This window comes from Lonchura striata, chromosome 2 (genome assembly GCF_050655825.1).
Source record: "Lonchura striata isolate lonStrDom1 chromosome 2, ASM5065582v1, whole genome shotgun sequence".
In the NCBI taxonomy this organism is placed as follows: domain Eukaryota; kingdom Metazoa; phylum Chordata; class Aves; order Passeriformes; family Estrildidae; genus Lonchura; species Lonchura striata.
In genome coordinates, this window is record NC_140704.1 from 75,811,904 (window position 1) to 76,965,336 (window position 1,153,433).

General features: G+C 37.5%; 3 protein-coding genes, 5 long non-coding RNA genes and 1 pseudogene across 29 annotated transcripts; 6 read left to right on the top strand and 3 right to left on the bottom strand.

Moving 5' to 3' along the window:
• Positions 1–14,126: 14,126 nt before the first annotated feature.
• Positions 14,127–540,729, bottom strand: CDH18 (cadherin 18). 17 transcript variants are annotated; one of them, XM_085571653.1, is made up of 15 exons: positions 540,336–540,729; positions 505,397–505,511; positions 320,020–320,105; positions 204,900–204,976; positions 189,649–190,129; positions 154,403–154,697; positions 147,930–148,049; positions 77,662–77,829; positions 69,412–69,599; positions 65,284–65,537; positions 52,480–52,616; positions 39,128–39,249; positions 32,539–32,656; positions 22,656–22,907; positions 14,127–21,469 (listed from the first exon to the last, which is right to left on the bottom strand). In XM_085571653.1, the coding sequence occupies exons 5-15, from the start codon at positions 189,874–189,876 to the stop codon at positions 20,961–20,963; spliced, it is 2,391 nt and encodes a 796-aa protein (XP_085427779.1). In that variant the 5' UTR covers positions 189,877–190,129; positions 204,900–204,976; positions 320,020–320,105; positions 505,397–505,511; positions 540,336–540,729; the 3' UTR covers positions 14,127–20,960. The 17 variants fall into 17 exon arrangements, with proteins under 17 accessions (XP_085427779.1, XP_021382088.2, XP_031359821.2 ...); XM_021526413.4 differs by lacking the exon at positions 505,397–505,511 and having other exon boundaries at positions 204,900–204,979; XM_031503961.3 differs by lacking the exons at positions 204,900–204,976; positions 505,397–505,511.
• Positions 94,965–123,238, top strand: LOC110468461 (uncharacterized). Of its 5 annotated transcripts, XR_014952779.1 has the most exons (6): positions 94,965–97,522; positions 103,601–103,886; positions 104,600–104,773; positions 110,649–110,692; positions 112,297–112,377; positions 115,336–123,238. It is a non-coding gene; the product is annotated as an uncharacterized LOC110468461 (long non-coding RNA). The 5 variants fall into 5 exon arrangements; XR_014952778.1 differs by having other exon boundaries at positions 103,601–104,773; XR_014952781.1 differs by having other exon boundaries at positions 103,601–104,773; positions 115,465–123,238.
• On the top strand, positions 136,863–150,845 carry LOC146768310 (uncharacterized; annotated as a pseudogene). The gene has a single exon (XR_014952776.1). The product of XR_014952776.1 is annotated as an uncharacterized LOC146768310 (transcript).
• On the top strand, positions 533,110–633,708 carry LOC146768311 (uncharacterized). The gene is made up of 4 exons (XR_014952777.1): positions 533,110–537,670; positions 541,690–541,763; positions 630,842–630,896; positions 631,219–633,708. It is a non-coding gene; the product is annotated as an uncharacterized LOC146768311 (long non-coding RNA).
• Positions 537,679–538,743, top strand: LOC144246757 (uncharacterized). The gene is made up of 2 exons (XR_013340441.2): positions 537,679–538,183; positions 538,340–538,743. It is a non-coding gene; the product is annotated as an uncharacterized LOC144246757 (long non-coding RNA).
• Positions 633,709–633,769: 61 nt separating the features above from the next.
• Positions 633,770–643,508, top strand: LOC146768312 (endogenous retrovirus group K member 6 Gag polyprotein-like). The gene is made up of 3 exons (XM_085561400.1): positions 633,770–633,791; positions 633,842–636,719; positions 638,668–643,508. Exons 1-2 carry the CDS (start codon positions 633,770–633,772, stop codon positions 635,062–635,064), a joined length of 1,245 nt encoding a protein of 414 aa, XP_085417526.1. The 3' UTR covers positions 635,065–636,719; positions 638,668–643,508.
• A 263,838-nt stretch (positions 643,509–907,346) lies between these two features.
• On the bottom strand, positions 907,347–909,160 carry LOC146768313 (uncharacterized). The gene is given in 2 exon segments (XM_085571665.1): positions 907,347–908,348; positions 908,350–909,160. Coding segments are annotated over 2 exon segments (1,332 nt in total). The 5' UTR covers positions 909,135–909,160; the 3' UTR covers positions 907,347–907,801.
• Positions 909,161–1,126,599: 217,439 nt separating this feature from the next.
• Positions 1,126,600–1,127,778, bottom strand: LOC144247944 (uncharacterized). The gene is made up of 2 exons (XR_013341393.2): positions 1,127,675–1,127,778; positions 1,126,600–1,127,572 (listed from the first exon to the last, which is right to left on the bottom strand). It is a non-coding gene; the product is annotated as an uncharacterized LOC144247944 (long non-coding RNA).
• Positions 1,127,779–1,128,678: 900 nt separating this feature from the next.
• Positions 1,128,679–1,134,715, top strand: LOC144246755 (uncharacterized). The gene is made up of 4 exons (XR_013340432.2): positions 1,128,679–1,129,240; positions 1,131,247–1,131,374; positions 1,132,367–1,132,554; positions 1,132,656–1,134,715. It is a non-coding gene; the product is annotated as an uncharacterized LOC144246755 (long non-coding RNA).
• Positions 1,134,716–1,153,433: the final 18,718 nt, after the last annotated feature.

A 1,153,433-nucleotide genomic window follows, 5' to 3' on the forward strand; every position in this document is an offset into this window, starting at 1 on the left:
TAAGGTACAGAAAGGCCTATATATTTGAGACTTTTATTTAGCACACTTGCATGCTGAAATTGAACAGATACTGACAGAAATATTACATTTGAGTGAAACTAGAGCATTATCTTAAAATGAAAGTTAGAGAATTTAGCTCAAAATCTGAATTTCATCACTCGTGGAGCCATTTTACTATGCATCATTTACTCTTGACAGTGTTAACTTATAAAGTCTTTTCCCTTCAGTGCAATACCTGAATTCTATTCAGAGAAGATATTTTTTTATTTATGAATCTTGTTCAGGTAAAAACATGGACTTTTAATTCAAGCTTAAGATATGTTACATGACTACCTTGGTAACACAACACATGGGAATAGTAATCTCCATCAAGTGAAGCAAAAATGACTGAAACTATCTGAAAAGTGTTACAAAAGCTTCTTTGAGCCTTGATCACTTCTGTGGAAAATATGAGGTAAAGAAAGCAATGTTTAAAATTGACTAAAGAAAGAATTTTTTGATGTCTTGTTCTCTGCACAGAACTATATGTAATTTTATGCAATATTCTAAGCAATTTGATTTAAAGGCACAAGAAAATAGTATCTCTTTCTATGCCTGAAATAAAATTTATATTATCTTGTGGCAAACACCATTACACATGGTGATGAACAGTAACAATTTAGGAGTTACACCACGTATTATGTTCCAAATGCATGTTATGCAATATTCATGATTTTGTCCTGCATATACTGTGGAAAACTGTCCAAAGAAATTTTTCAATACAGAGGAGTTTTTCTTGTAGGTCATAGTTTTTATCATGTTATGTTTTAGAGACTCCTCTATCTTCATTCACACTGAGAAATTGATCACACTTCTGTTTGTGCTACCTCAGATTCGGTTTGAAGTTTATAGGAGTGGCAAAATCCAATGGAAAGGAGAGAATGAGTTTTCCTCTCTGCAATTCTGTTTGGCTTTCCTGCCAAGCAGAAAACCACAGAATATTATTCTCTGAGCTAGATGTATTAAACCACATCTGCTGCTCTCAAGCTATGAAAAGCAACAAAATAAAAATAGTCAAGTGTTGGATGCCAGACACCCACCAAAGCATCTCTATCACTCCCCTCTGCATCTGGACAGAGGAGAGAAAATATAAGGAAGGATTCATAAGGTGAAATAAGGACAGAGAAAGATCACTCATCATATACTGTCAGAGAAAACAACAGACTTGAATTATATATTAATTGAATTTATTACTAGCAACAATCAGAATAATGAGAAGCAAAATAAGACCTTAAAACACTTTTCCCCCCCAAATCCCCTCTCCATCCACTTCTAAAATACACAGGGAGACATGGAGTAGTGGTTACAGATAGTTCATTGCATGTTTTTTTTTTTTCTGCTGCTGATGGAGAAGAGTCCTTCCCCTGCTCTGTAAGTTCTTCATTATCTTTTCCAGTGAATCCATACCACAGCCAACAGTTCACAAACTGCTGCAATATGGGTCACAATCCATGGGATGTAGTCCTTAAGGCACAGACCTTCAGGTCCATCAGGACCATTAGGTCATAAGTTCTACCTGCAAATCGGCTCCAGTACGGCCTCCATTGCTCACCGGTCTCTGCCAGGAGACTCCTCCAGCATGAGTCTCACACACATTCATAGATTCCTCTCAGTCCTTCCCCTGCTCTGGCCTGGGTTTCCTTCATGGGCTGCAGGTGGATCTCTGCATCCATGTGTTCCTCCATGTACTGCAGGGGTAGAGCTTCTTTACCATGGTCTGCACTACAGACCACAGGTGAATCAGCTCTGGTGTCTGCAGCACTTTCTCTCTCCTTCTCCACTGACTTTGGTGTCTGCAGAGTTGCTCATCTTATATGTTTTCACTCTGCTCTACTCTAGCTGCAATTACTACTGCACAATAATTCTTTTTCTCCCTCTTAAGTATCATACCACAGAGTGTTTGCCACCATTTCTGATTAGCCCAATCTTGGCTGGAAGTGAGGCTGTCCTGGAACTGTCTGGCATTGGCTCTGTTGGACATGGAGGAAGCTTCTAGAAGATTCTCACAGAAGCCACTACTGTAGCCTCCCTGGAACCAAAATCTGCCCACACAAACCCAGTACACTGGACAAATGTTGCATCATCTGAAGCCATTTCTTGTCTGACCAGTAAACAGAAGGTTTAAGAAGAGCTTATGAGTACCTACTCATAAGTTTACAGAATGCAAGCTGTAGGCACAGTTGATTCAAAGGGCAGTCCAAAAGGCAGCAACATTCTTATTGGCTTTTATAGAAGTTAGCCTGGACAACATATGGATGAGATGAGATGAGATGAGATGAGATGAGATGAGATGAGATGAGATGAGATGAGATGAGATGATGATGAGATGAGATGAGATGAGATGAGATGAGATGAGATGAGATGAGATGAGATGAGATGAGATGAGACAGTCTTTTGGAAATCACATAGAAGTCTCTGAAAAAGGAATTCCAGGTATGTTAAAATCATGGAAGAATTGTGCCTGTGTTGTGTCCAGATGGCCAGACTTTGACAGCAAGGGTGGGCTGCAGGATTGATCCCTGGATGAAGTGGCCAAGATTTGGGCCTGAGAGTGGGTGCTTAGTGGTGCCCATGGCCATTAAGTGCAGCACTATGGGGAGATGGAGACCAGTCCTGCTGCAGCATCACTAGGACAGGGGTGACCCCAGTGCATGGTTATCAAGTTAAATGCACAAGAACACATTAACATAAATCATCATATAATTGTCTGCCCAAACTTGATAGCAAATATCAATAATTAAATTTTTGAAAGCCTTTGAGTGGATAATGATTTATTTTCCACAAACTGAAGAATGTAAGAAAACCAGAGAAGTTCAGGAAGTATTTTTCTGCTCTAGATTTCCTATTTGCTCATATTTCTGTCATGCCTATAAATCAAATCATACAGTAAGTTAAAATCAAGTTTACTTACAAATAAAAACTAGACAGTGGCATTGTATTAGTGTAGTCTAGACCTTGTCCACCCAGTCTTGAGGCTAACAAATAAAATAAAGTCTTCTATTAGACAGAGGTCTAAGTGCAAATCAACACAAACAAATGCTTTTCAGCTCCCAGGAGCATGGGAAAGCAGAGTTTCTTATTCCCTCATGCTTATATTCCATGATAAGACATCAACAGCTATGACTCCCAAGTGCTGAACTGTGTGACTTCTTCATACAGAAACCTCTTTCTCAGTGTTGTGTCACTGACAACAGTGTGAATACACTGCAGTTAGATATGTGACTTACAGGAAAAATTCATTTAGAAAGACTGCCCTGCTGGGAAGTGGTTTCACTCCATCCAACAAAAGCTAGCTCATCCAGTTTTGCTCTATCCAATATACAAAAGGTAGATCATCATGCCCAGCTGCACAAAATTCCAACTTCAAGAGAAGAACTATTCTGATGTAGGTCAGACTGTCACTGTGCTTCTGCAGGATAGAAGGACAAAACACATCATTATCTCTTTTCACACAATAGCCTTGATTTATAGGCAGTTATCTACATTTTGTCTCATATAGAATGGTTAAAATAGAAAATTTTTCAATAAAAAATCTTTGAATTTCACAAATGAGTAATATTTTTCACATATATAATGTTTTGTATGTGCTACAAGGCTCTTAGGTAATGTAGATGCATCAGTCATGACTAAAATATAGATCAGAACTGTAGCCACCTCAGTTATTTTGAAACAGAAAATTAACTGCCTCTGAGCACACACCCACTGCCATTTTTACCCTAATATGCCCCCTACATCTTATAATGTAAAGCAATTTTTCTCCAGGAAGGCTATCAGTGTAGCATTTTGAACAAAAGTTAAAAATTGAGTCTATATCAAATGGAAGCAGTAGAGCAAGGATGCCAGCCATCCCAGAACTAAGTGTTCCGTTCAGTCTTGTGTTTCATCCTTAAAAATCAGACACATAAATCTAAATACATCATAAAGAAATAATCTAGCTCAAATGTTATCCGAAATGGATGAAAAATAATATCCCTGTCAGTTAGTATATCTCATCAATCAGAAAGACTTTTTTTCCCTCTGATGGAAAGAAACTCCAACTTGTTTCTATCAAATAAACACAATAGTAAAGATGATGTATTGAAAATTTTTAGTACAAAAATAATATCTGTCTAGTTTGACACGCGTCATGGTTTGACACTGGCACAATGCCAGAGCCCCCATGAAAATGCAGTCTCCCAATAGAATGCTGTGAAATGTGATTGAGAACAGAGCAAAGCAGGCCCAAGCTTAATAACAAGGGAAAAAACTTTATTAAGCTACTACTACTATACTACTATAAAAGGAAAAAAGAAAGAAAAAAACCACACAAAATTCAAAATGAAAACATTCCAAAACATTCCTCCTCCCACAACCCAACTCCAACAAACCACAGTTGTGTCCCACTGATACAATTGGACCCCAATCAGGTTCCCACCTTCCAGACAATCGATACTCAGTCCATCGAGGAAGAGAGGAGCCCCTCCCTTGCCACAGACCTCCCAAGAAACACAAATGCCACATCCTGTGCTTCCATGTCACACATGGCACCACCCAGAGAAAATCTGCCAGTGTAACACTCTCCTTTCCATGCACAGTGCTCTCACAACCAATGTATGGACGGACAGACTACTCTTAGGATTTTTATTTCAAAGATGGTCTGCCAAGAAGGGAAAAAACAACAGTTCAGTTTTTTTCATTTTTGGGACCGCCGTCCCCCCCATTTCCCCCTGGGGCTGAGGGTCCAAGAACAGAGATCTTCTCTTCTTCTTCTCTGAAGACAGAGGGCACCACCACAAACCTACCTAACTTTACTCTGTTTGTTCCACATCTGTCTTTACCCAGATCTCTTTGGCTCACCGGCATCCTCCTAAAATATAGTCTCTCTTGGAGGAGAAAAATCAGTCTGTGGCTACCAAGAAAAAGTCCAGCCAAAAGCCACTTCAACATCCCCTCCCACCTAGAATTTCTCCTTCTAACATCTCAGGTTCCAGGCTGGTCTCTCTTCCTCTTTTTCAAACCAAGGAGGAGTAAAATTTCTCAAAGCTTTCATTCCTCAAGGAAGGGTTAAAAGTCCTGGACTCCCCAAACGGCTGAAATCTTGGCCCAGGACTCTGTCTCCCATCTCCCACGCTGGGCATCTTTTCCCCCCTCACCCCCCCCTTCTCCTCTGCCAGCAAACTTCCAGGTGCCTTCAGGCTCTCTATCTCTTTTCCCTCTAAGCGGGGGGGGGGGGGGGGGGGGGGGCGGAACAAAGACATCTCAGACGTTCTCCACCCTTCTGTCCTCAGGAGCTGGCCCAGCTCGATTCCAGACCCTTCACCCACTGGCCTACCTCTGCAGGCTACATGGCTTTTCCCCTCCCCACCCAGCTCATTGCACCGAAACCTAAGAGAGCGAGTTCTCTTGGGAGTTCTGCTTTTAACGCCTCTGTGTTCTCAGAGGCGTATCCACCTTCAATTGGTCACCCCAATTGTCAGTATCCAAACCTGACCCCTGACTGGATTGACCTCTTCCTTCCAAGAAAATTCTTTTTCCCCGTCATATCACGACATCATGACTGCACGAAATTTGTTGCTCTGCTATAACTGTGCTTCTCTCTTCAGGCCATTGTTTCTTACTCTCTATTCAAATGAGGTTTGTAATTTTACCATTTATTTAATATGTTTAAAATTAAACAGTATATCAGGGGTATGTATGTGTGGTATGACGCTGTGGGAGGGGTTATCTGATTTACTGAGTAAAATTGGATCTGTTAGCAGAACTTCATAATATAAGGCTCTTATCTTAGAAAATTCAAACTATTCTAAATTAAATAGATGGAGTTACTTATTTTTATGATCAATATTTTCACTTGCATTTTCTGCAAAGCACATTACATGCCTTATTCCTTACTGGGTTTTATGACTGTTTTGACCAGGATATTGGTGCAATTTCTGTATAAATAAATAAGCTGTTAACCATGGGTTATAGCTGTCACATTTGCAAATGACATTGACAGACCTAATAAAATGCAGTCAACTAGGTACAAGCCTGGGTAGAATGATGAATTTTAAAGACAAGAAACAAATAAACGTTTGACTGCTCAAGAAGAAAGAAAGAAATAGTTCACTGCAAAACGATCAATACCCCAAAGAATTTTTATGTATTAGCAGTAAACTCTTACTAAACAAAGAATGCAATCTTCGTTCTGCAAGAGGAAGTCAGAATTATAAGTTTTAATGTATTTACATGATATGTTTACACACAGAAAGGCCTCCATAGAGCCATAGATAGTCCCAGTCCCATTATATCCTTTTTACCATAATAATATGTTTATCCTGTCTTTTGTTAAATTAAATACATGATTTTTTTTTTTCTCAGTAAGCCACAGGGCTTCTTTATCTACACAAAAGTATATTTTTATGTAGGCCCTATAAAATTTTATCAGTGAAAAGAGTGATTTTCTAAAAATTTTAAGCACTGGAAGAGAAGTAATTATAATAAAATCACTCACTAATTTTCAGGTAAAAAGTAAATGTCTTTTGCCCACACATGTCTTTTCCTTCTGTATAATATTAGTAATTTATTTGCTTATTACATGAACAATGTAAAATGTATAATTTCATATGCCTTGAATAGTAATTTTCTTTCTTTCAATTTGTCATATTTGAATAAATAGATGTTATTGTTCAAAGTATTCTTCTAAATAACCACTTTCAACAATGGATGGATTTAAATGGTTAGTTGGGCTTACTTTGAATTTATTAAGTAAGTTTTAACATATATAATTGGAATAATTACTTTCAAAGTTGTCTTTGTGGTATCCTAATACCAAAAAACCACATAGCTGAGTTATTTTCTCAACAGGTATTTTGTCGGCTACAGTCTAATGAATAAAATGGAAGAACCCCCAACTGTCACAGATGATGTGATTAATAGTTGAGAAACATAGTGGTTCACCTTTCTGTTTCTCTTGAAAAATGATTATCTGAATATTTTATGTGGTTTGTCTGTAATCTCAGCTCTCAGTAATTTAATTAAGTAATCATTCACTTCAGAGCATTTTGAATGGGATAATAGAAGCCTGTGGACTGTACAGGACGAGTGGGGGCCATCAGTTCATTGACTTCCATTTCAAAACTCATTGGACTTTAAATGAACTTGTGGGTTCATTTTCCTGTCTGGTAATATGTACATTATGGATGAACCAAGTCAGCTGAAGAAGGTTCATGAACTACTTCTGTAACTGGGTGACTGGAAAATTTAAAAAGATGCAGAAGAGGATGGAGGTAAGCATTGCAGGGCTGGAAATTAGTTGTTTTTTTTTTTATTCCAAACTGTTAGGCAGGACAATAGTTCAAGTCAACAATACCATAGCTAAAGAAAAAAAATGCAGCTGTGTGATTTCCAAAGTCACATCTATTGTGGAAAAAAGACTGTGTCATCTCTTGACTTTTACCACTTGGTTGTATGCCATGTGAAAAGCTGTCTCATTTTGTTCATTTCAAATCTGTTAAGTAAAAACTTATTTTATAGTTCCTAGTTTTTTATTTTCACTTTTCTATTGTGAAAAAAAAATAATAATAGCTTTTTATTTATTTCCCATATCAGCTGTAATTTTGAAATTTTTAATTTATTAGATATAATTCTCATCCCTCATTTCTTTTCCATATTGAAGAGAACTAATTTTTAAAAGCTCCTGGTATGCAAACTGTTTCACTACTATTAACCATTTTCTTGATTTCTGTGGTTTCTGTGTGCCTGTTTTACTGAGTAGGTGAGATGTGGAATCACTCTAAATTTTTGATACAGCATAATGACACTTTCAATTGTTTTTTTTCTCTTATTACCTAATACATTTTAATACCAGATTTGTTTATGTTGGTTTTGGCCACTACCTAGCAAATATTTAGTTATTAACTCAAAATGTTTCCCATGAGTAATAAATTAATTCTGAGTTCAAGGAACAGGTGCCTTTTGCATAGGTTTTTCTTTTGACCATTACCTTGTATTTTTTCAGTTTCAACTACAGCTTCAATTCACACAATAATGTGTTGCTTCTCCTTGGACTGCTACTTGTTGTTTTCGGGGGTTTCTCGCCACTGCCCCCTGTCCCTCCCCGGCCCCCCGGGACCCTCCGGCTAGCTGTCCCCTCTCGGGGCCGGGGTTTTCCGCGGTCCCGCTGCCCTGGGCTTACCAGGCAGCGTCTGGGTTAGCACGGTCCGAGCTGCGGCGCTGCCTCAGTCGCCGCTAGGGTTCGAGATAAAGAGACCAAGAGAGACCAATGGTATGCTTGTCCAGATAGATTGTATTGCCTGAACCGTAGCAGGGACCAAAGGCCCTGGGCTATTGCCCAGATACAGTTTTATACAGCAAAATTAAGAGATAAGGTCTTAAACAATAGAGACAGTGTTCAGCTAAGGCACATCAGAACCACCCCAGGGGCCAGGTCCAATGGGAACTGCTCAGGGGTGGGGAGAAGGGGGTCTACAGAGGAATGCTGAAGCGGGACTTTCCCGAAACAGTGGAGCATACATAAATGTATCTTTTACCTCAGTTTACCATTCCCAAGGCCTTTCTAAAACAATGGGGCATACATGAATGTATCCATTTCCTCAGGTTACCATTCCCAAGGCCTTTCTAAAACCTTCCTCCACGCTACCATGCCAGCATGATAACAACAATAATGATCCACTGATTGGTTTTAACGTAGTCACAATTTGGTTTTCTAGATTATCTTTGGCTGTATCAAACAATTCCCATCCTAAAAAAATGCCTAAAAGTACTCTTTACACTGAGGAACCTTACAAAGTAGCCCTGCACTTTTTTTCTGTTCTTAAATCTGTCTTTAATATCATGTAGTTATAGGTTTGATGAATTTTTTTTTATTTTTATCAAAGTCTTATTGGAAATCCAAATTACAAAATTGTATTACCTGTATTCAAAGGCTTATTGTGTCCTTCAAGAAAACCTAGAAGATTAACCTTCTATATAAACTAGGTTTACTCTTAACTTGTATATCCTAGGCATTGCTGTGTCCACTTGATTTTGCTGTTTGTGGTAGTTTCTAGACAATTTCTAAGAATATTTTCAAAATAGAATGTGTAGGTTTTGGACTTTTTCAACACTTTCACCCCAGGTTCTTAAAGTACCTAACGAAAAAGGATTTTCAAAGCTGAAAATTAAAGTTGAGATTCTAAATCACTTAGATTCAAGGTTCCAAGTTATTAGCAGAAATTATGACTTGGAAGCTTCTGCACAATTTTTTTAGCATCTTCTGTTTAGAGTACATTTATATATGGAGAGGTTTGATTTCAAGAAAGCATATATGAACAGTGAGGTCTAATTCTGGATTGGAAAAAATATCAAAATATCAGTGCTTTACTAACAGGCATATTTTAAGGTATTTTCTTAAGGACAGACAAAGATTCAATGACAGAGACAGGAAAGTATATTTGTTTATGGATGCATCATCATTTATTTTTCATGGAACAGAATTTTGCTTTTAGTATACTAAGCTCAGGAAACTGGTTTTCTTCTATTGTACTGTTCTCATATACAAAATATTTGGCCTTGACTCTATATCATTGCATATACAAAGAGCTTTCTTATAAATAAATAAACTGTGGTTTCATATCCATTATTACTGGATCCCATATGGCTATTCCTCTTTCCTGTGTGCACTGTGTAGCTATCCTTTATCAATTTTAAAAAAGTGTAAGAAGGATTTTTGCTAATCCATAAATTTTCCATTTTGAATAACCAGATATATCAAGCCATCCAGAAGCATCAAGCTGTTTATTCCACTTCTCTCAAACATGTTTCAGTCTTATCTTTTCCTTAGTTTATCTGTCTCTTGACTTTCAATTACAAAACATAACCTATTTTATTTTTATTGATATTGTTTCTGTCAACATTTAGATGAGAGTGTTTATCAGCCTCTTGTAGATATTAATGTTCCTGAGGCAGCAAATTTCGGCTGGTGTTTGTTCAGCAGAAAGAAGTTCATATCCTTATCATCCATAAATTCTTTAGTTCCACTGCAATCTGGGAACAACAGCAGTGATACAGCAAGGGTGGAAGCTGGAAATGGAATGCTGAGCTGAACACAGACATAATGCTTTTACCTAAAATCTGGATATGTCTGTTACAGGATTATTTGTCAAATCCCCATAGTCAAACTAGAGATTCAGAATAACTAGGACTAGACAGAAATATGCTGATTGTACTGAGTGACTATTTCTTTGGCACTGCCATCATGGGGGTTTTCTGTACCAACACTGAAGTGAGATTAGAAACAAATTTCCCGTAAAGATGTATGTCACCCTGATTCTTAAGACTTTCTAAAGCCTTCTGAGTTTACATTCCTTTGGAGAACTTTCCCACACAATTTCTGTAAACAACATATTGTTTACATTCTTTTATGGAGGTGGAGAACACTTGATGTACTGGTGGTTTGTCCAATGTCTTTGGAGAGGTGGCCCATTCACTCTCCAATCCAATGTCACCTTTGGGAAAATATAAAAGACAGAGTCAGATAATAAACTTTCTTCTTTACCTTGCAAATAGCAGGTGGCTCGCGTCGTGCTTTCACATGTTCTACAGCGGCAGATGTAGTCATCTACTGCTACTCATATTTGCATTTCACATTTCCGTGTGAAATATGAACTTGTGACCTTGAAATTAAATGCTCAGAGTTTCATGTTAATTTCTTGAACCCAGTACATTTACCACCATACTTTTATTTAAATGTCTGTCAAGAATGGGGTGTTCCTGATCAGTACCAGGGGACCATGAAGCCTGCACCATCAACAAGAACTGCCCAAGGTGCAAAAAGACAGATTGACCATCACAACCTCTCACATTCAGGATAAATCCTTTCAAGCTGTGATAACATCTGTCATAAAATATCACAAAAAATAAGGAGAGTCTTTTCACTTTCAGAGGCCAAAATTTTTCTTTTCCACAGTAGCACATCATAGCAGCATCTTCCTGGCTGTCAGAATCATGTAGAACTCTACAAATACCAAGTGCTCTTTCTACTCTTGAATTAAAATGTTTCTATCATCTGACCCATTTTATCAAAATCTGTTCTTCCTCTCTAAATATAACTTGAGAACAGACAGTCTGAGTTCAAGTGTAAACTGCCGTCCAAAGTCACTCACTTTTTGATTGACACACTGCATCTTTGCATGTCCACATTAAAACTATTATTTCACAGACCTGACAGTTGAGAATCCAGTGTGGAGCTTGAATGTTCAATATAGCCTGAGGTTTTGCCCCTTTTTACTTTGCCCTTTTATGGATAAAGCTTGCATAGTAAGCTAACTATAGCATAAGGTCACATATAGTACATTTATGTTCTGTGTTTCATGTAACGTCAATATTTTTTGTGGGGTTTTTTTTCACACAAGCTAAATAAAGTATGAGCAATGAAGTCATGTTAAACCCACCTAACTTTAAATTTGGTTAGATTTGAAAGAAATAGAATAGAGTCCGCAAAAGTTTTCTTATGCACATCATGACCACAGCTTTCTCCAATGCCTTCTGAGCTCTGACAATATTTCATGTAGATACAAATGAGGTAAAAAGCAATAGATTCCTGTAAGTAGGCACATGACTGTTTTCACCTGCAGCCATTTGGATAGCTTTTATCACTGCTCCTGTAATCCATATACTTTATCAGAAAAATTAAAATTCTGCTCCGGAAGTGAGGAAGTTGTAGCAGCTTTTCATTAGAAAAGTAAAGTCCATAACTTCCTGCAAAACAAATGAAATACTTTCAAAATTTATGTTGAATTGACAAGACAAAAACCTAGGCATACCGGTGGGAATCGTTATGTAGATGACTGATCCAGAAGTGTGGATCATTCACAATATCAGCAAAAAAAAATTAGCATAATCTGAATAATATAAAGAAACACAATAAGAAACAGATAAATAAAATTTAATTTATTTTCCACATTTTCCACTGGATTTTTTTTGGTATTTCCTAACCTATCCCTATTTTATATCACATATGATTCATGTTTGTATTAACTTGAAGGCGACTAGTCATAAAATATTGCAATTTTAATTCATAAAATTTACAATAAAACTGTAATGTCTCACTGAAAAATCTGTCCTGTATCACTGCGTACTTTATTTTGTGATGAATTTCTGATCATTTCTGTGTTATCACATTTGGTGTTTATTATCTGCTCTACTACCCTTCTATTGCTCTTCATGCTTCCTGTAATTCCCTTTCCTCCCTTATAAGTCTTTACTTTGTAACACTTAAATCACTTTAAACAATTTGTAACACTTAAATTGCCTTTAAAGTAAGCAATTACTTAGGGAAATAATATAATTTTCTCTGTGACATCAGACACTAAGGTCTTGGACAGTATAAATACTAAAAACCAGCAAGACTTTTAAAGTTATAATAAAAAGTTATTTGAATTTTGGAATATCATGCAAGTCAAAAAAGGTAAGGAATTCAGCTGTGATAAAGTCCAATCTAAATGTTTGCCCCAGGGTACAACAATGAAAATTAGTACGTCTCACATCCAATACCACTGAAAAGTATTTCCATTTTTTCAGAGAGGTAAATTCCTAGATTCCTCTGATATTCTTAACATGAGTTATTATTCCGCAGTGCTCCAAGGAAAAAATAAAAAGGAACAATAAAGCAGGACACAATGTGAAAAATGTGTATGTCATATTTTCAGGATCCTTCATCCCCACAAATCTTGACGGAAAACAGGAATGTTGTTTTATTAAAAAATTATCATTAAACAATCAGTATAAATTAATTAAAGCTTCTAATGTGGGATTATGATCAAGACATAGCTGAAGTGGGAGATCTCCAAGTAACATCCTCCTCTGAAGTCTATCTTGCACATCCATGATAAAGTGCTGTGACTGGTTAGTTAATGATTACTCCTTGCAGATTTTAGTGAGAAGTTCTATCCTGAACTTGGTCAAAGAATTGTCCTCCTGATAGTGTTTCCATAAAATCCAACAGAAGTGATTTCATAATATTCTGAGGTAATCACAAAAAGAAATTTTGTCAAAAAAATGCTGTGAGTCTTACTGAAAAAGTAAAAAGACCCTATTGATAAATACACATGAAATGGTCATTTGTAAAGAATAAAATATCAGGTGAGCACTAGTGTTGTGGTGTGGCTTTATTTAGTCAACTGGCTTTATTAATGTTTGTTAGCCTTTATGCTCCCCCATTTGTCCCCTCACAGTTGGTTTGATTCAAGTTCCAACTGTTCCAGTTGGACTTGGAACAAGTCCCAAAAGTTCCCACCACTTGGCTCCCCAGTTATCTGTCAATCTTCTCACCTCTCCCTGTTTTCTCCTTATTTGGTTCCATCAATCCAAGTTTGTTTATACCCTTTTGTCTGCCAATCCTATAACCATCCCCAGTTTCTTCCAGGAAGTTTTGCATCAATCACTCCAGTTTAGCTTTTCTATTTGTCCCCTTACTTTGTACCTATCCCTGCCACATTATCATAGGTTGTTGTATCCCTCTCTGGTTTATACCCATTGGGCAAAACAGTTTTAAACCCCTGTCTGCCCACCCCCTATTTAAGTTGCTGTAATCATTGATTTCTTCGGCATTTGTTCCTGCACCCAGCCAGAGGGCACCTTTCTTGCCCCACCTGGGGAAATAAAGGACTCTTTGGGCTGGCATACAAGTGTCCTCTCTCATCTCTTCACCTCCTCTCAGAGTGCAGAGATACCCAAGCTGCGCACCCACGAGCAGCACTCAGCACCATCAGGGGCAGACGATTCTCCCCTGAGGTGCCACTCACGTGGCGGCCACGCGGCCTCATGTGGGTTGTGCCAGCAGGCTCATTCAATCTGCTCAGGGCCATAGCAGGCAACCTCTGCACATTAGAGGCTATTTTTCTTTTTTTTTTAGCACTAAATGGGATGAAATATGTTTATGAGGTGTTGGTCTCTGATACACTTATATAGCCTGCTTCACATACAGACTTGAGAGTTTTATTTTCTATTTAGTTTCCTTCTCTCAGAAAATCGCATGCTATACTCTCAGTTATATAACCCATTTAGCCAAAACTTAAGGTATACTTTGGCATCCTGCCTTAAAAAAAATGCTAAAAACAAGTAAGAAAGAACAGTAATATAATTATTTTTATTGTTACCAATATGCAGGAAACTTGTTTTTCAGAGCTGATAATTCAATAAAGAAATATATTTTCAAGTTTTCTTCTTTTTAATAGTTAGAACATCTAGAGATTAGAAAGATTTTGATCTCTCGACTATTCTTCTCCATGTTACCATTTCACAGATAAAAAATTATATTGCACAAAGCATTGAAACTCTCTGGAAAATGCAAGTTTGATTTAAAAAAAAAGTTAACATAGTTTGTAAGTAGTACAGATTATGAGCTGTGTGTACTTCTTTTTGAGAAATCCAAATGTGGTTTAGATGACATAATCAGGATCATACACTTTTTCACATCAAGCATAGTTTTTGATCAACAGACCTACACTAGCAGAAGCAAAATAGCCTTAATAAATGAGCTTTACTTTTCATACACAAGCAGTATTTGATTTTTGGCTAGCTCAAATCCAATAATGAAGCTGGCTATTAAGATGTGTGTGCTTGAGACTTCAAAACAGGGCTGAATTTTAATTGTAGATGCTTTGTACCTAGATCAGTTCCAGAAAATAAAGGGAAGAATTGCTCTTAAACCAAGGATATAATTCAGATTTAAAGAAAAAATTCATAATCTTAAGAATATGATAGAGAGTAATCCAGTTTGTTTCAAGACAGTTAACATGGTAGGTAAAGTTGTGTGTAAGAACTGCAGAATATCTCAGAATTATGTTGACACTGTTAGCCTGAAAAATGTATTAAGACAGACCCATTCCCACCTAGAATTCTAGCAGAAGATACAGCAGGTCTGATATTTGAGCAGCTCACTTATTTACATGTTCCTGCACAAAGTTTCCGTTGAGCTCACCAGTCATTTGGGCATTGAACACACATGATGACAAGGTCCACTATGGTGGGAGTTCCTGTAGACCCTGATTTTATTCAACTTTGTTAGGCATCTATCACCTTCCAAGGTCTTTGTGCCCTATGATCCTCTAGGAGTGTTAATACCAATGTCCATTTTTGCTTTGAGGGTATCTCTGCTGGATGAGTATGTTTCTGCAGGTACTGACTGCCTATCAGCTCTGTTGCATGTACTTCCAGAACAGAACAGGTTACAAGACAGCTAGTGTGGAAATTCTGTTGGATCTTTGGGACTTCCTTGATGGACTTGTGAGGAGTTGCAAAAACACAAAAATGCTACATGGAATCATGAAGCCCACAGAAGAAGTCTGCTAAACTCACAAGCAAAATGTTCTAGCTTTTGGAGACCCTCTGAACCTAAATATAAATGATACATTTGCCACATATATAGAAGTAGTATAGACTCCAAACTGGAAATAAATTTCAGGATAATATAAGATGATAGCTTTGTTAAGACAAAAAAAAATTCAATCTTGAATATAAGAGATTGTCTAAAATATTTCTAAAAATTATTTTGAAAGTTTTAACATTTCAACTGAGGACTAAAACAAATACCACAAAACCTCCCTAAATTTGCATTCAAATTCAGGTTGGCAACAGTTATCTTGCAAATATTATCTTACCATAATTTTTTTTTTCTCTGTTTGTGGTGAGACACATGTGAAAATTGCATAGTATGGTGGTACACAATCTAAATTGACTCATGGACATTAAAGTAGAGTAAGTGGGGTTCAACAAGAGCATTCTATCTTCATTTCCTGTCTACCCTCGCTTTATGTTTGAATTTTAAAACAGTTTGGGAAAGACAGCCTTGTTTGCAGCAAGTTTGTTGTGAGCTATGGTGTCATTATTTTCTTAGATGTCATTTGTTGATAAAGCCTGTCAATTCCTTTGAGAAAGAGTGATTGATTCCTGTTCACTTTTATTACATGTGCCTGAACTTGACCATTGTAAATGTCCTTGTCTACTTTTGCCTTCTGTGTCAACTTGGGATCATAACCATGGCTTTTACCACCAATTTGGATTCATAGATGTGCAATTCCCCAATTCACTCATGTGGATAATGCATTCATCCTATAGCATTCTATTTCAGGACAGTGATGGTTGGAGAGGAACAGTAGTCACAAGTAAAGAACCATTTAGCAGCTATACTGCAATCTGTTCTAAAGTATCTTATGGTGTCTCTCTCCACCCCTATCCATCTGTAGCAATAATCATGTGAGACAGTCTTTGAAATAGTGGCACAACCAAGGGACTATATCAGGCATTACAGATCCAGTTCAGCTTCCCATCCCATTTCTGACATTGACTTCATTAATACAACTATGTCACACCTGAGTCGTAAAGATGGAGTGTCTGTAGATGTTTTTGTTCCTTGGTGAGTACAGAATACAGAAGTGAAGGCAAAATAACACATTCTGGTTGTGATGAGGAATACAATAACCCATCACCATAGCAAAGAGAACATTTTATTTGAAAAATACAAAAAAAAAATATTTTGTCCCTTTTGTTTATTAAAAGAAAATGTAACAATTTTCTATCAATAACACTTGCATAAGGAGGTATACTTTACATTACTCTTTTGTTTAAAAAAAAAATATATATTTTTGGAGATTTTGGAAAAATATGAATGGTCCAAAAGTGGTAACACACTTATAATGCTCCTTAGAATGCACTGCGCCATTTATATATACTGCAAATACAAGGTTTTAACATTTTATAATAATCCACAAATTAATGCTAGGCAGCATATTTTCATATCCTTTTTTTCATTCAGAATATTCCCTTTGTTACCCTTTTGTGAGCTTATGAGTTTGGTTAATTTCAGACTGGTCCAATAATTACATTTTCTAAAGGATGTTTTAAAAAATTCTTAGATCACAAAAATTTTATAATTCCATTTAAATATCAGAAATAATACTTTCCCATAGGCATTTTCTTAAAGTAGTCACAATTTAAACAACTGCATAAATTAGAATTAAAACTCAAAAATGCTTGCAGTTATTTCAGTTTTCTAAGAAGAATGCAAAAAAATAAAGTGCATAACAGAATGAAGTTACTTTTAAAATTTACAGTAGTCTATATGTATGCATTAAAAGGTAACCCTGATAAACAAATTAATTTGTTTTCAATGTACGAATCTTAATCTAATGCCAGTTGAATTCAAGCTCCTCCTTGTCTTTAAAGTGCCTTAAACTACATTTTTGATGGGTTTTAATTTGACAATTTAGTTTCACATTTTACAATTCTTCTACTGACCATTTTTTCAGATTATTTTGACTTGTCAAGATTACAGTTTACTGAGTGCCCTCACCATTACAAGAAAGAGGGTTTGAAGGAATTTGAAGGAATTTGAAGCTGCATTTGAAGGAATGCAGCTAATTATTTTGGTGGAAATGTACTATTAATTGAATGGTTGTTGTAGAAATAAAACTGTAAATAGAAAAGCCCTTAAGTATCACTTTGCATGTGCCATTTAACTTTACTCAGTATTCTCAGTTTAAGTCAAACTGGCAGCTTTCAATATTAGTTGTTCAGCAGCAATGGGATTACTATTTATGCTAATAGGAAAATATTTGAGAATATCAGTACAAGAAAGATCCATGAAAGCTTTAAGCATAGTGTATATTATGAGATTTAACCATAAACTGAGAAAAAAATTCCCACAATACTTTCACTGAATATATGCTTTTTTTAAATCAGCAATGCTACAAAATGATTGTGCGATCCAGTGTTAATTTTCTTCCACTTCTAGGAAGGTCAACACAGAATCTAGGTCAACATAGAATTTCTCAAATATAGTTTAAATTTGATTTTAGGATACAAAGGATCAAAGGGGTTATAAAATTGTAAAGTTGTTATTTCTGCACTGTAAGGCCTTCTTCTGTGGCCCTGAAGATTTAATATTCTGTTATTTGTCATGCAAACACGACACTGTGATGTGTATTTGAATAAAACACAGAAAGCATAGCAATCATGCAGACATATCATGATAGAAAAGCACATTTGGCAATCACTGTGGATAGGACGTACCAAACAGGACACACCGCAGCATCACAGAAGCAGTGTCTCAATAACCCTGCAAAGTTTTAAAGGATTCAGGTTTCCTGGGTATGATGAATGTGCTGTATAGCAGCAAAGACAGCACCAGGAATGGAGAAAAGTGAAATATTATTTCTCTGCAATATAATTAACTTAAACTGACCATTAGTGTAAGGAGTGACTATTTGCTTGTCACTACACTTCTGTTGCCTGTAAACCTGACCATTCTGTGATGTAAATAAAAAAAAAACAACAGCATGAACATTGCTTTAAACAAAAAATACAATCAATTTCCCTTACTTTGGTGTAGAGACAGAGGGAATAGGCATAAAGATAACTAATACTAGTTCTCAAAACTATTATACAACAATGAATGCAATTTTCATGCAGCTGTGATACAAAGTATTATGGTACTAGTAATGCTGAAACATTTTGTTTTTAACACACTACTCATACAGTATAAAAATTTAGATGTTGGCGTAAAGCAAGTGTGACTTAAATAAAAAGAAAATTTATCCTAATAAAATCCCACAATACTAGTTGCTTTATTTGGGACAAAACTGAAACATATCCTAGTTCTACCCCCAAAAAGACAATAAAAGACAACCATTCTCAGCTTGTGTGTAACTCTAACTGCATCTAACTTCACTCTACAGTAAGAATGCCTCCTTGAATGCTTTTCTAAAAGATTCTGTATTTCATGAAAGTATATAAAAATTTAACAGAAATTATTAAACTACTTTCAAATCATCAGGAGAATATTTTAGGGTTCAGGTGTTTTTCCATACTAAATTTTCCTGTGGGTTCATATTCTGAAAGAGAGAAGAGTAATTACGATTTTTAAACAAAGTAGTGTAAAAAAAAACAATTCTGGAACTACAGTACAACTAATACTTTATAGAGTGTAAAAGTTGCTTACAAAGATACTTTCTATTTTTTCCAGAAGGCTGTTTAAACCAAAAGCAGTCAACTACAGCTCAGGAAAAAAACAAAAAAAACAACTCTTCAAAATAAACTGATCAAAAATTTCAGTTATGTCTAGGACCTATCCAACTATAGAGTAAAGAAAAGAAGGCTTAATTATCTAGTTCACCTGTGTGGCCTACAGTAGATCAGCAATAAATATACACCCTTCTTTACTAAGCTGAATATAAGTGGATATAAGTTGCACCTAAAATGCAGAGCGAGGAATCTAGGGCAGCATTCAAATTTGTATCACTCTACACACCAAGCCACAGAGTAAGAAAAAAAGTACACAACTTCTACTCTGGATAGTTTTCCAATCAAACGCATACTGGAAGAAGTCAATTTGCCTAAAGTGGAATTAGAATTAGAAGCAGAGGACTGTTGATAGTGATCGTGAGTATTATAGGTCAGAAACCCAGTTTCTAGTCCGCTCACAGTATTATCACCAGAAAGACAAAGAAAAGGTTAAAATTCCTAACAAAGGAAAGGAAAAATCAGAAGCTGTCAGATGAGGAGCTAATCAGGCTGTTATGGTAAGCAGAACTGTTTAGCAGTTCTGCTGCTGTAATGCTAAAAAAAGAAAAAAAATAATTGCTGGATTAGGTGTTAAGCACCTTGCTGTGTTAAGGAGAACTATCATTTCTGCAATGCTACAAAGTTACTAATGTAAAAAATCAATTTATTTAATCCATAGGAACCACAGTAATGGGATATTTCCTTCACTGACTTAAAATGCTCTTGTTTCCATGATGCTTGAAATAGGGAAAAAAACATGTTGTTCTTCTGAGGTGGCAATTATTCTAAGAAAAAATAGATATCAGTAGATTGAATTTAAAAGAAAAAAGCATAATCATCTTATTATCCTTGCTTCAATTTTTGCTATACCAGTGTATTACCAGCAGCTCTATTTTGCTTTTAATCACACACAGAAATAGAAAAACATTGTGATTAAGAACTCTGAGTTTTAAACAGACTGTTGTAGCTTCTGGACTCAGACCAGTAAAAGATTTAAAAAGCTTCAGCTCTTGATATAAGTGAAGCACAGTGAACCAAAAAACCCCACATAGTTTAATGATGCCGCCATTTTTGTTTTTATTGAAAAAGCCTATGCTTCATCTGCTTAGCTGCATAAAGAGTACTTTGGGCCTATTCCATTTAGATGAATTATGTTCCCATGAAAAGACAAAAAGAAAAAGCACAATACTGGAAACAACCGTTCCTCTAGCATTTAGTAACAGAGCAGGTCTGGGGTTATGGGCTAGAGTTTGAGCTACAGATAATGATGTCCTCCATCTGTTAGCTGGTTATGGACGACAAGATTATGAAGGACATAATGAAATGACAGCTTCTCAATGCAACCTGCTAAGTCAATAAGATTAAATCATCAAAGGACCATTTATTTAAGAGGAGAAGTGTGGCTTATCACCTCTGTAAAGGAAACAGACTGACAGCACTTCTCATACTGATAATAAACCTCATTGTCTACCTCATGTTGGGATCGCAAGGCCTAGAGCACAGCTAGAAATGCAACATCACAATCACCTGCAAGAGATTTGATCTTCTGTTAGCTCTCTTCTCAAACAGACATGACCATAAACTTACTGTAACTTGGAGCTGTTATGCATATTGCAATAAAAATGCCATTTCTTGGCTTTACTTTAGGCATTGTTGTAGATAAGATACCAGACATTTTAATGAGCAATTTAAAAAAATACACAAGGGACAATAGATTTTTTTCTGTATTTTCCAAGATTTGACTTTCTTTTAATTGGAGAACCCAGTTTCAAATATGAAAAGGGCACTTGTTCTACAGTAACTGCATACAATTTACTCAGTTCCAAGTACAGTATTCACTTTTTTGTTACCATTGTTATCATTATCTGTCCAGTTATTTAGGAACTTCTCTGTTCTGGGAATTACAACTTAGTTGTTCTTTCTGGTTCTACTTCCCCATAGAGTTCAGCTAGCTTCTTGAACTCAGGTCCCCAGTCTCCAAGGTAATTATAATCCTGGTCAGAGTGTGTCGTTGCTGAATCCAAAGAGCTGATAGACCCAGCTTCTGATCTATGACCCTCATAGGCATATGTCTGCAGGGAGTCATAGGGGGGCACACTGGGGTCCAGATCAGCCTCTGCTAGTCTTTGATTAAGGAACTCCTGAACATCTATACTGTCAAGGCTTGAGGAGGGATGATGCCTGGACAGAGGCTTCACTTCAGGATGAACATCCCTCCGGTATTTTAGCTCTTCAGCAGCAGATGGATTCCTCAGTGCTGTGATGTCAAATGCTTCTGTATCTTCCTCTCCACCTCCCTCATCATCATATGTCACAACATTTTCCCGCACATCTTCTTCTGAAATGATCAAAGGCTCCTTCTTGCTACGTCTTAGGGTGATGAAAAGGACCACAATTGCTAAAGAGAAAACTGCAGATATTAGAATAGGTTTAAAGTTTACATCTGAGTATGTTACATAAATAGCATACACTAAGTCAAAAATACAAAGGTGCAATATTTTCAGGCTGATATTTTCAGTACTGGTATTTGGGATCACCTGCTACTTAGTTTATTAGGGATCTCATAAAGGAGATAATGGAGATAACATTCTTTCAGGTAAAAGAAAAATGAGTAACTAAAGTTGGCTTTTTTCAGAAGCATAATCCAGGGCTTTCAGTCGTTCATTAAAACCAATGTTTAGCATATAAATTGAATTGATATGTAAAACATTTATTTTTTCTTATGAATTTTCAATTTTGTGTAATAAAATACATATACATATAACTATATATTTTAAAACAGCCTTCTGACAAGAAATACTGAAGCAATCTGTAAAAAAAGTAGGTCTTAGAAAATGTACTCTTTGGGAACAAAGCCCACAAAATATCCTCTCAGTTACACTGCAATTGCTATTATTTCTTGCCTTCTCTGTACAAATGCAGAAAATCACATGAGTAGCACAGAGTCATGTATGCAGAAAGTTGTGTCTCTGACAGAAAAAAAAAAAAACAAACTAAAATCAGCCACAGTATTTACTAATAGGTAACATTTGAATTAGGGGAAAATAAAAAACATAAAAGAGTGAAGAAGAAATGCACTTGCAATGGCATTAATCTTATGAGTCTGCTTATAGTCTCCTGTGTCCCTTGTCCCTATGGATTATGTTGTGCATTGCTATCAGTTTATTCCACAAAGGTAATTAAGAAATGGCTTTTGTAGAGAGCTAATGATGCTTCTTACAGCATAATGCAATTCATAAAGCTTTGCCCATCTATTTTCTATAACTTTTCATACTGTTCAAGACATGATATTAGAGTCATCTCTTTTTGAAATCCTTCCAAATTATGGAAAAAAAAGTATCTCCAGTCCTAATTACTTGATAACTTCTGAAAATAATTTCTACTGGATTCCAGATATTCAAAAATTTACTTTAAAGGCAATTTCTCTTATTAACTGTAGCTAAACTTCTACCCTCTAATCAGAGCTGAGTGTTTCTAATTGTCTCCTACTACAAGGCAACCATTGTTTTAAAAACATACCATTTGTAACCTTGTGCCCTGTCACATTCTGAGAGGCATTGGAGGTATAGTATTACTTAGTATTGCAAATGGCTCACCAAGAAGGATGACAATGCAGAGCAGGATTGCAATTAAAGCTCCTGTGCTCAAGCCAGCCGAGGAGAGGAAAGCTTCAGCATGACAAGTTCTCACTCGTCCATCTCTCTCACAGGCACAAACCCGGATGGTGAGGGTACTGCTGCTGCTGAGAGGGGGCATGCCACCATCAGAAATCAAAACTGGGAGGTAATAGATATCTTGAGTGGTTCGACTGTATCTCCTTCGCTTTGTTAGAATACTGGCTGTATTATCTAAAATGTCAAAACAAGAATAACATTTCAGTGAAGTAAAAAATGAAAAAAAAGGAAAGAAGTTATTTACTGTTTGTTTCCCATCAATGGAAGCATGAGACATATTAAAACTAGCCAGCCCTAATCTATGAAAATGCACAATCTAGAATTAAAGTTTGTCAGGAAGCCTCTCTGGCCAATAGAGGAAAAAGGGGAGGAGTTGGAAAGTAACATTATATAAATAAGAATATTTAAAACTGTTGCATTTTTATTGGAATCAAGTGAACCTTGACACAAATTTTGGGCCAAATTTGCAGGTGTTTTCCTCCCATGTTATACTGCTGATAACATATGGACCCTTGTCAAACTGACTAGCTGGAATTATGAGGATATCTATTGTGAAATTTTTGCACAGCAAAATCCTCCAGACTCTCAGAAGAATATTAAAACTTCTTTAGTAAAAGCTAAAATAAGACTTTCATGTTTTAGTGTTTGCAAAAGGTTTTAGAGTTTTATTGAGCTTTCAGGAAACATCTGAAAGGACAGTCACCAAAGACACATGCTTTGGAGAGGTCTGGAGAAAGTGGGAAGGCAAAGGAAGGGGAAAAGAGTAGATATTGCATGTTCTACACTAGTAGAATTTAAAGATAAATAAGAAAGGGGGAGGTAGTAACAAAAGACTTTTTCACCCTTCTGTTACCTACGGGTCCATATGGCATAGACAATGAAAATCTAATGCTTGTTACACACACATTGCACGAGCATTTGTAGGTGCTAATGAGAGTAGGAAGTTACTACACATATCCCTTCAAGTCTAAGAAACTAAGAGGCATAAAGATCATGCAGGGGAAGAAATGTTTTAACAATATATAGTTATAGCTAATATTCATATGTGTAAAATTTATTTTCAGTTTGTTGCCACCATTGTTTAAATTTGTTAAAATGCCTCTGAATAAAAGTCCAAGATAAATAAAAAATAAAAAAATTTGAAACAGTGATAATTTGAAACACAAGCAGTTATGGAGAGAGATGAGGACTGATACATGGAAAGAGACATTAGAAGAAAAGAGCTTTCTTCTTGTATTGCTTGTCACATGGTTTCCAAATTGTGGTGTTATGAGATTGGAGTATTTTAGTAAACAATAGAAAGTTAATAAGTGCTGAATACATCTGCCATGTTTCTCTTCCTATTTCAAACAAACAATAATTTTTTTTTATTTTTCCTTACCTCTGTATCTACAGTATTAAATAGCTTTATCTTAATCTATGGAAAAATGAAATCCATGTCACTCTGTGAAAATCTAGTGCAATAATATAGTCAGTATGCCATATGTTTGCCCATTGGACTGCTGCACACACATTTGAGTGAAAGAGTTAAGTTTTTGTTTAAACTGGATACAAGATCTGTTTCAGGTGGTTACTCTCCATGCTACTTTCTGTCAAGCTCTGTGCAAAATTTTAAAACATTCATTTTAACCCACTTTTGCCAACATTTTATTTTGCATGCCATCTGACAGTGATATTTAGAAAAACTGGTAATATCATCCCACATCAACATAATATATTTTGGTAGCAGGTTTCACAGAAGAAATACATATATAAGCTGGGAATTGATACCCTTGCTGGTAAGCCAAGAACTCAGCACTGAAATCCTTTAGCTTTACTTCCATACATAAGCAGTACCCACAACACTCCTCCACACTCCTCCCCATTTTGGAAATATCAAATATACAGCATGGTGAGTTTGTTATAAATTCATTGTGTTCTCTTCATTTTTGTGAAGTTTATTTGTTGCATATACATCCTGCTCCCATAATATTTTGCATTTTGTTGTTCTGGGACTGCTAGGACTCTCGCATAACACCCAAGCAGAGTTACTGTTATAAACATACACCAGCGACCCTTCTCAAGCAGTATGGACAAGAGTGCACCAGGTTTTTTTCCTGCCTCAACATTATTTCAACAATCTACAGATCCTTAAGCATTCCTTAATAGCCTCATGCAGGCGCTATAATACATTGTGGCATGTATATTCCTTTTCCAATATGATAACAGTATGTTGTTGAGCTGCAATACAACTTTCACGTTATTTTGGAAATTCAAAAGAGAAAAACCTATTGATAATGAAGTCTGGTTTCCACTGGTTTCTATACAGAGTGAAGAGGAGGTAAATGGCCGAGTGCTGTCCTTGTTGCCTGTGACTTAAATTTTAAAAAGAGTCAATTGTCCAGTGCACAGGTCCAGTAGCAGTGATGAAAATGTTGGCTGACAACAAAAGCATCAGAGACTGAATATAATGAAGAAAAACTGAGGACTCCTGCTCAGGGATCTTGCAGTAATTTTAGCACAGACAATACTGGCAAAGATGTAAAGGAAAGAACATTGAGATGTGAGAATGTATGCTACAAGGGTAAATGTGGACAGATGGGAGGAAAAGTGTGAAGAAAAAAACTATTAAAGCTAAGAGAAAAAAAGAAAAGAGAAAACAATGAAGAAATGAGAAAATTATACAATTCAATTTTACAGTGAAAAAATGTGAAAAAAGCTATAATTAAACCTTGCTTCTCTGTGAGGAAGGCCTTGCCAAACAAAGAACTGATATTTTTATACTGTATAGAATAAATACAAATTAAAAAATAGATTTTTTTTTCTTTCAGTGTTGTATTTGTTCATTCAATATTAAATTGTTTTTCTTGGACTGTTAACATTATATAATTAAATACAAGATACAATGAAATATTGGTGTAAGACACAATTAAATGAAAAAGGGAACCAATACAAAATTTTTAATTTCAAAGAATTGTCATGGTGAATTTTTGTTTTTTGTATTCTCTTGAGTAGTAACTAGATTTCTGTAGAAACAGATGTTACATGATATACCCAGAAGTTTCTGTAATAACATACCCAGTGATAAACATTCTCAAAGAAACAATGTAAAGTTTTTACTTCAATGAAATTTCATTATTTTGACACAAATAAAAAGTATTATCTTTGAGACACTGGCTTGGAAATTTTCTGTTCCCAATATCATCAGAGGTGTCATTTCTCATTATTTCTCTATCACAGGTTTAGATATGGTAACTTAGTGCATTGTGTTTACATATAAGTAAAATACTGGAAAGTATCTGAACTCTCACATGCTATTTTTGTCCCATTAAATTTCTTAAAATATTATTTCTTAAAATCTTAAAATAAGATATCTAACATTTTCTCAAAAGAGGAAACTGTGTCTGGTTTTCCAAAGGTCACTGAGCATCCAAAATTCTGGTGTTCTGAGCTTTCAGATTTTAATTGCTTTTGTTTCTTGTCAAAAACCATTATAGGAATGTGTGGAGAGAAGAGCTAGAAAGGCAGTAACTTTTAAGAGCTTTGCACAGAACAAAAAATCTCTCAATCAGTAAAAGCTGTAGGCAGCCAAGGATAAAGTCTGACACTGATGATATAGAAAAGAGTTTATTGAAAAGGGGAAAAAAGTTATATCAACAGCAATAGTTTGAAAGGGAGCCAGGGGGTTATGCAGTGAGAAATTTCTTTGGTATCTGAAAAAAAGATACAGCAAATAGTCGGGGAAGACAAGCATATGGAATAGCAGTAATAGCAGCAGGATGATGAGCACTACAGATCTCACACTTCTAGGCCTGGAAGGAAAGATTTTTTTATATCAGTAGATTTAAATGGTGAACTTCACCTCTGAGGTATGGTAAGAACCAGGACTTACTGGAGATTATCGGACTGACTGCTAAGGAAAACTAACAACTCCCACATAGGGAAAGAAATATTTATCTTCTACCTTGTGTTATACATTGCTCCATTTAATGATCTAAATTTTCTAATGATTTAAACCTACTCCTGTTTGGGCTGCTCTTTGTAAATATGTCAACTAGAAGTTAAGCTTTATCTTAAGTGCATTTGAGGTTACCCATGGGAAATGATGCATGGCTGTAACACAGCAACTCTTCACACTCGGAAGATGTCATAGTTTACTAAGCCAAGCTGTACACTGTATGCAAGGCTGTTATCACAGTCTTTTTTCCATCATCTCTGCCTTTTTATATTGAGCTTCTAATCTAAATAAAGAAATGAGGGCATAGGAAAATCCAGGAAGCAGAGATACAATGGTAAGACCATGGTAGGTGACAACTAGAGCACATTGGAAGATGCTCATTTATTATTCACAATTTGAGAATTCCTTTGACACATTATGCATTTAAAGCAGAGACAAGACAAAAAAAAAAAAAAAAAGTAAAATCCTGTTTATATCTTAAGGCATGTTTCAATTTTCAGTTCTGCTTGTGTCAGCAGTTACATTTTCTGAGAAGTCATAAACTAATTAAAAACAAAGGAGATATATTGGAATGATTTTAATTTCTTACATTTCTAAAGTTGGAGTTGTTAATTTGTTTATGTGAACTACATGATAGGTATTTCTGTTTCATTTCTTTATTGATAATTTTTGTAAGTATTTTTTCTCCTTTGCTGTCTTCAAAGCTATTGCCAATGGGCCGAAGCTATTAGTTTCTATAAGTTTCAGTAGGTAGCAAAAATGAAAAGCAACATAGTACACATTTTTGGCCTGAAATATAGTTATTTGCTTATAGTTGGTTTGTGAATCACTAACAAGTTGCAGTCCAGAAAAGAAAAGCAAGAACCTCTACACGATGTGCTAAAGTAACTTTACTATCAAACCTAGAGCCAGCTTTAAAAAAAAAAATGTCAAAGATGTTCAGAGGCATGAAGAGGGAAAATGTCTTCCCTCCACAGTAGCTGCTCCTGGTTTTCTGTTATACTCATGGTAGAATTCCTTTTTAACTTCCATGTGTTGAATCTGTGATAATAGCTACTCAGACATTCAATTCATTTACAGTAACAGTACTTCTGTGGACTGTACTTACAGTCACCATGTATGATATTAACTTTGCACTTTCTCAGATATCATTTTTCTCCAGTTACAACTTGTCTTCTTTACAGGATGATATTTTACAGAAGGTCAGCAGTGATTCACAGTGCCACATAACTAGAACAACCACGACTCTGTGATGTAAATGAAAGCAAGCACTGTGTGAACATTTTTCTCTTGTGATGGGTTGCAAAGCGGAGGCTTCAATCCAACCATTTTAAATGCCACTTTAGATGTCTAGAACAACTAAGATATGGAATGGAATCTCCAGAATTATAGTGTCAGAAAAATGGCATACCTTTATTCCAGTTCCAGAATATTCTCCATCACTGGGCAAAAATCAAAGGGCCAGATCTTTGAGATAAGTGGGAAGAGGGGAAAAATAAATTGAAAATGCTTTTGTCATATGAAACCTCTGTCCTGAAGAAATAAAAGAAGAGAAAAAACAAATGCGAAGCATTCTCTAGGGAGGTGTTCTTCACTGAAAGTAAGCTAAACTTAGCTATCAGAAGTCGGCAATCTCAATTTACTGAGGTAAGAGAATGCACAGGTCTCAATGACACTGTCAGGTGAATGTGTCCATTATCTGTATAAATCCTTCTTGTCTAGGAAATTTACAATACCACTAAGCATCCATGGAAAACTGTATATCTTGTGATTAAAAAATAACACCAGCAAAACAGTGCTTTACAGTGCAGAAATTTCTTAGATGTTCTAAGTAAACTGTTCCCTGAAGGTTCAATCTTTTTTCCTCTCTTGAAAAATATTATGTAAGTTCTGACAGACATGTCTACATATTAATTCTTGGAAATATGATAATAATGACATGCTCAGATGCATTTTTCATCAGACAAAAAATAATTTGACAAATACATCCACAATTTCTTAGGCATCTGGAAAAATATTATTTTAGAGTAAGGAAAAAAAAAAGTAAAAGTCTAGAATTCAATACATAGAAATTGATCTACTGGGAAAAATTTCTATTGTCTTTATTCTGATTTCCAAACAGGAGATTGTTTTAGCCCCATATAGTTATGGTAAATTTCTAATGGGATATGCAAAAGTAGATATTTCTGATTATGCAAAAAGTGAAATTTGTGATATTAGAAAAAGGATTACAAAATTATCTATGACAATATCCTAAAAAAAAAGTAAGGAGAACACAGACAACAATGAAATGAGTTATGTATAATCTAATTTACAATATAAAAGCTGAGTAGAAAAAGTACTTGGCTTCTCAAGTTTTAATAGAAATGGTAACAATTTTCTAGGCAAAATAAATTGCAAACAAACCTGTTTGCATTAAAAGATCTTCATAAGTTCAATTCTCAAATAAAAAAGAAAGGATTCTTCTCTGGGTTTGCTCTCTAAAGCTGCAGAAAATTATTACAACTTAATGTATTTTCTTTGTATAATGGAGAAATTCTATTCCAGTTCTGCCTTTCTTAGATGAGCACAGATACTGCATCATTTTGTTGTTGTCCTGTCCTCTTGTTCACACTTTACTCTCTCTGAACAGCACTTTTAAAATATGTAATAAAACTTAAATAGCAATACAGAATCTCTTTTACCTTAAGAATGCAGTAGAGAAAATGTATCATATTCTGCATTTTTCCTTTTTTATTTTTCGTTAAACTGAAAATTGCAGCACAAACAGAATACATAAGAGGATCCTAGGAACTCTTAATTTTGCTGGATGTTATATTTGGTATAGCCCTGTGACTTTATTCTGACCAACATTTCCCTGAGGGTTTTAAGCTATGAATTATAAGTGTGAATATTTCACAAATAGATATTTGATATGGTGGAGATTTTCATTTAGAAAATGCACAATTTCAGGCCCAAGAGATAAAAGTTTAACTGGTCAAATGATCAATAACAGGGACTGAGGTTTTAATATTTATTAAGTTTGCTGAAGTCATAGAATATTATTGAGCTGAATCATACACATGCTGGGATTGTATATTGCTGCGATCTATATAGGTAGATAGGAACAAACTACAGAATCTTATGCTTGTATAATCCCTAGATTTCAGTCAAAGTGCATAGATATAAGCATGAATATTTTAAGATCCAGTGCACAGCTGTGGAGTATACTGATAATAAATGAATATTCATTCATGCTTTTACCTGTCTCTGCAAAATCTATTTGGGGTTCAAGAACAAAACTCTATTGTTTTGGGTTATGAAAACAAGAGGAAAAAATGTCTACTGATATTTTAATGAAATGAAATCTGTTCCTGAAGAAATAAGAGGATGACTGAATTGGAAGGCAATTGCAAGAGGAATATAGTTCTGTAGAGACAGATTCAGGTAGCAATGACTACCATTTTCTATGTGAAATCAAGAATTTGGGTTTTATCATCCTACAAAATATTATAAAAATTCTCTCAAGGCAATTTTTGTAGCTTTTTTTTCCTTTAAAAATACAACAAACAAACAAATAAAACCCTCCCAGAATATCATTCTTTATAGAATTTGGAAAATCCAGAGCAGCTGTCTTCTGTCCAGAGCATTCTGATTATTTTTAATGACTGATGCCTGAAAACATGAGTTTTCAAAAGTGCAAAATTATCACAGACATAAGAAAAGCCTTTCTTGCCCACCTTCTTTCTGCTATTTAATATAATAGAAAACAATAAAAAAATCGGAATAGAAAAATATTCAGAAAATGTTTCTGAATAGAAGTAGATGGGAAATATGAAAACTGTAAATGCTGAATTGCTGCATATTGTGCATGCATTTCATAGGTGTTTCACTAATTCTTTATGTATAGATTGTGTCACAAAGAAAAAGTCCCAATAAAAGACAATGTTTAAACAACAGATTCGAAGTGTCTTGTCCCAAGCAAAATCATAACTATGTAATTGCTTTTAAAATAAATTTTTTGTTATGATTTGAATTAGGCAGCCATTTTTTAATTATATGTCCATTTTGGAAGTTGCATTTTTTGAGTCTCTGTGTGTGTGAGAAGTTTTATGCAAGATACTATAGGAAATGCAAAATTTTGAAATTCCTTAGGTGAAATAAAAACATAATGCACAACAGGCTTTTACTTTAAAAGACACCCTTTTCAGTTCCTTCCTCTACTTCCCCCAAGAAAATCCAATTTAGGGCAGTCCAAACACTGTTTTCAGCTGTTGATTGCTAAGTCATTGCTCGTTGATCTTAGAGAAGTAAAGAAAAAGCAGCAAATGCTTCTATCCAAAATTGAATATTTCTATCCAACATATGACATTGCAGCATCAAATGTTTGCTAGAACATTTGATAGAAACATGCCCTCTTATAAATCTCTGTAGTTAAATAATTTATGTAGCAATGAACAGACATAATACAGACCCAGCTTTAAATATCTTCAAAATCATAAAAGATGTACTTTGTCACAAACCACAATTTTAGTAGAGCTGTTCAAAAAACTCCTTGATGTAAATATCTCATATTGAAATGATCATGCACATGGTCTTTCTCATGAGATCACAGGCTAATACCCAAGGAGTTTATTGGAAACATAGACTAAAATACAGAAATATGTAACAGTACCCGTCCTTCATTTCAGGAACAACAGTCTGGCTTTTTATATAATGTTGCATCACAATCTGAATGGGATTGATGTATTCATGTGGGAAAGTGCTGGTCTCACTTAGGGAACATTTTAAATATATTAATTATATTAGTCCTTCAATATTTATAACTATTTATTAATATTGATATATATTTATTGATCTCTTCTGGAACTTGAATATGAAATCCATTTATGTATTCTAAATAAAGAGCATGATTATTTTTCTTCTGTAAATTTAGTTAAACACAGATTCTTTAGGAAGATTATCCAATCTCCTTCCCTGATTGATTTTACAAACAGTTAAAATCTGTAAAGAATTGTTTCAATATCACTGTATGTACCAAATATAACAATGATGGAGTTAATGCATTACAGAGGACTAGTGATCTGTAGGATCTCAAAATCACAGTAGTACTACAAATACGTAACTGTAAAACAAAGAAAATCCCATACACTTCCACATAGGCATACAAAGAAAGCCCCACAATACATAAACACAAAATCTCAGGAAGAAAATTTAGACAAACATTTAAAAGTTACTTTTATTTTCATCAGGTTGCAAAGTGTAGACTATGAGGTAATACTTGATCAAAAGCAAGGCTGATTTAGGTTTGGGTTTTGGAGGTTGGACAGTTTTTCACTCAAGAAATATCCAGAAACACTTGTTTGGCCGACTCAGGGCTGTTTTCCTTCTGGGACTATGTGTTATGAATTTCTGATTGCAATGTTTAGGAACAGCTGCTTAGGAATGGCAAGAAGAGATAGACTATCATCCAGGAACCGCAGAAGGACCTGCTCTTGATGTCATATCTGTAAAAGCAAGCATGAATTCCAATTTTTATGCCCCTTATTTTTTTTCTCCTTTAAGCAATAATTGGCAATAACCTAGTGCTATTCACCTAAAAGTAGAACAAATTTACATATTTTTCATTAATCCACTTTTCAAAAACATTCCTGAAAGTATGAAGTATAAATGCTAAAATAAAATGGAATATAAATTCAAAATGCAATATCTAATTATTCATAGTTTGCAATATATTGCGTACACATGTCCTTGATATCCAGCAGCTCAGTGATGACATATTACAGTTTTCCGTTTCTATCAGGAAATGCATGGAAATTGTTATGTTCAATTGACACAGCCCAGATAAAACAGAAGCCCATTTCTTTGATATTTATGTATTTGATTTACCTTCATTGTTCCTTAGAGTAAAGTTGGGATTCAAAGAAAGACCTTCATCAAGAGAAAAATGGAATCTTGCACCATTTGCAGAGTTATCTTTGTCAGTAGCAGTGATAGTCTGAATTACCTGAAATAAAATTTAACAGTGAATGTGTTGAAATTTGAACTTGACCCATATAGTTCCTGACTTCAGCAGGATGCTCAAGTTTACTTTGTTTTAATTTTCTACTTGACTGGTGCTGAATTCAACAGGTGAAATTACTGGGTCATTAACTTGATTTCTCTAGCAGGAAATATTTTGGGAACCACACTTCAGAGCCAGGTAAAAGCATCTAAAGGATCTATACTTTCTGATGTTTTGATAAGGTCAGGAGCTGGTGTAGAGATTATCACCATCTGCATTGTATCCTGCTGACTTCCTGAACTACAGTTTTAGCTAAATATCTGTTTTTATGGAACCAAAATGCAGGCTGAACTAGGATGGTCTATGCGAAGTGTCATCTGCCTGCTGTCCTAATAATTGAATGTACTTCAATATTGGTAAGGAAAAAAAAAATAACTAAAATATTTCTGCTAACCATATCTCTGCTAAAAAAATCCAGTTAAGAATCAGTTTTAAATTGCCAGAGAACAGAACAGGAAGAAGAGAAGCCACTCCTGGCTTTAGTTTAGTTTTCCCAAAAGCAACAGAACTGTATGTAGCCAGAACCATGTCTGAGAGAGGTACTTTTGAAAGGTAGGACCTTTGCCTTCAAAAGCCCTGGTGGTTTTTTAAATTTACTTTCAACTAAAATTGATCTAAGCTCTTGGAATGTGGCACCAAACAATATTTCTACCTCTGCTTTCATTTTCATGCTGGGTCTTGAAACTCACGTGCTAAAGTGGAATCCAATAAAAGTTTTACTGTGATATGGGGAACAAAGCCCATACAGACTGCTGCCCAGAGCTGATAGATATCCTGAGGGAAACATAAAGCAGGGAGGGAAAGTGATCTTTTCATACGAATTTTTCTGTTCACTGTTCAGTTATACTCTGTCTGAAATATCCACATCGTCTGAACCTGAAACATGCACAGCACCGACTCCAGTGGCTTGGTCTATTTTAAAACTGAAAAACACCACAGAGATCTCTACCCTCATTCTCATAAGAGAAGCAAAACAGATTTCTTTTTAAACCATGTTCTGGTTTGGACTGGGGTAGAGTCAATTCTCTTCACAGTAGTTGGTATGAGGCTGTGGTTTTAATTTGTGCTGGAAAAAGTGTTGGTGACACAGAGATGTTTCTGTCATTGCTAAGCAGGGCTTGCACAGCATCAGGGTCTTTTCTGTTTCTTGTACAGCCTCACCAGCAAGGGGGTGGAGGTGCAGGAAAAGTTGTGAGAGGACACTGCTAAGACAGTTGACTCCAACTGAACAGAAGTTCAGATGGATTTTCCATACAATATGATGTAGTGCTGACTTACAGAACTGGAGGAAGAGGAAAGAAGGAGGGGATGTTTGGAGTGACTGTGTTTATCTTCCAAAGTCAGTGTTGCTACACATGATGGTGTCCTGGAGATGGCTGAACATCTGCCTGCCCATGGGAAGTGGCCATTTCCTTGCTTTTCTTAGCTGGTATCTGCAGCTTTGGCTGTACCCATTACACTGTCTTTATCTCAACCCACAAACTCTCTCTCTTTACTTTCCTGATTCTCTTCTCCATCCCACTGGTGGGGGAGTGAATGAGTGGCTGTGTGGGGATGAGCTGGCATTAAACCATGACAACTCAATAGGGTATAATGCTTATTCCATTTACTTTATAGAATAAAGTACATTTCATTGACATCTGAGACAATTAACAGTACTTACAATGGTCACAAATAATATTTTACTAGCTTGTCATAATACTTTTTGCTCTATCTGAAAAATATCTGAAATAGCTATAATCATGCATATGACTTTTATCTAAGTCATGGCAATACTGGTTGAAAATTTTGGCAAAAGCTAATTTTTCACTACTGAATTTTGCAAAGGTAACACAACTGTTAGTGAAACTACCATCTAAAACCAGAAAGATAGGATTTTCTTAGCTATATATTTAGTTCATAGTTGTTAAAATGGTATTTGGCACATTACGACAAAAAAAAGGGGTGATAGAACACTATGTTCAAAAGAATAGATTTCTGTTATTATTCAAATACTAAAAATGTCATTAAATACCATACACATCTGTAAAAACTTCAGATAAGACCATAAGAAAAAATATTATTTTATTAAGTATTTTTTGTAAATCTCCAATATTATTTCTCAATGAAATGTAAGTCAATTTGCCATGTAGCTTCAGCTTTTATTTGACAGCATGGTGGATAAATTTTCATCCTATTCTACATAAAACATTCAGTGACATTTTACAGAATGCTGCTTCAAGAGTATACCATTCTGCAACAAAAATACCTTTGATCAAGACCTCGGTGACACATGACTTGTGTAAAAATTATTTGGTTTTAAGACTAACTTTATAACTCAAAATATAGGGTCTATATTCCCCGATTTCACACATGTAAATTCAAGTATTCCCTGAATTCATGAATGTATGTAAAAAGTATAGAACCACATGGTATAAAAGTTATGCTTTTTCACATAGAGAAGAAATATTGTATGTTTACTAGGATAGGTCAAAGCATTTTTAGAGACCTGTTTTTAAACAGAAAGTTCACGCAATTTCAGAAAAGATTTCTAAGACATTTATTCAGCAGTCAGAAACAAAAGTACATGTCATCTTGACACCCAAATGTATTATTAACCCTTTTCTTATTAATTGGCCAAGTACTTAATAGCCCATTAGCAGACATTAACATGTACCATGCCAGGACTCATTAAAATAAAAATGTAGACATAATCTCAGCTTCAGTAAAGCCCAGCTGACAACACTGATAGGATGAAACTGAAGGGTCATGATATTTTTTTAAAGGCAAGAAGTAATGATAAAAGAGAATTTCAGGAACTGAGGGGAGCGATCGAAGAGGACAGAGAGCAGCTGTTAAATTCTACTCAGAATTATTTCAGAATTGAATCAGTAAGAAAGCAAATATACACATGACAAACATATAGCAGAGGCATTCCTTGCCAACTAACACTTATTTCCTTTTTGGAAGATAGCAAAATATCATTTCCTACATTGGCTACATTTCACAGTCTACAAAAATCAGTATATGTCGAGAAGTCAGTATTCTCCAAGTCTGAAAATCATATAAAATCAAATCACAGCTACTTTATCTACTTTAATATATAATGTCAACCAGGCTTCACTTGGAATCTGTTGTAGATACTTAGTCTATTTTCTCAACTATATGATTATTAAGTGACTAAAGCTCTCACTTCAGCCTGGAAATTATTGTATCCTCATAAGCATTTTCTTTTTGACATGCCTTAGGTTTGGTCATTTAGACATAACACTTAAGCATTAAACACTGAATGTTTTTTGTTCTTGTTTTCTTTTTCCAAAAAACAGAGCAGTGGACAGAAAAAAGCAGGAGACAGGCTCTATGGTTAGATGATACTGTGATTTCATTCCATTAAACTGTCTTCTGATAATAAACAAGCAAACACAAGAAGTCTTTCAATGACTGGTTAATTTACCTCACACATAAACATTTCAAAATAGATGTGCTGAGGAAAGAAATAATGAACCTTACAGGACAGTGCAACATGGAAGCTCAAGTCAAGTGGATGTCCCCAGCAATACAGAATTTGTTATTTAGGCATAAATCTTATGAAATATTCTCACAGGATGGTGAATAACTCAAAGTTAAACTGTCAGCGTCACTGGGCAAGATCCTTATAGTGTGAAAGTCCTTTCAGTGATTCAGAACCACCCATCTGGGAGCACTTTATAGCATAGCATTGTCTTCTTCTGCAATCAGTTTATTTGCCCCTCCCTAATATTTGTTGAACACCATCTTACATTTTTTCTTTCCTTAGACTAGATTTTAACACGTGCTTTTGAGTTTTGTTTTGGCTTTTGCTTAGTGTTATAATTTTTCTGAAACTTTGTTGTTAAATGCAAATAAAAAACAGTTCACAGCACATATGTAAAGGAGCCCTGTTAGCTGAAGAATACAACATCAAGCTCGTCCAGCCTTTGGTATTAACTACAGCTTGTAGAGTCTTGCATAGTGGCACTAACCTCAGGTGTTAAACTGCAGTGTGGCCAAGGTCAGGAGTCATTCAGATGTGCAACAGTAGCTCAGGGAAAAGTACAAGGCTGGCCCAAAGAGTGAGCAAATGCTATTGAATCCCTTAAAGATCTTGCCCAGAAATTATCATTTGTAAAACTACTATTGGAGAATTAAAACTTTGCTACAAAACATTAGCTACTTACCAGCAACAACAGCCCCAGCAGCCCCAGCAAAAAAACATTTCTGACATAGCTTCAGATTTGCATTATTTACCTTATTATTTGTTATAAGAATTTAACATTGATTTTTAAATAATATATTTTAAAAAATATCAGAAAAAGTTTAAATCAATTGCAACTAATGCTTAAAAGAGATATTTTTTCTTAATTTTTTACAAGTTCTAATTATTCTATATGTTCATTTATTTGAGGTTTTCAGAATATTATTTTTACTTTAATAAGCATTTAATAAGAGATATTCAGTTGACAGACAGACCTATTTGGATTTTCCAGTGTCTCAATAAGACCACTGAAGAACACTATACAATCATTAGTAAGAAGGAAAGTCCTTGCACACACAATTGCACTAAAGACATGAAATAGGAACTCTCCTGTAAATTGTATATTACACAAGGAGAGAAAGCCACAGTGATTTCCGGCTTAAGCTGGGCCACTTATTGATCAGTGTAATAATAAATTATTTTTTTATAAAGAGTATGATTATCAGCCCACCAAATCTACTTATGATATTGATTTGTTCAAAGAAGAAAAGAGGAAAGGCTGACATTAAAAACCTTGCAATACTCAGCCAGGCAATACAAGAGAAGTGAAATTCATTATACATAGACATAAGATCTTAACTTCACACTCATGATGGTGACCTCTGATCTACTTTTAATGATATTGGTGTTATAGCAGGAATAGTTTTTTGCATTCCATAATTACTGGAAAGCAAAGTAATTCTTAGAAATTGCTATGAAAGTACTGAAGATCAAAGCAGAGATCTTCATATACTATGAAACATGAAATATTATAAAAATTTTAAACTACTGCATATCTGCATCTTGAATCTTCATTCTATCTCAAGGTGAATAGAGAGGAATTAGAGAAAGTTTAAAAGATGAAAAGATGAATGACCAAAAGTCTGGAAGGGCTTTATCACCAACTGCTCCAGTTAAGTAAGACTGACTCAGTCTGGACAAGAAACAGCTAAGGGACAATATGCTAAGGATTTATGCATGTCACAGCAATAATAAATAGAGATCTACTTCACTCCCTCTTTCTTTCCCAAAAGAACTGGTAAATATTGATTGAAGACAGTATGGAAAAATTAAAAAAAATAGATTAGATTAGGTCTTACTGAAGCATGCAATTAAACTACAACATTTCTAGGTGCATAAGGTAGCAGATATCAAAAATTTATGTTTGTTGTAGGAAAAGTTAGACAGGTTCATATGAGATTGTTATAAAAGGATTATTTAAAAATACACAAACCACATTTAGATCAGGAAATGACCTTTAGGAAAATAAATTATCTGATCCCAGGGAAGAATTTGTGGTAAGTATCATACATACTTGCCGTTTTCTTATACTATGCTTTAGGTGCCAGTTTTTGGCTACTGGTGGAGTGAAAATAAATTTGATCAGGCTACAGTCAGATGATGATGGCATTTTTATAGTCTCAGCTTTAAAAACAGAAATATGTCACTATGCATTTGTGTATGCTCTTTTTAAGGATTTGATGAAAATAATGTTATTACTAGTAATCTATCCCTCGGGATATATATGAGCTCATAATTGAAACATACAACCTGTGCAATAATGCAAAACAAGCACAGTGTTGTGGGTAAAACAGTCTATGCAGAAAAGAAAAAGCACTTTGCAAAACTGTCAAACACTGGGCTGTAATGGCATGTGTCAATCAGAGGAGCAGTGACTGGAGTATGAATCAGGTATTCAGTTACAGTTCTGGCCCTCCCCATCCCCATAGTTGTGAAAAACTCATTCAAGATCTTTTGTGTAATGACCTATTATAGACAAGGACTGTGAGCCATGGTCACCAGCCACTTCAGTGAGCTGCACTTGAAACATTGCTACTATGTGGCACTTGGATAAGAGATGTTAAATCTTTATTCACTTTGTTCAGGATTGTGGCTTGTCATATTCTATCCCTTATCTGACAGGATTAAAGTTTCACCTGTCTTTACAGAAGATAGCTTGAGTATTTTTTGTATTTTTTTTTTTTTTGCAGCAACAAGAAAGAGATATTGAACAAATGTCAAAATTTTCTCCATTTTGCCACATACAATTAAAATTTCAATCAAATACAAAATGCTAAAGCAAAATCAGAAAGAACTATGATATGTTCCAAATTTCTGACATATGTGACATTAACAAAGCAATTGTTCTTTGTCACTGGAAAAAATATAGCTGTGAGAGTTACCTGACCAGGCTTTGTATTTTCACAGATGACTACATCATAATCTCTGGCAAGCTCGGGAGGATTGTCATTGACATCCAGGATTCTAACACCAACTGGAACATGGCTCACTAGCCCAGGATTATCTGCAAAACACATGGGATGCCATTAAGCCTTTTAAAATACTCAATATTGCATGTCATCCTTAATTTAAATGTGGTTTATTAACAGAATAACTAGATGAAAACTGGATAGAGCTACAGAAATTTAAGTAACAACATACTAAAACATATTTGCTGTGCTTCATTAACTGTTTTGAAAAAATAGCAATTAAAAAGAGTGGAAAGTATGGCATGAGTTTTAAGTCACTCAAATCAAATACAAGCTACTCTGGAAATAAAGTAGGAGTAAGCTGCTGGACTTATACTATAACACTGCATGCTAAAAAGTGATGAATTTCTTGATAATGAATGTGAAACTGTCATCACAGTTTTGAATTAAAGCTAATACAAAAAAATATTAAAACATTTTTTTCACAGTTCCTTAAAGGGTTTAGAAAATAAAATGAAAATATTATAATAAACCACATAAGTATATATAAACTTTTCCCAAGCTTGAGTTCCGATTTCTTACAAGTTACTATGGCATTTCACATGGTAGTTGGTGAGTGTGACTTTAGCAGAAGAAAAGAAAGAAACTTTAGCAGAAGTCAGTCTGGGTTTTGCACAAAGAAAATAATATTTAAGTACCAATGCCTCAGGCTATGATCTGTACTTTTATGATGGCTCACCCTTAGAAAGATTACACCCTCAAAAAAGCACAATAAATAGAATCCTTTTAAAAAGAATACACTTTCCATAAGAAAATGGACAGAAAACCACCACCTCATAATTTCTTTCAGTCCGTAACACCCTTGTTCTTACTTCTAAGTACTAAGATAATTTTATTTTGTTGAAAGAATTATATATTTAAACTTTTTATGATTATCTAATACATGCCTTCTGAAGTCTGTACAGGTATCAATCAGTTAGATAATAAACTTCATCTTACATTCACCAACTAAATGTGACTATCAGTAGAATACAGTAAAGTCAATCTTTCAAATAGAATAAAATGGAAGAAAGGGGTATAACAGATTGACATTTAAAAGTTCACATGTGTGTTCATGAGAAGGAAAAAAAAACAAAAAAAAGAGGGAAACATTAGTAGTCCAAGCTTCACTCATGATGAAACTTCATTCACCATGGTTATTTTGATCATAATTAATCTTTACCATGTTTCTGTTAAAAAAAAAAAAAAAAGGGTCATTTATAAAATGCCTTATATTTGTCACACATTTAATGATCTCTGCTCAGAATTCTGGAAAACATTGACTAGACACATACTTAGCTTTAAAACCACCAGTGATGTAGGCTCTCAATGAAAGAATATTTGAGAATGTTGAAGTTTATTTGACAAATGGAGTGATCTCTCTTTTTATGTTTTCACATACGATACTGGCCAAAGGATATAGGTCTTAGAAGTTCCCTCAGATTTTTCACATTCACTTTTTAACTAACGTGCATGTTCACACAATTTTAATACTTTTGAAACTTAATCAATAATCCCCATAAAATGTAGTAGAAAGGAGATAAAAAAGTCAACAAAAGACTTTAACAGAGGAATGCTATTCTATTCCCAATTACCACTAGGATTAGAAGTTAGAACACATTTATAAGGCATTAGAAGACATTTATAGGCTTGTGAATTCCATTATCTTGCTGAAATTTTCCTTTACTGTTTTTTTCATCTTTATCCTGAATCTATAAGTATCTTTGTAGGAGGTGAACAAAGAGACAAACTGGACTATCTCAACTGTGTTTATGCAAAAATGAGGCTCTCTATTGCCATCTAAAAAACACCTTTAGTAGCAAATTTTGAGGAAAATTAAAATGCTAGGGATATATAAGTGAGAGAAGAACTACACTTGTCTGTCCACCAAGTATTTGGGAGAAGGGAGCTATCTCTTTCTTTACTTTTTTTTTTTTTTTTTTTTTTTTCTGAAGGAAACAATATTCTCTCGATGAGAACATTTGCAGTATGAGTATTAATACAAATTTTTTTTTCCTTTTCTGAAGGTAGGTCAAAGGATTGTGCAGAACACCACAGGCATTATAGATTTAACATAACTTACTGCTCACTTAATTGTAGCTTACAACTCATTTTGGCAATGTCCTCTGCTAATGTAATCTGACAATGAACTTTAAAAATCTTGTAATTACAATTACAGAATATGATATCTATGGCTTAAAGAAACATTGGTTTTGAAGCTTTGTTGGGGAGCCTTTGTTGAACATAATTTGTGAGGTATGTGAACTAGAAAATGGTATACATAAAAGGAAGGACACAATACACAGAGTATACAAAGTACATAAAGCTTAATAAGGAGCTAGAAAACAGGGATTACTGTGGGTTAAAGATTATTAAAGTAATTTTTGACAAGATTCATAAACTATAATGAAGAATTTGAACATCTTAATACTACAAAAAACCTGGAAGGGTTTTAGCAAGAAGGCAACAGAAGTTGTGATTATCAGATAATCATAGGATCACTGAAAAATCTTAGTTGAAAGGGACTGCTGGAGGTCACTGATCCAGTTTTCAGCTCAAAGCAGGGCCGACTTCAAAGGTATAAAACATCCAAGAGGATGCAGGAAAAAGCAGAGAGCACAGGGTAGTGGGTACCACAGATAAAGGACTGCTCTGTAGGTCTGGCATATAGTTACTGGGGAAGAAAAAATAAAACTTTTTATTTCAGTGCGTGACAAAAAGAGCTAAATCCTTTTGTTTCAGTACAGTGCTGCAGACGTCTTTGCCCCATCCTGAATGAGTCCTCTTGTATGCCTGTCACTACTACCCAGAGCAACTCAGTCAGTTAGATTTGTAGTAGTTTTACGGGAATATTTTATGGAGATTCAGAAAGTTTACCTTTATTTCTTTTGCAGCTGTTTTACAGTATGAAGAATTTACAAATACCTCATCAATTCAAAAGAGCTCTTTATGCACAAAGTAATATTAGTAACTCTCTGGAAGCCGGTAGCTCATGGAATCACTGACATTTGCAGGCAAATTTACATACTGACAGGCTACTAACTACAAAATGCTAAGGGTACAGTATTAACACCAATTACCTAAACAGTCTTGAACAGTGTGCATACAACCTAAATTTGCATGCAAGGTGACAGAACAATTGATAATGGAGGAAGAGAATGAGAAGGAATTGAAGGAAATATTTTTGTTCTCTTTTTTTAAATGTTTTGATTTTGATCAACATCATATACTCCAGTCTTTTTTGAGAATACAATTCACCTGCAATCTAACAACTGGCACTTTTAATAATACATTTTTTTTAATAAGAAAAATTTCTTGCAGCAGTATGGCAAATTTCATGCTGACATACATTTCAGGCCTGAGCATCACAAAATATTCTGTGCCGTATTAACATTATGCCTCAAGAGTATATTTTTTGAAGTGAAGGCTATCTCTTTTTAGAGGCAACTGAAAGAGAGTCCTTCTTCCAGAATACTAACATCTGTAAAGTAAATAAATTTTATTATCCAGATCCTCATATTCATATCTTCCATTGGTAAGTCCACTCTAAATATACAGAAGACCAAATTAACAGCCAATGTGCAGCCTTGGAGCTTGTCTTCTATTAGTTTCTGTGAGCAAATGTTAAAACCCCTATTTAGGAAGAAAGATTTTTAATACAGTTACTGATGTCTGAGTTTCTTTTCGCACTAACAAAATTCTCATAGCATTCATAAAAAAATATTCTATCTGGATGACTTTCAGAATAGAAGTCCTGACATGAACAATCTTATGTGGGTTTGCTTATTTGCTTTTTGCTTGTTTTGTTTTCTTGTTTTTCAATTATTTTTAAAAATAAGCTAGCTAACTGTAGGCTTGTTCATAACTGTTTACTATATAAGCTCATTTGACATCTTTTCAAGACCTTACAATGCAAATCTATACTTAGGAAATTCAACTAGCTCTCTATACAATTAATTTTTAAAGAGAAGTACAAAGAACTCTTCACATTTCTCGAATAAAGATTAGTTTTAACACATTTGAAAAATAAACATAGATATAGCATGGATAAAATATACTACCAAAAAAAAAGCCTAAGTGATGGAAGAATGTCCAACATGCAAGTGAGAGTGGCAAAATTAATAAAATACTGGGTTTAATTCAGGATGATGTATATATGATAAACTAAATTTTCTGATAAGGAGAAAATTATGCAGAATCTAAGAATAAGTTTAATGTTCTAGTCTTCATTTTAAGGAAGAGGGTACTTCTAAATAATGTTACCTGAAGATGGATAGCAAATGTTTTTATTTTTTTCTTGTAGCAAAATTTAACTTTCTACTGATAAATATAAAGCTGAAGGCACTGCTCGCTTCTCTTGTGTCACAGTAGTAGTGATAGCAGCAGCAACTATAGAGGCAATAGTAATAATCATAGCACTGTAGTAGACCAAAAACATTTAGAGTTTTCAAGCTGGAAAACTTCTCTTGCCTTAATGCAAGCAAAATTCTCACAGACGATGTTGGCATTGCCTGATTAGAGCAGGGCACCACAAAACATACTGGTTCTTTGGCTGAAAATGCCCATTTTGAGATTTCTGTCACAAAGCTTCAAAGGGGAAGTAAATGTCATATGATTCAAAATTCTATCCCTTCTCTAGGGCCCCACCTTGGTAGCTAAGAAGAGCCATGCCCTACCCCACTTTCAGATGAAAATGTAATAATATGTTCATCATTTTTCCCAAAGAAACAGGAAAAGAATATCCAGCATGCCTAGAAGCCAATGACTAAGCCAATATAAACAGGGAATAAGCATTGAAATTGGAATTAGGAGTTTAATTTCTTGGACAACATGGAGAACTCACTGCCTTTCAACAACTGCTAGATTTTTAAAATAGCTTTTTTGTAGTCTTTCTGTATTGCATGGGTAATCATATTTAAAAGAACAGTAGAAGCTGCTATATCCACATCAGTTTTTAACACTTCCAGAAATTGTTATTCTACTGCTTCTCTGGGAAGCTTGCTCCAAAGCCTGACCACCCTGTCAACAAAGAAATTTTTCCTAATATCAAGATAGAATCTCCCCTGCTACAACTTTAAACCATTTCCTCTTGCCCTCTCACTTGTTACTAGATGGAAGACGCCAATTCCCACCTTGCTGGAACCTCCTCTCAGGCAGTGGTAGAGAGGAATAGCATTTTCCCTGAGACTCCTTTACTCCTGGCTAAATGGTTAGCTTCAATAATCCTAGTAGTCTTTTCCAACCTTAATGATTTTATGATGCTATAAATTCATATTGTTGTGATGCAATAGTAGACAGCTTGCCAAGGCTGAAAGTAAACTGGGTGTCATTGGTAAGTTTGGACTGGGTACCAGTACTGTGTCCAGCGCTCAGCAGTCAAAAAAAAAATAGCAGATATCCAGGTAATTGTCACTAAACCATGACCAACACAATCTCAAAACTCAGATCCTGTAGATTTGTTTTTACAATCTACTTTAATCTCTTTCAGATTTAGGGAAATACTTTTTTTACAGTTTCTGTTTTTACAGATTCTGATTCCTGGAAAAATAAAATAAATGTCACCAATACCAAAACTCTTTCTGAAACTAACTAGCAGGCAGACTGTAAGTGAGGTCAAAGATAAAGAATGAATGTGATTTTTTCTTCCTTGGTGAATTCGGGGTTATGGTAACAATTTTGTTTCTATTTCTGTTAAGTACCTATAGAGATAATCATAAATATAAAAAACAATATGAAAAACAGTATTACCCTCTAATAATATTTAAAAAAATACTGAATTTCATTCTTTAAATTTATTCTCTATTACTACAAAAATTACTAGTTTTGAAGAAAAAAACTGAGACAAAATCACTGTGAGGACATTTTATATTTCTTGTAAGAAAAAAATCACTTCAAAGAAAAACTGAAGCAGCACTCTAGCAACAAACTCACTGATTTTAAACAATCATCCTTGTTATGACAAAACAGCCTTGCTGGGACACTTGGGCTTGAGCTAAGTACTGACATTGAAATGTCAATTAGCTAATTGCTCCTGGGAATCGCCTACACCCCCACCCACACTGCCATTCTAGGACTGGGATGCAAATAGAGGAACCTGTGGAATCATGGGAGGGGGTTTTGGGGATGAAAACACCCCTAAATGGAAGGCTGGGTACAGTGGAGGGGACTGGATGGGCACGCTGATTGGGGAAAATGGAACCACATCCCTAGTCTATGTTTGACCTGTCACCATAGCCTCCAGAGGACTGGACTGGACTGGGCTATGGGAAGCAGGAACAAAGAAGCAGCTTTTCCTGGTGTTACCAGGAGGAAAGGAGAGAGGACAACTGCTGCTGGACCTCAGCAGCAGGCTCTGCACATCCCCCCACCCTTCGGCTACCAGTGTGCCAGGAGGAAAGGAGAGAGGACAGTCTGCTGATCGGGACTTCAGATACAGACTGGACACCTCTTCACCCTTCAGCTACCAGTGTGCCAAGAAGACTTCAGGGACAGACTCTGCATGCCTTCTCCCCCTTCAGCTACCTGGAAAAAGCTACAACGGGGGCGAGCTCCATGTCGAGCCCCCTGCCCAGATGATCTTTTTAATAAAGAGCTGAACATTAATAAAGGCATAAGCCCTGTTCATTACAATCCTGCTGTCCACCAGATACAAGTAGTTAGGAGTTTATAAAACGCAACATCATTTTGTTCTGCTTTAGGTTACTTTCTTAAAGATATTGTAAAGGAAATATTTTCTAAATAGCAACTATTTGACACAAGCTATTAGAGTTATTCTTGGCTATGTGGAAAAATGTAAAATGAGAAAATAAATTGACACGAATTCTCATTCTTTTCTTTTAGTGTTGTAAGCCAAGAAGCTATTCTTCCAAAGACTTCTTTCCTTCAGGCAATACATGTTTCTTTCATGTGTTTCAAAATAAACAAAAATAATTGTGCATTTTTGTCTTTTGATTTCACTTTTTGTAAAATAAATCAGTTTGTCTCTTTATAGCATTAACAGAAATACTATGTATACTTTATATCTCGTCTCTAGCTTCAGTTATCCTTCTCCATATAACAGCCTCATGTAGTGCTATCCGGAGTAATATATTTTAATACCCTACCCAAATCTCAGTAATTTCTTTTCTGCAACTATAAAATGTGAAAAAGAACTGTCAAATTCTTCTCATAAAACTTGCTGTTTAATTATGGTAATACAGGTAGCAATATCCCCATGATTGTAAAGAACAGACATAACCTCAACTCACTATAACAATACACTTTATCTGTTTATCTGATGTAATTATAGGACTTTCATTATTCAGCAACTCAAGGGGTTTTATATTTCACTGCTGCATATGATTAGTTGTCTCTGTGAATCCTCTTTTTCTCTGAATTATGTAACTGCATGTTTCTGTTATTGTTTTTACCAAGACTCATTAATAAACTACTTATGTTATAATTAGGAAAGGCACTTTAGTGCTTTTTACTCTAAGTCTTGTAAAATGACTGTTCCAAACTTCTGTTCTAGTGGGTTATCCCAAATTTTCTCAAATTTAAATTCTGAGCAGGGTTTGTGGCACTCTGTTAAAATGTGTCCAAAAGTTATTGCTTTGAGTAGTTTTTTGCAATGACTTTTTCCTGGTATCTTTTCCGTAGAATATAGGGCATTGCATAGTTTGTCAATGAAGTACTGCTCTAACTCAACACTTTGGTATTTTTCCCCCCTGAAGTTCATAAGGAATACGTATGGCAAAGAAAATACAGAAAGCATATAAACAAAGAAAAAATTGGGGTTTTGGGGTTCTTTTTGTTTTTTTTTTTTTTTTTCCAATATCTGATATTTTCTTAAAACCTTGGAGATTTATGTTTTTGGTTTTTTTTTTTTCTGTAAAATCAACTGCATATTGATGTCTCTTGACATCAAGTAGTTTGATTTCTAATCCATTACAGTTTCAAAGCTCTGTATATACAGGTTCCTTTAAAGTGGTTACTTTTTACTGTCTCTTGATAGGATTTCATTAAGTTTGGGGGATCTGACAGAACCTGGCATGAAGCACCATTATTTCAATTCTCCTGTTCTATACAGCCTCTCCACAACTTTACATATTAGGAGTTCTTTATTGACCCTTCAATCACAAGTTTTTGCACCCATTGCATTAAAGTTGGTCTTTTAAGCAAATAGTGGAAAATGGACTGATTTTCCATTTTTGGCCACTGCAGAGCATTTTGGAGACAATCAGGAGCACCACAACTTGATCCCCAAACTGTCAATAATCTAATAAATACAGAAATACATCCTATACACTGATATGATAACCAACTGCATAAGAGAAACATGTGAAAACTTCCCAGTTAAAGGTCCCTTTAAAATCATTAAAATATAAGCACTTATCTTTCTTTAAAAAAAAAAAAAATCATCACATTTTTAATTAGAAGCACAGGTATTATCCATCTAATTGTCCAGTATTTTATGAACTCCGATAACCTTTTCAGGTTAACATCACCTGAAAAACATATCAAGAAGCTCTCTTTTCTTCCTTTATGTTCTTCTATATGTTAAAAACACAGCTCCCCATATCAAAAAATCACAGATTCATTGCTTTTGAACATGCTTCCATAGATCTGCAAGTCCAACTCCTTTGCTCAAAGCTGGATCTACAGTGTACATTGCTCTGGGCCATTCCAATTGGGTTCTGAATGTTTCCAAGACAGAGAATTCACAACCTCTCAATGTGACCTGTTCCAATGTTTAATTAATCTCACAGTCAAACCATTTTTCTTATTTGGTTTAAATTTAATTTTCTGTGCTTCAATTTGTGTACATTGCCTCCTGTCATTATACTGGATACTATCAGATGAGTCTTTTCTGATGTTGATCATCTTTAGTCACCTCTTAGACTCCCCCTAACAGTTATCTAAACAGACTGATGTTGTGGAGCGGCATGCGCTCCTCTCGCCGCAGCACTCCGAGCCGTGCCGTGCTGGGCGGTGAGGGAAGAGAACGGGCGGCCGCTTCCCCCTGCAAGCTCTGCAGTTCAGTTCGTGGCGCACGGGGACAGACGAAGGCGACCACGGGACTTGGGGGTGAACGGGATGGTTTTATTCAGTGAGCCCCAAGACCCCGGCGGGCGGGGGGGCAAAGGTTTTATACAGAACTCAGGAGGACAGGTGTAGGAACAGTAACCAATAAGGGAATAGCAGGGGAGGAGTTTAGGGCAGAACTAACATATCACAAACCTATCAGGGGAAACAGGGGAGAGCTAGGGAAGACTGACACTGGGGAGAGGAGGAGATTGGGGGGTTTGGGGGGGGGGGAACAGATATTAAACAAATATTAAATGAAAGAAAAACACACCACCGCAGACTGAGAAGCTCCTTCTGAGCCTTCACATCTCCAGGCTGAACAATCCCAGCTTTTCCAGTCTCTCCTCATGTGAGAGATACTCTAGTCTTCATGATTTCATGCCCCTGTACTGGACTTAGTCCAGTATGTCCATGTCTCCTTTGTACTGAGGATCCCAGATCTGGGAGCATTCCTCAAGCAGCTTCACCAGGGCTGTATAGAGCAGAAGGATCACCTCTCTCAGCCTGCTGAAAACAGGTTTTCTCACCCAGTGCAGAATGGGGTTGACCTTTGCCACAAGAGCACATCACTAGCTCACACCCAGCTTTCATCCACCTGGATCTCCACCATGTCCTTCTGCTATTCATCTGACAGTTGGCCCTGAGTTTTGTGCCATTTGCAAAGAGAGTGAGAGTGGTTGAGAAAGCACTCTGTTCCACATACCACATCAAAAGCCACCAGGAGTACTTCCTAGTGACTGGACTCCAGCTGCTATTTAGGCTGCTGGTTACAGCCCTTTGAACCTTCCATTCCAGACAAATTCCATCCACTTCACTTTTAATTTATCTAGCCTGTTCTTCTGCGTCTCTTACTCTTACATGTATCTCTCTCAATCTTCCTTAATTCTTACCAGCTAAGGAGGTAATTTTGGAATTTGAATTACTTCCTATCATTGAGTGCTATCATTATAATGAATTCTAATTGACAGATTCTATGCTAGTCCTTAAATTAGCTCAGCCTTAAGTTTTTCCACTTCCAGTGGGACAGATTGTACTATTGGTTTTACTATACTATACTGTACTATACTATATACTGTATTTCTTTCCTCTAAATCAGTCTTTCATGTGTGCATTTGATCTGTACTTTCCTATTCTCATTACTTTTGTCAAAGATTTGTTTAAAAACCTTTACTCGGATAAAATAAATTACATCTTCTCCCTTTTCAAATAGACCTTTGTAATTTTTTTTTCAAAGAATTCTAAGTCAATTAAGTTGTAATAATTCTATGTGAATCTGTATTTTAAAGTATTACTACTACTGTTAGTATGACTACTTCTTCTCTCTGCCCCAGATTTAGTCTCTAGATCCTTCAACATAAACTATAGTACTACTTTATCATCTTATTTCCTAATACCACAAAGAGATTTCAGGTAATACCAATACTGAAACAATCAAAGTAAATGCTTCTGGACTCAAAAATTCCACTCTCCCTCCCTGTATGCTGCTGTTTAAGAGCAATGCATGTTAAAGAAAGAAAAGGATTGCCCATCCATTTTTATGGTAATGGTGTGCTTTAAGAAGTAAGAGCACAAACAGAAAAAAAATGTGGATTATTACATCAGCATTACTTCCACAGACCAAAGTGATAGGACTTTTTCAGATTTCAGAGAGGACATTTGAACAATGCAGACAGTATATATCACATACAGAGATGAAAAGTGAAAGTAAATATCTGAAAGTTTAAGAAAGAATAAGGTTGAGGCATCGCAATCAACATATCACACATTTGGGGCTAGAAATATAATGTTGACTCTAAATTTCATTTATGTAAAATAAGCCAGGTTGCAAATAGTGGTCAGAAGGATGATAGGTAGAAACTGAATTATATTAGTGAAATGTAGCACAAAGTGAAGAGAGGAAAGCACTTCAAGAAAGTAACTATAATCAATGCTTTATACTCACAGAGCACCTCTTGTTGCTGAAGGAATAAAATATTTATGGGCCTTGCAGGTTCTGCTGTGTCCTTGGCCAGGCAAATGGTGTCAGAAACTGCAAATGCTTTCTACTATATCAGAAAAATTTGAGGACTACCACCCCCACAGCTAAGTAACACTTTTGTCATAGCCTTTGACTGATACTATGGCTTTAGTCTTAGTTCTGCAAAACCTTGTGCATGAACTTGAAAGCAAAAGCCATAAGACTAAATATGGGATCTATAGCACTTAAAGGAGCAGCTTCAGCCATAGACAGATTATGCTCCTTGCTCCACCATAAATTAAATTATTAAGTTCACAATGAATATGGAAGACAACAGTGTTGTAATTTCCAAATTACTGCAAATAACAAAATGGTTGAGGAAGTAGATACAAGGAAAGGCTGTCTGTCATTTAGGCTGGCTATGAGTCTGTCTGTCATCCATCTCTTCCTCACTACTATCTCTTCCTTTTTTCATAAATGAATTGTTTTTCCAACTGACACTATAGGTTTACTTATTTTTCTAACTCCAGCTTTAATGGTAACAAAGGCAGTGCAAGGGACAAGAAAATCAGATTTGTGTTTTCCTGTAACAAATTGAACCTGAAATAGACTTCTAAGCAGAGTATCTAAAAGCAAAATAAAATAAAATAAAATAAAACAAAAAAACAAACAAACAACAACAACAACAAAAAAACAAAAACAAACAAACAAACAAAAAAACAACAAGAAAAAAGGAGTATAATTCTTATAATTTATTCCATTCTGTTTTAGTTATAAGCATAATCCTCCTTCTTCATACTATTCTCAGCATGATGCATGTACCAGCACTCTTTTGATTATGTGAAACAAATAACGAGGAGAAAGCTATGTTTAAGTTTTATGCTATTGAGATTTCTTTCTGGAAAACAATTGCATTTCAATGGCTTCCAAAAAAGGACTCATGAATGCTCCTTTTTTCAATGTCCCAGTGTAGCTTTTAAATCTTTTTGTTTTTTTAATTAACAGTATGCACCTGTTTATGATTAAGCTTTAATTATATTTCATTTCATTTCATACTGAATTCAGTTTTTTGAACTGAACTGACATTATATATATGGCAACACTGTCAAGCACACAGGAATGTTAGTGTTCATTTTTTCAAGGAGCTAATAATAAAATTCTAGATCCTATTATTTACTAAAGGAAAGTACTTAGGTCAAAATGTCAATTTAGTTCTGAATGCAGGTACAATAATAAGAAACAATTTGTTGTCTTTATGAAACACATTCATGCTGCTTATTTTGTAGCATGTGCTAGTGCTGTAGTGGCAGAACAGATTAAATTTTAACCAAGAGATGAAACAGATGAAAGCAGACCAGGCTCGATAATCAGTGGAACCTGTTAAAAGTAAAACCTGCATTTTATCATTAAAAAAAAAAAAAAAGGAAAATGAATATACATAAATGCATTTCACAGTTTTGATCACTGAAAGATGGTATCATGAATAGTGCTTAGGAGGACTGAATCTATCAACCCAGGATGGGACTTTTTCTTTCTTCATTTGCCTTGTTGAGTAATTTAAATTAAAAACCTTCACTGTGGAAAAATAAAGACCCTGTAATAAAAAAGACTAACTGACCTTGCCTCAAGTAAAAATATTTGTTTCAGAGTCCTCACCCTGGTGGCTTTTGATCATTGCAGGGCTTATCTGAGGCAATGGATATTCATCAAAATTAGAGTACTTTCAAATGCATGGGTAAATATTTATTGTATCTTGGCAATTTGCCTATTAAAAGGTCAGAAACATAATTAGAAACTACTAGGCATCTGTGAAGTATAAATTAACATGGGCATACAATTAGCATGCAATTCGCTAATAGTTGATAGTAGATATAAAAAGGAAAAATGAATTTCTCAGACTGTACTAAGTAGTGTTAACTTGTAAGACATATGAATTGTGAAACACAAATGGGACAAGCTGTTTATTTTAGGAGATTAAATGCTTAGAAATGTTGCTGGGCAAGTTGGCAGCCTTCTGTCCCATTCAGAGAAATGTGGCATATTTACAGAGGTGAAGTCACATAGGCATGTGATTTTGTTTAATTGTTCCGTGGAGTAAGATTATTCACAAGCATAAAGAAAATTCTCCTTTATCTGGACTAGTGAAAACCCACTGGTGTTAAAAATAACATAACATATTAAGGTAGTCTTTCTTAAAATCTGAGAGTGATAATTTTCCTTTCTAATTTTATTTTTCATATTATATGTCAAATAAATTATTTACCTATCTCAGAAGCAGCCACTGTGATGTTGTACCAAGGTGTCTCCTCTCTGTCAAAGATCTTGGCAGTCTTAATGGTTCCAGTACTAGCATCAATGGTGAAATACCTATCTTCTTCTGTGTTATGATCAATGAAATATCTATGAAGAAATAAAACAATAAATATATATTCATTGTAGTATATATATAATCCAAAGTAACAGAAAGCTATACATGAATTTACTTTCCAGCTTTTAAAATCACAGACACTTTTAAAAACAACCTGAAAAAATCTATAATTTGGAGAAACCCAAAGTAACACCGTATTTAATTTCTGTGATAATGTTTTATTTCTTTTCATACATAACAATATTTCTACCATGAGTCACAAAGATATCAATTGCTAGCAGGTGGTATTTTGCACGGCAGTATACAACCCTGTCAAAGGTAAGATATATATGTGTTCTGACTAAAAATCATGAAATGGAAAAGCAAAAAAGAAAGCAGAAACTAAGATACTATTATTCGGCTTATTTGCCTGTCACTGCAAAGCAGTGTGATCAGCCTTGGTCCCTTTTTTGAAGCACACCTCTCTGATGTTAACTTGATGACAAGGTAACACATAAGTCATTTGGAACATCACCATTACAGCATATCAGAAACATCTGGTTCCCAGAGCAGCCATTGACAGTACCCTAGAAGAAAAGCTAAACTTCCCTGCTTTACTCCCTTGGTTTCAGGGTACTTTGCCTAGCAGGGGAATTCAAAGCCTTGAAGTGGGTAATGGAAGCAGAGGGAGCACAAAAGAAGAGATTGACAAGACTTTTCTCAAAGCTGGAATTATTTACAATGGCTTTTAACAAATGAAGCAATTACAGAACTCTTCCAAGCTTTCTTGACTAACTCTGGAAAAAAAAAGAAAACAAAGGAAAAATATTCTTTTTATATACCATAACTACTTTTCCTGATAATTTGTCATCCCTGCTTTCATTTTGTGAAATTCCATATATATTTAATATATGGAAGGCATATAAAGATTAAAATTATTTATTTGCCCCATCCAATTGCTCTTATTTTTACATCACCAGAATATAATTCCTAGCTAATAAAAAGAGTGGTGCACATAAAAGTTGCAAAGCACAAATCAATTAAAAATAAGGTTTTTTTCACTCACAATGTACTTATTTATACTAGTTGTGTAAATAAAAAGCAAGCAAACAAACAATTAATTGAATGACATATTAAAGGCAGAGATGATGTGAAAAAGTAAAATAAAGTAAGCACTTAGAAGGGAAAGCAGAAATCTGAATTAGTCACCTTAACTGGTCAAAGGATTGAACACTCAGTGGAAAAGCCAGATAGGGTTTGGTGACTTAGGGTAGATCTTCCTTACTGGAGAGAACCCGAACCTCCCTCTCCTACCTGCCTTATAGTATGTTAACTTGCCTTTTGGAACTCCATATTTTCTTACCATACCTCAAGTATTTTCAGCAGCTAAAGCACAATAGTTTAGTCACTGGAAATCAAATAAGCCAAAGCTAGGATAGAATATCTTTCTTTTTGTCTGTTCTCCATCCTTCCTTTCAATAGCATGAAAAGTGAAAGCCCCACTGCGGGACTGTTGAAGTTGTTGGAGAGGCAGCAGATCTCAATTCCTACCCATTTTATGTTTTTCTGGAGCAAGGATTGTACTTACTGTTTCCCATAAGCTAAGTCAGAAACCCTTGTGCATTTCATTATTACCAAGATTTCAGAATATCTCATTACAAAATATACCAGAAGTACACAATAGTGACAATTTGGATGTGCAAGATGGCAGCTCAAGTTGCTTCAAACAAGTGGACTAAGAAGATCTTGATTATTTAGGTGACGGGGCAATTTTTAAAAGTTTAAGTCAGGAATTTTTTTTCAAAGGACATTATTCAGTGTATTGGTAACTGAATAGGAAAAAAACAAAAAACAAAAAACAAAATAGTGATGCTGCCAGAAAAAGAACAAAAAAGCTAGTGAATTTATATACAGCGGTCATTGCAGACATGCTTCTAAAAGTTGCTGTGGTTCTCCATGCTTGGTAAACTCAGGATAGGAAATAAAAGAAAACTCCTGATGAACTTTAGAAATTTATTTTGCTTTGAGGAATATTGGAATCCTCTGAGGACACATCACAGAAAAGAACTAAAATGGACCACACAATTATCTTCTTGGCATTATTTTATGTGGCCCTATTTGTACAAGCTATAATCACCTCTTTAAGACTATGCCAGTCTCAGTGGAGAAGTTGTATCTCTCATGTCCACAGATAGCATTGCCTTCAACTATTTATAAAAACTTGGAGACATTGTGGTATCAACCTCTAAAAATCAATAAAGCTGCCATATTTGCTACAGAGCCATGTTGACATCTGAACTTTGTCCAGAAGATACATGCTTCAGGTGGAGAAATGCCCCCATACCTTATACCTTATGCTTGGCAGTGTAGGAAAACTTAACTAGGAAAAATAGTTGGAATATTTTGATCATACTACTATTAACACAGAAATAATGAATGTCTGATTGTGTTGGGTGAGATATATACACAGATATACAAGTATCTTTTACATTATGAACTAGAAGGTTAAAAGAGAAAATGTGGAAAGCATAATTGTCCTTCAGTTTTCTTGGAGACCTTTTGCTGGTAGAGCTTACAATCAGCTATGCAGTGATAAAATTTAACTACTTCTCTCCTATAGCTTTGTTTTTCTTGCCTTTAGGAGTCTCCTGATAACAACAAGGATTATTTACTGAAAAAAAGAAATCAAATATTCTTTCCTGACCTGTGCTTATAGAATATGTGCACTGCAAATCCATATCAGCTTATAATACAAGAGTCTCATCCCTGCAAACATTAATTAGTCTGGACACTTTTTGCTTATTATCAACATCAGGCACAGTGACTATTCTATTAGTCATTATTGTGCTAACCCCTAGAACCATAAAAATAAGGCTATGTATTATTTCTAGCAGTAACTTAAAAATAGACAGAATTTCATATTGGGCTTCAATGAGGAAAAACTTAATACAAATTCTTAGCTGCTGTTATGTGTATATGAGTTATAAAAAAATGTTACCTCTTCCTCTGAGCAAAGTACAGGAAAAAAAAGGAAAATACCTGTCCCAAAAATGAAGCTTGTGTAAAAAACCTGATGTTTGATTTTCTGATTAATTGTGATAATCTAAAAATTCATTTTCATAAACGTATTGTAAATTATGGTATTTTTTTCTTTTTCAATAGGACCATCTTTTTATAAATCAATTATTTAAGTGTGTTCTACAGAAACTCAAATGTCTGTTTAAAGAATTTAGGATTGGATGAATAACTTCAACTGTATTTTCTGTGTCATTAATGAAAACAAAATAATCCTGTGGTAACTCATTGTACTAAAACTTCTACTTCCAATTTTGGTAGAATAATGATTTTTTTAAAAAAAATTATCCACAGTTGCACTTCCCTTTCATGTGCTAACTTTTGCATACAGTTTGAAATATTCACAGATTGACAATTCTTTTCTTCATCAATTACTAAATAAGGGCGTGGTACTTTCTTAAGTTTTCCCATTATTAAAATGTTCAGTTCTCCTCCATTACTCCAGATTCTTCCTTAAAACTGTTTTGTTCATCACATCTAAAGTAGCCATTTGCTCTTCCCTGTTCCCCAACTTTCATGAATGTATCAGTATAACAAGTTACAGAAGATATTCCCACACACTAAAAAACATAGGAATGCTAGTTCTTCTTCCAAGTGCTTTAAAAATATTTTGTAAAATAACTCTCTTGGTAAATCAACTAATTTTTGTCATATAAGAGGACATTTAGAACAAGTTTCAATATTTTTACAAAGTGCTGAACAATTTAGACCTTTATAAATACTAGTCACTTGTTTATCTACATGTTGAGAATAGAGACTAGATATATCCATAAATAGACCACATTCTTGAGCCAAGGATGCTTTACTTAAGCTTTTGAATTTACTTCATCTGATAAAAAAAATTAAATTCATCTGGATAATAGTGGCAACAGACACAGTCATTCCCTTCTGCGCCTACCCTTCCCTCCACATCTACTGATCTGCTTTTCAATGCTTTTTCTAGACCACAAAAATATATAGTACAAGTTTTGAATTTCAAAGAGTGATTTCAAAAGAGATTTTTCACCTTAAGTCAGTTGATGGTCTCTGCTCACTTAGAATACATTAATTCAAAAATTAATTAAAAATATCCATTTGAGATATTTATTTATAAGCACTTACTCATGACAATACCATGTGACTCAGCATGCTTATAACCACTGCACATTAAATCTGCACATCAGAGCTGCATGGCACATGTTAATAAGGAGACTTAATTACAAGACATGCCTAGATTAACAGCTCTCCAAAAACTGTTTATATGCAAACCAGCAGCAGAAACCAATCTGAAAGAAATTTCATTTAAAAAAATCATGAATATAGAAAACTTAATAGTCACACTATCTGAAGACAATCTGAATGAAATTAAATACCAAAACTCATCCTGCTAACACTGGCAAATGCAACATGTGCCATGTTTTTATTATGTAGTCTCAGTGAACAGAAGTACATTCCCAGCTTCATCCAATCCTTCTGACCAAAGCAAGCCACTGGCTCTTCTGGCTTTGTTCCTCATTTCTTGCTTTTTAGTGTAGCAGTGAGTCAGTGATGACAGATATTCCCCCATTTTGCTGAAAACTAAAAGCATTTGCATCAATTAGAAAATTAAGCTAAATATATATGAATGATGGCCCTTGGGCAGAAGGTCACTATGGAACATACAAATCTGCTTGCAGTATTCAACCTGTCAGACTCTAATAATGCAAAGATTGCTTAAAACGGAGAAAAATTTCAGAGGTGCTAAAGTAGTTTAGAAATATTAATTATCTCGAAATTGTTTAGGAGGGCTTCTGAAGCTAAAAGGCATAAGCATTTTCAGAATCTCTCTGCCTAAATTATTGTCTTACTATTAATACCAGTCATTCACTGGATAGATAACTGGCATAGGCTGTTACTGTTCTGGTATGGTTCTATCTAGTTACTGTGTTTTAAGGACAAACCTTGAGTTTAAACTTTTAAAATAGTTTTGAGATTTTAAGTTGTTTCTTTTTTTTTAATCTAATCTTTTAGATTAGATTAAAAACTCATCTTTTCATTATGTTATTTTTCATTTATTAATTACCCTATTTATCAACTGTAAAAATGAACTCTGTTACATATTTCTACCTTGGCTGCAAATCTCATATTGATAATAAGCTTCCAAAAATAAACTTCAGCCAGATGTGAATTCAAAGATCACAGCACTTCCTTGGACTTCTGAGGTATAGGCAAATATCCAGTCCTCAAATAACAAGTGAAGCTGCTTACAAAGAATTACTAAAAAAAGTCCATGGGAATGGAACAGAACCTTGTCGAACTATTAAGGACTTATCAGTTAAAAGTCAAATATCTTTAAAAGGAAACCTGTTCAGTTAAATATTTAAGCAAGAAATTTTACCAGAAAGAGATAAAGTACAGATTTTTTTATTTAATTTTATAAAATATCTTAGAAAAGGATGAGTAAGCAACTGCATAGAGAAAAGGAGGTGTATCATGGGAAAGACTGAGAGAACCAACCAGCTGACACTCTCTGTGTTTGACCAGGTGGAGAGCAACAAGAAGTGGCCCATGCTGGGACATAACTTCAGTGCCTTTTATGTCTCTCTGCCTCCTGACAGCAGCACTCATGAGCCTGGGAACCAGCAGCAAAGCCTTGAACCCAAATGAGGTGGTGAGGAAACATTCTGTTGTTGTGACTGTCATGCACTTCAGACCAATTTCCCCATAGTTCAAACAAATTCAGCCAGGAGAGAAAAGGAATTGTGAAATATGACTGAGAAGTCATGCCAATCAGAAGGCAACCATGTCTGTTACATTAAGGAGACATTCGATGTTCCAGAGCTCCTTGGCAGAAGACCGCTACTGAGAACTGCAGCCTTCAATTGTGCTTTCCATGTGTGAAAACTGAATACATTAGAAGATAGCTTGGATAAGGTATTCCCTCTGTTTACTGTTCCTTTACTTTCTTTTCAAACAGACACAGCATAACTTTGAGAAAGGTGCTATTCCTCTAACAGCATTTAAAGGAAGTTGATTAAATATGCTGTTCCCACTGAGACTCTCTGGTGCTGGCTGCCACCTGACATCCACCAGCTGATCAGCAGTACCTTGTTGTTCCCATACAGGACTCCTGGCTCACCTCTCATACTGAAATCTCAGCACAGCCAGAGTGTCAATGTTCCATGTTCCAGTCCTAAAGATGCGAGTTGCAGGATCCCAGGGGACGCAGGGGACTTCACAACAGTGAACCACTGTCTCCCAGGAAAGTCTTTGAGAGGCAGACACTGCTGGTTTGAATTTTATGCAAAAGTCAGCTTCCTGCTCCAGTTCTTATTCCCATCCTCTAGCACACTACTCACCTTGGACACAAGAAATTTGGAACATTGCTCATTTGAACGAAATAAGCCCTTTCTAGACACCCATCATTTATAACTGGCAGTTTCTGTCTGCATGTGTTAATCAGTGATCATTTTTCCAGCTAATTCTACCAGTCAGTGTAGGCTAAGAATGGGCCACACCCTTCAAGGCATAATTCAGAATTCACAGCAAGATAAAGATTTGCCTTCTTTTCATTACTTTATGAATTTCTTCAGAGGATTATGACTGTCCAAAAGCATTCAAGTAGATATGTTGATTGCAGAACGATATCTTATTATCTTACTAGTATCCAAATTACTTGTTATTCAAAGAGATTAACATTCAGATGCTGATAAGAAATAAGGTGCAGTCAGTGTGCAGTCAGTGTTACATAAGAAACACTTTTATTTCCCGCGACAAGATAGCTACAGCTACAGCTACTTGTCTGCAGCTACACCTACTTTTCTAACTACCAGCTAAAAACTGGTATTCTACTTACATACTATCTTTTTTTTTTCTCAACATATTATACACTAAACCAAATAAAACCAAGATTGATAGATTTATGCCTATTCATCAGAATTGTATGACCCTATCGAATTACTACACTCTAGAGATGTCCATATAAGAAGGCTGACTCTAAAACCATAAAAGACTGTTAATACTTGAGACATTTTGAAGTCAGTAGAAATTATAGAAACATAAAGATTATATTCTGGCATGAAAAATCAGTCATGGCCAAAAAGTTATCTGTTACCATTTCCTCTCTCAGCTCTCAGGGAGGGATGGAGGTGGTTCTGGTTCTTGTGGGATTATGATCACTATCCTGACATGGATTCTTCCTTGTCAACAGAGCTGTCAGAACATCTTACCAATTACTGGTCAAGGACATGGACATATTTGTTACTGGGAAACCTAGGACACATAATTTGACAAGAATCAAAACTAATTTGAGGTCTCAGGAAACAAAACAGCAAGAGACCTTGACACTATTAAATAAAAGTTTTAAAATGTTTTCTTGCTGTGAAATCAGATGGAGAATTAGTGAAGAAATTGAAGAAAAATTCCCATGTCTCAGCAGCCATTCAAAATAAAGTGCTCTTTTTCTGTCTCAGTTTACTGACAGTTGGGGAGAGGATACTGGAGGATTATGATGGTGTTGTGCTTTGAGATCTCCTTTGAGAAGGGCAGATTTCTGCCCTTGTCTTCACCAGCACAGGTCTTGCAGGATCTGGAAAATTTTACAGGCTCCTCCACAGGCATATGAGGGAGGGATGGGCACACTGCATGATGTCACTGATCTCAGCAAGCTGCCCTAAGTACAGCCAATAGAGAGTCATAGACTCATTTAATCATAGCCTGGCTTGGAAGGGACCTTGGATATCATCTAGTTCCAACATCTCTGACATGCGTTGTAAGACCTTCCCCTAGACCAGATTGCTCAGAGCTCCATCCAACCAGGCTTTACACATTTTCAGGTATGTGGCATCCACAACTTCTCTGGACAACATTTTTCAACCCTTATGAGGTCTTACCACCCTCATAGTGGAGAATTTTTTGCTAACATCTAAGCTAAACCAACTCTCAGTTTGAAGCCATTCCCTCTTGTCCTGTCACTACATACTCTTGTATATAGCTCCTCTCCATCTTTCGTGTAGGCTCACTTCAAGAACTGGGAAGCTGCAATTATGTCACCTCAAACAGTCCAACAGTCCACTCATCCAATCCATCTGTTACCAGTTTAGAGAAAATTATGTGGTGGAGGACTGTGTCAAAGGCTTTACAGAAGTCCAGATAAATAACATCTCTAACACTTCCATTGTCCACTGATACAGTCACTCCATTAAGGCCACTAGACTGGTAAAGGCCACTAGTCTGGTCAAAGACTTGTCCTTAGGAAATGTGTGCTGGTTGTACACAGGACAGCAGGAAACAAAATGCTTTTATTTCTCTTATATGAGATTTAAAGAGCAAGTAAAGCAAATGAAAATAACTAGGAGAAGGGACTTCTGTATTTTCCACAAGGGAACAGGCTTATCCCATCTCCCTACTGAGAGTAGCATAGAAACTGAATTGATCTCAGAGAATGGGGGAAGAGGGGGGAGAACCTTAAAAATATAATTTAATGTTCAGCCCTTCCCTTTGATCCTTTCATGCAATTGTCTTGCACCTTCCTTTAATTTGAATCACAAGTTGAAGTTTTATTCTATCTCTAGCAACTTTACATTAGAAAAGATGTATAAAATCTGATTTTTTTCCTAATACTTTATGCCTTTAAGACTTTGAGAAATAATTATAGGACAGCATAAAACTTATGGGTTATGCTCTTTCATCTACATATAAGAATACATCTTAAAATACTGTTTACTGAAAATTAAGATTACTTTCTAAAGGCTGATGACAAAAAGTATTCACTTTCAGATGAATCTAAAAGATTATTATCTTTTACAATCAAAGAAGCAAAAGTTAAAACAAGTTTCTCTACCTAATATAGGAATTGAAAACAAAATTCCTACACCACATTAATTGTTATAATCATATGTACCTCTAATTTTTTTATTATTCTTTCTGAAAGAAGGAAAGAGAACTTTGTTAATTTAAATCAAAATAGAGAAGGGAACTAAGAATTTATTACAGCCTCTACTTTTTGTACTTTTTGTAATTTTTGTACTCATTAGTATATACATGTATTATAATCATTATGATATATCATCCATTTTAAGATCACAATATAAGACCACTAGAAAAATGGGAAGCAGGGTCATGGCTGATATTGTACTCTTGTTCTTCACCAACTTAGCACAAAATTAAAAGTCAATTTTTAGGACAAAATAAAAATTAATTTTTAGCAGAAAATTTAAAAAAGAAAAAATAAATAAAGCCCAAACCAAAACCAAAGCAACAGGGTTTTTCTGACTTCTGTTTCTTATAGCTGATTAATCCTTGTGAATAAAATGCATTATAGCAAGACATATTAGAGCCTGCTTAGGGTCCAACAGAAAATTTACTTGAATTCCAAAATATTAATATAACAAATAAATCTTCCAAGGACCAAAAAAAAAAAAAAAAAATACAAAGTTGATTTTAGCCAAGGAATTGTAGACCTTCTGAAAAGAGAAGATGCTTATCTTTTTTATCATTTGACAGTACTGTCACAGCTAGAATCCTGATCAGGACCTGTACCCCATTCACCATAAGTTTTCTGTTAGATACCAGGAAAAGAAAAATTCTTCCCAGAAATGTAAGCAATGTAAGTTAAACATAATAAGTCGGTGTAAAAAATTACTAGAGGGGGCAGAGGTCCTATCATTAATGCTCAAAATAGTGATTTACCTTCTGTATCACTGCATGACAAAGCAGCACTCAAAGTAGTGAGCTGATGCTGTTTTATTTCTATAATGGGATGTCTTATTTCTCAAACACTACTCTTAAGTGTATTAGGTTAACAAAGGTATTCATTATCAAATGGGGAAGTTATTCTGAGGAAACTGGTCTACGTCATCAAACTAATTTCACTACTACATCAGAGCTGAAGAAAATGTCATGGTCTTAAAACTACATCTTAGCTCTTTTCTGAATCACTGCCTTGGAGGTGGCTTGGGGAACAGCTGCAGCATTATGTTTCTGAAAAACATTCCACTGGCAACAGAGCAGAGGCAGTTGGAAAGCTCCAAGGATCATGTGGAGTATGAGCTCTGCCTGGACAGACTCACCACCCAAGGATGACTCAGTACAGGAGAATGTCAGGGTTTCAAGAGGTGCTGCCCTGCCCTGAGGCAGCAATAACAGCCAATTAAAAGCTGTTTACACCCCTAATCTCCATGCAGGTTTTCTGTGTATGGTTTCAGAAAGGAAAAAAAAAGAAAGATAATTTCTAAGTAGATATACAGATATTTAAAATGAATAATGGACTAAGAAAAAAATGAATTAGAGTATGCAATAGTCATGCTTTCTTCTGTATTGTGTGGGAAGATACTTTTCAAGATCCACTTGCACATTAGATATTATTATAAGACATGACTTAATGCTGACCTTTTCAAGCAACAAAAGATATCAGTATGGAAGCAAAATACTTGATACAAAGCAATGAAAGGGGATTAGTTTCTCATATATGTTCCAACAGGGCAGTAATACCTGTGAATGAACGACAAATAAGGATGTTTCCTTTGATTTCAAGAATAATTTTCTAGATAAAATTTTAAGTGATTTTCAAACTACTCAAAACCCTTTATATTTTAAACTAATACATGATGAAGTTTTATTATATTTATTTCGTATGCTTTCTATTATATCATGCTTTTTATATTTCAGTAGAATAATAATCTTATTCTAAAACATAGCATTTTAAAAAGTTTCCCTGAACTTGAAAAGAAAAATCCTTTCAAACACTCCAAATTGCCAATTAGATAAGTACTGAATGAAAAGACCCCACAGCTATTAGCTACATTTGTTATTACCGAGGTTGTTCTGCTGGGATCTAAAGACTCAAACACTAGTACAAGCACTGGCAAAAAGTCAGTGCCTTCTGAATACTGCTCAGCTCAGGAACAAGATGAAATCACTGTGATGAAATTGCAGTGAGGAAATAAGGACAAAACCCACATTGTACCCCTCTACTGATAGCAGATAACTTAAAAAGATTTCAACACTGCTAATTACCTCAACTACACTTCCAACCATTTTTCTGTATACAAGAATTGTTCCTGCCATCAAATAAAACCGTTACTTAATTGGACAGTGAACAAATCACAGCACTGTATCTCATCTAGTAGCTGAATAGCAAAGTGATATGGTTTCAACTGGGTGTGCCTAAATGCTTCATCAATCTCATACACAGCAGCAAGTGTCCTCATAAAGTGGAAAGGATGCACAAGTGGATTAGGGAAGACTGATTAGCAAATCTGTGCTCTGAATCTTGTCCTATAGCCTTACAGTATTTGGATACAAAAATGTATCTCAATTGAGGGAAAAACACGATAGACACAAGTAAGAACAATTTTACAATTGTTTTTTTTCCCCTCAATTATATGAGTAATATGGATACTTAATATCCTGTCCTCAATCACTGGTTACAAGTTCAGGTTTGGAAAAAAAAAAAGCAAATACTAAAAGCTCAATATTTGGAATTTTTTTCCTTCTGATCCCACTATCTCCAGATTACTTATCGCCTGTTTCACCCCTAAAATCTACTTCTGGCCTTCCCAGGCTTTATACAAACTGCTGCTGCTTCCCTTTTGCCAGATTTATCTCTTTCTAGACAAAACTGTTACAGGCAACAGAGAGTTGAATTATGGACCAGTCAAATATGCACTTGCCTTCTCCAAATTTCCACAATGGTGATTGGTCTGACTGTGAATAGCTTCAGAATCATATTAGACCTACAGGCATTTGGCAGCTATTTTTAGCAAAGTTTTATTATGTATGTTACAATTTAGGCACAAAAACCACAGTGGAAATTTTTCAAAGGCAATAACTTTCCACTAAGAAATTGCATATATTGATTCTTTGAGACAAAACATTCTGAATCTTAGACTATTATCACAAAAGAACCATAAAAATATGATGGCATCATTGCTCTGAAAAGATTGTTTCATCTTACCAAGACTATTACACATACCCAGCAGATTTCAACTCAGTCAGGAGTTGAATATCCCTAACTAGCTGAAGAAAAACTGCTTTTCAAAGATATAATAATATGATTTCTACAAAGGATATATCATTATGTCATGGAAAGGAAAAGCATCAAAACTGTTTTTTCTGGATATTTTTTGGAAACTTTTTAGATCTACTGCCACCTTTGACACATGCATTTCATATATTGTACACAAAATTCATTTTTTTACATATTTGATTCTTTTGATGCTCTATTGAAGCTGAAGCATGTTACAAAATATTGGGTTCATCCTCAACCAAAGTTTTGCAAAAATGATCCTGCTTGTCTCTAAAAGGAAGATGTATCTAAACCAGTTGCTGTCTTTAACAAGCACCTGGGACTACTACAGTGCAGCATGCATGCAGAGGGCCAGCGCAATTTTGACAGACAGGGGAAAACCAGTGGTATGACATTTAACATATGTACAGTAGGACACCACTGGAAAATTAGGCCTTTGCTCAGACCAGTGATGGGAATTAGAGTGCAAACCAAATAAAGGCTGAAGGTTACGTTACTAAAATCTATACAGACTGATCATTACACTGTTCTGACATATGTTTACCTTTATGTACTAAAATAAACAGTCTTCATATATTCCAGATCTCATTAACTATTAAGCTTGTGAAATTCAATGTCATGGTTGAATAATTAATCCCTATAATATGGATTTACTATACCTCACTAAACTGTTTGCAGCATCAGGATCATGTGCAGTTACTGTGCCAACAGGAGTCCCAATCTTTGCGTTTTCATAAACTTCCATGACATAGGAAGGCATAGTGAAGAGCGGAGGTTCATCCACATCGCCAACAATGACCTTCAACATTGTTACATCTTTGAATGGTCCCAAGTGCGAAAAGCGAAAATCCAAGTGAGTATTTGCTCCTTCTATATTAAGTGTATATGATTTCTTTTTTTCATAGTTGAGTGGCTGTTGGCAGAAAAAGAAAACAATTCTCAGAGAAATTCTTTTCTAAGTTTAGCCTGCTAGCAACTTAACAACATCTTTTCTGTTAAACATTTCTTCATGTTATTAGAAAGGGATGATATTCTCTGATATTCTGGCGATCACTGCCATACCTTGTATGTAGAAGGATATAAATGAAGCTGGATGGTTTCAGATTTTCTCTACAATAGAATTATGTAAAATATACTAGTTTTGGAAATAACCCTGGGTTTAGAATGAACCTCAGATTCTACTTTCATGATAATGTAGTGTCTAGATTTTGTCACCTTTAGGTTTTAATCAGTAAATTCTAAATCCTGAATAAGGTAGAGATTGATGTATCCTGAATTAAAATAGCTTCACATCTTAAATAAGAAAGATTCATAGACAGTGACGGGAACATTAAAATTCTTTTGGGCATCTTTTTTATCCTCAACTGAATAAAAGCAACTTATTGTAGGAGAACATTCAGTCACTGTAAGAGAGCAGATGTAGTCTATTTCTAACAGTTTCAAAACACAGTCAAATCATTAAAAGAAGTTGCATATGGGTGGAATTTTTGTTTTTTCAGAACCAGAATTTTTATTTCCACAACGGCATGGCAGAATTCCACTGATACCAGCATCATTCTGTGTGGGCATTACAGTCTATCTACAAAAACTCTTCATCCAAGTTTAAAATAGTATTTGCCCAAGTAGGGGCAAAGTATTAGGCAAGACATATGAGAAACTCAATATATGGCTTGTCACTGTCATTGTGAATTTTGTAGATGAAATCTACAATAAATTTGACTGATGGTGTACAAGAAAAAATGGTCAGGGTGTTTATAGACTTTATATATTTCTTTGATTCCTCCTCTGTGTACTTAAGGACAATTAATTCATTCTCTGAACTCTAACAGTAAAAGGCTTTTGTGACCCTCATATTCTCTGTTTCCCTTTCTTGAATGTAAAATAAAAAGTTTTAAAGGCATAGAAATTTACCATAGCCTCGTAAATCTATTACTATGCTAGAAAGAGCAGCTGAGTAGGCTACTCAAGTAAATTCATAATGAAATATATGTTTAATAAATTTGTAGATGTGTATTAATTTATGGGGTTTTTTTGTTATGAGCAGCGAAATATTATCTAGTGATTTTCATTTCTCTGCAGCATGTATATTCTAAGAATAAACAGGTTTAAATAGGACTGCAACTTTGATGTCTTTTTGGAAAACTCAGTTTATATTGACAATGACTGAATTAACTTCAACAGGAAGATTAATTTCTCTCAGAAAACACATGAGGAATGACACAAAGTCTTTTAGTAAGACAAACCCTTTTATCTAGTTCTTTGATCAGACAATAAAATTTTTTAAGGGAATAATCCATTCAGATAATCAGAAAAAGCTGCCATTTTTAATATAGTCAGAGTAGTTTTTTGCTTTAATTTGCTTTTTGTTCTTCCTATAACATCTCAATTATTAGCTGTAGATATAAGGTGAGAGACAGACTGGTCTTGTGTCTCTAAATATGCAAATTATTTCTGTATTTACTTAAAATTATTATAACACTGAAGATTATTGTCTTTCCCATAAAGAAAGCAAAACATTTATATTTTAGATTAATTAAACAGAAATTTTGTTCATGTTTTATATTTTCCCAATTAATAATATCTTTCCATTACAATTAGCAGAAATAACTGCAGTATGTATTCATTGGCTATTATGATTTTTATGCCAAACTGAAAATACCAAATGTATCTCAAGTGACCAGTTACAGGGCTAACTGGAAAATGCTGCTGTGCACTATACTGCAGTTTGAGTGTCTAAAGTGAGGCTCCCAAAAGGAATTTCATATTAGGGTAACTGTAGCCCCTAAAAAGATACAGAATTTTATGGGAAATAACTATCTGTTTCTGGAACATTTTCAGTCTCATTATACAAAATTGAAGAGACATGGGCTGTTAGACACTTTTTCTTGGAAGCCTGAATGATACTTGCCTACTTGAGGTCAGGAAAGCTCTAACACATTTTTCTGAAAACCTTGACAAAGGGAGAGCATGGTGACAATTCTTTTTTTGAAGGATACAGAGAATAATAGCTTTTACTGGGCTAATTTATTTTGGTTTCCTCCAGTTTCTTACTCAAAGGAGGAAATGCATAAGGTAAAGTAGTAATACTTCATGACAGTTTACAATCAATCCTTTGTGGCAGTATCTTTGAGACTGAAGAATGGCTCTAGAGGTTTGTCAATAAGTTAGATAATGAAAGTACTGTGTGTTTTGGATCAGTGCAGAATGAGACTAAAAAAAGTTCTCATGCTCCTAGCCTTTGCATATAAATGGAGGCACTGAAAAATTTTATTTTTCCATCAGAATCTCACATAAGGGAAGTTTTAATATTTTTATGAGGATTTCAGGTCATTAGACAAAATAATAGACAAAATATTTACTTTTGGCTTTTCTGATGTGTCTACTGTAAATTCTTCTGAAGAAGTACTAGAAGATATATCATTCTATTTTACTGTTATAGAAGGCAGTGGTATCTGATATACAAAACCAAAACACTTCTGTTCTTAGTCCAGGTTATTTATTTTGGGTGGCTTTTAAAAAATTCAGCTTGAAACCTAATTTAAATTTAAAAAAATTACAGCACACAGCATATAATATACTTATTAAACTGCATAAAAGTTCTGAGTAAAAAAAGGAAAAAAAAGAAAAAAAAAGGGAAAAAAAAAACAAGAGCAATTTTTTAATACTGTACAAAGGGATAAGGTATCCAAGGAAATAATGGAGGTATTATACACAAGTTTATGTAACTTTTAAGTGCCAATTTCTGCTCAACTGGAATATAACAATACTTAAGCAAAGATTACGTCTTCTTGTCTTGATGTAAAAATGATTAAAATTATTGTCATGTGTATGTAAAAGAAAAGGTTATATATGCCTTTGTCATATTCTAAATAATAGTGAAAAATGTAAGCTAAAACCAGTAAGAAATGTGATTTAACGGATTTTTCCATGTCTTTCATTTTGTTGAAAATTCTTCCTTTCTGCTTCATGTTTTGAATGTTCATAAATGTTATAGTTAATGAACAGCAGCCATGATGAGGGCACAATGCTCATTTTAAAGAAGAAATAACAGAATATGGATTTAGGTATAACAAGGCCATTAGGAAGTAAATTCAGTAGTATAAAAAAGACAGGTTTTTTTATGTGGTTGAAAAAGGTGGGTATTACATAACCTTTACAAAAGATACTGAGTTAAAGCTTTCTAACTTTTTAAGATATTGAAAGAGATATTTTAAATATTTATGAATTAAAAAATTTATGTTTCCTTGAGTTAGAAACTATTTTTCATATCTTAAATACATATACATCTATCCAGAAGTAAATTTTTATTTATTTTCTTCCTTCATATTCTTACAGGACTTCATTTATCCAACCATTAATCAAGACCAGAATACATATGAGCAATTATGAATATATACTCACTTTTAATTTTTAGGGTCTATGGATACATATGAAATAAATCTTACTATATAACATATAATATTAATATATATATGTAATATTATAATTAATATATAAATAACAAGACTCAATAACAACAAAATCACATAAGAACTCTCAACTGACTGGGACAAATAGAGGAACTACATATAAATAATAACTCTGTGATAACTTGACCAGTAACATTTTAAGTCTTTAGCACAATACTGGATAATTTAGATATGAACTGGAAAGTAAATCAAAGAATAACAGTCTGTGAAATCTGACTTACACATTCATTGCCACAGATTAATTTTTATGCCAAGATTAAGGCAGGCTGGGAACAAAAGTAGAATTTTCATCCAAATTTTACATCTTCAATGGCTTACCTTCTTCAGAGAGAGAATTCCTTCCCTTGTTTCTTTGTCAGTAGTTATGGAGAATACCCCAGAGCCATTGCCATTTATAATTGTGTACTTCATGTCTGCATTTGAACCAGTGTCTGCATCGTTTGCTTTGATTTTGCCAACTGCTGATCCAACTTGAGCTGATTCAGGAACATATAGTTGATAATGTTCTGAGGGGGGGAAAAAAAACATAATAGCTTGGACATTTTCTAGTCAAACTAAATTAGAGAACCATTATCTGCTTGATAGATGTCTGAGTCAATGGAAGGCTATTTATGTATTTTGTAAAGTGACAAATAAACATAGGAATTTTTTAGATTTCTGAAAGAATTCAAAACTAAATTGTATTTTACTTGGGATGTCTTCATTCCCTATTCAACATCCATATTACCTAATGTAGGATTTTAGTTTTCACAGCTACTGCTGTACATCACATAATACAGAATTTACTTCATACCAGCATTTTTACAAGTTTATATTCTCCATAACCAAAATATATATATTTCACCAACTTTACAATGAAATGCATGGTCAAGTAAGTACTTTTGAATAGAAAAATATGTTGCATTTTTTCCCAAGACCCAATCCTTTTTGTAGCATTGCATCAACATTTTCAACCCATGATTTGTACTAAATAAAAATATAATAAATCTTAATGATTTACCCTTTGCACAAAAATTTTAGCTGCCATCCACAGTAAATGAAAATAAACATAATGGGTACAAAGAAGTATTACACATTTATGCCCAGAAAAATTTTTCTTTACAACTCTGGCCTCCTTTCACTGTTTTTATAACCTGTTAGATTAATAATTAGTAACCTAAATATTTTTTGAAAGATAATTTTCTTAACTGTCTGTATGCTTTTGTGTGAAATTTTCTAAAAAGTACAAAGTTTTCTGGTGGACAAGAAGCTGCCACATGGAAATAAAAGCGGCAAAGAGACATAATGTCATTACATAAACCTCAATCTCCACCTGCAACTAGGCCAGAAAAGCAGCTTAAAGAAGATTTCTCCAACAATACTACCCTTATAATACAGCAGGGATGATGAAGTCTACCAGAACTGAAAAGAATAATTCACAACCAATTGAAGATGTGCACATATCAACAACATACTAATTTTCCCATCTAAAATACCTCAATCCAAATGCTTACCTAACAGTCTGCAGAGTTTACATCACAGTCCAACCACCAACACAGTAAAAAAAGAAAAATAACTTCTGTCATTACATATCTTTTGAAACTCTACCAGATTCCTTTTCGGTTCCTTGAAGGCAATCTGTGGCAGTCAGTGCAATAGTGCAAGACTGAGTGGCAGGACAGTGAATCAGCAGATTTCAAAACAGACATATAAAATTAGCATATTGTTATGGTTTGCTGGGCTTAAGCCAGGTAGCATGACTGCAGAGGTACCCTTGTTAAGCTTGTAGAAAAAGAAAGGCAAAATTTAAATTGAATTCAGAGATTAAACCTGAAGTGTGGCAGAAACCCACTGCTGGTTGCATGCATTGAAGAAATTATCAGTCTACAGAAGCTGCAGTTGACAACAAAGTAGATGTCATCACTAAAATATAACTGCCTTTATAGTCACCTCCTAGAAAACTGAAGATTTCTAAATTTATATAATTCCTTGCACAAGAGTTCCTAAACCTATTTATTGTTTTGAATTATTTTTTTCATTCTAGCCCATAGTGCTAGCAAACAACTAGTGCTGTGATAGTTGTCAACTATGTGGTAGCTGACAACTATCACAGCACTAGTTGTTTGCTATCAGATGTTGATAGATAGTTTCAATTAGCCTATAGGCAACCTCCAATGCTGTATCTTACTCAGAAAAGAGAGTTCTCTGTCTGAATCTCTCAAAAAAGGAGTGTAACAGTATTTAATGAAAATCAATAAGCATACTATTGAAATTATTGTATTTATTAATCTATTCTAGTCTGTTGATAATTTTGATTTACTTTTATAGTTTACAATGTCTTCTTGAACAGTAGCCATTACCGTATTTAACAACGGGAAGGAGAAAAGACAATATGGAACAGCAACTTAGGAAAAAGTGTTTATTACACTGGAGGGCTGGGCTGCTGCTCAAAGGGACCTGGACATGCTGGAGAAATGTGCTAAAACAAACCTCATGACATTCAGTGACAGCACCAGGGGAGGAATAATGCCATTCATCAGTACATGCTGGGGCCAGACAGTTGTAAAGCAGTTTTGCACAAAGGGACCTAAAAAGGAACTTTCAAGGCTTTACTAGACAAGACTCTTAGTAACTTACTTAACTGAACCTGGGCTTTAAGCTGGGCTTTGGGTAAGATTAATTTTAAAGTCTCACGTGAACCTATGATCCTGTAGTTTACAAAGGTATGTCTCATGTTTTACTGCCTGCCATCTCTGATAAAACTAAACTGGAGCTTCAGCTGTGGACTGTGCTCAATCTTCCTTGGTAACTTTTTTTGAGAAAGCTATTCTTCATTCACAGAGCTGCGTGTTTTCATTACATGGAATAGATTATTCTGGATTTCTCCTAGCAACTGCAGTCTTTTTAGAAGCTTATTTGTCACAGTATGTCTTGGACGTATGTCACATATTCCTTTACTATTTTTACATTTTTTTAATGTAATAAATCCAATTTTAATCCATCATCATTATAAGTACAGAAACTTTTATGATTGCAGAAGTTCAGTCAAATTTATATTTACTAATTTTGATCTGGATATTCTTTTTGATGACAACATCTCTTTCATAAAACTAAACTAAGAAATTTTTAAGAGGTATGTTTGCCTTCCTCTTCTTCTTTCCCAAAAACTCCAATGGCTGTTGCACTTTCTAAATGTATTTGAATTATAAGTGGTATTACTTCTTATTTGAAAATATGACAATCAAAAAACTTCAAAATTCAAACCCTTCAAACTTTTGCTTGCCTCGAAAGTGTGAATACAGAAACCTTAGGTCAATTTAGGAAAAAAAACCAACAAATATTCTTCTTTGATGCAGGAGATTCCTTTGGCTGAAACAAGACTTGTACTTCTAAATGTCTCTTCTTTTTATGTCTCAGTGTAAAACAGGGGTTATGATTTGAATTAAGATTTTAATCAGTGATGAGTTTATGTTCCATGACACTTTGCCTTTAGAGACAATAACTAAAAGTTCTTGAAAACTTTATGACCTCAGAATACTGAACTTTCAATCTTGCAGAACAAAAGTGTTCTGTCTTCTTGTAAAAATTGTGATGTTTATGCTGCTCATAGCTAAAATCAGTAACATAAAGAAAACTGAGTTTCTCCTGGATGTTCAGATTTACTACTTGCCTGTAGGTATTGAATCCCCACATACATAGTTTCTGTGCAAATGACATGGGAAAAGAAACATATGCACTCCATAAGAATCACTAATGAGGAGCTTAATTGTTAGTTGTGATCTGTAGCAGTCTCCAGAGGCTCTGTTCAGCATATTTTATGCCATTTAAAGGGGTACCATGGCTGCATTAGGCAGCTTGGGTAAAGCAAAGAGCAATACTAATACCTGTGAAAGAGTTCAACCCCATTTGGACTGTGTTTATTTTGATGTTTTTATGCTTGCTTTTCCCTGGCACTAGTACAGCTAGGATTTAGGAATTTAAACACTGGGGTTTAATTTCACAAAGGACATGAAAATTAAGGTTTGCCACAGAGCACTCCTCCAAATGGAGGAGTGCTCCCAGTTCTCTACTCTGAGAGAAAAACAAACAACATTCCCTCATTCCCAAAACCATTACAGACTTATTCAGAAACCCATAGAAAAACAAACAAACAAACAAACTAACTAACTAACTAACTAACTAACTAACAAACTAACAAAAACCTTCACTTTTTTTTCTGTCTAGAATGTTTTGAAATTATTATGGTATGTATGATATATGTAATTTATAATGGATCTGGTACACAGAACTCCTTATGGATAATACTCAATAAAATGAAATAACACTCCACGGTACTGTTATGAGTAAAGCTGATGTACCTAGGTGGTGCTAAAACTCAGTTAAGTAGACCACATATTTATTACAAGTATGTAACCTGACTTAGATATAAATATATTTTTTCCCCATCAAACTTCCTGTAATATTTTAAATCCATAAACAATTCTGTCACCAACTTTTATTGTCATGAATTTTCATTAAAGGAGAGTTTTACAATAAGCTATTCAATACTCTTGAAAAGTATTATATTTATATAATGCTGCAATTAAATTTTACTGTAAAAACTGATTCTGGAAATCATACGTATTCTGCTCAGGAAACAGAACATCATGAGATTTCCTACATGATCAAATGCCATTGAATAATTCATGTCAGATTTCAGTGATATATGAAATAATTTGGTAGATTTAATTTCAAATATTGTACAAATATCAGAGCATACCATTCTTCTCACTAAATAAAAAAAAAGGAAGAAGACAATTAAACAAATCACTTTAGATAACATTTTCCAGTCTATGGAAGCATACACTCAAAGACATACATATTTTTATTTCATATGTCTTAAGTCCCTTTTGAACTTAATGAACACATCTCAACTAATGTGTTTCTCATACGTCCAAGGCATCCCACAGATGAATGATTGATTCTAGCGCATCACGGATACAGTATGTCTTTTACAAAGAGAGACATTCTGAAAAATCACTCAGCAAGGCTTGTCTCTTTTACCACTCCCTAAAATAGCTTGTTGTCCTTGTGCAGCAGCCTTGCTAAGCGGGTGATTCTAAATATTCCTAGAAAATCAAGCCCCAACACACTTTTCTGCTTAAAATTAACATCTTCACCAGGTAATATAGGCACACAATAGCAGCTTTCCCCTGTTACCTTTGCTCCTGGCTGTCACAGTCAGGAGGAAGTTTCTGAAAACTGACAGAAATAGAAACCTGATATCTGCCCCTCATTCTGTTTCTGATGTAACACTTCAGCCATTAAAAAAGAAAAAAGTCAGGGGCCTTGTGATAATTCTCTGTAGTCTGAAAATCAGTATACTGAACACCAGCTGTACTTACAAAGGAAGTGTCACTCACTAGGCATCCATTTTGAAACCTGAGCACTGACTTTGAAACCTCAATCAATTCAACATATATCTACCTTTAAGAATGTGTGAGAAGAAAAAGTTTTCAGTACCACAATTATGTTGTGCAACTATTACATCAAAATGTGATAGTTGATGAGAAATGATGAGCATGAAATAAGACATTAGTCTAATTAAAATGAAAAAAAAACTTAGTAAATAAGCAACCTTTAAAAGTAGAATAATTTCTGGACTGAAATTATTATTATCTGACTGCTTCCTAATACTCACTGGCTACTGGATCACTGCTGGACTCATCCATATGTAGAATCATAGACTCATAGAATGGCTTAAGTTAGAATGCAGCTTAAAGACAATCTGATTTTAACTCCTCTACAATGGACAGGGACACCTTTCACTACACCGGGGTGCTCAGAGCCCCATCTAACTTGGTCTTGAACACTTCCAGGTATAAGACATTCAAAGCTTCTCTGGGTAGCCTGTTCTGATACCTAGTCTACACTTACTCTCTTTCCCTTTAAAAAATGTCCTTTCTGATATCATTACCTGCCTATGTAAAAAGATGTTCTCCATCTTTTTTATAGGTCCTTTCTAGATACTGAAAGTCTGCAATGAAGTCTCTCTAGAGCCTTCCCTTTTCCAGGTTAACAACCTGAAATCTTTCAGGTTGTCTTCATCAGTAAGGTGTTCCAGATTTCTCTTCGCCTTCATGGCCCTCCTCTGGACCCACTCTAGCAGGTCCACACCCTTCTTGTACGCTATCAAATTATGAAATAAATTTAAATTAGGCCCTCAGTCATCAACCACATGGATCCATCAGTGGTAAAACCAGCAAGTACTGAGAGATGCAAAAATCTTCCCATGCCAAACATTGTCTGTCAGCTTACATTGAACAGATTGTTCATTTATTACTTGTCACTCAAAAGAAAGGAAATATTTACAACCTTTATTTCTAAGTTTTAATTAGGGATTTAAACTGTTTCTTTAAGGGGAAAAATCCTGCATATCTCACTGCATTTTCAATGTCTAATGAACACTGATCTACTAAAGTCAGAATGGTACATCTTTTAAATATATACAAAAAAGTATTTTTATAAATAAAACAAAAATAACAGCATCAATCAGATGTACTTTCCAGCATGTTCTCAAGTACTCATACAGTTAGAATCAGATTCAAAACTCACAAGTATGGTAACAGAGAAAAGGAAACTAACCAAAATAAAGTCTGTGGTTTAGCTGAGGCTTAGCCTGTCCCAAGGATTATACACTCAATATAGGCAGTTTTGGTTAGCACTTCCCTTGAATTTAATTCTGAATGTGACAAGCCTCAGTAAATCTCATTTAGCATTCTGTCTAATATGGAAATTGAAGAGAAATTTAACTGAAAATCATGGTACACAAAGGAAACAGGAAAAATAAAAAAAGAAGTTATTCTTTTAGGGTAAGATTCGTGTATATAGTTCATGATGGTAAAATGGCCTTTTTTAAATCAACTGCATTTTCACTCTTTATTATTAACATGTAGCTACTGCTCATTTGCAAGGGGTGTTCTTGAAAAGGAGTAAAGAAATAATGTCACTGTGTATAGGAATCTTCTGTAAGGAAAAAAAGAAAATGTTTGCATTCTACAAGACTTGTTCTAGAAATAATATTTTATGTTAAAAAGAATAAAAATTAAAATACAATTTTATTCTGCCTAATAAGTTTTCATTAAATGTGAAATGTTTTGTCATTTCCAATGATATTAGAATCACTTAAAATGTATAAATTATAATATGAACATTTTCTATTTCTTTGGTTTCTGCAAAAATATTAATACAGACAAATACATATGCCAATGCACATTTCTGCCTGCCAATCAGTTTACCATCTAAACACTTCCATTCAAAATAAAAGAGGCCAGTTCTTGAAACCTGATGGGTAGGGATCCATTCCTGCATCCATTGAGTCTGCAGGAAACTGAGGACATGCTTACTTTTTAATTTAGTTATTGTTCAAAGATAAGCCTTATCTTTTGTCTTTCCAATAGTTAGGAAGCACTAAATAGAATGATGGATGCAATGCAGAATTTGTGGAACATAAAACAAAAAATGTTTTACTTAAGCGTATGTTTCAAAAGCTTTATGTTTTCAGGCCTTTGTGAGGCACAGCGAAGATGCTCATTTCTATAACACTCTTAATAAGCCTACTTACTGTTTGGCCAGATTTTATACAATGTGTACTGCCAGAGAGCTTTGTTTTTCCTTGGAGCCTTGTGATCTCTACTATTGTTTATAAATGTTTTAATTCAAACAACCTAAGGCATTTCCTGATGGATGTACCTATAGCTACCAGCCCATTATGTTCTACAACAGCTCACGCAATATCTGAGACCAGATTACAACATTTTTGTTGGCCTTGGGCCAATATGCAGAGGAAACATATTTATGTTTCAGAAGATTTTTAAATAGTCGACTGAATTCAGAATTCCTACAAGATCCCAGCTACTGTGTCAGATCAATGTTTACCCAATGAGATGGGTAGAAATTAACTTTCTATTAGTGGTCACATTAAGATATTCTATTCTGGTATTTACTCTTTGTATATTCATGTGATAATATTATTTGAAATTAACATCAGCAATTCATTTAACTATGATAAAGTCAGGCTCCACCATTGCTCAACAATAGTGAAAAACATCTTAGATTTTAATTGTCTGAAATGCAGTAATTGATCTTAAAAATTTATTTTGGTATAGAGAAAGCAAAAGAAAAAAATTTGATAGACACATATGGAAGCAGCCAAAGGCATGTTGGGTTAAATATTTTAAGGAATTGCCTTTTCCTGTTATCTACCATAGGAACATCATAATTCCCTCCTGAGATCAAAATCACACAGTTATTGCAATATGCATTTCACAAGGGCTGGAGAATAACCCACATATGAGAACAGTATACCTTTGTAACCCATCTCAATATTATTCAGTGGTTAGACTGAAAGAAATCTTTACTAGTTTCAGTATTTTAGCTATGCCATCTCTGTGCTTTATCTGGAAATACCTAAAAATTAAAAAATATTGGTGAATTCAAATGTTTTCCAAACAGCCTTTTCCCCCATGAATTTGACTACTAACTGGATTTTGCTAATAGCTTCTTACTTCACTGATTTTCAAGCCAGTTATATTTTGAAATTGTACATACTCTGAGGAAACCTGGGTGGATTATCGTTGACATCTGTGAGTGTGATATTTACAGTTGTTGACCCTGACAGCCCTCCGACCTGCCCAGCCATATCTTTGGCTTGAATGACAACGGAATAATGCTCTCTGGCTTCCCTGTCCATATTGTGCAAGGCAGTCCTGATGACTCCTGTGAGGGAAAGAAAACAAACAAACAAACAAAAGATCAGGATTAGCTTGTTCAAGCAAGATCAAAGGCTGGGCATAACCTTTCATTAAAGGAAAGCTGAAGCTAAGTGGTTTTAAGTTGTTTGTGTCATATATATGTATATATGTATATATGTATATATGTATATATGTATATATGTATATATGTATATATATGTGTATATGTGTATATGTGTATGTATATATATATGTATATAGAATATATAAAACAGAATTCCAGATGCCTCCATACAATAAACCTGCTTCATAATATGATAAAATTGAAACAATATTTACTGAATCAATTATTATATTATTAAATAATAATTATAACTTATAACTTTCCTGACCTCAAGTTACGTTGCGAAAATAACAGTGTTTTCTCATATAATGCTTTAAATAGCTACTTAATATAAAAATGAATTAATTGGATCTCTTACCACAAGGAATAAGACACAAGGTGTTTTCTAACAAAAGGTAATTACCTAATTAATATATAATATATCTCTTAAAACTACCAAAAACCTAGACTTTCCTATTTGGCAAATCTCAAAAAAAAGTATTTTTGTTTTTGATACATGTCAGTAATATAGATTTTGGTTTATGTTTGACTTAATTAATAATTATAAAGTAATAGATAAGATTTTTATTGTTATTTCTGTGCTAGAAAGAGAAAACCAAAACTGAATGATCCTAAAATTGTATTTTTTTTATCCATCATCATCATAATCTTTTTTTGCATTTAGTTGCCTATACATGTAGAAGTAAAGATTAAAATAAAAGTAGGGAGAGACATCTCTATGGGCACAGCTTCAATTAGGAGACATTTTCCCCCTGTGATGATACCCGTAAATTAAATCCTGATAATTTCTTTGATCACGGACTGACAGAAAAATCATGGAATTCAGTAAAGAGAAATGTGAAGTGCAGTGATAGAGAACCAGTATGTGCTGTGGACCAGCTAGCTGGGAAGGAGCTTTTCAGAAAATAATCTGGTGTGGTCCTCAAGTTGAGCATGAGCCAGCGATGTGTCCTTGCAGCAAACAAGGTCAGGATCTTCCCAGGCTGCATCATGAAATGCATTGCCAGCCAGTTGATAGATGGGATCCTTCCCCTCTGCTCATGAAATCTGGAGTGAGTTTCATAAAAATAAATAAATAAATAAATATGTAACATGCCCAATTTATTAACGTTACATTTTTAAACAGCTAAAATTTTAGCATAACTTCTATTGGACTCTGAAAGTGAGCTCTTGCTACAAACAAGTAAATAGTGTGACACCATCAGATGTTGCTTCTGGGTAAATTTTAATCATATAATAATTAGTAATGCAAAGAGTCTTAAGAAGAAGAGCCATAATTTCAGGAGAACTTTATGTACATCACAATTCTCAAGCTTTTTTCTGACTCCCACAGTTTCAGATCATGTAGAAAATATTTTCCAGAGCATTATCTTTCTTGTATTTTAAAATTAATTTCTTTGCATTTCTTCAATAAAACCATTTAACCATTGCTAGATAAAAGATGGAAAATTACATGTAGCTTATACCATTGTTTCCATTCTGTTCTGAAAGCAAATCACACAAAACCAAGGAGATCTATGCAGAAAGAATATTTTTAAGCATCCACAAAGTTTTAGAATTATTTCAACACAGTTTTGAGCTGTAAATTACGTTCCATCAGAAGTGTAGATTGGGACAAACTGGCTAAAAATAGGATGCCAGTCTGTTTTAGTTCATCAAGGGTTTTTTTCCTCAAAATGATACCATTTGAAACAGATATGTTTTTCAGAAATTGCAACATGATATATTGAAAATAACAACAACTTATACACACTATAAATTTAGAAAAGGAAATTTACAGAGTCATTTAGATAAAAGAAACTGCTATAATTTAAATGAGCATTTTCATAAAAATAAATACAGTTCACAAAATCTGGTACTACTGTTCTGAAAATATATTTTACTGATAAATAGGAATATGGGAATGTCGTAGAACTGAGAATGTCCTGCTTTGACTTTGCAAATTAATTGTTTTAGTTCTTTTGAAACCAAAGGTATCATGCTTATGCATATCCATGTAAGAAATATGGCATTTTTTAAAAGAACATTCCATTTCCGCTTGTAACAGTTCAAATGTAACATGCCTTCTACACTAACCTCCCCAGTATTAGCCACTTACATTTTAAAATTAATCTAAACAAAAAGAAATTCCCCTGATTTATGGTTACTTTTCTCTGTTTGCTTCAAGGGGTATGACACTTAATTAAGGCTTGTAGGTAGTTAATAAGGATTTGTGGATGACTAATCATGACTAATCATTTAATCTCTCTCACTTGCATCAGATTCCTCTTTTCTGAAAACTGAGACAATGGAATTGGGCAGGCTCTTAATTTCAAAACCTTGTAGTTTAAAATAAGAAAACTAATGTTAAAGTTTTGATGGGCTGAAGGCAGGGAGTGAGAGAAGATTTACTTCTCCCTTTTTCCTGTGTTTCATATCCATTTATACATCCTGAAATCATATCATCAGTATGAGGTATGTCACTACTGTGAGGACTCTAATGCTCTGTCCTTGTCACTAGCAGGTCCAGCAGCTCTTGGCAGTGCAGCACTAAAATCATTCATAATCTCAAATTTCACTATTGATCCCAAAATGTGTAAGGAGAACTTAGTTGCCTTATTACTAAGATAAAATTAAATGATCCAGCAGTTTCTTTTAAAGCAGGAATTGCTCCTGAGTATCTACTGTATCCTTGGCAGGGGTTGGTATACATCCCACAAGAAGACGGGAAGTTAATCTTAGGAAATATATTTCCCTAACACATTTTCCAAAAAAAAAAAACTGAAAAAGAAAGCTGTCACAGATATTGTAAATTGAAACACAGCCCTAATTTTGCCTCATATTTTTTAGGCAGTACTGTGACCCTGTTAACCAAGTACTTCTCATCTATGCCTTCAATACTTATGCATCTTTGGTAGGAAAAGCAAACAAGAAAATAAAAAAAAAAAGTATGTAGACATCATTACAGCTACACCCCATATTATTTCTGGTATTAAGTAAAGAATTTCTACGGAAGTTTGACTTCTATGTCAAAAATCAAATACAACACATGGAAGGGTAAATCTACTGGAATGAAGCTGAGAAGAACACACAGGTCACAAATACTCATACATATTTCCATCTTAAAATTAAGAGAGATGGTTTTTTTTCCTACGTAGAAGGCTCTCCCAAAAATCACATTGTCTTCTAACTTCCTGTATAAGTTTATTCACCTGTAAAGAACACCAGTTTTGCTAGGATTTTTAAATATTAATTTATTTTTTTTTAGCGTTACGATTTCAATAGTTTTGGAAAGCACATTTTCCAATTTGAATTTATCTTTCTTGACCATGTATGATGAGAAACCCACTTACTTTCCAATTAAGATTTTACCACCTTTTTTAATTGCAACAGTTTTTTTATAATGATGAATGATCTTTAACTGACTAATAAACCCATGGTATTTTTCCCCAATGACATTTCCAAATTAATGAGGCCAGAATACTGTAAAACCATAGAACCTGTTAATGTGAATAGGACCAATAAGGATCAAGTCCTACCCCCTATTACTCAAAGGAATAACTACAACTAAACAATAGGTCTTATAAGTACTTTTATTACCGAATCCTATTAAACTCGATTATGCTTTTCTTGCTCTTGCCCATAACCTAATACCCATAGCATTCTCTGTACTGACAGTTCTTCACAACCTTTTGCAATTAAGAAATTTCTTCATGATGGTCCTGTATTTATCCTAAAATTATCAGATAAAACTGAGAAAAAAGAACTCTGAGATTAAATATTGATATATCTACTATTGTGGATAGCTCCTTTTCTTTCCTTTTCCCCAACACCTCTGGATTTGAGAAAGACCTGAAAATAACTTCATTTTTGGCAAATTTTACTTCACTCTCAGGCTCTCTGAATTAATTCTTGTTACTGAATTGCAGTCAGTAACCTTTTCTTTTATACTGTCATGGTTTGACACTGGCACAATGCCAGTGCCCCCGTGAAAATGTGATCCCTACCTTGAATGCTGTGAAGTGGAATCTAGAATAGAGCAAAGCAGGCCCAAGCTTAATAACAGGAAAAAAACTTTATTAAACTACTACTACAAAAGAAAAGAGAAAACTAAAGAAGGGGAAAAAAAAACCACACAAAGATCCAAATGAAAACCTTGCAAAACATTCCTCCCCCCACCACCCAACTCCAACAAACCACAGTGAGACACAATCTGGACCCCAATCAGGTTTCCACCCTCCAAACAACCGATACTCAGTCCATCGAGGGAACAGAGTCTCTCCTGTGCCACAGACCCCCCAAGAAACACAGCTCCACATCCTGTGTTTCCATGTCACACATGGCACCGCCCAGAGAAAAAGTTTGCCATAGTGACCCTTCTCCTTTCCATGCACAGTGCTCTCACCACAATGCATGGATGGTCAGACTGCCTTTAGGATTTTTCCTTTCAAGGACGCCCTGCCAAGAGGGGAGAAAACAACAGTTCAGTTTTTCATTGTTTGGGACCACAGTCCCCCCCATTTTCCCCTGGGGCCAAGGGCTCAAGAACAGAGATCTTCTTCTCTTCTCTTTCCTTTCCAGGGCAAGGAGGCGCCACCACAAAGCCCCTAACCTTTTCTCTGTTCACTTTTGTCTTTTTCCCAGCTGAAGCAGGTCTCTTGACTCACTGGCATCCTCCCAAAACACAGTCCCTCTTGAAGGAGAAGATTGGTTCAGGTTGTGGCTAACACAGAAAAGTCCAGCCAAAAGCCACTCCTTGTCCCCCTCCCATCCAGAATTCCTCCTTCCAACATCCCATCCCAGGGTCCAAGGTGTCCCTCTTCCTCTCTTTCAAACCGAGGAGGGGAAAGGAAAATTCACAAAGCTTTCATTTCTCGAGGGAAGGGTTAAAAGTCCGAACTCCCAGGATGGCTCGATGCCCGGACATCCAGCAACTCCCACACAACTGGGCACCTTGGAGCTCCCCCCGCTCCTCCTTCCTCGCGGTGGAATTGCTGACAGGACAGGATTGCCGCCGCCTCTTTCTCTCTCCCCCTCGGGAGAGAAACCGGGACGGGGGGGGGGAAAATAGAGACATCCCAGATTTCTTCCACCCTTCCATCTGCAGGGGCCAGCCCGGTTCCAGTCCTTCCACCACCCTTGGGGCCTACCTTTCAGGCCATGGGGGCTTCCCCTCCCCCACCCAGCTTGTGGCTGGGCAGTTGAGGTTTGCACTGCACGCTGACTGGAACCAAAAAGAGCGAGTTCCCCTGGGAATTCTGCTTTCAACCCCTCTGTGTTCTCAGAGGCGTGTCTACTTTCAATTGGTCAATATCTAAATTGACCTCTTCCTTCCGGAAAAAAATTCTCTTTCCGTGTCAAACCATGACATATACCAAATTTTCTTAAAGATACTTATATGCTCTGCAGAATCTGATAATGTGTTATGTTGTCTTTTTTAGCATCCTGTGTAGAACCATTTAACTTACATCAAAGAAAAGCTATAACAGAAGTATCCACTGTAACTGAGACTGCAAAAAGCAAGACCTTTTTAATTTGAGTGCAGACAAATTCTAAGAAAATATCTGCCACAGCCAGATGCATAACTATGCATTTACTGAAGCATTTTACTATGTACTTAACTATTAGTCTGGTACACTTGAAAGAATTTACCTTATTACTTACACAAAATAAGAACTCATTTACATTCAGTAACCACCTCAAAATTTTAGTCATCTTTATTTTACAGCCTACTTCTGCATGATGTCTGAATTGCCCCATATAAAACATGGTCTATTTTAATGTTTTGAACTCAGAGGTTTTCTATCTAGTGGGGAAAACAAAAAGAAAACAATCACACAACTCCACTTTAATGGTAAATTATTTTGTCATGGAGAAGTAAGTATTTTTTTGATTGGAAAATTTTCATTCTGTTGTTGAAACAAGAGCGTGGTTATTAGATATTTGATGAAGACAATTATGATTCAAATGTAATTCTAAACATCTATTTAATAGCTAACTAAATGTGGGAGTTTAAAATTTACAGAGGGATTTGAAGTATTGCAGATGGTAATTTCATTAATATTATTCTTTCTTTTGGAATAAATGCACTATTTTTATAATTGCTTTTTCTAGGGTATGACTTTAGCCTATTTTATTGTAACTTAATATTCTGAACATATTGTATGTATTAAAACACATTTCAAATTCTAATATTATTCTACCTTGAAAGAGAAGCAATTTTTTTCCATTTTAAGACAGATACTGAAAAAGTAAGAAAATACTTTTTTTCCTTAAAATTTCAAAATAAAATTAAAATTTAGAATTCTCAATAGACATTGACTTGAATTTGTGATTTAGTTCAAAATATAACCCTAAACAGAAATGTGCAATATAAGGGTGATGGTCCTACTCCACATTCTGAATTCTTCTCTAACAAAGATGTTTTTTAATCTAGCCCTTTGACTCAGATAAGCTTTATATAAATAAAACTTTGTTTCTCTACAGAGACATACCTACATACTTCATGGATGAAAGCCACAACACTATAGAAATGGCAACTAGTGGTCAATTTTCTTCTCTGGTCATGACTATAGTACTGAAAGATAGTATATCCTTACTTAGAGAAAATTAGCATTGAAATGAAACACATGAATCCAACATTTAAGGATAACTGGTAAAAATAAAGTGCTGAAGAATAAGAATATTTTAAAAGGAAAATAGCAAACATTTTAAAGAAATCGGTTATAATAGCATTAATATGGTATTAAATGAAAAGCTGGATTGACCAGACTAATTGTACTACAATGAATACCCCCAGAAGAAAAAAAAATCTTTAAAAATAACTGTTAGTAAAAATAACCTTCTCTAAAATATTTATGTGTAACAGACAGAAATTAAATATTGAAAAAAAGTATTTTGCTCATACTCCTAAATTAAGGAATATGAAGAATTTTCACCGAGTGAAAAATACATCCATTTATGTGGCAATGGCATGGATACCAAATGTCATCATAACACCGCTCAGTTTTTATAATAGGACAATCAAGTAAATTAAATTTAAAATTTGCTGCAATGACACCTCCAGAAAGATGACAATAAACTCTAATGTGCAATATGCAAATGCTGTAATCAAAGGGATATCTATTATAGAAATCGTCATCCAAAAATTTGGCCAGTGGTTGTCTTTTGTTTACTTTTAATCCACACAGAAAGAAGTTGAATAGAATTGCTCTTACACTGATCCCTGTAGAGCCCTAGAGGAATCTCTTCCTTTCATTCTGTCTTGATGATAACTTTTTTCCTACCTCCCAGGTAGCCAGTTCAGAGCCATTTAATATGTGCCTTGTCGCTACTAATTGTGATCTGTTTAACTAGAGTTGTATGTGGCATGGCAATTATCTTTTTTGCTATAACCTGGCATTTCACAAAACAAATAAATAAGATTTTTTAATATGGCCTATTTTCCAGAAAAACACATGGAAATACATTATTACTATTTAAATCTTTTAAGTTGGCTAAATTCCTTCTAGCTTCTCTGTTTTTCTTTTTTCACTCTTTGCCTAAATTTACCAACCTCATATTGCAAATTTGTTTTGCTTGGCCTTTCAGGAAACTGAAACACATTTAAATTCTGCAAACTTGTTTATCTTTTACTCTAGGACAATCTACTACCCTTCCTAGATATCCTTCCCCCATTAATCTAGTTCTGTTCCTAAAAGATTCAACAATTCAGGGTAAAGATAAGTGGAATTCTGCTTTTTTTTTTTTTTTTCATGTGGAGATTCTGAAAAGACTTCAAAGAAGGTTTAATTCCTCAAAAACTATTTATCAATATGCTAAGTTCTGAAAATGTGCAAGTAATTTCTTATGGAATACAAATTGCGCATAAATTCCTATGATTTTTCAGACATAAAAATAGAGTTAATCATTCTTTCAAGCAAATCTCCTACCTGAGTGGTTTTGATCTCTTATAAAATTGTTTTTCCATTTTTGAACACACATTTTTTCCACACAAAATTGTTGGAGATGTGGTATGGATAAGCAGAAGAAAGTCTTAGAGACAGAATAAAATAATTCCTGTGCCTTGGCAACCTACCACTATACATTAATTCTCTGCATAATTGTGCATAATTAAATAATTCAATTTTCATAGAAGGACATATTGGTGCTTTTGCACAGACTCAGGAGTTCTTTGGAATTGGAATCCAAATTATGGGTATTTCTATAGTTCTGATAAAACATGTAGCTAGAAGCCAAAGGGATAAATGGTTTGATCCTCCATCTTGACCAATATGATGCTCAAACTCTGATATGTTCCTGTTAATGTAGTAGGCATGTGTCTAAGACAAAACCTGCATAAGTATGATGTTACTGCTCTGTTGAAAATGCTTTTTTCAATAATTCAATTTAAAATGTATTTAATAAGCAAAGAAGAACCTGAACCCCAAGGGAAGGGGAACAGAATAATTGCTCAAAGATGGTAAGAAGTGATGGCTGATTGTATAACAGAATGAAATGTTAGGCCAAGATAGCTGTGGAACCCACCTAGATACAGATATACATGACTTACAATTCTTTCAATGCCATTTAGATATTGAGGCATTCTGCACCACAGTTTACTTGTCAGATACGCAAGCAGAGGAACCAAGCAAATGATATCACTGTGGAGGCAAGGGCAAAGAATGTTGGAAGAGATTAAATTACTTATTAAGTGCAATTTCTTCAGATATAAACTTCGTATAGGTGTATTTAATCCTTTGTGAGGAGGAACAACATAATGACGTGACAAAAAAAGCAATGAAGTAAAAAGAGGATATATTCAGTAACCTCTGAATCTCTGATAGCAGATCGGAATTAAGTACATAAATCTTCTCAAAGGACATCACATTTGACAAGAAAGAGCTGAAAACAATCTGAAATCTAACTACTTATATTCACAAACTTGGTAATCCTACTCTCTTAAAATAAAATAGACTGCTAGTATTGAACATTTCTTCTTGTAATATCACATGTCTTCTGGCCGACACAAACTTATATATTTAATGTATAGCTTGAATGAAAATGACAAAGGAAGATGCAGATGAAGATTAAAGCTGCTAATATTCCAGTAATAATCCAAACCTCATTATTACTTCCTTCATAATGAAAAAAAGAAAGATGGAGCCACAGACTTTACATTATATTTCCCATATAGTATTAGTAAATTAATTTGCTTTTATGCAAATTAACCTTTTTGTCTTTAATAAATACATAATAATATATCAAAATAATTTGAGATGACTAACATAGTTGCCCATTATTTTGAATTATATTTTCGCTTCTTTTCAAGGTAGATCACCTTAATAAGAGGTCAAGAAGAGAGACAATGACTGTAGGCATAAATGCCCCCTTTCTAATAGATCCAAAATGGTGTCCAGCTAATAAAAAAACCTGAATTCAACTTACAGTCTTGAAAAGATTCCATCTCTGGACAAAAATTCATCTGTTGAATAATTGAATTACAACTGACTGACAAGGTCAAGACATATAATTCAGATTATCTGTTAATAAAAAAACCTGCTTGGCCAACACACCAAACATTTACACAAAGGTTGTATTCCTTTCTCCCTGTGATGCTCACTCCTTACACACCCATGGAACATTCTACTGAGCTGCAATGCTTCACTGACTTTTGCATAATGTTTTGGACAGCAGTACGACAGTATGGCATAACATATACTTTTATGTGTCACTTAGGGTGTAACCTTTCTAAGCACTTTAGCATGCATATCTGCAAAGTGTGAATGAAATACATTAAGACTTGTGTCAATACATGAATGTGAATAATTTTTCCATCTACCCCAGGTACCTGGATTACAAGGAAAACCGTTCTGTTAATGTCCTATGACAATGGTCATGCAAGCGAATACATTTTTAAAGAGAAACAAATAAATTCAATAACCAGTAGAATTCCATTAATGAAAAAACAGTTCTTAATTGTGGGAAGTGCTTTAGTGCTAGATTTAGTGCAACAAACTCTAAATATGTATATATTTATACATGATACAACAGCTGCCTTAAAATATAAGTATTTGGCTTCCTTAGAGGTCCTTGAAAGAAAAATTCCAGAAAAAAATATTATCATAATATTCTATTGAAAAGCAAAATTAATGACCAAAAAAATTATAAATTCTTTGAGGTTTCCATACTTGTATAAAAAGCCTAATATATTTGCACAATAAAAAAATATCAAACTCTGCATAAGAGAAAAAATATCTAAGAACTGTATTCTGGATAAACAGAAGGCTGACCAAGGAACCATGGCAGACAACACACACATATTTTTGAATGCTGAAAATGTGTCTGTGGTAGCCTTAAGTTAACCACAGTTTTCAGAATTTTCTTATGGACACAAAAATAATTGTGATATATAAAGAAAACTTAAAGGAATCTTATAATAAAGAATGTGACACATGTTCACAAATGTTATTTTCTTCCATAGACCTGACATCCACAAAATCTTTGTGCATTAGATGACATAATAAGTAGCTATTGACTTCTGTAGAGATTCAATCAGGAATTATTGACCTGAAGTTATATCGATATAGTCAGAGGAAAGATAAATCTCTACCTGGAAGTGCAATAAATCTTACAGTTGGCTGAAAACAGCAGTCTTTGTTGTTCATTTGTTACAGTATACTTCTATCAAGAAAATGATTACTGGATTACTGAATTACTGGTGTAACTTGTTGAAAAGAGGCATTCTCACACTACAATAAATTAAAAAGCTTCAAAATAAGGTCACACAGAACATAAAATATGTACAAATCAATTTTATGCAGCTGTTTCTCTTTCTAATTTGAGTCAATTCATTATTCAACAAAGTGCTCAACTTCTGCTGTACGAATTTGTGTTGAACACCTCTTGACTTGAAAGAAGCATTGTCTGCATTTGAAATTATTCTGAATTTAGAAAAAAAATCACAAATTTGAAAATACTAGCTCTGACTTTGAAAAACTTACTGGAGAATACTTATTTAGGAATAACTCTGCATACATTTTGTTATTTGTCCTGGAAAACTCATGACTTTGTCACCCAGTGTGAGAAGTTATATAATTTCATTAATCCAATCACAAACACCATGTTTTCAAGCACCATATATTACAAACTTCCATGCTGGGTTCTGTAAAAAAAAAGGAAAGGAAAAAAAGAAATATTCTATCCTTTTCTTCTTCCTACTTACCATCCTCATTTAAAATTACTCAAAAATGCAACAGGCTTTGTTTTGTACCTTCAGGTTTAATTTTCACTATGAGAAAAGAACAAAATCTAACAACTTAAGACTTAACTTACTTGCTCAATAAAATTAATAAACAAAATGCAAGAAAACAGATCAATAGCAGTGTTAGAGAGGTTTTTTCCTCCACTGGGGTTCTATCTTGTGAATTTTTTTGCCTTCTGAGGACCTGGAAGGATTTTAAAAAGTGGACCTCAATAGCCTCAGTTTTTTCTTTCCAAAGCAAATAAAATTTTCTATAATAATTTTGAATTACTCTGTTTCATATAAAAAATTCACAGAAGGACAATACAGATAGGGGCCTACCTTGAGTTTGGTACAAAAGGTCAGTAATTCCTCTAAGTGCATATTCTAAATAATGATCTGAAGATTCATTGAAACTTATTCAAATGTGCTTGTAATCCAACCATTAGGAAATAAACTTTCAATTACAAAAAGCAAAGCCATCTTCCTTAACATGGCTGACCGCAAATTAATCTGCTACTGCAATTCTTAAACATAAATGAAAAAAAAAAAAAAACTTATTTCCCACTCTACTAACATTTAGGAGGAGTAAGATTATTTCTTAAAGTTTGTGAAGAAGAAGGCTAAATTATTATTCCTGGCCTACTTGTTCTTGAACACCAATCCACAGGCTATATAAAAATACCCTGCTTCTAATTCTAATGACAAAATGAAACAGCAATAGGGCAGTATGCAAGTTTTCATTCTGAATTCTTTCCAGCATTCTTCCTTATTGAATGAATCACAGAAACATTTTTACCCATTATTTTCTTTATATATGTCTGTATTAAGTCTATCCTCTAAATTGAATCTACTATAACAAGCATTTCTCTGATATGTAATTTTAAAAAATTATCTCACGTACTAGGAAAAAACGTAAAACTCCATGGTACCAGGATGAACGGGGAGTTCCAAACAGTGTGGACAGTAGGTTTTAAAGTGCAGATATTGAACCTATTATCACCTGACATGTTTGGAACTGTCAAATACTTTTCTTGTCCATCCTCCTTAAGACCTTCTTAAAGAACATACCCAATCAGGGTGAGCAGGACCTCATATTGTCAGTCTGGATAAGTCCAGAAACTTCATATCAAGGTAATGAAGTTATGCTGATTGACACCAGTAAAGAATCTTACCTGTTATTTTTAGGCAAAAAGCTTCTTAGTACGATTAGGACTAAGTTGTCAATCCAGTAATCTGGTTGAAGAGTTTTTGCTCTACGGTGTTACTGGTGATGGAAGCTCATATCAAGAAAGAGTGTCTTATATGAGCAATGTTGCTATTACAGCTCCTGAGAATCTGGATATAAAATCTCATGTTTTGTTTTTACCATAATGTTAATAAAATCACAGGCAAAGAACAGAATATATTTGAATCAATGTTTTGAGGTCAAGAACAGGCTGCACAGACAGCATACCTATTTGGGCCGTTTACTTCCTTTTAGGAACAGGCAATTAAATTAAAATCTCTCTACCTTTACTTTCCATCTTACATTTTAGACTCTCCAGAGTCTTTTACCAACTTGTCTTACTGGAGAAAGTTCAGCACGCAAGTGAAGCACATTATCTGGTACAGGGTCACAGTGATGCTCCAATATACAGCATGCAATAACTACAGGAAGGAGCTTTGTCAGTTGTATGCTTCTACCAATTAAACTCTGATGGAGAAATTTAGAACTGCATCTTTTGAGAAAAGACTTAACTAAAGAAACAGAGTGATTGTGAAATAAAATTCTGACTTCCTAAAACTCAGTTATTGTAGATTCAATCAAAAATTGAAAATTAAATAAATCTAAGTCAAGACACAACTACAAAGAACCATGTATTTCCTGGATCCAGAATAGTTATTTGCAAAAAATTAGTTGTGGCAACTCTCAGGAAACTGAAAATTAAAATGGAACATATTTTAAGGAATTTCATATTTGCATAAATGCTAAGGATATTTTTCTACTGTATTTAAGTAGCTCTGCTGTTTCTGTGAGAAAACTTCTAATATATAATAGTCCATGAAGTGAAAATGGTGCACAGTATTTGCTTTAGCATGAGTAGATATTGCCCATTTGTGGCAACAATAGTTTCTTAATTTTTATTAGAAACTCTTACACTTGTAAAATGTTTTTTTAGTGACATTCTCCTGTGTATGGAAAAATCTACTGCTTGACCTCAGAGGATATACTGAGCTAATAAATTCTTTTAAATACTTTGAAAGATATAACAAAAATTTGCATTCTGATTGTCAGGAGAAAAAAAAAAAACATAAACCTTAAAATTAAATTTTGACATGCACAAAATTTGCACATGGTGACACATAACAGTAATACAATATCACATAGGGTTTATCGTGAAAAGTGTTACAGAAGTAATTTACAGAAAGATTGAAGAACAGACTTTTAGTACCCATTTTTAATGATTTCATTTGCCAAAGGAAAATGACACACAAATCCTCAGGATCTTAAGATAATTTAATGCCATATATATGCATAGCTTGGAAAAGAAATTACTATATTGTGGGAACTCAAAATGTCTCTCAGACATTTTTAGAGGTTCCAGGCCTTGGTCAGAAGCATTCTAGACCCTGGCAGACAGCTGAAAAACAACTGTGATTTTGAGTTTGAGCCATGGAATGAATTACCAACTTTGGAGGTGGAACAAGCAATCACAAAAGGTTAGATAGTATAGTATAAGTAGTTACAAAGTAGAGGGGAAATTTTTTTAGTACTGTACAGGGGGGTTTTAACACATGTCCAGGGGGGTTTTCACTTTGTACATGGGGGTCAGAAGTTCTAAGATGGAGGAAAGTGGGCTGATCCTGTTCTTCCTCCTTCCTTTTCCTTACCTCCATGTTCTTGGTGATGTTGGCACTCACAGATTGGTTTAGAGTAGAAAAACACTTGGCAACATAGGTAGTAGGTATTGGGGAATAATTGTAAACATGTAATACGTAATATATCTTATAAAAGATAGCAGCAGCCCTGGGCGGAGAGGGAGAGACGAAGAAGACAGCAGATAGAGAGGATGTCAGTGTGTGTGTGTGCCTCTACCCAGGCCGCTGATCAAATAGCCGCAGTCCAAGAACATAATCTGTTAGATAACTAGCAATAAACTGCCTTGAGACCGAACAGCTAAGCCTGCGGAGTTTTTCTTTGGAAGCACGGGTTGGAGGAGGAATTTCACCACCATATGAGGCTCCAAAGCAAGGCCAGGGTTCTCACACTATATTGCTCTGTTTGTAATAAATTCTCTTTTTTCCCAACAAGATATTTGAGGTTACTAAAAGTTTTCTCAGAACCTTACATCTACTATTTTTGTTCTAATTCTGAAAAATATAAAGACTTAGCAAGATAATTTTCTTTACACAATAGCAAGATAATATAGATAAAAGATGCAATTTTCAATTGTAAATGCCTTAAAATGGTCATTTGAAAACATGGCCTGAAATTAAGTGTACCCACTTGTCTCTGAAAAATCAGCCCTAACCCCAGACAATGAAATTTCAAATAATTTTCTTCATCCTTGGTTTATTGTATCTATAAAACTGATTGCAGAATAAAAAGTATTCAGCCTTTCTGTGTAAAGCAGAGGACAGTGCTAAGATTAGAGAGAAAGAAGGGTTTGACCATTTTTTATTTCCTGGCTAATACCACTGCTAATTAATTACTGAAAATCTGTGCCTGCCTAAGTGACAATGACCAAAGGGCAGAACATTTAGGAGCAAAGTTCCAACAGTCTAATGTTGGTCTATTATTTGTCAGTCAGCTCATCTTCCCTATCAGTGACAGGTGGGAATCAAGACCAGGAGCTCCCATGTCCAGGGAAATGAATGCATGTCCATGACAAGCCCAGTGCTTCACATACCACTAAATGAACTGACTACTTAGGCAGACACTTCTGACCCAGAGCTCCTTCCAATTTTTATGTGCACTTCATATCATGATGCATAGCAAATATTTAGGGATGATTAGAAAGCAGTCCAGGCCAGCTGGCTCCAGAGCAATGCCTTTGACCTATAGCCATAGTGCCTTCATATTTTCAAGTTTTAAAAAGGTGCTGCTCAGACTATGACTGTTGCATAATGTAGGTATATAATTCAGGCACAGATTACCATTCCATTTTGATTTCAGGAAAAATGTACTTTAGTATCCAGAGACACAAAATATCTTCCCTTGCACTCTCTATGGTTGCAGCTCTGTGCATTTTACAAGTTCTCACTATTTATCTGAGCTTTACAAATCCAGCATATAGGAAACATTTTTTGAAGTCATTTCAATTCCACAAAAGTTTTTTTTAGATACATTTTTTAAAGCAATTTCTACCAAAGGACTGAAGATATGTCTGTGTATGACAGTTCTGCATAAACACCATAAATTCTCATAAATGTGTCAAAATGGAGTTTTTTATTTTCTTTTATAGGATTATTGTTATTACACAGCATATAAAAAGACTGACTCGTCACACCAGGGATTTATGAATTAAATTCACACTTGGTAATGGCACAAAGGACATCTTGATAATTATATATCTGTTTACTGAATTTAGTGAACACTATATTCAACAGGACATATTGAGCAAACAGTGAAAAAATATATGAAGAACTTAACCTTTTCTCATACTTCAAAATGTGTTTAATTTTTTTTAATACTACCAGCCTTGCAATTATGAAGTCTGAAAGCTACACAATGCTTTTTTGCATTTTGCCTCATTATTAAGGCTACATTTTCTGTGGAGAAAATATTGTCTCTTTTTAGTGGTGCAAAATGGAAAACAAACAAATATACTAATATACTCTAAAGATATTTTAATGAGTAATACAACCCAAATGATGATGCCTGATGTTCTAAAAATGCTTATGAAAATGCCTATAAATTTTCAACCAAATTTCAGTGTCCTTCAGCTTTACACTGAAGAATACTTGAGCATCCCTTAAAATGAGCTTGTTCAGGAACACATTTCAAGAAATCCTCTGAAATACCCCAAATATTTTAGTACAGATTTTTTTCACATAAGAACTCTTATTAAGGTTATTTAAGCACTGCACTTCACTATCAACTGTGAGTATTTCTGTATGGTTAAAAGGACTGCTTTTTCTTCTTGTTTGTTTATTCTGTGATTACCTATCTTAGTTTGCAGTGTGATGATGTTCTCACTTCTCTGTTTATGGACAATAAAATGAGTTTAATATAATAATCTTTTACAATCAAAGAGAATATTGCTATAGCATAAAAGTGCAAGAGTTGTCAATAACTTATCCAACAAGGACTCAAATAAAAGAGGGAAAGAAAATAAAAGAAAGCTATTTCATGCTCCTTTCATGTTGTATATGCCTGTGTGTGTACCTGCATAATGTTCAATTCTTTCCTCCCTCCTTTTGAACTGGGGAAACAAAGGTTATGAAAAGGATTCCTTTATCATGTGACAATCTCTAATGTTCAAATTTACATTAATTAGAATCTTACACTGTAAACAATGGTGTAAAACTACACTAAAGATTAGACAAAAAAAAGAGCCAATTTCTAACCAGTGTTTCTTTGCATACCGATTTTTTTTTCCAAGGTACTTCTGTATAACCTGTCCAAAACTATCTTGGCAAGCTTTAAGGATTCTGTGCATTTTTCCCATGCACAGAAAATCTTACCAGCTGATGCTCCCAGTGAAATATATTCCAGTTTTAGATTTAATGTTGAGGTACTAAACAGATGATAAGTACCTACACAGCCAGTGTCATGCATCCAGGGAGTAAAGAGATCTTCCTGTAAATTCTTTTGTAAAGAGATCTTACTGTAAATTGAGTCTTTAGATGCTCCATGGTTTGGTGCATCCTGAAAGTGAAGAATTCACTGACTATGCACAGACAAATTGCAATTTGTACATGTAGGAGTCTAATACAGATGAACATATACTTCTGAAAGTACCAGATAGAACCAGGAGACTCCTTCCTCCACTGAATGAGATCTGTGTTTACTACCTCCTAGCATATTGGCATTTTGTTCTTTAACTGCTTTTCCCAGAAATCCATTCAGCCCATTTATTAATGATAGCTCAGGAGCAAGTATCTTCTTTCCAGGCTAGTCTATTTCTTGCATCTTGAGAGAATATTCATTAGACTCCTCAATAGCTCTTGGCTGATTTTTTTCTGATATATTATAGACTTAAAAAATAGAATAGTTTGAATTTCACACTTTTAATGAAACAGTTGCATTTTCCCAAGAAACCCCAAACAAAATAAGTTTTATTTTTCTTCTGAGATGCAAAATAGTGATTTCACTGTGAAAATCACTCTGGAAGCAATGAAATTCTTAGTCTCTAACCTCCCCTCTCCAATATATATACCTGAATTAATCTTTAATTTCTACATGAATACACTCTACAAGGATAGCAGTTTAAAGCATTAAGTGTTACTTCTGTAAATTTATCTGCCCAAGTATAAAGATTCACAGAGAAACAGGATTTCCTCTCCTAAGGAGGGATCAACTGTGTTTGAACCATTATTAACACAAGTTGATCTAACAGGTTTTAAAGACATCTTTTAAGAAAATTGTCATTTCTTAACAGGTTATGCATTACAGTGCTTTAAAAATCCCATTATAATTTTTCCTAATGACTAGCCCTAACCTGTCTAGTTACAGTGCAAGGTCATTGTCTCTTGTTCAATTTTCCTTGAAAATGAAATTCAGTGAGATACAGATGGGTTAAAATAGACATCTTTGACTATAAATAGATTTTGTGGGGTTGTTGTTTATTTATTTTCAATTTTATTCAAAAAGAGATTCAGAAAGATAATTATAAACCATGCTCAACTTTAAGATAAATACCTTGCTAAAAAATATATATATAAGCATACTCTCATTAGATAGAATTATCCTCTTTTTTAAAATTATTTAATGAGAAGAAAAGCTACTTTTATGTGTTTTTTTACAATGCACTATCTATAACTATATTTCACTCCATTCATGGTTGTGTTAACTGCCAAGAATTTATTGCACCATACATTACAGTATCACATACAGCTTTTGAGCAACACTGAAATAATTTTCCAGACCATTAGGTTCATTCCCTACTTAAAAGACTGAGATGCTTATAGTAATGCAGAAATAATTCAAACAAGTACACAAAGCTGCAAACTCGTCAAATGGCAAAACACTGGAAGAAAAATGAGTTTTCAGTCATCACTTATAATCCTCTACTTCAATGCAGCGTTTGTGTTTAGTATATGTATTTCCTGATCAGCTGGCATAATATTGCTTGACAACAACAGATTATTTGCAAAGCCTAAAAAGCCTAAAGAATGGAATCAAATTTTGGTTAAACAACCTGACTTCAGCAGGAATTTCGAAGGGAATGAAGGAGGTCATCACATTTTTGAAGTCTAAATGATATGTTTTCTCTGGTTTTGTGGTAAATTGTCAGAATTGCTTTGGAATTGCTTTAAGTTAATGAAGAACTGATAAGGCTTCTTGAGAAAAACACAAGCTTGGCCCCTCGGTGATCTCACACTAGGCTCAGACCAGGCCTAATGTTGGAAGGATATTTTGGGTGAAGAGGAGTCCTAAAAGCCTCTCAGTGAGGTACAGAAGAGCACCCACAAAGATGTACCAGGCATCAGCCTTACTCCCCCTCACTGGGCTCAACAAGGCTTGTAAAACTGGTCCTTCAAGGAGATTAGAATGCTCACAGAGACACTCTGGAAAAGGTCAGAGAGGCATTACTGCTACTTCAGCAGGTAGAGGAGGACCAGTGGGTTTGTTTCACCTTTGTATGAACTGCAAATTCTGACTGACAGTAAATAAACAAGTAATGAAGACCCTCATTAAGCCCTATTTATATATTAACTTAAACACTCCTAACAGAGAAAATTAAGAGAAAAGAGAATATGCCTTACATGTATAAGTCACAGTCACCAAAACCCCTCTTATAGCACGGAACAATTGTTCCATCCTTTTGGGAAGGGCCAAAAATTATAATATAAAAGAAGGAGTTCAGGGTAACAAGACAGAGAAGGGGAAAAAACCCTCTGCTGGATCAGTATGAATTGATGGACTCCATCTCTCCTCTTCTTCTAAAGGGACAACTTCAGGTGAACTTTGTCTCTCCAACTGTGTTGGAATAGATACAGGAATACTTTTGTGTGTGTATATATACATGTCGTGGTTTGACATGGAAAGATAATTTTTTTTAGAAGGAAGAGGTTAATTTAGATATTGACCAATTGAAAGTAGACACGCCTCTGAGAACACAGAGGGGTTGAAAGCAGAATTCCCAGGGGAACTCGCTCTTTTTGGTTCCGGTCAGCGTGCAGTGCAAACCTCAACTGCCCAGCCACAAGCTGGGTGGGGGAGGGGAAGCCCCCATGGCCTGAAAGGTAGGCCCCAAGGGTGGTGGAAGGACTGGAACCGGGCTGGCCCCTGCAGATGGAAGGGTGGAAGAAATCTGGGATGTCTCTATTTTCCCCCCCCCGCCCCGGTTTCTCTCCCGAGGGGGAGAGAGAAAGAGGCGGCGGCAATCCTGTCCTGTCAGCAATTCCACCGCGAGGAAGGAGGAGCGGGGGGAGCTCCAAGGTGCCCAGTTGTGTGGGAGTTGCTGGATGTCCGGGCATCGAGCCATCCTGGGAGTTCGGACTTTTAACCCTTCCCTCGAGAAATGAAAGCTTTGTGAATTTTCCTTTCCCCTCCTCGGTTTGAAAGAGAGGAAGAGGGACACCTTGGACCCTGGGATGGGATGTTGGAAGGAGGAATTCTGGATGGGAGGGGGACAAGGAGTGGCTTTTGGCTGGACTTTTCCGTGTTAGCCACAACCTGAACCAATCTTCTCCTTCAAGAGGGACTGTGTTTTGGGAGGATGCCAGTGAGTCAAGAGACCTGCTTCAGCTGGGAAAAAGACAAAAGTGGAGTGAACAGAGAAAAGGTTAGGGGGTTTGTGGTGGCGCCCCCTTGCCCTAGAAAGAAAAGAGAAGAGAAGAAGATCTCTGTTCTTGAGCCCTTGGCCCCAGGGGAAAATGGGGGGGACTGTGGTCCCAAACAATGAAAAACTAAACTGTTGTTTTCTCCCCTCTTGGCAGGGCATCCTTGAAAGGAAAAATCCTAAAGGCAGTCTGACCATCCATGCATTAGTAGTGAGAGCACTGTGCATAGAAAGGAGAAGGGTCACTATAACAAACTTTTTCTCTGGGCGGTGCCATGTGTGACATGGAAACACAGGATGTGGAGCTGTGTTTCTTGGGGGGTCTGTGGCACAGGAGAGACTCTATTCCCTCAATAGACTGAGTATTAATTGTCTGGAGGGCGGAAACCTGACTGGAGTCCAGATTGTGTCTCACTGTAGTTTGTTAGAGTTAGGTAGTAGGGGGGAGGAATGTTTTGCAAGGTTTTCATTTAGATCTTTGTGTAGGTTTTTTTTTTTTTTTCCCTTCTTTAGTTTTCTCTTTTCTTTTATAGTAGTAGTTTAATAAAGTTTTTTTTCCTGTTATTAAGCTTGGGCCTGCTTTGCTCTATTCTAAATTCCACTTCACAGCATTCAAGATAAGTATCACATTTTCATAAGAGCACTGGCATTGTGCCAGTGTCAAACCATGACATTTGGTTCCCTCACCTGGAAAAGATAAGATAAGATAAGATAAGATAAGATAAGATAAGATAAGATAAGATAAGATAAGATGGTGATAAGGTGAATGCTGTGAGATGAGATCAAGAGAAATAAGAGCAAAGCATGTGTTGGGTTTTTAGATAAATTAGGGTAGAGATTTAGTATAAGTTCTTGTTTTATGTAGAATGTGTTGAATGTAATTTTGATAATGATTTTTTTTTTGTAATCTGTGTTCTTAGAGGCAAAGGGTAGAATGTCGTGGTTTGAGACGGATAGATAATTTTTTCCAGAAGGAAGAGGTCAATTTAGATATTGACCAATTGAAAGTAGACACGCCTCTGAGAACACAGAGGGGTTGAAAGCAGAATTCCCAGGGGAACTCGCTCTTTTTGGTTCCGGTCAGCGTGCAGTGCAAACCTCAACTGCCCAGCCACGAGCTGGGTGGGGGAGGGGAGGCTCATGGCCTGAGAAAGGTAGGCCGAAAGCCCCAAAGGTAGTAAAAAGACTAGAATCGGGCTGGCCCCTGCAGATGGAAGGGTGGAAGAAATCTGGGATGTCTCCATTTCCCCCCCCAGAGTTCCTCTTCCGAGAGGGAGAGAGAAAGCCGCAAGGAAGGAGGAGCGGGGGGAGTTGCTGCAAGGTGCCCAGTTGTGTGGGAGTTGCTGGATGTCCAGGCATCAAGCCATCCTGGGAGTTCGGACTTTTAACCCTTCCTTGAGAAATGAAAACTTTGTGAATTTTCCTTTCCCCTCCTTGGTTTGAAAGAGAGGAAGAGGGACACCTTGGACCCTGGGATGGGATGTTGGAAGAAGGAATTCTAGATGGGAAGGGGACAAGGAATAGCTTTTAGCTGGACTTTTCCGTATTAGCCACAATCTAAACCAATCTTCTCCTTCAAGAAAGACTGTGCTTTGGGAGGATGCCAGTAAGTCAAGAGACCTGTTTCAGCTAGAAAAAAGACAAAAGTGGAGTAAACAGAGAAAAAGTTAGGGAGTTTGTGGTAGCACCCACTTGCCCTAGAAAGAAAAGAGAAGAGAAGAAGATCTCTGTTCTTGAGCCCTCGGCCCCAGGGGAAAATGGGGGGGGACTGTGGTCCCAAACAATGAAAAACTAAACTGTTGTTTTCTCCCCTCTTGGCAGGGCATCCTTGAAAGAAAAAATCCTAAAGGCAGTCTGACCATCCATACATTAGTAGTGAGAGCACTGTGCATAGAAAGGAGAAGGGTCACTATAACAAACTTTTTCTCCGGGCGGTGCCATGTGTAACATGGAAACACAAGATGTGGAGCTGTGTTTCTTGGGGGGTCTGTGGCACAGGAGAGACTCTATTCCCTCAATAGACTGAGTATTAATTGTCTGGAGGGCGGAAACCTGATTAGAGTCCAGATTGTGTCTCACTATGGTTTGTTAAAGTTAGGTAGTAGGGGGGAGGAATGTTTTGCAAGGTTTTCATTTAGATCCTTGTTTAGTTTTTTTTTTTTTTTTCCCTTCTTTAGTTTTCTCTTTTCTTTTATAGTAGTAGTTTAATAAAGTTTTTTTTCCTGTTATTAAGCTTGGGCCTGCTTTGCTCTATTCTAAATTCCACTTCACAGCATTCAAGATAAGGATCACATTTTCATAAGAGCACTGGCATTGTGCCAGTGTCAAACCATAACAATACATATATATATGTATAGTACTAATAGATCTGTTACTATATTTTGTCTCAAAACATATACCACTGTAATTAGTGCATTTATCACCAGCAATCCTCAACCTACCATTCTGTTGCTTCAATAAACTGCAGCATTTGTGAACCTGGATTCTGTAAGTTCTCATTGAACCTGGACAGGCCTATGGCATCAGATTGACAAACTGCACTATTTGTGAATCTGTGATTACATTAGTTCCTATTGTATACAACCACACCTATGGTGACAAAACTGCAGTATTTGTGAATCTGTTGTTGTGAAAGCTGTGACTGAACTCTAGGAGACTTGCAGTGTGAGATTGGCTATAATCAGAAACTAAGCCCACCTTCATACAGCCCCTCTCATCCCTAAGAACCAGCTGAAATGCAAAGGTTTTATTTTCTGCTATATTTCCATAACCTTAATGCAACGGGTATAAACCATACGGCTACTTTACGCGAATAAATTAATAAGAAAGTCAACAAGAAATGACAATCATTTTTTTCATGCACAGTAATGGCTTTGTGCCATTATCTCCATTCATCTCTGTAGTGATTTAAAACATGAAAAGGAAGTGAAATACCTTGACATATACACTTATGAAGAAACAAAGCAGCAGCACTCAATTTTGTGCATGCTCAAAATGATGAGTAGTAAGAAATCCCTAAAGGCAAAATTCCTCTGAAGCTTTCTCAGAGAGAACACCTACTTAAGCTGCTTTAATATTAGGGGATTTACAGATTCCTCCAAATTTATGAAGGCCTAATAATTCATGTGCAAAACATCCTAATTATTATTTTGCAAGGGCTATCTTAGCAGCTGAACACTGCAAATTTTAGGCAGAAACATTTAATTTATGACTTTCAAAGCAATTTCTTAGAAGTTGAAGAAAAAAAAACATTTAAATGACTGTAGCCTTTACTCCCTTGTTTCATACAATGGTTTCTACTGCCTGTGGGAAAAGGACCTGGTGGTGCTGGTTGACAGCCAGCTGAACATGAGTCAGTATGTGCTCAGGAGACCAAGGGCCAATGGCATCCTGTTCTGTATTAGCAACAGTGTGGCCAGCAGGACCAGGGCAGTGACCATCCCCCTGTACTCGGCACTGGGGAGTCCACACATTAAATCCTGTGTTCAGTTCTGGGCCCCTCACAGCGAGAAGGACATTGAGGTGTTGCAGCATGACCAGAGAAGGGCAACAGAGCTGGTGAAGGATCTGGAGAGTGAGTCATATGAGGAGCAGCTGAGGTATCTGGGCTTGTTCAGCCTGGAGAAAAGGAGTCCCAGGGGAGACCTTATCTCTAGCTACAACTACCTGAAAGCAGGTTCTTCCTTAAACCATAATTACAAAATACAAATGGAGCTGCCTTCTATTCAATTTAATTATTTTCTGCTCAGTAGGAAAAAAAAAAAATTTGCTTCCAGATTCAGAGGATTTTCAATCTCCCTTTCTTGTAAAACCTTTTTATTATTTCCCAGCTATGCAAGTATATTCGCATTAAGCCATTTGCAAGATATGTCAGAAGTTGCAAAAACATCAGTTATTCATACTTCAGTAAGTGACAACATATCCTTTGTGGACATTGAAGAAACATAGGAAACAAGTGTCTGGCTAAGACTCTTGATGTCCTGTCTGATATATATCAAGTATATTTTTAAAATATTTTCCAATGTCTGTCAAAGTTTGAAACAGCAAAATATGTCCCCATTCACATCAGGACGAAAAATAAAACAGCTTCATGAATCTTTATGAGAAGAAAAAAAATAAAGATTACTAATATTGAAGGTGTTCCTTTTAAGTCCTTTTTTTAAAGTTAAATTGGATTCCCAGTTATGAGCATAAAAATAAAATATTACAAAGACTTTAAAAAAAAGTCTTTAAAAAAAAACCTAATAAAAACAAATTATTCATAGAAAAGAGTGATTGGACATTGGAGTGGGCTTCCCAGGGAGGTGGTGGAGTCACTGCTCCTGGAGATGTTTAAGAAAAGACTAGACATGGCACTTAGTGCCATGGTCTAGTGGACAAGGTAGTGTTAGGTCATTGTCTGGACTCAATCATCTCAAAGGACTTTTCAAATCTAGTTAATTCTGTGATTCTGTGATACTGCAACTATATGAAATGTTTTGATTTCTGTTATCCAGGATTAAAAAAACCCAAAAACATATCTTCTAACATAACCATTATCAGTTGTGAGGGAAAATTTTATATACCTGAAAGCTTGAAAGGGATTTTTTTCTTTCACAAAATCCTTATTTTTACATCTTGATGACTTTGTGGGGGAAAAAAAGTGTGTGAGTAACTAAAATTCTTGACTATTGCAATATCCTGCCAGAGGTGACTGTTGGAAGCTATACAGGTTTTATTTTTTTTTTTCTAATACAGAATAGCATGCAGCCTTGAAAAACTGTTCAATCATCATGCTTGTCTTTCAGGCTGACTTCCTAGAATGTGGTAGAATAACTTTATATTGTTAAAGTATTGTTAACGTTATTTTTTGTTAAAAGCCTTTGATAGCATAACCCCTAGCAATCTCTCATACTTCCTGCTTGAGTGTCCTGAGAAGGAACAATGCTTATATAAACTTGCTCTCTACAGATCACAGCTAAATGTCCTAGTGTATAGCAACCCGTGATTTTATCTCTGCTGACACATTTGCTTATATTTGTCACAGCTATCACTTTCACTTTCACTCACCCTTCCCCATCTTATAATTTTAATATCTTTTGTTACCAACCACAGAATTTTTAATAAGGTATCTCTGATACTGAAATGTCCTGATTGCAAGTTTTGCTCAGCTTTTAAATGGTTTGTTAAAACAGTAGAATTATCAACACATTTGTGATGGAAGTAACATTTAAAAATCATATAGTCTAATCTCTCTGCAATGAGCAGGAGATTTTAAGACAGATCCATCTGTTCAGAGCCCTGTCCAAACTGACCCTCAATGTTTCCAAAGGTAGAGCAGTCATTGCCTCTCTGGGCAGCATTTTCTAGTGTTTCCCCACTCCCACTGCAAAAAATTCTTCCTTATATCCAGCCTGTATCTACCTTCTACCAGTTTAAAATCATTGCCACTTGCTGGATTGCAAGACTTTCTCCTAAGTTTCTCTCACTCTTTCTTATCGGCCTTGTTTATGTACTGGAAGGTTGCTGTAAGGTTGCCTTAGAGCTTTCTCTTTTCCAGGCTAAACAGCCCTACCTCAGCCTTTCCTCACGGGAGAGTTGCCCCAGACCTCTGATCACCTGTGATCGACCTCCTATGGACTCATCCTAACAGGCCCATGTCCTTCTTGCGCTGGGGATGCCAGAGCTGGATGCAACACAGTAGCTGGAGGAGTCTCACCAGAGCAGACCAGAGCAGAGGAGCACTGTTACCTTCTTTCACCAGGCTGGCTTTTTGGGCTGCAAGGGCATGCTGCTAATTCATGTCCAGATTTTCATCCACCAGCACCCCCAGTTAGGAATACATTGTCAGTAGAAAATATTTTCCTTACTAGACGTGATACATAATAGAAGTTACACTGGAACATGCAGTATTGGAGAAATATAAATTTATAACCAGAACTTAGCTTTGCAGCTAGTTCTTATTACAGTCTCTGATAACAAATACATTTCAAAGCCAGAGGTCCAAGACACACTTAAAATCAAGCTGGCGCAATACCCTTCAAAGTAATTCTATCAGGAATAAATTCAGCATAAGTGCACAGACATACAGCTATATAAGTCTGGAAAAAATGAAACAAAATGAAAATGCAAGGTCTGCAGAAGCTTACTGCTTACTGCAGAAGTGGACATTAAGTGCTTTACAAATGCAAAAGACTCTTCTCTGATCAACTTAAATACAGTCTGTAGAAATTAATCCATGTACAGGTTTCAAGTGGGAGGGAACAGACTTGCAAAGCTATTTTATCTTGTTTATTCCATTATAAAATTCTAATTTCAGCAACATTTGTCTTTATTTTAACTTTCTTTGGTGATATATGTATACTTAGTCAAAACCATCAAGATTTTTTTGTCCTTTTCTGTTATTAGCAATACTCCCATGTTATTTATTAGAATCTGGAGGTATGCTAACAAGAAAATGAATGTGTCGTACTCCACCCACCCTTCTTCCCTCCCTCACCACCCCCCACTTATGAGAATTGCATCTATAATATATGTTTTCTTTTTCATTCATTATAAGGCCAGGGATGAAGAAACCATAGGTATTGGATAACTATCAAAACACACAGCAAGAGAGGATGATCTTTTAAATCAGCAAGATCTGGTCACAGAACTCTGCTCTGTACAATTTATCTGAGAAAAGGAGAAGTGAAAAGGGACTGATGAATTTACTCATTCTTCACTAAACAACAAGGTGCTGGAACTGGGTGTTTGAACAAGAAAAGTTTGGTATTTGTTTACAGAATACATAGCATCTTAAACAGGTCTTGGATTTTATATAAGCATAATTTGGATAATACGCAATATCAGCTACTGGTTGCTAGACAATGCTGACAGTAACTTTGCTGTTTGAAAAAAATAGCTTTTATTTTCTAATACAATAGTGATAGTTTCTACCTAACCCTTAGTACTGAAGAACATTCTTATTTACTCTTTTTATTCTCTCTCATTTATCCTCTGCTTTTCCTCCTAAGCCACTAATACCATTACTCTAAAATACAGTAAGTTAACCAAAGGCAGACACTGGCAGATACATTCATCATACTAATTATGTGTTGCATGCTATGTTTCTCCCATCAAGTGCCTCCCACATATTTGACAAAAACCTTTCAAATGAAGAAGAAGAAAAATGAAAACAAGTCTCAAAGCCAAGCTGTATGATTGAGAAAATCACTTAACCTAGTGTCACTGAACTACAAAATCAATTAACATCTTCTATCATCTTCAGAAAGTGATATCTAAGAGGAAGCCTGCAACAAATCATGCTAGATTTCAATGGAAGTAATTTATTCCATTTAGGGTTAGAATGTAAGTAAATTGACCTATTCTCTTAATGTTCACAGCATAAGGAAACAGGTCAGTTTTCTTCTGCAAGCCTTTCAAAAAGGTTTTGAGTGGCATGCTAAGACAAACCAAGATGTAATTGGAATTCTGGTTCGGGAAGCTACAAAGGAATATTTAACTGAAGTGTAATTTCTATACAAAATAACTTTCCCTAGATGCATTATTGCTAGATATAATTGAAATAGTAGAATTGACCATGCATCTAAATAGATTTAAAGAAAAAGTCAACTCACACAGTATCTTTTCAACAAATCTTCACAGTTATTTCATTAGCATATTCAGTATCTCTGTTTTTTTTCTGCTTTGGCTTTGCAGATATGAGCAATCATATTAGTATTAATTGGGTGTCTGATTCCTTTTTCACTTTGCCAAAATCCACCTGTTCAAACCACATTGTATGGATTATCCCTTGTTCCTTTTCTCTATTGATTTGTAAATATAGTTGTTTTTATAGTAAGCAGAAGCAGATTGTGATTATACCTTTTAAAAAAAGGTCTAAAAGCCACGAAAAGAGCATAACTGGACTCTCAGTGGGGGTTTGTGTTAGACCCTTAGCTCCAAATTTTGAACATGATTGTACTTCTATTTTACTTTCAATATTGTTAGAGTTTTTTGCTTCTCACTTGTTTCTGAGTGGAACTGAAGCAGATAATTTTTAGCTGTAACTCCTCACAGTAAAGATATAGACCATCTTAAATAATGACTGCTTTTATTTATCATTTTAGTTTGCTGAATTATCTAACATAGCATTTGTTAACTTGAATAAATATATAAGCATGTGAATCTGGTAATTTTCAGTAGGAGATCTTGACTGAAAACTACACAAACCAAATGTGGTTTTGATGATGCATATAAGGTGCTGCAATGCCACTTGACATAAATTTTCCTTAGGTCTTAATTTATCTAAGACACTGATATTAATTTACATTGTGAAGATCAATATTCTGTTGTGTAAAAGTGAAAATATTTGAGTACTGACTTCTTTGCATTCCTTTCTTCCAAACACCCATCTTCTTCCAGTCACTTCTATATAATAGCACTAATGAGATTTCCATTGACAGGTTTCATGAATGATGTTCTTTAGTCTTCACTCTCTCATAAATAAAGAGAAAAAAAATTACCACTACTCCACACCTTATCTTGGTTGGCAGGGCAAGGAATAGAATATGGATTCATTTCTTTTTGTGAGTCCTTAAGTGTCGCACTTGAGGATAGCTTAAATAAATGATCCACTAACATTGTATATGTCTAAATTCACTGCTAAATAAGGAAGTACACCAGTCCACCTTTGAATAATTTTAAAAGGATAGCTACTTCATTTGGAATATCTAAACAAAAAATTATTTCTAATATAATAAGTATGCTAAATATCCTGAGACAGGTCAAAAATGCATCCAAATAAGCAGAAATTTATCAGAGAGAAAAACACAGAACAGACAGCAGATTTCAGAAACCTTTGTATAGTAATTTTGAATATGTTATTTGTGCATTTGGCATAGTTTCCCCTTGTGAAGACAATACATTACTATCCCAGGAACAGAATATAAGCAGAGCCAAAACAACTTAAAAATTCTGACATTAGATAGTCTTGAAAAATATCATAGGGGAGAAAAAAAAGAAGACCATATCCAAAGGAAGTGTAAAAGTGCAATTTTTTTCTTACTTCAAAAATAAGCAATGGTTTATGGAGCTCAGTAATTCCTCCTTCATCCTCCTTTCTTCTATCCTAGAGGCCCCATATTACTGTGGCCACCATCCTAGATAAAAGAGCTCTGACACAACTTCAGTTGTCTGCCAGAAAAGAGTATTCCCAAATTCCAAGGATGAATTCAAGGATTTGATTTTTCCACAGTAGTGAATATTTATATGTTCAAAGGGGATTTGCTGCAGTGGAACAAGGAGGGAAATAGTGCTATGCTTTTTTTTTTTTTTTTTTGGAAGATTTTTTCCATTCTGTCAAAAATTTTGCTCACTAATCTGAATGAATTGGTAAAACCAGTAATGCATTTCAGTTTATACACAAGCTCTGTTCATTCACTTTAGTCCCAATCACTCCTGCATAAAAACCCTGTAATTACATTCCATCCTATTTGGAGCCTATATCTATTCTTTACATACGTACATACATACGTATTTAGACACAAGTCTCAATAAATTTCTTTTCCTTCCTTTTGATACTTTTGAGGAGTACCCTCTATAAACCTTTGCATATGTATGTAACTGTGAAATGGTAACTATGAAAAACTATGTTAGTATTAAAATTCTTCCATCTTTGTGTTTTCTATGTGAACATATGCAGGAATGCAAAAACAAGGGATATAAAAAGTATATGTGATTGATTGCTTAACTGTGATGTGGATACCACCCACATCAACAGTTGGCAGTAAATTTATTCTTAGTACAAATAACTTGCAAGTCACATTTACATCGGGCTGTTTCCTGTGTAGACAAACACTGCACTGCGCTAATCTTGTTTACCAAGACCTAATGCCCCAAAATTTGTTTGTTGTTCATTGTTTGATTTTTGTTGTTGTTGTTTCCATTTGTTTATTTCTTTCCATTTAATTTTTTTAAGCTGTGATAAGATATGAATTGACACAGTGGGAGTCTTTATCTTAAGAAAACACTTTTCCTAGTCAGATGGGGCTCTGTCTTTTTGAGAACTGGCTACTTGACACATTCATGGCCAGGAATGAATTCTTTACACACAGGGATGTACACTAGAAAAATCAGGCAATACATCTAAATGGGCTCCCTTGATGCAAAGGAGAAAAAACTCAGTATTAAAACATTAAAAGTAAAGCATTTAGTTTTGTGTTGTTATTACTGGTAAATACATACATCTTGGATAGATTAGCGAAAAAGAACATTACAGCTTACTGGTCCTATTCTTTTTGCCAGTGAAGGTCTGGTTTCTAGTAAATAATCAACAAATTGACAATCTCATGGTCTAAAACTACTTGATGGAGCTTTCATTTTTTCACTAGGCTTATGGAAAAGTAATCTTATTACTGTGAACACAAAGCATCACTGAGAAAACAGAAACAAACATAGATTTATGAACTATTTTTAAAACACCTATTGACAGAATACACTATTTTTTTCTTAAAAGCTATCTATTCAAATATTTATATGACCATACCATAGAACTGAAATAAAGATACACATGATAGACAAATAAAATATCTTTAATTTCCCTTCCTGTCCTGCCTTTATTGGCATATGATAAGGTGTGCAACACTGTAGGCTGGGGGGCTTCAGAGTCTGTGCACTAGCAAAGCTGGGCTTCTGCAAGAAAACCCTCAGTATAGAGACATCACTCATACTGTGAGCAGTTTAAATACATATTCCAAGCAAATTTTTCCTGTATTCATTATGTCAGCTCAGATAAATCTGGAGGAGCTATGGCATTACACGTGAGTAGCTAGTTTCTCAGTTCTAATGCTGCCATTTCATGTGTTGCCTGATGATTGCAAAAAGCACCCCTACTATCAAGCTACGTAAACTGCATAGTAATTGTTGAATTAATTTGATTTACAAATCTCCTTTTTATTCTATATTCTGTAACATTTTTAGAATTTTAATGTGTTATTCTCAAAATTTTTCACGAATGTTGTTCTTAATCTGTTTTTCCTATCAATGCTGACATTATTGTCATACTTATGGATAAATTTTTAAAAAGTTTATCTAAATGTCAGTCGAAAACACTTCTAAAGAACATGCCACTTTCGGAACAAGGTACATATATATATATATAAAGCTCTTCATAGTTTTCCCATTGCAACTGTGGGTTTTTTTAACATTTGTAGCAGAATGCCTCTTAGCTACTCTTTTATTCTACAAATACTAAAATCATAGAATCGTTTTGGTTGGAGAAGACCTCTAAGAACATTATGTTCAACCATGAAGCCAGCACTGCCAAGTCTGGTTACTAAACCATGCCCCTAAGTACCCTATCTACATGTCTTTAAAATACATCCAGAGATGGGAAGTTACTGCTTTGTGTCCTGTTCAGGAAGGAGATTTTTCTTAATGTCGAATCTAAGCCTCCTCTTGTGCAACTTGAGGCCACTTCCTTTTGTTCTATTTTTTGTTACTTGGAAGAAGATATTGACTCACACCTTATACAGATTTCTTGCAGGTAGTTGTAGGGAGTGACAAGGTCTCCCATCAGCTTCCTTTTCTCCAGATAAACAACTCCAGCTAAGCAGCTTGCTCTGCAGTTCTCCCACTAGCAAGACTTAGAACTTGTGTGCTGGTTTTATCTGGGTTCCAAAGCATTTTGAATAATGTGGATAACTTGGATACTGTTTGGCTGAGTGGATTTTCTCTTCCTTTAAAACCAAAGTTGTTGCAGCAGTTGGCTTTGGATTTTTGCTTATTTGATTTTTGTTTTTTCATGCATGTGTGGGGTTTTTTTTCTTTGTTTATTTGTGGGTTTTGTCTCCTTTAAACTCACGGAGCCATAGAACAGCTTGGATTGGAAAAGGAACTTTTACAGGCCATCTAGACCAAACCTTATGCAATGAGTAGGGGCATTTTCATCCAGATATGGTCCAACCTGACCTTGAATGTTTCCAGAAATGGGACATCTAGCACCTGTCTGTGCAACCTGTGTTAGTGTTCTACCAACATCATTGCAAAAAAAACCAACCAAAGAAACAAAAAAAAAAAATCTTTCTTGTAGCTAATCTAAACAAAAGATGACACTTTATGGAATCTGGAAATCCACATTAATTAACACTTCCATATGCAACAGACACGGAAAGTAATTTTCATTTTGCTACAGTCAATTTTTAGATATTTGAGGACTCTTATGATTTATTTTCCCAGTCACTTCCTTCTCTGCAAACAAGGACAAGGATATCAATATGTCTTTTCAAAAAATGTTCCCTGAAATCTTTATCATACTTGTTAGCTTTACAGGACTCGTAACCTCCATCATTTTTTGAGTACCAAGAACCTGGTGCAAGACTCAAGCTGAGGATACACCAAGGTCAAACAAAGTAGAAAGATAATTATATTGTGTCTTCTAGTAATTTAATGAAAGATTTTGGTAAGGGGAGTGTTACTACATAGCATTCACAACAGTGCCCTGTACATCTTTCAGTCACCATTATATTCTAAGTTTTTACTAAGTTAATATTTTGTAACCTTTGTATTACACACAGTACTTATTACTCTTCTTCTTTTTTTTTTTGTTGGTTTTTTTTTTTTCCAAACAGGAAATTTCAGCTAAAATATAGCATCTTGGAAGATATTTATCCAGGTATGATGAGAGGTAACTTTTATATTCCCATTCAGATATACAATCATGCTATCTTCTAACCAATGATATATCTTTTTAACTGATGAAGAGAAACTATGCCTCTGGGACACTGAAGACTTTCCAATGGAAAAAAAAGTGACAGAAATACCCATTTCCCTCAATGACCCATAAAGCTAGTCAAGACCAAGTAGAAAAGATGCAGAAGGGTATATTTAACTATATGAACATATATAAATAACAATTTCAGAAGAAAAACTTTATATAAGAGAAGGAAAAAGGGATTTAGAGTAAAAAAATGTAAGCTATGCTTAAAGATTTATATTTTTGAGGATTTTAAAGTTCCACAGTTTCATCAACTTGCCCATGAAAGAGAAAAAATTTAAGCTTTTAAACAATTTTTCCTTGGCCATCTCTAATGACAATTTTCTAAAGCCTTTCAAAATAGCACATTCTCCTAAATACAACAAGAAAATATGGAAGAGGCAAGCAGTTCACTAGTTAAATTATTAAATTAAATAATTTAATTTGGTTATCATCTAGGTCATATTAAATTTCTTAAAGTGTAGAAAGCTGAGCTGTAAAGTTCTAGAAAAGCCATGGAAAAAGAGAAACTATGAGCTTGATTTGCTAAAAAAGAGTAGCCTGGAGGTCAGTGTTACTCATTCATTCCTTGACCTCCAGTAAAATGTAATCTATAAGGAAGTAATAGATATATATTTTAAAATAACTCATTAAAGACTGTTAAAGGATAAAGACTGTGGGCTGTTGGATATCTTCAAGGTATTTTTTTAAAATAGAGTTTGAATTTCTTCAGCAAATTTTGAAGTGAAAAATATTATACTTCAGTCATTCAAGTGAAAATACACCTGTTACCCAGAGTAGGTTTGGACCAGTGCATGTTGAAGCCTATTGTAATTCTCTTCTATATGTTAACTGGGCATTTGTGTACTCATCTGATTTAACTTTAAATACCTTTAATATTTAAGCTTGACCTTGTTTGTCTAGATTTTCTATCAAACTAAGAGAACTAGATGGTTCTAGGATTCTTTAGATTTTTCAGTGAAATGAGAACTCACAGAAATTCCCATTTTCCCAAAACATAAAAGGATTTGAGGCTGACTGGCTCAGACAAAGAAAGGTGGACTTGAACAGTATTTACATTCTGTGGTATTTTAGACTATGGCAATTTCTCAATGTTCCAGCTCACTCTTGTCCATTCTCTTGTCGTTTTCCACTCTATTTGTTAGTATTAAGCAATAAGTGGTGATTACATAATTTATTCAATCTACTGATAAATTTTTGCTAATGTACTGCAAAAGGATCACATAAAGCTCCAACACCCTAACAAGATCCAGCACCATGGTTACTCAACAACATCTGTTGCTATTGTACCTCCCAGAAACAGCTAAGAAAATCTGAAAGGTCAATATCTGAGGTTTGTAGGAGTATAATAGAACAATTTCTCTTCTACAGCAGAAGTGGACCAAAGTTCCTAGTACAGAGTATAGGAGTCTCAGCAACTGAAGGTACCCAGCTGAGAAACAGAGATCAACCCAATGTTTGAGATCTGCCCTGATACTGAAATTTTTTCTTCTTTCTTGCAGGATGTTCCTTCCATAGGGACACACTTCAGAGAAATAAAAGCAGGCGTATACTGGCAGTGGAAAGATTTAACTGCTATAAACGTAGGTAATTACTTCTGTGATATTTGAGAGGTCACAAGTTAACTTGTCTGCTAGGTGTAAATGTTACACTGGTCTCCTAATATGTCAAGAGAAATGGGAGGTGAAAGGGAGGAACCAGTAGGTGTACTTCATATTGTTATCAGGGATGCAGAAAAATGCAAGAGGGATGTTCTGGTGGATTGCTCATGGCTTCACAGCAAGGAAACTCAACTCCAGGGTCTCTAAGGAAAACTGCCAGGTTGATATACAAAACCTGAAATGCAGGTAGGGATTTATGATCTCTCTATGTGGATGATAGTGTAGTGTAGAGAGGAAGAATTTTGCAGACTGGAACTAGGGAACATTTTGAGACAAGAGAAATCTGAAGAAAACCATCAGTCTATACTTTAATAGTAATAGAGCCAAGCTTCTGGTGCTGGAAAGTAAAAAGGTCACAGAACACCACTTCCTGCAAGTTTTATAAAGTTTTAAGTTTTTATAAAAACTTATAAAAACCTGGGCAGAAAGGTGAAAGATCAGTTTTAGTGTAGAGAAAGGTGCAGTAACAAACTACAGAAAAATGTCCTAAACTCTGCCTATGCATACTTGTGGTTAAAACTAAGGAATGCAAAGGTTTTAGTTAATGTTGGTGGGTTTAGATGACAGGAATAATGACAGAGAATGAAATTTTCAGCACATTGGATATGTATTATGAATAGAAGAGAGCATGACATTGTGCCATTCATTAAATCCTAATGTGTCCATATTTTAAGTGCTGTACAGGCCTTCAAGTACAGAAACACACATCTTACAGTCCAAGGAAAGTCAGGAACAGAAATGAACCAGTAGATTGATTGTTCAGTGTAAGTACTTTACAAGGAGGAACTAGAGAGGCTAACATTCTATAATCTATTGACTGAGAACTGCAGGAAGATACACTCAAGGTTTATGAATGGGAAAGCTAATGCATTTTGCTGCAAGAAAACTATGATTGTTATAGCATTTTGTTTGCTTTTTTTATTGTACTATTATTTAGTATTTCTATCAAAGACAAAGGAGTGTTCAGTGAAATCTCAAAGTCAGAAGACAACACTAGGTTCTACTGGGTGATGAAATGTAAGATAAAATTTACATTAAACTGTTGTTCAGCAAATTCAACAACATTATAATTGAAGACAACAAATGTAATCCTAAGAGTGGCTGGTTTGAAAGAGGTAGAAATTGCTTCTTTAAATGCAGATAGTGAACTTTTGGAACGTGTTATCACAGAAGAGTAGTAGAAAGTTCAGAAATTGACAACGTTACAGACAATAGATTCATAGAAAGATATTGTAAAGACTAGGGCAATGTGACAAACCCTTACAACCCTAATGCAACATTTGTGGATGCTGGGAAAGTATTACAGGAGCAAAAGGTGCCCAAGTAATCCTCCTGACACTGTCATATCTACTGTCAGAGGCAGGATACTCTGCTAGATGGACCACTAACCCAGAAAGCTTTTATTATATCTTGATTATTTAAGATGGCTTTGTTCAATAAGATTTTCTATTTTGCATCTGAGACAAGACTGAATTATTAGTGCATTCACGGTTCAAGTAAAATAAAATCAAATATATCTAATAAAGTACAGGCTTAGGTCTGATAGGTAAGGTCAGTTCTAAGAGAATATGACAACTTTTGCCAAAGTCAAGACTTACATTGATTTTCAATTCCACTCACTCAGGAATCAAAAACTCTGTGATGTGTTATAGTAATGTAAAAAATACTAACAAGATACAAGATGAAGGAATACACACATACAAACAAAGAGACAATAACTGAAGGTTTAAATGCCACTAGTGGTCAAAGAAAGAACACTAGAATGGTAGAAAGAGAGGACAATCTGAAAGAAGATTTGATCTAACTCTTTCCCTTGGATAGCTACTATGTGTGAAATGATAACCCAGCAGCTTGGTTTTACACAAGCAGCAGAAGCTGGTGCAGAAGCAGTTGAGAATAAAAATGCAGCACAAAATTACAATAAACATGGCAGAGTTATTATATAGGACTTAAACGCAGCAAACAGTTATTAATTTTGTTGAATTGATTTGCTTATTTAGTTCACATTATTTAAGTCTTCACTCTGTCAATAATCAATGCAAAAGACAGTACCAGTTTAATCAGAAAGAAATTATTTTGACTGGAGGTGAAAATCAGAGTGTGAAAGGATATTGAATAAAAAAGATAAATAAACTATACTCTCTCCTTCTATCTACATTTTTCTCTTTACATGAATTAGTGTAGTACAATCCTATTATTTGGAACTGAAATTTCAAATCCATGTTTTCTTAAAAATGCTTTGACCCTAGGGACCACTAAATTCATAACTTGAAACAGCACATCTGTCATGAAGCAAAATCTTAGAATTTCTTGCATTCAGTTCAGAAGATGAGTTAATGACAAAAGCTAAGAAATATTTAAAATTTAATATAACAGTTTTTGACTGTATTATAAAGAATAAAGACTAGTTTATAATTATTTTCTAGTAAATTACTAATTTATGATGACTTTGACTTTTTTATGGAGTACTGCATCCAGCTGTGGAGGTCACAGTAGAAGATATGGAACTTTTGGAGTGGGTCTAAAAGAATACAATAAGAACTACAAGAGGGTTGAAGCACCTCTCCTGTGATGGTAGGCTTACAGAGTTGAGATTATTCAGCCAGGAGCCTTACTGTGGCCTTTCTTGAAGGAGGCCTAGAAGAAGGGTGAGGACAGATATTTTAGCAAGGCCAGTAGCAGTAGGATGTACATAGCCATGGGAGTTTAACATTTTCACAATTTCAGAAGGAATACAGAATACAAGAGAATAGAATAGATTATTTCAGTTGGAAGGGACTTGTAATGATCATCCAGTCTAACTGCCTAACCAGCTCAGGGTCAACTAAGTTAAAACATGTTATTAAGGTCATAATCTAAATGTGTTTTCAATGCTAACAGGCTTGGGGCATCGACCATGTCTCCCAGTCTAAACCTTTCCTTGGCCCATTTTGAACCATTCCCACACATCCTGTCACTGATTACCAAGGAGCAGAGCTCAGCACCTACTTCTCTCCTTCAACTCCTCAGGAACCTGTAGAGGGTCACTCCTCAGTCTCCTTCTCTGCAAACTAGACAGAATCAAACTCCTCAGCTACTGGACTGGACATCCCTTCCAGCTCTATCACCAGCTTTATTTCTTATCTCTGGGCACCTTGAAAGACCTTCACATCCTTCTTAAGTGGTGGGGCCCAGAAGTTCACATCATACTCAAGGTGAGGTCACCCCAACACTGAATAAAGTGAGATAATCACCACTTTGACCAGATGGGGATGGCCTTTCTGGTACATATCAGGATGCAGGATCAGTCACCTCTGGACTGCCAGGTCCACTGCCACACACCGCTGACTCATGTAGAGCTGCTGCTGATCAGCACCCCCATATCCCTTTCTATAGGACTGTTCCCCAGAAAATCTTCTCCCAGTTTCTACCTGTGTCCAACATCCTAGATGAAGAATCCGATATTTAGACTTGTCAAATTTTATCCCATTAACCACAGCCAAAAGCACCAATCTATCTAGATGACACTGTAAAACTTCCTGTCCCTCAAGAGACTCAACAGCACTCCTCACTTTGGCATCATCAGCAAACTTGCTAAAGGTGCATTCATTGCAGATCACTGATAAACAGATCAAATAAGATTGGGCCTAGAATTGCACTTGAGGAACAACACTGGTGACCATCAATGAATCACCAGCCAGATGTAACCCTATTTACCACAACCCTTTGAGCTCTGACCCTTCAGCTGGTTCTTCCCTCAACACACTGCAAACTCACTCATCCCACAGTCAGGCAACTTCTCCAGAAGGGTGCTGTAAAGGACAGTACAAAATGCCTTACTATGGACACATGGATTTGTCAACATTCATTTGATGCAGCTGATCCCTTACAATTTCAATATCCACAAATGGACAGTCACTGTTCCCACACTTGTCTGTGCCCCTCTCTTCTTCGTTTGACTGCCCAGTCTATTTTTCCTTCAGTAGCTTTCATGATAACACTTCCACAAATATCTGAGGAGTGATACTTTTCAGAAGAAATGTTTTCTTTAGAGATATATTTTCAAGGAACTGTACTTTAAAATGTTAAAAATATTATTTATTGGAAAACAATTCCATTAAGGAAAATGTAGTTACCAAATAAAGTCCAGACCTTTTCCCGAGGGAAGGCTTTAAAATGATAAATAAATTTGCAGTTCCTTGTCACAATACTTTTTTTAAAGTTGCGTTTAAAACAAAAAAAGTTTTCCAATTTGCTGTCTGATTATGGTCATGTCCAATAAATTATTAACAATTCACCACTCATTTAATTGTTGTTTCAGTAATTTAAAGTACTTTCATTAAACATTTCGTTTTAAATGTAAATATTATAAATTTATTTAATATTAGATATTTTGCTACTCTTTCTGAAGACATAAAATAGGCACATACCCACCATAATAATAACAAAAGGTTCTAGAATCAGGACACTTTCTTATAAGTGCCACAAATGTCTTTTCAGAGAAGAGCTTATTAATGGAGAAAAACTACCCCACTTTACCCTCTCATATAAAATGTTTCATTAATAGAAAGTCGAAAAGGAATCTCAGTTGGGACTTCCATCTCGTGGGTATATTTTAGTCAAAAATTACAGAACAGTTTTTGATATTTAAACTGTTCTAGTCTGTATGGGAAACTGGTACATCAATTTAAATAGCAAATAAATTTTAGTAAACAAACTTTTAGATAAGCCAATTTCAAAAAGGAGTTAAAAATTTTCGTGCTAAAGGCATCAAAACAATAATATTGCACTGTGTAATATTTTACTTCATTTCTGGCAAAAACAATCATTGCCACTTCCATTTTTTTAACCTGAAAGTGCAGCTAAACAATAACAGTCTGATCATTTTAGTAGGCTCAAACACCCTAAGCAAAGCAAAATATGAAATGCCATCTCCTACCTAATTGCCTACTAGATAAATTGGACAATTAAATCATCATCTTTCTATTGGCAGCATTGTAATTCCAGTCCTCAATTTCTCAACTTTATCATGAATGCACTAAAACTAATTGTATATTTTGTGTCACAAGTTCTGAACAAATGATTGAACAAAAATATTTGGTGGTTTATTTCCACTGAAGAATGATGTTGAAAAAAGATCAGTTTGACATTAATTTCTTCCATCCTTTTCCCAACTAATCCTGCAACCTAACAAAATAAACAAATAACTCCATTAATGCTAAGTTATCAACATTGGAGGGACCAATCTTTTTTTCAGGCTCAACTGCAATGTGCTGCTGTTTCATTGGTGGCTACACTCACTGCTGATATAATTTGAAGGAGCTAAACAGAGACACATGATATATGCAAGTGTAAAAAGTATTTAATACATTCTTTTAGAATTAATTGCACAAGATATTTCAAAATTAAACAAAAATGTAATTAAATGAAAGAGTGAACAAATAATATATTATTGCTATTGACAAAGAAGTCAAGCCAATAACTATCACAGCACAAAATCATGACTTCATAGCTGAGAAAAAACATTTGATTCAGCTCCAGCTTGCACTGTTGTAATAATTACCACTTAACACATAAGCTAGAATTTTGTCAGTATGATATCCCACTCCTACTGCCTAGGATGCACATCCCAAAATAAAGAGATTTCTTCATCAACATGCAGTGATAGCAGCCAAAGCCACTGCTCCATAACAGAGCAGAAGATTTTCATTATGTTAGTGGCATCAATTGCAAATTTGTTTTCTATTAGATAATTTGGCAAATGTGCAAAGACAACAACATTTATTATGTTTATATCAATGAAATAAGAATCAACAAAGTGGCAAGCTAAAGGTGTACGTATCTTCATATTGAGCTACAAAACCCCCTGAATCATAGAATCATAGGATGTTAAGGTGTTGGAAAGGGCCTTAAATTATGATGATAATCCAGTCCCAACCCCTTGGCCTGGGCAGAGGCAGCTCCCACTAGACTCAAAGCCTTATCCAACCTGGCTTTTAACATTGCCAGGAAAGGGGCAGCCATAAACTTCCTGGCTAGCCTGTTTCAGTGCCTCACCAGCCTTACAGTAACACATTTCCTTCCTAATATCTAAGCTAAATTTCCCCACTTTCAATTTGTACCCATTACTCCTTGTCCTATCACTACAGCTCCTGATAAAGAAATGCAAATTATTGTTTTTCAATGGTCTCATTAAAATTACCAGTCTTTCACCTGTTTGGTTAACAAGAGTCACAAGATGAAATAACCTACTATTAATATAAAATATGAGTGTTAAAGATGATGGCTGTCATGAGGTTTTACTGCAGCATATGTACTATGAATAATTAAGAGCAAATACTGTAAAATCAGAGTAGTCAGATCATGCCTGGGATATACTAGCATGACTCTATTGGCTTTATTAGTATTGTGAGCTTTTTTCTTATTTGTCCATGTGAAAATGGAAATAAGTTAACTCTTTTTAATGCAAAAATAATTAGACCATTTTGTACTTGACACGAAAAAGACCCACAGAAGTTGATGAGTGAGAATGATTATGTTCTAACACATTTTCCAAGAAATCAATAATCATTGATTCCTTGAAATATCAGACAAAATCACTACCTGAGCATAATCAGTATAATCTATTCTATATTCCAATCATACAGAAACTTTTCTGCTAATATGCAAGAGTATGCAATTGCTCATTACCAAAGAGAAGAATGTCATGTCCAACTAAGACCATTTCTGAAGAAATAACATTTCAATTATTAATAATAGAAAAGAGGAGCATGTATATAATATGTTTAATAAAAAATGTACTGGGATTGTCAACAGCAACACATAAGGTAGGTGTCTGCAATAAAATAATGGGCCTTCCCGTGTTACACAGCCAACACAACAGTGTCCTCTCACACAGTAAGAATGAAAATGGGGTATCTGGATTTTGGCTATGTATTAAAGATACTTCCTGTCATCAGAGAATAAGAATATGTTAGGAAATAAGATACCAGAACATTTAGTATGATCCACCTCATGTCCCTATAAGGACACCCAGAAACATCTCACTGGTACCTAAAATGCAATTTAGGTACCAGTGAGATATTTATTTTGTACCAGTTCTGATAGGAAAAGATTTTGTGAGGGCACATGGTTTCAAAAACAGAGAATATTAATTTCAAATAAAGGTATTGTTTATATAAACACAGTCCTAAGGTCCTCACAGATGTAAAGTTCATAGACATTATAATGAAATACTTCAATTCTACTTCAGATAAGATCGTCACTCATCATTTCATTTTTTCTTGCCTAGAATAATACAGCAATTTCTTTCATGGTTTCTACAAATTCACTTTTTTTAAATGCAGATTCTCTAGAGACACACAGTTCATATTAATCCCCAAGATGATTCTTATTTTTCTTCAATATCTCATTAAAGATATTTTTATCTCTTGCAGTACTGAAAATAATAGTTCTTAACTTCTCAAAAAGTATTGGATATTTTTTCCTATCTTCCTATTTGCCAAACATAATTTTATTCTTAAGTATGGTCATCTTGTAACTGGCAATATTTGATATTCCAGCCTTTTGAAAGAGCTTTTGCATGTTTTTGTACCTCATGGTTTCTTTATTTTATAAAGGCCTGCATATTGTTTTATCTCCTATTAATAGCTTAGAAGGAAGAAATTTTTAAATGAAATGAAAAGAAAATTTCAACTTTCACTTGAAAGATATCAACACTTCACAAAGTGTCAGAGTTCACATGTGTAAGACCACAGATTGAAACACTTAAAAATCTATTTGCATTATCTTAATCCATTTCATCTACATTAGGGCATTAGCCAATGTACACAGAGGCTAGTATTAAAGCTAAGCATGCATACAACTGTTTACAAGATTAGAGTTTTATCTTGGAGTTGCAGAAATTAATACACACAAGGAATAACAGTACAAAAATATCCATTTACCATTTCAAATAGGTCCGAATTATGAAAGTCATGAACTCTGATTGTGTACTACTGATAATCAGAGCTATTTTTTACTATATTTGTTGATTTATTCTATCATGCTGAGTATAAATGTAAACACACAATCTCATTTGTGAGAGTAGTTCTAGGTAGAGATTTCATAGTATGTATTATAATTACATTATATTATATTGCACAGTCTCTAGTATGGCCCTCTGATTACTAGCTGTTATTGGTGATTCAAGTCAGCAGCATCAAAATAACAGAGTAGTCTGAGGGAAATCAAAAGAGAATTCAAGGGCTCTGAGATGACGTGTTGAAGAAACAGGAGCACATATATCCTTTAACAATGAATAATATTTATCAGAATAGGCAAATCCATAAGGTGAATGTGTGGCTCTGGGGCTGGTGTAGGCAGAAAAATTTGGGAGTTTTTGACCATGGGATGATCTATTCAATACTGGTCCACCGACAGCATGTGACTTTCTCAGAGGAGGAAAGCTCAGAGTAGCAGAGCTCATTGACAGAGTTTGGAAGGGGGAAAGGGAAAATACCAGGCTTACCAGTGATGAACAAAAGTGATGATATGCCAAATCTTGAGGAAATGATCACTAATGGGATATCTCAATCTGCTGCACAAGGTATTGTCTACAAAGTACCAAACTGAAATGTTTCTACCCTAATGCACACAGCATGAAGAGCAAAGAAGATGAGCTCCAAGCTTTGGCACAGTCGCTGAGATTTGATATCACTGATATAAATGAAACCTGTGGGGATGACACCAATGACTGGAGTGCCCTGTTTGATGGTTACAGGCTCTTTTTGAGAGATAGACAGGGCAGAAGAGGTGGAGGGGTGGATTGTATGTAATAGAAGGGTTAGAGTATAGGGAGCTCACAGTTGGCAATGGTACAGTTGAAAGCCTCTAGGTAAGAATCAAGGGACAAAAACTAATAATTTGGATGTCTTTGTGGGAGTCTACTATAGAATTCCTAGCCAGAACAATGACACTGAAAAATAAACCTCTGAGGAACTGAGGGACATTTCCAAGTCAGCCACCCTCATCCTTATGGTGGACTTGACATCAACTGGGAGCATCACACTGGCTGGTACAACTCAGGCCAGAAGATTCTTAAAAAACTTAGATGACAGCTTTTACAGAGCAGGTCCTAAAGGAATCAATTTGGAAAGATGCCCTTCTCAACCTGCTGCTTGTCAACAGAGAGGCTCTTATGAGTGAAATGGTGGTCAACAGCCATCTTGGCCACAATGACCATGAAGTGAACAAGTTTAAAATCCTTGGTGACTGAAGGAAAAGTGACAGAAAAAGTTAAACTCTGGACATGAGGAGAACCAACTTCCGGCTGATCAGGGAACTAGTGAGTAAAGTCCCTGGGAAAATGTTTTTGGAATTGCTAGGGTTCATCAATGCTGGTTACTTTTTAAACTTCACCTTCTAAGGGCACAGGATCAAACTATTCCCAAATGTCAGAAGTCAAGCAGGTGAGGCAGAAGGCTGGCTTGGCTGAACAGGAATCTTCTCTTGGAAATTAGATGGAAAAAGAAGATGTATGTCCAGTGAAAGCAAGGTCAAGTGTGGGAAGAATACAGAGATACTGGTTGTCACTGTAAGGAGAAAATGTATGCAGCCAAAGCTCAAATAGGACATTAAGCTGGCCAGAAATGTGAGAGGCAATAAGAAGAATTTTTCAATTATATTAATGCTGAAAGGTAGTGTAGAAATAACATCTACTCATTACAGGATGAGGATGGGCATGTCACAAATAGGGACATAGACAAGGCAGGGGTGTTTAATGCATTCTTTGTCTCTGTCTTCAACACAGATCCAAGACAACCAAGAGCATCTCTGTGCCTTAAGCTGGAGGACCATGGTTGTAAGAATGATCAGTAAGCTGAACATGAGCCACCATGTACCCAGAAAAGCCAATGGCATCCTGGATTGTATCAGCAATAGTGTGGCCAGCAGGAGCAGGGCAGCAATTTTTATCTGTTCTTGGCACTTTGAATCTTGAGTTCAGTTCTGGCCCACTCACTACAAGAAAGACACTGAGGTCCTGGAGTGTGTCCAGGGGAAAATAAAGCTAGTGAAGAATCTAGAGGTCTTATGAGGAACAGTTGAGGGAACTGGGGTTGTTTAGCCTGGAGAAAAGTTGGCTGAGGGGAGATCGTAATACCTTTTACAACTATCTGAAAGGAGGTTGTAGCCAGGTGGGTGTTGGTTTCTTCTCCCAGGCAACCAGCAACAAACAAGAGAAAATTACCTCAAGTTGCATCATAGCAAGTTTAAATTGGATATTAGGAAATTTCTTTGTGGAAAGAGTTTTCAGTCTTGAGAACAGGCTTGTAAAGGAAGTGGTTGAGTCACCAAAATAAGTGTAGATGTGTCACTTAGGGTCATGATTTTGTGGTGGACGTAGTAGTTTTATGTTAATGGCTGGACTAGATGTTCTTATAGATGTTTTTCAACTTAAAGAAATGTATTATTCTAAATTGTTCTAAATAATTCTATAATCATATACTAGTGTCTTCCTCATTTGGATTTTGGTTTTGTTTTTTATTTTTATTTTCTTTACAGTGGTAGAAGAGTTATTTTGAGCATCTTACAACTTGAGCAAGTTTGTACTGGGTAGATTTTGTCAATTTTTCAGATTAATCTCTGATTTCTAGAGCTGACCTACTGCAGTTTCTGAGTCATGTTATCCATAAAGGCCTCCAAGAATAGCCTTTTATAGATCTTAATAGTAAGTCTATAGAGTTTTGCTGAAATAACACAATCACCAGACATAACAGCTATATAATAGACCATTTCAGCTTAAATAATAAAATGTATCAAAGACTATATGCCTCATAGTGTAATTGTTACTTAACCTCAACTACAGGTATTGTTATAAGCTCTTTTCAGAATACAGTACAAAAACCCAAAACATCTGAAAGCTGATCCTTTTTCCAGTTTGCAGAATTTGTAACTTGTAGAGTTGTGTTTGCACTGTATATCCCCTCATAATGGTTTGTCCCTCCATATCCCCTCTTTGTACCTGTTTGGTTCATCCCAGCTTTCCCATCAGCACCTGTATGTCCATCAAGCCCCAACCCATCCCCCTGTCTCCTCCCAGGTGATGTGTCCATCACCTGGTGACCCTTCCCCTTTGTCCAGATCCTTTCCCCAGGATCACCAGGTAACTGGACCCTGGCTGGGACTCCTCCCAGACCCCCTCCTCAGTGGTCACTCTGAGGCCTTGCCCCCAGAGAGCCACTCCCATGTCCTTCCCCACTGGCCGTTCGGTTTTCCCCGCCCCCCTATATCTGGCAGCTCCGGGCCAGGAGACCCTCTCTCTTGCTCTGGAGGTCCTTCGAAGTCAGATGTGGCCTGGGATCTCTCCAGGCCCTCATTAAACTTTAGAACTAATCCTGAGGGAGAGCGCCTCTTTCCTTTGTTTGTGGGACCAGCTCGTCTTTGGACTCACATGGGAGCTTCTCCAAGCCCCCCGGGATCCAAGGAGAAATTCCTTCCCTCTGCCCATCTCGCCCCACTGCCCAGCTGGCCGGGCTCCACAGGGGTTCTATCCCCAAGGATTCGAGGGAGAGACGCAGCAGTAACTTAATTAATTCAGAGTTAACAGCAGTCTAAGCTACCACCTACCACTAGTAATTTCTAACTTTAAACACGTTACTTTTTATGTTATGTTCTCAATGTTACACCCACATTTCCAGCAAGCACAATAGCAAAACTAGATTATTTCATATTACTTCATCGACAGTTACTGAATCATGGAGCATGAACTAAAAATATATATGAGAATGACAAGTAACATAAAAAATATATTCAAAAGACAACTGAAGGTTTTCTGTAGAAATTGTTTTTCAAAGATAAATGCACTTTCTAATACACACAGGTACTTTTGTGCTTTTTCTTGTGCAAGAAAGCAGGTGGTTGAGCGAAAAAAGTTCTTCCTTCTCACTTGGATGCTAGACAGGAATCCCTTCCACTTAACGTCTTACACTAAACTATCTAAAAAACATTGTGACTGCCAATTTCAACAGCAAATCAGAGCTTTGATGTTTAATCAGACAAACTTTATTTAATTATTTCATAAGTGAAGTCTTATACCTACTAAGTACACCACTAACAATTCCATTTTGATTCAGAAAAAAAAAAAAATTACCACTTCTTATAAGATAGTTATTCAAATTATCCTCAGCAATAAACATTAATTTTCAGCTAAAATTATAAGGATAAAAAAACACTCTGCAATATTTCTTAAAATATGTTATCATGTGATATTTACAAAGAGATTAAAAACAAAAATTCTTTTAAAAACATCTTTCTTCTTCAAATAGACTTGACATTTTTTCTCTACCTGTTCGTATTTCTAATGGCAGAAAGGAGACACTGTAACAAACCAAACCACACATAAAGACAATAAAGTACAGTTAAATCCTGCATTTTTGTCTTAATGATTTCTGATTCAGTACTGAACGGTTAGACTTCAGAAGCTTAATACACCTTTTACTGAATAGCAAAAGAAAATCTCTTTCAAATAAATAGAGTTTAATCAGATTTTCTACCACTGACTTCTGTTACAGCAAAGTCACTGAAGTAGGCCATCAATGGGCAATGAAAAAGGAGCAATGCCATCATATTATGTTTTGGATTACACTAAGGTCTACTAAACCATTCTCTCAGAACAGTATAATTATCTATATCTATCTGTCCATCTATCTATCTATATATATATATTGCCGTTAAATTAAATCTATATGAAATCAGAAGTACTTGCTATGGAACCAGATGACATTACAGTGTTGCACAAGCACTGTGATGTTTATCACCAGAGAGGAGACCCTTTTTACTATGAATATGAGGACAAGTGATCCTCAGACAGACTCCCTTACCATTTGATGAATGGATGTTTCAGTGTCCATGTTATAGGAAACTGGCCAGCACAAACAAATGTTAACATGGAGTACTAGAATCATGTAGGTTGATGATCTGAACATGACCTGCCTCTTTCCACTTCAACTAGTCAAAATGAAAATGCTATCAAAGCCTTTTTCTGCTCTTCACTACGTATCAGGCAGGGTTTGCAAGCAGAGAATGTCCACAAAAGCCCACAGCTGCAGGGAACACCAGTTCAAAGGTTGGTTGCTCCCTTCACAAGTCTCTGTCCCCAGATCCTGCTTGCTCCTGAGGACAGAAAGTACGAATGTGGTCAGGGGACACTGACTGGTTAGAATGTGCTGGACTGTCCTTATCATATGCAAATTGAGTGAGCCCTGAAGAAAGTCCCAGATATAAAGTGAATTGAGATAACTGGGGCACTTGCAGAGAAAGGTACTCTGATATTCTTTTGAGCCACAGGCAGTTTGCAGCACGGCTAACATAATTGGCTGGGTTTTAAAAGTACCACAAAAGTTCCAAGTACTGAAAAAGACATGTGTCTAGATATTCTTCCAAGTCCTACATCCTGTAATAAAAAAATATTTTCCTCTCTATATTTGCACCAATGAGTATTTCAACTCATGCTCTACAAGATGTTATTTGTCAAAAAATCAATGGTGTAAAATTCCTAGCAATCGATAAAAGATAGCTAGTAATGCAGAGAAAACATTAGATTAAAAAATCCTAAACCTAACATGAATTTAAAACCACTGCCACTTTTTTACCTATTGCTTTTTATGTTCTTACCATGTAGTACAGCCCTATCAAAAATGAAATTCTTACTTATAATTCAGAATATTTTAAGTAAAATGGCTGACTTAGGAGAAAATGTAAAGGACATTTGGCTTTGATTTGTTATTCTGCTTCTGCCTAGGAGTATGTGTCAGCAGCTACATGAATAATTTTTAATTTTGAAGCCTTGAAATTCACCCTGAGGATTCACATCAGAAAGAAAGGATCTTCAGAAAGAAAATAAGAAAAAAATTAAAATACCACAGAATTGTGGATGTCATTTGGCAACATCTGTTAGTAGTATTATTAATTGAAAATGAATCAAAACAAAAAAATATTATTAGATTTTTACAGGCAACCTAATGCAGTACTTGATGAATACAGTAGATAACCCACAAAAAAGGTTTGTGGAGGTTAGGGCGTTCCTAAAGTCTTGCCAGGTGGACAAAATTCCTGTGAAGCCAAATTAGTCCACTTTCAAATTAAATACATCTGCAGGCATTTCACCTCTTTTATGGTTAACTGGTTAAGAAAAATAGTCAGTTCCATGCATCTCAGTATTTGTTTTGGTGGTAATGTGTATCTGATATATAAACCAGTAATAAGTTCTTGCACCAGGAGGCCATTCCTATGAGAAACCAGATTTTATAACTCTTCATATCTTTAAAGAACAAGAGAATCCTAAGAGAAACACATGGATGGTAAATATGTATCGCCCTTTTTTCACCCTCTACCAAAAAGTCACAGACTAAGCAACTATATTTAAATGTTCATTTTTAAAAAGTGTTTCATTTTACATCTGCTCTTCTCTGAAAAGGTGCAACTCCTGAAATGGATGTTTCAAAATTTATTAAAATTAAGAAATTCTGATTTTAGGTATTTATATATTTCTCTAAATTTTTTTCAGCAGTCCAGATTAAAAAATCCATTTGCAAGATGTTTATAATGGAAAAGCTATCACCAAAATAAAATCCAAAATACAGAATTTACAAGAATGATGACTATCCAAAACCTATGAAAAGAAGCAGAATTTTAAAAACTGTTACAAAAGTCAAATTAATTTGCACTACAAGTGTTTCATATTACATTTTACTCACTCTTAGTTTCCTGAACAAGAAGATGTTATTGGATTTTTTAATGCAATTCTATTATTTTTATTATTTAAATTCTGTTATTTCTAATAGCTCAGCATAAAATGAAACCACAGCATTTCAAAACTCTTGGACAATGTACTGCACTACATAAATTTGAGGTTAGAAGAAAAAAAATTGAATACTTTAAAAAAAAAGTATTTAACATCAATTTTTTTTCAGAATCGGAAAATGCAGTAGTTAGTATATATTATCAGAATTATTGAGAACATCTTGGAGACAGTATCACGCCTGAAACAAATCTAATCTACTTACTAAAACAGAGGATCATAAGGAAAAATCCAGAAGCATGATTATATAGGAGTGCAAAGTTCTGTTGAAAAATTTAAAACTTTGTTTAATTTGCCTAATTTAAACCAGTATTCTTTTTTTGTTCTCTTCAAAAGGGCAAAATAAACCAGAAATTTACCATAAAGATGTCCACTTTTAAAATGAAGGATTCCTCTTTAAAGCACAGAAGAATATTTTACCAAATGCAAAGGATTACACAAGTAAACACACTTGTATGTTCTTTCACTGATGCAGTTATTTTTACAGATGATTTTTACATATCCATTTTGCTAGGAAAGTTACTTTTAATCAGAACTGGTAACAATTAGATTAAAGCCTAGACTTAGGAAATCCACTGAAGTGGAAGGTTCTACACTGTGATACTTGCCATTGCCATTTCAAGTTGAAGACTAAGAAAAAGACTAAGAAAAAACCTCATCATAAGAGAGATTTCTGAGGATGAAACAGCCTTAGCTTCTGAAGTCCCTCATTGTATTTTCATCTTCAATTCAAGTAAGGGAAAGTTTAACTGAGAGGTGGTTATATATACAGGGAATTGGATGCAATCTATTGATCTAAAATCTATTTCTTGAAAGAACAGTTTGGGAGAGAATAAAATTGCATTTCATCTACCCGCTTCCCTTAGGATTTCTCCCATGATAGCTATATCTGCTTCTGGGACTGCAAGTGCTTCACCAAATTCCAGACAGGTTTCTATTCTTGCACCTTTCCTAGTGTTACAGATGGAGTTGAACCTTTCCTTGAAAACATCATAGGCATGCTTTGAAAATATTATGTAACAGAAATACTGATAATTAGATAAGGAAATAGGAAGGAAATAAGGACCAGCTAAGGAAATAGAAAGAGGATCAGCAACTTTAGAATACGTTAATATTGAATCATGGTTATAAATATAATAAAAAATGTCAATCCTGAAACGTTAATCCTGAAGAATGTGCCAAGAGAAAAACAAGACAAAACTATGTGAAAAAGAAAAAAAATACTTCCTTAGGGACCTAAATTATAGACTGCAGACAGAGCTTCACTCCTCTGCAATGGGTAGTGAACATAAAACTGCTTTTGCCTCTTCTAGTGTGAGAATTTTCAGGGGCTTTACCTAGTGCTTAAAATACTGCATAAGGAATGTACTAACTGCAAATTTGAAAAGTTCTGGGGTTTTTTTTGACTGAGGGATGAGTTTTAAAAATGGTTTTAAAATATGAATAAAGACATCCATCTTACAGAAGTTTGTTGAGAGCAGCACCTGCAAAACTATCAGGGCACCAGACGGCCTGGCAGCTTCTAGGAGCCAGGTGACAGGGGGTCCTGGTATGGTGATGGCAGGTCCTGGCAGCCTGTGCCACCCCCAGCCGGGGCACTGGAGCAACTCCAGTCCCAGGCCTTGGCATCTCCTTAGGGGGAAGCACCTGGGGAAAGGAACAGACTACCTCAGCCTGGCTGACACATGCTGACTAATCTAACTCTTCTAAAAAAACCAAACCAAACAAATAATTCTTGCTATCATTCACAAGTCAAGTCACAGTATGTAGGTGTAAACAAAGATAAGTAAAAAAAAAAAAAATTAAAAAAAAAAACAAAACCAAAACTAAACAGAATCTTCTACTGGAAATACAGTTACAGAGTCTCAGGAAGTCTGGTTAAGTCTCTCCTAAATTTTAAATTTAAAAATATGATGACAACTCATAAAGGCAGTTACAAAGAAGGGAATTTGCTGGTTACTGTGTTTGATCAGAGTCTATCTTCAGTCTTAGGGACCAGGGAAAGCCTACTTCTACTGCTTCAGCTGCAGCTCCTGGTCTTGATATAGCTGGCAAGGGAATGAAAACTCATTGTGGAGCACATTCAGAAAATATGAACACCACCCAAGGGAAATGGACTAAATTTATTGTAAGACTTCATATTCCCCACTCGCACAGGCACTGATGGTGGGAAGGTGGCAAATTTGAATATTCAAGACAAGAAAAATGCTGTCATACAACTGGCAAATGTTGAATTTCCTGGATAAATCACAAGTTTCTTGATGTTTTCTGAAAGTAATTTATTTTTCCCTTTCTCATCAGGTATGAACTGAATTATAACAGTCCCCAAATGTTTTCTTGGTTATTACTGTAAAGGTGGTGTAGAGTTGGTTTATATATATGCTGTGCTTCTTTATTCATATAGATGGCCAACAGATATGGAGGTTTTGTTAATTTTATAAAGTTTTTTTTCACTTTTTCTTGAAAGGCATCTCAACTGCAGATAGATTATTTTGCTGGTTAAGATTTCTTTAGGACCATTTTCTTTATACTTCTTTATACTTCCTTGGCAAATCATTGTCATCATACTAGTTTTTTGTTATGTATGGTCTATTGCAAGGCAAGATGTTATCAGACACATTTATTCAAATTGTAACTGAAAATGTACGCATTGTTCTAAGAGGCGAGACTGATGGGAAAGCAGATGCATACATTTATTGACCTAATGTAGATTACTCATGAATTCTGAGACTAGCCCTGTTTTTAAACCACAGGATTTGTGAGAATTTCAAAACTAAAATAAATACATTAATAAAAAAGAAAACAGTATCTTCAAGCAGTTCTGTATTTATAATTTCCTTTTCACATGTCTACCACTACTGGTCTTCTCCACTCCAATGTGAATTAGCATAAAATATCAAAATATGAATGGCAAAAATCTGACCTTACTGAAGCTTATTATTAAAGCAATAACATTATTAACACAATATATCTGAAAGAAAACCCAACAAATAAATCAAAAACAACATAAAACAACATAAACTAAAACAACATAAAACAGAACTGCAAGGAATTAGGTCCTTTAAAAATATATATAAACAGTGTATCACCAACCATAAGCAGACATTTTAACATTACCAAACTGGTAGATAACAACCCCTGAAATAGAACCTCAATGACACTTTGCCTCATTTTCACTGCAAAGTTCCATTGTCACCTTTAACTGTATTTCTGAAAATATATCCTCAACTATAGCAATATATGTAAGAGTTTGTGAAAGGGAAAATTAAGCTGGAAAAGGGAAATGTGGATCAAGAAGGAGACATAACTATGAATTAGGATGCCCCTGTGAAGTTCAACTTAATGCCTGGTTCTGTATTTTATTTTCATTTCTCTAGCCAAAACTTTAAGCCTGTGTGTGGGGACAAATTTTTTTCAATGCCTTGGTGATTCTTTCTTCTAGAAATAGGTATGTAAATAATAACCTCTTGTCTAGGAAAAGGACACCTATTAACTAAATTAAAGACAGCAAAATCACCTCCTTATTTCACAACTATAAAGACTGATCTGTGAAAGTATTGCCTGGGGCAGAGCCTTTTAACAGTCTAGTGCACCAATCTTCTCAGCCACTGTCCTGATTCTCATCCCAGCTGAGCTAAAAACTACAGTAATGTTTTATTTGTTTTAGGGTGTAATCTTATTAATTCCCTTTCTCTAAACACATTTTATCACACATGTAATTTTCATACTTTGTTAGGACGAATAAGCCTTCTATGTTTAAAAACAGCAAACTTAAATTATTGGTTCATATCTGCCTTGTGTAAGGTTCAAAGATACAGACATAAACATGGATTTATAAAAATACCTCTACTCTAGAGAAATAGACATTTTACAGGCACTTGCGATGCAATGTTTTCATCATAGCAAGATCTTTAAATTTTTCTAAGAGATACAGCATGGTATTTTAGACCTTTAAAACAGAACAAACTCTTTACAGCTCTCAATATCTCTGAAAAGATATGAATGTCTGGAAGTATAAAAAACCAAGCCTAACAAATATTAAGATTAGGAGTCTTTTCCAGTGTCTAATAGAAAGTAAAAGCAAAGATATTAAATGGTAAACAGAGAGCAATTTTGTATCCAAGAGAAAGACCTTAAAGGAGGTGGCAACAGAATCTATCCTACATTGTGTATGTCTCACTGTTTTCAGTTCAGGACTTTGAGTCTGATAACATAAATAAAAACAGTGCTTTACCTGTGCACTGATCTTGATTGGAATAGATCATTTTCTCCATAGCAGCTCATATGGTGCTGTTTTGGATTTGTCACACCAACAGTGCTGACGACACAGGGATATTTTAGCCTTGTCAAGGAGTGCTTACATCAACACAGACTTTTCTGCTTCTCACACCACTCCACCATTGCCAAGGCTTGGGGTGCACAAGGAGCTCAGAAGGAACACACCTGGAAGAGCTGACCCAATGGACATTCCATATCGCATGAAATCGCAAAAAGCAAGAAAAGTGGGAAGAAGAAGGAGAAATAAAAGACACTCAGAGTTATGGCATTTGTTGTCCCTGGTCACTGTAATGTATGGTAGACCTCTGCTTTCCTGAGGAGAGCTGAACTACTGCATGCCTATGGGAAGTGGTGAATCAACTCCTTTTTTCCCTTTGCATTACATTACTTTTACCTTCCCTATTAAAATGTCTTTATCCACTTGCATCATTCCTTTTCTCTCTCCCATTGCATTGTGTGGGGAGCGAGTAAGAGGCTGTGTGTGTCTGAGCTGTCTACCAGGCTTAGCCCAGATTAAGATATCATTATGTTTTAAGTGGAAAATATAAAAAATAAAATAATGTCTACCAACAAAAGGAACACAGTACAGAAGTCGTGGTTAGGAAGTGAAAATGATATTATAGCCTGGGAACTTGTCAATTGCCAATTAATGGCTACAGAAACACATGTGTTTTCTTTTTTTTTTGGGGGGGGGGGGTGATATAAATTTTTTTTTTTTTTGAGAACAACTTGTGGCTGAAGAGCAGCAAAGATGTTCCAGGGTAGTTGTTCACACCACTAGATGGGGAAAGAGTAACAAACACAGAAACAAACAAGAGAGGAAAAGCCAAGGAATTGTTTCTTCCCTACTTCTGATCTCAATGTCCAAATCACATGGTTCATCTCACAGAAGAAAAACAAGTTTAGAACATTAGGCAATCTTTTTTCCCAGCTTGTCTGCCTCCTATGCTTGTCCTTTTTAACTATATGGGAGATAAATTATTGGTAGATATCAAACAAAGAAAATACAGTGCCAGAACACTGTTCCTGATGAGTGACCAATCCATCTTGTGCCCTGCAAAGACTGCTCCACAAAGTTTCCTGGAGGAAACTTTTATGCCAAAAATTGCATAAGGATACATAAGAGGGATGACATACCACCAAATATCAGTCACCCTAAGTGAAATTGAGCTACGTTGAACAAAACATTCTGCCTCTCCATTCTGTACAATTTTGATTAGCAAAGAACTTTCTGCATTGTTTCTATGATAATGGAAAACAAGGTCTAAGCAACAAGGTTTTTAGTTGTACCAATGCCCACACAAAATCTCTAACTATACAAAATGGAAATTTTTCTAGTTAAAAATCTAAAAGAACCAGCAGATTTTTATGTTGTCTGATGGTCTAAGTTATTCTTCAAATGCCTCTTTAGAAAACAGTAAGAGTATATCAATATTTTGAACACAAAAGAAAAGTGTGAGAATTAAGTCCATTGTTCAGAGAAGTTTTTTTTAAAGTGTCAAAACTGTAGGTGTAGAAATTCCAATATTTATTTTAAATTGAAAGCAAAAGACATTACAATATTTACTCTTAGCTGAGAGCTGACAGATGACACTCTCAAACAAGTGTTCATGGCAATATTTTTAGATTATGTATATATTTCTGTTCCTTCAGGAATGGAGGAGCACACTGTACAGTACCTGGTGGAATTAGAAAAACAAAGAAAGACTCCTTCAAATTTTGAGTTTGAATTCCTAGTGACCTTCTTGTCAGTGAACTGCAGACATTGGAAAAGGTCTACACTAGAGACACAATTTCTGTTACAACATTTCAGAAATTCCTTGAGGGAAATCAAACCTATGGAAACCTGAATATGAAATACAGCTATTAGAACTTCAAGATAAAATTTCAGTACCTATGCACAAAATCATGTTATTTTAATCCTACACATTTTTTGAAAAACGTCTCACTCATTACAATAAACTTTCAAACTGATTCTTCATTGTGACCTCCCCTTGGTACTGAGTAGAAACCAATCACATATAATGAAGTTGGAGTTTTCAGCAATAGCTATTAAAAAGTGTTCTGCAGTGCAAGCACATGTAAAATTCTGAAGTTTCATCACAGGTATTTCTTTATCTAGCCCAAGAAGAATGTGTCATTAGCAGAATTTTACAGTTGACAACCCTTTTGGTGAAGAGTATTTTCCTAATATCTAACCTAAACCTTGCCTGGCCCCCTTGTGGCCATTTTCATTTGACTCGTTACTTGTGAGGGGAGACAGTCGTCCACTATGCTATATCCTACCTCCTTTCAGGCAGTTATAGAGAACAATCAGATTTCTTCTGAGCTTCCTTCACTCCAGTGTCCAAGACTGAAGACGAAAATGTTTCCTATTACCATCCGAGTAGGAGTTGTCTCTGGGCAGTTTTCCTTATCTCCTATTAATAGGCCCATCAATGTCTTGCCACATGACTCAGAGATAACACATTCTAGGAGACAGTTCTGTTTAACAGGTGATTAAGGACACGCTTCATGACTCAGAATACCATCAGCCCATTGTGAGATGCTCCGCCCAGGGGGAGGAACTGGGCATTCCCACCTGGATAAATCCAGGGATTTCTAGACAGAGAGGCAGCCTTTCCACAGTTTTCCGAGAAGGTACAGCAACCACATCTGCCATTCCAAGAGGACTGCAGCCACTCCAATTTGGACTGCTACCAGCACACTGGCCAGAGGGGTGTCAGGTTGTATTCTGACATGGTCAGTGGTCTTCCTTTTGTATCATTGCATGTATTATTGTCTTTTTCCCTTTTCCCAATAAATTGTATTTCTGACTTGGAGTCTCTCACTGGTTTTGCTTTCAAACCAGAACATCCAGATAGGCCAGTATAATCTTTTTCAGTTGCTTCTCATAAGACTTGTGCTCCAGGCCCTTCACCCACTTTATATTGTCCTTTACACACATGGTTTCAAATTACAGTTTAAAAGCCCATCTCCAAAAACTGATATATGAGGTTACGTTCACTTTAAGACCTCTACATGAGCCTGGGAACTGGCTGTGGTGCCTTAGTTGTGGATTTTGGGGGTTGTCATGCGATATTCCTTCAGAGTAGAAGTATTCAATTTATGTAAGATACTGCTATGGCACTGTAAGGTTATTTAAAAATTGTTGGAGCCTCCGATCAGAATGCAATGAGATACTCAATGCACTTCATTTTCATATTCATTTAGCAGTCCAATATGAACTAACCTGCATTTCAGCAGGAAATCACTAATCCCAGTAAACATGCTAATTTTAAACAGATGTCACTAAGAAAGATATTTCAACTTAAAAAATCTTATTAGGAAAAATAGGGATGCTTGTTCAAGAAAGTGGCAGAAATTGATTTCTGAAATTATTTTCTTAACTGATATGATTTTCTATGCATGCAGGGACATAAGGTCATAGAATATCTGATCATTATTTCAATTAGGACAGTAGACTCTTATCTGGAATATCATGACGGACTGTTCTACTAAAGCATAAAAAGAATGATATTTTTTGAACTGGAAAGTTTATTCAGTTTGTCTTTATAGCAGTATAAATTCTCTTGTCTATTATAAGAAGATGTAGTGGGCCTTAATTCATTAAATTAATAATAAATATTTCACCACTAAAATAACTTTATTTTAATAGGTTAATTCCTTAATTATATTATGAAGTATTCATGCTTATTTAGCGGTATTAAACTTGTGAATAACTTGATAAACAATATATTTTTCTTGTTTTGCAGAGGAGTACATATGCAACTTTAAAATTACACTCTTGTTACTATAATGCCACAAAACCTGCCTTTCCCATATGAACCATGGCCAAGAACATAAAAAAAATGTATAGGAATAGTTACAGATGTGGACAAATGTTACAGTGAGCTCGTGGGCACTCTATTTCCCCTTCCCCAGGGACCCTGTGACATTTCCTGTTTGTTCTCTTTTGCCCCGCTCTCCACACGGACACCACAGAATAAAGAGAGCTGAACCAACATATATTGGGGTAAGAGCCCCTTTTGGAAATCTTTGCCATTTCCTGATATTCCTCCCTGTTGTGACGCGGCAGGCACTCCCCTCGCCGCGGCACCCCGAGCGGTGCCATGCTGGGCTGCGAGAGGGAAGAGAACGGGCGGCCGCTCCCCCTGCAAAGCTCTGCTGTCCCAGTTGGTGACGCAGGGACAGACGAAGGCGACACGGGACTTGGGGGTGAACAGGATGGTTTTATTCAGTGAGCCCCAAGACCTCTTCAGGAGCGGGAGCAGAGGTTTTATACAAGAATTCAGGAGGAGGGGTATAGGAACAGCAACCAATAAGGGAATAGCAGGGGAGGAGTTTAGGGCAGGACTAACATATGACAAACCTATCAGGGGAAGCAAGGGAGTGGAATAGCACAAAGTAATCAATAGGGTGTTGAGCCTCACAGGGAATGCTCTGGAAGCAGAGGAGGGGGCTAGGAAGAATGACAGGGAAGGTTCCAGGGAAAGGGGCAGGGAAAGGGAGGATTGACAACTTGGAGATGAGGGGGTTAGGGGAGAGCTAGGGAAGATTGACAACTGGGGAGAGGAGGAGATTAGGGATGGGGGGGTGAACAGATATTGAACAAATATTAAATGAAAGAAAAACACACCACCGCACCTCCCCTCACAGCCTGCTTACCTCTGAGCTAGCCTAGGATATTTAGGGGGCTGTGCAAGGGGGGGAACATCAGTTGGCCCCCAACGTGTGCTGCCATGAGCCCACGAAGAAGCTGGAGGTACTATTTCATAGGATCTTGGTAGCTTTTTGAGACAGTCAACTGCCCTATTACTCTTGCTGCCTTTAAAGGCCTTGAGTTACAGGGAAAGGTCGGGGACCTCGACTGTGTACCCCAGGCGGGCCGGCTGGAGAAGGATCCCAGACGAGTTCATAGACGACCCCAAACAGTTCACAGGCGTGGTAAGTCCTCCGATCGCGTCACCCCAGGAATCGCGTCTGGCAGGGAGGGTTATTACCATAGTGACTGCGGGAAGCTACATGCGGGGGTAAAGCCAGGAACCCTTCGCACGCCAGCGTGGAGCCGGCGGGCTGAGACCCGCGTTCCCAGGGGGTGCAGTGACGGGAGGGAGACAGCAGCTGTGGCACAGCAGCAGGGGAAACCCCCTGTCCCAGAGTTAGGGCAGGAGCCGCTCCGGCTGCGGCGGCACAAGCGCCCATTCCCCCCGCACTGCCCCCGTTTGGATCCTGTGATGGCGGGAATTCAAACAATTCGTACTGTGTTACGAAGTCTGGTGGAGAATAGACCAGCGATACGATTAAAATAATGGGTGCAAAAGTATCGGTGGAACAAAAGAGCACACTAAAATACCTTAGCAATATTTTAAACAATGTACCGTTCTCAAATAAGCTCCTCCTGCATTTCGTATGCTGGCTACTAGCAGAAACACCAAATTTTACTGTGCAAGAACTGAATTCGCTTTCTTTTTGGGACCAAATTGGACAGATATTAGCTTTAAAAGTCGAAAATGGTGAACATAAAGCTTCTCGCTTTATTCTGATATTTTTACAAGCCCGAAAAAGGATTTTAGAAGCAGAAAGGAGCATACAGACATAGAATCACAGTCCGAATAATCCCTTTTCCCCCACCTATCCACCCCCTCAGTATTCCAGCCCTGAATTCCCTTCACCCACCCTGTATCCTCCTCTATCACCTAGTTCTTCTGAGAAATATAGTCTGGATTTCTCCGAGGATTTCTCTCCACAGCACCCTGCAATGCCTCTGAAACACACACGGCAGTATAACGGCGGCGACCATGTGCTCCGACCCACTCCCCCTCCCCGTCACAATCCTTTCCTGCCCCTACCCACCCGTCCCTCCCGCGTTTCCCCAGGAACAGGAACGGGGGCAGGGCCGGCCCCTGCACAGCTTCCAGCCCCGGCACTGAGGGCAGCAGGGTGGCGAGAGGTCAGTGCAGCCCAGCAGCTCACAGCCGGGGCGGGGCCAGAGTTTCCACAGTGGCACCAGCACCCCGAGAAAAGGGGTGGGAGTTGCCTCTCACCGGAACCCAGGAAGTGACGGGGGGGACAGAACCCTGCCCCTGCCGAGGACCCTATACCATCTACAGCACCGGTTGTTTATTTAGCAAGGAGAAACGGTACCAGAACATACCAACCACTACCATATAGAGACAAAACAGAGATCTGTAAAATACAGAGAGTTTGGAAGGTCCAGTGAGTTTTTTAAATGGCAAGGTTCAATTCAAATGAAATGGTACCTAAAGATATCACTGATTTATTTAAATGTTTACTAACACCTTCTGAGTATGAGATATGGGAAAGTAAGTCGAAGTTAGCTTTGACAGTAGTTTTACAAGAAATACAACAGACGCCTGGTGAGGCCATAGACACTGATGGCAATCCTATTACAATGCATCATTTGTGCAGTGCAGGAGACATACAATGCCCAGAAAAACAAACCAGACTGTTATCTACGTTGGTTTTGGAAAAAATCTGTAATGCTGCAGAAAAGGCATTGTACCAGTTACCAATAACTGAGGCAAAGGGCAGCTATATTAACATTAAACAGCTTCCATCAGAGAGTTTTTTACAGTTTGTCAATCGTTTAAGAACCCAGGTGGAAAGACAGGTGCAAGACACTAGAGTACAAACAGAGCTGATTAAAGAAATGGCTCAGGGGGATGAAAACAAGACCTGTCGCAAAATTCTTCTCAGTCTTCCTCTTGACCCAGCACCTAGTCTTGCTCAGATGACTGATGTCTGTGCCAGGAGAGCAGAGCTGCACGATACCCCTGACAGCCATACAACATCTGCAGAACTACAGCCTGTTGCCACTGCTGCTCCAAGTCTAAGGAGGCAACCAATGTCATCACAAGAGCTGCAGCACATCATCTGCCTGCATTGCAAGAAACCAGGACACTTAGCCAGAACTGTCCTCCAAACCAGCACCAGAGACAGATCAACAAACAAAAAAACTGATTTCCCAGCGTGCTTCTGCTACAGCAATTACGTGCAAAGACATAAATATAGCGGGACCCCCACGGGAAAATGCCTCTCTCTTAACAAATAGGGGGGAGGGTGGAAATCATGGTGGGGGGGAGAGAAAAATAAAAATGTAAAATGTACAACTAACAAGGTTTGGCAGCCATTAGGCTGACCTCGCCTAGTGACTGCCAAAGGATTTAATTTCAGATCCACTGATTGGAAAGTTATTATAGTGGACCTGTCACACAGCTCACAAGACCGGCAGGCGTACGATATGGAACTGGACAGTGAGTATTTTGTTATTGGGGACACAGCATACACACCTCCAGAGATTGAAATAGTTTCCATGACCACTAAGGGAAAAATAGCCAGTATTATGCTGTTGGCACAATGCGTACACCCTCCATTTTATCTAGAAAAGGGGAAAATTCTGGCACAAGCCGTCCCCATCCCAGTAGAAATAACAGTAGAAGGAAAATCACCAGAAGTCTACTGGGCAGAGGTGGTAGGAGAGAATAGACCCTCGATGGCATGCAACCTAGCACATGGGTCAGAGCACCTTCAGGTGGAAGGGGTTCTGGACACAGGTGAAGACATCACAGTAATACCTAAAACCATGTGGCCACCACACTGGGAACAGGGTATAGGAGGAACCACATTGGCAAAAATTAAAAAAAAATGTTGTGCAAATTAAGGGACCTGATGGGAAATTAGCAAGTGTTCACCCATTTGTGGCAGACTATAAGGCTCCTCTGTGGGGGAGCGACACCATGTCCCAGTGGGGAGTCCAGCTAATCATTCCTAAGACACCGCAGGATTTTTGGAAGTAGCCACTGTGGGGTGCCCTGCCCACAAGCTAAAGTGGTTGGATAACATCCCAAAGTGGGTAGCACAGTGGCCTTTGAGTAGTGACAAACTCCAGGTGCTTGAGAAACTTGTGAAGGAGCAGGTGGCTCAAGGACACCTGCAAGAGACAGTCAGGCCTTGGAATTTCCCAGTCTTTGTAATAAAGAAGCCTGGGAAAGACAAGTGGAGATTGCTCCACAATTTCAGATAAATAAAGAAAATTGTAGAGGACATGGGACCTCTCCAACCAGGCATGCCTAGTCCAGGTATGCTCCCCCTAGATTGGAAATTAGCTGTATTAGATATAAAGGACTGTTTCTTCCAAATTCCATTGCACCCTGAAGATGCCCCGAGGTTTGCATTCTTGGTTCCCACCATCAATTGGGAAGCCCCAGTGAAAGGCTATCACTGGAAAGTTTTGCCCCAAGGTCTAAAATCCAGTCCTTTCATATGCCAACAGTATGTAGCAGCACTACTGTCTCTGGTACATGCAGAGAGAAAGGATACCATCATCCTTCACTACATGGATGATGTTCTTGTGTGTGCTCCCAATGACTCTATACTCCAATACACGCTTAACCTAGTGGTTGAAGTTTTAACTGCTGTTGGATTTCAATTACAGAAAAACAAAGTTCAAAGAATGCCACCTTGGAGATACCTGGGCCTGGAAATCTCTGCAAGGACCATTGTCCCTCAGAAATTGGAGATCAATTGCAACCCCAGAACACTAGCAGACCTCCACTCACTCTGTGGATCTTTGAATTGGATAAGGCCCTGGCTAGGCCTCACAAATGAGGATCTAGACCCTCTCTTCAATTTATTGAAGGGGGAGAGGCAGCTGGCCTCCCCCAGGGAGCTGATCCCAGAAGCAAAGACAGCAATCGAAAAGGCACAGAAGGCCTTGTCAGAAAGGCAGGCACATTGGTGTGACCCAAACGTGCCTTTCCAGTTCATTGTTCTAGGAAAGCTGCCACACTTGCACGGGTTGATTTTCCAGTGGATTAAGGGGCAGAAAGATCCACTCTTAATCATAGAATGGGTTTTCCTATCGCTCCAAAGATCCAAAACCATCACTAGGCCACAAGAGCTGATAGCAAAGCTGATTCAGAAGGCCAGGGTGAGGTTGTGCGAATTAGCAGGGTGTGACTTTGCATGTATTCACCTTCCAGTCAGGCTGGAGGAGGAGGAACTCTCCTGAGAGACTGACCAAAGGGATGTTTGAGCATTTGCTCCAGAGCAATGCCAGTCTCCAGTTATCTCTGGACAACTACAGGGGACAAATATCAGTCCATGCCCGGTCTCACAAGTTGTTCAATGAGGAATTCTACCTTATTCCACAAGAGAAGAGGAGCCGGAGGGCACTCAAGGCTCTCACAGTGTTCACGGATGCCTCTGGGACTTCCCAGAAGTCGGTGATGACGTGGAGAAATCCACAGACTCAGCATTGGGAAGGTGATGTTGAGCTTGTGGAGGGATCCCCCCAGGTGGCTGAACTGGCTGCAGTGGTTGAGAGCTTTTGAAAAGTTTTCTGAGCCAATCAACTTGGTGACAGACTCTGCCTATGTGGCAGGAGTAGTGTCTAGGGCGGAGCAGGCTGTGCTCAAAGAAATAGAAAATGAACATCTCTTCAGGTTGCTCTCAAAGCTGATTTATTTAATCTCTCACCGAGAGCATCCATTCTTTGTGATGCATGTAAGGTCACACACTGATTTTCCAGGTGAGATTGCAGAGGGGAATCGCAAAGCAGACTCCCTTGCTGCACCAGTCGAAAAAGCACATCTCCCCAGTGTTTTCCAACAGACAAAGCTGAGTCACCAGTACTACCATCAGAATGTGCCAGGTTTGATTCGACAGCTCCAGATAACACGGAGTCAGGCTCGAGCCATTGTGACCAACTGTCCTAATTGCCAGCTCCAGGCCGTGCCATCGTTGGGCATGGGAGTAAACCTCAGAGGCCTTAGCAGCTGTGAGGTATGGCAGACAGACATCACACACATTCAGAGTTTTGGCCACCTTGAATGCGTTCATGTAAGCGTGGACACATTCTCAGGTGCAGTGTGTGCCTCTGCTCATATAGGACAAAGGGCTGAACATGTCAAACAACACCTAGTGCAAGCATTTTCAGTATTAGGGGTTCCAAAAATGATCAAAACAGATAATGGCCCAGCGTATATATCCAAGGAGTTTCTGGATTTTCTCAAACAGTGGGGAGTGGAACATAAAACAAGCATTGCCCACTCCCCCACAGGTCAAGCTGTAGTCAAGCATGCACACCAGACGCTCAAACAGGTATTGAAAAAACAAAACAGCTCAGCTCCGTGGATGTCTCCACAAAAGAGGCTCTGTAAAGCCATGTTTGACATCAATTTTCTGAACTGCTCATTTGACATGAGTCCACCTGTTGTACGTCACTTTAACAGTAGCAAGCAGTTCAAATTGTCTCAGAATCCCCTGGTCTTGATTAGGGATCCAGAAACTTGGGAAACCAATGGTCCCTAGGAACTTGTAACCTGGGGTCATGGCTATGTGTGTGTAGCTACTCCCTCAGGCCCTTGGTGGATTCCCCAGAAGTGTGTGAAACCTTTTGTCCCCAAGAATCCAGGTCAGACAAAAGGGGACAGGAAGCAAGTAGCTGATACTTCAAAGAGAAGATGCCACCGGATGGAAGAAGAAGAATGTTCCCAAGCGTGAATTCCTTCAGGCAGGAACAGAAACTATTATGTTTTCAAAATGTTTGTTTTCCCCTTTTAAAGAAATCAATTTTGTTACCCCTTGTTATTTTATTCCTTGTAACCTTGGTGTTTGGGATCCTGCATCACTTGATTTTCAAGGCTATCAAGGGTCTTGTACCTTCTGCCTCAGAAGTCAACCACATAGAGCTGGCTAACCTGAGGAGGCCTGACTACGCCACCAGCTGTAGGTGGTAGGAAACCCATATTCAGGGTTGAATCGAGCCCAGTGAATTCCTGTAAGCTTGTTTAACAAATAAGGGGGAGGTGTTACACTGAGCTCATGGGCACTCTATTTCCCCTTCCCCGGGACCCTGTGACTCTGATCAAGATAACCCTGGACCCCTCCTTCCTGCCCCAACGGGTTTGGTGGAGAGCCAGAGAAGCCCACCCTGTCCAAAGTCTATATAGACCCCTGATATTTCCTGTTCGTTCTCTTTTGCACCGCTTTCCTCTTGGACACCACAGAATAAAGAGAGCTGAACCAATGTATTTCGGGGTAAGAGCCTCTTTTGGAAATCTTTGCCATTTCCTGGTATTCCTCCCCTCACAGCCTGCTTACCTCTGGGCTAGCCTAGGATATTTAGGGGGCTGTGCAAGGGGGGGAACGTCAGACAAAAGTCTTGAACTTCCAGGGTAGGTAATTGGTGTTTATAAGACTCATCTCTATGTTTGGAAGCATCTATTTAGCCATTGACTGTTTATTTACTATTTGTATTGTGGTCTCAGTCAGGAACCAAACTAGATAATCAGTGGGTAGGTAATTTTTTGTAGGGATCCTTGAAGCTATTGTTCATATCTTGTGAAGACAGAAAGCAGAAGGAAATTGATACTCATCTCCTTGTTAATGATTACCCTGGACTAATTTGCAGAGACATTCTTTGATAAATAGAAATACATATTTCTTTACTATTTAATATCTTAAAGTAAAACAAAACAAAAAAAACCCCAATCTTATACATGACTAAGATCTTTGTAATATTGTTGTTGCAACAGCAGAACATTTTAAATACAAATACAAATATCTGAGGCTTTTTCTACATTCAATTCTATGACAAAGGAGTTTCCCATCCTGCCAATGTCTACACTTAAATTCAAAACTTCAATGAATAAAGATTATATTTCTTATTTTATAACAGTTGCAGCAGAACTTCTGATTTGAAAATACATGTGCCCTACAGGTTACTTTACTCTGCATATTTGATTCAGAAAGACAGGCGTACTTGAAAAGAGCTGTGTGGAACTAACATACTCCAGATAGGATTTACCATGTAAGCAGTGGAATTGGACTACAGGTTTCACTTTCATTCCTAAAGCAAGTGGCAACAGAAAGTGTGCTGATATAGCTGCAACAAAAAGCAAATAGTCTAATTCGAGGTTTCCTCAGAAAACAAAAATGCTCCTGAGGCTGGGTTACCAGTCAAATATTGTCTGTTGCTGTTTGATAAGCCACACTTGACATAAGCAATAAACAAGCAAGGATCGATCTTAGATCAAGTTTGTGGATCAAAAGATCTCATGGTTTGGGAAAGGTGGAAGTATGAATTTGCAGTTCAAGTTTCCTGGAAAAAAGTCTTGATGTGTATTTAGGCATTTAAAAGATGCTCAGTGTTTGAAGACAGATAATGAGGGGGATGTGTATGTGAAAAGCTGTGAGTAGAAGATGGGACAACCATATTAAAACACTTAAGTATCTGAATAAATTCTTTGCTCCACTGTTCACTAATAACTTTGGTTTTTATTTTCTCTTTACAGAGAAGTTAATGATACTTTAAAATTATAAGCATTTCATGTTTTCTGGGCTTCCTTGAATATTTAGAAAACATACAATTCCATATGCATAGTCTTTGCAAATATGCATAAGATCTAGAAATTGCCTCCTTCCCTCTCCCTTTCCATCATTATTAGTGCATTTTTATTTATAAAATTTCAGCAAAGTGTTTTGCTGCAGCTGGGGAGGAAAACAAACAGTAAACACTAGAGGCTACTGCAGGTAATTATTAATTACATAACTAGTTACAATTGCACCAAAAGTAATTAATAAAACCAAATAAAGAGCAATTCATAGAGAACCATTCAATATCAAAGGATTTTTGAAAGTCTTAAAACTTTAGGTTATTCATGGAAAGGAGTTTTGACATTCACAGCCAAAATTACAGAGTTGCAGCAAATTTCTATGCAGACAATTCACAATTTTTCCCCAGGGGAAAACAAAAGCACAGGTCTTCAAGTCAATCAACTAATAAACTAGATTGTTGGTAGCCTGATGGAGATGGGGTTGCTGAACCTTCCCATTTTTAATTCATGATTTAGAAGCAATGTGTGGACAAGCACTGTTCCCGCAAGGCACATACACAGATGCAACACGCAACGGGTGACACGCAAATGTGACGGCTTAGCACTCAAACACAAACAGCACAAACAGCCTTTTTTTTCCTTCAGCTTACCAGAAGGAAGAACAATTTATAACTGGAAATACACTCACAAACTCAGCATGGATTGCTCCAGTAATTTGCCATACTTGGTCTATCCAATAGAAAGCACCTTGCACTAAGTGCCATCTGGACAAACAATTCTGGGGCCTTCAGCTGCCCTTCAGTTCCAGGTACAGACCTCCTTTTTATCCTGGACATAGTCCCACATCTCCATTCAACCTACACACTTATTGATACCCCACAGCCTTACACACTGAGTACATCCAGTAGCAGTACCTGGACCCCTTGGGCTCTTAGTTCCCCATGCCATCCAGTTGGCTTGTGGTTCCCTGGTCTCCTCCTGCCTCATGCACAGAGATGCACAACTACAAACAGTGTGCTCAAATCACATATCATGCAGTTGTTCTACACTGGTCTTGACTTATCCAACAGCTGACTCCTGAGCTTTCTAGTCTGGACTTTTGGCCAAATGGATATCCATTACTCAAACCACTCATCCAGCTTGCTGACCCTGTAGCAATACCATACTGGCATAGACACCCATGTAATATACTTACAGTCTGCATTTTCCAGTTTGCTGACACCAGACACACACCAGACCCCTTTGACTCATTGTCTGCTCCAGCTGCTAGCACTTAATTCTCCATGCACACATGCACACAAGAGAGACCTTTTACTCAGGAAATGGAGTTGGAAATGGAGCATAATAAAACACAGAACAGACTGCTGATCTAGGGCAGGGTATGGCCAGATAATACTGCTGAGCAACATCTGTTTGCATATGGATGGGTCCTTTTATCCTCTTACCTCTCCATTTTCTTTTGCTTTTCTTTCCCTACTCTATCTCAATCATCCTCTTTCCTGATTATGGTCCTCCCTCTAGATACCTAAGAATAAGTCTGCACAATTCCCATTATCTGCATCTCAAGATGTGTCCCATAGGCCTGTAAGCAGTAGCTTTCTCAGTCAGAAGGGTGATCAGAGCAGTATCTCCTTTTGATTACTCATGATGGGTTTCAGCCCTGGCCCATGGGGCTGAAGCTATCCTGGGTCAACCCTAGGAGGAGCTCAGGCTCCAGTTTATTTAAGGCAGTGGGTTTTTAGTCTCCCTGCACTGCTCCTCTGCCCCACTTTGAGTGTGTGAAGAAGACCCTTTTATTAGATAAGCTGACAAAGCTCTTCTGCCAAAACCACACTTTTTTGCTGTTTCAGAGTTTGTAATTTGGTGCTGTTCCCTTATTATACTTTAAATGCATGAATTATATAGCCTTATTCTATAATCTTATTTAAACTGTTCTAACTGAAGCTTCTAAAAATCCATAACTTTAAAGTCTTCAGATATTAACTTGTTTAAAACCAAATATGGGCAGTACTAAGCTAGAAGTAGCAGACTTTTTAAGATGAGTATTCACACTAGAGCCTGATATCTATTTCTGATAGCTTCAAGAAACTTTGCTGATCATGATATGAGATCTTTAGGCTACATAAACAACTTTCAGTCATGACTGTCAGGACCTTTCCCTCTTTTAGATCTCCTTTGTTGTAAAGGAAGCTTGTGCATGTAAGTGTAAATTCAGAAGACTTCCAGATAAAGCATAGTTAAACTGGAATTGAACAATTGAGGTATTAGGAAAAAAAAAGGTCACAGAAATGCTTGCAAATTCAGAAGAGTGATATTTTTAAAAATGAGTCTTAAATCCCAAAAATTCAAAGTGAAATTTCATAGTGAAAAACTCTATTCACAAAGGCTTTTCCATCTTTTCCAATAGTCTTCTTTCCATTTTATCATGCCAAATTAACTGTTATTCTACAATTATAAAAAGGCAACTTATAAAAGCAAAAAGCTTTCTCCTGTTTTTTCACTGTTGTACTATTTACCTAATTTTCACTTTTTCATAGATTATAGTATCAGAATAATTTTTGTATTCTAGACAAATATGAAAAAGAGTTTAAGTTTATAAAGTGTTATTAAATCCTTGTCAAAGCCTAGTTCTTGAGGAGTGAAAACACACTATCATCTGTTGTTTCATTGCAATACTATTTCTTGTATGATACAGACTTGATACAGAGAATATCCATTATAATTCTTCACTGACTGAATAGCAAGTCCAGAATACAAGTTCTACACCAGTATAAAAATAAAAAATGCAGGCCATTGCCTCAGTGTGCCTAAACAGTTTTAGAAATATGAACTAGTTATATTTCTAAGGGCAAGGGGAGCATGAAGACTGTACTACAGATTTTCCATTCTTTTTTTAGGCCTTTCTAACATGAGCCCACAAATTTATAGAAAATTTTAGGTATAGAGAGACCTTCCTCTGAGGGTCATGGAGTTCGGTCTCCTAATCAAAGCAGCACTAACCTCAAAGCTCTCTGAGATGGCACAGATACACCTCTTTGTAGTGAAACCAGGGTACACCTCCAAGTGCCAAAGAGACCAGTGTACACAAGCCAAGAGACTTAAGTGCAAAAACAGTAAAATGGAAACTATTTAATCTATAGTTATTTCACTTCAGCACATTCAAAAACTCAATTATTATTCTCTACAGTTAACTAAGGAAAACGACACTGTTCAGTGTGCTTTATTTTTCCTCCTCAGTATTAAAGCTTTGATATAGACAGGGAAAAACAGTTAAAAATTTTATATAAAAATATACTCTCTTAAATTTTATTTACCAATTATTGAGGACGTCAAATGCACACTAAAAATGTATAATCACGTTAATATCATTATCATACTAATGCTCTTCAAAAAGTCACAAACTAATAACAACTCCCATCCCCAAAAGACATTTCTCCTCTCTTTAAATAAAACAGTTTGGATACATTATACATGATTTGCACTTTGTGGAAAAGAAAAAAATAAAACGGTGATCCATAGAGTTTAAGCATAAATATTTCAGTTTATTCTACTTCTCAAATCATATAATTAATTTCCAGTTAAATGGCAATCCTGTAGTTTTATAAAGAACACAAATTATAACAATTTATGTTGGCACATGAGTTGAAACATGCATCCACTAATCCTCCCAAGCCTATCCTTCAGACAAAACAAAGAATTGAAAATCACGTGTTAGGCATACTCGAGTCGCTTCCTAAACAGAGGTTTGAAATGATGAAAGAAGTGCTATTGCAGTTTGGCTGAATGATTCACATCATAACATGATGCAGAATTAATTCTGTACGCAGCAGGCTCATTTTAGTATTCAGCAAAACATAGAAACTTATAAATTTCATAGTGCTAAAGAAGCAGCCTATAAAAACACTAAGAAAAAAAAGTCCATATATCTGCATTGTGTACATTGCATTTCACCTACCAGACTTAGTTAACTGCAACATATTAGCTAAATAATTTCAACGGAAAGATAAAATACCCACCTGTTTTGGGGTCAACAGAGAAATATGGCTGTCCCTGAAGAATACTGTACACTATTCTGGCACTGTTTCCATATGTGGGGTCATCTGCATCTGTGGCTGTCACCTGTAGAACAGATGTACCTGTATAGACAGGAAAATAAACATTAACTTCCAATAAATAAAATTTTCCAACAAATGTTTTCAAATACATTTTTAATTTTTAAAAGTCTCTAAAGTCTTCACATTCTAAAATGGAGTGATTAATAACATGTTATCATTATAGTATTTTTTAAGGAAAAATAGTTAACACTAATTTGAAAAAAAAAAATGTCATTATATGTGTATGTGTAAAGTGATTACAAACATACAAATTTAAACAGAAATTGCAGAGACGTAAATATAAATAGTAGCTACATAGCATGCATATTTATATGTTCATAAACATAGACCCCAAACTGGATATTGACTTATATAACACAGATTTATGGACTTCAGGAATATCTTCATCCACAATATAAATGAAAGTTGAAGTATTCAAAGTAACTTGTATAAATGCCCTCAAATGAACAAAAGTCACTAAATGAATAAAAAATCTAGCTGTTGGAAAGCATCAAAGATCTGAAAATGAAATAACTTCTAGAAAGTTGTTGAGGATGCAAAATAGAAAGATAAGTTAAAAAGACAAATTTTTTTATGCTAGTAATAAAAGCACAAGAAGAATAAAATCACAGTTTCTAGCATATCACTAGGTGGGATAAGTTATGAGCAACCCTTTTGGGAGAATAAAATGCATAAGTACTTCACAGATAGAATGAAGACAAGTGATTTTTTAATTCTAGTGCATTTTTCAAGGCATGTAATGATGAATCTTTGCTATCACTGCCAAACACTTCCCATAAGAAATCAGTAAGAATAAGACTGTGAGTTAATAAAGACTCAGACTTCATTCAATTTGTTTATCTTTATTCAGACACAGATTTATATAGGGTCCTTGGTCCAGCATTAAAATACCATAATTATTACAGAGCAGGATACTCTCACATAACTCTGCATCTCTCATCTAAATTAGCCACTGAGGTACCACATTGAGGTTTTCAATTTCACATTTAGTGGAGAGAAGTATGTTTTTGAATTGAAACCCTTGATCTCCTTCATTTGTTGCGCTTTGATTTTCTTTATACAACAATTTCAGAGCATGCTAACTAGATTTCTTCCAACGCGACTAAACCAGGAGATGTGCTTTAGCACCACATCTGATTTATTCTGACTGCTAATAGGCACATGTTTCACAGACTAGGCAAGAGCTAATCTAAAATAAGATTTCACAAATACGTATGGATGGCATAGGCATCAGTTTCTCAGTTCCAGTTATTCAGCCTCTTAGATCAGTATCTATTGCACAGAAACATTTGTTAATGTGCTCACCCTCAGTATACTATTAATTTAGAAGTATGTAAAGCCATGGAGTCTCACTTCCGGTCCAGCAAACTAAGCATGCAGACCTTCAGAGATTTGGTTTCTACCCTCTTTGAGAAGCTCTTCATTCACTTTTACCATGCTAACTTGGACATCATGAGTTGCTCTTTTTATCTCTATTGGAGACTTAGTAAAACTGCATGCAAATGGTCTGCATACTTAAACACAGTGTCTTTGGGTCTCTGAAAAGCCCAAGTATATACAGTTTCACAGATAAATGTATTAACAAAACAAGTATAAGGATACTTGGATGACTTAGAAGTGGAATACTGTAATAAAATCAAGCTGGAGCCAGTTGTAGGTTCACAATTATTCAGATATTAATGTTCTAGGTAACTAAAATACTGTGTTTGTGTTCATGTGGAAAGGTAAACCAATGTGAATGAAAGTTTGTGTCTTTTTTCTTAAAATGTTCTAGAAATCAGTTCGAGTCTATTTATTTGATATCTAAACATAGAAAAAGAGGTCACTTCCAGGAACAGACATTTCCCCCTGCTGGTCCATGGCATTGAAATGCTGTAATGATATATTTCTGTGGCCCAGTTTGCAAATAATTTCTAGCTTGAGAGGAACATGTATGGTTCAACCTTGTGGAATCACTGACGATTAATAGGTTATGGATGCAGAATGATTTTATTTTGTAGTTGTGTAAAACAAAAGCGTATCCATTCACCTGGTATAGCATATCCATTCAACGGGTATAAAGCATATCCAGTAAACTAGATATGCTATTCTATTCAGAATGCTGGGCAACCTCTGTATCTTTTTGCCTATAGTTTTTCCTTTTTCCACGAAAACAGTTACCAACAGTGTGAGTTTTCATTAGTACTTTTCCCTAGAATTCTAGGAAATCAAGATAGGTCATGAACTTGATAAACATATTTTGGCTATTTCAGAAGAAAAAAAAATCAGAAATATTGTGATTTAATAATTCTTTCCTTTGAAGACTTTCTTCTCTCTTCTTATTTTAAAAGAATCTTAGTGCTTGTACTACTCATTGATGTGAGAGAAAAGAAAGAGTCAGTGCAAGGCAGCATCTGATACAAGCAGCTGACTGGTCATTCTAATGTGAATGGAATGCCATTGTATCCAAAAATTTGCCACAGTGATTTTCTAACACAACTGTAACGCTCCTCCAAGAAACACCTGATAAAAAATTTAGTATCAAATAGTGGCAAAGTGCTCTCTTTCTACCTAAAAGAACCCTTTGATTTGCAAATTTTAACTCAACCTCCCATCCTACCTCTCAACCTCTCATTCAGAAGAATGCAGAACTTCAGAAGCTCAACTTGATCACTATCTTACACTACCAGGCTCAGCATTTTATAAAATATCCCCATAGGAGCCTTTGGCCCATCTCTTACCAAAGAGATGCTGAGCACAGAGGAATGGCAGCTTGTGAAAGCTGCAGGTTAGAATACCTTACAAAAAAAAAAAAAAAAAAAAAAAAAAAAAAAGAAAGAGGGTACTTTTACCTTCTAACAACTCCTTTCAAAGTTAGCATCATTCAGGCTCATCTGCACAACAGACAAATCACAGTTCTGGATACATTTCTATGATTTACATGCAGCATAATTTTTTGTGGTTGAGATAGGTGTCATTATGGATTTAGATAGGGAATTACACAGTAGTGCTCTCTTGCTATTTTAAATGTTATGAAGTCCAAAAAAGAAAAAAGTAACTAGCTACAAAAATAAGGGTGTAATTTCTCTGGACACCAGAGGAGAGATATGAACATCACACCCATACCTTCCATTCTTTACTAGTTCAATGTGAAAGTTCCTGTCAAGAAAGTTTTGGTATGAAAGAAGTTTGTCTCTCCATTTAAGAAATAAAAATTACATTTTTCCCCCAACTGTAGTCTCTGTTTATTCAGATACAACTAGCATTTCATATGCTTTCTAACTATATTTCAGAGATTATATTTTGGGTATTCTGTTTTCTTAGTTAATATTCTATAAAGAGCTGTAAAACATGTCTGTATGCTCTGAATTCTACTTTGTAAGTTTTCTACAAAGTTTTTCTAGTATATAAAAAGGGTTATTCAGTTGGGGAACGAAATTGTATTTTTATTTCAAAATACTTCTATTTGGTTTTCTCTTTTTTGTTTTAATATATAGTTTGCAATAAAAATTTTGTGAAATTATATGTCAAAGAAATGCTGAAAAGGAATATTGCCATTTGTCTCTGAAGACAAACTTATATTTTTTAATGAGACAGTTTTATAAAATATGTTTTTTGAGAATGAAAATTTTTATGCATTACTTTTCATAGTTGTCTATACTATTAAATCTCAAATGGATCAATGTTGAAAAACTTAAAAGAAATGATAAAAAGATGAAGTTTAATAAATGCAGGGATTCTCTTCCTAACTAAAGGAATTCTTAGTACTGTCTGAAACCACCAAAACTTCAACAAAAAGTAATTGAATTTCACTACACAGGAAGTTGAATAGGCGCTTCTAATAAAAATCATATTTATGAACAGCATTGTCTTCCAGATTATCTGAAATTATGACTACCCCACATTTGGATACTCTCAAAAGAAGTTCAGAAACATCTACTGTGCCTATCAATTTCTTAAGTAGAATTTATTGGGAATACTCTTCTTATTAGAGAATCAGACAATTGTTAGGGTTGGAAGGGTCATCAAGAGGTCATCTAGTCTCACCTCTAAACTATCTCAACACTAAAAATTTAGCATGGAGAGTTTCACTAATTTTGTAGTTGTCAACACATCTGGAAGTCTTTTACTGACTTCCAGAAGATATTCTGGAAGAAAATATTCTTATTTTCTTTTAATTTTCATAAAGATGACTTTCATAAACCTTTGAGTATACTACAGATATATCAAGGTAACTGAGTTTTTCATACTACAGAAGAAATAATTTCAGATATAAATTTTTTCTTGAGCCAAATTTTATGGAAAAGTTTCACTGAAGCCAAGGAATAGAAATTTTCTTTCATCTCTCACAGAGTAGTACATAAAGCATAAATAGTATGTTTATTTTGTGTCACAGTGAAAACTGATCTAATATTTGCTAAAAAAATTAACAAAACTTTTCTCTAGTTACTTGTCAGTGACTTGAAAAAGAAAAGCCATAAATGTCTGACATTTTTTACAACTAGATTCAGTTCAAATTGTAGGGAAAATAGCAGCTCAGATCTTGAGGAGATAAACAAGAACCCTCTGCTAAAATTAAGCAAAATAATGGAGATCAAAAATAATGCCCCTTAGCATGAGAACTGTTGCAGGGAGACAGTAGCATCAAAAGATTTTTAAATGATAATGTAAAAATCAGAAGAAATATTTGGAGTGCAGCCTCAGAAATTCACAGAATAACAACAGCAAGTTCAGTTATATATAGACTCCACAGGTAAATGTCAAAAAATATGTGCTAATTATAGAACTAATAAAAGTGACAGAAGTATCTCCATCATTTGACATAAAGAATGCATCCTGTGGAATTAGTAATATAATTAGTCTTCCTAAAATTGCAGACAGTAAAAATGCTTTCAGAATGCAACAAATACAAAAAAAAAATCAATAGGAGAAAAAAGACAATAGAGATAATAAATCTGAAATGAAAATATAATGTATACCTATAACAGAATGCCTATATGCTAGGATATGGAAATCCAGTTTTATTCACACAAGACAAAAGCCTTATGGAATAGATATTTTAATAATTTGCCTCAAGTACAACCAGTAAAGTGTTTTATTTATAAAACATAAGCATCAATTCTCTATTTCACTTGTAAAACTTCATTGGTTTACCATAATCCACTCTGTCTTGCAAAATATCATTACAGATTATTCAAATAATTCTTTGGAAAACAGTACCTGTATGATGTAGTTGAATAGTAATACCAGATTCTGATTACTGCAGAATTATGACAAATATTTATGTAAGAGTGGTCAATATTGAGAAGATGAAAAAAAACCAAAAACATCTTTCATGAATATAATACAAATAAAACTTATTACATCAGCTACTTTTGATTTTGAAGATAATATTGATCTCTCTTCCACTGTTTTTCCTCCTATGCATAAAATAAAATGCCTCAAAATGTGAAGGAAAGAATCAAATAAATGGTTTCCATTAAAGACAAAGAAAACCAAAGAAAGAGAAAGATGGTGTTATGCATTTTTGGAAACAGTTGGTAAAGGAAATTAATTACTCGATAAGACAGCCTGTGTTGTAATGAGAAATAACTGAGATAAAAACTTAGATGATACTGAAATGAACTGCAACTCTAGCAGTAAAGCTTTGTGCCACAGTGAAATATTAAAGACAGCTGAAGAGCCACAATATTCATACTGGAAGCTCTATGCATTCACTAGTAATCCACACAAACATGTATTGTTTAATTGTCCTGGATTTATGATATTACTCACAGAAATGCTGCACTTTTGTCCTTGTAAAAAATTCTTCTATTAGAGGAAAGTTATAAACTAACTTCAACACCAGAGAAGTAATAAATAAAGAAAACTGATTGCATAATTCAGCACCTCATAGAATAAGAATATCTGAACTATGTAACAGGGAAAACCAAAGATAGGTATTTTTTTAAATGTCAGTTCACTTTATAAGAAACTTGATAAAGACACATATGTCTAAAATAATCCAGGGAACTACTGTTCCTTTGTGTTTAACTCTGTGAATTGTATAGACTGCTTATGTAGACATAAGGGAATGCCTTAAAATGTGCAGTTGAATGAGGATATAGGAATACATCTTTTTTCTAGAATGGAAACTACAATTAGCCAAAGAATGTATGTTTAAAGCATTCAAGATTGAGACTCTTCTCTTACAACCAACATGTGTGTGTGCATACTGTTATCTTACTATGAAAGCCACAGGTAACATACTGGTTCTATTTAATGTCTTCTTCTCATATCTTCTTAACTCCAATATATTTAACATACACTCAGTGATGTGATGATAACTTTGACAAAGAGTATGTGGCATTTGCACTTGTTAAAGGACTGTTGAATAGCACAGTTTATTTCCTTACCCATTTCAGACATCTCTGGCACAGTAACAATGTATGGTCCATCTGTAAATTTTGGTGCATTGTCGTTGATATCCTGCACTTTGATAATGAACTCAGATTCGGGCTCGAGTGGCTTGTTTGTCCGTCTATCAATAGCTTGGGCATGAAGCACATAGTGTGTCTTCTGCTCTCGATCTAGGCTTTTGGTTGAATGGATGTCTCCAGTTGTGTCATCAATAATGAATATAGTCCCTGCCCCTTCTCCAGTAAGAATGTATTTGACTGATCCATCACCTTTGTCAGAATTGGAATGCAGCTGTAGAATAAAAACACATTAAATCATATAAATTGAATTAAATACTTCATAAGCTATAAAAACTATAATATTACTGTCAGCACCCTTCTATTTTGTTTTCACCTCTCACAGTTTTTGCCATAATTCCTCATATAGTCTTTCTGGCAACACAGCCACTTTGTTGAGGGTAATTTTCCACCCAGCATAGTTAATTTCTTTAACTGGGATTCCTTGGGTTATGCATCCATTCTAGAAAACTTCCCTAAGTCAAGAATATTCTAGTAACTGTGATGGTTTTTGATTTATTTGGTTTTGGTTTTAGTCCTTCTCGTCATTATTTTTCAGCACTCATTGCTTGAAACCCTGTCCTAACCAATAAACCAGATGCATTCCCACTGAGTATTGTCCACTGCAATGGTGGTATTTCAGTCCCACCTACATTTTCCTCTGTGACCCCAAGGACAGCATCATTTACTGTGAAAGGAAACTGCACACTGTGCCAGTGGTAGATGTTTGTCCAGAATTACTCTATCCCACAACAAAGCGTAATTTTCTTTGGATTTTGTTTATTTTTAGCTAGAAAGTTATCTAGTTTGCTTATATTAAATTATTTATAGTTAAATGATGAAGTCTGACAGACACTTTCAGCATTTTCATTGCTAATAACATCTTGTGCTATGAAATACACATTAAATATATTATACTCTTCCTTTAGTACAGTAAAGTTTTAATCGGTTGGGGGAGTGGAGGGTGGGTGGAAGGAAAACCCAGTAAATAGATTGGTATGTTGAAAGATAACATGAAATGGCTTCCCACTGCCTCACTGCTCCTAACCTGACTTTAAAGAATTGCCTGTTTATAACAAAAATAAACATGTGTTCTTTGATAAGAAAGAGTGATTTTTATACAAACTGAGAAGATTTGTATATCTGCCTTTTTTTTTTCCTGTGGAAAAACTTTAGGAACATAATGTATTTATTGAGGAATATAATATGAACAAGATGTTAATGCAGAAATGAACAGCCTCAGGTATTGTGCAGTTATACTGTGATGTGAAATCAGAAGGGAAACTTTCTTATTTTAAGAAGACATACATTTTTACCTTTATCCTACTGCCCTGAATATTGTTTAATATCTGCAGTGTGTCATTATGAAATTTTGATAGAGAGCCTGAGGAAAGCAGAAAGAGAATATTTTTAAACAGATATTTTTAATTCATAGGATGCAAGGTGTTACTTTCCTGTTTTCATTCTCAGTTCAAAAATAATAGAGGGTTGAATAGAAAGAAAATAAAACTTGTATGGTAGAAAACTTTTTTTTTTTTTTTTACTTAAAGCACAAGGTGTAGAAGTGATGGTATTTTCTCACACACTAGGTGTATCTCTTTTTTCTGAGTCTTTGTCTTGCCTTTAAAACGTCCTTGCTATTTGTAAAAGGAGTAAGCATATGGTGTTTGATAAGATTTTTCATCTTTTCTAGTAAATTCATGAAATTATGGTGTTTTACATAATTTATATATTTTATGGAAGGGGGCTTAGAAGGAGGAAATATAATAAATTGGAGTTTTTCAACTCATATAAATTTCAGCACAACTTCAGTCAATGCACTATATACTTATTTGAGTCATGTGAAGGTCTGACCGAGTAACCAACACAAAACTGGGTCACTACTGTGGACCCCTTTTTTTTTTTTTCTTAATGAAAGAAAGAAGTAGCAAACGGGTCTGTTTGGCATGCTTTTATAGGACAGCAGAAGAATCTTACACATTTCATTTACAGTAGTCATTGGCAAAATTAATCGCTTCCTATCCTTAGACTGTATTAACAAAGGAAAAATTCACTTTATATAAAACACCAGGAATCCAAACTTCCTACAGTCAAAATGTTATTTGAAGTGATTTATTTCTAAAAAATAAGAGTAGTAGGTATTCTGGTGTTCTAGAATAGGCTTACTGATACTTTAATTTTTCAGAACCAATTAGAATTGTAGGATCTTTTTGGGATAAAATGAGCCCTCAATGCTCATTTTATTTGTTTGCAAATGCCAACAGCAAAATGACAAATTGGATGAGCTTATAAGGAGCTCAAAACTAATCCAAATTGAAAAATATCTGAAAGCTTCCCATCGTACTTCTCTCCTTTTACCTCTACAAGAGTATATGTAAAATTATATTCAGGTATACCAAATAAAGATCTCAGCAAAAATCACTGAATTTATTACTGGAATTATGAACATATGAATCAATCAAAAATTGCTAGGAAAGAAATACACAGAATAAGGAATTACTGTAGAATATAAAAAGTAAGGTTCTCCAAAACAGCAAATAACATAGGCATGCCATTCCCATTCCAATACAATACTGCAGAAAGGCACATTCACAAATTCACTATGATGGCAGAAAATACATGGACCATTTTGAAAATTAATAACCTTAGCTATTTTTTTTTTATTGTGAAGAATTGCTCTTTGTACTTGTCATCAGTGAAGAAAATACAGATTTTTTTTTTGAGTCAGAGGGTTTTTGCATCTAAAAGTATGTTAAGAAATACAAAAGATACTCAGCTGCTTTCATGGTCAACATATGTTATATGTTATATGTTATTCCTGCTAAACATTGTATTACTCAATAAGCTTCAACTGAAAAATACAGGCAAGAATATAATCAGAGGAAAACTATCTGTATATTAATAATAACTGAAATCCTTCTATTTACAACAGGGTATTTTAAACGGCAGTTGTAAGGCAACAACTGGAAAGAAGTAAAAGCTAAAAGAAGCTCCTGCTAGATATGTCTTATATTGTTTGAAATATAACACTTTGATTTATGCCTTTAAACTTCTAATGCTGTATTTTAAACTCACAGAGGAGGATTTTGCATAGCAAAATGGCACTTTCTTTGTAAGTTGTTTCTATTTTAGTTTCCCTGCAAAGTAAAGATTAAGGAACTGTTTGTCTTCTTTAATTCTTCCATCTTAGTACAAATTGGTCCAAGTAGAAATACATCAAGACTTCTCTCAAATGCTTATTTGCAATATGTGTTGTGCTGAGAGAGCCCCTGGGAATCCCTACTTCAGACAATGTTTACTAGATTAACTAGAGATTTATGTCCCTAAGCATGGTGCATTTCTCTCTTTTCTTTCTGTACTATGAAGTCATCTCCACAACAAGAAGCTCACTCCACAAAAACATTTCCAATTAGAATAAATATGATTCACCTCTTTGGTTACAAATACATGGTTTGGGAGAGTGTATTTCTGCAGTGCTGCCTATAATAGATTCTAAAAAATATTGAGGGAGCAAAATATAATTGGACAGTGGTGGCCTTTCGCTCTGTTTGGGACTGGTATAGCTATTTCTCCTTCAGATTAATTTGGCACTAAGCAGAATGTCACTAAGCAATGCAAATGCATGCCAACCCATGTTTTGTTCAGACCTTACTTGTGCAACTTTGGGAAATCTTTTCAAACCAGATCCCTAGAAAGGGTGTAGCCCAGTCATGATCCACTTGGGGATGTCTCAGTGTCCCAGTCCCAGGGAGCTTCCTCACTCCACTGATCTGTGACAGCAACATCTCCAGTTCTTCGAACTGCAGGCAGTGAAGACTTCTGAATTCCCTGAGGAAATGCGGATCTATTCTAAGTGATGGGCTGGCTTACTGGTGGTTTGGTTATGCTTCCAACAAGAATATACCTGTTTAATATTCTGAATCTGTCCACAACCACAAGCTGCCAGAAAGTATTCAACTTTCATCCCCTTTGGTCATTGTTCCTGTCTTTATTTCTCTGATTTTTTAGGGAAAAAAGAAGCTGAAAAGAATAGTAAATGTGCATATCTGGAATACCCCCTTTGTCAACCCAGTGGCCTACACTTCTTGACATATTTAATAGCAAGTTGCATCCAAGAAGATTTATGATGGTACCTCAGTCTTTAACTATCCCATATCAGCAGTATATGACTGATTTTGCAGAACAGTAACCAAGATGTCCCTGTTTTGCTAAGACTTCAATATTTTTCTTCCATCAGTCCATTTTAAAGCTCATTTTCTTTTAGAATTCCTGCAGAAAATTCAGAAGGGCTACATTAATCAAAGGCTTGATTTGCTGATATATGCAAATATTTCAGTTAATGAGTATTCTTTATATTCTTATATTAATTTTCATACTATGAATCTTTAAATACTTTTTTTGAAGCACTAGCATATAAACTGCTGTAAAATTAATTTACAGATTGAAGGCTAATTACCCACCTAGTAAAATGTTGTTACTGTTTGTAACTGAAAAATGATCAAGTGGCTAAAGCCTAATCACAGACACAAATATCAGGTGGCTGCTGCTTAGTCACTGGCCTTATCCACAACCAATCAATTTCATACATCTGCATTGTTTTAGCTGATATTTAGCCATTTCATACATCTAAATATTTAAACCTAATAATATTTAAATACCTACTTGTCAAGCAACTGAAACTGCAACATAGGCAGAAACTACTGGACAATAGGAAAGAGGCCCAATGGGAAAAAAAATACACCAATAGGTACTAAAACACCAAAACTCAATCCAAAATTTGAGAAGAATGCCAATGTCCTACTTCTCCTGGGAATGCAGAATGTTAGCAACTCATAGTGATCACCATGCTCCCATGCACTTGCCTCAGGAAAACAAGCTGAAACCAGGAAACCATGCATGACCAGAAGAGAAAAAAGCCTGGATAAGAGGGGCAAATGAAAAGCAGAAGAGCTGTCTGTTAGTGTTTTAACTGTATGACTGCTTCCTCCTGTTTGCTTTAGTTGAAAAATCTTTCTTCTTGGAGTGTAGTGTGGGTGACATTTTAAGTGGACTGCTTATAACTTTTACAATATTTTTAATTGGACTACCAATGAATTCTTGATATATGATCAGGATATATCTTGTTCCAGAAACAAAAAATATTATGAAGAGATTGCCTTATATAAAATAAATTCAAATCCAAGGCTGATTTGAAAAAAATCTAGAACTGTTGCACTAAGCTAATGAATTTAATTAGAGTAGAAGTGGCTATGCACATAAACACTTAGTTTGAAATAAGTGGAAAATTAAAAAAATACTGTTGTATAATAATAAAAAATAAAAATAATTTGTACAGGATTCCTGAAGCAAAGCCTGAGTTATACTAGTGACACTACCATTATGTCTTGAATAAATATTGTGTTCTGTTTAGAGAGCATCACATTAATTCAAGGAAAGCAGCAGAATCTCCCGTTCTTAATTTTTTTGTTGTCACTGTCAATCTGTTTAACTTCACAAGAGGGACCTAGCATAACACTACCGCAGTAAAGTCTACCAATGACTGCCCAGATCAGAGGAATGACAAAATTAGCTCAACAGGAGGTATGAGCTTTAGCAAAACATAGAGGAATGTATTGTTACATTGCTTTTGTTACAAAGAATGGTTTATTGCCTCACTAAAAACATCAAAATGTTGAGAGATAAATAATTAATGGCAGAGCATTAACACACTTAGTAAAAATATTTTAATCTTCCCTTTAATAAGAACTGCAATCATACTGACTTCCTTTGATGTTTATATAGACAAAATATTTAATTTAAAATAAATGTTAAAGTAACATATTAGTAGCAAAAACTACATTTAAGATTTTTCTTGATGGTGCATACTGCAAAAGCAGAGTCTAGCTGATACTGCAGAAATGTTCATTATATCTATGCAGTAAAAACATTGTCAGAGTTGCTGCTGATTTGCTTCCCTTGGTCTGAGCTATAATATATATTTTAATGAAAGGCAGTGCTGAGGGCAATGTCACACATTTTGATGGAATTTGCAGAGGGAATCATTAGCCCAGGAGATAAGTGTTCTAACCATAGCAGCGTCCACAAATTGACAAAAAGTTATTCCACACTCTTGTCAAACAGAGGAAGAAAATAGAAAACAGCAATTTCCCCCATCTGCTGAATGAGTTTTCCAAGACAGAAGAAAAATAATTGGATTGCAATCATCTAGGAAAAACGCAACTGAAACAATATTAACTTAACAATATAACACTATAGCACAAAAACATCTTTCTTGCAAGATGTTTGCCTGGAAGCAGCTTCTCTGAAGTTTGCTCCTTTTCTGCAGCCATTAGGGAGACTGCAATGGCAGACGTATGCAGATGCATAAGCAATCATATCTGGAACAACATCAGATGTACTAAAGCAGCCATAAGTGGTCAACATTAACTTCTATTTTCTCTCTAAACAAAAGAACTCTTGGGAATGAAAAAGAAAAAAAAGAAAAGTAATTGTAAAACACAATAAATTTCTATATATAAAAAGCCTGTCTTTTTTTTTTTTTTTTCAAAGAACACTATATATTTTTAAGAAAAATAGAATCCCAAATTGTTCTTCTAGCATACCGTATGTCCATTATATGTGTTTTCTGTATGGAAAAAAAATAATTACACTCTAGTAAAGTTTTTATCTGAGCTCTCTTCACAGCAGTAAGCTTTCATTTCAGACATCTTTTACTTGGGCAAATGCTGTGATGGGCATAGAAACCATTCTATTTTTCCCAGTAACTGGGTTTTACATAGTATATGAGTTTTAGAGGTTTTTAAGAGTTTCACAGACTTGAACAGAAACAAATTATTAAGAAAATAAGAAAAAAAATCATATTTGGTCTTAGTTTTCAGTACCTCTTCACAATTACTGTCACTAAATCTCACTTTAAAATCAATAAATATGTAATCATGGTGATAACTTAGATTCCTCGATCCATTCAGGAGGACCATAAATTTGACAGCTTTGATCCAGGTGTCTTGATGATACATTGCTACTCAAATAAGCCTTCATCACGCATCATTATTTGCTTCTATTAGTTTTACTAAATCATAATAAGGCGATGATATGCCAGCATAAAGCACTTCTAAAAATCTCACCATTCCTATAGATGGGCACAAGCATGGGAAATAGAAGCTTTTCAGTTGATGGAAGTACTCTTGGGCACAGGTCCTGCAAACCTCTCACTTGGATAATTAAAGCTCTTCTTTGTCTATAAATGTCTCAGCATTCAGTTACACAGTCACAGACACATTAAACCTCAAAGATGCCAAAAGCAGTCCTAGGTACCAATATCATAACTTGCATTGCCTGCTCAAGTCAGCCTGGATGTTTGCTTAAGACATTGAAGAGGTCAAGGTCATAAAAACAGTAAATACATACATATATCTTCTGACCCAAGAGATGCAAGATTTTGGGTCTTGGAAGGTCACTGATGCAGTGAAAAGCTATTCTTCACTGAAAAACATTGCACATTTGTGACAAAAATAGAGTAAAAATAGAGTAAAAGCATGTGTAAAAACAGTGTGTTTCCACACACTGGTTCTGCAGACTTTCTACAAGTGATTTTGATTTTCATTTCTTCTTTGGTCACACTAGTCTCATTGGACTTTTTTTTTTCCATGTGTACAAACAGAAATTCAAACTCTTCTTTTTCTTTCCATTTCCAGTACAGAGAGAAAAAATGGAAAAAATCCTTGGTAATAGTGGTAGTAAAAGGGTTTTAAAATCATGGGGATTTAGGGTCAACAGGAAAAATAAGTTTAGTAGGCCCTGAACAACAAATACCCTAAGCACATGAGGAACTTGTACTTGCTAGAACTGCACCTTTGTAGCTAGTACATGATAAATAAGTACATGATATAATTGTTAGATGTGATGATTGTTTAGTAATTAAATATAATTACTGTTTAATCATAAGAATTATCATGAGAAACTGTGGTCAGGGACCTAAGAAAGATCACGAGAAACTCATGTATACAGTAGAACAATATAAGTTTAATAATTAATATGTAAGTTATATAATGATAGAATATAAAATACGTTCAGCTCGAAAGCCATGTTGGAGTCAGATTTGGGTCTGGACCCCTGATCCCCAGAGCTCTTAATAAAAGCACCTGCATATAATCATATCCCCTGATTATGTGTGTTTCCTGAACGCTAACAATAGGGTCTTCCAAAAAGAAAATATGTATATCTTTTACTGAACAGGAATGTCATGCTAAGGATTATTTAGGATTTTTCAATATGTGAAAAAGCTATTAGTTCTCTAAAACCCTGATCAATGAATTTTGTCCTATGCATAGATCTCCTCTTGATATTGAGAATGATAGAAATAGCTCCCTGCAGCACATAGCTGTAAGTGTAATCATACTCAAACTCTTTCTGAAAGAACCATTTGTTTGCTTGTTTGTTTGACAGTGCTAAGGTAATACTGTTTATTCTATGAAAGATCTGAAGACAGCACATTAATTTTTAAGCTCTGGGAAAACAACCTGCTGTGTACTCATGTGATAGTCTAAATTACTTTTTTTTTACTTTGCTCTTCCTAAGAAATACTGTGAAGTGAAAAAAACAAATATGTGATTTTCTGATGTAGTATTTATGAGATACATAAAATCAGCCAGAAGAAATTTTTTTTTGCCAGGAACCTGATTACGTACCCAATTACAGAGTTTGAATAGGAAAAACTATTATGTGTAAAAGATCAAGGAGAGATAATTAATTTTCCAGCTTCCTTTTATCCCATCCTTCCACAAAACATTCACACATTTTTGAGTTTGATGTCTTTGAAGCTAATTTGATGAGACATTTTTAAGACTGTGTAAAGAAAACAGGTTAGCTAATGTCCAATGGCTTCTATTTCAGGTGAAAAAGTTATTTCATTCTGAAGAAACTGAAAAGAATGCACTACTGTGTGTCATCAAGGACTTCATACATCATTGTTTAAAAAGGATTTAATCTCCATATTTTTTTGAACTCCCTATCAGAGCATAATAATGCATTTTCCAGGTAAAATAAATACATGCTTTTTATTATTGAGATTTTTTTTTTCTTTTGGTCACTTTATTTGTTAAGACTTTTTATTGTATACTTTTGAAATATTAGGAAGTAGTATCATAACACTGAATATCAGAATACTAATTTATTGGTGTATTGAGTCACTGCTTATTCAGTATTAAACACTTAAAATCATGTTCTGGTTCTGCATCTGGAATGTGATTACATCAATTTCATGTGGTCTACAACTTTTCTTCTTGTTTATATTCATAAACAACCTGCTTCTGTATAGAATTTCGATTAAAACTCTTGCATGTGATCTCTCACATCTCTCTTCTGCATCTGTCTTTAAAGAGAGTACATTTTTTTTTTCTGTTTACAGACATTTTCCTTCTCCGTCTATGGAAGAACTCTTCTTGTTTGCTAGAAACAAAAAATACTACATGATACAGTAAAAAAACTTAGCAACAACATATAGAGGGAAAGTTTCCATAAATTTGAAATATCACCTGTGCCTCAAAATCCTTTAATAATGAAAAATCCCAGTTCTGCTACTTTGAACATCTTTGTTGTGTAAGTCAGAAGGTTCATGTTCAGAGCAGAAGCTTATCACCAGCCCTCTCCACAGATATGTCATGCAATGACTGCAATAACAAAGTGACAAAGGGATCCTGGCTGTCACAAAGATGACAATACTTTCACAGGTAGGAATAAAAAAATACAATCATATCAATTCAAGTGAATGGGAATGTAAACAACTTTCCTTAACTTTATCATGCTTTTTGTGGGTGTTAAAAAAACTGTTTGGATCCCATATGTATGTAAACTAGAGAAATTTAAGAATCTTTTCTGTCTATGTCTCTAGTTCACACAAGCATTCCCAAGAATAAATACAATTTCTGAGCTCAAGGTTTTTTAATCAGGTAACTTTTACATATTAGCACATTTTTCTTAAAGTGTTACTGCTTTTGTCTTTCTAGATTTAACGTGACCCACTGCAGTCCATAAAAACCTGAACTGCCACTTATGTAAGTTTTTGATTTTAAGATAGAACAAACCCCTCATTTTCCCATTTACTTCAGTGCAACTTCCAGACTAGTAAAACATAAGTTCTGAAAAGAGTAATAAAACAGTTTTACATCTTAATTAATGGCTGATTGTTTTGAAACAACATTCGTGTAGAGGCCTGGTGTAATATGTAAGGTTTTGGTGCATTTTGCACCTGAAAATATACTTGCAAGTGCTGCATGATATTTTTTCAGCACAGTATGGACAATTTCCGTATTTTCATGGACAACTACCATTCTTCATTGTGACTGACAACACACAGTCTAACAATGAGAATAAGAAAATATGCTGGACTTTTGAAATAGCTACCAAAGAGACTAAGCTGTCCAAATTTTTAGAGACTCACAGTTAAATTTGTAATATACTTAATTTGTTCTCTGTTTAATCCATGAAATAAATGCTTTTAAAAACAGCTGTAGTATATTTTTCTATAATGGGATGTAAAAGAAGTATCTGCAGATGACATCATTGTATAAAATTGTGTAACAATTGTTGTTCTAGTATTGCTCTAGTAAAAGCAATAACATTTGCATTAACATGGTCCCATACGTTAAAAAACACTGAAAGCATGCAAAAGAATTTATATTACATCGCTTTAGATAAATTGATATTGTATAATGAAATAATATGTTATTCTCTAAGTTCTACTTTTCTCACTGAAAAATACTTATGCTCTTTGCTGTCTATTGTAAAGTCATATATGCTTCATGCTTGAACTTTTTTCATTTTTCTGTAGGACAGATATATCTGAACCATGGAATTATCTTGAATTTAACACAAGAAAAATCTAGTTGAGAACTACTTCCTTTCAGTTACCCTTTGAAAGTGTTTAATAGAATGCATTTCAACAAAGCATGACAGAGGCTTATTGATTTACTAAAATGAATAGCAATATAATCTGCATGTTACTTTTAACAAAAAATCTATGTTTCTGATTAAGAAAGAACTATTCTATGTTCACTATCATCTAATTCCAATAGGTAGCACCAATATTCTCTTTCTGTATGTGTAAAGAATCACAGACATGATGGTTCATTCACTGCTATCACTTACTAAACTAAGGCATGAAATCTGTTAAAATTTGATTTTTCTCCAGTACCAGTATTCAAATTATATTGAAAGTTAGAATCATACTATTCACACTTTAAAGCAATATATTCCTGTCCTTAGTGTTTCTTATGGGTATGCTGATACATCGATACAGATGTAATTTATCATTAACATTTTGATGATTTCTCTTTACAGAGATGCTCTGACACCTTCTCCCTTCTCAAAAAATACTCAGGCAGGATAGGATTATAATCCCTAAAGCTATAAGAAACTGTTAGGTACAAATGATTCTTTAAAACAATATGTGTAAAATGACAGGGAAAGTAACATAAATATAGTTAATTCTGGGAGGCCATTAAAATGATCATTAATAGAAGCATTACACATTCTTGCTAGCAGTAGAAAAGAGTGTCAATATAGATCACATATAGTCCCCTTTGGATGTATAGTTTATTCATTAACACATTTTCCATAACAGACTGTTTTCTTTACATTTAATCACCTCAGGAGGAAGTGCCCATATTTCCCAGCAGAAGATCTAGGGGTATGATTCTGATGTTCCAGTGTCTTTTTTTCCTAACCTAATACTGTGAAGTCCAAAAATATTTTTTTTCTTTTTCGGGAAAAAAATGAAAATAATAAAAACATATTGTTTGATATTTCAAACACCCACTGAATACAAGTTTTCACTTAGTCATCCTAAAGTGAGTAAATATTACTCATATTGCTAAAATCCTATTTATACCATGTAAGGAATGATCTATCAGGTTGCCCTGTTCAGTGGTGCTATATAGTTTAATATAAGAATTCAGGGCAACAAAAATGACTACTATTTAGGCAGCAGAAATAAAAATCCTATTTTGGCACGAGGTCAACTTTTTTTTACCCCCTTAAATAATAATTTTAAAATCACATAATCAACTGGAAATATGTTTCTTCTCACCCAAACAATGTTGTGCTCTTAGAAATAAAGAAAACCCAGACAAATGTTGGAAATGTAGTAAATATCACATTCTCTGAAAGTGTGCTCAAGAAAAGTCTGAGTAAAACCAGGAATGACTCCTGCTTCCTGACTCTTCTCTTAATATAAATAAAATTTTTGTTCAGACAAAAATTCACATCTTGGAGAATTTAACATATGCATGAGAGGAGCAAATGCAAAATAACTATTCAACATCACAACAATTCTGGCTGTAGGATTAAAACAAACAAAAAAAAAAACTGTATCAAAACAGTTCCTCTGTAAATGCCAATGAATATTTCTTTCCTAAGAAGGGTAAATTCCTGACTTCATCTAAAAAAAAAAATCTACAGACACTTATAATTTCCTTAGAGATTAGTAACATTAGAAATGAAGTAGTTTTATCTTAGAGCACCTTTTTAATCTATCTGGCTCGCAACAAATTTTGAAAGAAGTTATACTAACAATGTTGCATATGTCTTCTATGACATGTCATAATCTGTAGGCTTAAAACCTACATTTTCTTTTATTAATGCCTGACTTTTTGTACAATACATAAAATCAGAAAAAACATTTATGTTTTTTAATATTTTTTTATATATAATCATCAAATGGTTGCACTTAAAAAAAAAAGTCATACTAAGAACTTATTCATACAAATATCTTATGGTCTGAATTACAAAGACCCTTTTGTCTTATGTACAAGAGAAGAGCTATTTCCTTTTTAGACCCAGGTTTAGATTCAAGCTGCATGAAAATAAACAAAAAGAGATAATATATCCAACTCTGAAGATGAAGCCTATTGAGCCAACCAGTGATGCTCCTTCAGCTTCCAACAACATCTGCAGACATCACATAGTTAAAATACTACTTATGCAATACCTAGTACAAGTCTCCAAAGTTGTAATTCACACTAGGTCATGAATGGCAGAGTAAGGTGGTTCTCAAAATATTAAATGTTTATTATTAAATTAATTGCTTTCTCAGGCTCAGCTATCTGTGTAAAGTCAGGGCAGGAGCAGTGACACTCAGTCAAGCTGCAGAGTACTCAGTTGTACAGGAGATCAAAGAAGAAGCTTTCTGAAGACTTCAAATTTTTCAGAGCAGATTTACTTTTCTTTTTTCTTTTTTTCTTTTTAATTTCATAAACTGAGGTGGATTGTTGTATTGAATCTTTAGTCCAAAGAGGGAAATCCCGCTCTTCAACCCAGAAGATCAAGCTCTAAAGCTCTTTTCCTTGGGCTATCTTACATACCTCTTCAAAAAGTTCTGCCATGCTCTTCGCTTTCCCTCTTTACACTATGTTCTTGTATGCATCCTAACATGTAACGCTCTTGTTTGCATGCTCCATGCGCACTGCAGTTCCTACAATCCCACCTCCTGCAGCATGCACACAGAATGCACTGATAGACTGTCATGTCAAGGACATATGAAAATTTAAACAAAAGATTTTGGCACTTAAATTTGTTGCTGAATGATATAGAGAATTTCGGAAGGATATTGGATGAAAAACTGCAGGGAATAGAGAGTTATAGAAACATGTATGTTTTCAAATAGAAAGAAGTCTAAAACTAAAGCTGTTTGTTTAACAATTAAGGTAGCCAATGTGAAATTTTCATTAGAGTAATTCAAAGTTAAGGAGCCTTCTTTTTCAGGATCATCTGTGTTTCAGCCTTTCTTAAACAAATCCAAAGGCTCCATAGGCAGGCAAAAAAAATGCATTTCAGTTTAAAAACACAACCTTGCCCTTCCCACCAAAATATCCACATTTAGTTCTGTGAAGACATGTGTACACATATTTATATATACAGCACATATACAATCTCAGTGAAGTTGAGAAAGACAGCTTAGATAAACAAGTATTTTAGAATACTTCACTCCCTTTCTTTTTTTTTTTTTTGAATGGGGAATGAAGACATTTTCCACAATTCTACATAAATTTCTAATATAAAGAAGAAACCTTCCAGCAGTCATCTTAAAGCATATGATATGGCTCTGATAGCAGCTCTGCAGAAAGACACATTTGGTAAAGCTTGAGTTTGCCTGCCATTTATTTCCTCTCTGGGAGTGGTACTTTCAGTATCATGATGTTATTCAAATTAGCATGTGAGGGGAATAGTTGCTTGAAAAATTCTGAAAACGCTCAAGGACAACTGAAGTCTTGTGAAAGCATAGTTTAATTAATGATAACAATACAGAAACTGGTTTCATAACCCACAGTTGGGATTAGTACACCTAATTTCTGATTAATTCCATTTATATCTTACAGAAGTAATGTTGCTGCTTTACTTCTGTCTGTATAGTTTTACCTCTTACACTACATACACCTCGAGCTTTGTTTTGTGAGTTTTTAAATTTTTTTCTTTCTTTCCTATTCAAGTTCCATTTGGTCTTAAAACTTGTTCCAGGGAAAACTGAACGCCTGTGAAATAGAAACAAATGTTTACCTGATATTAAATCAGTACATTTCTTTCTAGCTAATATGAATTTTTCCCACTTTCTCCTGACCCAATGCAAGCACAGCTTACTGTATATAAATGCATCTAACAAAAGATTTTTCAGCTGGCCTTCAATGTCAGTTTCAGTATGTATTTAGTAAGCAATAAAATATTTTTTTCAGAGTAGTCTGATAATGAAAAATACCAATTTTGGACAATCTCTCCAATAATAGTGACAATATTGACAATAAAAATATTATTCTTTATGGTAGATGAACAATTTTTTTCACAGTTCTGTTCCCCTAACTCATGCAAAAGGAGGAGAGAGGTGATATTTCAAAACCTTGGCTGGTAAGGTATCCAGGCCAGATTATTAGAAATATTCCCTACTAACCAATTATTTAAAATAACTGGTTTTGGACACTCTTATATAGGATTTCTCCAAGGGCCCTCTACATGGAAGAGGCACCTCTCTATGCAAAAGACACATTGGCTCAGGGACTCCAGAAAAAAGATCAAGTGGGCCTTGGAATGTCCAGTATTAATGTTACCACACCAGGGAATCTTGCGACATTTTCTGATGTCCTAGTAATAACTATACACTTAAAAGTCATGTTAAGACAGATAAAAGTTTCAATCTGATTAGTTCTGGATATGTTTTCATTTTAGTTTGCAAAGGATTCTACTTATTCCCTAAAACATCCCCAACTTGATAATGTAGTTTCAGTAGTTAATATACAAGTAGCTCTGGCTTATGGCCAATTGCCTTAGACATAATAAACAATAACAAAAAAAAATAACAAAAAAAACCTCTGCAAACAACAACTCAAAAGAAGCAAAAAACTACCAAACAATAATCCCAAAATAGAACAAAAAGCAGAAAAACCCCAGCAGAACCCCACACCCCACAAAATTCCACACAAACACAAACACAAAAATGAAAATGAATGTAAAATGAATAAAGAAATTAACAAGATTATGCAAAATATTACTGATTAAATGAGACAGAGTAGACAAAACTCTTTTTGAAAAGGTTTAGTTATAGCTGGACCCATAGCAGGCTATCATTATGGAATGAATGATATTTTGATGTTTCATCCTGACCTAAAATTCTGTGGCTTTCTAATTTTTAGAAAGCATTTTGGCTATTTCATGTATAAATCATCTCCTTTCAATCTGTTATCCTTCTTTGATTAGGGAAAAGTAAATTAGACTCTAACTTTTTAAGGTAGCATTTATAAAGAGTAGAAAAAGGGTCTATTTTTTTCAGAGAATCATTATTTCATTACACATCAGCAACACGTAATTTATCTTGCAGACATGAGTGCTGAAATATTACCACAACATATTATTGTGACTCAAACAAAATCTGCAAAAAAACCCCAAGCATAGAAACAAGGCAGGTAGTTTCTACTTCAAATTTCTAAAGAGGTGTAAGGCTTGAAAATAACATATTTATTAATCTTCTTATGTTTCTTGAACTAGCTATTTATATTTATGTTTAGATTTAGCCCCATATTAATAAATGGGGGTTTAAATACAAAAATAATGTGTAATCATACCACTAATATTAGGGAATTATCATGTGTTAGTTCTCAGTTAGAGAATTTATCCTGTGCTAATTAGTTGTCTTTCTGAATCATACATATATATATATGGTTCAGAAATGTATCATTATATGTACACATATAATTATATATAATTATATATATATATATATATATATATATATATATATATATATATACACATAACAGGCAATATTCTGCTGTACTCTTCAAACACACAAATACAAGGTCATCAGAAGAAATTAATAATTTCTGGAAAAGACAACAGAAGTTTTTACTGAGGTGACAGTTATGGAGGAACTTTTAAATAAAATATTATATTTTGAACTCATAGAGTTACATATTTACTTGTTACAGTTACATGTGTAATTTTATCTCCTGCCCATCATTTCAACAAAATGGGAAGACTTCCCTAAATACTTGGTGATCCTCCCATTTAGAGGAGTTTCATATTTTCTCATTTTTAAGCAAATCATGACAAAAGCTTCTTTCCCCTTTAGAGCTACAAAGCAGAACACAAAGGAAAAAAATCTAAAGCTCTTGGATATTTGTACACTACTGAATACTCTAAACCTGATATTTTATATTTTTTTAACTGTTTTTAAAAAGGCAATGTTAAAACTGTGAAAGGTAATGCCAGTCAGTACAACTACACAACGAATAGATTCTACTGAAAATGCAACAGTACTGAGTCTTATTTAACTAATAATCCTTTCCATTGTACTGGAAATCCAAATATCTCAGAGAGCTGACAGTGTAATTTAAATTATAGTTCAACTATGGTTCAAAATTGCAGTGGGTAACTTAATAGTACATAAATAGTGAAGCTAAAACTGATTTGAAGCCTTACTCTCACCATCCTCATGCTTCCAGTTCTGGCTGTTATTTCCAACTTTCCAAGTTATTTTGCACCTAATTGTTCCTTGTTCCCTCTACCAGTCTTGTGCAATGACTCACTATAATGTTGTTCTGGCTGCTCCTCATGGCAGCCTGAGACCTAAGAGTCTGCTTTGAGACTTAGCAGCACCTTTTAGCAGTGCTCTCTGCTGCTCCACCTCCTGAGTCCAGCTGCTGCCTCTCTCCACTGCCACCCTGTACTCAGAATACTGTATAAATCCTCAAGGCAGAGGAAGAGGAAAAATATTAACAGGCAGTTTAACTTCAACATGATGAGCATTTGTGAAAACTAAATAGGAAACAATAATAGTAGGCATCCAAAATTTAAGGACACCAATCCACAAAATAAAGGAGCTCTACAGAAGACAATCCAATGTAAAAATGTAATGTCAGAATCTGATGCATAAAAATATTTTTGACACTTTTGTAGAACAAGACACAAAAAGGAACAGTGAAATCTACATAGAATGTGAAACTGGCCTTCTTGTCACACATTTCTGTTTAGTTTAAGCAGGAAAAGCAAAACTCTTCTCCAAGAACACACATTCAATTTTGCAGTCATATAGTTAAATTCAGAGTTGAACGGGGGCTTATTTCTCCTCCCTCATGCAGAGATTCATAAACATGTACGAACAAATGTCTTTAGTTCTCAATTTCCCTCCTTATCAGGAAACTAATATCAGGAAACTAATCAGACATAAATAGAGACATTCTAATGTCTCTTCTAATCAACAAACATGCTAGTTAATTTATTAATCAAGTTCTATTTGTTGTATGTATCACATGCACAATTAATTCAGCTGCACAGCTTCTCAGTGTGTCCTCTGCTGGGCATCCCACCTCTGCAGAATGTATGAGAATTGCTCCTTTACACTCTGAAACTCTCAGTGTATGAATAACACAGATTCTTTTATCCATTACCTCATCCACATCCTGCTACTGCCACATAAAAAAGACCTATCAAACAAAAGTCAATTCCAAATTTAGCTTCTGACTGTCAACTGAATGTTAACAAAAACTATAAAGCATTGCTTCAATGCTTAGGAAATTTTCTGAAGTTAGGGTTCTGTGAAATTCTTAGAAATACTGACTATGATAAAGCCCAAAACTTTAATATTTTAATTTCATTTTTTTCAGAACTCTAATATCTCATATTTGCAATTCTTTTGTTTTAATTTGAAAAGGAACAAGGGAAAAAATAAATCTTTGTGATCTGCAGATATAGGAACTTTAAAAGAATTAAAAAAATTCTTCTCCATTGATATTAAATACAAGCCATCCATTTTATTCTCATAGGTAAGCATTTTAATCTCTTTCAAAATTCAAGCATCTCCTATAACAAGTACAAAGCCTAAAGACATCTGACAAAAGGGATAGAATTTAAAGCACTGACCCAAAGCAGAAGTCATTCAAAAAAGTGATGGAATATCTTAACCAAAAAAGTTCACTGTAATTTCATGCCTGAAATCTGGCTGATCTGGGATTACACTCTAAACTGCATAGTGACCCCTTGGATCTTTCTACACTTGCACTTTTTCTTGCTCCTGTAAGCTCTGTTCCATATTTCCAATGTACTTTTGCTCCACACATGATATTATTCAATGATTAACAGAAGAGATACCAAAATCTACATGTCACCTTATAACATATGCTTCCATAAAACATCTTACTATGCAAAGCTAAGTCATGTTTCCCCCGCTGGGAAAGCTTCATACACTTAATTTGTTCCTGATTTCTGTCAAAATTCTTCAGAGGGTGCATGAAGAAAACACCAACTAGGTCACACACTTCAACATATAATGACATTGTGTACAATTCCCTACAAACTTGTCAAAATCATCAATACAATTTAGAGGAAAAAAATCCAATGATTTTTCATTTACATCAGTTGAGAAGCCAGTCTGTGAAATTCAGGTTATTGTCATATTACTGTGGTTTGCTAGAGTTTTCTCAGAAACTCAATGTAGCTGCATAACTGCTATAAGATGTTAATGTTACATTAGATGTTATTAATTATCATAGGAGATGCTACACCTACTCTCTAGAAAGCTGCAGATCTCCAATACTTTAGTGCTTATGTTCTCTTAACATGACAATAGAGATACATCTTTCTCTCTGCACAGAATCTGCACAAAGAAGAAGAAAACAAGGAAATGGGAGGCACAGAGCTCCCTTTTATACTGCATGACTACCTGTTAATTATTGGCTTCAGTGGAGTGATGAACACTTCAGGGTAAAACTCTGCCTGTTAAAGTCACTTGTTTTGTGTTCTTGGTTTATGCCTTCAGACATATTTGAATAGACACTGGTAGCAAGTCTGCATCTTTCTGATGTAAAATACATTTGTCTGTTGTGGTGACAAAATCCAGAAAAACTGAAAGCCACTCCATGTGCACACATTTTAATTTTTTTTTTCTTTTAATTCATATGTGTTGGAATAGGGAGAAGCAGTTTGTTGATATATGGTAAACTAATCTTAAGATTCAGAAAAATGCTGTGAAGGTGAATTAATTGATATCTCCCATGAATCTTTGCATGCAAGATTGTAGGCAATACAAACCAAAATCATTCACATTTTTCCTATCTTGCTCCCCATTATCAGTACATGTAGCTGTAATATATAGTCTGAAAACATACATTATCTTCCTATTTAGTATTTTTCAGAATGAAAAAGATTTGAAGAAAGGTGCATTGAATAGCTTTGTTTCAGCTTCTGGTGCCCACATACATAATGCTCACATATTTATATAATCTTCCATAAAATGTCAGTGGGGCTGCAGTAATGTGAAGATTGAATCCTCTTAGCCTCCAAAGGATCCACAAGAAGTTAGAGCAAGCTGATCATTTGGAGTTACAGGTGAAACAAGGCAAAGAAAGATAAGAAGAAGGAAATGCACCCACAGACCACTGGAAAGTGGAAACTGCAATGTGAATTTCAGTAAATTAATGGAATCCAGCTGAATAATGAAGGCTGAGGAGAGAATTTCTTCAGATTATGAACAGATTTTTAAGTTTGTCTTCACTTCTTTGATAATACTGACAATGGGGGAGGTATGCAGGTGTTAGAAAATGCAGTTACTGGCAACAATTCAACAGAGGGGAATACCATGAGAAATTAGGAACATTTCAAAAGAAGTTTATTCAAGGTAAATCAGAAGGGCTGACAAACTGGAACAGTCTCCCACACAGAGAAGATTCCTTTTCTGTACTTGGTTTTCAAGAGACTGAAACATTACAGATAATTTTTTTGGAATAAGAGTATTGTCTTATTATAACGTTAGATTCTCAGGTTGTTGGTTTCGCTTTTTTTTTGTTTTGGTTTGTTTGATTTCTTTTTTTTTTTTTTTTGCGTGTTTTATTGGTTTTGGGGGTGGGGTTTTTTTGTTGTTGTTGTTTTTTGGGGGTTTTTGTGTGTGTTTTTGGTTTTGTTTTTGTTTTGCAGGGGGGCACGGAGGGAGGAGGAAGAAGGATGGGAAGGATATTTATTATAGATATCACAAATGGGTCTTTCAATTTTCAAGAAACTTTAAGTTACCTTACTCAGTATCTACTAGGCCAGAAAGGAAACTTTTACATTCCCTGTGGGATGCCTCTGTGGCTTGATACTTGTATCACATTTCTACCTAGGGCTTTTTAGATCATGGTTTGCTACAAAGGGCTGTCAGATAAAAACATTTCTACTTAATGTCTTACTGTTAAAAAATCAGAAATATTACCCTAATAATCTGATTTCCACTTCATTATATTTGTATATTCTGCCTGATTAGGTCATATGCATTCCTTCTGCACCTGGAATGGGGAAACCCTGTATGTTCAGACAGACTAGGGAATGAGATGCTGGAAATCAGGGCTGCAGAAAGGCACCTGGGGGTCCTGTCAGTGGCAAGTTGAATATTGCCAGCAGTGCCCTGGCAGCCAGGAGGGCAAACCCTGTCCTGGGAGGCATCAGGCACAGCATCACCAGCTGGGCAAGGGAGGGGATTGTCCTGCTCTGCTCTGCACTGGGGCTGCCTCAGCTTGGGTGCTGGGGCAGTTTTGGATGCTGCAATGTAAGAAAAACATAGAGCTGTTGGAGAGTGTACAAAGAAATTTCGGAAGATGGTGAAGGGCCTTGAGGGGAAGCCATATGAGGAGAAGCTGAAATCACTTGGTCTGTTTGGCCTGGAGAAGAGGAGACTGAGAGGAGATGTAGTTGCAGTTGCATTTCCTTCAGGGGAAGAGGCAGGACTGACACTAATCTTTTCTCTGTGATGACCACTATCAGGGCCTGAAGCAATGGCCTGAAATTGTGTTGGGGAGGTGTAGGCTGGATATTAGGAAAATATTCTTCACCCAGAGGGTGTTTGGGCACTGGAACTGCTCCCCAGGGAAGTGTTCACAGCACCAAGCCTGACAAAGTTCAAGAAGTGTTTGGACAGTGTTATCAAGCACATAGCGTGGCTCTTGGGATGTACCTGTGTAGAGCCAGGAGTTGGACTTGGATGATTATAGTGGGGGCCCTTCCAACTCATCATGTTCTGTGATTCTGTGATTTTATTAACCACTGTAATAAAAAGTAAACTTGAAAGATGCAGAGGTGTCACTTTAATAGAAACTATCACTTTCTGCAGTTAATTCACCAAGAGAAAAGTAATACATAATAGATGAGACAGCATAGTCCAAGGTAAAAGTTAATAGCTCTATAAGAAAGTAGCCATAGCTAAGAACAAATTACAGAATTTTCACCTAAAATTGCTTTTATTTTGAACAAGTATATAGATGGAAGTGAACTCTGGGTGTCACTGGTTTAGGGTTCATACAGAGAGGCTTCTCAGTGGGATCTGATTTTCTGACAGTACTTGGTATCTATACCCTAAAGTCAAAACTGGAAAGAAACAAATCAAACAAGACAACAATATGATTTAATTCCTAAACAGTGCACTAAACTGGAGCTACTGAGTATCACTAGCTGCTTGTGAGACTGAAGAGTTTTTTTGGCTTGGATTGGACTTTTTTCCCCACAAACTGTTGTCAGTATTTAAAGAAATACTGTAGGAATGTGCCCCCTGTTGACAGAGTAAACAAGTTGCTCTTTGTTCCCTTCAAAAGGAAAAAAACCCAGAAGTTTCTCTCCTCTATTTGGTTAAAAGACACTTTATAGGACCTTGGGGACTTCACCTCAAACTTAAGGATAGCTAACTGGACAGGAGCCAAAAAGTCCCACCTAAGCAATTCTCTAGAAAAATAAGAGAACAAAAGAAGTTAATCACTTTTGTGAAGTGGTTTAACAGCAGCAAGAAACTCTTGCCCTGACCCAGCTTTACTCTGTAAAGAGCTTTTTTATTTTTTCCTTTTATTAAAACTTTTTGTTTCCAACACAGGAGCCATCCTGCTTCTTTATGCTACCTGAGGTAGCTGAGCTATCAAGGGTATAATACTTTTTTCTGAGAGCTTATAAGACCAAGCTCAGAAAACAGAAAAGCATTAAAATACTACCATACACTGCACATATTTCAGCTTTTACCTGGAACCTACATTCAAATTTTACATGATCCTTATGATTAATAATTTAAATAAGCTTTGAATGAGTAAATTGTCATTTTTCTCTAAGTATGCAAACTATTCCTTATTCTTGGAAAGAATTGTGTTACTAAGTTTTCATGCAATGTAGATATAAAATCGAGAAACTATTTATTACAAGTAAAATGTAAAATAAGAGTTGCTAGTGGAGTTTTTCTAAGAAGGGAGTATGGACTGGAAATTCTGAATTCATCACTGATATCCTCTGACATGGTCAAGCTTGGAATAATGTTTAGTATCACAACAAACCCTTGTGATATAGGTGTGTGACAGGTGAAAGTGATTTTTGTGAACATTTATCTGAGCTATCTGTATTTTCAGACATACTGCTATGATTTACTGAATGTATGGCCTTTCTGTCAAAGTGCCATAGTTTTTACCTCATGAATTACTTCAATTCATTATTGAGAGTCTAATAAGGAGCACTCTCATTACTGAGGAGCATTAAATATCAAATAATGCTATACTAAGAAATTTCACCAATTAATACATAAACAACTGCATTGTTTCCTCTATTTTTAGGCTGTCAACCTTTCTTTTTTTTAATTGGCCATTTTTTATTGGTTTGGGGTTTTATAGTTTTGGAAGGTTTTTTTGTATGACTCCAACTGCATGTTGGAGGAAAGGGAAAGAAAGTGAAAAAACATTCCTGATTCCTATAACTTAAAATTGTCTAGGCCACTACTTTTTTTTCAGTCAGAAGAGTCCTCCTCTATTCAGGTGTCCATAATACTACTTCCAAAGCCATCCCTTCCCATGAAAAAAAAATCCTGTACCCAAAAAGACAACAGCTATAAAAGAATATAAAAACTCCAGAAATGAAGTTGTTAATTGATAATATGGAATTTATCAAAGAATGTAGCTAATAATCTAATTAATTTGTGTCTAATAATCTAATTAGTCTCATACAGAGATTGTCATATACTTTACATCAGCCTTGTAGCTCTTCACTGAAATATTTCTTTTGCTGTGCAGAGATAAGAAAATTAAAACCATGCTTTGCATTTGAGGTACAGGTGCACTGTGGTTTTAAAGAGTTACTGGTGGGGTTATTTCCCCTTCCCAATGATTTCTAATATTCAGTTTGTTCATTGGATAGTTTCCAAGCATTTAGCTGATGGAGTTTTATCTTAGAGATCATAGAACCTCACAGTTCTGTGTGGTAACTCACAGTTAACTGTTAATGCTGTTAAAACTACTCAAGTCAGTTGTCGCTTATGTGCCTCATTCTATTTTTATCTGTACTGAATTTCAGTCATTCTTGGAAGATCTTTCTGCTAGATTTCATTATGGTTGGTCTTTTTCTTCTCAGCTTCATATAATTGATAAAATTTGTCACCTAGCTATTTGCCACCTACCTGCTTCCAACAAGTAGTTTAAAATGCTAAGTGGTATTGCTTTTTCCAACATTAAAGTTTTGGGGATTTTTTGGAGATTGTATTTCATTTGTTTACTGTGTTGCTATAACTGCACACTTTGTTCCTCAGGTACCAAAGTAGTTTTATACATCTGTATACCAAAGCTGCGTATTTCTTCCTGGATTACTGCAGCAGCTATGTCTGATAATTACTGTTCATTTGTTGATATTCTTCATAGTCTTTCCACAATGCATCAGCTTGAGACTTCACTTTTGATGCATTGCTCATAAAATAACTATTCAAAGTCTCTTAAAGATATTAAAAAGCATTCTTTTAGCTTTCCTACAACAGTTTTGTTTTGTTTTCATTAGGTGTTTCATGTCCAAGAAATATCTTCTGTTACAGCAGCTTCTGGTAGGCTTCCAGATCCTCATGTTTCTAAAGAAATTTTTATTGCCAGTTTTTGCTCAAACTCACTTTAATGGGTTATTTTGCTTTACAATTAACATGTAACATTTCTAAATCCTTTCTATTTCTCTAATTTGGAAACAGACTTTTTTTTTAAAAGCTACACTTTTATTTGCCCTCACTACTGTACAATTTGGTCATTCCAACCTCCTCTGGTCTTTCTGTTGGGTGTTTTGTATTAGCTTCATGCATTACTTAAGTTTTTGATTTAGTTCCTCTTTTTTAGATTGATGACTAGATAACTTTAGAGGCAGACAGACATTTTTTATGCTTAGAGCCTTTTGATATCAGTGTTCAAGCTCAATGTTCCAGGGAGTAAGTGAAGTCTCCCATCATTGCTACAATTTTCCTGTCTTAGAATCTATCTGAACACTCAACACATTATCAGCAACTTTGTTATTTCAGTCAGTGGAATAATGATGATGTTCTCACAGTTTTAATAGTACATCTGAAACATCTACACAGATGTTAGACGTTATTTGATTTTTTTGAAAGTTACATTGACGTGATTTCACCCAAAGTATTCAGATAGAAAATATTCATATATCTAGAGTGTGCAAACATTGCTTCTGTAAAACTTCCAAATTCAGAATTATACTTCTTTAAGTCACTCTTGACTTTTACAATTACAATTATAATACTAAGTATTTATATATATATATGGTTATAAACACTTATTAAAAAACTTACTAAAAGAAAGGTAAAAATCTACCATGCATTTCAAAATAGATTTTTATTATGTACATTTATATTAGTTATAAACATTTTTATTTGCTTTGCAAATGTATACAGAAAACCTTTCCTGAACAGGCTTTCTTAATGTAGAGGAGAATGTTTGTTGTATAGCACCTCTTTTATCAATATCACAAGGATGTCTCAAGTGGGACCTTTGAATATTATGAAAAGATCTCTTCGTTAGAAGTGTAATTACTAGTATGTCTTTCATATGCAACCTTGAAAGGCTCTCTTTTTTATGCTGATATCTTAAGTATCCATTATTAAAGTTCACAAGAAGACAATAAAAAACCCCACATTTTGACAACAGTTAAGGTTACACATATTTGACAACAAAACAGACAAGAATATGCAGTGATCTCATGCTACAAAAATTAATTGTACACTAAGCCTTACTTAAATCCAAAGTGTCAGTTTATGAATGCAAACTATTAACTCTGATGATTGGATTTTTTTTTTTATTTGTAATTGATGAAAAATTTAAAAATATTAGAAGAGCTAAAATGAAGACCTGATACAAATGTTTAAATATAGGACAGCTACAGCACTATTCTTCAGTAACAGACAGGACAAGTTCTTCTGGTGAGTTTATTCCCCAAGCCCTTTAATAACAACTTTATGCAGAGGGACATTTCTATAACAGTTGAATCTCCTGTCTTGAATAGATGATGATTTAAAAATTATTCTGCTCTAATCTCAGATGTAAATATTTATCACTGCTCAGGTTCTTGACTGTAAACCATTGTGCATAATCTAAATGCAGACTTCATCTCTGCACTTTCTTTCCAAACAAAGATGCTTGTGTTCTTCTTACTGCTATTTAAAGTATGTTTAAATTGGAGATGATAAACTTGAAGTAATAACTATTTAAATGAGAATGAAGTGCTTGCCAAGAACCAGCCAGAGCTAATCCAGCTAGGCATTAAAAAAAAAAAAAAAAACCAAAAAAAACAAATAAAAGCATTCTGAAAGAGTGCTTTCATGTTTTTATAGGCTGGAGTTTTCCACTACAATAAGGAGAAAAACCTAGTTCATTTAAGAAATTAAACATTTACAAAGACATTTCATCTCAATATTCATCACTGTGATTTTTGTTCTATAGACTGTGTGTTATATGATTAGAAATGACAGAGAACTTAGATTTAAACCTTAGGTCTCCTGCTTTACTTCTTATTGTCTCACACATTTTTATTGCCATTAAAAAATGTGCATGTGTTTTAGAACAAAAAATTAAAATTTGGACATTAGATACAAATTTTTTATGAGACTTGAAGGATAACATGTAGGCAGTGTAACTTCTAAGGCAAAGAATCAATTGCTGAGAAGGCACCACACTCAAAATCAACAAATCTGAGTAACAATTTTACAGGTGTACAGAATATGGTATACAAATCACCCTTGGCTACCTCCCATGAGTCTAGGAATATTGAAGTTTGATCTTCACCTTCTTCTCATTTTGAGAGTAATTAATAAACTACTAGACCTGCAATCCCTATTTTGTTACAGCATCTTCACCTTAGAAAAGCGGGCCAGAAAAGTATGTTCTGCATGGTTTCATTTGGCACATAAGTCTAGATGAAAGAGACTTAATTTTGATGTTCAATTTACTTCACCTTTTTTAAACTTTTGTAGCTTGTTCTACAGTAAACAAAATTATTTAGATTATAGTTTGAATAATTCAATAGAAGTGTTCCTGTCAGTGTTTAAACAAGCCACATCCAGATATCATGTAATTTTACAAATATATCCTGAATGAGTTGATAAACTATATTGAATAACAAACTGATGTATCAAAATCTTTTAAAAGACAACAAGGCATGTGGGTGTTGAACATTACACAGATAATGAACATGAATGAGCACCTCTCTTAAGGTCAAGAAGATACTTGAGTAGTAACTGACATGCTAATTCACACTGGAGTTTATCAGCATACTTTCAGCTTCATTAGCTATTGATTTACAATTAGATGTTAAATATGTTTTAAAAACAAAGTTATTAAGATCATGATTAATATAAAAATATGCAGAATTATCTTTGCTTTCTCTTTGCTACATCTGATTGATGTAATTACCTTTTTTATGTTTTTGTATATTTGTTTGTTTTTCTGCGTTGTTTTTGTTGGGTTTTTTGGAGGGTTTTTGTTTTTTTTTTAAACAGACAGCAATTATATGGCCATTTTATATAGTTTTCATATAAAGACTGTCAGAAGCTAAGAGGTTCTGAGGCTAAGAGGCATTCAGAGTATGGCATGAGTTGAAGAAGCAATTACAGAGCAGGCATGTTGTACCACATCATCTTCATGGTGAGTCAGTCTTCGCTGGCTCCTTATCATCAACCCAGCTATTCTCTCAGTCTTCTTAAGATCACAGAGGGAGAAAATGTGATGAAGCAAAGTTCATAGGTCAGGAAAAAAAAAGAGAGGTCACTGACTAGTACCTATAACATATTTAACATGAGGAAATTGAATTAAATTTCCTGGTAACTAAAATAGAGTTGGTTGTTGAGGGAAAAAAAATGCAAAAAAATTAGAAACAATTCCTCCACACCCGACTTTTTCCCAAGTTCACGTTCAGTCATTGTGGAGTTGCGTTATTTGTATGTTTTATTATCCCTACATTATGTATCGGTTTATTCCTTTGTACCCCCGTGTGCAACTTGGTTTGTCCCCAGTTTTCCCGCCTTGTCCTCCCTTCCCGCCTCTCCAGTGGCTGTCCATCGCCCTGGAAGGGGCGCAGTCTTTCCCTTTACCCCCCCCCCGGGTGCCTTATCTATCACTCGGTGCCCCTTCCCATCCATCCAGAAGCTTCCACCTTGGGCACCGGGTGATTGGGCGAGGACCTGGGGCTCCCCCCATATCCTTCCCCCATTGGACCCCACCATATCCCCCCATCCCGGAGCCACCCCCTATCCCTATCCCCATTGGTCGTTGGATACCCCTCCCTTACAGTTTATAAGCCAGTGCAAGCACCTTGTGCTTGTTCCTGTTGGCTGGCATCGTTCTAAGATATTTGGCCCCGTTGGGCTACAATAAACTCGGACTTAGCCCCCAGCAGGATCCGCTCTTCATTTACCACCGCGAGGCTTGCTAGCGCTGCCCGGAACCCACAAAGGCACTCTCCAAACCCCAGCTGGGAGCGGCGGAGGGTGCCTCCATCGCCCGCCCTTGCCCCACAAGAGCTAGCCGGGGCTGAGAGAAAAGGGAACTGGGGCGGAAAACGCGGCAAGTCATGACTGGTCTCTCTCTTCTACCCTAGGGGCACAGGCAGATGGGGAACGGAGATCAGCGGGCAGCCCATAGCAGCTTCCCTCTGCATCCTCTGTCCTCACATTTCCCTCCTCTAATGTGAGTCCATTCCAGAGGCCGCAGGGCCATCCCTGCCGGGTCCCTCCTGCCCATCCCTGCAGGGCCATCCCTGCCGGGTCCCTCCTGCCCATCCCTGCAGGGCCATCCCTGCCGGGTCCCTCCTGCCCATCCCTGCAGGGCCATCCCTGCCGGGTCCCTCCTGCCCATCCCTGCAGGACCATCCCTGCCGGGTCCCTCCTGCCCATCCCTGCAGGACCATCCCTGCCAGGTCCCTCCTGCCCATCCCTGCAGGACCATACCTGCCGGGTCCCTCCTGCCCATCCCTGCAGGGCCATCCCTGCCGGCTCCCTCCTGTCCCGGCCCCGCTCCCGCTGTCCCCTCGGGGCTCTCAGGGCTGTTTCTCTCTCGCTGTTCCTTGCTCAGCCCTGGCTGCCGGGCAGCCTTTTGCCCTGCCTTGCCCAGGCTTTCCCCGGGGCTGAGGGGCTCAGCCGTGCCCTGCGCTGGGGCCGCTGCAGCCGCTGGCACCGCCCGGGGCCGGCCCGGCAGCCCCGGCACAGCCCGGGCGCCAGCACTTGGAAACCAATTCATGACCAAAGTAAGAAAAAAAAGAAAGGCAGGAACATGGCTAGGTAGACACAAATCTGGATTTACTCTCAAAAGAATTACAGCTAAACCATTTAAGTGAGAAATAGCAGTTCTACACAAAATATGTTTGTTTTGTCATTGTCATTGTTCAGTGTAAAGATGATGTAAAAGTCAGGGAACTTGGCTGTGGCAAATTCATGAAAGAATAAGAAGTAAAACATAAATAAATAAATAAATAAATAAATAAATAAATAAAGTTATTCAGTCCATAACTTCAGGGAAGATTAGGTCACCTTGACAAAAGTATTTGAACAATTAATTTAAGTAACAGTCTTCACATAGAGAGCTGATGTTTTGCAATATAGAACTGACAGAATCTATAAAGTTTCTTTACAAAACCGGTTATTACTTTCACATATTAGATTTAATGTAGCTGTTTTGACATAGCAGAGCCAGTTTCTTTTTGGTACAATTTCATGTCGATTTAAATGAAATTGAACACTTCATACTATATCTTTGGACTAGGACTGAACTTCAATATGTTCATGCTTTTCTGTTTCTTTGGTTGGCCTGTCAAGTCAAAATGCCCCTGTCAGTGCTATGCTTCAAGAATCCTCAGATATAGGTGGACACTGGAAGAAAGTCAGACTGATCCAGCTGATGAAAGCTCTCTCTTCTCTTGAATCTGATCTTCCTCCAAATGACCTTTGAATATTTAGAGATTCCACTTAAAAAAAAACCCAAACCCAAAAATGCAAAGGTCCACAGCATTTTATGACTTGTAGAATTCGAGTAGTATGCCTTCAACTTTTAAATGTGAAGCCATATAAATTTTCTCAAATGAAGGTAGGAGGCAGCAAAGTTGTCTGTGCAAACAGAACTCAGAACAAAACAAATACATATGAATGCCTTTTTATTTGGGAAAGCTTTGGGTTTGGAAAGAATATTGAGCTAGCTTTTTGTAGAAATTATATTAGAAAAGGAGATGGCTAATGTGATATGGGACATGTGGTATACTGACAACAGGTTTATTATTCATGTTCTTGCTACTACATTTTCCCTAGGTATAGAGGAAAATTATTTTATATAAATTAATTATTTGTGAAACTAACAACCTAAAAAGTAGAAAGTGAGATGCATGTTATTTGCATTTTGTTGCTGATGACACTTGTCTACCTTCTTACAAAGGTATGAAAATGCTAACAAATCATGTGCAAAATGTTTAGACTGTGTCATCTACACTTTCCTTTTAGTTTTCTTTACTGTAAAATAAAACTCTTTTTTATCAAAATAAATTTTGGAACTATTTGCTTGTGCTAAAAATGCTGAATCATCTGATATATTTTACCTTATGTAAACATCCAAAATCAAATATAAGTGTTTTAATTGTTAAACTCAAATTTTATTTCTTCCTTGGACCTTATTCTAAAACATATATAATGTCCCCTTACTGTCATGAAATCAGAGATGGGAAATTTTCTTGATATGGGCTGGGAAGATTAGATTCACTGTCTTGTATTAGAACTAACTTATTGCAATAACATGTCACATATTATTTTTTTGTAAAAAAAATAATTTTGAATGACAAGTCTGTTATGCTGTATTTATGTTTTCAAAAATAAAATGATGAATTAAAAGAATTGCTATCTTGTAAATCCAATATAACACCTGGGATTCCTTTCCTAATCTAACTTTCAGTACACACATTTCAAGGCACATTAAAAATTGTTACTTCCTTCTCCCCTTTCCTATATTCACACTCATTTCCAACTGCCCCATACTTCCTTATCTCCTACATCAACATTAATCTGAAACTGTTTTTGCATTTCAGGTAAACATGTAAGAACTAAGGGAAGTGCCATCCCCCAAACTAGGAAAGAAAAAGTATTTGAAAATTAATGCAGATCTGAATACCTGAGCAGTCACTCTTATTTGTTCTTCAGAAGTCATCTGAAGTGGATTAAGAGGTATAGGTTTGATATTTCAGAGATCCAAAGGCTTCACAGATAAATTTTCAGTCTTGTGCATAATATTCCTCTGCTATTCAGTCTTAATAGCATGACTCACTCAGCCCCAAATCTACAGTGACCTTCATGTTATCACCGCTTTTACATCCTTCTCCAAAAGAAAAGCACAGCAAATGTGCAGTTCTGACTTGCTTCTAGTACAAATGATTCTTAGAAATATCTTTTTAAGAAGGAGCAGGCCCTCTGGAGATAGAGGTGTGAAGGTTCAAAATGAAAAATATTATGGACTGAAACATGTAGTCCTCTTCACTTATTTCCTAAAATTCTTTATTTGCTATTTTTTCCAAGTGTTGAGACATGAGTTATGTAACCTAGAAAAATTCAGAAAATGCAAGAGAAATGTTAATGATGTCAACGATGACAACTGGGAAATATAAAAGCCTGCAGTATTACAGCCCAAATTTTTATAGATTTCTGCAGGAAAACCTTCATTCCTCTGAGCTGGTGCAGTAGGTAACTGATTCATCACCAGGTCTTAGTGCGTTCACTAACCCCTTTCTGCACTCATGGCTATTATTTCTTTAGAAATTTACATCAGAGACACTCAAAAGACAAGAAGTCTCATATAACTGAAAGCTCAGTCTCTGCATTCAAGTTGCTTATCTGAGACAATGATATTTTATCTTCCTTACTCAAAATTCAGATTCTGCAGATTCTGCATTGCAAACACACCCATGCAGACACACACATACACACATACTTTCACCTGCATGTGAATAGTCTCTCTGAACTAACACTTCCAAATACCATTGATCATTCAGAAGTTTTCCAGAAACCATCCACAAATAATTTATAACTTTGGTAAAATAAGTCACTATGGTTTTAAACACTTTTAAGATACCTTTTTAAATACAAAACTATTTTTGGGGTTCTTTCATGAGTGAAATATACTTTGAAACACTGAAAAATTACCCCACATGCAACAGCAGGGAACCTGCTCAATAATCTGGGAACCTCAGAAAATATCTACAAAGGAATCATTTTCCATTTCTACAACAAGCTAATCTTTCCAGCACTGTGCCTTGCCATGTTCCTAGAAAAAACTTTGTATGTTTAATAGGGATTAATTCTATACAGAATTCTCCAAATGACATTTTCTTGGAGAAAAGGAAAAATTACTGAGGAATGGGGGGCATGCTTGATATTAAAATATAATCATAATTTGTTGTCCTAACACTGTTTTTATGATGATGGCAGTGAATTAATCCATCCTCTTGACAGTCATTTCACAGTAAAAATGAGAAAGCTTACCATTTTCATTGCAGGCCTACCCTATTCTTGTCCTCACTGTGCATTTCTATGACAATGACTGTGAGCATTATAACACCATAGTATATAATGACTCTGCTTTCTGTGATGTTACTCCCAAATTGGGTGTGAAATATGTGAAAGGACTGATCTGAAATGGCAGAACACTCACCAGTGAAGCAGAGTATTCTACAGAATTAACAATTGACAGAATTGACAGTGTGCTGCCACCCAACTGAAGCCTGGAATTAAAGGGCACTGGCTTCCTTTATAACTGAGGGGCTTTGTGTGAAAATTACTTGCTAAATTAAAGGCATGTAAAATGAGACCTTGATGAGGTATGTACAATTTTATGCAACATTAGCAAAAAATCTATTTTTCTAAAATGTCTGGTTTTTGTGTTAAATGACCACTACTGAAATTTTTCTAATTACTGATATTGTGACAGTCTCAGCCAGGCTTTCTCCCTCCCCACCCCCCCCCTCCTTTTTTAATTTATTTTTTATTTTTTAATTAAAAATATATGCTTGAGCTACTATAATTGATTTTTTTCTTCAAATCAGGTCAGCTGAATAATCACGCTGAATGGAAAATAGAGTACAGTTGCTTTTAAGTTCCACTAAGCTTTTGCAAAGACAATCTTACTAATGTTGTGAAATACTCAGTAGAAAATTATGAGCACCAGAAGGAATTATTTGAGGAAAATGGGAGACAAACTGGTAAGTACACAGGCAGAAATGTCCTCAAACATGCCATGAAGTCACATTTTGACCACAAAGGATGGAAAGAAATTCTATTCATTGATCTCTGTAAATGTGGCATTCATTACTAGAGTGGTCAGAGGATGAAACGAAATAAAATATAACATCATAAGAACATAAAATTGAAAGGGACCATGCTTTAGCTAAATGAATTCAGGCTTCTCTTCTGGCAGCAGTCATGTCAACAAAAGCTTTCATAATGAAAAATATGCTGTACTTTGAAATACCTTCAGCTTTTATTTTTTATCTTCCTGTTAATAGCCTCTTTCAGAATATGAGTTATTCTTGTTTTCATTCTAAATTTACTAAATCTTAATTTAAATTAATTCATGGCCACCAAAACCTTATTTTCTCAAGTAAAATTGCAATCAACTGAAATAGCTTTTATTTTTCATTGTGGTTTATTCAGACATGTATTTACGGAATATTATGTGCTCTCCTCTATTATTTGTGGAAATAATTAAACAAACATATTTTATTCTCCATTACTATCCCAGCCAGAATGTCCAATTCCTTCTGTACAGCTTCACATATAAATCCATTTTTCTTGTCTAAAAGTAATCAGAATAGCAAATAGGTCAACATTATTTTTCACAATGGCTTCAGTGCCCTTTATCCCTGTTTTTTATATATCAGCTTTTACAGCTTAGTATCACATTCACCTTCTTTAAGGCATGACATTAGACCTGATAACCAGCTCTTTCTCTTCCACCGTCAATTACAATTTATCACTAGTGCATAACAGAAATTCATTACAATGTTCTGTATTCCCAAGGTTTACTCTTTATTTCTCTATCCAAACCATATTCTTAATATCTATCTCTTTCCAGACAGTATTTTGATTCTCCTGCATAGCTTTGCATCAATATTTATGCAATTCTTTTTCTATTCCAAAATAATTTATGAAAATGTTAATCAATGTAAAGCAGTCTGAAGGCATATCTCCTTATCCCCTTACCCCTTTTATAAGCTTCTCTTTCAATGCAAATCATTACCTCCATTTTGAAAGGTCCTTTCTCAGTTTACATATCTCAATAATTTTTGGCATTCTGAAATACTTATTTTTTTCAGCCTTTGTGTTAACAGTCTCTCAAATACAGTTGTTCCACTTCCTATTTTTAATTCAGAAGATACTCTTCAAATTTGGAAGCCCTTGTTACCAGCCATCTGTGATTTCAGAGGCTACTGTTTCCCTTGCATATTTTTGTACTATACAATTTTTAGAATTTCTAATTTCAAGGGAAACTAAAATGAAATAATTCTTTTTTCCATGTCCTCTTCCCCATTAACCATCTTACTTTACCCATCACATTATATGTATTCCTCTGATTTCATTAAGGAAATTAAGACTCATGTAGATTATCTAATAAAAAAAATCTATCATAATGCCGCAAGACAGTCTTCAAGGAGAGCAAAACTTCCTCTGTCATATATCATGGGTTGAAACTATATAGAGAGTTGTTAAAAATTAAAACCCAAGCTCTACAGGCAACATCACACATGATGAATCAGACTTAGCTGGCCAGGCTTCAGTTCAATTACATTAGTCTGAACATTATGTCTGAAGTTCACTCTATATATCAGAACACAAATGCAGGGCTTGTTCTCACAGACTTCTGAGGAACTCTAAGTAACACAACTTGTATCTCCTCATATGAAAAAAGCCACAAAGTATTTCCTTTTGGAGGAGACCTTTTCCACCCTACACTCAGAGTGGAATGAATACCCTATGGAGCTTAGATTACATTTGTAATATTCCCTGAATCAGAACTGAATATAATTCTGAAATTGTCTGGAAAAGCCATTACCAGTGACCCCATGCATTTAGGATTTTGGAAACTGATGTAACAGGATCAGCTGCACACACTCTGTGTTTAGCTGACCTCAGAAGAAAAACTATTTTATCATATTTTAGTATCTACATCCTATATACTTTTATTTATCCTTTTTATAATAAATACAGTATTCATAGGCAAGTGGCAAGTTCACTGTAAATATATGTAGCAATCCAAGAGATGTCTTCCATTAAAAGAGGAGGTGCCATCTAAGGAAATAAATTATCTGCCTCTTATCTGTGCCACGTTTCATGGAATGGAAAACAAAAAACCAAAGCCAAAAGAGAACAACCACCTTACCTTTCCTACATATTGAGGATCTGGTCCCATGTGTTCTTCTAAAACAAAGAACTGATTCCACACCCATCCACGCTTTGGACGATGATGCACTTCTGTTTCGCCTTCTATGTGTTTGGTTTGATTTCTGGTCAGCTTGGTGGAGCCATGGTGAGCAGCTCCATAACACCTCTGCACAAAACAGAGACAAACTAGGACTGGGCAGATACAAGATGTACTTGTAATTCTCATTGTAGGATAAGATTCCTGTTGAAGGTTTTCTTTCTCTTGTCCTTTTCAGCTGTAATCCTTCAATAAATTCCCAAGGGAGAAGGTGAAGTCTGCTTCAGAAATACAGTCCAAATTGGGTTTTTCTGATTGTTCATGGCTTAGCTGCCCATTTAGGAAAGCTCAAATTATATTTACATTATGAAAAGCTGACTGGAAAAATTGGTATTTCTTCTGAGGTCTTCACAATAGAGTTCCACAGCTGACCATTTTCTATCTAATATGAAAAGGAAAGAAAGACACTTACTCATCACTAAAACCAGCAATTTTCAGGTTTCTGACCTTAGATTACACTCAAAGTTTTACTAAGCACTCAGTCAAAGGCTGTCATTGGCACTAAAACTTTCAATCCTTCATGTAAAAGCATTTCCTAAATGTTTATGTTAAAATACACTAAGCATGGCTCCCATAAGCTGTGAAAACACTCACATCATTAAAACCTGGATGATTAAGAACAGTTTCTTTGGCTTTTACCCACAAAACATTGACCTAGTCTGGCAGTAGCACAAAATCAGTGCTACAGTGTGATCACTGAATCATTTCACATGAGTTTTTGATTCACCACACAGATTTCCAGCTTGATGAAAAATACCTAGTCTATACTGGGTTTTGAAAGAATGCCACCAAAATGGGCTTTGAAAATTCTGAGTCAATACTAGAGCATACTGACAGGAAGCTTCAGTCAAAATATGCATTTTTACACCTTGTGCTTTATATAAATTCAAACCAATATCATCTAGGACATCATAAAATTATGTCATACTGACAGGAAGTTCATGTTGTTTTGCTATCAGTATTTTCAGTATATTGACAATATTTTCTCCACCTCAAAAAGGTAAATGTAACCTCTTTTATTACAATAGTAAAATGTGAATATATGTGGAAGTTGATGTACTGCTTAAAGCCAAGTACCTTGATAGTAAAATATTTCTTCAACCTTAGAGAAACAGTTACATTAAATTAACCATTTTTTCAGTTATCTAAAGACCACAAGCAGCAGGTAATAACTTACAAATGATATGTAAAGTACATTGAGATTTCTCAGAATAGCACATTTAAAATGTATTTTAGATCATTACTATTAAACTTTCTTTTACAAAATCTGTGGGAATAGTTGTGATGGAAAATTCTTGCTTCATAAAAATGTATATATGAGCAGCAGAAGCTACCCACAAATCAAGATTTACTAAACACAACTTTGTTTCTCTTCCCTCTCAGAAGTCCTCCATAGGGAAAAAAAAAACATACAAACAAAACAAAACACCAAGTTGTTTCAAATTGTTATGCCACAGTCACATATGAGTCAGAACAAATATTAATGACATATTATATGAATATAGATATAGATGTATGTTTTTATATGTGTATCATACATATTTTAAATAACATAAATTTATATTATAATATTTAATATAATATTAAAAATATATTGGAAAAAATAAGACAAAAACCCAGCAAAATATGAAGGGCTTTTACATCTTAAAAAAGGTCTGTTCATCTTAGCATGAACATTAATTAGGAGGCAATACATTTTTATTTAGTAAAACCACTATTTTATTAAATTCAATTAAGAGATTTAATTTTAAGCACCTGAATTGAAAAATAAAGTTTTAAAATTCTTTATTCTGAACAAATATGCTTATTAGTAATACTAATAATACTAATAAATAACAACAACAGCAGCAGCAGGAAAAAGACATTGCAATATTTACTTCCTGTTATAATCATACTTAGAAATTCATGCCTTCAACAGTTCCTGAATTGTACATGAAGCCTAAAGAATGATTTCCACAGAGACAAATTCAACAATCAAAAGAGGAGGGGTTTTAAATGTCAATTCTTTGAAGTGTTACACCTCTGGTAAACATCTTTAAGGCCAAAGCCTAATTAATCCTCAACACAAAGGTCCTTATTTCAGCACTCTCTTACTAAATGCCTAGAATAAGCATTTAATAAAGACCTGACACACACACCAAAATCTACCTTGAAGAAAGCAGAGTGAGTCTACAGGGGAAAGTTCAGATGGAAACAGCTCATACAGTTAACACAGAAGAGAAAATAAAACAAAGACTAGACAAGAAAACTGAACAGAAGGACAAAAAAAATTAACTTTCTGAAATCCCTTGAATTGAAGCTAACATACTGAGATGCTACCTGCTCATTGCTCTTGTCTGCAGCTTCAGAGTAAGTGTCTTGATTTATGGCTTTTGTTATAAAGATGCATGCAACTGCAAAGTTGATTTGTGTTATAGCCATCCTCTGGGAGCCTTCATGAAAATGAGTTGTGTAGCTCAAGAGACTGTTAGAGTGAGTTAAAAATAAAATAAATAATTAAATGAGATGAGATGGGAAAGTTCCACCAACATTGCTGGAAATCATTACAGCACAGTAGTTACTGCTTAGTGTAAGACCCTAAAATGAATTCCCAGGAAACTAACAGGAGCATAGAGATGCAAAATGTGCATGTTTCACCACCATGAAGAGATGCATCCTTTGTAATAGGTACTTTCCCTGAATCTCAGTGTCCTCTATCTTCCATCAAATTGACCCCCATTTGAATTCTTCTGAACGATCAAGTTTTGCAGATGAACATTTAGCACAATTCAACTTATCTTTTACAGATCTATTTAAAGTTTCATGGTGACAAAGTGACAATTAACTATGGAGCTTGTAATAAATTAAATTGTTTATATGCTTTCTGACTTCTGCCTCTGCCCTTTGCACTGTAAATCTCCTATCAGGAAAAAAAATTGATTATCAAAATCTGAACAGTTTCAAATCACTGTCATTGTTTATATATAAATAATCACCTGGAAAAATCTTATATCCTGGATTGCATGTGTTTATTGCTTACTGCCAATATTATATCCTACAGCACTGCAGAAACAATGCTATATTCACCTGGAGACCAAAGGCAGAATAATGCACTAGTGTCAGAAAGGAAAATTGAATATGATTTTTTGTTGCATCCTTTGATAGATTGCCAAGAGAACATATAGTATTACTGAGGACCTCAGGTAACTGGCAGAAAAAAAAGTTACATTTCTAGGTAGATGAAGGAAAGTTGTTCATCTGTAGTTGATCTCCATTCTCTACTCCCAGGGCTGGTATACCTGAGCTATGGGAAGTTACACGATAAACTGAAGCAGCAAGTTCCTCTCAACCTAGGTAATAGAGACACAATATATAATTGTCTATCTTCTGCACTTGCTAGTTAATCTGACAAAAGTAGTGGCAAAACTGTTTTGGAATGCATTTAAAACTGTATTACATGTTGTGGTCTTGCCCCTTTGTTGTTTTTAGTTATAGCTATGTGTATGAAACTGAAAACTAAAAAAACTCTAATTAAGAAAATGCTCTTGAAATAGTTAAATAGTGATTCCAATAATAAAAAATGTTTTAACTATAGTTCTATATTGGCAGATCTTCTAGAAATGAGAAACTGCACTTCTTTTTTACTTCAATAGCATAAAGAAATTTTCATTAATTAGTAAAATAATTGCATGAGATATCAAACTCCTAAATTATTGTTAAATGTATTTGTTAATTAAAATAAATAATATTTATTTTAAATATTATATTATTACTATATAGTAATATAAAGTTAATTACATTATTCTTCTGAAACCTAGTCTTTATCACTCTGGAAATTGATCCGTTTCCTAAAGAAATAGAGAGAAAAGAGCACTGAATGCCACTCTCCTCACCTCTTTAAGCCAGCATTTCTAGTTGATGACTGTACAGTGTCAAGGGGTGTTATTTCTTGTACCACTCTTTCACATTTACACACAGAATTTGATAAAGAGCATATCTATTAGCAGAAAGCCAAAAAGTGTTTATAGTAATCTAATACCAACTATTACTTTACCTATTATTCAACATAAACTCTCCTTTACAAAATAAATAGAAACAACAACTACAAGAAAAAAGAATAAAAACATCCATGAAAAATAAAGACAATTCTTTCACAACAAAAATTCTGTTGTGGGAAGAAAAGGGTGGATAGGAGAATCAAAAATACCAACAAAAAAAATCAGACATTATAAAAAAACCAAATAGCATGAGAAAAAAAATAGAAAAATATAAGAAAGAGAGACTGAAAATCACTGGAAAACAAATCAATACAGAGAAGCAGATTGGAAAGTTCAAGTGGAAACAGCTGAAGTTGTTAGAGAAGATGTAAAAAGTTCAGCAGTACAATGTCTATGAAATCTAAGAAATGTATTTTATACAGTTCAAATCAGGACAGTTGAATAAAGAAAACATGAATTGGTAACAAAAACCATGGAACAAAATTCCACAATTAATATAGATTTCTGGGAATTGGTATGCTGAAAATGGCAAGGGAAGTAGAAAGCTGATATATATTTCCCTATCATTTTTACATTCCAAACCCATAAAGCTCTTCTTACTTCCACATTTTCACATATAATTCACAGATAAAGCCAACTGCTAACACATTTGATATCAAAAAATTTTAAAAAATATATGCCGTAGAAATAAATAAAACAGTGTAAGGACAACTGTAGAGGCTTAATGATTGCAAATTTAATGTAGTATGTGCAAAATGCTGGGATATTCTTTGATTCAGTTTACAATCAGTGAAACACATTATACAAAATTAATTACTTAGATGAATACATCACTCTCACTGATATTGCCCAAATGAAAATCAAAAATAAATGCTCTCCTTTTTTGTTTGGTTTTTTTTTTTTTTCTCACCCATTATTTTATATCTACCTACAAGGACAGAAAGAGTTATACCAAAAGCTCAGGAAGAAACAAAAAACAGCAGCCATATCCTGAAGTAGCCATATCCATATCCAGGATATGGAATCCATGTCCTGGAATTAAAAGTAAAATTTTATCTCCAGTATAAGAAATAATTACATTATTCAGAGTCTAGACTGTCTGTTAACTTAGTAAACATTAAAAACTTATCTGGTTAGCTGGAACAGGTTGCATCAGTTAATGCTGAGGCCACAAAAGAAAACAGACATCATAGAAATAAGAGCTTTTGCAACCTCATTACTGTCTGCAGCTTCCTCACAAGGGGAAGCAGAGGGGCAGACACTGATCTCTTCTCTCTGCTGACCAGTAGCCTGAGAAAATGGCATGTACTAGTGTCAAGGAAGGTTTAGGTTTGATGTAAGGAAAGAAATCTTCACCTAAGAGTGCAGAGAACTGGTCACAGCATCAAGCCTGTCAGAGTTCCAAAAATATTTGACGAATGCTCTCAGGCACATGGTGTGACACTTGGGGATGTCCTGTGCAGTGCCAGGAGTTGGAGTTTGATAATCCTTGTGGGTGCCTTCAAACTCGAGATATTCTGTGATTCTACAATTATTAATAGAAGTGTCACATTCCTTACAGAAGGAGGCATGAACTGTAGTTCCAATTTTGTTATAAAAACAATTTTAAGGACAGCCTAGCAGCACCTGCAATTAAAAGAGCACAGAAATCCTGAACCTGTGCAAGCAGTTCTGGCCAAACACCTTCCCACCTGGATTAAAGGAGATTAGTCATGTCTTTTATCTAGATGGGCTTCACTGGGAAGGAAAACCAACTGGAATCCTTCCTAGCTATACCATGAAGATGAACGAAGTGTGAAATGCTGAAAGAGTCTTAGAAGACAAAAAACATTCAGAAGGTTTTAATGTTGGCAAAAGAAACTCCTCGATATTTACTGGGCTAGCATCTGATTTATAATTCATTTTTTTGAAAAATAAAATAGATGATCAAGACTGTTGTTTACCAATGTCTTAAAATAGCAGATTTAATAGGAGTTCATGGAATTTGTCAAAATAAACATGAAGTGATCAAGTACTTTCTTCTGGGACTGTGCATAGCTTATCACCAAACACAAGCTTTAATGCATTTCTTAATGGATATCATTAACTGAAGCACCACTTACAAAAAATGAAAGCCAGGCACATTACACTAGGTGATTAATCCAGCACCTTACATGGCCAGGGAGATTCATACTAAATGGTCCAAATAAAGGATTCTAGGCACACTGACTCCCAATACAATACAAAATTTAAAAACCAAACCAACAAACACAAAACTCTCTATTTCAAATAAAAAAACAATTTTGCTTTAATCAACAACAACAATAACATTTCTTTAAAAATTGTGGGGGAGTTTAGTCTTTTTTATATAAAAAACTATGCAGTATTTAATAATAAAATAATAAAATATACAAACTATCAATGCTTCATAGCAAAACACTATAAACCCTTGCAATTTGAAAAATTTGAAAACCTTGAAGAGGTTTTATCATTGCCAGACTACAAACAGATGGGTCACATAAGAGCCTCATCTGCTGAAAATATACCAGAACCACTATGCAAAGTTGTATTGTCATAGCAAGATTTTTAAGTTTATCTAATTGATGCTTTGGTTAGATGATGTGCAAGATGAGCTGTGTTCTGCTATGCTGTCTTTTACACTAAATGTGAGTTGCTAACTGTAAAGATGATTTAAGATTCCTTGAATTTTGAAAAAATGTTGAAGATGGTTATTAGAAAGCATTCTTATATTCATAAATAGGTACAGGAAATTATTAAACACTACAAACCAGTGGACTTGGTACCCTGTTGACCAATTATTTAAGGAAAGAGAGTTAAATGTATTATGAATCAGATCTTTCTGGAACAAAAAACAATCTGAAAAGTTTGCAAACAAGACTGAAAAAGTTCTTAATCTACAAACAGCACTGCATGTACAGAGGTAATTAATGAACAGATAATGAGCACTGCATGTACACAGGCTACAATGAACAGATAATCTAAACATGACATTAAAACAAGATTAAGGGATTCAGTGCCATCCTCAGTTGGCATAAAAAATTATTTTCCCTATGATAAGCAGGGATATGGAAACTACAGTATAAAAAAATGAAATTACATAATCAATGACTGAAGAATAATTTTTGCAACTATACCCAAATGATTTGCACAGAGTGCTGTCAGAAGCACAACACAGTAACAACACAATTAGTCAGATAAAACCCAGCCACTGCTTCTGTAAATATAATGGCACACACAGTCATGCTAGCCATTACCTGCTGTGAAAAGAACAACTGTGAAACACAGAGAGATGATTAATTAATCTGACTCTTGTCTCTCTCTTTTCCTAAACCAGAGAGGAAGCTATCTACATCTGTATCTTAGGTCCATGTACAAGTCAAGAGTAATACAGGTATGCAAGGCAGTGCAAAGGTCGCTTTATATTCCCAAAGCAGCAGAGGCTTATCTTCTGTGTGCTATTTCTCTTCCTAAGGAACTTGCTAGCATAATAAAGATCTCACTGATTTCCTGAGTCATTCCCCCCATATATTAAGGTCAGGTCACCTAATCAGGGAACAAAGCAAATACATGAGACACTGATGAGCAATTACTTAGTTTAAATAGAAAGAACTTGCAATAACCCACTTGTGTCCACATGTACTGTTTGTCCTAACAAATTATTTTTCAAAAATGAATAGCAAGAGCTCCTCTGAGCAGTATGGTAGCATCTCATTGACTAGCAAAAAATAAAGAAATGGAAGAGAGATGTAATGCAGATGTTTGAGGCTTCCAAAGCAGTTACAAGCATTTACCTATAGTTCTTTGCTTTGCAGTTCAGCACTGCATTTAAACTCCTTAAAATCTTGTATATTACTAATAATCTTGTTACAAAAATCTTAATGATATATAATATAAAGTAATTTTGGGGGGTTTCTAGGCTGCACACTACTGTTTAACTGCAGAGAAATTTGTTGTCTGTGTTAGGCTAACTGAATAGGTATTCAGAAAATAGCAAATATGGCAAAACAAGAGGCAACAGAGAAATTAGAGACAGAGCCAAGAGGAACATCTCAATTTCACAGAGACCTGTGAGAGAAACAGATGAATTTCACATATCATTCCAGAAGCATATTTTGGACAGTTAAGTCTTGCAAAGTCCACACTGCCTTATCTGAGTTCTACTGAGTACTATCTGAGTATACTACTCTTTAAAGCTGAGACTACCTAGGTAATGCTACCAGAGATGCTGAGCTTGGGTGTACCTGTAGAAAAACTAAGACAAATAAGGAAAAGGAATTATAGGCACTGATTATCACATCGCATTTTAACTCAGATGTCCTTAAGTCTATGATTGCTCCTGTGACATTTCTTCAGCCAAACATTCTAGAATCAATGTTAGCCACATAATCTTGCTACTCTGGTGTCTCCACATAGATATAAATATTGTATGTGTGTACTTATGTGAACAAAATTTCTACAAGTTTCCATCTTTCAGTAGTTGTCGGTCTCATATTCAGTCAAAGAGAGAAACGGAACTTTTCTAACCAGGTAGGAGACTGGGAATCTGTTAGAAAAGAATGTAAATAAGAGTTTTATCTCCTTGTTGTTCACATTGTTTATGGTAAAGTTCTATCACTGTGCATCATGCACTCTGCACCAATAGTGTAAGTTGTTTTCACTTCAGGACCAATGGAATTGGCCTGGACGAAGCTCTGTATAAAGAGCGATGCATTTGAATAAACCAGAGTTCTACTCTCACAGCCTTCTGAGTCAGTCTCCTCATTCCCGTCCCGCCTCAACAGTGACAAGTAGTCACACTGGTCTGTTTAAATTTCTAAATAAATCTCCCCTGATTAATTAATTTTTGCCCAGTTTTCAATTTCCAGTACTCAAAGTTATGGACAGAAAAAAAAAAACAACAAAAAAACTCCACAACCAAAACACTCAATCATTAAAAATTGTTTGTAGGTACTATCCTTGAAGAACTTCTGGAGGGTGACCAAGCACTGGAATGAATGGAGTCTGTGTACTCTCCCTCCCTGGAGATATTCAAGAACCATCTGGAGAAAATCCTACACAATGTGCTCTAGGATGATTCTGCTTGAACTGGGAGGCTGGGGCAGACGACCCCCTTTGCTTCCTTCCAACCTGGCTCAGTCTGTGGTTCTTTAATCTTGCATTTTTTTCTGTCAGAAAATTATCTTGTATGCATGCTGGTTTGCATTGTATACATATAGGCATATTTTTTTTATTTCTTTAAGGGGAGGAGAGTTCATAAACAGGATGAGTGGAATGTCTTTTCTGTCTTAAGAAACTGTGCATTACACAACATGGTATTTCTAAAACAGGTAAAAATAACTATAAAAATGACAGTGTACTTGTTAAATAACAATGTTCAGTTATCAGTGGAAGTCAATATTGACATGAGGAAGACAGTGACATTTTCTTGTGTTTGTGGACTATTTTATACCTTGTTTTTCCTAATATCTATGCATATCATCACAACTTTTATTCTCAGGAAGGTGAAAGAATGCCAAAACAACAACAAAAAATTCAACTCTTTCAATTTTGATTCATGTAACAGTGTCTTAAAAAACATAGTATTTCATAATATTAATTAATGAATGCTGCTATATTAATCTTTAAGAAACTAGTTTTGTGTTAATACTAAAACACACAAAGTCATGTTCATTCTCACTCATTTGTTCAGAGCAGAAAGACTGATTTCTATGCTTTTATTTCAAATTCTTCTTTACTCTCTTTCCTAAGCTTCTTTTCTGATGCAGAGAGCCTGTTCTTCATTTCAGACAAGGTAGGCTTTTATAACTTTTATGTTAATCCTCTATTCTTTTTTTTTTCTAGATATGTCACCTGAGTTCCTCCTTAAAAAGTTCTCTGTTATTCTAGAAAAGTTATTTTTAATTTAAACCAAAGTCATACCTTACTAATGGACTTAAGATTAATTTCAGTTTTATACAGTGGACAATTTTCACAAACTAGTTTAAGACTTAAACAGAAAACTGTGTTAAATATACTAATCCTACTGATGGCCATAGACTTTTTATATGCAACTTTATTTTGTGCTTGTAAAAATTTTAGCTTTCATTATTGTCCTGACAATTTCACAGGAACGTATAAACAGGTGGATAAACATACATTTAATGTTCAAGCCATAACACCAGCAAATCCTCATAAACAGAAGAAGAGGAGAATCTAGGTTAATCAGTAGGATCATCTCTTAGGTTCTGATTGAGTAAACAAGAAAAGAGTTACTTAGGTTTAGGCCTATTAAAGAAAAGCTCATTCACATTAATTGGCTTGTCTGAGTAAAACTTAGCTTAAAATTGAACATTTTAAATATCACATCATTGGTGTTTTATGGTGCTAGATGAACAGATTCTATACACAGATAATATTATGTGCATAAATTTACCAGGAAAACTTAAGAATGCAGAATTCAAGTTTCAAAATATGTTTGTTCTACATTATCACAATAGTAGTCTAACAACAAATGAAAACATGTAAGATTACTTTGACATTGTTCATAAAGGCACGGTATCTTATACAAAACTTTCTACTGTGGGTTGAAGACATTCACTAAAGCATTCACCATGTGCTTTATAGAAAAAAATTGGACTTTTTGCATCCAGAGAGACCCTAAAACTGTCACTTGCATGTTTTCTGGAGTTAGCATTGTTTCTGCAAGTGACCAGGATGAGGGTTTAGTTGATGTTGAGCATCACTAAAAGAGCAACAGAAAAAGAACTGAAGGACTAGCAAAATTGTACTCTCTTTCTAAGATGGAAATCGTTTACAGCAAGGATCCATATTTGAGCAAGGACTCATTTCTCATTCCCATTTTGAGCCTTATTTGACAGTTCTTACACTGTGTTCAGAGTATGTTATTCAAGCAAGTCATGAAAATGGTAGACTAAGATACCTAAATAAACAGGAAAACTATATTTGAACAAGTTGCAATAAGTTATTTCCTACTGATTTAAAGTAGTCATTCATCAGAGTTACTCAAGAGAGAATAACTTAAGGACCAATAGAACAATAAAAAAGAAATTTTAAAGTGCAACAGCTTCCAGGTTTGGTTTTGATTTTTTTTGGTTGGTTTTTTTTTTTTTTGTTTTGGTTTGGTTTTGTTTGTTGTTGTTTGTTTGTTTTTGGTTTTTGGTGTTTGGTTTTTGTTTTTGTTTTATTTTAAAGAGGTTTGCAATATGTAGTATGAAATCAATCAAGACAAATAATAACCAAAATCTTGTATCTGTAATTTCACCTGCTACTTTTGATTAAAATTAATAAATATTTCACTGTTAAGAGTGAATTAATGAATTTCCACATATTCTAACACAGAGCTTCTGTTACTAGGTATGGATTGGTTTATTTTTGAGACTACTAGCAAAACCTCATCAGCCTCTGAGAATAAAAAAGGATTCAGTTATCAACAAGCAACAATTTTCAGCAGAAGACAGGTCATTATAAAAAAAAAAAAACCCAAAACCAAACAAACCAAAAGCTACCAACAGTGATTAGAAAAGCTTAAAAAGCTAATAAAAGATCATAATCCTGATCTGATGCCGATTTAGCAGCATTAAGGAAGCTTTAAATGTCTTCCTTCTTCATAGACAAATTATTTGCACAGGAGGCTAAGGCAACTTAGCAAATAGATGATTAAGGGGCCACTCTTTAACCCCAGCTGATCTTTAACCCCAGGTGATGGCTGATGGAATAAGAGCTTGTATAGCAACTATCTTCCATCCCATACCTCATCCTATATTGGAAAAACAGCCATTTTGTTTGTTTGTTTTCTGAGGTGACATCACTTTTCAAGGAGCAGAACAAAGCTGCATTTTTTCTCATGGTTATGAAATCACCTCCTACACACCATCCTCACCATCATCATCATGCAGCTTGATGTAAATTTAAAACTTGAATATAAGTTTTGTTTCTAAAACTCTGAATTGTGAGGTGCTGGCATTATTGGGTTTGTACACATCTTGAGATTGAACAGTCTGTAAAAGATACCTGTGTCAGATTCAAGCAACACTGACCAGTGTTAAACACTTGTGCCTGCCCCTTGCATGAAAATGAAGGGCTCTTCTATGATTATTGCAATAATGCAGATTTATGCATGAGGTGGAATAGAAACACATGAAAAGATACACACACCGAACAAAATATCCAGTAAAGAATGTCATATTCAGTGCTTAATCCATCCATCTTCTACCTTTCACTATTTTTATTATGTGGACTGTAATAATTCAAAATATTTTCTTAATGCAATATGGCTATATACCTACACTATCTTATTCTAAATGCAAGCATTCTAAATACAGGGAAAAATCTCGCTGCATTTCTAAAATTCACTTTCTGCTGCACATCTATTTTCTCTTGATGGCAAAGAAAAAAAAACCACCTCTTCATAAGCAATATTTTAGAATAAAGAACTTATAGACAGGTGGAGTTCCACCTCATCTACTACAGCTGCTTTTAGCAATAGTGATATGAAAGTAATGCACTAGAGACCATACTTTTTTCTAATTCATTTTTTACTGCATTTTCACCAGGGAGAATGGAAATGGGACTCCAGGGAAACTGACTACACATGCTAGTGGTAATACACAACCTAGAAGATGTGAATCATTTGATATGTACAAAAATAAATTACTAAAAGCAAACAATCTATGGGACAGTTCTACTTCTATTTATTTCAACACTTGGCCATAAAATCCAATGCATCAAAAATTTACATGTCAAAATATCATGAACAACCAGAATAACATCAACACACAAAAAACATCTAGCTTATTTTAGTTTATCAGTGTTTCTTAAATAAACAGTAACTGCAATGTGCTACTGATGTCAATATATTCCCACCCTGAACAATTACAGACCATCAGAACAACTGTTCATCACTGACTGTGCACTCTCAGTAATCATGAAGCTTCTCATATGCACAGACAAGGTCTCAACAGCTAATGTCAAAGTAATCAGTCTTTATCCCTGACACAAACTCACTCATACATGTTGTGTCCTGAAAAATAGTCTTTAGGGAAATACAGGAGAAAATATTCTTCAGGCCCATAACACAAGTACTTTGTAGCATATCTTCAATTAAATTCTTTAATAAGAGCACAATTAGTTCCAAGTGCATAGAAAAACCCTTAGATAGCAACTCCTCTGATCCTGCTAGGCAGGGCAAGATTTTTACAAGTAACCTAGGATCAGAATCTTGTTTCTGAGAATAAGATCATCAGCTATTTACTGCTCACAAAATTCTGGTAAAGGGATTATAAGTCTTGCAATCTTCATCATTGTCTCCAACATCTTATTCAATTTTTTTGGTTTTACTTCTATGACACTTGCAATTCAGTGATTGCTGTGTACAACATTGCCTTGACATTGATTGCTAATACAGTATTGCAGCCATGGCAACTTGCTTTCATATAATTTCTCAAGCCATATTTCTACCAGACACAGGAGATGTCCTATAATATCATAGTCATTCCTAAAATATGTAATATTTATTTTAAAAAAAAGCAAAACACATTGTTCCATTATTCCCTTTTAGTTTGTGCAATTTATAAATTTTCTCACTTTTTCAGTTCCACCCTTTCTCTCTAGCAAACCAGTATTCATTACTAAAGAGCTGAAGTTAGCTTCCATCCAAAACCCAAGGAGACAGCAGAGGAAGGTGTGCAATCCCTCAGAGGCAGAAGTATTGAAACTAAGTTTTGTGGGTGGAAGAAGTTTGCAGCTAGGCAAGACAGAGGATTTCCTTCAGCACTCCGAAAATATTGAAATTTGTGGTCCACTTCCTCTAGATTTCCTTTCATTTCCTGCCCTGTCACTTTAATCTATTTCACCTAATGGACAGAAAACCCTTCATCTTTTTTAGCTGACTCAGTCTTTCTCTGGCTATTGTGCTGTATCTGACTTCCCAAAGAAATAACTGAGTATCACATATAGTACAAAAATGAGAGAGAAAACATAGCTGAGAGCCATACATATACTAGCAGTGAACAAGAAGATTAATTTTACTGGGGTCTAATCTGCTTCTTAGGTACATCAACGTTAAAAAAAAAAAAAATACTCCATTCTCCAGCTAATCCTATTCCACAAAAACACGACACTGTTCTTTTAATTTTCTACAGTGCTATTTGCTGCTCTAAAAGGATCAATATTCTATGTATTCAAAAATATGCAGGGAGCTGTTTGTTACACTCTCAGGGAGGTATTATGGCATTCTCCTTCCCTGCACTTGTGTATAAACAAAATGCACTAGAGTATATTAAAGCCATGTTCATATTTCCTCAGCTAACCAAAGTACAATCAAGCATTATGAACTTCTGTCTCAGCAGTGTAATATTTTTAATTGCAAGAAAAGCAAAAATTTTATTTTCAATTAATTTCTTCAACAATCAAATTTTTAACGTATTATATACGAAGTGCAGAGTTAAAATATTTTTCTTGTGTAACTTTTCTCGAAAAACAGCTTAAGTGCATAATATACTCACAAATATGTTTAAATGCTTCTAAGACTGAGAGTCATACATAACCGTTCATTAGGATAGCTCAGCTTTTCACATCAAAATCTACCCTATAATATTCAGTATTATATAGTGCTTTTTGCTACAGAGATATTTTCTTCTGTGGAGAAATTGAAAGAAGTTGACACCTGCATTTTGAAATTGAAATTTTAATTTGACATGAATCAAAAAAACATTAAAATTAACAGAAAAGCATGCTGCAAACAAAGCTGACAGAATTTTTAGTATAAAACAGAGCAGTGTTTTTAATAGCATGCAAATATTGTTGACAGGCATGTCTTTACTCAATTAGTTCCTAGTTTCCAAGGGCAGAGCAGTGTGCACACATCCAAACTGCATTTTCTAATTTTAGAATATTTCAAACTAAGTATCCAAATCAATTTAACAGAATGCCACTTAATATACTTTTCAGTTTTGACTTTCAATAATTTACATTGTATACCTCAACACTGCTCATGACCTGATCCATAATTACATCCAAGCAGATCTCTTGGCCTTCTTTTTGAAGTATTTTGAAGTAGTTAGACTCCTATGTGTGCACATTTTTAATGCCTCTCAGTATTATAAAAGTTTCATGCCAATCCATCTGCATATCCTATTTACATCTGTGGCTAAAATAGCAGGTAAAACTGGCACTTACTGTTCAATAGTTACAGAGCACTTCTCCACTCCTCCTTTTCCAAATGATTTGCCAAATCAATCCTACTGCCTCTTTAGCTGCTGGGAAACAAAAGCAAAAACCCCACACACATGTCAGAATTCAAGGAACTGAGGGAGAGGGCATTTTACTAAAAAAATCTCTCAGAAAAGGAAAGAGCAGTGTAATGGTGGTATTAACACTTCAGCTTTTTCTCATAACAGCTAACAAGAAATTCTGACCAAAAAAATCCCATCTCAGGAGTGCTGTGGTGGGACACAGAGTTAACATCTTTGAACAATAAGAACAACTACAACAAAAAAAAACAAAACCCAAAACCAAAAAATTATATTAAAAATAGAAAAATATGCATAAAACTAGCTCAATCATTTGTCTTTTTACTGAACTGTGAACCATCAATAATTCAATGACTTATATTTTCCTAGTGTGTTCTCCACTGTCAACTCCACTAGTCAACTGTATTAACGGATTAACCAAGGTTTGTCTACCACCATATTAGTATCTTTGTTTTTTATTTGCAAATGCAAATGTTTTCCCCTTGATAAAGAATTAAGCTTCTTTGAAAACACTTTTGCTTTATTTATTTTTTATTTTATAAAAAACCTGAAAAATTCCACTGGAGAAAATGCAATTTTAAAAAAAGGCAACTGTAAGAAAAACATTTTCTGAAGTACCTGAAAGCTGCTGATTGCTTAGCATTCCCCAGAGATTTCAGTAAGCAATGCAGTGCTAATATTGGCTATTCAACAGTTATTAATAGCTGTGATTCTAGCACAAATAAAATGTGCTGATATTATTCCTATAACACTACTGTGATGAAGCACCTACAATGTACAGTAAGCCTCATTTACAAGACACCAGATAGCATCTTCAAAAATTAAAGTTTAAATAGCTGTTTCAAATGTAACATATATTAGACATGCCACTGTGTTGAGCACAATACTGTTTCACAAGGTATGTAAAATGCATTCTGACTAAAGCATGAAATAGGAACAGTTTGCTTTCTAAAAGTCAGCATCATTCTCACACCTCCTGTCAAGACCAGACACAGCTTTTAAATGACCACCACCAGCCACAAAATATTTTTCTCTTCACAGCAGCTGGTGGTGATACTGACAGACAACATGAAGACTCCTGTTGCACTACACAATCACCATTTACACACTGCAAGGAAACAGCTCTTTTACTGCATAGGTGGAAATGTATTAAAAAATGTATTTTTGAAGAGACACCTTCCCTGAATTAAAATTACTATTATTTCCATGTTACAAACAGAAAAATGAGGCATGCCAAATTTCATAGGGTAAAATCTACATGCAAGCAGCACTCAGATAAAATGAGATCTGAACCTTCACCCACTCTACTTGAGTAACTTTGTGCAGGATAGAAACACAGATGAGCTGCTACCAACTTCATATCCTTGCAAGGTTACAATTAAATTTTCATCAAGAAGATAATTATTTTATTTATTTTTCATTTGGAGTAATATTTTTTCAACTTTCTGTTATTCACATTTGTATTCTTGCCCTGCAGAAAACCTGAATTTAGAGATGAGAGATCCTGTAAAAAAAAAAAAAAAAAAGCTTATTTTCTAAAGATAGAGTACTTAATCAAGTGCTTAAGTAATTTGCCTTCCTCACCTATTTCAATTTAATGTCATTCTCATCTCCAGAATGACACCTGCCTACAGCTGTTTTACTTGTTATTTCTGTGTGTGCTCAAGTCCTGAAAAATGAAAACAGAATTGGAGTCGGGACAAAATGGAGGGGCACTAACCAGGACATTATTGGAGTTGTTTCATGCTCTAATTCCCAAGGCTACTTCAGGAAAAAGAATATATTATTGCTATAATATTTCAGAAAAGACCTGGGAAAAAATGTCAAGGCATAGAAAGGGTGAAATACTTTCCTATCTTCTTTTTCAGAACCCGTAGAGAGAAAAAGGTGAAGGAATTTGCAAATCACCAACAGAAAAGCAGAAGAGGCAAAGTAAGGCATTAGATCACAAGGAAAATCATAAGTGAGACATGCTACAAGACTCCTGTCTTCTACTGTATATAACTAAGGGTAATTATAAGAAAGGTGGTAACAAATCTTTTACCAGTCTGTAGGAGAAGGGTTGTGATTTTAAAGTAAAAGAAGGTAGATTTAGACTGAGTGCACGAAGAAGCTTTTTACAATGACATGATGAAACATTGGAACAGGCTGTTCAGAGAAGTTGTGGTTGCCCCACCTATGGAAACATTTGAGGTCAGGTTGGATAGGACTCTGAGAAACCTGATTTAGTTGAAGATGTCCCTACTCATTGCATGGAAGTTGGACTAGATGACCTTTAAAGATCCTTTCTAACCCAAACCATCCTATGATTTTACGATTCCATGATCTCTGTGGAAGCAACTGTTTACCCTTAAGGAAACTAGTTTCCTTAAGGAAACTTCGCTAACGAACTGGTTCAGGAAATAAAAAAAGAGTTATCAAAAGGGTTATGAAGAAGATCAGTAGCATGTGAAGCAGTAGGACATTAGAGCAGCTCAATGGATTTAGAAGGCCAAGACAAATTGTTTGACTGAGAAACTGTAAAAGAACAATCCAAAAAGGCTTTCTTCAGCATTTTGGTATTTTCTTGTTTTAGATAACCAAATGATGAAAACAGAGTGGGCTAAGCAATCTACCCAATAGAACCAAACTCTCAACACTCAGTCTCCAGTGGCTGGACCTCAGCCACCTACATGTCTGCCACCTTCTGTATTCCAAATAGTGTTGTGTATCTTTTGCAATAAGAGGGCCTGAAGGAAGATTTATAAACAATTTTCAAACTGCATAACCTACTCTTCTTTCAGCTTCTAAGTACAAAATACTGTAGGGTTCATTTGACAAGTTATTTTTAAAAAACAATCTAATATTGGAAAATTAGTAATATTGAAAATAAATTATGTATTTCTGTTCTTGAACTCTAGTAAAATAAAGCATGTCTCATTCCATCAGTTACTGTAACTATGCTTATTTCAATCAAATAAAGAAACATGCACCTTCTCACAGTGACAGCAAGTGATAAGAGTTTATAACTCTGTTTACAAATATTAGGGTAATTCCTGAAGATTTTTTGGGTTGAGGTCAGTGATTTATCTTTTTTTTCCAAAATGAGAATGTGCTCCACAATTTCTACTAGACACTATTGCAACATCAAGCATCGTCTGTCTACTTTTTAGAACAACCCACTAACTTTTGCTTATTTTTGTCTGATCTTCAGCTTGCCTCCCTCATCCTGCATCCTTTCTTTGTTGTGTAAGACTTTACTAATATTAAAACCAAGACTAGAAAATTACAATACAGAAATGGCTTAGCTTTATCAGTGCATATTTTATTCTTGGGCAGAATTAAAAATCTTATTAAGTGATTTCAGATACCAAGTAATTTATTTGAAAACATCCATGTATTGTCCCTTAGAAGATGCTGAATGCTCTGTATTCCTACAGATGTATTTCATCATCTTGCAATTTGTGTAATTCTTAATGAAGAATGTAGTTAGTAGGAACTGTCCATCTGCTTTGTATCATTATTATTTTCTCAATTGCTCTGTTGAAAATTATAGTGTAGCATAACAAATCCAGTTACAATACATCTAATTATAATTTATGCTAACAGAATGATCCAAAATGGTCCTCTGGAAGTCTAAAATGTTTATAAAATTTAGGCACATGAGAAATAAAAACAATTTAACTTACAGATGTATTTTCAGTGTTTGCTAAGGAAAGGCTACTTATATATTCATCAGTCCTGCCAGTGACTGAAAGAAGAAAATTTTAGGAAACAACTTCTGGAAACCAAATTAAACTGCTGAAATGCTGTTTCTGAAAGGCTTATTTAAATTATTTCTTAAGTAATGTCTCCCACTATACAGAAGATATTATTACTAAGGAGAAACAAACACTATATGTGTTTACTCCTTTCACTTATGATTAAAGAAAAAACCTAGTGTCTGAAACAATTCAGTATATCTGTTGACCAAGTGCTAGACCAAATAGGGCACAATCAAAGCCTTGACTTGAACTGTGAGAGGCTTCATTCCTTGAGTGGCTCCAGTAATTGCAGTGGGCTTACTGGAGAAACAGGCTAAAGCTCATTGTACAGAGCAGAACACACAGCACTAAATTTTGTGGTCTGCTACACACCCCTAAGCAGAGCAAGGAGTTATATTTTAATTCATATTCCAACTGTGCCAACAAAAAAAGCTCCTGACTTTTTAAGAAAAAAAGTAAAGTTCAACGGTACCTTCTGTATCTTGAAGAAATTACAAGATACAGATAACAATTTAAACAATATGATATATATTATCAAGTAAGTTTGAAGTGAGCAAGACAAGTTTTTTCATTTTTCTCTAACTCTTGCCTGAGATAGAGCAGAGTAAGATCACTAAGATCATTTTTCTTTAGCAAAGCTTAATGTTGGAAGCTTTCAGGTCTCTGTTAGGTGCCTACATCCCCCAGTGTGATATTCTTGTTTCTATATTTATTTGGAATCGTTCTGAGCAAATGGATTGCATGAGCAAGAGCAGAACAAAATCAGGCTTTTAGTGTGACAATTTTTCTCCCTACACTGTCTGGAAGAAAAGAATAAACATAAATCATTTCAGGGAAGATATTTACCAGACAAATGCACAGCAGGTTTTAGAAAGCCATTTTCTAAGGTTTACACATAACCAGCATTAACTATACACTTACACAACATAAAACCATTAAATTTCAAGGAGTGCAGGAAATAAGTCACTTACAAGCTAAGTAAGTTGCTTAACTCTCTTTTCAGTGTAGGTTAATCACTGTGAAAGCAGAACAAATAAAATTAGCTACCATCTGACATCAGTATTTTAAAATTCTCAGAACAAGGGAAAAAAACAAAGTGCATTGCTGCAAAGTGCATTGCTGTAAAGTGCATTGTAACCTCCCAAACCTTCAGGCTGTTTTTGCATTCCATGCAAAGGAACCATTAAACCCAATGGCACTTTGCTACCTTGTGCTATGACTCTGAGATATGAACACATGGTGTAGGCAGACTTCTAACTCCATGGATACAATGTCCATGTGGCCTGGAAAACCTGTGCTTTACAACACTCTAATAGAAATTCAGGCAATGGTCTAGAAAAAATTTCTATTAAATGACTCAAACCAAACATAGTTCTGATTAAATATTTTGCCTTGAGGTACTCAATGACTTCTGCAGCTCTGCCTTTTTTTGAAAACTAATTTTCAGGAATCACAGGAATTTTTGTCCAGTGGTAAAGTCTGGAGTAAGGAAGACATTGTTAGAGGAGAACAATATTAGGGAAATTTAAAATAATCTGAACATGAAGCGTGATAGAAAGCACACATGAGTACAGTGGGAACTGACTGATGTCATTGTGTGCAAACAGAAGAGGTTCTTGAAGACTTGAAGAAAGCAAATATCACTCCAATATTCAAGAGGGAGAAGGGGAAAGATCCAGAGATCTACAGGTTGATCAACCTCACCTTCACTACTGGGATGATGATGGAACATCTAATATTGGAAAATATTTCCAGAAACATGAAAGACAACAAAATTATCAGGAGCAGTCAGCATAGATTTATGAAGTGAAAATTGTGGTTAACCAACCTGATTCCCCTTCAATAATGAGGAGATCATCTTGGTGGCTGAGGGAGGAGCAGTGGTGTTGATTGCTTCCTCCTCATCAGGGAGGTTTTTGATACTGCTGTAACATCTTCACAGACAAGCTGATGAAGTATGGGTTATGTAAATGCAGTGAGGTGGATTAAAAATTGGCTGATGGGCCAGGCAGATAGGGTTGTGGTACGCAGCACAAAGTCCAGCTGGAAGCCAGTGCTGTACCCCAGGTGCCAGTAGTGGGGCCACAGTACTATTTACATCTTCATATATGTACTGAAAAATGGGACATAGTCCACTCTTTTGGGGATTGCAGATGATATAAATCCAGTGGTGGGTGGGTGGAGTGAGAAATGAGCCAGATGGTTGTACTGCCACTCAGTACGATATCAACAGGCAGGAGAAATGGATAGAGAGCAATGTCAGGAATTTCAGCAAGAAAAAACACCAAGTCCTGCAACTGGGGAGGTATATGTTCACACAAATGACAGATCATTCACAGAAAAAACAAATTTAATACCCAATTCCCTTAGGTGGGTGCATAGAATTATGGTGTATGCTAGAAGTATGCTTGATGGCCTCTTGTACAGTCAACTGTTATCATGCTTAAATTCAAACACAGGAAAGTAATTTTGGTTCCTGCTGTTCTGTAAGTCTTTTTGTCACATATTTAAAGCCTTTAATTGACCAAAATCCCTCTGGTAATGAATGCTAATGAATATAATGACATGACTTAGCTTTACACTTCAAGAGCCAGTGCTGCTCTGTCTACAGATCAAACATATGCATTCTCTTAATACAGAAATTGTAAACTAAATGTGCAGCTTAACAGTGAATTTCAGGAATTTGTCCACAGGTAAAATCTTCTATATAGCTCTGATGATGCAAATCCTTTGTGAAAAATAGACTATATGAACTGAATGATTTTTCCATATCACAGATTTTAGACCTTCAAGAAAATGTTGTACCAAGAAATGAAGAGGTGAGCAGTTCTGATATTAACAGTACAGTTAGACAGTAATACAATCAAAATGTTTCCATTTGTCTGTGCAAGTACTTCAGAATTAAATATCCTAGCATGGTTCAGGCAGGCATTCTCAGCAGCAATGCCAATAAATAAGCACAAACTGGTAACTTTTTTATCAACTTTTTTACACATTTTCATACATCATGAACACTTGCTGCTGTTTCTTGTGCTCCTGTTAGTTTTACTTTCACATTATGTCTAGATAGGGGTGATCTTGGCATGTAATACAACTGGTCCTTATGAAATGTTATAATTCAGTTATTCTACAGAGACCTTTGCAACACACAGTTTTAAAGTACAGATTGTTATACAGTGTTAACTCACATGCAAAGGAATGTAAGAGGCCACCAAGTGTGCTTTGTAAATTACCTTACAAAACCTTTTGAGCAAGTGTAATTTGAGGTTTAATACAAGCAGAAATAGTGTAAGATTGACTGCCATTTTGACAGCATATATATAAATCAGCTCAAGGATTAAGGAACAAATAATTTGATGCAAGGTTTGTACAGCAAGGATAACTGCAACGCCTCTCACTTTAGCCTAAAAATGTTTTAAACTGTGTGGTCTAGACTGTTTTGAATCCTATAGACAGATGCTAGCATTTAAATTTGACCTTAACTTTGCTTTTGTTGAGTTTGATTAGCAGCAACTGGATAACAAACTAGCCCTTACCTAAGTGTGTCTAAAATTTACAAACTGGATAATGGAACAGTCTAATGAGAACCCCAGATATAGATTTCTTCCTCCTGTTCTGTGGCTGTAGTGAGGATGGATATAGATAGTTGATACTACAAGGCAAATGGAAACATAAGCATCTTCTAGTCACTACTGTTGACCTTGAGGAATCTCTGGGACACAGTATAATTTTCTGGTGCACATTTTAGCCTCTAGCTTTATAGAAGTATAACTGCGATGGATTTTGCATTTAGGTTTGATGTTTGAGGTCTAGATGTTTTAGAGCAACTCATAGAATTATACATGGAAGTAAAGGTTTAAATCAGCTGCAAATATTATTCTTACACCCTGATCTCTACTTTCCCTAAAAAAAGATTTACTTCAAAGAATTCAGAAAAAGGAAAGTAAAGATTTTTTAATGGACATAGTCAAAGCTAGCTTTCTAAACTTCTTTCAATCTCAAATGCACAATTCTTCTGTTGAGAGAAACATTTCTACGAAAAATGTCGATCTGATACACAAAAAATTAAATATTTGCCTATATAGCAGAAAAAAAATTGAAAAAAATTTCTTCAGTGGTGTAAAGTTTTTAAAGATCTTTGTGTAAATCTACAAACCATATACTTAGAATCTCAAAGTTCTTACATTCTGTTTTCACAACAGATGCAATTCAGAAAGAAAGGACTATTCATATCAATTCAGGCTTGAATAATTAGGGGCCAAGGTCTAAAATAATTAAAGATAATTTTAATGAAGATCACTTAGATAATAATTAAATAACATGATATATGGTAAAGTTAAAAAATGCTTCCCTGTTGCTAGAAAAGACTGCAAGGATAGTTACCTCACAAGGGTAGTTAACCAGGAAAGTTAACTAAACGTAATTAGTCATTAAAGAGGTTAATTTCTCTTAGTCCTGCTTTCTTTTTTTTTCTTTATTATTTTATACTGTTGCACATTTTTTCATCAAACACAATCTTCATTAATTTTCCAGTGTTTTCCATGCAGTCTAAAAATTATATGAAAAATAAAGATCTACAAGGGAGATGGAACAGTGACTTGACCTAGTGTTCTTCAATGGTTGTCACCATTCTAATCTCGTGGATTAGAAAATGTAAAACCTCTCAGTTTTGTTTTAGGAAAGTGCCATTTCAAGCAACAGTTGAGATTCCTTGTATATTCACTGTGTTGCTTCCCTTGTCTTTGCTATGATCATGACACATCCTGCTCCTATTTAAACAGTGTGCAAGTCAGATGGAGGAACCTGGTAATGAGTTTTCTTTTTAGCTGAACATAGAGTTGCAGTTGGGATGCAAACAAGATATCAGTTTGAATCCACACCTTGAGAGTTAAGCCATCCTGCCCCACAGTGTATATTCTAACAGAGACCACCCTCAGAAAAATCAAATGCTTTTGCTCAAGCAGTTTCCCAAATAAGGATCATAAGACATTATGTCCATAATTTATCATGAAACAGAAGGGAAAAAATGTTGACAAAGACTTGAACAGCCAGTTACAATATGTGTTGATTAAAAAAATTATGCAAAAGAAAAAAATAGTTACTTTTTTTAATACATCTTCTGCAGTGCTTAGAAGAGAGATACCTGCATAGGTACCCCAAAAAATTAAAGTACACATACAAAAAAATAAAAATACTACCCTTCTAAATGTATTAATTTACCTCAATTTACAATTGTCTAGTTGATTTTTAAGTTAACAGGCAGGGACTGCCATTCCTCTCTTGACTATTTTAACTCAATCAACAACTTACCCCCAAATCCCTAAAACATAAAACACAAAAAGCTTGCTCCAGCTTCTCTTGCTGTCTGGGTGGGTCTCTCCATAAAGTGATTTCCCATCACGGAAAATCATCATATGTTCTATGTCAAGTCCTAGGGTTTCGCCTTATATCTCAACAGAGTAAAAAAAACTTCAATCTTAATTTCCCTCATAGGACATATTCTAAAGGCATTCCCTGTTCCTACCAAAAATGTAGTTCTCTCTGATCCAGAAAATCACTCCTTGCCCTCAGCTTACATCCCCATCAGAGCAAGACATTCCCATCTCTAAGTGTAAGTCAAAGATAAATGCCGTGGAATTGTACAGCCACATTTTTTGCATCTGTGACTGAAATAGCTCAGGAAGGGAATTTGACATTCTTTTTGCAAAAGCCAGAGAGGCTGCTGGTTCACACAGCATGAAGATGACTTGAGCTCAGTGAGAAAATCGTCTGCCAATTTCAAAATCTTCCCAACCATCAACTAACTCCTCCTCTCCACCCCACCTTCAACAATTACTGCAAAGTAGTTGAGTCAATCAATCAATTTTACAATTTTGTAAGCCTGCAATATTTTGAGCAAAATAGTGCAAACTGAAAATTGCAGAATACATAAGAATACAACTGTAAAAGATAATTATCACACACTGCTTTATGTTAGAATAGCCCTTAAATATGTGCAATTATAAGACTATTTCTTGTTTCATCTATGTTTAAATTACATTCATCCCTTGGAGGACATGTTCTGAGAAAATTTCCATTCACTCATGGAACTAAGTTTCTTTGGCTTCAAAGTATTTATTGCCTCTCAACTGTATCATTACTTTCATGTAACTGTCAGCTGAATATGATCAAATACATAATTTTAGGCTGTACTATAAAAAAATCTGTGAAAAATCTCTTTCCAGCAGATTTTTTAACTGACAGCTAATGGGAAATAAAAATTGTAACCACAGTCTGATCCTCTGTCCTGTGCAAAGTCTTAAAAGAAATCCCACAGTAAGGTCACCTCCCTCAGTCCATCTTTAGGCAGAAGACAACACCACAGCTATTAACGGGTCCCTGGCTATAATTTTGACAATTTTCACAGTCAAGCCTCTAAGGTTCATCAATATATTGTTGAAGCTGCATTTAACAACATATAAAAATTTGTGTCTCCTCCACTTCAGTAGCAAAAATTAACAATAAATTTCCATAAATATATCTTTCTTTTAATAGGCATAAATAATGCTTATACTCCTTTACTGACAATGTAAATGCATACATGTATTTCAGGCAAATTGAAAGAAATTCAGTTTTATTTACAAAACTGTGAAAGGCTGGAGACTAAGTACAGTACAATCATTACAGTTAAACAGAAACAGTTATGTTTTGTTCTACACAAATAAATAAACCTCTGGTTATTATTTATGTATTTCCTTAGAGCCCAGAATTCCTGGCAAATTAGCAGCATTGGAATATTTTTTCTAGATAAGAGTACATTACTCAGTTCAATGGATTAAACAAAAACCACAACAAACCAAACCAACAAAGAAACCTCAATGCCTCTGTTAAAATCCATGTCAGCCTTAATTACCACTGGGAGTATATTTATTTATATTCTCAAATATTCAGACATTTTTACTAGAAGGAAAATACACTTATGCTGCTAGAAATATTAGTGACTAAGAATGTTAATGCAAATTCACTTTCAGGTTAACCAGGAATATTTTTGTTATTTCTTTCTGTTTAAATTGTGCAGTGAAATGACAAAGTGATATTAAAATCCTGGCTCTACCTCCAGTAATTTTTTTTAATAAGAATGCAGGAAATGGTTTTCACTTAATGATGTTCTGATGTAACAAAAATACTAGTAGTACAAAAAGCTGTATTGATCTTTTAGCAACTGTGAAAAATCAAAATGTGGTCAAAAAAACAGCACTATACGATAGGTTTGCATTCCATTAATTTGTGGGCCTATCATAAATAATTAGAAAATATTGAAATTTTTTTGACAGTAGAGTTCAATTCAGATAAAATCAGAAGCATCTTCAGTGCTTATCTTGATACTTCTGCATACAATCCTTTTGTGAAAATCATTAGGTAAAACTCAGGAGCTCCTAGCAAGAACTTTTCCACACATCTTTTGTTATTTGTGCTAGAAACAGTGACAGTGCTGCATTTCAGTTTCTATCTGGTTTCTCAGAAATACAGCAAAGTTTTACATTCAAAAAATAAAGCAAATTTTAACATTAAAATTAGGTATTTAAATATTTATTTTATACTCATGACACTTTGTTCTTTTTTTTTTCTCATGGTCTATCTTATTTTAAGCAGTGTCTATAGAGCAGTAGAATTACGTAGTCTCATGGGACCTCTTTTCAAAGTAAGGACAAGGAGATCAGGTTATTCACATACTTGTCTAGTCAAGTTAGCATATCTTTAATGTGGAGATTTCACACCACACTGGGAATTCCATTCCAGTGTTTGATTGTTCCTATTATATTTATGTTTTTCTGACCAAAATTCCTCATGCACCAGCAGTACCCATTGTATTTTGCTATATTGTCATGCATGAATAATCTATCTCCATCTTCTCTGTACACTGTACTCTAGTACTTGAAGAGAGCAACAAGACTCTCCCTGCGGCTTATCTTCTTAGGACTGTACAAACCCATATCTCTTAACCTCTCCAATCGCTCGCACAATCTCAGTAGTTTCTTCATTTTGCTCCAAGACATCAATGCATTTTATGTAAATGGGGTGCTCAAACTGCACACAATACTCCAGATGCAGTCCCACAAGTGCTTAATAGAGATAGAGGTTTACCCCCGTCAGCCTACCGGCTTCTTTCCTACTAATATTCTGCAGAATGCAGTCGGAATTCTTTCCTTAGCTGTCTTTACCAAGACCTGCTCATGACCTCTGCAAAGATGTTTTCTGCCCTGCTGGCACCAAGCCTATACCACTGCATGGCAAATTATTTCAACCTGCATCTAAGACTCAGCATCCACCTGTGTTGAAATTCATGAACTTTCTCTCTGTTTGACCTTTATCCTGTCCTTTGTCGTCAAATCCTTTGTCATCAAATCCTCTGCCCCACTGAACAATGCGCCCAATTTTCCTAGGCTGCCTTTTGCTGTCAATGTACTCACAAAAGTCAGCTATGTTTCTTTTATAGTTGCTGATCCAACTGAGCTACTGCTTTCCTAACCTCACCTCTACACGCTTGGGCAATGCCTCTGTTGGAAATAATCAGGAAGCCAATCCCAATTATACCTTCTGTGTACATTCTAGTTTTGCTTATCTTCAGTCAAGATTCTGCTGTTCATTCCTATGGGTCTTCTGCAATACCTGTGTGGTTTCTTTCTGCATGCTGGCATAGACTACTCTAACTGATGGCATTGTCTTTAAAGGTTAATCAGCTCTCCACGGTGCTTCTGTTCTTCAGTTCAGACTCTTATGGGATCCTGCCAAGAAGATTCCTGAACAAGCCAAAGGCGTTTCTCCCAAAGTCCATGTGATTCTATTTGCCTTGGTCATTTTGCTTGTTTCAGAATTTTAAACTTTGCAGTCTTGTGGTCACTGTAATTAAGGGACTTCCTATCTTTAAATACATGTGTGTATATATATATATATATATATATATACATATATATATATATATGTCCAGTTCATTTTTTTTTTTTTTGTGAATAACAGGTCTTCAGAACATCTGTTGTAAATGCCCTATCGATTACTTGTGTCAAAAAATTGTCTTTAACACACAACAGGCATATCTTTGCTTCCACTCTGTCATGTTATTTTGCCCTTCCAGCAGATAGAAAATTTGGTAAGATTTTCCATGATTTTTCTAGTCACAAGTCTTCCTTAAGCTGGTCATAGAATTTATCTACTCTCTCCATTTTGGCATATGATTTGTAGCAGATGCTTTTCACTATATAACTGATGCTAGTCTGTCCCATGATCATTACTGATGCCATGGGACAGCTATTTACTGACCTGTAACTGCACCAAGATGAAGCTCTGTACAATCAAGCCACTCAGCGCAGATGATTACAGTGACTGCTAACATAAAAAAATCACAGTGCTCATTCATTATGAAAAGAACTATTCCTGCACTAATTAACTTGCCTGAACCTCAAAGAATGTTCTAGCTTCCAAGCACTTTTGCAATTCAAACAATTTATTTTAATCCTACAACTCTATGGGAACTGAAACTTATTTTGCATGTTCTTCAGTGCACTTTTTCACCGTATCTGCTAAAGACATAGCCATAAGCAAATCACCTCAGTCACTTTTGAATCCACAGATCATCCTGTCTATTTATAATGAACATAACTGGCATGAATTTATATGTTCAATAGAAAACAGTGTGCAATAATAAGCTCACAGAAGAAAATAAAATTATCTCACATACATTAATTGATGAAATACATTGACTTTTTCAAATAATACGGAAGCTTATCAAATGTGAGATGCAAAGTGTAGAAACCATGCAGAGAGGTCAAATTGTAGATGCTTAGCCCTCTGTCTGTTTGCTTCTTTGGACTCACGCTAAATTACAGAAATAAAAATTAATAATTTAATGTACCTATACAGGAATACAAGTTCTCATTCCGCTAAGCTAGTACACACTTCTTGTGGTTTGCTTTATTTTGAAAAGGTTTATAAAATATTAACAAAGGTATCAAAAAGAAAATAAAAAAGCAGTTTTATTTTTAGGTCTTTGATATACTCACTTGAACACTCCACAATAAATAAAGGATAATGCTAATCATGATTTCCCTACTTAGAAAAGATCCACAGTGACTTGGGTATAATCACAGCCATATGAGTAATAAAATTTTTTCTTGTTCTTAAGGCTCACCTTTAAGGGAAATGTTAGATACCATAGTGTTCAAGGCTTCTTTAAGGACAAATTTCACAATCTACTCCTGTTATAATTAAAAAAAAAAAGTATATGTAAAACAAAAAATTTCTTTAAGAGATAATTTTTTTTTGCTTCAACTTTATTTTTTCTGCAGATTGTACCCTGTAACAGAAATAAATATTTATTTTTTCATCATAATATCTCTTTAACATCCGAGTCTGCATAATAGCAAAGTAAATAATCACTCTGCAGGACAACACTTGAAACTACAACAGCACACAAGATTCTGTTCATGTGTTAAATCTACCTCTCAAAACCATGTTCAAAACAAAAATATCCTCTATCAGATAGCCATAATGTCCCTGTAGCTTTTGTTATGTGCATTCATCATATACGTCTTTAATTTGTGTGATAGCTGCTGTGAAATGAGGTTACTAGAGAAACATTCTCAAAAGTGATGCTACTTGCTGAGGGAAAACAGCATGGTATTTTTGCTTATTTGGACAAAGCAAAGTATCTTGTATGTGTAATACTAATTCACCAAAGTTACAAAACATAGATATAAATAACTATTTGTTTGGATTCATTTTGATTACTTGAATGGGCTGAAAGAGTCCTTCAGATTTGGCTGTACAGAAAGAGAACATTGAATCAAACTAAAATTGGAATCTCTCTATATACAACAGCACCTGTCTCCTTGTTGTACATATATATATTAGTGGAAAACATGGAACTGGGAAAAGGTCACAAGAAAGGGAAAAAGTGCACATTTTTAATCAGCCTCTTATTTATATCTGAACATGCACAAGTTTCTATCCATCTATGTGTATCCATGATATATTCTACATTGATTTTACGCAGGTTTTGCTTTCCAACTGTATTTATATTCCTGCATATAAATAGCTTTTCTGTACCTTACAATATTATTCTCAGTGGTCTCTCTCCCATTTCTTCCATTCAAACAGAGCAGAAAATATAAGGGCACTCTGCATTTGAATTGGAGGGCTCAGTTACAGGAATTAAACATACACTTTTTCCAGTTAATTCTGATAAAGTGGTTCAGATGGCACTGCCGCAGTGTGTTTCATCTACAGTGAACCCTGCTGCGCTCTTCACAACAGAAGACCCAGGACAGGGTTCCCCCTGCTTCCTCAGGGAGTTGGGTCATAAAATCAGAACCCTGGATCAAAAGGGGTTCCTTCCACTGAGATACACCTCATGCTATTTAAAACATGTCCTTTGTTAGTAATTTCAGGAAGCTGAATGAGTAACACAGATCCTTAACCCACTTCAGCAGTGACCCGTTCTATGGGGGTGTGGGAGTCATTACTACAAAGGCAGCATAGTGTGAACAGACTGAGACACAGACCTCTTACTTTAGTGCAAGGAAGACCTTTCTGATGTTCTTTTCTCTCCGTTAACACAAAACAAAGCCAGCTGTTTTCACACTGGTTTAAAAACTGAATGGCCTTTGAAATACTATTTATTATTACTAAAACTTTACCTTTTTTTTTTTTTTTTTTTTTTTTTTGCCCCTGTGACTTCATATTTTAAAGGAATTAAAAAATTAGGATCCCTTTTATATAAGTATACACCAAGGTCCAGTAGAAAAAGGTCTTTCTTCTCCTCAGGCCATTGAAAGAAACTCTTCATGTGTGAAATGCAAGTAGAATCAACAAACTCATGCATAGGATCAGTCAGTATCTGATATTGTCCTTATAACAAAAAGATCAATAGAAATCACATTCTATAAAAACATCTTTGATGATCTTGTGCGCTGAAGGGTTTGGGGTTTTTGATTTATGCTTCTTTAAATACCAAATCTAAAATACAATGAGGTAATCACATAGGCAGCAACTAATCCTTCAGCTTTCTCTGTTCACAAGTATGCATTGCAGTTTTTCTATAGACATGTAAAAAGTAGAAGAGAGAAGAAGAATGGAAAGTGGTAATAAAAATGTATCTTTGAGAATCAGGTTTCTACACAACATCAATAAGCCTCTTCATGCCTCAATATCAGAGAGTCACAGAATTAGTAAAGTTGGAAAGGACCACAGGTGGTTGTCTGGTCCAACCTCACTGCTCAAGTAGGGTCATCCTAGAGCACACACCACAGAATTGTGTCCAGACAATTCTTTAATATCTCCATAAGTTCCATTGTTTCTTGGATCGAGTTGTGGAACTGCAAACTCTGGATAATCAATTAAGTCAAAATAGGTTAAATAGAATTCCAATGATGGTGCTGCCAAAAGAGAAAAGCATCTCTTTAAAGATGCTTTAAAGATGAAGGAGAAGAACAATTGAAGACACAATGAGGTGACAGCAGGGGTGTTGATGCCTATAATACAGGGGGAAAAAGGTTTTTTGGGACAGTTGGCTCACAGGGCATTTATATGCCTAATAATTGTGATTAGTATTATTTAGGAAGCATCTTTTTTCATCATTTTTCTACATAGCCTGTAGCTCCAAAGAACTTGAGGTTTTTTTTTCTATCAACATTATAATAAAAATGCTATAAAAAGAGGAAAAATTGATTAATTTTAATTTTTCCATTTGAGCTGATGGAAAAAAACAGGAGTAAATCCTTGTCACATTGTAATCACTTTTATTGTATGATTGACTTCAGTAACATTAACTTAACATCCCTGTTTCTTGCAAGTTTTGTTTTCTTTCTCCCTCAAACAAATTCTGAAGAAATAGCTCACAGCTTTTTAATAAATGGAGGAGGCAACACACATGAGAGCAAAATAAGTGACTTGGTTCATCAAATCCTTGATTTCTTAGAGAAAAAAAAAAGCCATGCAGATGAAGAGGACCCTTTACTTTGTGCTAGTGACTGTGAAAGAAATTTTGCGTGAAACCCAGAAAATATAGTATAAGTGCAAATAGCCACTGAAGCCCTAAATATTTCATGCATATAAAAGGAACTATTTTTGAGATTTTTGCACAGGTAAAATCCCCACTTTCTCTTTCAGTCATGATCACACTTCCAGGTGGACTGAAGACAGGATAAGAATGTGAGGGAAGGAAAAGAGTAAAACTCCTTATCTGCAAAAACCCTATGTATTACATGGTTCCTCAGGGTTCCAGGTTAAAGAAAACAGTTCCTGTGATGCCAGGAATCATGGCTGAATGTCCATTGGTCCCAGGAATTTTGGAAATTACTCTTAGCTGGCAGATAAAAAGGAGTAAAACTCTAACCCCACTATAACAAAATGTTCATTTCATATTAACTAGGAAGGCAAACTGCCCAGATGTTTTCTTCTGTAATAGGTCCTGCAACTGCTTTATCACATGATGTGTGATTCAAAAAAAGAAAGAGGAAATGGTCAACAAAGCGTACCCTGATGAGCTCAGAGCACTTGCATAAAACTGAACTGAGCAAATGGAATTTCAGTTCTTAGCTGAAAGCAACATTTCAGTTCCATGGTCCTGTGTCCTTAAAATGTAAGTCTATAATATTTACTCTTGTGGTTCCTTAAATTGCTAAGAAGATATCTTAAAACATAAGTCTGCAGCATGAATTGAATTTTTGCACACACACATTACCACACATATTATATGGCAAAAATTCCTTACATTTAAATTGTACTGTACTATCTCTTTTACTCTTATCTGCCTTGAAATATTTCTGATTCAATCTGAACTAAATATCCAGAAGAGAAGCTCAAAGCATTACTACATGAAACAGTAAAAAATACCTACCTTCCAAGACAAAAAACTGTTTCAGTTTAAACTGCTATTCACCCTTTCAACAGCCTTATTCCTCACCAACACATTAACAATATTCTAAAATTAAAGAATATGGCCTTTTAGAAAAAAAAAAAAAGGTGAGGAATGAATGCACATGCTTATATCATTAGCAATTTTATCATTCCATTCTGTTGATTATGTTGATTCCTGTCATATTCCCAAATATTAAAAAATAAATTTAGTATTAAGTGGAGGCTGAAAAAAATGTTTTGCTTCCATACCTGTGGAACTGCAAAATTAAGGGATTTTAGTTTCCTCTTAATTTGGCCTGTATTCTCTATTTTTTTTCACCTTAATTTTTTTTTGGCTTTGGTTTTTTTTGGTTTTTTTTTTTTTTTTTTTTTTTTTTTGCAATTGCTAAGCATTCACATGGAATATCATCAACCTTAATACTTTTTGAATAAGCTTGTAATTATTAAGGCTGTTGTACCAGTAATGAAATAAATGTTGTTCCATTCTATAATTTAAGATATTGAGGACCAACAGCTTAAATTACCATGAAGGGTCATGGCCAAAGTAAATTCATGATCAGTATTTTGCCAAGGATAAAATTAAATCCCACCATCTTCAAAACAAAATTACTACAGAGAATGGGTCCCAGGTCACAAAACTCTTTCTGCTTTCCACTTGCATAGCCATCAACTGAATCAGGTCAGAATGATTTTGTTGCAGAATGATTGAATTTTGTAAAAAATTGTTGTTGTATACATCTACATTAGAATGTTACCTTCTCATTTTCAATTATTTTCCAAAATATTTGAAAATATATATTTAAGCAAAAATCAATCATTTGATGATTTCAATGTCTAGAAGCTGCATTTTCCAGTTTTCATTTTCTTCCAAAACAATATTTTCCCATTTTGAGCATCAAAAACAGAAAAAAAAATTAAAAATCCAAAGGTTCTAGTACCACAAATGAAAATTTAGAGTATAGGTTTGACAAATTATAATTAAAATAAAAATTGGAAACATTAAATACCAACAAAAACCATCTAATTCTGTATAATGTTTCAAATCTCTTACGCTTGGAAACCTCTTCCTCATTGAAGTGTTATAATACCAAGTAGTTCTTTTGTCACAGAATAGCAGCAAGATTGTATTTATTTATTCAGTAATGCACAAGAAAGTGCATTTTTTTTCAAAATGAATAGTTGTATTCTGTTAGGCCATTGGAAGTCAGAGAAAAAAGGCAATATAATAATATAAGGTGGGAAACATTAACTCCATTGTAGAATAATTATTGCTTTATTATTAGGAGATGAATAATTAAAAAAAAAAAGAAGACTTTCTACCTACTTTTTAGATTGTATTTTAAGCAAATATTTTACAGTCATATATAAACTTAGAAAAAGAAATTATGTTCAAATATTTTCCTATTGAGAGCTAGGATGCAACATTATAAGAAATTTTCTAATTATATTGATTTTCTGATAAGATAAAAAATTGGCTTCCATATGAAAATAATGCAGCTGTAGTTTTCTGTCACATTACAGGAAAACACCTGCTTTTTCTATAACTGACTCCATTGATGTTAGGCCCCTCTACTACAACTTGGGATTTTGATGGTGATCAGAGCACCCTACGAAAACCCACACTTCTCCATGCTCCAGAATAAGTGGCCCAGCTGGATAAGTGCCCAGAGCTTGAGGTATCTGTTTTCTATCTTTGTGATTATTGACAAGGCATAAATTGAATACTTAAAGGAGTGCAAATGTTCTCAGAATGATTCTTAGTATGCAAAAATCATCCTACTAAATTATCTTCTTGGCTGACATTGTGAAATGTGTGATGTGGCAGAAGGTGCAGCTCTAGATTTGCTTAAATGAATGCACCAACATTCACAATGCAGATGTTGTGAGAAGTCTTTATAAAAGCCTGAGAGAATGTCATAGAAGTGATAACTATAAGTTAGCCCCTCATATTCATGAAAAGATGTGATCTATAACATTAAAAAAAATCCGCACAGAAAAATAACCCCCTGTTGCTATCTATCCTTCACTTAAAATTTTCCATTATCAATACAAGATACACCATGCAGACTACGTTTTTGACTTAATGTTAACTTGGCTACCCTGTCGTTCAGTAGGGGAACAGTAAATTGATGACAGGGGCTTTTAAAAATTTGGTTGAAGTGTTACAAGTAAAGGCAGAGTAGTTGCTGATCTTAAAAATTTAGCTGAAACACTTCTTGCACTTAATTCTTCTCATTTTTTCTATGTTTGTTTCTATTACATTTCATGTAATACAGGACTAGTACTATGACCTCTCTCTAGAATCTTCTTTTCTCTCACATTCAATATCAAGAACAATTACTCATAGAATTAGGAATAATTTTCTTCTTCTACAATCCTGATAGTATTACAAGAAGTACTCAGGAAATTAATCTCTTTTGAAATACAAAAAGATATATTTTTTTAATATGTGTGCATTTTATAGAAAACCAATGTTCATAGTAAGTATTTAGGATAATACTTAAAAAAAATAAGGATCTCCCTTACTTTTTTTTTTTTTTACTAAATGAAAAATACTGAATTTAACCTCATGAGTTGTGATTATCTAAGACATACTGCAGGTAAACACTTCTTTTTCTTGGTATCTATGAAAATTAATTGGCAGGCTCATTACACAGTAATTTCTGATTTTTTCCGTCTTTGTTTTTTCTTCTTAATAAGAAAATTGGTCATATATCACAATCATTCTACAAGCTATTTTTTTTCGTGTGGTGACACTTCTGACTGGCATAGATTTTGCCTATTTCCTTGTTTCAATATGTCCATTTAGTTATGCTGGATAAAAACCCAGCATATCCAGGACCATTCTTAAAATTATTTGTCCAAACACTAATTATTGTCGTGTCCTAGAAAGAAATATCCAAGTCTTATACTCACACATGTCATCCAATCATACTCACTTGCTAAATCACAAATTTCTATTTATCCCCTTTTACTTACCCATTAAGACTTCAAAGTAGCTCTCATTAATCTATCTTTAACATAGTGTGCAAGTACAGATCCAACATCCGTTTCTCACTTCCTGAGAAGGAATCAATGCTACTACTCACTCTGGTCAAGTAGAACTGTAAGTTCTTTAATACTGGCAAGGAGAGGAAACTGACGGTTTTGTAATACTTCCAAATGGTGAGGAGGTAAAAACAATCCAAGATTTACAAAAATTACCTTGTTTTCTGAAGAACAAAGAAGAGTTTTATAAGACCTATGGTGCTGCAGATACACAATTTTTTGAGCAAGGGAAACACTTAAAACTCCTTTCCTGTAACACCTTGCAGTCCATTGTAAATTTGCAGGGTAACCATGTCAATAGTCTCAATAACAGTAGCTTAAACTGTGCAACATTAAGCTCAACACTGTAGAATCCGGAAAGTATTTCACAAGTAAATTCAAGAGCAAATATATTTTGGTTAGTGATAGCTGGATATCATTCTGAAAGACTGGGAAATCACCTGTACACAATAACAGGTATAATGATGTTTTGATTGTAAATATATACTTAAATAAATATGAAAAGCACAGTCGCAAAAAGTTGTTTCAGGGGCTCTTACAAAGCAAACCAAATGCATAATTTACATAAGCACATCTTCTTTCCTGAGACATAGAATATGAGGATTGAAAGCATGCCAAATCTACTAAACTCAAATAATTTTCAAAAGCCTTAAATGCATCTATAGAACACATCAGCAGAGTGATAATGAGCACTCTGGTAAAAGCTCAGTAAGTCAGCCAGACCCCACTAAGATAGATTGGGGCTTTTGGTTGAAATGTACCTACTACCAAAAATTCTGTTTATATTATATTCTCCAAACACTTGTATCATGTTTTGCAAAGCTATTTAGTGTAAATAACTCTTTAGGAGCCAAAAGCACAACTAGAAAAATCTATGACTATACAGCCAGCAATAGAGCTACACAGCCACTATCTCAGTATTTGTAATTCAAAGTTGTAATGAAAGACTTAAAAATTAATTTGAAGATATTGCTGTTGCTACATCTGTAGCAAGAAGAAAAATCTGGAGCAATACAGAGATGTGCTGAACAAATAAACTCATGGAAGGCCAAGTTCCTAAGGTAAGCCTGATGGAAAATATATTCTGTCCAATGCTTTGTGCATGAAACTGATCTCTCTATAGCAGATGATCCCAATTGCTGAGGCTATTCCATTTTGTACCATGCAGTAAGCTCTTACTGCATAAGGGGTAGCACTAATAGGCAATAGACAAAAAAAAAAAAAAAAAAAAAAAAATAAAAATAATTACAGTGTCTTTATCCAACTATCTCACAGAAAAAGTTGAGAGTTTTCACTGTTTATATTCTGGGAAAAAAAACAAAGATACTGAACAGCATTTGTACAATGGATATGGTAAGACTGACTTGAGTCAACAATGTCACTGATGGCTAAAAAGATCACCCCTGTCCTGGGGAGCATTAAGCATGGTAATGCTTAGTGATAGATTATGCTTAAGCAGAAGATGAGGGACTCTCCACACTATGGTTCACAGCTGACCAGCTGAAAAAAAGGATTGTTGTGCTCTACTCTGCACCGGCATGACCTCACCTCACTGGCATGAACTGTGTGCAGTTCAGGGCTCTTACAATATCAAAAGAATAAAAAAAATCAGAATTTGTTCAAAGGAGGGCAACAAAGATGGCAAAATGTCTAGAAGGTATGTATTCCCCTTAGAAAAGACTGAGGGATTCCTCATCCCCTTGCTGTGAGGGGGAACAGAGAGGGACTTGGTGATCCCTTCTCTCTGGTGACCCAGTGTGAGCGAATGGCTTAAAGCTGCGTCACATAATGTTGAGACTGGATATCAGGAAAAAGTTCTTTATTGAGATGGTGGTCCAGCACCAGAGCAAACTCCTAATGGGAACCAGTTATGGCCCCAGACCTATAAGTACTTTTAAAGAAAGAGCTGGTCAAACCCTGTAGGTATGTGGTTTAAGTTTTAAACTGACAGGAATACTTTCTGTTTTGAGTAAGGAGCTGTGCTTAACAGTCTCTTCCAACTCAGGATATTTCCTAATTCTGTGAAATATAATGATTTTAAAATCTTATATTTCCTTTCCTAAAATGTCTCATGTGGTTGATAAAATTTTGTGTTCGTAAACTTTAGGTTTCTTTTTTTCCAGAAGTGGTATTTACTGACTACTTTTGAAAAGGGTGATATTTCACATGAGTAGAAAGCAAGATATTTTCATGTGGTAAAACACCTTAATTATTTATGTAAACCTCCTGAATAAACAGTGTTGGCATATTTGATTAGAATGCTAACAATTATGTTTTTATTAGAATTATAAAAAATTTAAAACCACAATTATGCTTTTTATTAGAATGCCTTAACAATTGCTGTTAAAGCAATATTCTCAGATGCTAAAATGCTTTCCAAATATTTTTTTTTGTGTATTTACCAAAACATGCAGTTCAGGATTAGAAAAGAAAGCAGGCGGGTCTTCCATTTCTATTCAGACTGAAATGATAGAAGTTATATCATTTTCCAAAGGTCTAGTTGGAGATTCTAATGAAAAACATTCTAACATTCTAGTGAAAAACAATTCCCAAAACAGAGAAATAAAATACATGTTCACAAGGACATTTTTTATTCAAGGTTTCTGCTCCCTCAAAACCTGACCACTTATGACCAAAGAAAAGAGTTGATGTTAAGTACAATGAAAACCAAAATGGAAAATATCCAGGTATTTACATACAAAATAAGCATCATGCTCACTCACCTCCTGGCTTAGAGAAAGTGCTGGCTTATTGACACTAGCTACAATAGAATCAACACCAACTGGCTATTCAATGAAAAATTTAAAATTTCATTAGAGAGTGTTTCCTGGTTATATAATTTAAGTACAAATTAATGAATAAGCATGAAAATGTCCATTAAACAGGAAACTTTCAAACTCCTTTTGTAATTAGGAAGATGAATAAATAAATAAATAAATAGTAGTGTTAATGTTGGTAAACACATCCATGAAAGAGGCGGTGGAAGATATTTTTAAGAATGTCAAAATTAAGTAAGTTCTTAAGTCATGTTTTCAAAAAAAAGTAGCTTAATTACTTGAAATTTGAAATTCAGAGGTTCAAATTCTTTCAGTGTCTGATACTCTTTGCTACAAGCACAAATTCAGATTAATGTTTTGCAAATATTTATATGCTGAAGTAATCCTAAATCAATGTATTTTATAGGACAAAATTCCAGCTCTTGGAGTCTGATTTTCTGATATTTTAATAAATATTTGTGTCCAGGCATTAAAAGAAAATATATTCACTCCTTACAAAGCCTGATGTAAAATCTATTAATTTTTCATTCTCTATCCAAAATAAGACTTTCAGAGCTTGATTCTGGTATCTGAGTCTTTCTTTACTTGTCAGCCAGTCGGTGAACCATAGTGTGGAGAGTCCTCCATTTTCTGCTTAATCATAATCTATCACTGAAGTGTTGAACAAACTATTATTTAAACTAAGTTACCTGTAACTTCTGGGCTATCCACACTTGGTCTTTAGGAAGTGACTATCAGGTAAAGTTTTCCATTAGTATATTTTAGTGATAGTGCTATGCTATGCATGCTAAACGACATAGTTAAGTAAGTTTTGCCTATGTTAAGACAGAATATTTATTATTCATTGTATTGAACAGCACCTTTTGTTTGTATCTAAGAAAAAAAATATTTTTTAGGCAGTAACTCTGTAAATAATATTTTAAATATTTGACTGCAAAATCGTGTTTCACATGATGTAAATAATGTTTCCCTAATATTTTCCATAAGATTTAAAAAATCTTATTTTAACAGTCCTTAAATTCTCATACTTGTAGCAGATTTCTTTTCTTATGTCCACATTCACTCCCTTCAGCTGGTGTCAAAGATTAAAGCATTTTGACTTTTGCTCAATTTTGAGATTTTTTTCTGTATTTAAAGCACATATTTTCTTACTGTATTCTTGTATCAGAAGGTTCTAAACACTTTCCATATCTAGAATTTGATTTGAGTTATGAGTATTCCATTCAGAATTATATTTTACTTTAGCTTCTGGATGATAAATTATAATTCATTCAAATTGCAATTCTAAAAGTTGCTATATGCCTTTTCATCTACTTCTAATGCATAAACATACTGTAAGAGAAGATGAAAATAATCACAATAATACTCCCAAAGTTTCAACAAGGTCCAAAAAAGGAAATAAAATCTCCTTCCATATGTACTAGCATAATTGAGGAATAATTTTAACATTTTGTGGAAGCAAACTGGTGTAACATTGAATGGCTTCTAGTCCAGGAATGAATAAGAAAGAAAATTCCTTGCACAATTTTTCACTGGTAAAATAAAAGCAAAAAAAAACCCAAAAAAAATCCAAAAACAAACAAACAAAAAAACACACACCAAAAAAAAAAAACAAACCAAACCAAAACAAAACAAACCACCAAAACCAACACAAAAAAACCCCCAAAAACAAAACAAAAAACCCAACCCCTCTCCCCAAAAGGAACAAAAAAAGCCCCAAAACCATAAAAGATATTTATAAAATTATATTTTTACCAGAGAAATGGCAAAAAAGAATCATTTGAAGTCCTTTTTAACTGCCAACTGAAGACAGTCTCTTTGTGATGCAACTAACACCTTGTTTCACAGCAGCCCTGGAAATATCAGAACTACGTAGCTATATCATAATATATAGCTAAATAAAAATAACTCAAGTTTTTTCTGGATTGTGAGATATTTAGTAGAAGGTGTTATCACACATCAATCTTTTCTCATTGAAGTAGTACTTATTTTTGTAAATTTGAAAGGATATTTTACATCTTTGAGCCTTCCAGCTGTCTGTGAAACTTGGCAAGATCTGGCCAATGGTTTAAAAAATTGTTAGCAGTGGAGGAGGGCAGGATAACAGATAGACATACAAACAATATGTATTATTAAATTAGGTGTTAGACCATACCTGAATTAGACTATGTGTGTTAGCAATGGTTTTATTACTTGAGACTTTTCCATGTCTGTGAGGAATCATCTCCATATGCCAATAAAAAGTAATTTTAACTAAAATACAGATTGCATCTCTTGCATCTGAGTGCCATTTTATGTGTGGTTCCCTTCCTTACAGAAGAAGCTCAAAATAAAAGTCATAAAAGGAATCTAACAGTATTAAATTATCTCAACTCAGGTATCCACCAAATATATGGAGCATGAAGCCACACTGGATAAATCAAAATTAAGGTTAGGTCTTTTGGATGCATTCCCTTTACTGATAAAACACACTTCTGTGTACAACTAACTACTGTCTGATCATTACAACTGCAAAATAATCAGAGTATTGCTAAGATCTGCAACACTCAATAAGCACCAAGGATGTCTGGTGCCTAAAGCAGTTTGTTACCTATCCAGTAAAGAACTTAATTATGATCTTTATTATTCACAAGCTGGTTCTAATAAGTGATATTTGGAAGTGGGATTACCTAGGAGATATATATTCAGGTCCTTGCCAAGAAACAGGTTCTGCTGGTAGAAGAAACTTCATCTGAAATTGTATTTCAATACTGCAAAATAGCCAAAAAAATGATAATACTATCTTGCCTCGCTTTGTTCATTAGTCACTACAAACCTTGTAAATTTTATACAGTTATCTGAGCAGTCAGCACAAGTTATAATTACCTACTAGATATTAGAAATTTCTCTGTTTCAGGCAATTTAATTGGTAGAATAATGTTGTCCCTCTTGCATAGTGAGGATTCACAAATTTCATCAAAATACACTAAGACAAACTCTGTTGTTCTTTAATTTCCAGGAAAAATGTAAGAACATAGTATAAGGGGATTAACATTTTTCTGTTTCTTGGGAGTAACATATAGAAACATATTGTACATACATGACACCATATTACTGACAGCACCTTTTTTTCCTTTTTCTATGAAGAAAGAAATCATAGAAGTATAAATGGAATAATTTTAAAGTTATTAAGGAATAGGGAGGGTTAAGTATGTAAGGTGCTCCTCATAATTCAAGTCTATATAGATATGTACAACTTAGTACACCTAACAGAAGTTAGTATTGAGAGAGTAAAAAAAAAGAGAAAGAATGACAATCCATGTTGTATGGTTAGTCCAACAGTTCAAGTGCATAACCCCAATACAGATTTACACACACGACTTTAGTCTAATATTTTTTTATTATATAATGATATATATATATATATATATATATATGGAAAAGCAGTGTAATAAAAGAAAATAAGATTTTAAAGGATGTCAAGATATGCCTAGCTTTCAAAATTTCTCAATACAAAGATATGTTGAATCCCAAGATTCTGTCTGCCGGGGTTAGGAACACTGTCTTTAAACAGTATCTGGAAAAGGCATTAAACTTTCTTCTCAAATACCATTCCAACAATATTTTCTATCTACTCTCAGCGAGAAAATATTCTTTGAAATAAGCCCTGCACAGGATCATAGAGCAGAAATATGCAGAAAGAGCAACTACAGCAGAGCTAAGTTAATAAATTGGATGTTCCTCACACTGTAAATGATTTTAGGTTTACACTTTCATTTTCCACCTCTGAAAACTGACATAATTTGAAAACTTCTTCTGCCAGAGAGTCTTTGCTACAACTCTTTTCATATAGCAGCATTTGTCACAACCACAAGCTTATCAGGCGAAAAAACCAAACCACCAACAAAACTGAACTCCAGTCTGTGTGACAAATAGCAGGATATTTTATGTGAAAAATCTGCAAACCACTTTCTTCCTACATTTGATGAGTCACAGGACACAACACAAAACCCTTTTCCCAAGCATAGGGGACAGAGCAAATGGAGAATAGCAACTTTGAAAAGGTGCAAATTAAGTGTTTTGATTAAGATCTGCTCATCAGAAGTAGAACAGTACTACATAGTAGTATAGATTCTGCATATCATTCAATACATCCTTAGTGTCTTTTCATAACTCACCAGTCTTTTTTTTTTTAAGGTAATCAATGATGAGAAAATAGGAAATGGGCTCAGGTTGCACCAGGGGTGGTTTAGACTAGATAGTGGGAAAATTTCTTCATTGAAAATGTAGTCAGACATTGTAACAGACTGCCCAGGGAAGTGGTGGAGTCATCATCCCTGGAGGTATTAAACAGACCCATAGATGTGATGTTCAGGGAGATAGTTTGGCAGTGGACTTGGCAGTGTTAGGGTAATGGTTGGAGTCAATGATCTTGAAGATCTTTTCCAACATGACACTTTGACCTTTCAAGCCTTTCTCTAAGAAGTTATATATGTACCATCTGTGACCAGAGGCAACACAATGAAGGAATATTTTCTATTAAATAATTAAAAAAAAAAACAACAATACCAATTTTCCACCACCTTCTGAGCTAATTCTCTCATTCACATATTACAAAATTCTGTAAGGTCTGTCAGAAGTGGCCATCCTTTCCAGAGACACTTTTATCCCTAGATCAGTAAAAGGTAGCCTGTTCCTTTCCTTTCACTTAAATTTTCATTTTACTGCCATGCTAAGAATGGCACCCTAAGGCATCATGCTGACAAATACTTTCTATTTTTTCTTACTCCTGATACTACTGACAAACATTTGTTTTTCACACCAACTATGCAGGTGATTTGGTCTGACTCATAAGTTTTCTTTCAAACTCAGAAAAATTAGAGTTTTGATTCATTTTATCTCTGTGCTGTAATTCTGACAATAATATCAAGTCCAAATGAAAGCATTAGCAAGAGGAACTGAATGGAACTTTAAGTTTTCAATTGCATTTTATTTTCCCAGCAAAAGAAAAACTAGCAAATAATGCAAAGTGGCACACAGAAATTAAATTATCAAGAAGAAACTATATGGCTTTTCATTAGTCATTTTGCAAAGGATATGTTGGAAACTTTCAGAGTTCTTATTAGCAGTAATGAATATTGACATTATAAGCCATTCATTAGTCTCAGTACTAGGAGCATGTGGGATCAAATTACCTATAAACTTACTTAGACTGCAAAATTTTGCTAAGAATTTTGCATTAGTTAATTGTAAGTGGCATATTTCACAGCCTTATAAAAATATTATCTTCTTTCTTGGCTCCATTAAAATATATTTAATGAGTTATTGACTCCACAGCATGAAAAATTTAATTGATTGAGTGAGTTCAAATTACTAACTATTGATTTCTCTTGACTTTGAAAACATGGTGATATCTGTGGGGAGGGATTTCCAGCTTGATAGTATTTAAAGTGGCTCTGCAAAACAAAAGACAAAATCTTGTAATATCACATCCCTTTTACAGTTATGTCATTGTCTTGTCAGGAACATTGAAGGAGGTGATCCTTTCTCTCTACAGAACACTTGAGTGACCACACCTGGACTCCTGGGTCCAGTTCTGAGCTCCCCAATACAAGAGAGACATGGACATATTGGAGAAAGTTCAACAAATGACCAAGAAGATAGTGAAGGGACTGGAGCATCTCTCCTACAAGAAAAATATGAGAGAACCAGAACAGGTCATCTTAGAGAAGAAAATACTTAGATTGGATGTTACCAAGGAGTATAAATATCTGAAGGAAAATAATTAATAAGAGGGAAACAGACTATTCTGAGTGCTGCCTGGTGACAGGGCAAGAGGCAACAAGCACAAACTGAAAAACAGGAAATTTCAAATGAACACAAGAAAACACATCTTCACGGCAGTAAGGCAGGCTGTCCAGTGAGGTCATAAATTTTTCTTCTGTGGAAATATTTACCATCCAACTGGACATGTTCTGGACAATATGCTGCAGCTGATCATGCTTGAGCTGGGGGCGCAGACTAAGTGATCTCAAGAGGTCCTTTCCAACCCACATGATTTTTGACTCCCTAAATTTAAAAGGTCTTCTATCAAAAGCATTTCCAGACAACCATACATACAACACCACACTAGGAATTATATTTAAATAACAAATGCTCTAAAGTACTATGAGACACAGCAATTACAACAAAGGCTTTTAAATTTTAATTTCATCACTACATTACCTCTCTCCATGCATTGTACTAACAAGGGCCTGTAACTGCAAACAATACTATAACAGAAATCATGCAAACAATGTATAAAAGAAAATATTAATGGCCATAGGGTGAAATACTAAAAAAAAATCCCCAAAAGTCTTGGTTAACTTACCATCTACCTGTGCATGTAGAGGCTAAAGTGTGTGAATGTAATTTTTTACATTGTTTGAGTTTTCTAATTTTTTAACATCTCTATAAATCTCTAAGCAATAATGATCCAATGATTATGAATATGCAGCATAGCGAAAAAAAAAAAGCCTTAAAATTTCTTCAGTATTTTCAGAATCCAGGTGAGATTTCTCTAAGCTTGGTTGGCACGTGCCAGAAGTCTTTTGAACCACGCAGACAAGGTTTAGAAGAATACTTCTGCACAATACTTTACTGTACCACAGATAAAGAACAGCTCCTTACTGTGAGCTCCAGGCAATTAATTAGATTGAGCCTTTGGTATAATTAGGCTGTTAGACATTATAGAGCAGTTCCACTAAGACTAATGTATACTATCCCAGCCTAACAGAACAGGGATAATCATTCTGATAAACCTGGCTCTTCAGGCAAAAAACATTCCTGAGGTAAAAGAAACCCTTCAGCCCCAAGGAATCTGTACATTTGAGAGTTTGACGCAAAATTCTCCCTGTGTAATCTCCTAGATTTCAGGTTCACATTTGCAGCTCTACTCCTACTTCTCTAGAGGAAGACCTAGATTTCATTTTTATCAGGTGACTATAAAATCTGATATATAGTTTGGGCAGTAAGAGTAAGGATACAACAAAAGAGAACATTTAAAATAAAGTGGGCAAACAGTGAAGAAATTGAGAATTTGGGCTAGGTATGTCTGTGATCTTTTGTGACTAAAACCAACTTTTTTTAGCATAAATATAACTCATTTGTATATATGTACATTGACATTTCCATATATGAAATTCCATGCAATTGTTGACATAATTTAACACTCTTTTTGTCATACCAATCAAAAAGACAAGAGTTTCAGAAGGTGACTCAAAATTCTATGCAAATATTTTACTCTTGAAGTAGATAAATATAATCATCTCAGACATTTCTGATCATGAACATATCCACTGTTTTTCAATTACAGTTTTACTAGACAGGAGGAATAAAAAAATACACCTAATTGCCATAACTATTCTTTCAATTATGTGAATCTATAATTAAAGCTGTATGTTTATGCAGTGTTATTATAAAGTCACTTAAACATGAGCAGGTTTTCCTCTTTGGTGGGGAAAGATAATTAAGTAAAACAGACAAATTACTTAGGTTACCACTTCTACCCACACCTGCAAAAAGGCCACTTGCTGAATTATCACAGTAGTGCAAGTCATGTGCTCATCTTCTGTCTTTTTATGTGTACACAAACACTACATCTCAGACAGTATTTTGTGACAAAAACAGATAAAGGATGACATGAAGTGTAAACACCTTTCCATATGGTATTTACCAAAAAAAGATAAGCTTTTATATATATGGAAAATATATCACATATACACAGACTAGATTGCTCTTCAGCACCAGCAATCAATGGGGCTAAGAAAATATATTCACTTTACAAGTGCATGCCATCCTAATCAGTAGTAAGTAAAAGACCTTGCTGACAACATATAAGATAATTGGGGAATGCGAAGAATGCAAAATTAAAAGTTTTAAGGCATAATAAAATGTACTTCAAAAGCCAAAACACGTAAACAGAGTCTTTAAGTTAAGTGTTAAGTGATTAACAGAGATGACTTTGAGCATTTGGTATACACTGCACAATTTTGCACAAACTGGTCTTAAAGCAAAAAGTTCTAAACATACCTTGTACATTAAAATACAACTTTTTCAATCTTAGTGTTTATCTGCGCTCAAAACCATACTGTTTTCAACTTAAAAAAAACAAACAAAATGCAGGTTTCTGATATATGAGCACATCATTGCACTTTTGAGAAGACATAGTCAATTGTGAAGCAGTTAATGTGTTCTATAAGTTACATAAGAATGTATTCACAAAGCACATAAGTGGGTAAAAGACAGCAAATTTAATTTAGATAGGCATCCTTTCCAAATGTCAACTAAGATATGTCAACATCAGGATATAATATGTTTTTCACTCAGAAAATAAGAGCAAGGTGTACTTTTGAAATGTCTGTATTTGGATGTAGAGCATGTCATTCAAAAGAACTGTACTTATGACCTATGTTCAAGTAGAGAGGGAAAAAACACCTTAAATCATCACAATTCGCAGTTGTATGTATCAAACATCTGATTAACTCCATTACATAAATGTTGATTGCTTTTCTTTCAATACTCTGTTAATTTACATGATGGAGTAAATCCATACAATGAGTAAACACCACACAAGATTACAGAAGCATTGACATATACTACTGAATTGCATCATTGCTTGACACCAGCACCTGAGAGTGTTAAGCTAGGAGCTTGCCTCCTGTATCTCAGGCTTATCTGAAATATATACGTCCATCAGCTTTACCCTTCCTTTCATGCAATGGAAAAAAAATCTATACAAAAGAAAAAAAATCTACAAAAATGTCCACAGCCAACATAATTCATAATCAGTCTTTATAAACCCATAATTTAAGATCTCCTGATAATATATCTCTGATATAAAATGCACCTCTGATTTGAAAATCAAGGTGCAGTCCCTTATTTAGATGCATCTAACACATTTAATATTAAATTATTATTTTTAAAAAAAATTCAATTTTTTTTAAAACAGTGGAGAGTGCTTGTTACTCAAAAACTTAGTTTGAAGACTTCTGAATAAAAAAAAAATCAAATGGTTGTGCTAAATCTCCTAGTTCTAGATTCCTTATGAAACATTTTGAAGGGTGCAATGGTCTGACTAATCAGCACAATAAAGGAAGAGATATTTAAATGAAGAATTATCCTTGTAATAGTCCAATGTGTAATCAGATAATTTATCATCAGTATAAAATGTTCATAACTATTTTTTTTGAACCATTAACAGATATGTGGGATTTTTTTTGTTGTTGTTTTACTTTTGTTAAACACATTAAGTTCTTCACAGAGTTACAAGAAAATAAATAATTTATTGGTATTTCCCCTGGAAGCGCCTTGGACAGCAAGTCCTAAGGCCTACTCTAAGACTGTAACTAAAATACTACAATGTCATACCAAAATTTTATTCCCTCTGACAGAAGATATTTATAATAAAACAAAAAGAAATCAGAAATATACTGCAGCCAAATCCTGAAATAATTACTGATTTTAAAACTATTATGAAAAGAACTCTTCCATGTATTAAATTGCATTCCATATATTAAATTGCATTAAGTGAGAAATATAACAAGGTTCATTTTTCTCCCTTTCCCTTTTTTGATTACTTTGCTGCTCTTACTGACACAGTCTAACACATACATACTATATTAATGACCTAACCAATAAAAAATTTCTAGATTATTATTTACTTTCAGATTTTGATACATACTTCACTTTTTTTGCTCTTTATACAGCATTAAGTTTCAAGAATCTGGGGAGTTTGAATTTCCTTCAGTGCTATGCTTAATCAAGACATTTGTTTTTCTTCAAAATATCCTATATCACAAGACAAGTGAAGTGTACCCGAGACAACCTATGTCCCCTATGTAGTGAGTTACATTCCCTTCTCTTGTCCACTTTGACCAAAAAATGAAGACAATGGAAGTGAATATTTGTTTAAACATTCGAAGATTCAACAGAAATGTTTTTCCTATGTCCTGAATATTCACATAAGTTGTTGTATGTTTTGCACAGTTAGGTAGACCCTTAACAATAACTGCAAGACCTTTTTCCCCAGAAGGTTTTCATACAAGTTCTGAAAGCAAGGTACATGAAGTTTTTTACCTTTGAAAGCTCTAGAGAGATCCCTTCTTGTGATAATCTGCAATCCTAAACCAGGACAACATACTCAACAGTTTCTTCTTTTTTGGTCTTACTTTTTCAAATAAAACCAAAATACAGTGAAACCAAAAAATGAGTAACAATAAATCTAATTATAAACATTGTACTTGTAAAAGAAAAAATGCTTAACCTCTTTATTACAAGGTTAAATCTGAACTACAGATGACTTGCTTTAGGCTCTTTTTACATTGTTTGTTGTATTTCTCAGACAAAATCCTGTTGCTGTATTGTTGTGGTGTGGTTTGATTTAGTCAGTTGGTTTTATTAGTGGTAGTTAGCCTTTTTGCTCCCCCATTTGTCCCTTCACAGTTGGTTTGATCCAAGTTGTTTACCCCAAAAGTTCCCTCCACTTGGCTCCCCAGTTATCTGTCAATCTTCTCACCTCTCCCTGTTTTCTCCTTATTTGGTTCCATCAATCTGAGTTTGTTTATACCCTTTTGGTTGTCAATCTTGTAACCACTCCCAGTTTCTTTGAGAAAGTTCTGTATCAATCACTCCAGTTTAGCTTTTCTATTTGTCCCTTCACCTTGTGCTTACCCCTATTACGTTACCATAGATTGTTGTAATTTGTGTCATCCCTCTCTGGTTTGCCCCCATTGGGCGAGACAGGTTTGCACCCCTGTCTGCCCACTCCCTTTTTAAGTTGCTGTAATCTTTGATTTCTTTGGCATTTGTCACTGCATCCACTCAGAGAGCACCTTGTTCTTGCCCCACCTGGGGAAATAAAGGACTCTTTGGACTCACAGACAAGTGTCCTTCTCTCATCCCTTCACCTCCTCTCAGTGTGCAGAGCTGCCAAAGCTGCTCACCCATGAGCAGCACTCAGCACCACCAGGGTGGCAGATGCTGTTCCCCTGGGGTGCCTCTCTCATGGTGGTCACCTGGCCTCACACAGACAGTGCCAGAGGCTCATCCCATCTGCCCGAGGTCGTGGCAGGTAGCTGCTGCACTGTATAAGCACGGCTAGTTTTCACAGCCAAACTGTATTTTGGACTTAGGTCCAACAAACTTAATTTCACTTTCAGTATGTACTCTTGAACATAGCTTGAACCTAGCCAAAAGACATGCTTGACATTTTGACATTTTTCATTCTTTGGCATTCCTTTAAGCATTGTTTCACCTCTTCAGATGTGACTTTGTTAGACAAGGTTCTCCTACAACATTAATCAGCCACTTCAGGGTTTGTGATAATACAAAAGGAAAAAGAAAAGCCTTTATTCTAAAAGATATAACAACAAAAAGATCTCCCACGGAGAAAAAAAGAAAGGTTAAAAAAATAAATATTTTTTTCACAAGTTTTAGTTGCTAAACCACCTATAGTCAAGGAACCATCAATTTGAGAAGAGAATACGACCTTCCACTCTGTGCTTTTTATCTTGGTCATGCTTTGTAGGTATTTTTATATATCTAACAACTGAACCTTTCCATTTCATGTCAACTGTGTCGCATATATTGTAAGGAAAGAAGCTACAACATTGAGTCTTAGATGCTCTTTTAGCCTTTGTCACATACTTGCCAGCAGGTTATCCAATTCTGATTCTCTGCAGGTTTATCTGGATGTCTGGCATTACAGACTGACTTATTCCACCACTGGAACAGAATTAGACACACTACATGTTAAGAATCTGTGAAAGTAAAGATCAATGCCTAGATTTTTCTCTCTTTTTGACTTTTAATAAGTCTGTAACAATAAACAAGTATGATCAGTAATCACTTTTACAAAGGAAATCTCTCAGATCTCCGGGAGGAAATGAAACTTGATCTGTGGAGTAAACTTTCTCGGGAACACGCTTCTACAAAAAACATGTGTTTTCACCTGAGCCCCGTGTTGCTATTTCGTCTGTTCCTGTGCTAGAACTGAGCCTCACAGAGCCGAAGGGGAAAAGCGGCTGCCACCTCCCCCCTCCTCCCGCCGTGCTCCTGCAGGTGCTCACCCGGAGCCAGTCTCATATGGCAACAAATGGTAGCAGAAGATGGCTATGTCCATCAACTTGTGAAAGGGGGGAGAGAGAAAGGAATTCTTCTGCCATAAGAGCTCTGTTCACGCTAAGAGGAGTGGATCTGCTGTGCAGAAAACAAACCCGAAGCTCCAGGAATCCTCTTCTGTCCTCGCCGGCATGCTCTCTACCCCGCCCAGGAGCAGCTATGCTGCAGGGGCAGCCAGACTGCAGGGGCCGGGAGCCGAGTAGACTTACCTGAGGACAAAGAGGACAGTTTGGCAGTGGCTCGATGGACTGAGCTCAGAGAGTGGCCCATCAGGGGATGGCATTTGAATGGAGACCAGAGGCTGACAGTGGCCGAACCCAGAGTTTCAGGGATGAGCTCTGATTAATGGGAACACCCAGGCTTCTAGGTGAGCCAAACCGCGAAAGAATACATCCTCAGTTCAGTGCAATTTTCCACCACCGAGGAGAGAGATAGAGATTTCACCGCCCGAGCCCGGAGGGTAAGTTGGGTCAGAGCAGGGTGGGACCCTGGCTGAGCTACCTTTTTTTTCTTTTCTGAGTTTTAACCACCGTCCACGCCCAGATGGGGACTGTAGCCTTGCATGTCCCTGGTGGCCGGGAGGCTTTTTCTTTTCCGAGGAGGACGCAACCTCACTTGATCTTTTTTGGGGTAACTCATACTGGAAAGCTCCTTCTCCTTCTTGGAAAGTTGCCTTTTCTACCCTCTCCTCCCTATTCTGGGCTATCGGGGCAGAGGGGGTCGAAAGGACACCAATGGGACAGAATTGTAAATGGCAACACATCAGCTATGGGAGAATTGTTAACATCCTAAGAGAGGCCATTCACATCCACACATTTCGTCGTCTTCCAGCCACATTGGGCCCCTCTCCTGTAGATTTTTCCCTTGGCTTCTGCAAAGCCCCCCCTTCCCTTTTCCCCACGGACTTCCCCAAACCTCCTCCCTTGGGAATGGCAGCGGCCAAGCCGCCCCAGGCGCCCTGCCAGACACTGTTATCCTTCCTTGGGGATGGCATTGGCCATGCCTCCCTGGGCGAGATGCAGTGTACCCGGCACCCCCCCAAGATGGCACTGGCCATGCTACAGGGATCCCATTTTCCCACCTTGATCCTTCTCTTCCACCCCAAGTTTTCCCGCCAGCCCCACCCTTCCCCCAATGGTCCTGCACCATCCTGCAGCGAGCCAGCCCCTACTGGGGGGGAGGTGAGGTTGGATTAATCCCTCAGCCCTTCTTCTGGCCCCCCCTCTGATGGGAGGGATTGCCAGTGGGGCCCCTCCATTAGAGGACCTCCCTTTGTAGGTGAGCTTTCCCTTTTGCTGTGTGGGGGGGCCCCCTTTGAAGGGAGTGGAGCTGGAAACCCAGACCAGAGCTCCACTGGTTTTTTTCCCCTGAAACAGTGGTGCCCAGGTTCATCCCTTTATCCCGTCTCCTAAATGTACCTTGCCCAAAGTTCCCTTATTATTTCAATACAAGTTTTCCCCATTACTTGTAATAATTTGGAAATAACTTTTTGGATTGAGCTATATCTTATAGAACGAAATATCATCCTCTCTAATTATTGCCCACAATGCTATGCTAACTTTGCAATCAAATAATCAAATTGGAGAAACCACGTTGCTGCTTCTGCTCTGCTAGAATTTGAAAACCATAATCATCGTGTCATGAATCCTGCTTTCATCCTCGATACAGAATGTGTTTATGATAATTTTGTACCTTTTATCTTAAATTGTAATGTGGAAAAGATTTTTGCCCCATTCATTGTAACTATGATTGGTGTATCACTTTCTGATGTCTCTCGACTTACGTTTTCTCAGTAATTTGTACTGTTGCTAATTTGTTTTTACCTCAGAACTTCCTTTCCTTTATGTAAATTCAAAAGACTGAGTTGCAGGATTTGTAATTTTCTCTTCTTCCCCCCCCCATTCCCCCTCCCCCTTCCCCCCACAGTCCTTTGTCCCGACCCTGCATTTCCTTATCACTCCCCCTCCCCGCCGCAGTCCCTTGTCCTAATCCTTTGTTCCCTTATTACTCCCCCTCACCATGCGGTCTGGTCTGTCCCTGTCCCCCCACCGCCTTCCCCATCACCGCTCCTGCCTCCCCAGGGTCTCCAGGGTTTCCCTGCCCCTGTCCCGTGCCTCCCGTTCCATTGGCCGCAGCTCAGGTTCCCCCCTACCCCCGGCACAGGGTATAACCGACCCGCGGGGTCGGTGCCCCGGGGTGTCGGGAATACGCTTCCACAATAAACACGTGTTTTCACTTGATCCCTGTGTCACTATTTCATCTGTTCCCACTCTAGAACTGAGCCTTGCAGAGCCAAAGGGGAAAAGCGGCCGCCGCCTCTCCCCTCCTCCCACTGTGCTCCCGCAGGAGCCCGCCAGAGCCGGTCTTGTATGGCAACAGTGATTACAGTGATTGTAAAATATTTGTGTTCTGAAAAACTGTAACCTGAGTGCAAACATAAATATTGTTGTAGCTAACTAAGGCATAAAACAGATCTGAGACAGGAAAGAAATCTCCTATCATTTTATCAGCTTGAACCAGTTACCTGTCAAAATATTGTTAAAATAAATGAAAATGCTACAGTCTCTCAAAAGTGCACTTTTTTAAACTATATTTTTTTTCCTTTCCTTTAATAATTAAACTGGTACATCTAGCTACAAAAACTTTTGCATTATTTAATAGACCCATTAGAACATGGAAACTGTACATACAAATTTAATTAATTTAATTTAAAGGATTCTTAGATTTATCAAAAATAACAATAATATGATGAGATAAAGACACTACAGCTCCTGTGTCTCTCCATATATTTTTTGTGTGAGTTTATTAGAAAGTCAGCCTTCATATGAGCACATAAAAGCATATGTCCACCAAGGCTTATAACTCTATTTATCTTCCAAATTAAGTGTGCCTTTCTGAAAGACATGCCAAAGAACATTTAACTATGTTGCAACCACAAAAGCAGTGGAACTAAATTGTGACCAATGCCTCATAACGTCCAGAGTAATATTTGACCAGACATTTCTTTGAGGAGAAAAAAAGTAAATCTTTAGACTCAAAATTATTTCAACTGCCCTGTGACCTACAGACACAGCAATGACTTTTGAAAACAATGATGCAGAATTTCAGGTAACACCAGGAACTTCTCAAAAATAATTAAAAAAAAATCTGAAGAGAGATTTCTGCCCATGTTCTCAAGCTATTTCCAAGTGACATTCTATGCAGCTGTTTGGACTTCATTGATGTTGCATTAGGAATTAATCAGCAAAATTTCTGACTCATTATCTTCAGAGTTAATTTTTGGGAGACCTGCTCATTAAGCTGGGTTTTTTCCTAGTTCTCTAAATTTTTTTAAAATAAAAACTAATCTCCTATTGAGGCATCACTGCCCAGTTGCTCATGGGATAAAAATATTGTGTTACAAGGAAGAAAACTTTCATTTGGATCCAATCACAGCAAGAAAAAAGCCAAAAAAGGAAATCTAGAAGTAAATAGTTTTATCATATAATTTATGACATATTTTGCTGGTTTTTTGCTAGTTTTCCCATCTTTTCACACTTCTAGAACTACACAGTTGTTGCTAGCTTTCTTTTTGGCTGACAGTGAGTTAAGTCAAAAAGCAAAAAGTTACCATCCACAACATACCCCAGTTGCTCATTAGCATCTTTCTTCTTATGGACCCTCAAGTCCACTAGCTTAACTTCATGCACAATCAGAGCTGGTGCTGATCAAAATGTTTAGTGTCAAATTAAACTTTGCTTTTAAGTTCAAGATATTTGACAGACACATGGTAAGGAGAGGCTACAAATGCAATTCTACTGGTAGATAGGTGGCTATAATAATTTCTGGCAGGATACAGTGAAGAGCGACTGAGTGTTGTAATCTTTCCACCAAGCTCAGTAGCAACCAAGTCAGCATTTCAGACCACAACCTCAAAGTTTTAGAGACATATGAGAGGAAGAAGTGGCAGATTATCACAGACAGAACACTAAATTCTTTTGGAAATTGGCTATGGCTTAAGAAAAAAACTGTCTTATGGAACTAAAAAGTGAGAACAAATGTCCTCAGTTTTCTATGCTAGATAGCATTTATGGAATAATCAAAATCAGTAAAAATATGGAACCATGAGAATTCTCAAAAGGCATATGGCAGCATGTAATATAACTATATCCTTACAAGATAAGATTTTTTTTCCCAAGACTGGCTACATTAATACAATGCTACAGGAAGTAACTGATGTGAAGCATTTACTGAACCGAATAGCATATAAAATTCACAATGCAGTTCTTCCCCTCCCTTGCTCATCTTATGGTTACAAAAGCTGGCTCCAGAGCTTATGCGTTGTGATCATGTAAACCCCATCTCTGGGAACCCAGTTGTTTCCAAGTCACACAGACCCTGGGTAAAAGTTAGGCAGTGGTTCAGCCCTTTTGGATATTTATGTAACAAAGATCTATCATTAAACACAAGTAAATGTTGACTGCAACACAAGCGAAAAATTTCTATCTTGCAAGTAAGAAAATGGCAAATTCACCTTCTGCTTGGGCTCCAGACCCATGGTTTAGCTCCTATGTACTTTCTCTCTGTTTACTTCAAATATAATTTATTCTCTGCTAATTTCACAACAGCTAAAAATAAAAAAGGAGATCTTACTGAGATAGTATTGGAAATATTCTTTTAACTTAGTCACTTTCCCGAAACTTGATTAGGAGTTGTTTGTAGTCCTGGTTCTGTACAAGAGATTCACAAATTTTAGATGGGAATATCAAAGGCACTTGCAAATGTTAATTCACATTAACATTTTCACATTAAATAAAAGACAGGCTGTGATTAATTAACACTAGAGAGATGTAATGTTTCCTTTCTCCATGGTCAACCATCTGTAATATATTCAAAAATATAACACACTGATTCCATGGAAAAGAAAGAAAAGGCAAGAGTGAAGCTTTTACTTCTATAATTTCTGTCTGGATAGAATACACTCTGATTTCTATGCTGGGAAGAAAACAAAAATCCAAATTTCTCACTAAATCTACCTTTCTCACTAAAAAAAGTAGAAAAAAAGATGTTTCTAAGAGGCACTACAATAACAAAAATTATATACTGTATGTGCTCCTTCCAAGAAATAGAAATATTTGAATATTTTGAAGTAGCTGTCCAGAGCTGGCAGTTGAACTCAATTATGATTCTATCAGGGGCCAGCTAATACATTCAATATTGAGAGAAGATGAAATATAGTAGTCCATGCAAATCAGAATGGAAAAGCCTCTTACTAAGCTGATGCTGAGCTGCACCCTGCCCATGAATAGGTCGTGCATTCAAGATAAAAAAAATCTAATGCATTAAAACTAAAGGATAAAACCAACTTAGCAGACTAATATTAAAGTCCTTTGTTTCAAAAACACAATCCTGCAGAATTTAAAGCAGAAAAACATATAACATGTATTATTCTTTTTGTAAAAGATCACAAGTAATTAAAAAGATTATAATAATTCAATGTCTGCATTGTTTTCTGTGTCCATCTGTAAGAGACATCTTTTCTCTACACTATTTAGCATTTGCTGGGAAGAGATAATAAGGTTGTTTGAGATTTCTCCAAAGGTTGCACAATGCACTACACATGTAATATTTATTTAGGATTAGCAAAACCTACAGTGAAAATTAGGAAATTATTAAACATATACAGAAATGGAGCAGTAAAGTTTGTTCTTAGGGGCAGTTGATGCTTCCTTACACTTAATGCCAGCTAGGCCCCAACCCACTAAGAAAAGCTCTATAGATTAGTATTTTCTGCCAGGCCATGCTGTAAATTAACACTCTTAATTGTACTGGCATGGTGCTTGAGGGTAAAAACTAATTCTAAACTCAGATAAATCAGAAGGACTTTAATTCTGCTCTACTAAGCAACAGGGTTATCTTAGATAAGGAAATATTTTAAGCACACAAAGAATGTTTCTGTCATTGTTATTTTCTAGAATGATCTGGTGTCCATCTGAGCAATTTTTTTTCACGAGCTTAAATGTCTTTCCTTCAGATAGTACTCCAGTGCCAAACAAGTCTTTGGTCCTCATGGTCATTACTTGTTTCGCATATCTTACCCCAAGATGACATAAATATTTTGTTTCACATTCACAGGTTCATATTTTCCTTTGGCCCTTAAGATGTAAAACTATAAATCAATTCTGCTCTTGCCATAATGACAGACAAGTTACTTACCCTTCTTTTGCTCCAAGTCTTGAATATTTCCATTCACTTATACTCTTGCCTCTCCACAAATACTCTTACCTCCCTCAAAACAATATATTTTTGGAAGGGTACTTGATTTAGTAGTGAGTGCATGTAAAAAAAAAGTATCTTTTAAAAAATGGGTCTATGTCTCTAATCTGGGTCCTCCAATTACTGAAGTTTGAAGTAGAGGTTAACATCCAATGTGACTAGAAAAGAACACTTAATAGATGCAATGCATTCCCAAGTCAGGAAAATGTAGTGCTGAAGACTTAGCACTGAATTTGTCCCTGTGAAAGCACTAATAGCTCCACAGAACTCTATAGATTGCTATTTCTAAAAAATAGCAAATGATAAAGTCAACACTTGATGCAAATAAGACTGAGCAGTAAGAGTAAAAATTTAGGTAGAAAGGACTTTTGGAGATCCAAAAAGAGAAAGGACTTTTGGAGATCCTCCCCAAAATATGGCTACCTTCTAAGTTTTTTGGGGTTGTTTTTGGGCCATATTCCAGGTGAATTTTAAAAACCTCTAAGTCTGGAGGTCTCTCTCTAAGCAACTTGTCCCAGTGCTTAACCTTGCTCCCTGTGAAAGGCAACCTCTTCAAATCCAACAGGAGTCTCCTTCATTGACACTTGTGGCCACTGTCATCTGCCCTACTGCTGTGTACCTCCCAGGGGAGCCTGACTGACTCCTCTACTGCTGCAACTAGCTCCCTGCAGTGCCCTTTCCTTGTCTCCTGGCAATTCTACTGCCAGAAACTCAAGGCCTCCCACTTATCACTATATTTTCTTGACCTCCTTGTTTTAGAGCTCTGAAAATTTGGCACAACTGTTTCACTGCAATAAAAGAGAAGAATTCTGTGCCCCAACCCTGCTGCTGTACGTGCCATTCCTTGCTGTAAGAGCACTTTCCACCTGTAATTCATATCCTACCAGATCCCCATGCCTCTTTGCATGTGAATATTGGCAGCTGGGCTCTGCACTGGGCATTGCATTGGGTAATCTCAAATTAGATGCAGAACTTCTGCTGAGCTGTCTGTGTGAAGCATATTTATACAGAGTTTTAAGACAGATACTCCTGTCCTAAGAAACTTGAGCCTAAACTAAGCAATATAAGTAGGTGAGATAGGATAAAAATCAACAGTTCAAGAAAGATAAGTCATTAAAAGGAAGGCTGGTTAAAAGTTCTGAGACAGCTTCAGAGGGATCATGAAGACAAATGAAAATTCAGGAGCTTCTGTTCAAAGTGTGGGAGACTGGTAACTGAGAAACTTAAATGCAAAAATAGGTGATAGAAAGAAATAAAGCAATAGTATTAGAGGGCTACCTGACTATAAGGCATAAGAATATAACAATGATTAAAAGCAAAATATGATTATGTACAACCTTAGGCCTGCCACTCATGTCTTCATTCAGCTATTTATTTTGTCACTTCTGAGATACCAATTAGGCAATATCAAAGATACCACAAGGCACTTCAGGTACAAAAAGGTCTTCACAAGGAAAAGTAGTACTGCAATGTGTCTGTACTATCTGACAAGGAAGAGTTCAATAAGCCTTTACTGCACTTGAACAATAAGGAATGAAAAGTATAACCTTAAAATAGAAGTGATAGAAAGAAATAAGCATGTGCCTGAAAGGAAATCTCAAATTCATCTTCCTAAGTTTTCAAAGACAAACTTTAAACAAAATGGAGAGACCTGAAAATACCTATTCCTTTTGCTTGTGAGAAAAACCAATCTCTCATGCCTTTAGGCAGTACAGAATTATGTGGTCTTTTGAGCTGAAAAAGTGTAAACTGTAGAGGATCAGACTGAATAAATGTTAAGATACCAGTCTCACAGGGCCTTTGGGAATCTATGCAATAACAATATTTTTGAGATGTCACACACAGGAATGGTGTATTTGTTGTAGTTACATATACAACTTGCAGAGTAACCAAATAAAAATGAAAGGATGTGTATGCAACAAGGGATAGAGTCAAAGACAAAGGAAATATCTGCATGGGAACATGTAGCACATATTAAATGACCACCATTTTAAGGTAAGTTGTAAAGAAAGAAAGCAAAACAAACAACGAAAGAAAAAAACCCACAAATCTCCAAAAAAAACCCCACACCAAAGTGATAACTTTTAACTGGGCTATGCTATAAGAAATACTAAGTGTAAAAAAAGTAATCTATTTCAAGTGTTGAAAAATTGGTTTGGTTAGCAGGGCTATTTCCCCCAGTTTATGCAAAGATTTGACATGCAGTATTCATTTAGTCCTTATAGAATGAAGAAATCTCCTTAGCATAAATAAAGCAGACATTAGCAACTGGATGAGGAACAGTTTCCTAAATATGTAAAGTTTATTACAGTACTACTGTTACAACTGTTGCAGAGTTGTAGATAGGACAAGAGTTGTAGCCTACATCCAAAAATGAAATTTATATATATGTTGGAAGAAGGCTTTTTGAATAAGTCCTCATGTCAACCTTGTTGCAAAGACCTGCCTTCCTGAAGACAAATTTTTGATGCACTTGATTCAGGCTAAAATAATGGTGGCAGCTGTGCAGAAGCCCTTTGGTCTCTGTGATGGGAACGTTAATACCAACAGAATCCACCTCCATTGCAGAATTTCCTTCTGTGCTGTTAAGCAGAAATGTCAATAAAAAGCTGAGGCTCTTGGCTGAGGATCTCAGTATATCTCAAGGTTAAGATTCAACTCAATATGCAAATATATTTTGCCCTGGTGAGCCAAAATTAGGCAGAAGATAGGTATAATTTTTACTATCTAGTATATTGCTTATAATATCATAAAAAGTATTTACAAACCTTGATTATTTGGTTTAAGCCTGTAATCCTTTTTAGGAGTAAGATATCTACTGCATAAATACCTTCTTGAGAGGGAAAAAAATCAACTCCTTTGTGTGGCAAACTGTAAAACTAACTACATCTTCTTTTGAAAAAAAAAGAGATAAGAAGGCATGAAGGAGCTTACTCTAATTGACACCTTTCTTACGATGATCTGGAACAATACTTCAAGAAGAGCAAAAAACAGGTGTAGCCATGCCCTTTTTTTTTGTATCATATGCCAAAAAAATGTTTCAATTTCTTTCTTAAATGACATACTTTTACTTCCTTATTGAATTCTTTATTTAATCTCTTTTATCCTTTATTTTCTACTCTTTTTAATCAATTTCTAAAATTGGTCAGCAGAACTGAACATCAGGTACACAACACTTCCTTTTATTGGCACGAGATACATGGAATGCAGGAGATCAAAAGGCCAGTCATGTGCAGTCCATAAGCTATCATTTCCTGCAGACAATATATGTTCACAGTTATAGCAAGAAAGAGGCTAAATTTGTTTTAAACTATTTCTTTTTTTCTGCAATTATTTGAAGTCCATCTTTGCTCCAAATATAATGTTCTCTAATGTCAGGACTCTACAAAAATGGAGCAAACAACTTGGACCTTTAATGAGTTTCACAACCAGCGAAACACCTGCAGCCACCATCCACTTCGTTAACTGGTTGGCCAAAGCCTTGTCCATAAGCAAAATAGTTGGACAAAGCTGGCAGATTGGGGAGAGGGCCCATCTGCTGACTGATGACACCCTCGCTTTCTACCGGACTGACAAGGGGAGCCCCGGAGGCCCTCCGGCCCAAGGCCTCTCTACAACGAGGCTAGAGAGGTTCCAACGGGTCATGGCTTTCGGGGTTCCAGCCTCCTAGTCGGTGAGCCCTTCCCGGCAGTGGTGGCTGGACAGTGGTAATCGGTCACGGGTGGGAGGGGCTCATCCTTCATAACCGTGTCAGGCCCAAGTTTGGGCAACAAATTCCAATCTGGCAGGTGGACGGGCCACCGTTACTTAACCCGGAAAAGGGACATATACGTGTATGTGTTCGAAAAATAGCTACAGCTAAAATAAAGACAGAAGTGAAAACATAGATTGGGCATTAACGAAAAAGTCATTAAAAGGTGTAAAGACATAATGGAAAAAGTGGGGAACTGGGAAGACAAGAACTCAGCAGGAATAACAAATGCCCTATCCTCAGGTGCCATGGAAGTTCACCATTACCTACCTGAGTGGTAGCTGTCTGGTGTTCAGGGACTCAGCAGGACCTCACATTAAAGTAATCAGGCATTGTAACATTCTGCCTGGGAGCAGCTTACCTATCTAATGTTTCTATCAGCAAATAGATGATTGCTGTGTACTCATAAATTCAGTAAATTTCTGCTTGCAAGTCTCTGGGTATGATAAGAGTTGTTCAAATAAAAGTGTCAAAGTAGAGAAAGAGTATAGAAAAAAAATAATGGTTTCATTAAAGATTTATCTATCAGTTTGAATGTAGTAACACTGAAGTTTTTAAAATAAGAAAATTAAGCTGGCCTTCAGGTTTGCAAAAAATAAACTCTTTGCCAATTCAGAAAATCAGTTAATATTTTTAAGTCTCAATGTTGATAAAACAGTATTTTTCAAACAACTGCCTCATTTTGAATCTGACTTTTGTGGCAACATTATGAAAGCATAGAGAAGAGCAAAATATTTTCTTTAGGGCTAACACTATACATAGATATTACAGATATGTAATTATAGAAAGCAATGGTGTCACAGCAAGATCACCAGCAATCTACAAAGATTGACTAGACAGACTGACAGGCTAAAGACCTTGTCTACAAATCAATTTGTATGACGTTCTTTTTCCAACTCTCATTTTCATGAGAAAGTATGTTATTGCCAGACATTTGACAATCACAGTGTTATTGCCAGAACATTGACAATCTTCAGAAGACAAAAAACAATTCCACATTGATGTGCCTCTAATTAATTTGCAGATGTCATAAACCTACTCAAATACTGACTAATGTTTTTCAAAAAACACATACCTGAATCTAAAAAGTACAGATTTTTTTTTTTTGGGGGGGGGGGCGTGTGGAATCATGTAACAAATTATATTAATTAACAAGCTTACATTTTAATTATTTCATCAAAGTCCCAAACAAAAACTTCAAAAACTTTACAAGCTGCCCTTAATACAAGAATGCTTTAATGAAACCACTCATCTTTCACCTTATATAAAATATTAATGCTAAATATACAAGCATCTATGTTTTGGGATTTCTCCAAAGTTAAGGAAAGTAATGTTCTGCTTTTAAAAGCAAAATTATACCTGTATGTTGCAAAAAAGTATGTGCTCACAAGTGACAAAACTTTTAACAAATCCACTTAAATGAATCATGTGCATGGAGACACTCTTTGAGTTTGGCTCTATGGGGGAGTCACAACCATCATTAAAATATATTAATCTCTGCAATAAATAGAGCAAGTGCTCATTATAATATAATGAGTAAATTATCATACAATGGTTATGTGGAGGAAACTCACTGCATTTCAAGAATGTTATACCTCTTTTTCATTAAAAAACAAACCAAAACCAAAACCAAACCAAAAACAAACAAAAAAGAAAAACAACAAACAAAAAATCCAAACAAATATAAATGGGGACATCTCCCATCTCACTTCAGAGCTAGAAAATTTATAGGTATGTTGACATGATGATATAGCATAGCCAACATGTTATAATAGTGTAACAATGTAATCCAAACTGGTTTCAGTTGCACAGTAGATATTAATAGCTTTAGGAAATCAGTTATCACCTGACCTATATAGTCTGAAAGAGCTCAAGTTCATTAGCCTTCGTCACAATGCAAGGCTACATAGTCAGTTGTCTTCCTGCCTTCCAGCTGGCTTTCATAGAGAGGTATTTATAAACCTCCTGAAAAGGTTTTCATTTAGGAGGCAACTTTTCAAAGGTTCTTATCCCTCTGGTCATCTTTTCCATTCATCTACCTCATGTCTAAAGAAAGATTATCAAAATAATGATGCCCTATTTTTTTTTTCCCTGAATTCAGCCTGTTACTCCACCAACTTTCTTTGCTTTAGATCCAGAATATGACAAACCTTCCTATAAAATGACATAGCTCTCTAATCCAGCAGAAAATTAACCCAGGGGGGAAAAAAATTACTAGGGAAAAGCAGGAACCTGTTGGCTGAATAATTTTGCATACATTCTCCGTGAGCTCCTTTATGCTCTCTGAGGATCAATTCTCTGGTAACATGTATCCATATACTAACTCCTCCTTAACAGAGCAAGAGGTCTCCAACATTATGTTTTTCCCTAATAGTTTAAAACATGGTTGGTATTAGAATGATGCAGTTGATTGAGTGGGATCTGAGAAATATAAAGGCCTCCTCCAGGAAAGTATTCATGTAACATGATCAGTCTCCCTGAGTCCTCTAAACCTAATGTCCAATTTCTAGCACCCAAGTGGCATGATCAAGCCAATGCTTTTATGTCCATTTAACAAGTTGGGAACTGAACCACAGGACTTGGTCGGCTCTGGGAACTCACTCCCTATCTAAAAGCTGTGCATAGTCTGCTGCCCATAATGCTCCTGCTAAACACCTGGGAAGAGGTACCAGCTGCTTGAAGGGACTTATGGCAGCAGGACATATCATCTGCTCCAGCATCAGTAGTTGACTTCCCACTCTGCTGCTTCTTGGCACAATTCTGGTGCACCAACTCTGTTATTGCACAGGAAACTGTATGCCTGGGATAGTTGTCCTGAGAGTATACAAAATAACACCGGAAGAAGCTCAACCAGCTAGAAATGTTGAATTCCATTTGAAAACATGTTAGCTTGCTGATTGCCTTGACATTTTCCAAAATCACTTAGAAGAGTTTCTAGTACAAAGCAACACAGGATTTCAAAGTGTTAGTTATGCATTCATTGAAAATGAATGAGTATAGGAAAAAACATTATACTTTTTCACAAGTTTTCTACATGAAATTTCTTAGATGGTTCATAACTTAAAAAAAATACAAAAATTAACTAAACATGCAATGCTAAATGGACAGATTATTTTGCACCTTACCTCCTGCACATAGAAAAATATTAATCTCTCTAGCCTGAATAGTCAAATAATAACTCTAAGCTCAAATTCACTAATATGAATGCAAGAATTCATACTTTAATGAACAGCAAGTATATAAAAAGCAATCCTCCTCAATAGCAAATATATAAAAATTTTTCTTCATCAGCAAAGTGTGTGGAAATTGCATGCAATAAATGATGAGTAGCTTTTTTCTTGATTTTATTACTCCAGTAAGAAAGCTTATTATTTATTGAAAGACCAAATGTAAAACATACAATAAATAGTGATTGAGGACTGTAACCCAGACATTAATTACTTTCCTGGTATTTTTAAATATTGACAGTTGCCATGACCAGTTAATGGCTAACATGCTACAATGCTCATACACCCTACTTTTATTTCACTTCTCCTGAAACCCAAGATTATAAATTTAGACCAGTCAGGATTTACCAGGTGTAAAAACAATACATCAGTGTTAAAAATACCTTTTTACAGTTAAATTAAATATTTCTCACTATTGGACAAACTAAAGGAGCTACCTCCCATTTAGGAACTACTCTTTCCTTCAAATATGCACAAACGCATGCATAAGCACTCCACCATCCCAAAAATTAATAGCAGCATTATTGGCCTGAAACCATTGCTAACCTACTAAATTTTTCACTAATAATAGAAAGGTTCTCTACTGAAGGAGCACTTGTGTTTTACATTTAGAACAGAACTCACAGAGACAGTCTGAAACCTGGCTCTGAATATCTCAAATGCTTACCCTGCAATTACAGAGATAGTATTCATGTTGCTATTTTTAAAAAATATTTTTCTTTCATATTATCCTATCATCAACAGCAGAACAGGACTGAAACTTTGACTGAATACAAGCCTGAGAAATTTCACTCCAACATGAAGTCTCCTTCAAACAGCTCCCCAGTACACAAATGTTTACAAGTAAAAGACACTACAAGATTATTTTCTCTGGACAAAGTATAATTACTGAAAATGAAGGCAACCATAGTCTCTTGAACCAAAAAAAAAGAAAATTCCTTCACAGCTTTCATACCACTGAGCAAGAACAAGATGTAAAATAAACAGAATTCAAATCCAAATGAATAATTTTTGTAAAACAATATATTACTGATTTGGTTAAGTTGACTAATCATAGAATTCAAATAAATAATTTAATATAATAATGAAAATGCTCATTCCCATCTTGGGAAAAAAAAATAAATTGCTCAGTCTAGTGCCACACAATATTACCCATAATTTTTACTTGCTTTTAGAGTACCAAACATTGTATTTTTTCTTAAGTTAATACTAATTTCTTTTACCTTCTTAAAGAATATGTGTGCATATGCTTACTGTATATGCACCCATAAATGTTCTGTAAGAGCTGAATGGCAATTAATTTTGAAACACCACAGTGCATGATGGAGACACTGGAACAGGCTGCCCAAGGAAGGTGTCAATGTCCCATCCCAGGTAGTGTTCAAGGCTTTGAACACTGGTCTATTGAAAAAGGGTTAAATCAGTGGCAGGGCAGAGCAGGTTCGATCAAATGTTCTTCAAAGGTCTCTTTCAACTCAAACCATTTCATGATCATATGATATGCTTGGAAATAACAAAACAAGGAGTCAATCAAATAGAGTTGGTTGTTTTCAACAGGAATACTGTACAGGGAGAAGACATGTTAGGAAGTATTTAGACCACCTATACTGAAGCATGTACTTCTATATCACTAGCAAAGAGAGGGAGATTTCTCCAAAGAATGGTTCAAAGCAATTGAAATTAAATGAAAAACTTGAAGATATCTGATTTGGAAGTGCACAGTTCACTGTCCCCATCTAAGAGAGGACATGAATGAAGAAATGGCAGTTCCCACTTCTCCATCCAATAGACTGTCCTGAGGAAAAGCCTTCTGGTCCTATCACATCATCCATTCCATCTGCTAAATGTGGCTGATCCCTCTTGTAATTTCAGGGTTCAATATTATAGTAGACTGTGCAGTACTACAAAGAACAACGTCACAGATCTTCATTACAGTCCTATCATAGAAATGCATATGGTACCTCAGCTAGCTTCAGTATTTTTACACCATATTTCACAAACAGCCTTGAAAATCTGGCCTTGTAAGCACTGGATAAATTTTACTGAAACCTAGGTAAGCTGAAGTGAGAATGGAATAATTTGTCTGTGACCTAAATATACCCCCTTTTGCAAGAAGATCTGCTTAAAAGAAGCAAAAGAATTTTACAAGGAGTAATGCTTTGTCTTTTCTATTATAACAAACCCAGCTTTAACTCTACTCAGGTTTGAATAAATTCCATTAAAATATAAATGACAATTGCCATCAAATAAAACTATATTTCTTACAGGCTTCAAGAAACTGCTGAATGTATTTTCATTATATAAGGACTGCAGATGTGCAAATGGCTACTAAGTTTCACAAAGATGTTACTTTAAAAAAAACCAAACCCAAACCCCTGAAGCAACAACTTCCTCCACATAAGCACAACCCCTAAATAGGAGATAGCCTTATTCACTCCTTTCAAATCTCAAACTTTTTTATTTTAAATTTTGTTGATTCTCTTTGTGCATATTAAAATCAATTTTAAAAAACAAGCTAATGGTACATTATTAAAGCCATCTTTTAAAACATTTCAGTATTAATTGGTTTCTGGATAAAACCTGGTTTTGGAGGAAAAAAAAATCTTATCCTGCCAATCTTTGTTATCCCTTATATGAGACATGATTTGTTTAACCCTCAGTTCAGAAGCTTCTTAAAAATTCCACTTCCATTCTTTGAATTCCAAATTCCATGTAGTTTCATTTGCTGGAAATGGATAGCAAAATTGTGCATAACTCAAAACTGAAGGAATAGAGTAATGGAGACAATACACTTCAGTATCGGGTTAAATATTTATTTAAAATCGGATCATGTAATATTCATTGTTTATTCTATAATTACTATGCAATGCTCATGTCATACATGAAGTTATAGAGTGCTTTAGGGTCTTGTCCAAGTCTGCCAATCAAGTATATGATGAAGTTTAAGCACTTCACCCTGAATTATCACCAGACTATACACATGCTATTTAAACTGCAGCTGTACTGATAATGCAAAATAAGTTTTCCACCATAATTATGATAGTGAGAGATATGTGCTGGCCTACATAAACCTGTGTAGGCTATGCTGGGGTTTTCATATGGAGTTTCTTCTTATGACCTTTGCACATGTATCATCTTCTCCTAAGAGAAGATGCATGGAATATCTTCTATGAATGCAATCACTTTATTTTGTCTGCTTCCTGCCCTGTCAGCTGCCACCTTTATTTTGCATTGCCTCCAAGCAATGCAACTGTGCCCCAAGGTGTCATGATGGCTGATTTAGGCCCCTTTGCAGGACAGGTCTGCCAGGGCTAACTAGCTGCTTGCTGTCCAAACAGGAGCTCATGTTCATCTGCATGGAACAGATGACTCACTGGTATTTAGCTGGTTTTATTCAATCTGATAAGACTGATAATTTTTAGCACTAATTGTATTAACAGAAATGCAGCTCTTAACCAGAAGCAGGAGCTATAGTTAACAGAATTTTTCATACCTTTCAAGTTTCATTTATCAGCCAGAGATAAAGGTTGAAATCTTCCATATGACCATATTGAAAATTAGCAATTCAATTGCTCATATTTTTAATGTTTAGAGCTCATGTGTTAAATGTTTAAGAGTTCAGAGACAAAATTATTGGAAAAAAAAAAAATAAAGTCACTTTTAAGTACAGATTATTCTCTGAAGGGTATTATGTAAATTTTATGCACACAAGAATGTCAGTTCTGGTGCAGTAACAACTGTGTGCCTCTCTGGCATGCACACATGCACCCTCATACACTAATTTTGGATGATGAAGACATTTATCCCCAGTTGTTTTATAACTTTGCATATGTTCACCAGAACTACTACCATGAATTAGCACACCATGCACCAACAAAGTGGCTGAGTTACAGTCTCTGCATTGCAGAACAAACAGACTGAACAACATTTTTAATGTAAGTAGTAAAGAACAATGCTCTCAAATTAAGATACTTAAGGAATTAAACTAGACAAAGTATAAAAACTTTGACTGGCATTTTGTCCTAACAGCAGAGTCAACAATCCTATCCTAGGAAGTCTTACAGGATATTCAGTACCTGCAAGTGGAAGGCATTTAGTTTTGCATCTCATCTGTAAATGGTTCAGTCAGCAGCACAGTGCCCCCTAAGCCATGCTTGTGCACTGAATTTGCTTCTATTTAAAGGAAAGTGCAGTCTGACACACTATTTCTCCAGTCAAGTTTTAGAAAAAACCAGACAACAGTGAATGTGTTGGTTTGGTTGTTTTCTTGATTCATTTTGTAGGGTTTTTGTTGGATTGTTTGTTTGTTTTCTGTTTGATTGACACTTTCTAAGAAGAAATGAAAAAGTTATTTATTGTAGTCCTTAAGTAAGATAATTAGAAACTTTAATTACAAAAGAAAAATATTGCATTGTTTCCATAGGTATACATAACAAAAAAGAAAATTAGAGTCACATCTTAATTTGTATTAGGTAGCTATACCATAATATGTCTTCTTCACAAAAATATAAAATGGAATAAAATGTAATATTTTGTCAAAGGCAGTGAGGTAGATTAACTTTTTGGTTATTTCTCTAAATCTTCTTACCTTTACAGTTAGGCAAAATGCCAAACATGGCAAACTTTTAAATTCATTTTATATTTGCCCAGAAAACAAACATTTAATATTATTCAGTAGAGGACAATTTATTCATAAGGAAGGCTTCAGTGTTTTCACACAACTGCGCATGGTAGACTGCAGCAAAGAAGTAAAGATTTGGAAAAGAAGGAGCTATGCCTAGTATCTCAGAATGAAAAACACATTCTGTACCTTGAATATAGGCACTGATTTTATCACCTGTAGTAACTGAAGTCATAATTTTACCTGTATTTTCCACTGTATTTCCTTTGATTGTGAAAAACTAATGGGGCATTGATGTACATGAGATTGAATTTATCCCAACCCTTAATCTGAATGATAAATTACATTGATATATAAGAAATGCTCATATTGTTTTACAGAGATCCAGTCAGAGAAATACATGCAGGCATATACGTTTGCCACGTTTCATTGGGTTCTGTACCCTGTCCTCCTTGTATCTTGCCACTCATGTATACAAAACAGACTAACAGGCACACACAGACACATACACACACACACACACAGGTCCAGAACTATGTTGTTTTCAGCAAAGTCATCCTAGGGAACTCCTTGCTTGCCAAAACACTCAGTTCTAGACCACTGACATTCCACCAGTCAAAATGTGGTGTGAACTAAAGGTACATAGTAGTTTTTGTTTGTTAGGAGAGGTACTACTGGGGTGGGCTAGGAGACAATGAAGCAAGGATTTCTTTCTGCCTGTGCATTATTTACAGTGCCCTTTACACAAAGTAAAGTTAGGTGACTGCTTAAGCTTTAACAAGCAGCTAAAGGTAAATCTGCAGGTCTTGCTGCAATTTCAATCCTCAGTTATCACACATAATGTTACAAACATGGGGGGGGCGGGGGGAGGGGGGGGAAGACGGGGGTGGTGGGGAACGAACCCAAAACGCCGAAATTGCTATTCAAATACCAAGCTTAATGTTTTTCACATATAGTTCAACATGGCATGCGGTTTTATTGAATAAAAAGGCTCACATATGTGAGCTGAGCTAAAGAATCTGACTGCTGCCACCATTAAAATGCATCTGTACATTATCCCCATAGGTTAAGGAGCAAAACTGTAGGTATTACGTACACGGTCACACACAAACACATACACAGAGCGCCGCTACCTTTCTATGCCTGTATTTCGCAGGTCCCTTTGCAACTGCCTCGGATAAGCAAACACGTTTCTACAGCACCACAAGGGTAAGGCTTACATACCAGGGGCAACTTTAACACAGAAAAATTACAGGTTGTGCACCCACTACGACAGCATTATTGCACAAAATATTTAAATATTTTGTGCTACTTAGAAGGCTGTGTTAGCGGCATCGCTGTCTAGAAATACCCATGTTGCTGCATATTAAAGTGTCATTTTATTTAAGCCTTACCTTGGCTGATTTGCCCTAACTGGTGACAAGGCACTTTAATTTATAAGAAGGAAATGGGGACTTTTCGTAGTGCTGGCGGCACAGCTGCTCGCCGTCCTCAGAGAGATACCCGGCCCCGGCTCTGTATCCCTCGGAGCCCTGAGCTCCGCGCCGCCGTTCCTGCAGCGCCGGCAGCCCGAGCGATTGGCCGCGCCGCCCGCCCGCCCGCCTCCCCTCCCTGCCCGCCCCCGTTCTTCTCCTCTCCCCGCCTTGTTTTCTCCGTTTCTAGCACTTCGGGGATGCAAGCAGCCTCCTGCGCGCAATGGCAGACGCGGGCTAGCCCCCTCTCGGACAGATGCACGATTCATCATCTGCATACCGATCCATCCATCCATCCGTCCATCCATCCATCCGTTCATCCGTCCGTCCGTCCGTCCGTACTCCCGTACCAATATAACCGGTGTGTTCAGGCACAAGGATATCTTTGTTCGGTAACTGCGCAGAGGCTGCGAACCCCCCTGTTTGTGCTGGAGGACGGCTCCAGCTTGCTGACAGCGAGTCCCTAAATTCGGGGCCGGGAAGGGAGGCCGGGAGCCGGGAGGGCTGGGCTGCCGAGCGGGGCGGGAGCGCACAGAAGGGGCACACCACCGAAAGCGGGCAGTGCGGTACTGCTGTGGCAAGCTGGTGATAAATTTTCCTATTTCTGTGCAAAGTCGTCACAGCCTGCTAAACATTCCACTGCTGGCTCCTTCATCAGCCGTCCACACGGTCCGGCTGTAAGATTCAGACTGAATGATGCCCTTTAATACCTCATTCCAATCCTAGTGGGACACAGGAGGTGTCACATTAGCAACCCATCCCTTACCAGATGAGTCCCACTCCTTTAAAGACTTCCTGGCCTCTGACACCCCTATATTCATATCACTACACCAGTGACTGTAAACTGGTGGATTATTTGTGCCCTTTCAGGTTGGTCTGGATCGAGGCAGGCTGGTTGATACAAAAGTAATTTAAAAATCTGGACCTTGTGTAACATCTTTACTCCAAGCATACTTTATTCAGAATTAAGATTAATAGCATTCTCCTGATTCAGGGTTTCAGGAATGGGGCAACCATGTCAGACTCTGATTACTCAACCTGCTAAAGCAGCATATTAAAAATGTAATTAACATATAAGGGAAAGCTGTGGCACATTCCTTGCTGATGCAAAGAAGCCTTCCTTCCAGCCAGCAGGACATGTACCCTGGAGTGAGCCATGAAACCGGAGCGTGCTTGAGTCCCAAAGCTCCAGCAGGAAACAACAGGATGAAAGAAAAGAAAGCTAATCCTTTTTTTTTTTTTTTTTTTTTTTTAATATATTATGAGCCAGAAGCAGCATCTGAAGTATAAATGATAGGTACCCCATGTAAAAATGATCTAGATTTGCAAACCAGAGCTGAAAAAAGTAATTCTACAATTTAACATTACTGGAAGAGAAACTGTTGCACCAGATTAGATGGAAAGAACAACACTGCTCACTGAGATCACTTGGACTTCTGGATTTTGAGAACTTTTTAAACAAAATCGCTCTGAGCTGCTCAGAAATATACATTAAAATTATTTTACTAGCATGATAGGGAATTGAAAGCAAGAAGCAGCTAGTTGTTTGAATTTGGGGGATGTAAGCTCTTGGAAGGAATGAAATGGAAGCTGCTTCAATTTACTATTTATATGTCCTCTGGCTTGCAGCTGCAGCACATATGAATCAATGCTTTAATACACAGTCTTCAGAGTGTTCCCTCTCATGCAACTTCTGTTAGGTTGTGCATAGCTCCAGATTCAGACAGATCTCATGATCTGGAGGATGGGCTGCTTCTATCCAGATGCTTTCACTATTTTATTGCACTATGGCAGGAGCAAATTTTTTAATCTCTTTGCCAGGGAAGTAGTTGTATTAGTAACAGGGAGTGGAAAAAAGGAGGGAAAAAAGGAATGAAAAGACATGTTTCCTTTCATTCTCTTAAACTCCAGACAATATAACATGAAAATGAATTCGCGTCAAACCATCCTCCAAAGATTTCCACCTCAATGCACAAAGTGAAAGGGATAAAAAACATGGTTACCTTTCAGCCTACCTACCCTTGGATAAAATGCTGCTTAGGTGTAACAACCCAGGGATATGGCTGGAAACAAAACATTTTATTTTAAGGTATTTTCTCAGTAATTTCAGTGAATAATACAAAACTATGAATATTCACCAGATAGAACATATGTCATCAAATAATTTTTTCTGTTATGTTTGACAAGCAGAGGGAAGTCTTGATGCTTCAGAAAAGCATTTAGAAGGTGAAAATCTGAAATTCTTTATATATATATAAATAATATATATATATAATAAATACATGCATTTGTATTTTTATTTTTCAGAGACATCTCAGAGGCAGGAGTAAAGAATCTCTGTTTAAAGAGATTTTATTCATTATTGAAGACTAATTCGATATACAATGATCAAAGTTTTCTTAGGAGTTCAAAATTATGCCATTTCAAGGAAAAAGCTGACAGTTTGAAAAAACTAGCCTCAATGAACTCTGACATTCCTTTTAACCCTACATTTTAAGACTAAATACCAAGATTTGGTGTTACTGATGTTAGGTCAATCCTTTCATCAGTTTGAATGCTAAAAGAATTTGAATTTGTCATGGGGGAAAAAAGTCTGGTGAAAAGAACCTCAAAATGAAGTTACTGTCTGGGACTGCAGCAGTATTCCCACAGGAATTCCAGGGAAATTTGGATGCAGCCCTTGACGTCATTGTATGCATGGGTCTTGCCTAAGAAATCCAGCAAACTTACACAATTCTAGCAGTATATTAAAATACAGAACTTCATCAATCACATTCATTAAGTTCCCTTCCTAGACTCAAGAGCTTGTGACAATGTTTACAGGGGTAGAAGAAAAGAAGGGGCTGTTTTTGTGCCTTCTAACTTGTGGACTTCCTATGTTTAAAAGCAGTACTGAAAAGGACATAGACTAATTGTGTAGGAAATATATAGCTGTACCAAAAGTAAACTGGTTTCTGCAGATTTAAAAAAAAAATATTGTTTTGCTACTCTAGTTAATAAGCTATAGAATATGCTCACAAAATCAGTCTCTCTTTGGAAGTGTTTAATATGCTAAACATGAATTGATTGTCTTGCAGGTAACTGCTAGAGAACTAATCATCCAGTCAACCAATTAGAAAAACACTAAGTGGTTAATTTATACAAAAAGTAATGAAAATTCCAGTTCATTTATAGATTACAAAGTTCCTGTACACAAGATTGAGAAATGAGGAATAGCTAATATCATATTGAGATAAGGATGTTGCCAAGCTTACATCCAATTCTCTCTTAAACATGTGTACTCTTAATAGCTGCAGCCAAAGAAAATTTGCTCCGTCACTTCCAGGGACCTCCGCTCACACACTGAGAGCAATTACACTAGGAATTTTCATGTTCTCGTTTAAAAACACCAGGGAATAACATAGCAACCCGTGCCTCCAGCAGCAACTTCTCAGTCTGCAAAAACTTACAAACCTCTTCCCTTTCTCCTAGATTTGAAAGAACGAAAACCTGCCACAAATTTCACATTCACTAATCATTATTTTTCTTCTCAGCTGCAGTGCATAGGAACTGGTCCTAGCCATATGTCAGAGAACATATTTGACACTCCCTACCAATATCTATTTCTTTTCCTAGTAGAGATGAATAGTTTTACTTGCTGAGTTATTAATAAATATTCTTACAACTACTAATTTATGTAGAAATTAATTTCCTTAAAAGTTTGTATATGGTTTACTAATGACAATTCTTTAGAAATGGTCATCCAAAAATATATCACTAAGTGGAATTAACAATTGGGCCTCAAGTTAAAAAGCATAATATGTCAAGTTGATTATAAAAATAGTGTATATATTTTGATGATGCATCACAATGAGGCATAAATAACTCACCACATTAATGGTATTTCAATTTCCAAGAGGACCTAAATGTAGTAAAATGTAAAAATGCAAAAAAAATTTTGACATAAAATTGTTACATTGTTACAATATTGTTACATTTCTATCTCTAGATAACTAAAAAAAATCATACCAAAATAGATCATGGCAGTAAAAATTTTCATATTTTGATACATAACAGTGGGACAGAAATTTTTAACTTGTCTAGTAAATGAACATACAGCTGAACTATCTTCATGTTTCTAATGAAGACTCTTTGGAGTTTTCTCATATCATGCCACCATATTTTCATTTTTAATTTGGTGATGTGTACAATATTCAGAGGAAATAGGATTAAAACATATTATTTTGCATATGGTCTCTCTGAATTTTCTCTAGAAAATTTAAATAGTTGATTAGAAAAAGTAAATTTTTAATATAGGTTAGCAAATTCTACACTATACTAATTCCATAGGGAATGGCATTGCTGATTCTGCCTTGGCTCCTTCTACACTAAGCATCACTGGAGTATTTTGTAATAAAACAACAGCTGTTACTAGATATATGATGCCAAAACTGTTGCCAGTCACAAAAACCTGTGATAATATAGTCACTTGCCTTTAGTATTCCATGAAACAGCAAGCAAAATATACTGACAAGACTTGGAGAAAACAACATAATTCCTGGCATTTTGCTACCTCTTACCATAAAACTCTGAGCTAATAAGTCCCTTTCTGAATGCAGGAAAGATTAAAAAAATATAAAGGGCCACAAAAGAATAGCATGGTGTGTCAATCTCCCAGTCTCTGCTTGAAAACAGACAAGAAAAAAGACTCAGCTAAAGGCAGTAAATTAATTAGCTTAGACATTAGTAGATCTTTCTGCCCATCCTGTGGAATTTCACACTAATGCTCATAATATACACCATTCAACCAAGAAACTTGCTTAATTTAGGTGTTTCCTGGGAAACTAATACAATTGTGAAATTGTAGATCATGCACTGACCAATGTAAAATGGGATACATTCTGGTAACTGTATAATGTTCATGTGTAATGGGTGGCATTTTTGTAAGTTTAAATATGTCAATGAAATTATCTTGATGGTTTTGAAATTAATGTAGGCAAAAATAAACCTTTTTCATACACAGACTGGTATTAAATCCTCACAAGTCAAGGTTCTTTCTGAATTGTTGTGAATGGTTATTCAGATACTCTATATAAAACATCAGATAAAAATATGCCCTATTTCAAACTATGAACATTATATTTGGTGGAGTTTGGCTCTTACAGCTGGCAGCAAGATACAACCTTCTTTCCCACTGTAACTAGAGCTTTAATAAATTATTGCTTAGCAGTAGGAAAATACTAGCAAGGAAAGGCTCCTGGGACAATATAAAGACAGATTTTCATAATATCATCTGACGTTCCCCCCCTCACACAGCCCCCTGAATTATCAGGCTAGCCCAGAGATCTGAGGCTTTGAGGGGAGGAATATCAGGAGATGGCAAAGATTTCCAAAAGAGGCTCTTACCCCGATATACGTTGGTTCAGCTCTCTTTATTCTGTGATGTCCTAGGGGAGAGCAGTGCAAAAGAGAAAGAACAGGAAATATCAGGGGTCTATATAGACTTTGGACAGGGTGGGCTTCCCTGGCTCTCTGCCAACCCTGTTGGGGCAGGAAGGAGGGGTCCAGGGTTATCTTGATTAGAGTCACAGGGTCTTGGGGAAGGGGGCACAGAGTGCCCATGAGCTCACTGTAAAAATCATATAAAAGGACATTATTTCTGGGGCTTTTTATGTATTGGTTTTTTTACCAAGACAAAGAAATTGCTTCTCTTAGACTCAGCACACAGTATGCTAAAGGCAGATCAAAAAAAGGGGAAATGTTACAAGATGATGATACAACTTCAACTGAAGTTGGAATATCCTTTCCACTGAAACCATAAAGCTGAATGATGCTGAAGATATGTGAAGGAAAAATTGGGTAATTTTTGATATAGAATCTTCACTGAAACTTAGCAGTCCTTCTGTAATGTATCCTATACTTTCTGCACTATAGCTGTATGTTTTTCCAGTTATTAATTTTTACCACTTCTTCCACTATGAAAATGTGTACAGATATAATTTTGCTCCTTCCAAAAAGGTGTATAACCAACAACATACTTAAATATAGCAATATATGCTAATAGTTTCATGCCCAGTCAGTGTGCAACACTGAGAGGAGTCTGGTTTCCTCTTCCTTACCTCTCCTGCTTCATCATGTACTTTTTACATTTTTATAAGACCTCCCCAGAGCCTTCTTGTCTCGTGTCTCTTTCACCTGATGGTGGATATTCTTATCCATGAATGAGGTACATAACTGTTGCACTTGCTCTAGTACATGCTCATGAGTTGGGTACTGAGGAGTTAAGAAGGGGACTCAGCACTCCAAATGGTCTCACCAGGACTAAGACAATGGACAACTTCCCTTAAGCTGCTTGTAATGCTTTTCTAATGCAGCTGAGGATTCTGCTGGCCTTTTTTCTCACAAGGGGAAAAATTTGCACTATATTTTAGTAGCCATGTTTTGTAATTATATTGAGCACTAACATAGGACCAAAGTTGAGTTTTGAAATTTGCTGTGCTTTGTAGTAGAACTCCTAGTTGCTGAATCACATATAATTTGTGGGACAACAGTGTTTAGTGCAGGGCTGTAAAGCCAGTTAATATTTATCCCAGTTGTTCTCTTAACTGGACTAATCTAATTTCTAATTAGAGTAGGAAAAAGAAATCTATGTTTCTGAAAGAAGAAGAAACAGCAGAAGTGAAACAAAAGATAAACTTTTTGGTCGCTTCTAAATTCTGAAAGCTTAGATTGACAATATTTTTATTTAGAAGTGTCAAATGAGAAAATAAGGTTAAAAGTCATATAATGCTGTCCAGCACCCTTCAGTACTGTGTCTGATAGGGATTCCCCCCGATAAAGGCTAATGTTCCTATTCTGCATGCTTAGCCTTGTGTGTCTATTCCCCTCCAGTGTGCTTAGCAGAAGTGGTAGATCATAAGATTTTATTAAAGGTTTACAAATTCCAGTGGGGTTAAGTCTCTGGTATTACCAAAGTAAAAGCCCCTCCCTGCTGCCCTTCTGTTTCATTCCTCTAGCCAGGCAATAGACTGCTGAACAAATGGAAATAAGAGTCAAGAAACAATTTGATTCTTACTGTCTTTATTTTATGCAAAGAAATACTGCAATTCCACAAACCAACTACATGCTTCCATGTATATAATGTCATGGCTGCCATTTATTTAATAGAACAGCCATCTACTGTAATGCTTCTCAGGATGTGCTTTTCTTTTGCCATTTACTTATTCATTCCCACTGTAATTAGTTAGAATTAAGAAAAAAATCAAGTTTATGACTAGTATGATCTGTTTAATAAGCCAAATAAGCAACAAGGAATAACCTCATGTTGGATGGTGATAATGAGGCAGAGGCATATGTTTATTCTGTTCCCCAAGCATAAATAGAACACAGAGTTTCCATGACTAATAAATTTACTTTCATTTTAATTAAAACAGAACACATTTAGTTACATTTCCTCTGTTCTGTCAAAGAATTAAATAGATAAATGGCTAGCAGGAAAAAAAATGACAACATTTTCTTTAGTGCTCCAACTGCACTCATAACCGATTACTACCCATCTGTTCGCTAAAGGTGTAGGAAAGGCACATCATATAAAGTGTTATTCTCTTAAAAAGGCTTGCTGAAATACTTTGGTTTTGATCCCATATCTTCCAAAATTAAAAAAAAAAAAAAGTTTTCAAGAAGTAAAATTCATCAATTCTGTTTTGGTATAACATTAGGTAAGCTATTATCATTGTTTTATTCTTCTGATTTTTTCTACCATTATATCAAAGCTCCTGGAGAATGACTACCCTTGAGGAAATTATTGCAATGGCAATTCTATAGATTCTAGCCAAGAAGGAACCATTAAGTAGGTAGTCACATGCAAGACAAGACAAAAGACTCCACTCACTTTCTCTTGTGGTAAGCCTAACAACTGAGGTTTGATTGATGCATATAGTCCAGGAAGGTTTGAATTTTGCTTTAAGAAACTGAAGAACTGAACTATCAGCCACTTCTCTTGGTATTCTTTTTTTCTAATATAATTCTTCTTTTCTGTATTTCTGTATTTCTTGTAATTCTTCTTTTTGTATTTGGTAACTCAATTTACTGGCTTTCAGGAGTTTTTAATCCATCTACTGATAAAATGCCTCATTCTTTCAGTCCTTTTATAGGTGTGTAGGTAAACAGGAGAAATACAAAATGGGACAGGATACATCCAGCAGTGTTGAGTGGAGTGACTGTCATCACTGGGGAGATACTTCCTGCTACCAAATAACTGAAAGGTTTGAGTTGGAAGAGACCTTTAAAAGTCTTCTAGTTTAAACCCCCCAGCCATGAGCAGGCACACCTTTTGCTAGATCGTGCTCCTCAATGCACCATCTAAGATGGACTTGAACACTACCAGTAGTGTGCATCCACAACTCCTCTGTGGAACTTATGCCAGTGTCTCATTGCCCTCCCAGTGAAGAAAAAATCCAATCTAAATCTACCCACTTTTCTCTTAAAGGCATTGTCCTTTGTCTTAGTACTACATGCCCTTGCCATAATCTGTAGACATCTTTACATACTGGAAGATTGCATTAAAGTCTCACCAGAGACTCCTCTTCACCTGGCTGACCAACCACAACTCTCTCAGCCTGTTTTTACAGAGAAGGTGATTCAGCCCTTTGATCATCTTAATTTCCCTCCTCTAGAAGGAGGGAACAACAGGCCCATGTCCTTATTTTGCTGGTGTTCCCAGAGATGGACTCAGTATTTCAGGCAGGATCTCATAAGGGCAGAGTAGAAGGGGAGAATCACCTTCCTAAACCTGTTTGTCATGTTTTCTTCGGTGCAGTTCAGGATACAGTTGGCTGTCTGGGCTGCAAGTGTACATTGCTATCTGTTAAACAAACAGAAATTCTTCTGTAACTGAAAAATGGCAAACTATGTCCATCTCCAAAAAACAGTAACAAGGAAGATCCACAGAACCACAAGGCTGGTCAACCTTACTCACATCCCTGTATAATTTACAGAGCAGGTCATCCCCAAAAATCTTGTCAGGACAGCAGCCTGACTTGGACTGGCAAACATGGATTTACCAAGAGAAAATCTTGGTAAAATCTTGACAAACTTGTCCTCTCTGATGAAATAAGTGGATGTAGACAACAGGACAAACACCTTCCTTCAACCTGATGAAGGTTTTTACACATTCTCTCCCAACATCTCCACAGTCATACTAAGGACTTTATTGGTTGCATATAACATAAAGTAGTGAAAGTCTGGCTGGACTGCAATTCTCTCATAATCACATGTATCAAGAGTCAATATTGGTCTAGACACTATTTAGCACCTTTGTCAACAACATGAACAACAGGATTGTATGCAAGTTGACAGATGAAATTGCATTGGAAATTTCTTTGAAACTGCAAAGCTAAGCTAGATATTTTAAAAACAGACCAGTAGTTCCTTTTTCCTTTCCTACATTGACAATAGCAAAAGTATTTTGCGCATTAGTCACCTATAATATCTTTGTATGCCAGTCACCCAACAAACCAGCCAGTCTTATTTCTCAATGTCATAAGAAATTTTATTCTCAGTTGGCTGTGCTAAAAACCAGCAAGTAATATATTTATAGGATCTGCAATGAGAAAAAAAAAAAATCAGAAATTTTCATGTATTACTAAAAGAGTTAGATATATCTGTACGGATGCAAACAACAGCCTGCACAGTAAGAAAACTAGTAGTTTTGCAATATTCAATTATAGTGCAACAGAAAAGCATGATCTAAACCAATTACACTATTTAAAATGATAATTGATAAGGAAGAGTTAGCCAGTTGTTCCTTCAAGAATTTTTAAGATAAAAATATTTAACACATTTTTCAAAGTTTTAATCTTTCTAATCCTTTTTAATATAGGGCTGTAGATCACTGATCCTTTCTAATTCTTCTGAATAACTCAATAGAAGTGGAGCTTTATTGTTGTAAATGAAAACTCAGTGTACACTATGCATAAATTTATGCATATAACATTTCACTGCCTGTGTTTTAACAGTTACAGTATGTGGACTATTGCATGTTCAGATGTTTTAAGCTTATTAATTTAATTTAATATTAATTTGATTTTGACCTTACATGCTGTGTTGTACCACATGTAAAAATATTTTTATCAGTGGCATTTAATGGAATCAGTACATCACCATAACCTAAATGAATAGGCAAAAATCAATCTCCAGCACTCTTTTTTTTTGTCCCAATGCAATATCAGTATAAATAACAGACATTATTAAATTCCAACACAGACATTATTAAATTTAAAGTTTTATTTCCATGTCCAAGACCTAAGTCTTTTAATATGCCTCTTAATTAATAATGTATTTCTAATTTCTTTGTTTCTGCTGTAGTGTTTTTTAAGCCTATCTACTGTAAAAAGATTCATAAGTATCACCAAAGTTGGAAGATAAAACACTCTTATCTAATGACAGTAATTAACATGCTTTTGTTAATTTTATGGAAACCTAAGTTCAAAGAGCCTGTTACAGAACATACATTTTCAAAACTAGTCAGGGGACAACTCAAACTTTTCTACCTGGAAAGTGCAGAACTTCTCTGAAGTCCTTATATTACTAAGGGGAAAGAAGAAACATCCAGAAGCAGAAACACTCCTTGAGAGCAGCTGCCTTTTAAGGTTGTCCAGAAACTTTCCCATGCCTGGAGGGGGAAGCCAGATAATGTACAAAGTGCACCAGCCATCTGCACTGACTTGATCCCAAGGGGAACTGCACACCTGAGGGCAGCAAGGCATGCAGCAATCACAAAAACTGCTGGCACTGCATGCATTACACTAAGTACCACAAGCCAACCCAGAGGTAGACACACAAGGGAAAGATGCTTGAATGCCTATCGCCCATGTCAAGGGCTTATGCTTGCAAGACAATAATTGATACACAGAAATTTTCTTCTTTTTTTACTCTTTTTTTTAAGCTGGTCACATTTCTACTTCCCATAAGTAGAGAATGGGAGACTACTCTTAAAAACCTCCTGCTGAGTTAGGTTTACTTAGTGAGTTCAGCAGTACAAAAGAACAGGGAAACATTCTGCCCATAGCACCTTTAAAGGGTGAGCAAGCGCTGGGGATGGCTCTGGAAGGGAGAACACATCAGAAAGCAAAACCATCTGGCTTCCAGACCAGCAAAAGCCAGTTCCAGAACAGATAGATATGATAGCTTTATACTGCTGATAGCAGGGAAAAGCATTCATATAAATGAATGAATTAAAAAAGTCTACAGTCAACTTAAAAAGCTTTGGTAGAACTTTGACAAGAGCTAGGAAAAGGGATTTAAAAAAAAAAATGTATCAGTTCTTTCACTATACTGTTTCCCCAAACAAAACCAATGATATGTAATGCAAAAACTTTCTAGATAAAACCAAACACTTGTGTCTGATACAGGCATGAGAACTATTTTATTTATAAAGCTGCCATCATTTAAGCATTTCAAACAAATGCAACTAAAGCAAAGTAATAACTGTATAATAATCACACATAGACAGGAAAATCTGCAAATAAAAATCCCAACTGAATAGTTTTAATTTTTTTTTAACAAAAATTCACACTAATTCCTGAAAACCAGGTTTTCTTCTTAGCTATACCTAAGAAAAAACTTAATTGTATTTTGCAATAGAAAGAAAGTCAGTCATCTGTATACTGTAATTGGTTCTCATTTTGAATGTCTTCTATGTTATATGGTTTAGCAAAATAGGATCCCACGTCTTCATTGCTGATGTGATCTGAGCTTTCAAAGAAAAGAAAAATCAAATAGACCTAGCTATGAAAAGAATGAGCAAGAAGGAGTGTTTATTGATGCATAATATGCCAAAATTTAGGACTGTTAAATTGATTACTCATATCAATCTGCTTTGACTAAAAAATGTTAATTGACTTGTAAAATAAATACTATTTCATAATGTCAAAGAAATACCAGGAACCAGTCATGATTGATTATTTTTATAGATTCAAATTTATTAGTGCCTCAGAGATACCATTATTTTTGTGCACATGGACGTTTCCTCCCATGCAGTTCTCAGGTAAACCCAAAACATTTCCTGAAGACATTTCTGTCATACCTTAAAGTAGATAAATTGTCTTTATAACATTGCAGGTGTCAATATGCTTTAAGCACTGGTCTGTCTTTTCAGCTATCACATTTTCTTGAAGACTAGCATGTTAAACTGATGTTTTTAGTGAAAGGCTCTAGAGACAAAACAAACAAAATGATCTTCATTCATAATCTTTTAAAGAACAAAACTGGAATGATTACACAGATTACACTCCTAGCTTGCCTGATAAATTGGATATAACTGCCAGTATAATAATATTTAGTCAGTGTCAATGATGACATCCTCAAAATTTAAGACACTCTCCCTATGTTTCATAACTGCCACATGAAAGATGCTCAATCATCACCAATGTACTTTTGCTTTTTCCTATTGTCTTCAGACAAATTCTGACATCAGTTTATTTCTTTCCTCTGATTTAAGAAGCAGTCAAAACAGACTGTTAAGCCTCCAATTGTGAAGTCCTTATTGTTATAGTATCTTTAGCTTCATTATTACTCTCTCCTTTTTTTGCCCTTTTCCACCATTTGTTTTTTCAGGGTATCAGAATGTGGGGAAATGGCTGGGGGATTCAGAGAAAGCTGAGAAGTTATATTCACACTCTAACAGGAGTTATAACAGCGCAGAAATCTTAGGGTGAAATGCAGTTGCATCTTTGGATGGGATGCAGTGATCATGCCTGATTTCCTCCCACAAGACATGCTAAATGAATTGAAATGGAGGGTGGAGTAGACTGGATACACTGTAGCCAGGCTTTGTTAAAATCCTTGAAAGGGAGGGATCTTGGTGGCACCTTGTAGCTGATAATCCCCATACGAGGTGTTAATCAAGGGAGAAAAATGTCTTGCTGTTGAACCAGCAACCATGGTGAGATCACAGATGTTATGCTGTTGCACACCTCTATCTCAAAGCTACCTGTCTCCAAGGTTACCACCACCCCTCAAAGAGAGGAATTCTATATTTTACTGACTATATCTTAGAATTTTACACCAATCAGTGACAAATGTATGTACTACTGGAGTTACACCAGCTTGACTGAGACATAAAAAACAAATATAAAAGTTGAGAGTGCGACAAATTTAGGGAAGACTCCATTGTAATTTTTGGAATCAGTTGATGGGCTGAACCTGTCTTCTTCCCCATAGGGACTACTATTGGGTGAAAACTGTACTCTTATGTGTGCTGAATTATTATCTCAAGGCAGCTTGTGTTAGGGATTAGAGCTTCTTGTTATATTGCTTTGAATACATTTTTTCAGTCAGATACTATCACTGACAATCAGCCAACCTTAACCTGTCACAATCTTATTAATAAAGAGTGTTCTGTAAACTGTTAGTGTGAGTACTTCATGGGTGCTGGCAGTCACTGTCAGCAGGTAACATACTAAAATAAAGATGTGGAGACCCAGGAGGGGGTCTCTCTGTTTGCTTGTGACCCTGACCAAATCAGTCCAATCACTCTCAGAAGACTGTCCAGTGAAGGGTCCCCATAACTGGATGTTGACAGACTGGTTGGGCACAGGATCTAGGCTTTCTTGGGATGCTGACTATCTATATCAACACAGAAGGTTTGAGGAAATCCCTTTTCACAATATCTTTGGTATCTCCTGTATTCCATTGCTTGATAGCAAATGAGAGCTTCAATATCAAATTTTTCAATGGAACATATGGTCATTTGTATCACTTTGTGAATTTTTAAAATTTGTTTCTTTAAATTCTGCTGATTTCAGTGCTATCATACACCACGAAAGAGACACTAGTGTTTTATGCAATTTTAGTTTTTGTCATCATTATACTAGATTAGCCTCTGGATTCTAAAACATTCATGTGGATGGACTAATTATTTGCATGAGCAGCTTCAAGATTGCAGTGACTTTCCATGTGCTTGCAGGATCTCTAAAAGGTTTCTGCTGATCTGCTTGCAATAGTACACTTTTAGAACACTTATATAGTTTAAATTTTACAAATGTTATCACAAACTGCAACTTTCAGACACATAACACTGTTTCTTAATTAGTTAATGTGTTCATAGTTAGCAGGAATCACTTGTGACAAAAAAAAAGTTTTTGTTGGAATCTATGTATTTCCTACAATGCTAAAATAATCTCCAGCAACAAAATGGAGATAATTTTGCAGTAAACAGTAGAGATACACTAAAATAATTTGTGTTAAATATTTTACAAACTCAAGATCAAGTCCAGTATGGTATTACACTGAGAAACACCATAGTACATTCAACTCACTATTAACTTCACTGAATTTTAAATAAGTGAGAGCTTGCCAAATTCTTACTTCTCAGCTAAGATTTAAATCATCTACTTTGAACTGTATCAACATGATTAATTACAGAATGAACTCATTAGTGGGACCTCTTAAAAATAAAGAGAATAATGGAATGGGAATTGGGAATTAAATTCTGCTGCTGTTAACAAATTTCACTGTTGTTTCCACATGCTATTTAAAAATTTACATTATAGCTGGGGTCCATCTAGAAGTTGAATCACTATAGAAAGATGGAAATGTGTCTACAGATTAAAGACAGACAAAATAACACGTATCATAGTCCTACTGTGGAGATTTATTTTCTGTATGTGAAAATTATTACAGTGTTCTGCATGTTCTAGGAGTAAACAGCTTTCAGACAATGTGGCTGTACAAGAATACATGCGCATACATCTGACTGCCAAATCAAGAGAAAGATACTTGGGGACCACACCATGATAAAATTAAGATACTGAGATGCACTCACAAAAGTGACTCACTGAAATGATTTAAGGTAACTTCTCTCTATATCTGTCAAAGAATATAATGCAATATAAAATACTTGGGTTTTTTCCATTATTTCTATCTTATTTCTAGGGTTGAAACAGATATATATTTTGATTTTATTCCCTTGAAAAATTGTCCCATTCAATTCCCTAGCATTCCTTTCTTATACAGGTTACTTTTTGACAGGAATAGTGAAACCTTATTTTTCAGCCTTTTTGTCTGCTACCAGCTCTTGCAGATTTTCAGCAAACTCCATATGCCCTTAGAATTAAAAATTCATCTATATCTTTCAGTATTAATGTTTTAATAGGTATTAAATAAAGTTAGGTTCAAAGCTTTCAGATATTATTTTTATTCATACTATATCCTCTTTTACTATTTTTAGTATCAATGTAAAATTTCTTCTAAATTGCTATTTTTCATCCTCTCCTTTTTGCATTTTTTCCCCTCTGTTGTCAGTATAGGAAATGCAAACTTGCAAATATTTACTGGTTTGGTTTGTTTTGTTGTTGTTGTTGTTGTTTTGTTTCTGAGGATATTTCTTTCATTTGCTCTCATAGTTTGAAATAACTTCTTACATGCATTTGTATTAGTGGCACTTTTTTTTTTTTTTTTTTTTTTTTGATGAGTAAGGTTGCTACAGCATTATGTTATTCCTTGAAGACTAAGAAAATACCTCTTTTAGCTATAAAAGCTGTGTTGGAATAAAATTAATATTTTGGGCTCCTTACCTATGTTCTTTCTTTTCAAAATAATGGGTTTAAAAAGTTAAAAGAAAAAGGTTCCATCTCTTTTTCCCTCTTTGTAATTGTCGCTTCAAACAATTGTTGCTGAATACCAAGATTCTTTAAAGTTGGCTATACTGAAGAGGAAGAGAATGTGATTGACAGCTTTAATCCCTAAACACAGTGGACCATTCTATTGCCAAAGTACAGCAAGTTCTTTGTGGTCTGTACAGAGCTTTCTTGAGAATTGATGGGGACCATAAAGTGAGCTACTGCTATCATTACATTGCACTTCAAATGAAAGCAGCTTCAGTTGCATCTTCTCTGATATCAATACAAACCTAAATTTACATGGGTATTTCTACACGAAATAGTACATCACACAAATGCATGCAAGATAATGAGTGACAAAACAGCAAGATTGAGTGATCTTTTTGGTATAAGTGCAGGCTAATACCAACATAAATGCTTCTGAAATTTGCTTAGGGTGACTAAGCTTTGGGAAATGTCTTTGGGAAATGTCCTATCAGAAAGGCATAGAAAAATTTCCATGAATTCAAAACACATTAAATAAAAATTCTCAAGAGAAGTAATTGACTGATGAGGAAAGAATGGAATTTCTTTGTTTCACAAGAAGGAAAGAAAGTTTGTTTGAGATAATCTGAAGAGACAAAAACAGATGAAGTCATCCCATATGAAACATTCTCTAAAAAAAAGGTAAAAGATCTCAGCCTCCTCATACATTTTTTTTATTGCATCCATTTTTTCTGAGCCTGACTGATCCTTCAGACTTGACTATCTGTTGCCCACTTTACAGAGATACAAGAAGAAGGATAAAAAGTTTACAATATAATAAACCATTTCTAATTTAAATTGAATGACTAAAAGGTTTGACTTTTGATACTGTGGTATACCATGTTCTTTAGATAAAATTATGTAAATCAGATGTTTAGGATATTTATTATCTCTTATCTCTGTATATAATACTAAAGTTCATTCCTTGATAAGAATGGGATTTAAATATTTCTTGAAATTCTTTGATGAAAATACATATCTTCTTTTTTAAAAAGAAACATAAGTGGGGGGGCGGGGGAGTGGGGTGGAAAGCAGGTAAGGAAAAGTCATTTAGAAGAAGCTCTTTCATGAAAATGACTGTTAATTCACAACTAGTTAGACACAATAGGAGCTGATGAAAAAGCAAAATGATAGAGGGATCATTAAGATGATAGAGCTGTATTTTCCCAATAGATCCCATTTTCTATGCTTCCAAAGCACTGGAGCCCAAGGTTGTCTCACCAATAAACATATACAGTTTTGAAGGAAGGGTGCAAGGGGGAGCTATCCCAGTGGTGGCAGGACCAGAGGCAATGGTCACAAACTGAAATGCAGGAGGTTCCTTCTGAACATCAGGAAACAGTTTGTCACCTGTGAGTGTTGTGGCATGCATCCAACTGCTGGTGATCTCTCTGACCTAGCTAACAGCAGAGCGGCCAGAGACAGGCTGGCAACAACACCCCAAGGGATCTGCAGGGCACATATGCGCTTGGGAGCTGGATGATGGTGTGGTCATGTGGCACAGGAACAAGGGAGGGAAAGGTACAACTGAAGTGCCAAAATTGAAGATATTTATTAAATAAATAAAAAAGGCACAAACAAGGGCACAAAACAACACATAAAGAGACTGCTTTATAAGACCCCCACACACACACACACACTTTTTTTTTTTTTTTTTTTTTTCTTCTCTCATAGAATGTTCTAGATCTAGAAGACTTCTGGCCAATCATAGGCTGTTGATCTGCATGGCCATTCCCAGTTAGTCCCAGAGTCCTTTGCAAATCATTTGGTCCTCACCATAATCTGCCTGGATGTCATTAGTTGTATTGTTCTTATTTTTTGAAGCTTGTTGTTAGTAGTCTGTGGTGTGGCTATGTGGCCAGTCTCCAGCCTATCCCCTCCAGGACAAGCTCCCACAGTGAGAATGACCAAACAGTGGCAAAAGTTTTGCCAGAGAGATGGTGAAGTATCCATCCCTGTGAATATGCAGAAGTTGTCTGGACATAGTCTTGGAGAACAGGATCTAGGTGTTCCTGCCTGAGCATGGGTTTTGGATTGGGTGACCTTCCGAGATCTCAGCAAGCTTCAGCTCTCCTAGGATTCTGGGATTCTGTTGCTTTGATCTACAGTTATTTCTGTTTGTCACAAAGCATAACCAATCTAAACAGTTTTCATGTTATATCAATTTATCGAATTTCAGCCATTAGCACATAAAAGGCTATCCTCATCTTGGACAGTTCCAGCCTCTGTGGTGTGTGGTCTGTGCGTGATTCCCCTCTTTGTTCTGATATTATCTCCCTCTCCAAAGTGTGAGGCAAAATCTTTAGAAAGTATTCCACCAGAAATTGGTAACTGCTACTACTTCCTGTCATTCCTAAAGTCTTGAGTTTTTCACTATGCTTGTACACACTGCTCTTTTTTTAGTATTTATTATTTTTCTTTTTTTTTCTTGTTACATTTCCATCAGTAATTACCCGTTTCCCTGTAAAATTTCTCAAGTTGTTTAAAAATAAGAGGAAAACCAGAAATTTAGTCAAATCCATGTATCTGTTCCCATACTCTGAGTGAAATGTCAATACAAAGTTATTTTACAGGGGGAATCTATCAACTAGTGCACTAGTTACTGCACTGGGGCAAGAAAGGCACAAACAAACAAGGCTCTTCATTTTAAGTCTGAGTAAGTCAAGTAAAAGTCTGAACCCAAATGTTAGAGGTGAAATCCTAATCGTAATCTTATTTCCTGTATTCTGTCCTCCTGTGAAAGTTTCTGGGAAAGAGATGTGTTTTTAAAGTTTCAGTTTGTTTCAAGTTGCAGAAATTTCCCAGCCTCTCTTCTCAGGATTGCTACAGACAATTGAAGCTGTCAATTACCTTTCAATATTTAAATATAATCCATGACCTTTTTCATGCTTTATGTATTCAATTTTTAAAATTTCAGATATTTTAAATATAGTTCTATATCTTCTACATGATGATAGAACAAAGATACTATACAAACAATAAACAAGATTTAGGACAGAAGATTGAAAAGGGATTGTTTATTCACAAAATATTCAATTGCAAGCAGTTCCTCTCATCTGGTTCTTGAACAATTCACATGTTGTGAAGTTCACACATTCTGAAAGGAAACTTGAAAGAGAGCACTGGTTCTTAAGGAAAGCTACACTGTCTTCTAGCAGATGGTTAAAATACTTTACCAAGCAAAAAGCCCTTAGTGTGGAGAAAGCATAGAAAATTAAAAAGAACACAGTATTTTTGGCAGTACAGAAGTCATCACTATTCTGTGTTTTAGCAATGTTGATGTAGTGACTATAAAGTGCAAAAGCTGCAACCCATGGGCTTAAGACAGTAAAGGAATAAAAATAAATACTACAGTAGGAAAAATAAAGAAATCATGACTAGAGCAGACAGGGAAGTACACATAGATATGCAGACTCTGAGTATGCTATGGCTGCTCTAGATCTGCATTATCACAATCCAGCAGGAATTATTAGATCTCCTTCTCTGCTGTAAACTACAGGCCTGTGAGTGTAGAACAAAGCTGATAAGTATTTTAAGGGGAAAAAAAGGAAAAATACAAGATACAAACAAACAAAAAACCACCCAGAATTCTCCCCCAATGCCCTAAACTAAAAATCACACTAAGAAAAGGATTAAAATTTCTCTTTTTGAAACCTACTTCATTTTTACAACAGTGATATGCTTTCTATTTTCCTTACCTTTATTAATTCAGTTTAATTAATTATCCTGACAGCTAGAATGTGTATATAAGTAAAATGGTAATTTTGGACAATTTTTAATCATGCATATTGTCACACTTTGTCACTATGGCTGGTAAAACCTGTAATTTTCAGCTATCTTGTCTATTGACACTGTTCCTATCTCTAAAGATCATGCTGGACTAAATTGAACTCTTCAACTCTTGTTACAGGAGACTTACTTTTCTCATCTTGGATAATTGTTTTACCTTCTTTGTAGAAGTGTTGCATAGCTCTCTTCACATTGTTTTGGCAATAAATTGACCTGAGATATACATTATATTTGAATAGTGGCCTTTGTATGTATGCACCAATATAATATCACTTTCTCCTTTCTTTTTTTTTTTTTGGTCCCATTCCTGCACATTTAAAGACCAATTCAGGGTTTTTTCCTTTGTCATATTAGGGTATTGAAACTTATTTTTGAGGCAATTTTCTGTGATGATTCATTGGCAATTTATAGAGAGCAATTTTCAGAAAAAAGTGCACCATCATAAGAGAAGACTGGATCATGAAAGAATGTAATTTTGGAGTATTAAATTTCCTTTTGTTGAATTGCTCTACTTTCATTAGGAGATAGATTAGAGGATCGTTCTACTAGCTGTGTCTTGCCTTTCTCATAATTTACAATATAACCAATATATATTTCACCTGCATGCTCTCCCAGTATTTATTTGACCTGCAATTTACCAATACAAGATTATGGACAAACCTTAATTACTCAGACTTCTACTAAATATGAAAAAGTTGTCTAGATATTTTTTTTCCCCTCAGGTAATCCTGAAGTTACCTCTTTAATGAACAATTTAACAATTTCATTTTTGAATCTGCCTAATATGAGATGATACATAAAACAAGTTTTCTTGAATCAAAAAGCTGCTGATAAAGCAGATAATTTAGAGAATTTGAGTATGCTGTATGAATTCAAACACATGTATCAATTAGATGTTTGACATGGATACCAGAACGTCTTGTTTATAAACATGTAATTCATACAACGGAGGTGGGTTCACATTGACATGGTGGGTTCACACGACATCACATGACATATGGTATTTCCTAAACTGAATTATGACACTTAAATGATTTCCAGGGATCTGTATCAGAGTAACTAGTGTATACACATCCCAAAGCTTTATCTTTTTCTATACTATCCATCTTCTAAGAATTAGCCTTTTTCAAAAAATAATGCTAGCAGTTTAAAATCATTCAAAACATTCTTGAAAGATGTCTCATCTTAAGTTCCTCATGGGTTCCTGTTTGAATACCTTTAATTTCAGCTCATGTTATGTCCTCCTTCACTACAGATTAAACTCTTCAGTCATTTGAGAAAGAGGACATCCGTTCTTCTGTTCATATAGGTTTCTGCCTAAAAGGATGAGCATGGGGTGTAATCTACATCTGACTACAGAGTCTACATAACAAATGCAAAACCAGGACAGACTGGGTTTCCCTAGGTCTGTCCAGTGTCGTTGTAAAGCAAAAATTAATTCTGGCCTTAACGCAGGAAAGAAGAACAGCTGTCAGTACAGAGATGGAATAAGCATTTCTAAGTGGGAATCAGTTCCTCTTCTTCTTGAAGAAGGCTGCTATAAAAATATCCTAGTCAAATATATTTTTGTTCCAAGAATATATGGCATAAATTTTAAAAGGAGTCATCATATGAAATTGAGAACACAGTTTTATACAAATTAAAATAGGCAAGAAAATAATGTAATTAACATATACATTTAGGATATATTTTATAAATGTTACATTTGTTTTCAAAATATGCTGACACTTTGCATGTACAAATTACAAAATTGAATTATCCATACATATAAAAGCTACATGTAGGTAAAATATACCTCAATCCAGAATTCACTGTATAAAGTGTTCCTTTCATAGGCTCCAGAAGTAATGCACAAGATGTAAGAAGCTGAAATGAAATTTACTGAAGTCAAAAGTCTTTCCCCATGCCACTAAGAGAAAACAAAATATTTTTAATATGAAGAGTTCTGTCATATTTTGAAGTAGAATTTAATTCAGTCTTCAGTAAATCAAATTATGTTTAAAGGCAGGACATGCAGTAATTTAAAAAGTATAATTAAGTTCCACCTAATAAAGATTGTATGTACCAATTTTGAAAGAAATGAAGTATTGGTATTCATCCTATAGCTACCAAAATACTACAAAATTTGAATGTGACAGATGAAACTCTCAGAGTTGCTCTTCTCCATATTCAACCCCCATTAGGCCGATTTCTGCCTGCAAAATATAAAGCAACCAAATTCAAATAGTATAGATACATGGCAGAGATCTCAAAAAGAATGCTGGCTTACATATTCCTAAGTACAGACTCACATCTTAGAGAAAATCAAACTTAAAAATAAAAAAGGTATGAACTTGGATTTTAGCTGCAGCTCTATTTTATTACAGCAATTCTTAAGACCTATAATTTATTATTACCACCTCTAATTTATTTTCTTGATAATATCTTATATTTTACCTTCAGAGTAATTGTGATATTCTGTGTCTTGTAAGGAATTGATACTTTCTGGCAAATTGGTTATATTCAGTTTATTCCATTAGGTAAGATGTACCATTAATTGGAAGAAGGGTGTCGGTTCCTAATGCTAACTGTTCAGTAGCTTGTGAGGTTTCTTTTAGTAGATTTAGCTTTGATTTTTATGATCTATAGTTTCTTTACTTTTAGTACCTCTTAGGTGCCAGCATTTTTATTTCTATTCAAAAACAGAAAACACAGCAACACTAGATGACTTTTTAGAGCTCTTTAAACCCCATACTTTTTCATTGTACCAATCTAGTGGCTGAATGTTTATTATTATTGTTAACATGGAAAAGCTATAGAGGGCAGGCTAATTATCTCTCAGCACAGGCAAGTGTGGTTGTTATATATTGTTAAGCACCAGATGGTACACGACATTTATGTTTGTAGCCAAGTGAGAATTTATTAGCAGGACTGGTTTACTAGGCAGCACAAGGACTGTCTGTCACTGCAGTGTCTACCTTCAGTCAAGAAATAACACTAGGATTCCAACTTTCCCAGTTAGGTGGAAAGGAGAAAAGAGATGATGAAATTTCTATAAGAACTGCAGAAAGCTTTTACTAAACTGCTCTGACCCAAGCAGAAAGAGATAGGGATATCTTGCTTGATAGTGACATCAGGATTAAGAATAAAAAGAAAAAACAGGAAAAAAAAATGAAAAAAGAAAAAGCAACAGAGACAGGGAAAGGTTAAGCTCTTACCAACATAACACAGTCTTTCCACTTCTATACTTTCCATTAAAAAATATGGCTGCTACCACTTTCTCGAGAAATATATTGTAAAAGGATGAGGATCCAAATACTGAAATATTGCACATATTTCAGAGCTGTCATAATACCAATGGGCATCCACCATATCTCACACGTGAACCTCTGTACTACAAAGCAAACAGACTTGCTAACATTCTTAATATAAGCCCATTTCTTCTCTTTTTCTCCCAAATTCCTGGATGCTCTTCCTTCTGTTATCTTGGAAATGTAGCAAGAAGTGAGGAAAGGGTATAACATGTCATCTCAAAACAAGAATTGCTGCTAATATAAGAGCAGTAAACATATGACAGTTTGGAAAAAGACTGGCATGTGCTGTTTTTGATTTTGCTACTCTGGATTGATTTGGATTTTATTCTATGTCAAAAAACTGCTGAACAATGGAGCACAGGTTCTTTGGTTTTCATCAGTTAATTACTAAAATGACAAAGGAAGGGCTTTGTTTGAAAAGGATTTTGATAGCACATTACAATTGTTACTCCCACTTATTATTAGAAAGATTTTTCTAATTTCCAAGATCTCAGCAGATACTCCCTTGGAAACAGTCAAGATCAAAGCACATCCAAAGTGAATAGGAGTTTAGAAATAAATCCAAACAGAAAATTCTTTTAGACATTCATTTAATCAAAAAACAACTTTTGCACGACTTATAGGCAGAGCAAATGTATGATTTCTCTAAGTTCTGACTAGAGATACACTGCATTGGTAGAGACATCAAAAAATAAAAACTAAAACTAAAAACTTTCCAAGCACTAAAGCTCAGCTAAACAAGCACTAGTTCACAATTAAATAAAACAATTCAACATATAATCCCATTTATCCAGACATCTGGAAAGACGTGAGAAAACTTGAGATAATTGGAGAAGTCTGTTGTAAGGCCTATAAATTCCCTGATCCCAAACACAGAGTCCAAATTTCCTAACAACCTCTCCTGCTTGGTTGCTGAGGCTCAGTTAAGGAAGTTGCATTTGAATCCGGAACACATGCCTTGTAAGGAGGATCAAATTCTGATGTAATTACTCAAGTTGATAAACTACTCTAGTCCAGTCTTATGTCCTGGAGTAAACCATGAACACCTGATTTTCTTCCTACAGATTTTTAATAACCTGGAGATTAGGAATTTGAAGAGGTCAGGAAATGAGAGAGTTTAGGAAAGCAACAGGGTGCCAACATATTACAGCCAATATTATAGTGTTATTTAAATTGATGTTTTTCTGACACAAATTCCAGTGGAACTGAGATTCCACTCCACGCAATCACTACTACCATACCTGATTAATTACAAATAGATTTCTAGTTGTGTCAGATACCCACTCACGTCAAACATGCTCATATGCACATGATCCCTATTTCCATGTGCTATCTACTATCCTTAGAGTACTCTACGTATCCTCATTTGTACCAGACTCCTTCAGCTTACAAAGCTTTCCCTACTCAATTTGATGTGGAGGGAAATAGATGGCAGAGGAGCGAAGGAAAGCAAACCCCAAAGGTCAAAAAAACTCCTAAGAAGATACTGTTCTATCAATCCCTCAGTAAGCCCACAAGTCACCAGCTGTCCAGTTTTGAGCAGAGACTGCTTAGCGACTCCTAAGGCAGATGGCTGCAGAAATGTTAGCTTAGACTTTAAGTTTTCTTCACAGTATAATCATCCCAAGCACTAACTTTCTGTTCAGTTTGGTAAATGTCCTCTGTGTTTCAAAAAAGCCAGACTCCTGCTAAGGAACAGAATTCTGCAAGCAAATATTTTTCCCCTCCTGAAGAAAAGCCAGGGTTTTAGTGTTCCGCAGCTACTATCCAGAATCAATTTAACCTTAAGCCTCCCTTGGTCTGTCTGAATGATAACTTATGATTTTTACCTGAGAAGTAAAAAAAAAAAAAAAAAAAAAAAAAAAAAAAAAAAAAAAAAAAAAATCGAGTGATTGATAGTAATGTAGGTTATTTCATACCACTGAGTTAGGATGTGATTTCCTAATGATTTTATTGTATTAAAATACAAGGATGACAAGTTGCCATATGCACAACACATTCAGTAAATGAAATATCAGTGGATGCTGATCTGTGCCATTCAGTAATGTAAATGTCAAGCACAAAATTCTCCCCTTCACATGAGGAAGTTGCAACCCCTTTGCCTTGATACAGTTACGGTGCAGCTGAGGAGACAGGCTGCATAAGACATTTGGGATTGAGGAATTTAGAGAAGGCTGTTTGGGAATAAATGGGCTGATAATATTTAGCTCATAGGTAGAAGCAGAAGGCTAAAATCCCTATAACTCCTTCCTAAATTTTCTTGTCCAGCAAAGGTACATCTGTATACAAGACATCAAACATGAGAAAATTAAGAATAAATCAATATCATATTACATAGGTTTGCTCCTAAACACTCCTGGGATCAACATCAGACAACAGCCATATTCTTTCCCAAAAGAGTAGCAGACTTCAGCAAATCTATCATGTACAACTTAAATCTCTGTTCCTTTCCCACAATTTTTTTATTAAAATTACTGAAAGCCATAAACTATGCTCGAATAATGTGATTTTAGTAGTTCAAATAATTTAATAGAATTTTCTAAGAATATTAATCTGAAAAATTACAAAAAATATTTTTTCATCCTCTCGCTATTTTCTTGCTACTTTTACAGTCCTGAAGTTGATAGAAACAACCCAGTTGATTTTATTCACTGTATTCATTGTGAAGCTCACGCTCAGTACACTTGGCTACAAATAACACTCAGAATTACCAGTGTCAAAAGATTTGTATCAAATGATAAAGAATGGTATATGCAAAATGCTATGTCTCTGCTTGCACAGAAACTTCTTCACAGGACTGAGCCTGTTCCTGATATCTCTAGGGAGAGCTGAAATTTAACCTGTGCCAAGTACTGGAGAGGACTACTTTAGTTTTTTTAGGGTGAAAATCAAATACATTTTAAGATGCAAACTCTCTGAATCAAACCAGAAGCAATGATCTTTTTTTTTTCCTTCATGACTGGGTCACTGTCAGTGTTAAGTGAATTAAGTGCATAATTTATGGTCTCTCTGAGCACTCATATCTGTCAGAATTTAAACAGATTCAGTTTGCCATCATTATATCACAAGTTCTATCAAATATCATCATCATTATATCAAGTTCTATATCATATGAATTTTAAATATTTTCTTCCTTCTTCTGTTCAGTGTTGTCCACAGGATAATTTTACAGACATCCTTCAATTGCTCTTTTATAAGTGGAAACTATTGTGTTTATTCCCACAAGATCCAGGTTTTTAAAGTCCTACCTCATAGACACTTGAAGAAAGAGCTCCCAAACACTTTGTGGGCATCATGTATTGATTGTCTCATTGATAAATGGTTATGTGCTGAAGAATGAGGTTCAGAATTTATCCCAAATTCTTATTCTATCCAATTCTCAAAATTAAATTATAGTCCTACTCCAAGACAAAAAAGGAAACTTCAGTGGAACAACTCTTGCAAAGTTATAGGTTTCACACTAAACACTATTGACACTGACAACATTCAAGAAAATGTGAGGATGGCACAATGCACTGAAGCCAAAAATTGTTTTGATGTAAACAACCCCTCCACAAGACAAGTACTGATCTTATTGTTTGTAAGAAAATTAACATAAATGTTTATTACTGGTTTTAACTTCTCTGAGATTACTTTCATCTTGCTGTCACATTGGTAGACTTGTTTTTCCAGAGAGAACTCCCCGCAGAGTTGGCATGATGGGATCAGCTGGCAAGAGAAAAAGAAAGAAGGGAAGCACACTAATTCAATTAGTGGAGGCACCCAGGAGGTCTGACATTGCCTTCCTTTGATGAAATCTATTTTTCTCCTGTTGGTCTTTTGCCACCTCATCTCTTGGAAAGCAAAATTATGACCTCAGATAATGCACCTGTTTTCTAATGTCTTAAAGGAAGAAATTAATTTTTGATGTTTAACGTAGATGGTGAAAAAAGGCAGCTGGTTTGAAATTAAGTTTTGAGATTCTTAAGAGCAAATTCTAGTATTAAAGGGTATGCAGAAACTCATACATTGTTCTTTTTAAAGAACAAGAGGATCCCATACACATTTCAATATATTAAATTTCTATATATGAAAAATATATGTGAAAAGCATAAATGTGAACTTAATATTTGGTGTAAAGTTGACAGATTACACAGCTCTGTTTTCCTCAGCACATTTTAAAGAAAAAGTCTTAAAGGCTGAAAGAACAAAGAGCAGAGGAAGGAAGACCAAAGGCTGTGGAATGTGCCTTCAGAGGCTGTGTCTTTCTTTCTTTGGGCTTTCATATGGCCTTCTTCCACCATCCGCAGCACTTCTAAACAGCCTTATTAATGGGACAGAACTAGTTCTACAGTGGATAAAAAATGTACCTTGTAACATCTACCTGCTCGTCTGAAGCTTTACAAATCTCTCTAAGGCCAACCCCCCAGCCCCAACATCACAGATTAATTATTCTTGAGGGTGCAAAGTTTTTGTGACCGAAGTCACAGTATCTTGCTTTGCCATTTAGAAGAGCCACATATTCTGCTCCTATTGCAAGAACCGTACCTTTAATGTTTTGCTCCTCTTAATATTATGAGAATAAAATTTGAAATTTCTTAGTATATTATCAGATTCAAAAAATTTCTACTAGAATTAATGATTAAGAGGAGATGAGAGAATTAGAATTTCCTTTTCTAAATGTTTTTCCCCAAAAGATGCAACTGTCTTCTCCCACATTTCTGCCCCCTTATAAACACCAAGACATTATCTGGCATTTTACTGGGAGGGAGTATTTCTTTCTTCTGAGGTTAGGAGGAAAGAAGAGTTGTGGGATTTCTTTTCATGTTGTTAAAACCAGAAATATATAGAGCTTTGGAAAAACCCAACAACCTTCACACTTGAAGATGAAAGCATCTCATCTTTATGACAGTTTACCAATTTTGTGGAAGGAGTAAAACAATATCATGAGGTTATATTTAATTGACTAACATGTAGTATGTGTGCACAAATAGTAAATTAACAAAAAAATATATTCATATGAAGTGATTTTTCATTTAGGTAAATTGTAACTATTTATATCCTGTTTTATTCCTCTACAGAGGACAGCATCATATTTTCTGATCCTGTAAATCAAATTGAAGAAATTTATTTTCAACAGACAAATAAATAGCACTTAACCAATGAAGTATATGTAAATAGGTCCTACAAATAGCCATACAAAATGTAACATTTACACAGGACTCAGTCCTGTCTTAATAAGAGTGAAAAAGATGGTTCCTTTTTAAAATTATTTTGTAATAAGCACTTTTATGTCATTAGATGTACACCTCTACCACCATTTTCACATTTATGCTCTAGACACAGGCAAACACTGTTACAGTGCTTAATTAGAACCACAGATGTAAAGTGATGGAGTATCCAAAAATACAATTACTGTTAGAGCTAGGGGCTACAGTAGTCCATGAAATTTGCATCCAGACACTGTAGCTGTTAATGAAGTTTCTGATTACCCATATTCTGCAATTTTTGTGAGAAGCTGACTGCAGCATGAATCACATCTTTGCATGTCTCTACTGCTCATTTGTCCTATCCCAAAGTTCCTTCCTTTTACCCTCTGCAGTCCTGTAGGTTTCTAAAACACTAAGCCAATTGTGGTTTTGTTCAGACAAGTTTAACAATCTTTTCACAAATAGCATTACTATGATACTCTTCTGATATCATTATAGAAATGCAAATGCTATTATTCATTGCTACTAAGAGCATCTTGTTCAACATGAGCAACTTTACAGGCATTTTTCAATTTGAAAAAGGAATACTGATTCACAATAGGGTTTAGATATCAGCAGTCTACTTCCAAGATAAACGAGAATATCAAATTTAAAATGAACCCTATCTACCAATTTAATTAAGCCAATCATCCTTTCTGATTTTCTTCTCCACTTGAGAGGAGAGCATGGTTGTCTTGCTTAATTTCACTTCTAGCTTATCTCACATAGTCTGAATACTACTACTTCAGTGAGATTGCCTCCAGCACACCACACCATGCTCTGACATCAGGTCCATCATATGACCCAATACAGTGCAAAATAATTCACCTGCATTTACTGATTATTTAGTAATTGTGGATGTACGAGTACAAATATTACCAGTCCATCAATTACCATGTTGGATACATGCCTGCCCTCTCCACTTTAGATACAGATCCCTGCACTGCACATTGTAAAAGCCAAACTCTAATGATACTTCCAGTCACTTGGCTGTGTTAAGTCAAACACCCAGTACAGTGCTGTGAAACCCCTGAGAAAAATGACACCGTGGCATGTCAAAAGTTGCCTTTTGACTTTTTGAGCTTTTAAATATTTTAAGCTTAATAGAAAGATTTAATTATTGCTAGCTCCCTGCCCATCTGCAGGACTACTTTTGGTGCCCATTTATACTTCATTGCTGTAACAAATATAATTATTTACCTAAAAAAGGTGTATCTACAACATAGAAAACAAAATTTGGTATTACTCATGTCAGATATCTGTAGAAAATGAAATTTGTAATAATACCAAGCATTATCCTAAGAAATCTGCTCAAGAAGCCCTCCAAAAAAGAAATAGTACTTTACCACATAATTTGTACAATGGATTAAAAAGTAATTAGTCCACTCAATCATCAGATAGCAGAAAATCTAAAAATTAGCAATCATCAATTGGAAGTGAAGGAATTATTAACAAAAACAATTAATGTAATACAAATGATTCCCTGAACCTTCTGTGGTATTAGCATTAGATATACACTGGCAACCTGAAAAATCATATTAAATGAAGATGGAAAAGTTGGCATGTTATATGATAAAATTACAATGTAACTGACTCTCCATCCAATGGACTAGTTTACCTGTTTCAATCACGTTTAAATAAATTAATGAGATTTTGAACACACGTCAGTGTTTCTATAAAGAGAGAAAGAATTACAAGAAAAAAACAAATCCAGGCAATTATGTATTTCAAAAGCACAATTTTGCAAAATATCTATTTTTAGAGTGTGGAGTGGTTATCTTCTGTGTAATATGAATTCCATAGTGGATAAGGAAGACATTACACAATCAATTAATTAATTCTCCACTACATTTTTTCTTGCTTGTGTGTTTATTTAACCAAACAAAACATTTTTGATGTTTAAAATCTGAATAATAATAAAAAATGTTTAAAACCCAGTGTATACCCTTTAGGATACCGCAATAATTTCCAGTATCAAGTAAAGCACTGATACTGGTAGGACTTAATAGACATTAATTCAATAAACAGCAGCATTCTGTGGCAGTGCCACAACTATAAAATTAAACAGTAGACATGAAACATGCTTTTAAATTTCCAGATATTAAACCTATGGGATGTTCTTCAGAGATATCTGAATATGAAGCTGTGCCCAGCAAAATTTGAACTTCAAATAAGAGTTGAGACATTTCATTGCTCAGAGATCTAAGGCACTACCACAGTCTATCAATTTTCAACTCTGAAAACGAAATGCCTGCTGCAATCTAGAAAAATACTGAAATAAATTCAAAGGAGCAAATTTGTAATTGAGTTAAAATATACTCATTGTCACTCTAAGATGTCATTTGGCAGCTTAACATAAATGATCAAGATTTAGTAAAATCCTTTCCTGGCAGTCTGGAATCACACGGGGGAATTTTTTTTGCTGGCAAGGAAATTCTTATCCTTGGGCTGTTTCTGCTGCTGTTGGGTGGTTCCCACTAACCAGCTCTCTCTGTTTTTGTATAACACCCAACAGACACTATATGAAGCATTTTGACCTAGTTTGCAGAAATTATCAAGGAAAAAAGAACAAAGGGGAGTGGAGAAGGGTGATGGAAGAGTGATAGGTTTTAATCTATTTTCTGTTCAGCTTTTTAAACTATCCCATTGTGCCAGAGGAATACCAATGCCAGCAATGAGGAAAACAAGACAACAGTGAGAGAAGGAGAATAATAAACCGCTCTTTTTCAGCAACATCCCACATTTTGCTCTCAATTGTACTGTAAAGGTACACCAGAAAATGCTCAAGTACCGAGAGGCACATAAAAAGTAAATGTGAAGAACTCTTTCGTCTTAATTCCCATGCTCTCAGTATTTCATTTTGCCATATTATGTTGCATATTTCTTTAATTTTTAATCACCAGAATGCCATATCTTCCCATTGGAAATTTAATTTCAAATAATCACAGTATTAAAACCATAAAATTATCCATATTACTGTTTAATTACTTCATGCTAAGTAAATTTTAAATACTCTAAGTATCCAGACACAAGTATAACTGGCTTGAAGATCTTGTATTACAGTGATTTATATGAAGCTAGATAAGTCAATACTTAATTTTCCCTACTAATTGATTGACATTACATACAAAGAAGACAAATTTCATATTAAATAAGATGAAGCAACCACCTTGTAAGAAAAGAGCTAACAAGCTATGACTCTTCAGCTTGCAGGGACTTGAGAGGGGCACAACCAGGGTTTGCTAACTCCTGCAGCAGTAAGATGAACATACAGCTCTTACTTGGCCTATCCTGATAAAACCAAAGTACATGATGACTAGCAAACTGTTTGGAGATTGCTTAAAGAAATGGAAGAATGTGCCACTCTACACAGCAAACAGAGAATGATTGAAATGTGGAGCCTTAAATGTGGAAGGCTCTGATAGCAAGCTGCATTGGCATGCTCAAAAGTGGATCTGACAGAACCAGCAGATGAAGTCAAAAAGTGCTAGCACTCGGAGGGGACTGGCCCCCAGGAGATGGCCAAAGTCACCTGCCTTCCCCCTCTTCCCTTTTGAATATCTTCTCCTACCACCACTAGGAGAGCAGTGGTGCAGGAGAACCTTTAGACACTTCCAGCTGTTAATGGTACCATCCTCAGGAGACAAAGCTCCAGGATGAAAGGAGCACTGCTCTGACAAACAACAGAAATCCCGCCTTCTCATCTTGTCCAGCAGTGCTTGCCACAGCATGGAATTACTCTTTAATTGTTAATTTTCCATAACGCCTGAATTTTTTAGATGTGACAGAGCAAAGGCAAAGATTACTTCAATTATTCTTAAGTCAAAGAGAAAATCCAAACTTTTCATAGTGAAATTAAGAGCACATCTGCATGATAGGTATCCTATTTGCATTGATTTAAATAATTTTCTACTTTCATTCATTGGTAAGACAATTATACAGACTGATAAATTATGGACTGTTATACCTTTGTGTTTTTCACTGCAGTGCCATGCCCTGAACCTTTATTCTCTTCCCCTGCTTTAAGATAAGAAAGCTCCTACTAAAATACAAGCCTAGAATACTGTTTTCAGACAGATATAATTTGATTGTTTTTAAAAGTTGATATGTATTCTTATACAGTACTACTCATTCACTAGTGGTTTTCTCTTAGACCCTGATAACATGGAAAATATTTCTAGGTTTACAGAATTGATCTGCCTATTTATATACGTGGGACATTTTAATTGAAACTGCCTGTATTTCTTTTGTGGGATAGCACAGACTGTTACATTGCAGAGTGGGGTATTTTAACATCACAGATAGCTGTGCACTACTAAATTTAAAATTTTAGTTGCCTTTGAAGCAATTGATTTGGTAAAACTCCTAGATTAATTGGTAGGCAATTCTAGTTGTTAAAAGGAAGTATTTTCTCCCAATTTTTGACTTAGGAGTGATTCAATAAGCATACAAAGATAATGTGCAAGATCCCATTCTTCCAAATTCCTTCCATCTACAAATATGGAGGTGTCAAATCTTCTTTCCACAGGATAGTTTTCTTGGTCTTCCACAAATACACAGAAAAATGAATGCTGTTTTCTATAAGCATGCTTATTATTTTCTCAGTTAGAATAATTGATTTTGTTTTTATAAAGCCAGGTGTTTATCAAAGGTAAACAGAATATGGAAAGTTTAAAGTGTTACAAAGAAGGACTTGGAAATCTTCTTAGAATGATTCTAATACAATTCTTCCACTTAGGTTATCTATGAAATTCTTAGCAACTATAGGAGCTGACTATAGTGATTTCAATAGTGATTGAAACAGGGTGCTGCAGAAGTTCTGACAAAAAAGACAAAGAAAGGTGAAAGAGTTTGTTTAACCATGCTTTTCCTCTAAGCCCTAATGCCTAAAATACCTGGCCAAGGAGAACACAGTTAAATTTTTGTTTCTTAAAAGGAGCACTTCAAATTGATTGTCTGTATCCTTTTCAATTTGCAATATATTACAAAAGTAAAAATTCTGAAATATAATTTACATTCATTACAACAATCAAATGATTGTGGGTTTGTGCCATAATTGACTCCTTTGACAATAACTGAACTCTTTAATGCACTTTCATAAGGAGTATTTGGCTCGGCAAAGGAATGTAGACCAGATAGACTAACCAGTAGAAGAGGAGGAACTCAGTAGAAGAGAAGGAACTAGAAGAATATAGTTTCTGTGCTTTCTGAAGTATCTATACATTATGCCCACTGAAAGCTGTGTTTTCCCCCTTCCTTATTCCCCAGAGATATTTCTAAGGACTGTCTATTTCCAAATCTGCATAACTCAAGGACTCTGCCAAAGGTTAGGAATTATTTCTGTAGATAATTCTTGACACTGTTTTAGAGAGTACACTTGCATGAATTGCAACTTGCAAATTTCTATGAAACCATAGAAACTATGAAAAACTGTGACATAAATAGAACTCATGAGATGAATGTCATCACCATAAATGAGAGCTGAACATTTGAACCTTCTTTTTGTACATATTTTCTTTTCCCCCGTCTGTTCTGCAGTGAATTGTAGTACTCAAGAAGATAAGCTGGGAAACCATGAAGCCCAAAGATAAAGTCTAGAAAATATAATTGAAGAAGACTATATTCTTCTATATAAGGCTAACTCATATAGAAAAATCTGTCTCCCTTGCTCTATGTCCCATGACAACAACAACAATATCAATAACTGCATATTAGAAATGGAGGCATTAATATCTGTCTTGCATCTCCTTAGTCTGCAAGAGAGGGGTAAGGTGGAAAGGGAAAGGAGGGAATGGGGAGGGAAAGAAGGGAGCAACACAGAGCACACCACAATATAAAGAAAAAAACAATGAAACAAAAATTTACGATCAAGTCAGCAACATGAGTGACTATGCAGCAGATGCTCTGATTTGATGCACTGGTTTTAAACAAAATTAAAAAATAAAATTGCCAAAAGACACACAATTATAATCCCACATGTTTAAAGAACAGGTTTATTACCACAACTCTCACTGTTTAATAACTGTGCTTAAAAATGTCCAAAAATATTTAAATATTAATATCAAAATAAAGAAGGGCTTTTTGTCAACAAATTACTAACAAAATTGCCTCAAATCCCTGCAGACTTCTGGTTCCTTCTAAATAATTAACAAAATACATGCTAGTAATCTGACATAGTTAATAGCATAAAAATAAATGTGTTCAAGATTTTGTAACATAGGAATCTTTCAATAAAACTAAGAGAACTGACTTCTGATATACCAGCCAAAGTCTGTTCTTGCTGAGCTCTAAAGGCAAGTACTTGATTTCCATCAATTCAGTGATTCTGACTATCAAAGAAATTTAAACCACTCTAAAGGAGATCAGAAAAACTACTGTCAGTGGCATTTCTTTAAACTTGCATTGATGTAACAGGATTAATATATCCCTGTGGATATGATCACATCAGCTGTCTTTCACAAAAAGATACCCTACACAAGGAAATAAGCATAAATCTAATACCATCTGAGAGCACTGAGGTGTCCATTACTGTCCATTTTCTTCTACCTCTCCTGTCAAAATCACAAAACTGATTTCTAAGAGATGATTGCTAAAATACAATCTCCTGCAATGACAGTCTTTCACCCATGAAATTATATGAATATGTGAGAAAACAGCATCCTGCATGCTTCAATGTAAAGCAGTTTCATGACAGGAGCAATCCATGCCTTCACTGCCACCTTCTTTCTGTCAGTTCACATCCTGTGCTTAAATTTCACCTGCAAATCTATGGCTGATACGCAACATGATTTGTCTGATTGGTTTACATTTCCCCATCATCCTGAGCGTGCCATGGGGGTCTCTGTGAAACTACATTCTCCATCAGAGAACTGAAACATTTCATTGCAATCAGCGCAGACACCTGCAGGCACCAACAGGCCTTAATTGCCCAGATTCATTTCAGCAGAGACACTCATTTGTGCACCCATGCACATGAATCTGGGGGCATCTGGACCAGGACTGAGACAGGTGCACTTCTCAGAGGTACAGCTGTTCCCAGGCCTGATCCTGGTTGTTTCTTCACTCCCATTAGGATTTTCCAGACTAGCTTCAGGCCTGATTTGCTAAATCAGCATTTTTTGTATTGCTGCCTGCTGGATGGTCTTGTTTGTTCACCAGTGGGGATTCATTCCCAAATTCTCTACTCTTGTGGACCACTCCCAAAAACCATATTGGAGCAACATGAAGGTGGCTAATCCTCCAGTAAATATAGTCTTATCACCCATCTTATTGTCAAGGAGATCTTTCTTGATTTTCAGATCCTTATTCACATTTACATATTAAAAAAAGGAAAAAAACAGGAAAAGAAAGGAAAATATATATAATTTTCAGAGTATTTCATTTAGTAAAATATGCTTTTCATCCTTGCTTTACATAAAATACTGATGACAGTATATGACAGCAAAATATCATATTTAAGTCCTTTGAAATGGCAAAATATATTTTATTTTTACATAAATCCAAAATGAAAAGGTATTGTAAGTTATTAGTGACCTTGTGCAAATGTGCATTAAAATATTTTTATGTGAGAGGCATAGATATTAAAAAGAATTATATCATCTTAGAATTTTTTTTATATAAGCATGTTTATGGATAGCTTAAGAAAATCTATATTCTACCAGTGAGACAGAGTGAAAATTTAACAGGGTAGAAATCTATTTGGATTTAGGTGACATGACCACTTTCAGCTTGCTAACATAAGTGAAATATGTTGTTTAGTCTAATAACTACAGCACTAGCAAAGTTGTCCCAGCTAAGGAAGAGATAAGAAAGACTCCTTGGACCTTGAAAGAGACAGGGCAGAATGACCCAGGAGTTCTTTCTGTACTTTCTGACAAAAACTGAGTACAAGTGTAACTAGCTGTAAGTGTAATGCAAAATCAGCATAATGAATATGCAAGAACCTATTGTGAAATTCTATGCATATGGAAATTAGTCAGGGCAATGAGTCCCCACATGCTGTGAATAAACATACCGTTCCCTACAAATCTTTATTGGAATTGTGGGGTTTTGATTTTTCTTCGAGTTTCACCTTCCAAACTAATGTTTTGATGAATAGTATTCTAGTGAAAGAAAGAAAATGCTATTACTATTTGCTAAGCTTGAAAACTGTTCAAGTCCTACTTTCTATTATTGCAAGGTTTTAATGTTACCTTTAGCCAAAACTTAGAAAGAAATACAGTCCATGTAAAGATACAGAATGAATCAAATTTAACTCTTAAGAAAATCCACTAATTTTATACAGTTTACCAGAAACTGAAGGAGATGGGAAAATATGGAAAAAATTTTTGAAGCTTGACATCATTGTACTCTCTACAAATACTCCTAAAATCCCTGTATAGTTATCTGGATACTTTTGTTGAAAGCAGAAAGCTGGGAAAAATCTTTAGAAGATGCTGTCTTCAACTTAACAGGGCAGTTTCTCGGTACAATCAGAATCACAGTAAACTTCCCACTGTGATTAGGGAGAAACAGACAATGGCACATAATAAAATTTTCATATCTGTAGAAAAAAGAGCATGGACTAAGTAGGCAAAAGAAAAATAATATAAAATATTAATGCACTTTGATGCTTACATTCCTTGAGAAGAGGGAAGTGAAGCATATTCCCGGTTTCTATCAACTAATGAAGAAAATACATCTAAAACTCTAGAAAATATAATGGTTTATGGTCTACTTATGTTTTCACAGATGTTCTAAATACCTTAAGTCTGTTTTTATTAACATGCTTGCTTAGAATGCCAGGAGTTGTAAAAATCTGATAAGATTTAATTAGCATTTAAAAACATCTAGAGAGTTATTTGAACCGTATTATTCAGTAATGGTAAGGAACATCTCTGAAAGCATAGACAGCAACTAGGTACCTAGTTCCTATTTATTGCCTTTGTAGATATGATGAGTATTCTAGGAAACTAAAAAAAGAGTATCACCCTGCTAGGCTAAAAAATTCAAATTAAGTGATATCTATTATCATCCTATTACATTCTGGTAGCTTTATTGCTCTTCAATCAGAATTTCAGTAAATTTAAATTAAATTTTCAGTTTATTTGATATCTCAACTGAAAATGAGAGAAATAGAGATGGTCAAAAGTGCCTGAGTAAACAGATTATACTTTCTCAGGCCATGCCATAGTTTCATGCTTAAAAAAATCAAACCATAATTCTGCATGAAGGCACCGCAGGTAACTGAACCTTAGAAGAGAGAGCTTTTACTGGAACTCAGGTCAAAAAAATAATTGCTGAGCTTTGAAGGAAGGAACAGGAAAATGAGAACTACAAGGATGTCATGAAGTTATGCAGGGATAAAAGTAAATACATAAATACCTAAATGCCCTAAATAAAATACAAAAAAATCCGTAAATATTGTAAATACATCAGCAACAAAAAAGAAATTAAGAACAATATTCCTTCTTTAATGGATGCAGAGTGAAACATAATGACAAAGAATGAGAAAAAGGCTGCCTTCTTTCCCTCAGTCTTTAAATGTAAAATAGTTTTCTTGGAGTACCCAGTCCCCTAAGCTGAAAGACAGTAACACAGAGCAAAATGAAGTCTCGATAATCCAAGGGGAAATGACCAGCTACACCACTCAGACACATATAAGTCTAAAGGGCTGGGTGGAATTCACCCAAAGTTACTCAGGAAGCTGGCAGAAAGGCTCAAAGCGCCACTTACAATAATTTACTCTCAGTCTTGTCTAAATGGGGATGTTCCAGTGGACTTGAGATTGGCCAGTGTGATGCTTATCCATAAAAAAGATCAAAAAGAGGATCTGGAGAGCTACAGGTCTGTCAGCCTGACCTCAGTGCCAGGAAAGATTATGAGCATAATCTAAGAGCATCATCACCATAGCATGTGCAGGACAACCAGGGAACAAGGCCTAGCTAGCCTTGGGTTTATGGGTTTATGAAAAGCAAATCATGCTTGACCAATCTGTTTTCTTTCTGTGACAAAGTGACTGGATTAGTGGAATATGTTCTTTACTTGAACTTAAGCAAAACTTCTGATATTATTTCCTGTAATGTTCTGGAGAAACTGGGTTCTCATGGGTTGTATATGTATACATTTCACTGGCAAAAAAAAAAATACTGGATGGCTTAGCCTAAAGTGTGATGGTGACTGCAATTAAGTCCAGTTGGCTGGTCAAAACTGGTTTTCCCCAGCGTTCAGGTAAGGGGATAGGTAATTTTAATATCTCTACCAATGATCTGGATGAGGGAATTGAGTTCATCCCAGGTCAATTTGCAGAAGATACCAAGCTGGGCTGGAGTGTCAATGTGTTGGAGTGTCAAAGGCTCTACACAGGCTGGACTGATGGGTTGAGGCTTATTGTATGAGCTTCAACAAGGCCAAGTGCTGGGTCCTGCACCTGGGACACAACAACTCCAGGCATCACTGCAGGTTGGGTGCAGAGTAGCTGAAAAACAGCACAGTGGTAAAGGACCCGGGGACACTTAAAAGACACTCAAGTCTTAACTGGAGGCTTTGAGGCAGCTAGTGCTTCAGTTTCTTAATTATGTTCATATTTCTTCATCATTCATTAGATTTCAGAAACATGGCAAGTGCAAGACACTGGTTCTCTTGCTGGTATCCTTCCAATCTCATTTTGCTTACTGAAGAATTGCCTTCTGTTAGTTGATAATGCACTTTAAAACAATATCAAAATATCAAAAAAGAAGTTTTTTTAGAAAAAATGTTTAAGATTGTAAACATTCATTGAGCCCTATTTGCATTCCTCAGTATAATCAGGACACAGACACTTTCCATGGATTTGTTTCTTGAAAATATCTCCAATGCCAACTGCATGCAACCTCAGAGTAAAATTGGACTGTTGACCATTCCTGGTGGCCCAAACAGTATTTCAGAAAATAAGAGGTAAAATCCCCAACCACTACGAACCAAAAAACCTCACCCAAGAGCACCTTGAAATTTTAGTTGTGTGTTAGCAACAGGAGAAATTCAAAACATAAAATTTAAAATATATTATTAGTCTCCATCAAATGAAAAATTACCACTTACAGACTTCATAGTTGCAAGTTTATATCAAAATTATGATTTGAAGAGAACAACATACAAGCAATATTTACAAGCAAATTAAAATTAATAGAACATGTCATTTTTAGTTTGAAATTAGTCTCTAGACAATGTTTCTACATAAAAATGGTTGAAGATCTTTTTGCTATTTAATGCAGAAAACTAACCAGATCTACTTGTAAATATTCTTGATTAAAACTTTCCTTGAGTAATTACATAGCAGAGGGTCATTTTAGCACAGACATATGCATCTCTAGTTGAGGATCACAACTACTTTTTTAATCAAAGCAGAAGTATCAAAATGCAATTAATCACTCCAAAGACATTTACATGAAGAAGTACACAAGCCTTTTAGACTTTTATATGAAATGGTTAAATAAATCAGCACATCCAGAGAAACTTGGTCCAGACCAATTTATTATGATTCACTTGCACAATGTCCCTTATCATTAGGAGATGGTCAAGATCTACAAAATGCATTTACCACAAGTGGTCATTTTACAAAACTACATTACTGTCTTGTTGCTTGAAGCACAAAGTCTTACCATGCTCAAATTCCTGTATCCAGAAAACAGGATGAAAATGATCTCAATTATACATACATTGTGATTATAGAGCACTTTGGGGTCTATAAATCAGAACCGTTTTCTACAGCAATTTGTGTTGCCGTGCGAGACCAGCTCTGGGTGGACGCTGGCGGGACACGGCGGGAGGTTGGGAGAGGCGGCGCCGCTTTTCCCCTTCGTTTCTAAGAGGCTCAGTTCCAGCATGGGAACAGATGAAATGGCAAGACGGAGCTCGCGTGCAAACACGTTTATTGTGGAAGCGTGTTCCCGGCACACCGACCCGGGGGTCGGTTATACCCCGTGCCGGGGGCGGGGGGGACCTGAGCGGCGGCCAATGGGACACGGCAGGGGACTGGGGCAGGGAAACCCCGGAGACAGCGATGGGAAAGGTGGGGGGACAGGGACAGACCACGTGGCGAGGGGGATGATAAGGGAACGCAGGGTCGGGACAAGGGACCGCGGCGGGGAGGGGGAGTGATAAGGGAATGCAGAACAAAAGGGGGAACGTGTGGGAAGGGGGGAGGGGGAATTGGGGGGGAAGAAAATTACAAATTCTGCAAATTTATAAATAGGGTGGCTATGGCAAAGAAACAATATGAATGTGCAGGCCAAGGAAAATCTACAAGTGCTATAAGGAAATAGTCAACTTTTGAGAGTTTGCAGTTTTATTTACAGACTGCATGCTGCATTCTTAAGTTCTAAGCCCTCCTGCTTGCATGGTACACTAGCAAGAATTACAGATACTGGCTACATTAGGAAGTGGAGTAGAAACAGATTACAAAGAGAAGCTATTAGTGTTGTGGACCCTATAACCACAATGTACATCTTTCATGGCATCTACTTCTAATTTCATCCTGTAATGAAGCACCACATAACAGCCACAAAATATGGGGCCATGTGCTTCCAGGGAACATCTTCCAGTTCATTCTTTAAAATGGAATAATGCTGAAATTGCTCACAGATGCTAAGCAAAAAGTGACAGTTGTTAAAGACAGAGCTGCTTCAAATACACTCCCACTGATATTTTGCAAATAAACAACAGGTGAAATTTCAGATTGAATAAATGCAAACCTAAATTTCAAAGTGAAATTCTTTAACCCTTTTAAAAATATACAGGTGGGTAAGAATAGCACCTTCATTGACTGGTTTCTGAATGTCTTTAAATAGAACTCAAATCTCTGAAAAGTAAACCGCTGTCTACCTTGCAAAATTTATCTAAAATTAGACAACTGAATTCTGATATTTACTTAAGAACAAAAGAATTCCTCTCTAGAACAGATAAAGGATTAACAACCTATCAGTATATATGTACTTAAATTTAGACATCTGACACAGAAATTATGAAGTATTATTACAACTACTGCATCTAACCTGCTGGAAGGCTTGCAGATTTTCTGCTCTGTCTCTGAGAAGAATAATATAATAAGTAAGCACTGTCAATTTATTGAATAAATCCTGGAGAAAGGTTATAAAATATTAAGAATTACCTTTCTTTATTGTGCTTAGGTACATTAATAGATTTATCTGTGTTTTCAGAAAAAACGGAACATATGAATGTGGCCTAAGATTAAAAATGTCTACAATAGGAAAAAAATTCTGAAATTATTCTATATATTTTTTTTCAATGAAAAGTTTAAAACTACATTAGAATTCAATACTCAATTAAAAAATTAAGTCCCCTACACAACAGGAAATTCTCATTTACTTTAGCACATACCTTTTGCTCTTTATAAACTAACCTTAAAGAAGAATGTAGAAACTGAGATTATATGCTTATTATGCATGTTAGAGGAATTCAAAGAAGATCCAAGGGAAGACAACCATTTGAAAGCTAAATTCCAAATTCTCCAGAATTCTTAGAAGCAGAAGAATAAGTTACAGAGAATTTCAGCTCATATCTGATTTTCAGTTCCTGAATCATTCAGTTTTGTCAACAGTAACTTCAGAGGCATTTTCACTTGCCACAATTATGCAGTCTTGCATTTGTATATTTTAGCTGATCAATAATTTAAAAAAACCCCAAACTATCCAGTTATGTAAACTTGTTTTCACTGCAATTATACAAAAATTTAAAACCTACTGCACTCTTATATCAGGTTTTTCACAGTCATTTGTGAAAAATAGACATTTTCACAAGTGAAACAGTGCCATCTTGTGTAATATAGACATTTTTGCTTGTCAAAGAAACATTTTTCTCAAGGGATATTAATATATTTTTTATTTTCCCCTGAGAATGATACCAAGTCCCATAGATAAATTTTGAAATTTACTAATGAAAATAGTTGTTCAAGTTGTTCAGCAAGCCATATTAAAACCATACCTTCCATTGAAGCAAGTAAAATGAAAACCAGTTTTCATATGAAACACCACAGGGAAGTTAGATTCAGTTCTTCACTAACACATTTTAATCATGTAGTTTCTGAGACTACACTCTCCCTGCATAATTGTTAAGATTCAGTTTTAATTAACAGCTTTTAACTTTCATTTAGATGGGATGTATCTCCATTTATTTGATGTCCCTGAATACCTATGTAACTCCTTATCATACAATTTTGAAAGTATTGCTGACCATCATTTAAATTACAAAGGTAGTAAAAAAAAATCTTATTTTCAGTTTATAGATACTATTCTAAACTCTTATTGTAGTAGACCACTGGTAATATTTTGACTAATATATCATAGAAAATTGATTAATATATCATAGAAAAATGAGCAAGTAATAATTTAAATTAATGGTTCACATTTGCATTTCTTTGAATGTCACAAAAACCTAAACCTCACAAACAAGCTCACTAAGAAAACCCTGTTTAACAAATATTAATATGGGTTCAGAATATTTAATAACTCTAGGGCAGCTCTTGATGAGTGCTTTCACAATTTTAAAATTGTGTAGTGACATCTACTGTCTATAATCTGGTAGTTGTCTTAACAGTTGACAATTCAATGCTTTTAGTATCCATAAAATTATTAACTCCTGCTGAATAACTCAAACCTTATTCAGAAAATAAAGCCGAAGGACACACTTGTATGCTGTACAAGAAATTCAGCAACAATGCTTGAATGAATATACTTTCAAAATGGAGTTAAATATGTCACCTGTTTTTATAATTTTGAAATTTTAGTATTTCTTAAACATCTTGTAAGTTGGAACAAATATTAGAAAACTTTCAAAACATAAACCGAGTTTTGTAATCACAGATAAACACACTGCATTATCCAGACACATACTTCAAATAGTAACAATAATTATCTGAAAGGAAGATTTCTGGGGAATAAAACACTAAACAAATGGCAAGATTGAATGTCATGAGTTGATATGTACCCTAAAGGTAGTTATTAACTGAATCATGTTTAGATTAGGAAATAAAAGCTCTGTCTATCACAGGCATAATCTCAGGAGTACTCCATGTCACACTTCTAACTTGCTGTACTGAAACTGCCTAGAAATGTAACTCTATAATAATTTATATTCAAAGATCAAATATAATTTGACACACTGCATATCAAGGAGTTTTACTGAGATTAAGGAATAAAGAATAGAAACCTTTATGTCTTCGCTCTATTTCCTATGCACTTCCATATTTACTTTATTTTCCCATTATACGTATCATAAAGCACCATGAAAGAATTAAAATCTTGCATGAAAATCTTACGTGAACTAATACGATTGACTCCGTAATGATTCTGCTGCACCAGATTATATCAGTTGGCCCCATTTCATTACCCATCCTTAAAATGTGTGACCATCTCACATAAAATCAGACCATAACTCCTTTAAATTTAGCTCATCATCCAGAATTAATGTGGTTTTTTGAATTAATAGTAGAATTGGATAAGTTGGAAGGGATCCACAAGAATCATTGAGTCCAACTCCTGGCCCTTCACAGGAAACCCCAAAGATCACACCATGTGTCTGAGAGCACTGTCCAAATACTGCTTGAACTCAGGCTTGGTGCTGTGACCACTTCCCTGGGGAGCCTGCTCCACTACCCAGAAACCTCTAGGTGAAAAAATTTCCCTAGCATCTAATCTAAGCACCCTCCAGCTCAGTTTCAAGGTGTTTCTTCAAGTCCTGTCACTGGTCACAAGAATGAAAAGATCAGTACTTGCCCCTCCGGTTCCCCTTGTCAGGCTGTTGAAGACCACAGCGACATTTCCCCTCAGTCTCCTCTTCTCCAGGATGAATAGACCAAGTGGCCTCAGCCACTCCTCCAAGCTCTTCACCATCCTCACTGTCCTCCTTGAGAAGCTTCCTGATGGCTTAACATAATTTTTGTATTGTAGCACTCAAAACTGCACACACAACTCAATGTGAGGCTGCCCCAGTGCAGAACAGAGCAGAGAGGGACCAGTATTAGGTAGTTCTGTACTCAGAAATTATTCCCAAGAACTATGCTTGAGTTGGGAAAAATTGTACACAGACACTAATAATTCACCTATAGAGGTACTCCAAACAAACAAACAAGCATTCCAAACAAAACAAAACAAAATTCTAAGAAACCAAACAGAGATATTCTGGTTTGAACGAAAGTTCAGCCCTGAAATTTTATGCTCTTTCATTTAATATTTTCCCTCAGGAATAATGACCAAATTGTTGTCACAAATCCAGTATAAACCAGTATAAATATTTTTTTTATCAAAGTAACATATATAATAAGCTATATGTTCTCACTATGTTTCTTATCAGTGAGGACTAAGTGTGTGAGAGCCAAGTGAATATAATAACTGAATACTGGGAAGACCCACTCAAAATATTATCAGTTATTGTGATTTCTAGAGTGCAAGAGGCACAGACTGGTAGCACTTGTAGTGCGTTGCTGGTGTAGGGTCCAGTCTGGACCTTCACAGCCTTCCTAAAGAACACTCATCTCAAGTAGTCCACTATGTTTTGGTAAAGAGGACAACACTGAGTTTATGATAATGTCAAACTCCTCTTATACCCATTAGCCAGTTTTCCACATAAATATCTTTCACAATGCTGAAGAATATGTATGTGAACTTAATTTTCTCTTTTTATCTGTGTTTTGATAACACAACTATAACTGCTATGGTGCATTTGATCTGGCATTTTAAGAAGATTCTAAAGAGATGCAATAAAGCTTAGACACTGCAGATGATAAACATAACTAAGACAGTATTTCAAATCTCATCTACCATTCACTACATATCATGCACAAAGATTGCACAGCACTACACACGTAAGTGAAATACTTGAGATCAAATTATTTCTCATAACAAACAGACATACAATTAGGACAAATATGATGATTATTGGACAAATATGCTGATTACTGGAAGAACATCTGGAAAAAAAAAGGAATAAAACTCTAGGCAATTAAATATTTTAAATATTCATGGCAGAAGAAGTAGAAAACATAAACACTAAAAGTAGCACTGCTGTTGACTTGAAACATCTTCAACCCAGACTGGTGTGTTATGTCACTGAATATATATAGAAACAGTATATTATAGTTACTGTCATTAACTTTGTATTTCATAAGGAAATTGCTGTTTAGATCTTATAATTAAGATAATGACCTACTTATTTTAGAAACAAGATGAGGATGGAGAAACTATAACATTTCTAAACACATTTGTGAATACAATTTTTTTTGTCTCATATAAATATAACTGAACTAAACCCAAATAATTTCTACTCTTACTGCCTAATCTATATCCTGTGAAACTATGAAACTGGTCCAGTTTCTATAATCTCATGAAATTTCTTTATTTACAAGTGGAAAATCCAAACTTAATTCTAGCCTCCTCACAACACATTTCTTGAAGAATGGTAGCAGTGGACTATCTTCTCAAAAGGTATTTTTTAATAGAAAGACAGAAATGTAGAACTGCAAAACCCTAAGCAAGGTATTAAGGGGAGAGAAAAAATATTCTTCACAGTGATCTATTTAAATTACTCTACTATTACACAATTTTATTCACTAAAGGAAAGTAAATTAGAACTCTAACTGATGTGCAAGTGTACCTCTAAAATGGGATTCATGCAGCATTATCATTCACATTTTTGCAAAGGTTCCAATGTCTTGCTCTTCCCACTTTACCATCTCCACATAGGATTTTTTGTGTGTATTTTAGTGGATAATGTCAATAATATAGGCTTTAATATACCATAAAATTCAAGTCCTGAAAACATATTGAAGTGCTTTGAATGTGCCATAAAACTAATTATCTGTCCAATTGTTCTACTTCCCAAGTAAAAATGGCTTCAATTATCTCACATACTATAGCAACTCCTGTTTTGGGGAAACATTTCTTGATTATTTAGCTTTGTATCTCCTATTTCTGCAGTGTGTCTCAGTAGTTAGTGACCATTTATAATTCCAGGAGTCCTGACTGTTATGTCTTTTATTCAAATTATTGCTTGTTAACAGTCTGCTGTCCAAATATAAAAGCGTAAAATCACCCCTATTTATATAATTTATGCTTAAGACAAGGGACTGCTGTCACTGGAAACACACAGTAGGTACAGCTTTAATGTGACATGGTGAAACAGTTCCACCCATTCATTAAGATCCCTGAAAGTTAATTTTAAAATTCCCTGAAGTCTCCCACCATGTAACAGAAGACAAAATCCACCACATATGATGAAGACAGCTTCTCCAGAAATTAGAAAATAAACTCAGACATGTTCTCATGTAACTCATGCTTTAGTATACATATATGTTTAGGTGTAATAATCAGAGTATATGCACCCTGATTAATTTTATGAACTAGGTTTCTGAATATTTAATTGAATCTTTCATACCAGTACTTCAGGATTTTTGCAAATTTTGCAAACACAAGCATTATCACTATTTGAACAATGCAGTGTGTTTTACAGTAGCTGTTCCAACAGGGGCGCAATCACACACTGGATGTAGCGATATTTCTGAGAGAGAGAACATGATTTATATTTAGAGTGAAGGTTGAGCTACCCCCAGTCTAGGCCTCAGATAATGGGCCTTGGTGAGGTCTTGAAGCCTTTGACACAGTAAGAAATTAGTCGTGGCGTAATTAGAAATTATGTTAAGGTAACCACAGTATTAATGAGCTGTCTGAGTGTGAATTGATATAGGTCTGGAGTTTGAAACTCTACCCACCTTAAGACGAAGACAAACAATGTTTGCTGGCCAATGATAGTGTGCTCACAATTTGTAAACTATATTGAAGTGTATATAAACTGCCATCTTATAAACAATAAACGGGGAACATAGCATTAACCATATTGGCTTAATCTGTGTTTGTCCTGTCCAGCATTCCCTATTTTATAAGAAGTCCCTTGCTTCTCCGGACTTTTGGTTTTTTGGTATCTTCCTCCCTTTTGTGGAGGTGGACAATCAAGGGCATCCGGAATGACTCACACCAGCAGCTGAATGGAGTCCCAGGTGGTCAATGCACTTAAATACTGGTGAAGAGGGCAGTGAAGAAGACATCTCTATGGTGCCCAGTGAGAGGCCAGCAGATAATAGGCACAAATTATATTGCAATAAAATATATTTAAACCTAATAAATAACAAATTTTTTCACTAAAGAGGTTATTAAACACTGTTATAGATTCTGAAAATGTCAATATCCTTGGAGAAATTTAGAACCTGAGTAGACACAGCCCCAGAAAAATATAACTTAGTTAATCCAGCTCTACACTTTCTACTACACTTTTTTCTTCTCCTTATCCTTTCTATGTTTTACAGAAATCCAAATATCTCAAGAGATTTAGGCACCAGCAAATGTAAAATAATTACAGGGAGGGAATTTGTTGCATAATAACAACTCCTGAAGCAATAGATTAACATTAGCCACTGTAATTACATTACCAAAGGCCCTAGTCAAGCTAGTGAAACATTATTTTAGCACTCCCGCACAAATTTTCCAACACTGCTATCACAGAATATACTTCAGATTGAAGAGCTGTAAATTTAGGCCTGATGACATAATTCTTTGAAAAATATGACAAGTGCTTGTCAGTTAATATTTGCCTTTATTCTTTCTTTTCTTCTTAAAACAAGAAATTAAATGTAATTGTTTTGAAGCTATGGCTCAAAGAAAAGTAGAATTTTTTTCCTGAAGACATTTTAAATTTTCATTATTTTTAGGATTCAATAACTTGTCCCTAATAACAGGGTATCCCACCTCTGCTCACCACTGCTTTGAAAACTGGCTAATATTTAAAGTGTGGATCTGTGAAAAACAGCAATGCATCATGTCAAAAGGATCTGTCTGTTGAATGCTGATGAATGGGATGAGTGTTAGGTCATGTTTTAATTAAATTCCTCATTAGCAATCTGAAAAAAAAGTATAAAAACCATGCTAAAGAGATTAACATGTCCAAAATGGAAGATGACTTACAGACCAAACAACACAGGAGAGTGTGGAATGTCATGAAGGAAAATATCTTGTTGATTTGGAATATTTTCCATTTTCTGTCAGATATTTGAAAAGTCAAGTGCAGACATGGAATTTTAACTCAGTATTCTGTTTTTTTTTTCTTTGAACCAATGTGAAAATGACCAAGAAAAAACACTACTTGAATGAATAGCTAATCGAGATTTAAGAAGAGAATAAAAAAAGTATCCTAGATTTAGACTGGCATTAGTGAACTGAGAAAGTTTATAGCAGTCCAAGAGGAATTTGATTACAGATTTTGAACATACTTTTTCACTTACAGGAGAAACATCAGATATTTGTACCAGTGTCAAACCATGACATTTGGGAATTAATTCTTTGTCAAAATATGTTTGAATGCCATAATGAGAAAAATGCTATGGGAATAGTAAGAAAATACTTTCAAGAATTAGGTGAAAAACTTGTTTCTCTCATGCAGATGTATCTAAGCAAATATATAAACCAAAATCAAAATATTTTAAATTTTATTATAGAAACCAGACCTTCCATGTTTCCTTATTATCATATCATTATATTACCCAAATATTACTAACTTTTTTGTTGAATTTAATCTCTACTGAATTTTAAAACTTTTTGTAAGTGACAGTTTAGATGAAATACAAAATTTGGCACTAGAAGTCATAAAAGGCCACCAGTTTTTCCTGAGATACTGAGCAATTATCCTTTAATTTAACTCACTTTAAGAATTTTCCTTCAAAAATAAAATTTGAAATAAAGTCCATGACAGTTTCATAAATGTTTGCAATAATATTGTTATACTCAATATAAGAAAATACATTATAAAATGCATGAAAGCTATGTAAAGTGTATTGCTTTATTAAATGCATGTTTTCTTTCACTATTGGTGTGCACAGATGATGAAAATTAATTTTGAATTTTCTTGTCAGTTACAGTTTAGGCAATCTCATTCATGTTACAGAAATGTGCTTTGTGCTTAATTTACCTTAAGCAGAGGCTAAATTTCAATAACCTTTCCAGTTCTGTTAACACTTTTTCTCACTCAATCTTAATGAATTCCTTTTTTTATCACTAACTTACATGGATATGAACTTAATTATGAGAGCACTTACTAAATGAAATAGAGGATAATGAAATAAATGAACTCTCATTTAACCTTAACACCACTTGAAAACCAAAAATGTCAGAGACGAATAATGTGTTCAAAGCCTAAACCTTCTTCTTCTGGAACTGCTAGAGTCACTCTATCAAGAAGAAACACGATTAGACTGTTAGGACTTGGCAGACTATGCAACTATGACCAAGTTACTTTTTGTTCTATAGATCATTGATCATGTAATGTAACAAAGTGTAAGTTATACAGGCAATTGAAAAGTATCACACCAGAGAATTTCTGGATCACCTGAGGAAGACCTTGTGGAAGGATAGTTTTAATGTGATCCATGAAATGCAAGCCTGGACATTATATGCAAATGAGAAAACTCTCCATCAAGAGAATAACACAGAATTTTTAAGAAGTGATTTCACTAGGTTGATTTAACATTCAGAGGCTGTTCTTAGTACACATGCATTTCCTCTTTTACTTGCCTTAGCAGAAAATATAGTAAAAGACCAATTTAAGAAATTCAAAGTATCCCAGAAAAGGCAGAAAGAAATAATGCTGCTGAATACCAGGGTTTTCATTAATTTTATTTATCTTCTTTAAAGTATTTATTTAGCTGTGCATCACATTCTGATTGCAATTTATAGGTATTCCAATCTTGTCCAAGACTGAAGTACCAATATATTTCCTATTACTATCCAAGTAGCAGTTGCCTCTGGACAGTTTTCCTTATCTCCTGTTAATAGGCCCATCTGTCTTGCCACATGACTCAGAGATAACACTCTCCAGGAGCCAGTTCTGTTTAACAGGTGATTAAGGACACACCTCATGACTCAGAGTAACATCAGCCCATTATGAGATGCTCCGCCCAGGGGGAGGAACTGGGAATTCCCACCTGGATAAATCCAGGGATTTCTAGACAGAGAGGCAGCCTTTCTGCAGGTTTCCGAGAAGACACAGCAACCACATCTGCCACCCCAAGAGGACTGCAGCCACTCCAATTTGGACTGCTACCAGCACGCTGGCCAGAGGGGTGTCAGATTGTATTCTGACTTTGCCAGTGGTCTTCCTTTTGTATCATTGCATGTATTTTTGTCTTTTTCCCTTTTCCCAATAAACTGTATTTCTGACTTGGAGTGTCTCACTGGTTTTGCTTGCAAATCAGAAAAAGTCTTCAAACAAAACAAAACACAACAAAAGAAAACAAAAAAAACCCAAAAAACAAACACAAAAAAACACAAACAAAAATAAAGCAAAGACCAAATCAGACACTCCTGATTTGTCCCACAAAGAAAAAGTCAGATTTCATTGAATGAAACATCATACTCACTGTCAAATTCTAAACCAAATGCTCTTTTAAATAAAAACTTCCTAAATTACACAAATACTAACAAAAAGGTTTCAGTACAGTATATCTGTTGTATTTCTTTTTGGTGAAATGGGACTAGGAAGGACTTGGTGCTGTGTCTGGAATATTACCAAGCCACAATTTCTCAAACTAAAGGAAAAATACCCCAAAACAAGAAAAGCAAATGGATATATAAATGACCCTCTACTCTCAACCATCACTCACTGGAAGGAATCTTACTATAATATATGTCACTTTAAAAGAGTAACTTCAATGTTACTTGGAAACAGGAATTAATACATTACTGAAAGATTTTTGGGGTGGGTGTGTTTTTTTCTCCCTTCACATGCTTTAACTACAATGTTCAGTCAGCATTCAGTTATATATTGTTAGAAACATAAGCTAGATTGATTACAAAAGGAGTTTGGGTATATTTCAACAGCAAAGTCATGTGCATATAGAGCCTTGAGTGGGTGCTTGCTTGAAAATGTCTACATTCTACCCTCATCTGCACCAGTGATCTTCTGTTTCTCAATTAAATCCTGTATGCCTACTTTTAAAACCTTTAGTAATGTGTTGGGATTATCTGTGCTTTTTATTTTAGAAACTTACTCCTATATTAACTGTTAAAATTAAGATTAGTCAGTCTCCCCAAAAATAGTCACTCAACTTTTGCCTCACAAGAGTCACAAATGTAAGATGATACATAAATCACCTTGAACAATAAATAAAAAACATCTGCTTTACCCATTGATAAGTTGCATTAATTTAAATTTTTAAATTTACTGCAAATGTTCAGTGTAAAAACAATTTTGCATCACATTAGGAAAGATACCCAAAATCAATATGTATTGTGAAACTTGGAAATTCAGATTTACACTACAGAATCATATCAGCTGCTGATGTTCAGTATAAACCTTTTTAACAGGGATTATACATGTCTATCAATTATTAAACCCTCCATGTGTTTCTTTTTCAAATTTGGATGATGTATAAGCCTGCTTTCAAAAAAAGTTACTTTTGTCTATCCACTTATTTGCTTATATTGAAACATGAGGACCAGTTGAATTCAGTGCATTTAAGAAGAGGGGCTAAAATTTATGCAGTTTTCTTCTATTTTCCAGGTATCAATAATTATTTCACTGGTGTAATATAACTCATTGCAGGGGTGCACAGAAACTCTTCATTCAGATGCATTGAGGAATTTTGGGATCTAAATCAAGAAGAGATAAAATCTTCCATATACTCTGAAAATGCTTGACATGAATGAAAATAAAAAGCTCCTCACTGCAACTATGTACCCAAAATGTAAACCAAACTGTTCATGAGTAGATCACTGGTTTAATTCAATTAGAAAAATTACTAAAATATTCAGTGAAAATTTTGGCAGGTAATTTTTTCAACTTAAAATTCTTCATTTCATCAAGGAGAAATTGATTAGCCTATAGCAGAAACTTAAAAGAAGCAAGACCTGAGGGGTCACATAATTATATCAAGATAAACCATTACAATAAAAAGAAAAAAAAAAGAAAGCAACAAAACCAATATGAAAAAATAGTCACAACCATTTCATAGCAGTCTGCCAGTCAAGGATAGTCTAGAAAAACTAAGGATTTCTAAGAAAATAAAACTCCGTGCTGGGACTTGCTCTTTGGAGAGCTGCACTGATACCAGCCAAAGTCAGCTGTGATGAAAAGACATTGATTGGGATCCCTTTAAGAAAACATGGACACTGCTGTAGAAAGTGGGTAAAAAAGTGACAAGTCTGTACAGACAAAGACACACTTCTATGAGACTGCAGCAAATCTAAAAGTAACTGACTGCCTAATTTATTTCTGAAATGTTGGTACAAGTTGTCCTGAATAAAAGGTTTTAAATAGATAAGTAAAAGCTTGTGGGAGCCGACCAGGTGATATTTACTAGTAATTGTCAAAAATCAATGATTTTTCTCTTAGCTGAGACATATGCTTCGGGAGTGCAGGAAGGTGAGAAAGGAGAGTGAGAAATCTCCTGTCCACATGTTTTAAAAAATTGGGGAAAAACATGGTAGTTTCTCTTTTTCATTTATTTTGTTTCATGTTTGGGGGTGGTGAGATGGCTTTGTTTTTTGATTTTTTTTTTTTCTGGTTGGTTAGTTGGTCAGCTATTTTTGTTGTTTTGTTAAAGTGACCCTGCATACTTCTGAAAGCCACAGGAGTAGGACTATCTAGCTCTTCAAGTGAATATGTCTTCACAGACAGCATAAAATTGAAATGTCCAAATATTTATATTCATCTTATTAGATTATATGAAGTATCAAGCTTATCTCTCTATTATCCATTCAAACTACTGTATGGCTGGAAATTTTGGACAGCAGCTGTTTTCACTCACCACTCAATTTTTGCTCACAATTTTAACTCCGGAAGCAAATGAGATAAAACCCCTGGCTAATGACTGGTAAGATGACCTGTGAAGGGTAGTTAATATCCATTACTTTTCTTTTTAAAATTATAACAGTGATTTCTAAAGACATATGTTGCAAAGAAACACAAGCCATTTTAGAAGAAGCATGGGTGTTTACTTAAATTAATTTCTGCTTTCTCTTCCTCTATTTGATGAAAATAGCAACTCATGAGATTTGTTGCATTCAGATCTATAACTGAGCCACAGACTAACAAAGAATTCAGTCTTAGAGTGGAACACAAAAGAAGGCATGTTGAAAAAAATTTATTCTGACGATCCTAGCCTTAACAGACAAATGGATGCAAGTATTTTTTTAAAAAAACTTTGAGATATGCATTATATCTAATTTCTGCCTCTTCCTCTGTCAGATCAGGTGCTGGTAAGCCATTCATCTTGTTCATTACAGCTTCTCTATAATTTTGGATTAGAGCTTTCAGACTTAGATTAAGCCTATTTTTAGTGCTTCTAAATCAGTGTATTTGATCTTCTTTTTGTCAGAAGCAATACTGGAGCAGAATTTCATGGGGTATCCCTACTATTTCCTACATCAAACATGACACTAAGACCTCTCAACAGAAACAACTTCCAAACTAACATAGATGTTAATTTGTCAGTGCATTTTATGACAATCAGAACTTACAAATGATAAATCGGAGATGAACACCTGTATGAAACATCATCAAAATGTTATTTGCACAATATTTCCTAATTTATTTGAAAGCAAATATATATATATATATATGTTTAACAGTCAATTTTTACTTCTTGCAGCTGTATGTCTGAGGACTCTTGCAGGATATCAAAAGGAAAAGCAAATTTTTATACATGGCACATGTGAACTAAGTTCTTACAATTGTAATAGAAATCTCTGAGATTCAACTAATTCATAAGTATTTTCTACCAAAAAATTTTACAAATCTTTCTTTTATTCTCACAGCCAGGCATTTATTTTCATGCTGCAGCCTGCTGCTATGACCAGGTGTGAATTCTTACAGTCCTGTCAAACCTAACTCCTTGTAATCCTCTCAAGAGTAAAGGTAATCTTATATCACTGAGCAGACTATCTCAAACACAAATATATCTTAAGACACAATGATAAGAAAAATATACTTCCTTGCTTTTTCATTCTTAACAACAAAATTTTTAAAATCTCAAAATTCATGTTTTAAATATTTCATCTTATAAATTTAAACCAATATTGAGAAAATACTGTCTCCGAAAAGTAAAAAGAAGGAAAAAAAGGAAGAGGCCCCCTAGCAACAACATAATAAAAATCACTAATGGCTGCATCAATCTCTTTCAGCTGCAACATACAGCATTTCAATCATAATACATTTCATAAGAGTGAGTGCAAGATTCTTTCTGTGTTTTACAGTGTTACACAGAGGCAACATACACAGGTATGTTCAGTTTAAAACAGCAAATATTTTTAAATTAAGAACCATTCTAAGCTGTGTTCTTTGCTGGACTTAAGAGCTTTCTATGCATAGATATGTAAGGAACTCATTATTTCTTTTTGCTGATCTCTTTGAATCACATGCTCTTTGGATCATGCCAAGATCTCCGTCTATTTGACCATGCATTATAACATCTGTGTTCTTGCTTAATCTCAAAGCATCTTGTCAGTATTTTGACTTAGTTTTTCTGCCTAAAAATTTTAAGTGCACCATGATTTTACTCACAACAGGTTTTGTTCCAGACTAGTTCTAAAATAGTTTCTTTAAACTCCTTCCAACACATTGACTGTAAGCATGTATGTTTCCTCATGCACTCTGTGTTCTCCCTTCCTATTAGTCTCCAGTAGGAGATACATTTATGTGGGTGTATTAGTAAATAATTCAGACAGTGTCAAGTCTACAGCTTGATTAATTGGTTACTTTTCCCAGTCCAGGAAGCAGAATTTTCTATGTGTCAACATCTTAATCTCCATTAGGTAATGAAGCAGAGGGTGATGTCACCTAGGAAGCTAAGTGCTGATATCAATCAGTCATGTGACCTAATTACAGACCCATTAAAACTGACATAGAATACAGAACATAGAGAAATGCTCTGTGTCTAGTGTATATTTCCTTTCTGGTTTTCCCCTCTTTTGCATCAAGTTACTTGTGTGCTATCTATAGATGGCTGGAACATTATCGGAAGAGCAGGGACTGATCAGCTTCAGCATTCAAAAATTAAAAATAAATAGCAAAAATTCCCCAGAGCATGGGCCAAATCTGGACATTGTGATTTTAGAGTATTAGGAAAAAATAAAGCCAGTCCATACTCCTTTTCAGGCAACCTTACAGCTTAGTTTAAACACTATTTATTTGAACTTGAATGTCTTTTAGAATTAAACAAACTTCACTGTAAGAAAGAGAAGGAGAAACTACTCTTTCCATCAGAAGAGACATTATTTTTAATCCATATTTTGAAAGAGTTATACTACACTATTTAGCTGTTTCATAAGAAAGCAGTGTAAAAAACCCCAACCATAAGAACCAAACATCAAAAATCAGAAGCAATTATTTGCCAGAAATAAAAAATCATCACATTGGTAGCAAATCCATAACACTAGAACACAGAAAATAGTAAAATTTTAGGTAAAACCAGATGTTTGTGCATTTGTTTATACTAGAATTTAAGTGCTGTTAGTGGCATTTGCTAAGCAGCTCCCATTCTGAAAGAAAGAAACCTGTAGTTTTTTCATTTCCTGCAATTTCCCTGGAGCAGCTGCAATAAACACTTCAAGTTATATATGTCAAGGGAAAACTGCTAACAGAAATCTGAATGTCTGTGTCTTTCTGGATTCATTTAAATAAATTAAATTTTTTAAAAATAGATTTCAAATAAATTATTTAAACCAAAGACTGTGAAAGCACAGACAGCAGATTAGCATATGCCAGTAGTAGCCAATTAGAATCAAGCTCCTGTATACAAACTGACCCCTGTTGATCAGATCACACCCAGTGCACACTTTGCAAGTGAGAAACAAGCCTGCCTATCACTCTCAAGCTGCTTCCAAGGGTATAGCTTCTGCAGCAGAGCCCAGTCAAAGCAGTGCCCCATGGCCAAGGGCCGGGACGGGGACCCTGCATCACCACTGGCTGTCCTTGGCAGCTACTTCAGCCCTGGTGTTGTGGAGCTGCACCTCTCTGCCCTTGCTTGAAGATACACCTCTTCTACACAGGCAGGTTGACATCCGGGCCATTTCAGGTTAGAATCTTTTGCTATTTCTATCAACTGAAGAAATAATACAATTAATTCTTCCCCTTCTTCCTGCATCCTCCTGCTGTTACATTTCATGTGCAATCTTCACCTGTACTTCTGCTGCTTTAGTCCTAGAGTGGAAGTACCTGCCACTGAATTCACAAAGGAAAGCTATCTGATGAGTATATAATGATTTTTTTTATGACTCCAAAAAGGGAGCACACAGTTTACTTTGAGCTGTGATTGATTTCACAAAATACCTAGCTTTTGTACTTTTAAACAAGAATGGTTGCACAAAAGAAAACTGCAGACAGGTTCCAAATAATCCACCTTCTAATTCAGACTAGTCATATTAATGACTGACTTTTCACTAAGTTTTGATCTAGTGTTTATAAATTTGCCTTGAAATCCTTCTCACATATTTGGATAAGATGGTTGAATATCTACTATTTGATATACTATAATATATACTATAATGATTTTTCAAGAAAACTTGCATATTGTGGTTGTTACATAACCAAATTAATAATATTTTCTGACACACATAAACAATACAAAATGGTCTCAAATATATTGTCTTTTCTCAAGACATACAGTGTGAAAAATTTTTCTATTAAATCCTCTGTCTTTTACATTATTATCTCAAATGAAATCAAATCCTTTTAAACCTGACAATAATATGGATCTGTTTATACTGCTTTTGAAGCCAGAAAATATTTTGGAGACAGAATTTTTTTGCAACATAATTTAAATTTTTAAATTACTTTCAGAGTGGAAAACCTTGAAAAGCTCATATATTCAAAATTTAGGTTGACAGTTTTTTGTACATTTAAGTAAACTTCCTGCTTTAAAATATTTTCCAACTCCATTTCACAAAACACTCAAAACATTCTGCAATATTTCTGAATTTTCAGGGAAGTAATTTACCAATCAGTCTTGCAGTAGGCTAAAATCCAAGGTTGACTCAAAGTACATTACTCTAGACAATGAATTTCTTGGTTTATATCTTGAAAAGTAACGTCAACATCTAGCAACACTTGCAAGAAGGCTGAGTTCCTTTATCCCCATGATAAACACACATCTGTCACAAGGTAGCTCTAAAACCTTCATTTGCATTTACCAAGTCAGGCTTTTAAACAGACATGAAAATATAGGCTGCTCCATGTGTAAACTATTTTCATGTAGTAATTTTGAAAGGTAAATGTATCAAAAGAATACAGTAGGCATTCAGCACTTTAGCAAAATTGTACATGTGCTTATAACCATATAAAAATGCAGAATATGCATAAGAGCACTGGAAAGATCAGGTAACTTCATTCTAAATCAGAGAAGCAAAATTAGCTATGTGGGTTTGGAACAGATAAATAGGTGGACCTAACTGATATATATAAGCTACAAACAGAAATATCAGTCATCTGGTAGAGAGCCTCTGTGGCATTTACAAGTTTCTATTTACTTAGATTCTTAGCATTTATTAAATCAGTAAGGCAGACTCTTTCAAAAGCTCCAGTATAAACTTTGTTAGTAGTTCCTTACACTGCTTGCTCAAGAAGGCCTGTATCACCAGGAGAAGATTTGAAAGCATAGCTTCAGATAACATAAACCCATTTTTTAAACTCTAATATGATGTCTCAGAGAAAGATTATATATATATATATATACATATATATACACATATGTATACCAATTGTTTGCTACTAAAACTATGTCTTCATTATTCTGATTATTATATAACAAAGGCTCTCATGTGGGAAAGTCAGTCTTCTCTGCCACCAAGGGCAATGTTTACACTTCTATAAAGAGTCAGAAATGTTGAACTGCAGATTAAATAATCCACTCAAAATCCACTTAAAATCAGATGGCAACTTGTCCATCACATAATAGTCTAAAATGACAGAAATACTAAACTGAGTAAGATTAAATATTCTGGCAGATGGAATGAGAAAGGTCAGACATGATTGCTTCTTTTGTTTTTCCTTATACTATACTATTTTTTGTCTGCTGTTTTACAATTATTTTTCCATAACTGAGAGAAAATGAAGATTTTATAAAGGCTTTACAAATGTATAATAACAAACACTGCATACATGTGAACACTCAGGGATCAGGCTAGATAAAAATACATCAATATCAATAGATCTCAAGCTAAAGCACACTGATTAAAAATCATTAAATATTTACTTGATATCTTGTTTCAGATAGATCTAGTGAAGTGAGATCTATCTTTTTTTACACATTTTCCCGCATTACTGAATATAAAAATATTTCCTTACCCTGCTTCTGAAAGCTACATATATTTATCACAGATAGGAGGAGCTTCTATCCTTAGACTACAAATCAAATACAATCTGCAAGATAAATTGTGCCCTGAGGAACAAGTATATATCTCAATGGGAGTCAGGAAAAGGCCAAGGAGATTTTTCATTTATTAAAAAACACTTTTCCCAGATGTCACTGGCATGTGTGTAGAGTCTTATCAAATTTTCAACAATTCCTTTTAAATTCCTTTCTCCAATACAAAATTTAGGTATGCTGAGAAATAAAAGAATAGTAGGGTAAACTATGTGAATACTTGCTGATTTCCTTCGTGCTGTATATTACAATACTTCAAATATTGTTTCTCCAGGGAAAAAGACTGACAACAAAGGAGAGGTACTTGTGGTTACAAATGCTAGAGGCAAAAAATCTGAATCTATTCACTGTGAATGATATTATTTAAAGATAGCATACAAAACTCAGCTTCTCAGTTCTAAAGACTTCAAATCTGTTATTGAACACCTAAACATCTAAAGCAAAGAAAATGAAAAGAATCCTAGAGGTCAACAGTCTTGAGCAGGTATGTGGCTTTAAAGAGAGCTGAAATAAATAATTGTCTTTTAGAGAGGAGGAAACTGAATTTGTGTTTGTGTTTTGGGTTTTTTTTTTGTTTGTTTGTTTAGTAGGAAATTATTTTTGGACAAAATCTCTGCATCACACTATAGGCTCACAGAATTTAACAACCATGAGATATTTTGCTGACTAGCCAAACTTCTACATGCTCCTTCTATCAGGTCGAATGTGAACAAAATTACTCAGATCTAGTGGGAATGTAGAAGAGACAAGAGCCTATGCTGGTGAAATATACTTCCTGCAAAAAGAAGAAGCTTCAGATGAGTACTGAAAAAATAAAATATAGAGGAATTGTGGTTTTACTGTTGTGAGAAAATACCTCCTCTAGGGCAAAAAAAAAAATCCTTTGAAACTCAATATATTGAATGAAAGAGAAAACTAGGGATGGAAGGCATTCCAAGAAAAATAAACTACAAACGAATATTTCCCAAATGTAATAAAAATAAATAATGCTTTCCAGGCCCCAGTACTTTTTGAATGTATGAAGACTGTTTAAGCTCCTGAACATGCTAAGTGATAACTAGATCTAAAATGAAATTAGCATCAGCTCCATTTCCTTAGTTTCCTGCAAGTTTTGCTGGTACATTTACAAAAGTGGAATCCAATGTACTGAGTTCAAATATTTTTCAACTGAAAAACAGTGTTAAATAGGCTATTTTTAAACATGTGAAAAGGTAGTGATGAATTTCTTTAGTTTATCTTCCATTAATCTGCTACCTATTGGTGACTTTCTGTTGTGTCCCTTATGGAGTTAATAATTTATTCCTATATATTCTCTTTAACATCTTGGTGATAGAAATGTTTATAGTTGCTATTTAAAATATAGTAATACCTATTGCATATAAAATTTTTTACAGCTTTTTCCTGAATATTCTTATTTTGAAATTTTTCTCAGTACCTATGGTACATAAAGAAAGCAGCAATTGTTAAGTCAGAAAGAACATAGAACACTTCTAGATTTTTAACTTTGCAGGTGGGTATACCTAATTTTCTAGACAGAAAGATAGTGTCAGATAAAACAGAAGCACATTGACAACTAATTTAGCATACTTATTAAAAAATCCCATATATATATATGTATATGTATTCTGGAGTTTGCTTTCAAAGGAACTACATCTGAAGATGTGAAATAGTCACTAATGTTCAAAAGCACTCATAATTACTCTCAAATATATTGTCAAGATTAATAAATAATTAACATTTCCAAAACAAACATACCTCAATGACACCGGAGTCTTAATTCTTCAGGAGAATTACTATCTCAGCTGCCTTTTTGTCTTCTTGTCTTGAATTTGTTTTGTAGCCTAGGAAAAATAAATCTCAGCTTACTTTCAAACTGAAAGCATAAGGCTAGACCAAGGAAAAAAAAAAAACAACACTTAATAGCATTGCAGTTAATTCTATTGTAATCCTACCTCATTATCTTAAGCAAATAAATCTCCAAAACGGATTACTATTTTAAAAGCAAATTAGAAAACTGAATGTTATCTGTGCAGGGAGACATTCTTTTAAAATGCAATCAGCAAGGAAGCTCATAAATGGGCCACTATATAAAAATATTCCTATTAGGCAATCCTTAGCAGATTTTCAACAGATGTGTATGTAACTATAATTTCACAAATTCCTAAAATAAAATGTTTTTACATCATTTACCACAAACATTCAATAGTCTAAAAAAATGTACTCATTTAGATTCAAAAGAACAATATCATAAAGATATATTCTTTATGTATCTTCAACTGCAAGTGCTCCTGCCACTCCACCCATGTCAAGAATGGAAAATGTACAGACTGGGAGAATGAAAACACTGAGCCCACTGTAGAAGAAGACCAGGTACAAAACCAAGGAACGTTAATATTCGCATGTCCATGGGACCTAATGAGATTAATTTGCAGGTCCTGAGAGAGCTGGCAGACAAAGCTGCTAAGCCATTATCCATAATTTCTAAAAAAAACATGGCAGTCAGATTTCTGTTTACAGCCCAGAAGGCCAATGGAACCTTGGACTGCATCAAAGGGAGAAATAGACTGAAGCAGGTGATTCTCACTGCCTCCTCTGCTCTTGTGAGACCCCACCTCTAGAACTGTGTACAGTTCTGGTGTCCCGAAATTATGAAGTTCATGCAACTGTTGGATCCAGTCCAGAGTAGGGCCATCAAGTTGACAAGAGGACTGGAGAACTTTCACTATGAAGCCAGGATGAGAAAGGTGGTGCTGTTCAGCATGCAGAGCAGAAAATTATGTGGAAACCTAACAGCAACTTTCCAGTATCTTTCCCTACAGTGAAGCTTGAGAGGGACTCTTTGTCAGGAACTGTAGTGATGGGATTAGGGGTAATAGGTACAAACTGAAAGATGTGAAATTTAGGTTCGATATTAGGAAGAAATTATTTACTGTGAGATTGGTGAGACACTGGAACAGGTTGCTCAGGGAGGTTGTGGATGTCCCAACACTGGCAATGTTCAAAGTCAGTTTAGACAAGGCCTTGAGCAGCCTGGTGTAGTGGGAGTTGTTTGGACTTGATGATCTTTAAGGTCTCTTCCAACCCTTTAACATTCTAAGATTCTATGCAAAACATAGCAAGAGCAGCTATTTAACTGTCATACTTCCCACTCCTGCACACCATTATAATTTTTGATTTACTGAGAATTATAAAAAACCCAAATCACAAGTAAGGTTGTTATGTTTTTACTTTATTTCAATAACCATGTAAAAGTCAGGATGCATAGGTCCTTAATATTCATTACACAATTTTAGAAATGCACATGGAGTATATAAGCAGTGAAGAAGCAGCAGACACTATCAATAGAAATCAAACTACTGAAGTAATTTTTATTGTTAGAATGTTTTAAGTTTTCTCAGGAAAATAATTACCAATTCTAAGGCTTTTTTGATATATTTAAGTTAGAATTAGATACCATGGGCTATCAAAGTCCTACGAATAAACATCAATACCATTACACAAATAATTTTTTCATTAAGAAGAAACCAGTCTGTGATTCTGTGACAGCTTTATCACTAACTTAAAAGAAAACAACAGACATTAATTTAAAAAAAAATTGCATTTTTAGCTTAATTTGTATTGAACCTCTCAGTTTCACTTTAAAATACTCATCTTAATAATCCTGAGAGTTACTCCTTTCGTCAAATTTTTTGATTTATCTGTACCAACACAAAAAATTTATGTTAAATAAAGCCAACACAGAAGCCAGCTTGCTAGAAGGGAATGTGTATATTTAAGTGAACTCAGTGAATCTAAAATGAATATGAATCTAAATGAATCTGAAGGGAATGTGAATTTAAGTGAACTCAACTCTGGAAATTGATTGTGGTATATGTGGAAGAAACTAATGAAGAAAGTAATAAAAGATAAACAAAGCCAAGACAGAAATTAAAAACAACTAAAAAGGGTTAATCAGGGTTTCATTTGTACCCACAAACCAGTGATGTAGTTAGGCAGAAAGAAGTCAGGAAACTAATTTCTGATTTCTGTCAATCTGCTTCAAAGTCTTTTACTTCAATGTTTCTCAAGAACAAAATATATAATCACACACAATTTGAATACATGAAAGCCAATGCAGAATACAGAAGGTAAAACAAGGCATCCAGTATTCATAATAATATCCCAGAAATAGTATATATTATGCTATCATTCAAGATTCTCTAAGGGCTAGGGAACTATATACTTATAGTTTGTAAAATTAAAATAATCACACTGCTATCATTAAAGAAAATCTTGATTATAACTATTTTTATGTCAGAGTAGCCATGACTTGAGGATTTTTTATTACTTTCTCAATGGTAATATAATGAATGGAGTCTCATACAATTTTTCTTATTTCTCCTTTGATAACAATTTTCAAGTCTTGCAAATTTCAAGATTAACTGATGTCTCTTCAGCCAAAGCCTATTTTCATCTGAGTGCTAGAACATTTTCATGAAACATTGAAAACAAGATAATGGAGTGACAGTGGTAAAAATAATTCTTGCTTGAAGGAAGATATATTGCTTGAATATTGCTTTTAATCAATATTTAGGTGAAAATTGTCAACAAAGTGGATCTTTTCATACTTACATCTTTCTTTTCATTTTTTAAACACTAAAAGGATTCAAAAGACTTTTTTCATGGAACAAGAGCACACATTTAAAAGTAGTTTCTAGTTGTCTAGAAATCCTTCTATCTCTGTATTGTTACAGTAGTTGGAATATTTTCATCGGACTTATTTTTTTATGGTGTTTGCTGAGACTTGAGCTTGGTAATGCCTCTGTGATTACTTATTTAAGAGGAAAATCAAAACAAAGTGCACACAATTTTTCTTCTACTAGTCAGAGAGGAGGAGGAGATGAGAACATGTGAGGGAAACCACATGGAGACACCAAGGTCAGTGGAGAAGGAGGGGGAGGTGCCAGAACCAAGATTCCCCTGCAGCCCATTGTGAGGACCAGGGTGAAGCAGCTGTGCCCCTGCAGCCTGTGGGATCCATGGAGGATGCAGAGATCCACCCGTAGCCTGTGGGGAGGTGCCCATGCTGGAGCAGCAGATGCTTGGAGGAGCTGTCATGCAGTGGGAAACACAGTAGAGAGAGGGGGTCCCTGTTTCCAGGCTGGAGCAGCCTGTCCTTGGAGGACTGCACCCAATGGAAGACAGACCCACACCAGGGCAGTTTTGGGAGGACTCTGTGCCTGTGGGAAGGACTCATGGTGCAGCAGTTTTGGCAGGACTGCTGCTCATGAGATTGGAGCCATGTGGGAGAAGAAGAGCTACTTCCCATGGGAGATTCCCCACAGTCTCACCGGGGAAGGACTCCTCTCAATGGGTGGTAAAGGAAAACCTTGGGTGATGAACTGACCAAAACCCCCGTGCTCTGTCAGTGGGAAGGCGGAAGGGTTTGGAGAAAAAATGTGGTTTTTAAGAGCTTATTTTACTTCTCATTATCCTTCTCTGTTTCTGTTAATAATAAATTCACTTTATATCTTCAAGTTGAGCCTGTTTTGCCCTTGAAGTGTTTTCTCCCAGTACTTATCTCAACTCATGAACCCTTCATGAAATTTTTTTCTCTCATCTGTCCAGCTGTGGCAGGGAGGGTGAGAGAGTGTCTTTCATGGATGCCTGGTGTTTGGCCAGTGTAAAATCACAAAACTGCATTTGGTCAAAACTTTGAAAGCTGATGTTTTCGACTCTAATGTGCTTTCAGAGATATGACTTCAGTACTACATGCATCTGTACTAGCCAAACATTTAATGAAAAAATATAAAGTAATTATTCTTAATGATATTAGATTGAAAGAAACCCATGGATTTAATCTAATCCCTCTTGGCATTTGAAGACACATATTTATTGTCAGAAAGATTTTGCCCTTACAAAACCTTTCAGTTTCCTTTCTCTAGTCATTTTATTGCTGTAGTGCACAATTGTGTGCAAGGCTAAAATAAAGAATCACCAATCAATTTATACTCTAACATTCAGAAAACTTGAATTCTAGTGACATCTAGAACCCGAGGTCTCCTAAGGGAAATTTCTGCCAAATACAAGTAAAATTATTTAAAAAAAACAAAAAATTAACAAACGTACAGAACAGAGTCAGTTATGTTGTGTTATGAAGTACTTACATAATTTCAAGAGTCATTGTGGTACTGACTGTGTTCTTGGAAATCATCATTTACAGGTTTCAGTAAAAAGAAAAATGAAAATTCTTTCTTTTACAAGTTCTCCAATGTCTTGTATCAATTGAAATGTCAACTTATGGTTTCCAAGTTAGAAAAAATACTATGAGTAAAAAGAGACTGATTAAATGAATAATGAATTTATGACTATAAAGCAAAAAACCCCTCCAAATAACAAAACAGCCAGAAAGTAAAAATGTTAATCAGACTATGGGAGTACAGATAACTATTTTGATATTATCTTGATTTTGTGAGTTCTGACTACTGTCACTAGCTAGTAGTGTCATCTACCCTTTCATTAAAGCTCAGTTTGTTTAACCATTGTAAATGTGGATTATTAGCTACTATTTGTTTGTGTTGCAGTACACAGATGAAAAGGATATCCCCAAGCTTACAAAAACCAAAAAAGACATCTTTAAAACCTGTTTTCTCTTGGTGCTACTAGAGATCAAAATTCATAAATATCTTGACATATCTTTACCTACAAAAAAAAGGAAATTTGATATCTTTACTTACAGAAAAAGGCAAACTTGGAGACAACAGAGACAAACACTAAAGTCTTTAGTTATTACTTACCTGTGATCTAAAATAAATAATCAATTACTTGTTCTCAAACAATTCAAGGTACAGCTAAAACCACAACAAAGTTCACTTTCCCGAGGCAAGAAGCTGAATAATTTTGTTGCCAAATACTTGGCACCTGGCAAAGGAAAGAGAACTTAAGCACCACCACAGAAGAACTACATTTGAGTGGTGGCATTGACATAATTTAGATGTCTCTATAACAAAAAAAAAACTAACCAAAAAAAGGCAAATATCTTAAAATCAAAACAGTCTCATGTCATTAAAGAGAATGTGAAATAATAAAAAAGAATGAAAATCCTTTCAAAAACCTCTTGATCAATAACGTGTTAACCAAGACAATGACAGGTAGAGATAGTTGGCAAACTTTATCAGTCTAAATGCATTTACAGGACTACTACTGAACTATTGCCTATGTTCAAACAGTGCCCTCACAGACCTGTAAAGGATTTTAAGCTGAAGTGATGCGAAATATATAATGGTTGACTAAATCTACGGTTTTTTTCTTAGTTTCTGACATTATTTTTTCTTTACATCTGTTAAATAGATAGATTTCTAGCTGAACAGTTTAATTCTTTCATTAATGCTAAAGAGAGCATTACTTCATGGGGAATACCCTGTGAAAATGACGATCAAGGTTGTACATACTGATATTTTTAGTGTTATCAGCATAATTTTTCCTTCTCTTATTTTCCTTTATAAGTTGCTTTTCATTAAATGCAGAGTTTAATTAGACACAGATGAGTGTGAGGCAACTTTAAATCCTTCATTTTCCAAAGTTCAGGGAGGTGCAACTGATTCTTTCCATTTGTTTCCCCTTAGAGCTAAGAATTGTTAGAAGAACTTAATATTTCAAATTGCATTCTAGATATGTATTTTCAGACAATCTAATGAACACTGTTTTACACTCAAATGCACAATGAGGTGCTAGATACCTGAGATCTAGAACAGTAATGAGTTCTGAACTTGGCTTGCCACTTTTCAACTGGTATTTTCAGTTAAATTCCCACTATAATGACAGTGCCTTACTATAAGAAACATCTAAATATACTTGGGATAAAAACTTGCCAGATATTAAATTTGACTATTTCAGCAATTTGTTTGACAATAAAAGAACTAATGAACACAGATTTAGATTTAAAAAAAAAAAAAACCAAACAAAAAACACAATAGAGTATTTCAGTTGGAGGGGACCAGCAATTATCAAGTCCAACTACCTGACCACTTCATAGATGGCCAAATACTAAAGCATATTAACAAGGGCATTGCCCAAACATCTCTTCAACACTGACAGTCTTGAGGTATCAACCACTTTTCTAGGAAGCCTGTTCCTGTGGTTCACCACCACGTAAGTAAAGAAATATTTCCCACTGTCCAAAAAATTCTACCCTGGAAACCATTCCCATGAGTCCCAGGCACAAGAGATAAGCACTTCCTTCTTTTATTTCCCACCTCAGAAGCTGAAAAGAGCCACTCAGCCTTCTTTTCTCGAAACTGTACAAGTCCAAAGTCCTCAGCAGTTCCTTTCTTCCATCCCTTTCACCAACTTTTTTGCACTCTTCTGAATGCATCCAAGGCCCTTCAAAACTTTCCTATATTTGGGGGCCCAGAGCTGCACACATTACTCAAGATGAGATTCCACCAGTGATGAATGCAATGAACTAATCACCTCTTTTGGTCTAAGAATACATTTACAATAATTTCTTACAATGCCAGCTCTATAGAGCATTGGTAACTATAAAACATAGGCTTACTTTATACTTATCTTTCCTGATGGAAGTTCTTCTCTTGCCTGCAAATTAAATAACCTATGATGCATTTTTAAAATTTCTCTCTTATTTTATAAAATTGTATTAAATGGAATTTAGAAATAAATATAAATATTGTATATAAATAATACCATATTTCTGTTATAAATAGAAACTTACTTTCTATTTATTAAATATTATTTAGATTTTATAATTAAGGACATGCATTTAATAGGGAAAATACCTCTTGTCTATTATTTGATATTAATAAGGCATTAACATCTGTCTGGGCATGGAAGCCTCTAAAATGGAAAACTGGCATTAATTTTATTTCTTTACTGAAAAGGAATGAAGCATTCAGAATTTTTACTTAGAACTACTAATGAATTATTAAACATTTAGCAGATTTCTCATCACTAAGAAAAATGTAGTAAAGAAGTACTCTTGTTTTACCATATCTAATCTTGGTATTCTGAAAAGGCACTTCTTAAAAATTTTTTCTCATATGTCTGCTTCTCTAAAAATCCATAGAAATAGTCATAAAATATAGAAATTAACTCTACCACTACACCAATTAAGTTTAACTATTTGAGATCAGGGAAAAAATGTTGGTGGATATAAATGCAGCTATATCACTGAAGTGGATATGTGATTATAAGAGGTTGTTGAAAATCATATATAGAGCAGTTCAAGAGAAAAGATATTTGAAAGTCAAGTGGACCAATAAAATAAAAACATTTTGAGCAGAAATTAGATCCTGAAAGTATTAAAAATATTATTTTTAATGTGTTAAGTCTCTACAGCCTTACATATATATTGATTCATAGAAATTAGATAAGTGCTACACTACTAGGGTGTTCTTTTCAGCTAAAATTTTAGAACCCAAATCTTTTCTTGTCAAGAATGTAGCCTTGCTTTTTTCCATTTTTGATATAATTTCTTTCCTTTATATTGTATTACTGTATGATTTGGAACCAGTATAGCATCAGAAAATCTTACTTGACTAAAGAGCAATTCAGTTATTCAGTTGAAGGAAAGCAGATTCTAGACTGAATTCTGTCTCTGCCACCACTGTGGAAAGAGGAGAAGCATTGATTTTTCTGTTTTGTTCCCTGCCGCGTCCCCGCCCCAGACCCCTGTCCTCAGCCCCGGCTAGCTCTCCTGCGGGGCGAGTGGAAGCACCCTCCGCTGTACCGGCTGGGCTTCGGAGAGTGCTTTGTGGGTCCTGAGGTCGCTGCTTTTTCCAACGACAAGGAAATGAGGAGAGACACTTGTTGGGGGTAAAAATCCGATGTTTATTGAGGTCCTGTGGATCCAACAGCACACCGGAGGGGGCCAGCCAACAAATGCAACTCGGGGGTGCTGGCAACAGGTTACATAGGGGGAGGGAGGGGGGCCGATCAGCCAGTGGGGAACAGACAGGAGTGACTCTTGTGGGGATTGACATCTGGGGGATCCAGTGAGGGGGAGACAGGGTAGGGGTCCCAGGACCTCATCCAATCACTCGGTGCCCTGGATGGAAGTTTCTAGAGGTAGGGGAAGGGGCACCGAGTGACAGACAAGGCACTTGGGAAGGGACAGGGGACTGATTTGGTATTTTCTAGGGAGACTGACACATGAGGGAAGGCAGGAAAACTCAGGGAGAAACCAATACAGTATGGGGGTACACTGCAACAAACCATGACAGAATAAAGATGTAATAAAACATATAAAACCACAACTCCACAGTTCCCATACACAAATTCAAATTTATATTCAGAGGTGTGCAAAGGAGAAAGGAAGTGAAGGGTAAAGGGAGCAAAGGCAAATAAATTGTTGAGTCACCATCCCTGGAGATATTTAAGAGATGTGTGTAGATATGATACTCAGATGTGCATTTGATGCTCCTAATGATTCTACTACTCTATGAAAATAGAAAATAAACATGACTGTTATAATGTTTTCCTCTTCTAAGCAAAAGTCTTCTTAAATTTTTAGGGCTTAGTAGTATTTTACTGTTTACATTATAATTCTCAACATTGAATTTAAAATGTCACCTATAGATTTAAATATATTTGTATTATGCTTTGTTCATAATTTAATATGATTTCAAGACCTGAATGAAATATCCAATTTTGACTTAAACACTTTGGTTAAAAAGTGATTAACCACTGAAGTCTATATTATCAAAAACAACTCCTCATGGTCTATGCAAACATGCCCTGGAAGTGAAAAACTGGAAGCATAATGTGGGCATAGGCAGCATATTCAGATGTCTGTAATGATGACTGGTAAAGATTTACTATAACAGTCCTAAGGTCATTTTCACTAGTACTTATATATATAAACTAAAAAACAGCCTTTAGAGATCACATTTGAATTCCATTGGAAAAAGTGACTCTTCACTTACTAAAGTTTTGCATCAAATTTACAAGGAAGCCATACTAAATTAGTTATCTAAATCTCTGGCTGAAATAGATCATAGCTGTGTCTTACCAATTAACCTTTCAATGCACAATACCCTAAGTGATTTCTAGTGATTTTGTTTCCAGCTCATTGTAAATGGAAAATGTTCTTATACAAGCAGTACAACTCAGCTACTGATCTCAATTTATTAAAAAAAAATCTTCACTTAATAAGATGGAAAAGAGAGAAATCATATTTTACTATTTTAAATAGAATTTCACTCACACATGTATAGATAACCACCATCAATTTTTATATACCTTAGGTCCTTAATAACAAAATCTGATAAAAGTAAAAACATTCAATACTGGTATTATCAGAAAATTGAAGAGCTTCCCAAAACAAGATTTGGTCAAATTTAGTGAAGCTTAAATATAGAAAGTTACATTTTCTCAAATGCACAAACTCTGTATGCAAATACTCTGTTCTTAAAATTCAAGATTTGCTTACTCTCAGTTCAATCTAAGACTTCTGTCTGCAGTGACATTTTAATTTACAGTACCAAAAGAATCTAAATATCTAGCATGAACTGAAAATCAGACTTACTAAAAGGCAAATACACAAGAAAGTGGAATATAATTGTATCAAGCAGAAACACAACAAAATAGAAAGCAGAGGAACAGCTTTAGGTTCACCATAGCAGCATCATAAATTTTCTTCAGAGAATGGTACTGAAAGCAAAAACTGGTATGCGCTTATATTCCTCTCAAACATCATGAGTGATAGCAGATAGTTTCCCTTGGATATATAGAGGCAAAAGCTCTTCTTTCCTTCAGACTGCTTGAAGTCTGATAATGTTCATTACATAGAAAGAAACATTCCAAGATAAAGGAAGCAAACACTTTTTTTAAGCCATGACATAGAAGATAATTTCTGAGCTCACAGGAAGTCTCACAGCATATTTTAAATTACACACTGACATACATCTCATCCTCATAAAGCGTAATTGGGTCTTGGTGTGTTCAGTGAGGTTAAAAAACAGTTTTTGATTTCCCATAAATTGACTCTAGGCTGAAAACAATTTGTGACTTGAAGGAAAGGAAACAGCTTTGAACTTTGAACTTGAAGAAGCTGAAGACTTTATTTAGTATATGGTGCTGACTGTAGTTGTCTGCATATAAGGAGAGCATAGAAGCCTGTGCTTGTCTTAGGAGCAAAAGGAAAGAGACTCAAATACAACAGTCCTTGTACTAGGAGAACATTAAAAAATGTTTTGTTTTCCTCAGACTGGTTCTTTAAATTTCAAAAATACAGTAAAAATTAAAACTGTATAGAAAAAAATTTAGACTTCTATGTCAACTGAAACAAAATTTTGAGGTGAGAAAACTCAGGAACGAGTAGCCTGATCAATCATTTACTGCTGTATGATCATGAATAGTTTTGGTAGATTTTGCTTCAGTTTTCTAACCTACCAAACGTGAATAAAACTTTCTTTTTTCCTTTGTCTTATATTCCCTTTTTTTGGCTCATGAGGTGCTCAGACTCTTGCTGGGGCTTGCATAGGGTGATACGAAAAGACTGTCCTTGGAATTCCAGCATGCTACAATCAGAAACGTAACAAACTAAAGATGATTGCCTATTGAGACAGATAAATATGACTGTACTCAAGGCTTAAATGTTTATTAAGTCAAATCTGAAAGTTGATTAAAAATAATGTTCTCCTCCAATCTGACATATTCAAAGAAAAAAACTGCAAGCCTGAGGCAAGACATTGTTCCATTAGAGACATCATATAATGCCTAAAAATGTGAGAAAGAGAATCAGAAGTGAGATTCTTGTACTGTAAAATAAGCATGCCACCCCACCTTTATTGGGAAGTGCTCTTGTCTTATTTGAAAAAAATTCAGGTGAAAGACAAAATTTCCTCCAAGAAAGTACAAATTAATTTGCTTCACTTACTTTCCTTGGAATTTTCTCTCCTCTATAGCAAATGAGACATACATTATTCAGAAAATCTGCATGGTCTTGGACAGTTTCTGATTTCTAAAGTTTACAAATGCATCCTTCAATAAACCTGGAACATAACACTCACTGAAGAAAACACATCTGGGAAGAAAGATTTGCCAACTTTCTACTAATATTATTGTACAAATGTACACTTTTATTTCTCCAGCTGACAAAGGAAATGGAAAACATACTGAGCCTCTGCATGTTCTGGCCTATCTTTTCTCTTTTTAGTTTGAGACAGCATACATAAGCATCTGCACACACAAAAGTAAGACTTTTTCTGAGTTATTAAAAAAAAAATACATTGATTATCAAGAGAGCAGTCTCTTGATGCTAAAATGTCTACTATGGACATTTAAGAACAGTCAGAAACATAGAAATATTTAACTTTTAGAAGGCTACTAGTTTTATACCAACAGAAAAAGATAAGTCTATTGTGGGAGGGGACTTGGGAAACTGTCCCCCCGAATTACCCTGGGAGGTGACAGGTGTGTAGTTCCCCGCCTCCCCTGTTATCAATCAGTATGTCTGTCATCCCTTGGTGCTAGAAAATTCTTTGTTCTTCATACCCCCATTGGTTCCTTCCCTGAAGCCGCTCTTTCCCCTTACCCTCATTGGTTATAACCCTGCCACTCGACCCTGACTCTGCCCCCGAAGCCTTCCTTCACTGAACGCTTCATGCCTGGACCCTCCCTCTCTTGTCCCAGTTATAATCCCGATTCCGCCCCCTGTTCGGCGCTCTCAGAGCGAGCTCCCTCCCGGAGAGGTTGTTTTCCCTTCGCTCCCTGAATTGCTGTTCCTCAATAAACCCTCCTGGAATTAAAGCCGCCTGTGAGTCGTCCCGCCTTCATAGAGGAAGATTTCATTACGCTATCCGGCTTTCGAGGACTCGGCTCTCTGACAAGCAGAGTGGTCAGAGACCCAGAAGCCCTCAACTGGCGCCCGAACAGACTGGCCCCTCTCAGGAGTCAGCCGCAGAGCGTCTCCTCGGCTCCATCGGCTCTGTGATCCGGCTGCCCGAGGACGAAAAGCGCCGTTCGCCGCCAGTTCCACGAGCGGCTGCTCTTCGTTGAAGAAGATCGCCTACCTCGCGGGCTGCAGACACCTCGTACTGGTTCGACTTCGACTTTGGGAGCAGACTCCGAACGGGACGAGATCTGCAGCGCTTCCTCTCCCCCTCAGAGGCTTTTCGTTTTGACAGCGGTCTTCTTTGTGGTGAGTTCCTGGTGCCCTGTCTGGCACCCGACCCTGTCTCTTTTCCTTTTTGTTTCTCTCTTTGTCTCTTTGGGGATTTCCTTTTTTCTGCAGTGAGAATGGGCAATCGCCTGTCTCCTGCCCGGCGGGATTTTTACCTCCACGTTAAATCCTCCCTTGTTTCGGGGAACATTTCTTTTAAAAAGAGGGACCTTAAGGCTTTTGTTAATCTTATTTTCGATAACTTCCCTGACACCTCCAGGGATGATTTTTCTTCTCTTATTTTCTGGGGAAATATTGGGAAACTGTTATGCGCATTACAAGTAAAGGGGAATTTTTCTGTGGGGCATTTTTTTCCACTTTTTCATTCTATTTACACTTTATTTAAACAAAAGGGTGAGAGTTGGGTCCCCGGTTCTCCTAACCTTCATCCCGCCCCCCCCACTCCTAACTCGGTTTCCCCTAAGGGTGGGTCGGGCAGCAGACCCTGCCATAACCAGGCACAGGGCTGCTACCGTCTCCCTGCTGCTCCCCGCCCCACTCTGTCCTCTCCTCGTCCTGGGACTGGCCATCCCAGTGCGACTCTTTCCTCTCCCCAAAGCCCTCAAACCCCTGTACCCAGTTTAAAACCATGTTATTCGATTCCTGATCTCTGTGACCACACCTCACAAAATGGCGCCGGCCACATGGCCGAGCAGCCCGCCACCGAGGGACAAAATGGCGCCTCCTCTCCACCTCCTCACTCCCTTCGGGCCCCTGCCAGTCCCCCTCAGGCTCCACCTCCGTCGAGTGCCGCCCCTGCGTCGGGTCCCGCCCCTACCACCGCGTCGATTGTTACGTCGTCGGGACCCGCCCCTCCAGCCCCCATGGCCACACCCCTGGGTGGGCCCCCGGTGGGAGGGACCGGCCTGCAGGAAGGCCACGCCCCGGTGGGAGGGAACCCCCTGCCGGAAGGCCACGCCCCGGTGGGTGAGCCTGGCCACGCCTCCCCTCAGGCCTCTTCTGGTTCCCACGCCACCGGAACCGGAAGTCGGCCTGGCCGGAAGCAGGCCATCTTGGCCTGCCGGGCTTCATGCCACCGAAGCCCACCGGCCAAGGGGAAGGTCCGAGCCCTTGCTCGTCCTGCCTCGTCCTCCGATGAGGATGAGGACAGCGACAGCCCCCGGCCCACACCTAGGCCGGGAGGTGGGTGGGCCCGGATCAGGGCAGAGGCAATTAAGGATGGGGATTTGGAATTCGCAAAAGATCTGGGGCCGTTCGCAGCACCTGTGGTGAGGACCAGGGGGCAGCGGCCACACTGGGAGCAACTCCCATATGTGGAGATTAAAGAACTGAGGAAGGCTGCCAAAGACTATGGTCGAGACTCTCCTTTCTTTAAGAATGTATTAGACCTCACTTTCTCGGGCCATACATTGGTCCAGCATGACGTTAAATATATTGCCAAGTCCCTGCTCACTCCCACCGAGCTTTTATTGTGGGACATTCAATGGAGAAAGCTCCTCAAGCCTCTTCTGAAAAAACACAATTTAGCAGAGGCAATTGGAGAGGGAGAGGAAGCCATAGAAGCCCTGGCAGGGGAGGGGGAGTTCAGCCAGCCAGAGGACCAAATACTGTTACCCACGGAGGTCCTAGATGACATCAAGGAGGCCGGCCGAGCGGCACTGTTAAAAATCCCCGATGGGAAAACCCCGCTCCAGAACTTTTCAGCTATTACCCAGGGCCCAGAGGAATCTTTCATAAAATTCGTGGACCGGCTGAGGGAGGCCATCGACCGGCAAATAGACCATCCTGCAGCGAGGGAAGAGCTCCTGAGAAAGATGGCCATGACCAACGCGACAGCCGAGACAAAGAAGATATTAAGGACTTTACCTCAGGACCCCGAACCCACCATCGCACAGATGGTGGAGGCCTGCACGAAAGCCGCCTCCACCGAGACCACTGTCGCCCTTGCAGTAAGTAAGGGGATTGGGGAGGCGATGTTGACGATGAACACCATCCGGTGCTTCAGGTGTGGCCAGATGGGCCACATACAAGCCAACTGCCCATACTGGCCCCCGGAGCAACCACACTACTCGTACACACCCTCCCCAAGACCAATACCCAGGAACCCGATGCCCTACCATCAGCAGGCGGGAAACGGGTCGCGGAGCGCGGGGAGGGGCCGCGCGAGGACAACAAGTGGCCCCTCACAGCGCCCAGGCCTCCCCACCATCCAGGAGGACCGGTGGCCCAGCGGAGAGTTCCGGAGGGTTGGCGGAGCCAAGACGACGGGCTCCGCCTCTTCCGTAGAATCCGCAACTTAGATTCAGACACTCACCGGGTCCTCAAAAGCTCCATCACTGTGACTCTCCAGGATGAGGACCTGGTGAGAGTTCCCGCTGGGTTCCTGGAACCCCCTTACCGCAATTGTGAGGTGACAGTGTTAATACTCGGAGATTGCAGGCTCACACCAGACCGTGTTACCGTCGTTTCTGAGGTGGTGTGTTTTCAGCCGGGGTCCGAGGTCACCGTCTCGGTCGTCTGCCATCAACCACCTTGCACCATCACCAAGGGGCTCCCCTTCGCTGCCATGTACCTCCTCGACGTGGCCGACCTCACCGATCCACCAGTACAGGACTATTTCGCTGGACATGACTCCGGGGAAGACAATTTTGTCTTCCTCACACAAAATGTTTGCAAATCCAGACCAATGATTGAGACTGTTTTATCGCTTCAGGGAAAGTCCATCAAACTGGACCTGATGGCAGACACCGGGGCAGACGTCACCATCATACCCCGGTCAAAGTGGCCCCGTGACTGGGAGTTGGTGCCCCCTTGTGGCACAATCTCCGGAGTGGGAGGAGCTGTCAACTCCATGCGCAGCAAACACCTGGTAAGTGTGGAGGGCCCTGAGGGACAGATTGCCACCATTCGGCCTTTTGTTGTTTCATCTAACATCATGTTATTAGGCAGGGACGTTTTGTCCCAATGGGGTGCCCGCCTCGATATCCCTAGCCCTGCATGGGATTTTTAGTATGGGCCACTGCGGAGCGCACCTCCCCACCGCTGAATTGGAAGACCGATGTTCCAGTGTGGGTGGACCAGTGGCCCCTTGTGGAGGAGAAATTAAAAGCGCTCCATGAATTAGTAGAGGAGCAGGTCCGCCTGGGGCATTTAATACCCTCCACCAGCCCCTGGAACACTCCTGTCTTTGTTATTAAAAAACCTGGCAAAGACAAATGGCGCCTGCTCCAAGACCTGCGCAGGGTCAATGAGGTAATCGAGGACATGGGCCCCCTGCAGCCTGGCCTTCCCTCACCCTCCATGCTTCCCCGGGATTGGCAGCTCGCAGTCATTGACATCAAGGACTGCTTTTTCAACATCCCATTGTATCCCGGAGATGCCCCCAGATTCGCGTTCTCCGTCCCTTCCATCAATAGGGCGGAGCCTTATAAGAGGTACCAATGGACCACTTTGCCCCAGGGAATGAAAAATTCTCCAGTGCTCTGCCAAACTTTTGTGGCCCAGGTGCTTTCGCCGATCAGGAAGCTGTTCCCTGAAGCGATCATCCTGCATTATATGGATGATGTCTTGATCTGCGCTGAAACACAAGCTTATCTGCAGATCACACTTTCCAAGACTGTTAAGGCCATTAAAGCTGCAGGGTTTGAAATTGCCGAAGAAAAGATCCAGCTGTCAGCGCCATGGAAGTATTTGGGCTTTCACATTACGGGAAGGACTGTCGCGCCCCAATCTGTCACCGTCAAAGACGACCCACGGACCCTGCGGGATCTCCAGCAGATCTGCGGTACCATCACGTGGATCCGACCTCTCCTGGGACTCACCACGGAGGAGCTGGCGCCGCTCTTCAACCTGCTACGAGGAGATGGCGACCTAGCTTCCCCTCGCGAGCTAACACCTGCCGCCAAAGGAGCCCTAGAGAGAGTCGCTGAAGCCATACGATCCCGTCAGGCCCACCATGTGGATCGGCTCCTTCCCGTCACCCTTGCCATACTGGGTAAGTGCCCAAACTTCCATGGTCTGCTTTTTCAATGGGACGCTGGGCGGAAGGACCCACTCCTTATCATTGAGTGGCTGTTTCTCCCGCACCAGCCAGCGAAAACTATTTCAACTCCTGCAGAGTTGATGGCTAGGATAATAATAAAGGCCAGACAACGCCTCTGGACCCTCGCAGGGTGTGACCCGGCGTGCATTTACCTACCTCTTAATTTGGAACAATTGGAATCCCTGCTTCAGACAAACGAAAGTTTGCAAATTGCTTTAGACAGTTACCCTGGACAGATTTCCATTCATTACCCTAAACATAAAATATTCAAAGACACGTTATATTTGGCCCCAAAGTCATTCAAAAATAAAACACCTATTAAAGGTGCTCTCACGGTGTTCACCGATGGGTCAGGAAAATCCCACAAATCGGTGATCACTTGGAAGGACCCGGAGAGTCAGAAGTGGGAGTCTGACATCCAACTGGTTGAGGGTTCCCCCCAGATCGCAGAACTTGCTGCGGTCGTGAGAGCATTCAAAAAATTTCAGCAACCTTTCAATCTGGTAACAGATTCGGCTTATGTTGCCGGGGTAGCAGAACGGGCAGAACACGCCCTGCTCAAAGAAGTTCAAAACAAACAGTTATTCGATTTGCTCACGGAATTAATCTGGCTGATCTCCCACCGAGAGCAACTCTATTATATTATGCACGTCCGGGCTCACACAGACCTGCCAGGAGCTATTGCAGAGGGGAACCGGATGGCCGACCTCCTTGCAATGACATCTCATTACTCTGCACCTGCACTCTCATTAACCTTACCAGACATCTTTGCACAGGCAAGGCTCAGCCATGCGTTTTTCCATCAAAATGCACCTGCCCTTGCCCGACAATTTAAAATATCAAAAGAACAAGCCAAAGCCATACTAGCCACATGCCCAAGCTGTCAGTCCTTCGCCCTTCCACCGCTGCCAACGGGGATAAACCCCCGAGGGTTGGCAGCATTGGAGCTGTGGCAAACAGACATCACTCACTATAATCCTTTTGGCCGCCTGAAATACCTGCATGTGTCCATAGACACATTTTCTGGGGCCGTGTTCGCGTCACTCCACACTGGTGAGAAAACAAAAGATATCATCAAACATCTATTCATGGCATTTGCCACATTAGGAGTCCCAAAAGCCATCAAAACGGACAATGGGCCTGGGTTCACCTCGACAAGATTCGCACAATTTCTACAACAATGGGGAATTGCCCATTCCACCGGCATTCCCCATAACCCCACAGGACAGGCAATAGTGGAACGCTCCCACAAAGAGTTAAAAAGGCTGCTAGAACAACAACACGATTCGGCTCTGGCCATGACACCAGTTGAAAGATTATGCAAGGCACTTTATGTTCTTAATTTCTTAAATTGTTCTGACCGGGAGCCGAATCCCCCTGCACTCAGACACTTTTGCAATAACACCAGGGCAGTTTTGAAAGAGCGTCCGCCAGTCCTCATCAGAGACCCAGAATCAAAAATCATCTCAGGGCCGTACCCTCTGATAACGTGGGGGAGAGGGTACGCTTGTGTTTCCACAGCCCAGGGTCCCAAATGGATTCCTGGAAAATACGTCAAACCGTACCTGGAGAGCACTACCACGGACCCCCCAGCGAAGAGCAACCCAGCGACCCCATCACGATCACCACCAGATAATGCAGTGGCGTGGCGACGGAGAAAAAAGAAGAGGACCGGAAGACCATCCAACATCGTCTCCCGGGTCCTCATCACAAGGACATACCTACCTCTGCAGGACTTAACAACTTCCGCCACCCCATCCCCTCCTGTGCCATTCCCTCTACCCTCATACCTAACCCGTCATCCCTTTACCCCTCCGTCCTGAAATTTATTTTTATTTTAACCCAAAAGGGGGAGCTGGGGGAGGGGAGGGAACCAAATGTATGTTGGTAATATTGTTTTGTTTAATTTTAGTACTAGGATGGCTGCCAGAACATCATTCACCCAAAAGAAACAACAGAAGATGTCCCACTGCGCCCAGCTGGTTGCAGCCACGCTTTCCATCCTCCTGTGGCTGCATGTAGCAGATGGCTGGGTGGTACCACAGCCGAAAGAAAACGTCTGGATCACGCTGGCAAAGTCCTTGCAGCAGGATAACCTATGTCTGGCCATGGGCAACGTGGACAATCCCCTGTCCACTTGCCTGGTGGGGGTCCCCTTGGTAGCTGATGATTGGCCGGTATCCAATTCCGACCTGCTCCGAACCACGGGTAGGAGGCCTAACCCGGTCGATACTTGGGATGAGTGGACCAAAATTTTGCCCAACAGCAAAGAGGAACCCCAAGAATTGGACTTACTGAGGTCCTCCACAGCTAGATATTGTGTCAAATTCTATTATAGGAGGCCAAGTCAAAATTGGCACGGAATTGACTTGGCCAAAGACACATACCGGAAAGATGTAACACCTATCAGTAAAAAATATAACAGCCAAACCTGGTGCAATTATACTAGCCAGGTGATTTCGGTTTCATCCACTCATCCCAAGACATTGCCCAGGGGGATGTTTCTTATCTGTGGGGACAGAGTATGGTCGGGAATTCCATCTCGGCTCCAGGGAGGCCCATGCAGCCTTGGCAAGCTTGCTACCCTCACTCCAAACAGAACTCAAATTCTGGATTGGAAAAAAGAGAGACAATTGGCACGCACCAAAAGATCATATGCTCAATTCGACGAAAATTGTGACTCCGAAATTTACGATTGGGGAAAAACAAAGAGGGTCGCTGTATCCATCTTTTTACCATGGTATGCAGCAGCTAAGGCCCTCGGTGAGCTTTCTCACCTGGAGTGTTGGATAAGCAAGCATGCCAACGCCTCGTCTGCCGCCCTCTCCGATCTTCTGGCAGACCAGCAAACCACCAGGCAAGCCACATTACAAAACAGAGCGGCTATTGATTTCCTGCTGCTCACCCATGGCCACAGCTGCGAGGACTTCGAAGGATTGTGTTGCTTCAATTTAACATCACGGAGCACTTCCATCCAAGCCAACATCCAGCGGATCCGGACCGAAGTACAGGACATCAAAACGGAAACTTCGGCTGTGGACCCCGTCCACAAACTATTGATGCAGTGGGGCATTCCCGGGTGGGCAGCCTCCATTTTAAAAGGACTCTTTTGGATTTTCATAATTATCCTTCTCATTTCAGTTGCCTTAACCATCTTCAAAAAGACGCTTACCAAGACTTTGGCAAATATTTATTTAATTAACAAGAACGGGGGAGATGTGGGAGGGGACTTGGGAAACTGTCCCCCCGAATTACCCTGGGAGGTGACAGGTGTGTAGTTCCCCGCCTCCCCTGTTATCAATCAGTATGTCTGTCATCCCTTGGTGCTAGAAAATTCTTTGTTCTTCATACCCCCATTGGTTCCTTCCCTGAAGCCGCTCTTTCCCCTTACCCTCATTGGTTATAACCCTGCCACTCGACCCTGACTCTGCCCCCGAAGCCTTCCTTCACTGAACGCTTCATGCCTGGACCCTCCCTCTCTTGTCCCAGTTATAATCCCGATTCCGCCCCCTGTTCGGCGCTCTCAGAGCGAGCGAGCTCCCGGAGAGGTTGTTTTCCCTTCGCTCCCTGAATTGCTGTTCCTCAATAAACCCTCCTGGAATTAAAGCCGCCTGTGAGTCGTCCCGCCTTCATAGAGGAAGATTTCATTACGCTATCCGGCTTCCGAGGACTCGGCTCTCTGACAAGCAGAGTGGTCAGAGACCCAGAAGCCCTCAGTCTATATGTAAACAATTAGGTATGTAAACTATTAAAACAAAGTCACTTAAATCAATGTAAATTAAAAAACAAAACAAAACAAAAAACAACCTCCAAACATGAATAAATATTTTAAGATAAAAAATTCAATTCATGTATGTAAGACAATTTTGTATTTATTCCTAATGAAACACCCCATTATTCCATGCTTCTATGACCAATGGAACCTTCTGTGTGTTCCTTTCTCCCAGACAGGCTTTATCTGTTAGCTCTGCATCCTTTCATCTGCTGGCTTTGTATTGCTTTATATCTGTTTGTACACAGTTCTTTATATTGATCTATTTATTTGGGTTGTCCAACTCTGTTGTGCAGGTTACACCATTTATCTGTAACAACACTCCTAAAGCAGCTTGGGCACCATTGGGCTTCTTTGTGTTTTGCTTTGTATCCACCAGGTGCCACAGTTCTTTCCAAGCTGCTTTCCAGCTAATCAGCCCCCTCACATAGTCTTCCTTACTACACTGCCTTAGTTTATTCCTCTCCCTGTGCATGAGCTCACATTTACCCTTGTTGAACTTCATGAGGTTCCTGTCAGGCCATTTCTCCAGCCTGTCCAGGTTCCTCTGGAGGTCATCACAACTTCTGGTCATCCACTCCTTCCTGTGTTGTGATATCAACAAACCAGCTGAGGCTACACTCTGCCCCATCATCCAGATCTGTAATGAAGATTGTAAGATTGTAAGCAGATGAACCCAGTGTTGACCTCTGGGGTACATTGCCAGCTACTGACCCTCAACTAGACTTAATACCACTGGCCACCACAGTCTGAGCCTTTAGACAGTTTACAGTCCATCTCAATGTCTGTTCATCCAATCCATACTTTGTCAGCTTCTCCATGAGGCTCTTAGAGGAAAGAGTGTAAAACGCCTTGTTTACACCTAGGTAGCCTTAATGACTACCCACTGCTCTACACTCATCTACTGAGACTGTCATTTTCTCATGTCAGGTTATCACTTTGGTCTAACATGACCTCCCATCACAGCCCATGGACTTATATATGTCCAGTTCGCGTAAATATTCACTGACCTGATCATCTTCCATGAGTACATTTTCCTTGCACCAGGCTTTTCCCTGGCTTCAGTAATTAAGATTTCTGAAGAATGGTTTTGCCAGTTAAAACTAAGAGGAATTCAGAACCTCAGCCTTTTCCATGTCCTGTGTCAGTAGGTTAATTCAGCAGTGGGCCCTCATATTCCCTATTTTTCCTTTTATCACCTATGTATGCATTGAAATCCTTCTCATTGTCTTTTAATATCCTTGACCAGATTCTGTTCAATTCAGGCTTTGTCCCTCCTAACTGCATCTCTGCTCAAATGTTGCCTCTGTACTCCTCCCAGATAATCTGTCCCTGCTTCCACCTGCTGCATGCTTCCTTTTGGTGTTTGAGTTTGCTCAGGAGATCCTAGCTCATCTATGAACTGTTCCTGATATTTTTGGCTGACCTTCTGATGTAGGTCTGGACTGAGCACAATAAAATCTAAAACAGATAAAGTATTTATCAAATGGTTACTCAGCAATGTAACCCATAAAGTCACCTTTTAATAATATTTAAGTAAAACATGCAGGAAATCAACATAGACAGAAGGTAAACTCTACCAGTAGCACCATCTTAATTTTATTCTAAGGTCAGTGTCAGAGCAAAAAAACCAAGAAGAGATTAAGGAAATGTAATGTTCTGTGAAATACTATCAAAATATTGCCTCTTGTGTCTTCCAAAACCCTTTATCATGGTATTTCTGTGTCACTTTTTTTCCTGAAAATTGTTAAAAAGATCTCTCCAAGGACTGGTAGAGTCCAACATGTGAAGCTTCAACAACTGCTGTACAATCCTTCTACCCAAACAGCTAAGAGCTTTCAAAAAGCACATACTGAAAAAACTATCTTTATACGTAATTCAAATTGCTTAAGTGAACAACTTATTGCTTTTCAGACTGCAGGTAGTTAGTTCAATTCCCAGTAAAGTGAGACTTCATGTACATTCAAGAAGTACTTAAAGTAAAACAACTGATTTAATACTGCTGATTGAATCATTAGTGTGCTTGCAGGGGACTCCCAAGTTAGTTCAAGAACTGCCACTCAGTCATTAAGGAATTTTTCAAAGTGCTGCACCAGCACTCAGGGAACTTCAAAGCTTAAAGAACTTTTTCTGTACCCAGCAAGCTATTGACACTTTTCAAGTACTGTGACGTTTTACACATATTCTGCAAAAATGCAAGAACTGCGCAATGTAAGGAAGAAATAAACCACCAAGCCTTCAGTACTCATTAGATATTTTTAATTATGTATTAAGTTTTGCAACAATTGCAGTTACCCATATGATTATTCAGTTGTGAGCAGAGTTCGTGACCTCCTCCTCAGGGTTATGCAATATAGTAGCAGAGCAATGAATTATTACCTCAACCAAGAATGGCACAGAATAGAGCCAGTAACTATCTTCTGAGAGAGGGAACTTTTTTCATTTTACTATTTCCTCTCTTGATATCACAAGACAAACATGAATAACCCAAACAAACATTAGCAGTCATCTCTACAAACACATATGAACAAGTTGTTTCACGAGAAAAACATCTAAATTATTCTTCCTTCAGATTTGTATTTGTTCTTATTTTTATGACAATGACACCAGCTCCCAAACATCCCTACCATATCCCTTCTAAACAAAAAATTGTAAATGCTGGGCCTGCAGCTATTTGTGCGTTGAAAGGGTAGTTAGAAAAACTAAAATGACTGGTTGATTAGCTGCTACAAATACAATGTATGATGCTCAGATCCCTGTGTTGTCTGTCCTCCCCTCAAGGGAACAGCAAAACTACTCCCACATTCAACCCATTAACCAGTTTCCCCACAAACCATGAACAAACCTAAAGACTTCCTTACTTTGACCTTCACTACATACTGGCAAATCAATTCAGGAGAGACTGGAAAATAGAAGCAGGCAGCCTTGCTAAGCCACATTTGAAAAGGAAAACAGGCCAAGAGCAACCAAAGAATGCAGTGAAAGTGTGGATGAAGAATTCATTTTGTACAGCACTAGTAAAATAGTCATTGTGAACTGTAGAACAGTACACACTGATGGAGTACAATTGCTATGCAGATCCTGCTCTGCCACTCTGCCAAGATCGTGTTGATTGACTGAGCCTGGCAAAGCACTGTGCATGAGAACCAGTTATAAAATCATTCTTCACACTATGCTTGCCATATGTGCATGTCTTTTGCTTAAATAAGCTATATGAGGTGTCAGTACAATTTTAGCACACTTGAAAACAGAATGCAAATTTAAAGCCTGCGATTGAATCCATATGAACATGTGGTCATAACTATAGAATTTATAGGGGGTAAATGCAATAGGTAATCCAAAATTTTTCCCAGAACTCTAAAATTAGTTTAAAAAAAATGAACTTAATAATTTCTCACTTGAATTTTAATAATTCAGTATTTTTTTAAATGAAATGTCACATGAGTAACATAATAAATCAATACAGTGTTTTAAGTAACAGAAAAAAAAATCTAAAAAATCCCAACTACAGATCTTAGTATTGTTCAAAGAAAATCTAATAAATCACCACCAACTGTAGTTGAATTTTACTCTATCAAAAACATTTAAAACAAAATAAGTTATTTCAAATAATGTAAGATTAATTTCTTGGATCAGAATTCTCATTTTATGATTCAATGTACAAGGTAAGAAAAATATATCAATTAGTAACTGAAAAAAATTTCTTTCACTTGAATAGCTTACAAATTATTTTCCCTATTTAAGCCAATATGAACTGCACACTTTTAGCTGACTGCAGGTATACCTGGTCTGAATTCATCAAAAATTAATATATATCACTTCTTTTTTTAATAGCAGGAAGAATTTTTTTAATATATTTGATCCATCCTTGTAGAAAGCAGGGCAAAATCTAAATAATGGAGTTGTAAGTTAAGTATTTAATTAAAAGTTAATAAAGAAAAAATATGCTAATGATATTCAATAATAATCATCACAATCTTACACTAATAAAAGTGAAATTAAAGAATTGGCTGACTGAAATAAAAAGGAATTATAGGAAGAAATATCTTGAAGAGCATACTGGAATATAATATGTATAAATGCAAAAAATACATTTCTAAAACATATTAGAAACTTTAAAACTACATAATTTTTTAATATATATCTGAATTAAAAATACTACTTTTGCAATCAATACAAATATATAAATTTATAGCAATCAAATAAATTTCAATTAATTATCAGTATCATTGTAGACTATGTGGGAACATCCTAGCAATATATTTTTAAAACTACATACAATTAAAAATGTACTGGTTTATTTCTGTAAAGAGTTTATATTAATAACAAATTAATAACAGATAATGAAAATTACTCCTCACAACCACTGAGTAATCAGCTTGTTTCAGAAAATAGTAGAAGGATAGATTTAATTTCTGTGTGATGACACCAGTCCTACTTTGGCAAAATAAGACAGCTCTACATTTGCTTGTTCTTGGTCTCTTCTTGTAACAGGAAATTTCTCTAAACTGTTTCCAACTTCTTTAGACCAAAGGTAAAATAGTGACTTATTTTCTCCTCCTTTGAGTTTACAGTTCTTCTGAAAGATAGCTGTTTACCTCACTAGACTGATTAATCAATTCATTAAAACAAACAGAACATCCTAGATAGCCTTCTGATGCTATAAGAAAAATACAGCTTGCCAAAGAGTCTTGATATTCTTGACTTTATCAGCTAAGCAAATTTTCTCTTCCAGTTCCAAACACACTTATATCAACTTGTTAGATGTCACTATTGCAGCATCCTCCAGACTTCAGGTGCTTCTTTATCAAAGATAATTATATTTTCTGCAGGGAGGAGTACTTCATACACCATTATCTCACAACCTTAAAATAAATAAGCAATTCACAGTGGTGAAGGGGAAATTAAGTAAAAGAAGGAACACAGCTATTAAGAATGACAGAAGACAAAAAAAAACCAAACAAACACCAAACACAAACCCACAAAGAAACTCCCTTCTAACTTGAAACCAATCCAAAAAACTGAGTAACTCTTTCCCCAGAGACAAACTACAATAGGATAATGAATGAAATTCAAGCATTTTATTATCCAGACAAAATCCCTTTTCTAAGATGTATTACACAACTTGAATAGATGTGTCTATTCAAGTCTAGACTGAACTTCAAATCTATGGCTTAGGTAAATAACTTCATTCAACGTGTGGAAAGCACACCCTGAATTATACTACAAATGATACACAGCTCAATAAGATTAGTAACAGCTGCAACCAAACTTGTATAGATCATGGTTTATTTTATCTTCCAGATGAATCTTACTTATAGTCTAACCAGCTGCAACAGTTATATTCTTTATTTTGTACTACACACCACCTAAATCTCAGTTTCTCAAGTTTTCAGTAAAGAGTGTGTGCTCCTGTATGCTTGGTTGAAATTTATCAGCATAAAATACAATAATAATTAAGTGAATGAAGCCAGGGTATTAACATCAATAGCTTGCATTCTACATTCTGTAATCTCATGAAGAAAACATTGATGACTGTATTTTGTGAATGATTGGAACTCAAGTAACATCATGGCTATTGAAAAAGACAAGCAAAACATTCCCATCAATACCACTGATTCATCTGATAAATGGAAGGCTGAGTAAGAGCAGTACTAATGGATTGCTTTCCTTGGCTCATTACTTGATAAAAAAGTAGTGTGCTGGGAAAGATACTTTTTTATAAAACACATTCTTCACTAGAAAATAAAATTTAAAAAAATCCAAACAGGCAAAACCCAAAAACTTGTGAAGAAATTAAATGAAATAGAATAAATTTCTCCCTTTTTCCTTGCTGTTGCTTTGCTCAGTTCTGATCACTTTTAAATTTAGTAACATATCACTGAAGAATATTTTTTGAGAATCAGTAATTGATACTTATTCTTGAATTTTATTCCCAATTTTGAGACAAGGGGGGAAAACCCCAAATGCCAAATTTTGGTAAGTATTGCTATTCTTATCTTCCAATTAACAGGTTTCACTGGAATTTTCAGCTTTTCAGCTGTTTGACTAAACATAGAACTAGTTTGTACACATAGATGATTATTGTTACTCTAAAGCTCCTCAGACACAAGATTTAGATGTGCAGAAATTCTTCATGTAGTCTTATGCAACAAATACTGGCAATTCCATGGTTAAATCAATAGATGATTTTAATTTTTACTAATTTGTCCTCTTAGGAAACTAAGAAATAAACAAAAATTTGCATGTACCTTACTGAAATATTTTATACTTTTTTTAACAATATAATCCCAAACCAGTTTTTTGAACTATGACTTCAGTTTTTTAATACCTATTTTCTAACTGAAGCTTAGTTTAATATGGTCTCTACTTACCTAGCAAAATTTTTATCCCTCCAGCTAAAATCTCAAGGTTTGAAGAAACAATATGTACTTGACACAGTTACATGGTCCCAAATTTGTATATTTAGTGTCATTAATTTTTTTTTAGTTATAAAAATTGTATAACATCACAAACACGACATTATAGAATGGCCTTTGTTAAATATGAACATTTCTTACATAAATTCAAAGATACTGGGTGTTGTGGCGCGGCATGCGCTCCTCTCACCGCGGCACTCCGAGCCGTGCCAGGCTGGGCGGTGAGGGAAGAGAACGGGCGGCCGCTTCCCCCTGCAAGCTCTGCAGTTTCAGTTCGTGGGGCGCAGGGACAGACGAAGGCGGCACGGGACTTGGGGGGTGAACGGGATGGTTTTATTCCGTGAGCCCCAAGACCCCCTCGGGGGCGGGAGCAGAGGTTTTATACAGAACTCAGGAGGAGGGGTGTAGGAACAGTAACCAATAAGGGAATAGCAGGGGAGGAGTTTAGGGCAGAACTAACATATCACAAACCTATCAGGGGAAACAGGGGAGTGGAATAGTACAAATGGATCAATAGAGTGTTGAGCCTCACTAAATAGACAGGGAAGGTTCCAGGGAAAGGGGCAGGGAAAGGGAGGATTGACCACTTGGAGATGAGGGGATTAGGATGAATGACAGGGAAGACTGACACTGGGGAGAGGAGGAGATTAGGGATGGGGGGGGGGAAACAGATATTAAACAAATATCAAATGAAAGAAAAACACACCACCGCAACTGGGAGTCTACATCTCTAGGCTAATTTGAAGACTAGTATATCCTTTCCTGTTCATCATAGATACTAACAGTTATTTTAATATATATCCATAACCCCATCTAGCAAGCAGAAAGCTAACACAGAATTCTCCCGGAAGCCAGGGCATCTTCAAAGCAAGAGACACTCCTGAACTGCACTTTTTGGTGCTCTCTATGTGGGATGAAAGGGAGGGGATGTTGTAGCAGCTTGTTTTGCTATCATGGGACACTGGGACTTCAAAAGGCAGACTAAGGGCAGTGTGCTACTGTACCAACATTGCTGTCTCCAAACCTTTCTCATCTGGGCCACCCACAAGAACTCAGCCTCAAATACACCTCCATCTTTCATCCAAGCTGCCATTACAGTTACGAGATCTACAAATTCTACATCTCCAGGGACTCCAGGGCTGAAGGCTTTTGCCCTACTGTCCCTGAATCTGTGTGTTTTGTGACTCTCTGAACACCAAACTTAGTGCATTTTAAATTACAGGTTAATTTACATGGCTGTTAAACAATCTTTGAAATAATCTGTACAATAATTTAAAACTAAAGAAAAGACAAAACTAAGGAAAAACTCTAATACAACTCATTTTATGAACCTAAATTAATTCCCTGCCAAGTAAATTAGCAAAATATCTGTTTTACACATTCACAGATAATTGAAGACAAAAAGAGTGTGAAAAAAATATTTCTGTAGCCAAAATAAACATGACATCTTCTCCCAGTCTTCAAGTGACTCTCACCTAAAGGTCTTTTTCTAAGTATTTTAGGGACCAAAATTTAAAAGCTGTTAAAAGTAACTTGTGAACCACAAGAGAATTAGAGTAGCTATAATTTGATTAGAAAAAAAACCAAATAATTTTTTTAGATATTAGTTCACACTTTAATTAATTCTAAATTAACCAGCTGTAGACTTTTTGAATATGCCCTAAGCGATCTGTTCAATTCATTAGTTCCCATTTCTCTTCAAATAGATGTTTGCTTATTGCAGCTGCTTCATTTTCTGAAGGCAGTAACACTGAAGTTCTTTTAAATCAACAGGTGGGCCAAGCATTCCTCCTCCTACATTTTTACCTGTTGCATTACAAGAAGTAACAAACTATTAAGAGAAAGAGAGGAGGTACAGTTAAACTTTACAATGTTCATAGAACAGATTGGCATGGGTTTCAAAGGATCCTGATTTATTTTCTCAAAAGAAATGCCACTATTGAAAGAGAAGGAAAGATCTCGAACTTACTCAAAAACTCCACAAAACTGCCAAATGGAAACAAAAGGTTACACAACAGAGTCAAGAGCAAGACTTTGAATAAATTTATAGGTCAATTATGTATACAGCAAAAAAATATTGTCTATCATGGCTTTCCTTAACCAAATACAGACATTTTTGCAGTTCATATACAGTCAGATAAAGTAGTCTAGAAAATTCTGAGAAAAGAGCAAAAATCATTAAAATAGAACTTAAAGTTTCCACATCCTCCTATATGCAGAGTTTCAGACATAATTATTAAAATACTTCTGAATAATTAAGTGTATGTATAAAGTAACATAGTGGTCTGACTGTAGAAAACAAATCCCTTGCTGAAGTGATTAATCTTTTCTCAAGCTGATCCACATTATTTTGATACACAACAAACTGTCTCTTGAAATCTAGTCTTTTGAGATTCACATATGCACAGCTGTCCTAATGACAACACAGAGCTATAAATCAGCAGAGCATCAGAACAGTAATCACATTGCTTACCCTGATACATAAGCTGAAGTTCTGCAGAAATTAGTTGGATGAACAAAAGCAGAAAGACAGAAAATTAACCAGAAACCAGATACTGCAGTAAAGGTCATTCTTTACTCATATGAATGAAAAAACCCCACTGAATAGTCAGAATTACTTCAAGACACATTTTAGTAATGATTTGAAAGAGAAGCAAAAATGTGTAATTTTCAATGTGTATAAAGGAATAACATATTATTTTACCTGAACATAACCTGACAGTACTCTCTCTGGTCAGTTTGCAACATCATTCTACTGTGCTCATGATCAGTTCTTATCTTACATGCAACTTTTTTTAGAAGAGATTTACTTTATTTTATGCAAAAATACTTTACCTTAAAGAAAGAACAAAGCATACTAGAAAAAAAAAAAAACAAAAACAAAAACAAAAAAGGTAAAAATATCCAGTGTTTCTATGCAAAACACTGTTGATGTTTCACCAGTGTTTTGTCTAGAATATCCTATAGTGTTGGCCCAGCTGTCCAATGCATTCGAACTCAAGAAAAAGCCTAGAAAAGCTAGTAACATATTAATAGAATTGCAGGGACTTTTCATACAAGAAAACTAAAAGAACTTAACAAAATTAAGGCCAAGAGGGGAACAATTGCTCTCCAGCAATTTGTTAAGTGCTACAGATTTGGGACAGCAGAAAATTACTCAAAGAAATTAAAGATAATTAAAAGCAACGTTAAAAATATATTTTAAAAACTCCCAATCTCTCACAAACAGAATCTTCCAGAATTCTACATGGACAATTTCTTGCCAGCAGCCCTAGCCTTTAATGTCACCATTAAAGTACACTTCAAGTAATCCACTGGCTAGGTAAACCTACAAACAACATATTAGTGTTCTTGATTAAACTGATATATTCCCATATCCACCTGAAGCCACATCTAGTTCAGACTTGAGTATCGATTTCAGAGTTCTCACTGTATACTGCTCACCGATTGGCAACTTACCCATGTCAGTACAATACTGAAATACACTTTTCCTCAGCATCTCTTCCCTCTCTTCCCACTGGCCTTGGCATACAGGCTTTGCTGCGTGCTGCCTCCAGCTCTGCAGGCAAACACCTGCCCTGCCTTGCTGTGCATGAAGTGAACTGAGAAAACTGTGGAATCCGCCACAGTGCTTCAGGCAAGGCCTTAAGCCTCTCCAAGGCTGCCCACAAAAGCCCTGGATATAGATCAGCAGAAAAGATAAAAGAGAGATGGGTGTTGCAATCACCTTCAAAAAGTGTCAAAAAGAAAAATCCTTGAAACCTGTGGGCTCATGAACCTCAATCTCATCCCTGGGAGAAATCACAAAGGGTGTCCTTTTGGTCTGCAGTCCTTCTTCAGCCTTGCAGAGTGAGCCTTGGGACACCACAGGGCAGGGTGAGGACAATAAGAAATTAGAAAAAGGGGTACGTTCTTGCAGATTTTGTATGTCTCTCATTTTAACAGAATATACTGAACTGAACCACAAGTTTTAGCAATATCATAACTCAATTAATAATAATAACAATATTCTTGTTAGATTAAAAATTAAATGATAGTATTCAACAACACTGTCTTCAATTGATGGAAATTGAAGCAAGTTAATCTGAAACTTGGATTGGTAACAATTTTGTACATATGATTTTCATTTCCCACTCAATTGTCTTCTTACAAAGATAAAAGAATAACTAAACTAAGTAATAACATGACCATATTGAAGTGCTTTATCTATATTTGATAACTTCTCTTTTTGTCTTACATTACTTTCCTATATCAATGCTCTTCTAATGAAGACCCTTTCCTTCTGATAAGCTAAGGATATAGTTGATTTGTTATAGCTTGAAATAAGCAATTAATTTAAATACTTTTAAAATGTTGATCATTACTATCTGTCTTATCATACAGTCACTCCTGCATATTTGTTCCTATGCTGCTCCAATCACTTAGGGAATTAAGTATCTGGTTATACTGGGAGGTGGAGAAAGTCAGGGTTCCATTTCAAAACTGGCTTTCATAGGGGAAGGACATCGCTAATAAGATGAATGATAGAAGCTGAAGCAAAAGCTTGAAAATGGGATAGAGTCATCCAAACATTGTTGTACTCAGAAATCATCAGGGCAGTGTGCTGCCAAGGACCACTTCCTGACAGACGCAAAAAATTCATTGTGAGGTGACTGCATTTTCAAAAACTTTGTGGAAGCAACACTTCATATTTTTCATAGTCACAATGAGTGAGAAATTTTCTGTCATGGAAAGAAATAAAATCCCACACAGACCAATTTCCAGTCATCATCACAACAAAAAAACCCAAAAAAACCACCCCAAACAAAAAAAACCCAAACAAAACAAAACAAAAAACCAACCAAACAAAAACAACAACAACAACAAAAAACAACCAACCAAACCAAACCCCAAAACCAGAAAACAAACACACACAAAGCAAACCAAAAACTTGTGATGAAGGATGGTGTAGCCAAAGTTCAAATACTGTAAGGATGAACATATATATACTACAAATATAGTCAACTTTCATTTCATCTGTTGTTATTATATTTTAAAAGTCAAGTATCAGAGTTCACTGAGTTTGAACTTTTTATCTGGCATATCTTGTTTATTTACCTCATAACTCCATATAAGCAAAAAAAAAATATATATTTTTACATTCAGAAACAATAAGACTATTGTAAGAGAGACAATTTTTTCTCAATAAATGTAAGTATTTTTCTGTGGGGGAGGTTCCTGTATCTTCATACTAATTAAAAAACCCCAAACTAACTCAGCAATATCTAACAGCTAAAATACCAAGCACATTGTTTCAAATGAAATTATGGAAACATGTATGAATATTTCAGGCAAATTTCAGTGTCAAGGGATAAAAGTTCACAAAATTTCACAGCCTGAAGACATTATTAACTTTTAGAAATAGCTCCTCTTTACTAAAACACAAGAGATTAATTCAGTACTGCAAATCAAGGAACTTTAATGTGAGAACTGGGCTGTTCAAATTACAGGAAGGTACCCCTCTGAGATCACTAACAAAGGCAGTTGAAGCCAATGGATGTGTCATGTCAGTAGTTAATCCTTCACTAACAGCAATTATTGAAAGACCCTGCTGACAATACATATTTCAACCCTCAGTCCTTATCTCTAGGGTGAGAAACCCAGATGTTAAGCAGGTATTTATCTCAAATCTCTAACACTACTTTCAGAATTTAAGAGGAAAAATATTTAAGTGACAGAAAACCATCACACCAAGCCAACACTGAGCTTTAGCAAGGCAGTATTAAAGTTTATCATCTTCAAATAGAATTTTCAGTGGTTGCTCTCCATATGTACAGGGACATAATGAAGATTGTGCAACCTGCTTTTTTGGCAGTAAATGCTGCAGCCCCTTGAAATAACGACATGATAAGGAATTTGCCTATGAACTCAGAAAATCAGACTTTTTCATTGTGTAATAAAATTTGCTGGTTTCCTGTTATGAATTGAGAACAAAAAAACAAACCCTAAAAAAACCCAAAGTGAAAAGAAATAATATTTTCTTATATGTTCTACTCAATGAAACTCTATATGTCTAAACATTTTCAAAACTGGTACACCATAATGCTTCTTTTTCCATTTGAGATTGGCCTCTCATCAGAAACTTCAATAAATTTTCTGCTAAAGAAATGACCAGTGCCCCTGAAGAACTAGGACTCTTTCACATCTGTTGAGCAAGGCAGTTTATTTTATTATATGCATGTGTAAATATGAGATTTAAAAGCAGTTTGGTTGCAATGTTGATTTTCCCCCATCCTAATAGAAATGTACTTCTCATTTAAGTGTGGCATGATTTCTTTTCTTCAAGGATGTATTTTCTTCTGTCCTGAGAGATTCCTTTAATGGATTTAAATAATTGGGTTCTAAAGTTTAGATTTTGACTCTTCCTTGACAATGTGTGTGAAATTACAAAGCTACATTGAGTGTATTCTAATTCAAAATTTCTTTTTCTTTCTACTTTTGAAGTATATATGAGATAAAGTGAGATCATATTGTTGATCAGAACAGATGGCAGTTAATTTTGCCTTTTGAATATATTGATATTTTTATTAAAATTATAAAGTAAGATTTGCTCAGTAACTCTTTCAAAGAGAGCAAATCAAATAGGCACAGAAGTTCACAATTTGTAGGAGAAAACAAAAAATAAACTTAGCAATAAAAATAATTTTTTAAAAACGCATTTGCAGTAAATTTTCTGTATATACATTTAAAATAGGTACTTTAAAACCTATATGTTTGGTATAAAACAATAACTTTTATAAGCAAATTCAGCTTTTAGAAAATAGGGGCAAACATTATTTACTTAGAAAGGTTGTTTTCAGTAAAATTCATTAAAAAACTTTCCAATTTTTTTTCTTCAACATGTCATAACTATTTTAGTTTTACTCCTTGTTCAAAACCCTCAGGAATATGTTTGAATGCCCTAATGGAGTTAGCTACAAAGGAATGTATGCAGTTTTCCAAATTAATCTTTAAAATAGTCTTTCCTGCTTGAAGTGTCATCAGTAATAGGTACTTTTATGGCTAATGATATTCCCATTATTCTCTATTTATGGTTCCATTGAAATATTCATCTTTGGATTGTTTTCTGTACTGGAAAACAATAGTGCTTGTTACATTTTCTGTGCTCCAGAGAAGAGCCATTCTGTGATATGAGCTAGTTCAGATGAAAGTTCTTTTCTTTATAGTGGTTTCATTTTAGAATAATTCAGTATTAGAACTTTATTGGTTTTTTTTGTTGGAGAGTATTCAACCAACAACTCTCCATGTTAAAATATAACTGCAAATGTAAGAAGTAAAAGATGAATGTTGTAGTCTGTTAAAGTTTGCTCTTCTGTAGTATGTTTTAACATTCCTTGTTATAAGTTTGTAATGGTTCATTCTAGGTACCCTATTTGGCTTCCCTAATGGTTCAGTTCTGAGTTGTTTACCAGAGTTTTCCCCACCAAAATGCATGTCAATCTTTATGTCAATCCACCTGCATACCTCCCTTGTTCCCTTGTCTTACCCCTGCCTGTCAAAGATAGCACACTCCTTTGGTTCTGGAGTGTTCCCTGTCTTTCAGCCCTTCCCAGAAGCAGAATTGTATTCTGAGGTTTGCTCACTCCCCATGTTGGCTTCTTTTGGGGAGCCCTTACCCTGCACCCCTCCCCTAATGACCTCCTGTTGGTCAAAGGTTGTGTCCTCCCCGTGTTCCCTCTACCCTATAAAAAAGGTTCAGGTTCAGGTCTGTTCGGGTTCAGATTTGTCACTTGCTCTGCTCCACTTTGACATTAAATCTTTGGAGACTCAGACAAGTGTATTTCCCTTATTCCTTTGCCTCGATTTCCTCGTGCTCTGTGCCTCTGCTCTGCTGCCCATGCTGCAGCGATCACTGCCACCTGTAACAGTCTCGGCAGAGACTCAGGATGGCCGCTCGCCTGTGGCCCCTTTGGCCACAAGCAGGACAGCTGCCAGCAAACCTCCAGCCCGTGGCCAAAGAGAGCCAGACTCATATGAAGAACACATAAAATGAAAAAAAAAAAAAAAAAAAAAAAGCCCTAATTGTTGAAAATAGCTTCCACATGCATAGCACATTTATGATGTTAACAAAAAATGGAAGGTGAAGCACAGCTCACCATGTAGTGCTGCTGTGTTTGTTTTGTTTTCCTAAACACTAACTCACATTCCACAATAATTCCAATCCAATATGCAGTGCCAGTACATAAAACATGAAATCAAAACTCACATTTCACTGAGCTTAAGTTTTCTTTTGAGCCAAGATGGTTTTCAACCTAAATTGATAGGATGTCCGAATCTGATGAGAGGTGGACAAAATATTTTTTTTCTGACAGCAATTATGTCCAGTATATAATGGAATATTTTACATGTATTTTGAAAGTTATTTTAAGTTAAATATTAATTTAAAAAATATTGTCTTGACTGGAAAAAAAAACCACCCATACTCTGTTGCAATGAATATTTTACCTTTCTTTGAACCACTCACTCATTTAAATATCTTTCCATCGAAAAGTCTGATAATCTGTCCTAAAAACAATAAAATCAGAAATTTTCCCAATTATTTTCTTCTTTTATTGCAATCTCTAACTACACTCATAATCTAAATGTAATAAAAACTATGATAATATATTCCAGGAACATAAAACACAGCACTGATCTGTGAAACACTCAGTGAGGAGTAAATGAACATAGGCATGAGCATGAGGTCATAAACACTTTTTTGATAAATTCCTTCCTGAACTGACTAGATTAATTTTTTTGCTTTCTTTGTGTGAATCCATAAGAAGCTCTCCAAACTGTTTTTTTATTCATCTATTATGATTCAGTATCCAAGAAAGGTGTTTGGTAGAAAACACACTAATTTTAAGAGAAAAACCGGGTACCAGAGCTGATGTATTTTATGTGCTTTGTTTGAAATTCAGAGTAGGACAGTGTGTTTTCATGGAACACCCACACACACATTGATGTTTCATGAAAATGTTGCCTTGTGCAGAGCCAGGTACCACACTGGACAAAATGAATTGCATTTCTTCTGTTCACAGTGAGCCTATAACTCAAGAATTGGGGTAGGTGCTCTGCTGCCCCACTGTGAAATAAAACTAACCACATAATCAACAGAGTCAATTTAGCCTAAAATTCATGTGCCAGACCCATAGGAATGTGTCCACATATTCTGGATTTATTTACTCCCTGCAAGGGCAAGTATACAGCATACAGTTGCTGTATGGCAAAAGCAATGCAAGTTTACAAGTTCTGAATTAAAAGACAATAAAATATTTCTTTTTTATTTTCTTTATGAAACCTTGAATGAAAGACTAGAGATGGATTCACTTTCTTCTAGATTTCTTGCCTCTCTTTTTACCAATACTTACTTTAAGATATAAGACAGTTTTTCCCTCACATTTGTTTTTATTCAGTAACACCATTCCAGCCATAAAGCATGGAAGTCATATATATACTTTACCAATTTTCCTCCTTTTTTTTAATACTCATTAAATCTTCATTCCTTAGAGCTATTTATCTAAAACTGAAAGAAAGTATATATAAATTCTATAAGATGCTTATAGAACACATATTTATGTCAAGAACTAGAAGCAGCACTTTATGAGAATCTAAAATCCTACACCTGTTTCAAAACCATTCCCTTGTTGTTTTAAGGATTTTTCAATCTCAGAATATGTATTTATTTTATGTCTCTGTTTTATTAAGTATGAAACAATCTTAAATAATTGTGATATTTTATAACACATAGTCTAAAACATATATATGAAATCTTGTAATTTACAGAATATATTTGAGAATCTCATACTGGGTTTATCCTAGTTATTAAACTGCAACAGAAGGCACTGAAACACTGAAGCTGTTCCAGAAGAAACAGATTAAATCTGAGATTGCTAATAGAGGTCACATTGCCACAAGGTATTTAGGAGGTCAAAAACACAAATGTGTACAGCTTCATAAGGACACTATCTTAATGGGATAGATCTTTTCCATAGAATCTTAAGAGTGTATGAACTACAGAAGTTAGTAGAAGTTAATTAGTAGAAGAAAACATATGAGAAGGATGCCTTAGTCCATGTTCTTATATGCTTCCATAATCACTAGAAAACTTGTCACTGCCAGAGATATGGTAGTTGCCCCCATGTAATATTAGTTTGACAGTGTCTAGTACATCTTACACTGTATTTCTGCTCCTATGCTCATGTCATGTCATGTCATGTCATGTCATGTCATGTCATGCCATGTCATGTCACTTTCTTACAGATGTTATTCAGCGAAATCACAGCCTCACAACACTTTTAACTTTTCAAAAGGGACACCACCACAAGCATATTTCTATATAAACCAGTTTATCTCCTCCCCAGGTTAATAAGTTTGAGTATCACCAGTGTTTCAGGGATCTCAGAAGGAAGCTGGTTACAGAAGACAGACTTGCCAAAACCATATTTTAACTTTGCAGAGGGACACATTTACAGGGAGCCAGACTATGATTCAATCAAGGAATATGTGTTTTTTCACTGAAAAACTCTGTTCAATGCTCATCAACAATATTGAAAAATTAATCATAATCCAACTCTATAAAAATAGGATTATCAGTCCATAAAAATTGTCAGCTTTAGATGTTTTGTGATCAGTAGGTGTTCTCATTATTAAAGTAACCAAAGTTTCCAGAATAAAGCCACAGATTTTGTCAGAACAGAAAAGTTAATATTACTGCTGAAATACTCAATCTGTGTACTTTAAAACAGATATCCAAAGAGGCTTCTAAAACTTCTCATTACAGAGAGAAAATAACAGTATTATTTGAATTTATGAGTCTATATTTTCAGAGCAGTTAGCAATTAAAATCAATGTAGATTTGCCAATCAGGATTTCAACTGCAAACTCATTTTGGGCAATTAATGTAATTAACAGTCTGAAACACAGAAAACAATGTGTTAACATAATGAACATATTGTTTGTTCAGATGAAGCATTTTCACAGTGATGTTTAAAGGCTGTGGCTTTTGCTTCAGATACACTATAATAACTATATCATGTTACTGATAGAGCAGAGGGAGGAAAACGTTGGGATTACTGTCAATTTTTTTTTGAAGGACAGAAACATAATTAACAGTTATAAACATTCACTGATTAATATTGTGAAGAGCTACACACAAAGGCTGAGCATGTACTTCTAACACTCTATACCGAAGCTTAATTATATGCCAAACATGCAACATATACAGAATATGACAGACATATACAGAATACTACCACAGGCCTTATTGGGACAGTAAAGTCTCAAAGATTGGCAAGGATAATCACCCTTTTAGAAAAAGAGCATTTCCTAGGAGAAAAGTTCTTTTAAGAGGTATATGCTTCAGGAAAATGGAACACGGACTCTGTGTATTGTATACATACAAATATACATATTATTTTGATTACAGAGGCATAATAAAAGTTGTTGCCACCTCATTGTGAGTCAGCACAAACTCCCAGAAGTGTGCTAACTTAAAAATTTAATGCAATGTCTAAATAAATATCCATATCTCCATAATACATTATTTTTGTTTCCTCAAGAAAGGAACATAAAGTGCAAGCTCAGTCTTATGTGGAACATAAGTAAGATTTCCTTCTACAAAGGTCTTCAGCAAACCTTCAAAATAGTGTGTCTACTTTTTACTACAACTTACTCCACAAATCATCACTGGGAATAAGACAGTCATTGTCACAAAACACTAAGCATCTATAGTTCAAGCTAAAGAAGTTATCGCTAGAGATCCAGGATTATATCATGAGAAGTGGCCAAGAGACAACATGATCAAATGAAATTAATTCGTTCTGACAAAAAAAACACTTTGTTTTCTAGGCAAAGGTCATGCAAAATATTGGCAGTCTATTGGCAGGAAGAAAAGGAAATTGCAAAATGGAATGTAATTCTTTTCTTCTGAAAGAGCAACCTCCAGTATTACTATTTCAGTGGTTCTTAAAAAGCATAAGTGCTTTTTACAAACATGGATAAAAACAATACTTATGTCAAAAGCATTGACTTTTTTCCCACTCCCCACTTTTTTTCTTTAGTTATCTTGGCTGGTTAGAAAACAGATGACAACAAAAATCCATCAAATTAAATCCATTAAATATGTAAACACCTTTTTTTTTTTTTTTTCTGACAAGGAACTCTGAACATCCTGTATTTTTTATTAAATTTCAAAGCTTTTAGTCTAAATTCAAGTGCACTATAGAAAATAAGAGTATCTTTAGCCTGACTTATATGTGGATTCTTTCTGAATTTCAGGGATCTGTATTGCTTTGAAAGTGTACTTCTGTGAGCTTGAATGTCTAAATAGCTAGCAAACTGTGTCAACACTAACTCAAGTCAACACTGACATGTTTAAATATTATACTATTATTTTAATGAAGCCCAGAATTTCACAATGCTTCCCTTTATAGAAGTAATCCTGTATGCTAGTACAACACACCATCATTCCCCAACAGCCTTCTGGATGGCCTTCATTGGCTTTAAATTCCATTACTATGAAATTAGTTATACAAGAAGCTATCTTCTTACAGCTCTACAGCATATACTCTGCTGCCCTTAACTGAACAACTCAGCCCTCAGCATTGTGCAAAAGCTGTCCTCATTTCATGCAGCAGGAACCCACCCTCAGGAGGCTGCACTGGAGCAGCTTACAGGTACATCTCAATTTCCTTGCAATAGTTATTTACTATCACAGCCCTGCAGAGACCTCTTCTGTGTGCCCAGCTAGTTCTGTATATTGATGATGATGACTTCAACCATCCCAATCTTTGATCTCTGTTCTGATAGTAGATTACATTTAGAAATGTTTTTGCTGGTCTGAGTGAACAAGTACACAAAGAACTCTTAAAATCTACTTTGAACTACATAATTTAAAAAAGCAAGGAACGGTTCAGATGAGGCAGGATGCAAGACAATTATATAAAATGGTCTCTACCTGTCTTATAAATGAAAATTTGTCTAGCTAAATTAAAATGAAAAATAAAATATTTATTTTGCAATCAAATTCTTTCTAGCCAGCCACAAGGAAAGAACAGAGCCAAGCCTGGGGTCAGCCCTGGGTGTGCAACAAGGAGTCAGCCTCAGCAGAGGTTTTCCTCTATGCCCACACACCTCCATCCTGGCACAAGTGGTTTTTATAGGAAAAATTCTGCCTGAGGCCACGATTTCGGCATTCAGAGTTTATTGATTCATAAGATTTTCGTTTTTGGTGATGAAGAAGAACAATTCAGTGTGCAGAGTTGTTGAATCTCTTGATGAAATTCACGGGAACCTGCATTCACATGTATCTGCCCGAGGATTTCTATGATATTCGTCTCGGGTCGTTTACGCAATGATCAGCGCCTGGCGTCCCCGTCCCCGTATCTCTCCAGACATGGCCCATCTCCTGGCCGAGCCACATCCTGTTACTTGTAAATCAGGTTCTAATATACACCAGATTTTGCAGAGGGTGGGGAGGGGGCTCCTAATACAAACTTGTATACTCTAACAAATATTCAATATCACATATATCATACTAGAAATTGTGCAAATTATATCTACTACACATAACACCTGGGAGACAACTAGTTTTAATAGCAGATGAAGCATTGCAGAAAGCAAAAAATTAAAAATAATATTAAATTCAGTAGCTTAAAACACCAACTACAGAACTATTTTTAATTTTCCAGAAATACTGGGGCTTTGCAGCAACAGCAAAATGAAATACCCTACAGGAACTGGAGAGCAGAAATACTAAATTGGCTTTTCCTAATGTTGGTAGAAGTTGATTTTCATCTCTTCATTTTACTGATAAAGAAAGGGTAGAAATGCCGATTGTTTTCCGCCCACAGCTTGGAAAACAAGGCAATTTGAGACAAGGCAAATTGAACTCAGTGATTTTTCTTCCTATCACATATGATCTATAAGTTTCATTACTCTATGATCTTTGAATCCTCAGGCAGAAGTTCTGGTACATAAAATAAGCCTCCTGGAAATTGAAACAAAACCAGACATGCACAGAATTCCAAGCAAACACAAACATCTCAATATAAAGTCTTATTGAATATTTTTCTTCTTGTCTGAGCTCTGCCTGTAGAGCTGCTACCCTTTGTCAGCTTGTCAGCAGGTTCTACAGTCATACCACTTGTTCATTCTCAAGCGCAAATATTTTTTTCAAAAGCAAAACAAAACAAAACTCAAGCAAAAAATCCCCAACTCTGCAGGTGAAGAACCAAGCAATCCAAACACATCCCCTTGTCAGTGTAGGCTATTCTCTTTTCATTGACTGCTGTGCTGGAAGCTGGTATTCATGCTCCTCATATGCTTGTTTTCTTGCTTCACTGGAGGCCAGGCACAATATAACTTAATGCAGATTAAGGTAAAAAAAAATCAAATATTTGTTCTCATTATTGAAGTGTCATAATAAAAAAATCTGGAAATGTTTAAAAACTTGAGCTGATTATTACCAGTGACTTTTATTTCACTGAGGCCTCATTCATATGTCACAATCATGATAAGTAAAGTAATCAATTTATTGTTCTTCACTCTCTTGGGATAAATAAAATATTTCAGTAGTTAGAAACACATAGATGGTAAGTGTAGCACACTATCTAGTTACAGCAGAATCACAGGTAAGCTGTGATTACACCTACACTGGTTTTGTTTTCAGTTTGTGTCAAGTATATCGTGCAAGTTAGAGAAGAACTTCATTCAAAGAAAAGTATGAGAAGGTAAAACTATTGAGGGAGGGTTCCTAGTGACTCAGATTATAATTTTAAACATATTTCCATTACAAAACATAAAACTCCCAATGTAGCATGAGAAATTTTTGCTAGACAGGAAGACCACTCAAAATAGGCATAGGGTTTGGTGGTTGTTTTTTTCTGTTTAAAATACAGTATGTTGTAACATAAAGCTTCTGATCACAGGAAGCCACTAGTACATCCAGTTGTTGGCTATATCCTGAGGTAGCTCTAAAATCAAGCCTTTTTTTAAAAAAAGGGAAAATAAAATACAAAACAAAACAAAACAAAACCCCAAGAATCCCCCCCCCGAAAAAAAAAAAAAAACAACAACAAAAAAGAGCTTCTGAACTTTGTATATGCAACAAGCACAAAAGTGAAGCAACTCAAGAAACTGACAGGTGTTGAGGCAGAAAAGTGTCCTGCAAAGGAGTCTGATTTCAGACAGTTGCCTGCCTCTTTTGGAATGTCAAATTCAATAGGCAAATAGGCATCTCGATTACTTTGGGACTTTCTTAATCACTCGAACATCAAGTTATGTCTTTTTCCTTATTATTGCTCAGTATAATCATTATAATTCTATAAAAAATGAAAAGGTCAGAAGCAAGGACAACTTTGGTGGAAAGAGCACACAGTACAAAAACAAGAATATGAAAACCAAATTTGATAAAAAGTTGAAAAAATCCAGGTTCTGATCCTCATTCTCTCTGACTCAGAGTACAGAAATCAAAAGTCTTTCTGAGATTCCTGCCTTAATTACTGACTGGTTTTGTGTCTGTGTGATTTAACATCTACAACCTAAAATGTTAGGTCCAACAAAACCATTTTTATCTCTCTGCTTTTTCATACTTGTAAATACCTTTCCCCAGCTATTTATTTTATCTGCATTTTGCCCCCAAATTTTCCAACTGAAGAAAGGGGAACAGGAGGAAAAAAAAACAACAAAAAAAACCCCAAAAAATAAAATCAAACCACAAGTGTTAGGTATAATGTAAAGCAAAATACTTCAAGGTTTTTTAAAAGACAAAATTTAAACAAGAATTCTTTCAATAAGATACAAATTGTAATTCTAAATATCCAAGTTTTCATCTGAAAAACTAAAAAAAAAAAACCCAATCAACCAAGTTTTAAATGACTTTAAACATTGCAGTGAATTGAAAATTAGTATCTATACTGCAGAAATAAATGATGACTATATTACATTCTCTTTCTATTGATATATAGAAAAGATAAAGGAACCTGAACACAGATGATGTAAATTAGAATTCTGTCTCTATATTTAGTTTGATCATGTATTCTACACAGGACCTAATATAAAATATAGGGTTACCTTCTTATGTTAGCTGAAGGGTAAATCAACTGAACTTATGTTTCAGTACTTCTAATTTGAAGGTGGCATTGTCCTGGTCCTCCTCACAATCACTTGAGAAGTGTTCCTTTTAACCCTATTATTATAATTATAAACCCTATTATTATAATTATTCAAAAGTCAGTAAAAATGTGAATAATCAGTCAGAACAATATACAATTATGGCACCAATACCAACCCTCTAATAAAAAAAAAACCAAGAAATTTCTTCTCTGTCTATCAAAAATTTCATTATCACTTTCAGACTTCACATGCTCACTGTGAATATACTGCTCTCTTTATTACTGTACTGTAATAATGGTCAACAAAATGTTTTCATAACTGTATTTAAATATTAACATCACAAAATTGTTTTAAAGGCTTACATTCATATTTTAAAATATAATTATTTGAAGCTCTGAGTAAAATCCTTTGAAGTCTAGTAAAATAAACTATTCTGGCATTAATTTTATTAAGCAAGAGAAGTGAAAATTTAGCTTTTTTGTTAAAATTAATAAAATTCAGTTACACAAAGAAGATTCTGGAATAATATCGCATTGTGATATTGAGAAGCACATGCATTACTCAGTTTACATTTCAAAATTAATTCAGAACATAGCACACTCTCAAAGAGAGCTGATAAAATCTATTAATAAACCAACAGAGCAACAACCCATTTCATATAAGATATCATATAGCTCACTCAGTAGTAACACCAGTTCTAACACTTATTTCCATAATTACCATAAAAGCTGGGATGTGAGACATTCAGTACGGGAAAGATCAATAATGCATATAGTACTGAAAAAACTAATAATGCAGAATATTTTCAGAAGGTAATGCTAGGAAGGAACCCATAATGCCTCCAACAGCCGCACATAGTTCTACAGCTGTAATCTCTTCCAGATATCAGTGATGCACAAATTTATCATGTTCCACACAAAGACCAGCAGAGTTTTTTTTTGTTTCATTCACACATGTCCTCATATCTACTTAGAAATCTACTAGGTGTTATTACCTGTGACAGTGACCTACTCAATCTACATGCTGCCTAATTAAATATTTTCATTTACTTGAAATATGATATATTTCTTGGAAAGTACCCTGCAAAGAAAATATAAAAAAGGAAGTTGCTTTGTAGAGGGATTTTTTGGTAACAAGTGACCTTTTGAAACATGACTATAACCTCTGTATGAAACCCACAGTAGTTAATATTTCAGTTATAGCTACAAAAGTAAAATTTTCCTAATTTTAAAAGTCAAGGAGAAAAAAGAAAAAGAAGAAAATTACTTAATTGCCAAAAGAGTCTCTGGGCAAGTACCTTTCAATGAAAGAATATAACTTTGATTATATGAGCTATAGATTAGGATATCTTTATCTCCAAAGTATAATCATTGTGTAGGGGCATATCTCATTATTTTGTGGCATTCAATGCTTTCAAAATGAAATATCTCCTGCAAATTTCTATCTGTTTAAGCAGGAGGGGAAAAATTATTGAAAACTTTGATTATACAACCTTCAAGATCAAATGATGAATCTCTTTTGTACTTACCTCTATTGTGTATTATGGAAACTGAGCAACTAACTGTAAGCAAATATTCATTATAGTTCTCTGGTAATTTATTTATGGAGTAATTTCTCACAAAGTCAAACATATCATTTTTAGGCTACAATCACAAATCTTATTCATTTTCTGTCCGTGCTTTCTTTGCTGCCTTGAAATTTTTAACCTATATTTAAACATAAAATAGTCTCTAATATTTTGATAGGTTTTTAGGAAGAAACAGTGATGTTAAACAAAACTACACTCTTTTTCAACCAGATCTGTCATATTTTTTCTAACTAAAAGAGGTGTTAAGATTCTGTTGGCAATAGACAAAGTCATTTCTTTCATATCCAGCACCACAAGAAGGTGTGTCTTTCATAGGTAAATTTCAGCAAACAAAACTAGTAGGTTTTCCACCTTAATCAAACAACCCGTGGATCTATGACCATGGATCACACTGTTGTGCGGTTTAATTGTGTCTGCAGAAGATATCTTATTTTCTTAGAAACAACTGTAGCTTTCACCATTGTTCAGTTTTAAAGATACACCAGAATTATTTTTATTACCTACTGCCATCTTAGATTCCACAGTTCTGACTTCTTCTGGACAAAGCACAGAAAAAGCCTATAAGAAGCCATTGTTTTCTTATTTGATCTACTTTTCTACTTTTTTATGGTTCCGTTTGTGTTTTTGTTTTTTTTTTTAAGTTTCTCATTGCTACATATGAGGTGATAAAAGTAGATGAAAGAGTGGGAAAACAGATGGAAAGGAAGATAAGGGTGGAATGGTTCACATGGTAATACAACTTAACCAACTAAAAACAAGTAAGTTTCAGTCTCAACTTCAGTTTAGGATCAAAGCACTAAACATCTTTCGTGTGGCGGGATAATATAAAGCATTTTGTTTGTTTGTATTCCACTACACAAATACTTACCTGTAAAAAACATGCAGTATAAAATAAAAAGCCTGATCATAAAAAGAGTGCTAATTATAGTCTTCTAGATGGAATGAATTTTCTGGAAAATTCACCTCAGATGAATTTTTCACTTCATTTAAGGATTGAAAACACTTCTTGAAGTTTCTGGTGATAAAAAGGAATTTTGATTTTGTAGTAGCTTACAAAACTACTTTGTAAAAAATGTTTGAGATCTAGGACACAAGGCAATCTAAACATCAGCAAGAAATTCTTGGAAAAGAGCAAAGTTCCTCATACTTATTTATTCAAAAGTCCTTCAGAAGTGGTATAAAATTATAGCACTTTCCTTCAGTATTCCTATTTCTTTACATCCCAGCCTAGATTTTTCAGTTTGTAAACAATGTGTCCTGTTTAGAGCATGAATAAATCTCTACCAGTCTTGGAGAGAGTCCTTCAACTCACTTATTCTTTGATGCTTTCACCAATTCTTAAGATGAAAGCAAGGTAATTTCCCAGTTCTACTCAATGGCTTTAACCCCCTCCTATGTAAAGAACTCAGAAAACATTCAGATCACACAACAGTGATGCACAGTAACATCCTTCTGCATTGATATTCTGCTGAGTGTGAAAGAAATTTCACAAAGAGTTCTGATAAGACCTTCACCTGGAAAATTCCAGGGTCTGCTATGAAGAGTTGAGTTGCTACCTACCTTAAAAATTCCACCCATGAACACACTGTTCATTGAGCTTAGTGTCCTTATGTAGAAAAGTATTTTTTGGTTACATGTGAACTAAATTTACAAAAGATTTTTTTATCTAGCATGCTGTGTCCTTCTCAGGCAAAATAAGGCACTCAGAGAAAAACACACATTTTAAGAGAAAAAGAATAAAATATGAAGCCACTGCCATAATTTTATTTGAAATATAAAAAATGCTTGGTTTTGTGAATGTGAAATGAGAACATTCTCTCCCTTTTTTTTCTCTTTGCACTTTGTGAATTATATGTTTTGTTAGAAATAATATACTTTAGACATAATTACATGCAGAAAACCTTTTTCCATCAACAATTACAGTGTACACTGTCACTCTTCAAAGGTTTGATAATCAATACAGCTTTCCCTTATTTGTGAAATGGATGAAGAAAGTAAGTTTTGTTTTCTAAAATGAAAGTCATCTAAAAGAATTGAAGAATTTAGCACCCATCTCAGATACCAGAAAGAAAAGTATTTTTTCAGCAGATCTTAGGTCTGGGGTGACAGAAAAATATCAGAAGGTGTTCATCAATTCACTAATAGAAGAAAAAAATTACTCAGCTAATCAATTTTTTCTCTTCTCATATTTAAAGACTTACACTGATGTTTTTCTTTAAAAAAATCTACTTAGTGAGTTCTCAGTTTTTCTTCTTGCCAGTTAACCCAACTTATTGATGGTATTTAGAGTTCTGTATTGTTTCCCAGATACATCAGATGCAACTCCTTTTCTGATGTCAGTCTTGTCCAATACAAATTATTTATTCTTTTCCAAAGGCCAACAGGCCAGATATTCTCACCTCACTATGCCATGTTTCATTTATGTCCATATTTTCTTTTATTGATTTTGTATTCTTTTGTGTGAGCTGGGGTTTGACCAGCTTCTTTTAGAATATTCTTGCTGCTCAGCAATTAGAGCTGACAGCTAAATGTAACTCGTTTAGAGTTGAAATTATGGCAAGAGAATTTTTTTTTTCTGCTTGCTACAATACTAAGAAAGATGAATACAAAAAGAAAAAATGGCCTTTTTTCAAAGTGTTTACATTATTTTAAAGTTAAACATGTCCCAAGACCAGTTATGTTACACTATCCTGGCAAGGATATGGCTGTACAGATGTACATTGGGTATTTACAGGTCAAGGATTGGGTATTTACAGGGCAAGCCTGCTACAGCATTTGGTATGCAAAGTAACTAATTTTGAATATAGTAAAGTGCTACATCCATCACACTAAGAAATTTAATTTTCTCTTACTGATGATTAGTCAACAGTTAATATTCACATTAACTTTTAAAACATAAAGAATTAAATAAAAAGGGAATGTGTGTGTTAAAACATTCATTATATAGTAATTAAAGTAATCATAGAAATAGGCAATGGTTTGGAATGGAAGGAACCTTAAAGATGATCTAGTTCCAATGGCCCTACCATGGACAGGGACACCTTCCACTAGACCAGATCGCTCAGAGCGACACCCAAGCTGGCACTGAACACCTCCAGGCCTGGGATATCCCCAACTTCTCCAGTGTAATCTGTTTCAGTGCCTCTCACATTAAGGAATCTATTTCTGATATTTAATTTAAATCTACCCTGTTTCAGTTTAAAGACATTGTCCTTTGTCCTAGCTTACACACCCTTTTTAAAAGTCTCTCTTAAGCTCCCTTGTAGAGCTCCTTTGGTACTGGAAGGCTGCAGTTCAGTTTCCTTGGAGCCTTCTCTTCTCCAGGGTGTACAAGCCCAGCTCTCTCAGCCTGTCATCATAGGAGTGGTGTTCCAGTCCTGTGCTCATCTTCATGGCCCCCCTCTGAACTCACTCCAACAGTTACATGTCCTTCTTGTGTAATGGTAAGTTATGATACATCTCAATCAATGTGATCATATTGCTTGCAAAGTTCATTCAGCCTTTGACTAAAGTATTTTCATAAAACAGGAGTGAAATCACATAGTAAATCATGAGCAGTTCTGTATTCCTTCTGCTTAGTTAAAGCAAAGAATAGTATCTCTACTCTCATTTGTCACAGCTCATAAGCTTGTCATTTTCAGGATTAGTTTCTGTCCTCTGTTAAAGTTAGTCTGAATTCATTTCTACTCAAAGATTATTAGCAAGGACATGAGAGGTTATAATTGCTGCTTGCTCCTCCTTATATGAACATCTTTTGTTATTTATGTATAAAAGCCATTTCTAATAGTAGATTCCCATATACCTTCTTCCTCAGTTGCAATGCTACAATAGACCATTCAGATAAATTCTAAAAACCAGCAGAGATTACAAATTGGCAATTGTCCTATGGACAGCTGGGCAGCACTGCTTCACTCAGTAGACTTTCCAGGGGCTCACAATGGGTTATTCACTCTACTTTAGAAAAAACAGCTTCTGAAATTATGTGCTGTTCTCAGACAAACATGCTGTAGCAGGCTGGAAAATTTAATATACTCTGTCATCGTTAGTATTGATAAAGATTTAATAGGCTGAGTTTCAGAGAAAAAGATAGCAGAGGGTGGAAAAAACTAAAAAAACTGTTGTGCTTCCTTCAGTTATTTAATGAAGGAGACCAGATTCTAACTTTGATGGTCATTAAAAATATCACAATGCCTAGTGTTTATGTTTTGCCTGGATACCCAGATTTATGATATATATATATATATATATATATATACATATATATATATATATATATATTACTGCAATTAATTGTATTTTAAATTATTGCAAAAACTGGAGTCAAAATAAAGCAGATATTTTTTCTAGCTTGATAGCCTGTGATGAATTTACCTTAGCTAGCTACCAGACACTCACCCAGTCACTCTCCTATTCTCCCTGCTCAACAGAACAGGGGGAGAAAATAACATGAAAAAATGTTGGTTACTCTGAAGGTATTAAAGGAGAGCAAATATTTTGCCCCTTTGCCATCATTTTTCTAGGCAGGATAATAAAAGACTCAACTGAAAAGACAGAAGTTCAATTTATCTGATAATCATTTTACACCTGAATATAGATATAGTAACACTTAGGAAGGTAAGTATTGTATTTCTCTACCTCTTCTAATGGTATGGTTGACTTTTTTAAAATGTGATTGTTTCTAATTTTAAAAACAGAACTATTCATTACAATTGTTTCAAACTCCAGTGCTATCACTCTTCAAATGATATCCCAGGTCACATTTCTAGCCAAAATATCTGAAAATACTTTATGAACATATGTTCACACTTCTTGTTATGGAGGCAGTCATTAAATAAAATATGAGTGATCTCCTAAATAGGGAACAATACTATTAACTTTGTTTCAGAGTAGTTATTCTTAAAGCATAACATACTGCCTCACCTTTAGCCATTTCTATCTAATTTTATAACATTATGATATTTTTTCTTTCTAATTCTAATTTCCTTCTAACCTTTTCATATAATTGTTTCATAGAGTACCTTTTTTTAAGTGCATTGCTGACAGAGACATAGATATCTAGAATTTCCTTTTAAGTATCAGAAAAGAAGTCAACATCATGTAAATCTTTGCTGCATTTAACCTAAATAGGATATATGCCAACTTGCTGACCAATAGTTAATTTTATTTTTCTCAGTTATATCTGATGTTTCAGAGTATATTCATATTTAGGGAAATGTGATTTTTAAATTTATGAAGCATATCTTTGTGAACAGTTTGAAAATTATATTTTCTTCCCGTAGCCTTTTAAATTTGTCACAGAAGGACACTGGACTACTAAATATAAATTTAAATATTTTCATATTAAGAATCTGACATTTATAGTAAGAAATTTCATGATGAGAGCTAAAATTGCATTCAGTTCTTTCATAATTTGGTCTAACAAGGCCTTAATTTTTCTTTTTTTCTTAATAAGCATGGTTATTTTGTAAATGAAAGTATCAAATTCAAGTCGAACTTAGAGGTAAAATGTTTAAGAGCATAAATTTAGATTTGTAAGTTAACTTTTTCTGCCTCACATAAAAGCATATTTGGGCTTGACTTAGGACTGTCCAATAGTAATTATTAGACATAAACTGGGAATTGCATTAAAGCTTGGCACAGATACAAGTTACTCAGAAAGAGTCTGAAGAAGCAAGAGGTAATATGCAGGAATATGCATCCATGTGGATTCCCTTAGAAGTTCTACAGTTGATGGTCAAATCATTGAGTTCAAAACCAACATCACTTAAACTGGAAGATGAAAGTAAGCAAATATAAGGTGTTGGATCAAAGTAAAATGTTGTCTTCAGTCGCTTTTCATCCTTGTTATCCTTTACAGACCTTACTGAACAGCAAAAATATGTTTTGTTTTGGTGGCTTTTTTTTGAACAGACAACATTAAAATAACCTTTCACTAGAATTAAAGCTAAATATTTATTTCCAAGCAAAGCAAAACAAAATAATTTGCATCCAAAAATAAGCAGTTTTTAATTATGAATGAATTTGGCTCCTTTTTCTAAACTCTGAGAAAAGGTTTGAATAAGCTTTGGCATAAAACTGAGTCAATATTAATTAAGCTATTGCTGTATTTTAAAAATTACACCAAACCAACAAAATTAACAAGGAACAGGTTGGTTGATGATACCTTTTTTAACACTGATCCCACCATTATCAGAGAAGCCCACAGAATAATGATAGTTCTATAAATCAGGAAAAAAAGAAAAAGTCTCACTTCCTTGCAGAGGAATGGCTTGCCCATTTATTTTTAAGTCAAAACATTTAAACAAATAACCAGAATTTCTACACTGAGTTGTGAAATGGACTAACAATGTGTCCAGAGCAAAAAGGTCTAAAATGATCAACTTAGCAAAGAAAATTTGTAAAATATTTCAAACAGCACTTTGAGTTTTGTAATTGATATCTTTGGCAACATATGCTGAAATAAACAGAGTTAGTTGATGTAATGAGATATTTTTGTTTGATTTCACCCCATTGTCTCAGAAGCACTTGAAAATCAAAAAGTGAAGAAATTATCAGAAAATACCAGACATAAAGTATTGCCACTCAGAGAATGTAGCATTGACAGAACTGATACACAAGATCTAAGAACAGCATTAAAAATATTTCAAAAGAAAAATAGACTCAACATTAAAACTAACAATCAAACCCCTGCTAATTAATGACCACTCAGAAAGGAAGCATTCATTCAGCACCTTACAGTGTTGGAGGTATTTAAAATCAGAACAAGGCGTAATTTTCTCTCAATTCTGCCATGGCAAATTCCATCTAAGACTTGAAAAAAATATTCAATTGCTTCTAGCAACAGTAGAAACATATAGGTAATCCTTGTCTTCCAAGGGAAAGCCCAAACAGTAAAATGGTATGAAAGTTAGAACAAAATAAATGTCATGTATATAACCCAAGTACAAATGTTAATACTATCTGGATCTACAAATCACTGTAAAATAACATAAAACCCATCAATTTTGAATAAGTGAAGATAAATACTTGAATAAATCAAAATGTAATATTCATCAATACTGAGTGGATACAACTTGAAAGTATGTACTGATGTGTTTATGATAATAAATTACTTTTCCAGTAAGTAAATACAAATTATTCCATATAAGTGAAACAAGGGGAAAAGAAAAGGTCAGTGTACAGGAATTCCAAAATCTGAAGCAATGGAGACTATAATAATGCAAGAAAGTTAATCTGCCATTACTGACTCCCTGTAGTATTTGCAAAATATGAACTTCATGACAGAGAGATTTAACTACAGGAGAGACTGTAAAGACACTTTTTTTCTCTAATGGACCTGGTGTATCAAGGCAGCATTCCAGAAATCAGACACATATCTGAATTACCTCTAAATGGGATCTGAATGTTGTCAAATACTGCCTGGAGTCATAGAGACTGCAGTGACTGCAAAATGGTCTTGTTGCTTTTGGTATTTATAAGTGTTTATTGCTCCTGGTCATGAAAATCTTTCTTAGTACTCCCAATGTACATTTACCAAATAAGCGGTCGCAATAATGTTCTCCTATCTGTTGGATCTACTACTCTTCTATATAACCACATATATCTGTTTTAAAAACGTGAAGTTGGGTCTGCATTTGTTTTAGGGCCCAGACAGTTTTAACAGTTTTACAACTTTTATACAGCCACTGACCCACTGCAACCAACAATCTTCTGTATGTTGCAATCACACATTGAAACGAAATGTGTGGAATTGACCATTTCCAGTCATATTGCCATTCTACTCACTATGTGAACAGCATCACTTTACTCCTAATTTTCTTATGATTACATACCAGTCCCAATACTCACAAAAGCCCAATTGATATTGTTGGGTATGTGTCTACAGATGGAAAAGGAGTATCAATAATCTTTGTCTTAAAGACAAAGTCATTTTTTTTAATATATACCTGCAACCACTACATATTTAATATTAATGGATTCATGTATATAAATGGAGACCCAAATGAACACTTAGAGTTTTTTTTTTTATCTGCCTGACCTTTCAGAATCAGATAGAAAGATATACTTCTGACAGAAATAATAACCATACCTGACAATATTCTATTGCCACAGAATACAAAACTATGAAGTAAAGGGGGTAAGAATCCCTGAAAGCAGTAATGTACCAAAAGCATATTTTATTTTTAAAGTCTTCATTTATCTCATTATAATTTTTATAGAAATAACTTATTTATATAAAAAAAAAAATTAGACATCCTTACAAAATAACTGTAATTCTATAATACACACACCCATTCATATTTTTTCCTAGATTTAGTAAATGAGGATTTTTCTATTCTGTTGATCTGATTCTCATCTCCAATCTCCCCATAGCATATTGGTACTTTTGACCAAAAACACACAACAAAACATGAATTTAGACTAAAGTTTTAATTTAAAGAAAAGAGAAAATTTTGAATTAATGGTGTGGTTGATTTTCAGGGATGGTGATAGTGTCAATTTATGTTTTATTTTGTTTTTAACAAAAGGTATTTCTTTCTGGGTAAGATACATTTTCCCTATGTGTCAGATATCAATCAATGATTGATTCCTGGAATACTTTTTTACTGGAATCTTACAGAATTTCTGAAGAAACAGTCTCTTTTAAATTTATTCAAGAACAAGCATAAAAACAATATGCAATTTAAACATTCATTTATATCCTTGATATATATTTATCCATATGCATAAATTTCTCGTTTTTTACCAAATACATTTTATTTAAACTTGGTGCTCTCATTTGTAGAGATAGATTCTTGGACCCTAAGTGCTAGGAATATTCAGCTTTTATTTTGGATAAAATCTCCCCCTACCCACATCTCGTAGGAAGGTTTTTAGCCATTTCAGAAATACAAATGGAAGATTTCACAATATCAAAGAATCTTGTTTGTGCCACAGCATGTCTCAAGAGGTAACACTATCAGGAATTACATTAGTACTTATGAAGGGGAACAAATGTTCAGATAAACAATTAAAAGAGGGAACTTTTAAGGACTAAAAAGAGAATTTATATATATATATATATTACACACTGTTTTCTCCCTGTCTCAGAACACAATCTTAATAAAAAAGTGACAATTCAATGTGACATGAATTCTGACATTTCTGCTTAGCAGGACTTTTTTTAAAAAGCAACATGAACAAGTCTAAAAAACTACTGTGTGGGGGTTGATGCATGCTTCTGGTGCAAACTATTTAAGTCTGTCTGCCACAGACAGCTATGTGAGAAGCCAAAGCTGTGAAAGAAATATTTTTACTTTTTGTAAAAGAATGGGTGATAACTTTTAGTTCACAATTTTATTCTTACACACTTAAATTATTCAAACCACATACACAGCAAGAAAGGAAGCAAAGCATAAACTAGATTTACTGATACACAAATAGTATGTATTAAAAGAGGTAGACAGTGGCCACTTTATTCTCACACACTTGATCCCACCGACCACTTTATTCTCACACACTTGAACCCACCTATTCTAATTATGACATGTGTATTTCTCTATAATGTCTGTCTCGTAACTGCATAAACCTCTCTGACAGTTTGAATGCTGTGATGAATCACTACCCATTTTTATGAAAAAAAAAACAAAAAAAAACAAACAAACAAACAAACAAAAAAAAAAACCAACAAAAAAACCAAAACCATGAAACAAAAAAAGCAAACCAAAAATAAGGAAACCTCTTAAAGTATCAGAACAACTGAGGTCTGTTCATGTGAATATTGCCACTGTAATTTTATTGTGTCATTGAATGAGACCACTGGATGCTACTGGTAAAATTTTGTCTTCCACTGCTGTATTTCTTTTCGCTTACATTTTAAAACCCACTGTATATAAAGAGGTCAGAACACAACAGACTACTTATGCTGCATAGTGCCTTTGGGTTCAATAGAAACCAGACAAAACTATCTACATTAATTAATGTTCAGTTGAACTTTTGTCAGCAGAAATAAATAATTCTGACAAATATAGAAAAGGCAAATATAGAAATGGCTAACTTAGAAGCCAACATGCATAAATATATCAGTGTTTCACATGATTCTGAAGATTTTCACCTGATACATGTTGAATTATGTAATGTTTTATGTAGTTGTGTAACAAACTGCTTTGAAAACTTATGTATCTACAAGAAATCCTTGAAGAGACTAACACAGCTAAACCAATATTCAGGTAAGCCTAAAGCAAGTCCAGGCAAAGCAAACCTGCAAGTCCTAGCCTGGAGACCTTGCAGACTGAAGATAAAATGCTGCAATCCAACTATTAGCAATAGTAATTTTTGGTGTCTTCATAATACTCCACATGAAATATTATTATTTCACTCACTCACTGCCAAACAAATTCAAAAATATTATTTGCCACTTAGAAAAAAGAAATAAAGTTCACACATTCTTGGTCACATTCTGCTTGTACTGTATAACAGCTCTAAGTATTTTTTAACCATAATGATTGAAATAATTCCCCCCAGAATACATAACTCATACATCTATAGAAAGGAATGAGATTAGGTTTAATGTTGTTTTTGCAGCACACACTGGCTACAATGATCTTCTCCTGCAAAAAATAAACAAAAAGTTTTGGCATAACCTTCAATAAAGATAGAATTTCTCACCAAGTACTTTTAGGATTATCATAGAGGGAGGGCCCTTTTAAGTAGGGATTCTCACCATTGTGAAAAAAAGCCACAAATTGTTCCCATCCCCTCCCAAAAGTGTAAAAAAACTCCACCTGATACTTGTTTGCTTATTTTTCTATCTTCACCTGTATGCCTAAATAAACATAGGTGTGAATTACAGGTAAATTAACCTGTATCTTTATTAATATATCTGATCATTAGAATGAAAACAAACAGGTGAACACAGTATCATTTCTTCAAAGATACTTAATGACATTCAAATTGTACTATTCACCTACCAAAAACTTATGGGGGAAAATATTGTCCAATTGCTGAATTTAATGTTCTAAAAAATACTCAGTATTAAACAAGAATGCACTTTATATTTTAATCTGGAATGAATTTTACTCTTTAATGAGTCAATTTAACTCCTAAAGCTACTGTTAACAACAAATAAATAGTGTTTTGTTCTCACATTTCTTTCCTCCTAAACTTAAACATCAACCCTGACAACTGGATGTTAAAAAATAATTTCTCTTTCAGATGCAATTTGTAGAAATGCATGGATGATTTTTACCTTCTCTTATATTTAACAACTATGGCAGTGCAGATTTTGTTCATTCAGTCTTTGTGCATTCAGGTACATCCATGATGTCTTTAGCCCTTGCTGTTTTCTTTCTGTACCACAAAATTCCCATGACTTTTGCTGGTTTATTACAGGACTTATGTTGCTTACAAAATTCCATAGTGCTATCATTAGAGTGTATTTTATGTTCTGTGATGGTGTTCAAGTGACCTAGTAAGTTTGCTGAGTTAAACTCTTAATGTGTGTCTTCTGAAGATTGCACTTAAAAGGCCATTCAGTTATTAATTTTCTCATGTTATTTACAGATACTTCTGGCCTGATTTTTACTTTTAAGCCCAAATGGCTTAACACAAACATCATTTACGTTTATTTAAAGTCTGACCTTAAATAAATAATGAAATAAACTAAACAAATAACACATATAAATAGAAGCCAGCTACCATAGAAAAATGGTCAGATTTTAAGTTAATTGAAAATATTATTAATAATTATTTCAGAATTATCTATGCACTTTTAAAAATTTATGTCTGTTTATGCTACTAAAATTCATATTGCTTTAAAGAAGCCATTATGCTTCACTCAAAACAAAGTGTAATATGGAGAAAAAAACAACCAAAAGACCAAGTAAAAATAATTTGGACACTTGGTAAATAAAGAGCGGCAAATAAATAAAAAGAACTTGTAAATATTTTCATTAGTAAGAAGAATTTGCTACCTTTATGTACAAGAAAAAGGACAAAAGATTTACAATACCTTTATTAGAGTTTACACTAAGTTTTATCCAATACTGCCAAATTACAGAATCAGAGAATTGTTAAGGTTGGAAAAGGACACTAAAATCAAGTCCAACCATTAAAAAACCATCAAATTGTTATCAACCAATAGAGCCGAGCTAGGTAATAGATGGATAACCTGTATCCTCAGGCTAGCTTCTGTCCTCTCCACAGCTGCATAGTCAGGAATTTATTTTTATTTAGCATCTTCCCAAGAGCTGCTATTCCTTCATCATGGCATGAGGCTGAGTCAGGGAAGGTTTAAGCTGGATACCAGGAAAAAATTCTTCCCACAGAGGGTGGGAACAGGCTCCCCAGTGAAGTGGTCCCAGCACCAAGCCAGACAGAGCTCTATCAGTTTGAATAATGCTGTCAGGCACAGGGTGTGACTCTTGGGGATGTTCTGTGTAGAGCCAGGAGTTGGACTCAATAATCCTGATGGGTTTATTCCAACTATACAATTCTATGATCCTTTTTTCCAGAAGTTCTAGGTAACTGCATATATTAAAAATCATATTGTTTTATGTTGAGTACATTTTACTTATATTATTACTAAGTAAACATAAATTTAATCTTTAATTGTTTTTTAAACAATGAAACAGTATGGGTTGTCAAATCTACCTCATAAACTGCGTGGAAATAATAGATTCTTTACTGTTGGAACTCACAGGACTGGGCTATAATAACCTGACTGTGATAACCTGAAATATAAGTTTAAGTACAAAAAACTAGTGTTGCTTTGATACTCCTCTTTGAAAGGCACATACCTAAAGGGGCTAAAAAATCCAACAAGGCTGCTGTCTACAAAAACATGGTTTAAATTCAAAAACATGTTTCGAAGATAATAGGAAAACTTAATTTAAATGGAAGGCTGTAATGGGTAAAGTGTTATTCTTACCCAAATAAAATCAAAACACCTTAAAGAAAAATATATTTAATGAATAATCACAGGCTAGTTTCCACAGCAGTGAAAAAACAGTCTACTGATTAATTACTAAAAGGAAGAAGAGTCATCCTTCCCTAAGCAATGGAGACTTTCGGGATTCACAAAAAGCCTGGGGTATGGTGTAAGTCCCAAGAGATATAGGCCTTTGAGACTTTATATGTCCTGTTACTCAGAGCCAAATGGGTTCAGAAACATGGGGGATGAAGAGCTTTTGGAAAGCAGGACCAGGAAGAATGGGGCTATGTGTGACTGTTCATCACTTGATACCAGTAAACTTTTATCACACTGATGAAATTTAAATCACAGAGTGTGTAAAAATTTTTCCCAGGATCAGTAAGTGTTGGAAGACAGCACATACATCAATAGAAAATTTAGTTAGCATTTATATGTCCTTTATTTAAAAGAAAACTGTTAAAATTCTGACAGATAGTAGCATTTTCTTGTCATCTTTATGGGCCCTTCACAATTCTTGGTTATCTAGGAAGAGTTTATTCCCAAAGGAATAAAAGTCCTAAAGCAATGCACATAATTCATTATCAAAATGGGCAGTCATAAAGACAATACTCAGAATAACATTAATATGAGATATACTTCTGTGTTTTATGTGTTGTATGTGACAATTAATACAAAATAATTGGTTTAAAGAAAACATATTACACTTCCAATGAGCATTCACCTGTATAGAAGATAAATTATTTTATTAAGGCCATGTGATTTCTGTTATTTTTCTACAATACCTCACTGATATTTTGCATGTAAACTGACTACCACTGAATATCATTTATTGTCCTCTTTACTAATTCTTCTAGTTTTCAATGAAGTGCTAAGCATGTTAATTGTTTCCTGTTAAGGAGCAGACAGCATAACCTTATCAGAAAAATAACTGAATTGCAGCATATGTTTCACTGGAAATAATAATTGTTTTCATCACGGACAAAACATGTAGAAAAAACAAAATTATGAATGTAGTATATTTGTGATACAACAGTGTAATTACTTTACTAAGCAAAACATTACAAGAAGGTTTACTTTTTCTTTCTAAATTAAATGTCCAAATGAAGTCATATTTTATTCTAAGCACTTCATTAATTTTGGTAATTATTTATTTTATTAAATTCCTTCAATACTTCGATTTGATTCTGCATGTTCAGTAGTATTTGCTACTTAAATATCACAAATAATAAATCTTAAGGGCCAACTACAAAGTAGAATAACATTAAGACTCTTGAGTGTATTATGCTTGTCATAGACCACAGAGGTCAACATTATCTTATGTTAGTTATGCTCAGCTAAACATACCTACATTCTGATTGTGTTATTTTCACAATTTCCAAAAATAATCCCAGTCCAGGTAATTAAAGAAATACCACAAGAAAATAAAAGCCCTTAGTTTCATCCTTTACATCCTTTACAAATATTGGATATTTGTGTCCGTACAAATCCATTTGGATTTTGGATATTTGTAGATCAAATGCGTTTCTTCTCTCAAGTAGTATTAATGATGGAATATCAAAAGAAGACAGTGATATAAAAACTGGTAGAAATTATCAGTTCTTTAGATTAGGTGAAGAAGGAAAAGGATAGAGAAGGGTATTTTGTCATTTACATCTGAGATTATATTCAACAACATGCTTCTCAGTTTTCTCAAGAGAAAACTCCTCAAGCTTCATCATGTTAAGAAAATTCATAAATTATTGATACTGTGCAAAACATAAAACAAAATAGTTTTACTTTGAGTGGCAAACTGAAGACTTTAAGATTCTGGACTATCAATATATAAAATTTCTTAATATTTTTCATGTTTCTCATATGAATTAAACATTACTAATTCCAAATATCTCTGCTAGGAACCAACTGATTATGAATACTCACAAAATATTGTCACACGTAACTATAAATACACACTATTAAATCATGAATAGTGAATTATAACTTTTAATGATGAAAAGCTATGATTGTGTGAACTAATCACGAAAATAAATCCCATGTTAAACTACCCACCATGATTATTCTACTATTGCAATATGCAGAAGAAACATTGACAACGTATTATAGTTTTTAGTAGTAAAGAACTTACTATTTCAGACATGGGAGATATTTCCAGCAAAGAGGTTATTCTCTCTTTTTCCAAGTTTGTAAAGAGTATGAACTTTTCCCCTTTCCTCCTTGTCTCTTCTTCCCATCACATTTTCCTTCATCTCCAGAAAGTAAAAGATGTTCATCTTTCTTTCAGGTAGGACAATGGGTCTCTCATACTGTTTCCTCTCTCTTCCCCCATCTCACTCCTCACCTACCCTGGTTCTGGTGCAGGTTCTGCAGTAACATTTTAGTGCTCTATCACCACCACTTGATTTTCACACACAGACCAGAACAGCACGCAATAGTTACGGTTTTAAATGACCAAAATCTGAAACAGATTAGAAATTATGTTGCCTTACTCCCAGACATGCTCCTGCCTCATGCTTCTTTTACTCTTCCTTGATTATGTCCCACATTTTGTTTCCTTCAATCCTACTTGATTTAGGATAACCTGCTAGATATATTTTCTCTCTACTAAGTACTTCAAAGTGTTAACAAAATCTAGTACAAAGCCATTTTGTTTCTACATAACAACATCCCTAATAAAACATTTAAGTAAAAGAGAATGCCATATATTACTCCTATGTAAATTTTATCTCTATTTTTGTGGTGGTAAATTACAGCATTTAAAATTCTGAAAATATATACTTCTTTTTGTTTGCTACAAATTTAGCCCAAAGTACTTAAATGAAATTTCCATGTTGCTACTGGGATGAACGTAAATGCTCATCTGTTTTTTCCCATATGGAGAAAACATGGTGACTTTAATAATTTATAGAAGGTGAGATCCCATTAATACCTTTATTTCTGCCCTGATGGCAAAAAAAAAAAAACAACAAAAAACCACGTATTTAAATACTCCATAAATGTTTACATACTTTTTCACCTCAGTATTGTGCAGTAACATAGATCCACCTGATATCAGTAGCTTTAAAGGTGTTTTATTTTTAAACAAATATTTTCTAAGCAACTGTCAGTCTTCTCTGAACTGTTTTCCCTCACATTTAACCTTGCAATATCCTAAATTTTAATCTTTAATTTTGTTTAAATGAACAGGGTCTGACAGTAATCTTCATTTTTAAATACAACCTGAGGCCTTCTAGATAAAAGTAAAAGAGTAGCAACTTTTTTATCTCTGTTATTCCAATCTTTTTTGTTGAGAGAAGGAGGTGCATGTACACATCTGTGCACATATTTTAGAAAGGAAACTTGCTTTCTGCTTAACACAACAAAATTTTTGGGCATATTCAGCATCACAGCAGCCCAAAGCCTTTGATAAATCTAGTTCCTCCTTGATTCATATAAACAAGGTTGAAGCCATACTTAAAAACAACAAAAAAAAAGACCCACCCAAACCAAACAAAAAATAATAAAATTAAAAAACAAACAAATGAACAAAACCAACAACAAAATAGAATCCCCCAAAAAACCCAATAAAACCAATCAATAAATCAAACAAAAAATCCCAAACAAAGAAACCACTAACACTCCATTTACTGCAACATCAGCTCTCCTGTGCAGAAAGCTACTTCTCCTTGACAGCAGAAATTGAAACTTTGACTGTGAATATTATTTTTCAGCCATATTTTAAAAGCCATTTTAGGAAATAGAAGAAAATACTGGATAGTCACTTATTTCGTTCTGCAGATGGTCTACAGTGAAGTCACCAGTGTCTATTCCATGTATTCTAATATTTGTTTTGTATTGATTTAAAGCATTTTAATTTTTGAATATACTAATTGGTACTAATGTGAACATAAGTATACTCATTTGCCCCTTTCTATGGAATTTTCTCTATTTAGACTTCACTGGATATTATAACTCTACATTTGCCAGCTTTTAATTTTGCCTTTCTATGTGGCTCCTACAAACAAGTTAACAAATGTCAACACAAAACTCAACTTCACAGTAAAAATTGAGACAATTAATTTTTGGGCAGGTTTCTTTTAGCAAACAAACAAAGCCTAATTTTAAAAGACCACAGAAGCTAATACTTTTACTCTGTAAGACAATTTACACACATCTAATTCCAAAGGTGATTCAAAAGAGTACTAACATCACGTCTTCAATGTATGTTTTTATACCACGCAAGACACTAAAATATTATGGCAGTACAGAAAGGCCCAAATCTTGATATGGAAGTTCAGACATTATTTCTCTCTGCTCTCTTCACACCCTGTAGTGTTTTACAGCAGAAGCTTGAAAATAATAATGAAATCACAACCATTTTAACTTCAAAAGCATCGTTACTGTATAAAATGTCTCAGATACTTAAAAGAAGAAAGGATTTTTATATAGATATATGTAGTTTTGTTTCATACAACCAACAGTATTAACTGATCAGAAATCAGTAATGAAACTGTACAATAATTCAAAGATTCCTCCAATGTATTCTCATAAATGAAAACATGAATAGTGACCACATTGCAGTACAATCTTTCCTGACCCCTGACCACATTTATAGCCCTTGGTTGCAGTCAGCCACTCTGCTGGAATTTTACCTTGTATGCAAGTTATCAAAGAGGAGTATGCAGCACACTGTAGCTGGTGACTGCTTCTCTCTTGCTTAAAATCCTGCATCACTCTGTCATGAGACTTCAGAAGAGGGTGCACTTTGTGTCAACATGCAGTTAGGTGAGTTCTCTTGAGTGAGGAGAGGATGCACTAAGCATCAGACACAATCTCATAGCTACACACATTACAGGACTACGCTGTCATCTACTTTCACAGTGGATCAACATATCCCTGTAGGTTCGTCACACAAAATTCTAAATTGTTTCCATTTGCAGTTTGTGTTTTTTCAGACCCTAGGTTTTGACTTTTTACAATGTGCAAGTGAGGTAAAGATAGCACTTATTTTGACATTTTCTCATAGTTCTTTTTAAAATTATAAGCATATGAAGAAACCAGCATTTAAAGCAGCAACTAAATTAAGATGCTTATGAGGTTAAACAGTCTTATTTCAGTATAGAAAGATATGTCTGAATTAATCACAGGTAACTCTCTTGAGACTGACAAAATTATACCTAAAAGGACTTCATATTTCATCTCTGCTTTCATGTCTTCCTTTAAATAATTTTTATAGAGTTTTCTTTAACATTTTCATATTAATGTCTGAGAGAGCATTCCAAAACATTATTAGAATCATTATGCATAATCCTCTCACCTTAAAAGAAACTGAAAAAAAAAAAAACAAAACAAGTCAAAATATAATTATGTAGATCCTTAATCATAGCTGGTTTACTCCATACAATACAAAATGTCATAGTCAGTTCTTTCAATCCAACTGTCAATATATTGCAAACCAATTTAAAACAAGGAATTGGATTGGCCAAAGGAAGATTTTATATTTTATAGTGTGGACAGTAATGATTAAAAATCATAAATATTTATTTTCTTTAGCAAACTATTTTCAACTTCAGAAACACTATTACAATAGAGTGGTGGTTCTATGCTAAGTAAGGTTGTTGCAATATAAAAAACAATAACTGACTAGGAAAAGATGTAATTTTTGTTTTGTAAGTGACCCCTTAGTGGTGTGCGTATTCAGGAAGGTGCAAGGAAATAAAAGCCCACTAAACAGTTGAATAATTTCCAAAGGCTGAGGAATGCCTAGTATTGTCCATTAAGCCAAATATGTCACAATCCTACAGGAATTAGTCTTCCAAAATTAGGATGCTTGGAGAAAACTAGCCATAAAAAGTTAAATAAAATAAGAACATTTCCTTCAACACAAAAGTAAACTGAAATGGCTGCTGAAGACTGGTAGTTCCTGTCTTCCACTATAATGAATAACAGAGGGACATGAATGCACAGTTTCACAATCAGTCTTACATTTTTCTAGAAAACAAAAGAATGAGGAGTTTTGCCCTATTAGGAATAGCGGGAAATTTTAACTTTATGCTCCTCACATCAAAGAGGAGTGTTTCAGGCTTACCAGGAGAGCTGCCCTTTTCATTAAGAAAACTGCGTGAAGGTCTTTCAGAACTGCCAGTTGGGTATGAGACCCCTCCATCTTTTGAACCAGCAAAATCTCTACTTTTTTAGTTCTTAACTTTCCATAATGCAGAGGGCAGTGTGGCAGCAGAACCAAAAAAATCCTTTCTGAATAACAAAAATATATCAAATCAAATAAACATAAGCAATGAAAACTTACTTGAAAGAATTTGGATTCTTAAAAACTTCTGCTGCACCACAAAAATCTATTTGCTAGGGAAGACCATATACACAGTTTTTTAAAGATGTCAAGCACACAATTACTCCAATATTCACAATTCTTTTCACACGTTAGATATTCAGGAGCCAATTGCACACTTGTCAACTTTGTCTCAAAAATCTCCAGAAATAAAATAATCACACCAGGTTCAGAAACTAAAGTCCCTGGACATCTGGAACAAGAATTAGAGCACTTACTGTCATCTGGCTAATCCACATGTTGATGTTTCAGAAAAGCACAGCTTCGAAAGGCCACTATTTCTCTGAGACAAGTTAAGCTCAGGATGTTGTTCAGCCAGTCTTTTCTCCACCTCCTTCTCCAATCACTATCAAAATAAAGATCAGTTTTGGGGAATGGCAGTCCCCCTCATTCAGCTGTACAGTGGCAGTAGTGCTAGTCAGGAAGGAGGCAGAAAAACAGTTGAGAGCAGGGAATAGCCCTCTTTATTAGCAGGTTGTATTTATCTTAAAATTTAAACTAGACTTAGAAACAGAAGATTATTTATTTTTAGGCAGTTAAAAGGCAGTCCAAATTCTGCTCTATAAAGGATGTTATTATTGATTGTTCATTGCTATTATTTAAACACTTCTCTGGTAAATGTCAGGATGGGAAAACTTTGGAGTTATGCAGACGTTTATCAAAGAGTTATCAGGAAAAAGAATTTTAAGAAATTTTAGACTGAAATGTTTCATTGATTTTGGTTGATGAATGACAAATATTTCAGAAAGATTCAAAGTGATTTAAGAGAAGTTATCTTTGTAGGACATACATGAACCATTTGCAGTTCCTCAGCAGATAAATTGATTTAATAAAACTGGCATGATTTTGTAGACAAAAAAAGTATTTCTTGCAAATAACATTCTACTATTTTTTCTATTTTTTAATTGCAGCCATAATTTTATTTAGCCTTCAATACTGACAGCTGCAAGGTTTCAGAAATTACAGGACAGATTTAATTTAAAATATGAGATTTTAGACAAAGGCACCTTCTCTTGAATTGTGTTTTTTCTTAACTAATATTAGTTTATATTTTCAGGCAGCCAGAATCTAAGATCTTTTATCTTAAATACAAGTAAAATGGGCCTAGGATCTGAAATTTTAAAAATGTCATGTTGAGGGACTCATACTTACTCTTGAAAGTTAAATGAAACATCAGAACTGCAGAGCTAAGATGTGTATTCACTTTGCAATGAATAGCAGAAATACCCAAACAAACCAAAACTTCTTTACAGTTTTATGTAACACTTTGTGATGATAAAACAACAACAAAAAAACCCACCATGCATATGTTACTCTGAAGAATCAGAGTGCTTAAAAATTAACTGCATAAAAATATGAGTATCTCTATAGCAATTATTACCTAGTTCATTGACATTGCACACGTGGCACAGAAGAGGACAAAAACTATTTTCCTTCCCATGGAAACCAAGAACTAGTAAGACTTATCCACCATTTCATATTAATCCATGTTTGTGAGAAAATCAAGAAAATCTATAAGAGTTACATGGATAAAAATCATGCTACTAAATAATAAATATTAATGCATGATTAATTAATCTATCATTCAATTTTAAATGCAGCAAATAAAATTTTTATAGGGCTGTATATCACATGCTTGTAAAAGTCAAATATTTTCCCCTAGGACTGGTGTACATTCTCAATTTTTTTCCCTCCAGAACAACAGTTGTAACAGAAATGTGAAGAAAAGAACGACAATTCAAGACAAATTATATAACTAAGAAATGTTATCAAATGCTATAAAATCAGTGACTGACAAGTGAAAACTAGTTACAACTACAAAAGTAGTTACACATTGCATGGTACATAACCAGAATCACAGTCTATTCCATCTGTCTTTCTTGGCTGGAAGAGGGAATAGCCACTTGCAGTAATAAAAGTAGTTTTTATTTCTTAACTGCTTTGCATCTGTGTTAACAACATTTTTTAAAGTATTAGATACTACAGTGTTCAGATCCTGCTAATATAGATTTAATAGAGAAAAACATTGGGAGAAAAGGCTTATTCATTGCAGAAGGATATACTTTTATCATTTAGAATTTGTCATGTGTTATTGGCAGTAATCTTAGTAATGAATTTGGAAATGCAAGATCTGTTCAGAACGTATTTCACCTTAAAAAGAACACTTATTCTTCAATAAATGTTTAAAGAAAAATATCTAAAGTATATTATTTATGATAATGAAAATATAAACTGTATCACTAAATTACATAATTTAGTAAATGAGACAGAAAAGAAAATACACAGCAAAATGTGAAAGTCTGCTCTTGATACTTTTACCCACACAATAAATACAAAAATTGACTGCAGAGAAGTGCAGAAAGACTGTACAAATCCCCATGATTATCATAGAACCAAAAGTGAATGAGGATAAATTTAAAATTCAAGTTAAAAAAAAATCAATCCCAGCATCACAAATAAAATAATGGATGCTGAGTTACTCATTAAAAATTTAGGACCAAATTTATGAGTTTTTAATAGAAAACTTTCCAGAAAAAACTTTTATTTTAACAGTTATTCACAATTGTACTCAAATATTAAGGATGTATTAAGAGAAAGAAGGAAAAAAAAAAAAAGACCGAATAATATTATTCTTTCATGGGCATTGTCAGTTTTGTCAAACTATGGTGTTCAGTTGTGGTCTCGTATTTTTTAAATAATATAGTATAAGAAGACTATGAAAAGGATGATCAAATTATATAAAACTTTACACAGAAAGAAATAGTTTAGACAGATATGTCATACTATGTAATAAATGTATGGCTTTTACTTTTAGGGAATAGATAATGACTATTCAGTCTTCCAAGAATGAAGGCTTATGAAATGAGGCTTTTAAGGACCAGACTACAAAAATATTAAAGTAGATGCTACATGGAGTTGTCTTTTAAAAAAAATGCAAAAAAATTGCTGTAGATACATAAAATTTACATGGATTCAACAGAGGAAATAGAAGAGACATACACTGATGGTAACAAGGTACCTAGATATCTGGTCTGGTAACTAAGAACATTGTAAGGCTGAGATAATATGAGAAAAATTTCATATAGGCTGATCATATTTATGTATTTCTTCCCTAAACATTTGTTTAGAGGCAGTTTTGGACACAGAATATTGAGCTCTTGGAACTTTGAGGTGTTGACAGAAGAAAAAAATACAAGAAAATTTTTTTTCATGTAACAAAGTAGCATCTGCGGAACTCTAAATATACTTATAATTTTTACCTTCTTTGGCTATATGCCAAAGGCCAGGTTTTGGAAAAAGGATCGTCTGCTTTGGCTCCATTTAGTTTAGAAGTTATATTACAAAGTTGGTAATCATTCTCTTCTCCTCAGTAATTGTGATAACTTCCTTAAAATATTTTAAGAGAAAATATGAGATTAAAAAAACACAAGATATGAATAAGAAATTCCAGGAAAACATATGTGTACTGGAAAACCTTAAATTGATCCTAAATTTCACTGTATTAAAGCATTTCCACTCATTAGCTCTGCAAAAATTCTCAGTCATCAAGAAAGATGATGCTCTGCAAACTCTTAACTTACTGCATATAAGAAATTACTTATTTCTCAGCTTAGTTTTTGTTTTATCTTATCAAACATCCAGATTTTCTGATCTTAAGCCAAGATACTGCAGAAATACATTGATGCAATCAATATATTTCCACAGAACATTTTAATTTTTTAGAATCAGCTATTCATTGTTATAAATAGCCAAAGATTTTCTACCTGACCTTTCTCAAAATATTACTTGGTTAATTACTTGGTTGGATAAATACTTCTGCAATACATAATTAAATTTTTGTAAGATAATACAAACTAACACAATCAATTGAAAGTCACATAAATACTGAAAATAAATATTTGGCCAGTCTCATTTCCTTCTTAACTTTTTGCACAGTACTTTGGTCAGAATATGAAAAGCCTTTGTGCTATTGAAAATAGATATTCGTATACATACCTAACATTTCGTAATATTTTTTAAGTGAGATGAGAGTTTTTGTGGTTCTCTGCTGTAGAAACTTATTCCAGGCCATTTTTGTCAAAGTGCAGTCTTACACCATTTACAGCTGGAACTAGTTACTTTGAAAAAATAAGGCTTGATGGTTTTAATTCAATAATATATAAAAGGTAATAAAACCAAAACAAACCATATACAGTAAAATCAATAGTTTCTCAATAGTTTCCAGGAGAAAGTGGACTAGACAAAAAAATTGTTTTCCACTGGAATTATGTATCTTTTAATAGATGACAACACCCAACCTATAAATTCAGTTCACACTTTCATCATGGTGCCATAGTTATGCTACACTGAATACTTCATAATAATTATTTTAAATCGAAAATGCTAGTGTGTGTTTGCAGCGGTTACCTGCCACGGCCCCGAGTGGGTGGAAGGGTCTGGCTGGCACAACCTGTGTGAGGCTGTGCTGCCGCCACGTGAGTGGCACCTCAGGGGAGAATCGTCTGCCCCTGACGGTGCTAAGTGCTGCTCGTGGGTGCGCAGCTTCAAGAACTCTGCACGCTAAGAGGAGATGAAGGGATGAGAGAAGGACATTCTGTGAGCCCAAAGAGTTCTTTATTTCCCCAGGTGGGGCAAGAAAGGTGCCCTCTGAGTGGGTGCAGGGACAAATGCTGAAGAAATCAATTATTACAGCAACTTAAATAGGAGGTGGGCAGACAGGGGTGTAAACCCATCTTGCCCAATGGGGATAAACCAGAGAGGGATACAATAACCTATGATAATGTAGCAGGGGTAGGTACGAAGTCAGGGGACAAATAGAAAAGCTAAGCTGGAGTGATTGATACAGAACTTTCTGGAAGAAACTGGGGGTGGTTATAGGATTGACAGCCGAAGGGACATGAACAAACTCGGACTAATGGAACCAAATAAGGAGAACACAGAGAGAGGTGAGAAGATTGACAGATAACTGGGGAGCCAAGTGGCAGGAACTTTTGGGGTAAGGGGACACATGGGGGAGCATAAGGCTAACTAACACTGATGAAACCAACTGACTAAATCCACCCACACCTCAACATGTGTTCTTTCTATTCAATACCTATATTATATGTGACTTGCACTGTGTAATATACACTTCTAATATGGAAGCAATTTTACCTATTCAAGGAAAAGTTTCTGAAGAAAGAATATTTGAGGAAAAAGTTAACATCAAGCACTGTTCATTTACTATATTTTTCAACAGATAATATTCAGCCACTTTTAGTGACTCTACACATATCACATATGGTGTCCTGTACTAGAAAAATTATTAACACTCTCAAGGACACCAGTACTATAATATTTAGAAGTCTAACAGGCCTTACACAAAACATACTTTGCCTCTTTTTTTATTATCTTTAAAAGAAAAGCAAAAAGCCCAGAAGAAGCTAAACAAAAACACACATCCCTTAATAATCATGCTAACTTTAAATGTGTCTATATTGACACAGGATATTTTAATTTCATTAATATCTTAATTACAGATTAGAATCAACCCAATGTAATTCAAGTGTACACCTTCATGAGCTATTCTATCAGCTACAAACTCTCTCCCCACAACTTTTCCCAAACAAGACTTTTCCATGCATCCCATAACTGAAAACATTCTCTTCATAGGAATGGCTGATGAGTTAAGGTTTGGAAACTGTAGCTAAACCTCCCTATTTTAAAAGATTTTCTTGTATGTGATATATGGTACACATGAGGGAAGGTAGTTGACACTAAGTAAATTTAAAGTATAAAATATCATAGATATTGTAGCTTAGGTTGTGAAATAATCCTACATGCAAAGAAAGTACTGTGGTAGAAACTGAGAAGCTGTGTAAGGTATAGTAAAGTCTTTTAATGATGACTGTAAAACAAACAAAAATATGTTAATATTAATTTACAATGAGAATATTAATATTGTAATTAGAATAAAACCTGTGTTACTGAGGCACAAGCACTGATTATATTTTTAGAAATGTTCTCCTGTGTGTAACCAGGGAAAATTATTTTCTTCATACTTGTTTACAAATCACAGCCACTTTTTTTCATTTGCAGAGGCTTACAGGTGTTTGCAGAAAGAGTCATATTTTCAGCATAATGGTTCCTGTCACAATCTGTTACTCTCACCAAGATATGTCTGGTGGTTCCATTTGATGAACCTCCAACAATCACGCCTACGTGGCAGGCAAAGGATACAGCATTAAGCTGTGACTGAGATGGTTGTACTTGACAGGACTCCTTCCCTTTTTTCTAGAATACATGTACACACTCACACACACTCTGTAATACATGTACATGGTCACGCTCTCCCCACCTGGCTCAGCATAGTGAAAGAGAAATTCTAGGAGCATGTAATGCCAGTTCCTTGATAATATTTTACCTGATCTTCAACCTTTTATCCCATGGGTCAGTGCTTGGAAGCTGAAGAATGAAAACCAAAAGTCTGAATCACACAGTTCAGAATCATTCAAATAAAATTTTCTAAAGCTGTTATGCATTCCCATTTTTTCACTTCGTGTTGGTGCATTATATAACATAAGCCATTATCTGACTGGCACAAAATTTCTTTATTTGGGTTTCCATTAGCAGAAGATGATGATTGAACAATATTGGTATGGCTCTTCCCGGTCTCAGTGAATATATTAAGTAATTTTCATTAAATATTTTCATTATATCTTTTTGCAAAGAGGCATGTTCTGAGCCATATTCATTGAAATATTTTTTCATAAATAAGACTAGGACAATACCTTTTTTTCAAAAACACCCCTACACTTAAGAGTTGAAGTGCTCATGAAATATATTTAGTTCATATTTTACAACAGAGAAACTAGAATGCAATATAGCAGTTAGATGAAATAAAATTAAATACAGAAACATTCTTGCATTCTTCATATTCAAATCTATTCTGTGCAAAGCAAGTCTTTCCTTTTAATTTCCTAATATTGCATAGTATTAGATGAAAGCATTTTATTGCTGCTCCTCTTTTTTTCTTGCAAACTTCGTCCCAAGAAAGTCTAAAATTTAAAAATGGATGAGCATTCAGAGTTTTTAATAAAAGAGAAGTTAGATAAAGTTATGAGAGATATAGTATATATATTTGTTTAAACCAAAAATTATTTCCATGGTTTATATGATAAGCATAAATTTTCATTTGAAACCAACAGCCATTTACATGCAAAACTCTACTTGCCACAGAGAAACATTTTGCTGGTTTGCATAGGCAAAAACCTTTTTGCTACATAAATATGTTTAGTCTGAAAATCTGAATAGGTGTCTAAACCTTTATTTTTAAATAAGAGGAAAATGTGGATCCTTGGCAGCTGCAGTTAATGCAAGAGGGACAAACAAAAGCTAAATTACCTGAATTTTAATCTACTGAAAACTCATTTCAGTACGTAGTTTTTCTTCTTGGGAGGCCTCTCACTTTGTAACTGTTTCAAACTAAATCAGACACCTGAGGTTTTAATTAACTCAGAATATTATATAACAAAGTACTTCAGAGGAAAGCAGAGGAATTAATTAATTATTTTAGGAATTAATAAAGCTTAATTTTCTATAAATTTATGTTCTACATCTCCACAATTTCTTACCTTTCCCAGATCAACTCATGCTTGGTTTTCTGCCTCCCTTCAGACTGTCCTTTTCCACTAGCCATTGCTTCCCTGAAGGGTCAAGTGCAAGAGGCGGGACAAGGCAGTTGCTCTGTGTTGGCTAATTTAATTGTTGATTAAATTGGTGACATCAGTTTGACTGAAAATGGTAAGTTACATTCTTGCTGCACACCTTCACTCATCTGGTTTCATGGCAGAACTACTGTAAAACATTCATCTACATAAGGATTCCCTGACTGTAGGCACTTAAATAGTCCAAAGGGCTTCACTACATTTGTCTATCACACTGGGTTTGGAGCTCATTATGGAAGGTAAAAGAGTGGGGAGAAAAGTCTGAAAATCAGTATTGCTGCAATTTAATAAGTAGTTTTAGAAAATTGAGGTAAAATGAGACTCAAATACACCAAAAGCACAAAAAAATTACAAAATGCATCTATGAAAGCAGAATGCTAAGTGTGGTACCACTAATTTTCATTAAGTATATGAATCATTGCATATGTGTTAAAAAAAACATTTATTGGGAGCAAAGCTAATGTGGACAGCCATCTGAAATATCCATACAAAATTTTTAGTGTCTGATTCTCACATAATCTATATGAATTAGGATTATAAACAAATATCAAAAGCTTAAACATGCTTCGTTTATGCATACAGTAATTTATCTAGGTTTGCAAAGTAAATGACTGAATAACTCCAGGTAATAGGACTCATTCATGTTAATGGACACTAAATCAGATTCCAATTATGATACTTTAAATGTCAACATCATTAACCTTGTTAACTCTTTCACTGTCAAAGGAGGCGTAAAAGCAAGTATGTATCATTTTAAGAATAACAAAAGCTATTCTTAGACTGCACTTTAGGGACAGATTTTATAGAAGATGATAGGGCTGAAGAAGCAGGTACCACATTTTAATCACCCATCCTTAATTTTCAAACAGTCTTAAAATATTACTATTGGATTGAAAGTTAAAATTAATTTGTGTCCAGAATTCTAATTAAAAATATTACTAATTGACCTGTCTATTAAGGGGACAAGTAGACTCATTCAAGGAAAATCCTGTTTGTCCCAAAGATAACAAAGTGATTCCCACTGTAAGCAAAGATCAGGTTCATCTCCACCTGAGAAATCTGAACATACATAAATCTATGAGATGCATCTCAGAGTCCTGATGAAATTGGAAACTCTCCGTGATATTTGAAAAGTCGTGGTGGTCAGGTGAAGTCCTAGAGGATTGGAAAAAGGGAGGATTTGTACCCATCTTTAAAAAGGGTAGAAAGAAAGGAGGACCCTGGGAACAAGTGACCAATCAGCATCACCTCTGTGCCTGAGAAGATCATGGAACAGATCCTCCTAGAAGCTTTGCTAAGACACGTGGAGAACAGAGAAGTGATTCAGGACAGCCTGCATAGCTTCATCCAGGGCAAGTCTTGCCTGACCAACCCAGTGGCAATCTGTGATGGAGCTATCTCAGTGGACAAGGAAAGGCTTACAGATATTATTTACCTGGACTTCTGTAAAGCCAATAATATCCTTCTCTCTATATTGGCAAGAGATGGGTTTGATGGTGGATAAGAAACTTGTAGGACAGTCACATCCAGAGGGAAGTGGTCAATGGCTCAGAGTCCCAGCTGACATCAGTGACAACTGGTGTTCACACAGGGGCCCATATTGGGACCAGTGTTATTTAATAGCCTAATCAATGACAGACCAGTGGCATCAGGTGCACCCTCAGAAAATTTGTAGATGACACCAAGCTGAGTGGTGCAGTTGACACACCTGAAGGACAAGATTGTACTCACACAGAGCTGACAAGCTCAAGAACTGAGAACACGGGAATCTCATGAGGTTTAGCAAGACCAAGTGTGAGGTGCTTAACCCAGCTTGGGGCAGCCTCCCAGTATCAACCCAGACTGGGAGATGGGCAGATGGAGACCAGCCCTGCTGAGAAGGACTTGAGAGGTTGTACATGACCCAGCCATGTGCACTCCCAGCCCAGAAATCAAATGTATCCTGGGCTGCATCCAAAGCAACGTGGCCAGTAGGGCCAGGGAGGGGATTCTGCCCCTCTGCTCTGCTCTAATGAGACTCCATCTGCAGTGCTGCATCCAGCTCTGCAGGTCCCAGCACAGGAATGGCATCCACCTGTCAAATCATGTCCTGAGGAGTGACACCAAGATGGTAAGAGGAATGAAACACCTCTCCTACAATGAAAGGCTGAAATAATTGGGATTTTTCTGTCTGGAAAAGAGAAGACTTTGGGGTTACTTAATTGCAGCCCTACAGTACCTGAAGGGAGCCTACAAAAAAGCTGGAAATTGACCTCTAAGGGCATATAGTGAGAGGACAAGACTTGAGAGTACAGTTGCAAAGACTGAGCCTTTGAAATATGAGTGGAGAAAGCAGAGCTGTCTCATTTGATCTTGATCAGTGAACCTAGGCAAGACACAATGGAGGCAGAATAAAACCAGAAAATGCTTGAAAAGCTATAAAAGATGGAATGTGAGGAACTCTAGCCTCTCCATGAACAGTACAGACAATGAACAGTATCTCAAAACTCAAATCTGAAAGCCCTAAATCCTGAGTAAATCACTTTTTTTGATGGTTGTCTGGGAGAAACATGTCATGCTCTGGCTCAACAACAGTAAGAGATCAGCTAGAGGTAATGTTGCAGTGCTAGCCTTGATAACATACTTCACAATTTTCTATGGCATTGGCACTTTATGTATAGTTGGAGTTACAAGTAAAAGTTATTTTCCAGTTTTTGAAGGTAACTGAGCCTAGAAAGGGACACCTTTTGTTCTGTGAAGAATAAAGAACAACAATGCACAGTTTTATAAGGGAAAGACCACACTATTCTCCATACATAATTTTCAAGGCAAAAATAGGTTTAAAGTATTACAAGGTTGCTTACACTCATAGAATACATATCTAACACCTCTATTATCCGTGCCAACTCATTATCACTGGGTTTCCCAATAGGAAGTAAAGAAAATAAATAACCTCTCGGGATGCTCAAATCTACTATTACTAAACATAGGTTTAAAAACAAGCAATCAGATGAAGAAAAACCCCCCACCACCCAGGTGATTACAGGTATACTGTCACAATGCATTTTTTTTCCATTTATTTATAAATATGGGATTAATTTTGAGATCAGATTTATTGTATTCACAGCTATATATGTAAATGTTCTTCAGAGTTCTGCAATAATAAACTCAGTAAATGTTTTCATCCATTACTGCATGTGGCTTGACTCTGTCACTGTGCAAAACTTTTTGTCCATGAACAACATTTAATGTTGAGAATAATTAGTATCTATCTATCTATCTAGATAGGTCTATCAACCTCTCTGTCTCAGAGAAAAATACTTCATTAATGAATTCCATAATTACTAGAAATATCATGATCTAAAATATATTGTGTAAACTTCTTATTCTGACTAGATCCAGCATATATCTTGGAGTCCCACTAAACCACAATTAATTCACTTTCCAGAAAAAATAACAAAAAAACCCCCACAAAAATCCTAGGAGAGTGTAGGTCAGATGTCAATTCTATGAATTTCAAAAGATATAGGCATGGCAGTGTTGCTGTCAAGGCAGGATGGGAATGAAGAGACTCTGATCAGAAGACTGCTGAGAGTAAAACTCCAGTTTTATTCAAAATACACCGCTCTTTTATACAGAGCTTCATGAAGTGAAAACAACCCAAAGCATTGGTGCAAAGTACTTGATGCACAGTGATGGAACTTGACTATAAACAATGTGAATAACAAAAGAGATAAAGAATTATTTGCATTCTTCTCCAGCCCTTTCCCAGGCCTGGCTAGAAACTCTCACTTTCTCTCTTTGACTGAATCTGAGACCCATATGGCAGTTGAACTGCAGTTTAGTATATAGAACAGTAAAATAAACAGAATTACAGAAAGAAAATCTTACCAGGTTCCTCAGTCTTAGAGGAAATCCTACATCCATATATAGCTTATATGATCATTGAGTAAAATTATGCATAAATATGCACAGGTCACATATATGTGAGTTTGCTGATTGCAGTGCTCACTTCTCTCTATTGGTCTAGACTTGGACTAGGTCTGTCCAAAAATACAAAACAAACATGAGCACACAGAAAAAGAGATAATATCTTTTCATTCATCATTAGCTGTGGGTCATGATGGAGAACTGGAGTATCAAGCTGATGTGAAATCTGCTAAAAAAAAATCTATATCTGAGTTATTCCCAATACCTGAACTAATGGTTCATCACACTGTAAGAATCCTGCCTTCTTCCTCATCCAGTAATAAAAACTAGTAGGAGGTTTTTAAAGCTATAGATAGCTCTGTATGCACTGTTTCTTAAAATGGCAAAATAATTAAGGATTTCATTTGTTACTACTGTTTCAGGCGTCATTGAATTGTTACAAAATGCAGTCAATAATTTTTTAGTTAAAGTATTTAAAAGTCACAAATTGTGCAATATGCTTCTGAACATTTTATCTGAAAAATCACCGTTCTCAGAAATCCAACCAGCATCACACTAAAGATGATCCACACAGCTTACAAATGAAGCAGCCATGCCATCAGAAACTTTTAAGGGAATGTGGTGTTCTTTTGTAGGAATGCAGAGTAATTAATCTTAGAAACCCAAAATTTAAATTAAACTCAGCCTTTGGTTAGAATTCTTTGACTTAATTGAGTACTACTTTGCTTTCAGAGAGAAATAGCCCAGCTATCAAGAAAACAAAGTGGAGAGAATTAACTTAAGAAAAGAAAGAGCAAAAAGGGCCTTAATATTATTTTCTATTTACAACAGGAAAAATTTCCATTTACAAAAAGAGAATAATAAAATTTCAACAAAATATTCTCTTCTACTTAAAGACAAATAAAATAAAATAAAATCTTTCACTTCCATCTTTCTTTTTTAGACTGTTCCCATCACTGAAACATGGAATCACCAGAACCTTACTATTTGAACACAGGAAGTCATGTGAGGAGACAAAAGTTACTGGAAAGCATTGCTGTGTATTCTTAGACAAAAATATACCCAACTGAAATCTTATAAATTCTGAAATAACTACACCAAACAGAATTCCTCATTGAGGAAAGAAGAAAAATATTATGAGAATAAAATAAACAAAAAACAATTAAGACAAAACAAATGCCAGGTGGCTGTTCTTTACTTGAAATTGTTTACTAAATTTCTAAAAAGAAATAACTGACCTATATTTTGTAAAAATAATGCCACAAAAATATTATCTCAAAATAATTTTAGTATAATTTCTATATAAGTAAGATTGAACTGACAGATGATTAATTTTATTTACTTCCTTCTCAACATGCATTAGTTGCTTTAAATCTTACTTGCATTCAATCAAAAGCCATTAAAAGTATGAATTAAAAGAGTACTTTGTATTCAGGAATAATTGAAGCAAAACAGAAACATGGTCCTAGAATATTGACTTCTATTAATTTCAGTGTTTGTAAGAGAGACTACCTAATATCCTGCTTGTTCTGCAACCAATATGCATAGAAAATGGAAATTAATATAAAAAAATAGGAATGTGCCCCTACCAAAATGTAAAATACATATATGAAGACAGACTGAAAATTTGGGGGTTTTTTCCCGTTGGAAAGAAATTAATAAAAATAAGACTGATAATTAAGTTGTGATTGGTGTATCGATGAAAGATAAGAACCTTCAGTTCTTAAAGTCTCTTAATGAAGAAAAGACATGTGGGTTCAGCTCATGAGAAATGTACTTACTGAATGGCTTGAATTTTTTCAGTTTTTCATATGCATGCATATATTTTCTTTGCCTTAATTACTATAACATAGTGTTCATATACAAGAGTAATATGCATTTTCATGTCCTAAAAAGACACAATCATTTCTGTAATGGCCATGTATATACTAAAATCTTTTCAGAAAGCCTCAATAAAGTCTACAATTAAAAAAATTAGGAAAGACTTTCCTGAATATTTCTGTTATATCACTGAAATTCCAAATATACTCTATGTTAAGTTGTGACTGACATCAAATGCTGAATTATTCATTCAGATAAACCATTAATATATACCATCAGTTCTAAGTTACATTTTTTCTTAACCTGGATGAATCACTTAATTGTGATTATAATCAACAGAAAGCTACCTGAATAATTCTCTTTTTACAGTAGTTTTTTAGCTCTCACTGGATCATTCTATATACAGATGACATAAAGGTAGACTGTTCAATGGCATCAAGATTGAAAAAAGAATGTTCTTATTTTGGGAAGAAAAAACACGATGTATGGAGTTAATCAGCAGAATATCCATCTGTAATTCAGCCCTTAAAATTTGATTATCTGGTCTACTAGAATTTATTCAATTGCAGTCTAATGCTGTTACTAATCTATGTAATTTTGATTCAATTTCCTTTGTTTATTGTAGGTTTGGTAGTATACTATCCTAATTTTATCTTTGCATACTCAACTAGTTTTTTCCTAATTTTCATGTCACTAGTCAGACCTATCTTGAAAATTTTCAAGTGATTAGATAGTTTGGTCTTTTCTGTGTCTACACCCACTTTTGGAAGGTATTAACTTTAGTTACTTATTATAAATAAAATAAAGAAATAAATCAAAATAATGAAAATATGGAAACAATTCACATACAATATAATGCCAGCTTACCCAAGAAAACAACTTTGAAGGATCTTATTGGTAAACAATAAAGTTAGAAAACTAAGTGAGAGAAAAAATGTGTCATTACAAAAAAAAGACCCCCATGTGCCCCCATTACATGAGGAAAAAAGAGTCAAGGGAGGTAGCTGCAGAACAAGTGGAGACACAAGTGAGATGCTGCAATTTTCCCACACAAGATTTTTTAAAAAATTAATTCCTCTTAATCTGATCCATGCTATAATATTTGGTTGCTGTTAAAAATTATGCTAGTATCTATAATGTGTCAGTCTTTGGGCTTGTCTAATCTACAGCTTCATGGTCACAGCTGTTCTCAGGAACTATCAGTGTAGTCACCATAAGTGGTCCAAATTAATGACCACATATCCTCATATTCAACCTTGTGATTTCTTCTGTCCTCAAGTAAGTTTAATTCTAGTGGTACATTCTTACAGCTGTTGATTGGCTGGGTTATACTCCAATGAGGAAACAAGCACTAGATACTAGTACTATAGTCAGCCAGAGAACTTACAGCCTTATGTAAGTTAAGTGCCTCATTCATTATAGTTTATTTAAATACAAATCTGTCTGTGAAATCATGATTCGTGGTACACATTACAACATTTTACCATTGTGGAGCCTTTCAACTTAATCAAGGATTATTTGATCTTCCAGCTCTTCTTAGCACCATGTCCAAAATTCAAGAAATCTTTTCAATCAAAAGGAGAATGGAACTAATCTAAGCCCTCAAAGTATTTCTGCTGAACCTCATTACTTCCAATACAGCACCAGTGCTCAGAATCTCTGGCAAAGGGGAAAGAAATTACATGTTCTTCAGTGCTTTTTGTGCCTCCACAGAAAACAGTTCATTCTGATGTTGCAGCACCCACCTGGAGCCACCCATATATTGCTAACAAATTTACACAGAGACATCCTTCTCTCTATATGTTTCCTCTGTTAAGACTGACCAGCAGCCACAATATATCCTGTTGCTGGGTATGATGCGTAGATAAATTGAGGGAATTCAAAATATAAGAATGGAAGGTTCTGTAGCTGCTTGTAACCCAAACTGCCTGCCATAGATAGGGATATTTTGTTTCTGGTACCCTGCTGCACCCTCCTAACCAAGAGTTACAGTCCCACTCTCGCTATTTCTATGCCAGCAAGAATAACAATGGGTGCAAATTCCCCTTCTAAATTCTAGTCTGCATTACAACTTAAGGGTGGGAGAGAGAGTGAAAACAAAGCTGCGAAATCATGTGGTTTGCAAAGAAACAGGCTGCTGGAGGAGGACAGTCTCCACTAAGGCAGCTGTTTACTATTTATAATGTAGAAAACAATTATATAATTTAAAAAAATCTTTCCAAAAAGATTTTTTTGTTAGACAGTTCAAACTCTGCCACCATACATAATTTCTTCAATGAATTTATAGCCAAATAGCTATTGCTAATATAGATAAGTTATGCAAAGCTCTTAAAAGGTGGTTCTACTAGGGACTGCAAAAGTTGAATAATGATATTTCTTGTGTAGAGATGATGACAACATAAACATTTTCCACTGTGAAACTGAAGTAATGCAAACATGACAATCAATTCCTTTTCCTATACAGTTCCAGTATTACAGAATCAGAGAATTGTTTTGGTTGGAAGGAACCTCTGGAGGTTGTCTGGTCCAATTCTCTGCTCAGTTTGAATCACTTGGAAAAGATTGCTTAGCACTGTGTCTAGCCAGCTTTTGGTTGTTTCCAAGGATAGAGAATCTACAATGTGTGTCTGGTCAACATTTGCCAGTACTTGGTCACCTTCACAATAAATAAGCTTTTCCTTGTGTTCAGACAGAATCCCCAGTGAATAGAAAAATAATGATATAGTAATATATTTTCATAGATTAATTTGAATTATTTGTGAAAAGAAAAAGAAAAAGAAAAAGAAAAAGAAAAAGAAAAAGAAAAAGAAAAAGAAAAAGAAAAAGAAAAAGAAAAAGAAAAAGAAAAAGAAAAAGAAAAAGAAAAAGAAAAAGAAAAAGAAAAAGAAAAAGAAAAAGAAAAAGAAAAAGAAAAAGAAAAACACTGGACACTAAACAATTTGAAAATTACATACCATTAAGGAATTTTCCCCAGGAATTATCCAAGCATGATATCCAGAGAAGATGATAAGCTAAGCTTATGTTATTCACTAAAGCTTCCCTTTTATGTATTCAACAATAATGAAGTCTAATTAATTATATAAAATCCAAGGTTTACTTACGGTTTAAATGAAATAGAATAATCTTCTATTCAGTAAGATTGATTTCTGTTGAAATTTCCCAATCAAGCTCACACTATCACAACATATCCAGACATTGAACAATAACAGTTCATAACTAAAATAGCTTGCAAGGACTCATTTGACACATGAGCAGAAAAAGACTTATCACAAAGAATAGCACTAAGTAAAATTCTGAAGAGCAAGGGCTGTTATCAGACTTTTCTTAGGTGTCAAATAGAACTGTGCAGAATGTAGCACACACTGTCCCAGGATGGATCTTCCCTTCTCTTCCACATTTGTTGTCTATCCATAGTTGCTATTTAAGTTTCCTGCAAGGTTAAATTGAATGCTAAAAATAAAGGTCTCTCTTCCAATGTCTTAGCTTGACATATGCAACAGAAAAAGGTTTGCTTACTGATCAAAAACACTTTAAGTCACTTTTTTCCTTCTAGTTCTAGAAGTGAGACATAGCTGAGAACATTACTTTTACATTTAAAACAATATAGATATGTAGATGAGGCTCTTGGAATATTATCCGAGTTTACCACTCCCATTTGCAAAGGAAAAAAATGTTGGTCTACTACTGTAGCTGTTACAGTCATGGCGTATTTCTTCAGCACAAAACAAAGCACTGCAAAATAATAATGTGTACCTCATATATGCTCAGCAGAACTGTAAGATGGAAAGTGGTGAAGGTGAGATAAAACATAGTTACCTTGAGAACAGCGTGACCTGGCAGTTTTGAAGACTGAAATATTTAATCCACTAAGACCAGAGTTCCTCCACTAACTGAACCAAAGAAGGCTTCACTAATGCTCATAATGTGAATAAACACTTTGAAATGTGCGCTACCTGTTAAAGAGTTAATATATCTCCAAAATAAATGCTATCCACTAAAATAGTCCCACTGATAAAATGGCATTAGCCTACACTTAAGATTTGTATTCTTGTATTTTACAGGATAATGTACATATTTCAAGGACAATAATTCGATAGCCAATTAGGAGATTAGGAGAAATTAAGTTATTTGAAACTGTGTTATAAAAGAAATCCCAACCCATTAATTACATCAAGAATGACCTTGGTATTACAGATATATTCACTACTCTCTGTGGCATTCAGATAAAGTTGACTGCATTATACATCAAGCACCATGATACTCTAAAGTGCAGAGTCATAAATCTGTACCTGTTTATGTATTTACTGACTCGTATGCTAGAAAACCCAAGTGCTTATTGCTTCCAACACTTTTATGCATAAGCAGACTCTGAGGAGAATGCATTTATGGCAGACTGCATCCAGTCAGCCAGAAGTCACAAAGGAGAAATAAAAGGTTGCCAGAAATCATCCTGACTTCTCTACAGGACACAAAAGTCATTTTCTTGTGGACAAAACAGCATTTTATGCAGAATGTATAATCCCTATAAATTCTTTCACCGGGAAAAAGTAGTGTTTTATATGCAAGATTTGAAAGTCATTCTGCAGGAAAAAAAATCCAAAAAACAAAACACTGAATTATGTTTTAACAATATAGTGGTAAAGGTTATTGTTAAATCTGTATTAAAATGCTATCAGTCCCCCCTGAATCATTCAAAAACAGAGGCAAAAAACAAGTCAGGGAAAGAAAGACAGGATCAAAGTACAGTAGTGGTAAGACAGTTAAGACAACAGCAAAGGTAGAAGAAGACTATGACCTTACATAGACTGGGAAGAGAGTGTGCAGTTTGGAAAAGGCAGCATCTAAAACAAATAATGTTGAAAGTTATGACACACATCTGCATATATGAGTTATTTCTTTGTAACAACGTACAATAGGGAGCCAAGAGGCAGGAAAAAAAAAAATTATTACACTAGTCCCAAAAATCCATCTTTTCTGACATAATTTGTTAGTGAGCCAAAACTTGACCAGTTTAGAAGTGTCACCACCACTATATGGATTAAGTACACAAGAGTTTTATATGAGTTCCACAAACATTAGTAGAGATATATTCCACGCAGCATAACTCCATCAGGCATACAGCTACTGCTATTATCCAAAATACCTGTTTCTCAAAAGTAACCCATGTAGTTTTCTGGTTATACTCTGCTACCATTCATGTTCAGGAAAAAAAAAAAAAGCTTCTGTTACATAACTCCGTACCTTTACCTATTCAGGTATGAATATTTTAGTCCTGTGTTCTACTTCTGTCATTTGCCTAAAGCTCACCTGTCTGTTCTGTTGCTACATACTTGTTGTTGCTCTGTTTCCATTTCTCTTACCATTCTCATTATTCTTTTATTCCTTCCCACCCAAGTTCTGCTCTTCCACATAGGTTGTTGGGCAAATTTAAGGAATAGTTTAATCACATTTAATTTTTCATTGTTCCCAGTCAATAATCACTAACATACTTCCTTACTTTATGTCTTTTAAAGGAGTAAGTAGTCTTCCTCTCCTTCTTCTTGCCCTTCCTTTTTTGCAGTCTAAAATGCAAATCCCCTCCTTTATTACTTGGACTTGAGAGCTGTTACTGCTTATACTTTCAAGGCTCTTGCCTTGACATTTCTCACTGACAGTGGCAAGCAAAATCAGTACATATTTCTCATACCTTCAGCAATAATGCTTCTGTCTATATATATAGAAAACACAGATTCCCTGGAAAACAGTGTCTAAACTTTAAGCTGTAACCAAGCTGAGCATGATCAGAGTTACCTCTGGAGGGAGAAAACTTGCAACTATTTCCTCAAGGGCAAAGATCTGACACCTGCAGTCCAGAAATTACTGGACTAATCTCCATATGCATAACTTCCACCCAGTGTTTTTACAGTGAAATAATACTAATACTAATACTAATACTAATACTAATACTAATACTAATAATAAAAGCACACAAGAAATTGCTACAGCATGGCATGCTGCCTTTTAAGACCTCACAGCAGCCATATGGCAAATAGAGACAACTTCCTCCACTAGCTTGGCTGAGGATTCTTTTACTGATCAGCTTTATTCTCTGGGTGCATACTAAATAGAACATTGGGATCTGATCACCTTTGTAAGCAGAGAGATCCAAAACTTAACATTAGAGCTTTACTGCTTTTACTAAGCTCTAGCACAAAATTATATTTGTAGCAATCTATTAGAATTATATAATAATTTAGATTGGAAAAGACCAATGTAGATGTAGTCCAATTGTTAACACTACCAACCTAGTCTTACCGCTTACTACTCATCTGCATTATGTAAAATTCTATTAAAAAAACCAACCAAAACAGAAACAAACCACAGTCCTGTCCTCTTCTTGTACTTGTAAGATATAACCTTAGCAATTGTCAGGTAATTTTGTTCCTTGCCTTACAGTAAATTATATCCCCCTCCTGCTGCTGTTATGTTGCATGATCCCTGCAGTGTTGGTGATTACTCTCTGTATGCTATGACAATGTACAATGTAGAGAAACACTGAGAGAAATCTTAGGAAATGCAAGCTCTTTTTCAATCAAGTTTATGACATTTGTTAGTGTGGCTGAAAACAGACAGAAGTGGGATTTAGCCACTGTTGAACAGACTGCTATAGGAAATCTGAGATGTCAACCATAACAAAAATTCCAATTTACAGTAAACACATGTGAGGAGATCAAATGGGACACTGGGACACTTCAAAAAATGTGATTATTACACTCTATTGGAAGAACAGTTAATTCACTGGACAATAACTTCACTCTTTCTTTATAGCAGATACAGGGCAATATTCCACATGTTTACACTAGCATCTCTAAAATGATAATGCAGCAGCAAGATTGGACAATTCCCCATAAATTTTTCATTAGCCAGTAGAAGAAAAGAATTTAAGTCCTCTTCTTGTAACTAGAAACATCAATCTTTCCTCATACTTGAAAAACATCTCTCTTATGCATGTATTTTTTCCATTTAGTTGTGAACTTAGTAAAAAATACATGCTTAATATTTTCTATACACTTTTTTTTTTTTTTAAATTAAGGCTAATGTGAGACAAGGGATGTGATGATTTTGAAATATCTCTGAAAATGCATAGGAGAATTTCTGTTAGCACACTATTGTAAATACTGGTATTTCAATCATCATGTTAAAATTTATATGTCCCCTGGAAAAAATTCACTTAAATTCATTAAGTTTACTCTGAATACATTTAAATATTTAAAATAGAACCATTCTGTGAAGTTTTCTTCTCTTCATTCCCCTAAAGTAGCTCTGATACAAGTCTTGTGACAGTATCTAGAATATACTACAACTAGCGTAACGCATCCAAGCAGCTGAAGTCGTAGGTTAGATAAAGTTCTAATTATAAACTTCTAAGCCACATCATGATTAAAGTGAGATGGTTAAAGAAGCTGATTGAGCATGAGGGATTACTTTTACTGTAGAATAAAATCATAGTTTGGGCTGAAAGAGAGCTTTAAAAGTTTTCTAGTCCTACCCTCCTACCATGGTCAGGGACATCTTCAATTAGATCAGGTTGACATTTCCTGGGATGAAGCATCTACCACATTTCTGGACAATCTGTACACATCTTTCACCATCCTCATCGTAAAAAAATTTCTTAATTACATTCAGTCTGAAACTAGTATCATTTAATTTAAAAAAATTAACCCTTGTTCTGTCACAGCTAGCTCTGCTGAAAAGCTAACCTCTGTCTTCCTTATAAGACCCCTTTAGATACTGAAAGGCTGAAACAAAGTCTGCCTGAAGTTTTCTCAAGGTTGAACAAACCTAGATCTCTCAGTCTGTTCTCACAGGAGAGGTGTTCCATCCTCTGTGATCATTTTTGTGGCCCTCATCTGGCCCCACTCCAACAAGAGCATATCTTCCTCTTGCTGGAGGCCCCAAAGCTGGATGCAGTAGATAGGAACAATCCTGTCTACTCTGCCCTAGACCTGCTGGTCACACTTTGTTTTCTACAGCCCAGGATACTCCTGGCTCTCTGGACTAAGAGTGCACATGGCCAGCTCATATTTAGCTTCTCACTGACCAACCACTCCAAGACCGTGTCTGCAGGGCTGTCTCAATCTGTTCTTCCCCAGCCTGAATCAGCAGTGCAGTTTGCCCTGACCTGGGTGCAGCATCTTGTACTTGGTCTTCTGGAACCTTATGAGATTTCCCACTTCTCAGGCTTGTCCAGTCCCCTCTGGATGGCAGCCCATTCTTCAGCCTAATCTAATATACCCCACTCAGTTTGGGGTCTTTCAGCTTGGTTTTCTTCAGGCAAATAATTGGCATGGCTATTGTTTGCCATTGTATACAACAGTAAGTATGGTATACAAATGGGGGGGTTCTCCATATATTTTTAACATTTTACTAACCTTTCATCAAAGTGTCATGTTCTAGTTTAAGTGTGCTATTTTAAGAGACACTCTAGGTTTCTGTCTGGTTTGAATTCCCCTTACCCCCAAGTTTATACCTGGCTCTCTTTTTTTTCCCCTCTCTGTTGAGTATTTTCTTCTGAAGTTTTCACCAGACCTTCAAAGCCACTATGGCAGGTTACTTAATCTGCATCTTCTTTAAACTAAATATTTTATTATAATATTTTCTAATCACAGCTAAATCAAAGAAAGAAAGCTAAGAAAGGTGTAGATTGAAACTGCAATCCCTTGAACTAAATTCTCAACATCTTCAGCGGAAAGAAGGAATACTCTGCTATTTCCAAGCCTGCTTTCATCTGCTGTCTCAGGTTCTTCCTGCTGTGAACAGCCTAAAGGCTATTTCTCCTCTGAATACATAGATCTCTTTTTAAGCTGCCATCTTATGCACTTAACATTCTGTGCACTTGAGTGTACTTACCATTTGCTTTTTGCTGCAGCTATAAATAATACTAAGAGAATATCAATGTCAAGATGCATTATCCACATATATGTAATGGGATCAGCAGGTTTTACAAAACATTTATCAACATAACATTTGGAGTTTTCACTCTGTTTTCAATTGAAAAAGCAAGTGCTGCTACAAATGGTTTTCTCTGGACAAAGTGATATTCAATTATTCAAATTACTTTAGACTATATTAGTTGTACTAAGCATTGTTCATTTTATTAATGTTGAATACTGTTAACATCTTAAACAGCAATAATTCACTGCCTAGACAAAGATTTGTGAGTAAATATAATGCAGTAAACAAGAAGATACAGCTAATTTATTAGACAAATATTGTACACAGCTTTCTAAACTGTTAGTCTTACTTGAAGTGAAAAAATTCTTTTGTAGTCCAGACTACACATTCTATAATGTAATCAGATGCTAGTGATTAAAAACAACAAAAATAAGTAATTGGCAACACCCTTTTAAAACAAATACTTTCTTTATGGGAGAGGAGGATGGAACCAGTTATTGCAAGTAGAAGAAGGGAAGAAATTTGAAAATTAAGTTTGGGTTCTGTATCCTGCCGAAAATCGAATTTCTATGTATATCTGAAGTCATACCCCTCGTATGCTTGAAGATGTCAAGGACTTTTCTGCAAAATTCAAAATATGAGAATTTTTTTTACTGTCAAAGCTCAATTAAGGTTATGGAAAGCCCTATATTAAAGGGCTAAATAATTAATTCCTTAAGGTAGTCTAAGTTATCTAGACTTTAGATTTTACCGTATTTACTCAGATGGTAGTACTTTATGTCCAGATACCTGGCTTCTGAAGTCTACTAATTTCTGCTTAGTCTTTTTAACAGACCAAAAAAACAGCTTTAATTCAATGTTTTGCTTGACAGATTATTTGCAGATCTTTCTGTAATTCAAAATACAACCACTCTGATTTGAACAGGGTTTTCAAAAAAATGCCTCCCACAGATTATCATAATTTATACAATAATCTCCTGGCAGATACCAAGCATTTTTTGACTGTCCATATTTCTATTTGAGTGTTTAGAAGAATATAAGACTTAAAGAAACAATGAAATTCCCATTTGCACAAAAGATTACATCCTCACCAGTATAAAGAAGAGTGAAGATGGATAATAGTATACAAGAAAGTAGCTGACACTGCTTCCTCTTTCCAAAGGAATAAATGAGCATCATAATTTCATTTTTTCCCCAGACTTTAACCCATCAAACAGAGGCTCACAGCCTTCAATATCTAATCTTTTGAATAATAATATTAAATATATTTAAGCATATATTTAAAAATTACCATAAGCCAAGTTGAAAAAGCTCTAAAATACAGAACAGGTGATTAGCAAAAATCAAATTGTTGAGAAATACTTATTTTGATTACATATGTGGTATACTAAAAATATGTTAATAATGTTTTCAATAATGCAGCTAGTCAACTAGTGTAATCCTTGACTGCAATAATAACCTGATATTAAATTTCAGTTAATCATCCTAACTGTACTTACCATATAGTTTAAAGTGTAAGGACACCAGTCTACTCATTTTAAAAAGGAAGGAGAAAACCCCAAACCCTAAAAGCAATATTCTGTACTCATTCAAACATTATAGTAATTTTCCATCATTTTTCTTGTACTGAAGGTGTTTAAGACCAACTATTGATTATTTCACTTGACCAGAATTATAAATAGATTTAATATCTGTATTTATTTTGAATCATACAATCATGTGTAGTTGGTACAAAAAAAGTGATTCAAGGACATGTGTCTAGAAGAGATTACCCTGGGCTTGTTTGCTGATTTTATCAATAGACACAGTGGTATTATGAAATAAATGACAATGATAAGTGTGTCCCATAAGAAGCAACAGAGGAATAAACTTTAAGAAGAAAATTAGTGGTGACATTCAGCAATTGTATCTGTGCGAGGAAGTTCCTCTACAGTAATATAATTATACAGATAATCTTTGTAGAATCTGATAATAAAATAGTTTTGCAACAGAAAAAATATTTTAAATCTGGGGAACTAATACATCTCAATTTAAGCTATTAATGCTATGATAATTTGGGGATAAACAGCTGTGTTAATTTTATTTAATAATTCATCTTCTCTTCAATTATATACTTTTAATTATCTTTGATTTTATTTAAAATTTTCACATACGGTTTAAAAAAAAATTAAATTGTTGTTAAATCCCATATGAAAAATAAAATGTTTCCTATGTCTTCACAGAAGACTTCTTATGAAGATTTTTATGCAGAAAAATGTTGTAATTTCTCCAAGTTAGACTTCTTTTGGAAATGACTAATAGTAGCATATCCTCCCAGTCCCTGGCATAAGAGCTATATATACATGAAATTTTAACCTGGGAAGTCTGCCCTCAGTAAATGTGGACATTTAATGTGTGGACATCATCTTCTCTATGCTTTCACTCATAGCCATCTGCTATGTGGGCACTGTTCCCATTGACAAGTGAATTGAAAATTTTCCTTAGCAGATTCATGGCAAGAAACAGGAAAGCCAAGGCTTTCCCCTTCTACGAGAATCACGTTTTTTCTGCTTATAAACCGCTGACATAAAGGCCTCAGCTGACTGAGAAAGTATGTCTCAGAAAACAATTTCTGAAAAGTAGAAAAACATGTAATGAGAACCAAAAGTCCTGCTACCAGTAGGTTTTGTTGCAATGGCACTGTAGAGAATAACAATAACCAGTTCTGGTGAGAAAAAATGTAAATAAGAAAGTATCAATATGATAGGACATTTTCTGCGATTAAAATTCTATGGCAGTAAATAATATTATAAAATAAACTTTATTCTAGAGATAAGAGATGTTCTTCAGAGAACATGTATGAGTACCAGTGTTTCCATAAATTAATTTGCTATTCTGAGCTCCTTACTCCTAATCTGTGTAATTAGATATCAGTGTAATTAGATATTTGTGTAATTAGACATGCAAATAGATTCCCAAACACCTTAGAAGGCAGGGTCTCAAACTAAATTGAGTAAACTAAAACTAGGGAAAACAAAAGGAGCTTGTGAAGATTTTGTTTACAGTGTTCATAAACCAATATGTCTGAATTCACCAGTGAAGTTACAATGAGGGAAGTTGAGGTTTCAGTGAGTATACAGTAAAAAAAGGAGCTTATGGGAGAGCAATGTACCTTTGTTCCTCACATACAAAATTTTTATTTTCATCATTGTGGACTGTTTGATTCTGTAAGAGGGTGACGATAACAAATCTAAACTACTTCTGCTTCTTTTGTCTTGATATCTGTCAGGCAAAACAGAGAATGAAGTGAATTAGTGTAACTGTGATTAACTTAAAGGAGCAAAACTGAATATTCTCTTTTTGTAAAGAATAGAAAAGAAAAATTATCTCTTGATAATGAAGGAATACACAATTGAGGCAAAACCAAATTACAAAGCACAGTGATGGCTTTATAATTCCTTCCTTCCTTCCTTCCTTCCTTCCTTCCTTCCTTCCTTCCTTCCTTCCTTCCTTCCTTCCTTCCTTCCTTCCTTCCTTCCTTCCACTCCCTCCCTCCCTCTTTCACCCTACCCCTTTTTTAGATTCCACTGTTTTGAGTGTATACTATTAGAAAAGGGACTAGATTATACCAATTTCCATGTTGTCTACATAATGTATTAATAAAACTTTTTAAGTATTGTGGACCCTCTGACTTTTGCCATTTGTGCTTGACTAATGGCATCTAAAAATCTTTTTTTTCCCCTCAGGGTGGAATGCCACACTACCAGCTGCTCATTACCATACAGCATCTCTTAAAGCACACTACTAAAAACACAAGGAAAAAAAAATAACACACATTTGGGAGAAACCAAATATAGAAGGCTAAGGAAAATATGTTTGAAATTAGGTCACAGCCTTAATGTTGTGTTCAAAAGGAATTATCTGCAGAGAAACAGGGCTCTAAAGAAAAGAATCTATCTAATGAGTTATCTAAGGTGACTCTGCTTAGGAACTATTCATACACATAGGCTTATGCATGCAGCCTGGAGTGTGTCACTCTCAGTAAATCTAATCTCGTTTAAAAAATATTTTGCATGAGGGCTACATCTCTAAATAAAAGCATACCATCATAATGAAATAATTCTGGAGCTTCTGTCCATTTGTTCTCTGTCCCATAACATTTCAAGAACCAGAGCACTTCTTATTCTAAATCAGAAAAGTGATTTCATCAGATATATGTTGCAATTATTGTCCACAGAGAAAAGTTAGATTATTTATTCAAATCCTCATCCAGTATTTAGACACCAGATTGTACCAATTTACCTTTTGGAAGCATAATATCTTTACTATGTTGTCCTAGGGTGACTTTATGTTGCTAAATTGTATCTCCATTCATCTGTTTAGCCCAGAAATAAGTTTTACACCTTTAAAACTAAATCTGAGAGTGAAGAGAGAAAGAAGGAGAATAAGAGGATTGTCTGAGGTAGCTGTATTCAAAAATGTAAAAGTAAGACCTTCAGCTTTGTTGCTGTCATGCTGGCATGGTAGCGTGGAGGAAGATTTTAGAAAGGCCTTGGGAATGGTAAACTGAGGAAAAGGATACATTCATGTATGCCCCATTGTATTAGAAAGGCCTTGGGAATGGTAAACTGAGGTAAAAGATACATTTATGTATGCTCCACTGTCTCAGGAAAGTCCCGCTTCAGCATTCCTCTGTAGACCCCCTTCTCCCCACCCCTGAGCAGTTCCCATTGGACCTGGCCCCTGGGGTGGTTCTGATGTGCCTTAGCTGGACACTGTCTCTATTGTTTAAGACCTTATCTCTTAATTTTGCTGTATAAAACTGTATCTGGGCAATAGCCCAGGGCCTTTGGTCACTGCAACGCTTCAGGCAATACAATCTTTCTGGACAAGCATACCATTGGTCTCTCTTGGTCTCTTTATCTCGAATCCTAGCGGTGACTGAGGCAGCGCCGCAGCTCGGACCGTGCTAACCCAGACGCTGCCTGGTAAGCCCAGGGCAGCGGGACCGTGGAAAACCCCGGCCCCGGAGGGGACAGCTAGCCGGAGGGTCCCGGGGGGCCGGGGAGGGACAGGGGACAGCGGCGAGAAACCCCCGAGAGCAAAGTGGCGGTCGAAAGAGAAGCAACACAGCTTTCCTTCTCACAGACTGCGTTGACTGCAGCACGGACAGCGGGAGAGAGCTCTCCTTTGCTTTTAGTTAGTCTTTTAGCCAGGTAAGGCAGAGAAGTTCCCTGGTGTGTGGTTTTACTTTTTCTTGGAACTGTTCATACCTGCTCTAGACTAAAACCCCAGAAAAATACCAGGAGCTCATGCCTGTGGCCCACTGGGGCCCAGGATGCAAACATTTCCAGTGCAGGAAGGACTGATAAGAGACTGAGCAAGCTGACCTTTACCCCACAAAAAGGACTTTCTAAATTTGCCAGCTGTTCAGAACAGCAGGAGGTTTTATTGTTTAATATTATTCATTTTTTATACTTGTGAATAATTTGCCTGTTAAATAAACAGTTTTTCTCCACTTTTTCTCCAAGGAAATCTTTTCCTGAACCAGCTGGAGAAAGGGCTGCTTGAATCCACTTTCTAGAGGGACCCCTTTGGAGGTTTCCTCCCAAATTTGTCCTAAACCAGGACTTAAGTATGTTTATATGACTAAGGATTACTTATTTTCTTGTCACAATGTTTAGATAAGGCTAAGCACGTATCACAGTGAGCTGTAACAATCTCACAAGAATATTTTCAGCAATTATCATAACTAGATACAACTCAGGAGTCCATCAAGGGATACCTAATTGGTTTAAAATAATTATCTATCATAAAGACTGCACATAATAACAAACAAAATCTCTAGTCAGCTGTCTCCCATTAATCATTACTGTGCAAATCATCTGTATCATCTAGTTATATAAAAATAGTGTGAAGATCCTGAGGAAATAACAGAATTTTACAATGACTTCTTGAGGTAAGTAGTCCTTCAGAAGCGATAAACATTGAAAAAAAATCCATGATAATATGATGGTGGTAATAGATAGTCCCCATTCAATAGTAGTCAGGTAGAGTAACCTAGCTTACCCTCTGCCCTCTCTCTCTCTCCCCTCCACACTCTGCCAGGTCTTCTGCCTCTCCCTCTCCCTTTTCTAGTTCTTTCTGTCTCTCTGTCTCACATTTATTTTTTAAAAAACTCTGTATTCTTGACTTTGGCATATGGTCTAGTTTGCACCTTAATTTGAGCAGAGGCATCTCCTGCTTGTTTTATTTTAGGAAAAATTCACTGTCATTTTTTATAATCACTTTTGTAGGTTTGCAAATGATAATGTTTAGAATGCTAGTCAGTTCCTTTATAAATGTTTATGCGCCAAAATCCAAAATCGTACTCAATTATTTCTCATTATGATTCCTAAGACAGTGGAAAATTTTAATGGATGCCAAGCATGAGAATTTCTATTCAAGAAGTAGAGCATAGGGTCCAAATGTTAATCATAAACTATGCTAAGTCTTCTTATTTTTTAACCAACTGAAATAGAGGTTAGTGGGTCTATTTCTTCAAAGCTTAAATACATTTCTATTAATTACTTTTCTTCATAAGTTTATTTGCTGAATATGCTTTGTAAAAATCAACTGATGAGTTTTGGACTGTGCCTGGATCTTGCAGTTCATCATCAGAAAGAAGCAAATTAGAAAATCTCTGCCTGCATTCCTTTAATGCAAACTGGTGATGCAGTCTGGGTAGGAATTAATTGTCTTTTGTCTGTTACATGTATCATTTAATTAAGTCTTCACTATGTTTCTGTGGAACTACTGTGTTTTTAAAGATACATACTTATTTCTAGACATAAGATTCTTCACCTCATTTGTTTTCATATACAAGGTACCAGTCCCTAATGTAGCATCCTGTGACAGTCCTGTGACAAATTGCATTGAAAACACATATTACAAGTGCTTCTATGTATTCACAATTCACCCACTGCATTTTTTTAAATACATCATGCTTTTCTGACCATTTACATTTCTTCAGGATGCAACAGAGCAGCTGAGCTACACACCAGTTCATGGCAAGATGTCCTAAAGAATCTCAAACTATCTTAATCAATACCAAAATGCTAACATAGCTGTCCCCATACCAACTCATCCTTCCTGGCAGGTGGAGGTCCTTCAAACAGAGGTGATATAACATTTCTTATAACCATAACAATTCTTCTGATGGTACAAGAAATCTACACCATAAAACAGTGTTTTCATTTCATTCATGGTCCATTTGCCTTCAAACTAAAAAGAGAGAATCGTGACCAACACTACTTTTCCTTTAAGTTCAGAAATTTCAAGTACTGTAGTGCAGTAGTGCAGCTGATGCTTTATTTCTCATATTTTAGTATAATCTTTTTTAAATGCAAGAATGTTTTTACTAAAAAAAGCAAATATTTGTGAGAGATAGATTATTTATTTCTTTCTTAAAAACACTATGAGCATTTATTTAGCATATACAACCTATTTTCAGTTCACTGAGTATCATATCTGTAAAATTCTGTCCTAAAATTAATATCAATAAAAATTTTAGCACTAACTCAGATGGAAGTCTTTTTGTTGCTTTTACAACTAGTAATTCACAGCCACAAATCTAAATTTTCTTATTTTCATCTAAGTAAAAGGAACACAAAATATGGACCACAGATAAAATAGTATCCAAGATATATTGAAAACATATTAATTGTTCAGGGACTGAAATAGAGAAAGAAATGTATAGATGAAAATGAGACTGCTAAGACAATATGAAAGCTTGCACTGATGACTTATTGCATGCTTCATTACTTAATTAATTTACTACTTGCCTAAACATACTTTCAGAATACATAGCACATCATAACAAAACTGATCATGGTCTGTTTTGCTCAGTAAAAAAAATATGTGAAAGGAAGCCAGCTATATCTTATCACAATAAAGCTTATCTCCTGCTGACATGAAAGGGAACTGCACAGCTAAAGCTCTTCAGAAGTTTTGAAGATTTACAGCATTATAATAGTAGTCAATGAGATTGTGAATTTGGGAACGCGTCATCTGATGCGTCCCTCATAACTGAATGTCTTTATTCCACCTCTCTGTGTTACACTTTAACTGACTCAAAGGATCATGCCAGTGTCACACCACTTAAGCACCAACATCTTTAACCATGAGTCACTGACACCAATCACTCTTGCTTTTTTAGCACACCAGAAAAAAAACTAAACAAGTGGCTTTGTTCCATATAAGAGATTTTTCACTTTTATGTTAATGTGATAAAAGAAAAAGCAAAACAAAATTATTCAACATTTAAAAGCATATAAAAAACTTCATGACATTCAATGACATTGAAAAAGACACCTGTAGTATTCATATCCTTAAAACCATCTTCTCTAATTTGGCAATACATGACTGACACAATGAACACTGAAGTTATTTAGACAGAGTATGAACAAAATAATGGGATATAGTAAGAAAAAATTAATATGATCTCTATCACATTTCTCAGTCTATGAGCAGGCATGTGACTGAATAGGTTCCCTTTTTTGTACGTTTGAAGATGGAGCATATGTAAGTATTTTGTGTAACCTTTTGAATGACACAGATGTGCACTCTAATATAATAATTCTGAATTTGTAAATTGAATTAACTTGTTACAAAGCAAGAAAAAGTATTGAACTTATAAATCTATACATTCAGACTGCATTTAGAGCCTTAGAGGCATACAAAGTCACAATTATTCCAAATTAATCCAGAGCAAGACTAGCTGTGCAAAACTTTCTAGATAGGTCAGCTGGTTAAAAACTCAAATTTTATTTCTTTGATTTCTAGTACTCAAATCATGTTTGATTTTTTACTGAGTTTAAGCCTAATTTTGCTTCCCAAATTTAGGTTAGATACTGCCTTCTATGAATGCTAACTGAATTAAACAACTGCATTTCACCATCCTTCCTGATAATTCAACCAGTTCAATCAACATCTATTTTTGTTAGGCTAAATTCATAAAACAGCAATAAAATGAGGACATAATTGTCACTCTCTTATTTTATAAGTGAAACGATAATGAATGACACAGTCAGAACAATCAAATTCTAAAATAAATAAACTTGCTTCTTGTTCCTTATAGACAAATACTTTTTTATTTTTGATACAGCCAAGTGGTTAAATACAATTATTTTATTGGACTGACTAATTGGAAATCATTTCCATCACAAAAATTTTATTTTCTATTACATCAAAGAGCAAATGAATAAATAAGCATTTCTGGTTTTCATGGACTATGACTTATTAAGGCACAGAATATTTTGGATTCAAATACATATCTTTGAGACAAGTTCAAGCATTGCCACTCAGACTAAAGCAATTTTTAACTGAAACTTAAAATAACATTTATGCATTCTTTGAGAAAAATCAAAATCACTATATTTTGGTGAGAAGTGACATAAAGAGTGCATCAATTCTCTAATCTCCATCAGCATAATTTTTAAAAGGTTAAGTCTATAATCTGAGTAGAATATGTAAGTATAATTTAAATGTTACAGCTAGCTTCCCCCTATTTTGCACTTTTATCGTTTGTGGGTTTTATTATAATTTTCCTATTTTAAATACTTTCCCACCAACTCAATTTTCTTCTTTAGGTTTAAAAACAGAGTGAAAGAATAGATTATAACAAACATTATGCCAGACAACAAGTATAAGATACAAGAGTATCTGCTTTAACTGAGTCGCTTATTCTTCATCTAATTGAATTAAAAATATTTAAGACTATATTGGTAGGAAGAACAAGGCACGTGATATAGTAAGAAAAATGAGAGAATCAAAAAATGAGTCAGGTGGATGATAATAATAGAACCTGACTGCTTGAGTACCATTTAACTGGATTTATCTATTCTATTAATTGATTGCCCGACACCATTCTTGAACAATTTTACCAGGATCAGTAAACAGCATTCTGAGAGATACTGAAAAGGAATACCAAGAAAAGGTTCCTTTAGGTTTATTGGTTTTTTTGCTAAAATACTTATAAACTGACTTAAATGGTTATAGACTGCAAAGGAGCATCAGACATTAGAGAAAAATGTCTTTATAGAAAATAAAGTCAAAATAATGGTGAAGCAATTTTTGTTATTTATCTAAGACAGCACAAACACTTCATTGGATCTGAATGAAAACTATACAAAAAGACAAGAAGATACTTGATGACTAACCAAGACCTTAGAAATATGTTTTCCACCAAACAGTCTTGCAAATTTCCACTGAAGACACTAAATCCTGATAATTTAGTAGCTTTCACTGAAACAGAACAACAAAGTTTTAAACATGGTTAGAAAATACTGGGTTTTTTTGGCATGGTACTGTACCAAACAGAAAACAGCATAGGCATTGGTCTGTCCTTTGCAGAAGAATACGTAGATGTTAAGACATTTATCTTGGTAAATCCATAGAATCTGTATTACAGTAATGCACGGATTTTTTATTTTTGAACAGGTGTTCGAAACTGGAAGTCTAATTGAAATAATGTATAGCAATAGTATTTTCAAGGTATGTAAGTCACTTGGGAGTAATATGTAAATTCATATTTCATGCCAAATACTGGAAAATAAGTTAATTTGAAAACTTGTTGAGTACAATCAAATAATTACTGTCTTAGAGAAAAAAAGAGGCATTGATTCTGAAACTTCAGAAACCACTAAAAATACTCAAACAACAAAAATTATCTTGTCCTGCTTTTGGACAAATTTAGAGCTAAATCTGTTGTAGAGATTATTTTTCTCCATTATATACGTTGCTTACCAGCCCTCCTCAAATATGGCCTATATCAATATAATCTCATTAAACACTTTTCTTAGTTATTGTCACCTAACTAATCTCACAGTGTATGATACCAATAAAAATGAATATATTATCCAAGAAAAAGTTAAATAAGGATCTATTAAATCACCAAGAAATTATTTTGCATTGTTTCTGTAAGCACTCTGTCAAAATATCCAACTAAATGTATGTAGATTCTTAGTTAATGTGACTCCATAAATGGAATCTAGGTATACAATTTAAAAACTGAAATAAACTTTTTTTTTTTAACTTGATAAGCTTTAGTGTATATGGATTTATGACACTGAAATAATCTGCTTTATATAGATGACAAGTCAGTTTTAAAAAAGCATTAGAGACAAAGAATTATCACTGTACTGTAAATTCTACCAGGAAAATATGTGAACTTCCTTTGCCAGGAAGCTTTGTTAGCTTTATTAAAATGCACTGCTTGCTTTAAAATACTCATGAATCATTCATAACAAATAGGAAAACTACAGGAAAGCCTAACTCTTGGTTTCACATGCAGGTTTTGCTTTGCCCCCCAACAAGGTACCATTTTTCAAGGCAAGAAACCTTGCTACTGACAAAGAAGTTTTCAAATATATCCCAAAGTCTGTGAACAAATGTTCAAGTAAAGGTATTGTCAGAAATTTAAAACTGGCTCCATAATAATATTACATTTACTGCTTCTCATTTGCCTTCTTGTAATATGGCTGGTAAGTATCAGAAATCTCTAGTCAAACCAGAGAAAATATGAATAGTAATAGCTAGAAAACCAAAAGTACCTATATTGCATAGTGTAAGCCATTCATGGATAAAGTGCCAACTGTTCCAGAGCAAGGCTGCTGATTCTTGGTTATAACTGAAATGTGTTATCAGTGACATGGCTTAATTGCACATGAACCTATAATTGTTTCATACAACAGAAAAAATATTAGTCTGGATGAGTTTTTCCTTTTAAAATATTATCAGAGTTACAGTCCTAGCTGGGTTTTTTCCCCATTCTCTTCTTCAGAATTTTTAAATTTCTTCATTGCTAAATTCTCTGTTTTAACCTTTGCTATAATTTTCTGCCTTACTTCCACTGATCTCCCCCTTAATATTTCTTTCAATATTTCACAGGGATAATTGATCTTTGGAAAGGGTTAATCTTACAGGAACTGTTATTGATATATTTATGAACTATAATTCTATTAAGAATGACAGCTGAGTTGTTCTTTGATCCTGATATGTTTCCTACGAGTATTAAGGATCTGTTGAAACACTGAGATATGTGGAAACCATAATATCATTATTAATAATATATTAAGTTCATGTGATTGCCATTGTGATTTTAAGCAAATAATATAATAATATTGTTGTCATTAATATCAATATTATTAATATTAATATTATTTCCCATACTAATCATCAATTGCTGTTGTCATTATTAATTAGTTTTAGATCTTGTTTTCTCTAAGCTACAGTATTCACAGAGAGTGGAACTCAATATATCAAGCCATTTTGAATGTATTTATTATTTTGCTTCTATTAGTGTGTTTTCTTAGGATCCCAAATTTGTCCAAGAGTTTTTCTTCTGCTCTACACTACTTCTGGGAATTCATGACCAATTTTTTCTTCTTGATGTGATGAATAATTAACTACCCGGTATTAAACTGGTAGTGATTGGCAAGTGTCCATTTTTTTTCTGGGTTTGCAAATGTTTGGCTCAATAGTATAATAAATAAGCTTAATATGCACTATAAATACTGAAAATTATCATAATAGGAAAAAAAAGCTCTTGGTACATTGGAAACAAAGTTTTGGTTCAAAGGGCGAAAGGACACTAGTGGTCAGCCACCAACTTCTTTTAGACAAACATTCAGAGTGAGAACACATTGTAGGTGAGACTGGCTAAATATAGATGTCTAATGACCTCCAAATTGGAGAGTCAGATATAGAACTGTATTCTACAGTTAACCTTTGAAGTGGTTGTCTGGCCATGAGTAAATATTACGAGATATCTAGCATGATATTAAGGCAGATAAATCCCACTCATCTATGCTGTGATGTTTTCAAACCAGATTTGAGATGAATCCTGACTATGCCAAGAGCAGTGAAATTAAATCACTAGAAAAGTATCTCTGCCCTTTAGAGGATGACTCCAGGAGGTGGAGTGTCACAGACTTTCCAGAGGAGATTAAAAAAGGTCAGTGAAATGCTTGAATAGAAAAACAATCTGAGACAATATGAAAAAAAAAAAAAAATGGAAGAAACAACCCCAAAAACAAACCACCATCACAAAAAAGAAAAAAAAAAACAAACAAAAAAAAAAAAACCAAGGGACATTATTAACACAACAAGCATGCTTTCCCAAACTAATTTCCCCTTGATTACTCAATTAAATAATATGCTGACCCCTATGCTATCTCTGCACTCTGCCTGTCCAAACCTGGTGAAGAATGCAAATCTCTAGCTTCAAGGTGAGATGTGCTTGCCCTTTAGAGGCAATCTTAGACTATCTTAGATATGCCACTATTCAGCAGCATACATAAAACAACTGGTGACCTGAGAGGATGTATACAACCATAGACTTTTTAACTCCTCCCTCCTCACTTGCTTTGAAGGGCTGTATGTTTGAGGATACTTTTTCTTCTAGAGTTCTTAATATTAAAGTAGGTACATATCTAGAGAAGACAGCTTAATTACAGAGAATTCATATTCCAAGATTATTTAACATTATCCTCAAAGTGAGATTAATACTAAAGAACACGCAATAGATTTTTTTTTAGCTCTGCAAAACACCTATCAACTTTCAAAGAAAAATTCCCTCAACTCTTACCTCTCACAAGCAAAGTAATTCTTGTTGTTTTGTAAAATTCCTCATCAAGCAACACCATATGATATGCTCAAACTTGTTAATAAACTAAGGTAATAAAATAAATTATGCAGCAAATTTCAGATTAATCAGGAGGCCTCACGTTCTAGCACCATTTGTAGCAGCCTGAATTGTTGCTAGTAAAGTCCAGGGTAAAGAAGCAGAAAAGGCCTTTGTATGGTATCCACAGATGTTTAATTCAGCCACGCAGTGAGATGTTCAGAGTCCCCCCAGCACACTTGTCTCAGCTCTGCCCACCCTGTCCCGAGAGGTCGGGGGGTGAACCTGGTCTCAGGCAGTACAAATATGAGGAACAATCAGGGAATAGGGAGGGAGTGGCTCAGGGACATAGGAACAGACATAGAAATGGGGGAAGAGCCAATGGGGTTTTAACAGCTTTGAGGGAAGATTCTTGTGTCTCCTTAACTTAGGGGATGGCCCCCCAGGGTGCCCAAAAACTTCATGTGGAGAATTTTTATCCTGTTTGCATTAGGCAAAGCATAAGTAGAAATCAGGATTTTTAGGTTTTGATCACGTAAGTTCATGTGATTGCCATTGTGTTTTTAAGCAAATGTTTCCATATGCATGTGATTTTAAGCAAATGTTTCCATATGCACTATGGCATGTACAGACATGCATAAACTGAAGCACGTTGTGTATCTGAACTTTAGTAAATGCTTTGAAATTATCTCCCACAACATTTTCCTTCAAAACAAATCTGTGAGGAATGGCCAGTACCCCAGAGTACTGTAGAGCTTTTCAGAAGTACCTTGTCAAGTTGGAGAGATGGCTGAGAAAAACTAACTGAAATTCAACAAAAAAATTTGCAGGGTCCCACACTTGGAGGAGAGTAATCCCATGGATCAGGAGAGTCTGGGGCCTGACCTGCTGGAAAGCAGTGCTCTGGAAAAGAACCTGAGAGTCCTGATGAACAACCAAATGTCCATGAGCCAACAGTGTGTCTTAATGGCCAAGAAGGCAAATGCATTAGGAATAGCATTACAGGTCAAGGGAGGTGATTCTGCTCCACACAGTGTGGTGAAGCTACTTCTGGAGTGCTGTGCCCTGTTCTGGGCTCCCCAATACCAGTGAGACATGGGGCTCCTGGAGCAGGTCCAGCAGAGGGCTATGAAGATGATTAAGAAATGGGAACATCTCTGTTGTAAGGAAAAGCTGAGGGTGTCAGGTTTGTTCAGCCTCAAGAAGAAAAAACAGGGGACCACATACATGTCTTTAAATATATGAAGGGAGGGTGCCAAGAGGATTCAGCCAGGCTCAGTTTGGTGGGGCCAAGCAATAGAGCAAAAGGCAGAAATGGATGCACAGGAAGTTCCACTGAAATAAGAGGAAAAAATTCTTTATTGTGCAGATGGCTGCACCCAGGAGCAAATTGCCCAGAGAAGTGGTGGAGTGTCCCTCATTGGAGATCTTCAAGAACAGTCTGGATGCAAGCTTGTGCAATGTGCTCTAGGATCACACTGCTTGAGCAAGGAGGTTGTATCCCATGACCCACTGTGATCCCTTCCAACTTGTCTCATTCTGGGCTTCTGTGAAACTGGGTATCTGGCTCGGACGGGGGCACTCATCCCTGGGCAAAAAAGCTGTCTGAATGACTGGGAGCAGAGAGAGGTGGTGTATGAAGCTGCATCCAGTTGGTGGTTGTCATGGTTTGACACTGGCACAATGCCAGCGCCCCCATGAAAATGCAACCTCTCAATGGAATGCTGTGAAACGCAATCGAGAACAGAGCCCAAGCTTAATAACAAGGGAAAAAAACTTTATTAAGCTACGACTACTACTACTATACTACTATAAGAGAAAAAAAAAAGGAAAAAAAACCACACAAAATTCAAAATGAAAACCTTTCAAAACATTCCTCCTCTCACCACCCAACTCCAACGAACCACAGTGAGACACAACCTGGACCCCAGTCAGGTTCCCACCCTCCAGATTATCAATATGCAGTCCATCGAGGGAGAGAGGAGTCCCTCCTGTGCCACAAACCCCCCAAGAAATACAGCTGCCAAATCCTGTGCTTCCATGTCACACATGGCACCGCCCGGAGAAAAAAGTTTGCCATGGTGACCCTTCTCCTTTCCATGCACAATGCTCTCACCACCAATGCATGGACAGACAGGCTGCTTTTAGGATTTTTCCTTTCAAGGATGTCCTGCTAAGAGGGAAAAAACAACAGTTCAGTTTTTCCATTTTTGGGACTGCAGTCCCCCCCATTTCCCCCTGGGGCCGAGGGTCCAAGAACAGAGATCTTCTTCTCTTCTTCTTCTCTGATGACAGGGGGCACCACCACAAACCTCCCTAACTTTTCTCTGTTTGCTCCACTTCTGTCTTTTCCCAAATGCTGAAGAAGGTCTCTTTGGCTCACTGGCATCCTCTTAAAATACAGTCTATCCTGGAGGTGAAAAATCTGTTCAGTCTGTGGCTACAAGAAAAAGTCCAGCCAAAAAGCCACTCCATCTTCTCCTCCCACCTAGAATTTCTCCTTCTAACATCCCAGGGTCCAAGCTGTCTCTCTTCCTCTCTTTCAAACCGAGGAGGAGTAAAATTTCACAAAGCTTTCATTTCTCAAGGAAGGGTTAAAAGTTCTGACTCCCAGGATGGCTCTCTGCCTGGATTCTCTGGTTCCCACAGCGGGGGCTGCCCCGCTCTTCTCCTTCCCCGCATTGATTTTCTCCACCCTTCCATCTGCAGGGAGCCAGCCTGGTTCCAGTCCCCCTCCACCGTTTGGGCCTACCTCAGTCAGGTCATGGGGCTTCCCCTCCCCGAGCCAGCCACGGCCGGGCAGGGGAGAGTCCTGCACTGCACGCTGACCGGAACCAAAGAGAGCGAGTTCTCCTGGGAATTCTGCTTTTAACCCCTCTGTGTTCTCAGAGGCGTGTCCACCTTCAATTGGTCACCCCAAGTGTCAGTATCCAAACCTGACCCCTGACTGGATTGACCTCTTCCTTCCAAGAAAATTCTTTTTCCGTGTCAAACCACGACAGTGGTTGATCGCAAGGGTTCTGTACTCGAACCAGTTCTGTTTAATACCTTTATTGATGATCTGAGCATGGAGATTGAGTGCACCCTTATTTCGCAGATGGCATCATGTTGATCAATACCAGACTGTTGATCTGCTTAAGAGTAGAAAGGCTTTGTAGATGGATCTGAGAAAATGGCCTCAAGTTGCACCAGGGGAGGTTTAGATTAGATATTAGGAAAAATTTATTCACTGAAAGATCGGTCAGGACAAGCCCTGGCAGGAATGGGCTGCCCAGGAAGTTAGAATCATCATCCCAGGAAATGTTCAAAAGATGTGCGGATGTGGCATTTTGGAGGTAGTTTAATGGTGAACAAAGTAGTGCCAGATCCTAAGGGTAATTTCCAACCTTAATAACCCTGTGATTCTGGGTGGATGCCTAACACAAGAGAGTGTTAACATGCTCAGCATTAGCTTTGGGATGAACTTGGAATCAACAGCAGATTATTCAGAAGTTTTATGTTTAAATAAAGTTCTTATTAGGAGATCTGATAAGAAAGCAGAGGTGCCACCTTCTGACTAATACCACAAAAGATTTCAAGGGCTTCTGGTTTCAATTCTATTTCATGTAAAACTATGAAAAAGTCAGTACAGAGAAAAAAAAGAGAAGTTCTTGACAGCTGTATCTACTAATTCTTTGCTAAGGCTTTTGTTTCTACTGTCTCAAAAGTGAGTCATCTTTTAAGTTAACATTATAAGTCAGATCTCGTTTGTCTATGTCTTTAAGACTTGAGATCTGAACAGGCCAGTATAAGCTGCGCTATCTGTAGGGTATAAGAAGGAATTATCAGTACATCTTTAGCATTAACATTTCTTACAAAGCATCTACTGACATCTTACAGATCTTCAGTGCTACAGGTTTCCTAAAGTAAAAACTATAATGGATTTTTACACACATTACCTTTTAACTCTTCTTCATTCAAGGTAAATCGTTTGTGTGGGAAATATTGTCTGCTTGACAGCTTAAACATTGATGAAATGGTCCAGTGGAGAGTATTTGAGAACTCAATAATCAGGTGAAAACAGTAGCACTCAGAAAGCTTGCTGAAATACCTGGATGTGTTGTTGTTGTTTTGTTTGTTTTTATTATTGTCCTAGAAGTCTTATCAGAACAGAGAAACAAGACTGACAGAAAAAAATAGCCCTAAAAATGGAGAAAATGGCAAAAGTTAGAACAGGCTTTCTATATGTCTACAATACATACATTCTCCTTCAGCAGAAACCTGATGAATATTACTTAGGAATGGAATTAAACCTGAGCTTACATAGCAGATATGATTACAATGGCTTTATCAGTATTATAGGGATCTGAGAACTGAGGAGAAGAAATGAAGAAATTATCCCAAAAACACTGGGATAAAATGGCTCTAACACAGGACAAGAATAGTGTAAAAGAACATCCCTTACATTTACACAAACTCAGAAAGGAGATGTCAATAGATTCAAGCAGTTAAAAAAAAAATAAGTCCTGTTTAAAAGGTTGCAATTGGACAATCTGTAGAGTATATCCAAAGAGCAGAAGGGCACCTGATGTAATAGGATTATGCGGGAAAAAGAAAACTATCTAGCAGTTTTAAATTGTCTTTTAAATTGTAAGTCTATTAAACAAGCAAAAAAGGTGCTGTAAACTGGAATATAGACATAGTTGAATAATACAAACAACAACAGTGGATTTATATTTTGCAACAGTGTGATAACATAACCACAGAATAGGCAAACATTTTGCCTAAGTGAGTAATGTGTCTAGAGAGTAAGTCATATGAGGAGAGGCTGAGGCATCTGGGGTTGTTTAGCCTGGAACAAAGGAGGCTCACAGGAGGCCTTATTGCTGTCTGGCAAGGTGGGGATTGACCTCTTCTCCCACAAAACTAATGACAGAATGAGAGGGCACAGACACAAGTTGCTCTGGGAGGGGAGGTACAGCTTAGCAGTCAGAAGGAATTTCTTAATGCAACGGGTTGTTAAGCATTGGAATGGACTGCCCAGGGAGGTGGTGGAGTCACCACCCTGGGAATGTTAAAGAAATGATTGGACACAGCACATAGTATTTTGGTAAAGTTGACAAGGTGCTGATTAGTCAAAGGTTGGATCTGATGATCTTGGCATCCTTTTCCAACCTTAAAGATTCTGTGATTCTGTATAACATTGAAACCAAAGATCAATATATTTACTTAAAGAAGGAGCTAAAGAAATAAAAGCAAACTTTCTATAAACATGAGGCACACTATATAATAAAGAAGCAAAATATAGTCCATAGAATATCTAAAATTCTTCCAAAAATCAGAAAGTAATCACAAAAAGGGGACTTTTCCAGACACAGATTCTAGTAAAGATTGAAACAGGTATGAGCAGTAAGAACATTAAATCATCAAATACAGATAAAAATTTTTGAAATTATATGAATGTCAAATTTTAATCACTAGAAGAAGAACGAGAGTTTAGCACGTTTAATGGGAAAATAAATGGATCTCGAAATGGATTAACTGCCAGGAGTGAAGAACAAATTACTAGCACAGAAAGAGGAATTTAGGCCACTAGTACACTTAGTGAAAGTATTGAAGTGAATGTCTCTAAGAAAAAAGAAATTTTCAAGAAAAATAACACTTAATGTCAAGAATTGTTTATACCATCAACTTAGACCATATGATATAAATACTTTAAATATTAGTGAAAAAACACACACAGGGCCAGAAAAAGAGGAAAGAAGAAAAAAAGCAGGAATATCAAAAACATGATGCAATGACAATGTCATTACAGCATAGTTATTAAATAATAAATAACTTTAAAAAATTAAAAACAAATATAAATAATTACTATAAAATAAGAAGAGATTATGTCAAAATATGGATTATGAAATTCAGTACAGTTCATATGGACAGAAGAATCAAGTGAATCAAAGTAACTTCAGAAGGAAAAAAAAGAGGTTTTATTGGCAGCAGTATTGTTGAAGCCTTCCCTGGCACACTTGCTTTGGATGACTGAGTGTTCTCCACATGCCTTCCTCCTCCATTGTGTAGGAAGCAGTGTAGCCCCACACAGATGCAGCCCCACACACTCTAGAGGCTGAGACAACTGTACAAAGTCATGTTGCCAAAGCAAGCAGGGCCCAAGCATCAAGCCCAGCACTCATTAGGTCGCAAGGATAGCTTTAGACTTGATTGCCGCTTTAATGGTCACACTGAACATCAACACAGTTATCTGAAACTTTTCCAGTAAGTTAACACTAACCTTTCCTAGGAAATAGAATTCCTTGAAATGCATCACAAAGTTCCTTCAACTCTGAAAACACCAGCTAACATTTTATTTACTTGTAAATCACTGAATCAATAGGAAATTTTTTCATAAATGGTTTTGAAGAGGACACTAAGGAAGACTTGATTCTAGAAAATAATTCCACAACTGCCTTGAATGTTTGAATGGACAAACGTGAGGGATACCATCAAGGACATAGTATCAGTGTCTAAGTCACCATCCTTACATCTCATCAACACCTAAAAGCTACATCAAAAGTGTGTGTCAGGAGGATGGTTCCAGACATTTTCAGTGGTGCTCAGTGACAGGATAAGGAGTAATGACAATAAATTAAGCCACAAAAAGTTCCCCCTAAACATAAGGAGTAACTTACATTGAGGAGTGGCAAAGTACTGCCAGGTAGCCCAGAGAGGAATATCTCTCCTGAGATATTCCAAACCCACCAGGACATGTTCCTGTGTCACCTGCTCAAAGTGAACCTGCCTTGGCAGATGGTTTAGACTAGATGACTTCAACATTAGGCACCTTCCAACACTAATGATTCCGTAATTTCGTGATATCAAGAAACACAGAGAGACGCTGAATGAACTAAACCTTAACTGCATATCAAATTTGAAAAAAAATTATCTCTGGCATCAGAAACCATAGGTCTAACGTAAGCACTTTCAAGAACAGCAATGAATTTTGCAGCTGAAATATAAGCAAAAAGATTCAGAGAAAAACTTGAGCCTCATCAATAATGACAGTAGAGTACCAATTAAAAGCCATCTATGTGTTCTGAAAACTAGATTGCACCTAGTCTGTTTGAATGCAATTAATGAAGCAGACTACTGTAAGTAGCAGGAACCAGCAGGAACTCTGCAAGATGAAATTAATACTAAAATTATCAAGGTTCTCCTTTTCTCATTTCAGAATTCTGAAAGAAATACTATACTAGTAAACACAAATTAGACTGCATTATTTTGTCTCAATAATTTCCTTTGATAAGGGAATTGATTTTTTTATTAGAAAAAATGGAATTGTTCTCACCTATCTAGATTTTGGTGAGTAGTGTGATAAAATATTGTTAGGAGTTGCTACTTAAATTGAAGAATATGTGTATCAGTGAAAGAATTTTAAAATTGCTAAGAAGATGGTAAATGGAGAATATTAGATTAGTGGTAAAAATTAAGGTTATAGTAAAATTCCTACTATGCTACATCAAGGACTTCTGTTGGGACTTGTATTTTTCATTAACCTTGTCTGAAAAATCAGAGGATTGGAATATCATATGTGGAGAATTATGCAATTGAAAAAAGTATTTTTCATCCTGAAAAAGACATTAGACTTCTTTCTACTTCAGACTTTCTAGCTTATTTCATTGTCTTAGAACAGTTTACATTTGTTTTTACAGTGACATTTATATTTTATTTACAGGTTTTTTTGTTGGTTTTTGTTTGTTAGTTTGTTTTTGTTGTTGTTTTTTGTTTTTTGTTCTGATACAGTTTTACATTCCAAAATCAGAAAAAAAAAGAAGAAAACTGAAGAATTACCTTAAAATGCATCTACAAATTTTATCTCCATTTCTGGCGTATATCCCCAAGAGGTTATTTGCATTTTGTAGTATCTATATGCCAGAACCATGCTGGGTTTTTTCCAGCAATGTAACGACTTGAGAATTATGACCCTTTTAAGTCAAAAAAGTATATTTTCTTGGGGAGACCTGTCAAGAGCACTTTTAGCTTCATTTCACTGATGTTGCTACACTAAACAAACTTGAACAAAACACTTTGAAAGGGATAGTATACAAATATGACATCACTGTTCTATCCAAAATCTTCTACCATTGTGTTGCCTTTTGCTCAACCTGGAAATGAAACTCGAGAGAATTTTAGTAAGGAGGTAATAATACAAGAGTGGGTCTTTATTTGAAGGCCTTCAGGAGCAGTTATGGAAAGATGTCCACAAAAGACCATCCCATCAAGAGTGAGTACAGTTTTATAGGTTTTAGAAAATTAGCATAATTGCTAAAAAGCACTAATGATGAGGCAATTCCCCACCCAGTTCAAGCCCCTTCTCTGGAGCCCCCCCTCAGCACTAGCTGTACTTTGTCCATGAAATATATCTTGAAATGTTGTTCTCAACCTTGGTTCCCAGGAAGAACCATGATAGCACTGGGACCTTGTACCCCCTGGGGCTTGGGGCTCTGGAATTTGTTTTGTCTTTCTGCTAAGGGAAAGGGCATGGAAAATTACTGGGAAAACTAGTCACTAATACAGTGCAAAAGGCTACAGAGATACAAATACATGTGTGAAGAATATAGAGAATATATAAAAGGAAAAAAGGCAAAAACCAAATGGCATCAATTGCAGGATTAAATTACTTGGGGAAACCAAACAGCTGGTCAGTCATGATGCTTTTATTTTAACATGGCAATGAAATGTTCCTGCTAAAATTTTTAGTTATGAGTAATTGCAAAGCTGGCTTATGATTAATTTTCATTACCATGTTATTTAGCTGTATGCTGCAAAAGATTATACCTAATTTTATATCTAAAATCAATATTCATCTCAACTAGAAAGGAACAGCAATAAACACCTGCAGCATTTGCTCAAGGAGAAATTAAGCAAATCAAACTTATTTCTTTTAAATGTTTCAAACACAAACATCAATATATCTTACTAGCAAACACATCCTCCAAATAAGTACAGCAGAGCCTTCTTAAAAATCTAAGATAATTTGGAGTTTTTACAGTTTTTGGTCATAATTGGTCACACTGTTATATAAAGACTTTCAGTAGCCAACAATGCTCATGATTTAAGATAAAAAATATATTTATGTGTGCCTACATCACCTGAATCTATATAGTCCTATGTACATGGAAATAGTCAGGTTTTAGAACAGACACAAGAATTGTGTCCTGAAAGATCACAGATCTAGCCTCCTTATTAAACTAATAACAAAAAAACCAAAAGCCAGGGAATATCAGGAAAATGGGAAAGTGGACAGGACAAACGCAGATCTGAACCAATGTGGTTAATCAAACCTTCTCCCTTTATTCGAGATAAGATGGTAGTTTATATAAGCTTATACATAGTTTAAAAAAACAAAGACACTCTGATTGGCACATTAACATAGTTTACCTTTTCCTTAAGGTGGCCAAACTTTTCACACTGCAGATCTACTCTAATTCATGCTCGGATAGATGATTACTTTGTAGTTACTTTAACACAATTTCTGACTGCTCCACAAATGAATTCTCACTGCATCAAAGGCTTCGAGGCCCCATCAGGGCCACTTATCAGGGCCTAGTCTGACTGGGTAGCTCAAACCTTATTCCAAACATAAATCATGACCTATGTCTCTCAGAAATTCTGTAACAAAAACCAAACCAAACAAAACCAAAACAAAAGCAAACATCCACCCCACAATATATGAAAAACAGAGTAATTTTATTTCTTTTGTTATTTAATAGGAAACCTAACCAAACTTTTCCCTATGAAAAGCTCTTAAGAACAAAAGACATGAATCTCAATATTTGGACTGTATACAGAAGGGAAGGAATAGCTAAAAATGTGATGAAGTTTCATGCAATTCAAAAATGAAAGCACTGTTATCTAAGAACATTTTTCATTGTATAACTAGATTATTGTTTGCTAGACTGACTAAATAGTAACAATGAGAGAGTAAATGCTTTCCAAGCTGTTATTTTATAGAAACAGAGCATTAATATTGGTTCCTACGTGCAACACCAGCTTATTTACAGAAGAATGCCAAGAGATTGGTTTTCTCTTTCTCCCTATTTTTCTCCTTCTTTCTTGGTGTTATGATCACTGTATATTTCTATGTGAAAATAAAAAAAATAGAATGGAAACTGAGTTGATACAATTACCAGAAAGTTCTATTTTGCTTAAGCTTGAGTCCCTCGTGGATAAATTACTTATGTAATTCACCCATATAGTGAAGTTGAAGCCACCTAAACTGCTGAAGACTGTGGAAGATTAGAGAGTCCTTTCTCCTGGAAAGACTATGATCTTTCCTTTGATTTACTATGCAAGGAAAATAGTTTTGTGCCTGTGAATTGAAAAACAGAAACCGGCTGCCCTCCATATTTTAACATATCAAATAGTGTTTGTCGACTTAGTAATTATCAATTGTTCTAAAATAAAAGAAAAAATATCTTTGAAATTAAATTACCCATATATATCCTTGCCCAGTGTCAAGAAAGTTTCAAGTTTGGATCACGTTGTTTGGTATGTAATATATTTTTCCATACCACAGACATAAAAAAACCAAATCAGATCAGTAGTTTTCCACACTATTGTTATTGCACTATCAAATACTTTTAATGAGAAAGTTTACTGATAATTTATTAAACCTTCAGAAAATGTTATGAACTGGAAAAAAAAAGTCCTGTAAACCTTGGTGAGCTAACCCTCCTCAGACAAAAGGGTATTTGCAATACTGCTTTAGTATTATTATCATACACTTAGTAAGTGTAGCTGGAAGATTACTGTCCTATTGTCTGAAGCATACATACACATGCATAATCCTGAAAGAAAATGGAGAAGAGTTCACTTCTTAAATGAGAATGCATATATTGTCATGTCATATGATACAAAGGTGATGAGGTAAATCAAAACTAGTACTGTTTAGATATAAAGACTCAGTAAAATAAAATGACACTATATATTATTGTTTAAAAACCCACAGAGCAAAAAGCAATCTAAGTAATTCTACACTGAACTTACACACCCCACTATTATTTTCCAAGTTATCTCCTCCCTGGTGTCATTGAGAAGGGTCTGGTTAGCTTTTTTTTGTACAAAATAAAGGTGTTGGTAAGGAGAAAGAAAAGCACATCATGCCCAGACTAGCTTCTCTGCATTTGAAGACTCAGGTTTAGAAGGAAACAAAAGCAATTACATTTTTTGTTAGCCAGTGATAAAACCATGCACGTTTTTAAGATAAACACTTTATATATAATCAAAACTGTATAGTTAACTAGATTTTTACAAATTATAATTTAATAACAAAAGATTTCATTTAAACTGCACTGACAGTAATGTGAGATCTTGCTTTTCCTCATTTGTTACTATGCTAGTTACAACAATTATCTTAAGGACTTTCAGGTCTAGTTACAGTTCTAACTGAATTTGTTAAAATTTTATATTAACCTGCAACCTCTTTTGTAATTTATATATTTATTTCTCTGATTGGTAAGGTTTCATTATCTTTGCAAATTATCAATTCACTCCACTTACACAGAAAACAGTCCCTTTGTGTAGCAAGCAGTCAAATCTATCAGCATAGAATATTATAAGAAAAAGAATTAAACCACTAAACTGTAACTATGAAAATTATTAGAAAATGAGATTGTCTCACAGTACTGATACTCTCATGTTAGAAACTCAAGCTGACTTCAGTGAGAACTACCATCATTGAGTTCAATGTACAATTAGACAAATTAAATTTAAATGTGGTATCAATTTTAATATTATTTATTTTAAAATACTTCAGAAAATATGTGCTGCACTTTCACAGAGAAAAATGCTAATGCATCTCTACAACAACTGCAGAGCCATCTGGAAGATCATGTTTATGCTGTAAGCAGAAACATCTACCGCCTGATCTTTCCTTATATAGAGCTGCAGATGCTTCACAGCTGCTGAGGCAGCAGCTTCATCAGCACACACAAGGTCCCCAGAGGTCTTCACCTGGTCTAATCTGTGTGGCACATTTTATTTTAAAGCCTAGGGAGACTGCTGTTGGCACCAAACTCTATGTCACCCACACAGTGTTTTCAGGCTGTCTTGCCTTCTACTTTCCATTATGGTGATCAGAATGGAAAACCTTGTGGGCCTTTCTGCTGCACAGCTGCAAAGAAGCCTTTTGATTGCTGGTGCCATAAGCTGCTGATTACAAGGCTTGCAACCTGCTAGCAATCCTCCTAAAATTACATTATTTATTCTCCTCCCTGCAGCAACGTAAACTTTAAAATATGGGGTATCTTGAATTCCTATGCCTCAATAACAAGTTTATCAGATGTATTAAGTATGTGTTCCTAATTCCAAAGCAAAAAAGGAAAAATAAAGCAGGAACAATTTCTTGACATACATACATACATATAGGGGATAGGTTTTAATGTACACACTGGAGGCATTTCCTGCTTATTAGATCACATCAGGAAACTCATCTGCATCCTCAGCTTTTTCACTACATGACTCTTATTTGCCCATGGAGACCATCTATTATATATGGTACTCTCCATAACTGCTGCTAATGGGAGGTTCAGGTCTGGGACAGGAAGCCAAGTAAATTAAGCTGCACTGGAAACCTTCCTAAATGCCAGGGTGCTCACGTGTAAGCCATCATTTCCCAGTATTAACCATTTCATTTTCTTTCAGTTAAACAAACAAAGTGCACATACTGCATTTAATAATTTTATTTTCCATTAATATAAAGAAACCACTTACAAAATAATTATAATTCTTTACAAAGGAAATACTGCAGCAGATAAAGTCTTTATGATGACTGATTTCTTTCCAATATGTGAAATTCTCATCCACCATCCAGCAACTTTTAATCTTCTCTTCCTCCTTAAAACTACATTTGTCATTCTTGCCTGGGATTCTTCATAGAGCTCAGCTGAAAATCCATACTGGCAATCTTCTGTTAAGAAGAACCCATGTATTCACCATCAGTCGTCTCAACATGTGTCATACCAGTGTGACAGCAAAGTCTGAGTTTAGATGAAGTGCCTTTTTCTAAACTGGAGACTAAAAGGTCTTTGTCCAAACTCTGCAATTTCTTATTATACAAGGGGCTGTGAAGTCATTACCTGTTCACATCTCTTTCAAGTTACCATCATGTCACCTTACAGTAAGATATACTCAACACCAATATTAGTGTTTGCATTTAAAATATCTCTGAAATAAAATTATCAAACTTTTAATGAGACATGAAAATTATAATCAGCTCCTGAATTATTACTTATTATTATACATAACATAGTATTCTAACAAACTGAAGAATTATATTTTCTCTCTGCTTTCCTACATTGTATTACAGAGACCACATAAAGTAACACCTTTATGTGACAGTTTTGGGATCCATTGTTATGAAAGGTGCTACCCAGAGATCTGCAGTATCAGGAAATACTTTATTGCAATGTATTTTATCACAAGTATTTGTTTGCTTAAACTGATGCCTACCAGTGTAACTGTCTTTCTTTTTCCTATCTGAATCTGGATTTTAGATTACTGCCTATGGTGCTGTATCATTTAAGTTGAAATAATGGAAACATGCATGATACACATGATAAATCAGACTTGGCAGATTTTAGAAAAATTTTTTTTAAAAATTGATATGTTTTAATGTTTTCTTTAATTTCCCTATTAAGTGAAGGGGAAATACCAATTTACCTTAACTCCTACAAGTTAATTTCAATTTAGTTCATTGAGCAGTAATTTGAATTAGTAGATTGGCTTATAAAACAGAGAAGAAGAAATCATCAGAAGAGATTAAAGAATAGGAACGTCTCATCATATTGTTGTACATAGGTAAAACCTTACAAAATAAAGGCCTTGTAAAATCATGGCGCAGGCCTGCTATTTGGCTAAGAACGGCTAACAGCTGCCCTGACAAGTACCCCTGAGAAAAGGAATTTGTACACATGGGAATCATTCTTTACCCATGAAAAAAGAAGGTAAACATCTTTAGGGAAAAAAGGTTTTGGTGAGCACATATTCTAGCAACTACTACCCAATTAACTGGGTAGCAACAGGTTACTAAACAATTGGAATGAAACATGATACTTTTAGAAAACCATATAAATATGAGCTGTGAACAAGAAAGATGGGGTATTGCTGCCCATCTTTCCATCCAAGAAGGAAAAGTGTCTTGTCTGTCTCAACTGCGACACGGTATCATCACTGGATTAAATGCAGACTGGAATAATGCTATCACAACAATTTAGACTTATATATACAATGGAAAATTTCAAAGATTATGAATGAACAAGTTTATCCCATTTTTTCCTGAAAATGCAAAAATAGAAAATTAGTTGAATTGCCAGGTTGATTTCCTGAATTAATACCATAAAACCTAACTTAATTTAAAAATAAAAAATAGAAAAATGTACAGGTCTTTGAAACTTTTAATGTTTCGGTAAAATATTAGTACACAAAGGAGAATACTAATCCCTGGCACAGATAAAAAAATAGTGGTTATAAAAACTAATTTTAATTATAAGTTGAACATGTATAGAAGAAAACATGAAGACTGCATTTAGTTCATGAAATAAAGTCATACATCTAGAGTAAAAATAAATGTAGAAGTCTGTTGATAACATACTTTGAAGTTAAGCACATTAAAGACAGCACTATATTGAAATTAAATCACAAAAAATATTTAAAAACTTGAAATTTGAGTACTGAAGTTCTAATTGTAATAAAAATCTTCTTGTATGACACTGAAGTTTGATAATATACTAACAGCTAGAGAGTGTTGAGCAGCATCAGCCAACAACATGAAGCAAAATATTTCAAGCACTTATTGGAGACCTTTCCAATTTTGCCAACACAACAAATCTGTGCAATGTCTTTGACCTGATATACTGTTGATGAGTTATTACTAAAAAAACCACAAACCAAACCTAACAATAAACCCAACCTAAACCTAAACACCTACACAAAAGCAACACATAAATGTCAGGAAAGAACACAGCACAACTTCCCTAATCAAATAAGTCTACTTTCCTATTAAACCTGATAATTACAGAAGACTGATTCTTGTTACATCAGACAAAGTGAAGAGCCTACTCTTTCACAGAATCACGGAACTGAATAGGTTGGAAAAGACCTTTGAGATAATTGAATTCCACCCATGAACTAACACCACCTTGTCAAATAGACCATGGCACTGCCTGCATTAAGTCTTTTCTTAAAAAGCTCCAGGGACAGCGACTCTACCACCTTCCTGAGAAACTCATTCCAATGCCCAATCCCCCTTTCTTTGTGAAGAACAAACATGCACACAAAGCTCAGGTAATTTTGGATTGTCTTACACAATGATATATCTTCCATATGCAGAAGCAAAGAGAACAAAAAAATTTCTGCAATTACAGATTATATGTTGCACAAACATCTGAAAAGAGACTAAATTTCATAGTGCTCCCAAATCTGAAAAAATTCTCCATCAACAAAACCAAATATCACAGGCTATCATCAATTCACCTTTTGAATCTGTGACTTGTCAGCTACAGCTAGCTTGTCATGAAATCCATAATAAAGATAATGAGAAACAATTTTGGGAATAAACTGGAGGTATATCCAGTGGACAGGTGCTCTCTCAGGACAATATAAAATGAAAAATATCTCAGAGAAGTACCCAAGACTCAATTCACTGAGTTTGCAAAGCCAAAAAGCACCTGTGTCAGATAAATTTATTAACTGCTGAACTGAAAACCAGTTGTACTTTTTGTACCCATCTCCCCATTTACCTGTATACTACCAGAAGCATTCTATAAGGGCCTTCTGCAGAAACGTAAAAGCACCTGGTTTTACAACCCAACAAGCAATAAAATCTGTGATAGATTGAGAGTGTGAACAGTCTTCTTTATTTTTATTTCAGCCTGCTGTCCTGGTCTACCTTTAGCCAAGGAAACCTGTTGGGAATGCCTTGTGCCCACCTGAAAGACAATTTCATTTACTGATCTTGGCATTGAGATGAGCTAAAGAGTTTGTAATCTGAAGTGTCAAGTTTGAAATATTACAGGCCATTTTTATTGCAAAGATCTTAATTATGTTTCTTCTTGGAGGTATGAATTAGTTTAAATCACTATCTTTTTTACAATTTACTTTCTTTTATTCTGTAGCATGTAGATAAACCTGATATAATAATTCTTGTAGAGATTTGAAATAAGACACAAGGTACAAGAAAGGCACATTTAATTGCAGGCATAGTGAACACAAAAAATTGAACCATCAGATTATATGTGGGAACCAAAAAAGAAGCATTATGTAAATCTCTAGATAAATAAGAGGCACCAAATAGAGTAGAAAATAACAGAGAGTTTATGAAAGCAGTTAGAGTACTAAAATAAATAAGGCAATAAAATTGTTTGGAGGACAAGCTAGCTTAGACATAATTCTTTCTTGCTGTGAACCATTTACAAGAAGGTTTAAACTAGGCTAGGTGAAGTAAAAGGCAGAGAAAGATTAATTTCATTTCATTTCCACAAGGTGAAGCAACATTCCAAATTGTCATAAACCACTTGTTAATTGCCATTATTGATCACTTTAGTTATGTGGCTGTGTTCCAGATAGCTTCTGCTACTCAGCTGTGCTGTAACATGAGACATCTTTTGATTTATGCATTCTTAAATTGAAATTGAGCCCCTGTCCTGGGTTGACAAGAAAGTGAGTTTTCTCAGGAAGTTGGGGTCAAACCAATCAGTGTTCAGATTTGAATGTTGACACCTGGTGTAACCACTGGAGACATTGGACACGCCTCTGAGAACACAGGGGATTAAAAGCAGAGAACTCCCAGTAGAACACTCTCTTTTCTTCCAGTCAGTGAAGAGTTCGGACCTCCCCTGCCCAGCCACAGTCTGGGTCAGGGAGGGGAAGACATGTGGCCTGGGAGAGTTAGGCCAGGGTGTGAAGGGACTATAACTGAGCCGGCCCCATCAGGACGGAAGGGTGGAGAAAAACTAAGATGCCATTGTTCCCCCCACAGAGGGAGAGAGAGTGAGAGAGACAGAGACTGTGCTGGGAGTATGCCAGCAGAGGAGAAAGAGAAGGGAAGAGAAGGTGCCCAGCCATTGGAGTGGGAGTTCTAGGCTGAAATTTCATCAGTCCTGGGAGTCCTAGACTTTTAACCCCTTCTTAGACAAGGAAAGCTTTGTAAAACAGTAATCCTCCTTAATCTGAAAGAGAAAAGAGACAGCCTGGGGCCTGAGATGTCAAAAGAAGATGAAAAGAATCTTAAGTAAAATGAGATGATGGAGTAGCTTTTAGCTAGAGTTTTCTTGTATAACCATGAACTGAACCAATTTTTCCTGCAACAGAGACTGCATTTATCAGGGAATGCAATAATTAGAGCCAAGAGAGTGACCTGCTGCAGTGATTAGGAGGGTATGGTGGTGCCCTCTGTCTTCAGGGAAAGGAAGATCTCCATTCTCAAGACCCTCGGTCCCAGGGGAGGAGAAAACAGGGAGGAATGTGGTCCCAAAATGAGAAACTGTTGTTCTTTAGTGCTTTGCAGAGCATACTTAAAAGAAAAACCCTATAAGCAGTCTCAGTCCATGCATGGTGGTGAGAGCACTGTACATGGGAGGAAGATGTCACGCTGACAGATTTTCTCCAGTCAGTGCCATGTGCAACATGAAAACACAAGAAGTTGTAACTGTGTTTCTTGGGGGGTCTATAGTAAAAAAACCTTTCTCTCTTCATTATTAAACTGAGTATTGATTATCTGAAGGGTAGTAACTTAATTGAGAGTCCAAGCTTTGTCTCAATGTGCTTTATTAGAAATTAAATAGGGAGAAGGAAAAATGTTTTAAAAGGTTTTCATTCTAAATTATGTGTGTTCCCTTTATTAATATAGTTGTAAGTTGATAAAGTTTTTTTTCTTTGTATTTAAGCTCAAACCTGCTCTGCTCTTTCTAGTCACATCTCACAGCACTCATTTAAAGAAGCTGTATTTTCATGGCAGCACTAGCACTCCGTCAGCATCAAACCATGACAGCCCCACAGTTTCAATATCTGCGTACCTAACCCACAGTTAAGGTCTTAGCTGAGCTGTTAAGCTGCTTCTGACCCGTCCTGAGCAAATGTTGCCTTCTCTATTTAGAGTAACCCACCAGTGAAAACAAATAAACCATTTTTGGTTCTCCCTTTCTCAGGGACATTCAGAACACTCTGAAGATTGATGCCTACAGCAAAACAGGCTGACAAGTCAGTAATGACGTTCATTTAAGAATGTTTTTCTTCATGAAAAGTTGCTTTGAATTTTTTGAATGATTTCACTTATTGATAGAGAGTGGTGGAAGTGGAAGGATGCAATACATTTTTTTCTACTTGATTTCTAGAAGCAAAACAGACTTGGAAATGTCCAAAGTACTGCACTTTTTCATGGTCTTTCTGAATACATTATGACAAAGCTAAGGCAAAGCCTGAGTTTCAAGATTTTTTAAAAATAATTCTAACATAAAGAACTTAATGACTTGAAATTTAGATATGCATTCAAAGCTTAAACCTCCAACAAACATCCAGTGAAGCAAACAGAACATACAGGGTTCTTATGATTGAAGTAAAATTCACACCAAGTATGTTATCATTATACAGAGCATACCTGTGCAAACAGAGCACATTGCAGTGCTGGTTATAAAGGCATTTAAATCCATGTGTATATACTTGGGCAGAAATCCTGTCTTGGACTGTGGACAAAAATAAGGAAAAACCTATAAAAAGAGGCACTGACAATGAGTAAAGGACCAGTTCCTAGGTGAGGTGCACATCCAATGTTAACCTACTGTGGTTACAAAGAAAATGCATTGCATTTAGATCCGATTCTGCAAAACAAGAAAATGTCACTTGAGCTAGCACTCAACACAAATGACTGAGTATTTTTTTCCTACATAAAACTTTACAATGACCATAATTTTTAGAGATAAGATTGAAGCTACATAGAAAACAGTAAAAAAATACATATATCTCACTAAAATGCTGAGAATTAGGCTGCTCTCCAATTTTAGCATTCCAGAGTATCTGAGGAGCAAAATACGCATTTTGGATTGAGGACTTATAACTATTTTTAAGTGAAAAAAATATTTCCTTTTCAAATATTTGTGTAAAAATTGCTTCATATTTCCCCAAAGTACAAGAAAACATGCACCAGTCACATAAATATAAGAGTGTAAAATATATTTATTTTGGGGTGGGTTGACTTCATAGCAAAGTAAGGTATGTTTTGGTGTAACTTTCCAGAGTAGTTAAAAACATTACTAATCCTAATAATATCTCTCTTAAAATTTCTCACCAAGTCAGATGGCTGTTGCACACTAAAAGGTGAAGAAAATTTACCAGATTAACACTGATATGCTGATGTACAAGGACAGCTTCTACATTTTGTCTCTACTGAATGGCAAACAGCTCACTGAGCTGAGTCAGAGATAATCAAAATTTCTTTTGCCATGAGTAGCTGTACAGGCCTAAGAGCCCAATGGCTCATCTTCAGCCTAATCTGTAACATATCAGAAGTGGAGAATTTCAGCTCATGGTTCCAGAAATAACCAGACTGAAGGTGTCTTCTCAACATCTTCACTTTTTCTGATGTCTAATGCACAAATACTTAATTTATTGTTACATTTGCTTTTCCAGAGAGAAGGGAAATGTTGCCACATGACCAGTATAAATGAGTACATATATTGAGGTCTTTCAAATAGCTGCAGAGATAAGAGAACTCATTGCAACACCACTATGAGGACACCACTTACATGTGAGGGAAAATGTAGTTTTCAAGTTAATCAGTGTCAAACCGGTTTTTAAATTTAGTCATCTAAATCCAGTGTTCCTCTAGTCTATGGGGATGTAAGAAATGTATCTTTTACTGGTAGCAGTGAATTTCAGAGCTTGTTTTGCAGGGTTTGTGTGGTAGGGGACTTGGGAAAAGCCCCCCCGAATATGCCTTGGGAGGAGGCTGTTGTATAAATTCCCGCCTCCAAGCTGCCCATCGAATCTACCACTCCCCTTATGTTATGTAACTGTCAGTTATGTCCATCTTTATGTCAATCATTTTTGTACTTGCCTTTAGTTCCAGAATGTTCCTAAGTTCTCTGTCTGTAATTGGCTCTTCCCCGGTTATCGCCCCCTTCCTTCATCGCCATTTGCTGTACCCCAATTATTCCATCCCAACTCCTCCTCCGAACCCCATTCCTACTGGACCCTTTGTACCCTGTCCCTTCTATTTGCCACCTGTTATAAGCCCCACCCCGCCCCTTATTCGGGGCTCTCGGAGCCTGCTCCCTTGCCGAGCGGACGGGTCGCGGATCCTCCCTGACACCCAGCCCTCAGCGAATAAAGCAGCGCCTGAGAGAAAACCTGCCGTGGTGTACGCATTCTTATTACCACCGTATCGACGGAGCCTCCGTACCGGAGAGCCGCGCCCCGATACAACTGGCGCCCGAACACGTTGACACCACCCGGGTGTCACACGGGAGCGTCTCCACGAAGAGACAGGATCCGTGACCCGCTCTTTGCCGGATTTCAAGCGCCGTTCGGGAGCTGGTCCACCAGCGTGCGAGCTTCGTTTTAGGAGACCGCTCGCTCCGTGGGCTGCGGACACCTCCTCTGCTTGGAAACCGCCGCTCCGGTGGAGCGCCCAAGCCGCGGAGACTCGCAGCGCCTGCACCACCCCAGCGAGGCACCTTTTCTTTCGGCTGCGGTCCATCTGGATTTGTGAGTATTTTGCCCCCTTCTGCGGGCACCGACCCAGCCTCTTTTCTTTTCTTTTCTTTTCTTTTCTCCTTTGCTTCCTGGGGCTTTTGTTAGTCGGGGAAATGGGCAACCGCCTCTCCCCGATCCGGCAGGACTTTTACTCCCAAGTTAAAACGTCCCTTGTCTTGGGGAATGTTTCTTTTAAAAAAGGGCAGTTGAAATCCTTTGTTAATTTTATTTTCGATCACCTCCCTGATACACACAGGGAGGATTTTAATTCTGTTCCGTTTTGGGGTAAAGTCGGGAGACTGTTATACGATTTACAAGTTAAGGGGAATTTTAGGGTGGGACATTTCTTTCCTCTCTTTCATTCTATTTTTACATTATTTAATAAAAAGCGGGAATGCTTGGGACCCAGTTCTCCTACCCCTCATGCCGATTCCCCCATTCCTACCCCCGCTTCCCCTAAGGGTGGATCGGGCGACAGTCCCTGCCGCACTGAGGCACAGGGCTGCTGCCGACTCCCTGCTGTTCCCCAATCCACCCTGTCCCTCTCTCATGCTGGGACTGGCCATCCCAGTATGGGCCATTCCGAGTCCCGTGTCCCGCTCCCCAATTCTCCCTGTTCAAACCCCTTTTGTTCTATAGACAAACCTTGTCCCCATAAGGGACAAGAGGGACAAAATGGCGCCGGCCACATGGCCGAGTCGCCTTCAGACAAGACAGAAAATGGCCTCCCAAGACACCTTGTTCCCGCCATCACTCAGCCACCCCCACCTCCACCACCTCGTTCGTCGGGTGCCGCCCCTGCGTCGGGTCCCCCCCCCCCTCCAGCGTCGATCGCCCCGGTGTCGGGATCCACCCCTCTGGCCCCTGAGACCGCACCCCCGGTGGGAGGGACCTGCCCACCCAATGACCCCGCCCCAGTGGGTGGGACCCCCGGGGGAGAGGGCCACGCCTCGGTGGGTGGGCCCGGACACGCCTCCCCCTCTCCAGCCACTCCCGGTTCCCACGCCACCGGAACCGGAAGTCGGCCTGACCGGAAGCAGGCCATCTTGGCCTGCCGGGCCTCTCGTCACCGGGGCCCCTCGGTCAGGGAGAGGCTCATGGCCCTAGCCCGTCCTGCCTCATCCTCCTCGGAGGATGAGGACAGCGACAGCCCCCGGCCCGCACATCGGCCGGGGAAAGGGTGGGCCCGGATAAGGGAGAAGGCGATCGAAGAGGGGGATGTGGAGTTCGCTAAGGACTTGGAACTCCTCGCGGCACCCGTGACTCGGGGTAGAGGGGGAAGGCCACAGTGGGACCAGCTGCCTTACGTTGAGATTAAAGAGCTCCGTAAGGCAGCAAAAGATTACGGGAGAGACTCGCCATTTTTTAAGAATGTTTTGGACCTTACCTTTTCTGGACATACACTTGTATGTACATTGCAAAATCGCTGTTTACACCGACTGAACTGTTACTGTGGGAGGTCCAGTGGAAAAAGTTACTAAAACCTCTCCTCAAAAAGTACAGCCTGGCAGCCACACTAGGAGAGGGAGAGGAAGGACTTGAAGCTTTGGCGGGGGAGGGCGATCTGAGCAGGCCAGAGGACCAGATTTTGCTGCCACTGGACCTTCTCAATGACATCAGAGAGGCTGCTCGGATTGCTCTCCTAAAAATACCAGATGGGGGGAAACCCCTCCAAAGCTTTTCTAACATAATACAAGCACCTAACGAGTCTTTTATCAAGTTCGCTGACCGCCTGCGGGAGGCGATCGACAGACAGATCGACAATCCGGCTGCAAGAGAGGAGCTCCTGCGTAAGATGGCCTTTACCAACGCGGCCGAGGAGACAAAGAAAATCTTACGCACGTTGCCTCAGGACCCCGAGCCGACCATCGCTAAAATGGTGGAAGCCTGCGCCAAAGCGACGTCGACTGAAACCACCGTCGCCTTGGCCGTGAGTAAGGGAGTGGGGGAGGCGATGCTCAATATGAACACTATACGGTGTTTTGGGTGCGGTCAGATGGGGCACATTCAAGCCAATTGTCCCCACTGGCCCCCCGACCGTTATTACCATCAATATGCTCCCTCCCCAAGACCAGCTCCCAGGAACCCCCCGCCACAGCCCTATCCACCGGCGGGAAACGGGCCGCGGAGCGCGAGGAGGGGCCGCGCGAGGACACCAAGTGGCCCCTCACGGCGCCCTGGCCTCCCTACCATCCGGGAGAACCAGTGGCCCAGCGGCCAGTTTCAGCGGATTGGCGGAGCCCAGAGGATGGACTCCGCCTCTTCCGAAGGACAGACAATCTAGATGCTGGCCGCCGCCGGGTCCTCTCCAGCTCAGTCAACGTCACCTTTAGGGACGAGGACCTGGTACGCGTCTCTGCAGGGTTCCTGGAGCCACCTTACTCCAGCCATAATACCACCGTCCTTATACTTGGCGATAGCAGGCACACACCCCTGGAACTTGACATCTTTCCAGAAGTGGTGTGCTTTCCACCGGGGTTCGAGGTAACAGTCTCCGTTACGTGTCACAGCCCGCCATTCACGCTGGAGAAGGGAGTTCCTCTCGCCCTAATGTATATTTTGGACAGCACAGCCGACGAACTCGATCAGGACCAGGGTGGGGGGGACAAATATGTCTTCCTCACCCAAAATGTATGCCGAGAAAGACCATTAATCGATACCATCATCTCTCAGCAGGGGAAGTCCATCTCACTCAAACTGATGGCAGACACCGGAGCAGATGTCACCATCATTCCCAGGGCAAAGTGGCCTCGCGACTGGGAGTTGGTGTCCCCTTGTGGCACTATCTCTGGAGTGGGTGGAGCGGTCAATTCCCTTCGTAGCTGACATCTGGTAAGCGTGGAGGGCCCGGAGGGACAAATAGCCACGGTGAGACCCTTTGTCGTCTCATCGAATATTATGCTGTTGGGAAGGGATGTTTTGTCCCAGTGGGGTGCCCGTCTGGACATTCCTTGCCCTGCGTGGGATTTTTAGTATGGGCCACTGCGGAGCGCACCTCCCCACCGCTGAATTGGAAAACTGATGATCCGGTGTGGGTGGACCAGTGGCCCCTTCCAGAAGAAAAATTAATAGCGCTCAACAACTTGGTAGAGGAGCAGGTACGCCAGGGGCATTTAATACCTTCCACCAGTCCCTGGAACACACCTGTCTTTGTAATAAAGAAACCTGGCAAAGACAGGTGGCGCCTGCTCCAAGACCTGCGCAGGGTCAACGAAGTCATCGAGGACATGGGCCCACTCCAACCTGGCCTTCCCTCCCCTTCCATGCTCCCCTGGGATTGGCAGCTCGCAGTCATCGATATCAAGGACTGCTTTTTTAACATCCCACTTTATCCTGGAGATGCTCCCAGGTTCGCCTTCTCCGTCCCCTCCATCAATTGGGCGGAGCCTTACAAGCACTATCAGTGGACCACTTTGCCTCAGGGAATGAAAAATTCTCCAGTGTTGTGCCAGACGTTTGTAGCGCAAGTTTTATCCCCGATTCGGAGACTGTTTCCAGAGGCCGTCATCCTACATTACATGGATGACGTGCTTATCTGTGCAGAAACATCCTCATACTTAAAGACTGTGTTAACAAAGACTGTAAAAGCCATTAGATCTGCAGGATTTGAAATCGCAGAGGAGAAAATTCAGCTGACGGCCCCATGGAAATACCTTGGATTCATCATCACGGGAAGGACCATCGTACCCCAGTCCGTCACCATCAAGGACCAGCCGAAGACACTGCGGGACCTGCAACAGATCTGTGGCACCATCACCTGGATCCGACCTCTCCTGGGACTCACGACGGAGGAGCTGGCACCCCTCTTCAACCTCCTGCGGGGAGACGGTGACCTGGCTTCTCCGCGAGAGCTGACACCTGCCGCTAAAGGAGCCCTGGAGAGAGTCGCAGACGCCATCAGGTCCCGCCAGGCTCATCGGGTCTATCGGTCACTTCCCCTGGACCTTGCCATCCTGGGTAAGTGTCCCAACTTCCATGGGTTGCTATTCCAGTGGGACGCTGGGCGGAAGGACCCACTCCTTATCATCGAGTGGTTATTCCTTCCGCACCAGCCCTCCAAAACGATCTCTACTCCCGCAGAATTGATGGCAAAACTTATTATCAAGGCACGGCACCGTCTCCGGACCCTCGCAGGGTGTGACCCGGCATGCATTTACTTACCCTTAAATCTGGAACAATTGGAATCATTGCTCCAAACAAATGAAGATCTGCAAATTTCAATTGATAGTTATCCTGGCCAAATTTCGATCCATTATCCTAAACACAAATTGTTTAAAGATACTCTATATCTGGCTCCAAAATCATTCAAAAGTAAAATACCAATTAAAGGTGCTCTCACGCTGTTCACCGACGGGTCGGGAAGATCCCACAAGTCGGTGATCACTTGGAAGGACCCAGATAGTCAGAAGTGGGAGTCTGACATCCAGATAGTTGAGGGTTCCCTCCAGATCGCAGAACTTGCTGCAGTTGTGAGAGCATTTAAAAAATTTCAACAACCATTTAATTTGGTGACAGATTCGGCTTATGTCGCCGGGATAGCCGAGCGGGCTGAACATGCCTTGCTCAAAGAAGTCAAAAACGAGAAATTATTTCAGCTGCTCTCAGATCTTATTTGGCTTATCTCCCACCGGGAGCAACTGTTTCACATAATGCATGTCAGAGCTCACACAGACCTGCCTGGCCCAATTGCCGAGGGCAACCGGAGAGCGGACCATCTCGCCATGCCTGCCACATTCACTGCACCTGCACTTTCTACAAACTTGCCAGACACCTTTGCACAGGCGAAGCTGAGCCACGCGTTCTTTCACCAAAATGCGCCTGCGCTCACTCGCCAATTCAAACTATCTCTATCACAAGCCAAATCCATCGTTGCCACATGCCCAAGCTGCCAGACTTTTGCTCTACCACCGTTACCCACTGGGGTCAACCCCCGAGGTCTGGGAGCATTGGAGCTGTGGCAGACAGACGTTACTCACTATAACCCATTCGGACGACTTAAGTACATGCACGTGTCCGTCGACACCTTCTCAGGCGCCGTTTTTGCTTCTCTCCACACTGGAGAGAAGACCCGGGATGTCATTAAGCACCTCTTCATGGCCTTTTCCACCCTCGGGGTGCCTAAGGCCATCAAGACGGACAATGGGCCAGGGTTTACATCAGCCCGGTTCAACCACTTCCTCCAACAATGGGGGATTGCCCACACCACTGGCATCCCCCATAATCCAACAGGACAGGCTATTGTGGAGAGGACCCACAAAGAACTTAAAAAACTCATTGAACAACAGCATGATGCCGCTCTAGTGATGACCCCTGTGGAAAGAGTCTGTAAAGCACTTTATGTATTAAACTTCCTCAACTGCTCAGAAAAAGAGCCTGACCCTCCTGTACTTAGGCACTTTTTTAACAATACACGGGCACACTTAAAAGAGCGGCCTCCGGTGCTCATCCGGGACCCTGAGACTAAGCAGATCAGCGGCCCGTACCCACTCATCACTTGGGGGAGAGGGTACGCTTGTGTTTCAACAGGCCAAGGTCCAAAATGGGTCCCGGGGAAAAACATCAAGCCGTTTTTAGAAGACAGCACCATCGCCGATCCTCCCACCAGAACTACAACAACGCCTACCTCATTGCCACCAGACTCCGCAGTCGCCTGGTGCCGACGAAAAAAGAAGATGTCACAACGGACACCCAACATCGTGCTAAGAACTCTGCTTACCAGACGCTACCTTCCCCCACCGATCAATGACTCCCCTCAAACTCCATCCCCTCCTGTTCCCTTCCCCTTACCCACTTACCTTACCCGCCGTCCCTTTGCCCCTGATTGCCTACCCCACAATTCATTTTAGTCCTTTTCTTAATAAGAAAAGGGGGAGCTGGGGGAAAATCACAGTATAAGTTTTATATTAAATGTTTTTGTTACAGCGAGCCTCAAGAGATGGCTGCCCAAAGAACATCCACCAACAACCCACAAGAGTGGACGCCCCAACGTATCCGGCTGGCCGCAAGCCTCACACTTCTGATCATCATGTGGCTGCAGGCGGCGGACGGCTGGATTGTGCCACAGCCGAAGGAAAACGTCTGGGTAATGCTGGCAAAGTCCTTGCAGCAAGAGAACTTCTGTTTGGCCATGGGCAATGTGGACAACCCGTTGTCCACATGCCTGGTGGGGGTCCCTCTGGTAGCCGACAATTGGCCGGTTTCCAACTCAGACCTGCTCCGAACCACGGGCAGGAGACCTAACCCGGTCGACACTTGGGACGCGTGGACGAAAATATTGCCAAATTCAAAAGAGGAGCCCCAAGAATTGGATCTGTTGGGGTCCTCTCCTGCCACTTACTGTGTAAAGTTTTATTTTAAGAGGCCAAGTCAGAATTGGCATGGGATTGACTTGGCCAAAAACACCTACAGAAAAGATGTTACGCCATTGAACAAAAAATACAATTCGGCTAGCTGGTGTAACTATACAAGTCCAATTATCTCTGTTTCCTCCATTCATCCCAAGTCGTTGCCCCGGGGGATGTTTCTTGTCTGTGGGGACAGAGTATGGTCAGGCATCCCATCTCGGCTCCAGGGAGGACCGTGTAGCCTTGGCAAGCTTACTACCCTCACTCCAAATAAAACCCAAATTATGGATTGGAAGAAAGAGAGACAATTGGCCAGACGAAAAAGATCATACAACCAATTTGATCAAAATTGCGATGACAAAATTTACAATTGGGGAAAAACAAAGACGGTTGCCGCTTCCATTTTTCTACCGTGGTATGCGGTTGCTAAAGCCCTCGGTGAGCTTTCTCACCTGGAGTGCTGGATAGCGAAGCATGCCAACGCATCGTCCGCCGCCCTCTCCGATCTCTTGGCGGACGAACAGACCACCAGGCAGGCCACCCTCCAAAATCGGGCGGCAATAGACTTTCTGCTGTTAGCCCATGGCCACAGCTGTGAGGACTTTGAAGGACTGTGCTGTTTCAACTTGACATCGAGAAGCAAATCTATTCAAGCCAGCATCCAGCAGATCCAGACGCAAGTACAGCACCTACAAACTGAAACTTCGGCTGTGGACCCTGCAACCAAGTTGCTATCTGAATGGGGCGTCCCGGGATGGGCAGCCTCGATTATTAGAGGACTTTTATGGATTTTAGTTATCGTTCTTATTATTTTTATTGCTTTAGCGATCTTTAAGAAGATGTTAGTTAAAACTCTAGGGAATGTTTATTTAATTAATAAAGAAGGGGGAGATGTGGTAGGGGACTTGGGAAAAGCCCCCCCGAATATGCCTTGGGAGGAGGCTGTTGTATAAATTCCCACCTCCAAGCTGCCCATCGAATCTACCACTCCCCTTATGTTATGTAACTGTCAGTTATGTCCATCTTTATGTCAATCATTTTTGTACTTGCCTTTAGTTCCAGAATGTTCCTAAGTTCTCTGTCTGTAATTGGCTCTTCCCCGGTTATCGCCCCCTTCCCTCATCCCCATTTGCTGTACCCCAATTATTCCATCCCAACTCCTCCTCCGAACCCCATTCCTACTGGACCCTTTGTACCCTGTCCCTCCTATTTGCCACCTGTTATAAGCCCTACCCCGCCCCTTATTCGGGGCTCTCGGAGCCTGCTCCCTTGCCGAGCGGACGGGTCACGGATCCTCCCTGACACCCAGCCCTCAGCGAATAAAGCAGCGCCTGAGAGACAACCTGCCGTGGTGTACGCATTCTTATTACCACCGTATCGACGGAGCCTCCGTACCGGAGAGCCGCGCCCCGATACAGGTTTGGGTTTTTTTTTACACATAAAATCACCCATGTCTCCCATTTTAAGAAGAAAATGAATTTTCATTCATGCTTAATATACAAGAATTATTTTTTAATTTTTTATTTTTAATGGGGATACATCAATTACCAGAAATAGAGCTGTAATCCATGTACTGATCAGAGTTCTAGCTTTTCAAAGTATAATAAATATAAATTTTCCCCTAGTTTCCTGCTGTATTACAAGTTGTCTTAAGAGCTGATCCAGAACAGGGAAGAACAAATTAATTTTTGGGAAGTAATTAACTGTGGTCCTGATCCAGCTCCTCTGAAGTAAATGCAAGTCATTGCTGGTTTAAACAGAAAGTTGAGTCAAATAGAAAGTTTAGGATAAATGTGCACCAAATACACAAAAATAAAAATCATTGTGCTTGAATGGATATAGGGATAGATTGTCACTGTAGTTACTTTGTAGATACTCTGTGAGATTTCCTAAAATGTATTATTATTCAAATGCAAAAGGGTCTACTTTTTATTTTAAAATTAAGAACCAAAACTATCATACCACAATTATAAAAAGTACTTTAAGTCCCTATTTCAGTTTATAGCTGTTTACTCAGCCTCAGCTGCAAAACAGCATAAAACTACTCTTCATATACATCCTTATTTAAACTGCCTTTTTCTCTGTGGACTGTTCAATTTATTTGACCCTGTTGTGGTTTGACATAGGAAAAGAATTTTCTTGGAAGGAAAAGGTCAGTCCAGTTAGGGGTCAGGTTTGGATACTGACACTTAGGGTGACCAATTGAAGGTGGACACGCTTCTGAGAACACAGAGGGGTTAAAAGCAGAACTCCCAGGAGAATTCGCCCTCTTTGGTTTCGGTCAGCGGAGAGTGCAGACCTCCCCTGCCCAGCAGCGAACTGGGTGGGGGAGGGGAAAAGCCATGTGGCCTGCAGAGGTAGGTCAGGGGGTGAAGGATTGGGAACCGAGCTGGGCCAGTTCCTGAGGACAGAAGGGTGGAGAACGTCTGAGATGTCTTTGTTTACCCCCCCTCCCCCAACCTAGAGGAAAAGAGATAGAGAGCCTGCAGACACCTGGGAGTTTGCCGGCAGAGGAGAAGGAGGAGTGGGGGGGAAGATGCCCAGCATGGGAGACAGCACAGCATCCTGGGCTGAGAGATTTCAGCCATACGGGGAGTCTGGGAATTTTAACCCTTTCCTGTGAAATGAAGCCTTTGTGAAATATTGTTCCTCCTCAATTTGAAAGAAAGAGAGACAGCTGGGGACCTCAGTTGTTAGGGAAAGAAGGTTGGGGGGAGATGATGGAGTGGCTGTTGGCTGGACTCTTCTTGTTAGCCATAGAGTGAACCAATTTCTCCTCCAAGAGAGACTGCATTTCAGGGGGATGCAATGGTGAGCCAAGAAACTCCTCCAGCAACACCAGTTCAGGAATGAACAGAGGTCAGCAGAGGGTGTGAGGATGCCCTCCATCTTCAGAGAAGAAGAGAAGGCGATCTCTGTTCTTGGACCCCCAGCCCCAGGGGAAAATGGGGGGGACTGTAGTCCCAAAATGAGACACTGGACTGTTGTTCCTGTTTGTCCTTGGAAAAGCATCCTTAAAGGGGCTCTATAAGCAGTCTCTGTCCATGCACAGTGGTGAGAGCACTGTGACATGGAGAGGAGAGTGTCACACTGGCTCGGTGTGTTTGGGCGGTGCCATGTGTGACATGGAAACACAAGAGGTGGCAGCTGTGTTTCCTGGGGCTCTATGGTGCAAGGGAGACTCCTCTCTCCCCTGATGGACTCAGTATTGATTATGTGGAAGGGTGAAGACTGGATTAAGGGTCCAAATGTGTCTCGCTGTGATTTATTGGAGTTGGGTGGGGGGAGGAGGAATGTTTTGAAAGGTTTTCATTTCTAATTTTGTGTGGTTTTTTTTCCCCTTTATAGTAGTAGTAGTAGTAGTGTAATAAAGTTTTACGTTTGTTATTAAGTTTGGCCTGCTTTGCTCTGTTCTCGATCGTATTTCACAGCATTCAGTTGATAGGTTACATTTTCATGGGGGTGCTGGCATTGTGCCAGTGTCAAACCATGACAGACCCAAATGGTGCATTGCAAAGCTTCTATGTTCACATTGAGTTTAAAAGATAAAGATGGGAATGAAGTGGAAAAATAAGGTATGTATGCATCTGTTTCCTGTCTACAGGCATATTGGTGATCTTTATGTATACTTTTTCTACCAGGATGATCTTAAATATCCTGAAGTTGTACTATGTCCCCCCTATATGAACCCACAAGAATCAACCTTATTTTGGTTTTATAAATACCCACAAGTATGTACATACCATAAACCCACTCCAGTAAGTGAGAATGAGGAAAAAACCTTGTTAATGATGGGCTGAAGAAAATAAAAGCCTATATTGAAAAGGCACAGGAAACACCTTGTTATGCACATAAAAATAAATAGAATACAACTAATTTTTATATGAAAAAAATTGTTGCCCATCTTCCCAGCTATCTTGTCTTCCCTTTTATTCCTCAAACCCTGTAGAAGAGATAGAATATCTCTTCAGAAAGGAGTGACACACTTGTAATTCTTATGAGACAGCATAAGACTTTACTGTTTAACATACATAACTTCAAGATAATGATTTCTCACCTATTACAACTTAAACAGGTCACTATAAATTCCATCAATACCTTTGCCATACCTATTGCCATTTTAGCAATTGCACATTCCAACCTCTAGCGAACTGTCTCATATAAATCTCATTATATTCACTCATCCTGTGGGCAAACTAAATGCAATAGGTGCATTGTATATATACTAATCATTGTCTCACTAAATCACAAATTATAGTAGACAAGTGTGAATGCAGTCAGATGCTAGTTCTGTCCTTGTATCAGCAATTCCTATCTTTTTTTGATACTGAAGACGCTGGTGAGCCAAAACAATGCCTGAATCCATCATCCACATGCTTTGCAAAATTCCTGTTCTGGTTCACTCAAATGTTGTTTCACAACTACACTCGCTGGCCATTCTCTTTTTACATGTCTGGGAACACAATACCATAGCAGCACAGAAAGAAAATATCAGGCAGCCTTACAGGAACAGTTAGCACACTGCTTTTTGATTCCAAATCAAGAGCATCTCAGGTCTTCAATGACATGGAATGAATTTAACCTCTGTAACAGTTACAAGACTGTGCATTGTATTTTCATTACTAACCACACTGAGCAATTGTATATTTCAGTACTTACACGTTTACAGAACTGCAAAGATTCAGGCTCTTAAAATAGAAAGTATTAAAGCTCAATTACTAATTTTAGTGTGTTTGGCTTAAACACAGTTCAATTTGAGGTTGTTCTGAGGGGTTTGATGAAGATGAAGAATATCAGATTTCTAGCCTCAAAACCTTTTCTAGAAGACCCTAATGTTGTGCATTTTTTGGTTTAGATTGGTTTTGGGGTTTGGTTTTGGTTTCTTTTGTGATACAAGCAAGTTTAAAAGAAAATAAAGAAAAAAAAGAATTGACAAAAAGGGAAAAAAAAAATATATTCTACTCCACACTCTGTTTTCAAGTGTTTGTGGCTTGTGAGCACCTTCGGTTGTGTGTTGTGAGAGTTAAGAACTTATTGAAGTGTACTGTATACATTTAATGGCTTGTTAGCCAACCCCTTGTGAGTCTAAAGCAGTGGATTGGCTGATGGGGTTATGGAGACTACAATAAAAGACTGACACATATCTGGTGTCTTTGTTCAGCCTGAGAAGATCATAACAAATATCACATCCTCTACCAGTGAGTTGTGACAAATACTAATAAATAAGATAGGTTTCCTTATTTCCTTAAAGGGAACCAAATTTACATTTCAGACTATCATTCTCTAATAAATTTAGTATAAGTAATTTCAGGGTCATCAGATTAAAAGATTTCATATGGAAGCCCTTCTTGCTTGGTATTATATCTTTGTATACCATTATGGAAGATTATAGAGGTATTTATGTGTTATAGATGCAAGAACATAAATACAGGCTACGAGAAATACTGTGCCATTTTGTAGCTCACATTGTGTGCAATGCCACATACAGAGAGAGACAGATATGACCACATGTTATATTCTACAGACCAGTGGCAGTGAGGTGCAGGTCCAAGTCCAACCCCTTTTGTTGGTCCTTCCTAAGGGACCAAGACAGAACAAGCAGTTACGGTGTCTCCGTTAGATGTGGTGAGTTAGGTGTGGATTTAAAAGTTTATTAGGGAGAAAAAATAAACTAGTTTTCACCACTTACTGAGATTCTAAGTCTTAAAATTAAATAAAATGCAACAAAAGGAAAAAAACCTCAACCAACCAAAACAACAAATCAAAACTCCTTCCTTCCCATTCTCACAGGCAGTATACAAACCTAACTCTTCATCCTGTTGTCTTTCAGTAAAACTCTTAAATTAGGAATGGAAAAAATTAGTTTAGCTTGCTTTTGCTTCAATTCAGCAAACATGACAAGTGAGTAACATGCTTGCACTGAGTTGAAAGCTATTTGATTCTTTAAATAGACCTTAGTTATTACTCATATTGAGCAAAGTAAAATTAAGCTCATTTTAATACAGAGGACTAAAATTAATAAATTATATGTTATGGAACAAATATTTATTTTTATCTGCAAGAAAATTATCTATAGCCATAATTCTCTCTGCAATAATTCCTTGACTAAAACTAATTTGGAACATTGAGTTTGTAATTCAAGTGTTTTTGTCTGAGTAGAAGTCCATATGGGAGATTCATACTCTGAATGAATCACAGTAGATCTGGGAATTGCAATCTCAGTGTGACTTCTCCAACAGAGAAATCAGAAGATAATTTGTGAGAAAAAGCTGAATTACTTTTCTATATTCCCTGTGTTTAAAAAGAACCCAAATAAAACAAAACCAAAAATCCAAAACAAACAAAAAAGCATACCCAAAATAAGTTGATGTGCATGGCACATTCTAATTTTAGAGAATGTGTCTGGAACATACAGTATGTCTTATTTTGTTTCTTTAGTGTTTCCTAAAGAGAACAACTTCCTAAAGTCTACAGCTTCAGAATACCTTGGGAAAAATTCAGCTGGATGCAAACAGTCAATAATTTATTAAGGTACTTTAGCCCTACACTGTGAATGCTACAAATCCAAAGCAGTGCAAAGAAAAAAAAAAAAAAACCAACCTCAAGACTCTTGGAAAGTTATTATTTTTCTGCCCATCAACTCTCTGCACAGAAACTATATATTTTTTAACATATATTTTTTATCCCTTCATTTTATGTTGCTCTAAAAATACAGTTCAAGTTCACACTGAACTTTGTGAATCACTCTCATCTGCATAGCCCATTAAAACTACAGCTGAAATGATGCTACAAAATATCCTTTGCTAACAAACAGCTAACACACTGAATTAATCTAATGAGGAAAAATCAGGTGAATACTAGTAGATAAGATCCATGAAAGAGGGCGAAATTAGTTTTGTGGCAGGAGCATACCTTTGCCCCACAGCCAACACCTGATAGAAGGGACCTTCTCCCATGTCTGAAAGGGCCAATGCCAGCCAGCTTCAAGGCCTGCCACTGACTGAGGCTAAACTCATCAGTGACAGTGGTACTGGGAAAACTTATTTAAGAAAGGGAAGGAAGTTACTGGGCAGAAGCAGTTGCAGACAGAGAAGAGAGGAATGGGAACATTTGGGAGAAGTAACTCTGCAGACACCAGGGTCAGTGGGGAATGAAAGCGAGGAGATTCCCATTAAGTTTGTGGTGAAGACTGTGGTGGGACTGGCTGTGCTCCTGCAGCCCATAGAGGTCCACAGTGGAGCAGAGATCCAGCTACAGAGGAGCCCACACTGGTGCAGATGGATGCCCAAAGGCAGCTGTAACCCTGTGAACAGCCAATGTTAGAACAGGGTCCTGGCAGGACCTGCAGACCAATGGAAAGAGGACCCTATGCTGAAGCAGCTTTGCTGGCAAGACTTCTCCGTGGGATTCCATGCAGAAGCAGACTCTTCCTGAAGGACTGTACCCTGTGGAAGAGACAAATGCTGGAGCAGTTTGGGAGGAACTGCAGCTCATGGGAAGGACTCATGTTGGAGAAGTAAATAGAGGACTGTCTCCTATGGGAGGCACCCCTTGCTGGAACTGTTGATTGATGAATTGTTGATGTCCTTGTCCTGTCCTTTTCCAAGAAAGAATAAAACAAAACAGATGCAATCTTTTTGTTTTTTCCTGTACTGTTGAACTTTCTCAGAATTGTTTTGTCAGGTGTTTAGCTACTAACCAAACTCTTATAAAATACATTTTCTACTTCAGGACAGTATTCATGCAAAATTAAAAGCATTATCTTAAGGTAATAGCTAAATTAGTCTTCATAATTAGAGTTAAAATTGGCTTATGCTGTGTAAAGTAATACAATAGAATATTTTCACCAAGAAGTTATCTGGTCATGCAATCACAGTGAAAAAAAAAGAAATCTTACTTTCAATTTTTAAGAGTATGCATGTAAACAAATTGGAGAAGTTTTCATATGATTTTTTTTAAATTGCTTACATACTAAATAAAATGAGGTCTTTATACACTCAAAGGTAGGCAATCTTCACAGGAGGGAATAAACTACTGTTATGAATATAACGTAGTTAGAATTCTGAGTCAAGCGTTTAATAAATGACTGCAGCAGCAATGGTGGTCCCTCCATAATAGTGCCTATTTTGGCATTGACATAGATTTAGACTGGCACAAAAAGCCTTAAATTACAGTTTTCCTTATGTAATTTTGGCACCAGTGACTGAAAAAATTAGCCACTGCCAGCTTTAGGATAGAGGAGATGAATATGACCCAATCTATTTCCATAGCAGATAAATCCTTTTCCTCTGAAGGGAAATGCTGGTTCTAGGTCGTTGTGTAATATACAAAACAGCTACAGTAATGGAATATGCAATAGTATGCAATTTTTGTAAAATAGTTTAATTTGAAAATGTGTTATGTTTTTTTTTTAATGCGTTATTTTTTTGTTTGCAAATGTGTTGGTTCCTAGAGCTTGATACAAAATGACCTCGTAATCTTTACTGAAAGGTTTTTAAAACATTTAAAGCAGATATAACTTTGAAAGCAGTTTTTCTTAGCTAAGACTTTTCAGTCAGATCAAGTCATCAGTATTGAAAAATGAGACTGGCATGAGAATGCTTTGGCAAACATTATCATATGTATGATATGATGGTCAGTAATGGCCAATAATTTCTTTGAGCTAAGTTACAGGACACTGATACCATGTTATTTAATATCCTTACTTGTATAAAAGAACTGGACATCTATTGTACATCTACTAATGTTCTGCAAATTAATTGAGATAAGAGAACATACTTGATAAAAGAACACTTGCATAAAGACTTGAAAACATACCATTATTATTATTATTATTATTTCATGTGGAGATATCAGGCTTGTGCTTTTACGGAATGGAACCCAAAGGGGAATTTTATTTTACCCCTCTTAGTGTATCTTTCACTGTATTTAATTGCATTTTTATATAGTGCTTTATTACGCATTATAATCCCAGTCACAGTGTAGCATAAAAACATGAGTAAATGTAATGATTACAGATCTTATCAAGCGCCAGTGGTAAGATAAAGGGAAAATAATGTCAAAAAACTTTGATGAGTAGTGGTGATGCCAAAAGGCTTCATTGGTATGAATGTCCTATGAATAGGTTCCTAGATATTTGGATGGAAAAGCCTTCCTAGGAAAAATATATTCTGAAAAGGTAGTTGGCCAATGACTGATAAATTCTGCAGGGTAGCAGCTGGAGAGCAGTGCTGCATAAAGGGACCTGGGAGTCCTGATGGATTGCAAGTTAAATGTGTGTCAGAAGTGTTCTGGCAGCCAGGAGACCCAACCCTGTCGTGGGGTGCATCAGGCATCACCAGCTGGGAAAGGGAGGGAATTTTCCTGCTCTGCTCTGTACTGGGGCAACCTCACCTCGAGTGCTGGGGGCAATTTTGGATGCTACAATATATAAAAAAAACATTAAACTATTAGAGACTGTGCCAAGGAAGGCTGTGGAGTTGTGTTTGCACTGTATATCCCCTCATAATGGTTTGTTCCTCCATATCCCCTTTTTTGTATCCATTTGGTTCATTTCCCATCAGTACCTGTATGTCCATCAAACCCCAAAATCCCTGACTCACCCCCCTGTCTCCTCCCAGGTGAGGTGTCCATCACCTCGTGACCCTTCCCCTTTGTCCAGACCTTTTTCCCAGGGTCACCAGGTAACTGGACCCTGGCTTTGGGCTCCTCCCCTACCCCCTCCTCAGTGGTCACTTTGAGGCCTTGTCCCCAGAGAGCCACTCCCATGCTTAGGTTTCCCCGCCCGCCCTATGTCTGGCTGCTCCGGGCAGGGACCTCTCTCTCTTGCTCCGGATGTCCTTTGGGGTCGGATGTGGCCTGGAATCCCTCCAGGCCCTCATTAAACTTCGGAACTAATCCTGAGGAGGAGTCCCTCTTTCATTTGCCTGTGGGACCAGCTGGTCTTTGGACTCATGAGGGAGCTTCTCAAAGCCCCCTGGGATCCAAGGAGAAGTTCCTTCCCTCTGCCCGACTTGCCCCACTGCCCAGCTGGCTGGGGTACACTGGGGACTGATCCCTGTGGATTTGAGGGTGAGACACAGCAGAAGGCAATGAGGATGGTGAAGAGCATTGAGGAGAAGCCATATGAGGTGCAGCTGAGGTCAGTTGGTCTGTTCAGCCTGGAGAAGAGGAGATTGAGGGGAGACCTCATTGCAGTCAACAATTTTCTTATGCGGGGAAGAGGATGGGCAGACATTGATCTTTACTCTGTGGTGGCTGATGATAAGACCCAAGGGAATGGCCTGAAGATGTGTCACATGAGATTAGGAAAGGGTTCTTCACCCAGAGGGTGGTTGGGTGTGGGATTCCTTAAAATCAGAGGGTTTTGGACACATTGCAAAAGGCAGGCGTCAGGGACAGCAGGATGGTGATTAGAGCTAAGCAGTAGCTATGAGTTGTCAGCAGAAAAAGTATACAAGAATTAGAAAGGACAAATAGAACAATAGTCTGTGTATTAACACTTGGGTAGAATAACTTCCTAAGTTGCAGAAAAGTATATCTGGTGAGATATTAGGAAGGTCTAAGCTTAATAATGGAGCTCTCTGCATTGTATCGTGAGGCTTACAAGCAAGTATTGTATTCAAAATAAGCAAGCATTGTTTTAACTAAAGGTATGTGTGCTTATAGTGATTGGATAGAACTGCTGTCAATATGCTTTTGCGTTGTGTGACTGGTCAAAAAGTTTCTAAAGTAAATTGTAACATTAAGTTCTTGGTCTGTTGCCTGGATGTGAGCTGCTGGCATCTTCCCATTGTCATAACCATGTAATGAGACTGATGCTAAAAAACAAACAGCTCGAGACGCATACTACAGCAGTCCCATCCCGTTTGTGACTTGTATATAGCCCCAGGCTGGCGATAGTTGGGCACCAGAAGAAGCTCCCCAGAGAAGTGGTCAGAGCTGGTAAGCCTGACAGAGCTCATGAAGTATTTGGCTAATGCTCTCAGGCACATAGCATGACTCTAGGAGCTGTCCTCTGCGGGACAAGAGTTGGACTCTGGGGTTCTTGCACATCAGCATATTCTGTGAATCTCTAGCTGTTGATTCTATTCATAACAATAATCTGGCACCAATAACGTACCGAATCCCAAGAACCGCAGCACACACAATACCAGCAATAGGTTACTTGACTACTTGACTACTTGAGACCACATTCAGGAAGATAGTATCTTCCATATGCATATAAAGACTACAGGAATCTATATATGAATGAAATAGAAGACTGATTAAGGGCCATTATGAATATCTACCCCAGAAGCCACCAGTGGCTACTGGGTCCCATGTAGCCTACTTCAGTCCAACAGCTTTCTTCAGAGTATGCAGCTGGGATTCATCTTCCAACTGTTGCCCCATTAGTTAATGTGTGAGCAAACATTTTAGAGTGACTGCAGTGTGACTAGTTATGTTATTTATGACAGCTTAACCCAACTAGCTAGATAAAAGCATCTTTGCAAATACACGATTGCAATCTCACCTTCCCCACCTACTACTTCTTTAAGGAAATGTAGAAATAATGATAAAATATTATATATAAAAATACACACATATACATATATATATGTTCCTATAAGTTCAGCAAAGAACTATCTGTGCCTGTCCTATCCCCCAGCTTATTTCAACCACATGTGCAATGTTCAGACCAAACACCCAGTCTTGATGCCATTGTTCATTTTTAACAGTGTTGCTCCCACCTGTTAGAATAGTTGAACTGCTGTTAGAATGGTTAAATAGTTTTAGATAATAGGAGATATTGTTTCTAACTCCACCCTGGAACTGAACTATCTGCCACCACAATTAACAACACATACCTATTTAAGCAGGAATTATTCATTGACTGTGGTTTGGGGGAGAAAGTCTAGTTTAATCTCAGGAACACAGAGTTGATAATCTCATTGTTTTTACTCATGGCTTCAGGTGCTATCCTGTTCCTTAAATTTCTAGTATATTTTAATTTACTTTTTATTTAATAATAATCTGACATGTCAAGTTCCAAATACTAACTACAACTGGATTGTTTCAAACTTTTTTTTTGTCATGGATATGTATAAAGAGAAAATAATTCCCCCTCAGAGCAATTTAAAACATAGGAAGACAGCACAGACTCACACAGAATCATATAATATGCTGACTTGGAAGGGAACCACAAGGATCATTGAATCCAGCTCCTGGCTCTACACAGGACAACCCAAGAGTCCCACTATATACCTGACAGCATTGGCCAAATGCTTCTTGAGCTCTGCCAGGCTTGGTGCTCTGACCACTTCCCTGAGGAGCTTGTTGTGGTGTCAAACCACCCTCTAAGTAATATAGCCTAAATCTCCTATGACACAACTTCAGGCCATTCCCTTGGGTCCTATCACCAGCCACCACAGAGTAAAGATGGTTTTATCAATGTTAGTTAGCCTTAAGCTCCCCCATGTGTCCCCTTACCCCAAAAGTTCCCACCACTTGCCTCCCCAGTTTTGTGTCAATAATCTCACCTCTCCCTGTTTTCTCCTTATTTGGTTCCATCAATCCGAGTTGGTTCATACCCTTTTGTCTGTCAATCCTATAACCACCCCCAGTTTCTTCCAGAAAGTTTTGCATCAATCACTCCAGTTTAGCTTTTCTATTTGTTCTCTGACCTTGTACCTACCCCTGCCACATTATCATAGTTTGTTGTGTCCCTCTCTGGTTTATCCCCATTGGGCAAGACAGATTTACACCCCTGTCCACCCACCCTCTATTTAAGTTGCTGTAATCATTGATTTCTTCAGCATTTGTCACTGAACCCACTCAGAGGGCACCTTTCTTGCCCCACCTGGGGAAATAAAGAACTCTTTGGGCTGGCATACAAGTGTCCTCCCTCATCCCTTCACCTCCTCTCAGCGTGCAGAGTTACTGAAGCTGTGCACCCACGAGCAGCACTCAGCACCATCGGGGGCAGATGATTCTCCCCTGAGGTGCCACTCACATGGCAGCCATGCGGCCTCACGTGGGTTTTGCCAGACGAACCCTTCCAATCGCCTGGGGCTGTGGCAGGTAGCCGCCACAACTGTTGGCATACAAAAAGCCTGATTCACATAAAAACAATCAATACTTTTACTGTCAGCTTAGAAAAAGCCACAAAGTGCAACTACTTAGCATGTAATTGCCTAGTTTCAGAGTAACAATTCAGGTACAAAGATACACCGTCTTGGTTTGACAAGACAGGAGTCTGTGAAGGAGGGCAAAAGCCTCCTGTGCAATGGAGAAGGTAAACCCCCTCCCTCCGAATTACCAGGATTTTTAAATTAAAAGGCTCTCAGGCAAAGATATGGGAATGGGAGTAACAATTCTTTACTAGGAGAAACTAAATAACAGTTTAAAAAGGCAAATGCAATTGGTACAAACAAAACTAGTGATAAAGTCCACAACCTGACACTCTGAGGATTCGGGGTGTTGGTAGCAGTCCAGTTGAAATGATAGCTGCTCCTCTTGCAGTGGCTGATGAATTGCAGCTGAAGTGGTGATCTTTAGAAGGGTATAGTTTTCTCTGAAGATCTGGTGGCAGTTGGGCCGGTCTTCCTCTGCGCTGGGGCCGCCTCCGAGCTCCGCCGCCGCTGCCTCACCACGCTCCGGCCATTTCTCTGGGAATCCCGCCGAAGGAGCTGCTTCTCTGGGAATCCCGCAAAGAGAGCGAGCTGCTCTGTCTCCCAAAAGGTACCCCTTTATACAAAAAAAGAGTGCTTGGCTTCCCCCTCTGGGTGGAGCATCTCACAATGGGATGGTGTTATGTTTCCAGCCCTGCAGTGAGTCAGTCAATGGCCCATTAACAAACCATTACCTCTTTGGAGGAAACCATTGTTCTTGGAAGAGATAGCAAGCCTGCCCAACCTCCAACAGATGGCAAATAGAATACAAGCTTATCTTACAAACCAGGATACACTGAAAAGCAAATTAAATGATGAAGAAAAATATAATATACTATTTTTTCAATTCAACTAAATAACCACGTAATACCTTTAAAATATTTTCCCTGTTTTACTTGAAGACTCCCTGATTGGTTTTAAGTCAAGATACTTTGACATTGTGTATGAGCACCTACTTCATTAAAGTTCAGTGGGAGCAAAAGCATTTGTGTTTTACTATTCTCAATTGATCCCTTGATGGATTTCCATTCCATTATTTCAAATCTTAACACTGTAATTTTACAGGTAAGCTTCAAATCGGAATATTCTACTTTTTGAATACCATGCACTCAACTATTTAGTGTTCTTATCACACACGATTCTTTCTACTCTGGATAGATTTGGTATGTTTTAGGGATTTTCTGGTTGGTTTGTCGGTTGGTTGGCAAGGATTTGTTGAGTCTGATCTGTGGCAAGGAAATTGTGCAGTTCTTAAAATAGTGCAATAATCAGAGTTTTTTTTGAAAAATCATCACTTACATGATTCTAAGATGTAAGCCTATTCCTCAGTTTCTCTTGTACTTTGAAAAATGGAAAGAGATAATACCTTGCTAACATTTTCCTGCAAATAGCAAAAAATAACAGAAGTTTACACCTGTCTAAGAATTTGGGAGATTTTCTAGATAAATGTGACCTTCCATTCATTGTATGCATTTTCCTCTTTATTCCACTCCAGAATAAATATTTTTTGTTGCATTTTATCTGTCCTCAAAGTATGTAATGTCTTTCAGGGTGAAGATATGAAGGTATGAAAAAGACTATAATACATTTCAGTGTGCCTTCATATTATACTGCATAGAAATTTCTCAGTAGGCATATTCCTGTCTAATTAGAAGACATATTTGACTCACTTAACAGCAGCTACTAGTACTACTTAATTTTATGAGGGAGACATGGCCATGAAGAAAGAAAATCTGTGAGGTTCTTAGGAACAGCAGTATACTATCTTGTACATCCATAATAAATCTGGGTTTCCGGAGAGCTAAATTTAAGCCCTTTGAGGATCTTATTGGAAGAATTCCATGTGAATAGGCCTTGCAGGGAAGAGGGATCCAAGAAAGTTGGTGATTCAAGGATCACTTCCTCCAGACTCAAAAATGATGTATCTCAATGAACTCAATACAAGAGAGACATGGAGTTCCTGTAACAGGTCCAGTGTCAGGTGACAAAGATGTTTAAGAGATTGCAACATTACTTATACAAGAAAAGGTTGAGGGAGCTGGGCCTGTTCAGCCCTGAGGACAGACAACAGAAAGAGAAGCATATAAATGACTATAAGAATCTGCAGGGACAGTGTCAAGAGAATCAAGCCAGCCTCTTCTTGGTACAGCCTAGCAATAGCATGAGAATCAATAGGCAGAAACTGACATGGAGGAGATTCCACTAGAATAAGAAAAAGGTCTTTGTTACTGTGCAGGTAAGGTACCTGTGTGCTGGAGCATAATGCCATGAGAGGTTGTAAAGTGTCCCTTACTGGAGATATTCAAGAGCCATCTGGCCACAATCCTGTGCCATGTGCTCTAGGATGACCCTACTTGAGCTGGGAGGTTGGATCAGATGACCCAGTGGGGTTCCTTCCAAGCTTACCCAGTCTCATCAGAATTTTTTCTGGATGTGAGTTTTTACATACACGTGGAAAAATACTTCTTTGACATAGTTTGCATTCTGGATATAGCTATACATTATGATTATTCTCTTAGAAAATAAAAAAATCAAAACTAAAGTAAATTATCCCACAACAGAAAAATTTGCTAATTTTTTTTCCCCAAGAAACAAACAAAAACCCAGAAACATTATTACAACTTCCAGACTTTTTTGAAGTTTGGATTTTTTGCCCATCTCAATATTAACACTGGGTATAAATATAGCAAAACACTATGCTATTTACTTTTTGAGTTTATGAGAATGGCCACAATTTATCTTCAACAAGAAAATCAGTGTTAACTTTTTCATAGTAAAAGGAAATTGGATAGAAAAGAACATAAAATAGAAGAGAATTCTCCCTTCAGGCAGTTCAGAGTACAATCATCTACCAGTCTTACTGTGACAGAAGAAATACAATTCTCTTTTCAGACTCTGCTTGGATTTTATGTCAAGTACTAAATTTGCAGCTGGTACACACTTGAATAGAAGACAAAAAGAATAATTCCTTGTCTTTAGGTTTATTTTTTTTTTTACTTTACAAAAGATGTTCATAAAACTGGATCAGTTAACTATTCTGTGATATCACCTGAGGGAGCATAAATTAATAAGAATTTCCAGCCGAAATCTTCTTTGTTTCTGCTCAAAATCACAAGTGTTCTTAGACTGAGGTTTTAAAAGTGCTATCAGAATAAAGATTTAATGAATGCCTATTCCTTGCATTCTCCTTCATTGCACAGTAATGATATCAAACTGGTATTTACTATAGCACTGTATTTTACAGATTTCTTTCCTAAGAAGGGTTCTTTTCTGTTATCATGGACAATTGTGTAGACTTACCCTTTTTAAGCCAAACATTTCATCTAGGTTCAGTATTAATAACGATGTACATGGTTTTGTCTTGTGACATTGAATTCACTATGGAGAGATGTGCTGCTTTTTGTAATTTTCACCCTTGTAACTAGTGAAACATGTTTAGAAAGTATTTGCTAACCTGACGGATCAATGAGGCTTAAAGGAGCACAGATTAACAATGGGGTACATTTCAATCCTTTCTAAAACATCATAACATCCTTTCTGTTCATCCTAAATACTCTCATGAGAAGTCTAACCATTTTGAGAAATATAATCTCCACTATTTCTACTTTATCTTTTGCAGACTTCTTTTTTTTTAATTATAAGAATCAGAGTTTTCCCTATATGACAGTGTTACTGACTTTAAAATTTGTTTTTTGGGGAAAAAAATCCTCTATTATATTTTCCACTTCTTCCAACAAGTAAAAAACTAAAATGCCAAAACAAACACAAACAAACCCATCAAAAACAAAACAAACAAAGAATCTTTCAAGATAACTGTTTAATTTTATGATTGATACCTTGCAGACAGTAGTTTTATCTCAGCCTGAACATTTTTTTTTTAAATTCACATATGCTGAATGACCATAAAGATTTGAATAAGTATTTAAAAAATATGACTTTACTCTTTCATTCAAAAAAATGTGTAATGTTGAGAATTCCCATTACATGTTGCTCGTAAATCAGTGTCACTTTTAAGATACCTGGACATTCTCAGTATAATATAAACACAATGAATGTTTAATTTTGGAATCCTGCTGAATTAATCTCTTTTGTAATAGATTTCTTGAACTGAGTCAGCAGAAATTGGTTGACCGTAATAATTAACAAGCTGTGACCCTCAGCTCTCAGCATAGACTTAATTGGGTCTCCAGAGAAGGTAAGGAATAAGGAAAAAAAAGAAAAGAAACCAGATAACCCCTGAACAAGCACAGTTCTCAGGGGGAGGTCAGAGTAAGAGTTATAATTTTTTTGCTGGAGCACCACTATATGGCAACAGTGAGTTCACTGTAAGAACAAATACTTTTACCTGTCAACAAGCATAAGTATTTTTTGAAATTCTGATATGAAATCAGCACACAGTGTCTCAAGTCGACTTCATTATTAATTTAGTTTCTCCTCCTAATTTTTAAAAACTGCCTAAAATAGATAATTTGGATTATCACTCAAGTAACCACCATCGGGTTCTCTTATAACAAGAGTATCTTTAATTTGTTTTAATTATCCTTATTTAGACAAGGTTGTGGAGAAAAAAATCTCATTTTGTTATTTATTACATCAATAGTGCCTTCATGCTCCCCCAGGACAACAGTTTCTAGGTAAGTGGGAATGCTACAATCACCCTGAACATCTTTCTTTTTGAGCAGTACAGAGACCACGCCTGGAAGACCACTGCACACCAAGGAGTCGTGATCAAGATACCATTTGAATCATCCCTAGCTCATGCTGTACTACATGCACAGCTTGGCATTGAGGCCATATCCTATGGGCACAATATAAACTTCAATTTGATGATTACAAGGAAACCTGTTCACAGCTCCCTGTTAGTACCGGTGATTCCATTTCCCAATGGGAAGCCCTTTCAAGGCAGCACAAATTAGGGTTACTGGCACCTGAAGGGATGTAATGTTACTGATACTATTCTGTCTTTATAGTTTTATCTCTAATAAATGGCATTTTTAACAATACTTTGCAGAGTCAGAATGTCTTCCTCACTTGGATGATCTCTGGAGATTATCTAGTTCCCTCCCTTTGCCAAGGCAGGGTCACTAATAACAGATTATACAGAGAAGTGTCCAGGTGGGTTTTCAGTGTCTCCAGAGAGGGAGATCACACCAAATGTCTGTGTGCTAATGGTAATAGACATGGTATGAAGGAAGAAAAAGAAGGGCTAACCGTCTTTGTTATACCTTCTCTTCATTTAGAACAAGAAAGCTTTAAGTATAACAGTTTCATGTATGGGCCAGGTTGTTTCTATTTTTGGAGGCATCTGGAAAAAAAGTCACATGAAAGAAGTCAGAAGAATAAAAGATGTACTCATACTAACAGTATAATGAGGCATAAAAAAAATAAGAAAACACATGTTACCATTAAATTAATAATCACTAGGGATGGGAAAGGGAAGACAAATATGACTGGAGTTTCAGGTCCTCTAATAACAATAGCAACGGCGGAGAAAAATGCAGCACAAAACACCTCCCCCTCTGAACTTTGAAATATAAGATTGATCTTGTCAGCAAAATTCCCATTGCTGTTTACATCACACAAACTCCCTCTTCCCTGCTATGAACACAATGCCTGATTTCTCCTTACCATTTTTCAAGCAGAAAGTTTAATCCAAGTGCCTTTCCTAGGGGCTAGGATGAGCACTGCTTCTTTCTCTGCCAGGTAGTGTGACATAAGGCTGTTACAGTCAGCCCCGGAGTGCAGACCTCATTGCCCTCAGGCTTCCACTAGGTAACCTGGCTGTTCAGAATTGATTTTTAGTGACTAACACCAATAACCTCTGATATAATGTTATTCATAAGTCTCAGATACTATAGTTCATCGACTGAATGAAAAATTAGGATTAGAATGCAAAACAATCCTCAAACCCAACATGAATGTCTGCTAGGAAAATGTTATCAACAAGACTCAAATATTTCTTTAATATTAGCGCTCCAAGGGATTTGCTAGCTATTATATTGCTACAAAATAATATAAATAATAAATGTCTTTTTTTCTGGCATTTCATAAAGCTGACAAAGTTATACCATCAGTTTTAGAAAACTACATACATGTCTTTTCATTTACAAAACCTAGCAAACATTTGCAAACAAGGTAATTGCAAGTACAAAACCCTCAAGTAAATTATTCTTTTTATTCAAGAATGGAAATACCTGAATGAAATGAATTCTTCCAAATACCTTTAAATTCAAGATGAATGTAAATATCTGCACCAAAGCCTATTTAACAGGACACATGTTTTCACCTCACAAGCACATTGATATTCATAGAACCACTAAATATTGGAATGGCCTAAGTTAATCAAATATTCCTGTCAGGATCCTACATACCTTATCTATTCACCAGTTCAGATCTTGGGTCTTTGAAGATGCCCTAGCTAGCCTGGCTTGAAATTTGTTAGCAGGTCCTATCTCTGCTAGATACAGAATGGAGAAAAATGTCCTGTATATATACAAAATATACAGGAAAGAAATGAGTTAGAAGGGAGGACAGACTACAGTAGTCAGGTATAGGACTTGGCCTCACAAGCAGACTGATCAGCAGCTTATATGCAGCTGCAACTTTTTCATTCATCTCCTTTCCTTTGCTTGCTCCTCTCTGATCCAACTCAGTTCCTACCTTTCCCTGCCTTTGGCCCTTCTCCTAAAGATCCTGTAATAGTTCTTCACATGCACAGAATATCTGTAGAAGTTTTATAAAATCCTGGAAACATCTTCAAAATTCCAATAAAAATTATTTTCCTGGAGGTCCAATAATTATCTTGTTTCCCTAGTTACTTCTCAACTACAAAGTTCTGGTTTAACTTCTTCAAAGGCCCAAGTGATTTCTTCAGTTTTCCCTGGATCAGTGACCAGAGATATGATCTTTGTTACTTTCTCTGTTATTTTCTCTCCCTTCTGGTTTACCAGATGATGAGCTATCAACTATGTATTCTGATAAACCCCACATCCTTACGTTATCTTCAACAGACTATGTTAGTCATCTTCACAGAGTCAGACTTGCACAATAAATATCACCACAAGATTATGTATTACAAAGTTTTTCTGACCAAAAAAAATAGTAGCAATAAACACATCAGTAAAGTGCAAATCTGTAGGAATCAATTTAAGTTTTACTTATGAGAATATAACAGAATACTTCTGCTTCACACCAAACATGCAAACGAAAGGTACAGTCTACTGCTTTGTCAAGCCTTACTTTACTGACATGAAAAATCACTGGCAGTGCCAGGACAGGTGTAATGAAAGATGAAAAATAGATCAAACTTATTTCTATGGTGCCGCGTCCCCACCCCAGACCCCTGTCCTCAGCCCCGGCTAGCTCTCCTGCGGAGCGAGTAGGGCGAGTAGAAGCACCCTCCGCTGTACCGGCTGGGCTTTGGAGAGTGCTTTGTGGGTCCTGAGGCCGCTGCTGATTCCAACGGCAAGGAAATGAGGAGAGACACTTGCTGGGGGCGAAAATCCGATGTTTATTGAGGTCCTGTGGATCCAACAGCACACCGGAGGGGGCCAGCCAACAAATGCAACTCGGGGGTGCTGGCAACAGGTTACATAGGGGGAGGGAGGGGGGCCGATCAGCCAGTGGGGAACAGACAGGAGTGACTCTTGTGGGGATTGACATCTGGGGGATCCAGTGAGGGGGAGACAGGGTAGGGGTCCCAGGACCTCATCCAATCACTCGGTGCCCTGGATGGAAGTTTCTAGAGGTAGGGGAAGGGGCACCGAGTGACAGACAAGGCACTTGGGAAGGGATAGGGGACTGACTTGGTATTTTCTAGGGAGACTGACACATGAGGGAAGGCAGGAAAACTCAGGGAGAAACCAATACAGTATGGGGGTACACTGCAACAAACCATGACAGAATAAAAATGTAATAAAACATAAAAACGCAACTCCACACTATGGTGCAACAGCATGAGAAGGCAGAATGGTATCTTGCTTTTAGTCTAGGTTCTCAAATAAATTAAATATACAGGATTTTTAAGTTACTCAATAGTTTTTGATCCTTCGGGTGATTATCAGTCAACTTTAAGGGTGGGTAGATATTTCAAATCCCAGACTTTGTTTGAAAAACTGCTTAGTAGTTACATATTGAAGACAGATACAAATCACTTACTGAGGAAAAGTGTGAAAACCACAACTGTTTAATACTCTTAGTATCCAATTAATGAGTTAACCTGTGGCTAACCTGTAGCCTGTCATAAAATACCTGGCTTAGCTCCCCAAAAGTCTCAGTTTTCTCCCTTGTGAGAACATCAAAAGACACAGGGGGATTTTGGAGTTGATACAGCACATGATAGAGGTGAAACGAAGCCAATTTATAATGAAAGAAGCTCCACTGGCTTTGGAGATCACAGAATTCATCTTCAGTTAACAGTCATACTGAGAAAAGTCTGATCAAAAAACAAACAAAAATCAACAAAAACCCATATAAAACAAATGAACAAAAACAACAGAAAACCCACCCACAAAACAAAACAACAAAAAAACCCCAACCAAAAACCCCCCAAAAACCAACACACAAAGCAAAATAAAAAACACAACCTCCCCATACCTCCCCCCAAAATATTTCTTCTTTTGTACATTTATCTAGAGGGTTTCTTTGCTTTAGCTTGTGAGGTAGGATGGAATTTGTTTCTAAGTGGTTAAATCACTCAGTGTAAGTTATTGAGTAGCTTATCAACCACAAATTAATAAAAGACGACATAGGACCCATTTCCATCAACTTCATTATCACTCAGCCTCCAACATTCTCAGAGACAAATTCAACCATGTAACCCATCTTTGTACATCTACAAAGGCCGTTTTCTGTTGTAGAATTATTGCCTCCTTGCCTTCAATGACAGAAAGGGCAGATGAAAATAAAATTATTTCTCACCATTACAAATACAGTTGTTTCTTTGTATTTGCACTGAGATATAAAAAAGGTGACACAAAAAATAACTTATGTAGGTGGCAGATAAAAAATGAATTGTCTGGAATGTCTAAGCACTAAAGAAATCAAACTTTAATTTCCTTTTTGTCACCTGGAAAAAGAAAAAAAGGGCCTGCTGTCATGAAGCATAAAATTAATTATCTGATATGATCAAGGTTTTAAAAAACCCAACAACACATTTCACAGTACAGCACTTGATTTATTCAGGAAAATCAGGACTAGAATATATAATATTTGCTTGAGTGCATGCCCTGGCTCTTTTGCTCCTAATGATGAAATGACATATAGATTTCTTCAGAAGATTTTCTTTTCCTGTTTAAACTGCCAATCTATAATGAAATGTAGAAGGCTTGAGTTTGCTGTAAAGAAACCAATCGGTGTAATTTCCTTAAGTACACTAAGTTGAGACGCTCTAGGGTAAAACATGGCCCCATACATAATTTTTCAGGCAAACAAAGACATTTGAAATAATACAATTTATTACAGTTCTGCAGTTACATGTCCTGAAGCTATATTATACCAAAATGTGTTTTTAAAAAGGGCTGGCTTAGGCAGCATTTGAAGAGGTTTTGATAATCATGTTTTGCAAGATCTTGAGGTAGCTAATAAGGCACCTCTTCTAGCTAGTGAGAATTCTTTGGTAAGGCTTCTATATTTTGGGAATAAGACTTTGAAGCGTTTTGTTGTGTTTTATAAAGTACACATATACTGAAATATAATTCAATACAGAAATAAAAAGAAATTGTGAATTATTCAGCAGAACTTTAGTAGGTGATGGATGTTAAGTGATGGCAGCTGTTGTAGCACTTAGTCTAACAGACCTACAGGAAGTATGAATCACTTCACAAGTTACTTTGCTCTGTGTGGATTTATAGCACATGATTATTGCAGTGCAAGTTGTAGTTTTGTGAGATTTCTCTCACCATGTTAAGCCTGCTCTCAAGAGGCCCGAGACATGATCCACATTATGTCCTATATATTATATTTCCCTAGCTGGCCTTTTATAGACAAACCCTTACTACTAATGCCTGTTCATCTGAAGGAGCAGCCACATCACTGCACACCAAAAACAGCCATATCTGCTCTATTTATTGACACAAACATACCCACATTATGCTATCCTGTAATTAATCGCAGATGCTGCCTGTGAAGAAAGCTGAAATCATAGTGTACAATAGAAGAAAAAAAAAGTTGCTTAGCAATTTGAAGCATTAAAGAAAAAAGTTAACCAGGCAATATAGAAAAGTTTCTGTCAAAGCTGCAGGTTACAGTAAAGTGCAGAATGGAGGGCACAAATCATCCTTACACAGCTAGCAATTTCTAAGTTATATGTTTCAACATATCAAATGACCAGGTTCTGAAAATATTAACATTTCATAAGCAAAAGATGCCACAACAGAAATGGTAACATGTCCTAAAACTGCTATATTTATAAGTTGGAGGAAGTCCCAGATTTTGCAAGAAAACATTCTTCATTGACATTCAGTTTCATAGGAGTTCCATTTGCACATTGTTTTTTGTTCAATCTCAGTCCCTTGGAACCTCTTAGTAACCCAAAATTGTTCCCTGAACATTCAACTAAAGAATGGGACCTGTTGCCACCATAATAATTCATGGGGTAGTACAGCAACTTAATTCTGCTTTTCATCTTTCCAAGGAATCTCTCCCACGAGAAAAAAAAAAAGTTCACCTTCTGCTTCCTGTATTTTTTCTAAATGGAACAGACTTACATAAGGATGGATTGACCTTGCTAGTTACCTGTATGCAGGCTTAGGACAGCCTGTTGCACTTTGTTATTTTGATGGGTGTTGTAGCATAGACAGACAAGAAAACAATTACCAGGCAGTACCAAAGAAATCCATTACAGTTCATAGAGAGGGAAAGAAGCAGCATAACTGAAGCTAAAACTGTAAAGCAACTGCAAGCCTGAACACCACATTGTCATGGTTTGACACTGGCACAATGCCAGTGCCCCCATAAAAATGCAATCTCTCAATTGAATGCTGTGAAACGCAATCGAGAACAGAGCAAAGCAGGCCCAAGCTTAATAACAAGGAAAAAAACTTTATTAAGCTACTACTATGAAAAAAAAAAAAACCACACACAAAGATCAAAATGAAAACCTTGCAAAGTATTCCTCCTCCCACCACCCAACTCCAACAAACCACAGTGAGACACAATCTGGACCCCAGTCAGGTTCCCACCCTCCAGACAATCGATACTCAGTCCATCGAGGGAGAGAGGAGTCCCTCCTGTGCCACAAACCCCCCAAGAAACACAGCTGCCACAACCTGTGTTTCCATGTCACACATGGCACCACCCAGAGAAAAAGTTTGCCATGGTGACCCTTCTCCTTTCCATGCACAGTGCTCTCACCACCAATGCATGGATGGACAGACTGCTTTTAGGATTTTTCCTTTCAAAGATGGCCTGCCAAGACGGAAAAAACAACAGTTCAGATTTTCATTTTTTGGGACCACAGTCCCCCGCCATTTTCCCTTGGGGCCGAGGGTCCAAGAATAGAGATCTTCTTCCTTTCTTCTCTGATGACAGGGGGCACCACCACAAACCTCCCTAACTTTTCTCTGTTCGCTCCACTTCTGTCTTTTCCCAGGTGAAGCATGGTCTCTTTGGCTCACCGGCATCCTCCTAAAATACAGTCTCTCTTGGAGGAGAAAATCGGTTCAGTCTGTGGCTACCAAGAAAAAGTTTAGCCAAAAGCCACTCCATCATCTCCTCCCACCTAGAATTTCTCCTTCTAACATCCCAAGGTCCAAGCTGTCTCTCTTCCTCTCTTTCAAACCGAGGAGGAGTAAAATTTCACAAAGCTTTCATTTCTCAGGAAGGGTTAAAAGTCCTGACTCCCAAAGATGGCTGCTGCCCAGGCTCTGGCTCCCACAGCCAGTTGGGCACCTTGCGGCCTGTCCGCTCTTCTCCTTCCCCGCGGCGTACTGCTGACAAGCTACCACTGTCTCCTTCTCTCTCTCGAGAGAGTCCTTCGGGGGCGGGGGGGGGGGTGGGGGGGGTGGGAACGGAGACATCCCAGATTTCTCCACCCTTCCATCTGCAGGGGGGTTCCAGTCCCTCCACCCTTGGGCCCACCTCAGTCAGACCATGGGCCTTCCCCTCCCCCACCCAGCCACGGGCCAGGCAGGGGAGAGGCTGCACTGCGGCTGACCGGAACCAAAGAGAGCCAGTTCTCCTGGGAATTCTGCTTTTAACCCCTCTGTGTTCTCAGAGGCATGTCCACCTTCAATTGGTCAATATCCAAATTGACCTTTTTCTTCTGAAAAAATTCTTTTTCTGTGTCAAACCACGTGGGCATACCACCCCCGTAGCAGACTGAGAAGACCTCCTTAAAAGCACAACAAGGACATACAGAAAATTGGATCCTGTAGCAGCAAGGGGAGATTAGCAGCTCAGGATCAGCCAAATGTGGATGCTTCAGGCAGCAAGGGAGGTTATCTGTACATGAGGAAGAGAACAGCTGCACAGTGACCTGAAACAGAGCATTTTGGCAAATGTCAAGGTGAAGTTTCAGCACGGTAGCACATAACTGGGAGGAGGAAAGAGGAAAAGATATGTGGCACACAGCAGAGCACAAGCAAGACACCCTGTCAAGTGGTGGATGGTATGTTATGCTCAAATGAGTACGGTAAGCAGTAGACCATGCTCTGTAAAGAAGACTCTGTTCTAATGTTTCTAGCACATATTTAAGAGAATCTTAAATATGTTACCATATTACAGTTTCACACACTTTGACAAAAGCATATACATGCCATATTTTACACAGGATAAATCTGGACAGAAGATGCAGAGAATTTTTTATAATTTTGTCGATCTTTCTCCAGACACCTGTTAAAACTAAGAATGATACCTTCTTCTGTCTAATTATTTTATATTTTGTTGATTAAAATATATGAGATTAAATAACTGTATGTGCAAATGTGCAGATAGAAATGTTCCTGCTGATAAAACTGAACAGTTAGAATAATGTTTGGAGATCTGAGATATTTTGGAATAAACCCTAAATATTTAGAAAATAAAAATTTATAAGTAAAATTCTCCTACTATTAAGAGGCTGATGTATCTAAAGCGTCTTGCTATACTCCCAGTGCCAATGTCTTCATTGAATGTTCTGTGTTTTTTGGCCCTCCTCCTCTTTAACTGGTATTACAGAAGGTAAATTACATTCTCAATATTATATTTCACACTCTTTTTTACAGTCATCTTCAAAACAGTGGTTTTGGAGTTCTTTTGCACAATGTGTACTATGATTCATATCCATATAACTTAAAATTCACAAATCCAGACATCTGCAGTCTCCGTTTTTCAAAGCACCACAAATATTTTTAAACATGTGTCAGCATTTCTGTATTTAAAAAACTGATAAATATACTACTTTCAAAATAAAATTTAAAAAAAATCAAAACAAACAACCCACAAAATCCAAAATGGCACATGCTTATACACTTTCAAGTTTTACAAATGATCTGAAGGATGCATTCAAGTAGCTTCTGCTCTTAATTCCTTTGTATCAGCTATTAAACCAAAGGTAAAATGTTATAAGTTACTAATTACAAGTGTATATTTAAAAAATTATACTTCTTAATGTATTGTAAATTAATTATAAATCTAAAAGTTCACATATTTAAACTACCTTTAAGTAGGAATTTAATAAAAACAAAACAGATTTTGTCACTTGTAAAAATATGAAAATGTCGCAGTAAATTGGCAGAACCCATTGAATTTGCCTCACTGTGCAGTCACCGAATACACAAGAAATTAGTCAGCCAAAGGAAGTCTATATGTTTTATACAGACACAAAATTCTGTGAGGAGCATTCTTGACCTCTTCAGTGCAGGTAGCTTGGGGTGCAGCTGAAGTGGGAGAAGCAAGCTGAGCTCTGGGTGGGAGCCCCAGGCAAGAAGATGAGCAGAACAAAGGGCCTGGGTGTGGGTCTCAGATTCAGTCAAAGAAAGAAACTGAGAGTTTCTAGCCAGGCAAAAAGCCTGGGAAAGTGCTGGGAAAGAATGTAAATAATTCTTTATCTCTCTTGTTTTTCACATTGTTTATAGTTAAGTTCTATCACTGTGTGTCAAGCACTCTGAACCAATGGTGTGAGTTGTTTTCACTTCAGAACCAATGGATTTGGTCCTTGTGGAGCTCTGTATAAAAGAGCAGTGTATTTTGAATAAAGCGGAGTTTTTCTCTTAACAGCCTTCTGAGTCAGTCTCGTCATTCCCATCCTGCCTCGACAGCGACACCTGGGGACCCTTGGCCCAGTCAGGGTACTGGACAATGAGAGACAGCAGGACCAAAGACCTAAAGAATTTTCCACCCTTGGACTGTGAGGGTAGAAAAGCCCAGGGGTTCCTTTGTTCTGGGTCCTTCCGCAGAGGCACCAAATCAAGCTGTTATTTTGCTATTTTGTTAATTTAATTACTGGACCAAGATTAAATCATCTGAAGGATCTGGATATCTGAAACTCTGCTATTGGACACCTGGGGCTGACCCAGTGAGGAAGCTTAATGTGACTCTGAGTAAAGGCTGTGTAGCTGTGAATGGACCTCAATTCCTGCTCAGCTGGTGTGAGTGTGTCTACCAGAATGGTTCCTGGATGGTCAGAGAGGGAAACTTCCCTAACACTTTAGTATATCCTATAGCCAGCATTTTATGGTCACAATTTCTTTTTAACCCAGGAAAAGCTACCTCCTTAGTGCCACATTCAATTTTTTAAGTACTCACCAATAAAAGCTCAAGGATATTCCATGATTTTTTTGTAGCAGTAAGGGTGCAAACTTTGCTTGAGATTTCAGAAAAAAACCCAAAATCCACCACACATAAAAACAAGCAAACAAAGAAAAACCCAGAAAAGAAGCCAAAGGATGTACTGATTATTATTTAATCAAAATTGAAAGAACAGCTTAATATAAAAGCATTTATTTCAAGGCCAGTAAACTGTAGCTAGCAGTTCTGTCTCAAGTGTGGATACCTTTCTGGCTATGCAGAGACAATTACATCAAAGAGAGAGAAGAGACCATTCTGCTGTAATCACGTTAGTCCCCCACAGCAGTCTGATTATTCTGGCCCGCATGGAATGAATAGCAAGTAAGCCCTGATGCTCTAGATATCATCAGTGTGGAACCAGAAATAGATTAGAATAACAAAGGAAAACCTTGTGGCATTCAGAACAAAATTTATTTTGTCCATGTGGCCACATATGGCTCTGTCACTGAATAAGAAAGAGAAGTCAATTCAATAATAATGTTAAAATTACTGTCATGCATTCTACTGATTAGGTAGGTATAATATATCCATTTTAAAATTCTGTGTTTCCTGACCAAATTACTCCTCTTCGTACTCTAGGACCAGTGAAATAGTGGGCATAAAAATGTGACAAACATTGCTAGACATACTAACCATTCTGAGCAGAACATGCGTTAAATTGCCTACCTTACTAGGTGTGGTATAAGCACACTAAAAGTGAGTGATACACTTGTTTTGTGCCCAGTAGGATAAAATATGTCCTTTACAATAGCTTGCAAGAGGTAAATCCCAGAGCTGTAAAACTGTATTGCCAGACTTCACTTTGGGTGAAATTCCTGCTTGGAAGAAACCATGATAAATAATTTCAGTAAATTTTTAAACTCCTTCCCAATCCTTTTTAATGATAAGGAAACAAAAGCATTATCACTAGGTCATGAGGGATATTTTAGATTGCCACTTAGTAATACAATACATATGAAAAATTTGGAAATAAATTTATTGTTTTGAAAGAATAAAGATATATATTTCAAGTACTTCTTGGTTATGAATATGATTTTTGGGTGGCAGAGGCAAAATCAAATGTTAGGAATAAATTATTTCAGAATTATTTCAGTTAAAATTATTCTAGTCATCACAGTGGCACAAATTCATGAGATGTTGAAACAGTAATGCTAACAATTATTTAAAGCCTTCCAGTGGTGAGCTGAGATTGCGCCAGGACTAAACATTATGATAATTAGTATCCTCTGAACTTCAAAGATATAATCATTTTTAAATATATCAACAAGATAAGGTAAGGGTAAAACAATGTCAAGGAATTTTTTACCAGTTGGATCATGTTTGAGCAAATTCCACTGTTTTGCAAGGCAGATTTTTTCCCTTACTATTACTGAGATATGGCAGCTATTCATGCTGATAAACACATTATGAAAGATGTCCTCAGAAATCATTGCTAATTTTCAGAAGAGTTCTCCAACTCTCAAGACTAAGTACTTCTTAAAATATAAAATATTGTGAAATGTCTCTTTGCCTCTTTCACAGATATTTTTAGAAGTGTTCACTAAAAACTGGAGAAGTCAGAAGTGGGGTAGAGGGGCACAAGCAAAGATTAGTGAGGTAAAACCCTGTTTAGACTTTGAACTGCCTTTAAAGAAGCCCACTCAATAGTCCTCACCTGGTCCAAAATAGTCCTTTTGTAACTTTTCACCTGAGAGAACATCTTACTCAGTCAGAACTAGAGGTTTCCACCAATCATTATCCTGTTAAGTTGTGTTATGCATTTATGTATCATCATTCCTTGGAAGTAATTTCAAATAATTTCAGTCAATTAAGCATAAATTGAACAACATCTCACCAAACTAACAGCCAAACCGGTTTTAGTCAAAATTGCAGAAGCTCTACTTCCTGCTGTTCTCTCTCATTTGCAAACTAGAATGAAAGATGAATTAATATTCCCTAAAAAAATTATTTGTTTATTTCTTTATATTATATGTTCTTCAACATGGGTGACAACCTTCATGCAGAACAATATAGCAGAGAAGACACCAACTGAACAAGCTACTTGAGATGTCCTTGGGAATATATGTGTCCTGTAGATTCTGCAATGAGGCCTGGCCTTCCATGATGCTCTCCAGTTTTCATGCTCAAAATTTTTCCAAACAGAGATGGTAGAGAACGGGAACAGGAGGTAAAGGAGGTAAATGCTTTTCAGCTCTTTTCCCAACACACTGCAACAAAGTCAAACTTGGCAACTGGAGCGTACTCCCCAGTCTGAGTCTAGATACAGACACAGTCTGGGACTGCAACACAGAAAGCTGCTTATGACATCTAGAAAACCATCATGTTGCCTTCTTCTACAAAGTGATCTGAAAAATAAGTGTCATTTTTCATGTGGTAACCATAAGGTTAGTGAGATATTCATTATATATTTATAGGAAAGAAGTGTAATCACCATACACTCTACCTAAACCTTTCAGAATATTTTTGTTATTTGATGATTATTTACTAAGGGCTTGGGTGAAGCAAATATACTCCTTATAATTTTGCTGAAGTCTCTAAATGGTATAAATATCATGTGCATACAGAATACACTTTCTTTAGGTAATTATCTTTCATTCAGTATCAGACATTGGGTCAAGAGGGAATGGACATAGTAAGTGTCTAAGCACAACTGTATTCTGCTTGTAAGAAGTATAAGCATTTTTTATTTACAATTGACATGGCTACTCCTTGTCTAACCATGTAACAGGCATTTGTTCCATATAGTTTATTGCAGATGAGTGATAAAACAGAAAAAAACATGATTTTTTAAATATCTACACTGGAGAATTTTTGTTGGTGGTCTGAAATTTCTTCACTATCTCAAAGTCCTTCAAATACAATCTTTTTGAAGGATGAGCCACAGATATTCTAAACAACAGCTCTGATATTTAGCTACATTTGGTTTACTGAGTTACATGGTACCGGTTCTCTTTCCTAATTCATCAAGGCACTTAGAGTTTTCACTTCAATGACAGGACTCATTTGCTTAAACTAGTCAAGCTGTTAATTGCTAAATATCCAACTTTCCATGTAATATAAAGTACATGAATATACATTTTTATACATATTATACTGATATGAATAGAAGGAAGATTCCAAAAAGCTTTTTTTTGGGATCTTCCAAAGAGGGTAACCACATGGAAAAGGCTGAGGTAATCACTGCTTTCTTTACCTCAGTTTTCAAAGCCACGTTTTCCTCAGGTGCCTCAGGATACTATACCAGAACACTGTTCCAAGTGTAAAAAAAGAGGTTGAGCAGGGTAGCTAGCCTTTTGAGGTTCCTTCCTACCTAGATTATTCTGTGATTGGAAACTTCTGTTGTTATAATAAACAGGGTTTTAAAGTATACACCTGAACTGTGAAAGGAAATCCATAATAGTGGTGGTAACTGTATGCACATCTTCTGTTATAAATTACCACAGTATAAATTGTAGTATTTATTATGAATTAGGGGTATATCCTTAGTGAAAGAGCTGAGCTTTCATTAATGTTGGTCTGACATTTGCAAAATTGATTTGTTTTGACATTTAGAGCACTTCTGTTGTAGTGTGGGTTCATGTCTGACATTAAGCAAACTAAATTACAGTGGTTTTGCCTAAAAGCTTCCCATAAACACAGTTATTTTACAATGCAGATGACATCTGTTCAGCAGAAGTAGTCATGTTTTACAAGAACATAGCAGGTATACTGACTTATGTGGAAACAAAATCCTTACATGAAGACTATTCAAAGCATTAAATTTGGGCCACTGAAAATAAATGAATGTTCACACAACTTGAAGGTATAGTCATAAATACTGGAATCCAATTAAAAGTTCGAGGTAATACATCAGAAACTTTATCTGAAATTTTACCTTAAGAGAAAATAATTGTTTTTATTTTAAGAAGAAATACGAATGACCTGAGAGGGCATGGAATAGACTAGTCTAGGTATTGGAACTCCTATTTCAGCAGTATGCAGGTCTTTCACTCACATTGGTTTATATTTGTAATGCATAAAGGGATCAAGTTAAAAAGAGATGGCTGATTTCCTTCTGAGTGAATCATATCTAAAAGCTTATTGATTATTAAATTTAATTATTTTTTTCTGATGAGTTATATTAATTCAAATGTAATTTGGAATTCAGTTTTCCACTACATAACCACAGCCTATAACAAATCATGGGGTTCTTCTGGGAGTTATATATGAAAGGTACACAACACAGGATCTAAAATGGTAACTCACAGTGTTATATTCTCTTTTTTTAACAGATTAAAACACCATAAAATAAGTTGAAGTAATCTTTATCATTAATCATACATGCATGGGACATTCCAAGAATGAAGAACTATTCCAGCATGCCTTCTTTTTAATCTACTTTTTCTCCTCTCATTGTAAAGCTGGATGGTGGCAGAGAAGCACAACTTCTCCTAGGAGTAACTGCCTGGGAATTCCCCACCCCTGCTAAGCACAGCATGTTTCTGTTTACTGGGTACCATGGCAGGGCACACTTTTTATCCGTATGAAGCAGCACTCTCCATCCTAACTTTCTGTCAGCTCCGGAGTGACAACAAAGGCAGACGGAGCCTTTCACCTCCTTTGCTTTTTGTATTGATAGTAAAAGGGTTTCAAAATCATGGGGATTAAGGGTTAAAAGGAAAAATAAGCTTAGTAGGCCCTGGAAAAATAAACACCTTAAGCACATGGAGAACTCGTACTTGCTAGAACTGCACCATGTAGCTAGTACATGATAATTGATATAATTGTTAGATGTGATGATTGTTTAGTAATTAAATATAATTGCTGTTTAATCATAAGAATAATCATGAGAAACTCTGGTCAGTGACCTAAGAAAGATCACGAGAAGCTCATGTCAATGTATACAACAGAACAATATAAGTTTAATAATTAATATGTGTGTCACGTAATGATAGAATATAAAATACATTCAGCCTGAAAGCCATATCGGAGTCAGATTTGGGTCTGTACCCCTGATTCCCAGAGCTCTTAATAAAAGCACCTGCATATAATCATATTCCATTGATTATGTGTGTTTCTGAACGCTAACATTTTCGCGACCCAGATGGGACCCTGCGAGCTCTGCTGAGGACCCTGCAACACAATCACTCTCCAGCCGGCACCGAGGGATTCTCGGGGAGCCCATCGGTGCCGCGACCCTCCGCCGCTCACAATGTCCCCTGAAGAGAGGTAAGGTGCTTTTAATTTGTCTGTTAGACATCGCAAAAGCGTTGCAGGTTCAGCATTCTGTGGTGCCTTGTAGCTGTAATATGGAGAAGCTTAAAGGTCTATTGGTCAGCAATGCCCCCATACCACGTTCTTCTCCTTTGGGGTGCTTATTAGCACATTGGAAACAAGGTAATTTTGGGCAAGACTTACATAAGGGTAAGTTAATTGATTACTGTAATACATGGTGACCAGAATATGTTTTGGAAGGTGGTGAAAAATGGCCACCGAATGGAACATTGCAACATAACACTATTTTGCAATTGATGTTGTTTTGTAAACGCGAAGGAAAATGGGGTGAGGTTCCGTATATTGATTTGTTTTTTCACTTGTGAGATAAGCCAGAATGGCAGGTTGAATGTGGATTGATGGTAGTTAAGGCATCTACAGGTGATAAGTGTGAGGTTTGTGTGAAGGAGAAACATTGTTTAGAACATTTTGCATTGAAAGAAAGTCTGAGTCAGAGGAACGATATAGATGTTGATTTACAGGTAGCCCCCGCAAGACCAAGAGAACCTAATCCTATCCTGCCTGCCCCTACCCCTACTTCATCCCCTGCTTCACCCAATACTATTTTGTCTAGTCCTATTTCACTGACTCAACCCTTCTCTCCCTAACCTCCTCTTCCACCATCACCTGACCCCTCTTCCCCTGTAGATGATCTAAATTTAACTGTGATGCATAGAAGTGGGGAGAATGCAAGTAAAGGAGATAGCAAGAGTGGAGATGAAAGTGAATCTGCGATACCAGTATCTCATAGGACTCAGAATAAGTCAAAGCCTGCCCCAGATTTGGCCAGAAAAGATCTGAGTAGACAAAAGTGGACTGTGATTGCCCCCTTACAACAGGGAATAGGACCGGAAGGGCCGATGTTTGTAAAGGTAGCATTTTCCCCCTGCGGATTTAGTAATTTGGAAACAATCAGCTGGAACTTATAGGGAAAATACTGATAAAGTGGCAAGAGTGGTAAAAATGATTATGAAAACTCAGAATTCAGATTGGGATGATATACAAGTAATATTAGACACCCTAATGGATTCTACAGAGAAAGAGATGGTACTTAAAGCAGCCAAAAAAATAAGTAAAAAGTAACAGCAAAACTTCTTAGCAGTAATACAAGGGAAAGGAAACTCAAGCATTAAAAAAAAAAAAAAAAACAACCACAAAGGTGGCCATGGATGGGGGAGGTGAGGTGGACTTGACAGGGGACATGGGGGAAATACTAAATTAGGATTTAACCAGTGCGCTTTTTCCCTGCAAGAAGGTCACTGGAAGAACGAGTGTCCAAACCGGTTTTACCAAGGCAACCAGCCAAGCCAAGATCAAGATATTGCAAAATTAATGGTGGTGGGACAATACAGCAGCTGTCTAGAAAATAGCAAGGAACCTTTAGTGACCATACAGCTAGGTGATAGAGCAGTAAAATTCCTGGTGGATACGGGGGCCACATATTCTGTACTGAATGATTTGCAAGGACAAATTGGGGACAAATAAACAACAATAGTTGGGGCCATAGGGAAGGAGGAAAATTGGCCATTCCTACAACCCTTAGATCTGTGTTTTGGAAATAAGGTCCTGACGCATGAATTCTTGTATGTGCCTGAGTGTCCAATTTCCCTTTTAGGTAGAGATGTATTGGCAAAACTTGATGCAGTGATAAACTTTGAGAATGGGGAGGTTTTAATGAAAATACCTGAATCAAAGACAGGAAAAATTTTAATGATTAAGGAAAAACCAGCTCCCTCTATTCCTAGGGAAGTAGAAGATGCAGTAATTCCTTCAGTATGGGAAACAGATATACCTGGGAAATCTAAATTATCACAACAATACATGTTGAATTAAAGGAAGGGGCAAAAGCAGTACAGGTTAAACGGTATCCTATAAAACCAGAAGCACGGCAGGTGTTCTGGTTTGAAAGCAAAACCAGTGAGAGACTCCAAGTCAGAAATACAATTTATTGGGAAAAGGGGAAAAGGACAAAAAATACATGCAACAATACAAAGGGAAAGACTACTGACAAAGTCAGAATACCAGCTGGCTAGTGTGCTGGTAGCAGACCAAATTGGAGTAGCTGCAGTCCTCTTGGGATGGCAGATGTAGTTGCTGTGTCTTCTCTGAGAACCTGTGAAAAGGCTGCCCCTCTGTCTAGAAATCCCCAGTTTTATCCAGGTGGGAATGCCTAGCTCCTCACCCCTGGGCAGAGCATCTCACAATGGGTTATTATGAGTCACAAGGTGTGTCATTAATCACCTGCTCCTGGACAGTGTTATCTCTGAGTCATGTGGCAAGGCATCGATGGGGCCATTAACAGCAGATAAGGAAAACTGCCCCAAGGCAACTCCTACAGGGATGGTAAATAAGAAAACAGTTTTTTTAATCTTGGACAGCAGGGAATAGTAAAATAGTAAAATTCTTGAAATACCAAATTTTAGAAGAATGTGAATCAGAATATAATACACCTATATTTCCAGTGAGGAAACCCAATGGTGAGTATAGACTAGTGCAGGATTTGAGAGCAATAAATGAAATAACTAAGGACATTTACTCAGTGGTTGCCAATCCTTACACATTGATAACATCCGTGAAAGAGACATATAAATGGTTTACAGTAATTGATCTAAAAGATGCCTTTTTCTGCATACCCCTTGACAAAGAAAGTAGGAACCTGTTTGCCTTTGAGTGGGAAAACCCAGGAAATGGAAGAAAGACCCAGCTCACCTGGACACAGGTCCCACAAGGGTTCAAGAACAGTCTGACCCTATTCGGAAACTAACTGGCAAAGGAGTTGGAGACCTGGACAACAAGAGGGCAAGTACTGAGAGAACAATACCTCCTCCTACAGTATGTTGACGATATACTGATAGCCACAGAGGAGAAAGCAACCTGCATAAAGGTAACAATTGAGATTTTAAATTCACTGGGAATGGCAGGATATAAGGTATCTAAAGAAAAAGCACAAATTGCCCAACAAACTGTAATTTACCTGGGATGTGAAATCTCACAAGGGCAGTGAAAACTGGGTACTAACCATATTCAAGCTATTTGTGCCATTCCAGAGCCCCAGATTCTACATGAGCTGCGAGTCTTCCTTGGAATGACAGGGTGGTGCCGCCTGTGGATCATGGACTATGGACTAATTGCAAAACCCTGTATGAGGCCCAGAAGACACAGCCATTTACCTGGGACAAACTACAGAAGGAGGCTTTCCTCAAACTAAAGGAGGCCTTGACAACTGCTCTTGCATTGGAGTTACCTGATTTGTCCAAAGATTTTCAGCTGTTTGTACACGAAAGGATGTGTCTGGCATTGGGAGTCTTAACCCAACGTTTGGGAAGCTGGAAAAGGCTGGTAGGCTACTTTTCCAAACAACTTGACAAAGTCAGTGCTGGATGGCCTTCATGCCTGTGGGCAGTCGCAGCCACTGTGATCCTGATACAAGCAGCCAGGAAACTCACCATGGGAAGGCACATAGATGTCTATGTACCACATATGGTAACTACTGTGTTGGAACAGAAGGGGGGCCATTGGCTCTCCCCGAATCTAATGATGAAATTCCAGGTAATCTTAACGGAGCAGGATGATGTAACATTAAAAACAACTAACCTTTTGAACCCAGCCTTGTTCCTAGGTACAACATCTGAAGAAAGCCCATTGGAACAGGATTGCGTGGAAGTAATAGAACACACCTGTGCAGCTCGAGCAGATCTGAAAGATGTCCCCCTAGAACAGCCAGACTGGGAGTTGTTCACAGACGGAAGCACTTTCATGGAGAACGGAATCAGACACGCTGGATGTGCGGTAACAACAATCAGTACAGTGGTAGAGGCAAAAGCATTGCCACCAAGTACATCCACCCAGAAGGCAGAACTGGTTGCTTTAACCCAGAGCAATAGAATTAAGTGAAGGGAAAAAGGTGAACGTATGGACTGATTCAAAATATGCATTTGGAGTAGTGCATGTGCATGGGGCCCTATGGAAAGAACGGGGCCTGTTTTCGTCTCAAGGGATGCACATTAAACATCAAGATGCAGTTCTGCAGCTGATAAGAGCAGTACAAAAACCTGAACAAGTAGCAATTATGCACTGTAAAGCACATCAATCAGGAAACTCCAAAATTTGTGAGGGAAATCGAAAGGCAGATTGGACAGCTTGACAGGCTGCTCGAAAGGTGCAAACAACAATGGCATTGGTCCCTTTAAAACTTAATGTATCTCAATTCAATTTACCTCCACAGACAAAATATTCAGCAGAAGATGAGAAATTGGGACATTTACTGAATGCACAGAAAAATCCAGAAGTGTGGTATGTAACTGCACAGGGTCAGATAGTGGTACCCCTCTTGGTAATGAGAGAGGTTCTACAAATTAAACATAACAAATGTCATTGGGGTGCAGGGGCATTGGTAAAATTTCTAAAATGTTATTTGGTCTCAGTACAAATGTTAACAATGGCAAAATCAGTAATGTAGAAGTGTGAGATTTGCTTGAAAAATAACCCAGTGGCTAGATGACAGGCACAACTAGGAAGGGTTCAGGAAAGGATAGAACCAGGAGATTATTGGCAGGTAGATTTTGTAGAATTACCAAGAACTCAAGGATACAAATATTTGTTAGTAGGGGTTGATACATTTTCTGGATGGCCAGAAGCCCTTCCCTGTCACACAAATCAAGCAAAAGAAACAGTTAAGTGGTTACTACAAGAAATCATTCCCAGATTCGGGGTACCTCTAGGGATATCATCAGATAGGGCACCCCACTTCATAGCCACGGTGGTAAAAGATGTAAGTAGGCTGCTGGGAATAACTTAAGACCTCCACACACCATGGAGACCCCAGGCAAGGGGACAGGTAGAGAGGATGAATCAGACACTAAAAAAGAAAATCAGTAAAATATGTCAAGAATCCAAACTGCAGTGGCCACAGGCTTTACTAATAGCATTGCTGCATCCACATCCCAAATGTAACTGCAGATGTAGAATATGACATCAATCAGTTAAAACAAATAGAGCATGAAGTACAAGAAGAGCAGAAAAATTTGACTACGAGCTGGTTAGACAAAGTCTTTAAAGGGTTAGGGTGGAATGTGAGTTCATGGATTAAGTCTATCATTGAGAGTATAATAATCCTATTAATTGTATTCTTAGTAATTTGATTAGTCTACAGTGTCCTAAAAGGAGAAATACGGAAGAGGACATCCTAGAACCGGAAAATAATCAGGGCACTGACACGGGATCCACACCCATCATCCTCTGATCCTCCAGTCCATGACAACGTTCATGTCAATCCTGGATTTGAAAGAACATCATGTATAAACGTAGAAACTAAAGACTGTATCAAGTGAAAGTATTTGCACTTATGATGAAGTGAAAATACTTTCAAAAAGGGGAAAATGATAGTAAAAGGGTTTTAAAATCATGGGGATTAAGGGTTAAAAGGAAAAATAAGCTTAGTAGGCCCTGGAAAAATAAACTCCCTAAGCACATGAGGAACTCGTACTTGCTAGAACTGCACCATGTAGCTAGTACATGATAATTGATATAATTGTTAGATGTGATGATTGTTTAGTAATTAAATATAATTGCTGTTTAATCATAAGAATAATCATGAGAAACTCTGGTCAGTGACCTAAGAAAGATCACGAGAAGCTCATGTCAATGTATACAACAGAACAATATAAGTTTAATAATTAATATGTGTGTTATGTAATGATAGAATATAAAATATGTTCAGCTCGAAAGCCATGTCGGAATCAGATTTGGGTCTGTACCCCTGATTCCCAGAGCTCTTAATAAAAGCACCTGCATATAATCATATTCCATTGATTATGTGTGTTTCTGAATGCTAACAGTATTACCCGCCACATTATGGTACTTGGCTAGTTTGTCAGTTACCTGGGATTTCCAGATGGTCTCCCAGTACTCTATTTGACAGATCCAAAAATGTTTAATTTCCAAGATCAGTTAAAATCAAAACAATTTTTGATTTCAAATATAAATAGTGCACATGCATATGTGAAATATCTTCAGTTGTTCCTTTCCTAAAGTTTTGGCTCCACAATGTCAATATCACAGAGCACCATGAAGAATTGTACCAAGCTAGAAATGAACTTTTGTCTATTTCTTTTTTTTTCCCAGCTAAACATTGCAGTGAGTGCCTGTGTGCACATAATGATTTTTTCCATGTCTTATCTCTGTTACAAAGAGCACTCAATTTTATAACTCAAAATGGCTTTTGACATTAACATGGTATACAAGGTGAAGTCCTGTCATCAGGTCCATGACATTTACTTTCACAGCTGCTTTCCAAAATGTTGTCTTTAGTATTTCTTGTGTTCTCCTTTCATGAACTGTGTGCTTTGCCATACAGCTTTTTTGCAGAATTACTGCAATTAAATTTAAGTAACAATTAAAATATAAATATAATTAACTGGAATTATTTTTTCTGGAGCCAACTGTACGCTACTTGTCAATCCTATACACAGCCACCAGCTTGTTCCTTTTCCTGGATCATCTTTTTCCCTAATCTTTTCCAAACTTAGGGAAATCAGTGCACTTTTTTGAAAGTTATGACTTATTCCTGTGGGATTCCTTAAAATCAGAGGGTTTTGGGCACATTGCAAAAGGCAGGCGTCAGGGACAGCAGGATGGTGATTAGAGCTAAGCAGTAGCTATAAGACTTGTCAGCAGAAAAAGTACACAAGAAGTAGAAAGAAAGGACAAATAGAACAATAGTCTGTGTATTAATGCTTGGGTAGAGTAACTTCCTAAGTTGCAGAAAAGTATATCTGGTGAGATATTAGGAAGGTCTAAGCTTAATAATGGAGCTCTCTGCATTGTATCATGAGGCTTACAAGCAAGTATTGTATTCGAAATAAGCAAGCATTGTTTTAACTAAAGGTATGTGTGCTTATAGTGATTGGATAGAACTACTGTCAATATGCTTTTGCGTTGTGTGACTGGTCAAAAAGTTTCTAAAGTAAATTGTAACATTAAGTTCTTGGTCTGTTGCCTGGATGTGAGCTGCTGGCATCTTCCCATTGTCATAAACATGTAATGAGACTGATGCTAAAAAATAAACAGCTTGAGATGCATACCACAGCAGTCCTGTCCATTTCGTTACTTGTATATAGCCCCCGGCCGGCAATAATTCCCTCTTAGCATAATCTCTTTTTCTTTGCAATCTCATGAAAATATATCTAATATTAAGCTTGTGAGAACACAAATGTAATGTATTTTATTCTGATGGACATTTCTGGGACCTGCATTATCTATAACCTTGCAACTTTAGTAATCTTGGTAAATGAAACAGAAACATTCCAACTATACCCTCATCTTTGTTTTTATGCCAGTTAATTTTCAGGAGTGTACTTGTATTTTAAAAGTGCATGTACAAAAAGATAAAATTAAAAAAAAAAAGAGGAAAGACCTGTCCTATTAAAAATTGAAGTTAAGCCCACAATTAAAATATCTTCCCCATTACCTTTACTTAAATAAAACCATGGTTTAACCTTTAAAATATACATTAAAAATTATATTTTAAGTTGTCAAACTTGAAAATCATTTTTAAGCCGTTAAACTTGAGAATCAAACAAGATCAATCAGATTATTCTTAGATGACTGAGTATTGGTTTTAATAACTGGTAGACTAATAAAATTTGATGATGATGATGATGATGATGATTATTTAGTTTAGGGATGAAATGAAACAGCTCAAGGGCTGAAATACATGAATTTGCATTTTAATACATTTCTGCAGATATGTCAAGCCAAGGACATGGTACATTTACTCAGGCAGAGTGAACCAACATTTATTTATGAAATTTCAGTTTTAGAGGGAAAAGACTTTTATCGAAGATGTTTTATGCACTGCTCTTTTTTGATATTTTTCAATATTAGTGACATGACAATAACAGAAGTTCAGGGACAGTTGAAAGCATGAAGCAACATTATTAAATATCCTTCAAAAACTCTATTAAATTTACAATTAACTAAGTCAAGAGTAGCTTAATAAAAGACTTGTTTTTTTTCTTTTTGACCTGCAGTTTTTATCACACACTAATGAAGACATAAGTAATCAGGAGTCTCAGCATCATGTCCAGCAATGTTAAATCATTGTCCTCAAGAAGACATTGGTTTAGGCTCATGTACACTGCATCTATAAGAACCAAGTGTCAGAAAGAGGTAGTTGTATCATAGCATGTGCCAAACTCTGCAGATCAACACCAATACTGAATTTTATCATAAAGACACCTTTGTTCTAGAGGGTATCTTAAGATAACAGGTCATTTTTTAGTGTATGGAGATGTATGGGGAGGAAAGTAATTGTTTTACCCTAGAGAAAGACAGTAGAATAAATCAATATTACAATAGGTGAAACTATTATAATGATTTATAAAATGTTCATAATTTGTACAATTCAGCAATAAGAACTGACAGTTAAATGCATTACTGAAAAGGAGGATATACTAATATGTACATAATCTGCTGAGGGAGAAAATTGACCTATATTTAAAATGTGTACATTCAGATTCTAGAAATTTGGAAAACCAAGTGAAGTAAAAGATTTTCACATTACTATGTACATGCAGAATCAAGACCTTTGGGATAAACTGATCTCATCTAAGCCTATGGATGAGTTTTTCATCCTGCTCTAAAACAAATCATACAAATGCTTTAAATTTAATACATGATATTAGAAGAGCACTAAAAATACAGACTACTCAGTCAGAAAAACAACGACCAAAATATGTAACCAAGGAATTGATTCTTATGGCTTGCTGTGCACTGATACTGAAATAAAATAACGAAACATATGTAAAAAATAATACATACACATAGAGGCAGGACTGGTTCAAAGCATATGGAAACAGAGAAATTACTATTATGGGAATCCTTGTTTGGCCCATAGGAAATCCACTCTAAGTGCAACTTTTCTTTTCAGTACATTTCCTGAACAAATCAACTTTCTGAAAATCAGCTTTGGACTACTGCCACAATCTAATTTATTTCCTGACTTTTCATACTCAGCACTTCACTATGACAGAATTTACATTTCCATTTACATTTCAGGAATTTTAGAAGATTGACAGATATTTTAAAAGTCACTCAATAAAATAGTATAATATTCAATGAAAAGTAAGGTTGCTCTAGAGTCAATGTAAAATGACTGGCACTAGGGGCCAGATTCAAAGCATGTTCATGTCAAAGCAAAGATAACTCTTTTAAATCTTGTTTTTTATCTCTTTAAACCTCAAAATGCATGTCTCATATTATCTGACTGGATAGATAAGATTTTAATACACTTAGTAAAATTAAAGTGAAACATTTTTATGAAGATTATTAAACAGCAGGAAAAATCACTTTGCTAAGATTATTATGTATGCAAATTTTAATAAATAGTTATATAAATAGCTGACACATGATTTTCTAGAGTTGGAGGAACAGTTCAAATAACCAAAGATGCTCTAGACTTGTCCTAATTTAGCAAATGAAAGTCTGAGTGACCACTGAGTAAGAAAACAACCAAGAAAAAACAGCATCCCTTTTAGACCCTTCAGGAGGACTGCAGAGCTGTCTTCTCAGACTCTAAGGAAGATGTGTTTGTTTTTCTCTGCTCAAATTCCAAGCTAGCAGGAAGGACACCAGCGGACCCTCTTCTGAAAAACATTCACACAAAGCTACTGACACATCAAGGCACAGAAAATACAGTTTCTCTTTCAAGCACAGTGGCATAGCTCCACTAAACTTTCACATCAGATAAACCTAAGCAAACATGATAGCTGCTTCTGTTAAGCCAGCAGGCACAAATTCCAAGTATATATGAACAGACTGTGATGTAGCTGATATCTCATTATGTATCCCTTTCCTAAGCCAACACAAATTCTTTATTACTAAGTGTATGGCAGATTGAGATTTTGAAAACTCATTTGACTATAAAGTGAAAATTCCTCATCACCAAAGGCAAGCTTGCGCTACACAGAAGAAAACTTCTTGATCTCCTAACAGGGGGATCATGAAGCTAAACACAAATCTATTGAACTTTTCATCATGTAAGCAAGTCTGCAGCTCATTAAACTGGAACTCCTACAGAGAACAACCTGTGGGTGTGTTGGGTAAACTGTACAGGTTTTACTGTGTTTCTTCCTAAGTGTCAGAAGCTACTTACATAACACTCATATTACTTAAAAAAAAACCCACAAAATAAACTATTAAAAATCACGATCCCAAATAAGCAAACAAAAAATAAAAGCCAAAACACAAACAAAACAGAAAGCCACCATAGCCTCAGCAGAACAGCTAGCTTTTCTTTGCTTCCCTGTGTGCATCATTCATCCTCTCAGAATAATGGATGCACTTGGAGCTGCTGATGTTAGAACACAATGTTAACCATTGCCAATTATCTTCATTTCCACTAGAGGAAATGGGAGTTGCAAGCAGCTGACACTGCAAAAGACTGAAACTTTAAATTAGGCATAAATTGCAATGCAGTAGGCAGAAATTGCAGTTGTAACAGTCTTAATAAATATTGCCATGTATTGAGGTAAATGCTACCCACTGCCTTCTACAGTGCAAACAGCCTGGCACTCCCTGGTCACCATGGAAACCACAGGATGCTCCCATTTTAAATTCTGCTGCAGTGCTGAGGCATCATTTTCACGGCACAACGACATGTGTTTATTATTGAAGAATTCTGCTACTACATCATCATATTGCAAGGTCACAAAAGTAAGGAAATTTAGAGCACACAAAAATTCTTTTCACTTTTCAAGCATCTGCCTTACAGATACTAATGCTAGACACAGAGTACTATGAATAGAAAATGTGTCACCAATATTCCAAAATTAAAAAAAAATTCTTTCTTTGTTTTTTTGTGGGGAAAGAAAATATATTTTTTATTTTTTAATAGATACAATTTTATGAACTGAAATGGTCTATACTGCCCAATACAGTGTCATTCTTACACACTTGGAAGAAAACCAAGAAGCTAATTCACAAAATACTTTGCAGAAGTTTACTAAAGGTGGAATTACAAAAAATGAACATATGTTTACTCTATGAGACCTATGAAACCCAGATATGCAATAGCCAGCTTGTCAAATATTCTGTGGTTGTGAACTGCTGTGCCTGCAACTCCTTGAACAGATGATGCTCCAAGCATATCATCTTAGCATGCCAAACTAGAGGTCTTTGGTCAGTGTACATACCTGTGTAGATAATCTAGACACTGTAAACCATTCATCAGCCATCATAGAATTTATATGATATTCTTAGCAAATTCAGGCCACGTGCAATTGCAATAATGATTGTGCATGAAAAGAACTATGCCTTTCTCTGGAGGTATTTCTAAAGTTTCATTATACGTTATTTCTAGTTTTACATAAGTATAAAACCACTGCTTCTACTGAGGGCTAAGATCTCTCTTGGTCTTACAGACAAAAATATTAATCTGTGTGAGGATGCAATTATAGCTTTATCAGGGCTTTAAATTACTTGAATGAATAGACTGCAATATTGTCATTGTTTGACACTGGCACAATGCCAGCGCCCCCATGAAAATGCAACCTCTCAATTGAATGCTGTGAAACGCGATCAAGAACAGAGCTAAAGCAGGCCCAAGCTTAATAACAAGGGAAAAAAACTTTATTAAGCTACTACTATAAAAGAAAAAAAGAAAGAAAAAAAACCACACACAAAGATCAAAAAGAAAACCTTGCAAAGCATTCCTTCTCTCACCACCCAACTCCAACAAACTACAGTGAGACACAATCTGGACCCCAGTCAGGTTTCCACCCTCCAGACAATCGATACTCAGTCCATCGAGGGAGAGAGGAGTCCCTCCTGTGCCACAGACCCCCCCAAGAAACACAGATGCCACATCCTGTGCTTCCATGTCACACATGGCACCACCCAGAGAAAAAGTTTGCCATGGTGACCCTCTCCTTTCCATGCACAGTGCTCTCACCACCAATGCATGGATGGACAGACTGCTTTTAGGATTTTTCCTTTCAAGGATGCCCTGCCAAGAGGGGAAAAAACAACAGTTCAGTTTTTCATTTTTGGGACCACAGTCCCCTGCCATTTTCCCTTGGGGCCGAGGGTCCAAGAATAGAGATCTTCTTCCTTTCTTCTCTGATGACAGGGGGCACCACCACAAACCTCCCTAACTTTTCTCTGTTTGCTCCACTTCTGTCTTTTCCCAGGTGAAGCATGGTCTCTTTGGCTCACCGGCATCCTCTTCTCCTTCCCCATGGTGTACTGCTGAGAAGCTACTGCTGTCTCCTTCTCGAGGGAGAGAGAGAGACTCTGGGGGAACAGAGACATCCCAGATTTCTCCACCCTTCCATCTGCAGGGGGCCAAGCCCGGTTCCAGTGCATGTACACCTTCAATTGGTCAATATCCAAATTGACTTCTTCCTTCTGAGAAAATTCTTTTTCCGTGTCAAACCATGACAAATATGTAGCATGAATACAAACTTGGATAACAAAAGCACTGCAGCTATTCTTAGTCCTCCTCAACAATTTTATTTTGGAACACTTCAACCTACACATTAGATGCATAAAATGCTTATTTACTGTTTCAAATCTATCCCTCTGTGAGAAGATTATTCTCCTGCACGGTGGGGGTGTAGGGAGGCAGAGATCTCTGAAGCTTGCTCTTGGGGAGAGAGGTTTATTGGAGGATTCAGGAATGCCCAAGCCTCGTGCTCTCAGGCGTAGCACGTGGCCGGGCTTAAGAGGATGGGGGAGGGGAGAGAGAAACGGAGGGTTTAGAAGAGGGGAAGCCCCAGGGGGGGAGGAAGTCCAAGAGAGGAGGACAGGGCCAAGAGGCCGCATGGACCCTCGGAGCCCCCTTATCAGGGGCTCCTAGGTGGGCTGGGACAAGGCATGGGCCAATGGGGTTACAGACTTCGATGCTTCAGGGGCAGGTACAGAGGTATTCTGTATTTGGATCTGTTCTTCAAAGAGATTTTAACCAAGTAGATATTATACCCCTATATCTAAGGGAACATGATATTCATTATGGTGAGAGTTCTTTTTACTCCTGCTTCATTTCTATGTGATAGAGGTAGAACTTTGTGAGTAGTCCTCTCTACACAGAGGTCTTAGAGTATTGTTACTGTTCATTTGCACAAAATTAGCTGAAAATTATAGCATAATCCAAAGACAACCATCTTTACACAACCAATGATTCAAACCAAATTTTTTAAAAAAGTTATCTTACCTGTCCCAGTTCCTAAAAGGACATAAATGCTCAAGAAAAGAAATAAAATCTCCCATTGTGGGAGGGGGTCCCGGGGACAATCCACCTGGGATTCCCTTGGAGACCACTTCTTTGTAATTTTCCCACCTCCCCCGATGCTAATCATTTATCCCTGTTCATGTCCATCATTGTTTGAGCTATGTCTTTGTTCTAGAATGTTCCTTGTTCTTTATGCTTGCATTGGTTCCCTATTGTTAGCCATCCCTTCCCCCTGTCCCTATCAATCCTCACCCTGTTGGTCATCCCCTACTCCTCCCCTGTATCGGTCCATTATTGGCTGATATGTCTCCTGACCCTCTGAGCCCGTTGCCGTTATATACCTTACCCCGCCCTCGGGACCGCGCGCTCAGAGCCCGCTCCTTTCCTGAGAGGGTGTCTCCCTGCACCTCCGACTTCTCTTCCCCTCAATAAAACCCTCTGGAAACTACAGCAGCCTGAGCATCATCCTGCCTCGGTGGAAGCTTCGCTATAGCTATCCGGCTCTGGCAGACTGTACACTCTGTGGCGTTCCAGGTGAGACACAGGTCCCGAGTTCCACATCCCATGTCCTGTGGAGGTGACTGATAGGACAGAACACTCTATCACAAGTTTAAATATTGGATTTGCTGCTAATCCCTGCAATATACAAGGACTGCCCCAGCTCAACCAAATGCAGTTTGAAATGTCATTGAAACTTCTTGTCCATCAAAGAATGACTCAGCACATGCCAAGGCTCTGAAAACCCATCTGCAATCAGCAAAAGATTAAGTACAAACATTCACCTTTTACAAATACAAGGGGGACAGAAGGGTCTCCCAGGATAATGGCTCAACTATCCTCACTATCTTCTTCCCAATACAGTCCTTCACACCAAAGGACTCTGGCCATTTGTGAGGTAAGTGTTAAGAAAAAGCTGGTTTCAGAGTAGAAAAGCCTCACTTGTTTCTCCAATGTGGAAGATTGAAATTTATGGTAAAAATTGTCCATTACTACCACTGTGAGACTGAATATTAAATAAGGGTAATTTCTAGTGAAAAGTAGCTTAAATAAACATGGAACATAATCCACCTAATGTCCTCTAATGCATTCCTTTTATGATGAATTATTATATCCTTTGTCTTCTACATAATTTTCTATTAATAAAAAACATGCTAGCACCTGAAAAATAGTTCCAACGATAGTTGTGTTTTGACACCCAAGACACAATATTTTCCCTGTTGTTTCTGAAGCAAACAACAGTAAGAGTGATGCTGTAGTCACTGCTCATGGAATAATTTCTATAAATATCTAGTAAAAGATTGTGTTCTTCTGTGACTGTCAATGCATTTGATTATGTATGCCCTAATTATTTTTAAAATCCTGCCTAGGAGTGTGATGTTCACAGCTTTAAATCGGAAAAAAACCACTCGAAACTTATTATGGATTCAGTGTTGGCTGTTCACTAAAACAAGAATGTGTCCCTGCTAATCTCAAACTTTAAGTCAAAACTTTAGGAATTACCTTTGACATGTTATGTAAAACATTCACTAACACAAAACTAACATCTCCATTTATGGCCCAATTGATCACTGTTTTTATTGTGAGACTTCAACTGTAAATAATTTACTTAAAGGCTAACTACAGGCTTCCTTTTTCTACATGTTTTTGTCTGTACAGATAAAACTCAAAGAAGTTGAAAACTTAATGCATTTCAGAGTGTCTTCTGAAGGCCTTCTTCTTCAATAATTAAATAGTGATGCAAAGGCCAAAAAAATAACATATCTATGCAAGGGAAAATAGCCTACTGATCTACTCCTCCAATGTATATATGGTTCCAAGAGTTAGAAACCAATTATCTAATTAGGTAATCACCAATGCAACAGTTTATCTTAAGGTATCTTAATTTAAAGATGCTCTTTTTCAGCCTTTTAAATTTACATACCTTCAAGAATTTCCACATATAAAGCACATCATACTTGCAGAGATTCTGCAAATAACTGTCTGCTAGCAAGATATCAATAAGAACAATTTTGCATGTGTTTCCAACTACTTGAGAAACAGCACAATGATTTCAAAGTTTAGGAATGTCAGAATGAATATATCTAGTATTTGTAGATGAGACAATAGGCATTGGCAAGAATTTGTAGGTTTTATTTCTGTCTTTCAAAAATATTCATCTTCACACTAGGGTTTCTATAGCATCATCATTATCACATAATAGTAAGTATCCTCTGCTCCCTTAAATCACTGCTCTATATGTTCTTCTGCAAGACAGTGTGAAAGAAGCAGACAAAATGAATTTTGGTTAATCCTTAGCTTCTACTCCAAAAGAAGAGTATGTTTGTCTAAAGGTGCCAGATACACAGAAAATTGGTGGGCAGAACCAATCCTGCTATGTGGGCCACTGTGGAAAATATCAAAGCAGAACAGACCAAGACAGCTTTCACTTACTCAGACTGTCAGCCCTCAAAACTGTGTAAGACTTGACAGGCATGCTCAAAGACAGAGACTTAATCTGAAGTAAACTTTAATACCTTCAATTTCTCTAATTTTAATTAATCTGATTTTAATTCAGTAAAACCCTGCATGAGCTACCATAATATAGGCCATGAAGTTGGCCTGGGACTGGTCAGCTTCACAGATCCCTTTCTGCCTCTGTAATCTGTGCACACTCTCCATCTCATCGTAATATTGGCTAGTTGTACCTCCCTGTTACTATATCTGCTTTCCTCAATGACAGTATCCTATCTCTACTGTCCAGAAAGAGGGGTATTCTGAAAAAAAAAACTACTTCCTGTAAGATCTTTGATTTCAAGAACAACAGATGGAGATGAAAATCTAGATGCGAGCTGTGATGATAATTGTTGCAAAGTGTTAAGTTTTGTTATGCAGAGCCCTGCACAGAATTTACAAGTCTCTATAGATCAAATGGTTTTATAGGAGCTGTACACATATGTCCTCCCCCCTGTTTCCCAAAAAAAAAGATTTCTTCCCTCAGCTACATAGGTGACCTCAAAGCCAACAGCATAGTCTAAATAGTACCATAAGCTACTGCATTGTCACCTCCTTCCTGAAGAACTAGCTTAATTTATCCAATAGAACAAAAGTAAGTAATGCATTTTCAAATGAGACTTAGCGATTATGAATTCTTATAGATTATGTATGTAATCATATTTTAAATGTACTACAATGGCTGACATTATATATTCAAGAAAGACACAGAACAACTGACACACTTCATAGCTAAAAAAACACTATCAGGCTCCAGCAGTTCTGCAAAAATATTAGAGAATTCTGATGCAAATATTTTTTTATAAGGTTGTAAAATATGCACTTCTGTTCTTGTTATGATTTACTCTTCCCTCCTGCTATTGTCTCCTCTTATACATTTCTCTCACACCTGCTTTACAACTGTTTATCCTTTTCTTCCCCCAAGGCTTATTTCAAGCCATTAGAGTGTTCTACTCCTCCTGTATAACCACCAACAGTTCTTGTACAGTCTTCCATTATTACATTATTTTAAAAAGTCAGAAATATTTTAACAAGAATTTATATTTTCCTTCTTAATTATTTTTCTGTGATAAATACAAAAATAATGCAAGACATTATACTTTAATAATACAAAAATTTTCTATGCATTACATTTCTTATTTGGATTTTATCTTAAGTAAAATTAAGAATCCCTTTTTTACTTCTACATAATTGACTTAAAAGTCACTAGAGATATGACTTCCAAAAGTAGCAATGACTGAATGATTGATGAACATATGGAAGTTCAAAATTGAGAGGCTGTTTTGGTTTGTTTCAGGCAGCAGCAAGAGGTATCAGCTTGCTGGAAGGTGAACACACTTACTAAAGGGATTTCAGTATTACAACATCAGATTTCAGTCTTCCTGAAGACTAACTTGTCATTTGGGTATTAATAAAACCCCGGCCAAACAAAAAACACAGCAGTTTATAAAGAAGCAAAATTTTAAAAAAAAAAAAAAAAATCAAACTTAGAAAAACACCTGATGTGCTGGTTTTGGCTGGGGTTGAGTTAATTTTCTTCACAGTAGCTTATATGGGGTCCTGTTCTGGTATTGTGCTGAACACAGTGTTGATATTACAGAGGTGTTTTTTGTTATTTCTGAGCAGAGCTTACACAAAACCAAGACCTTTTCTGCCCCTCACACCATTCCACCTGCAGGGAGACTGGGGGAGCACAGGAACTTGGGGGACAGACACAGCCTGGACAACTGACTCCAAATTACACAAGGGATATTCCATACCACACTAGTGTCATGCTGAGTATGCAAAACTGGGGAAAAGAAGGAGGAAAGGGGATATTTGTGGCATGATGCCTTGCCAAGTGACTGATACATGTGACAGGGCCCTGATCCCCTGGAAATGGCTGAACACCTGCCTGCCCATGGAAATGGTAGCCCATGGCTTTTCACTTATTTATTAAAATGGCTTTACAAGTGGAAAAACCTTTGGGTTAAGCTACTGTTCTGATTCTGATCCTGCTTGTGGGGAAGTGAGCAAGAAGTACGTGTTGCTTGGTTGCTTTCTGGGGTTAAGACATGATATCTGATCAATTGCCTCATTATTTATTAAAGGTCCCAGCTGATCTCAGTGCAATATTTACCTTGAGCTGAACAGGGCTGTTCTTCTCCTGAAAGTCACATGCATAATTTAACACATATAAAATCTGAGAATAGGAAATCTAAATCCATTGAATCTAATAAGTTATGACCCCACAATTTGTAGCTTACCTTTTTTTTGTACATTTGTAGCTCTGCACAAAAATAGACCTTTTCTTGCCCAGGGAAGACTAAACTAACTTAAAAAAACAAACAAACAAACAAAAAAATCCCCAATGAAACAGAAAAAAACCAACAAAAGTAAACAAGCAAACAAAAAGATATAAATTTATTGGATTAATCAGACTCTTGTAATAGAAAATAACATAAACTGCATCATTCTTTATCATAACATGGTGAAAAGTAAATTATTTTCTTTCTATTCTTTTGGGAACTATTCACATACCTACAATACAAAAACAGACAGGCTTTCTGCAGTAAAATAATGGAACATATTCTAATGTACTTCATCATTTATTTTAATAAATATATTTCTTAACGGTTTTCAGTTACAAAAACACCAACACGTTCAGAAGCAAGCATCTCTGGAGATACGTCAAACACATTAGCACATGACAGCCATACAGCATCTTCCATCCAAGGCTCTCATAGTTGATGCCCATATGAAATTTAAGTTTCAAGTGTCTTTCCAACTTTTTTCTCAAACAAAGGGAAAACTAGTTTTTATCCAATTACACCACAACTATTCAAAAGAAAAAAACAACCCTTCAAACATAAAAATATGTATTTTATTGTTGGTTAAAAAAAAACCCAAAAACAAAACAAACAAAAAAAACCCCCCAAAACTTGTTAGTTTAAATTACTCAAAGATGTAATATTATACTGACAGGCTTAATATCACCTTGTGGTGGCAGAAGATCAGGAGTATAATACATACTCAGAGTCACTAATTTAAAACAGTTAAGCTGATTTATTGTAATTTCCTTGATTTTTTTTTCTTGAATTTATATAATCCTGTACAGAGACAATGTAAAGGATAGGAGCAAGAAAAGGCTGCTTCAGCTTTAGACTGCAAACCATAGCACATATTTTTATTTAGAAAACCGTTTTCCATATTCAGGCCCCATCTAAAGATTAAAAAAAGGCAGAACAAAACTTTAATTATACAAAAGGAGAAACCCCTTTTTTTAAGAACTGTCTTATGAAATGTCTATCACAAAACTTGCTGCAATCATCCTCTAATCACCACTGTAAACCCTAACATGTCAAAATATTCAAGTTCATGAAAAAAATGTGTGTGTGTCCTTGATGGGGGTTGCTTGGCCCACTTCATTCTCACACAGTTTAATGAAGGACATATCCAAGTAAGATATACATCACCTGCAAAACTAGTGAATTTCCACGCCAAGGTATTTCTTGATTAACTTATATACAATAACTTATTTTTTTTCAGCTGCGAGGGGAGCTTCATAAACTGTAAAGCTATTGATTTTCAATGGATCTCATTTTCCTCATTAATTTCAGGTTTTCAGTTTGTTGAACACACCTTTTAGAAATCAGACATTTTATCTGACATTGCCACCAGCTGTAAAATATCTTAAAAAGCTGTCTTATTGTTACATTTACTAATTGTATTTAGAACAATTTAGTTGTGTACTTTAGAGATAGTAGATTTATGGTAAAAAAAAAAATGCAATGTAGTGGACAAGTTTTACAATTATATGTCATTATTACATAAATATAGTCTAGTAATTGTCCCTCCCATCTAAAATACTACCAATATTTTAAAGTCTGTACTAAGGAAAATATTATTCCCTTGAATTCTGGACTATATTATTTGCTGTTAAAACTTCACTTTTACAAATAGTCACAGTGGTTACCACATAATAGTATGTAATACATAAATATTAAATTATGCCTCTAGAATGGCTAGAATTAAAAGTAAATCCTTCAACCCTAAGCTAAATCTTCCAGGTTTAAGACAGATTTATATATTTCATCTGTTTCTTTTTAAGCAGACTCTTCACTTGAAAGCATTTCGGAGAAAAAAGTCACGCAATGATGATTTGATATGTCTAAACCCTTTTCCCTATTCAGAGAATTCATAATTGACAGCATTAGTGAAACCTCTCCACAAAAACAAGCAAATCCTAACCCTTGGGCTGAATCAGTGGCTATTAATGGTTTCAAAACACATTAGAAGATATGATGATATTTTAATGCAGCAGAGGCTGAAGTAAGTCTTCCATAAGTTGTTTTTACCAGGTAACATTGCACTTGACCTTTTGTATCCTACCATATAAAATCTTTATTTTTATTCCTTCAAATTTTACAGAAAATTTTTCTTTTTCATATTATTAGAACACTATTAACATTATTTTATAGTGAACTTAAGAATTTATCCTTTGTGGTAATTAAAAATACAGACATTCTTAAAGCACATATCTACATATGCAAAAGTCATACTTCGGCCTTCAAGTATAGTGATTTAGGAAGTGCCCTCAAGGAGCAGAGAATTTTTTTGTTATGCAGAAATTTGCACTGCATATCCAATTGTATAAGTAATTTCTTTTGAATTGACATTTAATTATGAAAACTTTATTTTTCAAGAGTTACAAAAACATTTGAAATTGTGGTTGTTGGACTACACAATCTATTCATTAAGCAGGAAAGTTCAGAAAAAAAACAGGGCTTCAAATTCCATGTGAACTTGAAGACAAACCTTCTTTGTACAACACTCAGAATTCTGAAAGACCATGACATATAGGTTACTGTCATGTTCAATATTAAGAACTGGTAACAGGTTATGTAGTAGCTGGATCTATGTAGAAGATACCTATTGTCATTTGTCTACATCTCTAAGCCATCATAATTCAGTTAATGCCAATAAATATATATTCAATATCAAACACCTAACAAAATCTACTTCCTAGTATTTGCATAATGCTTATTTTCATTATTAAAAGCATTTTGTAATATATTAAGCTCCAAAATGTGTGATAATCATCTGAAACAGTTGGGTAAGAAGGAAAAGAGCAACTACTGAAATACAGAACTTACATGACTGGGCTTACACAAGTCAAACACTTCTGAACATATTTTTAGTTTTGATACAGAGAGTATTCAAGTATGACAAGAACAAAATCTTGTCAGTGATATTTAAGAGAAACAGATTTCCAACACACACAGAGCTTCATGTATCTGTATAGATGTTCTTCCCTCCTTTCTCCTTCAGTCTATCTGTACATATGTATTTGTGCCTTGACTGACATGGAAAGGAATGGGAAAATAGTTCTCCTTATTATCAGTTTGAATTGAAGAACAGCTTCCAAGACTCCTTTGGACTAACATTGTTTTAGGCATTATACTACAAGCTGCCCAGTGTCTCTAAAAGATTTTGCACATTCTTACCAAGAAATTATACCCCTTTCCTTGAAAACATCACAGAAATTATTTTCTTTCTCTAATACCAAGTTTATTAGCTTCAAATTACTAAACCATCTTCCATCCTCACACTTCACTCTTAGGCTACACAGACTGCTGTGTGTCCAAATAAATACCTACTGCAGTGAGCTGTAATACCTGGGTTCAGTGAGTCAAAGAAGAAAGAGTGTGCACAGTGACCTAAGTTGGATTAGATCAATTTGTGTCCAGCTGCCATTTTAGGTTTCATGTTAGATGACTGCTTCTTCTGCTGCACTCTAAATATGACACATCTAATATCAAAACAGAATGAGGTATAGCATTCTAGAACTACATAAAATAGAAGAACTTAAAGATTTATGCATTTATTCAATTATGTACAGAGAAGAAGTGCCTTGAAACACAAAATACATCCAAATATTTTTATATGGGGGGTGGACTCCAAGAGTCAAAAATTAAGCACTGTTAGATCAGAGTTTAACACATGCCCAAGAAAAACAGTTGCTTTACAATCCAAACTTCCTTTTCCGGTTACCTCCCTTGATAAATAAGTTGATAGAACTATTCTTAAAAACTAAGAATCAGACTAATGGAAAATCTACAGAGTTAATGAATGGTCTTACTCTGTTATTATATCATAAACTCATTTAAATACATTTTCCTATTCTGACAGACCAATGAAGAGCTGATGGTGTGGGGTTTGAGGTACTGCTAAAAGAATAGAGTTCTCATTCGATTGTGAAGAGGGATAGGGCATAATTCCAATTGAGAATGTTGCAAAAGTTTTCCAGTCAATAAAAGAAAATCAAATCCACAAAGAGCACACAAAGAAAAATCCCACCTCTCCTGATGATTCCTAGATATTCAATGAGCTTCAAAAACATTATAATGCATTATACTTCCAGTACTCACAATGTGGAACACCATTACCTTCAAGTAAATGTGAATTTGTTTTAATTAAATTTCTACAATTTTATATGGTATAATGAAACCACATATGAAAGTAACTAAGAATTTCTCCAGAAAATTTCAATAAAGAAAGGAAGCAATATACTACCTAGAGACTACAATGGTTACCAAATACCTAACCATTTATTTAATTTGATAAGCAATATTAACAGGATGTACATAATTTACTGGGCAGTTCTGAAAGAGAACAACACATGCAGAAGAAGTTCTTTTTCACTAGCAGGAGATTGCTAGGGTTTCCAAAACAGTTCTATACAGGAAGAGTATTTGACCTTTAATGGGCAAAATAAATTTATACTGGGTATTCTATTTTCCTGCCTATGAAGAGACAGGAAGGTGGCCAATGGGATAAAGGGTTGAGAGAAGGCAAATCACTCAGAGACAAGTTGTAGTAGATAGGGACAGGCGATTGTAAGATTTTCGGGATGTGACGGAAAGAAAGACTCCCTTCCCCCTCTCCTCCTGCAGCACGTTATCTATTAGCCCAAAGAATGTAACCACACCTAACCCAGTAGTTTTCCACTCCTGACTAACCCTAGAGACCCTACCAACCCCCCCCTGACGTAGCAGAGTCCCCCAAGACTATTTAAACCCATGAGATAAGATAATAAAGACTTTCAACCGTCCACCACATTGGTGTCCTGCGTATGTCGTTGGCCCGAGTGGCCCGGGCGAGACCGGGCTGCCGTGCTGTTCCTTGCAACCAGGTCACTGTTGCCTCCCATGAAGGCAACACAAGTACAAACCAGGGGTTTTCTGACTACCTCTAATTAGAACATGTCTTTGAAGACTATTCTTTCTTCCTAGAACTAAATCCTTGGAAAGGGACATCAGCTTTGTGCTGGACTGTTATTACAGCCTTTTGGCCTTATTGTCATGAAAACCTAAACTAAAATCCAACACCCAGTAATGATATCTTAATTTTGGAGCCGTGCCCTACCTCACATGGTAAACTAATTTCTCAGTGTGTAATTATACAGGGCAGAATCTTGGATTTCAAAGGATTCACATTCCTGGAAAATAATCTGGGGAAATAATTTAGTCTTATTTCAATGTGAAAAATGGATAGAGAGAATTATCATTTTGTTGTTTTTCTTCCTAGATATAAAAACAAAAAATATTGGATTCTTCCAGCATTATGTGGACTACATTTCTCTCATCTCTTCTTTCATTCTATTGCTGCTGCTTACAATGAAAATAACTATAATGAAATAGTACCTGGAAACTAAACCATGCACAAACAACTGCAATCATTTTTTTTACAAGTCAAATTTTTTTACAACTTTCCTTTGTTCAAGTTAATGAGCGCAATTACTATGGAAAAGGACACACAAAGGAATGAACCTTGCAGAAGAGTAAAAATATGATTAAATAAATTGATAAATTAGTTTTTCATAAATTGCAAAGATGACAGACATGCTTTACATCAGAAGAGTGCTAGTTTGCCAATTTCATATCATTGGAAAATACTTCACAACCATTTTGAAAATAGACAACTAGCTATATGTAATATGTTATGTCTGTTGCTGCTTAAGATAGAAAAATGTTCCATCCATCAGAAATATGACTACTAACAGTGAAGACAAAAATAGCATCTTTGAGCAGAATGATTGGGCAGGAGATTATTTTTTCCATTTTGGCGTATGCATTAATATGCTCTTAAAAATATAAGAATGAAACAAATAAATGGATTGCTTTATTCTCCAAGATTACATTGGCTAGCTAAGTCACAGAAAACACTTCACAGAAGACACACAGGTATATACATTAGAAACCAAAGACAGTCTTACAATTAAGCATGAAATTAGCTGTCATTGTAAGAAGGTAGACATAACAGTGAGAAAGACTCTACCATTGACAAATTGCCCTTAAGATATTTGCTGACAAGCTTCAACAGCAAAAAAGTCTACTTCATTCTTGTAAAAATGTCAACTGTATTCATATACTTCCTACCTCCAACCCAATTAACAGTACCACCTGTGATTTATCTGTATGTGGTAAACTCAGCCCAAAGGTTCAGTTTTCTTTGTTGTAGGGCTCTGTTCTGTTTTTAAAAGGTTTTAAGTTGGGCATAAAAGGGTTTTTGGTTGGAGGGGGGGAGAGGGTGTTAGGGGTGGTGGTTATCAAGTACCATTACCAGCACAACAGTTTTTTTAGTATTTACATGTATATTTAAGGACATATACTATTTAACTACCTATATATTTTTCCCTTCAATATGCAGAAAATTGCTTCTTCAAGAAGTTCTGCTACTCATTGATGCAAGTTCCACATGGTAAAATAACTCTTAGGTCAAAGCTTAATTCAGTTATGTAAAGCAAATTTAATAAATTAGTCTTTCCAAATGAATGAATAACAAGAGCAGATAGGATTCTGTCATCTAGAGAAAAGTATAAAATTCTATTTATCTTCAAACTTACACATTACATACAAAGAATAATTTATGCAACTTAATAATTTACATCATAATAATGATTTGTAAAACTGAATCATTGATGAAAGAATGCTAGTCTTTAAAGGAATACTAAATGAGAACATTCATTCCTGCATACATCAGTTTCATTTTATTTACAGAATTAATAATAGAATAAAACCTTCTTCTTGAACAGTAATTACCTGAGAAGGCTGTTCTCAATAAATAAGTGGCTGTAGCTGCCTCTAAAATAATGTCTACTTACACAACATAATACACAATTTTTGTTTTTTTCTGACTCCCCAGTGTTCACCTCCTTCCAATGTTACCATTGATGTTCCTTGTCCAGATTGGCTCTTTAGACTTCACTCCATGCATTCAGTCAGCCCCTAATGAATTTATAATTTACCCTACTTTAGAAAAATAAGTTTTCTTATAGATTACTTCTGATTCAGTTCGCCACAAGATTGTATGCATCAGAAGCAGCAGAATATAAAAAGTTCCTTGGAAGCATTGGCAAAATTTACATGTTGGCATATACAGTCAGGGCACCATGAACTTTATCTTTGATAAACAGACAAAAAAGTAGAAAATATGACATGTTCTGGAATCACCATCCCTGGGAACATTTAAAAAATATGTGTACATGGCACTTAGGTATATGGTTTATTGGTGAACAAGACTGTGCTGGATTAATTATTAGACTTAATAATCTTAGGGGTCTTTTCCAATGTTAACATATCTATGGTTCTATGATTCAAAACTAATTTACTGGTTTGGAAATTTCTCTTAGGCCTTGCTACGTATTCATTTATATGGATGAGGAAATGGTAATGCAATCTCCCCATATCCAAGGAATAGAAAGACATAAATGAGCAAAAAACTTTCAGAGTAGTATCTTTGTGTTTCTTCCATCCTGTACATTCTGTTTAGTTTTGTTTGTTCATTTGAGAGAAGACTACAAAGGGAGACAAAGACAATACTCACAGATTTCCGAACACTGCCAAGTCACAAAAAAATAAATACATCCATGAGGATACATCTTCTGCATATGCAAGCTTTCTTGATCCCAACTGTCTGGGCTCGCAACTTGCTTGCAGAACTACATTAAAGTAAATATGAAATGGCCATTATTCTGGGTTTTTTCAGGAAAGTATCTGTGTGCTAACAAAAAGATAAAAGAGTGAATGTGGTAGAATGTGGTTAAAACAACACATAAATGTAAAACTACCTACTGAATCTTGAACAAGGTTGTAGTAAAAAAGGTGTCTGAGGTGAGGGATGCTAATTAAGGCATTTAGTTAAAATATATTCAGTATAACCTGGAAAAATTGATCTGCAATTTTCTATGAAGAGACATCTTTCAAAGTGTTTCTGAGCAAGGTGATAATACACAGTATAATGAGGAACAAATTATTTCATGTAGTTCTGGAGGGGCAAGCACTCTTCTCCCCCCTCCTATGTCAGTTACACCATCCAAAGTATATTAAAACCAAAATTATATAAGCACCCTTTTAGCTGCTGGTTTCATCATGGAGATGGAGGGTATACTAGAAGATATTGGTGAATATTAACACATCGATCCATTATATAGGTTTTTTTTAAAAAGTATAGTACTTATGAGAACACACATTGTGAGCATCATGTCTCAACTCCACACCACAAATTCAAAATTAAAATGAACTAACCAAGACTGAATGTATTTGCAGATTTCACAGTATTGTAGAATCCTAGAAAGACATGGTTTGAAGGGATCCTAAAGATTGTCTTGTTCCAACCCCCCTGCCATGGGCATGGATGTCACTCATTAGATCAGATAGCTCAGGGTGGCATCTCTGCAGGATGGCATCATTGGGTTTAGAAAGAAAATAAGAAAATGAAGATACAAGGAGGAGTGCAGACATAGCTGACTCCTGCGACAGCATTGTCTGCTATAATTCATTTACTGAGAGTATTAGTTAGTAACTAACCATTTACATACAGAATTATATTATTGGTATTCTCGGGAAAGACAATAAACTGAAGTTGCACAGAAAACCATTTGGTAAAGCACAGAGTTTACAATTCTGACATTTTATAAGCTATTTTAAAACCCCGTTCTTAAAATTAACACATCAAAATCTGCTCAAACTGACCAACCAGAAAATAGATTAAGAAGGTAAGCATTACAAATTTTGAAACCTGAAACTGACTTATTACAACTATTCTGTCAATTCAACTGGACCGAGGCTTTTTATTTAAGCAATCTTTATAATCTATTCACAATAATGTCTATCATTTTCTTAACATCATTTCCAACATACAAAATGAAGACTCACAGTCACATGAATTTCTAGATGGCTAGTAATACACAAAACTGAGAGGTGAGACTGATAGCCCAGAGGTCGTGTTGCTATCCTAAGGGACCTGGACAGGCTAGAGAACTGAGCTGACAGGAACCAAATGAAGTTCAGCAAAATAAAGTTCAACAAGACATTAATCTTGTCTTCACCTAGGGAGAGGAACCCTATATACCAGCGTAAGATGGGGGAAATCTAGCTGGAAAGAAACTTGAAAGGAAGACCTTGAAGATGTTTTTAGACATACAAACTGAACAAGAGCTATCTATATGTCCTTTTGGCAAAGCAGGTCAGTGGCTTCCTGGGCTGCATTAGGAAGAATGTTGTTCCTAGGCTGAGGAAGTTGCTGCTTCACCTCTACAATGCACTGGTGAAGTTGCTCCTGGAGTACTGTGTCCACTTTATAAAATCATAAAATGTTCTGGGTTAGAAGAGACCTTCAGGGTCTCCCAGTGCAGCAAGGACATGGACAAACTGGAAAAAAAATCAAACTAAGGTTCACAGATGACAAAGGGATTGGAATATCTCACCACAATGATAAACTGAATGGACTTCCCAAGTTCGTAACTTCAAATGTTAACTGGTACTGAAAGTAAGCAGCAAATGTATTCTACAGAACTTTCAAAATCAGAATCACTGTCATGGAAGAAGCAGAAGACTTCTGCTCTGAGATGCAAAGACTAAAACCTTCCAGGGACATCAAAACTATCAAACACTCACCAGAGATTTTTTTTCAACCACCCTATCTTTTAGCCAGCCAGCCTTCTACCCAGTTTCTACAGGATAGCCTCCTCACTCAATATAAATGTTAAGTGTCTTGCTTCTTCATTAGTTACACCCACCTATACCTCTTCTTCAAAAATTTGAAAGGGGTCTAAACAACATGTAATGATTATGCCTAGTAAATTTGCGGATATAAGACTACTGAAAACATAACACAAAAAAATATTAATATTTAGAAGCAAAATAAGCATTAGCTACTTTATAAATATGCAATTTATAAATATGTAATAAATGTTAATGCAATTGCAAATATTTACATCTTGTTAATGCACACAAAAGTATTAAATGCCAGATAATCTTCAAATGTAGCATAAGCTGACAAAAGACGGAAAAAACCTCAGTGATATTGATCTTGTTTCTAACCACAAGTGACTTGCTATTTTGTTCAAAATAGCTTGTCTTGTCTAAAAACACATCAGGTATTCCAAATGCAGAGAGCAAGACTGAGTTGATACATTTTGAGGATACAGTCTTAATACAGTCCTTAATCTTGAGAGAATGTGCTGTCATTTTGCAATCTATGACTAGCCAAGAGCTTCCATGTCTGCAGCAGAAAGAATGCTCTCCTTGTGCTTCATAGAGAATTGTCTAGATTCATTGTTTTCACATTTCACCCTTTTCCTTTAGGATTTGAAGCATGAAAAAAAACCCTGATCATGGTATGCAACTTACATAAGTATTTTGACATGTTCTTAGATGCAATGATGTCCCTGAAGTTGCTTGTTAAACAAAATCACATTCTCCTAATTTGCAAGACTTCTTTCCCTAAGAGATTCTTTCACAATTCAGGACACAGGCAAATTTTACTCTGTTCAAATAACAAAAAATTTCAGCAATCCAAAGCTACAATGAAAATCAGAATTTATGAGAACTCTTTTTTTATTTTTCCCCTCGGGGGTAGCCATATAACTATGGCATTCATGTCTAGTCTTTGATCACAGGGTAACAGAAACTGTGCTAAGAAAATGCATCAGAAAGAACCAGTGTGCTGTTTCCTCCAGCTCTTTGATAATTTTGATAGATTTCAGAATTTAAGAAAAAAGTGTTTGGAAAAAGTCATTATTACTCCAAACACATTTAACTGACTTCATTAGCCAAATAATCGCTATTTAAGAAAACACATTAGAAACATGAACAGCAACAAACAAGAAAGAAAAATTCTATCCAAAAACCCCCATAAGCTATAAAAAGCCTTGGAAAGACAAAAGAAAATTCCTGTTTGCTTGGGTTTTGGGGTGGTTTTTCATTTTGGTGTTGTTTTGTCAGGTTTTTTGCTTGTTTTAACTTGGACTATGATTTAATACCATTATCACCTAAGAGTATTGCAATTGATTATTTCTGTTCATGGTTAAATTAATGAATAAAAAATACTGCTGTACAGAAAGAAACAAGATTAAACACTACATTCATTTGCCATCAAATTCAGTACTTATTGTTATTTAGATGGAAAAACAAAGAAAATATTACTATCTTTTACTAAAGGCTTTTTACATTCCAAATTACATTTATTCAATTACTTTTAATAGAGGAAAAAAACTTCTTTTTAGCTAACAAAAAAAGAAAGCTTCAGAACTTCCAGTTATAGAGTTTGCACACTGCAGTAACAAAGAATTAGACTTCTAAATTAGGCATTTACATACCTACACCATAACTCTGAGTACATGTTGAATTTCTTTAATAATAAATTATTATAGCCTGGTGACATTAAATTCATTATTTTTAGTCAATCTCACAACCTATTCTTGGCATCATAGAAATCAATTGATTTGGATTAAGATGGCCCAGACAGACAGAAGACTGGGAGATAAAGTAAATTAAAGTTGAAGGTGGGCAAAGAAGAAAAAAATTAGTATCAGGAAAAGGAAGGAAAAAAATGTTGTGGGGGAATGAAGAAATAAGGCTATGCTCATTTGTGATCTTCATTCTTATACTTTACCTTGTAAACTTTTAGTTATTTATTTTATAAAAATATGTAGCTTGGATCAATTTGCTTCATCTATTACATGTTAAGTAATCCAGTGTGAACCCCAAGTTTGATTGATTTATGGTTTTTGGGGGGTTTTGTTTGTTTGCTTTGTTTGGTTGGGTCTTTTTGTTTGTTTTTTTTTTGTTTGTTTGTTTGTTTGTTTTGGTGCAGCATGCAGTTTTCAGGGAAAATTTTGCTATAGTTAACATAAACTCAAGAGGAACAAAGCAGGAGAAACACTTCAGCAAACAGCCACTCACCAAAAGCCCAGGGTATTCACACAGTTGACAGAACTGCTGTTGTCTCAAGCCAAAATTAGGACAGGACAGGTGTCAATTAATAAATTTGATTTAATAGTCCCAGTAATCCAACCCTTTACTTTTCCTCCTTGAAAAACATGAGAGGTTGTATCATCCTAATAGTTTACACAATATCTGGAAATTCACAGAACTTCTGTAAAGTGGAAGAAATATTTTCAGTCTTGGAATGTTTTTATTCCTCAACACCAACTGAATCAAATACACCTAAGAGACGCAAATGGGCTTGGAAAGTAAAACCACATCTTTATCCCTAGCTCTCTTTGCTGTCATGTCTGCTGACATTCACTATGTCTTTCTTAGTGAACAGTTTATCAAATATAACCAAACTTGGAAAAAAAAATCAAACTACTTTCACTGGTAGATATCAACTTTGAGCAGTCTACAGGCTTTGAGGGATGTAAATAATAATATAATTTAACTTAATTTTCCAGAGTAACAGCAGATTGATAGTATTACAATTCAAAACTGGAAAATTCTACACTACCAAATTTTTTCTTCATATTAAATACTTTATCTTTTCCACCATGCTTAATATGTAGGGTGTTGCAAAAATGAAACCTTTCCCAATCATCACTGAAAACCCTGGCTCATCTGCTTTTTTTAGTCATAAATAATGAGCTAGTTTGCATGATTAATACAGGAAGAAGACTTTGTACAAGCTGCATAGTTTAATTGAAACATAAATCATGCAGGTGGTTATAACTTAGAACTATTATAATAATAAATTATTATATTTTCTCTACTTGCTTTGCATGCTTAATATAAAACTAAATTAATATCTGGTAGCCACTACATAACAGTGGTTGTAATCAGCTGCCAAGATGCTATTAATCTGGCTGACAGGTGGTTCAGGAAGTTGAAGTACCTGTGCCTTTTAGAAATAATTGTAGTGAAAACCCACAGAGAATCTCATGTTCAGTGAATAATTTCAAATCTGTGGTTAATTCTAAACACAAAGGTACTCCTACTGTTTCAGCATTGACTCAGACACACAAATAACTCCCTCCCTCCATATGCTTAGAGCTGCTATTTGATGATTTGGCAAAAAAACCCCAGTGACTTAGTCTTGAAATTCAGTTTTTGGAATCAACCAAATTTGATTCCAATCTCTATTCTTAATCCAAAAACTACCACAAGATATGTTTCAAATTGGCCCTAGTTTCTGACAGTTTAATGGGGCTTTTTTAACAATTAAAAAAAGAAAAATAAAAACAAAACCAAAAAACCTATACCAAATTGTCTACTCTGTGAATTGCTAAAGATGAAAATTCTTGACATTCACCCACTGGAGTGCCCAGTCACTTAGTAACTTTTTTCTAAATGCAGGCATATCATACAGAGGAAAAATCACTACCTTTGCACAATGAAAATTTTCCTTCCTAGCACAGAGAAGTTTCCATAACTATGCAAAAATCTTGCTTAGAAAAATATTAAGAATACTTTTTACACATTACATTCACACTTTACATGGGAATTGCATTCATGTTTGACACTAAAAACCCCAAACCCAGAAAAATTTTTCTCCAAAGCATTTCAAATTTTCATGCATGCTTATTAGTGTGTGCTTGCTGGTGCTACCTTATTCTCTGTAAGACTCCTGCAGCCAATCTTCTAAGTTTATTTTTTGCTTTCATCAACGTAATGCCAAAGATCTTGGAAAGGAAAAAACTGAAAAATTTAGAAGAATTCTCCAACTTTTCCTCTTTTAAAAAAGGACAGGTAGGTGAAGTAATGGGTATGGTATGCCGACATTGACTGGACACCAAATGCCCAACAAGGCATCCTACCTCTCACCTCCTCAGCAGGATGTTGTGTGGGAAGTGGAAGAAAATGAGATGGAAAAACCATCTTGTGGATCAAGATAAGGACAATTTACTAAACAAAAGTAAGAAAAAAATTCTATTTTCCACCAGCAAGGAATGTTCTCCTCTTGCTGGGAAGCACAGTTTCAGAAAGTGTAGCACTTGGTCTGGAAGGAAAATATTGTAAGTATTGAACACCCCACTTCCTACTCCTTTTCTTAAACTTTGTATTTGAGCTGACATCATGTGATGTGGAATATCCTCTCTGGTCTGACTGCATCAGCTGACCTGGTTATGTCCTTTCCCAAGACCTTGTCCACCCTCTGGAGGACTGGTGAAGAGATAGTGCTGGTGCTGTGCCAGCACTGCTCAGCAGAAACCACAACTGTGGCATTCATCAAAACATTTCTAGATATTAGCACACAGCATTGTGAGGAATCCCATTTATCTGTGTCAGTAACAATACCCAATTGAATTAAAAATCTGAAGTCCTATTTAAATGGAACAGGAAGAAATAAAAAATTCTACAATTACTAAAACAAAGAAACATACTACATTAATTTTGAGGACTTGATCTCCTTTCTTAAGACTCAAGAGTTAGACTGGACTGCAAAGATTAAGTAAGACCAATTCAATCTTAAACACCATGATTTATTAATTCCATTAACACCTATCTTGATCAGCTTGGCAATATTTTGCATGATTTCTGCAAAGCTCATTCCTCAGTTTTTGTCCAGTGCCCATAAAAGTAAGCTGAGAAAGACTGGATGGCTTCCCCTACATCTTAGTGTTTTGATTAAGGTACTTCATACAAAAATATGCTCCTTTAAAGAGCATCCTTTTATTTCAAGAAGCATTAAGAAATTCCAAGAGTTCAGCTTAGGATACCTTGAGAGGATACTGCTGCTAGCTAGAACTGAGTTGTCAAATAATGTGCTGCATTTACCCTCCTTTCAAGGAAAAGAAAATAAAAATTAAGCCCCCAAAACATTAAAAATCTAGAGAATATCTACTCCAGCACAGGACTCTTACCAAGTCAGAGATGAAAAAGGTTTTCCTTCCCATATTTTTAGCACCAAACACAAGCTTCCCAGTGACATTTCTCACATTTCTGTCAAAGGTAAGAGCTTCTGTTACTATCTATTTTACAGGACCACTAAAGACCATTCACAGGGTACCTGACGGCAAAAAGCAAGCAAACCTTATAACTCTCACTTGGAGACTTCTTTCCTTATAAGCCTAACACACATAAATCTTAAGTAAAACAGACTTCACTGACCTTCTCAAGGTCTTTCTAACCTTATCTCCAGGTTATAAAATGAGAAGTGCTATTGACTAAAAGAACTACCTAACTTAAGTTTAGTGATGCAAGACTACAAAAAAACTCCCCAGCAATAAAACCAGACAAACAAACCAACCAACAGAGTTATTTTCCAAATCTTCCTATGACTACAGTCTCTTTGATGAAGGTTTATTTGGTGAACTACAAGGACTTGATTCTACTGATTTTTATTCTATCTTTATCAAAGTTGAATAAAATAGCAACATGTAATTGCTAAAATAAACTAAGATTCACACATGTGACAACAGTACAAACACATCAAAAATATCTACTAAATGATAACACTACAATTTGATTAAACTAAAATTACTTGGTTAAAGTCACATCCTTCACATATCAGGATTATAATGCCATCTACAATCCATTTTCTAGATTATTATTTAAATAAGAAAATATAAAGAAATAGTTGATGATGGATTGCAATACTACTAGAAATACTACAGACTTTATGTACTTATAAAATAGGGCCAACAACCAAAGGGATGATTTCATAAATGAAGTCATTATCATGACTAACTTATCAACTTCTAGAAACATTGAAATTGATGCATGTGGGAAGTTTCCAGAACATATTTCAAGAATATATTATTTTCTACAACTACCTTCAGCTATAGGGGCAAGAAAATCTAGAACAATCACTTTCAAATTTCATCCAATTTTGTCCAAACTTCCTCATGTCATGTATCTATTGACTGAATAATATCTAAATTGTAACTGCAAATTTTCAGCCTTCAATGTCAACTTTCCCACAACATTCTTTAGCATAATATAAATCAAATAAATATATATATACTTTCTTGACAAGCTAAAAGAATCCCTGCAAGTAATCCCTGCAATTTTTTAAAAATATCTGTGACTAGAATAAACTTATTTCCAGTTTATGTTTATTATGCACTGTGGATGATTCCATGTACAATGTCCCCATATTCTCAAAACCTAATTTTTTGAGCTATGGATAAAATGTGTTTAACTTGCAAGTGAATGATGCATATGCAAACCTTCATATAGAGCTTGTGTTCATTAAAGTTTTCATTTATTGTTACTTGATACATCTTTCCTAAGCATCATTCACAAGACATATGGAAACATTTTCAAAGCACCTATCTTTTTATCAATTTCCATATATATTACAGATAAGTAAGATTTCTCCAAATTAGCTATTGACCAAGTTGTGATATATCTAGAATATCTCCTCAGAAAGTAATTAATTTGATTTTACTATTTCCAGAGCCACAGCAGTTACGGTAAATTGTCCCAGTCTTTATTGACACAGGTAGTCCAGATGAACTCCAGGGGCACTGCATGTTATATTGTAACCCAACAAGTGTATTAAATAGAATGAGACAGGGTTCAACAGACTTCAGATTATATTCTAATCATTACAGCAATCCAAAACATGCATTAATTATGTCACACATCAAGTTGTATTGATTGTCTAATCATTTAACACTGTAAACCTGTGCCAAATGCATGTTAACAAATTATTGTCAAAAAGGTCAATCTTGTATAGCAAATTAGATGATTCCCTGTAAGTGGCGCTACTTAACCAAATTCACTTGGATGGATATACATCTACAGGCTCCTGTAGTAGGAAACTAAGTGGTCTAATTTTTACTGAGAGTCCCTAGAAGATGATGACTTGTGCAATCAGACAGCTTCTTTAAAAAATTAAACTTGAACTTGGATGTTAACTTTTGGAATGTCACTTTGAAGCACCCTCATTTCCATGCAACATCATGTTGGGCCTACTCAAATTTACAGGTCATCAGGTAATGAGAAGAAATGAAATTTTAGAAATAGACTTTACTTTTTCAAAAGTTTATCAGTGCTCCCATATATTTTTCTAAGAATGTCAGCATTGGCAACAAACTTTGTCTTTTGGGTGACAAAGCCTGAATAATTTTCTGCCAAGTAAGAATGGTGTTCCTAACTTCCAAGGAGAAAGGGGAGCCAGATTGCTCAAAAAGTATTTACAAAATATTAGCAAGATGTGGTAGAATTTACTGACATGAAATAGCTGGGGGAAGGTAGTAGGAGAAGAAAGTTTCCCCTATACTACAGAGAAAAAGGAAATAATAAAAAAAGTCAATACAATACAAGAAGTTTTCCTTATAAAAATTAATTTAAGTTTCTCTGAAGCATGCTACATACAATAGTGTTGATTAATGGAAGCTCTGAAGCACTAAGGACATATTTCAAAAGCAAATTTCTACTGGAGGATTAAATCTGCATTCACTGATACAATAGTTTTTATAAAGTGTCTTCTAAAAGTGCATGCATTAAAAAAAGTAGGAATTATAATAATAATTCTACAGTTGGATAACACCTTTATGCAATTAATTTAAATATTAAAAACCTTGATGAATAGTAAATGAAGAGAAATATAATTTCAAAAATATCGTCTTTAGAATAAGAGCTAAGGCTGTACCAAAACATTAACATACCCAAACTATTTTCTTCTGAAAAATGGTGGCAGAGATATGCTGGAAATAAGGATAGTTCAAGGTTTCCTGGAAGAGCTTGGTAACCTGATTAAAAGTAGAAGAAATCATATTTTTGAAGTGCAGAAATCAATGCTTGCTTTTCAAGGAAAGAGTCTATTTCAACATAAATCCAAATTTTGTGAAGCAGTATCTGTAATAGAAAATATATTTTTAATGGAATTGTAAATTGTTTATTTCCCAAAATTTATCCAGGTATTTAAGAAGTTATTATTTGTATAATTAAAGCACTCTTTGTTTTGTAATAGATGCTGCAAAAAACACCCAATGTATTAATAAAATAAAATAATGTAAAAATTGTATGATATTGTGAAGAAGGGCAAAACTGAATTTTATCCATAATTTGATTGTGTAAGTAAATTAAATTAGTTTATAAAATGTACTTGTAGGTAGAACAATCCTCTACCAAAGAAACCAAGGTATTTGGTTGTTGGTTGGAACAATTCTCTTATGAAGAAAGGCTGAGAGAAGTGGAAAAAATCAGTCCAGAAAAGAAAAGGCCTCAGGCAGATCTTACTGTGTGTTCTCTTTGAAAGCAAAACCAGTGAGAGACTCCAAGTCAGAAATACAATTTATTGGGAAAAGGGAAAAAGACAAAAATACATGCAATGATATAAAAGGAAGACCACTGACAAAGTCAGAATACAACCTGACACCCCTCTGGCCAGCGTGCTGGTAGCAGTCCGAATTGGAGTGGCTGCAGTACTCTTAGGATGTAGATGTGGTTATTGCATCTTCTTGGAAACCTGCAGAAAGGCTGCCCCTCTGTCTAGAAATCCCCAGATTTATCCAGGTGGGAATGCTTAGCTCCTCCCCCCTGGGCGGAGCATCTCATAATGGGCTGATGTTACTTGAGTCAGGAGGTGTGTCCTTAATCACCTGTTAAACAGAACTGGCTCCTGGAGAGTGTTATCTCTGAGTCATGTGGCAAGACATAGATGGGCCTATTAACAGGAGATAAGGAAAACTGTCCAGAGGCAACTGCTACTCGGATGGTAATAGGAAACATCATGGTCTTCAGTCTTGGACACTGTGACTTTCAGTACCTATAAATTTAGCTTATGATAAAGGCATCAAAGATATCAAGGCCTGTATGGACAGTACAAAAGGCAACAGTATTTTAAGATAAAGGTGGTGGTAACCTGGGGTGGGTTGCCCAGAGAAACTATGTTCAAGACCAGGGTGGATGGGGCTTTGAGCAAACTGATTTAGCAGAATGTGCCCTTGCCCATGGCAGAGTTGGAACTTTATAGGTCCATTCTCACTCAAATCATTCAACCATGCTATGACCTTTAGTAGTAAAGAATTTATTTATTTGATTTTTACTGCTAAAGACTGAAACAATATGAAAAATTAGCTTTCTTAAACAGTAACTTAAACAGATAGTCTTTTAATGAGCTCCCTATTAAGGAAGAACCAAGAAAATGTGTAACATATATAGGGTTACACAGGACTTCAAAACTTTTAAGATTTTTTTTCTTCTTTAGTCCTAAAACATGATTAATTAAAAAATCATAATCATTTCTCTAGATATATTCTGTGGCAATTGGAATGTGAATCATAGTTCTGTTTTTCCTGTTAATGTACACTCTAATTTTAAAAATTAGAAATTTAATAAGCTAAAATCAGTCTGAAAGGTTTTATTTCCATTTATGTCTGTGGTGGATTGATTTTGCCAGACCATCAGGCCCAACCCAACTACTCTCTTATTCTTCCAGCTCAACAGAGGAGGGGAGAAAATAAAACCAAAAATCTTGTGGTTCACAATAAAAACAGAAAGATCACCAAAACACCCAAAATCAAGGAAACTTGAGAAAAATTAATTTAATTTACTGGCAACTAAAAATAAACTTGTATGCTGATGTCCTGGTTTGTAAGATAAGCCTGTATTCTATTTGCCATCTGTTGGAGGTTGGGCAGGTTTGTTATCTCTTCCAAGAACAATGGTTTGCTCCGAAGAGGTAATGGTTTGTTAATGGGCCATTGACTGACTCACTGCAGGGCTGGTAACGTAACACCATCCCATTGTGAGATGCTCCACCCAGAGGGGGAAGCCGAGCACTCTTTTATTGTATAAAGGGGTACCTTTTGGGAGACAGAGCAGCTCTCTCTTTGCGGGATTCCCAGAGAAGCAGCTCCTTTCGGCAGGATTCCCAGAGAAGCGGCCGGAGCGCGGTGAGGCGGCTGCGGCAGCGGAGCTCAGAGGTGGCCCCGGCGCAGAGGAAGACCGGCCCCACTGCCACCAGATCTTCAGAGAAAACTATACCCTTCTAAAGATCACCACTTCAGCTGCAATTCATCAGCCACTGCAAGAGGAGAAGCTGTCATTTCAACTGGACTGCTACCAACACCCCCGAATCCTCAGGTTGTGCACTTAATCACTAGTTTTGTTTGTACCAATTGCATTTGCCTTTTTAAATTGTTATCTAGTTTTCTCCTAGTAAAGAATTGTTACTCCCATTCCCATATCTTTGCCTGAGAGCCTTTTAGTTTAAAAATCCTGGTAATTCGAAGGGAGGGGGTTTACCTTCTCCATTGCACAGGAGGCTTTTGCCCTCCTTCACAGACTCCTGTCTTGTCAAACCAAGGCAGCTGAGAAAGAAATGAAAAACTAAACCTCCTCTTCTCATTCCCCCCAACAATGTGGCACAAAGGGATTGGCAAAAACGTGGATGACTGAAGCTGGAAGCGACCTCCTGAGATCATTTGGTACAGCCCTACTCTGTTCAGACAGGGACACCCATTGCTGGTTCCACAGGATAATGTCCAGGCAGCATTGAATATGTCCAGTGTTTGATGCCACACAGCCTTCCTGGGAAACCTGTGCTCACTCATACTCACAGTAAGAAGTGTTTCCTGATGTTCAGAGAAAACCCTCTATGTTGTATATTATGCACATTGCCTCTGGTCAACACTAAAGAGAGAACCAGTTCTACTGCCTTTGTAGCCTTGTTTCAGGTGTTTTTTGCACATTGATGAGATCTCATGGAGTTTTCTCTTCTTCATCCTCAACAATCTTAGCTCTCTCAACCTTTCTTGGTTTGCAAGATGCTCTAGTGCTTTCATCAAGCTTATGACCCTTTCTAATTAGTTCATGTCCTTGCTGTTCTCGGGAACACTAAAGTGAACAAAGAACTCCAGGTGGAGTCCTGTCAAGTACTGAGTAGAAGGGAAAGATCACCTCCTTTAACTCAGGGACAGCATTCCTTTTACTTCAGCCTAAAATGCAGAAGTTACACTTTCATTTAAAGTGCATTTGTGAAAAATACAAATACTTAAGGTCAACCTCTAGGTTTTTAGAAAGTTGTATGGATGAAGGCATATGTGCTTAATGTAGCATCTTATCCAGAGTAATGACAGAAGATTCACTGGGGTATTAGCCATAACCTCTAGACAGTTAATCACAATCATTACAGTACATTCTTTTTTGTTTTCTGTCTTCCAAGATGGAAGTGCTGAGAGAAACAGCTTTCATTGTTTGTTTACTGCATAAATTATGTTCAAAATACCATCAAACCTTGGTGATGGGCAAAGAAAAGCTAAATAGTTGATTTTACTTGAAGAATGAATGTCTCACAAATATATTTCACAAGATAAAAGATCATCTCAACTCAAGGTTGCTGTTTGACAGCCAGATTAGACCAGATAGCACCTAAATTTATCATTATTCCACACTTCTAAAGTCAGACTGGTGACGAATATCCAGGTCATAACAGAAAGGTGTTCTAGTTGACAAACTTGCTTAGTACTCTTACAATTAGCAGCAGGGGACAAGGAAGAATAAAAATGGTAGCCTCAGCATTCTCCTTGACAGGGGTGAACTGGCTGTACAGAGACAATAATTTGTCATTAATCTTGATATCCTGTTTTGTGAATAACAAAAGGAATCAACTGCATGCTATCTTTGCATGGCAAAAAAAAACCCAACCCAAACTTGGAATTTCTCATGTCTGCCAATAAGCTTCCAAACCAAAAATGTATTTTGAAAAAGAAAAATATGCATAAGTAGTAAGATCTGTCTTTGCATAACTAATTAAAAAAGGATAATGTAACATTTTAATGATCACGCGGTTTAAAAAATACATTCCCTTTTAATTTTAACTTTAAAGTTTTTATTTTGTGCAGGATGCAGTGGAACTTATAAAACAGGAGAAGGGGAGATTTATTTTCTTTTGCATATAACAAAGATTGCTAATTGCATTGCATGAATAGTGGTAGTTGCAAGCTTCAGATGTGCTGTGAACACCAGAAAAGGGCTGTGGGTGTGTGTGTGCAGGAATTATGAGGTGTGTTTATCATTGGGTTTGTAGGGGGCTTTTCCCAGACAATGCACAGAGCTAAATAACCAAATAACCATCTAGATACATTTTATAAGTTAAGAAAATATGTTTGGGTAATGGCTTTGCCAAGAAGCATGTCCTCAGTCCACCAGAGTGTTTGTGTTTCAGATACACAAATTAGTTTCAGGCCAAGCCTAGGAATCAGCAGTAAGTGGTCTTTTTAAGTGAAGAATGAGATACTGCAGTACCAGTTAGGTCACTTTTCTTCCTCTCAAAATGTTACAAATATTTCACACCCAAATTCCACTTGTCTTGATAAAGCCTTCTGTCTCTATGTTCCTAAAGTTACAGCACATTTTCTTAGTAGATCAACTTGGTCTGACTATTGTTTTCTTATTAAGCAGTATCCTTAAGACAATAGCTGAAGGAGGAGCCAAAATAATTTTCCAAAGTGAATTTAAGCATTGATTCTTCTGTTTCCAACTAGCTAGGAAGTAAAAACTCCTCTGTATAGATGTTCAAAAGAGGACCTAAAGCTTTTGCCTTTTATTAAACTGCAGACACTCATCACTACTTCAATATGGTTTAGTAGCCTTTCAGCACTTAGGAGCACTTTTTTCCTCCCGGCGCATAGTGGTCATTCATGAACTGGCTCAAGACACTGCAAGACTAAGATGACTGCAGCCCTCTTCTCTTTGTTAGACCTTTCTTAAAGGTCAACAATAAACAAAGGAAGGACAAAACACTGCTTGGATCTATAGTTTCTATGGAGTTTGAGCCATCATATAAATCAATAAAGATTTACATCCCTTAGTATAAAAAGTCAAGCATTTATTATGACATCTTCAATATATTTAGTTTTTTGCAATGTTTATATAAGGTCTGAAGAGCGATTACACTTGTGCAAACATATTACATCTATGGCTAATTTTTTTCACTAAACACCTAGAATAAAAATCAGATAATTTCTAACTGTTTTCTCTAGTTCCTTAATTTTTATTTCAATTCCTATTTTTTTTTCTAAACTTTTTAAAAAAAATTAACATATTTTCCTCGACACTGAGTTATACTGCTCTATTTTGATGCTGTTTCAGTCTCAGCTGGTGAGTGGGGAAAGGAAGCTATATGGGGGAAAGAAAAGCAAATAAAAAATTCAGAATTCCTGCTACATCACTGAAATTTTAGTCCACTAAAATTTTAGTAAATCACAGAGGATAAAAAAGGACATACATAATTAAAGGCAGATTAAATGCAGGCTGTTTGAGTTGTCAATTATGTGTTTCCAATTTTGAACTACTTACACAGAAAGAGGAAATTTTGTATTATTTAAGAATGCATATTTGAGTTTTCCACATGGAAATGTTTATCTAAGTTGAACATTCTACTGAGCAACAGGTAAACATGAGTTTAACAGAATTGTTTTGCACTTTATTTCAAAAGTCACATCTCTGCCATCAAAACATCACATAATCTGCAAAAAAAAAAAAAAAATAAAATTATGCAGTGGGTTCCTAAGGACTTTCCATTTACTGCATATGTCACAAAGCACAGACATTACATAAAACAAACATTTAAATTTGCAAGACAAGGCTCAAGTTACAGGTATCAAAATAGCATGATTATTAAGGATGTTATTTCTCCAAGGATTCAAAATTGACTAGGCTTACTGTTTCTTTGGAATTATCTTAAACATATATGGTATCACTGAACATTTGGAAAAGTAGGGCATAGATGTGGGTCCAATACATAACACATCAATAATTTGATCTCTAAATCCTTTTCCAAACCATTTCCCAACATTTTCCAGATTACAGTAACTAGAGGCCAGATGAGGACAATGTAAGAGCATGTAATTGCCAAAGAAATATTAAACTGCCGACTAAGTTTATATATCAACAGATAAATGTTTGTGATTAGACTTGGCATGAGATTTGTTATTAGGAAGAAATACTGTCCCAGAATTTAACAACATGTTTTAAGCATTTTTAGTTTTCTTTTGTACTACAAATTTCCTGCTGTTTTCCAAAATTTTTATCCAAGATAGGCACATGCTATGTTTGAGTTCTGCTACAAAGTACTACAGTTGGCTTTTACAGTGTCTTTCTTTTGACTTCTAATTTGTTGCAGAGTATTCCAAAGTATTCCATGATTGTGCATTAATTCTGTTAGGTTGAATATTTCTTGCCTTCTTGCTTCTGGTACTACAGGACAGGAAGAGACAGCAAGGTCCATATGACAGTTAAGATATGATCAGAAACTCCAGGGGACTAGTTCATAACAAAGGAAACAAGCCATCTGAAGATTTCCCAGTTTTCTGTCCTCTCTATCCTTTCACGGCAAATCTATGTCAAGCTGTAAGTGATAAATTTTTTGAGAGAAACTGAAACAATATTTTGTAATTTTTCATGTTTATCTATGCATTAAAGCAGAAGTATAAACAAGAAATTATTGCAAAGCTCCTTGTCTCTAGAACACTATTAATTGATATTCACATTAACCACTTTCAACCTTTCAGGCACTATCCATGGGGTTCACTGTGACTTGCTCTGAAAAATGAAACCCTAGCACCTCAATACTGATTTTACAACAAAGAAATTAGTTTCAGCAGTTTTTTAAATTAAGAAAATTTTAGGAATAAGAAAATAGGAAATTTTATTCAGTTTCAGGAAGTTACATTTCATATTTTAGTGTCCATCTTCTGCTTTCCTTAATATGTAGAATGAGAGGAACTAACTGCACAGTGTCTGCAAGTGAAAGCTCAAAAAGTAGGCTATAAGGTAAAGGTCTACAGCACTTTTCATACCCCCTCCTTCTTATTCCCATCTCCTAGCCATGCTAGTCCCTTTGACACTGTTGCGCTAATACCTCATCTTTATATACATGTACATGTGTATGAAGCTTTTGTCAAGCTCTTCCTAGTAAAAATTCCACCTTTAACAAGAGATGTCAAGATTTACAAATATATGGGAGTAGAGAAGCAACTATTGCAGCTGGTCCTCTGCAGCAATAGGACTCTATTTTTTATTTCTTCTTTTGTCTTCCAATTTCCTTTTGTCAACTGGGGCCAGCTTTCCTCTAATAATTTTGTGCATATCCAGAATTTTGATATCTCAAGACTTGTCCCTGTGGAAAGAAAACTGTCCAGGGAATATGTAATCCCAGACTTGTAAAAGCTGCAACTGTTACTTTATGGAGCTGAACAGTATTAAAATATCAGTGAAATTTTTTATCGGATCCAATGATGCTTTTAAAAAAATTCTGACTGACACAGAGCTGAGATAAAAACACTATGGCATAAAAAAAGGTTTTTAAAAAAAAATCACAGGATTTGATCTATGAAGACATGAGAGTAACTATTCTTTTATCAAAAAAAAAAAAAATGAGTAAGGAGTAAGACAGAGAAGAGGATCATTATTAACTTGACTGATTCTCTTTCATAGCATAGAACCAAAAACCCCAAACCAACCAAACAACCAAACAAAAAATCAGAGGATTTAATCTGCACACATAACCCAATATCTACGTAAACTGTAATATTAAACTTGAAAGATATTCAGTCTTTATATAAAATTGATGAATAATCCTTCACCATAGAAAAGCAGCTTAATTTTAATTAGTAGCAATTAGTGTTAAAGTTTCAGCATCAATACATGTTTCCATATTGTATTCCACACATAACTCAGACAAGGTTTGAATCTAAGAATTAATGTGACTGTACATGTCACTAATGCTGATACCAGTGACACAATAGTACGGTTTTACCTCAGAATCAATGTTAATTTGTCAAATTTTCAATGCTCCTGATAAAGGGAAATTTTGCAATGCAGACTGGCAAAAATTAAAGCTTATCATATCAATATTAATTAAAAACCACTACTCAAAAGCCCCTCAGTCATGTATCATAACTCATAAATTATATTATACTCTGATATAGATTAGAGTTTAAACACTAGATCTGCAGCATCTTGGAGTTTGTACTATATCAGAATAACTCTACTAGTTATAGGAAATTGCAGTCTATTATCTGATGCATGTACAATAGAATATTCCACGCAGACAGAAATTTTTAAGAGCATGTAAAAAAAAATCTGATTGACTGAGGGAATTTTTTTAAATAATAACTGCTCTTCCTTATACACACTCATTTGTCCTACTAACTTGCAAAGAAATCCTTTGTTCATCTTCCATAAAGTTTTCTATTCATTCAATTCTGGATTCTTTCTTCTAGGCTGCCACAAGTATCCCAGACAGGAAAAAAAAAAAAACCACCTGGGTTGCACTATTACCAAAATATGCTGAGATTTAGCTGGAAAGAAAAAAGGAAGTATTCTACAACACAAATATATGGGCAAGATTTCAGGGCAGAAGAAAATTATAACAGGCAGCTGTATAAAATAAGACATAATATGGATAAGTAACAGCTCCTATACTGACCATACCCCACTTGCCATTTTGATGGCAGAGCTCTACGTATTCCACCAGCATTTGGAAATAATTCAGAAGGTAATTTAAAAAAATATAATTTGAGTGCTAGGTTATTATATTAAAATCCAGTAGGAAAAGTAAATACTCTTAAGAATAGTCCTTTATCATTTGGCTCACAAAAACCTCTTAGACTCCTGGCTTTTTGAAGTCAGTGAATGGCTGTACATAATAGCACTCCAAAGCCATGCAAATATTTTGACAGCCTGTAAACAACACCACAATGAAGTAAAAGCTCTGCTCTCATTTGTCAAATAAAAACCTAAGAGTCACAATTTATAAAGTTATGGACCCTTTGCTATATGAAGTTGAACTGAAGAAATATCTTCAAACAGAAAACTTAATTTGTCTCAAGGTAAGAGAAGCTCTGAAATTTCAGTTGGTTTTTGGTTTTGGGTATTATTTATTTGATTAGATTTGGATTTTTTTGTCTTTGGAACAAAGAAAGGAATTTATCTTCTTTGATTTAACAAAATTATGGTGCTTTCTAATAATTTTGAGTCCATCTGAAATAAAACAATTATAGAAAGTTGCCCATTTACATGTATACTTGAAGAAACATACAAAACATACACTTCAGTAGAAGCAAAGAGATTGTACTTTTTTATAGAAATCACCTGCATCTTCTTTCACTGTCCCATCACAGATATTGAAAAGTTCAGTGAGCCAGAAAAAAATTTAAAGACTTAGACTTACATATATTTGTAGGTGACTCGATAAAGCTAGAGACCAAGGAGAAGCAGAGTACATTTTGACTGCCTTTTAAGTGGCTTCATCACCAATTCACCAATCTCCGTTTAGAGAGAAAAATGACAAAACTGCATTTTCACAATGAAACAATCCTAAATAGTCCATCTAAAATTAGGGTGGGTATTTTTTTTGTTTGTTTTTTTTTTTTTTTTTTTTTTTTTTTTTTTTTTTGCTGTTTAACATTTGATAAATAAGAGGATAGATTTGTACTATGTGTAAAACTTATTTCTAATATAGTTTGGGTTTTTTTTTCCAGTTATCACAGTTTAGCAGATGCCACTCAGTATTATTAATCATTTGAATGAAATACAGAATTTAATTAATCACTTAAATGTGAGTCTTAGGCACTAGATTTAGGGAGTAGAGAACATAAAGAATGTTGTTTTTCATTCCCATTATCTAATTCAGTAAACAGTATTTTCAAAAGAGTTCAAATGTCATCAGTTATGAGTCCATTAATTCATTATCAGCCTTCCTGGATCCTTTCCACTGTACCTGGGAATTACTGGAAAACTCTCTCTCCAGTACAGGATACCCTTTTTTGCAATCAGTATGACATATTGTGCTTGAGAGATGGGGCAAAATTAATCTCTGAATGTAAGCCTATGCCATGAAGTCATTGTCATTTCATGAACTGACCATCATTTTTCTATATTTTTGTAGGAGACTGACAGCTTGAATAAAAAAAATAATTTGGAAAACCAAAGACTTCTGAAACAAGGAGGTCATGGATAGTTACCAAAGTGCTATGGGAATTGCTGGCAACAGGTGTGGCAGCAATGAGGAATGACAGCTTGTACAAGGGCTGCTCTGGCCACTGTCAATGGGATGGCAAGATTAGGTAAGGCAGAGGCCAAAGACTCCCTCCATCTGCCAGAAGCCTGGCTAAATTAACTCAGCACAAGTCCGTGAAACATGTCAGCTGTACATCTCTCTGAGGCTCTCTTGACGTTGTTTCACTTGGATTTGCACACTGAACAAATAGCACTCCAGGCCTGAAACACTCAGATGACAAGTTTCCCAGCAACATACGAGAGTGCCATTCAACTCTGTGATTTCGTATTTTAGTAAAAAGAGGAAAATGAAACTGAACACAACCACCACAACTCCAGCCTTCAAGAGCTGAATACTTTTGCTTCCATATCTTACCATCACCCTGAAGTGTCCAAGACACAAGCCAAGGATCCACAACATGGCTTTATTTAGCAAATAGTATTGCCACCTACAACTCTTATACAGTAATTGTTGTCCTCTAGCACTCCTGCATTCACCACGTCCAGGATCTGCACCTACCTCTTCCCCTTTTTTCCTAAATCACTACTTATCTAAAAGAAGTTAACCTTAGTGACTGACATCTCATCTACCACAAAGAGGTCTTGGTTGCAGTCTCTCAGGCAAGTTTCCCTGAGATTTTAACTTCTCGGTTCTACAAAAACCTCCCTCTTGGCGCCTCCAAGGCTGGATGCCCCCTCAGCAAACACAGCCAGGACCACCAAAACATTCCGCTTACAGCAAACCCAGCAGCAATCTGAGCCACCTACCCTAGCTCCAGGCAGGTGATACAAACAGCAAGGTACATGGCCATAGCACAGGCCTCTCAACAGAGGGTCCCACAAAAGAGTAGAAAGCAAAACAGATGACTCCAGGTCTCTGCCCACCTTCTCACAGCCCACTCCTTGGCACTCCATTCCCTCACAGAACAGGAGGCTGCTCCCACAGCAATGCTATGGCATAAGACTACCCTCCATCACCCTGGCCCCTGCCCAGTACTCCCTGGCCCCCAGCTGTCCTGTGCATGGCATGAGTAGCTCCTTCCCACACTAGAAGAAATTTTCCAGAAGGTTCTTTAGGCAGCCCAAGCCTCCAGTTGGATCCCTGGCCCTCAGCCATGTCAGGGTGTTACTCACCCCACAAAGAGTGCCTTGGCAGGAGGCTGAAACAAAGCAACCCTTCGCACACCTTCAAGGGACATTCAGCTCCAGTCATTGAGATGAGATAAGAAGCGTGAGAAGTCTGTATTTTTCTCTCTGCTTCAGTAGAATTCTGGCCATGTTTGTGCATTGCTTTCAACTCATTTAAGGGAAGTATTTTTCCCTAACTTGAAGCCACCCTAACAGCAGCTTCTTGTATCATTAAACCAATTATATTATTGATGAACACATCTATCACAGTCTTGTAGGTTAAAAAGAGATGCTTCTTGTTATTAAGCTGTATTCAAGCACAATCAGTTTCAACTACAGCCTCTCACTTCTCTGTAAATAGAAAATGTTAGAGAAACTGGTGGATTTCCTCTTCTTTTTGGTGAATATTTACCAACAGAGGAAGATATTTCCTCAGCCTGAAGGAAACAGAAATGACTAGTTCCTCCCCTAGTTTGCCCAGAAGGGTGATCAGTATAAATTACCTTATTGACTGATGGCTCTGCACAGCACCCCGTGTGCTTCAGTGGTCTCAGTAATCAATATGCTAAATGTGGGTAAGGAGCTACTTTACAGAAAAATATTACTGCTAGACAGGCAAACGGTTTTATCTAGATGCAGAGATTGTTTCCATTTCAATTTTCTTGGTGGATAAATTTTAATTTTTAGAGTCCTGGAGCAGTGGGACTTTTCAATTTTCAAGCAAAATCTTCTGAGATGTGGTTATAGAGACACTGATATCTACAACTGTAGATATCTATATGCACTTGTGTGATTACTTGTAAATAAATTGCATTTGTAATTTCAATGGAAGTTATATCTTTGCATGTCAAATACAATTCTCAGGCAAGATAATGCATAGGAAAATAGGCAGTTTAAATAGAGGCATCTAAAAAACTTATTTGAATTTGATTAAGATTTTATTCTCTCAGTACATTAAGGAGACTATTATCTACGTAATTCTAAAACTATCCTTGAATAATTCATTCTGTAATTGGCAAAATCACCAATATTCAAAGGAAATTTAAAATAAGTCTTCAGGTTTTACTCTTAGTAATTTTTAATGTATGACATTACATTGAGAAACCAATGCTGCATGATAAAAAAGGAGCATTCCAAAGTTCAAATTTAGACCTAGAATGTTTTGTTTGTTGATTTAGTCTATACTTTCTAGTATTAAAAAAAAAATCTTGCATTTCTCATGACATAGAGGCATTAAATATTATTTCACATCCTGAAAGTTATGCTGTCGTAGAACATTTTTAACAGTGTTTCAGGGCTTCCTGAGTTTTATGAGTTACATCTAGAAGAATTATGTCTATTCTGTAAAAGCATAATACTTCTCAAACTATTTTCTTCCAGAGAAGAGAGTGGGAGAAATAGAGTAGAAATGTCCATTAATACAAAATGATAACATGCAGACTTGTAAGAAAATAAGAATGGTTGAATTATATTTCTGTGGTCCTTATCAAGATTAACAATCCTATGTGTATGGTTTGTATTAAAGAATTGATTTATTGTTTGAGAAAGAATTGTAAGGTCAAACAACAATAAAAATCAGGGCCTTCTTTACATCTTGCTTTCCATTTCTTAAACAAGGAACTTTATAGAGAGACTTTTTTTATTATTTGTTAAAACTGTGTACAAAATTGTTAAGTATATATATCTTTTTGCATCTAATGTTGTGAATAGTGCACAGTATTAGGCACAAGGAAAAGTACCTGTGTTCATGATGAGAAAACGACAGTGCAAACAACTCAGTGTGGTACAAAATCACAAAATTAAGTTACTGGCTTCAATACTTTAAAATATAATGAACTAAGAAGAATTAAAAATTATGGTAATTATTATGACAAAATATCATCTTACATATAGTGTATTAGCCAAAATTTAGTATATTAACCAAAATTTATATGCCACTTTATGGCAGAAAAGTTTTGCTAGCTCAGAGGAATTAAACATCCTTCTTCTTGGAACTCTGGAAGCAAATGATGTTTAGGATCTGATTTCAGGACAAGTAGATTGCCTGTGAGAATTAGGGACTTATTTAGGTTATTTAATCAATTATTTTGATTATTCATGCTATTTTTTTGAGAATAGGGATGAAATTTCCAGTGTACTCTGCATTTTATCTGAAATAAAGCTAAGAGTGGTGGATCTAATGATTGTTTGCGATCTTGAAAGGAAATTCTGTAGTGACTCAGTTGTACATACACATACATCTAAAATGAAAGAGAGATTTTAAAACATCATGTAAAACATCCCTATATCTTATTTAGGTTCAAGATAATACTACCAAGATAATGGTATTTGTGGAATGTGTTATAATTTTGTTTACTACTTTAAATTACCTTTAAAGTGGTAATTTAAATTTTATCTTATAAGTAGAACATTATAGTCTCCTAGTGCATCCACTAGCTATAGTTTTGAACAGAGTTGGGGTTTCTATTCCCTAAAGATTATACTTTAATGTCCATAAGACTTCAAATACTGTATTTCCAGACACGTTATCATTACTGAGAGTAAAGAACATGGGTTATGTTGAATTTTCCTAACTGACACATATTTAGAAAGTGCAAAAGTGCAGCTAAATCCAAAGTGGTTCATACATCATCTACAATAAAAGCTTACTACAGGGTGACCTAATTATATTTAATTTTATACCCAAGTTGATGATTTACTGAAGGGTGTGGAAATGAAACACTCATTAATAAAATAAAGCTTTTTCAAAAAGCAGAAGAGCATATTCAGCCCACATGAAACATTTATCTAATCAAAGTGTAGAACACCTATCACTTTAGTGACTAGAGATTCATTAGCTAAAAAAACCAGTTAAAGAAAAAACAAACCACAAACAAATATAACTAAACTCCTCACATTATTTTAACATCCTTATCCTCCCCAAATTAGAAATTCCAAATAGCTACAGACTTCAATAGCTGACCTTATGTACTTTTCCTAATAAAGGATAATGTTTCCTGCCCTGCCCACTCTGGCACACCAACTCTCCCAAAAAGATAAAGGAAAAAAAAATTCCTCTCAAAAGACAGGAAAACTGGAGAAAAGTGATACAGACTTTGATGCAGACCTTGATAAACAAACAAACGGGAAGGGAAAGGAAGGGAAGGGGAGGGAAGGGAAGTTACACAGCTTTCTGGTCCTGGATACAGGAGACTTGCAAAGAAGTTTTAGTTTTACAATTGGCATCTTCAGCACAGAACACTTGAAACTGTGCCACCAAGAAAATGCCAATTCTTTTTAGCACAAGTTCTAGACTTGAAGAATTGTGTAAAATCAATGGCAAATGTATCAGAGACCCATAACTTCTCCAAATACAAAGGAGCAGTGCCAGCAAATCCCTCCTATATGGACCCAGCACTGCATCCCACCGCAGCTGGGCTGGAAGAGGTCAGGCTGAAATAGTTGATGCTATCAGTGTTAGGTAGGGGGTTTTTTTTATCTTCTAGATACATACATTTTCTACATTGAATACTTTCACATACCGTACAGCATTTCTTTCTGGATTTTAGCATAAATCTAAAGCATCTGCAGCTATCTTATGGAAGTGAAGATGATGAGTAGTTATAGAAGTAGGAAATACTGATATTCCTGATATATGCATATCATATGCATATATCATATGCATATGCATATCAGGACCAGTAAGACTGGTCCACAAATCATTGTCTGAAAAATGTTCATGGCTAAAGTATTTTTTGTTCCTCTTGAGAATGCTAATGATCACAGAAACAAAGAAAGTACATAATGGTAGACCAGAATGGAGATTCACAGTATATAATTTAGTTCTTAGTAAATATCTATTGGCATACCCTTATGCCAAGATTTATACAAAGTAATGAAAGATACCTCTCCTCAAAGAAAAGAATTTTAACTGCTTTGCATGATAAAAGCTTATGGATGAGTTAATCTTGATGCCCTGTAAATCTTGACAGCAGTTCTTGCAGTAGGGCATCTCCAAAATTTTAAGGCAGGAACACTTAGTTATAAAAACAGGTGAAGAATTTAATGAGTTTCAGATACATGTATATATACCCGAACCAAAAAAAAAACCAAACCAAAAAAACAACAACAAAAAAAAAAACTAGATGCCTAAGAGAATTATAGAATCATCAGACACAGGATTTTTGTTTAGAAATATATGTATTATAGTTGGACAGGTTTTAAAAACAGCATGTTTTTCTCTTTGTGTAGTATAATTTAATTAAATTCTTTAAAGTTACTAAGAAGTTTGATATGTCCCAAGCATGTTGCATTTTCTGCACTTGGGCAAGATGTTGAAAAGATGAGCTAGAGTGAGGTTGATATTGCACATCACATTAGAGGCAGGTATGTATAATTATCTAGCTGTTCCCCTGGAAAGAAACCGACTAAACTGTGCTATTTTAGAGTAAGGTACAACTCCAGTTTGAACAATTTTCCTAAACAGTACAAAAATTGTGACAAGAGCTACTAATTTTATATCTACATCATTTCACTGATGTTGTCCTCCTGATCCCATCCATCTGAGAGTTAGTCAGGTCAAAGAATTGTAAGAGCTGTTGTGGCAGTCAAATAGTATATGGATACAGAGTGCAAAAGAAAAATCTTTTCCCAGTGTTCTCCCTGATTTTCAGATTAATGTCTGTATGACACGTATGCTTGATCATGCTCCTGCTCATGCAATTAAAGGATGATTTTCCATTTTTTGATGGACACTGTAGAGCTTTCACACTTTGCTCCAGCTTTGCTGGTGATAAACCACCTCATAACAGCTGTAATCCCAGGCACTGATATTTGTTTTAGTGGCATAAGGTAATAAAGAGCATGTACTGATGACATTGCTATAATTTTACCAGTTAGATTCTGTACTGATGTATAACAGTACCTAGAATTAATGGACAGACATCCAAGATTGAGCCCCTTGAATATCATCCAAGCTCACCTGAAGCTGCTTCAAATTTCCTGTGACTCCGAAGAGGGCAGGAAACTGGAAAGTATGTTTCCCCACCAGAAGTTACTCATTATTTCATTTAAGAAGATAGGTTCAAATTCTGGTTCCACACACAGTATTTAAAAGTTATAGTCTGTTATAAGTTAATTAAAAAAAAAAAATAAAGGATATGTTTATATTATTTAATCCATTTCAATAAACTGCACCAGCAGGAGGAATTTTCAGATGAGCTTGTTCTTATTTACACATTAATTTCAGAACTGTCCTTACACATCACTACAGCTCTGATGTAGAGAATTAGGAATTACTAATGCATGTTAAGAAGCTAGGAGGAGCAAAACTACAATTTATTTTCAGAAGTTTTTAGAACTTGATGAACTCTATGTATCCCTATGAAAAAGACTTCTAGAGCTGAAATTTATAGAATTTAAAAGAATATAGTATATTTTTACTTTCTGGTATACATAATTTCCATATGCTGCAAAATATTGATACTGTCATTGTTAAGTATTCTGGGACACAAGAGCTTCTACCTTCTGATCATTACATAGTATTAAGAACAAAACTATTGTTTCACTATGTTAAAAAAAAAACAATTATCATAATTTACTAATTTTTGACAGTTCATTTTGTTTACCTTAACAGCATTACTTCTCACTCTCAGCTGCTCTGCAGAATTTTGTTCACTCACTCTATACTCCACAGATTGATGTTAACAGTCGTAGACCAGACAAGGATTTATCCATGTCTTTTTCCAGAACCAAACATAATCAGTGTTTTGCAAAGGAACAACAATTTTGGCTCACTTCTAAATATTTTGGAATTCAAACAAACCCAAAAATTTAAAGGTTTTTTCTCAAAACTGTCCCATGTGTTTTAATGGTAGTTTGTTGCATGCTGCTCAGCAAAGCTTTTCTGTCATCACATCACAGCTTTAAAGCAGATTATGTGAACAAAGTGTTTTTAATATAAGGGAAAATAGCATTTTGTTAGGGTCCTGGTACCTGATGATCTGCATTTCTTGGTGACACCTCTCTTATAACTTGTACCTTCAACTGACTTCACAATCAACAAACCCTTTTCTTTTATGATACTCAAGGAATAAGTTTGGTTTCTACATGGCTTTATTCCTAAAAATTACAAATTTTCTCTAACAGGGAGACTATATACTATATACTTCTTTATATACTTATATAAACTATATACTTCTGTGTGGAATATAGACATTGAAGGATAAGATTAAACACAGGTACATGCACATGTGTATGCACATGTATAATAGATTCATTTAATTGCATGATTTGGGTTGGAAGCGGCCCTAAAGATTATCTAGTTCCCTGATCCTAAAGATTATCTACCCCTGCCTTGGGCCAGAATGCCACCGTCTATATTTAAATAAATAAATAAATATATATATATATGTAGGATTATATGTAAATTTGAGGAAGCTGCAGGTGCTGTTTCAATGCAATTTCATTTGCTTTGTCATTTTTTCCCAGTAAAAATTTTAATAAATTTAAAAAATACAAAATATTCTGCTTTTCATTGTATTGTGATGTGTATTTTAGATTGCATTGTTACTGCTTATCTTTAAAATATTTTGACAGTACATGTAATAATTGCTTTTGTAAACTACTTCTAAAATCTAGTAATTTGAATTATTCCCTTCATATATTATGGAAAACATTAAATAGGAAAAAAAAAACCCCTAAGTATTACTTATTCGAGTACTGTTTTTTCTGTTTTCAACATTCATCAGAGATTAATTATTTGTTCATGCTTAATAAAACACCCCAGACTCTTGCCATTTTCATTACCTGAAATTACTTCTGTCAACTTTAAATTATATCTGTTTACCATAATAATACTTTACATTTACACAACAGTTTTCATATAAAAGTATTTGAAAGTGCTTTGCATAGTATGTTTATATAATGGATAAATTAACCAACCAGTAAATTAGAGTTACCTCTGGAGGGAAACTCTGCAGAAACTTTGTGCCAGACTCTTACATGGGTTTAATTTGTCATCTTTTACATAAAATTTCACTGATTTCAAGGAAGCAAAGAATACAATTAAATTAAACTGTGTTTTATAGAGGAGAAAAGAGTCTTGCTACTAGGGTGCTTGACTCCAGCCAAGAAGTGGTCTCTGCTTCATGCTTCTGACACTTCCTGTCATTCCTCCAGCAATTTGTTTGGTCTGATTTGAGCCTTAAAAGAAGTCATATGATCATAGAATATCCTGATTTGGAAAAGCACCAAAAGAATAATTAAAGTTCAACTCCTGGCCCTGTACAGGATGACCTAAGAATCACACCAAGTGCCTGAGAGCATTGTCCAAATGCTTCTTGAGCTCTGTCACGCTTGGTGCTGTGACCACTTCCCTGGGGAGCCTGTTCTGGTGCCCAACCACCCTTTAGGTGAAAAACTTTTTCCTAATATCCAGCCTAAATCTCCCTTGAGAAGACTCCATGTCATTCCCTCAGGTCCTGTCACTGGTCACCACAAAGAATAGTTTAGAGTCCCGCTTCTCTTCCCCTCATGAGGAAGTTGTATCTGCAGTGAGGTCACCCCTCAGTCTCCTCTTCTCCAGGCTGAACAGACCAAGTGACCTCAGCCACTCCTTGGATGTCCTCCCCACCCATCCACCTTTCACTATCTTTGTGGCCTTCCTTTGGATGCTCCCTAATGGCTTTATACCTTTTTTATATTATGGTACCCAAAACCACACACAAGACTCTAGGTAAGACCTCTCCAGTGCAGAATAGAGCGGACCAATCACCTCCTTTGACTCCCTGGCAATGTTGTGCCAGAGGAATTACTAATAATAATAATGCCATGCCAGTTTTAATGACTGTTCATGTTTACATAATTAATTACTTGAAATGCAAACAAATTATAGTTAGCTTTAACCTCCTTTTAGTAAAGAATAAGACCTCTTCTACTAACAGAAAGATAATTTGTATGATGCTGAATTTGCAATGTGCTAATAATATATCTAATGAAGATAATCTTAGAGTTTGAAGCATCAATTATCTATCTTAGAAATAATACTTGATTTATTCCATATTTTTAACAATTGCATTATATTGTATGAACCCCTGTCTGTGTAGAGCAATAAACAAAGTATCTTGAGATCCTAGTTGGACTTTCTAGATGCTGTTTATTAGAACAAAGTTCTTCATTGATATGTAATAAGATAGTTGCTATTAAAGAATGTAAAAATAGAGATTATTCAGATGTGTAGTAAAACCAACAATTAACATTTTTTAATCTCTTTTTTAAAATTTCAAGTTAGTTACATAATACTCCTGCGTTGAGACTGTCATGCATCACAAAGTGTATCAGTCTTTTTTATTTCCTTTTTTTCTTGAATGGAGTTGATATTATTGGAATCTCTCTAAGCTAAACAATTTAAAGTAGCAAGTTGGTTCAGGGTAGGCAAAACAATTTACCAGCACGGGATTTTTTTTCATTCAAGGATGGCAGGAATAAGAAAATTCTTCAAAACTGGAACAGGGGGACAATTCTTTTGCTTGTCTTGTGACACTCATGTTTTTCCTGGCCTCACCTCAGCATGACATTGCAGTGTTTACAACTACCTTGCTATGCTTTACAACAAATTAAATTCTATTCCTTAGCCTGCAATAGACTATTCTATAGTTCCTTCTGAAGAATCACAAGTATCACAAGTAATGGTAAAAAGTTTACAGCCCCACAAGAAATAGTACAAACTTCACAACTGGCTTCAGGTCCAGTGGTGCAATGAATCTACAGAAACTAAAGGGTAATAGGCAGAACAAAGTTGTTGGAATTTGGCTCACAGTAACTTCAGTGTAGCTGCTCATATGAGTAAATGTTTTCAGAGTTGAAACTTTCTCATTTTGTGAAATAGAGTGATCCAAAAACCCTGATCCCATACTTAGCCATTCCGAAAGTAAGCTGTGTAAGGGAAGAGTATGTCACTTCTAGATACTCTAGGTTCTTTTCAGTTCAATATAACAGTACACAAGGGATTTTTTTTTTTTTTAAGCTAGTTGCACCATTATTCACAATTATTCAAATAAATAGACTTTAGTTTCTTGGATATAAGTGATGCTGCATATTCGTATTTGTAATCCCAGGGATTACTTCAAAATTTTTGCTGAATATGTTTACTGCTTCTCCTTTATGGGACATAAAGTAACTTCTACACAAAACCATTGATTGACAGTAAAAGTTTTCAGTTATGTGCAATAAAAATATTCAAAACAAACCGAACCCTCTCCAACAAATGAACAAAAATAGATTGTTAGCAGCTCTGTATCATTAAAATGGTCTACACCCAAAATAAATTAATTCAAGAATAATTTTTTGGTAAAAAATATAGGAACTATCTGTATCTTTGTATTGCAGTTTGCTGTGTGGTATCACAGGAGGAAAGAGCCCCCTAATGGCTTTAAGTTAGCTAAGGAAATAAAAACAAATTTCACATTCTGTGACTTCAACCTGGAAAGGAATGCAACATTAATTTCAAAAAGATCAAATTAATCTTTTGAGAAAAAGATGACATAACTGATTTAGTTTAAAGTGTTTCAAAAAGTCCAGTTTAACATTAACAACATCAAAGACCTGAAAGAAAATGCACTGTTTGTAATATGCAAACTTTTAACTCTTTCACATTTGTGGTTTTTTCATGCAATTTTTTCTGGATCTGGCAAAAGATAATTAAAATATTTAATTTGGAAATTAATAGTATATCTTACAAGTAGAAAAATATGAATGTAAGCTTAACTAATTGTTTGGGTTTCTGATTCTCTTTTGTGCTTTAAATAAATAAATATAAGGTTCAAGTGAAATATTCCCATTGCAAAAAGAAAACTTAACTTTTTAGTGTTATTTGCAGTTTCATGGCTTAGATGTAACCTTGTAACAGACATTAATCTCAAGGGAAAAAATTTGCTGAAATCGCAGAATTACCGTGATTTTTTTTTCTAGTCAGAAAATTATAAGGTGTATTTAAAGAGCCCAGTATAGTGAACAAGACTTTTCAGAGAGAAAAGAGAGATATTATATGAGCTGTAGGAAAGCTTTTGAGCACAGATAAAGGACTTTTTTGCTAGTCAAACTGCACATGAAATATACTGAGGCAGGCCTTAAGCTTTGCAAGAATACAAAGTGAATTAGACATTCAATTATCTTAGCTCTTTATAGAATACTGTCTATGTTTGGTAAATCTAGCTCTCAATACCCATGTCTTTGTCTCAGTGCTAATATTTTCAGTCAGGTAATTAAAATGTAAAGGGTTTCCTTCCATTATTTATGGTCAGATTCTGCACTCTGATTCTATAGTCAATGTATGCTGTGCTCACCTTTGGCAGTATTTTATGGAGTAAAATACCACACAATAAACCTATGGTGGCAAAATATGCTCCCAAGAGAATTTCTGGCTACCTGGAAAGAGTTTTAGAAGGAAACATCAAAATTGCTGACATTTGTGTATATAAAAAATAACACAAATACTATTCATATAGAAGATACAAGGTATTAAAATACCACAGATGCTATAGTTTAAGTAAGCCTTTAGTTCAGGGTCATCAGTTTAGTTCCTGTTTTGACAATTGTCGTGGTTTGACACGGAAAGATAATTTTTCCCCAGAAGGAAGAGGTCAATTTAGATATTGACCAATTGAAAGTAGACACACCTCTGAGAACACAGAGGGGTTGAAAGCAGAATTCCCAGGGGAACTCGCTCTCTTTGGTTCCGGTCAGCGTGCAGTGCAGACCTTCCCCCGCCCAGCCACGAGCTGGGTGGGGGAGGGGAAGCCCCCATGGCCTGAGAAAGGTAGGCTGAAAGCCCCAAGGGTGGTGAAAGGACTGGAATCGGGCTGGCCCCTGCAGATGGAAGGGTGGAAGAAATCTGGGATGTCTCCATTTCCCCCCCCAGAGTTCCTCTCCCGAGAGGGAGAGAGAAAGCCGCAAGGAAGGAGGAGCGGGGGGAGCTGCTGCAAGGTGCCCAGTTGTGTGGGAGTTGCTGGATGTCTGGGCATCGAGCCATCCTGGGAGTTCGGACTTTTAACCCTTCCTTGAGAAATGAAAGCTTTGTGAATTTTCCTTTCCCCTCCTTGGTTTGAAAGAGAGGAAGAGGGACACCTTGGACCCTGGGATGGGATGTTGGAAGGAGGAATTCTGGATGGGAGGGGGACAAGGAGTGGCTTTTGGCTGGACTTTTCCGTGTTAGCCACAACCTGAACCAAATCTTCTCCGTCAAGAGGGACTGTGTTTTGGGAGGATGCCAGTGAGTCAAGAGACCTGCTTCAGCTGAGAAAAAGACAAAAGTGGAGTGAACAGAGAAAAGGTTAGGGGGTTTGTGGTGGTGCCCCCTTGCCCTGGAAAGGAAAAGAGAAGAGAAGAAGATCTCTGTTCTTGAGCCCTCGGCCCCAGGGGAAAATGGGGGGGGACTGTGGTCCCAAACAATGAAAAACTGAACTGTTGTTTTCTCCCCTCTTGGCAGGGCATCCTTGAAAGGAAAAATCCTAAAGGCAGTCTGACCATCCATGCATTGGTGGTGAGAGCACTGTGCATGGAAAGGAGAAGGGTCACCATGGCAAACTTTTTCTCCGGGCGGTGCCATGTGTGACATGGAAGCACAGGATGTGGCAGTGTGTTTCTTGGGGGGTCTGTGGCACAGGGGAGACTCTGTTCCCTTGATGGACTGAGTATCGATTGTCTGGAGGGTGGAAACCTGATTGGGGTCCAGATTGTGTCTCACTGTGGTTTGTTGGATTTGGGTGGTGGGGGGGGAGGAATGTTTTGCAAGGTTTTCATTTGGATCTTTGTGTGTTTTTTTTTTCCCTTCTTTAGTTTTCTCTTTTCTTTTGTAGTGGTAGTTTAATAAAGGTTTTTTCCTGTTATTAAGCTTGGGCCTGCTTTGCTCTATTCTAGATTCCACTTCACAGCATTCAAGGTAGGGATCACATTTTCATGGGGGCACTGGCATTGTGCCAGTGTCAAACCATGACAACAATGCTTATTCATATGATACTTCATGGAAGACAAAACTTTCTCTTAAGTATTGCATATTTTATCCATGTGGGCTCCTAGATACCCCCTTCAAATTATTGTTAATTTGTAAAATATCTCTCTATCTACCCAAGGTCTTCAATTCTTATATGTCTTTTAAAAATGATAAATAATCATTTTGGCAACTCCACTTCTCATTTGGGTTTTTGAGAAGTCATTAATTATTTAAGTATGGTGTTTTATGGAAATTTATTAAAAATGTCTTGGTAAAGGAAGTGACGAAAGTACTTTTCTGTAGTTGTGATTCTTTAGTCATTGGATAAATTGGATTACATATAGATCCACCTCCTAGCAGTAAGACCTTGCTATAGGCAGTTTCTTAACTAGCCAAAGCATTGAAACAGTGTACTTGACTGAGTCAAAGTCTACTTAAATGCTTGTATTAATAGATTGATGCCTCTACTCCACCCAGAGGGAATAATCACAATATCTGGCATATGAAAAATTCTGTAGTATGGAACAAGGGGCAGAGTGCATAAACTGATGAGGAAGGTGGTACATGTTGTCACAGCTGACAGGAATATGCTGCTAATGAAGGACCTGTGTTAGCGTTATGCTCCTGTGGCCTGTAAACATCCAGTCAATCAACTTCCTGACATACTTCAAATCCAAAAGCTGGGTTATTTCAGATATAGTCTATCACCTTCAAAATCACACCAAACTATCAGAATCTATCACCTATGACAGCATAACCACTTAAAACACAGCTGAAGGAAATACATAGAAACTTTATGTGCAGCTCTGCAGTAAAGAGACAGTAGAGTCAATGTCATACCAAAACAGGCAATCAGTCCATGGGATGGCTGCTTCAAACATACAGCACAATGTAACAGAATGTCATAGGTTTCATATTTCAAGTCATAAGCCTTGATCTTTGCTTTGCAGGCAGAATGCTAGCAATAACTACTATATCGATAAAAAATAGCAGTCTAATGATAAATTATTTAAGGCTGACCGTATTTGCTCAGCAGTGGCATGCTTGCAGTAGAAAGACAGATACTATTTCAAACTGCTGACAAGCACTGAGAAATCCTTCAGATAAATTCTCTCTCTACCTGGCATCACAATATGTACATTAATAGATCAATATAAAAGAGCTTGTGTGCCATTATTACTCCAGACTGTTTAGCGTGTGTGGGACAAGATACATTAGAACATCATCCAAGTAGTTAGAAATAATATTTTCTGTTTGTTTCATTCCATTCACCTAAAGGGTTAAGCATGATAAATGCAATGCAAACACCATGTCCTGTGAATTTTCTTTAAGTGTACATAACAATTGAAACATATAGTCTGTGAGTGAAAGAAATACAAGTGCAAAAATGCATTCTGAGAACAAATGCCAAAGCTTGTATTTAACATGCAAAGATACATAAAGAATAATTCCTTTCTTATCTGCTCAGAAAAGCAAATGATAATTTCCTTACCTGGAAGATCAAACTCTGTATATCATCAATAATATGTGAGGTAGGGGGAGAGAATGAATTTTTGTCTTCTGTAATAAGCCTTTCTTCAGAGAAGCAGAACATGAGAGATGTAATTGTAAGTGAAAGGAGCTATTCCACGATCCAGTCTGTCATCAGTTGCACTGGCTTAGAGCTGTCATCCTCTTGCAAATGAAAAAAGGGTAGCTCAGCAAGTTCTCCATGGAAGGAGCTCAATATCAGTGTTATCAGGCACCAGCTGTCACACACTGATGCTACAGTGGGTACAGTCTCCCTCTATTGCAGGCTTTCTCTTGCTTGCTCTCCCTCTCTCTCACCCTGATGTTCACTCAGCTCTGAATCTGAGCTCCTTCAGCTGCTGTATAATCAATCTAGCCTGTCTCAATCTAATAGGTCTCTCTTTAACCAGCCAATCAATAGCACAGATTCCACTGCTGCTCCCCAGGGTCTTTACCAGGAGCAATACAAAAAATAAGATTTTGGCCAGCAGTTTAACTAAGTATTTTTCATTATTTTATCTCTGTTCAAGAAAAATTGTTTAGGAGAGACCAGGCTCAAAGCTATCTTTCTCAGTGTTTTTTTGTGATAGTTACATAAACACACACATTGCACTGCAGTAGTATTCTTAACACTTTAAAATTTTTACCCATTTTACATGTTTTAGAATGCATATTTAAAAACAAAGAAAATAAACACACACACACACACACTACCCCCATGGTCCACTCTAGAAATGAAGCTGCATCCAAGCCTCAGGGTTTGTGTTCAGAAAAACCCAGTGGTGTGTACTGTAACTGAAATTGTTTATGGCAGTTGTGGAAATTTAACATAAGCCAAGACTCATGAGAAATTGGCTTCACAAACTGTGTTCCTAACCTGTCAGCTTGAACTAACTTTTTCCTACACTGTGTTTCACCTTGTGCATCTTGTGGGAGGTTATGTGGGTTTTGTTCTTTGTTTGTTTGGAGGTCTTGTTTATTTTTGTTTGCTTGGAGATTTGTTGTTGTTTGGGTTTTTTTTTTAACATTTGTATGGAAACATCATAGATTCAGATACAAGAGGTGAAGATACAGTATCTATTCAGAAGATTCACATGGGACAGCTAGATAGCATGCCTTATCTTACTCTGCACTTCTCTCCCCACATATGCAAAAAATAGACTGTGCTTTACTAGGTAAAAATAAAATTTCAGGGAGTATATTGTGCAAAGTAAGTACTTTTATGCAATAGACTGGCACTATTTTTCCACTTTTTAAAATTTGATTTTATTTCATAATTCAGGGACACTAAGGACACATAAAGACATTGATTTAAGGCCTGTTCATTCTGTTTGCAGGTGAAAATTATGAACTAAATCTAATGCTCAAGCAAACTGTGGGAGAATACAGACCATCCTCTGAAGTCCAGAAGGTAGGTTGCATCGGTCACTTCTATTTGCAAGCATCATGTTTTTATATCTTATCAAGTGTGATTCTTTATAAGAAATAGTTCTTTCACTATTTCAGATTCAACTAAAAAAGAGGAAATATATGTAGTTCCTATGTTGTGATTCCAAAAATAATCAAGGTAGTTCTTCTCTGTCCAATGATCAAAGGTAAGACAGGATATGGAATATGCATATGGGATATGCAGCTTCATGAGACTACACCTTATGAACATCTAATAACAAATAGCAGATTTGCCTATTCCTAGAGATTCCTTTGATAAATTCTTCAAAGAAAATAATAAGTCAGGATTCAACATTTTTACACCTTTCACGGGAAATAATTAAATGGGCTTTCTACATTGTACAAAAACACTGAATCTATCAATTAATACAATTGCTGAATACATCATTCAGGTTTCAAGTTCTGCCACGTCTTAACACATTCCTAAAATTCTCAGACTACTCACAGGCTTGAAATTAAGCACTGCATATTCAGCTATTTAATGTAGAAACCTAAAATATTAATTATTTTTAATGATGCTTAAGATAAATCTTTTTTGACAGATGGGGAAAAATCTATATATAAGACTTGTTTCAAATTCTCAAATGTAAATACAAGACTACTGAGGATAGATTTTGTCAATTTTATTTCATATTTCCTTAGAAAAATCCCCTTTTCAGATCTGGAAGGGCATGCTTAGGAAAGAAGCCAAGGTACAAGCTCTGAGAGATAAAAAAGATAATGATACTTAATTCTTTGTGTTCTATATGGTATTTTTCGCTATTCCTCAGTGATGCTAAGCAATAGGACAAGAGACAATGGGCAGAAAATAATGAACAGGAAGTTGCCCCTGAACATGAGGAAAAACTTCTTTATTTTAAGAGTGATCAAGCACTGGAACAGGTTGCCGTGAGAGGTTGTAGAGTCTCTCTAAGTGGAGATATTCAAGAACTCTCTGGACACAATCCTGTGCCATGTGCTCTAGTATGACCCTGTCTGAGCAGGGAGGTTGGAACAGATGGCCACTGGGGTCCTTATCTTCATAGACTAGGAAACTGTTACAATTTAATTAGATTCTTTTATCTATTTTAAGATATAGAAGATAGTATTTAAGGTTTAGAGCTACTCAATTCAGTTTTGGTAAACATACTGGTGAATAAGAGAAGGTAAATATCCATTTATTAAAGACTTTGACTTCAGCCATCAAAGTTATGTATACGAATATGATATAATGCAATGCATGTCCATAAATCACAATATACTTTATTTTCTATCTGAATGCTTTAATGAGCTTCAGGGTGAACATTGTTATAAAAGTGCAAACCAATTTAAATGAATTTTTTTATTTTCATCACTGTTAATATTTATAATATTGTTTTCTTGGTCAGACAAATAATTCACTAAAATATGATGCAAAACTAAATATGTAACATTTCTAGGACTATATTTGCCTTCTCTATGTAAAGATCATCCACTTCAAATTTTTTAACATTTGTCTGGGAATTTATCAGATCTACTTTAAATTTATGTCTCTCTATGATCTATTTAAGACAACAGGAATTAGTCTTTTTTACAAAATTCAAACCTTCAAAGGGCCACACTGATGTTAGTGAATGAAATGGGCTGTGCTATTCTCAAAGCCCACTGAAATGGAAAAACTCATAACCAAACATCTAGAGGTTTTTCTTCCTCAGCAAACACCTAAATATTTATCTTTTTCTGAACATCATGTCCACATCTAATCTACTTGGAATGGAGTATTTGTAATAATTTCTGAATTCTGCATAAGCATTGTTTGGTAGAGTTAGCCTAGGTCAAGACTTTCTTAGACATTTAAAATACAGATAATTATTTCAACTGTGTACAAATTCCTAAATCCCAGCACAATAGAATTAAATTTCTCTGAGCTTTTCAGTAAAACACAGAAAAACTAATGACTGTATTTAAAAATAAAAGTATCTTCATGAAAATTCATAGGGTCTCTAGCTTCAGGAATTAAATATTTGCATAGAGACCTAATTCTCATTGGAAATAGTTTCTGTTCCCTAAAACACAGTGACTTATATAGAGAAAGAGTAGCCTGTATGCATTACTAGGATACATTTAATCCACCAGTACAACCTTCAGCCACTGACTGATGTTCCCACATGACAACTGATTTTTGCTTGTTTGTTACTTTTTTTCAAATTCAGAATGTTGTTAAAAGGCAATAATTAAATTCTCTTTCTTCATGTCTGTTTTTGTCCAGTCTCTTGTTACCCCATGCCTGTAATTTGGAGCCTCCTAGGTGTCCACTTCTCTAGGCTCTCTTGAGCTATCTTATATCATCCTGGCGGGTCAAAAATACCTACGTCTAAACAAAATAACTATTTGAGGCTACTATGCCTATAAAACTAAGCTTAGCCCTATAGAAAGGTAAATCAAAGAAATTATCTGGGGAAGAAAAAAAATCTGCAGTAGTTAACCTAGTTAAAACAAAGCTGAGGTTCAAAGCCACACAAACCTAAATTGTGAGGAGCAGCAGTTTGATATAAAATCTGAGACCTGCCCCTAGCAATAGCCACAATATATGATGGCACTGCCAATAACAGAATTTTTCTGACAAACCATATTCTATAGTTTTATTGTTTTTGATACTGAAGCCTTGCAAAACATAAGCAAATTAAATGTGCTGTTATTGTATACAAGACCAGCTCCCAGTGCAAGAGACACACAGTGAAAGACCTTTCCCTAGCACAAAGCATCGTGCAGCAGCCTCAGAAAATTGTAAACTTCTGCTGGGGAGTAAAGTGTATTTTCATTAAGGGTCAAAAGATGGAGGGTCTTTCAGTGGCATTATGCTAAGTAACATTGTCCTGAAAGGCTTAGAAGGACCAAACTGGGAAAAACTTTGAAAGGAGAAGTGCAATAGTACGAATGTTGAGCTTGTCAGGAATTTTGAATGTTGCTTTTCCTGCAGTAGTATTACCTTACTGGATGATGTCCTACATAATCTTGAGCCATTGATGACATTTCCGTGCACTCACTCAATTCTCCCCTATTATGGGTTTTGTTGTCAAAAAAGAGTTATGTATTTTGATTAAATTCTTGTCATTTGGAGCTTGATAAGAACTGTTAATTTGTTTTGAGTGGTGTATTATGTACATTTTCATACCTTTTCACAACAAATTCTTAAAAGTAATGTATTTATTTAGCTGCCAGTGTTCAACTTTTTCTGTTTTTAAAATGGATATAATGGACATCATTGTTTCTTCTGGGTAATGTATAAACATTAAATTTCAGAAGAAAGTCTATATGGAGGAAAATTATTTAAATTTCTTTATCTTTTATTATCATCAGTGGCACTGCGGTAATGGTAGTTAAGATGCTAGCACTGTACAATGCTTACTTACAATACACAGTACAGTCTAAATGATGATTTTAAGTTGCAAATGTGCTTACTGCACAACGAGGAGCAAAAGGTCATTAATGTTATAGTACAAATGTTATCTCTCCCTAAGCTTTTGTGAAATATATATTGCAATTTGTCATTGAATAAGGCCCACATAATTTTGCCTATATGCATTGAAAAACAGATTTTTTTTGTTGGGGTTTCAAATTCTGACAAACAGGCCTATCAATAAGATTTAGCTTTAGCCTGTGAGATTTCTGTAATCGAATATTTAAACTCACAATATCCAAATATTTATCTATTGAACAATGGAGACAATAGAAAATGCTCCAGGCACAAAGAGCAAAATAAGCTGATAAAACACAGCTAATACTCAGAACTGAGCTCCATGTTATGTCATCAATTTGAATAGGACATATAATTTTTCTGGTGTATACCCAGAAAAACGTAGAGGACCTAAATAGAAACCATAAGTCAATTTTTAATTATTTAAAAAATATTTTGAGTTTATTTCTCTAGCTTGCACAGAGAAAGCCCAGGGAAACATTACCCTGAATTGCTTACTGCTGCAGAGAGGGTTTAACATGTGAATGCCGCACTAGTAGCGAAGCAAAAAGATAATGTACACAGAGTCTCTATGTATTTCCTACTGCAGGAAATTATGTGTCCTATTTAGCAGAGAAGGCTCTAAATCACACAGGAGAAATTAATCCTCTGTCATGCTTCATTGCAAGCACTCACTGACTATATTACTTCTAGGAGTCATATTCATAATCTTTCTGATTTAAGGCAGTTTAAGATTTCCTCAGAAGTTCACTGGCCAAAAAAAACCCCAAAACTAAAACAAATAAAAAACTTATAACCAAAACAAATCAAACAAACAGAAAAAAAGCCCCAAACAAATGTAACATGCCATTCATCTTTAAAATAGAATCACCTGCCAAATAGAGTAAGAATTACCAAAATACGAGGTCAGATGATAATATATTTCAATATATTTGCAAATACTTATTTTAAATGTACTTAATACAGAGAAACTTACAAATGAAACTTTGCAAATGTATTTAAACCATATCTAATGACTGCTGTCGTTCAACCAGAAATACAATTAAGAGTAATGAGAATAAGGTTAACAGGATTTTAATTAATAGAATAATTTTCAATCTTAATTAGTCATGTATATTTCTTGTCAAAAACACCTATTTTTACACAATCAGGAATATTCAGCACAAGATTAACAACTGCCCATCAAGAAAATTGATTGATATTTCGTAGAGTTTCTGGGCTGCCTGGAAGCCTCTCCAGGATCTAAATCCTACTCAGTTATGATGGATTTAGATTTTGATGTAAAGAGAAACACAAATGCTTCTTCTTGTGCAGTGAAGGACAGACTAGTAATTAACCCAAATGAATAATAGGGAATAAATAAAAAAGTAAGAACAGTGTAAAATCAAAGAAAATAAGTAAACTTGCCTTTTTTTTTTTTTTTTTTTGAGTCTGTGTCACTAAATTCTGCTCAGCTGTCTACATTTTGGCCTCAAAAGGTTAGAATATGTTTTCCTGGAGAGTTCTTTCCTTTACTGAAGAATCATTATCTTAATGGGAATTCCTATGTTATGTGTCAGGACCTGGAGTTCACTTCCCTCCTTCTAGGAATTTAGCTGACTACCAGTTTGACAAGTAGAAAGAGCTCTGTGGAGTGCTGGAAGAAGCCTCAGCAGATGTTCCCTTCTACCACCTTTGCTTGGGACCTGCTGCAAGACCTCCTGTAAGCTGCACTGCACCTGCTCTGGCACTTTTATACCTCCCTGATTGTATCCTGAAGGCTTGTTTTACTTTTAAATCTCGATATTTTCTTCTTACTTTGATCTTACTGAGTGATTGCCGATCCTGCATGTTGTCTCAGACCCATTCTCCAGCTCAGACATTGTGGACTGTGTCCATGTTGGTGAGGTCACTGTCCTGCTGGTTGTGAGAGGGTTCTCTGTGCCTGGCTCACCTTGCTTTGCAGATCAGTCCCTTCCTATTGTTCTGTGAAAAGATAGCTCAGATGAGAGACAGGAACAAAGACATCAGCTTAAAAGCAGCACCTACAAAAAGCAGAGCTGAGCCTCCATTGAGGTTTGTTCTGGCCTTTTGCAACAACTTTAATCATCAAGCTGACCCTGAGTCCAGCAAGGTAATCTTGTGGAAAGGGAAAGTGCACTTCTGGACCTGGCAGTTATTACCTCATCTTTTCACTGAAGACAGTAGCAAACAAATAATTTGTTTGCCAAGATTATTTTTAAGTTTCTTTTTTTTATTTTTTTTTTTCAGTTTTCCTTATGGTTACAAAGGGCATGTTGTTTGCTGTCTGTTTTATATTTCTTTTTGTTCATGGAGACTGGTAAAAGGTTTTTTCCATTCTCCTAGTCAAGATCATCTTAAAGGTATTAAGGTACCACCCTAGGTGAGTTTTTTTTCCTTTATTACTTTGGTTTGTTGGGTTTAGGTTTTAGGTTTTACTCCCAAAATGATAGAAACAGAAAAGCAAGGCATAAAATTACTCTAAGAGCCTTATCATCTCTTTATTTCCTTGTTCTTCCTCTCTAAGGCTGGCTCATCCTCTGCAGGTGGAGCAGTCCCATCTCTTTCAGCCTCTCATGCAGCCCTTTAATAATTTTAATGGTCTCTTACCAGACACACTCCAGTGTGTCCATGTCTTTTTTCATACTGTGAAGTCCAGGAATGGACCAAGAATTCTAGGTTGACCTTACCAGTAAACTGGTCATTTCCCCTTGACCGGCCAACAGTATTCCTGTAGTAGAGTTCCAAATGCTGTTGACCTTCTTGTTACAGCAAACATCACTGGAACATGTTAAATTTGTAGTCTTCCTGGATCCTGATGTTATTTTCTTCAAGGCTGACTTCCAGCCTATTGTCCTCCAGCACGTACTGCTGCAGGATCTGAATTGTCCATCTGAATGGCAGCACAACCATGGTGCATGAACAGCTCCCTAAAGTTTTAAATCATCCACAGACTTGATAATCACCCAAGTCATGAATAAAGATCTTTTACATATTGTCCTGTCTCTTCTAACCTAATCCCTGCAAGCTTTGACAATGTCTTTATCCTAACTCACATCCCTGCATCCATCTCTTGTATGTTTTATTTTTACATTTGTGTTTTGTTGAGACCCCCTTGTTTGTACATACAGGCATATAGTTTGCACGATTGTGAAGGTAAAATCTTTGCCTGCCAATTGTGTTTATTTTTTTATTTTTGTGCTTGTGTCTTGTGTTTATTTTTTGAGTCTCTTCTGATGGAGATGGTACTCATAGAAAAGGAGTATTTGACAGTACTGAAATGCATTTTATCCTAGGGTGAAGCAGTTGATCCCTGGGCAAGAGGCAATGTAGTCATTTGGAATTCATTGAGAAGGATATAGTGCAAAACGTGAATTTACTATTTTGCCTGGACTTTGGAGATAAAATGTTAATGCCTTAATACTAAAATAAGCTTAGCAAGATTCAGGGAGGCTAGGGGAAAGAGTGCTTGAGGTTCACTTGCAAGAACATCTCCTTTTGCTAAATTGTGATTCTGCAGGACTGCATAGAATAGGGCTGTTAAGTCACTCTGACTGATAACCTGGTCTGTTAGGGAGGGAAAGGGAAAGGGCACGTCTTTATCTGATATATGCTCAATCTCACAAAATAGTCCTTTTTATTTATTGCCAATGGTAACTTAATGATTTCCCTTTTTCTTGTCTCACTGAAGAAAACAAACAACATATTTCTTGCCCTTCTCCCAGCTCTCTTCTTAGATTTCAAGATGACACACAAAATGTCTCCTATGTGAGATCCATGACAGTATATTTTTGTTTCAAAAGGGACATCCTTCTTTACAGTATTTTAATAAAATATGAAGCATTGCTAGGAGAAAGTAAACGACACTTCCAAACTTACTTGTTTCTTCTTGTAGCTAAAGCAGTCATACTCTGCAGTGACTAGTATGGTTTAATGCAGATAGCAGATACAGTTGTGACCTACAAAAATTGGCAGTAGGTCTGCACTGTGAAAGAATTATCAGTCACTGTATGCCTGATGACTATAGTGTTCTCTAATTGTGTCCTGGAGTTCCTTGGAGCATTTCTATCAAACGTTTCCCTATGTGTATCAGGTCATATAATACTGAACCTCAACATTAGAGAATCCTGTCTCAGTTTACAAACAAATTTAGGAAAAGACACTCTAGAAGGAGTTGTCTCCTCTAAAAGGGTTCCAACAATCCCTTTCCACCAATAGGAAATGAATACTAACAGTGAAAGTGCAAAAAATCCTCAACAGTTAATTAACAAACAGCACGTCCACAAGGCAAAGGGCAGAAAAGTAATTAAATGCTAGATATTAAACCTTACCCTCATGCACACCAGCACAAAACCCCAGAATGCCAGGGAAAAAACTTGGCTCATGCCACGTAGTGGAAGATGGCACCAGTGTCTGTCTCAGTGGAAAAAAAAAAAAAGCCAAACAGGAGTTTCATGCTGCAGTTTGGGCAACAGATAAAATTTGGTGAGTCTCTGGCATTGACCTCCCCTCCATAGCAGATGAAGCAGCTGGGCTAGAGCCTCTGCATGTGCTTTTGCTCCCTGGCTCGGCTTTCCCGAGGTTTGGGGGTGGAACCGAGTGGTCTCTTTATTGCTGATCCTGACTAAACCCTCTACTCCAGGTCCTATTTCTCTGGTCTTGGACTAAGAAGCTGTCACCTCAAAAATTTGCAGAAAAATTGCTTCTGCATCTTCTCCACAGCCAGGAAAGAAAAAAATTCTTGCCCGGGCTAACAAAACCAAGCAAAACCACGACTGCACCCAGACATCCCTGAAGCCTGGGAAGTGAGGTTTTGGGAAAGCTGCCAAAGAGCTTAAATCTCCCCCGTCTACACCTAAAAGATAAAGCAAGCATTTTTGGGCATAAAGCAGAGGATCAGGCAATAGACTAAACATCATAAATAACCCCAAAACAAACACCAAGACAAAGTTGACATCCACAATTTCATAGGCCTTGAGGGGATGCATTCGTGACTGCAGAGAAGGCTGGTGGACATCATAAGTGGACATCATCATAGGTGACAGTGGTCTAGCAGTGTCACCAGCCAGCTTTCTCAGCACTCATATCTGCACCCCATCAGGGCATATGGTCTTATGTATGTCAAATTTGCCTAAATATTCTCTGACATGATCTTCCTCCAAGGCTACATCTTGGGGTTTGGGTGAGAAAGATTGATTAATTTCACCTTTTTAATATTTAAATAATTCTGGCATCTGGTTTTGGGTTTTTGGGGTTTTCTTGGATTTTTTTTTTTTAATAGATATACTTTAGATTAAGTAATTATACCTGCAGCTTCTTCTTGTCTAAGTATTGGATGCAATATGCCCGTGTTCTAACTTTCAAAATTACCTTCAGAATCCTGAGCATTGGAAAAATGACAGTATTTTCATCTCTTAAAGAAAATGTTTCTTTACTTGAGAACCTGTGAAGACCAGGGTCAAAAACTTCAATATTGTAAAATATACACCACTTTTTCTCTTGGGTGTATCTCTTGAAAGAGAGCTGCATCTTTCAAGACAATTTCTCAAAGTATTTCCACTATTTAAATATATTTTAAAAAGATTGTTAGAGAAAGGATTCTGTTGCTGCTTACCATAAATGAAGAGGCAGCAAGAGTATTTACTGTATTATTCACTATTTATGGTACTATCTATACATTTGACAAAAATAGCATCAGAGTACTATTAAAAATCTTCCACTGGATTTCATGCTCCAGTGTTCATACTATTTTTATGCCGGTGTCATTAGATCAGTATTTTCTCAGCTAAGTGTAGACTACTCAAAACTTGTCTTCCTTATTGTCCTTTACTACAATAATTGCTTTCCCTTTTGTGAACTGCACACATGTATAATGTGTATAATATTTACTTTTGTCATGTCATATTGCTGACAACATAAAGCATGCATACAACAACATCCCAAGTCTTGCTTCTTTATTTATTTATTACATTGCATGCATGAATATTACTTTGCCTTACCATTGTGTATTAATTACTGTACAGTGTATTTTAAAGAATGAACTTTCTCACAGGTTCTTTTCATGTGTTGCCACTGCCATCTGTATTTTGCAAACATATGCAAACACTTCATATGAGAAGATTTATATTCTCCAGTCTACAGTACAAAAAAAAATCCTATTTCTGAAATCAAAGAGAAGCAACAAAAGCATAAACTGCCAAAACATATTAGAAGAGATGAGAAAAATCTGCAATTTCATTTTATCTTAGAAAAATCCAGAATACTTTATCTTTCAACACTGACTTTCAAGAATTATTTAAAATATCAAAACCTTTTAGAAATAAAGGTTAGTAGTTTTTTTTTTTTTTTTAATCTAAAATAACCTTCACACATTAGGAAGATACCAGTTCTTTACTGGAACTAAGTGAGGAAGAGGGAGGGAGAAAGCAGTTAAGAACAACAAAAGAATTCTCTGCCTTCAATTTATACCATGAACAGGAAAAATAATCAGAAAGAAAGTTAAAGTTTCTGCTATTGTGATGATAAGAATTCTGTATTACACTAATGATACTTTACAATAATTTGATTATGGTTAGACAGTTGGTGCTCCTAGTGTCATGTGAAAGAACCACACATTGTTCAGGTTGGGAAGGATAGAAATAACAACATATTTGTAAGACTATTTGAACTATTTTGGTGACTGTGTGTCTTTGAAATTACTTAATATTTCCTGTATTCTCAGGAAAAAAATAATAATTCTGTAGAGAGATTATCTTAAAATTTGATCAGAATAGCAGATTGAGCCCATTTAAATGTTTGCTAAGTTCTTTACACATAAGGCAATAATATTGTGTCAGTTTTCAGAGGAGACACAGATGAGACAGCAGCAATGTACAAACTCAACTGCAGAATTCTATTATAGAAAAAAAGATTAATGCATTTTAATGTCCTTCTCTGGTAAATGTTGCAAAACTAGTGATAGGAATCTATCTTTTTTTTTCCCCTGAAAAACGTGTGACATAGCAATATTGACAAGAGCTCTTGAAAAAATATGCCTACATGAGCGGTATGAGGAAAGAAAGAAAGGTCGAAAAGAACAGCAGAGTAAGATACTCTGAAAATTGATAACAATTTTGCAGACTAAGGTGTGGTTAGGATAGTGAGAATTACTAAGTTTTTTTTGAATTTCTTGAGGAGTTATTGGATGAGCATAGTTCACATGTTTTTATCAGGCAATTTTTGCACCTACTACAGAAAGAGGGAGCAGCAGAGGGTCTGTAATAAAAAGACCTTGAGGATATCAAGAATTCACTCTGAAAATACTAAACATAGAAGGCAGAGCGCTGCTGACATTCCTCACTGGAGTAAATTGTCAAAGGACCAGGCATTGTAGAAATTGCACATATCCTCAACGGTAACAGTAGCATTAGGACCCACAACTGGAGAGTTAGAATTGTTCACAGGTTTTTAGGAAAAAGAATGAGAATGGTTTTTGTTGTGGTTGTTGTTGTTTAAGAAAAACTTCAGCATGTGGAAGTTTTCCTGATGGCTTCTCTGAAAGAATGATGAACAGTAGAGCAGTGCCATTGTACTTCAGCATGAAAGGGAAGAGGCACTTGATATTTGTAAAAAGCATTCTTCTGTATCAAGGAGAACAAAGAAATAACCTTTAATTTTTCCAAGAGAAAAAAAAAATTAAAAAAAAAAGAAAAAAGGAAAAAAATCACAATTTTTTTGAGTTCAAAGTGAATGTTTGTAAGAATTACCATATAAACACATTTACTATTTTGTTGCTATATGATCATTGTGTTTCTAGTGATTCTGGATTCTATGCTAAATTCAGCTTCTCCCTCAGAAACATATGAATAATCAAATGTCATAACTCCCCAGAAAATATGAGATAAATAGATCCAGAATTCTTAGTCACCTAACAGATCAGTTTATTGAATTTATCCATTCTGGAGCACATTAGGTTTTCATTCACTGAACTTTCACATCTTCATTAAAATTAGTTTTTATTGTCCAGCTTTTCCTGGCCATCATATTAAACACTGTTAGAAACAAAACACACTTTTATGACCGATCTCCCAGGCATCCTCTCATACATAGTAACCCTCCAGGTTACTGAATTGTGGAAATCATGGGCTGCACAAATTCAGGAGTAATTACTTCATCACATTCTTTTCAGTAAGCAAAATGTAACTCAGTTATAGAAGGGGGTTTGTTACAGATTATGCAACAAAGCCTATTCAATAAAAATCTGACTTACATATTTGATTAACGCTGTGTAACCTGTTCTGAGGGCAATATTAAATATAGGCTTATGTGAACTATGCAGTATAAATTGCTTTAATGTGGCAGTGGAACTTACCATCTCTCTCTGAATTACAGTTGTGGTTGAACGTTTTTACTTTTAAATTAATTATTTTAGTACCTCTGAACACTTGAAACATCTTTCACTTCATACTCTTTCATTGAACTTGCTTCATGATCTTAGCAAAGTAGAGGGATTTTCATAGCCTTTTAAATATATTGCGTAGTTTCTTGATATAGTGTATAGTCCTTTTCCTGTCTTATTTTAATTGGATTAGACTTCTTACAGTATGCTTTCTCACAGTTTTTTGATGGGACAGTACTGACAGAAGAATGTATTGATAAATATTTTGATGTTGATTGATAGAACAGTGGAGCTGAAGAGAGAAGCAGTAACCTATTTTCATAAACACACACTGAAATGGTTTCTCCCATTTTTTGTTTAAGTGTTGCAGGAAAGTATATGAAGCAGAAAATGGGGGCAATACAAGTTTTACATATACATAACATATTTATCATTGAAAGGAGCCAGGAAGAGGTTCTGCAGTATAATGCTGGCTGAATCCCAGGGTACAGCTGCTGCACTGCAGAGAGAGGAGTACAGCAACAGTAGAGCCTGTAAAAATAAACACACGTGAAGCCTAAACTGATGAGTACTCTAAAGATGACAACAAATATTATGTGGCAGATAGAATCTTGGCCTTGAAGCTGCTCAAAAAAGGAATGTTTAGCAACATCACATGCAAGTTATGTGGAAGGCCAGAGATGGAAATACAGCAATTTAGAAAAATTCTTTTCTAGATCAAATGAATTGTGGTAAAATGCATAACTTGTACATTGTCCTGAGACAAAATATGATCAAAGCCCATTGAGACAACTAAAAGCTCTTTTCTTATCAAATGAAAAACATTGATTTTGATTAGAAGTGTTATTTTCATATTTGTATACTAAGTCATTAGTACTATTTAGCATTTTTTACTATTTGCTTTTGTCTGGATTCCTAAACACTGGAATGAAAGAATGGAATGGATCCCCTTTTTCCTGAAAAATCCACTCAGTGTGTGTAGTCTCTTCAGCTGTTGTGTGATAATTTTCCAATAGAACAGTGGAAAGACACATGCTTTCAAGAAGACATCAATTAAAAAGACACACTTCATTTTTTTCTCAAATATTTATTAATTCCTTTTTTATGTTACCTTGTAGTATTGATGTAGATTTAGTTTGCTATATATCAGGGTTTTTTACAAGACCAGAATAAAAAAGTAGAAAATTAAAATTTCTGTATGCCAATAGTACTTTAATTTTTTACTACTTACCTCTCTAACTGTCTGGATTTCAAATTGCTACATTCCACAAATCAGAGTACTATGCACTTTAAAGAAAATGTCTTTGAAACTAAAATTAATTTGAACATCAGTAGGCATTCTAAAAGACTAATTTACTCATACTAAGATTTTAAAGGGTTTTATGTCATTGTCTTTCAGGGTTTTATTGAACTGTGAAACAATTTTAAAATTAGAATCAGAATTTTAATCAGAAAAAGTTGCAGCAATTTGGCATCTCTATGCCAGATATATCCAGATAAATTAAAGATTTTAGGAATAAGAGCAAAGGTATTTAGTTGTATGGACAGAACTTCTGAATATTCTTTCTATTGTTGATAATCTACTTGTCAATAAGTTATGATGGCAAAAGACATGGCTTTAGAGGAAAAGGGACAAAAAAAATTGTCACATTTATTGTAAGAAACTTCTGAGGAGTTTGTTACAAAATATGAATCAAAGCAGGAGCATGTCAAATTCAAATTGTCTCTTAAGCTTACAACTTGAAAAATCTGAGTTTAGTATTTTCTATAGTGATGCAAATTTAGGTAGATTATTTACTTTTCTTAGGCTTTCAGTTCAGCCTAGAATCCTTCAATACTCTTAAGATTTTTCAGTGTGAACTACTTCTGCTTAACAGTGAGCATATGTTTGAAGGACAGCATAAATTCAATGTGAATTTCTCTCTGTGTTTCTCTGTTTCTGGTAATTGAATGAACATTTTTTGAATTTTAATGAACATCAGAATATCAACACAATAACCAGAATGATTAATAAAAACAACTTTTAAGTAGCTTTTAAATTAATCACCAAACTTAAGAGTACCCCCAAATTTATGACTATACATTATAGGAGATTTTATCTGGAAAAAAATTATTAACAAATATCAACCTTTTTTTATTTTTTAAACTTACTCTTTATCAGACAAGATGAGCATCATAGGATTGGAAATGAGTTACATTTTCAACTGAGAGTAAAAAATACCAATCAGTATGCATTTTCTAGTTATAATCCGAAACTCTATAGAAATTTTTTAGAGAGAGGAAGACACTCTAAAAAGTTAAAAAAATGCTTTCAGATTTGAGGTCTCTATTTTGAAATTTCAGGCAGTGATTCTTGGTCACTGATATAGTGACCAAATCACTGAATAGCCTATTCAGTTACCAAGTCACTAAATAGCCTTTTCTACAAAAATTACAATGTATTAAATTACTCTTTAAATTTAACAGAAGAGAGAGATGGGCAAGGCCATCTTATTCATTTGTGGAAAATGTTTATAAGATATAAATTTCAACAACAATAGATTAAAAATCTGGTAATGTTGTGTAGCATCATGCTCTACGCTCAAGTTCACAGTTATTTCATTGTAGATGAATTAGAATTTTTTGTTGTTGTTGTTATCAACCGTCATCATGAAAAAAGGTCTTGAACACATGAGTATTACAAATCTCAGCCTTTCTGCTTGCAGATAAACTAATAAATTTTTGTCCCCATGTTAAAGGCAGCCTTTCCTCTTCCCATCACAAGGAAGTTGTAACTGCAATAAGGTCTGCTCTCAGTCTCCTCTTCTCCAGGCTGAGCAGACCAAGTGCCTCAGCTGCTCCTCATACAGCTTCCCCTCAAGGCCTTTCACCTTTCTCATTGTCCTCCTTTAGACACTCTCTAATACTTTAATGTCATTTTTATATTGTGGCACCCAAAACTGCCTCCAGCACCCGAGGTGAGGCTGTCCCAGCTCAGAGCAGAGCAGGACAATCCCCTCCCTTGCCCGGCTGGTGATGCTGTGCCTGATGCACCCCAAGACAGGGTTGGCCCTCCTGGCTACCAGGGCACTGCTGGCTCATGTTCAACTTGCCACTGACCAGGACACCCAGGTCCCTTTCTGCAGCCCTGATTTCCCCAGCCTCTCATTCCCCAGTCTGTCAGTACATCCAGAGTTGCACCATCCCAGGTTCAGAATCCAGCATTTTTTTTTATTAAACTTTCTCTTGTTGGTGATTGCTCAGGCTTCCAGTTTGTCCAGGTCTCTGCACAACCTCTCCACCCTCAAGGGAATTATTAGCAATTTAGAATCATCAGAAAATTTAGTATTAAACTTAGTCTAATTACTTATTTAAAAAATATTTGTTTTCTCTTTTAGTTTCTGTTCCTCTTGAACTGCAGTTAGTTTGCTCTTAATACAACAGAATAGTGACGAAAGCATGCTTAAAAGTTCCATTAAATGATGTTCACACTTTCTCATGGTTTGCTTTAGAGGTTAAGTATGTCCAAGTGTTCTTTATTTTCAGCTCCTTTTTTATGCCTGCTATTTGGAAGTCATGTTTCTGTTGGTGGATACCTTTAGCTACACAACTCATTAAATTCATTTCCTTCTCTCCACAGACCTCTTTCTCTCTACCTACCATTCAGTTTCTCATGGGTGAAAGTCAATCACCTTACATTGAATATTGGCAAGATAAAAACTGTTTTCATACCCTCCTATTCTTTGTCTTTAGTACTGACTTTTGAGTTCAAGAACACATGGTCTTTTTTCACATTTTAATAGTGTCAGCTGAAATCCTAACTGCACTAAAATCTATGTCAAATCCCTCTAAAATTTAAAAGATGGCAAGATTTCTCCAATGTTGCAGAAGTGTATGCCTTGTGAAATGACACTGCATTATCCTTTATTGTCCCGAGCATTACTAATGACTTCATCTGGTCCCGAAGAGTACTGCAATCTCCTAAATTCTATTCCCAAGTAAAATTCCTATAGTAAGAGATACAGTGTACTATTGGATTTTAAATTCATGTTTATGGTATTTAATAACCTTATTTCAGGTCAAAAGAAAATATTCAAAACAATAATGGTTTACACAATACTTTAGCCATATTCCTATTTTTATCGGAATGTATCAGATTGTTATATCCTACAATACTCAGCTGATATCAACAGCTTTCCAGCAGCAAGAAAATATAGGGGAAAAATTTCAATGACACTGCTCATTATTGAGGTAAAAATATATGGGAGAACCTGTAGGTTTGCAGCAGCTCTACAGTTGTCCTTGACTCACTAAAGGGAGAGGCATTCAGCCTCAAAATTCTATGAAATTTCATTATCATTCTTGACATGGAAATGTTATACAGAATATTGTTTAAAAGTTAAACAATCAAAAGAAATTGATTTTGCGGTTGCTCTTGGGTACTCACTAGTGACTGCAGCCTGATAAAGTACATGTAAAATGACAATTATTAAAATGAAAGGCTGTGTGTTTTTCTTTGGTATGATGCCTAAATAAATAAATAAAAAGTTTAAATTCAATTGTGCTTTATGGGGCAGCTGTTTTATACTCTGTGATGATACGTTGAAACATCATGAACACAGAAAACTTAATTAAATACCAAAGTAAAATTAAAAGCAAAAGAAACAATGAGGAAATTTAAAAGAAAAGGGAAATACATTCTAAATCATATGAAGTGATACTACTTTTCTCACAGATATGTACAGTGTAAGGAGGGATTTGTCCTCTTTTTTTTTTTTTCCCCTTGCCCTTGAAGTGCAGTTAAGAACAAAGGACAAAAACAGAAAGCAGTTGACATCACTTTTCTGCTCTGTACCTTTTGATATGTAAGCTTAATATTTTTAATTATAAGTTTAATTACAGGTTCTCCTTGCTGCTGATGTAAAAATATGTATTTTCTGTAGAAATAGGTAAAGAGGCACATAAGCATCAAATAAAAATTATGTCTCTCAAACCAAATATGAAATATTAGGACTATGTGGAATACATGTTTGCTAGATCTGGTTCTCATCAGACTATTTTTGCAGGTGGCACTGCAACAACTGATTATCTACTAGATGGGAAATCATTAATGTCTCATTTTCTAATTCATTTCCTGATTTGGATAATTTCTTGCATTTTCATCTACCTCCTGCTTATCTTTCTTTTACTCAGAATGTTAATTTATGTTTCAAATCAACTTCCACTGAAGTCAGCACATTCCTAAATAAATATAATTATTTTAACAATTTTTAACATGTTCCCTCTAGAATCAATTCTGATTTTCCTGAAATGTTAAGACAGTAAATTTCTTCATATACATATTTTCTAATGCATTTTTCATTTAATTAATTTAATTAACTTTTGCTTCAATATATTGGCAGGGTCATTGCCATCCAAAAACAAGAGAAAATTTTATCTGTAACTACTGATACATATTTTTCCCTTTAGATTTTCAAAGTTGTTCAAGAGAATCTAAACTGAAATGATGTTTTAATTATTATTTTGTGCTTCTTTTCTTTGTAAAAAGATTGCTAACATAATACTAATTTTTTTTTTACTGAGCCAAAAGTCATAATTCAAACTCCCTTTGTAATGAAGATAGGAAATGTGCCTATATTAACTGTTATTGATACTACAATTTTTTTCATTAAATTTCTAAAAGATATTCTTAGTTCAATTTAGGATCCCAAAAGCACATGAACATGTCTTTCTTAAAGGTATTAGCAAAATTACATTTATGGCAAGCTTGGATTTTGATAAACAGAAATTACAATTGGTGCATGTTTCAGATTCCAGGCTTGATTCTTATATTTTCTTTTTCTTTTTCTCATCACTAATAATGACATCTGAAATTAAGCCTCATGCAAGGCTTAATTTCACATTTGTCTGGATGTTTTTCTCTGTTTGCTTTTTGGTGCTTATTTAAAATGCTCATCATACTGCAGAGAAGTTGAAAAATGAAATGCTTGTTCCTCAAAGCTTTATAATTTACTAAGAAGAAAAATGAATCTTCTTTTTTTTCCAGCATTCTAATAATGGCATTATAGAAGAAAAACATGCAAAAGCAGATTTTAAGATTAATCCCTATAGATACACAGTGTTGAAACACCATACCCCATCTAACTCCCTAAAATTAAATTGCAGGTTCTCAGCAAATTCTGATTTGTGCTTTGTCATTTTTGACATTCTGGAATATCACATAACCTTCCAAAATAAGGTTTTCATATACATAAATCTTGTATTTGTCTTCAGCTGCCAATTGCTATTGCTCCTCAAATTTACCATCATAATTTTTGGCATACTGTTAGTTTTGTAGTCTTTAAGATGACCATTGTATTGTGTTACTTTGAGAAATAATTTCAGTGCCTTTAACTATTTCTACATATCTCAAGTAGGATTTCATTTCCCAGGTGTTTTAGTTTCTATAAATGATAAATAGACATTCACACATTGTGTTCTTCTTAGGACAGAGAGCTGTCATTTTCCAAATCTCTTAATGGTACTTTCTCACAGTCTTTGTTTTTACTTTGCATTGTGGCTTTTGTCTGGAGTGTCTTGCAATATTTCACAGAACAAATATAGGCTAACTGAAATAGCTGAAAAGTGTTTACATTTATAGATTTTGCTTGTTTTCCTTGATAGTAATGTAATCATTTTTTTTTTTTTTAATTAGACATTCTTTGCTTTCTTTGTTTCTCTGTAGCAAGACAATATGTCCTTGATTCCTTGTGGCCTTCATATCTTCCTCCTCAGTCTGCATATAATAAGAATAAAGCAGTCATAGTAATTCTAAAGAGAGTAATATATATATTTATGATGTATCTAACATGCTTTAAATTAATACCAAGAAAATTGAACTATTAATATATTGTTCCTTTTTCACATCTCCAGAATTTATTTCAGCTTTACCATGAGAAATTTAATCTGTCTTAAAACCATCCCCAGAAGTTTTCTTGACTCAATCAGACATTTTTTCTTTTTTTGGTCAACATGGATATTCAGTAAGCCCAAGTCAAATTCTTGAGAAAGTGTTGAAACAACAGCAATGGGTGAAGGTAAACTCTGGGGTATTGCTCAAGGAAAAGGAGAGGAAAAAAAATAAAAAGATCAACAAAACTAGTAGAAGGGTATACACAGAAGATTGTTTTTCATATTTAATCAGTCATAGGCCTGACCTGCACTGCTTGCATCCAGACTGGAATTACACAAAATAGTGTTGAAGGTTAGCTCTGCATTAGTATGAGTTTCTAGTTTTATCACGCATTTTGCTTAGATATGTTATCTTGAGATTTTTAGCATTCAAATTATTTGAACAACAGAAAATATTTAAAAAGTATTTCAGTGAATAGATATATATATTCTCTAGTTTAATAAATTTTCTGTGGGAACTCAAAATGTCTCTCAGACATTTTTAGAGGTTCCAGGCCTTGGTCAGAAGCATTCTAGACCCTGGCAGACAGCTGAAAAACAACTGTGATTTTGAGTTTGAGCCATGGAATGAATTACCAACTTTGGAGGTGGAACAAGCAATCACAAAAGGTTAGATAGTATAGTATAAGTAGTTACGAAGTAGAGGGGAAATTTTTTTAGTATTGTACAGGGGGGTTTTAGCACATGTACAGGGGGGTTTTCACTTTGTACATGGGGGTCAGAAGTTCTAAGATGGAGGAAAGTGGGCTGAACCCATCCTTCTTCCTTCTTCTTCCTTACCTCCATGTTCTTGGTGATGTTGGCACTCACAGATTGGTTTAGAGTAGAAAAATACTTGGCAACGTAGGTAGTAGGTATTGGGGAATAATTGTAAACATGTTATACGTAATATATCTTATAAAAGATAGCAGCAACCCTGGGTGGAGGGAGAGACGAAGAAGACAGCAGATAGAGAGGATGTCAGGGTGTGTGTGTGCCTCTACCCAGGCCACTGATCAAATAGCTGCAGTCCAAGAACATAATCTGTTAGATAACTAGCAATAAACTGCCTTGAGACCGAACAGCTAAGCCTGCGGAGTTTTTCTTTGGAAGCACGGGTTGGAGGAGGAATTTCACCACCACATGTGGCCCCAAAACAAGGCTGGGGTCCTCACAATTTTCTTTTTAAAAGAGAACTGCTTACAAGATATCTAAATCCACTTCGTCTGGTTGAATTTTTAAGAGAAAAAAATAGCATGACACATAATTAATCTTTGCACACTTACTGCATATAGTGCCTAATGCTGAAGATGTTTAGCAGAGAAAGACAGTTTCAGGCTTTTTTCATTAACCTACAGAACTGTCAAAGCCAACCTTGTACATAATAGGATTGCCCTGCAGTATTTCAAGGCACTACTACTTTCTTCTGGTAACTTGACATTGATTTTTAAGACACACACTATTATTTTATTACTTAAAACAGTGGTTGTAATGGATTACAAACCAAGGCACTGCTAGTTTTAGCACAAGATTCCTTAATAAATTTGCTCTAATCTCTAATTCTTTTTTTATTTATACTGCTCCCATTTCATTACACTTCAATTTATTTGCAGTATTAATGAAATAATTCTCAAAATATACAAAATGTTAAGAAATAAATTACAGTGATGCAGAGCAAAAGAGGACACGAGATGCAAAGAAATTAAGACTTCCAAAAGTTTTCTGGACTAAACAAAGAGCCAAATCTTTTCTTGGTTTTTTTTTTTTTTTTTTTTTGGTGTTTTTTTTTTTTGTTGGTTTTGGTAGGGTTTTGGTTTTGTTTTGTTTTGTTTTGTTTTTCTGGTTTTGTTTTGGTCTGTTTCGGGTGGGGTATTTTGGGGGTTTTTGGGTGGTGGTGGTGGTGGTTTTTGTTTTTTTCTTTACTTTTTTTTCCCTTGAAAGAATCAAAGCCAGCTAGGGACCTAAATATACTTCATATCTGATTAGCAGCTTCACTTTCTCCATAACCACAAGACAATTAGCACCACTGACTTGAATACTCACTGCAAACTGACAATGCATATTTGCTTGGTATTTATAAGCCTGGTGGTTGAGTCTTTAAAAGTTAAACCCTTGACTGCTAAGAAGTAAAGGAATATTTTTCAAACTTGGCTGAGAAATAAATGGAAGTGAACACGAGTATATGTTGGAGAAGATAGATAAATATAATTATTCATAAATAATATAGCCAGGATGAGAACAGTCCTCTGCTAGCCGGACAATGCCCCTGCCTACGGATGGGTCCAGGGGTCAAGTGGACTGTTCCATCTCACCCCCCAAAAAATGTATGGTTCACCCCGCACCTGTATCCCTCTCCTAAAACATCAAGTGCCTGTAACCCCATTGACCCAAGCCTTGTTCCAGCCCACCTTGAAGCCCCCTGATAAGGGGGCTCTGAGGGGCCAGACACTCTCTTGGAACTTCCCCTCCTCTTGGAACTTCCCCTCTCCTAAAGAACCTTCTTGTCTCTCCCCTCCCCCATCCTCTCAAGCCTTGCCACATGCTGAGTCTGGCAGCTCGAGGCAGGACCTTTCTCCATCCCTAATAAACCTTAAACCCCAAGAGCAGCCTTCAGAGATCTCTTGTCTCCATTCACCTATAGTGTCCTGGTGCAGGCAGCGCGTCCCCACAAGTATAGACCTTAAACCTGCTCAATTAACACTGTACATTTGTAATTATGGATCATAAATTTATATTTAAAAAGTAGGTCTGCCATAAAGTACAGAACAATATCTAGCTCAGACAGTATGCAAAATTGTGGAAAATATAGTTGAGCATGCCTGACCTGAAAGGCACCTAAATCATAGGAATCAGTATAAAAAGGAGGTTAAAACCATTGAGTCTATGATTTTGAGGTCAGAAGAGATAAGCCATTAAAAAAAAAAAAAAAAGACAAACAAAACCCCCAAAAGATGACAGGCCCAGAGAAACTGTGGATGCCCTACTACCATGGAAGCTTTCAAGGCCAGTTTGAATGGTCTCTGAACAACCTGGTGTAGTGAAAGGTATCCCTGTCCATGACAGAGGTGCTGGAAGTATATAATCTTTAAAGTCCATTCCAGTTCAAGCCTTCTGTAATTCTATCAAGTTTTGATTTGGCCTAGAAAAAGAGAAGGAAATAATCCACAGCAAATTTAACTTGTTTTCCACCAGAATTTCTGCACTAGATAATATTGCTTTTCTTTCTGTAACTCCTGGAGAAGCAAGTCCTTTCAAATAACAATCTTGTGTTGTCAGCAGCTATAAAGGGAGATAGCTGCCATGCATGTATCACACATTGTTTCATTTTCAATTAGCTTTGATTAAAAACTCTGAGATATACTTTTCTTATTTCACAAGTATAAAATTTCCATCTGCTTAATAAGAATTTGGAGAAAAAGACAGGCACAGGAGAAGTCACTATCTACTAATTGTGTCATCATCATCCCAATTATTTAATGTACAATAGATTAATTTTAATTCTACCAGAGCTGCAATCAGCATTTGCTTGTATTCAGTTTTACAGAAATCTGAGCCTGAATGCAGAGGTGTAAGTTAAAGAGATTCCAGGGGAATAATACTTTGGCTGCATCATGTTTTCCTTAACAGTCTGCTAACAAATGCAAAATCATATTTGATACTTATTTATGGCCAACTCCAATCTAAGCTGACATCTGAAGTGTTTGGCTTATTTTGTTTTGTTCCCCCCCATCACCCCAAATTCCATTCTTAAATTCTATTTCCTATAATGTCAACCCATTTTGTGATTATGTATAAGTTTTGTAATCTGAAGGTTGAGGTGGCAGTGGCATTGTTAGAATTACAATATTTAACATCTGAAATTTGGTCTGTTGTGACTGAACACAAACAACCTGCTTTAAAAAATCACCATACTTTAAAATTTTGCCTAATCTAGTTCATATGCTGAAATTTTAGTTAAGAAATATGGGAGTCATGTAAGCATGATTATCAGTTGTAGCTTTTACAGGACAGATAGGAATACCTCTAAGAAGTTTCTTGTTAAAAAAAAAAAAATACTTCAAATGATGATATTTCTCATAAAGTAATGTTATGCAGAACTTCCTGGAGATTTTGCCACAGACAGAAAAGTTGCTCTTAATTTGCTGAACTATGTGGGCAAAGATTTGCAGGCAATGAATCTTCAGAGGTAACACAGTATACCTCAAGCATATCTCTGCACAAACTGGCAATGTGAAAACAGTTTTCACTTATTTTTTTCTAAAAAATTTAAAAAACACTATACACCCCAGTGATCTCTCAGAGACAAATACCTGTGTAGGCAGGTATTTGTTTTCTTGCTTTATGTTTTTAGGTCTTGTGGTTATTTTGAGGATGATTGATATAACGACTAATGCACAATGAGGTATTTATAATCTTTTTCACTACAACTATTCAACATGTCAGTTCTCAGCACTTCCAGTTCAAACATCACACTTATTTGTTGGTCTTCATGGCTTTGTGTGTCATAGGTCTTGACAAAACAAAATCATTATTATCTAAAAAGAGGAGTATGGACAGAATGAAACAGTTAATAATTTAAATGTCTTGAACCTATGTATTCTACCAGCTTTACTGGAGCTTTACCAGCATGCACCAAAAGCTGGTTTATACAAACAAAAATAGTGTTTGTTTGTGGATATTTATTATTATTATTTTGGATTTGCCAGGAAATAGAAGAAAAAGTGTAGAAAAAAAAGTCACACTCATAGGCAGAGGAAAGTAACAAAAGATAACTATCAGGAGCAAGCACTGTGTCAACATTTATCAATAAGATGTAAGAGGCTTATTTCTTGAACTTGATATACCATGAATCACTTCTTTGAAAATAGTTACTTACATGGTCTCAAATCTTGTTATAATACATGCCACATCTTGCCAGTAACATAACAGCTGTATTAGCCTTTCAGAATCTTTCCAAGGGCCTTGCCTGCATTATGTACAAAAAAATTCCACTACACCCAAATAATCTCTGTAGACTACTACTAATTTAGTAATAAAAAAGAGATGACAGGTTTCTTCCTATACTACCTTGGTTATGTTTCAGGGTAATTACATCAGTTTTGTTTATGTAAATTGCTTTGGGAGTTAACTATTTAATCAAGGAATCATAGAATAGTATGGTTTGGAAGGGATCTCAAAGATCACCCAGTTGCACCTTCCTTGCCATGGACAGGAATACTTTGCACTAGACCAGGTTGCTCAGAGCTCCACCCAGCCTGGCCTTGGACACCTGGGGATGGGGCATCCACAGCTTCTTTTGGACAACAGGTTCCTGTGCCTCATCATCCTCACCATAAAGAATTCCTTCTAAATAACCAATCTAAACCTACCATCTTTCAAGTTTACCAGTTTAATGAAATTACCTACCAGTTTAAATGAATTACCCTTTGTTCCATCACTACATGCCCTTTCAAATTGTCTTTATCTTTCTTGTAGGCCCTATTCAGGAACTAAAAGGCTTCTATAATGTCTCCCCAGAGCATTCCATTCTCCAGGCTAAAATATCCCAATTATCTCAGCTTTTCCTCGTAGGAAAGGTGCTCCAATACTCTGATCATCTTCATGGTACTCCTCTGAACTCCCTCCAGCAGGTTCCTGCACTTATGTTGATGGCTCCAGTCCTGGATATAGCACTCCACCTGGGGCCTCATTAGAGTAGAGGCAGAATCACCTCCCCCACCTTTTGGTCACACTTCTTTGTGTGATGAAGTTCAAGATTCAATTAACTTTCTGAGATGCAGCCACACTTTGATTGCTCATGACCAAGGCAAAGTAATATTAATTACATTATGCTTAGTAGATTTCTAATTCATGGGTGCAACAGATCTATGCATTCTCTACAAATTACACACATTATCTTTGTCCTCTCTTCCAAATACACTAATTCTTCTAAAATTCTGATCAGTATAGATTTTTCTCTAATGCTTTTCTTTAAAGACTTTTTCTAATGATCCTAGTAGCTCAGAAAAGCATATCCTTCTTCTGCAAAATCCAGCTTTTATATATATATATTTCATGGTTTTATGTTTTAACTGCAGTTACTCTCAAAAGTAGCAGTAACTCCAGTACTTAGGATTTCAGTGTTATGATTTTACTAAGGCTCTGAGTGCCAATTATCAATTATTGAAATATTTTTTAGAAATTAACAGGTAATCTTCATAATTATTCTATAAAATTCAGCACGTAGTTAATTTTGTCATAAACTATTTATAAAAATCCAAGATATCATCTTACACTTCTAAGAATCAAAAGCATTAGACCAGCCCTCAGCTTGTTTACTCAGACTACAGCTGCATTCATAGAATTCAATTCTCCAAGAGAATCAGACCTAGCTCACAGATGTGGAATTCATAGTGATGCAGTTCCCTGGTGCTCTTCTGTACAATTTTTATAAAACTTTTTGTTAATACATAGTTTTTAAGCCAGTGATAATGCTACTTACAGTCTGATGGATTAGGCTTTGAGGACACATTCATTAAATGACTGCTAAGCACTAATTAAAGTCTAACTAAGGTTTTTTTCCCATAACACTAGAGATTTGATGATTTTTTCCACCTCTCTCATATATGAATAATTTTTAAAGCAAACAGGTTTATACCACTGGTGTTTGAAGAGTAGCTTACTGAATATAAGTTGCTATTTCTGGTACATATCTAAAACATTTCTTAAAAGCTCCAGCAACAGAAAATATTTCTGAACATCTGACTTCCTCTCAACTGGCAAATAATTTACTACAATGACCCTGAGCTTCCCCCAGTAGAAGAAACTACAAGTCAAATATCTTCTCAAATGCTGGGTATTTCAAAGATATTCATAACAAATTGCTTTCAGAAATAATATTTACTTTAACCAGCTTAAGTAAAAATGACATTTGTTCAATTCTGCCTTTTCTGGATCTATAGAAATGAAAATGTTGCTAGGAAAGTAAAAATTATGTTCTACTTCGTATCTATTTTGCTATAAATATTTGGCTAAAAAAGTAGCATGATGACAAAATATACCTTAAAGAATAAAGAATAAATAGAAAACTTCCCTTCTTCATAACATACACAGATATAAGCAGAAAAAAAAGTTAATTATTTTTTGTAGTGGCATAAAATATTCCTAATCAAAATAAATTCTCCCTGTTTCACATGCATATAATCGGGGCAAAAGACAGTCTCTGGCCAGCAACAGATTTTCATTGTAAATACATAAGAGGAAGTTTTTCATAGATCTCAGAATGAAGAAAGACACCGTATTCTGACAAATTACATAGGTGACTATATATATTTTTAACCCTGTAAAGAGGCATTCTGCAAGCAAGAATTTCAGTTGAGCTTACGAGGTCAGAAGCATTTCACTATCTTTGGATAGATGAAGACATAACTTAAATTATTTGTCTAAGTTCAAACAGTAACAAATCAATGAATGAAGCATAGAACTCCTGAACATTTCATAATTTAAATTTTTTTTTTTCTAAATATGTAACTTTTGCCTAACTGTATACTGTTGGTGTAATTTCTGAAATCAAATTGCTTTTGGTGCAAATAATTTCTTTTTTCCTTCAGCATTTTAGAAATATCTGCAATGCCTTGGACAATGTCCACATAAAAATCAACCCTTGCTCTCTTGCTCACAAATTTCATGAAATTTCTCACGAGTTCCATGAACATGAAATACAAAACTTTTGAGAAGAATGTTTTAAATTTATTATTTTACACCTTTGGAAATGGTTCCTTGTGCAGTATAGGAAGATGTTCGCTATTGCTAAGATTGATTCTTAATCCTTGCTTTGTTTTGGTTTTCTTCCCTTCTGAAAATCAATATTTTATTTTATATTTATGTTTCAGTTATTATTTTATTATTTGTCAGGTGACTGATTGGTGATTTATTATTTGCTGATACACTGCTTAAGTAACTCTGTTTCATTTACCCAAGATCCTGGTTTTAACATTTAGAAATTGCATTTCCTTTTTTCTAATCACTGCATCTTATTTCTGTGAGGGTTGAAATACCATATTTTTACCAATTATTTCACCAACCTGAGTACTAAATACATTGAAAGGACACGTTTCTTCACCTTTGTTACATTTGAGACACATTTTCAGAGAATGGTCCTGCCTAATGTGGATTCAGACCCTTCTATTACTGTCTTCCACAGTATCAGATTTTACCCTTGATCCCTTCTATTGGAAATCTGATAATGAAGTTTGCTGTAACATGCAGAAATCTAGGTGCATTATCTTCCATTCTTTTGTTTTTGTTTTTTTTTTTTCCATTTTCACTTTCAGCTTGGATTTCCTAATGTCATCAGGTATATCTCCATATGCCTGTTGTGATACAGGTCTCAAAGTGTTTCCAATGACTCATGTTATATAATCATATAGCTGCTAGCAAATTTTGTTAAACACAGAGATCTTCAACAACTTTTCAGAAGGTAGCAGGCTTTGGTAATCATGTAGATTCTGTGAATACAGTTCTAGTAACATTTTTTCAGGTGGAATTTGGCTGCAGGCTTGATGTAGAAGACATTCTGACTATAATATAAATTCATTTTTCCTAAAGATATACCAGTATAAGTAATCCAATTGCTTTTTAACACTTTACAGTGTTACTTTTTTTGTTTTGTTGAATAAGTTCAAGTAGAACAACAATTTCTGCAAGCTGTTAAACAGAGCTATGCTCTGGCAAACATACTTATGTAATACTGATGTTAACTGATGTTTGTTTTATTTAGGGCTGAATAAGACTTTTTTAGCCATTTACTTAGTTATTAAAATGGTTGGTGTTTCTCATATTTTCAAAGATAATAGATAGATTTATAGGTCTATGATTCAATCCTGATTCTTTGGCAGGCCTGAGAATAGGAAATGCCATGAATTTTCTTAAAACAATTAGATTGAAACCTGATGTCCAATTACCTTCCATACTTTTTGCTAATGAAAAGATTTCCATTTGCAGTGTCCCAAATTCTTTAAAATTAGAAGCTTAAATCTGGTAAGATTTCTAGTTTAATAAATAACCTACCTATTTTTTTCTTTGAAAGAATCATCATTCCATAGATTTGCATCATACTTATTTACATTATCATTCTTTAGTTACACATTCATCACATATGTATGTTTCCTAAATAGGTCTGTAGAAAAAGAAATTGACTTGTCATATGGGGTTTTCAAAGTTCTTTGGGGTTTTTGGTGCCATTTGCCTGTAAAGTAAATTCTTCCTATTCGTTAACATGAAATCCTGGTCTAATTGTGTTGAGTACCTTGAATTCTTATGAATTCCCTACTAATACATGGGTTCAACAATGTTCATGCAATACTAAACATAGCATACTTTACACAGTCCAGTTTTGTTCATATAGAAACTATGACATTGCTGAAGAAATGCCTTGATCATCAGAAAAATGTACCAAAGTATTATTCTTCCAAAATTTTGCAATTTTATTCCAGTTCTTTTCATCCTCTGTACTAAAAAACTACACTTTTCTATGGGATATTCTGAAGTTATGCTTCTGTTGATCACAAGTCTTCTAACAAGTTACAAATTTGAACTAGATATTTTACTTCAAAATTACAATTTTAAATATAATCTGAAAGCAGCATTTTAGTTTAAAGTGGACATCACAATTTCAAGTTGTTGACATATCTAATATCATGTTTGCTTACAAATGTGTAAATTCACTTATTTTACCTGGTATAAAATGACAGTATTTGTCTTTCAATCCTGAATAATGATTAAAACAGATATTAAAATACCTGAATATTTAGGTAATATATATATAATTTCCTGAAGTTTTTTACACTACTTTGACTGGTTTTTACAGTACTTCGATGTACAGGGCAAACAAATGTTACCCAAACAAAATGAATGACCAGGTCAAAGTAAATTTCAATTACATCAATGAAGGAGCTGAGTATTTCCCATTTTGTAATGGGAAACACCTGTTCTGAAACATCTACAGCCTAGATATAATGAGTAAGTGTGTGAATTGACACATCCTGGTAGCCAGGACAACCACCAAGCCACACCTGAAATACAAAGAGCAGAATTATTTCATTGCCTTGCTAACAACACTGGGAATCAGAGACACATGGGGTCACAGGCTCCATTAGGTTTAGTTCATCCTAAAGGCTGGGGCAGGGAAGTCCACTTAATATAACAAAAGGCATCTGCAGTTAAACACAAGGCTGTGTTTTGTGATTCCTCTCTCCCAGCATGGCTCACACGTCTGTGAGAGTGTGTTGTCTCTACACAGGAATTCTACCTCTCAAAATAGGCAGAGGATGAACAACAATGGGCATAATAAATGGAATTTTCCCACACCAATATTATTAGTATTACCAGCTGCAAAGTCACTACTAGCTATAACTATTTCCCCCTCCTCACTAAATCTTCTGGTTTTAACCCTTTCCTCCCAACAGCAGAGAAACAGAGAAAACTATAGGTTAACTTGGAAAGTGGTGCTGAACTGTGGAGGCATCATAGAGGGACAGAGGTAATGAAGAAGACTAATTGACCCAGAAAGTAAGAACCATCCCTTGTAACTGCGTTAGAGTCTGTAGATGCAGGACTTGTTTTTTTGAATAAGGGGACATAGCTGAAACCCAAAGGGAAATTGCACCTATATTTTTCTGCCTTGCCTTTCCTTGCAGAAATACAAATCAGAGCTCTTCACGGAAGGGTTTAAGGACGCCTTAACCTACACAGGGCAAATGGTTCCTAATAGCATACAATCTTCTAAACTTTGAGCGTTACTTAAGCTCTGTTGAGTATGAAATTGGAGACCTAAACTGACAGCAATGACAAAAAATAAGCAAGGATGATGGACTATCAAGCCTAAACAAAGTGAGTGCTCTCTGCTACCATTATAAACTGAAACAAATCCTTTGTAGGTCTTTGTGTCTTCCAGTGTCCAGGGACTGCAGGGCATCCATAGGTCAAAGCAGCAGTCCACTGCTTTTCAAAGCACTTTAGGTCGAAAACTGTTTTATCTGCACTAAAAAGGGAAACCAAAGATGACAGAGGTAGTGCTTCCACAGGGAGTACATGTCAACTATAAAATGCACCACTGGTTCAAAATGAAATCCTATATTGTTCTATATCAATAAATTGGTATGTTTATCATGGAGCAACTGTATTTAACCTATATTTATCACAGATGGGGCAAAAATGATAAAGGGTCTGTCAAACTGTTACAACTCAGGGCTTGAACAAAAGCAAACACAAAAGGTAATGGCAGAAGAGGGGTGAAAATAGAAACTCAGAAAAAAAGCATTAAAGTGACTCAGACAATAGAAAAAAAATCCAGTTACAAAGACTGCTGGAAGGTTAAAAAAAAGTTAGTTCATACCAATTAATGACTAAAGCATGTGAAATCAGTACACTGTAAGAAAATAATAGGAATCATTTATGTGACCACTGATAACCCTTCTTTGTTTGCATAATATTATGTAAAAGAAAGTAAGAAGTGCAAAGAGTATAGAGTTATATAGCCTGAGGGAGAAGATATATTCCTGTCTTTAAAATACTGACCAAATTCATAAATTAAACTCCTTTACATTCACTGTATATCTGCTAATTTTCATAAGTTTTAGGGAAGTTTTATATAATAGATAAAATTATATATACACATGAAAAATAATTACATCATTATAATTTAGTCAAAAATAAAAGTGAAAGTTAATGAAAAAAGACTTCCAAAAGATGTGTTTTTACAAAAAAGAGAAATAATTCTCTTCTGTATATAAAGAAAAAGACTTTAAAATGTGGAACAGTGTAGTACATAGAATACATACTAAGAATCTGAAATATCCAGGCATTTTGAAACAAGGAACATTACTTTCCTGCATACAAACAATTTAACCATCAGAACAATGACTGTGATGGAAAAAAGACTTCACTTGTTCTCTGTTTCAGCAGAAAACAAGCTGCAAGGTTCCACATGAATGAAGTATAACCTATGACATTCTTAAAAATTTAATTTGTCTAGAAAGGAGTAATTAGCTGGTACAGTCCATACATCAAAGAATGAAAACATACATTTCACTTTAATAGAGCTTTAGAGGTTTAAAAAAAATAAGCAAGAATGTTGGACTCATGTTCACTTCTAAAAGCAGTAAAACATTTTGTCATGCATTCTCTCTATTATTCAGGCAAAATGAAAAGCTAAAAATTGTAAGCAATTCATTCATGCCTCTGGGGAAATAAAAGAAACTAATGTAAATAGGGGTTTTAAATGAGGTTTCTGAAATAAATGGGCCAGGAGACCTGCTCCTTTTTAAAGCCTTTATTAGGTGACCAGCTCTGGGGTGGGGGCCCGAGGGGTCGCGCGCACCACCGTTGCTCCCACGTGGCGATGCAGAGGAGGAGGAGATCGGGTCTGCTAGGCAGCAGAGCCAGGGCTTCCGTCCTCACGGGCATGCCCAGGAAGGCAATTTGTGGCTCGTTGCCCAGGGTCCTGATTCTGCAGTCGCGCTGTTTATATTAGGGCGGCATGTCGGCGGTTATTCCGCAGATCCGGCGATGTCTGGGGACATTTGGCCGATCGTCCAGTCCGGTCCGCGGCCCCAAATTTGGTGTGGCTTGTTGTCCTTGGGGCTTTTTTCGGGGTTTTGCACTCGGTTAGTGATTTGCATATTTGCCGGAGTCGGCGCGGCTACCATTTTGGGGAGCAGCGGCGATAACATCCTGGCGGTCACAAAGTGAGGGGCAAACGGGGGCAAGGGGGAAACATAACAAGGGTGCACATAAGGGGATTTTAACAGGGTTTGAACAGTTTGCAGCATTTTAATTAACATTTTTAATATAAAACTGAATTTATTCATAACAACTCCCCCCTCTATTTGTTTGATCGGGCTTTTGCCCGCATCAATTAGCTGTTTCAGGCTCCTGGAAATAGACTTTCCTGAGCTTTTGGAATTTATTATAGATCTCCCTGGCATTCTCATGATTCTGTTCTTTATTTTTCATTAACATGATTTTTGTTGGATCTTGGTTAGATGCCTCAGACAACTGGATACTACCCCTGACCATGGAAGTTAGTGCCCGAACTAAACAAGGGAAGAGGCAAGGTAGAAACAATAACCCTGCTATGGAGCAAAACAGTAATGAAGGCGGCCTTTTTCCACCACGTCCCTTTTAGGGACCAGAACTCGTCCCACCAGTCACTATTTATTAAGGGTGTCCAATTTTGATTTCCAACGTATGCCAATTTGCAAATTTCCTTGGAGATGTTTTTGATTAAGTCATCATAGACTGGGACTCCTAGGTGTGCCCCTGATTTCTTAGGGAGAAGGAAAAAGGCCGGCTTGATTACCCCTACAGTGATTACCCCTACATATCTCCACTGCAGAACATCCAATGGGCTCAAGCTACTCCCTTCCCACGGCCAGATCTCTGTCATCTGGGTACTCCCACAGGCCCAACAGTTAGTTAAATTCAATTCCCTACTTATCTTTTCCACCAGGTCGATAAATAAGTTCTTTCCCACAAAATTGTCAGAATTACCATTCTCATGCATTACTTGTTTTTCTTTTACCAGATCTTTTAGTCCCTCATGCTCGAAACAGAACCATTCCTCTCCTACTGGGCACTCCCCAAGCAGGCGCTGCCTATAAGAGGCAGTGTTCTTTGTGGTCCAATATGTTTTTCTGTCTTCCTGACAAGTGATTAATTGGGAGTGGTTAAAGCAGCCTGGATTTATATTGGTATGGACTCTGAATAGGGACCTCAAGTCATCCCCATCATAAATGGGGTGGTAACACTTCGTGCAAGGGTCTCTTTCTCTACTGAGAGAGCCCTCCAGTATTAGCAGCAACATTAACTTCCCCAAGAGTCCGGTAGGGGCCCTTTTCCCTTTTTTGACACCCCCCGGTCTTGCCTCTTGGGTCTGAGGTTTCCCTAAGAGCCCCATAGAGTCTTTTACTATCGGCTGCCTCACTCCTTATTAGTTAATTTTTCTTATCATCTCTTTAGAAAGTGCTCAGTAGGAGAAATTATTCCCTATAGAGGGGGTTCAAACCTCTTAACACTTAAAACATTAAAACATTAAAACCTTAAAACAATTCTGACTTGTAACAGTTCTTAGCAACAATGCTAATAATATTTCATTTGGCACAGTCCTAGTTTCCTGTTTTCTTTTTGAATGTGATTTTCAGGTTTTCTGGGTCCCGGACTACCGTCCACTCTCCTGGATTAGTGTGAGATGTCTTGTCTGTTGGTTTCTCAGAGGATGCAGAGGAGTCAGATGTCTGGCTTGGAGATGACACTGGCCCTTTGACTCTGGTAATATGGGTCCAACCCTTCTCCTGGGTTCGTACTGCAGTGTGGGTGGTCAGCAATACCTGAAAGGGACCTTCAAATTTTGGGGTTAAGGGAGTATTATTCCAAGACTTAATTAGTACCCAATCCCCGGGCTGAATACAGTGCACATTGGTGTCATGGGGGGAAGTTTGGGGTATATATCCCTTTTTTCTGAGACCCTCTAAAGTCTTCCCAATAGCTCTTAGATATTTGCGGGTAGCCTCTTCTCCATCATCATAGTTGCCAACACTGTATGGGGATAGCAGAAAGGGGAGCCCAAACATCATTTCGTAAAGGGACACTCCTATGTCTACTCTAGGCCTTGTTCGAATACGCAGTAGAGCCAGGGGTAAACACCAATTCAGTTTGGTCTCTGCTATTAATTTGGTTAATACATTTTTCAGGGTCTTATTCATTCGCTTGATTTGGCCTGAGCTCTGGGGGTGCCATGGAGTATGTAATCTCCATTTTATCCCCAATGCCTTGATTACCTGCTGTAATGCCTGAGCAGCAAAGTGAGGTCCCCTATCAGAATCAATAGTATTTACCAAACCATATCTGGGAAGGATTTCCTCCAGGATCAGTTTTGCGACCACTTCTGCGGTTTCCTTCTTTGTGGGAAAAGCTTCCACCCAATGGGTGAGGTGATCTATCATTACTAATAGATGTTTGTACCCTTGTACTGGAGGCATTTCAGTGAAGTCTATTTGGATATTTTGAAAGGTCTGAGAGCCAATTCTCTTCCTCCAGGTTCTACTTTTCTCATTACCTTCTGATTTATCTTTTGGCAAATTATACATCCTTTAGTTATTGCTTTGGCCAGATCATATATTCCTATACAAAGGTTTTCCCTGAGGAAGTGGTCGCATAACCCCTGGGTTCCCCAGTGTGTCAGTTCGTGTATCTCAGTATCTTTCGGGCTAATGCTTGGTTTAAAAATCTCCACCCATCTGGAGTTAGCCACTCCCCTTGCTTCCCCTGATGTAGCTTTAGTTCCTCTATAGCCTTTCTTTTCTTTTCACTGAATATTGGCTCAGCTTCGTCCCCTCTTTGTTCTGTCCCTCTCTCCAACCTTAGGATCCTAATTGGTTCCCCTTGTTCCAAAGCTGCTTCCTTGGCTGCCTGGTCTGCTAGTCTGTTTCCTTTTATTTCCAGGGTATTCCTCCTTTGATGTCCTCTTACATGTACCACTGCTATCTCAAATGGTTTCTGCAAAGATTTCAGCACTAATTTCACCAGCTCAGTATGCACTAGGCCTTTGCCTTTTGAATTTAAATACCCTCTTTCTTCCCATATTTTTCCAAACGTGTGGACTATCCCAAATGCATATTGTGAGTCAGTATAAATAGTGCCATAATCCTCCTCCAATAGATCCAATCCTCTTTTTAGAGCATAGACCTCGCAGCACTGGGCTGACCAAGTTGAAGGCAGCTTCCCTTTTTCTATCACTTCCATATCTTTCCCATTTATTATTGCATATCCAGAGGCTCTCTTTCCAGCAACCATTCTAGAGGACCCGTCTGTAAACAATATTCGCCCGTACGGTAAAGGTACGTCCCCAGGGTCTTCCCTTACTTTTGTCTGCATGTCTATTAATTCCACACAATCATGTTCCAATTTGTCCTCTGGCTCCCCGGAGAGGAACTGGGCAGGATTAATACATTTAGAGGTATCAAGACTTAGATTCTCAGTGTCTATTAGCATCACCTCATATCTTAAAATTCTAGGGTCTGTGAGCCATTGTTGTGCTCTTTGGCTGAGGATTGTCCTGATATCATGTGGTGTGTGCACTTTAATTTTCCTCTGTAGTGTTAACTTCTGGGCTTCTTCTATCAGGATTGCTGCAGCTGCTATTGCCTGGAGACAGGTAGGCCACCCCCTAGCCACTGGGTCCAGTAGCTTTGATAGAAATGCCACTGGTTTCCTGGACCCTCTCCATTCCTGGGCAAGTACCCCGTAAGCAATTCCCTCTTCTGCACTCACAAACAAATCAAAATCCTTCCTGAGGTCAGGTAGACTTAATACTGGGGCTGAGGACAACTTGCTTTTTAAATCCTGCAATCTTTGGTCATCATCCAATGTCCATTCGATTGGCTCTGGGTCCACTAGTTTATTGTATAAAAACTTCACTCTGTGAATAATTATCCAGCCACAACTTACAATATCCAAATAGCCCCAGAAGCTTTCGCACATCTCTCTTTGTTTTGGGAGCTGGAATAGACACTATCCCTGCTATTCTCTCAGGGCTCAGTCTTTTATACCCCCTCCAATTATGTGCCACAAATAAGTGACCTCTGACTCTCCAAATTGCACTTTGTCCCGTGATACCTTCAGCCCCTTTTCTCCTAAAAAGTTCAATAGCCGTACACTCACAGCCCTGACTTTCCTCTCTTGCTCTCCTGATACTAATAGATCATCCACATATTGCAATATCTTGGTCCCTTCTTCCTGCTGAAATTGCTCCAATAGCACATCTAGAGCTTGCCCAAACAAGTTTGGGGATTCCGTAAATCCCTGAGGTAGGCGTGTCCACCTCAATTGCATCTTCCTATTCCTGTCTGGATATTCCCATTCAAAGGCGAACCAATCCCGACACTCCTCTGCCAGGGGGATATTTTTCACCTCTTCATCTTGGGGCATTCTTCTCTTACACACTTTCCCATTTTTAAACTTCTAACTTAAATCCCTTTAAGGTGCCCCTACCAGAACGGAAAACTACTGACGGGCAACACAAAATCTCTTTTTCTTTTCCCTCCTTCCTTTCCTGTGAGACGAGCACCCCCACAAATTTGCCCATTTGATTTACAAAATGAAGGAGGGAACCAACAACTTAACTTAATACACTCCTCAAACAAAACTGCTCAACTCCAACACAAACCTTTTCCCCCCAGTCTAACTTAATCCCTCTCAAATACTCACTTACACTCCAGGGGACAAACACAAAAGAATACACTCACACTCGCTCACCCGGGTGATCATACTCACACCTCTTCCCTCCGTCCTCTTCTATGAGGTGGTCGCCCCCACGGATTTGCCCATTTGTTTTACAAGTTGAGGGAGGGAACTACGGAACCGACTCCCTAGGCCTACCCCCTAGGCCAGCCCGATGCCCCGCACACACTCCTTCGGCACTGACTCCCTAGGCCCACCCCCTAGGCTATTCCGATGCCAGGGCCCACCCTAGTGGTATGACCCCCTAGGTACCCCCGTGCCTTGCCTGCTCCTGGGCACTTGTTAGGCTGCACCAGCCAGGGTACCCCGTACCAGAAGCCCCCTGCGCCAGGACATTCCTTGGCCTGACCTCCCGCCGGGTCGGACGGATCCTCTCCCAGGTCAGACCGCCCTGTTCTGGTACGGCCCCTTCCTCGATTTGATCACGGAGGCAGGAAGGGTCCAGGAGACTCCGGTCTGCTCCCCCTATCGCCGTCCGCCCGAACGGGCTTGACCACCCCTCTCCAGCAGAGTGGCCTAGTTGATAGGGATGCGTGCGGGTGTGTGTGGCACCTATCCTTGCCCTCCACTGGACTCCCCACCCCGGTGCCCTCGGGCGTGGGTTTATGGCCCCACTCCCTGGGACCGCGGCAGCACACCACCTATAGCGCTTCTGGCTCGACCCTAGGAAGTCAGGGCCCTCGTGAGCGCTCGATGCCGGCAGTGCCTGGGGGCACTCAGTGACTGCGTGGGACTCGCACAATGCCCGGGTAGTCCCCACGCCCAGACCTACCCAAGCCACTCCGGTTCCTTTGAGGGAACCTAACCCCCTGCGTGCCACTCACACTGGCTATCCCCTGCATGCTTGGAGGGGGCCCTCAATAACCCCGGGAGACGCCTCTTTCACTCCTCCTCCTTTCGCTTCCCCCCGTTCCTGGCCAGCCCCCTCGCGGGAGTCCGGAACCGCGGTACTAGGGGTCTCATCACTTCAAGGGTCCAAGCTGCCGGCCCTCGTCTCATTCACACCTCACTCGCACGTCTCCCACGCCCGCCACCGAGGTTCTCACCCTCTGGCGCTCCTCTGCGTCGTCTGCCTCGAGCTGGTCCCTCGCTGTCCGGGTCTGTCCAGCAGTCCTGGAGGCCCAGGATGGGTGGCCGTCCCGATCCTGGCGCCCTCTTCAGGTGTGGCATGAATCCCGGACGAGCCCCCAGCTGAAATAAATGGGCCAGGAGACCTGCTCCTTCTTAAGGCCTTTATTAGGTGACCAGCTCTGGGGTGGGGGCCCAAGGGGTCGCGCGCACCACCGTTGCTCCCACGTGGCGATGCGGAGGAGGAGGAGATCGGGTCTGCTAGGCAGCAGAGCCAGGGCCTCTGTCCTCACGGGTGTGCCCAGGAAGGCAATTTGCAGCTCGTTGCCCGGGGTCCTGATTCTGCAGTCGCGCTGTTTATATTAGGGTGGCATGTCGGCAGTTATTCCGCGGGTCCGGCGATGTCCAGGGACCTTTTGCCGATCGTCCGGTCCGGTCCGCGGCCCCAAATTTGGTGTGGCTCATTGTCCTTGGGGCTTTTTTCGGGGTTTTGCACTCGGTTAGCGATTTGCATATTTGCCGGAGTCGGCGCGGCTACCATTTTGGGGAGCAGCGGCGATAACATCCTGGCGGTCACAAAGTGAGGGGCAAACGGGGACAAGGGGGAAACATAACAAGGGTGCACATAAGGGGATTTTAACGGGGTTTGAACAGTTTGCAGCATTTTAATTAACATTTTTAATATAAAACTGAATTTATTCATAACAGTTTCTGTGCTGCCTGACCTTTGCAAAAAACTCTTAATAATACCAACAGAGATGATTATCAAATAAATTAGATTTGTCCAAAACCAGTTGCACAGTTTTGAGTACCATGTAATTATAAATATAAGATTCATTGTTACTAGTGACTGGTAGTGTCCTGGTTCAGGGCAAATTTGGGGAGAGAACCCCAAAAAGGGTTCCTTTTAGGAAAGCAGATTCAATTGGCCCCTCCCCCCAACCAGTTAGGGAAAGATACCTCTTTGGAGAAAAGTTGAAAAAACCTGTTTATTAAACAAGCAAAATTAAACAATATTAAACAATAAGACTTCTTTCTACTCCAAGAGAGAGACAAACTCAGAAAAATCCCCCTGGGCTGCAGCTCAGCTCACTCAGTCCCTCCGGTGCTGGAAATGCCACGGCCCACGCCCGGAGCTGCCGCTGTTTTTCTGGGTTCAGTCCAGAGCAGGTCCAAAGAACGGGGAAAAAAACACAGTCCAGGGAACTTCTTTGCCTCAGCTAACTAAATCTAACTAGAAAAGCAAAGGAGAGCTCTGTCTCGCTGTCTGTCCATCCGCAGACAACACAGTCCAGGAGCAGGAATGTGGAGGAGTCCACGCTTCCTTCCGCTCCCCCCCCCTCCCCAGCCCTTTCACTCTTGGAATAACGTGGTAGGGGATTTGGGAGGAGTTCTCCCTGACATGCCATGGTGGGAGGATGTGGTGTAAATTCCCGCCTCCCAGGATGTCCATCAAACCTACCACTCCCCCCGAGTTATATATAATCATCTGTTATACCCACCTTTAGTTCTCTGTCAATCACCCTTTGTACTTACCCTTTGTTCTAGAATGTTCTTAAGTTCTCTGATTTTAATTGGTTCTTCCCCAGTTACCGCCCCCTTCCCCCATTCTCATTTGTTGTATCCCTATCACCCCATCCTAACTCCTCCTCCGAACCCTGTTCCTATTGGATCTTTTGTATCCTGCCCCTCCTACTCTGCACCTGGTTATAAACCCTACCCCGCCCCTTGCTCAGGGCTCTCTGAGCCTGTTCCCTCGCTGAGTGGATGTGTCACAGATCCCTACTGACACCCAGCCCTCGACGAATAAACCAGCCTTAGAGAGACATCCTGCCTTGGTGCGAGCTTATTATTAACATTGTAGAGGCTCAGCCACAGTATTCAGGGCCACCCTCTACAGAATAAGTCTTAAAGGTGTAGAATTTATTATTCCACATAAACAGGGCAGACGACTGGGGATAAAGGCATCATACAGTCAACCTAAGACAGGTAGCTTATTCTGAATCAAATCTTCTACCGTAGGCAAACATGCACCTTATCAAGAGAGCATCCTTACCTTGAACTGTTTACAATCTAAGTCCTACATCCCAGGAGCACTTATGTGGAAGATTAGCTGCATGTGTCTGTGTGGTCCCACTGTTCTCATTTTTCACTTGGTGTCATTGTAATCAGATATATATACACTTACAAGATATGAGTTCACATAAACAAGACAGATGAAGAACAAGGAGAAAAATGTATTTTCTTCCTTATGTAAAAAAGTAACTGAGAAACCGCTCAAGGCATTAGGTTATGGTTTGGCTGTAATCATATTTCCAGTAAATTTCTGGAAATCATAACTGGGAGCCAAATGAAATTAGTGCATGTAACAGCCTACATCTGATTTGTGTATTCAGGTTTCCTTTTTAAGTCTGAAGCAAAAAAATAGCTCTGTCGTGAATGTTAGAAAGAGGACCAAGCACCTGGCTTCCAAGGCTCTCAGAAAACTTCTGGATATGGTAATTCAAATATACCCTCTAGTAGCTGAGGAAAGAATATGAGTCACAGCATCACCAAAATGTCTCTCTGTAATTTGTGCTCTCTTATTTAGAGCCTGGGAATTCAGAAACTGGATTTAATTATGGAATTCTACAAATAGTAAGATATATGCAGTACAATAATTCTGCTCTGCAATTTTTGGGTTTGGTTTTTGGGATTTTGTAGTTTTCTGACATTTGGTTGGTTTGTGGTTTTTTTTCTTTCTTTTTTTTTTTTTTTTTTAATCTTTACAAATGTTGCACAAAAAGAAGTGTCAATTTCATAGATTCTAGAGTTGAGAGGAATGTGAGGGATCCAATTCAGCTCGTGGAAATCAAATGCTGAAAGCTTTGGAAAAGAAGGGAATTTTTACCTAAGACAAACCTTCTTCTTAGATATGATTAAATATACTTTATATCCTGTTACAGACAAAGGGGAATAGGATGAAATGGGAAAAAAAGTCATCTTTATGTCTGTTTTAATTGTCCCTAGTAAAAGTAGAAGACAGACTATGCTGCATACTGGAGGGAGTTTGGCCTTGAAAAAGTCCTCCTCTGAAAACATCCTTTAGAGTAGGAGCTGTGCTTCTGGTGGGATCAGGTTTCTTGAAATTGCTTCATAGGAACTGTGGGTGGAATGTTGTTAACACAGCTTTGAAGGAAATGAAATAGAAATCAAATCCCTAAGCAGAAGTGCACTGAGGTCCAGATTCCACTTCAGCTGCAGTGCCCTTCTATTGACTTGCTCCAGACTTTTAGAAGCACTAAACCAGTAGAAGACTGCTGGGAAAATCCACAGGTGGAAGTTAGGCCATCTGAGTCTGCACTACAGACTGCAGATGACTGTGTCACAGCTGGTGATTAACTCACTGTCAAATCCCAGCAGCAAACAGACAAAAAGCAAGAGCTTACTGATAAAGGAGAAAGTGAATGGAAAGAGTACTAAAGGTGAAATATTTTCTTTTGTCATATATGTGGAAAGCATATCACTTGCTGAGGAAATATTATTGGAAACATTATTTCAGGGCATTATTCCATAATGAACTTTTATTCTTTCCATCATCACAGATTTATATTTGGCCCCTTTGTCTCCATCTCATCAAGTGCTCACTCAGTGAGTAGAAGAAAGAAAGAGAAATAGTTTTACATTTTTTTCTTGGGTGTTTGACATTTCTGTGATGCACTCACTATGAGATCTGAGGAACTCTAGGGAAAGAAATTATGACAAATTTAATGCTAAGGACTAAAAAATGTACTTTTGACTAATTCATGTCATTTGCCCATAACCAAACCTGAATATTATTTTTACCTTTTCAACTTCCCTTCCTTTCCCAGCATTGTTCTTAAGTCTTTGAAAGAATGTGAGCCACTTTTGAAATCTTCTAAAACAGAAGTATGAAATCATAGCTCACAGAATTAAAGGGTTTGGAAAATGCTTCCAGAGGTCATATGTTGTGATTAAAGCTGTACCAATACATAGAGGTTTTCTCAGTGCCAGCTGAGCATTTTTAAACTTTTTTTTTGTCTCCAAAATACTACTACATGCATTTTTGTCTGTCAGAGAGTTTATGGTCACAGTATACAAGAAGAAATATTAACTGGATATTAATATCAGGAAAACAGTGACAGACTGGCTAACCCAAATAGAATTCAAATCTGTGCATCATCAATATACAAAAAATTATTACAATTCATATCTGTGTTTCTGAAACTTGAACAGGGTCTCTGTCCTTTCTGAGATGAAATGTGGGAGGGTGAGAATGGAATACAATAAAGTTTAAACAATAAAAATTGCTAGATTAAACTAGTAATTCTCATTTCATGCTTTAAACTTAGAAATTATTTATAATGTACTGGGGAAAGAGGTGTGGGGAAATAATTTCATTTTAGTCACACCCCTGAGTCATAGATTTTTAAAAATCTTTAATGTTGTGGAATATTAATATCAGATGCCTACTTCTTCAGATGCCACTTCTTCATAGATTTTTAAAAATCTTTAATGTTGTGGAATATTAATATCAGATGCCTACTTCTTCAGGTGAATTGAAACATTCAACAGGAAGATATGTCTAAATGCAGCAATACCATGGCTTTTGCTGTCTGTCTGATATGCACATGGAAAAATAACTGTTTCAAAAGTAAAATATTTTTAGAGAACATCTGCCTTTTGAATGGAAGGTAGCAAGGTTTCACTTCTAAAATATTGGGCATCTTGTTATCCATGTGTTTAATTTCCAGCATCAGGGAGGATATAACAGAGAAGCTATCACCTTTGCTACAGAGGAGTAGCAGGTAATATGTATAAGGGTGTTAGGAAGGACCTGAATAAATAAGCTGAATTTAATTACCTTAAATGTAAATTATGACAACTTTCAAGTTTCTTGTGATCCTAGCGAGCCATCATAGCAGCTGAAAAGTAGTAAAATACTGTACAAGTTTTATGTCCCCTACTTCTCAGAGTAGAATAAGCAGTATTTCCTTCTTTGGCTCTTGAAGCTGGCTTGTTGTTTATAGTTTTTAAGACAGGGATCACTTTGGTCTGGAAGTTACTCTTTTTCTCTCCTGTTTCAGCTAGATTTGTTGAGATTGGTATCTGTGTTCAGCTAGGTCTGCTGGAGGGCTATTATGAAGTAGTGGTGCAGTGCTAAATTGAAGCCTACAGCCAAACAGCAGTGACAAAAAAGTAAACCAGATAATAAACTGTGTCTACATTCTTAACAAAAAACCCAAATAAACTCCCCCCCCAAAAAAAAAAAGAACAAAAAAAAAAACCACTGTATAAAAATAAATATATTTGACAAGAAATTAAGATTTGTTCTCAAGTTCCATAGAAATTTGTCCTTGTTGCCTGCTTAGTGTCACTTCTTTGCACTGATCTCTGAAAAAAAGCTGCAAAAGACTGCATACTGTATACTATATGCACATTATATGCAAAGTATGGATAAAAAGAGGATGTTACACAAATATTTATCAATAATTTACAAACACATTTTAAGGAACATCTTGAATGGTTGCATGTAATCCTCTGGAGGTAAAATATTTTAAAAGAATTTTCAGCTGGAGAAACAAGATTAAGTGTTCACCAACCTACTACTGTAGGTTTGCAATACTTTAGATTTCTCAAACACCACAGATTGTTATGGGATATAATTAAGCTACTATTACCATACAGAAATCTTCTAAGGAGTGTCATGGTTTGACCTTGGTTGGACGTCACATGCCCACCAAAGCCACTCATTCCCATTCTAAATTCCACAGGGGAGAGAAAATACAATTAAAAGCTCAGCAGTTGAGATAAGGACAAGGAGAGATCACTCAGCAATTACCGCCATGGGCAAAAAAACCTTGAGGAAATTAGTTTATTATCAAGCAAATCAAAGCAGAACAACAAGGAGTAAAATCAAATCTTAAAACACTTTCCTCCCATCCTTCCCTTCTTCCTGGGCTCAGCTCCACTTCTGACTTCTCTATCATTATCCCCCAAGTGGCACTCGTGCATGGGAAATTGAGGTTGTGATAAGACATGCTGTGTAATCCACTCGTCCTTCCTCATACTCTCCCCATGCTCCAGCATGAGGTCCTTCTTGTGGGAGACATTTCTACCTGAGCTTCTCTAATGGGGGCCCATCCCACTGATTGCAGTTATTCACAAGCTGATCCAGCGTGGGTTCCTCACAGGGTCACAAGTCCTGATGTTAGCATTCGGAAACACACACAATCACGGGTTATGTGCAGGTGCTTTTATTAAGAGCTCTGGGAATCAGGGGTATAGACCCAAATCTGACTCTAACATAGCTTTCGAGCAGAAAATATTTTATATTCTATCATTACATAACTCACATATTAATTATTAAATTTATATTGTTCTACAATATTGTTCTACAATACAATACAATACAGTGACATGAGTTTCTCATGATCTTTCTTAGGTCACTGACCAGAGTTTCTCATTATTATTCCTGTGATTAAACAGTAATTATATTTAATTACTAAACAATCATCACATCTAACAATTATATCAATTATCATGTACTAGCTACACAGTGCAGTTCTAGCAAGTATGAGTTCTCCATGTGCTTAGGGTGTTAATTTTTCCAGGGCCTATTTTCCCTTTTAACCCTTAATCCCCAGATTTTAAAACCCTTTTACTATCACTGACAGTAAACTTGCTCCAGTGTGAGATCCTCTCTCCACCAGGCCACAGGTCCTGTCAGGAATCTGCTCCATTGTGGATTTCCCATGGCTTCCTTCATTCATCCACCTGCTCCAACATGGGGTCCTCCAGGGACTCCACCATTAGCCTCCATGGGCTGCACAGGTTACAGCCCACTCACCATGGTCTTCACCACATGCTGTCTTTTGAGTTTGGCAGTGTTGTAACTGCTTTTTGTAGTTGCAGCAGCTTCTTAATTAAGTCAAGCCATAAAATTCTTCCTCAAATACCTGTTTTCTGAGAAGCTACAGCTATTAACAGATCTAAAATCAATGAAAGAAAGATAAAAGTCTAGTGTTGCCCTTAGTTTGGAAAAGAAAAAAAAAAAGATAACTAATCTAATAGATAGATGTACCTATCTATTTAACTTATTGTGAATTCACTTGTAAAAAGAATTTAGAAGTGTTCATACTTATGCCATATGGTCAGAACAGAAAAGTCCCACTAAAGTGCTTTGAAATACTAAGAGAAATCAAACTAGGTATTTTCTACCATATTGAATAAAGACTGGAAAGATTCCTTGGAAAATTTCAATTAAGAAAAGAAATATTGAATTATGATGAAAATGTCTACAGTAGAAGAAGTAGACCTTTTTTTGGTACATCCCTGCAAATGACACTACAATCTATTTCTATATTTCATGTTTGGAATACTTAATAAAGCTTTTTTTAAGCTTTATTGTACCTGATTATATGTTCATCCCTAATAGAGTGCCAAGGTAGCTCAGCATGCTTTGCTTTCCAATAGAGGAGACTTTCTAATAACTTTAGAATTATTGAGCTAATTCCAAAGAGTTCACATAGATCCTCTTCTTTCTTTTTCTTTTAGAATTTTTTTTCATGTTAATATTTCAGCTTTTAAAATGACCATTTGGAAATCCTTTCAATAAATATTGAAGTTTTGAAACATTTATGCCCAGAATTATTTCCGTGTTATTTCCATGTTATGCTTAGCTTAGAAGAATAGACTTGCCCTTTAATTAAAAAAAAAATTTTATTTACCAACAATCAGTATTAGCTTATATGAGATAAGTAAAGCCCTTTTCCTCAATTTTTCAGACAAAATTTTTTCTGAAGATGTTGACTTTTGAGCAAAGACATGCACACTCATTGCCCCAGTTTGCTTGCAGAAAAAACAAATGGGTGTAAAACATCACTAAATGTGTTAGGACTTTTGGCTTATTTTAGAAGAACTATACTGTAATGATATTTTATTATAAGGGGCTTTTAAATCTACATTTATATGAAGCTACCTAAAATTGCTAAACTGTGGCAACAGGTGGTAAAATTCTATTATTCCTGAGTTGCGTGATAGGTTTACCCACAAATAAAGTTCAGAAAGATATGTTAAAGTACTTTTTCTCAGAAAAAAAAAGATGGAGGCATGGAAGTTAAAAGATCTTAGAATCCTGTCCTGATGAGGCCTCAAGGAGGTTAATGCTGACTTGAGCCAGTAGGAGACATTTTGGCTGCTATGGCTAAGGCAGGGCCAAAGCCACTTTTTGTAGCAGCATTCAAAAACAAAGTGTCATCTATTGACAGTTTTGTGTCTTTCAGACACAAATCTGGTGATTTTGTCTTACAGCTAGGAGGAATAAGAGTTTCTTGTACTTGGCCTAAGCAAACTTTCAGATACTCTGCCTCATACAGTCTTAAAAATACTAAAGTAGAATCACTTTAATATATTTCCATGCATATCTCCTATAAGGCACAACCTTGCATACACCAGGTGTACACATTAGTCATATTTAAGCCTAGTTCAAATTCAAGGAAAGTGGTTTTGGAATTTTAATTGTTTCACTTAATTCAATATATAGAATGACAAGAAAAAGAGAGTAGCAAACTTAAGAAGTCATTATAGAGCAGAGAAGCTTTAAGAACCGTGGTGGTAACTGTAGAATGTGATTTGCTACTTTCAAAGACCTACAACTTTCCATCTGAGTAGCTGAATATGCATTAATTTTTTCTTGAGACTAGATTACAAAAAGGCACAAATTGTGATTTTCCTAGAAGCAGATCCATGTTTTCTAATTTGTAGGCCTGCAGGCACCTGTCACTTTTGAGAGCCCCATAAAGAATTCAAAAACAACATCACCTCAGGGCTGTTTCATCTTGATTAAATTGCTTGAATTGGAACTACTTAGCTGTTCATGCTGACTCCAACCGTGCTTTTCCTGTTTGCATTCAAGTTGTATAATACTTGAAGCAGAACCCAAACATGTGTGTGCTGCCATGTTAAATATAAACCAGATGAGAAACCCTACAAAGCAGCTAGATTTACAAAACCAATAAATAGATGAATACTGTTGAAAATTAAATTAACACTACTGAAAATTAGATTAACGTGTAGAATTAGGGGAAGAAGGCAAACTACTTTCACCATATATAACATGGCTGCTAGAATTTTAAATTTCTAGGAGATTGTTCAGTTTAATGAAGGCACTGAAAATACTGAAAGTGAATTGCTTGTGAGTATTATGTTCAATACAATTACAAAAATACTTTCATAATTTCTACCAAGCTATAGATCTTGTAATATGTATATTACACATGTAAGTTATAATAATATGTATATAATAATATATGTAAATAATGCATATAATAATATATATTAATAATAATAATATGCATAATATGTAAGTTTCCCAGCCTTGAAGCAAGGGAAAGAATTGCAAACCAAAGTAAGAGGTTCACAATCATAACATAAACCAAGGTGGCCCAAACTGCCCTTCAGAAATAACAGCCAAGTGCTAAGCATTCCTTAGAGCTACAGTTCAGCTCTGTGAAATAAACAGTCATAAAAATAATTATATTCCTTTTGATCATCTTGTGTAAAAAGTCTCTGGAGGTAAAAATGTATATTTGCCTAAAAATATAAATAATAACCTGTTTTGTTATTAAGGATTGATTTTTCTGTTTCAAATTTTCATTTTAAATATGATTACTCCCCTTTCATAGTTTAATTGAACTTTGCTTGTCCCTACATATTCCCAAAGAGAGTTTCTCAATGTTGCCATTGAATTTGTGCCATAGTTCTAAGAGCATTGCTGACTTGACACCTTAAACTTTACATGAAGCAAACAATACATTTTATTTCCAAAAGTCTAGCCATTGTTAAATTGATAAAATATAATATATGGTGCGAAAAATATTTCAGGGTAATATGAATCCTGGCTCATATTCATAGTATCAAAATAAAATACCTGTGTGATGAACTGATGGAACATAATAGATTGTAATAATAAGGATTAATAACTTCATTCTTTAGAGGTCATGCTTTTTCAAAATAAGTTAATACATGTTAATGCTACATAGAATTCTAAAACAGTTTTCTCTTTGGAAGGAATGCAACAATGTCCTGAAAATACTCCCAAACATAATAGTGCACTTGAATAGTGCGCCTAGGAAATGGTGCTCAACTACTATTCAGTGAATATGCTGAGATTAATGCCTTTTTATAGGCTGCCTGTGAGTGAATTATGATACTTTTATCTGGGTCCATGTATTGTATAATTCTAGAGTAAATATAAACACCCTATAAAGAACCGAGAATTGAAAATAGCTGTCACGCTTGTGTTTGTAATTTGGCCTTCTAATTGCCTTAATTGTTTTGAGCATCACATGACATCTTTTCTTCCTATCTCAGAACCTAATGCAGACGTCTGATATCCCATGTAAGTCTGCATTGTTTAAGTTATGTTTATCTAAAGGCACTTACTGCATCTCCTTGATCTTCAGAGTGATTTAAGCAGATACTGAAGATTTATAACAAGTATGAGCTTTAGTGAAATTATCAAGTAGGGTCAACACAAGAAAGACTTGGACCTATTGGAATGAGTCCAGAGGAGGGCCACTAAGTTGATCCTAGGTCTGCAAGCACCTCTCCTATAAAGACAGGTTGAAAGCATTGAGGTTGTTCAGGAAAAGAGAAGGCTTCAGAGTGACTTTATAGCAGCCTTCCTGTACCTGAAGGAGGCCTACAAGAAATGTGTAGAGGGAATTTTTCACAAGGGCATGTAGTTATAGAACAGGGGGCAATGACTTTAGGATGAAGGTGGATAGATTGAGATTAAATATTATGAATTAATTTTTTACTGTATGGGTGGTGATGCACTGAAACAGATTGCCCAGAGAGCTTGTGAACTCCTCATTCCTGGAGGTATTCAAGAACAGGATGGATGAGTAACATGGCCTAGTGGAAGGTTTTCTGTCTTTAGCAGCAGGTTTGGAACTAGATGATTTTGGTTGCTAGATTTTGAACTAGATTATTTTTGTCCTGCATTAGTCCCTTCCAATGCAGGACATTCTGTGATTCTATGATATATAATTAATGTTCACATTTAGCCTGTTAGAAGACAGAAAAATATTAAGGGCCTCTCTAGATTTTTGTATAAGAACTAAAAGACTTTAAAAAGAAACTTAAAATTTACAGTATGCTGAGGATGGTACAGTGTGGGAACTCAAAATGTCTCTCAGACATTTTTAGAAGTTCCATGCCTTAGTCAGAAGCATTTTAGACCCTAACAGACAGCTGGAAACAGCTGTAATTTTAAGTTTGAGCCATAAAATGAATTACTAACTTTAGAGGTAGAACAAGCAGTCACAAAAGGTTAGATAGTATAGTAAAAGTAATTACAAAGTAGAGGGGAATTTTTTTTAGTATTGTACAAGGGAGTTTTAATACTTATACAGGGGGGGTTTTACTTTATACATGGGGGTCAGAAGTTCTAAAATAGAAGAAAATGAGCTGATCCTGTTCTTCCTCCTTTTTCCTTACCTCCATGTTCTTAGTGATGTTGGCACTCACAGATTAGTTTAAAGTAGAAAAGCACTTTGTAATATAAGTAGTAGGTATTAAAAAAAAACTATAAACATGTAATACATACTATATCATATAAAAGATAGCAGCAGCCCTGAGCGGGGAGAGAGACGAAAAAAACAACAAATAGAGAGGATGTCAAAGTGTGTGCGTGTCTCTGCCCAAGCCGCTGACCAAGCAGCCACAGCCCAAGAAGACAATCTTTTAGATAACTGACAATAAACTGCCTTGAGACCAAACAGCAAAAGCCTACAGAGTTTTTCTTTAGAAGCACAAGTTAAAAGAAGAATTTCACCACCACATGGGAACCCAGAATAAAGCCAAAGTTCCCACAGTACAGCATGGGGAAGGGGCATATTTCAGAAACATTCTTGTTTAATTTTCAATTATGTGCTAATATCTATCATCTAAAAAAACTTGGTTTCATTGCTTCCATCAGTTTGAATTTATAATACAGAAAGACTCACATTCAAAAAGAATACAAGTTGTCTTAATACAGACTAATTCTATCTTAACCAGTTTTAAATGCATTCAGCTCTATTTTGATCACACAGTGTTTTATTATCTTATATGAATACTGTTCTTGTGTAGAAACCATTTCACCATGGCATCACTTTTAACTGCTTTCTCTTAATGTAGAAATCAGTCTGCTTCCTACTTACCTGGGAACCATTGCCAGCAACCTGGTAGCTGCTTCAGAAAAATAAGCATTCTAATTAATTGTGCTGTAAACAAGTGAAGAAATTTCCCAATTTGCTTTTTTCAAGCATTTTTTCAACTTTCTCTGAATCTTTTTCATTTTCTCAATAGGTTATTCATTTTTGCTAAAGGACCTCACATAATTGGCACTTACCTTCCTATGCTTAAACAGCAGATGCTTGTCATATTTTTACGTTTCCTCCTGAAGAAGGTCGTCTGTCACAGAATCATTAAATGCTTTGGGTTGAAAGTGACTTTAAAGGATTGTCTAGCTTCAACACCCCTGCTATGGTCAAGGACTCCTTCCACTAGACCTGTTTGCTCAAATCTCCATCTAACCTATCCTTTAATGCTTCCATGGACAGGGCATCCACAGCATCTCTGGGCAACTTCAGCATCCTCACAGTGAAGAATTTCTTCCTGGTATCCCGTGTCAATCTACCCTCTTTCAGTTTGAAGCCATTCCCCTTTGTCCTATCACTATAGGATACCTTTGTAAAGTTTCTCTTCATCTGTCTTGTAATGTCTCTTCAGTTACTGGAAGTTGATATAAAAAGAGATACTTCTGTTCTCCAGGCTGAATAACTCAAATTCTCTCCTTCTGTCTTCAAAGGAGAGGTGGTCCAGCTGGCTGATCATCTTTGTCCCCCTCTTCTGGACTCAGTCGAACAGTTCTATGTCCCTCCTATGCCAGGGACCCCAACACTGGATGCGGCACTCCAGGTGGGGTCTCACAGCTGCAGAGTAGAGGGGCCATTCTCCCCCTTGCCCTGCTGGTCACACTGCTTTTGATGCAGCCCAGGATGCAGCTGGCTCTCTGGGCTGCAGGTGCACATTGCTGTTTCATATTGAACTTCTCATCCATGAACATCACAAAGTCCTTCTTCTCAGGGCTACCCCCCCCCATCCACTTTCTGCCCAGCCTGTATTTGTTCTTGGGGTTGTCCTGACCCAGGACTATGGCCTTACACTTGGCCTTGTTGATCTTTGTGATATTTTCACAGGCCCACTTCTCAAACCTGTCAAGGTCCCTCTGGATTTTGCATCCCTTCCTTCCACCATGTGGACTGCACTACACAGTTTTGTGTCATCAGCAAATTTACTTAGAATGCACTCAATCCCACATGTCACTGACAAAGATGTTAAATGGTGCTGATCTTAATATCAATACCCAAGGAATGTCACTTCTTGTTGGTCTCCACTTGGATATTAAGCAATTGATTGTAAATCTTTGAGGATGACCATGCAGCCGATTTCTTACCTACTGTGTGTCTCATCTGTCAAATCCATGTGTCTTCACTTTAGGGACAAGGATGGCAAGAAGTACAGCATCAAATGCTTTGCACAGGAGCAGATAAATGAGGTAAATTTCTCTTTTCTCATCTACCAGTGTTCCAGTCCCATCGTAAAAAGCCACCAACTTTGTCAGGCATGACTTTTCCTTGTTGAAGCCACACTGACTGTCCCCAATCACTTCCTTAGTTTCCATGTGCCTTCATTTTCTGTTGTAGTATGTACAAAGCAGTGATAAATCTTCCAAACTGCCCATTAACAAACTCTCTATCTTAAATTTTTTGAACTGGGGCCACTGCAGAACTCAGTGGAACTTGCTGACACTGCAGAAGTGCAGAGACTTTGGAAATTTAGAGTTCTGTCACTGGAAACCCATTTCCTTTGGTATTTTCCATTAATAGTGAGTGAACTAATTAAGTTTTTGGACATTCTATACTTACTACAAATCTACTCTGATTTAGTAGCACTGGCATGAAAGCTAATTTTCAACTTCATATCACAGAGGAAGTTATGTTTGCAACATATTTAACAGGGAAACAGTGGCATTGTACTTTATCACAGCAGTATTACAGATATTTTTTCCACTTTGGGTCTGACAGAATATTGTTCTTAATCATGGTCTTATCAAAGTGAATAAGAAAGGATTTCTCATATATTTCAACAAAATTGCATTTGGGTTCTTTTTCTGTCCATCCTGTGCTGATGTATGTAGGAGAGATTTCATCCCAGCTATATCAACAGTGAGAATTTTTTAGAAGTCTTGATGGGTTGAAAGTGTGAACTTTGCAGTCAATACAATTTATGATATCCCATTCTGACATATATTTTCAATACAAATTAATTTTATTTAATGTAATTTATTTTAACCACCTGGGGAGAGGAATTAGAATTTCTTTTTCCAGGCTTTGGTACAACATGCTAAACATGTTAGCTTTTATTTTCTTCTTTGATTAGGTAATTATATGATTCACTGAAAAACATTCCTGTGGAAATTATGATACTTTACCAGTGATGAAATAACCATGATTTTATTCCAATATCAGGTATTTTCATGTACTTTATGTAAACTTTCCTAATTTACTTGACTAAAATCTGTTACTATATGTTTTTTACAGTCTCTAGTTTGCTGAACTAACTGAGTCACTCTCATTGCACAGATTCTCTGTGTCATCAGCACATCATGATTACAGTCTGTTAACTCTCTTGTTTTCTCAATACAACTGTATGAATGATTCTCAGACTGGAAAGACAACAGAAACATTTCAACACAATAGTACAGTACATATTATAAAACAGTAAAGTGGAGTAATTTTGGACAGCACTACTAATGTAAGTGAAAAGCAGTAGGATATATGACCTAAGATATGCTGTATTGGTAGTTGATAAAGTTTATTCACCAAAGTACACACCAATATATTAATATAACTAGGGACAAAAACAGCAGGTTGATATAAAAATATATGTCTACCCAGCTTTCATTTTCTGCTGTAATATGTACAAAGCAATCAGTTATCAACCTTTCAAAATGCTAGGGAACCAACAACATATCAATAGTTGAGAAGGAGATGAATGAAACCCACAGTATTATGGGATGAAGAATTACATTTCAGTCAGAATAATATTCAGAGCAGCTTCTTGGGAATGCAGGTGTTGCCTAACTGCTGCAAAACATGTGTACAGTTTCTGTTTCTTCTGCTGGTACACCTCACCAGAACAAAATCTTATATCTATTGAGTTTCTGCTGGAGTGTCATTAAACTGCAGTGTTCCAAACCTGGCAACATTGCTTTGGCTTTCATAACATATTTGCTACTGGTTTACACTTCTATACCACTGTTCTCAGCTTTAAAGATCAATTTTTATCAAATACAGTACAGTCTATATAATTGTTTAAGCTTTTTTATTTCAAAGCTTTTTTCCCTAAGCTTCTGTGAATCTATAAATATTTTGTCAGCCTTGCTCCTCTCTGAATATAGGCTACATTTTCCTTAAGCTTCTTTGAATCTATAAATATTTTGTTAACCTTGTTTATCTCTGAATATAGGTTACAGTTTTAGTCATTCCATGCCTTCTGTTTGCACTCAATACCATGTACTGAAGCTGTATTCACTATAAATGAAAATATTTGTATTCCTAATAAATACTACATTTATTAATTTATGCCATGGAATGGAGAACTGACAATTTTGAATTTTTCTCTGAATGGCCAATGTGCTGTTTTGGAGTTTTTACAAATGGGGATAAGTGGTCTTAAGGAAATGATCAATGAGTGAAGAAGAAAAACAAACAAGCAGAAAACCAAAAAACAAATAACAACACCAACAAGAAAGAGCTACTTGCATATATAGGATTTTTATTTCTCTTTTAAAGTGCCCATTTCTCTGAAAAAATTTAAGAAGTGTGCTGAAAGTAAATCACAGTAACTCTTCTTGAAGTACTGTAATATTAAATCTGAAGATTTTTGTAACACTACCACCATATACTGGTGCACTACCATATATGCACTACCATATAGTGCAAAGATGCACTGTATTTTCTTTGAAGGTCTAGCTTTTGGACTCCTTTAAGTACATGCAAGTATTATCTTTTCTGAGGAAAAATACAATTTAAATATCTTTTTGCTAGCAGACAGAGTCATGACCCAAAGCCTTTGATGCAATGGCAATCTTTTGTTCCAGAGTTTCTCTGATAGAAAAAGTTTCTACTAAAAGAACAAACGGTCAGACAGAAAAACTTTATGACTGTACATTAAATAAGTTTGAATTAATGGATTTTTAAAAACCTATGTATCAAATCTTCATCCAGAGGTGAAATGTGGTGCCCAGGAGTGATTAATTCTTTGATTTTTCAGATATTTCTGATAACAATCCAAAACCAGCTATTCTACCAACCCTCTGTTTTGTAGTCCTCTGGCACTGAATGAAAACCTCAGGTACTTTCCTGGGGATAGTCACAGGGTTAGTACAGAGCAAGGATAATTAACTCAGTTTGTAGCATGCAATTTTATTAGTCAGACAGAAGATGCATGGAGTCTGAAGAATGCTATATTTATTCAGGTAACAAACATATTGAAGTAATGAATGCACTACATAGAGATTTTCTTCTGAAGCATAGTTTAGTCTGCCTCCATTTATCTGTAGACACTTATTTAATTAGCTTTTTTTGGATTAAGCTTTTTTTTTTTTATGTGTTTAGTGACAGACTGTGTATCCTCTCCCTCTTGAGAGATCAGTTAATTATTGCTTTTTGTTTATCAAGCAGCCTTTTGTGAATCCAAAGAAGACTGTGAAGGATCATCCTATAGTGTGAATTAATAATAAATATGTTGTGTATTAAGAAAGCCATACCAGTTCTGAGTACAAAGCTCAAAATTAAATTAGGTATTCTTTAATGACTTCCCTCTAGCTTCAGTATGCTTTTGTACATATATTGTTAGGGATTTTTCCTAGAACAATCCATGAAGACATCATATATTCTAACAGGATGCTCATTTTACTACTTATTGATAACTGCTGTAAGACATAGGTACTTAGTTTTGGCCAATCGCTCTGCCTGCATTGTTTTTCCTGGATAACACACCACTGTCATTTTACTGTTCTAAAAAGTTGTTACCACTCCCTAATAAAGCAATTGTCTTTGTTGTAGTAAAAGCAGTATCATTGAATCTCTCAGAAAGTAACAGTTAAACATGGAAAAATAATACCCATTTAATAGCTGAAGAATGAAGGATAGTGTAGGCATGAGCAAAGGATAGGGGATAGAGGTTTTATATGCCAGTATGCAGAACAAGTTTATCCTCATCATCTGCTTTGCCAGTTCACAGAGTGAAATAAGGAGAGGCATGGAAGAAAGAACATATATAACAAGGTCCACTTCCACATTATCACTTTGAGAAATAACAGATGCATGAAATTTGTCACATTCCCTTATAGAGCAAGCTATAATGATCTTACTATTCTCAGACTACCTTACATTTTAGCAATGTGGTCTACTTATAAGTATCTTGGTTAACACTGCCACTTTTGACACTGATACTAAACCTCAGAAGGACTTTACAATTAAATGTGATAATAATTGTCTGCTGAGGCCACAGAGAGTTGTTTTTGTTAGAGCTGGTATCTGTAATTTAGAATTTAGGGGTTGCGTTATAAATGTTCATTTTCACATAAAAGTTTCCACTAGGAAGCTCCATTTACATGAAATAGACTGGTCTTTGGAAATAACAGATAATTTTATCAATTTTACAAGCCTGACATTGGATAAAATAGTCATACAAACTACATTGCATGAATCATTTTGATATACGAGAAGGTTTGGTATCTTTCAGTTAAGAATCTTGTAAATAAACTGTATGGTGTGAGCTTTTATTACCAGGTGATATAAGATCTAGAGGCAGAATCACATTCTGTGATCTGTTGCTCTGCACTGAAAATGCCTCCTGGCTAGTGTGAAACCCAAGAGCATCAGAATTTGAAAGAAACTTCAATGTAATGCAACATTTAGATAACAGTACTGCCTCAGCAGCTGTAGGCATTTTACAGTGAATTGTAGTCACAACAGAGGCAGTAATTTTTTAAAGAAAAAAACATCCCCAAATATTTTTTAGCTACAGAATATATTGTTTCTGTTGAAAGTAGCAATGCATTTGAAGTTTGTCCATACCCATGTGTAAAGTAGTTTTATTTGCTTGTATATCTCTTTTCGTATGGATATCATTCAGTGGAGCAGAGTTGGGTGTCTATATGTCAGTTATAAGTCTATATATGAGTTGAAGGGAAGAGAAAAAAAAGAAATCAACACCAAAATCAAGATCTCTTTTACCAATGACCAGTAAACTGGGAAAATAAGCTTTTCCTTGTTTGCTTGTTTAGTGTGAGATTGTGCTTTTTATAAGATCTTTCTGAGGCATAGAATTCTTACTTTCATATAGTTCCATGGAGGATGTAAATGCTTGATACTGTCATTCAAGTCTTGGGAGGCAAGACACGTTCTAATGATCAGAGTGAACTGTGCATGTGTAACAGATGGTTCCTTTCTTTATAGAATCTTTTAATCTCAGTTTTGCTTTGTTTCTGGGTTTTATGCTTTCTGAATTTTTTTATTTATTTTATTTTTATGATGGGGCTAAAATAAAAAAAAAAGAAATACAGGTTGGGGAGGCAATTAAATGCCATGGTGAAAACTGGGGAAAATAAATGCTATTCATTGGGTGGTTGGTGGGTTTGTTTTTTTTTGGGGGGGGTGGTTTTTTTTTGGTTTTTTTTTTTTGTTTGTTTTGTTTTTCCTACTTTTGCTTACATTCATTTTGTTTTTCTTAAATGCTAAAGGAAAAGAAGTAAATTACTCTTAAAAAATGTCTTGGGCAAGGCCAAAACACAGATGTATTTCATGAAGTTGTATGCTGGTTTTGACTGCAATGACTGCAATGGAGTTCATTTGTTTCAAAGTGGATTGTATGGGGCTATGTTTTGGATTTGTGCTGGAAGCATTATTGATAATTCAGGGATGTTTTAGATACTGCTTAACAGTCCTTGCACAACAGCACGTCCTTTTTTCTTTCCCATACTGCCACACTGGTTGGGAGGCTGTGGTTGTGGGGAAACATGGGAGGAGACATCTAGAGTACTGTATGTAGTTCTGGGCTCCAGCATTTCAGGCTGATGTAAAGGTCTGGCACAAAGGGCAGCAAAGTTGGTGAAAGGGCTGGAAGAAATGTCCTGTGGGAAGCAGTTGAGTACTTTGGATTCACTCTGTTTGGAGATAAGGAGGCTGAGGCATCACCTTATTGCTCTCTACATCTTACTGAGGACAGGATGTGGAGATGGATGCTCTGATCTCTTCTCCTTTATATCCAGTGACAGCATGTGTGGAAATGGAAATGGTTCAAAGGTGCACCAGGCAAGGTTTTGACTGAACCTTAGAAAGTATTTTTTTACTAAGAGCGTGGTCAAACACTGGAGAGGTGGCCAATGCTCCAAGCGTGTCAGTGTTGAAACAGTTTGGATAATGCCCTTTATAACATGCTCTAGCTTTTGGTCAGCAATTGGACTAAATGATAATTTTAGGTCCCTTCCAAATGAAGCTATTCTATTCTATTCTATTCTATTCTATTCTATTCTATTCTATTCTATTCTATTCCATTCCATTCCATTCCATTCCATTCCATTCCATTCCATTCCATTCCATTCCATTCTGTTTTATTCCACTCCATGTTATTCTCTTCTACAGGACTGGAAACAAGTATTGTTTCTATCTTTTATGCTTTTATGTACTTTTCTCAAAATTTTGGGGGAGAAAAATTTCTAGAAATTCAGTCACAAATATTTACTTTTCACCTTATTACTGTTTTCTTCATTAATGCAACTTGTTAAAAAAGTTGAATGCAAAGCCTGTCCTAGGAGACAACATTACAATCTTTTCTTGGATTGGAACTGGAAGGAGTTTGTACTAAATAGTATCCAGAGGAACACTCAGTGTAGCTAAGAATGTAAGCTGATTGATCTCAAAACCAAACTGAACAGATAATGGTCAGCTTTGAGAATAAAATCTTTTCAAATAAATATACAGTAATTGAAGTAAAAATGTTTCTGCAAAGTATAAAAATGCAGTATATAATCTTTTTCTTTCCTCATAGGAGATAAAAAATGGTGACTCAAACTCTCATAAAATGGCATAAGAATCCATATTTACTGCTCAGTGAAACTAATTGTAGCTAAATCCCTTCTTTATTTTCTATGGGTATGAACCAAAAATTTACACAGGAGAAAAAAATATGTCTATTGAAGTTAGCTACTGTAAAGCCAAAGTAGCTCCTCTGATTTTTTCAAACATCTAATTTTCTAAACAAAATAGGAGCATATATTTTCAATTCTTACTTTTGTTCCAGACATACTCTTAACCCATTTTCACTGCTATGACATTTGAGTCATTTTATACAGTGCATTAAAGGGTCAAACTAATGATTTGGCCTATATGGTTTGATCTTTTCTTATTTTATGATATGTTTTTTTTATATGATCCACTGATGTCACATGATGATATCCTTCTCAAATTTTTCAGCATTCTACTTCTCAGGACTGCACGAAAACACAGTAGTTTTGAAGTTAATTCCATATTAATTCCATACGGATATTTTGGATGAGCATGTGTTTTCCTCACTAAAAACATAATTTAAGAAAAATGTCTTTATTTAAATACCATTGTGTAAAATGTTTCAGAAACTAGTCACTAAAAAAAAATTGGGTTTGTGGGTTTCTTTTGTTTTGCTGGTTGGTTTGCTTGTTTTTTGTTTTGTTTTGCTTTTTTGTTGTTGTTGTTTTTGTTTTTGGTTTGGTTTTTTTTTTGGGCAGCAGGTTACAGTCACACCGTCACAGTCATAAACTGTTCTGATGTTTCTTTTTTTTCTTATAAAAACATGAAGTTTTTGAGCACTTAATAGCAATTATAAATTTACATTAGAATGGCAAAAAAGAGCTTTCTGAAGGTATTGTTAAAAATAGTAGTCCAAATAGAAGCTTAATACAAACTCTATGGAATTAGATAAATCTGAGAAATCTGCTTCCTGTGAAGGCTATTAACTTTCTCTGAGAGCACCAGCTCAGGCCTGTATGAAGTCACCACCTCTATCCTGTGCACCTAGTATGCTGTCATCTCTCCAAAGAAACTTGCAAAATCATCCTTCCCCTTTGGGGAAGTTTTGTCCCCAGATGAGTGGCGGTGAGTGTTCAAGACATTTTTCTTTTTGAATCATCACCTTGATCCACAGTACACTAATGACAGTGAGAATTAAACTGGACAGTATAGCATGCTCTTCAGGATACATTGAGTTACTGTCTGAGGAAATAAATTTTAAAGCTGAGAAAAATCATTAACCTGTTTTCATAGTGTATCACAAGCATTATATTTTACCCAGCTAGCCCCCTAATAGATTTCTGAGATTAAACATTGATAAAAGGCACAGAAGCCCCAGCGTTCCAGTCGTAAAGATCTTTTTAATACAGATAGTCTCTGCATGGTCCTATTCAACTCCTCAGTTGGGAGGACTATTTTTTACAGCATGGATCGAAGTTCTAGTTCACACAGAGCAGGCATCCATAGATGCTAATTAAATAATGAATGAACATTAATAAGCTGACATCTTTAAACTGTCAGAATTCTTTTCATAAACAATATATTCTAACTCAATTAGAAGTTGCAATAGTTGAACTATTACTAGTTGAACATTTTCTCTGTTATGTGGAATATCCTATTAAATTATCATAATAGTTTCTTTGGTTGTAAAAACAGAAGCAGCTGCAACTTCTGTCATTGTTACTAGGAGAAATCAAGATGTAGCTTCTGCTCATTCTCTAGGACAAAAATTTAAATATAGTCTGATTAAGCTGTAATCATTTTTATCTCTAACTACTTTGGTAGCAAGCTAGTAATGTTAAACTATAAACTGTGAACCATATGCTCACAGTTAAGATGTTCAGGAAGGGAGCTGCCTCTATCAGCTGTTTGTACATCAGCTGTACTTGTGCCATGTTTTGCCACCTTGCTAGGTGAAGGGAATGAATGCAAAGAAGAGTCATCTGAAGACAGTGAGCAGCTGAATAAGCATCAGGTTTAGTGAGAACATTGAGAGCTATCAGGAGCAGTTGGAAGGGGAAAATGGCACAGATTAACTAATCCACTTACCTCCAACTGTGACAGTAAATCAGAAAGAAAGTTGGAAAATGGTTAGACTATATATCTAAACAGAAACAGAAGAAACAGCAGAAAAAATGAAAATACCAAATTCTTTAGACTATAGACCTGAAAGCTAAGGTGAATGATTTTACTTTCTGGTATGCCTTTCACAGCAAATAAAGACAAAACATGATAGTTTTGGGGTAGATTTAATAGTCTTAATGGAAACTAATATTAGACTATGTTTTGAGATTGTGCTGGAAACAGCATGTATAATACAGAGATGTTTTTGTTACTGCTGAGCATGGCTTACATAGAGCCACTGCCTTTTGCTACTTGTTTTGCCCTCCCAGTGGAGAGGCTGGGGGTGCACAGAGGACATAGCTGGGACAGCTGACTCAAAAGGATTAAAAAGATATTCCACACCATATGGAATCATACTCTGCATATAAACCTGAGGGAAGAAAGAGCAATAGGGAATCATTTGGCATGATAGCATTTGTCTGCTTAAGTAACTGTTACCTGTGACAGAATCCTTGGGTGATGGCTGAATGCCTGCCTGCTAGTGGGAAGTAGGGAATGAATCCTTTGATTTACTTTACTTATGTGCATGGCTTTTGTTTTCCCTATTAAACTATCTCAATCCATGAAGTTTTCTGCCTTTTATCCTCCAATTTCTTTCCTCATTGAACCAGTGGAGGGAAAGCGAGTGAGTAGCTGTGTGGTGCTTGATTGTTAGCTGGGTTTAAAACACGACACATGGGTCTGTATTTGTGTTTAGAAATATAGATTGAATTTAAAAAGTAATGGACTATGGCTAGAATTCTATTTTTTTTCATTTATAATAAAGACTTTAAAAAGTGTTTGGTTTCCAGTTTGCCCATCCTCCTAATGTCCTTCCCTCTGTCTTACCTGAAAACTTCATCACATGGAACCCTACTGCTGAGATAGGGGTCTAACTATGCAAAATGCTGCAATTTGTGTTCATGAAGCCACAGAGATTTCTTTTTTGTTGAGTTTTTGGCTTTTGGTTGTTTGGTTGTTTTTTTTTTTCTCACTTCAAGTCTGAGATATAAAATGTGTGCTGATGAATGTAAGAATCCTCCTGTGTTACCCTGATATGCTTTTTCCAAATGGTTTCCATCTGGTCTCTTTTCAGCTATAGGCTGATACTCCTTACCTCAGTAATTTTCAGCCTTTGGAAATCTCATTTTGCTTCCTTCAACTTCTTGTCTGTTTTTTTACTCATATAAGCCAGTTTGAGCATATTTGATATATTTTCCTTCTCCTCCAATCCATGCAAACTTTCATTTAAATTTCTCATGTAATTGTTCATTGATATAGTTTCTATCCTCTTATTCTGGTCTCATCAAACAAATATTTTCTTTGTTTTCTGCATGTTTTAATACCCAGGTTCTTTGTCCGGTTCAGCTCCCAGCACTATCTTCTTTTTCCCAGTGACGTGTTCTGATGTAGCCTAAGACCTTTTCATCAATTTACCCTTTTTACTCACCATAATTATTCCAGATATATTTTTTGCCATGTTCCTTAGTCCTGAGAAAGTCTTCTTAGTCTTTTTTGAGGTATTTAGACTATTCACGAAATGTATCATTTCAGTGCTTAAAGGAGATTCTAAGTGGTCATGTCCTTGAGCATGTTTGTGTGCAGCAAATATACAGGAGGATAGTGTGAAATACAGGTAAATTTAGCAAACCATCAGTCTTCCACTTTTTTTTACTTTCCTCTGTACAGTCTGACACTGTCTTACAATGGGTGGTGGGATAAAATGTTACATTCTTGTCTGAATCAAAAGAGATGTATTTCAGTTTCTGTGTAGAACATTTCAGTCATATTATGTGGGAATGAAAATTTAGGTTTTGTTTCAAATGTATTCTAATAATGAAATAATGTATTTAAAAGGTTAGTTTGAAGTGATCATGTTCAACAATATTTAACTGGGATTTAGTTTTTCTTTTCTGTGTTCCCTGTTAATCTTAGTATTGCAATCTATATATTTATAATATCCTGAAAACTTTATCTTATGTGTGTGTGTGTGTGTGTGTGTGGTACTTATACTGGTGCCAGCTTGTAAGTGATAAGACAAATTCTCACTAAATTAATTTCAGCTAAATTTGTATAATGTATTCTAACCTAATACTTTCTTTTATGTTCTTATTTATGTTATAGTTCATGAAAGGAATGGAATGATCTTTCTTAGAAATTAGAAATTAAGAACAATATAAGTGATTACCAAGACTGGCTATCTTAGAAGTGGCTAGTGGAAATCACAGGGAAAATAAGAAAAGGTACAAGTAATCCCCTAAAGTCAACTATGCAAGGCAAGTCAGAAGGATCCTTTTATAAAATCTTTGATGTTCTTGTAGTCTTTGCTTGCCCCTTCTTCCACAGGTGGTAAACTCTCTTTTATTGCAGCATTCTAGCTAAAACTCTCTATGGAACCAGTATGATTTTCTTCCCTGCCAGCTTGTTTTTCAGCACATGGAGAATACCAACTCCTGCAAATTTAAGAATTCCTTAATGAAAAATATCCAGCTTTTCTGGACTCATTTACTCTTCAGGAATGCCTCTCAATGGATATTTTCTTCTAAACAGTTTTCCCTCTGGAAGACCCAGGTAGCAGTTCTATTAACCAACATCTAACCCACCATGTTCCTACTTAGATTTTCATGGGTTTTTTTCTACTGCATTACACTAATCTATGGAGTTTCTCATTTGTTTTAAAAATGTTATTCAACAGTTATTCTGAAATAAGATATATATGTCATATATTTATATTTATAAAATTTCTAAGAGAAAGTGATAGATATAAAAATATGCAACATTCCTGATGTGAACCTGTATCTATAATGGCTGTTAAATGCATCAAGGAGACAATAGCTTCTTCCTGGTAATATTTTTTATTTAATTAGCTTATTGTTTTGTGATGGTTGGTGTGGTAGGGCACTTGGGAAAAGCCCCCCCGAATATGCCTTGGGAGGAGGCTGTTGTATAGATTCCCGCCTCCAAGCTGCCCATCAAATCTACCACTCCCCTTATGTTATGTAACTGTCAGTTATGCCCATCTTTGTGTCAATCATTTTTGTACTTGCCTTTAGTTCCAGAATGTTCCTAAGTTCTCTGTCTGTAATTGGTTCTTCCCCGGTTATCGCCCCCTTCCCTCATCCCCATTTGCTGTACCCCAATTATCCCATCCCAACTCCTCCTCCGAACCCTATTCCTACTGGACCCTTTGTACCCTGTCCCTCCTACTTGCCACCTGTTATAAGCCCTACCCCGCCCCTTATTCGGGGCTCTCGGAGCCTGCTCCCTTGCCGAGCGGACGGGTTGCGGATCCTCCATACCGGAGAGCCGTGACCCGATACAACTGGCGCCCGAACACGTTGACACCACCCGGGTGTCACACAGGAGTGTCTCCGCGAAGAGACAGGATCCGTGACCCGCTCTTCGCCGGATTTCAAGCGCCGTTTGGGAGCTGGTCCACCAGCGTGCGAGCTTCGTTTTAGGAGACCGCTCGCTCCGTGGGCTGCGGACACCTCCTCTGCTTGGAAACCGCCGCTCCGGTGGAGCGCCCAAGCCGCGGAGACTCGCAGCGCCTGCACCACCCCAGCGAGGCACCTTTTCTTTCGGCTGCGGTCCATCTGGATTTGTGAGTATTTTGCCCCCTTCTGCGGGCACCGACCCAGCCTCTTTTCTTTTCTTTTCTTTTCTCCTTTGCTTCCTGGGGCTTTTGTTAGTCGGGGAAATGGGCAACTGCCTCTCCCCGATCCGGCAGGACTTTTACTCCCAAGTTAAAGCTTCCCTTGTGTTGGGGAATGTTTCTTTTAAGAAAGGGCAGTTGAAATCTTTTGTTAATTTTATTTTCGATCACCTCCCTGATACACACAGGGATGATTTTATTTCTATTCCATTTTGGGGTAAAGTTGGGAGATTGCTATACGATTTACAAGTTAAGGGGAACTTTAGGGTGGGACATTTCTTTCCTCTCTTACATTCTATTTTTACATTATTTAATAAAAAGCGGGAATGCTTGGGACCCAGTTCTCCTACCCCTCATTCCGATTCCCCCATTCCTACCCCCGCTTCCCCTAAGGGTGGATCGGGCGACAGACCCTGCCGCACTGAGGCACAGGGCTGCTGCCGACTCCCTGCTGTTCCCCAATCCACCCTGTCCCTCTCTCATGCTGGGACTGGCCATCCCAGTATGGGCCATTCCGAGTCCCGTGTCCCGCTCCCCAATTCTCCCTGTTCAAACCCCTTTTGTTCTATAGAGAAACCTTGTCCCCATAAGGGACATGAAGAACAAAATGGCGCCGGCCACATGGCCGAGTCGCCTTCAGACAAGACAGAAAATGTCCTCCCAAGACACCTTGTTCCCGCCATCACTCAGCCACCCCCACCTCCACCACCTCGTTCGTCGGGTGCCGCCCCTGCATCGGGTCCCCCCCCCCTCCTCCAGTGTCGATCGCCCCGGCGTCGGGATCCACCCCTCTGGCCCCTGAGACCGCACCCCCGGTGGGGGGGACCTGCCCACCCAATGACCACGCCCCAGTGGGTGTGACCCCCGGGGGGGAGGGCCACACCTCGGTGGGTGGGCCCGGACACGCCTCCCCCTCTCCAGCCACTCCCGGTTCCCACGCCACCGGAACCGGAAGTCGGCCTGCCCGGAAGCAGGCCATCTTGGCCTGCCGGGCCTCTCGTCACCGGGGCCCCTCGGTCAGGGAGAGGCTCAGGGCCCTAGCCCGTCCTGCCTCATCCTCCTCGGAGGATGAGGACAGCGACAGCCCCCGGCCCGCACATCGGCCGGGGAAAGGGTGGGCCCGGATAAGGGAGAAGGCGATCGAAGAGGGGGATGTGGAGTTCGCTAAGGACTTGGAACTCCTCGCGGCACCCGTGACTCGGGGTAGAGGGGGAAGGCCACAGTGGGACCAGCTGCCTTACGTTGAGATTAAAGAGCTCCGTAAGGCAGCAAAAGATTACGGGAGAGACTCGCCATTTTTTAAGAATGTTTTGGACCTTACCTTTTCTGGACATACACTTGTTCCCCACGACCTCCGGTACATTGCGAAATCGCTGTTTACACCGACTGAACTGTTACTGTGGGAGGTCCAGTGGAAAAAGTTACTAAAACCTCTCCTCAAAAAGTACAGCCTGGCAGCCACACTAGGAGAGGGAGAGGAAGGACTTGAAGCTTTGGCTGGGGAGGGCGATCTGAGCAGGCCAGAGGACCAGATTTTGCTGCCACTGGACCTTCTCAATGATATCAGAGAGGCCGCTCGGATTGCTCTCCTAAAATTACCAGATGGGGGGAAACCCCTCCAAAGCTTTTCTAACATACTCCAAGCACCTGATGAGTCTTTTATCAAGTTCGTCGACCGCCTGCGGGAGGCGATCGACAGACAGATTGACAATCCGGCTGCAAGAGAGGAGCTCCTGCGTAAGATGGCCTTTACCAACGCGGCCAAGGAGACAAAGAAAATCTTACGCATGTTGCCTCAGGACCCCGAGCCGACCATCGCTAAAATGGTGGAAGCCTGCGCCAAAGCGACGTCGACTGAAACCACCGTCGCCTTGGCCGTGAGTAAGGGAGTGGGAGAGGCGATGCTCAATATGAACACTATATGGTGTTTCGGGTGTGGTCAGATGGGGCACATTCAAGCCAACTGTCCCCACTGGCCCCCCGACCGTTATTACCATCAATATGCTCCCTCCCCAAGACCAGCTCCCAGGAACCCCCCGCCACAGCCCTATCCACCAGCGGGAAACGGGCCGCGGAGCGCGAGGAGGGGCCGCGCGAGGACACCAAGTGGCCCCTCACGGCGCCCTGGCCTCCCTACCATCCGGGAGGACCAGTGGCCCAGCGGCCAGTTTCAGCGGATTGGCAGAGCCCAGAGGACGGACTCTGCCTCTTCTGAAGGACAGACAATCTAGATGCTGGCCGTCGCCGGGTCCTCTCCAGCTCAGTCAACGTCACCTTTAGGGATGAGGACCTGGTACGCGTCTCCGCAGGGTTCCTGGAGCCCCCTTACTCCGGCCATGATACCACCGTCCTTATACTTGGCGATAGCAGGCACACACCCCTGGAACTTGACATCTTTCCAGAAGTGGTGTGCTTTCCACCGGGGTTCGAGGTAACGGTCTCCGTTACGTGTCACAGCCCGCCATTCACGCTGGAGAAGGGAGTTCCTCTCGCCCTAATGTATATTTTGTACAGCACAGCCGACGAACTCAATCAGGACCAGGGTGGGGGGGACAAATATGTCTTCCTCACCCAAAATGTATGCCGAGAAAGACCATTAATCGATACCATCATCTCTCAGCAGGGGAAGTCCATCTCACTCAAACTGATGGCAGACACCGGAGCAGATGTCACCATCATTCCCAGGGCAAAGTGGCCTCGCGACTGGGAGTTGGTGTCCCCTTGTGGCACTATCTCTGGAGTGGGTGGAGCGGTCAATTCCCTTCGTAGCCGACATCTGGTAAGCGTGGAGGGCCCGGAGGGACAAATAGCCACGGTGAGACCCTTTGTTGTCTCATCGAGTATTATGCTGTTGGGAAGGGATGTTTTGTCCCAGTGGGGTGCCCGTCTGGACATTCCTTGCCCTGCGTGGGATTTTTAGTATGGGCCACTGTGGAGCGCACCTCCCCACCGCTGAATTGGAAAACTGATGATCCAGTGTGGGTGGACCAGTGGCCCCTTCCAGAAGAAAAATTAATAGCGCTCAACAACTTGGTAGAGGAGCAGGTACGCCAGGGGCATTTAATACCTTCCACCAGTCCCTGGAACACACCTGTCTTTGTAATAAAGAAACCTGGCAAAGACAGGTGGCGCCTGCTCCAAGACCTGCGCAGGGTCAACGAAGTCATCGAGGACATGGGCCCACTCCAACCTGGCCTTCCCTCCCCTTCCATGCTTCCCCGGGATTGGCAGCTCGCAGTCATCGATATCAAGGACTGCTTTTTTAACATCCCACTTTATCCCGGAGATGCTCCCAGGTTTGCCTTCTCCATCCCCTCCATCAATCGGGCGGAGCCTTACAAGCGCTATCAGTGGACCACTTTGCCTCAGGGAATGAAAAATTCCCCTGTGTTGTGCCAGACGTTTGTAGCGCAAGTTTTATCCCCGATTCGGAGACTGTTTCCAGAGGCCGCCATCCTACATTACATGGATGACGTGCTTATTTGTGCAGAAACATCTCCATACTTAAAGACTGTGTTAACAAAGACTGTAAAAGCCATTAGATCTGCGGGATTTGAAATCGCAGAGGAGAAAATTCAGCTGACGGCCCCATGGAAGTACCTTGGATTCGTCATCACGGGAAGGACCATCGTACCCCAGTCCGTCACCATCAAGGACCAGCCGAAGACACTGCGGGACCTGCAACAGATCTGTGGCACCATCACCTGGATCCGACCTCTCCTGGGACTCACTACGGAGGAGCTGGCGCCCCTCTTCAACCTCCTGCGGGGAGATGGTGACCTGGCTTCTCCGCGCGAGCTGACACCTGCCGCTAAAGGAGCCCTGGAGAGAGTCGCGGATGCCATCAGGTCCCGCCAGGCTCATCGGGTCGATCGGTCGCTTCCCCTGGACCTTGCCATCCTGGGTAAGTGTCCCAACTTCCATGGGTTGCTGTTCCAGTGGGACGCTGGGCGGAAGGACCCACTCCTTATCATCGAGTGGTTGTTCCTTCCGCACCAGCCCTCCAAAACGATCTCTACTCCCGCAGAATTAATGGCACAACTTATTATCAAGGCACGGCACCGTCTCCGGACCCTCGCAGGGTGTGACCCGGCATGCATTTACTTACCCTTAAATCTGGAACAATTGGAATCTTTGCTCCAAACAAATGAAAATCTGCAAATTTCAATTGATAGCTATCCTGGCCAAATTTCGATCCATTATCCTAAACACAAATTGTTTAAAGATACTCTATATCTGGCTCCAAAATCGTTCAAAAGTAAAATACCAATTAAAGGTGCTCTCACGGTGTTCACCGACGGGTCGGGAAGATCCCACAAGTCGGTGATCACTTGGAAGGACCCAGATAGTCAGAAGTGGGAGTCCGACATCCAGATAGTTGAGGGTTCCCCCCAGATCGCAGAACTTGCTGCGGTCGTGAGAGCATTAAAAAAATTTCAACAACCATTTAATTTGGTGACAGATTCGGCTTATGTCGCCGGGATAGCCGAGCGGGCTGAACATGCCTTGCTCAAAGAAGTCAAAAACGAGAAATTATTTCAGCTGCTCTCGGATCTTATTTGGCTTATCTCCCACCGGGAGCAACTGTTTCACATAATGCATGTCCGAGCTCACACAGACCTGCCTGGCCCAATTGCCGAGGGCAACCGGAGAGCGGACCAAGTTGCCATGCCTGCCACATTCACTGCACCTGCACTTTCTACGAACTTGCCGGACACCTTTGCACAGGCGAAGCTGACCCACGCATTCTTTCACCAAAATGCGCCTGCGCTCACTCGCCAATTCAAACTATCTCTATCACAAGCCAAATCCATCGTCGCCACATGCCCAAGCTGCCAGACTTTTGCTCTACCACCGTTACCCACTGGGGTCAACCCCCGAGGTCTGGGAGCATTGGAGCTGTGGCAGACAGATGTTACTCACTATAACCCATTCGGACGACTTAAGTACATGCACGTGTCCGTCGACACCTTCTCAGGCGCCGTTTTTGCTTCTCTCCACACTGGAGAAAAGACCCGGGATGTCATTAAGCACCTCTTCATGGCCTTTTCCACCCTCGGGGTGCCTAAGGCCATCAAGACGGACAATGGACCAGGGTTTACATCAGCCCGGTTCAACCACTTCCTCCAACAATGGGGGATTGCCCACACCACTGGCATCCCCCATAATCATACAGGACAGGCAATTGTGGAGAGGACCCACAAAGAACTTAAAAAACTCATTGAACAACAGCATGATGCCACTCTAGTGATGACTCCTGTGGAAAGGGTCTGTAAAGCACTTTATGTATTAAACTTCCTCAACTGCTCAGAAAAAGAGCCTGACCCTCCTGTACTTAGGCACTTTTTTAACAATACGCGGGCACACTTAAAAAAGCGGCCTCCAGTGCTCATCCGGGACCCCGAGACTAAGCAGATCAGCGGCCCGTACCCTCTCATCACTTGGGGGAGAGGGTACGCTTGTGTTTCAACAGGCCAAGGTCCAAAATGGGTCCCGGGGAAAAACATCAAGCCGTTTTTAGAAGACAGCACCATCGCCGATCCTCCCATGAGAACTACAACAACGCCTACCTCATTGCCATCAGACTCCGCGGTCGCTTGGCGCCGAAGAAAAAAGAAGATGTCACAATGGACACCCAACATCGTGCTAAGGACGCTGCTTACCAGACGCTACCTTCCCCCACCGATCAATGACTCCCCTCAAACTCCATCCCCTCCTATTTCCTTCCCCTTACCCACTTACCTTACCCGCCGTCCCTTTGCCCCTGATTGCCCACACCACAATTCATTTTAGTACTTTTATTAATAAGAAAAGGGGGAGCTGGGGGAGAATCACAGTATAAGTTCTATATTAAATGTTTTTGTTACAGCGAGCCTCAAGAGATGGCTGCCCAAAGAACATCCACCAACAACCCACAAGAGTGGACACCCCAACGTATCCGGCTGGCCGCAAGCCTCACACTTCTTACCATCATGTGGTTGCAGGCAGCGGACGGCTGGATTGTGCCACAGCCAAAGGAAAACGTCTGGGTAACGCTGGCAAAGTCCTTGCAGCAAGAGAACTTCTGTTTAGCCATGGGCAATGTGGACAACCCGTTGTCCACATGCCTGGTGGGGGTCCCTCTGGTAGCCGACGATTGGCTGGTTTCCAACTCCGACCTGCTCTGAACCACGGGCAGGAGACCTAACCCGGTCGACACTTGGGACGCGTGGATGAAAATATTGCCAAATTCAAAAGAGGAGCCCCAAGAATTGGATCTGTTGGGGTCTTCTCCTGCCACTTACTGTGTAAAGTTTTATTTCAAGAGGCCAAGTCAGAATTGGCATGGAATTGACTTGGCCAAAAACACCTACAGAAAAGATGTTACGCCATTGAACAAAAAATACAATTCAGCTAGCTGGTGTAACTATACAAGTCCAATTATCTCTGTTTCCTCCATTCGTCCCAAGTCGTTGCCCCGGGGGATGTTTCTTGTCTGTGGGGACAGAGTATGGTCAGGCATCCCATCTCGGCTCCAGGGAGGACTGTGTAGCCTTGGCAAGCTTACTACCCTCACTCCAAATAAAACCCGAATTATGGATTGGAAGAAAGAGAGACAATTGGCCAGACGAAAAAGATCATACAACCAATTTGATCAAAATTGCGATGACAAAATTTATAATTGGGGAAAAACAAAGAGGGTTGCCGCTTCCATTTTCCTACCGTGGTATGCGGTTGCTAAAGCCCTCGGTGAGCTTTCTCACCTGGAGTGCTGGATAGCGAAGCATGCCAACGCATCGTCCGCCGCCCTCTCTGATCTCTTGGCGGACGAACAGACCACCAGGCAGGCCACCCTCCAAAATCGGGCGGCAATAGACTTTCTGCTGTTAGCCCATGGCCACAGCTGTGAGGACTTTGAAGGACTGTGCTGTTTCAACTTGACATCGAGAAGCAAATCTATTCAAGCCAGCATCCAGCGGATCCAGACGCAAGTTCAGCACCTACAAACTGAGACTTCGGCTGTGGACCCTGCAACCAAGTTGCTATCTGAATGGGGCGTCCCGGGATGGGCAGCCTCGATTATTAGAGGACTTTTATGGATTTTAGTTATCGTTCTTATTATTTTTATTGCTTTAGCGATCTTTAAGAAGATGTTAGTTAAAACTCTAGGGAATGTTTATTTAATTAATAAAGAAGGGGGAGATGTGGTAGGGGACTTGGGAAAAGCCCCCCCGAATATGCCTTGGGAGGAGGCTGTTGTATAGATTCCCGCCTCCAAGCTGCCCATCAAATCTACCACTCCCCTTATGTTATGTAACTGTCAGTTATGCCCATCTTTGTGTCAATCATTTTTGTACTTGCCTTTAGTTCCAGAATGTTCCTAAGTTCTCTGTCTGTAATTGGTTCTTCCCCGGTTATCGCCCCCTTCCCTCATCCCCATTTGCTGTACCCCAATTATCCCATCCCAACTCCTCCTCCGAACCCTATTCCTACTGGACCCTTTGTACCCTGTCCCTCCTACTTGCCACCTGTTATAAGCCCTACCCCGCCCCTTATTCGGGGCTCTCGGAGCCTGCTCCCTTGCCGAGCGGACGGGTTGCGGATCCTCTCTGACACCCAGCCCTCAGCGAATAAAGCAGCGCCTGAGAGACAACCTGCCGTGGTGCACGCATTCTTATTACCACCGTATCGGCGGAGCCTCCATACCGGAGAGCCGCGACCAGATACAGGTTGGCTATCACACATACATGTTAATTGCTACTGTTACTACTCAGTTATTGTAACTACACTACAAAAACTAATTTTTTTAAATCATCCTTATTATAAATAGGTTATTAAATTAATTCCTTTAGATGGAATAAATTCTACTTTGAGTAGAAATGACTTTCACTACTGAAAAAAAAGGCATACTCAGTTTCTATAAAACATGCCTTAAAAGAATGAACATGCCTGTTTAGACTGCCTAATACTCAGGGACACTATTGTTTCATGTTCTTCTTTAGAGATAATACAGAATAATATAAACTAATATTAAAAATTACTTATTTGAGGGGAAAACTGTACAGACACTTACTAGCTGTATACTTAGCCTGTATTCCCTATTGAAAGTTACTTCAAATTCCAAATTTATTTTTAGCTAAAAAAAACCAACCAAAATGTTTCTTTTAACCTTAGAGAGATAAACTGCTTAGAGAGCAGAAACAATTTGCCTCATAGCTTTCAATATTACATTCTACTAAAAGTCTGTGGCTGAGATTTCTCCCTCTTCTCCTTCTCCATAATGTTATTGCCTAATATTTAAGTCCTGCTTGCAGGTATGAGCCAAGAATGCTCTGTTGTTGTGTGCACTGATGAGGACAGACTGCTTTAACCATGCATGTTTTGTGCAGAGCCAGCTGGAAGATCTGATCAATAGCCCACAACATAACTCATTGTGGGAGAGAGTTTGCTCTGAAGAGTAGGATCTTGGCATATTCAGGTTATGAAAACAGAGGAGAAATGAGAATATTCAGGGAATCCAGTGGTCTGTGAGGATAAAAGGACATAGCATATGAGGTCACAGCAGGGTGATTTTCAATTTCATGATATTTTTCTGTCTGATAAGACTGGAGATGTGCATTTTTAAAAGGTTTTTTTTCTATCGTAAGTGATTAATTTAGTTCCACAAGCTCTGTCATGATTTTTTGGTGGATTGGCTCAGTTACAAAGCTTGTAAGTCTAATAATAGACTTGTTCTAAATCTATTATTAAATCTAAAAAAACTTCTGTAGGTGCTATGTGTTTTACTTTCGTCTCTTGTATTGTTTGGTCCCTAATAGGATGTTGTATTGTCTGTTGTTATTTGTTCCCTTTTAGTAAAGCAGCAGGTACGGGTTTTTAAGCTGAGTTTGACTTTTGGTTGCTAACAGGAAAACATTTTCCTCTTCATCTACTTTTCTTCAACAACAACAACAAAAAAGGAAACAAAAAGAAAAAAGTTGGGTTAAAAAGAGACATGCAAATGTGAAAATGAAAGGTTTACCATCTATAAATAAAAACCGATGATACCGTTGATACAGTTTGTATTTACTAACGCTGGCAGTGTGCAATTTCTCAGTCTTGTATGACTCTGCCTCTGTTCCCTCTAGCAAGAGGAAAAGATGAACTCTGCACAGATTGGATGACTGAGCCTCATCTGTTTTAGAGGGGCTTTGTGTAATACTGAGGATCTGTCTTTTTAAAAATGTTTTATAGAACTGAAATCTCAGGTCAAGGAGAGGCTCCATTTAGCACCCTTCACAGAGATGCTTTTACTGCTGTTAGCTGATTTCAAGTCCTCTTATTCAATATTCTTTCACTAATTATATCTAAAAACTCTTACAGTTTAATTTGTTATGGACTCATGTTGTAAGAAATGACAAGGATAATGAGGTCAAATACTATGCCTTATTATGTCAAGAAATACTCTGTTTGGGAGATAGCCAGCTTTATTACAGAATCACAGATTATGCTAACTTGCAAGAGACTCAAAAGGATCATTGTGTCCAACTTCTGGACCTTCACAGGACAACCCAAGTGTGACACCATGTGTCTGAGAGTATTGTCCAAATGCTCCTTGAGCTCTGTCAGGCTGGTGCTGTGATCACTTCCCTGGGCAGCCTGTGGCAGTGCCCAAGCCCCCCTGTGTGAAGAACTTCTTCTAATGTCCAATCTAAACCTTCCCTGACACAACTTCAGGCCATTCCCTCAGGTCCTGGTCAACAGAGATAGGAGTTCAGAGTCTGCCCCCAGCACTTAAGGTGATGACAATGCAGTGCAAAGCACAGCAGGACAATCCCCTCCCTTGCCCATCTGGTGATGCAATGCCTGATGCTCCCCAGGACATGCTTGGCCCTCCTGGCTGCCAGGGCACTGCTGCTTCATGTTCAACTTTCTGTTGACCAGGACCCCCAGCTCCCTTTCCACAGCACTAGTTTCCGGTATCTAATTCCCCATGTTATGCAATAGCTAGCTGTCTCTATGTTCTGCGGTGGACTTAGCTTGTGCCATAGTATGGATTTACAGAATGTGTTTACAAACATCCACAAGTCTGTCAAAAGACAACAAAATGAAAATAAAAGTAATAAGAACAATTTATTACCAGAAAGCATCAATACAAATAAAAATGTTATGATAAATATTCATACCATGCAAAACCTGTTTCTCCATCCATTTGATTTCTGCTTAGGGATAAAGATAAGGCTTTAAGAGGAAAGATTATTATTCTCTTAAAAAAAAAAAAAAGAAAAAGTAATCCATTAAAAGACTCCATCTCAGTTCAGGTCAAGGCAATCAGGCCTGAATTATGCTGTGGTTATGCCAGGGTCTGATCGTGTCTCGAGCCCTCCCTGAGCAGTCACAGAACTTTAATGGATTAACCTCAGTCCCTACTTGTTGACCTTGCCTTTGGTTGAAGATCACAGGACTATCATTGGAACCCATTGTTTTTGCCATCTGACATTGCTTATCCTGCACAGGAGCTGCAAGATAATGCCCTGGCAGTGAGGACATTGCCTGTGCTATCAGAGTTGGCTCCTGCCTTGTCATTCCTTGAAGTGCAACCTCACTCTTGCTGCCCTCTAATAGAAGTTTCCAAAACCAGATCCCAAGTACCTCCCTCTGCAATGAAATCATTAGCTAAAGCTCATGAAAGTCAATACCAGAAGCAGGAAAAGGCAAAGTCTGTGACCTGTTACAGCTTTATAATGCACACACTGCTTCTCCTGTGAATAACTTACCATTAGAGTAGTATAGCACTGCACCTAGCAGATATCCAGAAACTGAAGTGAGATGCAGCGCAGGAGTCTAATAACCTCTGATCAGGTCATTTAAATACTCCCTGCATGGAGTAGAAAATGTTTGACTTATTCAAAGGCAATGCTAAATGGTGAATTTTTGAAGCTCAGACCAAAAGTGATAGTTAATTTTTGAATGAATATAGAATTTATAGGGTGAAATTTTGGTGAGAGAGAATTTTGAAACAAGAAGGAAAGAAGGTAGAGGCAGGAAATGTCCAGGTTTACTGAAACTCACAAACACTGATATCTTTCACCTGGTGTTCCTTGTAGAAATTAATTACAGCAGTGTCTCATGTCTTGGCATCTTGTCCTGGCTACCTTCCATGCTGATATTTGAAAAATTCTGAAGCCTGAAGTTCTGACACTACTCTTTACAGGCAGACTCTGTCCCTACTCTTTCTTGAGTCCTGCCCACAGAACATCCTGAAAAGGACGGCCTTGAGGAGTTCAGCATCTCTTTTACCTGTGACACCCCTTCGGGTGTGGTCTGCTTGATTTGGACTTTTCCATGCAAGAAATACAGTGATGTTCTGGGGTGAGTCAAGAAGAGGACCACAAATATGGTAGTGGGCTGTAGTATGACATGAAATTAGAGACTAAGAAAAATGGACTTGTCCAATTTAAAGAACTGAAAGTGATGAGTAAATTTTAAGTCTAACTATAACTCTCAGTTGAGAGGTTATGTTGAGTACAGGATCAGATTTTTTGTTCACAGGATGTTCACAGTAGAAGGATGACATACCAAAAACACAGGTTGCAAAAGGAGGCTATACCTGCTTGATATAAGGAAGTTTTTACCATGAGGATCAACACTGGAACAAGTGTTCAAACTGGAACAACAATGTTCAAACACTGGAACAAGTACCTCAGGGGGTTGTGAGATCGTTAAAATGCAACTGAACATAGCACTGAAACACCTGCTCTGACTGGTTACCTCAGGAGGTTGTGAGATCGTTAAAATGCAACTGAACATAGCCCTGAAACACCTGCTCTGACTGGTCTGAATTTTTGCAGTGTCTTGGACAACAGGAATTCTGGAGGTCCCTTCCAATCTGTGAGATTCTAATCCTATTTCCTTTCTTAGACAAATGTCATACATCAGAGGTTTAGTTGATGTAAATTACAAACAACATAAAAGGAAGAACTTTGAAGATTTGACATTAGGAAATGATTTGTCTATTTGATAAATTCTGTGATTTGGGATGATTTTTAGTCTCAATAATGGAAAAGAGATGGAGTTTTACGGGGGGGTGTGTTCTTCTAAGATGAATGTATTGAATATTTAATATAAATACTTAAAACCTGCAGATTTTAGTTTTAGTAACAGTGACAATGTCTGTGCAGGGTAAAAATATTGTGGTTTTCTTCAAGAAGCAGCTATTATATTAGTCTCTACAAGCTCCTTATAGTTTAACATCAATTGAATTTATACTTCACTTCTTTATTATATTATTCACTTCTTTATTATATTCTTCTTTATTCTTTATATATACAAACCTTAGTTTACATAGAAAACTGTTACCTGCTTTTTTTTTTAAAAAATGTCTGAACAGAGTTTTTGTTAAAGCCTTATGCTTCAAGAATGATGATGAAAGTAAAGAACTCTTCATCAGTTACATGAATAGTGAGAAACAGTCATGTCTTATATCAAGTAAATAATTTACTGAAATATGAATATTCTCTTGATCATGTACTTCTGATATTGTATTCCATTTCTGATTTGCATTATATCAAACACGGCTCTCAGGAAATAATTTGTTTTACTATTGAGAACATTTGTGTATGCAATAGTAACTAAGACAGAAATGCTACATTCTAGTGAAGAAACTCATGCATAAAATCTTAAGAATTTTGTCTCAAGGAACTTGGCAATTTTTTGTGAGAATGTTAAAAAAGGAAACAGCCACCTTTTTGGGGGGGAGGGGAAGTGCAGACTAGGCAAAACATTAAAAAATATCAGCTTTTGCACAATTACCTCTGCTGCAATGTCTTGAATGTCTCATTATGTCAAGTGAACAAATATTTACCTCTTTTCCATCTCTTTGCTAACGACAACATATTAAGTTCTGATTAGCTATTCTGTATTGTAACAGCTGAGAGATGTTCTACTTCTACTATTTTCTTATTTCAATGAGAAAGAATTTGTTAGACTATATAAGTCAAGAAAAAATGGAAAGAATTATTAATTTATGCATTTTTTTGCATATTTCTTTGCATTATTCTCAGAAAGAAAATTTCAGGTAACCTAAGGAAGAGGTTTTTTTTTATTTAAGTTTGAAAGGTACACAAGAACAAACTGTGCAGGTAGCTTTTCAAGGCAAAGTTATCAATGGAATTGATATTTGTACAGTTGTATTTAATTTGGAATCATTACTACTTTACTTAAAGCTCCAGTTCTTTATCTAAGTACCTCATCTACCTGTGAGGCACAATGGAGGATTGTAAGCAAAATGTTGATATTTCTCAGTTACAGAATGCCATCAACAGGCCTGAAGAGGTTTAGAATATTTCATTTCAATCTTCAGTCTAACTATGAAGTTCCTGTCTCTGATTTTTTTTTTTTTTTGAAGACTAGAGGTGATAAAGCATTGTTGTATTTTCATCTAGCTTTTTTTACAACCTCCTTCTGGTATTTTCTCTCAGAAGTAATTATTGTAAGCACCAAACATGGAAAATTAGCCATGTAGTAAAATGTGACTTAAATGGGAACAATACTTAATGAAAATTGGAATAGCAAGTTACTAGTGGATTTATAATCTGCTGTAAACAATATATCTACATGTTGTACAGGCTTGGATTCTATAGATTTCTCAGAAAAAAAGCCTTTACATAAGTCTTGGTTAGAGAGACGGGCTCCTGCCAAGGAAGATGCTGCCACCGTGCTAATCTGAAGCCCCCTGGCTTCTGCTGCCCGACAGAGACACAGTCAGCTGCAGGGAACACTCCCCTGTACCTTGAGGAGAGTCGGGGAGCAGCTAAGGCAGAAAGTTACACTGTCTGCCTTGTGCGGAGAGGCGGCATCCAAGGAGGTAATGAGGGAGCTGACTCAAGGCTGGGGAAAGAGTTTCAGGTTTAATCCCAAATCTGGAGAGCTCCGAATTACAGTGTCCAGCAGCAAAAAGTGCCCTCAAGGCTTTTGCAACATCTTAAATACCAGGGTGGTAACAGGAGGAAGGGAACACCCATTGACCAATGGGGGGATTTGGGGGAGTGGAAAGTGAAAGGATAGACACATGCAAAAACCAATGGGGAAACTTAAGGGAAGGACCCCTGGCCCTCATCCAGTCCTTCGAGGTCCACAGTAGAAGATTCGGGAAGAATGGGATGGGGAGCCGGGTGATGGACATGGTACCATGGAGGAGAGGGGGAAGTGACTGAGCATTGTCAGGGAGACTGACATTGAGGAAACGGTGGGAAAACTCAGGGTGAAAACTACTATAAATTGAGGTGAATAATTTGATTTAGCCTTTTAAGATTAATTAATATTCTTTATTGATTACAGCAAACAATATCAAGCAAACAGCGCTGGACGCAGCCGGGAGTCTGTGCTCCACTAAAGGCTGACACCCCTCCCTCTCTTCAGTCCCTTTTTATACTTTTTTTTTCTTTTCTTCTTCTCCTCTGCATTGTGCTAAGATGGCAACAATTGATTTCACAAGAATGGTGATGGGTCTCGCTGCGGTTATCAGTTCCAGCAATAGTTGATTTCACAAGAGGGTGATGGGTCTCGCTGCGGTTATCAGTTCCAGACAGTCCTGGAAGATCTTTCTTCCATATATAGTTATTACAATGTGAAATTTGCTTGCGGTTACCAGCTTTGCTCAAGCCTGCCAGTTCCATGTCCTGACCCCCACACTTTTCCTCTACCCTAATCTTCCACTTTTTGATGAACAAACAAATCAATGTAGTTTTTCACATTCCCCTCTTTTCTCTTTTATCATTTTGTTCATTAAATCATTTTACTTCTTCATGGGCTAGAATCAAAGTCTCTCCTACTTCAGGATCTCTGGGGAGAGCTTCATATTTGGCTTTGATCAGCATCAGCTGTGCTGCTTCCAATCTTCTTTTTACTATTCCAATTACATTGTTGAATATACATGGACCAAATGTTAATCGTAACACTAATAATATCAAAGGACTCGCAATTGTAGATAGCAGGGTAGTTAAATAAGGGGAGTAATTAAACCAGGTCTCATACCAGCTCTGTTGGGCCTCGCTTTCCCTCTTCCTTTTCTCAAGTCCCGCTTTTAGTTTTGTCATGGTGTCTCGTACCACCCCAGTGTGATCTGCGTACACACAACATTCTTCCCGGAGAGCCGCACACAGTCCTCCCTGTTGTAAGAATAGTAGATTCAGTCTTCTTCTATTCTGCAGAACTACTTCTGATAAGGACCTTACTGACTTTTCCAATGCCGATATTGATTGTTTTATACGTTCTAGATGTTCGTCTACAGCAACCCTCAGGGAATTAAATTCCTTTGTTTGTTTTACTAGGGAGGCTACTCCTGTATTGACACCCACTCCCCCCATTATCATCAAAACTGCCACTGTAAGTGCGGTGAGAGGCTCTCGTTTTTGTAAGTTATGTACTGGGGTGTTTTGTACATTATACATATATTCATTGGGGTGATAGATAATTTTGGGAATCACAGCTACCTGTATACAATAGTCAGAGGTTTCGTTAAATATTTCTAGGGAAATACAGGGGGTGAGTCCTCTTTTTGAGCAGATCCACTTGGTGTTTTCAGCGGGAACTAACCATTTAGCTGGGGTATCCTTCCACTTAGTTTTAGTAAAAGTCTCACATAAAAATTCCATGTGTGTGGGTACTTTGCCAATACATCGTCCCCTTCCTGTTATTGAAGCCAAAGTCATCCCTTGACCCCGGGAATCTTTCTAATTACATGGCGGGGGATTGCTACCATTAAGACGTCGTGCTTTTTCAGATATCTCCACAGCTTCATAAAATGGAGGCCTAATATTAAAGCAGAGCCAGCAGTGTTCTGTTAATTCTGGCTGAGTAGCATTTAAGACTTTATATACTCCCTCAACTAACTTCCAGAGAGTGTTAAACCGGGAATCCTCACTTGGTGGTGTTGTAGGTGTTGCATTTTGGTTATCAGTTGTCTGGTTCCTAACTGTTAAATCCCTTGAAGTACTCTTATTTCAGAGTAGGCCTTTTCTTCTTTCCCAGCTATTACAGGATTAGGACCCACTGCCTGTGTGCCTGGCGGAGCAAGCTCTTTTTTTATGGTAAATACACTCCCTCTGTCTTTTCCAGGTTCCTAATATCAAAAGCCCCATGATTTTCCCACCATCCATCCTGGGTCTATGGGCTCAGTTATGTTTAAGTACACAATTTGGCAATTTCATTGCCACTCGCCCACTAAGGTGCTGCTAGAATCCCTTTGTGGAGGTGTACATCCATGGGGTCCCCATGATACTTTAAGAAATCTATCTCCTGCTGCTTGCTAGACTGAGGCTATTGTTTCACACCCCCAGTACCTACAGAAATATTCTCCAGGGTAATTACAATACCCTTTCCCTGGGTTCAATGCTGGACACATGTAAAATCCCGCATTATTAAAACAGGGCTCTACAGGGGCTAATTTGCATAACCGTGGGGTAAAACTAGGGGGTCCGGATGTTATCTGACTCCGAATTACCCTACCATCTACTCTAGTTAGCATCCACTTAAAGGGTTGGTGCAGAGCCGGGGAACCCTCCCTTTTATGTATGATACAAAGCATTAAAATACTAATAATCTGCCAATAAGGGTGGGGTCCTGACCTTGTTTTTACTGCATAATATCCTGTTTTCCCCTTTTGGGTTTGTTGCCTTTCTGGTGTTTTGAGGGCAATCAGACCGGTCGTCTGGGGGAGCTAGTACTCGGTAGGCAATAGTTGGAGCATTTCAACATTATTCCATTTGGGGGGGACCTGGCTTTTTCCCTTCTGCCTCGCTCATCGACTCAGGTGCTTTGAGCTGCGAGGTAAACCATCTTCTCGGCAGCAGCGGTACTTGCCTAGGCGTCCTTTCCCTTGCTCCCATCTAACCTCATACTGTTCCCAATTTTTATCTTTGACTGGGGGTGGGTTGCATGGGACCCCCCTTTAGTTCCCTCCAACAACACCCTTTTATAATTTGGGCAACAAATGGAGTGGGTTCGTTAGTATGGAAACAAAAGTTTCCTGATGCACTCCTTTAGTGTATATTCTTCACCAGTCCTCAGACTTGAAATGAATCTACTGATTTTCCAATTCCCCTGATTTTAACACGATTTCTGTTCAGACTCCAGTTGGTGGCCTCCCCCCTTGGCAATGGACCCCCCACTATTCCTTGCAAACTTTACATGCAAAGCACCCAAAAGGACAACAATCACAATCTACCTTACTACAAATTACTAAATAATCACTAAAATAATTGCTAACACACACGAAAGGATAACAATCACAATCTACCTTATTAGAAGCTACCAAATAATCACTAACAAGTAGGTAATTATATATCTTTTTGTTCCCCTTTGCAATCGACTTAAATGATGCACACAGAGTTCATTGATTTTTCTTAATGGTAACCTTCAAATCTCCAGGCTGGCTGGCCACTTTCCACTGGTCATCTGTGGTGACCAGACCTTTAACTCGACTGGCATGTGTCCACCCCTTCTCGGCTGTCCGTATAGCAGTTCCTGTGGTAAGCAGAACAATAAAGAGGCCTTCCCAATGTGGGGTTAAAGAATTTTCTTTCCAGGATTTAATAAGCACTTTGTCCCCTGGTTTAATTTTATGTAATGTCTAAAGGTGGCCTCTGTGTCAACATCCCTTTTTCTCTCAATTCCTGCCTTCGGTTCATAATTTGTATGATATAATGCTTAATCTGTGAATCTTTTAAGCACGGATGGTCCATGGGGGCTTCCATATCATAAGGCATTCCAAATAACATTTCAAATGGGGAGATTCCTACATCAGTTCGGGGTTGAGTTCGAATATTTAATAAAGCCAGAGGCAAACATTTGACCCATGACATCTTGGTTTCTAGCATCAATTTTGTCAGTTGCTTTTTTATTTCCCCATTCATCCTTTCTACTCTCCCTGAGCTCTGTGGATGCCAAGGAGTGTGATATTTCCACTGAGTTCTTAATGCTGTTAAAACATCATTTGAGACCTTAGAAGTGAAATGAGGTCCCCTATCTGAATCTAAATATTCAATTAATCCATATCGGGGAATAATTTCTTCTAGTAATATTTTTACTACAGTATTTGAGGTGGCTCGGGCAGAAGGATAAGCTTCCACGTAATGAGTCAAATGGTCTACCAGTACCAATAAGTATTTATATCTCCCCACTTTTGGCAATTTTGTAAAATCTACTTGTATGTGTGAGAAGGGTCTTTGTGCTAGCTCCCTGCTGCCCATTGGTCTTTCTCTCAATTGTTGTTTATTCACTTTTTGGCAAGTTAAACACTGTTGAGTTACCTGTTTTGCAAGGTTATAGACTCCTATACACATATATTTAATAGCAAATTGATCAACTAAGGCTTGCGTACTCCAGTAGGTTTTCTCATGGATTGTTTGTAGGACCCTTATTGCCATCCCTTTTGGGAGTACTTCCCACCCATTGCGCAATACCCATTTGCCTTCCTCTTTCTCTCTTATCCCCATCTGGCCTAATTTCTCCTTTTCTTGCATGTTGAAGGCTAGTATGTAACCAATAGGTCCGTGAAACCAGCAATGTTTCTTTCGAGGGGTATCACAGGCACATTTTATTGAGTCTATCCCATAGGCTTTCCAGCAAGCCCAACACGGTGGATCTTCTAAATCAGCTCAAGTGGAGCAATCCTCTCTCCGCGTGACAAGCCCTGTCCATGGCTTTAGATTCATCAGGGCTGCTCGTTTCACTTCCTGGTCCACCAAATTGTTTCCTCATATCGAATTTCCAATCCCTACCTGATGTCTTTTTACATGGACAATGGCTATTTTCTCCGGCCCCCTCAAAGCTTGTAATACCTGCTGAATTAATTCTTTATGTACCAGCCCCTTTCCCTGTGAATTAATAAGTCACCTTTCTTCCCAGATTTTACCAAAAGTATGAACTATTCCATAGACATATTTAGAATCAGTAAAAATAGTCTCACTTTTTCCTTCCAATAAATTTAGAGCCCTAAGCACCACATATAATTCATATGCTTGGGCTGACCAGCTGGGGCTAAGGGGACCAGATTCCACTGTCTTAAATGTTTCCCCATCTATTATAGCATACCTGCATTCCCTTCTCCCTTCCAGAACTTGAGAGGACTCATCTACATACAATCGAGCCCCTTCTTCTAGCTCCTCTGCCTCAAGATCTGGCCTTATTATTGTTTGTTCTTCTATCTGTTGGAGGCAAGCATGTGTTAGTTCTGTAATTGGTTCTCCATATAAGAACTGGGCTGGGTTTTGCAGGCCCGTTGTTTCTATGCTTAACTTGGGAGAGGAGACTAGGATGCTTTCATACTTTAGGAGTTTGGCATCCGTTATCCACTTGTTGGCCTTCTGTTGCAAAACTCCACGAATGTTATGGGGAGATAAGACTTTTAGCTCACTTCCAAAGGTTATCTTCCCAGCCTTCTCTACCAGAAAAGCAGCAGCTACTATCGCCTGCAAGCATGTGGGCCATCCCCGGTTAATGGGATTGAGGAGTTTGGAGAGGTATGCCACTGGTTTCTTTTTCCTAGCCCAATTCTGAGCTAATACACCATATGCTGCCCCTTCATTTACATTAATAAATAAATAAAATTATCTCTTCAAATCTGGAAGGCTAAGGACTGGAGCATTTACTAATTCAGTTTTTAAGGCTTTTAATTGGTCTTCATCATTGGTGCTCCATTTTAATAACCCATCATTAGTTAATTTCTCATACAAAAATTTAACTTTTCCACTAAAATTTTTGATCCATTGTCTGCAATACCCAAAGAGTCCCAGTAACTGCCAGACTTGTCTTTTGTTCTGTGGGGCCTGTAGGGAAAGTATTCCCTGGATTCTATTGGTGTCCAATTTTTGTTTCCCCTTGTTAACCAATTCCCAAGATATTTGACTTCCTCTTCCACAAACTGCAGTTTCAACTTAGAGACTTTAAGTCCCTTAAGGCTTAGATAATTTAGGAGTTTTATAATTTCTTCCCTCACTTTTTCTTCTTCTTTCCCTGCAATTAATAAATCATCCACATATTGTAATAACACCATCCCTTCTCCTAAAGAATAACCTGACAGTATTTGTTCCAAAGCTTGTCTAAACAGATTTGGGGATTCTGTAAATCCCTGGGGAAGGACTGTCCATCTCAATTGTTGTTTTCTATGTGTATCCGGATCTTCCCATTCAAAAGCAAAATAATCTCTAGAAGATTCCTTAAAGGGGACAAACCCAGAAAGCATCTTTGAGATCTATTACACTATACCACTGGTTTCTGGGCCAAGTTGACTTAAAAGAGTATGTGGGTTAGCTACCACCAGGAACCTTTCAACGTTTTTTTTGTTAATTTCCTGTAAATCATGTACTAATCTATAACTACCATTGAGTTCCTTTACTGGTAAGATGGGGGTATTAAAAGGGGACATGCATGGCTCTATAAGTCCCTTTTCCAAAAGTCTTTCTATTTCTGGTTTCAGTCCTTCCCTCCCTTCCTTAGGTATAGGAAATTGCCTAATTCTGACAGGTATCTCTGGGTTCCTAATAGTTACTTCAAAGGGTTCAGTATTTAATTTTCCTACACTATCAGGGGTGTACCAAACCTCTGGATTAATCTTTTTCTCATCCTCAGCCTGGAGAGGACACAATTTTAGTGTTAGTTCTCCCTTAATAATCTCTATCCTTATCCCCAATTCAACCATCAAATCTCTTCCCAGTAAATTATAATCTGCTTCTGGAACTAATAAAAATGACCCAATTCCAAATTTGGAGTTACTTTCTAAGAATACATTCTTGATTACAGGTACTCCAAAGGGTTCCCCTTTGGCCTCAATCACCTGTATTATTTCAGATTAAACCTTACACCCTTGGGGAAGGGTCTGGACGGTCAATCTTTCCGCCCCTGAGTCCGCAAGGAACTCATACATTCTTGCTGCTGGGGACCTATTTTTATTTTTACCAGGGTCTCTGTTCTCTCTCTGGTCCTCAGCAGATAGAGCCCCTGACAGCCCTGATCTTCCTTAAACTGCTCTTCATCAGCCATCCTCTGTCGGCATTCCCGCTTCATATGTCACTTTTTCCCACAGTAAAAGCAAGCAATCCTATCTCCTCCACCTTGTCTTCCTTCATGCACCTGTCGATCAGCTCCCCTCAAGCCTCCTGGGTGGCCACCACCCCTCCTTTGGGGAGATTGCTTCTGTCCTTCCCTTACAGCTGCTAATATAATCTTAGACTACTTCTTGTAGTTCTCATCCTCCCTCCTAACATAAACCCTCTGAGCCTCCCGCAGTAACTCATTTAGCCCCCTTGCTTGCCACCCTTCTAACTTTTCAAACTTCTTTTGAATATCCATCCATGAGTTTACCACAAAATGAACTTTCAACAGTGTCTCCCCTCCAGGAGTGTTACAGTCCACTCCTGAATATAACTGAAAGGCTTTTCTCAGCCTCTCCAACCACTCAGTTGGATCTTCATCCTTTTTTTGTTGTTCCTTGAATGCCTTTTGTACATTTTGTCCACAAGGGACAGCCTTCTTTATTCCCTGTATTATTATATTTCGCAAATTGCCCATATGGGTACGGTGTAATGGATCTTGATTATTCCACTGGGGATTCTGTAGGGGCCATTTAGGATCTGCGAATGGTCCCTGTTGATATTCATCATCCCAGATTCTCATGCCTGTTTCTCGAATCATTCTCCTTTCTTCTGCAGAAAACAAAATCTCTAAAATGGATTGCATCTCCTCCCAAGTAGAAATATTAGGTCCCAAAAATTGATCCAACTGCTCTGCCACCCCTAAAGGATCTTCTAATAAATGTCCCATTTCCTTTTTAAATTTCCAAATGTCTCCTGAATTCAACTGGACGGATATGTACCCTATTCCTAAAATCGGGGCAGGCTGACCTGGCTGCGCTGCATTTGGTCTAGCTACCATTCCCATTCCATGCTCCCTAAGGGGAAATATACCTAATTCTTGCCTTTCCTTTTGTCGGGTCTGGCTTCAGGTTACTCGCCGAGAACCTTCAGGGATACTTTCCTCTGACCTTTCACCTTCCGGTTCCTCATCCTCCAATAATTCTTGAGTGGGTGCCGAGGGACCCAGGTGGTCTACTAGCAAAGGTTCCAGGAGAGGGGGGTATAAAGGTTGTGGCAGTGGAGGTGGCAATGGAAGAGGTGGTGGTGGTGGCGGTATATAGGGAGGAGGGATACCTGGGGCTAATTCAATTTTTTGTGACCTCTTTTTCTTCCTCCCGATATGGAGAGCAAATAATTTCGCCCTTGTCTCTCCCCTTATCCAGAGAGCTGCATATTCACTTTCTTCTGAATTAAAGGGTATTGGAATTAACATAAATATTTAAGGCCTGATAGATCCAATCCTCAAAAGACCCAAATATCAGCCAATATAACTGATCCCCTCTTATTTGCTTCCCCCCCCCCAAACTTCCATGCAGTAATGAACCATTTTTACTTTATTTTTTCCCTTCCTAGAGGGAAAGGCATTCCAATACTTAATCATTAAGCCTAATGGACTATCCTCTGGAATATGGGGAAGTTTTACAGGTTGTCCCCCACCCATGGGTTCAACAGGCTTGCTTTTCCTCTGACCCATTTTCTGGAGTGCCTTCTGACACACACACACTTGCTTCTCTCAATTCGTGGCCCAGTCCGTTGCCAGATATAGGAACCGCACTACTATGAGGTCTGCACTCACTTGGGGAATCTGAGCTGCCGGCTCCCCTCTCATGCACCACACTCGTCACACTCCAGGATCCCCAACACCCTCAACTGAGCGGTCCCGTTCTCCCAGAACAGGCCTCTTCCAGACACCAGGTCCTTCGGAAAATACTTACACCATCCAGTATCTTCACCCGGGGCTTCGTGCACAAAGATTAAGGGGGTTGCCGGCAGTTCTTTGCTTGCTATTGGAATTTAGGTTGGTTGGTCAGAGACCGGGGAGGAGCATCTCCACAAGGCCACTGTTAAAGCAAAGGCAGTGGGGAGCCTCCTTAGCGAGGCTTCCCCCCCGGCGTGTTCCAATCCGAGTCACGGCACCAAATTTGTTATAAATTGAGGTGAATAATTTGATTTAGCCTTTTAAGATTAATTAATATTCTTTATTGATTACAGCAAGCAATATCAAGCAAACAGCGCTGGACGCAGCCGGGAGTCTGTGCTTCACTAAAGGCTGACACCCCTCCCTCTCTTCAGTCCCTTTTTATACTTTTTTTTTTCCCTTCTTCTTCCCCTATGCATTGTGCTAAGATGGCAACAATTGATTTCACAAGAAGGGTGATGGGTCTCACTGTGGTTATCAGTTCCAGCCAGTCCTGCAAGATCTTTCTTCCATATATAGTTATTACAATGTGAAATTTGCTTGCGGTTACCAGCCTTGCTCAAGCCTGCCAGTTCCATGTCCTGACCCCCACACTTTTCCTCTACCCTAATCTTCCACTTTTTAATGAACACACAAATCAATGCAGTTTTTCACAGAAACATTGAGAGAAAATGGGGGTGGAGAGGCAACCCATTACAGAACTGTTACAGAAATATAAAAACACAATACAACAAGATGCAAACCTCTATTGGAATGGATATGTGACCCCTTTCCCTCCACATTATTATAACTTTGAAATTAAGGGGCTTTTGGGCAATGATTATGGGAAAAGGAATAACAGTCCCTTACTAGTATCTATATACGTATAACATGGGAAACAAACAGCAACAGCAGCAACACCAAACAGAAGCACAAACCCAGTGACAGCTTCCTCTGGGCCACAGGCACGTTCCCCATCAGCATAGTTCTGGTCACAGTTGGCAGGGGCACTGCTGGCTCCCCATGGGCAGGACAGGTGCAATGATTCCTCAAAAGCTGCAGGGGCACTGTGGTATGAGTTCAGCCATCTCTCTCACATGGACAAGGGCAAGTGCGCCAGCAGAAGAGACAGAAATGTGGCTTCTGTTACAAACTCCCAAGGGCAGCTGGTCCCAGTGCCTCTCAATATGGTGAAATAGGCAGTAGCGGGAACCTTGGGGCAGCAGCTGGAATGGCACAGGACACCAGATCCCAGGTTGGCAAACAAAATGTCATAGAAGCTCCACAGGCATAGCAGGAGCCACAGGGGATTGGGTGGACACAGGATATTGGGTTGAAGTGTAGCAAGAAGCCTGAAGCAGCAGCAGAAGACAGCAGAACATTGCAGCAGCTGCTGCTCTCCTACAGATAGCTGGAAGACACTCCCTGGGAGGGGCTCAGGAGTCGAGGTCCCAGGTTCTACCCTGGGGCACCCAAGTAGAAGGTGAGGGTCCTTTCCAGTGCTAGCGGATGATCTATAAGATCCCAGTTCAACAACCGTTGTTACAAGCAAAGCCTCACTTACAATAGGAGAAGCAACTGAAGGGCTGAACTTCACAGTGGGAGAGAATTCTCTCCACAACAGCAACAATGCCACCTCCTCTTCCAGTCCTGAGAGCGACAGAGAGAGAAGAACTGAGACCAGCCTCTGACCCACCCAGACAAAATCTCACAGTATCTCTGCCCTTCTCAAGAGAAAACCCCCCCAGCCAAAATAGTGCAGCCATCTGCATCCCTTCCTCCCACCTTGCCATTTTTGTCTCTTAAGTATTGGTTCTTCCCATCTGTTAGGCAACAAATGGAAGAAAATTCCCTGAGAGAAAGAAAAGGGGAAAAAATACAGAAAAAACCCTAACATCCAGCAATATGAACCTTATGGCAGACATTAATGCACTTCTCTTCCTCCCTATAATTGCATAAAGATGATCATTAGAGGTGAGCCATCAGCACCCAGACTCTTTCACCAGGAGCAAAGTGACTGTGCTACATAGATGCTGACTACCTTTGGGAGGTTTGCTACTCTGAAAACTTTTTTTGCCAACTCTCGTGATTGCATTCCTTTAATGAAGAGTGAAGGACCATTGCTGACTTGTTAACAGCCATTGAGTCTCCTGTGTTTATCTGTCTTGCATTAGATTGTAGAGCCATAATAGAGATTTCATTCTGCACAGTTTCATCAAGCTGTTGTCACACCCTGAGTACAACCACTTCTCTCCATGGCTTTTGCAGCCTTGGCTTAGGGCCAAGTTTTGGTGCAATTGTCTGGTTTATCACCTGCCTGATGATGAAAGGACAAATTGTACAAATGTTCTGGGAGAAATTTGTGCTGGGGAACCATGTTGAAGCCCCAGCCTATGGCCCACCTAACACTTGTTACATGTTAGTTGTACATGCAACAATAGCCACAACATGATTGATAAAGCCAAAAAAAAGCTAGAGCAGCTGATTGATGATTGCTGATACAGACAGAAAAGCAAAGACTTGGCTACAGACAGGCCAAGATGAGTTCAAGTGTGTCCTGAGAGCCATGAGCCTGACAAAAGGCTTGTGGTCTTTTACTGCCAGTGTCATCGCCGTCCCTTGTGGGCTACCCAGCTACACTACTCTGCTTATCTTTCAACACATTCCCATTTATTGATCTTTACTATAGTCTATGTCTCTTCTGTTATCGATAAAACACATAGCAAACTGCTAGGAAGAAAAAAAAGGCTGTATTTGGGGACTACTAGAAGAGTGGTTACCTTTTCTTTCTACATGAAGACTAGAATTATAGTACATTTTGACCTTTAGAAATAATATTCCCTTGTTAGAAAATGAGGTACACTGTCATGTCTATCTTTAAATGACTAGGCAGACTTACATTTAGATTGGTCTCAACAAATCCTAGAGCTTATTTCATATATTTTATACATTTTCCAATGTATAAAATGTATGTCCAAATAACTTTGGGCATCTTTCCCTGAAGTTGATATAGTTCTTTTACCTTTTTTTCTCAGTATCAATATTGTTGACGAGTGATCTTTTCTCTACAGCTCAAGCTGTACCCTCTCATATCCTTTTTTTTTTTTCCAGGATTAAATCTAAAATATAGAAATCCCAGTTAAATACATCTTGTGGCTTCACGGGGATGATTCTCTTACTTCTGATTGATCATTTTCTTGAGGATGACTATCAAAGTAACAAGAATGGCAAAGGTACACTTTAAATTTGGCATGTTAATTCTCCTATTTTTTTACAGGTATTCTAAAACCTTTCAGGAGAACAACTAATGCCCTGACCTACTGAAATTTTAGGTAGGTGAGTAAACATCCTAGCTGATGCACAGCTAAAATTACTTTGGGAATACTTGTTATTACAGGTAGAGTTTTTGAAACATGGGTATGGATACACTCAGGTGGACTACACCATTGAGTCAGCCAGCCACTTGTACTTTTTTCAAGATCATTCACCATACCTGTTGTTATCTGATGTGAAAATCAGTTTGAACTATCGTTTACAATTTCTAGAAGTACTTGGATAAAAAGGTTCTGGGTTCTATTACATGCAATTCTGTATTATCTGTATGATCTGATGATAGTGCACTCTGAATGTGTATTCTTTCTTTTCTCTCTTCAGCAGTCATGCACATGAACATGTTTTCTGATGCATGTCTACCACAGGCTTCACTGCAAAAGACTACTTCATTCAGTTTTTCTTCAGTGGCAGTTCTGGGAAACATGATTCTATTGATGTTTTTCAAACAAGTTTATCTTACTCAAAATTTACCTGAGGATTCAATGAGGTACAGTGCTGTTTATTTCCCAAGTATTCCATCTATCTTGGTTATAACATTGGGCCTATATTGACTTCAACTGATCTCCAGTCTTGCGATCATTCATGGCTTCTCTTTTCCAAACAGCTGCATACTAGGATATTGTTCCTTATCCTATAATCATGCAGTTAATGGTTCCTCCTTGAATACAGTATTTTGCAATTCAAATAAATTTTATAAAGTTTTTCTCCTAAGAAATCTGAAAAAAAAAACCTTCTAGACTTGCATTTGTAGTCATATTCAGGGAAATATACCAAGTTATTTTGTGTTGCGCTTGCTGCCCAGTCTGACATGCTTGAATTTTCATGACTACTGAGTACATTTTAACAAGTTGTGTTCTCTTGGAAATGCCTATTCTTATCACAAGGTAACCATGAGGTTACCTTCTTTATATTTCTGAAGAATATATTCACCTGATAGTGTTGTGATTCCTTAAGTCTCCTTTTGCTTTGGCTGCAAAAAGCTGAGATTATATAGGTTTTATACATGCTTATGTTGCATACAGACAAAACACAGGAAAAGCCTGCAATCAGTTCAAAGTTGCTCATTTGCTTTCTTTTCAGTTTAAGATTGAGAATGACTAATATTAGGTGCAAGTGCGTTTTTGCCTCTTTTCTCTGAATACAACTGTGGGAGGGGGTGTGGAGAGTAGCCCCCCAATAATGCCATGGGAAGTAGTTTAAGTCCTTGCCCCCCAAATTGTCAGTCATGTGTTACCGCCCCTTTTTGCAATATCAATCATTATCTGTATTCCCCTTTTGTTCTGGAAAGTTCTTTGTTCTATGTAACCCCATTGGTTTTTCCCCAGCTGCCACTTCTTCCTCTTACACCCATTGGATGTTCCCCCGTCTACCTTCCTCCACCCACTCCCGAGCCCTTCCCCCATTGGACAGTTCATACCCTGACCCTCCTACCCTGGACCAGATATATGTTTCAGCCCGCCCCCTGCACAGGGCTCTTGAAGCAAGCTCCCTTTCTGTGAGGCTGTCTGCCTGTACCCCTTCGCTCAGTCCCTGACACTTAGCCCTCAGAGAATAAAGCTACTTCGGAGTCAACCCGCCTGCAGCTGGAGACCTCTTTATTCCACCATCTCTGCCCCGAGAAATCTCCATCCACTGGAGAACCACGCTGGGACCCAGAGACAACTGGCGCCCGAACAGGCTGACACCACTGGGGTGTCAGCCCTGAGCAACTCCTTTGAGAAGACAGGATCTGTGACCCGCTCCTCGAGGATTTAAAGCACCGCTCGGGTCCAGTATCACCGGCGACCACTCTTTGTTTAAGGAGATCGGCTGCCTGGTGACCTGCAGACACCCCGTCGCTTTGGAACAGCAGCTTCGGTCAACGCCTTCGAACCTACAGGACCTGCAGTGCTCCTGCCACCCCACTGAGGTTCTTTTCTTTTCAGCCGGCGTCTCTTTGGTGAGTTTCATGCCCTTCCTTTCTGGCACTGACCCGGCCACTTCTGTTTCATTTCTCTCCTTTGCTTCCTGGGGATTTCTTCTACTTTAGGAGAATGGGCAACCGCCTTTCTCCAATCAGGCGGGATTTTTATTCCCAAGTTAAAACCTCCCTTGTTCTGGGGAATGTTTCTTTTAACAAAACGGAATTGAAATCTTTTGTTAATTTTATTTTTGATCATCTCCCTGATACTAGCAGCGATGATTTCTGTTCTGTCACCTTTTGGGGAAGAGTTGGGAGATTGTTGTACGACCAGCAGGTCAAAGGGAATTTTAGGGTGGGACATTATTTTCCTTTATTTCATTCTATTTTTACATTATTTAAACAAAAAGGGGAGATTTTGGGTCTTGGTTCACCTAGCCCTCCTTCCACCCCCCCCCAATCCTCTTCCCACTTCCCTTAAGGGTGGATCGGGCAGCAGAACCTGCCAAACCCTGGCACAGGGTTGCCACCGTCTCCCTGCTGCTCCCCGTTCCACCCCGTCCCTCTCTTGTGCTGGGACTGGCTATCCCAGTTCAAGCCACTCCGACCCCCATGTCCCACATCCCAAATCTCCTGGTTTAAAACCCTGCTGTTCCATCCCTGAGTTATGCATGCACGTTACTCAAAATGGCGCTGGCCACATGGCCAAGCAGCCTCTTCTTAACTCACAAAATGGCTCCCTTCCCGCCATCCCTCTACCTGCTTCACCCCCCCCATCCGCCCCTCCTTCGTCGGGTGCCGCCCCCGCGTCGGGTCCCGCCCCTCCACCTGCGTTGATTGTGACAGCGTCGGGATCTGCCCCCTCACTCCCCAAGGCCACACCCCCGGTGGGAGGGATCAACCCTCAAGAAAACCACGCCCCGGTGGGTGGATCCAGCCACGCCTCCCCTTCTCCAGCCACTTCCGGTTCTCATGTTACCGGAACCGGAAGCAGGCCTGACCGGAAGCAGGCCATCTTGGCCTACTGGGCCTCTTGTCATCGAGGCCCCTCGGTCAGGGAGAAGATCTGGGCCCTGACCCGTCCTGCCTCATCCTCTTCCAAGGATGAGGACAGCGACAGCCCCCGGCCTACACCTCGGTCAGGAGGCGGATGGGCACAGATAAGGGAGAAGGCAATCGAGGAGGGGGACTTGGAGTTCGCTAAAGATCTTGGACCATTTGCGGCACCCGTGATAAAGGGTAGAGGGGACAGGGTGAAATGGGAACAGCTGCCTTACGCTGAAGTAAAAGAACTCCGTAAGGCAGCCAAGGACTATGGGAGAGAGTCACCATTCTTCAAAAATATAATTGATCTTACCTTTTCTGGTCACACCCTTGTGCAGCATGATTTGAGATACATAGCCAAATCTTTGTTCACTCCCACTGAACTTCTTTTATGGGAGATCCATTGGAAAAAGCTGCTCAAGCCTCTCCTACAAAAATATGATTTGAGGCACACACTAGGAGATGGCGAGGAGGGAGTGGAAGCACTGGTGGGAGAAGGCGACTTTAGCCAGCCGGAGGACCAAATACTGCTACCAACAAACCTCCTCGATGACATCCGTGAGGCCGGCCGGGTCACCCTGCTCAAAATACCAGATGGCAAAACCCCCCTCCAGAGCTTCTCCAGTATCATACAAGGACCAGAAGAGACTTTCATTAGATTTGTGGATCGCCTGAAAGAAGCTATCGACAGGCAAATTGATAATCCGGCAGCGAGGGAAGAGCTGTTAAGGAAGATGGCTTTTACAAACGCTACTGCTGAAACTAAAAAGGTATTGCTCACACTACCCCAAGACCCTGAGCCAACGATTGCCAAGATGGTGGAAGCCTGCACAAAGGCGACATCCACCGAAACAACAGTCGCCTTGGCCATGAGTAAGGGAATTGGGGAGGCCATGCTGAACTTAAACACTGTGCGATGTTTTGGGTGTGGCCAGATTGGACATATTCAAGTCAACTGTCCCTACTGGCCCCCCGAGCGCTTTCACGAACCTTATGCTTCCTCCCCAAGACCAGGTTACAGGAACCCCCAGCCGCAGCATCACCTGCCAGCGGGAAACGGGCCGTGGAGCGCGAGGAGGGGCTGCGCGAGGACAACAAGTTGCCCCTCTCAGCGCCCTGCCCTCCCTACCATCTGGGAGGATCAGTGGCCCAGCGGCCAATTCCAGAGGTTTGGCAGAGCCCCGAGGACGGACTCCGCCTCCTCCAAAGAGCAAGCAATATAGATATTGGCCGCCGCCGGGTCCTCATCAGCTCCATCACAGTCACCTTCCAAGACGAGGACCTGGTACGCATTCCCGCAGGGTTCTTGGAGCCCCCTTACTCCGGCCTTGAAACCACCATCTTGATCCTTGGCGACAGCAGGCACACCCCTCATGAACTGGAAATCCTCCCAGAAGTTGTGAGTTTTCCACCAGGGTCGGAAACCACTGTATCGGTAGTGTGCCACCATCCACCATATACCTTGGATAAGGGGTCCCCCCTCGTTCTAATGTACTTTTTGGACTCCATAGATTTGGACGAGGAAAACAAATACGTTTTCCTCACACATAACGTATCAAAGGACAGACCACTTATTGACACCACTTTTTCTCAGCAGGGAAAATCTATCCAGCTCAAACTCATAGCAGACACCGGAGCGGATGTGACCATCCTTCCCCGAGCAAAGTGGCCCCGCGACTGGGAGTTGATGCCCCCTTGCGGCACAATCTCTGGGGTGGGAGGAGCTGTCAACTCCCTCAAGAGTCGCCACCTGGTAAGCGTGGAGGGTCCCGAGGGGCAGATCGCCACAATTAGGCCATTTGTTGTTTCATCCAATATTATGTTATTGGGCAGGGACGTCTTGTCCCAGTGGGGTGCCCGTCTGGATATTCCTTGCCCTGCATGGGATTTTTAGTGTGGGCCACTGCGGAGCGCACCTCCCCACCACTGAATTGGAAGACAGATGATCCGGTGTGGGTGGACCAGTGGCCCTTTCCGGTGGAAAAATTGGTTGCGCTCAATAACCTAGTGGAGGAGCAGGTGCTCCAGGGACATTTAATACCCTCCACCAGTCCCTGGAACATGCCTGTCTTTGTGATTAAAAAACCCGGCAAAGACAAGTGGCGCCTGCTCCAAGACCTACGCAGGGTCAACGAAGTCATCGAGGACATGGGCCCACTCCAACCTGGCCTTCCCTCCCCTTCCATGCTTCCCCGAGATTGGCAGCTCGCAGTCATCGACATCAAGGACTGTTTTTTCAACATCCCACTTTTTCCCGGAGATGCTCCCAGGTTCGCTTTCTTGGTACCATCCATCAATCGGGCGTAACCTTATAAGAGGTATCAGTGGACCACTTTGCCCCAGGGAATGAAAAATTCTCCAGTGCTCTGCCAGATCTTTGTGGCACAGGTGTTGTCCCCTATTAGGAAGATTTTCCCCGAAGCAATAATTCTTCATTATATGGACGATGTTCTAATCTGTGCGAAAACTGAGACTTACCTAAAGACTACACTTAAAAAGACCATTGATGCCATTGAGGCCACAGGATTCGAGATTGCGAAGGACAAGATACAGCTGTCAGCCCCATGGAAGTATTTGGGATTCGTCATCACCGGGAGGACCATCGTACCCCAGTCATTAACCATCAACGACAAGCCACGGACATTGTGGGACCTGCAACAAATCTGTAGAACCATCACCTGGATCTGGCCTCTCCTGGGACTCACCACGGAGGAGCTGGCGCCACTCTTCAATCTCCTGCGAGGAGACGGTGACCTGGCTTCTCCACGCGAGCTGACACCTGTCGCAAAGGGAGCCCTGGAGAGCATCGCGGATGCCATCAGGTCCCGCCAGGCACATCGGGTCGATTGGTCCCTCCCTCTAGAGCTTGCCATCCTTGGTAAGTGTCCCAACTTCCATGGGCTGCTGCTTCAGTGGGATGCTGGGCTGAGGGACCCACTCCTTATTATCGAGTGGCTGTTCCTTCCGCACCAGCCAGCAAAAACGATCTCAACTACCGTAGAGTTAATGGCAAAGATAATCATCAAGGCTAGGCAACGCCTCCGGACCCTCGCAGGGTGTGACCCGGCGTGCATTTACGTGCCTTTAAATTTGGAGCAATTAGAGTCACTTTTGCAAACAAATGAAAATCTACAAGTTGCATTTGACAGCTATCTTGGTCATATTTTTATTCACTATCCAAAACACAAACTGTTTAAAGACACACTCTATTTGGCCCCAAAGTCTTTCAAAAGTAAAATGCCTATTAAAGGTGCTCTCACGGTGTTCACTGATGGGTCAGGAAAGTCCCACAAGTCGGTGATCACTTGGAAGAACCCGGATAGTCAGAAGTGGGAGTCTGACATCCAAATAGTTAAGGGCTCCCCCCAGATTGCTGAACTTGCAGCAGTCGTGAGAGCCTTCAAAAAATTTCAACAGCCATTTAACTTAGTCACGGATTCAGCATATGTAGCTGGGATAGCAGAAAGGGCAGAACACGCCCTACTCAAAGACATCTCAAAAAAGAAATTATTCCACTTGCTCTCGAATTTAATTTGGCTGATCTCCCACCGAGAGCAACTGTATCATGTAATGCACGTCAGAGCCCACACAGACCTGCCAGGCCCTGTTGCCGAGGGTAACCGGAGAGCGGACCAACTTGCCATGCCCCTTACCTTTACTGCACCAGCACTTTCCTCGAATCTACCTGACATTTTTGCCCAAGCGAGGCTCAGCCACGCGTTTTTCCATCAGAACGCACCGGCCCTCGCTCGCCAATTTAAAATATCACAAGCTCAGGCAAGATCAATTGTTGCCACATGCTCCAGCTGCCAGACATTTGCCCTACCATCTATGGCAACGGGGGTCAATCCCCGAGGACTGGGGGCTTTGGAGCTGTGGCAGACAAATGTCACCCACTACAGCCCTTTTGGCAGACTAAAATATATGCATGTATCTGTAGACACCTTTTCAGGTGCTGTTTTTGCTTCTCTCCATACGGGGGAGAAGACAAAAGACTCAATCAAACATCTCTATATGGCTTTCGCTACCCTGGGAGTCCTAAGAGCAATTAAAACAGATAATGGACCTGGGTTCACATCTGCCCGTTTTGAACAATTTCTACAACAGTGGGGAATTGCCCATACCACCGGCATTCCCCACAATCCCATGGGCCAAGCCATCATCGAGAGGACTCACAAGAATATAAAACAGCTGCTAGAACAGCAACAAGATTCAGCACTTGCCATGACCCCGATAGAAAGGGTCTGTAAAGCACTTTATGTGTTAAACTTTTTAAACTGCTCGGAAAAGGAACCAAATCCACCAGTCCTCCGACATTTTTATAATAACACGAGAGCCCAACTTAAAGAACGCCCGCCGGTATTCATAAAAGATCCGGAATCCAAGCAAGTGAGCGGCCCATACCCGCTCATCACTTGGGGGAGAGGGTATGCTTGTGTTTCCACAGGACAAGGCTCCAAGTGGATTCCGGCAAGATATGTAAAACCATTCTTAGAAAGCTCTACCGACATGGACTCCCAACCGAAGAACACCTCAACAGCACCTGCTCCAGTGCCGCCAGACACCGCGGCCGCCTGGAAGAGGAGGAAAAAAAAGACAGCAAAACAATACCAAAATATAGTCTCCAGAACACTCATCACCCGGTTCTATGCACCACCTTTGGCTGACAACCTCCCTAATACCCCATCTCCTTCCATCCCTTTTCCTCTTCCCTCTTACCTTACCCGTTGCTCCTACCCCAGTTAAATGTTATTTTAGTTAGAATTAAAGGGGGAGTTGGGGAAGAAGACCACATTTTTCCTAAATATTTTCTTTCTATACTTTAGTTATTTAAAGATGGCTGCCCAAGGAACACCAACCCAGATGAAACAACAGAAATCACTACACTCACCCCGCTGCGCCCAGCTGGCCGTCGTCGCCACACTTGTCATCACCCTGTGGCTGCAAACGGCAGACGGCTGGATTGTCCCACAGCTGAAGGAGAACGTTTGGGTCATGCTGGCAAAGTCCTTGCAGCAAGACAATCTCTGTCTGGCCATGGGCAATGTGGACAACCCATTGTCCACATGCCTGGTGGGGGTCCCCTTGGTTGCTGAGGATTGGCCAGTCTCAAACTCCAACCTGCTCCGAACCACAGGTAGGAGACCAAACCCCGTCGACACTTGGGACGAGTGGACGAAGATCTTACCTAGCAGCAAAGAGGAGCCCCAAGAATTGGACCTGTTGGGGTTTTCCTCCGCCATGTATTGTGTGAAGTTTTATTATAGACGGCCAAGTCAAAATTGGCATGGAATTGACTTGGCCAAAAATACATATAGAAAAAATGTAACACCTCTGAGTAAGAAATACAATTCACAAACATGGTGTAACTATACTAGTCAAGTTATCTCTATTTCCTCCACTCGCCCTAAGTCGTTGCCCCGGGGGATGTTCCTTATCTGTGGGGACCGAGTATGGTCAGGAATCCCGTCTCGGCTCCAGGGAGGTCCATGCAGCCTTGGCAAGCTCGCTACCCTCACTCCCAACAGAACTCAAATTTTGGATTGGAAAAGGGAAAGACAATTGGCTCGCTCTAAAAGATCTTATGACCAATTTGATCAAAATTGTGATTCAGAAATTTATAATTGGGGCAAGACAAAGAGGATTGCGGCTTCGATTTTTCTGCCATGGTATGCAGTCGCCAAAGCCCTCAGTGAGCTTTCTCACCTGGAGTGTTGGATTAGCAAGCATGCCAACACGTCGTCTGCTGCCCTCTCAGACCTGTTAGCAGACGAGCAAACCACCAGGCATGCTACCCTACAAAACAGGGCAGCAATTGATTTCCTGCTACTAGCCCATGGCCACAGTTGAGAGGACTTTGAAGGACTTTGTTGCTTCAACCTTACATCAAGAAGTACCTCCATACAAGTGAATATCCAGCGGATCCAAACTCAAATTCAAGACATCAAGACTGAGACTTTGGCTGTGGACCCAGTTAACAAACTGTTCACACAGTGGGGAGTCCCTGGATGGGCAGCCTCGATCATCAAAGGACTCCTATGGATTTTTGTCATCATCCTAATTATTTCTGCAGCCCTAGTTATATTTAAGAAGACTTTAGTTAAGGCTTTAGGGGAAGTTTATTTATTAAATAAAAATGGGGGAGATGTGGGAGGGGGTGTGGAGAGTAGCCCCCCAATAATGCCATGGGAAGTAGTTTAAGTCCTTGCCCCCCAAACTGTCAGTCATGTGTTACCGCCCCTTTTTGCAGTATCAATCATTATCTGTATTCCCCTTTTGTTCTGGAAAGTTCTTTGTTCTATGTAACCCCATTGGTTTTTCCCCAGCTGCCACTTCTTCCTCTTACTCCCATTGGATGTTCCCCCTGTCTACCTTCCTCCACCCACTCCCGAGCCCTTCCCCCATTGGACAGTTCATACCCTGACCCTCCTACCCTGGACCAGATATATGTTTCAGCCCGCCCCCTGCACGGGGCTCTTGAAGCAAGCTCCCTTTCTGTGAGGCTGTCTGCCTGTACCCCTTCGCTCAGTCCCTGACACTTAGCCCTCAGAGAATAAAGCTACTTCGGAGTCAACCCGCCTTCGGCTGGAGTCCTCTTTATTCCACCGTCTCTGCCCCGAGAAATCTCCATCCACTGGAGAACCACGCTGGGACCCAGAGACATACAACTTCTCAGTCTTGCTGAAATCCTATTGGTTTTGTTTTTCTAGACTTCTAGGTAGACATAAAAAACCTTTCAGCTTATGCACAGTACCAATTTTCAAACGTTTGATGTGTTACTTTTTTTTTTCCTTGTCCCAGTCATAAGACTGTAAAAAGTTCCAACAGAAATGAATGGAATGTAGATCTGCTAAATTGCAGTTGCCAATCAAGTCTTTGCTATACAAAAAAATTTTGACTGGTTATAACACAATTTCTTCCACAGCAATCCAGTATTAATGTTTAACAAGGATCCTCTTTTTTGTTTCAAGACTTAAATTCTTTTATATTAAGGTTCTTCTGTATATAGCTAGAGGCCTTGACATTTCATTTAAAAAAGGCTTCCTACTATACAATCTACTAAAATAACTAGTTATGTTTTAATTATAGGTTATTCAGTATCCTTTCCAAACCTAATTCTGTTTTCTGAACAGACTTTTGGGAAGGTACCACACACAAAAGCTTGATCTAATGCACATCAGTTAATTATGAGATCAATTATATTCTTAAAACAAATAATTCCAGTAAGACCATTGAAAGCATGATATTACCACCACCCAAACAAAGTCAGTGCATCTGTGTATGCTAATTCTCTTCTTAATCATGGTTACTGTACAGTTCTTTCAAAACTGTTGATTTAGTATTTCCTCTCTTTCGGCAGTGAACTATTTTTTCCTAAAAATATTAACAACTATCTACCCATACAGTTTAGATTACCCTATTGCTTTATTTATTGCTCAGCTTTATTCATATAAGGCATTGTCAAATCTTAATCTTGGAACTGACCAACTCTATTTCAAAGAGAATATTGAATTGTGGCTATTCTGTGCCTGATGAAAGCAATTTCTTCAAGAAAGTTGTGTAGCATTTCTCTTATTCCTTGAATAGAGTTTTATCCCTTCATAATATTTGGAAGACTTGTGAACATTTGACCTATGAAACTCTGAGAAAGGAGTCATTTGAACAAAACTGATAATTTTGTGTACTTCTAAGATTTCCTTTCAGAGCCAAAAAGTTGTCTCTCCTAGAGAAAAACAAAGGTGTCTCAAAGAGGAAGTTGTCAAAATCAGAAGTAGATTTCTATACCTTTATTTATAGATCACCTCCTTTATTTCAGTCAGTAGTAGGTCACAATAGCTGCTTCAACTAGCCATGAGATGGGGGTATAACTGCACGCACTTGATCAAAGTATGTCTAGAAGTAGGAATCTAGATATTACTCTCACATTTTATTGCTACTCTGCCTCATTTTGAGTGCTTGGTTTTGATCACATCTGTAGGATACACATGCTTTTTTACCTGGATAGCTGTGAAAACATTGGCACGCAATGTCAGAATCTTGGTTACTCTACTGTGTCAGCTGGTACCCTCTGCCATACTTGACTTCTGGAGAAAACAAGGACATGATGCCTCAATGAAACTGGGCAACTTTATGATTTTAATTGTTTATGGAAAGGGAGTCCAGTACTACAGCCCTGAAGACAGTTGAGCTAAATATTGAGTTAGTTGAGCCTGCCAAAGAAAACCATGTCCTTCACATGATCTGCAATTAGTTGTTCATGTGTGGGAGAATGAAGAACTTCAGCTTTTCTCAAAGACAACTCCCTTTGCAATTTATATATTTCCTTTTGCCATGGAACAATAGTTACTGCTGTTAGCAGAAGTTAAACAAAACACTGTTGTTCGTCTCCCAGATGTGAAGAAGTGGCTGTGGAGATATTATATTCACTAGTTGTCTTGTGTCTAGAACTATGGTGAAGTGCTTGGAATACTTTTGAGAGCATGTCCTGGTTTAGGGCAAATTTTGTGAGGAAACTTCTGGTCTTTTCTTGAAAGCAAATTCAAGCCGCCCTTCTCCCAGTCAGTTTGGGAGGCAAACCTCTTTTGAGAAAAGTAGAATAAAACTGTTTATTTTCCAAGCAAAGTACTCACAAACATGGAAAAATGAGTAATATTAAAAAATAAAACATATTCTGTTCTGAAGAGATGGCAAAATCAGAAAGTCCTTGTCATGGGCTGTAGCTTGGCTCACTCAGTCTCTTATCAGTCCCTCCTGTGCTGGAAAATCCCTGGTGGGCCACAGGTGTAAGCTCCCAGTGTTTTTCTGGATTTTCAGTCCAGAGCAGAACTGATCAGTTCCAAGAAGAAAAAGGTCACAGTTTGGGGAACTTTTCTGCCTTAGCTATCTTAAAAAAACTAACTAAAAGCAAAGGAGAGCTCTTTCCCACTGTTTGTGCTGCAGACAACATGCACCAAGAGAAAAGGAATTCTAGGGCAGTGAAAATGAAGCTTCTGCACACACAAAACTGCACGCAACCACTTCCCCCTCCCTTTGCTCTTGGATCTGGTTTTAAAGGTGCAGAACTTATTTCTGGGCTAAACAGACAAATGGGGATACAATTCAGCAGCATAGTCACCCCAGGACAGAGAGAAAAATATTAAATCAAAGATCTCCTATAGGAACAGCGATGACATGGTTTTAATCAGCCATTGAGGGACCAATGCACAATTTCTTAATTTTCAGGACTGAAATTGGATGCAGCCTTGTTGCAGAAGATAGATAAATATGATTATCCATAAATAATGCATCCAGGATGAGAACAGTTCTCCCAGCTAGCCGGACAACGCCCCTGCTATGGATGGGTCCTGGGGTCAAGTGGACTATTCCATCTCAGCCCCCAGAAGCTGTATGGTTCACCCCACACCTGTACCCTCTTCTAAAACATCAAGTGCCTGTAACCCCATTGGCCTGAGCCTTGTTCCAGCCCACCTTGAAGCTCCTTGAAAAGAGGGCTTTGAGGCGCCATGCTTCTCTTGGAACTCCCTCACCTCTCTTAGAACTTCCCCTCTCCTTGAGCATCCTTTTGTCTCTCCCCTCCCCCACCCTCTCAAGCCCTGCCACGTGCTGCATCTGGGAGCACAAGGCAGGACCTTCCTGCATCCCCAATAAACCTAATCCCCCAAGAGCAGCCTTGAGAGATCACTGTCTACATTCACCTAAACCGTCCTGGAGAGGCAGAAATTTTCTACACAGACTTTCCATAATTGTGTAGTGTTTTAATGTTCTGAGAATAAAGAGAAACTTCAGTTAACACCAGTCATGATTGAAGAAACAAAATTTTGAAAAAAAAATTTCTTGTATTGTTGAAATCCATGTACATGGTGCAGTGAAATTGGATGCAGCCTTTCCATAATTGTGCAGTGTTTTAATGTTCTGAGAATAAAGAGAAACTTCAGTTAACCCCAGTCATGTTTGAAGAAACAAAATTTGTTACAGTGAGCTCATGGGCACTCTATTTCCCCTTCCCCGGGACCCTGTGACTCTGATCAAATAACCCTAGACTCCTCCTTCCTGCCCCAGCGGGGTTGGTGGAGATCCAGGGAAGCCCACCCTGTCCAAAGTCTATATAGACCCCTGACATTTCCTGTTCGTTTTCTTTTGCACCGCTCTCCACATGGACATCACAGAATAAAGAGAGCTGAACCAACATATACTGGGGTAAGAGCCTCTTTTGGAAATCTTTGCCATCTCCTGATATTCCTCCCCTCACAGCCTCGGACCTCTGGGCTAGCCTGATACTCATGGGGCTGTGTGAGGGGCGGAACGTCAGTTGGCCCCCAACGTGTGCTGCCATAAGCCCACGAAGAAGCTGGAGGTTCTATTTCAGAGGATCTCGATAGCTTTTTGGGACAGTCAACTGCCCTATTACTCTTGCTGCCTTTAAAGGCTTTGAGTGACACGGAAAGGTCGGGGACCCTGCCTTCGGACCCCAGGTGGGCTGGCTGGAGAAGGATCCCAGACGAGTTCACAGATGAACCCCACAGTTCACAGGCTTGGTAAGTCCTCCGATCGCGACACCCCAGGGTTGCACCTGACTGGGAGGAGCTACCATAGTGACTGTGGGGATCTGCTTGCGGGAGTAAAGCCAGGAACCTTTCGCACGCCAGCGTGGAGCCGGCGGGCTGAGACCCGCGTTCCCAGGGGGTGCAGTGACGGGAGGGAGACAGCAGCTGTGGCACAGCAGCAGGGGAAACCCCCTGTCCCAGAGTTAGGGCAGGAGCCGCTCCGGCTGCGGCGGCACAAGCGCCCATTCCCCCCGCACTGCCCCCGTTTGGATCCTGTGATGGCGGGAATTCAAACAATTCGTACTGTGTTACGAAGTCTGGTGGAGAATAGACCAGCGATACGATTAAAATAATGGGTGCAAAAGTATCGGTGGAACAAAAGAGCACACTAAAATACCTTAGCAATATTTTAAACAATGTACCGTTCTCAAATAAGCTCCTCCTGCATTTCGTATGCTGGCTACTAGCAGAAACACCAAATTTTACTGTGCAAGAACTGAATTCGCTTTCTTTTTGGGACCAAATTGGACAGATATTAGCTTTAAAAGTCGAAAATGGTGAACATAAAGCTTCTCGCTTTATTCTGATATTTTTACAAGCCCGAAAAAAGATTTTAGAAGCAGAAAACAGCAAACAAACACAGAATCACAGTCCGAATAATCCCTTTTCCCCCACCTAACCACCCCCTCAGTACCCCAGCTCTAATATCCCTTCACCCACCCTGTATCCTCTTCTAACACCTGGTTCTTCTGAGAAATATAGTCTGGATTTCTCCAAAACAGGAATTCTCTCCACAGCACCCTGCAATGCCTCTGAAACACACACGGCTGTTATGAGTGAGCACAAGAGGCCATCTGATCCAATTAACAGAATTTATTTAATTCATTTAATAGAGTATATGAGAGCAAAGCAAAAAGCAGCGCTGCGGCGACAGAGGGGAGCAACCGCTCCGCCAAACTGCCACGCCTGTGATCCCCTAGTTCGCTCTTTTTATCTTCTTCCTTAGTTCACTCGTTTCTTCTGCGCAGTCGCATTCTGTTGCTAGGTGGTCGTTTTCTGCCTTCTGGTGGTCGTGGGATGAAGGCTGGTTGTCTTCCTCACAGGTGTCCTTTGATCTAGGGATTCTCACAGTCTCAAGTATACGTGTTATCTTAGAAATGCGTGTTATCAGTTAAGCAATGCAAAGCCTATTGCCTACTACCGCTGTAAAAGCTTAGGAATGCGTGTTATCAGCAAGTCACAGCCTGTTGCCTATTACCGCTGTAAAAAAAAAACAAACTTCCTTGAAACAAATTACTATCTGCAGCTGCATCGAACAAAAAGGTCACCCTTCTCTTACACGGCAGTATAACGGCGGCGACCATGTGCTCCGATCCACTCCCCCTCCCCGTCACAATCCTTTCCTGCCCCTACCCACCCGTCCCTCCCGCGTTTCCCCAGGAACAGGAACGGGGGCAGGGCCGGCCCCTGCACAGCTCCCAGCCCCGGCACTGAGGGCAGCAGGGTGGCGAGAGGTCAGTGCAGCCCAGCAGCTCACAGCCGGGGCGGGGCCAGAGTTTCCACAGTGGCACCAGCACCCCGAGAAAAGGGGTGGGAGTTGCCTCTCACCGGAACCCAGGAAGTGACGGGGGGGACAGAACCCTGCCCCTGCCGAGGACCCTATACCATCTACAGCACCGGTTGTTTATTTAGCAAGGAGAAACGGTACCAGAACATACCAACCACTACCATATAGAGACAAAACAGAGATCTGCAAAATACAGAGAGAATTTGGGAGGTCCAGTGAGATTTTTAAAGGGATGATAAGGGCAACGTTAAATTCAAATGAAATGGTATCCAAAGATATCACTGATTTATTTAAATGTTTACTAACACCTTCTGAATATGAGATATGGGAAAGTAAGTGGAAGTCAGCTTTGACAGTAATTTACAAGAAATACAACAGACACCCAGTGAGGCCATTGACAGTGATGGCAATCCTATTACAATGCATCACTTATGTGGTACAGGAGACATACAATGCCCAGAAAAACAAACCAGACTGTTATCTATGTTGGTTTTGAAAAAAATCTGTAATGCTGCAGAAAAGGCATTGTATCAGTTACCAATAACTGAGGCTAAGAGCAGCTATATTAACATTAAACAGCTTCCTTCTGAGAGTTTTTTACAGTTTGTAGATTGTTTGAGAACGCAAGTGGGAAGACAGGTGCAAGACACTAGAGTACAAACAGAGCTGATTAAAGAAATGGCTCAGAGGAATGCAAACGAGACCTGTCGCAGAATTATCCTCAGTCTTCCTCTCGACCCAGCACCTAGTCTCACTCAGAGAGACTGCTCCAGGAGAACAGAGCTACTCAATACCCCTGACAGCCATACAACATCTGCAGAACTACAGCCTGTTGCCACTGCTGCTCCAAGTCCAAGGAGGCAACCAATGTCATCACAAGAGCTGCAGCACATCATCTGCCTGCATTGCAAGAAACCAGGACACTTTGCCAGAAACTGTCCTCAAAACCAGAACCAGAGACAGATCAACAAACAAGAAAACTAGGTTCTCAGTGCGAACCCGCTACTAAAACAACTACGCGCCAAGATATAAATATAGCAGGACCCACACGGGAAAATGCCTCTCTCTTAACAAATAATGGGGAGGGTGGGACTCATGGTGGGGGGGGGAGAGATAAATAAAAATGTAAAATGTACAACTAACAAGGTTTGGCAGCCATTAGGGTGACCTCACCTAGTGACTGCCAAAGGATTTCATTTCAGATCCACTGATTGGAAAGTTATTATAGTGGACCTGCCAAACAGCTCACAAGACCGGCAGGCATACGATATGGAACTGGACAGTGAGTATTTTGTTATTGGGGACACAGCATACACACCTCCAGAGACTGAAATAGTTCCCATGACCACTAAGGGAAAAATATCCAGTCTTATGCTGTTGGCACAATGTGTACACCCTCCGTTTTATCTAGAAAAGGGGAAAATTCTGGTACAAGCCATCCCCATCCCAGTAGAAATAACAGTAGAAGGAAAATCACCAGAAGTCTACTGGGCAGAGGTAGTAGGAGAGGATAGACCCTTGATGGCATGCAACCTAGCACATGGGTCGGAGCACCTTCAGGTGGAAGGGGTTTTGGATACAGGTGCAGACATCACGGTAATACCTAAAACCATGTGGCCACCACACTGGGAACTGCAACCTGTGACAGGCAAACTTCAATGTATAGGAGGAACCACACTGGCAAAAATTTCAAAAAATGTTGTGCAAATTGAGGGACTTGATGGGAAATTGGCAAGTGTTTGCCCATTTGTGGCAGACTATAAGGCTCCTCTGTGGGGGAGCAACACCATGTCCCAGTGGGGAGTCCAGCTAACAATTCCTAAGACACCGCAGGATTTTTGGAAGTAGCCACTGTCGGGTGCCCTGCCCACAAGCTAAAGTGGTTGGATAACACCCCAAAGTGGGTAGCACAGTGGCCTTTGAGTAGTGAGAAACTTGAGGCGCTTGAGAAACTTGTGAAGGAGCAGTTAGCTCAAGGGCACCTGCAAGAGACAGCCAGCCTTTGGAATTTCCCAGTCTTTGTAGTAAAGAAGCCTGAGAAGGAAAAGTGGAGATTGCTCCACGATCTCAGAGAAATAAACAAAATTGTAGAGGACATGGGACCTCTCCAACCAGGCATGCCTAGTCCAGCTATTCTTCCCCAAGACTGGAAATTAGCTGTATTAGATATAAAGGACTGTTTCTTCCAAATTCCATTTCTCCCTGAAGATGCCCCAAGGTTTGCATTCTTGGTTCCTACCATCAATCGAGAAGCCCCAATGAAGTGCTATCACTGGAAAGTTTTGCCCCAAGGTCTAAAATCCAGTCCTTTCATATGCCAACAGTATGTAGCAGCACTACTGTCTCTGGTACATGAAGAGAGAAAGGATGCCATCATCCTTCACTACATGGACTCCCAATGACTCTATACTCCAATACACACTTAACCTAGTGGTTGAAGTTTTAACCGCTGTTGGATTTCAATTGCAGAAAAACAAAGTTCAAAGAATGCCACCTCGGAGATACCTGTGCCTGGAAATCTCTGCAAGGACCATTGTCCCTCAGAAATTAGAGATCAATTGCAGCCCCAGAACACTAGCAGACCTCCACTCGCTGTGTGGTCTTTAAATTGGGTAAGGCCTTGGCTAGGCCTCACAAATGAGGATCTAGAACCCCTCTTCAATTTATTGAAGGGAGAGGGAGCTGGCCTCCCCCAGGGAGCTGACCCCAGAGGCAAAGACAGCAATGGAAAAGGTACAAAGGCCTTGTCAGAAAGGCAGGTACACCGGTGTGACCCAAATGTGCCTTTCCAGTTCATTGTTCCAGGAAAGCTGCTACACCTGCATGGGTTGATTTTCCAGCGGATCGAGGGGCAGAAAGATCCACTCTTAATCATAGAATGGGTTTTCCTATCGCTCCAAAGATCCAAAACCATCACTAGGCCACAAGAGCTGATAGCAAAGGTGATTCAGAAGGCCAGGGTGAGGTTGTGTGAATTAGCAGGGTGTGACTTTGCATGTATTCACCTCCCAGTCAGGCTTTCTGAGGAGGGAAGGAACTCTCCTGAGAGATTGACCAAAGGGATGTTTGAGCATTTGCTCCAGAGCAATGCCAGTCTCCAGTTATCTCTGGACAACTACAGGGGACAAATACCAGTCCATGCCCCATCTCACAAGTTGTTCAATGAGGAATTCCACCTTATTCCTCAAGAGAAGAGGAGCCAGAGGGCACTCAAGGCTCTCACAGTGTTCACAGATGCCTCTGGGGCTTCTCAGAAGTCAGTGATGACTTGGAGAAATCCACAGACTCAGCACTGGGAAGCTGATGTTGAGCTTGTGGAAGGATCCCCCCAGGTGGCTGAACTGGCTGCAGTGGTGAGAGCTTTTGAGAAGTTTTCTGAGCCAAGCAACTTGGTGACAAACTCTGCCTATGTGGCAGGGGTAGTGTCCAGGGCGGAGCAGGCTGTGCTCAAAGAAATAGAAAATGAACATCTCTTCAGGTTGCTCTCAAAGCTGATTTATTTAATCTCACCAAGAGCATCCATTCTTTGTGATGCATGTAAGGTCACACACTGATTTGCCAGGTGAGATTGCAGAGGGGAATCGCAAAGCAGACTCCCTTGCTGCACCAGTCGAAAAAGCACGTCTCCCTGATGTCTTCCAACAAGCAAAGCTGAGTCACCAGCCCTACCATCAGAATGTGCCAGGTTTGATTCAACAGTTCCAGACAACAGGGAGTCAGGCTCTAGCCATTGTGACCAACTGTCCTAATTGCCAGCTCCAGGCCGTGCCATCGTTGGGCATGGGGGTAAACCCCAGAGGCCTTAGCAGCTGTGAGGCATGGCAGACAGACATCACACACATTCAGAGTTTTGATCGCCTTGAATGCGTTCATGTAAGTGTGGACACATTCTCAGGTGCAGTGTGTGCCTCTGCTCATATAGGACAAAGGGCTGCACATGTCAAACAACACCTAGTGCAAGCATTTTCAGTATTAGGGGTTCCAAAAATGATCAAAACAGATAATGGCCCAGTGTATATATCCAAGGAGTTTCTAGAATTTCTCCAACAGTGGGGACTGGAACATAAAACTGGCATTGCCCACTCCCCCACAGGTCAAGCTGTAGTCGAGCATGCACACCAGATGCTCAAACAGGTATTGAAAAAACAAAACAGCTCAGCTCCGTGGATGTCTCCATGAGGCAGGCTCTGTAAAGCATGTTTACCATCAATTTTCTGAACTGCTCATTTGAAAACATGAGTCCACCTGTTGTTCGTCACTTTAACAATGGCAAGCAGTTCAAATTGTCTCGGCATCCCCCCGTCTTGATTAGGGATCCAGAAACTTGGGAAACCAATGGTCCCTAGGAACTTGTAACCTGGGGTCGTGGCTGTGCATGTGTAGCTACTCCCTCAGGCCCTTGGTGGATTCCCCAGAAGTGGGTGAAACCTTTTGTCCCCAAGAATCCAGGTCAGACAAAAGGGGACAGGAAGCAAGTAGCTGATGCTTCAAAGAGAAGACGCCACTGGATGGAAGAAGAAGAATGTTCCCAAGCGTGAATTCCTTCAGGCAGGAACAGAAACTTTAATATGTTTAAAATGTTTGCTTTCCCCTTTTAGAGAAATCAATTTTGTTACTCCTTGTTATTTTGTTCCTTGTAACCTTGGCATTCGGGATCCTGCATCACTTGATTTTCAAGGCTATTAAGGATCTCACACCTTCTGCCTCAGAAGTCAACCACATAGGGCTGGCTAACCTGAGGAGGCCTGACTACGCCACCAACTGTAGGTGGTGGGAAACCCATACTCAGGGTTGAATCAAGTCCAGTGAATTCCTGTAACCTGTTTAACAAATAAGGGGGAGGTGTTACAGTGAGCTCATGGGCACTCTATTTCCCCTTCCCCGGGACCCTGTGACTCTCATCAAGATAACCCTGGACCCCTCCTTCCTGCCCCAACGGGTTTGGTGGAGAGCCAGAGAAGCCCACCCTGTCCAAAGTCTATATAGACCCCTGACATTTCCTGTTCGTCCTCTTTTGCCCCACTTTCCTCTTGGACACCACAGAATAAAGAGAGCTGAACCAACGTATATCAGGGTAAGAGCCTCTTTTGGAAATCTTTGCCATCTCCTGATATTCCTCCCCTCACAGCCTCAGACCTCTGGGCTAGCCTGATATTCAGGGGGCTGTGCGAAGGGGGGAACGTAAAAAATTTCGAAAAAAAAAATTTCTTGTATTGTTGAAGTCCATATACATGGTGCAGTGAAATTTAGCAAGTGTTAAGAGAATATTTCTTTATCTGTTTGACATGAGAATGACTTGCTTTGGATACAAGAGAGGCATTAATAGCAGCTACTTGAATTTGAGCAAATGGCAGCAAGTATACTTAAGGCTACATTCTGAATAGAAACACTGGAAATGGAGCCACACTTCATGACAAACCTATATGAATTGAACATAAAGAGGAAAATTCTACTGGCTTCTGATAGCTATATATTGAACTAGTCAGTCCAGGAATTAGAATAAGTGAGCAGTCTGTGTAGCTTCAAAACTTCTACACAACTGAAATTGGATCCATGGGTTTGTTGAGATTGAAGTGCAGGACCTGACACTTCACCTTATTGAACATCGTACCACTGGCCTTATCCCGTTGATCCAGCCTGTACAGATCCCTCTGTAGAGCCTTCCTACCTTCCAGCAGATTAACACTCTTTCCCAACTTAGTGTTCTTTGCAAACTCACCAAGGGTGCACTCGATCCCCTGGTACACTCCATCCAGATAATTCACAAAGATGTTAAACAGGACTAGAACCAATACTGAGCTTTGGGCAACACCACTGGTGACCAGCCACCAGCTGGATTCAACATTTTTCACCAGCACTCTTTGAGCCTGGCCATCCAGCCAGGTTTTTACTCAGCAGTGAGTTTCCTAAGCCAAGCCATGAGCAGACATCTTGTCCAAGAGAATGCTGTGGGAAATGGCTTCAGAATGATAAAGTCTGTGTAGCCAATATTCCAAGCCCTCCTCTCCTGAAGGATTTTCTTTTCTCACTTCTTTCTGTGTAATCATCTTTCCCCTTTCAACTTCTTATACTTCACAGTGCCTATTTTGTACATATCCCCTACATATAAGCAGACAGTGTTAGAAGGTCCTTCAGTTTAGAACATTGTGGCTGTACTTCCCCATAGCATTTATATTATCAAAACCAAGTGATTGTGTGTTCTTTTTTTTACTTCCTGACAATTCTCTTGCTTTTTGGAGAAAGAGACATGGAGATAAAAATTATATAGCACATGTTTGCAAAGAAAAAAAATATATTTAAAAAAAAAGAGTAAAAGAAAACTTTAAAAGAAAATTCAGTTGACTTATGGTGGTTGCAAATGTAATAGATAGCTTAGAGTATATGTAAGATGATGAAAAGTAGCTAAATAGAGTGTATGTCTGAAGATTCAGTTAGTCAGAATGAAGGTTTTGGAGCTTAGATACACAATGTTGTTATTGAAAACCAAGATTTGATAAAATCTGAAAAATAGGTTTATACAGCATGAATCAAAATATAAGTTAAAGCTATTCTGTATCTTTATATGTGAAAAGGATAATCTCATTTAATATTCTGAAATGCTTTGGATTTACTCCATTCAGTTGCTGTTTCAATACTAATTTTGCTATTCACCTTTCCTAAAGAATGGAGGTAAAAAAACCTGTAATAGTATTTTCAGATGTATGACTCTCGTATCATCTTTGGGAACTTCAGAATCTACAATTTTGTAAGTACATTGCATATACTGTCCTTGTGTGTATTCCTCTGGGGTTTTCTGAGAGGGGGGATGTGCTCGTTGAACTTCATGGCATTTCTTGTTTGCTATTTAAGAAATTTAGTATCGAAAATATTATCCCAGTTTTGTTAAGCATAGAAATACACATACCCATGATTTTTACCTGCAAAAGGAATTCATCCAAGTAAGTCAGGGAGGAAAATTTTAAAAATGCAAAAATGCAATAATAGTCTTATAGCTGTATTTATCTTTGTCTCTAAGAAGTAAATGTCAACATGTCAACATGGTTATTTTTAATAAAATTGTGAGCAAGGTATATCCAGCAATAGGTTGAAGGAGGTTATTCTCCCTCTTTCTTCAGAACTCATGAGACCACCTGGAGTATTGCATCCAGCTCTGGGGCTCTCAACATGAGGAAATGGACCTGTTTGAGAAAGTCCAGAGGAGGGACACTGATCAGATGTCTGGAGCATCTTTCCTATGAAGACAGGCTGAGTTGGGGTTGTTCTACATGGAGAAATGAGCCTTATGGTACATAAAGGGGTCTACAAGAGAGCTAGAGAGGGGATTTCAACAAGAGCATGTAGTGATATGGCAAGGGGGTGTGTCTTTAAACTGAAAGACTGAAAGGCTTAGATGAGATAGTGGGAGGAAATTATTCACTGTGAGGGTGGTGAAGCACTGGAACAGGTTTCCCAGAGATATTGGGCATGCTCCATCTGTGGAAATGTAGAAAGTTACTATGGATGGAGCTTTGAGCAACCTGATCAAGCTGACACCTTGTAAGGTCTCATCTAGACTAAGTTCTCAAAAAAGTAGAGTGACTGACTTTCTTATCTACTTTCTCCCTCATCTGAAGCTCCTAGCTGAAGAACACAGGAGCACTAGGCTATCAAGTTCTTGTTACAGAAGAGATATGTAAGAGGAACAGCCTATTTTCATCTGTAGGAAGTAAAAAAAGAATAGACAAATGGACATTGCAATTTAACTGGTGCTTCTGTTATGGCTCTTACTGCTGACTCTCTAACAAGGGGTCAGTGAGATATTTCTGGTTTTCCTTTATCCAGTTGCTGCATCTTGTTGCTGGCTGTTGCTGAACTGCAAAGATCAGAGTTAGGTGATATCTGTGCATTGTCAGTGTTGGTCCCATTAACAGAAGATCTCTGTTCTATTTCCTCCACCTCTTGTTTAATTGAAATTCCTAGATGTCTCTCTTTTATGTGAACCTTAGATGTCTTCACCACACTAGCCCTTTTATTTTTATTATTTTTGTGCTTTTGCATGATTTACGTATAAAATCTGTAACATTTTTGTACTTCAACAACCACAACCAGTTACAATAATAGAAAATAAATCTATACTTGGTGAATGCTGATTTAAGCATACTTAAAAAAAATTCATAAACCACTGGTATGCTGATTTGTTGTATCAGGCTGTTGACATATTCAATGCACACAGAAGAGGGAAGGTGAAAAGAATAAAGTATTTTTTCTTGAACTCAGCATGACAGACATATTTTTTCTGTTACTCTTTCAGTCAGCTACTGGCACAGTTAGTCACTGAAAACTTTGAGCCTGAATCCAAATAATAAAAGCATTGACTTTGAAAAGACCTAAGCATGCAAATAATTTTCATCTCATGAATACTACTATTGATTTTAATGAGACTGTAGAAGTTCATAAAGTCCTGTGGGAGCATGAGCTTTAGGATCCAAGCCCCAGGCTAGTGATGATCTCATTATTTTTGTGTTAGAGTTTCTATAAGACAACAAAGAACATACTTCACAATTCAGTTCACATTTATCAATACTTTCTTTTTACTATTTTTTCTTTCCATGTATAGAATTTTAGTTTTAGCACAGAACAAAAACTGGCAAAGGACCTAATTTTGCCTTTGGCTAAGAAATATAATGAAAATGAAAAAAGCTCTTAGTCATGTCAAAACAAATATGCACATGATGAATATGTCAGAATACATTAATTGTGTGCTACCTAGAGAACTGATAATAACATTACTAATGCTATGATCACAACTTGTGGAAGAAACAATGTGAATATCTTTTCAAGTACTAGGGATTTCTGAAGTGAAACAAAGCTGTCATATGCTATTTCCTAATAATTTAAGTATCTGTAAGGCAATTGTATCAAACTCTGGTGAATTACACCACATTTTGACCCTGATAAATCATAATCTGAAATATATCCATCTACTGTGTGACTCAGTAATAGCTATCTAGAGAACTTCCTCTTGTTCCTGAATCATAAAATATAAATGAGAGAAGGAAGGCACAGGGTTCCTTGACCTTAGTCAGGTTTTGTAAAAATCCAAGGGACTGTGTATGTATAACAGCTGTATGTCACAGTCTCCAAGTCAGACTTAATGGCTTACAGGTCATATTTATTTATAATACCTAAAAATACTGCATGACCTCAAAATGCGCAGACTACCAAAGCATACCTTAAGTTATGAAACCTTGATTTTTTTTTCTTATATTTGTCCTTGCTGCATCAATATCACAGTAGTCTGTACATTTAGACTGTCTAAAATATGGAAAGAGAAAATAGAGGCATTTTTCATGCACTTCATATGGCTTCCTTGGTGGTTCATTGTGTCAGTTTCTGGTATAAAATCAGGTAATGTGGAATCTGAAGTGTATTTGGAGAACACAACTGGGCAAGTATGCCAGTTGACTATCTGCAAATGTCAGCATGAATTAAACTGGCTTTGGCCATAGCTAGGTGAAGGTGATTGTGGTGTCGTGCTTTCTGTTATGAATTTAAAGTGTTTTCCTGTTACAGGTTTTAAGTGGTTTGTTCTGATTGTCCCCTATGTTTGGTTTACCCTGGAATTGTACCCTCCCATTTTCCCTGTCCATTTACCCATCGACCTACCCTTTTTTCCAGACCCTTCCCTGTCACTTTGGGAAACCCTGCCTTCTTCCTTTGTCCATCACAGAAATCCCACCTTTATCCCTAGAACCTTCTGTGTCTATCTTGTATCCCTTGAGTACCCATTGGTATGTTTAGTTTATTCTCCTCCCCTGTTATCCCCCATTGGTTGTCAGTATATACTCCTCGCCTTGTGCTCCTCCCCAGGACTTCTGCCATTGGTTACAGTTGTATCCCCCCTCTCATTCCCTCCTCCATACTTTTGCTGTTGTAACCCTGTATTTGCTGTCAAGTGTCCCTGGACCTAGTCAAGGATGAAGACTTCTTGGGACCCCACACAGGTGATCTCTCTCTTGACTTTACTCCCAATTTCTCGACTTGGGATACCAACAGTAGCCGCACAGAGCAGCCTTGAGACTTCTGGGAATTAAGCAGCCCTGCTTGTACTGCCACCCAAACTGACCCAAGGGGTGGACAGGGGGCAGCCTCTCTTGGTCAGGAGATCAGGCTAGCCATAGTCATCTCCAGAGCAGCCAGTGTGTCAGGTGATGGGATTTGCTTCTGCTCCAGAAAACTAAGAAATTATTGAAATGACTGCAACAAGAAGTCTCACATCCAATCTTTATACCTTCATGAGTAGTAATCAGAAGAGGTTGTTTCATCTGAGCTCTACTGAAAGAAAGCTGTTTTCCTACAAACCAATCAAATTCTTTATTTGTGTGTCCTTTTTACTGAAATAACTTGATGCTGTTGATATAAAAGCTCTTTATGTGAGTTTGTTCTTTTTTTTTTTTTATTGTGAATAGTCTTTAAGCAAAAAGAGAAGATTATAAAAGCTGGCAGAATTATAGGACTGAAAGGCAAAATTTTGAATTTTTCAAAATTCTGTGCTTCTATTTAACTCTCCATTTGATAAAAATGGATCTATTGTATTTTTAGCAGCAATATTTACTAGCTAGAACACAAATTCTGTATATTCCTTCTATAATCTGAACTAAAAATATTAAAGTAGTTACCAAAACCATATATTTATTCTTCTTGTACTGAAATCTTGGATTCCAATGTATCCCTGTTTTGCTTAGCTTCAATGATTACCAGAGTTTTCAAGAATCATGGTGGAAATCTTTTAACTGTTTTGCCTCCTCTTTTTCTACATTGCTTCTATTTTAAAAACACTGTTAATATTTCACTTGTTAGAATTCCTATTTCCATTTGACCTTGAATAAAACCATCAAGCACATTTCACCTTACTGACTGAAAATTAATACCTTAATCCCATAATTGATAAGTAAATTTAAATGCTACAAAAATGATGGATACAACAATCACTGCATTTTTCAATTTGAATACTTCTATTTCTTTGTTGCCTAGTATTGGGAACATGGTCTTAGATTTTTTTTTTCAGTTTGTTTTTGAGCACTTAACTGCAGATTTTTACTGATTTGAAAGCTGATTTCAAGTTTGATGGGTAGCATTTTGTCACACTTTTTATTATCATACACCTTAACTGTGCATTTCAATGGAGACCATACCCTTTTGTCAGATGATCCATTGCTGTTATGTCATTCAAATAGGTTGCTTCCAGATTGCCACTTGGTGTTTAGTAATGGTAGTTTTTATACTGGTTCAGATACACATTCCTAAGAAATTCTCCACATCACAGGTCACAAAAGTCATCACTGCAGTCCTTGATTTTAATGCCTCAGGTACCCCGAACTGCCAGAAGAATGCATGTTGAATGTGTATTGAGTTCAGGGAGCTAGAGAAAAATCAAAATCACAAATGTAATGAGAAACTAACTTCTTTCATAGAAGCAAAATAAGAGAAAATTAACAAGTTTTACCAAAACAAATCAAGCAGTCTTCCTTGAAAATCATAAGTGTTTTGATGAAGGTATGGTAAACTCTAAAAAGTAATCACTAAGATTGTTTTCATTAAATGAAGTGTCAAAAGAAATGCTATTGGCAGGCACAGATAGTATATGTAGACATGTGTACCTGCATTAATTGACCAATTCTTTCTTCTGAAGTAGGATCAGGCAATTAAAAGATTAATTACAACAGAGAAGGACAATGTATTCAAAAGTCCTATAATAAGAGCCCCACATGGATGCTGAATTCTATGGATGCAAATTGTTAAGCAGCACAAAGAAATACCTACAAGTAGAAAGCATGCTGCTGACCTTGTAGAATATTAAAAATATATCACATTTGACAATGACCTATTATAGTATGCAAAAAAATGTGCAGGAATGAGTTTGACTTAATGAAATTATTTTTTAAAGTATTCTGGTGTGTGCTGTTCACCAGTGTCCCTCTCCTTAATGTGGAATTATCAGCTTAGTGTTTATTAGCTCTAGCTTTGGACTTCAGTTTAATGTACCTTATTAAGAAACATTCAGTAGCTAGAGAACAACATGAATTTGTCAGTGTAGTTCAGTTCAGATTCAGTTCATATATTTTACATGTTTTATTTTTTTCATTGTTTTAACTGATTTCCAAGGCTTGCGTTTTACTTCAGGACCATTGAAATGTCTTATATGTGTCTACCACCATATTTTTATAAAAATATTTAAATTTGCATGACTTGATGTTAATTAAACTCCATTTGTACTGAAGTTGTCTATTGGTTTTGGCTGGGATGAGAGCTATTTTTCTTCATAGCAGCTACTGTTTTGGATTTGTGACCAAAAGAGCATTGATAACCCAGGGATATTTTAGTCATTGCTGAGCTGGGCTTATACAACATTTCCACTCTTCACGATACCCACAGTGAGGAGATGGAGGAGCACAAAGGTTCTGAAATCTAATGTTTCAAAACATTTGCCCATTTGTGGAGGCACCAGTGTGCTTTGGTGAGGCCAGGTTTAAACCTCCCAGGGGGAGGAGATGAGATTTTGGGTGTGCAATGGCCAATCTTCATAAAGACTGAGAGGGTGAACTGGCAGTGTCTAGTGGCTACAAGCCAGGGTTTGAGGTGGATGAGAGCCAAATCCTGCAATTCAAGATGGTGCCTCTTATCATGCTAACGGCCCTGCCTTATACAGCTCAGTTGTAAAATTCCCCCCTCCTATCTCCTATCTCCTATCTCCTATCTCCTATCTCCTATCTGATGGGACATAACTGCCTCAACTGAGCTGACATAAGAGACAGCTCTCATGTTTTAGAAGGTGTCAGAAACTACCAAAGGCGCCCAAAGCACCTTCAGATTCATTTCTGAGGCCTTGCACCAGAAGACTGAAAGCTACTTACTCCTAGAAGAGGTACCAGACTGTTCCCAACTTAACCTGAGTATAGTTTAACTTGTCAGAATGTATTTTGTGGGCTTCTTACCCCAGTCCTGATGGACTACCACTTGCACCAAGGGAAAGCTGAGCTGCAACAATCAAGTCTCATCAGAAGATCAATGGATGGTGGTTATTTATATTTGTATTCATATCCTTTCTTTCTCTCCCTTATACATTTTCCTAGGTAATATTTTTATGTTTCATATTGCTATATTGCTATAGATAATAATAAACAAAAGGCTACATAACTACTTTCCATTGCAAACAAATTGTTCCAAAATAAGCCCCACATACACACACACACATACACACACACACACACATATATATATATGTATGTATGTATGTACAAATACTGATCATTCAGTGTCATTTCACTTTAATCCACCCCAAGTGATAAATTAATAAAAACCTGGGTTACTCTCACCATTGTGGGAACAGCTCATGGCAGGAGGGGATATTCAAAGTGGTGTGATTTATTTCCCAAGTCATTGTTTCATGTGTAATGGCTCTCTGCTCTCCTGTGGATGGCTGAAGGCCTGCCTGGTGAGTAAATTCTTTGCTCTGCTTTACTTGTGAACTTGGCTTTTACTTTCCCTATCAAACTGTCTTTATCTCCATCCATGAGTTTTCTCACCATTACTCTCCCACATTCCATTGGAGCTGAGTGCGTGAGTAGCAATTTGGGTCTGAGCTGCCAGCTGAGGTTAAGACAAGACAAGCTTTAAATGAAGGATGGACATTTCAGGCTTTGACTCTTGAATAATTACTAAAAAATTGTACATAAAACCATCCTTATCTCTACTACTTCTAATGAATTGACTGAATTTTGCTTCAAAGAAACAACAATAATAATAAAAAACACCAAACCTTTTGTATAATAAAATGTTATTTATTTTTCTTATGAATATGTATGCTATGATATAGGAACAACCTAAGAGCTTTCACACAACTATTAAGTATGTCTGAGAATCTTTAGATTGAATCCAGTCTCTGCAACTTTATTTATAATCATCATCAAATGAAGGCATATAAATGTTCTATCTTTAACTGTCAATGAAAGTCAGTAAGTTCAACACATCTAATGATTCCTTACCAACATGTAGGTGCCTTGAAAGTTAGACTTATGGATGCAATTATCTTCAGTCCTGTTTATCCTCAGTCCTTCATGTGTTTACATCACAACAAAAACAACAACAACAACAACAAAAAGTTTAACACTTTAATGGAAAAAAACTGACTTAGTAGCAAACAATATCTAGATTCATTTTGCCAATATAATGCAGGTATATGGTATCAAGTAAAACTTCTTTTCTTCAGAGTGCCAATCAGCCTTGTCACTTCTCTTTGCTGATTACTGGTGAGGAAAAGTAAACCAAGTAATATTTAGCAAGTGAGAACCCTGGAGAAATGTATGCTTTGTATACACACATGTATATGTGACCACTGCATCTCTTGGCTGTTATAACAATATTTCCTGTTAAATCATTGTGTTGTTGGAAGCAGCATTTCCTTTCTCTAGGAAGATACAGTAGGTGAGTTCATACTTATGGTCTTTATTTCTTTCAAATAGGCGGTCTTAGTGGCTACAACTTCTCTTCTGCCTGTGATTCCAGAAAACACCTGAAGTGCAGCATATCTTGTATCTTTATTATATATTTTTAGTATAAATCTTATTTTCATTAATGCTTTTTTCTTTCCTCATACATTCTTCCCTACTACTAGACCCTTCAACTGAATAAATGGCAAGGGATCTCAAGGGCCCAAGCATGTTTTCACTAGACTCTCAAAATTTCAATCTGTACTTGGCAGTTCATAACTGTCCTGGGTTGTAAAATAAGCTTGTATTCTATTTGCCATCTGTCGAAAGGTTGGGCAGGTTTTGTTATCTCTCCCAAAGACAATGGTTTGCCCCGTAGAGGCAATGGTTTGTTTATACACTATTGACTGACTCACTGCCGGGCTGGTAAATGTAACACCGTGAGGGGTCCCACCCAGAGGGGGAAGCCAAGCACTCTATTATTGTATAAAGGGGTAGCTTTTTGGGGGAGGAGGCAGCTCTCTTTGCGGGACTCCCAGAGAAGCAGCTCGCTCTCTCTCTTTGCGGGATTCCCAGAGAAGCAGCTCTCTCTCTCTGCTTCGTGGGATCTCGCAGCGAAACAGCCGGGGAGGCGGCGGCGGCGGAGCTCGGAGGCAACCCCGGCGCAGAGGAAGACCGGCCCCACTGCCACCAGATCTTCAGAGGAAAACTATACCCTTCAAAAGATCACCACTGCAGCTGCAGTTCATCAACCACTGCAAGGGGAGCAATTATCCCAGCAGGACTGCTACTGGCACCCCGAATCCTCAGGTTCTGGACTTTTTCACTGGTTTTGTTTGTACCGATTGCATTTGCCTTTTTAAATTGTTGTCTAGTTTTCTCCTAGTAAAGAATTGTTACTCCCATTCCCATATCTTTGCCTGAGAGCCTTTTGATTTAAAACTCCTAGTAATTCGGAGGGAGGGGGTTTACCTTCTCCATTGCACAGGAGGCTTTAGCCCTCCTTCGCAGATTCCTGTCTTGTCGAACCTAGACAGATTTTGGCGCCCAACGTGCGGCTCGAGGGCATTGAGAGGGAAAAAGTGTTATAAACGAGCACAATAGGCTGTCAAATCCAATTAAAAGGATTTATTAATAGCGGAAAGCGAAAGCAAACCAGCGCGCGCTGGGCGGCAGTCGTTTCAACTACCGCGCCTAGTTCCCCGTTTCCCCCCCACTTATTGGGTTGTCTCTTCCGGATGTGTGACGTTCTGGTGACGCTCCGGTGTCTCTTCTGCGCAGGCGCACCCTGTTGTTAGGTGGTCGTTCTCTGCCTCTTGGTGGCGCTAGTGGTCTTCTTTAAGGTTGTCTCTGCGACCTGGAAATTCCCTCAAAAACAAGAAATGTTATCTCTAGGCACGTTTACATGTTTTGCTAAGTCTGTAACGGAACTGTCCTTGAAACATATCTATTCTCTTAGGTGTTTGGGTGCCTAGCAGCAGCTTTCTCAAAACAGTTTTAACTCCCTAAAAAGTTTGTAACAAAGTCGTCCTTGAGAGATAGTCACTGGAATGCCTGGCAAAATGAGAACATGTTCAGACAAGTAAAAACTCTAATTAAAACTCTATTCTGTGAATATGAGAGACTCTATATTATGAACAAAAAGGCCTTATTTTCCTAACAAAAAGGATTAACAGTTCTTAAGTAATTTGGTTTTTTGTTGCGTGTAGAAACATCTTAAGCATCACCATGTGGTCTAGTTTACCTTGGTTTGGGTGGCATGTGATCGTAGCTATACTTTTCCCATTTGCAGACCCTTATCTAAAAATGGGTCCTATAACTAAGGCTACGGTGTCTGTTATCAAGTTTGGCTTCTGGGTTAATTGGGTGAGGAATTAATGGATCTTTAATTTCCTCTGGAAGGCAGGTACATGGATTCATAGCTATCACACATTAACTGTATGTTTTTGGGGTTACTTTAATAACGGTACCTACTGTGAGGAAATAGCGCCTGGGCAAACTTTCTCCCAACCTTTTAACCATCTTTTTGGGTCTGCTCCACCAGTTCTCAAAGGGTTAAGATCCTTTCTAAGTGCTAATGATATCATACAATGGGTGGTGTTGCTGATAGGCCTGTTATATTTAGCATTCAGAGATAAGGGAAGATTAACCTGGATAACTACCCTCACACCTACACCACAGACTCGAGATGCTGCTGCTCCAGAGCCTGACCCTGCCCCACAGCCCACCTCAGAAATGAACCGCCCAGATTGGGTGAGGGTTCTGGTTAAGGAGATACGAGAGATGCTGAAGGAGTGCATTTCCCCAGCTGGTGAGAAACCGGCCCTTTGCCTTGAGGAGGGACAGTCTAATAGTACAGCTGTGGAACCCACAGATGTTACAACTGTCCAGGTTCCAGCTGAACCACAAAGGCAGTCATGGTCAGCAGCAGTTGCCCCAGTAGAAACAAGGAAGCCTAAGGTGAAAGCAGAGCACCCTGCAGATAGGGACAGGAATGGAGGAACCTCACAACCCACAGGGGAGCCAGAGATTGCTATCATCACCGAGTCCCTGACGTACGAAAGTCTTCGTAATCTGCATAAAGACATTGTGCAACGAGGGCGTGAGGCTTATGCTACCTGGCTACTCCGGGTTTGGGATCTTATGGGTACAGGCGTGCAGCTGGACGGTGGTGAGGCAAGGAACTTGGGACCCTTGACCCAGGACTCGGGTATAAATCAGGTTTTTGTAAGGGAACCAGGGTCCCTTTCTCTCTGGGAGCGGCTCTTAATGAGTGTCAGGGAGAGGTTTGTCCACAGAGAGAGAATGCAAGAGCACCATCATAGAATGCGCTGGAAGACCCGCGAGGAAGGGATCCAACAGCTGAGGGAAGTGGCAGTATTGGAGGTACTCTTTGGGAGGGATGGACGACACAATAATGACCCCGACAAGGTCAGGTGTACGGGACAAATGCTGTGGAGTCTGGCAAATCTTGGGCCATCTCAATACACCACCTTCATTGCAACAATCAATGCTGATGCCCACCGGGAGACAGTGGGTTCTGTTGCCAACAAACTTAGGAATTATGAGAGTATGATTAATGGCCCAATGCAGGCTCATATCTCAGCTGTGATTAAGGAGTTTAAAGAGGAGATAAGGAAGGTTAATACAGCACCCGTGAGAGTCACAGGCCCCAGAATCAGCGCCCAACAATCCCCAGCTAGAGAGAGAGGGTACACCCCAAGGGCTAATCTGTGGTTCTTCCTGCGTAACCATGGGGAAGACATGGGGAGGTGGGATGGGAAACCCACTTCTGTCCTGGCAGCACGGGTCCGTCAACTCAAGGAGGGAAACTCTAACCGGGGGAGTTCCACCAAAGTGAAGGTAGCCTCAACCTCCCATGACCAGGCTTGTGGGTATGATCTGTCAGACCCCCTTGAAGGGACCCCTAGTATGTATGCCCAGGAAAGGAATAATAACCAGTGTTAGAGAGGCCCTGTCTCTAGCCAGGGAGAGGCACGGGAAAACCGGATCTTCTGGACAGTGTGGATCTGATGGCCTGGCACATCAGAGCCACAAAAATATGATGCTTTAGTTGATACTGGTGCACAGTGTACTCTGATAACATTGGGACATGTGGGGGCAGAGCCTGTTTCCATTGCTGGTGTGACAGGGGGATCACAACAATTGACTCTGGTGGAAGCCGAGATGAGCCTGACTGGGAAGGAGTGGAAGAAACATCCTATAGTGACTGGCACAGATGCTCCGTGTATCCTAGGCATAGACTTCCTCCGGAACGGATATTACAAAGACCCAAAGGGACTCAGGTGGGCTTTTGGAATAGCCGCTGTAGAGGCAGAAGACATTAAGCAATTGAACACCTTGCCTGGACTGTCAGAAAACCCCTCTGCAGTAGGACTCCTAAGGGTGGAAGAACAACGAATGTCAATTGCGACCTCGACAGTGCACCGCCGGCAATATCTGACGGATCGAGATGTCGTGATCCCCATCCACAAAATGATTCGGGAGCTGGAGAGCCAAGGGGTGGTCAGCAAAACCCACTCACCCTTCAACAGCCCCATCTGGCCTGTGCGCAAATCTGACAAAGAATAGAGATTGACTGTGGACTATCGTGGCTTAAATGAAGTGACTCCACCGCTGAGCGCTGCTGTACCGGATATGCTGGAACTCCAGTACGAGCTGGAGTCCAAGGCAGCAAAGTGGTATGCCACCATTGATATTGCTAATGCGTTTTTCTCCATTCCTCTGGCAGCAGAATGCAGGCCTCAGTTTGCTTTCACCTGGAGGGGTGTGCAGTACACCTGGAACCGACTGCCCCAGGGGTGGAAACACAGCCCCACCATCTGCCATGGACTGATCCAGACTGCACTAGAAAAGGGTGAGGCTCCAGAACACCTGCAATACATTGATGACATCATTGTGTGGGGGAGCACAGCAGCAGAAGTGTTTGAGAAAGGTGAGAGGATCATCCAGATACTACTAGAAGCTGGCTTTGCCATCAAGAAGAGCAAAGTCAAGGGACCAGCCCGAGAAATCCAGTTCCTGGGAGTGAAATGGCAAGATGGACGGCGCCAGATTCCCACTGAGGTCATCAACAAGATCACAGCTATGTCCCCACCAACCAGCAAAAAGGAAACACAAGCTTTCCTGGGTGCCATAGGTTTCTGGAGAATGCACATTCCCGAGTATAGCCAGATTGTGAGCCCTCTTTATCTGGTTACCCGAAAGAAGAATGATTTCCACTGGGGCCCTGAGCAGCAACAAGCCTTCACCCAGATCAAGCAGGAGATCGCTCATGCTGTAGCCCTTGGCCCAGTCAGGACAGGACCAGAGGTCAAGAATGTGCTCTACTCTGCAGCCGGGAACCATGGGTTGTCCTGGAGCCTTTGGCAGAAAGTGCCTGGGGAGACTCGAGGCCGACCACTGGGATTCTGGAGCCGAAGTTACAGAGGGTCTGAAGCCAACTACACTCCCACAGAGAAGGAAATCTTGGCTGCCTTTGAAGGAATTCAAGCAGCCTCGGAGGTAATTGGCACAGAAACACAACTCCTCCTGGCACCCCGACTACCGGTGCTGGGGTGGATGTTTAAAGGAAAGGTTCCTACTACCCACCATGCCACTGACGCCACATGGAGCAAATGGATTGCCCTCATCACTCAGCGCGCCTGTATTGGAAACCTGAATCGCCCTGGGATTTTGGAGATAATTACGAACTGGCCAGAAGGTGAAAACTTTGGTCTCACTGATGATGAGGAGCAGGTACAAGTGGCAAGGGCTGAAGAAGCTCCACCATACAACCAACTACCAGCAGAGGAGACCTGCTACGCTCTTTTCACTGACGGTTCCTGTCGCATTGTAGGGATGAACTGGAAGTGGAAAGCAGCCATATGGAGCCCCACACACCAAGTTGCACAAGCTACCAAAGGAGAAGTTGGATCAAGCCAACTCGCTGAACTCAAGGCCGTTCAGCTGGCTCTGGACATTGCTGAAAGGGAGAAGTGGCCAAAGGTCTACCTTTATACTGATTCATGGATGGTAGCCAATGCTCTGTGGGGCTGGCTGGGAAGGTGGAGGAAGGCCAACTGGCAACATAGAGGAAAGCCAATCTGGGCTGCTGATATATGGAAAGACATTGCCTCTCGGGTGGAAAAGCTGACAGTGAAAATCCGTCATGTAGATGCCCATGTCCCCAAAAGTCGGGCTAATGAGGAGCACCGAAACAACGAGCAGGTAGATCAGGCAGCAAAAATAGAGGTGTCAAAGATAGACTTAGATTGGCACCATAAGGGGGAGTTATTCCTGGCTCGATGGGCTCATGATTCCTCAGGTCATCAGGGCAGAGATGCCACCTACAAGTGGGCACGAGACCGAGGGGTGGATCTAACCATGGACAGTGTTTCTCAGGTTATCCATGACTGTGAGACGTGTGCTGCCATCAAACAGGCCAAGAGAGTGAAGCCCCTATGGTATGGTGGGCGGTGGTCCAAGTACAAGTATGGGGAGGCCTGGCAGATTGACTACATCACACTGCCCCAGACACGCCAAGGCAAGCGCTACGTGTTGACCATGGTAGAAGCCACCACTGGATGGCTGGAGACTTTCCCTGTACCTCATGCCACTGCCCGGAACACCATCTTAGGCTTGGAAAAGCAAGTCCTGTGGAGACACGGCACCCCTGAGAGAATTGTGTCTGACAACGGCACCCATTTCAAGAACAGCCTTATCAACACCTGGGCCAGAGAACATGGTATCGAATGGATATATCATATTCCCTATCATGCTCCAGATGCCAGCAAAGTTGAACGGTGCAACGGACTCCTTAAGACTACCCTAAAGGCACTTGGTGGGGGAACATTTAGAAACTGGGAAATTAACCTGGCAAAAGCAACCTGGATGGTCAACACCCGAGGGTCTGTCAATCGAGCTGGCCCTGCTCAGTCAGAACCCTTACACACAGTAGATGGAGATAAGGTCCCTGTAGTACATATGAAAGGTATTTTAGGGAAAACTGTTTGGATTAATCCCACCTCAGGCAAAGACCAACCCATTCGTGGGATTGTCTTTGCTCAAGGACCTGGTTACACTTGGTGGGTAATGCAGAAAGATGGGGAGACCCGCTGTGTACCACAGGGGAACTTGGTCTTAAGAGAGAACTGGGTGTAAGATTTCATGGTGTGCAGATGGAAATAGAATAAGGGGTGGATACAAATCTGTCTAGGTTCGACAAGACAGGAATCCGCGAAGGAGGGCTAAAGCCTCCTGTGCAATGGAGAAGGTAAACCCCCTCCCTCCGAATTACTAGGAGTTTTAAATCAAAAGGCTCTCAGGCAAAGATATGGGAATGGGAGTAACAATTCTTTACTAGGAGAAAACTAGACAACAATTTAAAAAGGCAAATGCAATCGGTACAAACAAAACCAGTGAAAAAGTCCAGAACCTGAGGATTCGGGGTGCCAGTAGCAGTCCTGCTGGGATAATTGCTCCCCTTGCAGTGGTTGATGAACTGCAGCTGCAGTGGTGATCTTTTGAAGGGTATAGTTTTCCTCTGAAGATCTGGTGGCAGTGGGGCCGGTCTTCCTCTGCGCCGGGGTTGCCTCCGAGCTCCGCCGCCGCCGCCTCCCCGGCTGTTTCGCTGCGAGATCCCGCGAAGCAGAGAGAGAGAGCTGCTTCTCTGGGAATCCCGCAAAGAGAGAGAGCGAGCTGCTTCTCTGGGAGTCCCGCAAAGAGAGCTGCCTCCTCCCCCAAAAAGCTACCCCTTTATACAATAATAGAGTGCTTGGCTTCCCCCTCTGGGTGGGACCCCTCACGGTGTTACATTTACCAGCCCGGCAGTGAGTCAGTCAATAGTGTATAAACAAACCATTGCCTCTACGGGGCAAACCATTGTCTTTGGGAGAGATAACAAAACCTGCCCAACCTTTCGACAGATGGCAAATAGAATACAAGCTTATCTTACAACCCAGGACAATAACAAATAAAATCATTATCTCTTTTTAAAAACAAATTAAGGGGGAAAATTTCTCTGCTTTGTTTCTTAATGGCATGTTCAATGTAGAAAATGAGATATGTATTAAAAGCTATGCCTCTGAAATTCTGATATCATATACCAGAATCTGATAAATTTAATCATCAAGTCCTTTAGCAGAAGTTTCACATGGCAAACCAAAAAGATGCTTTAGAAATTGTAGAAAAAGGCAAGTTGAGAAAGATGTATGTGGCTCACAATTCATAATATTGCAGGGAAAATGTATTGCTTAGGTGCAGCAGTTTAATAACTTAAAGTACTTTAGCACCTGGAATGTAGAGTCACGGCCTTCCAGATGGAAGGCTTGTGTTTTTTTTTTTCTCTGAAATTTGAACTTTCTGCAGCATTCAGACTTGGTTTTACCATAGTCCAGAATTTGGCAGTATGTCCTGTAATTCTGTACTGAACAAAAATAAAAATTATGTCTCAGTAGAAAAGTAAAATTTCTATACTGGCACACTGTGCTGAAGCATACTTTATTTTAATTTTTTTCTCTCTCTTTGCATCAGCACAGATCCAAAACCGATGGATTCCAAACCCTCACTCCCCAAAAAAATAGCTTTCTATGACATGCTTAAGATGGTACAACTTAGCCACATGCTGTCTGGAAACCTGTTTATGATTTCTGTACCTTATACATTACTAAAAAACAAGACTCTTTTTTTAAAAGTTGTTATAAAAGCCAAAGTGATTGTTCCTTTTTGCTTCTTATATTTACAGGAAAATATGATATTCTTCCGCTACTGTTAAGATTGCTACTTGCTACAGCCTCTCTGTATGATTAGTCAGCTTAAGAAATTGCCTTACTAGCTGGTATATGTCAGTATAATTCAAGCCTGATTGAGAAACAATTAGCTGACTTGGGGTTTTATTTAATCTCACCAAGTAACCCACTTAGAAAATGTGTTCAAATTCAAAGAATTTCTTAGCACAAGCAGAACAGCCACTCACAATAAGTTTGAAGGATTCAGAGAAACCAGAGATTCAGTTGCCTGCTCTTTTAATTTCAGTTGCCTGCTCTGTGGTTTTGGAACTGTGGAGGCAGTTCAGCTTTCAGAAGGACAAATGAATTATGTCTTCACCCTTCAGACAAATGAATTATGTCTTCACCTCATCCTCTGAGCCAAAATAAAATGCCAAATAACGGCAAGTAAAATGTAGCTAAAATGGCAGACAGAAAGTGAAAACCCAAATATGGTTATTTTGATAAAAGAAACAGCATGAAAATAAAATGCAACTTTATTTTCATGCTTCTAAGTTCCCTAATAGATTATAATAACAATATGTCCTTGCATTTTTCAAAATCATGCATTATATAAAATAATTAAAAATGGTTAAAATAAATAACTACTTCTAAAGGTTAGGAATTAAATGTCTAGGGATTTCATTCTCTGCTGGACTACTTACAAGAAGCATTTTGGTACCATTTTAAGAGGAACTTGATAAGAGGAGCTTGACATAACCAGTCCAGATTATTAGATGTCCAGAATAAATACAAATGTAGATCTAGGTAATTATGAAAATTTGTATTAGTTATGAAAAGGTAATTTAGATCTAGAAGTTAACATGTATCTGGATTCCAGAAGTACCATCACCTTTTTTTTTCCTGTCAAGTTGATACATGAGATTTAAAGCAAAAACTTACTGCATATCAAATTCAATAATTATCATTAAAAGTTTCTGTATTTCAAAGTTTTACTAAAGCATGTTTTTCCTTATGAGGAGAAAAGATGGTGCAGAGAAAGCACTTTTTAAATGTTTAAAAAATCATAGTTTTAAAACAATGAGTTTCAAAATTATCTCTGATCTCTGCAAGAGCTTGCACAAAGGAGCAGAATTTTTCATTGTGGGCAGTATTTCTCTTTCTTGAAGTCAATCTTCTTCCTGTTTATTATTCCTGTTTAATAGAAAACTATTGAGAGATAAGGTAAAAGAATGCAAGTTCCTTGGCTTCCTGTACAGATGGCATTCCTGTTTGTCCTTTAGACCAAGTGTAGGTATATCTTATCCTGGTTTTCATAACATCATATTAGAATCTGAAATTTCTCCAAAACTGAATGCAGGGGAGGGTGGAGATCATGGTATTTGAAGGAAAGAAGCAATCTGACAAAAGATCACTACATCAAAACCCTCCTGTTTCTATATGGTGATTACATGCTTCTAGTCTAGACTGCACAATGGTTTTTTGATATCTGTTCTGAATAGATTTTAGATTGTGCTCATATAGATGGTTGGTTTGCTGGCTGAAATAAAAAACTTTATTTTCCTTTTCTTTAAGTCACATAGATTATCTGAATTGACCCAAATGAAATGTATAATTTGCAAATATTTTGCATCTGTATTTCTTCTGTGAGTAAATCACTCTCTCAGAAACAGTTCAGATTACTTTCATTTTGGGCAAAGAAATTATTAATCTGAAAATTTTCTCCCAATCTTGACTAGCATTGCACAATATTAGACTCCTGAATTCCAAATATACAGATTTCTTTGATTCATACCTATTGAATAATATCTATTCCTGGGAAACTGCTGGTTAGAAAGCATCACATCCCCATTTTTTAATGAGTAGGGTTACTATGGTGGTTAAAGTTCTTTTTTCTATGCTTTGGTGTCTCTCACAGACCCTGGGGAGAATTCTCCCTTTAATATTCAAAGCCCTTTATAGGACTAAACTGCGCCATTTAAGACTAGACAACATTTTCTTTTCCTCAGGTTAACCCTGATTATTGGTGTGACCTGATGATAGACAGGTAGAAAATTGCAGAAATAATGTGATGAATGTTAATTTTGGCCTTTCTTCTCTACTGCAATAGTCTGTCTATTTTCTTAAGCAGGACTTGTGAAGTTTGAACAGTTGTTAGTGGTTATAAAGAATAAATGCATGTTATTTGTTTGACTTTGCATATGATATGCAGGTAGTGCTCGCAACATCTCTGGCAAGCATCAGATTTTGACAAAAATTTGTCACAATATTAGGGAGAAGAAGGTAGTAAAATATGTTCTCATTTGACTGCCTAGGAATCCTGATGTGTTGTCTGGGAATCCAAGCAAGACTTCAGTAATTTTGTCTTTCATTGGAATATCAGATCTATTAGAAAACAATAGGAGTCAGCTAGATTCCCTGAGGCTTCTCGCGCATCTGATTTCTCTCTCAGTAACCTTTCAAAATCAGTCACAGATGGTCTTAGTCTAGATTATACTGGCATCTAACCTTTTTAAACTTGGACAGTGGAGAAAATTAAAAAAGCAAAGTGTAAAAAGAGATACAATCTTCAATTTCAAAATGTTATAATTTCTGAAAGAAGCAACAATTTCATGACCTATAAAGTTCAAAGTTGTGCTAGGTTATTTTGCCCTTCACTTCTCTAATTTTTTAACCTTGATCGTTGTTTATGCTTGTTCGTATTATTTCTTAATTTCTCACTTTTAAAATATTTTTAAATGTAGAATAAATATTTAGATGCATTTTGAGATGTTATGAGTTCATGGACAAAGAATTCCACAATATTAGCTAGGGATATAAAGTTCTGTTGAAATACACTGAATGACTCTTAATTAACTGCAGTGGGCTCTGTGGCCCCTTACTAGCGAGATCAACTTGAATCTTGTAGATTTGGTCACTGTAACAGAGTTCAATCCCTGATTCTAACATCACTGGCTTCCTTAAACGAAGGATCATAATAATATATCATACTTAGAAGATAACCAAAAAGAGAAAAGTTGACAAAACCTTCTGTGTATTCTTAAAGATGCTTTACCTATTAAACTGTGTTTATCTCAAACTATGAGTTTTTCCACTTTTACCCTTTCTATTCTCTTTCCCATTCCACTGAGAGGCAGTGAATGAGCAGCTGGGTGGGGCTGAGCTGCCTACATTTGGAAAGTAGTCCATAACACAATCCAGAACTGCTAACATAACTACAAAAAGGATAGAATAGTCAAAACATTGTCTAGATGTCAAAAACCACAAACCCTCAAAACGCAAAACAAACAAAAACATGCTATAATGTTAGGTGTTAATATAAGCATCTCAAAGATAAAGGTCTAATAAAAGAAAATATGCCTTCAGAATTCAGCAGAATTGTAATTTCCCCTGATAACTATCACTTGATATATATTTTAAAAATTATAACCCTCCACAAAATAAACAAACAACCCCTCCCCAACAAACAATCAAACAACCCCAAAACACAGGTTCATTTCTTTTTAAAATTTTGCTTGGAAAATAGGAGAGGAACACAGGACAGATGGAAAAAAATGCTTTTTGCTTTTGACTGGTTTTCATTGTGAGCAGATTCATCATCTCTTCCTGATACCATGGTCAGCACATCTAGAGAGTTAGAGAGTAGAAAGAACTCATATGATATTGAGATTATTTCCATGGGAAGAGACTTTCTGAGCTTCAAAGATTCCTGTTGCAATGTGTTACCTGATTTTAAAGATCTCTGTCATCTTACAGATATACTGGTGCTCCCTTCTATTTCATACAGTAATAAAATGGGGAAAGAAAATGACTCAGCAGGAGGATAATACCATGGATAAAGTCATACTCTTATTGTACTTGTTTATACCAGCTAGGGAAAGCTTGTCTTATTTCATCCTTTCTTTCCCTCCCCCTATCCCATTTTTTAACTGTTCAAATGTTGCTTTACCTAATTGCTGTCATGATCTCATGAATAAGAGTAGGTCCATACAGAGGACAAAGATCTACCATGTAGCTATCTTTTATCTCTGTTTTCTTTCTCCTTTCTATGGCTTTTCTGTGGTTTTCATTCCGAAGTTTAATTCCATAATGTATGGATCATGATGAGGAGAGGTGGAAAGAACTGGCAGAAGGCAATCTTACACATACATCATGCATCAACTGCTGCTTCTAAACTTTCATTTTAGAATTCATTTGCAGTACCTTCTGCAATTACTATAGAAGTGGTAAAGGATGTATGAAATTAAATATTTTTGTTGACTGATTGTACTGAGAATTCAGAGAATGTTATATCCACTGCTGAGGCATACTTATCTTATTTGCAATAATACTTGATATTAAGACAAGCTGTCAAGAATTTACTTGACTAAAAAGTTCTAGAAAATTAGGGCATGGCAGTTTTAAGGGAAATAGACTGTTCTCAGGAAAATCAAGAGAAAAGAAAAATAGTATTTTCACTGAATAACCGATTGTTAGGCTTCATCTTGGAAGTAGGTTACTTTTTCTGAGGGAAGATGAGATTGCCCTAGAGATGGAGTAATGTAAGGTTCGGGGAATGATTCAGGTATTAAAAATCCTTATTAGATGTAAAGCTTGCACCTATTTCGAGAGGCAGAGATCAGGGACTTTAATACCATATTATAATAATTATGATTACAAGAGAAACAGAATTCAACCAGATGAATCAAATGTATATTTATTATATGTAAATCTGTGTTCTGTGATTTATCTGTTTCTCTTGAATTAGACTATTAAAAGTTTGGGGTTTTTTTAAGTACTGAGAGATGAAGACCCAAAACAGCCTGTTAGCAAGGCTAGCTTGACTTCATCAGCTTGTGTGAATGGGTAGGGCTAGAATGTGTGAAGTGTAGGTTTAAAATCCTTATTTTTCAGTAGTCTGTCTTACTCTTTTAAGTAGTAACAAGAATAGTAAAGTATTTTCTATTAAGGTGGGTGAATACACACACATGCACAAATGCTGACATCTACAATTTGTGATATAATCTGCACACTTGATCTACTCAGGTTTGTTTTCATCTTCACAGCTGCTGTGACCAGTGTCACTGTTGTTGAGGTCCTTAACTTACTGGTCTGACTGGTGCTCTCTGGTGCTGCTCTTTTGACCTCTGCACTTGAAACTGTCAGCACTGAGAACTGACAGGTTTTGCAGAACTAAAGTCAAACACCTATTTCTCTGCTTTAGAGGTGCATACCTTGCTTCACCTGTTTTTCTAATCTCTAATTTAGAGATGATAAGAAGAAATAATTACATCACAAGCACTGATGCTATTTTTTCCCTTTTCTGAAGATTTTCTTTCCCTGAAGATTCAGTAGAACTTGGTGACTTCACCAAAGCAGTCAATACATCTTACCGTGTTTTAATGATACCTTGAATGCTTACTTTGGTGATTACCTGCGTAGTCCCTTGAGTTCATTAAAAAGATCTGATTATAAGATAACAAATATTGTAAAACAGATAAATGTGGGAATGTTCCCATGTCTTCTGACTGTAATTTTGTATTGGGTTGGCTTTCAGGAAAATGCTCATTGCCCATCCTACATATTTTTTGGAGTCTCAGAGCGTAAAATGAAATCTACCATCAAAGGCATGGTGTGTTATCCAGAAGATGATTTCCAATTTTTTTTTTTTTGTCACTTTTCACAAGAAAGTGAAAAAATATATATAGACACCCATCCTTAATTGTTCTTAACCACAATAGTCAGAACTGAAAGGAAAAATGCTTTATGAATTCCTAATTTCTCTTGTGCTAACAAGCAAACTTTTTAAAATACAGAACAAGTACTCACCTTTCCAAGTAACCAAACCATGACACATAAACTTACATCTTTTTTATCTGTGATGAAGACATAATTACTTAACACCAGAAAATAAATTTTAATTAAAAGTTTATAGTTTAATTCTTGTTGTTCCACAGTTTCCTCTCTTTCCCCCCCTTCTTTTCATTTTAAGACCTATTTTTCCTGTTCTTCACTTGGAAATAGCTGGTGCTGTAGTTTGATAAACTTGGTCTCATTAAGTGTCTGGTACAGCCCCAGCAGCCCTCAACAAGACTCACAGAAGGCACAGAGCAGATCGAAAAGCAATTAGCATTCTGGCTTGTGATAATTACCCACAGTATGGGAAGCTTATCCAAGATGTAGTTTCTACTGTGTCTAGTAATAGGATTCTTTAAGACACTGATATATTTTCATGGACACACCAGTGCTCTCATTTCAATTATGTCACTTATCTGAGAAAGGGGAAATAAGCATCCCTCACACATTTTTTTCCATCATAAAGAAAAGTACACTGCTGCTCTGACAACTTGTGGTGTCACCTAAAAGTCACCTTGAATCATGTTTTAATCAACTGGAACAAGGCAACACCTCATTTATTTCTGCAGTTTCCTTGCTCTATGATGCACTGATTGCCGAGACAGAGAAATCCAAATTGAGCTCTGATTAAAATGGAATGAGGATGCAGATGCTGCTGTTGGTTCAGAGGGGCACTCTGCTCTGTGCTAGGAAAGGTCAAGGTGATTTGAATTCCAATTATAACAGACAGATTTACTGCAGTTTTTGAATATGTTGCATTGAAGCAGCTTTGTGCCGTGACTGGTTGAATTATTTCTGAATCGTTTGTCTTTGATCAATTATCTTTTCTTATCACAAGAGCTTGCTTAAAAACAAAGTCAGTATTTTTTACATTCTTCAGTGAGATCCAATCCTGTTCTCGTAAAAGAATTGTTTCAGAAGCTTGAAATCATCCATCACTTCTCATTTGTAACCTGTACGCTAAAGTGGTTTGACATTTTTGTCAATTTTAATTTCCTGTTGATTTTTAACATCTGTATAAATAAATAATTTGTTCAAAAGCTTTTATTTTTTACTTAATCAAAAGATATGATATATAAATGAATTTGGTATTGGCTAGATGGGCTAGAGATGAGACACTCATGTTGTCTTCAACTCTCTTAGCTACATATAGATAAAGGCCAAGTGATTACAATAATAATTCACATCACACATAGATTTTAAAAATAGACATTGATGGTTGAGTAGCAGTATACTGAAATTATAACTCATTTTTATGCCTGGGCTGTGTCAGTTACAAGACAATCCATTTATTGGTACAATTTTACAATGGATGAAATTTCCTATTAATTCAAGTGCACTCTGGTAAACCACATGCCCATAAATACAAAAGAAACAATATGATATTATTCTTAGGTGCAGAAAGCATGTTTAGAGTTTTGGGAGAGCAGTTCTGCCATATTTTTGAGCTAGTAAGTGTAATAATAGTGTCTGTAACCTTCTAGGAAATAGTGACAGGAAAAGACTGAAGAGTGAGCTAATTTAAACACTGATTCTACATGGACACTAATCTTAACACTCTGGAAGAACATGGGAGTTACTTAATTTTTAATTTTTAATTTTTTTTCTGAGAATAATGACTATACTGACAATATTGTGATGAGACATTTTTCTGAATTAGGAACTGATGTGAACAACAGCACAGTCTCAGTGCAACTCCTTACCTTTATAGCAGAGGAAACTACACTTGACAGAGCTTCATAAACTGAGCATGAGATTGGAAGTTTGATGACATAAGTAAAACATGAGACTTACTCCACTTGTGCATCTATGCAAAAGTACTATGTGGGAAATTGTTGGGACCAAAGAAAAGGTCTTGTTAGAGACACCTGGGGGAATGGATTTCTGAGTAGTAATACTTACTGAAAATGCCACAGTGACCCAGTTACAGCTAGTGACTTCTGAACGAAGAGGAGTTTGCATGCAAGGGCAGAGAGAGCCACGGCATGTTCCTACAGTCTCTGTTCTTCAGGCAGCCAGGGCATTGTGGCTTTCTGACAACCTAGCAGTATATCCACAGAGCAGTCATGTTCACACCTGTCTTTCCTTGGGAGGTGCAGGGAGACTGCTTAGTGGAAGAATGAATTGAGGCCCTGTTAACCTCACTCCAAGGATACATCATAAAATATTTTTTTTTCTCCCACTCTTTATGCATATTTGCTGTTTTGTTTCTGAGAACGTGGTACATCAAAGGTTCAGTCTTTCTATATGTCTTTGCTTGTTACGTAGCTTAGCTTTTGTAGACTAGGTGTAGTGAGATTGCAGAATTTGGCTGACCTGTAGTTTCAGTCCTTGATCTAGACTGTTACTCAAAGAAGACAGTATTTATGCTGTGTTAGAAAATTAAGCTTATCAATCAAGTATTTGTTGAGTGGCCTGTCACTGACACAAACATAAATAACATAAATAAGCTCTGATCTCCATAGGCTTGGGAAGATTAATTAATAGAAGTGGTAGAGGTACACGAAAGTAACAAATGTTCTAATGCCCATTGTGCCTCTGAAAATCCTTCCCTTATACTAAAACTACTTTTTACTTTATAATCCATTCAAAATGTCCCGTTGAAATATTTGAGTATATCTCATTTTTCTAGAGGTTGATTTGGATTAAAATGGACTGCTTGAGTCCACTGATATTAGCAAGGGGAAGTCCATTTTTAAAATAGAGGTTTTCTTATGCTCTACTCAAAATTTAAAATATTTCTCAGCCCAGTTTTACAAATTCATGGAAAATATTTACCATATGGGCATTAGTATTAAATATTTCTATCCATATTTGAATATTACTAATGAAAAAATGAGAATGAAATGTATTGAATATTATTGATAGTGACTGAATCATATAATCCAAAAATTGACTAGCATGATACCACATATTTTAATAGTATTTAAGGGCTTTCATTTTGAGGCTGACTTCATACTCTTTGTAATTCAATAGATATAGGTGCTTAGGCAGGTATTTAAATGGTTTTCCACTTTACTGAGGCTATAATTCTGTTAGTAAATGAAGTTGTCTAGTATTTATTTTCTGCTCTGGCAGCAAGGGACATGGCACCATTTTGGTGTGCCTCCTTTCTATGATGCATTACTTCAGGTTCATATGTGCACCCTCGTATCTTATTGCATGCAAAGTCCTTTCCATGTTACAAAGGATGCTAGGGAGCGTGTTTGCTTCCCTTAGCCCCAGTGGCATCACCTCTTCACCTGTCCTATTCAGGTTAAATTCAGCTACCCTTTGGATGCTTTGAATTATAGGAAGCTCTAGCTCTTTGGGATAGTAAAATATTCCAGAGTCTTAGTTTGCACATTTGGTGTACCTTTGAGAAAGAAATGTATTGGTACTAAACAGGCATCTTAAATCCCTTTTGGACTAACCTAACTCAAAATGGTGTTGACAGCATATAAAACCAGGCAGAAGATACAAGTATCTGATATAGGTAGAGAAAAAGAAAGAAACTATGCTTGATCTACTTGCAATAAGAAATATTTCTCTCCTCCTCCTTCTGATAAATTTCTGTGTCCCTGTCTTAACTGAGACTGACTTTGCTGCTAGTGAGCCACTCTGAGCAGTGGTGGCTTTGAGTAGTCTTTCCAAACTATTTTTTCAGGGACATAATAATGCTGGCTTCAGATAATCTCCTCCAGGCTGCTTCAAGAGCCCACAGCCCATGCCATTCCCCAATCTGTTGTGGTTCATGTTTACTTTATTAAGTTTAAGTTGATTGTTAAATGGTATACTCTGTTATCCCCCATGTTTGCCCGAACTTGGTTTCTTCCTAGTTTGTGCCCTCCCTTCCAGCTGTCCCTCAAGGTGTCCCCTCCCCTTATTCCAGACCCTTCCCTGCCTATCAAGGCAACCCTGCCTGTTCTGCCCTGCCTGTCAAGGTAACCCTGTCCCTTGGTCTGGAAAGTACCATGTCATTTGTTCCCTGAACCAATCCCCAACTGAGCCCTTTCTCTTCCCCCCATCCTGATTGGTTGTAATCCTGAAATTCCACCCCAAGTGCTGCCCTAGTGGTTGTTCTCTGGTATCCACCCCCTGTTTTGTGATGCTTTATAACCCAAGACCATAGGGGCTGGGGGCTCTCCTTGTTCTGGCCCCTTTGGCTTTGTTGTAGTAGTGTTGGGTCTTTCTGCATTCTGAGCCCTTTGGCTTCAATAAACCAGTTGGAACGTCAAGGCCTGGAGAGTCTCCTCTGCCTTTTTTACCTGCCTTGGAGCAGACTTCTCGGCTTAGAGCTGTGATAGTTCTAAGATTCTGTCTTTGGCTTCTCCCCAGCCAGGGCAGTTCCTTACTCTCAACACTGCTCCAGAATATCAGAGAACTAGCCTGGGCTCCAGTAGGCAGTGGCATCAGTCTTTGTACAAGAGTTGTGTGGGAAGATGCTAATTTGGTGTGTTCCATGCCAAGGAACAGGCAAAGAGTTAAACAATATATGCAAACATATATCAGCACTCAAAGTTAGGACCTGGCCAGGTATACTTTACTAGCAAAAGCAAAGCCTCAGGGTACAAAAAATTTAATTATTTTTTTTATCACCCTAGAAAAGTAGTAGTGTTACACTTGGAAACTCAAAAGATCTCTTGGTTGTTGTTGTTTTTTCTTAAATGCCTTTGAAATGTTTATTTTATTAAAAGGATTTATAATGTTCTGCCTCGTAGCCTGGAATAAAATCCATTGTCCCTCAAACACTGTCATTATCATTGGCTATAACCAAGGAAGGATTATATGAACCAATGGCACACTGAGTTTCCTCAATAGGCTTGTGAACAGTGTGTTTAAAAAAAGAATATTTCATTACATAGTAAACGTTTTGTGCTTTTTTAGCTAGTGGGAAAAGGAAGGCATGAAAAGGCTGTCTTCAGATTTACTTGTATTTAATATAAATCTGGATAATCAACATTAATATTGGTTGTATTAACAATTAGTTTCAAGCTTATGTGCAGATGGTGTAGTCCTCCTTTGCTACAGAAAGGACCTATATCTGAAGAATTAACAGCAGCACTGATTACTTACATGCTTAATATACAATGTTCCAGTTACTTAAGAAAGATGATGTCAAACTAATTTTACACTAAAAAAATTGCCTCATCTACTGCTCTGCACTTCCAGCTATTTTATTTGCAAAAGCTGAGTTGTACCTTATAAATTAGGAAGCATAATTTTACTTCCTACAAAAAGGTTGTGAACTAAAAGCTAGATAAAAGTGTGTGCTAAATTACATATCTTGGATATTACAGATTTGGTCTTAGGAAGCACTTCAATCCAGATTCTCAGGTGATTTTTTGTGAACTCCACTGGTACAAGTTAAATTTGCTATCCACTTTTTATTACAGGTCTTAGCTTCATCATATTTTTAAGATATTGCTTGAAATGTGTGTGTTGAAACTTAACACTGGTGTAAGAAGTGAAACCCTGAGATCTGCAGGAGTTTTGTTTTTCTTTACACCCTGCTGGAACATTAGCCACGCTGTATTTGAGTTTAGAGTGCTGCAGAGAAGCCCAGATAATCTTCTGATTTTTGTTTGTGCAATATTTTGTGTGCCCTTGGCCATTGTGCAGGTTCTATGAAAGGTGCAGTTTTACACACTGAGGATGATCATGCTTTTCTACAGTGAAAAGATCAGGCTCATGACTTTCTAGTGCATATCCTTGTATGTAAAGGGATGCTGAATACTTGTCGTCTCTTAAAATATCTGTAATTTTATTTTGCCAAAGATTCAGGCCCAGGTGCTGCATCTCACAGCATACTTACATTTTGCTGAAGCAGAAAAGCTCCTACCTCTTTACATGTTAGAGTCTATCCTATTTGAAGGGAAAACCTGTCCTTTTGTGAAAATTTGTGCTATATAAGTGCTTTTTTTCTTTACAGAAGGAAATTGTTTCATACTGCCTTGGAAACCATGACCTGATTATTTAATACATCTGATTGCTCCTGTAATTTTTTCTTTCTTTTCTGACATTAGTCTAATATAAGAAAGGGCCAGTTACCTGATTCTTTTATATTTTTTTTAGACTGAGCTTTCAGACAGAGCTTCAGTAATTTAGAAAGACTAGATTGATGCAAAACAAATCTTAATTTTGCTTCAGCCTAGCACTCTGTCCACAATAACTGCATATTTCTCTCTTTCCTTTGAAATTTGGTAAAGCACAGAGAATACAGAACAAGTTTCTACTTGCAAAGATGATTGTTAACTAATTCAATGTGTAAATTACATGACAATTGAAATATTTCAGTGAGATTCTTTGAGTAACAGAATAAATACTGCATTAATGGCAATAATATTAAATTGCTGCCAATAATGTTAAATATCTGCTCTTGTAAGACTCAGACTTTACTTTATTCTTCTAAAGATTTAGGGAGAAGGAAGAAGTACTGTTGATATGGGTAAACATAAAAAATAAGGCTATAGATCACCAGCTGATGTAAAGTAATAAAGACCAATTTACCTTGAAATTTTAGAATGCATTTAAACTCAGTTGAGGCTCTGACCCTGTAATTTTTTTTCTGCTTTCCAGTATCATACAGTATTACTTTACTTAAATTTGTTTTCATGAATCTTCCTTGATTGAATGAAAAAGGAAATCTGATTATGTGTTGAATACATTGAGATTAATGTCTAGCATTTACTTCTTTACAGAAAATCTAATGCCTCTTAAGTCTCCATCACCTTTCTTCTTTTTCTTTCTTCTTTCTTCTTTCTTCTTTCTTCTTTCTTTCTTCTTTCTTCTTTCTTCTTTCTTCTTTCTTCTTTCTTCTTTCTTCTTTCTTCTTTCTTCTTTCTTCTTTCTTCTTCTTCTTTCTTCTTTCTTTCTTTTCTTTTCTTCTTTTCTTCCTTTTTTCTCTTTTCTTCTTTTCTTTTCTTTTCTTTCTTTTCTTTTCTTTTCTTTTCTTTTCTTTTCTTTTCTTTTCTTTTCTTTTCTTTTCTTTTCTTTTCTTTTCTTTTCTTTTCTTTTCTTTTCTTTTCTTTTCTTTTCTTTTCTTTTCTTTTCCTCCCTTCCCTTCCCTTCCCTTCCCTTCCCTTCCCTTCCCTTCCCTTCCCTTCCCTTCCCTTCCCTTCCCTTCCCTTCCCTTCCCTTCCCTTCCCTTCCCTTCCCTTCCCTTCCCTTCCCTTCCCTTCCCTTCCCTTCCCTTCCCTTCCCTTCCCTTCCCTTCCCTTCCCTTCCCTTCCCTTCCCTTCCCTTCCCTCCCCTCCCCTCCCCTCCCCTCCCCTCCCCTCCCCTCCCCTCCCCTCCCCTCCCCTCCCCTCCCCTCCCCTCCCCTCCCCTCCCCTCCCCTCCCCTCCCCTCCCCTCCCCTTCCCTCCTTTTCCTTTTCCTTTTCCTTTTCCTTTTCCTTTTCCTTTTCCTTTTCCTTTTCCTTTTTTCCCTTTTTTATTCTTTTTTTTTTGTTTTTTTTATTAAACACTCAGTTACGGCATAACCTTACTCCCATCCTTTTAGATGGTTTAGGTAAAAGTTAGAATCACAAGATAGCACAAAATTAAAAAATCAGAAGCAGCTAACTTAGACATGCAGAATTACTAAGTTTATAGTGATTGGCTTTGGCAAGTCCTTCATATTTTCATGCATCAGAAAACAACAAAGAATGTTGAAACAAATGGACAGCTGGGGGTCAGAAAGGAGAAAATTCACTTCTTTGTAGTATATGTATATCATCCTGTGATGGATAGACTTGATGTCTAACACCGCAAATTTACTAAAGGAAAGTTCACTCTTCATATCACAAAATTATCACTTTCTACAGTGAAAAAGTTTTTCCCCCTTGTGCAGCCTTGTAAAAATTGGCTATCTGAATACCTGGGAAGAATTAAATTACTAATTATCCTTCAAGTATAAAATCATGTATTTTCTTATTATGCTGTTCTAAAGAATGAATACTTTGAATTGTTTAAAAGCTCCAGAAGGCCTTCAGTGAATCATGTTCATGGGTCTAGGAGACTAAGAATGTAAGTGGTGGACATAACCTCTACCTCTAGTCTAAAAATTATCCTAACAGATCATCTGAGTCTCATAGGGTAGTTCAAAATGTGATCTCATCATTGTGAAGCAGTACTAATTATTAAATAATGTCTTAGGTCCAAGCTGGGTTGGTTTCTCATCTTCTTTGGGGTTTTAACTCTGTTACAGATAAAAATTTCTATCAAGAAATCTCTATTTATAAATGGCAGATGTCAAGATCCATTTTTGACTACAATGCTGCAATATTTTCTGGTAACATAGAAAATATCTTCAAGCAGTGGTACAGGAATTCAGAATGACATGCCAAAAATAGCTTTTCTATGAAGAAAATTGTTTTTTAAATGAAAGCATTGCATAGACATCTTTCTGGTCTCCAAGATATTTGAAAAATTGTTGCCACATATTTCTTAAGTCAGTCAATAAATATCATTGTTGAGAACAGTCATATATTTTACATCTTGTCGCTTTGCAGCCATTTTTTTTGTTTGATAGCTTTGTTTCTTGAAACTCATTGTAAACCTCTTTTAAAAAGAGTCATCTTGTTATCAGCTGGAAATTAGGAAACTGCCATATTTTTAAATAGCCTTTGCTATCAGCAGATTGAACTGTCATTAGAAACACTTCCAGTTGTTTATTCATACATATGAAAACTAGAAAATGAGCACAAAAAGTATTAGTTTTTATGTTCACAATAGGTATTCAGCTGAGATGCAAGTATATATATCTAAAGACATGTATGTATCTAAATGTGTATTTATGTGTTTGCGTTTCTTTTTTTTCCTTAGGAGAAATTCTTTCTAAAACTCTTGGTATCTTGGGTTTATTTCTTCAAAAATTTGCATCATTGACTAATGTAATCTTCAGTCACACAGAAGAACTATTTATTTCTATATATAAAGCCTTCATTAGGGAGAGAATGGAAGACATTTTTACTGATAATAAAAATAATTACAATTTTTTTAATCTTATCATTTGCAACTATCTTGATTTTATACACCAGAATTAGGGTATGTTTCTTTAAGTTGGTTAATTCGACTTCCTCACATGGTATTGCCTTATGTCAAACCACACCAGTGAAATCACCTTTGTAAATTAGAGAAAGCCATATGTAACACCAGGATGTGATGAGATATTCAAATGATGGTCTTTTAAATTAAAACTGAAATTTCATTTCTTTCCTCAGTGTCAGCATTTTCAACACTGAAATAGAAATTGAGTACATACAAGAGCAAGACAATCCAATGCTCATTAAATTGAATTGAGATTTTCTTCCTGAACTTAGTAGAAAGTATTGAGACTAAAACTGGTAGAGTAATCAATTTATGGGAGAAAAATATAAACCCTCTTGTTTAATGGAATGTCACTGGTGAGTTAATGATCAGTGCTGCAACATGGAAAGATTATTCCACCATAGCTTTCATTATTGCCACCAACTCAACAATAAAAGAGTAAGAGGAAAAGGTTTTAAGAACATTACATCACCAACTCGCCTATAAATCCCAAGCCATATCTCTGAAAACTGTCTAGTCACAGCACACGCTTTTTTGACATGGCTGCTATGTATTTTTATATTTGTTCCTATTCTCTACCTCTGCATAGGTTCCTCTGAGTAAAGTACAGGTGAAAGAATTTCCCTGGCTCCAGCTGGAAAAGAGACTTTGTAAGAGGGCAGCTGATGTGAAGAGCTGCTGGCTACTGAGGCTGTTTGTCTTTGAGGCTGAATGCAACTGAGACCAGCAATCAATACAGATAATAAAACCAAGTGAAATGAGTTTATTGGAGTCTATTTATAAATTTATAAATGCTTCCCCTGCCAAATAAAAATAGATTTAAATGCTACCATAGCTAGTTTGCCTTCCTGAAGACAACTTGTGGTTGTTGTTTTTTTGTCTATTTCATGAAAATAATGACTAGAAAACAGAAGATGGTTGGAGTCAGGCACAGAAGCTGAACAATGAATGGGGATTACTTGGAACAGTATTTCTGTTCTATAAAGAGTTACAGTGCTGCGTTATCCCCGCTCTGCAGGATCTGATATCCTGCCAGCCCTGGCTAGCTCACCAAGGGGTGTATGGACAGCAGGAGGCACTCCCCACTGGACCCTGCTAGGCTTTGGGAAGTACCTTCGTGAATCAAGAGACTGGGCTGATCTCACTGGCAAATGATGGGGACGACACTCTTCAGAGGGATAACTTCAAAGTTTATTGAGACTCCGAGGAAACCCCCGGAGCCCAACCGAACTCGAATGACTCCAACTGAAGAGAGCACCGGAATGGTGAAAGCAACAACTTATATATGGAGGGAGGGGAATCCTGGCTAACCAATAGGAGAAAACATAGGAGTGGCTCTCTTGGTGGCTGACAATCAGGGTACCTAGTTAGGGAGGAACAGGGAAGAGACCCCAGGCCCTTATCCAATCACCCGACACCCTCTGTAGAAGCTTCTAGACAGAAGGGAGGGGATGCCGAGTGACAGGCAAGACACCCGGGAGGAGACAGGGGAATGATTCAGTACTTTTGGGGGTGACTGACACATAAGGAGAGGCAGGAAAACGAGGGCTAAACCAAGAGGGTACAGAGAGGTACAAAGGAAGGAACCATTTTGAAATGAAATACCATAAAACATGAAAACACAACTCCACATCACAGAATGTTAAAAGTGTCATTGGGATAAGTAGAAAAAAATTACTCAAGGAAGAGACTTTCTTTTTAATTCATGGAAGATGAGGTCTGAAACAAATGTTGCTAATACAGAAGAACCTTATGAGTGTTTGCTACTTACTGTAGTAATTACTTTCTCTAAGATTTCTTTTAAAGTAAGTGGAATTAGGATCTTAACACTTCTATGTGTCAGTAAATGCCTTTGTTTTTCCAGATCTTCACAAGAATTTTTCACTTTTCCCTCTATTGAATTTCAAAAGTAAGAGCTTAAATTTTAGCTATGGCATAAAGCAGTATTAAAATGCCTTGTATTGATATATATGTGTATCAGCATGTTTAGCACATTTCTTTTGCCTACCAGACTGTTTTTACTGTTACTTTCAACTAGCCTGAATGGAAGGAAAATATTTGGGCATTAGCAGATGGTATTGGCTTGTGAAAACTACATTCAGTGACAACATAATGTTAACAAGCTGAATGTCTCAGTACGTTTACATTATAAGATGGGAATTGGACTAAATATTTTTAACATAAACTATTTTTAATGTACTAAGCACTTTATACTGAAGTAACTAAGTTTGATGGCTATCCCACTCTTGGCAATGAAGCACTGATTCTTTGTAGCTGTGGGTATGCATGCATAATTATTTCAATCAAGATAGTGACTCAGTCTTAACTAATGACAAAAATTCTGTCATTTCATCTAGTTATACTTGGAGACATACCTTACCCTGAGAATTTACAGCTTTAAAGAGACAGACAGTCTCATAGATGATAGAGAAAAAAGAGAATTACAGAATTACATAGATTATAGAGATAAAAGAGAGTTTGTTTCGAGTTAATCATAGATGCAGTGTTACCATGTGTTTTAAACCCTGCTAGCAATGAAACCTGACATAGACATTTGCTCATCCCCCCTCAGTTGAATGCAGAAAAGCACCAAAAGGGTAAAAGTGAGAGAACTTGTGGGTTGAAAGAGTGACAGTTTAATAAGTAAAGCAAAAGCCATACACACAAACAAAGGAAAACAAGAAAAACAAGGAATTCCTTCACAACAGCCCATTGGCAGAGAGGTGCTCAGCCAGGAAAGTTTTCAGAGCTCCATCATGTGTAACAGTGACTTGGGAAGACAAAAGCCATCACTTCAAATGTCCCTCATTCCTTCTTCTTCCCTCATATTTATATGCTGGGCATGATACTATGTAATGTGTAATATCCCTTGAGTCATTTGGGTTCAGGTGTCCAAGATTTGTCTCCTCCCAACTTCCTGTGCACCTCTGGACTCCACACTGTCAGGGCACTGCAAGAAGCGGAAAAAATTCTGTGCAAGCACTGCTCAACAATATTGGAAATATGGGCATTATCAACCTTGTTTCCAGCACAAATCCAAAGCATAGACCCATATTAGCTACTGTGAAGAAAATTAACTCTATCTCTTCCAAAACCTGCACAACTGGATTTATATTTCAGTTATGAATGGCACATAAGCTTCATACATTCCAGTGGCATCTACAGTTTCATCTGACAGTTCTCATGAAGTCCTTCCAGAGAGAAATGGATTGGATTTCCTGTGGGTCTGCCTTAGTAGACCTTTGCTATAGATTTTGATGCATCAAGGTCAAAGCCCAACCGAGACCTTAGTTCAATATGTTCAATATCTTAGTTCAATATCTTGCCAGTAGTGGACCACAAATATTCCTGTGAATGCAGAGTGTTTCTCTGAACTATTCTGAAAAAAGTAAGTCAAACAGTAAGCTGTTACCTAAAGACACTTGAATTCAGAAAATTCAATTGAATTCTAAGTGACTCTAAGTGCTGACTGAGAGGCTGACAATTGCTTTAGAAAGGGTAGGATGCTTCCTGTGTCTTATGACTAGATTAAGCTTTTGCCTGAATTAAGGTGCAAATGAGACCTTATGCCTAAGTCAATAACACGGATTTTATTTAACAGTAAATGTGAGGTAGGCAGAGAGATGTGCTTAAGTTCCCCCTGTGGTGGTTTATCTTATGGCAATTCCCTTCTGGACTGACAGGGCACACTGCTGATTCACACTGAGCTGCTGCTGACCAGCATCCCCAGATCCCTTTCTGTAGGGCTACCCTCCAGCCACTCCTCTCCCAGTCTGTAACTGTGTACAGTGTTGCTCCATCCTTGGTGCAAATCCGTCACTTGGACTTGTCAGATTTTTATCCCTTATTGGTTTTATCTCTTTCATAATTGGTGAGTCCTTGATTTTTTTTGTCTGTTTTGTGATTGTTGGGTTGCTGTGTAGAAGGGTACTACAGGTGCAATTCAGGTAGAGTCTCTCAATCTGGCTGGTATGAATACCCAGAGACAACAGTCAGCAGCATCTGGAGGCTGCTCTAGACTATGTAGGAGTTCAAGTGGTGGTGTTCCAGAGGGCATGGTCTCCTTCTGGGGATGATACCTGGGCATATCAGAGGCTCTGACCCAGATGAGGGTCATGAGAAGATGGCTTTGGATTTAGAGCAGCTAGGACTGCCTGTGGAACACAGTGGTCTCACTTGCAGGAAATAAGTGGTGGTAAAAGCCCTGCATTGCTGGGTGGAAAACCACCCCCTGCTTGGGTCATAAGAACCCCAAGCAATGCTACAGACTGGGAAAGGAGTATCTGGAAAGGTGCCCAGCAATAAAAGGATCTGGAGGTGCTGGTCAACAGCCAGCTGAACAAGCCAGCCCAGGTGGCCAAGAAGGCCAATGACATCCTGTCCTCTATCAGCAGTATTGTGGCCAGCAGGACCAGAACAGTGATTTCCCCCCCATACTCCATACTCATGAGGCTGCACCTCTGATCCTGTGTTCAGTTCTGGGCCCTCACAGCAGGAAAGACTGTGAGTGTGTCCAGAGAAGGTCAATGGAGCTGGTGAAGGGTCTAGGGGGTAAGTATCTTCAGGAACAGTAGATAGAGCTGGGGTTGTTTACCCTGGAGCAAAGGACCTCAGGGAAGACCTTATAGCTCTCTACAACTACCTGAAAAAGTGAGGGTGGGATGATCTTAGAAGTATTTTCTAACCTATATGATTCTGTAATTCTGTGAAATATTACATGGGGCAGATGAGCAGGCTGTGTGCTATTAGAAAGGAAAAAAACCAGGGTTGACTGGAGCTTCATAGAAACTTTACAGAGAGAAGAGCCTAAGTTCTTCCCTCATTGGGAAGATCTTTTCATAGAGAAGGAAAGCCATACATAGAGAGACTGTGTTTGAGTGACTCATGAATGGAGACCTGAAAGATGAGACAGGCTTGAAGGTTTTGGAGTAAAAGAAAGGCTTCTCTGATGTCAGATCTGATCTTATAGATATGGATACTACACCACAATAGCCATAAAGGGGAACAAGCTCTACTAAGGAGGATCTGTGGGAGAATTGGACCTTAACAGGCTATCAGCACCAAGATGGAGACCCTGTTTTGATGGGAGCAGAAGCATTATCTAGCTGTTGACCAAACATACCATCTGCACAGAAAGTTTACTGCTGGCCACAGATTTAAAGCCCATAGATTTAAAGTCACCATATTTTTGGCAGAGAGACTGCAGAGGGCCTGAGACTCTTATTAATGAGAAAGTCACAGAGACAACTCGTGTCATTGTGAGGCTGCTTACTATCATCTATAGCTGCTCATGGAACCAGCAGAGTCCCTTGATGACTGGAAACAGACAGAGACATTGCGCTTGTTATAAATGGTGAGTGGGAATGTCAGTGGAACTCCAGGTAGGGGCTGATAAACCACATTTCACCCCTTGTAAAACTTTTCTGTGAATAAAGCACATACTGGCCATGTGAAGGTAGTGGGTATGCATGAGTTTACCAAGGGTAAATAAATCTTGACTAACCTGACTACCCTTTAATACAAGTTCAGCATTTGCAATGGGGTTTATGGATGTCAGAGAGTGGTGGGTTTTTTACTTCCAGGACTGCAAAGGCTTTTAACCCTGCTTATCAGAGCATCTCTGTGTTCAGAGAAGGATGTTACAGTGTAGATGGGTGGATTAATAGCTTGGTAGAGTGCTGGCTGTGTGGATGAATCTGAAGGAAAGGGCTTAACAGTGTGTACTCTACCTGGAGGCCAGTTGCAAGTGGAGTTCCTCTGAGTTTTAACTTGGTGTCTATCCTGTTTCATGTTTTCATCAATAGTCTGGAAATGGCAAGAAAATTCACCTTTATCAAGTTTGTGCATAGCACCAGACTGGTTTACGGCTGTGTATTCCAGGGCTGGGCTCTGAATGCCATCTCTGTCTGGTTGAACGTTGTTAATAGTTAAGGAGTAAGCAGGTTGACTCAGCATGGGGACCAATGCTGTTCTTGGTTATACTCTGAAACTTTTTGTTTCTGTGGCAGTTAGTTCAAGGAAATTTGCATAAACCTGGACTGAGCTTAAGGTAACTTCTGATGGCAAGCTATTGTGCTGTGAGTGTTGTTCATGGAACATATATACTTTGATCTGTAGTTTAGCTGTTTGTACACTTACACACAGAGATATACAATCTGATATAAAATGGTGTGTCTCTCTAAATTATAACAGTTTAGTGATACCTGCTCTTGTCTTTCACTGCATCAGTCACTATTTCCAATTAAACAAGCTGTGCTGATCATCCTTGTTTTGAGAACCTGGGCTTCTTATGTGAAGAATTGAATATGGCATAAAGCTGTCTGAACTACTGTTCAGTGTGTTGCTTCATCCATAGAGTTCAGGGCAACAGTGTGGATGTCACATTAAATTCCAGAAACAGTGCAAACATGTTGGCATGATTCCTGCATGCTAGTCTGGACTTTCAGTGCTGTCCTGAAGTAATTCCCTTGCTTTATGTTCTAACATGAGTATAGGAATTAATTGCCATTGTGTTGACACTATCAATTGCCCATTATATAGATGTGATGACCTAGCATGACAGAATAAGGCTGCTAATTCTGTTCAGAGCTTTACAGTGGTGTGGCTTACATCAGAACACTGCAAAATCTGGTTGGAGAGCTGAAGTTGGTTTTCAATTCTATTACTGTTTTTCAAAATAGCTCTGTATAATTATCTCTGTAGAAAAGAAGCTTTCTACACAATTAAAAGCCTAAGCTGATGACTGCTATAAGGGATTTTTTAAAATTGCTTTCATCAAGCTGGGCAAATTTCACATTACATTTTTTAAGTCACTGTTTACAAAAATCTCATAATTAAAAGCACTTGCAAAAATGTTAGTACTTTTTGAATCAAGGAGTAAATTGCATGTAATTTTTTAATAAATTGTTGAAGCTACACTTCCAGTCTGGAAAAGGCTGCTGCATTTATAGGATAGGACTTACGCTGATTTGCCTAAGCACTTATGGTAGGTGTGTATTCAGTGGTTGTTAAAAATCAAACACATGAGCTGGATAGAGTGCTGGGCTGTAAACTGCAATGATTAAGCACCTGTAACTTATTTATTGCCTGGTTACAGATACCCGATGTCATATGAGATGCCAAAGGTATCCCAGACAGGGTTTTGGAGACTGTTTAAAAAGAGCCTAGGTCTGCTGCAAGTCCTTATACATACTAGGTAAAATAACTTGGTTAAATGCTCTGCTGGTTTATGGCTGTGATGAGAGATAATGTTTTTCATAGCAGCTCATATGGTACTGAGTTTTGGATTTGTGACCAAAGCAGTTTTGATAATATAGGCAAGTTTTAGGCATTGATTATTTCCTCCTCCTCCCCCAGCCCACCAGCAAGTAGTCTGTGGGTGCACAAGAACTTAGAATGTTCCCTCCAGCTGCATGTGCTGCTTATGATGTCATATAGCAGGAATATCCCTTGGGTCAATTGGGGTCAGCTGTTCCAGCTGTGTCCTGTTCTGAGTGATGGTGTTAGACTTCTCAAGTAACTGCTAAGCTTCATGAATTCTGACGTTCCTCAGGATAGCAGAATATCTAACTGCCAATGGGAAGTGTTGGATGAATGCCTCATTTGGTTTGTTTGTGCATTGCTTTTTCTTTCCCTGCTAAAGTGTCTTTGTCTCAATCCAGAAATTTTCTCATTGCTATCCTTCCCCATCTCTCCAATCCCATTGTGGGAAATGAGTGAGTGGCTGTGTGGGGCTGAGTTGCATGCTGGGCTAAATTCACAAAGATTATGGTTTAACACCCAAATTAAGTATGCATGTCCATTTACTGTGAAACAGATAGATGGGGGAGGTGATCTGAACCACAATCTCAGGCAAAATTTCCTATCTTCAGGAAAACCCTGGAGAATATTCAAATTTCACAGGCCAACTTATATCCTTCTTGATAGATGATTCTTAAAATTAACAAGAGTACAAATTTAAAATTCAAAACACCTTTAATTACAGCTATGAGGCATCTAATCAAATTTGATAAATAATTATTAATTTTCCTTGTTGACTGCATACAAATTGTAAATTATAAGTAGTAATTTATATCACTTTACTAGGATTTCTTTGATTCGTTTTATAATTTTTTTATTGGGTTCCAGTTCAGCTGAAAATTATGAGGATAACTTTAGACGTATGACAATGTGATGAATGTCACTGTGTGTAGAAACAGGAGTGTTAAAAACATCAATATTATTTAATGTTTGTGCGTGTGGTTTGTTGAAAACCTGAGGAAAATGTAGAAAAACTGCTTTGGTCTTGTCCGAATGTAAGTCCAACTGGGCAAACATTGGTATGGAGAGGAGTCAGCAAAGGTGCTGACAGTGTTTATAGTAAGAGAGAGAAGTGGAAGCCTTGAAGTCAACTGAGAAGAAGTGGGAGCCATGTAAAAGGCCCAGGGTTGCTGCAACAAAGTTTCAGTGTGTGGTCATAGTCTGAAGAGATCAGATATCTCTGCTTTCAGTTCTCTTTTGTAACCTTTCTGAGTCCAGATCTTTGGTCTCTGGCAGGTTTTTGCTGTGAAAGGTCAGAAAGCCAGATACAGCTGTAGAGGAGACTGGGAATAAAAAAAAAAAAAAAAAAAAAAAATTAAAAAAAAAAAAAGGTTTCGGAGGATATGTCTTTTGCTACTCTAAGGACTGAGCTGAATAAAGGAATTATACACTGGGAACCAAAACCCTGAGGCTGGGCTTTCATCATATAAGGTCCTGCAGCGTGACTGTCCAGAGCTTCCACTGCAGGTTATATATAAAGCAAGGGAGAAAGGAGTGTGACATGGTAGAAAGATTCCATTGTTACCAGCAAGGGAAGGTGCGGGGAGTGCTGAGCTCCTGGACGGCTTGGATGAATGGAGACGAGAGATCTCTGAAGGTTGCTCTTAGAAAATAAGGTTTATTATGGATGGTGAAAGGTCTTGCTTGGAACTGCCAGACGCAGCACATGGCAAGGCCTGAGGGAATGGGGGAGGGGAGAGACAAGGGGTAGAGAGGATGCTCTAGGAGAGGGTGGAAGTTCCAAGAGAGCATCTGGCCCCTCAGAGACCCCTTATCAGGGGGCTTCAAGGTGGGCTGGAACAAGACTTGGGCCAATGGGGTCACAGACACCTGGTGTTTCAGGGGATGGTTACAGGTGTGGAATGAACCATACATTTTGGGGGTTGAGATAGACTTTTGGACCTATCTGTAGGTAAGGGCATTGTCCAACCAGTAGGGATTATTTTCATCCTGGCTGTACTATTGTAAATGTTTTGCCAGGCAATCATATTTATTTGGCCTTCCCAACATCTCCCCCGTTCTGATGAACAACTTATTAGATATTGACTTAATCACTATTTCTTGCACACTCTGAGGGATACAGGGTATTGCTACCAAAACTACAATTATTACTCAATATAAAAACTAAAACAAAAGAACAAAAGCAACATGCACACGTGTAAACAATAAAACTCCATTCTTCTATTCTTTTCTCGGGCTGTTTCTGGCAGGTCCTTTTCTCTTGATGACTCTGTGCAGTTCAGGTCTGGGTGCTTGCTTCTTGACTTGTACTTGCAGAAGCACTGCCTGGTGCGGGGATGCGGGCAGGCTTCACATTCTTTGCTGGGACCCATTTGGGTCCACTACCTGTGGAAACACAAGCAAACCCTTTCCCCCATGTTATAAGAATGTATGGCCCTTCTATTTGTCCTGAATCAAAGTTTTTAATCAAAACTGGTGGACACTCTTTTATTTTTGCTTTTTTTTTTTGTTCAGAAGATGTCTGTAAATGGGGGGGGTCAGGCTCTCCTGCAGAGCTATTTTAAAAATTGTAAACATACAGAGCCTTACTCAACCTCATTTGAGGTGCAGCCTGATCTTCTCCTCCTTTCTGTTGATTTAAAATGTGTTTTAGGGTTTTATGTGTTCTTTCTATGGTACTTTTCAATAGTTGTGTAAAATATGAAGAGGAGATACCACCATCATTTATTGCTTTTTGCAATTCTTTCACATCCTGGGAAAGAATAGCTGTCCATGTTCTAAGACCACAAGGTTGCTGGCTGAATACCACAGGCGTGACTCAGGGATTCAGACTTTCCTCTTTGTGACTATCACATCTGATTCCATGCCATTCTGTCTGTTGGAGACTATCAACACCTTTCTGGGATTTTTGTAAATTCGGGATAAGAGGGTTAGTATTTGCAAGGGCAGTACAGTTCACCATCTGTTCTTTATTTGTCAAAGCGGCTGCCACACTCCATCCTTCTCCCTCTCGCTGCACGGTTTGTGTGCCAAGCTGTGGTGAGGTACTGCTTGGACCGGGTGCACGAACTTCTGGTGGCTGTAATGCTGGGGTTTCCAGAAGCTGCGGATGAGGCAGTGTAGGGAGGACTATTTGTGATGAGGCTGTAACAGGATCCGGCTGAGCTGGCTAAGTGGATGGATATGACCAAGAGGCGGCAAACCCAGAAGTGCTGGCAGCGGCGGCTGGGGTTCCACAGCAAAGACTGTGGGCTGTGGCGCTGCCATGGGAGGGCACGGGGATGTCAGCTGGGCGTAAACTGCAGCATGGAGCTTGTGGGAAGCAGGAGGCTGCATCAAAGGCATGGCGGAGGCAGCGTGGGACAGCAGCGGTGTAGCACTGTGAGATGGCTGGTCTGGGGTTAGCACGAACTGTGCATGCGTGGGGCGTGTCACAAGGTCCACATGGCGAGGCATCATGGCGGCTGTGTCCACCACATGGCTGGGGGACGGCCGAGGCATGGGGACCGCAGCAGGACTTTTGGACCTATCTGTAGGTAAGGGCATTGTCCAACCAGTAGGGGGGATTGTTTTCATCCTGGCTGTACTATTGTAAATCTTTTGCCAGGCAACCATATTTATTCGTCCTTCCCAACAGGAAGAGTCAGGGCAAAGGATTGAAGCACAGGACACTAAGTGCCCTTGATACAGTAAATGCTGTGGAGTGCAATGGAACAGTTAGCTTTGCATATTAGGAGACATGGCAAATGTTATTGTCATTGAATATGGACATCAACCTGTATTATGGACCCTGAACTCTTAGGCTTTGATTGAATCAACCATACTAGCAGTAGGCTTTTGGAATCAGAGGCATCAGAGGTACACTTTGCCTATACATGAACTCTACTTTTGGACGTTAGGGAAGAATGAAGAAAAATATTGCCAGTGTATTCAGCACAGGAAATTATAATTTCAGTCCGTAGTTCTCTACCAACAAAACAAATAAATTGTGCTGTTGGTATCCTGTTCTTCCCAATCAACCTTACTTCAAACTCTAATTGTTCTTGTGGGCATCAGGTTTGTTAGAGGGTTAGTTTTGCCATGTTTCCCTTAGAATGCAAGAACTTCAGTGAGGTGTAGAAAATCTATGTTCAGCATAGATTTTCACAACTGAAATGTCTGGATTCTGTTTATAGGATATGCATATACAAATTATTTAAAAGAAATTAATCTCTTTGAGATGTTTTCTTGGTTATGTGACATTTGTCTCAAACAATAATTTGGGCATCTATCTGCAGTGTAGACACTAAAACTAGAATATCAGCCACATTCCTGATGTATTTGGATTTTTATCTGATATTGCTAGATCAAAAATTCTCCTGTATTGTTTTTTATGTCCTGTGTAAATTGCAGTAAATCAGTTTAAATCAGGTACCCATCCCTTGTCTTACTGACACCTCATCATTTCATAAAAAAAAAAAAAGTCAGGACAAAAAGAGCATGGTTGTTTGGTTATATTGCAAGGACACTTCAAGAAATGGGTATAGTAGAAAATGTTGCAGTCGTACCTGAGCTGTCTTCATAATTATGACCTTAAGGTTTATTTGGCATGTAATACATTAGCAAAGATCAGCTTGCACAGAAGTCCCAATATAAGTCCAGAACTATAGCCTTATTCCATAAAGTGTGCATTCCTGAAATTACAGTAATTGAAATATTATATGAATTTCTAGATTTGCTTCAGTACAAATTTTCTCTGAGCCAGAGGAAAACTTCTTCTTTCAAATACAGTTTCATGATTTATTTTTTTTTTTTAATGACTGGTTTCAGGTGGAGAATTGTTTCTATGAATAGTTCCTAATAGTGTAAAAATCCCCTGATGCTATTGCTTGTAGTATGTTTGTGCTTAAAGAAACCCATTGAGAATGTTTGCACTACTCTGTGATGCCAACAAACATGGTTCCTACTCTTCAAATATCTTCTAGTTTGGCAAGAACTGTTACAAACTGATATTAAAATGACAGCATAGAGTATGTGTCCTATGACACTTGAAATGCTAGAAGTAGTATGACAGAAAGTGTGTGAGCATCTTAGTCTCCAGGTGACTTTTACAGCCTTTGTCAAGTGGATGAACTAGTTTGTGTTTGAAGAAAGTTATTTTTTATAAGACCCTGACCACAATTTTAGTAAACAAGTCAAGTGATTTCAACTTTTTCAAAATTTGTTGTGACCTGTTTTCTTAGAAGATTTCATGAAACTATTGAATTTACTATATTAGAATAGTCTATTTCACTGCCCCTCCATCCTACCATTTGCACTCTTCAGACTCACGGAAAGCCTGAGCATGATAGAATTTTAATGTGTCATACTCCACTGTTCCTGTGACTCATTTGAACTGTGATGTCCTCCTGGGATTAATGCTACATTTTCACATCTGTTTTTATTGTTCTTCTGATCAGTTGCATTTTAACAATGATCTCCACTTAACTGTAGTAGATACCTGATATTAGCTTGTTTTTGTAACACATGTCCATGTTGGCACAGATTCTTAAAAGGACCATATTTTAGTCTGTTGCAGACAGCTTACTTGGAAGCCTCAGTCTTTTTCCAACAGACTGTTTCTACCAGATATCCTGGCTAATAATGCTTGCAATTTGCCCTCAGTTAACTTTTCTGATTTCTAGGATTGGCTCAGCTTACTCTTGTTTAAGGAAACATGTTCGTTCATGCTACCAGTCCTCCTGTGAATTCTATCACAACTTCAAGAGAACATTTCCATCTGATATTTAATTATTTCTGTCCTACTGTAAGAGACAGCCTGGTTATTTTAAATTGTTTCTCTTAAGTATGCAGATTCATCTTTGTTACAGAAGGAGCCACTTACTCAATTTACTAGGCTAACACTGAGCTTCCATCCTGAAAAGCCTTTCTTCTTACCCACTGGGAGATTACCTCGCAGTGGGAAGTGTGTCTTAAACTTGCATGAAGCCTTTCATTCTATATCAGTCTGCTAAGTTTACTTAGTTTATAAATGGGATAAATATGTGTACCTACCTCTGGCCCTCAACAGAACACAGACATGGTTATAATTAATCACTCTGGGGTGGCACTGGATTAAGGAATATTGATCCCTAATGTCTTTATAAGGATGCAATACATGCATGGCATTGCCTTGTTGACTGTAAGTTTTATAATTAAAGGATTATAAAATAAGATTACAGTTATAGTTAATAAGAAAATGTTTGAATTACAATGTACTTATCTCCTAAGGAATAATATTGAATCTTTCTTGCTTGAGACATTTAAAAAAAGATAAGGAAGCTGACCTTTTCATCCCTGACTCCTAGTTTGATTTGAAACAGCCTCATCAAGAATTTGTCTTTGATATTTTTATTTTGAGAAATTATTTTTTGCTTTTTGGTGGAACTTAATTTGTAGAAAATATGCAGAAAAAATTAACAATATAAATTTAATCATGATCCCTTTTGGTTAAAAGCATAATACATTTAATACACATATCCTGAATTAGAAGGGGCAGTTAAATGAAAAGAATGGTAACTTAGTATTGATATTTTTTTTTTCATACTGTTGCCTTTTCTCCAACCTGGAAATAAAACTCAAGATAATTTTAGTAAGGAGGTAATATAAAAGGGGATCCTTATGATTTGAAGGCCTTCAGGAACAGTTATGGAAATATGTCCACAAAAGCCCACCCCTCCAGGGAATATATTTGTATAGGTTTTATGAAATTAGCATAATTGATAAAAAGCACCAGTTAGGAGGACAAGTGGTGATGCAATTCCCCCCCAGGTCAAGCCCCTTCTCTGGAGCCCCCCCTCAGCACTAGCTGGAGTTTGTCCATTAAATGTATCTTGAAGTGTTGTTCTCAACCTTGGTTCCCAGGAAGAACCAAGATAGCACTGGGGCCTTGTACAGCCTGGGGCTTGGAGCTCTGGGATTTGTTTTGTCTTTTTGCTAAGTGAAAGGCCATGGAAAAGTACTGTGAAAACTAACTACTAGTATAATAGTCTGAAGAGCTACAAATATATGTGCAAAGAATACAGAGGACATATAAAAGAAAAAATGGCAAAACCCAAAAGGTTACACCTGTTTTCATTTATGGCGTCCACAGTTTATAATAGAAAATAGATCTTAAGTCTTTAATTGCTTTCAGCTTCTGGCTGCAAAATTTGTCATGAGAGAACTACCTCATGGGGAGGTACAAAGCCAGAAAAAGTATATGTTCAAGAATGGATTCTAGAAGAAGTGCTTCTGAGTAACATCTTTCACAGAATGTGTCATTCTTCTGTTTTGAGTGGGTTCAAGTAAACAGGGAGGACTATTAAAAATCCCCACATTTGCAATGTCATGGTATATTATCTTAAGATGTCATTTTTTGCAAACTCATATTAGTGGTTTAAGAAGGGCACTTTTGACTATGTTATTAACAGAGGAGAATGTTGCTGTATAGAAGATAAGAATTACTGTAAAGTGCAGTGAATTGAACTGTTAAGTTACAACTGTAGAAACTGTAGAAATCTTAGAAACATACATAATAAATGAGATTCTTTGTTATCTATTAAAGAGTAGAGAACAAAAGTATCAGCAAGAAGTGTAATACTCAGTTTCGCAATTGTTATCCCTCCTGTCTCCTGTGCATTTGCAAAGATCTGCCCAATTAACTCCATGTTGCAATAATAAATAGCCCCAAGCCTATGAAACATCTCAAAGTTCATATTAAACACGTATGCAGAGTAAGAGAGCTCATGAACTTGATGAGCAAGGATGTGTGTCTGTCAACAGAATCTGTTGAGAATTAAGTATGAATAGCTGAATAGAGAGACATTTTAAGGAGATGACAAGTGGGATCAATGACTATAAAGTTTAAGGACAAATTATTTAGGGACCCTTTCTTCCCTAAATAAATTAATCAAGAAGCAGCAGTATTCCAGCTTGCCAAATTAATTTTAACTATAAAGTTGCTTATAGCCACAAAGTCAGCAATAAGGCAGAATGAAGTCCTGGAAAGTGTTGCCATGTATTTTGTGAAGTGGGAGATCCCTAGACTGACTTTGCAGCTCCAAGGATCCAGAAACATAAAATGTATCACAAAGATGCCTTTGTAGCCTCTTCATTTGCTGACACCCTGTCATGCAAATTCAAGGTAGAGCTTTAGAATGTGGGCCATCTTGTCACTGGTTACACAGTAGTAACTGCATGAATATTCTAGTTATGCTATTATAGGATGAAAACTCTAGACTCTTGTTACTTACTTATGAGCAGTCTACACATGAGAACTTCATTTTTTGGGCAGTCATCTCCCAGGTGCCAAAGTAGAAAAGCTCTAAATCTGGCAACTCACAGAGCTATTGAAGGAAAAGGGTATCATGTTGCCTTAGGTGCACTCAAATGAGGGCCCAGGTGAAGTTTATCCTTTTTTAGGGGCTACAAATGTGGACAAGAAAAGGGAAAATAAATTCTTAAGTGCTCAGTAGCCTGAATAGAAGTCTGCAGGCTAACATAAGCTTGCACAGACATAATGTCCAGCAGCAAGAAAAGAATAAAACTTGAAATAAAGATGTTGAAAGAAAATCAATTGCAATGTGCTGAAAATGTAATTGATCCATTCCCAGGGCTCTAGTCCTCCAGAGAAAGAACCTGAGAAGAGTGGCACTTGTACATTTAGGATACTTCTGTTACTTTCATTGAGCTACTCTGCATTGTTCATATGTGTCAGAAATAAAAAGCTAAGCAAATGACAACTACTATACAGTTGGAAAATATAGAATAAATGATGAGATTATTGAAAAACTGTGAACAGAAGGCCTTAAAAAATATTTCAGCTTCAGTTTCAAAAGTACTGGTAGGCTTAAATTTTAAGAAACCACATGTGGTAACTTTCTTTCCTTCTTTTTTCCCCCCTTCCCTTCCCTTCCCTTCCCTTCCCTTCCCTTCCCTTCCCTTCCCTTCCCTTCCCTTCCCTTCCCTTCCCTTCCCTTCCCTTCCCTTCCCTTCCCTTCCCTTCCCTTCCCTTCCCTTCCCCTTCCCCTTCCCCTTCCCCTTCCCCTTCCCCTTCCCCTTCCCCTTCCCCTTCCCCTTCCCCTTCCCCTTCCCCTTCCCCTTCCCCTTCCCTTCCTCCTCCCTCTTCCTCCCTTGATTGGTTAAGTGGTGTGGTGGTTTTTTGCTGTTGAGAGCATGAGCGGTGAAGAATACATCTGCATTTATCTTGCACAAAAAATGAGAGCTTATACATCCCAGTTACATGGTTAGGATAATGTGAACGGGGGAATTTTTAAAAGGATTTCTTTCACGCCTTTTAGTAACTTTCAAGCCTCAGTAGAAAATACTGGGTCTAGTTTAATTTTTGTGATTTTGTATGTTCACAACTACTGTTATAAAGTGTTGTATGTCAACTCTGACTCATTCATTCTGTTAATCATTTGTAGCTGAAGTTTCTTCTTACTGTAAAATTAATGACTGGCAAAATAGTCCTTTTCCACTTGCACTTCTGTTACCTGCTTAGCAGGTAACAGAAAATGCATATGAATAAGTGAAGAGAGAGATGAAGTCTCTGACTAACGTGAACAAGAAAAGTTCTGCTGAATCTGGTGGAATAGTTGCCAAGGGTGGGATTTGGGACCTGAGAGATGCAGTCAGACTTCTGTTATGTTTGAGCAAGCAGCCTCTAAAGTAGCTTCACCACACTGTTTCATTCTCAATAATTTTTCATTAAAATAAAAAGATCAAATTTACAGTAAGTCTTGCCATCCGTGTTAAGTGTGAAATTATTGTACATCTTATATGAAAAAAATCCTATCTGACTTCATTTCATAGGTAAATCTTAAGAAAGAATTCAAAATTAATTTACATTAGAGATATTAGTAATTGCTGAAGAAATAGAATTTATTCTGCTATTACATGATATAAGTCAAAAGAATCATGTAAGAGATTAAATTCACCCACAACATTGCTGTTTTTTTCCTATTGCATGCTGTGGCTTGCCATGCAGCTAAAGAACATAATTTAATCACAGTCTTTGAATATTCTTATGCATTTTTTTTCTGGGTGGAAGTGCATCCTTCATGCTTATTCTTGTTGCATTGTTACTCTTAACGTATACACGATCTTGTTCTTTAAACAGATAAAGTAATTATTTGCCTTTACGCATGAAAAAGCTTTCATTCTGCCCACGGCTATCAGTCCTACTTGTTCAGGATTTTTGAGTCAAAATAAAAACATCTTCAAACACAAAAAAAAAGCCTATATGAGTTAGCTTGAATTTGTGAAGAGAGAGAGGGAAGAGTAAAAAGAATGCCCGTGATTTCCTATTCCCAATGAGACATGGAAATAAACAACAAAAAAAAAAAAAAAAACAAAAAAAAACAAAAAAAACTTTTTTCATTGCATCATCCCAGCAAGACAAATGGGAGAAAAATAAAGGGGGAGCGGGGGGGGAAGGCAGAAAAACCCAAAGCAATCACCACTGTCCCACAGGACACATAAAATCTTGAGCGCCACTTTGGATTTGCTCATCAAAAGAACTGTGTCCCTGTGGCGGTTCTGAAGCTTGAAAAGCTTTGTTCTCAGTTAGAGTGACAGACTTAGCTTTATTATTGATGTTCAAATACTTTTTAACTTGAGAGAATGATTCCTTAAAGATGTTCATGGGGACTTGCTCCTTCTGAGAGATGGATCAAAAATGGCAGCCACGCAAAAGTCTTCAGTCAAGTTTCTTCTGTCATTTAAAATTTGAGAACTGTATAATTATGAATCTCCCTGTGTTTTGAAAATGTAAATAAAGCCTGTGTCAATATAATTATGGTAGAAATTCTTGAGATGCAATTGCAGAATTTCAGACAAGAGCAAATTGAAGTGTTTTTTTCCTTAAAGATCTGAAGAGAGAGGAAAACAATGCTAATATATTTTACTATGTCTTTACAGAAAGACAAGGTATTCTCTTTCTTTATCTCTTACCATAACACGTATTTATTAAGCCCCTAAAAATCATGCCATGTGAATAAGCAGCTGGACAACAGGAGAGCTGAGAAAAAGCTCAACATTGTTCCCAGCTTTTTCTGTTTTGAAAGAGTGATTTCTTATGTTTATTTATTGTTTTTTATGCAGAGCGTTTCAAAAAATAAATATTTGATGAAGGATTGTGATCCTTATAATGATTGAAAGCTTAAACTTCACATTCTAACAGTACTGTGTGCTTTAATTTTTACAGAACTCTTTGAAATTATATCTGTTAATATGTTTAAAGGTAATAAATCTTATTAGGTTTGAAATTTATTTTAAATTTTGTAATCTGTCCCTTGAGAAATGGCTTGAGTGGAAAAAATGCATTTCTATGCTCTGACCTCTACATGAATAACTGGTACCCAAGTATTTTAAAATAATCCATTGTACCAAAAGCTGAAGATGTTGACATGCTGCCCGAAAGAGTGGTGGATGACCCATTCCTGAAATTTCAAGAGTGGGTCAGATGGGGCTAAAGCAGTCTGGTCTAGTGAAAGTTATCCCTGCCCATGGCAGAGGAGTTGGAATTAGATGATCATTAAGTCCCTTCCAAGTCAAACCATTCTGTGATTTTATGATTTCAAAAGATAAGTAGGCAATGCTAGCATAACACATTACATTGTTGTGCTGGTTTTGACTGGGATGGAGTTAGTTTTCTTCATAGTATCTAGAAGGGAACAGGTTTTGAATTTTTGCTGGAAATAGGGTTGATAACAAAGATATGTTTTCGGTATTGCAGAGCAGGGCTTACACAGAAGCAAGGCCTTTCCTGCTTCTTATACTACCCTGCCAGCAAGGAAGTTTGGTGTGAACAACAATTTGGGAGGGGACATGGGCAGGACAACTGACCCGAACTGACCCAAGGGTTATTGCACACCTGTCATGTTCAGTATATAAAGCTGGAGAAGAGGAAGCAAGTGGGGGATGTATGAAGTGATGATGCTTGCCTTCCCAATTCACAGCTGTGTGTGAGGGGCCCTGCTCTCCTGGAGAGAGCTGAACACACACCTGCCCATGGGAAGGGGTGAATAAATTAATCACTTTGCTATGCTTGTGTGTGTGGCTTTACTTTATTTTTTAAACTGTCTTTAACTCAACTCATCAGTTTTCTCATCTTTATCCTTCTGATTTTTTCCCTCACACAGCTGGTGGGGAGTGAGCAAATAGCCCCATGGGGTTTCTTTCCTGGTTGAGGTTAAGCCAAGAAAATTGTATCGATAACATCGTCTTGTTCCAATAAAATGGGGTTCCATCTGTACCTTTGCTCTTCAGTCATAAATGCTATTTAGTGAAATTAACAAAAGGTTCTGGTGGTTTTCTTAGTAAATTTTCCGAAAGAAGTCTTCATGTTAAGCAATTGTACATTTTATTCTGTGCTATTTTATGTAGTCTGTTTTCACACATATTTCAGTCTTTTCTGTCATATATTTTTCTTCTGTTAGAGACTGAAGAAGCAGAGAGAAAAAGAAAATAATTATTTCCTTAGGCTGTTATCAGACTTGCGAATGAATCTACTTTTAGTTTTTTTTAGTAAAAAGGCAAAATAATCTAAAGTCTCAAGTATTTACAGTTCATGGTGCATATTATTTTGGGGAGATAATTTCAAGTAGCATTCTTAACTGTGTGTTCTCTTCTTTAATACAGTTTGTATGTGTCCTTCCATGCATGTTAAAATTATACTTTCATTCAACTTAAGATAATTATGGTGAAAATTATACATATATAAAATGAAAGGCTCTAACATGTTCAGTTGTGTCCAAAGGGTTATTTTCAGCTATTTCAGGAGGTAAATATTGACATGATAATTTTGAAATAGGGTAGCTGTAAATACTTGTAATTTTTTTAGCTGTTCATATTTGTCTTAGAGGGTGCAGTTGATGCTCTCATTCATATAATTGAGAAGGATATTAGACAGGACTGGCCCCAATACAGAGACCTCGGTAACACCTCTTGTGACTGGCCACCAATGAGTTTAACTCCATTGACCAGCATTACACTGGGCCTGGCCATCCAGTCAGATTTTTACCCATTGAAGAACATGCACTTCTAATCTATGAGCAGGCAGTTTCACCAGAAGAATGTCGTGGGAGTGATGTGGCATCATTTAACTAACTGGCTTTCAAGCAGCATTTTTAAGGTAGCCAAAAAAAAAAAAAAAAATTTTACATCATAATCCTGACCATTGTAGGAAATAGCAATAAAATGATGGTACAAAGGATGGTACCTTAATAAATTAGAGGAAGTTTAAAACTTTCTTCTCTGCAGCAGGTAAAATTCAACAAAAGTAGTATACTTTTAATATATAGATAAATTTTTAAAAGTTGTTAATCAGACTTCTCTAGCACACCAGATTTCTAAAGCAAGGAATAGTTCTGTCAGTACAGCTGACTTCTGTAGAGGATTTGAATCCCCCAACAGGCCATTCAACCTCAACATCTCTGCAGCTGTAGCAGCTGTCATTAACATTCTACTAGAATGAAGTAGACTTGATGTTGTAGTGTGCATAAGCTAGAAGCAGTGGATATTGGAAAAATCAGTGCTTTCTCAGCATAGCTCAGCACACCTTTCTCTTAAATCAGTTTACTCAAACCAAATTTAAAGAACAAAACCAAAATTCATTTCAGATGTTTATCTTCAATTGCAAAGAATGAAAGCGGAGATTTTCTAAAAGGTTTTTTAACTTTTCTAAGGCTAGTACTATAAAAATTAACATTATTGCTTCAAATATTTGTTATACATAAATAGTTTGAAAGAAGACTGGAGATATTTTCTCTACATTTCCATGTGTGCTTGTTCATAAAACAAGGAGAAGTACATGAACATTAATTAACTTGTTCATGTTTCATGTAGAAGTACATAAACACTAATTAACCTTAACCTTAGAGGGTTCAGGCAGATAAGTTACCAGAGGTTGTAGAATGGCAAAGTACTAACTCATCCATAGTGACTACATATTTTGGATGTCAGGTAAGACATTCAGGATCAAACTTTTTTTCACAATAATGATTTGTACTATATTGGGCTTGCAGGGCAAGATTTTGATAGTGGATGGGTACAGGGGTGGCTTTTATGAGAAGATGCCAAAAGTTTCCCCTGTCCAATTCCAGCTGGCTCCATGACAGACCTGGCACATCAGTGATGCTAGTAGCCCCTTTGTGACTGAGGAAGGAAAAAAAAAATTGTGCACAACAGCAGCTGGAAGAATGAGAATATGTGGGAGAAATAACTCTGCAGACACCCAGATCAGCGGAGAAAGAGGGGAGTAGGTGTTCCAGTCACCAGAGCTGAGATTCTCCTGCAGCACATGGTGCAGACCCTGGTGAGGCAGCTGTGCCCCTGCATCCCATGGAGGTCCATGACGGAGCAGAGATAGACCTGTAGCCCATGAAGGACTCCACACAGAAGCAAGTGGATGTGCCTGAAAGACACTGTGATCCTGTGGAAAGCTTCTGCTGCATCAGGCTCATGTCAGGACCTGAGACCCACTGGAGAGGAGCCCGTGCTGTAACAGGTGTTCCTGCAGGACCTGTGACCCTGTGGAGGACTCGCACTGGACCATTCTATTTCTGAAGGGCTGCACCCTGTGGAGAGGATCCACACTGGAGCAGACTGTCTCCCATTGGAGGGACGTGGACAAGACAATGTGTGATGAACTGACTGCAGCCCCCATTTCTTGTCCCCCTGCACCACTACGGGAAAAAGAGGTAGAGAGAGTCAGGAGTCTCTCTGAGAGTCAAACAATTTTTTTTCTTTAGCTCTTTTCTGCTTTCTCCTTGAATTTGCAAGAGCTTAGCAGTGTCAACTCCTTGATCCTTTTTGCTTAAAATGATTTTACTGTAGATTTCTCCACTCTGATGAAGAAAAGTGTATGATCTGCTTTTAAGTACTCTAAAAATCATTATAAAATTATTAATGTGGAATTAATATTTTTCTGCTTTCCTGTGGTGCTCTGTTTATACTTCAACAACACATGGCACCACCATGGAAGAAATAGAATATGTACAAGAAATTTTTTACGATGTTTAGAGATAAAGATTCTTTTATATTGATATAAAGTTTATTTTATCTCCTTTCATAAAGAAGACAAGCCTAGTGGGAGAGATCCACCTTTACCTAGGTCCATCTGTCCACACTCATGTTTTCAGTGTCTCTTCTCCTTCGTTGTTCATTGATAGCCATGCAGTGGAAAAAATCTCACGATAAATGGCATCAGAATCAGCTTTTCAAATGAGCAAAAACAGTATTATTTTTTTTTCAGAAGCTATTTATTGATCTATTTTTTGATTTCTGAAGATTGTTCATAACCTTTAATTCTATTTATAATAACTTAGCAGTATCTCTTTTGAAAAGTGATGCTCATGTATAAATTGTACATTAACTTTGAAGTACAGTAGGGAACATAATAATAATGTCATCCTCTGAATATACTATTATTCCTCACAAATCTGAAAATATAATTGTGCATTTACTATAAAGCCTGGCTGGAGGCCTTCACTTATTTTAGGATAACTGTAATTCTGTTGCTCTATATGGCTCTCTGAAACTTTATTGTGCCATTTTTCTGACTTTTGTTCAACCACTTTGTTTTGAAACTTACAGTGCTGTGCTTTGCCTACCTCCTCTCCCAAATTCATGGCAAGAGACTAGGCAGCAAAAATGGAGCTCACAGATAGTCATTAGATGTTCTCCAACATGGCTCCAATACAGCTACCCAGACCTGTGCTGTAGAGAAAGTATTTTACAGCTGTCTAATTGCCAGAGCCATGAAGAATGTACCATCTCTTGGGATGTTTACAGGCCTTCCTGGAGCAATAGCTAAACATAAAAGCTTGAGATAATGCTGTTATGAGCAAGCAAAATGGGAATATATTTGACTGTTAAGGCAGTACAACTGAGTAACCTTTAGGTTTTTTCCTTTATGTGCCAAACTGCTTTTTTATATTTTTTCCTATAGGTGCCAAACTGCTTTCAAAGCATGGCATTCTCATTGGACCTCACCAAGTTCCCATACATGATATCAGTTTCCATGTGTTTTCATGCTTTAGATCAGTCCCTTAATTTTAAATTTAATCTTTGTTTTCTTGTGTAGGTTTACCGGAAATAATAGTAAAATTGGGTATATTTTTCATATGAAATATACATGAGATATTTTACTATTCAGGTGTTGAAGGTACTTGTAATTATCCAGTTGTAATTATCCAGACACTTTTTTAGCTGATATATAGTTGAGTTCTATGAAGAAAAGCATTGCCAGTCCTTGCCTTTCCAACTCTGCATTACAATTAGGGATACTGAAATAACTCTGCAGTTCCCTGATTTTGTGTATTGTCTTGCAAATCTCTTTCATGGCCTGCTTGTCAAAATCAGCAAAGCAGGAAAACTAGCTTTGAGTAGTATTTCGTGGTGCTACCTGCTACAAATATTATGAAGGCTCTCAGTGCAGAGTCATTTGTGCAGTAGTTTGGAAGCCATTGAAATAAATTTTGGAATTATATTCACTGTTGGCAAGAATGAGACTTTTACTTGGATTTTACTTGTATTTACTCTTTTTTATAAACATTCTTATTCAATTAAAGACTTTTTATTAGGTATTTCACTTCAGGAATTATTCATTATGGAAGTGTATTCAATGCAAAAGTATCAATTAATGGGTTATGTTCTAAACTTTTTATTAATTGAAATCTAAATGCACAAATTTATTGAAATATATTTTTTTCAGAACAATGCAGATGTGTTTGTGTTATATAAATATGTATGTTATATAAATATGTATTATATGTGTGTTATATATACATATATATTTGAAACACCTACCCCCCGCAGACCCCCAAAGTTACTAGGCTAGCCCAGGCTAGCCCAGATCTTCAAGGCCTTGGGGAGAAGTGAATGAGGAGCAAGGCAAAGATTCCAAAAAAAGCTTCAACCCCCAATGTGGTCCAGGATGTTTATTCCAGGGGAGGAAGAGGGAAAGAGAGTGAACCAGGAAGGGACAGAGCCTTATCTAGGTTCAGTACAGGAAAGGCTACTTGGCTCCCAGCCAGTTGTGTCAGGAGAGGAAGGAAGGGGCAAATTTAACATGGTCACAGCTACAGGAGTCTGTGGGGAGGGAAAAACCATTCCCCAGAGCAATACAACAATATTTAATATATTTAAATATGTGTTATATGTGTGTTATATGTGTGTTATATGTATGTTATATAAATTTGTGTTATATAAATATGTATGTGCATGCTGCTTCTGAACTGAAGTAACTTTGGTTGCTCTTTATGTGAGGGATAAGCTAGAATGCATAGGGCTCTGCCTGGCAATTGGTGATGAGCCAGACAAAAACTGGTGGGTCAGGATTAAAGGGTTGACTAATTTGTAAGGCTGTAAAATCATTATATTAGGAAGTGATGTATGAAACCTTCTTCAGAAAAATGGAAATAACCTTGTGTTTGTAAGCCTTTGGGCCTTATGTGGATTTTCCTGACATAGGTGATACAGGAGTTCATGGGGCAGATGCTCTGTTGTACCTGATACCTTCTGAACAGAGAATGGATTGAGAGCAGCCCGGTGCAGAAGAACTTGGGCAATCTCATGGATGAAAAGCTGTACATGAGCAGGCAATATTTGTTTGCAGCCCAGAGAGACAACTGTATCCTAAGTGCATTAAAGGAAGCAAGAAGGTCGATGGAGGTGATTCTGCCCCAGTACTCTGCTCTTATGAAACTCATGCATCCAGCTCTGGGGGCCAAAATACGTGGCTATGGACCGCTTAGAGTACATCCAGAGGAAGGCCACAAAGATGATCAGAGGGCTGAAGCACCTCTCCTATCAGCACAGGCTAAGACAGCTGGGGTTTACAACCTGGAGAAGACTCTGGGGAGGCCTTATAGAACTTTCCAGCACCAAAAGAGAACCTACAAGAAAGATGGAGCAGGACATTTTACAAGAGCATGTAATGACAGGACAAGGAGGAATGGCTTTTCTCTGAAAGAAGATAGGTTTATGTTTGGTATTAGTAAGAAATTCTTTCCTGTGAGGGTGGTGACACTAGAACATGTTGCCCACAGAGACTGTGGATACCCCATTCTTGGAAATGTTCCAAATCAGGCTGGGGGGGTCTTTGAGCAACCTGGCCTAGTGAAAACTGTCCCTCCCCATGGCAAGTGCTTTGGAACTTATGCATCTTTAAGGTCCCTTCCAACCAAAACCTTTCTATGATTCTATGATTTTGTGTAGTCCCACACTTAGAGACTTTTGAACATACAGTTTCTCAGAAGTTCTGCACTGGTCTGGAACCTTGGTATGTACAGGAGTTATCTCCCTATTTTTTATTCTTCTCTGGAAACAGTGTGTCTTCCATATTATATGTACTTTGAAGACAAAAATTCCTCATCTACAGACATTTTCAAATTTTGCTAGCACCATGTATAGCACTTGAGATTTCAAGAGTTTCAATTTTGTTCTTTAAACTACTCATTTTTTTAAAGTGGACACACAGCAAAGTTTTGAGGCCTACAAAACAACAATGGAGGAGTGTTCTTAGTTGGCAGAAGACTGCACTTCAGGTGAGACAGTCTGCTGGAGGCTTACAGGATGCTATGGCATAGAAACCAGGTTGTTTCAAGGAGGAAAGTTTGAAGAGACATTGCACTTAAGTGACAGTATTAAATAGACAGTCCACAGCAGAAAAGCAGGCATTGCATTGAAGTATGTTTCAAGTGTATGAAATGAAAATAATTTCATCTGTAACTTTTAAAAGAAGGTCTGTTTTTAAAACTTTACAGACTTAGGGTTTTTTGTTTGTTTGTTTGTTTGGGGTTTTTTTGTGTTTGATTCTTTCTAAAAAGATATGTAAACACTGGTGTGGAGGAGTGAGCTGAGTCTGACTTTTATTTTTGATACTGTCTTTATTTTGACAACTTATTAGTAGACTGAGTAGTCAGTGAAACGTGGCTTTCAGTGATTTGGACATTGCAGGAGTTAATGGAATATGAAGGAAGCTGTCCATGACAATCAGTTACGTTATGTGTGCCTGTGAAAACTAATACAAAGAAAGGCTTCTGGTCATCCAGGACACACTAGTTTGATTTGGCACATATCTCCTGGGTGCATACTCCTTCATTGCATGGTTCAAAAAACAGACATAGACATAAGTTACAGAGCACAGAATGCATAATCCTTACACACGTTGGTATAACTCTTGAAACTTGTCCAGTGCTTTGTATGGTTTCCATGTTAATCTACTGGTTCAAAGGAGTCCTTCTGGGAAAAAATACAAGAGAATATTTGTCAGATGAGGAAGCTGTCAAAACAATGACTCTTATAAGGGCTAAGTCAATTTCAAAGCAGGTGCCCTCTGTTATGTGCTCTGCATATCTTGTGTGACTAGGATGTGGACATGCTGTTTTGCATCTCTTGATTCACTGATTATTTTAACCTGATGTTGTTACATTTGCAAGTCTTAAAATGTTTTATGTGAACAAGTTTAACCTGTCTTTATTTAGTATGGGTCGACATGTCAATCCATACCCATACATATTGGTATATGTAATACCATTGGCACATTTTTTAACAAGAGTTAATATTTGCCGTCACGCTTACTGAAAGGAACACATAAATTTGCTCTTCTGCCTGAAAAATGGCTCATTTCAAATGCCTAAAAAGTACATTCCTTCTTTTGTCTTACTGTTTTATTCTCTTTCCCAGTTTGAATCACTCTACTTTGGTGCCCACCATGTGAGAATGTCCTATTGCTCCCTGGCTTCTTTCTGTAGTCTTTCAGCCCAGTTTCTTCCCAGAAAAGGGAAGTATCAGCTATAAAAATATATGCATATCAAGTAGCTAGGTAGCGTTAGCATTTTGACATGTTGCAAGAAGATTTATAGGTTGCATTTTTAAAATGCATCAGTTCCTTGAAGAGTTTACATAAGGTTCAGAGGAGAGGTAGTGCTCACTGCAGTCTACCTCAAGATGTGTTGTAGCAGAGACATATTTGCCTTCACAAATCTGCCTTATTCTCTGTAGGCAAACCAATATCATATTAAAAGTTGCAGTGTAACAGAGTAATCTGGAAAAATAAAAACTGCTAAAAATAGCACTTTTAAATAACCATCATAAAGTGGCCTGATCATATGGAAATAAAGGGAAAGTGAATGTGCTGTATAGGATGTGACTGATATATCAAGTAAGTTTCTGTGTAGTGGATTTGTAGTATGCCTTTCTATATCTGACAGTATTAATATCAGAAGAGACAGTTGTGATATAAAATTATATAAATAAGTCCTGTTTCTTTGCCATGTGTATTTCATATGTAAACTGATTTAATTTCACCTCAAATTCTGACAGCATGTGACCACCTATATGCCTGGGGACAATAGTATATGCAAGTGAGTTAGAGATGGAGGAATAGGACTTCAAACAAGGGATTTCTAAGACTAGCTGAGTACAGAGAGTAAGTGAAAGATGCTATGGAAACAGGAAAAGTATTGTTTGAATAATAAATCAAATATAGTATTAGTGATTCTTTACAATGTTGGAAAAGAAGTAAGAAATTCGAGAAATCAAAAAATAAATGGAAGGCTTAACCAAAGTAAAAAGGAATGAGGTGTTTAGGTAAGATCAAAATGTTGAGTAAAGAGAGGGTATGGAAATTCACAAACTAAATTACACCAAATTATACTCAGAAAAGGCTAAATCAAAATGAAGTGTTTTCTCAGTAATAGTTTGTTCAGTGTGACATATATCAGGTTTTCAAAAAAGGGGAACTGAATCACTGTCTTGCTTTCCTACTGCAAGAATCTAGTCCCTTTTCTGGGTAATGTTAATTTATTCATTTGTTTTATTCTCAAAGACAGTTTTAAATAGTGGAACTTTGAGATTTTTATAGATTATATCAGAAAAGCAGCTGATTTTTCCCCCCCATTACATATAATAAGATATGCCAGAATGCTCACAGACATTTGAAGTCCTTTTCTGTAGTTACTCCTTTTTCAGGATATTTCTGAAATCGTAAAAACTTTAGAAATTTTTTGGCAAATAACGAAGATCAAGGGAATGATGTTTTCTTACTAATATTTTATGTTTATTTATTCATTACATTAAAATGACGCCTCACAGTATACTAATTTTCAGTGTGTGTATTTCATTATACCTCAAAGGTCTAACTTGATATGTAGCAATGGGATATGACTAACTATTGGTTCCTGTTACCATGAAAATAAGACTACTGCAGATAATAGAGCTTTGTTTAAAAGCCTAGAAATAATTCCAATTTATGTTGCCTTCTTAGGTGCCTTTGGCAAATAGCAGACTTCAGAAGTAATCTTTGCAAATAAATGCAAACCAAAAATAATGTATTTTAAATCTAACATTATTTGTGAATGGCAATTTTAAAATTTATAAATGTGAACATTGAACAATTGCAAGTAGATTTAGGTCAAATGCAACTATCATACAAATTATCTTATTAATTACCCATATCTACCTTAAAATCTACTAAGGTAGATATTTGAGTGACAAAGAGGAGTTAAAACCACGTACTTCAAATGAAATAACAGTTTTACATAGTCAATCTTTTTTTAGTTATCTAACACTGAAGGTGGTATAGTGATTTTGTTTTCAAAAAATAAAAATTTGCCTGTGTCCAGAGTAATGTTAAATGGTACTTGAAAGTTACCTAATCTGAAAATAACTGAAAATCTACATAACCAAGATTTTTTTTGCTGCCTATTCTGTGATGACTGTATACTTGCTTAGAAAAACTAAAAACATTTACAGAATATTTTTCATCCACAGGCAGAAAACCACTGACTTAGTGAGCATTGTAGAGACTTACTCAACTGCTGGAAAGTGAACTCCATGCAGTATCACCAACATCCTACATATTTATTGGGTACAGTTAAGTGTCATTAAAAATTACAAGGGACTGAAACAAAAAAACAACAACAACAACAACAAAAAACAAAACAAAACAAAACAAAACCCAAGGTCTATTAAAATTTTTACAATTTCATGTTTCATATACTTCTGTATCTATGTTTAAGTAACTTTGATTGAAACTCCTTCTTTTGATGAGTATGGTAGAGATTTTCATTCCTACTGTCAGTGCAGTTTTCTCATAATCTTTCCAGAAGTCACTTCACCTAATACACCATTTTGGCTTTTAACTACATTAAAGGGGCAAATAGCTCCTGGAAATCTTTTCCAATTTGTATTTCTGTGCTTATATGTTCAAACTGTGCTCATTTAGATTTTTATGTTCCTTAGATCTCTGGGTATTCTGAAGAAGGATCCATCTTCAGATTGCAAAGCAGTCTTCATGTCTTGGGCAATCTACAGACTGAACATTGAATTAAAAAGTGAGTATCTAGAGGTTTTATTTTCTGCATTGCCTTCATTTATGGAATATCACATACATCATGACACATAATTAAATTCAGTTATCTCAGCAGAGATTAATTACTTCCTCAGTGCTATAAGAAATGTGAAAAGCTGAAAAACACATTTTCACCCTTTGTCATTTAAGTGGATTTATGACCAAATCTCTCTTTGTTAGAATAAAAGAACATTTAGTTCAATTTTGTGGTGAAACAAAGCTGAAGGGGAAATTTTCATCTCTCTTAGCAGCTTACTGTGACTAAATTACAGTCTGTTACTTCAGATTGGGGGTAGGGGAGATAGCAAATCCATCAAATGAAGGGCAGCATTCCTCCTGTGGAAATATACAACCTAAATAAATGTGATATAATCTCTTTCAGAGTTTTCTGTATGAGTATTAGAGAACACTGAAATAACTGAAGACCTATTCTGAAAAATTTGAAATAGGTCAATGTTTGTAATATATAGGCCCTTTTAGTTTTTGTCTAACAGAAAGTTAGTGCTATAGTTATGGTCATGTTTCTATCATTCAAAAGTAGACTTTTAGAAAGTCAATATTTAATTATTGGTTATTAACAATTTACATAATAATATTTTTCCTATTAAACATGTTTAAATTATTTCCTGCTAACAGAAAAATAACCTATTTCAGTTTGAACATATTTGCATCTTTTAAATGTGTGAGATTGTAAATAAGCTTTTAATTATGGTTTTGAAAGTTTGTTGGTTTCTTTTTAATACATTTTGCAATATTCTATTGTGAAAATCTGTCATGGTTCCAACCCAGCCATCAACTAAGTATTACACAGACTCTTGTTCTCCCTACCATCACCCTGGTGGGAAGGAAAATAGCAGGAAAAAATAAACCTCAAGGGCTGAGATAAAACTAGTTTAATAATTCATAATATATTCATAAAATATAATAACAACAATAATAATTAAAATAATATTCATAATAAAAAATAACAATAAAAGTAACAAAAATTTTAGAGAAATGGGGAGAGAGCAAGAAAGAGAAAGGGAGAAATAAACCACAAAGAAATAAGAAATTCACAGTACAGTCACTACCCACTGATCAATGCCCAGCCCATTTTCAAGCAGAAATCAGCAGATTCTGGCCAACTCTCCCAAAGTTTATGTACTGTGCGTGATGTTCTGTGGTTTGGAATATCCCTTTGGCCAGTTCAGGTCAGCTGTTCTGGTCATGCTCCCTCCTGACTTCTTGTGCACCTGGCCACTGGAAGAACCTGAAACATTGAAATGTCTTTGAATTAGGGTAAGGAGTACTCAGCAACAACTGAAATATAAGTGTGTTACTAACATTGCTTTTATACTAAATGCAGAACACAGCATTGCATCAGCTACTAAGAAGAAAATTAACTCTACCCCAGTGGAAACCAAGACAAAATCTTTTCAAAACAATTGCAGACATTCATTGAAGCTTGTTGGCTAGAACCTCAATCATCCCATTTGTAGCTCAAGTGTATGTGAATCAGGTTTTGCCCCCAAAACCAGCTTACTGTAGGTGATTCAGGCTTTCTAGATGACTCCATCACTTCTATTGTGCATATTTTCCTAACTAAAATAAAACTAAATTATAGGAAGACAATTGTCTTGGAAGAGGGAAGAGTGACCTACAAATGTGTTCATGAAGTTTAAACTAGGAGTACAATGCAAAAAGAGGCTAACAGTATAATCTTTTATAATCACTCAAATTTGTTTTATCCAAAGAGAGCCTCGTGAACTGGCTGTTGAAATATATAAGCTTCATACAATCTGCAATTTAATGCAGTATTAAGTAGAAGCTAATGCTTCTTGCTGAGAGACAAACTGTAGCAGTTACAAGTATAGAGCCTGGAAGGGCTTGTTTATACACCTAGGAAGAAATTATTGTTGAAACTATTTCAGAATTTCAGGTTTTTCTGGTGCTGCAAGATTTTGAAATACTCAGGAAAGATCAAGAATCAAGCTATAGTACATTTCTCGGGTTCCTTCTAACCATGCTTTGAATTCAATTCCAAAAGAATGAAAATGGTAAAGCAAATAACTGATATACTTAGTTACAAGTGAAAGTTATCAACAGTAGTACAGTTAAAAGTTAACAGGAGTCTAATGGATGTTTTTTAAGTTATTATTGTAAAATAAATTGCTTACAATAAACCCTCTTGCAGGCAATGTTAATGGATTGCATTTACCCAGTGGTCTGTTCAGACCAATTTTTGTACCATAATATGTGTGTCTCTGTAGTTCATACAGAATACAGAATGAGTCCTAGCCAAGCTACATTTCAACAACACTTTATTTAATAGCTGTGTTCATTATTCTACTTTGACATTTGCTGTAATGCACTACCTGCCTGAGCTGTAGTTGCTTTATCATTCAACCTGCAGTCTTTAGGGAGGAATCAAGGATCTTGAAATGTGTGCAGTAACATGTATTACAGCAAAAGATTTACAACTTTCTGTTTCATTAGTAGCCATTCAAGCATCAGAACCCTTTAGCCTACTGGAGATGAGTGCTCATGCCAGTAACAAATGCAGAAGTTAGTCTAACCATTTAATACATCAAAATGCTTCCTTTTTGATTTCTGTACAAAAATTGTTTAAAGCAAAAAGTCCTCAGCAACCCTGTGCTACTGGTTTATGGAACTAATGCCATAATGCATTAGCTCCACATTAGTACACTAAAGACTGCATTTTTTTTAAGTATAATGATTGGCTTTGAACAGAATTATAGGATTTGGCATTCTGGATAAACTTGCACTTGGGGGCTCCTTTTTTGGTCATATAATCACACTATGGCTGCATAGATCTCTCTGACAACTTCAAAAAGCCAAAAGGAAAAACACATACCTGTTTTCACTGGTTTCATAAAAGATAGTCTACATCACTGCTGATGTTCATATCAGTTCATATCAGTAATGTCATCGGTTCATGGCAGTAAAACTCATGTTGTTATTTCTGTTGGGAGGTTATTTTTCCACTCATTTTCATGAGTTCAAGATTGTATCTGTAGCAGACTGCTCCAAGAAGGTTTTAGAAACTATTCACAACATGGTTAGCTTCAGTGTATTCCTTGTTTCGTAACATACATGTACAATTTTTTTTGCATAGGTGCAGTCACTTATTTTTATAAATTCTGTGCGATAGCATTATCACCAAATACTCTTTTGAGCTCAAATGATCACAGAGTTTGTTTAATTTATGTGTCTGTCTATATAATCTGACTGGAACTTTTTTGATCATATTTTTATGATTCCATTATGAACTACTTGACAGTCTAATTGCATTCAATCCTTTAATGACAGTGCTTAGGACTGCCTATCAGAAGCAAAATCTTTTTATAATTGTGCCTATTCTAAATCAATCATAAAATAAAATAATATTTAGAAATTATTAGTGATTCTGAAAAATTAGGTCAGGCCATCTGACCTGCCATACAATTTTGTGTACAGAACACAAAATTCTGAGAACATCTATGTTCTTAAGTGAGATCAAGCAACTGTCCGAATAATGTGGATTTCATGCCGTGATAGTTAGGACCCTGATAAGAACACCATAATTCTAAAATATCAGGCATCACTATTATAAGTAGATGTTTGTAATAGAAGAGAAATTTATTAAATTGATATGAATGAAGAAAGAAGGGATATGTCTCATTGTACAATCATCAGATGGACAAAATTTCAGGAATGTTTGGATTTTGATGGTACCTGGATATGCAGAAGTGGATAGCTCTTGTCGCTTGTTATTAGTGTAATTTTTAACCTTTACTAGACTACAGAATATATGTCTTGGTGCTGTAGGACAGACTACTTGGACTCAATTGTTTTGATGGTGATGTGACAATATGAGTGTAAGTAAATAAAACTGTTTTGTGTTAAAACAAACCCATCTTTCCCTCTTCTTGGATCTTACTTAGAGTTTTGCTACATCTGTTAGCTTCACAATATTTCTATGTGTATCAAATTACTTATGCCTCTTAGATTTTCTGCACTTAAATTTCTTTTCAAATGAGAAGGTCTCCATATCTGCAAAAGGCGCTTATGAACAACTGGGTAGGTGTGTGAATTACTCTCTTCCTTAGGAGCTGTTTTAAAAACACTAGAGATCTAAATTATTAGAATTGTTGGGAATTTAACTAATTTTAGTCTGTAATAATCCTAAACATTTTGAGGCTGTAGTTTATCACATGCCTGCATTTGATGTAGCTGGATACATGACACCACATGACATACTTCACCTTGACCTGGCTGCTGAGTTTTTGGCTTGTCTTTGTATATACTCATCTGCTAGACTGTCTGTATGTTCAGTCACCAGGTGATAAAGAAATAAAAATGTTGTCCTGTGTTCATGAGGATCTCCATGGTGGCAAGCAGTCCTAAATGAGGAGCACATTTGTGACTAATGAAGGCATTCTGCTGCCAAAATCTTGTTCCTCCCAGCTCATATGCTCTCACTGATGTATCATTGCTGAGAAAAGACCACAAAAGAGAAAATATATTTTAAATATTCCCTTTGAGAGAACGATATGATTTCTAAACTCTTTTGAGGCTTGGCACTTTCCTACAACTTCTCTATCATAAATTTTAGATTCAGTTGTGCTTAAATCATAGGGCCTTGTCACTTTGATCTGATTTAGAGTTTAAAATGTTCATTTATGTTACCTCTATATTTATGTTGCAAAGTTAATGTGCAAGTGAAGACTTGAGAGTACATGTTATTAGGTGTAGCATAAAATGAAATTTTTCTTTTTTTTACCAACCTTTTGCTGAGTCATAGAGGAGTGTATTATTTTACAAATTCTTTTCATGAAATGAATGTCAGTTTCCTAGGAATATAACATAGGTCCATGAAAAGCAGCAGAAATTGAATTATTTTAAGGACTTTTAATATTCATTAATTAATAATCATTTCTGGATGAGATGCAATTGAATCATACAGTGGTACATCATTAATGACTAAATAATACACGTTCTAATTTATTTGTCCGTGTCCCTTTATTTCTGTTTTGATAGAGATGGCATATGACAGTTCTTCAGTGATATCAGAGAAGACTTCATATTTGTGACATTTGATCAAAAAAAAAAAGAAGCTTATTCATTTAAATTAATGAGTAAGGGTTTTATTGGACCAATATTATTCAAGGTTGAGAATAGGTGTAAGTTAGCAAGAGAAAAACTCCTAGCTGGTCACAGAACTCTGGTAATGGTGTGAGTATGCCAGATGTATGCTCTTATTCCCCCTTTTTTTCTTAAATACATTCTTAAGATACTATACTTTAAAATTTCCCTCCCACATGAAGTGTACCTTCATGTACTTAAGTACAGAAGTCTCCCTGTTTTCCCCAGTGTTTCCACAGAATTGTGCAGCTGAGGGAGTGTCATGGGTTGGTGCTGGCACAATGCCAGTGTGCCCATGAAGATATATTTTTCTCAAATGAGTGCTGTCAGATGCAACCAGAAACAGAGCAGAGCAGGCTCGAGCTTAGAAATAAAGAAAAAAATTTATTAAACTACAACTGTAATAAAAGGAACACACAGAGTTCAGAATGAAAACCTTCTAAAACATTCCTCCTCCCCCCACCCAATTTCCACTAAACACAGTGAGACAAAACCTTGCACCCTTGATCAAGTTACCACCCGTCAGATAACCAATTCTCAGTCCATCAGAGGAGAGAGGAGTCTCTCTTGTACCACAGTCTTCCACAGGAAACACAGTCGAAACCTTTTGTGTTTCCATGTCACCCATGGCACTACCCAGAGAAAATCTGCTATTGTGACATCCTCCTTCCATGTACAGTGCTCTCACCACCATGCATGGACCAAAACTGGTCATAGGGTTTTTTTAAGGATGCCTTGCCAAGAACCAAAGAACAACACTTTCTCCTATGTGGGACAACAGTACCCCCCATTTTCTCCTCCCCTGGGGCCAAGGGTCTTGAGAATAGAGATTTTCTTCTTCCCTGAAGACAGAGGGCACCACCACACTCCCCTCAACTTTTCTCTTTTCAGTCCACTCGTGCACATGATGTCACTCACTGACACAAACCACTCTCACTCCTACACTCTCTTGGCTCAAGCCTTTGCATCCCACTAAATGCAGTCTCTGTGCTGGGGAGAACTGGTTCAATCTGTGGCTATATAAGAAAAACCCAGCCAAAGGCCCTCCATTATCTCCTCCCACCTAGGATTTCTTTTCCATCTTCTTCTGACATCTCAGGTCTTAAACTGTCTCTCTTCTCTTTTAAATTGATGAGGAGTAGTGTTTTGCAAAGCTTTCTTTGCCTAAGACAGGATTAAAAGTCTCAGGGTCCCAGGACAACTGAAATCTCGGCTGCCCAGAACTCCCATGGCTGGGCATCTTCCTTCCCCGCTTCTCCTTGTCCTCTGCTGGCATACTGCTGGCACATGATATCAAATTTCCAGGTGGCACAGGCTCTCTGTCTCTCTCTTTCTCTGAGGGATGGGGGAACAAAGACATCTCAGTTTTTCTCCACCTTTCCATCCTTCAAGGGCTGACCTGCAGGTTCCAGTCCCTTCACCCCTGTCCTACCTCTCCTTGGCCACATGGCTTCCCCTCCCACACCCAGCCTGTGGCTGGGCAGGGGAGGTCTGAACTCTTCACTGACCAGAACAAAAGACAGCGTTCCCCTTGGAGTTCTCTGCTTTTAACTGGCTGTGTTCTCAGAGATGTGTCCAATGTCTTCAGTGGTCAGTCCAGGTGTCAATATTCAAATCTAACCACTGATTGGTTTGACTCCAACTTCCAAATAAAACTCACTTTCTTGTCAACCCAGGACAGGGAGCTAACTAGCTAATAGTCCTTGAAAAGTTTGCCTTTGTTTAGGCAAGTAGGTATGCAGAGATTATATGCCTAATATTAAACCATCTCTTTAGAAAAAAAAACTTTCCAGATGCCTCATTCACTTCTATGCATATCTAGAAATGATGACACAGGATGGCTTGGAAGCTGTGTAGAGACAAAGATACACAGCTACTTGATCCTCTGATCCTTGCCTCCTGATAGCTAGAGTAATCTGAAGAGCTAGTAATCAAAATAATTTTGACACTGTTTCCATTTTGAAATTTTTATTCTAATAGATCTCAGGAAAAGAATATAAATGAGCAGCTCTAAAACAACAGTCACATCAATTAAATAAATAACACTTGTAGATGTTTTCAAAATGTTATGTTTTAAAGCTATACCAAATTACTTCCTTTTGTACAAAACTATGCCTGTGTTTTTTCTAGGGGAAAGGGGGGTGGAGAGAGTGGGAAGAGGGGAAAAAACAAAACATAACAAACAAAGAAGAAAACCCAAATACAAATCTCTTATAATGCCTTTCTAGACTGCACGCAAAGTCTCAAGTGATAAGACTTGAAAAGGAAAAAACTTGACCAAGAAAACTTATAAGATTAATGCATTTTTAAAAATGAAATGCCCTCAAAAAACAGTCAGATTGGTTGTTGCATAATTTAAATAAAATTTTGGATAATTCTTTGATGAGTTTAAAGAAATTAAATAAAAGAGAAACTATAATCATAAGATGAAACAGGAGATTTCTAGTGGAGAAAAGAAAATGTTCTAGTTGTAAAGACAATTGAAATGGCATTACAAATGCTCAGCTTGATAATGGCATAAATTGAAGTCATATTCTGTTTGTTGGCTAAGAACTTCAATAGAAGAGAATGTATTAGAAGGCTACATGAAAACTTCCAGTTCAGAAACCTTTAGTGAATGAGATCAAGAGAAACCTTTGTACTTGAATGTCTATATTTTATTTTTTTTTTACATTTATATTTTCAAAATCTTGTTCTGACATCCAAGATTTATTATGTTTAAGCTTTTCTTGAATGCAAATCTTAACTGAACCCGGAATGGTAGAACCTTTTGGGTCACAATACCAAAATATATACAGAAACTTGAAAAAGTATCTTAGTTAAATGTCAGAACCCAGATTGCCATGACATATTAACTGTCCTGAGTAGTGTCCCTTGGATTCTGCATGTGGGTCCAGGACCACATTTCAGGGCAGGCCAGGAGCCTTCTCCTTGTTAGTATTATGCTGGAGGTGTGCTTTCTCAGGTTCTGTCTCTGGATGAACAGTTTCCAATCATGTTTCCAGTCAAGTTTCTGGACCCATCTCCTGACTAGATTCACTAGGTGGGCTCTGAACCCAGTCAAGTGTTTCAATTTGTCACAGACAGATAGTGCAGCCTGTCACCTTGCTCTGCCCACAGCTTTCAGATGTTGTGCTCTTGTGTCCTGTCTGGTGAGCTGGGATCACCCATGGCTTCCACCTCATCCTCCCTCCCATGTGAATGGGTCCCACTCACTGACATTTAAATTCTAATATGTCAGCATTTTTAGCATTAAAACATGCAATATTTTAAGTCTCTAGTTTAGTTACTGAAGATTTTATTATAAAGAACCATACAGTAATTTTGGTGTTTTAATATATAATCTACTGGGAGTTGTATTTGGGGAAAAAATATTAAATGCAAAAGGTTTTTCTTTTTAATTATGGGCTGAGGAGTTCAATATCAGAGAAGGCTTATAATCCATGATGATACCAAGACCAGATATTTGCAGAAGAATTGGGAATGTTATCATCTGCCAGCATGGGTATAAAAACAGAAAATCTTGTAAAAGTTTCTGGAAGTGATTTTGGAAAATAAAAAAAAAAAGTGGTTTTTGAAAATAAATCTCAGAAGAATGTAGTCTATATTTTGTATATTTTATAGAAGAGTCATTAAAGTATCACCTGGCCTAATCTAAGCCTTCAAAAGAATTAGTATTAATTTTAGCATAGAGTCCTTGGTCAAAGGTTTACTAAAAGAAAGAAAGGATTGTTATAATTAGCCATACCAAGCTGTCTTCTGCAAATATGAGCACTGGCAGTAGCTTTACTGAACACATTTGTTCAAATAATAATTTTTGAACCTGGTGTAAGCTATCATAAACACTCACAGAAAGTATTTTAAAAAATGAACAGACTGCAAAGTAACATACATAAAAGTTCCACAAAGAAGCAAATATAGAATAAAACTATTTCAAAGTCTAAAGTGATTCATGTTAGCAGCATCCAACAGCAAGTAAAAAGAGTGGAATAAAAGAAAGTAAAAAGGTTTTCTGAGAATTTTCATACCTATTGAACATAATGTGTTATGAGAAGGATAGTTTGTGTCAAGTGCAGAAAATACAACTAAAGGAATTGAGTTGAACTTTAATCAACCTGAGTCTTCAGGATTGTTATTTATGGATTTTATTGCTCATCTAGGTTTTTGGCCTGTGAGACAAGAGGCAAAATAAGTGAAACGTATATATTTAGAGAAGATAGAGTTATAGTAACTTAATTTGGAAGGGGAGAAAAAGAGAGAAATTTCTTTAATATTATGTGTTTGTATGTTGTCAATTCTATAAAATTATTTTCAACGTGAAATCTATAAAATTATATTCAGAAAATTATTTTGTTTGTACTGAGCATCAGGGATAGCAGACTGAAAGCTAACCTGTGCCCTTACTCTGTCCAGATAACCAAATGGCAATTTGTCTTCCTTTCTGTTTCAGGACTAATGTGAAGGTACAAAGTGTTGTAAATGTAGGTGAACCCAATGGGAAGAAATTATAATGTCTGACTCAATTCAGAAGGCTGAATGATTTCTTTATTATAACTATGCTAAAATACATTAATATACTATATAAAGGAAGATACTAAAACTACATAATACTTTCTCTATATCTCTAACACAACTCGTGACCTTCTTGAGAGAGTCCAGTCACAGGTGGATTAGATTGGCCATCAGGCTCAAACAATCCTCACCAGAATCTAATCAAGCAATCACCCTAGGTAAACAATTCTCCAAACACATTCTACATGAGAAAAACAAGGAGTAGAAATAGAAATTGTTTTCTCTTTCATTTCTCGCTGTGCACCTCTATGAAAAATCCTGAGAGAGCAAGAAATGTGCTGCCACAACAAAGGATGTGGATTTTTTTTTTTCCCAGAGAAAACTGATGGAAGTATTTTGGCCATGCTATGTATATTTAAACTTTCACTAAGTAAAATGAGCAGATTATGGAGGTTTGGCATTCTTTCTACTTGGAGTTTTCAGCTGTGGCAGTTTCAGTTCAAAACTGGGCAGAAACACCAATTATTTGTAGTGGGTTTGGTTTGCCAATCTGAGATTTCCTGACCAATGCAATTTGTGGAGTGGGTTTAGTGCTGGCTAAATGCCAGTGCACCTACTAGAATATATTTACTCATTTTCTGCTGAGAAATCAGATTAGGAGAAGAGCAAATCAGGCTCAAAACTTTAAAGGGTATAAAGAAAATTTTATTAATAGAACTAAAAGAAAGAACAATAAGAATCAGAATAAAACCTTTAGAACACTCCTTCACCCCCCACAACTTCTTTTCTTTCTCACTGAAAGGTAAAGAGACAAAACCTAGGACTTTCAATCAGTTTACCACCTTTAGAATAGTCTTTTTTCAGTCCACTTAGGGAGAGGAGTCTCTCTTGCAATGCCATGGAGACTTCTCCACAAGAAAGAGTTCTCTTGTGGCATCAATGACAGCCAATCAGCTGCCCAGGAAATGGAAATCTGTTCTCCATGGGAATGTCCCTTCCTTTGTCTTACAGCCTGTCTTGGTTTGACAAGACAGGAGTCTGTGAAGGAGGGCAAAAGCCTCCTGTGCAATGGAGAAGGTAAACCCCCTCCCTCCGAATTACCAGGATTTTTAAATTAAAAGGCTCTCAGGCAAAGATATGGGAATGGGAGTAACAATTCTTTACTAGGAGAAAACTAGATAACAATTTAAAAAGGCAAATGCAATTGGTACAAACAAAACTAGTGATAAAGTCCACAACCTGAGGATTCGGGGTGTTGGTAGCAGTCCGGTTGAATTGATAGCTGCTCCTCTTGCAGTGGATGATGAATTGCAGCTGAAGTGGTGATCTTTAGAAGGGTATAGTTTTCTCTGAAGATCTGGTGGCAGTTGGGCCGGTCTTCCTCTGCGCCGAGGCCGCCTCCGAGCTCCGCCGCTGCTGCCTCACCGCGCTCCAGCCGCTTCTCTCGGGAGTCCCGACGAAAGGAGCTGCTTCTCTGGGAATCCCGCAAAGAGAGTGAGCTGCTCTGTCTCCCAAAAGGTACCCCTTTTTGCAATAAAAGAGTGCTTGGCTTCCCCCTCTGGGTGGAGCATCTCACAATGGGATGATGTTACGTTACCAGCCCTGAAGTGAGTCAGTCAATGGCCCATTAACAAACCATTACCTCTTTGGAGCAAACCATTGTTCTTGGAAGAGATAACAAACCTGCCCAACCTCCAACAGATGGCAAATAGAATACAAGTTTATCTTACAAACCAGGACATTTTCCACCCCTTATTCTATTTCCATCTGCACACAATGCAATCTTACACCCAGTTCTCACTTAAGACCAAGTTTCCCTGTGGTACACAGCGGGTCTCCCCATCTTTCTGCATTACCCACCAAGTGTAACCAGGTCCTTGAGCAAAGACAATCCCACGAATGGGTTGGTCTTTGCCTGAGGTGGGATTAATCCAAACAGTTTTCCCTAAAATACCTTTCATATGTACTACAGGGACCTTATCTCCATCTACTGTGTGTAAGGGTTCTGACTGAGCAGGGCCAGCTCGATTGACAGACCCTCGGGTGTTGACCATCCAGGTTGCTTTTGCCAGGTTAATTTCCCAGTTTCTAAATGTTCCCCCACCAAGTGCCTTTAGGGTAGTCTTAAGGAGTCCGTTGCACCGTTCAACTTTGCTGGCATCTGGAGCATGATAGGGAATATGATATATCCATTCGATACCATGTTCTCTGGCCCAGGTGTTGATAAGGCTGTTCTTGAAATGGGTGCCGTTGTCAGACTCAATTCTCTCAGGTGTGCCGTGTCTCCACAGGACTTGCTTTTCCAAGCCTAAGATGGTGTTCCGGGCAGTGGCATGAGGTACAGGGAAAGTCTCCAGCCATCCAGTGGTGGCTTCCACCATGGTCAGTACATAGCGCTTGCCTTGGCGTGTCTGGGGCAGTGTGATGTAGTCAATCTGCCAAGCCTCCCCATACTTGTACTTGGACCACCGCCCACCATACCATAGGGACTTCACTCTCTTGGCCTGTTTGATGGCAGCACATGTCTCACAGTCATGGATAACCTGAGAAACACTGTCCATGGTTAGATCCACCCCTCGGTCTCGTGCCCACTTGTAGGTGGCATCTCTGCCCTGATGACCTGAGGCATCATGAGCCCATCGAGCCAGGAACAACTCCCCCTTATGGTGCCAATCTAAGTCTATCTTTGACACCTCTATTTTTGCTGCCTGATCTACCTGCTCGTTGTTTCGGTGCTCCTCATTAGCCCGACTATTGGGGACATGGACATCTACATGACGGACTTTCACTGTTAGCTTTTCCACCCGAGAGGCAATGTCTTTCCATATATCAGCAGCCCAGATTGGCTTTCCTCTATGTTGCCAGTTGGCCTTCCTCCACCTTCCCAGCCAGCCCCACAGAGCATTGGCTACCATCCATGAATCAGTATAAAGGTAGAGCTTTGGCCACTTTTCCCTTTCAGCAATGTCCAGAGCCAGCTGAACGGCCTTGAGTTCAGCGAGTTGGCTTGATCCACCTTCTCCTTTGGTAGCTTGTGCAGCTTGGCGTGTGGGGCTCCATATGGCTGCTTTCCACTTCCAGTTCATCCCTACAATGCGACAGGAACAATCAGTGAAAAGAGCGTAGCAGGTCTCCTCTGCTGGTAGTTGGTTGTATGGTAGAGCTTCTTCAGCCCTTGTCACTTGTACCTGCTCCTCATCATCAGTGAGACCAAAGTTTTCACCTTCTGGCCAGTTCGTAATTATCTCCAAAATCCCAGGGCGATTCAGGTTTCCAATACGGGCGCGCTGAGTGATGAGGGCAATCCATTTGCTCCATGTGGCGTCAGTGGCATGGTGGGTAGTAGGAACCTTTCCTTTAAACATCCACCCCAGCACCGGTAGTCGGGGTGCCAGAAGGAGTTGTGCTTCTGTGCCAATTACCTCCGAGGCTGCTTGAATTCCTTCAAAGGCAGCCAAGATTTCCTTCTCTGTGGGAGTGTAGTTGACTTCAGACCCTCTGTAACTTCGGCTCCAGAATCCCAGTGGTCAGCCTTGAGTCTCCCCAGGCACTTTCTGCCATAGGCTCCAGGACAACCCATGGTTTCCGGCTGCAGAATAGAGCACATTCTTGACCTCTGGTCCCGTCCTGACTGGGCCAAGGGCTACAGCATGAGCGAGCTCCTGCTTGATCTGGGTGAAGGCTTGTTGCTGCTCAGGGCCCCAGTGGAAATCATTCTTCTTTTGGGTAACCAGATAAAGAGGGCTCACAATCTGGCTATACTCGGGAATGTGCATTCTCCAGAAACCTATGGCACCTAGGAAAGCTTGTGTTTCCTTTTTGCTGGTTGGTGGGGACATAGCTGTGATCTTGTTGATGACCTCAGTGGGAATCTGGCGCCGTCTGTCTTGCCATTTCACTCCCAGGAACTGGATCTCTGGGGCAGGTCCCTTGACTTTGCTCTTCTTGATGGCGAAGCCAGCTTCTAGTAGTATCTGGATGATCCTCTCACCTTTCTCAAACACTTCTGCTGCTGTGCTCCCCCACACAATGATGTCATCAATGTATTGCAGGTGTTCTGGAGCCTCACCCTTTTCTAGTGCAGTCTGGATCAGTCCATGGTAGATGGTGGGGCTGTGTTTCCACCCCTGGGGCAGTCGGTTCCAGGAGTACTGCACGCCCCTCCAGGTGAAAGCGAACTGAGGCCTGCATTCTGCTGCCAGAGGAATGGAGGAAAACGCATTAGCAATATCAATGGTGGCATACCACTTTGCTGCCTTGGACTCCAGCTCGTACTGGAGTTCCAGCATATCCGGTACAGCAGCACTCAGCGGTGGAGTCACTTCATTTAAGCCACAATAGTCCACAGTCAATCTCCATTCTTTGTCAGATTTGCGCACAGGCCAGATGGGGCTGTTGAAGGGTGAGTGGGTTTTGCTGACCACCCCTTGGCTCTCCAGCTCCCGAATCATTTTGTGGATGGGGATCACGGCATCTCGATCCGTCAGATACTGCCGGCGGTGCACTGTCGAGGTCGCAATTGGCACGCGTTGTTCTTCCACCCTTAGGAGTCCTACTGCAGAGGGGTTTTCTGACAGTCCAGGCAAGGTGTTCAATTGCTTAATGTCTTCTGCCTCTACAGCGGCTATTCCAAAAGCCCACCTGAGTCCCTTTGGGTCTTTGTAATATCCGTTCCAGAGGAAGTCTATGCCTAGGATACACGGAGCATCTATGCCAGTCACTATAGGATGTTTCTTCCACTCCTTCCCAGTCAGGCTCACCTCGTCTTCCACCAGAGTCAATTGTTGTGATCCCCCTGTCACACCAGCAATGGAAACAGGCTCTGCCCCCACATGTCCCGATGGTATCAGAGTACACTGTGCACCAGTATCAACTAAAGCATCATATTTTTGTGGCTCTGATGTGCCAGGCCATTGAATCCACACTGTACAGAAGATCCGGGTTTCCCGTGCCTCTCCCTGGCTAGAGACAGGGCCCCCCTAACACTGGTTATTATTCCTTTCCTGGGCATACATACTAGAGGTCCCTTCAAGGGGGTCTGACAGATCGTACCCACAAGCTTGGTCACGGGAGGTTGAGGCTACCTTCACTTTGGTGGAACTCCCCTGGTTAGAGTTTCCCTCCTTAAGTTGATGGACCCATGAAGAGAGCCTGACAGAGGAATGGTTGAACGACAAGGGACATGATACTGTAAAATTAATCCAAATAGGGAGGGCTACGTGACTGCTGCAAAGTTCGCATGGCCCTGAAGAGTAGATGGTGTGCAGAAAGCAGGATATTGAAACTGCTTGGTATGTAGAAGTAGATAGAGAAGAACAAAGGAGTACTAAGCTGTTCTAACTGCAAGGCCAGCTGGACAGGCATGTATCGATCATAAAGATAGTTTTAAGATAATAGTACAAGTCACATAGCAACCAATCATGAGCTTGGCTTTTGCAATATGTATGAGCTAATTAACGAACATATATAAACTGTGAAATCTGTTACAATAAACTGAGACTTGATGATCATGATATCATGAGTCTTGTCTCCCGCGGCATTCCCTCTAACAGACCCATGCTGCCAGGACAGAAGTGGGTTTCCCATCCCACCTCCCCATGTCTTCCCCATGGTTACGCAGGAAGAACCACAGATTAGCCCTTGGGGTGTACCCTCTCTCTCTAGCTGGGGATTGTTGGGCGCTGATTCTGGGGCCTGTGACTCTCACGGGTGCTGCATTAACCTTCCTTATCTCCTCCCTCATCTCCTCTTTAAACTCCTTAATCACAGCTGAGATATGAGCCTGCATTGGGCCATTAATTATACTCTCATAATTCCTAAGTTTGTTGGCAACAGAGCCCACTGTCTCTCAGTGAGTGTCAGCATTGATTGTTGCAATGAAAGTGGTGTATTGAGATGGCCCAAGATTTGCTAGACTCCACAGCATTTGTCCTGTACACCTGACCTTGTCAGGGTCATTATTGTATTGTCCATCCCTCCCAAAGAGTACCTCCAATACTGCCACTTCCCTCAGATGTTGGATCCCTTCCTCAAGGGTCTTCCAGCACATTCTATGATGGTGCTCCTGCATTCTCTCCCTGTGGACAAACCTTTCCCTGACACTCATTAAGAGCCGCTCCCAGAGAGAAAGGGACCCTGGTTCCCTTACAAAAATCTTATTTATACCCGAGTCCTGGGTCAAGGGTCGCAAGTTCCTTGCCTCACCACCGTCCAGCTGCACGCCTGTACCCATAAGATCCCAAACCCGGAGTAACCAGGTAGTATAAGCCTCACGCCCTCGTCACGCAATGTCTTTATGCAGATTACGAAGACTTTCGTACGTCAGGGACTCGATGATGATAGCAATCTCTGGCTCCCCTGTGGGTTGTGAGGTTCCTCCATTCCTGTCCCTATCTGCAGGGTGCTCTGCTTTCGTCTTAGACCTCCTTTTTTCTACTGGGGCAACTGCTGCTGGCTGTGACTGCCTTTGTGGTTCAGCTGGAACCTGGACAGTTGTAACATTTGTGGGTTCCACAGCTGTACTATTAGACTGTCCCTCCTCAAGGCAAAGGGCCGGTTTCTCACCAGCTGGGGAAATGCACTCCTTCAGCATCTCTCGTATCTCCTTAACCAGAACCCTCACCCAATCTGGGTGGTTCATTTCTGAGGTGGGCTGTGGGGCAGGGTCAGGCTCTGGAGCAGCAGCATCTCAAGTCTCTGGGGCAGTGTCAGGTTCTGCAGGAGCATCCCTAGCCTCTGGTGTAGGTGTGCGGGTAGTTATCCAGGTTAATCTTCCCTTATCTCTGACTGCTAAATATAACAGGCCCATCAGCAACACTACCCATTGTATGATATCATTAGCACTTAGAGAGGATCTTAACCCTTTGAGAACTGGTGGAGCAGACCCAAAAAGATGGTTAAAAGGTTGGGAGAAAGTTTCCCCAGGTGCTATTTCCTCGCAGTAGGTACCGTTATTAAAGTAACCCCAAAAACATACAGTTAGTGTGTGATAGCTATGAATCCATGTACCTGCCTTCCAGAGGAAATTAAAGATCCATGAATTCCTCACCCAATTAACCCAGAAGCCAAACTTGATAACAGTAGCCTTAGTTATAGGACCCATTTTTAGATATGGGTCTGCAAATGGGAAAAGTATAGCTACGATCACATGCCACCCAAACCAAGGTAAACTAGACCACATGGTGATGCTTAAGATGTTTCTACACACAACAAAAAACCAAATTACTTAAGAACTGTTAATCCTTTTTCCCTCTCAATGCCGTCGAGCCCCACATTGGGCGCCAAAATCTGTCTTGATTTGACAAGACAGGAGTCTGTGAAGGAGGGCAAAAGCCTCCTGTGCAATGGAGAAGGTAAACCCCCTCCCTCCGAATTACCAGGATTTTTAAATTAAAAGGCTCTCAGGCAAAGATATGGGAATGGGAGTAACAATTCTTTACTAGGAGAAAACTAGATAACAATTTAAAAAGGCAAATGCAATTGGTACAAACAAAACTAGTGATAAAGTCCACAACCTGAGGATTCGGGGTGTTGGTAGCAGTCTGGTTGAAATGATAGCTGCTCCTCTTGCAGTGGCTGATGAATTGCAGCTGAAGTGGTGATCTTTAGAAGGGTATAGTTTTCTCTGAAGATCTGGTGGTAGTTGGGCCGGTCTTCCTCTGCGCCGCGGCTGCCTCCGAGCTCCGCCGCTGCCGCCTCACCGCCCTCTGGCTGCTTCTCTCGGGAGTCCTGCCGAAGGAACTGCTTCTCTGGGAATCCCGCAAAGAGAGCGATCTGCCCTGTCTCCCAAAAGGTACCCCTTTTTGCAATAAAAGAGTGCTTGGCTTCCCCCTCTGGGTGGAGCATCTCACAATGGGATGGTGTTATGTTACCAGGCCTGCAGTGAGTCAGTCAATGGCCCATTAACAAACCATTACCTCTTTGGAGCAAACCATTGTTCTTGGAAGAGATAACAAACCTGCCCAACCTCCAACAGATGGCAAATAGAATACAAGCTTATCTTACAAACCAGGACACAGCCTTTTCCACAACTGTTTTGAGGGCTTAAACTTTGGCTAATGGGGTAGACTTTTAAGGATGAGCTTTTCAGAAGCAAGGTTTCTCTTCATCTATCTCTAAGATCACCCTCATCTCTGGAAACAGAGGTCTTCTTCAGACATTCCCTCACTCACACAGCCCCCTGAATATCAGGCTAGCCCAGACGTCCAAGGCTGTGCGGGGAGGAATATCAGGAGATGGCAAAGATTTCCAAAAGAGGCTCTTACCCCTATATACGTTGCTTCAGCTCTCTTTATTCTGTGGTGTCCAAGAGGAAAGCGGGGCAAAAGAGGACGAACAGGAAATATCAGGAGTCTACATAGACTTTGGACAGGGTGGGCTTCCCTGGCTCTCCGCCAACCCCGTTGGGGCAGGAAGGAGGGGTCCAGGTTTATCTTGATCAGAGTCACAGGGTCCCGGGGTAGGGGAAATGGAGTGCCCATGAGTTCACTCTAACATTCCCTGTGGACAAAGGGTCTTCATCACTTTTATTTGTCTCTCTCTTCTCATTTGGATCACAACTACTTCAACATCTGCTTTGCTTCAGCATAGTTGCTTTTTCTCATGTCTACAGTTTGAACACACCCCCATGCTTCTTTTCATGAACTATAGCGATATTCCATTGTACCACAGTCCATCACCATGGCCTTACAAAATATCTTCAGCCTAAGACTAAGGCATCTCCTCATTCTCCTCCCATCAAGGATTTGACTCCTTCTTTACTGACCTTGGTGTCTTCATATTGTCTTCTATGTCTGTCCTTTTCTCTCACTGGAGAGAGGATTGAAAGTCTGCAAGTCTCATCTGTGCAGAAAAAGAGTTAATGTCTCACCCGGGCTTGCGCATGGCTATGTGATCTGTTTACAGTGGAGGATTCTTTGGTGGCCACGCAGGAGGAAAGGGACAAAGTGGATAGGATCTCAGCAGCTTGCACCATGGCCCGGCCCAGCCTGGAGCTGCTCCTGGGGCCTGGTGGACCCCAATTCGGCCTAGGCAGGGCAGGGCTCAGTATTAGCAAGGTGTCAGCGACTGCAGCCCAGTCCTGCTGCAGCTGCAGCCCTGCAGCCGCCAGGCCAGGAAGGGGTTGGGGGAACTTCTCTCTTCAGAAGTCAGAAAGCAAGAGAGTTTATCCCAGGCTTCTTTGTTTTAAAATGTGAATCTCACAGAGGTGTGCTCATCTCTTTATTTGGCTTATCAGCATGCCTATTCTCAGAGCCAGTCAGCTATTGGTTTTACCAGGCACAAAGGAAGCTCTTAGCAGGTTCTCTTAGATAATTGCTTCCATGGCTGGCTCCTCCCCTCCTCACCAAAAGATCAATTAATGCAGAACCAGCACATCAATTTACCTAGAGGTCAAACTTACCCACGTACAACTTCACCGTTTTTATTGCATTCGTTTGTGAATGTAGAACTGCTCTTTAAGGAAAGAGTGAACTCCAACTGTAAAAAGCAACAAGTATTTTTCAAAAAGTTAATGCATGAAAACTAGGTTAAAATTGCACTTGCAATGATTAAGTGCATCAATATCAGTTTTGTTTATTGGCGCATTAAGCTGAAATGGATTACATAAAAGGTTAAATTCTGAATATTCAATATCTCTTCACTGCCTCCTGAAGTGAAAATAAGAAAATGAATCTTATGCATTTTGCTGGCATAGATTAATACTGGCAATAATGATAACATGGAAAGAAATTGAGCTGCGTTACCTGCAGAAATTTTTTCAATCAGTGAAGTGACTCACTTTTATGCTTCCTTTGGTCAATTACACAACACTAAAAAGATACTAAAAGGGACAAAGCATCAAAGGACAACAAAATTCATACAGAAGACTATTTTAAAAGCTTGGCTAAACTAAAATGGAAAATATTTCTTTCTTTTTCCATAAGATAGGGGGATTAATGCTTTAAGGTGTTTTTTTTTTTTAAGTCTTGTGTTTAGTGTAAGATACAGGATGCATTCATATTGAAGTAGGATAAGGCATTATGGATTTTATACCACAATTCTGCACTGTTATGATGTTACGGGATTTGCTGAAGCATATAAATTCAACCTCAAATCTTAAAGAATTTGAATGAAATTGTACAAATCAAATATACCAGAGGCATCATTTCAGATTCTCCTCTCTTACTGTTTCTTCTGGTTTTGACCAAGATGCATTAAACAGATGCAATCCCATAGTTTATAAAAATAGTGTCAAATGAAATGTACTGGATTAAAGTGAGGAATTAATACTTACACAATTGCTGTGTGAATCCCAGTTTGAAGAGCTGCTTGTATGAGACAACTAGAGTTTGCACCTAAATGGAAAAGTGTGGGGAAAGGTCTTATTAAATGTGTTTTTTTAAACTTAGTCCTTGGGAAATGTACTTTCTGTTGAAAATCATCACAGTAAAAAAAGTAGAAGTGGGCTAAAGGTATCTGCAGGCACAAAGGTAAGAAGTTTTAAGGAAGCAGGGAGATTATAGGATCAGTTAGGAAGAACTAAGGAGCCTGCATGTTTATGACAGTACAAGTGGCATAACACTAAACATTATAGCACTTAGAGAGGAATAACAATCGTATTGACTGCAGACTGGGACCCTGAGGTGTTTATTAAGGAGGGTTCTTGTGTACCACATCATAGGTCTAGGTCACTAATATGATTATGCTATGAAGAGAGTACTATTCATCAAGTTGTATCCTGATTTGGAAGACCCAACTTGTGGCCCTGCATTTCCCTGAGCCTGTTTCATGTGTTTGACCACCCTTTAAGTGAAGAACTTTCTCCTAGTATTCAAACTAGATCTTCTCTGACAGCTTCATGCCATTCCTATCACAGATGATCAGAGAGAACACCATTCACCCCTCTGCTTCCCCTCGTAAGGAAGCTGTGACAATGAGGTCTTCTCTCAGTGTCCTCTGCAAGAATGAAGCCTTAATCTATGTAAAACATTTACACAGAACACAAGGAAGTATTAATACTAGAATATCTTGGTGTGAAATAGCATGAAGGATTTTTGTGACATGAACTCTTAAAATAAGAGGTTCACAGAACATAAGTGTGTGTGTATATATATATGCATGTATGTATGTATGAACAAAAATTCTGCTGGGTAATGCCAGTGATCTTGTTGCCCCATGTTTTTACTTATGTCAGCAGAATGGGATTGAAAATGCATGTTTAGGTAACACACCAGACTGTGACATATCATACCAGCAATGCAATAGACTATGAGAACACCTCCATCATTAAATCACTGGTGAAAGGAAAGGGAATGGAATGTCAGAGAGAAAAGCTGTTTAACCAGAGGAAAAGAGTATCATGCAAACTGGCATGGACACTCCAGAGAAAGTTCAAATGCATTTGACTAACAGTTTGCTTCCCTTCTAATGGAATTTTCTGCTTGGAACTTTGAGGTACATGGTGCATGCATAAGGACTATGCAATGAATGAGTCTGGTAGATTGATTCAGTGTGTTTCCTTTTGCCACAGTGTCAATACATATATGCAAATGTCTAGGCAAGAACAAACAGAATTAAATAAAGGATTGGATTGAAAATTCTAGTTCACACAGCCATCCAGCCCCCCTCTAGGCAAAATGAAGAAGCAGGGATAGTCTATTGAAAGGATTTTTTTTTACTTTTGTCTGGACAAATTGAAATTGGGCAATGTAATAAAACCTAAACAAAACAAAAAGCCAGACAGATTGTCTGAGATGAAACATGAATGTTTTGAAAACAGTAGCAGTACAGTTGATATGCAAGTGAAGAAGACAGTATATACAAGCATAGATTGTGACAAAAGAAAAAAACAGACCACCTAAATAATACTTGTACTGTTCATTTCTATGTGAACAACACATAGCTTCAACTGTGCTTCTTATCTTATAATAGAAGACAAAACAGTGACTTGATTCAGCATATGAATCTCACTTAAAATATTTAGTATAGATTCCTCCTAAAAAGAACATGATGGGCATAAGACAAAAGTGTGTCAGTTTTATTGAATGGAAAGTTTTAAGCCTACTTCTGCTTGAAAGTCTTGTCTTTTACATTTTTAATCACTTCATCCTTCTGTGAACTCAAATTCTGCCTCCTTTCCTTATTATATTCTAAACCCCAAAATTACACAGAAGTGCAATTTGCAGGGAGGGAAATTAAGACAGTTGCTTCAGGCCTTTGTTTTCCATTAGCTGAAATATCATAAATTGTCAGTGTGACAACTGCCTCTGCCTGCCTCACCATGCTTAACTCCTTGTCTCTCCCAGAAGCTGCTTGCCCTTGTTGTTGCCTGATGTTTTATGCCTGATGATATATGGCTCCTTATATTTCAAGTTGGGAAAAGTACATATGAGCTTATTCAGAATTACCTTTATGATGCAGAGAAGGAAATGAGACTTCCCTATGCTGGGTAGACTATAGAACTAAGTTACTAGTAAATACAAAACACCTTAATTTTGTTGAAGACTGGAATTCTTCAGGCTTAAAAAGCTTTGAGCATACATAATACAACAGTGTAAGGAGATTCAGTTTCAGAGAAAAAAATCAGAGTTGAGTTACCACCATAAAATCATTCATGCTACTTATAATTCTAGGGAGTAAGGCCTACATGTTGTCCTGCTGGAATGCCAGAACCTGTAGGCAGGACTTAGCTTTTTGATGCCTCAACAGATAGGATTTCAGAGTGATGGATAGGATACTCCGAGTCTCTCTAAAAGAAACAAACAAAAACTCTGTAGGTTTTTACTTCTTATGTAGTTGCTTTGCAACTTTACGTGAAATATGGAAAAAAATCAGGCAAATTAATGTAATTCTCCAGTGTGGCATTTACAGATGTTGGAAGGGAAACAAAAGAGCAGAGTGACATCTAAAAGGCTTAAGGGAGTTAGTATGGTGTTAGAGTTAAGTTAGATTTAGTATGGTGTCCTGATAGATAAAAGTGGAATCAAACTAGTGATACTTAGGAAGGAAAAAAGGAAAAATATACTGCTTTCTGTTAACTATATTTAAATTTCTGTTGGCAGTTGACACCATTGATTTTAATAACAGAACCATTTGATAAAACCTGGAAAATTATTTTTAGAACCTTGCAGGAATAAAAGAATCTCACATGAATATTTGAATACAGAAGACTTTAGGAAGGTGGAAAGAACTGCTTAGTATAAACCCTAATAATCTAAAATAAGGATATCAAGAAAAAAAATAAAAGTATTTAAGTTAGAGATACATATGGAGAACTACTAAGACCAGGGAAGTACATACCATTACTTAATACTTTACTTTCTTGTTCTTAATACCCAGTTTCTTGAAATAACCTAAATTGTGCAAAATGACAGTTAAAATAGATTAATGATTTAAATACATCATTCAATTTCAGAAATCATTCTCTATAAATGAATTTTGAATATATTAGTTTTCAATTTTAAAAGTTTGCTATTTTCATTAAGATATATTCTTTATCTATAGTAGGAATACGAAAAAATTCCCACAGCCACTTTTTTTGATAAAATATTGAGAGATCTGCTCAGTTTGGGACTATCTAATACTTAATTTAACATTTTGGTCATTCAGTAGGAATAAACAGTATGCTAATGAAATTCAGAGACCAAACTAAATTTATGATGCTGAAATTACAGTAAATAGTATTAAAAATGAAAAAAAAATCTAAACCATATTTTTTAAAAAGGCTGTGGTAATATGGATAGCAGACTGAACATGAGATGCAATGAAATAAGGTCAATATGATGACCAGTATCATTGACTCTGCTTTACTACTCAGCTGAAACAATATTTATGGTCCCATTTAGCATAGGAATTGTAGCAAGTCATTAATATTTATTGAGAAGTCCATTAGATACTATGTAAAATAATATCATTCTACTAAGTTCTTTGATATGCTAAGTTGCTGCAATCATTAATAAACACTATATAGAAAACACAAAATTATTACTTATTCCAAATTTCTTGGAAACTATGCTTGCCCTTTCAAGTTTTGCATATGCTGCAGTTGCTTGAGTTACAATCAGAATCTTCTTGAGACAGACTGAATTACAAACTTCAATAAATGTAGTGTTTATAATACCCCAGGGGTTAAGCATTGGAATAATCTTAGGAATAGCTTTGATTGGAAGGCTTAAAAGTTGCAGCCATGTCACTTAATAAAATGGTTCCATCTCATCTACAGAAACATCCACAATGATGTTTTTTCTGAAAACATCTCTTCTCCTTTTTTTATAGAGGTTTCTGTCTCTGATATCAACAGTGTTATCTTTTTGTACAAAATTCATGCTTCCAGTAAAAATATTGCTGGTATAGTGTGTTAGATGGCTACCTGATTCTACCAGAAGGAACATTTCTCAGCAAATTCAATTACTCTCTCAGAACATTCCAGAATTAAGTGAACATAGCCTTTCTTCTAGTTTAAGCAAAACCCAGAAATGTGCTTATGTGTTAAGTATTTGGATAAGGTCATACAGCCCAGAATAACTCTTCATACTATGTGAGATCCAGAACATTTAAGAGCTCCTACCTCCTGAGATCCTGAAACTAAGAAATTACATGGAATCCAGGAAAAAAATCCTCACTTCTGAGCTTTTCTGTAGATTTTCCAGATAACCACTTACATATTGAAAGAAACTTAATTTCCAGAACTTTTCTCCCATTTTTAAAATCCTTCTATTTGAGTTTAGGAAATGGTTAGAGGCTGAGTGAAAAAGTAGCTTCAACATTCATTCCACACCCAAACACCAACCCCCCACCCACTCACCATCCCAGTTAGTAGTCTGGAAGTAAGCAAGATCCTGGCACGGGCCAGAACCAAGCTAGCTGACCCAGATTAATGAAATGGATATTCCATACCATATGACATCAACTCAGACACAAAAAGTTAAGGAAAAAAGGGCATTCGTTATTTACAATGTTTGCCTTCCAGAGCAATCATTATCTGTGCTGGAGCCCTGCTTCCCAGGAAGTGGCTGGACATCACTTCCTGGTGGGAAGTGGAAAACAATATATTTGGGGTTTTTTTCTTTGCTTGTGCTTTGGTAAACTGCCTTATCAGAAACTAGGACACTTTTTCATTTTATTTTCTCTCCTCAGCTGAGAAGAGGGAGTGACTGAGCTGCTTGGTTGGCACCTGGCCTCCAGCTAAGGTCAACCTACCACAAGTGTGCATTTAGTTACTCAGTATTAGAATTGTAGTCATAAAATTAGATTTTTATGGTCTTCCATTACTAAGTACATGTTTCTAAAATTAATTTACCCATGTAGATTAGCTAAAAGCATTGGCAGTCAAAATAATTTCACAGAGACTACATCTTCCAAGATTTTTGTTTACCCAGGTCAATATCTATAAATGTTGTTAGCTTCTTCTATTAATAGTTATGTGATAATTCACTTTATAAAACAGCATTAATTTTCCACATATTTTTTCCCAGAAAGGATGCTTATTGTTGTTGTTGTTTTGTTTGTTTTTCTTTTTTTAATATGAAAGGACACTTCCATGTTTGGGGAATAGTATTTACACAAAGATTTTTTTTCTAGAAATTTTAATGGTTTTAATTTTAAATGTCCCATTCCATATCATTTGACATAACAATTATCTAAAAATTTTCTTCCCACTGGAATTGTCTTCTACTGTACAGCAAGTTGTTTAAATTTAAATTTTCCATTCCCCAGATAAAGATCTCATATAGCAACTCTCAGGTTATTTCTGACAGCATTTTGAACTTTGAAATTATACTGTACTTCATATAAATTGATGCCTAAAGGACTACTTTTTATATTGTTTTGTAATTTTCTAGATATTGTGTTACTGTAACTATGGTCATCAAATCTATAATGTAGTTAAAACATTGTCTAATGCAATAATTAATAACTAAAGCCTATTAATCTTCATTACATAAATATACAATTAATGTCAGCGACAACTTTTTTTTTCCTCTGTTCAGTCTAGATTACTGATACATAGCTCTTTATAACAGTTTTGGTTTCAGCTTATATTTGGGTTTATGCTAGCATGTAATTTTTTGACACAATATTTAAATGGGGTTTTTTGTGATGTCAAATTCAGATTGAAACTTCTATATCTGTGGTAATCAACATTAGCTGAATATGCAATTCTGCATCATCCTTCTACCCTTTGCATGGTCTTAGCTAATCTTGCATGAAATGATTCAAAGTATTTTGAACTTTGCAACAAATATTCTAGGTTACTTGATATATGTAGATTTGTCTTAACTGTTAATGTGAGCATTCAGAAGGTCAAAGTTATATATTCTATCTGCAAAGGTACTAATGCAATTAAACAGATGTGTTTAACATGTTAAAATGTTAACTGGTGTACATTATTATCCAGTGTAATGAATTATCCTGCCAAGAAATATAAGTAGATTTTATTTTTGTTTGTTTAAGTGTGAATAGGACTGCATCATCTTAGACTCATAGAATATCAGGCTGGAAGGGGACTTCAGGGATCATGTGGTCCAACCTTTCTTGGCAAGAGCATGATCCAGACAAGATGGCCCAGCTGAATCCCCTAGTGTCCTTCATTGGGGAATCCACAATTTCCCTGGGAAGATTATTCTGATGGATCACTGTGTAATTGTGAAAAATTTTCCTTTTTTGTCTAATAGAATCACCCCAGGAGTAACTTGTACCTGTGACTTCTTGTCAAAAGGGAGTCTCCATCTCTTCTGTAGCCACCCTTTAAACACTGGAACACACGATAAACGATCTCCTAAACCTTCTTTTTCCAGGTTGTGCAAATCAGGTTCTCGCAGTCTTTCCTCATATGGCAGGTTTCCCAGACCTTTGATCATCTCTAGTGCCCTTCTCTGGACTCTCTCCAGACAGCCCACATCTCTTTTTAATGTTAGGTACCAAAAGTGAACACAATATTTCAGGTTTTGTCTCCTCACAGGGGAACTAATAGAGCTATAGGCAAATTTATTCACATGTATTCCCTTGTTCTAAGGTCACTAATAGTTCAGTCTAAGTATCTACTACTTATGGTGATGTCACTGCTATGTTCTCAAAATGTACATATTTTACCTAAGTGTATAAGGATGTATCATTCCCAGAATTCTCCCTCTGATTGTATATCGAACTTTAATATTGTTCTCCCTCTCCACTGCAGAACCAGCTCTTGCATTATTCTCTCTCAGATGAATTTCAGTATTTGTCCCATTCTCACCTTTCTGGCTTTTCTTATTTTTCTAATGTTAAAATAATTTATTGGAATCTGTTTCTTAACCCCTTAGCATTTTAGTTTCCCAGTAAAAAAGATGGTTTCAAGGCCTACATCTACTGCATCTCACTTATGCCTGGATTTCCTTTTATGTTTCCCCAGCAATAGTTTTTTTAATATATAGATGAAAGCACACATTTTTTTTTCTCATTGTTTATTAATTTTCCCAGTGATTGCTTTTTCCCTCTCCTCTTTAATTTCTTATATTCTCATGCCCCTTTATTATTTTGCTGCTTGTGTGTTTTGCCTTCGTGTTAGGTTTGCTTTTAAATTATCACATCATGTAAGTATCACTTTTTATGAGGCTGCATTTTTTACTTAGTTGTTTGTTCGTTTGTTTGTTTAATATAAATTGATATTTTACCAAGCATTTGAAGGAAATTTTAGTCAGCATAATATTTACGGGCATTTAATTTACAAATAAATTTGCTTTAGTAATCATGTCATGAATTAAATTAAACCTCTCATTCAGTAAAACATGTTTTATAAATTCCATTTTAGTCCTTTACTGAAATTGTATGCTTATGTATTTTTTCCTGATTCTGATGTAACCCACCATCTTAATATGAAAATTTTGTTACATGTGAAGAGTACATCTCATCCTCTAAATCAGTTTCTCATTTCAATGGCCTGAAGACAATACATATGATTTGGCTAGTATTTCATACAACTAAAGCTGCAATTATTATTAAATGCAAAGATTCTTAAACTTCAAAATATTATAAAAATATGCCTGTGTGTCCCATGGGGACAGCAAAGCTTGCCGTCTCATCTATACAGCAAGGCTCAACAGAAGCATTTTCTGCAAGAAGCTGTAAGTTAGCAGGAGTTTCTCCATGTGTTTTATAAGAGATGTTCCAGCCTGAGGATCATCTGCCATATGTGTCTTCTGAAGATGAAGCAGTTTGTTCTGGTTTGAATTTCATTTGTGAAAAAGTGCTTGATTAAGCTAATGTTTTTCAGTCTTGTTTGGCTTGATTTTACAGTCTGAATATTTGTTTCTGAAAATGTTCCTTTCCAAATAAAATTCTTAGGCTTGTCTTTTTTTTTTTTTTTTCCTTTCTCACTCTGTTCTCTCTCCATCTTTGCTTATTTTATATGTGAGTATTTGTTTCTAACTGTTAGCTGTTCAGGGGTATATTCCAGACATTAAAGAACTTTTCTTCTCAAAATAAGTTTTATCTGCAGCAGTGATAGCAAGCCTGGTTGTAAGGTTGGGAAGGAAGATGGAGATACAAGAGAACTGAATGTGTTATGTGCTCTGACAAAGTTTTCTGTGGAATATAGAGAAAATCTCTGTAATTTCTTATTTCTTCCTTCCTTATCTTTAAAATAGAGAGGTGGACCTGGAGTTATTTTGAAGATAACTATAGCTTATATACAACAGTTTGAAAGTGGTAATCACTTCCATAAAGCTAAATCTGTCTCTGACTTGGTAGCCGTGTGCAAAACCATATTGTAAATTAGAAATCCTTACCTAGGTGCAGAGATTTGAACATATTCATGCAAGTTCAGCTGCTGAGTAACAGTATGTGCTACCTTAATAAATGAAGACTAAAACCAGCAAGATTAATGTAGAGTTCCATAATGTCTCTTGAAGAAAACTACTTTGGGATATAGAGGACATTGCAGAAAAATACAAACATTGCAAGTTTTTTTATTAAGGTTATTTCAGAAGAAGTTTCATCACTAATCTAGAGATGTATTAGATTTCTCCTTTATTCCACTAATGGATAAAGTGGTGTTATATACGACTAAAAAGATATCGATTGAGCTTGTTTGCATTTTCTGTGCTATTGGATCAACTAAAACTAGATGCATTCAAAGTATGAACACTCTAAATTGCATTTATGCATGAAAACTTTGTACAATTTTTTCCACTGATGTGAAGGTCTACAGAATTTTAAAAATAAAATATTTTGTATTTAAGCTGAGATTGGTGATTACTGAGCAGAACAAAGAACTTCCAGCTGAATTTTGAGTTAGATTTCTAAACTGCAAGACACTGCAAAGAAAAAAAAAGAATTTAGCATACTCTTTCATAACAACAACTTTTATGTAGCTGACTTTTATTTATAAGGACAACACTAAAACAAAAAAATTCAGGGAAGCAAGAGGAATGTGGAAAAAAACTCCCCAGCCTGGTAGGAAAGTCTGATGATATAACTGTTATAATTGCTTTTTAAAAATATTATTTAAAAATAAATGCAATACTCTTGGCAAGGCCTTAAGAATTTCCCATGCTGTCCTCAGCAATAGAAATTCTTTATATATTCTTTATATATGATTCTTTGCATCATATGTCTAATTGTTCACAATGAAATGGAAATGATTAAGAAACATCATCAAAACTAATGCAGACTTTATTTTTAAGAAACTTTGTAAGGGCCTGTAGTATTTGTTTGATTATTTTGTTGTGCTCCTACACAATAGATAATCACTCTCTGATGCTAACAGCATATGTGGTTTGGACTGTTTTATTCATGAACACTGTAGACAGCATCATTATTTTAAAATTATATATTGTCAGTAGAGTGTGCCTTTGTAGAGAAAGGAGACAAACTGCTTCAGGTGTGAGATGCTGGCTGTGTAACAGCATGGCTGTGGAAGACATGACAGAACAGGAAGAAATTTTCCCTTACTCATATTTATTTCTTGAAATATGGAGTGCTAGCCTGTGACACTTTTTATGTAGGCAAAGATATGCAGCAATAGGTTTTTTCATTCAAAGGGTGACCTAGAATATAGTGGAAAAGAAAGTATTGGGTTTTCTAGAAGAAAACTAAAACTTTTTCATGGTGCATGACCAAATCGGAGGGGAAATTGTTAATTTTCTACTTGAAATAAAACATTGAACTAATTTCAAATATCCATTTCATTGTTGCACTTAAAAACTTAAATTATGTCAAACAAACAATTTCAAGACCATTATTCTTTGAAAAGATATATTTAAAATTCTAATATAGATATTTTCAGTTTTTCATTTAAATAGAATTCATCAAATATTATTTAGTTAACTTTTCATATAGGTATGAAACTTCACATTTAGCTAGTAATGTATTTGCCAAACCTCGCTGAAAAAGTTTTTCTCAGCAAGTCTATGTCTGTTACTGAGAACAAAACAAAACGAAACAAAGCAAAACCAAAAAATTTGGGTGTGTCCACAGTTCTAGAAACTCTGTCCTTTCTTACACAAAATGTCACATGAAAATCTGACTCAAAACCAAAATCTGTCTGTAAGGTAAGAGGTGGACCTTCCGAAAACTTAGAGGTGTGGGAAGGGTGATTCCCAAGAGTCTGAAATTTGCTGGCAATTGTGCTTGCTCCAGCTGCTCAGCCTCCCAAGGGTGCTGTAGCTGAAGTAAAATTCCTGCTAGGAGGTTGGATGGGTCTTTAGGCTATTTGCACTAAGAATGCTCCTGGGAATGGTTGCACCAAAACTGTTTGAGCTGGCTATTGACAAATCCATGTTTTATAAAGCAAGCCCAGGAGACTCAAGATGCACTGGTGAGGGAGCTGCTGGTGATAGTCAGCTCATTCACACTGCAGAGTATGTGATTCAAACATGTAATAGGAGAAATATTTGATTTTACTTCTCTGTTGTGACTCTGCATTTTAGTGAGAGAGAATCGGTTTCTGTTTGTGTTCTTGTAATCAATGGCCATTTGTAATGCTGCCATATCTAAAGTCCATCAGTAAAATTACTGTAATTTTGTCTTTTAATTGTATACATTTTCTTTAACTTTTTTCAATATATGCCATTCAGATTATCTAAAAGATAGAAGCATAGCAAGCTGTGTTTCTAATACTATTGAAAATATTTTTCTTATATAACACAAGATATGATAAATTATCTCTTCTGTACTACGCAGGTTTATTGTGAAACTGCAAGTGCTGCTGAATTTAGTACTTTATCACAGCTAGAAATTACAGAGGGAGCTTGTACAGTAGCTACATATTACTACCTACTTTGTAGTGGCTAAAACTTAACATGATTTATTAGTGATAGAGCAAACTGGAAAATAGATGTGCTTAAAATCTGGGAAAAGTGGGGAAGGTTCAACAAACAAATGCTACAGTATGTAAAATAATTCCTAAAGGTCTGCTTTATTTGTCTTGGCATTTTTACTTACCAAAAAGATTTCAATGAAAGCCTTGGAGGTACTTTGTCAAATGGGCAGCATCAAACTGACAAGTACAGCTGGGTGCTTGGTCCCTAAAACAGTGTAAAACTCAAAAGGGATTTTTAGAGTGTGCCATGGAAAAATACCCAGAAAGTAGAAGGTTTCAGTAAAGCATTCTACTGTGTTTTAAAATCCTTGAAAATCTAACCATACCTCTTTTTCACAATCTTTATTTACATTTAAAAATGTGACTGTAGCTAGTAGAAATTTACAGAACACATATTTTCAAATCAGCAAATTTTAAAACTAGAGTTTTATTCTTGTAGAGAGAGAACTTCATCTCATTCAGTCCAGTGCTACTGAGAAAATTAAGTCTTTCTATGGTAGAAGATTGTCACAATTCAAGTTTTATCAATATATTTATCAGCAACAAGATAATCGAATGATCAATAAATCTGAACACAGTCATACCATAAAAAATTATGATCAAATCAAATATTCCAACAATAAAAACAAAATATTTTTTTTTCAAAGTGATTGAACTGCATGATATTAGTACAAGATGTCATATATTGACCATGTTGCTAGAGGGTTATTTTTCTAACTACTCTATTGAAATTTTATTGAAATTAGAAGAAGCATTCAAATGATACTTTTTTTCCTAGAAAAAATACAGTGCGGAAAGATTCAAATGAGAAACAGGAAATAATAGGTACTATCATGAGTGAAAACGACAGTCACAGAAAAGTAAACACAATTCAAATAATTAAAGAGTAAGAGAAAAAGAACTAAGAAAAGCATATATGACAACACTTACTTAAATTACCAAGCATGTTTCTTGATTTTTGAAAATTCTCTTTTCTCCTTTTCGGCACTCATTAAGAGAGTAGGTTTCCCAGTCTTGACCAATTGCAGTGAACTATGCTTAGTTTTGGTCAAATCCTTTGTATTCAATGTAGAACCCAGTATAGTACAAAGTGGAATTTCACTTGTTACAAACTTCCTGTTGGCGTACTATTAGTCATGATCCTCTGATTCTAATCTTTCATCTTTTATTTGTTCATCTAACAGTTCAACCATCTAGACCTTAATGTGGGAGTGTTGAAAGCCTTGTTACTGTCAAGATAGTTGCCATCCATAGCTTTTCCCCTTATCTACAATTCATTTGACAAGTCATTTTATCATGGAAGCATAACATGACCTTTTAAGGAAGGCACTTGAAGACCAGGACACCTGTAGTATCATTCTCTTAAATTCTCATAGTACTCAGTGTTGTTTTGGAAATCCTAAGGAAGTCAGATTTTTTAGTGTCTGGTTTTGAAAGGGAGTAAGCAGGAATTCACATTCTTCAGTGGCTGGAAATTCCTCTGTTCTATAGAAGGCCTATACAACGGAGGTGCACTTAATTTGATTAAGGAGCTGGGGCTTTTGATTTTGAAGATTGGCTAATATATATACTAATTTATGAACACTGCCAGCTACGTTGAAAGAGACAATTGCTCAGTGTAGAGGTATCTGTTGATGCTGAAATCACAGAAATTCTGTATCCTTAAGCAAAGAAGCAACAGGTCTGAAATTTTCAGTTATACAGCCTCTCCACAATAAAAAAAGCATGAGAAGTTTATATTCAATGTCCCTGCAGATTCAATCAGAAATCATTGCATCTCTGCTCAGTGTCAAAAAGGGAAACTGCAAGAAAATAAGATAAAAAATCCCTCAATGACAGTGAATAGCTATTCCAATATAATATTCCATGACAATCCCAAGTACAAATGCAATGACTCGTCATGTCATTAGTCACCTAATGTGCAATCTATTACCAGCAGCTACAGAATATATTACATGTGTGAAAATAAAATCTGTTACAAATAACAGTATAGTTAGATAAGGTCTTAGCCATTTTATACACCATGCAGGGGACTGAAACTTCTGTTGCTTCTTGAGTTCTGGCAGTTCTTCTCAAATACAAATAGATCAAAGCATTTAAATACTCTCTCCATTCTGCTTACTCCATGAAGATTTTTGTAAGCTAATACATGCTTTCTAAACTACATGAGACTGCATACCTGTGGTGTTTCTGATGCTGAAGGACTGTGTGAATAATGCCATATCCCATAGGTTATGTGAAGTACATTGCAACTTGTAGTGTGAAAACTTTTGTGAATCTGTCTAAAATCAAACCTTAGTTATTCAACAAGGACCACTGTAATGACTTGTACAAAATCTTACAAGAGTAAATGACTGGCTAATAGCAGGGAATTCAATGTAGATTAAATTTTAAGTGATACTGATGGCAAAGGGAGTGGACAAACCTTAAACTGTCATTTAAAATTGATTTGCAGTGATTGTAGCCAGATGGTAAACTTCAATTATAAAGGAGAGAGCCTCAAAAATGTAAACTTCCTCATCCCTGGCAGTCACAAAAGAATTGTTAGGGTTTATTAGGAAGGCAGTAGAGATCAGAGCAAAAAAAATCATCAAACCTATTGTATAATTTCATGCTTTTCTGGAGGATGTATACTTTGTACAGTTTTCCTTTAGCTTGAGAGAAAAGTGAGAAAATTTAGGGAAGTACAACAGTGGTAATAAAATATATGGAAAAAGTTTACACCTTAGAAATAAGTAGGCTACACTAGACTAGTCTACTCTCTTTAAGACCCTTCAGTCTTGAAAAATTATGTCTCAGAAAGGATATGACCAAGAAATTCATTGAGTTTTTGTATGGGTTACATGGGAAGAGTAGAAAGGAATGATTATGCCCTCACTCTTCTGATAAAAGAACTTGGTTAACCATTTTAAACTAATAAGAGTCAAATTTGCAGTAAACAAAACAGCTTTTGTATTGATTAGTCTGACATTGAAACTGGTAGCCACAGCACACTGAGGCTCCTAAAAATATACAAAAATTTGGGGCAAGACCGAAACAATTACGAAACTTTTCCTAATGTGGTTTTGCTTTCTGGCATTCAAATTAAATTGAGTGATTTTAAAACAAGCTAAGCATATATAACTCATTGGCTATTCAGAGTGCTTTGAGTATTGGACTCTGATTTGAAATGTACGGTTAATTTTTTAAATAGGATTTGAAGTGGGCATTGAGAATAAACCTTTGCAAATTGTTTGATTTGAAAATTGTTTATGACATACTTCTGTAAATTATTAGGCACTCTAAGGTAATGAAGCAATTTTTTTCCCCCTGCTAGCTTCTCCTTCAAAGATCACATGCAGAAAAGTCTATGCAATTGTCTGGCTGCATTTTGCATGTCTGAACAGTTCTGGTAATCTAAATTTAACTATAGGACAGAAACCATTATTATTACCTATTTCAATTGCCTAACAAATATGGTGAGATATTTCAATTTAGGCTTCCCTTGTTAAAAAGAATGTTCTGAGGTCTGCATTTTCCATTTGGTATGTATTGAAGTCTTTCTTCATAATCCAGCTCACACATTAAGATTGCAAAAAATCTGAGTAAGAACTCTGATAAATAGTGAGTAAAATAAACCTTTTCTGTAAACTTTTGAATTTCAGCATATAGAAAGAGCAGGAAATACAGCACAAATAGAACCAAATAAAAGAGACAGACAGGGAAGTATAGATTTACTAGGGAAATAAGTTTTCCTAGTTTATTTAACCCAAATCCTCCTTTTCCTTTGTTCATTTCAAAGACATTACAGCATTTTTAATTTTATAACAAAAGGCTCTTTTAAATAGCACAATGGTTTAGAAAGTCATTATGAAGCACTGGTAATTCAGAGCAATATAATAATTTTAATAATTTTTTTATTTAAATAAAATTATTCCTTCAAACATATTGCTTTGTTTAGTAAGTTCTGCTGGTAAAGGTCTACAAATTATTTTTTTATTTTCTCCATCATTAATGCTTCTGTATTTTTATCCTCAGAGTTCAGTAAGAATTTAATCTAATAAAAAATTAATTTAAAAAGTATAAGGTAAAGTGAAATTCTAAATTTTGCAACTGTTTTTCATAACCATTAAGATGACAGTTTGGAAGAAATAGTGATTGCTGCTCTGACTGATGAGTCATACTCTCTAATGTAAAGGCTATGATTTAAAATTACCAGAAATTATTTAATTAAAGCCACATACAGAGTTGCATGTATCTATAATAACATTGCATTCATATAATAACATTCATATAATAACATTGCATCAGACAAGAGTATTTTTAGACTTTCATTAATAATATCAGTGTCAAACATTGAGATGTAACTCAGTAATAATATTTCCCTGAAAGACTTTCTCAATAAAGATTTTAATTCTTTTTCATAAAGACTTTTAATACACCTCCCTTTCTTGCATGTCATTAGTAAGATTGCTAAGTTATCCTGAAATATCCAAATAAAAAAAATATTGAAATCTCTTGGGCTTTCCATGGGGGCTATTTTTTTGCTTGGGCTTGGAGATTTTTGGTTGGTTGATGGGTTGGTTGGTTTCTTGTTTGCTTTGTTGATGGTTTTTGGGCAGCAGAGAACAGAATTGAAAAGGCAGAAATTAAAAAAAAAAAAAAAAGAAAAAGAAAAGTTAAATACTACAGGCATTTTAATGTTGCATTGTGAAATTATTTTCACATACACTTATTTTAATAATTATTTCTACTTGGTTTAAGTACTGTGGAATAAATCAAACAAAAATATTTAATTAGCAGGAATAGACATATTTATATAAAAGACTGTTTCTGAAACCTAAATTATTAGTAAATTTCATATGACATCTGCTTTTGCTGTTGAGTATAAGATCCAAAGTGAAACAATCTAATTTCTTGTGAAATTTCTTCTGTCTAGCCTGATTGATCATAGAAATACTAAAGAGATTAAAATGCAACAAGTCCATCCAATTTGCCCAAGGAGTCGAAACTGGATTATTATTTGCCTCTCCTGTTTGGTCTTTGAGTGTAGGTCCAGTTAAGGCTATCATGTAGTATCAAGCTTTCACAGCTTTTATTTATGCTACGAAAGGAGCACAAGTTATTTATCTAGTATTTTCTGCCTGTTTATGTCTAGTATTATAGCCTGTTTATATATTATGAGATAGGTCAGTGGGCATATGGTTTGAATTAATTTTGCACATTTGGTTGCGCTAAAGTAGCCTGTTTCTATGCTAATATTTTGGTGGGGTCCTGAAGCATTTTTATTTCTTTCTTATATTTTTCTTCCCAGAAACTTTTGTGTTGACATTTCAGGTGCCAGTCATGTCTACTGAGTGTTAAGGTGTTTTGTTCTTTGCTCTGCTAGTCAGGGGTGGTAGCTGCTGCTTCTGCTTAGTCTGGATGAAAGTATTGCATGTGTGAAAGGATACATATGGGTGGATTGTGCTTTAATTTTAATTCAGTTCTTGGTTGCATGCGTAATGCCTGGTTGAGGTGACTTGTGAATATCCTTTTTTTTCTCAGTTGCTGAGCTTTGGGAATTTGTATGGTTCTAGCCTGTAACAGATATTGCTTGAGTTCTTATGTATGTCAAGCATTTATTCCTGGAAATGCAAATTTAAGATTCATATGGATGACTTGTTCCAATCACATTAGCCTGTAATTAAAACTGGAACTTATGTTTCACTCTATGGTGGGTTGACCTTGGCTGGAGTCAGATGTCTAACAAACTGCTCTATCTCTCTCCTTCTCATTTGTCAGAGTGAAGAAGATATGATGAAAATCTTGTGGAATGAGATAAAGATGGGAAGAGATCTCATCACGATCATGGGCAAAACAGATTTGACTCCGACAAAATAATTTAATTTATTGCAAATGAAATAATAGTAGGATAATGATAAATAAACCCGAACCTCAGAACACCTTCCCCCCACCCACCCTCCCTTCTTCCAAAACTTAACTTTACTCCAGATTTCCTCTATGTCTTTGCCAGGTGGTGGTGCAGGTGGAAAGGAAATAGGGGTTGTAACCAGTCCACATGTTCTCTCTGCTGTGTTTCCTCCTCACACTCCTCACTTGCTCCAGTGTGAGTCTCCCTCAGAGTCACAAGTCCTACCAGAAAATCTGCTCCATTATTGACTCTTCTACCCTCAGGTTCGCAAGTCTTTCCAGAAGCCTGTTCAAGCATTGGTTTCCCTCAAGGTCACAGTTTCCCCTCTCCAGTTGTAAATGCTTTTGTGCAGTTTTTTTCCTGCTTTCTGAAATACTTTATCCTGGGCTTGCTACCACCATGACTGATGGGCATGGTCTTGGCCAGCAGCAGGTCCATCCTGGAGCTGGCTGGCTTTGGCCCTGTCAGAAATGTAGGAAGCTTCTGGCAGCTTCTCAGAGAAACCACCCCTGATGCCCCCCTGTAACCAAAACCTGGCCACTCAGATGCCATACACATTCCCTGCACATAATTAACTATTCTTGCTTATGTGAGAGATTTTTGGTAGTTTTTAGATAAAGGATTGATGGTGGGGGAAGCAAAATGAATGTGGACACTGTCTTTTTGTGTCTTTCAGGGTTTGTTTGGTTTTCTGTTTCCCTGTGACTTAACAGAAAGCTTGTAAAATTATGAGTGAGGACATGTATTATCTCAGCACTTTCACCTTCTAGCACTCTGGAGACTGTTGTCTTGGATAAATCAAGACTGAACAATGAGGCTTTTCTTGATATCTGAAGCCTGCAGGATGTTTGTCTATTTCTTCTTTTTGTTTTTTGTTTTTTTTTTTTTTTAATGTATTTGTTAATTGTTTATGCAGCAATAACGTGTGGTATTCTTTCACTCATATTTTTTGTTGATTTCAGGGATCACAAAGTGTCATAAATATTATTGCTAATGCATATATATCATGATGGATATCTTTACATGGGGTAATTTTGTGAGCATTTCCAAGGTACTGTCCAAATTTAAAATATAAATGACATCACTTTTAAGGAATAATGTGATATTTTCTTTTGGCATTATATTTGATATATCCTCAGGTTTACATTAACTTCCATAACAGATATCTGAATGTTTTTTTCATTTTTTACAAAATTATTACTTTCTTATAGGTATTTTGATAAGTTTTAATCGTGGCATTCAAATGTTGCTAATTTTATGTCAGGATTGGTTTTTGAACTTAAGTGCACAGAGTTAGGAAATGCTACACTCTATATTTTCTCTCTAAAGATGGATGGAGTTATACTTGTTGATCTACAGCTACAGGACAAGGCAATATAGTAGGACCCCATCTCTTCAATTACAGATGCATGTGTTGAAAAACTAGGCATACATTTTAACCAGTAAGTGATGAAGAATGGTTTCCTTTTTTTTTTTTTTTATTTTTCCTCCAAGATAGTTCTCCAGTCAAACTGCAGATTCAGTATGGACAGGGAAGGAAGTATGATCAGTGTGAGCAGGAAGCATCCGTGCTGTCCCTGTGCTGTGCAGTGAGACTGGTTAATCTGGCAAAATCTTCAATCAAGGCTCAGCCCCTGTTGTCCCAACATGAGCTCCTTGTTGCCGTGTTTCTTTTTTTCACTAAAGTAAGTCTTAAATGCTGCCTGCTGAGACTGAGGCTCGGTGTATCTGAGATGATACAGCATTAGGATATGAACCCTCAGGTTATCTGGCTCTGTTCCATGGAGGCTGTGAAGTAGTCTGTACGCCTTGTGGAAAGGAATCCTTTATAAATTCTGGCTAATCCACATGATAATTGTGATTGTTCGGTCCCTACAATGGGCTTCCCCATGGGTGTGTAAAATGGAAAGTCCTTCCTTATCTTGGTGTGAGGGAGAAATAGCAGTCTCAGGACCATCTTCTTCATCAGGTGTATCTGTCTCATGTCACTCAACAGGAGAATACCAGCTTCCTTTGAGCTGAAGCAGCAATAGCAACTTCATGATGATCACCACTGGTACCCCACTCAATGGTTTTAATAGCTTTAAAGTTTATCCATTTGACTTATGGTTGAAGGAGCTGATACCTATTACATATTTAGTTTGTATTTAATTATTTTTATTAATTTCTGCAGATTATTGTCTATAGAACACAGATTAGTAATTATATAATGAAGTGGTAAAACCACACATGCTTCTATAGAAAATAATATTTATCTCTCTGTTTTAAAAAATTCTCTCAGTATTTTCAGCACATAAAACTTTTATGTAACATTTTTCAAATGCTTATGTAATATTTTTTTATTTAGGATGCCTATCATTTTTGCTCTTTTGAAATAGGAATTATTGCTTTGTAGTTCACTGACTATTTAATGGAAGTCTGTTTCATTTAGTGTGCTAAATGATGATCAATACAGTTCAAACAAAATATAACTGGATTAGATTCCACATCTTGTGCATGTAATAGCTCAGATGATCTTACAAGTTCCTTCTCAATTTAGATCTGATGTAGTTCGGATAAAATCATTAAAAATCAAAGTGTGGTTAGTGTGTCTCTCACTGTCCCCTTTCACATCAGCACTGGTACAGTGCTGTGCAAACCAGCTCCCTGGACCCGATGCAGCAGTAGTTGCATATCATGACACTCTTGCAGTCATTTGTTTCCTTATTCCCTGTATTGTGTTCTTCCTTAGGTTTTACTGCTTGAATATTTTAATTTAAAGCTTTATTAGAGTACAAAAAATAATTTTGTAATGTTTCCTTCTCTGCTGTTATTAAGGGAGATTAGTGAAAAAACAGTAAAATGTAAATAATTTATGCATTCTGATGAACAAGTTCCTTGAGGGTTAAAAGAAGCTTCAGTTTCTATTCACTGTAGAACTGTGACAATGAATCATTCGTAATGCCCAGTTTGCCAAAGTCCCGGGCATGTAACTTCCAAAAGCAACAGACACAAACCAAGAAGCACTTTTTTTTTGTCATTCATCAATTTTATAAAGTCAAATTGGCTTCCTGGAATCCCCACAGAAATTTGAAAATCATGTATGAAATCAAATATTCCTACCTGCACAGTGCACTGGGCAAAAGAAAAAAGAAATAGCTTTCCTATCAGTGGTCTGACATGCTATTTCAGTGGTACTTGATATCCAGTCAAACAATGCCAGAAATAAGATATTAGTTCCAGATGCTGGGAAAAATCCCATTTACAAAAACCTTTGTCACACTTTTCTTCTGCTGCTTTTCTTTTTGTTCTCCCAGAACTATTAATCTTGATCATTTTGTCTTTTAAAAAACATACTTGTTAATTCAAGACCATCAAGATTGTTTTCAAAAATTTTTAAGTGATGTTTCTCTTCTTTTTCTCACTGATCATGTTGTGCGGAAGTGCATGACTTGGATGATTTCTCAAGGTATATTGCTTTACTGTGTGATTCATTAAGATTACATATGCATTTTTTCTCCCCTGTTTTGCTTTCATTGTATTTAATAGATATGTTCTAGATATTTTTTAATAGATAAGTTCTAGATATTTTTCATCTTTCTCTGTAAGCAGAATAAAACCTTTTTCAGTGTTAACTTGCCTTGTTTCTACTGTTACTTTAATTGTAATAGGAAAATTACAGTTTTTCTTTCTAATTTACATGGAATACTTACTGCAGTGTAGGTAGAACTGGTATACTATCTTGTATAAAAAACTGCATTTTATGACTTTTTTAGTTAAAAAAATAATTATGTTTTGCTCACTAGGATCAAAGGTGAGTTGGTAGACTTAAATAGGTGATATGTTAATTAACGCATGATAGGTCTCCAGAAATTATTATGTGTAACAAATAAAACCACAAAGCCCCCCCACAAAAACAAACAAAAAGAAAATAACAGGAAAAAAAAAAAAAAACAAACAGGAAAAGGATATGGTAAATACTGTGTATTCATCATAGATTCATACAATAGAAGAAACCTTTACAGGTGAATGCTATCAAATGAAACAAATTTTTCATTTGAGGTTTAAAAGGGATTTCTTTATAATATGGTAAGGCCCTTCAGGCTTCTGTGCACTAGTTCCCTGAGAGTTATGAACACCTTTGGAAAGATATGCCAGTGTAATGTTCTAATGAATGTGGCAATTCCTACATCTCACAAAATTGTGGAAGTCACTGGACATCAATGAGTATCTTCTTTCTTTTCAAACAGTTGGGAAGTACTGTCTAGTGAATAGATGGGTCAATAACCTACTAAGGCAGATACTCCTTCCAGTCACTAGCTGTATACATCCAAGCCAGAAACATGGTTAATTACTGTGCAGATCTCCACAAAAGCATAGCTATGTTATTATATAATTTTTGATACCTGAGGAAGGATGTCTTAACATTTCTTAGCTAATTCTTCATAGCACCGCATCATACAGTGTAATAGAAAAAAAAAAAAGGACTGTGATGATATTCTTCTTGGGAGATCCCTGTCAACCTAGCATATTTATCCTTAGCATATTTTTCTTTATATTCAGCACTGAGGGAGTTAAAACATCTTCAGGATGGAAAAATATTCTTGTCTCTCCTTTTTCTTCAGGATTAAAGACATTTACTCACACACCCTTAGACTTTAATGACAGAAGTGTTTATATCAGGATTTTATAATTTTATAGCAAGAACTGGAAAACATGAAAAAGAATATAAGTAAAAAACTCTATTGATTGGGCGGGCTTGCAAGACCCACTAGTTTTCTATAGAAATAAAGCATGATTAGTTATCCTGATGCCTGATAAGTTGTAATACCATATTAAACATGATCTGGGGCAATTCTGCTCTTTCCTGACTGAGAAGGAAACTGGCATGTGAGTTCAGCCAGCTTCTGAGTATAAGCAGATGTATATTCTCTCTTCTCTTCCAGGCTTCCTGTTTGTATGCAGCTGCTAGGGACACAATGTGTTTGTTTTTGGCAAATGGTTCCATTTTTCCATAAGAAAACCAACTAAAATTGTTTGCAGGTCGAACTTTGGTTAGGAGCTATTAAAAAAATACCTTTTGACAGATATTTATGCCCTATTTTCCCAAACTCCTTTTTTTCTGCTTCTGTTGAAACTGTGGTTATCCATGCCCATGCAAAAGTAGGCATCCCTTTAACTTGAACCCCTAAATGGATATTAAATTTGATCTCAGTCAACCATAGTGCAATTTAGTTTATCCTCTTGGTTGTAAACTTCCCCTTCCACTGTGTGTATCAGTAATGGTCTTTATTTAAGGTAAGTTTCCATGTATCTGACAGATCAATATCTCAGATCAAATTAACCATATACCTTGACATTTGATTTCCAAGGACTAGAGTATCTTTTATAATCAAAGTCACAAAGACATTTCTGAAACACTATGTATGTTGTGTCTCACTTATACAGCACTCGGAGACAGTACAAGGGACAATGGGCACAACTGAAATGCAGAAAGATCCATCTGAACATGAAGAATAACTTCCTTACTGTGAGGGTGACAAAATAGGGGCACAGGCTTCCCGGAGAGGTTGAGGAATGTCCTTCTTTGTAGGTATTTGAAATCCATCTGGATGCAATCCTGTGTAACTTGCTCCTGTGTAACTCATGCAAGGTAAAACTGCCTTGCATGAGTGGTTTGACAGGATGATCTCCAAAAGTCCCTTACACCCCCAACCATTCTGTCATTCTCATTCATCCCAAACACACAATGTCTGTTTGGGCACCCTCTGCACTAAGAAAACTGCAAACAAAGCTGTAACAACAATGCATGTGTGGTCTCTATAGATTATTTATTTTCAGATCACCCATTATACTAGGAAAAATCTTGACTCTCTCTGCATTATCAAACACTTCTCTCCATCCTTTTTTGGGGGCAGATAGAGAAAAACTGGCTGAGAATTAATCCACTTAGATTCAGTTTTTGCTTTACGTGGTCTGTGTAGCCCACATAGGAAAAATGATAGTTTGGGGTTTGACTGTCTTTAGCATGGATTGAATGGATTCAGGAAATATACTGTTATCATAAGGAAATTTATTTGCTACAGATAAGAAAATTAGCTCCTGCTGTGAATTTCCCTAAGAAGTAATCATTAGAAGCTATAGATAGATGAATTTATATAAAATTCCTCATAGATGAACCTCATGGACCTCTTAGGGAGAAGAAAGAAAAAAAAAAAAAGATTACTTTACATGCCACAATGGCTTGAAGTTGCATCCAGAGCTAGGTTCAGCCTGATGAGCTCATCTACCTTGTAATTCATTAGATCCTGCGTCTGTATCTGCTTTCTATCTCTATGTAGATAAAGATTTCTCTTATATTCTTACCCACCTGCTGCATGACTTCTTTCTGCTGTCAAAGCCTTTCATGTAAGGAATGATCCTTTAGTTCTAATATGCATATTATACATTCAAATGGGCTTTGGTTGTGTTTTAGTAAGAAAAAAATTAAAGGTTCAAAAAGTATACTGTGTCAATCCCAAACTCATTAGGTAGTGTATCTAGTAAAACAGTAATTTTTCCTGTGGATATGGGGGGATTCCTTGTTTCATTTCATTAATGCAAGGTACAGAGAAGAAATTTTCACATGGCAGATGTAATATGAACTTTGATTTGTCAATGTTGACTTTGTGTGACTACAATTTAAGAGCACAAAGAAGTCGTGCTAAGGTTCAGAAAAGGGCATTATTATGAGAGAAAATAGGCTGTGGGTCAGAGCAAAGATTTATCTGTCCTACTAACCTGTGCCCATCAGAGTTTATAGATCAAATGTCTAATAATAAGGACAGGGCAAAAAAGGGTTTTCATTTGAACTGTTTTCAGTTTTGAAGTATTTTTTTTCTCACAGGACATTCTGAACCAAATGTGGTTTCAGAGTATTTTGCTTCCATGTAATGTTACAGTTTACCCCGGAGGCTCTGTAAACTCAGCATTTGCAAAATCTTGTGGCACTGTTGCTTTGCCTGAGCAAGTGCCTCCTTTGTTTTGAAACTGGCTTATACTAGTTTCATTTTATGCTTGAGTTCTTATATTGGAGGAGACAGTGTGCAATTTCTGTATGTCTACTTTGTCTATGTCTGTCTGATTTTATAGTTCTCTGTTATCTCTATGTTCTTTTTGAGAGACAAGAGTCTTTTGAAGATGTCAAACCAGTCTGTTGCTTTTCCTCTGGGAATAGTCCAGTGCCACTGAACGTTCTTACCAACATGCTCTGGACCTTTCCCTGTCTTGCCAGATCTTACTTTGAAGGACTTTAAAAGCAACATAATAATGTTTCTATTTCATTTGTTGTGCCTTTGTTAATAATTTCTCTTTGGGTTTTTAACTACTGCTGAGTACTGAGCACTGAGCTGCTGATTTAACAGAGCTATGATAATCCCATAGTGCCCATCTAGTCATTTTAGGGCTCATAATTTCATATGTACATCACTTGCATATGCACTTTACAATTGGCTATTCATTTGCATTTCTACTGCTGCTCTCTGTTCCAGGTGAGCTTACTTGTCATGTTACAATAGAGTGGAGAAATCATGAACCTGGATAGCTTGTTTGTTCTTTTTCTCTCCTGACAGGCAGATTTCCTAGGATTTGAAAATGTTGATTTAAATGTTTAAATGTTAAAATATTGCCTGTAAACAGACAATGAGCCCATTTGTATAAATAACTGATGCTGAAACTTGAAGGTTGTTATTTCTAAAAACACAGGCTTCAGACACCTTACCTGGTGTTTCTTCCATCAATCCTTTCCTGTCTTTGGTAAATCCACAGAGTAACTGCATGCACTATACATGGCCACTACCTGGTTCTTGAATGTATGCTCCAAAGTATGCTTCAAGCAATATATTCTTGTCATTTGATGAATTGTCATTCAACTACAGATGATTTTTTCCACCTTACTATGATGTTTATATGTAGAATTAATGTCTTCAGTAAGATATAATCAGTTATTTCCTCTGTGACATTTTATTTTACCTTTTTTTTTTTTCCTATTTTTCATTTTCTTCTATTCTTTTAGAATAGTTTGCCACTAATATTGTGCAAGGAATTCTGGCCAGTTTCACTGAGAGTTTCATCACTGTCATTCTAGCACTTCTTTTACAAATTAGTGTTATTAGTAAAAATTATTTAGATGTTCCTAACAGCTCACTATCGGTGTTTTTAAAGCTGATATTTACAGCTTTGCCTGAAGGCATTAGAAAGGCTTTAGTAGTGTTGTCATGGTTTGACACTGGCACAATGCCAGCGCCCCCATGAAAATGCAACCTCTCAATTGAATGCTGTGAAATGAGATCAGGAACAGAGCAGAGCAGGCCAAAGCTTAATAACAAAGGGAAAAAAACTTTATTAAACTACTACTACTATAAAAGGAAAAAGAAAGAAAAACACTCACTAAATCCAAAATGAAAACCTTCCAAAACATTCCTCTTCCCCCCCAGTTCTAACAAACTACAGTGAGACACAACTTGGACCCCCAATCAGGTTCCCACCCTTCAAATAAGCAATACTCAGTCCATCGAGTGAGAGAGAGGAGTCTCTCCTGTGCCATAGACCTGAACCCCCAAGAAACACAATTGCCACCTCTTGTGTTTCCATGTCACACATGGCACTGCCCAGACAAAACTTTGCCATGGTAACACTCTCCTTTCCATGCAGTGCTCTCACCACCAATGCATGGATGGACAGACTGCTCATAGGGTTTTCTTTTCAAGGATGCTTTGCCAAGGACCAAAGAAAAATAAGAGTTCAGTTTCTCATTTTTGGGACCACCGTCCCCCCCATTTTCTTCCTCCCCTGGGGCCGAGGGTCTCAAGAACAGAGATCATCTTCTTTCTGAAGAGAGAGGGCATCACCACACCTCCTCAACTCTTCTCTGTTCACTCCACTCCTGTGTTGGTAGTCACTGAGGCAGGTCTCTTGGCTCACCAAACATCCCCCTAAAATAAAGTCTCTCTCTTGGAGGAAAAAATTGGTTCAGTCTATTGCTAACAAGAAAAAGTCCAGCCAAAAGCTACTCCATCATCTTCACCCCCAACCTTCTTTTCCTAACATCTCAGGTCCCAGGCTGTCTCTCTTCTTCTCTTTCAAACCAAAGAGGAGTAAAATTTCACAAAGCTTTCATTTCTCAAGGAAGGGTTAAAAGTCGTGACTCCCTGGATCACTCTTGACCCAGGCTCCAGCTCCCATGGCTGGGCACACTTTTCCCCCCACTTCCCCCTCTGCCAGAATACTGTTGTCTCTGTTGCTGTCTCTTTCTCTCTCAAGAGAGAGGGACTCTGGGAGGAAAACGGGAACATCCCAGATTTCCTCCACCCTTCATCTGCAGGAAGCCAGAGCCAATTCCAGACCCTCCACCCTTCAGTCTACCTCAACCTCCCCTCCCCCACCCAGACACAGGCTGGCTGGGCAGGGGAGAATCGGCACCCTCTGATGACCGGAACCAAAAAGAGAAAGTTCTCTTGGGAGTTCTGCTTTTAATTCCTTTGTGTTCTTAGAGGCATGTCCAACCTTCAGTTGGTCAGCCCAGGTGTCAATATCCAACCCTGACCACTGACAGAATTGACTTCTTCCTTCCAAGAAAATTCTTTTCCATGTCAAACCATGACAGGTGTTTATCATACTATTAAATTTCTCAATTGTATATGTGTTGTACAATGTCTTCAAGGAGAAGAAAATAATGATTTATCTAGGTCAGGTCTTATAGTCATTAATTGATTTTTAGCTTGAGTATTAGAAAAATTGCATCTGTTTGAGGAAGTAGGTGCGTCAGTGATTCAAAATTATCTGGCTGAAAAACACATCTATTATAAAAACTGCTCATCTCATATAAGTTGTTCACAAGCTATTTATTATACTTACTGAACTTTAAAAAATGTATACCACAACTAAAAATATTATGTCCAATTATTCACTTTCTCCCATTTAAGCTCAGAAATTACTTTGAAAGATATGTCTTTAGAGCTCAGAATCTTCACTTTCATTTTTTTCCCAGCTGTGGAGTTGATCAGAACTCCTTTAATCTAGTAGTGCACACACAATGTTTTAAAATAAATATATTAGTTTTATTTGCATAGTCTGTTGTGTTGTAAAGTCTTCCTCAAACTTATTTCTTCCTGTAAGAGAATTGGTGAATGATTTAGGCTGGAAAGGGCTCTAGAGTTCTCTAGTCCAACTTCCCATGCAAAGCTGGGCCTGCTACGAGGTCAGATGGCAATGCTCAGTACTTTATGCAGTGGAGTCTTGAAAACCTCCAAGGACAGAGACTACACAGACTCTCTGGTCAATGACTCCACTTTCCTCAGATGATATTTTTTCCTTCTGTCCGCACTTTACCTGCCATGATTCATGTTCTTCTGCCAGGTGTGGGTATGAAGAGGCAACTTCCATCTTCTCAGTAATCAGTACACAGGTATGGGCAGGCTAGTATTGCAAGCAAGGTAATTCAACTTTCTTGTATTCTGCTCTCACTTCATCCCTCTAGAATAATACAGCCATGTTTTATCTTGACAGATTCTTCCCGTTAATAGAGTGCTTGAAGCTCTAGTTGCATTTGACATCACTTGTAAGAATCAACTCTAGGTGAGCCTTGTCTTTCCTCACACCATCCTTGCTTGTCTGAGCAATATAGTCTCTCTTGTAAACTGTTCCTGCTTCCCCATTCTCTGGACTGTGTCTTTGCTTTGAAACACAGTCATGAGTTCCTTGTCAAACTAATCTTCTAATCTGTTTATTTTCCTGATTATTGTGCGGGATCATTTTTGCATTAAGAGATTGCTCTTAAAGATTCATCAGCTTTTACAAACTCTTTTCCTCTCCAGACCTACTTCTCTTAGGGTCACTCATACCAATTTCTTGATTAAGCCAATTTTTTTTCACTTCCAGAGCCCTGAATCCATAGTGTGCTACTTGTTACCTTCTTCTCCCTCCCCCAAGGATCTTGATCTTTTCCATTTCATCATCACTGCAGCCAAAGCTGCCACTGATTATTATGTTCCCAGTCAGTCTGTCCCTGTTAGTGAATATCAGACCCACTGTGCATTTGCCCAATTTATTGTTTGTATCAGGGAATTATCCTCCCTGCAACTCCCCAACAGTTCAACTGGTTGGTTCTAGCTGTGTTGTCCTTACAATAGATTGCAAGAAGATGAAAATCCATCCAAAGAATCTGGCTCTATGATTTAGAAATCTTAAATTGTTTTTAAAAAGGCTGAAAGGTGTTCTGTATCTATCTCCTACCACAACAGCACCCATACTAGCACCTCCTTTGATCCTGACCTAATTCTCCTTTGAAGCTGATCATTATAAAGAAGGGTAGAAAAAGTCTTTGAAAAAGCCCAGAATCAGTAGACTGACTAATTATCATTTGTATCATTTGACACTCAATCTTTAAAGACTAACCATGTACACTAACATAAAGTTTTTGCACACTTCACAATATATATTACCAGTAGACCTTAAACTTTTAATAACATGTTTTTATCTCTTTACTAAGTAAAACTCACATACCTATATAACCTGTGCCTAACTTGGTTTTGGAGGAAATTCTGAAATTCTGGTCTAAGTATCTGCCTTTAAATATAGGCATGCTTAAGTATTTTATTCATTGTAGGCTTTCTTGCATCTCTTTCAAAAACATCTTTCTTTTCCAGCAGCTTTCTTTGCATTTCTCTTCCATGATTCCTCTTAAAAAATCACAGAAAGAGACGTTGAGCATTATTTGAAATTGTCAGTGTCGTAGAATGACTCCTTTTCCTATATATTTTAAAAGATGTTAAAGAGCTATTGGGTTTTTTAGTCAAGTAACAGTGACTAACACATAGTGGCATAACATAATTTTTCAATTAATAATTGTGAAATGTTTTTGATAGTCTGAAGTTATTTGAAGATAGCTTGAAGAAGCATTGTGTAGAGTTTTCATATTGCTGCTTATTCAGAATTGTACTTCTTTTTTTTCTCAACACTGTCAAATAATCTAATTCACACAATACAGCACTCATCATGCCTTGCTATTTCTATTTGAATTTGTCATCACTTTGCTATAATTCACATTTGAGCTCATCTTTTTTTGACAGTATTTCTAAAATTGAAGAGGACATTTGATTACAGAGAGGGTTTTCACATTACATCTTTGTGTTCTCTTCCATACATGGGGGGAGAGAAGAATTAAGAATTATGGTAGTTCTCCCACTATATAACAAAAGAAACTAATATATTTATAAATCTAGGATCTGTTATAGCAGTGAATTAACTTTTTTTTCATGCAGTGCAAGTTAAACTCACTTTTCTGTAATTCTCCTTTTTATATTTGCAGATAATTGCTATGTGAAAAATGAACACATAGTAGAGAAATTTAAAATAAGTAATCTAATTGTAAATGCATTTTTTCTATTATCTACTGTGTATCTAGCAGGCTACACTATAATCTGGTGTATACCCTGGGGTGCTAGAAGTCCATTGGCATAGAGTTCTTGCACAATAATTTTTTTTAGTTTCACTATTAATTTTATCAGACCTTCATGTTTCATAAGTATGTAAGCTTTCTGTTTGATGTGAAGAACTTGATTGGCCAACTGCCTTATGTTTAGCCATTCCATAGCTGAGGAGATGAGAGTTGCTAACCTTGAAATAAACAGCCTGCAACTGTAACTTTCAGGAACAGTAGACAATAGATGTCTGAAACTGAGCTGTTATTAGTAGTTTTAACACAAGTGTAATGCTGAAAAATGCACAGATGCATGTAATTAGCAATTTCCTTGATTTTTTTTTTTTTTTAAATAGACCTTCAGTGTCACAATATATTAAGTGAACAACAAAGTATAATTTGGCCAGGAGAGACAAGAAGTCTGCAGGGGTAAAGTTCTGTTGGATATTGAATTGTGCTGGTAAATTATTCTTTATAAAGAAAACCTGTAACTAGCATTATCATGTTTCATTTTGAGTTACCAACATTCTTAAGGAATCCTAATTATGACACAATTTAATATCTCCGTGAGATATTAAGCCTGTGGCTTTATCTCTGCTGAATATTTTGGTGTTTCTTGTACAGATAAACTTTTTGTCAAGAAAGAGAGAAATGTTATTTTAATTAATATACAAGGTCGTGATATTGTAAAATTTATTTTCGTAAGAAGAGCTGCTTTTCCTGAAAGATCAACTTCTTGGGTTTTTTGGGATTTGTTTTTTTAGAGAACCCAGATGGGCCTTCACATTTGTAGCTGCTTTTCAAATTAGCAACACTAATAAAGTGATAGCATTGTTGTTTCTACACACAACAAAAAAACAAATTACTTAAGAACTGTGAATCCTTTTTCCCTCTCAATGCCCTCGAGCCCCACATTGGGCGCCAAAATCTGTCTTGGTTTGACAAGACAGGAGTCTGTGAAGGAGGGCAAAAGCCTCCTGTGCAATGGAGAAGGTAAACCCCCTCCCTCCGAATTACCAGGATTTTTAAATTAAAAGGCTCTCAGGCAAAGATATGGGAATGGGAGTAACAATTCTTTACTAGGAGAAAACTAGATAACAATTTAAAAAGGCAAATGCAATTGGTACAAACAAAACTAGTGATAAAGTCCACAACCTGAGGATTCGGGGTGTTGGTAGCAGTCTGGTTGAAATGACAGCTGCTCCTCTTGCAGTGGCTGATGAATTGCAGCTGAAGTGGTGATCTTTAGAAGGGTATAGTTTTCTCTGAAGATCTGGTGGCAGTTGGGCCGGTCTTCCTCTGCGCCGGGGCCGCCTCCGAGCTCCGCCGCCGCTGCCTCACCGCGCTCCAGCCGCTTCTCTCGGGAGTCCTGCCGAAGGAACTGCTTCTCTGGGAAATCCCGCAAAGAGAGTGAGCTGCTCTGTCTCCCAAAAGGTACCCCTTTTTGCAATAAAAGAGTGCTTGGCTTCCCCCTCTGGGTGGAGCATCTCACAATGGGATGATGTTACGTTACCAGCCCTGCAGTGAGTCAGTCAATGGCCCATTAACAAACCATTACCTCTTCAGAGCAAACCATTGTTCTTGGAAGAGATAACAAACCTGCCCAACCTCCAACAGATGGCAAATAGAATACAAGCTTATCTTACAAACCAGGACAAGCATTTTGAACAAACCAAGAAATTTAAAATTAATCCAATATACCTAAATGCATATAATAAGCAGAACAAAATATATTTGAGCTTCTTCCTAATATCCGCTGATACATTTTATATGTGCTTTACTAGAGTAGGATTGGGTAAAATAATTGTTCCTATTTCTGTTAATTTTTCTAGAACTAATGACTGCATCAGAATTAGACAGACAACTACCAGATGTGATTTGTACTTCATTTTAGAAAAAATTCAAAACTTTTTTTTTGTTGTTTTTCTTTTAATACAAGATTATAATCTTTTTAATCAGTAACAATTTTTCAATTATGTGCTTATGTGGGAGCATTTAATATATTTTTTTGCAATCATCAATAGTATTATGTTCAGAAAAAAAGTGTTAGTTTTTAATTAAAATTGTCTGACCCTTTCTAGGTCCCATACAACAAAGTAGTACTAAAGAACTAATCTGTCCTTGATCCTCACCATTTGCACATCTAGATGATGGGAAGGGGAATTTCACTTGTGAGGCTCAAGGAAAAAAGTGTTTTGTTTGTAAGTTGGGGATGTTTTATGTTGTTGTTGTTTCCCCCAAACACCCTTTCTTTCCACTGGTACAGAAAGAGAATTATAGCTGGCAATCATATCTACATATAGATTCTGAATATGTTCTTTCTAGAGTGGAAGAAGCTCAAAAGGAGATTTCAAGCTACAAAGATTTACCAATAATTTTTAGTTTTTTATCTTGAAATGCTAAAGTTTAATTTTTTTTATCTTTAAAAGCTACAAGAATACATGTTGCTTTATTTCAGAGGAGGGTTTCTTGTGGTTTGGGTTTCTTAGGCTTTTGTACCCTTTTTTGTTTAAGATATGATGTTGTAAAAAGCTGTATATTTAAATATGGCTTACACACACTGGTTGTCAATGCTCCTCTATATTTGAGCACCTCTAGAGATAACTTGCTGTTACTAGATTAATAACATATTCTCTAGTTTCTCTTTCCTTTAGAAAAATATGCTTAGACTATGGATGATCACTGAAAGAAATAGAAAATAGCTATTTCTTTGTTCTGAATACTAGAATAATTGGCTCACTCATTTGATTTGCATCTTACATTTAATAAACTAGGAGGCATCAAAAAGACAGTCATTTCAGGCACGTCAGTATATACTGTATTTCTACATTGTGAATGAGAATCTTTTCAGAATTTGCTTCTTAATTTAAATTATTTTATTAAATTCTCACATTTATTTTATTCAAAAATGTCCTATTCTTTTGAAGTGTTTTATTTATTGATGTACTTTAGATAAATATTATCTTTTCATGCACAGAACTGCTGTTTCTCAAACCTTTACATGGACATTATATTCACCTTTAGAAGCCAGTGAAATAGTCTTGGGATTTTGTGTAAGATTTTCTTCTTTGATATTACTGCTCTTCAGGATTTTGTGGTTGTATTTTGGGGTTTGAATCTGAGTTGTTTTTAACTGATTTTTTTTTTTTTTGCATTTTTCTGCAGCTTCTTTCTTCAGTAGATCTTAGCAAATATCTTTATCTTTCTAGAGAAATATTTTTCTTATTTTTCTTTATTTCATATTTTTCTCTTCACTTTGTTTTGGTGGAATTTTCAAGCATTAAAAAGACACAGATCTATTCAATCATTATAAGTTATTAAAAATATCTTGAAAGTGATCATGAAAGCATGAAACAGGTCTAATGCACTTTCTTGCTTGTTTGGTTTTGCTACATAAAGAGAAGATATTTATGTTTTATTATTCTTTTGGTTTTTGTTTACTACTGGGAAGATTAAAATAAAATAGCTTAAACTTCTTACTGATAGTAAAAGGGTTTTAAAATCATGAGGATTTGGGGAGTTAGAAGAAAAATTAAGCTTAGTAGGCCCTGGGAAAATACCCTGGGAAAGTATAGGCCTTGTAATTGCTAGAACTGCACCTGTGTAGCTGGTATATGATAAATGATGTAATTGTTAGATGTGATGATTTTTTAGTAATTAAATATAATTACTGTTTAATTGTAAGAATAATAATGAGAAACTGTGGTTGAGAAAGATCACGAGAAACTCATGCTTGAATAAAGTCAATGTATACAATAGAACAATATAAGTTTAATAATTAATATATAAGTTATATTACGATAGAATATAAAATACATTCAGCTCGAAAGCCATGTCGGATTCAGATTTGGGTCTGTACCCCTGATCCCCAGAGGTTTAAGATAAAAGCACCTGCATATAATCACATTCCATGATTATGTGTGTTCCTGAACGCTAACATTACCAACAACTCTCTGAAGTCCTTGCTCCAGTTATTCATTAAATCAATAAAGTTACATCTTCTGAATATGTCAAACATCTTCTTGAATTTTAATTTTACTTGAAATGGTAATGTGGTGGAACTGTGCTGTGTTTTTTGTCTTCTCACATTTATTAAACCTGAATAGCTTTTGTCTTTAAAGTATAGCATTAAACTTGTGATGCACTGAAACCTCTGAATAAAATACTTTTATAAAAGAAAAATTAAAGGGAGCACTTACTGTCATAAGCCAACTGTAACACATCATTGATTCTCTATAGCAAAGTTTTCATGGTTGGATCCCCAGCTCTGTATTAGACTGAGCTATGCAGAAACCATATTCTTACTCCATTCACAATGTGCTTGGTTCTTTTCTTAGGTCCACATAGGCCAATATCATTTAAAGGGGAAGATAAGGAATAGTGACAGCTCAATGAAACAAGTTTTTATTTCTTGACTAATCTCTGGATTATCCTGGATTCATTAGCATGCTGGGAAGGTAATCTGTGGGGGTGGATTGAATGTCTGACCTTCCAGAGATAGTCACATTTTGACATCAGCAAGGAACAGTAGTCTAGGAGAGAAAAGCATAAACTCATATAAATCTACTTTTGTTGAACTGACATGGGAATCATAGAATAGTATAGATTGTAAGGAATATTAAATATCACTTAGTTCCAAAGCCTCTGCCATGGGCTGGGACATCTTCCATAGACCAGGTCCCCCCCAACCTGCCCTTGACGGACTTCTAGGGAGAGGGCATCCACTTCTGCTCTGGGAAATATATATCAGTGCCTAACCACCCTCAAAATAAAGAATTTTTTCTTAATTTTTAGTCTAAATCTCTCAGTTTAAGCCATTCCTCTTGATCTTGTCACTACATGTCCTTATAAATGTAGGAATGTGAGAGGCTCTTTTGAGACAGCCTGAGCCCCTTTTCTTGGACTGTTTAAGGCAAGGTTTGATAAGTACACTATTACATACTCTTATAACATTGAAATAGCAAATGGAGGAGTCTTACTCTCCTTGCTATGTGGAGACATTCCATTCATCTTTGTCATTTTGTCTAAACGTATGTTAACTAGAGACATAAAGTAATTTGTGAACATGTTTAAGTACGGGGTTCTGTATATCTACATGTACAGAAAAGACATTTTAAAGTATATTTTAAAATTATTAAAAATTGCCAAAACGAACTTAGAAAAATTCTGTTTCTTCTGTGTTTGCCTTTAATAGATTACAACAAATAGCATGTGTGTGTGAGTTGATTAATTACTGCTTGTTAAGTGTTTTGTACATATCTGCATATTGTAAATAGGCTTAATATACTCCTTTCAGGAAGTAGAAAATATAGAAAAGCAAACTAAAGTTAGAAAAAATGATTGGTCATGTCAGTAAGCAACTGTCATGGTTTGGAACGGAAGGAAATTCAGGGAAGTGATACAAAGCTTTTTGTGTCACTTAGAGTCTGTTGAACCACTGAGAAGCTGGACACGCCTCTGTGAAACACAAGTTAAAGACAAAAGACAAACCGTGAGGCCAATCCTGACCCATCCCAGCCGCAGCTCCCACCACAAGTTACTGGCGAGTCAGGTAGACCCTAGGCAGGATGCTAACCCTTTCAGTGCTTCAGTCCTCCCTTGAGTGAGAGAAAAGAACAAGATGTAGGCAAGCAAAGGAACAGCATGAAGACATCAAGGTCAGTGAGGAAGAAGTCCCAGATGGGAGGAAGGAGGAGATGCCTTGTTTTGGAGCTGAAATACTCTTGTAATCTATGGTGAAAGGACTCTTTTTCCTTATAATGCATGAAACTGTGGGGCAATGAAAGTGTTCAAATTGATACAGAACAAAAGCCTCCGTGCTAAGATATGAGAAGTTTGAACAGAGCAAGAAAGAAGAGTAGTCCTGTGCTTCTAAGAGAAGAAGATCTCTGTTCCCAGGGATGAAGACAATTTTAGAAATAGATAATGAGAAATTTTGCGTTTGAACAGCTAATCTTTAAAACAATACCCCATAAGCTGACATGGCCTATCGACAAGCTGTGGGAAGGCTTGTGGCAATGGGAAGGATTTCACAATGGCAGGGTTCCCCAAGGTGGCTGTTATTTGTGACAAAATTGAGAGCCAATGAGAGAACTGTTTTTTCCTCTTGTGGAGAAGTCTCCATAACCTTAACAAGAGGGACTTTGCTCCGTCAGTGAACTAAAGAAAAACTATTTTAGAGGTGGTAAACTGATTGGAAATCTTAAGTTTGGTTTCTTTATATTGTCAGTAGGAAAGAAAAGGTTGTGGGGGGAGGAGAAGTGTTCTGAAGGGTTTATTTTGATTCTTACTACTTTTTTTTTTTCTCCTCTAGTTACTTTGAATAAAATTTTCTTTATACCCTTTTAAAGTTTTGAGCCTGCTTTGACTTTCTCCTAACCCTATCTCACAGCAGGAAGTGAATGTATTGGTGATTGGCCAGCACTGAACCCACCACATTTTTTAGTGCATTGGCCAGGAAAATCTCAAAACTGGGGAAATCTTAAATTGCTGAACCAAAACCACTACAACAATGAATGAGTTTGAACTACCCCTTCCAATGACTTCAGAAGCTTGCCTGTGGACTTTTCACAAATTTCTGTAAGCCAACAACTAAGTTCAGGATACCTTAACTTTTTTTTAGCATGGATATAAAAATCATATACGAGGTAAAAGGTACACAAGTCAAATGATACCTCTGTCAGAAATTTAGTAATTGCGTAAACAATGTTGAAACAGGGACTTATACCATGTTGCATTAGGCTCTTTTAAAGAATCTTAAATATTCAAGAGAAATATAGTAAACCTGTACAAAATAGCATGGATGACTTTGGTGACAATCTCTTTTGTAGTTCTATCCTTCTATCTTGCTCACTGCATGCTACTCATGTTCCTCAAGGTTGCAGCAATTTATCTACACTTACCTATTGGTACTGATGTAACTCAGTTTTGGATATTGAAAGTCTCTTTGTGGGGGTCACAACCTTCTCCTTCAGATTGCAGATAATACTATATTTAGTATTATAACATTCTGAAGTTAATCTAACCTAAGAAGTGGCTTTGCCTTTTTTTTTTTTTTTTTTGTGAAAGAGAAATTAATATTTCTGACTTTTTTTTTCCCCCTGCTTATAAATTACATGATATGGGAAAAGTAAATGAGTAGTCATATTGCTCTCAAATGGAAAGTATTTCATGTTCTGTGATGGAGTAATCAAATCTAAATATGTAACCTTTCTGCTAACCTAGCTTTCAATGATAATCGTCTGACATACAGGTGAATCACACTGTTTTAGAATTAATGAGACTTTTCCATTGAGGGTGCAATCTACTACATTATTAAAGAGCATCTGTGTTCTTTCAATTATGATAATTTCACTGTTTTAAATAGTGTCTTATATTTCCTGATGGGAATGTAACTATACCCAGCATATGCTTATTAATCCGCTTAGCAAACATAGTTGTATTAATGAAATCCAGGGTGTGTGGTTTCCTCCCAAATTCTCAAAACCTGGAATATATAAGTTCCAAGTACAGGAACAAAATCCTAGATACAGTGCAAGTTCACCACAAGTCATGTCCAACTACTTGGAAGCCTACATGAGTGTTTCTCATCCTGTATTTCACAGCATGCCTTCAAGGGATTCATGAACAGTAGCCAAGGATGAGTGTATATGTATATATAAAGTTTTGTCTGTGTATGTGAAATTTTCAAAGGCCTCTAGATAGTCATTAAAATTGTTACAAAACTATGTATTTGATTTGCAGTTATATTCACTAGAGGTGAGAATAGTTATTCTACTATTTTCAGGGTTAAATGGTTTCCCTTGACTCAGAAGAATTTGAAAAGTTCCTCAATCCTTTGAAAAGCAGTAGTGTTTTAGAAAAAAAGTTAAGAGATGTGTCCCAGGAAACCTGAGCCTATGACAAGTCTCTTTTCTAGTTGTACTCATGGGACAGAAACCTGTCTGTGTCTTACAAATGGCATCTGGAGCTCAGTTGAGTTGGAGACTGAAAAGGAGGATGTAGTCTCTGGAGTAAAGGAAATAACCCATCTGTTTATTGTGATACGTAGAGGTTGTGAAAAAGATCTGCTTAGTAAAATCTGAAAATGAAGAAAGGTGATTTATTTTCTAGTTGTCATCCTATTACTGATGGTATTTAAATGGATCCTGACAGTTTATTATAGAAATGTATTCATATCATTGATGCCTGGGACTAAAAATATTAGGGCATAGCAAACTACATTGTTTGTAGTGTTAGTTTATTTGTTTGTTTGTTTGACATGCATTCCTGAATAGTGCGAATTCTCTTTCAAGTACCCTGTAGAGTGGTTATTAAAAACAAAATAAATTGTAACACTCAAGGAAGGAAGGAAGCTGAAATGAAGAATCACAGCCATATGTGAAAATCTAGGCAGTTATTCTGTATTTCTTTGTGGAACCATATTGCTTTGAAAATTTATATCCCAAATATTTTTTTTTCTAAATTATAGTAAAGAATAAATATAGTGATTTTATTTTTTCAAATATCTTTCCAGAAAAATTGAAGTGCCTCAGCTACTATTACAAGGTCTGGACATCTTAACATCTTACTTGACGAAGCAATGTTCATTTCTTAGATAACTTGTGCAATTGAGAGGACCTGCAGGACCCAAAAATTTTATTAAGTTCTAATTGCAAGAAGATTCAAAGCTTTGCCTTTTTTTTTCATGTCTTCAGAAGTACAAACCATGCTTTTTCTTGATATGCATGGTTCAGTATTAAATTCTATGAGAAGACAATTACCTTGTAGAGATAAACAATTCCCTTCAGATTTATGGGTATGATAAGAAATGTTAAAGTGGCTGCTGAGGCCAAACAAGTGAAAGAAGGTGTTCTCTTTAATGAAGAGCCACAGGGTCCTATCACAGAAGTCTGTATCATGAAAGGTGTTAAAATAGTCCCTCTGACCTTCAATGAAACTGAAATATTAATTTCACTTTCAAGAATACACTAAATATTATCCCTTTCATCCTGAGCTTCATAAAACTAAATATGACTTCATAATCAATATCAAAATATTTTTAATTTTGTTAGATATATTTAATCAGTATATAAGTGGATTTTAGTTTCTACTGAAACACTGAGTAGTCAAAGCATAGTATGACAGCTATTTATTAAACATAAAACTAATGACATTCAATAAATTATAGGGATGTACTCATAGATATGACAGTAGATTTTTTTCAAAATCTTCTGGGTTTGTTTATTAACAAAAAGATTCTGTACATAATATCTCAGTTCTTGCTGTTTTCATTCAATGTAAATCCAAGGAAATAATTTTGAGTTCCTGCGTATGATAGAAGCCAAACTTTATCAGACCTCCCTCATTATTGACTCAGACTAATACATTCATCACAGAGCATCAACAAGTTTCCTTTAAATAAAAAATCCAAACTCTACTGCTGTGGTGTGGGTAGTTTTTTGATAACACTAGACATGTACACCATATAGGGAAAATATGATACCATGAAGAAGCCTTTCCAGTCTATTGAATAAGAAATTGTGTATAGTTTTAGGCCATATTTTTCTCTGCTTTAATTAATTCAAAATAATAATGACATGTAAGTCACCCTAACATAAAAGTGAATGAAGATGAATGCAGACTTTTTCTTGTGATACACTTGAAACAACTTCATAGTCTTCTGTTGGGGTTATTTCTGTTGTTCACTGTTCATTTGAACAAGGTGATCAAGCAGCTTTGAAATGTATAGCTGACTGTATGCAAATTTACAAAATACATTGTGGGAATGTGCCCCCTGTTGAGTAAACAAGTTACTCTTTTCACCCTTAAAAAGGAAAAAAACCCAGAAGTTTCTCTCCTCAATTTGGTTAAAAGACACCTCATAGGACCTTGTGGACTTCACCCCAAACTTAAGGACAGCTAATTGGACAAGAGCCAAAAAGCCACACCTAATTAATTCCCTAGAAAAGAAGAGAACAAAAGAAGTAAATCACTTTTGTGAAGGGGTTTAGCAGGAGCAAGAACCTCTTGCCCTGACTTGGCTTTTCTCTGTAAAAAGCTTTTTCAGTTTTGCCTTTTATTAAAACTTTTTGTTTCAAACACTGTCACAGGAGCCATCCTGCTTCTTTATGCCACCTGAGGTAGCTGAGCTATCAAGGGTATAATACTTATCTCTGAGAGCTTATAAGACCAAGCTCGAAAAGAGAAAAAACATTAATACATCTATTAGAGAAAATTTTTGACTTCTACAGTGTGGATAAAATCCTTCTGTAACTAAAATAAATGGGAATAAACTGGTTACTGCATTTAATTCAGGAGTATTTTTTCTATGTTCTGGTTAACTGTTAAGTTTAAGCAGATACAGTACTATGAGTGCATGATGCAACAAACTTTAATTAAAATTTATTTAAATAGTCTGGCAGTGCAGGAATGGTTTTCAACACCATTGCCATTTCTACAGACAAAAGTCTCCACTCACTGTATTTGGATGACCTGAAAAAAAGATTTAGCCTTCATAGCCTCATCTACCAAATATTCAAAGCAAATAGCAAGCCCTCAGTACACATTAGATTTTTCCTTCAAAGGAAAGGAAATAGCTGCTAATTATTTTAAGTTAGATTTATAAAACATAGTCATCCATATGGAGGAAGGAAGGTCATCTTAGGTAGTTCAGCAAAGGCTCATCATAACTTGTCTTGCTGTAAACATACACCTCATATACAAGTATATGCTTAACAATACCCATCCCTCTCTTGCCTTATTGCATTGTTGTCATTATAATGGTACTGCCGTGATTGTCTCTATCATGGAAATACAATTAAGACTGTTGTTCTTCATATGGGAGGAGAAGAGTCTTTGAATGAGCAGATAAACATGTAAGTTAGAAAAACTGGTGGAAGGAATGGTGGGAAATATTGGCAAGATGAAAAAATCTGTAAAATGTGAGGAACAGGTGAGTGATGTACTGTAGCTAAACTTGGAATGGAAATATAGATACTATCCCAAAAATAGAAGAGAGTTAAAGGTCTCTCTTAAGTGGATGATGCCGTTGGAATATGACTTGTCTGCCTCTGACTATCTACCATTTAAAAGTAATATGAAATTTTACAGAATTTTGCTAACGCTTATAGAGTTTGCCTAATTGTCATTTCTCTAGTAAAAATGTTCTGGTGGGGTTTTTTGGGGGGTTTTTTTGGGTTTTTTTGATTCTTTGTCTTCTTGTAGCTATAAGCTATGAGTATTAGTAAGGTTCCTGATTTAGTAAATACACCTTAGTGACTACTGTGAAGTGGATGGCCAGCTGTCCTATGACAAAAAGGTTGTTAATATCAATATTATTATATATTGATATTGTTAATATCAATAGATTTGACATGTTAGATGTTCATTGATTTTCAAGTATTCAAATATTCTGTCTTTCTCATTCTTCTCTCATTGTTCTTGGAATGTTGGGAAAATTAGGATGAAAGCAGAGCATAGAAACATGCTATCTCTAACTAGCAAGTTAGCAATCTCAATAAAATTCAGGACTATAAAATGTTCTCAGAATAATTTTTAACATTCATGTTCTGTTTGCATTAAGTATAACTGTTTAAGTTTTACATATTTATAACTAGTTTCTTGCAGCGTAAAGCAAAGAGAGCTTTGATCTCCTGGATTAATATTTAACAATATAAATGTGGTATATGGTTAATGAAAAGTAAGAACCAAATATATTGCTTAGAATTTTTCATGGACCGTTGGACATACATAATCTCATAACCTACAAGACAACATAATTTATTATTTCTATTTTACAGCTGATTAAATTAAAATAATGGGGAGTGACATTAGGGTTGCTACATTAATTGCTTCACCCACAGAGTACTGGAAACAATAAATCACCGTTATTAGTGATAAAATGCTGAAGTTTTTTATAATCACAAAAGCAGTACTACACAAGGATAGTTTATCACTACAAATATTATCTTACGATGTGTTAATATAAAAAAAAGGATGAAAAATTAGAGACGGTTGTTCAGAATGCTGAAGAGCTAAAAATCTATTTAGTTGTTTTGTTGATCTTTTCTTCAAAGTGGAATGGTGAATATGAAATGGATGGTGTTATAAGCAAGGCCACAAGGCTATAGCAAACCTATATTAGAACAATTGGAAAGAGGAAACAAACTGTCAGCATTTCTCAAGAGAGCCACAAGTCTTGAATATGGCTCCAAATAATTCATCAGTGGGTTTATTTTTTTGTTACAGAGCTCATATGTAACTCGTTATCCAATATAGAATAATGGAGTATTCTGAGTTGAAAGAAATCCATAGAGATCAGAGTACAACTCCTGGCCCTACACAGGACAATCCCAAAGATCATACCATGTGCCTGACAGTGTTGTCCAAATGCTCCTTGAACTCAGTCAGGCTGGTGCTGTGACCACTGCAGATTAAGACATTGAATATACCTGGCCCTGAAATGGAGCCCTGTAGAACCCCACTAGTGGCCAATCTGATGTAACCCCATTTACTAGAATATTTTGTCCAGAAGGATACTTTGACAGTACAGAAAACATTGTACAGAAAACATTACTGAAATCTAAAAGAAGTTTTAACTTACCTTTTTCTGTATATAATCTTTGTAATTTTAATTATATTTTTGAAAACTATCTTAGCGACTTTAACATTAAGACAAGATTCCTTTTAGAAGATTAAATACAATACTTAAACCAGACTTCAAAGCGTAATTTTAAAATTTTTCTTCATGTGTTGTGAAAGTACTATGATTTTCTGAGGTATGAATGATTTTGTATATTCCTGTATCATAAAAAATCCCACCTATACACAAAAATAGACAAACACCAACTAAAATCACCCAAAATATTTTCTTAACATCAGGAAGATAAGATTTTAATTTTTGAAGATTTTTTAGCTACAGCAATTTCATATATTGTTTATATTCAGAAACTCATGCATGCCATCTGGTATGCCGTCCATACTGAAAATTTTACTCAATTTTTTTGGACTCAAATGCTGTAGGAGCATTTATTTCACAGCATTTATATCAGGAAAGAAAATTAATTTAATAAATAGGAAGAATCAGCATGGGAAGGAAATTTTGATGACTAATTGAGGAACTAAGAGATTAAAAACGTGAAAGTCTGCTGCTAATGACGACACACTGGATAACTGAAAAACTGGGGGATAATATGTTTCCAACAAACTAACACTACCCTTCAATACAACTAAGACTTTTTAAAAATTTTGTGAAGATTGTTTCCACTGAATCTAGGTATTGCATGACAAATGGATCGTTGTTATATATACTTAGATATAGTGGAAATAATGTCCAATGCAATGATAGCTCTTTTTGTTTGTTTGTTTGATCAATGTTATTAAGCTTTGCAGATTTTTTTTTTTTAATATGTATTAAATCTTTTGAGGCCTTCATTGTAAACTGATTGCAAAATTTCATCACATCCAGTCACATTTGGAAACATCTAAATGCTTTATTGTTTCTGATGGGTGCTTTAGTGTCACCTAAGAAACTACAAAAAGAAATACAGTTTTTTGTAGTGCTATGTTTTGAAATTTTTTATTTGATGCAAGTTTTCCTTTGATCATCTGATAAACTACATTAACAACGGCTTAATTTTCAGTGATTCAATGCACAGTGAAACCACTGAATAATATAGTACTCCAGAATCTGTTATTTATTTATTTTAACAGCTGTTATTTATTTGTTTTTCAGCTTTTGATGAATATTAATGTGTATTTCCTCAGATTAATCAAGCATTTAAAACACTCAAAATTATTTTTTTTAAAAAGCAAAGAATAAAGGTATCCAAATTTCAGCAGAAATTTTAAGCACAAATAGATCCACTAACCACATTTATTTTAGGTCCTTCCATATATTACAAGAGTCATGACACTTTTCTTTAACATTTGTGGTAATGACTGGGCTCTTATGACAGATACAGCTCTCCAAGAAAGACTTACTTATTGTGTATCAAGTCCCGTATCCCATAGTATCTAATATATAATTTTTAATGACAGTGCAGTTGACAAGTTGAATGAGAAGAACATTAAAAAGGAGTTAAAAAGACAAGTGGAAGACATTAAAGTTTTCTCAAGTATGGGAATGACTGAAATCAGCCTATCATATCAGCATGTTCGCTGTGGGGAAAATGGCATATACTATGTGATCATTTTACTCTTAGGCAGAAATATAGGTGGGATTCTTTTCTGCATAGAACTGCATTCGGCCTTTTACATATTTGTAAAAATATTTTTACGTATTTCTTCACGTAAAAGAACTGTATTTCGCCTTTCATCTGACATATTGAAAAGATTAAATGTACTTTATATCATAATGAAGGAGGGAAGTTATTTTTCTAGGAAAAATGGAGAATGTTTTGATTAATTCCAAACCATGCCATTTTGGTTTGGTTCATTTGTATAAAGCGTAGCTCAAATTTGAAACTAAATCCTTTTAAGTGGGTAAAAGCTAAGTTATATGGGAAAATATTGGGTATTCTTTTGGCTAAACATATAAATTTCCATAAAATCAAAACTTGTGAGCAATATGAATCCAAAAACACTTGTCAAAAATCTTTGTTTTCTTGAACACTGTGAGCTTCAGCATTTCTTTCCTCTGTTTTCCTCTTTCAGTTGCAGACTGAAGAAGTAGAAGAGTGGAGTCTATTTTAAACTAAGATAGGAAGAAACTAAGTCAATATAATACTATTTCAAATAGTATTATTTTAATTGTGCCAGTTTTTATTCAATTAGAAAATAACTATTCATGTCAATGAAAGATACTAATCTTGGAAGAATAGTGTTATTTGTTTGATTTTAATTATTGCTTAAACTGGATTTTCATATTGTGAAAAAGAACATTTGTATTATTTTTTGGCTCACCAGAAAACCTAGGAGCCTATAACTCAGTGCCATAAATTAGACCATTTTTGCATATATTTTATATTTACAATAAAGCAGTAGTATCTTGGAAGACAGAGATTTGATTTAAGGCAAAAGATTAACAAGAAAATAAAACTATTAGTACATATTTTATGCTACGTTGATATTTCTTTCTCGTTATGGAGGCTAATAAATTGCAAATTTCTTTAAAAGAACAACTCATAACTTTATCCCTTGCTCCTGCAAATATAAGATATTTTTGATGCTATTGCCAAATACAAAAATATTCTTATTTAAAAATGCAGGTTATTCTCCTTTCTTTGTCTCTAATGTTACAGACTTTGGCTGTTGTAAATTTGTTTCACTAAATTCAAAAATTGGGGAAAAAATAAAAGGAGAAGAAAGTCTTCCAGGATTTTCTCTCAAGTCAAATATTGTTTCATTTAGATTAGACTGAAATAAAATTAATGATTTAAGAGACCAACTCTACTTCACAGTAGTCTCTTGTGATGTGTATCAAAGAACATAGTGGTTGTAGTATCATATATTGTCTTCAAGTACTTTAATATCTAACACACTAGGAAGCATACTCCTGACGTGTTTTGCAGTCTGTATTCCCTGTTTCATCAGAGAAATGTCATTCTCCTTTGCACCAATCCAACTAATTGGTCTCTACATAGGCAGTACCTTCTATAACATCTAGAGAAATAGTCTATATTGCATCATACCAAACCATTTTTTTTTCAATTTGAATTCAAATTCAGGAGACAGCTGAATGATGTCTAGGGATAGACATCCTTTAGTTTAACTAGAAGGACATTTTGAGCTTTGGTAGATTTGGTACTTTCAAGCTATCTGACTTCTCAGTTAACTCAAAAGTACCAAATTATTTCAAGATATTTTCAAGTACCTCATTTTGGCTCCCTAGGAGCCTAAAGGAGGCAGCACAGCTCCTTGTGGTGTCATTGGTGAAGGAGGCAGTTTTCTGGCTGGAGGGTCTGAAGCATCCTGCTGAGGATCTGACATTCCTTCACTACAAAGGGACTCCCTTTGGATGCCACACAACAAAAGCTTAATTTATCTTAATTATGAAATATTAATTCTGGCAGTCTCTTACTGAATTGCTCTCCTATTGTAAGAGACTGGTAATCTCTTACTATTAATTTGTGATGGAGAAATGTTAATAAAAAATATTTTTATTGCCAGTAAATATGATCTGATTCTTTAGATAGCACTGGAATTAACTAATTATTTTTGTTTTTTATTCATATGTTGAAAATATGTAAAGAATGAAGTATAAAGGGATTTAGCTACTTGCATTTTTATGTAAATAATTGTTTCTTTGAACATTTTTGACTGTCAAATATTCTAGTGATTACCAGACTTCTACATGTATTGTATATGAACTAAGGATATACAGGCTGAACAGTCAAATTGAATATTTATGGAGTGCTATTTTTCTATAAATACAGAAAACTTGCTATTATCACTAAAGATATTTGTTAAAATTCAGAGATGAAGAAATGAAGAGTAGCTTATATATATTTTGTGAGGTTTTCTTGTGGGTTTTTGTTTGTTTGCTTGGTTTGGTTTTTTTTTTTGTTTTTTTTTTTTTGTTTTTTTTTTTACTTTTTAGTTAATTCTGCTGAGGACCTGAGCTAGGCTGAGTCTGAGTCTGACTCACCTAGAAATCCCATCTCTCTTTACAGTAAGCCATAAAGGGTCTAGTACTTGTAAGGTCTTACACAATGCTATCTTTCTCATATGAGGTACAAGCAGTGCTACCATATAGCTGGCTGTGCTGGGCCAGGCCTAGGCTGTCAAGTTCTCCAGTGCAGGGTGTTCATCCATAGGGATCATGCTCATGTCTGCATTTCATTATAACCATATTAAATTCAGTTCTACCTTTTCTCCTGCTCAGGTGCTGATGTGAACAGATGGTAAATTTGGCTTCCAGCCTGGACCAGGAACTATTCCTTCAAAGCACTGCAAATGAATCCACTAAACTACTTTAATTTATCCTGATTTTATTTGTTTGGGTTTTGTTTTCTTTGTTGCTTTTTTTTTTCCTGTTATATAAGTGATATTTAATTTGGCCATATAATTTGTATTTATAACTTGTTATAGGGAAAAATGTATTTACAAGTAAATATTAAGGTTCATTATTAACTCTGCATAGGATGCAGCTCACAGAAAAATTGAAATTCAAAACAAGCTTAGAGTTTTATATGCGAAAAAAGAAAATTCCTAATTTTCTTTTCACTTAATTCTGAGGTATACTGTTGTGTGGGAGGGGGTCCCGGGGTTAGTCCACCTGAGATGCCCTGGGAGACCACTTCTGTATAATTTTACCACCTCCCCCAATGCTAATCATATATCCCTGTTCATGTCCATAATCGTTTGAGCTATCCCTTTGTTCTGGAATGTTCCTTGTTCTTTATGCTTGCATTGGTTCCCTATTGTTAGCGACCCCTTCCCCCCTGTCCCCATCGGTCCTCACCCTGTCGGTCATCCCTACTCCTCCCCTGTATCGGTCCATTATTGGCTGGTTTGTACCCCGACCCTCCGATCCCGTTTCTGATATATACCTTACCCTGCCCTCAGGACCACATGTTCAGAGCCCGCTCCTTTCCTGAGAGACTGTCTCCCTGCACCTCCGACTTTGCTTTTGCCTCAATAAAACCCTCTGGGAAACACAGCAGCCTGAGCGTCATCCCGCCTTCAGTGGAAGCCTCGTTTCAGCTATCCGGCACTGGCAGACCGTACCCTTGGTGACATTCCTGGCAGGACACAGGCCCCTGCTGTCACAAAAGAGGATCTTTAATGAAGGCCCTCAGGGGCACTTATGCAAAGATGTTCACAAAAGCCCACCTATTGTGGGGCGGGTTGATTTAGTCAGTTGGTTTCATCAGTGTTAGTTAGCCTTATGCCCCATGTGTCCCCTTACCCCAAAAGTTCCCACCACTTGGCTCCCCAGTTATCTGTTATCTTCTCACCTCTCCCTGTTTTCTCCTTATTTGGTTCCATCAATCCAAGTTTGTTTATACCCTTTTGGCTGTCAATCCTGTAACCACCCCCAGTTTCTTCCAGAAAGTTTTGTTATCAGTCACTCCAGCTTAGATTTTCTATTTGTCCCCTGACCTTGTACCTACCCCTGCTACATGTTGTATCCCGCTCTGGTTTATCTCCATTGGGCAAGACAGGTTTACACCCCTGTCCACCCATCCCCTGTTTAAGATGCTGTAATCCCCATTGGGCAAGACAGGTTTACACCCCTGTCCTCCCATCCCCTATTTAAGTTGCTGTAATCTTTGATTTCTTCGGCATTTGTCACTGCACCCACTCAGAGGGCACCTTTCTTGCCCCACTTGGTGAAATAAAGGACTCTTTGGGCTGGCATACAAGTGTCCTCTTTCATCTCTTCATCTCTTCTCAGCGTGCAGAGTTCTTGAAGTTGCGCACCCACAAGCAGCACTCAGCACCATCAGGGGCAGACGATTCTCCCCTGAGGTGCCACTCACATGGCGGCCACGCAGCCTCACGCGGGTTGTGCCAGCTGGACCCTTGCACCTGCCCGGGGCCGTTGCAGGTAACTGCCACACCCACCCCTACAGGGGTGAGTACATTTTTGTCGGTTTTATGAAATTAGCATAATTGATAAAAAGCACCAATTAGGAGGACAAGTGGTGATGCAATTTCCCCCCAGGTCAAGCCTGTTCTCTGGAGCCCCTACATCAGCACTAGCTGTACTTTGTCTATGAAATGTATCTCAAAAAGTTGTTCTCAACCTTGGCTCCCAGGAAGAACCAAGATAGCACTGGGACTGCGGAGCTTTGGAATTTGTTTTGTCTTTCTGCCTAGGGAAAGGCCATAGAAAATTGCAGGGAAAACTAGCTACTAATACAATGGGCTACAGAGATAAAATATATGTGCAAACAATACAGGGATCATATAATAGAAAAAAAGGCAAAACCCAAAATGGTATCAGCATGACTTAAGGCCATGAAGTGTTGGAGCCTCTATCATACATGGAGAGTCTGAGAGATCTGGGACTGTTTAGCATCTGAAAAAAAGGTTGAAGAAGGATCTTTGTGTATTTATGTACTCCAGAATGGAGAGAGACTGATTTGTCTCATTGGTACCCACTGAAAGGACAAGATGTAACAGACACAAAATGAAATAACAGAGAATTTCATCTGAAAACAAAATAATAAAAATAAACACCTTTTGTCATGGTGATGATCCAATACTGGAACAGGTCACCCACAGAATTTGTGGCATCACCATTCTTAGAGATATTAAAAACCTGAGTAGGTTTTTAATATCTCTAAATTTAAAAGAAACCAAATAAATTTAGTTGCAGAAGGCTGGTCCTTTTCTGTATTTTTCTGTCAAAAGTATGTTCAATATGCTCCAAAATATGCTTTATAAATATTCCATAACACAAAAAGGAATTACTTTGTTCATTGTCAAAATTGTGTTGGTAGAAAGAGCTAGCTGGTTATAGTCACATTTTTATGTACTTTCTTAAATTATAAAACCACTAACATCTATGTAAGAATGCAGAAATACAGCATAGCAATGAAGAAAACAATGTTTGTTTTCTTTTGGTAATCCAAAAAAGTATTTAAAAAGGTCTAGCCAGTTCAGTGGGAAAAGGAAGGCACAATGAAATTACATTTCTACTTTTGTTTGTACATGGAAAAAGTAAAAATGTCACTTTGGCTAAGTTAAAAATGATTTCACGTATTGTAAAAATGTTATCAAACCAGAAGAATAAAAAAAAGGTCAAGTTCATGACTGGATGCTTCACTGCATCTGTTTCCACATGGACTTGCCACTTTATTGAAAATATCAAGCACATAGATCAAGGTTCCATAGAAGTGAATTACTAGACCTGATAAGAAAAAAAAATAATCTTTAAAAGTTTGAAGGTTGTTTCAGCACAGGTTAATTGTATCATTACCCATGAAAAAGGGCAACAATATCCCAAGAATTTTCACCTCAAAAAGCATTATTGAGAGCACTGAACTAAAAGGTGACTTGAAAGCCACACTGGAATATAGAGAAATACTTAGAAAAACAATAATAAAATAGAGTAGCGTCAAATACAACAGTTGTTTATAAGCAACAAACATCCCTTTGGCTTGGGTTGCTTAATTAGTGTATTCAGATCTCATTAGAATTTCTTTCTTTGGCTTTTTTTCCAGGCAATATGGCCTGAAGTCAGCATAAATTAAGTATACTGAGTGCTCCATGAGATTGAGTTCATAATTATTTGTCTCCTTAACATCATCTAGTTCTGCTGAAAACAACTAAAATATGGGAAAGAGAAAAACATGATTTAAACAGTGCAATTTGAATGCATTAGAAGTTTTTTATGGGTATGCCTGAAGTGTCAGGCCCCTGGCTTACAAGTTGTCAATAACATATGCTTGCTATGCATTGTATCAGAAGCTCAATTTGAGATAAGGAAGAAAAAGGAAATGTAGTTTGCCAAAGGGTTTTGTGTATACCAAGACTCAAACTATACAAATAATTAGCAATTATGCAATTTAAGAAAAATAGAGTTGTGTTTCACCTGCTTTTAATTTTTTTTTGGGGGGGGGAGTATTTTTATCATTATAGTACTAATACTAGTATTAATATTGGTATTGGTATGTTTTAGTGTTCGTATGTATTAGTATTGGTATTTATTAGTATTAGCATTAACTGTAGCAAGTTATATTACAGCACAGAATTCAGTAAAATCTAAATGCATATGATGGAAGTTTAAATTATGCACTTCTGCTTCCTAGATAGCCAAATCTTGTAAGAAGTGCTTTGTTCATGTCTTACCCTTTTGGTACACAAATTATGTTATAGTATTTCTTATAGTTTTATTTGTCCATGGTCTGCTACAGACACTATTAATTTAAACACATTTTATATTCCTTTTTTCCTTCAAAAACTATACATCTGATAAAAAATGCCTGGTATACTACCAAGATTAAACATGAATAGAAGACATTAACCTTGTGTGTTGTAGAACGGAAGACCATAAACTTTGAGTTTGCTTCATGAAAAGTGCCTCAAAAGACTGTTCCACTCCTGTTGCAGTCATGCTGGCATGGTAGCATGGAGGAAGGTTTTAGAAAGGCCTTGGGAATGGTAAACTGAGGAAAAGGATACATTCATGTATGCCCCATTGTATTAGAAAGGCCTTGGGAGTGGTAAACTGAGGGAAAAGATACATTTATGTATGCTCCACTGTTTCGGGAAAGTCCTGCTTCAGCATTCCTCTGTAGACCCCCTTCTCCCCACCCCTGAGCAGTTCCCATTGGACCTGGCCCCTGGGGTGGTTCTGATGTGCCTTAGCTGAACACTGTCTCTATTGTTTAAGACCTTATATCTTAATTTTGCTGTATAAAACTGTATCTGGGCAATAGCCCAGGGCCTTTGGTCACTGCAATGCTTCAGGCAATACAATCTCTCTGGACAAGCATACCATTGGTCTCTCTTGGTCTCTTTATCTCGAACCCTAGCGGCGACTGAGGCAGCGCCGCAGCTCGGACCGTGCTAACCCAGACGCTGCCTGGTAAGCCCAGGGCAGCGGGACCGCGGAAAACCCCGGCCCCGGAGGGGACAGCTAGCCGGAGGGTCCCGGGGGGCCGGGGAGGGACGGGGGACAGCGGCGAGTAACCCCCGAGAGCAAAGTGGCGGTCGAAAGAGAAGCAACACACTCCATGTTATTCTAAATGGGAATGGTCTAGGATTTGTCTCTTGGGAAGAAAAAGGCCCAAACAGCAAAAGGATGCTTATGCCCTCTTAAACAAGATGCATGAACAACACCAGGATATGAGGGTGAACATTAATTAATCTCTTAAGTTGTCTCTAAAACAGATCTATCTACATCAGATATTGTGCTTGTAAAAGGAGTAGAAGAAATTTATTGTATTAGATGCCGATATTTATTCTCTGCAAGGACATCCTAGTCAAATTGATACCAATCATATGCTGCTGTCTGTTGCTATTTTTCAACATAGCGCAGATAGCCACCCTACATCATCACACACAAGCATAAGCTGTACTTGAGGTCCACAAAACATCATCTAAAGTCTAGCAGTAAGATTTTCCCACAACAACAGTTTTTCCAGTTAATGGAGAACACCCTGATTTGCTAAATCTTACTTTGAAAACCTGAATAAAAATGTGCCAAATATAATTATTTTACAGGAAGAGAATAGAGGGGGTTTTTATTCCTGGGTTTCTCTTAATGGCAACAAAAGCATGGGAAAAAAACTGAGTTCTGTCTCCAAGAAAATAATATAATTTAAGTTTCAGGAAACTTTCAAGAGAATTACAGATCCAGCTCATGCCTGTATCAGTCATAGAAGCATGGGCCCTGATGATGGAAGTTTGCATTGCTTAAATAATTAAGGTAGGATAAGAAGGACCTAATAGTGAAAGATTAAGATCTGATAAATTAATCAAGAATTTAAGACAGAACAGCTTACAGGATCAACTCAGCACACTTCACATGAATTGCAAGTGTCAATGACAATATTATTGGTCACCTTTGCATTTCTCCAGTTAAGAAAGGCCACCACAGGGGAAGGAGGCACTAATTCACAAGTTTAGGTGATTAATGGACACTTATTATTTCTGGCCCATCAGGTTTCAGCAGCAAAGTACAAAGACTTAATGGTCACACAGTTTTGCTAAAGTGGCTGACCTGGAAAGCTGCCAGACTGGAAAGCTGCTGATAAACAATTAACAGAACCTTGATTTAATGAGCACTACAAAATTAGAAAGAACAAGAAGCAAAAAAAAAGCCAAACACACACCTTCACAGAATAAAGCTATAAGCAAGCTTAGGCCATGCAATTGAAAAGGTCTGTTAAAAGATTAGCAAATCCAAGGTCAGCGCACTAACTAGTTTCTTCTGTGCATGTATGTGGGCACACATGTAAACACATAATTAAAAGAATGATGTTGCTTACAGAAAATGATGGAAGGTCTTCCCAAGATTCTCTTAAACTAGTGAAATGAAAAAAAACTAGTGGATAAAAAACTGAAACCATTTTGAAAATATAAAGAATGGATTTGTTTGCCACTGTATAATTCCTTCTGTATACCAGAGTGCAGAAAAAGTACCTACTTTTTATTGCAGAAAATATAACTTGGTAAGGAAGGGAGAAGTTAAATCCTTCACCATTATTTTTTCTTTTCCTAAAGAAACAATGAACAAAATCTTAAAAATCTTGGCTATTGTTTAAGCTAGAAATTGCTCAGCACATTTCCTGAGGAAAACCCTAATACTCATCCCAAACTAGCAGAAAACCCTTAATAAACAGCATAGTTCATATGAACTTTACTACTTTCTGTCAAAATGTATATTTCCTATATTACAGAGACTAGTGTATGTACAGAAAATTACTTAGATTTTTATTTTTATCTCTGTCAACATCAATTACTAATGTCTCTGTATAAATCAAAAATGGACTGTTATTAGCATCAAAATTTCTCAAGTTGTAAGATGCAAAGTTTTGTTTCAAATAAAAAGATGCAAAAAATAAGTTACATGACCATATTAAAAAGCAATGTAAATGAACAGATTAAGACTCTAAAATATTTTAACTTAAACATTGTTTATAAAGCCTTTCTTGTACTGGCAGCACTGACAATTTAGCCTTTACTTCAGAGAATCACTCCAGAATAAATGCTCTAATATTTTTATATATACCAAAAAAATGAAGTAACAAAAGTTTTCTTGAATTCAACAGCAAAACAAATCAGATGGATTGACCTTTTCATGACATAACCCCCAAAATCAATTGAGATAACCAACAGTGTGACAGCTGGGACCTGTGTCCTGTCGGGAATGCCACGGAGGGTACGGTCTACCGGTGCCGGATAGCTGAAACGAAGCTTCCACTGAAGGCGGGATGACGCTCAGGCTTCTGTGTTTCCCAAAGGGTTTTATTGAGGGAAAAGCGAAGTCGGAGGTGCAGGGAGACAGTCTCTCAGGAAGGGAGCGCGAGGTCCCGAGGGCAGGGTAAGGTATATATCAGAAACGGGATCGGAGGGTCAGGGTACAAACCAGCCAATAATGGACCGATATAGGGGAGGAGTAGGGATGACCGACAGGGTGAGGACCGATGGGGACAGGGGGGAAGGGGTGGCTAACAATAGGGAACCAATGCAAGCATAAAGAACAAGGAACATTCCAGAACAAAGGGATAGCTCAAACGATGATGGACATGAACAGGGATAGATGATTGGCATTGGGGGAGGTGGTAAAATTATACAGAAGTGGTCTCCCAGGGCATCTCAGGTGGACTAACCTCGGGACCCCTCCAACACTCTTTTATATTACCTCCTTACAAAAATTATCTTGAGTTTCATTCCCAGGTTGGGAAAAAGGAAAAAATGCCATAGAAAAGAAAGCTCTTTCTATGGCACAGATGCAAAAATAAATCATACTTCCTAGAGGACAATGTATCTCTTACAAGTATTTTGTTCACTTATGTTCCTGCACTATCTACAGAACTTTGTTAATGCTGTTTAAAGTAAGAAATCTCTATCTGGAGTCTCTATATGGAATGCCTAAGTGTTGTAGATTCAGTTCTTATTGTATATAAATAATCATAATTTGTGGTGCAAGGAATTCCTATCATGTTCATGGGTAGCGGTTAAAGCATTATGCCTAAAGTGTTACCAGTGTTCCCTTTAGGCTTTAGAGGATGCATCAGCAAACAGTTTTGCATTTTTGCTGGTGAGCCAGCAAAATTTTCTTTAATCAGCAGGGTTAAAAAAAGTGCTTTAATCAGCAGGGCTAAAACACAGTCAAATTGCCAGTGATATGAACTTTATGCAGACTTTTTGCTGTGAATATAAAACATTGATTAAGTGTCTGTGATTATTTTCTTTTGTTAAAAATGTTTGCAAAAATCTGAATATCACACAACTGTCTTTTTTTCAGAAACTTTTAGCAGTTTTAACAATCATTACTGTTACTGCATTAGTCCTTATGGTCCTACTGCCTAGCAACTATAAATTCCATGTTGCAATAGAAATTTCACATCACAATACTAACACTTTTCTTAAAATTTCTCAAAGCATGCAAAGATAAATAGAAATATTGACATGAACACTTTACGTCTCACAGGACTTTATTTTGGAGGATATAAATTGACATGTAAATTTTACCTTTACTATTTGGAGTTTGTACAATCATATGCTGATTAAAATCAGAATTTTAGGTTGTATATGGAGTGGTATAATGAGAACTGGATTGGCTTTAGTATTTCTCAGTATTTTATTTCAATAAAGACATCTAGTTTATTGAAAAGTTTCTGTTGTTGAGCACTTTCATGTCCAAGATCGTTACTAAAATTGCATATTGTTTTATTGTAAAAATATTGAAAGTACAGGTTAAAATCCATAAAGGTGAGGAGAGAAATGTGCTTTACTTTTTCTTACATGTCTTTTTTGTGATTATGTTTTTCTCTTTAGCCTCTGATTTTCAAGGGGGTAACAGCTACTTTACATTATAATCTCATTATTTTATTTCTGTTACCTTCTTTTTAACTGCAATGTGTGTCTTTAATTCCAGTGAAAAAGGCATTTAGTGTAGATTTTTAGTCAGATCAGTGATACATCAGGCCACAGCTCTCTAGAGCTGCTTCTATTAATCTTCTAATAAATTAGCATCTCACATAAGTACTAACAGACTTATATCTGTTTAATTAGATGTTAGACAATTACAGATGTGTCATGGTTTGACACTGGCACAATGCCAGTGCCCCCATGAAAATGCAACCCCCCAAATTATTGCTGTGAGATACGATCAGGAACAGAGCAGAGCAGGCCCAAGCTTAATAACAAAGGGAAAAAAAAACCTTATTAAACTACTACTACTATAAAAGGAAGAAGAAAGAAAAACACACACTAAATTCAAAATGAAAACCTTCCAAAACATTCCTCCTGCCCCCCCGCCACAATTCCAACAAATCACAGTGAGACACAACTTGGATCCCCCAATCAGATTCCCTCTTCAGATAATCAATACTAAGTCCATCGAGGGAAAGAGGAGTCTCTCCAGTGCCATAGACCCCCCAAGAAACACAGATGCCACTTCTTGTGTTTCCATGTCACACATGGCACTGCCCAGAGAAAATCTGCCATGGTGACCCTCTCCTTTCCATGCACAGTGCTCTCACCACAGTGCATGTGACTGCTCTTAGGATTTTCCTTTTCAAGGATGCTTTGCCAATAGGGAAAAAACCAACAGTTTATAGTTTTTTGGTTTTGGGACCACAGTCTCCCCCATTTCCCCCTGGGGCCAAGGGTCCAAGAACAGAGATCTTCTTATTTTCTTCTTCTCTGAAGACGGGGGGGATCACCACAACCCTCCTCAACTTTTCTCTGTTCACTCCACTCCTGTCTTTTTCTCAGCTGCTGAAGCAGGTCTCTTGGCTAATCGTGCATCCTCCTAAAATACAGTCTCTCTCTTGGAGGAGAAATTGGGTCATTCTATGGTTAACAAGAAAAAGTCCAGCCAAAAGCCACTCCATCATCTCCTCCCACCTAGAATTTCTGCTTCTAACATCTCAGGTCCCTGGCTGTCTCTTTTCTTCGCTTTCAAATCAAGGAGGAGTAATATTTCACAAAGCTTTCATCATCCAAGAAGGGGTTAAAAGTCTCAAATTCCCCAGATGTCCAGCAGCCAGAATCTTTGCCCCGACCTCCAAGCTCCCATGCTGGGCACCTCCCGTCCCACCACTCCGCTCTTCTCCTTCCCCGTGGTGTACTGCTGGCACCATCACTGTCTTTTTCTCTCTCTCTCTCCAGAGAGACTCTGGTGAGGGAAAACACGAACATCCCAGATTTCCTCACCCTTCATCTGCAGGGAGACAGAGCCGGTTCCAGACCCTCCACCCTTCGGCCTGCCTCAGTTTTCCCTCCCCCACCCAGCCGCAGGCTGGGCAGGGGAGAATCTGCACTCTCTGATGACCGGAACCAAAGAGAGAAAATTCCTCTCAGAGTTCTGCTTTAAACCCCTCTGTGTTCTCAAAAGCATGTCCGACCTTCAATTGGTCAGCCCAACCACTGATTGGTTTGACCCTCTTCCTTCCGAGAAGATTCTTTTCCATGTCAAACCACAACACCTTGTCATAGGCAGTAGGGTTGAAGAAATCCACTTTTCTCACTTCACTTAATAATGATCTGGTGCTAAGTATCAGAGGATGAAGTTATATCTGTATAGTACTAGGCTAACTCTTGGAGCAAATTAAGCCAAAAGCAGTTCTTTGCACAGTATTATTTATATTTTGAAATCTTATCAATGTGTGAAATTTTTTATCTGGATGTTGATGTTTGCCTCAATGGCTTGTAGGGAGAAGTTCTGTCCCCCAAACATCTTTTTTAGAGGGATTGCTAGCTAATAAGTACAAGAAGAGTGACCTTTAGGGTCACCTGCTCTCTTGTGAAGTGCAAAAGTATTGCCACTTTGCTGCATTCCAGACCCAGACTAAGTTAAAATGCAATGTTCAACCCATTGAAGGATAGATAATTCAGTTCTATGCATTTTTCCTAATGGCTGTCATTGCTTTTCCTACTTTGGGGAAGCTGTGGTATGGATATAGGCAGCAGTAGTGCAGCATGAAGGAGCAGCAATCCCTGCCCAGCCGTTGGTGTCTCTGCTGCCTGGGCGTGCAAGAGGGAGGCCCACTGGCACTGCAAACCACTCCAGTGGTTTAAATCTTGGATCACAGTGGTTTAAACCTTGGGTCAGGTAATAAGACCCCCCTTTTTAGTTGAGCTGGTTCAATTCTCATGTATGAATGAATGAATGAATGAATGAATGAATGAATGAATGAATGAACAAATGAATGAATCAATGAATGAATACTGTTTTCCTTCCTTGGTTATCACTTTGTTCCATTTTTACATCCCAAACAATCTCCAGCTCTCAAGGATTCATGCCCTTAGCCACTGGTAATTTGTCATAGGAAGGTTGTTTACAGCCCTGGCTCTTTGTGCCTGTCTTTCAGAGTCGCTGCTGTCATCCCATCCTTCGCACAGCATTTTTATTTCTCACAAATTAGTTTATTCTACAAAGAACTTGTTCCTACTGCCAATCAGAATATACATTATATGCATTTCACCTTTAAATGAATTGCTGTCTTCCAACTGCATTGCATCAAATCTAAGAAAGCAATAATTATATTCCTCTAAGTGAAATAATCCTAGAAGTGTGTTCTTCTTCCCCTAAGTGTCCACTTCATTGTGCAGCCAGATTTCTTTTGTTCTTTTGTTTTGAGCAGCAAAAACATAGTGTAAAGAAAGAATGAGTTAAAGGTTGCCAGATAGTACAATAGCAAAAACAGTCCCTTTCTTTGTTTCCTTCCTTTCCTGAAGGTAGCATTTGCAGACACCAGAAGGGGATTGTTAACAGTATCTGTTCTTCCTACAGGTCTAACAAACAAATCATCCCCACTTCCTTTCATAGTCACATTATTATGGTGACTACGAATTCCAGCAGAGAATTAAGAACCAAATAATTGCATGCAGCCAGGGAGGCAGCAGTGTGACTTTGTAAGTAGTTCGACTAAAGGACTGATCTGGTTTGCTGTTGATCTCCACCCCTCAGCAGTCCAGAGGCTATACCATAGAAGTAGGAGTAGGATAGACTGACAGTACCCTGAAGTATCCTAGATGCTAATGGCTCCAGTGAAAGCAAATTGAATTGCTAACCAATTAAACTGCCATAATCTATCTTTTAACCTTTTACATTATTCCTCTGTCAATACTGAGTGTCTTTTTAACTACTCTATTTGGTGGAAATTTTAAAATTCCCTGTAACAGCCCAGGGGATTGTGCTAGGCTTCCTGGAACAGAGTTAATTTACTTCAATTTACTTCACAGTAGCTGCAATTGTGCCATGTTTTGGATTTGTGGCTAAAACAGTATTGTTAACATTGGAATGCAAATTCTATGAAAAGTAGCAGGAGGTGCACAAGAAGCTGTGAAAAGACACGAACAGGATACTGATCTCAACTGAACAAAGGGATATTTCACATCATGTGACATCATGCTCAGAAATAAAATCTGGTGGAAAGGAGTAGTAGGGCACAGTCATAGAATTACAATATGTGTCTTCCCAAGTAACATTACTTGTCATGGAGCCCTGTTTTCATGGAGATCACCAAATACCTGCCAGCCATCAGGAATTAGCAGATTAATTCCTTATGTTGCTTTGCTTCTGTGTGCAGCTTTTGCAATAAAATTGTTTTAATCTCAATTTACAAGCTTCTCACTGCTATCCTTCCCATTCTCTTCCTGATCCAGCCTAGGGGAGAGTGAGTGAGGTGCAGAGTGGAGCTCAGCAACCTGTTGGTGTTAGCTCACAACAGTGCTACAACATGAAAATAAAGAAAAATCTATCTATATAAATATATGTTAGACTACAGTTGCAATTTGTAATATACATACAGCTTTCTCTCCAGGATTAACATGACAGCAGGGTATAAAATGGTTGGATTTTTCACACAGTAATAAGTAAGCAACTGCCACTTTCTCAACCTCTCTACAGCACATTTAGGTTTTTAATTTGAGTAAGTTTGGAAAGTATCCTGCAGTTTGCTCACTACCTACTTCAAAGTGGACAGGAGTTTCTTTTTGGTTAAAGGTTTGCAGATTAACTATTGGGCTCTTGTCATTCACTTTCCTTCAGACTTGAGTGTGAGACTGGAGTATTAGATTTAGATGTGAGATTTGTTCATCACTGATGAAACTGAACATCTTGTTAAACTAATCTTTGCAGGAAAAAAAATGTAAAACATTCATATTTCTCTATATGCTTAAATCTCTAGTTAAGTAGAGACCTTTTTTAATGACAGCTGTTGGGGAAAGTGGGACAGACACCAAAGCAATATCCACAAACACAGGAAAGCAGAACAAAGTGCATATGATGCTAAAATACACTTTTCTTGCTGAAATTTTTTAAGGCCTAAGAAATCTTTCTGACTATGCCTAGAATAGTGTTCTACAAATTTAACTTCTCTTATTGTACCCTCTACTGCATTGGTATTACTTTATGCAGAAATCTGGGTGAAGGTTAACAGAATTGCTCAGTTGGTGATGACACTCAAATCAATAACTGCCTCTGGATCCTGAGCAGTACTGAAATTATACTATTAACATTGGCTTTAAAGCTTACTTCAGCACTGGTCACATATTTCCATTAGAGAAATAATCAGCAGAAGAACTAATTGGAGATGTATTTGCAGATTTAAAAGGCTTACCCCCTAAAAATCCCATAGCCAGCTGAATTGTGGCTAGATGGAAGAAACTGTGTTGCCCTTTGAGAACCATGAGGTAGTATTTCCAGGTCTGATCTGAAATTTCTAGATTTGCTTTTGTACTCCAGAGTTTTTTCTCAGGAATCCAGTTCTGCTTTATGGACGAGTGAAAAACAAGTCAGGTTTGCTGCCACATTCACTGCATTTTCTTTTTGCATTTATTTGTGTAGGAGCAAAACAATGCCTGACCATTTATAAAAAGGGCAGTACAGACTGTTTCTGTTCTGGGAGCTCTTTCCTGAAAAAGTAATTGAAATTCTGCAGTAAAAAAGACTGCCCAGCATCCTTGTTTTTCTAACTCAATTGCATATCTTCCATAAAAGAAATATCCCTGAATTTCTAAAATATTTTTTGAGCAAAATTTTAGCAGTCATTTACAATTTTAAATTTAAAGAATGGTTTCATCAATGCTCTGATACAAAATACACAACAAGGATATTCACTGTGACAATTGTGATTGGAGCAAAACCTCTTATTTTTTGCTTTAATTCTGGCAGTGCAGTCCTGGTCCAGTTGAATACAGAGACAAAATTTCCATTAACCTCAGTTAATGCAGAACTTTGTCTGAGGAGTATCTATTGCCATTATTAATAGAGGTATAAGCCTCCAATAATACAATCAAGGTCTATCAAAATCAGATTCTATGTTGTGCCAAACTAATAATATTCAGGAAGCAGATAACAACCTATAAAACAGTGCAATGTGCTAAGGCTTTTATTCTTCTCACATCTCAATTTAATTATAGCAGTAATACATGCTTGTTCAGTATGGTAATCCCATTCTTCACTGACAGCATGCAGCTTCACCTTTCAGGTGGTTCAGAATGACTCCATGATCTTTTCACAATGCTTTTTTCATATTCAGATTATGTTCTCACTCCTAACTAATATAGCTGTGTTCATCAAATTGCAATCTGTTTCTGCATCTGAGTGCTGTGGAAGTAAAATCTATCTTTCAAAATGGAGAATTGGTCTCATTTCCCTCTTAGCCACTGGAATGCTTATAATAAAGCTTAAACTAACTCACCCTTGACTATATGCACTAATCAAAAGTTATGTCATTCCAGGCAATTGAGATTTGTAAGACTGATTTTAAAGCAAGTGCTCATGTCTTCAAAATAACCATTGTTTTGTTATTTCCTGATTTTTTCTTTCTGAATTAGTGTTCTAATAAGGTATAGAAAATGTACTGAAAGATAAAATAACTAGCTTCAAATAGTAAATTAAAATGGAAGGAATCTAAGGCCTGAATCTGTGTTTTAGATTAACATTTTAATGGTTGTTTCCTTAAATTTCTACCACTCACATTGAAGTGTATTATATCACTACAGCATCTCACTCTGTAGTATGTTGACAAAAGGGGTCACAAACCTTATTCTGTAATTGCAAAGAATCCTGCTATAGCACCTCTAAATCTGCAAAGTCATCAAGGGCAGTACATGGTAGATACGTAAGCAAGCAGAAAACAAATAGTACCAAAAATTGAATATGACAGGATTGATTTTTTTTTTTTTGAGAAGGTACCTACAAGCAAGATGTGAACAGATGTCCTGGTTTGTGAGATAAGCTTGTATTCTATTTGCCATCTGTTGGAGGTTGGGCAGGTTTGTTATCTCTTCCAAGAACAATGGTTTGCTCCAAAGAGGTAATTGTTTGTTAATGGGCCATTGAATGACTCACTGCAGGGCTGGTAACATAACACCATCCCATTGTGAGATGCTCCACCCAGAGGGGGAAGCCAAGCACTCTATTATTGTATAAAGTGGTACCTTTTGGGAGACAGAGCAGCTCTCTCTTTGCGGGATTCCCAGAGAAGCAGCTCCTTCGGTGAGACTCCCGAGAGAAGCGGCCGGAGCATGGTGAGGCGGCGGCGGTGGAGCTCGGAGGCGGCCCCGGCGCAGAGGAAGACCGGCCCAACTGCCACCAGATCTTCAGAGAAAACTATACCCTTCTAAAGATCACCACTTCAGCTGCAATTCATCAGCCACTGCAAGAGGAGCAGCTATCATTTCAACCAGACTGCTACCAACACCCCGAATCCTCAGGTTGTGCACTTAATCACTAGTTTTGTTTGTACCAATTGCATTTGCCTTTTTAAATTGTTATCTAGTTTTCTCCTAGTAAAGAATTGTTACTCCCATTCCCATATCTTTGCCTGAGAGCCTTTTAATTTAAAAATCCTGGTAATTCGGAGGGAGGGGGTTTACCTTCTCCATTGCACAGGAGGCTTTTGCCCTCCTTCACAGACTCCTGTCTTGTCAAACCAAGACAACAGAAAACACATCATCAGTCTAGAACTTAAAAGGTAGAGAATTACCTGTTTTTATAAGAATAAATCATCAAATAAGGTAAAGGTAAGCACAAGCTATCAACAAAATATTTGGCGTCAGATAGCAACAGATTTTAATTTATATAATGGAAATTCTATATACTTGGCCAGAACAAGCAAGTTCATTTTCCAGAACAGTTTTTATGTAGAGTGAGATTTAGTAGAGATCTTGTTTCTTTAGCACATCTGGGACTCCTGGCTGAAGGGTCCAAGCGGACACTACTGAATACATTTCTTGTTGAGCAGAGTCTGTACAGGTTTTGACCTGCATGGAAATTAAATAATGGGAGGAGATTGTGCTTGAAACTGACTGCTGTATGGGTCTGTGTATTGGGTTTGCAGGGCCAGGTTTTGGTAGTGGTGGGGACTACAGTTGTGACTTCTGTAAGAAGCTGCTGGAAACTTCTCCTACATCCCACGAGCCCATGCCAGATGACTCCAAGACAAGCACTTTTCTGGCCAAAGCCAAGCCCATCAGAAACTGTGGTAATATCTTTGGGATAAAGGTTTTTTAAGAAGCGGGGGAAAATATACTGCACATCAGCAGCTGTGAGAGAGAAGTGAGAGGAACAGCCTTACAGGCACTGAGGTCAGTGAAGAAGGAGGGGGAGGAGGAGCTTCAAGTATTAAAGCAGAGATTCCCTTGCAGCTCATGGGGATGAAAACTATCCCCATGACACATGGAGGTCCATGGTTTGACAGAGATCCACCTGCAGCCCGTGGCAGTCCCCACACTGTAGCAGGTTGATATGCCCAGGGTAGGCTGTGACCCATGGGAACCCAATGCTGGAGCAGGCTTCTGGCAGGACCTGAGGCTCTGTTAAGACAGTATCCCACTCCAGAGCAGCCTATTCCTGAAAGACTGCACCCTGTGGAAAAGACAGGCTGGAGCACTTTGTGAAGGACTGCAACCCACAGGAAGAACTCACATTCCAGAAGTTCATGGGGAGCTCCGATAGGAGACATCCCATGGTGGAGCAGAGGAAGAGTGTGCAGAGGTGTCCTTCTGAGGAATAAGGACAGGCTGAGACAATATATGTTGAACTGACTGCAGCCTCCATTCCCTGACACCAGTTACAGGGGGAGGAGGTAGTGAATTCTAGAGTGAAGGGAAGCTCAGAAATGATGGAGCAGTGGGCAGAAGGTAATATGACACAATGCATTCCTGAGGTAAATGCCTGGAGTCCTATCTCTCTCCAGTTGATGTGATAAATGGAGAGCAAACCTACAGAGCAAAACAGATATCTCTGAAAGAAAAGCAGTGTCCACAATATCTCTCATGAAGCAAGTTTTCTTTTTCATCTTTTTTTTATTTTAAGGGAAGAGAAAAACTCTGGTACAAAACTGAACTAATAACTTAATTGCTGTGGGTTTTTACTTACAAATAGTCTGATATGGGTCAAAAAATAGCAAGAGGATTTCAACCCAAAAAGACTACATAGGTAACAGACATCTTTTAGTATCTTCCCTAGGATATTCTTGCCATATCTTAGGACAGAAAGCAATTTTTTCTCTACTGACTATATCATCTTTTTGAATACTCTGGGCAGGTGTTTCCTGCCCCCCCTAAACCCCCCCCCCCCATTATTTGAAGTAAATTTTCTGCTTCCTCTGTTAATGTATTCTGTTCTTCTTGGTAGCCAGAGATGAACAGCTAATATTTTGTCATTATTTTTTTTTTCCATTCAAACTCTGTTCCCTCATTCAATTTCATTCATATTTTTGTGTTCTGTAATGTTTCATTCTCAGCATTCAGAATTAGTTTTGTGACCATCAGCCATCCAATACCCATTAGACCCAGAGAGGAAATATAAAAAGTGCTTCACACCATTGAAGGTGTGAGTATCTACAAAGGGAATACCTCCGTTGAAGGCTCATCTGAGCTAATTAGTACTGGGATCAGAGTGTTCCAGTTAGCCTAACCTGAGTATAAGTATTCCCACAGCAAGGCCTTCTATGTGTTGCTGTCCCTGAAGCAATGTACGTGTGTGCCCAGGAGAGCAAAGCCCTGCTACTTTGTGCTGTTGTGCTCTGGGATTTGTTCCTGTGCAGCTGAGTCAAACATGAGAAAAGGTCTTGCTTTGGAAAGGACAGTGCTGTGGCAATCCACACCACTCTTTTACTTCTGAAGACAGGTTCTGGGCTAAACTAAAGGACATAATGACTGTTAATTCATACAAATAGCTGAAATCCAGTATGCCTAGGGTCAAATAAGCATATAGTAAGGTTGTTAATAGGTATAAATAAGGTGGTTTTAAGACTAAAATCAAGTTCTGTAGTGGATATTTTCTGGCTTACCTAATTTATAATCTGGTATCTGGTCATACATATGACCAAATAAAGATGCCTCCCTGTAGTTCAACTGTCCATTTTACATTAAAGAAAACCAAGTAAACATCTCCATAAGAATCTATTCTATTGCAACATGCACCAAAGCTTATGGAAATCCTCGTGAGTGATAATGTTTTTATTTATATTTTGTCATTTATAATAGTGAAGAAAGTTTAAGGTAATATTTAGTGAAAGCTGATAGGTATTTGGAACAAAATTAAAGATGATAATGCTGATACACTAATTTATTGACTGGTGAAACTTTTTAATATGCTGATAGTTTCTAGTCTAGATTAATTGGCAATTAATCATCACTTATAATGTTAAATCCCTTAAAAGTAATATGTTTGCTCTCAAAATCTAGACAAAAGTATTCACTGAGTTCCTACCTCCAAATTAAATTGTAGAATAGTTGAGTTTGGAAGGGATCTCTGGGGGTTATCTGGTCTAGTCCCTTCCTCCTCAACGAGAGTTACATATACCTGTATATCTAGGATCATGTCCAGACATCTTTTGACTAAAAGTCCTGTCACTCTTCAAAGATGCATACTCCACAGCCTGTATGGGAAAACTGTGCCAGTGTTCACTCATCTGCACAATAGCAAGGTGTCTCCTGACGTTCATAAGGAACCTCCTGTGTTTCAGTTTATTACTACTGATTCAGATCCTGGGCTCTACTGATTCAGATCAGGCACTAAAAATAGCCTGATTCTGTTCCATTTCTGTCCTCCCTTCACTAACGTACAGTGAAAAGATCCCTCCACAGACCTCTGTTCTCCAGGCTGGACAGTCCCAACTCTTTCAAGCCTCTCCTCATATGGGAAATGTTTCAGATCATCACCTTCCTGGCTTTTTGCTGTATTAGTGTGTCCATGTACCTCCAGTGCTGAGGAGCCCAGAACTGGACACTTCCCCACTAGTGCTGAATAGAAGGGAATTTTCCCATCCCTGTCTTCTGGCATCACTTCTACTCATGCAGCTGATGATACCTTCAGCCTTCTTTGACACAACAGCATATTACTGACTTGCATTCAACTTGAGTGTCCACCAGGACTTTTCTACTAAGCTGCTTTCTAGCTGGATATCCATTAGCATGTACTAGAGCATGGATTTGTTCCTTCCCAGGTACAGATTCCATACTCCCGTTTGTTGAATTTCATGTGCTTCCTGTCAGCCCATTTTTCCAGCCTGACCATGTCCTTTGGGATGGCAGCACAGTCTTCTGGTGTATGAGCCTCTCCCTCAGTTTTATGTGATCAGCACAATTACAGTTAATGAAATTGCACAAATTGACTAAAAAGAGCAATGTAAGTCTATCTATAAAAAAGCATATCCCTAATGAGAATTATAAGATATAAGGGCTATCTTCTCATAATGATAAATGTGGTCAGTAATTGTATAATTTTATTTCGTCACTTAGAATAGAATAGGATATTAGACCCAAAAGAAAAATTCCATCTTAACCTGAGACTATATGAGCCATTACTTTTGTCAGTATTGGGAGTTTTCTGTGTGTTGAAACATGAGCAGAAAGGAAAGAAGAAATATGACATGTGTAATAGAAAGATTACATAAGTAAAAGTTGCTCAAAAGGCCTCCTGATATAAAGGAAAAATGAGCTTTGCTATCATGAAAGGAAATACCAGATAGGAGTTGCTAATTATTACCCTATGAGAAAATAACATTTAAACTAAAAGCTGGCAAAAAGGTGGAAATGTCCATTCTTACGATGATAAAGGCAACAGGTTTTAATTCTAACTGCTTATTATTAAAAGAAAAACCTGATGAAGCTATCTGCCCTGCCTGTAGCTTTCTTGCAAAATGGTGTTTAGTGTGATATGGATAACATATCAATTGACAATACAGATATTAAAAAAGCTGCAGATTACTCATGATCCAGTTTTAAAATGACACGTTTAACAGCAGAAAGATTGCTGACAGGCTTTTTTGCTTGGAAAAGGAGCCTGCTCCTGACATGCAGGTGGATGGCTCTAGGCAGAGGTTCATATTCCCAAACCTTACATTTGAACAGTCAAGCCTTCTCAAATAGCAATGATGTTCAGCTAGAAGAAGATTTATTTATAAGAATTATATCTATGGGCTACTTGTAAATTACTTAAAAATGGGAAAGTTTCTCACAATATTGCAGTCAAATGGTGAGCTAATTTAGGGCTCATCTTGACATTAGGAGGCAATGCAAATAAAGTCTAAAACAGATCTGAAATTTTCTACCAACTCCCTATCATGTTCAGGATAAGGACTGAAGTTAAGTGTATACTTTTTAAAATGTATTTTGCTTGAGGATTGATGCAGTAACAAAAACTTACAGCAACTCCAAGTTTAATGGAATGACTTATAAAGAATATTTTTTGTCTAACTAAAATTGCATTTTAAAAAAACATGGTGCAAGACCGGGTACTCCAAATTTATCACTTCTGAGAACGATATACAGTTAACTTCTTTGGGGTCACTAATCAATAAAATATGTGTGAAATATCACATTCTTGTTTTAGAACAAGAAAAAAAAGGCTGGGAAAAAAGCAAAAAAGCGTGTATTCACATATGCTCTTAGTTTAAGAAAAAAGAAGCAATGGGTCTTGACGCTTATCTCAGTCTACCAGAGAACTTTACATCCTCAGACTGAGATAAGTGACAAAAGGGAAAAAGTGTAGGAGAAAAGAATATGTTTTATGGAAAAATTAATAACAATTGTCAATCACTAATTGTAAATGTTACCGTAGTCTGCAAAATTCAGAATGTAAAGATTTAAATATGATGCCACACTTTACACATATCTTACATATACATTGCATACATTATAATATATATCATAATGCCATGTTTATTATATGAACAAAATACTGAAATCAAAATCTCTCTTTAGACAGAGGTGAAAAGATTCGATTTTATGTTGGCTTCTATAGCCATATGTTAAGCAAACCCACTAAACTATATTCTCCAAATGCATACAGGTTGAATTTCTTTAGTCAATTTCTTCACATCCTGTAACAGATTATGGATTATTTTTTTTTTACATATTAATCCTTCATTTTATCTCATGAACTTTTTTTTTTTCATCTGAACCTTGAAATTTGTCTAAGTATTTTGCAGTCTGTGTTATTTTCATTCCACAGTGTTAGTGACTGAATTTATTTCAAGACAGTATGTCTTTGTTTTTAATCTCATCATTACTGCATTCATGGATACATTTTGTGTAGAAGTGACAACAGCAAAATGTAATAAAGAGAAGGAAGGGTGTTCACACATTTGGCCTCTAAACAGACCCATATCATAGGATATTAAAACAAGAAAGTGAAGTCCTAATGGGTTAGTCTCAGGGATTTAAAGTTTCAGATATCAATATAGATTATTTTCTTTGCTTAAGTAGAAAACAGCATTTATACTTCTCTAACTTCTGATGACTGTGTAAAGAAAGAATCTAAATGAAATATTTCTATAATATATAGTGATGCTACCTTGTTCATTTTCAGGACGTAGTAGACAAATATTACAGTGGATCATTTTTATAAAATCCACAAAGGGGAGACCTAATTGACATTTTTTTCAAAAATTTTTGGATGAGATTTCTCTGCATGAATCGCAGGTACATCTTCACATGTAATTTGTTTAACTTGAGAAGGCAAAACCAATACCCTCCCTTCCCTCTCCCTCTTCCACAATTTTGCACCACTAATTCCACAAGTCACCAGGTCTTGGAGATAGTAAACAAAGATATCCAGTGCTTTCAAAAGTTTTGTTTTATGTTGCTAAATAATGCAGTGTTTTCCAAAGGGGAAAAATTTTTCTCTCTTTAAATAAAAGAACTCTGTGAAATTTAAAAGGCTTCATAGTGGGCTTTAAAGCTATTAAACAGCCTCTAGCAAGTACTGTTATGTAATCTTATAAACCACCATTTGTGGCAAGCTGGTTTTCCCTGGGATGCATAGATAACTAGGTTTCTTTAATGATCTCATGCAGGGAAAAAACCTTATAATCTACAGATATAAAGCCAGGATAACTTTTATTTTATTTTATTTTATTTTATTTATTTTATTTTATTATTTTTCTTTAACTTTTTTTTTTTTAAGTAGTACAGAAAGAATGGTTGGTAAGGTGGGAAGGCTTCACACATCTGATGGTATAGTTCTTCAGAAACCTTAGATATTCCTATCAACTTTAAATTACCAGGCTGGATAAAAAGATCATTTATAAAGTTCATGTTTTGAAAATTGGTTCAACACAATACTGTCCCAGCTAGAGTGCATGGTGGCCATCAATATTAATAGGAGGAAATCTGAGCTACTTGGTCTTGTTGTGGTACTTTGGGTTTTTTTGTTTTGTTGCAGGGCAGTTTTTTTGTTGTTGCTTTTTGGGGGATTGTTTGTTTATTTGTTCTTCGTTTTCCCCCATTAATTTACTGTTGTGGTTTGACACGGGAAAAGAATTTTCTCGGAAGGAAGAGGTCAGTCCAGTCAGGGGTCAGGTTTGGATACTGACACTTGAAGGTGGACACGCTTCTGAGAACACAGAGGGGTTAAAAGCAGAACTCCCAGGAGAACTCGCTCTCTTTGATTCCGGTCAGCGGAGAGTGCAGACCTCCCCTGCCTAGCAATGAGCTGGGTGGGGAGGGGAAAAGCCATGTGGCCTGCAGAGGTAGGTCAGGGGGTGAAGGATTGGGAACCGAGCTGGGCCAGTTCCTGAGGACAGAAGGGTGGAGAACGTCTGAGATGTCTTTGTTTACCCCCCCGCCCCCAACCTAGAGGGAAAAAGATAGAGAGTCTGCTGACGCCTGGGAGTTTTCCAGCAGAGGAGAAGGAGGGGGGGGGGGGGAAGATGCCCAGCATGGGAGACAGCACAGCATTCTGGGCTGAGAGATTTCAGCCATATGGGGAGTCCGGGAATTTAACCCTTTCCTGTGAAATGAAGCCTTTGTGAAATATTGTTCCTCCTCAATTTGAAGGGAAGAGAGACAGCCGGGGACCTCAGTTGTTAGGGAAAGAAGGTTGGGGGGAGATGATGGAGTGGCTGTTGGCTGGACTCTTCTTGTTAGCCATAGAGTGAACCAATTTCTCCTCCAAGAGAGACTGCATTTTAGGGAGATGCAATGGTGAGCCAAGAAACTCCTCCAGCAACTACCAGTTCAGGAATGAACAGAGGTCAGCGGAGGAGGGTGTGAGGATACCCTCTATCTTCAGAGAAGAAGAGAAGGCAATCTCTGTTCTTGGACCCCAGGCCCCAGGGGAAAATGGGGGGGACTGTAGTCCCAAAATGAGATACTGGACTGTTGTTCCTGTTGGTCCTTGGAAAAGTATCCTTAAAGGGGCCCTATAAGCAGTCTCTGTCCATGCATGGTGGTGAGAGCACTGTGACATGGAGAGGAAAGTGTCACACTGGCTTGGTGTGTTTGGGCGGTGCTGAGTGTGACATGGAAACACAAGAGGTGGCATTTGTGTTTGCTGGGGGGGTCTATAGCGCAAGGGAGACTCCTCTCTCCCCTGATGGACTCAGTATTGATTATGTGGAAGGGTGAAGACTGGATTAAGGGTCCAAATGTGTCTCGCTGTGATTTATTGGAGTTGGGTGGGGGGAGGAGGAATGTTTTGAAAGGTTTTCATTTCGAATTTTGTGTGGGTTTTTTTCCCCTTTATAGTAGTAGTAGTAGTGTAATAAAGTTTTCCCCTTGTTATTAAGTTTGACCTGCTTTGCTCTGTTCTCAATCGCGTTTCACATCATTCAGTTGATAGGTTACATTTTCATGGGGGTGCTGGCATTGTGCCAGTGTCAAACCATGACATTTACAAACAGTATTTTAATAAATAGATATCAGATACTGTTTTACATCTAGTATAAAATACTTCTGTAAAGAAAGAAAACACCTTCCTGGTCCATCATGTATCTCTGTGTAGATATTTTCTAAGAATACTTGTACAAATCCTTTACCATACCTCAACTTTTTATGCATCAGGTTATCTGAAAGTATCTATAAAGATTTCATCATATACACAGAGCATGAAAACTGGAAATTTCATGGAGCACCATGATGTTATTTTCAAACAGAAAATTGCATGCTCTTGATTTTTGGAAAATTGATTTGTTTGCTTTACACAAGTGGGGTTTTTGGGAAAAAAAATATTTATTCCAAATAAAGGATGAATAAAAGGATACATTTGACCAAACCAAAAAACAAATTTCTGAGGGAATGGGATAAAGAAAGAGACCAATTGATGAGTGGGTTTGGATGGTCCAGGTGGGTTTGCCCTCTATTGGTCTTTTGCATTTAAGTATGCTTCACTGGAATATGCTTGGTGCATTCCCAGTGTACGGATGCCAATTTTCCTGCAGCTATTTCTTTCTATTGTTACTTAACACTGACAATGTGTTCCAGTATCTGAAAAATACTGACTCAAGGAAAAAAATATATTCTTGCCATGAGTATAGGTGGATTGTCAGACAGTGAGTGTGAAAATCTATTATAAAAATGTATTATATTATAGTAATATCTGTCTGTTGATTTTTCAATTGTTTGGTTTTTGTTGGTGGTTTTGGTTTTTTGGGGTTTTTTTATATTATTTCTAGCTCCTTATGGCTCTGTTGGTTTTGTTCATAGTTTATTTCTTCTCCCTAAATACCAATTTCCCATCTTCTTTTGATTAATATATCACAGTTGTCTCCTTTTTATTGTGTTCTTCTTTCTCAGTTTCAAAGAGGAAAATCATACTGAGGGATAATCAATTCCCTCTGCCTTTGTTAGTCAAGAGCATGATGGAGAAGAAATGGGATAAATCTTTTCATCCTTCAGTGTAAAGCAGGGCTGAACAGAATTCATTCTGGAAAAATATTGTATTTTTGATGCGGGGAACTCAAGGGAAATATAAGTTCATATTATGCCAAATTCTTCTTCAAAATGTTTGGTTTAGGTATTTTTTTAAATTAATTTGGTTTAGAAATAGTAGCAATAACAGATAATGGAGGTTTACCTGTACATTTATACTAATACTATAACTCTTTAGTGCTGCACTTGAAACAATTATGTTTCTGAGGCTGTAAAAAAAAACCAAAAACTTTTTACTATTTGTCATTTTTAGGTTGGGGGGGAGTGTAAGGCAACCCTTCTTGACACTTTATTATGAATCTGTAATGGAAATTTTGTTCTCATAATTCCATCATTAGTAAAAAACTAGGCCTATTCCTCCTAAACTAATAGTTCATATTTCAAATGCAATACAACTTGGCTTTTGGTAATATATGTCAGTATTTAATGATGTATGAAATGAGTAAAGCAACAAATGTATTATTCAATCTCCTCCTTTTAATATTAGTGCATTTTTTAAGAATAATATATAAAATTCCAACAGGCAAAAATCCAAAATAGTATTTTTTGGACACAAAATAAATCAAATTTCCACCTTACTTTCCAAAAAATTGTTTCTGAGAGAGAGAAAAAATATCAATAATTAGGAGTACAGTGTGTTAATCCCTTCTAGATCCCACATATGACCCAGACAGAGAGTTTGGGGTGTGTAAAACCTGCTGGAGCACCATAGTAGAGCTATATAGAAGCTGTAGGAACTTGATCTTAGTGGCATCCTGCCGGCGGCTAGTCTAGCAATTGAATTATCCTCTATACCTTATGTAGACTTCGTCTTGGAGGATGTGGGAAGATGACTGAGGGTAAAAAAAGATAATGGTATGGAAATTACAGGGGGAAATATGATTACTACTCCCTGGATGGATCACAGTCAGCATATCCAGCCTCCCACAAGTAATATTGAGGGAGACCAGATGGAGAGTGGTGCAGAGTGGGGATGACACAGACAGGCTCTGTTGAAACACTTGTAGAGGAGGGAACTCGGTGTTTTGTAGTTGATAAACTGCACAGCAGCTGACAACTAAGGGAGATAAAGGAAAATGCCCTGCTGCTGAATCAGAGCATGCCCTGCTGCTGAATCAGAGAGTGAAATCACTCTCCTTGGACTGATGCATGTTCCCATCCCAAAGGAACTCAGGTACTCAGGATAGTACTTCAGGTATTATCCTAAGATCCCACTCCAAGGTACAATGACCCTGCACTGAGTAAGACGCACGACTAAAGTAACTCAAGCTCTGTTGCAGATGATAGATAGATATGATTGTTCATAAATAATACAGCTAGGATGAGAACAGTTCTCCCAGCTAGCCGGATGTCACTTCTGCCCTTGGATGAGTCCTGGAGTGAAATGGACTGTTCCATCCCACCCCCCAAAAGATGTATGGCTCATCCCACACCTCTGTACCTTCCCCTAAAACATTAGTGTCTGTAACCCCATTGGCCCGTGCCTTATCCCAGCCCACCTAGGTGCCCCTGATAAGGGAGCTCCGAGGGGCCATGCGTGCTCTTGGAACTTCTTCCCCCTCTTAGAACTTCCTCCCCTCTTAGAACCTCTCCCTCCCCTCCTGGGGCTTCCCCTCTCCTAAACCCTTCTTTTGTCTCTCCCCTCCCCCACCCTCTTAAGCCCGGCCACGTGCCTCACCTAAGAGCACGAGGCTCAGACCTTTCTGCACCCCCAATAAGTCCTTTTCCCCAAGAGCAAGCTTCAGAGATCTCTACCTCCCTCCACCCACACCGTGCAGGAGCGTGTTCTTCCCGCAAAGCTCCTCCTAAACAAATAAAGAGTATAAAAGTGAACTAGGAATGGGGAAGAGTTGGAGAAGGCTCCAGTGTAACATCTGGAATCAGTAAACAGTCTAAACATGTCTTCTCCCTTCTAGAGAGGTCTATTGGATAAGAACCACACTCTGTGAGGGCTGAATGATGATCTCACTCCAGATTTTGGAGGGATTAGAACTTGTCTGCATAGTGCTTTGAATTAATATATTGCTTTGAACATGTTTTTGAAGTCATACATGATCATAGCAATCCTTTAACCTTACACAATTTTATTGAGTGTCATTCTGTACACTGTTAATATGAGTCCTTGAAGAACACTGGCAGTCTCTGGCAGTGGGTAAAGGTGTGGAGACCCAGGAGGGGGTCTCTCTGTTTGGAGTGTGGCCCTGAACGAGTTAGTCAAAGCACCCTCCAATCCAGTCAGCTGCTCAGTGAAGGCTCCCCATAACAGGATGCTGACATATTGGCTGGGCAGAAGGGTCTCACACTTCCAGGGGCTCTGACAGACTAATCAAACACTAAGGTTTGAATAAATCTCCCCTTTTCATCTAACAGAGTGGCAGGAATATACTTCACTCAGACAGAAACAAAGCCTGAGCTAACTAACGTGCGTTATATTTTATATGGAATTGAAATTTAGGAGAGAACAGAAAAAAATTATCTGGTTTTGTGTACATGTAAACAGAATATATCTTTTAGAAGCATAAATAATTGTTCCCTGTTCTTTTAGGCAATCTTCTTTAAGGGGAAAAAAGACAGAATCTGATTGCTTGACATCAATTAAGAATTAGTAGAACTAGATGCAATTATTTTCTACAAAGATGAAGACTTTGTGGCCATCAAGTACTCAAACAGTAACTGTGGCAGATGCTATTAGATATAAAAATAAATATTTTTGTACAAGTACACTTTGGACACATCTTAAAGCTGCACTCAAAGATTTTAGAGTTGTGAAAATCACTAACTTAAATTTATTACACACACACACAACCTTCCTAATCAGGAAGGTTTTAAAATCTTTTCAGCAAACTTGTCTGAGATTCTTTTTTTTTTCCTTCAGTGATGAATCAGTCATTTCAATATTTTCCATAGAAAAATTAAGATCTATTATTATACTCCTGGTTTAACAACATAGCAAGTGTGACATATCTTTGCAAAATGACTAAAAGTAGAAATCCATATAGACAATATATTTAGAGTGGAATTAACTTTAGTCATATTTAATTACTTAATGTATCTGAGCTTTCATCTAAGTTACTGAGTTAAATGGTCTCCAAAGCACATCTAAGTGTTGGCCTACTTTTTACTTTAAAAGTAATCTTCCCGTCATAAACTGAAGGAGGGAAAAACTTGTACTAAATCCAGAAACTTTTTTTTTTCAAAATAATTTACTAAAGTTTTGGGGGTTTTTGTTTGGTTTTTATTTTTAATTTTAATTTCTGATTTAAATTTTCTGACAAGCAAAGCTCTCCTTATAGCTATTTAAAAGACTATTAGAATTCTTTTGTGTTTCTAGTAAACCTGTGGCCTATTTTTAAATTTAATGACTGGCTTGCTTTCCAGAGTAGTATGGTTCTTTGTTAGATCTGTGCAGTAAATCAGCTTAGTAAAAGGGAACTGTCATGATTTCTGAAAGAATATTTCACTTCAAGGGCTTTTCTCCTTGTTGAATATTTCACTATTTGGATTTCCAGATTTTTTTTTTAATAATGAGTATGTAATATTTAGGTCCAATATGTTATCCTTTTATCTGTTTTTCCCCAGTATCAACTTCTGCTTTCTGCAGAGCTCTCTTGTATTATTGCACACATTTTTCCATAAGTGTTGCTCCTTCCCTTGCAGGTTAATTCTCCCAGTGAAGTCCTAGGTCCCAGTGATTTGAATTTAAGAAAATAATAAATTTTGGATCAGAAAATTAATTTGCATTAATTTGCATGCTTATGATGTTTTCCTAGAACTATCTGTGTAAGAAGTATGAAATCAATATTAATTTCACTACCTCCACCAACTGCAGGGACTAAATACAGCCATTGCAAAAATTTGTAACAGACATGTTACTGTGTTTTAACCAAGTTATCTGAAGGTGAATGTATATAACTACTATATTACTTCATAAAATGTTGCTGTGAAGAAACACCATGGCATGGTACAGAAGAAAAGGAAAAACAGGCTGCCTAAATTCACTGACTCAGATGAAGTTAGTTATAAAGGGTTTGAGTTCCTCTTTCCTAACATAACATTTCAAGTAATAGATGATAAGTCTTTCCACAGCCTATTCTTCTGATTATATGGAATGTTATTTGAAAAGTACAAGGAAGAGAATGTTTTAATTCAATCTACTGTTTTCATTTAAATAGCCTAGCAAGTGGTGAAAGACCTTATGAAGGGAGATTATTTATATGTAGGTGTGAATTTTCACCCATATGGATCAGCCAGTTGACTTCCTCTTGAATCCCATCCAGTGCTTGCATCTTTCTACTTTTAAATGTGTCCATGGAATGTCTGGGATTCAAAGCTATGTGTTTGTCAGCCATGGTCTGTGGAGTCTGTTCTGGAGCCAGGGCAGGTATGTTTTAGCCGGGCCAGTTGGAGCTGAGGTGAGTCTACCTGTACTGGAAATGGTTCTGCTTATCCTCAGATCATGTACTTTTCCTTGCAGTTCATATTCTCCCTTTCACTTAGCATTCTATAAAGGCAATTTGATGATGTTATGTTTTTATTGCTAGTAAATGATGAGTTCCAAAACACATTGATTGCTATAATTTCATCCCACTGATATGCAACAACATATTGTAATGCTTTGTTTCTCTAGATTCTCTTTTACAATTCCTTTTTAGTAATTCCATGTGAACATCGAACTTTCATTACAATATCTAAGCACATCTCAGACCATGCCAGTCAAATCTTATAAGGACAGCAGTGCACTTGTTCCCTTGATGTCACAACAACTTTATGGGTTTTTTGCTGTTATGTATCTCCTATGACTGTCTAGGTTTAATTTACAATAAGATTTATTAGCTGCACAGAACAGGAAAATGAAGATATATGTCAAAATTGTCCCTTCCTTTAGTCTGATAACAAACCTACAGTAGGGCCACTGCAGAAAGCTATGGAAAGAGTATGACCAAGACTTTAGAGGTCAGACATCCTCTCTTACTTGGTGAATGTCCTTACAACCATTTTGATGGGCAGCATTGCTAATTGAAGGCAGCCCAGCAACCAATGGTGAAGTATTCCTAATTTAGGGATAACTTTAGGTATCTCACTTTTTCATATGCATAGCATACTAGTAGGATACATCCTGAATTTTGTGCTCAATTGCTACATATTGGTTTAGTTTTTTCTATCCATAATTCCAGTCTGGGGTGAGGCAACTGCCTGTGGCTGAGGAGCACAACCATGCCCTACACTGCAGATGCTGGAGCTGTTGGGATCACCTGTGCTTGGGCGTCCCACAGAGAGACAGCTCCTGCAGACCTTCCGGTGCTGCTGCTGACACCTTGTCAGGTAAACCCAGTACAAATGAGTACTTTTATTTAAAAGTCTGAATCCTATTTATCCTCTTTGAGACAAAGAAAAAGGTAACATCATCTCTCCCCGGTACTCTGTTTAAAGCCACTGTCCAAGGAATAAGAATGTTGCTTGTGCGTGTTCATTGTCCAAAGGAAATTCCCATCAGAGGGAGGGCATTAAGAAGGTGTATTTCTAAATGGTGGGAGGAGGAGGGCAGTGCTGACTGAGCTGTGTTGTTTATATAGTGCTGTGTAACCTATTGTTAACCAAATAGATTATTATACATAACAGCTATGCTGCTTCCAAATGTTCTGTGAGATGGTTCTCCAGATGTCATTACTGTGAAGTACAAAACTACACAACAATAGAGCTACAGATCACAGTGACAGATGTACATTTATCTTGGTCTGTTCTTTTTGCATTTGTGGATTTACTAGAGAGATGCCTAAGAAATCTTAGTATTACTAAAAATTATCTGCTAATTCTCTGTGCTAGAAAAATCATTATCCAATGTTCAAGTATCCCTGATGCTCCTAAATATCAAAATATCTGTTTTGCATTTTTAAAAACTGGGTTTGTTTAATTTCACTTTTCAGCTTTTGTTTTTAATAAATTTTTGTGTACCAACTCTCTGCAATCAAATTCTTTTCCCTGGGAGACTTTTCCCACTTGTAAACAAATTATCTTTTTAGTCTTTCTGACTTATTAAATAGATTGAGCTCCTGAAAGATTATAAAACATGTTCTTCAGCCCTTTAGTTATTCTTTTCATTATGATTTTGTTCTAGTTTGCCAGCAGACTTTTTGAAAAAAGTATCCTCTGTCATACTCCAAGAGTTCTTTGTAATAACTTCCTGTTTGAGTTTGAAACTTGATTTTTATCCTAAGGGCAGATAGTTAGACTTGAAATACTTTATAAAACAGATTATTATTATTATTATTATTATTATTATTATTAGTGTTACAGAGCTTTTCTTCTTTTATATAGGATTTTTTGATCTGTGACATGATGCAGTAGGCATAAAAAAACCCATTAAAAACATCTCTCAAAACACCCCCAACACCTGAACAACCTCTCCCAAAAACTCTTCACATTGGCAGATTTGCCTGTGGTTGTCCTCTATTACAGACCCCAAAAAGCATCCCTTTGTCATATGTGCTCTTTCTGGTCCCAAGTGCATCTGGAATTGAGGGACCCAGAACTGAACACAAGATTTGAGATGTGGCCTGGTAAGTACCGAGTACAGAGGGACAGCCCTGGTCCTGCTGGACACACTATTGGTGATAAAGGTCAGGATGACATTCCGTTGGCCTTCTTGGCCACCTGGGCTGGCTGGCTCATGTTCAGTTGGCTGTTGAACAGCATTTCCAGGTCCTTTTCCACTGGGCCACTTTCCAGCCACTCTGTCCCCAGTCTGTAGCACTGCATGGGGGTGTTGTAGCCAAAGTACGGGCTGCAACTTGCACTTGGCACTTGGCCTTGTTGAACCTCATACCTCTGTCTTGGTCCATTGATTCAGCCTGTTCAGATCCCTCTGCAGTGGCTTGCATTCAGCAAGAACTGGGGAGGTCATAAAGGAAGCATTGCCACAGTGTAACACTGAGTAACACTGTGTAACACTGTTAGCCAGAATCCTACCATCATAGTATTATTCTTCATCTGGAAATTTCTGGTAGACTGGAGAGCAAGTAATTGCATAAAGACTCTTTACAAAATCCTAAGCTGATATCTTGCATCTACTTTTAAACTAAATTGAGCAAATTCTGAATGGAAAAGTTTCTTTACAGTTTCATGATAAATATCTTCTTATATTGCCCATCTGTGCCTTAAGTTGGATCCTCTGATACTTGCTGGATGGAGAGAACATAAAAAAGAAAATAACACTTTCTCAGATAGTGGTAAAATCAGTGTAATGACAAAAAAATGTTTGAACATGCAAAGCCATGCATTTATGAAAGCATGTCAAATAGTTATGGACATAATTACCACTTTGCATTTATGGTTGCCAGGTTTCTGTGGACATTTCTGGATTCTGATGTCCAAAGTGGGAACTCATACAATTTCTAGATTTACATTTTTTCTCAAGGAGTCAGAGTGATCTGAAACATGCTATCATCCTCTACAATGCTCTCCACACTGCCGGAGCTGAGCAAAACACATTACATACAATGTACTTCTTGCAAAGCATGGTCACTTTTTCAGAAGAAACATCCTTTTCAGAAATGTAAAAGAACCACCAAAGGAAATCCAAGAAAACAAAGAAAAAAAAACCAAAACAAACAAAAATTAAAACAAAACAAAACACCCAAAACCCCCCAAATACAGAAGGTGGAGGAAAGGATAGTCTTGTAATAAACTTCTAAACAAATCATGCTGACCATTAAAAAAAATCCATGCTGTATTTTATTCCCTTCCATTCACTGATTTTAGTACAGAAAATAAATTGCAAAAAATTTCAAGTGTGAGTAAATTGATAATACCCTTGTGTTTTAATAGATTATCTTTGTTTGGTTCGTTTTTTGGGGTGGATGTGGATATTTGTTTAGTTGTTTTTTGCAAGGGCTATCGATAGCTCATCATTATTGTTAAAGACTGAGGTGAAGAAAGTATTAAATTGTTTTGCTTTGTGTGTGTCCCTGTTTGTGAGGTGACCATCCTTATTTCTGGTCTCTTTTTTGCCATAAATTAAAATTTCCTTTTTTTATTGTCCCCAAAGATAGTACGCACTTCTATAATAAAAATTCATAACAGCAGTGCATGGTCATGGCTTTTCCTGTGAAATTTACAGTAACTTAATGCCAAAATAAATCAGATAACTCTCAAATTGGATAAAAGAGTGACAAAGATGCATTTTCCAGCCAAATTGCTACTGGCAATTGCAGGTTTTTGTCAGTTACTGATAGCTAGAAATGGTTTAAAAATGGAAAAAAGTAAATCAGATAAAATGTGGTAGCAACACTTACTTCAGGGAATTATGCTTTGAAGTGCTTTGGAGATTTCTCCCCCTGCAAACAATTTGAGAATATTTACTTGAGAGACTAAAACCTGAAAGAGTAAATATTTCAAACACTTGGCAGAAAAGAAAAGGAATATTACCATGCCAACAAGATAAGGTGCAGTTAGAATAGAGGGTCTTTCAGAGACAGAATAGCACTTTTCTGGGACCAGCTTCCTTATGCTGGATAACTATCTCTAAACCCAAGTTTGAGACAGCATTGCACTTGTGTATCTGACAGAGGGAGTGGGATTGAAAACAAAAGACTTCCCCAGTCTACTTCTGAAAAGTTTGAAAATAACAAATTGTGCATGTGCAAGGACTGGTCTATAAATAGCACAAGTGAGAGGGGCTGGGTGTTCACCCACCATCCAAAGGAAATGGACCAGAGATGTCTCTGGAACCCTGCCTAGTGATCCTGATCCTTTCCTCTATTTTCTTATCTTTCATTCATCTTCTCTTCCTCTCCTTAAAAGTCTATATTACTTCTGTGGTGAATTGTTCAGCCTGGCATAAGGTTAAATGTGCAAACCACTACTACTATGGGCTTTTCAGAAATTGTTGCCATATGCTGTTCCAAAAAGTTAAAGTCAGAAAAGTTGGAATTGTTCTTCTGCTCAGGAAAGTTTAAATCATTGCCACCATTGGCCATTCAAACAACCTTAATATTTAAGGTTTAAATAATTTCTGCCATAAATAAAGCTTTCTAACTTATCATTGGGCATTATTTTGCCTTAATTTAGTACAAGAGTTTCCCATGCCTTTGTGACTGAACACATCACTGTATGCCTTATCTGCAATATTTTCAAAATTATTGTTTTAGTCTCAGAAGTAAGAGTTTGGAGGATGGGACATCAAGTCATGTACAACCCATTCTGTATTTGTAATCTATGTTCTGTTTACTACAAGCAGGACCACAAGGGACTTTTTTTCTGCATGCAGTAAAAAAGAAACACAAATATATTCCTGACAGAAGAGCACTTATTTCAATAAAGCCATCACATCCCTCCCCCAAGAAAACCAGGGTAAATCATCCAAACTGCTCATAAAATAAAAACAATGGCATATTGAGAGACTATTTTATAAATTGTTTATATTGAATAATACCTTCTCTGATATGTGAAAATGTGTGGGGTGCATCTGAGTATTATTTCTTTCTATTTAAGACTGCTAATCACAGAAGTGTCAAAATAAATTCTGCATTTTTGGAACCTTTATTTAAGCTTAGTAAACCTAACATAATTGTATGCATATGCTTAAGCATGTTCTAAGTATTCAGCAAAGTTGTAATTTAAAAGAAGTCCCACTACTATTTGTGGCATATGATCTGTCATGCACTGACAGTTTCTATGACAAAAAAAATATTGTCCTTTCTCTTGGAAGAAAATCGGGTGCCACAGAGATAGATGTGAATATGGGGATTTGGGGCTTTTAAAATGTAGAATTTAAACAGCATAACTGAATTTAATGACTTACTGTTATGCATCATGATAAACATATTTTTGCATGTAGGTTTCTTAAATTATTTTTATAGCCAAATTTTACTTTAAAGTTTGCCAAGCATCCCTGAAATTTTTTTAGGGTTTTTAAATAATGATAAATATGTCTTCATTTCTCTTGCAATGTATATCTTTGGTTTGAATCACACAGAACTTTTAGAAGATGCTGGAAATGTGTAGCTGCATGCATATTCCTAGAATTCAATAAAGTTTTGAAAGAATTTGAAACTGCAAAAAAATTTTGTCACTGAAAAGTCAGAGTCTGCGCACATACATGAAACACAGCATTAAGCTGGAAGTCTGCAGAATAATATCTTCTTTTGAAATCGTCTAAGTAGTTTTGAAAGTATGTGCATTTTTGTCATGGTGTTCAAATTCTGTTTTCACTATCATTATAGTAAACCAATAAATGTAATCTCTATTTAAACACTGAAGATCTGAACATAAATTCTGCATAAAGCTTTTCTGGAAAGACAGAATCTCTTAGTCTTTCCCTCAGTATATGAAGGTGATTGAGTGAGAATATTTCTTAGAAAACAACAGAAAAACACAATTAGGAAAACCACTAAAACACTAGGTCCTTCTAAACTTCTAAAGTGTATTTTGAAGTATGGAAAATTCTTAAGGTAGTAAGTCCTCAACATGTTTTTCTAATTCTACAGATGGAAACTGGACAGTTCTTACAGTGACCAAAGTGAAAAATAAAAGGTGAATGAAAGTATATCTTGGGCATTTAAAATAGAACCACTTTGAAATTTGCACATTTTTATTTTATTTTATTTTTAGCTGAGCTGGGAAATAGCAAAATTAGTGAAACTTCTTTACTCTGTGGATGGAAAAACATTTGGATTTTCATGGAGAGGACAGACCAGTGTTGTATACATTTGTAATTTCTTTTCATAGTTGTTGGAAAAAATGAAATCCTGCTGACTCACTTTATTAAAATAATAGAAATACACATCGGAATTTCCTCTTTAGCCAAATCACGATGAATCCTGCTGCCATTATTTGGAAGTAATACACCTCACCCTGCAATTTTTCCATAGGAAACAGTGGAAAAAAGTGCAAAGCAAGCTTAAAGCAATGTCAAGCAATAATTCAGATGATAGGAATTAATTAATTTCTTGAACAGTACTGCATTCAGATTTTAACTTTTGCTTAAATAAGTTTAAGAAAACTTGTTTCTTGGCAGTAAGATTAAAAGAGTACAAAAAAGATCCAAGGCCTGTTTTCTGTTGTTTCTGATACTTCTGGAGTTGGACTCAGTGATTCTTGTGGAGCTTTTACAAATCAGCATATTCTACAGTTCTATGATTCTACAGAGTCTACTTAATTTTTCCTACACATTTATTCATGCTTTCATGCATTATTTTTGTACTTTGTATTCCGACCTTACTGATATCGATAATTATATTTCATGGCCAAAAACACTTGTTTCTTTTTTTAATGCACCAGAAGATCTCTCCTTACACACATGCATTTTACAAGTTGCAATAATATAGTAAGAAATGACTGAAAAATTATTACTTACTGGTAGAATGTCCTATTTGAACATTTAAGCCTCTAGAATGGGTGTTGCGTTCCATGTTGAAAGCAAATATATGATGCTATTTCCTAAGACTACCCAGCATATGCTTCCCCATATAGACATTTTCTACACACATAAACACACTGAATTGAATTTTAGTAAATTTCCTTCTAAATTGACTTTGTTGAATAGGTACAACTCTGATTATTCTGAATTAGAGTGCATTCATTTAGCTTGTTAGAGAATTAAACAAAAAAAAAAAATTTAAAAAAAGCAAATTACAATCAAGAGCCTAAATTCAGAAAGCATACCAAATCCTTAATAGAACTACAATTTGGTATGTTTAGTGAAACACAAAAAGTTATCTTAATTTCTTCACTACATCTATTGTAGTTCTATTAAGGATTTGGTATGCTTTCTGAATTTAGGCTCTTGATTGTAATTTGCTTTGCAGGATAACAGAATTGTAATCATCAAGACAAATTACCATTAAATTCCTTTAAAATAATGATAATTTTCCACTTTTTTGAGTTTTGATTGAAAGTATTCTTGACCAGGAAAAATAAAATATTTAAAACAACCTCAATGGCATCATTTTTTATCTTTGAATTTTGTCAATCACAAGACTTGCTCTGAATAGCTGCAAAAAATACTTGCTCAAAATTTGTATTTCAGATGTAGGACAATTATTTTCATAGCAGGATAGTATAAATATATGTTTTTCTACTAAATAATTTAAAGAATAATTAAATAAAGTAAATTATATTAATTTCATTGAAACTTTAAGTGAACTCAGTTATTTTGGCCTCCACTTCATGCTATTTTAAGAAAAAGAGGAAATTCTTTAATGGATTAGCCATTTAAATGTTTTCAGTTTCTTTATTGTACTTTTGATGGTTGGCTTTGGACTCTTATTCCTGGTTTCCTCCATCTTCAGCAAATTATTGCAGAACAATACAGGGGAAAATTTTAGATATTCATCTATTGTATCTAAATGTCTGCAAGTGATAGTATTTTACAAGATGAAGAGACATTTCATGTTTTGTCCATACTAATGCCTACTTATAAAGTGAATGAAGTAAATTGAATTTTTAAGCACATGCGTTAGGAGAGACTCATTTGTCCCTTCCCACTCCTCATTTGGCAAAACTAGACATCGCTTAGGGGACAACAAGGCAGTAATATGGTTGATCTCAACAATATAAAAGAAATGGTTTGTATTAGTAATAATACCCAACTTTGTTATATCGTGCATACTTCTACTGCTTCCAAAAAATTATTCAGTGTTAAATAATTCATTTGATATCTCCATTCCTATTAATAGGTGCTAGGGCCTAAAATAAGATAAAATCATACAACCTGAATTATGCATTGTTAGTGCACAGTGACATGACTCACTTGAGTTCCTTGCAAAGATGAAAAACATTCAGCACATTTGTTTTTGTTTTTTGTCAGCAACAAGAACATGTTATAGCAAAAAAAAAAAAAAAAAAAATTAAAAAAAAAAGACAAAAGGCTACTTTCTCTTCATATTCTTTTCTAAATATTGCAGGTGTAAGTGTTGCTGTTCCAGGCATAATAAAAAAAACATTCCTGGAGTTTCTTTGCTCTACAGTAACATTTAGATCATTAAAGCTTTTTTGATGGATGCTTCCTAGTGGGCAAATCTGTTGTACCCAAAAACTCTGATTATAGGGTTTCTACAGCATATATTATTTTCCTTTCTGATGTTTATAAACTTCACTTAAGCATGAATTTCAACTATAGTTATTTTTGTCTGCAGAACAAACACGTTTACTCTCTATTCAATTTTCAGGCTCCCTTTAAGTAACTCCTCCCCTCCCCACTCTCAACTTCCCCCTCATTCAGGAAATTACTTCTGCCTTATAAACAGAAAATACTGTTCTTCCTTGCTGACTTCTGAGGAGATGTGCATCCAAACCTAATTTTGTGGTATCAGAAAAAATCCATGCTGAAATCAAAGGAGAGGCATAGGACTTATGCTTGAACATTAAGAAAAATACTTTAGAAGCTTAAATCCACTTTAGCTGAGATTTAGTTTCTATAGACTGATCTTCTGTGTAAGTGCCATGAATAGTGCAAGCAAGGTGGAATGATTCTCTGGTTAATTAACTGCAGTTTCCAGAAGAGCGAGCATTCATTTTATTTCAGCTTGAGCACAGTGTTTTGCCAAGACTTGTACACCATAAATACTTGGCTGTTCTGATAGTACAGAATTTCTGATTTGTGTTTGCTGATTGAACAGTGAGCAGACTTGGCTGCTAACCCTCCATCTTGAAAGGACTGCAAGCTCTTTTCCTATCCTTAAAGGAATACCTAATCTTATTACAGGTAAGTGAGTTGTTTTGTTTGGCCACTGTCTTTACACTCTCTCTGTTGTTTGAAGGATCCCTTGGGTTGCAGCGTTTCATGGTTACCTCCCATGTTTATTCTCCTACACATCTGTAGTACACTCCATGTTCTCAAGGATTGTTCACCTCCTCCGCCTCAAGGATATTTAAGATAGCTATTCACAGGTTTTTGCTAACATGATTAATGAGAAATAAAATGAAATTTTCTGTGACTTCTTGATGCAAATAGAAGCTTAGAACAGTTGATCTCAATGGCAGTAGGAGTGATTAAAATCCTCACCCTCCAAAGTCAAACAGAGCCATATCACTTGATTTAAAATAAATTAATGAAAAGAAAAGAAAGCAGTGCATCTTTCACCCCTGTGGGAGAAAAAAAAAAATTATTTTAGTAACACAGTTAAGTAGTATGTTGAAAATCATATTACTTAAACTGAAACAGATTAAATTTATACACTTATCAGATGCAGGATAATGTATCATGAAGAAGGATGATGGTTATAAGACAGGTAGCCATGATGCTTGTCGTGAGAATCCACTATACTACACCTCTTTAATTCTATCTGTCAAATTCTAATTACAGAAAAAAGAATTAAAGGAGCCAGAGGAATGGAGAGGTGAGGGAGCACAATCCTCTCTGGTACCAGTATACACGGAGCATAAAGACAATCTCAGGGCTTTTTCCCCTGTCTAACATCAGAAACCTGGAATATTACAAGCTTATGTGTTAGAACTGTTGTCTCAAAAAAAAAAAAAAATTGGGACTTCAATTTAGTGATCACCTGCACTTGGAAATTATAGTAGCATGTACCCTTTTGGAAGAAAAATGAAGATAAGTGCAAAGTTGTCTGAGATTACCTCTTATCTCTCATTTACAGTTCATAGTTGTGATACACTTTAGACTCAGATCAGAATCCAGGTATTCTGTTATTTTTTCTGAAACTCTGAAAGTTTGGTGACAGTTTCATCCTGTGAATCTGGACCCAGCTGGGCTTCAGTCTTGGTTTTGTCCTCTTTTCTCTACCCCTCAAAATGGGCCTGAAGGCTCTGTGGCAACTCCTGTTTTCATCACCCATTAAAAATTAAATACCAGAGGAATCTCCTCTGGCCAGAAACTCCTCCTATCCCAGAAAGGAATAGTTTCTCAGAATATGTAATGCTTTCAGTAGTTGAGATATTTTTTTTCTTTTCTATATTTCCTGCCTGTTTAGAAGTTAGAAACCGTGGGAAGAGAAAATGACACCCAGATTTTGTTCATATATGTTAGGTATGTGTACAGCAAATTGAAGCAGCTACACTCCTACCTGAGGATGACTACTGGATAGGCTTTTATTAATAAAAGAACAATAAGCCTTGAATGCAACTTAACTTACAATTTTGGCAGAATGTTCTTGCAATATATACTTTCAGCACTGCTTCTCCCCATGTTTCCAGATCTAACTGAATCATTGTATTTCCCCAGAAAATTATTTTATTAGCAGTAACACAAGAAGAAACCTAAAAGAATTCATGAATGTAATGGTAGGTTTTTTAAAATCTGTAAATTAGTATTTGAAAGCCATTTTCCTTACCAATACATTGGGTGCATTGTTCACCCTGTGTCCAAATAGTATGTATCTAGTATATCTTCCTGTTTTCCACCATCCTTTGGAATCAGATAGTTGTTCATGCTATTATTACCATGAAGTAATGAATGCCAGTGGCATCAACGTTAAAAATGGTAATCTGAGTAGTGTATTATACTTGACTATAGAGTTCTGTTGAGAATGGACTATACTGAAGATATATACTGTAGTGAATTTACCATTATATATTTCTGATTACAAAGTAAAAATCAGCACAGAAATTTCAGTATAGCTAAAGAATAGAGATTAAGTATATCAGGACCCTGAAGGCTTAATTTTGCAAAAATAAATATGTGAGAAGACTCATTTTGCATCAGCTGAGGTCCATGCACAGATCTTGCTTCATCCCTTGCACCAAATGAAGCACTGAATTTTGAAATGGGAATTGGAATTATTAGGCTGTATCTTAGTGCTTGTACATATAGGACTGGATTACATAGGTGTGTTCTGGCTTCTTGGTGAACACAAAAAATCACAATTCAAATTTAAAAAAAAAGAAAAAGCAACCACTAACCAATCAAATAAACCAAACCAAAAACTCAAAAATTCAAAGTATGGCTACTGGCAGTAGTTTTATTTTTAGGTTAATACTTTCCAGCCCAGAAGGACAATCTTATCCTGAGCTACATAAAAAGAAGCAGGACCAAATTAGATTATTCTGTTTCTCTACTCTGGTCTAGTGAGATCCCACCTGAAGTATTGTGCCCATGTCTGGAGCCCCCAAAACAGGAAGGACATGAATCTGTTGGATTGAGTCTGGAGAAGGGTCATTAATATGATCAGAGGGCTGGAGCACTTCTCTTATGAAGACAGGCTGAAAGAGCTGGGGTTGCTCAGCCTGGAAAAGAGATGTCTCTGAAGAAACCTTACAGCAGCATTCCAGTACCTAAAGGAGCCTACAAGAAAGCTGAAGATGGAATCTTTATAAGGACATATGGTGACAGAACAAGATGAAATGGCTTTAAAATGAGAGTAGGTTTAGTTTCAATATCAGAAAAAAATCTTTGCAGCGAGGGTAGTGGGGCACTGGAACAGGTCACTCATGGAAGTTGTGGACATATCATCCCTAGAAGAGTTCAAGACTAAGTTGGATGGGACCCTGAGCAACCTGCTCTACTGGAAGTAGCACCTTGCCATGGCAGGGGGTTGTAACTAGATGGTCTTTAGGGTTCCTTCCAGCCCAAACAATTCTATGATTCAAATATACTGGCCACAATCATTTCTATGCCCATATTCTTAGTTTCGTTGGAGATGTTTCTCTTAAGCTGGTTGTGCTTTGGGAGAGTTAAAGAAGTTGCTGGATAAATAGAGCTCAGGTAGACTTTTAATGTTTTAATATCTAGTTAGTAAAGGACCTCACTAGTTAGATTAACACCTTAGCAAATCTCTTCCTGACCTATAGTGAGTCGCCCTGCTCTTAATGCTGAATTCTCCCATACTGCTTACAAGGCATCTATTTTATAAAGTCATGATGGTTTTATCAGGCTGTGCTGCTTAAGTGATGGAGTGATTGATGTAGTGTGTTGCCCTCAGGCAGGAAAGTCCATTTCCTTTTGTGACATGAGAACTTATGCTGGTCATTATGCAAATAAAAACATAAAAGCTTAAACTCTCTGCAGCTCTTAATTCACAGAGGAAGTTTATTAGGGAGTTCATCTGTCTGGCTTTCTTCATCTTCCACAAGGAACTACCAAGTTGTCATCTGCTCAGTTTATGTTTGCAGTCTCTGGGAACACAGCTGCCTGCTAGCACTTGCTGTTGCTAGAGCAGCAGGAGTTTGTAAGAAAGAATTCTGACAAGCTTAATTGCTACAAGTATTGGGGCTGCCAGCTGCTGAAGATGGTCAAAATATCCCCAGGCTTTTTTCTTTCACTTCTTTTTTCCTTTCCCCTTCAAAGGAAGAGCTTTCCTCTACTAAAAAATAAAAAGTTGTTGGAATTGCAATTTACAATTCAGTTGCTCATATATCAGTATTCTCACATAAATTTAAAATATAATTACCTGAAAGCACTACAAGGAAATTGTCAATTTGGTTGAAAAATCTGTATGCCAGGTCTCTGACATCCTTGCTTGTAACAACCAGGATTAGTAGAGGGGGAACTGCTTGTAGAGAAGGGAGAGATATTGAATTTTTTTTAAACTTCCATCACACTATCTGCACATAGCCGTATGCATGAAAAATGCCTTTTCAGATAAGCCTAAAACTTATTTAACAGATTATAATCTTTCCCATATGTTAAATGCCAAACATCTGAATGGCTATGAGCAAAAAGTAATACCAGGCTGATGTGATAAGATAAAATAAACTGAACCATTTTTCAAGTTGTGGTCAGAAGTAGTGCAGAATAAAACACTGGAAATAGGTAGTTTAGGATATTGTTTTCTGTACAAGGTTTGTAATATCAATGAATAATTATGTTTCCCTTTTCTTTTTGGTATTGTGAGCTAAAACCAGTTCTATCTTATTAAGTACTCTACATGTGATAGGTCAGATAGAGCAAGATCTGCAGGCTGGAAGTAGAATGCCCACATGGGTTTTGCATGAGGCACTGGGGTGTGGCCTTTATTCTGTAAATAAAGACAAATTATATGTCACACAACTAAAATAGCTACAACAAGAAAGAACACCTTGGCCTTTTCTAGGCATTTTCCCTGCCAAGATTTCTACATGGGGAGATGGTGGGTGGTGATATTTACTAAGCTTGTTTGGTCTGTTTGGAGGTTTCTCTTCAGAAATGAGGATCTGTTTCTGGATTCCCTATGGTTTCTGGTAGTTTCCTTGATGATGAAAGTAGCCTGGGGAATCATTCTACACAGTAAATGTAGGAGTTTTAATTGAGTGGAATGAGAACCTGTGCAGTGGCAGGCCAGTGAGAAGTTGTTTCAATATTAAATCTCAAATATTTTATCATAATGATAGTGCATGCTAAAACATTGTTGATTGGTTTTTGTGGAAGGCATGCTTAGTTGTTTTTTTGTTGTATTTAATTTTTTGTTTTGTGTCCTTTCCTTTCCAAGCCAGCCCTACAGTACAGTACTTGGGAATATAACAGGTTCAGCCAGTGAGCAGAGGCTCTGAGCTAACTACTGCAAGCAACTAACAATACATAGCCACTTTTATTTCCCTGACTGTGGTATTGCTCTGGGGAATGGTTTTCCCCTCCAGAGAGACTCCTGTAGCTGTGACCATGTTAGTTTGACCCTTCCTTCCTTTCCTGATACAACTGGCTGGGAGCCAAGTAGGCTTTCCTGTACTGAACCTAGATAAGGCTCTGTCCCTTCCTTGTTCACTCTCTTTCCCTCTTCCTCCCATGGAATAAACATCTTGGGCCACACTGGGGGTTGGAGCCTCTTTTGGAATCTTTGCCTTGCTCCTGATACACTTCCCCTCAAGGCCTCGCAGATCTGGGCTAGCCTGGGCTAGCCTGGTAACTTCAGGGGGCTGAGGGGGGGTAGGTATTTCACCTGACCAGTAGGATAGGGGAAAGAATTGAAGGGGTAAATTGGGTGGATAAACATCCTCAAATAGAGGGAAGGAAAAGAAAAGAAAAAAAAAAAAAAAAAAAAAAGAAAGTTGCAGATGTGCTTACAAACTCAACTAAATACGGAATTCATCTATTACTTCCCAACAGCAGGCAGGTGTTTGGCCCCCTCCAGGCAAGCAGTGCTTCACCATGTATGACAGTGACTTGGGAAAATGACTGCCAGTACTCCAAACATCCCACCCTTTTTCCTTCCTCCAGTTTTATGTGCTGACCATGAGGCCATATGTACGGAGCCTCTCCCTTTGGTCAGTTGGAGTTAGCTGTCCTGGCTGTGCCCTTCTCCTGATTTCTTGCCACTCCAGTGTGCTAACTGGCAGAGTATCTGAAGCAGAAAAGACCTTGGCACTGTGTAAATACTGCTCAGCAATGGCTAAAACATCCCTGTGCTATCAAAACAAGTCCAAAGAGTAGCACAATAGTAGGTGCTATAAAGAAAATTACTTCTATCTCAGTCAAAATCAGTACTTCAGAAAAGAGAAAACCGGGACATTCTCAGACAAAGATTTAGTCCAACCTGTATGAGCAGGGAGCAAAATGGACCTGTCCTGTGAAGTGCACAGACATGTTGCATAGGGTTCCTATACTGTAATTCAATAAATGGCCAAGCTTGTCAGCAGTGGTTGGCTTGTGTTCCACTCTGCCTCTTGAGAAGCTGTTTCAGACCCTCATACTATAAATGATTGGGAGCTTTCTTCTAGTCACCAGCTTGATTTTTTCAGCCCTTGTTCTTCTGCCAGCCTCTTTGTTTAGCTGAATTATCTCTTTCTCACCAGTACTTGCATCCTGATTTATTTGCCGGGAATGCTTCCATTTCATCTTAACCTTTGGTATAGTTAATCAAGCCAAGTTTCTTTAATTCATTTATGTCAGTATAAATTCGATAAAGATTAACGTGTGACAGAATTACACTCAGCATTCTAAAAAGGATTTTTCCTCTAGCAGTCATATGGTCTTGGCAGTTGTAGGTCTTCCAGAAGAGCTTTGCTAGATAGATACAAAGATTTTTTTTTTTTTGTATTTTGCATAACTACATCACAGTTTCCAGGACTGAAATAAACAAAATAAGCAATTCCCTTGGGCACTTGCTAGTGCCCAAGGGAATTGCTTATTTTGCTAGTTACAGCAAGTTAAGTTAAAATTGCTTATTTTGTTAGTTACAGCAAATAAAGAGGCCTGGTTTTCTGTTGATATTGCCACGTTTTTTGCCTAAATTCTGAACAAATCTTGAACTGAATGACTTTGTGATCAAATAATATACATAGAGTTTTCTCTTTTTGAGGAGCTTGGCAAGAAAAATCCTTGTCACTTTCTAAAGATATTATTTAATTCAGGATGGTGTCTGTTCATCCTGGCCAAAAAAAAAGGTACTTTGGTCTTCTATATTAAGGTGCTACTCATGTTTGGATTAGATTTTTATAGCTTTCTGCCTTTTTATTGTGCATTTTGGTCATTTCAAATAGCATGAACTATAGTCATCCACATAAATAGATACTTTTAATGAGATTCTTGAATGTTCCCTTACTAAACCTTATGAGTTTATGTGTCTTTCAACAATTCTAGGAGAAAATTTTCTGATATTTTTTAATAAGGTTTTCCAATTTTTGCTGCTTTATTGTGTTTTATTTTTTTTAAGCTAAGAATGGCAATGATTCTTTTACTGTACTGAGAGATTTCTTAATTTTATGATTCTATAAGAAAATACAATTTCTTTGTATGGTCATGCCATTGTTGTAAAAAGCACACCACTTAAACCATAATGTGAAATGCATTAAGCTGACTGGCTCTTGCAACTTAGCATATCGACAAGGAAGAGTGAAGATGTTACTAGAACGGTAACTTTTCTATAAAGTATACCAAAATGGAAGATGTTGGAGATCAGTCACAAAAAGAAAAAAAATTAATTACTGTAGCATCTTCTCTTAATCTTTAAAGAAATACACAGAATTATTTCATTTAGGTGTTTGAGTCCTGCATATTTTTTGATACAAAGATTGATGCAATTTGCAGTGAAAATATTTTATACAGTGAAGTATATTATGCAGCTATGAAAAGTAAATAAAATTGCTAACAAGCACATTTTTATTTAATAGAAATAAAAAAAGCTCAGAAATGGTAAGTAAGCATAGTACTCAATTCTTAATGTAAAACTAGACTAATAATATTTTACTGTGTTTTCTTCAGAGGAAGCAGCTGCTACACCAGCTTGTTGTTTTTTCTCTCCTGTAATTATTGACACTCACTGTTCAAGGTTTTTGAAGCCTTGAATGGGGGGGGAGGTAAGGCTTCATTTAAGCTGAGTAGGTGCATTGATCTCACGTGATTCTGATTGTGTTTTGTCTCACACTGCCAACCCCTTTTCTTGGTGTCTTGCACTACCCATTGCTCTGCTTCTCATTCCTTTAGACATGCTTCACACAACCTCTCCCCCACCCTCCTGCTCTCTCTCTCTCTCTGCCTTCTATAATTTCTCTTGCTAGATGTGCTTCACAGTTCTATTTTCTCATTTCATTTTATACACTGTGCCAGCCATTCTAGTAAACTCCAGAGCTTTGCTGGTGTGGTGGCTTGACCTCAGCCAGCAACTAAGCACCCAGGAGCCACCCCACCACCATGTAAGGGAGAGAATTTGAAGATCATCAAGAAAACCTTGTGAGTGAAGAAGGCAGAGAGAGGTGTGGAGAAAATAAAAAAAAAAAAAAAAAAAAAAAGTGGAAGAAAAACCCAAATCTAATCCAAGTTATGCTAATGTAATCCCTCATCACCAGCAGAAGGATGCCCAGCTATGTTGTGAGCAGTGGCTCCTTTGGAATAACTCCCTCACAGTTATTGTTGAGTATTATGATACATGGTGTGATGCCGGTCTCTGTATTCAGTTCAGTCACTTGTCCCTGCAGTGTCCCCTCCCAGACTCTTTCCCACCCTCAGCCTATTTGTGGCTGTGGGATTGGGGGCGCCACAGAATGATGAACAGTAGGCCTGGATGCTGTTTGGTAACACCTAAAACACCATCATCAGCTCCCAACAAGTCACCAACCTAGAGAACAGCACCATATGGCCTAGCAGTATAGCTCTTGCTTGACAAGAAATTCATAATGTTAAAGTCAGAATTTCCTTCTAATATCTTCTTTTGTTGTTAGCCTTTCTAGTGCAACAAATTTGAACTTGTGTGCATGTGTGTCCTCTCTGCTCCTCCAGGACTATTCCAATGTCTTCTCTACTGAGACACATTCTCATTGTGGACAACCTTCATAGTTAGTTTTTAATCATGTACCATGGTAAATGAGACAGAGCAGCAAAAATTTACATTAGCCAAAAATCAAGAGATTTCTAATGATCACTCAAATCCTGACACCCTTTATCATTTTGTGATATATGATTTTTGAGTAATTTGCATAAGTGCAGCAGGCTAGAGAAGTAAATCTATTGTCTTCTATTTTCTTCTGAATAATTAAGCTAGCACAACAAAACATTCTTGCTCAGAATATCTCCTTTTTGTGATTTTACTGGATGACTGCTCTCATTTTCACTTCCCAGACTTAACACAATAAAAGTTCTGTACAGTCCAGGTACAGAGTCCTTTCTTTGAATCCTTTTCTTTCCCCAAACACCTGGCTCAAGTCGGACGGCTAGGGAAAGCACAGAATGACATTTCCAGTGAAAATGGAGTCAGCAAAAGCAATTTATGTGGTACCAGTACTGTCTGAGAAGGTGTTTAGGTGTTTTCTCAATTAAGAAATTGTCTCTGAACTATCACATGATATACATGGTGCAGTTTTCTCCATTTGGGAATGGTATCTATAATAATATAGATAATAATCTAGGATAATATATATGGGGGAAAAAAGTCAGCCTTCTTACTACAGGTTCTTGTAGCAGTTGAAGAGGTGTTGGAATTTCTCAGAACTTTGCTTTTAATTTTTTTGGGTAAACTTTTGAGACTCTAATGATTTTTTGATTGTTCTGGTTGATTTGTGTCTTCAGAATATATCTTTCAGTATTTTTGCTACTCCCTTCTGAAACACTTTCTAAAAGTCTTTTTTTGTTTCAATCCACTACTTTCTGCTTAGTTACAGTAATGATTTTCTCCTCCTGTGCCATATCTCATAAGTCTTACCACAAGTCAATCCATGCAATGAAATATATTAACAGGTTTTTGTCCCTAAAATTGTCACAGTTCATATTAATCTTTCTAAATCGTTTTGTTTTTTTCATTCTTTTTCTTTTTTATTTTTATTTTTTTCCCCCTGTTCTATGCATATTCTTATTCATCTTTGCCGTATTTGAATTTTAAAATATTTCAGGAAAAGACTTCGTCCTTCTGCAATCTCATTCAAAGATCATGCAAAGTTAATAGGCTGTATTAATGTTTTTATTGTTATTGTTATGATTATTGTTATTGTTGTTGTTATTAATATTAATAATATTAATATTATTATTGTTATTAATATTAATGTTAATGAATATGCGGTTTTCTATAATAATGAACATTCTGTAGCTGCGTTAATAGTCCATGATACTGTCACTTTAAATATTGACATTCATGATCAAACTTTCTGAAATAATATACTTTTCCCCACTTATCTGTATAACCAGTATGTTGTCTAAATATATGCCTGGCATTGACTATACAGTGCAATGTGTGCAGACAAACTCCTAAATCTGTATGGTATCTACCTGCATAAATCTTGCTAACACTGTTGTCAGCAGAAGGGCTTATATGTGTGTTACAGGAGTCTGCAAATCAGGCACATAAATACCTGTATTCCCAGGAGTTTTCTTGCAAAATTAGAGATACAGAAATGGAAGTTTGGATTAATCTGGCATGTTGCAGTAGAGTTGTAAACAGGAAGACATACAGCTGCTCTCTGAAGCAGGCAAAATTTTTGTTCCCATCAGACTGTGTGTTGTATACAAGCAAGGACAGTCTTGTTGATGACTTTAATCTTAAGCAATTTAACATTTGCTGGCAGTTTATTTCCTTCAACTGACAAAGAATTTTGCAACTAACAATATCCTTATTTGGGGAATTCGGGAAGTAACCCCTGTCCCTTCATTTAGGCATTGAAAACAAAAGGATTTCTAGCTCCCCAGTTTCCCTTCAGTCCAGGTAATAAGGCTGAGGGAGGCAGACAGTAACTGACTCCTTGTTTTTAAAGATTTGATGTTACTATTGTCTAAATGGCCAGCTGTGTGAAAACCCTGGTTCTGGTATCATTGGCTTCCAACCAGCTCATGGGTAGTTTGATTTGTTGCCATATGAGCAAGCTGAAAAAATTATCATTCTGCTTAGTTTAGCGGTTAGAAAATAAAAATATATTTTTTTTTAATATCTCTTTTCATGAGAGTCAAGGTTGAAGTAGATAGAAGAACATATAGGAAGCAGTAACATAGGCAGTAACAGAAAGTCAGAATACAGCAGAGACTGTAAACTGAGGAGACCACACTGTGCAGACTTGTAAAATTATTTAAGGAAGGCATTTTAGCAGTCTCTCAGAAACTCCACACTGGCAGATGCACTGGCAGACAGATTTTGTTTGTCTGCTGTGAACATCACTGTCATTACCATTTTTTAGTATGTATCTCATCCTTTCCAGTTTTGTTACATCTTTGGTAATAAGTATAAAATAATAATATTTCTGACTTCCTAGCTCTATCAAGAATCTGTTGGCACTGTCATTAGTGTTCTGGGTTTTTTGAAGGGGTGGGTGTTACCTGTGTTATCACTCAAATGTGTTTTTCTTTACACAGATATCACTAATTTTTATTTGAGGAGATCAGATGACTCATTATCTGACTCTCATTGTTATTGCAAGAACCCTTCCTTGTTAAGCAGCATAGTGTCTAAATGTCCTGTGTTTCTTTTGAGAGATTTCTAGAAGGTTTTATTTATATCTACTTTAAATGCATATTTTGTAGATGTTTAAACAGTAGGTTATGTAAATAACACATGGGGTACATACATGTTTGGTAAACACACACATATGCATTTTTCATAGACTTGCTGTTGTTCAGCTGCAGTTCCTATGGACTCTGTTAGAGTTTACTGTTGGTTTGAAGCAATTCTTTAAAGAAATCTGTTTTACGAAATTGTCAGTAAGATGAAGATAGCATTTTTCTCATTCTTGCTTAAATTGTCTAAACTGAACAACAGCATTTACAGTAAAGAAACTGAAGTTGAGTGCTATGCTTCAGCACTGGTAATTGATCTTTATTTGCTTCCTCCTGCTCTCTTTACCATTTGGTTACCTTTAATTACATTTGATTTGATTACCTTTAATTACATTTCTAATATCATAAGCGTTAGATGCCTTTCTTTTCACATTTGTTCCAGTCAGCCACCATTGCTTGTAGTTTAGATTTTTTTGTTAATCCTAACTAGTCTTTTCATACCTCTTCATTTACCACTCCTCTAGCAGTGTCTGTGTAAATTAACATGCCATTCCATTCTATTCTTCCCTGTCTGAGAATGACATCCTGACCCCCAGAGAAATCAGTGGTAAGTACATCAGCTTTGCTAAGCACATGGTTGCATCCTATCAATTCTGTATCCTGCTATCTCTTGATTTGATACACAATGTCCTATGCCAGGATTTTAGACCAGAACATGTATTATTAAAAGCAAAGAATCTGCCATTTGCTCTCTGATTCTATAGAAACTTTCATAGATGTTGGATCAAATTTTGTTGTACAACTGAAGTCAAATTACTGTCCTTTCCAGAAAGAGAAGCCAGCACAGATGACTCCTTTTTATGTTAACCAGGACTTGAATGGCAATGGGCAACATGCACACAAACCCTGCAGACCTCAGATACCAAAATTCATTTGTTGTTTTTGTCTTGCTGTGATGTCAGACTGAATTGTAAGTATACATCTTTTCCATTCTTGTTCTTGGTATTTCAGACAGCTACTGAGAAAGATAAAACTAGTATATGAACAGAGCTTGAAAGTATCACACACATTTTATCAATAGAAGGTACTGTGGCACATTTTATTTGTTGCACAAGATCCAGAGAGGTGTGCCATATCTTTAAGGGGTCATAGGTTTTTGAATAGATATTTTCATAGTAAGATAAAAATAGGACATTGAGTATCTTTAGAAAAGAATCAAATATTCTTGACTACTAATTAACATTCTGAGTTTGGTAACACCTTTTTAATATAATGAAGCTTCTTATGTCAATGAGACAGCTTTTAAAATAAATGTTACTCAGCATAACCCATAATAGAGAAAACAGAGTCAGAGTCTGGCCCATAATTACTGTTTACAATGAAGAAAAGCAAGTCTTTCATTTGCAGTTTTGAAAAAGTATAATTTTTCAATATTCTGTAGTATTTTGTTGCTATATTTTCTGATACATTTTTATGTTTCCCTATGTTTCTTATATCATTCTGGCCAAGTATATATAGATATAAATATGGTTTTCTTCTAGCTTCCTCATTTTTTAGTACAACAAATTTATTGTTGTGGAAACAGGAATCATTTTTTAACAAGCCTCAACAAAAGGCTGATTTACAGTAATCTGATAAAAATCATTTAGGAAGAGGAGACTTCAGGTAATACACTCAGCAGGAATACTTGTTTTCTTCTTAGTAGTTTACAGATCCTTCAATGTGAGGTAGACAACTTGATACTCCAGGTGTTGTGATTTATGTTTGTTATGCTGTGCATCTTTGGGATTTGAAATATTCATCCATGTCACTGAATCAACAGAAATGGATTTTTCTCATTAACTGAATCTCAACAAGATAATCATTGTTGACTTGAAATGGATCTGTATATTTGAAGTTTATTATTCATTCCACCTAGGAAAAGCCTTTAGCTAATAATATTTTAATTACCTAAGAGATTTCAAGAGAATTATAATTAATATTCAGAAATTAGCTGAATTTTTTTGTGGAATGTGCAGTTTAATTAAAGGGAGAAAGCTGAAAACCCAAACAGTTTTAACAAGGTTATTTTCTATTGAAATCTCTTAGTGAAGATAGTTATCTCAATAAAAGGAAAGTAGTTCTTAGTAGCTTCTATAAGTTTAATAGAGACCAAAATTCAGTAATTTTGTCAATGAGTATTAGCCATGGCATTTTCTCTTTTTTTATAGTCTGAATTAAGTTGTTAATCAAAAAACAAATTGCAGGGAAGGGAAGGGAAAAGGAAAATAAGAGGCTACAGGCTCCTTCTGATCTTTCTTTCATTTCATAGTATTTGTCTCAAATGGGAATTAGAGATTTAATATTCTATAATTTCCCAAAGGATGAAATGGGACTTTGACCCAGCTCTGATTTCTAAATGCTTACAAAATGAAGAGAGATGTTATAAAAATCTGTTCAAATAGAAAAATTTCTAGACAGAGAAGCACCTGCAAATGTTCATTATAATAATTTTATCATCTTTGATTATGGTGTAAAGGGGTAGACCAAGAAGCATAAATCATAAACTATTAGTAGGTGTAAGAAGAAGCCGAACTAAGTTCTGAATTACTGTAAAGTGAAATTATGGGTTTGTGACACACATATGGATTCAGAGCTTAATGTCACAATGAAGATGAAGATTTTAAAGTTTCATGGTAGCCATTTGCTAAATTCTGGCTGTTTTATGGACAGTGATTTTGTACAAAGCTTCTGCAATGAGGAGGAAAAATTTGTGTACACAGATTTTTCTTCATTCAGGTGCAAGTTTTCCTGCTTTGGGATGCTCCTTGTAGCTATCCTCTCTGAAATAAATAGTCATGAGATACAGTAATGGTTTTTACTAATTTGTTTTTGTTTTTGTTTTTGTTTTTGTTTTTGTTTTTTTTCTTTTTCCTGGCATTTCTTTTTTCCCTCAAGTGAACAACTCATCCAGTAGACTGTGTTCAATATCTGACAGTAACAAACGTGATCCACACTCAAGGAATCTTAGTAACACCAGCAGCAAGGCAACAGTCTTGATGGAATCATGGTGGTGTGGTGGGATGACTCCCATGACTAGTGTTGAATGGAGGGAAACAGGATCTTTAGGAAGGACAGGCCAGAAGGAGCCCAAAAGTCAAGGTTGTGTCCAGTCCTGCTTAATGTCATTGTTACTGCTCTGGATGATGGCACAGAGTGTATCCTCAGCCAGTTGTTGATGACACAAAAGTGGGAGGAGTGGCTAACAGGCTGCAGGTTGTGATCACATCCAGGCAGACCTGGACAAACTGGAGAAATGGGGTGGAAGGAACCACATGAAGTTCAACTTGGGGGAAGAACAACCCTGCACAGCAGTATGTATTGGGGACAAAACATCTGTAAAGCATCTAATCAGAGAGAAGGGGGCCCTGGTAATCTCCCAAGATGAACATGAGCTGGTAATATGCCCTTGCCACACAGGATCAATGTTACTGCACTGCATTAGACAAAGTATTGCCAGCAGGCTGAGGGAGGAGATCCTTCCCTTCTGCTCAGCACTGGAAAGACCACATCTGGTTGTGTCTAGTTCTGGGCTTTTCAGAGCAGAAAGAGCATGGACATAGCAGAGAAAGTCCAGCAAAAGGCTACAAAGATGATTAAAGGACTGGAGCATCTTTCCCATGAGTAAAGACTCAGAGCTGGGACTGTACACTCTGGAGAAGAGAAGGCTCAGGGTGATTTTATTAATGTATGCAAATACTTGAAGGGAGGGCATAAAGAAGACTGACCAGGGCTCTTTCCTGAGGCGCCCAGTGGCAGAACTAGAGAAAGTGGGTACAAATTGAAATACTGGGTAAAGTGGGTACAAATTGATGCTCATCCTCTGAGCATCAGGAAACACTTTTATACTGATGGTCAGTGAGCACTGCACAGGTTACAAAGAGAGGTAGTGGGGTCTCTCTCCCTGGAGGCATTGAGAATCCACCTGGATATGATCCTGGTCAGCCAGATCTAGGTGTCCCTCCTTGAACACAAGGGTTGCACCATGTGACCTCAAGGGTTCCCTTCCACTCTCACAAATTTTGTGAATCTGTGATACAAATATGCATTAATCTTTTTGCTACAAACATACCTCAGAACTTATCCTAAGCTCACTTTTTATTCTGCTGTTGTGTGTCACCCTGATTCTTAAGATTTTCTAAAGCCTTCTGAGTTTACATTCTGTTGGAGAACTTTCCCACACAATTTCTGTAAACAACATATTGTTTACATTCTTTTATGGGGGTGGAGAAACTTGATGTACTAGTGGTTTGTCCAGTGTCTTTGGAGAGGTGGCCCATTCACTCTCCAATCCAATATCACCTTTGGGAAAGTATAAAAGTCAGAGTCAGAGAATAAACTCTTCTTTACCTTGCAAATAGCAGGTGGCTCGCGTCCTTTCACATGCTTTCACGTGTCCTACAGCGACATCTGGTGACCACTGAAGTGTATTGAACCTTAGTCTGGAAGCATGCTGGTGAGGTCTCTTCTCTCTGTTCAGTGCTTTGCTGTTGCTATTATTGGTAATGGAGAGCTTTGAGAGCATCAGGGAGGAGTCAGTGGCTTTGGATGTTTGGAGGGAGGTACTGAAGCAGAAACGCGTTCTTTTTTATTGGGATGATTTTGAGAGGCTGTTTTTATGGGCAAGGGAACAGGGATTCTTTCCCAGTCTTGCTGAGGCTCTTTCCTGGGAGAATTGGTCTCTCGTGGGAGATCACCTCATGGATGCCCTGCTTGATAATTGTTTTGAAGATGCTGGGCCGTTGATGATGCTGTGGAAGAGATTGGATGCCATCTGGCAGGACTCTGACACTGGTAGTTCTCGGGATTCTCTGAGAGTCCCTGGGGCATGACCCGGATTCCCCTTGTGCCCGGGAGAGTGAGTCAGAAGATGGCTCCTCCTCTGGGGAGCCCCGGGCTCCCAGCCTGCTGGCTCCGAGCATCCAGTCGGTGGAGCCAGCTCGGCCACCTCGCCCCGCCCCGTGCCACCGGCATGGTGGGATGAAGGAGTAAGCACTTCTCTTTGTGCCTTCCTGGTGCTCGGGGGTGAACAGGGGCCTGTGGACCAGCCCCCGCCTCAGGTTGCATCTGGCTCGGTGAAGGTGAATTGCCCGAACTGTGGGGTCACGTTTCCCCTGAAAACGACACAGGCGGGTTCTCCTGGTTCAGTTTCAGGTTCATGTTCCGAGGACGAGTCGGCTCCAATCCTTGAGTCTGTGCAGCCTGCTGGGCATGCACAGGCGGTGGGCGCCGCCAAGGACGGGGCATTGGTCCCTGTTCCGTCAGGCCCTGCCCCCAGCAGGAGGGCAGCCCGTCCCGTCCCGCCTGATGGGGGCGGTGCCCGCCGGGCGGTTGCGTGTTGCGGGTCCGAAACTCCTTGGGGGCGTGCTGGCCTCCGTCATGTCATCCCGCGGTGACGTGTCTCTGCACGCGTCCCGCTCTTCCCGCACCCCGGGGGATGGGAGCGCTAAGCTGGGGTTGCAGTCCGCGCCGCTGCCTGTGCCCACCGCGGTCTCCTCTGCTGATGCTGCGGATGGCAGTGCTGGGGCGCCGGCTGGGTCAACTCCGTCTTCCCCGCCTGCCGTGGGGGCCGGGACTGCGGCGCAGTGGGGCGCTGGGGTGTTCACCTTTAGCGCGACTGCTGACACGGCTGGCGGGAAAGCGGTGACTCCCCATAGCCGCAGATCCTCTCCGTCAATTTTGTGGACCCTCCCCGCTTGCCAGGTGACCGTGTGCCCGAGAGACCACGGGCAGTTCTGGCAGGAGGTCCTGGATAAGGCTGAGGAGATGTGTGACCTTGGCCCCTCGCGGAGCCCGCCGGATCACGGGGAAGGCTCCTCTGGCTCTGCTGATACTGCAGGGGGCATGGTGTCCAGTGATGTTGCACTGCCTCGCAGCCCAGGAGCTGCCACTGTCCCAGAGTCCATGGAACATGATACGGTGGACGATGCAGCCTTGCCAGGGGGTCCTCAGGCTTTCTCTGTGCTCAGGGGTGTTACTCATAACACTCATCAGCCCTTTTTGTTTAAGGTGTTGAAGGAAATCCGAGACACTCTGGCACAATATGGTCTTGGGTCTGATGAGGTTATGCACATGATTCGGTTACTTGTTACTGACCTGTTGACGCCTTCCGATATTCGCTCTGTGGCACAGGCTCTTTTTAACCCTGTGCAATTTGACGTGTTTGAGGACAAGTGGGCTGGTTTAGTGGCCAGTGCAGTGCGGAAGAATGCTACACGGGGGCAACAGGATCCCAGGCATGTGGTTAACGCTGACATGTTGATTGGCACAGGCAATTATGTTGATCCTCAGGGGCAGGCTGGATATGATCGTCTCATGCTTGATCAATGCCAGACGTTAGGCTTAGCAGCTATGATCCAGGCCCTAGAAATGGAGCCCTTTCTGACTGTTGTTCAAAGGGTTGATGAGCCTTTCATGGACTTTGCATCAAGGTTGACTGCCTCTGTAGAGCAGCAGGTGGTAGAACCTGGGCTGAGGCGAATGGTCCTTGAAAGATTTGCTAGGATCCATTGCAATGCAGAATGCAAAAGAGTCATACAGGCTCTTCCTGAAGGGGCTACCATTTCACAGATGGCAGCAGCCTGTGCAGACATAGGCACTTCAGTTATGAAGGTGAATGCTTGGGTTACTGCCGCGCAGCCAGTCTGGAAGCAGCCACAGGGGGCTGCTCAGACAAGCACTAAACGAGGGAAGAAAACACAGAAGGGAAAATTTCCCTCGTATATGTGTGGCTGGTGCGGAAGGCCAGGCCATCTATCAGATGTTTGCAAGGCGACTGTTCATGTTAGTGGCCAGGCAATCCCAGGCTTGGGAAACGGGAAGTGGAGCACCAAGGGGGGGCACGCTCAGACACAGGTTCCTCTCCAGACCCCAGAGCCCATGGAGGTCTGCTCAGCCAGCTTGTAGCCAGCACCTGCGGGTCAGCAGGTGTGAATGTCTGCACAGCAACAGTCGTTTTAGACTCTTGCAAGGTGCACAAGGTACACCTGGACACCTTTGGTCCTTTGGGTGAGGGCATGAATGCCTTTCTTATGGGGAGGTCTAGTGCCACCCTTCAGGGCATCATTGTACACCTGGGTCTTATAGATGCAGACTTCACAGGGCAGATTTGTGCAATTATCTCCATGCCCCCACCCCCCCCACTACAATCCCAAAAGGGACACGGCTTGCTCAATTTGTGCCTTTTAAGTCTTCTGTTTGCAGGACGGCTGACCGGTCACGAGGGGATGGTGGTTTTGGATCCACTGGACCACCTCAAGTTCACTGGACCGCTGTCCTGACTAAAGACTGTCCCGAGATGCTGTGTATGCTGTCCATCCCTGGTGCAACACTGTCAGAGATCCACCTGCGTGGGCTCCTTGATAGCGGCGCTGATGTCACGGTTCTCTCCCTTGCCTCCTGGCCTCCAGACTGGCCCCTGTATCCAGCGGAGACGTCTGTTGCAGGCCTGGGAGGAACAGCACGATGTTATGTGAGCCAACAGCCCATGCTGGTCACAAACCCAGAGGGACAAACGGCTTGGATTAGGCCTCATCTTACTTCTTCTCCTTCTAACTTCTGGGGGAGGGATGTTCTGTCTGTGTGGAGGGTGCGCATTGGGACGGGTTTTTGATGGGGGCCACTGCAGTGAAAGGCGAGGAGTGTCCTACGCCTCCTATGGCTGGTGGATACACCTGTTTGGGAAAACCAGTGGCCCCTCCCTCAAGATAAACTGACCGCCCTTCGAAATTTAGTGCAGGAACAGTTGGACCAGGGTCATCTGGAGCCTTCCAAAAGCCCCTGGAACACCCCTGTTTTCTGCATCAAAAAGAAGTCTGGGAAATGGAGGTTGTTACAAGACCTTTGGAAGGTCAATGCCGTCATGGAAGGCATGGGAACATTGCAAGCGGGCATGCCATCGCCTACCATGCTTCCTGGAGGCTGGCCGATCTTCATCATGGATTTGAAGGATTGTTTCTTTACAATTCCTTTGCATCCTGATGACAGACCAAAATTTGCCTTCACGGTGCCGGCGGTTGACAATGATGAGCCCGCACAGCGATATCAATGGAAAGTTCTGCCACAGGGGATGCGTAATTCCCTGGTCATATGCCAATGGTACGTGGCTCGTGCCTTGTCTGGAGTTCGCAAGCAGTTCCCTGATGCATGTCTGTATCATTATATGGATGACATCTTGGTGGCTGCATCCACTCAGGAGGAGCTGCTGAGGATTCAGCCTCAGTTGCTCGATGCTTTGCATGCCCATGGGCTGCAGGTGGCTCTAGAAAAGGTTCAGCAACAACCTCCTTGGAAGTATTTGGGGGTCAAAATTCTGGAACGAACAATCCAACACCAGAAGGTGCAATTTGCACATTCGGTGAAGACACTGAATGATGTTCAAAAACTGATGGGTGTCATCACCTGGTTACGTCCATACCTGGGACTAACCGACGCACAACTGTCTCCTGTGTATGATCTGTTGAAAGGAGACCCTGATTTAAAATCACCTCGCACATTGACCCCTGAGGCACGTCAGGTGCTGGAGGAGGTTCAGCAGGCTGTTTCTGCTTGTCAAGTTTATCATATTGATCTTTCCGTTGGTGTCACTGTGTTCATTACCACTCCAGATTCGCAACCCACAGGTATCATTGGTCAATGGAGTGACAAATGGTCTGATCCCTTGCACATTTTTGGAATGGGTTTTCCTGCCCCATCAGCCACAGAGGACAGCAATGACATTGGCTGAGTGGATTGCTCGGTTGATAATCAAATGCTGGCAGCGGTGTTTGCAATTGATGGGTGCGGATCCTGCAAAGATCATACTCCCTATATCCCAGGAGGACTTTGACTGGAGCTTTGCACACTGTGTGTCCATGCAATGTGCTCTGGAAAATTTTTCAGGGCAGATCACTTATCATTTGCCCAGCCACAAGCTACTGCAGGTGGTGAAATCTATGCAGATCTCTTTGCAGCCCAAAAATAGTCAGGAACCCGTGCAAGGACCCACCGTCTTTACTGACGGTTTGGGGAAAACAGGAAAGGCCATTGTTACTTGGAAGGATGGATCTGAGTGGCAGGTTCTGAAAGCTCATCAGGAGGGGTCAGCCCAATTGGTTGAGTTGAGGGCTGCTGTTAAGGCATTTGAGAGATTTTCCCAGGAACCTTTCAATTTGGTCACAGATTCTGCCTACGTGGCTGACATCGCACAGCGGTTGGGTCACTCGGTTTTGTAGGAGGTCAGTAACTCTGCCTTGTTTCATTTACTGAAGACCTTGTGGTGTGCTATTCAGGCCCGGGTTCAACCGTTTTACATTCTGCATGTGAGAAGTCACACCAATTTACCAGGGTTTGTGGCGGAAGGTAACGCGAGGGCTGACAGGTTGGCTAATCTGGCATGGGTAGCACCTCAGCCTGATACACTCGCGCAGGCCAAGGCATTGCATGGGTTTTTCCATCAGAATGCACATACTCTGCAGAAGCAGTTTCAGCTGACGCCAACAGAGGCTTGTGGCATTGTTGAGTCCTGTGACGACTGCCATGCACTTGCTTCGCCTCTACCAGCAGGGGTAAACCCTAGAGGCCTTAGGGCCCTGGAGCTTTGGCAGACCAATGTCACCCAGATTGCCGAATTTGGCCGGCTCAAGTATGTGCATGTCACGGTGGGCACATTCTTCTCTGCAATGTGGGCTTCCGCTCACACTGGAGAAAAGGCACGCAATGTCATTGCCCACTGGAGGCAGGTCTTTGCCATTCTGGGCATACCTTCTGCTGTGAAAACTGACAATGGTCCTGCTTACGCATCGCAGCAGGTGTGGCAGTTCCTGCAGTTGTGGGGGGTGTCACACAAGTTTGGTATCGCCCATTCTCCAACTGGCCAAGCTATTGTAGAACACGCTCATGGTACTCTGAAGCGGGTTCTTCAAAAACAAAAACAGGGAATGCAGGGTGAGACCCCGCACAGTTGGTTGGAGAAAGCATTGTACACCATCAATCATCTTACGGTGCAGCAGAATTCAAATAACCCTGTCATTTTAAATCATCATCTCTTGTTGCAGGCTTCAGACGAGGCACATCAGCCTCGAGCAAAAGTTCGAGTGCGGAATTTAGTCACCAAACAATGGGAAGGTCCTTATGACCTTATCGCTTCGGGGAGCGGGTACGCTTGTGTGTCCACAGATACTGGGGTACGCTGGGTACCTTCGAAGTGTGTTTGTCCTGATCTGCAACCACAGAGACAGAACCCGATCAACGGGCAACATGGAAGCCATGACCAAACTGAAAGGCATCAAATGGATGGATCGTTGAGTGATGACTCAGTTGAAGATGACGGCAGGTGATCACTCTGATGATTCCTCCATGAATGGACACTGAATCTTATTCATTATTCCCTTTTAAACTGAAAAGGGTGAGATGTCACCCTGATTCTTAAGATTTTCTAAAACCTTCTGAATTTACATTCTGTTGGAGAACTTTCCCACACAATTTCTGTAAACAACATATTGTTTATATTCTTTCATGGGGGTGGAGAAACTTGATGTACTAGTGGTTTGTCCAATGTCTTTGGAGAGGTGGCCCATTCACTCTCCAATCCAATGTCACCTTTGGGAAAGTATAAAAGTCGGAGTCAGAGAATAAACTTTCTTCTTTACCTTGCAAATAGCAGGTGGCTCGCGTCGTGCTTTCACGTGTCCTATAGCGACAGTTGTGTTAGCAGTATCAATATCTTATTTTGGGAGACGTTCAATGTTCAGGGTATTTTATAGCTGTTTTTAGTTAGATTAAAAAGTACAAAGAAGCTGTAAAACTATCCAGACAACTTACTGACAAAACAATTTGGCATTATGAAATTCACTGCTATAGATCTTTAGAGCAGAAGAAGATGTCTTGATGAACCAAATATTTTAAAATAATTACATCATTAAAATTATTTTGAGACTTTGTACTTTCTGCTTTTGCTAAGTGTAAAATTGGAGACTAAGACAAATGGAGCTATTCACCTGCAGAAGAATTTGTCCCTGAATCCTTTGTAAAAATACCTCCTAAAATGCTGGTGAAATTTGAGGTCCAGTGTACATCAATCCACTAATGGGCATATAGCTTACATGCAACTATGGAGAAACCTATAGGTTTCTATCACTTGAGACTTAAAATTTGAGCTTCGAATACATGATTTATATGTGTCCTGTAGTCTGCGCATTTCTGAAATTTTGGGATGTATTTCACTTCTTTGATATAAAAACCTTTGCTTTCATTGCCATTCAATAGTGACTGTAGTTAAACATGAGGCAGAATTAAGGTTGACTCTGTTGTGTTTCACTATTATTTTTAAGCTGATCAGTACAATTTTTTTTTCACTTTCTTTTTTTCAACTTGAAATATTGAGTCAGTTTAGAACTACCTTAAGGATAAACTGAATAAGGTTTTAAATTTAGCTACTTTCTTTTCATATTATATTTTGTATGCCAGTGTTGTTCAAGGTTGTTATATTTTGTATGCCTGTATTGTTCAAGATCAGATGAGCAACCAGCACAAGTAGATGCTTAGGTTCACCATTAAAAGTTAAGGGAGTTTTATCTGTCATCCTTATATTTTATAATCATTGCCTCATGACTTCATAGCATGAATTTCTAGAAAAACCATGAAAAGTCACCCTAAAATCATAGCATGGACAGTATTGTACTAATGTGAAGGAGATTCTGAGCCATGTAATGACAGTAAAGTGAAGAATTCAGAATGTTTTTTTTTTTCTCTGATACTGTTATGAATTGTATTATATATGTAAGTTTATTTAAAATGAATTATAGAAGAGAATGCACAAGAGGAAATACTGAAGGTATTGGTAAATAGACATTCTGCTTTTTTAACTGCAAATAATCTTTTTGGAAAGAATCAGTCACTACGCTGAGTTTGATATGGATTTTCTGCCTTGTATCAAATGACTGATATTATTACATTGATATAGAATTTGAAAATTCTCTCATGTCTTCCAGGCATGTATATATCTTTAGTGCTACTGAGACATTTTTCTTTTCCATGTGTACCTCAGCAGCTGTGTGCAGACACAGACTCCTCCTTCTACACTAAGAACCATTCAGGTGTATCAACTCTCATGAGAACTGGATAACCACATACATGTTCACTTTCCACTGCAATGCTGCTGCTGATCTGAAAGGCAAGGTAAGGGCTTCAAATCTTTCCCAACTTTTGTACCTGCACAGTTTCTCCTTTTCTATATGTTTGTCTGTCATATCAATAACTTCTCAGTATTACTTGGTAACCATAGAAGCCTAAATTCTACTAGATACAGACCCACAATACACAATAATCCACTGCCATCTTAAATATGCCAATGATCCATTTTCTTAAAATTTCTTGCCAGAAGATTACTTGTTTAGCCTCATATTCTTGCTTTACTCTTCTTTACTGTTCATGAACTTGTAAAATCCAATCTCTGATTAACCTCTGAGATTATGAGTTTTCTGATGGTTATAAAACTACTAATACCCCATCTAACCACACTAACCATGGTACATTATATCACCACTCAAGATTCTCAGTGCAACCCTTTGAATATGATAATTACAGCTATAGTGAGCAGGGGAAGCTGGCTCTTACTGAATACAAAAAAGCTTAGTTCTGCTAAGTAACATAAATAGATCTCATATCCTGGCCTGTAACCGCATGCCATTACAGCTTTTGTATTCCTAACATGAAAAATTAGACTCTTTTAACATAATTTTTTTACTCGAATAATCCTAGAAACTCTTCTCCTCACCAACCTTTAAATAAACCTTGTATTTTTAAATATCTATCAGATATCTGTAAAGGGTAATCCAGGAGGCATTTTCAGTGCTTTGTTGATAAGTACACCTAGTTCCCCATTGCTGAATGCCTCTCTGTTCTTGCATGTTAGAAATTAATTAGAGTATCTTTCAGTCAAGTCATAATAATTACCTGCAATAATAGAATTAACCAATACTGCCTTTCTCATCTTAGGACATGTGTTCTTCTTCTTAGTCTCCAAGTACAATAAATTTTCTATTAGAGATTTGGGGTTCTTTGTGTGTAAGTTTGTTTTATTTGTTTGTATGTTTGTTCAGTTTTATCTACAGAGAAATTTAATTACCCCTGAAGAACTGTAATGCAGTCTTCAGTAGTGATACTGTGTCAGAAACTGCCTCTGAAACTAGAATTACTCATATTGCTGTCACCTGTGAAAATAATAAATGGGATTAATATCAAGGTCTGTTATTAAAGAATATCTTTGGCATCTCTCATGTGATAACCTACCTTTTCAACATGAAAAGGTAGGTTATCTTTTTTTATGTTGTTGGGGTTTTTTGGTAGGTTTGGAGGTTTTTGCTGCTGTAATTTTTCTGTTTATATAAAATTTCTTGATGTAAGTCAGTTCTATATAACCTGACCTTTTCTGGATTAAAAAATTATTTCCCATGAGGCATTTCTATCAGAGATTCTGCTTAAATTTAGATAAATTAGCATGGATAAATTTCAATAGTCTTAAAAGAGTGATAAAACAACAACGGTACATTTTCATGTTTGAAAAAAAAATGTTGATTTTAGTTCACTTCCCTCCATGTACAATTACCTTTTCTTTGTAATTTCCTTTCAGAGTTATTTCTGAACAGTAGTGAAGCAGGACTGTAGTAGTTGCGGCATTTTTCTTCCCTTTATTGGCCCCATATGTACTTCTGACAGTAAGAAGAGTAGTAGTTTTTCTATTTGTTAGTCCCAGGTTACAACCTCTACATGAATTATTAATTGAATATTTGATACCAGAAATCTATATATATCCCAGTTTTATGGATTTTAATTCCCTTCATTTTTTACAAAAAAAGCTTGCTTCTACAACTGATGCAGTCATTTCCATTACCCTACCTCTGGATAACTAATTTTATGTTATTTTAAATTTCTAACAAAACTGAAATTCAAATATGTTTATGGATATTTGTATTTCTGACTTTGATTTATGTAACTTATTGATCCTTTATCCATATTTTCAATTTTAACATTCTGGCTTTTCTATTTACTTACCTAAGAAGACTATCCTCCTTCCAATTTTCTCTTTTCTTTATGAGGACTCCAGATACTATATTTGTATTTAAATTCAGCACCTCTACCTCCATATTCAAATCTTGCTGTTCTTCTGTTGACTCTATTTATCATACTCATAATTTTTCTGTCTGCCATACTAATACACCCAGTTCCTTAGTTTTTTTATGTGTTTATTTCTTTGATGTCAGTTTGAAACAAAATGAATCATCTTGAGATTTCTCCAAAAGGTATTTGGTGATTTCTCACCAAAAGGTATTTATTTTTGCAGCATCTTGAGTGGTTACCAGGGCAGAACAAATGAATTGACTTAGGAATTTACTATTTATTTATATCAAAGCATGCCTGGGAATTACCATTGTGAATTGATACAGTTTGGAAGAGAAATTCTAATAAATCAGTAGGAATCATAAAAATAACTCTGCTTTGCATATTTCACATAAACTTACAAAACTAAATTAGACATTTTCCATCACTGATGTTGGACAAGTATTAGCATATACCTGAGATGTCTTCTCCAAAAAAGTGTGGGGTTTTTTAAATTTATGGGGAATATTATCTTTATTTAATCAGTCATTTTTGTGAGTACACAGTACTGAACCACCATTTTAAATTTTCATTCCATCCTTTGTAAACAGGTAATTCTTTCATCTAGCTTTATCCCAGTTATAAAGGGTCTTGTTTTGTATTCCTATTATGACTTTAATGAATGGTTTCATATCTTTCACAGATACCTTTGAAAAAAGTTGTTTAACAATGCCGAAGTCAATGTGTTGGCAAACAGCAGTTTGAGTTGTTTCCCTTTGGCCTCATAATTGTTTTCAATTGAAGGTAGAGTTAATTTGCTGGCTGAAATTTCTTACAGAGTTATGCTTATAATAATAAAAGGTTTATCTGTTGCAGTGTGGTTTGATTAAGTCATTTAGTTTTATCAATGTTCGTTAGCCTTATACTCCCTCATTTGTCCTCTTACAGTTGGTTTGATCCAAGTTGCTTACCCCAAAAGTTCCCACCACTTGGCTCCCCAGTTATCTGTCAATCTTCTCACTTCTCCCTGTTTTCTCCTTATTTGGTTCCATCAATCCAAGTTTGTATATGTCAATCCTGTAACCACCCCCAGTTTCTTCCAGAAAGTTCTGTATCAATCACTCCAGCTTAGCTTTTCTATTTGTCCCCTGACCTGTACCTACCCCTGCTACATTATCATAGGTTGTTGTATCCCTCTCTGGTTTATCTCCATTGGGCAAGACAGGTTTGCACCCCTGTCTGGCCACTCCCTATTTAAGTTGCTGTAATGATCGATTTCTTCAGTGTTTGTTCCTGCACCCAGCCAGAGGGCACCTTTCTTGCCATACCTGGGGAAATAAAGAACTCTTTGGGCTGGCATACAAGTGTCTTCTCACATCCCTTCACCTCATCTCAGCGTGCAGAGATACCCAAGCTTCGCACCCACAAGCAGCACTCAGCACCATCAGGAGCAGACGATTCTCCCCTGAGGTGCCACTCACATGGTGGCAGCGCAGCCTCACGTGGGTTGTGCCAGCCAGACCCTTCCACCCACCCGGGGCCATGGCAGGTAGCCTCCACATTTATCCTTTTCCTTAGTGTTTCTTTTTCAGTTGCCACAATCTTTCTCAAGGCATTTATCTTCTGCTGTTAAGCTTTGAAATTTTAGCAGCCTTTCAAATTCTTCCCCAGCCCCCAGCTGCAACCCCACGAAGGATGGTTTCTTTTGAATTCATTTGGCATTCAGAAAGTATTTGGTATTTCTCCCCTTGTGCATTCCTAAAGCTTCACCTGAGAAGCAATATAATCTTCAGCTGCAACTTTGGTTCTCCACTGATCTCTTTTGTGAGGTTTTCAAGTAGTGGTATCTGCAGCTTGCACTGCTCACTTCAAGTTAATATATTTATAATTTTATAATGTTTGATTTACTTCCAGTCTTCTTTCTAATTACCATTTTCACAGTGTTCCTCACCCAAGACAAGGGGCAATGCTTTCAAACAGAAGGAGGGTAGATGTATTTGAGTTGATTAAATATGAGTGAAATTTTTTGCAATGAGTGCTATGAAACGTTGCCCAGAGATGCTCCATCTCTGGAAACATTCAAGGTCCAGTTGGATGGGGCTCTGAGCAACCTCATAATGTTGAAGATATCCGTGTTCACTGCAGATGAGTTGGACTAGATGACTTTTAAATGTCCCTTCCAACCCAAACTGTTTTGTGATTTTATTATTCTATTAAAAAAGAAGGAGGGTAGAGGAAGAAAAAAAATAGAAGAGGCCACTCAATGACATATTTTAAAAATATGTCTAAATATTGGAATTCCTAGGAAGTAGAAAAACAGTTGTGTAAACATGTAAAATGAGAAAAGGTACAGGATTTAAATTTCCACTTCTAATTCTGATTTCAACTTAGCATTGGCTTACCAGTTAGGTCTTTCTTATCACCTTATCATTGCTGAATTTCTCTCTTAATACACAAATATGCCAAACTTAAGGGTTTCACAAAATAATATACATATTTTTAATAGGCTGTCCTGGGTTGTAAGATAAGCTTGTATTCTATTTGCCATCTGTTGGAGGTAGGGCAGGTTTGTTATCTCTTCCAAGAACAATGGTTTGCTCCGAAGAAGTAATGGTTTGTTAATGGGCCATTGACTGACTCACTGCAGGGCTGGTAACGTAACACCATCCCATTGTGAGATGCTCCACCCAGAGGGGGAAGCCAAGCACTCTTTTATTGTATAAAGTGGTACCTTCTGGGGGACAGAGCAGCTCTTTTTTTTGCGGGATTTCCCAGAGAAGCAGCTCCTTCGGCGGGAAATCCCAGAGAAGCGGCTGGAGCGCGGTGAGGCAGCGGCAGCGGAGCTCGAAGGCAGCCCCGGCGCAGAGGAAGACCGGCCCCACTGCCACCAGATCTTCAGAGAAAACTATACCCTTCTAAAGATCACCACTTCAGCTGCAATTCATCAGCCACTGCAAGAGGAGCAGCTATCATTTCAACCAGACTGCTACCAACACCCCGAATCCTCAGGTTGTGGACTTTATCACTAGTTTTGTTTGTACCAATTGCATTTGCCTTTTTAAATTGTTATCTAGTTTTCTCCTAGTAAAGAATTGTTACTCCCATTCCCATATCTTTGCCTAAGAGCCTTTTAATTTAAAAATCCTAGTAATTCGGAGGGAGGGGCTTTACCTTCTCCATTGCACAGGAGGCTTTTGCTCTCCTTCACAGACTCCTGTCTTGTCAAACCAAGACATAGGCTTTTTTAAAAAGCAGGTTGTTGTTAATGTGTAACAACTGTCACATTCCTTTCTTGAGTTTCTCACTCAGCTTTAAAATAACAGCTGATTTTTTTGAGATTTGAAAATCTGTTAAAATGAATACTATAACTTATTTTCTTTTTTCTAGTGATTATGGTTCATCTGTCTTATTAGTAAGTACTACTATTATATACTACTACTATTAAAGTACTACTATTATACTTCTGCTCAGTACAGTAGAAGATATTATTGCTACTGTAATAAGTTATTTATTAGTTACCATTTCTAGAGTACATTAATTGTTGCCAGGACTTTTTGCACCTCCAGTGAGAATAGCAAATCTCTTCAAGACACTTCTAGGAGACTTGTAAAAAGCCCGTAACAAGGAATTGATTTTTGAATAAGTTGTAACAGCTGTGGCTTTATCATTGTGCCAGTATGTACCGTGTCAGATCTGCCCTTATGATGTGTAACTAATACACCCACTTTCTGCATTGTGTCTATATATAGAAAGTATTTTTCTACAGAGAATAAAAGTAAAGCAGCCTTTTTCTCCTACTTGTTAATTTGAATCAATCCATTTGGAATTAACTTCTTTGTAGTATAAGGATTTTACCTTCCTAGGTATGGAAATCTCTGCATCTTCCTAGGTATGGAAATCTCTGCATCTTCAAAAAAAAAAAAAGAAAAAAACCAAACCATCACAATTTGCTTTCTGCAGTGTGCTAGTTATCTTGCACAACAACTAACATTTTTGTGAGAACTAAATGCTACCTTTCATTTAAGTAGAAATTTTAGCTGTGGTAGATTTGCAGGTTCAAGTGAGTTTTCTCATTGCACAGTTTCACATGCTCTTCACATAGTCTTCTATTATCAATAGAATGTGAGCTGGTGGAAATCTTTTTATTTTGGTCTTCAGTAGTTAAAATTGATATATTGTTACTAGAAAAGCAGATTTTATCTTAATTTTGTTATCTAAGGGTTAGCAGTTAATTTTCTACATTGTGAACCTAATCCTTAACATAAATATTTACCTAAATAAAAGCAACATTTCCAAAGGAACTGTATGATCTGGTTTAGTAAATTCATGAGCTTAAAAAGCTTTTGTTTTACTTACTTCAAATCAAATATAAAAGAAATAAATTTCAACTTAGTATATTTTTATATATATCATGCGGGTTTTCATAGTTTTTATTGGTGCTTTTTGTTTATAATAGTTGTCTTGGTTTGAAAATACAGGAGTCTGTGAATGAAGGCAACAGCCTCCTGTGAAAAGGAAAAGGTAAAGCCCCTCCCTCTGAATTACCACAATTTCAAAATTAAAAGGCTCTCAGGCAAAGGTATGGGAATAGGAATAACAGTTCTTGACTAGATAAAAAATAAATTTAAAAAAATTAATTAGTACAAACAGAACTACTGATAGAGTCAGAAACCTGACACTCTGAGGAGTCAGGGTGTTGGTGAAATGCTGCTGAAGCAGTGATCTGTAGAAGGGTGTAGTTTTCTCTGAAGGTCTGGTGATGGAGCAGTTGGGCCTGGTCTTCCTCTGGGGATCCAACAGGGAAGAAGCTGCTGCTCTGGGAATCCAGCAAATCCTGATGTCCAAAAAAGTGCTGATTTTATGAAGGTATGAATGCTTGGCTCCTTCCTCTGCATCGAGCATCTCCCAATGGGATGATGTAACTTTACCAGTCATGCTGTGAGTCATTCAATGGCTTGTTAACAGAAGATATCTCCCCGGAGGGAGACATTGTTCTTGGAAGAGATAAGAATATTGCCTAACTTAACAGGGGATACCTGACCCACCCCCAACAGATGGCAAATAGAATACATGCTTATCTTACAAGCCAGGGCAACAGTATATAGTGGGTCATTTCAAATGAGCTATTTTGTGTCTCAAAAAATTGCATCAAAACAAAAAACTTTATTATGTATTGAACTATCAATGGTTTTGTGTGTGCAGACCACATATTATGTACTAATAAAGTTATGTCCTCTGGCCATCTCCATAATTTAGCCAAACATAAAGACTGCTATATAGACTGAAAATGTCTTTATATCTCTATTTTGTTTGATTATGGTTTACTATTTAAAACATTATCTGAATTGTATTGAATGTATTATCACACAGGTTAACTATGTAAAAAAAGAATTATTATCTTTGTAAGCAAGCTGTTCATTCAGATTTTATTCCATGATTTTTTACCGGGTAATAGGCAATAAAATATTTGTATAATCCACTTTGTAACCTATGCCAAAATCAATACTTCTGACCTCTCTGTGAACTGACAGAAACCATTTTTGCCTTCCAAAGAAGACAAGCTAAATCTGTAAATTATCACATTGTAAGTTTAGTTTATGTCTCAAGATTTAAGTGATTAAGACTCTGCTCCTGCACACACTAAGTATAACAACACACTTTTATGTACATGAAGAGCCATGTTTACTCTGAATATTTGCATACATGCATTTTAACACGTTCCATCTTTGTCAGCAGCTGAGTGCAGTGGACCACAAATTCTGATGTAAAAAATCAGCATTATACATAAATTCTCTTCAGTTGCTACTGTTTGAATGTAGACTCTATTTTTAACCTGTATCTTTCATCCTTAAGCTGTTGACTGTATAACCCTAGCATAACATTCTAACTCAAAAATGGGTACAAAGTGGATTCTCAGGTTATTTCCCTGAAAATAAAAGTTGTCTGGATACATTCTACTAAAGCATAATAGTTTTCAATGCAAATGTTCTGTTCTGCAACTTAGAGGCTTTAGAGTGTCATGTCAAGATGGTTTGTTGCTAATATCTATTTCATTGGCAAGAAAGGAGGCTAGTACTACAGGTTGAGATCAACCACATTTCTCCTACTTTCTAAGACCTAGTCATAGTTTTTACTTAGTTATTACATTAAAGGGCCTTCTAGAACATGGTTAGGTCTAAAAGTCTGTGATCTCTGGATTTAAATTCAAGCAATATTCATCGGCTCAATTTTCCTGTGAAATTGCTGCCTGAAGAGACCCCTCACTGGAGTCAAAGTACCAGGCTGTGCACTGTGGTTTATTCATCAAACAGGACTTGATCTTGTACTTTGATGTAGCATGCAGTTCATGTTAGTCTGTAAACATCCACTGGTGTGCAAGTGTGCAGTGAAGGACTGAACATACTGTGCAATGATAGGCTGCCATGTCTTTGAGAGGACTACATGATAAACAAAAAGAACTGATTGTACAGAGAAGGCTATGTCCAAGGAGTCATTGAAATTAGTCATTAAGTACATTGTATTAGCTAAGGGGGAAGTTATAATATTGATTTTTTTCTATATTAAAAGGCCATTTTTATACATTCACCTGACTCAACATAATAAGTAATCCAATGTTTAAAAATAAACTATTATCTAATTTTATATTTTTATGAGAACTTAGAAGGTGTTATTTCACTTAGTGTAGAAAAAATAACTTCTACTTTTCACTACTCTATTAAAAATCCATTAATATGGAGTCATTAAGTTCCACTGAAAATTACCAGACATTTTCTCATGTCATTACAGATCAAAACAACTGAAGTAACAAAGACTGGTTACCAAATTTAGCAAACTAAAAGGTATTCATTCAAAAATTCATGATAGTTCACTGATTTAAATATAAAGACTGATAAATTAATAAAGCAAGTCCTGCTTCATATAGTTGGTCACCTTCTGTGTTTTGGTTTTGCTGGCTCATTTATCTTTACCAGCAGAACATTTGATTTGGAACACTTTTGGTCAGCACTCTCTTTCTCGAGTTATCTTGTCACAACATTAAAGACACAGATTCTGCCAGTATTTGAAAAGTGAGTATATTTTTCTTCTGTGCATCCGGGATTTATACAATCTATCTGGAATATTTCTTAAATATAAGAAAGAAAAATCTGTGTTGATGATGACTTTCTTTACCACTTACTTTTAGACACATGGTGAACATTAGAACAGTCTTTGGGGAAGATATTTGTGGAGACGTGGGGTGCCACAGAGTGGAAGATAAATTACACTTCAGAATAATAATGTGCTCAAGAGGTATCTGAGATACTTCATCATCTTCAAATTCCTAAGCACAGAATGCAGCCTTGTGCTCAGGCTAACCTGAATTTATACCAGAGTGTACAATAACATTACTTTAATTGTGTTTTGCAGAGTGGGTATGTTCCCTGCAAGTCAGCAAACTGTTTGAAAAGAACCATGTTTCCAGAAATATTTGGGTCTAAACATCTATATATACATAGAAATATTAATTCCAAATGGAAATTTTATTTTGAAATTGTATTTATATATTTCTTTCTCTAAAATTAGTCAATCTCCTGCTTTGAACTGCGATATTCAAGGGGTTTCTTGCCTAAAATTCAGTAAAATAAAATAATTTATAATTAAGAACATTTAGAATTATTTAGAATAAGTGATTTTAGCATAGTCTCATTCTTTTATGGTTGTGGTAGCCTGTTTGTCTAAAATCAAGACTGCCACTGGTTGTGCCACTAGAAAGTGATGAAAACTGCATGTTGGTCTGATGTGTTGAAGATTTGCTTGCACTGAGAAAGACATAGTTAAGGCTACACTTCTCTATTACCCTCATATTTTCTCACAGTATTCTGCCAGGAATGTTTATACCAACTTATATTATTTGCTCCTCACGATGAAAAGGGCTGTACCCAGAAGTGTGGATGTCATTGGTCACTCTCAATCGTCTTTACAAGGTCATGGTGATGAGGAGACATGCCTGAGGACCAAAAGAAAGCAAATGTCACCCCAATGTACAAAAGAGGCAGGAATGAGGACTTGGGGAACTACCAGCCTTTCAGCCTCTTCTCAATCCCTTGAAAAGTGATGGAGCAGCTAATCCTAGAAGCCATCTTGAAGTGCATGGAAGGCAATATAATCAGGAGTAGTCAACACGTAGGCCTGAAAATGAAATCATGCTTAGGCAATCTTATTGCCTCCTATGTTGGGACAGCTAGCTAGATAGATGAAGGGAGAATGGTAGATGTTGTCTACCTCAACTTCAGCATCTCTCAAAATATCCTCATGTGTAAACTCAGAAAGTGTGGTCTGGATAACTGGACACTGAAGTGGATTGAGAATTGTCAGAATGGTCATGCCTCTGAGAGTTGTGATCAGTGCCATGTAGCCTGGTTGGAGACCTGCCACTGATAATGTCCCCCAAAATTCAATACTTGGGTCCAGTGTTGTTTAACTTCTTCACCAATGGCTTGGATGAAGAGGCATCAGCCTGCTCAGCAAGTTCACTGGTGGCACAAAGCTGTGAGGAGTGGCCAATACCCCAGAGGGCTGTGCAGCCCTTCAGAGGGACCTTTACAAAGAAGAACATACTGAAAATCAACATTCTGAAAATCAAACCCAGCATCCTGCTCCTCAGGAAGAATAACCCTGTGGACCCAGACAGGCTAGGGGCTAACCTGCTGGAAAGCAGTTCTGTGCAGAACTTCTGGAAGTCCTGGGAACCCTGATGAACAAGCTGTCCATGAACCATGTGTCCTGGTGGCCAAGAGAGTCAATGGGTGTCCTGGGGTGCATTAAGAAAAGCATTCGCAGCAGATTGAGGGAGATGATCCTACAATTTTTCTAACCTTGGGTGAGGCCATGTCTAGAGCGCTGTGTTCAGTTCTGGGCTCCTCAGTGCAAGAGAGACATGGAGATCCTGAAACAAGTCCAGAAGAGGTCTACAAAGATAATTAAGGTACTGGAGACCCTCTCTTATAAGGAAAAGCTGAAGGAGCTGGACTGTTTAGCCTGTAGAAGATTGAGAGGGGATCTTATCAATGCATGTGAGTATTGGAAAGGCATACGTCAGGAGGATGGAACTAGACTCTTCTCAGTGCTGCTGACCAATAAGATAAGAGGCAATGGGCAGAAGCTGATGAACAGGGAGTTCCACCTGAATTGAGGAATAATTTGTTTAATGAGAGGGTGACAGAACACTGGAACAGCCTCCCAAGATGTTGTGGAGTCTGGTTCTCAGAGATATTCAAAAGCAGTCTGGACACAATCCTGAGTGATGTGATATGTGTGATATGATGTACAGCAAGGTAGATGGCTTGAGCAGAGAGACTGGACTAGATGACTTCCAGTAGTCCTTTTCGATATTACCTGTCCCAAGATTTTGTGATTCTGTCAGAAATTTAAATTTGGGCTAATATTTTGAATTCTTTTGCTATGTAGGTATGCTGTACTGCAGGAGACTTGAAGGAATCCAAAAAGTTCCGTTTCTGTTTTGTTTTATACATACTGTAGTGTAACCCAAATGAACTATTAAATGTTAACTTTTATACATTTTATCATTTATACATTAACATTTATACATTTTAACTCCACCTTCAGAGGAAGTGATTTTAGACCTCCTGTGTCTAAAGCTGTCTAGTTTCAGAAATTTCCTTTTGTCTAGTAGACTAGGTTGCTCTAAAAATTCTGGCAATTTCGCTTTTGAGTTACCTTGTAATTTAGAGTTATATGTGGTTTCATCTTTTTTATGCTTTCCTTGAATTTCTGATGTCACCAGAGCCAGTACAAAAAGAACTGAGATTGGGAGTCAGAATTGCCAAAGATAATGTTTGGGTTCAGTCAAGAAGAATGTTAGATAAAATTTATGGTATTTCAGATAGGAATTCTCTCTTTAGGATGCCAATAAATGAATTTTAAATTCAAATCTCTTTGAGCTGAAGTATGCCTATAACTGGCGATGGAATAAACAAAGGAAAAAAAAAAATAGGAAGAAAGAAGACTTCAGTTTCCTTCCTCCTTCACCCTGTTCCCTTTGCATGCCAGAAGAGTCCTAACACTTGTACATGAGGGAACACTTCATTGCTTTTGATGTCATGGGACGTATTTCATAAAGTGGCAGGGGACACATATGAAGAAAATATCTCCATCACTATTTTACACCAATACATAAAACAAACCAGAGGACTACAAAATGTTTTCCATTCACAGTAAGTCATGATCCACAGCAGGTGGTCCTGCTTAGTGTGGACAGAAATGAAAAGAGATGTTTCTAGTGAAATGAGAAACAATTGTGCCTCAGCATCCTATTGAGATAACTATCTTTTCTATAGTCCAAATCAAAACTGCATCATTGACAATATTTAAACAGTGAATATGTGCTCAGAGCATGAGAGGTTTGGGGTTTTTTATCTTATGCAATAGTTTTGAATAAGAGAAAAAAAACTTTGCTAGATTTTTCTTTTTTTATTTTTATTCTCTCTAAGCAAGAACTTGTGCCAAGAACAATCACACCTTAGGGCACATGATTTGTCTGCTGTGCAGAGGTCACTTATGTCTCTGCTTTCCCAGTTTCCCTTTCATTTCTATTAGCCATTTTTAAAACACTTGTACATTGCAGGATCAAGAAAGGTATCAAGATGGGGTCCTGAGGTGTCACAGGCTAAATGAGGAAAAAATATTAATCAATCATCCTAAGACTATTGAAGTGATTAATCTTGTTCTTTATAACAAGTAAGTCTGTCTTCGAAATAAATAGTTGGTTAGTATTTTCTTAAACCAACACATTACTTTAATAAGCTTGAACACTGAATTTTCACAGATGTTATTGCATCTATATGGCAATGAAAAGATGCTTTCACTAAGTTCATTTTCATTGTCCTTTCTTACGGGAACCTTAAAATAGTTACCTTCTAGATGCTTCCACTATTTGTATTGGATAGAGAAAGAAATCAACCTAAATCAGAGAAGAATATTTTTTTTAAGCTATTTTTTGACCCAGAGTAGAACATATGAATATCCTGGAAAATAAGCATGAAATTGTTCATCCTGAGGACTTATATGTCCATTCAATTTTTGATCCTAGGTCTAAATTCCAATACATATAAAATTGTCTGGGTAAAACAGCAATATCTAAAAACAGAGACAAAAAATATGTCTGCTGCAATTGTGCCCTTTCCACTTGTCCAGTTATCTGTATCACCAGAATGAGAGAAGAGAAAAAGGTAAAAGCATTAGCTTACTCTTCTGTTGAGTAAGACATATAATTAAAAAATCCCAAATCCTCATTAGTGTCTTGGGAATATCTCCACTAGAAGTACCTATTGAATTATGTTTGATATAACTATTCCCTCCTAAACTTGTTTTTTAAGTACTTCAACAGCATGGAAGATCTAATAACTGTTACTGTAAATGAATAATAGACCTAATTGTTCTTTGTACTTTGATATACCACAGACATGAAGAGAGAATAAAACCCTTCTTTTGGATTACTGGAATTTGTTTGAGCAAGAATGTGAAGTTTCAGCAGAATAACTATGTACTATGTACATAGCATCAACCTGAGGGGTATGGAATGCCAGAGGAGCCACTGGAACTGTCACTGGCACCACAAGTTCCTAACCAGCACTTGGATCTGCATAGCTCCACTGCCACAGTGCCTAGAAAGATAACAAAAAGTTAGAAATATCTCAATTTTTCTTGCATGGCTATGCTGAGAACCTGTACCTAAATAAGGGCTTCAGTATATGCACCAGATATTCTTTGCAATTTTTCAAAGTCTGCCATGCAACAGAGGCAAATAAAAGACTGATGGTCTAGGAGGAACTCTTGCTCAAAAAAGGAACATAGTACATGTCTTTTGTTACACTGAAGCTTAAAGGGATTTCTAACTGTTCTTTGTTTGGCAACCTTTGGAAATTTACACTCCTCTTGGAAGGATTCAGCTTCTAAGTAGAGTGTAAACATGGAAATAATCCATCATGTCTTCCTATAAATGTCTCTGAACTGCTTAGAACATCAGCTGAAAGAATGAGTCTTGTTCTTCTGTGCGTATCTGTGAACATGAAAGTCTTTCTCATATTTACAAATAGTTTAAACATGCAGAGGCAAACTCTAGAGCAGTGGCGAGTTTTAAGGAAAAGAAGTAGTTCCATAAAAGATTGACTACTCCCCAAAATCACTGAACAAAACCACAGGTCTGGCCAATATTAAATGAGGTAGGATAATAAGGAGGTATCACAATCATGGCTGCTTAAGCAGACAGACAAACTGCTCCCCACAGAAAAGTGAGACTAGCTGAGCCACAGGATTATGTAATCTTTTTGAAAATACTGTGGGGAGATTACCTGAAAAGATTTCACTGAAATCCATCAATGAAACTGCAATGTAATTATCTTGTTTTGAAATGGTTGCATTTACTACACAAAACTCCCTTTTTTCTGCATGCACTTTTTGATTCTGGTTTCAATTCTTCAGATGTAGGGCACAAATGGCCCTTTATTTTAGAGCAGTCTTGGTAAATCTCTTATAATGGTTCATGCAATACACAATTTTATCTGCTGGGATTCACAAATTCCTCTGGGAATGATAATTATTTGGCAAGGACTATGTGCACAGCAATTCCAGTGACATTATGTTTTGTTAGTATAGGAAGAAGTAAGGAAAGGATCAGTGTCTGTATAATTTGAGGATATATTGTGAAGGGGGAAATGAGAATATGGAAAAGTTATTACTAGAAGAGGAAAACACTAAAATATAAAGAAAAATAAACCAGAAGTTTCTGGGGGAGATTGAAGGTAAAATTATCCTTATGGGATGAAAAAACGATATTTTGAAATCTTAAGCACATTCAAGTTTTTAAAATATTGCTTTAATTACAGTGCTGTCTTTAAACCACTCATAAGCAAAGAAAGGAATGAAAATGGAGTGAGAAGACACTGGAAAAATGAAAGAAAACATATACAGTCTAGAAGAATCCAGATAGATTACACTGTTTTAAGGCTGACCAAATTGAATGCAGAGTCTGTTGTCTTTCTGTTTTCAGTAAACAAATATCTAGTATGATTGTATAAGGTCCAAATTAGGCCAGTCCTACTCAGTTTCTTGTTTACTACTGGTCCCATTAGTTTCAGTACATGCAGAGTAAAATATTATATATGTATGATGGATTGACTCTAAGATATTAAAAAGTACATCTTCAGAGTAAAAATTCTGTCCTAGCTTGTAAGATAAGCATATATTCTATTTGCCATCTGTTAGAGGTGGGTCAGGTATCCCCTGTTAAGTAGAGGTGGGTCAGGTATCCCCTGTTAAGTTAGGCAATTTTCTTATCTCTTCCAAGAACAATGTCTCCCTCTGGGGAGATATCTTCTGTTAACAAGCCATTGAATGACTCACAGCATGACTGGTAAAGTTACATCATCCCATTGGGAGATGCTCGATGCAGAGGAAGGAGCCAAGCATTCATACCTGCATAAAATCAGCACTTTTTTGGACATCAGGGGAGCCTCTTTGCTGGATTCCAAGAGCAGCAGCTTCTTCCCTGTTGGATTCCCAGAGGAGCAGCTTTCTTCTCCGCTGGATCCCCACAGGAAGACCAGGCCCAACTACGCCATCACCAGACCTTCAGAGAAAACTACACCCTTCTACAGATCACTGCTTCAGCAGCATTTCATCTGCCACTCCACAGGACGAGCAGCCACCATTTAACTGGACTATTACCAACACCCTGACTCTTCAGGGTGTCAGGTTTCTGACTCTATCAGTAGTTCTATTTGTACTAATTTTTTTTTTTTTTTTTTTTTTTTAGTCAAGAACTGTTATTCCCATTCCCATACCTTTGTCTGAGAGCCTTTTAATTTTGAAATTGTAGTAATTCAGAGGGAGGGGATTTACCTTTTCCTTTTCACAGGAGGCTCTTGCCTTCATTCATAGACTCCTGTCGTTTCAAATGAAGACAAATGCCTAAAATAACTTTTAATGAAAAATAGACTATCTAGAGTATAGTTTAAGCATATTAGACAAACTGCAATCTTGTTCTTGTGCAAGCACACACATTTCTAATGCTATACAATAACAATGAATAAAGGACAAGGAATGGGACTGATCATTACCTTGAAAATAAATACATTAAGCTATATACTTAGTTTATTGTGTCCAGTGCTCCATGAAGCAGAATGCTTTTGGGGCAGTAAAATCTCTCAACTCTGTGGAGGCAGACAGGTTGTGCATTTGTTTGGTTTGGGTTGTTTGGTAGGGGGTTTTAGTTGTTTTGGTATGTTTGTTCATTTTTTTGGTGTTGTTTTTGATGCCTGAAATATGTGTCTGTAGAAAATAGCAGGCTCCAGCATGGTGTAGATGAAAGGAGGCAGAGATCTCTGAAGTTTGCTCTTGGGGAAAGAGGTTTATTGGGGGTGCAGAAAGGTCCTGCCTCGTGCTCCCAGGTGCAGCACATGGCGATGCCTGAGAGGATGGGGGAGGGGAGAGACAAAAGGATGCTCTAGGAGAGGGGAAGCTCCAAGAGAGGCGAAGTTCCAAGAGGGGAGGAGGTTCCAAGAGAGGCCCCTCGAAGCCTCCTTATAAAGGGGCTTCAAGGTGGGTTGGAATAAGGCATGGCCAATGGGGTTGCATGCACTAATGTTTTAAGGGAGGGATAGAGGTGCGGGGTGAACCATACATCTTTTGAGGGGTGGGATGGAACAGTCCATTTCACCTCAGGACCCATCCGAAGGCAGGGGTGTCATTCGGCTAGCTGGGAGAACTGTTCTTATCCTAGCTGTATTATTTATGAACAATCATATTTATATATCATCCGCAACCTGTGTCTATAAATCTTTGATCATTATTTTAGTAAAAACAGATAAACCTTTCTATTTCCCTGGCTTAAATATCCAGGTGTGGACCATGCAATAGGCTGAGGTGAAGTACGTATGATTCACATAAGAGTCTGATGTCATCATTAATACAATGTGTATTTTCACTAATGTGGTTTTAATTTATTTTACTGTTTTTTTTTTTTTAATCTAGCATAAGAGATAAAATTTTGAGTGCTCTATTCAATGTCTTTGAAATTAGTTGTTGCTTTTAGTTTATCTCCTAGCAGACTCAGCTGCCACCATTAACATGGTCAGTTGCTGTTAACCATTATTAAATTTCTGTCTGGATATCATGGATTGAAAGATAAAAGTCAGGATTGCTCTTATTCCTTGAAGAATCTCACTTGCCTCAGAACTGAGGAGCAGTGGTGAAAGAGAACAGAGTAAAATTATTTGACCTATTTCCCAGCCTGATGTTTGCAGGATAAATATAACTGCTACAGCTAAACCCCAAACTTTTTGTTCCTTATCTGTTTTATCCACAGGTCAAATTTGTTCAGCAGTTTTGGTGAAAGAATTGCTAATTTTAAGTTCAAATCCCAACAGTCTCTTTCCTCACATCTATTACCCATGAGGCTTTTTCTGTCGATCTAGTTAGAATAACCCACACTAAAATGAGTTCTGCAAGAGACTTCATTGTATATAAGTATTTTTCATTCCACATACTGTTCTTTATTAACTGCAAAGAAAATTTTAGGTAGACAGAAATATCCTAAGCTTATGGAATGAAACATTCTCTATCCCAAGAGAATGTTTTATGAAGAGAAAATTGTGAGCCAAGATTAGATAAGTAAAATGAAGCATCTGCTTCTATTTGAATTTGCACAGCCTGAAATAAAGCAAGCACAGGTCTTCTCTCTGTGCAGAGGTGACAGGGAAGTCAGTAAAGGCTTATGCTCACGTCAATTATAAAAGACAGGTTCTGTCTGCTTAGAAACATCAAAAAACATAAGTCTGCTGATAGAAGGAGATAATCCAATAGGAAAAGTTGCAATGTTCTTCCAGTCAACTGCCTAGACTTGAGTTCCCAGGGGAAGCAGATACACACCTTTTTAAAGAATCATTTAGGTCAGTGAAAATAAATAATTATTTACCCACCTGTCATGGTTTAACACTGGCAAAATGCCAGGGCCCCCATGAAAATGCAATCTCTCAATTGAACACTGTGAGATGTGATCAAGAACAGAGCAAAGCAGGCCCAAGCTTAATAACAAGGAAAAAAACTTTATTAAGCTACTACTACTCTACTACTATAAAAGGCAAAAGAAAGAAAAAATACACACAAAATTAAAAATGAAAACCTTTCAAAACATTCCTCCTCCCACGTCCCAACTCCAACAAACCACAACCTGGACCCCAATCAGGCTCCCACCCTCCAGATAATGAATACTCAGTCCATCGAGGGAGAGAGGAGCCTCTCCTGTGCCACAAATCCCCAAGAAACACACCTGCCACATCCTGTGTTTCCATGTCACACATGGCACTGCCCGGAGAAAAACGTTTGCCATGGTGACCCTCTCCTTTCCATGCTCGGTGCTCTCACCACCAATGCATGGATGGACAGACTACTTTTAGGACTTTTTTTTCCCATTCAAGGATGCTCTGCCAAGAGGGAGAAACAGTTTTTCATTTTTTAAGACCGCAGTCCCCTCCCTTTCCCCCTGGGGCCAAGGGTCCAAGAACAGAGACCTTCTTTTCTTCTTCTTCTCTGAAGACAGGGGCCACCACCACAAACCTCCTTAACTTTTCTCTGTTTGCTCCACTTCTGTCTTTTCCCAGGTGAAGCATGGTCTCTTTGGCTCACCGGCATCCTCCTAGAATACAGTCTCTCTTGGAGGAGAAAATCGGTTCAGTCTGTGGCTACCAAGAAAACGTCCAGCCAAAAAGCCACTCCATCATCTCCTCCCACCTAGAATTTCTCCTTCCAACATCCCAAGGTCCAAGCGGTCTCTCTTCCTCTCTTTCAAACCGAGGAGGAGAAAAATTTCACAAAGCTTTCATTTCTCAATGACGGGTTAAAAGTCCTGACTCTCAAGGATGGCTCGCTGCCCAGGATCCAGCTCCCATGGCGGCTGGGCACCTTGCGGCCCCCCCCGCCAGCTCTTCTTCCCCACAGCGTACTGCTGACGAAACCGCTGCTGTATCTTTCTCTCTTGAGAGAGAGAGACTCTGGGGGCAGAACAGAGACATCCCAGATTTCCCCACCCTTCCATCTGCAGGGGGCCAAGCCGAGTTCCAGTCCCTCCATCCTTCGGCCTACCTCAAGCTGGGCCACATGGGTCTCCTCCCCCACCCAACCACGGGCCAGGCAGGGGAGAGTCCTGCACTGCACACTGACCAGAACCAAAGAGAGAGCGAGTTCTCCTGGGAATTCTGCTTTTAAACCCTTTGTGTTCTCAGAGATGTGTCAACCTTCAATTGGTCAATATCCAAATTGGCCTCTTCCTTCTGAGAAAAATTCTTTTTTCGTGTCAAATCACGACACTCCACTGTCCCTCTTTGGGGGCATGGGTTCGAATCCCACCACTGCCACCAAGGGGTGGGATGTCCTAGGCTGACTGTATGATGCCTTTATCCCCAATCGTCTGCCCTGTATATGTTGAATAATAAGTTCTACACTATTAAGTCTTGTTCCAGGTGTGAATGGTGGGAGAAGAAGCACAGAGTTTGTTTTCAAGAACTGCACTCCCTCCTCCACATCTACACATTCTTGCTCCTGGACTGTGCTGTCTGTGGATGAACATACAGTGAGACAGAGCTCTCCTTTGCTTTTCTAGTTAGTTTTAGCTAGCCGAGGCAAAGAAGTTCCCTGGACTGTGTTTTTTTCCCTTTCTTTGGACCTGCTCTGGACTGAACACCAGGAGAGCAGCAGCAGCTCACTCCTGTGGCCCAGCGTGCCGGGCCTGGGCCATGGCATTTCCAGCGCCGGAGGGACTGATCAGAGACTGAGTGAGCCCAGCTGCAACCCGGGGGATTTTTCTGAGTTTGTCTCTCTCTTGGAGTGGCAAGAAGTTTTATTGTTTAATATTGTTTAAGTTTGCTTGTTTAATAAACAGGTTTTTTACACTTTTCTCCAAAGAGGTTGGTTGGGGGGAGGGGCCAATTGAATCTGCTTTCCTAAAGGAACCCTTTTGGGGTTCTTTCCCCAAATTTGCCCTGAACCAGGACACCACCTAAGGACACAGCAACATAGAAGAAACTGTCTTGCTGCTGGGAAAGAGAAGGAATCTGGGAATTAATTGAGATATCTGTATGCAGGTTCTGCTGTCTTATATTTTGAATCATGACTTGGGCTCTTGTATATCATATTATTTATGCTTAATGTGATACAGAGTGCCAGGAGCTAATGTGAAGTGTAACAGATGGGGTTAAAATTTTCCGTAAAACTCATATCACTCCTATGCTGACCTTGTACATTTCAGTAGGTGCATAAATTATTGGAATATTTAACTTTTTAATAGAGGCTGATTAATTGAATTACTGACTGCTTAATGCTGCATCCTTGTTTAAATACTTCCTTCATATTATTCCCAGTAAAAGGATTTTAAAATAAATTTCATTTCAGAACAATGGAGTGCAGCTTAAATGGCCTTGCATTTATATACTACATTTATTTTTGATCTCTGGCAGGTGAGGTGGATGAGTCACAGCTCCTCTTCTACTGCTCTGCAGTGGTGCAACAAACTAGAGTTAGAAGAACTTAGGTTATGTACAGCACATGGAAGGGTTCCTAATCCCTAAGAATACTCCCTAATGTTGGGGAGTCATTGAAGAATTTTTTTCTTTATTTCTTGGCATGGAGCAGTTTGTGTAAGAAGAGAACTCATCCCCTCTCAGCATCTTTAGCAGGATTCCTGAGTGATGGGCTCAGGTTTGAGAAGGTCTGAGTGAAAACTGGCTGAATAATGGTAAGAGCCAGAAAGAAGTTTGCAAGAGCTGATTTCAGAGAAAAAAATAGGGGGTCTTTTTGTGTTTTTTCTGAATTTCTCTAAAACAAAAAGAATCTGTTTTTATCCTAACATTTGCACAATGCAGAGACATATGTCTTGGAGTTGTTATATGAGTGAATGTATTTCTCTACATTTTTTTTACTGCTGACCTTCAGTTTTGCACATCTCTTTCATAGTATGAATTATCAAAATTAATGTCAAGAACTTTCCATAAAACCTTTATTTCTTTTATAAAGAAGAGAAGGGTTTGGGGTGACCTAGTTATGGCCTTCTAGTACTGAAGAGAGCCTACAAGAAAGACAGAGACTTTTTACAAGAGAATGTAGGGGCAGGACAAAGGTTTAGACTGAACAAGAATAGGTTTAAGTTAGATATTAGGGAAAAATTTATTACTTTAAGGGTGATGAGATACAGGAACAGGCTGCCCAGAGAAGTTGTGGATGTCCCATCTCTGGAAGTGTTCAGGGTCAGGTTAGATGGGGCTCTGAGCAACCTGGTGTAGTAGAAGGTGTCCCTGCTCATGTCATGGGCCCTCAAAATAGGTGATCTTTAAGGTCCCATCCAACAAAAAAAATTTTATGATTCTATGATTCCATGAAAAATGACTGATTATGTTACCACTGAAAATATCTACATTAATAGCTCTTCTGCTCAGAAGTGTGAAAGAGAAATTAGGTCTAACCTATGTCAGGGTTTACCAAATTTTTGTTGTTTGTACTTAGAGAAGTCAAAGACATTATTTTATGTAATAAACCTTCTGTTAGAATGTGATATTTATCACTCTTTTTGAGTTCTTAGATTTTACTGTCTCTGGAAGATCAAGTGAAAAGCAGTATGTTTGATTTTTAAATTTAGCAATTCATTGGGCAAGATAAGAAGATAAAAAGAAGAAAGAATGACTTTTGGATACCAGTGTTTAGATTGGCAGTAGAGCACAGGGGAGTAAGGACAACAGTCTCAGCCCACTTCCTTGTAGAGAGAAACTAATCTGAGCAGACTGTAACAATAGCCATTTCTGTTGTAAGACTTAATGCATGTCTTAGGTAAAAACCAGAATTCACAGTTTTGTGTGTTTAAGTGACTGAAAACATGTAAGAGCAGCAGAATTATTTCACCATTTGTAACACTTTTGTGAGTCTTAATTCTAGGAAAGTTACTATTATTTTTCTTTTTTTCAAGAACACAGAAGGTTTTTTTTCCTTTTAAAAATATTCTGGATTAAAGGCTTTCCAGAGAGTTGGAAACCTTGTTGGACTGTTATTTGAAGTTTTTCAATGAACCTTGGTAGAAGCAAAATCAGATCTTTCAGATTACCAAATGTTTGTGACTGGAAAAGCTTAGCGAAATAATGTTCTTAGGATAAAAGGAGCAGGGAGAGTCTATGATATTTTGTGATGGAATTTCTATTACACAAAAATGTCAGAGGACATGAATTATTTGAAGAAAGAAAAGAAAGAAATGTAATGTCAGGTTATACTGGATCTAAAAACCAAATAGAAAGTGTGCACGATGTAAAGACATATAAAGACACATTTAAATCCTAAATTATTCTAGAGTTTTAATGAATAGCCCTGTTAACATTCCTTATAAGCTAAATAAATCTTCATAGAATTCTTCAAAAATCTCAGCTACTTTTAAAAAATTATTTTCTTTTAACAGCTATTTTAACATATGGCTTTGCATAAAGGAGTCATTTTGAATATGTGCAATGTAATATTGGGATATATATTATAAAAAAAAAAGAGATGAGAGGACTCAGAAATATAATCTTCTTGTAATCGTGTATTAATCCATTCTGTGCTGCTAAAGTTTTTCATTTGAATGTGGTGCTCAGAAAGATTCTGGCAGAAGCAAAAAAAAAAAAAAAAAAAAAAAAGAGAAAGAAAATTAAAAGTCTTCTGTATATAAATCAAATCCCCAGAGCTACACATTACAGTAATTTTTGCAATCTGCAAAGAAAGGAATAGCCCCAGGAGCTAATCGCTTATTGCATGGATTTCTCTCTTTTTGTCCTGACCTTGACTTTTTCACAGCCCCAGTAGGTGTGCTTCTGCCTCATGATGAACTTGCTGCTTCTACTCTTGTCTCTCAGGGCATGCCTTTGCAGCATCAGCTTGCTGTTTAACTAATCGCACACTGACATCACTCGAGCACTTAAAAGGGGCTTAGTTTCACTATCAGATAGACCTGCAGAGATAATATATCAATTGATTTCACGGCACATGATGAAAATGCTAATGTTTAATTATCAATGCAGTTAGTAAACTTCAGACTGGGGTCAGATCTAAGCAGAAAGTGGATTACACACAATTTCCTTGGAGCTGCAGCCCACTTTAAAACGTAAGAATACCTGGAACATGTTTGCCTCTAGCATTTCTGTAAACACTGTCTTAAGGAAGATTAGCAAGGGAGAAAAATCTGTTTTTTCTTCTGAAGTTTGAATCAACAATTTCAGTATTTGAAATTAACCAGGTTTAAATCTCATAAAGTCCTAAGTCTGAGAAGTTGTTCCTAAGGGTAGATAATATTCTAATTCTTATTTTCACAGTCTTTCTTTACAGCTGTCATGGACCGTAATACTAAATATAACTATTGCTATTATTTATACTCTTTTTATAAGCAAATCCCCTATTTATTTGACCAGAGTGCAAAACACATGTGGAATCTGAAGCACATGAGTGGACACCCTGCCCAAAACAGGCATTACAGCAGTCCTAAATCTGAAGCATTTATATATTTATTCTTCCATGTCTTACACTGCTCATTCATATTTCTGGTTTTCCACAATTTTATATTTCATCGAAGGTATTTCTTGAATATATTTTTTTTTTTTCTCAGACATGGAAATAATCATTTCCTCACTAAGAAACCAAGCCTATTTCAGTTCTTGGGACACTCCTCCATCTTGTCTGGCAGCCTGATGCCTTTAGTTTTGCTTTGGGACTGTGTTGACAAACCTCACATTTCCTGTATGGTTCTGACAACAGCTTCTCTCCATCACCTTTTTTATTGCTATTCTATATTTGTTCAAGGGACAGAAGACCTCAGAGAAATTCTGCTTGTACCAGCCAGTATCTTGTCATATTTCTGGCTTCACAAATGACTTTTCTTCCAATGTGCCAGGTAATTTTGATCATCTCACAAACTGTCTTTATTTTGTTAGACCATGATCCACTCACCAGTGGCACTCACCACAGTACCACACCAAAAGTGACATCACATGCTGTCAAAAACATCAATTAAAAAGGAAGTTTTAGATCCAAAACCACTTATTAAATGTGCAGATTTACATATTACATTTTTGTGCCTTTGTTTTTGTTGGCAAGATTATATTTAAACAGTCTCTGTATCTGTTGATAATATTTTTATATTAACACTGGCTCCTCCTAATTTCTAAGCATCAGGTTTTAAGGTTTGCCCAAGAGCACTGCTTCACTTTATTCCTCAGGTTTCACAAGTGAAGACTCTGGAAGGTTTCTCAGCTTCTACTTTTCTCATACTTTCCACCCTATCTTTCAATTTTCTGAGAGTGGGAACTATGAATTCAGAGTTTTGATCTTTTTAGGACAAAATTTCTTGACATTCATTTTTAGAATTTGGCAAAAAATGCTGCATTTTTAAAATAATCCTTATGCTACTTGCTGTTCATGGGCTGATGGTTTTTTTAGGTTTTCTGAGTACCTTTCTGTGTTTGATATTTGCACTTTATTCTCCTTTCACTAGATGTTTTGTATTATAAGATTTTTTGGTTACTAGGATTTAGCTGACCCTAAAAATTTGGAACTTTAATGAATAATTGAATCCTCCTGTGAATTTTATATATATTAAGAGTAAGTTTGCACATTATTTTCCAGAATTGAGTCCTTGCTGGTGCACAAAATAGAGATGAGGTACATAGCTTGAATCATAAAAATCCTTTGAATCCTTGATGCAACTTACTTGTGTAGAACCCACTATATTTTGCTTTGCTTGTAACTTGAAAGTGCTCAATAAGAAAACAAAGTTTGGTCTTACAGCAGCAACAACACTTTTTATGAACAGTAACACTGGGAACATTTTCTCATTTATCTAATTTTAGAAGATCAGAAATTTCCAGCTGTATTTATGGAGCATGTGTGATTCTTAGTTCAGTAATATTACTTGATTTTGATAACTGTATTTACAACTTTATTATTTACAAGACTACATGAAATATGTTAGAAGTTGACAAAAAATAAAAAACAAAACAAAAAAAAATAAATCCTATAATATACTTTTCTATCCACTGTGTTTCTGAAGAAAACTACCTTATATATATAATTTGTACATAGTACAGTTTGTTTTTAAAATAATTATTCTTTATAATTGTTAACAGAAAAATATGGTATCATGAGGGAAAAAAAAAGTACATATTTAAAAAAAAACACTTTATTTCATTCAGTTTTAGTTTATCTTCATCCCAACAATGACTTTATTAAAACAGTGACTTCTCATAAAGGGGGAGATTTGAACAGATGGTCTTAATAAAGATTCTGCAGGATATCTGCCACAAATGGTTCAGCACTGCTACTAAACTAGGACTAAGATGTGAATGAGAATAAAGAACTTGCGGAAGGTTTGAGCTCTCAGTGAAGGAGTTTTAGATTAAAAAAAAAGGTTTTGATGCAAATGAACATAACTCTCAGACACAGAATATTGCTATAAAAGGAAAATCTACTTTCTTCTAAAACAATAAAATTTCAGTGTGCTGCAATGGGAAAGCACCCAATCCTGCATTGTTCAGGGGTTGGTTTTGGTTTTATTTAATTTATTGCCACTCCTAGCTGAGATATAGAACAATTTCAAAAAACACAGATGGTTTACAATGTCACCCAAAAATAATGCTGTTGGAGCTTTAAATTTTCATAGGTAATCCCTCTTATGAATTTTTGTGCAAGGTCAGAAGAAGTTACTGTTATCATTCTTCCTCTGCTATAGATTTTTTTTTCTTCCCAATATTGTATGGAAAAAATGAAAGAAGAATTTGCAACACCATGTTTGGAAGGACAAGTCACTTCAAATATGTAGTAACTGAATAAAAAGTGTCACAATTAGGACATTTTTTTTTTCAATTTCCAATATCTAAACTGATTAAATCTAAACTGTGCTGTTGCCTAAAATCTAGTGAAAGATGAAATTCGGCTCATCTGAGCATTTAAACATTAATAGTCAGGGAATTAGACAAGAAATGTCATGTAGTTTTAGTCTCTATATTTTATGAAGCGTTCACTGCCCAGGAGATTTAAAAAAAAAGTACTTCAGCATATCTCTGACTTGGCTTTCATTCCAGGTAAAAACTGAGTAGCATTATGGGTTTCTTTGTGGTGAATTTTGAGATGCAACTTGAAGTGTTTTCTTCCACAAGAATATCTGTTTCCTCTCTATGCAAAAATGTCCAATATGGTCGCACCTTCAACATTCGTAACAAGGCTTTGCTTTATATAAAGAAAAAGATTGCTACTGAAATTCAGAATATTTTGTGAATAACTTTGGAGCAGATCTTGCTTTTAGCTATTCTAATACTTCTGTTTAGAACATTCCTATTAAAGCTCCTGGTTTAAAAAGTTTGACTTTTTTAGTTTTAAAATATATTCAGTATGAGTTTGTTATTCACTCAAATATAGACATTTCTTAAAATATTGAGTTTAAATTTTCTGGAGATATGATAAATAACTGCCTAGTCTCAGTTAAAGAGTTTATATGGAGAGAAATGTTTATTGATGTATTTTCACGGTTTATTTTGTTTTACACAAATTTAAATCTAACAGTTTTACAGCAACAGACAAATGCTGCTGCCTTGTTCAAAACAGATAAAGATGCAGATACTCATCTGTTGTACCTTGTATTTACATGGAGTGCAGTGCACAAAACCTGTCAACTTTACAACAGCAAAGCTCCACTTTTAGAAAAGTCTGGTTTGCCTTTATTTTTTTTAATTAGGGTACTTGATGGCTACAAGACCTGAAAGAGATCTGGAAATGAATATTCTTGCTCTATGATCTTATACTTTATGCAGTTCTGTGATTCTTTAAGTGTATTTGAGAGTATGGTCCCCTTCTCCCCTGTATGAGTTTAGATTATAGATGATTTTTGGAGGCCATCTCACTGCAAAGGCCTCTTGTGAAGAAGCAGTCAGAAGAAGGTCCAGAAGCAGTTTCCTCCACCTGTGTTTGGAGCAGTGACCAAGATCAGAAGGTCCTGTACTTGATCCCCATCTGAACTAGTCTATGGACACAAAGGTGCTCCATCTGTACCCCATCTCATTCCTCCCTTGTTCCAATCTTCATCCCCGATTGATGACTTGAGTTTCTGGTTTGACCTTGGACCTTTCTTCTGGCTATGGACTTGATGGATGTCTGCTGGACTCTTGGCTGATACTGGTTACCATCAAGGGGCCTGATCCAGACCCTGGCTCACTGTCTTGTTTTCCTGGATCCATTTCAGTGAGGGCTGTGCCTGTCTTGTGATGCTCAACTCTTGTCTTGCCTTTTACAGGGCAACTTGCCTTTGTTGTTTCCTGGCAGGGCTAAAGGAAAAGAATCACAGTACTCTCTAAAGCCCACTATGTGTATTATTTTGCCTAAGTTTCTGCTCTTTGCTACTGTCACCCAATCACTGAATCTGTTCACTTGTAAGTGACCTTGAAGCTGCATTTAAATCACTGCATCCATCATGGAAGTGCATGTCACTTCACACTAATGGTTATTTGATCAGCAGCAAACTGAAATTATCTGGATGAATTGTCAGTGGCAATGAATTAGGTATAAATCACCAGGGTGAAAGATAAGGGGGATGAAGCATCAAGGCTGCAGTAGGCTCTTGAAGAACGATCAGAATAAAGGGTGTGACCATTAGTCTCAACTTCCCAGCACCTTTATTGAAATGAAACAAAGACATAATTTAACTGGTTTGGAGGCTGCTATCATTTTGGCTGTTGCATGCTCAATTTAAAAATGGTCATTAAGAATTAAGCAGCTAATCCAATTGCAGTGATTCTCCTAGGAAGAGGCTTTATTATCTGAATTACTGTGCAGAAAAATGTGCAATTAAAAGTGCAAATGTTCTCATGCTCTTGATTCATTTGAGTATTTCTAGTGAGGACACAATACTTCTTATAAAGAAATAAACAAGAAAAAAGAAAATATGTTTATAAATAAAACATAAAGAAATATCATCATTCCTTCCAAGCTCAGATAGTCTATTCCCTCAGACATTTAAAACAAGCAACTTTGAGACAGGAGATATTTTAATAAAAAGGAAATATGTCTACATTCTTAAGATATTAGATTTTAAATGTTTTTTTTTCTTTGCCATGAATATCTATGTGATGTCTTTGTAAAAGCTCTTTAAAACATTTATTGAATTCAAGGACAAGGAAATAATTTGTATTCAGGCTACAAGGTGGAGAGATTACATGTATTTATTTGCATAATATAGAAGCATAAAACCCAAGACCATATTCTGTCATAAACAAAATAAGATTGTACAGCTATTAGCAACGGGTGCATACCAGACCAAAGTATGTACAGGTACTTTGTGGAGGAGGAATTATTATATACTTGAGTGTAGCTGAATGGAATAATAAAAGGGAGTTTCTGCTAGGACTATACCTACAAATGGGTCTTTTTAGCTGTAAGCTTATGTCAGAGAAAAAAAAAATAGAAAGAAAAAAAATCTAAAGAGGTTTATCCAAACAGTGTGATTTCAAAAACAGAGGTCAGGATTGCTCATTTTGAGAAGTAGCAGGCTGGGACAAAAGCAGAATACTCTTGAAATCTCATGTGGTCCCTGTGAGGACTGCCCACAAGTCCACACGCTAATCCTACCGATTTGTGCTGCTGCAGGTAATTGTATGAGCGGGGCAGAGAGCAGGGCAGCAGTAAGAATTCCAGGAGGGAAGCAAGGATTTAGAAAGTCTTGCTATGGCATTGATCAACAGAGAGGAGATGATGTCAGATAGCCCAGCATATCAAGCATGAATTGCAGCTAAGTAACAGAGATTCCCTGGTTTTGCTGGCACTGCAGAGCACAATTGTGGCTTAATGAACACAGAAAGATAACAGTACTGAAATCAAGATTGAAGGATCTCTATATTTGTTAATATTTCCAGTTACTACAGGATGAAGCATAAATATGTCTAAAAGATAAATGAAATTTACTTAAATAAAAATGATAACCAAGAGATGGAAAGTGTCTATTTAAATCCAGGAAAAATCAAGGAAGAAAGTGAATACAGCAACAAGACCTGTAGTAACCCAGATGTGAATTTACCTGGAAACCTTCAGAAATGTGAAGCAATCTCTTCTCTTTGTTTATGATTTCTGCACCCTGTATGTTCAAACACCATCTCTGATTAAATCTGCTGCATGATCCATATTCCATGGTAAGTTCATGTGCCACAGGATGTGGGATGCAAGTTAAGTCATTCACAAAACTTGTTCAACAAAATCTCCCATTCAAAATGCTGTGAGGAACACATTTCTGTTTTAAGGGTAGCATAAAAAATATCTGAGCATATTCTCTTTTGAAATCTAAAGACCGTATAATGCAGCCTGAAGACAGGTGTTAACACATCAGTATGTCAACTATGTAATGAGGATAAACAGAATCAAATAGGTCAGAGAAGGTCCTGCAATTCAGAGAAGTTATTGAAAATTAAGTTTGAAGGAGATTACTCTCTTATCCATATTCTTCCTAAACATTTGCCTTTATTAAGACAAGGGAGAAAGCATAGCTTTCTGTTCATTTTTCAAGGTCTTAAATGTGTTAATCTTAAAGTGACTGTTTTAGGATTAAGCTAGTGATGTAGTGATGTTGACCTGATCATAAACTATTTAACTATACCTGTGTAAAAGGACTAGACATAAATAAGTTTAGAGCAACTAACTAGATATATATTATGTACTAATTACTTTAGTGTTTATTGAATACATCCGTCTGCACAGCTTTTGAGAAAAGCTGCTAAGGTTTTGAGAAAACTGTGAAGACAAGAATTGGGCAAATAGTTGCACAAAAGAATGTTATATTATGCCCAAAAAAAAAAAAAAATTGTTTCCATGGAAGAAAAAGGCTTTGGTTATTCACAGGACTGTTCAAAAAAAGCATATGTTTTTCAGGTAATGGGCCAATGACCTCAGGTATTAAAGACTGCTCTTTCTTCTTTCTTTGAATCCTCAGATTGGTGTGAATGTGCTCTTTGTACATGAGTACAGACACAAAGGAAAAAGCTACATACATATAAGAATACAGGGGTTTTTGTTGTTTTTTTTTTTTAGAGAAGAGGTATTAGTAATTGCTTTTGCTAACCCTGTTTTTGTGGTGAGGTCTGTGTGAAGTATCTTCTCATTACAGCAAAGAAACTGAGAAGGAAAACTCCTAAAGCCAGAGTGAGCAGATATTTGCCTTTGAAGATTATTCAATATATAAAATTTAGATGATAGCTAAGGAAGAATTACTTATAATTGTAAATTAAGGGTGCAAATAGAATAGATCTTAGTATAAATGTCAATGACTTCATAACATATATATGTATTTCAACACTTCTGGATAGTTTACACCTGAAGAAATCACAAAGCAAATACAGACACAGTGACAACAGCTGAGCTAAAGGCAAAGTAATTTGCTTTTCTCAGAAACTCAGTAACATTACTTTCCATACTTTTTTGTTTTGTTTTGTTTCTTGTGGGAAAACTTATGAAGTCTTTATAAACTTATAAGGTCTTTATTGGACATGAGGAAGGGATGATACATGTACATTTAAAAGAGCTGACTTAGATTTAATTTTTTCAAGCACTTACAAGACCACTTTCATCATTACAAATTATATCTGAAGCAAGTACTAACAAAGGTATCTGGTAATATCAGACTGTATTTCAGCTTTTTTTTTTTTCAGTTCTGCTCATTTTAGACATTAGAGTGAGGTTCTCAGACTTTCTGACTAACAGGTGAGCTATCTACTCTCTTCTTAGAGTAAAAACATCTCTTGATCTTTTTGGTGGTGTTGGGGTTTGACAGCTTTACCTATAAGCTCATTTTGTTTTGAGACCTTGACGCAACCAGAGATTAACATAATTTTAACAGGATATTAAGCTTCAATATATGTGGTTAAATCAAAGTCTGGTCTTGATTTCAAGTATATTATATTCATTCATGTATCAAATTGCAGGTAGAATGTGTTCTTATTTGCAGAGTAAAATTTATTTTACTATAAAATTATTTCATTGTATTATATACATTACCTATAACCTGGGAAAAATATTGATTTGTTAACAGGAATAACATATTATACATTCCCAGATTGATTAGTTTTCTAAATAAATAAGGTCTGAGAAACATAATTTTTATTGTAAAATTTGAGGATTTTGCTGAGATATAGTAAGGATTCAAGTAAATACGTTTAGAATTTATGTTTTACTAGCCATAATTTGGCAGCTTGAAGGAATTAAAGTTGTAAACATTTATACAACTCTCTGAAGGATTTTAGTTACTGAATGTCAAGTATAGGGATAGCTGAACTAAAGTAATAATGGTCATTAGCAGCTCAACTTTGATTTTGTTATTACTGACCTTGCTGTATGAGAAGATAATTATACTGAATAAGTGTGTGTATTCAAACATATGATATCTTTCTTTTCTAGCAGTCTGCAGTAGTGGGGACCATCTATCTCTCTCTCTCTGTGTGTGTGTGTGTGTGTGTGTGTGTGTGTGTGTGTGTGTGTGTGTGTGTTTATGGGAAGGAAAATTTGTTAAAATTTAAACTTTAGCTTCATAGTATGAAATATTTCTCCTGCTTCTTAAGCATCGTTCAACTCAAAAAGACATCTTAAGGGTTTTCCAATACCAAATACTCTGTTGGCATATGATTTTACAAAAATTTGAGGAATTTTTGCTGAATTTTGATTACTCTTTGGGTCTAAGGGACAAAGGGAAAGAAGGGGAAATTTATACAATATTTTAATATCATAATACTATAATTGATATAATATTCTATATATGATAATATTACTAACAAAGCAAAATAATTGGACAAATATGGGTATTCTCAGTTCAGTATGAGAGAGAGTTTCTAACCAGGCTAGAGCCTAGGAAGGAGTTGCAAAGGAATGTAAATAATTCTCTATCTCTCTTGCTGTTCATATTGTTTATAGATATGTTCGGCCACCATGTGTCATTCATTGCACACCAATGGTGTGAGATGCTTTTACTTTAAAACCAATTAAATTAGTCTGCACAATGCTCTCTATAAAAGAGCAATGTATTTGAAATAGTGTTCACATCATCTAGCCTTCTGGAGTTCTTTCGTACCGTCCTGCCTTAATGGTGACAGCCAAATGTGGTCAGGAAGACACCAAAAAATACTAAATGACAAAAAAATAATGTTGATTTGTTAATTTCAAAATGTTAATCTTAGTTGCTCTTAGCAGTTATGTTCCAGCAATATGTAGAGATTAATCCTTGTTCTGCTATGTGATGATACAGATTATACAGATTATGTGCTGAAAAGGTACTTTGAAATATGATTAAGTGGCTATTCTAAGACAGCAATGCATTTTTTTAATGCCTGATATGTGATCAGTGTGAAATAGATAAATCAGTAAAAATTCTCTTTATTCACCTTCCCACCTCTGAGTACCCTGTGTTGTGCTGTGGACAACCTACACTCCTCTACAGTGGAAAAAGTAGTCTTTGGATCTTCAGCTTCACACATACCTTGTATGTATGTATTTACCTTCCTGTATTTAGCTCTGGAATACTATTCTGATTAACAACCTAGACTTTGCATTTTAAAGTTTTAAAATAAATTCCTCATATACCTTACTGAGAGATCTTTATTTCTTTTCTTTCTTGAACTGTGTTCCCATGTCACAGCCAGAAGCCAATACAGTGTAATCTTGGAGTTTTGGGGCTGCTCCTGGACATTTTTATCCTGTGAAGAGACTCAACTTATGTCCCTATTACTAGGAATTTCTCTTTTAAAGTATTGATGGTATTGACCTAGAGCTGTAGGCTTCAGAGTTTTCTGCCGCTTATCCTTTGCCCTGATACTATGGCAAAGAAAAACCGATAGTTTTAAACCTTTTGAAGAAATGGTAATTTAGGCATTAGAACTTGAAAACTGTAAAAAAAGCTTTCCTTTTTATTGACCTCCCTCTATATTTTTCCTTTACCCTATGACGCATTTTGTAGGGTGAACCTTCTCAGTTACTTTTAGTTAGTATTAAGCCTTGATGTTTTCTTTTAGGTCGGGGAAGATGATGAAGTTTATTAGAGATGTTACTTGTGTCTGAAACTGTATCTTCAGAAGGGACAATAGTAGATATGAACCTTTCCTATCACTAGAAATAGAACTATAAATTGCATTTTCAGTATATCACATTTGGAAATATAGAAAACTACACTAATGAGTTGTTTAAAGCATCACTTTTGCTGCCTTGTGAGCTCAGGTCAGTGATTTTGACAGAGCTGGAAGGATTCTAAATGGATGGCATCAAAAAGTGATGATAAAAATGATCTCTTCCTACATACATCCAAGTTAAATTAAGGATTTTAGAAAATTATTATGGCCATAAAGTTTCTTTTTGTTTGTTTTATTCAGCAAAATTCTCTTGCACTGAATTTTATTTCTCAGTTTCAAACTGCAATCCTGTAGTTTACAACAACTCTCTATTATGGAATTTCTTCATCTTTGTGTTCAATTCAATTTAGTCTCTCTAATTTTTTGTATAGTTTATGAAACAAACAGTGATAGTTTCTCATCATGATAAAATTTTAGGCCTCTGCAAGGGTCTTAGATCTACTAATGTCTTTTCTTTATGCCTTCTGCACTTTTTTGTTATTTCCTACACATCTAAAATCCTCTAATCTTCATGAAGATTCTCTGATCCATTGTACAATAGCTTATTTTAGTGCCCAAAATCTGAACAGAATGATGCAACACTCTGCCTGTAAGCAGAGATTTTTGTGTTCTTGTAGGAATAAAGGTCAATTCACTTCTGAACCTGAATGAAAGTGTTATATCACTTAGTTAGCTTGTTTATAAATGCTTCTGGTTAGATAAGGAATTCTACCTGAAGTGATAAAGGTTTCTGGACTCCCCATGTGAAGTGATTGATTGTCTCCCCTTTCATGAAGCTCACACCTCAAGTAGGGAACTAACCTGTTTCAATAGCTAAAACTGAGTCAGATGGAGAGTTCCTGATTTGACAGAACACAGCTCTTTGGGATTTTTTCATTAGCATTCTTCATTAGCTAAGATTGATTTCCAGGTTAAAACAACTAGCCAGCAGCTAAAGGTTCTCAGAGTTAATTTACTTTGTAACTATTGCAGAAGCCTCCTCCCTGGAGTCCATTTTTAGTTCAGAAAATATGTTAAATGGAATTATAAAGAAAAATATCTAGAGCTGATGTAAACCTGTTTTGTTCTCATGAATCAGGAAAGCAGCTACTGTACAAAAAATATTAATGTACATTTTGGACTAGATCCTAATGTCTGGAATCAGGAGAGTTGGGCACATATGTGCCCATCTAGGGCTACAGCTACCTAGATGTTTTAGGTGTCTTTGGAAGTTTTCTAGATAAGATGTATTTAAATCTATTGTTCTAAATATTTTCCATATGCTCTGAAAAGACATATTTTCAGCATGACAATTTGATTCTCAGTAGGATGATAAAAAGGTAACAAGATAATAAATACTTTCTTCTTCAATGTCTGTATTAGAATTAAGCTGAGAGGGACAGCTTTCTTCCAAAGAATATTGATTTTCTAAAACTTAAAAGGTACTTATATCTTTATTTCTACCTAGAGTTCACAAGCAATCTTCATCCTAAATTTCAAGTCCATATCTATTGCAGCTATCTTGGATCTGTCCTCTAAGGTCTTGGTGGGCACCATAGGCAGGATATTGCTTGGCTGTGCTGGGAAGTCCTCAGGACACATCACTTATCCCAATACCCTGCTCCACACAATGAGGCACTTACAGCTCCTCTGCAGATATGTTGGAAAGAAAAGGTTTTTTTTCAGAGAAATTCTGAACAAATATGACTTTAGATGCTCGAAATGTGTATATTTTATGTAGCATGCCAGCACTTTGAGTTAACAAGATGTCAAAAAACCCCCAATGTCTATTTATAAAAATATTAATACTGATGTTCATCATTAGCTAGCACTGACTGAAATAGGTGTAGCGGGTAATATTTTGAGTCTGATTTATTACTAAAGTTACCTTAAGACTTACTTTCTTGACCTGTGTAAGAAAAGTATTTAAGACATAGCTTGTTTTTGTATGAAAAATTTGCAGATTACCATCATTCACCTAGGATTTGTTGGCTAAAGTTTCAAGCTTATTTAAATTCTGATTTATACTGAAGACTTCTACACAAATCTAATGCAACATAAGAAATGTTTTTGAGTTCTGCATGCTTATCATGTATGTCAAGAAAAAAGTTTGGTAAATAAAAAGTTGGTAAATTAAGTTGTCTTCCAGACATATTTTTGATTAAACTTTTTCAGATATGTCTTATCTGGTACTCTACTTCTGATTGCTCCTTTTTTTTTTCTCCTAATGCCTGTATGTGTTTTCCTTTATTACAAATTATGAAGGTGGAAAAGAATAAAAATTGCTTGTTGACTGGCTTCAGCAAATGGTCTTTTGATAAAAACACACAAAAATATTTCTTCTAAATATGGGAGATAACAGAAGGAGACAAGGATCTTTCTAGTTCATTTATTGAATGTTTGTATTGCAAAATGAATGTAATTTTTTAAATTTAAAAATTGTTTGTGTTGTGCTTACACAAAAAGCAAGCCTTTAGAGATTATAAGACTTTATTATTTAGGGCAGAAGAAAAACCAGATTGGAAGAGAGCTCAGGTAATTAATTTTAAAATGGTGGGTTTTTAAGGTGTTACCTCTGTCATACCTCCAACTTCCCTCATTTTAAAACACTGGCCTCTTCAGAAACCAGATTGGAAGAGAGTTCAGGTAATTAATTTTAAAATAGTGGGTTTTTAAGGTGTTACCTCTGTCATACCTCCAATTTCCCTCATTTTAAAACACTGGTCTATTCAGTTGATGAACTACAAAACACAAAACAGTACATGTTTCTAGTAATGAGAAAATGTCTCTTACAAGTAATCAAAATATAGCAGATATTTCTTAAGTCTCAGTGTCCATGAATTGTGCCTTTCTGCTTTCTATTGTTCTTGTTTCAGGACAAAAGTATTGATTCACTCAGGAGCCAGTATTTGGGGTTCAGTCTGAAACTCAGCCTCCAATTTGTGTCTGTAAAATGTGTACAACACTTCATTTCTTTGGTAAATCTTTCTAGTTTTTACTTCAAGCTCTTTAAGGCAGAACTTAATAAACTAAGGACCTTCCCTTTATTTTATGTTTTTCTACTGTTTTCTGACTTCCAGTGTATTAATCATTAAGCTCACTTTTTACAATGTCTTCAAGTTGCTGGTGATATAAAAGTGAAACTTTACCTTTTCTCAGAGATCAAGATATCTCTGTCAGAAGTACATGAAAGTGAACACCTCTGACAATGTTTTCAGTGGAAATAAAAAAATGGCTAAAATAAAAGCCAAAACCCATTAGCTGTTTAGAGAAAAACTTAATGAGACATAATTTGCAGAGCCAAGTGAGTGAGCAGGGTGAGTTTCAGAAAAGGTTCCATCTTGTTATGAACATAAGCAATATTTACACATCTGATCTTACAAAGAGGAGTAAAGTTTGTGATTCATTGTCCTGCTCCCTGGAAGGGTAGTAGAAGCAGGACTTTTATCTTTTGTGGAAAGATAAAAGTTCTTTCCCAAACCTTGAAAAAATGTGTCCAGCAGATTGAACTTCTCTATACCTCACTATTATGATTACTTATTTATTATTCAATATTTTTTTCAAACAATAAAAAAAAGCTGGATTTATGTTTATTGATCTCTTTTTGTTAGGAAAAAAATCTAGTTATTAAAACATTAATTAGGTTTTGGAGATTAAACAAATATCCTCCCAACACTCATACTTATGATTCTAAATAGAAGCAATTTAATTTCAAAATTAATTGTAAAATTCCAGAACTTTCTGTGCCTCCAAAATAAAGACATAAATAAAGCATCCAGGGAGAATTCAGAATTCAATGATTCTGCTAATCTGGCCTTCTTTTTTTTGTTATTGTTATTGCAGTGTTTTGTTTTGTTTGTCAATTTGATTTCTTTTTAGTATTGGACTGCAGATTTAGGAAGCTTTATATTGACAAAAATAAAAAAAGAAAGCTGGACAGTTTCATGGGAAGACTGCAGCAGTTACCTGCCACAGCCCCGGGCAGGTGCAAGGGTCTGGCTGGCACAACCCGTGTGAGGCCACGTTGCCGCCACGTGAGTGGCACCTCAGGGCAGAATCGTCTGCCCCTGATGGTGCCGAGTGCTGCTTGTGGGTGCGCAGCTTGGGTATCTCTGCACGCTGAGATGAGGTGAATGGATGAGGGAGGACACTTGTATGCCAGCCCAAAGAGTCCTTTATTTCCCCAGGTATGGCAAGAAAGATGCCCTCTGAGTGGGTGCAGTGACAAATGCCGAAGAAATAAATTATTACAGCAACCTAAATAGGGGGTGGGCGGACAGGGGTGCAAACCTGTCTTGCCCAATGGAGATAAACCAGAGAGGGATACAACAACCTATGATAATGTAGCAGGGGTAGGTACAGGTCAGGGGACAAATAGAAAAGCTAAGCTGGAGTGATTGATACAGAACTTTCTGGAAGAAACTGGGGGTGGTTACAGGATTGACATATACAAACTTGGATTGATGGAACCAAATAAGGAGAAAACAGGGAGAAGTGAGAAGATTGACAGATAACTGGGGAGCCAAGTGGCAGAAACTTTTGGGGTAAGCAACTTGGATCAAACCAGCTGTAAGAGGACAAATGGGGGAGCATAAGGCTAACTGACATTGATAAAACCAACTGACTAAATCAACCCACGCCACAACAGAAAACTATGTATATAAAACAGAAATCTAGATTAACATTGGTTATATATAACAGCAAAGCAGTGAAAGTAGACTCTGACCTCAGTCTCAGTCTTTCATTCTTGATTAACCTTTTCTTGTTCTATTCGTTATTTGTTAAAACATAAGAGGCATTAATATTTGAGGAATCATAATCCCCAGTATAAATAAGCAATTCTCACTGAAATTGTATAGAATTTGGTTATTCAAATTAGGTTTGCCTTAATGTGACAAATGTTTCTGCTAACCATATGTCAAACTGACAATGACCTTTTTTTCCTATAAGGTCATATATAATATAAGGATAGATTGTTCTTGCTGGTGATAGGAATAGTATCACAAACAGGATTCTGTCAATGTCACTTCTTTCTGAGGCAGTTGAAAAATCTCTCTACCTGTATTTGAATCCTATCCAAATTCACCAGCTGCTAATGTGAATTCTCAGAAAATAGAATCAGTTACTATTTTGTAAAACAGCTAGAGAGTCATTTGCATGTTTGTTAGTAATTTGCACACAGATTGCCCACAGAAGAAAAGTATCACTCATAGGCTTTACAGAGTTTTAAGTACAGCTGTGAGAGTTCCAACAGTTAAAACAGAAGGGTGTACACATCTCATTTTCATCCTTTGAATATTGATTTTTCCTTGAGTTCATATGGATTCAGTAGGAAGAGATGTATTTCTCTAGAAAGAAAATTCAGAACCATTATCTCACCATTTTCTTCTATAAAAGTGTACTCTTATACCACTGTCTAGTGATGTTACTGGATTTCCTTTTCACAAAAGAAATTTTCTTGAGCATAGGTATGGGTTACCATAGAATTTGAAGTCTCATGTGGCCATTGCCAGTTTAGTAGAAAATTTGATTATGAATAAGAAGTTGACCTCAAAATACGTGTCTAATGGTAAAAAGGAAGAATCCTTTTACATATAGGTATATTTAATTCATATATGCACATAGTCTGGGAGTTTCAGAGCCAAAATGCTTTTAGCATCTACTCTTTTGAGGCATCTTTATTGATGTAGAATGCACATCTTTCACTGCTTTCCAAGCTGTTGTGCTACAACCAGGTTAGTCAGGCACTTCTATAGTTAAAATCTCTCATCACAGACTACGCACAAAAACATTCACATGAAAAATGTATTTACTGAAAGGTATAAACAAATTAGAAGGAGCTGGAAAAAAATGAAAAAGGTTTGTTACCATGTAAATGTGTATAGCCTAAAATTCCTGGAGAAAGAGAAATGCAAAAGCATTTCATAAAACAGAAAAGCAACTGTGGAGTTTGAATGAGCCATGCTCTATGGATTATTTAAATATTCATTTCACTAGAGAAAGATAAAATCTGTAAATTCAGATGTAGAAAAGCTCCTGACAGATGAGGAACTTAATATCCATAAAAAATAAATCTGAGTTTTCTGTCTCAGTGTACCTAAACAACCATTTTGTGAAGGCATTCTCTCCAGCTTTTAAAACTAGCCTGTCCCTTATGGTGAAACCACAGAAGATAAATCTAAATCCACAAGGGTTAATATTCAATAGCATGATGCTGATTCATTCATATAGTGCATCAAAACCTGTTTTCATTTCGAGATACAAATTCAAACGTGAAAATACTTCCTCTATTTCTCCTTCTAGTTTAGTTGTTAGTTGCATTTACCTTGTGAAAACTCCTGGTTCAGCCTTTTCCTTGTGGTATGTTATCCTGATGCATTTCATATACAGCATTACTAATATTCACCGATAAGAAACTAGAAAATATTTTTAAATTTTCATTTATTCTGTTTTATGACACATACTATATCAAAAAATATGTCAGAATTAGTAAAAGCAAATTTTAAAAGTATTTTATATTCATAATTTCAGTTGAAACTACTTGGTCAGCTGTGACAGAAATTTTGGAGGACTTTTCTGTGACTCTTAAGTTCATGTCTGTGAACTCCCTTCTGCATCTGTCAGTGAAGAATGTCACTTGACAGTTGAAGATAACCTTGGCAACAAAATCTTCAGCTTGGAAAAAGAATTAAACCTGCTTGAGCATTCTCTTTTTGCTCTTATTGCTGCCTCTCCATCTCTGTCATTTGAGTTAAGCTCCAAGAAACCCTAATAATGACCCAGGGTGACATCAAGTGGTGTTCATTTGAGCCCTTGTTCCGTGGCATCAAGTGATATTAATTTGAGCCCTGGTTCCTGCAGTCTTCACTTAATACAGCTGGGGCCCCTAACTCTGGCTGTAGGGTGGTGGTCAGGATTAAGTTCAAGATTACATCTGCACCATACAGACAGACACAGGAAAGGAAAAGCAGCGCATGATTCCTCCTATCCTCTTCCTCATTATTCTGAATTAGGATATAGAGTTTCTTGCAACCTCAAGGCAGGAGCTTAGGGCTCACTCTCCTCTGTTTAATATCAGGTAATCAGTGTGTGAGAGGAGAGATACCTGGGATTTAGCTCTACAGGGATGACTCAGTGTATAATACTAAAGATAATCTGCCTGCCAGACAGCACTTCCATCCAAGGCTGTGCATGTATATATTCACTTGAGAGAAGAGTGGTTACACATAAAAAGGTTTGAGTGTAGGACAGCAAAGTTGTTGATCTCCTAGTGAATACACAAAAAGATTCAATGATTCAACTGGAACAACATTTAGGAGTTTAGCTTTCCAATGTATCTGAATATACAGATACCTGAAGTCTAAGATAGATACAATTGTATATGGGAATATAGTGTTTTGTGTGGTTGCAACGAGTTGTCACCCAACAGAGGGAAATGTGGACTTTCTAAAGAGGTTATTAGAGGATTTAATCATTTGCTGAGCAACTAATTTGAATCGTATGTTCATCATTTACAGACAGAAGAGTATGGTACAGGAATTATATTATCCAGTATTACCAGTGGTTTTAGTGAGGCTTCTTATTAACCTGGAGTGTAAAACACCACAAAGTATTTTTATCTGTAAAAAGTAATGTCCTTCAAATGTAACTAATGTTTATTTATTTTGTTTTAAAGTGCTGGATTTATTGTTAGTAATAAAGCCAGTTTTGTTACGTCTACCAATAAAGGTCATTGATTATAACAAATTCTCCTTTTTCCTTCCTCAGCCATCAACACTGGGCCATTTATTAAAAGGGATGAACAGTATTAGGCCAAATATTTTTGTCACCAGTTTTGCACAGACAACACATATCTTCATGTCCATCAGCTTATTGGCGGCAGAAGCATAGTGCCACTCTTTTAGTGGTATTGCCAAAAAGAAGCAAGCTGGGAACAGCACTAGAAGTAGTAGAATAGTGTCCATCCCCCTGTCTTCTTTCTAATCCATATTAGCTACACCATGTGCTGACTTCACTAACAAATTCAGTGCGAGTCTTGCAGAGTCTTGTCCTTTACAATTTCCTTGGCTTTTTCTAGGCTTCCCTCCCTCCTGTTCCACCAAGTGGCAAGGATTCTGGGCATATACTCCTATGTGAGATCAGCTGAATTATCAAGGGAAGTCATAGTTGTGAGGTGTCCTAGAATGGTCTTATTAAATACCAAGCTATGATCAGAGGTTATTTAATCAATGGCTGAATGAAAGTCAAATGGCAATCAAATGGTGATTATGCAATTGATTTTTAGTCAAATCATGATTTAACAAAAATATAACAATTATTTAAATTATAATTTAGGCCGTAACTAGATGATGGCAGACAATGATTTGGACATCTGTCAAAGTACTACTTTCTCCACTTCTAACAGTTAAGTTTATTTCTGGCTGTATAAAAATATCAGTAGCATATAATCTACATTTAGGCCTAGTGCAAATTGTCACTTACTTCGTTATAGATATCAGATGTTAGGTAAAGAGTCTTTCAGTCTCAAGGGGCAGCCTTGAGAGAGTTCCTCATCCCGTCTGCTGCCACACGGGATAGTGATGGGCTCAGGAAGGCTGCAGATTTTGTAGCATAAGTGATTGACTGCTAGTCAACCTCCCCACTTTGGTGTGTGTGCAGCTGTAGCAGTTTTAGTTCTGTGTGGTCCCATCTTGAGTTCATATTGTTGGCTGCTGATAACACAGAACATAAATTCCTTAGTTCTTGAGAAGAGGCAGACTGGTGCCGATCTCATGGTTTGCACAGCTGGGCTGATTTCAGTCAGGATCACTTGTCAGTGGGGACTGAACTACAGCACCAGGCCCTTGCTCAGACTGGGTGGCCTGTCACTCTGGTCATGTAATTAAGAGTTTGTAAAAGGGCTCAATAAGGTTAACTATGCAACCTTAGGATTAGTTTTGGTATATAATTTATAAACCCAGTAACAGGAGAAGTTTGTGCTTCTGAAACAACTAATTTTGTATATTGCCACTGTCAAACAATTTGCAAAGGCTTTTGGTACATCATCACTATAACAGTACAATATTTACTTTATAGTTCATTACAGCTGTGGTAAATTTACAGGGATGAAGTTGGCCTCAGTGCATGTGGGCATGACATTAGTGACATATAAAGATGTATTATTGACTTCAGCAGAGCTGTGCTGTCTTACTACTATATCTGACTATTGCTACATCTGTAGTATATGTATGGGCTAATATTATTATACATAGTGTATATACAGTGTGCATATTGTTACGTATAGTATATTTTAATTTAGAAACACAATACTCTAGTGATTTTCCCCTTTAAAATTATCGCCACAGAAAATTTCTCCAATTAAACATTATTTTAGACAGCAACATGCTTTACATTGCTGGAAATAAAATTCAAATTTTAATTAATAAATAATTTTGAAGCTAAGCTTCTTTATATTCAAGATTCTTTTTGTTTATAAACAAAGAGGAAAAAGTAGAAGATGAAGAGCATTACTCCAATATTCATTAACTTTATAGAGTAGCATTTTAATATTGAGAATATGTGTATAAAACATATTCTAGTCCATAAGGTGCACCCCTACAGGACTGATGTATTCTTATCTATGAATAAATACTATGGGAAAGCTTGATTTGGTGAAGTATTTGGTTTTTTTGAAAAGTTTCTTCATAAGTTATTAACTGTACATATTCCCTAAGATACCACCATTAATTACGTTGTTCTTAGAAAACATTGATATATCATATATATAAAGAGCATAAAATTTGTTTTGAAGCTCTTAAAGTTTTTCAAAAGTAGTAGAGTGTAACCTCTCTTAATTAAAATTTATTGCTTATATTCACCTGGTCCTTCTTTTTCAAAAAAAGAAAGAGACAGAATATTTTGATTTCCTCAGGGAAAAAACTCAAACAAACTTGCTGTAGAATAACATTACATGGGACGGTTCATCTGAAGTTTTTGCTGGAGTATATTCTTTCATCCTTTAAGAAGTGACTTCAAAATAAATGCTCTGTGAGCTCAATTTCCTTGTTTCCATCTAGTTTTCACTTCTAGTTCTGGTCAGGAGCTGGAATTATATCTCTTGGAATTTGCAAGTTATTGGAGCAGTTCTGTGATGTGAACAAGCCAATCAAAAAGGTGGACAAATATACTCTTTTATAGTTTTGTTTTGTTTTAAAGGTATTTCTTACCGAGCAGCTTTGCAAGAGAAAACAGCTAAAAAGAAATTGTAAAACACTGCAGGTTTTTTCCTAGCAATTTCTTCACTCTAGGCAATAATAATGCCAAGAACAAAGAAGTGACTTAATTTTTTAAATCAGAAATGCACAAGGGATGGTTGCTCTTTGGATTTTTTTCCTTTGTAACACTTACCTTCTGCATATATATGTTTAAAACAAACCACAAACAACCAACATTTCCTGAAATCATAACCCCAGGAGGATTTGAAGCAGTGATACAGTAAATTTTATCTTCTATGATTGTTTCTGTGCTAGGAAAAAAGATTTCCGCCAAGTAAACAGTGAATGGCTTTCCAATGAAATTTATCTTTAGAACCTTTCTAAAGTAAAAAGCTGCCCAGAAAATATATGACTACTGAAAGAATACTGATACTAAGGTGGTACTTATTTTGTAGTCATTGCCTCATTTGTGAAATAATCCAATTTATTTCTGGTTTATCCTTTAATGTTCTCCTTATTAGTATGCCAAAGATTTGCTGCAGACCACAAAAATCCCCCCATGCATAGTTTTATTCTTGCCTATAAAATCTTTTATATCAAAATAAAATAATGCAAAGACTTCAAATTGGTGCCAGATATTCTGTCTATGGCAAATCTATTTGTATTTTTTATTTCTACTCTTAAAAATGTATTTAATGATACTCCAGGGTTTTAGGTGAAACCTGGTATATTTTGAGGCTTTTAGTTGCCTGCATCTCCTTTACACTTATGATGATTTTTTTTCCTCTGTCTGCTACTAGAATATAATTCCTTATTGAATATATTTGCTTAAAATATTTGCTGGAGATGTTTGTCATTTAATGTGCCAGTTTTTCCAGGGCTCTGGAGACCATATTTTTAAATCTTATCTTAATTATCTTCCCCTAATTTTCCCAGGATAATCACTTTCAGTTTTTATTTCCAGTTTGGATATGAAAATTCACATTCACAGGTTTCTGTGTTTACTCTGCCTTTGCTCTAGTGTTAAATACTGTTGTTCCTTGAAAAAAATATTTATTTTGGGGTCATATGTAAACATCTCTCATCTTTACTGTATTAATCTCACAAAACAATTCAAGTCTAAGTATTATATTTGTTTATATAATCAAAAGGCTTTGCAGGAAGAAAAAATACATAGAGAAAATCTTGTTCTTAGAAGTTCAACCTCCATTTTGATAGATGTCTTTCTCATTTGAATACAATTTTTATTCATTAATAAAATATATCTTTCTTCATTTCAGATAAGCTCTTTGGTTGTTCTGATTCATACACCTTACATATTCTTCAAATCTTTTTCTCCCCTTTTCCTTACTACCTGAATTTTATTCAGGTTTCCTGATTTTAACATAAAGATGTTAAAAACCTGTTTCCCATACATATATCATATATCTGGTTTGTCTCTTTCAGTGCTAAATATTTGCTGTTTGGAAACTTTAAACAGTATGCAGATTCAGTTTTGATGTCTTTCAATCACAGGTTTTTGAGATTATGTGTCAGGACTTTAAAGGATGGTTCACTTTCCATGTACTTAGGATAATAAAAGGATTCTGGTACAATGTGTGGACCTCTCTTTGTGTTAGAAATCACACAAGTAACTAAGCTTTCAGTTTATCCTGCCATCCTTTCCTTCCTTGTGTCTTCCCTTCTCAGGCCTTTCCTACCTCCATGGAATATGAGAGCTTGAACTGATCCAAAGGTTGACTGCAGTAGAAACCACTGTTCTTTGTTATCTCTTTCCTCAATATCTCTAAAATTAGAAATATTTTTCTCTACCTACTAGAAATGATAATTGCATTCTTTCTCTTTTTTCTATTTTTTTTAAATTAAGTCACAAAGATCCAAACTTACAAAGGTAGAGAAAGCAATGCAAAAGACTTAGAGAACAGAAATAATTAAATAAATATATCCTAGGAGCCACTAGAGCCATTCTGGATAGGAAGAGCATGAAGAAATGAATTTTAAATGAGTAATAACAGAACCAGAGTATAAAAATAATAATAAAATAATGTAACTGGATCTTTACAAATCCTGCGACATAATTTGTAGAGTGAAATTCAAAGAAAGTTGTTGTGAAAAACACAATAATCACACATTAGTGCTGATTTAAAGTATATCTCAAATGCATGCAGTCTTGAAGAGAGGTTTTTTTTTTTTTTGTACAACACTCAAGAAGTGCTTTAATAAGGACTGTTGCATTCTCTGTCTTAAGCGTAACACCTAAATGGCCATTTAACAAGAGTATAGTACAAAGAGTTTGGTTTATTTTCTCTTGAGCACAGTAATAACCCATGTGACAACTCTTACTCTGCAGATATAAATGGCAAAAGTTAAGCAAGCAGTTTTGGTTTTCTTTGTTTTTTTTTGTTTTTTTTTTTTTTTTTAGTTGCAGGGATCTGCCTGGTAGCTTCTCTGTCAAAATTCTAGTTATGCACATAGGGGTCACATACAATACTCAGCTGAATTCTGAAAAAAAACCAAACAAACCAACCACCAAAACCCTCACAATTCATCAACAATGTGTACAAAGCAATATGTACAGAGACATCATTACCAGGCATTGTAGAAATACATCCTGAACAAAACTACAGTGTGCTATTCAAATGGATTATAACAAAATTAGGAAAATAAATTATTTAATTAAAAAGCAGTGTAACTTCTTGTCTGGTAACATTTTTTCCACCAGTGGCAAGGGCTGAGATTTTCTGCTGATGCTGCATAGGAACAGAACTCAAATAATTCCACTTTAATTTTACACCTAACATCCAGAGTGGCTTCTTAAGAGTTTTCCATACATGATTCATATGATTTTTGAAAATATAAAGCCACTATCATAAAAGATGTAGTAATCAAGGGTCTTCTAAATGAATTATCACAGTTTAGTATTCTCAAAAATGAAAAAATACAAACAAACAAAAAAAAATGCAAATTCCCAATGTACAGTGCAGGTTTCTTTTTATTTTTCTGAAGTCACTAACTTCTAGTAAGACCATAGAAAGAATATTGCCATGATTTAATAATTAATTGATCTGAACTACCTGTGTGAGTTTTGTTGGTTTTTTTGTTTGTGGTTTGTTTTCTTCGGTTTGAGTTGTGTAGATTTGGGGTTTGGGATTTTCTGGGTTTTGTTTTGGTTTTGGGTTTTTTGTGTTTTTTTTTCTTTTTAACAACCTAAAATAAAAGCCTTTTTGGGGAGGAAAAGGGAAAAAAAACTCTGCTGAATGATGCCCTGTGTAGGAGGACTGTATAAAACCCACTTAAGTAGTTTTGACATTAGATACTTTATTCTTTCTGTCATTTAAACCCAGGGACTAAGAAGAACACAGTAATTTAATGGATGACATCATACATAGCATCATAACTGATTTAATTACAAGATATGCTACACTGTAATCTTCTGGGGTGTTCTGGGTATGTTTAACACATTAATGGGATAATAAAAAGAAAAACCTAATGAAAACAGAAAGGTAGAATTTCTGTTTACTGAAATTAGGTTGCCAGTTTTTACCTAAAAGCACTTTTGTCTCTGCAGAAAAATAGACATTTTAGTGCCAGATTCATCTGACCTATTTTATCTCTTTATAATGAGGTGAATAATATCTAAAGCATTCAATGCCTTATGGGAGAACCTCATCAGGCAGCTCAGATGTGTGCATACATATTTTGTCAGATTAAATTTTAAGGAGAGCAGAGACAGACAAACCTGAACTGGCTGAACTTGTGTTGAAGTTATTATTACTTGTGCAGGAATACCAGGGAAGAAGAGTGGGAGGTGGTGGACAGCAGTGACACAACATATAAGTGGAATTTTAGTGTTGCATAAAAGGATTTAACAAAAATTGCCCTTACAAGACAACACTAAAAGAAAATTTTGCAATTTTCCCAAGCTAGCTTTCAGCAGACACAGAGTAAGCCTTCAAAGGCAGTGACCACATATGCCCTGAGTGAAATAGGGGTCTGTTTTAGAGTGAAGCAAGTTCACTGATACCTTCCATAAAGAAGGAGATGAGTACCAGAGCTCTAGAGTCCTGAGGAAAATAAAGGCTTCATCATAGTGTAGTGAAAGTTAATGCTCTACTCAATTAGACCTGCTGAGCATGACAGTCATATCTTTAACTGCTGCTTGGAGAAATAGATATATTTACCCCAACAGACCATTTCTGCAGGTGGACTCTCATATTGCCTTGGTGGGAGGCAATGGTAGGGGTTGTTATCCAGGACGTTACAACCCTTAGACGCCTGGATTTATTTACCTTTGAAGAAAAACTACCTGTTGCTACTTTCTGACACCGTAGCCATCTGTCAGAGGTCTGACTAAAGCTGTTTCTTTACTTTGATAACAGTAAATGTGTCGCTGAGCTGAGGCATGTTTTTGGAGAACATGTTTCACCAAGGAAAAACTTGGAATACAAAAATGTATTAAAGTTGCTACAGTTTAAGTTGTTGTAAATTTCCATCTTTTTCTGCTGTTATTTCCCTCTTATGCACCTGAGAAAAAAATTTGCAATATCTCTGATAGAGGTTAGAGAAAGAGCCATTCACAGGAGATGGCAGGAAATATTTGAAAGAGAAATAATCAAATATTTAAACCTACAAGAGTGAAAATTACACTGGGGCGCACTGACTATGTGGTAACAAGTAATTTGCAGAATCCAGACTCTTTTTCACAACATATTTCAAAATTGCTCTTAGTTCCAGATGAGAGTGAAAATAGAATGTTTTAAGTTCACTACTGTCATGGTTTAATCTCTGCTGGCAGCTGAGCCCCATGCAGCTGCTCACTCAGTTCTTCCTGTTGAGATGGGGGAAAGAATCAGAGGGTAAAAGGAGGAAAACTTGTGTGTTAAAATAAAGATGGTTAATGGGGAGGGCAAAAGCTCTGCACACAAGCAAAGCAAAACAAGGAATTAATTACTTGCTTCACATAGAGTGCTGGTTTTTGCTGCGGTAGAATCAATTTCTTTACAGTGGCTGGTTGGGGCTAAGTTTTGGATTTACACTGAACACAGGGTCAATAATAGAGATGTTTTTGTTATTGCTGGGCAGGGGTCACACAGAGGCAAGGGCTTTTCTGATTTCTGTACTGCAGCAATAGTGAGGAAGCTGGGAGTCCATGGAAGGCTGGGAGGAGACAGCTGGGACTGGTGATCCAAACTGACCAAATGCATATTCCAGACCATGTGACATCATGCTCAGTGTATAAAGTGGAAAGAAGAAGGAAGAAAGCGGAAATGTTTGGAATGATGGTGTTTGTCTTCCCAAGTAATGGTTACATGCTATGGGCACCTGTTTTCCTGGAGATTGTTGATATTGTTTGTCAAAAATCCTAATAATTCTTGGGCATAATCCATTTAATTTTAGTATTTCTACTCCTGCCAGGTAAATTACCAATGTTATTCTTTCTCAGACCTATGTCCATAAGTTTTTCTCATGTTATTGTGTTCTTACTTTAAATGTATGTGATAATATTTCTATTTGCCATTTTTATTATATGGTGCTACCTATTTTTAATTATGGGAAAACTGATATTTTGGTTTAAAATAGGTATCATTATTATTATTCTACTCAGACATGATGATGACCACAAAGACGAAATTTAACAATTGTCCATTAAACGGTACCTTGATTGACATGAGTTTTCCCTCTGTTTTTTTGACCACAGAAAGCTTGTTAATATCTGAGTCCCAAGGAAAGGCATATTTTAGTCTACTTCAGCATACTGTATGGACATATGTGTTTGCCAAGCTCTGCTTGGCAAAGTAGTAAAGCTTTCACTCTTCCATAGAGAAAAGTGTACATTTTAATGGCTAATACCATTAAAATAAAATTTTAGTTCTCACTGGATACAGAGATAGCCTGAAGAATGACATTCCATATCCTTGGCATCTAAGCATTGTTTCATTACCTTTTATTTTATGCTGTAAATACTTAAAATGATCATTCAAATGACAGCGCGACACAATTTAATGGATGTCAAACACATCCTTTTCCAATATAGTGAATATTATAGGCAGTAGCTCTAAAGTAGTGCCATACATTTAAGCATTATTTTATTCAAGATGAAATTGAGTAATTTGCATTTAAATGCAGTATAATAAAAAAAATTACCAACTGGATTCTGCATTCAGTTGCATGGGTGTGATATCTTTCTTGAACATCAGTGAACTCATTCAGGTCTGTCAGTGAATGACCAATGTCCATCAGATCATTAGTGTTCAGATTTTTCTGAACTGTATGCAGTTTTTTGATAATAAATAATTAAATTTTAAAAAAAATACACACACAGTATTTGGTAGTGACCATGGAATCTAAACTTTTATATCATCTGAAATCTCTGGCCTTTTCTATATTTAGTGTTTGTATGTCATGTCATTGCCAACCACTTCAAAAGCTCTTTAGCAAAGTTATACATTTTCAAAATGTCAAAAGCTCTTTTTATTAGCAGCAATGAAATTTCAAATGTGAACCTCAGAGATGCAATCAACTGTTTTTAAAATCATTACTGATCAAAAATATTCTTCCCAGTATTATGCTATAGATATTGCTAATATGACTTCTGTTGAAAACACATTTAGAAATCATACAAACTTTCCCTAACAGCTCAAATTTTTATATCTTTAAAAGAAATAATCATTAAGCTAAACTTTAAAAATAAAATTATTTAATTCTACTGTTATGGCCACAAGAAATAATGTCTGAAATCAAAATTCAAAGAAATATCATAGCTACCACTCAATGGAGCAAATGCATTAAAAGGACTTCCATTTCGTCTATTCTCTTTCCTATAGTTTTTACCCAGTCTTTACTAGTGCAAACCCCATATTATTATCTATAATGAGAACATCTGAAGTAAGGTTTGAGCTGCAACATCATTACTCCTTTATTAACCCTGAAAATTCATCAATACCTCTTCAATATTTATATTTTTTTAAATGTAACTCATTGCATAATTTTGCTGTTTCAAATGCTGAACCATCTAAAAACATTTTGTTTATTATCTTGTTCCTGAGGTTCAAAGTAAAGCTGGGAGAATAATGGTTCTCTTTCAATCTGATGGTTGAACTGCAAAGCTAGGTCAAAATTAGTTCAAATAGAAACAAATAATTTTTAGCATTATCTTTGACAAAGTGAAAAACTCTGCCAAAAAGCTATGATAATTTTTGAGTCGACTTTATAATTTTTTTCTAGTTGCCATAATAAATACACAAAACCTCTTAGTAAATGAATAAAAAAATTACTGGGAAGAAAATATAACTTTCAAATGAAATGTTGAAAAGTTTCTATAAAATTGTTTTGATGTTTCCAAAATAACATTTTTTTCTCCTTTAAAATATCTTTTAATGGTTTTCAGGTTTTCCTCTACCTACCACTACTCAAAAAACCAAAATTTTTTAATTATTAAGATCTTCTCAAATGTCCATTTTTTGGGAGAAAGAACTCCTATCTTGCCTAGTGCTAGCAAAGCTGTCAAATTCTGATTTGAAATATAAATGGCTTCTAACCTTGTGGAAGTTCAATCTTTTTATGTGTTGAATAAGAATTTATGGTAGATTTCAATGTTCTTACTGAAAAAAAAATTACCAGAGTAATTTTCATATAAGATTTGGTATATGAACTCTCTAGGTTTTCATATGATGAAAGAAAATAAAGAAAATAAAGAAAAAATAGAGAGAAATTAAGTTAGTTACAATCTATGTACAGAACACCTGTGAAAATTTCTACAAAATAATCAGTCTCCACACTAATTTAGCTGCAGAAAACATCAACATCAGGAAGGCTGCTAGGAATTTTTCTTAGGACTATAAAAAATACTACAAGAACTTACCTTATTATTCAAGCTACATTACCAACTTACCAACTTTCTACTAAACTACAAACTTTTCACAAAAAATTTCCCATTTCCACAATTTTTTTCCCTGAGCAAAATCTTCGGTTCCCCTTTCAGGAATGAAAAACACACCATTTTTTTGCAGGGTAGAAAGGGAATGATAAGGATATGCAACACTGGGAGACAGGTTGGCAATACTTCAAAACAGGAGCATTAAATAAATAAATTAATTAACAAACAGAAAAAACCTCCAAAAAGAAAACCACTTACTCTGAGATCCTATTTATAATCATCACCTGACAGGTCTAAGGAACTCTGATTTTGAAAAATAAATATAAGATTTCTTTTACTATCTGGGACTTTTCTCCACTTAAGTAGCTTCATATTTTAAGTAATTGTTGTAGTCTCCAAAACTGTCCATAAAAATATTTCTTTTTCTGATATCATTTCTGATTAAACTTCTTAAAATGCTTGAAGCTTTAGTGTAACTTTCTAAACTTGCTCTTTTACCTTCTCTCTGTGTTTGGGAGCATATGTGTTTGTATGTGTGCATGTGTGCAGATATCTTCATGCTTAAATTAAAGATGTCTTCTGTTTGTGAGGAAATCTAGATCTCTGCAACAATAAATCCACAACTGACCTGACTTATTATGATGCCAAATGCCTCCCTTTAAGCTTATTCGAAGCTTAGATGTCACAGAGACTCTGTCATGAGTTCCTGAACTTTGCCTTTTTACTCACATGCTGCCTTATTTCATTAAGAGTCTTGAATATGATGATTTTTCTTTGGGAGCCAAATTCTAGTCTGCTACAAATTCTAGTCTGTGTAAATTATATGAGTTCTGTGAACTAGTTACAGATTATTGTTTCATGTGGTGAGCCAGATAAGCTATTCCTGATAGTTTGATTAAAATATTTTAATTATTAAATTGTATTGCATAAATTCAAATCCACCTGGAAGTACAAAGATGGAGAATAACTGTTTATTAAAACTCACACCCCCATTATATCAATTTTTTTTTTTTTTTTCATTTTTAGGCCTTTGTATTTCTAATAAGAAAGGTATGGTCTCAGTCCTTATTTTAAGCACACTGTTTTATTTATATCCAGGAATCAAAGGCCTACTACAGATGTTCTGGATTTATCAAGTTGCTGTCTTGCTAGTGTAGACAATCATGTGGTGAAAATCCAAGATAAGCAATACACAGAAGAACCCAGTCTCTCTGGTGCATAGTTGCCTTTGATCTGAAAGAAGAATATCATCGTCTAGCACTGCCTAAAACACTGGGCTCTTAAGGGAGGGGTCGACAGTGAAAATTTCAAGTTTTTGAATCTTTTTTTCTCTTTTTTTTGGTAGTTTTGTACTTCTTATTTGGTGGAAAATACCTTCTGCTCTTCTTTCATGTGGCTGACAGCAGTAAGAACACTCTGAATTTCTCTTTATAATTTTTTCTACTCTGTAAATTGTTTTAGACTGGCCACATTTTCCTAGAATAAATCTCCACATTCATTTATTTTCTTTATCTTATGTAATGACTAATTATTTGCTTTAAATAATCTGAGGGAGATGACTCTGTGGGGAGAAAAACTTGTAGGTTCTATTGTGATATGATGAAGGAACTATTACTATTATGTTTTTGCAAGACTTCTGTCTTTCTATCACATTTTGGAAATTGAAGTGCCTTTTGTGGAATGCTAATGAAAAAAGAACAAAATAAAACAAACATAATTAAACTGTAAATTAGTTTTAAAGTTTATCAAAATATTCTCACTCCAAAAGGGTAGGTAAATCTGAAGTATATGAAGATGCTTTAACCCCAGTACAAAGAGACTGATTTAGTCCTGATCCTGGATAGAATTATTTAATCTAGAGATCCTTCCAACAGCCTATGTTTGATTTTTTGAGTTTTTCTTCCTGTACTATACAATACTGTTGTAAAATATATCTTTTAAGAAAACAAATCTTTCACAAGGACAATATCCTTGTATTACACTCTTCTCATAAGAGAATGCTCTATATTATGGCATTCTATGGATCCTTATGGATATGATAACAAAAATACTTTCTTCTCATTTTATTAATCCAGGGCTTCAGACAATAAATGCAAGTCATCACATGCCACAAACTTCTAAAAAAAGTGAGCTGAAATATATGGCATACCAGATGAGAAAAAGTTTTTGCATTAAAAAGCTTGCACTGAAAACAATCAAAAATAACAGATTTGAAGTTACTTCTGTTTCTAGTTTCCAAAGTTGTGGTATACTTAATTTTCACTGTAAAAAGCATAAGTATATGTACCAACCTGGCTAGGCAATGCAACAATTTCTTGGAGAAATAGATTTTAATATGTTTATCTGTCTTTGTAAAGCTGTAAGATAAAGCCTTGAGTCTTTGCCTGTAGATATTTCACTGTTCCAATGAAATCATTCATTTTGTTTACTTCTTCTCAAACCTACTTCTCTATTTTGAAGATTTCCAAGGTGACAATATGGCATGCTACATGAATTTAATCTGCCTAGTGAAGAAACTAGCACTGCACATGCTTATTATACTAAAAAGGGTAAGAAGATAACATTCCAGGATATCTTCCCCCTGAAAATGCAATTCTTTCTAAACTCAGCAACATATTAGCAAACCACTGGTTTTTAAGGTATAATCCTAGACTAGTGATACATCTAAGAAAGAATATTACTGAAATAAAAAGCATATAATAAAGTCCATTACCAAGTACATTAATGCCATTTTTTTTTGGCAGCATTACTAAAATTAGCAATTTTTGCAATTTTTTTTGATTGCTGCTAAGATTAGCAACACTTTTTTTTAGGTCTTGGTCAGTCTTCTGTGTTTCCCAGCATCCCTGAATACTGGAACAGAAAGTGCTCTCATATTTAAATTCCAGCCTCTAGTGAAGAGGGGGATAAATACACAAGATAATACAACAAGATGTTATTAAATTTCATCTTGATTTTTTCTTAAAACTGTGCAATCAGAAAGTTAAAATGTTTTAGTAAGAGAAAAGAAGAAAAAATGCAATGAATAAATTAAGACAATTTTTAAGAGTATGTAAGAAAACAAGCTATAACATGAATCTGATGGAAGATAGATTTGCAAAATATTTGTTCTATAAGTAACACATAGCATAGCATAAATGTCAGGAAAGAATATCAGTGTGGAAAAGTGAAAGAAAGTAGTCAAAGGGAAATGCTCCCAAATATTTACGCTTGCAATTTTGATGTGCTTAATTGACTCTCTTTTGGTGTTATCATTGCCTGACAGAGGTAGAAATAACAGAAGAAAATGCTGATTTCTTAACTGCTTGTTATACTTCAGGAGAGAGATAGACATTCTCATACTTTGTGTCGTACATTGTCAGAAAATATTTACTTGAAAAGAGGAAAATTAATTAAATACTCAGAATCCCCAGAGCTTCATTCAGAGTCATGGGCTTATTGTTACTTTGAAAGACGAGGGAGATCATCAGCGTTGTACTGCAGACATTGGGAAAACTGGAGCACTGTGTTATCACAAAATGGTAAAATAATGTAAGGAATTTTTCCTTACTGAACTTTTTTCCTGTTACCTATATTACAATGGGAAGCAGTTCTCATGCTAAAGCTGGATTAATTACTTTGGCAATTAAGTTATTTATTAAAATTATTCAGAGGAATTTCCAAAAAAGATATTTATTTTAAAAAAATCAAAATACAGTAAGATGTCTAATAAGATTCAGGTTTTAACAGCCACTTATTGCTGATGAAAGTATATTGGTATGTTTTCACTTATAGATAGAGTGTTTCTGTGCAAGGACAAAGGACTTGTTCCCTGAAATGGCAGATTCTCAAAGTACTTGAGTGAAAATAAGTAGATGAAAAATGTCTGAATTTGAAAGTGAATATGAAACCTTTCCATTGATGTTATAAGAGGAAATAAATAGGAGCCTTATTTTATACTTAAACAGTTACAGTAAACATTAAATCCTTTTTGGAAGCATTATCTTAGCTACAAAGAGTAGAGTAATTGCATGTGAAGTTAACTGAGCACTAGATTGGCCTATATTTTGAGTGGCAAGTATTCTGGCAGGAAAAGACAAGGGCACAAAGTGAAGGTCCCACTGGAATACAGTTTAATATGATAAATTAAAGTTTGCATAATAAGCCCAGATTCTCATTCTTCAGCCAATGCATTTCACTCTGTGTTCTCACCTTTTATGTTATATCTATGCTGCAAAGATGTAAGAGGAATAATTTGGAATATTTTGTTTTCTACTTTCTTTATTATTAGCCAATTCTTTCCTCCTCTTCTCTTCTTCAACCTCTTCCATCTCTCAAGCCTTGCTCCAATAAATTGGACCTTCTTTTTTTTTTTTGCTCTCTGATTTAGATAGCTAAGTCTCAAAATAAATCTGGGATAATCACTTTATCTTCTATGTACTGGTATTTTTCAACTGTAGCTCATTCACCCACAGACTTAAATTACCAATCATTAAAAACATCAAGTAGTTGTTTAAAATCCCTGCTTGTTAGCTTTTATATAGGAAAAAAAGTAGATGTAGGATTTTTTAAACTAAATAATTTAATAGATAGCAAGAAAAAAAAGATCACTCATATTTACATGCAACTAAGACTTTGCAAGGAATGGGGTAAAATATACTCTGAAATAAAAAAATTAAATACCTTTTTCATATCTCTTATTATAATGAAAAATATATTTTGATTATTTTTATTATGGTGATTAACTTCCTGTGAAATAAACAGATTGCTCTTATGAGGATTACAACTGTTATTTGTAACTAAGCTGCCAAACTAATGAGATTATTTGAAACCATGACAATACATTTATACATTTATATTTATATTTATAAATTGTGATTCTCACATGAGAATGGCTCATCACTGGAAAGAAGAAAAGATACCAGAAATACTATGAATTAAGAAAGAGCCTAAAACATGCTGGTTTTGTTTTCTTTCATCATAATTCTGACCAAATTAAAAAAGGACTGGCAAAGCAGGATCTGATGCTGATTCTGTTCATAATAAAATACATGCTTCCTTAGGGTCAGATTTCAGCTTCTGATTTTCAGCTTCCTACAGGGCAGCCAAGATCAAAGTAGGGCTGTCATAGCACAAATATTAGATAGCAGGCATTAGAAAAAGCTGGAAACAACAGTCATTATACACAGGACAGACAATTCATCCCCTATATGAAAAAAAAAATGAAATTGAAAAATTGAAAAATTGAAACAGGGTCAGACAGGAAATCTCATATGAACTTTTACACTCAGAGCATGAAATATAATCACTGATTATGAAACAACTAAGCTCACAAGTGACTTCTGATTCTGATCATTTTTGCTTTGTTTTCAAAGTGCTGCTGCCAAGAAGGTAACAGAAAGGCACTGACTTTTGTTTACATGGGAGAAATTTCCTAGTGAGATTAATAAAATTCTGTTTAGACACTTCAATTAAAAATTTGACCTTATTTAATTATTCTTTAAACTGCATTTTACCTGATATAAACCAAGATGAAAAGAAATATTGCTCATATCAGTAAGGTATTTTTCACAATCTATTTCACCTAAACCTTGAGAATAGTTCAAATGCACATACTCACCCACTGGGCAACATATCTAGGGTAATGCTCTTTCATCACAAATTTCTCTCCTAGGACACTAGGACATTGCATTTGCCATGGATTAGGAAGGGGCACAAAAACACTCATTCCCAGTGACTTGTCTGTGGTGAATTGTAACTCTGTGATATATTTTTTGTGGTTCTTCTGAGATTTAATGTAGTTGAAGAAGAGATTAGCTCAGAATTTGGTATTTGTATTAATTGAAGATTTTGCGCCTAAAAATCTTTTGCATGTATTCAGAACCTAGAGGACTTTCTTCCAGTAGGTGTGTCTCTTATTGGACTGTTCAAAACACTTCAATAATTCTTCAATTCAGATTCATATTCTCTACAGGTGTTTAAATTACTCCTTCTGTTTAAATAATTAGTGATGTTGAATTCTGAGCCTAGAAATGTAATGGTTTTGTTTCCTCTATTCCTTTCCAATTTCTCAATATATAGATACAGTGTTTGGATGTGTGAGAACCCCAGGCTTGCTTCAGGGGTCTTGTGTGGTGGTAAAGTCTCTCCTCCAACCCGTGCTTCCAAAGAAAAACTCGACAGCCTCTTGTTGTTCAGTCTCAAGTTGGTTTATTGCTAGTTATCTAAAAGATTGTCTTCTCTGGCTACTGCGGTTTGGTCAGCGGCTCAGACAGAGGCACACACACCCCTGTCACCCTCTCTGTCTGGTGTCTTCTTCTCTCTCCCCGCCTGTGGGAACCCCAGCCTTGCTCTGGGGTCCCATGAGGTGGTGAAATTTCTCCTCCAACCCTTGCTTCCAAAGAAAAACTGCACAGGCTCTTGCTGTTTGGTCTCAAGGCAGTTTATTGTTAGTTATCTAAGATTGTCTTCTTGGGCTGCAGCTGCTTGGTCAGAGGCCTGGACAGAGGCACACACACACACTGACATCCTCTCTGTCTGGTGTCTTCTGCTTCTCTCTCCCCGCCCAGGGCTGCTGCTATCTTTTATGTGATATATCACGTATTACATGTTTATAGTTTTCCCCCAATACTTACTACCTATATTACAATGTGCCTTTCTACTCTAAACCAATCTGTGAGTGCCAACATCACCAAGAACATGGAGGCAAGGAAAAAGAAGGAGGAAGAACAGGATCAGCCCACTTTCCTCCATCTTAGAACTTCTGACCCCCATGTACAAAGTAAAACCCCCCCTGTACATGTGATAAAACCCCCCTGTACAATACTAAAAAAATTTTCCCTCTGTTTTGTAACTACTTCTACTGTACTATCTAACCTTTTGTGACTGCTTGTTCCACCTCCAAAGCTGGTAACTCATTCCATGGCTCAAACTCAAAACCACAGCTGTTTCCAGAAGACTGTCAGGGTCTAGAATGCTTCAGACCAAGGCCTGGAACCTCTAAAAATGTCTGAGAGACATTTTGAGTTCCCACATCTCCCCTCTCTGTTTGAACCAGAAACACCTGCTTTGCCATGTTGTTCAAGGCCCTTCAAATGAACATGAAAATGCATGGCAGAACAAGTAAAACTACAAACCCTATAAGAATATAAAATGCTATTTTTAAAAGTTCTTTCCACAATGGTGAAAGATTAAAAAAGCCAATGAAATCATCTCACCAGAATCCTGTAACTTTTTTTTTCTCAATTTGCTGATACTACTTTGCATCTGTTTCATATTTTCATGAATAGATTTTGAATGATCAAACAAGTTCATGCAGCACATCCCCTCAAATTTTTCACATCTGTGCCCATGTGACAGCAGCAAATAACCAACTGCTGCCCTGTTCTGAAGCACCGCTTATCTTGCACTGCTGATATCTGTTAACATGTCACTCAGTGCAGACGAAATGGCACGACTGTGTTTGCTCAATCCAGTATGCTATGTGGTTCAGTTTTGTCAAGGCCACCCCTAACGCTGTTTGGGGTGAGAAAATTGCTACTGCAATTCTCCGAGCCTTGTCCTAGGTACAAACATCATCATCACAATTTGGCTATATTGTTCAAAGGATCTTTCTTCTTTCCTGTGTGTCTGCTCATTTAATGTTTTCAAATTAGGTGTTATCAATGAAAGTTCTCCAATGCTGCATGGACTGTTCTTGACTTTTGCAGGGATAGCAGGCCAAATTCTGTCCCCGCAAATCAAAAAACACTCCCTTCGGTAAAGTGGCTGGGTGTTGAAGGGATAGTTTGCTCGTCACTTTGGTGTGATTGCACCAGGATGACGTATTTCTATAAAATAACTGATTTGGAATTATATCTACTATATGATTATCTATCTTTGCCACTCTCAATGGATTGAATTTGATACCAAACTTCATTCTTGTTGACCAAAAAAAATGTCCAACTCTGAAGGTTCAAAGTGAGCCACAGGAAGGAACTGTGTCCAAACATGCCATCCTTCCACAGGATCCGAAAAAGACTTCAGAACCTTTTGGAGGGATGTCCCCTGGAATCGGTCATTCCTTCACTGGCACACCTACCAAGCTTGTTGAAAATTGTTTCCCCAGTTCTGAATGGGTCAGGCAAATGCTGTCCAGACCCGCTGCCTTTGCCAAAGTCTCCCACACCTTTTCCCTTGGCTGTCTCATGGGAAAGCCTGTCCCATTGCCCAAGGCAACAAGCAAAGGAATGAAGCACATGAACACTATCTGTCTGAACCCCATGTCCATGTCCCCAACCTCTGTGAGAAACCCCGCAATGCAGCAACACCCAAACAACACTTGATTCCCCAGAAAAACCCCAAGTCTCTGAGTTCCCAATCATTGAGCGACGAGATGCCTGCAGCGTTGCTGTCCATCTTTGTCTGCATGCTTGCTTCTCTGCTTCTCTGGTCCACGTTCACTGGCATCTGCACCCGATGAGGTTTCACGTGCCTTGCCGACACCCACTTCGATCCTCGTTCTATAGAAACACAAACAAAACCCTTGCCCCAAATTATTAATGTAAATGGATTTTCAATTTGTCCTGACTCTGGGTTTTTGACCAAAACTAAAGAATTTTCCCTTAGCACTGCTTGTGCACTGTTTGTAAAATGTCTGACAATTCACATACAAAACTCTGTTCAACTGCATGTGAGATGTTGCTCCTGCCTCCTCCTTGTCTGTTTATTCAAATGGATTACAAGGTATGATATATTCTGTGGTTTCTCCTGTATGTCATGATCCAAAAATTGCTCCTGAAAATGTGTGAACTGAAACATAAATGTGAAAACATATCAACTGAAACACAAATGTTTTCAAGCTTCTCAAAAAATGCATATTTTGGGACATCAGTTTGCCACAGCTGAAGACTTTTTCAAACCTCTCAAACTGGTCACTCCTGTAAATACAGGATGCTGTACAAACTGACACTCTGACAAGCACTGATGATTTCCTTTGTCTGACCTTTAGAAAGCGAAAGGATTCCATCAATGTCTGTATACTTTTGTGAAAAAATGCATGGCTCAATTTTTCTTGCTCAAAAATGTCTGGCAGTGTTTGTGAGGTGGACACTGTGAATCTGTCTATATGAACATTTACTTTTACTAAAAACCTCAGAAATGAAGAATGCATTCTGATGTGCATAACAAAATATTTATGTTCTCTGTCTTTTAGGATTATTTTCATGCATAATAGATATGAATATAAAACTTCATTGTCCATATATTTTAAAAGTGATTCCTCTAATTGTTTGGCCACATTTGCAATATACACTGAATCTGTGATCAGATTGATGGCTTCTGAAATAACTGAAAAACTCTATTACTACTAATTTTACAATTTGTGGTGAATCTTTTACCATTTTTTTACATCTGATTCCCATTTCCTTATTTTTGGAATTTTCCATGTGATTTGTGAGTTTTCCTTGAACTATCAGTAAACACTGTCATCTTTTCCATTAATTCTTAACTTATTTTTGATTTTTCTCTAAAACTTATTTTTGTATTTAACATTTTGTGAGCTAAAAAATGAACTATGCAAACTTCTGGGTATTCTAACAATGTGATTGAAAAATCTTGTGACTTTGGATTGTCCACTCAAAATATTTTTTCTTTCTTTAAATGTAAATGAATGATTAAGAAATCTCTGCCTGACATTGTCAGCAATCTGGTGTTTGCCTTAACAATGATCTGAGCCATTATCTCTAAATCTATAAGAACACTTTTTGAGGGCCTGTAAGATAAAAACAAATACCTACTTTAAACTTCTATAAAAACATTACCACGATCCTTGCTCAAAGTTATTAACTTGACTGATTTTTTCAATTTGATCCGTCCAGTGTCTGGCACTCTCTTCATATTTTCCTCGACAATCAGCGAAATCAAGTCTACAAAAGAACAATCTCAAAAGATTAAAATATACAAAATTTCCATTACTTATTCCAGCCTTATTTCAGGCACTTCTTCACTTCTTTTCTTTTTTTTTTTCTCTTTACACCATTTTTCTTTTTTCTCTCTTTCTCTTCTTTTCTTTTGAAACAAGAAGGTTAAAATATAAAACATAATATAGAACAAGACAAAATATCTTAATAATAAAATGCAGAAAACTTATCAAAATCAATAACAATTCAAAAGAGTTCAAAAGAAAGATTCTAAATAACATATATAAAATTGAACAAAATATAATTATCAGAAACATTGTGCCAGTGGTTCAGAGTCTGCAAACAGCTGAAACATTTGTTTCCAGTGAAAATTGACATCCCTTCCCGGGCAGGGCTGACAAGTCTCACCCCAAGGCTGTGTCAGCTGTCAAATTTGTAGGATCGAATTGATGGATCAAAATGATCTATATAACATTCATTTTTGTGCAAAAACCTCTGAATTTTGCTGGCAAACTCATCCGTCCAAGTTAAAATCAGGGCCTGGCCAAAACCCAAACTTTAAATTGGAGTGATGCTCTTTAACATACTATCTTAAACAAAGCTTATACTAATATTAAATATCTGATACCTGAAACATAACAACTTATTATAACATTTTCATATAAAATAAACACTCAAAGTTCAAACTGATAAATTGATCAAATGACACGAGGATTCATTCTTCTTGAAACTCCTTTGAAGGAAACAGATGTTTTTTCAATTGAAAGAAACCATAAAATTAACATTAACAAAAGACTGTCAGAATGCTTCAGGCATCTCTCTCTGAGATCTTCTGAAAAACATTCAAGAATGTTAAAAAATAGAAATGCAATGATTCCACTCACAAGAAATGTAAAAACAAACCAAAGAGTTTACCTAGAAAAATGCACGACATAGTTAAAATCCAAAATGAAACTTCAGAATGACATGTAACCTGGATGAGATTACAAAAACAACAATAAAACATATGAAAATTCACTATGAAAAAACAAAGCACAGAGCTTCACCTGATAACATGATAAAATTTCTTAACAATAACATTTATAAAACACTTAAATAGTTAAATGCAAAAGAAAGAATTTGGAAACAACCATCCTTTGTATCATTACACAAAGAAATAACAAAATAAATAAGTGATCATTAACCAATGAAACCAATCTCAGAAAAACTCAGAATAAATTTCTTCAAGACTCTTATACACTGATAAGCTTACAATAAAACAGAAAAGACTAAAATAAAACCAAGAATCCGATAGACTGTTTTCCCTTTAACTTAATATTCATTATCATCTCATAAACTCTTTCAGTCAAAACGTTGTTATCCTTAAAGAAAAACAACTAAACTTTGTTAATTAAACAAACTTAACCTTTGAAAAACTTAAAATAATTTTTTTAATTAAACACTACTTAAACTTAACATATAAAATATTGGTAAAAAAATCCCTAAATTATATTAACTTTATGAAATCTATATATATATCAAATTAACAATATATAAATCCATTATCAATTAAACACTTATAAACTTAACTTTTTCAGGGCCCAAACTAAGATAAACTTAAAGTTATATACTCTAATTAAACAATACTTAACTTAAGCTTAAATAAAACGACATATAAAATTCAATTCTATTATTAATAGAATGCTAAAATACAACTTAAACAACATAATAAATTACTAAAGTTGTATCGGGGGGCGGCTCTCCGGTACGGAGGCTCCGTCGATACGGTGGTAATAAGAATGCGTACACCACGGCAGGTTGTCTCTCAGGCGCTGCTTTATTCACTGAGGGCTGGGTGTCAGGGAGGATCCGCGACCCGTCCGCTCGGCAAGGGAGCAGGCTCCGAGAGCCCCGAATAAGGGGCGGGGTAGGGCTTATAACAGGTGGCAGATAGGAGGGACAGGGTACAAAGGGTCCAGTAGGAATGGGGTTCGGAGGAGGAGTTGGGATGGAATAATTGGGGTACAGCAAATGGGGATGAGGGAAGGGGGCGATAACTGGGGAAGAGCCAATTACAGACAGAGAACTTAGGAACATTCTGGAACTAAAGGCAAGTACAAAAATGATTGACATAAAGATGGACATAACTGACAGTTACATAACATAAGGGGAGTGGTAGATTCGATGGGCAGCTTGGAGGCGGGAATTTATACAACAGCCTCCTCCCAAGGCATATTCGGGGGGGCTTTTCCCAAGTCCCCTACCACATAAAGTTTCATGCTATCCAATTTTCTATCTCAATTCTCATTATGATATCTCTTTTCCACATTATGTTCTATAAACAATATTCTTCACCACACTGGATGGGTGCATGTGCTGATCAATTCTGTCACCTAACTAAAAAATCTGGGGTTAGCTTTTAGAAACATTGGAGAAGTTTGAAGGAGACCCTTATGATTTCAAGTGGTGACTTAGCTGTATCTTATTTTTTGGGTGAATGTTGGAATTCCATCTCATCATTGTTGTGGGACATTTGGTTCAATAGATGCGCTTTGCAAAAAGTTGTTTACTTTGGCTGCTGTGGTTTCTGGGCTGTGCCGTGTATTTGTTGTTAATGTTTGGATGTGCACTGCAGTGGAAAAAGCCTCGGCATCTGTCACAACACAGCTCTGCTGTGAGAGGCAGTGACCAAAGAAATCCCTGCCTTGGCTCTGCCCAGTCCCCGCTCACACCCAGTGTCGGCTGTGCTGGACCCGTGCCTGAAACCTGTCCCTCAGACACTTCTGTGTTCGCTTTAACTTCTGCAAACGCAGTGTGCATACTGGATTCACCTGTCTCTGTCTGTGACGCCATGGGAACGAGAGAAGGATCACCAGCCCCGACTGCACCCCGCCACGCCGACCCCGGCCATGGCCGTGGGCTCAGGAATGCCCCCTCTCACGCCCGACTGGACCTGGCACCGTTCCAGTCCCGCTCGGGTCATCCTGCCTGGCCCCGGTGTCTGTCCCCGTCTCAGCGTGATTCGGCGCTCTGCTGACGTCATCAGCACGCGACCTCCGCTCCCCACTGCCGCCGCGCCCCGCGCTCGGGTTTCCCCCCCCGCGGTCACCGCGCAGCCTGTGGATGCCTGGCTGGCTGGCAGCCGCCGCATCCGCTGATGGTCTCAGTGCCCGTGCCGCGCTCGAGATGCGAAAGACCCCGCGCCACGGTTCCATGAACTCGGCTCTCCAATTTGTACTTCCAACAATTGATTTACATTCGCAAACCCCGTACTAATTCCTGATAAACTTTCAGTCTAACATTTCTTCTAACAACTGATCCATGTGTAACTGATTCTTTATGCAATAACTATTCTGTTCTGGCCGTATCTGAAACTGACAGGGGTTGCTGTGGGTTTATGCTGGCTGTTGCCATGGGAACTGCGATGGACCCGTGCCCTGAGTCATCCTGGCCACGCTCCGTCCCTGCCTGTGTCACCCCGGGGGTGTGGACGCTCCTGCTCTGGTCCCGGCCGTGCTTTCGCCTAACTCCGGCTCGCAGCGCCTGGTTCAGAGCCACTGCCGTCCCCCCCAGGCTGACGTAATCACCTTTCTGTTCCCATTCCGGCCCTGATGTCTCCCATCTCGCTTTGCCCCTCTCCTGACTGTCCCAGCACCCACAGCCCGCGCGCGCCGGCCCCGCCCCGCCTGCGCCTGTCCCACGCGTTCCAGATGCGAGAGATCCCCTGCACCCGTGGCTCTCGGGCTTTGCTCAACCTTCACGCGCGTGCCCGCCGCCTGAGTTGCAGCGAGGGACGCCTGTCGCTGTCCCTCTGCTATTTCCTCAGCGGGTCTGGCTGCCGCGGTCCGGGAGCTGCCCCCCCGCCTCTTGGGTGGCCGCTCTTGCGGCTTCACGGATTCTCGACACCGAACGCACCACGGGATGCTCGGGACGCCTGGCCACTGCACCCACGCCCCTGCCGCCCTGTGTCTGCGCTGTTCCCGCTGTCCCAACTCTCGCCTGCACCGCAGGCTGTTTTGAACTCCCAGCCCGAGCAGCCACGAAAGATTTCTCCTCTCCCCTCCTCTTCCCTCTCTGCTCTGCACTCCCTCTGCACCCTCCCCCATGGAGACGCCGCCGCCGCTGGCCCTCTCGCCGCGGGTTCGGAGTCGAGCAATGCTTGGTCCCTTCCCCCGCCAGGGGCTGCGGCTGTGCTTGGCTTATCTCTCTGTCTGGGGGATTTGCATTGGAGGAGCTCAGGGATTGAGGTTCGAGGGAAACTGAGGAACAGTGGGAACCCGGAGACACAGGGCATGATGACAGACCATCCCCTGATTCTCCACGGGAGGCAATCCTGCTTCCCCTGGATCTGTGGTGAGGAAAACTGCCCCAAGCTGCTGGCTGGGCAATCTTCCCCCTTTATGTTCCCATAGGAGCCCCAGCTGTCCGGCCGGACGTGCTGTGCCGTAGAGCTGGCTATAATATTGTCCTTGTTAAAAGCAAAAGTTTTGCAGCAGTCTTATCTTTTTGTCCTTTTGTGGCTCAGTAATAAAGTTACTTATTGATCCTTTGCCAAAAATTCAATCCCAAGAAAAAATATACATCTGTGTGCGAGTGACTACACCACACCTATGATGAAAAAGCTTTCATTTCATTTGGAGCTATCTCTACCTGATGGGTAGAAGTTTCGCCCTATAGGGCTAAAAAAAAATCTTTGGTGTGTCCTTGGGAAAATCCCTTCCCTCCCCATGTTCTTAATTTCGACCATTCTCACCAAAATCTAAGTCATCATGAAGTCAGTCCAGAGATGGCACTGTCCATCGTCCAGCAGGCCACAGGCGAGGAATCCCAGGCGCGCTTCTGGTTTCTCTCCTCCTGGCTGTCCTCCAGACGAAATGCCTTGGTGAAGGTCAGGTTCTTATCTTGAGCTTTCCGCTCCCTCTCTTCTTGAAAATGCGGAGAGTGTGTACTGCTCTTCTTTTTTTTTCTTCCTTCTTTCTTTTTCTGCCGATGAAGGTTGGAGGTTGTTTGATGTTTCTTTTTCTTCTTTTTGCTGATGCCTGTTGCTTCTCTTTCGACCGCCACTTTGCTCTCGGGGGTTTCTTGCTGCTGTCCCCCGTCTCTCCCTGGCCCCCCGGGACCCTCCGGCTAGCTGTCCCCTCCGGGGCCAGGGTTTTCCGCGGTCCCACTGCCCTGGGCTTACCAGGCAGCGTCTGGGTTAGCACGGTCCGAGCTGCGGCGCTGCCTCAGTCGCCGCAAGGGTTCGAGATAAAGAGACCAAGAGAGACCAATGGTATGCTTGTCCAGAGAGATTGTATTGCCTGAAGCATTGCAGTGACCAAAGGCCCTGGGCTATTGCCCAGATACAGTTTTATACAGCAAAATTAAGAGATAAGGTCTTAAACAATAGAGACAGTGTTCAGCTAAGGCACATCAGAACCACCCCAGGGGCCAGGTCCAATGGGAACTGCTCAGGGGTGGGGAGAAGGGGGCCTACAGAGGAATGCTGAAGCGGGACTTTCCCGAAACAGTGGAGCATAGATAAATGTATCTTTTCCCTCAGTTTCTCATTCCCAAAGCCTTTCTAAAACAATGGGGCATACATGAATGTATCCTTTTCCTCAGTTTACCATTCCCAAGGCCTTTCTAAAACAATCCTCTATGCTACCATGCCAGCATGACTGCAACAATTCCCCGCTTTTCAATTACTAAGATGAACGATGCCTTGGGAGAAGGTAAACTGTGGCTCTCAAACTGCAGTGTCTTTCTGCTTGTCGTCTTCCCACCAATCGCTTTCCGTGGCGGCAGCAGCGATGAAAACCGGCGCAGAAGCCTTCGGCTTCGAGGTGATGACCTTGGAGACAATCCGCTTCAGAATTCCCAATGCTAACAGAACTAAAAACAATGCAACTAGAAAGTAAAAGATGTCTTTTAAAAGAGACACTGCCCACCCAGAAAGGTCCCAGTCTTTGAACAGATTTTTAAACCAATCCTCATTTTCTTGCTTCACATTCCCAATGAGGTTTCTCATTTCCTGAATGGACGAGTGGACACTCTGTCCTTTAGATGACAGATCAAAACAACACAACCCATCAAATTCTTTACATCCATGACCATGTGCCAACAGCAGGAAGTCAATAGCTGCCCTATTTTGGAGGGTAGCCTTTCTGGTTATTTCCTCGTCTTCTAGGAGGTCACTCAGCGCTGCTGATGTTAAATTTGCCTGCTTGGTCACCCAGCATTCTAGATTGCCTAATTCACTCAATGCTTTGGCTGCTGCAACCCATGGTAAAAACAGAGACAGCAACTCTTTTGGATTTTGCCCAATGATAAATTTCTGCATCACAATGTTCATCAAATTGGCTTGCACTCCGCTTAGTAATTTTTTTCCCACTTTTTGCTTGCCCAATTGGAATTTGGGTCATGTTGGGGGAAGCAAGGGTCAGATGCCCAAAAGTACATGGACCTCCAATAAGACGAGATGGGATTCCTGGGTATGCTCTGTCCCCACAGATAAGAAACATTCCCTTGTCCAGCTTGCGTGGACGGAAATCAGTGGTGGATGCAAATTTCAGCTTGTAGACAGCTGTGCACCATTGACCTGCTCTGAATTCTACTTTGTACTGTTTGACATGCTCATATAATTTTACTTCTTTGGTTGGGGAAAAATCAAATTGAATGCAAAATTCAGCTTTTGCAGAGCCTAGGAGTTCTAATTCCTGGGGCTCCCCCTCAGCAGTGGGCAAATGTGAAACCCACCCTTGCCACAAAATGAGGGGATTTCGCACTTGTGCTTCAACTTGTCCTGCACCTTTAGGTATTTTATTTTCGTTCACCTGCTTTTGCAAACGGACCAGACCAATTGGAAACTCATCCTCCTTACTTGGAACCCCTATTAAACATGTGGACATCGGATTTTCTGCTGAGGCAGTGGATAAACACATATGATCCTGTTGCAAGGCTTGGGCTAGCGTGACCCACACATTTTTCTTGGGCTGTGGAACAATCCATGCATCCACCGTGGAAGGGTAGATGACCATTCCCTGGAACCAAACGATGAGCAGGAATGTGGAAATTGACATTCTGCTAGTCTGAAAGAGAGATAAAATCATACAACAAAGTGAACTAACTCTGAAAAAGATACAATTTGCTCTGCCAGTATAAAGGAAAATGATTCTCCCCCTCCCGCCTTCCCCCCTTGTCGAGGAGGCCCTTTGAACCCAGGAGTCCTGGGGGTTGCTGCTGCTGAAGCATCCACCCTTTCCCGTGGTTTTATCACTGAGTCCTCTGTCATCAGCATAGCTTTCCTGGTGCACTCCTTGATGAGCTGATCGAGTGTGGGGGGAGGCGATGATGGAAGAGCCAGGATGACTCGCTGACAGACTTCATTTGCATTTGTGGTGACCAGTTCTAATATAAGTTGGTCTTGGAGCTCTGGATTTTGCACCCTCTTTTCCACAGAGGCTCGCACTCGATCCACAAAATCCATGAATGGTTCTGAAACAGACTGCTTTAAAGCAGTATATGAGACAATAGGGTCTTTAGAAGGCATATTAAAAAATGCACGTTCTGCTGCATCCCTGGACAGGTCTAACACTGCTCTGGGAATGCCTGCTGCTTGCTTTTCAGCTTGGCTCCAATCACCCTCACCCACTAGATGTTCTAAAGTGATTTCCTCATCCTCTATATCTGTGGAAAGGCTTGGACTTTGCAGAATCTCTGGGAGGAGATCTGCTGCAAGTCTTTTCCACGTTCTTTCCCACAATCTAAACTCAGACCGAGGGAGCAAGCAACTGAAAAGACGTTTCAAATCAGCGGGGACAAATGTCTTGGAGCATATAGTAGCTTTCAAAATGCTCTTAAAAAATTCACTTCTTTCCCCAAACTCACGCTTCGTTTTGCAAAGTTCCCTAATACTATCATACGAAAGGGGCTCCCATTTGGCGTTCTGTCCCCTGGCATTATAAATCACGGGGGCTAAGAACGCAGGCTCGGTCTCTCTGAGCACTTCCCGGCTGACAGCCTGGGCGCTGCCGTTGCCAGGGAAACCGGGAGAGGGAGAGGGAGGAGGAGGAGGGCCGGCTTGTGAGGGAGTGGCCGCAGCCGGCGGGGCTGCGTGGAGCGGGGCTGGGACAGGGACAGGGGGTGGTGATGGAACTGCGAGAGGAGGAGCTGAGGGCTGGACCGGGGGCTGGAATGTGGGCTGAACCGCCGCAAGGGAGGAGGGGTTGGGGTCAGGGATAGGCGGAGGGGGGAATGCGAGGGCTGGGGGCATGTTCTGGGCTGGCACAGGGAGCAGGGAATGCGGGGATGGAGAAGGGAAAACCACGTGGCCACCTCCATCTTGTGGGGGCTGCACGGGAGGGGGAATGGGGGGTGCAAAGCATGGATTTTCAGCTGCGGGAGCAAAAGCAGGAGGCGGAGAAGGGTTAGAAACTAAATCTACATCTGCACAGTTAGTTTTCTCACCGCAGGGGGTGCGGGGGGGCACCGGGGACGCGACAGGGCGCTTTTCTGCTCCCTGGGCGCCCTGAGTGTCCGCACTCTCTTTCACAACATCGTAAACGACCAAAAACATTCTCATAAAACTTTCTTTCACTGAGGGATCTCCTGCCTTTGTCCTTTCACTCAGCACTGCACCAACACGCTTCCAAAATCGTCTTTCTCTCACTACTTGCTCTGTTATCTCCGGAATACTTACTGATAACCATCTGACAAACTCTTTCACAAGGCTCTTATGAAATTTGACACCTGCACTCAGCAGGGGCTCCTGAACTTGTTTATAAATCTCTTTCTGCTGTGTAGTCAGCCTAACACCCATGGCTGGCTTCACAGCAAATCTCAACCAATTACTGCAGCAAACCCAAAGTTCTAAAGCTACGACGGAGACTCCCGTCACGCCTGCGTGCTGGCGTGTCCCCCCGTGGGCACACAGGAGCCGATGTCTCCTGGCCGGGCCCCTGCCCCCCAGTACGAGACTCACCCACCGCCGTCCTTTAGACACCACTGCAGCAACGGTTCCCGAACCCCGGGCGGTCTCCCGGGTGTGGAGAGGTACCGTCCGACCCGTGGCGACCTCGCCGGACAGAAATCGGCGTCTGTCTCCACGGCAACAGTCCCGCTGGGCTGTATGGAGAGGCAAGTGCCTCACACCACCAGCGTGATCCCAGAGCTTCTCCCCGCGGAGCCGACAGCCTGCGTAGCGATTTATTCACACCGCTCCCCGCTCTGCAGCTCGCGGTGACACTGCAAAGTGTCTGGAAAAGCTCCTAGCCAGTGCACTGTCCACGACGGCTGCGGCAGGCTTGCTCAGACCAGTGCAAAGCCCAACGTTGGTGCGCCACTTGTTGCTTCTCTTTCGACCGCCACTTTGCTCTCGGGGGTTTCTCGCCGCTGTCCCCCGTCTCTCCCTGGCCCCCCGGGACCCTCCGGCTAGCTGTCCCCTCCGGGGCCAGGGTTTTCCGCGGTCCCACTGCCCTGGGCTTACCAGGCAGCGTCTGGGTTAGCACGGTCCGAGCTGCGGCGCTGCCTCAGTCGCCGCAAGGGTTCGAGATAAAGAGACCAAGAGAGACCAATGGTATGCTTGTCCAGAGAGATTGTATTGCCTGAAGCATTGCAGTGACCAAAGGCCCTGGGCTATTGCCCAGATACAGTTTTATACAGCAAAATTAAGAGATAAGGTCTTAAACAATAGAGACAGTGTTCAGCTAAGGCACATCAGAACCACCCCAGGGGCCAGGTCCAATGGGAACTGCTCAGGGGTGGGGAGAAGGGGGCCTACAGAGGAATGCTGAAGCGGGACTTTCCCGAAACAGTGGAGCATAGATAAATGTATCTTTTCCCTCAGTTTCTCATTCCCAAAGCCTTTCTAAAACAATGGGGCATACATGAATGTATCCTTTTCCTCAGTTTACCATTCCCAAGGCCTTTCTAAAACAATCCTCTATGCTACCATGCCAGCATGACTGCAACAGATGCCCACCCAGGGACACCAATTGTGAGAACCCCGGCCTTGCTTTGGGGCCTCATGTGGTGGTGAAATTCCTCCTCCAACCCTTGCTTCCAAAGAAAAACTCCGCAGGCTTAGCTGTTCAGTCTCAAGGCAGTTTATTGCTAGTTATCTAACAGATTATGTTCTTGGACTGCGGCTATTTGATCAGCGGCCTGGGTAGAGGCACACACACACCCTGACATCCTCTCTATCTGCTGTCTTCTTCGTCTCTCCCTCTGCCCAGGGCTGCTGCTATCTTTTATATGATATATTACGTATAACATGTTTACAATTATTCCCCAATACCTACTACCTACATTATTAAGTGTTTTTCTACTCTAAACCAATCTGTGAGTGTCAACATCACCAAGAACATGGAGGTAAGGAAAAAGAAGGAGGAAGAACAGGATCAGCCCATTTTCCTCCATCTTAGAACTTCTGACCCCCATGTACAAAGTGAAAACCCCCCTGTACATGTGTAAAAACCCCCCTGTACAATACTAAAAAAATTTCCCCTCTACTTTGTAACTACTTATACTATACTATCTAACCTTTTGTGATTGCTTGTTCCACCTCCAAAGCTGGTAACTCATTCCATGGCTCAAACTCAAAATCACAGCTGTTTTTTAGTTGTCTGCCAGGGTCTAGAATGCTTCAGACCAAGGCCTGGAACCTCTAAAAATGTCTGAGAGACATTTTGAGTTCCCACAATGAACTACCTGAGAGAATCTCCAAGTCCATGGTGGACAACCTGAAGGTGGACAGGAATTCATTTAAACCTGTCTCTCTAGGCAGTCCTTTGGCTCATCTGTGCAGAAGGAGGAGAGGTGGAGTTCTGCAACTACCCAGGAACTCATTACTAAATTACTAAACTCAGGCATTGACCTAACACTCAGTCACATTATAACTACAGGACACCTATGGGACAACTGAATTTTTCTGTTGTGGTTGCAATATAAACCATGCAACTTTTGTCACGTGGGATTGAGTACCAGGAGATAAAGAGACATCCCTCCTCAGGAATTTATCATTCCTCATCTGAAAGAATTCAACTTTTCTATACCTTTGAAAATCCTGGAGGTGACTGAATTTGAGGATTCGCTGGGCCCCGGGAAGCATTCAACACCTTATTTATTGTATTATTTTTCTGCTATTTTTTGGTTTATATCTTGCACCTATTATAATTCTGGTTTAAATCCCAGACTCTACATCAACATGCAATGTTGGGACACAGCACATTAAACCAACCAACCAAACAAACATAAATCAAAACAAAATTACAGAGTTGCCAATGCATAGAGGTAGTAGAATAAATACTCCCCCATTGTCAGTTGTCCTTAACTGAAACTGTCTATGAAGTTCTGAATTTACATAAGAGGAAAGTAATTTCTCCACCTTGTGCATAATTGAGCATTTTCATGCATAGCTGAGAGAGATACTGTAGAATATCTCTCTTTGGATGTTTTTACAGCCCTGCTAAACATTCAGCTCCATTCAGTGTTGATTATTCTGCATAAAAGACCGGATGTGAGGATGTCAAATCTCTTCCAAGCTGAATTATTCTATGATTCTGTGATTTCATGAGAGCTGGAAAAACTAAACAAAGGAAGCAAGGAGCTAGTCATCTGAAGATATGGAAAAAAAATTTTATCATTTAAATCTTTTTATTCCTCCTTTTTCTTTTTAATTTCAAAATGGCAGCAAACATCTGCGTGGATTTTCTGTTATAGTAAAAATTTACTATTAGCTATAATATCATATGCAAGACATCTTTTATATTATCCAAGATTTGGTTTAGTCCTTTCTAGAGTACATATCCATAATGTACACAATGTAATTTGCTCAAGATAAAAAATGAAAATTAAGAACATTCATCAAAAAACAACAAAAAACAGCCCTAGGAAATAGGAATAATATGGTGAAAAGTTTTGATCTTTGTTTACTTCACCTTTGTAGCTATAGGACTATAGCAGCTTTTTCATAAACTGTAATAGAGTCACTTCTTCAGAAAATCTGGAATAACATTATGGTGAATTTAGTTCAAAAGGGACTTTTTTATCTACGTTACAAGACAGGATCAGGTCCATAAATCATAGCAACTCTAGTCTGAAGGGAAAAAAAAAGATTTTTCCAATGTCATACACATTCCCAATAGAATGAATTGCCTAAGGAAGGTATTTATGAAAACACTAACCAAACGAGTGAGCCAGAAGAAATCTTCTGTTGAAATTGGAGTAATATATCAAAGTGACAGAAGTAAGACAGTGGGGTTTCTTTTAATCAGTGAGTTCTGTGTAATTAAACATGGAGTAACTAAAGATACTTTTACTGAAAATAAATGAAAATATAAATGTGTTGACATGTTTGCTTTCACACATCATCAGTATGAGTGAAAAATAGAATTACAAGGAAGACAAAAATATATGAGTTTTCTTCATGGGTGAAACATTGGCTCTCTTTGGCCATGGGCTGGAGGTTTGCTGGCAGCTGTCCTGCCTGTGGCCACAGGGGCCACAAGTGAGCAGCTGCCCTGAGTCTCTGCCAAGACTGTTACAGGTGGCAGTGATCGCTGCAGCATGGGCAGCAGAGCAGAGGCACAGAGCAGGAGGAAACCAAGGCAAAGGAATAAGGGAAATACACTTGTCTGAGTCTCCAAGGATTTAATCTCAAAGTGGAGCAGAGCAAGTGACAAATCTGAACCCGAACAGACCTGAACCTGAACCTTTTTTATAGGGTAGAGGGAACACGGGGAGGACACAACCTTTGACCAACAGGAGGGCATTAGGGGAGGGGTGCAGGGTAAGGGCTTCCCAGTAGAAGCCAACATGGAGAGGGAGCAAACCTCACAATCCAATTCTGCTTCTAGGAAGGGCTGAAAGACAGGGAACACTCCAAAACCAAAGGCATGTGCTATCTTTGACAGACAGGCGTAAGACAAGGGAACAAGAGAGGTTTACAGGTGTATTTGTTAGCGTTCAGGAAAACACATAATCATGAAATATGATTATATGCTGGTGCTTTTATTGAAGAGCTCTGGTAATCAGGGGTACAGACCTAAATCTGACTCTGACATGGCTTTTGAGCCGAATGTATTTTATATTCTATCATTATATAACTTACATATTAATTATTAAACTCATATTGTTCTATTGTATACACTGATCTTATTCAAACATGAATTTCTTGTGATCTTTCTCAAGCCCCTGACCACATTTCTCATGATTATTCTTATGATTCAACAGTAATTATATTTAATTACTAAACAAGCATCACATCTAACAATTATATAATTTATCATATACTGGGGACACAGGTACAGTTGTAGCCAGTACAAGGCTTATACTTTCCAAGGGTATTTTCCCAGGACCTATTAAGCCTAACTTTATTTCTAACTCCCCAAATCCCCGTGATTTTAAAACCCTTTTACTATCAGATTGACATACATTTTTGTGGGGAAAACTCTGGTAAACAACTCAGGACTGAACCATTAGGGAAGCCAAATGGTGTACATAGAATGGACTATTACAAACTTATAACAAGGAATAGTAAAACATACTACAGAAGAACAAACTGTAAAATAACAGACTACCACAAAGCACAGCACTTCAGCTTTGTTCAGTGCATGTTGTTAAAACCAGTCAATGCTCTTTAAATTAGGAATTCTCCGGTTAAAAAACAAACAAGGTAGAGAGGCTACACATTTCACTTCTGAGATCACCTAAGACAGAAGTAGAGCCACAAAGAGCTGTGAATGTTCCCATGTATTTGATAATTATGGTGCAGTTCACAGGCAAAACTCAGTGTGGAGAAACCATGGAATATTTCACAGCTGTCCTTGAAACTCAGCAACAAATACAAGGGAAAAGTAATTTTGGGCAGAGTGTTAAAAATGCCATGCCATAATTGCCTTAAAAACTGAACAGTTCACTCATGAGAGCTAAAAGACATGGCAGGATGACAAGCACTGAAGCATGTGGGTAAAATAGATGTCTGCTACTTTATAACATTCTGTCTTGAAGCAAACACCAGATTTGAGGATGTTTCAAATATAGTCTCTTGCATTGATATGCAGTGTAGAAATTGATTTATGCAATGAGTTTGATGTAATAGATTGTTTCTATTGCTGGTAAAATAAAACCCAGAAAAAACATTTCTATATTCAATAAAAATTCAACTTTCATGAGGTCCCAAGATTACAAACCACTTTGACATATGCCTGGCCCTGAAATGCCTTCTGATTTCCATGAATGTCTGAATATATCTTACTTCATATTCTACTATTCTTTTAAGTATGATCATTAAACCCTCTCAAAATAATTTTTGTCAAAATTCAGGGCTCTGTGTCACAGTGTAAATTCCCAAGTAAATATGTAAATAATCTGAAGACTGGCTGCAAGATTTAACTCCTTGCTCACAGTGAAGACAGCTTTCTACAGTGCTGCTAAATAACCTTAACCTTTCCTGAGTTTATCCTTTAAACTTAAACAGCTGTCTCAATTCCTTTCCAATGGCTTGAATAATAATTGCAAAAGAGAAGGGAGATATGCAAAATTTTCATACTGATTCATAGGTAGGAAAGCAAATATTTTAATGCCATCTCCCAACAGCAGAAGTCTTTCACCTTTACTTATCTCTAAGCTTTGTATGCTGTCTGAGAAACAATGGTGAATGGAGAATGTGAGATAATACATAAATATTAGGAAATCTGGCAACAACATTCTCTGTTCAGACAGCTGTTTCAGAACACTGTTATTCAGGAAGTCGGCAGTGATGGATGCCTCTGATTAACATCTTGCCTGATGCTCTTAACTGCTAAAGAAAACTGTGGATGTGTGTTAGAATGTTTTCAGCCTTTGTCTATTTCAAAGCGAACTATGTAGCTCCTGGTGAAGAACCATGACATTTATATCTCACTGGACTAAAAATGTTTTTGGGAATTCTCTGGAATGTAAAGTTGTGTGTGTCCTCCCATTTGTTCCTTGAAATCTTTATAACTGAACAAATCCAGCAGCTGGTGAGCATAACACACAGATATATGCCCAGTCTCTTTGGAATACTATTTTCCAGAATTTTTCACAGACTGCAGTTTTAGGAAAGGAAAAATCCTATTACCTGGCATGAAAAATTATGTTTTTCCAAGTATGACAAGCCACATCTGCTCTCACATGCATAAATATCTGAACTTCATTAATTCTCTACATCTCCTCTGGGCGTATTTGAAGAATGCTGAAATAAAACTTTTACAGCCTTTATTTAAGATAATTGTAACCTATCAGGAAATTTTATAATCAATTTTGGAGCATGTTGCCCTTTATATTGAGATTTATGAGCAAAATAGTAAAACTTTTGTCCTTAATTTGAACACAGTGTGGTCAGGACTATCAATAGTGCTGGGAATGTTGAGTTTTCAGTTGTATGTGGATATCAGTGGGAGTTGAACATTTTAAGAATTATATTCTGTACCTCAGATATTACTATAGGTTTATATTATGGTTTGAGTCACCACTGTGAATCATTGTAGCTTTTTGTTTTCACCTGTGCTCTTCCCACAGCAAGTTATTTATAGCCCTCAATGCCTGCATTTAGGTTGCTATTTGACAGCTTTATTTGTACTCAATTTTTTTTTAGTATTGCTATTGTACAGGTAGATTTGCAGAATTTTGTCCACAAGTTGCATCCTAAGTGGAATTGTCCTAGAGGAAAGGAATTTAGTTGAATTTAACTATGAATCAGATATAATAGCCTTTGAAAGTCTTCCACATTATCTTAAGACTAGAATGATAATGTGGTACTTGTGGGCAATAGTGCATTTTTGTATGAACAGGAACAAAAACTGTTTCACCAGAAATTACAGTTTTATACTATGATTTGAAACCACAAGGGAATCAGTATATCTCTCTCTCTCTACTTTGGAATCACCTTCCCTGCAAACACAGACACAGAAAAAGGCCACGATCTGGTCAGAGAAGCCTACTAACAGGCCCAAGAGAATTGCCTACCCAGGCTGGCTAAGATTACCAAAAGTCCAAAGGCCTGTATTATACATTCTGTGTTTAGCCCCTAGTGATAGGAGTAGGACTGAAATGGAGTAATGAAAAAAAAGCAATAGGAGAAAAGCCAGATGATTTATGGGTGTGATGTGTTAGATGGTCAAAACCCATAGATTTCCTTGAATTGTACTGGCAATAGCATTCACAACACATATTTTAATGCCTAGATTTTTACTGCTTTAATATCTGCTTTAAGTCTGCAAGGTTTTTTTCTTAAAGAAATTTTCTGTTTGTCTTAGTATGTCTACTAGTGGGATGTTTTGCTTAATTGATAAAATTAATGTCATATCTATATTCCTAATTGCTATTCGTATTTAAAATTGTATTGATAGGAAAATTCATGTTTTTGTAGCACATCTACAGGCCACAGTAATACTTTTAATCTTCAAATCTGGTTAGAAGCATTTTAAAGCTGTGAAACACACACAATGCCTTCATTGTTTTCTGCTATTTATCCGGGTAGTAATATTATATTGATACACCATGCAAGAAATGTGCAAAAGGTGTTAGCTTTCATTAAAAAATGGGAAAAAAATTATCAGTCAACAGAACTTTATCTTAAATCTACTTTTTAAAAGAAATATCATTAAACTCAGTTGACTTTCATGAAGAAACAGCACACTGAAAAAAAGTCACTAAAAGCTTATTTACAGTAACTGTCATATTCATCAACAAAAGATCACTTACAGAATATATTACCATCATAAATTATGTGGGAGGCTTTTTGAGTGTTAAAGGAAGAAAAAGTCTTCTTTACTTACCAAAGACAGCTTATATACATCCTCATACAAAGACCATAAAAAATGTAGAAAGAAATATGGACAGAAATCTCCTTCATTGTTAGAGCTCATGATCAATTATTTGTTTAGGCAAGTCTCTGTGTTTCCTTAACATAGAAATATTAATATTTGTTTTTTGTTGTTGCTGTGTATAGTAAAAGAGAGAAGAAGCAAAAAATTATCAGTGGGATTCAAAACTTTTTTTTTAGAAAAATAGCCTTCATATCACAATTTAGAGCCTTGATAAAGTAGTGTTCAGAAGAGGATGGTGGGATGAAGTCCTTATGCTGATGTCTACTGCTTTATCTGGATTAATATCATCATACTTTTGATATAATATTGTGGAGATCAGGCTTTAGGAAGTTCTTGGGGGAGAGAAAGGGTATAAAATGTTCTGACAAAGCCCTCCCTTTAAGAATTAAATTTGGGATTTTTTTCCTAATGTTTTTCATCAACAGCAAAATTGATTAATAAAAACTATTTTTATCAAATTTTCAGCATAAATATTTTGAACAGCCATCTTTGCAGCACACAGACTGAAGTGTGTGTCTTGAAATAACTGTGAATTCTTTCTGCATGACACTATTCTGTTTGAAATTTTAGTATGCAGCTCACCATCTGCAGTTACCTGTCAGATTTTGTGCACTGGAATGAGCTTGGTTTGTATTCCACCTTCAAAGGTGTAGCTTCTGACACAGTAAACTGTATCAGTATAGACTCGTGCAGGTATGCAAACCTGGACCAAGTGGTTTGTGTTCTTCAGCATGGCAGCAATGGGGTATTTTGTCACAGGGCTGCTTAGCTTTTCTTTCAAAAAGCTTGCTTCTGTAAGGGTAAATTCAGACTACTTTTAACATGGTTTCACATCAGCAACTCTTCTCTAATAGGGTCCTTAGCACAGTCCCTTTCCAGTCTGCCATTTGTCATCACAAAATCAGGAAAAGAGATTAATTGCAATGCCTGCTCTTGACTTATGGCTTATCTGCTTCATTGCACTGGTAAGTAATTCCCACAGAGTATTCACGGAGTAAAGCTACACATTTTATGAGGCCACTTTCTCAGATTCCTTTAAAAATTTCTGTTATCAGATTGTTTACTTGCGCTATTTTTTTTTTACTATAGACAACAGCAAATTCTACATGTCTTATTGTATTGCAAAAAGATGTCTCAAAGTACAATCTAAGCACAGAAGTGTGTCCATGCAGATTTTCACATTCCCCAATGTTTTATGTTCATATATATAAATACACATTTTGAGATTGCATGAGATCAATTTTAAATATAAGGCGATATAGGAATGGTTCACAGCAACTGTCTTGGGGTTTGATTCTTGTGTAATTATAGCAGTTTATCATATATCTGGTAGAAAGTTTTGTTCTCACATAACGTTTCTTACTTCCTTTTTCCCATGGTAAAAGGATGCATAATAGTTTCCTTTTTGTTATTGCCTTCTCTGATCTGACCTTCAAATGTCAGACTTTCTGATTTTTGTTCATGCATATAATATGCACCTTGATTCACTTATGTGAAGCTATATAAGACAAAGGTCCTTTCAGGATTCAAACTTTGAGTGAAGTAATCATATTATATCCATCATTTGTATCAAAAGAGCAGATATTTCATCCAAACTTAGCATGCTTCCTCCTGATGTAAAATAGAAGTGACATAAATAGAAAAAAAAAAAAAGAAGATAGCTAAAAGCACAAAAAAAAATAATATATGCCTCTTTTTCAGACACTACTCCTAAAGCAAAATCATATTGGATTGTTTAGGAGCTAAAGCAATTGTCTTCCAAGTACACTTCAGTCTTTAGGTTATACTGTATTTCATGCTACAAGTGTTTTGAGAAATCACTCAATGCTTGCAAAATATACTTAGTACCATTAATTTCTCTAATTATTGTTTGACAGCAAAAAATACCAAAACATTTTCTTTCTTGTGTAATTCTTTAGCACCAATGACTGCAAATTAGTAAGCATGAAGTGTTTTTAATTTACTTATTTATCAGTTGAATTTCTCTGTACCTGTTGAAAGCTGTTTTTTTGTTCCCAGGGTAGGTCAGCATAATGTTGTTTCTGATTTTGAACACTGGGAGACATTAAAGATAGATGACTAACAAAGGAATTTTATGTGGAAAATATTTTTTTTGAGGGATTGAGTATTTTCAAAAACAGTGAAGTCTGTATAGGACTCTCTAAATGAGAAAAAAATAGGAAGATCTTAGAAGACCTCATTTTCTCTATCCATTTAGCTGTCTAGAACAGAAATTGCATGCTTTACTGAAGTCAAATGAGTTACATAGATGCAACATTGTTGTGAATGAAACTCAATTCTTGCAAGATTTGAATTTGTTTGTATTTGATTTATTACTATTACTTCCCTTAAAATTTCTTTACAAGAAATTTCATCCATTCCATGAAATTCTGAAAATTATTATTTCTTCCATCATGATAGAGAATCACATTCAAGAATTTTCACAATAAATTATTCTTATGGGTTGACATAACACCTGAATTTACATGATCAGTAGTGATTTTTATCCTTATTAGGAAAAGAAAGGGAAAGGAAGGGAAGGGAAGGGAAGGGAAGGGAAGGGAAGGGAAGGGAAGGGAAGGGAAGGGAAGGGAAGGGAAGGGAAGGGAAGGGAAGGGAAGGGAAGGGAAGGGAAGGGAAGGGAAGGGAAGGGAAGGGAAGGGAAGGGAAGGGAAGGGAAGGGAAGGGAAGGGAAGGGAAGGGAAGGGAAGGGAAGGGAAGGGAAGGGAAGGGAAGGAATCCAGCTCCATCTGCTAGGAAGATTTTCCACTTACCTTTTTGACACAGCAATGGTGTTTATTTTGTTCTGCATAATTTACACAGCTTTTGTATGGAAGATTTCTCTCAAATAAAAGTTCTTCAGCATCACCAAGCTTTACACACTGTAAGTACCTGACAAATGAAATTACTAAGTAAACAGATGACTTTTTTTATTTTTATTTTTTTAATTCATATAGGCTAAGAGGTATATTGACAGCTGGAGCTGGAGCACCCTGCAATGAGACTACATGATGTGATAGAAATGCCAGTCCTTGAATGATTCCAGGTCATTTCCATATGGGATGGAATCTGGGCTCTTCACCATTAGATGAAATGAATATCTTTGATATAAAACTAACATATCCTGGCTGTTGCAGTGTGTTTTTGGCAATCTCATGCTGAGAATGCCTGGAAGTCAAGGACTGAGGAGCATCACACAATTCCCAGTAGTCTCTGGTTTTATGTAACTAACTGACACAGGACAGGATTTATCAATAATCTCCTCCCAGCATTATAGCAAACTGATGTAATGAGAATGGCTACTGAAAAACCGTCTTTCTCACCTTCTTCTTCTCCAACCTGCTTTCTCAAATTTATTGTTGATATGTCTTTTCTATCTTGAAAATTTTTAACTGGAAAATGTTAGTAGACTTAGTCCTTTCTATCTCTCCCTCTTTTAAACTGAACTTTTTTTTAAAATAAGAGGGGGGAAACTACCTATTTATTAAGAAACTTCCTTATTTTGAAAGCACTGTGTATAATTTTCCACTATTACAGTCTTTATTCCTGATGTTGTTAAACATTTTTCATTTATATTACTTCCACTAATTATATGCTTGGATTAATGGTTTTAATTAAGAATTATTGTTAAAGTTTTGTGAATTATGGTTGATTAATTTTTATCTTACAAAGGAAACTCTGATGAATTTTATCTGAATTTTTGCAATCTCTTTTGAAAGGCATGTGAGTGACTGTATCATAATAGACATGTATCATAATAGAAAAATTGTGCTTGGGGAGGACTGTAATACCTCAGTGCTTTAAGATTTCCCAGAAATAATAAGCTTGTAGGTGAGAAAGGCTGTGTAATTAGTGCTTTTGTCAGAAAGCTTTTAAGTGGAAGAATACCTTTAAGCTAAATGTAGGATAAAGAGACTCTAAATGTATGTCCTTAAACTACAGAGAAAAATTAGACTTCTTTAAAGGTTTTGTCCTTTCGAGGTATCATGGCCAGGATATTTATTTCACCATGAACTGGATAGCTGAGTGTTTGAAGTAACAGGTGGAGATTCCTCTTTCAAAATTTTCAAAATAATCTGTTTTTAAAGATGGGATTTTATTATTGTCCTGGTTTTAAGGTTAATTTTTGCAGTAGTCAGGAGGGGGTATGGCTAAGATGGGGAGGTTATTCCATACCACCTCAGGACATTGTCAGGTGCAGAGAAGGGGAATTTGGGAAGCAGAGGAACTCTCTTCTGGGGAGAAGGGTTTGCTTCAGCTGGGCTGGATCCCAAGCATTCTGCCTGAATCACCCTCTCTTTCATACACTTTTGTTCTTAATATCATTGCCATTGCTCTTTCTTTTCTTATTGTACTGCTTTTTCCAGTAAATTATATCTTATCTTGTTATCTCAACCCATGATCTTTGCCTTTTTTGGCACCAATTCACCTCTCAGGCCCCTCAAGGGCTGGGGTGGGGTGGAGGGGCTGAAGATGGAAAGAGGCAGAAAGTGGCTTGGAGGGAGAACTAAATTGGGGAGTACCATTCCGAAGCCATGAAAAAGCTATGAAACAAACAAGCAAAAGTTAGAAATAATGCCTCACTAGTGATCATCTTTTTAAACAATTCAGATATGAATCTTTAACTGGTTTTAAAAACAAACAAACAAAAAAAAAACCAAAAACAAAAATCAAAACAACAACAACAACAAAAACAAAAAGAAACAAACAAAAAAATAACAGAAAACTGTGAATAGCTTTTTTTGTATTTCTTCACATTGGTTCTTTTGTTGTTGCATGGATAAGAAGAGTTTATCTGTAGTTTGAGAGGCATTTTGATGCAATACTATATGTTAGTTTTCCCTTATCATCAACTAAGGGTTTCCTGCTTTCTTGAAATATGCATTCTGAGAAATAATGTGCTAATTTCTTTCTCTACCTTTGGTAAACTGCACATTACACCTTATTAAACTCTATCCTCGGACCTATCAGTTCTGGGAGACTATTACACAGCTTCCACTGCAACAAGATTGTTCATGTGGCAGGGAGAGCAGACTTTTGTGTCTCTGCAGAGAAAAAGGATATGAGTGACAGGAGTTTATCATGAGAAAAGCCAAGCTTTTTAAGGTATCAGGGGAATTACACAAGAAAAAAAACTATTGCTGAAAATTAGAAATACTGTAGCTATTTTAGCTTGGCAAAAGAAGTCCAAGGGGATATTTTAGCTTCTGTACAGTCAAAAAATAGGAGTGGATAACTAGTGGTATGTCTTTGCACAGACAGAACTCTTGCAGGGAATACAGCAGTCAAGTCTGTGGCAGCAAGGAGTGATGGGGAGCCTCTCCAGGGGCATCTGCAGTAGAGGTTGATCAGGGCCCTGAGTCAGGGTAAGGAGCTGCAGGGGGAATGGAGTAGACTGTGTGCTATCAGGGGGAATGAACATGATCCTGACAGGGGCTTCACAAGGAACCCTGACAAGAGAAACACTGAACATTGTGATAAAGGGAAGGAGGGACAGATATAGACCATGCTTGAATGAGTGATGGATAAAGACTCACAAGGTTGGGAGAGGCATGAAGCTTGTGACCTCTGGCAGCAAAAGAATGATTCCTTATCTACCCTCAGATCTGAACTTGCAGGATTAATAGTAATATACTGTGTAATGGAACAAGTTACATTCAGAGAGGCCTCAGAGTGAACTGGGTATGCACAGAGCATCAGCACAAACTGAAAGTGCAGGGTAGAGATGGTTGGATGCTCCCACCCTGTAAAAGGGAACATCCAGAGGTCCTATGGAACACTTGCTTGTCATGAGGTTTGCTGGTTGCAAATTTGCTGTTTCCTGGACTGGGGCAGGAAGGAGTGTTCTGGTGAGACTGCCAAGGGCTTCGCAGCTCTGAGGCTTCTGTTCATTTTGTCCATGTGAGTCACTTCTGAGGGAGAAATGGAAAGAAACCAGGAGGGGCTATTGTATTCTGGAGACAAAGATAAGGACATGGAAAGCCAAATGTCTCAGTTCTGCTGCTGAAGGAGCAGGACTCAAGTAGGAATGGATACACACTGTGAGTTAGCAACTGCCTGGTGTCTTGGCTTTTTTAACCACAGGTACCTCTTTGAGGAATGAGAACTGCTAGCAAGAGATGGGATTTATTAGACAGTAATGGCCTAAAAGCATCTTTGCCCCAATCTTGCTCGTCTGTTGTAGAAAATATTAAACCAGATACACTGAGTAATTATGAGGACAGCTTGCAGGTAAATGAAAACATAGAAATCATGGCTAATAAGTACATGGGACACTGTGATGGGAGTACAAGAGATTTTGGACAGGATGAAACAAGTGTCAAAAGCACTTCTGAAGTTCCTGCACACGAATACACACAGCCTGGTAAAACAGCAGGAGTACCACATATGGTGTGTGTGATTAAAAAACTAAGATATTATTGCAATAGCAGATGGGGACAGCCTGTGTGTCTGAAGGACTGTGGTGGATTGATGTCTGGATACAGGCTCTTTAGGAAAGGCAGGGAATGGGGAAAAGGAGATGGGGTTGCCAGTGCACTGTGGAGAAGCTCAAATATATGGAGCTCTTCAGCTCTCCAGACAGGCGACAAACTTATTTAGGATGTGGGAATCAGAAGTAGAGAACAAAGCAACAAGGGCAACATTGTGGTGAGAATTTGTTGGAGAATGGTTGCTGGAACAAGGCTATGATTTTATGGAATACTTGTTCTAAAAAACTTCTGTTTAAGACTTTAGAACTAGTCTTTGTTTGACTTGGGAAACAGAACTTGGGAACTAGTCTTTGTTTCTAGGCCTAGAAAACTGCATAATTGTACAAGGTCTGGGAATGACATAATAAGTGAAATAAGTGGAAAATCATTTGTTCACTGTGATATGCTCGATTACCTTGGTTTGCATAAGAATGTACTGGTATGTCTTTGAAATGCTTATTTGCTTACAAGGTGATAAGGAGGTTGAGATTAGAGTCCTGGGTATGTGTATCTGGTCTGCTTGCTGCATCTCAAAAGAAGAGACTTAGAAGCTATCACAACAACCAGACTCAGACTACATCTGGAGAGTCACGCCTGCAAGGAGAAGGGGGGGGGATAAAAGGAAGGTTGGGACAGAACATTTTTGCGCGCCGTTGGTGGAGCAGGAGACTCCCCGGCCGCCCAGCGCTGGATTTTGCCTGCCTTACTCGCTTGCTGTTTTAAATAAAATTGCTTTATTGGATTAAGACACTTCAAATTGCCGTGTCACAATTTATAACAATTTGGTGCCGTGACTCGGATGGAGAAGTAGATCAGTCGCTACGGGACGATCGGGAGGCGCCCCGCCCTTATGGTGGCCCAGCTGCCCCAGGCTTTCTGATCACTCTCCACCGACGAACCTAAATTGAGTAACGGGCAAAGGAGAACCGGTTACCCCTGTAATCTTTGTGCACGAAGAACCAGCGAAGACGCAGGACGCGTGAGTATAGGCCGGTTTCCCGCTCGGTTTGGGGTGGTTTTCCCGGAGTGCTGTGTGTGAGAGGTCTCGTGGAGACCAAGTGAGTGCGGACTCTGTATTAGTGCGTTTTCCATTCCCCGCGAGGGGCTGGGCCACAAACCAGGGGAGCACGTGTGTGAGAAACTGAGTGCACTCCGGAAGATGGGACAGAGGAAAAGCAAGCCCTCTGGTCCCATGGGAGAGGGGACCCATGCTAAGCTTCCCCAGATTCCCAAGCCCCTTGGGTTTGATGATAATTAATTGGGATGCTTTCCCATCTAGAAAAGGGAAAGACAAAGTTAAAATGATACATTATTGTATGGAAGTGTGCAGGAAGGGCCTAACCCTAATTCCCATGCAAGGAATGTAGAACAAAGGGAGAATCGGGAGCAGAGTTATATTTCTAGGGAAGGAAAAGGAAGAGGTCGTGAAATTGTCTGCTTCTACTGTGGAAAGAAGGGACATATGAAGAGGGGATGCAGACAACGGATAGTGGATGAGAAGGCCTTTAAGGAAGATTAGGGGTGTGAGGCCCCAGGCCAGCAGAGAAGCAGCAAGGTCCCTTCACTGCCAGCCCCAGAGGTGGCAGTGGGGTTGGAAATGTCAACCTGATGGAGCTTATGGTGTAAACCACCCTTGTTTGGACAGCTGCACTCTTGCATTACTCTCCAGTGCCAAAATTTCTGCTTCCACCCACACTGCAGTGTAGCTGCTCAGCCTTTTCAAGATTTTGGGACATGCAGTGGAGCCTGTATGGGGTGAGATGCTGGCAGTGCTTTTACTTGCTTTTTAGAATGGACCACATTATCTTGCCCTCCTTAAGAAGCCTTTTGCTTCTGCAGCTTCAATTCTTAAATGCAAATGTATTGTTATTGTCATTTAATTGTACAGTTGTCACATAACTTACTGTTCAAACATGGTCCTACCTCCACCCTTTCAGGACACTTCCCACACTGCTGCTGCTACTGTCTGGGGGAACAGAAATTGAGGTTGGGAAGCCGCTTTTTGAAGTTCTTAGATTAGTCAATTCATTCTGAGCTCTGCTTAACTTGTTTTCTTAGGTACACAGTGAAGTAAGTATTGAGGTAAGTCTCCCTAGCAGGGAGCATGGTCCAGGGAAGTGTACTATAGAAAGAGCTCCCTTTCAATAACCAGTACTTTGATATCATCACTGAAAATCACTGTCTGCTAATGACAGATGATGGGGTTTTGTGCCTAGAGACATTGTAAACAACTGTTAGTTACAGCACAAATAACTTCTTCTAAGCAGTTCTTCCTTATTACTTTCAAAATACTGAAATTGCTATCAGCCAGAGCATTATGTCTATTTTAAGTAGGTCTGAGATTCAGGGAAACAATGTGTGCAAGAATAGTTTTCACAAGTAATTGCAGACATTGTCAGAACTGCATGTGTTGAAGCCTTGGTGCCTGCACTGGTAAAATCAGCCAGAGTGCAAAACATGACCTGAGTAATTCAGCTCATTTGCTTCTGAAAGGCAAAAAGCCCTTTCCTTTCAATGCATTTTGGATGTAAACACAGTTAATGAGCTTGTAACAACTTCTTAGTAAGGCTGTTCATTCGTTTGATACTTATTTTCTGCATTTAAGGGAAGACACTAAAAAAAAAAGTGTTCTTAATCAGAAACTGGTTGATCCTTTGTATGATCTTCAAATGCGGTCTCTGCTTTCCTGCTGTATGCTGTGAAACCTCGTGCATTTAAAAATGACAGCAGCCACATCAATGATGTTGTGGACTCCATCCTCTCCCCCTAAGCTGGAATAATGCCAGGACAATCTAAACTCAGAAGAGTGAATTCCTGCCTCAGCTTATACAAATTCAGCTTAGTGTGCAGTCATTTTATGAAATGTCTACTACAAAAACTATTCTTCCCCCTTGCATTTCTGTGGAAGTAATTTGAAATCATTGTGTACACACTATTATTTAAGCTATGATATTTTAAAATAGGTGGGTTATTTACGTATGTAAAGAAACATCATAAGGAGCCCTTGGTAAAGCTTAAAGTGGGACCCCAACAACAAGAGATGGAATTTTTAGTGGATACCAGGGCTGAAAGATCCACAGTGCAAGCCTTGCCGCTTAGATGTGAAAAGTCATCTGACACTACATGTAATTGGGGCAAAAGGAGAGCCCTTTGAGGTATCTGTTATCAAGGATGTGATGGTAGAAACTAATTCCAAATGTGGTATAGGTTCTTTACTACTGGTACCTGAAGCAGATTACAATTTATTAGGGAGAGATCTGATAACAGAATTGGGTATTAATTTAGAAGTTGTAAATAAAGAATTACAGATAAAGCTCTGCCCTGTAAGGGTGGAGGATGAAAAGAAAATTAATCCTGAGGTGTGGTATACCCCAGAAACGGTGGGGAAATTGCAGATTAAGCCTTTCTCAGTGGAAATAAGTAATCCTGGCAAACCTGTAAGAATAAAACAATACCCTATCCTTAGGGAGGAAAAATTAAGACTAAAACCTGAAATAGATAGGTTATTGGAAAAAGGGCTTTTTAGAGCCCTGTATGTCTCCCTTCAATACTCCCATCCTGCCTGTAAAGAAGTCAGATGGGTCCTACAGATTGGTGCACGATTTAAGAGAAATAAATAAGAGGACTTTGGCCCGGTTTCCAGTAGTTGCAAATCCATAAAAAGATTTAAAGGTAATTGAATCCGGACCACTAAGTAACTCCTGGTCTGCACAAGCTTGTGAATTATATGCAGTACTCAGGGCTTTAAGGTTATTAAAAAGAAAAATTGGAACAATATACACAGACTCTAAATATGCATATGGGATAGTGCACACATTTAGAAAATTTGGGAAGAAAGGGGACACCAGAAAGGATTAGACTTTAGAAACAGGGGAAATAATTTAGCTGACCAAGAAGCCAAGAAAGCAGCCCTACGAACTCGGGGGGACATGGGGCAGAGCGACACTGTATCTGTGGACTCCCCCAAAGAAAAATGGCAAATATATAGTTTTACCACTCAAGAAAAGGAAAAATTACAAAAGATGGGAATTGAGGAGGGGTCTGAAGGGCAATGGAAGCTCCCAGATGGGAGAACTGTTTTACCTAAAAGCAAGGCCTCAGAAATTTTGCAAAGATTGCATGACCAGACTCATTGGGGAACTCAGGCATTAGTAGATCAATTTGCCACTAAATGTATGAGTATTGGAATCTATGATTTGGCTAAAAGAGTAGTGGGAGATTGTCTGATCTGTCAAAAAGTAAACAGAAAACATCTTAGGGAAAGGCCCATGGGAGGAAGAGAATTAGCTCACAGGCCTTTTGCCAAAATAAAAATAGACTTCACTGAATTGCCTAAAGTGGGTAGATATAAATATTTGTTAGTAATAGTAGATCATCTCACCCATTTTGTAGAGGCTTACCCCACTACTCAGACTACTGCTCAGACAGTGGTCAGAATATTATTAGAAAAAATAATCCCTAGATATGGGATAGTAAAAACAATAGATTCTGATAGGGGACCCCACATGCCATATAATTTGGAGGAACCCCGAGACCACCCCAGTTGAAGGACTATAAAATAACCTCATATATTATTGCCTTAATGAAACACCGCAATGAACTTTGGGAAAAAGGAATCATTACGCAAAGACCCCCTTTAGATTTAAAAATACATAAAATGCACCCAGGAGACTATGTGTTAATAAAATCCTGGAAAGAATCTACACTAACTCCACAATGGGAAGGTCCTTATCTTGTGTTACTCACTACAGAAACTGCAATTCGGACTGCAGAAAGAGGATAGACACATGCCAGTCGAGTAAAAGGACCAGTTAACAACACTGTGTGGCAAATAACCAGTCCTCCTGGGAACCTGAAATTGAAGTTACAGAGAAACTAATGGACTCTTATCAGATTGAATACACATCAGATTTATATTACTTAGATAGTGGACTAAGTAGTAATTCAAGTGTTAGAGTAAAGTGTAAAAATCAAAATTGTAATTGCTATCCTTTTGTATGTTATATCTGTAAGGTGTGTGGGGAACGGTGGTGGTCACATTGCAACAGAAGGTATCCTCCACGAGGAACTTGCAATTCCTGTTGGAACGTACAAAGAGAGATTACAGCTTAGGTACTGACCTGTAAAGTGACTAGAGGGGAAATCCGATTGGAATCTAAAGAGTGGTGGGAAATTTTCTCAAAGGGCATTCACCCAGACTACCATACAAACGAGCCGAGCCCATTTGTGGCAGAGATCATAGAAGGCCTTTGTAAGAAAGACCTAAAAGGGGTCAGTTGTACCGCACCAGAGGTAAAAGATCAGAATTGGCGTTCATATTGCATGCGGCAAGGCACCAGAGGGCATAAATCCCCTCCTGAAGAATACTCTTGCTGCCGAGAAGATGGTACACCCTGTGGCTCGAAGCACCCGAGTCGACGGGCGAGGCAGAGGAGTAAACAGCTGTGGAGGAAGGAGCCCTCAGGATGGAATACGCAAGCAATATTTGCGGAACTACCCCGGGACTGGGAGTAACAAAGGCAGAAATAGTTTTTGGGCTCAAGGGTATTTTGGTGACAACCAGCTAATAGAGGGAAAGAAGTCACAAAGGTATAATTGTTGCAGTGTGAGAAACCAGACCCCACATGCCATTTGCTTACTGCTTGTGATTTTCCTTTGTATATCTTGTAATACTGCGGAAATAACAACTCATGAACCTTTCAAGTGGACTTTAGGAAGATGGGAGGATTCACGAGTTATAAGGAGCAATACTACAGCTGGAGCTCCCACTTTCCAGTTACCTGTGGCATCCTTAGGTACTCGTTGGGGTTCCCATTGGGTTTCATCGTTTTATATGTGTCCTGCTTCGAATCCTGGTAAAGGGTATTGCAATAGTCCTGGACAATATTACTGTGCATATTGGGGTTGTGAAACAATAGCTGGTACATGGGACCCCCCCCACTCCTGATCCATACATTAAGGTGGTCTAGAAGCCAGATGGTTGTATTCCTCCCGGCTACTGGACAGGTCATAAACCCCCAGAAAATATTTGCAGGAATATACAAATTACTGCATTAAAGCCAGAAGATAGTATATAGTTAATTGGAAAAACTTGGGGCGTTCGTTTATATTCGGCTGATTTTGGCAATTTTGGTAGCTTAATATTTATAAAGAAGGAAATTGTGCCCCCTGATCCTGAACCTGTAGGGCCAAACCCAGTGTTATTAGAAAAGGAGGTTGTTTTAGCCAACCAAACAAAAGAAAGGGATCAGACCCAGAATAAAATTCAGAATGAAAACACTTCAGGAGACAAACAGGAAAAAACCCAAGAGGGTAATATACTCTAGAAGGTTATGAAAGCGAGTTATGGTGTCCTAAATAGAACCAACCCAAAACTGACGGAAGACTGTTGGCTGTGCTATAATTTAAGACCCCCATTTTATGAAGCCATAGGGGTCACTGCAAAGCCCAGAAGAGTGAATGGAACTAATCCAAATCAGTGTTTGTGGAAAAAGGGTAAAGAGACAACACCGGGGCTTACCTTGGCTCAGGTAACAGGGAAAGGGAGATGCATAGGAAAAATCCCAACACAAAGAGAATACCTTTGTGGAGTAATAGAAACAGGTGGAAAGAAACCGGCTGACTGGCTATTGCCAGCAGCTAACACTAAGTGGGTATGTAACACTCTGGGTGTCACACCGTGCATCTCACTGAAACTGTTTAATCCAAGCCAAGACTACTGCATCCAGGTAACGATTATGCCCAGAATTACCTACCATACAAGTGACTACATATATGAACAACAAACTGTGCCAGAACACCATCTAATGAAAAGGGAACCCCTCACTGCCTTAACTATTGCAACTCTCCTTACCATCGGGGGAATAAGAGCTGGAACTGGGGTGGCATCCCTAGTAAATCAACAAAAGGAATTTAAAGCATTAAGAATTTCAGTAGATGAAGATCTGAGTAAAATTGAGCAGGCCATCGATGGATTGGTAAAATCATTAAGGTCCCTATCTGAGGTGGTGTTACAGAACAGAAGGGGTTTAGACTTGCTATTATTACAACAAGGGGGATTGTGTGTAGCCCTGAAGGAGGAATGCTGTGCATACGCTGATCATACTGGAGTTGTTACAGACACCATGGCAGAATTAAGGAGAAGATTAGAGCAGAGAAAGAGGGAAAGAGAGGCACAGCAAAGTTGGTATGAATCATGGTTCACTCAATCTCCTTGGTTAACTACCTTGTTATCCACCCTTGCAGGACCTCTGATACTGATAATATTGGGACTGACCTTTGGGCCATGCATCTTCAATAAGGCAATAAAAATAGTGAAGGGATGCTTAGAGGCAGCACATTTAATGCTCATTAGGGCAAAATATGAACCCATACACGATGCAGATGAGACCCTAATACTAAGTCACCAAGAGTTACAAAGATTCAGTGAACAAAATAAAGATGAACAAGAAAATGGGGGAATTGAAATAAGTGGAAGATCATTTGTTCACTGTGATATGCTTGATTACCTTGGTTTGCATAAGAATGTACTGGTATGTCTTTGAAATGCTTATTTGCTTACAAGGTGATAAGGAGGCTGAGATTAGAGTCCTGGGTATGTGTATCTGGTCTGCTTGCTGCATCTCAAAAGAAGAGACTTAGAAGCTATCACAACAACCAGACTCAGACTACATCTGGAGAGTCACGCCTGCAAGGAGAAGGGGGGGGGATAAAAGGAAGGTTGGGACAGAACATTTTTGCGCGCCGTTGGTGGAGCAGGAGACTCCCCGGCCGCCCAGCGCTGGATTTTGCCTGCCTTATTCGCTTGCTGTTTTAAATAAAATTGCTTTATTGGATTAAGACACTTCAAATTGCCGTGTCACAATTTATAACAATAAGGACAGACATAGCCTTGAAGATATGCTCAACAAAGATGAAATGTCTTTAGAAGACATGACTTAGAGATGAGAACTTAGCTTAAGAGAACTTAGCTACAGCTATAACTGCACGTAGGAAAAGTAAAACAAAGACCTTTGTAAATCAGAGCTTACTGCTGACTATGCTTATAGAATACCCTATATAAGCTAAGTGTATGTTTGAATAAACTTAGAGCTTGCTTATCAATCATATTGATTGTGTGCTTGTTTCCTCACCACCCCTATCATACTGGCACCCAAACAGAGACATGGTCTCTACCCCAGGGACTTAGTCACTGCCCCAGGGATTTTGTCTCTGCCCCAGGAACTTTGTCTCTGCCTGGTGCCTTTTGACCAGGACAGTGAGGCCGGTAAAGCACTGAAAAGCAGTGTTCAGCAGGCTAAAAGAGGACCAGTGCTGGCATAAGGAGTCGCTCTCATGCCTGAGTCTGAAAAACTTGCCATCTGGGAGGAGCCACCGTGCTTGCAAGGTACAAAAGGCTGCACTAAAAAGGGATAGATTATAATGGAAAGCGAAGTAGCTCTTCAACTGTAAACTAGTTTCTTAAAGAAATGTAAAATAGCTGATATAGATCTTGATAAATATCCACTGGTGTTATACACCTATGGCCGAGCCCAAGACTTGTTTAAAGCCAAGGGGGATCTCTTTGATGAGGAGTGGCGTGAATTAGGGAACATTCTTTGGTTTACGGTGATTGATGATAATAAAGCTGCCCGAAAGCTAATGAGAACTTGGCGTTCAGTTATAAATTGTTTGCAAAGGTATCAGGCAGAAAAGAAGGTTGCTGCTGTTGCTACTGCAACCTTGGAAGGAGTTAATAAACCAGGAATACATTCCTTAGGGTAGACTACAATCCCACTCCTCCAATAGGGAATATTATTGAGATAAGGAGCAGGCAAAATGATATACAACGGACTGCTCCTCCTGCCCCTTCTGCTATTAATCCTGCCTCTAGTTCTTCTCAGTTGCCCACAGATCCACTTCCTGGGAGTGAACAATCAGTAACAGAGAATGAGAGAATCCTGGAGAGTGAGGTAGAGCAGCCACAGGATAAGATTGTTCAGAAACACCATAAATGAGCTCTAATAACACCTACTGGTGCTCCTTCTAAACAAGAAACTTCTAAAAACTTATCAATAATACACAGAATAGATTAGTTAAGTATTCAAAAAGAAGGAATAAGTGATAAGGATTGTGACATGTGTTCTGCAATTAATGACACAGATTTTAAGGCTTTCCCTGTTGTCTATACACCAAACCCAGCAAGAGCAACAGTTAATTATTGTGGGTTACACGGGGAGCCTGAAAATCAATTGCTTAACTACATATAGGGCTCAGGTTTGCTTCTTCTGGAAGACATTAAGGGTATTATGAGAATGATTATAATACAGTCTCAATTGATGCTGTGGCAAGCTCACTGGCTTCAACTGAGTGATTGTTTTGCTGGAACTCCATGACAGCAAAATGATCCTTTAAATGGGGTGACAGTTGAACAGTTGATGGGTACAGAACAGTTTGCCACGATTGAGATGCAGGCACAAGTAAGAGCTGAGAAAATAAAAGCTGCTATGCAATTAGCTAAAGAAGCACTCCTCAGGGTTAGGACAAAACCAGTTTCTCCATCCTATATGTCCATAAAGCAAGGCAGAGAGGAATCTTTTGCTTCTTTTATTGATAGGGTAACTGAAACTATTAATCAGGCATGTTTACAAGATTTTATGAAAGGAAGTCTATTAAAACAGTGTATTTTAGAAAATTGTAATGCTTCTACCAGAAGTGTTCTTAACACAATAGACATTGATGCATCAGTAGAGGAAATGCTTGAGAGAATGTCAAGAGTTCCTGCAGGTTCACCGGCAATGTTAGTTGAGACACTTAGGGATGTGGGGAAAGATTTGGTACAAGTCCAAACGCAAGCCTTTTGCTGTTCTGAATCCATTGCAACCTATAAATAATTCTAAGCAACTACAACCTCGTCCAAAGTGCTCCAGGTGTGGTAAAATAAGACATTTTCGTCAAAACTGCAGAGAAGGGACAGTGTGGTGTAACAAATGTTCTGTAAACTCCCATTCCACTGAGGCCTGCAAACGATCAGGAAACGCGATAAGGAGCTGACATCACCATTATCAGCAAGGACTGTTGGCCTGCCAGCTGGCCTCTGCTCCCAATGCTTTCTAGTGTAGAGGGTGTAGGAGGTTCAGCTTCAGTTTGTAAAAGCAAGGACAAAATTCGTTTGTCACTGGATGGTCGTACTTGTGTACAATTTGTTACTGTTATGTCATTACCACACAATGTTGAAGCATTAATTGGCGTGACATTCCCATGCAATTAGGTGCTCGCATTGTGATAAAAGATCATTTTTAGTAGTGGTCACTACTTGAAGTTTCCCAATCCCCCTAACCTGGAAATCAGATGATCCAGTGTGGATTGAGCAGTAGCCGCTAAAAAAGAGAAAGGCTGCAACAAGCTCATGCCCTTGTTGCTGATCAGTTACAGCAAGGTTACATTAAACCCTCAACCAGCCCCTGGAATACTCCCATATTTGTTCTTAAGAAAAAATCAGGGAAATTCTGTTTACTTCATGATTTACATGCAGTTAATGCCCAGATGGAATTAATGGGGGCATTACACCCAGGCCTCCCATATCCAGCCATCCTACCCGAGAGCTGGAACCTTCTTATCATTAATTTAGAAGACTGTTTCTTTACAATAAGCATCCATCCAAATGACACTAAAAGATTTCAAATTACCTTCCCTAAATCATGAAGCACCAGCTAATCAATGAGTGGGTGGTCCTTCCTCAGGGAATGAAATGTAATCTTATTCTGTGTCAATTATTTGTGGACGCCACCCTGTTACCTGTTCAAGCTGCTTGTCCTAACACTGTAATATATCATTACATGAAAGATATTCTGTTTGCACAAGAAAGCTCATTCACTGCTCAGCAAGAAGCTTTCATTTTTGCACAGTTACAAAGTAACAATTGGTGTGTAGCTCCAGAAAATGTGCAGCACTCTGCTCCCTGGAAATATTGGGCTGGATAATTTGCAATATGCGTATTTGGCCAACAGCTCCATTTAAAAACTTTACATGACATGCAGAGATTTATGGGAGACATTCAGTGGCTCCGTCCAGTTATAGGCATTACCAATGATGAGCTTAATGAACTTAGACCATTGCTAAAAGGCAAAGATCATGCAGCATCTATTCAATTGACTGATAAGCAATGAGAAGTAGTAACAAATATTTCTGCTTCTGTTGCCCAAAAAGCTGTTAATCGCAGAAATCCTGACTTGGCCATAGACATTACTATTCTGTCTCAGCCAAAACTAACTCAGCAATTAAAAGAAAAAGGGGAAAAGAAGCAGGATGTTGTTGGAACTCAAAATGTCCCTCAGACATTTTTGGAGGTTCCAGGCCCAGGTCAAAAGCATTTGAGACCCTGGCAGGCAGCTGGAAACAGCTGTGATTTTGAGTTTGAGCCATGGAATGAGTTACCAACTTTGCAGGAAGAACAAGAAGTCACAAAAGTTTAGTTATAGTAGAAGTAGTCACAAAGTAGAGGGAAAAATTTTTTAGTGTTATACAGGGGGGTTTTAACACCTGTACAGGGGGGTTTCTGTTTTGTACATGGGGGTCAGAGGTTTTTAGATGGAGGGATTTGGGCCTGCCCAGTCCTTCCTCTTTCTTCTTCCTTACCTCCATGTTCATGATGATGTTGGCACTCACAGATTGGTTTAGAGTAGAAAAGCACCATTTAATATAGGTAGTAGGTATTGGGAAAAAACTGTAAACATTTATCACGTAATGTACCATATAAAAGATAGCAGCAGCCAGGGGTGGGGAGAGAGAAGAAGAAGTCAGGCAACAGAGAGGATATCAGGATGTGTGTGTGCCTTTGCCTGAGCTGCTGACTAAACTGCAGTAGCCAGAGAAGACAATCTTTTAGATAGCTTACAATAAACTGCCTTGAGACCGAACAAGAGACTGCTGAGCCTTTCTTTGGAAGCACGGGTTGGAGGACGGATTTTTCCACCATACGGAGCCCCAAACCAGGCCAGGGTTCCATCAGGATGTAAAAGTGTTAGAATGAGTGTTTAGACCTATGCAACCTTGCAAATCTATTCAGCCATACTTGCATTGTTAATTCAAAAAAGTCGGAAGTGTGTGTTACAGGTCGCTAGAGAAGAACCACAAAGAATCTTTACTCCAATAAAACAGGCTGATTTAGATTAGTTTTTACAACACGCTCCTGTATTACTAGCTAACATTTTAGAATTGGTGCAGAAATTCAGTTGTCTCCACTATCTTAATCTATTTTAAGCTAGATGTCCTCACAGACATGGTTATCACAACCAAAGTATAGTGAAACACCACTGATTGATGCTATCACTGTATATACAAATGCAGGCTGCAAATCACGAAAATCTGCCCTCACCTGGAATGAGCAAGGACAATGGAATTATATCTTAATAGAAAGACTAGCCTCAAACCCTCTGCAGACATTGGAACTTTCAGCTATTGTGTGTGCATTTTGTTGATGGATATATGATCCTATAAATGTTGTGTCTGACTCTATATGGAGTTAGAGTACTGCAACACATTGAAGATGCATTGCTGCAAGAAGTGCAAAACCAACGCTTGAACACACTTTTTGCACAACTACAGTCTGCCATCAGACAAAGAACTTCTCCATATGCAATTTTTCACATCAGGAGTCATAAGTGGATGGAAGGATTAGGGGAAGGCAATGCTCATGCTGATCGACTGGTTTCAATGACTGTGCCTATGGACAATTTTACAAAAGCACAAAATGCCCATGCTTCATTTCATCAAAATGCAAAAGGACTGCAACATTGCTTTGATATTACATTGGAGGAAGCCCGAGCAATTATCAGAGCATGTCCAGACTTCAGTCACCACAATAGACCAGGCCTCAGCCTGGGGGTAAATCCCTGAGGTTTAGGCCCCAATTAGTTGTGGCAAATGGACATGACTCATGTAAATGAGTTCAGGCATTTACATAATGTCCATGTAGTTATTGACACCTATAGTCACTTCATTTGGGCCTCTTCTCAAGCTGGAGAGAAAGATTCATGTTTTTAGGCATTTAACACTGTGCTTTGCTATCTTAAGGGTACCTAGAACTATCAAAACAGATAATGCACCTGCATATGGAGGGAAGAAAGTTAATTGTTTTTTGCAGCAATGGGGTGTTAAGAATGCTACAAGAATTCCACACTCCCCCACAGGTCAGACTGTTAGAACCCCAGGCTTGGTCAGGGGTCCGTGTGGTGGTAAAGTCTCCCCTCCAACCCGTGCTTCCAAAGAAAAACTCCGCAGCCTCTTGTTGTTCAGTCTTAAGGCAGTTTATTGTTAGTTATCTAAAAGATTGTCATCGCAGGCTGCGGCTGTTTGGTCAGCGGCCCATGCAGAGACACACACACCCTGATATCCTCTCTGTCTGCTGTCTTTTTCTTCTCTCTTCCTGCCTAGGGCTGCTGCTATCTTTTATATGATATATTATGTGTTATATGTTTACAGTTTTTCCCCAATACCTACTACCTATGTTACAAGGTGCTCTTCTACTCTAAACAAATCCAATCACCAAGAACATGGAGGCAAGGAAGAAGGAGGAAGAACAGGATCAGCCCACTTTCCTCCATCTTAGAACTTCTGATCCCCATGTACAAAGTAAAAACCCCCCTGTACAGGTGCTAAAATCCCCCTGTACCATACTAAAAAATTTTCCCCTCTACTTTGTAACTACTTCTACTATACTATCTAACCCTTTGTGACTGCTTGTTCCACCTTCAAAGTTGGTAACTCATTCCATGGCTCAAAGTCAAAATCACAGCTGTATCCAGCTGCCTGCCAGGGTCTAAAATGATTCAGACCAAGGCCTGGAACCTCTGAAAATGTCTGAGAGACATTTTGAGAGGTTCCAACACCAGACTGTAGTAGAAAGGGAAAATCAAACCTTAAAACAATATTTTACAAAATTGAAAACAATTACTAAGGCCCAGGAAAGATTGGCAAAAGCATTATTCACTTTAAATCATCTTTGCATATTTGGTGTTCATGACACACCTCCTGCATACACACATAGGATAACTACAAAACAAAATGCTTTAGAAAAATCAATAATTGTAATGTATAGGCATCCTGCTACAGGGATATAGTCAAGACCCGCACCTGTAAATTATATGGTTAAAAGTCACATGTGTGTATCCACACCTACAGGTCCCTTGTGGGTTCCCAGTAAGTAGATATGTCCTGTTCCAGCACAGCCACCGACACCTCCACCTTTGCCAGAAAACTCCACCGTCAACAATTACAGCTCAAACCTATTCTTCAGCAAATAAATGAACTTTTAGATATCAATCTTGATTAGACTAGTCCTGATGTAGAATCACAAGTGGCTATAGCACTATATTATCATTATGAACAAAGAAAGAAATTAATAACATGTGACTTGTGAATGCTCAGGGCATCAAATTACATTAATTGTGATTGTATGCAGAGATTGTGAAAAGGCATTTCAAAGTAGAATTTTTTGCATACTTAACAGGTGTACTGATTGTTAGAGACGCCTACATACTGATAATCCAGTTTTTGCTCTTTACAGGTAGTTGAATAAACCTCATGCTACACAAACACAACTGAATTCTCTATGAGAAAACCTAAAAGACAAAGAGCTAACATATACAGCATTTAAACTGATTATCTCACTTTGCTTAACAAGATTATTTGTGTGTACTGAGGTAGAGTATTGTCAGTATAAACACTTATGTAAAGAACATAACCTAGAAGGAAGACGATATTTGTAGACAGAATGTTACCTTTAATTTTGTTACTATCAATTTTGTCACATGTTGATGCTTAGGCTCCTGCACAGCCAAAAACAAACATATGGATCACCTTAGCTAAACTGACAAATCAGAGTGCTATTTGTTTCTCTTTATCCTCATCTAGAAATCCATTTTCTACCTGTCTACCTGTCTAGTAAGAGTTCCTATCAAAAACCATCCTTGCCCTCAGAACATACCAACTTATAAAGTAACACAGCCCCAAAACAATGTGGATAATTGGGATTCTTGGGTTCCTCACTTCCCTCTTGCTCCTCTTGAACCACAAGAGTTAGAATTTTTAGGATCAGTTAAGACTGATGCATGTATTATTTTAAATTAGAACAGTGTACAACAACAGAATCCCAACAATAAGCATTTAGTGTCAGCAAATTCTAGCCTCCCAATATATAGAAATTCTTCTTATTAGTGTAACTACACTTCAGCACATGTCTCAATTTCTTCTGAATCTCCACTGCAGCTACCTACTAGGTACATCCTCATTTGTGGAAATCTTGCCTGGTCTAGTATTCCTTCTAAACTCAAAGGGGCTCCCTGCACCATTAGTATATTGTCTTTATTGACACCAAACATGTCCACAATATTAAATGTATACTGACAACATAGATAAAAGAGAATGACCCATGCTTTTCAGAGCAACTGCAAGGATGATATCAAGTTTTAATCCCAAGGAGCAATTGTTATTATAGACTGCCTGACCAAAGGGCACAGGTGAAAAAGTCTTCTTTGTTGGTCTCAAATGACAAAATCCTTCCTTTGATATGCTACGATATCTAAGGCAAACTCAGACTGCAGCAACATAAGAAATGAAGGGGTTAAGTTCAGTGCTTCATTTACTGCTGTTACATAGGATAGACAGTAAAACTACAAAACCAAAATGTATTAGAATGTTCTAGAATTCTTGACAATTTTAATATAATTGCGGTTTATTCATATTCATATGCTTGCTTTCCTCAGGAATAGAATGCTATTATGATTTTAATATCATAAAACAGATTTACTTTATAAAAAACGTTTCAATTTTTTCTTCCCTTGCCAATTTTTTGTAGGCCATTAACACAGCCACTGGACAGTAAAGTCATTCATTATTCTAGCCTTACATCAGACCATTGTTGATGGGAAAAGGTTCACTTTCTTAAGCTTTGAACTTTCCATTTCCTTATTAAATAAAGCAGAAGCTTCAACTTCCTTAATGCAAGCAACATTTATGGTATTATATTCCCAGAGCTTTTGCATAAATGATGACTGACTTTTGGAGGTACTAGCAAGTGGTTAGATCTCAAATTAGATAAGATTAACTACTATTACCTAGAAATTATGTCACATATTGGTCCCTAATCCTATGCATTGAAAAAATCAAAACAAATATTCCATTCCTGCTCCAAAAATTTAGTTCAAGAAGTAGATATAACAGGTATAGATACACCCTGAAAATTAAATAAAACAATTCTCCAATTAAGTAATACCCTGAGGGGGTCTATCTATTTTTTCAAATTATTTGAAGCCTTTGTCTGTTATATGCATTAAGTTCATTACAACATTTTGGAAGGCTATGTTCTTTTAACAAGTCAAGTGCACATTTTATCTATGTCCCTCCCATTAAAACATTGTTCCTGCTTTTCCAGTAGACTAGTTTAAAAAGCTAAAATGTTGTGATCTTTCAAAAAAATGCTATAATTATCTGTATTTGACCATGTTTCTTTTTAGTTTGGTCTCTTGGGAACAGAAAAGAGATATGAATTCTGAATAATCTGAGAACCACAGGATTACAATAATTTTTCAACCACATTTTCTATGCTTTTGTTTTTATTTTTTTAAAGCTTGTGCAGCAAATGAAATTAATTCTACCAAATATGAAATGCATTAATAATTATTTGCATCTTGATTTTCCCTTGAAATACATATGTTATCTATAATTCACTGATAAAGGTCTGTTGTTTAAAATTGCACTTATATTATTTTAAAAAACCCCTGCATGTTTAGAAAAATAGAAACTTTCCTGTTAATATATTTATTTGAACATGAAAAATTACATGCTAGGGAATTTTCAGTTTTAAGAGGGTATCAGTTGGAATCAAACCCTTCAATTTATTTAACAGTTAAATTTAAAGATAAATGCTTATATCCTTACAGGAATACAGTGTCATGGGAACAGGGCCATAATAGAAAAGGCAAAAAATGGTTATTATGAAATGCTAGAACTGTCATTTGAGTTAGAGCCTACTGCAGTGCTTCACCTCTGGTACTTATGGTGGGAAGTATATGACAACAGTACCGTAAAAACCAAGAGTGTCACAGTAAACAACAGGAGCCTGGCTAGTGGCCTTATATCTCCAGAACCTGCATCAGGCATTATCATTCCCTTTGGGCAACTTAACTCTCTGTACAGTGACTGGTGCTGAGGCTTGGGTATCAGCTCTCTATGCCCTGTTTTTAAGGAAAACCAGCTTTGTTTTATATTAATATTCAAATTAAGCTCTGTTAATTTGGTTGAAAGGGTTTGAAAATTGGAGGTTATATTGGCAATATCCTTTAACATTTCTCAGGAATCTGGGCTAAGCCATTTCAAGAATGCAGCCAGCTGTTAATGCATTAGTAGTTATCTATCATAACCTTCATACTAGCTTGTTTGTTCTACTACTTTTTGTTCAGGACAAACTTATTCATGCAGGATTAATGGTAAAATGATATGGAGGTGACAATTTATAATCCATAAAGAGGGCTGCTTTTGTTATTAAAAACGGCAATATAATCTAAAAAACTAAAAGTATGTAAGAGCAACAGAAAAACTAGATGAGTGTATCAACTAAACTGCTTAATGGAATATTTAAGATGAAGCAAGTACATTTTTTACGTTTTTTAAATAGTTTCAAAAACAAGTTTCAAATATGTTCTCACATATTAATAATAATTTGTGTACAAATGGCTATCTCTTTTCTAAGACAGAGTCTTCCTAAGACTTACTTTGAAACCTGCAGGTTTTTTGTTTCTTTGTTGTGTGTATTTTGTCAGAAAGTTTCATGCGGAGAGATAGATATATTCCACAATTTCATTTTTTACTGTTTCTTAGAACAAATTCATAATTTTCTGATGGTTGATGTGTTTTGAATCAATGAGAAGATTAAAACTAAATTTCATTGTCAAAGTCTTGTGATTTCCAGATGCCAGACAAGTCTTGAACAAAAACCAGAACCAAAGTAAACATTTTGGCTACTACTTGGCAGAGAAAGTCTTTATAGAATAATTTAGGAATTAATGCTTTTAAAAAGCTTTATGAAAAGCAGAATTTTTCATTAAATTCTTCCATTCAATACTTTAACAAGCACATATTTTCCCAAGTGCACTTCCTCTCTCTGTTACAGGATTACATTTACAATCAACACAGGTAAATTTACAAGTATAACTAAACAACATGAAAAAAGGAAGGATATAAAACTTAAGATGTATTTATTTTTAAATCATGATTTTCTATCTCTTGGATGTAGTAAAGGGTCTGGAGGGAATTTCAGAATAGGAGTCCAACTGCTAGAAAGGAAGAAGCACTCTAGATTAATTATCATCTAGAAAACAAACCCAAAGTCTCTTATTTGGCTGTTTTCTGTTAGGGTTACTCTGGATTTTTTAAGTGGACACTCGGCTTCCTGCTATTCTTTCTTTTTTATTAATTTTTTCTTTGGGATGTATTTGCTAGCTCTCTGAAAATTCCCTTTCCTTTTTCCCCTCTCCTCTCTTTAGTTAGACCCTCAGAATAGGAATATTATTTGCTGTTATTGTCTAAAGTAGGGCTGCCACCTAATAGTGGAATGATTGTCTGTCAAGATGATGCTGTGAATGTTTCTTAGCAGCCTGTGGAAGAGTGCATATCTAGGATTTGTGAGATAAAGCAGCAGTTAATTACTTTTTTTTTTTTAATCCAGCCTCCTTTCTACTTGTATTAATCCAGCTGCATACCTCAAAATTCATAGATTTGTTTTGTGAATAGTGTTGTCATTTCAGTGGTGTTCATTTCAGCTGAAATCGTCCTTAGTAGCTGATGGCTTTTTAATATTTTAATTATCAAGTGTTTGCTGGTTACTGTTACAGACTGCCATGTAATAGAGTGCATTTAATCTTCATATTTGTATGCAATGGAGACTACTCCAATAGGCATTAACATTTTGCAGCTTTGCTCTTGTCTTAAAGCAGCTATTATCTATTAGTTCACACTTTATTCCTTTACTTGTGTGTTTCTATTTTTTTTCTATTTTTTAATATTGTCCGAAGCATCACAAGCAATTGGTCCTTGCTTCTCCCATTAACTTATTTCTCTCTGCAGCCTTGCCTTTCTCTATTGATTATATGCCACACTAAACTGCTGTCTACAGTGGAAGATTTGGCTGTCCAGACAAATTAATTTATATAAGCTAGACTTGGACTGGTATTGTGAGGTTGGGAAACAAAATCAGCAGCAACTGACCTTGTCTTAATCTCTTGAGGCTTCTTTTGTAACTGATGAAGGAAAGAAAACATACACACATCCCACAACAATTTCAAAGCCATGGGCTCCCTCTCTGTCTTCATTCCTTCACACACTTTCAGGAAAGCATGCAAATTAGTTTCCTGCTGTGAGCTGCATTTAGAGCCACCTCACACACTGCTGAGAGGACTGAAGATTCTCCTTGAGCTGAGGGAGAACTTTTCCTTCTCTCCCTCCTTTCCTCCCTCCCTATGTCCCTCTTGTCCTCCTTCTATTCTTTGTGCTCCATAGATCAGCAATCCCATGGAAGTAATAGCTCTAGACTGTTCCACTTAGGGCCTAAAATCTAAATTCATTTTTTGTTCTTTATTTTTTAAATTGGTGTTTTCTACTCTTTCATACTGTTTCTTTCTGTCTTCTTTCTTTAAAAAAAAAAAAATGCCTACTTGTTAAATCTATTTTTAGTAATTTGGAAGAAACACTGTCTCTGCACTTAAGACCCCCCTCCATACTGACACAGGCTTAAATCTCTGGCTGGTCTCTGAAATTCAAATTGGCTGTGTTTGATTTTCTAACCTCAGCACTTTTGATGAGATAGTCCTGCCAACAACATCTTTTATTTAGATTTCTGTTTACAATAATTTATCCTCTTAAACTTCTATTGTGGGTCAGAGGGAAGACACTGCATATATGGAGCTAGGAGTGTGTTGGTTGTTTTAAAGTAGTAATTTTCTAATTAGATACTAAAAATTCATTGTATTTCAATCCTGTTGCTATGATGTCTTTTCTCCCAGGCAAGAAGTGCCTTTTTTATTTACCTCTACAGATGTAGGTCCTGGGCTTCATTTGAGAGGTCTGTGTAGGGATCTGTAGTCTCAGACTCACACACAAAGGTGAAATAGAAAAATCACTTGAAGCTCTCCAAACATTTTGTAGTATTCATAGCTTCAAAATCTGATCAGGGAACCTGTACCCACACACATATAGTGACATTTTCAAATAATAAATAGATTTCCAAAACTGATCATTTACCTGGAGAGCAAAGCAGTACCTTGACTACTTGTGTGTTGCACAAAAATGTTCAGGGTCTGTGAGCTGCATTCCTTCCCTGGAGTCAATGGAAATTCTGAGCACGGAAATGTAAAAAGAATTGGTCAATCTATTGGATTAGCATGCCCCTGACCTACTATCTAACATTGATATTAATGAAGGCTAACAAGTTTCTTTAATCCAAAGATGTGTTTGCTTTTAGGTAATTTGCAAATAGTGCCCAAATATTTTAGGAGTGCAACACAGAAAAGGAAAAGTCTATTTCTGGATCTCTACTTTTTTGAACCATTCTGCCAGTGACATTTGTGGTTTGTGCATTGGGATTTCAGAACTCGGCAGTTCTGATAGGGATAGTTTTCTTCTCTGTCAGCCATTTGTCACAGATGTAAGCACCAGGATATGCAATACTAATTCTATAGATTAAAACTGCAGTTGGACAGGCATGCTTGTTTATTACTGTCTGGTTTGGGTCCATGTATTTACTTTTTTTTTTTTTTTTTTTTTTTTTTAAGTGACATTCAGAAATAAGGTTGTGAATTTCAGTTAAGTCTCTGGAAAGGAAAAAAAAAAAAAAAAAGGAAAATGTTACATTTCAAGTTCCCATTGATTTAAGAAGCAGAAATGTATGCAGGAAGAAGTCTTGAACAGCTTGTTTGTTGTGCTCAGCAGCAGGGAAGCCTGCAGATGATTCATTCCACTCATGCCCATATGTGTCATGGCAGTAAATACTGATTATTACAAATGGGTTTGTAGGAGATTAGGCTAATTGAACAAAAGTCAAAAAAAAAATGTATATTGGTGGTTTTAAAATGTGTAAATAATAAGGGATCTGATTCATGTTTGCATTAGTGCTTTTGAAGGGAGCAAAATTATGCAAATACATGCAAACATCTCTCTAGGGTGTTATGGCTTATCATGCGTCACAGTTTTCAAATTTAACAAATGGTCTCTTTAACACAAAAAGAAAGGAGCATATTTCAAAAAGCACCATATACTAGAGAGACCTTGAGAATGTGACAGATTAATTTCATGGAGCTTTGAGGTATCAAAATTGTGTATTTATTCCATACTGAGATTAAAATCAAACATGTTCCAATGCCTTTATTAAAATGGATGGCTGGAAAGAATGGTTTTGTTGCCCCTGTACAAGTCCAGCTCTTGTTCTCACTTCTGGCTATTATTTCCCATCTTTTCAGGATATAACAAGTCAAAACAGATACAATTTCTTGGAGAATTGTGGGGTTTTTTCCATTATTCCTGTGGTACTGTAAGCAGGTAATTGTTTTTTATGCTGCCACTTCAACCACCAAACAAACAGTGCAATCTTAGGTATGTATGTAATTTCTAAGAATTCTTATAACGTAAAGGCTATACCTGATTTTAAATCTTTAACTCAAGGCCTCACAGTGCAGACTGAATTGCGTAAACTGTAGAAATATCCATTGAGAAGTTTAACAGTTTTATTAAGTATAACTACTATTCCACAGATATCAGCTGTCAGTCCTAATCAAGGGCTGAAATCATCGTCAGGAAGTCATAGTAACCTATGCCTTCCCTCTAAAATTCTTGAAGTGATCGTCAGCTTTGTTAATATGAGGATCTTGCCTCATACACTTCAGGAAGATGTCTGCAGTGACAACAGGCAAGAAATGTAGTATTTCCTCTGAGAAAGTCTTTTGTGCACTCATTATCTTGGATAGTACCATCATAAAATGGTTAAAAGCTGCCTTTGTTTTTTTTAAAGAGGACCCTTTGAAACTTGAGTGTTTATGTCCTGCACCCTCCTTTAAGCCTCAAAATTGATTTGTGTTACTTTGCTTCAGAATTTAGGGGAACACACGGAGGTAATAACTGCTTGAGTTTGTGGACCGGTGCATCAAATTGTTCAGAGATGTATTCCTTCTCTTTCTCCATGAATTTAGCCAGAGAATTTGAAGACCAATAGTAATATTTGAAAAACTTAGTATTAATTATTTCATGATGGCTCACTTACACTGTTGACCTGGCTGAATGACAGATTGAACGATGAACTGACAATTTTTTATTAAAGCTGCAAAATGTTAATAAATGGATTAAGGTTCTGTGTGTTTGGAGTGTAGAGCATAGAAGGCAATGTGTAATGCCTGTGATTATGTACTAGCTCTACTAAAGATTACCAAAGCTCTTTGGAAAAAAAAAAAAACAAAACAGTGAAATATTCTCTGTAACTCTATTTATTCATATACAAGAAAAAAAGAAAACTATATATAAATGAGTAAGAGAAACAATTGTTAGGGTGAACAGAGAAAGATAGTGTTTATTTTATAAGATAAAACTAGGAGAACTTACTCTGTTCAGTCCAGAAAGAAAAATGAAAGTGTAGAGTAAAGGTCTGTTATCAGGAAGTACAGAAAGTTGCAGAATTGGCAAGATACAGGGAACAAAAATTAGTTGTTGATTCCAAATTACTACCCCTGATGGAGAGCAAAGGTGTATCTAGAATATTTCTTTCTGTGGTTGTTCTGTTTGTTTTGGATGGAAGATGATAATGTCTTTGGTTTGTTTCTTTCTTTGTTTTTGAAAGATTTTTAAAGTGTTTGGAAAGTTTGCTAAAATATTTCTGGCATGTTTGCAAATTCTATGAAAAATTTGCAAGTGATCAACAAACACTTTTTTTCTGAGCTTTGCTAAAACCTGTTTGAAAAGTGAGAGATGAGATTTCAATTCCCAGAAGGTTTTCTTCACTAATTCACCATTCACTTTCTCAGCTGTATTCAATGGTTAGACAAGACACTTCAAGCGGATTTTTTCTGTTCAAGGAGGTTAAGTGACTACAGAGGAAGATTGGAGCTTTTTAGTAAAGGGATTAACTGTGGGACTTCTATGGTGGATATCAGATGAATATTTGTCTGTTATCATCTTAAAAGCCAAGATGAAACTCCTCTTTCTGTGTGCTTAGTGTGTGACTGAGTGTTTGGGAAAATCTTCAATTGCATGGCAATATAAGGGATGAAGCAAAAAAAAATTCTTACTCTCTAAAGACTAACATTTCTAACTGTGCATCTTACTGATTCCGTTTTGCAGTACCCTTTTATATCTGGTATTTCTGAAATGTTGCTTTCTGCCACGAGATGAATGGGCTAATCTCTGTAAATTAAAAAAAAAGAAAAAATCAACTATTCTTTTCCTCAATTTCAAAACATCAGACTTTGTGCCTCAGCTATTTATGTGATTTCAGATAGAATGTTGTTTTGGGGGTTTTCTGGTCTGGTAGTGGCTGAGGGAATTTCCTTTTTTTTTTTCCTTGGATAATGCTAGAATCATAGAATTCTTCTCCCCTCAGAATATATTCTCTTGGCCATATAATATGGCTATATAATATGGCCAAGAGCACTGACCAGATGCTCTTTGAACTCTAAGAAGTTTGGTGCCTGTTGGAGTTCTGGATGTTAAGAATTTTTTACTTTCTGTGCTGACAGACTCTGACCCCCAGGAAAGCACTGCATTTAACCTGAGGCCATGGAGAAGGCTTACAAAATTGATTGATAGCACTGGGATTATGAGTGTGTAGTTTGATTAGAAGTTCGTAATATCACAGGATGGAAAACTTAGAGTTTGGAGTTTTAGAATATAGTAATATATATAGAGAAAGATGGAGATTTTAGAGTGGAGGCTGATCCTTCTTCTTCACCTTCTTCATGTGTTTGGGTGGTATTCTGTAATTGGACAGAAAAGTCCGCATTGCGGACTTCGAGTGATTTGTTATTGGGTTAAAAGTGAAAATAATTTAGGTGTCATTTCTTAATTGGATAATTTATCCATAAAAGGCCTTGTAGAGAAAGATAGTTAGCCATTTTGTAGCTTGTTAGTAGAATGCTGTGGAACTCGTGACTTGTAATGTAGATGGGAAATTATAAACATCTGAGTCTGAACATAAAATACCATCTCAAGTGCTTCAATCCCAACCTTGACAGAGAAAAAAAGCCAATAACTGGCAGGTGTCTATAAAAATTGTATGTCTTTATATTGTCCACATTGAATTGCAAAAATCAATTATTGGCTTTATATACTATGTCTGTACACAGGCAGATAAAAAACTTGCCTTCTTTCTTGCACTGCTTACCCCCCAGTTTAGAACAGTTTCAAAATGTCACTCTTTTATTTGTCCTTTCTGCAGAATTTTAAGTTCTGCTGAGAAGAGCAAGACAATTTACAGAAAGATGTCAGGATGGACTGTGGAACTGCAGTCTGTGTCTCAACTTAAAAACTGGGTACTAAACAAGCTTCAATTTCCTCTCTCTCTTGAACACACTTAGGTTATTGGAGGGTTGTGGTAAGTAGGAAATAACTTTAAAAAACTTTGGATGCCTATGGCTATTCCACAGTAAAATAGTTCAATCATCAAAACTCCATTTGGCATTCTGTATTGACCATTTAATTAAATTAAACTTGAAGTGATGGCAAAAGCTTCGTTTATACATTAGTTGAATATTCTTTCTTTATCTTAACTAATGTAACCAATTTGGGGGGAAAAGTGACGCATGTTAACTGTTAGAAAAATTGTGCAACATTTTTTTTTGAGAGGGTGTGAGGGGAACCAGGAAGGTGTTGAATCTTCCTTTAAAATTTTGCTGTTTGTTTAGGGGTTTTTGTTATTTTTAAATCCTACTTTTTGGTAATAAAGGCATGAATAAAGTATGAACTTCCTTCCTTTTTTTTTTTTTCTCACAAAGGTAGACTCTTCAGAAGGTGAAACATGATGAACATTATACTTTGTGCAGTGCCAGCCTAGCTGGTAACATGCATGTAATAATTTGTGTCATGAAGGAAACCCATAGGAAATAGCTTATTCCAGATTCTGAATATCTAGTGTAAAACTGTAAAGCATTTACACTAGATTAGTTTGTACGTTTACTCCTTTGGGTAAGCTGATATATTTTCCAGCTTGGAAGTTTGGTCTCTACCTTTTCCTTTAGTTAGCAGATTCTGGAGAAACTGTCAGAAAATCAATACACAGGATTATAGCTGCTGGAGACAGCAAGCACAGGCGATGGTGACTGCATAATCACCTTTCTTCCTTCCTGGCCAAGGTCCTGAACACATGTTGCCCCCACTTTGACATGGTGGTACTGCTCCCAAGTTACCTCAGCCCTTAGCATAAGCTGCATATTAGCCAAAATCTAAGCAGGAGTTCCAAAAACAGTCGCACTCCTGCTGCATGATTTCCAAATTCTTGTCTATGTAACAAATCCAGCAGCTAGGGAATGTAGATGTTTTTTAGTATACTTTTTATGCAAAAGAAAGATTTCTGGGCCAAAGAATATGTGTGCATTTGACTTTGCTTCTTTTTCAAGTTGCACACACAACACATCACAATCCATTTTTCCCAAGAACACCCTTTTTTTTTTTTAACCTGATAAAAAAATCAGCTATTTCAAATAAAATTATTAATTTAATAGAATCTGGATTCCTAGTGTTTCAAAATCCTAGAACGATGCAAGCCTATTACAATCTTGTTGCCCATGGAAGTAAACTTGTATAAAACTCTAGATTAAAATATCTGCAAGTGGTGACAAGTTTTAGAGATCTTTAAGACGTTTCTAGGGAGCCTTATCTCTAAAAATTTTGAAGAAGAGCAATACCACTACCAGCAAATTAAAAATCATTATTCATACTTACAGAAAATGTGAGCAGTTATAAGGTAAAAAGTTTTTAGGCATTGATTAAGACTGATATTATTCACTTTGTAGGCCATATAAGAAAGAAAGGGGAGGTTCTGCTCTCTTTCAAGTTGTACAAAGCTTAACTTTTACTTTGGGAACCTGTCATCGTTTGACACTGGTACAATGCCAGCGTCCCATGAAAATGCAACCCCCCAAATGATTGCTGTGAGATATGATCAGGAACAGAGCAGAGCAGTCCCAAGCTTAATAACAAAGGGAAAACTTTATTAAACTACTACTACTATAAGAGACACACACACTCTAAACCCAGAATGAAAACATTCTAAAACATTCCTCCTCCCCCAACCCAAACTCCAACAAACCACAGTGAGACACAACTTGGACCCTCAATTAATTCATCACCCTTCAGATAATCAATAGTAAGTCCATCAAGGGAGAGAGGAGTCTCCCTTGCACTATAGATCCCCAGGAAACACAGCTGCCACTTCTTGTGTTTCCATGTCACACATGGCACCACCCAGAGAAAATCTGCCAGTGTGCCACTCTCATTTTCATGTCACAGTGCTCTCACCACCATGCATGGACAGACCACTCATAGGGGTCCTTTAAGGATGCTTTGCCAAGGACCAAAAGGAACAAATGAGTCCAGTGTCTCATTTTGGGACCTCAGTCCCTCCCATTTTCCTCTTCCCTTAGGGCCTAGGGTGAAAACAGAGATCTTCATCTTCCTGAAGAGAGAGGGCATCATCACACCCTCCTCAGCTTTTCTCTGCTCACTCCATTCCTGTACTGATAGTTGCTGAAGGAGGTTGCTTGGCTCACCATGCAACCCCCTAAAATACAGTCTCTCTTGGAGGAAAAATTGGTTCTGTCTATGGCTAAAAAGAAAAGTCCAGCCAAAAGCCACTCCATCATCTCCCCCCCAACCTTCTTTTCCTAACATCTCAGTCCCAGGCTGTCTCTTCTTTCAAATCGAGGAAAAGCAATATTTCACAAAGTTTTCATTCCCCAGGAAATGGTTAAAAGTCCCAGACTCCTCAGATGGCTGAAATCTTGGCCCAGGACTCCACCTCCTATGCTGGGCACCTTCCCCCCTCCACCACCCTTCTCCTTCACCTCTGCCGGAAAATTTCCAGGTGTCTGCAGACTCTCTGTTTCTTTCCCTCTAGGTTGGGGGAGGGGGGAACAAAGACATCTCAGACTTCTTCCACCCTTCCGTCAGCAGGAGTTGGCTCAGTTCCAGACCCTTCACCCCCTGGCCTACCTCTCTATGCCACAAGGCTTTCCCTCCCTGACCCAGCCTGTGGCTGGGCAGGGGAGTTCTGCACTCTCTGATGACCAGAACCAAAGAGACAGTTCTCCTGGGAGTTCTTGCTTTAACCCTGTGTTCTCAGAGGCATGTCCAGCCTTCAGTGGTCATTCCAGGTGCCAATATCAAAATGTGACACTGATTGGTTTGACTACCTGAGAAAATTCTCTTCCGTGTCAAACCACGACAGAACCAGAAATTACAATATCAGCTTTTCCACTGATTGAATAACAAACAAAAATTAATTGAAGCTATAAATCTGATTTCCTTCCTCCCCATACACATTTAATTACAGATGCCAAGCAATCCACTATCCCCCATGATCTATATCAGTTTAATGCACAATTTTGTCAAAGTGTCAAAAACTATCAAGGCAGAAGCAATATACAAAAATATTGCAAGAGGAGACATTTAGCTTGTTTTTAATTATTAATTCTTTGGGTTTGTTTTGGTGATGTGAAGGTTTTTTTGTGTTTTATTTGAAAAGTTATTCTATCATTGATGAAAAGACATACAGAAGAAAATATTTGGAAAAGATGGATGTACAAGCAGAAGCTAGACGTAGACTATTGCATGCCCAGCAGGAAGGTAAAATGAAAAATCTTTCCTCCAAACCTCAGTTTCTTCTCTCTTTCTACAACAAAAGGAAGGATACATTAGTTAGGTTTTTCTAACTGTAAGTAGTAATTTCAGGGATACACACTGCAATTTAAAATTGCATGCACTAAAAAGAGAACTAAGCAAATCAGACGTTTTGCAGCTAAAAAGGATGACAGTATGTGAGGGATAATAAACTTTCTGAGTACTCTCAATATTTTTTACTTTAAAGTTTTACTATTTTACTTTTTATATATAGTTACTTACATGGTTTTACTCAGGGATTTTTGATAAGACAATTTCACCCAATAGTTTAATTCAAATTGCATTTCATTTTCAAAATTTTAGAATGCTAGATTTCAGCTGTAGTATTTCATGGATTTGTATGCTTTCTTAGGAAATTTAAAGATAACCATAGTATTTATGAAGAGCTTCATCAGCTGTCATATTTTCCTCTCACTTTATAGTCAATATTAGAAGCAGATTTACATTTAATTTTCTAGTACAGTGATCTACACCTATCCTTTTTTGTCCTTGATCTTCTGTTTAATTGGAAAAGAGTGTCTTTTAAAAAGCAGTTTCAAAGTCCAAAAAATGCCACAGGCATAGGAACAATATTTAACAAGCTGTATCTTTGAGTATGGAATTCAAATTACTGAAATTTTCACCTTTTTGAATGCATAACGTGCAAGGGAATACCAGCTATATGCCTTAAGATTATTGACATTCATTCTGAATAGGTATTTCATCAGCATTTGTTTTTTGCCTTCTGCAAATAGGAAAAGAAATAAAGGGAGTTTTTCTAATAAAGTCTTTTTCAGGACTGTATTAAAGCTTCCATGCATATAGTAGTATCCTCCACAGAAAACTGTGTTAAAGGATAAGCATTTAAATTGCTGTGTTGGACACTCAAAGTACTAAGGAAATTTGCCTGTGGCAAAAGTTATTATGTGATGGTTCAAATACAGATTGTTGTATAACATGTATAAGCAGTATAAACTCTTTCCTGGGTAAGCTTCTGATATATGGCATCTCAGTATTCATTCACCTATTTAGTTATATATTTTTCAAATATGAAAATTTTCTATGACACTATCTATAATTTATCCATTTATTTAGACCCTCTACAGTTGTTACAAAAATTTCTGCTAATCCTGTATCCTAATGAAGAAACCAAGGATTTTGTCATCCCATTGATGGGCTCAAGGCAGAATATGGACATAGATAGATAGATAGATAGATAGATAGATAGATAGATACATAGATACATATATACATAGATACATAGATACATAGATACATAGATATACTTATTTAACCAGGTATGCAATTTTTGGGTTACAACAAAAGTTTTCAGACTGACCACAACTTGCATTTGATCTAGGACTGAGCCTTGCTTGTTCTGATCATGATTTTTTAATCTTGCTGTCCCTTAATTGTAATAATTTTAACTGTGGGTAATCTGGTGCTCAGTTGTATACTGTCACATGATCCAAGTGTCAGCTAGGACTAACAATTTATTTTAAGTACTTTTATACTAGAATATTACAGGTTGCTGTTGTGAAATTTCTGTATTTTTTCTGATTTTCATTTCACCCTTCCAAGTTTACCTCTGAGGAGGATCTAACTCTCATTCATGGTAGCATTTATCAGTCATTTCAAAAGTTATTGAAGGACCTCTAAATTACCCATAATCTTGAAAGTTTTAAATCCAGTAGGCAAAAATAATGAGAAAGGGTCTGTTATCGGTGCTGGCACACAGCAGTTATTTCGTAGCAATGTGCTGAAAGACTTTGTCAGGTACCTGCAACCATTTAGCAATATTTGCTATTAGTTTGTTTAGTGGATGGATTTTAAAGGTTTGTTTTTTGTTTTTTTGGGTTTTTGTTTTGTTTTGTTTTGTTTGTTTTTTTGTTGTTGGTGGTGGTGGTGGTGGTGGTTTTTTTGTTTGTTTGGGGGTTTTTTGGGGTTTTTTTGTTTTGGTTTTTTTTTTTTTTTTTGTAATTAAAATAATTCTGGACTAAATTAAACTCTTTTGTCATCCACTGCAGTGGGTCAGAGACAATGTCTGAGCAGGATCACACATGAAATTATAACTTATTTCTCCAATAGATTTCACAGATTTTTAATGACTGTAGGAGTATGCTAAGGCTTCAAGAGGCAAGTATCTAGACTCAGTCTCTTGATGAGCATATACTCTGTTGTGGACAAACCTTCTGCCCTTTAACCCTTGCCTTCTTGTCTACCCAATGTTCATTTTCCCCCTAACTCCCAACTACTTGCTCACTAAAGGAGCTTCCAACCTTTTTTTTTTCTAATGTTTCTCTTTATTAGTCTTGATCTCGCTTATCTCATTTAAACAACCTATCTTAGTTCTTGTTTATGGGCCTGGGTTTAAAGAATTTGGAACAGCCTTCCCAGGTAAATTATACCTGAAATTTAGTTATCGTGCTGTGCTGGAGAAAGAACACTCATTTTATTCAGTGGGGATGCTCCCTATGCTGTGAAATTGCAGATAGGAGTTGCAAAGTGTAGTAGATAGGGACAGGCGAACGGAAGATTTCGGGATGTGACGGAAAGAAAGACCCCTTCCCCCTCTCACCCTGCAACATGTTATCCATTACCCCAAAGAATGTAACCACACCTAACCCAGTAGTTTTCCACTCCTGACTAACCCTAGAGACCCTACCAACCCCCCCTGACGTAGCAGAGTCCCCCAAGACTATTTAAACCCATGAGATAAGATAATAAACGCTTTCGACCGTCCACCACATTGGTGTCCAGCGCGTGTTGTTAGCCCGAGTGGCCCAGGGGAGACTGGGCTGCCGTGCTGTTCCTTGAAACCAGGTGGCCTTGCCTTCCCCTGAAGGCAACATAACTGGTGCCGAAACCCGGGAATAATTTGCTCAGACAGCGGGTGTCGCCTAGACAAGAGCAGCGGCCAGACCGGTAAGACCGTGTTCTCGGCGAGGGAGACGTCCCAGGACCCGCAATCATCATGGATGCCATCGCCAGGGTCGTAAGTGAGGTTCATAAGCAATGGGGAATTGAGTGTAAGCTCAAAGACTTTTATCTTGCTATAGCAAGGCTGCTTGAGCTTGGGGCAATTGAACGCCCTGTGGATGTTTTGCATCCGGAGATATGGGAAAAATGCACAACCGCGCTGGCCGAGGACACGAAATCCTCAGGCAGCAGCAAATGCCTTAAGGCGTGGGGAAAAGTAGAGAAAGCCCTGCGCAGAGCAATAGAAGAGCAGGAGACATGGAGCGCAGCGTGTACATGTTTATTAGTTACACCCAAACTAGGGGTAGGAGCGGCAACGCAAACTACCCCTGAGGTCGATCCGCCCGGGAGCGGGGATCCGGGGGGGGCCGGCGCGTCGCCCCCCTCCCTGGGCGGGGGCCCGGGACCCCCCGCGGAAACCTCCCAAAGATCCACGGCTTCCCCATCCGCCCCGCCACCGCCGGTCGGTGACCCGGTACCGGAGGTGCAGCGGCGCGCAGAGTTCTTTTGGCGGGGACTGGCGGGGGAAGCCAGAGCCGCGGGAGCCGCGGCTCGGGAGGAGATGCTGCCCATGCCGCCTCCATACCCCTTTGAAAATGGCGCCGGCAGCCAAGGGGAGGGGCGGGGCGCGGGAGTCTCGGCGCGAAGAGCCCAGAGGCGTGGAGTTTCGCTAATGCGCGTGTGCGGGAGAAAGAGGAGGAGAGCGGCAGAGGGCTCGGAGCCAATCAGCAGCCGCGCCTGACGCCGCCACCATGTAAGGGAGAAACCCCCCCCTGCAGGAGGCAGGGCGAGCCCGGGGGGCGGCAGCGGCGCCACCCCCGGGGGGAGGAGCGGGGTCGGAGCCGCACAAAACGGCACCGAGCCCCGGAAGTGCGCTGGCATTCGACTTCCGACTCTGAGTCCAGCAGCAGCTCCGGCAGCTCGGAAGAGCTGCCAGGAGCCGGCTGGGGCTCTGAGACGAAGAGAATAGAGCCAATGCAATTTAAAACAAAACCAAGTAAAGCTTTAAGCCGCACCAAAAAGCAGCCACAATACGAACCAGCCCAGTTTACCGACTGGGGAGAAATAAAAGGGAAAAACACAACCCACCCCAAAACCTTGCCCCAAAAGTCACCGACACCCCGGCTGGCCATGCAGATATATTCCAGATAAGCCGCACAGCCGAGTCCGATCCAAACCCAATTTTTCATATGCTAGAAGCTACCTTTCTAACCCTAAACGAAACCAAACCGAACCTGACTAACTCCTGTTAGCTTTGTTATAATGTTAAACCCCCTTTCTACAAAGGCATTGCTTTAGACACCCTCTTCAGTTTCTCCACAGCCAGTGCCCCCCAGCAGTGCAGATGGGACACTCCCCGCAGAGGAATCACCCTGAGTCAAATCACAAGACAAAGCAAGTATTTTAGCAATGCAACTTTAGCAAAGCAGAAAGGCAACTTCTGCACTAAAGTTGTCAAGCCCAACAGAAAGACCAATAAGTGGGTGGTCCCATCCGCATCTTGGATGTGGGTTTGCCAGCGATCCGGAGTGAATCCTTGTGTGTTCCTTGCCAAATTTAATGACTCTATTGACTTCTGTGTCCAAGTTCTGATTGTTCCTAGGGTCCTGTACCACTCAGATGAAGAAGTGTACCACCTTTTCGAAGAACCTGACAGACTCCACAAAAGAGAAATAATCACAGGTATAACTATCGCAATGCTGCTCGGCCTGGGAGCAGCTGGTACAGCCACTGGTGTCTCAGCCATCGCAACCCAACAGCACGGACTCTCTCAGCTGCAAATGACCATCGATGAAGACCTGCAGAGGATCGAGAAATCCATCTCCTATCTAGAGAAATCAGTCTCTTCGCTTTCAGAAGTAGTTTTACAGAATAGGCGAGGACTGGACCTCTTGTTCATGCAACAAGGAGGACTGTGTGCAGCTTTGAAAGAGGAATGCTGCTTTTATGCAGATCATACGGGAGTCGTTAAAGACTCCATGGCAGAACTCCGAGATAGACTGGCTCAGAGACAGAGAGACAGGGAAACCCAGCAGAGCTGGTTCGAATCCTGGTTCAATCAATCACCTTGGCTCACCACTTTAATTTCCGCCCTGGTAGGTCCACTGGCAATACTGCTTTTAACTGTTACCATAGGACCATGCCTGCTGAACAAGCTAGTCTCATTTGTTCAGGCCCGTCTAGAACGGGCAAACATTCTGTTCGTGGGCCAGCAACAAATGCTGTAAACCAAAAACTGCGAACACAGTCAGCTGCAAAAGCCTTCAAAATTCACCTTGCGAGATTTACTCAAGTTTACCAAAAACCCTTTTTTCCTTACCAAGTTACAAGTTTGTACCTCACTCCAGTGCCTATATCTACGACTACCTCATGTTACTTATGAAAAGGAGGGGGGAGATGTAGTAGATAGGGACAGGCGAACGGAAGATTTCGGGATGTGACGGAAAGAAAGACCCCTTCCCCCTCTCACCCTGCAACATGTTATCCATTACCCCAAAGAATGTAACCACACCTAACCCAGTAGTTTTCCACTCCTGACTAACCCTAGAGACCCTACCAACCCCCCCTGACGTAGCAGAGTCCCCCAAGACTATTTAAACCCATGAGATAAGATAATAAACGCTTTCGACCGTCCACCACATTGGTGTCCAGCGCGTGTTGTTAGCCCGAGTGGCCCAGGGGAGACTGGGCTGCCGTGCTGTTCCTTGAAACCAGGTCGCCTTGCCTTCCCCTGAAGGCAACACAAAGGGACTCTGTGCAGTTGCCACCTTTTGAGACCTTGAGAACTTCACAGATAATGTGTGATATTTCAGAGGCTTATATTGAACAAAATTTTACAGCATTGGCAGGAATCTTATCTTTTTCAGAAGAGAATTTGGTGTCCCTTGTATGATTCAAGTTCTTGCTCCAATACTCCCACTTCCACCTCTCACTATACATACAAATATCCTTTTATTTCATTCATAAAAAAATAATTACTCTTTCACTCTCACTCCCCCTAAACAAGAATCTGACTTATCCATCTCGTCTCTGTGGGCAACTGCAGTAAAAATGTGTAAAGTGGCAAGGATTTACATGGAATACAAGATAAGCATAAAATGAAAAGTAGGAAATATAGTAGAAAAAAGTAGGAATTAGTAGGATTACAGAAAAAATAATGAGTCTTAAAATTCTTTAGATTTAACTTTGCTATCTGTAACACAGATTTTTAAATTTACATACATGAAATTATGCATTTTCTTTAATAGGTAAATTAACTTATAAAGTCTAGAAGTCTTAATTATATAATTTGCTTCAAACCTCAGTTTTATTTATATAACTAAAAGTCTCAAAATGTAAATTTAAGCCTGCTCATTTCAGTGGCTGAGGCATCTTGAACTATCCTTAAGATGGGTTTAAAAATTGCTATTTTATTAATTATAAAATAACCCTGACCTATATGGATAAAAATTCCTCTAAAATCTTACGTTCCACACAGTTTTGCAAATTTCACTAAAAGATGTATGACATGGCAACCAGTAAAGAGCAGATAGCTCTACTCTAGACCTAGTTTAAAAAATACCTCCACACATGATAGAGTAGCAGTTTTCAACAGTGTATTTTAGTCTAGAAATAAAAAATTGTTTTTGTGCAGAAAATTACCTAAGAAGATAAACTGCAGACTATTAGGAAGGTTGTCAGAGTATTTTTCTGGTTTTGGCCCTAGAGAAGACAATTTGAACTTGAATATGTTATGTGGTAAAACTAACTAAGAGATGTTTAAAATTATTTGAATTAAATTGAAATAACATTTTCAAGTGGAGAAGGCCCAGTTACTAGTTTTAAAAGATTGTAATTTAAATACCCTCTTAATACAGGTGCAGAGTATACAGTAATAGCAAATTTGTTTTGGTTTGCAGATGGAAGAATCAATTAGCAGATCCACAGATGGCATGAAGTTATATATTCATATATAGATTACATGTCCATATACTGTTTCAATACAGTGTAATCTATAGAACAACTTGAATTTTATGTCTATGGCTAGACATAAAATTGGGACTATCTTCATCCCACTTTCTACAGTCTTGAAAATAACTAAAGACTAGACCTTCTTGTGAGTTTTATTTACTTCCTCTGTTTAAGAAACAACAATGAAGCACAGACTTTTATTTATGTATCATTTTGACAGCTATTTTGTATGGTCTTGCATTTCTTTGTTTCACGGCATTTAATGAGTACAAAAAACTCAAGACTAGGAATTCCATATTACATCATTTTCTGAGTTAGTGTAGGTGTCTGCCATTTACATTACACAATATTCCAGATAATGTGGCACATTAGCTGAAAAATATTTTATTGTGTTCATGTGTACTGGAAAAACATGGACAGCAGGAAGAACTAGGGAAGTTCTTTTAATCAAATAGTAATATGAGCACTTTGGAAGTCTGTATGACCTTTCAGCTAATATTGGGTAATCATATATATATATTATATATAATATCTGAAATACTGGTAAAAATAGAATATTGCAAGAAATGACAGGTTTATATTTCATGTGGAAGAACAAACAGGAGGGGTCAAGAGAGCAGCAGGCTTTGAATTTCCCATTTAGCTGATATCCCTAAAATTGAAGTGTGTACATAAAAATGCTGAGAGTGTAATTCCATAAAGAATTATTTGTAGTCTGAATATTTACATAATATGGACAAATTTTAATTCTGCTCAAATTTGAATTCTGTATATGTGTCTTGCTTAAACAAGGAAAATCTGGCTCAAGCTAGAGAGACATTTCTACGATTATAAAATTATTAAGAGTAAAATATAAAGAAGTGAAATTAAATTCTCTGTTGTCCCTGTATCCATTACATAGTACACACAGATTAACAATGGTGTTTGCAGTCTCTTCTTTTTGAGGAAATTTCTTAAAATAGGTGTAGGAGCAAATCATCTGCTTATACACAATGAAGAGGTTCTGCTGCACTATAGAACTGATGTGATGATGATATGTTTTGAAGTCACTTATGCTGGATGAATTCTCTTGCTTCAGAATCTAAGAAAATTTTTTGTCTCCTAATGTACAGCTTGATTTGCTAGTGCCTCAGGAAAAATTTCAGGATCAATTTTTCCCTCCCCTAGACACCCAGAGATGGTTGCAATGTGTTCAATACAATTCCATTCTGCACTTAATGTTGTTGCACAGGAGTTGAGAAGGAAATATGGAGTAAAGAGAGAAGTGGTTTAAATGTTGAAGGGGAAAAGAGATTGTGCCATAGAATGGGGAGGAAAAAAAAGATAAACAGTCTTCAGCTATCAGTAAAGCTAAAAGTATAAAAATATGTAAATCTGCAGAATGTAAGAGATTTTTTTGAAAATTAAGATATGAATAACATTAAGTGAACAGCTTAGAGGTACAAGGGTTTAAAAATCCTGAGGCTTACAAACCTAAGTAAATGCTCAATTCAGAAAAGTAGGACTTTTCTGAGCTTCGGTGTTGTGCTATTTTTGGAAGAAAATGGATAAAACATGGTTATGTTGCCATATGAAATATTATCCCTTTAGGAAGAAGGTATCTGAAATGATCGCTTATTCCCCCCCATTTTCTCATTTTATGTAAAGTTGGATTACAGAGAGGATTGATCTAAATCACCTGGGTAAAACAGGAACACATAACATTCTTGTGTAAGCATACAGTGCAGATTCTGTAGCTGGCTGTCACATGTAACAGTTTTAAGTTATAAATATGCTAAAGTCATATATTGTTAGAGAAAAAAAATGGGAAGATTATGGGAGCTCTATTTTTACAGTGCATTCTCCAAAAAAAACCCTAAATCTCAGGACATTACCTGATGGTTATCAACTGGAGTCATTCTTTTAAGTATTTTAAACTTCAATGTGTTTCATGCATTTTTTTTTCTTTTTATTTTTTTTTTTTTTGTAATGCTAAGCATGGATATTTTCAACTTCAAATATATGTTTTGTCATTCTCTTCCATAATACAGCCAGAGGCTAGTTTGCCCCTCATGTTTTTTCAAAGATTGTCCAGCAAAACTTATGTGTGTTGCTGACCATACTGTGCATCACATGGACCCAGTCTGTTGTTTCTATAGTCTACTCTGGACTGTACTCTAGATTCCATCACTTTGAGAAGAGTTTGCAAACTTTGCTGCTTCCAGATGTAATACTGAAATGCTGAGAGTTTACAAGGTCATTTAAATTCAGTGTATTTCAAACAACTGTGCCAGTGCTAGCAGAAAAAGGAGCTCTTATGCCCAGGAAATTTACATTACTAGTGCCATTCTTCTGCAGTGAGTGCTAAGTCAGTGCAGTAACAAGCTTCTAAGAAAAAAATATGTGTTGGATTTTATTGTGTTTATATACAAAGAAGACATTAAATATGGATAACATAACCTGAAAGATCCTCTTATATTTGCAAATAATTAATCATTATTTTTTTCAGTCTTCAATCCTTTCAGGAATTCTTGATCTGACTTGAGTAGTCTCCCTATTATGGTAATGTGCTATGAAGGTCTATTATGAAAATACTTAAAATAAAAACTTCCTCTTCCCTTTTACTGCAATCCATTATGGGGAAATGACCTTCTAAAGCATTGCATCTTGGAGCACCCTTATACAAGTGAAACAGGGCTTTCTGTGAGACCCCACTGTCGATACTAAGGTAGCAATTGAGTCAGCTGTCAAATAAAGTTGTTTGTTAGCATTGATGTTAATGTAGTTTGTCACCCAAAATTCTGTGAACATTAATACATATAATTATTTATCTTACTGAGGACCATATTGTGTGTGAGATGCAGTAAGCAAAACAGATGTGACTATCTTTCACTACCAAGCCATAATATTCTTCCTAACTAAGAGGTCATGGCTTCTCAAAACATTTGTGAAATGGCTTCTAATTTTTCTGTTTCTATCTTTGTGTCTTCACACAGGCTTATAATTATTTAATGCCCTTGCTGAAGTCACTTCTAATCAATTGGAATGTCATTCCCTATATTCTCACACACAGTAAGTTAGAGAGCACTTCAATATCTGACCTTTAAATCTAGGGACTAAATGTTCTGTGATGTTGTCTGCTGATTTTTTTGCATGCATTGTTCTGTCTCCAGACACTGACTGACTTTCCAAAAACTTTCTCTGCCAAATTTCAGTTTGAACACATTGTAATTGTTTTGCCCTTCTTCTTATAAGTTCTCTACCTTTAGCACCTAAAAAAGCCTTCTCTACAAATAACTTGTGAAAATGCTCTGCTTTCCAGGGATATTAGGATGTACACCATGAGAGTTCCCAGTCATGGCTCAGTTTGTGTGAGCATGAAGCAGTTGTGGTATTTTCATCAACATCTGCCATCAAATTTGAAATCCCAGCCATAAGCACCATCTGGCTGTGCAAGTTCCTTTCATAAGCTGCGCAATTTCTAAGTTGTTTCTGTGGATAATCCAAAAGGTCTATACTTCTGAAAGCACTGGGATTGCTGAAGAAAGGCTATGTACAAAAGGTAATAACCTATGTTATAGGTTGTGATAATAACTTAGGTACCTTTAATTTTAAATGTGCATTGGTTCACTTTTTACGCAATGCATTAACACATTGCAAATGTAGGAAAAGACAGTTTAGCCTGAATGTAGTTCTGTGCTGAAAGGTTTTTTTTTCAAAAGATGTAACTTTCATTCCTTCTGTAAAATTAACTCATAAATATTAATTATATTACATTTTCAAGTATTAACACACTTGAAAAAACATCCTGTGGTCAGGCTAATGTTTTTTATTTTCATTTGATATCATCACAATTCACTGCAGGGAGTAGCAGGTGCTATGCAGCTATTCCATACCATCCCCTGTCTGCCATTTAAATATGTCAATAACTCACTGTTCTGGGGTGACTTTATGATGAGGTGTTGCTTCTCTTTGGACTGCTACTTGCTGCTTTTGGGGGTCACTCGCCGCTGTCCCCCGTCCCTTCCCGGCCCCCCGGGACCCTCTGGCTAACTGTCCCCTCCGGGGGCCGGGGTTTTGCCACGGTCCCACTGCCCTGGGCTTACCAGGCAGCGTCTGGGTTAGCACGGTCCAAGCGGCAGCGTTGCCTCGGTCGCCGCTAGGATTCGAGATAAAGAGACCAAGAGAGACCAATGGTATTCTTGTCCAGACAGATTGTATTGCCTGAACCGTAGCAGGGACCAAAGGCCCCGGGCTATTGCCCAGATACAGTTTTATACAGCAAAATTAAGAGATAAGGTCTAAACAATAGAGACAGTGTCCAGCTAAGGCACATCAGAACCACCCCAGGGGCCAGGTCAATGGGAACTGCTCAGGGGTGGAGAGAAGGGGGTTTACAGAGGAATGCTGAAGCGGGACTTTCCCGAAATAGTGGAGCATACATAAATGTATCCTTTTCCTCAGTTTACCATTCCCAAGGCCTTTCTAAAACCTTCCTCCACGCTACCATGCCAGCTTGATGACTGCAATGAGGTATCCATCATATCCATCTGTTTAGCCCAGAAATAAGTTTTGTACCCTAAGACTGGCTCTGAGAGTAAAGTCTTCTCCTGGACTATGTTGTCTGTGGACAGACAGACAGTGGGACAGAGCTCTCCCTTGCTTTTCAGTTAGTTTTTAGCTAGCTGAGGCAGAGAAGTTCCCTGGACTGTGTTTTTTCTTTTCCTTTGGACCTGCTCAAATCTGCTCTGGACTGAACACCCAGAGGAGCACTGGCAGCTCGCAGCTGGGGCCCACTGGGCCAGGCCCGGGCCGTGGCATTTCCAGTGCTGGTGGGACTGATAAGAGACTGGGTGAGCTGAGCTACAGCCCAAGGAGGGAACTTGCCGAGTTTGTCATCTCTTCAGAGCAGTGAGAGGCTTTATTGTTTAATATTGTTCGGGTTTTTTGTGCTGGTGAATTCTTTGCCTGTTAAATAAACCCTTTTTTTCCACTTTTCTCCGAGGAACTATTTTCCCAAACCAGTTGAGGGAGGGGCTGCTTGTATCTGCTTTGTAGAGGAAGCCCTTTAGAGGTTTTCTCCCAGACTTTGCCCTAAACCAGGACACTCATTATATGGGTAACTTCAATGTTTCTCATTGTGATAGCTGATAGATGTTCTCATTAACAAAAAACTGCAGGCCATGTCATTATCATCATAGTCTTTCTTCTTTCCAGCATTACTAAGTGGCTTGCTACGTATTTGCATATATTTTGGTAAAAAAATTGAAATATTTTTGTAATTTTAGAATCCACTGAATTGCAATAATATTTTTAGTCCTAAAGAACCAAGATTAACAATAAAAAGGTTTATTGTAACCATATCTCAGCTATTAGAACATTGTCAGATACATCCTTTCTTGTGGAATTTTTATGTAAATGGATTTTTCATGTCATGGATAATCATAGAATACTTCAGCTTGGAAGGGACCGACCTTAAATCATCTAGTGCCAACCCCACTCCCATTGGGCAGGGACAGCTTCTACCAGACCAGGTGGTTCAGAGATCTAGCCAAGCTTGCCTTTAACACTTTCAGGCATGAGACATTCACAGCTTCTCAGACAAGCTGTTCCATTGCATCAACACCCTTACTCTAAAGATTATTTTCTTTATATCTAATCTAAATCTACTTTCTCAATTTGAAACCATTCACACTTATTCTGTCACTACATGGTATCGTAAACAGTCTCTATCTTTTTTTGGTATACTCCCTCCTATGGGAGAATGGATTGTGAAAGAATAGAGATAGTGCTGAAGGCAAACTCACCCCTGAGGAGTTGCAGCTGTACTAATTACCAAAGTGTAGGAAGAGCCTTGCTTTTAATAGATCACAGCTATGTCCAATAAGGATGTGTGTTATGAAAGAGTGGGTTAACTGATTGAGAGGAATGTTGGAGTCAGTTGGCTGTGCTGCTGGGAGGAGTAAGGGTCAGGCAGTTGTGCTAGGGACGGTAAGGGTTAGTGTGTGCTGCAAGGGACAGGTAGGGTTAGGCGGTCATGCTAAGGACAGAAGGAAGTCAGCCAGATGTGTGGAAGGAAGAGAAAAGGAATCAGTGTCGCAAGGAGCTGCCTGTGAGAACTCACAGAGAGAAGGTATGAACATTTTAGAGTAGGATGATAAACTGAAAGTGACAGTCAGTTCCCATCCACCGTTGACTGGTGCCAAGCACCAATGCTGACACCCTCTTGGAAGTGCTGGAAGGCCATAATTTGGTTACCCTGAAACCTTCTCTTCTCCAGGCTGAACAATCCTAATACTCTTAGCCTGTCATCTTAGGAGAGGTGCTCCACATTCTAATCAAGTTGGTGTCCCTCATCTGAACTCATTCTGTGTGGGAACTCAAAATATCGCTCAGACATTTTTAGAGGTTCCAGGCCTTGGTCTGAAGCATTCTAGACCCTGGCAGACAGCTGAAAAACAGCTGTGATTTTGAGTTTGAGCCATGGAATGAATTACCAACTTTGGAGGTGGAACAAGCAGTCACAAAAGGTTAGATAGTATAGTAAAAGTAGTTACAAAGTAGAGGGGAATTTTTTTTAGTATTGTACAGGGGGGTTTTAACACATGTACAGGGGGGTTTTCATTTTGTACATGGGGATCAGAAGTTCTAAGATGGAGGAAAGTGGGCTGATCCTGTTCTTCCTCCTTCTTTTTCCTTACCTCCATGTTCTTGGTGATGTTGGCACTCACAGATTGGTTTAGAGTAGAAAAACACTTGGCAACGTAGGTAGTAGGTATTGGGGAATAATTGTAAACATGTTATACATAATATATCATATAAAAGATAGCAGCAGCCCTGGGCAGAGGGAGAGACGAAGAAGAAAGCAGATAGAGAGGATGTCAGTGTGTGTGTGTGCGCCTCTACCCTGGCCGCTGATCAAATAGCCGCAGTCCAAGAACATAATCTGTTAGATAACTAGCAATAAATTGCCTTGAGACTGAACAGCTAAAGCCTGCGGAGTTTTTCTTTGGAAGCACGGGTTGGAGGAGGAATTTCACCACCACATGAGGCCCCAAAGCAAGGCCGGGGTTCTCACAATTGGCGTCCCTGCACAAGCATCAACAAAAAGAAGAAAAAGAAACATCAAACAACCTCCAACCTTCATCGGCAGAAAAAGAAAGAAAAAGAAAAAAAAAGAAGAGCAGTACACACTCTCCGCATTTTCAAGAAGAGAGGGAGCGGAAAGCTCAAGATAAGAACCTGACCTTCACCAAGGCATTTCGTCTGGAGGACAGCCAGGAGGAGAGAAACCAGAAACGCGCCTGGGATTCCTCGCCTGTGGCCTGCTGGACGATGGACAGTGCCATCTCTGGACTGACTTCATGCTGACTTAGCTTTTGGTGAGAATGGTTGAAATTAAGAACATGGGGAGGGAAGGAATTTTCCCAAGGACACACCAAAGATTTTTTTTTAGCCCTATAGGGCGAAACTTCTACCCATCAGGTAGAGATAGCTCCAAATGAAATGAAAGCTTTTTCATCATAGGTGTGGTGTAGTCACTCGCACACAGATGTATATTTTTTCTTGGGATTGAATTTTTGGCAAAGGATCAATAAGTAACTTTATTACTGAGCCACAAAAGGACAAAAAGATAAGACTGCTGCAAAACTTTTGCTTTTAACAAGGACAATATTATAGCCAGCTCTACGGCACAGCATGTCCGGCCGGACAGCTGGGGCTCCTATGGGAACACAAAGGGGGAAGATTGCCCAGCCAGCAGCTTGGGGCAGTTTTCCTCACCACAGATCCAGGGGAAGCAGGATTGCCTCCCGTGGAGAATCAGGGGATGGTCTGTCATCATGCCCTGTGTCTCCGGGTTCCCACTGTTCCTCAGTTTCCCTCGAACCTCAATCCCTGAGCTCCTCCAATGCAAATCCCCCAGACAGAGAGATAAGCCAAGCACAGCCGCAGCCCCCGGTGGGGGAAGGGACCAAGCGCTGCTTGAGTCCAAACCCACGGCGAGAGGGGCAGCAGCGGCGGCGTCTCTGCGGGGGAGGGTGCAGAGGGAGTGCAGAGCAGAGAGGGAAGAGGAGGGGAGAGGAGAAATCTTTTGTAGCTGCATGGGCGGGGAATTCAAAACAGCCCACGGTGCAGACAAGAGTTGGGGCAGCGGGAACAGCGCAGACACAGGGCAGCGGGGGCGCGGGTGCAGTGGCCAGGCGTCCCAAGCGTCCCGTGGCGCATTCGGTGTCGAGAATCCGTGAAGCCGCAAGAGCAGCCATACAAGAGGCGGGGGGCAGCTCCCGGGCCATGGCAGCCAGATCCGCTGAGGAAATAGCAGAGGGACAGCGACAGGCGTCCTTCGCTGCAACTCAGGCGGTGGGCACGCGCGTGAAAGTTGAGCAAAACCCAATAGCCACGAGTGGAGGGGATTTTTCACATCTGGAACACGTGGGACGGGGCGCAGGCGGGGCAGGGCCGGCGCGCGCGGGCTGTGGGTGCTGGAACAGTGTCAGGAGAGGGGCAAAGCGAGATGGGAGACATCGGGGCCGAAATGGGAACAGGAAGGTGATTACGTCAGCCCGGGGGGGACGGCAGTGGCTCTGAACAAGGCGCTGCGAGCCGGAGTTAGGCGAAAGCACGGCCGGGACCAGAGCAGGAGCGTCCACACCCCCGGGGTGACACAGGCAGGGACGGAGCGTGGCCAGGATGACTCAGGGCACGGGTCCATCGCAGTTCCCATGGCAACAGCCAGCACAAACCCACAGCAACCCCTGTCAGTTTCAGACATGGCCAGAACAGAATAGTTATTGCATCAAAAATCAGTTACACATGGATCAGTTGTTAGAAGAAATGTTAGACTGAAAGTTTATCAGGAGTTAGTACAGGGTTTGCAAATGTAAATCAATTGTCAGAAGAAATGCACAAATGTTATCAGAAGTGCAAATTGGAGAGCGGAGTGCACGGAACCGTAGAGCGGGGTCTCTCGCATCTCGAGCGCGGCACGGGCACAGACAGCTTCAGGGGCAGCAGCAGCCGCCAGCCAAGTGTCCACAAACTGCGCAGTGACCGCAGAGGGAAGAAGCCTGAGCGCGGGACACGGCGCAGGGCACGGCGGCGGCGGGAAGCGGCGGTCGCGCGCTGATGACGTCAGCAGGGCGCCAAACCACGCTGAGACGGGGACAGCCACCGGGACCGGGCAGCACGACCCAGAGCAGGACCGAAGCGGTGCTAGGTCTGATTGGGAGAGGGGAGGGGGCATTCCCGAACCCATGGCCGTGGCCGGGGCCGGCACGGCGGGGCGCAGTCAGGGACGGCGTTCCTTCTCTCGTTCCCATGGCGACACAGACAGAGACGGGTAAACCCAGGCTGCACGCGTTTGCGGGAGTTAAAACAAACGCAGAAGTGTCTGAGGGACAGATTGCAGGCATGGGTCCAGCACAGCCGACAATGGGTGTGAATGGGGGCTGAGAGCAAGAGAGAGAGACACAGTCATCCCAGTGCAGGCAGAAGCGGGGTGTGACTGTGCCAAAACTACTCCCCTCCACACCGCTCAGGCTCGTCCAGGTGGGGGCTGGGCAGAGCCAGGACAAAGATTTCCTCAGTCACTGCCTCTCCACAGCAGAGCTGCGGTGTGACAGATGCCAAGGCTTTTTCCACTGCAGTGCACATCCAAACATTAACAACAAATACACGGCACAGCCCAGAAACCACAGCAGCCAAAGTAAACAACTTTTTGCAAACACATCTATTACACCAAATGTCCCACAGCAATGATGAGATGGAATTCCAACATTCACCCAAAAATAAGATACAGTTAAGTCGACACTTGAAATCATAAGGGTCTCCTTCAAACTTCTCCAATGTTTCTAAACGCTAACCCCAGATTTTTTTAGTTAGGTGATAGAATTGATCAGCAGATGCACCCATCCCGGTGTGATATTGTTTATAGAACACAATGTGAAAAAGAGATATCATAATGAGAATTGAGATAGAAAATTGAATAGTATGAAACTTTAGTAATTTATTATGTTAAGGTTTAAGTTAAGTTGTATTTTAGCATTCTATTAATGATAGAATTGATTTTATATCTAGTTTAAGTTTAAGTTAAGTATTGTTTAATTAGAGTATATCACTTTAAGTTTATCTTAGTTTGGGCCTTGAAAAAGTTAAGTTTATAAGCGTTTAATTGATAATGGATTTATATATTGTTAATTTGATATATATATATTTCATAAAGTTAATATAATTTAGGGATTTTTTACCAAGATTTTATATATTTAGTTTAAGTAGTGTTTAATTTAAAAAATTATTTTAAGTTTTTCAAAGGTTAAGTTTGTTTAATTAACAAAGTTTAGTTGTTTTTCTTTAAGGATAACAACGTTTTGACTGAAAGAGTTTATGAGATGATAATGAATATTAAGTTAAAGGGAAGACACAGTTTATCGGATCCTTGGTTTTATTTTAGTCTTTTCTGTTTTATTGTAAGCTTATCAGTGTATAAGAGTCTTGAAGAAATTTATTCTGAGTTTTTCTGAGATTGATTTCATTGTTTAATGATCACTTGTGTATTTTGTTATTTCTTTGTGTAATGATACAAAGGGTGTTTGTTTCCAAATTCTTTATTTTGCTTTTAACTATTTAAGTGTTTTATAAATATTATTGTTAAGAAATTTTATCATGTTATCAGGTGAAGCTCTGTGCTTTGTTTTTTCATAGCGAATTTTCGTATGTTTTATTGTTGTTTATGTTATCTCATCCAGGTTAAATGTCATTCTGAAGTCTCATTTTGGATTTTAACTATGTCGTGCATTTTTTTAGGTGAACTCTCTGGTTTGTTTTTATATCTCTTGTGAGTGGAATCATTGCATTTCTATTTTTTAACATTCTTGAATGTTTTTCAGAAGATCTCAAAGACAGATGCCTGTAGCATTCTGGCAGCCTTTTGTTAATGTTAATCTTATGGTTTCTTTCAATTGAAAGAAAAATCTGTGTCCTTTGAAGGAGTTTCAAGAAGAATGAATCCTTGTGTCGTTTGATCAATTTATTAGTTTGAACTTTGAGTGTTTATTTTATATGAAAATGTTATAATAAGTTGTTATGTTTTAGATATCATATATGTAATGTTAGTATAAGCTTTGTTTAAGTTAGTATGTTAAAGAGCATCACTCCAATTTAAAGTTTGGGTTTTGGCCAGGCCCTGATTTTAACTTGGACGGATGAGTTTGCCAGCAAAATTCAGAGGTTTTTGCACAAAAATGAATGTTATATAGATCATTTTGATCCATCAATTCGATCCTGCACATGTGACAGCTGACACAGCTTTGGGGTGAGACTTGTCAACCCTGCCCGGGAAGGGATGTCAATTTTCACTGGAAACAAATGTTTCAGCTGTTTGCAGACTCTGAACATTGCTGGCACAATGTTTCTGATAATTATGCTTTGTTCAATTTTATATATGTTATTTAGAATCTTTCTTTTGAACTCTTTTGAATTGTTATTGATTTTGATAAGTTTTCTGCATTTTATTATTAAGATATTTTGTCTTGTTCTATATTATGTTTTATATTTTAACCTTCTTGTTTCAAAAGAAAAGAAGAGAAAGAGAGAAAAAAGAAAAATGGTGTAAAGAGAAAAAAGAAAAGAAGTGAAGAAGTGCCTGAAATAAGGCTGGAATAAGTAATGAAGATTTTATATATTTTAATCTTCGGAGATAATTCTTTTGTAGACTTGATTTCGCTGATTGTCGAGGAAAATATGAGGAGAGTGCCAGACACTGGACGGATCAAATGGAAAAAATCAGTCAAGTTAATAACTTTGAGCAAGGATCGTGGTAATGTTTTCATAAAAGTTTAAAATAGGTATTTGTTTTTAGCTTACAGGCCCTCAAAAAAGTGTTCTTATAAATTTAGAGATAATGGCTCAGATCATTGTTAAGGCAAACACCAGATTGCTGACAATGTCAGGCAGAGATTTCTTAATCATTCATTTACATTTAAAGAAAGAAAAAATATTTTGAGTGGACAATCCAACGTCACAAGATTTTTCAATCACATTGTTAAAGTACCGAGAAATTTGCAAAGTTCATTTTTTAGCTCACAAAATGTTAAATGCAAAAATAAGTTTTAGAGAGAAATCAAAAATAAGTTAGGAATTAATAGAAAAGATGACAGTATTTACTGATAGTTCAAGGAAAACTCACAAATCACATGGAAAATTCCAAAAATAGAGAAATGGGGATCAGATGTAAAAAAATGGTAAAAGATTCACCACAAATTGTAAAATTAGTAGCAATAGTCAGAGTTTTTCAGTTATTTCAGAAGCCATCAATCTGATCACAGATTCAGTGTATATTGCAAATGTGGCCAAACAATTAGAGGAATCACTTTTAAAATATATGGACAATGAAGTTTTATATTCATATCTATTATGCATGAAAATAATCCTAAAAGACAGAGAACATAAATATTTTGTTATGCACATCAGAATGCATTCTTCATTTCTGAGGTTTTTAGTAAAAGTAAATGTTCATATAGACAGATTCACAGTGTCCACCTCACAAACACTGCCAGACATTTTTGAGCAAGAAAAATTGAGCCATGCATTTTTTCACAAAAGTATACAAACATTGATGGAATCCTTTCACTTTCTAAAGGTCAGGCAAAGGAAATCATCAGTGCTTGTCAGAGTGTCAGTTTGTACAGCGTCCTGTATTTACAGGAGTGACCAGTTTGAGAGGTTTGAAAAAGTCTTCAGCTGTGGCAAACTGATGTCGCAAAATATGCATCATTTGAGAGGCTTGAAAACATTTGTGTTTCAGCTGATATGTTTTCACATTTATGTTTCAGTTCACACATTTTCAGGAGCAATTTTTGGATCATGACATACAGGAGAAACCACAGAATATATCATACCTTGTAATCCATTTGAATAAACAGACAAGGAGGAGGCAGGAGCAACATCTCACATGCAGTTGAACAGAGTTTTGTATGTGAATTGTCAGACATTTTACAAACAGTGCACAAGCAGTGCTAAGGGAAAATTCTTTAGTTTTGGTCAAAAACCCAGAGTCAGGACAAATTGAAAATCCATTTACATTAATAATTTGGGGCAAGGGTTTTGTTTGTGTTTCTATAGAACGAGGATCGAAGTGGGTGTCAGCAAGGCACGTGAAACCTTATCGGGTGCAGATGCCAGTGAACATGGACCAGAGAAGCAGAGAAGCAAGCATGCAGACAAAGATGGACAGCAACGCTGCAGACATCTCGTCGCTCAATGATTGGGAACTCAGAGACTTGCAGTTTTTCTGGGGAATCAAATGTTGTTTGGATGTTGCTGCATTGCGGGGTTTCTCACAGAGGTTGGGGACATGGACATGGGGTTCAGACAGATAGTGTTCATGTGCTTCATTCCTTTGCTTGTTGCCTTGGGCAATGGGACAGGCTTTCCCATGAGACAGCCAAGGGAAAAGGTGTGGGAGACTTTGGCAAAGGCAGCGGGTCTGGACAGCATTTGCCTGACCCATTCAGAACTGGGGAAACAATTTTTGACATGCTTGGTAGGTGTGCCAGTGAAGGAATGACCGATTCCAGGGGACATCCCTCCAAAAGGTTCTGAAGTCTTTTTCGGATCCTGTGGAGGGATGGCATGTCTGGACACAGTTCCTTCCTGTGGCTCACTTTGAACCTCCAGAGTTGGAAATTTTTTGGGTCAACAAGAATGAAGTTTGGTATCAAACTCAATCCATTGCAAGTGACAAAGATAGATAATCATATAGTAGATATCATTCCAAATCAGTTCTTTTATAGAAATGCATCATCCTGGTGCAATTACGCCAAAGTGACGAGCAAACTATCCCTTCAACACCCAGCCACTTTACCGAAGGGAGTGTTTTTTGATTTGCGGGGATGGAATTTGGCCTGCTATCCCTGCAAAAGTCAAAAGCAGTCCATGCAGCATTGAGGAACTTGCATTGATAATGCCTGATTTGAGAACATTAAAGGAGCTGACACACAGGAAAGAAAAAAGATCCTTTGAACAATATAGCCAAATTGTGATAATGATGTTTGTACTTGGAGCAAGGCTTGGAGAATTGCAGTTGCAATTTTCTCACCCCAAACAGCGTTAGGGGTGGCCTTGACAAAACTGAACCACATAGCATACTGGATTGAGCAAACACAGTCGTGCCATTTCGTCTGCACTGAGTGACGTGTTAACAGATATCAGCAGTGCAAGACAAGCGGTGCTTCAGAACAGGGCAGCAGTTGGTTATTTGCTGCTGTCACATGGGCACAGACGTGAAAAATTTGAGGGGATATGCTGCATGAACTTGTTTGATCATTCAAAATCTATTCATGAAAATATGAAACAGATGCAAAGTAGTATCAGCAAATTGAGAAAAAAGAAACTTACAGAATTCTGGTGAGATGATTTCATTGGCTTTTTTAATCTTTCACCATTGTGGAAAAAAAACTTTTTTTAAAACAGTGTTTTATATTCTTATAGGGTTTGTAGTTATACTTGTTCTGCCATGAATTTTCATGTGCATTCGAAGGGCCTTGAACAACATGGCAAAGCAGGTGTTTCTGGTTCAAACAGGGAGGGGAGATGTAGGAACTCAAAATGTCTCTCAGACATTTTTAGAGGTTCCAGGCCTTGGTCAGAAGCATTCTAGACCCTGGCAGACAGCTGAAAAACAGCTGTGATTTTGAGTTTGAGCCATGGAATGAATTGCCAACTTTGGAGGTGGAACAAGCAGTCACAAAAGGTTAGATAGTATAGTAAAAGTAGTTACAAAGTAGAGGGGAAATTTTTTTAGTATTGTACAGGGGGGTTTTAACACATGTACAGGGGGGTTTTCACTTTGTACATGGGGGTCAGAAGTTCTAAGATGGAGGAAAGTGGGATGATCCTGTTCCTCCTCCTTCTTTTTCCTTACCTCCATGTTCTTGGTGATGTTGGCACTCACAGATTGGTTTAGAGTAGAAAAACACTTGGCAATGTAGGTAGTAGGTATTGGGGAATAATTGTAAACATGTTATACGCAATATATCTTATAAAAGATAGCAGCAGTCCTGGGCGGGGGGAGAGACGAAGAAGACAGCAGATAGAGAGGATGTCATGGTGTGTGTGTGCCTCTACCCAGGCCGCTGATCAAATAGCCGCAGTCCAAGAACATAATCTGTTAGATAACTAGCGATAAACTGCCTTGAGACTGAACAGCTAAAGCCTGCGGAGTTTTTCTTTGGAAGCACGGGTTGGAGGAGGAATTTCACCACCATATGAAACCCCAGAGCAAGGCTGGGGTTCTCACAATTCTGGGTCCATGTCCTTCCTGTGTTAGGAACCCCAGAGCTGGATGCAGCACTCCAGGTGGTCTCACCAAAGCAGAACACAGGAGCAGAATCCTCTCCCTTGCCCTGCTGGCCACACTGCTTTAGATGTAGCCCAGGATATGACAATGTTACTATCAGAAATTACAAGAAAGGGCATGTCATGGTTTGACACTGGCATAATGCCAGTGCCCTCATGAAAATGTAACTTCTCTATTTAATGCTGTGAAGTGGAATTGAGACCAGAGCAAAGACGGCCTAAGGTAATAACAGGAAAAAAACTTTATTAAGCTACTACTAAAATGGAAACTTTGTAAAAGCATTTTTTTTCCCAGTACCTAACTCTAACAAACCACAGTGAGACACAATCTGGACTTCAGTTAGGTTTTTAACCTCCAGACAATTGATATTTAGCCTTTTGAGGGAACGGAGTTTTTCTTGTTCCACAGACCCCCTAAGAAAATACAGCTTTATATCCTGTGTTTCTATGTCACACATGGCACCGCCTGGAGAAAAGTTTGCCATGGTGACCTTTCTCCTTTCCATGCACAGTGCTCTCACTACCAATGCATGGATGGACAGACTGCTTTTAGGATTTTTTTTTTTTTAAGGATGCCCTGCCAAGAGGGGAGAAAACAACAGTTCAGATTTTCATTTTTTGGGACCACAGTCCCCCCCATTTTTCCCATTTCCCCTGGGGCCGAGGGTCTAAGAACAGAGATTTTCTTCTCTTTCTCTGAGGACAGGGGGCACTACCACAAACCCCTTAACTTTTCCTCTGTTTACTCCACTTCTGTCTTTTCTCAGCTGCTGAAGCAGGTCTCTTGACTTTGTTCTGGCATCTTCTTAAAATACAGTTTTTTTGGAGGAGAAGATTGGTTCAGTTTCTGGCCAACATGGAAAAAGTCCAGGCAAAAGCCACTCCTTGTCCCCCTCCTATCTAGAATTCCTCTTTCTAACATCCCAGGATCTAAGGTGTCCCCCTTCCTCTCTTTCAAACCAAGGAGGGGAAAGAAAAATTCACAAAGCTTTCATTTTCTCAAGGAAGGGTTAAAAGTCCGGACTCCCTAGATGGCTCGATGCCCAGACTCCGGCCCTAGCTCCCATGCGACTGGGCACCTTGCGGCCCCTCCTCCGCTCCTCCTTCCCCACAGTGGAATTGCTGACAAACAGCCGCTGTCTCTTTCCCTCTCAGGAGAGAAACTCTGGGGAGGGAAGGGAGACATTCTAGATTTCTTCCACCCTTTCATCTGCAGGGGCCACCCCGGTTCCAGTCTCTCCACCCTTGGGTCTACCTCAGTCAGGCCATGGGCCTTCCCCTCCCCACCCAGCCACGGGCCAGGCAGGGGAGAGGCTGCACTGCACGCTGACCGGAACCAAAGAGAGCGAGTTCTCCTGGGAATTCTGCTTTTAACCCCTCTGTGTTCTCAGAGGCGTGTCTACCTTCAATTGGTCAATATCCAAATTGACCTCTTCCTTCAGGAAAAATTCCTTTTCCGTGTCAAACCACAACAGGGCATAATTTTTAAGATAGGGGTTCACATTTCATAGTGTATAGAATTGTATAGAAGTGTGGTTTGTTTCCTTCACAGTGTCCCTTGATTGCTGTACAGGGCTCATCCCAAGCCTAGCCTGAGATGTGAGAAAAAAAAAAAAAGCTTTCCCTGATTTACAGGAATCAGTGTGGAATGACAATAAATAAAGAACTTGAAAAGAGGGTCTGACAAACATGCCTACTCCTAAAACAAATCACTGGAGAAAATCTTTTCAATTATTCTACTTTTTATTTTTACCTACTGAGCATGGATATATTTTCTTTGGAATAAGATAGAGTATATGTGACTTCATGTTCTACTGAAATATATGTTTTAAATTCCTGCTATCTTTTACCATACTGTAAATAAAAGGGAAAGAGTTGAAACATATGATCTGTATGGGACCTCATGACCAGTTTTGTAGTCACATTCAGAGATTTTTTTTTTTTAATTCTAGCACCTATGTAAAGCAGCAAAAAATAGGTCTTGGAATTCATGATCAGATGATACATATAATAGCATGAATATGAAATTTTTAATTTCAGATGTGAAGTAAAAATAGTTTTTCCTGACCACCAGAGATTAAATCCCTAGAGAACCAACTTCCTCTGGACTCCTTGCAATGTTCTGCTATTACAGGCCGTTGACTGAAGGAAGTAGTGAACTCGCAAAATTTTTTTGCCTATGTTACTGGTTGGCAACCACTTTATCCTGCTGATGTTAAAGAAAATCACAAAAAACCAATTACATACTTTCAAGTTTGCAATACCAACATTATACAAATAGTATCTCTTAACTCATTCAGATTCACTCAGATTCTAGAAGAAGTGCACATGAAAGGAAAGAAAATTTTCATGTCTGAAATTAGCTCCAGATTTTGGCAATTTACTGATTAGAGCTCTCCATCTTAGCAGGATCAAAAATCACTGATTCATATCATTGAGTAAAATTTGGAGGAATGAGCTGCTGTCGGAATCAGTCACCATTTTGTTCAAATCACTGTAAATCTGGAGATTTGAATGTGTAAAAAATTATCAGATTTTGGATATAACAGAGCTCTGTCTTTCTGTGCAATCACTCTTGAGTGGGTTGAATTTTTCTTGCTTGACATGAAAATGAACTCTTGATGGCATTGAGAGGTGAAGTAATCATGAAAGAAATTTTGCAGTCTCTTGGGATATAGTAAATTTGTTTCTCTGCTAGTTGAACTGAGTTCCTTTAATATTTGCTTGCTCTTTTTCTCTCTCTTTCCTTCTTTCCATTTCTTTGGGTTTTTTCTTTAATTAATCAAAGAAGAAAGGCATCCTGAATGCTGCATCTCAAGAATCCCAAGAACAGCTTAAAATCCCTGGTTTTGCAGTCTCATGGCACCAAATATGTGGGGATAAAATCATAAGAGACATTACAAACTTTTGCAGTGTCTTCAGAGTTGTAGATTACTTTTATCATAGTCGTGATCGAGGTACCATGTGTACACCATGTGTAATATCTTGGGAGTGGGATTCATGAGTGCAAGAGCTGTGATTGGGAGTCACCGTAGATGATAAATCTTGTGGAAACTAATATGTCTTAAATCTTATTATTTCCTGCCACTTATTTCTGCCACTTATTTTCATAGCCTTAAGGGAAGGCTGCTGTTTTCTGGGGAATCAGAGCCTATGCATCTCCTGGGACTCACACTTGAAGTTTGATTGTTTTGTTTTCTAAAGGAAATATTATTTTTCTTGTAATGTTCTGACTTGGATTGCTTTTATTAAATAGTTTGAATATTTTGTCATTTGATTACTACCCCTCCCCTGAGTAAGCCTGGAATAAATCTATTTTGTTGTTATTCCTACCCTCAAAGAGTAGGTGAGAATAAATTTTCTTCTTTCTGTTGTAAAACCTTCTGGCCCAGAGAGATTTTCTGAGATCTAGAAAAGCAGTCAACATTTGTCACATCAGGGTTTATTTCAAGTCTTCACGTAAAGCTTCCCAGAAGCCAAACATGCAAAATATTGAAAGAAACTTGTAAATCAGTATTTCTCATGACATCTAATTTGCAAAGTAATACTACCATGTTCTATGTGGCTTGTATGTATAGGAAAACAGCCACAGGCCAGGCACTGGGATGAGTCTGATTAAAATAAAATAATTAAATCTTAAGACTTTTTGAGGCAAGGCGACACTAGAAAGGAAATAACAGAATGCCCTGCACTACCATGTGTTGCATCACTGCCCCATTACAGGTCAGCTTTTCCTTATCTCTTGTGAAGGATAAATGAGTTATGGTATGCCATTGTTTTGGGGGATAAATTAGGGGTTTATCAGAGATGCTCTATGAAGTAGTCTTTTTTCACTATGAGAATGGGAAATATTCATAACTATTCAGCACATTACACCTTTGTATGACTTCTAGAGCTAGTAGTATAACCTCACAAACTTAGAGACAGTCTACATAATTTAAATTTTAAATGTAAATTTTAATCATATATTTTTAACTTTTATTGCATTATCACAATGGTTTTGCAAACACATCTTCTTTAATACTTCCATCATGCCTAAGTTAATTCTTAGTAATATGACAAACTCTCAGGGAAAGTAAAATCATTATGGCAGACTGTATCAGGCAATTACTTGAGTGTCTAATATGCACAGTGTTTTGGACTGCCAGAACATTGTAAGACCATCTGTTGAGCTCCATTGCACTGCTGAAGCCTTTTCAAACATGAGCATTATATGCTTCCCAAATATAAGGCAGCCTTTGTAACTAATAAGAGCCCTGTTTGTCAGCAGAATGATTTTATGAAAGAAGACCAAAATTTTGACACTCCGTATTTAAAATGATTTAAGGTCATTGGCCTAGATAAGTGTTGTGAAAAGGATCATGACTTTGAAGCCTAGTGATGACAGCATTCATGAGTGCTCAACATCTTGCTTGACTAACTATTCGATACAGGGTTAACACAAAGGGCTAGGCATTATTTAATGTAAAATAACTGAAAATATCTTGGAGCAAAGATCACAACCAAGCTCCTTGGCAAATGTCCCATCACAAGACTAAACAGTCAAGATCACTTAAGTGTTTCTAACCCTCTCAATCCGTCAAATCAATAATTATTATCTGTAAAGCCAAGTAGTATCAAGTCTCTTCTCATCACAGGCATCACAGCCTTTGTTGTGATGCATCTTTAACTCCTTTTTGGCATAGCAGAGAGTTATTGTGTGGAGAATTATTAATCTGTGACAGCCTAAATTCTGGGCTCTACCACACTTCACAGGAAACCTGGAGCTGGGATTGAGGTGAGGAGTTTGAGTCCTCAGAACTGAAGAATGAAATAATGTTAACATTTAAATAATGTTAACATTTAAATGTCTGTAAATGTCCTCAGAGTCATACATTTAAGTGGAATAGTGGTTGTGAATATAAAAATGAGTGTTCCTTAAGTATGTCCTTTTAGAATAGTACCAGACTGTTCTTCAAGTCTGAGGGTTTTTTGGTTGTCTCGTTCTTGTATCCTCAAAATAAATAAAAAAAAAAAATCCCCACAAGTTTTTTCTGCCATGAGAATGTGAAAAAAATCCTGGGTTTGATCCCATTTTAATCCTGTTGAAACCAATAACAAAATTTCACTGAGTTACATAGCATAGGGTGGATACAAAGGGAGCATATCTTTGCAGGGACACTATGAAATTAGTCTGCACTGGTGTTCAGCATTACCCCATAACTGATGTATATCTCATTAACTGAGTCATCACTAGCTTCTTGATGCTGTTAGCCAGTTAGATGTAGGTAACATTACCTCTTACATACTTCTCATTTATTATTTCTTTGCTAATATTATTATTATTGTTGTTGTTGTTGTTGTTATTATTACTATTATTATTATTATTTTATATCAGTTCTTAATACTGATTCAATAAGTGCTTAGCAAAACTCAAAGAGAAAATTACAGTATTAGAATTGTATAAGAACCTGTGTTTCATGGCTTAGTACAAGACTGACTGATAAAAATGAATTTGCATACATGATTGGCTTACCTGGATTGAGGGAAAAAGTCTTTTCTTTTGACAATTGGTGTCAGTGTTAGTTTGCACAAAGCATCTTGGCTTCTAGCAGCCAAAATGTTGTTTTTCTCTCATGCCAGACCCCTGTGACTACAACAGTGTACAACTGCCACTGTGAGAAACACAGTCATACTTGTTTTCTGAGTGCCAAATTGGCAACTAACTTTGTTTTGCTCATGAGCATGTTCATGACAGTATGTGAGTGGCAGCTCTGAGCTGAGATGGCACCTGCAGTGCACAGACAGACAGCTGCTATTCAGAAATGAACAAAGGTATCCACTACAATTTTAAATATACTTTGACTAATTGGAAGGTTTTTTCCTCCATTAAAGATTCACAGAAAAGATGCCTACTTTAATGCTTATTGTTAATAATGCTACTGTGGCATAGATTTTAAGAGGATCAAAAAACATTTGTTTAACTTGGTTATAACAACAAATCAAACAAGCAGTTTATAATGTCTATGAAAATTAAGAAAAAGCCAGGAAACAGGGGGGATTATTTTCCCAAAATTTAGAGTTATTATGAGAAAAGACTCAGTCTGATAGACAGATTATCTTATCATCTTTCTTTGCTTTATGCCACACTCAGTTTCCTTGGGAAAGTTATTTTTTGTAAGAAGTTGTCACGTATACCTCATTGTGTCATAATAAAGGTCTACAACAAATGTAAATTTTTCACAAATTGCTAAATTACCTATTCCCTTTTTTGTCAGTGTTGCTTAGATATAGAAAACACAAAACAATAAAAATAGTAATAATAATAGTTTGGATTAAATAATACCTAATCTTCCAAAATAACTATTCATTTTTTTTCCCTATAGATAGCAAACTTTCTGTAAGTCACTTTTTTGGATTTTTGCTGAATTAAAATCTTTTGTCTTTATAACCTTGGTTTTTCAGAAGTCCAGGGTAATTAGAAACTTGGGATCCTGCCCTATGGACCACTTAGTTGGCTGTTAAAGACACGAATAATCTTGTCTGAGAGATATTTAAAATCAGGAATTATAACAAAATAAAAGAAATTAAATTCATGTCATATCTAAATCTGGGCTAGACTCATAAAGAATTGTTCTCTCTGTACTACCTAAACTGGTGTCTGTCATCTGCACTCCTAAATTTAAATTTCTAAACAAGGACCAAGTAATGGGCTTATATTTTTCTGGCATAGGTGCCAAAACTTTATATAATTTCAACATAGATTTGAAGCTTTTAAGCACTAATCTTGGTGGAGTTTGTCTCACCCTAAGAGAAATGTCTTATTTCAGACATGGCTTTATTGCATCTTTAACAATCCTGTGACTGCAGTGAATAAAGACAGTTCTTTCCTTTGGTGGGCTTTGGATTGTCTACTTCTATTCTTAGAGGTAAAACAGGTTTCTCTGTTTTGAAGATGGCAGATAAAATGGGTTTGGAACATGACAGAGCTTTGTAGTGATCACCACAGCTTTGTGGCACTTTTAATACTTGAGGGCAAATCCATTTTAGAGTTTTGGACAATCTGCCTGTGAGATTTACTCTGATAATAGCAGTCTCTATTTCATTATGTCATGGCAACATTGGATCTTGAGTCCACACATTTGGAGAAGTTAATCTAAGTCTTCAGTGTCCCTGGGGAGAAATACAGTGTTGAGGTCTGTTGTATCGTCTTCCACCCTTGACATCCACTTGAAGTTATTTTCACATTTGATAACCTGCTTTTACATTTCATTGCTCCACAAGTCTGTGTTAAATCTAAATTTGATATATTTGACCTGTGGCTTTTATGTATGTTTGATCCTACTTCTTTGTCCTGATACCCAAACAATCAGCTTTGCCCCATTCCAGCTCTGCATGTTTTTGGCTGACCCCTGGCATGTTGTCTATAGTCATGGTGTCCCTGTTGCAAACCCACACCTCATATTTTCTCTTCCCAATCCTGTATACACCTGTACCACATCCTGTATTTCAGCTTCTGAATGGAGAGCATCTATAATGCCAAGTATTTCTTGACACTTCATAGTTAAGGATGCAAATTTCTTCTGCAGAGAGCAAATTCTGGTTACTGCTGCCTCTTTAGACATGTCATCATACCACACAATGATAAACAAAAGCAAATTAGGTATAGACATCTGGTCAACAAGAGAAATGCTGCCACAGCTAAATCAAGTAAAATTAAGTTGCAAACGGGTCAAGAATAATTTAGGCAGAGTAAATCGACAAACTTTAGTCCTGAGGCTTTATAAATTTTGCTCAAAGTTTGTAGACTATTACTGTAAATTAGACTACTGTATTACACAGCTATGTGATTGCAAACATTACTCAATTATTGTATAATACATTAATGAAAAAAATACCTAGAGTCCATAACAGCACTTCATCAGTCTTGGGCCCTGTGATTTTACCTCTCATCAAAGAATACATAATTTGTGCCAAGTTTGGTGATAAGAGTAAATATATATTTAAAGCAGAAGATCGTAAAGATTTTATTGAAATCATTGAAGAATCCATGTAGAATAGTGGTTTTAAAAGGAATGTCTAATAAGTGGGTTCCAAATATGGCACTATGTTTCAGAATGAGTCTGTCATTTTATATCAGAAAGATATTTGATCTGCCAATTTATTTTCTACTATTAATTTAGTGAATTAAGAGGAGTGTTTGTGTGATTCAGCTACACAGGTTAACAAATCTTTTGTCCCATGAGCATTTTTGATATTCCTGAGGGTATTTTCCAAAACGTTTTTCCAAACCTTATTTGAATAGAAACAAAATTTATCCAATATCCAACAAATATACGTATTTTAGGGGGTAATTAAATTGTTTACTTTTGAAAATTTAATTAAACATAATTTAATTTACTTTTGATAATTTGACTTCATTTCATCTTCTAGTTGGATGTGGTTTTAATTTCAAAGTTAGGTTAGTTTTACTTGAATAGCAAAATTGTCTCTGTGCTATGTTCTCAAACTTAAATATAATATAAGAAAGATACTGTGAAGTGAGGGAAAATTGAAACCAACCAGGTTTGGCTGGCAATTGTTTTTAATGATTTACAGAATTTCTTATCATGCTAGTTTACTTACAAACACTTGGCTGGAAATAAAGTTCACTATGAGACTGAATATTTATCTATTGACTCTTTGAAAATCTGTTCTGTTGTAGATGCACACAGCAGCATTTCTATGGAATTCAGAATAATAGGTGTTTTTTTATGAGAGATAGAAACTACCTGATTCAATTTCAGTCCCTTTTACAGGAGGTAGCCTACTAAGGCAAAGAGCAACAGTAAGTTGCAGCCAGCTGTAGATACAGTATTCTATAGCATAAAAGGTCTCTGTCACTGCTGAGATGAGCAGAGTAATTGGTTTCATTAAATATACTCCAGCATATGAGTGGAAAAATGTAACAGAACGATGCTTTTAGCTGAATAAATTTGAAATATAGTTGAATAATTACTTCTGTATCTGGACTTCTCACAAAATGAATGTTGTTAGACACTCTTCAATAGGTATGAATAATTGTAGTTTGCCACGCTCCCGCCCCGGTTCCCTTTGTCTCAGCCCCGGCTAGCTCTTGTGGGGCGAGGGCGGGCGATGGAGGCACCCTCCGCCGCTCCCAGCTGGGGTTTGGAGAGTGCCTTTGTGGGTTCCGGGCAGCGCTAGCAAGCCTCGCGGTGGTAAATGAAGAGCGGATCCTGCTGGGGGCTAAGTCCGAGTTTATTGTAGCCCAACGGGGCCAAATATCCTAGAACGATGCCAGCCAACAGGAACAAGCACAAGGTGCTTGCACTGGCTTATAAACTGTAAGGGAGGGGTATCCAACGACCAATGGGGATAGGGATAGGGGGTGGCTCCGGGATGGGGGGATATGGTGGGGTCCAATGGGGGAAGGATATGGGGGGAGCCCCAGGTCCTCGCCCAATCACCCGGTGCCCTGAGTAGAAGCTTCTGGATGGATGGGAAGGGGCACCGAGTGATAGACAAGGCACCCGGGGGGGGTAAAATGCCTCTTTCAGGGTGATGGATAGATACTGGGAAGGCGGGAAGGGAGGACAAGGCGGGAAAACTGGGGATAAACCAAGTTGCACACGGGGGTACAAAGGAATAAACCAATACATAATACAGGGATAATAAAACATACAAATAACGCAACTCCACAGTAGTTCATTAAATATTAATGGTTCTTTTCCTGTTTTACATCACTTTAGGACAATCTCTTGGACCAATTATAGAAGAAATTACAAAGTCAGATCTTGAGAAGAACAAAGGGATCAAATAAAATGACAGCTAGGATGGAAATTGACAATTAAGGTATAACTGCTCTTAAGACTCTTAATACTGTTAGCTCTTAAAGCTTTTTCCTTCTTTTGCTTTACATGAAATTTCAAAAAGAAACTCTAACCACTTGCTTTAAACCAAGTTCAGACTAGTAGCATGCAATGCTGCAAGAGCAATCATTTTGATAGCAAGCAAAGTCATTAAAGATTTCATCATTTTTTAACATTTGACAATTCTATTTCATGCAAAAAAAAAAAGTTTTTTACTAAATAGTACTGGCTAAGAAATATCCACAATTTTTTAAATTTGTATTTAAAAGATGTTGTGTTTCTTTTTTTTTCTTACAAATTATTGTAAAATCCAAAAAAAAGGTCTAAAATAAATCACCTTGTTAATTGGTTGCACTTACTGGATCTTTTATATTCTCAATGTAATGCTAATATTTGCATCAAACAGCAGTTTTATGTTTGAATCAACTTTTGTAATAAAGCAGGTCATTATAAACATAAAGAGAAATGGTTCCTCTTGAGTAAGTGTACAACGGGAGGATTATATGGAGGCAGTACTAGAAGGTAAAAGCAAGCGATCCTGATTAAAATGTCTATTCTAAAATTAAGGATTTACTTACTAAGATTACACCCACTTTTTCCTCCAGAATAAGAAGTGTGATGTACCATTTAGATATTGCTATTTAGATTTTTTTTTTTAACTGCATTATCTCCTTTCTTTTCTCATGCACTGACTAATCATTTTACTCTATTTGGAAAGCTATGTGAAAAAGTCATTATGCAAAAGATCTGGGTGATTTCCCATTTTTTTCATGGCACATAATGGACCATATTATCCTAGACAATACATCAATTTTAACCTTAAAATATTAGTACATTCTGGCTTATGTGGACATAGATTCACGTTCCCAATTCATCAGAATACCTATATTTCTTTTCTCCAAACTGATCACTCATGGCCAGGATTGTTCTACCATAAGATCTGACAGACATAGACCATCTTCTGTGTGATAAGAGGAATGAATATAGGAAAGGGTATATAGAACAGCACCAACTCTACATCTGCTTCTACAGGTGTTTTGGTGATAGTCAATGGGAATGGCCTTTTCACTTTAAGGGTCTACAACGGGGGAAATCCAAGGTAATTTTATACATCTATATATACATATGCCCAGATGTCAAATGCTGAAAAGCTCTGATTAGGCCTCCTGTTAATCCTGAAGTTGAGATACCTATATCTACATTTCTTTTTCCTGCATTTTTTTCTTAATGCTACTGCAAATTTTTCTAGGAAGTTTGTCATTTTGTCAGTTGATTTTACCCAAGCCTGGTGGCTGCTCATTTTATTTAATGTATCTTTTGTGGTTCTTTATCTCTACATTTTGAGAAAGGAAAAAAGATTCAAAACTCTGAGCTAGCGAAGAGCTTGACAGGCACTGCTGTTGTCAGCCATTTTTAAACAGCAAGGCAGGACAGAAATATTAGACTCGGGACGACTGAAGTGATTGTGCCTCACATTCAGTAATTTTTCAACTTCTCTAGTTTTTTCTAGTTTCTCCTTTTATCAAAGTCTGGTGGATGACTGCAGCTCTATGATCTTCTCCCACTACGCTCTTGCAAAATAGTTTGACATGTGCTCACTCTTCTACTTCTTTCTCCTTTTGTTATATGTCTGCAGATTTTTGTCTTGTATATTTTCTTTTTTCCTGTATTTTTTCTTTCTAATTTTATGTCTTCCTTTTCTTTCTCTGTTTCCTTTGTATAGCAAATGTGAGAAGTGAATAGCCTTTGTTAGAGCAACAGGATGAAAGCCCTCAAGATACTGCTTAGTAAAAAAATGAAAAAATATGTGAAACAGCAAGCAAACAAACACCCCACCCTTATTTCCCCCTCCAAATAAAACCCCTCTCCTACACCTCCCACATCCCAAAGACTCACTTTGCATATACTTTATATCTTGCATACGTCTGTGGAAGTGAGGTAGAACAATGAAAATACAGGCCCACTGCTGAGTGATTTGATCCACACAAATCCTTGGGACCCAACAGGCTCCATCCAAGGTGCTGAAAAAGATGGTCAATATCTTTTCAAAGCTGCTTTCTCTTGGCTTTAAAAGGTTGTTTTGGAGTTCAGGAGAAAGTATCAACAATTGAAGAAAGGTAAGTAAATGCCACACCCATCTTCAAAAAGAAAAAACAATCAACCCATGGTTGCCTGACTGATGCTGGAAAAAGTCCTCATGGACCCCATTTTTGGGCACACAAAGGAGATGACTGGAATCAGAAACCTTGAATTCACTGAAGAGTAAACTATGTCTGATCAGACTGATTCCCTTCTGTGATCAAATGCTGAAATATATGGCTCAGAGAAAATTGTAGCCATTTTTTATTTGGATTTCAGCAAAGATAATTTTGACATTATCTGTCACTGTATTCCTGTATCTCAGTTCGGATGCTACAGACAGGTAAAAAAAGGATGGATGAACAGATGTGTAGAGGTGTACTTGGTAAGGTGTATCCTAACTGAAGTCTGGTGTCAAGAAGACTATCACAAAACTCTCCTGGGACCGGTCCTTTGAATAATTTTAATAATTAAATCTTTATGATAAAAAAATTAAAAATTTAAATTATCAAAAATAATTCAACATTATTTTTCAGTTTGACTGAAAGAGGTGATGAAGAACTGTCTCTTTTATTTTGCAGATGACTCCAAACTGTGGATGAATAACCAGGTAATACTTTTAAGGACAATGCTGCCAGCTAGAGGGGCCTAGACAGGCTGTGGGAAATGGCCTGCAGGAACATTCAACAAGGCCAAGGTCAAGCACAGCCCCTGGTTAGGAAACACCCATGCAAGCCAAAAAAAAGCAGTTTCTTTTTGTTATACTCTATAATAGACAACCACACTAACAAGAGATTAGTGTGTGCCAGTTTCCATAATATAATTCAACCTAAAATGAAATTTGTTCTCACATATAGCAGCTCCTCTTGCACTGTTAAAATATATCATTTAATAGATATACATAAATAGGTTGGGAGGGAAGGTATTTTAAAAATCATGCAAAAGGTTTTCTTGCATATAAAATAGAGAAATAAATATAATATATTGTTGCATAAACTGCTTTAAGTATTTAGGCATTTAGGTGGTTTTGGGGTTTTTGGAGAGGAATAGTCTTTTTTCTAAAATCTTCCCCAATTCGGAAAAATACTGGGAGTAATATGGTCTTAGGAACTTTTGAGAAACTTTATGTCTTCAGGCACTACTGCAAGAACTATACAAAACTCCAGTTTCTTGAGCATTCAAACATTCACACTCTGTTTTCTGTAATCTAAAGAGTTAAAAACAAGTTAAAATTAAAATTATTTTATGTCTCTTTATGCAAAAATGTTGTGAAGGAACTGGATTTCAAACAAGACCCCTCCTGACCCCTTTTAGCTGTGTATACAAATTTGCAAAGAGATGTAAAACAATAAATTTTCCTGAGAAGGAAAAGTTCAGTCTAAGAAATGGGTACAAAAAATCAGTGGAAGCACAACAATATTTCTCATGTGTCTTAGAGAAAGAAAATAGAAAACTTATTTTCATTTCTTCTCATGACTGAAAAGGCATAGAAAAGAGTAGAACTTGTGTTTCTACATGGGGCCATTGGGATGTGATTTTTGTTTTTTCTGTTGCATCATTTTTTCCCCTCTCCTGTCCACATATTTCACAGAAGCATAAATCAGCACATATGTACACCTGCTCTGGATTTACAAGCATCTGGTATGTGAGAAACTTGTTTTGATGAAAATCTGTGAACTCCATTGGAGCAAACTGGAAAAGGGAAAAAAAAAAAACACCCAAAAATGGCACATCATAAATGATGAAGAAGAAGAAATGTAAGTGTTCTGTTAACTTTCAGAAATTCTTCTTTCCTGCATAATAATGTTTCTTACATAATACTTGGCTACTCTTTCATGAAGAGTGGGTGGAAGGGAATCAGGGAAGAACCTACAAGATATGCTGAAGAAAACTCCATTGTTTTGAGCAACTGCTAGGGATGATGAGGAAGTGGTAAAGAAAATAGTATTATCTTTGCTTAGATTTAGGGGCTGTGCTATTTCTTTCCCTTGATGATCAGCTCAGGCACATCAAAAAGAATTGGGATGATTACAATGGTTATATATTGGAGGGCCATCTGGTGTCAAAAGAATGAGAAACAGAAAAATTAAAGCATGTTTTCTGAAGATACTTATCGTGGTAAAACAGCACTACATTTAGAGATATAACATGTTTCACTACAGAAGAGATCATGAGACCCATGAATATTGCCAAATTTTGGAAATCTTTTTGTCTGTACCTTTATTGGATTTATCTGGCCAGGTTTTGGTAGTGGCAGCTACAGGGGTGACTTCAGTGAAAAGCTGCCAGAAACTTCCTCCATGTCTGACAGAGCCAATCACAACTGCCTCCAGGACAGGCCCATACTGGTCAGAGCTGTGCCAGCTAGAGAAGGTAGTGCCTGTGTGATAACACCTTTATGAAGGAAATGAAAAGTAATTGCACAAATTTAATTGTTCTCAGATATGAGAGGAGTGAGAATATGTGATTGAAACAACTTCTGCACACACCAAGGTCAGTGGAGAAAGAGGGGCAGGAGTTGTTCCAGGTGGTAGAGCTGAGATTCTTCTGCAGCCTGTGGTGCAGACCATGTGACAAAGCTGTGCTCTCTCTTAGAGAACAATGGGGATGGAGAGATCTGCCTACAGACAATGGAGAATGCAGTGTCTGAAAGACTGCACCCTGTGGTGAGGCACCCATGCAGGAGCAGCTTACAAAGAGCTGTGGGAAGGATTTAGGCTGGAGAAGTTGGTGGAGAACTGTTGCAAGGACCCCACATTGGAGCAAGACATGGACTCCTCTCCCTGAGCAGCATCAAGAACAATGTGTGATGAACTCACCATAATCCCATTTCCCCCGTCTCCATGCACCACTGAGTGGGAGGAGGTAGAACTAAAAAGGAGATAGATGGTAAGGTGTTTTTAAGATTTCTTTTACTTTTCCTTATTCTGCTCTGATTTTGATTGGCAATAAATTAAATTAATTTCCCCAAATCAAGTCTGTTTTATCTCTAACAGCAGTTGAAGAGCAATCTCTCCCTGTCCTTTATCCCAATTCACAAACCTTTTGCTGTATTTTGTCTACCATTCCAATTAGAATCACTCTGGGGGGCACCTGGCATCCAGTAAGTCATCCCACCATAGTATCATACTTTTGTAAGTAGCACTGCTCTTCCAAATGTTTTTGCACTTCAGGCTACTGTATAAATCTGAATTTAGTAGAAATCCTACCTTCATACAATGTGTCATATCAGTTCCTTGAACATTGGAGGTTATCAATAATAAATTGTTATAAATTGTGTAATAAAAAGTACGTTTAAAGTACGTGAGAGACTTAAAGATCACAGTTGCCTCAAAAACTGTTAAGGCCATAGAAGGAACTTGGCATAAGACAAATCACTATAGCAGGTGGCTGTTTCCTTCTATCTCTTTCTCTCATGTTTACTGTTACATGAAATCAGTACTATTGACTTTAGCATATGGTTTCATTTGCACCTTAATTTGGGCTGAGGCTTCTCTCAAAACCTGATAATAACAATGTATCAGAAGTTTTTTTTAAAGTCAAAATTTATGTATTTTATTTTACTGTTGGTCTCAGATTCAGTCAAAGACAGAAACTGAGAGTTTCTTACCAGACAGAAGCCTGGGAAAGAGTTGGAGAAGAATGTAAATAATCTTTTACCTCTCTTGTTTTCACATTGTTTATAGTTAAGTTCTATCACTGTGCATCATGTACTCTGCACCAATGGTATGGGTTGTTTTCACTTCAAGACCAATGGAATTGGCCTGGAATATATACTGGCTCTGTATAAAGAGCGATGAAATTTGAAACAAATTGGAGTTTTACTCTCAACAGCCTTTTGAGCAGAGTCTCTTCATTCCCATCCTGCCTCAACAGCGTCATTTTACTCTGCACTGAAGCTCACTAACATATCAATATAAAGAATAGGGATCAAAATCATTTTTCTTTTAAAGGTGATTTTTTTTTCCTTTCATCATAATAGAGTCCTAATTCCATATTAATTTAAATTAATGAGTCATTCCTATGACATTATCTAAAAATGCAAACCTTGAATGTGAATAGTGCTGTGTCTGACCCAGCTATGGACACATTACATACAGCTGTATCGTACACATGTAAGCAATACCTATCTACAATTATGTACATGTGCATAGGCTACTTAGGAGTATGGTTATAGCTATTTGTATTATAAGATCTTGTGCACGCTTGGCTATTTGCATTAAAAAACATCTTGTGGTCCCAGGGAAGACTTGAGATTCTTTCCACTGACTGCAGCTCATAAAGAAGTATGCCCCAAAACATCTCTATATATCTTTGTGTACAGGTGCAGATGGCCGTGTAGCTCTGTTATTCCTGTTCCAAGACAAGCTGAGCAAGCTGTTTGTAACCTGGAGTGGCGCAATAAAGGCAGCATGATGTGCTGAGTCAGAGCCCCTGATCATGACCCATAGCAGTATGGTTGAACCTTTGAGCATACACAGAGCAGATGCACAGATGTTTGCAGCTGTCTGCCTGGATATGTCCTCAAAAATTAGTTCTCCTATATAATTTTGTAGCTGTAGTATTATACATTAACTCTCCAATAATTAGAGGTTTTAGCTGTTTAGTTTGCTCTTAAAATCTGCCAAGACCAACTTGGATTGCTGCTCCCTAGTACTTGAGGAGATTCTGTCTCTAATAAATGTTCAAAATAGTAATAGCTACATAGCATCCAATATTATAGAAGTTTTTTGTGGGTGTGTGGTTAAGGTAAAGGAAAGGAGATAAGGTGCTGGACCAGGTGTAGTGGGTTGACTTTCTCTGGATTCCAGGCATCCACCAAATCCTATCACTCCTCTCCACAGCTGGATAAGGGAGATAAAATGTAATGGAGGGTAAAAAAAGACTTGAAATAGAGATATTTCAAAATCAGAGCAGAATAATGAGAAGTAAAATAAGACCTTGAAAATACCTTACTCCCACCCCTTCCTCCTTCCCAGCTCTACCTCATCCCACCCAGCAGCAAAGGGAGAGAGGGAATAGGGGTTATGGACAGTTGTTTCTGCTGCTGCCCAGAGAAAAGGGTCCTTCTCCTGCTCTAGTGTGAGTCCATCCCAAAGGCTGCAGTCCTTCAGGCACAGGCTGCTCCAGCATAAGCCCCTATAGAGTCACAAGTCCTGCCAGGAAAACTTGCTTGAGAGTGGGCTTCTCTCTCCACAAGCCAGCAGGTCCTTGCCAGGAGCCTGCTCCAGCAGAGGCCTCCCACAGGGTCACAGTCTCTTCTTAGGCATTCATCCATTCTGGTATGGGTCTCTTCCATGGACTGCAGGTGGATCACTGCATCTCCATTGACCTCCATGGGCTGCAGGAGCACAGTTGTCTCGTCATGGGCTGCACCACAGACTGCAGGGGAATATCAGCTCCAGTGCCTGAAGGACACCCTTTCCCTCCTTCTCCACTGACCTTGGTGTGTGCAGTGGTATCTCTCTCCATATTCTCACCCCACACTTCTCTGGAAGCAATTACAAGTGCACAACCATATTTTGTTTTCCTTTCCTTTTAAATATGTTACCAGAGAAGTGTTACCACCATTTCTGATTGGTCTGGCCTTGACCAGAGGCACATCTTTCTTGGAGATGGTTGGCATTGGCTCTGCTGAACACAGAGGAAGTTTCCAGCAGCTTCTCATGAAAGCCACCTCTGTAGCCCCCCACTACCAAAACCCAGCCAGGTAAACCTAACACACCTTAGTAAGAGATTTCAACAACAAAAAGCTACTGAAAAAAGAAGATAATAAACTCCTCCTCACATCCTCTGGGAAAAATAATAATGGGCTTAAACTGCAACAGAAGAGATTTAGACCTGATATTAATAATAGCTTTTTAATGGCAAAGACAGACTAGCACTGTAACAGATTGTCTAAGAGACTAGGAATCCCGTTCCTTTAAGGCATTATTATAGAGATATTAGACAAATATCTCACAAGTACTTTTGAGATCCAGCTGATTCTGCACTGGAGCAGAAAAAATTTACTCATTTGTTGAGCTAACCTCTTTCATCTCAAATCTTCTAGGCTTTTGTGAGTCACAGATCTAAAAGAAAGCAGATAGAATAGTCACTGATAAAGATTTACAGCCTGTCTCAATCTTACCTTGTAAATCAAACTCTTCTTGGAGAGTTCTAAAGATTCATTTGTGATGGTAGAGTTACTGTCAATGAACTGAGATGCTCAATCCATTTTATATAGATTCTCATCATCCTGATCACCATCTGTACACTTCAAAAAGCCTGAAACATGTTCCGTAGTATTGTCAGCCTTACTCAGTTTGTTTTCACCTTCCTGCTGCTGCTGAAGGTCAAATGGAAGAGAAGAAAAATGGTTTGGGACACCTCAGTACTGTATTTTATCAGAGGGGGAATTTGTTGTATTGGATGCACGATATATTTGCTATAATTTTGAAATTAGTTTAACTATCAATACATAAAAAAGCTGAGGGCTCTAAAATTTTATGGTAAAACTATATTTCAGGAAAAAAAAAAGATTCTTTGACAAGACTGAAATGTTTCACAGAACCAGATAGCATTTAGCCTACATGACAATTTTCTGGCTGATTGCCCAGTGAAAATTAGGTAAAAAGCTCTAATTTTTATTGTTGTATGTTGACCAATCCATTACTGAATAATGCCTTGGAATCAAGTTACCAATGCTTCAGAATTAGCAGCCTTACAGTAAGAAACCCTGACCTGTGAATGACCTGGAATTCAGTGCTTCCTGGCTCCTTTTCATTAACTCAGTGGTCAATTTGACAATAAAGTAGGGCCTGGAGAAGACTTCGAAATTCACTACTACTGTGGTGTTAGAAATGCAAATGCCTAGGGTCTTTCAGAGCATGTAGGACCAAATAGATAAGACGGTTTCTCACTGTAGCTCATAGGAAAGTAGTCTGGCTTATGTTGTTAGGCTTTATGTTTAAATTATTATCAAAGTGGGTAAGATAATCTTAAATTTTTATGCATAGGAATTATATTTCTTTTAATATGAGCAGAATTTTTCACAGAAATTATTGCTTATTGAGCATCCTCTCTCACTGCCATATGCATAGAACTACATCTCTATGTCATTATTTTCTAAAGGCATCAGAAAGGCAGAAACCCTCTGAATGATTTGCTGTCATTCTTATCTTCATTTATATCTCCAAGAACCATATGTAAATAATTCCCTCCAAGCTTCTAGAGCAGCATCTTTGATTCTTCTCAGTGTTTTTATGCCATCTGCAGGTCTTTTCAAATCACTGACTTCTTTAAATATTTTTTCCTATAAGGCTTGATCGCAGACAGCTTTATTTTAAAATCAGTTTTAATTATTTTGTAAATGTACACACCATTTAAATAAACTTTTTCTGTAAATTACTTATTAATCACAAAATCCAGATCAAAGACATCAGTTGAAATGACATGAAAGCTTCAAAAGCCCTGAATTTTTCAAATTTTTTTTCTCATTGCACAATAATTTTGTGGTGGCTTATGATAAAAAAATCTTTGTCTTAAATCTTTATTTCAACTATTTCAATGAAATGGTAGGCTTCTTGGAAGAGCAATTTGTGAAAACCAATGTTTCAGCAAAAAACTTTTAAAATGTAGTCTAATAAATACTATAAATTTATCTACCATATGAATAGACTAAGTGCTATTTTTATTTAGGACTTAATAACAAAATATTTTTTTTTTATTTTCTCAAAGAAAAATGTGGTTGAGATTGATTTTATAGTCAGAGGGATACAATAAACACATTCTCATCAATATATTTTGCTTATCAAAGTGTCCCACAGTCCAATTCTGACCATGTACAGAAAAGTTGTGGTGACAAGATGTAGTGTGGAAATATAGTATAAGGAAGAACAGAAATTTGTGGCAACAGGATTACATGTATTTGTTGAAAAATATATGGCTTTTCAATCACTTTTGTGCTGTGTACAATTAAAGAATCCACTGATGAGATTTCTACCTTTACTGTCTAGGACAAAACTTAACTCTAGAGCTTTCCTCAGTGAGGATCACTGTGCTCTGTATAAGGGAAACCACTTAACACTGTGTCATGGTTTAACACCGGTATAATGCCAGTGCCCCCATGAAAATGCAACCTCTCAATTGAATGCTGTGAAATGCAATTGAGAACAGAGCAAAGCAGGCCAAGCTTAATAACAAAAGAGAAAAAAATCTTTATTAAACTACTACTATGAAAGGAAAAATAAAGAAAAAAACACACACAAAATCCGGAATGAAAATCTTTCAAAACATTCCTCACCCCACCACCCAATTCCAACAAGCCACAGTGAGACACAACCTGGACCCCCAGGTTCCCACCTTTCAGATAATCAATACTCAGTCCATTGAGGGAGAGAGGAGTCTCTCCTGTGCCACAGACCCCCCAAGAAACACAGCTGACACATCTTGTGTTTTCATGTCACACATGGCACCACCCGGAGAAAAGGTTTGCCATGGTGACCCTCTCCTTTCCATGCACAGTGCTCTCACCACCAATGCATGGATGGACAGACTGCTTTTAGGATTTTTCCTTTCAAGGATGCTCTGCCAAGAGGGGAACAAACAACAGTTCAGTTTTTCATTTTTTGGGACCACAGTCCTCCCCATTTTCTTCCTCCCCTGGAGCCGAGGGTCTCAGGAACAGAGATCTTCTTCTCTTCTTCTTCTCTGAAGACAGGGGGCACTACCACAAACCTCCCTAACTTTTCTGTTTCCTCCACTCCTGTCTTTTCTCAGCTGCTGAAGCAGGTCTCTTGGCTCACTGGCATACTCCTAAAATACAGTTTCTCTTGGAGGAGAAACTGGGTCAGTCTATGGCTAACAAGAAAAAGTCCAGCCAAAAAGCCACTTCATCATCTCCTCCCACCTAGAATTTTTCCTTCTAACATCGCAGGGTCCAGGCTGTCTCTTTTCCTCTCTTTCAAACCAAGGAGGAGAAAAGTTTCATAAAGCTTTCATTTCTCAGGAAGGGTTAAAAGTCCTGATTCCCTGGATGGCTCTCTGCCTGGATCACCAGCTCCTACGGCTGGGCACCTTGCAGCTCCCCCGCTCTTCTCCTTCACCACGGTATACTGCTGACAAGCTACCGCTGTCTCTTGAGAGAGAGAGAGAGAGACTCTGGGGTAGAGGGGAATGGAGACATCCTAGATTTCTCCACCTTTCCATCTGCAGGGGGCCAGCCCCGTTCCAGCCCCTCCACCCTTCCACCTACCTCAAGCTGGGCTGCATTCGTCCCCTCCCCCACCCAGCCACGTCCCGGGCAGGGGTGGGTCCTGCACTGCACGCTGACCAGAACCAAAGAGAGAGCAAGTTCTCCTGGGAATTCTGCTTTTAACCCCTCTGTGTTCTCAGAGGTGTGTCCACCTTCAATTGGCCACCCCAAGTGTCAATATCCAAATTGACTTCTTCCTTCTGAGAAGATTCTTTTTCCATGTCAAACCACGACACACTGACAAAAAGAGTCAGAGTATTTCCAGACATGACTACAAATAAAGAATGCATGAAAAATCAAAATAAAAAATAAATGCAAGTAGCTGACTCCTAGATGGAGACTAATATATATTATAAATATTCAAGTAAAACATATTAAGAAGTAAAATATGTCTGAGAAGAATTTTAACTGAGACAATCTTTCCTTTAAGCAAAACTTAAACTGACTTGTTTACTCCTTGCATTCATCTTCTACCAAGACAAGAAAGTAACTTTTATTTTACCATTGAATGCTTTTTTTGTACACTATATAATGTCATTCCTTTCTGCTAACTGAGTTAGAAGTGTTGAAATGACCTTTTTTCCAGGTAGATTTATGACATGTTTTCCAGCTAAAAGAGAAATGAGAGTTAAAAAATGCAAGTACAGCTATGCAAACTATAACTCAGCGCCATGAATAAAGTGATTCACCTCATTTTTGAGAGGTAAACAATAATATAATTTATTTTAAAAATTACCAAATTAGTAAAGTTCAGTGGTAAATATGACAGCGATTTAACAAGGTTCAATGGCAATATTTTGTGAAACCTAATTGGGACTTGATTTGAAAACAGTTTTCAGATATGTAGCCCAGCTTCAGATGTGTATATATTTACCTATAGATGATAAAATCATGAAAGAAACTTGGGCAAAGGAGTTTCTTAATTTGACATAATATAATAGCTTTTTTTGGACTTATTTAATTATCTATTGACCTATTAAGTATCAAGGTCAATCAGGTATCACAGTGTCCTTCTTACAATGTGCATCCTCATCATTAATACATGCACATTTATCCATTTAATAAAACACTACTGATTTCCTGCTCTTCTTGCACTTTCAGACATGTAAGGACTATATTTTACCATTCCAAACATCATATGGCTCACAGATGTGAGAATTCCCTAAAATAAAGTGAAAAACTTAAAAAACCCATTATAAACTTTTATAAGTATCTTTAACAAAGCTATTTTTCATGTATTGTGGCCAGTTCAAAGTTTTAGACATTGAATCTTAGTTAACAAAAGCAAATTTCTGCATTTTACCAATAATAAAGAACCTCAGGAAAAGGTTGACTTGATGATCACTACTCTGCTGCACTTTAAGATTTGCAAATGAGATGGAGATGAGAACAGAACCAGGAGAGAACCATCTCTGTTTCCAGTTCCTCATCACCACAGAGTTTTCTGCTGGGCACAGGGCGCTTCTACTAGAAACATGATGAAGCACTCACTGCCAAAGCTGCCCTAAATTTAAATTACCCCATCAGTTCAATAGTTCCCAGATCACCAGCATGCAGTCACATACAAAATAACTGCCTAGGAAATAGAAGCAAGTATATGTTGTCTCATGTAATGGTTTTTGGAAGAATTTTTAAACTGCTCATGTCCATGCTGTCAACCATATTAGAAGGAATCAAATTACTCTATTACTTTTACTCCTTTTTTTTTTTTTTCTTCCCTGCTGCAAAAAGCTACAATTAGGTACACTTGTATGTCCTTTCTTTCTGGCTGATCTTAAGATTTTCTGTTATGACAGTCTTGTACAGCCAAGTTGAAAAACTCCAGTATCCACTTCTAGAAGTGCTAAATATTAATGGCAGAGGAAGCACGTGCTGGGTTATCAAGACAGTTCAATGATGTAATGGTAAAAATCTTATTAATCTAATTGTAGATCTGAACCTGAATATATGCTGAAATCTACTTCATTTGAATTAAGTACTGCTACTACCTGCAACTTTTCTAGTTCTACTACATGTATGCATGTGGCTATTATGAAGTAAATTTTAAGTTAATGACTTTAAACACTTATGTTTTTTTGCTTAAAATTCTGGAATTCAAGTTATTGAAACTCTGAAGACCATATGGACCATTTTAGGAACATAACTGCACCAAAGACTATCACTGAAGCATTTTAAGCTTGTTAGAACATTCTGTTGTGTGCGATGGTAATCTTTGAAGGGGAGCATAATATTAGCATAATCCTGCAAGGAGAAATATTTCTGTGAGTTTTTGAATACCTGTGTACCTAAAATAGCATAGGGAGGAAAAAGTCTTAGTAAGAAAAGCCTCATAAGGGAATTCGAGAAAAAAAATCTAAACAAGAAATGACATCTTGCTATGTAGAATAGAATAGTCTAAGAGTTATTTGCCACTTTTAAGGTTGACTAGTTGTGACCTGTGACTCAACTAGGTGTGATAAAAATAGTACATGGGCATCACACTGAGTCATATTTATAGCCCATTGAGTATAATCTGAAATTCTAGGTGAAGACAAAGGTCTTCTAGAATGCTTTAGGAAGCTAAAATGAGATACAGAAAAAACTATCACATATACACATACACATTTCCTGATTACAATCAGGGACTTCACCAGTAAAGACATTATCCCGTTTCTCTGATAGCAATTACAGCGCAACTTAAAGATCGAAACTGGTAATTCATTCAGGGGACACCATATGGAAGAAAAATACGGAGAAATCTGTAAACATACTAAAAATAATTCAATCAATAGAAGAGCTAATATATCTTGTGTGAAGTGGGGTTTTGTGTGTGTTTTTAAGAGAGATGCACAATCACAGACGTATTGAAAGAATTCCAGTCTTTGTAAGAAATTCTTGCCAAAGTCTTTTCAGGTCTATTTACCAATGCAAAGCAAGTTGTGGAACCATAGTCTTTAGACAGGTTTGTATAGGGTTGTTTATTATTGGATTGTTGTAGTGTTTTCTGCCCAGTGTGGTTAATATCTCAAAAAAATATTGTCATATTTGTAAGTTGGTTTATGTTGCTCATGAATTTTAATTAACATTACTGTGAATAAGATTATATGTCTTATTCACAGTAATGTTATTTAAAATATAGACATATAAACATATTCATATATATCTATATGTCACAGAACTACAACTTTTTTCTATCTAAACTTTTTTTAATCTATCTAAACTTTTATCTTTTAAAATGTATTTTTTATATGGTAGGAAAATTGGGAGCTAATGTTGCAGTTCTTTTTGTAAATGTAGTCAGTCACTAAAAGAAAAAGAATGAGCTTTTTCTAATTTTTCAGATATTTGGAATTTTAGCAATCTGAGATATCCAGAACTATTGCTACCTTCTAGTATGTTTCCTTGACATTTTGTTGTTTTACTGAATAGTAATGTGTATGCCTGAGTAATAATGCCATGTGTTATATTGATTCAATGTACATACTGTTATATGTATTCAATAACTGCCAAGATGATTGAAATGCAGTCTTCAATGGTCCTTGACAACTCATATATTGGGATTATGATTTGCATTTATTCCCATGCGATTTGGTGATAGTCTGTATCTGTATGCCCTTTGAGAATGATGTACTTTAAATCTCTATGTATAAGAAATCTGTGTGGGTGATGAACTATTTTATTCATAGCCCTGTGGGAATCCATAAACATAATTTGTCCTCTCTTGTCAGTTCATTGGCTCCTAAGTGCAACTTTCTATGGCTTCCTTCCAAGTCACAGCATATTTTGTGAGAAAATTAAAAAGCAAAAAACAATGAAGTTTGAAATATCAGTTAAAAAATCACATTCTAAATCAGGGCTCTAAATATCAATCTGAAGTCCTCTGTAGCATGGTTGTACTAAAAAGAAGGAAAACTTTGTCTTTGATTCTTCTGCAGCAGTCAGCTGGAAATGTTACAAGTGTTTGATGAGTCATGATTCAGGTTCACATGACATCAGAGTTTCATATTTTGAATTAATTTCTGTTTTACTGTGTTTCTGTCAATTAATACATACATGGTTTCTGCTTGTCTTAGTTGATTAAACTAAATTGATCAGTAAATGTACTGTGCTGGTGGAGATTTGTTGAAACCTTTCAAACCAAGTGTTTATGTACATGTACATAGGCATGGCTGTCCTTACGAGTGTGAATATATATATATACATACCCTTTCTTTGACATAACTTTACCACCTATTTCCTAATTATATCTAGCAGCTCATTAAAGAAATGGAATTTAAAACAAAATTAGAACTATGGCTCTATTCAAGACAAGGAGAATTTTCTCAGTGGCCACTATTGGGAAAGGGTACGATATTGCTGAGTATTCGCCATGTTATTTCAGATCAAACTGTGTTACTGTTGGTGATTTGTGGTCTCTTATAAGCATGGTCTGCCCAGAAATACTTGTGTAATTTTGATCTTGAAAACACGTCCTGGTACTCCTTCATGGATAAAATCCCTCATTTGCAGGTTTCCTAAATAGATTGTTTGTTTTTTAAACTGGTTATAGTGAAGCATAATCTCACAAGACCTATATCTCACAAAAATTGTTCTAAATAGAGATAAAATTGATTGCATAAATCAAAACTGCCTAAGAAAATCAGGTTTTGTGAATTATTCCTACATGATCCTTCTATTTCTGTAAAAATGTAGATTTCTGTTAGAACGTTTGAAGCCATATGGATCCCCATGGTGCATAACACTTTCAAATGCACTTGTAAATAGGAACTTTGCTCAGAGGGCAGATTTTGTTCTTATTGTCTAGAAGAGAAAAATTTAACTGACTTTGGTACTTTGCTTTAGCTGCATAGATTTGTGCTGACTTCAGCATGAGCTATGTCCTTCAGATCTGTGCACATAAGATCAAGTCTTGTGAATTTATAAGAAAAACATGTTCTTTTTCTAGAAGAAAAATATTTAAGGTTTAGCTAACAAGAAGGGACAGAGACTTTATCTATTCGAATGTTTGTGCTGCTGGTCTTGAACCAGTTCCTTTCTAACCCTGAACAATTTTCTGCAGTATCAACAAAAAGTGTTCTACAGAGGTTATTTTTTCCTTTTATTGTACCACACTGTTTACATCTTCATTTCATATCACATTTCTTTTTAGAAACAATTGAATAGCCACACTTTGTAACATGGTTACATTTATCATATTCATAAAGGATTAAAAATTGTGTTTTCTAGATAGGAAATTTATTTGATTCCAACATCTGTTGCTGTATAATAAGATATTGCAGGTTGTTAATAATCTTAATAACTGTAAAGGTGAGCATGCATCACTGTCCTGTCCACATGGAAACTACTTCTGTGGGACACCTTTAGAGTTATGGAGACATTGACAAATGATTGCAGATATTCATTGTAGAATACTTTTGTTCAAAGGAAATATTGTTGGTGAGTCTTTTAAGACTTGAAATTGCAGTTTTAGCAGTGAATTAAAAATCCTTCATCAAAGCAGTCATGTGGAAACTTGTGGTTTTGTTTTGTTTTGTTTTTCAAAAAACAGTTCGTTCCTTGTTCAGTAACCTCTTTAGGAAAAGTCTTCAAGGTTTTCACTTCCACATAAAAATATTTATTTATTTATTTTCAGTAACAAGAAGTTGAAACTGAACAACTTAGGGCAAAAATCAAGTATGTTCTTTTTCTTTGTCCTCCATTTCATAAATGTAAGGGGGAAACAAGATTTGTCAGAATAAAATTCATCATTATTACTCTACCATTTTTTGACTGGACTCATTGAATCAAACATGGTCCTAAAACTAGGACAGATTCATTTTATAAGTTCTTACTTTTATTTCTGAACTCCAGTTCAAAATTCAGGATGGAGAATGACGACTATTCATAATGCTTGTTAGGGTCAATTACTTTTTCACTTTGGGGCAGACTTTGTATATAATTGTATCTATATTTGGTATTCAGGGTCTTCTTATAAGAAGAATTTGGAAAAGTGTCTAAGAATTCAAGCTTATCTCCTACTTCATATCAATGATGATATGAATCGGTCAATCATAATATGAGTTGCTACACAGTATATCAGAATTATCTATGAAATCTTAATATTGAAGTGGATTTTTCAACCTTTACTCTGGCTGATATGAGTGTTAGATTGAAGGAATTCTTTTTACTGAGGATCCGCTTGGAAGCCTAAATTTTTCAGCAAAATATATATTTCCCCCCTCCTCCACCTGTGGAGTGTTGAACCCAGTCAACAGCTAAGTACTCATTTAGTTGCCTACTCACTCTCCCCACTGAAGAACAAGGGAGAGAATTAAAAAAGCAAAAGCTGTCCAGTGGTGGAGAGGAAGGATAGAGCAGCTTTAGTAAGTACCTGGCATCCAGTCAGGGTCAACCTACCACAGAGGGTCTCATTCACTTCACTGATCATTGTAGAAAATCCTCTAATAGACTAGTCAGCCTTGTTTTGCTCACTTTCAGAATGAAGTCAAGGTCAGGCATATTACAACTATATTGCACAAATTATAGTAGCATCTTTGTCATTGAAACCTGAACGCTGAATTTATGAGCCAGTATTTATTAATGGAACTGATTATTACCACATTTTTCAGTGCTAAAATTCAGAACTGTAAAAAGGTGTCTTTTTTTAGTCAAGCCTTCTCAACAACAAAAGCAAATTTAGTTTATTTTCCAAGCAGGTAGCATTGCTCATAAAATCCTAATGCATCAATAGAAAGGTATCTGCAAACACAGAGGACTAACCTAGAAGTGCTTTAGTATATAAAGATGTTATCATTTTCAGTCATATTTTGAGTCTGATTTAGAAGCATATTTCTTGGTTGTGCCTACTAACATCTGATGTCATGGAGAAGCTCTGAGGTGGCTGAGTTGAATTCCTTTCAGACAAAGCTGAAGCAGAAGATGTGCTCAAGAAGGACAGGTCATGAGCGCAGCTGATACCAAACACTGCAGAGCAGTCAGGTCTGCCAGATCTGACAGGGCATGCAGAGCAACACTGACTGTAATAGAGACGATACAAACACTGTGGCCCCAGAACCAGCTGTCAGGCTCTACTCTTGTTGTTCCCTGCTACTTGCTAATTTCAGCATAAGATGCAGTAAAATGCAAGAAAACATTATCTTCAGCAAAATGTACTGTTAAAATTAACTAAGATAGCATAGAAAACCAAGTGAACTTTCCCAGAACAGTCCAAAACAAATTGTATCATGTTTGGCATATCAAATTGTATCTGGGAAAATGAATAGTTGCTTCAATGGGATGCAGCTAATTGGTAGTACTTCTCAGCACCACACAGATGCAGATTCAAACGGTTTCACATTCAAAAAGTAGTGTGGTTTCAGCTTAGTTATTGCAGGATGGCTCTGTGCTGCAGAACCTTAGTGCCTTTTTTACAAATGGTACTGATTAAATCACATAAAAAACTTTTGGTCTGTTCTTCACTACTCGAACAAGACTTCCAGGAATCCTAGATCTTTAAAGTAGCCATAGCTACAATTTTTGGTGTTTCAGTTTGTACTTCTTATTAGCTACTAGCAGAACTCAGGCGTCTAATACTTCCACAGATTCTAGATGGACAGCAACAAGAGCTGAATTAAAAGTCAAGCAGGTTGCTATTAAGGCATTAACTCAGACCATAAGCTAGCTAGTTCATAATAATAGAAAAATTAACTCAAGCTTTCCTGGGCTTAATCAGTGTGTCTGGCTTAAACTGCACTCAGGGTAGTTTGACCTGGTTCTGTCGGTTGCTTCTTGCTCTCCTCTCATGTACCACCTGTCCTCCCTTAAGGGAGTCTTTCCCTCTCATCAGCTGACCTGCAAGGTCCTGCAAAGTATCACAGCCTTTTTCCACACAAGCTGCTTCCAGCCTTGAATTGCTCTTCTGTTTGCACTTTGCCACCCCTTTCTGCCATCCCCGGCAGCTTTGCTAATGTTTTTTATTCTCCAACTGTTGGAAAACTGCATGTGGCACTGAAAATAAAACACCACCTTTTAAAGTACAGGAAATCATTCAAGAGTTTCTCTTACTCACCCTTTATGTGATGAGACGTCTTTTGTTGTTGTTTGTTTTACTCCAGTCTAAATCAAGCTCCGTCACTCCAGAGCTGGAAAACATTGCTCTAACTCAGCATGAGATCTCTGTAGGCAGATCCAGATGCTGTTGGCTTACACTTCTGTACACTATTACAAATGTAGTGTTTCCTCAATTTGTAAGTGAAAAGTCACTCAAACATAGTAAAACAGTGCGTGCAAACCAAAACTGGTTCCAGACTAGCAATTGGCAATTTTATCTCCTATTCTCATCTTCAGATACCATTCAAGCACACCTGGTTTAGGCTACAATCACCTCTGGAGTTATTTGAGGAACCTAGAAATTAGACATCTGCTTTGCACATATTCACACAGTATAAAACAAGATTATCTCTTTTCCCATCAGCAAAATTCAGGTGCTCAACTTTAAAAGCAAATCTTATTTTATCCCAAATCAACTAAATTCTCCTAAAATATACTGCCATTATTAAGTATGAAATTCATTTTCTGAAAGAAATACTGTAAGAAGAGTATAGTGATATAAAGAAAAGAAGCTCCTCCTTCACCTCTTGCATAGCTCAGAAATAATCTCCTTTAAAATAATGAGAACATGATTAAGTTCTAAGGTCAACAGAATGAAACATTTAATTATTGAAAATGAGACAAAGCTACCCAGCAAATAAAATACCTACATTTCTTCTTTTGTCTCCAAACTTTATAAAGGCAGGAACATAGTAATATAAAAATCAACACTTTAAATGATACCTTTGGAAAAAAAGGAATTAAGCACATAGGAAAAAAAGTATACCTGAGCTGAAGCTGAGGAGGTTGTATGTCAGGTGCCCTTCATGAAAGTTAACTAAGAAACAGAAACTAAAGTTGGAGGAGTGGGAAGAGCTGCAAGAATTTAATCAGTTAAGTAGTACTTCCACTGCTAATCATAAATTTAGTTAAATTATGACCACTGCCTTACCAATGCCCTGATGAAATATTTATGAAAAACATATATTCTTAAACTTATTTATGAAGTATTGCATGACTTTGAGACTTCTTATGGTCTCAGTACATCTGCTCTTAAGGAAGTCTGAGTGCTCTGTTGAATTCCTTCATCATAGAATTGAACAAAATTAAGAGAACAAACCCAGCATTCTTAGTGTGGATAAAATGTGCAAGGCTTTTTATCATGGTGTCTTTTAGAGGTGGTTTACTTTCTAGGATTTTGTTTTTACTGTAATGTCTATATTAATAGTGTACAAACTAACTTAAAAAGTGTGTTAAGTGATGGAATGTCACCACACTCCATTTATATCTTAGACATTTAAATAAAACCTGCTCTTCATAAAAGCTTAGGCCAATGTGTAGATGGATTTAAATCTGCCAAATTTACTTGGTTTTGCAGTCATCCTGACATACTGTATTACTTTTATTGAACTAGTCATAAATATAATATCTGTTATACCCTGGATGTTCTTTCAAATATCATGTTTCAGTGTTACTGGACCTTTCTAGGTGAGAAGAAATATTCTCATGATCTTCAGAAGCCCTATTTGTCAGAAATATTTCTATGCAGTTTCCATCTCATCCTCCTGCAAAAACATATCTTCTATGATTTCTCCAGGTCACCAGAAGTAATTTTCTTGAGGGAAAAATTAAAGAGGGCAGTACTGGGGCAAGAACTGATAAAATTCATGGTGGAGCTGGATGGGCAGTAAGACATGAATTTTCCCTGTAAGAGATGACTCAGAAAATCTAGATTCTCAATTGTTCCTATCTTTGCTCTGAAGATTAAATTTGGAAAAATTGCATTAGATTATTTTTTTTTCTCTATGCAGTTTGTATAATGTGACTCAATTTTACAATGTCTAAGATAATTTACATCCATTTTGATTAAACTTTTGTGCTCATGGAAGCAAAGGACAATTGGAATTGCCATTACAGGTCAAACCACTGATCTACTAATTCAATGTGCTATTTCTGTCAGCAGTCAATATCAGCTGCCTCAGGGAATGAGCACACATAATAAAGAGTAATGAAATAACCTGCCCAGAGGCAAATAATCTTCCTATTATTATCTACTTGTGTGTATATCATTAATTGTGAAACTTAAAATGTAGAGAAACTCAGAAAGGTAGCTGAAGAAACAGGGAATTGCCAGTTATTGCCATAAGGGTTCAGTAAAACTGGAGACTGACATACTTTGTAGAAGCATTTTGTATTAATAATTGTAAACAAAGTATTTGCCTGATTTTACCTTTGCAATATCTACCTGCATATAAAGACTAGTCCCTAAAATCAAAGGATTGGTTGTATATCCTGATTTTATTACCTTTGTATGCATTTAGGACATTCTAACTCTCAAGATCAGAATTTTGCTGGAGGGTAGGGGAAGATTCTTTCCTGCCCATTTGAACCACCAAGAAAACCCAATGTTTCAATTCATCTTGTATTGTTTGAATGGAAATGAGCATTCCAGATTAGATTTTTTAATTGGGTTTTGGAAAAACCTATTTTTCCCTGACTACACTCATTTTGAAGAAATTGAATAAGATTATGTGTATATATATATATATATATATATATATGGATATACATTTTGTTCTGCACTAGCATTCTGCAGAGACATCTTTAAACCCTCTGTATGTTAATATTCTGTACTTCATGGGTTAGAGAGAGAGAGCAAGCTCTGGTGTAAAAAAAAGCTGCTACATAATACCAGTTTCAGCTTGAATAATCCTAATGACTGTAATGGTCTCCAGATGGAGATGGTCTGAAATTAATGAACCCTCCTTTTTAGAAAAAACACAATTCTAACCTTTTGTTTCTTTGATATAATATAATAGAAAACAAGATGCCTGGTTAATTTTAGGATGTCCTGCAGAGACAATACATGGTTCATACTTGCAAGTGTCTTTGTACATTGACAGCTCTTTATTTTTGCTGCTGAACTGTGGCTTTCAAAGATGCCTAGTAGATTTAATTTTAACAGGGACTGGAGCATCTGAATCTCTCCGGTGGCTTTGGAAAAAACTTAAGTTAAAAAAAAAATCTTTGTCTTGATGCATCATAAATAAATGCAGAGTCTGAAAAATGTATTTTAATCACTTGGTTGCCCTCCTACAAATAGTATTATATAAATTCCTCTTTTATTTTTGGAGTGTAGTTAATGTTGTGATGCATCTTATAAATTCAGAAGAGACCTGTTGGTCATAGAGGATGCCCTCAGTGTAAGTCTGTTTTCCTGTGTGTTCAGTGAATTCCAGCAATTAAGACCTTAGTACACAAGGAAGTTTATCCATGGCTATCATTCTCATTAGCAACAATCCGTTCCTCATATTCTGTCCCTGTTTTGCCATCTTAATTTACTCTAAATTTCCTGCTTGTCCTAATTGCTAAACCATAATTGCTTCCTCTGTCACTAAGCTTTAATTTCATAGCAGCCATGCTCTGAATGTACTAATCTAGATAATACCATTAATGTAGTATGTAAGTATATAAACATAGCAAAGGAGATTTTCTGTTACAAAGAATTCACAAAAACACTATTATGAGCATACAATAGGATCTCAGAAGGATTTTATGGACTTAGTCTAAATAAGGTAAGAGCACTTGGAATTAAAATTATTTGAATTAAATTGATTTGAATTAAAATTATTGGAATTAAAATTATTTTTTCTGAATGCCATCTCATTGTTTGAAACCATTTTCATCTGCTCCCTTATCCTTCTATTAGCTAAGAAACATACAGCTGGCAGAGAAACAACAGGTGTAGCAGGACTTCACAGAAATTCCTGTCAATCTAATGGTGTTGCAGACGTTTCAGATTAGGCTCATTCTTTCTGTGCAATTTAGTAATTTGAGCTCTCTGAAGTATGCTGTTTTCTTTGGAACTTGCAAAATGTCTGTCTCGGAAAGATAGTCTGATACTCATAACACAACAATGTATCTGCAGCAAAGTAATTTCTTTTCTGCAGTTCCTTTGTCTAGTGAGTTTTATTTTAAAATATTTCCTTGAAGTCTAAATCATTGGTTCTCCATTTTTTTTAATCTAATATTGTCCAAGAGTCTTCATTATCCCATGCACCTTTCTTATTTGTACACTGGCAGTTATTTCCATATAGAGGTAGGCTGGTATCATGACTTAGCGTTCACAGAGAAAATTATGTTGCAGAATGAGCAAATGGCAGTAGCAAGGTTCAGCTTTGAGGATAGATTTCTCAGCTGTGTAACCACTCAGAATATCTCTTTGTGGTTTGAAGTGTGATGGTTATGTTCTGGATCTTACAGCTACAGTCTTGATAAAGAATGACAGTCTCTCACTTTGATATCAGTAAGAGATTGCATTAAACCTTAATGAATGTATGCATGAGAGGTCAGATCAGTGCAATAAAGGTGAACCTGCTGCAATAGTGGTCACTACACCTTTTCCCAGGTGAAAAAAGTGGTAGATGACCTTGTATGGAAAAATATTTGGAGATTTCTGACAAAGAAAACAGTTTTTTCACTGGCATAAAGTATAATTGAGTCTAAAACAAAAACAAAAAATCCCCAGCATATAACCTGAAGGAAAGACATTTCAGAAATATGTTGAAAAGTTCTGATATGCAAGTAATTATATATTTGAAAACTCAGATAAATTAAAGCATCTCAACTTATATGGGAGCTTTATAACAACAGAAACAAATAATTAGAGGAGCTCCATAATTTGGGCTATATGTTGGATATACAATTGCAATCCTTTTTTTATTGTTTCTCTGAGTGCATTCTACTGCCATGATTACACACAAAGGAGAAAATTTTAAGTAACTAATTTTATGGATAAATATCTTTTCTAATGGAGTGGAAGGCCTATAATGTCACATTTTAATAATTCACTTTAGCTTGTCAATATACACTCTTCATTTTTATCTGTCAGTTTGAAATTGTATCAGTTCTTTTATTTATCTTATCTAAAGGAAACAGAAACATATACAAATATTACTGTTGAAAGGCCTTGAGGCTTGAACAGCAGTAGAGCCAAAGTCAATATTAAGCATTTTTTCAGAGAAAGCATTTCTATCTGGAAGACCTTTTAATATTTCCTTAGATCTGAAAGACTACAAAGGTATTTAAAAATATACAAATAACAATTGTGGACCACCAGGGGGAAAGAAAAAATGAATAACCATAGTTGAAGTTAAATGAATTATTTATTCAGAGAGTGTGTTCTCAATCTTTGAATGTGCTATGAGAGAAGATATTAAGCTTGAATGCAGAAGTGTGATGGAATTATAAAAGTGATGAATAAATTTATTATCTGCAGTAACACTGAATATTGTGCATGTAAGAAAGTTGTGATGAAATTTCATAGTTGAGAATTTAGGCTGGTCACCTCATATGTCAGATTGGACTCCTTCCTACTATGGAAAATTTTCTAAGTTCTCCTCTGTGGAGTTGCGTTATTTGTATGTTTTATTATCCCTATATTATGTATCGGTTTATTCCTTTGTACCCCCATGTGCAACTTGGTTTGTCCCCAGTTTCCCGCCTTGTCCTCCCTTCCCGCCTCTCCAGTGGCTGTCCATCGCCCTGGAAGGGGCGCAGTCTTTCCCTTTACCCCCCCCCCCCCCGGTGCCTTGTCTGTCACTCAGTGCCCCTTCCCATCCATCCAGAAGCTTCTACTCAGGGCACCGGGTGATTGGGCGAGGACCTGGGCCTCCCCCCATATCCTTCCCCCATTGGACCCCATCATATCCCCCCATCCCGGAGCCACCCCCTATCCCTATCCCCATTGGTCGTTGGATACCTCTCCCTTACAGTTTATAAGCCAGTGTAAGCACCTTGTGCTTGTTCCTGTTGGCTGGCATCGTTCTAGGATATTTGGCCCCGTTGGGCTACAATAAACTTGGACTTAGCCCCCAGCAGGATCCGCTCTTCATTTACCACCGCGAGGCTTGCTAGCGCTGCCCGGAACCCACAAAGGCACTCTCCAAACCCCAGCTGGGAGCGGCGGAGGGTGCCTCCATCGCCCGCCCTCGCCCCAGGACGAGCTAGCCGGGGCTGAGATCAGGGATTTGGGGCGGGAGCGCGGCACTCCTCATCTTCCTTTTCACGTCACGTTTTGAAGCAACACCTTATCTATACTTTCAAATTCATACTGAGCTTGAAGTTATTTCAGGATTGGAAAAGTCTGTATTTTTCTGATAGCAACATCTATCAAAATTCTTATATTTGGTGAGTACATAAAAAATTGGGAAATTTATATATTTATATCAAAAGAGGCATAATGCAGTAGAGAGAACAATGCAACTCTGAAAATCATGGTAAATTTCCAAGCCTTTAGCTAGATAGACTACACACTAGGTTTGTTTATTGACCAGACTGGGAAATTATGCAAACATAACAAGAATGTTCTTCAGCTGTATAGTGACACCTTGCATAGTATTTAAGATATCTGGATACAGAAACACTAGCTAAGTCACATTTGAGTTTGTTGCTTTGCCAATTCATGATTTTTTTATATATATATTAAAGTATTTCTCAGACATTTGTTTCATAAATTTTGAATGGACTTCTGTCACTTTTAAGCACAAAATGTTCCAAAGATTGTTGACATCCTTGTCATGAATGATTTTCTGAGATTTAGCTTATATTTTCCTCACGCTATGTTACTATATTTTAGCTCAATATAATCATGCAAAAAAAAAAATATATCTCAAGATCTCATGCAAAAAGAATACATCTAAACCAAAATAATCAAAAGGAATTAGGACATAGTGCAATACTACAAGATAATTTTCATTTATCATTACTATTAAAAAAAGTTCCAATGTATTCAAATTAATCTTATTCTATGAGGCACCACTGTTTATAATCATTACAATATAGGGATGAAGAAAGATGCACAATTTTAATAAAAAAATCAAATGTACAGAAACTTACTTTAAATGTTATATGAACTTAAACTTGGAAAGTTGTTATAGGCTGCACCAATTTGAAAACAGTTATGCAATCTAGTTCTTTGATAGATTTCTATTTAATTCATAAGCAGATTCATCACTAAGCCACAAGTACACTTAGCTTAATTTGGATCATTGAAATGAGGTGGTTGCCTCAAAGAACATAAAAATTCCTTTGTTGTTACAATGGATTTCTATCTTCCTAGCAAAGGTACATGTAATCAAACCACATGTTTCACTGGTATTAGGATTTAATTTTGCCTTTTGTTATATTCAATTCTGCTTTGTTTGGAAGAATAACAGAATATAATTATTGTGGATATGACATATATTGCACATATTTTTATCCAAGATCTTAATTCTGTTTCAAGAACTATTTCATCTCTGGGTTAGATTTGTTTGTTTGTTTCCAGGCAGAAACTAAAGTTCTTGCAAATTCAAGAGAAACTCAAATTAAAATTCATTGTCTTGACTTTTATTTCACATTTTATAGTTGTTATTCAAACATGTTCAGCATAGACTCTGCACACATTCTCACACATCCCATTTCAGCTTTCAAAAACAAAATATCAAAAGACCTGTGTCTGCCCCTGATTTCACAGCCAGGCACAGCCCCCTGTTGAGGCCCTCTGAATGACACACCCTTTTTCTTGGTGGTGAGCCCTTCTGCATGGTATGCCTTTCATCACCACAATCTGACACCCATAGTTCCAAAATATAAAATGTACTGCCAGCATGCAGACTGTTGAGAGGAAATGAGGTGAAGGACATTGCTAACTGAAAATCAGAGAGGAGAACCTAATATATCCCTGGATTATGACCAGTCTCTGAAGTATTTATGGATATAAGTGTGATTCATTCATAAGGAACATAGAAATGCCCTACAGTAAGCATTGCTTTTATATTTCAGTCCTTTTTTTATTTTCCAAAATTTATTTTCAAAACAAAAAACTACTTTAATTTTCCATCTCTAATAACAGTAAATTTTTTGAGACTGAAGTGTGAAGAGCCATCAAAAGATAATGTATTCTGTTCTAGTTAAGCTCTTTCTGCCCTCAGCAGTTTCCTGTAGTGACAGTAGGTCAAGTTTCCTGTCAGCTAATTTGTCTACAATTCAGCTGCTAAGTTCCCATCCTCTCCAAGTATCATCAGGTAAAGTGAGTGGAACATGAACCAAAGACAAAACATGTGTTAGGCACAGTGAATCCCATGCTCCAGTTTGCAGAACAGTGATTGTAGATGCATCTGCAACACAGCCAAAGTATGAGTAGACAGACCTGGATGAGGTAGGACTTCAGATCCCTTACTGAGGTCCTTCTCCCACAGGAGTGATAACAAATTTTTAGTTTCAGGATATTTAACTAGATCTGACCTACAGAGAGGTCAATATGTAAAGAAGATTGTAGGGAAACAAAGCAAGTGTCAATAAACAAATTGGGATTTTATTATAAGTTGTGTAGTAATATTTCTTATTCTGTAACAGATTTTCTTAGGTTATTTACAAGGCATTCACATGGCAGAAGAGAAGATCTAGTTCAGGTCTGAGCCATGAATGAAGTTAATGCTTTCAGCTCTGACATAGCTCATTTATTTTGGTTCTTCTGCATAATTCTGCTTTTAGTTTTTTGCATATTAGCTCAGTTGCAGAATGTGCTATTTCCTCAGCTACAAGTCATTTTCAGCAGTAAAAGTTAGATGTAGAGAAATGGCAGATTTGCTTTCCTTAAAATTCTACGTTTATTCATTGAAAAATAACTGCAAATTGTCAGTTTTCATTGTTGATCATGTTCTTGCTCATACTTTAGCAAGCAATTGGCAAGAGTATTTCTCGTTGGAATACATCAGGACCTACAGAGAGGCTCGCATCTCTCAGGGTGATAAAGCATGCCAAGTTTCTGTCTTGCTGCAACTGGGTTGTGATTTGTCAAGCTATGGTGCAAATGGACAGGGCAGCTGGGACCTGTACATGCTGTGTCCCAGATACTCTGCTGAAAGGTCAGCTAAAAATCAGCAGGTGATGTTTGGAGATAAAAAGTGAAGCCTTGCTGTCCACAGAGCCACAGTCTAACATGCACTTCTGAAATCAGGTAATTTGTTTTACTCATCTTTGTCTGTGCAGCAAAGTAGTAGTCCAAGCTCAGGTTTCTGGGACTACCATAAATTGAATATTATTTGTAATGCCCTGTGTCAGTGTGTGGAGTCCCCTCAGATGAATATGTTTTACAGAAAGTAACCATTTGTAAAGACAGTGGTTAAGAATAGTCCCTAACATACATAAATTAATAATTAAGAAAGAAACTTTAAAATTAATGTGTCTAAAGCCTTAAAGAGGAAATGCAAAAGAATACTGACTTTATAAATGAATGTACTCTCCATGCATTATACATTAATATGTTTCATAAAAACCCTAGGGCCCCACAAATTAATACCTATTTGAAGAGTAGTATGTTAAAAAAGACAATCAATTGCTTCATGAATATTAACTTGACAGGTTTTTTTTAGATTTTGAGGCCAAGCAGAGGCAATTCTGAAGAAGAACCTAAATGCTTATGAACTCCATTACCTTTTGTCAACTTATACAAACTTGTTAGACAAGCACAAAGTGTGCACCAAAGCACAATCACTAAAGCTCTTTGTTAAGTTGCAAAACTATAATTTGGGATAATGCACATTTATTGGTATTCCTTTTATTAATTTACTTACACGGAGACCCACATTAAGATCAGAGGCCCCTTAGAACAACTAATAGATAAATACATACATGTTGTGAAATAATCCTTACCCTAAAGATTTGCAGTTCAAATAGAATAGCCAGGAAAACATGCTTTGAACTGAGTCTGCACAGCAGAGCAGAGGTTTCTCATTTCCAAATTTCTAGTTCAGTAGCCTAAATATTGGTGCATGTGATATTTTCAAAGGCAGTAAAACCTTGTCTCTTGCACAGTACTGAACTCCAGTGAAGGAAAGCATACAGATCTAAGATAAGAAGTAAGGGGCTAAGAAGCCCCATGTTTCCAATTCATGGGAACATGGGCATGAGGAAAGCTCTTTCAGATCAGGACCAATAGGCTTTATCCTTGACACAATGTAAATTAATGCAATAGAGCAGACTGCACCCCATAGAGAAGCCTCCAAATTCTGATCAACTTAGGCCTTTTTTCAGTTAGATATTTCTCTCTGACTAGATTAAGTTTATTTCTTATATTTTTATTCTTTTATTAATTAACATAAGGTTATTTTTAAATAAGTTTTAATACTGATGCTCTCCGTTGCCTATTCTTTCCTGTTCCTTCAAGTGATACTTACATGGTAGATGCAGAGTGAAAACAATCAATATTATTTCTGGATAAATGTAAACTTTTACACTACCCTGCTGATATTAATGTCATTGTTATGTTGCCTGAAGACACACGTAACTGGCTCATAAAGCCAATGCTGCCAGAAAATATTTACTATGCCTCTTACAAAAAAAACCCAGAAAATAACAACCCTGGTGATTCTCCTATTCATCTACTTTTCTCTCCCTAGACTGTTCTTTTATTTAAAAAAAAAAAAAAAAAAAAAAAAGCTAAAATTTTCCTTTGTTTCTTGCATCCCATCCTCCTATTTTTATACATCAGACTCAATGATGCTGATCTTATTTATCCATTCTAAGTTATTAGCATTCTTGTCATCTAAAGCCTATTACCAATTACTTAGTTTATCTAGTGAACAAAACCTTTTTTTTTTTTTATTCCTGAACTGTAAAGAAACAAGAACCAAGAAACGCATGGTAAAAATTCCACTATAGGAAATAATGTTGGGTTACATGGCTAATGTTCAATAAAAAACTGAATTTTTGCATAGTTATTTGTCATTCAGGAATTATTGAGGGTATTATATATAAAAATGTTATTTACTATGTATAGAATTATCCCAGTCTTAGCCAGGACAGCCCTAACTTTTTTTGTAGTAACTGAGGGAGCATGGCTTCAGGTGGGCCGTGGAGATTATTTGATACCACCTTATGTCATTTCCACAGGCAAGAGAAAGGAACTCTGGATTTTAAGGATGACAAACCATTATAACCATGAGGAGACAAAACTTTCCCAAGGGTACTCTCAATAAAAGGTCACCTTGTCACAGTGACAAACTACCACGAATCAAGAGTAAATCCAAGATAAGGAAAATGGGAAAGGTGTTCATTCTGTAGAAACACACCTGAAGATTTACTGCAGGACTGAGTCATCTTCCTGTGTGTGGAGTTGTGTGATTTTATATGTTTTTATGTAGTTGTATTATCCATTGGTTTGTCCCTGTTCACCCCTATTGTAACTTGGTTTGTTCCCTGTTTTCCCGCCTGGTCCTCCCTTCCCGCCTTCCCAGCACTTGTCCATCACCCTGGAAAGTGCAGAGTCATTCCCCTGTCTCCTCCCAGGTGCCTTGTCTGTCACTCAGTGTTCCTTCCCCTCCATCTAGAAGCTTCTGCTCAGGGCACCGAGTGATTGGACGAGGGCCTGGGGCCCCTCCCTTAACCCTTCCCCATTGGACCAGGCCAGATCACCCCATCCCGGAGCCACTCCCTTCCCCTCTCCTCATTGGTTCCCCAGTATCCCTCCCTCAAGGTTTACCCCTCCCATAAAGTTTATAACCCGGTGTCAGACCCAGTTCGAGGTTCCAGTTGGCTGGCACCGCTTCTGTGTACTTGGCCCCGTTGGCCCGGAATAAAGAAGATTTAGCCCCCAGCTGGATCCGCCTTTCATTCACACCGACGAGGCTCGCCAGCGCTATCCCAGGGACCCACAAAGGCACCTCCCTAACCCTATCAAGGAGCAGCGGGGGGTGCCTCCACTGCCCACTCTCGCCCCAGGAAGAGCTAGCCAGGGCTAGAGAGATCAGGGATTTGGGGCGGGAGCGCGGCACCTGTGAATCTGCAGAAATCAGTGACATAGTGAAATAGAGAGACTCATATCAATCACTGTTACTTGGCTGCAAATTTATGACCATGTAGTTATATGTACGTGTTAGAAGCCCTGCAATAACTAGCAGTTCGCTGTAAAGCTAGCAACAAAATCTTTGCAGTTTGGACTGTGCCAGATCTGGAAAATGAATGGGAACAAAAGAGAAGTGTCATTGCATGCTCCCAGCCAGTTAATAATTAGCATTGACTCTATGCATCGCAAAAGGCTGATCAATCACTTTATTATATTTATTAAGAAACCTATCATCCTTACAGACAGTCACAATACAGGTGGACCCAATTGGTCCTTGAATCCAAACACCATCACCAGCAGCCAATTAAGAAACCACCTGTTGGTAAACAAATCTCCATAACACATTCCACATGTTCACAATAGGTGCAGCAAGTGAAGATAAGAATTGTTTATCATTCCTTTCTCTGATCTTCTCACACCCTTCACCAGGACAATGCCTGGGAAGGTTGTGTGTTGCTCTCTGTAGCCAGAGAGCTGCTGCCACAGGTAAGGGCTTACTCAAAGCTATTCTTGCTGTTTAACACCTAACAACAGTGATAGGAAAACAGGAAAAGGAAACAGCAATAAACATTTTGTAGCTAACTCTTCTTGGTTTCAGTTAGTTGATATTTGGGGTGTGCAAATGAGGAAACGTATCCTGTCTAAGGAAACTGGGAAACATGATTTGATTTTTTATTTGGATTTCATTTAGGGTCTTAAGCATACCTGTGCAAGTACAAGAGTTTTGTATTTATTTTTGGTCCCAGAAGTTCCCTCTGTGAATTGATCTCTACTACTGCCACAGTTTTAATTGAGGCAGAGGGATATACCAATATGAGGAACTATGAGCAGAGTGGAAACATAGCTAATAAAGACAAGTGCTAGCCTATTTGGAGTGTGGCTGTGTTTCTACAGTATTTTTGGTGCCACTTTTGGCAATTGAAAAGTCAATAGTGAGTTGACCCTGTCTGGATGCCAGGCACCCACCAAAAATACTCCATCTCCCCCATGTACCACTGAACAGGGGAGAGAAAATATAAAAAAGGGTTCCTTAGCTGAGATAAGAACCAGGAGAGATTAGTCATCAAATACCGTCTTGGGCAAAGTAGAGTAAAATTAGAAATATTAGTTGAATTTATTGTTAATGAAATCCGAGCAAAATAAGCAGAAGCAAAATAAGACCTTTAAAACATCTTCCCCCCACCTCTCCCTCCTTCCCAGTTCTACCTCCTCTTTGTTCACTGACCTTGGTGTCTGCAGAATTATTTATATATATCTCTCACATATTCTCACTGTTCTCTGGCCACAATTATATATGTGCAATAACTTTTTTCCCTTCTTCTTAAGTATGTTATCACAGAAGAATTATCATCCTTTCTGATTGGCCCAGCCTTGGTCAGTGGCACATCCATCATAGAGCCACCTGGGATTGGCTTCCAGCAGCTTCTCACAGGAACTACCCCTGTAGATCCCTGCTATTAAAACCTGGCAATGCAAACCTAATATACCAAGGGAAGAAAAATGTTTTATAGACTCAACTTGTGTTTAAAATCTACTCAAACTCTTCAAAATTCATTGCATAAACATTCATGACTGAAGCATAGATAATTTCCTGGGGATTGGTAACTAGTGAGAGAAGCTGAAGGTATGAACTACAGTCAAGTGCCATTAAACCCAGTTAGTCAATAAACTCCTTGAAATGCCCTATGCTTCAGTTGGTATTTGAGAAAAAGATGAAAACAAGGTTCTGCTTTATTCTGGCATAAATTTTGGATCATTCTATTGACTTTTAATTTGTTTTGCTTTGTCAGGCAATAGAAATTGATTTTCTTCATTATGAAATTCAGCTACTTAATTTATCTTGCCTTTTTTCTTACCTTGCAATGTACAGTAGTGCTACACAAGGAAGAAGTAATTTTGGTCTGTTCTTATAATAAATAAGATAATAAAAAGCTACTTTATACTTGATATAAGAAAGCCATTGAACCATATTAAAAATGTATAACAAAACTTAAATGCTATATGCAATTTGTTTTTAATTAATTGGCTTTTATGTGTGATCACTCGCCTGTAGTTTCATTGGTTAATGTACTGTTGCCAGTAAATTTTCAATTTTCTCTTATGGTTGGACTCTTCATCCAGTAATGTGCTTTGTTATTTTATTGTGACAGTAGGCCAGAATTTATTGCTTATCAAAGCAAGAATGAGAAATCTAATTGCAGAACTGCCTGTTGTTTCAAAATGTGGTTTAAATATCAGCAAATTAGAAAAGTAGACTCTAACTAGGAATGCCATATACTCCTACTCTTTACCTTTACCCCTTCCATATGCTAAAGAATGACTTGGTAGACTTGAGAAAAATATTACCTCAGATTTTTCTAGGATCCCAATGAAGTAATTTGCAACGCTTTAATACAAGAGAAATGGGTTTAATATCTTTTTAATTCATAAATATGCCAGTGTTTAGGTGACAAAACAAGATCTGTATTATGAGATAGTTTCAAAAGTGTGTAATTCTTGGCTTATATGTAAACACAGGGAAAAAACAGAAAAAGTTGAGCCATTTCAATTATTTTACCACAGATTTTGTAGAGGGCAAAACCAACCAAGCCAGAAAATACAGAAAACTTGATACTCAGATGAATAGAAAGAGAATAATATCACTACTACTATGATCACTAACTGAAAGGATTGAAAGGAAGTGGAATAGATTTTTCGTATACAGTGGGAAATAAAAGGAAACAGAAGAAGACACTTCAGGTTATGGAGGATTTCATTAGCTGAGATCAGAAAATAAATTGAGACAAATAATACCTTTTTAAAAAATATAGTAAAAAAATCACAGAGAATATAATCAATTAAATATAATGAGGGACCTGTAATTAAAAATTTTGAGTTGTAGATCTAAAAACAAAGAAAGTTGAACAGCTGAGAAAACATATGTTTATAATAATTACAACACATAGAGAAGTTACAGATTAGGCTGTTAAAATGTTGCTGCATTGTTGCTAGAAAAGGGAATATTTTTCTTTTTTAAGACACTCTTTGTGAGGTTATACCTGATGATTTTATACTAACTGATTCAATTCACATAAAAATATTTTGGAGCTGTAAATGCTTTTGAGTGAACACAAATAACAGCAGATGATGCTGAATTCAGGTTTAGCTTATTTATCAGCAACAATCAATAAAACATTAGATTCTAAAATCTTTGTAGTGGTCAACTACTGCAGCAGAAATAAACATGAATAAATTAATAGATTTTAACAGGAGTAGTAGGTAGGAATAATAAGTTATCTTTCCTTAAAAAAAAAAAAATAAAAAACCAAAAAATAAGATCACAAATAGTTTCTCATAGTTAGATATGAAATACCAAGAACTGGGGGAAGAAAAAAAAGGGTTTAAAAATTAAGGACAGTTTGAAATTCAGGTGTGAACCCACACAGCTTGTGTTAAGCTATCTGGACCTCTGACTGCATCTCAAAAGAGGAATTTTACTAAGGGGCTGTGCAGTGTTGCAGACTTTATGATGTTGCCATGACCCACCACTGTACCCCTTTTTTGTAGCAGGAAACTCAAATGTGCTAATTCTTAACTCACACAACAGTGAAACAGCAGGAAATGCTAAGGAATGAGTTTTAAGGCAACAGATTTACTTCTGTTATAGTTTACTGTGCACAGCACTAGCTAAAACTGACAATGAGCATGGTTCAGCTGAATGTATTTACTGCAAGATGCAGCAGCTGAAAAACCAACCCAGACTGAGTCCACCAACATTGCTGTGATGAATTTCCAATGTAGAGGAAGGGATGACACAAAAAGGGACAATGTTATAAATCAACAAAGCTACACATGCCAGAACTTGTGAGAAAATATAAAATCTAAACTTATATCTGGATAGTTTATAATGAAAAAGAGAATCCAGTAATCTTTGAAAACATTAGTTATCACTGCTGTAGATTGTTTCCTTTGCACATTTTGGCAAAAAGTAGTTTTCCCTCAATTGTCTCAAAAAATCTCAGGTTCTCTATCTTCTCCCACTCCCCAGTTCTGTGGAGAAAAAAGCTCTGTGTTGTTACAGGTAGATGTTCATTTCGGTGTCAGCTCTATTACAGTCAGCCTGTTAGCTCTTAACAGGTCAGACATCCTTTCAGTGGTCTTTATTATTCTTATTGTTATGTATTCTCCTTGTCTTATTTTGGGGGTCAGCTTTTGCCCTTCAAAGCATATGACATATTCATAGCAGATCAACTGCTATACTTTCCAGCAGTTTGCAACATAAGTTCATAATACCATTTCTGTTACTTTGTCACATTTTCTCCTTCAAGAGAATGTTTTATAACTTAGTGTTTCATTGATACTTAAAGTCATTTACTTTTGTGGTCGTAGCTGAAAAAATTTTATTGGAAAGAATCGCATTTACAATAGGTTGTACTCAAGATTTCAGAATACATTATAGTTTCACAGAGATCAAATTTTCCAAAATACATCTGGTCCTTTTTATCTGACTTTTTTCTGCCTAGAGGTGGAGATAAGTCAATGCCATTGCAAAAAAATGGCTGCCAGCCTTTTAATAGAGATTGCTATAGCCTATTAATTGTCAGAGCCCAGGAAATATTTCAACTTTATTCTGAATTCTTTTCAGAAATTTATGAAATGGCAAATATTTAGCAAAATAACATAGATTAAAATGTTAGCCCTCTGTTGAGTTAATATAAAGACCAATATAAGATAAATATCCTGGCTGTCCTTAAGCAGCTTATCTTGCTGACATTTTATGCTGTTGCAATACTAACTGGAATCAAGTGTGAACATTTCCTCTGCTGTACTGTTAAAGTTTCCTTTAAATATTGCAATGCCTACTTAAGAATTAAAGTAGGAATATTAAGAAGTCTAGTCTTGGAAAACCAATACTGATATGTATAAATCCATTGGGAAAATACAAAATAGACACCCAGAGATCAGCTCAGAGTAACTTTCCATATAGCCTGCATCATTAACTATCTGCTCTGGGGGGACCAATTTTGCAGAGCAAGAAGCTGTGTCTGTAGAAGGTGTGTTCACATAATAATTTTTTTAGACAAGGATACACTTCTCTAAATAATACCAAGTACATGGAATAAAACATGTTTGTCAGGTGTCTGTTTTCTTGCTTTGGCAAGTTGAAGATGCTTAGGGATATTTGGCTGCTAACCCAGATAGTGCATTTATGGGCATATAGAGATCAGATTCACATCACCTTCTTCACATGACAGCACCAATATTTCAATTCTTCTAATTTACCTCAATGTGAGACATCCCTTTGGACTCCAAACAGTAGAAGCTTGTGAGTTTTTGGTGGGTACAATGTGGTATAAATAGTAACTGTGGCACCCATTGAGAAAGCAGACAAATGAGCTGTTTCTAGTTATTTCTGTCATGTCTGCCATTCTTACTGTAGTGAGCAAATGAATATTTTTTCCCTCATTGCCTCACCTATACCAACAGGATGATGGAGTAAACACAGAGCTTAGAAAAAAATTAGGCATGGGGAACTCAACTGGTGAGACCTTAGCAGCCATGTTGTAGTCTTCTTGGTTTGTACCCCACCTAAATTCCATAAATTCAGCTTTTGTAGATGCAGTGTGTTTCTACCCTGTGTTGTTCTCACTGGAACCGTCTGGAAGTTGATCCTTACATTTCTCTGCTTTTTTCATGCCATGAATGCATACTCAAAATATGAACACATACAAATACAGGGTAATTATGACTTCTGACTTTACTTTTCATAAATCAGTAAAACTAGCCTGTAACCACGGGATGCTTCAGGCAGCTTAGCCTTTGTCAATAATAGCAAATATTTAAGAGTGCCTGGGGAAGTCTGTGAGAGTGATGAGTGGCATGAACTGTAACTGTAACTGTCCCTGAAAGCAGGCTTACAATAAAACTTTGATGCAGTTTTAGACTGATAATTATCAGACCCATCTGAGCTTCTGGTGCAGTACCAATATGAAAGTGTTCTCTTTGCTATATCATGCTTTCCTTGTGAAAAATGCTTTCCTGGTAATTACTGCTTATCAGAAATTTATTCTTTATACTGGAACAATGCTATCAGGAACTGGACACTTCTAGAGCATCTAAGAAACAATTTTTTTGAGTTTCCACATTCCGTTTTTCACTCCAAAAACAGCCACTGCTCACCAGATTCAAAATACTCAACATGTTTTTGTATAGATAGAAGCCTCTACATAGGTTTAATGAGGAACTGACCAGCAAGTAATTTTTCTGATGGTCAGAAAGGATCAACAAATTGACATTGTTGGAATATATTCTAAACATAAAATATTTTACTGCCATCAAGCATTCAGTGTGTATGCTGTGTACTACAGAGCATAGCACTTAATTAAAAACTTATAAAAATGCTATTTGCATAATTTATTCTATTTTACATAACTTCCTGTATGATTCATGTTCATAATTTAGAAAAATATACTTGCATGTAAATAAAAATATTATAGTGTTAGAGCAATTTAGAACCATATTACCATTGTATTAGTAAATGCTTCTTGTAGCCATCTAATACATTGTGTCTAAAGACAAATATATGTTTTTCTGCATTATATATTCATAAAAGGAATGCAGAACATACCAAGGCTTTGTGCCTTACTTCAGCTGACCAAGAGGAGGAGGGGAAGCCTATTCATTTGTATCTTAAGCAAACTGAAATTGATTTTGGAAGCTCCTGCCTCTCTCTTCTGACTCAGAGACAGTGTTACAGACATCTCAAATTCTTAAAATTAAGTGTGAAGGATTTGGGCCCATAGCATGGGCTTTACATTAATGATTTTGTTGATGAAATGAAAGGAGGATGATGAATTTTGAAGGTCACATTCCCCAGCAGTCACACAGATCTTATTTTTCATGTGCACTGGTGAACTTCACATCCTGAAACTGAGCCTACTCAGGAAGATTCTACGTCAAAACAGTCAAGTAAACTGTATTCTGCACATTAGTAGTCCCCTACATTGGCTTGGAAATTCATGGATATCATCCTAATGCAATTAAGGCAAGAAAACTGCCCTCTTGAAAAGTGCCCTCATGTGAATCACAGTTTTAGTTACTTGTGAACAAGTAGTGTTGATTTAAGCTTTTTTTCACACATTTTAAGGCAGAGTGCAGAGAAAGCTGTGCTCATTCTCAATTTAAAAATCCATAGGCACACAGAACAGTGACTTCTCTGATCTCTTTTTATGACCATGTGGCCCACCTAGTGGGTGAGGGAAAGACTATGGATATTGTCTACCTGGGCTTCAGTAAAGCCTTTAATATTGTCTCCAGGCTGAGGAAAAAATGACTGGAAATCTCCCTAGAGGAAAAGGATTTGGAGATGTTTGTTGACAGCAACTGAACATGATCCAGTTTTGCCCAGATGGCCAAGAAGGCCAATGACATCCTGGCCTGTATCAGCATCAGTGTAGACAGCAGGACCAGGGCAGTGATTGTACTTGGCACTGGTGAGGGCATACCTTGAGTCCTGTGTTCAGTTCTGGACCCCTTACTACAAGAAAGACATTGAGGTGCTGGAGTGTGTCCAGAGAAGGACAATGAATGTGGCGAAGAGTCTACAGTGTAAGTCCTATGAGGAGTGGATGAGGGAACTGAAGTTATTTCATCTGGAGAAGAGGAGGCTCAGATGTTGACCTTTTTGGTCTCTACAACTGCCTGAAAGGAAGTTGCAATCAGGTGGGGATCAACCTCTTCTCCCAGTCAGCTACTGACAGGACAAGAGAAAATGGCCTCAAGGTGCACCAGAAGAGGTTCAGGTTGGACATCAGGAAGACCTTCCTCATTGAAAGGGTGTTCAGGCATATCGAACATGCTGCCCAGGAAAGTGGTGGCATCAACATCCCTTTGAGGGTTCAAGAAATGACTGGATGTGGCAATCATGGCTATGGTCTAAATGACATGCTGGTGTTGGGTCAAAGGTTGGACTCCATGGTCTTGGAGGTGTTTTCCAAGCTTAATGATTCTATGTTTCTGTGACCTGCTATATTGGTGGGATCACAGAGAAATAGGAAGGTCTGTATCCTGAGCTGCATGCTCAGAGAAATCTAGCAAGGATCCATATTTTCCTGCAGTAGGATTGAGCTACAACATTGCCTCTGCCATGTGGCCAAAACGCTCCCTCTTCTTGTGTGACATTTTCCACAGTCTGTTAAAAAAAAAAAAAAAAAAAAAAGCCTGCGCATACTGGACAAAGAGAGGAAAAAAAAAAAAAACAAAACTGAGAATTAGATTAAAAGTCCCCAAATTCCTTTGATTTCAATATATATTCATAAAAGCCCCATAGTCTGGCAAGCCATGAAATACCTTATCTTCAATGCAACAAGTTTTAATAACAATATAGCCTACAAAACACCATGTGAAGAGGAAAGGAATATACTTGTTTGACCAGAGAGTTAGTTATGCTCCAGTTATCCTATCTCCAAAAATTTTAGAACTGAGGATTTTTTTCCTTGCTGCTTTTCTTATTTATTGATCTCAATTTTGTCTATCAGTTCACTGTGTTAATAAATATGAAGTACTTGACAGTTTCACATGATTAGCTTAAAGTTCAATACAGTGCTGTTCAGCTCTGTCTTCAGTACTTGTGAATATAAGGCAGACTACAGGGAAAAGAACCATTTTCCTTTGAAGTCTCTTTGAAGGAGGAGGTGGATACTAGAAGCAGCTTCACAAACCCTCTATGAATAACCTCCAGACCCTAACTGCCACTCACCAATATTTTGTGACCTTTGGTCCCTCAAATTCATTTAATCTTTACTTCTGTGATAAAGAATGAATGTCCTTCGGTCTACAAGCTACATCTCAGAGGACAGACAGGCTTAAAAACTCAAAGAACACATTCCAAATCCAATCTTCAAACACCAATTTCTTTTGAGATATGAAAGATTTTCTTTTTTTTTTTTTTAAAGCGCATTTAGAATAGTAGGAAAATAGAGTTTGTAATTTCATTACTTGATACACTGCAAGAATTCTCTTATAAAGGATATATTCTAAAATATAGTGGTCTTTTTTTCTTTAAACTGTTGACAAAGCAGTTGTGCTATGTCTGCTTATAGCTCTGGGCCACAGGTGTGAGCTGCTGCTGCTCTTCTGGGTGTTCAGTCCAGAGCAGGTCCAGAGAAAGAGAAAAAAAAACACAGTCCAGGGAACTTCTTTGCCTCAGCTAGCTAAAACTAACTAGAAACGCAAAGGAGAGCTCTGTCTCACTGTCTGTCCGTCCGCAGACAACACAGTCCAGGAGCAGGAATGTGGAGGAGGGAGTGCAGTTCTTGAAAACAAACTCTGCACTTCCTCCTCCCCACCCCTTCACTCCTGGAACAAGCCTTAAAGGTGCAAAACTTATTATTCTACATAAACAGGGCAGATGATTGGGGATAAAAGCATCATACAGTCAACCTAGGACAACTAAACAATACAACAAGCGTTTTTCCAGTTTGATATGAAGGACTAAATACAAATGAGTTGAAACTATTGGATACTTAACCTCAGTTTTGATTTTTCCACGTTTGCTCACTATTTGCCAGCCCAATTGTCCATGTTGCTTTAGTAGAACAACAGTAACACATATTTCAAACCTTTGAAACACAAGTCCCACTGTCTTTGTAATTAGGGTACAAAGGGTAAGAGAAACCATCACTTTGACTCACAAGGTTCAGAGTAACACACACACCCCACCCCCCACCCTTGCTTTTAAAACTCTGTCTTGGCTGTAATCATAGTTAGTTACTTTTGAAATTATTCAAAAGTGTCAATGGAACTATTCCATTTGGATTACACTTAGGGTGAGAAATGTTCCAAGGCTGTCACCTTCTTGATATCCCTGGTGTGTGGTCAGTGCACTCCCTGCACTCCCACCTAAACTATGCAAGACTTCCTGGTATGGCTGACACCTGTAAGCTCCTTACACAAAGGTCAGGGCCTGCCTAGAGCTGCTAAGATCATACAGCAACCCTGGGGATGAAGGCAGTGCAGGGGGATGCACCACCATACCTGGGGAGATGTCAGCCTAGTATGTTTATCACACAGCACCACTTCTGGTGGCAGCTGGTTTGATTTCTACACATTGTTTCCATCTTTTGTATGGAGGCCAGAAAAACAAATCGTTTTGACCACAGAACACAAATCTGCCCAGTCCTGATGCTCATCCATCATTCATTGTCCATGTAGCACCATGACTTAATTTTGACATAAGGAAGAATAAGGCATGTAGTGGAATAAACGTTAAAAGACAAAACACAATAAATAGCAAAAGTCAAAAACTGGAGCTTTGTCTTGCCTATAGGATTTGTATAATTACTGTGGCTCTGCACAGGAAAGAAAGATTCTAACCCATGCATTAATGGTTTGACTACAATTAGGTGACTGCAATTGATCAGGTGACCTTTAATATTTTCAGAATTCATTTCATGAAGCTTCTCACTAATAAAGAAAGGCAAAATGCAGAAAAAATAGGAGAAATTTTACATGAGTGATGCTTGCTTTGCATCTCCCTCAGCCTCCTCCAACAAAAAAGGAGGAATGTAGCACCAAGGCCTGGTTCTTAAGAAAGGGTTAAAGTGCAGCAATCTCAGTGCAATTAAACTATTTCAGGGTAGAGAAATAGGAAAGGGTAAACTAGAAATTGTACCCACATTTAAAAATATTTCCAGTTTAAAAATACATCAAACTTTCTCGAGAATAAAAAGTATAGCTATCAAAATTGCATATAGACAGAAATATCATCCTAGGATACAATGAAAAGGTTGAAGTTTTGAAAAATGTTGCATTACATATTTTCAGCATCAGGCCTACAGTAAGTATCTGTCAGTACTAAAAAAGAACAAGAGATATGTAATAATATATTAACAAAAAAAAAAAAAAGAAAATACAAATCCAACCAAACAGAATTAACAAAAAAAAATCCTAAAATACAAACCCAGGTGTTCCAGGAGGAAAATGGATTATGGATTAGGTTACAGTAGGTGCCCCATACTATCAAGCTGTGCATGTTAAAGTTGCTTTTTCCTTGATATACTGCTAGACTGTGATGTCCATATTTTTGTGATGACTATAAATGGAATATTGTATGAATCAGGAGAGCTATATCACTGAGTCTGAGTAATGGTACATAAACTTGTTCAAAAATTTTCTTTGAAATCAGTTTAGTCGCATTTTAAATAAGATTATTACATAATTATCAATATTTTCCAATAGAAACAAGTTATGCATTATAAAGAGACATTCATGATTAACTAAATTATTTTTTTTCTAATGACCATTTCGCATACAAACTGGTTGTATTGTAGATGTATTCCAATTTCTAACTTATTTTAATATTTATTTTGCTGTTCTCTTTGATTAAGATTAAACCTTTCTCGTTTTTTGTTGTTCTATTATTTTTAAGATAACACAGAACTGCTTCTCTTCAGTGTTTCCAGATTTTGTACAATAAGGTTTTCTTTTTAGCAACAGAAATTAAATTCTTATTTTAAACAACTGGCTTTAGACCCAGTTTTCTGGACTAGTGCATGCAATTTCTAGAGGGGAAAAATAATTTCTTGAATATTATTTTTAAATAATCTCTCATTTATATTACATTCTGAAGTCAAAGTTTTTGGAAAACAAAGGAATGACAATCTATAAAATCATACAGTTGCTCTTTTCACTTTTTGAAAACCTTTAAAAATATTAATGCTAATAGTAAGAGTTTATTTCATTTCTTTTATTCCCTTTATTTTGTCTGAATCATTCAAAGGTTGCACAGCAGAAAGTAAGGCTGGTGTCTTCCCAGCCCTCAGCATTGCAGGGCTGCTCAGAAGTCCAAGCCTCCCAGTTACCAATAGGTTCATCAACCTGCACCATGCAAGGACTGTATTTCACATTTGTTTGAATCAGGGCATTCAAATTCTCTTTGCCCATATTCTGTTGTTAAAATATGATCCTTTATTTCAACGTAAGAGAAAGGCAAGAAACACTCTAAAATCTATTTCAGAAATAGGAGATTCATAAGGAGAATCTGTTATTTTCCAGTTTAGTGTGAATTGTCCCTGAAATTCAAAACCATTTGTATCAATATGAAAAGTTTTCTCTTTCCTTCTGTTTGCTGTGCTAACCCTGGGTCCTGTGCAAAGGGGGTTTCTACTCCTTCAGGTGTGACCAGGTGGAGCCACCTGGTGCCACTAGAACAGTAAGTGTCCAGTGAAGGACTGCCCCGGCTGATCCACACCTGGTCCACCCTGGCAGGAACCTCTGTGCTGTTGCTGCTGCTGCTGCCAACAGCACCAGGGCACCTGTACCTGGAAAAAAGGTATGGTATAAGTCCTTCAGCACAGCCTCTGATTCAAGTGCTGGCAAGTCCTCCCAGGTCCTCCCAGTCCAACCACCTTAATGAGGGTGAATCTCTAATGCTTTATGAAGTAAGTTCAGGGTCCCAAAAGATGATAGGAAGTGGTTTGAAATCTTCTGCCCTGTTGCAGAGGGTTGTGGTAGGGGACTTGGGAAAAGCTCCCCCGAACATGCCTTGGGAGGAGGCTGCTGTGTAAATTCCCACCTCCAAGCTGCCCATCAAACCTACCACTCTCCTCATGTTATGTAACTATCAGTTATGCCCACCTTTATGTCAATCACTTTTGTACTTGCCCTTAGTTCTAGAATGTTCCTAAGTTCTTTGCCTGTAATTGGTTCTTCCCCGGTTACCGCCCCCTTCCCTCATTCCCATTTGCTGTACCCCTATTATCCCATCCCAACTCCTCCTCCAAACCCTATTCCTATTGGACCCTTTGTACCCTGCCCCTCCTACTTGCTCCCTGTTATAAGCCCTACCCGCCCCTTGTTCGGGGCTCTCTGAGCCTGCTCCCTTGCCGAGTGGACGGGTTGCGGATCCTCCCTGACACCCAGCCCTCAGCGAATAAAGCAACACCTGAGAGACAACCTGCCGTGGTGCAGGTCTTTTATTACCACCGTGTCGGACGGGCCACCATACCAGAGCCCCGACGACACAGAGGGTATCAATAAATGATGAAACATATGGTTATACCCCTCTGCTCAGTGAATGGCATCTCTATGTTTTTATGTTTCCTGCACGTTCTGCACAGTATCAGGTCTTGCTGTTGAGTGTTTAGTGTTAATTTTTTACACTCTACTTTTCACAGCTGCTTCACTGGAACACCATGTGAGTCTGCATCTTTGAAGCTGACTGGTGATATGACTGAAATACATGTATTTTGCCTCATTGATTCACCTGGAATTTTTTTTTTTTTTACTTCTGTTTGAAAATGTCTTCTAATGAATATGTTTTGCCTCTCAGGACTGACCTTTGTTACCAAGACATTCCCGTTAGTACTTCAAACTTTCTTCCCAGGAGTCACAAACTTTTACTCATTTACTTCCTGGAGAGCGTCTAAATCACTTTTAATCATCTCTGAAATGGTTTCCAAAGCCAGCTCTCTCCATGGGCCTTCAGAAAAAAACATCAGGCAAAGCTGTCACATCCCTGGAGTTTCTTCTTGTAGAAGTGTTCAGTAATGGTGCAGCACAGGGATAAGCTGACATTATCATTAGTTTTCTCTAACATAACAAGCACAAACAAGATTATCAAATAAAATAAACATAAAGAAAAAACCCACTTGAATTACATAGTAGTAATCTCTCTCAAACACTGCCCTCCTTGCCAACTTGTTTTTTCCTATTGCGATGTTACAAACCAGGGTATCAGTACACTTTGCAACATGCAAAAGTCCCTGCTCTCAACCATGTTCTCATACCTTCAAAGTTCACAAAAATCTGAAGGAACTTCAGCCCTGCAGAAGTCAGAATTAAAACTATTGGAAATTATTATTCTCCTGGTGTTCTTAATTTTGTCCATCCACATGTACAAAACTCTAGGTTTTTAAGCACATACCTTAATTCTTGTATTCTGAAATCAAGTCTGGGCACAGTGGGCTGAATGCAAAACTGATGAAAGCAAACACAGTTCTTATTACATTCATCAGGAACAAACCTGACTTAAACAGAGCTAAAAATGACATGTGAAGTCTAAAATTGTCTGAAATGCAAATCAGACTAATTTTCACTGTTCAGAAGGTGTATAAAAAAACACATTGCTTTATGTTCACACTTAGACTACAAAATAAATCCATTTTTGCTCATGTTGCTGTGATGAATGATAATGTAAGAGGCTATAAAAAAGTCATTAAGCAATAAAGTTCCAATTAAAATGGATCAAAATGAATTGTCTTTTATCTTCCAGTATATTATTCTGAAATTTTGCTGAATGACACTACCTAAGCACATTCACTGTGTCAAGGTAACATTGAGAAACTGTAGCCTCTGCTGTATATACAGAAAGTATTTTCCTGATTTCAGTTTATTAAATTAATTAAAATTAATTGCCAAGTCATTCACAGTTGAAAAACATTAGAAAACCTTTCTTTCTTTGCTTCCATGAGAAATATAGAACAGGTAAAATCAACCAGTCAGAAAATCTTATAGATACTTCTCCCTGGGAGCAATCAATTTAATCCCCTCACTAAAAGACCTACATTGCCTAATATCAGTTTGAATTAAATTCCATATATTTTATGACAAATGTAATAATATTATTTATTTGGAACATTGGAGGTAATTGTTCTTCATTTGTATATGTTAATGTCATCAGTTAGGCATTAGATTGTCAGAAATTGCCATCTTACATTTTTTAATAGTCTTGGTTTCTCTTAGTTGGATCTATAAACTAGTATTGTTTAAATCAACATTTTCACTGCCCTCTTCTGAGGTTCTTAATGCTTATTTCTGCTTCAGCACTATTTAGGACTTTGTGCTGCCTGGGCAATAAACAAAGCTGTGGGATTATTAGTTCTAAAATGGACTTTTAAATATATATACATTTATAAATCTATGCACAAAGAGAAGAATTATACATAAATATTTTTTGATTTATCTAGATCAGCATAAATTCATTGTTTGAACATAGAACTATAGTTAAAGACTCCAGAAAAAGGCCTGCAGCTATTTGTAGACATGGGTTACTTCTTTTTGTGGAGATACCAGATTTCCTGACAAAAAAAGTGTCTTAAATTTTCCCTTCACTGTAAACACATGAGTTTTTTTCCAAAAGGAAAAAACAATCATAAATCTTCTATCTGAAAAGTAATATATGATTTTTGTTTCTGTGTAATTAGTAAATGCCAATAAGATACATTCTGACTTGGAGCTTACTTAAAGTTGATAATAGAAGCAGAAGTTAATGACTCATTTCCATTAAAATGCTTACTTAAAAGACTGTACACTCAATAATTTATTAATTTTAATGAAATAACTCAACTGATTTTACTTAAAGTGAAACTATCTGGTTTTATTCTGTTTATTCCTGGGGGTGTAGAAAGCTGACCTGGAATTTTCTAGCTATAATTTTGTAAAAAAAAAAATCCACTTCTTATTGTTTTCTAGACAACATTACTTTTAAAATAAGCTTCTTAATTTTAGATGCTTTCAAGATGCTACTTTTTGTTATCAAATGAAATAAGAATTTTTTTGAATAATTCACATTCTCATAGTATGGGAATTTTATTGCACGTTTATGAAAGAGTGTGATCTTATTGTTGAAGAAACAGTTATCAGACATTCAGATAAAATATTGAGATATTCTGTCTTTTAGAGATAATTTGAAAGCAGAGGTTTTGACTTTTATTGCCTCTATAGAAAATAGAACAATAATGTTCTGCACTATATATTTCAAAGCAATAGATATCTACAAGGTGGATAATGAAGTGTGCTCCCTGTTTCACATACTAGTGAATATGTAAACAGAGAGCTCAGCTGCCTATGACATTTTTTAGAGCATGACTCCATACATTTGTGGTTTTTAGCAGCAAGCTGATTTGTGTAGCTACTACTGATTCAGCTTGTTCCTACATCAACAATTACATGGCTCATTTAGAGCAGACACCACCACGAATTATTCTCTTGCATTATCTGTGAAATGTCTGAATTTAAAAGAACACTACACAAACCTCACAAGTAATTCCAATGCATGTTTTCTAATATCACTATGCCTTTTCTTAACTTCCCTATCATTTAAAATATGCAGCTGGAAACCAAAACTCTGTCATGCACAGATACACTGACCTCCATCTTTTTCAACCTATTCTTATCAAGTTTTTCCTGAGCTGCTTAAAGCAATTCAGAAAAAAGTGCATCAAGGGTCTAAAAATGCCTGTTCAGCTTTAAGAGTATAATTTTTGGTAGTTGTCTCTTATTCACTTGCTTTACTGTGGTTATATGCACCTATACTCTCTGATTTTTGTGGCTACAGCTGAGAGTTTATTTGACGGCCACTTCAAAGTGCTGATTCACTGTTTTTGTAGATATAGGACTGTAGCCATTTGTTACTTATTTTATTCACTGTGGTAAAAATAAAAAGATAAAAACTGTGAAGTGCTATAAAATCATTATGTTGCTCTTCCAGCATTTATAAATAAGGAATTTAATATTTCAGACAGCTGTAGTCCTGAGGATCTCTATATTTGAAAGGAACCAATGAGCTTAAGCTGTAGAGATCAAAAAGAAAAATTTCATACAGGGAATTACATCATACAGTAGATGAGCGACTAAAACTTCTATATAATGAATATTACTCTAAGAGTTCAATGCATTTAGATTAATTTCTTCTTACATTGAATTTCAATTATAAATGATATTTCATAAAATTTTAGAAGGCTTTTTAAAAATCACTGGATTTGCACAATTCCAAGTTTATAGACATAAAATTACTGAAGCTATTCATTTAAAAATTGTACTAAAGAAAAAGAGAATTTCTTATGAGCTTTTGATTCCTCAAAGCACTGAGGTACACAGTTGACTTAACTGAAATGAATGGAAATTTTATATTTATGCAAGAACTGAGGTGTCTCCAGACAAAGACATGAACTGAATGTCAGTATAGACACACACAGTTTATGGAGTAAGTCCAAGTTTTTTCCTCAGCTGGTATCTAACAGAGTGGAACTTCTTGTAAGGAAGGGGGGATTTATAATTCTAATTCTATAGCAATGTTTTCAAAGCTAGAGATATCAGACAGAAATTTTACTTTACATAATTTTTTTCATTGGAAATATAACAAATTTCCCAACTCAGAATCAAAGAACTTCCTTTTCCTCACCCATTCATTTTGCTAGAACTCACTACAGAACTTTCGAGACATATAGTAAGAACTTGCAGAAATGAATCATCATCTTCTGTTTCTATCCATTTTCAGAGTGCCAATGCCCTTAAAGTACACATGCTGACAGAATAAATCTCATTGACTTGCCCATGTTTGATGTGACATTTTTTGAGATGCTCTTGTCATACTACAGAAACTATTAATGATATTTTGTTGGATGTTAATCTTTGCTATATGAGCAATAAAATTGTCATCTATCCTTTATATGCCAACTTGGAAAAAATAGGGATAGCAAAATAAATTTCAAGCATCTAGCCTAATAGAAAATTAAGAGTATTGAATGAGTTTAGTTACATTTGTGTTACACTACTACATTCGTTTTCTATTGGATTTTCTTTTAAATGGCAGCTTTGAAATTGAGTTGTAGTCTATTGCAAGGTCCTCTTGTAAGATCCAAGAGAAACTTGTAAGTTAAAGCCTGAATTAACTCATAGCTGAGAAGGAAACTAGAGATCTCACTGTGGGGAAAGAAAAAAAAAAAAGGTGAGTTTTAAGTCTGTTCCATTTCCTATAGGGAAAACCACTTTAAAGGTTCAGTCAGTCTTTCGTTATTTACCTAATATGTGCGTATAGCTGTTTGTATGTATTACCTTATTTTAAATGACAGCTCCAGTTTTGTAACATTTACTTTAACACATTCAGTGCTTTGATAAATCTAAAGTAATATAATTTTTGTTCTGATATACTCTGCAGATTGTATGAAAATTAAATTGGTTGGGAGATTGTTCTTGAAGATAATGCTTCAAATTTCAAACTAAGGTAGTAATTTAAAATCACAGTTATTTATCACAGATTTTCTGTATAGAAGGAGTTGATACATTCTCAATCAGTAAAGCAGATTAAAGACTTTCACAGCATAAAACAAAATTCATTTCAGCTTTACAATTCTTCAGCACAATTTTCTCTTAATTTTTAAAATGCTATGTATACATTTTATATAATATTCTAACTTGTTAGCCTTCAAGCAAGTTAAATATGAGACAACAGTGTGCCCTGGCAGACAAAAGGGTCAACTGTGTCTTGAGGAGTTTGTGGCCCTGTGGAGAGAGGAGCTCATGCTGGAGCAGGCTCCCTGGGCAGACTTGTGACCCTTTTGTGTGGGACTTACACTGCAGCAGCCTTTTCCTGAAGGGCTGCACCTTGTGGAAGGGTCTCACTCTAAAAAATTCTCTGAAGAAATATAACCTGTGGAAAGGTTCCATGTTGAAGATCCTGGAGGATTGCCTCATGTGGATGGATCCCAAGCTGGAGCAGGGGAAGAGTGTGGAGGAAGAAGGAGCAGCAGAGATGATATGTGATGAATCATAGAATATGCTGGTTTGGAAGGGACACCTGCACAGCCCCATCCCCAAGAGTCACAATATGTGCAGGCCCCATTCCCTTTGCCCCGGTGCAGTCAGAAAGAGGAGGCAGAAATATTGAGAGGGGAATGAAATTGAGCCCTGGAAGAAAGAAGGGTATTTTAAGATTTCTTTTCTTTCTTATTACCATACTCTGATTTTATTTGCAATAAATTCACATAATTCTCCAAAATCAAGTCTCTTTTGACATAACAAATGGTGACAATATGACAATTCTTTGTGATCTCTCCCTGTTCTTATCTGGACCCATGAGTCTTTGACTGTATTTTCTCTCCCCTGGCCAATTGAGGAAGGGGAGTGATAGAGAAGCTTACCAGGCACCTGAAACCCATCCACGATAAACCCAGTACAAACAGTTTTCAGATATTTTTTATTTTTCTGTTTCTATTTCTAATCATATTTAACCATATGTATGATTACTTTCAATTCAGGGCACCTGCAGCCTCTTTAGAAATAAATGAAAGACACAAGTATGATTACTTACTTTCAATTCAGGGCACCTGCAGCCTCTTTAGAAATAAATGAAAGACACAAGTATGCAACAGTTCTGAAAACCTTGTTAGTTGTTTTGTTTATGGGTTGAAATAGGCTGTTATAGCTACTTTAGGAGCACATCATAGGATAAGACTGCTTTTTAAAGAGCAATCACCGAATCAAATCTGTGGAACCACAGCTGTGATTTACAAGGACAGTTTCTTAAATGAGGAACACTCAAGACACATTACTTCCCAAGAAAAATTATATTAAGGGCCAAATACAGTTTCTCTTTTTGGAAGTGTATAAAAACATGAAGCTAAATGATATTTGGGAGAACTTTATAGCAAAATAGAACCCATCATAAGTACAGCCAGATATTTCAACTTCTGAATACAACAAAATATCTTAATTAAATAAAAAAGAAGAAATGGGATTATGGTTATTATTTAATTATTTTTCATTTTAATTGTTACATTTGCTTGCTACTTCTAAAAGGTTGGTTGTTTTTCAAAAGCTGATACTGACCTTACTTTCCCAATCTATTCATAATGACTGTACAGTATGCTGACAGTATTTTTTTTTTTTGCCTGCATTTTATGGACAGTGTATAAAAAAACACACAAAAAACCCCTCAGATTCAGGAAAGAAATTGCACTTTTATTAAAAAAAGGCTCAGAAATACTTCATATTTATATACAGTCAGACTCTGAAAACTGGACATAATGGGACTATGTAGCATGGTCTCACTTGGTAGACCATGTGGTGTCTCATCCAGAGACCAATTTAGGCCAGTGGTAAATTAGCAGGCTATTCAAACAGAATATAGTTAAACAAAGCTCTTCCTGAATAATAATAATAATAATAATAATAATAATAATAATAATAATAATAATAATAATAGTAATATAGTCTCAATTAATTACTCAGTAATTAATGTACTGTTTAAATAAACAGCAACTATAATAATCTGCTTATTTGCAGTGATTTATTTCATATATTCAATGACCTTCACTAATTTCCCAGGTCATTATTTATTTCACTTATTTATTTCACATTATTTATTTCACTTCTTATTTCAACTAACTCCTATGTATATCTACACATTTGACTTTTACCAAGAACAGAATAAAAAGCACTGCCTCAGGATTTTATGACCTAAATTTTTTTAATATGAGTAGCAATAACAATTTGATATTAAATGGTATTACCTGATCAGTTTTGTCCATCTCAAGAGCTAAGGAAGTACACACAAATCTAATATTGAAGCAAATAAGAGAATTAGCTTTAATATGTGCAGACTGTTGCACACATCCCCTATGTATCAATTACATTTTTACTATTCCCATCTCTGCAATTTCTGGGGCTGTCTTCTAATGTTTAATATCATAACACTTTTATGACAAACTGTGTAGCCAAAATACCTGAATACCTGCCACTGACCTTTAGCTGTAATGTAAATTTCTAGAGAATAAATGAAAACATGATTCGGTAGCTAAGATAAAATCATCTTAGGGAACCAAGTAGAATCAAATAGCTGGACTTTTTTTTTTTTTTTTTTTTTTTTAATTTTTTTTTGTGCTACTAAAGAAATCTCAGTAGTTGTGCTGGTGGCCAGTGACTTCCACAGCCAGTTCTTGGATCAATGCCACATATTTTCATCCCAGTATAGTGTATATATTCTCTCAGGACTGAAATTCACCTTTATGACATTTTTTAACTTGTCCCTGGATTAATGACAGTGACTGTCATTAGCTGTAGGGGCTAATCTGGGACAGCTCAGAAAATTAGAAAATCTAAGCTTATGTTGTCCTTCTCTCTTTGTAGACACTGACATATTATTTATTTATTCTTTAACATTACATCAGGTATGGATGGCTACACAAGGTAATTCCAATGATGGCCTGAATTAACATACATTACATTAATTAATAATTACATAAATTAACATTCATTTCTGTATGTGCTGTGAGGGACTGATTTTTGTTCTTCTTAATCCATCAGCATCATTATTCTTGTTTTACAATGTTAATGATTATTTTCAATAATATCACCTAAACCATCCTTCAGACTAAGTTCAAGCACTGATAGTGGAAATGAATGAATGGAACATGTGCTGCCAAGACAATGATACTGTACTCTCCAACAAGATAACCAACACGTCTGCAGGCAGCCAGCCTTGTTTATCCAATGCTCTTGGTTCCTGGGGAGTTACAGGTCTGTTAGTATCATGAAAAGAAATAAGAAATAAAAATTATTATTTAAATATTGAACAATCAAAAGAATGCCCAAACTACCTAGTCAGCAACAGACGAAAAGGAAAGCAGTCTGAATTTATTTTGTAAATGCATACACTTCTGGTATTGCTGCTCACAGAAAACAATTCAGAAACTACTGCCACATTACAATATATCACTGCCAGCTGCTTTAACAGGATTAGCTGAAAAAAAGGTTTATGTCTGCACTTAAACAACAGGGTGATTCTCATTTGCTTTAATGCAATAAACATTTTCTTTCAAGCTAGATACATATGTGATGGTGGATGCAGTGGCCTCAGTCAGTTTCAGCCCTGGAAGATTCAGGAATCCAACCTCTCACTCTTGTAGATGCCTCTGCAGATGCCTGGGTGAAGGACTGATGCATAGCATTGCTATGAACAGGGAAAAGATGGGAAAGGATGACTAGAGTATGGTAACCCCAGTTAGTTACACTGGCTGAATAATGTGTAATGGATAATGTGTAATGGACCTGGTTTCAGGCCCATTTAAAAGGTTTAAGGAGAGAGTTTTATTTTCCTATTTTCAATTTTTATTTAGTAGTGACTCTGGCTTTACTTCTATAAGTGATTTTTTTTTATTAATTTACTTTGCTTCTTTTTCCAAATCATTGCTTCTGCTTCCACTCACGCCCCAATTTACATGAATATGCACATAACTATTGTCTAAGATGATTAACATAGTAAAATATAGTGATGGCCTACAGTACGATTTTTCCTGCATGAGTCAAGTTCCTCATTTGAAAGCTGGTAATGTAAAGGGCCTGTAATAGAGATACAGGCTTCTATTACGTTTAGTAAAAAAGACATTTCTCTTTAGAATAAAGAGAACATTTAAATTCTAATTCATCTTTTAAGTTGACCATATGTGTCATAAAATGCTATTTAGAAATAGTGTGATGATGATGATGCTGGAGTAAGGAATAACATTGAGAGAAAAGTTGTAGGCACATTTATTGTGTTTCAGACAGCATATAATTCTTTTGAACTACTGATGTTTTCCTGCCTTCCAAGACCATAAATTAATTTTATAACTTGTAAGTCCATGGAGAAAATTATTGAAAACACAACCTTTAACACAGATAGAAATCAAGAATTAGAATTAGAACCTCTTTCATGAGAAGAGACTTGCAGCTCCATAATTCAGTTGGCATCATAGGAAACTAAAATTATTTTGATTACTGAGGGACATGTATATATGGATTTTCTGGATTCAAAATACAAATCACAGCTGGTTATGAGTGAAGTGAATGCGATCATTTTGTGTTGCTACCTACAGAAGCAATGACTAAGAGTTTTCTCTTTTACTATCTGTCAATGTAAATACTCTCGAGTTTTAACAAAAGCCCACCTTCACACTCTTGATATCTGCCACCTTGATAGACTTGTTTGAAAGAATATGCTATCTGAAAGGTGCCACATGTGGAATTGACAGGCAGCAATTCAGAGTATGGCAGACAGCTAGTAAATCATTCAGTAGAACTTTCTGGCCTTCCAGACATATCTTACAGAATCCACAAGTTTGGCTTTCGAAGTATACTCCAATGTCAGAGGTTATGTTCTTTTTAAACTTTTATATGTGGAAGGGACAAAAAAGTTACACATTCTCCTGATAATTGATTTTTCTCTCCTTTCAGTGCTTAAGCGCACAAATCCAAACATGTGCTAAGAAGTCTCTCACAGTCTTTCCAAGTAGTCTGAGTGAAAAGAGAGAATTTTTTTTTCCCTTCTCCAGGGGTGGAAAACGAAAAAAAAATATTAAGAGTTTTTTGGGTCATTCATACTATTAGCAATTTGTTAAAAATCTATGAAAAATATTCATACATAAAATTAAATATTCAGTTCTTGCCTGATTATAAACTGATATGAAAAAATATGTAACCTTTGTCTATTTCTTGTACATTTATATTTTTCATCTGTTCAAATATCTACAGCAATTAACCAACTCTGCTAAAAAAAACTGCTATAAAGACTGCATTAAATGCCCTAACAAGCTTCTGTGTGTATTAAAATTGTAATAAATCACAACTAGTCCAGTCTGTTCTGCCAACGGATCATCCTACCCTAGAAATTTCCTCTATTAAAGGATTTACATGAACATCCAAAAAAGAGTAAGGCAAGGACAAGCATATGTGATACCTACTCTATGAATGTGTAGATCATTATCACATAAATTAGTCTCATTAAACACTTTTGTCACAAGTTAATACTGCTCATGACTTCACATGCTGTGGTAAAATCTGTTTTCAAAATCCGTGGATCTCTAGCCCTCTGAAATTACAATTGTCTGAGGGATGGCTCAGATTTACTAGATATATCCCCCAGTTTTAAAGCATTTGAATCTTTATCGCACAATATTATATTTAGATCTCAGGAATGCAAATCTATTATTACAAAAATATGAATACATCTGAAACAGAAATAATTCATTTAAATGTGGTGTATAAGCTGAGGAACAATTCAGGCTGTGGCTGGGTAAGAGACTGGGAAGCCTGTCTTGAGACATTTTGGGGTGAGAGTTTGAGGGAAAGGGAGGGACTGGTCAGGCCTTGCCCTGCTCCACACCTCCTCATCACTATAGCCTGATCTCAACCATGAGGTGACTGTCAATCCCTGCCATACTGGAAGCAATGCTCTAAAATTGCCCCTGAAGACCCTAACCCAGCTCCTGAGTGGAGCTTCCTAAATTACTGGAATTCCCAGCTGGGAGAAGCAGCCAGGAAGGCTAAGAGGTATTTAAGGCCAAACATGCAGCGCGCACATGTCTTGGCCCTACCTCCTCTTGGAACTTCTATAAGCTTAAACGCTTCTACAGCAAGAGTTTAGCTATGTTTGCTCTTGTTATTTGTATAAGGGATAATTCGTGCATATAAAATGATTTACATATCTTATATATTTTGCCGGTGAAAAACATTCTTATAAAAGATTTTTAAGTGCACAAGCCAGTGTCGGGGATTACATCAGTGTCAAAACCACCATAGACAAGAGGGAGGAGAATCTCATTTCAAACAATTGAACATAGCCAGCCTGGAGATGGGTCATTCCTCAAGGTGATCTGGGGAATGCCTGGACAGTGAATACAATAAGTATCTAAGACTGAGATAGCTGAAGCCATCAGAGAGATACATCTCAATGCTGGGTCCAGGAAGTCAATCATGGATGAATATCACTCCCCAGTCATGGTTTTGTTCAGTTCATCGCAAAGAAAGGACTCCACATGAATATGTGAGACTCTGAAAGGAAGAAAAGGGACTCAGCCCAGGACAAAATAAACAGTATAAAAATCACACATACAGGGCAGTCGGGGTGAACATCAGGGACCCTATGCTGTAGTGGTCAGACCTGTGTCTCACCCAGCACCCATATCCGGGCTCAGCTCTGTCCTTTTTGATTGGATTGTGGCTAATTCAGACCGTATCACGATCGCGTAATGAAAATTTATTTTTATTTGATATTAAATTTGGCTGAATTAATTTTTACCTATAACACTCTTTTCTATATCATTTCTGTCTCTCTTTCTTCTAATTCCCTCTTCTCAGAATTTTTGTGCAGATAAAATCAGACTGGCTTAGATTTTGTGGGGATGAATGGACCAAGTTAAAGCTTTGGGAAGTGTTCTATATTGACTGAATGTTTCTTAACACCTTTCGCAAAAGTTCTTTGATTTTTCTGAAGTTGCCACTAAAGTTCTTTTTGCTGTTTTGACCTCTTCAGAATATCTTGTCAGTTTTTCTCTTGTATGCCTAGCTCAGAGTATACAAACAACTTTGTCTGGTTGAGTGAGTTTTTTGGGGTCTTACAGGCTCCTACAGATATTCTGTGTATCCTGTAACTGCTCAAGTAATTCCGACCTGGCAGTAAAACACAGGGCAACACAGAATCTGTTCTTCCTTCATTTTATAGGAAATAGTAATTTATAAGGAGCTTTTGTTTTGCACAGTTGTTTCTGTTATAAATGAAAATTGATCCAGCCAAATTAAAAATAAAAATAAATTTTTATTTTAGCAGTTGAATTCTATCTGAGCCAGCCACAAGGAAAAGGGCAGTGCTGAGTCTGGGATCAGCACTGGGTGTGTCATAAAGTAGACAGCCTCAGCAGGGGGTCCCTCTATGCCCACACACCACCCTCTTGGTTTTTATAGGGAAAATTCCACCCGAGGCCAGGGTTTCAGTAATCAGTCTTTTCTTCCCATTCAAAGTCCCACACATTGATGAAATTTCTTTTCTTGGCATTGGGGTGGAACAATCCAGTATCTGGTGTTGATGAATCTCCTGATGTATTTAAGGGAATCCGGCATTTAGATGTATCAACCTGGAGGATTTCTGTGATAATAATCTCGGGTCGTTGAAGAGATGATCAGCACCAGGGCTTCCCCTATGGCTTCAAGATATGGCCTATACCCGTCGGAGCCACATACATTCACTTGTAAATGAAGTTTTAAGGTAGACTGAGTCTCACCTATGTGGGTGTGACTCCTAATACAGATATGTGTTTTCTAAAAATACTAAATATACATATACCATATTAAAACTGGCACAAATTGCATTTACTACATGTAACATTTCTAATGGGTGTTCTGAACTCAAAAGGGATCTGTGGTTTTTTCCCTTGTCTTGGGTACAATACATTTAGTAATTATTTCTCACAGCACAAACTCAAAATTGTCACAGTGATTTGCTAATCCAGTTGCCTTCTTTGCTGCCTTGGCCACACAAAGCCTATTTTCTGCCTGGTCAGAGCCAAGGATATATGGAGGTCCTGGGGCATCTTACTCAAGGATCCTGCACAGGGCCAGCCAGCAGACACAGGAAGTATGCACACCCCATGTGTCCTGGCCCCTAAACCAGATTTTAACCTGGTGGGATTTGTTTAGCCTTCACTGTGAGAAAAGCATCAGCCATAGGGTGATGGGAAGTGTTGTGGGTGTGCTTATGCCTGAGAGCTGCAGCCTGGGTCCCAGCACAGAGGGGTGGCCTGGATTGGCTGTGTTAGGCGAATCACGGCTCAGAGCCCCAAACAGTGAGAGGTGCTGGGACTGTGACAGTTGAGATCCTTTATTCTTTTGATAATATTGGTTTAGTTAAAGGCCAGAGTTGGTAGTCCATTTGTTTTCTGAGTCGGCTATGGAATTTTAACAGCTTCTGAATGCATGTGCGTGAAGTGAGACCTCTCCCACACATTTTTTATGTATAAACACTACACGTGAAGGACTTTAAGTCCTTGTAAAACAAAATAAATTAATTAATAACTTAATAACTGTGATATTTTCAGTGTAGATCAAACTAAGCCAAATTTTAATACATCTTCCATGTGTTATAAGGAGATAAAATCTCAGGTGATGGGTCCATTTTACTTTGGGGAAGCACTAAAATATTTTCAGGGACAATGAAAATCAAACAGCGTGACAGCTTTTACCATTTTTAGCAGGCTTGCAAGGGGAAAAAAAGAGATAAGATAACTAAAACTGCAGAAAAGGTCCCCATACCCAGACCCATTATCACCTAAGTTACATTTAACTACTACCACTTGAAATGTTTAGTAGTACATTAAGTACTACCACTTTAGTAGTACATTAAGTACTACCACTTGAAATGTTTAGCATCCCATTTTCTCCCTGGTTTAATCATTGGTGAGTTGCAATACCACAGCAGGTTTCAACAGTATTTACCTGTAACTGTGACTTGGGAAATCTGGACATATTGCATTCAGTAATTAATTGCCAAGCATACTGCCTGAAGCAGCTAAAGAATCCTCGTGAGCCTTTTCCAGAGATGAAATTATCTCCAGCAATTTCTTCTTCTGAGACTTCGGACATAAAATGTTAAACCAAACAGTCACAACAAAATAAATGTCTCTCTGTCTGGCACAAATAATGGAAATAGTCCCAAGGTGATAGGCAACAACCGTCAGTAAAGAGAGTTACAGTTTCCTTTTTCATTTTCGTCTTCAACTGCAATTTAATTCTGTTTTGTCATTTTCAGCACTCTTCAGTATTGGGATTCTGAGGCTAATGGGTTTAGATAAAATGTGGGCTGAATGAAGGAAAGATTTTTAATGGTGTATTTTTTGAAGAACTAAGCTGTAGAAAGGGGAGAATTCTGCTAGGGGCAGGGAATGACTTCTCCAGGGTTTCCCAGCAAGCCACTGGCAAGAAAAAGTAGAATCTTGGTCTCCTGGGCTGTACCTGCTGTTCTGCCCAGCAGCCTCCGCAGCTGATTTTAATAATAACAGTCACAAAAAGCAGTCACAAAAATGCCTTCATCATAAACCAAAAAGCAAGATGTATTCAAATGCTTCAAGCAATTGTCAAGCTGTTGATTCAGTCATCCCTCAAACATGAAGAACAGCAGCTCTTTGCATTCCTGAAGTGCATATCTGCACCGAACAGGCATTAGGCAGAGAAGGAGCTACCTAATTAGAAGGGCTTGTCCTGGCTTTAATACAGCTTAAGAACAGCTGCTTTAAGTTGCATTATTGGCCTATGGATGTCACTAAAAGATGATTTCTCCCCTTCAAAATGGATCTGTTCTGTGGCCTTTAGCAAATCAATAAGTCTACTTAAATTGAATGGAAATACTCTGATTTGGTGTCTTGTGTAGGGTGTGCCAGCAAGTTATGGGCTGCCCGCTGTTAACTCCAAATCCAAAAGGAGTCATCACCATTTAAAACGACGTATTGCACTATTTGTAACATTTTTCAAAAAGGCTGCTTAGCCTGGTGCAACTTTGATCCCGCAGGGGAAGGAGCTACAGCTGCAAATGGATGGAAAGACAGAATTTTGTAGTGGTAGTGAGAGAGGATCGCCAGATGGGAAATTTAGCAGGAAATTTCAGTGCCATTATGAATCTCACCCTCTGCTTTTCCAAGTGAAAACGAATGTTTGAATGCTGAAAATTATGACATATTAAATCATTATTGTGAATTGCAGTTAGCTGGCTCAGATATACCTGAGGTTCTGGAATTACAGATGGCAAATTTAACCAAGCATTGTGATGTGCTTTTGCTGCAGAAATTAGGGAAGTGGGGAAAAGTGTACTCAATCTCTGACAATGGCTTCCAACAGTATTGAAAAACTCAAAGAAAAGCAAAGAGGAAATTAATACCCAGAAGTTTGTGGATATACTCTGTAGAAAATAACACAATCTACTGTTTCTGTCATTACCTGTTTGATAAAAAAACGTATCTAGTGAATACTGAAGGACTTGTCCTAATAGAAAAAGGGTTGCACACAAAGATAGAGATGTGGAATTAGGTAAGTTAGATAACTAAGGATTTTTGGGATCACTTTTGTGTGTGGGAGGCACATTGTCCTGTAGGCAAGTCGGAAAAGGGAGGCAAGGGTGGATAAACCTCTTGGATATTAGCAGTGGGAATAATTTGGGTTTAGAAGAATGATGAATAATGTTTCACAAAATGACAGCTTTCTAAAACTTATTTATGAGAGTACGTAAATTTGATCATCAACAAAAAAATGTGTCTAATATGTATTGATAGATGATAAAAGCTATCATGCTTCACTGCCAAACAATGGAGATAAAAGGAAATGTAATAGGACCAAAAAGAATCACTCTATCTGTTTCCATGTACTTCTTAATTTATTCTCAAATATCTGGAGCTTCATTTTATTCTAAGAGCAAAGAATCCAGTAATTTTTTGGACATCAAATATTCTTGAGGACTTTAATAATATAAAATTACATTAGAAATCTTGTCAAGTTTTATATTCAACTTTGCAAATAAAATACTCAGGAGTTAATGAGACATCAGTTAAGAGATATTCCCAGTCTAGTTTCTCTAGACTATTTTACTTAACAGCCTCTTTTCATTTTTGTAACATTCACCATCTCAGACCTTTGACTGTCTTTGGGTAAGACATTCTCTGAACTCTTTTTCACATGGCTCATTTCATTGCATAGAATATCTTATTATTTCACTTCCTCCATGACATATAACTTCCCTTTGAGAAGTGATAAACAAAGTTATGCAGGTTCATTTAGGAAAAAAATGCATTTTGTTTTTATGAAAATTCTCCCTTCAGCAAAAATAATTTTATTATATGTATCAATATATAGAACAGTAAAAAGACAGTACAAACAGGCAAAAAGGAAAGGACAACCCATTTATTTCATTCATGTGGATGAGGAGTAAAAGACAAGTCATGCTTTTGATTGAGACTTATCAGTAGCACATAAAGCAAATTCATGTACTTAGTCTTTTATTTTGTCAAAAGGCAAGACAGGTAATGACATACAGTGCTTTAAACATTTTGGCAAACACATTTCTCTCCCTCTCAGGATTTTTCATAGAGGTACACAGAGAGAAATGAAAGAGAAAACAATTTATATTTCTGCTCCTTGTTTTTCCTGTGTGGAATGTGTTTGGAGAATTGTTTACCTGGAGTGAGTGCTTGTTTGGATTCTGGTGAGGACTGTTTGAGCCTGATGGCCAGCCCAATCCACCTGTGTCTGGACTCTCAAGAGAGGGTCATGAGTTGTGTTAAAGTTAGAGATAGAGTTAGAGAAAGTACTATGTAGTTTTAGTATCATCTTTCTTATACAGTATATTAATGTATTTTAGCATAGTTATAATAAAGAAATCATTAGCCTTCTGAATTGAGTCAGACATTGTCATTTCTTCCCATTGAGTTTGCCTGCATTTACAATAGAATATCATCTAGTTGTGGGAACTAAGGAACATAAAAGATAAGCTAGAAAAGAGCTGGGTCAAATGTGAGACACTGCAGGGACTCTCTTCAGTCATGCGGGAGCTCAGACCTTTTGGATCCAAACATTTACAAATGAAGGAGTCAGACAAGACATCCTGCATATCCAAGCACAGTCAAGGCAACTGCCAGAAAAACAAGCAGGCAAAGCAGAAAACATGTGGGTTTTAATTGTTTTAACAACATTCTGAGAAATTACAATAGCACCTAACTTACTTTCCTGGCTTTAGAACTTTTATTGCTGCACAACAAAGACCATATTCAGGAACCATGAAACTGGTACAATATTTGAAGGATGTGCTCTAGCCCTAATGGTAATTGTTTGTTCAATATTTGTGCCTTAGCCAAAGACTGTAGAAGGTTTTTCTGTCATCTAATATTGCTTAATGTGCCTATCACAAGCTACCTAAAAGGATAGTCTGCAGTCACTAATGTTATAAATGAAAATTGACCCAACTGTATTAAAAATAAAAAACCAATGTTATTATAGCAATTGAATTCTATCTGAGCCAGCCACAAAGAAAAGGATAGTGCCAAGCCCGGGATCGGCACTAGATAGGCTACAGGTTCGATCACTCCAGAAGAGGGTCTCCCTATGCCACACACCACCCTCCCGGTACAAACGTTTTTTATAGGGAATATTTCACCTGAGGCCAGGATTTCCACAATCAGCCTTTTCTTTCCATTCAAAGTCCCAGATATTCATAAAGTCTCTTTTCTCTGTGTTGAGTCTGAACAATTTGGTGTCTGGAAAGTGATGAATCTCCCTGATGTAGTTACTGGAACATAGCATTCAGATGGATCAGCCTGGAGGGTTCCAGCAATTCCAATCTCAAGTTGTTGCCAAGATGATCATTGCCAGACGTTCCTGTATCACCTCGAGAAATGAGGATCCCATCTCCAGATGAGCTACATATATTAGTTTGTAAATGAGGTTTTATCAGGGACTGGTTCCAAATATGTGGGGCAACTCCCAGTGCTGACTTGTGCATCCTCCCAGTAATATCAAATATTACATACACCATATTATACTGGCATGAATTATCTTTATTACATATAACACTAGCAAAGATAAATAGGGATCAGCACTTCAGCTTCCAAACCTAAAGTTAGGCACCTTTATTACCACAATTTATCTTATTTATTATCTGATCAATTTTATTTAAGACCAGGATGCTGAATGAGGCACTATCACTTCAGAATGGCCATTTCTGAGAAAACACACTTCTTAAAATGGTAAGGTGAACTGAATCACAAAGAATAGGTCTTTCTTCACTACATGACTTAGATGAAAAATAATTATAAATGGCAACTGTAGATTGTTAGGAAATTATTCCATTCTGGACATGATCAATTCAAGTGCATGGTAAAACAGCAAAAACTTGAAAAATCATAAATCTTTTTGTCTCTGTTTTGTTCTATCCTTGTGTTAATACTATTTTTTTCACAGAATTCTGAAACCTAAGAGATCTGTTGTCAACATTTCATCCAGTAGGCCATGTAATTTCCTTAAACAATTTCTGCATCAGACCTGTGATTCCTGCCTGAAATTATCTAATTTCCTATATTTTGCTGCTATTTTCCCTATTAACATTTCAAATATTTTTCTCCTAAATTTGTAGGTTCTCCTAGATGATCGGAAAGCAAATCTGAAATACTTGTTGGATGAAATAGATTGTTTTTGTGTGAGATCTATTTGTAGGTAGTCAGCTTCTTCCTCCTGGGAGTTTTTTCCTTACTGAAGTATTCTAGAAAACAGACTGATTTTTAATAGCATTATAGTTGTTGAAAATAAATCCCCAGAGGTGTCTGGATAGATTTTTTCAAAATTTGATCTATCTCAAAGAATTACTTATTTTACTTCTGTGTACTCAGTTCTACTAAAAATAAATATTACTAACTTTTTTTATTGGTAACTTCCACATTAATGTCTCAAGATATTTCAAGTGTCAAGAATAATCTCATATTTTCTTTTGTAATGCTGAATATTCCACTAAGATTTTCTTTAGTTTAGAGCTGCCTTAAGTAGTATGAAATACAATATTTTTAATAAACAAGATCTACTTAGCAACAGCAAAAGATATAAATATTTATCTACCACAAAGAAACCTAACTCTGTGAAATTCTGACAAACTGCACTGATTTACACCAGCTAATGGTATGGCCTAGAGTTTTTGATCTCAGTGACAAAGTAAATATGTTCAAACTCTTTTTTTCCCACAGTTATTGGATTTTCCTGCTTTTAATGAAGAACACCTTTCTTAACATTTTTAAATAGAATTTTAGTTTGAAATAAGTACTTATGTGTTTTATGGATCTCAAAACTATTAATTACTTTTCCTATTTGCAGTTTTGAGATTAAAATAACTATCTAGATCACAGATAATTATATGCATAAGATTTGATAATAAAGCTATGGAATCCATCTTAAAAAGGCAATACATAAAATATAACCAAAAGTAAGCCTTGATTTAACAAATTAAATCATGAGAAAGCTTGTATGTAGAATTTATTTTTAAAATTTTTATTAGAATTGTGTACTTGTACACATACTGATTCCAATTTTTCCTCCTATTTTTTTTCTTTTTTCAAGTTGGGACTGTTGAAAGTGCTAGCTCACGCATTTTCTTCATGCCTGAAAAAGAAAAGCAAACTTAATCTGGGTCAATATAAATTTTATGAACAGTGGAGAATGACCTGGAAGATAAGAGTGACTGTTAACAAGTATTACCTCCGAGAATTTACTGCCACCACCTCATCTTTCAGCTCTATGGAGAAATGGTGTATCCTAGTGGACAAGTAGCTGCAAACGGCAAGCAACATTCCAGAAAATATTCAACTCCATTTCAGTTGGTATTTGCAAAGGTATTATCCTAACAAAGCTAATAGTTGTGGTGTAAACTGTTTCTGTTGAAAGGGATTTTATTGAAAATTCATTCAAATATTTCATATACCTGGATTTACATACTTTGGAAATAAGTAGTTTCTTTTGGGAAAAAAAAACATTAATAACAGCAAAATCTGTGCCTGTGCTTTTCTTTGATTATGACTTAAATTATCTTCCCTTTCCTGTCCAATAATGTATTGACTGGATTAATTCAAAACAAAACAAAACAAAACAAACAAAAAACAAAAACAAAACAAACAAAACCCACAAAGATAAGAACTTTAATTGTGCTGTCTTTAAACATTTTTATGTGCTTTGCTTGCAGTTAATGGAAAATCTCAGCCCCTTATGCAAAACAGTGTTTTATAAATCATTCTAATTCCTTGCATTGCATTTTCTCTTCTACACACTAAAAAGGAAGAGAGTAAATGTGTCCCTATCTTCAAATTCGAGACATGTTGCTTGATGAAATATATATTTGCATAAACATATCTCCCTGGGGATGTCATCTAAATTTGCACTGTCGATCTTGACAGCAGATCTTATAATCTTAAATTCTAAAACATTGATCTAGAGCTCCTGTGTGCCAAGAAATTTCCTATTAATATTTACCTTAAACTTTGAACAAAATAAGGTCCTAAGCTTTGTATAGAAAGATACATTTTTTATGAAAATACTGAGGACCAGATGTTGTTACTTTTCAATATGTCTGACAAGCAGAGTTGAATGAACTTAGACATTTTATTCACATCAAGGTTACAGAGTGAAATGAGGGTTTATTTAGCTATGTTAGAAGAATATGATAAAATACTCAAATACATGTATAAAAGTTGAGTAAAATATTAAGCTGGTGAGATTCTGGTCTCTGTGAAAAATCTCATGCCAAACAGGTAGAAAAAGAGGTGCTCCTTCAGAAATATAAACACATCAATTGCCATCAATATTACATCAATTGTTAGGAAAAAAGTATTCAGAGGTCTAAACTAATTTTCCAGGAGTTTCAAAGTTTTTTTTTTTTTAGGGGCTAAATATGCCTATGAAATTGTGAGACCCAGTTCCACCACTGCAAGCAGATAGAGACAGACTTACACAGAAACCTTAAAGTGGACAGAGAATGACATGAAACCAAGAATTACTCAGATTAAATCAGGTTTGTTGAGTTGACATACTAGAAAGTGTTGCCAAGGAACAGGGCTAAAATATATTTCAGACTTGTTGAATATAATGAAAGGTGGCAGTTGTATTTGTTCTAGGAAATGTTATGACTTGAAGACTTTTCCTCTGAACAGGAAAAATTACATATTTTTAAATTAAACTTAAATGTAATTGATTCATGGACATTTAAAGCTGAATGCTTTAAATCCTTATGTTTTTCCTCACTAAAGCTGTTGTTTCTACTACATCCAGGTTCACTGTGAGTTCCCATATATGACACTTTGTACAAATTCATAAAAGGTTGACAAACATACTGAGGTAAACATGAAGATTTGCATAGGTTATGTATTATATGAATAGCAGATTATCTTAATTTTATTTAAATTTTAGATCCTGTAGTTTTTCAGTAGTTTGAAATATTTATATACTAAAACTCAAGTGCATTTTGCACAGGAAGCCTACAGAGTAAATTCAGATGCTGCAAAGCACAAATTTGGAGATACTCAGGGCATAAGGTTTACTTAGTTCTATTTCTACCAGGGTTGTAAATATAAACACACTTTGGTCTTGTTATTAAAGGCCTTGTATGATGCTTTACATTTTTCAATAGTGAGGCGCTTTCCAAGGAAGGCGGTATCAATATCTTCAGGTTTCAGTTCTAACAAATTCTTCTCTAAAATGTAAGCCTTCTAATGTCTTTGAAACACAGCATCTGTATATCTGCTTTAATATAGGTGGAATAAAGATCCTGTAAGGTGAAAATATGCACAATAGCTGTGTCCAAGTTAACAGAGCAGATTACTTAGGCTCCAATGCAATTTTTACAAACAGAATGAGTTACTCTAGTAAAAGACGTTTAGCTGCTTTAACAGAGTCATTCTTATCTCTGTGTTTCAGTCAGTAAAGGCATCTCTGATGTGGCTCATGCTTTTTTTTTCCTTTTTCTTTCCAGCAGAAGCTTTTACCATGACGGGAATACTGAGAACAGTTGGCTGGGTTTTCCTAATTCCATCACTGACTTTAGAATTATTAAAGACATTCAAAAAACATTACTAATTTACAGATAGTGTAAGCTAGACTGTCAGAAAAATTGCAACAGCACACAACTTTCACTTGCATATAAGACTGGCCCATTTCTAATTCCACTGTTAAGAAAACAATACTACTGATCAAAAGCTGTTGAACATATAGATATTCACTGTCCTTCCATTTCTGCAAATTTTATTTGCAAACAGGCAAAGTGCTTATCTTAAGGTTTAAGAGCCTGTATTTTGGGCATTCAAGTTGCCAAACAGGACTGTTGCTTATAAGTTAAGATATCCTTGTTTAAGATGTTATTAACTTGCAAAAATATCTCAAATCAACACAACTCAGGTGGACAGACTCACCAGAGGTTTACTCATAAGCATGTATATAAAAACTGGGCTGTTTACTTCAATTTGGGAAAGCTAACAAACGTTTTTTTATTGATTGCCTTCTATCTTTAGCTGCATGCCAGACCAGTGAGCAAAACAAGTGACATTTCCACTTAAATTTGTCTGTAATGCAGAAGGTTGAGTGAGAATAAATACAAATAAACAAACAAGAGATATCTGTAGTTCCCAAAAGAGAAAGGAACAAAGGAGAAAAAAGATGTTTGAAATTATTAAGATTAATTATATTAGGAGATACAAATAAACTATATAGATTCTATCACTATTTCTAGCATTTGGCCAGAAAAAAAGTCTGAATCAAAGTCCTAGATGTACTCACAGAACTAAAGTTATTATAGAATGAATTATAGGAATTGCTCAGCTAGTGGATGGCTGCCATTTAAGCATTTCATTTTCACTTCAGTACCTATGAAGTTCATCTTTCTGGTCCAGAAAAAAATGACAGTGATAAGTTACTTGTGGAAGTAAGACACAAAGACAATTTTTAATCTAATTCCTTTTTGCTGTGACATTGTGAACCTGAACTCTGCTATCTATTACAGCTAATGTACGGGCCAGATTTTCAATAAAAAGCCCAACACATTAGAGGGTCTCTCTTTCTGAGACACCAATGTAAGTGGCCAGTTGTCTTTGAAAAATATCTCACCATAAACATTTTACTGAGAGGCTGTGGCATGATCACACCTGACACTAAGCCATTGTTTTGAAATAACTAGACATTAAATTCACCTAAGATTCTTTTACTGTGGGTCTAGAGCTTACAGATGCAAGCTGTCTTCTGTTGCAGTGTGGTTTGATTTAGTCAGTTGGTTTTATTAATGTTAGTTATCCTTTATGCTCCTCCATTTGTCCCTTCACATTTGATCCAAGTTGTTTACCCCAAAATTTACCACCACTTAGCTCCCCAGTTATGTCAATCTTCTCACCTCTCCCTGTTTTCTCCTTATCAAACTGAATTTGTTTATAACCTTTTGTCTATCAATCTTATAGCCACCCTCAGTTTCTTCCAGGAAGTTCTGTATCAATCACTCCAGTTTAGCTTTTGTATTTGTCCCCTGACCTTGTACCTACCCCTGCTACATGTTGTATCCTCCTCTGGTTTACCCCCATTGGGCAAAACAGGTTTGCGCCCCTGTCCACCCACCCCTTATTTAAGTTGCTGTAAGCATTGATTTCTTCAGCATTTGTCCCTGCACCCACTCAGAGGGCACCTTTCTTGCCCCACCTGGGGAAATAAAGAACTCTTTGGGCTCGCAGAATGTCCTTCTCTCATCCCTTCATCTCCTCTTAGCGTGCAGAGTTCTTGAAGCTGCGCACCCACGAGCAGCACTTAGCACCGTCAGGGGCAGACAATTCTCCCCTGAGGTGCCACTCATGTGGCGGCAGCGCAGCCTCACACGGGTTGTGCCAGCCAGACCCTTCCACCCGCTCGGGGCCGTGGCAAGTAACTGCCGCAGTCTTCTATCTGATCAGACTGGAGATGGGTACAGTATGTGTGTGGTTCTACCAGATAGGATACCTGATATGAGAAACAAAGAATATATAATGGTATCCAAGTTTGTCTATTACAGCCCCTGCTCAGGTCAAGTGAAAATGAGAAAACTGTTTCAACCCTGGATTAGGGTACAACCCCCTCTGTATCTTGCAGCTTGCCCTACACTGACCCACCACTGATCTGTATTAACAGTCGCACTGCGGTTATAGTGGATCCATGTGAGTTGATTTCATCTGAAAAATTGATGCAAAACTTTCTTAAGAAAAGGTGATCTGCAATTTTTCAACAGGTTTAATTGAATCAAAAATTCAATTTGTTCATGCTATCTGCAGCCTTTAAACAATCAATGGCTATACAATTTCAGCAATGACTCTTTAAAACTAGAATTATTGAAAAGGCTTACAAGTAGTGATAAGCAGACTAAGGTGGTATTGGTTGGCCAGTGGAAGACATTGATTTGAACTGTAAACAGGTTTTATGCTATGCATTACAGCATGTCTTTTTGCCACTCTTATTCTGAGTCACCTGTAAACACATTAATGACATTTATTTGATTATGGTTTTAATATGATTTTAATTGCTTGAGGAGATTTATGGTTGAGGAAAGAGGAAAGTCTGAAAAACATCATGTAAAATGTATTCAAAACACAAGTTTCACAGTCTTTTCTTATTTAATAGATTGTGAATATTTATGATTTACTGAACAAATATTCTTACCATATAAATGTATTTATACTGTACTTGCAAATTCATTTTCTCAGTAAAGAAGAAAAGTTGTGTACATTCTTTTTCATCTGGATAAGTTCCGTCCTTACTTTAGGCATAAAAAGAAATTTTTGTACTGATATTTGTGAAACATATAAGATATGTATGCCTATACACATGCTCTGTGTTTATATTATTTCAGAAAATAAATTTGAAAATTACTAGAACTCTTCCATTTATACTTAGAAAAATTTGAATAATATTTGATTTAAGCTACAATTAAATATATTGTTATTATATCAAATGATATATCAACATGAATAACTAAGGGATCAGGACTAGAATAGTAATAGGCACTGTTTCAACTCAAAAGATGGTACTCTACTCATCATTGCGCTTGTAGTCTAAATGTGAAAACACAGAGTGACTACTCTAGAAGCAGAAAATGTGCTGATATATTCTCATTCTAATTTTAATTGGTAGATAAACAACTAAATGGAGAAAAACAGGGTAAGGTACAGCAAGATTACACCTAAGACTTAAAACCATGTAGAGAATAAAAAGAAAATTAAAAGAGACATAAGATGAAAAAACAGCATATCTGCAGGAAGTTTTCCAGGAGAGTTTTAAATTCAAATTACAAGGAAAAAAAAAAAAAAAACCCTCACATTTTCTTTGTTTCTCTTCTGCAGAGTCAACAGGTTATTTTTGTTGTATGTGTAAAAAGTGCCTGCATTGACTGTAGATAGTTGCAGCGCAGTTTTTACGTTAGAGGAAATTCAGTGAAATTTTTTTGAGAAAAGAAGATGAAAAGTTCTTGGCAGACTTAGAATCTTACCCTTCACATCTGCTACAGGAGCCTTGGTTTTGGCTGTTGTTGATCAGTTCTTCTTTCATCAGCAGGTATTCATGTTGCTAATTCTATACTTGCACAGTGTGCAAGTCTCTTATCTATGTCAGTGGAAATGTCAAGCATGAAATGTGTTTAGTATATGAAACAGATTTGTTCCAAGAGGAAAATGTTGCCTCAGTTTTGTCTTCAGGCTTAACTCAGACCTGACCTTGGAAAAACATACACAAATCTGAGTACTTGGAAAAAAGTTTGAAAAAAAAAAAAAAAAAAGCTGATCACCACCTCATACTGACTGCATACCTACCAATTCTGGTGAATTCAGTGCAATGACACCCACTGGGTGACTTTTCTGAGAGGCAGTTTAAGCTCTCACAGTCTGTCACTGTGTGTCACTTTCGTAAATATAGTCTAAAACAGTTAAAAGGCATCACAGTTCTTCTATTTTTTACTGGTCTCAGTAGGAGATGAAAACTGCAAAATTCAGAAATGGGATGTAAATATCCAAACAACAGCTGGTGGTTTTGGGAAATGAGGTTACTTATTCAACTTATATAAAATCTAATGGCAAAAAATCTGTTTAAATCTAAGCCCAAAGTTTGGGAAAACTGTATTTGTAACCCCTGGAAGCTCTATATTTTTCTTTCTTTATACATCCATTTTGAAAAGATCCTATGTTTCTTTTACTGTTATTCCCATTTTGATGTTGCTGTTCACCACTGTAATGCAGCATAATTTCATAATTTATCTGCAATTTTCCATATGTCCACTATAAGATATTCCCTTCTATGACATTTGAAAACCAGAGTGATTTGTATTTTATAGTTTTCTCCACCTGTGCTTATGAAAAGTGTAGTGAAGAATTTCTCTTTTGTTTAAGTCATTAAGAAACAACAGATGCCAAATTTTAAAGCTTATACTCATCACAACATTATATGGAAGGGACTGAAGTGTCAAAAGAAAATGTTTTTCATTTGGTGTGCAGACATGACTTGCTTCATAAGGCTTCAAAGTTTCATACACAACTATTTTCAGTAAGACCTAAAAAACACATCATTGTAAGTTTTGATGATTATCTGCTTCTATTGCCCATTCACACACATTCCACACAAGCATACAAAAGGGTCAGGACAGTAGGCAGTCTGAAAATCTTGATTATTATTTTTTTACAGATACATTTCTGTATTTTTAATTTGAGACCATCCTTACACAGAAGAAGGGTGTACTCCTTCAAAATCTGACATGTGAGACCAATGCATGTTAAACAATAACACTATCTGCTCTGGTGGGTACTGGGAATGGTTGGACAAGCTGGTGACATATAAGCTTCCTCTCTTTTATAAACACAAAGAAGAACACATTCTAGAAATACCAGGAACCAAAAAACCTTGAGAACAGAAACTGAAAAGTACCAAGTAGCATAAGAAAGAGACAAGATGTATCTTGGATGAGTGATAACAGTTCAGAAGCTGCAAAAAAAAAAAAACTCTTTGAGGGCAGCTGAAAGGCATGGACCAGTAGGCATAGATGGCCTGCTGGCAGCTGCTGGGCTACTACACATGGTGCATGCTGGCCCCTTCATATTTACAGCCAAAATGCATCTGAGTCTCAAAAATTGCCTGAATAATGTAGAAAAAAAAAATATTAACTTGAACACTTATTTTGTAAATGCTGTTATTAGTATCCAGAGCTTGTACTTTATTACTGTCCTGCTTCAAAAGCTTGAGTCATCCAGTCAAGGTGTAGAAGCTACAGTTGATGGTCTGGGTAATCAATAATACAGGACTCTTAAGCCAAAACAGACTTACAGCTGAAATTGAAAACAAATATTAATTCTGTATATATTATGCACAGAAAAGTTTGAATTTCAGAGACAAAATCTAGTCTTTTTTATGTTTGCTAAAATGCTACCCAACATTTATGTTTGATGTATTTTTTATTGCAGTTTTGTCATGAGAATCTGCTGTTTCCCTGGGGCTTTTTTTTTGTTGTTGTTTTTTGGTTTTGTTTTTATTTTTCATAATCTAGTCTTTATTTAAATCAAAAATGCTGATATTTATTTCATTTAGATGCCTAGAGATTTCACCTGTATTAGTAGGCTTTTTTCTCTTAAGCAATACAGATGCAAGCAGCAAGCGATACACTCTTCTATTGCCAGAACATCCAAATGCCAACTCTGTAGGAACAGATGCAGTGCTCCATTCTGCAAATAGTTTGAAAAAAATGGCTCTGGGTGGTGTAATGTGGCCCTTTATAGCAATAGTATATTAAGTGTGAAATGGAAATATGTAATCAAGAAAACCATAAAAAATTGACTACTGCTTATGCAATTCAGATCATAAAGCCAAGATACTAACTGAGACTGTAGATACTGTCATGTTACCAAATGCAGACATATTCACCACAGGCTGCTGTCCAAATGCAAAAAACTCTATTCTTAAAGGTAGTCAGGAGGGCAGAATATTCATTTCTATGTGATTTTGTAACACACTGAGATGTATGGAAAACATCAAGTACATTGAAATTAATATCATTTAGTAATGTATAAATGCAGTTTTATTTAAATTTTTGGTCATGAAATAAATCCTTTAGCAATTTGCAAGGCTCATTATAGAATGCCAGATTTTATTAAATTTCTTTCAATAAATTTTCCTTAGTTTTAGAAAATACTGGGTACTCACAATGGAGCAAACCACAATATGGAGGAAGTGCCCTTCTTCATCTCTGTCTACATCTAAACTCTATAGTGGAGTGAGAAAAACTCCTGGCTTACAACTCTGTAGATGGTTACACATAGCCTCCATTCCAGGGCATTGGTCCCAAAACTAGGAGTAGGCTGTCGGAGTAATTCAGGTCTGAGGCCTGATCTGTGTGGACTAAAGAGTTCACACAGATTCATGTGAACTTGTGTGGGTGGAAGGGTCACATGGCACAAAGTGTCCTTGTCTGTAGTGGGAATTCAGCGTGGGCAAAGTCAAGACTGAACAGATTATTTTCAGCCCAGGTGAGGTCTAAGCCATATCTTGGTTCAGAATGAAACACCTGAGGCTTTATGTTAATTGACTGAAACTATGACTGGATTTAGAAAAAAGAGTTAATCCCCCTTCATCCCTAACAAACATCTTTATTACTGGGTAGCGCTTCCTATTTTTGCAAAGATCACAGATTTAAACAGGAACAACAAAACTCAAGCTGATGTACCACTCTGAAGAAATATATAGCCACGATTCTGAAGAAATATGTAACAATGCTTAACATAGTACCCCAGTTGTTGAGAAGTCTTTCATCTTGGATGATTTTCCTAGCCACTTTGATGTTGTTGCCAGTGCCCTGAGTTCAATAACAGGTTGTAATAACCCAGCCCAGCCCCATAGGGTACTGCCACCTACACCCTCTACCAGTGAGCCCGGGAACCTTCAGGGCAGCCCTGGGCCTCCAGCTTTTCCCTGGGCTGAACTGCAGATGTGCCTGTCTCCAGTCTGGTCTATGCTCTACTTCTTGGCATGGCAGCCTTACTTCAGCCCTGTTTTCTGGCTGGATCTCTCAGACTTGTGTTGTAACTCCAGTCCTGCCTCTTGGCCCCATCTTATCTTGCTCCTGACTGGTCCCTCTGGATTGACCCCAGTCCTGGTTTGTTGCTTGCTGTGCTCTTGATGCCCTCCAATACTTGTACCTGACTGCCTTACATGATTAAGGATGTCACCAACTGGTGAGGATGATGGCTTTGTCTGGTCACCTTCATCTCCTGGTTCCTCCTCCATCTGGGACAGTCCAAATCTTTGTGCTCTTTGGAAACTGTAGGAAATGAGGACACAGCTACTATGTTTTCATCAGGAGTGACTGAGGCATGTTATGTGCACCAAGAAGGGCTGGATGGAGTAGGCAGAAGAGCTTTATCAGGCTGAGGACTGGAATGCTGAGAGCTCAGACCCACCAATGTGGTGGCAGTTCTGTCCTGTGTGCTGGCAAACATGCACCTACAAGGAGATAACAAATGGATTTCCCACAGGAAGGCCCTTTTTAGAGATTACACTTGGCATATTCTTAATTCTACCAAGTCTACTTGGGGATCTGTGTTTCCACAGGGCTCACAGCAGCAGTAACTATGCACTGCAGAGTCTATTTCTTACCATGTTTCTGCTATGACATCAGTCATTTCAATAGAGAACCCATATCAGTGTTTTGTGATTTTTCTGTATTTTTGCTACTTCTACTTTCTAAACTGTAGTTTTGGAATAGCCATGAATGCTGGCAACAAACACTTTTTTCTCTGACTACCAACCATCTGCATAACCTACCTTGTAGTCAGCCTGCCCAGATTTGCTTGGCAAAACAGCAGCAGACAAAAGTATTGAAATTTCCCCTACACATGGGATGGTCTGGCAGGGCTGGAGACTGCAGATCAGAAAGAAAAAATTGCTGTTGTGGGCAGACTCAGACTGTTCTTTCTGACATTCCCAGGAAATAAATACCTTTGACTATTTTAACATAATTAACAAACACAAAAAAAATCCTTGATTTCTTTTTCAGTCTTGCCACCATGCTACCTTAAGTGCTAAAACCAAACATAAGATTTGGTTAGGAAGCCTGTTGCAGCCTTCGAAAATGGATTACTGACTCCTATTTATGAATCCAGTACCATGACCTTAAATTAATTTATTTATGGCTGTTTGGATAGGAAAATCTTGGCCTCTGTACATGTATTCTGGCATCTTAGCTCTATACTGATGGCAGGATTACAGATTCCACCAGACAGTTCTATTTTTCTGTCCTTCAGCATTTGTACCAGTCAGTTTATTTTCTGTTTCTGACTGAGGGAAAGTGATTGTACTAATCAGATAAAATATCTCTCAAGTAAACACAGTGGATATAGGCTCTTTTAAGTCTATTGGGACACAACAGAAAAACCAGAGCAATAAGATCATTGTTAACAAATGGTCTGATGTGCTAGTGAATAAGGAGAAAATTCATGTTAAATTGTATCTGAGGTTGGTCTGGGTGTACAGAGATATCTTAATGATGCCATTTAACCATTGTTGCAGTTTGCTAAATAAAACTGTAGGGTTTGGGGGTTATGTTTGAGGAATTTGCAACTTGAAAATGAAAGGTAGGAGATTAATTAAAAAAAAAAAAAATCACCTGTACTGAGAAAGAAACAGTGTTACTCCCAGTGAGAATAATCCAGGTGAAACATATTTACCTCATGCTATTGGTGGCAGAAATTAGTGAGTTAGCGCAAGTTAACCAAGAACTTCACTGAGAGAAGTTAATTTCTGCCTCCAGAATGATCATATCACTTATTCTTGCAATATAAAGATCCTACCTGAACAACCCCTCTTTCAAAATACAATAAGGCACTTTTTAATATTGCCACAAGCTATCCTGCTCCTTTTTTTAACTTTGTTGCAGTTTGCAACTAATTCATTTCAGGGATAATGGGGATAATATGCCACATTGCTGTTTAGAGTGAGGTTTACTGTATAAAAAATACAATTAGAAATACCTTGGAAATTATGATTACAGCTTCTGTTTCAAATTTAAAATCACTCTTTCAAAATGTTTATATTGCACATTCTTGTAAGATGATTTCACCTTGTCTTTAATAGTGGTCAGTAGATTTTCATAGTATAACAGAACAATTTTTTCATCTATATAAAAAATATTTAAACCAACAGTATTTAAAAATAGTGGAAATTCTGTAATATCCTTCACAATTAAAAAGAATCATTCTTTTAGTTTCACAGATGATTACTGAAACAAGAGACTTTTCACTCTTTTGTGTCTAGAAAGGAACTGATTATAAATGAAAAAAAATATCAGTACTGAAAAAATATTTTTGTTAAAGGAGATATATTTTATATCTCACATTTTATAAAACCATTAAAATACCTTGGTTATTAAGCTCTATTAAAGCATTTCCTTTGCAAATACAATATAATGCAAAATTAATGAGTCTTACTTGAACTCATAGCAGCTTAACTCAAAATCTCTGATGTTTCTAGCCTCAGTCATATTCCTATTTTATTCTGACAACCCTGGGGACAAAGCATGTAGTTCAGAATGCCCATGGGAGGTCATCCAAGCATTGTGTTCCCCATACCTATAGTTCCTCTAGCTGCAAGCTATTTCTGAGTCATTTTCTCACTGCCCTTGCTGATTACTAAAATTCTATCTCTCAGGGATGTGGGAACTGTTCACTCATGCCTCCTGTTGAGAAGAGAGGTGATTTCCTACCACAGCACTGTCTGTAGTGTCCGAGCAGCCCTCAGTGAGCTGGCAGTGGTGATCCAGCACCTGCAGCCATGGCACTGCCTTCTCCAGGTGGTGAGCTCCTCCTCGCTCTGCTGAGGCTCAGCAGGAGCTGCCTCTGGGTAATCCATCAGTCTCTGGGTTTGGGAGTAGAACAATGTTGTCCTTGCATGAAGGAATCTTCCCAGACATCCCCCAAGGCCCACCAGGGATCGTGCTGTTCTGGTGCTGGTATGTACTGCTGCCCTGCCAGGTGTCTCCTCTGGCACTTGCAACCCTGATGCCACTTACCCCTGTCCTTGGAATGCTGACTTCCAGCCCCACAGCTACCTGGCAAAGGAACATAGGGCCCTGGAATAGAAATTTTTCTTCAGGACAAGGCAACTGGGTAACTGTTGCTGTCATGCTGGCATGGTAGCGTGGAGGAAGGTTTTAGAAAGGCCTTGGGAATGGTAAACTGAGGAAAAGGATACATTCATGTATGCCCCATTGTATTAGAAAGGCCTTGGGAATGGTAAATTGAGGTAAAAGATACATTTATGTATGGTCCACTGTTTCGGGAAAGTCCCGCTTCAGCATTCCTCTGTAGACCCCCTTCTCCCCACCCCTGAGCAGTTCCCATTGGACCTGGCCCCTGGGGTGGTTTTGATGTGCCTTAGCTGAACACTGTCTCTATTGTTTAAGACCTTATCTCTTAATTTTGCTGTATAAAACTGTATCTGGGCAATAGCCCAGGGCCTTTGGTCCCTGCAACACTTCAGGCAATCAATCTATCTGGACAAGCATACCACTGGTCTCTCTTGGTCTCTTTATCTCGAATCCTAGCGGCGACTGAGGCAGCACTGCAGCTCGGACCGTGCTAACCCAGACGCTGCCTGGTAAGCCCAGGGCAGCGGGACCGCAGAAAACCCCGGCCCCGGAAAGGACAGCTAGCCGGAGGGTCCCGGGGGGCCGGGGAGGGACGGGGGACAGCGGTGAGTAACCCCTGAGAGCAAAGTGGAGGTCGAAAGAGAAGCAACAGGTAACAGATTCTTTTTTTCTATTTCAGCATCTGATTGGTTGTGAATTTTCACTAGCAGAGGGAACTCTGTCTACAAAAAAGTAGAAATCATTTTCCTCAAATGGCTGTTTTCATACATTTGGAAGGCAATTATCACTTCAGGTAGGCCTGACAGATAAAATGTAATAATAAAGTATTATAAAGATGTAGCATAAATTAGTCCTGAAAAATTATTAAAGGAATATAGAAATTACCTTATATTTCAATAGCTTTTATTGAAATATATTTTCTGAGGTTAATTGAACTATGATTCAGAATGCAATTTAAGAGAATATTTTGAAACAGGGAATGAAAATCAACTTATAATTTCAATTAACACATTTAAAACAGAAATAATTTGATAGACCTTCCAGAAAAATTAAAAACTCACATCTTTCATGTTAAAATATTTTTTTTTATTTAGTGCTTTGCTGTTTGCTGTTTGTATTAAAAGCTGCTAATTTTCTTAGTGTTTGTATTCTATGGCTGGCTAAATGAAACCAATGTATTTTAATGTGTGTGTTTTCTGGTAAGCATAATTAAAGCACTTCCTGTTTTTTAAGGTTTTCAAATTTCACACGTTTAATATCAAATATCTTCCATTCAAAAAGAAATCCCTCATTCTCAAAGCATCTACACTGTCATGGTTATTCTGAAACCTTTTAATATAATGGAATAGTAATATTAAGGCCATATATTTAAGACAAATAGAGAAATATTGCTTGGTGTTTTTAAATATAAGATTAAAATCTAAGCATTAATTAATTAATGCATAATTAATTAAGCATAAACTGAGAGTTCCTTTAGTAGTATTTTGAGATAGATTTGTGTTAAGAGTAATGATTTAATATAAAATTAAAATTAAAAGAAACAAACATTTTTTATTCAAATGATGGCTCATTACTTTATACATTTTATAAGTATTTTTATAAGACTACTTAAAAAATTTAAACTAGAACATTAAGGAACATTAAGGAACATTAAATAGAAAATGTATGCATAAGTAAATAAGTTTTAATAATCAACAATTTCATTATATAAGTTACATGTATATAAAGTATGGTATGTATCTTTAATATAATTTTAAGGACATCAGAAATATTTTAGATAACAAAGTTTTTAAACTTTATTGACAATTACCCTCAGGTTTATTAAGTAAAATTCCTTTCGATATTCACAGCATTTTGACTATATAAATATCAAATCCCATTAAATACCTATATTTAAAATAGCTTAACATTTTTCAGAGCCAAGAGGAGATATCTTCGCAGCTCTTGGAGCAATCAGGTAGAAGAAGCTAACTGTATCTCAGTTTGAAGATGTTTCATTGAGGAGGAAAGCTCAGCTTAAGTTAAGAATGTCAAGTTATAGGAAGCATATCTTAGTGATAAGCCAGCAAATGTTCTGCATGAGGTTTATTTGCAACTTGTAAAAACAGGTTGTTCAAGAAATATTGTATGAAATGTTTAGTTGTCTTTATTCATTAGGCAGTATTTCTGTTGATTTGATAGGTCTGAAATATCATTAATTAGATTCTCTAGCCACAGAATGATGTCAGACAGGAACTTGAGAGTGTGAATGTATACTGAATTTTACACCTGCTTGCTCATGTCCTATTAATTTCCATTGTTGGACACTTACCAATACACATTTTGAGATGCAAATGCAAAGTGGGAAAATCTGTGTCTTGGTTAGACAAGACAGGAGTCTGTGAAAGAGGGCAAAGCCTCCTGTACAATGGAGAACGGCAAACCCCCCTCCCCCTGAATTACCAGGATCTTTAAATTAAAAGGCTCTCAGGCAAAGATATGGGAGTGGGAGTAACAATTCTTTACTAGGAGAAAACTGGACAACAATTTGAAAAAAGGCAAATGCAATCGGTACAAACAAAACCAGTGAAAGAAAAAAAAAAGTTTAGAACCTGAGGATTGCCAGTATCAGGTTTGCTGGGACAATTGCTTTCCCTTGCAATAGTTGATGAGTTGCAGCTGAAGTGGTGATCTTTAGAAGGGTATAGTTTTCCTCTGAAGATCTGGTGGCAGTGGGGGCCGGTCTTCCTCTGCGCCGGGGTTGCCTCTGAGCTCCGCTGCCGTCGGCTCAGCGCGCGCCGGCTGCTTCGCTGCGAGTGCCGCCGAAGAGAGAGCGAGAGAGAGCTGCTTTCCCCGGGAATCCCGCGCAGAGAGAGAGAGAGCTGCTTCTCTCGGAGTCCCGCGAAGAAGAGCGAGCTGCTTTCCCCCTCTGGGTGGGACCCCTCACGGTGTTACATTTTTTCAGCCCTTCATTGAATCAGTCAAAGGTGTATACACAAACCATTGTCTCTGAGAGAGATAACAAAAAACCTGTCCAACCGGTTCGCCTTCGACAGATGGCAAATGGAATACAAGCTTATCTTACAACCCAGGACATTATCCACCCCTTATTCTATTTCCATCTGCACACCATGAAATCTTACACCCAGTTCTCTCTTAAGACTAAGTTTCCCTGTGGTACACAGCGGGTCTCCCCATCTTCCTGCATTACCCACCAAGTGTAACCAGGTCCTTGAGCAAAGACAATCCCACGAATGGGTTGGTCTTTGCCTGAGGTGGGATTAATCCAAACAGTTTTCCCTAAAATACCTTTCATATGTACTACAGGGACCTTATCTCCATCTACTGCGTGTAAGGGTTCTGACTGAGCAGGGCCAGCTCGATTGACAGACCCCCGGGTGTTGACCATCCAGGTTGCTTTTGCCAGGTTAATTTCCCAGTTTCTAAATGTTCCCCCACCGAGTGCCTTCAGGGTAGTCTTAAGGAGTCCGTTGCACCGTTCAACTTTGCCGGCAGCTGGAGCATGATAGGGAATATGATATATCCATTCGATACCATGTTCTCTGGCCCAGGTGTTGATAAGGCTGTTCTTGAAATGGGTGCCGTTGTCAGACTCAATTCTCTCAGGGGTGCCGTGTCTCCACAGGACTTGTTTTTCCAAGCCTAAGATGGTGTTCCGGGCAGTGGCATGAGGTACAGGGAAAGTCTCCAGCCATCCAGTGGTGGCTTCTACCATGGTCAGCACGTAGCGCTTGCCTTGGCGTGTCTGGGGCAGTGTGATGTAGTCAATCTGCCAGGCCTCCCCATACTTGTACTTGGACCACCGCCCACCATACCATAGGGGCTTCACTCTCTTGGCCTGTTTGATGGCAGCACACGTCTCACAGTCATGGATAACCTGGGAAACACTGTCCATGGTTAGATCCACCCCTCGGTCTCGTGCCCACTTGTAGGTGGCATCTCTGCCCTGATGACCTGAGGCATCATGAGCCCATCGAGCCAGGAACAACTCCCCCTTATGGTGCCAATCTAAGTCTATCTTTGACACCTCTATTTTTGCTGCCTGATCTACCTGCTCGTTGTTCCGGTGCTCCTCATTAGCCCGACTTTTGGGGACATGGGCATTTACATGACGGACTTTCACCGTCAGCTTTTCCACCCGAGAGGCAATGTCTTTCCATATATCAGCAGCCCAGATTGGCTTTCCTCTACGTTGCCAGTTGGCCTTCCTCCACCTTCCCAGCCAGCCCCACAGAGCATTGGCTACCATCCATGAATCAGTATAAAGGTAGAGCTTTGGCCACTTTTCCCTTTCAGCAATGTCCAGAGCCAGCTGAACGGCCTTGAGTTCAGCGAGTTGGCTCGATCCACCTTCTCCTTCGGTAGCTTGTGCAACTTGGCGTGTGGGGCTCCATACGGCTGCTTTCCACTTCCGGTTCATCCCTACGATGCGACAGGAACCGTCAGTGAAAAGAGCGTAGCAGGTCTCCTCTGCTGGTAGTTGGTTGTATGGTGGAGCTTCTTCAGCCCTTGCCACTTGTACCTGCTCCTCATCATCAGTGAGACCAAAGTTTTCACCTTCTGGCCAGTTCGTAATTATCTCCAAAATCCCAGGGCGATTCAGGTTTCCAATACGAGCGCGTTGAGTGATGAGGGCAATCCATTTGCTCCATGTGGCGTCAGTGGCATGGTGGGTAGTAGGAACCTTTCCTTTAAACATCCACCCCAGCACCGGTAGTCGGGGTGCCAGGAGGAGTTGTGTTTCTGTGCCAATTACTTCCGAGGCTGCTTGAACTCCTTCAAAGGCAGCCAAGATTTCCTTCTCTGTGGGAGTGTAGTTGGCTTCAGACCCTCTGTAACTTCGGCTCCAGAATCCCAGTGGTCGGCCTCGAGTCTCCCCAGGCACTTTCTGCCAAAGGCTCCAAGACAACCCATGGTTCCCGGCTGCAGAGTAGAGCACATTCTTGACCTCTGGTCCCGTTCTGACTGGGCCAAGGGCTACAGCATGAGCGATCTCCTGCTTGATCTGGGTGAAGGCTTGTTGCTGCTCAGGGCCCCAGTGGAAATCATTCTTTTTTCGGGTAACCAGATAAAGAGGGCTCACAATCTGGCTATACTCAGGAATGTGCATTCTCCAGAAACCTATGGCACCCAGGAAAGCTTGTGTTTCCTTTTTGCTGGTTGGTGGGGACATAGCTGTGATCTTGTTGATGACCTCAGTGGGAATCTGGCGCCGTCCATCTTGCCATTTCACTCCCAGGAACTGGATCTCTCGGGCAGGTCCCTTGACTTTGCTCTTCTTGATGGCAAAGCCAGCTTCTAGTAGTATCTGGATGATCCTCTCACCTTTCTCAAACACTTCTGCCGCTGTGCTCCCCCACACAATGATGTCATCAATGTATTGCAGGTGTTCTGGAGCCTCACCCTTTTCTAGTGCAGTCTGGATCAGTCCATGGCAGATGGTGGGGCTGTGTTTCCACCCCTGGGGCAGTCGGTTCCAGGTGTACTGCACGCCCCTCCAGGTGAAAGCAAACTGAGGCCTGCATTCTGCTGCCAGAGGAATGGAGAAAAACGCATTAGCAATATCAATGGTGGCATACCACTTTGCTGCCTTGGACTCCAGCTCGTACTGGAGTTCCAGCATGTCCGGCACAGCAGCGCTCAGCGGTGGAGTCACTTCATTTAAGCCACGATAGTCCACAGTCAATCTCCATTCTTTGTCAGATTTGCGCACAGGCCAGATGGGGCTGTTGAAGGGTGAGTGGGTTTTGCTGACCACCCCTTGGCTCTCCAGCTCCCGAATCATTTTGTGGATGGGGATCACGGCATCTCGATCCGTCCGATACTGCCGGCGGTGCACTGTCGAGGTCGCAATTGGCACGCGTTGTTCTTCCACCCTTAGGAGTCCTACTGCAGAGGGGTTTTCTGACAGTCCAGGCAAGGTGTTCAATTGCTTAATGTCTTCTGCCTCTACAGCGGCTATTCCAAAAGCCCACCTGAGTCCCTTTGGGTCTTTGTAATATCCGTTCCGGAGGAAGTCTATGCCTAGGATACACGGAGCATCTGGGCCAGTCACTATAGGGTGTTTCTTCCACTCCTTCTCAGTCAGGCTCACCTCAGCTTCCACCAGAGTCAATTGTTGTGATCCCCCTGTCACACCAGCAATGGAAACAGGCTCTGCCCCCACATGTCCCGATGGTATCAGAGTACACTGTGCACCAGTATCAACTAAAGCATCATATTTTTGTGGCTCTGATGTGCCAGGCCATCGGATCCACACTGTCCAGAAGATCCGGTTTTCCCGTGCCTCTCCCTGGCTAGAGACAGGGCCCCTCTAACACTGGTTATCATTCCTTCCCTGGGCATACATACTAGAGGTCCCTTCAAGGGGGTCTGACAGATCGTACCCACAAGCTTGGTCACGGGAGGTTGAGGCTACCTTCACTTTGGTGGAACTCCCCCGGTTAGAGTTTCCCTCCTTGAGTTGACGGACCCGTGCTGCCAGGACAGAAGTGGGTTTCCCATCCCACCTCCCCATGTCTTCCCCATGGTCACGCAGGAAGAACCACAGATTAGCCCTTGGGGTGTACCCTCTCTCTCTAGCTGGGGATTGTTGGGTGCTGATTCTGGGGCCTGTGACTCTCACGGGTGCTGTATTAACCTTCCTTATCTCCTCCCTCATCTCCTCTTTAAACTCCTTAATCACAGCTGAGATATGAGCCTGCATTGGGCCATTAATCATACTCTCATAATTCCTAAGTTTGTTGGCAACAGAACCTATTGTCTCCCGGTGGGTGTCAGCATTGATCGTTGCAATGAAGGTGGCGTATTGAGATGGCCCAAGATTTGCCAGACTCCACAGCATTTGTCCCGTACACCTGACCTTGTCAGGATCATTATTGTGTCGTCCATCCCTCCCAAAGAGTACCTCCAATACTGCCACTTCTCTCAGCTGTTGGATCCCTTCCTCGAGGGTCTTCCAGCGCATTCTATGATGGTGCTCTTGCATTCTCTCTCTGTGGATAAACCTCTCCCTGACACTCATTAAGAGCCGCTCCCAGAGAGAAAGGGACCCTGGTTCCCTTACAAAAACCTGATTTATACCCGAGTCCTGGGTCAAGGGTCCCAAGTTCCTTGCCTCACCACCGTCCAGCTGCACGCCTGTACCCATAAGATCCCAAACCCGGAGTAGCCAGGTAGCATAAGCCTCACGCCCTCGTCGCACAATGTCTTTATGCAGATTGCGAAGACTTTCGTACGTCAGGGACTCGGTGATGATAGCAATCTCTGGCTCCCCTGTGGGTTGTGAGGTTCCTCCATTCCTGTCCCTATCTGCAGGGTGCTCTGCTTTCACCTTAGACTTCCTTGTTTCTACCGGGGCCACTGCTGCTGACCGTGACTGCCCTTGTGGTTCAGCTGGAACCTGGACAGTTGTAACATTAGTGGGTTCCACAGCTGTACTATTAGACTGTCCCTCCTCAAGGCAAAGGGCCGGTTTCTCACCAGCTGGGGAAATGCACTCCTTCAGCATCTCTCGTATCTCCTTAACCAGAACCCTCACCCAATCTGGGCGGTTCATTTCTGAGGTGGGCTGTGGGGCAGGGTCAGGCTCTGGAGCAGCAGCATCTCGAGTCTGTGGTGTAGGTGTGAGGGTAGTTATCCAGGTTAATCTTCCCTTATCTCTGAATGCTAAATATAACAGGACTATCAGCAACACCACCCATTGTATGGTATCATTAGCACTTATAAAGGATCTTAACCCTTTGAGAACTGGTGGAGCAGACCCAAAAAGATGGTTAAAAGGTTGAGAGAAAGTTTGCCCAGGTGCTATTTCCTCGCAGTAGGTACCGTTATTAAAGTAACCCCAAAAACATACAGTTAACGTGTGATAGCTATGAATCCATGTACCTGCCTTCCAGAGGAAATTAAAGATCCATGAATTCCTCACCCAATTAACCCAGAAGCCAAACTTGATAACAGACACCGTAGCCTTAGTTATAGGACCCATTTTTAGATAAGGGTCTGCAAATGGGAAAAGTATAGCTACGATCACATGCCACCCAAACCAAGGTAAACTAGACCACATGGTGATGCTGAAGATGTTTTTACACACAACAAAACCAAATTACTTAAGAACTGTTAATCCTTTTTCCCTCTCAATGCCCTCGGGCCTCACGTTGATGCGCCAAATTCTGTCTTGGTTAGACAAGACAGGAGTCTGTGAAAGAGGGCAAAGCCTCCTGTACAATGGAGAACGGCAAACCCCCCTCCCCCTGAATTACCAGGATCTTTAAATTAAAAGGCTCTCAGGCAAAGATATGGGAGTGGGAGTAACAATTCTTTACTAGGAGAAAACTGGACAACAATTTGAAAAAAGGCAAATGCAATCGGTACAAACAAAACCAGTGAAAGAAAAAAAAAAGTTTAGAACCTGAGGATTGCCAGTATCAGGTTTGCTGGGACAATTGCTTTCCCTTGCAATAGTTGATGAGTTGCAGCTGAAGTGGTGATCTTTAGAAGGGTATAGTTTTCCTCTGAAGATCTGGTGGCAGTGGGGGCTGGTCTTCCTCTGCGCCGGGGTTGCCTCTGAGCTCCGCTGCCGTCGGCTCAGCGCGCGCCGGCTGCTTCGCTGCGAGTGCCGCCGAAGAGAGAGCGAGAGAGAGCTGCTTTCCCCGGGAATCCCGCGCAGAGAGAGAGAGAGCTGCTTCTCTCGGAGTCCCGCGAAGAAGAGCGAGCTGCTTTCCCCCTCTGGGTGGGACCCCTCACGGTGTTACATTTTTTCAGCCCTTCATTGAATCAGTCAAAGGTGTATACACAAACCATTGTCTCTGAGAGAGATAACAAAAAACCTGTCCAACCGGTTCGCCTTCGACAGATGGCAAATGGAATACAAGCTTATCTTACAACCCAGGACAATCTGTCATTTACAAAGGACTGCATTTGAAAGAATAGATGTTTAATCTAAGCATCCCTTTAAGAATATGGTATTCTGAAGCACACAGACACTAAGCAAACTCAAGTCTGAATGTTGGATCATTAATGTGAGCCATACTATATTTGTGATTATATTGATTGGTAGTTATTATTAAAGTTAATTTTGTTGTATGATAATGATAATAATGATAATGATAATGATAATGACCTTAGGGTCAATTAATTCACATTAATCAAATGCTGACTGTGGAAATTACCATGGAAAATGTGTAAAGGTGACCTGGCTGACCACTACTGGTAATTATTAATATTTCTAGTTATTAAACTTTGTCAAAGGCAGGCTTATAAATTTACTCTAGTAATTTGTCTACTCAATGACGTCAGCATAGTACTTAGGAAGTCAAGTCAAGTGGTCTTAATACAAAAAAATATTGAAGTGATTTGACCTAGTTCTTACAGATTTTATCATTTGGGAGTCAGGGACAACATTGTTCAGAGTGTGACACTGGTACCTTAGGAATTTTTTTTCTTTAAACAAATTTCTAGAAGATCTTTTCTGTTTCCAGTTGAGAGAGGATATGAGAATTAGAGGGAAATGAGATGAAGCTTAGGTGAAGCAGCACCATTTTTATAAAAATGAAAGCCTAAAGCATAGTATCTTGGGAGCTCATTTTGGGCCTCCATAAAGCTTTCCATTTGTTCTCCTAGTTAGTTGTTATCAATCCTGTCCAGTCACCCTCCTCAAGCAGCTCCAGCTAGAACAGTTTGTCCCACGCAATATCTAGTCAAGTGTTGAATCTTCTCAGGTGTGAGAACTGCACAACCTAGCTGAGGAACCTGTTGCAGTATTTGACAACTCTCACAGTAAAATAAGCTTTTTAACTTTTTTTTTAATATGTAATTGCCTGTAATTTCTCTTTGCGGCCATTTGTGCTCATTTTAGTTTGAGTAGATTTAATTTTCTGTAGCAACCATGTTATGAATGAAAAAGGTGACCATGATAAACATGTTGTTTAACGTCTATGCAAACCAGCATCATAACTTATGTCTTTAACATATTTAGTATGAGAATTCAACTAGCTGATTTTACATGCATGTATTATTCCATGCTTTTTTTCTCATTCTAAATTACCCTGATTTTCTAACCATACTAGTGTAGTGATGTTTGTCCTGACAGTTTCATGCTGGAATGTCAATGCATATGAAAAACTTCCTTTTTATAAATAAGATTTATTATTTATAATAAATTATTATTGTCAATTAAAATAATATTTTTTGGCTAGACTAAGGATATCTATCTGTATGTATCTATATCTATATATTTATTTGTCTGTATCCTATATCTATCTATTTATGTCTATATTTATATCATCCATGTCTATATCTAAGTATATTGCACACATTTTTTTTTCTTAAGCATGGAGAATTCTCCATGGACACCATTGCTGATTTGGCACCTTGACTTTTTGCGCAGCTCTGGCTTTAGTTCAAAAAAGATGTCATGTCCAGGGGCAAAGCTCCTTGGCAGGCCAGGCCAGGCTTACAGCTCTCAGGGTGAAAGCAAGGCAGCACTATGCCCCAAACTAAAGGCACTCATGAGTAGACACCACGCAGTGACACTGGCCTAGCTCTGAAATAAACTCCCAACAAAAAATATGCTGACTGTGGAAATGACCATGGAAAATGCGTAAAGGTGACCTGGCTGACTACTACTGGTAATTATTAATATTTCTAGTTATTAAACTTTGTCAAAGGCAGGCCTATAAATTTACTCCAGTAATTTGTCTACTCAATGACTTCAGCATAGTACTTAGGAAGTCAAGTCGTCTTAACACAAAAAATATTGAATTCCTTAATACAAAAAATATTGAGGATAATTAGAGTAATTTGGTGACCTGAATTTTGTGGTTGAGGGAAGCTTAGGCCCAACAATATTTAACATTTTATGAATTCAACTTCCCTAATGAGGTGCAGCAGAGGTAACAGTGTCCCTAGTGCAAAGTGTGTATTTAATTTTGACAAGTTATGCATGGCCAGAAACAACAGCAATTTCCTTTTGACAAGCACTATTACTTATAAATCACACTATTGACACAGCAGGACTAATTTAAAAGGATGAGCAGATTAAGCAAAAACTGCCTGATCCTATTCCCAGCGCTCATCCCTCAGGTACTACAGACAGCCCTGTAGTTTTGGACCTGTGGCAGACAGCACCCACCCATTTATTCCTTGTTTTAGCAATATGTATCTTTCCCTTTACTGCTGTAACAGGTCTGGCCAGGCTGTGTGAGGCCCTATGACAACAAAGGAAGTTCGGGGACCCCAGAGACACTGAGCTCACAGGTCATTGTAATATACAATATTTGAAGCAGCTTTGCTGGGGAGAAGCCTGTGCTCATGAGAAAGAGAAAGCAGGACTGTGGGAAAGGGAGACCATGACTGTGAGAGTGCCCAAAGAGCAGCTCCCAGACAGCATCAGTAACAATGTACAGGTTAGAGACTGTAAATTTACAGGGCACAACTGTGCCCTCAGTGAGAAAGTGACAAGGTAGCCTTTTGGCTTGGGTATCACACTTACAACATAGCAAAAAGTCTTAAAACTTGTGAAACATTCACATTAGGAGGTTTAAAAAGATTACATTTCTTCCTAAAAGTGGGTAATTTGAATGAATATTAGAAGCTAAATCACTAACCTATTTGAAATATCTGCTTTCCCAAAAGCCAGTTGTATGCAAGACAAGCTTTAAGGTGTTGCTACTGCCTTTCTGCAAATTTGTTGTCATGCCATGGATTGTGGCAGAAGATAGATAAATATCATTATCCATAAATAATACATCCAGGATGAGAACAGTTCTCCCAGCTAGCCAGACAACACCCCTGCCTACGGATGGGTCCTGGGGTCAAGTGGACTGTTCCATCTCACCTCCCGAAAGATGTATGGTTCACCCCGCACCTCTGTCCCTCCCCTAAAACATCAAGTGCCTGTAACCCCATTGGCCCGAGCCTTGTTCCAGCCCACCTTGAAGCTCCTTGAAAAGGGGGCTTTGAGGGGCCACACAGTCTCTTGGAATTTCCTCCCCTCTCTTGGAACTTCCCCTCTCCTTGAGCATCCTTTTGTCTCTCCCCTCCCCCACCCTCTCAAGCCCTGCCACGTGCTGCATCTGGGAGCACAAGGCAGGACCTTCCTGCATCCCCAATAAACCTCATTATCCAAGAGCAGCCTTGAGAGATCTCTCGTCAACATTCACCCAAACCATCCTGGAGAGGTAGCAATTTTCTACAGACTGGCACCCAACGAGGAAAACGAATCCACATGTCTGTGAACATATCTCCAGCCTTTCTACTTGTGGGACACCTCTCCATGCACAGTAACTAAATTACCTGTGGTAGCCTCCTCATCGTTGTTGTGAGCACGGCATTTTGTTGCTAGGCAACGTAGAGGCTGGAGCTCTTTAAAGAATTGCCGAGGCAATCTACGCTCAAGCACCCCAGCTCCTTACTAAGTAGTGAGCTTTCGGAGCTCTTGGAAGATTTCTGCCTCAAGCACAGGAAACGCTGCGGAGTTGCAGAGACCCTGAGCTCTGTGAAGAGCCTTGTGGCACACCGCCACGTGCAGAGAGCGCACAGAGCACTGCCTAGCACTGCCCGTGCTGGAAGCCCTGAGGGGGAAGTCTGGAGTTCCTGAGTACGGAAAACTCGTCCTGGACAGATGCCTGAATCCGGAGCTCTGAGGGGACCCCCGCAGTGTCCCGAGCACCGACAGGAGGTACGCCGGAACTCGACAGAGGACCCCGCTTTCGCGACATTGATGTGAGCTACACAGGTCTAAAAAATGGGATAATCCCACTCTGCCCTTGATAGAGATCTCTATAAGCAACTTAACCATCTCTTATGTAGCTATAACAGTACTTTATCTAAGAAAGAGTTAAAAAACCTCCTGGAATGGGTCCTGTTTAACTTTCCTAATGCTGAGAGGTCAGCTGGCTTTACCAGAGAATTTTGGAACTCAGTTGGAAATAGACTTTTTATTGATATTTCACAATGGGATCCTAATGCTTGTAATTTGCTCCCAGCTTTTAGAGCTGTGGCCGACTTGTTTACCCCGCAGAAACCGGCCTCGGCCTCGTTGCCCGTTCACGCCGTTTCTGACGACCCCACCCCCACCGTGGTTCCCCCCCACGCAGCCCCCCCGCCCTCACTGCGGCCAGCCTCGCCCTCGCCCTGGCTGCCCCTGCCCCTGCCGGCCCCCCCACCTGCCCCCTCAACGGCGTCTCTGGCAGCGGCGTTCACCGCTTTCGCTGGCCTGTTGCAAAACAAATTGTTCCTGTTTTTGCAAACAGTGGAGCCAGTGCCTGCTGCAGCCGGCTTGCCACTGCCTCTCGCGGGAACCCCAGACGCCTGGGGAGAGACGCCACCCACACCGCAGCAACACGTGACCACGCTCCCAGTCCCGGCGCCACGGCAGCAATCGGCAGGAAGCCCCGCGCCACCGCCCCCCCAGCCAGAGCCCCCCCAACCACAGGGGGATGCCCTGGGGCCCTGTACCATGCCCCTTCCACTCCCCACACTCGTGAATACACGCCAGCCCCCGTCGGCACGGCCCCAACCCCCGAGCCCACCAGCCGCAAGGTAGACACGGCTGCCATGATGCCTCTCCGCGCGGACCACGTGGCACACCCCGCGCATGAGCAGTTCATGATTCCCCCCATCCGGCTGCCCCCCACTGCCCCCACAGCACCTCTGATGCAGCCCCCCTCTTCCCACATGCCCCATGCCACGGTCTACGCCCAGCCAACGTCCCCGTGGCCCCCCACAGGAGCGCAAAAGCCTCTGGTTCTGGCCAGAGAAGCCCTGCCACCACCGCTGCCAGCACTACTTCCAGGCTCTTCAGCTCTACCAACATATCTATCCACACAGCAAGCCCAGCTGGAACTTCTTACAGCTGCATCACATATAGTTCCTCTCACACCTCCGCCCTCACAGCTTCTGGAAACCCCAGCCCTACAGCCACCAGCAGCTTCTCTGCAACCACAGCCTACAACCCCCCTCCAACCCTCCAGCCAGTCTGCCTGCAGCACCACAACATGATTCTGTAGCCACAGTTTGGAAAGATCCCTCCACACATCTGGGTTTTTCCCATGTGCCTTTGCTGACAGATACTCTTCCTGCCCCTCTGACTGAGCTACCAGCTACTCCTGCACCTGCTCCACACAGCACCTCATCACAGCTTGGCACGCAGCAAGAGGGAGAAGGATGGAACTTGGAAGCTGCTTTGACAAATACAGGACACACAGAAACCTGTGCTGCCTCTGCTGATACTACCCCGATTTCACAGAATTCCCAAAAAGGTGTTGACAATCACCAACTGAGAGCCTGAAATGGACTTGGACGTGATATTCACAAAGAGGACAGTCTGAATCCCCAGTCCATGCCTGTGGCATTCAGCCAGAAAGCTGGTGGTCCCAGAGAATGGACAGCTGTCCCATCTCAGGATGAGAGAAAATTCCTAAAAGCAGCAAATGATGGTGGTATCTCTCCTTCCTATGGTAAACAACTGTTGAAAAGTACCATAGAAAAAACATATGAAACCCTAAAATGCAGCTTATTAAAACAGGTAAGGGGAATTTATAAGGCTGCACCTCAAAAGAGGTTGAGTAAGGCTCTGTATGCTTACTATTTTTAAATAGCTCTGCAGGAGAGCCTCACCCCCTGATTTATAGACATTTTCTGAATAACAAAAAAGCAAAAATAAAAGGGCACCCCTCAGTCTTAATCAAAACCTTAGACTCAGGACAAATAGAAGGTCCATGCAAATTTGTAACATGGGGGAGAGGGTTTGCTTGTGTTTTCACAGGTGAAGGATCCAAATGGGACCCAGTGAAAAATGTGAAGCCCACTGGTACCCCAACACCAGGCAGTGTTTCTGCAAGTCTAAGCCAAGAAGCAAAAGTCCAGACCTGAACTGTGCAGAGCCAAGAGAAAATTACCAGCCAGAAACAGCCCGAGAAAAGAATGGAAATTTATCATTTGCATGCGTGCATGTTGCTTTTGCTCCCTTGTTGTTGCTTTTGTTCCTTTGTTTCAGTTTTCATATTGAAATTTTACCTGCAAGCCAACCAAAGACAAATGCCTGGGTTGCTTTAGCCAAGTCTGCAGGCTCTGGTACCATCTCCCTAGCTGACTCAAGCCTTAACAGACCTTTTTCAACCTGTTCAATTAGAGAACCTTCTCCAGAAGGTTTTGATAATGCTACCTCAGCTAAATTCTTCCATTACACTAAAACAGTTAAAAAAGTTAAGATGTTGGCTCAGTAAAGAAATAAATGCCACCTCTACTATAATCAGTAATCTAGCTAAACAGTTTATCTGATGGTTTGAGCTTTGCACTTTGGCTGAAGGAACTCTGTAAAGTAAGTTTGATTGTTTTAAAAGTAATAAGTGTAGTTTCAGTAGCAATATCCTATATACCTCAGAGTCTGCAAAAAATAGTAATTAAATCAGTGTTTAGCTTTCAAATGGTTTAATAGAACGGGGGAGTTGTTGTGGAAGATAGATAAATATCATTATCCATAAATTATACAGCCAGGATGAGAACAGTTCTCCCAGCTAGCCGGACAACGCCCCTGCCTACGGATGGGTCCTGGGGTCAAGTGGACTGTTCCATCTCACCTCCCGAAAGATGTATGGTTCACCCCGCACCTCTGTCCCTCCCCTAAAACATCAAGTGCCATTGGCCCAAGCCTTGTTCCAGCCCACCTTGAAGCTCCTTGAAAAGGGGGCTTTGAGGGGCCACACAGTCTCTTGGAATTTCCTCCTCTCTCTTGGAACTTCCTCTCTCCTTGAGCATCCTTTTGTCTCTCCCCTCTCCCACCCTCTCAAGCCCTGCCACGTACTGTGTCTGGGAGCATGAGGCAGGACCTTCCTGCATCCCCAATAAACCTCATTATCCAAGAGCAGCCTTGAGAGATCTCTCGTCAACATTCACCCAAACCATCCTGGAGAGGCAGAAATATTCTACAATGGATGCCTTGTAAAAGTTGTACAAACCTGAATTTCACATAGCATGATTCTTTTTGCAAGTAAAATTGTGTTGTTGAAAGGTTCGAAAGGGAAAGAAACCACTAAAAAGGAACTCTTCTGTCTAGTAAAGACCTGTGTAAATATCATAACAAAATTTACCTGACATCACTTCAAGATAAAGTAATAACTGTGTTATAGTGTATTTTTATAACAAAAATGAAATTCTGAAATCATATAACCTTGGAGCAGCAACAATTCTTTCCTTTTTTGATGAGAAGTGTGAAAGAGGAACTTTTTATCCCTTCATGTGATTTAGCAAAGATGAAGTTCAGTGTATATTTTAAGACAATATTTTAAATTTGTTTTAACTATGTGTGGACATATGGTAGTCTGACCACACCTGGACCAGCACCTCACCTTGAATGTAAAAACCAGCAGTGATATGCTGCAGTGGGATCACTCTGTAGTGACACCACTCCAACAGCTCTTTTCACTCAAGTGAAAGGGGATACTAAGCACTAAAAGGACTGCTCAAAACTACTACCTGTCCTAAGGAAATAGCATATTATTTATTGTTGTAAGAATTTAGTGTTCTTAGCCCCTATACAGAGTGAACATTTCATTATGATCTTTCACTTTGGAAGGGATTATAAAGCTATTGTTACTGGGTGAAGCTCTTTAAGGATATTTGTTATCTTGAGGATGAGGGTGCAGTTCTAATCACCTGGTCGATATTGCTCTTCTCCTTTATTTATCTGTATGTGTAAAGGCTGATCTATATATATAGCACATATCTGTACCTATAGCTAATCTATATCAATTAGTGTGTACATTAATTAATGTTTATACTATCATATTAAGCTTAATATTCCTGTATATATAGTAACCTTCCAAAATTCTTTGTCATTCATAAGAATTTTTTCTCCATTGAGTCGCATCATTTAAAGTTTCTGTTTAAAGATATAATGAACTAGGTGTAATTGAAGTATTGGAAGATAAAACCTGTAGCTTAGCAAGCTATGAGGGTTATAAAAACTGGAATAAGGTATGCAGCACCATGATGATACACTGAATTTTTGATGAGAAAAAAATCAGCAATACAAGCTCATCAGTAATGATCATTACAGAAGGAAATAGGAATTTAGGCATAGGACTCATAATAGAAATAGCAATAAAAATAGTTAATTCATGGAATTGAAGTCATCCAAATACCTGTGTTAATAAATGTGAGTAGATGAAACAATTAGTAGGTGAAAAAGCAGTTGATAGAACTACCATATCCCATTATTTTGTCTTGTGAAAAAAAAAGATAAACTGAAACTTTCTGGCCTTGATAACTTTTTTTTTCATGGTTAGCTGGCAGAAAATCCATTGAAATAAAATTTCACCAAATTTACTGGTTATTTTCTATAGTTTCACCTAGATGCTTTGTGCTTTTAAATTCAATTTCATCATGTATAGCAAAGCTAAGTTAAAAGAAACTTTTAAGTCAGACAAAAAGTAGTATGAGAAACAATATTTTCATGAAACTGATGAGAACAGAAAAATGCAACTAGAGCTGTGACAAAGTAGTTTATGGCCTGCCATAGACTGTGAACATTATTTTCAGAATACAAAACCTGAAAACAGAAATTATTTCCACATGCCTCTAGCTTTGGGAATTGTAATTCTTCATTTATACTGATGCCTAGGAGAGGCTTCCTGGAACAGAGGTTAGACTGAGTTATAAAATAAAGTAGGTATTTATTGAAAGACCTTCAAAGGGTACATCTTGGACAATGCAGGAGCCTACACACAAGATGCATGACGATCACCAGTTTTTCAAACAGATATCAATTTGGTTTGTTTGCATATCAGGGGTTAATTGTGCAATTACAACTCCAGGTAATGAAGTCACATTCCCCCAGTTTTCCCCTCCCAATTCACTTTTGTTTATACTTTTCTGGCCTGAAGCTGTGATGACCTTGGTTCCATCTCAGAAAGGATTGTTTTGTCTGACTAAGCTGTGAAGATACTCCATATGAAGTTCAGAGTTATACATTAATGCAGTACAGGATTTGAAAAATATAAAATCTAAAACTTAAGGCATCAAGAATATAGGTAGAAATGTCAATAAAAATTAATTATACATTCAGATACTACATAGTTCCTTCAATTTTATAGGGCAAAACATCCAAAGAATTCTTATATTATGTAGACAAAATACCTATTTTTTCTTTTTTTCTTTTTAATATCCACAGAAATTAATCTGGTATACACTTAAATTCCTATTTTAAAACGTTTTTCCAGAAACTATGTGTAAATGCAACACATGCAACTACTGTTTATTTAGGTCACTAGATACTAAAAATATTACTTCAAGGAGCATTTGAAATTCTGTAGCTGGAAGAATTTGCTTGAGGAATAATAGTAAAATACCATCTCTAAGCAAAGGTTGTTGGTACTCAGAAACCATACCTCATACCTTTAATTTGCCATGCTTCAGCAATGCTTTCAAAACCTTGGAAAGGCTTATAAGCATATTTGATTTTTTGCTAAAACTGGATTCTATAAAAAAATTCATTTTATTAGATTGTCACACAACAAAAACAACCTACTGCTTTTCCTTTGCTGCCTAAGTTTAGCTCAATAGAGGTCTTTTCATGCTTGCAAAATACATTTTTTATTTAAGTTTAGGATGTACAGATCTGAAGGAAAGATATTAATGATCACATAGTCCTCTCCTTCCTACTGCATCTCTCAATTTATTATAAGTTGAGTAGCCGTTTAATAATAATAATGATTTAATTTACTCTAAATTAAGCTGGCAGAAATTAAGAAATTTCCTTTTGGGTGAGGAAAAAATTTACCATGTATAGTATAAGATTTTTAGAGTTATGTCGAATTGCAATATATTTCTATGTCTTACAGGATTTTCTGCTATCTAGATGTTATTGGAAGAATGGTTTCCAGCTTTGTTCATGGAAGTATGATTCCTGAATTATTCTGGGGAGTCAACTGGCTACAGCGGGTACACTGCTGCACATGGCCCTGAATCTTCTCTGTGTACACAATATGAGTATGTAAGTACATGGCTTATTTCTTCTCACAACCAGAGTAATTCTGTTGTGCAACAGTTACTCAAATTATGGCACTGTATTTTTGTGTTGTGATTCTGTCAATGTAATTGTTTCTTAGGTTAAAATTTTGGTATATGAATTCTTTAAATGTGAGTTGAGAATACTGACAGAGTAGGCTGCTTCACAATTAATCATTTAGCTGCTTACAACTTATTACATCAGGTCAGTAATAAATTGGTCCTGTCAGGTTAATATCCAGAGAAAATCTTTGAGAAATAAATCTGCTTTAAAAAACATTTCTTCTTTTTACATGAAAACTGCATTTACATGAAAACAAGGTGGATCTGCTGCATTTACATGAAAACATAAAGTGGATCTTTGTAGATTTAAGAAATCATTTTTACAACATTCTCTTGGTACAGGGAGCCATCAAGTTGAAAAATATATTTTAAAATGCACTATGGTCCAGATAGATTGTTTTACATGTCAGAAGGTTGCACAGGAGGTAGCCCAAATGACATCAGTGCACTGATGCTTACTTAGCCTTTTGTAAGCTGTTTACAGGAGACTGCAGTGAGTTGCCAGCTCCTGAGGACAATGTTAATCTTCCATCAGTTCCTGGCATCAGGGACAACTTTACACACAACATGACACTAGTTATTGTTTAGAAGTACTGAGAAATTACACTGAAATTCAAATTACTTATCCTGAAATTACAAATAGTATTGACCTGCTTGATCTCTTGAGATAGTTGTATCTGTAAGGAGACATATTGATCAACTAGGAGTGTTGGTCTACATGGCAGGTGGTTGAAGTCAGCAGTCTGGGGCTTACACTTTACATCACACTGTGGATGTCCTTCGGAATAGAGAAATTACAAAAACGCTTTCAGTTACAGTCTTCTGTTTTATGGATTTAAAGAACTTTTCAACATCGGGTTATAGGTAGCTTTAGCAAACTGGCAAGCATACAGGAAAATATTAAATATACTTTTAGTATCCATTTTCAGGTAAAAGGCTTAAATAAGTATTTTAGGATTAAGCACAGATAAACCAAAGATTTACAGTAAAACCACAGAGACCAGCAAAAGGTACACACAGAATACAATATCTATATATGTTGGTGATAAGTTTTAATAAAATATAAGGTCACAGTAAATAAACATATGCTGCAATGTTAAACAAAACACAATACTAGTTTGAACTTGGCTGAATGAGATACAAAACAATTTATAAATAAAATAATTTTTAAGATATCTATCTGGGGGAAAAATGGCTGATTTTGAAGGTCTCACTGCAATACAATGCTTAGAAAAATATTTTAAACTGAAGCTATTGATACATACAATACTCTAAGACCTATTAAAACATTTTAGTTTTGCAAAAAGAAAAAATACATATTAAAAGGAACACAACTCTGTATATCTGGAATACCTTAAAGCTACTGAAGTGTGTAAGAGCATAAAGTACTAAATTCAGTAAATTTTATGGCTAAATATGCAATTTATAAACACACCTTTATTAGGGGGCAAAACAGTAAATGCAATAGTAAGGTCAGAAAGGAGATAAAAGGATAGAGAGAGAGAGAAAAGAGGGGGATGGGAATAGCTACCAACACAGGCAATATCCTCACTGGTCCGGACGATGGGGATCCATCTTGTTGTGTTTGGGAGAGTCTCCAAAGTCCTGCTCAGCCCAGGGGTCCAGTATAGTCCACCAAGGAAAAAGGGGGGAACATACAGGACAATGAGAGTCTATTGAAATTGCTGCAGGGGAACAGGTGAGTCCACTGAAACCACCAAGGCAGGACAAACACAATGAAGAATAAGTCCATTGGAGTTACTGGAGGAGAACAGGTCATGTCATTAGTGGTCACACCACCACTTCCCCCACTCCCTGTGGTAGGGGTCTCAGTCTCAGTCCTTGGGAAGAGGGTTCTCGATCTCCATCTGTCACGGTGGTAACAAGGCAGATGAGGGGTCTTCAGTGAGAGACCACCAAAGTCACTTCAACAGCTCATTTGGCTTAAGGTGGAGAGTTGGGGTTAGGTTTAGGCTTAGGTTTTGGCTTAGGGTTAGGTTTAGGCTTAGGTTTTGTCTTAGGGTTAGGCCTAGGGGTTAGGGTTAGGGTTAGGGTTAGGGATAGGGATAGGGTTAGGGTTAGGGTTAGGGTTAGGGTTAGGATTAGGGTCAGGTTTAGGTTTAGGTTTAGGGATAGGCTTATGGTTAGGTTTTGGTTTTGGCTTAGGAATAGGGTTGGGTTTAGGTTTCGGGTTAGGGTCAGGGTTAGGGTTAGAGTTAGGAGTTAGGGTTAGGGGTAAATTTAGGTTTAGGCTTAGGGTTAGGGTTAGTTTTAGGGTTAGGGTTAGGGTTAGGTTTTGGATTAAGAATAGGATTAGGTTTAAATTTAGTCTGAGTGTTAAGATTAGGTTTCACCTCAGGTTTCGGATTCGGGTTAGTGATAGTTTTAGGATTAGGGTTACGTTTAGTTTTAGGGTTAGAATGAGGTTAAGGGTTAGGATAGGGTTAGGGTTTGGGTTAGGGGTAGGGTTAGGGTTATGTTTCAGGTTAGGGTTATGGTTAGGGTTAGGGTTAGTGGTTAGGGTTAGGTTTTGGCTTCCTTTCAGGCTTAGGCTTAGACTTAGTGTTAGGTTTTGGTTTTAGGTTAGGAATGATGTTAGCCTTATGTTTAGGAATAGGTTTTCGTTTATGTCTAGGCTCAGGTTTTGGGTTAGGTTTAAGAGTAGGCATAGGTTTACGTTTAGGCCCAGGCTTTGTCTCAGGCCTAGGTTTATGTTTCCGCTTCGTTTTAGGATTAAATTAGCGATAGGTTTCGTGTTAGGTTTAATTTTAGGTTTAGTGTTATGGTTAGGATTAGGGTTAGGTTCAGCCTAAGGGTTAGGTTTAGGCTTAGAGTTAGGTTTTGTTTTAGGGTTTGGAATAGTCTTGGCCTTAGGTTCAGGGTTAGTGTTTGATTTAGGTTTAGGTTTAAAGTTAGTTTTAGGTTTAGCCTTAGTTTTAGGTTTAGGGCTTTGCTTAGGGTTCATTTTAGTATTAGGATTAGGGTTAGTGATCAGTTTCGGTTTAGGGTTAGGGTTAGGGTAGAGGTTAGTTTTTGGATTAAGATTACGGTTCGGTTCAAGGTTAGGCTGAGGTTTAGATTTAGGTTTAGCCTTAGTCTTAAATTTAGGTTTAGGTTTTGGTTTTGCGATAGGAATAGGGTTGGATTTAGGCTTAGCATTAGTGTTTGGTTTAGGTTTAGGTTCAGGTTTAGGGTTAGGTTTAGGTTTAGGATTTGGCTTAGTCTTAGGTTTAGGCCCAGGCTTAGGGTTCATTTTTGGATTAGGATTAGGGTTAGTGATAGGTTTAGTGTTAGGGTTATGGTTAGGGTTAGGTTTAGGGTTAGGGTTAGGGTTAGGGTTAGGGTTAGCGTTAGGTTTTGGTTTAGGAATAGGGTTAGGTTTAGGATTAGGCTGAGGGTTAGGCTTAGAGTTAAGATTAGGTTTAGGTTTAGTTTTAGGCTTAGTGTTAGTCTTAGGGTTATGTTTTGGTTTTGGGTTAGGGTTAGGTTTTGGTTGTGGATTAGGGATAGGGATGGCATTAGGTTTAGGTTTAGTGTTTGGTTTAGGTTTAGTTTCAGGTTTAGGGTTAGGTTTAGGTTTAGGCTTTGGCTTAGGCTTAGTGTTCAGTTTAGGTTTACGATTAGGGCTAGTGCTAGGTTTAGTGTTAGGTTCAGTTTTAGGGCTGCTGTTAAGTTTGATCACCCCTATTTGATGCTGCTTGCAACATGTCAGATGTTTCTGCCACTTACTCTTCATTTGCTCTCTGATGTTTTCCAGGGAGAACAGCACATTTCATAAAGCTTGTAAATTTATATTCACAGTGGAAACAGCTCTTAAACTTCCTGTGCTATTTCCATGTTGACTAAATATTTTTAAAACAGAGCTTCAGCTTTTCAATAGTGGAGTGAGACAACGTACCCTTTGAAAAAGCTTCAGCTATACTCCGGAGAAGGGAAACTTTTTGTTAGTGGGATAGGAATATCAACTGTGAATGAAAAAGAAAGTCAAGGCAACATGTATCCATAACTTTATGTGTATCCAGTCTAAAGTATCATCATTCTATTATTTCAGCTGTGCAAGAAACCTGAAAGTAGAGCAGGCTTATAAAACTGAAATAAATTTTAATCTAAAATATATAATTTTACAAAGTCTTTCTGATGCTGCTTCCAACAAAATCATCACAGAAACTTTATTTTCTTTTTCATCTTGACTTTAAAATTCCAAATGAAATACATCTGCTTGCTGATTTGCCAGAGGATTCAAACTTGTTGTCTGCATATTTTTTATTTTCATTTCCTTCTATATAAAATGGAGGAAAAAATAATAAAAGGGAAAGAAACATTACAGAAAGAAGAAAACATAATGCTGCAGAGAGGAAATATATTGTTGCTCACTTTGTTATGTTCTAAAAACAAATTTTATTCTCACTATATCTAATCTGAGGTTTGATTTAGTGTATGACTTTTCTATTTTCTTCTTATGACTCTCCCTTGTAAGAATAGGAATTCTTACTGCAGCCAACCAACCTTCATGACAAGAAAAAAAAATTCCGGTGAAGTAGTACAGAGTTATAAATCACAAACTGAGTCAAATGAATTACATTTTTGCACTACTATACAGAGATAAATGCATTGGTACTATATTTGGAATATAAAATTAAAAAAAAAAATTATAGCAAAAGAAAGTTAGAGAAACCTTTCATTATCATCTACCTTGAAGAACTACATTGCATGCCAAGATCAACAAGTAGATTATCATGTTGACTAAAACAAGAAGATTGTTAACTACTAAGTGTTCAATAAATCTGTAATCCTGAAATGTGAGGGAAACATTTATTTTTGTGTTCAATTTATTAGGGCCCCAGGGATATGAATCCAAATTATTGCTATATGTACTTTTGTAGGGCAAGAGAATTACTTTTTTCAGTCTACTGTGGCACCTCCTCAGTTTTTTTCCCTGGAACAAAAGCCAGCATTTTTTAGATTTTCTTATCCTGTGCATCCTAAAGGAAACATTAAAGACTAATCACCCTAGCATTTTAGAAAGATAGCATATGATATAAAACTGCACACCTAAATCAATCTTTATCACTTCACATAAGAAAGGCAGACTGTCATGTCTTGATGATGAATCCCATATTTAATTAAAAATATAAATGTTGCAAAAATTCTAAACCACAAGCTACAAATTCCATCTCTATGCTACTGAAAAAAAAAAAAAAAAAAAAAGGAAAAGTTGAAAAGGGAAAGTATGCTTCTCATAGACAAAGATGGGTTTTTTTATCTTTCTAAAATTTAGAGTGCGTTTAATTGAGAAAAGAACCCAAAAACATTGAGAGGCAAAATCAACTTGCTGAGACTCAGGATAACTTTCTTTAGAAACCTAAGTATAGTGACCAGTGTCTCACTTCTTCATTATATCAGCTTTTCTAAGTATAGAAATGAAGTTGTTAACAATCTGTGGCTTGTATTAAGTCTGTGTTCATATTTACTGCACTTATTTTCATTAAAAATGGAAAGCTATAAGGCTAATTAAAGGAGAAAAGTTATTAGATTCTTAATACTAAAGAAAATGGAAAGTTATGGGTGCCATAATCACCACAGTTTTAAATCAGTGCATTTGCTCTACCCCAGACAATTCTATCTTCGTATATCAAATATACTCCATACTTTTCCTTTCCTATCTAAAGCTTTGCTTCTGTGTCTTTATTCATTTATCCTCCTTCTCCCCAAACCTGCAGTATGACACAGGCAGCACTGAATGAAACTTGAGATTACAGAGAAAATGAATTTAAACTGTCTATTCCCTTCTCCCAAGTTTTGATCTAGGAGTTAAGTGGAAGTTGTGACAGGGAAATTCTAGCTACTTGTATTTGTTAAATCTATAATGAATTAAAATCCAGACGTATCTTTGACACTATCATACGTGAGAACACATTCAGACATTGTATCCTTCTATGTATTTTGGGAGAAGTACTGCAAATACTGGTGGGCCATGCTTTCTATTGCATGCAGGAGGAATATTACAATTAAGCATTAAGTACAACTGTTAAGCAATTAGTTATGAGAAATGTTTATTGACAATTTCAGCATCTTTGTCACAATTATTCAAGGAAATTTCTACACACTTTATAACCTCTAAAATGAGTAACTTAAATATAACTAATCTATGCTCATTCACCGGGATGAACATTATGTAGGCAAATTATTACATCAATAACTTGGAAAATTCAGCTGTAATTAAGAAGTCTTTGGAGACACTTGCAATTATTTAAAAAGTTCAGCTTATATATAGGCAGTTTACATATAGTTAGCATAGTCAAAAAATCATAAAATTATTTGGAAACATGCCAAAAATTATACATTCAATGTCAAGAAAAAATCTTAAAACACTTAGCATGAAACTGATACTGATGAAGGACTAGGTTTCTTGAGGAGATAACTATGTTGAATGATACATCACTGAAGTGGATGAGTAAAGACTGAATAAACAACATATATTGTTAACAAGGAATTCTGAAACTATGTATAGTGGAACTATCCAAACTGGATTTGCTGGTGCAAAAAATAATTACTAAATTATTATTAAAACATGGCAACATTACTCTGAATTATGTTCTTTTCTCATTTCATGTAATATATTGGCCCTAGTTACAGACATATTTATACCAGATGAGGGAAACTGAGATAGTTGCTTTGTCACTTCACAGTACTTAGGTTTTTATAGTGAAAGGGATTGTATAGGGATGACTTGTTATATCACAGCACACAGAAATTGGTATGAAATCTTTTTTCTAACCATTGACAGCTGACTCCCAGCATGGCTTGTGACCTGAGGGTCAGCCCGGTGCCAGCTGTATCCCTGAGAATCAGACAGCTTGAGATCAACAACTTCTTCCTGCACATCAAGATGATGATGCACCAGAAATGTTTAATTATGAAAGACAAGAGCTTTTGACTTTCCAGTTCTGATTTTGTCCAATATATCTGCAAAACATGACTATTCAAATTTAGGTGTGCTACATATTTATCATTCAGTTACATGCTATTTCACTGTCTCCACCTTTCTACTCTCAATTTCTCTTTTTTTTTCCTACTGCACTGGTGGCTAAGCCTCTAATAATTCAGTTTAGAAGACATACTCTTTGGTGGATACTGTAAAATGAGTGTCTTTATTCCAGATTGCACCATACAGAGCAAATCAGATCTCCTGCAAGAACTGTAAGCACTATATGGTTGCTGAAGTCAGCATGGTTCTAGGGAAATACAAGCAGGAAAAAATGCCAAATAGAAGAACAGAGCTGTTAATATTTTCAGAATAGCACCCCTCCTTGTCAACCACCCCCTCCCCGAAAACCCATCCAACAAATACAACCCCACTCCCAAAACACCCCTAAGAAAGCAAGAATAGCTCACACCCTGCCCCTAACTGTTTATGTTCTGTTTTGGTCTCACAGGCACCAAATATTGATTTAGTAATTAGTTGCCTTTTTGCACAAATTTGTGGTATATTTAGTTAAAGGGTCTCCAAAGGTTCCTTCCAGCCTCAATCATCCCTTTGTGCTGTTTTGGGAGAAAAAAGTAGAGGAATTGGGAATGAAAAATTAAAGCTCAACATGAGAAGAAATAGAAGGTGGAGGAAAAGGTGTTTTGCACCATCTGATTCTTTTAGTTGTTAATAATTTAAATCAATTTTGTTCAAGTAAATCAATTTTTCCAAAGTTGAACCTGTTTTCCCTCTGACAATTGCTTAATGATCTTCCTGTGTTCATCCTGTTTCCTGTGTGTATTCTTCTGAGGGGAGGAGTAAGGAAGTGACTAGGTGGGCTAGCTGTTAGCCAGGACTAAACCACACCAGGAAGACCCATGCCCATGCTCAGCACACAAGAAGAGATGAAAGGTGCTGAGTTCCATCAGCCTGAAAGACTTCAAAGGAAGCAATAATGTTGGCAGCCCTAATAAAGGCAATAAGAACATTGGCAACTCAGATGAATTTCTGGAAATGCAATGCACAACACTGCAATAAAAAATAACTTGCCATTCCATAGCACAAACAAGGTTAATAATTAAATTGAAAAATAGACCTGAATTAATCAGTTTCAATACAATTTGCAGCAGCTACCTGCCACGACCTCAGGCAGATGGGATGAGCCTGCTAGCACTGTCTGTGTGAGGCCAGGAGGCCACCATGAGAGAGGCACCCCAGGGGAACAGCGTCTGCCACCCTGATGGTGCTGAGTGTTGCTCATGGGTGCAGCTTCCATAGTTCACCATGCTGACAGGAGATGAAGGGATGAGAGGACACTTGTCTGCAAGTCCAAAGAGTCTTTATTTTCCCCAGGTTAGGCAAGAACAAAGGTGCTCTCTGAGGGGGTGAAAGAAATGCCCAGGAAATCAATGATTACATCAACTTAAAAAGGGGGTGGGCAGACAGGGGTGCAAACCTGTCTTGCCCAATGGGGATAAACCAGAGGGGGATGGTATCAATTATAAAAACCAATGATAACATAACAGGGGTGGGCACAAGATCAGGGGACAAATAGAAAAGCTAAACTGAAGTGATTGATACAGAACTTTCTGGAAGAAACTGGGGTTGGTTACAGGATTGACAGCCAAAAGGATATAAACAAACTCGGATTGATGGAACCAAATAAGTAGAAAACAGGGAGAGGTGAGAAGAGTGACAGATAACTGGGGAGCCAAGTGGTGGGAACTTTTGGGGTAAACAACTTGGATCAAACCAGCTATAAGGGGACAAATGGGGGAGCATAAAGGATAACTAACATTAATAAAACCAACTGACTAAATAAAACCTCACCATAACAACAATCAACAAAAAAGCCACAAGTTATTTTCCTATATGGATTATCACTCTTTCTTTGAACCTCTTTTCTTCTCCTCCTGGTGAAACTGCTCTGTGTGCGTCTTGCTATCCACACCTATGAAGTTATAGCACTTCTTTTTTTGAAATGTGCAATCCCATATTTGAAACCTTTCCAAACAAAATGCTTTAGATAATTCTCTTCCTTTTTTTAATTCTCTACAAGTTAAGAGTCTACTGAATCTAGCCATTTGGGCAATATTAGTGAAAAAATTATTTACTTTAAAAGAAATAATATGTATTATCATTTAGTAAGTAAACACAGATTAAATGCAAACACAACATTTATTTTAATATAAGAGGAATTTCAAGCATCTGGTTTCATTGGAACAGGCCAATGTAAATGGAAAAGCTTCTCAAAGTATCTGCTGAAAACATATTTCTCACTCTAAAATATAAAAAAGCCTAGGAAAAGGCCACCTGTGACAGGGTTTAATGGCTGATTCCTTGTCCTTGAGAAATAGATAAATGAAAAAGGAGAGCCATATTTCCCTGGAAACAGATGCTTGCTTGTTTCTCTCTTACAAGAAAAGCACTGGAAACACAGGAGTCACAGATTGTGGGTCTCAGATTCAGTCAGAGAGAAACAGGAGTTTCTATCCAGGCAGAAGCCTGGGAAAGAGTTAGAAAAGAATGTAAATAATTCTTTATCTCTCTTGTTATTCACATTGTTTATAGTTAAGTTCTATCACTGTGCGTCCCAATGATGTAGGTTGTTTTCACTTCAGGACCAATGGATTTGGTCCTCACAAAGTATAAAAGAGCGGTGTATTTTGAATAAACCAGAGTTTTACTCTCAGCAGCCTTCTAATCAAAGTCTTCTCATTCCCGCCTGCCTCAACAGCGACATCAGATATGAACAAATGGATGAAAAAAATGAGTGAAAGTGCTTAGGACACATCACTATCTAGTAGCTGAACACTCTGAAATCACAACATACTGTTTCTGGTATAAATCATATGAAATAGAGGACCATAAAAATATAATAATCCTAGAGAAAGAGGATGAAATATGGAAAAATATAGAAAGAGAAAGCATAGCTGCCTCATTTAAGTTCAGAATAGATCATTATCTTTTGGCTAAAGCTCACATTTTTTCTATTCCTCTGAAACATTGAGTGGACTTTTTAAGAGTCACAGTCAAGCATATTACATTTTGAACTAAATTACTGTTCAAATATTTAATATTATTATCTAATATTATATAAGAGAGCACTATTTATATATTTCTCTTTTTTTTGGTGTATTCTACATTAAGTATCATACAAAAAATTCATATGCATGTGTGAATCTCTTGTGAATACCACCTTGGGAATTTATAATATATGGATTCATAATATATTAATATATGATATATTAAAACATATATAATAATATATCTAATATTAATCAATCACTACCATATTATGAATTTTACAAAATATTAAATAATACAATATATTTTATATAATTAATCATATTATTGTATATTGCGAAAATGAAATAATTATATTAGATGAAATAATAATATATGGAATATATATTTTTATATATAGTTAATGCATTAAAAATATGTTATCTTAACTTTGATCTGAAAAGGAATAATTCTCCTCTTTAAAGTCATGAAGGACTTAGACTACTTTTCAGATAATGAACTCAGAACAAAAAAAACTATTTATAGACATGACAAGGTAGTACTGTACAGGGTAGTACATTTCGTTAAATGAACACATCATAATAGTGATATCTATAAGGGATAAAGTCTTTGTGTGATAAAGACACTAGAAGACACGAAAAAACAGCTGTAAAAGAGAAGAAAAGCAGCAGATAGAGATGACATTATTAACAGTTGATCAAAGTCAGGAACTGCCTACTGCCTTCTCATTTTTCAGGCATTCCTGGAAATAAAAGGCATTTATATTTTTCATACATAGGCAGAATCACACAACAGTATGACAACTGGTTCTCACCATAAAAGTACCGTTCAAACTGTTGGGAAAACAATATTAACAGTGAAGCTGTACTAAAATACTTGGTTTTTATGCAAATTACCGAAACAATCCAGAGATGGCAATAATCTGCTTGCAACTGGTAAACTCAATTACATTTTTTACTGAGTTTATGTTTACTTTACTTGCACCATACTAGACTGCAACATTTTGTTCCATGAGCATTTGTATAAACTAGATGATTACATTAGAACTGGTAATGGAATTTTAACTACAGGAATATAAAAGAGCTACACGTGTGCATCTGTAGAATTGTAATACATTAAACATCCATTGTTTTATTTCATAAGTAGGAACACAAACACTAAAATGCAATTATGGTAATGAAAAAGAGTTTAATTAAGACACACTTCCTTAATATCTGTTAAAGATATACTTGTAAATCAAAGACTATGCACATGATTGCAAAATGCCCTTTAAAAACCATTTGCTTCCTTGTAATCTAGCTTTGTGAAGTTCCCTCTATGGATACAAATACTATAGAGGTACATTTTTCTACATATGAAATTTCAGGCTGTTTAAATTTGCTTATTACAGTCAGCTGTTAATTGTGTATTCACTGATAACATACTGCTAGAAGCTGTGACTAGTGGCATGGAGGAAATCATAGTAAAAATGCATTGAAGTGATGATTTTGAATGGTCAAGCCTACAGAATAAAGGAAAGATGCACCCACTGAGTAATAATGACTCAAGAAGCCCATCACTCCATCACAATCACTCTAGAACCCCATTTATGTTACCAGCTTGTTCTCCAGGGTCCCTAACTGCCTTTACAACCAGTTCTGCTGCCTTTCCATAAGCACTGAAGAGCCAAGGGAAACTCCCATTTTGGATACATTCAGAGTGTTTGAGCATAAGATGAGTATGCTGGCAATTTGGTTTGGGCAGACTTGTATAATCAGGCTGTCTAAAACCTTCAGTACAGGAATATTTTGTTATTGCATATAAGAATTATAGCTTTTGAAATTTGAAGATTTTATTTTTCCTCAAAATTTTCTCCCGAGTAACTGGTATTTTGTTGATTTGCCTACACAGCTCAAAGAAAAGTTAAAATTATAGAAAATTTGGATCTTACAGGGAATATATATTTATACTTAACATATACACACTGATCTTCAAACAAATATGATATTAAATGAGATAAATCTTAACAACTTATAATTTCCTGTTGTTGAATGCATCAGGACAGAAATAGAGGCAACAGAAGTATTTGGGAAATCATGCACATTTCCATATCAACCCACTATATATCACAGTTACAGAGACTGGGAAAATAAATGGGTTTGTATTTAAAAGATTTATTTAGGTGCCTAGAATTTTATGGATATTTCTAATTATTTGCTTAACCACAAGAAACAGTAAAACAAGATTAATTTTCTTTTGACTGTTTTTATAAGTAAACATGGAAAATAACTAGAAATGGGCCATAAAGAATCATGTTTTGACTCTGTTGGTATTTTCAATAATTTTTCCATTTACAATATTCCTGTGACCATTTTGTTAATGTGATAAAAAATAATGCTGTAAGAGAAAGAGTTTGACCTGTAATAACCAAAATATAATAGGTTAGATTAGTTCTAGTTACACCTAGCATCCCTATGACTTTTACAAGAAAAATAAAATTTTAGATTAAAGACATTTTCTCAATTAAAAAACAAAATAATGTCCATAAAAGTCCATTAATCCTTTTTAATTGCATCTGAGAAGATTTTTTTTTTAGCCATATGGAGCTTTTTTAACAGAAACTCTTTTTTGGAGATCTTTGCAAAAATCAATGCCACAGCGTATTGCATTCTCAATAACAATTAAGGAAGAAAAAACCTTACTTTCCTAAGAAAATTATTGGTATTATAATCTCACAATTGAATGTTGTTTTAACAAGGGAAAAAAAAAAAAACTGTGACATATCACATCTTAGCTTATCAGCTACAGAAGTGCTGGATCAGATTCACTGAAGCAAATACTTATTACCATAAACTGTGTGTTTCTGGTCCTTCCAGGACTTCAGAAGCAGCAACACTGAATTTACTGCCCCAATCCATCAGATAGAATGAGTCCTAGTTTCTCAAAGACTATTTGTGCAATGTGCTCGCTGCAGTATGAAATTTTGATGATATGAAACTCAGCTACTGCAGATGTGAAAAGTTCATGTATTCTAATTCTGGAAAACGTGTGAAAGCTTACAAGTGAAGCAGATTGTTGGTTTAATGTATATCTCTGTGAAAGCTGGTATAAACCACATTTAGCAGAGTGACACTGATTGATATATTCCACATATGTCTAAAGAGATTTACCAACACAGCAAGGATGGCACAGCCATGCCAAAAGCAGCACTTACCACAGATTTCAGTGGAGGAGTAAAGTGTGGCCAATTTCAAAATATTCATCACATTGTGGTAACTTGCAGATCAGTTGCAAATCTTCTTTCTGAAAATTGGTAAGGCAATGCCTTATTACCAGTTTATACAAGTGGAGAATAAAATTGAGAAGTCTTGGGAAAAAAATAGAAAAATAGAAAAATAGAAAAATAGAAGACAGAAAATAAATCAATTTCCTTGAAATTTATTTCCTCCACTTTCCCCCAAATAAGGAAATCAATTTGAGTCTCAAAAGTATACTAGATTTACAGCAATAGATATGACTGGTCATTAAGTTACAATATATATCTGTGTATAGCCAATGTGTATCAGGCTGTCTCCAGAAAAAGCTTGAATCCTGTGTGTTGCAGAGGATAGATAGATATGATTGTTATCTTAGCTAGCCGAATGTCACTTCTACCCTTGGATGAATCCTGGAGTGAAATGGACTGTTCCATCCCACCCCGCAAGAGATTGTGGTTCATCCCGCACCTCTGTACCTGCCCCTAAAACAGAGTCTGTAACCCCATTGGCCCATGTCTTGTCCCAGCCCACCTGGGAGCCCCTGAAAAGGGGGCTCCGAGGGGCCATGCGGCCTCTTGGACTTCCTCCCTCCTCCCCCTCTGGGGCTTCCCCTCTCCTAAACCCTCCGTTTCTCTCTCCCCTCCCCCGTCCTCCTAAGCCCGACCACGTGCTACGCCTGAGAGCACGAAGCACGGGCCTTCCTACACCCCCAATAAACCTCTTTCCCCAAGAGCAAGCTTCAGAGATCTCTGCCTCACTACACCCCGACCGTGCAGGAGGAGCATAATCATCCCACACCTGTGTACATTTTTTACTTTAAAACATCATTCAGTTCATAATTGTCATTTACTTCAGAGTCGATATCCTTTTCAGTGGCTCCACAGAAACAAACCACCAGGAGTTGCATGAGATTTTACTGACTGATCAACAAATCTTACTCCCTTTTGTTATGCTGTTCTTCATAACTTATGATTTGCATTGTTTGACACAGCGAGTGTTAATATTGCTAAGGAATAACCTGCCTTTCATATTCCATCTGATATAATACCACCCTTCTGAGCAGAGAGAGAACATCAGTAACAGGGAGAGACAGATTATCATAGATCATGCACAAAATTATTTTGGAGGTTGCCTAAGTCAGTGAGATGTACTGTCAAGGAGAAAGGCTAATAAAAGTTGTGACAACCCAGTTTGTTCTTGTCAGTTTGTAATGTGCAGAGTATTGCTTTACTTCAAAGACACTGCTATAAACTTTAAAAATTGTCATTCAATTTTCTACAAAAATGTACAAGACCCAGAAATCCACAACCAGCTTCTGGAAACCTACCAGTATATTTGGGAAAGGAAGAACTTTCAGCACATTCCAGTTATCTAGGTACTACCACAGGAATACAAGATTATGTGTCATAGGTGCCAAAATTTTATTATTATTTTTAAAGGAATGTTGTATTTTTTCATGAGCCACCATTTTTAATGACAGAAGTAAAGGAAATTAGTCTTTGCCGCGCTCCCGCTCTGGTTCCCTTTGTCTCAGCCCCGGCTAGCTCTTCTCTGGGGCGAGAGTGGGCGATTGAGGCACCCTCCGCCGCTCCCAGCTGGGGTTTGGAGAGTGCCTTTGTGGGTTCCGGGCAGCGGGAAGGGAGGACAAGGCGGGAAAACTGGGGATAAACCAAGTTGCACACGGGGGTACAAAGGAATAAACCAATACATAATACAGGGATAATAAAACATACAAATAACGCAACTCCACATCTCCTCCTTTTTTTGTTTAAAAAGAAAGAAAGGTGAAGAGGATAAAGTAAGTCTTTAAACGGGGGCTTTACAGTCACTGGGCTCATCTTGAAACTAGATGTTGTTTTCTTCAGGAAGTTCCCGGATCGTACCTGTGGGCCTGCCTGGCAGACATTGCCTCCTGAACCTTCTGCAAAGCAGCTTTGGCCTCTGGAGTGAGTTTCCTGGGAGAACTAGGCTCTTCCCCCCCTTTCAATAAATTGAAAAGAGGGGCTAGGTCTTCGTTGTTAATACCTAACCAGGGTCTCACCCAATTTAAAGACCCACACAGCTGTTGCACGTCGGCTAGAGTCTGAATTGAATTTTTTATGGCCAATTTCTGCGGAACAATGGTCCGCTTGTTTATCTCCAAACCCAGGTATTTCCAAGGTGGCATTCTTTGAATCTTATCCTCTCGCAGCTCGAACCCTACAGCAACTAACGCACTGGTTGTCAGTTCAAGCGCGTGTGTAAGTAAATCGCTGTTGGGGGCACAAATAAGAATATCATCTATATAGTGCTGGATGATCACGCCCTCGGTGGCTGCACGCACAGGGGACAGCAATTAAGAGACGTACCACTGGCAAATGCTTGGGCTGACTTTCATGCCTTGGGGAAGAACTTTCCAGTGGTATCTCTCCATTGGGGCTTCTCGGTTGATGGAAGGAACCGAGAAGGCGAACCGTGGCGCATCATCAGGGTGTAGGGGAATTTGGAAAAAACAATTTTTGATGTCAATGACAGCTAATTCCCAATTTTCTGGTAACATCGTGGGGGACGGCATCCCTGGCTGGAGAGGACCCATGTCTTCTATTACATTGTTGATGGCACGAAGGTCATGAAGGAGGCGCCACTCGTCTTTGCCAGGTTTTTTCAGGACAAAGATGGGGGAATTCCAGGGGGATGTTGTTTCCTGGATATTCCCTTTGGCGAGTTGCTCCTTCACGAGTTCCCGAAGCGCTTTTAATTTCTGTTTATTGAGCGGCCACTGCTCTACCCACACTGGTGTATCTGTGAGCCAATTAAGTTTTCGGGTAGGACGCTCCTCAGTGACCGCTGCCCGAAAAACCTGAGGGGTCGGGATGTTAATTGTGACCCCCCACTGGGCCATCAGGTCTCTCCCCCATAAGGGTTCTGTGTAATCTAATATGAACGGGCGTAAATAGGCCGATTGTCCGTTCGGCCCCTCAAATTTTACGATGTTTTTTGATTGCTTTGCCAATTGAGAACCCCCTACACCTTGAATTTTCCCCGCCACGTTTTGCAATTCTTAGCGTGACGGCCAATCCCGTGCGGGAATGACTGTTACGTCTGCCCCTGTATCCAGGAGACCGCTTAGGTGTTTGTACTCCCCATCCTTCCGCATATAGCAGGAGAGCTTTGGTCTTTCCTTCCCTATGACCTGGGCCTGGCACACCTGGTAGCTCTTCTTCGCTGACTTCTTCCATAGATCCTCAGGGTGTGCCGGAGGCCCAGATGCTGGAATGGCCTGGGCGATGATTTGGCCCTTGGGAAGGAAGACTGGAGGATGGGGGCAGTGCAGCCACACCACTAATCGCTCGGTGTTCCTAGATGTTAAGGATGGTGCAATAGTGACTTCGAGAGGCGTGAATTTTGTGTCCCCAAGAACGATGTACTTACTGTGGAGGTTCCTCCAAGTTCCCGGGTCCTCTGTGTCGACAGCGATGGAATGCCAGTCGCTGTCACTTAGGTGCAGAGCCTCAGTCAGGGCCAACCTATATGGGGAGAAACCAGATACGATGTTAAGTATCGGCTTGGGCTGGTTCGGGTCTCGACCCAGCCAGGCAGTGGGAATGAAATCCACATCTTCCCTCATATAGGCTGGTTTGTCAGCCATAATCCGGTGTGTCAAGTCCAGTGAAATGTCCTCAGGTGGGCATTGCAGGTAGTCGTCCCTCCCCTCCTCTGATGTTATAGAACCCACCATATTTATGTCCTCGCGCAGGGAGGGACTGCGCTGATGACTCAGTTTTTTTGTTTTCCCCCCGAGTTGGGGGCACTCTTTTCTTGTCGCTGCTGTTTAAACCTAAAAAACTCGTCCCTCAGCGGGCATTGGGAAGCCCAATGTCCCTTCTGCCTACATAGATTGCAGGCCTGATGGTGCTGTTGTCCCCTCGGGGGTGCTCCTGTAGGGCGGCGATCTGGAGAAGGGGTGGCTGGCGGTGTCACGGCTTCAACGAAGGCTACACTCCTAGTAGATGGTTTAGGAGTCTCTGGAATGTCTTTAGCAGGAACTGCCACCTTCCTCGCACAGACTTGCAGCATGCTTTGAAGGGTAGGCTCAGGGTCCAGGGGCAGACTGAGGATGGCTTGCCGGCACGCATCGTTAGCGTTCTGCCTCGCAACTGTGGCAAGCATCCCCTCTCGCAGCCTCTCGTCCGGGACCTGAGCCTCCATCGCGTAATGCAAGCGATCCACGAACACGACAAAAGGTTCTAGGGGTTCCTGCTTTAGGGACAAGAAGTTAATAACCGTACTGCTGGGTCTTAACTTAAAAAACGCCTTTTCTGCCGCCCTAGTGCTGACTTGCAGCGCCTCTCTGGGGATTTTTTCTGCCTGCTTGGTCCCCATTTTCCAATCCCCCTCCCCGCACAAGTGGTCTAGCGATATTACAGCCCCATCCTCATCCCTAGAGCTATCTGCATTGGCCCAGAGGTCAGGTAACACCTCTCTGATCTCCCGCTTCCACTCTGACTCCCAGATGAGGAATTCTCCGTGGGTAATTAAACAGGAGAAGAGAGTTCGCATATCCGCGGGGACATATTCTTTGGAGGAAAGGGTTGCTTTTAATAAGCCTTGGAAGTATTCACTTTCCATCCCGAACCCCTTCTCGGCCTTGCAGAGCTCTTTGATGGTCTGCTGGGGAATGGGGGACCACTGTGCAAGGGGCTTACCCCCCTGCCGCGGGGTACAGGTGACAGGTGCGGCCGAGAAGGCAGGTAGGGATTGGGGTGGATCGGGGTTCCCACGCTCCCCCCACCCGGAAACGAAAGCGTGGGAACTGGAAGTGGGGTCGTGGGAACTGGAAGTGGGGTCGTGGGAACCAGGGGACGAGGCGTGGTCTGGAGCAGGGGGAGTGGTATGGTGGGGACTCCCCTCCCCGGGGGTGGAGCTGAGGGGTGGGGTGTTGAATAATTCAAGGAAGGAGGAGTCGGCAGGGGGTGGAGGAGGGAGGTGGGCGGAGAAATCTGGGGAGCAGAAGGGGTTGGTCTGCCGGAAGGGATTATGGGAGGGGGGAGGACAGGGATCATGGGAAGAAGGAGCACGAGTGGCGGGAAAACCCATGCGGTCACCTCCATCTTGTGTCTTGGGGAAGGGGGGAGAAGGGGAGCCATTTTGTGGGGTTTGGGGATGGAGGATGGGGGATGAGGGATCTTCGGGGGTCTGGGATAACTGAAAACGAACAGAGTCTCTACGGGACGGGGCTGTACAGTGCGGGGAAGAAGGGGAACGGGTAGAAGCAGAGACAGTGCCTGCACCGCCCTGCGGGGTGTCTAGGGTATTCTCAGAGGGGCCAGAATCTGCCTGCGGGCAATGCCGGGATGCCTGTCTGATAATACCCGACTTCGGGAGAGAGGAAGAGTTTTGCTGCAGTTTTCCCGCAGCGCCCGCCGCAGCCGCATCCTCGGGAGCAGCGACAGCAGCCGCCCCGCGCCCCGCCGCAGCCGCAGCCTCGGGAGCAGCGGCAGCAGCCGCCCCGCGCCCCGCCGCAGCAGCGAGCGCTGCATCGTACTGCAGAGACCGGGCTGAGGGACAGGGAAGCGGAGTAGCGTTATTAGAACTACCCGCCGAACTGGGGATCGGTTTGTTTGCGGCTGGCTGTGGCAGACTTTCGTAGCGATATTTAATTATATCGCGAATTTGGAGAGCCAAATGGGTGAATTTGGAGAGAGAGAGATCCGACTGTCGCAGGATCTTTTTCACTACCTGGTCCCAAAAGGGGGCTTGGTATAATTTAGCTGGCGAAATGTCAGGGAAAGTCTGCGACAACCACTGAACAAACTTCTTAACTTCAGATTTCTTAACCTTAATTCCCCCCACTAAAAGGATACCCACAACTTGGGAATAAATGCTCTTCTGCAGCACGGACAGCCTTGCACCCATGGCTGTTAGATGTTAAATCGTGCCACAGCGCCTACGATTGGGAAAACACGAACGAAAAACAAAAGACCACACTTCCGGCTTTGCCGCAGTCCTTAAGCTTCCCGCCCGGAAAGGGAAGCACCAAAACCAGGAATTTTTTCCCCGAACCCCGGGGAAAAAGAAACCCACCAGAAAGGGATCCTTTCCCTAAAACCTAGGGGAAAGGAACCAACCAAAAAAGGACCGGGAAAGCCCCAGGGGCCCCTATACTCACAAACCACAGGGGTCCGAGAGGGAAGGATGGAAAAGAAAATCCAATTGTAGAACTCCTCCGCGAGAGGATCGACTCCGGCGGTGCGTTCCGGAGCTGCCGATCCTGTCCCCGAGAGCGCCACCCACTAGAACGTGGGTCTGCTCTCGCCGGGGAAGCTGACGGCCAGGAGGACGATTCTTCGGGTCCGCACGACCCTAAAATCCTCAAACGAGGGGTCCAACGCCGCAAAAACGGGGCCGCTCGTTGGGCGCCAGCTGCCGCGCTCCCGCTCCGGTTCCCTTGGTCTCAGCCCCGGCTAGCTCTTCTCTGGGGCGAGAGTGGGCGATTGAGGCACCCTCCACCGCTCCCAGCTGGGGTTTGGAGAGTGCCTTTGTGGGTTCCGGGCAGCGCTAGCAAGCCTCGCGGTGGTAAATGAAGAGCGGATCCTGCTGGGGGCTAAGTCCGAGTTTATTGTAGCCCAACGGGGCCAAATATCCTAGAACGATGCCAGCCAACAGGAACAAGCACAAGGTGCTTGCACTGGCTTATAAACTGTAAGGGAGGGGTATCCAACGACCAATGGGGATAGGGATAGGGGGTGGCTCCGGGATGGGGGGATATGGTGGAGTCCAATGGGGGAAAGATATGGGGGGAGCCCCAGGTTCTCGCCCAATCACCTGGTGCCCTGAGTAGAAGCTTCTGGATGGATGGGAAGGGGCACCGAGTGATAGACAAGGCACCCGGGGGGGGGTAAAATGCCTCTTTCAGGGTGATGGATAGATACTGGGAAGGCGGGAAGGGAGGACAAGATGGGAAAACTGGGGATAAACCAAGTTGCACACGGGGGTACAAAGGAATAAACCAATATATAATACAGGGATAATAAAACATACAAATAACGCAACTCCACAAGTCTTCAAAAGGACCAGTATAGTATATAATTTTGATAGGGTAGAGAAGTGCAAATTTTGGACAAAGTTTATTGCGGCAGCTACCTGCCACGGCCTCGGGCAGATGGGATGAGCCTCTGGCACTGCCTGTGTGAGGCCATGTGGCCACCACGAGAGAGGCACCCCAGGGGAACGGCATCTGCCACCCTGATGGTGCTGAGTGCTGCTCATAGGTGAGCAGCTTCGGTAACTCTGCACACTGAGAGGAGATGAAGGGATGAGAGGACACTTGTGTGCCAGCCCAAAGAGTCCTTTATTTCCTCAGGTGGGGTAAGAAAGGGGCCCTCTGAGTGGGTGCATGAACAAATGCCAAATAAATCCAAGATTACAGTAACTTAAATAGGGAGCAGGTAGACAGGAGTGCAAACCTGTCTCACCCAATGGGGATAAACCAGAGAGGGATGGTATCAATTATAAAAACCAATGATAACAGGGGTGGGCATAAGTTCAGGAGACAAATAGAAAAGTTAACTGGGGTGATTGCTACAGAACTTTCTCAAAGAAACTGGAGGTGGCTACAGGATTGACAACCAAAAGGATATAAACAAACTCTGCACTGTGAAGTGTGAGAACCCCGGCCTTGCTCTGGGGTCTCATGTGGTGGTGAAATTCCTCCTCCAACCCGTGCTTCCAAAGAAAAACTCCGCAGGCTTTAGCTGTTCGGTCTCAAGGCAGTTTATTGCTAGTTATCTAACAGATTATGTTCTTGGACTGCAGCTATTTAATCAGCGGCTTGGGTAGAGGCACACACACACCCTGACATCCTCTCTATCTGCTGTCTTCTTCGTCTCTCCCTCTGCCCAGGGCTGCTGCTATCTTTTATAAGATATATTGCGTATAACATGTTTACAATTATTCCCCAATACCTACTACCTACGTTGCCAAGTGTTTTTCTACTCTAAACCAATCTGTGAGTGCCAACATCACCAAGAACATGGAGGTAAGGAAAAAGAAGGAGGAAGAACAGGATCAGCCCACTTTCCTCCATCTTAGAACTTCTGACCCCCATGTACAAAGTGAAAACCCCCCTGTACATGTGTAAAAACCCCCCTGTACAATACTAAAAAAATTTCCCCTCTACTTTGTAACTACTTCTACTATACTATCTAACCTTTTGTGACTGCTTGTTCCACCTCCAAAGTTGGCAATTCATTCCATGGCTCAAACTCAAAATCACAGCTGTTTTTCAGCTGTCTGCCAGGGTCTAGAATGCTTCTGACAAAGGCCTGGAACCTCTAAAAATGTCTGAGAGACATTTTGAGTTCCCACAGTGAAGCACAATGCAGAAGACAAGTATTAAGTAGACAAGCTTAATTCAGTTTTTTCCTGCTCTGATATCTAAATTTCTGACAATACACGTTCAGCTCAGGGCAAGTGGTCACATGCTCCTCATTCCCTTATTTGTTCCTTGTACAGGAGATCTGCCACCCTACCTCAACACAGATTAAGTAATTTTCCAGTGCAAAAGAAGAGATAAGCTAGCCAGCTCCCACTTAGATTGTCTTATAACTGATACTGTCTTCATAGGCAAAGCAGAGAGAAATTGAATGGCAGGTGGGTGGGGAGGTGCCGCATCTGACTCTGTCATTCCCTTTCCAAGAAGCATGTTGACTGAAGGCATATAAATGCTGAGGCATATTCTGGAGGCTTAGGCTCCAGACATCCAGGCTGTGGTCCTGATCATAATAAGTACAGCTATTTTACAACTTCTGAAAATCTGATTCAAACTGTGTGTGTGTGTGTGTGTGTGTGTGTGTGTGTGTGTTTGTGTTTGTGTGTGTGTGTGTGTGTGTGTGTGTGTGTGTGTGTGTGTGTGTGTGTGTTTGTGTGTGTGAGGACAAAGGCAGACTACAGAAAAGCCCAGTTTTGCTTCAATAAAGATTCAGGATAAAATTCATAATTAAAAGGAGCACTAGTGAAAAATTATGAAAACCTTTCCTAATGAAGAAGAACTGGACTGGATAACCTTTCAAAGTTGCTTTTGATCATTTTGTCTGGGGCTTCATAATAGTTAGATTTTTGTTTTCACCAATAATGATTTTAATTAAAAACACAGACTATTTGGAAATGGCAACTGTATAGTTCTAACAGTCAAGGAAGAGTCTGCAATGACAAAACATAGGAAAAAGTACTCTGTTTTTAAGAAATGTAACAAATTAAAATGCAATCTAGGTGATGGCAAAGCATAAAGATCTCTGATGTATGAAATTCAGAAAGCAGATATATCTGAACACTTTTAAATATAACATTGTTACTCTGGCTTAATAGGAAACTGGTTGATATGCTGTTTATTTATTGATGAAGCCCATTCTAATGGGTTTCAAAATGACTGCTGTTAAATAAAATTTCAGAGGAGTGAATTATTCAATGTTCCTAAATGGCACACTTGACTGCCTGCCACATTTTTGCAGTAAAACATCCAAAGACAAATATACCACTTAATTATACAAAAATCAGCAGATGAGAAAGAAGCCCTCATTTGATTAAAAAACATTAACTCCATTATGACAGAAACTATATATTGAGCAGTAATATATGAAAAAGAATCATTACCTGAGCATTAAAACAATGAAGTCATACTATCAATAATGATAACAATAGCAATATGTGTTTTGGGAAGGCTTCTTGTTCAGATGTTGAGCACAGCAGGAGCTGAATGCTTCTTAGACATTATGCAGCTTAGCTACAAGATATATCAAGGTTGAGATTCATGCCCATAGAGTTATGATTAGATCCCATAATCATCACTATTATGAGGGTACATTAATGATATTACACAGGAGGATTTAAGCAATAAAGACTTTTAACAGTTCTGATTCCCTTTCAAAGCACAGGTCTTTAAACAGCTTGGTTGCTACAGCCATTTCTTAGCAACAGGGTCAAAGAGAATAATGGCTTACAAAGACAAGGCAGTAAGCTCAGCAGTAACAGATACAGCACAAATAGGCTGTCAGCAAGGCAGATGAGATTTTTAATATGTGAGCACCTCCTGTCTCACAAGGAGAGCTGGCATGTAGACCTGCAGGGAAAATGTCATTACAGTGTGCGTAGAAATTAGTCAATATTGACTCAAAAGGCAGACGTTTAATTTGTTCTATATCATCAAAGATCACCAGGTTCAAGTCAGGAAACTATGGAAAATTCAAAAAATATTTAAATGACCTCTCAAGAAATGAAGACAATAAAGGGAAATGGAGAAGGCAAGGGAGAGGAGAGGGAGATGGCCAGAACTGAGAAGATTTGAGAACAGAATGGATGAAGGAAGCAGTGCCCAGGTATTGTCCAGTTTTGCTCTTCATGGCTCATGGAGGCATTCAGTTGTCCATGGAGCTTCATAACATAATTTCCTGTATTTGTTCCTTAAGGGTTATCTCAGTGATTTTCAGTAGGTGATTTAGTGATATGTTTAAAGGAAATATTTATGAGTGAACATGAACTACAATTGCACAGGTGAGTGGAACTTCCTACACTGAGAAGCGGCAGACAATTCTAGTCCATTCTTGAGTTTTTAAACCATTTTATTTAATTGGCACAACTGGAAATCCAGATGCAGCACAGACTGCAAGCATATGTCTGTAGGCAGACACTGAGGTCTATATTCTTCAGCTGAATTCCATCATGCTGTACTTTTTTTAGGTTTGACCTTGATTTTATCAAAATCTAACATTCCAACAATCTCCACTGTTTCTTTGATCCACAGATCTTTGAACTTTACTCTCTCTTCTCAAATATGTTTGGTATAATGCAATCCCTAAGACATTACACAACAAATAAAGTGTAAATCATTGCAATTTTCAGGTAAAACCAGCAAAGTTTAAGGAATCCATAATAGGATAATTGAAAGACTAAATACAATGAAAAGCTACTGATGCCTTCAGAGGCTCCCTAGAACAGAGGCTAGACAGTGTTAAAAGAATAAAGTAGGTTTTAATTTAAAAAGGCCTTCAAAGGATACACCTTGGGCAGCATAAGAGCCTGGCCAAGGCTACACCTAAGATGGACACTGGCTCATGAGCTTTCACACTTCTATATCTTTTGGTCCATTTACATATTTGTGTTAATTGTCCAATTACAGCTTCAGGTTTGAAGTCCCATCCTCCCAGATTGCTCTCCTTTCTGGGCTCAAAGCTGCAATGGTGTCCTTGGTTCCTGGGCTTGAAAAGGATCGTTTTGTTTAAGCTGTGAAGAGACCTAGCTAACACCTTAGATAAAGTTCTGAGTTATATACTAATGCAGTACAGACTCTGGAAAATATGAAGGCTAAAACTTAAGTCATCACTACAATGAGGCTACTGCTATCTTACAGGACTGATTTACTTTTTTCTCCCCGCAGTGGGATCAGATGGAAAACTATGAAGCATCTGGCACAGAGGAAGAAGGAAGGGAGGGAGGGAGGGAGGGAGGGAGGTTAAGAAAAGATGCAATAAAACAATTACATTCAAAGTGCCCATGAGACATCCTGAAACAACCCAACTAGCATAAATAATTTACTCTGTCCTGTCAATATGTCATTACTCCTATGCTGAAGCTATAATGAATGGTTTCCTACTTTTTAGGAGAGACAATTTTGTCATGTTGCTTGTGCATTGAAATACTCTTGCATATTAATAAATATGGCACATAGTAGCGCTGAAGGATTTTATCCACTGTCACTGGACTGTTATGCATCCTGCATTTTCATCAGAAAGTAAAATATACATAAAGAAGACTCACAGAAAGATAGTAACAGACAAGATAAATCTGTCCTTTTTAATACACTTGTAGTGCTTTGTGATGGAAGGAGAAAGGATTTGTCAGCAGGTGAGATAAAAATAAACCCAGTCAGATACTGCATGCTTTAGATTTAGCTAGGTACTACCTTAAATCAGTAAGGACATTGCTCTCTGCAGTTCAATAGGGATTCACAAATTCTGTCTCATTCCTCTCTTGTCTGACTATAAACAGGGGATTCTGGCCACAGCTACAACAGGATACTCGAAGAGATGAAACCAGTAAGTTGACACCAGGTACCTGTGATTATAAGTGTTTACCTTGAGGCTACTTGAGAATACTTGCTCTGGTTTTCTATTGAAAATTGACTGCCAGGTCACACAGGTGAATTCACTGCAGCTGCTTGCCTCCCACAGTGCTCTCAGTGCTAAGAATAGAAGTGGTTTACTAGGATTAGTTGGGACAACACCAGTCAACTAATTTCATTCCATTGCAGAAGCTTCAGAGATCAGTGAAATATTTTTTTCTCCTAGTTTTTTAATTGTGGCTGAAACCAGTTGCCTCCAGCTTCTTAGGCTTTTAGGAGATGTGCATCTATACCCCTTCTTAAGCAGTCCTAGGTCAATAAAATAAATATGGAAAAAGTATGAAATTAGATGTGATTTTTATCTCTGATCTCATTCTGTCTACTATAGACATATCAGGGATAAAAAACATACATGTTAAAGACAGAACTGAATTGGAATTGATGTATTTAATTGCTTTTTCAAAATATTTTTGGTGAAATTGTTCTCAACCAGGTAAATGTACAATGAACAGTTTCAATACACTTACATGGAGTAAGTTTGTACTGAGGACACTGCAAATTGAGTAAAGCATGCAGTGACTCAGAGGTGCTTTACAAAATGCATGAAAGTAGACTGTAAATGTTGTGGAAGAGGAATGTGTAGCTGAGATCCTCAAGAGCTAGAATATGGCAATTGTGGGAATCATAGGGCAGGATTGGGATGATAAATAATATCATAGGTCACTGCTTGGTCTCTAATGATTAAAAAGAGAGATTAAATTGTTTGTATGTGTAAGAGTTCTGCCAGGATGTAGATGCAGGTGTCGTGGTTTGACATGGAAAAATAATTTTCTCGGAAGGAAGAGGTCAATCCAGTCAGGGGTCAGGTTTGGATACTGACACTTGGGGTGACCAATTGAAGGTGGACACACCTCTGAGAACACAGAGGGGTTAAAAGTATAATTCCCAGGAGAACTCGCTCTCTCTTTGGTTCTGGTCAGCGTGCAGTGCAGGACTCGCCCCTGCCCAGCCCGTGGCCGGGTAGGGGAGGGAACCAGTGTGGCCCAGCTTGAGTTAGGCCGAAGGGTGGAGGGACTGGAACCGGGCTGGCCCCCTGTAGATGGAAGGGTGGAGAAATTTGGGATGTTTCTGTTCCCCCCACCCCCCAGAGTCAAGAGAGAGAGAGAGAAAGAGACAGCAGAGACAGTGGCGATTTTGTCAGCAGTACACCGTGGGGATGGAGAAGAACAGGGTGGGGGTGGAGGGGAGGGGGCGGGCCTCAAGGTGTCCAGCTGCCCGTGAGAGCTGGAGCCTGGGCTGAGAGCCAGCCAGGAGAGTCAGGACTTTTAACCCTTCCTTGAGAAATGAAAGTTTGTGAAATTTTACTCCTCAGTTTGAAAGAGGGGAAGAGAGACAGCTTGGACCCTGGGATGTTAGAAGGAGAAATTCTAGGTGGGAGGAGATGATGGAGTGGCTTTTTGGCTGGACTTTTTCTTGTTAGCCACAGACTGAACCTATTTTCTCTTCCAAGAGAGAGACTGTATTTTAGGAGGATGCACAGTGAGCCAAGAGGCCTGCTTCAAGTGGGAAAAGACAGAAGTGGAGCGAACAGAGAAAAGTGAGAGAGGTTTGTGGTGGTGCCCCCTGTCTTCAGAGAAGAAGAAGAAGAGAAGAAGGTCTCTGTTCTTGGACCCTTGGCCCCAGGGGGAAATGGGGGGGACTGCAGTCCCAAAAATGAAAAAACGGAACTGTTGTTTTTTCCCGTCTTGGCAGGGCATCCTTGAAAGAAAAATCCTAAGAGCAGTCTGTCCATCCATGCATTGGTGGTGAGAGCACTGTGCATGGAAAGGAGAGTGTTACACTGGCAGATTTTCTCTGGGCAGTGCCATGTGTGACATGGAAACACAGGATGTGTTTCTTGGGGGGTCTGTGGCACAGGAGAGACTTCTCTCTCCCTCGATGGACTGAGTGTTGGTTGTCTGGAGGGTGGAAACCTGATTGGGGTCCAGGGTGTGTCTTGCTGTGGTTTGTTGGAGTTGGGTGGTGGGAGGAGGAATATTTTGAAAGGTTTTCATTTTGAATTTTTTGTGTGTTTTTTTCTTTCTTTCTTTTTTCTTTTATAGTAGTATAATAGTAGTAGCTTAATAAAGTTTTTCCCTTGTTATTAAGCTTGGGCCTGCTTTGCTCTGTTCTCGATTGCATTTCACAGCATTCAATTGAGATATTGCATTGTCATGGGGGTGCTGGCATTGTGCCAGTGTCAAACCATGACAGCAGGATTGACCTGGAAGGAAGAGGAGGATTTTAGGAGTCTCTTATCAATTTTAGCTGCAATCATCATGAAAAACTTACTTTTTGGGAGTATATTCTTGTCTGTAGTATTTACCTTGATCTGTCTTACACTACCAAGAGGGTAAATGAAAACAAAGGTTTTATTTTTTTCTATTCATACTAGAAAGTCTTTAGTACTAATGAGGCTTGCCAGATTGAAAGACTGAGAGAATAATTTCTATACTAGTAAATCCAGAGAATGAATATTAGATTAGAAACAATACTACAAATTCCCTTGGACTAACCCATCGATGTGTCTAAGTCCTAACCTGAAGGGGAATACCTCCAGAGATGGGAAAAGTTTGGTCTCATTAAGCATGCCTCTCTCAGTTTCTTTGTTAGAAATGCCAATCTTAGTTATCAAAGTAACAGTGATGACATTCAGGATCAGTGAGAACAGCATTAGTAACAGAATTAGATAAAGTAAGCTACAAAACTGAGATTACAAAATAACTTTGTTGCATCATCAAATTTTCTGTCTTCCAAATGTTTAAATAGTATCTTCATTTCTGTGGTGTTGTTCACTTCCCACATTACTGCAATTCTAATAAAAAAAATCTCTGCTAAAAATAGAGTAATTAGCTAAATAGTTTGTTGAGGAAAAGAAATTTTAGTATTCCAGAACACCCGAGTCTTTGAAATCTGCTCCAGCAAAAGTGAGTTATAAAATCACTTGGGTGAATTGGTTGACCCCAAGCTCAAATTTTAAGGCTATCCAGGCTTCCCAGTACTAATTTTCCTATTGGAAAGATCTACCCCAGACTGTCATTGCTCTTATAGCAAGGAAATATCAAACATTTGGGAAAAACCATTGCCAGTTTTCTCCTGCATTTTTCTTTTCACATCACCATTCTTCAGATTCACAAACAGTAGCCCTCATTTTATTAATGTATTTATAATTGGGTTTGTATGACAATATAGATAAGACCTGTTATCACAGCTTTTGTCACAAGATATTTTATTACTCAGAAATTATACAGAAATAACTGAATTTTTTTTCTAATTTAAATGAAAAAAACAAAAGTAGTTTTCTAAAAAATAGCCAAGATACTGTAATGTCACTCTAAACAGAGAACCAAATCACTCAGTCACTTAGATATAAAATGTGATATACAGGGCAATTAAAGTAATAACAAAAAATACTTGATTTATCTTAAAAACTACAGCAAAAAGAAAATAATTCTGTGCATTGCTAATAGGAATCAACCTACATTGCTTAGAGGGATTTATTTTGTAAATGTACACCTCTGCTTCTAATATTTAGTTATCACTATAGTGTTGACTGTCTCCAAGCTGACTTATAATAAAGAGAACTTGACATATCTTTTCTGAAAAACTATCTGGTTTATTGTGGGGTTTTTGATCATATTCACTACAACTTTATAAAATTACTCTCAAGACCCATGGTTCACTTTCTCCCAAGTTAATGAGTTCAAGAAAAAAAGTTCTGAACTAGAAATCAATTCTTACATAGTTAAAAATTATTTTTGAAATCTCAGGAAGATTTTCCACTATTCTTTTTTGCCATAATTCCTTCCTGGATTCTATTTAGCTACAGTGCATTCATGATTCATTCTTCTCTTGCACATCAGCCCTTAGGACAAAATTTTTCTTAGAAGCTTGAGAATTGATCTGTAAAGAACATTAGAGAAAGTCAGTGTCACAGTAGTTATTCATTCCTCAATTTTCCCAGTATTCCTAAAGTAGTTGAGAGTAACTCCCAACTTTGCATATGTGGATCAAATTTAGAATTAATTTTAAGTTTTAACCTGTTTCTCTAAACTATCTAGACCAAATTAAAGAATGTGTGCTTTACATTCACTAGCTTTTGTTAATAGGGTGAGGCCACACCTCAAATCCTGTGTACATTTTGGGTCCTTCACTGAAAGAAACATGTTGATGTGCTGGAGTTTTTCTGGAGAAGGGCAGTAGAGCTGGTGAAGGATCAGGAATACAAGTATTATGAGGAGCAGCTGAAGGAGCTGGGATTGTTTAGCCTGGAGGAAAGGAGGATATTATTATTATTATTATTATTATTATTATTATTATTACTATTATTATTATTATTATTATTATTATTATTATTACTATTATTATTATTACTCTTTACAACTACTAAAAATAAGGCTGTCAAAAGATGGGTTTAGGTCCCTTATCTCAGGTAACAAGCTAGAGGACAAGAGGAAATGACATCTAGTTGATCAAGGGAAGGTTTAGATTGAAAATTAGGAAAAAATTCCACACAGAAATTATTGCTGAGCATTGGAACAGGATGCCCAGGGAAGTGGTGGAGTAACCATTCCATAAAGTTATAAAAAGACACATAGATGTGGCTATTAGAGATGCAGTTTAGTGGTGGACTTGGCAGGGCTGAATTAATTATTAGACCTGATAATCACAAACTTCTTTTTCTGTCCCAATGGCTCTATGATTCTTGTTTTTTTGTGGAGATAACACCAGGGAAAATAAAATGGAGAGAGACTGGACTTCAATGTGTACATGTTTTCTGAAAGGGAGAATGGATGAAGTCCTCTGATAGCTAAATAAAATATGAACATGGCTGGTTTTGAGGTAATGAAAGAATTACTGTTACTATTATATATTCATTAAATTTTTGACCTTTTGAACATGTCACCTGCTTGATTTTTCCAATACATTCAGAGTGAAAATAAGAAAACAAAGAAGAGCATGAATAAATAGACAGATGGAAGAAAATCCTCATGTGTCATTTAACTGTCAGTGAAATGGGTAAAGCTACCTTACTTTATAGGTACTACAAAAATGGGTCCAGGTTGTTGCACAGAACATTCATAAGGACAAAGTGAGAACTGACACCAATCTACAAACACAGCTATAATATCAGGGTACAGGGTGGAAAAAAAATAGGGACCAAGGACTGAGCTCTGATTATTCAGAAAAATTCCCATAGGTGGCTTCCCATAACTATAATCGACTTCCTTTTTTTCCAACTGTATAAACTGAGCTTTTTATTTCAAATTGACCATATATATTGGCAGAGATGGGCAAACAATCTGCAAAAAAGATATTTCATTATGTATTTCAAATTGGTTTAATTGGCCAATACATAATTTCAAAGAAAAAGAAAGTGTTGTGAGAAAATAAGACATCAGTGTCTCAAAAATAATTTTATAAATTTAAATACAAATATTTCCATTCTGAATTCTCAAGGAATCAGGAAAATGAAATAAAATGCCAAGAAATCCATAAACCTTTAACTTTACTATCTTTAACTCTTTAAAAACATATAGACATATTTTTTTTATAATATGTTAATGATACAGTGTATTCATGTATTCACTGTCAAAAAAATGCCATGTTAATAGTATGGTTTTATACCTTCACCCAAGAATAGTTTTCAGAAGAAGCGAAAAATGTTGAAAAAGAAAAAAAAAGTTATATTTTTCATGATATTTTGTGCTGTTTGAAGGAAAAAAGATATAGAAATGTCTTATGTAAGATTATTTTAAACACTTTTCTAAATCCATTTATTCCTAAGATTTGACAAGAGCAAAAGTAGTTCCACAATAAGATCTACAATATTGCAGAACAATGATTTATACAGAAAAAGATGGAAACATCTTAATTTTTTTTTCATGTGATTTTAGATTTTAATCTACAATAACTGTGGTTTTTCTAATATGATCTATGATGTAAGAAAAGTAGAAATAGCTGATAAAATAGTTTTAAAAAATAATACAAGCTAATCCAAACTGCCTTTTTACCCCCCTATAGTTAATCTACAAGATAAGAAGAAATTTAATCCAAGATTAAAATAAAAAATGGGGATTCAAAGAAAAAGTAAACCACCTATTAAGATTCCATGAATACTTCTGGGGAGGACCAAAAGGAAAGTAAATACAAACACCAAAAGTTTGTGATTTTCCTCCCATTTGAAGAATAGTGCAACAGTGATTTGATAAAAAATCTTCATGAGGACAAAGCAATTAAATTAAATATCTATACCCTAAAAAACCTAACATGAGTTTATCCATTGCCTTTAGTAAGTCCTCCTCTCCACAGTGTTTCACAACAAATGGTGCTCTTTGCACAGTATATTTATTGTGTGTCTTAAACTATTGTAGCAGGCAGTTGACTAGCAAAAATGTAAGTTATCTATGCTCCCTTTACCTAGCAATTCTGACCAGTAACTCCTAACAGGTTATTTTAATTTTTCTGTGGTGTCTTAGGTAGTAATCAAAGCAATCTTTACTGAATAAAGCCCATATTTTGTTAGAAAAAGCCTATTGAATGATACAGGGAAAATGCAGGTATAAATATTTCAGCACTATTGCCTGGGAATTCAGTGAAAGTTTCAAGAGATTTTCTTAATTGTCTTTTTAAAGGATGTTTGTAAAAGCATTATTTTCAATATTACTGTGATTCAAAATCTGAGAAAAGTCAGTCACTCTTCTAGGATATTTGAGAAAGTAAGTTAAGGTACAAAATCTAAGCAAAGTAAGCAGATGGAGCTGATTAAATTAAAATAGACTAAGATGCTGAATTATGGCCAGACATTGCAAACCTATAATTTGTAATTTTAGAACTTCCTCTGAAGTACATTGTCACTCCTGGTTCTGTTTGAGACATGACAGTTATAGAGACGCTGATGACTGACTGCTGCATTACAGGAGTGCTTCTGCGGAGTAAAAACAGAGGAGATGGAGAAATTGGAAGGGTGACATAAGAAGAGAAAGTAGATCAGGGTAGAAAACAACAACAAAAAATTAGTGATTCTCTCATGCCTTTGGACAAAAGAAATCTTCATGGAAACTGAAGCACACTGGCAAAGTGCTAGAGATAGCTGTCACTCTTACACTTAAAGAATGCAATTAATTGTCTCAAACACTGACAAAGAAGGAAGTTCCCACAAGAAAAGCTCCCCAACAGCCTCATAGGGCAAACAGAAAAGTGTTAATTTCAGGCCTATATGGAAAGGTTTGAAATTAGCACACTAGACAAGATTCCACTGTGTAGACTGTAGGAAAAGCTCAGACGCAATAAGAGGAACATGCCAGGCCTGGTGAAGCAGATCTGGGTAACCTATTCACACAAAAATTCCCACCATGGCAAACTGCAGGAAAGGAAGCAACTGCTTACACACATGCCATTCCAAGTTGTGAGAACTTCATTGTAAGGCTCTGCATACCTGGGATGTGGACTGTATATAGTTCTCCAGATGAATATTTTGGGGACCCCGCCACTGAGAAGACCAGAAGATGAGCCATCAGGATGCTGCTAAAACTCACATGCTGGTGACTATAATCTCTCTCTATTTCTTTTTATCCCCCTCCCTCTCTCACATGCTGTTAAATAAAATTCATAGTATTGACTTTGGCATAAGGCCTTGTTTATACCTTAATTCAGGCAGAACTATCTTTTAATAGTCAGACCCTAATACTATTTAAGGAGTGGGATCCTAACATTATTCTTTAGAACATAAAAACTGTGAACACACTAAATATTATTCAGCTATGACATATTGTTTGAGTGTTGAAAAGATGAACCTTATTTCTGTCACTGATGTCCTGTAAGTAACATTTTTGTATCCAAGGAAAACAGAAGCTATCTCCTAGCATATTCATCCTACCCTCCAAATTTATCTCTTCAGCATTAAACACAAGGCAAATGGGCTTTAATTATCTGAGATTATTGAAATTCTTGATCTATTCACTGAATTTAATATTTTCCCTTATTTCAGGTCTCCTTGTGCCTGTCCTAGCTGAAGAGGACGTCATGGTTTGGCATCCACGAGGAATAGAGATATTATTTTTTACTAATTGTTTCTGAAGTTATTAAAAATAAGTTTTAATTACAAATCTTGTTAAAATCATTGTTAAATCAATGTTTAAATCACTGTAGGTAAAAATCCTCTTTGCCTTCTGATTTTATCTATATTGAAATAGAGCCACCGCTGCTGCACATTCTGAAATATTTTTGAAATAGAAAACATTGAATGACCTTTCATTATGACAATGTCATCTGGTTTCCTCAAAATCAAAATTTATTGAAAAATCTTTCCCTTTTTTGACTATATTGTTCAACTCACTCAAAAAATGAATCTACAGCAGTATTAGGAATTTTTCAGAATTCATTATCAACTTGGTGTGAAAAGCTAACAACAGAGTTAACAAATACCTAACAAAAAATTTTAAAAAACTAAATGGTCTCATAATTTGTCCCTCTTTATTTTTCTGATCCTTTTATAACTGTTCTGTTCTTGTCAATCATGCTGGTTACTTTTTAATTTCTGCTTTTCCTTTGTCTTCAAATTCTCCAGATTTTGGGGGGTTTAATGCACAGGAGGGTGTTTAACCCTTTTATTGTCATACCTCTGAATGCAGATTTTTGACATTTACTAGGAAAATATTCTTTAAAAAGGTGTCATTATTTCAGTCAGATTCAGATTCTAGATAGTTACTCATAATTTTTTTCAGTTCTGCAAAATTAGAACTTAAAAGAACTCAGCCTGTGTAGCATTAATTTGGTTGAATTTGTTTCTTTATTCTTATGTAGAATTATGATCAGAAATAAAAGAGACAGTTTTAAAAATTTTCTTGATCTATAAACATTTTGTCTGACAGACATGAAAAAGAAGCAATAGAATAGAATATTCAAAAATTTAATAGTGCTGATCCATCTTTAACTTATAAGGAACAAGGATGGAGGGAACGAACAATGTTTCTATCAAGTCAGACTCATAAAGGATAAATGGACTGAGAAGTGTGGACAATTATTAGTACTGAAAATTGAAAACAAGCAAAAATCTAAATGCATAGAGTTTTGTTTAATTTTTCTATGTGGTTCTTGAGTGTACAGAGAGGAAATTCTTGGAAAAGATTGTATCGTTTTAATCAAATACAAACAGAAAATTCTCTTGAAAAAAATAGCAATAAGGATTTCCTTCAGGGCAAGCATATTTAATATATTCCTTTTCATTTTTATTCTGAATATGGCTGTACTCAGACTCAGTCATACATATTTTTGAGAATGTATTACTTTTTTCTGTTTTATCATAGTGTGTCAGAAGTTTTCTTACTCAGAATTATATGAGTCATGCAGAACTTATGTCTTAATCTCTGAGACCTTGAGACTTTAAATGGAACACTATAGTCCACTGAATGTTGAATTGTACCTTTCATTTTGAACAATTTGAGAAAAAATTGGGACAATTAATGTGGTTATTCATTCTGGAAGCCTCAGAAGATGACACAAAATAAACTAGATTCTCTTCTATCTTGATGCAACTATGAGCTGCCCTTTATATTTTGATTGATGTACTCTGGGAATTTTGTTGGTCTGCCATTAGTCTGGAAAGCACAAGAATATATATACACATCTATGTGTCTATGCATCTTTAAATGTTTGGAGAAACTTTGCCCTTAAGAAGTCACAGTTTGTGACTTCCCATTCAGAGGAGAAAATTCAAGTTTTAGAGGCAATCAATCATTTGAGGAGGATTCCATCAAATGTAGGACAGAAGTGAACCAATGACTAGGCATGAATGCCAGCAAATCCTCACTTTGGAAGTGTAAAACTAGTATCTTCAAGTGGTTCATTGCTTCTTATCATCTCTTTCATGTGCAGAGGCCAATGGCAGCCTTCATCACTAGAGTGAGGACAAAGTGCAGGAAGTCAAAAGGAGAGTGAGAGATTAAACAGAATAGATTGTGATCTGTAGTAAGGCAGAGAAAGGCCAGGAAGGTTATAACTCATATTTCTACCACAAAGAAAAAATTACACCCAAGGGTGTAGGGAGCGCTGGGCTCCTGGACGGTTTAGGTGAATGAAGACAAGAGATCTCTGAAGGTTGCTCTTGGGATATAAGGTTTATTAGGGATGCAGAAAGGTCCTGCCTTGAGCTGCCAGACGCAGCACGTGGCGAGGCTTGAGGGCATGGGGGAGGGGAGAGACAAGAGGATGCTCTAGGAAAGGGTGGAGGTCCTATGAGGGGGAAGATCCAAGAGAGGGGAAGTTCCACGAGGAGGGGAAGTTCCAAGAGGGCATCTGGCCCCTCAGAGACCCCTTATCAGGGGGTTTCAAGATGGGCTGGAACAACACTTGGGCCAATGAGGTTACAGACACTTGATATTTTAGGAGAGGGTTATAGGTGGGGGATGAACCATACATTTTGAGGGGTGAGATGGAACAGTCCACTCAACCCCTGGACCCATCCGTAGGCAAGGGCATTGTCCAGCCAGCAGGGGGAGACTGTTTTCATCCTGGCTGTATTATTTATGAATAATTATATTTATCCATGCTTCCCAACACAAGGGCACATTCAGCAGTGCATTATCACAAAGACATTCCCCAGCAGTGGTTTTGAGTATGTAGGTGGTGGAAGTAAGATGACCATGACTATGCCTTCCTGCTCCTGGGGTTAGAGGTAGAGAATCATTCAAAATGAGGCAGTGTAATTTTCATGTAATTTTCATACACAGCCCAGCATTAATGTGTGCTAGGTGTATGCTTGAAAACTGATCAGCTCACACAGAGCTGCCTTAATTATAATTTTGTTCTTCACATTACTATTGCCTACAATTTTTGATGTATAGAAATATTTGGCTTGAATCAGTATCTAAAGACTAATCCAGCAACTTTAACATGGAAAAAAGCTTTAAAGTCCCTCCCTTTAGCTTTCTTAAAATTCTTTGTAAGAACATATGATTCATCATATCTAATGCATGTTTTTATCCCTACTCTCTTCCTGAGGTTTTTAAAAATAGTTTGTATTTTTCCATTCATGCTATAATGAAGCAAAAATAATGTTAAAGCAGAGCTGCAGTATCACAATGGTTGTACACACAGCAGAGCACCAAATTAATTCACAGCATCTGTAATGTTTGATTACGCAAGGGAAGAGATACACAAAGAAAATCAGTACCATCTAAAAGCAATTTCTGAAACAATTTCTTCTGCAGAGATTGTCATGTAAGAGACAATCAATCTGACAAACATCAACACATTATCATCGGACTGTTCAGGGTATGAGTATAAATAAAGTTTTGAATTAGAGGAGGACCAGAAGTGAACACTAGAAATGTGTGTAGAAAAGAATATGAGAGAGGTCTAGCACAGATACTGGACAGAAACAAATGTTCTAGGTTCTGCAACATCAGCTATTTCTATGAAATTTTTGGTGAAAGACAAGGAAAAGTCCACCTCAATATAAAATTATGATACTTTTGTCCCTCTATAAAAAACTAATAGAATTACACTTTTCTTTTAGCTTAAATCTTGTTTTCTAAACAGCAAAAGCAATGCATTAAAAATTCTGAACCATCAAATGTATTATGTTGTGTAAAACAACAAATGTCAGAATTACTATTTCAATTATATTCTGGTAATAAACAAATAGATGCAAAGAATCTGGGCATTTGTATGGTGCATTAATTTGCTAAATGGGTAAGTGAAGCACAGTAAGTTAGGTTTTCAAAAATACAACAGGAAATTGGAAGCTAAACTTGAATTTAATTGATGATGATAAGGAAAATTTTCAACAGATATTAATAGGGAGTTTGGACAACATCTAAAGGGAAAACAAACAAATAAGCAAACACAGAATCCCCTCTTGGAAACTTAGGTGCTTTAGAAACCATTGCTGCCTCTATTTGTGTCAATTATGTAAGCAAGTAAATCTTCAATACTGGATGTATCAAAAGCAGTGTTACTTTGGCTGTTCTGAGCATATTAGGCATAAGTAAAATCATTCAAAATGTACAAAACAAGCCTCCACTTAGATAAGTCCCCCACAGGGCCCTATTTAGAAAATGTATTCAGAGCAAAATTAGTGTATAAAGACAACACAGATTACAGGATCATGCATAAGAACAGCAGTCCCAGTCATTTCAAAGCACAGCAAAGAAAGAGAAGCAAAAAACAGAGAACCTGACTATGTGGCTCACTGATGACATTATCTATGCTGTAAACAGAAAAATTTGTTTGCTTCAGGGAGTGCTTATATATCTTGCTCTTATCAGCCATGGGGTAAAGAGCAATATATGTAAGCAAGCACTGGAACTGAACGCTGTAATCTAGGGTTTTTGCTGGCTAAATGCTCTGAAAAAACATCACTTGATCACAAATTTTATTTTGGGACCATCAGTCTGATAGTCTTAATAGCACAGCTTTATCAACAAAATAAGCCTACTTTCACCAAAAAAAGTAAATCCACCTTTGCTTCAAGACTTGTTCTTAGTTAGGTGATAGGTGCTACTGGAGAAGAAGGTGAGGGTTTTCTATGGCAAGGAATGCTTGTTTTCTATTTCTCTGTGATAAATTGTGATGACTGAATTGTCATATTGTAAAGATAGTAGAAGCAATAATCAGCACAAAACCCATTTTTTTCTTATTCACTAAGCCCACAACCTGGTGATCTGAAAAAACGTCCTGCTTAAAGACATAAGGGCTAGTGTGTTAAATATATGTTTAAACAGAGTTTTGAAATACATTAAGCTTTTGATTATTGCATTTTAAAGGAGAGTTTAAAATCCAGTTCAGTGCGCAGACTAACAATTCAACAAGCAAGTCAGAATCCACATGGATGAAAATTCTGAGGTAAAATGGGAAAAGGGCAATACTGACTCTACTGCCCATATGAGAAGGGCAACAGTTTCTACTGTAGGCAGATCAAAGAGACTGCAATTATAAAGAATAAACCTTAACTGTATAAAATAACCTTAATTATCCTATTTGGACTGAACAAGTGAAATAAACATAGTGAGAAGATCAGAGTATTAGAACACAGCAATGACTTTTTAAAGAAATATTTAGGTTAAAGGATGAAATTAAACCCTAGATTTAGGCATGAGAGACATGTAACAACTGGCTTGACATCTTTAAGAGATGCTGTGAAAATGGCCATAAAGGAAATATCATGGCTTTCATAAAAGGAAGACACTCTTACAGACCTAGTAGAATTCTGAGGGGGTCCAACAGATACAGGAACAAAGATCATCCATTTAATGCAATCTACCTGGTTTTTCTAAAATGTCTTCACAACTCGCTCACAAAAGCTTTTGAAAGGAACTAAACAGTCCTCTTACAAAAGGAATGTCACTGCATAGATAAATAATTGATTAGGAGGTAGGGAAGTAAAGTGCAGGAGTGGAGAAGGACCACTGGGCAATTTTCAGGTTTGTTGTATTTAACATTTGGAAAACAGGATAAGAAACAGAGTGATGAAGTGTTCTGCTAAAATTATTTTTTTCAGGACAGAATGGACAAGAACCAAGGAGAACAACTTAAGGTGAGAGACTTATGAAGTGAATTACTACACAATAAAACTGCAAGTAAAAGTCATCATATATGAAGAAATTCCATCTGGGGAAAAAAGCATTCACTTCATGAAGAAAAAGGCAACTCTGAGACCACCTTGAAAATGTGATTATAAAATAGAATTCTATGAGAAATCTCAACTCACGGTTTAACATCAATCAAAACACCCAAATCAAATCCTATGAAGGATTTCAAAAGACAGAGGGAAAATCCAGAATGTAATTATGCTTTATAATAAATCCCTCATTTACCTGCTCCTGAAAAATTTGTGTAGCTTGGTTCCTTCTCAAAACTTGTGCAAAAGCTCAGAGAGGTAAATTCAGGGCAAGAAGTACAATCAAAGTTATGAAATATTTTCTCACTGGGAATGGCTAGGTGGACTGTACTTTTCCACATGTAAAAGAGCTGAATCCTAAATAAACAATAGATTGAAGCAAATTGGTTTTCTGTCTCTCATCTAATAGAAGAATTTATTGCATTAAGCCAGTAAGAACCAAATTGAAGAGAAATAAAAGGATATTATTCTTCAGGCAACATGGATGAAGCAGAATTCCCTGGCACACAACTTTTTGAGTGTCATCTGTTTGGGTTTACAAAAATCTGAATCTGTTTCTGCATGCAGTGAGAGTTATTTTTCGAACACACATAAATTATATATGTTCCTTTTCCAGGTTAAGTAAAGGTGGCCCGTCCACCCTGGACAAGTCCGATGAATTGGTCCAAATCAGATGTTAATTGACGCGTTATGAAATAATAAAATTCTGTCCCTACTCACTATCAGCTAACTAACTGGCTTGTGGCTGCCCTACGTCCCTAGCTGTCATCTACTTTATTAAAACAAAATAATATAGAAACATAACAGTATAAGCAATAATAAAACACAAAAATAATAACAATATCAAAATCCAAGACAAAACTAGGAGAAAAAGTAAATATGCTAAGCATCTAACCTGAACTACATAACTTTCTGGCCCTACTGGCAAACATATGTACAATGTCCACAGATGAAAAGAGCACAACTGTGGAAAAAGTCTCTGCAATTTTCACTTGCCTCGATTTGGAGAGGCCAAGCAGAATTCCTGGCACACAACTTTTTGAGTGTCATCTGTTTGGGTTTACAAAAATCTGAATCTGTTTCTGCATGCAGTGAGAGTTACTTTATTAATATCTAACTCAGAAATACAGATTTAACAGGGTTTAACATGTGTGAGTGCATTTGCATATATAGGATATATATGTCAGAGAAAGGCTTGAGAGGAAGCCAAGTGGAAGAGGGAAGCTTATATATATGTGTTTTGGAATGAGCTACAATTCTTTGCAAAAAGCTCACATGCATAGAAGCAACAACATGTAGATAGCTCCTAAAAGAATATTCCTCATTCATCCCATGTTAATATCTTCACAGGGATGCATTTTCATTCTTCCTTTAACTTTATCAATTTTGAAAGTTGCAAATTCACCAGATGAAACAAAAATCCTGTCAATTATTGTCAGCCCACATATTATTCTAAATTTTGAACAATCAGCAGAAATTTATATTGCCAAGTTCCACTTTCTTTAAAATTCTTACTCTTCTCAATTTCGCAAATCAAAAAAGGAAATAATCCCTTTCTGAGGAAGTCACATAATTTTCTCCTATAAAAAAAGGTTGGGCACAAGGGAATGGACAATACCCTGTTCTAAAAAATCGGTAGTGGGGCTTTCCCTTACTTTATACTGATGGATTACTATTTTATATTGATCTCTGTATAAAATATTTACATTTTTTGAATGTATGTGTGAGGGGTCTTCTCCTGTTTTTTTTATCTGACAGTTAAAATCTGTTTGGTGTGGGGAAGAAGAAAAATGGATACTTAACAATCAAGGCTGAGGCAGATAATAAGGTTTTACTGAAATTAGTATTAAAAAACAAGTTTAAAAGTACCAAATAAAACAAAGCTTAATTCCTTATAGAGGAGCTAGTTTTTATAAGCTTATCAAGCACACCTCCTATGCTAAGGTTCTTTCATTTGTCCAGTGACCTTTTTGTGGTGCTGCACAGTACTCAGACCACTCTAAATCCGTGGCCTTAAGGGTAAGTTAGGAAACCTCAAAAACAGCAGTTGTTTGCTTCTGCTCCACTGAAAAATTTAGTCTCTTCTCAAGGTATGATGTTTTCATCTTCTAACTTCTGCTCACATTGAAATTTTGGTGTGCAGTAGATACAAAGTGTTAACCAACTCCATCCCAGGTTATTTTGTGATTCAAAGAAAAAATTAAGTCAGTTTTCAAATATTGAGCTTCCATTAACTAAAAAGATATTATTAATTTATTGTAGGTCCTGCCAGACTTCATAGAGGAATGGCAGAAAACAAAGAATAGAAACAATTGAAAGGTTCACCTTTTAATAAGTCTATTTTGAAGTACCTAGAATAGTCCTATTTTGCGACAGATTTCCATAATAATTAAACTCAAATATTACAGAAAAGCAGTCTGGTCACATATCATTATAGTAAAGCCAGAGAGTTAAGTTAAATCAAAATTAAAACTGTTATAAAGACATGAAGAAAACGGTCTTTTGATTAATTTTTCCATTACAGTTCCGAGTTATTTCAAGTTGCATAATAAAGGCCAAATATCAAAGCATCCCAATTAACACTGTAAAATTTTTCATATTGCAATTAGGCATTCTATTTCTGAAATAGAATGTGTGTGCATCTTTCTTTTTTTCCTTTTTCTCCCAACTTGATCAGTCTGAGGCCATGGCAGCAAACCTATTATAAATTGTCTGCAAGTAGCAGTGCTGTCCTGAAAAGAGAGTAGGGAAATAATTGTCTCTGAAATTTATTTATCTGATTTCCGTTAGATCTGGGCAGGTAGTAAGTTTGCTGTGACCTCTAGTGGCACAAGTTATGATGTTAGTTTAGCTTGTTTTGCAATTTGGGTCAGAGTAGCATTGTGTCTCAACTCCGTTTTCTCTGCTGTTGAAAATATCAGGCTCCAGCACGGTGTGGATGAATGGAGGCAGAGATCTCTGAAGTTTGCTCTTGGGGCAAGAGGTTTATTGGGGGTGCAGGAAGGTCCTGCCTCGTGCTCCCAGACGCAGCACGTGGCCAGGCCTGAGAGGGTGGGGGAGGGGAGAGACAAAAGGATGCTCTAGGAGAGGGAAAGCTCCAAAAGAGGGGACGTTCCAAGAAGGGAGGAAGTTCTAAGAGGCGAGGAGGTTCCAAGAGGGGAGGAAGTTCCAAGAGAGCACATGGCCCCTCAAAGCCTCCTTATAAAGGGGCTTCAAGGTGGGTTGGAATAAAGCATGGCCAATGGGGTTACAGGCACTTGATGTTTTAAGGGAGGGATAGAGGTGCAGGGTGAACCATACATCTTTTGGGGGGTGGGATGGAACAGTCTATTTCACCCCAGGACCCATTCGAAGGCAGGGGTGTCATCCGGCTAGCTGGGAGAACTGTTCTCATCCTGGATGTATTATTTATGAACAATTATGTTTATCTATCATCCGCAACACTCTGTCTCTCTTGTTGACTTCAGTGTGTGGATAGCAGCCACTCCTCTATGCACCGTTCACAAGGTGTAAAGAATTTATCCTCTACCCAGGTTACTTTAAGGGCATGTAAAATAAATGACTAAAGAAATGCTAAGAATTGTGTTGCAGCTAACAAGACAGTGTACATATTCACAACACTGGCACACCAATGTCTGTTTTGACTGTCATTGTCAGAGAAATGCACTTTTCAGTAGGGGTGAAGACAAAAAGTATTAGCTACAGTGAAGGCATGAAAGCAATAGAAGTGCAGTAGGAGTATTCAGTATTGCCTGCAAGATTATAAATCATTGCTTCTAGTACTAAGTCAAAATATATCTTAACTCTGACAGGGTTAGCTATGACAAGCCATCAAAATACATGAGAAAAATTGGCACACTCTTTCCTGACATGTAAATAAAAGGTGTCCTGGTGGAATACCTTCTGATCCGCTAGTGCAATGTAATTACAATTCTTTACTAATGAAAAATTTACTTATTTCACTTTAATTTGCAAGATATGAACAAAATTTTAACCAAAATGAACCAAATTATCCAAATTTTTGGTCTGGGGAAGGAAGATTAAAAATATAAATTCACTGCAGGACTGAAGAATTAGCAGTTATTGTTGAATATTGACTACTTTGCAGATGAGAAATTGGTTGGATTGCCCTCATCCAGGGCATAGTGGTCAATGTTGCAATGTCCCAATATACATCAGTGACAAGTGGTGTCTGTAACTGGGAGTGGAACAAGTGATGCCTTCATCAGTGTCATTGGCAGTGGGATAGAGCACAGCCTCAGAAAGTTTGCAGATGACACCAAGCTGAGTGCTGCAGGTAACAAGCCTGAAAGATGGAATGCCATCCAGAAGGACCTGGACAAGCTTGAGAAGTGGGCACATAGGAATCTCTTGAGGTTTATCAAGGTGCTGCTGCTGGATTGGGGTAATCCCTGGTATCAATAGGGGCATGGGGATGAAGAGATAAAGAGCAACCCTGCCAACTTGAGGATGAAAATGGAGGAGAGGCTGGACATGACCCAGCCATGTGCACTCACAGCCCAGAGGGCCAAAGGTGTCCTGAGCTGCATCCAAAGCAGTGTGGGCAGCAGGGGAGGGGATTCTGCCCCTCTGCTGTGTTCTGGTGGGACCCAATCTGGAGTGCTGCATCCAGCTCTCAGGGCCCCAGCAGTGGTGTGGGAACTCAAAATGTCTCTCAGACATTTTTAGAGGTTCCAGGCCTTTGTCAGAAGCATTCTAGACCCTGGCAGACAGCTGAAAAACAGCTGTGATTTTGAGTTTGAGCCATGGAATGAATTGCCAACTTTGGAGGTGGAACAAGCAGTCACAAAAGGTTAGATAGTATAGTAAAAGTAGTTACAAAGTAGAGGGGAAATTTTTTTAGTATTGTACAGGGGGGTTTTTACACATGTACAGGGGGGTTTTTCACTTTGTACATGGGGGTCAGAAGTTCTAAGATGGAGGAAAGTGGGCTGATCCTGTTCTTCCTCCTTCTTCTTCCTTACCTCCATGTTCTTGGTGATGTTGGCACTCACAGATTGGTTTAGAGTAGAAAAACACTTGGCAATGTAGGTAGTAGGTATTGGGGAATAATTGTAAACATGTTATACGTAATATATCATATAAAAGATAGCAGCAGCCCTGGGCAGAGGGAGAGACGAAGAAGACAGCAGATAGAGAGGATGTCAGGGTGTGTGTGTGCCTCTACCCAGGCCGCTGATCAAATAGCTGCAGTCCAAGAACATAATCTGTTAGATAACTAGCAATAAACTGCCTTGAGACCGAACAGCTAAGCCTGCGGAGTTTTTCTTTGGAAGCACGGGTTGGAGGGGGAATTTCACCACCACATGAGATCCCAGAGCAAGGCCGGGGTTCTCACAATTGGCATCCCTGCTCGAGCACCAACAAAAAGAAGAAAAAGAAACATCAAACAACCTCCAACCTTCATTGGCAGAAAAAGAAAGAAAAAGAAAAAAAAAAAAAAAAAAAAGAAGAGCAGTACACACTCTCCGCAATTTCAAGAAGAGAGGGAGCGGAAAGCTCAAGATAAGAACCTGACCTTCACCAAGGCATTTCGTCTGGAGGACAGCCAGGAGGAGAGAAACCAGAAGCGCGCCTGGGATTCCTCGCCTGTGGCCTGCTGGACGATGGACAGTGCCATCTCTGGACTGACTTCATGCTGACTCAGCTTTTGGTGAGAATGGTTGAAATTAAGAACATGGGGAGGGAAGGATTTTTCCCAAGGACACACCAAAGATTTTTTTTTAGCCCTATAGGGCGAAACTTCTACTCATCAGGTAGAGACAGCCCAAATGAAATGAAAGCTTTGTTATTATAGGTGTGGTGTAGTCACTCGCACACAGATGTATATTTTTTCTTGGGATTGAATTTTTGGCAAAGGATCAATAAGTAACTTTATTACTGAGCCACGAAAGGACAAAAAGATAAGACTGCCGCAAAACTTTTGCTTTTAACAAGGACAATATTATAGCCAGCTCTACGGCACGGCACGTCCAACCGGACAGCTGGGGCTTCTATGGGAGCACAAAGGGGGAAGATCGCCCAGCCAGCAGCTTGGGGCAGTTTTCCTCACCACAGATCCAGGGGAAGCAGGACTGCCTTCCATGGACAATCAGGGGATGGTCTGTCATCATGCCCTGTGTGTCCGGGTTCCCACTGTTCCTCAGTTTCCCTCGAACCTCAATCCCTGAGCTCCTCCAATGCAAATCCCCCAGACAGAGAGATAAGCCAAGCACAGCCGCAGCCCCCGGTGGGGGAAGGGACCGAGCGCTGCTTGAGTCCAAACCCGCGGCGAGAGGGGCAGCGGCGGCGGCGTCTCCGCGGGGGAGGGTGCAGAGGGAGTGCAGAGCAGAGAGGGAAGAGGAGGGGAGAGGAGAAATCTTTCATAGCTGCGTGGGCGGGGAGTTCAAAACAGCCCGCGGTGCAGACGAGAGTTGGGGCAGCGGGAACAGCGTAGACACGGGGCAGCGGGGGCGCGGGTGCAGTGGCCAGGTGTACCAAGCGTCCCGTGGTGCGTTCGGTGTCGAGAATCCGTGAAGCCGCAAGAGCGGCCACCCAAGAGGCGGAGGGCAGCTCCCGGACCGCGGCAGCCAGACCCGCTGAGGTAATAGCAGAGGGACAGTGTCATGGTTTGACACTGGCACAATGCCAGTGCCCCCATGAAAATGTGATCCCTACCTTGAATGCCGTGAAGTGGAATCTAGAATAGAGCAAAGCAGGCCCAAGCTTAATAACAGGAAAAAAACTTTATTAAACTACCACTACAAAAGAAAAGAGAAAACTAAAGAAGGGAAAAAAAAACCACACAAAGATCCAAATGAAAACCTTGCAAAACATTCCTCCCCCCCACCACCCAACTCCAACAAACCACAGTGAGACACAATCTGGACCCCAATCAGGTTTCCACCCTCCAGACAATCGATACTCAGTCCATCGAGGGAGAGAAGAGTCTCTCCTGTGCCACAGACCCCCCAAGAAACACAGCTCCACATCCTGTGTTTCCATGTCACACATGGCACCGCCCGGAGAAAAAGTTTGCCATGGTGACCTTTCTCCTTTCCATGCACAGTGCTCTCACCACCAATGCATGGATGGTCAGACTGCCTTTAGGATTTTTCCTTTCAAGGATGCCCTGCCAAGAGGGGAGAAAACAACAGTTCAGTTTTTCATTGTTTGGGACCACAGTCCCCCCCCCATTTTCCCCTGGGGCCGAGGGCTCAAGAACAGAGATCTTCTTCTCTTCTCTTTCCTTTCCAGGGCAAGGGGGCGCCACCACAAACCCCCTAACCTTTTCTCTGTTCACTCCACTTTTGTCTTTTTCCCAGCTGAAGCAGGTCTCTTGACTCACTGGCATCCTCCCAAAACACAGTCCCTCTTGAAGGAGAAGATTTGGTTCAGGTTGTGGCTAACACGGAAAAGTCCAGCCAAAAGCCACTCCTTGTCCCCCTCCCATCCAGAATTCCTCCTTCCAACATCCCATCCCAGGGTCCAAGGTGTCCCTCTTCCTCTCTTTCAAACCGAGGAGGGGAAAGGAAAATTCACAAAGCTTTCATTTCTCGAGGAAAGGGTTAAAAGTCCGAACTCCCAGGATGGCTCGATGCCCGGACATCCAGCAACTCCCACACAACTGGGCACCTTGCAGCAGCTCCCCCCGCTCCTCCTTCCTTGCGGCTTTCTCTTTCCCTCTCGGGAGAGAAACTCTGGGGGGGGAAATGGAGACATCCCAGATTTCTTCCACCCTTCCATCTACAGGGGCCAGCCCGGTTCCAGTCCTTCCACCACCCTTGGGGCTTTCGGCCTACCTTTCTCAGGCCATGGGGCTTCCCCTCCCCCACCCAGCTCGTGGCTGGGCGGGGGAAGGTCTGCACTGCACGCTGACCGGAACCAAAGAGAGCGAGTTCCCCTGGGAATTCTGCTTTCAACCCCTCTGTGTTCTCAGAGGCGTGTCTACTTTCAATTGGTCAATATCTAAATTGACCTCTTCCTTCTGGAAAAAATTATCTTTCCGTGTCAAACCACAACAGACAGCGACAGGCATCCTTTGCTGCAACTCAGGCGGTGGGCACGTGCGTGAAGGTTGAGCGGAGCCCGAGAGCCACGGGTGCAGGGGAATTTTCGCATCTGGAACGCGTGGGACGGGCGCAGGCGGGCTGTGGGTGCTGGAACAGTCAGGAGAGGGGCAAAGCGAGATGGGAGACATCAGGGCCGAAATGGGAACAGGAGGGTGATTGTGTCAGCCCAAGGGGGGACGGCAGTGGCTCTGAACCAGGCGCTGCGAGCCGGAGTTAGGCGAAAGCATGGTCGGGACCAGAGCAGGAGCGTCCACACCCCCGGGGTGACACAGGCAGAGACGGAGCGTGGCCAGGATGACTCAGGGCACGGGTCCATTGCAGTTCCCATGGCAACAGCCAGCATAAACCCACAGCAACCCCTGTCAGTTTCAGACACGGCCAGAACAGAATAGTTATTGCATAAAGAATCAGTTACACATAGATCGGTTGTCAGAAGAAATGTTAGACTGAAAGTTTATCAGGAATTAGTACGGGGTTTGCAAATGTAAATCAATTGTCAGAAGAAATGCACAAATGTTATCGGAAGTGCAAATTGGAGAGCAGAGTGCGCCGAACGGTAGAGCGGGGTCTCACGCATCTCGAGCGCGGCACAGGCACTGACGGCGTCAGCGGCAGCGGTGGCCGCCAGCCAGCCAGGCGTCCACAGACTGCGCGGTGACCGCGGTGGGGGGGAAAACCCGAGCGCGGGACGCGGTGCGGGGCGCAGTGGCAGCGGGAAGCGGCGGTCGCGCGCTGATGACGTCAGCAGAGCGCCTAACCACGCTGAGAGGGGAGACAGACACCGGGGCCAGAGCGGGACAGGAGCGGTGCCAGGTCCAGTCGGGCGTAAGAGGGGGCAGTCCCGAGCTCACAGCCGGGGCCAGCGCAGCGGGGCGCAGTCGGGGCTGGTGATCCTTCTCTCGTTCCTATGGCGACACAGACAGAGACGGGTGAATCCAGGCTGCGCACTGCGTTTGCAGAAGTTAAAGCGAACGCAGAAGTGTCTGAGTGACAGGTTTCAGGCACGGGTCCAGTGCAGCCGCCACTGGGCGTGAGCGGGGGCTGAGAGCAGGAGAGAGACACAGTCACCCCAATGCAGGCAGAAGCGGGGTGTGACTGTGCCAAAACTGCTCCCCTCCAAACCGCTCAGGCTCGTGCAAGCGGGGACTGGGCACAGCCAAGGCAGGGATTTCTTTGGTCACTGCCTCTCCATAGCAGAGCTGCGGTGTGACAGATGCCGAGGTTTTTTCCACTGCAGTGCACATCCAAACATTAACAACAAATACACGGCACAGCCCAGAAACCACAGCAGTCAAAGTAAATAACTTTTTGCAATCACATCTATTACACCAAATGTCCCACAACAATGATGAGATGGAATTCCAACATTCACCCAAAAAATAAGATACAGCTAAGTCGCCACTTGAAATCATAAGGACCTTCTTCAAAATTCTCCAATGTTTCTAAACGCTAACCCCAGATTTTTTAGTTAGGTGACAGAATTGATCAGCACATGCACCCATCCGGTGTGGTGAAGGATATTCTTTATAGAACACAATGTGAAAAAGAGATATCATAATGAGAATTGAGATAGAAAATTGAATAGCATGAAACTTTAGTAATTTATTATGTTAAGGTTTAAGTTGTATTTTAGCATTCTAATAATAATAGAATTGAATTTTATATATAGTTTAAGTTTAAGTTAAGTATTGTTTAATTATAGTATATAACTTTAAGTTTATCTTAGTTTGGGCCCTGAAAAAGTTAAGTTTATAAGTGTTTAATTGATAATGGATTTATATATTGTTAATTTGATATATATATAGATTTCATAAAGTTAATATAATTTAGGGATTTTTTTACCAAGATTTTATATGTTAAGTTTAAGTAGTGTTTAATTCAAAAAATTATTTTAAGTTTTTCAATAGTTAAGTTTGATCAATTAACAAAGTTTAGTTGTTTTTCTTTAAGGATAAGAAGGTGTTGACTGAAAGAGTTTATGAGATGATAATGAATATTAAGTTAAAGGGAAGATACAGTCTATCGGATTCTTGGTTTTATTTTAGTCTTTTCTGTTTTATTGTAAGTTTATCAGTGTATAAGAGTCTTGAAGAAATTTATTCTGAGTTTTTCTGAGATTGATTTAATTGTTTAATGATCACTTGTTTATTTTGTTATTTCTTTGTGTAATGATACAAAGGATGGTTGTTTCCAAATTCTTTCTTTTGCGTTTAACTATTTAAGTGTTTTATAAATGTTATTGTTAAGAAATTTTATCATGTTATCAGGTGAAGCTCTGTGCTTTGTTCTTTCATAGCGAATTTTCCTATGTTTTATTGTTGTTTTTGTAATCTCATCCAGGTTACATGTCATTCTGAAGTTTCATTTTGGATTTTAACTATGTCGTGCATTTTTCTAGGTGAACTCTCTGGTTTGTTTTTACATTTCTTGTGAGTGGAATCATTGCATTTCTATTTTTTAACATTCTTGAATGTTTTTCTGAAAATCTCAGAGACAGATGCCTGAAGCATTCTGACAGTCTTTTGTTAATGTTTATCTTATGGTTTCTTTCAATTGAAAAAACATCTGTTTCCTTCAAAGGAGTTTCAAGAAGAATGAATCCTCATGTCATTTGATCAATTTATTAGTTTGAACTTTGAGTGTTTATTTTATATGAAAATGTTATAATAAGTTGCTATGTTTTAGGTATCATATATGTAATGTTAGTATAAGCTTTGTTTAAGATAGTATGTTAAAGACCATCACTCCAATTTAAAGTTTGGGTTTTGGCCAGGCCCTGATTTTAACTTGGACGGATGAGTTTGCCAGCAAAATTCAGAGGTTTTTGCACAAAAATGAATGTTATGTAGATCATTTTGATCCACCAATTCGATCCTACACATGTGACAGCTGACACAGCTTTCGGGTGAGACTTGTCAACCCTGCCCGGGAAGGGATGTCAATTTTCACTGGAAACAAATGTTTCACCTGTTTGCAGACTCTGAACCACTGGCACAATGTTTCCGATAATTATGCTTTGTTCAATTTTATATATGTTATTTAGAATCTTTCTTTTGAACTCTTTTGAATTGTTATTGATTTTGATAAGTTTTCTGCATTTTATTATTAAGATATTTTGTCTTGTTCTATATTATGTTTTATATTTTAACCTTCTTGTTTCAAAAGAAAAGAAGAGAAAGAGAGAAAAAAGAAAAAAGGTGTAAAGAGAAAAAAGAAAAGAAGTGAAGAAGTGCCTGAAATAAGGCTGGAATAAGTAATTAAAATTTTGTATATTTTAATCTTTTGAGATAATTCTTTTGTAGATTTGATTTCGCTGATTGTCGAGGAAAATATGAAGAGAGTGCCAGACACTGGACGGATCAAATTGAAAAAATCAGTCAAGTTAATAACTTTGAACAAGGATCGTGGCAATGTTTTCATAAAGTTTAAAGTAGGTATTTGTTTTTATATTATAGGCCCTCAAAAGGTGTTCTTATAGATTTAGAGATAATGGCTCAGATCATTGTTAAGGCAAACACCGGATTGCTGACAATGTCAGGCAGAGATTTCTTAATCATTCATTTACATTTAAAGAAAGAAAAAATATTTTGAGTGGACAATCCAAAGTCACAAGTTTTTTCAATCACGTTGTTAGAATACTCAGAAGTCTGCACAGTTCATTTTTTAGCTCACAAAACGTTAAATTCAAAAATAAGTTTTAGAGAGAAATCAAAAATAAGTTAGGAATCAATAGAAAAGATGACAGTATTTACTGATAGTTCAAGGAAAGCTCACAAATCCAAATCACATGGAAAATTCCAAAAATAGAGAAATGGAAATCAGATGTAAAAAAATGGTACAAGGTTCACCACAAATTGTAAAATTAGTAGCAATAGTCAGAGTTTTTCAGTTATTTCAAAAGCCATCAATCTGATCACAGATTCAGTGTATATTGCAAATGTGACCAAACAATTAGAGGAATCACTAAAACATACGGACAATGAAGTTTTATATTCATATCTATTATGCATGAAAATAATCCTAAAAGACAGAGAACATAAATATTTTGTTATGCACATCAGAATGCATTCTTCATTTCTGAGGTTTTTAGTAAAAGTGTATGTTTATATAGATAGATTTACAGTGTCCATCTCACAAACACTGCCAGACATTTTTGAGCAAGAAAAATTGAGCCATGCATTTTTTCACAAAAGTATACAGACATTGATGGAATCCTTTTGCTTCCTAATGTCAGGCAAAGGAAATCATCAGTGTTTCTCAGAGTGTCAGTTTGTACAGCGTCCTGTATTTACAGGAGTGACCAATTTGAGAGGTTTGAAAAAGTCTTCAGCTGTGGCAAACTGATGTCACAAAATATGCATTTTTTGAGAAGCTTGAAAACATTTGTGTTTCAGTTGATATGTTTTCACATTTATGTTTCAGTTCACACATTTTCAGGAGCAATTTTTGGATCATGACATACAGGAGAAACCACAGAATATATCATACCTTAAAATCCATTTGGATAAACAGAAAAGGAGGAGGCAGGAGCAACATCTCACATGCAGTCGAACAGAGTTTTGTATGTGAATTGTCAGACATTTTACAAACAGTGCACGAGCAGAGCTAAGGTAAAATTCTTTAGTTTTGGTCAAAAACCCAGAGTCAAGACAAATTGAAAGTTCATTTACATTAATAGATTGGGGCAAGGGTTTTGTTTGTGTTTCTATAGAACAAGCACCGAAGTGGGTGTCGGCAAGGCATGTGAAACCTCATCGGGTGCAGATGCCAGTGAACATGGACCAGAGAAGCAGAGAAGCAAGCACGCAGACAAAGATGGACAGCAACGCTGCAGATGTCTCGTCAGACAACGATTGGGAACTCAGAGACTTGGGGTTTTCCTGGGGAATCAAGTGTTGTTTGGGTGTTGCTGCATTGTTGGGTTTCTCACAGAGGTTGGGGACATGGACATGGGGTTCAGACAGATAGTGTTCATGTGCTTCATTCCTTTGCTTGTTGCCTTGGGCAATGGGACAGGTTTTCCCATGAGACAGCCAAGGGAAAAGGTGTGGGAGACTTTGGCAAAGGCAGCGGGTCTGGACAGCATTTGCCTGACCCATTCAGAACTGGGGAAACAATTTTTGACATGCTTGGTAGGTGTGTCAGTGAAGGAATGACCAATTCCAGGGGACACCCTTCCAAAAGGTTCTGAAGTCCTTTTCAGATCCTATGGAGGGATGGCATGTCTGGACACAGTTCCTTCCTGTGGCTCACTTTGAACCTCCAAAGTTGGAAATTTTGGGGTTGACAAAAATGGAATTTGGTATCAAATTCAATCCATTGAAAGTGGCAAAGATAGATGATCAGATAGTAGATATCATTCCAAATCAGTTCTTTTATAGAAATGCCTGGTGCAATCACACCAAAGTGACGAGCAAACTATCCCTTCAACACCCAGCCACTTTACTGAAGGGAGTGTTTTTTAGTTTGCGGGAACAGAATTTGGCCTGCTATCCCTGCAAAAGTCAAAAGCAGTCCATGCAGCATTGAGGAGCTCTCATTGATAACACCTGATTTAAGAACTTTAAAGGAGCTGACACACAGGAAAGAGAAAAGATTCTTTGAACAATATAGCCAAATTGTGATAATGATGTCTGTACTTGGGACAAGGCTCGGAGAATTGCAGTAGCAATTTTCTCACCCCAAAAACAGCGTTGGGGGTGGCCTTGACACAATTGGACCACATAGCATGCTGGATTGAGCAAACACAGTCGTGCCATTTTGTCTGCACTGAGTGACATGTTAACAGATATCAGCAGTGCAAGACAAGCGGTGCTTCAGAACAGGGCGGCAGTTGGTTATTTGCTGCTGTCACATGGGCACAGACATGAAAAATTTGATGGGACATGCTGCATGAACTTGCTTGATCATTCAAAATCTATTCATAAAAATATGAAACAGATGCAAAGTAGTATCAGCAAATTGAGAAAAAAGAAACTTACAGGATTCTGGTGAAATGATTTCATTGGCTTTTTTTAATCTTTCACCATTGTGGAAAAACTTTTTAAAAATAGTGTTATATATTCTTATAGGGTTTGTAGTTTTACTTGTTCTGCCATGCATTTTCATGTGCATTCGAAGAGCCTTGAACAACATGGCAAAGCAGGTGTTTCTGGTTCAAACAGAGAGGGGAGATGTAGGAACTCAAAATGTCTCTCAGACATTTTTAGAGGTTCCAGGCCTTGGTCAGAAGCATTCTAGACCCTGGCAGACAGCTGAAAAACAGCTGTGATTTTGAGTTTGAGCCATGGAATGAATTGCCAACTTTGGAGGTGGAACAAGCAGTCACAAAAGGTTAGATAGTATAGTAAAAGTAGAGGGGAATTTTTTTAGTATTGTACAGGGGGGTTTTTACACATGTACAGGGGGGTTTTCACTTTGTACATGGGGGTCAGAAGTTCTAAGATGGAGGAAAGTGGGCTGATCCTGTTCTTCCTCCTTCTTCTTCCTTACCTCCATGTTCTTGGTGATGTTGGCACTCACAGATTGGTTTAGAGTAGAAAAACACTTGGCAACGTAGGTAGTAGGTATTGGGGAATAATTGTAAACATGTAATACATAATATATCATATAAAAGATAGCAGCAGCCCTGGGCAGAGGGAGAGACGAAGAAGACAGCAGATAGAGAGGATGTCAGGGTGTGTGTGTGCCTCTACCCAGGCCGCTGATCAAATAGCCGCAGTCCAAGAACATAATCTGTTAGATAACTAGCAATAAACTGCCTTGAGACCGAACAGCTAAAGCCTGCGGAGTTTTTCTTTGGAAGCACGGGTTGGAGGAGGAATTTCACCACCACATGAGATCCCAGAGCAAGGCCAGGGTTCTCACAAGTGGAAGGACACGGATCTGTAGGAGCAAGTCCAGAGGAGGGCTGTAAAATAGTCAGGAGGCTGAAACACCTCTCCTACAAGGAAATTTTAAGAGAATTGGGATTGTTCAGCCTTGAGAAGCCTTCAGTAGGACCTAATTCCATCCTTTCAGTATTTAAAAGGGCCTATAAGAAAGATGGAGACAGACATTTCAGCAGGGCCTGTTGTGACTATACTAGAGATAATGGTTTTGAACTAAAATATAGGTTAGATATAAGTAAGTTTTTTTACAGAGAGGATGTTAAAACACTGGAACACCTTGCACAGAGAAATAGTGGATGCCTTATCTTTGCTCATTGCAGTGCAGTTGGACAAGGTGACATTTAAGATTCTTTTTCTGCCTAGACTATTCTAGGAGTCTATGATTTTTAGAACCATTCATGAATATAACTTAGAAATTTAAAAGACCATTCATATTTCCTGACTTATATTAGTGACCTTTCCTTTTTTTTCTTGCTGTACTTTGAGATGTCAGTGACTTCAATAATGCCATTGTTTATTGCATTTTCACCTTTTTTTTTAATCAGGAGTTTCATATTACTCAATTTATGCACCTTACTGAACCACCAGACTTTGCAGGCTCCCCACACAGACAGTAAAAAAAGATTAGTCTTATCTACAAAATTATATGGAGCAAAACTCTGGGACTGCTCTTATGAGTAACTTCCCTTAGCTTTCTGCTGTGGTAAATAGTTCAGATTGAGGTTTCTCTACATGTATTTATTCTTCTTGCAAGTATTTACGATCAAGCAGATCTTGTGAGACAAAATACTGTGGAAACAATTATTACCTTTTATGGTAGGAGTAAGTTCCATTTTCTAACAGCTTCAGAAGCAGCTCAATTTAATAAGGACTGACAGCTTTTAAAGTCTTTTGTGATACCATCATGCCAGGAATTTTTTTGTTTAAAATTTGAGTTTAAGAAAGTTTTTTCTGAGAATAATGCATTCTTCTGAAGAATAGTTTTTCACATCCAGTATCAGAATTAGCTCCAGATGAGACAAGAATTTTTAGTATGTCCGAAAAAATAAACATAGTGTTTTTAAAAATGTACAACTAAAATACTTGGATTAACTTTGGTATCATTTTAGGTATTTTATAATATAAAGCAATTGATGAATCCTATACATAACCACTACTGGTTACAGTTAGTTACAGTATAAAAATGAATAAAATTAATAAACCCAGTTCCACTGTTGACAACTACAGAAAACCAGTGTATTCCAATAGCACTTAATATACAATTATAAAGAAATTTAGTATCTTTGGATTTTTGACTGGAAAAGAAGGTGCAATCATTAATAATAAGTTCATCTGAATCAGATATTGGTCTTGAAACACAGACTTTTCAAAATGTCCATTCTGATACCTGTGATAACTGCACTCTCTCTTCCAACAAATTCTTCCTGAGGTTCTTTGTTGTTGTTGGTTTTTTTTATAAATGGTCACTGAATTTTGGAGCAAGCTTTTGCAAAGCTGGTAGATATCAGCTCTGTGAAGTCTGTATTGTGAGTCAGCTGGCTGTCACTGCTTTGATTGGAAAAGCTCTCTGCAGCTGAGGAACAAACCTCCTGAACAGCTGCCAGCAGCATGGCAAGGCTGCCTCACTCCTTGTTCAGAGCCTGCCTGTAAGACAAGTCCTCACCCCCACCCCTTTCCTTTAGCACTGGCTTTCAGTGACAGTGACAGATGCAATGTGACTCCTCACACATTTACTGGATGATCTATATATTCTGTTAACACTTCATCTGGGTCACCAAAGGAGTCAGGATGCTAAGATGAAGATCAAGCAACATAACAGATTTTTCTTACTGTTACATCATGTTGTAGACTGTCAGTTGTAAAAGTATTTAAACTTTTCCAATACTCTGCTTTCTCATTTCCTTTGACTCTTAGCAGCAATCAAAAACTGTTCAGCTCTAGGCTGAACAGAAATATCAACACATTGCTACATTTGTTCCATCTCTATATAATTTTATAGGCTAATAATTGCTTTGTTTCTCATGTCATTTCCTTGAGTCCAAAATAATCTGAGAGTATCTGAAAAATGTACACATTTCTTCCACTTTTATAGGTGCTGATAGCTCAATTTTATTACCTACTACCTGGTTTCCACATTACTGACAACATATTTGAGTTTTTTCCTGTTCAGTTTCTTTTTTCCATACTTCATCCACAGTGAAACAAAAAATCTATCTCTTACTATAGAACACAGATTAAAAAAAAGCATATGCAGTTCCTAGCCTAAGAAACTCATAAGGAAGGCAGGTTATAAAACCTTAAGAGGACCAAGAAACTTCTCTGACTCCACTGAAATTTGTAACAGATGCCCATTGGCAAGATAGAAAATTCCTTCTCCATGATACATTAGCTTTTGGGTAAGAAGTTTAATATTTTCTAGTCTACTACAAAAAGTGGAAAGAAAAATCATTTCACTAGTCACAATTTTCAATGTCATTCCTATCACCAGCTGACTATAAACACTGGCTGCAGCTCCTTAAACTCTATGTAACTTTGTAACATGTGAAAATTTGACCAACAAATTTGTTTTTGAGTCTGCCCTTTGAGTGACTCAATGAGTATTACTGAATAGTAGGGGAAAATTATCAAAAGGGAGCAAAATATATTAAATGCATCACTCTCTTTAAACGCCTGTAGAAGCATTACTGAAATATTTCAAGTAATTCTAAATTTAGTAATTTAGTAAAACTCAGAAAATCTCATGATGATCAGAAAATTTTATGCTGAGCAGTGGAGATGCAAAGTAAGCCATCCTCATAGTAAGGAAATTACTATCAAAGATTACCAACTTAAAACATTTCCAGTTGTGTTAGTACAATGTAGTACAATGTCTTCTAAACAAAAAAAAAAAAAAAAAAAAAAGAAAAGAAAAAGAAATCAAGCCAATCAAGCCTTAATACATTGCAAATATAATCAGAATTTAATGTGCTGCAGCAATTATGAGTCCTCATGAAAATTGTCAAGTCTGAGAAGGTGATAATTTGAAGTTATTCCCCAAAGCAGTTATAAAATATTTGCCTAAGCTATTCCCTCAGTACTTCTTTCCTCTGCCTTCTCTATGTCATTTTTAAAAGGAAGAACAGAAGAGTCAGGCTACCATTTGAACATTGATCAATATAGTCCATTGTAAAAAATATGTAGATAACCAGAATTTCAGCTTTAAAAACTGTCCAATTCTTGTAACCTGGGGAAAAGGTATGAAAAAAGAAAATAAAACCTAAAACCCCCATAATGTTGTTGTATCAACCTAAAGGCAATTTTTCAATTTTAAGGAAAAAAAAAAAAAAAAAAAAAAAAAAGTGTAATTCAAAGTGTCTGAGCTTTCTTGGCTTTCTCCTTTGGTCTTGGCTATTTTAGACTGTCTCACCACTTGATGCCTCTCTGGATCAGCAAGAAAGTTGAATCTTTCTTGTTTTCCCTCCTATCTTTCTCTCCACCCCAGGTGAAAATACTCAGCTAATGAGTGGGAAATTAAGAGTGAAATAGAAAGCACAAGGAAGGTAAAGAATGGAAGCAAGGATAGAAAAAAGAATGGAAACAATAATTACATGTTGATTTTACACAAACCAGAAAAAGACACCACAGTTTTAAAGCATAGGCCTAGATGCTGATAGCTACCACTGCAGGAAGGAGGTGCAGAACCAAACCTCTTGGAAAAGGAATAATTATTCAATAGCTCAAGGAGGTGAACCAATTTACCTTTTAGAATTAACTTTTTAGGAGCTTACATCTACAGCAAATTAGCATGACAGCTGCCATTGGCAAAGGATTAAGAGGGAGAATTACTAAATAGTTTAGAGTGGCAAAATGTCAAGGGAAAATCATTATAGGCAATGCTGTGTAAATGCTGCTAATGCACACAAGACAACTTTAAATAGACAGCAGTTTACAAGGGGTTTGATAATTTAAAACAAGTATGTTTCTTCATGCCAAAGCTGAGCAGTTGCTTATCTTACAGTAACTGACATGCAATGTTACCGTTCTGTTCTACAAATCAGAAGTTAGAGAATTTCTGTGAAAAAATGGAAATATTTTCTGTGCTCACAGGTGTGGGAACCCCGGCCTTATTCTGGGTTCCCATGTGGTGGTGAAATTCCTCCTCCAACCCATGCTTCCAAAGAAAAACTCCAGTCTCTTATTGTTCCATCTCAAGAAGATTTATTGCTAGTTATCTAACAGATTATGTTCTCGGGCTGCGGCTGTTTGGTCAGCGGCCTGGGCACACACACATACACACCCTGACATCCTCTCTATCTGCTGTCTTCTTCTCCTCTCCCTCCGCCCAGGGCTGCTGCTATCTTTTATATGATATATTACGTATTACATGTTTATAGTTTTCCCCCAGTACCTACTACCTATATTACTAAGTGCTTTTCTACTCTAAACCAATCTGTGAGTGCCAACATCACCAAGAACACGGAGGCAAGGAAAAAGAAGGAGGAAAAGCAGGATCAGCCCACTTTCCTCCATCTTAGAATTTCTGACCCCCATGTACAAAGTGAAAACCCCCCTGTACATGTGCTAAACCCCCCCTGTACAATACTAAAAAAATTTCCCCTCTACTTTGTAATTACTTATACTATACTATCTAACCTTTTGTGACTGCTTGTTCCACCTCCAAAGTTGGTAATTCATTCCATGGCTCAAACTCAAAATCACAGCTGTTTTTCAGCTGTCTGCCAGGGTCTAAAATGCTTCTGACCAAGGCCTGGAACCTCTAAAAATGTCTGAGAGACATTTTGAGTTCCCACACACAGGGTTTCTCATTTATATGAAAAATAACCTATCTGTGTCAGCTTGCATGAATAGACTGCCAAAATGAAACTCAGTGGTTCCTGAGTATTTCATCTCGATACTTTCAGTTGAGATTACACAGACAGCTATGTTCAAATTGTATTTTTCAACTAGAAAAGAAATAAAAAGAGACTTTAAACAAGGCAGTTTTTTCTTCCTTTCCCGAGTTAAGTTGTGTATTGGATTGGTGTTTCCCATGATATTCACTAATAAAAGGCTACAGCCAAAAGAATCACCAAAGTTGTTACCTTTTCCTATGTGTCAAGAAGACAAGCCAATACGTTTTGTTTTCATATAAATGTAGTCTACATCATAATAGGTAAAACTAACATTTAAATTAAATTCCTCCCATATCAAACTATAACATTACAAAATGCCCAGATTCAAGATGACTGACTGATTTCCTATTTAGTATATGAGCTTGCTAACAACTTTTTTTCCCTCTTCCTGATATTCTGAAAGGTGTCTCACTTCAGGCAAGAATCTAAAGCTGCAAAGGTAAATACAATGAAAGGTAGTGTCCAAATACATTTATCCGTGCATCAGTAGGCATTTGTGAAAAATATACTACAGATTCAACAGCAGCAGAGAATATATGGATACAGCCAAGAATGAGGGTCTGATTTTTAACAAGTTTTTGCTTATATGAAAGAGTGCTATTTTCTCCTTTTAGGATTTTCATTTATGCTACAGTATCATAGGTTGATTTAATGGGGAAGCAAAAAAACCCTGTAATGAAACTTTCAGACTTTCTGTCCTTGAATTCCTTCCATAAGGTCCCAGAAAATGTAAGTTCCCCATACTTACTGTGAAGCCTTATGACTACATATGAAGCAAACAATTGAGAATTGTCTGTTCCTGACTGCAATACAAGGAAAAAGTAATATAACAACTAATTAGAATAGTATTGCTTCACTACAATTTTTCTCTTGGGAAAATAGCTACTGCAGAAGTGCAGTGGAGTCACAGACCCCACATTACCTTGCTTACACTTTTTTTTTGCAAGCACTGCAAGTAGTGTGCATTCAGCTTGCTACTACATCTTCAGTAGTATAAGCTTTTCTTCTCAATTTCTTAGGTACTAAAGTGCTTAAATACAAAGGACACAGGATCCCTAAATCTCAACAAAAAAACCACAGACCCATAAATCTATTATCTAGATTCATGGATATGTTGCCACTTTTGTTTCTTAGTATTTGGCTGTTTAATGTTTTTGCCCATCACCACTATTTCTGTTAAAGGAACCAAATAACCAAAATGTTCAAATTTCGTAGTACTAATAGAATATTGGTAATTTATTCAGAATTGTGCCATGAATATTCAAATCTGGAGGACAAAGCACTCCTAGGAGACACTTGCTTTTCCTCTAAAATTCATAAATTTTAATTTTCCTTGAAGTTCTTATTATAAAAAAAATCAAATTATTCTGAGATTCAGGCACTAAAAATTAGCCAAATCAGGCTTCCATTACACAGTTACTTCTATCTCAAAATACCTATCACACATCTGAGGAGAAAATGCAAAACCAATTAAAAAAACATATATGGAGAGAACAAAAGTGTGGAAATGAATAGAAAGCTTAAAACTCAGAAGTTTAAAAGCTTTCTCAGAGGAATGGGATAACACCTTTAGAGAACAAGGATATTGCAGGCTACGATCATACACAATACACCTTATATGTAGAACAAATCCTATTTTTGTCAGACATCACCTGGATCAAATTGAGATTAAGGATAACACGTATACTCATGCAATATTTCTTTCTTCAGGGGAAAAGTGTCAGATTAAAACTCTGTGCTGTTAAGTAGATGATGTGGTTCATGCCTGTAAACTCTAGTTCACACATTTTAATTTTTGCAAAGATATTCCAATTAACAAATGTAAGAGGCATGGTCTTGTGTGAAATTTCAAGAGTACTTTGTCTTTTGAAAGAATCAAATATATAGTTATTACATGAATCCTCAATATAAGTGTTATCCATGAGTTTCCAAAGCATGAAACATTATATAAATGTATGTTTAACCTTTTTTTTTTTTCAGAAAAAGATAGAAGCAGGCAACATGAGTCTGACTGTCATTTCAGTGATTCATAGGTTTTTTCCAAATTGCAAAGACATTAGGATTTCCTGGAGTTCTATAAATCCAAAAGAATTATGAAGAGTCATACAGGCAGTAAAAGGTGTAAAGGCCACAAGAACTAATGACTGAGTTATTAAGGCTGGAATAGTTAATAGGAGTATGAAATTGGGAACCATTTCCAATCAAAAGTTTCTGACTAGATGCAAAATATTCTTTAAAGTCTTTAAGGAAGAGCAAGCTGCTTAATGTAAGGTAATGGTAAAGGATGGCTGAAAGAGGATAAACTACATACTAAACTGAAAGAGGATGGATTCAGGTTGAATACTGAAAAGAATTATTTGCTGTGAGGGATTTAAGGCGCCAGAACAGGTTCCTCAAATGAGCTGTAGATGTCCTGTCCCAGGAAGAGTTCAAAATTAGTTTGGATGGGAGTTTGAGCAACCTGATCTAGTGGAAGTGCCCCATCATGTGGCAGAAAATTTGGAGCTAAATGATTTTTAATGCCCCTTCCAACCCAAATCATTCTATGATTCTATGTTCCTCAAGACAAACAAAAAGATGTGTCAGTGACAGTTTCCATTAAAAGGCATTTATTCAACACTCATTTATGAACAGTTGCAATGTTTTTCTGTTAATGTAAATATTATATCCAATGGCATACAATACCTTTAAAATTGTGTTTTGCCTGCAGATGAAAACCATCACATTTTTTAAAATTATGAGTTTTCCCTTGAGTTTCTGATGGTTCAGAAAGACTGTTTAATACTTGTAGCATGCATATTACAGGCCTTTTCCTCAATATTGACATAATGGTAATGGAATAAGAACACAAAGAGGATAACACAATCCAATCTATAGATAGCAAAGGCAGTATATTGGGTCCTTATTTAAAATTGAGCCTTGCATGTCTACTAAACTTTCACCAATCCTATAATTATGCATGCAAATCCACACCATCCTTCTGATACAATTTCAGACATATTCAAAGTTATTTGCAAAAAAATAATACATAACTCAACACACTGTCAGAAATCTCCATTAAGAAACGTATATTAATAAAAATATCTGTTTCTTCTGTGCAAATATAGATTAGTGATTCTGAGGAAAATTAAGTAAGTCTTTAATCATTTGTTGTCTGATATATCCAATATATTGAATAGATTTCAAGCAGTGCTGATCTTGAAATCAGAGAGTTGACAGATATAGTTATTGTAAAAGAAAAAGAAACCCATTAAAAATTATTATGGTTATTTTTCTTTTTAAATTACTATAAGCACTACTGAAACTGTAGTAAAATTGTAATATAGCTGTATTTTTTTTTTTTTTAAGTAAATAAATGAATATAGTACCCCTATGGACAGATTAAGAATGAGTTTATAGCCAATTATTTTCTTTACCTTAAAGGCCTTACCTTATAAAGAAACTCCAAATAAATTCAACTGAGTGAGACTGAAAATGTTACTGAAATATATCTAAGTAATTCAATATAGAATTCCACACAGAAACTATTTTAAGGGGGGAAAGCATTAATTTTGGCAGTATTTATGAAATACTTAATATAAAACCTAACAGATTTGGGCTTTGCACAGAGATTTCTGCTCCACAGAAGAATAGAATTTAGAAACAGAATTCAAATAAACCAAGCAAGTATAAAATTTTATCAAAGGTCCTAGAAATATACTTGTTAATGACATTTTCAGTAATAAACTCTATTTAAAAAAGATAACCAAATAAGTAAAGAAAATTCCTTGAAAACACAACACTTTTTATAACTGTAAAGGTATGTTTCTGAAAAACTCACCTCCCTAATTTAAAAGACATTACATGAAACTTTGCCATCTGTTATGTGTTACAGTGCATACTTTTTGATGTTGATTTATTAAAAGAGGGGGGAAAAGCACTAGCGATATACTATTACATGAAACCTGAAATTTTAATAAAAACAGTATTATATATACCTCAAGAAAAATATGGTTATCTACTATATATCCTAGGATGTTTTCCTGACTTGACATCAATGCCATCCATTTCTTCCACTATTATGTCTCATCCAATAATACAAATTTCAGTGTTTGTTTAGTTGTTTTTTCCTGGTTTAAAAGCTTACCAAATACACCAAATGTTACTTTTACTCCTTAGGCTCATACATAATGCAAGTATGTGTTGTGTGGAATTGTATTTGAGAATAAAGCATACCTGAAATTACATCTGGAGTAACAGTTAACTGTTATTATTAACTATTATTAATAATTTCAGGGATCTCAGTATCCTCTGTTTCCTTTTAAAGATGGAGTATGAAAGACTTTTGTCTCAGTTTAAGATCTAAGAAGCATAGAATTTTGTATTCATTCAGAATATGTAGACTTTTAAAAAGATTAGTTGCTTTTTACATGTTCATTTGTTTACATGTACATTTGTTACTTTTTATATGTTCATGTCATAAAAAATGAAGCATTAAGCATACAGTGCCCATGTTTCTAATCTTGGTTGTATCATTTTGCATTTGACATTTAGTAAAATCAGGAGAAAAAAATATGAGCAATGAGCTATCAGGAGAAGCACATGACAAATCTGTGCTGCTGCAATGAAAACTGACAGTTAACTCTATCCTGTGTCACCATTGAATAACACATCCCACTGCAAAACCAGTGAAATTCTGGGTGAACACTTAGAAATACAACAGTAGAAATTGCATACTTTGGGATGAAAATAATCCAGACTGAACATGTCTCCGTCATTATTTAGGGAGCTGTCCTTAGCACAGAGAATGAACTCCAGGAGCTCTATAATGCATGTGCAGACAAATCAGGATGTTGGTGCCCCTCTAAAGCAGATGTTGATTAGGCAAGTTCATAGTAACTTGTATTAAAAAGCATTAGAGCTGCACAAGCAGAGCACAGAAACATGTTTATGACACAAAATGCGTAGTTCAAGAACTGAAGAGTTGGAAGAAACAAGAAAGACATCAGGCAAAAGCAGAAAAAGGAAATGAGCCAGGCCTGGAACAGATGGATCTTCCTCTATTCTTTTGAAGATGCAAGAAGTATAAAAAAGCCAACCAAGCAAAACCCTTGCCCCATCCCCCCCGCCAAAAAAAAAACAAACAAAACTGCATCCCCAAAAAGCAAACAAAAGTAAAAAAAAACCCAACCAAACAAGAACCTTACACTGACTGGGAAGAAAATGAAGGAAAATGACGTGCATTTTTTTTCCTGCTCTCAGGAGGTTGATGACCTCAACCTTCATGGCTAAGACCAATGAGGACCAAAGACAACAGTTAGCATCAACCCCAATGAGCTTTACTTAGTACTGATCAAAACAAGATAGTTAAGGACTGATTCTCTGAGCATTTAATGACTGATGGTCATTAAAAACAAACCATTGCTCATGTGTACACTTAATGAACATCAATCCAGTAAAGCACTGTTTTAACTTTTTTAATTGATTTGATTTGTCAGTCTTTCAGGCACCCCATCAAGGCAATTTCTCTGATGTATATATACATACACACACACACACACACACACACACAAAAACCCCCCCAAAAACACCCAAATATATATAAATATATATAAAAATACGTACACACATTCAGTTACAGTACACACCACATTTTTAAGTCCTGGAAAAAATGCTTCTGTCACAGTGTTGTTATTTATTCAAAAACCTTCCAAGGATACAGCTACAGATATATTCATGCTTGTTTTGTTGTTTCCTGCTGAGATGCTGGTTTATGATCTGTCGTTCTCCCCCTTGCACAGCCCCCTGAATATTAGGCTAGCTCAGAGGTCCTAGGCTATGAGGGGAGGAATATCAGGAGATGGCAAATATTTCCAAAAGAGGCTCTTACCCCAAAATACTGGTTCAGCTCTCTTTATTCTGTGATGTCCATGTGGAGAGTGGGGCAAAAGAGAACGAACAGAAAATGTCAGGGGTCTATATAGACTTTGGACTTCACTGTGGGGGTGGGCTTCACTGGCTCTCCACCAACCCCGCTGGGGCAGGAAGGAGGGGTCCAGGGTTATCTTGATCAGAGTCACAGGGTCCTGGGGAAGGGGAAATAGAGTTCCCATGAGCTCACTGTAACAATGATGTGCAAAGACCGTTAATTCAGAATGAGCTAGAATAGAGATATATTCTAGTCGTCAGTTGTGCGGTTGTTAAATATGATTTGCCATGGCTTGACATTTAGGCATTTTATATTGACATTAAATTTTAAAACAGATGAAATAAAGATGTTATAAGGTGATACCGAAGATTTAAAGACAATCTTTACTCAAACAAATTTAAGAAGTGGGCCAAATGACATATTGCTGGAAAACCGGAATCAAAATAACACTTCTACTTCAAATGAACTAATAATCCCTATTCTGAACTGACAGAGAGATAGAGTAGAATAATAATTTTAAAAGAAATAAAAATCATAAGCTGTCTTCTCTAAGTGGCATGCAAAGACTTAGAAAGACTGACTAATTTAAGATTATAGAGGAATTAAATATGTTTTGATCACAGAAGACTACATATTAAATATTTACTTAATTTATAATGACTGAGAACATTCCTGATCTTTACATAAAAATGTCAGCTAAGCAGTCCCAGTGGTACTCAAAAAATACAGTATTCTGCAGAACAGCTTCTCAGCCACTCCTTGCCAGTCAGGGGTAAGAAAATTTAGTGTATTTCTTTCATTCTGTATTACAATACCTATGTGCTGATTTCAGATATATATCCTTGAAAGAAAGAAAAAAGAAAATTCAGGACCTGAATAACCTCAAATATTTTTTTGCCTCTATTTTTTTTTCATTTGCAGTGATGTCAAAGCACAATAAATTAGCATAGATCTATATGTAGCTTCATAAGAAAAATCTAAGAAAATCTAAAACATTCCAATTCTTTACAGTTATTTTAAATATTTTCTCTAGTCCTCATCTGAATACATATTCTGAATTAATTATGCCTGGACTTCAGACTCCAACTTACATATAAAATATATTTTTGCAATAGCAATAAAGAATTTCATTTTTTCTCACCTGTTTTTATGCTATTTTTTCTATTGCCAGAATATTACATTTTCTGTACTAATGTCTTACAATTAAAATGCATATTTGGCTATTCTTTTCCTACTGTGCCCCTCTAACTACTAAATATTTGAATACTTGTCATAAATGCTTCTCAAGATATGAAAAGTAGATTTATACCCTAAAGGATTTATTATTTATCAGAACCTCAAGATTTCTATTATTCATATCTAATAAATTAAAACTGTGCTAAATCACTTTCATTCTTTAAAAATATACTTTTTTTTTTCCTTCTGGTATTTCTGATGGAAATGTATGTACTTCCTGCTGATGTTGTATTTGAAAGAATTAATTAAAAAGCAAGTATTAAAAAAGCAAGTATTTTTACAATATTTTGACATGCATTTCACTCTACAGTAAAAATTTAAAATCTCCTGATTAAAATCTACTAAAAATGTCTAAATCTACTTAAAATGACCAAAATCTACTGATTATATTTAAAACTAAAAATATTTTCAAGCAACTCTGGGTGGAGTTCTTTTTAATTCCATGTAAACAAAACTTCACATCAGTTGTTTGGTAGTATTTGTAAATAAATTTTAATTAGGAAAGAGCAAATGGTTAATTTGATGTTCAAACTTGATTTCCAGCATTAATGGATAGATGAATAGCTATTCATGCATTATCAAAGAACATAAAAATTGTATGAGGTATTAACTAAAAATAATGTGTCATTTTGATTATTTCTTTTGCAATTAGAGGTACAGACCAAAATAGCCCAATTTTAATTGGAGGTCAAATAGAAAAAGAAAAGGAAAACAAACTCTGTTTTCCAAGACATAGAGCCAGTAAGGAGCTTCAGGTGCAAACTTAAGTGAAGGAAGAGGCATGTTTCCAACAAAAGGATCTAATAAATGAGTCAAGATATGGCAAAGGGAAATTTAAACAACTATGTTAACCTCTTCTGATAAAAACCTGAATTTGGCAGTGACTGTTACAAATTTTTCTAATGCTGCAGACTCTTGAAAAAAGTCTACGATTTTAAACTTCTCAAATATGCCCAGCTTCAAACAGGAATTAGTATTTGACGTTTTTATATCATTCATTATATGGGGGGTAAAACCAGATCACTGACAGTGTTCTTTCTGACTTCATAATCTCCAAATTCCTTGCCTGGGCACAGAAAGCATCCTGGGCAAGAGAACATTCTTCATTTTACAGAGATATTCTACCATCTCTCTAATTGATCCTTAACCCATGCCAGTTCTTCATTTGTATTTAAGACCCTTTCACTGTCAAGATTTTGATTTTTGCTAATTAGTCTTGTCATTAGGAGACCACAATTCAATACTATCAGCAAAGAGGATTTTCAGTTTATGGCTTTTCTCATTTTTCTCAGTGGTCTTCATTGTCCTTTTCATGCATCCTGACAAGCTGCGTGGATCACACAATAATGGCACTGCAGACCCCCCTTTTACCAGCAACAGGGAATTTTCAGCACATTTTGCGAGATTGTTGTTTACTGAATAGCTCCATCATTACACATTGTAAGCACATTACATATCTGGGGGTGTATCATGACTATAAATCCTGAAGAAAAATTTTGTTGCTGAAGACACCATTCCCTGTACCAGGGAATGTAGATTTCAAACAGCAGCTGAGAAAGACCACATACCTTTCACTGCTTGAAGTCCAAGTTTTACTGGTGAAGTATGTTTATTAAGCAAGACCAATTATCTTTGCATGGCTTCCTTCCATGCACACATTTGCTTATGTAAAATTATTAGACTCTAACTAGTTGTGTGACTTATTAAAACACTGCAGACAAATATACTTCACAGGATGTCTGCTTTGGGGAAATGTATATATTAAATAATTTTTTAAAATGTTGCTAAGTTGTTAGCAACTCTTTGGGAGTCATTATGTGCTACAGTAGTCACAATCAATGTTCATAAACTCTTGATCCAGTTATAAAATAAAATCCATGCTGAATGCTCAGTTTCAATAGATTTTGACTAAATTAGTAATGCAAAATAAAATTTTAACTTGAGAAATATTATCTTTTTAAGAAACCTAACCTCAATGACTAATTTATTTTTGTTATGTTGCTGTAATTATAATAATTTTTTTTTAATTCCTCTAGCACTAATATGGGAGAAACTTTTTTTTTTCATTTTGAATATGCTCTCACAAGCAAGTTTTGTAAAAAAAATGTTGTTCCAGACTATTAGAAAATCTGAGTGTTTTGGTATTTTTCTGGGCTCTACTTCGACCATTTGTTTGCATAATTTTAAAGATTTGGATTGTTTCAAAACTAATTTCTACTTAAGGAATTGGGATCGGTTTCTACTTTACCAGATATCAATGTTACAGTGCAACTATCTCAATGCAGTATTTTCCTCCAAATCAGCTCTTAATCAAAAGGACACATAACTAAGTAAATGTTGTTCTCTTTATTCCTCTAGTCTTTAAATTTTTCTATTTTTATATTGATGTGAAATGTTAACTAGCATTAGCTTTGTTAGTGGCTCTTTTATGTTTTTTCCTGTAGACTGGGGAGCTCTTCAATTATTTTTTTTCCCCTCCATGGAAGTACTGACTATCATCAAATAACCCACTAATCTTCTTAGTAAACATATCCACTTAATTTTTAAAGATTGAATTATAAGACAAATTTTCTAAATCTTTAGCTGTTTTCATGAACTTTCCATAATGAATTTATTTTTCCACCATCCTTCCAAGACAGAAAAATTAAACTAATCCTAAATGCAAAAAGTTGCTACTCCCTCTATTTCATGCATTGAATACGCTAGGACTGTTTTTTTCTAAAATATGTATAAAATATGTTTTTTTCTGTAAAAGATGTATAAAAAATACATATTTTACAACTGATGACTTCTCCACCAAAAATGCCACCCACATTCAGTGACAGAATTCCTAATTTCAGGAAAGGAAAAGTAAATGCTTTCTTCATAGAGCTACAAGAATTATACAAGAAAAATCTTAAACAGTAATTTTCCCAGCAGTAGCTCAAACACTTGAATCGTGTTTTGGTTTTTATTTATTGTCTGGCCGTGGTTTGGTATTTGGTGGTTTTCAGTCTTTTGGTTTTGGGGTATTTTTTTCCCATAAAATTTAATGTATGACACCCTCTTTCCCTGGGATTCCAGCCTCACTGAAGACAATGTAATTTCCATGATGTATCTGTATTACGAGAAAGCCACCTCTGAAATCACTGAGTACTCTTTCTGCAGTACAGAAAGTGTCCTGCTTTCTTCCCAGGCGAAGGTTACCATTTAATTGTTTCTTTAAAAGCTGAAATTAATTAATTAATTAATCCATTCCAAATCCATGTAAATTAATTTTCAAAATTAATTTTAAAAGAACCCATTAATTCATCACTAGTCATAATCATCCTGCAAGAGAGACAGTAAGAAAATTATTCAATTGACATTATAAGCAAAAAAATAGTTATCTTTAACTTTTACCAGTAGAACGTGCAGCAGAAAAGCATTACAGAATGGAATATTGACATTGAGAGCATGTTGCCTTGAAACAGCGAGCTGGATACAGCTGCTGCTGATATGGTCATCAAACACCCCAAGATGTTATTTTGACTATTCATTTAGTGTTCTTTCTGTCCTTCATTTGTCTTTATTCTGTCTTTCTCAGAAAACACGTATTTCTGAAGAAGGGTCTTTGCTTTACTTTTACGTTACTTTACTGTTCTCTGGGCTTAGGTCAACAGAACACTGTGCACATAGCTTCCGAAGAGCCAGAAGTGCATCATGAATATCATCCTATTTCAGAATTCCCCCAACAAGGCTGCCAGCAGAAACTTCCACAGCAGGCACGCTCTGTCCCAGAGGCCGCAGGGACAGCCCGGTCCCTCCGAGCACTCACAGGCCGCGGGACCATCCCTGCCGGATCTCTCCTGCCCATCCCTACAGGGCCATCCCTGCCAGGTCCCTCCTGCCCATCCCTGCAGGACCATACCTGCCGGATCTCTCCTGCCCATCCCTGCAGGGCCATCCCTGCCGGCTCCCTCCTGTCCCGGCCCCGCTCCCGCTGTCCCCTCGGGGCTCTCAGGGCTGTTTCTCTCTCGCTGTTCCTCGCTCAGCCCTGGCTGCCGGGCAGCCTTTTGCCCTGCCTTGCCCAGGCTTTCCCCGGGGCTGAGGGGCTCAGCCGTGCCGGCGCAGTCCAACCTGCTGTCAAAACTTCTGCCTAATATACAGAAAAATGCCGACTTCCAAAGATTTTATGATTACTGAAGTACACTGCTATTCTGCCTGCAATTAACAAAAAATATCCAGGTGCCTGAGATTTTGACTGTGTTTGTTCTTTGCTTTACTTCATCTCAAACAATTTTTTACATGGTTCTAAAATTAAGTTTGAACTTTTCCAAGATATGTCAAGGGAACCCAACTCAAGAATTAGGTAAAATTCAGTTAGAGATTGAAACTGTAAATAAATACTCTTAAATAACAATCTATTACGTATGTGTCAGTAAATATCTTCTAAGGCTCTTTTGAACTAAGAGCCAAGTCAACGTTCTGTCCGTCTTAATATATCAACAGCCTGTCGCAAAGAAATGAAAATCACTTCTAGAATCTCTTGAAGGAAGTGAGTTTACTTTACCAACAGGATATTCAAAGGAAGCATTCAGGAAGTATACGGGAAGCATTCCCCTGGATACCAGATGCACTCTCACCTGCTTCCTAGGCCAGGGGAAGGATCACTGATGTGTTCTTTCATTTCACATCTTTTCTACTACATTGAAGCAAACAAGAGTTGGGCCCCTGGAGTCTGTCAAAAGGACAGAAATGGCAAATGGAGAGAATGATAGGAATTAACTTAAAACATTTTGGTATTTGGTCTAATACTTTCTGGTCTTTATTTTTAAACAAATCACCATCAGCTGAATTCTGATGCTAATATGATGAGAATACAAATGAATAAGATATTTTTCCAGATCAGAGAATTTCAAATTTCATATTTTAATCTACTTCACTCCTACACACTAATTGTTACACATTTAATATACACTTAACACCTACCACTTTATCATTATAGACACCTACTCAACTAATCAAGGAGTTCAAAAATTTCCCATTGCTTGGGGGAAAAATGAAGCATATCACCATTATCTAAAGCAAAGCTATCAAAACCACTCAAATATGCTCTGCTTACTATGGTAACAAATCAAATTCCATAATCCAATTGGGATTTAAATTATTTAAATTTAGAGCCCTTGCCTAATATTTATGGCCAAAGTGGTTTAAAATATAAATGACAAGATTTCAAATTTTTATTATTTTGATTTGAATTTTGAACATCTCTCATGAGAAGCATTCATTATCACTGTAACAAAAGTGCCATGATTGCAAAAGAAGCAAATGTTTTCTGTCATGCCATTAGAACTTGACAGTACTCAAAGCTTTTAATTCAACTTCTTCAGTTTGTGTAAGGGCAGAGTGCACACATAAAGCATCAATTGCATAGCAAAGTGCATTTCAGACACTAAAACAGAATTTAAAAAATATCCAGCATCAGTTATGACTAAGGTTGGTAAAAAAAAATTGTCTGTACACCTAAAAAAATTAAAATCTCAATTTTCCCACAGGTTTCACTTTAAACTTTTATTTTATTTCAATTTCATGCTAGTTCCCTTGCCTTGTTTCTTTTACTTTCAAAAACAGGACAGCATTAAGAAAAATATCATTCATCATCACTAATCCAATTAGCCTTCCTTCTTAGAGACACTTTTCTCCTTTCCTTCTCTTAAAAACTGCCGCAAATCCAGATTAGGTGGAAAGACACATTAAAATACAAACTGTCCATGGTGATTTATGGAGGTGAAAAAAGAGAAGGGAAAAATAATTTTAAAGCTTCAGGTGATTAAATAAATCTTAAATAAATATTTGAACCTAAATTTCAGGTTTCCTGAAGGCATAAAATAACACCAGAATAGTATTTCCATATGAAATTAAACTAGATGCAAAGAAGCACTAGTCTGAAAGCATTTGCCCTATAATATTGAGCAAAATCTATAATATTATTTACCATATTTTAAATAAAATATCAAACATGAATCATCTATTATTTATGTCAAAATCATATTATATTTAATATTTCCAATTAAAATATAGATTCAAAATTTGTTTAATAATGGATTTGCTGTAAGCTCTCTCAGTTACACTTCTCCTTTTCAGAAAATATATTCTCTTGGTAAGACATTCAATTGTATTTCCTCTTCTTAATTAATTCTGAAACTGAAGTCCCTCTAACAGGAATCAGACAAACAATAAAATGTGCCTGTTGTAGTAAGAAAATGTAATCTCACTTTCTCCTACAGAAACAAAATAATTGATGTTGGAAGGGACCTCTGTAGATCATCCAGTCCAATCCTGCTACTAAGAAGATGATCATCTAGAGTAGGTTAACCAGCACCATGTTCACTCAGGCTATGAATATATCCAAGGATGGAGGTCCCAAAACCTTCCTGAGAAAGATGTACCAGTATTTGACTGGGGATGTTTGGGGGTTTTTTCTTCTTATATTTTGATAGGATTTCATGCAAGATAATAAAATTCCCTTTGTTAATGCTGTCACCTCTGTTCGTTTCCTTTTTTTTTTCTTAACTTAAAATATTTTTTCCAAGAATTTCTTA

Excerpts from the sequence above, each read along its gene's own strand:
- CDH18 (XM_031503961.3), bottom strand. The coding sequence starts at position 189,876 with ATGAGAATTACAAGTACATCTTGTATCTGCCCAGTCCTAGTTTGTCTC. Across the intron at positions 154,698-189,648 it reads ATCCTCAATATGTAGGAAAG|CTGCATTCCAATTCTGACAA; the intron begins GTAAGGTGGTTG and ends TTTATTCTACAG. Across the intron at positions 77,830-147,929 it reads CTCTGTTGACCCCAAAACAG|GAGTCATCAGGACTGCCTTG; the intron begins GTGGGTATTTTA and ends TTTCCCTCACAG.
- LOC146768312 (XM_085561400.1), top strand. The coding sequence starts at position 633,770 with ATGTTACCGGAACCGGAAGCAG. Across the intron at positions 633,792-633,841 it reads GTTACCGGAACCGGAAGCAG|GCCCCTCGGTCAGGGAGAAG; the intron begins GCCTGACCGGAA and ends CTTGTCATCGAG.